General features: G+C 41.8%; 30 protein-coding genes and 2 long non-coding RNA genes across 71 annotated transcripts; 19 read left to right on the forward strand and 13 right to left on the reverse strand.

The window, feature by feature from the left end:
- Positions 1-124,936: 124,936 nt before the first annotated feature.
- Positions 124,937-129,172, forward strand: LOC127587800 (collagenase 3-like). The gene is made up of 10 exons (XM_052046265.1): positions 124,937-125,056; positions 125,201-125,448; positions 125,636-125,784; positions 126,863-126,991; positions 127,093-127,254; positions 127,554-127,689; positions 127,847-127,980; positions 128,279-128,438; positions 128,532-128,635; positions 128,725-129,172. The coding sequence occupies exons 1-10, from the start codon at positions 124,958-124,960 to the stop codon at positions 128,832-128,834; spliced, it is 1,431 nt and encodes a 476-aa protein (XP_051902225.1). The 5' UTR covers positions 124,937-124,957; the 3' UTR covers positions 128,835-129,172.
- A 3,090-nt stretch (positions 129,173-132,262) lies between these two features.
- On the forward strand, positions 132,263-135,725 carry LOC127587802 (collagenase 3-like). Its single transcript, XM_052046266.1, has 10 exons — positions 132,263-132,393; positions 132,528-132,772; positions 132,907-133,055; positions 133,907-134,035; positions 134,123-134,284; positions 134,375-134,495; positions 134,578-134,711; positions 134,806-134,965; positions 135,050-135,150; positions 135,275-135,725. The coding sequence occupies exons 1-10, from the start codon at positions 132,295-132,297 to the stop codon at positions 135,382-135,384; spliced, it is 1,410 nt and encodes a 469-aa protein (XP_051902226.1). The 5' UTR covers positions 132,263-132,294; the 3' UTR covers positions 135,385-135,725.
- Positions 135,726-136,937: 1,212 nt separating this feature from the next.
- Positions 136,938-140,719, forward strand: LOC127587798 (macrophage metalloelastase-like). Of its 2 annotated transcripts, none has more exons than XM_052046261.1 (10): positions 136,938-137,312; positions 137,559-137,812; positions 137,905-138,053; positions 138,121-138,246; positions 138,340-138,501; positions 139,248-139,446; positions 139,557-139,681; positions 139,778-139,937; positions 140,232-140,335; positions 140,406-140,719. In XM_052046261.1, the coding sequence occupies exons 1-10, from the start codon at positions 137,124-137,126 to the stop codon at positions 140,507-140,509; spliced, it is 1,572 nt and encodes a 523-aa protein (XP_051902221.1). In that variant the 5' UTR covers positions 136,938-137,123; the 3' UTR covers positions 140,510-140,719. The 2 variants fall into 2 exon arrangements, with proteins under 2 accessions (XP_051902221.1, XP_051902222.1); XM_052046262.1 differs by having other exon boundaries at positions 136,938-137,234.
- Positions 140,720-141,744: 1,025 nt separating this feature from the next.
- acat1 (acetyl-CoA acetyltransferase 1) lies at positions 141,745-148,852 on the forward strand. The gene is made up of 12 exons (XM_052046351.1): positions 141,745-141,889; positions 142,324-142,371; positions 142,454-142,571; positions 142,816-142,911; positions 145,941-146,041; positions 146,361-146,504; positions 146,713-146,863; positions 146,938-147,033; positions 147,136-147,249; positions 147,947-148,011; positions 148,129-148,286; positions 148,430-148,852. Exons 1-12 carry the CDS (start codon positions 141,839-141,841, stop codon positions 148,548-148,550), a joined length of 1,263 nt encoding a protein of 420 aa, XP_051902311.1. The 5' UTR covers positions 141,745-141,838; the 3' UTR covers positions 148,551-148,852.
- A 29-nt stretch (positions 148,853-148,881) lies between these two features.
- On the reverse strand, positions 148,882-149,219 carry LOC127587881 (uncharacterized). The gene is made up of 2 exons (XR_007958895.1): positions 149,029-149,219; positions 148,882-148,988 (listed from the first exon to the last, which is right to left on the reverse strand). It is a non-coding gene; the product is annotated as an uncharacterized LOC127587881 (long non-coding RNA).
- A 171-nt stretch (positions 149,220-149,390) lies between these two features.
- Positions 149,391-159,904, forward strand: tmprss2 (transmembrane serine protease 2). 2 transcript variants are annotated; one of them, XM_052046350.1, is made up of 14 exons: positions 149,391-151,090; positions 151,327-151,388; positions 151,550-151,742; positions 153,213-153,305; positions 153,833-153,949; positions 154,039-154,168; positions 154,455-154,571; positions 154,691-154,731; positions 156,809-156,980; positions 157,135-157,307; positions 157,387-157,482; positions 158,042-158,184; positions 158,263-158,415; positions 159,728-159,904. In XM_052046350.1, exons 2-14 carry the CDS (start codon positions 151,374-151,376, stop codon positions 159,734-159,736), a joined length of 1,452 nt encoding a protein of 483 aa, XP_051902310.1. In that variant the 5' UTR covers positions 149,391-151,090; positions 151,327-151,373; the 3' UTR covers positions 159,737-159,904. The 2 variants fall into 2 exon arrangements, with proteins under 2 accessions (XP_051902310.1, XP_051902309.1); XM_052046349.1 differs by lacking the exon at positions 159,728-159,904 and adding an exon at positions 158,661-158,834 and having other exon boundaries at positions 158,263-158,493.
- Positions 159,905-177,080: 17,176 nt separating this feature from the next.
- Positions 177,081-282,435, forward strand: dscama (Down syndrome cell adhesion molecule a). 4 transcript variants are annotated; one of them, XM_052047721.1, is made up of 33 exons: positions 177,086-178,156; positions 195,766-196,083; positions 197,692-197,841; positions 241,054-241,200; positions 242,157-242,435; positions 244,430-244,705; positions 245,469-245,765; positions 246,726-247,001; positions 248,349-248,627; positions 248,943-249,062; positions 250,614-250,793; positions 258,818-259,014; positions 259,398-259,494; positions 260,124-260,252; positions 260,385-260,552; positions 262,094-262,164; positions 262,937-263,180; positions 263,863-264,009; positions 265,396-265,551; positions 266,038-266,171; positions 266,401-266,554; positions 267,980-268,097; positions 268,204-268,367; positions 268,898-268,996; positions 269,093-269,281; positions 270,679-270,969; positions 275,503-275,679; positions 275,772-275,802; positions 275,864-275,979; positions 276,098-276,247; positions 278,500-278,697; positions 279,601-279,903; positions 280,455-282,435. In XM_052047721.1, the coding sequence occupies exons 1-33, from the start codon at positions 178,114-178,116 to the stop codon at positions 280,832-280,834; spliced, it is 6,078 nt and encodes a 2,025-aa protein (XP_051903681.1). In that variant the 5' UTR covers positions 177,086-178,113; the 3' UTR covers positions 280,835-282,435. The 4 variants fall into 4 exon arrangements, with proteins under 4 accessions (XP_051903683.1, XP_051903681.1, XP_051903682.1 ...); XM_052047720.1 differs by having other exon boundaries at positions 177,087-178,156; positions 276,098-276,256; XM_052047722.1 differs by lacking the exon at positions 279,601-279,903 and having other exon boundaries at positions 276,098-276,256.
- Positions 275,438-354,134, forward strand: ei24 (EI24 autophagy associated transmembrane protein). 2 transcript variants are annotated; one of them, XM_052047954.1, is made up of 12 exons: positions 275,438-275,453; positions 343,116-343,187; positions 344,231-344,367; positions 346,790-346,935; positions 347,332-347,392; positions 347,518-347,584; positions 347,672-347,796; positions 350,108-350,227; positions 352,031-352,142; positions 352,223-352,334; positions 352,827-352,901; positions 352,980-354,134. In XM_052047954.1, exons 3-12 carry the CDS (start codon positions 344,326-344,328, stop codon positions 353,140-353,142), a joined length of 1,023 nt encoding a protein of 340 aa, XP_051903914.1. In that variant the 5' UTR covers positions 275,438-275,453; positions 343,116-343,187; positions 344,231-344,325; the 3' UTR covers positions 353,143-354,134. The 2 variants fall into 2 exon arrangements, with proteins under 2 accessions (XP_051903914.1, XP_051903915.1); XM_052047955.1 differs by lacking the exons at positions 275,438-275,453; positions 343,116-343,187 and adding an exon at positions 343,195-343,338.
- LOC127588956 (calmodulin regulator protein PCP4-like) lies at positions 283,142-296,440 on the reverse strand. The gene is made up of 3 exons (XM_052047985.1): positions 296,281-296,440; positions 287,663-287,711; positions 283,142-284,324 (listed from the first exon to the last, which is right to left on the reverse strand). The coding sequence occupies exons 1-3, from the start codon at positions 296,287-296,289 to the stop codon at positions 284,194-284,196; spliced, it is 189 nt and encodes a 62-aa protein (XP_051903945.1). The 5' UTR covers positions 296,290-296,440; the 3' UTR covers positions 283,142-284,193.
- On the reverse strand, positions 297,057-305,534 carry igsf5a (immunoglobulin superfamily, member 5a). The gene is made up of 9 exons (XM_052047953.1): positions 305,349-305,534; positions 304,709-304,766; positions 302,274-302,585; positions 300,655-300,945; positions 299,431-299,550; positions 299,235-299,259; positions 298,761-298,858; positions 298,535-298,590; positions 297,057-297,310 (listed from the first exon to the last, which is right to left on the reverse strand). Exons 2-9 carry the CDS (start codon positions 304,752-304,754, stop codon positions 297,215-297,217), a joined length of 1,044 nt encoding a protein of 347 aa, XP_051903913.1. The 5' UTR covers positions 304,755-304,766; positions 305,349-305,534; the 3' UTR covers positions 297,057-297,214.
- Positions 312,645-318,758, forward strand: si:ch73-1a9.3 (non-histone chromosomal protein HMG-like). The gene is made up of 6 exons (XM_052047984.1): positions 312,645-312,851; positions 314,351-314,377; positions 314,522-314,548; positions 314,644-314,685; positions 317,577-317,684; positions 317,787-318,758. Exons 1-6 carry the CDS (start codon positions 312,834-312,836, stop codon positions 317,832-317,834), a joined length of 270 nt encoding a protein of 89 aa, XP_051903944.1. The 5' UTR covers positions 312,645-312,833; the 3' UTR covers positions 317,835-318,758.
- Positions 320,759-329,151, reverse strand: LOC127588909 (glucose-6-phosphate exchanger SLC37A4-like). 6 transcript variants are annotated; one of them, XM_052047913.1, is made up of 11 exons: positions 329,037-329,079; positions 327,720-327,830; positions 326,396-326,771; positions 325,374-325,606; positions 324,359-324,605; positions 322,862-323,014; positions 322,684-322,769; positions 322,499-322,612; positions 322,280-322,375; positions 322,065-322,203; positions 320,759-321,982 (listed from the first exon to the last, which is right to left on the reverse strand). In XM_052047913.1, the coding sequence occupies exons 3-11, from the start codon at positions 326,541-326,543 to the stop codon at positions 321,819-321,821; spliced, it is 1,380 nt and encodes a 459-aa protein (XP_051903873.1). In that variant the 5' UTR covers positions 326,544-326,771; positions 327,720-327,830; positions 329,037-329,079; the 3' UTR covers positions 320,759-321,818. The 6 variants fall into 6 exon arrangements, with proteins under 6 accessions (XP_051903873.1, XP_051903872.1, XP_051903871.1 ...); XM_052047912.1 differs by lacking the exon at positions 327,720-327,830 and having other exon boundaries at positions 329,037-329,151; XM_052047911.1 differs by lacking the exons at positions 327,720-327,830; positions 329,037-329,079 and adding an exon at positions 328,273-328,588.
- On the reverse strand, positions 332,999-342,669 carry LOC127588881 (beta-galactosidase-1-like protein 2). 3 transcript variants are annotated; one of them, XM_052047837.1, is made up of 19 exons: positions 342,535-342,669; positions 342,016-342,201; positions 341,873-341,941; positions 341,345-341,440; positions 340,957-341,065; positions 340,785-340,877; positions 339,855-339,936; positions 339,716-339,780; positions 339,548-339,632; positions 338,671-338,808; positions 338,388-338,468; positions 338,209-338,318; positions 337,973-338,119; positions 336,027-336,098; positions 334,158-334,236; positions 333,993-334,080; positions 333,809-333,920; positions 333,590-333,706; positions 332,999-333,216 (listed from the first exon to the last, which is right to left on the reverse strand). In XM_052047837.1, the coding sequence occupies exons 1-19, from the start codon at positions 342,624-342,626 to the stop codon at positions 333,130-333,132; spliced, it is 1,908 nt and encodes a 635-aa protein (XP_051903797.1). In that variant the 5' UTR covers positions 342,627-342,669; the 3' UTR covers positions 332,999-333,129. The 3 variants fall into 3 exon arrangements, with proteins under 3 accessions (XP_051903797.1, XP_051903796.1, XP_051903798.1); XM_052047836.1 differs by having other exon boundaries at positions 338,209-338,468; XM_052047838.1 differs by lacking the exons at positions 333,993-334,080; positions 334,158-334,236.
- Positions 354,135-355,058: 924 nt separating the features above from the next.
- On the forward strand, positions 355,059-363,981 carry stt3a (STT3 oligosaccharyltransferase complex catalytic subunit A). 3 transcript variants are annotated; one of them, XM_052047831.1, is made up of 19 exons: positions 355,110-355,194; positions 355,669-355,719; positions 355,828-355,948; positions 356,023-356,083; positions 356,181-356,302; positions 356,408-356,553; positions 357,373-357,463; positions 357,551-357,657; positions 358,223-358,387; positions 358,569-358,749; positions 358,844-358,999; positions 360,052-360,143; positions 360,229-360,384; positions 361,076-361,264; positions 361,365-361,481; positions 361,552-361,654; positions 362,298-362,486; positions 362,670-362,785; positions 363,262-363,981. In XM_052047831.1, exons 3-19 carry the CDS (start codon positions 355,861-355,863, stop codon positions 363,298-363,300), a joined length of 2,118 nt encoding a protein of 705 aa, XP_051903791.1. In that variant the 5' UTR covers positions 355,110-355,194; positions 355,669-355,719; positions 355,828-355,860; the 3' UTR covers positions 363,301-363,981. The 3 variants fall into 3 exon arrangements, with proteins under 3 accessions (XP_051903790.1, XP_051903791.1, XP_051903789.1); XM_052047829.1 differs by having other exon boundaries at positions 355,113-355,194; positions 355,669-355,754; XM_052047830.1 differs by lacking the exon at positions 355,669-355,719 and having other exon boundaries at positions 355,059-355,194.
- A 707-nt stretch (positions 363,982-364,688) lies between these two features.
- Positions 364,689-371,005, reverse strand: si:ch211-266i6.3 (cytoskeleton-associated protein 2). Of its 2 annotated transcripts, none has more exons than XM_052047849.1 (7): positions 370,851-371,005; positions 370,120-370,223; positions 368,825-369,620; positions 368,425-368,740; positions 368,286-368,346; positions 365,328-365,571; positions 364,689-365,220 (listed from the first exon to the last, which is right to left on the reverse strand). In XM_052047849.1, the coding sequence occupies exons 2-7, from the start codon at positions 370,166-370,168 to the stop codon at positions 364,956-364,958; spliced, it is 1,731 nt and encodes a 576-aa protein (XP_051903809.1). In that variant the 5' UTR covers positions 370,169-370,223; positions 370,851-371,005; the 3' UTR covers positions 364,689-364,955. The 2 variants fall into 2 exon arrangements, with proteins under 2 accessions (XP_051903809.1, XP_051903808.1); XM_052047848.1 differs by having other exon boundaries at positions 370,120-370,205; positions 370,851-370,965.
- A 449-nt stretch (positions 371,006-371,454) lies between these two features.
- On the forward strand, positions 371,455-624,412 carry thap12a (THAP domain containing 12a). Of its 2 annotated transcripts, XR_007959216.1 has the most exons (6): positions 371,455-372,241; positions 373,440-373,554; positions 373,711-373,809; positions 373,942-373,972; positions 374,050-375,993; positions 624,400-624,412. XR_007959216.1 is itself a non-coding variant. In XM_052047828.1 (5 exons), the coding sequence occupies exons 1-5, from the start codon at positions 372,156-372,158 to the stop codon at positions 375,861-375,863; spliced, it is 2,145 nt and encodes a 714-aa protein (XP_051903788.1). In that variant the 5' UTR covers positions 371,455-372,155; the 3' UTR covers positions 375,864-376,279. The 2 variants fall into 2 exon arrangements, 1 of the variants encoding a protein (XP_051903788.1); XM_052047828.1 differs by lacking the exon at positions 624,400-624,412 and having other exon boundaries at positions 374,050-376,279.
- Positions 377,026-395,519, forward strand: si:dkey-250d21.1 (uncharacterized). Its single transcript, XM_052047701.1, has 11 exons — positions 377,026-377,398; positions 379,921-380,041; positions 380,687-380,785; positions 380,873-380,906; positions 382,105-383,906; positions 383,998-384,028; positions 386,989-388,757; positions 389,422-389,467; positions 389,558-391,362; positions 392,280-392,316; positions 393,370-395,519. The coding sequence occupies exons 1-11, from the start codon at positions 377,304-377,306 to the stop codon at positions 394,914-394,916; spliced, it is 7,386 nt and encodes a 2,461-aa protein (XP_051903661.1). The 5' UTR covers positions 377,026-377,303; the 3' UTR covers positions 394,917-395,519.
- On the forward strand, positions 401,571-422,266 carry wnt11 (wingless-type MMTV integration site family, member 11). Of its 3 annotated transcripts, none has more exons than XM_052047937.1 (6): positions 401,571-402,019; positions 408,125-408,306; positions 411,923-412,167; positions 413,580-413,857; positions 413,940-414,232; positions 421,371-422,266. In XM_052047937.1, the coding sequence occupies exons 1-6, from the start codon at positions 401,891-401,893 to the stop codon at positions 421,543-421,545; spliced, it is 1,302 nt and encodes a 433-aa protein (XP_051903897.1). In that variant the 5' UTR covers positions 401,571-401,890; the 3' UTR covers positions 421,546-422,266. The 3 variants fall into 3 exon arrangements, with proteins under 3 accessions (XP_051903897.1, XP_051903898.1, XP_051903899.1); XM_052047938.1 differs by having other exon boundaries at positions 401,579-402,038; positions 408,137-408,306; XM_052047939.1 differs by lacking the exon at positions 401,571-402,019 and adding an exon at positions 405,598-405,904.
- On the reverse strand, positions 493,141-546,277 carry uvrag (UV radiation resistance associated gene). The gene is made up of 15 exons (XM_052047827.1): positions 545,934-546,277; positions 542,037-542,154; positions 541,810-541,844; positions 539,493-539,654; positions 539,195-539,269; positions 539,020-539,105; positions 535,993-536,098; positions 530,978-531,104; positions 524,573-524,657; positions 522,916-523,003; positions 522,639-522,699; positions 518,082-518,247; positions 508,208-508,283; positions 498,471-498,562; positions 493,141-495,399 (listed from the first exon to the last, which is right to left on the reverse strand). Exons 1-15 carry the CDS (start codon positions 546,036-546,038, stop codon positions 494,586-494,588), a joined length of 2,196 nt encoding a protein of 731 aa, XP_051903787.1. The 5' UTR covers positions 546,039-546,277; the 3' UTR covers positions 493,141-494,585.
- Positions 548,756-559,688, reverse strand: dgat2 (diacylglycerol O-acyltransferase 2). The gene is made up of 8 exons (XM_052047949.1): positions 559,519-559,688; positions 558,434-558,562; positions 558,094-558,201; positions 556,903-556,973; positions 553,805-554,009; positions 551,947-552,121; positions 550,326-550,528; positions 548,756-550,218 (listed from the first exon to the last, which is right to left on the reverse strand). The coding sequence occupies exons 1-8, from the start codon at positions 559,556-559,558 to the stop codon at positions 550,064-550,066; spliced, it is 1,086 nt and encodes a 361-aa protein (XP_051903909.1). The 5' UTR covers positions 559,559-559,688; the 3' UTR covers positions 548,756-550,063.
- On the reverse strand, positions 566,075-578,597 carry mogat2 (monoacylglycerol O-acyltransferase 2). Its single transcript, XM_052047951.1, has 7 exons — positions 578,447-578,597; positions 578,195-578,327; positions 577,187-577,365; positions 570,064-570,268; positions 568,430-568,604; positions 567,989-568,188; positions 566,075-566,722 (listed from the first exon to the last, which is right to left on the reverse strand). The coding sequence occupies exons 1-7, from the start codon at positions 578,459-578,461 to the stop codon at positions 566,568-566,570; spliced, it is 1,062 nt and encodes a 353-aa protein (XP_051903911.1). The 5' UTR covers positions 578,462-578,597; the 3' UTR covers positions 566,075-566,567.
- map6a (microtubule-associated protein 6a) lies at positions 580,439-597,481 on the forward strand. 5 transcript variants are annotated; one of them, XM_052047905.1, is made up of 5 exons: positions 580,439-581,371; positions 587,705-587,918; positions 589,098-589,312; positions 595,050-595,160; positions 597,103-597,481. In XM_052047905.1, the coding sequence occupies exons 1-5, from the start codon at positions 580,671-580,673 to the stop codon at positions 597,248-597,250; spliced, it is 1,389 nt and encodes a 462-aa protein (XP_051903865.1). In that variant the 5' UTR covers positions 580,439-580,670; the 3' UTR covers positions 597,251-597,481. The 5 variants fall into 5 exon arrangements, with proteins under 5 accessions (XP_051903865.1, XP_051903867.1, XP_051903866.1 ...); XM_052047907.1 differs by lacking the exon at positions 597,103-597,481 and adding an exon at positions 595,280-595,833; XM_052047906.1 differs by lacking the exon at positions 595,050-595,160 and having other exon boundaries at positions 580,440-581,371.
- Positions 600,814-618,481, reverse strand: umodl1 (uromodulin-like 1). Of its 3 annotated transcripts, XM_052047754.1 has the most exons (17): positions 617,652-618,481; positions 615,978-616,220; positions 615,673-615,831; positions 614,256-614,380; positions 613,994-614,180; positions 611,537-611,677; positions 610,956-611,186; positions 610,610-610,867; positions 609,587-609,699; positions 609,286-609,505; positions 608,190-608,327; positions 606,379-607,133; positions 606,118-606,278; positions 604,680-604,916; positions 602,464-602,620; positions 602,293-602,377; positions 600,814-601,831 (listed from the first exon to the last, which is right to left on the reverse strand). In XM_052047754.1, the coding sequence occupies exons 3-17, from the start codon at positions 615,806-615,808 to the stop codon at positions 601,644-601,646; spliced, it is 3,132 nt and encodes a 1,043-aa protein (XP_051903714.1). In that variant the 5' UTR covers positions 615,809-615,831; positions 615,978-616,220; positions 617,652-618,481; the 3' UTR covers positions 600,814-601,643. The 3 variants fall into 3 exon arrangements, with proteins under 3 accessions (XP_051903714.1, XP_051903713.1, XP_051903712.1); XM_052047753.1 differs by lacking the exon at positions 617,652-618,481 and having other exon boundaries at positions 600,814-601,122; positions 615,978-617,546; XM_052047752.1 differs by lacking the exon at positions 617,652-618,481 and having other exon boundaries at positions 615,978-617,546.
- Positions 618,987-627,804, forward strand: zbtb21 (zinc finger and BTB domain containing 21). 2 transcript variants are annotated; one of them, XM_052047818.1, is made up of 2 exons: positions 618,987-619,128; positions 620,976-627,804. In XM_052047818.1, exon 2 carries the CDS (start codon positions 620,978-620,980, stop codon positions 624,020-624,022), a length of 3,045 nt encoding a protein of 1,014 aa, XP_051903778.1. In that variant the 5' UTR covers positions 618,987-619,128; positions 620,976-620,977; the 3' UTR covers positions 624,023-627,804. The 2 variants fall into 2 exon arrangements, with proteins under 2 accessions (XP_051903778.1, XP_051903779.1); XM_052047819.1 differs by lacking the exon at positions 618,987-619,128 and adding an exon at positions 619,211-619,689.
- Positions 627,805-628,353: 549 nt separating this feature from the next.
- Positions 628,354-629,896, reverse strand: atg101 (autophagy related 101). Its single transcript, XM_052047968.1, has 2 exons — positions 629,365-629,896; positions 628,354-629,287 (listed from the first exon to the last, which is right to left on the reverse strand). Exons 1-2 carry the CDS (start codon positions 629,614-629,616, stop codon positions 628,883-628,885), a joined length of 657 nt encoding a protein of 218 aa, XP_051903928.1. The 5' UTR covers positions 629,617-629,896; the 3' UTR covers positions 628,354-628,882.
- A 213-nt stretch (positions 629,897-630,109) lies between these two features.
- On the forward strand, positions 630,110-646,302 carry LOC127588880 (C2 domain-containing protein 2). 2 transcript variants are annotated; one of them, XM_052047835.1, is made up of 13 exons: positions 630,110-630,964; positions 631,321-631,416; positions 633,525-633,638; positions 637,048-637,149; positions 637,289-637,405; positions 638,051-638,159; positions 640,070-640,178; positions 640,278-640,342; positions 640,475-640,590; positions 640,680-640,848; positions 641,963-642,204; positions 642,289-642,556; positions 643,460-643,850. In XM_052047835.1, the coding sequence occupies exons 1-13, from the start codon at positions 630,680-630,682 to the stop codon at positions 643,498-643,500; spliced, it is 1,833 nt and encodes a 610-aa protein (XP_051903795.1). In that variant the 5' UTR covers positions 630,110-630,679; the 3' UTR covers positions 643,501-643,850. The 2 variants fall into 2 exon arrangements, with proteins under 2 accessions (XP_051903795.1, XP_051903794.1); XM_052047834.1 differs by lacking the exon at positions 643,460-643,850 and adding an exon at positions 644,361-646,302 and having other exon boundaries at positions 630,111-630,964.
- Positions 646,303-647,191: 889 nt separating this feature from the next.
- On the forward strand, positions 647,192-663,169 carry prdm15 (PR domain containing 15). Its single transcript, XM_052047986.1, has 24 exons — positions 647,192-647,269; positions 647,784-647,823; positions 647,936-648,029; positions 648,842-648,995; positions 649,072-649,224; positions 649,314-649,419; positions 649,507-649,557; positions 650,555-650,749; positions 653,058-653,264; positions 653,363-653,457; positions 653,552-653,639; positions 654,267-654,434; positions 656,317-656,411; positions 656,490-656,621; positions 657,485-657,625; positions 657,715-657,878; positions 658,034-658,113; positions 658,269-658,388; positions 658,470-658,601; positions 658,683-658,766; positions 660,831-661,006; positions 661,090-661,170; positions 661,943-662,164; positions 662,450-663,169. Exons 2-24 carry the CDS (start codon positions 647,793-647,795, stop codon positions 662,984-662,986), a joined length of 3,306 nt encoding a protein of 1,101 aa, XP_051903946.1. The 5' UTR covers positions 647,192-647,269; positions 647,784-647,792; the 3' UTR covers positions 662,987-663,169.
- Positions 663,170-664,207: 1,038 nt separating this feature from the next.
- Positions 664,208-678,104, forward strand: ripk4 (receptor-interacting serine-threonine kinase 4). Its single transcript, XM_052047822.1, has 9 exons — positions 664,208-664,331; positions 664,960-665,420; positions 669,435-669,726; positions 671,318-671,466; positions 671,554-671,603; positions 673,818-673,976; positions 674,580-674,692; positions 676,148-676,391; positions 676,489-678,104. Exons 2-9 carry the CDS (start codon positions 665,239-665,241, stop codon positions 677,697-677,699), a joined length of 2,400 nt encoding a protein of 799 aa, XP_051903782.1. The 5' UTR covers positions 664,208-664,331; positions 664,960-665,238; the 3' UTR covers positions 677,700-678,104.
- Positions 678,105-679,861: 1,757 nt separating this feature from the next.
- On the reverse strand, positions 679,862-712,150 carry LOC127588960 (uncharacterized). Its single transcript, XR_007959239.1, has 2 exons — positions 712,113-712,150; positions 679,862-680,030 (listed from the first exon to the last, which is right to left on the reverse strand). It is a non-coding gene; the product is annotated as an uncharacterized LOC127588960 (long non-coding RNA).
- c16h21orf91 (chromosome 16 C21orf91 homolog) lies at positions 684,625-696,293 on the forward strand. The gene is made up of 5 exons (XM_052047956.1): positions 684,625-685,101; positions 686,674-686,819; positions 691,096-691,605; positions 691,979-692,041; positions 694,462-696,293. Exons 1-5 carry the CDS (start codon positions 684,980-684,982, stop codon positions 694,641-694,643), a joined length of 1,023 nt encoding a protein of 340 aa, XP_051903916.1. The 5' UTR covers positions 684,625-684,979; the 3' UTR covers positions 694,644-696,293.
- On the forward strand, positions 699,257-736,550 carry cxadr (CXADR Ig-like cell adhesion molecule). The gene is made up of 7 exons (XM_052047946.1): positions 699,257-699,440; positions 718,562-718,731; positions 724,843-725,047; positions 728,871-729,026; positions 729,132-729,254; positions 731,540-731,678; positions 733,946-736,550. The coding sequence occupies exons 1-7, from the start codon at positions 699,389-699,391 to the stop codon at positions 734,223-734,225; spliced, it is 1,125 nt and encodes a 374-aa protein (XP_051903906.1). The 5' UTR covers positions 699,257-699,388; the 3' UTR covers positions 734,226-736,550.
- Positions 736,551-757,939: 21,389 nt separating this feature from the next.
- Positions 757,940-1,057,501, reverse strand: auts2a (activator of transcription and developmental regulator AUTS2 a). Of its 13 annotated transcripts, none has more exons than XM_052047726.1 (19): positions 1,057,260-1,057,501; positions 1,053,407-1,054,142; positions 1,007,538-1,007,747; positions 953,365-953,469; positions 881,545-881,574; positions 796,291-796,339; positions 774,981-775,551; positions 771,918-772,210; positions 769,352-769,590; positions 768,378-768,422; positions 767,364-767,459; positions 767,209-767,280; positions 766,808-766,837; positions 765,783-765,854; positions 764,211-764,352; positions 762,499-762,579; positions 762,332-762,415; positions 761,962-762,214; positions 757,940-760,477 (listed from the first exon to the last, which is right to left on the reverse strand). In XM_052047726.1, exons 2-19 carry the CDS (start codon positions 1,053,683-1,053,685, stop codon positions 759,247-759,249), a joined length of 3,882 nt encoding a protein of 1,293 aa, XP_051903686.1. In that variant the 5' UTR covers positions 1,053,686-1,054,142; positions 1,057,260-1,057,501; the 3' UTR covers positions 757,940-759,246. The 13 variants fall into 13 exon arrangements, with proteins under 13 accessions (XP_051903686.1, XP_051903687.1, XP_051903693.1 ...); XM_052047727.1 differs by having other exon boundaries at positions 1,057,038-1,057,501; XM_052047733.1 differs by lacking the exon at positions 1,057,260-1,057,501 and having other exon boundaries at positions 757,940-759,364; positions 759,460-760,477; positions 1,053,407-1,055,820.
- Between the last annotated feature and the right edge of the window lie 95,932 nt (positions 1,057,502-1,153,433).

Consider the following 1,153,433-nt stretch of genomic DNA (forward strand, 5'->3'; position numbering starts at 1 on the left):
CACACACCACACTGGGTACACAAACATTGCACAAACATAAACACTAGACAATACAACATAACATGGAAATGCAGACTACATCCCAAAACACCACCACGAACAACAACACCTCGTAGGACACCAACAGGCAGCAGAGCACAAACAGACCAAAACAACACACTCGCCTCACCAACACTACCCTCAAAGGCAACACGGACAGACAACTCCAACAGAGATACAACAAACACAAGACCACCCCCCCAAACCTGGACCTGCAATAGCTGCAATAGAATCATCACACGCAGACAAACCTCACTCAGATGCAACTCAACACACCCACACTGGATACACAGACATTGCTCCGGCATCACCACCCGCCAATACACAAACACGTGGACATGCAGAACACACACGCAAACAACAAACACCCCAACACCACAACCCCCGAACAACCCACAAAGAACAACACCCACCAACAAAAACAACAAACACACACTGACCATACTACAAATAAACATCAACGGCATCCAAAACAAGAAAACAGAACTAGAAGAACTCGCCTCACAACAGCACGCAGACATCATCACCATACAAGAAACCAAACTAGAAAAACAACACAACACACCTCGTCTCACCAACTACACCAGCATTAGGAAAGACAGAGAACACAAGGGAGGAGGAGGACTGCTCACATACATTCACAAATCAGTCACATTCACTCCCATGAACATCCCCAACAACAATAACACCAACACTACAGAAATTCAAACCGTAAAGATTCACATAACCAACCACAAAAGACTACACATATGCAACATGTATATACCCCCAAGAGATACCACCCGACCAGACCACGCCACAGAAGACACAGACATCACCAACACCTTCCAATACATAAACTCGCTGAACAACACCATTCTAACCGCAGACATCAACGCTCACTCAACACAATGGCACTCTCCCTACGACAACCACAGAGGCACCCTCATTGCAGACATACTACAAAACTCCCAACAAATCACTCTAAACGCAAACACACCCACCAGAAAACCTACAAACATCAACCAACAACCAACATCACCGGACATCACAACAGCCAGCAACAGCATCACAAACAGAACAACATGGACCACAATACACGCACTCAGTTCAGACCACCTTCCTATCAAAATCACACACAACACGCGTGCTCCTTTCCGCCTACAACAACACCTTCAAACTTACACAAATTACAGGAAAGCAGACTGGGAAGGATACACCTCTGAAATAGAATCAGCACTGGAGAACATAACCATACCTGACAACATCCACACAGCCAACACCATGCTCACAAACCTCATACTTACAGCAGACAAACACCACATACCCCACGGAAAAATAAAAAGCAAATCACTTCTCCTACCACAACACATCAGAACACTCATCAGCCAAAGAAACGACATCAGACAACAAAACCACCAAGACCCACGCATCACAGACCTAAACAAAGAAATAGACACACAAATCCAAAAACACAAACAAGAGCTATGGAAAGAACACTTAACGGATGCATGGAACCACAGACACAAACAACACATACTCTGGAACACAGTAACAAGACTATCAAACAAAGAACAAAAAGCACCAGAAAACACCACAATACAGTTCGGACAACACACGGCAATATCCAACAAACAGAAAGCACGAGCATTCAACAAACAATTCACCAACATAATACAACACAAAACCAACAGAACATACAGACAACTACAACGCAAAATACGAAAACTCAACACCACGCCCATAACCATCACAGAACAACAAGTCAAACAAGCACTACAACGCTCCAAAAGCAACAACTCCACAGGCCCAGACAACATAAACATCAGACATCTGAAACACCTAGGCCCCAAAGCAATAACACTACTCACACACTTACAACACATCACTCAACACCAACACCATCCCCGCAATATGGAAGACTGCAAAAATAATCCCAATACCAAAACCCAACAAAAACCACGCACGCGGCCCATCCTACAGACCAATAGCACTACTCAGCCCAATAGCCAAAACAATGGAAAAGGTAATACTACCCTTCATTACCAACAACACTCAACTACCCTCTCACCAACACGGCTTCCGAAAACAACACTCCACAACCACAGCACTACACCACATACACAACATCATAGCCACAGGTTTCAATCAACAAAAACCACCACAACGAACAGTTGCCATAGCCCTAGACATGTCCAAAGCCTTTGACACGGTAAACCTACACACACTCACAAACAAACTCAACAACACTAACACCCCAAACATCATCATCAAATACATCTTCAACTACATAAGGGGACGCAGACAATACACTCAATACCGGGGGGAAACATCAGAACACAGAAACACGAAAACGGGGGTACCACAGGGGGGAGTACTTTCACCAACACTATTCAACATATACATGGCAGACTTACCACAACCACCTCCAAATGTACACACAGTTACATATGCAGACGACATCACCATTCTATCCACACATGTCAAACCACAACAGGCACAACAACAAGTACAAAAATATCTCCACGACATATACAACTGGACAAAACAGAACCAACTCACACTCAACGCAGACAAAACCACCACCACTCTGTTCACACCGGATCCGGCAGAATACAGCAACAGGCTCACTTTACAAATAGATAACACCACCCTACCCACAGTCCGCGAACCCAAAATACTGGGATTAACATGGGACCCCAAACTCACCTTCTCAAAACACACACAACACACTCTAACCCGCGCCAAGCAATCAAACAAAATACTTAAAGCCTTAACAACCACTCACTGGGGAAAATCCAAAGAAACTATACTCACCACATACAAAGCAACCACACTCACACGCCTCGAATATGCAAACACTATATGGTCACCAACACTATCGGACACAAACAAGACAAAACTCCAGACCACACAGAACACAGTACTCAGAATAGCAACAGGATGCACACAAGACACAAACATACAACACTTGCATGAGGAAACAAAAACTCTCCCACTGAACACCCATCTAAAACTACACGCATCGCAAATCAGACAAAAAGCCCAACACCCAACCCACCCACTACACCCACTCACTCAACAACCACCACCATCAAATACATCTTCAACCACCACCACCCAGACAAAAGAAACAAACAATCTTCCACAACAACAACTACACACACAACAAAGACACAGCACCACAGGACACTACGAATCCTACGTCTTTTTTCCCTTACTTTAACAAAAAACAAAGCACTAATTTTACCAAAATAATACTAAACATGAAAACAAAAATATCCTTTTCATGTGTACAATTCCCCTTTTCAAATCCCCTCTGAAATCACGTAAAAATATATCTGAAGAGGAGTTAAGAACCATTTTAAATACTGACACAAGGAGCACAGGACTGTGCAGTGCTGTTCTTACACTGTAAGTGAATGCAATGTCTGAGGCATGCAAATATTATTTGAGGACGCCATTGTGACGCTCATTTACCTTGCGGTGTCCTGCTGTTAAATAGCTGCAAAGGACCCCGGGAAGACAGTGGAAAAATCCTGCGCACTATGCGGGTGTTCGGCCGTCTCGTTTTTGCCCCCCGCGACTCTCGGGTTCGACGGCGGGTATCGTCCGAGGCGCACCCTTCGGGCCGCCGCGAGGATTTTAGTGGAAAGTGAATGCAATGTCTGAGGCATGCAAATATTATTTGAGGACGCCATTGTGACGTTCATTTAGCTTGCGGTGTTATGCTGTTAAACAGCTGCAAAGAACCCCGGGTAGACGGGAGCAGAACTGCACACATCGAAACCTCTCGCGATTCGTTTTGTCCAATTGTCTGTGAGCGGCTCTCCTGGGCTGAAGCTGTGAGCACACTGTGGCGTTGCGCATGCGTCTGTTTCCTGACACAATCCTCCATTTTGAATCGCCGTGTTAGCGTTAGCTTGTGGCGCAATGTAAACACCGACTAGTAAAAAGGAGGTGAACTCACGTGGCGAGTAGAATGGCTTGCAGTTTATTGGGAAAATAAACTGTCGCATGCGCGACGCCAGAACTGCACACAGCGTCAGCATATACGATACGCTGATTGGCTCATTTGAATTTAAGGTGTTCCCATACATAACCGTCAGCTGTCAGCACGCGTCTATCCCAATGCACACGCATTCAAAATGCCTCGGACGAGTAGTTTTAAGAGAGAGGGGGCGGCGGGCGGGCAAATTATTTTATTTTTCATTTCGGACGACAACACAAGGTGCGTACATTTCGAAACCCGCGCGCGGCTTTCGCGCACATGGCTAATTTGCATGCGCACTGGGGCGTTCCGAGCCCTCGTCTGACAGTGTGTTGCAAGATGGCGCGGTCGGAGCCGGCCAGCGGCGGCCGTCGACCCGCCGCGCGCGGCGACCCGAAGGGCGCGCCTCGGACGATACCCGCCGTCGCACCCGAGCGTCGCGTTATGTTACCTGCTGTAAAATCCTGCGCACTATGCGGGTGTTCGGCCGTCTCGTTTTTGCCCCCCGCGACGCTCGGGTTCGACTGCGGGTATCGTCCGATGCGCGCCCTTCGCCGCTGACCGGTTCCGACCGCCGTCCGAGGCATTTTGAATGCGTGTGTATTGGGAGAGACGCGTGCTGACGGTTAAGTATGGGCACACCTTAAATTCAAATGAGCCAATCAGCGTATCGTATATGCTGACGCTTAGGTATGGGCACCCCTTAAATTCAAATGGGCCAATCAGCGCATCGTATATGCTGACGCTAAGGTATGGCACACCTTAAATTCAAATGAGCCAATCAGCGCATCGTTATCGCCACATGCCCTCCTCAGACAGGGTCTCCGGTTAGTCAGACATTAAGATAAGATAAGATATCCTTTATTCGTCCCACACTACGGAAATTTACAGCCTCCAGCAGCAAGAATGTATGTAGAAAGAAGAAAGAGAAAAAAAACAACAAACATCTTTCAATTAAATGCAATATGAACACAAAATGGATAAATCGCAGTACTATTTACAATTTTCCTTCACATCATTTAATTATTATTATTATTATGATTGTTATTTTTTATTCATCAGCCTGACAGCAGTCGGTAGGAACCAGCGTCGGTATCTCTCCTTCTTGCAGCGCGGGTGTAACAGTCTCTGGCTGATGGAGCTACCAAGTGCTGTCAGGGCGGGCTGGAGGGGGTGGGAGGGACTGGCCATCATAGCTTTTAGCTTAGTTAGCATCCTTCTGTTGCCCACCTCCTCCAGAGTGTCAAGGGAGCAACCCAGGACAGAACTGGCCTTCCTGACCAGTCGCTCCAGTCTCTTTCTGTCCCGGGCTGAGATGCTGCCTGACCAGCAGACAATGCCATAATGGATGGCCGAGGCCACCACCGAGTGGATAGAACATCTTAAGGAGTGACCCCTGAACCCAAAAGACCTCAGTTTCCTGAGTAGGAAGAGTCGGCTCTGTCCTTTCCTAATCAGGGTGTCCGTGTTTATACACACAAAGTCGCGCTGCTGCGGTCCTTTGCATTACATCTGTTAGTGAACGCAAAGAATACAACGGATAATAAACGCCATCAGGCGCCGACAGGTATGGCAGCCTCGGTCACACGCTCCCTAGTATTATCCCTGTTTTTGTCATTTTCGTTTATTTTTGCCGACCCTGAGCGGCTTACTTACACGAGGGAAAAGTTGCTGCGCATTGGGGAGGCTACGCTCGGCCTTTTTTCACCATCCCATCGATCCATCTTGCTAATCTACGATCTCTGCCAACTAAGATGGATGAACTTCTTCTCACAAAGACCAACAAAACCTTTGCACGTTCTGCTGCGCTCTGCTTCACTGAAACCTGGCTCAGTGACCGCCACCCGGATTCCGCGCTACATCTACCGGCTTCCGCCTTCTCCGAGCCGACCGCGACACGGAGCTATCAGGGAAATCGAAAGGTGGTGGGATTTGCTTCTATATCAACGAAGAATGGTGCACTGATGTCACGAAGCTCGACTCACACTGCAGCCCGGACCTGGAGTCGCTGTCTTTAAACTGCAAGCCATTCTACTCGCCACGTGAGTTCACCTCATTTTTACTAGTCGGTGTTTTCATTGCGCCACAAGCTAACGCTAACACGGCGATACAAACGCTAGCCAAACAAGTAAACAAACTCGAACTAAAATACCCAGAGTCACCCCTGATCATTTTGGGCGATTTTAATAGAGCACATCTTAACCGTGAACTTCCCAGATATAAGCAGCACATCAACTGTTTCTCCAGAGAAGGCAACATTCTAGACCACTGCTATACAACAATCAAAAATGCATACCGATCGGTCGCCCGTGCAGCATTGGGTCTTTCTGACCACAATGTAATCCACATACATACAGACAGAAACTCAAATGTGTTAAACCGGTTGTTAAGACTGTGAAAAAAATGGACGGATGAAGCAAAGCTAGCTCTACAAGAATGCTTAGACTGCACTGATTGGGGCGTCTTTGAAACTTCAACGGGCACACTGGATGAATACACAGACACTGTAACATCATACATCAGTTTCTGTGAGGACATGTGTGTACCAACGAAGTTCTTCCGCCATGGTTTACTCCCAAACTCGGGCAACTCAGGAAAGAGAAAGAGGCTGCATTTAGAAGTGGAGATCGGGCACTGTACAAACACGCCCGAAACCAATTGACAAAGGAAATTAACATCGCTAAGAGAAGCTATGCAGAGAGTCTGAAAAACCAGTTCTCTGCTAAAGACTCTGCATCTGTATGGAATGGCCTGAAAGCAATCACTAACTATAGAATGCCACCCACCACCCAAACAGTGAACAATAAGGGTCTTGCTAATGAACTAAACATGTTTTTCTGCCGATTTGAAAAGGACACCCCCATTTCCCACACACACCCACCTCTACCAGAAACCACTCTACCTACTCTAAACCTATCTTTTGGTTTAATAACAATGGCATTCCAATTACTTAGGGCATTGTTTTAGTTTGACTAGTTGTCGTTTTATGAAAAGAAAATTAGGAAAGTCACAATGCTGCCTGTGGTTTGTGGTATTTTTTTTCCACAGCAAGAAAGTTCAGTTTATGATGCAAGTTTGAATGACTAAATTATTGGAGTAGGCCTTAATCCCTTTGATGACATGAAAAATAGTGACTCCCCATAGACAAAGGGAAATGTGTATTACAAAGCCGTAACAGTCTCAGTTGTAAAAAAAAAAAGATTGTCTCTGCTTTGCAATTGGGAAAAAATATATTTATTTCATAAACCATACACTGTTTTAGGACTCAGAGACAGACAACCATTTACAAAGACTCACCGTCAACACTATAGCCCATTTATAGTGTAGTGATAAATGGACCTTTTTTTGTTTTCCGCTATCCATTTAGTGGCAGTATGTACTAGTATGGTGACCTGGTAAAACTCAGGTGAGCATGTATGTTTGCTGGTTGGTTTTAGTTTGTGCTGGTTATCTTGTAAAAGTCAGAGTTGTGAAAGAGGTTGAATACATTTGTGAGACCATTTTTGGAAAAAAATGTAATCTTCAAAACATTCACAAAGTGCAAAGTAATTAACAAGATTTAATAAGAAAGAGCAAATCCCAGGATGAGTGTATGTGCATGCTTGTCACAGATAAGAGACAAAAAAGACTGGTGTGTTTGATGAGGATATTATATCGAAACATTTTCAATTGAGTTTTAGACTGAAAAACGTAGGGTAATTAACGAAATTACGAAATTAAATGAAACCACTTTTTACAATGCTCAAGGTAAGTTTAACATGTGACGTAAAAATAAAACATCTAATGTTGAACTTGAAAATAAAGAAAAATACTGCCAAGTAGAATATGCATTACAAAATGGAGTAGTAATGCTAAAAAAAATACAAATAAATACTAGTTCACTAGTAAGATCATTTTGACGCTTACTAGTGAACATGTAAGGCCATAAATGTGCCCACGAGTTCACTAATAAGATCGTTTTGAGGCTTACTAGTTGACATGTAAGCCACAAAACGCCCACTAGTTCACTCGTAAGATCATTTTGAGGCTTACTAGTGAAGATGTAAGCCACAAAACGCCCACTGGTTCACTAGTAAGATCATTTTCACGCTTACTAGTGAACATGTAAGGCCATAAATGTGCCCACTAGTTCACTAATAAGATCGTTTTGAGGCTTACTAGTTGACATGTAAGCCACAAAACGCCCACTAGTTCACTAGTAAGATCATTTTGACGCTTACTAGTGAACATGCAAGGCCATAAATGTGCCCACTAGTTCACTTGTAAGAATTTTGAGGCTTACTAGTGAACATGTAAGGCTATAAATTTGCCCACGAGTTCACTAGTAAGATAATTTTGATGCTTACTAGTGAACATGTAAGCCACAAAACGCCCGCTAGTTCACTAGTAAGATAATTTTGACGCTTACTAGTTGACATGTAAGCCACAAAACGCCCACTAGTTCACTAGTAAGATCATTTTGACGCTTACTAGTGAACATGTAAGCCACAAAACACTCACTAGTTCACTAGTAAGGTCATTTTGACGTTTACTAGTGAACATGTAAGCCACAAAACGCTCACTAGTAAGATCATTTTGACGCCTACTAGTGAACATGTAAGCCACAAAACACTAGTTCACTAGTAAGGTCATTTTGACGTTTACTCGTGAACATGTAAGGCCATAAATGTGCCCACTAGTTCACTAGTAAGATCATTGTGAGGCTTACTAGTTGACATGTAAGCCGCAAAACGCCCACTAGTTCACTGGTAAGATCATTTTGAGGCTTACTAGTTGATATGTCAGCCACAAAACGCCCACTAGTTCACTAGTAAGATCATTTTGACGTTTACTCGTGAACATGTAAGGCCATAAATGTGCCCACTAGTTCACTAGTAAGATCATTGTGAGGCTTACTAGTTGACATGTAAGCCGCAAAACGCCCACTAGTTCACTGGTAAGATCATTTTGAGGCTTACTAGTGAACATGTAAGCCACAAAACGCTCACTAGTTCACGAGTAAGATAATTTTGAGGCTTATTAGTTGACATGTAAGCCGCAAAACGGCCACTAGCTAACTCGTATCATTTTGAGGCTTACTAGTTGATATGTAAGCCACAAAACGCCCACTAGTTCACTAGTAAGATCATTTTGACGTTTACTCGTGAACATGTAAGGCCATAAATGTGCCCACTAGTTCACTAGTAAGATCATTTTGATGCTTACTAGTGAACATGTAAGCCACAAAACACTCACTAGTTCAATAGTAAGGTCATTTTGACGCTTACTAGTGAACATGTAAGCCCCAAAACGCTCACTAGTAAGATCATTTTGACGCCTACTAGTGAACATGTAAGCCACCAAACACTCACCAGTTCACGAGTAAGATCAATTTGAGGCTTACTAGTTGACATGTAAGCCGCAAAACGCCCACTAGCTCACTCGTAAGATAATTTTGAGGCTTACTAGTTGACATGTAAGCCACAAAATGCCAACTAGTTCACTAGTAAGATCATTTTGAGGCTTACTAGTTGACATGTAAGCCACAAAATGCCCACTAGTTCACTAGTAAGATCATTTTGAGGCTTACTAGTGAAGATGTAAGGCTATAAATGTGCCCACTAGTTCACTAGTGAGATCATTTTGACGCTTACTAGTGAACATGTAAGGCTATAAATGTGCCCACTAGTTCACTAGTAAGATAATTTTGAGGCTTACTAGTTGACATGTAAGCCACAAAACGCCTACTAGTTCACTAGTAAGATCATTTTGACGCTTACTAGTGAAAATGTAAGGCCATAAATGTGCCCACTAGTTCAATAGTAAGATCATTTTGAGACTTACTAATTGACATGTAAGCCGCAAAACGACCACTAGTTCACTCGTAAGATCATTTTGAGGCTTACTAGTTGACATGTAAGCCGCAAAACGCCTACTAGTTCACTAGTAAGATCATTTTGACGCTTACTAGTGAACATGTAAGGCCATAAATGTGCCCACTAGTTCACTAGTAAGATCATTTTGACGCTTACTAGTGAACATGTAAGGCCATAAATGTGCCCACTAGTTCACTAGTAAGATCATTTTGAGGCTTACTAGTTGACATGTAAGCCGCAAAACGCCACTAGTTCACTAGTAAGATCATTTTGAGGCTTACTAGTGAACATGTAAGCCACAAAACGCTCACTAGTTCACTAGTAAGGTCATTTTGACGCTTACTAGTGAACATGTAAGCCACAAAACGCTCACTAGTTCACTAGTAAGATAATTTTGACGCTTACTAGTGAACATGTAAGGCCATAAATGTGCCCACTAGTTCACTAGTAAGATCATTTTGACGCTTACTAGTGAACATGTAAGGCCATAAATGTGCCTACTAGTTCACTAGTAAGATCAATTTGAGGCTTACTAGTTGACATGTAAGCCGCAAAACGCCCACTAGCTCACTCGTAAGATAATTTTGAGGCTTACTAGTTGACATGTAAGCCACAAAATGCCAACTAGTTCACTAGTAAGATCATTTTGAGGCTTACTAGTTGACATGTAAGCCACAAAATGCCCACTAGTTCACTAGTAAGATCATTTTGAGGCTTACTAGTGAAGATGTAAGGCTATAAATGTGCCCACTAGTTCACTAGTGAGATCATTTTGACGCTTACTAGTGAACATGTAAGGCTATAAATGTGCCCACTAGTTCACTAGTAAGATAATTTTGAGGCTTACTAGTTGACATGTAAGCCACAAAACGCCTACTAGTTCACTAGTAAGATCATTTTGACGCTTACTAGTGAAAATGTAAGGCCATAAATGTGCCCACTAGTTCAATAGTAAGATCATTTTGAGACTTACTAATTGACATGTAAGCCGCAAAACGACCACTAGTTCACTCGTAAGATCATTTTGAGGCTTACTAGTTGACATGTAAGCCGCAAAACGCCTACTAGTTCACTAGTAAGATCATTTTGACGCTTACTAGTGAACATGTAAGGCCATAAATGTGCCCACTAGTTCACTAGTAAGATCATTTTGACGCTTACTAGTGAACATGTAAGGCCATAAATGTGCCCACTAGTTCACTAGTAAGATCATTTTGAGGCTTACTAGTTGACATGTAAGCCGCAAAACGCCACTAGTTCACTAGTAAGATCATTTTGAGGCTTACTAGTGAACATGTAAGCCACAAAACGCTCACTAGTTCACTAGTAAGGTCATTTTGACGCTTACTAGTGAACATGTAAGCCACAAAACGCTCACTAGTTCACTAGTAAGATAATTTTGACGCTTACTAGTGAACATGTAAGGCCATAAATGTGCCCACTAGTTCACTAGTAAGATCATTTTGACGCTTACTAGTGAACATGTAAGGCCATAAATGTGCCTACTAGTTCACTAGTAAGATCATTTTGAGGCTTACTAGTTGACATGTAAGCCACAAAACGCCCACTAGTTCACTAGTAAGATCATTTTGACGCTTACTAGTGAACATGTAAGCCACAAAACGCTCACTAGTTCACTAGTAAGGTCATTTTGACGCTTACTAGTGAACATGTAAGGCCATAAATGTGCCCACTAGTTCACGAGTAAGATCATTTTGACGCTTACTAGTGAACATGTAAGCCACAAAAACGCTCACTAGTTCACTAGCAAGGTCATTTTGATGCTTACTAGTTGACATGTAAGCCACAAAACGCCCACTAGTTCACTAGTAAGATCATTTTGACGCTTACTAGTGAACATGTAAGCCACAAAACGCTCACTAGTTCACTAGTAAGGTCATTTTGAGGCTTACTAGTGAACATGTAAGCCACAAAACGCCCAATAGTTCACTAGTAAGATCATTTTGACGCTTACTAGTGAACATGTAAGCCACAAAAACGCTCACTAGTTCACTAGCAAGGTCATTTTGATGCTTACTAGTAAACATGTAAGCCACAAAACGCTCACTAGTTCACTAGTAAGGTCATTTTGACGCTTACTAGTGAACATTTAAGCCACAAAACGCCCACTAGTTCACTAGTAAGATCATTTTCAGGCTTACTAGTTGACATGTAAGCCGCAAAACGCCTACTAGTTCACTCGTAAGATCATTTTGATGCTTCCTCGTGAACATGTAAGGCCATAAATGTGCCCACTAGTTCACTAGTAAGATCATTTTGAGGCTTACTAATTGACATGTAAGCCGCAAAACGCCCACTAGTTCACTAGTAAGATCATTTTGAGGCTTACTAGTTGACATGTAAGCCACAAAACGCCCACTAGTTCACTAGTAAGATCATTTTGAGGCTTACTAGTGAACATGTAAGCCACAAAACGCCCAATAGTTCACTAGTAAGATCATTTTGACGCTTACTAGTGAACATGTAAGCCACAAAAACGCTCACTAGTTCACTAGTAAGATCATTTTGACGCTTACTAGTGAAAATGTAAGGCCATAAATGTGCCCACTAGTTCAATAGTAAGATCATTTTGAGACTTACTAATTGACATGTAAGCCGCAAAACGACCACTAGTTCACTCGTAAGATCATTTTAAGGCTTACTAGTTGACATGTAAGCCGCAAAACGCCCACTAGTTCACTAGTAAGATCATTATGACGCTTACTAGTGAACATGTAAGGCCATAAATGTGCCCACTAGTTCACTAGTAAGATCATTTTGACGCTTACTAGTGAACATGTAAGGCCATAAATGTGCCCACTAGTTCACTAGTAAGATCATTTTGAGGCTTACTAGTTGACATGTAAGCCGCAAAACGCCACTAGTTCACTAGTAAGATCATTTTGAGGCTTACTAGTGAACATGTAAGCCACAAAACGCTCACTAGTTCACTAGTAAGGTCATTTTGACGCTTACTAGTGAACATGTAAGCCACAAAACGCTCACTAGTTCACTAGTAAGATAATTTTGACGCTTACTAGTGAACATGTAAGGCCATAAATGTGCCCACTAGTTCACTAGTAAGATCATTTTGACGCTTACTAGTGAACATGTAAGGCCATAAATGTGCCTACTAGTTCACTAGTAAGATCATTTTGAGGCTTACTAGTTGACATGTAAGCCACAAAACGCCCACTAGTTCACTAGTAAGATCATTTTGACGCTTACTAGTGAACATGTAAGCCACAAAACGCTCACTAGTTCACTAGTAAGGTCATTTTGACGCTTACTAGTGAACATGTAAGGCCATAAATGTGCCCACTAGTTCACTAGTAAGATCATTTTGACGCTTACTAGTGAACATGTAAGCCACAAAAACGCTCACTAGTTCACTAGCAAGGTCATTTTGATGCTTACTAGTTGACATGTAAGCCACAAAACGCCCACTAGTTCACTAGTAAGATCATTTTGACGCTTACTAGTGAACATGTAAGCCACAAAACGCTCACTAGTTCACTAGTAAGGTCATTTTGAGGCTTACTAGTGAACATGTAAGCCACAAAACGCCCAATAGTTCACTAGCAAGGTCATTTTGATGCTTACTAGTAAACATGTAAGCCACAAAACGCTCACTAGTTCACTAGTAAGGTCATTTTGACGCTTACTAGTGAACATTTAAGCCACAAAACGCCCACTAGTTCACTAGTAAGATCATTTTCAGGCTTACTAGTTGACATGTAAGCCGCAAAACGCCTACTAGTTCACTCGTAAGATCATTTTGATGCTTCCTCGTGAACATGTAAGGCCATAAATGTGCCCACTAGTTCACTAGTAAGATCATTTTGAGGCTTACTAATTGACATGTAAGCCGCAAAACGCCCACTAGTTCACTAGTAAGATCATTTTGAGGCTTACTAGTTGACATGTAAGCCACAAAACGCCCACTAGTTCACTAGTAAGATCATTTTGAGGCTTACTAGTGAACATGTAAGCCACAAAACGCCCAATAGTTCACTAGTAAGATCATTTTGACGCTTACTAGTGAACATGTAAGCCACAAAAACGCTCACTAGTTCACTAGCAAGGTCATTTTGACGCTTACTAGTGAACATGTAAGCCACAAAATGCTCACGAGTTCACTAGTAAGGTCATTTTGACGCTTTGTTGGATTTATTATTTTTTAGTAATCATACATTCACGTATTATTCGGTTGATTCTCGTGTCGTCATTTTATGCTCGCAATGAAGAATGCTTCTGCCTGTCAGTATAGTTTGATTTTGCTTGCAAAGAAGAACGCTTATGCTTGCAATCATTAGTTGGTTTTGCCTGCAATGAAGAACGCTTATGCTTTCAATAAAGATTTATCCTTTATTATTTACTCACATCTATAATCATTATATGTTCTTCATTATGTGCTCACTTTTGCTTGCTGTACTGTGTGAAAGGTTTAGGGTCGCAACCACCTTTCCGAGGACGTTGTTGGGAAGAGATAACTGTTAAGACTAAACAGCGAGCAAGGCTGAACCGGGAATGGAGACATCAACACCAGCTGCAACGGGATGTTTATGTGACATTTGCACACATGTACGTAAATTGCACTCACATACACACACACAGTCAAACAAGTTCAGTGTGTGTTCAACAGCCCCCACCCTTTAGGTTGGACACACCTATGTAGTAGCTTTCCCAATAAATGAGGAGGTGAAGGGGGAGATCGTTAGGGTTACGTGTGGAGAACTGAAACCGAACGCTTCTCCTCGTTCCCTCCTGGTACCAGAATCGAGTCTCCTGTCTCCTCCTTTTGGTTATTCCTGCGTGTCAATTTGGACCGACCTGACATTTTTGGGGGCTCGTCCGGGATCGCAACATACCTGACGCCTCCAGACGCTGAGTCGACGGCCAGGAAGACCGTGGCCACGGTGTCCTGTACGTACTTAAACTCCGCATCGACACTCTAGGTGAGTGTTTGCGCGCCGGGTTTGTAAAGACGGAGGTCGGGGTGGTCTTTAAACCTGTTTTTAATTGAAACACTCTCAGGACAGGTGTTGTAGTTTGGTTCGAACGCCTGGTTCGAGACCCTATGTGAGCCTGAGAGGGGTTTGTTGAGAAGGAACTCTTTCAACGGTGATTGAGTGTTTGCGCGCCGGCAAAAAGACGTGGTCTTTTTAAGCCGCAAAGCCCTGAGCCATACGAGTCCCTATCAGGCATACAGACCGGTAAGTCTCATAAACTGGTGAGGGCGACGGTGTCCTGCACGTGCTTAAACTCCGTGTGTAAATAATGTGTATTAAACCCCGGTTATAAATAATGTGTGTATAGTGCGTTACCTCTGGTCAAGGTAATAGGATAAAAGCAAATTAAATGCGCATAAATGAATGACTGTGTAACTGTGTGAGTGGAGGTTCGCTACCTCATCTGAACAGGACATTTGTTGTGGCAACTGTCTGAGGAAGCAGATGCAAGAATTTCCCGCCACCTTGGTGGTAGAAGGTTGGAAATTACCTCAGTCGGAGAAATTGCCACCCTGTTCAAGGGAATAGTCAGCCTAGTTACCCTAGGTAAATCGCTGACTCTAAACAAAAAATTCTCAAATTCTCAAAGTTCCACCCCCTAATTCGCAATGGGGGTTCATAATAGTAAGACCGTGGAGAGAGGTGATCCCAAAAAGAAGTTAACATGTAAGGACTGGAGATTCGTAGAGAGTCAATCTCCTTCGAAGATAAAACATTTAGATACGTGGATGGAAAAATACAAATTCGCTGGACAGCTGAATATACAAACGTTGATGCGCCTGCAGGATAATATTAGATCAATGTGCAAGAATGACAAAACGAAAATGGATAAGGATGGGTTTGGAGACATTGATTTCTGGGTGTCCTTGGCTGAAAAGAGGCGGAAAGTGAAAGTAAAGAGGGGTTTAGAAAAAGTGGAAAGAGGGGATTGTGTAAGTGAAAAGATTGAGGGAGACGTTATGTTTCACAGGAAAGAAGATGATGAATCGGGTCCGGTAGGTATACTGACAGGGGGAAGAACAGAAAGTAGAAAGAGAGAATGCATTGGAGCAGAAAGAAGAAAGAGAAAATGCGTTGGAGATGGCATCCACAAATACTGTTGTTACACCACCGTTGTATCCGACTCTTCCGACATCTCCTCCTTTTCCACCATCCCCTCCACCCTCTTACAGAGGGGGCCATCCGATGGCCACCAGGGGAAAAGGATATTTGGGAGTGGAATTTTCCAAAAATTGGAGTAGTGTTTTTTCCCCTGCTGCGACAAAGGTTGACGAAGGGAGTGAGGTACGAGACGCTTTTCCCATGATTGAAGTTGCAAATCCAGACATAAAAGATGAGTCGCCTGTCATTCTTGTTTGTAGAACATGGACACAAGAAGATGTAAAAAAAAAAGCCATAGACGGCATTACATCACATAAAATTGACGTGGTACAATTTGTCCAGGAAATGGAGGATCTGCGAAAATCATATCATCTAAATGGAGCTGAGGAGCAACAAGTTTGGATGGCGGCTTGTTTGACAGTAAATTGATGGTATATACTGTATCGATATTTGGATGGAGTGAAGTCTTCTCGCGGATGACAAAATTAAAAGTTTGGATGTGCTTAACTTGGTTGTGAGCGGTAGCAAGGTGAATATTTTGGTTTGTCTGTAGGGTTGTGTCTGCGAATATGTGTTGGATTAGTCTTTGCGTGTGGGTGTGTAGATAAGCGTGACTCTTGGCGCGACTCATGGAGTCTTGTTTGTTTTGTTTTCTGGCTTTTGCAGTGTGGAAGGTTTGTATGGCATCTATTATAATTACCGGTACTTGTAATTGTAACTGTTTTTATTATAATTCCTAACACCACTTCAGCTTCATTATTTCAACCGGCGCTACATGAAGTATTTGTAAATCAGGTAAAGAAGTAAAATGGTTGAGTATGGGTGTGGTGACACAGAGAGTTTTGGATACTTATAGTGGGTGAAAGGCAAGTGAAAATATTGATGGTGAGACGTAAGGTGATGATGGAAGTTGGGTATGTTGAGAATAAAGAAAGGCCCAGGCAGGTGAGGTTTGACACAGTGATGCTACGAATGAGGAGGTCACCGTGTGTTTAGGTTGAAAAGGGCCGGAAGGTCACGAGATGCTTAGATGGTTGTTTGTAAGTCGTAAACAGTGGACGTTGTTAACTTTCTGGGAGGAGTTAGAATGTGTAAGTATACAGTGAAGGCCTTGATCTGGATGATTTGTGAATGTTAATGTCTGTGGGTTTCAATTATCTTATTTGTTTTATAAATGCTTCTGTTATGCTGCTAATTGCCAGAATGTTCCGATTATGTTCCAATGTTTTTTTAGATTACGTTCATCAGATGCACATTTCTCTTGAAACATGAGAAGAGCCATCACGGCTCCTGTTGTGGGAGGAATGATGGTCTTGTCTCATGAAATTGGAAAATTCAGTTACAACTTTGCTATCCGTGGATTGTGTTGTGCCTTCCGTCATTATGAAATTTAATGACTAGAGTTGAAGCTATCGTCGAACATACAAATTCTTGTTGGTTTGAGTCATAAAAAAAAAACCTGTCAGATTTTAAGACACATCTCATTTGTGCATACACAGGCTGGATTTCTAATTTCGTTCGTCACAAGAGCAAAATCTTCCAGCTTTAATCGGGACGTTTCAGGGTCACGTGTGAATAATTTACAATTGGCTTCGTTAACTTAGTATGACTGCACGTTTTAAGGTCAACAATGGCATTTTTGAGAATCACGCACCCGAGGTGGTGTTTACCAAAGACAGTTGTGGCATAGATAAGCCTTTTGGCAGCCTTGAGCAGTGTATGGTGTGAACTCTGCATGCTGGAAGAGTGCTAGGAAAAAAAAAAGAAAAGGGGATGAGCTGTTGCACACTAGCATGACGTTTTTTTGTCGCCTGGTTGGCATTTATTTTGTGTGTCCATGTTGTTATGTCGATCCCCTTTAACGCTGGAAAAATGCACAGTGCTTAACCGTGCTACTTTGTTATTGCTTCCTGATGGGTGTTTGTTTGTTGGAATGTGAACAGCTAATAGTGATTTGAGAGGTTGTAGGAGGAAGTACAACAAACTCATCTCATCTTATCTCCCGTTTTGTGTGTGTGTTGATTTGTTTCATATTAATATTGCGATAACATGCATGACGGCCTGATTGGAAACTCTAAATTGTCCCTAGGTGTGAGCATGGGCTTGGGTGGTTGTGCTTGTGTCTGTGTGCCCTGTAATTGGTTGGCGACCGGTTCAGGGTGTCCCCCTCCTACTGCCCGGAGATGGCTGGAATAAGCTCCACCCACCCCCGCGTACCTCGTGAGGATATATATTGCTTCATATAGTGATGGGTCGTTTTTTTGGGTACATCTCGGTTTAACGGGCGAAGGGTGGAATCTAGATATAAACAAGCGCGTTTTGCGGGCTATATTTAGGTAGGTTTGTGCGACTTTCGGTTTGTGCACGAACTGTTTGAGCATATACGGGAGCATATTTATGCGTCACGTTTCAAAATTGGTGCCCCGTTACATTACGACATCTCATCAGTTTATTGGCTTAAAACTGATTTGTATAGTTATTTTGCGGTTTGCTTTTGAACCTCTTTTTGGACAGAGCGGGTGGGTCGCACATTTTCTGGTCAGCATGGTGGCCAACGGCCATCTTGATGTCCAAGTCGTCAGGGTCCATACTGTCGAGCGACTCGAGATTTGACGTGCGATGCCTGCAGCAGGAGCTCATTTGGCTTTTCTTTCTAATGCTTGAAGGTCTGTTTGACGTGGACATGGAAAATTTCTTTTTACTTTCTTTGTTAAGGTCGCGGTTGTTGTGAATGCGCCTTGTGAATTGGAGTATGTTGTATAACACGTGAAGTATTGTTAATTCAGTGTGACGAATGTTGTTCGTATTTGTTTCAAGTTGTGATATTTACGCGGCTCACACGGCAGCGATTTATTATTTTTTTAGGGGGGACTTGCTGACTAACAGCAACATGATAACGTTTTGGGTTCAGTTCACTTCTGTTTCATATGCGGCAACAAATTGGGCAGTGACCCCAAACTTTTTTTTTAGTGAAGATGTAAGCCACAAAACGCCCACTAGTTCACTATTAAGATCATTTTGAGGATTACTAGTTGACATGTAAGCCAGAAAACGCCCCTTAGCTCACTCGTAAGATCATTTTGAGGCTTACTTGTTGACATGTAAGCCACAAAACGCCCACTAGTTCACTAGTAAGATCATTTTGACGCTTACCCGTGAACATGTAAGCCACAAAACGCCCACTAGTTCACTCGTACGATCATTTTGAGGCTTACTAGTTGACATGCAAGCCGCAAAACGCCCACTAGTTCACTAGTAAGATCATTTTGAGGCTTACTAGTGAACATGTAAGGCCATAAATGTGCCCACTAGTTTACTAGTAAGATCATTTTGACGCTTACTAGTGAACACGTAAGGCCATAAATGTGCCCATTAGTTCACTAGTAAGATCATTTTGAGGCTTGCTATTTGACATGTAAGCCACAAAACGCCCACTAGTTCACTAGTAAGATCATTTTGAGGCTTACTAGTGAACATGTAAGCCACAAAACGCCCACTAGTTCACTAGTAAGATCATTTTTACGCTTACTAGTGAACATGTAAGCCACAAAACGCTCACTAGTTCACAAGTAAGGTCATTGTGACGCTTACTAGTGAACATGTAAGCCGCAAAACGCCCACTAGCTCACTCGTAAGATCATTTTGAGGCTTACTAGTGAAGATGTAAGCCACAAAACGCCCACTAGTTCACTAGTAAGATCATTTTGACGCTTACTAGTTGACATGCAAGCCGCAAAACGCCCACTAGTTCACTACTAAGATCATTTTGACGCTTACTCGTGAACATGTAAGCCACAAAATGCCCACTAGTTCTCTAGTAAGATCATTTTGAGGCTTACTAGTGAAGATGTAAGCCACAAAACGCCCACTAGTTCACTAGTAAGATCATTTTGACGCTTACTAGTTGACATGCAAGCCGCAAAACGTCCACTAGTTCACTAGTAAGATAATTTTGACGCTTACTCATGAACATGTAAGCCACAAAACGCCCACTAGTTCACTAGTAAGATCATTTTGAGGCTTACTAGTGAACATGTAAGGCCATAAATGTGCCCACTAGTTCACTAGTAAGATCATTTTGACGCTTACTAGTGAACATGTAAGGCCATAAATGTGCCCACTAATTCACTAGTAAGATCATTTTGAGGCTTACTAGTTGACATGTAAGCCACAAAATGCCCACTAGTTCTCTAGTAAGATCATTTTGAGGCTTACTAGTGAACATGTAAGGCCATAAATGTGCCCACTTGTTCACTAGTAAGATCATTTTGACGCTTACTAGTGAACATGTAAGGCCATAAATGTGCCCACTAATTCACTAGTAAGATCATTTTGACGCTTACTAGTTGACATGCAAGCCGCAAAACGCCCACTAGTTCACTAGTAAGATCATTTTGACGCTTACTCGTGAACATGTAAGGCCATAAATGTGCCCACTAGTTCACTAGTAAGATCATTTTGAGGCTTACTAGTTGACATGTAAGCCAGAAAACGCCCCTTAGCTCACTCGTAAGATCATTTTGAGGCTACTTGTTGACATGTAAGCCACAAAACGCCCACTAGTTCACTAGTAAGATCATTTTGACGCTTACCCGTGAACATGTAAGCCACAAAACGCCCACTAGTTCACTCGTAAGATCATTTTGAGGCTTACTAGTTGACATGCAAGCCGCAAAACGCCCACTAGTTCACTAGTAAGATCATTTTGAGGCTTACTAGTGAACATGTAAGGCCATAAATGTGCCCACTAGTTTACTAGTAAGATCATTTTGACGCTTACTAGTGAACACGTAAGGCCATAAATGTGCCCATTAGTTCACTAGTAAGATCATTTTGAGGCTTGCTATTTGACATGTAAGCCACAAAACGCCCACTAGTTCACTAGTAAGATCATTTTGAGGCTTACTAGTGAACATGTAAGCCACAAAACGCCCACTAGTTCACTAGTAAGATCATTTTGACGCTTACTAGTGAACATGTAAGCCACAAAACGCTCACTAGTTCACAAGTAAGGTCATTGTGACGCTTACTAGTGAACATGTAAGCCACAAAAGAAGCCACTAGTTCACTAGTAAGATCGTTTTGAGGCTTACTAGTTGACATGTAAGCCGCAAAATGCCCACTAGTTCACTGGTAAGATCATTTTTAGGCTTACTAGTGAACATGTAAGGCCATAAATGTGCCCACTAGTTCACTAGTAAGATCATTTTGAGGCTTACGAGTGAAGATGTAAGCCACAAAACGCCCACTAGTTTACTAGTAAGATCATTTTGAGGCTTACTAGTGAACACGTAAGGCCATAAATGTGCCCATTAGTTCACTAGTAAGATCATTTTGAGGCTTGCTATTTGACATGTAAGCCACAAAACGCCCACTAGTTCACTAGTAAGATCATTTTGAGGCTTACTACTGAACATGTAAGGCCATAAATGTGCCCACTAGTTCACTAGTAAGATCATTTTGAGGCTTACGAGTGAAGATGTAATACACAAAACTCCCACTAGTTTACTAGTAAGATCATTTTGAGGCTTACTAGTGAACACGTAAGGCCATAAATGTGCCCATTAGTTCACTAGTAAGATCATTTTGAGGCTTGCTATTTGACATGTAAGCCACAAAACGCCCACTAGTTCACTAGTAAGATCATTTTGAGGCTTACTAGTGAACATGTAAGCCACAAAACGCCCAGTAGTTCACTAGTAAGATCATTTTGATGCTAAGTAGTGAACATGTAAGCCAAAAAACGCTCACTAGTTCACAAGTAAGGTCATTGTGACGCTTACTAGTGAACATGTAAGCCGCAAAACGCCCACTAGCTCACTCGTAAGATCATTTTGAGGCTTACTAGTGAAGATGTAAGCCACAAAACGCCCACTAGTTCACTAGTAAGATCATTTTGACGCTTACTAGTTGACATGCAAGCCGCAAAACGCCCACTAGTTCACTAGTAAGATCATTTTGACGCTTACTCGTGAACATGTAAGCCACAAAACGCCCACTAGTTTACTAGTAAGATCATTTTGAGGCTTACTAGTGAACACGTAAGGCCATAAATGTGCCCATTAGTTCACTAGTAAGATCATTTTGAGGCTTGCTATTTGACATGTAAGCCACAAAACGCCCACTAGTTCACTAGTAAGATCATTTTGAGGCTTACTAGTGAACATGTAAGCCACAAAACGCCCAGTAGTTCACTAGTAAGATCATTTTGATGCTTAGTAGTGAACATGTAAGCCACAAAACGCTCACTAGTTCACAAGTAAGGTCATTGTGACGCTTACTAGTGAACATGTAAGCCGCAAAACGCCCACTAGCTCACTCGTAAGATCATTTTGAGGCTTACTAGTGAAGATGTAAGCCACAAAACGCCCACTAGTTCACTAGTAAGATCATTTTGACGCTTACTAGTTGACATGCAAGCCGCAAAACGCCCACTAGTTCACTAGTAAGATCATTTTGACGCTTACTCGTGAACATGTAAGCCACAAAATGCCCACTAGTTCTCTAGTAAGATCATTTTGAGGCTTACTAGTGAAGATGTAAGCCACAAAACGCCCACTAGTTCACTAGTAAGATCATTTTGACGCTTACTAGTTGACATGCAAGCCGCAAAACGCCCACTAGTTCACTAGTAAGATCATTTTGACGCTTACTCATGAACATGTAAGCCACAAAACGCCCACTAGTTCACTAGTAAGATCATTTTGATGCTTACTAGTGAACATGTAAGCCACAAAACGCTCACTAGTTCACAAGTAAGGTCATTGTGACGCTTACTAGTGAACATGTAAGCCGCAAAACGCCCACTAGCTCACTCGTAAGATCATTTTGAGGCTTACTAGTGAAGATGTAAGCCACAAAACGCCCACTAGTTCACTAGTAAGATCATTTTGACGCTTACTAGTTGACATGCAAGCCGCAAAACGCCCACTAGTTCACTAGTAAGATCATTTTGACGCTTACTCGTGAACATGTAAGCCACAAAATGCCCACTAGTTCTCTAGTAAGATCATTTTGAGGCTTACTCGTGAACATGTAAGCCACAAAACGCCCACTAGTTCACTAGTAAGATCATTTTGACGCTTACTGTTGACATGCAAGCCGCAAAACGCCCACTAGTTCACTAGTAAGATCATTTTGACGCTTACTCATGAACATGTAAGCCACAAAACGCCCACTAGTTCACTAGTAAGATCATTTTGAGGCTTACTAGTGAACATGTAAGGCCATAAATGTGCCCACTAGTTCACTAGTAAGATCATTTTGACGCTTACTAGTGAACATGTAAGGCCATAAATGTGCCCACTAATTCACTAGTAAGATCATTTTGAGGCTTACTAGTTGACATGTAAGCCACAAAATGCCCACTAGTTCTCTAGTAAGATCATTTTGAGGCTTACTAGTGAAGATGTAAGCCACAAAACGCCCACTAGTTCACTAGTAAGATCATTTTGACGCCTACTAGTTAACATGTAAGCCACAAAACACTCACTAGTTCACAAGTAAGGTCATTGTGACGCTTACTAGTGAACATGTAAGCCACAAAAGAAGCCACTAGTTCACTAGTAAGATCGTTTTGAGGCTTACTAGTTGACATGTAAGCCGCAAAATGCCCACTAGTTCACTGGTAAGATCATTTTGAGGCTTACCTGTTGACATGTAAGCCACAAAACGCCCACGAGTTCACTAGTAAGATCATTTTGACGCTTACCCGTGAACATGTAAGCCACAAAACGCCCACTAGTTCACTAGTAAGATCATTTTGAGGCTTACTAGTTGACATGCAAGCCGCAAAACGCCCACTAGTTCACTAGTAAGATCATTTTGAGGCTTACTAGTGAACATGTAAGGCCATAAATGTGCCCACTAGTTTACTAGTAAGATCATTTTGATGCTTACTAGTGAACATGTAAGCCACAAAACGCTCACTAGTTCACAAGTAAGGTCATTGTGACGCTTACTAGTGAACATGTAAGCCGCAAAACGCCCACTAGCTCACTCGTAAGATCATTTTGAGGCTTACTAGTGAAGATGTAAGCCACAAAACGCCCACTAGTTCACTAGTAAGATCATTTTGACGCTTACTAGTTGACATGCAAGCCGCAAAACGCCCACTAGTTCACTAGTAAGATCATTTTGACGCTTACTCGTGAACATGTAAGCCACAAAATGCCCACTAGTTCTCTAGTAAGATCATTTTGAGGCTTACTCGTGAACATGTAAGCCACAAAACGCCCACTAGTTCACTAGTAAGATCATTTTGACGCTTACTAGTTGACATGCAAGCCGCAAAACGCCCACTAGTTCACTAGTAAGATCATTTTGACGCTTACTCGTGAACATGTAAGCCACAAAATGCCCACTAGTTCTCTAGTAAGATAATTTTGAGGCTTACTAGTGAAGATGTAAGCCACAAAACGCCCACTAGTTCACTAGTAAGATCATTTTGACGCTTACTAGTTGACATGCAAGCCGCAAAACGCCCACTAGTTCACCAGTAAGATCATTTTGACGCTTACTCATGAACATGTAAGCCACAAAACGCCCACTAGTTTACTAGTAAGATCATTTTGAGGCTTACTAGTGAACACGTAAGGCCATAAATGTGCCCATTAGTTCACTAGTAAGATCATTTTGAGGCTTGCTATTTGACATGTAAGCCACAAAACGCCCACTAGTTCACTAGTAAGATCATTTTGAGGCTTACTAGTGAACATGTAAGCCACAAAACGCCCAGTAGTTCACTAGTAAGATCATTTTGATGCTTAGTAGTGAACATGTAAGCCACAAAACGCTCACTAGTTCACAAGTAAGGTCATTGTGACGCTTACTAGTGAACATGTAAGCCGCAAAACGCCCACTAGCTCACTCGTAAGATCATTTTGAGGCTTACTAGTGAAGATGTAAGCCACAAAACGCCCACTAGTTCACTAGTAAGATCATTTTGACGCTTACTAGTTGACATGCAAGCCGCAAAACGCCCACTAGTTCACTAGTAAGATCATTTTGACGCTTACTCGTGAACATGTAAGCCACAAAATGCCCACTAGTTCTCTAGTAAGATCAATTTGAGGCTTACTAGTGAAGATGTAAGCCACAAAACGCCCACTAGTTCACTAGTAAGATCATTTTGACGCTTACTAGTTGACATGCAAGCCGCAAAACGCCCACTAGTTCACTAGTAAGATCATTTTGACGCTTACTCATGAACATGTAAGCCACAAAACGCCCACTAGTTCACTAGTAAGATCATTTTGATGCTTACTAGTGAACATGTAAGCCACAAAACGCTCACTAGTTCACAAGTAAGGTCATTGTGACGCTTACTAGTGAACATGTAAGCCGCAAAACGCCCACTAGCTCACTCGTAAGATCATTTTGAGGCTTACTAGTGAAGATGTAAGCCACAAAACGCCCACAAGTTCACTAGTAAGATCATTTTGACGCTTACTAGTTGACATGCAAGCCGCAAAACGCCCACTAGTTCACTAGTAAGATCATTTTGACGCTTACTCGTGAACATGTAAGCCACAAAATGCCCACTAGTTCTCTAGTAAGATCATTTTGAGGCTTACTCGTGAACATGTAAGCCACAAAACGCCCACTAGTTCACTAGTAAGATCATTTTGACGCTTACTGTTGACATGCAAGCCGCAAAACGCCCACTAGTTCACTAGTAAGATCATTTTGACGCTTACTCATGAACATGTAAGCCACAAAACGCCCACTAGTTCACTAGTAAGATCATTTTGAGGCTTACTAGTGAACATGTAAGGCCATAAATGTGCCCACTAGTTCACTAGTAAGATCATTTTGACGCTTACTAGTGAACATGTAAGGCCATAAATGTGCCCACTAATTCACTAGTAAGATCATTTTGAGGCTTACTAGTTGACATGTAAGCCACAAAATGCCCACTAGTTCTCTAGTAAGATCATTTTGAGGCTTACTAGTGAAGATGTAAGCCACAAAACGCCCACTAGTTCACTAGTAAGATCATTTTGACGCCTACTAGTTAACATGTAAGCCACAAAACACTCACTAGTTCACAAGTAAGGTCATTGTGACGCTTACTAGTGAACATGTAAGCCACAAAAGAAGCCACTAGTTCACTAGTAAGATCGTTTTGAGGCTTACTAGTTGACATGTAAGCCGCAAAATGCCCACTAGTTCACTGATAAGATCATTTTGAGGCTTACATGTTGACATGTAAGCCACAAAACGCCCACTAGTTCACTAGTAAGATCATTTTGACGCTTACCCGTGAACATGTAAGCCACAAAACGCCCACTAGTTCACTAGTAAGATCATTTTGAGGCTTACTAGTGAACATGTAAGGCCATAAATGTGCCCACTAGTTTACTAGTAAGATCATTTTGATGCTTACTAGTGAACATGTAAGCCACAAAACGCTCACTAGTTCACAAGTAAGGTCATTGTGATGCTTACTAGTGAACATGTAAGCCGCAAAACGCCCACTAGCTCACTCGTAAGATCATTTTGAGGCTTACTAGTGAAGATGTAAGCCACAAAACGCCCACTAGTTCACTAGTAAGATCATTTTGACGCTTACTAGTTGACATGCAAGCCGCAAAACGCCCACTAGTTCACTAGTAAGATCATTTTGACGCTTACTCGTGAACATGTAAGCCACAAAATGCCCACTAGTTCTCTAGTAAGATCATTTTGAGGCTTACTCGTGAACATGTAAGCCACAAAACGCCCACTAGTTCACTAGTAAGATCATTTTGACGCTTACTAGTTGACATGCAAGCCGCAAAACGCCCACTAGTTCACTAGTAAGATCATTTTGACGCTTACTCGTGAACATGTAAGCCACAAAATGCCCACTAGTTCTCTAGTAAGATCATTTTGAGGCTTACTAGTGAAGATGTAAGCCACAAAACGCCCACTAGTTCACTAGTAAGATCATTTTGACGCTTACTAGTTGACATGCAAGCCGCAAAACGCCCACTAGTTCACTAGTAAGATAATTTTGACGCTTACTCATGAACATGTAAGCCACAAAACGCCCACTAGTTCACTAGTAAGATCATTTTGAGGCTTACTAGTGAACATGTAAGGCCATAAATGTGCCCACTAGTTCACTAGTAAGATCATTTTGACGCTTACTAGTGAACATGTAAGGCCATAAATGTGCCCACTAATTCACTAGTAAGATCATTTTGAGGCTTACTAGTTGACATGTAAGCCACAAAATGCCCACTAGTTCTCTAGTAAGATCATTTTGAGGCTTACTAGTGAACATGTAAGGCCATAAATGTGCCCACTTGTTCACTAGTAAGATCATTTTGACGCTTACTAGTGAACATGTAAGGCCATAAATGTGCCCACTAATTCACTAGTTAGATCATTTTGACGCTTACTAGTTGACATGCAAGCCGCAAAACGCCCACTAGTTCACTAGTAAGATCATTTTGACGCTTACTCGTGAACATGTAAGGCCATAAATGTGCCCACTAGTTCACTAGTAAGATCATTTTGAGGCTTACTAGTTGACATGTAAGCCAGAAAACGCCCCTTAGCTCACTCGTAAGATCATTTTGAGGCTTACTTGTTGACATGTAAGCCACAAAACGCCCACTAGTTCACTAGTAAGATCATTTTGACGCTTACCCGTGAACATGTAAGCCACAAAACGCCCACTAGTTCACTCGTAAGATCATTTTGAGGCTTACTAGTTGACATGCAAGCCGCAAAACGCCCACTAGTTCACTAGTAAGATCATTTTGAGGCTTACTAGTGAACATGTAAGGCCATAAATGTGCCCACTAGTTTACTAGTAAGATCATTTTGACGCTTACTAGTGAACACGTAAGGCCATAAATGTGCCCATTAGTTCACTAGTAAGATCATTTTGAGGCTTGCTATTTGACATGTAAGCCACAAAACGCCCACTAGTTCACTAGTAAGATCATTTTGAGGCTTACTAGTGAACATGTAAGCCACAAAACGCCCACTAGTTCACTAGTAAGATCATTTTGACGCTTACTAGTGAACATGTAAGCCACAAAACGCTCACTAGTTCACAAGTAAGGTCATTGTGACGCTTACTAGTGAACATGTAAGCCACAAAAGAAGCCACTAGTTCACTAGTAAGATCGTTTTGAGGCTTACTAGTTGACATGTAAGCCGCAAAATGCCCACTAGTTCACTGGTAAGATCATTTTGAGGCTTACTAGTGAACATGTAAGGCCATAAATGTGCCCACTAGTTCACTAGTAAGATCATTTTGAGGCTTACGAGTGAAGATGTAAGCTACAAAACGCCCACTAGTTTACTAGTAAGATCATTTTGAGGCTTACTAGTGAACACGTAAGGCCATAAATGTGCCCATTAGTTCACTAGTAAGATCATTTTGAGGCTTGCTATTTGACATGTAAGCCACAAAACGCCCACTAGTTCACTAGTAAGATCATTTTGAGGCTTACTACTGAACATGTAAGGCCATAAATGTGCCCACTAGTTCACTAGTAAGATCATTTTGAGGCTTACGATTGAAGATGTAAGCCACAAAACGCCCACTAGTTCACTAGTAAGATCATTTTGAGGCTTACTACTGAACATGTAAGGCCATAAATGTGCCCACTAGTTCACTAGTAAGATCATTTTGACGCTTACTAGTTGACATGCAAGCCGCAAAACGCCCACTAGTTCACTAGTAAGATCATTTTGACGCTTACTCGTGAACATGTAAGCCACAAAATGCCCACTAGTTCACTAGTAAGATCATTTTGAGGCTTACTAGTGAACATGTAAGCCACAAAACGCCCAGTAGTTCACTAGTAAGATCATTTTGATGCTTAGTAGTGAACATGTAAGCCACAAAACGCTCACTAGTTCACAAGTAAGGTCATTGTGACGCTTACTAGTGAACATGTAAGCCGCAAAACGCCCACTAGCTCACTCGTAAGATCATTTTGAGGCTTACTAGTGAAGATGTAAGCCACAAAACGCCCACTAGTTCACTAGTAAGATCATTTTGACGCTTACTAGTTGACATGCAAGCCGCAAAACGCCCACTAGTTCACTAGTAAGATCATTTTGACGCTTACTCGTGAACATGTAAGCCACAAAACGCCCACTAGTTTACTAGTAAGATCATTTTGAGGCTTACTAGTGAACACGTAAGGCCATAAATGTGCCCATTAGTTCACTAGTAAGATCATTTTGAGGCTTGCTATTTGACATGTAAGCCACAAAACGCCCACTAGTTCACTAGTAAGATCATTTTGAGGCTTACTAGTGAACATGTAAGCCACAAAACGCCCAGTAGTTCACTAGTAAGATCATTTTGATGCTTAGTAGTGAACATGTAAGCCACAAAACGCTCACTAGTTCACAAGTAAGGTCATTGTGACGCTTACTAGTGAACATGTAAGCCGCAAAACGCCCACTAGCTCACTCGTAAGATCATTTTGAGGCTTACTAGTGAAGATGTAAGCCACAAAACGCCCACTAGTTCACTAGTAAGATCATTTTGACGCTTACTAGTTGACATGCAAGCCGCAAAACGCCCACTAGTTCACTAGTAAGATCATTTTGACGCTTACTCGTGAACATGTAAGCCACAAAATGCCCACTAGTTCTCTAGTAAGATCAATTTGAGGCTTACTAGTGAAGATGTAAGCCACAAAACGCCCACTAGTTCACTAGTAAGATCATTTTGACGCTTACTAGTTGACATGCAAGCCGCAAAACGCCCACTAGTTCACTAGTAAGATCATTTTGACGCTTACTCATGAACATGTAAGCCACAAAACGCCCACTAGTTCACTAGTAAGATCATTTTGATGCTTACTAGTGAACATGTAAGCCACAAAACGCTCACTAGTTCACAAGTAAGGTCATTGTGACGCTTACTAGTGAACATGTAAGCCGCAAAACGCCCACTAGCTCACTCGTAAGATCATTTTGAGGCTTACTAGTGAAGATGTAAGCCACAAAACGCCCACAAGTTCACTAGTAAGATCATTTTGACGCTTACTAGTTGACATGCAAGCCGCAAAACGCCCACTAGTTCACTAGTAAGATCATTTTGACGCTTACTCGTGAACATGTAAGCCACAAAATGCCCACTAGTTCTCTAGTAAGATCATTTTGAGGCTTACTCGTGAACATGTAAGCCACAAAACGCCCACTAGTTCACTAGTAAGATCATTTTGACGCTTACTGTTGACATGCAAGCCGCAAAACGCCCACTAGTTCACTAGTAAGATCATTTTGACGCTTACTCATGAACATGTAAGCCACAAAACGCCCACTAGTTCACTAGTAAGATCATTTTGAGGCTTACTAGTGAACATGTAAGGCCATAAATGTGCCCACTAGTTCACTAGTAAGATCATTTTGACGCTTACTAGTGAACATGTAAGGCCATAAATGTGCCCACTAATTCACTAGTAAGATCATTTTGAGGCTTACTAGTTGACATGTAAGCCACAAAATGCCCACTAGTTCTCTAGTAAGATCATTTTGAGGCTTACTAGTGAAGATGTAAGCCACAAAACGCCCACTAGTTCACTAGTAAGATCATTTTGACGCCTACTAGTTAACATGTAAGCCACAAAACACTCACTAGTTCACAAGTAAGGTCATTGTGACGCTTACTAGTGAACATGTAAGCCACAAAAGAAGCCACTAGTTCACTAGTAAGATCGTTTTGAGGCTTACTAGTTGACATGTAAGCCGCAAAATACCCACTAGTTCACTGGTAAGATCATTTTGAGGCTTACCTGTTGACATGTAAGCCACAAAACGCCCACTAGTTCACTAGTAAGATCATTTTGACGCTTACCCGTGAACATGTAAGCCACAAAACGCCCACTAGTTCAGTAGTAAGATCATTTTGAGGCTTACTAGTTGACATGCAAGCCGCAAAACGCCCACTAGTTCACTAGTAAGATCATTTTGAGGCTTACTAGTGAACATGTAAGGCCATAAATGTGCCCACTAGTTTACTAGTAAGATCATTTTGATGCTTACTAGTGAACATGTAAGCCACAAAACGCTCACTAGTTCACAAGTAAGGTCATTGTGATGCTTACTAGTGAACATGTAAGCCGCAAAACGCCCACTAGCTCACTCGTAAGATCATTTTGAGGCTTACTAGTGAAGATGTAAGCCACAAAACGCCCACTAGTTCACTAGTAAGATCATTTTGACGCTTACTAGTTGACATGCAAGCCGCAAAACGCCCACTAGTTCACTAGTAAGATCATTTTGACGCTTACTCGTGAACATGTAAGCCACAAAATGCCCACTAGTTCTCTAGTAAGATCATTTTGAGGCTTACTCGTGAACATGTAAGCCACAAAACGCCCACTAGTTCTCTAGTAAGATCATTTTGAGGCTTACTAGTGAAGATGTAAGCCGCAAAACGCCCACTAGTTCTCTAGTAAGATCATTTTGACGCTTACTCGTGAACATGTAAGCCACAAAATGCCCACTAGTTCTCTAGTAAGATCATTTTGAGGCTTACTAGTGAAGATGTAAGCCACAAAACGCCCACTAGTTCACTAGTAAGATCATTTTGACGCTTACTAGTTGACATGCAAGCCGCAAAACGCCCACTAGTTCACTAGTAAGATAATTTTGACGCTTACTCATGAACATGTAAGCCACAAAACGCCCACTAGTTCACTAGTAAGATCATTTTGAGGCTTACTAGTGAACATGTAAGGCCATAAATGTGCCCACTAGTTCACTAGTAAGATCATTTTGACGCTTACTAGTGAACATGTAAGGCCATAAATGTGCCCACTAATTCACTAGTAAGATCATTTTGAGGCTTACTAGTTGACATGTAAGCCACAAAATGCCCACTAGTTCTCTAGTAAGATCATTTTGAGGCTTACTAGTGAACATGTAAGGCCATAAATGTGCCCACTTGTTCACTAGTAAGATCATTTTGACGCTTACTAGTGAACATGTAAGGCCATAAATGTGCCCACTAATTCACTAGTTAGATCATTTTGACGCTTACTAGTTGACATGCAAGCCGCAAAACGCCCACTAGTTCACTAGTAAGATCATTTTGACGCTTACTCGTGAACATGTAAGGCCATAAATGTGCCCACTAGTTCACTAGTAAGATCATTTTGAGGCTTACTAGTTGACATGTAAGCCAGAAAACGCCCCTTAGCTCACTCGTAAGATCATTTTGAGGCTTACTTGTTGACATGTAAGCCACAAAACGCCCACTAGTTCACTAGTAAGATCATTTTGACGCTTACCCGTGAACATGTAAGCCACAAAACGCCCACTAGTTCACTCGTAAGATCATTTTGAGGCTTACTAGTTGACATGCAAGCCGCAAAACGCCCACTAGTTCACTAGTAAGATCATTTTGAGGCTTACTAGTGAACATGTAAGGCCATAAATGTGCCCACTAGTTTACTAGTAAGATCATTTTGACGCTTACTAGTGAACACGTAAGGCCATAAATGTGCCCATTAGTTCACTAGTAAGATCATTTTGAGGCTTGCTATTTGACATGTAAGCCACAAAACGCCCACTAGTTCACTAGTAAGATCATTTTGAGGCTTACTAGTGAACATGTAAGCCACAAAACGCCCACTAGTTCACTAGTAAGATCATTTTGACGCTTACTAGTGAACATGTAAGCCACAAAACGCTCACTAGTTCACAAGTAAGGTCATTGTGACGCTTACTAGTGAACATGTAAGCCACAAAAGAAGCCACTAGTTCACTAGTAAGATCGTTTTGAGGCTTAATAGTTGACATGTAAGCCGCAAAATGCCCACTAGTTCACTGGTAAGATCATTTTGAGGCTTACTAGTGAACATGTAAGGCCATAAATGTGCCCACTAGTTCACTAGTAAGATCATTTTGAGGCTTACGAGTGAAGATGTAAGCCACAAAACGCCCACTAGTTTACTAGTAAGATCATTTTGAGGCTTACTAGTGAACACGTAAGGCCATAAATGTGCCCATTAGTTCACTAGTAAGATCATTTTGAGGCTTGCTATTTGACATGTAAGCCACAAAACGCCCACTAGTTCACTAGTAAGATCATTTTGAGGCTTACTACTGAACATGTAAGGCCATAAATGTGCCCACTAGTTCACTAGTAAGATCATTTTGAGGCTTACGATTGAAGATGTAAGCCACAAAACGCCCACTAGTTCACTAGTAAGATCATTTTGAGGCTTACTACTGAACATGTAAGGCCATAAATGTGCCCACTAGTTCACTAGTAAGATCATTTTGAGGCTTACGAGTGAAGATGTAAGCCACAAAACGCCCACTAGTTCACTAGTAAGATCATTTTGAGGCTTGCTATTTGACATGTAAGCCACAAAACGCCCACTAGTTCACTAGTAAGATCATTTTGAGGCTTACTAGTGAACATGTAAGCCACAAAACGCCCAGTAGTTCACGAGTAAGATCATTTTGATGCTTAGTAGTGAACATGTAAGCCACAAAACGCTCACTAGTTCACAAGTAAGGTCATTGTGACGCTTACTAGTGAACATGTAAGCCGCAAAACGCCCACTAGCTCACTCGTAAGATCATTTTGAGGCTTACTAGTGAAGATGTAAGCCACAAAACGCCCACTAGTTCACTAGTAAGATCATTTTGACGCTTACTAGTTGACATGCAAGCCGCAAAACGCCCACTAGTTCACTAGTAAGATCATTTTGACGCTTACTCGTGAACATGTAAGCCACAAAACGCCCACTAGTTTACTAGTAAGATCATTTTGAGGCTTACTAGTGAACACGTAAGGCCATAAATGTGCCCATTAGTTCACTAGTAAGATCATTTTGAGGCTTGCTATTTGACATGTAAGCCACAAAACGCCCACTAGTTCACTAGTAAGATCATTTTGAGGCTTACTAGTGAACATGTAAGCCACAAAACGCCCAGTAGTTCACTAGTAAGATCATTTTGATGCTTAGTAGTGAACATGTAAGCCACAAAACGCTCACTAGTTCACAAGTAAGGTCATTGTGACGCTTACTAGTGAACATGTAAGCCGCAAAACGCCCACTAGCTCACTCGTAAGATCATTTTGAGGCTTACTAGTGAAGATGTAAGCCACAAAACGCCCACTAGTTCACTAGTAAGATCATTTTGACGCTTACTAGTTGACATGCAAGCCGCAAAACGCCCACTAGTTCACTAGTAAGATCATTTTGACGCTTACTCGTGAACATGTAAGCCACAAAATGCCCACTAGTTCTCTAGTAAGATCATTTTGAGGCTTACTAGTGAAGATGTAAGCCACAAAACGCCCACTAGTTCACTAGTAAGATCATTTTGACGCTTACTAGTTGACATGCAAGCCGCAAAACGCCCACTAGTTCACTAGTAAGATCATTTTGACGCTTACTCATGAACATGTAAGCCACAAAACGCCCACTAGTTCACTAGTAAGATCATTTTGATGCTTACTAGTGAACATGTAAGCCACAAAACGCTCACTAGTTCACAAGTAAGGTCATTGTGACGCTTACTAGTGAACATGTAAGCCGCAAAACGCCCACTAGCTCACTCGTAAGATCATTTTGAGGCTTACTAGTGAAGATGTAAGCCACAAAACGCCCACAAGTTCACTAGTAAGATCATTTTGACGCTTACTAGTTGACATGCAAGCCGCAAAACGCCCACTAGTTCACTAGTAAGATCATTTTGACGCTTACTCGTGAACATGTAAGCCACAAAATGCCCACTAGTTCTCTAGTAAGATCATTTTGAGGCTTACTCGTGAACATGTAAGCCACAAAACGCCCACTAGTTCACTAGTAAGATCATTTTGACGCTTACTGTTGACATGCAAGCCGCAAAACGCCCACTAGTTCACTAGTAAGATCATTTTGACGCTTACTCATGAACATGTAAGCCACAAAACGCCCACTAGTTCACTAGTAAGATCATTTTGAGGCTTACTAGTGAACATGTAAGGCCATAAATGTGCCCACTAGTTCACTAGTAAGATCATTTTGACGCTTACTAGTGAACATGTAAGGCCATAAATGTGCCCACAAATTCACTAGTAAGATCATTTTGAGGCTTACTAGTTGACATGTAAGCCACAAAATGCCCACTAGTTCTCTAGTAAGATCATTTTGAGGCTTACTAGTGAAGATGTAAGCCACAAAACGCCCACTAGTTCACTAGTAAGATCATTTTGACGCCTACTAGTTAACATGTAAGCCACAAAACACTCACTAGTTCACAAGTAAGGTCATTGTGACGCTTACTAGTGAACATGTAAGCCACAAAAGAAGCCACTAGTTCACTAGTAAGATCGTTTTGAGGCTTACTAGTTGACATGTAAGCCGCAAAATGCCCACTAGTTCACTGGTAAGATCATTTTGAGGCTTACCTGTTGACATGTAAGCCACAAAACGCCCACTAGTTCACTAGTAAGATCATTTTGACGCTTACCCGTGAACATGTAAGCCACAAAACGCCCACTAGTTCACTAGTAAGATCATTTTGAGGCTTACTAGTGAACATGTAAGGCCATAAATGTGCCCACTAGTTTACTAGTAAGATCATTTTGATGCTTACTAGTGAACATGTAAGCCACAAAACGCTCACTAGTTCACAAGTAAGGTCATTGTGACGCTTACTAGTGAACATGTAAGCCGCAAAACGCCCACTAGCTCACTCGTAAGATCATTTTGAGGCTTACTAGTGAAGATGTAAGCCACAAAACGCCCACTAGTTCACTAGTAAGATCATTTTGACGCTTACTAGTTGACATGCAAGCCGCAAAACGCCCACTAGTTCACTAGTAAGATCATTTTGACGCTTACTAGTGAACATGTAAGCCACAAAAGAAGCCACTAGTTCACTAGTAAGATCGTTTTGAGGCTTACTAGTTGACATGTAAGCCGCAAAATGCCCACTAGTTCACTGGTAAGATCATTTTGAGGCTTACCTGTTGACATGTAAGCCACAAAACGCCCACTAGTTCACTAGTAAGATCATTTTGACGCTTACCCGTGAATATGTAAGCCACAAAACGCCCACTAGTTCACTAGTAAGATCATTTTGAGGCTTACTAGTTGACATGCAAGCCGCAAAACGCCCACTAGTTCACTAGTAAGATCATTTTGAGGCTTACTAGTGAACATGTAAGGCCATAAATGTGCCCACTAGTTTACTAGTAAGATCATTTTGATGCTTACTAGTGAACATGTAAGCCACAAAACGCTCACTAGTTCACAAGTAAGGTCATTGTGACGCTTACTAGTGAACATGTAAGCCGCAAAACGCCCACTAGCTCACTCGTAAGATCATTTTGAGGCTTACTAGTGAAGATGTAAGCCACAAAACGCCCACAAGTTCACTAGTAAGATCATTTTGACGCTTACTAGTTGACATGCAAGCCGCAAAACGCCCACTAGTTCACTAGTAAGATCATTTTGACGCTTACTCGTGAACATGTAAGCCACAAAATGCCCACTAGTTCTCTAGTAAGATCATTTTGAGGCTTACTCGTGAACATGTAAGCCACAAAACGCCCACTAGTTCACTAGTAAGATCATTTTGACGCTTACTGTTGACATGCAAGCCGCAAAACGCCCACTAGTTCACTAGTAAGATCATTTTGACGCTTACTCATGAACATGTAAGCCACAAAACGCCCACTAGTTCACTAGTAAGATCATTTTGAGGCTTACTAGTGAACATGTAAGGCCATAAATGTGCCCACTAGTTCACTAGTAAGATCATTTTGACGCTTACTAGTGAACATGTAAGGCCATAAATGTGCCCACTAATTCACTAGTAAGATCATTTTGAGGCTTACTAGTTGACATGTAAGCCACAAAATGCCCACTAGTTCTCTAGTAAGATCATTTTGAGGCTTACTAGTGAAGATGTAAGCCACAAAACGCCCACTAGTTCACTAGTAAGATCATTTTGACGCCTACTAGTTAACATGTAAGCCACAAAACACTCACTAGTTCACAAGTAAGGTCATTGTGACGCTTACTAGTGAACATCTAAGCCACAAAAGAAGCCACTAGTTCACTAGTAAGATCGTTTTGAGGCTTACTAGTTGACATGTAAGCCGCAAAATGCCCACTAGTTCACTGGTAAGATCATTTTGAGGCTTACCTGTTGACATGTAAGCCACAAAACGCCCACTAGTTCACTAGTAAGATCATTTTGACGCTTACCCGTGAACATGTAAGCCACAAAACGCCCACTAGTTCACTAGTAAGATCATTTTGAGGCTTACTAGTTGACATGCAAGCCGCAAAACGCCCACTAGTTCACTAGTAAGATCATTTTGAGGCTTACTAGTGAACATGTAAGGCCATAAATGTGCCCACTAGTTTACTAGTAAGATCATTTTGATGCTTACTAGTGAACATGTAAGCCACAAAACGCTCACTAGTTCACAAGTAAGGTCATTGTGATGCTTACTAGTGAACATGTAAGCCGCAAAACGCCCACTAGCTCACTCGTAAGATCATTTTGAGGCTTACTAGTGAAGATGTAAGCCACAAAACGCCCACTAGTTCACTAGTAAGATCATTTTGACGCTTACTAGTTGACATGCAAGCCGCAAAACGCCCACTAGTTCACTAGTAAGATCATTTTGACGCTTACTCATGAACATGTAAGCCACAAAACGCCCACTAGTTCACTAGTAAGATCATTTTGATGCTTACTAGTGAACATGTAAGCCACAAAACGCTCACTAGTTCACAAGTAAGGTCATTGTGACGCTTACTAGTGAACATGTAAGCCGCAAAACGCCCACGAGCTCACTCGTAAGATCATTTTGAGGCTTACTAGTGAAGATGTAAGCCACAAAACGCCCACTAGTTCATTAGTAAGATCATTTTGACGCTTACTAGTTGACATGCAAGCCGCAAAACGCCCACTAGTTCACTAGTAAGATCATTTTGACGCTTACTCGTGAACATGTAAGCCACAAAATGCCCACTAGTTCTCTAGTAAGATCATTTTGAGGCTTACTCGTGAACATGTAAGCCACAAAACGCCCACTAGTTCACTAGTAAGATCATTTTGAGGCTTACTGTTGACATGCAAGCCGCAAAACGCCCACTAGTTCACTAGTAAGATCATTTTGACGCTTACTCATGAACATGTAAGCCACAAAACGCCCACTAGTTCACTAGTAAGATCATTTTGAGGCTTACTAGTGAACATGTAAGGCCATAAATGTGCCCACTAATTCACTAGTAAGATCATTTTGAGGCTTACTAGTTGACATGTAAGCCACAAAATGCCCACTAGTTCTCTAGTAAGATCATTTTGAGGCTTACTAGTGAAGATGTAAGCCACAAAACGCCCACTAGTTCACTAGTAAGATCATTTTGACGCCTACTAGTTAACATGTAAGCCACAAAACACTCACTAGTTCACAAGTAAGGTCATTGTGACGCTTACTAGTGAACATGTAAGCCACAAAAGAAGCCACTAGTTCACTAGTAAGATCGTTTTGAGGCTTACTAGTTGACATGTAAGCCGCAAAATGCCCACTAGTTCACTGGTAAGATCATTTTGAGGCTTACCTGTTGACATGTAAGCCACAAAACGCCCACTAGTTCACTAGTAAGATCATTTTGACGCTTACCCGTGAATATGTAAGCCACAAAACGCCCACTAGTTCACTCGTAAGATCATTTTGAGGCTTACTAGTTGACATGCAAGCCGCAAAACGCCCACTAGTTCACTAGTAAGATCATTTTGAGGCTTACTAGTGAACATGTAAGGCCATAAATGTGCCCACTAGTTTACTAGTAAGATCATTTTGACGCTTACTAGTGAACACTTAAGGCCATAAATGTGCCCATTAGTTCACTAGTAAGATCATTTTGAGGCTTGCTATTTGACATGTAAGCCACAAAACGCCCACTAGTTCACTAGTAAGATCATTTTGAGGCTTACTAGTGAACATGTAAGCCACAAAACGCCCACTAGTTCACTAGTAAGATCATTTTGACGCTTACTAGTGAACATGTAAGCCACAAAACGCTCACTAGTTCACAAGTAAGGTCATTGTGACGCTTACTAGTGAACATGTAAGCCACAAAAGAAGCCACTAGTTCACTAGTAAGATCGTTTTGAGGCTTACTAGTTGACATGTAAGCCGCAAAATGCCCACTAGTTCACTGGTAAGATCATTTTGAGGCTTACTAGTGAACATGTAAGGCCATAAATGTGCCCACTAGTTCACTAGTAAGATCATTTTGAGGCTTACGAGTGAAGATGTAAGCCACAAAACGCCCACTAGTTTACTAGTAAGATCATTTTGAGGCTTACTAGTGAACATGTAAGGCCATAAATGTGCCCACTAGTTTACTAGTAAGATCATTTTGACGCTTACTAGTGAACACTTAAGGCCATAAATGTGCCCATTAGTTCACTAGTAAGATCATTTTGAGGCTTGCTATTTGACATGTAAGCCACAAAACGCCCACTAGTTCACTAGTAAGATCATTTTGAGGCTTACTAGTGAACATGTAAGCCACAAAACGCCCACTAGTTCACTAGTAAGATCATTTTGACGCTTACTAGTGAACATGTAAGCCACAAAACGCTCACTAGTTCACAAGTAAGGTCATTGTGACGCTTACTAGTGAACATGTAAGCCGCAAAACGCCCACTAGCTCACTCGTAAGATCATTTTGAGGCTTACTAGTGAAGATGTAAGCCACAAAACGCCCACTAGTTCACTAGTAAGATCATTTTGACGCTTACTAGTTGACATGCAAGCCGCAAAACGCCCACTAGTTCACTATTAAGATCATTTTGACGCTTACTCGTGAACATGTAAGCCACAAAATGCCCACTAGTTCTCTAGTAAGATCATTTTGAGGCTTACTCGTGAACATGTAAGCCACAAAACGCCCACTAGTTCACTAGTAAGATCATTTTGACGCTTACTAGTTGACATGCAAGCCGCAAAACGCCCACTAGTTCACTAGTAAGATCATTTTGACGCTTACTCATGAACATGTAAGCCACAAAACGCCCACTAGTTCACTTTAAGATCATTTTGAGGCTTACTAGTGAACATGTAAGGCCATAAATGTGCCCACTAGTTCACTAGTAAGATCATTTTGACGCTTACTAGTGAACATGTAAGGCCATAAATGTGCCCACTAATTCACTAGTAAGATCATTTTGAGGCTTACTAGTTGACATGTAAGCCACAAAATGCCCACTAGTTCTCTAGTAAGATCATTTTGAGGCTTACTAGTGAATATGTAAGCCACAAAACGCCCACTAGTTCACTAGTAAGATCGTTTTGAGGCTTACTAGTTGACATGTAAGCCGCAAAATGCCCACTAGTTCACTGGTAAGATCATTTTGAGGCTTACTTGTTGACATGTAAGCCACAAAACGCCCACTAGTTCACTAGTAAGATCATTTTGACGCTTACCCGTGAACATGTAAGCCACAAAACGCCCACTAGTTCACTCGTAAGATCATTTTGAGGCTTACTAGTTGACATGCAAGCCGCAAAACGCCCACTAGTTCACTAGTAAGATCATTTTGAGGCTTACTAGTGAACATGTAAGGCCATAAATGTGCCCACTAGTTTACTAGTAAGATCATTTTGACGCTTACTAATGAACACGTAAGGCCATAAATGTGCCCATTAGTTCACTAGTAAGATCATTTTGAGGCTTGCTATTTGACATGTAAGCCACAAAACGCCCACTAGTTCACTAGTAAGATCATTTTGAGGCTTACTAGTGAACATGTAAGCCACAAAACGCCCACTAGTTCACTAGTAAGATCATTTTGACGCTTACTAGTGAACATGTAAGCCACAAAACGCTCACTAGTTCACAAGTAAGGTCATTGTGACGCTTACTAGTGAACATGTAAGCCACAAAAGAAGCCACTAGTTCACTAGTAAGATCGTTTTGAGGCTTACTAGTGAACATGTAAGCCACAAAACGCTCACTAGTTCACAAGTAAGGTCATTGTGACGCTTACTAGTGAACATGGAAGGCGCAACACGCCCACTAGCTCACTCGTAAGATCATTTTGAGGCTTACTAGTGAAGATGTAAGCCACAAAACGCCCACTAGTTCACTAGTAAGATCATTTTGACGCTTACTAGTTGACATGCAAGCCGCAAAACGCCCACTAGTTCACTAGTAAGATCATTTTGACGCTTACTCGTGAACATGTAAGCCACAACATGCCCACTAGTTCTCTAGTAAGATCATTTTGAGGCTTACTAGTGAAGATGTAGGCCACAAAACGCCCACTAGTTCACTAGTAAGATCATTTTGACGCTTACTAGTTGACATGCAAGCCGCAAAACGCCCACTAGTTCACTAGTAAGATCATTTTGACGCTTACTCATGAACATGTAAGCCACAAAACGCCCACTAGTTCACTAGTAAGATCATTTTGAGGCTTACTAGTGAACATGTAAGCCACAAAACGCCCACTAGTTCACTAGTAAGATCATTTTGACGCTTACTAGTGAACATGTAAGCCACAAAACGCTCACTAGTTCACAAGTAAGGTCATTGTGACGCTTACTAGTGAACATGTAAGCCACAAAAGAAGCCACTAGTTCACTAGTAAGATCGTTTTGAGGCTTACTAGTTGACATCTAAGCCGCAAAATGCCCACTAGTTCACTGGTAAGATCATTTTGAGGCTTACTAGTGAACACGTAAGGCCATAAATGTGCCCATTAGTTCACTAGTAAGATCATTTTGAGGCTTGCTATTTGACATGTAAGCCACAAAACGCCCACTAGTTCACTAGTAAGATCATTTTGAGTCTTACTAGTGAACATGTAAGCCACAAAACGCCCAGTAGTTCACTAGTAAGATCATTTTGATGCTTACTAGTGAACATGTAAGCCACAAAACGCTCACTAGTTCACTAGTAAGGTCATTGTGACGCTTACTAGTGAACATGTAAGCCGCAAAACGCCCACTAGCTCACTCGTAAGATCATTTTGAGGCTTACTAGTGAAGATGTAAGCCACAAAACGCCCACTAGTTCACTAGTAAGATCATTTTGACGCTTACTAGTTGACATGCAAGCCGCAAAACGCCCACTAGTTCACTAGTAAGATCATTTTGACGCTTACTCGTGAACATGTAAGCCACAAAATGCCCACTAGTTCTCTAGTAAGATCATTTTGAGGCTTACTAGTGAAGATGTAAGCCACAAAACGCCCACTAGTTCACTAGTAAGATCATTTTGACGCTTACTAGTTGACATGCAAGCCGCAAAACGCCCACTAGTTCACTAGTAAGATCATTTTGACGCTTACTCATGAACATGTAAGCCACAAAACGCCCACTAGTTCACTAGTAAGATCATTTTGAGGCTTACTAGTGAACATGTAAGGCCATAAATGTGCCCACTAGTTCACTAGTAAGACCATTTTGACGCTTACTAGTGAACATGTAAGGCCATAAATGTGCCCACTAATTCACTAGTAAGATCATTTTGAGGCTTACTAGTTGACATGTAAGCCACAAAATGCCCACTAGTTCTCTAGTAAGATCATTTTGAGGCTTACTAGTGAAGATGTAAGCCACAAAACGCCCACTAGTTCACTAGTAAGATCATTTTGACGCCTACTAGTGAACATGTAAGCCACAAAACACTCACTAGTTCACAAGTAAGGTCATTGTGACGCTTACAAGTGAACATGTAAGCCACAAAAGAAGCCACTAGTTCACTAGTAAGATCGTTTTGAGGCTTACTAGTTGACATGTAAGCCGCAAAATGCCCACTAGTTCACTGGTAAGATCATTTTGAGGCTTACTATTGAACATGTAACGCCATAAATGTGCCCACTAGTTCACTAGTAAGATCATTTTGAGGCTTACTAGTTGACATGGAAGCCGCAAAATGCCCACTAGTTCACTGGTAAGATCATTTTGAGGCTTACTAGTGAACATGTAAGGCCATAAATGTGCCCACTAGTTCACTAGTAAGATCATTTTGAGGCTTACTAGTTGACATGTAAGCCACAAAACGCCCACTAGCTCACTCGTAAGATCATTTTGAGGCTTACTAGTGAAGATGTAAGCCACAAAACGCCCACTAGTTCACTAGTAAGATCATTTTGACGCCTACTAGTGAACATGTAAGCCACAAAACACTCACTAGTTCACAAGTAAGGTCATTGTGACGCTTACTAGTGAACATGTAAGCCACAAAAGAAGCCACTAGTTCACTAGTAAGATCGTTTTGAGGCTTACTAGTTGACATGTAAGCCGCAAAATGCCCACTAGTTCACTGGTAAGATCATTTTGAGGCTTACTATTGAACATGTAAGGCCATAAATGTGCCCACTAGTTCACTAGTAAGATCATTTTGAGGCTTACTAGTGAACATGTAAGCCACAAAACGCCCACTAGTTCACTAGTAAGATCATTTTGATGCTTACTAGTGAACATGTAAGCCACAAAACGCTCACTAGTTCACAAGTAAGGTCATTGTGACGCTTACTAGTGAACATGTAAGCTGCAAAACGCCCACTAGCTCACTCGTAAGATCATTTTGAGGCTTACTAGTTGACATGTAAGCCGCAAAACGCCCACTAGTTCACTAGTAAGATCATTTTGACGCCTACTAGTGAACATGTAAGCCACAAAACACTCACTAGTTAACTAGTAAGGTCATTTTGACGCTTACTAGTGAACATGTAAGCCACAAAACGCTCACTAGTTCACATGTAAGGTCATTGTGACGCTTACTAGTGAACATGTAAGCCACAAAAGAAGCCACTAGTTCACTAGTAAGATCGTTTTGAGGCTTACTAGTTGACATGTAAGCCGCAAAATGCCCACTAGTTCACTGGTAAGATCATTTTGAGGCTTACTAGTGAACATGTAAGGCCATAAATGTGCCCACTAGTTCACTAGTAAGATCATTTTGAGGCTCACGAGTGAAGATGTAAGCCACAAAACGCCCACATAGTTTACTAGTAAGATCATTTTGAGGCTTACTAGTGAACACGTAAGGCCATAAATGTGCCCATTAGTTCACTAGTAAGATCATTTTGAGGCTTGCTATTTGACATGTAAGCCACAAAACGCCCACTAGTTCACTAGTAAGATCATTTTGAGGCTTACTAGTGAACATGTAAGCCACAAAACGCCCAGTAGTTCACTAGTAAGATCATTTTGATGCTTACTAGTGAACATGTAAGCCACAAAACGCTCACTAGTTCACAAGTAAGATCATTGTGACGCTTACTAGTGAACATGTAAGCCGCAAAACGCCCACTAGCTCACTCGTAAGATCATTTTGAGGCTTACTAGTGAAGATGTAAGCCACAAAACGCCCACTAGTTCACTAGTAAGATCATTTTGACGCTTACTAGTTGACATGCAAGCCGCAAAACGCCCACTAGTTCACTAGTAAGATCATTTTGACGCTTACTCGTGAACATGTAAGCCACAAAATGCCCACTAGTTCTCTAGTAAGATCATTTTGAGGCTTACTAGTGAAGATGTAAGCCACAAAACGCCCACTAGTTCACTAGTAAGATCATTTTGACGCTTACTAGTTGACATGCAAGCCGCAAAACGCCCACTAGTTCACTAGTAAGATCATTTTGACGCTTACTCATGAACATGTAAGCCACAAAACGCCCACTAGTTCACTAATAAGATCATTTTGAGGCTTACTAGTGAACATGTAAGGCCATAAATGTGCCCACTAGTTCACTAGTAAGACCATTTTGACGCTTACTAGTGAACATGTAAGGCCATAAATGTGCCCACTAATTCACTAGTAAGATCATTTTGAGGCTTACTAGTTGACATGTAAGCCACAAAATGCCCACTAGTTCTCTAGTAAGATCATTTTGAGGCTTACTAGTGAAGATGTAAGCCACAAAACGCCCACTAGTTCACTAGTAAGATCATTTTGACGCCTACTAGTGAACATGTAAGCCACAAAACACTCACTAGTTCACAAGTAAGGTCATTGTGACGCTTACTAGTGAACATGTAAGCCACAAAAGAAGCCACTAGTTCACTAGTAAGATCGTTTTGAGGCTTACTAGTTGACATGTAAGCCGCAAAATGCCCACTAGTTCACTGGTAAGATCATTTTGAGGCTTACTATTGAACATGTAAGGCCATCAATGTGCCCACTAGTTCACTAGTAAGATTATTTTGAGGCTTACTAGTTGACATGTAAGCCGAAAAAATGCCCAATAGTTCACTGGTAAGATCATTTTGAGGCTTACTAGTGAACATGTAAGGCCATAAATGTGCCCACTAGTTCACTAGTAAGATCATTTTGAGGCTTACAAGTTGACATGTAAGCCACAAAACGCCCACTAGCTCACTCGTAAGATCATTTTGAGGCTTACTAGTGAAGATGTAAGCCACAAAACGCCCACTAGTTCACTAGTAAGATCATTTTGACGCTTACTAGTTGACATGCAAGCCGCAAAACGCCCACTAGTTCACTAGTAAGATCATTTTGACGCTTACTCGTGAACATGTAAGCCACAAAATGCCCACTAGTTCTCTAGTAAGATCATTTTGAGGCTTACTAGTGAAGATGTAAGCCACAAAACGCCCACTAGTTCACTAGTAAGATCATTTTGACGCTTACTAGTTGACATGCAAGCCGCAAAACGCCCACTAGTTCACTAGTAAGATCATTTTGACGCTTACTCATGAACATGTAAGCCACAAAACGCCCACTAGTTCACTAGTAAGATCATTTTGAGGCTTACTAGTGAACATGTAAGGCCATAAATGTGCCCACTAGTTCACTAGTAAGATCATTTTGACGCTTACTAGTGAACATGTAAGGCCATAAATGTGCCCACTAATTCACTAGTAAGATCATTTTGAGGCTTACTAGTTGACATGTAAGCCACAAAATGCCCACTAGTTCTCTAGTAAGATCATTTTGAGGCTTACTAGTGAAGATGTAAGCCACAAAACGCCCACTAGTTCACTAGTAAGATCATTTTGACGCCTACTAGTGAACATGTAAGCCACAAAACACTCACTAGTTCACAAGTAAGGTCATTGTGACGCTTACTAGTGAACATGTAAGCCACAAAAGAAGCCACTAGTTCACTAGTAAGATCGTTTTGAGGCTTACTAGTTGACATGTAAGCCGCAAAATGCCCACTAGTTCACTGGTAAGATCATTTTGAGGCTTACTATTGAACATGTAAGGCCATAAATGTGCCCACTAGTTCACTAGTAAGATCATTTTGAGGCTTACTAGTTGACATGTAAGCCGCAAAATGCCTACTAGTTCACTGGTAAGATCATTTTGAGGCTTACTAGTGAACATGTAAGGCCATAAATGTGCCCACTAGTTCACTAGTAAGATCATTTTGAGGCTTACTAGTTGACATGTAAGCCACAAAACGCCCACTAGTTCACTAGTAAGATCATTTTGAGGCTTGCTATTTGACATGTAAGCCACAAAACGCCCACTAGTTCACTAGTAAGATCATTTTGAGGCTTACTAGTGAACATGTAAGCCACAAAACGCCCACTAGTTCACTAGTAAGATCATTTTGATGCTTACTAGTGAACATGTAAGCCACAAAACGCTCACTAGTTCACAAGTAAGGTCATTGTGACGCTTACTAGTGAACATGTAAGCCGCAAAACGCCCACTAGCTCACTCGTAAGATCATTTTGAGGCTTACTAGTTGACATGTAAGCCGCAAAACGCCCACTAGTTCACTAGTAAGATCATTTTGACGCCTACTAGTGAACATGTAAGCCACAAAACACTCACTAGATAACTAGTAAGGTCATTTTGACACTTACTAGTGAACATGTAAGCCACAAAACGCGCACTGGTTCACTACTAAGATCATTTTGAGGCTTACTTGTTGACATGTAAGCCGCAAAACGCCCACTAGTTCACTCGTAAGATCATTTTGAGGCTTACTAGTTGACATGCAAGCCGCAAAACGCCCACTCGTTCACAAGTAAGATCATTTTGACGCGTACTAGTGAACACGTAAGGCCATAAATGTGCCCACTAGTTCACTAGTAAGATCATTTTTAGTCTTACTAGTGAACATGTAAGCCACAAAACGCCCACTAGTTCACTAGTAAGATCATTTTGAGGCTTAGTAGTTGACATGTAAGCCACAAAACGCTCACTAATTCACTAGTAAGGTCATTTTGACGCTTACTAGTGAACATGTAAGCCACAAAACTCCCACTAGTTCATTAGTAAGATCATTTTGAGGCTTACTTGTTGACATGTAAGCCACAAAACGCCCACTAGTTCACTAGTAAGATCATTTTTAGTCTTACTAGTGAACATGTAAGCGACAAAACGCCCACTAGTTCACTAGTAAGATCATTTTGAGGCTTAGTAGTTGACATGTAAGCCACAAAACGCTCACTAATTCACTAGTAAGGTCATTTTGACGCTTACTAGTGAACATGTAAGCCACAAAACGCCCACTAGTTCACTAGTAGATCGTTTTGAGGCTTACTAGTGAACATGTAAGGCCATAAATGTGCCCACTAGTTCACTAGTAAGATCATTTTGAGGCTTACTAGTTGACATGTAAGCCACAAAATGCCCACTAGTTCACTAGTAAGATCATTTTGAGGCTTACTAGTTGACATGTAAGCCGCAAAATGCCCACTAGTTCACTGGTAAGATAATTTTGAGGCTTACTAGTGAACATGTAAGGCCATAAATGTGCCCACTAGTTCACTAGTAAGATCATTTTGAGGCTTACTAGTTGACATGTAAGCCACAAAACGCCCACTAGTTCACTAGTAAGATCATTTTGAGGCTTACGAGTGAAGATGTAAGCCAAAAAAAGCCCACTAGTTTACTTTTAAGATCATTTTGACGCTTACTAGTTAACACGTAAGGCCATAAATGTGCCCATTAGTTCACTAGTAAGATCATTTTGAGGCTTGCTATTTGACATGTAAGCCACAAAACGCCCACTAGTTCACTAGTAAGATTATTTTGACGCTTACTAGTGAACATGTAAGCCACAAAACGCTCAGTAGTTCACAAGTAAGGTCATTGTGACGCTTACTAGTGAACATGTAAGCCGCAAAACGCCCACTAGCTCACTCGTAAGACCATTTTGAGGCTTACTAGTTGACATGTAAGCCGCAAAACGCCCACTAGTTCACTAGTAAGATCATTTTCACGCTTACTAGTGAACATCTAAGGCCATAAACGTGCCCACTAGTTCACTAGTAAGATCATTTTGACGCTTACTAGTGAACATGTAAGGCCATAAATGTGCCCACTAGTTCACTAGTAAGATCATTTTGAGGCTTACTAGTTGACATGTAAGCCACAAAATGCCCACTAGTTCTCTAGTAAGATCATTCTGAGGCTTACTAGTGAAGATGTAAGCCACAAAACGCCCACTAGTTCACTAGTAAGATCATTTTGACGCTTACTAGTGAACATGTAAGCCACAGAACGCCCACTAGTTCACTAGTAAGATCATTTTGACGCTTACTCGTGAACATGTAATGCCATAAATGTGCCCACTAGTTCACTAGTAAGATCATTTTGAGGCTTACTAGTTGACATGTAAGCCAGAAAACGCCCCTTAGCTCACTCGTAAGATCATTTTGAGGCTTACTTGTTGACATGTAAGCCACAAAACGCCCACTAGTTCACTAGTAAGATCATTTTGACGCTTACCCGTGAACATGTAAGCCACAAAACGCCCACTAGTTCACTCGTAAGATCATTTTGAGGCTTACTAGTTGACATGCAAGCCGCAAAACGCCCAGTAGTTCACTAGTAAGATCATTTTGAGGCTTACTAGTGAACATGTAAGGCCATAAATGTGCCCACTAGTTTACTAGTAAGATCATTTTGACGCTTACTAGTGAACACGTAAGGCCATAAATGTGCCCATTAGTTCACTAGTAAGATCATTTTGAGGCTTGCTATTTGACATGTAAGCCACAAAACGCCCACTAGTTCACTAGTAAGATCATTTTGAGTCTTACTAGTGAACATGTAAGCCACAAAACGCCCACTAGTTCACTAGTAAGATCATTTTGACGCTTACTAGTGAACATGTAAGCCACAAAACGCTCACTAGTTCACAAGTAAGGTCATTGTGACGCTTACTAGTGAACATGTAAGCCGCAAAACGCCCACTAGCTCACTCGTAAGATCATTTTGAGGCTTACTAGTTGACATGTAAGCCGCAAAACGCCCACTAGTTCACTAGTAAGATCATTTTCATGCTTACTAGTGAACATCTAAGGCCATAAACGTGCCCACTAGTTCACTAGTAAGATCATTTTGTCGCTGACTAGTGAACATGTAAGGCCATAAATGTGCCCACTAGTTCACTAGTAAGATCATTTTGAGGCTTACTAGTTTACATGTAAGCCACAAAATGCCCACTAGTTCTCTAGTAAGATCATTTTGAGGCTTACTAGTGAAGATGTAAGCCACAAAACGCCCACTAGTTCACTAGTAAGATCATTTTGACGCTTACTAGTTGACATGCAAGCCGCAAAACGCCCACTAGTTCACTAGTAAGATCATTTTGACGCTTACTCGTGAACATGTAAGCCACAAAACGCCCACTAGTTCACTAGTAAGATCATTTTGAGGCTTACTAGTGAACATGTAAGGCCATAAATGTGCCCTCTAATTCACTAGTAAGATCATTTTGAGGCTTACTAGTTGAAATGTAAGCCACAAAATGCCCACTAGTTCTCTAGTAAGATCATTTTGAGGCTTACTAGTGAAGATGTAAGCCACAAAACGCCCACTAGTTCACTAGTAAGGTCATTGTGACGCCTACTAGTGAACATGTAAGCCACAAAACGCCCACTAGTTCATTAGTAAGATCATTTTGAGGCTTACTTGTTGACATGTAAGCCGCAAAACGCCCACTAGTTCACTCGTAAGATAATTTTGAGGCTTACTAGTTGACATACAAGCCGCAAAACGCCCACGAGTTCACTAGTTAGATCATTTTGAACCTTACTCGTGAACATGTAAGCCACAAAACGCCCACTAGTTCACTAGTAAGATCATTTTGAGGCTTGCTATTTGACATGCAAGCCGCAAAACGCCCACGAGTTCACTAGTTAGATCATTTTGACGCCTACTAGTGAACATGTAAGCCACAAAACGCCCACTAGTTCACTAGTAAGATCATTTTGAGGCTTACTAGTGAAGATGTAAGCCACAAAACGCCCACTAGTTCACTAGTAAGATCATTTTGACGCCTACTAGTGAACATGTAAGCCGCAAAACGCCCACTAGTTAACTAGTAAGGTCATTTTGACGCTTACTAGTGAACATGTAAGCCACAAAACGCCCACTAGTTCACTAGTAAGATCATTTTGAGGCTTCCTAGTTGACATGTAAGCCACAAAACGCCCACTAGTTCACTAGTAAGGTCATTTTGACGCTTACTAGTGAACATGTAAGCCACAAAACGCCCACTAGTTCATTAGTAAGATCATTTTGAGGCTTACTTGTTGACATGTAAGCCGCAAAACGCCCACTAGTTCACTCGTAAGATAATTTTGAGGCTTACTAGTTGACATGCAAGCCGCAAAACGCCCACGAGTTCACTAGTTAGATCATTTTGACCCTTACTCATGAACATGTAAGCCACAAAACGCCCACTAGTTCACTAGTAAGATCATTTTGAGGCTTACAAGTGAACATGTAAGGCCATATATGTGCCCACTAGTTCACTAGTAAGATCATTTTGAGGCTTACTAGTTGACATGTAAGCCACAATATGCCCACTAGTTCTCTAGTAAGATCATTTTGAGGCTTACTAGTGAACACGTAAGGCCATAAATGTGCCCATTAGTTCACTAGTAAGATCATTTTGAGGGTTGCTATTTGACATGTAAGCCACAAAACGCCCACTAGTTCACTAGTAAGATCATTTTGAGGCTTACTTGTGAACATGTAAGCCACAAAACGCCCACTAGTTCACTAGTAAGATCATTTTGATGCTTACTAGTGAACATGTAAGCCACAAAACGCTCACTAGTTCACAAGTAAGGTCATTTTGAGGCTTACTAGTGAACATGTAAGGCCATAAATGTGCCCACTAGTTTACTAGTAAGATCATTTTGACGCTTACTAGTGAACACGTAAGGCCATAAATGTGCCCATCAGTTCACTAGTAAGATCATTTTGAGGCTTACTAGTTGACATGTAAGCCACAATATGCCCACTAGTTCTCTAGTAAGATCATTTTGAGGCTTACTAGTGAACACGTAAGGCCATAAATGTGCCCATTAGTTCACTAGTAAGATCATTTTGAGGCTTGCTATTTGACATGTAAGCCACAAAACGCCCACTAGTTCACTAGTAAGATCATTTTGAGGCTTACTAGTGAACATGTAAGCCACAAAACGCCCACTAGTTCACTAGTAAGATCATTTTGAGGCTTACTAGTGAACATGTTAGCCACAAAACGCCCACTAGTTCACTAGTAAGATCATTTTGATGCTTACTAGTGAACATGTAAGCCACAAAACGCTCACTAGTTCACAAGTAAGGTCATTGTGACGCTTACTAGTGAACATGTAAGCCGCAAAACGCCCACTAGCTCACTCGTAAGATCATTTTGAGGCTTACTAGTTGACATGTAAGCCGCAAAACGCCCACTAGTTCACTAGTAAGATCATTTTGACGCCTACTAGTGAACATGTAAGCCACAAAACACTCACTAGTTAACTAGTAAGGTCATTTTGAGGCTTACTAGTTGACATGTAAGCCGCAAAACGCCCCTTAGCTCACTCGTAAGATCATTTTGAGGCCTGCTAGTTGACATGTAAGCCGCAAAACGCCCCTTAGCTCACTCGTAAGATCATTTTGAGGCCTGCTAGTTGACATGTAAGCCGCAAAACACCCACTTGTTCACTAGTAAGATCATTTTGACTCTTAATAGTGAACATGTAAGGCCATAAATGTGCCCACTAGTTCACTAGTAAGATCATTTTGAGGCTTACTCGTTGACATGTAAGCCGCAAAACGCCCCTTCGCTCACTCGTAAGATCATTTTGAGTCCTGCTTGTTGACATGTAAGCCGCAAAACGCCCACTCGTTCACTAGTAAGTTCATTTTGAGGCTTACTAGTGAAGATGTAAGCCACAAAACGCCCACTAGTTCACTTGTAAGATCATTTTGACGCTTACTAGTGAACATGTAAGGCCATAAATGTGCCCACTAGTTCACTAGTAAGATCATTTTGACTCTTAATAGTGAACATGTAAGGCCATAAATGTGCCCACTAGTTCATTAGTAAGATCATTTTGAGGCTTACTAGTTGACATGTAAGCCGCAAAACGCCCCTTAGCTCACTCGTAAGATCATTTTGAGGCCTGCTAGTTGACATGTAAGCCGCAAAACGCCCACTAGTTCACTAGTAAGTTCATTTTGAGGCTTACTAGTGAAGATGTAAGCCACAAAACGCCCACTAGTTCACTAGTAAGATCATTTTGAGGCTTACTCGTTGACATGTAAGCCGCAAAACGCCCACTAGTTCACTAGTAAGATCATTTTGACACTTACTAGTGAACATGTAAGCCACAAAACGCCCACTAGTTCATTAGTAAGATCATTTTGAGGCTTACTTGTTGACATGTAAGCCGCAAAACGCCCACTAGTTCACTCGTAAGATCATTTTGAGGCTTACTAGTTGACATACAAGCCGCAAAACGCCCACGAGTTCACTAGTTAGATCATTTTGACCCTTACTCGTGAACATGTAAGCCACAAAACGCCCACTAGTTCACTAGTAAGATCATTTTGAGGCTTACTAGTGAAGATGTAAGCCACAAAACGCCCACTAGTTCACTAGTAAGATCATTTTGACGCCTACTAGTGAACATGTAAGCCGCAAAACGCCCACTAGTTAACTAGTAAGGTCATTTTGACACTTACTAGTGAACATGTAAGCCACAAAACGCCCACTAGTTCACTAGTAAGATCATTTTGAGGCTTCCTAGTTGACATGTAAGCCACAAAACGCCCACTAGTTCACTAGTAAGGTCATTTTGACGCTTACTAGTGAACATGTAAGCCACAAAACGCCCACTAGTTCATTAGTAAGATCATTTTGAGGCTTACTTGTTGACATGTAAGCCGCAAAACGCCCACTAGTTCACTCGTAAGATAATTTTGAGGCTTACTAGTTGACATGCAAGCCACAAAACGCTCACTAGTTCACAAGTAAGGTCATTGTGACGCTTACTAGTGAACATGTAAGCCGCAAAACGCCCACTAGCTCACTCGTAAGATCATTTTGAGGCTTACTAGTTGACATGTAAGCCGCAAAACGCCCACTAGTTCACTAGTAAGATCATTTTGACGCCTACTAGTGAACATGTAAGCCACAAAACACTCACTAGTTAACTAGTAAGGTCATTTTGAGGCTTACTAGTTGACATGTAAGCCGCAAAACGCCCCTTAGCTCACTCGTAAGATCATTTTGAGGCCTGCTAGTTGACATGTAAGCCGCAAAACGCCCCTTAGCTCACTCGTAAGATCATTTTGAGGCCTGCTAGTTGACATGTAAGCCGCAAAACACCCACTTGTTCACTAGTAAGATCATTTTGACTCTTAATAGTGAACATGTAAGGCCATAAATGTGCCCACTAGTTCACTAGTAAGATCATTTTGAGGCCTGCTAGTTGACATGTAAGCCGCAAAACACCCACTTGTTCACTAGTAAGATCATTTTGACTCTTAATAGTGAACATGTAAGGCCATAAATGTGCCCACTAGTTCACTAGTAAGATCATTTTGAGGCTTACTAGTTGACATGTAAGCCACAAAACGCCCACTAGTTCACTAGTAAGATCATTTTGAGGATTACGAGTGAAGATGTAAGCCACAAAACGCCCACTAGTTTACTAGTAAGATCATTTTGACGCTTACTAGTGAACACGTAAGGCCATGAATGTGCCCATTAGTTCACTAGTAAGATCATTTTGAGGCTTGCTATTTGACATGTAAGCCACAAAACGCCCACTAGTTCACTAGTAAGATTATTTTGACGCTTACTAGTGAACATGTAAGCCACAAAACGCTCAGTAGTTCACAAGTAAGGTCATTGTGACGCTTACTAGTGAACATGTAAGCCGCAAAACGCCCACTAGCTCACTCGTAAGATCATTTTGAGGCTTACTAGTTGACATGTAAGCCGCAAAACGCCCACTAGTTCACTAGTAAGATCATTTTCACGCTTACTAGTGAACATCTAAGGCCATAAACGTGCCCACTAGTTCACTAGTAAGATCATTTTGACGCTTACTAGTGAACATTTAAGGCCATAAATGTGCCCACTAGTTCACTAGTAAGATCATTTTGAGGCTTACTAGTTGACATGTAAGCCACATAATGCCCACTAGTTCTCTAGTAAGATCATTCTGAGGCTTACTAGTGAACATGTAAGCCACAAAACGCCCACTAGTTCACTAGTAAGATCATTTTGAGGCTTACTAGTGAACATGTTAGCCACAAAACGCCCACTAGTTCACTAGTAAGATCATTTTGATGCTTACTAGTGAACATGTAAGCCACAAAACGCTCACTAGTTCACAAGTAAGGTCATTGTGACGCTTACTAGTGAACATGTAAGCCGCAAAATGCCCACTAGCTCACTCGTAAGATCATTTTGAGGCTTACTAGTTGACATGTAAGCCGCAAAACGCCCACTAGTTCACTCGTAAGATCATTTTGAGGCTTACTAGTTGATATGCAAGCCGCAAAACGCCCACTCGTTCACTAGTAAGTTCATTTTGAGGCTTACTAGTGAAGATGTAAGCCACAAAACGCCCACTAGTTCACTTGTAAGATCATTTTGACGCTTACTAGTGAACATGTAAGGCCATAAATGTGCCCACTAGTTCACTAGTAAGATCATTTTGACTCTTAATAGTGAACATGTAAGGCCATAAATGTGCCCGCTAGTTCATTAGTAAGATCATTTTGAGGCTTACTAGTTGACATGTAAGCCGCAAAACGCCCCTTAGCTCACTCGTAAGATCATTTTGAGGCCTGCTAGTTGACATGTAAGCCGCAAAACGCCCACTAGTTCACTAGTAAGTTCATTTTGAGGCTTACTAGTGAAGATGTAAGCCACAAAACGCCCACTAGTTCACTAGTAAGATCATTTTGAGGCTTACTCGTTGACATGTAAGCCGCAAAACGCCCACTAGTTCACTAGTAAGATCATTTTGACACTTACTAGTGAACATGTAAGCCACAAAACGCCCACTAGTTCATTAGTAAGATCATTTTGAGGCTTACTTGTTGACATGTAAGCCGCAAAACGCCCACTAGTTCACTCGTAAGATCATTTTGAGGCTTACTAGTTGACATGCAAGCCGCAAAACGCCCACGAGTTCACTAGTTAGATCATTTTGACCCTTACTCGTGAACATGTAAGCCACAAAACGCCCACTAGTTCACTAGTAAGATCATTTTGAGGCTTACTAGTGAAGATGTAAGCCACAAAACGCCCACTAGTTCACTAGTAAGATCATTTTGACGCCTACTAGTGAACATGTAAGCCGCAAAACGCCCACTAGTTAACTAGTAAGGTCATTTTGACACTTACTAGTGAACATGTAAGCCACAAAACGCCCACTAGTTCACTAGTAAGATCATTTTGAGGCTTCCTAGTTGACATGTAAGCCACAAAACGCCCACTAGTTCACTAGTAAGGTCATTTTGACGCTTACTAGTGAACATGTAAGCCACAAAACGCCCACTAGTTCATTAGTAAGATCATTTTGAGGCTTACTTGTTGACATGTAAGCCGCAAAACGCCAACTAGTTCACTCGTAAGATAATTTTGAGGCTTACTAGTTGACATGCAAGCCGCAAAACGCCCACGAGTTCACTAGTTAGATCATTTTGACCCTTACTCATGAACATGTAAGCCACAAAACGCCCACTAGTTCACTAGTAAGATCATTTTGAGGCTTACAAGTGAACATGTAAGGCCATATATGTGCCCACTAGTTCACTAGTAAGATCATTTTGAGGCTTACTAGTTGACATGTAAGCCACAAAATGCCCACTAGTTCACTAGTAAGATCATTTTGAGGCTTACTAGTTGACATGTAAGCCGCAAAATGCCCACTAGTTCACTGGTAACATCATTTTGAGGCTTACTAGTGAACATGTAAGGCCATAAATGTGCCCACTAGTTTACTAGTAAGATCATTTTGACGCTTACTAGTGAACACGTAAGGCCATAAATGTGCCCATTAGTTCACTAGTAAGATAATTTTGAGGCTTGCTATTTGACATGTAAGCCACAAAACGCCCACTAGTTCTCTAGTAAGATCATTTTGAGGCTTACTAGTGAACATGTAAGCCACAAAACACTCACTAGTTAACTAGTAAGGTCATTTTGACACTTACTAGTGAACATGTAAGCCACAAAACGCCCACTAGTTCACTACTAAGATCATTTTGAGGCTTACTTGTTGACATGTAAGCCGCAAAACGCCCACTAGTTCACTCGTAAGATCATTTTGAGGCTTACTAGTTGACATGCAAGCCGCAAAACGCCCACTAGTTCACAAGTAAGATCATTTTGACGCGTACTAGTGAACACGTAAGGCCATAAATGTGCCCACTAGTTCACTAGTAAGATCATTTTTAGGCTTACTAGTGAACATGTAAGCCACAAAACGCCCACTAGTTCACTAGTAAGATCATTTTGAGGCTTAGTAGTTGACATGTAAGCCACAAAACGCTCACTTATTCACTAGTAAGGTCATTTTGACGCTTACTAGTGAACATGTAAGCCACAAAACACTCACTAGTTAACTAGTAAAGTCATTTTGACACTTACTAGTGAACATGTAAGCCACAAAACGCCCACTAGTTCACTACTAAGATCATTTTGAGGCTTACTTGTTGACATGTAAGCCGCAAAACGCCCACTAGTTCACTCGTAAGATCATTTTGAGGCTTACTAGTTGACATGCAAGCCGCAAAACGCCCACTAGTTCACAAGTAAGATCATTTTGACGCGTACTAGTGAACACGTAAGGCCATAAATGTGCCCACTAGTTCACTAGTAAGATAATTTTTAGGCTTACTAGTGAACATGTAAGCCACAAAACGCCCACTAGTTCATTAGTAAGTTCATTTTGAGGCTTACTTGTTGACATGTAAGCTGCAAAACGCCCACTAGTTCACTCGTTAGATCATTTTGAGGCTTACTAGTTGACCTGCAAGCCGCAAAACGCCCACTAGTTCACTAGTAAGATCATCTTGACGCTTACTCGTGAACATGTAAGCCAAAAAACGCCCACTAGTTCACTAGTAAGATCGTTTTGAGGCTTACTAGTGAACATGTAAGGCCATAAATGTGCCCACTAGTTAACTAGTAAGATCATTTTGAGGCTTACTAGTTGACATGTAAGCCACAAAATGCCCACTAGTTCACTAGTAAGATCATTTTGAGGCTTACTAGTTGACATGTAAGCCACAAAATGCCCACTAGTTCTCTAGTAAGATCATTCTGAGGCTTACTAGTGAAGATGTAAGCCACAAAACGCCCACTAGTTCACTAGTAAGATCATTTTGACGCTTACTAGTTGACATGCAAGCCGCAAAACGCCCACTAGTTCACTAGTAAGATCATTTTGACGCTTACTCGTGAACATGTAAGGCCATAAATGTGCCCACTAGTTCACTAGTAAGATCATTTTGAGGCTTACTACTTGACATGTAAGCCAGAAAACGCCCCTTAGCTCACTCGTAAGATCATTTTGAGGCTTACTTGTTGACATGTAAGCCACAAAACGCCCACTAGTTCACTAGTAAGATCATTTTGACGCTTACCCGTGAACATGTAAGCCACAAAACGCCCACTAGTTCACTCGTAAGATCATTTTGAGGCTTACTAGTTGACATGCAAGCCGCAAAACGCCCACTAGTTCACTAGTAAGATCATTTTAAAGCTTACTAGTGAACATGTAAGGCCATAAATGTGCCCACTAGTTTACTAGTAAGATCATTTTGACGCTTACTAGTGAACACGTAAGGCCATAAATGTGCCCATCAGTTCACTAGTAAGATCATTTTGAGGCTTACTAGTTGACATGTAAGCCACAATATGCCCGCTAGTTCTCTCGTAAGATCATTTTGAGGCTTACTAGTGAACACGTAAGGCCATAAATGTGCCCATTAGTTCACTAGTAAGATCATTTTGAGGCTTGCTATTTGACATGTAAGCCACAAAACGCCCACTAGTTCACTAGTAAGATCATTTTGAGGCTTACTAGTGAACATGTAAGCCACAAAACGCCCACTAGTTCACTAGTAAGATCATTTTGATGCTTACTAGTGAACATGTAAGCCACAAAACGCTCACTAGTTCACAAGTAAGGTCATTGTGACGCTTACTAGTGAACATGTAAGCCGCAAAACGCCCACTAGCTCACTCGTAAGATCATTTTGAGGCTTACTAGTTGACATGTAAGCCGCAAAACGCCCACTAGTTCACTAGTAAGATCATTTTGACGCCTACTAGTGAACATGTAAGCCACAAAACACTCACTAGTTAACTAGTAAGGTCATTTTGAGGCTTACTAGTTGACATGTAAGCCGCAAAACGCCCCTTAGCTCACTCGTAAGATCATTTTGAGGCCTGCTAGTTGACATGTAAGCCGCAAAACGCCCCTTAGCTCACTCGTAAGATCATTTTGAGGCCTGCTAGTTGACATGTAAGCCGCAAAACACCCACTTGTTCACTAGTAAGATCATTTTGACTCTTAATAGTGAACATGTAAGGCCATAAATGTGCCCACTAGTTCACTAGTAAGATCATTTTGAGGCTTACTCGTTGACATGTAAGCCGCAAAACGCCCCTTCGCTCACTCGTAAGATCATTTTGAGTCCTGCTTGTTGACATGTAAGCCGCAAAACGCCCACTCGTTCACTAGTAAGTTCATTTTGAGGCTTACTAGTGAAGATGTAAGCCACAAAACGCCCACTAGTTCACTTGTAAGATAATTTTGACGCTTACTAGTGAACATGTAAGGCCATAAATGTGCCCACTAGTTCACTAGTAAGATCATTTTGACTCTTAATAGTGAACATGTAAGGCCATAAATGTGCCCACTAGTTCATTAGTAAGATCATTTTGAGGCTTACTAGTTGACATGTAAGCCGCAAAACGCCCCTTAGCTCACTCGTAAGATCATTTTGAGGCCTGCTAGTTGACATGTAAGCCGCAAAACGCCCACTAGTTCACTAGTAAGTTCATTTTGAGGCTTACTAGTGAAGATGTAAGCCACAAAACGCCCACTAGTTCTCTAGTAAGATCATTTTGAGGCTTACTCGTTGACATGTAAGCCGCAAAACGCCCACTAGTTCACTAGTAAGATCATTTTGACACTTACTAGTGAACATGTAAGCCGCAAAACGCCCACTAGTTCATTAGTAAGATCATTTTGAGGCTTACTAGTGAAGATGTAAGCCACAAAACGCCCACTAGTTCATTAGTAAGATCATTTTGACGCTTACTAGTTGACATGCAAGCCGCAAAACGCCCACTAGTTCACTAGTAAGATCATTTTGACGCTTACTCGTGAACATGTAAGCCACAAAATGCCCACTAGTTCTCTAGTAAGATCATTTTGAGGCTTACTCGTGAACATGTAAGCCACAAAACGCCCACTAGTTCACTAGTAAGATCATTTTGAGGCTTACTGTTGACATGCAAGCCGCAAAACGCCCACTAGTTCACTAGTAAGATCATTTTGACGCTTACTCATGAACATGTAAGCCACAAAACGCCCACTAGTTCACTAGTAAGATCATTTTGAGGCTTACTAGTGAACATGTAAGGCCATAAATGTGCCCACTAATTCACTAGTAAGATCATTTTGAGGCTTACTAGTTGACATGTAAGCCACAAAATGCCCACTAGTTCTCTAGTAAGATCATTTTGAGGCTTACTAGTGAAGATGTAAGCCACAAAACGCCCACTAGTTCACTAGTAAGATCATTTTGACGCCTACTAGTTAACATGTAAGCCACAAAACACTCACTAGTTCACAAGTAAGGTCATTGTGACGCTTACTAGTGAACATGTAAGCCACAAAAGAAGCCACTAGTTCACTAGTAAGATCGTTTTGAGGCTTACTAGTTGACATGTAAGCCGCAAAATGCCCACTAGTTCACTGGTAAGATCATTTTGAGGCTTACCTGTTGACATGTAAGCCACAAAACGCCCACTAGTTCACTAGTAAGATCATTTTGACGCTTACCCGTGAATATGTAAGCCACAAAACGCCCACTAGTTCACTCGTAAGATCATTTTGAGGCTTACTAGTTGACATGCAAGCCGCAAAACGCCCACTAGTTCACTAGTAAGATCATTTTGAGGCTTACTAGTGAACATGTAAGGCCATAAATGTGCCCACTAGTTTACTAGTAAGATCATTTTGACGCTTACTAGTGAACACTTAAGGCCATAAATGTGCCCATTAGTTCACTAGTAAGATCATTTTGAGGCTTGCTATTTGACATGTAAGCCACAAAACGCCCACTAGTTCACTAGTAAGATCATTTTGAGGCTTACTAGTGAACATGTAAGCCACAAAACGCCCACTAGTTCACTAGTAAGATCATTTTGACGCTTACTAGTGAACATGTAAGCCACAAAACGCTCACTAGTTCACAAGTAAGGTCATTGTGACGCTTACTAGTGAACATGTAAGCCACAAAAGAAGCCACTAGTTCACTAGTAAGATCGTTTTGAGGCTTACTAGTTGACATGTAAGCCGCAAAATGCCCACTAGTTCACTGGTAAGATCATTTTGAGGCTTACTAGTGAACATGTAAGGCCATAAATGTGCCCACTAGTTCACTAGTAAGATCATTTTGAGGCTTACGAGTGAAGATGTAAGCCACAAAACGCCCACTAGTTTACTAGTAAGATCATTTTGAGGCTTACTAGTGAACATGTAAGGCCATAAATGTGCCCACTAGTTTACTAGTAAGATCATTTTGACGCTTACTAGTGAACACTTAAGGCCATAAATGTGCCCATTAGTTCACTAGTAAGATCATTTTGAGGCTTGCTATTTGACATGTAAGCCACAAAACGCCCACTAGTTCACTAGTAAGATCATTTTGAGGCTTACTAGTGAACATGTAAGCCACAAAACGCCCACTAGTTCACTAGTAAGATCATTTTGACGCTTACTAGTGAACATGTAAGCCACAAAACGCTCACTAGTTCACAAGTAAGGTCATTGTGACGCTTACTAGTGAACATGTAAGCCGCAAAACGCCCACTAGCTCACTCGTAAGATCATTTTGAGGCTTACTAGTGAAGATGTAAGCCACAAAACGCCCACTAGTTCACTAGTAAGATCATTTTGACGCTTACTAGTTGACATGCAAGCCGCAAAACGCCCACTAGTTCACTATTAAGATCATTTTGACGCTTACTCGTGAACATGTAAGCCACAAAATGCCCACTAGTTCTCTAGTAAGATCATTTTGAGGCTTACTCGTGAACATGTAAGCCACAAAACGCCCACTAGTTCACTAGTAAGATCATTTTGACGCTTACTAGTTGACATGCAAGCCGCAAAACGCCCACTAGTTCACTAGTAAGATCATTTTGACGCTTACTCATGAACATGTAAGCCACAAAACGCCCACTAGTTCACTTTAAGATCATTTTGAGGCTTACTAGTGAACATGTAAGGCCATAAATGTGCCCACTAGTTCACTAGTAAGATCATTTTGACGCTTACTAGTGAACATGTAAGGCCATAAATGTGCCCACTAATTCACTAGTAAGATCATTTTGAGGCTTACTAGTTGACATGTAAGCCACAAAATGCCCACTAGTTCTCTAGTAAGATCATTTTGAGGCTTACTAGTGAATATGTAAGCCACAAAACGCCCACTAGTTCACTAGTAAGATCGTTTTGAGGCTTACTAGTTGACATGTAAGCCGCAAAATGCCCACTAGTTCACTGGTAAGATCATTTTGAGGCTTACTTGTTGACATGTAAGCCACAAAACGCCCACTAGTTCACTAGTAAGATCATTTTGACGCTTACCCGTGAACATGTAAGCCACAAAACGCCCACTAGTTCACTCGTAAGATCATTTTGAGGCTTACTAGTTGACATGCAAGCCGCAAAACGCCCACTAGTTCACTAGTAAGATCATTTTGAGGCTTACTAGTGAACATGTAAGGCCATAAATGTGCCCACTAGTTTACTAGTAAGATCATTTTGACGCTTACTAATGAACACGTAAGGCCATAAATGTGCCCATTAGTTCACTAGTAAGATCATTTTGAGGCTTGCTATTTGACATGTAAGCCACAAAACGCCCACTAGTTCACTAGTAAGATCATTTTGAGGCTTACTAGTGAACATGTAAGCCACAAAACGCCCACTAGTTCACTAGTAAGATCATTTTGACGCTTACTAGTGAACATGTAAGCCACAAAACGCTCACTAGTTCACAAGTAAGGTCATTGTGACGCTTACTAGTGAACATGTAAGCCACAAAAGAAGCCACTAGTTCACTAGTAAGATCGTTTTGAGGCTTACTAGTGAACATGTAAGCCACAAAACGCTCACTAGTTCACAAGTAAGGTCATTGTGACGCTTACTAGTGAACATGGAAGGCGCAACACGCCCACTAGCTCACTCGTAAGATCATTTTGAGGCTTACTAGTGAAGATGTAAGCCACAAAACGCCCACTAGTTCACTAGTAAGATCATTTTGACGCTTACTAGTTGACATGCAAGCCGCAAAACGCCCACTAGTTCACTAGTAAGATCATTTTGACGCTTACTCGTGAACATGTAAGCCACAACATGCCCACTAGTTCTCTAGTAAGATCATTTTGAGGCTTACTAGTGAAGATGTAGGCCACAAAACGCCCACTAGTTCACTAGTAAGATCATTTTGACGCTTACTAGTTGACATGCAAGCCGCAAAACGCCCACTAGTTCACTAGTAAGATCATTTTGACGCTTACTCATGAACATGTAAGCCACAAAACGCCCACTAGTTCACTAGTAAGATCATTTTGAGGCTTACTAGTGAACATGTAAGCCACAAAACGCCCACTAGTTCACTAGTAAGATCATTTTGACGCTTACTAGTGAACATGTAAGCCACAAAACGCTCACTAGTTCACAAGTAAGGTCATTGTGACGCTTACTAGTGAACATGTAAGCCACAAAAGAAGCCACTAGTTCACTAGTAAGATCGTTTTGAGGCTTACTAGTTGACATCTAAGCCGCAAAATGCCCACTAGTTCACTGGTAAGATCATTTTGAGGCTTACTAGTGAACACGTAAGGCCATAAATGTGCCCATTAGTTCACTAGTAAGATCATTTTGAGGCTTGCTATTTGACATGTAAGCCACAAAACGCCCACTAGTTCACTAGTAAGATCATTTTGAGTCTTACTAGTGAACATGTAAGCCACAAAACGCCCAGTAGTTCACTAGTAAGATCATTTTGATGCTTACTAGTGAACATGTAAGCCACAAAACGCTCACTAGTTCACTAGTAAGGTCATTGTGACGCTTACTAGTGAACATGTAAGCCGCAAAACGCCCACTAGCTCACTCGTAAGATCATTTTGAGGCTTACTAGTGAAGATGTAAGCCACAAAACGCCCACTAGTTCACTAGTAAGATCATTTTGACGCTTACTAGTTGACATGCAAGCCGCAAAACGCCCACTAGTTCACTAGTAAGATCATTTTGACGCTTACTCGTGAACATGTAAGCCACAAAATGCCCACTAGTTCTCTAGTAAGATCATTTTGAGGCTTACTAGTGAAGATGTAAGCCACAAAACGCCCACTAGTTCACTAGTAAGATCATTTTGACGCTTACTAGTTGACATGCAAGCCGCAAAACGCCCACTAGTTCACTAGTAAGATCATTTTGACGCTTACTCATGAACATGTAAGCCACAAAACGCCCACTAGTTCACTAGTAAGATCATTTTGAGGCTTACTAGTGAACATGTAAGGCCATAAATGTGCCCACTAGTTCACTAGTAAGACCATTTTGACGCTTACTAGTGAACATGTAAGGCCATAAATGTGCCCACTAATTCACTAGTAAGATCATTTTGAGGCTTACTAGTTGACATGTAAGCCACAAAATGCCCACTAGTTCTCTAGTAAGATCATTTTGAGGCTTACTAGTGAAGATGTAAGCCACAAAACGCCCACTAGTTCACTAGTAAGATCATTTTGACGCCTACTAGTGAACATGTAAGCCACAAAACACTCACTAGTTCACAAGTAAGGTCATTGTGACGCTTACAAGTGAACATGTAAGCCACAAAAGAAGCCACTAGTTCACTAGTAAGATCGTTTTGAGGCTTACTAGTTGACATGTAAGCCGCAAAATGCCCACTAGTTCACTGGTAAGATCATTTTGAGGCTTACTATTGAACATGTAACGCCATAAATGTGCCCACTAGTTCACTAGTAAGATCATTTTGAGGCTTACTAGTTGACATGGAAGCCGCAAAATGCCCACTAGTTCACTGGTAAGATCATTTTGAGGCTTACTAGTGAACATGTAAGGCCATAAATGTGCCCACTAGTTCACTAGTAAGATCATTTTGAGGCTTACTAGTTGACATGTAAGCCACAAAACGCCCACTAGCTCACTCGTAAGATCATTTTGAGGCTTACTAGTGAAGATGTAAGCCACAAAACGCCCACTAGTTCACTAGTAAGATCATTTTGACGCCTACTAGTGAACATGTAAGCCACAAAACACTCACTAGTTCACAAGTAAGGTCATTGTGACGCTTACTAGTGAACATGTAAGCCACAAAAGAAGCCACTAGTTCACTAGTAAGATCGTTTTGAGGCTTACTAGTTGACATGTAAGCCGCAAAATGCCCACTAGTTCACTGGTAAGATCATTTTGAGGCTTACTATTGAACATGTAAGGCCATAAATGTGCCCACTAGTTCACTAGTAAGATCATTTTGAGGCTTACTAGTGAACATGTAAGCCACAAAACGCCCACTAGTTCACTAGTAAGATCATTTTGATGCTTACTAGTGAACATGTAAGCCACAAAACGCTCACTAGTTCACAAGTAAGGTCATTGTGACGCTTACTAGTGAACATGTAAGCTGCAAAACGCCCACTAGCTCACTCGTAAGATCATTTTGAGGCTTACTAGTTGACATGTAAGCCGCAAAACGCCCACTAGTTCACTAGTAAGATCATTTTGACGCCTACTAGTGAACATGTAAGCCACAAAACACTCACTAGTTAACTAGTAAGGTCATTTTGACGCTTACTAGTGAACATGTAAGCCACAAAACGCTCACTAGTTCACATGTAAGGTCATTGTGACGCTTACTAGTGAACATGTAAGCCACAAAAGAAGCCACTAGTTCACTAGTAAGATCGTTTTGAGGCTTACTAGTTGACATGTAAGCCGCAAAATGCCCACTAGTTCACTGGTAAGATCATTTTGAGGCTTACTAGTGAACATGTAAGGCCATAAATGTGCCCACTAGTTCACTAGTAAGATCATTTTGAGGCTCACGAGTGAAGATGTAAGCCACAAAACGCCCACATAGTTTACTAGTAAGATCATTTTGAGGCTTACTAGTGAACACGTAAGGCCATAAATGTGCCCATTAGTTCACTAGTAAGATCATTTTGAGGCTTGCTATTTGACATGTAAGCCACAAAACGCCCACTAGTTCACTAGTAAGATCATTTTGAGGCTTACTAGTGAACATGTAAGCCACAAAACGCCCAGTAGTTCACTAGTAAGATCATTTTGATGCTTACTAGTGAACATGTAAGCCACAAAACGCTCACTAGTTCACAAGTAAGATCATTGTGACGCTTACTAGTGAACATGTAAGCCGCAAAACGCCCACTAGCTCACTCGTAAGATCATTTTGAGGCTTACTAGTGAAGATGTAAGCCACAAAACGCCCACTAGTTCACTAGTAAGATCATTTTGACGCTTACTAGTTGACATGCAAGCCGCAAAACGCCCACTAGTTCACTAGTAAGATCATTTTGACGCTTACTCGTGAACATGTAAGCCACAAAATGCCCACTAGTTCTCTAGTAAGATCATTTTGAGGCTTACTAGTGAAGATGTAAGCCACAAAACGCCCACTAGTTCACTAGTAAGATCATTTTGACGCTTACTAGTTGACATGCAAGCCGCAAAACGCCCACTAGTTCACTAGTAAGATCATTTTGACGCTTACTCATGAACATGTAAGCCACAAAACGCCCACTAGTTCACTAATAAGATCATTTTGAGGCTTACTAGTGAACATGTAAGGCCATAAATGTGCCCACTAGTTCACTAGTAAGACCATTTTGACGCTTACTAGTGAACATGTAAGGCCATAAATGTGCCCACTAATTCACTAGTAAGATCATTTTGAGGCTTACTAGTTGACATGTAAGCCACAAAATGCCCACTAGTTCTCTAGTAAGATCATTTTGAGGCTTACTAGTGAAGATGTAAGCCACAAAACGCCCACTAGTTCACTAGTAAGATCATTTTGACGCCTACTAGTGAACATGTAAGCCACAAAACACTCACTAGTTCACAAGTAAGGTCATTGTGACGCTTACTAGTGAACATGTAAGCCACAAAAGAAGCCACTAGTTCACTAGTAAGATCGTTTTGAGGCTTACTAGTTGACATGTAAGCCGCAAAATGCCCACTAGTTCACTGGTAAGATCATTTTGAGGCTTACTATTGAACATGTAAGGCCATCAATGTGCCCACTAGTTCACTAGTAAGATTATTTTGAGGCTTACTAGTTGACATGTAAGCCGAAAAAATGCCCAATAGTTCACTGGTAAGATCATTTTGAGGCTTACTAGTGAACATGTAAGGCCATAAATGTGCCCACTAGTTCACTAGTAAGATCATTTTGAGGCTTACAAGTTGACATGTAAGCCACAAAACGCCCACTAGCTCACTCGTAAGATCATTTTGAGGCTTACTAGTGAAGATGTAAGCCACAAAACGCCCACTAGTTCACTAGTAAGATCATTTTGACGCTTACTAGTTGACATGCAAGCCGCAAAACGCCCACTAGTTCACTAGTAAGATCATTTTGACGCTTACTCGTGAACATGTAAGCCACAAAATGCCCACTAGTTCTCTAGTAAGATCATTTTGAGGCTTACTAGTGAAGATGTAAGCCACAAAACGCCCACTAGTTCACTAGTAAGATCATTTTGACGCTTACTAGTTGACATGCAAGCCGCAAAACGCCCACTAGTTCACTAGTAAGATCATTTTGACGCTTACTCATGAACATGTAAGCCACAAAACGCCCACTAGTTCACTAGTAAGATCATTTTGAGGCTTACTAGTGAACATGTAAGGCCATAAATGTGCCCACTAGTTCACTAGTAAGATCATTTTGACGCTTACTAGTGAACATGTAAGGCCATAAATGTGCCCACTAATTCACTAGTAAGATCATTTTGAGGCTTACTAGTTGACATGTAAGCCACAAAATGCCCACTAGTTCTCTAGTAAGATCATTTTGAGGCTTACTAGTGAAGATGTAAGCCACAAAACGCCCACTAGTTCACTAGTAAGATCATTTTGACGCCTACTAGTGAACATGTAAGCCACAAAACACTCACTAGTTCACAAGTAAGGTCATTGTGACGCTTACTAGTGAACATGTAAGCCACAAAAGAAGCCACTAGTTCACTAGTAAGATCGTTTTGAGGCTTACTAGTTGACATGTAAGCCGCAAAATGCCCACTAGTTCACTGGTAAGATCATTTTGAGGCTTACTATTGAACATGTAAGGCCATAAATGTGCCCACTAGTTCACTAGTAAGATCATTTTGAGGCTTACTAGTTGACATGTAAGCCGCAAAATGCCTACTAGTTCACTGGTAAGATCATTTTGAGGCTTACTAGTGAACATGTAAGGCCATAAATGTGCCCACTAGTTCACTAGTAAGATCATTTTGAGGCTTACTAGTTGACATGTAAGCCACAAAACGCCCACTAGTTCACTAGTAAGATCATTTTGAGGCTTGCTATTTGACATGTAAGCCACAAAACGCCCACTAGTTCACTAGTAAGATCATTTTGAGGCTTACTAGTGAACATGTAAGCCACAAAACGCCCACTAGTTCACTAGTAAGATCATTTTGATGCTTACTAGTGAACATGTAAGCCACAAAACGCTCACTAGTTCACAAGTAAGGTCATTGTGACGCTTACTAGTGAACATGTAAGCCGCAAAACGCCCACTAGCTCACTCGTAAGATCATTTTGAGGCTTACTAGTTGACATGTAAGCCGCAAAACGCCCACTAGTTCACTAGTAAGATCATTTTGACGCCTACTAGTGAACATGTAAGCCACAAAACACTCACTAGATAACTAGTAAGGTCATTTTGACACTTACTAGTGAACATGTAAGCCACAAAACGCGCACTGGTTCACTACTAAGATCATTTTGAGGCTTACTTGTTGACATGTAAGCCGCAAAACGCCCACTAGTTCACTCGTAAGATCATTTTGAGGCTTACTAGTTGACATGCAAGCCGCAAAACGCCCACTCGTTCACAAGTAAGATCATTTTGACGCGTACTAGTGAACACGTAAGGCCATAAATGTGCCCACTAGTTCACTAGTAAGATCATTTTTAGTCTTACTAGTGAACATGTAAGCCACAAAACGCCCACTAGTTCACTAGTAAGATCATTTTGAGGCTTAGTAGTTGACATGTAAGCCACAAAACGCTCACTAATTCACTAGTAAGGTCATTTTGACGCTTACTAGTGAACATGTAAGCCACAAAACTCCCACTAGTTCATTAGTAAGATCATTTTGAGGCTTACTTGTTGACATGTAAGCCACAAAACGCCCACTAGTTCACTAGTAAGATCATTTTTAGTCTTACTAGTGAACATGTAAGCGACAAAACGCCCACTAGTTCACTAGTAAGATCATTTTGAGGCTTAGTAGTTGACATGTAAGCCACAAAACGCTCACTAATTCACTAGTAAGGTCATTTTGACGCTTACTAGTGAACATGTAAGCCACAAAACGCCCACTAGTTCACTAGTAGATCGTTTTGAGGCTTACTAGTGAACATGTAAGGCCATAAATGTGCCCACTAGTTCACTAGTAAGATCATTTTGAGGCTTACTAGTTGACATGTAAGCCACAAAATGCCCACTAGTTCACTAGTAAGATCATTTTGAGGCTTACTAGTTGACATGTAAGCCGCAAAATGCCCACTAGTTCACTGGTAAGATAATTTTGAGGCTTACTAGTGAACATGTAAGGCCATAAATGTGCCCACTAGTTCACTAGTAAGATCATTTTGAGGCTTACTAGTTGACATGTAAGCCACAAAACGCCCACTAGTTCACTAGTAAGATCATTTTGAGGCTTACGAGTGAAGATGTAAGCCAAAAAAAGCCCACTAGTTTACTTTTAAGATCATTTTGACGCTTACTAGTTAACACGTAAGGCCATAAATGTGCCCATTAGTTCACTAGTAAGATCATTTTGAGGCTTGCTATTTGACATGTAAGCCACAAAACGCCCACTAGTTCACTAGTAAGATTATTTTGACGCTTACTAGTGAACATGTAAGCCACAAAACGCTCAGTAGTTCACAAGTAAGGTCATTGTGACGCTTACTAGTGAACATGTAAGCCGCAAAACGCCCACTAGCTCACTCGTAAGACCATTTTGAGGCTTACTAGTTGACATGTAAGCCGCAAAACGCCCACTAGTTCACTAGTAAGATCATTTTCACGCTTACTAGTGAACATCTAAGGCCATAAACGTGCCCACTAGTTCACTAGTAAGATCATTTTGACGCTTACTAGTGAACATGTAAGGCCATAAATGTGCCCACTAGTTCACTAGTAAGATCATTTTGAGGCTTACTAGTTGACATGTAAGCCACAAAATGCCCACTAGTTCTCTAGTAAGATCATTCTGAGGCTTACTAGTGAAGATGTAAGCCACAAAACGCCCACTAGTTCACTAGTAAGATCATTTTGACGCTTACTAGTGAACATGTAAGCCACAGAACGCCCACTAGTTCACTAGTAAGATCATTTTGACGCTTACTCGTGAACATGTAATGCCATAAATGTGCCCACTAGTTCACTAGTAAGATCATTTTGAGGCTTACTAGTTGACATGTAAGCCAGAAAACGCCCCTTAGCTCACTCGTAAGATCATTTTGAGGCTTACTTGTTGACATGTAAGCCACAAAACGCCCACTAGTTCACTAGTAAGATCATTTTGACGCTTACCCGTGAACATGTAAGCCACAAAACGCCCACTAGTTCACTCGTAAGATCATTTTGAGGCTTACTAGTTGACATGCAAGCCGCAAAACGCCCAGTAGTTCACTAGTAAGATCATTTTGAGGCTTACTAGTGAACATGTAAGGCCATAAATGTGCCCACTAGTTTACTAGTAAGATCATTTTGACGCTTACTAGTGAACACGTAAGGCCATAAATGTGCCCATTAGTTCACTAGTAAGATCATTTTGAGGCTTGCTATTTGACATGTAAGCCACAAAACGCCCACTAGTTCACTAGTAAGATCATTTTGAGTCTTACTAGTGAACATGTAAGCCACAAAACGCCCACTAGTTCACTAGTAAGATCATTTTGACGCTTACTAGTGAACATGTAAGCCACAAAACGCTCACTAGTTCACAAGTAAGGTCATTGTGACGCTTACTAGTGAACATGTAAGCCGCAAAACGCCCACTAGCTCACTCGTAAGATCATTTTGAGGCTTACTAGTTGACATGTAAGCCGCAAAACGCCCACTAGTTCACTAGTAAGATCATTTTCATGCTTACTAGTGAACATCTAAGGCCATAAACGTGCCCACTAGTTCACTAGTAAGATCATTTTGACGCTGACTAGTGAACATGTAAGGCCATAAATGTGCCCACTAGTTCACTAGTAAGATCATTTTGAGGCTTACTAGTTTACATGTAAGCCACAAAATGCCCACTAGTTCTCTAGTAAGATCATTTTGAGGCTTACTAGTGAAGATGTAAGCCACAAAACGCCCACTAGTTCACTAGTAAGATCATTTTGACGCTTACTAGTTGACATGCAAGCCGCAAAACGCCCACTAGTTCACTAGTAAGATCATTTTGACGCTTACTCGTGAACATGTAAGCCACAAAACGCCCACTAGTTCACTAGTAAGATCATTTTGAGGCTTACTAGTGAACATGTAAGGCCATAAATGTGCCCTCTAATTCACTAGTAAGATCATTTTGAGGCTTACTAGTTGAAATGTAAGCCACAAAATGCCCACTAGTTCTCTAGTAAGATCATTTTGAGGCTTACTAGTGAAGATGTAAGCCACAAAACGCCCACTAGTTCACTAGTAAGGTCATTGTGACGCCTACTAGTGAACATGTAAGCCACAAAACGCCCACTAGTTCATTAGTAAGATCATTTTGAGGCTTACTTGTTGACATGTAAGCCGCAAAACGCCCACTAGTTCACTCGTAAGATAATTTTGAGGCTTACTAGTTGACATACAAGCCGCAAAACGCCCACGAGTTCACTAGTTAGATCATTTTGAACCTTACTCGTGAACATGTAAGCCACAAAACGCCCACTAGTTCACTAGTAAGATCATTTTGAGGCTTGCTATTTGACATGCAAGCCGCAAAACGCCCACGAGTTCACTAGTTAGATCATTTTGACGCCTACTAGTGAACATGTAAGCCACAAAACGCCCACTAGTTCACTAGTAAGATCATTTTGAGGCTTACTAGTGAAGATGTAAGCCACAAAACGCCCACTAGTTCACTAGTAAGATCATTTTGACGCCTACTAGTGAACATGTAAGCCGCAAAACGCCCACTAGTTAACTAGTAAGGTCATTTTGACGCTTACTAGTGAACATGTAAGCCACAAAACGCCCACTAGTTCACTAGTAAGATCATTTTGAGGCTTCCTAGTTGACATGTAAGCCACAAAACGCCCACTAGTTCACTAGTAAGGTCATTTTGACGCTTACTAGTGAACATGTAAGCCACAAAACGCCCACTAGTTCATTAGTAAGATCATTTTGAGGCTTACTTGTTGACATGTAAGCCGCAAAACGCCCACTAGTTCACTCGTAAGATAATTTTGAGGCTTACTAGTTGACATGCAAGCCGCAAAACGCCCACGAGTTCACTAGTTAGATCATTTTGACCCTTACTCATGAACATGTAAGCCACAAAACGCCCACTAGTTCACTAGTAAGATCATTTTGAGGCTTACAAGTGAACATGTAAGGCCATATATGTGCCCACTAGTTCACTAGTAAGATCATTTTGAGGCTTACTAGTTGACATGTAAGCCACAATATGCCCACTAGTTCTCTAGTAAGATCATTTTGAGGCTTACTAGTGAACACGTAAGGCCATAAATGTGCCCATTAGTTCACTAGTAAGATCATTTTGAGGGTTGCTATTTGACATGTAAGCCACAAAACGCCCACTAGTTCACTAGTAAGATCATTTTGAGGCTTACTTGTGAACATGTAAGCCACAAAACGCCCACTAGTTCACTAGTAAGATCATTTTGATGCTTACTAGTGAACATGTAAGCCACAAAACGCTCACTAGTTCACAAGTAAGGTCATTTTGAGGCTTACTAGTGAACATGTAAGGCCATAAATGTGCCCACTAGTTTACTAGTAAGATCATTTTGACGCTTACTAGTGAACACGTAAGGCCATAAATGTGCCCATCAGTTCACTAGTAAGATCATTTTGAGGCTTACTAGTTGACATGTAAGCCACAATATGCCCACTAGTTCTCTAGTAAGATCATTTTGAGGCTTACTAGTGAACACGTAAGGCCATAAATGTGCCCATTAGTTCACTAGTAAGATCATTTTGAGGCTTGCTATTTGACATGTAAGCCACAAAACGCCCACTAGTTCACTAGTAAGATCATTTTGAGGCTTACTAGTGAACATGTAAGCCACAAAACGCCCACTAGTTCACTAGTAAGATCATTTTGAGGCTTACTAGTGAACATGTTAGCCACAAAACGCCCACTAGTTCACTAGTAAGATCATTTTGATGCTTACTAGTGAACATGTAAGCCACAAAACGCTCACTAGTTCACAAGTAAGGTCATTGTGACGCTTACTAGTGAACATGTAAGCCGCAAAACGCCCACTAGCTCACTCGTAAGATCATTTTGAGGCTTACTAGTTGACATGTAAGCCGCAAAACGCCCACTAGTTCACTAGTAAGATCATTTTGACGCCTACTAGTGAACATGTAAGCCACAAAACACTCACTAGTTAACTAGTAAGGTCATTTTGAGGCTTATTAGTTGACATGTAAGCCGCAAAACGCCCCTTAGCTCACTCGTAAGATCATTTTGAGGCCTGCTAGTTGACATGTAAGCCGCAAAACGCCCCTTAGCTCACTCGTAAGATCATTTTGAGGCCTGCTAGTTGACATGTAAGCCGCAAAACACCCACTTGTTCACTAGTAAGATCATTTTGACTCTTAATAGTGAACATGTAAGGCCATAAATGTGCCCACTAGTTCACTAGTAAGATCATTTTGAGGCTTACTCGTTGACATGTAAGCCGCAAAACGCCCCTTCGCTCACTCGTAAGATCATTTTGAGTCCTGCTTGTTGACATGTAAGCCGCAAAACGCCCACTCGTTCACTAGTAAGTTCATTTTGAGGCTTACTAGTGAAGATGTAAGCCACAAAACGCCCACTAGTTCACTTGTAAGATCATTTTGACGCTTACTAGTGAACATGTAAGGCCATAAATGTGCCCACTAGTTCACTAGTAAGATCATTTTGACTCTTAATAGTGAACATGTAAGGCCATAAATGTGCCCACTAGTTCATTAGTAAGATCATTTTGAGGCTTACTAGTTGACATGTAAGCCGCAAAACGCCCCTTAGCTCACTCGTAAGATCATTTTGAGGCCTGCTAGTTGACATGTAAGCCGCAAAACGCCCACTAGTTCACTAGTAAGTTCATTTTGAGGCTTACTAGTGAAGATGTAAGCCACAAAACGCCCACTAGTTCACTAGTAAGATCATTTTGAGGCTTACTCGTTGACATGTAAGCCGCAAAACGCCCACTAGTTCACTAGTAAGATCATTTTGACACTTACTAGTGAACATGTAAGCCACAAAACGCCCACTAGTTCATTAGTAAGATCATTTTGAGGCTTACTTGTTGACATGTAAGCCGCAAAACGCCCACTAGTTCACTCGTAAGATCATTTTGAGGCTTACTAGTTGACATACAAGCCGCAAAACGCCCACGAGTTCACTAGTTAGATCATTTTGACCCTTACTCGTGAACATGTAAGCCACAAAACGCCCACTAGTTCACTAGTAAGATCATTTTGAGGCTTACTAGTGAAGATGTAAGCCACAAAACGCCCACTAGTTCACTAGTAAGATCATTTTGACGCCTACTAGTGAACATGTAAGCCGCAAAACGCCCACTAGTTAACTAGTAAGGTCATTTTGACACTTACTAGTGAACATGTAAGCCACAAAACGCCCACTAGTTCACTAGTAAGATCATTTTGAGGCTTCCTAGTTGACATGTAAGCCACAAAACGCCCACTAGTTCACTAGTAAGGTCATTTTGACGCTTACTAGTGAACATGTAAGCCACAAAACGCCCACTAGTTCATTAGTAAGATCATTTTGAGGCTTACTTGTTGACATGTAAGCCGCAAAACGCCCACTAGTTCACTCGTAAGATAATTTTGAGGCTTACTAGTTGACATGCAAGCCACAAAACGCTCACTAGTTCACAAGTAAGGTCATTGTGACGCTTACTAGTGAACATGTAAGCCGCAAAACGCCCACTAGCTCACTCGTAAGATCATTTTGAGGCTTACTAGTTGACATGTAAGCCGCAAAACGCCCACTAGTTCACTAGTAAGATCATTTTGACGCCTACTAGTGAACATGTAAGCCACAAAACACTCACTAGTTAACTAGTAAGGTCATTTTGAGGCTTACTAGTTGACATGTAAGCCGCAAAACGCCCCTTAGCTCACTCGTAAGATCATTTTGAGGCCTGCTAGTTGACATGTAAGCCGCAAAACGCCCCTTAGCTCACTCGTAAGATCATTTTGAGGCCTGCTAGTTGACATGTAAGCCGCAAAACACCCACTTGTTCACTAGTAAGATCATTTTGACTCTTAATAGTGAACATGTAAGGCCATAAATGTGCCCACTAGTTCACTAGTAAGATCATTTTGAGGCCTGCTAGTTGACATGTAAGCCGCAAAACACCCACTTGTTCACTAGTAAGATCATTTTGACTCTTAATAGTGAACATGTAAGGCCATAAATGTGCCCACTAGTTCACTAGTAAGATCATTTTGAGGCTTACTAGTTGACATGTAAGCCACAAAACGCCCACTAGTTCACTAGTAAGATCATTTTGAGGATTACGAGTGAAGATGTAAGCCACAAAACGCCCACTAGTTTACTAGTAAGATCATTTTGACGCTTACTAGTGAACACGTAAGGCCATGAATGTGCCCATTAGTTCACTAGTAAGATCATTTTGAGGCTTGCTATTTGACATGTAAGCCACAAAACGCCCACTAGTTCACTAGTAAGATTATTTTGACGCTTACTAGTGAACATGTAAGCCACAAAACGCTCAGTAGTTCACAAGTAAGGTCATTGTGACGCTTACTAGTGAACATGTAAGCCGCAAAACGCCCACTAGCTCACTCGTAAGATCATTTTGAGGCTTACTAGTTGACATGTAAGCCGCAAAACGCCCACTAGTTCACTAGTAAGATCATTTTCACGCTTACTAGTGAACATCTAAGGCCATAAACGTGCCCACTAGTTCACTAGTAAGATCATTTTGACGCTTACTAGTGAACATTTAAGGCCATAAATGTGCCCACTAGTTCACTAGTAAGATCATTTTGAGGCTTACTAGTTGACATGTAAGCCACATAATGCCCACTAGTTCTCTAGTAAGATCATTCTGAGGCTTACTAGTGAACATGTAAGCCACAAAACGCCCACTAGTTCACTAGTAAGATCATTTTGAGGCTTACTAGTGAACATGTTAGCCACAAAACGCCCACTAGTTCACTAGTAAGATCATTTTGATGCTTACTAGTGAACATGTAAGCCACAAAACGCTCACTAGTTCACAAGTAAGGTCATTGTGACGCTTACTAGTGAACATGTAAGCCGCAAAATGCCCACTAGCTCACTCGTAAGATCATTTTGAGGCTTACTAGTTGACATGTAAGCCGCAAAACGCCCACTAGTTCACTCGTAAGATCATTTTGAGGCTTACTAGTTGATATGCAAGCCGCAAAACGCCCACTCGTTCACTAGTAAGTTCATTTTGAGGCTTACTAGTGAAGATGTAAGCCACAAAACGCCCACTAGTTCACTTGTAAGATCATTTTGACGCTTACTAGTGAACATGTAAGGCCATAAATGTGCCCACTAGTTCACTAGTAAGATCATTTTGACTCTTAATAGTGAACATGTAAGGCCATAAATGTGCCCGCTAGTTCATTAGTAAGATCATTTTGAGGCTTACTAGTTGACATGTAAGCCGCAAAACGCCCCTTAGCTCACTCGTAAGATCATTTTGAGGCCTGCTAGTTGACATGTAAGCCGCAAAACGCCCACTAGTTCACTAGTAAGTTCATTTTGAGGCTTACTAGTGAAGATGTAAGCCACAAAACGCCCACTAGTTCACTAGTAAGATCATTTTGAGGCTTACTCGTTGACATGTAAGCCGCAAAACGCCCACTAGTTCACTAGTAAGATCATTTTGACACTTACTAGTGAACATGTAAGCCACAAAACGCCCACTAGTTCATTAGTAAGATCATTTTGAGGCTTACTTGTTGACATGTAAGCCGCAAAACGCCCACTAGTTCACTCGTAAGATCATTTTGAGGCTTACTAGTTGACATGCAAGCCGCAAAACGCCCACGAGTTCACTAGTTAGATCATTTTGACCCTTACTCGTGAACATGTAAGCCACAAAACGCCCACTAGTTCACTAGTAAGATCATTTTGAGGCTTACTAGTGAAGATGTAAGCCACAAAACGCCCACTAGTTCACTAGTAAGATCATTTTGACGCCTACTAGTGAACATGTAAGCCGCAAAACGCCCACTAGTTAACTAGTAAGGTCATTTTGACACTTACTAGTGAACATGTAAGCCACAAAACGCCCACTAGTTCACTAGTAAGATCATTTTGAGGCTTCCTAGTTGACATGTAAGCCACAAAACGCCCACTAGTTCACTAGTAAGGTCATTTTGACGCTTACTAGTGAACATGTAAGCCACAAAACGCCCACTAGTTCATTAGTAAGATCATTTTGAGGCTTACTTGTTGACATGTAAGCCGCAAAACGCCAACTAGTTCACTCGTAAGATAATTTTGAGGCTTACTAGTTGACATGCAAGCCGCAAAACGCCCACGAGTTCACTAGTTAGATCATTTTGACCCTTACTCATGAACATGTAAGCCACAAAACGCCCACTAGTTCACTAGTAAGATCATTTTGAGGCTTACAAGTGAACATGTAAGGCCATATATGTGCCCACTAGTTCACTAGTAAGATCATTTTGAGGCTTACTAGTTGACATGTAAGCCACAAAATGCCCACTAGTTCACTAGTAAGATCATTTTGAGGCTTACTAGTTGACATGTAAGCCGCAAAATGCCCACTAGTTCACTGGTAACATCATTTTGAGGCTTACTAGTGAACATGTAAGGCCATAAATGTGCCCACTAGTTTACTAGTAAGATCATTTTGACGCTTACTAGTGAACACGTAAGGCCATAAATGTGCCCATTAGTTCACTAGTAAGATAATTTTGAGGCTTGCTATTTGACATGTAAGCCACAAAACGCCCACTAGTTCTCTAGTAAGATCATTTTGAGGCTTACTAGTGAACATGTAAGCCACAAAACACTCACTAGTTAACTAGTAAGGTCATTTTGACACTTACTAGTGAACATGTAAGCCACAAAACGCCCACTAGTTCACTACTAAGATCATTTTGAGGCTTACTTGTTGACATGTAAGCCGCAAAACGCCCACTAGTTCACTCGTAAGATCATTTTGAGGCTTACTAGTTGACATGCAAGCCGCAAAACGCCCACTAGTTCACAAGTAAGATCATTTTGACGCGTACTAGTGAACACGTAAGGCCATAAATGTGCCCACTAGTTCACTAGTAAGATCATTTTTAGGCTTACTAGTGAACATGTAAGCCACAAAACGCCCACTAGTTCACTAGTAAGATCATTTTGAGGCTTAGTAGTTGACATGTAAGCCACAAAACGCTCACTTATTCACTAGTAAGGTCATTTTGACGCTTACTAGTGAACATGTAAGCCACAAAACACTCACTAGTTAACTAGTAAAGTCATTTTGACACTTACTAGTGAACATGTAAGCCACAAAACGCCCACTAGTTCACTACTAAGATCATTTTGAGGCTTACTTGTTGACATGTAAGCCGCAAAACGCCCACTAGTTCACTCGTAAGATCATTTTGAGGCTTACTAGTTGACATGCAAGCCGCAAAACGCCCACTAGTTCACAAGTAAGATCATTTTGACGCGTACTAGTGAACACGTAAGGCCATAAATGTGCCCACTAGTTCACTAGTAAGATAATTTTTAGGCTTACTAGTGAACATGTAAGCCACAAAACGCCCACTAGTTCATTAGTAAGTTCATTTTGAGGCTTACTTGTTGACATGTAAGCTGCAAAACGCCCACTAGTTCACTCGTTAGATCATTTTGAGGCTTACTAGTTGACCTGCAAGCCGCAAAACGCCCACTAGTTCACTAGTAAGATCATCTTGACGCTTACTCGTGAACATGTAAGCCAAAAAACGCCCACTAGTTCACTAGTAAGATCGTTTTGAGGCTTACTAGTGAACATGTAAGGCCATAAATGTGCCCACTAGTTAACTAGTAAGATCATTTTGAGGCTTACTAGTTGACATGTAAGCCACAAAATGCCCACTAGTTCACTAGTAAGATCATTTTGAGGCTTACTAGTTGACATGTAAGCCACAAAATGCCCACTAGTTCTCTAGTAAGATCATTCTGAGGCTTACTAGTGAAGATGTAAGCCACAAAACGCCCACTAGTTCACTAGTAAGATCATTTTGACGCTTACTAGTTGACATGCAAGCCGCAAAACGCCCACTAGTTCACTAGTAAGATCATTTTGACGCTTACTCGTGAACATGTAAGGCCATAAATGTGCCCACTAGTTCACTAGTAAGATCATTTTGAGGCTTACTACTTGACATGTAAGCCAGAAAACGCCCCTTAGCTCACTCGTAAGATCATTTTGAGGCTTACTTGTTGACATGTAAGCCACAAAACGCCCACTAGTTCACTAGTAAGATCATTTTGACGCTTACCCGTGAACATGTAAGCCACAAAACGCCCACTAGTTCACTCGTAAGATCATTTTGAGGCTTACTAGTTGACATGCAAGCCGCAAAACGCCCACTAGTTCACTAGTAAGATCATTTTAAAGCTTACTAGTGAACATGTAAGGCCATAAATGTGCCCACTAGTTTACTAGTAAGATCATTTTGACGCTTACTAGTGAACACGTAAGGCCATAAATGTGCCCATCAGTTCACTAGTAAGATCATTTTGAGGCTTACTAGTTGACATGTAAGCCACAATATGCCCGCTAGTTCTCTCGTAAGATCATTTTGAGGCTTACTAGTGAACACGTAAGGCCATAAATGTGCCCATTAGTTCACTAGTAAGATCATTTTGAGGCTTGCTATTTGACATGTAAGCCACAAAACGCCCACTAGTTCACTAGTAAGATCATTTTGAGGCTTACTAGTGAACATGTAAGCCACAAAACGCCCACTAGTTCACTAGTAAGATCATTTTGATGCTTACTAGTGAACATGTAAGCCACAAAACGCTCACTAGTTCACAAGTAAGGTCATTGTGACGCTTACTAGTGAACATGTAAGCCGCAAAACGCCCACTAGCTCACTCGTAAGATCATTTTGAGGCTTACTAGTTGACATGTAAGCCGCAAAACGCCCACTAGTTCACTAGTAAGATCATTTTGACGCCTACTAGTGAACATGTAAGCCACAAAACACTCACTAGTTAACTAGTAAGGTCATTTTGAGGCTTACTAGTTGACATGTAAGCCGCAAAACGCCCCTTAGCTCACTCGTAAGATCATTTTGAGGCCTGCTAGTTGACATGTAAGCCGCAAAACGCCCCTTAGCTCACTCGTAAGATCATTTTGAGGCCTGCTAGTTGACATGTAAGCCGCAAAACACCCACTTGTTCACTAGTAAGATCATTTTGACTCTTAATAGTGAACATGTAAGGCCATAAATGTGCCCACTAGTTCACTAGTAAGATCATTTTGAGGCTTACTCGTTGACATGTAAGCCGCAAAACGCCCCTTCGCTCACTCGTAAGATCATTTTGAGTCCTGCTTGTTGACATGTAAGCCGCAAAACGCCCACTCGTTCACTAGTAAGTTCATTTTGAGGCTTACTAGTGAAGATGTAAGCCACAAAACGCCCACTAGTTCACTTGTAAGATAATTTTGACGCTTACTAGTGAACATGTAAGGCCATAAATGTGCCCACTAGTTCACTAGTAAGATCATTTTGACTCTTAATAGTGAACATGTAAGGCCATAAATGTGCCCACTAGTTCATTAGTAAGATCATTTTGAGGCTTACTAGTTGACATGTAAGCCGCAAAACGCCCCTTAGCTCACTCGTAAGATCATTTTGAGGCCTGCTAGTTGACATGTAAGCCGCAAAACGCCCACTAGTTCACTAGTAAGTTCATTTTGAGGCTTACTAGTGAAGATGTAAGCCACAAAACGCCCACTAGTTCTCTAGTAAGATCATTTTGAGGCTTACTCGTTGACATGTAAGCCGCAAAACGCCCACTAGTTCACTAGTAAGATCATTTTGACACTTACTAGTGAACATGTAAGCCGCAAAACGCCCACTAGTTCATTAGTAAGATCATTTTGACCCTTACTTGTTGACATGTAAGCCGCAAAACGCCCACTAGTTCACTCGTAAGATCATTTTGAGGCTTACTAGTTGACATGCAAGCCGCAAAACGCCCACGAGTTCACTAGTTAGATCATTTTGACGCCTACTAGTGAACATGTAAGCCACAAAACGCCCACTAGTTCACTAGTAAGATCATTTTGAGGCTTACTAGTGAAGATGTAAGCCACAAAACGCCCACTAGTTCACTAGTAAGATCATTTTGACGCCTACTAGTGAACATGTAAGCCGCAAAACGCCCACTAGTTAACTAGTAAGGTCATTTTGACGCTTACTAGTGAACATGTAAGCCACAAAACGCCCACTAGTTCACTAGTAAGATCATTTTGAGGCTTCCTAGTTGACATGTAAGCCACAAAACGCCCACTAGTTCACTAGTAAGGTCATTTTGACGCTTACTAGTGAACATGTAAGCCACAAAACGCCCACTAGTTCATTAGTAAGATCATTTTGAGGCTTACTTGTTGACATGTAAGCCGCAAAACGCCCACTAGTTCACTCGTAAGATAATTTTGAGGCTTACAAGTTGACATGCAAGCCGCAAAACGCCCACGAGTTCACTAGTTAGATCATTTTGACCCTTACTCATGAACATGTAAGCCACAAAACGCCCACTAGTTCACTAGTAAGATCATTTTGAGGCTTACAAGTGAACATGTAAGGCCATATATGTGCCCACTAGTTCACTAGTAAGATCATTTTGAGGCTTACTAGTTGACATGTAAGCCACAATATGCCCACTAGTTCTCTAGTAAGATCATTTTGAGGCTTACTAGTGAACACGTAAGGCCATAAATGTGCCCATTAGTTCACTAGTAAGATCATTTTGAGGGTTGCTATTTGACATGTAAGCCACAAAACGCCCACTAGTTCACTAGTAAGATCATTTTGATGCTTACTAGTGAACATGTAAGCCACAAAACGCCCACTAGTTCACTAGTAAGATCATTTTGATGCTTACTAGTGAACATGTAAGCCACAAAACGCTCACCAGTTCACAAGTAAGGTCATTTTGAGGCTTACTAGTAAACATGTAAGGCCATAAATGTGCCCACTAGTTTACTAGTAAGATCATTTTGACGCTTACTAGTGAACACGTAAGGCCATAAATGTGCCCATCAGTTCACTAGTAAGATCATTTTGAGGCTTACTAGTTGACATGTAAGCCACAATATGCCCACTAGTTCTCTAGTAAGATCATTTTGAGGCTTACTAGTGAACACGTAAGGCCATAAATGTGCCCATTAGTTCACTAGTAAGATCATTTTGAGGCTTGCTATTTGACATGTAAGCCAAAAAACGCCCACTAGTTCACTAGTAAGATCATTTTGAGGCTTACTAGTGAACATGTAAGCCACAAAACGCCCACTAGTTCACTAGTAAGATCATTTTGAGGCTTACTAGTGAACATGTAAGCCACAAAACGCTCACTAGTTCACAAGTAAGGTCATTGTGACGCTTACTAGTGAACATGTAAGCCGCAAAACGCCCACTAGCTCACTCGTAAGATCATTTTGAGGCTTACTAGTTGACATGTAAGCCGCAAAACGCCCACTAGTTCACTAGTAAGATCATTTTGACGCCTACTAGTGAACATGTAAGCCACAAAACACTCACTAGTTAACTAGTAAGGTCATTTTTAGGCTTACTAGTTGACATGTAAGCCGCAAAACGCCCCTTAGCTCACTCGTAAGATCATTTTGAGGCCTGCTAGTTGACATGTAAGCCGCAAAACGCCCCTTAGCTCACTCGTAAGATCATTTTGAGGCCTGCTAGTTGACATGTAAGCCGCAAAACACCCACTTGTTCACTAGTAAGATCATTTTGACTCTTAATAGTGAACATGTAAGGCCATAAATGTGCCCACTAGTTCACTAGTAAGATCATTTTGAGGCTTACTCGTTGACATGTAAGCCGCAAAACGCCCCTTCGCTCACTCGTAAGATCATTTTGAGTCCTGCTTGTTGACATGTAAGCCGCAAAACGCCCACTCGTTCACTAGTAAGTTCATTTTGAGGCTTACTAGTGAAGATGTAAGCCACAAAACGCCCACTAGTTCACTTGTAAGATCATTTTGACGCTTACTAGTGAACATGTAAGGCCATAAATGTGCCCACTAGTTCACTAGTAAGATCATTTTGACTCTTAATAGTGAACATGTAAGGCCATAAATGTGCCCACTAGTTCATTAGTAAGATCATTTTGAGGCTTACTAGTTGACATGTAAGCCGCAAAACGCCCCTTAGCTCACTCGTAAGATCATTTTGAGGCCTGCTAGTTGACGTGTAAGCCGCAAAACGCCCACTAGTTCACTAGTAAGTTCATTTTGAGGCTTACTAGTGAAGATGTAAGCCACAAAACGCCCACTAGTTCACTAGTAAGATCATTTTGAGGCTTACTCGTTGACATGTAAGCCGCAAAACGCCCACTAGTTCACTAGTAAGATCATTTTGACACTTACTAGTGAACATGTAAGCCGCAAAACGCCCACTAGTTCACTCGTAAGATCATTTTGAGGCTTACTAGTTGACATGCAAGCCGCAAAACGCCCACGAGTTCACTAGTTAGATCATTTTGACCCTTACTCGTGAACATGTAAGCCACAAAACGCCCACTAGTTCACTAGTAAGATCATTTTGAGGCTTACTAGTGAAGATGTAAGCCGCAAAACGCCCACTAGTTAACTAGTAAGATCATTTTGAGGCCTGCTAGTTGACATGTAAGCCGCAAAACACCCACTTGTTCACTAGTAAGATCATTTTGACTCTTAATAGTGAACATGTAAGGCCATAAATGTGCCCACTAGTTCACTAGTAAGATCATTTTGAGGCCTGCTAGTTGACATGTAAGCCGCAAAACACCCACTTGTTCACTAGTAAGATCATTTTGACTCTTAATAGTGAACATGTAAGGCCATAAATGTGCCCACTAGTTCACTAGTAAGATCATTTTGAGGCTTACTAGTTGACAAGTAAGCCACAAAACGCCCACTAGTTCACTAGTAAGATCATTTTGAGGATTACGAGTGAAGATGTAAGCCACAAAACGCCCACTAGTTTACTAGTAAGATCATTTTGACGCTTACTAGTGAACACGTAAGGCCATGAATGTGCCCATTAATTCACTAGTAAGATCATTTTGAGGCTTGCTATTTGACATGTAAGCCACAAAACGCCCACTAGTTCACTAGTAAGATTATTTTGACGCTTACTAGTGAACATGTAAGCCACAAAACGCTCAGTAGTTCACAAGTAAGGTCATTGTGACGCTTACTAGTGAACATGTAAGCCGCAAAACGCCCACTAGCTCACTCGTAAGATCATTTTCACGCTTACTAGTGAACATCTAAGGCCATAAACGTGCCCACTAGTTCACTAGTAAGATCATTTTGACGCTTACTAGTGAACATTTAAGGCCATAAATGTGCCCACTAGTTCACTAGTAAGATCATTTTGAGGCTTACTAGTTGACATGTAAGCCACAAAATGCCCACTAGTTCTCTAGTAAGATCATTCTGAGGCTTACTAGTGAACATGTAAGCCACAAAACGCCCACTATTTCACTAGTAAGATCATTTTGAGGCTTACTAGTGAACATGTTAGCCACAAAACGCCCACTAGTTCACTAGTAAGATCATTTTGATGCTTACTAGTGAACATGTAAGCCACAAAACGCTCACTAGTTCACAAGTAAGGTCATTGTGACGCTTACTAGTGAACATGTAAGCCGCAAAACGCCCACTAGCTCACTCGTAAGATCATTTTGAGGCTTACTAGTTGACATGTAAGCCGCAAAACGCCCACTAGTTCACTCGTAAGATCATTTTGAGGCTTACTAGTTGACATGCAAGCCGCAAAACGCCCACTCGTTCACTAGTAAGTTCATTTTGAGGCTTACTAGTGAAGATGTAAGCCACAAAACGCCCACTAGTTCACTTGTAAGATCATTTTGACGCTTACTAGTGAACATGTAAGGCCATAAATGTGCCCACTAGTTCACTAGTAAGATCATTTTGACTCTTAATAGTGAACATGTAAGGCCATAAATGTGCCCACTAGTTCATTAGTAAGATCATTTTGAGGCTTACTAGTTGACATGTAAGCCGCAAAACGCCCCTTAGCTCACTCGTAAGATCATTTTGAGGCCTGCTAGTTGACATGTAAGCCGCAAAACGCCCACTAGTTCACTAGTAAGTTCATTTTGAGGCTTACTAGTGAAGATGTAAGCCACAAAACGCCCACTAGTTCACTAGTAAGATCATTTTGAGGCTTACTCGTTGACATGTAAGCCGCAAAACGCCCACTAGTTCACTAGTAAGATCATTTTGACACTTACTAGTGAACATGTAAGCCACAAAACGCCCACTAGTTCATTAGTAAGATCATTTTGAGGCTTACTTGTTGACATGTAAGCCGCAAAACGCCCACTAGTTCACTCGTAAGATCATTTTGAGGCTTACTAGTTGACATGCAAGCCGCAAAACGCCCACGAGTTCACTAGTTAGATCATTTTGACCCTTACTCGTGAACATGTAAGCCACAAAACGCCCACTAGTTCACTAGTAAGATCATTTTGAGGCTTACTAGTGAAGATGTAAGCCACAAAACGCCCACTAGTTCACTAGTAAGATCATTTTGACGCCTACTAGTGAACATGTAAGCCGCAAAACGCCCACTAGTTAACTAGTAAGGTCATTTTGACACTTACTAGTGAACATGTAAGCCACAAAACGCCCACTAGTTCACTAGTAAGATCATTTTGAGGCTTCCTAGTTGACATGTAAGCCACAAAACGCCCACTAGTTCACTAGTAAGGTCATTTTGACACTTACTAGTGAACATGTAAGCCACAAAACGCCCACTAGTTCATTAGTAAGATCATTTTGAGGCTTACTTGTTGACATGTAAGCCGCAAAACGCCCACTAGTTCACTCGTAAGATAATTTTGAGGCTTACTAGTTGACATGCAAGCCGCAAAACGCCCACGAGTTCACTAGTTAGATCATTTTGACCCTTACTCATGAACATGTAAGCCACAAAACGCCCACTAGTTCACTAGTAAGATCATTTTGAGGCTTACAAGTGAACATGTAAGGCCATATATGTGCCCACTAGTTCACTAGTAAGATCATTTTGAGGCTTACTAGTTGACATGTAAGCCACAAAATGCCCACTAGTTCACTAGTAAGATCATTTTGAGGCTTACTAGTTGACATGTAAGCCGCAAAATGCCCACTAGTTCACTGGTAACATCATTTTGAGGCTTACTAGTGAACATGTAAGGCCATAAATGTGCCCACTAGTTTACTAGTAAGATCATTTTGACTCTTACTAGTGAACACGTAAGGCCATAAATGTGCCCATTAGTTCACTAGTAAGATAATTTTGAGGCTTGCTATTTGACATGTAAGCCACAAAACGCCCACTAGTTCTCTAGTAAGATCATTTTGAGGCTTACTAGTGAACATGTAAGCCACAAAACACTCACTAGTTAACTAGTAAGGTCATTTTGACACTTACTAGTGAACATGTAAGCCACAAAACGCCCACTAGTTCACTACTAAGATCATTTTGAGGCTTACTTGTTGACATGTAAGCCGCAAAACGCCCACTAGTTCACTCGTAAGATCATTTTGAGGGTTACTAGTTGACATGCAAGCCGCAAAACGCCCACTAGTTCACAAGTAAGATCATTTTGACGCGTACTAGTGAACACGTAAGGCCATAAATGTGCCCACTAGTTCACTAGTAAGATCATTTTTAGGCTTACTAGTGAACATGTAAGCCACAAAACGCCCACTAGTACACTAGTAAGATCATTTTGAGGCTTAGTAGTTGACATGTAAGCCACAAAACGCTCACTAATTCACTAGTAAGGTCATTTTGACGCTTACTAGTGAACATGTAAGCCACAAAACACTCACTAGTTAACTAGTAAGGTCATTTTGACACTTACTAGTGAACATGTAAGCCACAAAACGCCCACTAGTTCACTACTAAGATCATTTTGAGGCTTACTTGTTGACATGTAAGCCGCAAAACGCCCACTAGTTCACTCGTAAGATCATTTTGAGGCTTACTAGTTGACATGCAAGCCGCAAAACGCCCACTAGTTCACAAGTAAGATCATTTTGACGCGTACTAGTGAACACGTAAGGCCATAAATGTGCCCACTAGTTCACTAGTAAGATCATTTTTAGGCTTACTAGTGAACATGTAAGCCACAAAACGCCCACTAGTTCATTAGTAAGTTCATTTTGAGGCTTACTTGTTGACATGTAAGCTGCAAAACGCCCACTAGTTCACTCGTTAGATCATTTTGAGGCTTACTAGTTGACCTGCAAGCCGCAAAACGCCCACTAGTTCACTAGTAAGATCATCTTGACGCTTACTCGTGAACATGTAAGCCAAAAAACGCCCACTAGTTCACTAGTAAGATCGTTTTGAGGCTTACTAGTGAACATGTAAGGCCATAAATGTGCCCACTAGTTAACTAGTAAGATCATTTTGAGGCTTACTAGTTGACATGTAAGCCACAAAATGCCCACTAGTTCACTAGTAAGATCATTTTGAGGCTTACTAGTTGACATGTAAGCCGCAAAATGCCTACTAGTTCACTGGTAAGATCATTTTGAGGCTTACTAGTGAACATGTAAGGCCATAAATGTGCCCACTAGTTCACTGGTAAGATCATGTTGAGGCTTACTAGTTGACATGTAAGCCACAAAACGCCCACTAGTTCACTAGTAAGATCATTTTGAGGATTACGAGTGAAGATGTAAGCCACAAAACGCCCACTAGTTTACTAGTAAGATCATTTTGACGCTTACTAGTGAACACGTAAGGCCATGAATGTGCCCATTAGTTCACTAGTAAGATCATTTTGAGGCTTGCTATTTGACATGTAAGCCACAAAACGCCCACTAGTTCACTAGTAAGATTATTTTGACGCTTACTAGTGAACATGTAAGCCACAAAACGCTCAGTAGTTCACAAGTAAGGTCATTGTGACGCTTACTAGTGAACATGTAAGCCGCAAAACGCCCACTAGCTCACTCGTAAGATCATTTTGAGGCTTACTAGTTGACATGTAAGCCGCAAAACGCCCACTAGTTCACTAGTAAGATCATTTTCACGCTTACTAGTGAACATCTAAGGCCATAAACGTGCCCACTAGTTCACTAGTAAGATCATTTTGACGCTTACTAGTGAACATTTAAGGCCATAAATGTGCCCACTAGTTCACTAGTAAGATCATTTTGAGGCTTACTAGTTGACATGTAAGCCACAAAATGCCCACTAGTTCTCTAGTAAGATCATTCTGAGGCTTACTAGTGAAGATGTAAGCCACAAAACGCCCACTAGTTCACTAGTAAGATCATTTTGACGCTTACTCGTGAACATGTAAGCCACAAAACGCCCACTAGTTCACTAGTAAGATCATTTTGATGCTTACTAGTGAACATGTAAGGCCATAAATGTGCCCACTAGTTCACTAGTAAGATCATTTTGAGGCTTACTAGTTGACATGTAAGCCACAAAATGCCCGCTAGTTCTCTAGTAAGATCATTTTGAGGCTTACTAGTGAAGATGTAAGCCACAAAACGCCCACTAGTTCACTAGTAAGATCATTTTGACGCCTACTAGTGAACATGTAAGCCACAAAACGCTCACTAGTTCACTAGTAAGATCGTTCTGAGGCTTACTAGTTGACATGTAAGCCGCAAAATGCCCACTAGTTCTCTAGTAAGATCATTTTGAGGCTTACTAGTGAAGATGTAAGCCACAAAACGCCCACTAGTTCACAAGTAAGGTCATTGTGACGCTTACTAGTGAACATGTAAGCCACAAAAGAAGCCACTAGTTCACTAGTAAGATAGTTTTGAGGCTTACTAGTTGACATGTAAGCCGCAAAATGCCCACTAGTTCACTGGTAAGATCATTTTGAGGTTACTAGTGAACATGTAAGGCCATAAATGTGCCCACTAGTTCACTAGTAAGATCATTTTGAGGCTTACTAGTTGACATGTAAGCCGCAAAATGCCCACTAGTTCACTGGTAAGATCATTTTGAGGCTTACTAGTGAACATGTAAGGCCATAAATGTGCCCACTAGTTCACTAGTAAGATCATTTTGAGGCTTACTAGTTGACATGTAAGCCACAAAACGCCCACTAGTTCACTAGTAAGATCATTTTGAGGCTTACGAGGGAAGATGTAAGCCACAAAACGCCCACTAGTTTACTAGTAAGATCATTTTGACACTTACTAGTGAACACGTAAGGCCATAAATGTGCCCATTAGTTCACTAGTAAGATCATTTTGAGGCTTGCTATTTGAAATGTAAGCCACAAAACGCCCACTAGTTTACTAGTAAGATCATTTTGACGCTTACTAGTGAACACGTAAGGCCATAAATGTGCCCGTTAGTTCACTAGTAAGATCATTTTGATGCTTACTAGTGAACATGTAAGCCACAAAACGCTGACTAGTTCACAAGTAAGGTCATTGTGACGCTTACTAATGAACATGTAAGCCGCAAAACGCCCACTAGCTCACTCGTAAGATCATTTTGAGGCTTACTAGTTGACATGTAAGCCGCAAAACGCCGACTAGTTCACTAGTAAGATCATTTTCACGCTTACAAGTGAACATCTAAGGCCATAAACGTGCCCACTAGTTCACTAGTAAGATCATTTTGACGCTTACTAGTGAACATGTAAGCCACAAAACGCCCAATAGTTCATTAGTAAGATCATTTTGAGGCTTACTTGTTGACATGTAAACCGCAAAACGCCCACTAGTTCACTCGTAAGATAATTTTGAGGCTTACTAGTTGACATGCAAGCCGCAAAACGCCCACTAGTTCACTGGTAAGATCATTTTGAGGCTTACTAGTGAACATGTAAGGCCATAAATGTGCCCACTAGTTCAATAGTAAGATCATTTTGAGGCTTACTAGTTGACATGTAAGCCACAAAACGCCCACTAGTTCACTAGTAAGATCATTTTGAGGCTTACGAGTGAAGATGTAAGCCACAAAACGCCCACTAGTTTACTAGTAACATCATTTTGAGGCTTACTAGTGAACATGTAAGGCCATAAATGTGCCCACTAGTTTACTAGTAAGATCATTTTGAGGCTTACTAGTTGACATGTAAGCCACAAAACGCCCACTAGTTCACTAGTAAGATCATTTTGAGGCTTACGAGTGAAGATGTAAGCCACAAAACGCCCACTAGTTTACTAGTAAGATCATTTTGAAGCTTACTAGTGAACACGTAAGGCCATAAATGTGCCCATTAGTTCACTAGTAAGATCATTTTGAGGCTTGCTATTTGACATGTAAGCCACAAAACGCCCACTAGTTCACTAGTAAGATTATTTTGACGCTTACTAGTGAACATGTAAGCCACAAAACGCTCAGTAGTTCACAAGTAAGGTCATTGTGACGCTTACTAGTGAACATGTAAGCCGCAAAACGCCCACTAGCTCACTCGTAAGATCATTTTGAGGCTTACTAGTTGACATGTAAGCCGCAAAACGCCCACTAGTTCACTAGTAAGATCATTTTCACGCTTACTAGTGAACATCTAAGGCCATAAACGTGCCCACTAGTTCACTAGTAAGATCATTTTGACGCTTACTAGTGAACATGTAAGGCCATAAATGTGCCCACTAGTTCACTAGTAAGATCATTTTGAGGCTTACTAGTTGACATGTAAGCCACAAAATGCCCACTAGTTCTCTAGTAAGATCATTCTGAGGCTTACTAGTGAAGATGTAAGCCACAAAACGCCCACTAGTTCACTAGTAAGATCATTTTGACGCTTACTAGTTGACATGCAAGCCGCAAAACGCCCACTAGTTCACTAGTAAGATCATTTTGAGGCTTACTCGTGAACATGTAAGCCACAAAACGCCCACTAGTTCACTAGTAAGATCATTTTGAGGCTTACTAGTGAACATGTAAGGCCATAAATGTGCCCACTAGTTCACTAGTAAGATCATTTTGACGCTTACTAGTGAACATGTAAGGCCATAAATGTGCCCACTAATTCACTAGTAAGATCATTTTGAGGCTTACTAGTTGACATGTAAGCCACAAAATGCCCACTAGTTCTCTAGTAAGATCATTTTGAGGCTTACTAGTGAAGATGTAAGCCACAAAACGCCCACTAGTTCACTAGTAAGGTCATTGTGACGCCTACTAGTGAACATGTAAGCCACAAAACACTCACTAGTTAACTAGTAAGGTCATTTTGACACTTACTAGTGAACATGTAAGCCACAAAACGCCCACTAGTTCACTAGTAAGATCATTTTGAGGCTTACGAGGGAAGATGTAAGCCACAAAACGCCCACTAGTTTACTAGTAAGATCATTTTGACACTTACTAGTGAACACGTAAGGCCATAAATGTGCCCATTAGTTCACTAGTAAGATCATTTTGAGGCTTGCTATTTGAAATGTAAGCCACAAAACGCCCACTAGTTTACTAGTAAGATCATTTTGACGCTTACTAGTGAACACGTAAGGCCATAAATGTGCCCGTTAGTTCACTAGTAAGATCATTTTGATGCTTACTAGTGAACATGTAAGCCACAAAACGCTGACTAGTTCACAAGTAAGGTCATTGTGACGCTTACTAGTGAACATGTAAGCCGCAAAACGCCCACTAGCTCACTCGTAAGATCATTTTGAGGCTTACTAGTTGACATGTAAGCCGCAAAACGCCGACTAGTTCACTAGTAAGATCATTTTCACGCTTACAAGTGAACATCTAAGGCCATAAACGTGCCCACTAGTTCACTAGTAAGATCATTTTGACGCTTACTAGTGAACATGTAAGCCACAAAACGCCCACCAGTTCATTAGTAAGATCATTTTGAGGCTTACTTGTTGACATGTAAACCGCAAAACGCCCACTAGTTCACTCGTAAGATAATTTTGAGGCTTACTAGTTGACATGCAAGCCACAAAACGCCCACTAGTTCACTAGTAAGATCATTTTGAGGCTTACTAGTTGACATGTAAGCCACAAAATGCCCTCTAGTTCACTAGTAAGATCATTTTGAGGCTTACTAGTTGACATGTAAGCCGCAAAATGCCCACTAGTTCACTGGTAAGATCATTTTGAGGCTTACTAGTGAACATGTAAGGCCATAAATGTGCCCACTAGTTCACTAGTAAGATCATTTTGAGGCTTACTAGTTGACATGTAAGCCACAAAACGCCCACTAGTTCACTAGTAAGATCATTTTGAGGCTTACGAGTGAAGATGTAAGCCACAAAACGCCCACTAGTTTACTAGTAAGATCATTTTGAAGCTTACTAGTGAACACGTAAGGCCATAAATGTGCCCATTAGTTCAGTAGTAAGATCATTTTGAGGCTTGCTATTTGACATGTAAGCCACAAAACGCCCACTAGTTCACTAGTAAGATTATTTTGACGCTTACTAGTGAACATGTAAGCCACAAAACGCTCAGTAGTTCACAAGTAAGGTCATTGTGACGCTTACTAGTGAACATGTAAGCCGCAAAACGCCCACTAGCTCACTCGTAAGATCATTTTGTGGCTTACTAGTTGACATGTAAGCCGCAAAACGCCCACTAGTTCACTAGTAAGATCATTTTCACGCTTACTAGTGAACATCTAAGGCCATAAACGTGCCCACTAGTTCACTAGTAAGATCATTTTGACGCTTACTAGTGAACATGTAAGGCCATAAATGTGCCCACTAGTTCACTAGTAAGATCATTTTGAGGCTTACTAGTTGACATGTAAGCCACAAAATGCCCACTAGTTCTCTAGTAAGATCATTCTGAGGCTTACTAGTGAAGATGTAAGCCACAAAACGCCCACTAGTTCACTAGTAAGATCATTTTGACGCTTACTAGTTGACATGCAAGCCGCAAAACGCCCACTAGTTCACTAGTAAGATCATTTTGACGCTTACTCGTGAACATGTAAGGCCATAAATGTGCCCACTAGTTCACTAGTAAGATCATTTTGAGGCTTACTAGTTGACATGTAAGCCAGAAAACGCCCCTTAGCTCACTCGTAAGATCATTTTGAGGCTTACTTGTTGACATGTAAGCCACAAAACGCCCACTAGTTCACTAGTAAGATCATTTTGACGCTTACCCGTGAACATGTAAGCCACAAAACGCCCACTAGTTCACTCGTAAGATCATTTTGAGGCTTACTAGTTGACATGCAAGCCGCAAAACGCCCACTAGTTCACTAGTAAGATCATTTTGAGGCTTACTAGTGAACATATAAGGCCATAAATGTGCCCACTAGTTTACTAGTAAGATCATTTTGACGCTTACTAGTGAACACGTAAGGCCATAAATGTGCCCATTAGTTCACTAGTAAGATCATTTTGAGGCTTGCTATTTGACATGTAAGCCACAAAACGCCTACTATTTCACTAGTAAGATCATTTTGAGGCTTACTAGTGAACATGTAAGCCACAAAACGCCCACTAGTTCACTAGTAAGATCATTTTGACGCTTACTAGTGAACATGTGAGCCACAAAACGCTCACTAGTTCACAAGTAAGGTCATTGTGACGCTTACTAGTGAACATGTAAGCCACAAAAGAAGCCACTAGTTCACTAGTAAGATCGTTTTGAGGCTTACTAGTTGACATGTAAGCCACAAAACGCCCACAAGTTCACTAGTAAGATCATTTTGACGCTTACTAGTTGACATGCAAGCCGCAAAACGCCCACTAGTTCACTAGTAAGATCATTTTGACGCTTACTCGTGAACATGTAAGCCACAAAATGCCCACTAGTTCTCTAGTAAGATCATTTTGAGGCTTACTCGTGAACATGTAAGCCACAAAACGCCCACTAGTTCACTAGTAAGATCATTTTGACGCTTACTGTTGACATGCAAGCCGCAAAACGCCCACGAGTTCACTAGTTAGATCATTTTGACCCTTACTCGTGAACATGTAAGCCACAAAACGCCCACTAGTTCACTAGTAAGATCATTTTGAGGCTTACAAGTGAACATGTAAGGCCATAAATGTGCCCACTAGTTCACTAGTAAGATCATTTTGAGGCTTACTAGTTGACATGTAAGCCACAAAATGCCCACTAGTTCACTAGTAAGATCATTTTGAGGCTTACTAGTTGACATGTAAGCCGCAAAATGCCCACTAGTTCACTGGTAACATCATTTTGAGGCTTACTAGTTGACATGTAAGCCACAAAACGCCCACTAGTTCACTAGTAAGATCATTTTGAGGCTTACGAGTGAAGATGTAAGCCACAAAACGCCCACTAGTTTACTAGTAAGATCATTTTGACGCTTACTAGTGAACACGTAAGGCCATAAATGTGCCCATTAGTTCACTCGTAAGATCATTTTGAGGCTTGCTATTTGACATGTAAGCCACAAAACGCCCACTAGTTCACTAGTAAGATTATTTTGACGCTTACTAGTGAACATGTAAGCCACAAAACGCTCAGTAGTTCACAAGTAAGGTCATTGTGACGCTTACTAGTGAACATGTAAGCCGCAAAACGCCCACTAGCTCACTCGTAAGATCATTTTGAGGCTTACTAGTTGACATGTAAGCCGCAAAACGCCCACTAGTTCACTAGTAAGATCATTTTCACGCTTACTAGTGAACATCTAAGGCCATAAACGTGCCCACTAGTTCACTAGTAAGATCATTTTGATGCTTACTAGTGAACATGTAAGGCCATAAATGTGCCCACTAGTTCACTAGTAAGATCATTTTGAGGCTTACTAGTTGACATGTAAGCCACAAAATGCCCACTAGTTCTCTAGTAAGATCATTCTGAGGCTTACTAGTGAAGATGTAAGCCACAAAACGCCCACTAGTTCACTAGTAAGATCATTTTGACGCTTACTAATTGACATGCAAGCCGCAAAACGCCCACTAGTTCACTAGTAAGATCATTTTGACGCTTACTCGTGAACATGTAAGGCCATAAATGTGCCCACTAGTTCACTAGTAAGATCATTTTGAGGCTTACTAGTTGACATGTAAGCCAGAAAACGCCCCTTAGCTCACTCGTAAGATCATTTTGAGGCTTACTTGTTGACATGTAAGCCACAAAACGCCCACTAGTTCACTAGTAAGATCATTTTGACGCTTACCCGTGAACATGTAAGCCACAAAACGCCCACTAGTTCACTCGTAAGATCATTTTGAGGCTTACTAGTTGACATGCAAGCCGCAAAACGCCCACTAGTTCACTAGTAAGATCATTTTGAGGCTTACTAGTGAACATATAAGGCCATAAATTGATTGGTTTAGGTCCTATCTAGCTGACAGGACCTTTTGTGTCAGCCTTGGCTGCTCTGAATCACGCACTGCTCCCCTGTCATGTGATGTTCCACAGGGCTCAATTCTGGGGCCTCTGCTGTTCTCGCTGTATCTGCTCCCATTGGGTTCCATCTTAAGGAAACATGGTATTCCTTTCCACTGCTATGCAGATGACTGCCAGATCTATGTCCCACTGAGCAAGAAAGACACCTTCTCATTAAGGCCACTCCTATCCTGTCTGGAAGAAATCAAAACCTGGATGGCACAAAATTTCTTGAAGTTCAACGAAAAGAAGACAGAGGTGATATTGTTTGGCCCCAGTGGACCTTGTACATTCCATCCTGTAGACTTGGGCCCCCTATCTCCTTATCTGAAATCAACGGTCTCAAACTTGGGACTTAAACTGGACAGTGATTTCAAACTCGATCGGCAAATTGGTGCCGTTGTTAAATCCAGCTTTTTTCACCTTAGACAGCTGGCCAAAATAAAACCTTTCCTCTCACATGAACACTTTGAGACAGTAATTCATGCCTTCGTCACATCCCGGCTCGATTACTGCAACGCCCTGTACTTTGGAGTCAGCCAGTCCTCCATCAAGCGCCTTCAGCTGGTACAGAATGCCGCTGCTCGCCTCTTGACTGGTACTCGTAAGAGGGAGCATATAACTCCTACTTTGGCATCCCTTCACTGGCTCCCCATTCATTTTAGAATTATTTTTAAGATCCTCCTCTTTGTTTTCAAATCTCTGAATAATCTCGCGCCACCTTACCTCTCTGAGCTCATCCGCCCCTACACCCCTGCCCGGCGCCTCAGGTCTGTGGACCAGTCTTTGCTAGACGTGCCAAGAACTAAACTGAGGCTCAGAGGGGATCGAGCCTTTTCTGTTGCTGGTCCATCTCTCTGGAATGACCTCCCACTGAACATTCGGCAAGCCTCCTCGCTGCCCATCTTTAAATCCCTCCTCAAAACTCACTTGTATTCTTTGGCGTTTGACTCGGCATGACTTAGATTGCTATTGGTTTTACTGCTTGGTGCTTTCTACCGCCTTATTACTTATTACTTATTACTGATTCGTCTTACTGTTTATTGTATATGTTAAATCGCTCCATGTACAGCACTTTGTATGCAGTGATGGCTGTTTGAAAGTGCTCTATAAATACTGTTGACTTGACTTGACTTGACATAAATGTGCCCACTAGTTTACTAGTAAGATCATTTTGACGCTTACTAGTGAACACGTAAAGCCATAAATGTGCCCATTAGTTCACTAGTAAGATCATTTTGAGGCTTGCTATTTGACATGTAAGCCACAAAACGCCCACTAGTTCACTAGTAAGATAATTTGGAGGCTTACTAGTGAACATGTAAGCCACAAAACGCCCACTAGTTCACTAGTAAGATCATTTTGACGCTTACTAGTGAACATGTAAGCCACAAAACGCTCATTTTGAGGCTTACGAGTGAAGATGTAAGCCACAAAACGCCCACTAGTTTACTAGTAAGATCATTTTGACGCTTACTAGTGAACACGTAAGGCCATAAATGTGCCCATTAGTTCACTAGTAAGATCATTTTGAGGCTTGCTATTTGACATGTAAGCCACAAAACGCCCACTAGTTCACTAGTAAGATCATTTTGAGTCTTACTAGTGAACATGTAAGCGACAAAACGCCCACTAGTTCACTAGTAAGATCATTTTGAGGCTTAGTAGTTGACATGCAAGCCGCAAAACGCCCACTAGTTCACTAGTAAGATCATCTTGACGCTTACTCGTGAACATGTAAGCCACAAAACGCCCACTAGTTCACTAGTAAGATCGTTTTGAGGCTTACTAGTGAACATGTAAGGCCATAAATGTGCCCACTAGTTAACTAGTAAGATCATTTTGAGGCTTACTAGTTGACATGTAAGCCACAAAATGCCCACTAGTTCACTAGTAAGATCATTTTGAGGCTTACTAGTTGTCATGTAAGCCGCAAAATGCCTACTAGTTCACTGGTAAGATCATTTTGAGGCTTACTAGTGAACATGTAAGGCCATAAATGTGCCCACTAGTTCACTAGTAAGATCATTTTGAGGCTTACTAGTTGACATGTAAGCCACAAAACGCCCACTAGTTCACTAGTAAGATCATTTTGAGGATTACGAGTGAAGATGTAAGCCACAAAACGCCCACTAGTTTACTAGTAAGATCATTTTGACGCTTACTAGTGAACACGTAAGGCCATAAATGTGCCCATTAGTTCACTAGTAAGATCATTTTGAGGCTTGCTATTTGACATGTAAGCCACAAAACGCCCACTAGTTCACTAGTAAGATTATTTTGACGCTTACTAGTGAACATGTAAGCCACAAAACGCTCAGTAGTTCACAAGTAAGGTCATTGTGACGCTTACTAATGAACATGTAAGCCGCAAAACGCCCACTAGCTCACTCGTAAGATCATTTTGAGGCTTACTAGTTGACATGTAAGCCGCAAAACGCCCACTAGTTCACTAGTAAGATCATTTTCACGCTTACTAGTGAACATCTAAGGCCATAAACGTGCCAACTAGTTCACTAGTAAGATCATTTTGACGCTTACTAGTGAACATGTAAGGCCATAAATGTGCCCACTAGTTCACTAGTAAGATCATTTTGAGGCTTACTAGTTGACATGTAAGCCACAAAATGCCCACTAGTTCTCTAGTAAGATCATTCTGAGGCTTACTAGTGAAGATGTAAGCCACAAAACGCCCACTAGTTCACTAGTAAGATCATTTTGAGGCTTACGAGTGAAGATGTAAGCCGCAAAACGCCCACTAGTTCACTAGTAAGATCATTTTGACGCTTACTCGTGAATATGTAAGCCACAAAACGCCCACTAGTTCTCTAGTAAGATCATTTTGAGGCTTACTAGTGAAGATGTAAGCCACAAAACGCCCACTAGTTCACTAGTAAGATCATTTTGACGCCTACTAGTGAACATGTAAGCCACAAAACGCTCACTAGTTCACTAGTAAGATCGTTCTGAGGCTTACTAGTTGACATGTAAGCCGCAAAATGCCCACTAGTTCTCTAGTAAGATCATTTTGAGGCTTACTAGTGAAGATGTAAGCCACAAAACGCCCACTAGTTCCCTAGTAAGATCATTTTGAGGCTTACTAGTTGACATGCAAGCCGCAAAACGCCCACTAGTTCACTAGTAAGATCATTTTGAGGCTTACTAGTGAACATGTAAGGCCATAAATGTGCCCACTAGTTTACTAGTAAGATCATTTTGACGCTTACTCGTGAACATGTAAGGCCATAAATGTGCCCATTAGTTCACTAGTAAGATCATTTTGAGGCTTGCTATTTGACATGTAAGCCACAAAACGCCCACTAGTTCACTAGTAAGATCATTTTGAGGCTTACTAGTGAACATGTAAGCCACAAAACGCCCACTAGTTCACTAGTAAGATCATTTTGACGCTTACTAGTGAACATGTAAGCCACAAAACGCTCACTAGTTCACAAGTAAGGTCATTGTGACGCTTACTAGTGAACATGTAAGCCACAAAAGAAGCCACTAGTTCACTAGTAAGATCGTTTTGAGGCTTACTAGTTGACATGTAAGCCGCAAAATGCCCACCAGTTCACTGGTAAGATCATTTTGAGGCTTACTAGTGAACATGTAAGGCCATAAATGTGCCCACTAGTTCACTAGTAAGATCATTTTGAGGCTTCCTAGTTGACATGTAAGCCACAAAACGCCCACTAGTTCACTAGTAAGGTCATTTTGACGCTTACTAGTGAACATGTAAGCCACAAAACGCCCACTAGTTCATTAGTAAGATCATTTTGAGGCTTACTTGTTGACATGTAAGCCGCAAAACGCCCACTAGTTCACTCGTAAGATAATTTTGAGGCTTACTAGTTGACATGCAAGCCGCAAAACGCCCACGAGTTCACTAGTTAGATCATTTTGACCCTTACTCATGAACATGTAAGCCACAAAACGCCCACTAGTTCACTAGTAAGATCATTTTGAGGCTTACAAGTGAACATGTAAGGCCATATATGTGCCCACTAGTTCACTAGTAAGATCATTTTGAGGCTTACTAGTTGACATGTAAGCCACAAAATGCCCACTAGTTCACTAGTAAGATCATTTTGAGGCTTACTAGTGAACATTTAAGCCACAAAACGCCCACTAGTTCACTAGTAAGATCATTTTGAGGCTTACTAGTGAACATGTAAGGCCATAAATGTGCCCACTAGTTTACTAGTAAGATCATTTTGACGCTTACTAGTGAACACGTAAGGCCATAAATGTGCCCATTAGTTCACTAGTAAGATCATTTTGAGGCTTGCTATTTGACATGTAACCCACAAAACGCCCACTAGTTCTCTAGTAAGATCATTTTGAGGCTTACTAGTGAACATGTAAGCCACAAAACGCTCACTAGTTCACTAGTAAGATCATTTTGACGCCTACTAGTGAACATGTAAGCCACAAAACACTCACTAGTTAACTAGTAAGGTCATTTTGACACTTACTAGTGAACATGTAAGCCACAAAACGCCCACTAGTTCACTACTAAGATCATTTTGAGGCTTACTTGTTGACATGTAAGCCGCAAAACGCCCACTAGTTCACTCGTAAGATCATTTTGAGGCTTACTAGTTGACATGCAAGCCGCAAAACGCCCACTAGTTCACAAGTGAGATCATTTTGACGCGTACTAGTGAACACGTAAGGCCATAAATGTGCCCACTAGTTCACTAGTAAGATCATTTTTAGGCTTACTAGTGAACATGTAAGCCACAAAACGCCCACTAGTTCATTAGTAAGTTCATTTTGAGGCTTACTTGTTGACATGTAAGCTGCAAAACGCCCACTAGTTCACTCGTTAGATCATTTTGAGGCTTACTAGTTGACATGCAAGCCGCAAAACGCCCACTAGTTCACTAGTAAGATCATCTTGACGCTTACTCGTGAACATGTAAGCCACAAAACGCCCACTAGTTCACTAGTAAGATCGTTTTGAGGCTTACTAGTGAACATGTAAGGCCATAAATGTGCCCACTAGTTAACTAGTAAGATCATTTTGAGGCTTACTAGTTGACATGTAAGCCACAAAATGCCCACTAGTTCACTAGTAAGATCATTTTGAGGCTTACTAGTTGTCATGTAAGCCGCAAAATGCCTACTAGTTCACTGGTAAGATCATTTTGAGGCTTACTAGTGAACACGTAAGGCCATAAATGTGCCCACTAGTTCACTAGTAAGATCATTTTGAGGCTTACTAGTTGACATGTAAGCCACAAAACGCCCACTAGTTCACTAGTAAGATCATTTTGAGGATTACGAGTGAAGATGTAAGCCACAAAACGCCCACTAGTTTACTAGTAAGATCATTTTGACGCTTACTAGTGAACACGTAAGGCCATAAATGTGCCCATTAGTTCACTAGTAAGATCATTTTGAGGCTTGCTATTTGACATGTAAGCCACAAAACGCCCACTAGTTCACTAGTAAGATTATTTTGACGCTTACTAGTGAACATGTAAGCCACAAAACGCTCAGTAGTTCACAAGTAAGGTCATTGTGACGCTTACTAGTGAACATGTAAGCCGCAAAACGCCCACTAGCTCACTCGTAAGATCATTTTGAGGCTTACTAGTGAACATCTAAGGCCATAAACGTGCCCACTAGTTCACTAGTAAGATCATTTTGACGCTTACTAGTGAACATTTAAGGCCATAAATGTGCCCACTAGTTCACTAGTAAGATCATTTTGAGGCTTACTAGTTGACATGTAAGCCGCAAAATGCCCACTAGTTCACTGGTAACATCATTTTGAGGCTTACTAGTTGACATGTAAGCCACAAAACGCCCACTAGTTCACTAGTAAGATCATTTTGAGGCTTACTAGTTGACATGTAAGCCGCAAAATGCCCACTAGTTCACTGGTAACATCATTCTGAGGCTTACTAGTGAAGATGTAAGCCACAAAACGCCCACTAGTTCACTAGTCAGATCATTTTGAGGCTTACGAGTGAAGATGTAAGCCGCAAAACGCCCACTAGTTCACTAGTAAGATCATTTTGACGCTTACTCGTGAACATGTAAGCCACAAAACGCCCACTAGTTCACTAGTAAGATCATTTTGAGGCTTACTAGTGAACATGTAAGGCCATAAATGTGCCCACTAGTTCACTAGTAAGATCATTTTGACGCTTACTAGTGAACATGTAAGGCCATAAATGTGCCCACTAATTCACTAGTAAGATCATTTTGAGGCTTACGAGTTGACATGTAAGCCACAAAATGCCCACTAGTTCTCTAGTAAGATCATTTTGAGGCTTACTAGTGAAGATGTAAGCCACAAAACGCCCACTAGTTCACTAGTAAGATCATTTTGACGCCTACTAGTGAACATGTAAGCCACAAAGCGCTCACTAGTTCACTAGTAAGATCGTTCTGAGGCTTACTAGTTGACATGTAAGCCGCAAAATGCCCACTAGTTCACTAGTAAGATCATTTTGAGGCTTACTAGTGAAGATCTAAGCCACAAAACGCCCACTAGTTCCCTAGTAAGATCATTTTGAGGCTTACTAGTTGACATGCAAGCCGCAAAACGCCCACTAGTTCACTAGTAAGATCATTTTGAGGCTTACTAGTGAACATGTAAGGCCATAAATGTGCCCACTAGTTTACTAGTAAGATCATTTTGACGCTTACTAGTGAACACGTAAGGCCATAAATGTGCCCATTAGTTCACTAGTAAGATCATTTTGAGGCTTGCTATTTGACATGTAAGCCACAAAACGCCAACTAGTTCACTAGTAAGATCATTTTGAGGCTTACTAGTGAACATGTAAGCCACAAAACGCCCACTAGTTCACTAGTAAGATCATTTTGACGCTTACTAGTGAACATGTAAGCCACAAAACGCTCACTAGTTCACAAGTAAGGTCATTGTGCCGCTTACTAGTGAACATGTAAGCCACAAAAGAAGCCACTAGTTCACTAGTAAGATCGTTTTGAGGCTTACTAGTTGACATGTAAGCCACAAAATGCCCACTAGTTCACTGGTAAGATCATTTTGAGGCTTACTAGTTGTCAGGTTGGTCCAAATTGACACTCAAGAATAACCAAAAGGAGGAGACAGGAGACTCGATTCTGGTACCAGGAGGGAAAGAGGAGAAGCGTTCGGTTTCAGTTCTCCACACGTAACCCTAACGATCTCCCCCTTCACCTCCTCATTTATTGGGAAAAGCTACTACATAGGTGTGTCCAACCTAAAGGGTGGGGGCTGTTGAACACACACTGAACTTGTTTGACTATGTGTGTGTATGTGAGTGCAATTTACGTACATGTGTGCAAATAGACATAAACATCCCGTTGCAGCTGGTGTTGATGTCTCCATTCACGGTTCAGCCTTGCTCGCTGTTTAGTCTTAACAGTTATCTCTTCCCAGCCACGTCCTCGGAAAGGTGGTTGCGACCCTAACTTCTCACACAGTACAGCAAGCAAAAGTGAGCACATAATGAAGAACATATAATGATTATAGATGTGAGTAAATAATAAAGGATAAATCTTTATTGAAAGCATAAGCGTTCTTCATTGCAGGCAAAGCCAACTAATGATTGCAAGCATAAGCGTTCTTCTTTGCAAGCAAAATCAAACTATACTGACAGGCAGAAGCATTCTTCATTGCGAGCATAAAATGACGACACGAGAATCAACCGAATAATACGTGAATGTATGATTACTAAACAATAATAAATCCAACATTCCCCCCTGTTCATCCTACATTTGCACGTATCATCACACAGAACCTTCCCGACGGTCTTTATTCAGTGGAGTCAATGCCGCACACGCAAACATAGTTACACCCAGGGGCAGGGAGCAAAACGACTAAAAACCATCTATGACCCCCTGATGCCGAAGCGAAATCACGTCATCATCCGAAGAGGCATAATCAACACCAGAATCACTGCCATCAAACAACAACAGAGGATACATCCCATTCACTTTAGACGTCGTGGGCGAGACAGCCGTAGTAATAAGCCGGATAAGCAGCAATCTGATACAGGGAATGCAACAGCATCCACACAACGTCAAGACAGCTGCAAAAAGAGCAAAAGAGATTAGTACATAAAACACCAAATCCTTGTACTCTCCGAAGGCCTTATGCCACCACTCCGCCCAGAAGGACGTATTCATGCCGGAATGGGCCCTTATTTGGCGAGTCAGGGTGCGGAGGCCTCCAAAGGCCTTGGCGAGGGCGCCATCAGGCGCGGTGTTGTTAGGTATGAACGTACAACACTGGTCACCAAACATCGCACATACTCCATTGGTCTCTGCCAAGAGCATATCAACCGCGATGCGGTTCTGAAACGCCATCAGGGAGGTGGCCGCCAATTGCTCTTTTATAGCCAAGACGGCTTCTTCAGTAAAATTTCCGAGCCTCTGGACGTTGTAGTGGAGGTAGTTGATCCTGTCAACATTCTTATTAGGGGTAACCCAAATGAAAATGGATTCCCAACCGGCAGCAATCTGGTTAACCAACTTATACTCATCTGGCACGCCACGAGGAACCCCAATTGCGTCTATATAGGTGGGATCGCCATCCCTCCAGGAGGCGTCACGCCGGAACCGGAGAAGGCTACTCTCCGTCATCGACGATAACGCAGCCCCCTGTATATCCTCCGCTGTTGATGGAAACACAGTTACTGGCAAAAGCAGTGATACCAATGCGCAGACACCAGAAAATGAAAAACACTCGCCTGTGATAACCATAATTTGCCTTCAAAATCATTAGAAGTACACTACTTCATCACACCGTATCCGCAGTAACATAAAATAAAAATAAAATAACAAAAGAATGAAAAATAGCTCAACTTTCTGCAGAGAATAACTACATCACCGTTGGGTCGTTTTCCTTTTTCCTTTTACCACCAAAGAAAAGATCGTAAACGCATAAAATCACCTAAGAAATGTATTTAAAATCCATATCTGAACCATTACGACCAAATCAATGCACCATTTGAACTAGAAATAAATCAAAAAACGGTTATAAATTCAATTTCAGCCGAGCAACATCACCAGAGGAGCACAGTACACAAATCACTTCAATCTCCAAAACAAACCCAAATAAAAAAGTTGTGCTCTTTTCTACCACTCATGGTGTGTTCACTTCTCAATTTTTATTTTTTATTTTCATAATGAGATCGACTAGACCGATTATAAATAAAATACTTTTGCCACCAAAACAAAAAAGTATACAACAATTTGTGCCGCAATGTGTTTCTTCATTTCCCTTCCCCAGATCATCTAGATCACAGGTGTCAAAGTCGAAACCCCATGTACTTATGTGGCCCGTGAAAGCAATTGATGCGCATCAACTGCCATAAACCCTGCTAAAATCTGTACCGAAATGCCCAAATTCTATATGAATAATGTCGAGATTTTGTGATAATTTTGTTACCTGTTAAAACGCTCAACCAAACAATAATCGAACAAAATCTGAACGGCTTCAGAATTGGCACAATTCATCCATATACAATTAATAAAATATAACTATTTAATCAAATTTCACCGTCGTACCGGCCCACCGAAGGAAGGTGTAACCCCAAAGCGGCCTCAAAGATGAGTTTGACACCCCTGGTCTAGATCTATTCGCAAAATGTAGTTTATTAAAAAAAATACACCCCCATTCACATGTGCTAAAGGAGAGCACAAATACCATACAAAAAAGGAGAACAGTCAATCATGTGTTAGTGTGATCATATAACAGGAAATGACATGCCACCACTGATATTCTAGCATGTCGACAGAAACACACCCTAAATGAGTGCAAAGGTGTCTTGAAACTTCTTCCGCCGGTCGTTTGATGTTCCCAGTAACTAAAATACTGTGCCCATCGCGTCACCGGACTTCGCTCACCTTCCTCAGTGGATGTTTCTGTCGAGATGACCTTTTACAATGTCCATCAAACGGTGTGGTCATCAACACTTCAAAGAAACACAATGTTTGTTTTTCATGTTTCGAATCAGAGCCATGTCCGCTGGAACCTGCTGTGGAAAAGCACAATCGTCCTACAGCAATCTCAATTCATTTTTTTCTAAACATTCTCACATATTTTCAACCGAATCAGCTTAATTTCCTAGTTCACAATTTTGTAGAAATTATCAATAATATATTTAGTCTCCCAAACAATATTTCGAACAAAGAAGAAAACACCATTCTCGTAATATTAACATATAAGTCAATTCAATTTCAATTCAATTTCTTTAATCGAATTTTAACCATATACTTTCAGACTTGCTACCAATCCTGCAGATTGTGGATGGCAGGAGCAATAGTGTCTCAAATAAAATGTGAAACATGCATTCCATTTTATCAATTTTCGACCCATTTTGGAAAAGCCTCAACCAAACCCCCTCATTAATTCAACGAAAACCATCTACATTATCTGAAATGGAGATGTAGTTCAAAATGTACCGTATTCCAACATTGGTTAAAACCATAGGTTGTATCATGTTTCCGAACCAGAGACACCATTCCCCCTGCCAATGCGTGAAATAATCCATGACACAAAAAAGAAGTTTGGGTTCACTGCCTCGTCAAAAAGACCGTCAAGCATTAGAAAGAAAAGCCAAATGAGCTCCTGCTGCAGGCATCGCACGTCAAATCTCGAGTCGTTCAACAGTATGGACCCTGACGACTTGGACATCAAGATGGCCGTTGGCCACCATGCTGACCAGAAAATGTGCGACCCACCCGCTGTGCCCAAAAAGAGGTCCAAAAGCAAACCGTAAAATAACTATACAAATCAGTTTTAAGCCAATAAACTGATGAGATGCCGTAATGTAACGGGGCACCAATTTTGAAAAGCGACGCATAAATATGCTCCCGTATATGCTCAGTTTGTGCACAAACTGAAAGTCACACAAACCTACCTAAATATAGCCCGCAAAACGCGCTTGTTTATATCTAGATTCCTCCCTTCGCCCGTTAAACCGAGATGTACCTAAAAAAACGACCCATCACTATATGAAGCAATACATTCAGTCATTCAATGTCCGATCCGCTTTTATCCTCACGAGGTTCGCGGGGGTGAGTGGAGCTCATCCAACTCCGGGCAGCAGGATGGGGACAACCCGAACCGGTCGCCAACCAATTACAGGGCACACAGACACAAGCACAACCACCCAAGCCCATGCTCACACCTAGGGACAATTTAGAGTTTCCAATCAGGCAGTCATGCAGGTCATCGCAATATTAATATGAAACAAATCAACACACACACAAAACGGGAGATAAGATGAGATGAGTTTGTTGTACTTCCTCCTACAACCTCTCAAATCACTATTACCTGTTCACATTCCAACAAACAAACAAACAAACACCAGGAAGCCACAACAAAGTAGCACGGTTAAGCACTGTGCATTTTTCCAGCGTTAAAGGGGATCGACATAACAACATAGACACACAAAATAAATGCCAACCATGCGACAAAAAAACGTCATGTTAGTGTGCAACAGCTCATCCCTTTATCTTTTTTTTTTTTCTAGCACTCTTCCAGCATGCAGAGTTCACACCATACACTGCTGCCAAAAGGCTTATCTATGCCACAACTGTCTTTGGTAAACACCACCTAGGGTGCGTGATACTCAAAAATGCCACTGACCTTAAAACGTGCAGTCATACTAAGTTAACGAAGCCAATTGTAAATTATTCACACGTGACCCTGAAACGTGCTGATTAAAGCTGGAAGATTTTGCTCTTGTGACAAACGAAATTAGAAATCCAGCCTGTGTATGCACAAATGAGATGTGTCGTAAAATCTGACGGGTTTTTTTATGACTCAAACCAACAAGAATTTGTATGTTCGACGATAGCTTCAACTCTAGTCATTAAATTTCATAATGACGGAAGGCACAACACAATCCACGGATAGCAAAGTTGTAACAGAATTTTCCAAATTCATGAGACAAGACCATCATTCCTCCCACATCAGGAGCCGTGATGGCTCTTCTCAGGTTTCAAGAGAAATGTGCATCTTATGAACGTAATCTAAAAAAACATTGGAACATAATCGGAACATCCTGGCAATTAGCAGCATAACAGAAGCATTTATAAAACAAATAAGATAACTGAAACCCACAGACATTAACATTCACAAATCATCCAGATCAAGGCCTTCACTGTATACTTACACATTCTAACTCCTCCCAGAAAGTTAACAACGTCCCACACACGTCCACTGTTTACGACTTACAAACAACCATCTAAGCATCTCGTGACCTTCCGGCCCTTTTCAACCTAAACACACGGTGACCTCCTCATTCGTAGCATCACTGTGTCAAACCTCACCTGCCCGTGCCTTTCTTTATTCTCAACATACTCAACTTCCATCATCACCTTACGTCTCACCATCAATATTTTCACTTGCCTGTCACCCACTATAAGTATCCAAAACTCTCTGTGTCACCACACCCATACTCAACCATTTTATTTCTTTACCTGATTTACACATACTTCATGTAGCGCCGGTTGAAATTATGAAGCTGAAGTGGTGTTAGGAATTATAATAAAAACAGTTTCAATTACAAGTACCGGTAATTATAATAGATGCCATACAAACCTTCTACACTGCAAAAGCCAGAAAACAAAACAAACAAGACTCCATGAGTCGCGCCAAGAGTCACGCATATATACACACCCACACGCAAAGACTAATCCAACACATATTCGCAGACACAACCCTACAGACAAACCAAAATATTCACCTTACTACCGCTCACAACCAAGTTAAGCACATCCAAACTTTTAATTTTGTCATCCGCGAGAAGACTTCACTCCATCCAAATATCGATACAGTATACACCATCAATTTACTGTCAAACAAGCCGCCATCCAAACTTGTTGCTCCTCAGCTCCATTTAGATGATATGATTTTCGCAGATCCTCCATTTCCTGGACAAATTGTACCACGTCAATTTTATGTGATGTAATGCCGTCTACGGCTTTTTTTACATCTTCTTGTGTCCATGTTCTATAAACAAGAATGCCAGGCGACTCATCTTTTATGTCTGGATTTGCAACTTCAATCATGGGAAAAGCGTCTCGTACCTCACTCCCGGATGAGTCAACCTTCGTCGCAGCAGGGGAAAAAACACTACTTCAATTTTTTGAAAATTCCACTCCCAAATCTCCTTTTCCCCTGGTGGCCATCGGATGGCCCCCTCTGTAAGAGGGTGGAGAGGATGGTGGAAAAGGAGGAGATGTCGGAAGAGTCGGATCTAACGGTGGTGTATTTTTCTATCCACGTATCTAAATGTTTTATCTTCGAAGGACATTGGCTCTCTACGAATCTCCAGTCCTTACATGTTAACTTCTTTTTGGGATCACCTCTCTCCACGGTCTTACTATTATGAACCCCCATTTGCGAATTAGGGGGTGGAACTTGAGAATTTGAGAATTTTTTGTTTAGAGTCAGCGATTTACCTAGGGTAACTAGGCTGACTATTCCCTTGAACAGGGTGGCAATTTCTCCGACTGAGGTAATTTCCAACCTTCTACCACCAAGGTGGCGGGAAATTCTTGCCTCTGCTTCCTCAGACAGTTGCCACAACAAATGTCCTGTTCAGATGAGGTAGCGAACCTCCACTCACACAGTTACACAGTCATACATTTATGCGCATTTAATTTGGTTTTATCCTATTACCTTGACCAGAGGTAACGCACTATATAGACATTATTATTATAAATGTCCCCACTGTGGGACGAATAAAGGATATCTTATCTTATTTATACCCGGGGTTTAACACACACGGAGTTTAAGCACGTGCAGGACACCGTCGCCCTCATCAGTTTAGAGCAGGTGTCACCAACATTTTTGAGGGTGAGAGCAACTTCATGTGTACCGATTGTGTGAAGGGCTACCAAATTGATACACGTCTGAAATAACATATTTGTCCAAAATACCTTCAATAATATGAGGATGTGTTATTTTTAATACTTGATGATTTAAATTGTCAGACTTTGATCGTGTTTCGAAATGTCTCACAGTACTGCCAATGTTTGCATTTTTAAATCATAATTTCTACTAGCCAATCACAATGTCCAGGCACTGGCGGGCTACTCAAGTGGTCTTCACGGGCTACCTGGTGCCCGCGGGCACCATGTTGGTGACCACTGGTTTAGAGACTTGCACGGTCTGTATGCCTGATAGGGACTAGTATGGCTCAGGGCTTTGCGGCTTAAAAAGACCTCGTCTTTTTGCCGGCGCGCAAACACTCAATCACCGTTGAAAGAGTTCCTTCTCAACAAACCCCTCTCAGGCTCACACAGGGTCTCGAACCAGGCGTTCGAACCAAACTACAACACCTGCCCTGAGAGTGTTTCAATTGAAAACAGGTTTAAAGACCCCGACCTCCGTCTTTACAAACCCGGCGCGCAAACACTCCTCGAGTGTCGATGCGGAGTTTAAGTACGTACAGGACACCGCCGCCCTACTTACCAAGAGTAGTCCTCTCTCCTCTGGGATTCGCTTCAACCCTCAGCCCCCAGACGAGGAGCCGAAAACCAGTCCCAGAAAGGGTGTCTTTGCCGTGGCCACGGTCTTCCTGGCCGTCGACTCAGCGTCTGGAGGCGTCAGGTATGTTGCGATCCCGGACGAGCCCCCAAAAATGTCAGGTTGGTCCAAATTGACACTCAAGAATAACCAAAAGGAGGAGACAGGAGACTCGATTCTGGTACCAGGAGGGAAAGAGGAGAAGCGTTCGGTTTCAGTTCTCCACACGTAACCCTAACGATCTCCCCCTTCACCTCCTCATTTATTGGGAAAAGCTACTACATAGGTGTGTCCAACCTAAAGGGTGGGGGCTGTTGAACACACACTGAACTTGTTTGACTATGTGTGTGTATGTGAGTGCAATTTACGTACATGTGTGCAAATAGACATAAACATCCCGTTGCAGCTGGTGTTGATGTCTCCATTCACGGTTCAGCCTTGCTCGCTGTTTAGTCTTAACAGTTATCTCTTCCCAGCCACGTCCTCGGAAAGGTGGTTGCGACCCTAACTTCTCACACAGTACAGCAAGCAAAAGTGAGCACATAATGAAGAACATATAATGATTATAGATGTGAGTAAATAATAAAGGATAAATCTTTATTGAAAGCATAAGCGTTCTTCATTGCAGGCAAAGCCAACTAATGATTGCAAGCATAAGCGTTCTTCTTTGCAAGCAAAATCAAACTATACTGACAGGCAGAAGCATTCTTCATTGCGAGCATAAAATGACGACACGAGAATCAACCGAATAATACGTGAATGTATGATTACTAAACAATAATAAATCCAACACTAGTGAACATGTAAGGCCATAAATGTGCCCACTAGTTCACTAGTAAGATCATTTTGAGGCTTACGAGTGAAGATGTAAGCCACAAAACGCCCACATAGTTTACTAGTAAGATCATTTTGAGGCTTACTAGTGAACACGTAAGGCCATAAATGTGCCCATTAGTTCACTAGTAAGATCATTTTGAGGCTTGCTATTTGACATGTAAGCCACAAAACGCCCACTAGTTCACTAGTAAGATCATTTTGAGGCTTACTAGTGAACATGTAAGCCACAAAACGCCCAGTAGTTCACTAGTAAGATCATTTTGATGCTTACTAGTGAACATGTAAGCCACAAAACGCTCACTAGTTCACAAGTAGGGTCATTGTGACGCTTACTAGTGAACATGTAAGCCGCAAAAAGGCCACTAGCTCACTCGTAAGATCATTTTGAGGCTTACTAGTGAAGATGTAAGCCACAAAACGTCCACTAGTTCACTAGTAAGATCATTTTGACGCTTACTAGTTGACATGCAAGCCGCAAAACGCCCACTAGTTCACTAGTAAGATCATTTTGACGCTTACTCGTGAACATGTAAGCCACAAAATGCCCACTTGTTCTCTAGTAAGATCATTTTGAGGCTTACTAGTGAAGATGTAAGCCACAAAACGCCCACTAGTTCACTAGTAAGATCATTTTGACGCTTACTAGTTGACATGCAAGCCGCAAAACGCCCACTAGTTCACTAGTAAGATCATTTTGACGCTTACTCATGAACATGTAAGCCACAAAACGCCCACTAGTTCACTAGTAAGATCATTTTGAGGCTTACTAGTGAACATGTAAGGCCATAAATGTGCCCACTAGTTCACTAGTAAGATCATTTTGACGCTTACTAGTGAACATGTAAGGCCATAAATGTGCCCACTAATTCACTAGTAAGATCATTTTGAGGCTTACTAGTTGACATGTAAGCCACAAAATGCCCACTAGTTCTCTAGTAAGATCATTTTGACGCCTACTAGTGAACATGTAAGCCACAAAACACTCACTAGTTCACAAGTAAGGTCATTGTGACGCTTAGTAGTGAACATGTAAGCCACAAAAGAAGCCACTAGTTCACTAGTAAGATCGTTTTGAGGCTTACTAGTTGACATGTAAGCCGCAAAATGCCCACTAGTTCACTGGTAAGATCATTTTGAGGCTTACTAGTTGACATGTAAGCCGCAAAATGCCCACTAGTTCACTGGTAAGATCATTTTGAGGCTTACTAGTGAACATGTAAGGCCATAAATGTGCCCACTAGTTCACTAGTAAGATCATTTTGAGGCTTACTAGTGAACATGTAAGGCCATAAATGTGCCCACTAGTTCACTAGTAAGATCATTTTGACGCTTACTAGTGAACATGTAAGGCCATAAATGTGCCCACTAATTCACTAGTAAGATCATTTTGAGGCTTACTAGTTGACATGTAAGCCACAAAATGCCCACTAGTTCTCTAGTAAGATCATTTTGACGCCTACTAGTGAACATGTAAGCCACAAAACACTCACTAGTTCACAAGTAAGGTCATTGTGACGCTTAGTAGTGAACATGTAAGCCACAAAAGAAGCCACTAGTTCACTAGTAAGATCGTTTTGAGGCTTACTAGTTGACATGTAAGCCGCAAAATGCCCACTAGTTCACTGGTAAGATCATTTTGAGGCTTACTAGTTGACATGTAAGCCGCAAAATGCCCACTAGTTCACTGGTAAGTTTATTTTGAGGCTTACTAGTGAACATGTAAGGCCATAAATGTACCCACTAGTTCACTAGTAAGATCATTTTGAGGCTTACTAGTTGACATGTAAGGCCATAAATGTGCCCACTAGTTCACTAGTAAGATCATTTTGAGGCTTACTAGTTGACATGTAAGCCGCAAAACGCCCACTAGTTCACTAGTAAGATCATTTTGACGCCTACTAGTGAACATGTAAGCCACAAAACACTCACTAGTTAACTAGTAAGGTCATTTTGACACTTACTAGTGAACATGTAAGCCACAAAACGCGCACTAGTTCACTACTAAGATCATTTTGAGGCTTACTTGTTGACATGTAAGCCGCAAAACGCCCACTAGTTCACTCGTAAGATCATTTTGAGGCTTACTAGTTGACATGCAAGCCGCAAAACGCCCACTCGTTCACAAGTAAGATCATTTTGACGCGTACTAGTGAACACGTAAGGCCATAAATGTGCCCACTAGTTCACTAGTAAGATCATTTTTAGGCTTACTAGTTGACATGTAAGCCACAAAACGCCCACTAGTTCACTAGTAAGATCATTTTGAGGCTTACGAGTGAAGATGTAAGCCAAAAAAAGCCCACTAGTTCATTAGTAAGATCATTTTGAGGCTTACTTGTTGACATGTAAGCCGCAAAACGCCCACTAGTTCACTCGTTAGATCATTTTGAGGCTTACTAGTTGACATGCAAGCCGCAAAACGCCCACTAGTTCACTAGTAAGATCATTTTGACGCTTCCTCGTGAACATGTAAGCCACAAAACGCCCACTAGTTCACTAGTAAGATCGTTTTGAGGCTTACTAGTGAACATGTAAGGCCATAAATGTGCCCACTAGTTCACTAGTAAGATCATTTTGAGGCTTACTAGTTGACATGTAAGCCACAAAATGCCCACTAGTTCACTAGTAAGATCATTTTGAGGCTTACTAGTTGACATGTAAGCCGCAAAATGCCCACTAGTTCACTGGTAAGATAATTTTGAGGCTTACTAGTGAACATGTAAGGCCATAAATGTGCCCACTAGTTCACTAGTAAGATCATTTTGAGGCTTACTATTTGACATGTAAGCCACAAAACGCCCACTAGTTCACTAGTAAGATCATTTTGAGGCTTACGAGTGAAGATGTAAGCCAAAAAAAGCCCACTAGTTTACTTTTAAGATCATTTTGACGCTTACTAGTGAACATGTAAGGCCATAAATGTGCCCACTAGTTCACTAGTAAGATCATTTTGAGGCTTGCTATTTGACATGTAAGCCACACAACGCCCAGTAGTTCACTAGTAAGATCATTTTGAGGCTTACTAGTTGACATGTAAGCCGCAAAATGCCCACTAGTTCACTGGTAAGATAATTTTGAGGCTTACTAGTGAACATGTAAGGCCATAAATGTGCCCACTAGTTCACTAGTAAGATCATTTTGAGGCTTACTAGTTGACATGTAAGCCACAAAACGCCCACTAGTTCACTAGTAAGATCATTTTGAGGCTTACGAGTGAAGATGTAAGCCAAAAAAAGCCCACTAGTTTACTTTTAAGATCATTTTGACGCTTACTAGTGAACATGTAAGGCCATAAATGTGCCCACTAGTTCACTCGTAAGATCATTTTGAGGCTTACTAGTTGACATGTAAGCCGCAAAACGCCCACTAGTTCACTAGTAAGATCATTTTCACGCTTACTAGTGAACATCTAAGGCCATAAACGTGCCCACTAGTTCACTAGTAAGATCATTCTGACGCTTACTAGTGAACATGTAAGGCCATAAATGTGCCCACTAGTTCACTAGTAAGATCATTTTGAGGCTTACTAGTTGACATGTAAGCCACAAAATGCCCACTAGTTCTCTAGTAAGATCATTCTGAGGCTTACTAGTGAAGATGTAAGCCACAAAACGCCCACTAGTTCACTAGTAAGATCATTTTGAGGCTTACGAGTGAAGATGTAAGCCCCAAAACGCCCACTAGTTCACTAGTAAGATCATTTTGACGCTTACTCGTGAACATGTAAGCCACAAAACGCCCACTAGTTCACTAGTAAGATCATTTTGAGGCTTACTAGTGAACATGTAAGGCCATAAATGTGCCCACTAGTTCACTAGTAAGATCATTTTGACGCTTACTAGTGAACATGTAAGGCCATAAATGTGCCCACTAGTTCACTAGTAAGATCATTTTGACGCTTACTAGTGAACATGTAAGGCCATAAATGTGCCCACTAATTCACTAGTAAGATCATTTTGAGGCTTACGAGTTGACATGTAAGCCACAAAATGCCCACTAGTTCTCTAGTAAGATCATTTTGAGGCTTACTAGTGAAGATGTAAGCCACAAAACGCCCACTAGTTCACTAGTAAGATCATTTTGACGCCTACTAGTGAACATGTAAGCCACAAAACGCTCATTAGTTCACTAGTAAGATCGTTCTGAGGCTTACTAGTTGACATGTAAGCCGCAAAATGCCCACTAGTTCTCTAGTAAGATCATTTTGAGGCTTACTAGTGAAGATGTAAGCCACAAAACGCCCACTAGTTCCCTAGTAAGATCATTTTGAGGCTTACTAGTGAACATGTAAGGCCATAAATGTGCCCACTAGTTTACTAGTAAGATCATTTTGACGCTTACTAGTGAACACGTAAGGCCATAAATGTGCCCATTAGTTCACTAGTAAGATCATTTTGAGGCTTGCTATTTGACATGTAAGCCACAAAACGCCCACTAGTTCACTAGTAAGATCATTTTGAGGCTTACTAGTGAACATGTAAGCCACAAAACGCCCACTAGTTCACTAGTAAGATCATTTTGAGGCTTACTAGTGAACATGTAAGGCCATAAATGTGCCCACTAGTTTACTAGTAAGATCATTTTGACGCTTACTAGTGAACACGTAAGGCCATAAATGTGCCCATTAGTTCACTAGTAAGATCATTTTGAGGCTTGCTATTTGACATGTAAGCCACAAAACGCCCACTAGTTCACTAGTAAGATCATTTTGAGGCTTACTAGTGAACATGTAAGCCACAAAACGCCCACTAGTTCATTAGTAAGATCATTTTGACGCTTACTAGTGAACATGTAAGCCACAAAACGCTCACTAGTTCACAAGTAAGGTCATTGTGCCGCTTACTAGTGAACATGTAAGCCACAAAAGAAGCCACTAGTTCACTAGTAAGATCGTTTTGAGGCTTACTAGTTGACATGTAAGCCGCAAAATGCCCACTAGTTCACTGGTAAGATCATTTTGAGGCTTACTAGTGAACATGTAAGGCCATAAATGTGCCCACTAGTTCACTAGTAAGATCATTTTGAGGCTTACGAGTGAAGATGTAAGCCACAAAACGCCCACATAGTTTACTAGTAAGATCATTTTGAGGCTTACTAGTGAACACGTAAGGCCATAAATGTGCCCATTAGTTCACTAGTAAGATCATTTTGAGGCTTGCGTTTTGACATGTAAGCCACAAAACGCCCACTAGTTCACTAGTAAGATCATTTTGAGGCTTACTAGTGAACATGTAAGCCACAAAACGCCCAGTAGTTCACTAGTAAGATCATTTTGATGCTTACTAGTGAACATGTAAGCCACAAAACGCTCACTAGTTCACAAGTAAGGTCATTGTGACGCTTACTAGTGAACATGTAAGCCGCAAAACGCCCTCTAGCTCACTCGTAAGATCATTTTGAGGCTTACTAGTGAAGATGTAAGCCACAAAACGCCCACTAGTTCACTAGTAAGATCATTTTGACGCTTACTAGTTGACATGCAAGCCGCAAAACGCCCACTAGTTCACTAGTAAGATCATTTTGACGCTTACTCGTGAACATGTAAGCCACAAAATGCCCACTAGTTCTCTAGTAAGATCATTTTGAGGCTTACTAGTGAAGATGTAAGCCACAAAACGCCCACTAGTTCATTAGTAAGATCATTTTGACGCTTACTAGTTGACATGCAAGCCGCAAAACGCCCACTAGTTCACTAGTAAGATCATTTTGACGCTTACTCATGAACATGTAAGCCACAAAACGCCCACTAGTTCACTAGTAAGATCATTTTGAGGCTTACTAGTGAACATGTAAGACCATAAATGTGCCCACTAGTTCACTAGTAAGATCATTTTGACGCTTACTAGTGAACATGTAAGGCCATAAATGTGCCCACTAATTCACTAGTAAGATCATTTTGAGGCTTACTAGTTGACATGTAAGCCACAAAATGCCCACTAGTTCTCTAGTAAGATCATTTTGACGCCTACTAGTGAACATGTAAGCCACAAAACACTCACTAGTTCACAAGTAAGGTCATTGTGACGCTTACTAGTGAACATGTAAGCCACAAAAGAAGCCACTAGTTCACTAGTAAGATCGTTTTGAGGCTTACTAGTATACATGTAAGCCGCAAAATGCCCACTAGTTCACTGGTAAGATCATTTTGAGGCTTACTAGTTGACATGTAAGCCGCAAAATGCCCACTAGTTCACTGGTAAGATCATTTTGAGGCTTACTAGTGAACATGTAAGGCCATAAATGTGCCCACTAGTTCACTAGTAAGATCATTTTGAGGCTTACTAGTTGACATGTAAGCCGCAAAATGCCCACTAGTTCACTGGTAAGATCATTTTGAGGCTTACTAGTGAACATGTAAGGCCATAAATGTGCCCACTAGTTCACTAGTAAGATCATTTTGAGGCTTACTAGTTGACATGTAAGCCACAAAACGCCCACTAGTTCACTAGTAAGATCATTTTGAGGCTTACTAGTGAACATGTAAGCCACAAAACGCCCACTAGTTCACTAGTAAGATCATTTTGATGCTTACTAGTGAACATGTAAGCCACAAATCGCTCACTAGTTCACAAGTAAGGTCATTGTGACGCTTACTAGTGAACATGTAAGCCGCAAAACGCCCACTAGCTCACTCGTAAGATCATTTTGAGGCTTACTAGTTGACATGTAAGCCGCAAAACGCCCACTAGTTCACTAGTAAGATCATTTTGACGCCTACTAGTGAACATGTAAGCCACAAAACACTCACTAGTTAACTAGTAAGGTCATTTTGACACTTACTAGTGAACATGTAAGCCACAAAACGCGCACTAGTTCACTACTAAGATCATTTTGAGGCTTACTTGTTGACATGTAAGCCGCAAAACGCCCACTAGTTCACTCGTAAGATCATTTTGAGGCTTACTAGTTGACATGCAAGCCGCAAAACGCCCACTCGTTCACAAGTAAGATCATTTTGACGCGTACTAGTGAACACGTAAGGCCATAAATGTGCCCACTAGTTCACTAGTAAGATCATTTTTAGGCTTACTAGTGAACATGTAAGCCACAAAACGCCCACTAGTTCACTAGTAAGATCATTTTGAGGCTTAGTAGTTGACATGTAAGCCACAAAACGCTCACTAATTCACTAGTAAGGTCATTTTGACGCTTACTAGTGAACATGTAAGCCACAAAACGCCCACTAGTTCATTAGTAAGATCATTTTGAGGCTTACTTGTTGACATGTAAGCCGCAAAACGCCCACTAGTTCACTCGTTAGATCATTTTGAGGCTTACTAGTTCACATGCAAGCCGCAAAACGCCCACTAGTTCACTAGTAAGATCATTTTGACGCTTCCTCGTGAACATGTAAGCCACAAAACGCCCACTAGTTCACTAGTAAGATCGTTTTGAGGCTTACTAGTGAACATGTAAGGCCATAAATGTGCCCACTAGTTCACTAGTAAGATCATTTTGAGGCTTACTAGTTGACATGTAAGCCACAAAATGCCCACTAGTTCACTAGTAAGATCATTTTGAGGCTTAATAGTTGACATGTAAGCCGCAAAATGCCCACTAGTTCACTGGTAAGATCATTTTGAGGCTTACTAGTGAACATGTAAGGCCATAAATGTGCCCACTAGTTCACTAGTAAGATCATTTTGAGGCTTACTAGTTGACATGTAAGCCACAAAACGCCCACTAGTTCACTAGTAAGATCATTTTGAGGCTTACGAGTGAAGATGTAAGCAAAAAAAAGCCCACTAGTTTACTTTTAAGATCATTTTGACGCTTACTAGTGAACATGTAAGGCCATAAATGTGCCCACTAGTTCACTAGTAAGATCATTTTGAGGCTTGCTATTTGACATGTAAGCCACACAACGCCCACTAGTTCACTAGTAAGATTATTTTGACGCTTACTAGTGAACATGTAAGCCACAAAACTCTCAGTAGTTCACAAGTAAGGTCATTGTGACGCTTACTAGTGAACATATAAGCCGCAAAACGCCCACTAGCTCACTCGTAAGATCATTTTGAGGCTTACTAGTTGACATGTAAGCCGCAAAACGCCCACTAGTTCAATAGTAAGATCATTTTCACGCTTACTAGTGAACATCTAAGGCCATAAACGTGCCCACTATTTCACTAGTAAGATCATTTTGACGCTTACTAGTGAACATGTAAGGCCATAAATGTGCCCACTAGTTCACTAGTAAGATCATTTTGAGGCTTACTAGTTGACATGTAAGCCACAAAATGCCCACTAGTTCACTAGTAAGATCATTTTGAGGCTTAATAGTTGACATGTAAGCCGCAAAATGCCCACTAGTTCACTGGTAAGATCATTTTGAGGCTTACTAGTGAACATGTAAGGCCATAAATGTGCCCACTAGTTCACTAGTAAGATCATTTTGAGGCTTACTAGTTGACATGTAAGCCACAAAACGCCCACTAGTTCACTAGTAAGATCATTTTGAGGCTTACGAGTGAAGATGTAAGCAAAAAAAAGCCCACTAGTTTACTTTTAAGATCATTTTGACGCTTACTAGTGAACATGTAAGGCCATAAATGTGCCCACTAGTTCACTAGTAAGATCATTTTGAGGCTTGCTATTTGACATGTAAGCCACACAACGCCCACTAGTTCACTAGTAAGATTATTTTGACGCTTACTAGTGAACATGTAAGCCACAAAACTCTCAGTAGTTCACAAGTAAGGTCATTGTGACGCTTACTAGTGAACATATAAGCCGCAAAACGCCCACTAGCTCACTCGTAAGATCATTTTGAGGCTTACTAGTTGACATGTAAGCCGCAAAACGCCCACTAGTTCACTAGTAAGATCATTTTCACGCTTACTAGTGAACATCTAAGGCCATAAACGTGCCCACTATTTCACTAGTAAGATCATTTTGACGCTTACTAGTGAACATGTAAGGCCATAAATGTGCCCACTAGTTCACTAGTAAGATCATTTTGAGGCTTACTAGTTGACATGTAAGCCACAAAATGCCCACTAGTTCTCTAGTAAGATCATTCTGAGGCTTACTAGTGAAGATGTAAGCCACAAAACGCCCACTAGTTCACTAGTAAGATCATTTTGACGCTTACTCGTGAACATGTAAGGCCATAAATGTGCCCACTAGTTCACTAGTAAGATCATTTTGAGGCTTACTAGTTGACATGTAAGCCAGAAAACGCCCCTTAGCTCACTCGTAAGATCATTTTGAGGCTTACTTGTTGACATGTAAGCCACAAAACGCCCACTAGTTCACTAGTAAGATCATTTTGACGCTTACCCGTGAACATGTAAGCCACAAAACGCCCACTAGTTCACTCGTAAGATCATTTTGAGGCTTACTAGTTGACATGCAAGCCGCAAAACGCTCACTAGTTCACTAGTAAGATCATTTTGAGGCTTACTAGTGAACATGTAAGGCCATAAATGTGCCCACTAGTTTACTAGTAAGATCATTTTGACGCTTACTAGTGAACACGTAAGGCCATAAATGTGCCCATTAGTTCACTAGTAAGATCATTTTGAGGCTTGCTATTTGACATGTAAGCCACAAAACGCCCACTAGTTCACTAGTAAGATCATTTTGAGGCTTCCTAGTTGACATGTAAGCCACAAAACGCCCACTAGTTCACTAGTAAGGTCATTTTGACGCTTACTAGTGAACATGTAAGCCACAAAACGCCCACTAGTTCATTAGTAAGATCATTTTGAGGCTTACTTGTTGACATGTAAGCCGCAAAACGCCCACTAGTTCACTCGTAAGATAATTTTGAGGCTTACTAGTTGACATGTTAACATCACACAAAGGAGTGTATGTGTAATAGGTGTAAATCTGTGGAATGATTCTGAAACGGACCAGTAAAATGAGGAACTCTCTTGCTGAGATTAAAAATGAATTCGAGAGTAGTACAAGACAACTACACAAATCAGAATTAAGCTGATAAATTCGATACACTCATGAAATATAGCAATACATCAGAAATACATTGATGAGATTATTAATATATTAATGAAATGTAGCATCCATTATGAATATGAGAAAATCGACATATACATGTGCTCTAAAGAGTATGTACTGTATATACAAACCTAATGTTGTAAAAATGTATTAGTACAGCATACATAATGGTAAAAGCATTTGTTGATATTTAGACTTTCTTTCCTATTTAGAACAATGATCAATTCATATATAAGAAGGGGTAGGACTCGGGGTAGGTTTTTTGCTTCTTTCTACTCCTTTGAACACATATTTGCGATTACTATTTTCTTTTCCTTTTTTTATATCTTACCTTCACCTTTTGCCAATTTATTACCGAATTGTATATTTATATGTTCAATATACAAAACAATTAGTCTGTTCAGTCTGTTAAGTGGGTTGGCTGCAGGGATCTTGTAGGTCCAGCAGGTGGCAGTGGTCAGTGACACAGTATCAGCACAGTATCAACACAGTGTGTCAGTGTGTCGACACGCCTCATGAGGCCTCATGGACCCATCACTAATGAGCAGTATTGTGTGTGTGCTGAAGAAACCTTTTGTAATTTTGGCTGAAAAGTGGATCACCTGCCAAAAGTTCCAATCACTCCTAAAACAGTTTACCCACGTCAAAACTAAATTCACTTCTCGCATAAGGGGTTGACACGTGACTGAATTTCCTTGGTTCGAATCTTGGTTCTCCTCACTCACCTCACCTCAAAACTCACTTGTATTCTTTGGCGTTTGACTCAGCATGACTCAGATATGTTCTTGATTTTAGTGCTTGGTGCTTTCTACCGCCTCTATTACCGATTCGTCTTACTGTTTATTGTGTATGTTAAATCGCTCCATGGACTTTGTATGCAGCGATGACTGTTTGAAAGTGCTCTATAAATACTGTTGACTTGATTTGACTTGACTTTTGTTTTGCCTTTGCTGCTGCAAGTGCTGTTTTGCTCTCGTTGGTCACACAAGCAAGATCAGCATGAAAACACAACAAAATTATTCTGGTCTAAACTGGTTTCTTTCTTTCTTTCTTTTTTTATTTTCGTAGGGAATTTTTTTTTTCATTGCTCACATCTGAGCATTTTGACTGGCTGTGCTGACGCAATATATATACAGCATATATACAGTATGTGTGTACTGAATTCTGAGCCCCACAAATTAATTTGAGTCTACTGGCGTCAGAGCAGTTTATATACGGCATTTCTTTAATGGGCCGACCAGGGGGAAGCGAGCAATACGCTCGGACACGCGCTTGCGGTTTCCCTGGTGTGGAAGAATGACCATCGGGCTGGGGCAGTTATCAGCCCTCACACCTGTGCAAGGCAAACTCCCACATATACGTGAGACCCTGTTAGTGTCGTGTGGAAAGTGGAAAGGCCGTTATATATTTTTGAAAAAATATGACATTTACAAAATGATGATTTGGAGGTTCTGGCACTAGCTAGCAATGTATAATCCATTCAGTCCCAGCCATTTCCAGACCATCCTTGACCTTACTCTATAAAAATATATATAAATAAATTAAAATGTATCGATATACAGTATATGGTTTTGTATTTCCATTCCAAATTGCACGCATTGCAAAAAACTGTACAATGAAACCTTTTAGCATTCTGTGACTAAAGAAATCAAATTGTCATCAATTTCAAATGCGAAACTTGATATTAGCCAGGCTAACGTTCAGTGCGCCCAAAGAACATTTTACGGTACTTATGGCCAAACTGTAGCATTTGAACTTGTTGGAACTACCGGTATATATCTTAAAGCTTTCTTGTTTGGTCAAAGAGCACACAACACAATAGATGATAAAATTATGACACAGACAAAGTAACACAGCCAAATCCTCTTTTCTCATTGCAGTGATGTAAACAATGTATGTTGTAACAAGAACTGACGGAATAATTATCTGGTAACATGTACTCCCAAAAAGAAGCTCAGATAGAAATCAAGCTAGATTTTCTCTATTCCTCATTCATGTAGTTTTGAGGACATTAAATTAACACTGTTGCTGACGGATATTTTTCTTGTGTTCCATGCACCACGCAGAGTAGCAGAGCACACTCATTTGTGATACTGTACTTTACCCTGTCGGGTCAAGTAAATAAGGTCGATAAAACATTCCCACGGTTGCATGTGTGGCCATTGGCCAATGACTCCTTCTTTATTCATTACATATTCAGTCAAGTTGACTAAATCGGTTTAGTTCCCTTTTGGCGGTGATGAAACTCGAATTTATACATTTCCTGTATGGCAGAGGAAGAATGCCTTGTTTTGGTTTGTGGTAATCTTACGTACGTTTCTGAGCTGATTCATCTTCATGACATTAAACTGGTCTTATGAGAAAGAGTATCTTTCTGTCACATTTCCCGTTCAAGCGCATATTTGATGTCAATCAACCATTTTTTGGTATACAGAGCCAAAACTAATTTTCTGTTTTCACCGTGCACAGTATTTGTGTGCAATAGACCTCTTAAGACAATGATGCGATCACCATTACTACAACATACACTAGTTGCTGCTGTCATCCGTCAGAGGAGTTACATCACCTTCCTTGTTTTGCCTTCCATATTGTGTACTGTATTACGTAGAAATGCATTTTAGTCAATATTCATTTCACATATTGCATCAGCACGATTTTTTGTTTGTTTGTTTGTTCTGTTTTTAGTTTTCATTTTAGTTTTGTAAGCACATTTTGTGGCCCGGAGACTTCTGCCATGTTGCCTACCATAAAGTTTGGGACGATTACAAATACAGTCTATGCTTGCATAAGCTTGTACATAAGAACATACTACACAAAAAAAGTGAGCATTAGCGATTTTTAACAAATCTGTTTTTGTGCGAAATTGAGCATCTTGATGCATTTGATTTAATAAAAGCTAGTGAACAGTACACAACTTCCAGGTTACGATTTGGAGATCTAACAAGATTCAACTGCATTTGATTGTATTGTCATGCTATAACGATGTTGCTGCCTCTAAATTAGCGGTATATGGTATTTTATTCATCGTTGACTCCAACTAAAATGAACATTATTTCCGGTGAAGCTGCAAATGCTTGACTGGAATTTATATCGCTGTAAAGCATAAACGAAGGTTCTAAAGCCAAAATGACGAGTCCATATTTGGCAATAACTGCAATGTACTGTTACAAACTATAATGTGGAAATGGATGGCACACCAAGGGAGTGGTTACATGTTCTGTTAGTATGGTGTTGTAATAATGGTATTTTCTCATGCCAGTTTTCATCTGTTGGTATTGTGGTTTTAACCCTTTCAGGGACAGCGGTTACTACAGTGGACATCTTATCATGTTATGAGGTTACAGGGTGCATGAAAGGGTTAAAGTCATCCAGCTGCTTAATACTTCAATGTAAAATTACAGGTCAAGTGTGAGTATCTTTGTATTATTTGACTGAAAATATTTTTCCATCCATTTTCTAATCCGCTTATCCTCACAAGGCAGTGCTGGAGGCTATCCCATCTTTCATCGGGCAGTGGGCAGGGTCACACCCTCTACTGGTTGCCAGGCAATCGCAGGGCACAGAAGATATTTTTGTGCTCAAAAAATTTGAAGATACCTTTATATCCATATACACTATCGTAGAAAATGTATACTATTTTTTAATTTTGCCTTATTTTCACAATGTCAACAAATAGACACTTTTGAAAGACTAATTATTGATCAAATATTAAGATGCATATGTTAAGTCGCACGAAATATTGCACAAGAGGACATTCCAGTTTCAAAAAGATCCTCCAAACTGCTTTCAATTGTGTGTTCTTGCTTTTTTTTACTCCAGATTACGGGAAATAAATCCTAGTAATTAAGTACGCTTCCAAAGTAAGATATGAGGGCTCCTGTGGTGTACTGTATTTATTTTGATGTAATTAAAAATAGTGTTAAATTGAGTTCAAATAAAAATCATCATCAGAATCCCCTGACATTTTATTCTTAATCTGCCTCAGCATAATTTGTCATATCACAATTACAGGGCTTGTTGTGGAAAACTTTGAAGTCTGGTGAGTAATCAAACCCAACTTCCTCTTTATCCATATTAGGACAATTGTGGTTTCTCAACAGCGAAACATTTAGGCTATATAAGAAGTGCGATGAGCACGGAGAAACAAGTTGAATAGATTGAGGAAACATGAGCTCTCTTCACCTGACCGTTTTACTCTGCCTGGCAGCTGCGGTTTACTGTGGGCCCGCGTCGCATTTGACAGCGCAAGATGAGACTTTTGCAGAGGTGTGTATTTTTATTGCTCTTTTATTATTTTAACATCTGAGCAGGCTTGATATCATCCATTTAGGTGGACAATCTGCCAAATGTTGAGCGCACATGTTCTACTCCATAAATTCTTTTTGATGATAAAGTTGCCTTCTTTTACAGAGCTACCTGAGAAAATTCTATGACCTCGCGGATGAAAGTGGCCCATCCGTTCGAAGTGGGTTCAGTCAACTCAACAAAAAGCTGAGTGACATGCAGAGATTCTTCGGATTAAAAATCACAGGAACACTGGATGATGACACCTTGGAGATGATGAGGAAGCCCCGCTGTGGCGTTACGGACGACAAGGTTGCCCGTTTCTCGACTTTTGTAAACAACCCCAAGTGGCAGAAAAATAGTCTGACATACAGGTAAAATAAATGATTTCCAATAGTCCAACAGTGACAAACTGATTGTTGTGTTTTTGACATCTGGGATAAACTACAGCTCACGTGTGACTTAGAACAAGATTTGCTGTAAAAAATGAATAAATGTGTCAGTGACAAACTGCGTAATTATTGCATATGGTTCTTACACTGTGTTTTTTTTAATCTGCAGGATAGAGAACTATACACCAGACATGTTGGAGTCAGAGGTCGATTACTCCATCGAAAAAGCACTGGACGTTTGGGCCAAAGTTACTCCTCTTAGATTCACGAGAATCTACAGTGGCACGGCGGACATCATGATCTCATTTGGTCGCCTGTGTAAGTACAGAATCAGAATGAGCCGCTTCAGGATTAGCGGTGTTGAAAATGAATGGATGGATGGATGAATTGACTGATCAATCTCAGTTTTGGCCTTTCTGTGTTGAGTTTGCATGTTATCACTCAATTTCCCCACAGGGTGAAAAAAAACAAATAATAAGAATAAAAAAATAAAACTAAATAAATATAAATATATATTTATAAGTGGACGGCCCGGTAGTCCAGTGGTTAGCACGTCGGCTTCACAGTGCAGAGGTACCGGGTTCGATTCCAGCTCGGGCCTCCCTGTGTGGAGTTTGCATGTTCTCCCCGGGCCTGCGTGGGTTTTCTCCGGGTGCTCCGGTTTCCTCCCACATTCCAAAAATATGCATGGCAGGCTGATTGAACACTCTAAAATTGTCCCTAGGTGTGAGTGTGAGCGTGGATGGTTGTTCGTCTCTGTGTGCCCTGCGATTGGCTGGCAACCGATACAGGGCGTCCCCCGCTTACTGCCCGAAAACGGCTGGTAAAGGCTCCAGCACCCCCCGCGACCCTAGTGAGGATGAAACGGTTCGTAAAATGAATGAATATATATCTGTAAATTGACGAATTAATATTAATCTTTTGTCCTAATAACTAACTGACTTGTAGTAAAGCTGTATTCAAGACGGCTGAGATATTTTACTAGCAATAAGACAACTGAAATTGTTTGCCAGCAGTCCTGACAACAAATCGTCTTTGGCAGCGTCGATCAATGTTATTATAAGTCACGAAAACGAATTTAATAACTCAAAGTAAAACTGAAAAATAAAGAAAATTGGACTTGTGATCGCTTTCCCAGAAAATGAAAACAAACTCAATATGCCGATACATTTTCTGTTGATAAAACGAACTAAAACTCTTCTATCGCGAACAAGTTCTCCGTTGTCCTTTTCCATTTATTTCAAAATGAACTGATTCATTTTAAATGTAATTATTTCAGAACCGGTAATATTGTTTAGCTGTACAACAAAAGCAAATTTGGATGTTAACACAAATGAAAAAACAGTCAAGAGCGTAGGCGTGTCACCGCTGATGTCAATCTTTTCCGAATTATCAGCACATGGTGATGATTACCCCTTTGATGGCCCCGATGGAACTCTGGCCCACGCCTTCGCCCCATCTTCTGGCATCGGAGGAGATGCTCACTTTGACGAGGATGAGACCTTCACCTTTCGTTCCAATTCTGGTGAGTTTCTCAAGCTGCGTAGGCATTCACATACGTTCCTTTTAAATATGCCTCGGGATATGCCTAATGACTGATGATTTTTTTTGTCGGCTCTCGTGCAGGATATGTTCTCTTCCTGGTGGCAGCTCACGAGTTTGGTCATTCACTGGGATTAGGTCATTCTAACGATGCCGGTGCCCTCATGTACCCCATATACTCATACTCAAACCCTTCCAACTTTCGTCTGCCGCAAGATGATATCAAAGGCATCCAGTCTCTTTATGGTATGTCATCGAAAGTCATGTGCAGTCTCCTATTTTTTTTCTGAAAATCATCAACTCAACTCAACAGTATTTATAGAGCACTTTCAAACGGCCATTGCTGCATACAAAGTGCTGTACATGGTGCAATTCAACATATACAATAAACAGTCAAACAAATCGGTAATAAAGACGGTAGAAAGCACCAAACAGTAAAACCAAGAACAAATCTAAGTCATGCTGAGTGGAATGCCAAAGAATACAAGTGAGTTTTGAGGAGGGTTTTGAAGATCAAGTAACAAAAGTCCATATTTCATCTTCAGGTCCCAATCCTGATACGGAACCTGATACCAATCCCGATAAGCCGCAGCCCCCCACCACTCCTGATGCTTGTGACTCGAACATGGTGCTTGACGCTGTGGCCACTCTGCGAGGAGAGATGCTCTTCTTTAAAGACAGGTATCACCAGATTTGAAAAACTCAAACAAATAATCAAACATATGAACCCTTTCATGCACACTGTAACCTGATAACATGATAAGTTGTCCAACGTAGTGACCGCTGTCCCGGAAAGGGTTCATATGCCGTAGTTAATGCATGTATGGTGTGGTTTCAGGTTCTTTTGGCGAATCTACCCTCAGAGCAGGACACCTCAGCAAAGTTTCATCACCAACCTGTGGCCCGATGCCCCCAATAAAATTGATGCTGCTTATGAAAGTCAATATTCGGGCAATGTTTTTCTCTTTAAAGGTACAGTTTATTTCTTTCGTCTCTATTATAGGTCTCACACACACGCAGTGGGCTGGTTTTGGCCTTGCATGCCTCGCTCAGTGCGATTCTTGTCTTCCCCCCATTCGACGCTGCATCCATGCATGCATGCATGTTTGCATGCAGAATCTCACAAGTGTTATTTCGAGCCAAGTGTGCCAAAAAGCCCCAAATGAGTTGCCTAGTGTGAATGTAACTTTCAACTCCAGATATCACATTGTTTTCATCCAAAATATCATCTCTGCCATGCATCCTCTAAAAGGCTTTTTTCTTGATGCAGGTCGTCGAGTTTGGGCTTTTCGTGGCTACGATCTTGTTCAAGGATATCCCAAAGCAATAACAACTTTTGGTCTTCCCAAAAATGTGAAAAAAATCGATGCAGCTCTATATGATGCGGAATCAAAAAAGACACTGTTCTTCGTTGGCAGATCTTACTACAGGTATGTTCCATTGAAGTAATCGGACCGGACCATTGATTTGTCGGAATGACACAACTGTTTGCAAATCGATCAAAATATTCTTTTTGTCAAAAGCTTTGATGAAGCCAGTAAGAAAAGGGACGACGGATTCCCAAAACGTGTCGATGAAACCTTTAGTGGCCTAACTGGGAAGGTGACTGCAGCTTTGCAGTACAAAGGTGAGTGAACAATCAATCAGTGGAGGCTGTTGTGTATAACTCCTTTTTTTTTTAATAAAGAAAAATAAAACTGAGCCTCTCTTTTCCAGGTTTTACTTACATCTACAGTGGACCCCAAATGTTTGAGTACAGCCTGAGCACAGGGACATTTTTCCGTGTGTTGGGAAACAACTACTTCTTGCCCTGCACCAACGTCTAGATTGCTCGGGTGAAGGAACTCAGAATCAAAACGAGCGGACACAAATCTATCTGGATTCACCCCTACTGTAATTGTTTGATATATTTTTTAAACTACGGTACCTATATTTAAAGATATTTTTGACAATAATATTATTCATTATTTTTTAATGTTTTATCGCATTTTTTAAATCAAGTTAAATGAAGATAAAAGATTGCTCACAAAAGAGGTATTATTATGATTGTTTTTAATGTACATGTATTGTATGTCACACTACAATGACCACAGGTTGAAATGTATCAATGCAAATACTGTGAGAGAAGAAGCGGAAGTGGAAGAAATAAAATTCTAGTCATTCATTTGGTGTCAGCTCATTTTTAGCACATAATGGATTGTTTGGAGTCATTGCAGTGCTCATAAAATAATACGGTCTTGAGCGCCATCTCTCACTTTATCATAATCAATTTGGGGCCCCTATTTTCGGATGCAGATCAAGGTTTTTTTCAGCCAATCGCAATTAAATTAAGCATCCAAGCAAACTTGCCACTCATGTTTTGTCTATGTCTGACAAGAAGACGGCAACAAATTGACTCAGGTGCTGGGCATTGCACAAAAGGGCGATGTGACAACAGGGCACACAAAACGGGTGTGAACGGCGTACATAAATTGGCAAACAGCGACAAAATGCAAACCAACAGTTCGTCAAAGGGAAGGCAAAACTGGAGCAGCTTTCGTATTCTAATAACAAATAGAAGATTTTTTGTTGTTGTTGTTGCCTAATTTATAGCTTCCTTCTTTCGCTATCATTGTGTTTCATGCCAATTCCACAGAAACTGTGATTCAGAAGAACTTTGACCACACAAATAAGGATTTGCAATTAGAAATATTGTACATGTACTAAGTGTTATTGTCAATGATGATAACAATAATCGGTCAGGATAATTTTTTTATAGATGTCCGTCAATCTGGCCTTTTCTGATTTAACTGGAAGAAAATGCTCACTGAGGCCAAATTATTTGCAAGTGTATAACTCAATTTATAGTGTCACTGCTTGTCATTCAATTGTGGAAACGCTGACTCATTAGTCTCACCCGTATCTGTCAACTCCATTCTCAGCCATCAGGTCCTTCCCTTCCCACCTGTGCAGTCTGGACTTTTTGTCAAGATCTTATCACGTCATTGTAAATTTATGACACACATGAATCTCTCCCGGGCGGCCCGGTAGTCCAGTGGTTAGCACGTCGGCTTCACAGTGCAGAGGTACCGGGTTCGATTCCAGCTCCGGCCTCCCTGTGTGGAGTTTGCATGTTCTCCCCGGGCCTGCGTGGGTTTTCTCCGGGTACTCCGGTTTCCTCCCACATTCCAAAAATATGCATGGCAGGCTGATTGAACACTCTAAATTGTCCCTAGGTGTGAGTGTGACTGCGAATGGTTGTTCGTCTCTGTGTGCCCTGCGATTGGCTGGCAACCGATTCAGGGTGTCCCCCGCCTACTGCCCGGAGACAGCTGGAATAGGCTCCAGCACCACCCACGACCCTAGTGAGGATCAAGCGGTTAGGAATATGAATGAATGAATGAATGAATGAATGAATGAATGAATGAATGAATGAATGAATGAATGAATGAATGAATGAATGAATGAATGGATCTCTCCCTTAGAGATAAGGTGAGAAGCTCGGTCATCCGGGAGGGGCTCAGAGTCGAGCCGCTTCTCCTCCACATCGAGAGGAGCCAGATGAGGTGGCTTGGGCATCTGATTCGGATGCCTCCTGAGCGCCTCCCTGGTGAGGTGTTCCGGGCATGTCCCACCGGGAGGAGACCCCGAGGAAGACCCAGGACACGCTGGAGAGACTATGTCACCCAGCTGGCCTGGGAACGTCTCGGGATCCCCCGGGGAGAGCTGGAAGAATTAGCTAGGGAGAGGGAAGTCTGGGCTTCCCTGCTAAAGCTGTTGCCCCCGTGACCCGGCCCCGGATAAGCAGTAGATGATGGATGGATGGATGGATGGATGGATGGATGGATGGATGGATGGATGAATCACTTTAGATTCCCTTCCGAATTAGTAGTAGAGGCTGTTGATGATCTTCATATTTTTTAGAAAATGTTTCTTCTTGTTGTTTTGGTTCAATGTTCCTGTTTTCACTCTTGCCTACTTATTTTATCCTACCTGCCACAGCCATCTTGAAGACAATTATCGCCTTAAGCACATGTGACAGTGTTCTTGACTACTGTAGCTTTATATCAGGGGTGACAAATTTTTGTCAGGGGGCCAAATTGTAGTTACGGTTGCCATTGGAGGCCTGTTAATGAATTTTGGGAAACCATATAAATGTTTAATCACCTCCACATATTACATATTTAGTGCACAAAAAAATGGTGGATAAATAGTTTTAAAATCAGAAGTGAAGAATAATGACTGTTACTGTGGATTACATGTGACAATTTGAAATTTTGGTTCAGACTTTAGCAAGTATCATGGAACTTGACATGCTTGATTTGCTTTTGCGGGCCTCATAAAATGATCAGGCGGGCCAGAGCTGCCCCCCGGGCCTTGACTTTGACACCTAAGCTTTATATTATCCGAAAATAAATCTGAATTACCCTCAATTTTAGGAGTGACTGTAAAGACTCCAAGTAAAAGATACCAACCAGTGTGTTACTGACTGATTACATGACTCATTGGCCTACTTATGATTCATGCTAGTAGTGGCCAAAGGTGTTTATTCTGCAAGTCCATTCATCCATCCATTTTCTGATTCGCTTATCCTCACAAGGGTGGCGGGCGTGCTGGAGCGTATATCAGCCGTCATTGGGCAGTAGGCGGGGGACACCCTGAACTGCTAGCCAACCAATGGCGGGTCGTACACAGAAAAACAAGCATTAGCGCTCACAATCACACCCAGAGACAATCTGGACATCCAATCAACCTGCCATGCATGTTTTTGGAATGTGCAAGGAAACCAGAGTACCCGGAGAAAACCCACGCAGGCACGAGGAGAACATGCAAACTACACACAGGAAGGCCGGAGGCAGAATCGAACCCTGAATCTCTTATCATTCCGCTTTATTCTCATTTGCACTCTGTAAGGAAACATTTTAGACCTCCTGCTAACCTTCTGTCCTAGATCCAGCACCAGCATGGAAATAACAACAGAAAAATGTTGCTCTGCTCATAAAATGGACATGACAAGACCCAGCATGCCGATGGCACGTCTTACTTTTAAATGTATGTTGAAGAGAGCATTTGAGGGAAAATTATTACCATAATAAAAAAAATGTAGATACGGTAAATAGAATTTTCCGGTTGCTGATGTCATTATAGTCTTCATAGTTTTTATTTGGTGACTAATCAAATCCAGTCTTGTCGTTTACTCATCACTGACTCACGAATGCTGTTGCTCAACGCGCCCACCCCCCAACTCCAATCCTATATAACAGCACATCCAGTGCAGGGGCAACACAACACAATCACTGAGGAAACATGAGCTCCTTCAGCCTTTGCATTGTACTGACCCTGGCTTTGGCAGTTTACTGTCTTCCAGTTGCAGAAATTAATCGTCAAGATGAAAGTTTGGCAGAGGTAAATTTGTTATTTTTTTAAATGTTGTCACGTCGGCTATTTTTTGCACTTGAATTGTAGTTTTTAGGCACCTTCACCTTGTTGAATTGCCACAATTATATTTTTCTCTATTTTGCCTTTTTGTTTTTTTGCAGGGTTACCTGAAGTTATTCTTCAACCTAACGGAAGAAAGCGGACCTTCCAGACGTGGGATCAGTCAGCTCAGCAAGCGGCTGAGTGAAATGCAGAGGTTCTTTGGTTTACAAATCACGGGAACGCTGGATGCTGACACCTTGGCGATGATGAAGAAGCCCCGCTGTGGCGTGCCAGATAATAACTTGGCCCGTTTCTCCACTTTTGGAAACAACCTCAAGTGGCAGAAAAAAAGTCTGACATACAGGTAAATACTTTTTCACTAGGATGACACACACACACACACACACAACACACGACACACAACACACACACATTTGTATTTGTTTGTTTGTTTATCTACGAACGAGGCTAATATTCAGTATTTTTCCCTATCTGCAGAATAGAGAACTACACCCCCGACATGTCACGCTCAGAAGTCGACAATTCAATCGAAAAAGCCCTGAACGTTTGGGCCAAAGTTACTCCTCTTAAATTCACGAGATTGTACAGCGGCACAGCGGACATCATGATTTCATTTGGTCGCCAGTGTAAGTAAAAATCTATCTGTGTATTGCATTTTTTTTAAATGGCTTTTGGTTGTGACTTGTTTGTGGTATGTTTGTTATCAACACAAAAAAAAACAGAATTACCGGTAATTATTATAATCTGATAGAAAAAAAATATATACTGTATAGAAATCATTTTTATTTATATAATTACTAGCTGGTTCGCCGCCCTCCGGGCGGCTCATCAGCTAGTTCATGCGGAAGGCTGGTAAGGTGGGCCTTCGGCCCACAAAAGTGTTGTTGCTTGGTCCAGCTTTTTGTTCATCTTCATTGCTTATCGCGAAAATAAAGAGATGTTTAGCTCTACTAAATAACTAACAATTTCATTGCAATGCTTGTGGGTAGACAACATTTTTTCGCTAAGATGCCCGTGCGATCGTAGTGAGCCACTGCCTGAGCGGCGCAGTGGCGGCGCGCAGCGGCGCGGTGAAGTAGGTACGTTTTGAAAAGGGACAGACGGAAGGACAGACCGCGTGCGGGACGACGCGCAATATATATATAGACGAATAAATAATTAGCTCAACAACATACTCACGCAGGCCATTGGCTTAGCTGGAGTACATTTTTGACTGATGTTGTTTCAGCCAATTATGCAGTTGTTACATAACAAATCACTCACGATAACATGATTGCATGACAACACCAGCGGCATGTGAGTGCATGTCGCATCTTGAAGTTGTCAAGATTTTCGGAGCTTAAGGGCAAACATCCTGCCAGCTCATTGGAACTTGGAAGATGAATAATTTCCAGATATTAGCTGATCCATTGAGATACCTGATCAATATATTAATTTGAGTTTGCCAAATCTGATTTGACTATATTGTTATTCTCAGCACATGGTGATTATTACCCCTTCGATGGCCCCGATGGAACTCTGGCCCATGCCTTCGCCCCATCTTCTGGCATTGGAGGAGATGCTCACTTTGATGAGGATGAGACCTTTACCTTCCGATCAAATTCTGGTGTGTTATTCGGGCGTATTTGCATACCATACACTAAGCATTATAGGGATTTGGAATGATGTAATTGTTTGGTTTTTTTTGCTGCAGGATATGTCCTTTTCATGGTTGCAGCCCATGAGTTTGGTCACTCTTTGGGCTTATCTCATTCTGATGACCCAGGCGCCCTCATGTACCCCACGTACTCGTATAGAAATCCTGACACATTCGTCCTGCCCCAGGATGATGTCAAAGGCATCCAGACTTTATATGGTGTGTATCAACAGGCTGTTTAAATGCCCCCCCCACCCCACCACCACCACCAAAGCATAGACGGTAATTCCAAAACAATTTTACCTCCAGGCCCGAACACAGATGCTCAGCCAGGACCTCCACCCCCCACAACTCCTGATGCTTGTGACTCGACCATGGTGCTTGATGCTGTGGCTACCCTGCGAGGAGAAATGCTTTTCTTTAAAGACGGGTATGACTGGATAATGATAATAACACAGACTGGAAAAACTATGAATATTGCTTGTAAATGTCTTATAAATGTGTGCTTTCAGTTTCTTGTGGCGAAGCTTCCCTCAGGCCAGGTCACCTCAGCAGAGTCGAATCACCAACTTTTGGCCCAGTGCTCCAGTCAACATCGATGGCGCTTACGAGAACCAACATGCCGACCGAGTCTACATCTTCAAAGGTAAATTAGATTTTTTTTTTTTATGAAACCTGTTTAAAGTCCCAACCCTGTGTCAATATTCAAATCCAGCCATTATTATCTTTTCCACCTGTAGATAAGCAAGTGTGGGCTTTCGCTGGCTACAATCTAGTCCGTGGCTATCCCCAAACACTCACTACATTCGGCCTGCCCAGAAGTGTGAGGAAAATTGACGCAGCGTTCTATGATGTGGAATCAAGAAAGACTCTCTTTTTTGTGGGCAGTTATTACTACAGGTAATTAACAAGCATGCATTTTCTTTTGAACAAATATTATACCCTGAGCTTCGATTTAAAATTTCCCTTTATGATATTGTCAAGTTTTGATGAGGCCAAAAAGAGTGTGGACTCTGGATTCCCCAAACGTATTGATGAGACATTTTCTGGTCTGAGAAAAGTGACGGCGGCTTTCCAATACAGAGGTGAGTCAAACAAAGTGTTCGCACCACCACCAACAACAAAAAATTGATTGCTTGGATGGATGGAAGAGTTTAATCAAAAATGAGAAGAATATTTTATCAACTCACATTAAAATCTGTTTTCCAGGTTTTACCTACATTTACAGTGGACCTTACATGCTTGAGTACAACTTGGCCACAGGAAGATTGTTCCGTGTACTGAGAAACAGCTACTTCTTACGTTGCACTAACTTCTAGACCAAAGTTTATTTGGAAGCTACTCGTGTAAGAAATATTTCAGTATTGTTGTCACTAAATATATATTTATAATCCAAACTATGAATTTCCCCCTCCCAAGTAATCCCCCAGAGTCTAACGTACTTTCCAAGCCTTCTCTGCCACACACTGTCAGTTCCATCAGGCCATCCAAAACTTTCAGACAAACTTTAAAAGACAAGAGAGACTATGAGTCAAGCAGAGTTGTCTTTTCTCACGAGCAGAGCGCACGAATGTAATCCATTATGATCTCAGACCAGCTCTGGAGCTGAGATGTTTAAACAGTTACAGTCTCGGTACAGCTCTGAAAAGCTACGCTCTCTCCTTGTTTTTTACTAAGGAGGACCCTGTTACATGAACTTCGAAACGGGTGGGGGAAACATACACATAATGCATTGTTGAGTGGTTAAAGGGGTCATGCTGGTAAGCTATACCGTATAAAATTACTGGCACACACTCCTTGAAGACTTCTTCCGGTATCCTCCGCAACTCGATCGTCTTAGCCTGTCATCGACATATTCGAAATGCATCCCACTGATGACTCCTTTGAGCTTGGGAAAGAGGAAAAAAATAATACAGTGAACCATGAGTGCGGCGGTTGGTCCACCATAGCCATGTTCTTCTCAGCTTGCAACTGACAGTTTCCCAGGACATTGCGAGCAGTTGTATTTTCATGGAGAAGTGCCTGTAGCTGTCCAGCCACAACTCTTGCTTCTTCTCCCATAGTAAGTGAGAACGAGCTTGTCGATTGCCTGGCCCACACCGAAAGGGTAAAACTCACAGTTTGGATTTGAAATCGCTTTTGTGACACCAGTCTTGGAATTTTTGTGATGCACCTCATTTGTATATAGAATGACTGATATAAGTGGTTTCATAAAACCTGTTTTCAAATGTATTACATTAATATACTCTATGAATAAAATTTTGTATGATTTGTATTCCTGTCTTCATTTTTGGGTCACATTTTGGAAATAATTTTGAGTGACTGAGACCCGAAAGGATAACAGGGGAGCGGCGGGTGGGGGCGTCCTTATTTACAACAGTGCTGCAAATTCAAACGTAACCTAATTTTTGACAAAACCCCTAATCCCCCTACCGCCGCTGCTGTTAAAGCAATGTATCGCATTGCTTCAGAGAAATTGGAGCACAGCTCAACTAATCAAAGAAAAGTTTGCACTTAAACAAAATAAGTAATTGTGACAACACCACCAGGATACGGTATGCAAGTAGACAACAGACTGGCGATGATGCGCAGCCAATCAGCTCACAGGAAAAATTCGCTCGTGCTGATGAATCCAAATGTCATTTGTTTGGTTTCGCATAAATAAATACACAAAATTAGAATCATGACATGGGTATCTCAGAAAGCAAATTTTCGAAAACGTAGAGTTAAGCTAGTTACAAAGCAAACCCCGTTGTGTCAAAACACACTTCCCTCATTTAGGTTCATATCATAAGCACAAGCTCATCAAGCAGTTAGCCACATCTTCAGAATGTTGTCTCTCTAATCTAATTCAGCGTTACCGTCCATACTTTTGCAAAGGGGCCTGTTCAGACAGTCACTGGAATGTTTCACTGCCCAGTCTTGCATCTTTCTCTGCTCTTAACCTCATATCCCAAACACTATCTCGGGAATTAACCGAGGGCTTTACGAGTGTGCAGAGTACGGGAAGAAGAATTTTTGCAGGCACTTGGTCTTCACGTGCACGAGGATAATAATCATGGAACGTTCATCACTTGTCAAGGTTGCGTTAATGATGATGATGACAGTAGTTCTCAGCGGAGCTGTGCCGAGCATCCTAACCGACGAAAAAGATCACGCTAAAGCTCAGGTAAACACAGCTGTAACTGTTGATCAGTTCAACCTGAGAGTATGGAGAGAATCAAACGTGATGGGATCCTCCGATTCTGTACGTCACTTTTTGTTTAGAAATGCAGACTTTGTTTCCCGATGACACAACCAATAATAAGGGTTCCAAGCAGTTTGCAAACTTTTCAGAACCACTCATCTATTTAACTTGAAAGAATTTCTTACACCTCTAAAAAGCTAAAAATTCAGTCCATCCTTTCAAGATTGAAAAGGCTAACACACTACATTTGAGCAAACAAAAAGTAATTCGCAAGTTTTTAACCATCATGTGTTTTCTTTTGTCTAGGATTACCTTTCTCATTATTTCTCTGAAGTGGGCGTCACCACTGATAGCGAACAATGGCGCAGCGGTCTTGATTCCTTCACGGACACTCTCAAAATAATGCAGGAGTTTTTTGGCTTGGAGGTGACAGGTCAATTGGACAGCGACACAATGGAAGTGATGTCACAACCTCGCTGCGGTTTCACAGACTTACAGACATTCAAGTATGCCCACTTTGATGGGCAACCCAAGTGGGAAAAGAATGTGGTCACATACAGGTTTGACAATTTTATATTGGAACACATTGCAATAATTCGCCACTGAATCTGCTGGTTAAGCTTACAATTAAATGTGTGTTAAATGTTACTAGGATAACTGAATATACACCGGACTTGAGTAAAGGTTTCGTGGATGCCACACTTTCCAAAGCCCTGCAGATCTACAGTGACGTTGTTCCTTTGGATTTCAAGCAGATTCAAACAGGCACTGCGGACATAATGATCAAGTTCAAGGCTCGCGGTAAGCGCCCCCTCGTCCTGGGACAAACTTGAATAGGATATTAATTTGATGTCTCTTGCAAAACCAGATCATGGAGATTTTGCACCCTTTGATGGGGCGGGTGGAATCTTGGCTCATGCCTTTTCCCCTGGTGGAGGCAGAGGAGGTGACACTCATTTTGATGAAGATGAAACCTGGACTCTTAGTTCATCAGGTGCGCCGTCAATTAATCGTTATAATGGAAATCATACTGCGCCAAAGCTAAGCATGTCGCCAATGTTTCCATGTTAACTGCTTTTGTTCACAGGAGTCAACCTGTTCTTAGTGGCAGCCCATGAGTTTGGACATGCACTCGGGTTATCCCACTCTAAGGTTCAAACCGCCTTGATGTTCCCCACCTACCGGTACGTTAACACAGAAGGCTATGTGCTACCAGAAGATGACCGCCAAGGAGTGCAGGCACTATATGGTGAGAGTTTGGCCTATTGGCAGCGATTAAAATAATGCCACAATGTGAGAAACTGTACATCTGGATAATATAATGGGCTCTAATTTTGTGAACCGCCCAAATCCTGCACGGCATTGGGTTAGAACCACTATTGGCAATTTTGGAGATGAGTGCAGGATGGTGAATCTAAGAGAAAGAGGGGAGGGGGAGGTCTGCTCTGTGGTGGGGGTGATCACGTGATCACAGCCTAACTCACTGCTGACCAATTAAAGCAACTCCTCTCATTCTCTTGAAATGTGGCATGCTAGTCATACGCTGACACATTATTTGGAATCCCACTAAGGTTCTAAGCAGGGAGCCCTCCATTGCAATATAATTAGTTGTAGGACACACAGTGCTAAAATATGATTGGTTGCCGCATCCGGCTAGCATGTTGGTTGTCATCCTAGCACAAGCAAGAACAAGTTAGCATTACAGAAAAACTCGTGAATATCTGCCATTCGTGTTTGAGGGTATTTGTGGCGAACAAAGTGACTGCTGCTGTTGAACTGATGACTGCTGTTTTAAGTGGGACTACCTGAGGGCCTAAACTAACTATTATTACCGAGTAGCCAAATTGTCACTCCACTGAGCGCATCTCCACCGATACACCCTGTGATGTTGCTTTATTTATTCTTTTTTTTTTTTGCATGTGTGTCAAATGCATATAGATACACGTCCTTGTGTTGGTTAGCTTGTAAGGTGCAATATAAATCGAATTTCTCTAGGAGTCAGATCATCAACTAAACCAACAATGAAGCCTGCACCAAAACCACAACCAGAGCCTGAACCACAGCCTGAACCAGAGCCTGAACCCACGCAAGAACCAGATCCCGGACCTGCACAAGAACCAGACTGGTGTAGCCGCAATCTCATGTTTGATGCTGCAACGTCCATACAGCGCCGTCTTTATTTCTTCAAAGGCAGGTTAGACAAGTATATTTACATTCCACCCCCTGCATAAAACAAATGTTTACTTTTACCTAGATGCGTCATCAATATCTACTCATATTTCAAATGTTCTATTTCTTTTCAAGCCATTTTTGGAAGAGAATCAGCAACTGGGATGGTGTCACCACAAGGAAAATTAATTCGGTCTGGTCTGGCATCAACAAAGTCGATGCCGCTTATGAATATGGGCGAGGTGTTTTTTTAATTGAAGGTACAAATGAGTTGGACCAAATGAAACGGCAGATCCTGTATATTCAAAAACATTTCTACAGTGACAATGTATTAACTTGACAATTTCTTGACAAAGGGGACCACTACTGGCAAGTCGAAAGGAACACAGTCTTACCGGGCTTTCCCAAACCTCTCAGCGACTTTGGCTTGCCTTCATCTGTCACCAAAGTAGATGCCGCCGTCCACATTCCATTTGTGGGAAGAACTCTCTTTTTTGTAAACAACAAATACTGGAGGTGAGTAAAATGTGCGCGCGCGCGCGCGCGCGCGTGTGTGTGTGTGTGTGTGCGTGTGTGCGTGTGTGTGTGTGTGTGTGTGTGTGTGTATGCATACGTATAAATACATTACATTTATACTGTGATGTGTTTTTATTGACAAAATCAGAGACATACTCCTTCAACAATTAGTTGAATTCGTATTTTGCAGTTGTATTTTGCAGCGGTGTACTTAAAGAGGCACATTTTATAGTGCAATGAAGTGTCTGCAACTATTTTAGTCAGATCGTAATGTTTGTTGTTATGAATCGAAAGCTATAACGAACGGAGAGGCAGAATGGATCGCCGGAACCCCAGATTGATTCGCACAGAGCTCCCCGGGATTGGCTACAGAGTTGATGCTGCTTTTGAGTATAGGGGTAGGTCATTTTTCAAAGATTCTTCTTCCTGCAACATGACGTTGTCTAAATGAGACTCAACATTTTGCAGGATACCTGTTCTTCTCGTATGGATCCAGGCAGACACAATACAGTTATTTGAGAAGAAGAGTGGTTCGCACGCTGATGAGCAGTGACTGGATGAATTGTGACTGAACAGTCACCGAAGTCTCCCATCTATGAGCATTGTATTACAGTATTTTTCGATGGTTCATGCCGCTTCTAGTATCGCTTGTAGGGGATTTAGCTTCTTAGAAAAGCATAATCTCATGAGTTGATTGGTTATTAGCGTGGGCAAATATAATGCCATATAATGGCAGAACCGGTGTTATGTCATGTTTAATAAAGCTTTGGGAGTACAGTAACTGACAACATAAATGTGATCAAATTATTTTTCTTTCACAATGCAAAATACATCTGCAAATATATATTTCACTGTCATGGATTCTTTACCTCAACATTGCCACGTGAGGAAAAGCAAAAGTAAATACTCTTTGGTTTTTGTAGGATAAAAAGAAAAAAGAAAAGAACTAAAAATGTAGTTTGTTAGTTTAGCAGCTTACGTTTTGTTTTTTTGGTTTTTCGTAAAGTTTACTTCTTTACAACGTAAGTTGGGCCCCAGTCTTTATATATCAGTTGATGTTTGAGCCTTTGTTCAAACTTTTTTGACTTTATTAAATTGATATTTTGTCCACATTTGAAATACCATAGTCCACGCCTATGTGGGGTCCACTCCGATCTGTAAGGATGAACTGCACTTCCATTCATTTCAGTGGGGAACATTACCTACCTTTATGAACATTTCAGCTTACATATGGGCTCGCCTAAGCATTTAAGTCTATATCTTGCAGTTCCCATTCCACTGTTGTTACCTACCAATTTAGTGAGAGGAAAACCTCTGTGGAGGGTGGTTTTGCCACAGCAACAGAGTATTAGCCGCAAAGTCAGCTAATTTTACAGTTCAATTTAATTTTTTTCCCCCAAATACCCATTGTGATTTTTCTAAGCCATGTGCCTCAATTGTCCTTTGATTCTGGGACGGGGGATAGTAAAACCAAACATTTGGACAGCACTGTGGTTTATGGTTCGAATTTAGGCTTTAGCCATACTGTGTGGATTTTCATGTTCTACTGTTGGTTGTGTGAGTTTATTTGTATACTTCCTCACACAATCCTAAAACTCGCATGAAGACTAAATTGCAGGTGAGAGCGTGCTTCCGAATTGCCGCTTATTTGAATGTGACCTGCGACAGAGAATAAAATATATCGACTCTTGCACTACATCGGTTGACTGTCTTCTGAAACCAAAACTCAAAACAACAGCAACAACGGTTTCAGCCTCAAGGTGGCGAAATTGCGTTTTAACAACGCGACGAAATAATTTTAGGTTACGTCAGAGGAACACGCCTCTCCACGTGATTGGCTGCGTGAGTCTCTCCGGTGTAAGTGCACAGCCGAAGGTGAAGTGGACTCATCGGGTTAAAAAATGTCATCCAGTGGACTTTTAACCATACGCGCCGGAACATGCAAGCGCCTGGTAAGCATAGGCGTGTTCAGCAATACACTAATTTAAGGTTGCCCCTTGTCATATGTTCCATTACCTTGTGTCCGTGCCTCCTGCAGTTGTAAATATTTAGCGGCTAAGCTAACTAGCTAACTTCATTGTGATTGCGTTCGTCCTTGATTGTGAACATAAATTAGTGACACGGGTCGCCCACCACATTGATTTATTGATTTTCAAGTGAATTGTTTCTTGCTATCTGCCGATCATTGTTTTTTTTTTACTCCGAGGCATTCACATTATGACACATAACGTTAAGCCAAGGCAAGTTTAAATTGTGCCCACTTAAGCGGGCGCTAACATGAATTGTCCTGTATTTCCTTGCTAAGCTGTTTTCACAAATTCAACAACTGTCTTTTGAACTTTCATTCATGTTTGGAGTCTTATGCGTCACGGGTCTCCTTTTTTAGATTCACAAATACCTGTCAAGAACCTACACGTCTCGTCCATCTCTCAATGTAAGTTTGGAGCGTGCATATTTATGTCCCTCGTCCTTGTTTGGAGTGTACACTTCACGCAGATTTTGTTGTGATGTTTCAGGAAGTTGTCATTGTCAGCTCAGTCCGCACTCCAATGGGCTCCTTCAAGGGCAGCCTGGCAGCGGTCCCAGCTACAAAACTGGGCTCTGTTGCCATAAAGGGCGCTATAGATAAAGCAGGTACAGTTTATTCCCAACACGTTGCAGAGTTTCACATTTCTCCGATTCCTTAATGTATTTTTAACCAGATCCACTGATAAACCTGGCATCAAATACATTTCCCGTAATTGTGAAAAGCAGTTGCAGCTGTTGTTTTCAAGTTTGTATACCCGTTTATAAAGGACTTTTAATTGTTTTAAAGCTGTGCTTTGGTCATTCATAGACATTGATTTTGATGACACTAAATGCAATTGTATTAATTTAGGAATAAAGCCTGAAGATGTGAATGAGGTCTACATGGGCAATGTGCTCCAAGCAGGAGAAGGACAGGCTCCCACCAGACAAGCGTTGCTTGGAGCAGGTGAGATGTTTCACTATTTATCTACCACGAAGATAAAAGTAGAAAGCCCCCTATGAACGATTAAAATAATTTTACACTGCACGGGCCCTATCCATTGTGCCTCACTGAAGTGATTGTTCTATAATGGTCACATTTCCATCCATGTGCTTGTTGTTAGGGAAGATGCCACCATTTCTCTGTACCAACATGCAGTGAATATTCAAGAGTTGATATGAAAGAGCTCAGTTGCGCATAACCCCACGTATTCTTTCAAAATAGCAGTTGTCACAGAATACCGGACAATAAAATAAAGCCAACCAATTTATGGTATGGTGATTGCTGTACATACTTAAAAATGTTTGAAAGTATCATCTTCTCCACGTGTCTCATTGAGTTGAGGTTCCTTGTAAGACAGGGGTGTCAAACAATTTTTTGTCGCGGGGCACTTTGGAGTTGCGTCTTCCCTCGGAGGCCAAATTAATGTTTAATCATCACTTATTATTATTAATTGTACGCAACAAAATGGTGTATTGTTTTGAAATCAGTCAACTATTTGTTTGTTGTTTGTTCACTTGTTGTTCAAGTCAGTGTGAACAGGAGCAGAAACTTATTGCAAAATCTCAATGTTATTTATTACACATGACAATTTGACATTTCGGTCTGGATTTTAGAAAGGATCATGGAAGTTGACACACATGATCTGCTTTCGCACGCCACATAAAATGATGGCGCGGGCCAGATCGGCCCCTCGGGCCTTGCGTTTGACACCTGTGTTGTAAGAAGTGCAACTGATCCTTGTTGTTGCATCGTCATTAACCTTCAGCTACTGTGATCTAAAATAAACAGAAGCCGTTGATGGGTATGTGCTATCCCATGTATTCGGTTTCCTAAAATAGCATCAAGTGGCACTGCTCCAAGCTATTGTCAACTGATTTCAAATGCAACACATGAGTAGTAAAAAACAAACAAATAAAGCTGCATGTTTGAAATGAACAAGGTTCAATTGCATCACAGAGGAAAAAAACATTTCTATTGCTCTAGATCAGGGGTGCCCATTACGTCGAGCCTGATCTATCGGTAGATCTAAGACAGGTCCCAAGTAGATCCGAGGAGTGTCGAGGAGAAAAAACTATTTGTGTGTCTTTGTACATGTTAGTAATATATTAGAGCTGTCAGTTTAGCACGTTTTTATTGGCATTAATTTAAATGAATTTTAACGGGATTAAATTTTTTCTCGCGAGATTAACACAGCACACGTCACAAGCGGATGTTACGTTGCTCTATAAATACACCAGAAACAAAACAACAAGCGCGCTGCAGAAGTTCACGCCCATGTCTGTTTTGCCAGCCACGCAGCGCGAGACACCGAAAACGGATACTTAAAGAGTTTATGAATGGAAAGTTTACTTTTAAAAAGTTGCCAGATTGCTCCACTGACAAGATCAAAGTTACCTGTTCTTCTCTCTCTGTGTATCATACAGGTATACGATGTATGCCACTGACGCGATTGTTACTTGTTTGGAACTATTTTGTGTGGAAGGTTACAGCGTTCCGTGTCCATATAAATAGAGCGGGTGGAGCTTCTCTGTGTTCGTTTGACAGTGACGGTGCGCAGAGGCTCAAAGAAACATGACATGACATGACAAAGAAAGTTCAGCGGTGCAGTGGTAGCGACCTAGCGAAAATAAAACGTCTCCAGTGTTGTCATCGAACCAAGTGTAGTCATCCGAAATGAGGTAGACACAAAAACCGTAGAGAGACTTCCGTGCAAGAAGTACCAACATAATCAATATAGCCTGACTTTGTTAGGGGGAGTGAAACCCCCCTCCTTCAGAATGGTTTACCCCAGCAGCACGGGGGAATTCTTGCGCTTGTTTGTACAGCCGGCAGTTTTGAATACAGCGGCACATTAAGGAACACTGGTGTCCGGGGTCTCGTTATTCTCCAACAAACATACAGAAACGGACTGCTGTGTTCAAAGCAAACTTGAGAAAAACGAAGTATGCAACCATGGTTTAAATCCACTATAGGCTGAGTACTAGTTTACCTTAGATGTGCACTTTATAATGTTATATTGCTCCGTTTTGATTTCATTAAAAAAGCTGTTAAAGCAGCTTGTGTGACAAAATATTTTTTTCACTGTTGTTGATGGACAGTAATATTGTGTGAGAGATTATGTGTGAACAACTGCTCCAGGTGAAAAATTTTCATGTAAAATTGAAATTATTTCAGTAAATATTTGCATTTGGCACATAGAAAACTGATTCATGATTCCAAGTTGATGATAGCATTAAAATGGGGAAAAATAGGACAAAAAATGTAAAAGGAAATTCAGAAACGATAAAAAATGTGAGTAATCACGATTAATTTTTTTGTTCATTTGAGTTAATTATGACAATTGCATTTTTAATTAGATTAAATATTTTAATCGTTTGACAGCTCTATAATATATATTTTTTGTGTTAATGTACGCTGTGTAAATAAATGTAAATAAATAAAAAAGCAAGTAAATCTTGAATTTACGGTGGCGCGTGATTACGTCACCGGAAGTTGTTAGCTCTCAGCAGTCTGCAATTGCAGCTTGTAATCAGAGCTGTTGCGCTCTATCTTTTATCGTCAATATTCTCATTCAGAGATTGTTTCGTGTACAATTCACCGAGGGCACGGGCAAAGAATAGGAATCAAGGAGGGCCCAGGGAAGCACTTTAAAACGGTACGTGTGAGCTACGATTGTTAACAGGCTGCAAAAGTGCATCACATGCCTCAGTTCCAGGCTGTTTCTCATCATGGCGTGTGTGTGCGTGTGCTGGTAAGGGTAGATCCCGGGAGGTTAGTTGATCGAAAATTAGATCTTCGGTCCAAAAGGTTTGGGCACCCCTGCTCTAGATAATAAAATAATACAGGTCAGAGATGATTACATCTGTGTTAATTCTGAACATTCGACTGGTTAATGCTTTACAAATACATGCGACAGCACTCAACGTAACTGTGAAATGTTATCAGTGGTTGATTCTGAGAGTGGATGAACGTTTTGAATGTATTACTTTTAGGTTTGACACTTGGCACTCCAGCAACAACCATCAACAAAGTTTGTGCCTCTGGGATGAAGTCAATCATGATGGCAGCTCAGAGTCTAATGTGTGGACACCAGGTTGATAAAGCCTTTTTTTTTTCTCTACGTGCATGAGTGAACCCCATTTGAAAAGTAAGCTTTGTATCCATCTCTCATTGTACAAAATTAGACGGAGGTTGTTTTGGTTTTTTAAAATGTTTTATTCAATATTAGCTTTGCTAGAGATGCGTGTTGCGTGGTGATTTTTACATAATTAAAGGAATTAGCCAGGAAAAAAAACATTGTCCATTGGCAAATTTGAATTTCATTAGCGGTTCATATTTGTGGGATTGTTGTGTGTACTCCACCAGAGAAAATGAACGTTGAATTATTTGTGTGTTTTTAAATTATTGTTCAGGAAGTGATGGTGGCAGGAGGGATGGAGAGCATGTCCAATGTGCCTTACGTGATGCCTCGAGAAACACCATCCTACGGTGGCGTTAGAATGGAAGACCTCATTGTGAAGGACGGACTGACTGATGTATACAATAAATTCCACATGGTAACTGTCCACTTAAACTCTTAAACATTAGCACCATGGAAAACGTCACGTATTTGTTAGCACAATGCATACAAAGTATTTAGTATTTAAGTACAGTATAAGATGGTATTATCCACATGGCAGAGTTGAGTCAATGGAAGTTTTTAGTCTGATAAGGTCAGCTTCTAATTCCACGTGAGCGCTAATCTTTGATGTCATCACCAAACAGGGCAACTGTGCAGAGAACACCGCAAAGAAAAGCAGCATCACCAGGGAGGAGCAAGACAGCTATGCCATCAGCTCATACACGCGCAGTAAAGTTGCATACGAGTCGGGGGTATTGGCCAAAGAGATTGTTCCAGTTAGCATCCCACAGAAAGGTTGGTAAGAGCGCAATTGTTTTTCTTCATACTTCTCTGTGACATTTTCATGTTGTATGTTTCATGACTTTAAGGCAAACCTGATGTGGTCGTGTCCGAGGATGAGGAGTGGAGGCGGGTGGACTTTAGTAAAGTTCCCAAACTTAAGGCAGTGTTTCAGAAAGAGAATGGTAATGATCAATTTGTCTTCCCTGCATTTTTTTTGTTCATTGGGGGCGGGGGGGGGGGGGGGGGGGGGAATAGTGTCTTATTTATTTTGTTTGCTGTTTTAGGCACAGTGACTGCCGCCAATGCCAGCACTCTGAACGATGGAGCTGCTGCCCTTGTATTAATGACAGCAGACGCTGCAAAAAGACATAATGTCACTCCACTGGCCAGGATTGTATGTAAGGACAATTTATGATGAAATCTAATTGTGAAAACGAAAAGCTTCTGATTTTTATTCCCTACGGGGTATGAGACAGCCCAAGCATCCACAATCCAATCACAAATTATGGTGTAACTCATCCAGCGCTGTTGTGTTTCAAAATGCTAAGTATGCTTATCCCTCATCACTTGCCGTACCACAAGTGTGTTATGTAGGAAAGTGGGGAATGGTTGAGAGAACAGTCGGTAATAGAAGCCAAGTGAGGCCGCCAGTGCGGCAGAATAAGGGATTAAAATCTCCAGGAAAGAATCTTTATTTAATGTAATGCCAAACATTACACTTTTTATTACAGTAGGAGCGGAAGATGGCCAGTTTTTTCTTTTAATCCGCTGGATGTTGCTGCCCCACTGTCGTCCTTGCCCGGATGGATAGATGGCGCCGTTTCATAAAACTAAAGCACCAAACACCACGGATTAGTTGATCTTTAATTCTTGAAATAAACTGCTTCATAAACGTATCTCTCCGTAGGTGCCATTTTCAGGAAGTTGTTTTGCTTAAATTTAACTCAATGTTTATTTCTGAACTGACGAAGTTGTCAAGTATTTGATTCATGTTGGTCGCCAATGAGAGCTTAGCTGTGTTTGGAGTGGCCTGAAGCCTCACATTTCTGTTATAAACCAAATCTGTAATTTTGGTCTTTTCTTTCTGCTCCGTAGCATTTGCTGATGCAGCTGTTGCACCCATTGATTTCCCCATTGCCCCTGCATACGCTGTACCAAAAGTTTGTACACATAATCTAAATTTTGAGTTTCCTGTAATTGCTAAATGCCTAATTAAAGAAGTACTTCCAGGTCAGAGATGTTATTAAATCAAAAGGGCATCTGTGTGTGGCTGTCAGGTCTTGGACGCAGCCGGGCTGACCAAAAACGATATCGCCATGTGGGAGATCAACGAGGCCTTCAGTGTGGTCGTTCTGGCCAACATCAAAATGCTGGACATTGATCCTGCGAAAGTGAACGTCAACGGGGGAGCCGTGTCACTCGGTCACCCCATTGGGTAAGCACTAAAAAGTTATCCAAATAAAAGTTAAAATATGTCTAAGTTCAGTCATACTGATGCATTATTATTGTAGTTGTTGTTACTGTGTGGCACGTAACTTTTTGTAGTTCCTAATCATGTCCCCTTTTCTCACCTGTCAGGATGTCTGGAGCAAGAATTGTGGGTCATATGGTGCACAACCTCAAGTCTGGCCAGTACGGTCTGGCAGGTATCTGCAATGGAGGGGGTGGAGCCTCTTCTATTATTATCCAGAAGTTCTAGAAATGGAAAGGGGACGCTTACAGCCCCTTTAATATTCTCTTTGAAATATGTGGGTGAGGGATTGTAGCGTCCAAATCGTTTGCAAAGCTCTCCGCTTTATTATGAAGAATGCAGTTTTTTTTCTTTTTTTGTCAGGCTCCAGGAGGCCTATTCACACAACACATAAGGACTTAACTCCGCTGACATCATAACTCCAATGTTAACTCCAATGTTACATCCTTTGTTAAACAATTAGGTGGGAAAATAAGTTAATATTTAACTCTACACTGAAATGGTTGAATAAATAGTTTTTATAAAAGCAATGCTGTATTGATGTCTTTTGTAAAAAAAAAAAACACCAAAAAAATCTTCCCTTCATTGTAGCAAGTGGACAGACCAGTGAGTGCACTCACTGTGTAAATTAAAAGAAAATCAATTCTCAGTGGACACCCCCCCCAGCTACCCCCCTCCCCCACCCCCACCCCCACCCCCCACACACACACCCTAGAATGCTGACAATGACTAGACTCGCTTGTGGATGATTTCTTCATTTACATCTCAAATGTGAGATTTACAAAATGTTAATTTGTTTTCTTTATTTTTCCACCATTTGATACATTTGATATATTTTGTCTCTGCACATTAAGTTTCATCTGAAATCAATAACCAACATGTTCAAGAGTATTTTATATGCCATAGAAAAGAGATGTTCAAGTTTTTTTTTTTTTTTTTTAAGAAATCAGTTGTGGTGTACCGTACCTAGTCATGTTGGCCACTGTAGATTCTGTATTGGCCACTAAGCTGCGCCATTTCATTGCTGTGATTTTGCTACCTTTGGTTTTTCCTTGGTACGAGCTCAAATTTCACGTCATATTGCAGATTTTAGGAATGTTTTAAAAATAGATATTGCTATTCGTTGAAGCAGATTTATCTATGGTTACAATTTAAAAATATATATATGACATTGTCTGGATACAATCATGTTGATATTCCTCGGTTGTTTCGAGTGCACGAAAGTGTCGAACTGTACTGGGTGTAGTAGTAGATCTGGGTGGCCGCCAGAGGTGGCAAAAGTACACGCACAGTACAGGAATAAAAAGTCGAATATACTTTAATGTAAAAGTACCGGTAATGAGGATTTTTTTTTACTATTAAAACCGTTTTAACTAAGTTAATACAACAATTACAAAAGTGTCTATATACACAAAATAGGTTCCTTTTTTTAATGACTAACAAAAGGTTCTAACTGAGAATTGGAAAAAAAGATGGTTCATTAAAATAAGATCATGTATGAGGAATATTTAGCTTTTCTGAATCAGTTGCCATTATTGTTCAGGGTCCCCAGTACATATTCCTCCAACTTGCTGTTTTTCTTTTTTTCTGCTTTCCAAGTCCCTCAGATATGAGAATAGGTCACGATCTCAGCTGTGATTGTCTTTCAGTTTTACATTCATATTTTTGTGTCGTGTCATCACCTTGAATGTAAAAAATTGCAACCAGAATGTCCTTTATGTATTTTGAACAAATGAGTGTGGTCGTATAAACGTAAGATGTTCGACATTTTACCCCATCCCAGTGTGTGGCTGGGAAAACCGATGACTCAGTCAGTATACATTAAAAAAAAACTATTAAAAGCAGAAATCCCAAGGAAAAAATGTTTCTTATTGTCTAACAACTAGTTACTACCTAGGTTTTCATTTTGTTTGTGATCAATGTTTAAAAAAATAGAACTTACTATCACTGTATGTGTTGTTTGTTTAAAATGCTGGTTGGAGGTGTTGAGTTGTTATTCGCAACAAGAACATAATGTCCCTTAGTCTCTCAGTGGAAAAATGTCATCTCTCATTCTTTTCCAACGCAGTCAAACATTAAGCTAAATATTAACAGAGTTTAAGTCCTTTGGCCACAAGTATTTTCAGAGTTGACATTTCCTCATTTGTTTGGAGGTTACCAATAGTTATCGTTATAGTTACCTTCTTGATCGTTAATTAAAAAAAAAAAGTGGTGGAGCGCTAACTTCATGATGATGGGCCAAAACATGTCATATCAATGTTTCATCCACAGGAATACTGTATGTACTTATTATCCCAATTCCGGCAGTTATGAGTCAGTTCAAGAAATGAGTTTGAAATGATGCATTTCTATGTACGCTTTTTGGTTTGGTTTTGTTTGAGTGAATGTAGAAGATATCTTTTTGTGGACCTAAAATGTGGATTTAACAGGATTAATAAAACCGGAACTGGTTGGATATCAAATGCCGTTATGAATGGATTTTAGCTGATAAACTGGAGGAATTGAGATGACTAATCTCATTGGTATTCTGGATTTTAATCGGAGAATTAGGTGTATCAATAGCCGGCCTCAATACCTGTTTGCTCATTCCGTTTTTGAAGAGACATTTGAATGAAGAGACAAACAACAGGCTGTCTTGTGCACACAGTGGGGAAAAAAAAGGAAGGCGTGGTCATGGCTGTTGATTACTTTCCTCTGGGTGACTATGAGACAGAACAAGCGGGAAAGGACAGCGAAAAACGGAGTGCTGGAGACATTAAGATTGCGAGGTACGTCTGATAAATATGCTTCAGTGTATGCCGGTGTACTTTGCTATAATGCAACCCTTGAACATTTCGTTTTAAAAAGTGAAGCTGATCTCAACTAATCTAGTCAAATATTGTTTTTTTTCTCCCCTTCTGCATGACATCACGTGCGAAATTGAAAACATAAAACCATTTTTTTTTCTGATTACACTGAGTCTACATTTAAACTATGATTGACTAAATACTACAAATTATTTTAGTAATTTCCAGACGTCCTTCATGAACAAGCGGTGTGACCAGTTTCAACATGAATAATAACCAGGTAGGTCATTTAAAAAAAACACTTTTAGTACTGGCCTTTACGGAGTTTCATCTACTTCTGTTTTCAAATAATATTTATAACACTGTTCCAAAGCAATTACGGATTGATTCATTTTAGCCATTCGAAATTACTGTTGAACTATTTTCTTTTCTCTTCTTCAGACAAATGGTCCCACGTACGACAACATCGGCTTCCAGCATGAGGAAAGTCGACCCCCGCCATTTGCCCCACAGCAAGGGATCTATCCTACTCTCCCTGAGCCGACTCCAAGCTACGTCGCCTTTGCTCCCAAACCGATCAACACCCACCAAACGACGACACCTGCTGCGCCACAAAATACCACAGAAAATAAAGGTAGTCACTAAATGCTGGTTTATACTCCGTTTTGTGTCAGAACCCTTCGCTGACCCACTCCCCTGAGTTGCGAGACAAACGTTTGATTGTATCACTCAAGAAAGAGTCTTTGTCATCCCGTTTAAATTCTTATGATTGTATTATTGTTAGCGTTGTACCTCACCCTATATGGATCAACATAAAAAAAACAAAACAAAACATATATACAGTGTATATACATATATATATATATATATATATATATATACAAACAAAAAAGTGTGACGATCACAGAGGTGTCTAATCATAAACATTTATTGTTTTCCAAAAAGCCACACTTAACCAAATATCAACCATTTCTGGGATCTTGACAGCAAATAAATAAAGAAATAAATACATCTGAAAATAAATCACAACACTAAATATGATATACTGTAAGTATTAACCAGATAACCCTTTTCAGGTTTTTCACAGGGAAAAAAAAGACCATGAAACATTAACTTGTCGACACCACTCCAAATCGTTTTGTCAATATTCAATTTTATTTGACAGGGATATGTCCAGGATTTTTTTTTCTGGAGGGTGGGGTTTCAAATGTTACGTTCTATGCATGTACAAGTCTTGATCATGTGGCCAGACTGAAAAAAAGCTCACCTGCAAATTAGCTTCATGTAACAAGAGTCTGAGAAAAGTTCTGGCATGCTTTGTAACTATAGCTTTGTTCAGCATTGTTTGAGGGGGGAAAAAGCATCCACCAGTGATTATAAGATAGACAGTACCTCATTTAAGAAGGTGGAGGCACACAGCTATCAGTCCAAAGTGGCTAATGTATATGCAAACTAGTTTTTATGGCGAAATTTAGCTCTTGCGGCTAAACGCGGGTGCATTTTTGTTAGTCTGGAAATTACGATACAACCATGGTAATATCAATATTGAACACATTTTGATAGAACAAATTGTGTCCTAGTAAAAAGTAAAGATATTTTTAAAATCAGCGTCCAAAATACTGTATATTTAGACACATTAAGGCATCTCTGATTAAAATTTGCCGTTGACCAATGTCATTGATGCATATAAGTAATAAATAATAACCAAAAAACCCAAATGTTTTCGCATTTGTCCTGCATTGTACCAATATGTTCATAGATTAAGTAAGTTAACATTTTTTTTGTAAATGTGATGATTTGTTATATATGCATGATTTCCACTCCACATTTTTTCGAGTGACATCCCCATGCGGATGTAATAAAACTGCGTTAATTTAGCATTTGGCCTACATTATAATAATATGTTCATCGTCAATTTCCTTATTTGGCTGCCCTGTTGTAACGTCTCTGCATGTCACACTGTCTAAAGTAGAGGTGAAACTACAGTGCGTATAGCTTTCAGGGCTTACAATTTACATTTTTATGTACTGTAACTGCGTTTACCTTGTCTCGACAAAGTACCTGATGTTTACATTGTGACTCAAAGTCTGTTTTGTCCTAACAGGAAAAACGAGGTGTGCATGGAAACGTATCCTGTGTGCATCCATATGTGTATTTCTTGTTCTGGTGATCCTCACCCTCTTATTGTGGTACTTCCGTAAGTCACAGTTTATTACCATTAGACCGTTACAACTGTAAGTCACAACCCCACCATCCACCCCCAGTTTTAACCTCAAAGGCTTAAGCAAAGATACAACTTCTGGGTCAGGTTTTTCCAGAACACAGGAGTGTCTCATTTTTTGTCTAGTCTGAGCTTCTTTCAAGTTATTTTTAAGATGCCATTTCATTCAATTGCTTGATTTCTACAATGCTTCAGAGGGTGGTGTTATTTTTATAAATGAATTCCCATGACATCCACCACACAGACCGGCGCTGAATTTGTCTTGCAAGTCAAGTTTTTTGCAAGTCTAAAATGGACACCATTTGTTGTAACCAAATTTGCAGATGCGCTGGGAGTGCGGCAGGAATGCCCAGTGAGGCATAGCGCATTTACCAAATTCACAAACACGATGAAGTGGATGTGGCTTACATCTGCATCAGCACAATTGAATGCATTTTACAGTAGTTTACCTCTCAGCACCATTTATTGTGTAATCATATCTTTATTTGTGTGTTTCATCGCAGTGTACTACCAGTGTGCACTGGGCAAGTCATGCAGGTATAGTCTGAAGTGTCTACGCACCTCCCAGTGGTGTGATGGTGTCACAGATTGTTCGCATGGCGAGGATGAGTCCAACTGCTGTAAAAACCTTTACATTTTTTTTCAGTCTTGGACACACAAACCGTGCATAGGATTTGTTTGGCTCAGCGATATTCCTGTTATTTAACAGTTCGCCTTTCTGGAAGCAACTTTATGCTGGAGAGTTTCTCATCTGAGAGCCAATCGTGGATTCCTGTATGTGGTGACAGATGGGATGACAATTTTGGGAAAGCTGTGTGTGGGCAGATGGGTTACAAGAGGTGAGCTTCTCGACTATATAAACATTTGCTCCCTGTTCTTGAGTTGAGTTTTACATGGGATTCAAAACCACAGTAATACGTCCCCCGAATACATTGAGATATATATAACCGCTGGTTGAATGGATTCCGCTCAATAGACATTAAGCCAAGAAGACATTTTTAAATGTGCTTGATATGACACCTGATCTCCTGAAAATAATGTGAGTGGAAAGTTAGCATTTGTGTTATTTGTGTTAAAGCATGTTTGTACAACCACACTGATTGCTTTCTTTTGTTTGGCCCATAGGCAGGATTATGTAACCTCCAGGCAAACAAATGTGGGCACTTTAGCCTTGAGAGGATTCATGAAGCTGATGCCTGGCAGCAACCATAAATCGCTAATACAGTCCCAACTCTCTTTCAGGTGTGTGAATTAGCTAATGCACAATCATAGTTAAAAGAAAATTTTGTATCTTGTTTTCAGACATGTAATATATATGATGTGATATGTTTACTGAAATACTTTTTTTTAATTGTCATCAGTCAAAGTTGCAAAGGAAAATCTGTTGGTCTTCGTTGTATGGGTAAGATACTGCTTAAATTCTTTCCATATTCCAAAGGCTTAGCTATAGCTAATATGAGTTGCCAAAAAGTAGATATTAATTTATCCATTTTAAAAGTGGCAAAAATAAAACATCAGGGTATATCTTTAAAATCTACAGTCTGTGTCATCTTCCTGACATCATTTGTAAAACAACCAGTGTTAGTTAGCCATGCCATGTTCGGGGTACGTTGTCAGGGCCGTTCAGTTTTCAGACTTTGTGCTGCAATTTCAAATGAATATACTCAGCCTCGTCATAGTTAGTAGTGCCACCTAATGTAACTCAAACTACCGGTAGATGTATTCCCTACTTCATCTCGCTACTTTTCATTTTGGATGACAAAGGGAAGTGTGGCCCAACCCACATTGGAAAGGAATGCAACTTACTGTCGGACGTGTGGACTGAAGTCTGACACTGGATGTGCAAGAAACAAACAGCCCGTATTATGGGGTCAGGTACACCATGCTCATGGAGCGCATCCCCACAATACCCCTGAGAAACAGTTGAATACCTTATCCAAGTCCATTAAGCCAATCTAGATTTATTGGGCAAACTCCCATGCACTCCCCAGTCCCTTGCTCAGAATATAAAACTGGTTCGCTGTTCAAAGGCCAGACAAGTCACACTGCTCTTCTTGAATCTGAAATTTGACTTTGACTTCCTTATGGACCTGCCTCTGCAGAACCCCTGAATAGAACTTCCCAATAAGACCAAGGAAGAAGTCTGATCCCATGTAATGTAACACTCTCTGGTCCCCTCTTTCTAAAAGGGCACCACCACCTCCGATAGGCCAATACCGAGGCACTGTCCATGATGGCATTTCAGCCAGGGCAACCTCACAATAGCCAGAGTCTTGAAGAACCCTGGGCCAATCTCTGCCAAGTAGTATTTGACCACCTGGGCGACCTCAACCCCAAAAAATGAAAGCCAACTTCAGATGCACTGGACTTTCCTTATAAGAAGGAATGCCGGTGGACTTGAGGCTTTTTAAGCATTCTGCTCTGACTCACAATATCCCAAGTCGAGGTCTGCAGAGGACCACGCCCACTATACACAATGCTCGTGTGGTATATTGCTTCCTGCTCCTGAGATGCGGGATGGTGGACGAGAATTTCCTAAAAGTAATTTGGAACTCATCGGTATGGCCTCACTGAACTCCTCCCACGCCTGAGATTTTGCCTCAGCGGCCACCATGGCAACATTCCTCTTAGCTTGCATCCATTGCTCCAGAGTCCTGCAGATCAAAAAGCACCTGAAAGACTCTCTTATCTTAACAACATTCCTCACCGTTGGTGTCCACCAATGGCCGCAGGGATTGCCGCCAGAACTGAGGCCAACCACTTTATGGTCGCACCGTCAATAGGGCAAACTTACCATGGATAACTACAGAGTGGGACAGAGTCCAACCCCTCTTAAGATGACTGGTTACCGAGCACAAGTTGTGCATCGAGATAAGACTGGACTATAGCTTGTCGGAACTTCTGAATTTTGTACAACAGCTCAGGCTCTTTCAGTGCAAGAAAGGTGCCGTTCCTAACTTCTATAGCCATGTGTCAGACCGCCAAGGTGCCAGCTTTTTGGTACCTGACCCCCATTGGTCACTCCGGCAGCTGGTGATCCCGTAGAGCGGGGGGACCCATGTTTCCATTTTGGCCCGGGCACGGCCAAGGTGCATGCGAGGTGCTTACCATTGAGCCCTAACTCTAGTAAGGTGACCTGCTTTGTTTTTGGAGGATGTGTTCTTTGTGTGGGCCCACCCCTAAGATTTTCCCTGGCTAAACTTCCCATGGAGCTAAAGTTCCCAACAATTTAGCTTCTCAGGTTGGTGGGACACACAAACTCCTGCACCACGGTAAGATGACAACTGAGGGAGGAGTGAAGGGCACTTTCAGTAATTGATAGTTTTGCCCATTTTTACGCCACGGATGCCAACCTACCAAAATGGGTCCTTTGTTTCTACTAACAGGATTCCCATCCTTGGGGCAGAAGTACTGTTTGAAATTGCTGATGTCTGAGACAAGCAACCGACCTGTTTAATAATTTTTTTTTCTGTCTTCAGATTGCGGAGAAAGTTCTGCATTCCTCAGCAGTCGCATTGTAGGGGGTACGGAGGCTTCAAATGGAGTCTGGCCATGGCAGGTCAGTCTCCAGATTTCTCGTCGAGGACACGTTTGTGGAGGCTCCATTATCAGCTCATACTGGATTGTATCTGCTGCGCACTGCTTCCAAAGGTGAGTTATTACGCCCATCTTTAATCTCTCTAATTGACATTTTGGTTCTCTTCTGTATGAAAGTTTAGTTTGTGTATTGACCATATTTGGCCTGTGCAAGTCCATTGCATTCTGAATCAATAGGAATAAATTGAAAAAACAATTAAAATGGCAGGTTCTCCAGTCCATCAGTGTGGACCGTGTACTCCGGCGACATAAGCCTGCTTAAAATGAGCCATTATTACGGCAAAAAAGTTGAAAAAATCATCAGTCATGAGAAGTATGACTCTGAAACATACGACAATGACATCGCACTTCTGAAGCTTGACACACCTTTGACGTTTTCAGGTAAATCCAACAACAAGATTCTTGCTTGATTTCCCTAATTCATTTCCCAACATGACAGAATGAATTGTTGATCCAACAGAGAGAGTAAAGCCGGTGTGCTTGCCAAACTTCGGCATGGAATTCTTAGCTGGAGATGCAGCATGGATTACAGGTTGGGGATCTTTGCGATCATCTGGTAAGACGAATTTCTTCACTGAGAAAATTAGAATTTTCTTTTTCATTTAAATGTTTGATTTTGTTTTATTTTTTAATTGAAATTCATCTTGGGACAAAGCATTATGCTATGCATTATGCTATGCAAGAATTGCACAGAAAGAAGATTGGTTGTTCTCGACACTGTTCCACTATTTTAAACATGATCACCTGGCAATGCCTGGTGGCGGCTACGGTGCTAAATATAATCGCAGAATTATTAGACAAATAATGATCTACTTTTGTTTGAAAAAACATTTTAAAAGGATTTCTGTGAATTACTATTTTTTTTCTTTTTTTTTTTAATCGAGCTAGATAAAAAATTTTGGGGGGTGGTTGTTTTCTTTCTTTAAAACCTTTCTTTTTCTTTTATTCTTTTTTTAAATGAGATTTTCTGGAATTAAAACAAAGTAATACAGTTGAGAGAGACTGAGGCTTCAACCCTGTATGCCCTTAACCCTTTCAGTTACGACGGTGGACAGCTTTTTATCAGGTTGCAGTGCGCATGAAAGCGTTAAAGTGGATGCTTTCACTTTCCTCAGGTCCATCCCCAGACAAACTCAATCAGGCTTTGGTGACAATTTACAGCAGAGAGGCGTGTAACAATCGTGAAATATTAAACGGGGCAGTTACAGAATCGATGATTTGTGCTGGCAAACTTAGCGGAGGCGTCGATTCATGTCAGGTGAGTTTGGCTCTGCTGCCTTTGTCACTGACACACTCCCACACAGACATGTCACGGCATCACTCATTTATGCTGCAGGGTGACAGTGGAGGGCCATTGGTGGTCAAAGAGGCGGATGTGTGGTGGCTGGCTGGAGACACAAGCTGGGGGATTGAATGTGCTCTGAAGAACAAGCCAGGGGTCTACGGCAATGTACCCTACTTTCTTGACTGGATATATTGGAAGATGCAGGTACAGTGACTGAATGCAGCAGTAATGACATGAGCCTTGAAGAACAGTGCATAATTAGCAAGCAGGTATTTTTCGTAAGTTAAATTAGAATGAATTTTTGTTTTCGATTAAAAGGGAAGTCAAATCAAAAATATTCCTTACGATATGTTCTATACGACCCTGGAAGCGCAATACATGGCATTCTGATTAATATCGTGTTTATGGAAGATGAATCAAGAAGCAAAAATCAAATGGAATGTAAACAGGGTCAACATCACAGTGCAGAGGTACCCGGTTCAGTTCCAGCTCCGGTCTCCCTGTGTGAAGTTTGCATGTTCTTCCCGTGCTTGCGTGGGTTTTCTCCGGGTCCCTCCTACATTCCAAAAACATGCATGACAGACAGATTGAAGACTCTAAATTGTCCATAGGTGTGAGTATGAGCGATGGTTGTTCATCTCTCTGTGCCCTGCGATTGGCTGGCAACAGGTGCAGGGTGTCCCCTGCCTACTGCCCGAAGACAGCTGGGATAGGCTCCAGCACCCCCCGCGAACCTTGTGAGAATAAGCGGACCAGAAAATGAATGGATGGATGGAATGTCAATAGCAACATGTGACATCCCTAGGTACATATATTGGCACTAATGAAATCCAATCTACAATTTGAGATGGATTAATAACCGTCCATCATCCATCCATTTATTTGAACCGCTTTTCCTCAAGAGGGTCACGGGCATGCTGGAACCAATCTCAGCTGTCTTCGGGCAACAGACGGTATGTTTATAATTGTATAACTGTATCAAGAGAATTTAATTGATTACCTCATATGAAAAGCAATTATTAGAATTATTCAATATGATGTGGAGTTCAACAGCACTGCAAAATACTGTATAAGAGCAATAAAATACTTATTGTTATTAGCTTGTCAATTAAATATGCTTGTTTGTACAGGTAGATATTTGGGGCACTGTTTTCATTCTGGCCACAAGTCGAGACCAAAGTGTAGTTTAACTGTGCGCATGCATGAGTGGAGTTTTCTTTCTTTTGGTATTTTGCAAGACTTTGGGGCTGGCAGAATTGGGCGGGAAGGGTGTTTGCACCTTTGCGCACTATTGTGGGACAGAAGTAGTTTTTTCCCCAGCTAATACCGGTAATTGCGGCACCCCCCATTTGGATCATTGATTGGGGATCTGTATCTGTAAGTAAACATGAAAATGAAACAAACAAGCAAAACCAACTTTTGAGTAAAATGGAAATGGGGCATTCCTGTTTCGAAGGGGATAAATGTCGTTCTTGAACTTGTAATTGGTACATTTCTTTTCTTCTCTCTTCAACAGACTGAGTGATGGAAATACTGGTCAGCAGCAGCAAGACACATCATTCTTTGCTTGGGGTTCCTAATTAAAACAAAAACTTTGCACTTTTGAATGGAAATGTCGGTATGCACTGTTTGTTACTATTTGAACAAATGTACATAAATAAAGACTTCTTTTTTTTTTTTTTGCACAAAGGAACACAGGATTTGAAGTGTGCTTAAACATTGGCAGGGGCTCGGTCGCTCTGGTGATTGCTGAACCAGGTGGACCATGTTCATAATTTTGCAATTTCTTGGATCCCTTTCAAACTAATGTACCAATTTCTATATTTTTGATTTGAGTACGTCAGACGGTATGTCACCATAAAAAAAAAATACCATTGACTAGAAAAAAACCTCAATGTTGAATGCAGCCTCAGTTCTGATATCTGGGTCTTGCTTTTTCAGTAAATATTCTTGTCAAGAGAAAGTCATTCAACTTTACTACAGTTTCTGAATTACTCTCAGAGCTTTTTTACTGCCTGTTCATTTGTGCCATATAAACACGCACATGCATGCAAAGAAAACAGAATAGTCACCCACATTTCCACCTACGGAAAATGGCCGAAAAGTGAATTTTGGGATATCGATCGAAAGATTTTATATCACAAAAACAACCCGGCTAAAACAAGAAAAACACAATTGGCACACATTCCAATGGCTGGAAGTGGCACAAATCGGTTTAGCCTCTTGTAGTTAGCTTCACCTAGTACTAGCCTGATCTCGGCTATGGACAGCAGCGGAACCAAAGAAATGCAGGCGCCGTGGACGGAAGTGAGCCCCCTTCGCCAGATTATTTTAAAAAAGCAATAATGCGCTGACAAAAACTACGTGTTGACAGAACTTTATTCATCATAGACAGTCTCTGTCATATCATGTCATTTCAGAATCTGCTGAAGTCATTTCAGGAAGTATTTGTCATTGTCAAACACAGTATGAGTGACAGAGTATGAGTGAGGTTTCTGAGGTCAAAGGTGAAGTGCCCAGTTAATCAGTAAATGTCTCGTCATTTCTCCACCAGGAAGTAACCAGTTCACTGAGACTGACTGTCTTGTTTAGAACACTTTTCCATTTTTCACACATGGTTTTGTCATGGTGACATTGCACTTTGTGTCATTGTTTAAATATAAAACGACCAAAGTGCATATCGAGGGAATTATGTACAGTATATATTTTTAGTTAATGAAAAAAAGGTACTTATTTGACTGGGTGATAGTATCTCTTCTGCTATCTTCTGTTATTCCTTGTCCGTTTTCCCTCATTCCACCTGAGTGTCTCATCACTGTACCAAGTAACGGATCCGTGGTAGTGCGCTAACTCCGTTTACATGACGGAACAAAAGCCCGAATTTGCCACTCGTGGCAACTGCTGCATGCTAACCGTAAGGGCCCTTGTTGCATCATCCCCACTTGTGTGAAACTGTCTTTCATCTATATCGGTCTTTTCTTGTTGTCCCTCAAAAGATGTGTGGGAAGAACCGGATGCTCTGATGTGTTGGCTAGTGTACGCAAGATCACACTGATCCTAAATGAGCTGTTACTGTGTCGTCTCCCCTTTCGGGAATCGAAGCGGCCTCATGTAGAAGCTTTGAGTAGATATGGCAATGATGCTCAAGTTGAGTCAATTGCGTGTGTATCTCTCTTGCTCTTGCTCTCTCTCCCTCTCTGTATATATATAAAGATATAAGCTGCTGGCATACACGGAGCGCCATAACCAGGTAGCAGGAATAGCGTACCAGAATATCGTTACCAAATATGGACTAGAGTTCCCAGAATCAAGATGGCAGACACCTTCGAAGGTTGTTGAAGAATAGCCAGGCCAAGATTCTGTGGAACCTGGTGGTGGATGAACACTAGAACACATGACAGTCACGACAGATGTAGCAATCCCAAATTATAGTAACGTGCGACAAAATGAGCACGAAAAGTTGGAGAAATACAAAGGACTGAAGAAAGAACTCGAGAAAATGTGGAGGATGAAGTCAACAGTCGTGATCGAGGCACTGGGGGAAGTAAGCCCCCAAGATTGGTGGATGGCTCTGGCACACAGGTGTCAAACTCAAGGCTCGGGGGCCAGATCTGGCTCGCCACATCATTTTATGTGGCTGGTGAAAGCAAATCAAAGATGTCAACTTTCATGATGCTTGCGAACATTTCTACCAAAATTTCAAATTCTTATTTGTAATAAGAGCGATACTGTAAGCATTCTCTTGTTACCAAACCCCTCATGGCAGTAACTCAAACAATAGATGAATAAACCGCTATCCCTGACTTCTTTATATGGTTATAAGGTTATAAGGTCATAACGGCCTACCAAGGGAAACTGTAACCAAAATCTGGCCTGCGACAAAAATGACTTTGGCACCCCTGTTCTAGCAGATATCAGGAACAGCATCCGACACCTCCATGTGGAAGAGTACAATACTGGGAGCAGCTAAAATCCTCATGCTCGGAGGCCTGTGATAGAAGAGAGAGGCTGTCAGAAAAAAACAGGCTTTCCAGTGTCATTGTAGAAAAAATTCTCACCAGCGCTTTGCTCGTGTGTGATTGTGCGCAGGGATGATGGAGAACAGACACGGCATGCTTTTGTGCATGTCAAACCAAATGTGGAACTGCGGCAAGTGTGTAAATCCTTCCCGTGTGCGCTGTATGCATCCACAACAAACCCTTTTGTGTGTCATTTTGCCCCAAAGAAGATCATCATTGCAATGTTGTTGAGTAGCCAATGAGCTGCGAGTCCTTGTTACTGGGCAGCTGTGTGTTTATCCCCCCCCCCCCCCCCCGTTCTTTCGTGAGGTCGATGTCACGCGTCAAGCCTCATAGAATCTCAAATCAGCATGAGTCTTTACGACACTCCAGGCTACTGCAGTTGTGATGAACATCAGCACCCACACTGGTTTTGTAGGTCAACCGGTATTAAGCTATGGGTGGGGGCCCAACCCATAAATAGATGTACCTGTGACTGCGCAGTGCTCTGATCAAATAATGTGGATATTTGTATTGGTTAAAAAGACTCAAAGCCGCCTTAAAAAATAATTTTACTGTTGCTTATGTAGTGTATGCTGGCTACAATTAGATCAACTAAATCTCTCAACTCAAAGATCAAGTGCCAAAACCCAATTTTTTGCGGCATGTTACATGTCTCCTTCATGTTTTGTGTTTTTGTTTTTTTAATTTTAATATATTTTTTTTTGCTAATTCGATTGTTCTTTTCCTTTGGCAGGGAATCTGTTCCGAAATTAATATTCCTTAAACGTTTTAAAAATACTGCAAGTATTTTGTCCCCACTACTTCCCCTAGTAAATTGAACAATCATTCATTTATTTAACCCTTTCGGGGACAGCGGTTATGACAGTGGACAGCTAACTGTGTTATCAGGTTACAGGGTGCATGAAAGGGTTAATATTTAGTTTCCCCTATCTTCCATGTCTTCTGATTTCAAATTAAATACCGATATGTTGTTAAATAGGAAAGCCAACATTGAATTGCATGGGCAATTGTAAAAAAGCAAAAACAAAATCCAAGATGATTACAGTACATATTATTTTCACAATTAATACGGCCCTCTCAGGCAAACTACAATGTGGGCCACACATAGAATCAAAATGAATTTAACACCCTTGAGCAACCTTCAGTAGAAAATGAGAGAGATCCAATCGAAATGCATTATCAAAACTTTAAAAGCTTGGTTATTTTATTTAAACTGTCTGATCGATCTATTACTTTGCTTGTACATTGCAGTGGCGTAGAACTGTGCAAACTGTTCTTCCTCACTGCTACAAATATATCTCGCTGCTGTGTTTTATTTCTTGCTCTCTCGTTCTCTCACGCTCCCTCTATCACTCTTTCTACAGCTGCTCCTCTACACTCAACAATAACATATTTGACCACACGGTGGCAACGCTCTTCTCTGCTTGAGCGCTGAGTGGAGAGGAAAATCTCCTTCAGGGGATGGGAGGTCAACTCGTATCAATCAGTTTGACCCTCTCGATGCAGAAACACAACGTATAAATAAATATTTCAAGTAAATGTTTCAAAGAATACATCTCGTTATTACGAACCACATAGTCCGTAAACCAAATAACACGTGTTGCATACAAGAAGTGTCATCCTAATTTGATAGTGCCGCGTTGCCCCACGTTGGTCCGACAAAACGCTTTCCTGCTTGGATTGCTCTCACAACTGCTCTCTTAAATGTTTGTTTCCCTGGTGGTGTTGTCTTTTGTTTGGTGAGTGTAAAAATCGCTGTTGACAATTTTGTATTTAGGTCAGCGTGGATCCCTCGGGGTCTGACAAACCACTTTCTCCCAGAGTCCCCATGATTGACACATTTTCTTACAACAAATGAAGTCCCGCTTTTCAATTCTTGACGAGTGACATGTTCGAAAATACAACACTTAAATACTGCTGTTGATGTATTTACGGTACACTTAGCTTCCCGTGTAGTTATTATTATCCATCACGTTTGATTACTGACACAAACAAGTATGCAGAGTTTGAATTAGCATTGTGGCTGCTGTGTGTGTGTGTTTAACTCATTCAGTGTTACTGTAAACCAACACATTTGTCCCCTGTGGGTCTTCGGGCGCTTGTTTTGCATCACGTGACACTTTCAGCAGAATGACTACCTGTTTGCTTGATATGCTTCCTCTATGCTAACCCCTTTAACTATTTGAGAGAGAGAGAGAGAGAAGAATTATCAGCACATCCTCTAAGAACATAATGCCTGTCTTAGACACTGGGCATCTGTTGGCAGTTCCTCATGGTATATGGAATACGGAGTTGGGGGTGGGGGGTGGAAGGAGAGGGAGTGGAAGGAGCTTCAGGGGAGGATTATGAGAGAGCAAGGAAGGCGGGTTGTGGGGGAGACGGGGGGGGGGGGGCGGTATGACCTGAATGCTCTATCCGTGAAGCGCTTTTTCTTCTGCACTGGCCCTCTGCCGTGGACAGCTAGACCAGGTCACACCAACCGGGTGACCCTCCCTTCTGTCATTGTGCTCCACAGGATTCTATTTATTTTTCTTTCTTTTGAGGAGGAAAATAAATGCTGGTTATAAATAAATCAACAATCAATAGCTGGACATAAAACTGATTTAAGAAGTATTGATTTAAAAACTCATGGGAACTCGCAATAAAGAAAGGGAAGCTACATGAACATCAAGGAAATGGAAAGAGCTTAAGTAGCGGACCCTTTCAACCATTACTTTATTGATTCTGTTGCTCACCTTGCACTATGTTTCTCACATGTGAGCACAAATCTACAGTATGTCCTCAAAAATAAAAAGAAACTGGTTGAATGAGGACTGAATAGGGGGTTATGAAAGTGATTACATGACATGAAAGCACTGGATATACTGTATCTGGATAGGGACTGCAATATTCCACTTCGAAAAAGTGGCTTAAAAACCATCTGTGTTCTCTGTTCAAGCTGCTCTAAAATGGAATGCCGTACCAGTAAGCATTAATGAACCGGACACAAAGATCATTGAAATCTCATGCAAAGAAATGGTTCATTAGTACTGTACTCAATTCTGTCGCCACTAAATTTCCACTAGACATTTTGTGTGCTGATTTTCTTTACCGTCTGCTTTCACCTGTCGCTATCTTATCGCTGCTCTGCCTTTATCTGCATGGATGTCTTTTGTTGTTTGCTTGATTTATGGTGTGAATCTGCCGTATATGCCTTTTTGAATGTGTGTGCTTTGGCTTCTGCTTTTTATGCTTTTGTAGGAGACTGGACTGTCTCAGAATTGTTTATGGTATTTATTCCAAGTCCCCCATATAATTTATTTTGTGATCTCCTTGCTTGATTTTTCTGTTTTGGTGCATTGTTTTCGATTTTTTTAAGTTTCATTGAAGTAATCGTTAATTTACGATTTTCAGAGACGGTCTTTGAACGCCTCTCGAGCCAAACGTCAAGAGAAGGCACGGAGGCAGACAGAGACGTGTCTATATTTGCTTGAGTGTAAAACGAATTAACTCATTGTGTAAAAGCCAATTCTGGACCAAGTCAGAAGAGACGTATAAAAACGTCTTTGGGAATGAATGAGTTTTAAGAAAGTTTATGTTTAAAAAAAAAACATGACAGCTCTCTTTGTTTCGGCGCTGCAACACTTTAATGATTGTCTAACAATACAGTATGATGTTGTTTTAGTCCAGAACAGCGACATGCACCATTCAGACTGGCATACAGGAGGCCCAAAGTTTTTGTTTCCTCTCAACGCACAATCAATATTCTATACCAAGTTGTCCGTAAATGAAAAAGATCATGACTGAAGTTTCCACCGACTGATATGAGGGCGCTAGGAAGCTGAGAATGTCATCTCGTGATCACGGTGTGCCTAATGTCACTCGTGTTGGCTGTAAACCAACTACTGCATTTTTTTCAACAGTCGCAAGTTTGTCTGTTTTGTTGGTGAAATACCACACATTTCACATTCAATATTCTATCCAATGCGGTCCTCTCTCTTACTTTCCTTCACTTTACCGCTAGCTTTTAAGTACCGGTAAATAAAACATGATAAAGAATCAAAAAGTAAGTTTGAGCGACCAGTCTGGCTCTCCACACCTCAATACATTGTTCAACATTCATGAATTTCTTCAACAGCAGCGTTTAGGATATGAATAGTCTTACAGTAAATCATTTGTGTCAACATTTTCTTTTCTTACCTTCCATTTAAATACAAAATACCATTCTCATAGCTTGTATAGCTCAGCAACACTTTAAATGCCAAAGTTCATAATTGCTTCGGGTTCGAATTTCTTCAAGGAATAATAGACTGCCGTTCCTATTATTTCCCTCCCACTTGACTGTTGCCATTATCTAATACAATGTTGCTGTCCACTTTCTCACCGCCACCCCCCACCTTAATTGTAGTGCAATGTTTTGCACAAGGTGACTCCTATCTCCTGACAGGCTTTCCCTTAAGTACGCGCTTAAGATTCTGCGGGGCAAAGTGCCAGCGCTGAGGCCAGATGGGAGCCCTGGTCTATACCTGCCACCCCGGTGCCAGTCCCCCTGACACTGCACTCTTGCCATCTGTGCCGACCTGCCACTAGCTGTCAACAGTTCAAGAGCAGGCTGTGGCATCCCCGCCCGTTTTGTGACAACTGACAGCCCAGCTGCGCAGATGTTGTCGGAACGCTAAGATGGTGACAGCGGCAACAGCAAGGCTAAACATCTGTGCTTCCCCGTAGGAACAACACACTTTGTATGGACGCCGCGGCCGCTGTGATGTGTCAAGCTGAGCGACAGACGGTGCTTAATGTTCTGTGTGGAATCATCTGTACAGGACGCGTAAAAGGCTTTAGAAGACATCGCAAACAGATCCAGCGTAACATAATGCTTTCTCAATTCCATAAATATGTTTTGAAGATTAAGACCAGATTGCAACACTGTAAACAAGACAGATTTACACATTTAAGTAGATCAGAGGGTTGTGATATTCAAAGCATGGTTCATAGGTTACGCTCAACATAATCCACATAACCATTCAATGGAATCCGAATCTTTTGTTTATTTTGATGAAATTTTACATACATGTTGTTAAGAGCAAGGCTGTTGTCACATTTGCTGTCTCCCTGTGCGACTTGTGACTGCCGATTTTCCTGTTGCATGGTGCTCCCCCCACCTCTGTCACACCATGCTTTGATGCAGCGTGTGTCAAGTGGAGCCCTTGATTACCGCTCTGCTGGTCATCCTTCGTTCTTCCCAATCCGAATCATCATAATTTTGTGTGTGCAGTTTGGACAAAGGTGGGAAAAACAAAGGTAGTGGCCCATGCAGCGAAAAAGGGAAAAGAAATGAAAGGACTTCATGCATTTTTATGACTGCACCGATAAGGTCACTCATGTGCTGTGGTTACTAAGCAACACTGTGGACCCCATGTTGGACAGTTACAGACCAGAGTCAGACTCATAGATGATCTGCTCTGTGATTGACAGTCAGCTAGCCTTGTGCTTCCCACTTAGACATAGAGACCATAATATTAGGTAACGGTTACACCAAGAGTCTTTACATCGAAATAGCCATGAGCTGAATCACAATGCTGTCCGCAAAGAAAATACAATAATCACTAATATTTCACACTGTGACAATGATTTACATTGGCTCTGTATATTGTAGTGTACCGTATTTTATAAGGCGTACCTAAAAGCATTTAATTTTCTCAAAAGCCGACAGTACGCCTTATAATGCCATGTGCCAAATAAAAAGAGAGTGTAAGTCTCTTTATATTCCCTACTGAGTTGTTTGCACTCTATCTTCCACGGATCTAGCTACAGTATCTACACACATAAACAGTAAGGTCCCATTTGACCAATCGGAGGCCAGGAGGATGCTCGGTAAGCCAACGGCAGAGCAGCTATGAGTATGTTGAACCAGGAAACTCAGAGCTGTGTAGACCAGTATGCTGGTTGCTGTTGCCGTTTCCGAACGAAGCAATAGAGGTCACTTTTGGTTTAGACTCCGTTGTAGTGAATCTGTTCGCGAGGCTAGAGCAGAGAAAATGATTTTGTATAACGCAACAGGGAGTTTTTCGTCTTATGGGGGGCAGGAAAATGAGAATGGTGTTAATGCATGAAGATTTTTTCACATTAGGGGGTATTTTCGCCCATGTAGGTTTCGTTCTTGAGGAGTTTCACTGTACCACCATCTAGTGGATGCATAGCACAACCGCAGCCACTATTGTAGCTTCTGTTTTATGTGCCTTATAAAGCGGCCTGCCCTATCTATGAAAACAATTTTAAAATAGGTGCCCCCTATAATCCGAAGCACCTTAAAGTGCAGAAAATACGGTACTTCATTGCAATGCAGTTCAATACCACTGGAAGCTACAGTCACAATTATAATTTTAAATATATTGTTAAATTCTCACATTTGGCCAGCATGAATCAATACTGAACCGTGTCTTCCGTGGATGTTATTAGATTGTGTGACGTATCATGTTGTGGCCAGTGCCCTAAACAATCCGAAACGGTACAAAAAATGACCAGATGCACTGCAATGCTTTTCCACTCCTGTTCTGTAGGTGGCAGTAAATTGAATTGTGCAGAGTCCCAGAAAGAGCAAGTATTTCTTCCCCCCACCAATACACCATCAATTGGACTCTGTGGGGTCACTGCACCACATGGGCCCCGTATAAGTGCTCTCCAATGGTGAGTGAATTGTATTTTTTTTTATTTAGACCAGGGGTGCCCAAACTTTTTGGATCGAAGATCTACTTTTCGATCAACTAACCTCCCGGGATCTACCCTTACCGCCGAGCGCACGCGCACACCCGCACACGCACACACACACACGCGCACGCCATGATGAGAAACAGCCTGAAATGGAGGCATGCGACGCACTTTTGCAGCCTGTTAACTATCGTAGCTCACACATACCATTTTAAAGTGCTTCCCTGGGCCCTCCTAGATTCCTATTCTTTGCTCATGCCCTCGGTGAATTCAACACGCAAACTCTGAATGAGAATCATGACGATAAAAGATGTAGCGCAACAGCTCTGATCACAAGCTGCAATTGCAAACTGTTGAGCGCTAACAACTTCCGGTGATGTAATCACGCGCCACTGTAAATTTAAGGTTTATCTGCTTTATTTAATTTTTTAATATTTTTTTTGTGAAAATGAGAGTGATAAGATTATTTGTGTGCAGTGTATATTAACACAAAAAATATATTACTGAGATGTACAAAGACACAAAAATTGTTGTTTTTTTTCTTCTCGACACTCCTCGGATCTACTTGGGACCTGTCTTAGATCTACCGGTAGATCAGGATCTACCTAATGGGCACCCCTGATTTAGACATTATAAGGATCCTTTGCTTAAGCACTACCACCTCCAGCACCACTGAGATTACTGTAAGAACTGGTGTGTCATCATAAATTACATTAAGATGTCATAAACGTTCTTTCACTTGGATAGTGCTTTTCCACCCACAGGTCCCTCGAAAGTGCAATGAGTAAAAGGAAGAGCTTTACCTACCTTGTGTTCCACGATTCTGTTTGGCCTCAGCTACAGTCCCCTCCAAAATCACTGCAACGGTAAAACATTACTGGAAACATCAAACAACTGAATATCCTGTATGAAAATGTGCAAGTCATCTCGTCAATGAAAAGGGTTGAATAAATACAAGCTCCTCTTCTTGCTTGGCTCTCGACGAAGGCGAACGCTTTTGCTATTATTATTAAGCCCCCTCACCTTCGAAAGGCAAATGATTGCTCTCAAAAGGAACCAGGTTTTGTCTCTTTCTTCACATTGTGGGGACCTATTAAATGTGAATGGAAATGTAGTCCCACATTCCCTTCAGAATTTATGGTCAGGGAGAAGCAATCATCGGCAGACTAATAAAATGAGGATGTACAGTAGGTTATCCATCTCTACCTCATAATGTTGCTTGAATTATTAAGACGCCCGACTGGCATAGTGGAATTCCCTTTCTTCTGCTTTTGCCATAATTGGTCAGCTTAAAACCATGTGAGACGTGTGTTTATTAGGTTCTTTGAATATAAGCAAATGACTTACAAGCCATTTGTTCCCGAAAGCCATAGAGTTAGCCTTGGGGAATGATGTTGTGTACTGGTAGTTAAGCTTTGATAATATCCTAATGGTTTCTTAGTAAGCTCATATATATTGTAGTATAGTGCATTACACACTAAATTATAAATTATACAATTTAGAGAAGTCATTGTAATTTTCTTCTTGGTGACACTCTTCCTACATGCAAATCACGCATGGTGCATGTGCTCTCAGGGACGCATTGTGTCATCGTCAAGTGAGCTCTTTGATCTAGCTATTCCAGCTGCATATAGTGACAGGCACAAGAAAATAATGCCCTTCCATTAAATGGAGGAATGCTATATGTGTATTCACCAGTGGCTGGTAAATCACAAATCAGACAATATTTTAATATTGATTACAATAGCAAAAAAAAAGTCTCTTTGCCCAAACCACAACCTTCGAGCATAGAAAAATTGTGTGATTACAAAGGTATGGAGAAAAAAAGCAAAGTTTTTAGTACTGGAGTAATATGTTCTGAATTCTTTGCTCCGGTTAGAACCCGAGCCGTAGAATTTCTTAATGAGCTGCAGCTGTTTTATACTCTCCAGTCCGGTATAAAGACCGTAATCAAGTCTACTGGAAATAAAAGGATTGAGAAATTTCCCCTGGTTTGGCCATAACGAGGTTGAAACCAAATAAATGTTTAATCATCTCATCATATTACATACTGTATGCACAACAAATTGATGGTTTACTAATTTTGAAATCAAAAGTCAAACATTGAAAATCTCAACATTACAATGTGACAGTTGCTGATGGTTTAGTGCTTCACTCGCCAGACTTGTGTGCGGGCCACGTGGCATCGGTTCCCGCTCAGTGACGGTGTGGGTGTGAATGGTTGTTTGTCTCTACATGTGCCCTGCAACTGACTGCCGATCAGTTCACGGAGTAGTCTGCCTTCTCCGAGGTCATTTGGGATAGGCTCCTGCAACTCCCCGCGACCCTGTTCATGATAAGCGGCGTTGAAAATGGATAGATGGATAATTTGACAATTTTGGGATAGATTTTTAGCAAGGACAAAGGAAGTAGACACATGATTTCCTTTCGCGTGCCACATAAAATGATGCGGTGGCCCCGATCTGACTCTTGAGCCTTGTGTTTTACATATGTGGTTTTATGTCAGTGGGGAGAATACTTCAAAGACTTCCTCAATTCCATCCACATACTTTCCAACGAAGAAGCAAGGTCAGGAGACTCTGGGTTCTCGTTCAGGCTATGGCCTAGTTCTACACCCTAGGTAGGGTTCTGGGGTCTTTTGTGGAAAATGTATTCGACCATGCCCGTCAGAGGGTGCTTTGGTGGGTGCTCTGTGAGTATGACGAACTCTGATACGATCTTATTGGTCCTGGTAAGACAGGTGTCAGAGCATGGGGTGGACAATATCAAGGCTGCTGTCTATCACAGATTTGCGTCATAATTTTTATGGTCGGAATTGGTAGGCAAAGCCAAAGTGTATCTGGTTTGGTGGTTTTAGTATGTTGTCACTGGATTTTGCAGATGATGTGGTTCCCCACTTGTGCAGTCTAATGGCAGAACCTCGCATACTGTGAGGGTGCAGTGGAGGGAGCCTGCACAGTTAATTTGATCCCGCCCAATTGGACTGGTGCCTGTTTATAATGGACAAGCAACAGAGGCCAGGCGAAGAGAGGTCAGTGCGGTGCGGGCCCAAGCTGCTCTGGAACCTGAAATGGAAAAGCGGCTTAACATGCCGCAATTAGTAGAAAGTATAACATATGCTGTAATACAAACAATATTATGCCCTAACCTCCTGACACGAACCAATTGGAAGTCAAGGCCTAATACAGGAAAGATTTTGCAGCAAAATATGGTTTTCAGTGTAATTGAATGCACTGTAGGTTTTTGGATGATAAAGTTTTTATTTTGTAATTGCTTTAAAGCAATATATACTGTATTTTACTCATCTGCTATATCTGTGATATGTTAAATCATCTTGATAAATGTGACTGTTTAAATACCAAAGGGATTGGGGAGGATAATAGTTGTGATTTGGTCATAACCTTACAACATTTCATAGTGTTAAAGAAGGATTAGAACAATAGAGTCTTCGCCATGTAGGACTATGCAGGCAATGATTTTAATCCAATCCTTGAAGCCAAACTGTGTGGTGGGACAAACCCATGGAAGACGGATTTACCATATGTTCAGATGACCAGATAACAAGACAACAAAGGAATTAAGATTGAAAAGGACAGACAAGGAAATGGATCAGTTTCCATGCAACTACTTAACTGTTTTTGTCTTAATGTTTGTTTTGGAACAAAATGCAGCTTTTAAAGAATGTCAAGAATGGAATGATTTTTTTTTTCATTACCGATAATTCATTCTCTATCGCTTAATCTGAGGTCGGGTCGCAGGGGCAGCAGTTTAGGCAGCGAAGCCGAGATTTTCCTCTCCACAGCCACATCGTCCAGGTCCTCATGGGGAACCATGAGGCATTCCCAAGTCAGATGGGAGACATAATCTCTCAAGTGTATTCTTGGTTGTCCTCTGGGCCTCCTCCCATCGGGAGATGTCCAGGTGGCATTCTGGCAAAATACCTGGGCCACTTCATCTGGTTTCTATCAATGTGGATGAGCAGCAGCTCGACTCCGAGTCCCTCCTAAATGGCCAAGCTTTTCATCGTATCTTTAAGGGAGAGCCCAGACACCCCAGGGTAGAAGCTTATTTTGGCCATTTGTATCCCGGATCTGATTCTTTCGATCATGACCCATAGACTGTAGCCATAGATGAAGGTGGAAATATAAATAGAGTGCTTTGCCTTTCAGGCACTGCAGACGCTGCACTGATTGCCTGTTGATCTATCACTCGACCCCCTCACTCGTGAACAAGAACCCAAGATAGTTGAACTCTTCTACTTGGGGCAGAATCTCATCCCAAACCTTGGGAGGGTACTCCTCCCTTTATAAGACCATCGTCTCAGATTGGAGCTGTTGATCTTCATTCCACCCGCTACACACTCGGCTGCGAACCGCTCCGGTAACAGTTGAAGATTGCAGTTTGAAGAACAGTACCACATTACCTGCAAAAAGCAGCAATGTAATATTGAGACCACCAAACTATGGCAAGAATTCTGTCCCTAAAAGTTATGAACAGCATCGGTGACAAAGGGCAGCCTTCGCAGAGTCCAACCATTGTTGGAAAATAATTTGACTAACTGCAATGCTGGCCCAACTCTGACACCAATCATACAGCGATCAAATTCCCCATACTCGATACACGCATATTCAGGGAACATCCAACATCAAAATCCCCAGGGTACATGTTCGAATGCCATCTCCAAGTCCACAAAATCATGATGACTGGTTGTCTGAATTCCCATGCACCCTCTGTCACGTTGCAAGGTGGTGGTGGACCCCAAAAAGCAGGCAAGAGGTAGGAGTAGGGTGTATTTGAAGAAGTGTATTGATAAAACATAGGAAACTAGATCCAAAACAAAGTCATGAGAACAAAACAAATCCAAAGTAACAAACAAAAACCATGGCAGAAACTAAAAACTCTCAATAACAAAAACATGTCCCAAAGTTGTCCAAAGGCTTGCCCCGCCGGGGAACAGGAACTAAAAGCGACGGCAACCCTTGCCTTGCTGGAGAACAGGAACAAAAGCGACGGCGACCTTCGCCTCGCCGAAGACCAGGAACAAGAAGCGATTGGCAACCCTTGCCTCGCCGGAGAACAGGAACAAAAGCGACGGCGACCATCGCCTCGCCAGGGAACAGGAACAAGAAGCAACTGCAACCCTTTGGCTGGGCTTGACCTGACGTGGAAGGAGTTCGACGTTGCAGGGGACATGGGACAGCCGGACGTGAACGGGCTCGGCCTGACGTGGGCGTGGACGTGAAGCCGCTCGAACAGACACGTGACGAGCCTCGGCTCAACGTGGACGCGCGTGGACGGGGCTCGGTCCACCGCAGACGTGGCTTGACGAGACGAAAACAGGACAGCCGCATCACCAGCGCTGCCTGCGGGGTCCAGGTGGTCGGGTCATTCTGTCACATTGCGAGGTGGTGGTGGACCCCAAAAAGCAGGCAGGAGGGAGGAGCAGGGTGTATCTGAAGAATTGTATTTAAAACAAAGAAAACTAAATCCAAAACACAGAAAGTCCAAAGTATCAAACAAAAAATGCCTGAAACAAACATGACAGTAGCATACCAACAGCCACATACAAACATGACAGCAGCAAAAAGCAACAATGACCCGACACTGAGTGTTTGGGCGGGAGTCCTTTTATACAACTCATAATTACATAATGGGACCAACAGGTGTGCAACTGCACGGGGAGCCCTACAGTGCCACCTGTTGGTCCCAAACCAAATCATGACACCCTCAAGTATCCTAATGAGAGTGGAAAATTGGTCCACTGTTCCACGGCCAGGACGAAAACCATACTGCTCCTCCTGAATCTGAGATTCAAGCACCTCTTAGACACACACACTCTGGTCGCCTCATTTTTAAAAAAAGGAAACCACCACCTCGGTCTGCCGATTCAGAGGCACTGTCCCCAATGTTCATGCAATGTTGCAGGGTTGTGTAAACGAGGACACCCGCACAACATCCAGAGGCTTTAGGAATTCTGGGCAGATCTCCTCCACCCCATGGGCCATGCCGCCGAGGAGCTTTTTAACTACCTTTGGTGACCTCAACCGTAGAAATAGCAATTGTGATTGGAACAAAACAACATGCTCTTTGTCAATACATTAAAACTAAAATAGACAAAGTTGACTTTGACCATCTGTCAAACTAATTGCCAACCCCTGTTCTAGAACGTAGGTCAAGGAGGGCTGTGACATCACTGTTATCTAATTGGCCGACAGATGTTGACATTTCTTTAAGTGATGTGACAAGGAACTCCATTTCCTAGTTTGAAGCAAACGAGAGACAGCCGGCCACCACCAAGTCAGAAAACTACAGTATATAGAGTACACATCAACTTTGTTTTACACCAATACTTAACACATATTTACAGTTTAATATGTCCTGTACCAATGGATAAAATTGTAAGGCTTGTGGTAAAAATTTGATCAAGAGGTGTGTACCTTGTCGTGTCCATTCAAATGAATGAGAGGGCACTCTCATTCACTTGTGTGTGTGTGTGTGTGTGTATATGTGTAAGTTTATGTGCATTTAATGGGATATAAATTACCATGTGGCCACATTGTGGAACTGCGATTCATAATTCAACTGCAGTAACACCAGTGGCTCACATTCACATCTGAAGGCAATTTAGAGTGTTGAATTACCAGAACTCCCTAAACATGACGAGATCATGCAAATTCCACACAGAGAAGTTCCAACAGAAATTGGAGTTCAGATCTTCTGAAAAGAAGGAAGATGTGCAAACAATTTCCCCTAACTGAAGCAATTAATAAACATTTGCTTTTACTTTGCCAACACAAGCTTTGCAAATGAGTGAGGTTAGCGAGAGTCAGATCCTGTATTTCTAGTGCAGATCATGTTCATGTGCGGGTTTGATGCGGATGTTAAGTCTGAGAGACAGACTCTGCATTCGGGTGCAAGCTTAAAGACCGCTTAGCCCGTGAGAGTATTTGAAGATAAATGGGCCATGCGAAATTCAGCCTCATGGCAGCAGGAGGCATTGCATTTGTAGGCCCTACAAAATCATATCAAATAAAATGTATAATCCATACATTATACATACATTGATTGTTAAATTCTTGTATATTATATCATTTGACAGTGAATGTTCAAACACAATACTTCTATTTTCAATTCCAATATGAGTTATTCTTAATGGAATCTTGCATTTTGGAAAAGATCACTTCATTCTGCTAAATGTCCTCAAAGTTTGTTGAAAAGCATCACTGTTGTCTGCCAATGCAAACAATTACGTAAATCAGCCGATGTACACTGAAAAAAATGGCGTGTTGAATTTACTCAATTTCCCCCCCCCCCCCCCCTGAAGTATTTGGAAGAAATAAAATAATCACAATTCAGATACATTTTCTAACAAGATTGTCCTTCTCCTTAAAAATGTGTTGAAATGCAGGTGATTCTATTGTGTACCACCACAAGACAAAAAATAAAATGGAATAATTTTTTTTCAGTTTAAATACAGTACAAAACTGCAGTATTGTGACAATTTCTACTGTTAATAAAAATGTAAAATAATCTAACCTTACAAATTTGTGCAAGTCACTTTATTCGCATGATCCTAAAATGAGTCAAAATTGTGATGAAATAACAGTGTCACATTTTTTAAAGTAAAGACCTGGTGTGATGATTAAAAAAAATAAAATAAATTAAGTACTATTCCCGTTGTTAAAACACAACATTTCTGAGCATTTCCCAAGTTTTAAGAACGTGTATACCCTGATGAGAGTTTTCCGAAAACTTGTAGTGTATGGAAAACAGAAAAAAAATCAACTTGATCTTGACAACATGAACTGAAGCTTTCAAACCCTGCAGGGGGTAATGTTGATGCCACCTGGTGCTTAAGTGCATGTGCTGTTTTTCTGCTTATATTTGTCAAAGTCAATTAATGAATGGCGTTGTGCCCGTAGGCGTGGTGGATGGTGGGGTACATCAATCCTGCATGGTGAACTCGTTATTTCTGCAGAAATCACATTTAAAGACAGATTTTGATCTCTGCCAATTAAGGCAAATTATCATGTCGCCTCCACCTAACGTCTAAACTAGTCAGGTGAAGCCTGGCCTCTCCCTCTCTCCACCTCTCACTACCCCCCGCCCTGCCTCCACAGAATCATCCTCCTCTCTAGCCTGCTACCCAACCGCAAAACCAACAAAGAGTGTCCTGCAAAGAGCTAAATCTCCCACGCTAATGCCCTTTTATTCTATATTCACGGGCCACCTTCATCAGCGTTAAAGCAAAAGACAAAGATGGAGTTTCAAGGCTCCCTCTGAGGCTCAGCTTGTGCTCCCTCCACCCACCCACTCACAGCGTGCACCTTTAAGGCAATGGGAGAGGGAGGACGCCTCTGCGGAAAGGAAAGGAGAGGGTTTATCCCACACTTGTGCAAGGCAGGGCAGGTTGGAGTAGGCGCAGGGACCAGTGTGCGCAGTTTGTGTGTGCGGGTTTCTGTGGAGGAAAGATGCGTGTGCTTGTTGCTCGCCGGATGGAGAGAGGTGGCGAAGAGAGAATGACTTCCCGACGCAGCTAACGATTATCGGCGTGCGCACTTTTACGCAAATTGGCCCCAATCCTCTCGCGGAGACGCATTTTCCTCTTTCATTCAGATTTGTACGTTTGTGCTTATTTGTTGTTTTTTTCCCCCTTTTGTGTTGTTTTCTTTCTTTCTTTCTTTCTTTCGTTCTTTTTTTTTTTAATTTTGGGGGGGTCCTTGGATTGTGGAGCCCGGGTTTGCGCGCAGCCACTTTCTTCTATGCGCCTTCAGCGTCAGAGTCAGCAGCCGCGGCGGAACCTCTCACCTGGGCCGGAGCGCACGGAGGCGGGCTCCCTCACATGTTCTACACGCAGAGGTCCGAGACGGAGGTACGGCTGCGCTGCTGAGGCCCCGCGCGGTTCCACCTCCGCTCGCACTCCAAACGCAATACTTGTGGATCAGATACTAGGCTGCCTCCCTTTGCACCACAAGACAATCAACTGCAAGGAAGAGGCTCCAAACCTCCTCCTCTTCATCCCTGGATTGTGTGCGAGAGTCAGCACAAGATTCGGAGTCGAGAAGAAATGCACGCGTGCCCCCTTCATTCATTACAAATGACTTGTTGAAGAAATAAAGTACATTTCAGGAGAAGGAGTGCGAGGAAAGCAGCAGAAAAAAAGCCTAAGCTTGGATATTGAACGGAGCGGGGCATGTGGATATTGGCACTTATCTTTTCCCAGTGCATCTTGAATGGTAAGTGTTGAGATGTATATATTTTTTGCACACTTCGGAATTTAGTTTAGGCTAACACATGTACAGGTACTAGAGTAATCAGTCCACTTGCTTTCAAGGCATTTCCAGATAGTCTTTTATCTTCATTTTGGGGGGGAGGCTGTTGCTATGTTCAGTCTCAGGCACTGGGCCGTTTAAAGAGGGTTCATCTACATTAACCTTCAAGTGTAAAAACGTTGACTTTTTATGTATTTGCACCCTTTTCACATCCTTTTATCAAATTGATTGAGAAATGTATAAGGCAAGAAAGTAGGGGCTTTTATATGTGCAACAATGGGTGCAGCATACATTGTAACATAGGATCGACATATTAATGTGTTAATATTGATTGACCACCCCTCCCCATGACACTTGAGTACATTTTTGCCGTTAGAAAAATATCTCTTTATTATTGACCTTCTCTGTCTCAGTATGAAAACTGATCATTTGTCTTTTTGTAATTAAACGGCGCTAGGCCTCAGTCGGTTTATTTCAAACAGAAACCAAAACAAGCATTAACTTACACAGCATTGCACGTGAAAATACATAATCGATTTTTACGAGCAATCGTTGTATCTGTAGAACCATTTTGTCTGATGACTTTTAAAGCTAACGTGTAAAAGAAATGAAAAATTACTCATTCATTTAAATTGGAAACCATTGCAAATTAGCTGTGCGTTGGGTTGACCAGTTAGCAATTTTAAAATTAAGGAATTTGAAAATGCATGCACCTGTTATGAATGATGTTAATCATTTTGTCAATGAAATTCATCATCATGCACACGTTGTGGCCTTTTTGTTCGGATGTCTTCGAGAAAAAGGATTATAGGATAGCTAGGGCTTTTTTTTCTCCTCTTCCATTGCACCCGCCATATTAGAGCACAGACATGGAGGCATTTGGGATTGGGAAAAAAAAAAAAAAAAAGGACAAGCACTTATCACCGGTGTCTAAGTCCACATTGTATAAAAATGAAATTGGATCTCTCAAAAGTGAATCCTTTCATTCATATGGAATTGAGAACTAGTAGCTCTGTTTTTCACTGGCGGAGGACGAAGGATTTTATTTAATGGCGAATCCACGAAGGGTGTGTGAAGAAGGGGGGGTGACGAGGAGGACAAGGGGCTTTAGGGTAGGGAATACAACGAGAGCATGTTGGAGTTGGGCAGAAATTGTCTTTGAAAGAAAATTGGGGCACCGGAAGGTGTTTTAGGAAAAGTGCGGATTAGAAATTAAGGGCGCCGCGTGAAGCACGTTCTTGGAAAACCATTTTGTGTCGACGCTGAAAGCAAAATTGTCTGCAGTTGTTATTCTTCGTGTAGAAGGGAGGATATGCATCGGCTGTGGTGTAACATAGATTCAATTTCGATTGCAAGCGAGGAGATATGGTCAAGAGACCGTTGGTCATTTTCAATCTGACACGTGGACTATGCTAAAATCTGTTTGATATGAGCGTGATGGACACTGCTTGCGATTGGCTTTTTTTTTCCCCCCCTCCCAGTCTTTAGTTTAGGCATGAGCGTTGCAAAATGGCTGCTGCTAGAGACATCTACATGGAAACTTTGAATGGCAGCAGCAGCACTTGGTGATGGGCGCCGCATGCACAGGATGCTGCGACATTCGTATCGACAAACACAATTCATTTGGCAGCAACCTCTCGCTGTTATTTAGTGATTAAAATATCATTTGTAAGTGTATAATGTGGAATTGGTTGCTCCCCCCCCACACCCTTCCACCCCCAGTTTACCTTATTATCTGAGTGCAGCCTGAATAAAAGGGCAGTAGTTGTTCTTACAAGACATTAGCACCTTTTCCTCTCCGTTGCATATATAAAAGGAATGAAAAGACAAACATCGGTCTGAATAGTTTCCATTGGGACTAATCTCAATCATGCTGATTTGGAAACGTCCTCTGTCTTTCATTTTGGACGAGGAGGAAATAAAGGCTTTTAAGGGAGTGCTCTCGTGCAGGATGCTGAGGTTGTCTCTATGGAGACCTGCTTTAATGAGTCCACTGCAGTGGAGCTTTTGGGCTCCCCTAACACTACACTGTATTCAGTTGGCCCTCAGAATGCTTCCTTTATATGTTTCATTTTCCTAATATGGAGGAGGTATTTATTTTTTTTTATTTTTTTTACAATTTTAAGATAAATACCAGATGCATTGCTTCAATATTTGGTTACTTGTGACTAATGAGGAATAAAGATTCTAAATGTCAGTGACTGAAATTTACATTGCCTGTTAGTGGGACACATATTTGAAATATTGGAGTTTCAACCCACCGATTTGCATCTCAGCTCTGAAGTGGTCATTTATGAATATCGCCTACTGTGCGAACTCCATTTTGCTCTGAACTGTCTATTTGAGGCCACATTTGCGAGTGATGAAACATTCACCATCGCTGAGAGTAAAAAAGAAAAAAAAATGCCAGGGAGTTCTATTTAATGGTGCTTGAGCTTTTAAACTGCTCTTGAAACCGTGCCTATTAAGAGTTAAATCAAAGATCAGCTCTGTTTTCCATTTATGAAGGAATGAAATTGGGTATTTGGCATAATGTTTTTCGCCAACTGAGCCTTGGGGTACAATATATGCTCAATGGTGGGCTAATAAGCTGTGTAAATACACGAGGACACTCTTTTTCGGTTCAGTCCAGGCTAGTCAGGGCTGCTGCAGAAAATCTACTTGTTTGATCAACAAAGTTTTCGCCAAGCAATCTGACATAAAAGCCTCATTGAGCAACAATTACGGACGGCAAACATGCAACTGCAGTTTGCATATTGGAGAATGTTAAATGTGATGGATGAATGACATGGACATTGTGTTAGAGTCGAAGATGATAAAGTTCGTAAATACAAAATACGCTTCTTTTATCGGGCCTCTTTAGATTTATTCCTATTTTTATTTCCACAAGCATTTTCAGCGATTGGTCACTTTAACCTTTTCATGCACCCTTTAACCTGATAACATGATAAGTTGTCAATTGTCGTGACTGTTGCCCCTGAAAGGGTTAACTCTTCAACAAGCGTTTGTGACAACCGGATCAATCATTCCTCCATATTTCAGGCGACATAAATGCATTTCTTTGAGTTATCTTTGAACACGTTGGGTGTGTTTCGTCCCGGTCAATCATAGCCGACTGATTCTGGTGATGTTAAATTAAAATTTGAAAGAGTGTCTAACACAGTAACAAACAAACAAACAAACAAAAAAAAAAGAATTTCTCCCATTTGAACAAGACATCCGTTAAAATAATTAGACCCCTTCATATTGTGGTTCACTTTATGGACTCTTGTCATTTTAATTCCCACAGTAACACTGGGAGGCAGCTAAGAACAGGCGGTGATTGAAGACTAACTTGCTAACAAGCTAAACGACTCGTGCTTGGCCTGTCTACCAATAAGTCCAAAGTCCACGCTATGACAACATTGCTAGAAAAATTGGGTTGACTTCTATAGCAGTATGACAGAAACCAACGGGGTATCCTTGTGTTGTGGTTCATATTAGTTGCAGATGGTATGAACCAACAGAACCAACAAAATGCCTGCTAGCAAATGTAACGTCACCAAGAAATTTAATCCAGGCTTCGAATCACACTAACCATTATATTCAAACATAAAATGGATTACGTGAGGGTGACTGCCCGATCTTGACAATTTGACAAGTACAAAGGTGGCATCGTGGCACTGTTTTAACTAACCCAATTACAATCAGACAAAACAACGTAACGTAGTCGAGGTCGTATTAGGGCCAGTGGGAAACGAGGTCTGTGTGGCGTGGTGTCTTTTGGTGCGCTCTGTCACTTCACATAGAGTCAGGGTGGGCTGACACAGTCACAGCAACAAGCCATCTCCTCAGTTGCCCATTAACATCAACAGACCAGTCAACACAATGTAGGCCATTGGGAAACGAATGTGTTTTCAAACTGTCCTGACGGACCAGAGAGACAGAGAATTTTTTTTAATGCTAGAATTAACTATTCAATACATTTTAATGAGCTGAAACGTGATTGGCGGGGTCCACTCGTGACATAATATAGTTATACTGTAAATTTTATTCCATTTGAAGGTAGGGAATGCTCTTGATCTTCCCCATTCACTCACTTTAATGTTACATTATGTCAGTTCTCAGGGAGGAATCAGAAGTGAAAATTTTTACATTGCTCACCAGCAGTCAATATTTAACATGTCGGGGGGGTGGGGGGGGGGGGGAGAGCATTTCCGCACAACCAAAGTCTGCCCGTGCTCACTAAAGTTTCATGGAATGAATATCCCCAATGGTTAGGCTCTGAGAAGCACTTCTTCTTGACAAGTCTCTCACTGAATAATAGAAAATGCCAAGTCCTTCTATGCAGCCAATTAATAGTCAGCCACTTGTCATATGACAGCCCCCTCATCAAGGATAGTCTAAATGGCGTGTGGTCACACAACCAATCCGTACATAACATTATTACCCGGCCCAGTTAGTCTTTTAAATTTACGACCACACCAATAGGCGTGATGTCCACCAGTGGTCATCAACCACAGCCATGCTTTGCCCAGGTCTGTAAGAGAAAAATAGCAGTGTTGTCTTTTCATTCATTCTTTAAAAAACTGTGTTTTCTGAGTCAACTTTCTGAACTTTTGAACAAGCCATGCCACACATTCAATCTCACTGATCCAGTTAACAAATGTTTGATTGGTTTATTATGGTCTCGTGATCACAAGTGCTACCGTAATACAGTCGAACCTCGTTGCAATGTACCTCGAGGGACATAACGAATCTGTTTATTATGACAGTAAATCGTTGTAATCTGTTTCAGATAAAATGGACCCCAACTACAATGTATAATACAGTGTGTACAATTATACATGTAAAAACGTGAACATGTCATACAGTACAAACATGACAATTTCCGTATTGGCCCGAATATAAGACGGCCCTGATTATAAGACGACCCCTTCTTTTTCAAGACTCAAGTTTGAAAAAAGACTTTTTGAACATCAAATTAATTTTTATACAGAAAATAATTACAGTACATCTGAAACAAATGATTATAACAATATATTTGAGAGAAAAAGCATGTTATTTTGCCTCATTCAAATTTTAATATCTGAACATTTAAATATGTAAACTAAAGTGCAATCACATTCGTAAATGAATGGCTTCTGGTTTTTCAAATGTCAATTACATCGTAACTTCTCCTCAGCTGCCGGTTAACCTGGTCGATCTTCGACCCACTTTTCTCCAGATTGTCGTCGCTCCATTTTCTGTTATCTCTTCTATTATTTTCTTCTCTTTTATTTCTTACCAATATTTTTGTTTTTATTCTTCATGACAGGGGTTCACTTTGGCCTGCGGAGTCAAGTTCAGCGTTCACTTCAATGATATCTGGCACCATCTAGTGTTGTGAATGTGTATAATGTATAGACCCCGAATATAAGACAACCCCCACTTTTTCAGTCTTATTTTAATGCAAAAAACACCATCTTATATTCGGGCCAATACGGTATGTGTGTGTAGTATGAAGGAAAAAAAGGATTTTATCAGACATGAAACAAACAACTGCAGCATTCCTAGTTCATCTCTGAAAACATTCAATCAGCAAATGAAAAGTGCCTTCTCCGGTTCAGGATGTGCCGTGTCACCAAGCCGTTTACGATCATCTTTCAATCAGTTGACGCCTTAGTTCCATCTGGGAGACTCCCTTTTGAAAGTGAGAGACAATTTCAGCCTTCACTTGCATCCGAGGACCAGACATTTTTTTCAGGTCATGTCCTCAGGACCGCGCCGCGCCACGCCTCCGGAAGTACAACAATGTATAAGTCGATCAGTAGCATTGCGAAGCAACGGAGGGGAATCCCGTGTTGTACATTTTGCTCATAAGCAAGGAGGCGGCGGCAGTTAGCTTCTCACGATTCGTTGTCACGAAGGCCTTTTCACTATTTTGTGAGATAAATCTGGTCGTTATAATTATTTATGTTACAAGGTGATAATTCTAAGCAAAATATGCAAATGAAAAATGAATTACGTTCAATTTGGGACTTTGAAACGTTAACGTTATCGGGGTGAAAATGTAAACGGGGTACGTTGAAAAGAGTTTGGTCTGTACTGTTCATAGCTATGTGCGCGGTATGTGACAGCGGCGTATTTGAGAAACAAATGGTCGCATAACCTCGCGCATACTTCTTTTATATAACCAAATTGACCATGGGTCCGTGTGGGACCTTGACGTGATCTGGACCCAGAATGAATGAAAGGCTTAAGGCACAAGGTTTTTTGGTGACCAAAGTCATTTTACTACTACATCCGATTCGCAACAAATACTTCAGAAATGCAAGATTCCATATTTGCGACAGGTATAAGGTCTATTTTGTATTCCCTTTATTATTATTCCCTTTCATTACTGATTAGGTGGGTTCCCACGTTCTGACTGCATGATGGTGTGGCATTTAGCATTCATTTTTCACACCACATTTTGGCCTCCTTGACTGGACATAGATTGGAATCACTTAAAAGATTTACATATATGACAGTTTATCTTCCTGGACTTGAAAATCACACCTTGGTTTGTCATTAGATGTCAGCATTTTTGTGTTTCTCCGCTGCACATGCTTACGCTTTGACTTGGCTGTCGAGATGAGAGTAGACTCAAGCATATGCTAATGGCTGCACATTGAACTGTTAAAGGTTTCATTTAACCCCAACTGCATTGCTTAAAGGAGATGATGATGTGTAGTGAGGCAGAAAGAGGAGGAAGAGTGGGGGAAGAAGGCTCATATGGAGTCGGCTTGTGTTATGCTTACAGATTCATATCAATTCATTCTGGTTCACCATGCAGAAACAACATTTTTTTTGGAGGCACTTAAGGCTCTGGTGAAGCGCTGGCCAAGATAGCGTTTGTTGGGTTATATTACAAGATTTTCAAATGCTTGCGGTGTTGATTGTGTTATCTAGAAAATGTGTGAAATGTACAGAAAGCGGAACATGAAAGTAATAGGATAAAGTGGCAATGCAACAACACAAAATATATGTTCTGGAAACGAATTGGAATGATCATCACTGTTGCACTTCTTAAATTAGAAAGCAGATTTTTGTTTCATGGTTGGTCATCTCTTCAATTCTGATTGCAAAATTGATCCGGATGTTAGATTTGTTCAGGTTTTGCTAATATTGACAATCTTATTAGAACTGTTTGTATCGGCCCCAAAAAGTGAAGTTTTATGATTGCAAGTTAAATTTTTATTACGATATATAGGATAACACTAAATTCCTAAGTTTAACCCATCATACAATTGGTGTCTTCTATTTAACCCTTTCGGGGACAGCGGTTACTACAGTGGATAGCTTATCACAGGGGTCGGCAACCCAAAATGTTGAAAGAGCCATATAGAAAAAAAAAAAAGAAAAAACAACAACAAATATGTCTGAAGCCGCAAAAAAATAAAAGCCTTCTATAAAACTTACAATGAAGGAAACACATGTATGTATGTATGTAGGAGACTTGACTGTCTCAGAATTGTTTATGTTATCCATTCCTTTGTTGTGTGTTCACAAACGCCCCAAATTTATTTTTGTAATTTACTCACTTGATTTTTTTTAATTCACTTTTCTTAGTGTCAGTGAAGTGATCATTAATTTCTGTTTTTCGGAGGCTGTCTTTGAACGCCTCTCGAGTCGACCGAGAAGAGAGAAGGCACGGAGTCGGACGCAGATGTGTCTGTTTGTCGAGACTGTTAAAAGCATAAATAAAGTGTACGTTTAAAAAAAACTACACCACAGCTCTCCTTTTTCGGAGCTGCAACATGTATTATATCTATTTGAGCCATATGAGCCTACTATTAAAACCTTTTTGCATTTTCAAACATTTTTTATGAAGCTCCAGGGAGCCACTAGATGTTGTTAAACAGCTGCATGCGACTCTGGAGCCGCGTGTTGCCGACCCCCGGCTTATCATGTTAGCAGGTTACAGGGTGCATGAATGGGTTAAACACTAAAACACATACAGTCCGTTTTTTTAATTGTATTTTTTAACATTAACATACATCTATATTCTTAATTTTGTACCAATTAGAAAGACTAGACGAAAATAGCAATTTCTTTCCCCGTGGCTGATGCTGAAATATTCACCATATCATACTGATTAGCATTCACAATCTGGCTCGGTTTTGTGGCCGGAAAACGTGCTACATTTTCAAACATTCTGGCAAATGTTTCATTTTAGTGTTGCCAGCCCCCCAGCGCCATTTCGCTTCAGTCTCCGCTCTATCAGGCCGAGCCCAGAAGTGATTATGCTAATTACTGTTTGATCAGATGATTAAATTATAATTTGATTAATCCGGGGCACTAAGCGCTCTGAATATGTTGATGTGTATTTTGCCTGCCTGTGTTTGCTGAGCCTCGAACAGGATGTCTTAAACACAGCAGCCAGAGGAAGAAGAGGGGAAGGTGGAATCGCAAGCAACCTGAATGGAAAAAAAAAAAGGTTTTGCACTGCTCTGTGTGCATCTTTAGTGTAGCGCTAATGCAGACCACTGCAATATTGTAAGCCTTTGCTTGTTACTCTCATTCTCAGTTGACTGCTTTTCTTTCAGGGTAATTTATAATAGTGCCGCAGAGACAGCTGGTTGTAAAAGCCCCCCCGAATTGATTTGGTTTTAAAATGCTTTGGCCACCATCGATCTGCAACACTGCAAATCACAAATTTTAAGACGTGTGTAATTTTAAAAGTGCGGTGATGTTTCATATTATTCATCTTGTTATATGTATGTTGTTAGTCGTATATCATGAAGCGCTTTTGACGTTTTAATTTTGACCGGTCAGAATCGATTCTTTTCAAATGTGTCGGGATTCAAATTTCCTAACGTTGCAGTGGTCTCACCGTTGAGGAAAATGGTGGACTGTCGTGCAGGGGAGAGGGAGGAGGGAGACCCACCGAGTGCATGTGTGTGTGGCGTATTTTTTTATGAAGCACAAGAGGATTGCTGCACGTGCGGGGTAGGAGTGTCTAGTCATCTGACCCACAATCCCATTTAACCTCAGGACTTTGATTTGCCCTCCACTGTCAGCTGCCATCTTATTCCACCTCTTTGTGTCGCTTGCGTGAATCGCAATTTCCGAACCAGCATTAAAAAATGCATGCCGAATTGAACGGCATTTCAAATGCAAGAGCAATATTGGCAAAAACCTAGGCTGATAACCTCAAGTATTGTGAGCAATATACCAAATTTGTCCCAACGAAAACCGTCCCATGTTTTCCGCAGTGGATGTGACGAATGAACAACTCAAGGTAGCCATTGGGGATACAATCCAATGAATATCATAGCTTGAAGAAATGTGTCAACACAGATTAACCAAATTTCGATATTTTATGTGATAAAATGTTTTGTTTTTTATTACAAGTGTTCATTTATAGCGGCCCTGTGTTCCAGTGGTTAGCGCGTCAACCTCACAGTGCACTCCCTGTGTGGAGTTTGCATGTTGCCTGGGTGGTTTTTTCCCGGGTACTCCGGTTTCCTCCCACATTCCAAAAACATGCATGGCAGGCTGATTGAACACTCAAAATTGTCCCTCGGTGTGAGTGTGAGCGCGGATTGTTGTTCGTTTCTGTGTGCCCTGCGTTTGGCTGGCAACCGTTTCAGGGTGTGTCCCCGCCTACCCGCCTGAAGACAACTGGGATAGGCGCCAGCACTCCCCGCGACCCTTGTGAGGTTAAAGCGGTTCAGATAGATGGATGGATGGATGTGTATTACTTCATAACCTCGGACAAGGAGAATGAACATTATAGTGTGTGTGTGTGTTGTTTTAGAGGCTTGGTGTTAACCCTTTCAGGTCACTACAGTGGACAGCTTACCATGTTATCAGGTTACAGGATGCATTAAAGGGTTAACGCACACATTTTAATGAAGATTTAGACAGGCCTCCCGATAAAGGCTGCAATTTGTCTGACGGTGTTTGCTTTATGCTTGAAATGCTATCGAAAACGTGATGTGAGGGATTGATGAAAACGTGATTTAGTTAGCACTTTCGGTGGGAAAAAGTGCTGCCAAGTCGCGAACTGCAATCTGCTGTTCAATGTATTTCATAGGGTCGATGCAGTGCTCCAACATGAACCCTTTCATGTAACATGACAACATGATAAGCTGTCCGCTGGAGTGACCGCTATCTCTGAAAGGTTTAAGATGTTCTTTACGCTGTTCCTCATTCAATTCATCTGATTCATCCCTTTGTGCTGGGTTTAATGTCCCCATCTCAGCCACTTTTAGATCCACTTCCATCCCTCAATCATTTTCTCTCTAACCAGAAGAATTTCAATGTAAGAGACCTACAGCCATTCGGTTGAACTAAAACAAAGTCGCTTGTGTGGCAGTGATTGACCTCCGATTTAGAAGAAGGTTGGCCAAGAAAATTAAAGAGCTGGTCCTTTGATACTCATGGAATTGAGCTTCTCCATCACGTGATTGCCATCATGATTTTTGTTGTGATTTGGAATGAGATTAAATGTATGTCCCACAAGGCTGTATAATGCTGATTCTCCTCAGATGAATTAATGGCATGTTACCGATATCTCATGGGATTCTTTTCCCCCCGTGTGTCCTCTCTGGTTGCACCTTTCTACATATGGCATCACTATGATCTTATTTACTCACTCACAGTTTATCCTCTTCAATCTTGAGTCATCATTTCATTTCTCTGCCCTCCTCTGCCCGAGATGATTTGTAGTATTTGCCCCCTTCCACCTTGGTGATAAAACTCATTAAAGTCCCCAGTACGTAGGAACTCTCTCGTCTCCCATTACCGCTAGTAGAGATGAGCATTCACGTGCATCAACTAGTCCACTTGATGATGACTCTCGTCTCGCCCTCTGGAGAGTTGACATTAGAGGAGACTATCAGTGGTTTTACATCGCATCTGCATGGCACCGAGCGCGCTACTCAACAATTATTCATGAGGGCAAATTGGGAGCCGATGATTTGGGAGTGAGGAGTCCCTGTTCTGTGATGTGTACATCTCAGCTCACCACATTTCACTTTACTTGATATTCTGTAAGGCCTTAGGGCAGAAACGGAGGGGGTGGCAGTTGTGAGTCTGGGGCCGTCTGAAAGGGGGCTGCCGGGGTCGATGCGGATGCTTGCTCACTGTCATCATGAGCCTGCCCTGTCCTCCACCCGATCAACCACCCCTCCTCTTTTTCAGACCCCAACCCCCATTCTGCCCTGCCTAGGCGGTATCTGCCGTAATTACCTGCATTGCCTGCCACGAGCTGTCAGTATGGCTCAGTGCTTGTTTCCTGCAGTGAGGTAGCCCTTAATGTCTTGATGCCCTCAGCACCACAGATAAGTCCGACCCGCTCAGGTCCGCGCTAGCTAGCCGAGCTGTAACGTTTAAAAATATTGAGGCTGGGTGGAGATGTGATCGAACCATGAGAGGAACACTGTCAAACATTCAGGGCAGTATGAAATAAAATGAACCACCATTTACTGTTGATGAATTTGCTGAGGTAAACACAGGCCGAGCAAAAAGCCCCCAACACGTCAGTCCGTCTCATGCAAGGGCCTATTTATGTTGTGTGTTAGTGGGAGCTGTATTGATTGGACATTTACCTAAATAAATTGCCTGTGAGATTTGGAAGGAGCCACTGATGGGCATAGTCAGAGTGAAGGTTTTCAGCACACACAATTCAGGGAAGATTTAAAAAAAAGCACAGTGCTTATTTATACTTTGACAAAAAATTGAACAAATTGTGCTTTTATACCAGGGAGGTCCTGTGTCTATAAAAGGAATCATTATAATGTCTACAAAAATGTTGTCGCACATTTGAAACACTCTCATCAAATATTCTGTAAGCTAACGTTGTCACGCGAAACTAGCACCATCACAGGGTGCATTGACTCGTGCGCCTGTCAACCAAGGACACATCAGCCTGTGTGTTCGTGGGCTCCACGACATGGACGCCCCCCCCCCCCCCATCCCCACCCCCACATCCTTATGACACGCCCGTGTGCACTCTCCTTGACCAAAGTGTGTCTGGCGCCCTTGAGCTCCAAATGAAATTGTACCGGCACCACAATGGGTGGACTGCTTTGGAAATCAACAACAACAGTGCACATGCAGATCTTCAGAGTGACCCCCCCCATCTAATAAGTGCTGACATGTGGCATTTCCACAAACACTCATACATTAAGTAAGAATTGATCATTAAAAGTTTACCTCACTTTGGGCCCTCTGGACCCTATAAACCAAAAACACACAGACATTTGGGTCTGCATGAAATCTTTATTGTTTTGTACGACACTGTGCGATGCTTCACTGGAGTGTCGGTCAGACACACTTCAATTGTTTCAGAAGCTGAACTGAAACAGAGCTGATGCCCTTTGCTCCGCCAACAAGTAGACATTTTTTGAGCTGTGAGTTCATTGAATATTTAAATAATGCTCAACATTTAACATTTACTGAATGAACGAAACTCTCAGAGCATTCGAGAATACACAAGGACCGTTGAGTCATGGACAGCTGGCCTGACTTCCTGTTTAAACATGTTTTGTTTTGCTCCTGTATCCTTGCGTAAAGGTGGGGCAAGTCTAAAAGTGAGAAACAGGGTCAGAGGACCATGAAGGAGAGTTGGGGGTGCAACAGTCAAAGTTTTGGATGAACAAAACCAATTAGGGAGAACAAGGGACGAATGCATTAACCCTTTCAGGGACAGCAGTTACTACAGTGGATGGCCTATCATGGTGTCAGGTTACAGGTTATCATTTTTGGTGCATGAAAGGGTTAAAATGAGGTTGTGTGAGACACCTATGAGCATACTTTGACCTCTTGCCAAGGCTTTTCTTTCTCTTTTAATAGTGGCCTGTGTGCGACTGTCTGAGTGCTTTTCAGCTTTTCCGCCTCCCCACTCAACCCGTTCCCGCACTATTTTCTTGGCATTGCACTGAAAAATAAATGTAGTCGTACTGTATCTCTCTGAAGCATTGCGATCTTAAAGGGCTGTGTGTCCATCACGCTTTCTCATCTGAAGAAATCAACCACCCAGAAATGAGTGGTGGTCTCAATATTTTATGACTTGGCGCACAGAGGACGGAGACAAAAGCAGTTATGCAGCAGCCGTTCTTCCTCATTCATCTACCTTCTCAAAAAACATGCCAAACTTAAACTGGATGACAACCGTCCGGGAAGATCAAGTCTTTGCTTATCGTGATGGTCCATTTAAATCCTGCTTGTGTAATACTGACTAAATATCATAAAGAATATTTAACTTCCGGTATTGAAACAACTGTAAATGTCTTTTTTTCCCTTTTTTTTGGTAAAGGGTTTCCCGAGCTTTGTTGAGCCACAGTACCCAACCCATTTTACATGAGATAAATCTCACAACCAAAAGAAGAAAAAAAAACACAAAATGTGATATGATGTCAGTCTGCTCACAAATGTACTTAGTTTAATTGGGCTGTTTAATTTAACACAAATCTGATAGCAGATAGATACATTTTTGTTGTACAGTGACAGCGCTGCATCGGGGCTAGAAGGTGAATATCCCCATTAGAAATTTGTGTAGCCCCAGTTAAATTCACTTCCAGCCCCGTTAAACTGGATCTGTGACTTCTATAGCCGTCAATGTGGATAAGCCCTTTCCGATGTATTGGTCCAGCACTCCTGTAGCCCAGAGAGACAAAAAAAACCATTCTGGAGCTGTGCGTGGTGTACCCACAGCCATCTAATAGGAGGGCGTTTAATTATTCTGACTTTCACTGTATGTCTCTGACATAGATGAATGACCAAAATTATGTCTTTGCAATTAATAAAACAAATATTTTTTGGACAACTTAAGTGAAATTAGTTAAGCTACAACTTAATTTTTTTATTTATACATGTCGCAAAGCATTGCGGGATGCCTAGCATCCACTTTATTGAGTAACATTTTGTAAAACAGTGTTCGGGATGACGTGTTTATTATTAAAGTCCCTGTCAAGTGAAAATAAAACTCTCTTTTAAATTTGAAACACCACTGCGAAGAGTGAAAGCCTGACAAATACAAATGACAATATAAAAATCACCAACTATGTTAAATGAGGCTTTAAAATTATGACAAATCGAGCCCTTCTACATGCTCTCCATTGCTGCGGGTGTTTTCCGCTGAATGTACTGAAAACACGCCTCGCTCGACTCTTACTTGTCACCTCATGTTGCGAGTTTGTTCAATTGTCTGTAGTGTGAACCACAGGCTAAATAACGCGTTCCCTAAAACGTCTCCGTTATAAGGACCCAAACATGAACGAGTGAGGCGGTGACTTCTTGGACGACCCCAATGCCAGTTTGCTGGGTAGAGAGCTAGCAAGCTACAAGGGGGCACAAATTCCCCATGTAATCAGCAACATTTATCAGGTCATGCCTTGGCGGAATAGAAATTCATTGCCGTTCTGTATGGCTGCACGTATCTCCCATACCAGAAGTGACTGGAACAGGACGCTGAACACAGTATCGCTGAAAATTAAAAAGAGCATGATTAAACCAATGGTATGTAAATTACATGGCAATTACAATTACAAGTACAAGTGTCTGCTATCACCCTAAATCACAGGTGTCAAATTCAAGGCCCAGCGGCCAGAGCCGACATATTTTTTATGTGACCGTGCGGAGCTCTTCCACTGTTCCATGGCCAGGGTGAAAGCCACAGCACTCCTCCTGAATCTGATATGTAACTTTCCTGACCAGTGGACCTTACCAGGAAGACTTGGATGTGGAATCGCCCTGAAGATGGAACACACCCTCTAAAAAAGTGGGACCACCACCTATGCTTGCCAATCAAGAAACATTGTCCCCAGTGTCCATGTGAACTTGCAGAGGCATGTCAACCAAGACAGCCCCAGAAATATCAATTTCCAGCGTTTAGGACCAACATGCCTTCACCCACAGTGCCCTACCACTGTGGAGCTTTCCAGCTCTCTCTGCGACTTCAACCCCAGGGAAAGGAATGCTCCCCTCTGAGTCCATATAGACTCTGCTTCCTTTTGAAACTTGGTTTCAATAGATTTGAGAAAGTCTTAAAGTCTCCCCCCAGTGACAACGACAAGGTCAGCAGTGCCGCATTCCACTGTTGATAATGTACTGCCTACACTTCCGGATACAACAGATTGTGGACCATAATCCATCAGGAAGTCATTCCGTCAAACTCCTCCCATGTTCAAGTTTTTGCCTCTGCTCCCCACCTCCAAGGACTTCACAAATGGTGGGACCTACAGTTTGATGCAGAGGCACAAACAACACTCAGGACCTGTCCTCAGAAGTTGAGGGCACCAAGCCGGTGAGCAATAAGTCGATCCCTACTCGCTCGGTACCTCTCATCAGGGTAACTCCAGTGGATGAGAGTCTTTCACCTCTCAAGAGGACGTGCACCACAGCTCAAACTGTGTGTCAAGGAAAGCCCATCTATATCTCGAACTTCTCAACTTTGCACACCAGCTCAGGCTCCTTCCCTGCCAGAGAGGTGACATTCCATGTAATGAGAGTCTGCTTCTGTAGCTGGGGATCAAGTGTAAGGTCCCAAAATTTGGCCACCACCAAGTTCACGTTGCAACAGACCACCTTGGACCCTTGCAAAGGTGGCACAGCAATAGGAAGGGTTGTCCCATGTCACCTCTTTGGGTTAGGTCTTACGGTTGTAGGCTCTGCCACCAGGTGTTTGCCATTAAACCCCACCTCCAGGCCTGGCTTCAGAGGCTTCTATCCTGCATCTGGGCAAAGAGAAACAAGGTCCATTAATTTTAATCCATTAAACGTAGTCATCATAGGAGGTTTCTGAGCCGTGCTTTGTCTGATCCCTCACCTCTGACCTGTTTGTCCTGGGTGACCCTACCAGGGGCATAAAGCCCCAGACAACTTATCTCCTAGGATCATTGGAACACACAAACCCCTCAACCCGGATTAGGTGATGGCACTTTATTTAAATGACTAATTTTTGACGGGACAAAACTATTGTCAATTTTCTCAAATACTTGTAATGTAAGACCACAAGTCTGTCTCTTCACTCAAACCCCCAATCAGTGCACATTGTATAGGTACCGTAATTAATATTAACTTAATGCTTTTACTCAGCAAGTAAGACTAATTCCCCCAAGATGATTGGGAACATGGCTCTGCAGCCCTTTTTTGCCATCTCTTACTTAAGATCTGACAGTGTTGTAGCCGTGAACAAATACAACAATTTACTATTTAACACCTGAAGGACAGGCCCTCTGAGTACCGCATGTGTGAAGTGAGTGCAGCTCCAAATGTGCTGAGACATGTGTTCGCCCCGGTGTTTGTTTGTCATAACAGGTTGAGCGACTAGTGGGTGGAAGTGGCATGTGATTTGAGTATGCTCATTAGGAATTTATGAAGCGCTAAAATGTTTGGTCTCCAGGGAGGGGGGATTGGCAGCTGTCGCACAGGCAAGCAGACGGGAAGGCGGGTGGCCCGATGACAGGAGAAAAGAAGCTACACAAACGTAGAAACTGGAGAAAAAAATATCGTACAAATGTTCGGGTTTATGCTACAGTAATAATTATTTGACAATAAAGGTGTATCCAATCCAATCCAATCTAAAATAGTACTCTTTAGAGCAGACTTCCCCGAGGACTAACTGTTAATAGGGGAAAAAGTTGTGACTGATTTGTTTAAGAACGCTTAACAGCTGTGTTGGTTCAAGGAAGTTGTCATTATGAATCAGTGATTGGGTGTTCCATTTCGATCTATTGATTTACAAAGCAATAATGAATTCCTGGACATACCTCTTAACTTACTTACCAACCAAGAAACCAATCAAATAACACTATGAAATAAATAATATTCAATCAAATTTTCTTGAACCTAAGCCTTTCGCCAGTACTCCATTTTAGTTGATAGGGGTGTGTCCGGGACTTTTTTTTTCTGAGGGAAGGTTTCCAGATAGGGCACAGACTGCAGAAGGGTGGAATAGAATTTTATGTTCTGTGCATGTACAAGTCTTGATCATACGGCCAGACCGAAAACAAAACAAAACATAATGCATCCTTGGTATTGTTCAGGGGGCCGGGCAAAACGTGGAGGCAGGCCAAATCCAGCCCGTAGGCCTTAGTGTGGGGACCATTGGTAAATACAGTGGATATAAAAAGTCTACATATCTGTCTTAAAGCCAAGCGTTGTGAAATAAGAAATATATTATCATATGAACATGAATGCCAGTCAGTGTTATTAAACCTTCTGGAAAATTGTCAGGAAAGCGCATTAAAACTACTGGACTTTAGTTGGGGTTAATTAGAGGCACTTAACACAGTAGCAGATGTGTGGTGACTTTCATGTAATGAGTTTGAAAATGTAATTGGGTAAGGACGGCACGGTGGTTGACTGGTTAGGACCGAAGTTTGATACCTGTGTCATGTACACACTCCTGCAAGCGTTGTCCATTGCAGTAAGCAAGGGTAAAATAAAGAAATATAAATGCACTGTCAGGATAGCAATATTCACATGCTATTAATAAACGTTCTTCAGTTCTGTGTCTTTTGAAGTTGTAGCTGTTGCAGCGCTTCAAAATGTTACTGTGCAAAGTAAAGCCTTTGAAGGGATTTTCTAACATTTTCTTTTTCCAATGTCATTTTCTGCAGTTTTCTCTGAAGATCTACGTTCCAGCTTATATTTTGTCAATGCATCTGTGCAAGAGGTAGTGTTTGCCAGCACCACAGGGACGTCGGTGCCCTGTCCCGCAGCAGGTGTGCCACCTGTCTCACTGCGCTGGTATCTGGCCACCGGTGAGGAGATCTATGATGTGCCAGGGATCCGCCATGTGCACTCCAATGGCACCCTACAGATCTTCCACATTCCCCCTTCCAGTTTCAGCAAACTCATCCACGACAACACCTACTATTGCACAGCGGAGAACCCCTCAGGGAGAATCAGGAGCCAAGATGTCCACATTAAGGCTGGTTAGTATCTCTTTTCTTTTTATTTCTTTTTTTTTTTTAAATGCCAACTCTGATCTCTAAGATTTGTTAGCAAAAAAACTAAACTCTAAATATCGCATATTCCAATTGGACCTTATAGGGTCCAACCTTCGAATGTCCAGCCAAATGTAAATACAAAACACAGCTGTTGACCTTGACAAATGTTCTAGAATATGAAGTACAGTGTATTATCTATATATATATATTGCGCGTCGTCCCGCACGCGGTCTGTCCTTCCGTCTGTCCCTTTTCAAAACGTACCTACTTCACCGCGCTGCTGCGCGCCGCCACTGCGCCGCCACTGCGCCGCTCAGGCAGTGGCTCACTACGATCGCGCGGGCATCTTAGCGAAAAAATGTTGTCTACCCACAAGCATTGCATTGAAATTGTTAGTTATTTAGTAGAGCTAAACATCTCTTTATTTTCGCGATAAGCAATGAAGATGAACAAAAAGTTGAACCAAGCAACAACACTTTTGTGGGCCGAAGGCCCACCTTACCAGCCTTCCGCAGGAACTAGCTGATGAGCCGCCCGCAGGGCGGCGAACCACCACCTTACCAGCCTTCCGCAGGAACTAGCTGATGAGCCGCCCGGAGGGCGGCGAACCAGCTAGTAGTTGATAAGATGAGAGCTATCGAGTGTACAGAAATTTATTTAATTTTTTTTTAGGTAGCCTACAAAGTAAGTTAAAACTGAGACGATATAAGGGCATATTGTAACATCATGAAGAACAGGTGTGATAATACAATACAATACAATACATCCTGATTTATATAGCGCTTCCACAACAGCTGCAGCTGTAACGAAGCGCTTAACAAAACAGTTAACACTAAGTAAAATAATAAACACAACACATAACATAAAACATGGACAGTCGTGCAAACCTAACCGCTCTTACTTCATCCACTTTGTTGTGAGGACAGCCAAAAAAAAATGCCACAGCAAAACTATAAGTTAGATCACAGGTGTCAAAGTCAAGGCCCGGGGGGCCAGATCCGGCCCGCCACATCATTTTATGTGGCCCACAGGAGCAAATCATGTGTGTCAACTTTCATGATCCATGCTGAAATCATTACCGAAATGTCAAATTGTCATGGGTAGTAAATTACACTGACATTTTACATTGGCACTCCAAGGGAAGCCATAACTCCGAAGTGGCCAGCGACAAAAAATGAGTTTGACACCGTTGATTTAGATCATCTTTGAGAACTGTATTTTTTGGGCTATAAATCGCAGTTTCTTTTCATATTTTGGCTGGTCCTGTGACTTATACATAGGTGCTACTGGTATATTTTAAAATTAGAGCTCGGACCCGTAACCAAAATCCTTGATCGTGTTGACGACATTGGACAACTTTCCAGTTGGTTTTGTGATTCCACATCTAACTACAGTTTTGTTGATTTATTTTTTTGTTTAAAATGGCGTACACTTACAAGAACACAACTACCAGTTCTTGTTCTTTTTCTTTTCTTGATCACGTCCACATACTGTGCATCGATTCAAAGCATGTCAAAGTCTGAAATGGCTGACTCTGTTGTTTTCAGGAATTCGATATTATATTGGAATTTTCTCTTTGTACCCCCTTACTAGTCCTACGGGAGCCCTACACTGTTCGGGTGGAGGACCAGAAAGCCATGAGAGGCAATGTGGCCGTCTTCAAGTGCATTATCCCTGCCTCAGTGGAGGCCTACATCACTGTTGTGTCCTGGGAGAAAGACACAATGTCAATTAATGCTGAAAGTAAGTCACATTCCTTTTGTAACAGCTGTTCGGGATGTCTGAGAGTGACCTTTATACTCCAGTTTGATCCTGTGGCCCGCTTGAAGATTTTTGGCTGTCGGTTATGACAGCAGCGATGTGTGCTGTTTCGGTTTACTGTGTAAATTTCATTCTCAAAATGAGGAGTAGCTTCGGTTGAAGTCATTAGCCAGGCGGCGTCTTTGTCTGTGTTTGCAATTCCGTCTGACCCAAGGACAGCGAAGTCTTGACTATAATTCCTCTGCCATCCTTCCACAAGCACACGGGCTGCCAGCCATGTCACTTAGTCTCAGTGTATTGACCCAATTCTCTGGCTGATAGAAAGCACCGCGGCACTCCGATCATTCGAATCACTTAAATGGAGCGCTCGCCTATGTGATTGTTTCCCAACCCTGGGGGGCAAATTCATTTTATGTGGGGCATTTAGCAAGCTCAATAGACGCAAGTTAATGCCATTTTGCTTTTAGATGGAGGGCAAATGCTTTTGAGAGACTTTTTGTTGTTGTTGTGTTGTTTTGGTTGTTGTTGGTGGTGTTGGTGATATTGCCAGTCGTCAAACTCCATTACAGTGAAATCTATAGCACTTTCATAATTGCCCATGAGTGGATTTTCAATAGCATGTTTCTGATACAGGACAAGGGAAGGGTCTTATTGCTGCTGCCGCATTGACGAAATCGACAGTTTTTTTTTTTTTTTAATTGCTCCTCATTTATTATTTATCAGTTTTGCAATATGTTACATGTATTTGTAATTTAGACTTCTGAATCTTTGGGGTTGTGTTTTTGCCCCATCAAGACCAAGTTTTGAGCAGACAAAAAAAAATCATCACATTTGTAGCCATCAGACATGTAATTGTTGTCAGAAAAATAATCCAACTACCAATCCATTGCGCTTCTCCACGCTAAATAATAGAAGACGGAAGCCAATGAATCCATGAGCAAATGGTCTTTATTCACGTCTCACTGCGCGCATCCCACCATTCTCATCGTACTGTGGTACACACACATTTTAAGTGCACTTTGTGTGTGTTTTTTTTTATGTGTCCGTGTCTGCTGCTCTGTCTGCACACCGTAACAAACAGCCCAGCACAAACATCTTGTCAACTCTTCACTTTAATTTACCATGTTAATAAATAAAATAATATTAATACTTCAACTGAAAACAAAAACGCTTTTTAAAAATATTACTTTTCTCTCTTGGACATGAATAATTGACTTTGGCTTTTGAGTTTGGAAAATGTAGCATGATGCGCATGTATGTTTTCCAACTCTCACTGGACTTAGACCATTTGGAGTTGTTGCAGGATTGACTAACTAGCCACTAAGAACACTCGGGACCGTTACAAGAACGAAAGAAGTGGAAGTGCATTGTACAGTCGGGGGGCCGTAATAGGCTGTTTTATATACTTCTCTTTTGAGTAAACCAAAGGAGCAGAGAAACATAAAGACAACCCGTTTTTTCTTTATTTGGTGATAGGTGCTTATTTTTGTTTTTATATTGGCCCCCTACTGTGTATATGCTGGACCCTCAACAATCAAAACATAACCTGTTCCAGTTCTGTTAATGTTCTGCTTGACAGTCACATTTTTCAGTTTTGTCATCATGAAAGGTAGAGATAATGTTTCAAAAATATATTAGCATGTCAAATTGTCCTGCCTCCCCGGTGGTCGACTGCTTAGCCTGAGCATGTCGTGGACTAAGCGCAGAGGTCGTGGGTTCGATCCCAGCTCCGGCCTTCCTGTGTGGAGTTTGCGTGTTCTCGCTGTTCCTGCGTGGGGTTTCTCCGGGTTTCCTCCCACATTCGAAAAACAAGCAGGCTTACTCTAAATTGTCCCTTGGTGTGAGTGCGGATGGTTGTTTGTCTCTGTGTACTCTGCGATTGGCTGGCAACCAGTTCAGGGTGTCCCCCGCCTACTGCCCGAAGACAGCTGGGATAGGCTCCTGCACGCCCGGCATTCCTTGTTAGGATAAGCAGATTAGAAAAATGGATGGATGGATGGATGGATAATTGTCCTGCTTTTCTTGAATATAAATTTAGCAATATTATCCCAGCCTCTGTGTGCACCTCATTCGTTCTCTGCTTGTTCCTGTTTAGTGGCACATTCACGTTTTGTTCATATGTTTTATAGGCAATACTGTTTTTACATGGGAAAAGCATTCCATTCAAAAACAAGATTGTCCAAATTATAGTATGAAGTCGACCTCCGGCTAAACCGCCAGTAGTCATTGTTATGTTACTGGTATACAGAGAAGAGTTACAGATACGGCTTTGACATTGTTACTTCATTACAACAAAAGAAATATATAAATAAAACTTTCATATCACTGGAGGCTATATCCATGCATGTTCAAATCGACATTGAATTTATATGACAGATAGTGTGTGGTATCGGCATGGTAAATCATGAGATTAGCATTTGTATCGCAATGGTTGGCAATGGTTCATGGGGGCAGTGTCAAGAAGGATTAACTGTCCGTTTTCAGTGTCTCGCGGTGCCATGGCTGGCAAGATAGACACGGGCGTGGAATTCTGCAGCGCTCGTTGTTTTGTTTCTGGTTTATTTCTAGAGCAACGTAAAATCCGCTGTGACGTATGCCGCGTTAATCTCGCGAGAAAAAATGTAATCACGTTAAAATTCATTTCAATTAATGCCGATAAAAACACGCTAAACTAACTCTTTTTTATATATATATATATATATATATATATATATATATATATATATATATATATATATATATATATATATATATATATATATATAACCATCATATATAACTTACCACTGAGCTATATATATATATATATATATAGCTCAGTGGTAAGTCATCGGTTTGGCATACGGGAGACGGTGGTTCGAATCCCGCTTGGGGCAAAAAAATTAGCACTAGCACGTAACACCATCCAGTGTGGGTCCTTGGGCAAGATCCTTCACGCTAATGCCTACCTCATACAATGATGAAAGACAATAAAACGAATGACATGCCGGCTCAGACGTCGCCCGGCCAAACAAGGTCTGTGTCAAGTGTTGGGGAACCAGAGCACCGTGATGAAAAATGGGCTACTGGAACAAAGCGGAAATGGGCGAGATGCAATAACATGGCTCTGTTGGATGCTACTACTCAAGCAACCCTAGTCAGAGGGGTTACATGCAGAGAATGTGGGCTAAATGGTTACTTCGAAACCCACAGTCACATCTAGTAGCTCAGTGTTCCAACATCCACAAACGGCAACTGGTGTCTCAACTTGAGATTGATGAGGTACAACGCAGGTTCCATGGTGAAGGGCCCCAGCCTGCCAGATCAGAGGAGGAGGTCATACCAGAGATTGGGAGGCAAGCCCCAATGAATGCAGATGATGAGATGGGGAGGCCAGCCCCAATGAATGAAATGCTGAGCGAGGCAGCAACTGACCTGATAGCTAAGATCATGGCGAGAATGAAAGCTGGGCAACCTAGAAACCGATTACAACGGCTATGTGAAGTACCACCTTGTGCTGTCACAACTTGAGATTGATGAGGTACAACGCAGGTTACATGGTGCAGCGCCCCAGCCTGTCAGATCAGAGGAGGAGGTCATACCAGAGATTGGGAGGTAAGCCCCAATGAATGAAATGCTGAGCGAGGCAGCAACTGACCTGAAAGCTAAGATCATGGTCATGATCGCTTCAGCATCAGTGAACCTTGAGATGCTTGGCTATAAGAGCAACCATGAGATACGTTACCCACCATGGAAAAGACGGTTGGAGGGTAGGATCGAAAAGATGTGATTAAATTGACGGAGGCCCAGAGAGGTGTGATGAAAAGGCCGACACCCGAGACGTACATCCAGATGACCAAACTTGAAGCACTCGAAACTGCCAAACAAAGGCTCCAAGCCTTGTCCAGCCGCCTAAAGCGGTACACGAAAGAGAATGAGGCCAGACGAATAAACAGGTGTTACATACAGGAAAGAGTCTCAGATATGAAGAACTGGACAGCGACACTGTCCAGAGAACTGGACACTACTGGCTAAAGAAACTCACAGCACTCCAGGAGCGCCTAGCAGCACAAATGAACCAGATTGAGGGATGGGACTCACCAAATGGCTCGTCCTGCGTCTACTTAACATGCCCCGTAGCCTAAGATAAGTGGACACATGGATCAATACATGAGCGAAGCGCAGAAGGGCATTGGTAGAGATACCAGAGGAGCCAAACATCAGCTCCTGGTTGACAGAACAGTCGCACAAGACTGCAGGTCGTACCAACGTACCAACCTGTGCACAGCCTGGATTGATTACAAGAAAGCCTATGACTCGATGCCACATACAAAGATCACTGAATGCCTGGAGTTGTATAAGGTGAACAGGACCTTAAGAGCCTTCGTTGCGAACTCGATGAGGATGTGGAAAACCACACTTGAAGCCAATGGCATACCACTTACCCAAGTGTCCATCAAATGTAGTATATACCAAGGTGATGCACTCTCCCCACTGCTGTTCTGCATAGGACTGAACCCCCTAAGCCAAGTAATCACCAAGACAGGCTATGGATACCGCCTCAGAAAGGGAGCTACAATCAGTCACCTCCTCTACATGGATGACATAAAGCTGTATGCTCAGAGCAAATGGGACATAGACTCCCTGATCCACACAACCAGGATCTACAGCAGTGACATCGGGATGTCATTCAGGCTTGAGAAATGTAGTCGGATGGTGACTATGAGAGGAAAGGTAGTCCGCACTGAAGGGGTCTCACTCCCTGAAGAAACAATAGCAGACATTGAACTACAAGTACCTCAGTATACGATACATACTATGGCCAAATACCTCCAGCGAGTGAGGCAAGTCCTAAGAAGCCAGCTCAATGGCAAGAATAAGACCCGGGCAATAAACCTGCCAGGGATCAGATACCCTGCAGGAATAATAAGGTGGCCAAAGGCTAGAGATTCAGACCACGGACGTTAAGACCCGAAAGCTCCAAACCATGCATGGAGGGTTCCATCCCAAATCCAGCACCCTGCGACTGTACGCAGGCCGAAAGGAAGGAGGCCGGGGACTAGTAAGTGCGAGAGCCACTGTCCAGGATGAAACATCCAAGCTCCATGATTACATCAAGGAGAAGGCTCCAACGGATGACGTACTCAGAGAATGTCTCAGACAATGGGGAACAGAAGATGAGGCGCTGCAAGAGGGACCATCATGGGAGGACAAGCCCCTGCACGGGATGTACCACCGGACCATAACTGAAGTGGACGATCTCAAGAAGTCCTATCAGTGGCAAGAGAGGGATGGCCTGAAGGACAGCACAGAGGCACTCATCCTGGCTGCTCAGGAGCAGGCCCTGAGCACCAGAGGCATTGAGGCCCAGATATACCACACCAAACAAGACCCAAGGTGTAGGTTGTGTAAAGAGGCACCTGAGACGATCCAACACATAACTGCAGGGTGTAAGATGCTGGCAGGGAAAGCCTACATGGAACGCCATAACCAGGTGGCTGGCATAGTCTACCGAAACATCTGTGCGGAGTATGGACTGGAAACCCCAAGGTCAAAATGGGAAACACCTCCGAAGGTACTGGAGAATAACTGAGCGAAGATCCTATGGGACTTCCAGATCCAGACTGACAAGATGGTAATGGCGAACCAACCAGATATCGTGATCATAGATAAAGGGCAGAGGAAAGCCGTTGTAGTGGATGTAGCAGTCCCAAGCGATGGAAACATCAGAAAGAAGGAACACGAGAAACTCGAGAAATATCAAGGGCTCAGAGAGGAGCTGGAGAGAGCCTGGAAGGTAAAGGTGACAGTCGTGCCTGTGGTGGTCGGAGCACTCGGGGCAGTGACCGCCAAACTAGATGAGTGGTTGCAACAGATCGGGAACAACATCGGACATCTCAGTCCAGAAATGTGCAGTGCTGGGAACAGCAAGGATACTGCGCAGAACCCTCAAGCTTCCTGGCTTCTGGTAGAGGACCCGTTATATATAAAATTGCTTGCTTCAAAATTGCTCCTCGAGCCAACTGCAGCCCTGAACAGGACATGAGCAGTGAAAAATCGCTGGATAAATTAAACAAGCGAGAATATTTTGTCTTATCTGTGAGCCAGATTCAATCATCAAAAGAGCCACATCTGGCTCGCGAGCCATACGTTCCCGACCCCAGGATTACAGCATAAGAGAATGCGGATGAATATCTCCTTTCACAATCAAATGATTCCGAGAAAAAAAAAAAAGTCACCTGTCACAAAAAACAATCACACCGTTCAGAAGACAAATTACAAACTGTTTGATTTGCAGTTTGTTTTCATTGGTTAGTTGTTTTGTTTGGGGTTTTTTTGTGGCGACAAGCCTTCCATGACTGAGCTGGGCCATTCCCCAGGTGGAGCCTGTGCTGCAGTCACTGAGGAGGCCTTGTAGTCATTTGCCACGACCCGATGCTGTCTGCTCTGCATTCAGCAGCAGTAGGGCCAAGAGGGGTCCAACCCCCCAATGGCCTCCGCCCTCCCAGCTCCACTGCAGACACACACACACATGCATACATCAGCACATAAAAAAAGTAGGCGTCCTTTTCATGCGGCACACGCGCTAAGCATCAGAGCCGTCGGCCATCACATTCTCTTTTCTCAGCTCTCCTTCATCTTCCCACTGCTGCCTTTTATATACACGCTTATAAACCAACCACGTTTCGACCAAGAAGAATGGTTTGTTTCAGTTAGGTAAACTATTTTTTTTTTCTGTTTACCGTAAAGGCTCTCAAAATCCTGTCACAGTGGACTGTCACATTTTTTGAGCAACCTCCCATTCGGGCCGCAAGCTAAGTAGTGTAGTGATTTTGTTTAGGGTGAATAAAAACCACTGATTGGATGACAGAGAATTGGCACATCTGTTGAATGGGAGGGGGAAAAAATGAAAGGAGCATTTGGACACTACTCTGGATTGCTATTAAAAAAAGAATCCATCATGTTTGTGTCATTTGCTCATGGATTATTATCACCACTCAAGACACCGTGTTGTTGTAATCGTTGGCAATTACTCTCCTGTTTCACTTTTTATGTCGTTACCGGAGCCATCCTGCTGACTCCTCTGCAGTGATATCACAAGCCTGATTAGGGTTTGCCAATTAAAAACGCTCCGCGGTTGAAGGTTCACATGAATGCCCGTATGGTGCCCCTGGGTATAACTAAATGGTGATGATCCTTATTCGAGTTTATTATTCGAACATGACTGAACTTGCACAATTTCCTTTTACCACTCTAATTAAATACATCCAGAGTCAACATAAGAAAACTATTCGATCTGCTGACAAATTTTTATCATTTAAAATGATGGCATCAACTGATAATGGAAAAAAATTACATTAGGGTAACAATTTCCCCAGCCCAAATCGTTTTTATTTTATTTTATTTTTTAAATAGTGTATATTAACATTAGTTGCAGCGGGCAGATGAATTATACGTCACTGAACAGATTGTATAAAGACATTCAGCCTGCCCTGCTACTCAGCCATCTTATGTATGTCACAGTTTGATTCACATGAGTGTGTTCACATGCCGGGATGTGTCGTTAGAGGTGTTTTTTCAGCCATCGCCGCGAGATAAACAAGCCAATTTCATTGGCAACATATAACGGGGGTGCCATACAATTTAAGGACAAATTATTTTAAGCTGCTTTCATTTGGCTCAATTGAGTGTGATTCCAATTTGACACGGAATAAACAAAAATAGACACAAAAATTGAAAAATAAATATATAGATTCAGATTTTTTAAATTGAATCAGATTTTTCCTGATTCAAACCAAATAATACAAATATTGTTCAGTTAACACCTGGCAGCACCAACAACATTGTGCATTTATTGTCTTCGGCAAGGTACAGACATTGTACAAATCTTTTTGTTTGATTCAAATTTTGCGGGTACTGATTAAGTTGTGGCCAGTTAATTTAAATGTAAAATGAAAGCCAACTGAATTACTGCTGTGTCGTGAAATACATTTTTATCTTTGTGAAACACAAACGCTATTCTATCAATTATTCTTTTCTCTATTCTCTTATCCTGCGATTGGCTGGCAACCGATTCAGGGTGTCCCCTGCCTACTGCCCGGAGACAGCTGGGATAGGCTCCAGCACCCCCCGTGACCCTAAGTGAGGATCAAGCGGTTGGGAAGATGAATGAATGAATATTCTTATCAAATGAAAATATACATTGTCTGAAGGTGGTCAACTGGTAAGCACGCCCGCCTCATAGTGCGGAGGTGCAGCGTAGGTTAATTGTTTACTATGAAATTGTCCCTAGCGGCAGGTGTGAATGTGGATGGTTATTCGTCCATGTGTGCCCTGCGATTGGCTGGCAACCGGTTCAGGGTGTCCCATGCCAATTGCCCGAAGCCGGCTGGGATAGGCTCCAGCAAATTCAACTCAAGAATTTTCTGGGTTTAAATATCATGATGGACAGACTATCAATCATGATTATATTTGTTTTACATTTTATGTTAAATGTTCAACAAAGTTCTTTGTTACAGCTTCAGCTGTTGTGAAAACACTATGTAAATAAAGATGTATTGTATTTTATGTATACTTTTGTAAATACTGTATGCTAAGCGTTACTAGGATTTTGAATGGTCCGAAAGATTCCTCACAATTAATAACATCCTGCGTATAACATGTCCAAATATAAATAGAACATATGTACAACCTCTCCTGTGCGTGTTAAAAATCTTTCTTGTTGACATAGACATATGCAGATTGGACTGCAGTTTGCGTGCTGATGAAATGTGACTCTATAAATCTATCAGGTATTCATGTTTCATTGTGTCCGGCCTTACACCTCTCTCGCTATTGGTTTGATCTTTTCTTAGAATCTTGCTCAATAATTGCTGCTATTGGTGCAAGCAACCTTGAGCTAGGTGGGTGTGTGTGTCATGGGTTTCCTGGTTCCCTGTGAGATGGGTGTAGCCGGAGGAGCGGAAGATACAGCCTCCGCCTTATTTTTCTCCCCAACTCTGCTTGTCGACCGGCAAGGGTTGGAGCTAAGATAGGCGGGATTTAGTCTTTTACCAGCATTCGTCATTCTGTCTGCCGGTGATTGAATGCAGTATTGTTATTCACATCGAAAATTGGGTCATGTTGCCTATGGAGAATGTGTTATTGACACAGACAGACACCAACGAACATGCACACTTATGCTGGAAGTGCATCTTTCGCCATTCACAATTATCGACCACAGTAGGACATAATTGTAATATATGACCCCAAAAAATTATTGTATCAATGTTCTAAATGTGGATGCGCTGTAAATGTGTATATATATATATATATATATATATATATATATATATATATATATATATATATATATTATACCGTATAAGTGAGGAAGTGTTGAATTCACTGCGTCTCGTGAGCTGTTTCCTCTCAGCCGGTGGTACCAGGCTATGCTTGCCGAGTACAAGGGTGCGGAGAAGGAAGAAAAAGAATGGGGAGGAAAATCAATACCTTTGTGCATTAATTCAGCTGCAGTTGGTACAAAGCATGGCGGGAAAAATTATGGGTGGATACGTTTGGGCGGGGCAGCGTGACGGCGCCATGTTTAGTCAGGAAAGAATCATGGACGCCTGGACTGCTGTTGTGTTTGTTCCCTAAAACGATTACATATAACACACACACACACACACACACACACACACACACACACACACACCTATCTAGCTAGCTAGCTAGCTACCTAGCTATAATATGCAATAATGCCCTTTTCTGTCTTACTTGAGTGCTCTGGTGCTGCACAGATTAGCCTCCCACGTTTTTACGGTATTGTTTGCTCGCCAATAGCCGCAATTTGTTCTTTATTAAACTCTGGGGGTGTGGGGGGGGCAATTAGGGTGTGAGCGGGAGGGGGGGGATATGTGTGCGCGCACACGTACGGTTAAATGCGAGTGGCAGCAAGCAGAGGAGGAAGAGGGGAGGTCAGAAAAGAGGTACTCAAGACTGCCTAATCTTGGATAAACAGTGAGGTCTCCTTTGTGCCACTGCAGTTTAGTATATCTTCTCGACAGTGCTGGGGGGTGGGGGGGGGGGGGTGTTAGCGATGGCTGCCCCTCTGAACCTGGATGCGTGCCATGTTATGTGTGGCACTTTGCCAAGGCAGGCATTAACTCTTAGTGCAACAAAACCTAATCTTGGAAGGCGTCACCAATTAACGAGAACGTTGATATTTTGTAGACTGAATTGATTTGGGACTGGATATTATCAATAGGTCCAAGTGATTGTCATAGATGTCACTGCAGTCAGACTTGACCATCTTTTCCTCACTGTATTGACACGTTGACCTCATAGGACAAATAATCACCCAAGCCCAAACAGATGTTTCTTTTTACCGAACAGAATGTTGTCGCTAACTCCGTTACGAACCAAAACAAAAATGCTTCAGATGATTGTAATCTTACCGCCTGCTCCTTCAGTGTTGTAAATGGGCAGTATTCAAGGTCCAGTATGAAATCTTAAAGCTGATTGGAAGATTTGCTTCGAAGCTCACTTCACTTCCCGTCCTCCTCTTGTGTCCCTGACCAAAGCGATGCCAATGAACGTGCACGCGTCTGATGCTCAACTTGTACAAGACAACATTAGCCAAGACAACTACATTGGTAGCACGGCTTTTTCCATGTTGCAAAGTTTCCAAAAAAGAAATGCTACTGTTTTTACGTTGTATTATTCTGGATGTACAATCAATGAAAAACAGAATAGAGGTGATCAACTTAACTTTGGTCGTGGTTTTTCAGTGATACAACCATACACAGAAAATCACAGCTGGATATGTTTACATTCGGTTTAACACTTGGGCAATCCAGTTCCAGTTTTTTTGTGAACTGGAGTTCAGAAGAGATCATTTCAACAATATTCTACTGTCAGGTCATACCAATTTTACATAAAAAAAACAACAACACCTTTTGTCATGTAAGACTACAAACCCTGCCTTTAAAAGCTAAGAAAACAGAGATTGGCGAGGAAAAAATATTTTTGGTGCACTTTAAAAACTAAGTAATGATAAGATATGCTCTTTTAAATGAATAAACATAACTAATGCAACTTGCTGTTTCGCTGCCGCTGTTGTCAGACATATTTGAAGGAACAGATGAAACAAGAAAGACCTGTATCAAATTAATTTACAGTCATGATGCGGCACACAAGCGGGCTCCTTAAAAATGTCCACAAGAAGAGCATTAATCAGCGTTGAAGGGCATTCTATAACATAACCACCATTTCTGATAAATGCATGAAGGCCATTGTCTATTTTTTGTTTTTTATCACCAAGTTGAGTGAAGAGAGAGAGAGTTCATATGGCTAACTAACAATACAATATAGATAGATCAACATAGATCAACCATTGATGAATTTTAGTTTGTTTCATGCTAAATGTATTTTGCTATATTTTTTGAAGCTCTTCCGTTGAATGAATAGGAAGTGCTTTTTAAAAAAAAATTGCATCAGGGAAGCCTTATAATCTTACATATATTGAATGCAACTCAACATGTAATTACAGTGCAGATATACATATAGTTAAGAAATCCATTTTATGTAACATCAATAAGGAAAAGGAAGACTTTAAAATGGTTATTCTCTGTAAACAATAAAAAAAAGAGACGGATCATCCTTTTTGTCGCTTCCCCATGTCATCCATGTTTTACCTCACCTCACCATGACACCAGAAGCCCTTTTGAAAATTTGTAGAATATCGATGTACATATAAACGTGTGTGTGTGTGTGTGTGTGTGCGTGCGCGCACGCACGCGTGTTGTGTAGGAGGAGGAAAAAAGAGGGCGAGAGGGAGGGTGTGGGGTACTGGCTGTGAATGGTTGCTCTTATCGCGTGCATGCAGCTGCTGCAGTGTCTTTGACAGACAGAGGGGCTGTCCATGTATGCCACTCACTCTGCCTATTCACGGCCTTCTTCCCTCTCTATATCCTCCTTCTCTTTTTCTCTCCCTGTCTCTGTCGCATTCTCTGTCAAGGAAGCGAGCAAGGAAGGCGGGGGGTTGGGGGGGGGGGGGCGTGACGTGACCTGAGCGTTAATGCAGACTCATGACGCCGACGGTTTCACGCCCTCACGATTCTGAAAGCAAAGGACAAGCAAGAAATGAAATGTCACTGGACATTGTCACGTCGCACTGGCTGAAAATGTGGTTTATTTGCACGCTAATTGTTGACACTGATATTAAAGGGTTCTTTAAATCATGGCTCCAACACTCAGCGGACCTCAAACCGGCTGCATGCAATTCCTACGTTTCTATGCTGCTGTCCTATACTGAATTTAGTTGATCACTGCGAGGTAAGAACATCAACAAAATCAACTGTATCTGTCGCATAAGTTCTACAGTTCATTAATACCTGATCCTGATCACAAGATGGGACAATAGTGGATTGAAGTAGCATAGGCTGTGAGGTGAGGAGAGAGATGACTTGTGGAAAGGTAATTTCAAGACACGCTGCCATGGGAAATCACCTTGATCGATGGACGTCTCGAGCAGAAAGGGACATGATATCCCGCAAGCAGTGCACGCTGCATGCAAAGGGTATTCTGGGATGAGTAACTCCCTCCCTCCTTCCCTCCGCCTCCAACCTCGGCACTCGTCTTTGCCCAGGTGCCCTGTCATGTGGGAGCACACACAGTCACTGTGTGTAACCTTGGGCAGTCCACGAGCAGATGGTGGGAATTGAGGTTTAATGAACACAGCGGACAGCAAATGCTGGAAATGATTAATCACCCCCCCCCCCCCAAAAATGCAGAAAATACATTTTTTTAAATTTACAATTATATCACCCTTGAAATACAATTCAATATTGGCGATAGTTCTCCTTAATAATTTACAGACAGTATTCCAGGCCTATGCAAAAAAAAAAAAATCATATTTTGATGTTTGTATCCTTTTTATTTAGAGAATGACCAAACAAAATAAAATGTGAATGATTTCCCCTTTGAAAGAAAATAGTATGTGTGTGTGTGTGTGTGTATATATATATATATATATATATATATATATATATATATATATATATATATATATATATATATATATATATATATATATATATATTACAGTATATAAATGAGTAGTACCGGTATTTATTTTTGTAGTCTTTTAATGGCAATTCCTAAAATGTCTCTGTCTTTGAATATTTTTTTTTCAATGGTATTTATTTTCATTTATGCACAAAGAGTCTTTACATAATCCACGCATGGTAGAGGATACAGAATCTAAAAATCCATCTAAATATGTCAAATTAGCTAAAGATGAATGTGTTTTGTGTTCAAAAAAATATATCGATTTCAAACAAAAAACAGATTTTACAGTGTAATCTTAAGGCACAAAGCATACAAACGAATGAACCAAATGTTTTGGCGCCTCATCAAGAAGCCCACCTTGATTTGGCTCTTGCATATACACTAAATAGTCATGTTGTTGCTGAGGGCCTCAGTTGACGCTGCCTGCTCCGTTTGATTGGCTGCAGCTTGCTGTGACTCGTCATCGACTAGGCCAATACGTTGCGCTCGTGCTCTTGTCCCTTTTCTTCGGCTCTCTCTCTTTTATCCCCCACCCCCACCCGCCCCCCCAAAATAAATTGCCTGGAGAAATTGAACAAAAAAATTGAGAAAGGGAGAAAGCCTTTCATCTGTTTGAGAAGCTCATATTAGCTGTGGTGGCAAGATAAGCTCTTCTCACGGCAGCAGTTAAGCTCACTGAATGTTATCCACTTGCTTCTCTTTTTCCACTTTAATTTGCTTTTCTGGACCGCGTGTTTACGCTTTGTAGACCAAACTGATGTGTTATATCTGTGTTTGATGTCAAATCGTCCATGACCAGATTCACCTCATGTTGTGGCCGACGTAACAGCCAAACATTTGTGAACGTTTGATGTGATTCATAAGGGCAGAATACGACAACCACAAATGGTGTAACCATATTGATGAATGTCAATCAAAACGGCATTACTGTACTTTTTCTTTTGTAAAAAAAAAAAAAAAAAAAAAAAAGAATACAGTTGTCGATATGTTTCAAATATCAGGTGTCTGAACTCAATCATACTGTCAGTGACATGGTAGCCTGCGTCAATAACATAAGTCTATGATCACATCTTAAAAAAGAAATAAAATATGATTCTCTTTTTTAAAACTTTTTTTAACAACAGTAAATATGAAAATTAATGGGTAATTTTTATTTACTTGGGGCAGTGCACATTAATCAACACAAGCATAGTTTAAATGGCCGGTTTTAGCATAAATGCTACTTTTCAGCCATAGTCCGATGGCAGGTTTCTTAACATAAACTTAACATAAAACAATAAACTAATACAACGACAACACATAACATAAAACACGGACAGCCATGAAATCTTAATGACAATTATAATTGAAAATTCGTACAGAGAATTTCCGCTGGTGTGTTAACCATTCAGGGAACGTTTTTCTGGTATTTAGCAAAGGTCCTCATTTAGCTTTGGTACCTTGGTGATCTAATCATTTTGATAAGCACGGAATGTATAAGGCCCGAAGAAACGTCAACTACCTGCAACAAATTCCCTTTGCAAAGAAAGATTATTCTGATTATGATCCATGTATTGTGTATTTTAATCACATTTGATATTTTGATCAGTGGTCTATGCTGAGTAGTCTCTGAATGTATTGAAAGGGGGGGGAGCGCGTTCTTGCTAGACATCTGCGTGGTCTTAGATTGGTCTTTGATGGTTCTTGGGGTTGATTACAGAGCGTCCTCCACTTTGAGGTCCGTGATCCCTTCAGCTTCCAAATCAAGGATTACATACAATGTAATCTGCTGCTGCCCGAGGGGGTAGGGCCTGATGAGGACCTTTGGGGCCACCGCAGCCCTCAAAAAGTCTTTCATTGGGGATGCAATCAAGTACAGTTAATCAAGTGGTTTGTTCATCTTCATTGGGGAAGAAAAAAGAAAAGAGGGGAGCAGTTTAAGGTTTGCCACATTGACACCGCTACTGCTATGTTTTACAAAAGTATATCAATCCAAGGCGGCCATTTTGTGCCAGCGATGCATTATTAATGTGACAAAGTGTCTTTAAAAGTGAGGATGAAATGAAGCTGAAATCGTGTCCATTAAAAGGAGTAACAGGAGACAATTGATAAATATAATTTCATACAGACAAATTGACTAGTTTTGAGGTCAAATAGCAAGGAAAATGGGTGTCGTACAATTTATTTGAATAGGGTTGTGTAAACGGCGCTCCTCTTCTACGTTGTATTGTATGCAAATCCTGTGTATTTTACACACCCAGGGCGGAAAAAATGCATATTATGTACAGAAAATCGGCTGTGTTCACTCCCACAACAGTGCAAATGTCCATTTTACCTCCATGCTTGTATGAAAATACTGAAAGAAAGAAAACTCCACTCAGTCCCAGGTCAGACCGCGCTTTGTGCGAGACTTACGCTACGCCCGAAAATAGGGCCCTTAGATTGAATTAACAATGGCAAAAATTGTTTCATGTGTGTTGAAAAGAAAGGTTTCTAGATTTGTACTTTGTTTTTTGAATTTTAAGAGGCAAGGTCGATTCGTGTTGAAACGATCAAAAGGCATGGACAAATAACAGTATTCTGTTGAGACATTGTAGGTGGGTTGGGGAATTTTGGGACACAGATGTGGTCCATGAGTCCTGATATCCAAAGATCCTGTCACGTCCCGTGTTTGCCAGCAGGGGGCAGGCTTTTCCTGCCTACCGCCGACACACCTGTCACCCATCAAGGTCTGATTACACAGGCTTTATCTTTGTGCTCGGGCAGTTGACTTACTGCCGGAGTATTCAACGCCGTGCCAAATCTCTCGATTATTGCCCAAATCTATTCGTTGCCGTGTAGCCTTGTGACTGTGATTGCGTGTCGTTTAATCCACTATTGTCAATTCCTATTGTTACCAACTATATTCCTTGCCATTTTCTCGCAAGCGTTTTCTGTTACTTCCTTTTATTCCTGGTCCTGATTTTGACCAGCGTTTTCTGTTTGTTGCTCCCGGACGGGTATTTTGTGTTTGTATTAAAACTCATTTGTTCTCGGACCATCTTTTCTCTGTCTGCTATTTCGGGGATCCACCTCATTATCTTGTTGTGCACGAAGCAATCATTTTATCGCTTCGGGCACAACGTGACAGAATACTCCGGCCACCATGGATCCCGCAGACTTAGAAAAGATTTTTTCCGCTCTGCCCTGCCGAGAGCAACAGTTGAGTCAGCAGGGCCAAGCCATTGCGGAAATCAGCCGCGCGGTTGCCATGCTGGCTCACAGGTTCGATGATTTCGAACCCCGTCTTGTACGGGTGGAGGAACGGAGAGCACCTCCCTCCGTGATTCGTCCTGCCACCCCTGAGGCACCCGCATCATTTCCCACAATGATGAGGGAGCCTTCGCTTCCACACCCCCCACGTTACGGGGGTGAGCACGGGCAGTGTGGGTACTTCCTCCACCAGTGCTCGCTCGTTTTCGACCAGCAACCCTCCCTCTATGCTACTGACGCCGCGAAGGTGGCATTTATTATGAGCCTGTTGACAGGTCCGGCGGCGTCATGGGCGATGGCGACAAGCGACGCGAAGCCGAGCCTCCGGTCTTCATTCCACGGCTTTGTGGCGGCGTTTCGCCGGGTGTTCCACCATCCCGTGCGGGGCAGAGAGGCTGAGGGCCGGCTACTTGAACTCCACCAGGGGAGGCGATCGGTTGCGGACTACTCCATCGAGTTCCAGATCCTGGCCGCCCAGAGTGGCTACGGCGACCGGGCGCTGTGCGGACTGTTTCGTCGTGGATTAAACACCGAGCTCAAGGATGAGCTGGCGACTCGCGACCACAGCTCCAACCTGGAGGAGTTAATCGAGCTCTCCCTGCGACTGGACAACCGCCTGAGAGAGAGAAACCGGGAGCGGGGAGGTGATCGTTCTCCGTCCCGGTGTGCCACGTACTGCGGGGAGGAGCCGATGCAGCTGGGTGGCGAAAACGTTGGACCGGAGCAGAGACGGCGCCGATTCAACGATCGGGCTCGGTCTGACAGCTGTCAACGGGGACCTCATGCTGCTCCCAGCCGACCGGAACATTCCCCATCCTCGCCCTCCAAAAACTGTGAGTCCCGACCCCGCGCAGAGTCCCCCACGCCTCGGCGAACTGACTCCCGGCCGGGACACACCGGGAGACTGGAACTCGAGGGCGAGATATGTGAGGGGTCCCGGTCGCGGCGGGTTAGGGCTCTGATAGACTCGGGGGCTGATGGTTGTTTTATGGATACCGACTTCGCCGCTGACCTGGGCTGTTATGTCGAGAAGTTGGCCGATAAGAGGCGGGTTTGTGATCTCGATGGACGCCTCCTGGGGGTCGTGACGCAAAGAACGGAACCACTAAAACTAAAATTATCCGGTAACCATGTTGAGCATTTACGGTTCTATTTAATGCAGTGTCGTAACGCTCCGGTTATTCTCGGCTTGCCCTGGCTCAGGACTCACAACCCCGTAATTTCCTGGGAGCGTCCGGCAATAGAGAGTTGGAGCCGGAACTGTTATGAGCGTTGTCTAGGATCAGCCGTAGGGCAGCACGAACGTGCCGGTGACGACATCCCCGAAACTATCTGCCTTGACGGAGTGCCAGACTGCTATCATGACTTGCGACAGGTGTTCAGCGAGGATCGCGCACGCTCGTTGCCCCCGCACCGACCCTACGATTGCGCCATAGACCTGCAGGCGGGCGCTCCGTTGCCAACCTCACGGCTGTATCAGGTGTCTAAACCCGAGCGCGAGGCACTCACGGAATACATCAACAGCTCGCTCGCTGCAGGTCTAATTAGACCATCGCGATCGCCGTTAGGTGCGGGGTTTTTCTTTGTTGAAAAGAAGGACAAATCCCTGCGACCGTGTGTGGACTATCGAGGTCTGAACGACATCACGGTAAAAAATAAGTATCCGCTACCGTTGCTAGACTCCGCCTTCGCCCCTTTACAGTCAGCCACAATCTTTTCAAAATTAGATTTACGCAGTGCCTACCACCTGGTTCGCATCCGGAAAGGTGACGAGTGGAAGACTGCTTTTAAGACCCCGCTCGGCCATTTTGAATATCTGGTTATGCCCTTCGGGCTGACAAATGCTCCCGCCGTCTTTCAGAATCTCATCAACGACGTGTTGAGAGACATGTTGAACATTTTCTGTTTCGTCTATCTCGACGATATTTTAATTTTTTCCCAATCAATTCATGAACACAAGCGACACGTCAGACTGGTATTGCAGCGTTTATTAGAGAACAGGCTCTTCGTCAAGGCAGAGAAGTGTGAATTCCATGTACCTGTCATCTCCTTTCTGGGGTTTATTATTGAGCAGGGCAAGCTGAGAGCAGACCCCACCAAGACGGAGGCGGTGACGAACTGGCCAACACCGACTAACCGGAAGGAGTTGCAACGCTTCTTGGGGTTCGCTAACTTCTACCGTCGTTTTATTCGCGGCTACAGCCAAAAGGTACTCCCGTTGACCCGTCTGACGTCCACAAAAATCCCATTCAAATGGGATTCGGCTGCTGAGTCGGCATTTTCTAGCTTAAAGGCCGCATTCACAAGTCCCCCGGTGTTGCACCATCCTAACCCGGACTTCCCGTTCGTTGTAGAGGTGGACGCCTCGGATTCAGGGGTCGGGGCTGTTCTGTCCCAGCGTTCCCCGGTCGACCAGAAATTGCACCCCTGCGCCTTTTTCTCTCGTCGACTCAGTACAGCAGAGTCCAACTACGACGTGGGCAATCGTGAACTGCTAGCCGTAATCGTCGCCCTTCAGGAATGGCGCCACTGGCTCGAGGGGACTAAGGAACCGTTCACGGTCTACACCGACCACAAGAACTTGGAATATCTCCGCTCTGCTAAAAGACTCAACCCCCGTCAGGCCCGTTGGGCACTATTCTTAACCCGGTTTAATTTCATCCTCACATACTCTCCTGGCTCTAAGAACACCAAGCCCGATGCCCTTTCCCGTCTCCACGACCCCGTGGAGAGGGACCGGTCACCAGAGACCATCCTCCCGACCCGGTGCATCGTGGGGGCGTTGAGATGGGAGATCGAACAGAAGGTCCAGGAAGCCCTGGATGGTGTCCAGGTCCCGGCTGGATGCCCCGCAGGGAAGTTGTTTGTACCCCCACCTCTGCGCTCGGAGGTGTTGCAGTGGGGGCACGGGTCCAAGGTGGCCTGCCATCCTGGGGTGAACCGGACTGTGCATCTCGTCACCCAGCGGTTCTGGTGGCCGGAGCTTCGGAAGGATGTGGTGGACTATATCAATGCCTGCTCCGCCTGCGCCTGCGGCAAGGTCTCACATAGGCCTGCGGCAGGACTGCTCCAGCCATTGCCCATCCCTCCTCGACCTTGGTCACACATCGCCCTGGATTTCGTCACGGGCCTTCCTCCATCCCGTGGGCGGTCGGTCGTCCTCACCATCGTGGACCGGTTCTCTAAGGCGGCTCATTTTGTTCCGCTGTCTAAGTTGCCGTCTGCACTGGAGACCGCCGACCTCCTAGTCCAACACGTCTTCCGTCTCCATGGGATCCCGATGGACATCGTCTCGGACCGGGGGCCCCAGTTCGTGTCCCGCGTATGGAAGCGGTTCTGCCGATCCCTCGGGGCCACGGTCAGTCTGACCTCGGGATATCACCCCCAGTCCAACGGACAAGCCGAGCGTGCCAACCAGGATCTGGGGGCGGCCCTCCGCTGTGTATGCCTGCGCAGTCCCTCCTCCTGGGTCGACCATCTACCGTGGGTGGAGTACGCACACAACACCCTCGTCTCTTCAGCCACTGGTAGGTCCCCCTTCATGTCGGCCTACGGGTATCAACCGCCGCTGTTCCCGTCCCAGGAAGGACAGGTGGAGGTCCCGTCTGTGCAGCATCACCTCAAGCGAGCCCACCGCGTATGGAAAGAGGCCCGAGCTGCATTGGCCCGCACGGCGACCCGGAACCAGCAGATCGCAGACCGTCGTCGGCGCCCGGCACCTACTTACGTGGTGGGGCAGGAGGTGTGGCTGGCTACGAGGGATCTCCGCCTGGCCGGCACGTCCGCGAAACTGGGGCCCCGATTCACTGGACCGTTCGTGGTCGAGTCCATCGTCAACCCCGTCACGGTCAGGCTCCGGCTGCCGCCCGCCATGAAGGTTCACCCCGTGTTCCACGTTTCCCTGCTCAAACCAGTGGTTTCCAGTCCCTTGGCTCCACCTTCCACTCCGCCCCCCCCTCCGCGGGTCGTCGACGGTGACCCGGTGTACACGGTTCGTACCATCCTGGACTCTCGGCGCAGGGGTAAGGGGTTCCAGTATCTGGTCGACTGGGAGGGCTACGGGCCTGAGGATCGGCAATGGGTGCCCCGCTCCTGGATCCTTGATCCGTCCCTTCTGCGCGACTTCCACGCAGCTCATCCGACCAAGCCGGGTAGGCCGCCGGGAGGCGTCCGTTGAGGGGGGGGTACTGTCACGTCCCGTGTTTGCCAGCAGGGGGCAGGCTTTTCCTGCCTACCGCCGACACACCTGTCACCCATCAAGGTCTGATTACACAGGCTTTATCTTTGTGCTCGGGCAGTTGACTTACTGCCGGAGTATTCAACGCCGTGCCAAATCTCTCGATTATTGCCCAAATCTATTCGTTGCCGTGTAGCCTTGTGACTGTGATTGCGTGTCGTTTAATCCACTATTGTCAATTCCTATTGTTACCAACTATATTCCTTGCCATTTTCTCGCAAGCGTTTTCTGTTACTTCCTTTTATTCCTGGTCCTGATTTTGACCAGCGTTTTCTGTTTGTTGCTCCCGGACGGGTATTTTGTGTTTGTATTAAAACTCATTTGTTCTCGGACCATCTTTTCTCTGTCTGCTATTTCGGGGATCCACCTCATTATCTTGTTGTGCACGAAGCAATCATTTTATCGCTTCGGGCACAACGTGACAGATCCACAGTGGACAGACAACACTACCAGTGTGATTATAAAAGGCATATGTCCAGACAGGATGGCTTAATCCCTGACACCCCCTACGTGGCACATGTATTCACACACGCTCCACCCCCTCCTTGTTCACCCCTTAACATATGTTGATGAGAGGAATTAGTGCAGTAGAAAGAAGAAAAAAAAAGTTCAAGCGACCGACAATCTAGATCACACGCTATTTGTTCCTGGGAGGTCTGTCTGTCATTTTCTTTGATTCCTCAAAGGCGGAGTTCCTGAATTTTCTTTCTTTTTTTTCTGTTCCTTCTTTTACAAATAGGATCATGCAACAATTTTGGATTTTCGATTGATTGACCTGTTCTCTAATTATTCACACTTACAAACCTAACAGGAAATAGACACAACCGGAGACGCGTTGTTCGACCGTGGAGCCACATTTTGACCATTCCAGACTCCTCGCGTGACCCCACTAACATGTCCCACCCCGCATTCAGCCTAGATCTTGTTAAATAGGATTACGTTGGCTACCTCCCATTCAGTGGTTTGGACAGGACCTCTTATCTCCTGTCTTTAGATGGCTGCCGACAAACAACATAATGCGCAACGGCCTACATTAAACAATGACCACATGCTGACTTGTTGGAATCCTCTAACTACTGCAGTATCCAGTTGAGATATTTTCCCTAACACTGAGATTTTCCTGGATAAATCCAGGTTAATTCTGTGCCGACGCTATAAATCGTATCGCTTCGTTCGAGAAGAACATTTACATGTACATTTGTGTTTGGACTGGGTCAACCATGAGCATTAAAACTTTGCTCCCTGACTTTACTTTTCACCCTTTTGGGCTCAGCGGTTACTACGGTGGACATTTTATCATGTTATCAGGTTATAGGGTGCATGAAAAGGTTAAATGTCATCTTTTATGTGTAATTAGCAGAACATCAGCCTATGAGACTTGGGGTGGTGCGTACAAGAGCCATAGAGTTCATGTCCTGCAAAGCACATGTGACGTGTTTGAACTGCCTCCCATACTCTCCCTCGAAGCAGGGACACCAATTCTATGGCATAAGAGGCTTTGTGTCCTAATCCCTAGTTGATCTCCATAAAGTTTGTGTCTTACAATTAAGTGCAGATGGTTTGCAGCTGGTTGTAAGGCTAGTAAATAACTCGGGGGGGCCTCTATTTTCGCCCAGGATTTGCTAGGGTAATCCTTCTCTCTGACAGTTTACCAGATTCAAATCATTCTCGGCTTTGCTTGCCTTCCTCTGCATCTTCCAGTGTTTTCTCTGCTCCTATCCCCGCCCATCGCTATCAAAAAGCTCCTTATCTTCATTTAAACGTGGTCTTTTAGTGTAAGCACACACACACATACACACACAATAACACATTTTCGCATGTGTTTGAAGAGCAAGATCGTGGGTGGTGTAAAAGTCTCTCGTAATTACCCCTGAAAACGTGCTTTCTGAAAGGTCCAAAGTGTAGGTTGGAAGGAGGCAGGATTTTACACTGCACAGGCGAAATCACACAATTCCACTTACGCACTCCTAAATAGCCCAATTTGGAGATGCGTCATGTATTGACTTTTTCAATCTGCAGAACCCGGTCCGAAATTCACCTGGCTGCAAAATCGCGGTTGGTCCAGTGGCAAGTCAAGCATTAGTTTGGAAATAAAAATCGAATGTTGAATAATAATAATGAAATTCAGTTGACAGTTTCAACCCAATGCGATTAAAAGACGGCAAACGGGGAGATAGACCTCGGTCACCAAATGACACGCCAGTGTCTGAAATAAGAAATGGAAAAAAAAAAAATCACAGGACAGTGATAATTTTACAGTTGAAGCCCTGCAAGTCCCAGGGACTTGCTGATCAGTCCCATTATGGATTTTGAGAGTCCCAAATGTTGAATTCTGAAATGGTCTACTTATTCAATTGCATATGATAATAACACAAACAACAACAATACATTGATAATAGGTTTATTTCTTATAAACAAATGCTGCAACAATTTAAATAATTCAGGCATACAAGATTATTATCGCAAAAAAACTATCCAACTTTAGCTGCTTCCTCTGTGATATCTCCGCAATAAACTTTCGCAACACTTGTTTTAAAGTTACACGACTTGGCAATCGTCTGCTTTCCACGCGGTGAAGGCCGATCCCGCCAATTTCGTCTCGCGAGAATGGAAATCTCGCCACGTGAGATTACTTAACGCGAGATCAAAACAACAGTGGCGGCGATTATCAAACTGCGTTCGTTGCTGGAAAAAAAGATTTACCGTAGTTTTTTTTTTGACTGAGAAATTTCCTTGCGTCCCAAAAACGCACATTATTTGGAACTGTGCGTCTGGCGGGAAAATCATGCGTCTAGAACGCAGGACGCAGAGGTAACGAGATGGCTACAGGATAAGTAAGTAATACAATACAATACAATACATGCTGATTTATATAACGCTTTCACAACAGCGGCAGCTGTAGCAAAGCACTTAACAAAACAGTTAACATAAAGTAAAATAATAAACACAACACATAACATAAAACACGGACAGTCATGCAGTTCTAACCACTTTTCCATCACACGCTTTGTTGTTTGAAGCAGTTTGAGATGAAAGAGGAGAGAATCAAGGTGTCCTTTAACCAGTGGATCAGAGACGTCATGCTCAAAATGTGCACACGTCGGCTACAGGCTAAGTTTCAAAGTCAACAAGAAGCTGTAGCATCCATTGACGAAAAAAGAGATTGGTTCACTTCTCCTGTTCCAATGAAATCCATTTCAATTCCAAGCGGCGACTCACGGTTCCAAATACGCATCGGCGCTCTTCGCCAACGCTCCTCTCTCCTCATCCTCAACTTCAGCAGCCATCCATCCAGCCGCACCAACGCCGACTGTCCAACAGCGCTGACATAGCCACTGAACAAATCGGGGTTGTGAAAAATGCTGCCCATTACTGCCGCAAAAAACACAAGCACCCCAGGTCTGTCCAGCACCGACAGTCAATGGCGGTGACATTCCTCCCAATCAAAATCTGTTCTGGTACAGGCGTGCTGCCGAGAAGGCGCAACCACCAAGCACAGATACTGCTCCTTTGACGAATGTCGTGGCCAAAAAGCGCTGAAAACAGTCCATATCAGGTCCACACAATGAAACAACAAACAACATGTGACAAAACAAAAGACAAAAACAAAAAAAGTAAGTAAAACAACTCCCAAATTGTGCTCGAATTGGGGGGGGCACAGGGTAGGATCTGGAGAACACACCTCAGCTCATCGCGACATAAAAACAAAACAAAAGATCTCAAAGACTTGCACACTTGGGAAGGATGTGGGATGCCGAGGAAGAAACTTGACAAAAAATGTCTTAAATTTAGTAAATTTGTTTTGGGGTTTTTTTTTCCACGTGGGTCTTTTTTTTTTTTTTGCCAACATTATTACAAACAGGCTCCGGTTTCCCCCCACATTCCAAAAACATGCATGGCAGGCTGATTGGACGCTCTAAATTGTCCCTAAGTGTGAGTGTGGGCGTGGATGGTTGTTCGTCTCTGTGTGCCCTGCGATTGACTGGCAACTGATTCAGGGTGTCCCCCGCCTACTGCCCGAAGACGGCTGGGATAGGCTCCAGCACCCCCCGCGACCTTAGTGAGGATTAAGCGGTTCGGAAAATGGATCGATGGATGGATATTACAAACAGAAACGTAAACATGTTTTGCGGTGCCCGAAAGAAAAGAAAAAAAAGAGCCTCTCTTTGCCAGACTCAGTCAAGATGAGCAGTTTCTCAGGATTTGCATGTGACTTCAAGCAATCACCAATCCCTTAAAGAGGCTAAGTTATGACTGAAGCAGTTCATTAAAGAAGTGATATACGATGCCACATTATCTTTTAGGGCTATATGAATAAGAGACGACAGAGATGGCTGTTTGAGATGCAATTATCGCTTGTAGTAAATCTTCTTCAATAGTGATAAACTGAATCTAATGGTTTCAGTGGGTAAGCAGCAGCATGTCTACTCTACAACACAGACCATAATCCACGCTAAAGGCTACTGGAATCTTCAATTATTCCTACGGAGTATTTAAATGAGCTGTTTCTCTTATGACCAAACGGAGGTTTTACATACAACCAGATAATAACGCTCCCAGTCTGTCAGCCATAATGAGTTTGAGAATAAAATCAAATACTGTTCTTTAGAATTGCAGTATAAAAGCATTACAAAGCCAATATTATTTATGCTTTGTTATATTGGAATAAAAATCAGTACCCAGATTTTCCATCGCGTTGCACAATATCTTAATCGCCATTGGAAGCAATTTTAATGCCAGCATTTATAGAGGACCCCCAGTTTAGCAGAAGCCTCTCAAGGAACCGTGCAAAGATCCAGAGGAAAGCGAACCATAATTACGGCATCGTTACGGCATCAGAGTTGTGATCATGGGCAGGTGAATAGGAAATGCTCCATTGGAAATGGCTGCTCCAGCCCCCCCACCCCCTTCCCCAGTCCTGTCATTCCTTTATTTAAATTTATTTAAATGCTATTTATCTTGGAAGAAACCAACACCGCTAAACCTCATACAGTATGCATAAGACAGTAGCAAACTGCCTGAGTAGCGCCTTGGGATATGAACAGATGGGAGTGTTTAGCAACCTTATGCACCTACCCCTCCTGCCCGATACGCACAATCATGCATAAGTTCTTGAATTTACCCCCCCCCCCCACACACACACACACACACACCGCCTCTCCTTCATCCTCCTTGCGCTGCTTGTGCACCCCTACCGCTCAGCACCTCCTACCAAATTTTCAGTTAACCTGTCAGGTCTCATCGCCCATAATTCAAGACACCATATGTCTTGTTCTGACTTCTCACCCCCCCCCACCCCCACCCCTCTTCCCTCTCCCGTCTCCTTCATAGTGACTTGAAAGTCTCCCTTGAAAACTTGAGGATGCGCGTTTGATTCAAATCTGTGTGGCTGAGATCATAGGAAAGCTTGTCTCGTATAATAAGGCAGTCATTTAGAATTACGTGATACCGCGGTGGCGGTGTGTCTTGAGGGGTATGTTAACAACGCACGCATCAATGAAATACATGGAAAATAAAAGAGCAAATGACTTGGAAGTAAAAAAAATGCTACACTTTGATTTGGTGTACAATATGCATGCAGTGCCATCATGGGAAATATCTCGCCTCGCACATTGAGCTCATTTGGAGCACTAGTTCACTTTAAGTACTTGGCTGTCGAGGTTTAGCCTGTATTCACACTGTATTCCCACAAAAAACGGGCCTCTGAAAAGCAATGTTCGTTTTAGTTAAGGGTGAACATTATCATTTGAACCATTTTAGGCGGTGCTCAAGCACCTACAGTACTTGTTGAAACCAAACAGCCGCACTGTCCTCTGAAATGGAATGAGAGAGTCTCGCTGATATGCGACGTGCATGTGTAAATGTTACAATCAAGGTGCTACTGATAAGCTAACTGACTGGATGCCGAATGACGTGACTCTTAAGTACAGAGAGATGGACGAGCCAAGAGAGGATAATATAAATGAGTTGACAAAGTACTCAACTAGTCAATTTCTGTTCATGCCGTGCATTGCATTTCATATAAAAGTCCCAAAATATAACTCAAAGGTCCATTTGGGGTATTTGTAGTATTCACAATAAGGGGCTGGTGTACTCCAGAAAAAAAATGCATTCTACTAATGTCTATCTAGAGGTGCTGCTGTATCAAAATGAATTGTCTTCCTCATAAAATCAATCGGGTTCGAACATTTCTGTGTTATAAATCCAATCCATTCCTCTTTTGCTGTGGCTCAACATTTGAACAGTTACCTTATCTGATGGTGTAGTCACAGACTTTCTATGCCTTACTTTCATAAATGTGGGCAATGAAATTGTGTTAGAATACAATAATAACAGTAATATAATACAAAACTGTGAAATGGATCCTGCCTGATCATGCCTGACCATCTTCTAAACCTCTGATCGGAGAATCACCCCTGACTAAGACCGTGACGCTGGCCACCAAACACTCTGTTGCAATTCAGTTCACTTTAACCCTTTTAGGAATAGCCGGCACGACAATGGACAGCTTATCATGTTATCATGTTACAGGGTCCATGGTAGGGACCAGACGCTGTTATACATTCTCAAAAAAAAAAATCCAGACGATATGAAAACTATTTTAATCCACTGTGTCTTTGACATATTTTAGCTGATTTCAAATGCATTTTAGAAGCTTTTCAATCCATACGTACCCATTGCAATAAATCTCATCATGTGACATAAGCACCGTATGTCTCCCAGCAAAAAAGTATTTTGGTTTTACATTTCATTATGCATTGCCTACCAGCTTTTAATTGGGCTTTAGCGGGATCACCAATTGAGTGTGCTGCGGTTCAGACCTGGGTAGTGAACAACAACTGTGAATACAGCTACAGCCAGAGGGTCATTGTCCCTCATGGGGAAAAAGTCACAATGTTAAAAAAACAAAAAACAAAATTAGAATTGGAAACAAGCAAGAATCTTGTGTCCCTGTGCTTAGATGTACTATAGCTGACTTCTTTGCATGCTAAATGCCTCTCGTCCAGTAAATTCCAGGCCTTTGACCTTGCACAGAGGGCATCTCCCAGTAGACACTGCAGTTGTGACAGTCTGTTGTTGTTTATAAGGTCATCCCCACCATAGGGGGCAGCATCGTCATTACACACACCCCATGGCTTTGTTTGTCTCTGGCAGTCTGTTTCTCTGAGAGGTCCTGTCAGAAGGTCAGAGGGTACTTACCCTCCTCTTGCACTTGTCGTCACAACAGGCCTCAAATATCATAGCTCCTCTGGAAAAAAAAGTAAACTATAAACTGAGCGACATGTTGCATATTCATACGATCAAATCAGCAGAACAAATATAATTTAGGGGGGGCTGAAGTGCGAAAATGTGGCTGCTGATCCACAGTAGACTAAAGCGCGCCATATTCTAAAAGAGAAGCGCAGACAGACGAAGGGTAAGGAGATGTTTGGGTGTGAGTGCAGCAAGCTAAGTGAGGTTTTTAGTCGCAAGCACCGACTGTCCAATCCAGAGCAGCCACCATTCAGAAGACAGCATCTTTTGTTCTTCTGCTACGGTGAAAAAAAAGAACCAAAAGAAGAAAGAAAAGCCAGCAGAAAAAAAGAGGGAGAATGTCTGTGTGCGCAGTAACCCACTGACACCACCCTCTGATCTGCCTCCTCCATCCTCACCACCATCACCATCCCTCCCTCTGCTACATCCCCTCGCCAGCACTCTCCTCTCTCCCTCTACATCCCTTTACCCCCCCCCCCACACCCCCCTGTAAGCATAAGGCCAGGAGTCACTCTCCTAGTTGCCACAGTAACCAGCTCACCTTTCTCTTGCTCTCTCTCACTCTCATAAAGCACCCAAACAGAACAGATATATAGAAAAAAATGAAGAGGGGGGGTTTGATTCAATAAGATTTTTGCATGTCACTTTATTACTCATGCGCAATAGTCTACAGTATGCATCTTTACATGTACACCACACAGCAGAAAAATAAATGTAATGCTCAAGTTTAAAATGGAAGGAAACCAAAGCACACCAAAGGATACAGTAATACAAGGCATGTTGGGGAGGGGGTGGGCTGGGTGTTTTTTTTCTTTTATGTTCACATTACAAGTCAGAACATTCTCCACCTGCTCCCCCATCCTCCTCTTCTGTATACCTCCCCTCCCCCCCTGTCCCCAACCCCCAGGCCTTATTGTCTGAAAGTGGCAGTCAGGTGGTGTTGCTGAAAGAGGGGAGGGTCCATTCGATACCGCTGCCGCATCTCTCCTTCAGAAATGTCCCGCTATTCCGCACCTGAACACTCCGTGTCCGTCTGTCTGCTCTCATTGCGCTCTTGGCTGTGAATGTGCCCAATGCCCAATTATTCTCTCATTACCTCCTAATTACCATAGGCGCTAGAGCAACTGGTAGCACAATCAGAGAGGGACCATGAGAGAGAAAAGATACCTGTAAATCAATTACATCCAGGCTGACATTTTTTGAGGAACTTTTTTTTTACTTTATCCCGAGATGACGGCATGTTAAAAGCTCCCCCGGTGATCATGATAATTTAGTGCAATATGCTAATCAAGGTCCTGCTGGCTATTTCTCCCCTCGCCAGCCAGTGTTGTTGTCCTCTCACAATGTTGTCAGCTAAATTACATTGAAGGTTTAATTGGTATTTTAGATCACGGCCACGACTTGACAAATGGAGGAAATCAGCTCAGTGATCATTGATTAACCCTTTTGAGACATCGTGCCAAGTCATCATGTTCTAATGCTTTTATTCTTATCCCGGTACTGTTAGCTAAATGAGAAGAGCATAAGTGGTACACTGCAAGAATTAAATAATTTTTCAATCAGTCGCATTTCTTGTTTACAACTGAACAATCATTTCATCACACCAATATTGAAGACCACTGTTACATTTACTATGTATCTCCTAATTCCAGATTTTTAGTGCCGGTAATCGTACATACACACAGCAGAGGATTACTTAGTGCCAATGGCTCAGGTCACATAGTCACTGTTAGCCAGTCAGTCACTCTGTCACTCCTCACCACCACTCGTCTGTAACCCATTTATTCAACCAGCCAACCAGCTACTGAATTCACTTGCATTGATCGACACACACTATCTCAGACTCTCATTCATTCATCATCCATCCATCCATCCATCCATGTATCCAAACCTGTATTCATCTCTCAATGGAGACATTTCCAATTTACGGCAGCAAAATTCTGAAAGCAAGAAAGTAGAAGAACAAAAAATATAGGAGCTTCATTCATCCAGCCATCCATCATCAAATTGTCATCCATCCATCCATCTATACCTCCATCCATCTGCCATTCATCCATACAGCTACCTATCATCACTCTACTTACGACCATCATCTATTCATCCATAGAACCGCCACCCAACCATCCATGCATCTATCTGTCCATCAAACCGTCATACACCCATTGATCCATCCCTCCCTTTATCTGCAGTCAATCCATCCATGCAGCTATATACAATTCATCTCTCATCTACAAACATCCATCCACCCATCCATCCATCACCCATCCATACAGCTACTTATCAACCTCATCTCATCATCACCTCAACTCATCAACCATTATCCATCCATCAATCACCACCAATCATCCATCCATCCATACCCCCATCCATCTGCCATTCAAGCATACATCACTCTACTACATTCATCTATCCATCCCTAGAACTGTCATGCGTCCATCCTTGAATCCCTCCCTTTATCTGCCATCCATCCATCCATACAGCTACTTATCATCACTCATCAACCAACATCCACCCATCCATCCACCGATCCATCCATTCATCCATCCATCCATCCATCATCAAACCATCATACATCCATACCTCCATCCATCTACCATTCATCCATACAGCTACCTACCATCACTCTACTACCATCATATATCCATCCATAGAACTGTCATCCATCCATCAGATGGATCTCCATCTGCCATGCATCCATTCATGCAGCTCCTAATCAGCACTCCTTTGCCAACATCCATCTATCCCTCCATCCATCCATCCACCCATGCATCCAGCCAGCATAATATTGGGTTGACTTACATCCATCCACTCACACTAACACACACTCCTATCCATCCATCCATCCATCCATCCAGCCAGCATAATATTGGGTTGACTTACATCCATCCGCTAACACTAACACACACTCCTATCCATCCATCCATCCATCTCCACAGAATATTCGTCAGCTAGTGGGGCTATTTAACGAGAGCAGCGGGACAGCGTGGCACTAATTGCTGCATGTGATTTATATCAGACTGGGACCAGGCAGGAACACAGGCAGATGACGGTACTCTGAGAGCAGCTGCTTCACCCAATATTTACTTAACCCTCTGCTGGCTGGCATGGCACTAATGCCAATAACGATGAGCCTATGGGGAGTCGTCTCACTGGTTAGCATCATGTTTAGCAGCAGTACTCGAGGACTGGCTGCTGAAAGAGGAAATTGTGTGTGTGCCGTATGGAAAGCTAAATTGGAGCAATTATAATAAAAGAAAAGAATGGTCTCCTGACAGTTAATCCAAGAGGAAATGTTGCTGTGGTATCCGAAAAAGAACATGTTTTAAAATGACTATGATTTGTTGTTGTTTTTTTAAAACTATTTTCTTTTTTTTTTTTTTTAATTATTGAAGTATTTAGTAAAACCTGGTACACCAGATTTTTTCATCATGCACCAACAGAGGAGTTTAAAACAGTCATTAGCAGCACCTGTGGATGTGGCCTGTGATAGGCAGCCCAAATTTTCTCAGGGAAATGTTTCTGTTACCAGTGATAGACACTTCCATGCTACGCCTGTCTGCCTGGATCTTTTGGAATTCATCAGAGACAGTCAGAGGCATCTTGGGCTTTGCATCTTCTACTCAATTAGTAACACCTCAGTAACAGTGGCAATAAATTGTCTCAAGAATCATTTTCATTCATTTATACCTGGTGTAAGCTTAATGATCCATGTCCACGTCGTAGCAGCAAAGCACTACAAATCGTGATCAGTCAAACAGATGTCGGAATGGGCGCAGTCAAAATAAATAAATAAATAAAGGAGGTGTGCCTGATTCTGTCTCCATAGCAACCTTGATTGATATTCATCAGGTGGTGCATCTGTCAAGAGGCTTGACCACTGCAAGCTATGAAGTCAGAGATGAGGGGGATGGCGGAGAAAGGGAGGAAAACACGGAGGAGAATTGCAAGAGAGGGGAATGCACAGTAGCAACAAATAAGACAGGGAAGGAAATAAAACAGAAACATGATATGAGAAGATTTTGAGTCATCGTAAGAATGGGCAGCAGCTTTTCTGACAATTTGATCATATGGTTGTCGAGACTCAAGTCATCCAAAACATCAAAAGAGTCTTGACTCTTGGTCCCCTGGAAATGTAAAGCAGATAAATGGTGTGTGAAATCAAGCTGTTAAACAGTCCTCTTAGTCAACTCATACACGTCTCATTAGGAATACAGTATTCTGTCCGTGACATCTTGCTTTAATTAGATTTTATATGTTACAGGCTGTGTCACCCTGAAGCCCTTTAGTCTAAATTAGGGTGTGTAAAGTGTGTTAACCCATCCATCCCATAAACAACAACTATTAGCGTTGAACTTTCTAACACGAATATTGTCTAACAGCCTGTAACTTTCTAGAAAAATCAAATATTATATGCGTGACTCAGTTTCACTGATAACAATGTTAAAATATTGTGCAATATCGCTCGTTGAAACATAATCACATTATTATATATTATATGAAAGAAAACCTAAATTACATAACGTAATCACAAAAAGTTGACTGCAATCTGTATTATTTTGCTTAAACGCATTACGTTATTTTTAATTGTCCATACTTTTCCCATTTTTAACAGTGAGTTTATCAAAATGGTTTCATCTGGATTCACTGTTATTTTCCATCTCTGAGATCTTATCATTCAAATTTTTATTTACCGTATTTTCCGTTTCTATAAGGTGCATCGTAGAATAAGGCGCACCTTCAATGAAGGGCCCATTTTAAAACAGTTTTCATGATTAGGGCGCGCTGCGTTCTAAGGCGCATAGCATAGAAGCTACAATTGTGACTGCGGTTTCATTATGCATCCACTAGATGGAGCTAGGCTAAAGGGAATACAATACAAAACAATACAACTTGATTTCACATCAGCTGCAGCTGTAAGGAAGTGTTTTCCAGAACATTTAAAATACTACGTCCAAGAAATCAGAATATCCATCCATCCATCCATCCATCTTCTATCGCGGGGCCGGGTCGCGGGGGCAACAGCTTTAGCAGGGAAGCCCAGACTTCCCTCTCCTGAGCTACTTCTTCCAGCTCTCCCCGGGGGATCCCGATGCGTTTCCAGGCCAGCTGGGTGACATAGTCTCTCCAGCGTGCCCTGGGTCGTCCTCGGGGTCTCCTTCCTGTGGGACATGCCCGGAACACCTCACCAGGGAGGCGTTCAGGAGGCATCCGAATCAGATGCCCAAGCCACCTCATCTGGCTCCTCTCGATGTGGAGGAGAAGCGGCTCGACTCTGAGCCCCTCCCGGATGACCGAGCTTCTCACCTTATCTCAAGACCCCAAGATACTTAAACTCCTCCACTTGGGGCAAGATCTCCCCCCCGACCCGGAGGGGGCACTCCACCCTTTTCCTACTGAGGACCACGGTTTCAGATTTGGAGGTGCTGATTTTCATCCCAACCGCTTCACACTCGGCTGCGAAACGCTCCAGTGAGAGTTGGAGAGCCCTGTTTGAAGGAGCCAACAGCACCACATCATCTGCAAAAAGCAGGGATGCAATACTGAGGCCACCAAAACGGATCCCCTCAACGCTTCGGCTGCGCCAAGAAATCTGAATATTGATCCATATATAAGGGGCATCGGATAATAAGGCGCACTGTCGGCTTTTGAGAAAATTGAATGTTTTAGGTGCGTCTTATAGTGCATAAAATACGGTAAGTTTAACCCTTTCGTGGACAGCGGTTACTACAGTGGACAGCTTATTTTGTTATCAGGTAACAGGTAATCATTATTGGTGCAAAAATGGTTCATCCTCTTTCTTACATTAAATGTTGCATTGTCTATACTTCTAATACATAGTAGTAATAATTATTATCATTGTATTGTCTATAGCTCATTATGACCTGTGTTTATGCAAGCCCAAAAATTCTCAAAGAAATATAAATAGAGAGAGATCGGCTATGCACGTTTCGTAGTGGAAGTTGACAGCTCCTTTTCAACTCTGAGCGTCTTTCTCTCTTGCTGTTGGGTATCACAGTTGCCTGTATTGCCGCACGACAAAATGACGGTAAATTAAGAGCAATTCTGCTGGACATTGCGGGTCGTAATCCAAAAGTGTTCTTCTTCCCTGTTAATAGCGAGTGACATCGAATGACACATTTGCCACTCACTAATTTTATTTATTTATTTTAACTTTCATAGTTCTCCGTTTGCTGCCTCCTTCTCTGTCATCCTCCTCAGCGTGGCTCCTGAATATTTAATAAGACCGAATTACAGAGGCCCTCAACTATAATGATGGGAAAATTCAGACAATTAAAGCGGAAGGGCTGCAGCTTTAAGTCTCACCTCCCCCAGAGGATTCAGAGATTATTTAAAGTGGCACACTGTTTGATTATCTAATCCTCTTCTTGCCCCCTCTGCTTTACTCACAGAGCACCACTGACTGCTCCGCTTGCCACTGCAAATTACCATGAAACACAAATGAGCACTGTATCTAAATTCGCTTTCCATAATCGGGAATGTGATGCCGGGTTTTCAAGCGAAACTCTCTTTGACTCATTGACAGTCAAGCTATTGCACTTTGATTTTAAAGAGCTGTGCACCTTTTAATTTCACAGGGGGACATGTATGTGTCCGGTATGGTAAATTTGAATACATTTTAAAAATAAAATAGAGTTTAGCTTTCTAATAATTTTTTGGGGATGACAGTTATTTCAGCAATTATACTCAAGCTTTGCAGCAAGTAGCTCAGCGTTGTACTTAGCCGATCTTTCTCACACTCCAAATGCATACATGTTTGTGGGCAAGTAGAACACAAAAAAAGTATTGTTGGATGTATTGTAATAAAAGAAATTAACTGGTGCTTTTCTTCAAGCTGCAGGCAGTGCTTCATTCTGTTTTGATGCCACATAAAAAAAAGAAAAATGTAAACAATTCCACACGGTCATTTTCTTACAATTTGATCTGATGCAGCCTCCCGATAAGTCTTTTTTACTTTTGTTTTTGCAACATGTAGGATTTGTGTCACGATCAAATCCTTTAAGATACAGTATACTAAGCAAATTTCAAGTGGTTGGATGTTTGTAATATCCAAAATTATACTTACGACTTACGAAAGTAGGACTTAGTAGTAGAGTATAGTAGTCGAAGCAACTAAATGGAGAACGATGATCTAACTGTTGAAGAAGAGGAAGAAGAACAGAGAAAATGAAGAAGACCGACCGGCTCTCGGTGTTTACAAAATATGACAGAAGGTAATCGGAAGTGGCAGGTAAACCGAACTCGCTGTGATATTTTTTCATCTCCAAAGAGGGCCAAAGCAGAAATGTGGGAGTATTTCATCTTTATATGACTGCACGGGGGGTAAAATTAGTTATTAATCTTTCTTTTTGGCAGGAGTGGAGGGAGTGCTTTTCGGGACTATTGCAGTTATTGCATGTCGGACGATGGCTAATTTAATATTTTGGAATGCAGAATAAAATTTATTTCGTTAACCATGCTCATTTAGCTCTCCATAATCATAATATGAAACGGTCTGTCGTCAGCATGTCTTGTTACACAGACAAACTCAGAAATCAAGATGGGAGAGATATAGCATCCTTAATGGCCTGCCAGCATAGCACACACATGCACACACACACACACACGCAGCGACCCACTAACATGCATACACAGAGGTTTAACACAGACACCAATAATGAATATTCATGATTACAGCTGAGGCTCAACACTGCTTCATTTGTTGTTGGTCAAAAAGAGGCCAATGATAGCATTGTAAACTCACAACCATTAATATCATGATTCCCTTCTTGGCTAATTCTGCTGCCTACACAGCCCCACTGACAGTGGAGATAAACACACATCCGCTGATTTACATAAGCTCAAAAAGATGCTTGTCTTCAGTTTTAACTTCAACTGAATAATCTTTGTTTGACTGAAGAAAAAAAAATGTGCCTGCGCAGCTGTCACATGACCATCTCTCGATTGAGCTCTGGCCGTCGTGTGATAATGTTTTCCAAAGACCCCCCACCCCAACACACACACACACACACACACACACAAATAAATCTTTGTCTAACACCATCCATTGTTAGATTGTGTTTGCAGAAATTGATGTTTTGTCTGCCTGTCTTCACACAAAAAAATCCCCTGCAGTAGATTCACTACTGAAGCAAATTCATTATGGAAAAAAATGATGCTGACAATGGTTTCATAAAACAGAAGACCATTCACCACTCATAAGAAATGTCGGTCATTGAATTGCTGAGCCTTACTAAATGTTTCATTTACGGCAACGCTGTCGAAACAAACTCAGAAATCGCAAAAAAAAAAAAATTGCCCAAAAACGTTATCTTGGAACATCAGCTAATCTCGCGAGATACCGCTCCAGCCCAGTTCATAGAATTGAAATTCTATGCATGCAGTGGGCTTTTTTCAACACTTTTAAAAAAAACAACCAGGCTCAACAAGAGTGTTGAGAGAAGAACATGCGAGGACAAAAACATACACTGGAATTTACCATGATATACTTAGAGCACAGGGTATCCATGGTGTATTCCTAGGAGGATGACGTCACCCAAATTTGTACATCATTAAATAATAACGGTAAATGTTTGCGCGGAGAAACTCTTCTCGGCCTTTAATGTAAAACAATCAAAAGAAAAACTCGTTCGGCGCATGCCATTTGTAACCTAAAAACTGGTATGTCTGAACCAAGTTATGTAGTAGACAACGTTAGCTGATGGTGCTATCCTCTCACTAGCTAGCATTACAGTGGCCAGCCGCTACGTCTCATCGCGTTTTGATCAAGGACAGAATTACTCTTTCATGTATCATGTTACATAGATAAGATAAGAAGATAAGAAAACCTTTATTCGTCCCACACTGGGGAAATTAGCACTGCGATTGACTGGTGTCTAGTTCAGGGTGTGTCACGCCGCTTGTCCAATGTCAGCTAGGATAGACTGAAGCTCCGCTTCAACTCTCGTGAGGATTAGCGATCTGCCTAAAAAAAAATGGGTGGATGGATATTACATAAATGGCTTTTTTATTTTTCTACACATACCTCCCCTGTTCAAATGTAATTATTAAGTCCTTAAGGAGTACTTTGATTATTTTTGACATATTGCTATTTGAATGGTAAACTTATTTGTGCTGTATCGCCTAGCATTTAAAATGATATTTATACTTGCCTGTACAAGTTCTAATGGTTTTTATAACAATTACCACAGTATGGAATAAATCAAGTTGTGTATTTTCTTTATTTTTTTTGTTTTGTTTTGGGGTTTTTTTAAAACATAAAACAAACCAGAGGTTGACCACAATTCCAGGGAATATTCTGTGGCGTTCCATTGTATTTAACTCTTTCATACACCCTGTAACCTGATAAAATAAACTGCCCACCGCAGTAAAAGCTGTCCTCGAAAGGGTTGAAATAGATTTTGATGATCTTGTAACAAAACTTGATTTTTTTTTTACCCATCATAAAATATATTTGTGATGAAGGACAAACAAGACTTCTTTTCACTTTGGCGAGTATCTCCTTTCATAATTTCCATTGAAAAAAAAAATCAGATTAGAATTGATGTTATGTAGCTCTGGCAACCAGTCCAGAGTGGAACCCACCTCTCGCCCTAGTGTGAGGATAAAGGGTAGAGAAAATGGATGGGTGGATGGATCGACATTTAAACTCATCTCAAATCACATCTGATTTGTATGAATGTGATAATATTCTAGGAATATTGAAAAATGATGATGCCAATAATAGTTTATTGCAGGTGCCACAACCATAACCTAGAATCTGCCTCATACTCTGCTTGTAAATAGCTGGCATCCCACCTTTCATAACATTTAGTTACTTTCTAGACTGCATTTGAAATATTTTAACACCCTGAAGATAAGCAGTATCTAAAATCTCGATTCCGTTTAACGAGACAGAAAAATGTGGGCCAGCGTTGAGGGCGGGCGCCTCGGGGGCTCGGGCTTCCCTGTTGTCTTCTGATTTAAATATCATTGCGAGTCCATTTACATCCACTTTTAATAGTGGTTTATTCAGTCAAGCAGAAGATGACATCTTTATCTGTGGTTGACATATGAGGCAGTTACCCTCGGGCCAACGCGTGTCTTGTTAATGAGCAGAGGGATGCTTCTGCTGCTGCTGATTAGGAACGGCAATAAAAAATATATATATTAAAAAAAAAAGAGCAGCCTTCCACTCTGACTCAAATCTGCATGCAGCAGATAGGATGTTGGCCCAGATAGGCTGCTTGAAGTCTGGAGTCCAGGTGTGGTCAGAAATTAGGGCACGTTTGTTCGTCTGTTTTACTACTTTTCTACACCTATCGCGAGCGCTTAATGCCTAGGGGACCGGTTTATCCAAAATAATATCCATTCGCATTATAATCTTCTGATCCTTCATCTTTGCCCAAAGTTAGATACCTTTAAAATGACTCTCACCAGACATATACTTTATTGGCCCGAATATAAGACAGACCTGATTATAAGACGACCCCCTCTTTTTCAAGACAAGTTAGAAAAAAGACATTTTGAACACCAAATTCATTTTTATACAGAAAATAATTATAGTACATCTGAAACAAATGATTATAACAATGTATTTGAGAGAAAAAGCATGTTATTTTGCCTCATTCAAATGTAAAGTGCTATCACGTTCGTAAATGAATGGCTTTTGGTTTTTGAAATGTAAATTACATCATAACTTCTCCTCAGCTGCCGGTTAACCTGGCCGATTTTCGACCCACTTTTCTTCAGATTGTCGCTACATTTCTCCATTTTCTGTTAGCTCTTCTATTATTTTCTTCTCTTTTCCTTCTTTTTTTCTTTGTGTTACCGCTATTTTTATTTTTAATCTTTGTGGCAGGGGTTCACTTTGGCCTGGGGAGTCAAATTCAGCATTCGCTTCAATGATATCTGGTGCCATCTAGCGTCGTGAATGGGTATAATGTCTAGACCCCGAATATAAGATGACCCCCACTTTTCTTATTTCAATGCAAAAAAGCACCGTCTTATATTCGCGCCAATACGGTAATTAGATACACAACTTTGAAATGATCTAATATTAGAACTTTGTAAAATTTGGCCTTTACAAAGATAATGATATTCGATACTGATTGAGCTCTGAATTCAACACACTGAAGTACTGTCTAAAGAAAAAGCAGAAATTTAATGACAAACCCATCAGAGATGCAGATTGAACTATTATATAATGATGTAAATAGCTGCTAAATGTTATCGGAAAACAAGAACGTGTGAATAGCAGGGGAGAATGTAAACATCATAAATTGTGATATAAAGATTTCAAAATCACTGCAGCACGGTTTGAACATGACGGCATTCAACCTCTACCCTTAGTATTGTTTGCTAAAACTGCTGGCCAGTGTGTTGCCATGGAAACTTGAGCAGCTGTCAGTTCGTCTCCCACTGGAAGAATAACAAGTGATTTTTATTACAGTGGTTCAAAATTGATGGGATGCCCTCTCCATGGTTCTGCTCATCCCATGCTGATCAAAGTGGAGTCAGTCTGCTGATAACTCTGGTCGAACCTAATTGCAACACAGGCACTCTTGGGCTCATCATGTGATTATTACCCTCTGATGGCACATTTGAATCTGACTCTGGTCAGTGCTTCAGGGATGGCGGTTACTACAGTAGACAGTTTATCATGTTATCGAAATGAACGTATCATCACGACCACAACACTTTCTTAGGTACACTTGCCTAACAGTTAAGAAGTGTATGTCCGAACATTGACTTTTGAGGGACATCGCGTAGTCTTTTGATTCGGCGCTGCCCTTGTACGTTCCACTTCTTCCCCAGTTTTGCATTATTCAATGAATGAAATGTATTGTATGAAGTGTTTCTCGGTGTGTCACAATGCATTTAAGAATTATATATCCAGGCCCTGCATATTTCTAAAATAAACATGTTCTATTGTGCTGTATGCAGATCCGCAAAGATGCAGTATATTATTGTATGCATTTATGATTTGATTGGAACTGACACAAGAACACTGCTAGGAACGAAGATCGCTTGCCAATTGAGATATGTCCAAAAGACAGGAATGTTGTTGTTGGGTTTTTTTTTTGTTTTGTTTTTTGCAGTTTTTTGGTCTGCTTTAGCATTATATGCTATGAAAGTTGTGTCTCCAATCCACGAGCGCCTTCCCTGAAAGCACGTACCGGTAGCTGTAATCTCATTTGTAAGTCATTTTTAGATGACAGTGTGGCTGAATCCCGGTTGTGTGTCCCCCCCCCCCCTTCTTGATCTTTTATTTTCCTGCTCACTCTCGTCTTTGCTCTCTACATCATTCCATTTCATCTCCCCTGACTCCGTGCTCATCTTCCCTCCACTTATGTCTCAATTATAGAACACTGAAGCAACACAGGGAGCCAAGGTAACTCTTAAATGAAGAGCATGTTTTGGAGGGGCATGTAGCAGGGGGTGCTGCTGGTGCACAGTAGCACCAGTACACAGTAAGCGTAAATAAATTAATTAATTAATAAAAATGCCGAGCCGGTGCCATCCTGTGCGATTGCGCTCAAAGCTGATCTAAAATCTTACGACATAACCGGTAATTGGTGCTCAATAGGGATATTCTAGTTGTAACAAAACACTTGATTCAGCATTTTTCATCCGTTCCTACATGTCATACAATCATTTTTTGTTTCAGTGAGAAACAACAAAGCCTCCCAATTTTAGGAGAACAAAAAGTCTACTTGTGGCTTCAATGTGTCTTGTATGAGGATTAATTAAAGCTATTGACTGTGAATCCACAAATGGGACTGAGCAAAGATGAAAACCCGACTGATTGCCTGCCCGGAGTGAAGCCATAGTCTCACAAGTATATGCTGCAATCCAGACATAAACAGAGGCACTCTCTGTCTCTCTCTCTCACACACACACACACACACACACACACACACACACACGCACGCACGCACGCACGCACGCACGCACGCACGCACGCACGCACGCACGCACACACACACACACACACACACACACACACACACACACACACACACACACACACACACACACACACACACACACACACACACACACACACACACACACACACACACACACGCACACACACACACACACACACACACACACAGACTGCAGAGAGTGTTAGTATGCAGCAGGTGGAGCAGAGAGAAGCAGGGAAAAAAAGGTAGTGAAGCGCCTCCGGGTCGTTATTATTGACCAATCCTCCATGCAGCTCTATGCTGCATAAATGCATTTCCACTCACTTGCATGCACAAAATACACAAAAAGACAAATAAATGGACACACGTGCCAGTCAGATTGGATGGAACTGCAGCAGTACACAGAGCATAAAGAAAAATGTCCTTAGCTCTGCAAGGGCACATACTGCAGCATTGGCTGTATGCAGGTTCGGAGAAGAATGATGACAAATTGTATTCCTAGAACTATGCATTGACAGTATTTGCACTTATTGAAGGTAATAATCCACCAGATATTAGATTCTAATGTTGTAATATTTGCCACCATATATATGGCTAACTACACATGAGATCATGTCAACTGCAATCTGGGGTGGGGGTGGGGAGAGGGAAAAAAAGGCCCTTTAGGATATCACAAATGTGGTTAGAATTGTCTAATTAGGTCAACACGTGATGGCAGTGGTGTCTTCACCGCTTATTTATTACTCCATGGCCTTCAATGGTTTTTCTCTCCTAAAAAAAAACAAAAAAACAATCCATCCAATGACTGATGTGCTATATCTGAAAGCAAAATGATTATTTTCTTACAGGTTATTTTCACTTGTGATATGCTAACATCAAAAATGTGAGACTGAACCCTCAATGACTTGTATGATCTACTCTTGAAGCATCAATAACGTACATGCAAAAACACAGTAGCATTAAAACCTGCCATCCTCCATTGATCACCTTCCCCAATAAAATATAACGGACTGTCAATAATACGATAAAAGGAGCACTGTAGGTGGGTTAATGAGCATCTTTGCGCGTAGACATGAAATGGATGCATCGTACTTCGATAAGAAAATAGAATCCACTGCTAGTTAAAAAAAAAGTAATGATCATTTTGAAAATGTTCTCATGAAGTATCATTGTTTTGGAAGTAGAAATACGAGTACAGTTCCTATATTCGTTGCAGCCCCGATTAAATAATCGAATGCCTCTTGCGTGTGTAAGCGGTTTCATTATTACTACAGCGCCATCTAATGAATTACCTTCCATTAGACCTGAACGAGCACTCTTAAATCTGAATTATGATATCCTTCCCAATATTGCCAGACAACCCCACAGTGCAGTGGCCCAAAACGATCTCCATCCATACGCACGGCTCCATCTTCGGTGACACATAAAATGCACACTGGCAACCACCAGCTACTTATTACCCCTCATAAACATTTAGTACCTCTGCGCTTCATGTAAATTAGCATAGCATCAGAACGATATTAACATGGCCGCGGCCTTGCCTTATCAAAGCGCTCTGTGATCCCGGGGCCCCCGTGCTTCAGTCGGGAGACGTCAATGTGAGAACTGAGAGTTTCCCTCGAGAGAGAGAGCGAGACAGAGAGAGAGAGAGAGAGAGAGAGAGAGAGAGAGAGAGAGAGAGAGAGAGAGAGAGAGAGAGAGAGAGAGAGAGAGAGAGAGAGAGAGAGAGAGAGAGAGAGAGCGATTTGCTACATGATAACGATTTGTGTTACACGGCCTCATCATGGCGCCTCGGAGCTGTACTGCTCTAAATGGACCGCAGCAGATGTTTGGTAACTGCAATCACATGGGGCCTCATCCCACGCTTGGTTTGCAAATATTTGCTAAGTGACTTTAATATTGGATTTCCTCCAGTTTTTCTTCTTTTTTTTTCCACAAATATGGAAGGAAGCAATTCTGCTTCCTAACAACGAACGGACGGTATTTGCTCTGTTTCCTATGAATAAAATGTACAGTTTTGGGACTTCAATTACTCATGACCCTCCAATTGTAGCATCTGCTTCCCCCCGGGGAATTAATTTATAGAAATTTTGTGTTTGTTGGTTGTTGCCTTGGTGGCCCGGTGGTCGACTGGTTCGCGCGTTGCCCTCACAGTACAGAGTTGCAGGGTTCGATTCCGGCTCCGTCCTTCCTGTGTGGAGTTTGCATGTTCTCCCCACGCCTGCGTGGGTTTTCTCCAGGTACTCCCACATTCCAAAAACATGCGTGGCAGGTAAATGGAACACTCAAAATTGTCCCCAGGTGTGAGTCTGAGCGCAGATGGTTGTTCGTATGCGATTGGCTGGTGACCAGTTTGGGGTGTCCCCCGCCTACTGCCCGAAGAGAGCCGGGATAGACTCCAGCATGCCACGCAACCCTTATCACTACAGATATATACATATTCACTTTCTGGATCAAGATTTTGGAGGGTTAATATCAGATCTTTCTTCTTTTTTTTTTTTTTTTTTACAGTGTCACGGTTTCTCATCACATCAACGGGAGCCCTGTATATCCTGGATGTCCAAATGGAAGATGGACTTTACAACTACAGGTGTATGACACGCCATCGGTACACAGGGGAAACCCGACAGAGCAATAGTGCCCGACTCATTGTTTCAGGTAATTAAAAACACACACCCACACACACAAAAGAAGCTTCAGGCAATTTCAAGTGGTGATGTGCTGACTAACACAACTCAAACTGATCTATGACATTAGCCGGCTTGAAATAGTTTTCCTGTGATCTAGATTGTGTGAAACCACTTTTTTCTGCTATGGTATATACAGTAGGTGTCACCTAAACATATGTATGCCTGTAAAAAAAAAAAAACATCTTAAATGAATATGAATAGAGCAAGAGAATAAAAACACTTGCTTCAAAGAGGGTTTGGCATCTGATAAAGGTCATTAGATTAACACTGACGTATTATGAGGGTAGAAAGGGTGAGAGCAGAATATGCCCTTTCTAGAGACATGGAAAAAAATACTTGTCATTTTTGCACACTTGAAGTGACACTCTGCAACATCTCAGGCGCTCGGGATGTTAATGACACTAATTAATGAGATGCATCATGGTAAGAGTGTGAGCGTTTTTCATTCTCTCCATGTATTAGGAAAAACGGCATTGTCATGTTCGTGTTTACACTCACCCCATCCAGTTTCTGGCTACTTGCTGTGTCAAATCTATTTTAAACTATTTGTATGGTTCGTATCATGCCGAGCAGCAAAAAAAAAAAATGCGTTGACAGACCTCAATTTCAATTTTTTTCTTTTGCCTTCTGTTTTAGTTTTTGTAAACTATAATATCCTTGTCGTACATGCGCACTCGGATACATGTATATATTTAAAAGCCTGCAAAAAGCCAAAGAAAAAGCAAAACATTTACATTTCCTCCATGAGATGTTTGGTTGAACCCCAAATTCACTGAAACCATCCTTTTGTTGTCTCGCACCATAATAAGGAAGAAAGCCGGCCATAGCCACTGACAGATAATATAACTCTTAATAAAGTTGAGTTTTACACATCGCATGTGAGCGGTAACAGCACTTACAAGCTCGTACTTCTGCTTTTTGTAGATCCCACCAACTCAGTGCCGCACATTCTGGACAGCTTGGAACGTCGTGAGGTGATGGCTTCTCATCGAGTGGAATTACCGTGCAAGGCCTCAGGTCATCCTGCACCCAAGTACCGCTGGCTGAAGGACAACCGGCCCCTTGAGCCCGACACCAGATACCGACAAAGTGTGACAGGGTTGCTCATCGAGAGAGCCCAACCCAGCGACACGGGCACATATGTCTGTGAGGTGTGGAACGGCTATGGCAACGCTGAGGTGGTTGGCAGGCTCCTGGTGAAAGGTCAGTGCCGAAACAATTGGGTTTCATATTCTTAACCCAACCTTGGATCTTTTCGAAAAAAAAAAAAAAATAACAACAACAACAATTTGGTGGCCTCAGGAAAAATCGATAGCTGTTCTAGAATGGGGAAGTTTAAATGAAATATGCCGACCCTTCCACAATACAAAACATGCTGGTTTATATAGCGCTTTCACAACAGCACAATTTGCAAACCATACAATTTTCAAACAGTATCACAACAACTCACCAGTATAAGCTAAAAATAAAAGTACCGTATTTTCCGCACTAAAAGGTGCGCCTTCAATGAATGGCCTATTTAGATTTTTTTTTTCATATATTGGACGCATTGGATTATAAGGCGCAATCTACAATGCGTCCACTAGATGGCGCTGTGCTCCTTCCGTTCGACTCGAGAGGCGTTCATGACCGCCTCCAAAAAACGTAAATTAACGATTACTTCAATGAAACTACGAAAATTGAAAATAATGAAAATTAATTTTGTGATTTCTCCGCTTGATTTTCTGTTTTGATGCATTAATTTCAATTTGCATAGTTTCATTGATGGAATCGTGAATTTACGTTTTTCAGAGGCGGCCATGAATGCCTCTCGAGTCGAACGGAAGAAGAGAAGGCAGGGAGACGGACAAAGACGTACTGTACCTGAATTTGTTGAGACTGTGAAAACTGTGTGGTGTCATAAAGTCTGACACCACAGCTCTCCTTTTTTAGGAGCTGCAATAGAAACTTCCTTACTAAAGCAGCGACACAGTTCACTGAACCAACAGCAAGTTATAACATTGCAAGCATATCTCTAGCAAGGAGCCATCTTGGGGTCGACATATTCCCATAATGACCATACACAAGGCACACCGGATTTTAAGGCGCGCTGTGAGCTTTGAAGAAAGACTTTTCGTGTACCTTATAGTGCGGAAAATACGGTAAACATGGAGTTGCAGCCGCCACCCGTCTGGGAACATTTTTCAATGTTTGAAGGTGGATAAACACTCTCACTTCTGGCACAAAAACAGAGTGAATACTTGCAAGATGACTTCTGAATCCACCTCGTCCATCTGTAACTGTCAGAACTCACAAATGCTCCTCTGGATTGATTTGAGCAAATAGGCGGCAAAAACATGAAGCCAACGGCCAAACCAGAGCCTACTTTAACCCTTTCACGCACCCTGTAACCCGATAACATGATAAGCTGTCCACTTTAGTAACCGCTGTCCCTGAAAGGTTTAAGATGAGATACAGAAGGACCAAACACCTAATAATAAATATTAAAAGCCGTGTTGCATTCTAGACTTAACCTGAAAGACTCAAACTAAGCCAAAAAGTTAGGAATGAGGACGTACAGGACATGCGTGCAATGCGGGCACATCTTATAATCAATTGAGTGTTTCTCCCAGAACTGATTAATGATCGCCACAATCTTGCTTAATCGACGTAAACAGAATGACTGAGAATAAGCAAAACCTACTCCAAAATAAAACACGTTTAAGTCCGAGTCAGCGGCGGTCAGAAAAGGGAGCGGTAACCATACCAAAGCAGGACACAATAGATCTGGCTCACTCTAAGTGCACCCTGAGGCCGCTTCCACACTACCACCCTTTAATTTAGTTCATTACGCTCGAGTTGTGACCGCAGAAATCCAAACTCTGGATGGTGGAATTGGTTGCAAATCTTTCAGATTTAAACATTTTACTTGACAAATGGTATGATGATCCTCAGTGGAATAATTGTGACGCAACTGTTTTGTACCAATATCGTAGATATACATCGGACACTGTTGACCTGCCAAACATGTTTATTTTTGCATTCATGCAATTAGTATGCTGTCATCTATGCTCATTCTGCTGCATTGTTCGCTTGAGATGTCTGATAGGCAGACCTGCAAGGTGAATGCGCCTCTTTGCAAATGTGACTTTTTAAATGATTATTTTTCTCTACACTGTGCAGATTTCTTTTCACAATTGACCATCTCCGATTTACAGAATCCTTAAAAGTTGTGGTGAGCCCGCGGAAGGTGAAGGGCAGCGTTGGCAGCCAGGTTTCACTCACCTGCGCTGTCACCGGTTCAGAGGAGTACCAGTTGTCTTGGTACCGAAACGGCGAGCTCATCTACCCCAGTAACAGCGTCCGCATGACAGGCCAAAACAGAGAAAACCTTGTCATGGCCGGGATGGCCAAAAGCGATGGAGGTGCCTATCAGTGTTTTGCCAGACATGGCAAGATGTCTGCACAGGACTTTGTCCAGGTCATATTAGAAGGTCAGAATCATCCCCATCATGCCCAATACTGTATTGTTATTTTTTCCTTTATTGTTTAAAATGAATGATCTACCCCATACTGTCTGGTGTTTGTAAATATGAATGTATAGCCTCCTGTAAACATCCGCTTGAACCCAAATAATATTTTTTCGATTCTTTACTCAGAGCAGAAAGAGAGGAATTGGGTTGCTGGTGATGTGTGTCGCACCAATATAAGAATCAGAATTGTCTTAATCATCCAATGATACAACAAAGGAATTTGTTTCCGACATCCGAATTGGCTGTAGTTTTCAAGATATTCCATATGTTTGGTAAAAGTGTTATTAATGCGCAAGTTATGACACTACAACTTTTCCAGCATGTCCAAAGAGTATTCATTCATTTGATCACATTTGTGAAAGATGCAATCGGTATCGGCGAGAGCCTTCTACATGCAAATTATGTTTCATGTAAAAAATCAAGCCAAAATTCAGAAAATTAGGTACTATTAACAGTGAAAACAGGTGACGTCAAAAGACTACTTTTACTCATGATCAAATTGAATTTGGCAAACTGTCATAGCGTATTAAGTATCAGTCAATTTATTGTCAAACATATTTATATTACCAAAATGACAGCCAATTGAAAGTAAGTGATGCCATTTTTTGGGGGGGGGGGACCCACCAGCCAAAAAATATTTTGGCACTCAAAAAAAAAAAATTTGCCAGTGGTATAATTTGCTATAATGTTGACATTGCCTTTTCTCTCTGATTCTTCTACCCAGACGGTACACCAAAGATTTTGGCTTCTTTTAACGAGAAGGTCTACAACATCAATGAGTTTGTGTCGCTATCGTGCACGGTGAAGGGCACGCCGGAACCCAGGGTGAGCTGGACGCTAGATGACGAGCCGGTAATACGGGACAGCCGCCATCGCATCTCCTACTACACCAACACTGAAGGCCACGTGGTTAGCCACCTCAACATCAGCCAGACCCAGGTCCCCGATGGAGGGGTGTATCGCTGCATCTGCAATAACTCCGCAGGGGCCGTCTCCTACCAGGCGCGAATAAACGTAAGAGGTGCTTGTCAGATCAACTCTTCCAACCCACCATCACATATACACATCAACATGTCTTGATTTATTCTGCGAAAATATTCTTCCTTTAATTGGACAAATATTTGAATTCTGTTTTCGGTTGAGGTGATTTTTTTTTTCCCATCAGCACAGCTTTGAGTAGATGCACTTTCGATCATCAGTCACTACTGACAGCATTATCTTTTTGAATAGCCCGCAGCCTCCCCAGCTCCCGCTGATAGGTTTATATTGGGACACCGTTAGGGTGATTTACTTTACGCTGGTGTATGACGGCAGAGCTATCTGCTCTCCGCAGGGACACGGTTCGCTGGATTGCGGTAGTCGTGTCGCAGTAATATTGGCACATTCGAGCTCTCCGTGCCTGATGCATGGACATGAGTGGTTCTCGAATGCAGAAGCTTGCTGTCGACTCACCGATGGCTTTAACTTGATTGTGTTCATCGGTGCATGATTTAAGGCTAAACGGGGCAATCTGAAAGTGACGTCGAATGGGTTGCCAAATGCAGTCAAGCAGTGAAGATTTTTCTCCAAAGGTGCCATTGAAGGGGGAAGCGTAATGACTACGTTTCACATTGTTACCTCCTGAATCGTTCGAAAGAGACTAGCAAAGAATTTGCCCAAGCTCAAAACACGTTACTGGTTGAAGTTAAAGGGTTTTTCTAACTGTTGATTACAAAAGCTCAAAATTGCTGCCATACTTTGATTGTTTTTGAACATTTTTATATAACATGATGAAAAAAGATTTTTAATGCCAGAGATTTTCCCCGATTGTGTTGTGATGTTATTCTCCGTAATGGATCTCAGAATTTTCCACACTCAGAATGAATCAAGGCATGTAAAATTCGTGGTATGTTCCAAACACGGAATACAGCTAACGTTTGCACAGCAACCCCCCGCCTCAAAATCAATTTAAGAGGGTCGTCTCTCCAATGTGTCCTTCAAGGGCCTGCCAGCATCAGACCAATGAAAAACCTCACTGCTATCGCTGGGCGGGATATGTATATTCATTGCCGTGTCATCGGCTACCCTTACTACTCCATCAAATGGTACAAGGACTCCAATTTGCTACCGTACAACCACCGTCAGCGGGCTTTCGAGAACAACGGCACCCTGAAGCTGTTTGATGTGCAGAAGGACGTGGATGAAGGCGAATACACGTGCAATGTGCTCGTGCAGCCTCAGCTCTCCACACACCAGAGCGTCTATGTCACTGTGAAAGGTATGGATTGCATCTGATCGAGTCATCGCACGCACAACATTGGACGCCAGTCAAACAAAGGTCGCACCAACATGAAGTGAATCCAAAGCAATTGTTAGCAATCTGATATGTCCAATGACTTTTTGAACACTAAATTCATTTTTATACAGAAAATAATTATAGTACATCTGAAATAAATGATTTGACAATATATTTGAGAGAAAAAGCATCTTGAAGTTTACATCATAACTTCTGCTCAGCTGCCGGTTAACCTCGCCGATCTTCGACCCACTTTTCTCCAGATTGTCGCTACGTTTCTCCATTTTCTGTTATCACTTCTATTATTTTCTTCTCTTTTCTTTCTTACCGCTATTTTTTGGGGGGGTTTTCTTCATGCTACCGCTATTTTTAGTTTTATTCTTCGTGACAGGGGTTCTCTTTGGCCTGGGGAGTCAAGTTCAGCATTCGCTTCAATGATATCTGGCGCCATCTCGCATCGTGAATGGGTATAATGTCTAGACCCCGAATGTAAGACGACCCCCACTTTTTCAGTCTTATTTCAATGCAAAAAACCGTCTTATATTCGGGCCAATACGGGAATATGAGCCGGTTTTATACTGTGATGTCATGCTTTCATATTCGTACTCAGATGTGTACGGGGGGTGCGGCGGGGGTATGCTAATGTAGGACAAACTGTAAAAAAAAAAAATCCTGTCACTGATAGCAAAGCACCATATCCATCATCCCAAGCCAGTTTATCAAGGTTCATCTGAATATTCAGGAGTGCCGAGCAGAGCCAGATGATGATAACCTCACGCGGCCTTTTTTTTTTCTTCAATGACACTGCATAAATTCAAATGTTGGATAGGCAACCCCCCACTGCCCCCCCCCCCCCACACACACACACTTTTCCCTCTCTCATGCTCTCAGGCGGGTCTTGACGTGCTAACGAGCTTGCAAGAGTGGAATCACACAGCATCGACGACACGACATTCCCCCAGCTAATTTGCCTCGAGGCTGATTTGCATTCCGCCGCTGCAGAGAGGGAGTCCCCAGGAGTCCATTATGTCCATTTTGTTGTGAATTAAATAAGCGTTGAAATGGTGCTAATTTCAATGTTATTCAAAATCATTAATTTTCATCTTGTTCTAATGATGGCTGCGCAGTCCCCGGGGAGCCACGGAGCATTAGAATGAGCATCGTACGTATGCAAGAAAAGAGAGAATCAGATGCTTCAGAGGCTATTTGCCAATTCGCAGTTAAATGTTTTGTTGAAGAGATAATTATGAGTTGCTTAGTTCAAATGCGTGCAGGCCTTGTATTCCTCCTTCAGTTCAAAGCCTCAAAAATTGGATTTCTTTTCCACAGTCCCGCCTACTATCCACCCATTTGAGTTCCCTCGGTTTTCCATCGGACAACGAGTCTTCATCCCATGTGTGGTCATGTCGGGCGACCAGCCGGTCTTCATCACCTGGCAAAAGGACGGTCGGCCAATCCCGGCAAGCCTTGGAGTAACCATTGACAACATTGATTTCACCAGCTCTCTCCGCATCTCCAATCTCACTTTGTTGCACAATGGCAACTACACGTGCATAGCACGCAACCAGGCTGCGGCCGTGGAGCATCAGAGTCAGCTCATTGTCCGAGGTGAGCGGAGCAAAACATGATTTCACAGGACTTAATGACAGATATTGATGTGTGCATTCTTTTCGTGTTTACCAATGTGTGACGTTTAGTGTGTAGCGCCAAAGCAGCTCAATACAGAAACATCGTTAGCCAATTCTGCTCATCAGCAATATACTCTCTGTATTTACACTAAAATCTGTCTTTGTGAAATGAATCACGTCACGCCACTGGAGTTCCCACAGTGTAATTTAAAAACAGTGAATGATCCCTATCATTGCAAGACCAATAGATTGAGTTGAGTCTGTTTTTTATTTTATTATTTATCCTGATTTGCAGTTCCTCCGAAATTTGTTGTGCAACCAAAAGACCAAGATGGCATCTATGGTAAAGCTGTAATTCTGAACTGCTCAGCTGAAGGCTATCCTGTTCCTACCATCCAATGGGAATACTCCAAAGGTAAACACATACACACACGTACACACACACACACACACACACACACACACACACACACACACACAAACACATACACACATGGTGTCTTCCTGCTCATATAGCTTACAGCACACACGTCTAAACAAGTTATTGTGTGTGCATATTTTTCATCCTTGAGCAAGACTGCTATAATTACAGGCTTAACAGAAATACAGCAGGGGTGTCAAACTCATTTTCGTCGTCGGCCACATCGTCGTTATGTTTTCCCTCACAAGGTCGTTGTAACTGTGAAAGCATATAAATGTGTGTTCACCTTATGTTATTTCAAAAACTTAACAAATTGATGGATAACTACATTCAAACTCAGAAGCTAATGAAAAGTGTTCAGAAATTATTCATTGGTTGATAATTGATTATTCAAGGTTGACATTCACGATTTGCTTTTGCGGGCCACATTCAATCATGTGGCGGGCCAGATCTGGCCCCTGGGCCACCAGTTTGCACATGTTACAGACAGTAACATCCACCGCCATGAGGTTGAATGTACAACCCAGCCACTCAAATCCAAATGAGGGCTGAGAGATGAGAACCACATGCATAAAAGTAAGACCTTTCTTTGGACAAAAGAAAATGTACAGAGCCACTCAAATCCAAATGAGGGCTGAGAGATGAGAACCACATGCATAAAAGTAAGACCTTTCTTTGGACGAAAGAAAATGTACAGAGGCCATGTCCCCTCTCAGCTGCGCGTGTGCGCAAAAGACAATACATCTGTATTTATATTGCGCTTTCACAACACCTGCAGCTGCAACAAAGCGCTTTGACAGAACAGGTGATGTAAAACAACAAAATAATCGAAAAATAATATAACCGGATATGTAACATAAAACAAGGGTAGTCATACTATTGAAACCATGATTCCTGCATACACTTTGTTGTTTGAAGCAACGAAAGATGAAAGAGGAAAGAATCAAAGTCTCCTTTCACGATTAGATCAGAGACGCCATGCTCAAAATGGGCATGGCATTCGTAAGTAAACAAGAAGCTGCAGCGTCCATTGATGGAAAAAAAATACGTTGGTTCACTTCTCCTCTCCCATTTAGATCCACTTCAATTTCAAGTGGCGGCTCTCAGTTCCCAACATGCACCCGCGCTGCGCGCCGACGCTCCTCTCTCGTCATGCTCAGAACTCCCCCCCCCCCCACACAGCCATCCATCCAGCCGCACCAATGCGGACTGTCCAATAGCGCCGACATGTCCGCTGATTAAAACGGGGCTGTGAAAAATGCTGCCCACCACAGGCTCAAAAAACACAACTGCCCCGGGGCTGTCAAGTGGCGACAGTCAAATAGCGCCGAACTCATGATGTGTCTCGCCTGACTTCCTATTTCCTTTGCCTCACTGACACAACACTGCAACCAAATGTTTTTATTGACCGTTCTGCCTCGCCACAAGAGGCCAGACAAATGCGATCTGAGGGGTTCGCTGCTTTGAAGCCTACCAGATTGGTTGGTTGTTTTTCATATCTCTATAGAAAGAACAAGGTTATGAAAATTATTTCTTTTCCCGTAGGTGCTGGAGTCCCTCAATTCAAACCCATCGCCCTCAACTCAGGCTTTCGCATCGAAGTGCTGGTCAATGGCTCTTTACTCATCAAACATGTGCTGGAAGAAGACAGTGGCTTCTACCTTTGTCGAGTCAGCAATGATGTTGGGGCTGATGTCAGCAAGTCCATGTATCTCAATGTCAAAAGTAAGTCTTGTAGGATAAACTACATATTTTAGACATTGTTCTCTTTGACGGGTAATTTTCCCCAAACAAATGTAAGCTTTTCAAATGACTCCTCGTCATACTATACCACTTAATTAATTAGAATTAGATCAACATTTAACTCTCAAGCGCAAAGCTGAAGTGAGTTGAAGTCAATTTTGTTTTGTGACTCGTGCTTGCTATGTTTTTTAAAAACATTTTTTTTCATCAACAAATCCCACGAAAGACACAGATTTCATTACTATGAGAAAATATAGCATTTATCTTTTCTGCGGGTAAGGACTTAGCTTCCCTCCATTAATCCCTGAATTTTGCATGCTGCCAAGATTTGCTTTGTGGAAAACATGAATGACGGATAAAGAAAAAAACAAGTTGAAGAAGTAAGGGTTACACATCTGCCCTGACATTGTATATTACATGCAGTATGGGTTCTAATTTGCACACAAGATCGGGGATGCAAGACAGTCTCAAATTACCCATGTCACATGCGCAGCCGACTACCTCATCTACAAGGGGAGATCTTGCAGTTTACCAGCTGCCAATGTCATTCACGGACCCCAGCAAGTCTATTTCTGTTCCCGCAATGTCAAGCATGGCATACTCACTCAGACTGCCATCATTGTTATGTAAATGACCTATGCTGCTAGGATTCGTTAAGGCTCCGTCTATCCCATCAAGGTGCATACGCCCTGTTACGTCCAATTTGACCTGCGCAAAGTCTGCCAAAATATCGAAAGAGAGAAAACTCCACCCATGCACACAGTTGGACTATATTCACCCATCCATCCATTTTCCAATCCGCTTTATCCGCACAAGGGGTGCTGGAGCCTACCCCAGCCATCTCCGGGCAGTAGCGAGGGAGTGGGGGGGGGGACCCTGAACCAGTTACCAGCCAATCGCATGGCACACAGAGGCGAACAACCATCCGCGCTCACACTCACACTTAGGGACAATAGAGTGTTCAATTAGCCTGCGATGCATATTTTTGGAATGTGGGAGGAAACCCGAGTACCCGGGGAAAACCCACGCAGGAGAACATGCAAACTCCACGCAGGGAGGTCGGAGCTGGAATCGAACCCACAAATCTGCACTGTGAGGTCGACACATTAACCCCTGGACAACCAGGCCGTCCTGGACTGTATTCTATATTGTATATTTCATGAATAAAAGACAAACCATTCACTAACATTAATGAATTCAACAATTTACTCCAAAAGCCTCCTGTGTCAATTAGAGGTAAAACAAAACAATAATTGCAGCAAAAAAAATGTTTGCTGTGCCATACCTTTAGTAATGCAGTACTTTTTGGTCATAAGAATACTATCCCTATGGTGAAATTGAATTATAACGTAAATACAGTTCATTTCGCAGTATTCAAGATGTACAGTAGAGCATGCCTGATCGATTGAGCTGAAATGACAAGGCTGTTGATTTATTTCTGTGTGTGTGTACGTGTGTGAACGTGCAATTCTCAACCAGTCCATTGAGGCTTGGCACTCATTTCGATCAACCACAAGTAGATGAAACTTGTGCCCCTGTGGATCTTATCAAGCCACAGCAGAGTACTCCCTGCTGAGCTCCTCGTTCTGTCTGCCAGCCTGAAATAAACAACAACAAGCAAGCACTCCTCATGTCCCTCCTTGTCATGGCCCGTCACAGAAACATGCACACAAGTGAAACCTCTTCATTCACAAGTCATGCCGGCGTTATTTCACGTACAAATTGTTCTTTTACCACACTTATAGCATGATAAAAGCTAGCCAATCAGGACGCTATCAGAGAATCTTCTGAATCAATCGTAGTCCAGTACAGTACTTTGTAATGTCATTTATTTTTTTCATGTGCATTGACACTAAACAAACCTATACTAGGTGACAGCTCGAGACAACTAGTATCACTGTATTCAAATTCATTTAAAAATATTATTCATGTCTCTTACATACAGTTATGGACAAGAATAGGTTTGCAGAACACTCATACTTCCTGCATAATTGGCTTACTTTGGGAGATGCAGCACTGTGGCAAACAAAAAATAATAATAATATTGTCAAAATATGTAGAAGTGGTTCATAAGCTATGGATGAACCTTTTTGCCATCCTTGATGAACGAGGAAGCAGCCTGCTAACGAGCAAATACATGGACAAACATGAACATATACTGTATCCACAAAAGCATTTTCATGTGTTTGTGGTTTTGCTGTGTTGCATTATAGCTAAATAAATAAATAAAGTGTGGCAGTCCAAAAACAACATACAGTAAACCAGTACTATGTTAAAAAATCCGCTGTTGTACTGTGTGTGTGTGTCCATGTACGTGTGTGTGTGTCAGCAATCCCTCAGGTGCAATCTGTGCTGCACTCAAAGATGCAGGCTGTTGTTGTGATACGTGTGTTGCCCTGATCTGTTGTCCATTGCTCTCCATAGTAATCTTAACCTCCTCTCCCCAATTGGGGGTTTGACTGTGCAGACGGCTCATTAACCCCTTAAAGATTGATTTGTTTTTTTTTTTTTATAGATGTTTAGCCAATGGGGTTCGTTGTTTGTAGCTCTTAACAATCTGCAATATTGGCGCTGTTATCGTCTGCACACACTGTTTTTATGTTGTTTATCCAGGACAGTCGACCCCATTTGAACAGCTACTTAAGAGGCTTAGGAGGCCAATTAGGGAAGCACACAAGCTGACGCATGCTAAAGTCCTCACGTGACGGATAGTATGATCTTCGCTTTGTATTATTGGCCGCCCAAGCGTACCTTTTGAGTCAACAAACCAGGAAGAATCCATTGTATATTTTAAATGATATTCACTGAGATGTATGAATTTGGCAAAGGTCATGTGACACAGGTGAGCAAGCAAAGCTGACGGGCAGACACAGCGAAGGCACACGTTCGAGCACAAAGGACTGCGCTTATGACAACAAAACGATAATGGAATGGTATACAGATCCAGTGACGCTATTATAAAAGAATAATGGGCCAGCGGCCTGATCCATTGGTTTAAATAGATTCCACTTTTCTACTCCTGGTAAATGAATTGCATCTATTGTAATACCCGAGCTTGGCACTTTCATTGTTATGAGTGCTTGTTCCTAGCCTAATGTCTCATCATAATACGCCATGCATCACCCTGGATGGACATCACCGCTGGACTAACGGCAGCAGAGGCTGACTGCACTTACTGCACTGGCATTAAGCTCGCCTACTTGTGTTTATTTATTTTTTTCTCCCAAGTATCAGACAGCTTCTTACGTAACTCATAATCCATCACTGGATGCAGGTGGAAGCCGGTGATTTATACGTGCTTACCCGTCAAGCATCCTTACCTCCAAAACAGATGCAATTCAGGCAATTCATTACCAATCCACAGTGGATGCTATCAGAGTCAGTCAACAGCCACTCGGTTTTTATCATTGCCAATTAAGACCAATCAAGCCAATTTGGCATCATAATGTCACTAGACACAGCGGACGAGGGAAGAGAGCATAATGAGGTGTGTATGAGGAGAAGTGGTAAATGGCCTTTCGGTCACCAAACGGCACCCTTCAAACAAGCAGAAGGAAGTCCCCTCTCTCCCTGATCCGTATCTCTTTCATCTTCTGAACTCATCTGCATCCACCACAAGCCCCCTCTTGGCTCCAGCGCAGAGACCCACCCAGTCTGCGGGCATACATTTGCTCTTTTGCTCCATGTCCAAGGCAATTGTGCAGCTAAGGGAATTATTTCAGTACATTGCCGGCGCCTAGTGAACTAGTCATCTCTGTGCAATTGCCAGAGCGCTCTCCTTTCCTCCAACCCACCCCCAACCCCCAACCCAGGCTGGCTCTACCCCAGCACCCACTTACAAAGTGGCTGCAGGGCATGGAGCTCTACTCGTCATCTCTCGCCTGGCTCTCATGACCCTGTCGAGCCAGAGTGCCCCGTGGCCAACATTGGCCTGTGAGGCGGCCAGTAACACAGTCCTGTACTGTTTATACGCTAATGTAGACAACATTATAACCGAAGGATTTTCAAGCTTATAATGTTGTTCTTAATAGAATTGCAAATAAGAATTTGAGGCCAGTAGGAGCGATTGTGTATTTGTGACAAAACTAACCAAACAAAAAAAAAAATTTGAAAGGTAAACACAGCAAGATCATCTGGGAAATACGACACAAACAGCAGTGGCCCGGTGGTCCAGTGGTTAGCGCATCGACCTCACAGTGCAGAGGTCGCGGGTTTGATCCCAGGCCCCAGCCTCCCTGTGTGATTTTGCATGTTCTCCCTGGCCTGCGTGGGATTTCTCCGGGCCCTCCGGTTTCCTCAGATATTTGTAAAACATGCATGGCAGGCTGATTGAACATTCTAAATTGTTCCGAGTGAGAGCGCGGATGGTTGTTTGTCTCTTTGTGCCCTGTGATTGGCTGGCAACCGGTTCAGGGTGTCCCTCGCCTACTGCCCGAAGACGGCTGGGATAGGCTCCAGCACCCCCGCATCCCTTGTGAGGATAAAGCGGATCCGAAAATGAATGGATGGATGGATGTACTTGGGATAAACTTGGAGCCTTTTTGTCCTCCTCCTAGGAACCGTAGACCCCCCCAAAAAAACCCAACTCATTTTGGTGTGGATGATTACGAGTATGACAATAGTAATGCATTTCATTCACTGATTACTGCAGTGATTGATAGGGTTCAATGCATGCTATTGTCATAGTCATGAATGAAAACCGATCACTTCCACCACACATATCACCGGAGTGCAGAATCTGTCTCCTTGCGCCTCAATCAAATTCACCAAAATTAAGTTGAGCCACGACTTAGACCTGCTTTTAGCTGCTCTAAGGTCTGGTCTACTTTCTGTCACTGAATTGCCAGGTGTGGTAGGGTCGTGCAAAAGAAAACACCCTCGGTGCATCAGAATACCGAACAAAGCGCAGCAAATTCCCAGACATGGTCAAATAGATATGTCCTGGCACAAAAATGAAGATGCAGCAGTTTTTACGCCGAGTGCACAAGCGCCTAGATATTAAGCTAGGTCCCTAAAAGTTTACACGTGAACAAAAGATGTTTGTGTTAGAACAACACTGTTTACTATTGAGGGCACCAATTTAAATAACTCACCACACACTCCTAATGGAATTGCTAACAAGTCTCTATAAAGATGATGTATTTGCCAGTCTTTATCAATTCTTCCTGTGTCGTTTTGTCATGGCAACTCCGGACCAATTTCAATAGCAGGCAACCGAAACTATTCTGTGAAAAGAAAATCAGCTTCTTTTGGTCAAATGTGCTACTTGGTAATTTTGTTGGACCTGTTCGCGGGACATCCACTAACTCACTGAGTAAAAAAATGCTTGACGCCTTCAACCCAACAATAATAGATCTGTATTTTTAAAATGAAGTACGGTCGTTATTTAATCCTGCACTTCTTTGTAGTGCAATACTATATTACTGACACATTAACTATGAGGCAGTATGATCAATTAAAATTGAGCAACTACACCGAAAGGTATTCAGGTTTAGAAATGAAATGTATGATACTGTACATATATAGCATACACAGGAAGCTACTCACATGTTGATGTTACATTTTACATATAGAATATTCATTCATTCATTCATATTCCGAACCGCTTAATCCTCACTAGGGACGCGGGGGGTGCTAGAGCCTATACCAGCCGTCTTCGGGCAGTCGGCGGGGGACACCCTGAACCAGTTGCCAGCCAATCGCAGGGCAAACAGAGACGAACAACCATTCAGGCTCACACTCACACCGAGGGACAATTTAGCATGTTCGATCAGCCTGCCCTGGATGTTTTTGGAATGTGGGAGGAAACCGGAGTACCCGGAGAAAACCCACGCAGGCCCAGGGAGAGCATGCAAACTCCACACAGGGAGTGCACCGTGAAGTCGATGTGCTAACCACTGGACTACCGAGCCCCCCAGTACATATAATTGTGAATACTTGTATATTACACTTAACATTTCAACACAATTCACCACAACGTACATTTTGGTCGAGTCCTGCATTGCACCATTCAGGGCATGATAGTGTAATCACCATCATGCTGCGAAAAATCAATATCCATGTTCTATTGGCCACTCAAAATGGTCCTTTTTCTAAGAGCAGAGGCAGGAGCATGAGCGGGAGGAGGAGAGGAAAGCAAACGTCCGATGCTGGTTGGCATGGTAACCTGGCCAGGTGAAAGGAAGCCTGGGAGGAGGGTGGAAAGGGAAGAGAAAGGGAGGGGGGGGGGCGCTTTTGTCTCACGGGAGCAGCCACTGGCCTATGTGCTACAATCCCCTGGATGTTTCATCACTACCTTCTGGGTGGCTTTGAAGAAACACAATTGTATGTACAGTATACATACACCAAACACCTGTGCATTGTGTTTATTAGTTTTTTTTTACTTGTCCTAGTGGTGTACAATATCAAAATGTCTCTACTTACATTCATTTATATTGTAGCTGTTGCATTTTTTTCCCAAGACACATGCAACAACACTGAAGTAATGATCACTGGTCGCGGGGGGTCCTGGAGCCTATCCCAACTGTCTTCGGGCAGTAGGCGGGGTACACTCCTGACCCAGTGGCCAGCCAATCGCAGGGCACAGATAGACATCCAACCATCTGCTCTCACAGTCACACCTCAGAGTGTTTCATTAACCTGCCACGTATGTTTTTGGAATGAGGGAGGAAATCAGAGTACCCGGAAAATACCCACGCAGGCAAGGGGAGACCATGCAAACCCCACACAGGAATCGAACCCCTGGACCTCTGTACTGTGAAGGCGACGCGCTATATATATTTGCAATTCAAAATCACAATTTGTGACATCACACACTGTTATTTTTGGGAGTGTTGTACTTAAAATGCAAATTGACAATCATGTCATTATCGTATCAACTCATAATATAATGTATATACGGTGCAGTAGGGGTCACCAAGAAGTGTCAGCCTGTTCTAAAAATTGGTCACCGGAGATGGGGCATTAAGATTTGCTCGAAATGTTGTAGAAGTGATCCCGAAATGCAAACCTTTATAAACATGTATGGACCTCAAATCGTATCATAATGATATTTATTTGTGTCACACTTTGTTAAATCATTGTTGATAATCACTGTGAGAGATCATTAACATGAACCTATGTAGAAGCTGTAAGAGCCTCTACATGGTGACAACAGGTGGATCGAGTGCAGTATCTGCATGCCTACGATTTAAAAACAATATCAAATGTCATGCAGATGTAATAGATTTATCGGCCACATTCTGGATGCTGAAGCCATTTGCTGTTCACCGTTCAGGCTTCTTATTTCCGCTAGAAAAAGATGTTGAGCTTCTTCCCTCATTGGTGTTTGTCACCTCCGTGGATTGTTCCAGACTGCCAGGAGTGTCAACAACATCGCCATGTTCTTAGCCACTTCTGTGAGAGTAGTTGTGCTCTAAAATAAACGTTTACATAGAATCTTAGCCGTTATCTTTTTCCCTCTTTTTGAATGTGCCTCACAAAAAATTTATATTTGTCATGCAAAATAAATCGGCGTTCTTTTCCGTAGACAAGCCCCAAATGGCTGCAGAGTAAATAAGAGATGAGGCTTAAATGTTTGCAACCTCTTGCCTGACACTTCTCATCACATCACATGGAGTCACGCTTTACATCCGGATGTGTTTGTGTGTGCGTGTATGCGCTTGAGTATCTGGGGGAGGGACCAGAGAGCTGCTATGTTTTTCCCGAGAGATATCGCCAGCGTGTATTTGGTGAGATGTCTTCGGAGGGTTCATTGTACCTTTTAGTCGCCTCACATACAAGATACATGCCAACACCTCTTGTTGCATTTAATTCCTAGTAGGAAAAGTACTTACTCTCCTTCATTACACTGAAAATTCATTGTGAGGTGGTTACCATTTTCTCCTATTGTTTTAATCATGACATTACAGAACTGGTTTGATCATGTGAGATCTTCCCAAAGTAAACACTTGCAAAACATTCTAAGTGGTTTTTTTCCCCCCTCCTCTTAATTTATTATGAACCAGTTCCTGCCATGATCACATCGTACCCCAACACCACATTGGCCACGCAAGGTGAAGAGAAGAAAATGAGCTGCACGGCTCATGGCGAGAAGCCCATCATGGTACGCTGGGACAAGGAGGAACGTATCATCAACCCTGAGACCAGTCGCTACGTGGTGACGGTCAAGGAGGTCGGAGATGAAGTCATCTCCACCCTGCAGGTAAGAGTGTACTTTTCAAGTTAAATATTCATCTAACTTCCCAATCATAGGAAAGGCCCTTTTTATGGCTGTCATGATGAACAATTGGTGACAGAATGAATGCGCATCGTTACCGACCGCCAATGTACAAAACCCAAATGTCCTGTGAAAGAGAGATTAAAAATTGACCTGTTTAAAAGTATCATCTGTATTGATGACTGATGGGTCACGTTTGACAAAATAATTTGGAACCACAGTGCAGCAAAGTGGGGGAAAAGGGTATTACAACATCTCAAATATGTACATTTGACAAAATACGTCCCAGTTATAAAAGCATGAGGACTCAAGACATGATGGACTGTAACTATATTCTTTTGACAAATTCACTATGGTGCATTTATCAGATCATGCCCACAGTGAGGGAGGACTCGGGCTTTTTTTCCTGCCACGCCATCAATTCTTTTGGTGAAGACCGAGGGATCATACAGCTCACAGTGCAAGGTAAAAACCACTTCTGCTTTACAGTAGAAACATCTAGAGTGAAACCTCTCAAATTAAACACATTTACCTCCAATTGGTTCAGATTTCAAAACAATTCTTTGCAAAGGAAGTCATGAATATTGAAATAATCTGTTCCAGAGTTTGCCACCCTGATAAATGCTGGAAACGCAATGTCTAAAGTAACATGTATTGTATTCATACAGCATCAGGCATGTAAAGGAGAGAATTTTAAATTTGTAAGGCTTGAAGAAAACTCTTTACCTTATTGGATATGATACTGAAGTCTTTTTGCTTTGAATTTGTCATAACTTTTCTTCTTCTCATAACATACCCTGAGGGGGTTGGTCCATTTTTCTGAATTTGTGTCAAAAAAACAGCCCCCACCAGTAAAAAAAAAAAAAAACATATCTACAGACATATTTTAGTGTTTGCTGATATGAGCTCTTGTGATGTACAATATAATGACATGATGTCATTTAAGATGTTCCCTGGATTTTGCTCATATTGCCACATTGGACCTTTGATTTTAGAGCTTCCCATGTATAATGGTTAATTGGATCCAGCAAATCATCATTTACTGTGACCGCAGTAAAAGTGAAAGCATGACTTGTCAACTTTGCTCTTTGCAGAGCCTCCCGATCCCCCAGAAGTGGAAATCAGAGAAGTGAAAGACAGAACGATTGCCCTACGTTGGACTATGGGATTTGATGGCAATAGCCCAATTACAGGCTTTGATATTGAGAGCAAAAACAAATCAGGTAGGGCACAATGTCTCATATGAAATGTGATCCACAAATAGTCATTTCCTCTAAGCCTTGGCTTGCCTTCAACATTCACCCCCCCCCCCCCCCCGCCACCCCCCATAAACTGTACCTTCTCCCCTTTTACAGCCTCCTGGGACACAGCTCAGAAGACCAAAGATGTCTCACCTCAGCTCAACCAGGCCACAATCATTGACCTACATCCTTCCTCCACGTACAACATCCGCATGTTTGCCAAGAACCTGATCGGAAAGAGCGAGGCCAGTAACGAGCTCACCATCACCACCGACGAAGCTGGTAAACAGTTGCTGCTCAGTTGTCTGTGGTCTAAATGTATACCGTATTTTCTGCACTATAAGGTACTTTGGATTATAAGGCGCAGCTTCAATAAATAGCCTATTTTAAAACTGTTTTCATCTATCGGGCGCACTACATTATAAAGCGCGTAGAAGCTCCAGCAGTGGCTGTGGTTGCATTATGCATCCAGTAGATGGTGCTACGCAGCAGGAACACAATACAATACAATACTGTACAGCTTTATTTATACCGAGCTTTCACAACTGCTACAGCTGTAACAAAGCTATTAGAATTAGATACAAACACTGACATGAAACATAAATACAAATGGCATTCCAAAACAATAAATACAAGACAAAAGTTATGAAGACAATTGATTCAATAATTTTTTTTTTTTTTTTTTTACTGTTTGGTGCTTTCTACCACCTTTATTACCGATTTGTCTTACTGTTTATTGTGCATGTTAAATTGCTCAATGTACAGCACTTTGTATGCAGCGATGGCGGTTTGAAAGTGCTCTATAAATACTTGACTTGACTTGACTTGACTTGACTTGAATAAAAAGGCACACAAACCTCCTAGACTCACATCCAGAAGGGGCTAAATATCCTTAGAGGTGTTGCTTGTGTCCTTCTTCCTTCGTTTTGTCAGTAGTTAACTATGCTTTTAGTGTTAGCTTCATTTGATCATGGCTGCGCATAGCTACAAGGTAGTAGTCGGTTTGCATGTTTGTTGGTGAAAACACATCAATTAGTGTCGGCAGAATCCTTTCAGGTTACAATTGGTTCCTGCTAGTAATCACCACTAGGTGGCATCGGAACACTAACAGGGAAACAACTCTATGGGGACTCTAAAGTGAGTTACAGTCACTTTGGATTGGGTGCATCGGATTATAGAGCGCACCGTCGTCTTTTGAGAAAATTGAATGCTTTTAGGTGCGCCTTATAGTACGGAAAATACGGTACTTTATAAACTTGCATTTCTATGTGTCCACCTGTACCAACTCAGCTCCTTTATCCATTCAGAAGCCTCAATGTCTTGTCTATGTTTATTTTTATATCACCCAAGCAGCGTACAAGTATGTTTTTGATTATTACAGGTTATTCCGATTTAATGAAACAATAATACCGATTACAGGCAATACCAAACGCAGGCCGAAAGTTACAGACAAGAAGCAAAAGTTGGGTCACCACTGACGAGGTCAATTCATTAACATCCCGGTGACACCAGTACCGTTGGCTCTGTTGCATTATTGAACACACGCTGACCCTGCACTAAAAGCAGAACTTTTCAATTAGCCGTCTGAGTAATAAATGTCACACAATGGTCAATAGAGTCTGTTTTAGACCCCTTTCTGCAAATGAGCCCCCCTTGTATACCACCCCTTTGCTCGAAGTGCTCTTCCATTGATACGCAAGAAAACGCTTTTAAACTCCACCCATCACATTTGTGCAAGCCGCCAGGTCCAGACACACTTAGATATATTTGTCTTTGCGGACATTTTGCTGATGAATTAACACATGTTGTAAATCTGTCTCCAGCCCCTGATGGACCACCTCAGGATGTGCAGCTGGAAGCCCTCTCTTCTCAGAGCATCAAAGTTTCCTGGAGGGTAAGTTGTTGAAGACATTGTTTTTGATGATGGATTTTTTGAAATTACATTTCTTGCATTGGGTCTTACAAAGTACAACAAAGGATATTCATGGTTTGTCTGTGTTCGTTCACAGTCATCCAGGAGATGGTTGAATCGAGGCAACTGGACTCGTTTGATAAAGACGTTTCAACTTTTTTGTTTGGCAAAAATAAAATTGTAATTGTTTGCGGGCATTTAGGTACGTTTTCTAGTGCGGCATAGTCACGTGATCCCAAAGACATTAATGCAGCTCACTCATGAAATTGTGAAAGTGACTAAACACAAAAAAATGTTTTGCACATTTTTTAGGCCCGATGAGTTGATGTTTATTTGCATGTTGAATGCAGCACCGGTAAATACAAACTGGATTGTAGGAGTAGTGGGCGATAAGCTGTCCACTGTAGTAACCGCTGTCGTTGAAAGGGTTGATAATTTTCAAGGGGAGCCAAGCTCCAATTTTCAAGAAAGGCACTTGTGACGTTTTTATTTGGTATCACGGTGAACAGTATGCTTCATTTCATCCTTTTCACGACTGTTTCTGCTTGGTTTGATATTCAACAACCAATCTGTTTTGGCTTCATTTAATTTGAATACATCAAAATCTTTCTGTCTTTTTTTTTTTTTAATTATGTGTGAAGAAGCCAAAATGGACAAAATACTAGTAGGTTACAAAAATAACTTTGGTCAGGGAGGCTTCATGCAGTTGGTAGATCCTGTTGTTGACATTCATCAATAACCCTTTGTCTGTTAGGCACCAAAGAAACACCTCCAGAATGGTGCAATCAAAGGCTACCAGGTGGGCTACAGAGAGTACAGCTCAGGTGGAAACTACCAGTTCAGCGTAATTAGCGTCGAGACAACCGGTGACAACGCAGAAAGCTTGGTACTGGACAATCTCAAGAAGTTCACCCAATATGGCGTTGTGGTGCAAGCCAGTAACAGTGCAGGCACTGGGCCATCTTCCACCGAGGTGGCTGCCACTACACTGGAGGATGGTAAGAAAGCAGGCAAATAGCTCCACAATTGAATTCCTTTGAATAGGACACATTTTGACACTGAATGGCAGGAGAACATGTCCATTGCGGTTCAAGTCTAATCAATGACCTCAAGATATGGACTCCAAAAACTTCTCTTTATTCATATTGTACATACATATTTTACAACTCTTCCGAAGAATAAAACAGGTTGGATGGCAGCAGATGACCCTCAAGCCACTCGTCGAAATGATAATATACTATAGTATTTTGAGAATTACAGATACAGATTAAGTTAAGCCAATAAAAAAACATAAAAAATACATACAAGTATGACTATTGGCACATTCTAATTACAAACCCAGTACTTTGTAAGAAGATTCCCCAAAAAAAGTCAATGATTAGAATTTAAGTCATTTTCATTGTGCCTGTTAGGTCCCCATTTCTGTCAATATATCATTGATCAAGATCGCAGACTTCCTGATGCCTTTGTAACAAAATAAACACGCCAAATACCTTTCATGCTTGTTCTATTGTGGTCAGAGTCAAAAACGAGCAGCTTGCGTGCCCTTTCGTGAGTCATTTGTGAGGTTACGTTACACCCTAGTGGAGAGTGGGGGGTACTGCTACGTCTCTTCACACGTTCAAGAGCGGCTGCTGTTTGCGTAGGTGCATCATCTCTCCTGTTCTTCTTCCTCGCCAGTTCCAAGTCGTCCTCCAGAGCACGTCCAAGCCACGGCTACGTTTCCAGAGGTCATCTCTCTATCCTGGCTGACCCCTCCTAAAGATGCTCTGAATGGTAACCTTCTGGGCTTCAGGGTGATCTACTGGGCCAACCTGCCCGATGGAGGTACTGCATAGACAGTACACACTCATTTGCACTTTGCATTTGATATTGCTAAGGTCACTGTGGTTTTTGCATCGGTTTATTTCCAGATCTATATCTTTCTAGACTAGAAGTGGGTCACATGCTCTGATTCCTGAATATCCTCTCGCTTGCAGCAGTTTGCGTACATCCTTGACTTGGCTTGGTTTCAGTATGACTCAGTTGCTACTTATCAACTAATTTCTGCTTCTTCTGAAATTTGTTCTGAGCTAAGAAGAACAGGGTTATGCTGAGTAATAAGGTTTGTTACTGATGCCAGTGAGTAAGTTGTAGCTTGGAGTCACCCACGTGCATTGTGGGTAGCCTACAAGGAGTAATTTTCTTTGGGCCAAAATTGTCCCTGGCAATGGGACGTCAGATAACACGCTATAGCTACAACCATTGTCGCAAGCTGGATTCGCGTGAGTGGGAGTCCGTTGTGACAGCGCAATTACCTTTGACCCTTGCCCTGTCACATCATGTTGGCCCACACATTAACCGTGAATGCCTAAGGACTTGACAACCACGATGAGTTTGCGTGGGAACAGTAGGCAGTCTCAGTGTGTGGATTAAAACAACAAAGAATTTTATCTAAGCGGAGAGTATAGCATCCCCCGTAATGTTTTATAAGTTTGTTTTCCTCTTGAATATCCAGAATATACCATTTATTTAATAGTCTGTAGGTAGAATGTACAATCGTGGAAAAATATGTATTTTTGAATGACCAGCAGGGGGCGGTGTAACAGTCTGACAAACACTGGCCAAATTTTTTGCTTTTTTAAAAATTTACTGGATAGATAAAATGAAATTAGCCATGTATCGTTTTCGTCCTTTTTTTGTTTTTGAAAATCCTCAGCGATTTAAATAAAGAAAAAAAGGTGTGTGTTTGGGGGGGATACCTTTCCTTAAGCTTTAGAATTACGTATAATCTTCTGTGTCTCACTTCCATCAGACCTAAATAAAAAGCCAAAAAATGTTGCAAGGGTATACATTATTATGAGCTTTAGCATACTTATTTATTTATATACAAAAAGTTGTTGTTTGTTTTATAGCCAGTTTTCTGTTTTTGTGATTCATGCAAATTGAATCAACCTATAACCTGCTGTGAGTGAACAACAGATGATAGCAAATAACATAAGAAAAATGGTTCATCCTTTTTGGGTTTAATCTGTGTGTGATCACATTAGCTTTCAAGTTCCCATTCTTGTCGTCTTTTAATTGCTCATGAGAAGCAAGAGAATGCACAAATGATATTATCGTATATATCCTGCGGAGACGAATTAAAAGCAGGATGGAAACGAAGCTCTGGACAGGAAAGCATATAAATGCTTTCAAAATTGGGAGTAAATTGTCTTCATACTTTCTCCGCAGAGCTTGGAGAGATCAGGAATGTTACCACTTCCAAGCCATCACTGGAGTTGGACGGGCTAGAGAAATACACTAACTACAGCATCCAGGTGTTAGCCTTCACCCGAGCAGGCGACGGGGTTCGCAGTGAACAGATTTACATCCGCACCAAGGAGGACGGTAGGCAGTCATTTCCGTAATTACAAAGACGGCGATCAGATTGTAAAAAAAAAATTAAAACGTAAGTACTATTGGAGTAGTGGCCCGGTAGTCCAGTGGTTAGCACGTCGGCTTCACAGTGCAGAGGTGCAGGGTTCGATTCCAGCTCCGGCCTCCCTGTGTGGAGTTTGCATGTTCTCCCCGGGCCTGCGTGGGTTTTCTCCGGGTGCTCCGGTTTCCTCCCACATTCCAAAAACATGCGTGGCAGGCTGATTGAACACTCTAAATTGTCCCTAGGTGTGAGTGTGAGTGCGAATGGTTGTTCGTTTCTGTGTGCCCTGCGATTGGCTGGCAACTGATTCAGGGTGTCCCCCGCCTACTACCCGAAGACAGCTGTGATAGGCTCTAGCCCCCCCCTCCCGCGACCCTAGTGAGGATCAAGCGGCTCGGAAGATGAATGAATGAATGAATGAATACTATTGGAGTATAACTTTCTTTGTATTTCAGTTCCCGGTCCTCCTGGAGGTGTGAAGGCAGCAGCTGCTTCCAACTCAGTTGTGTTTGTGTCATGGCTTCCTCCACTCAAAGTGAATGGCATCATTAGGAAATACACTGTTTTCTGCTCCAACCCACACCCCACGGTAATACAAGACTGCATCGTAGCATAAATATAATAACAGATGGGGGGAAAAAAATCTGATTATTGTATTGTAACTGTACATAGACTATGTACTGTTAACACCCACGTGCTAGCTAAATTCACATTACTTCAAAATATTACTTTTTTCGACATTTTTCAGTTCAGTGCACAGGTTTATTACTTTTTAGTTGTTGCAGAAAGTTCAGAATAAAATATCTTCCCACACACAGGTCAGCAGTGAGTTTGAGGCAGCCCCAGATGTGTTCTTCTACCGGATCCCCAACCTGAGCAGAAACCGTCAATACAGCATCTGGGTGGTGGCTGTCACTGCTGCCGGCCGTGGAAATGCCAGCGAAATCATCACTGTTAAACCCATGGCTGAAGGCAAGTGAAATTATGGAATGTTGTATTATTTTGTCATTTTATGTTAATTGTTCTTTTGATGGCGCAGCGGGCACCCGCAGCGGCTCCTCTCTCTCCTGTGGTTGAGAGGAATGAAATTTCATCTGGGCTGTATGTTGCACATGTTGCACATTTGACTATAAAATTGACTTTAACTTGAACTTAAAAACATGAACGAATGGCAACTGCCTGGTTGCGCAGTTTTGAAAGTCTCAGGTGTGCCTCTCCTCTTGGGCCAGAGGACATCAGTTTGAGAGAACAGTATTAGAAACAGTGCTTTGTTTTCCCCAAATTGAATCAAATCAACAAATACAAAATAAATGAACCCTTTCATGGACCCTGTAACGTGATAACATGATAAGCTGTCCACTGTTGTAACTGCTGTCCCTGAAAGGGTTAAATACAACACCGAAATAACAAAAGCCACAACACTACATGGCATCAGTAAAATGCTCATGACCTCTCATGTGACCCTGTCTGAACATCACTGTCTTAGTGTGAGCATGGATGATCACATATGCAGATAAAGCAGCCAGGTAGCAAGATCCATGGCTCTTATCAGGGCTTTAACCTTGTATTTTATGGATTATCTCTGCATTCGAGGGCGAAGATATGCAATAATTTGTGACTCAGAGAATATAAGGGTCGGAAAGAAGAGGAATGGAAAGAAAATCAGACCATCCCTAATTTTAATGTTCCTGACCAGTCCCAAGTTTGTATATTCTGGTGAAAATGTTTGTCTTTTAGGGATTCTAAACATGACCCCACCCCAAAAAAACCCTCACTTAACCCTTTCAGGGATAGCGGTTGTTACAGTGGACAGCTTACCATGTTATCAGGTTACAGGGTGCATGAAAGGGTTCATTGCATCACCTGGAACATCAGGAGAAGCCAGTTTCACTGAAATTCAGCAGATGTACCGAACTAAACAAAGACACACAAAAAATGTCAAGGACCCATGCCTGAAATGAAACAGTTAGTCAGCCACTTTGATTTGAAGCTTCTATTTTGGAATACTTTGACAAACTCCAACAAGGGATTTAGTTTCAGTGGAATCGGCCCCCATTGCGAAGAATCACAGACCAGTCAGTGATTCCCAACCAGTGTCCCACAGCACATTAAGCGTACCATGAGAGCTCATCAGAAAATTATTCAACTTCAGTTAATCAGCCCACAGATTATTTGTTTCTATCACAAATAATTTATCTTTGTTCAGCTATCTATGACAGCGATGTATCGTGGCAGGCAAAACAAATGAACTGTGTATATACTTTTTGTGACATTTTTATGCCAGGAATTTAACGTGGGGAGGAACATGACGTCAAAGTTTGAGGGTCAAATTGGGGATTTGCTCTTAAAATCGCTGCTTGCAGTTTAAAATAGATTCTATTATCTTTTTTTTTAAAGCTCCAGCACGCATCTTGACCTTCAACAGGACAGTCACGACACCTTGGATGAAAGACATTGTGTTGCCTTGTAAGGCAGTAGGTGATCCTTCGCCAACAATCAAGTGGTTGAAGGAAATGTGAGTATCCATACGGCGGTATGACTGTCAACTCATGTATCTGTTGTCATTGCTCATTTAACCCACAAAACATAAAACCAAATCACATGATCCATTCTTGTTGCAGCAATGCAACCCCGTCACCTGTTGTGATTGACAGCCGGCGCAGTGTCCATGGTAACGGCAGCCTTGTTATTCGGACGGTGAAAGCAGAGGACTCTGGGAACTATACTTGTGTTGCAAGTAATAGCTTTGGCTCTGAAAAAATCATCCTCAACCTGCAGGTTCAAGGTAGGAAATGGAGTACAGTCAATCGCCGCATATTTGTGCCTCCAGATTTACGAATTCGCCTTGTCACTATTTTATTTGTTTCTTCACCAATCCAATCCTGCTCCACCTATTCACTGTTATGAAAAGTAGTACTTTGGCACCATCTTCTGGTATTGTGGTGCCAAATAACTATAACAAAGTGAATTGAGTAGCTTCATCAAACCAAAATTAGGACTTCGGAATGATTGTGAATCTCATTGCTTCAATAAAGGTTACATTTGACATTTTTAAAATGCATTGCTGACATATGTTGACAAATGTTCGTGGAAAGGAACTATGTTGTAGTAGGTGGAGGTGTTTCATTTAGACGAAAGTAGTGCTTTGCTGCCATCCTATGGATCTATAGGGGATTACAAACACGAGTGGGTGCCCATCAGTTACTCACGGAATTTCGGTATTTGCAGCAGACCTCCATCCGGATCCCTGCAAATTAGCGGGTGAATGCTGGAATACAGTAGAAAAAAAATGTCTCTCGTGTCTCTCTTCTTTAGTTCCACCTGACCAGCCTCGCCTCACAGTGACTAAGACAACCACAACTTCCATCACCCTGTCCTGGATACCTGGAGACAATGGCGGCAGCTCCATAAGAGGTTGAATATACAAGGAATTTTACGACATCATCATCATCGGCCGAATTACAATTCCTAAACAGATCAGGCATTCACAATCCATATTTTTTTCCCAAGGCTACATTTTGCAATATTCAGAAGACAACAGTGAACAGTGGGGAAACTTCGCCATCAGTCCAAGTGAGCGCTCATATCGGTTGGAGAACCTCAAGTGTGGCACCTGGTACAAGTTCACTCTAACGGCCCAGAATGCCGTCGGGCCAGGACGCATAAGTGAGATCATTGAAGCCAAGACTCATGGGAAAGGTAAGGAACATGTTCATTTGTTGGAGGTTAGTTGTGTATAGTGTTTGCAAAAATATTAGTCACATATCACACAATTTGTGAAGAAAACGGAGGGTCTCACATTCTACTCGACTTTTCGACTGCCTTGGCTCAGCCGGTTGTAATTGGAGTTGATGTCTTTTTTATCTTTTGTATAGCTAGACTTGGGTTCAGGTCTAGCTACAGTATATAAAGGTTAGCATGTCTGCTTCACAGTGCAGATGTGTAGGGTTTGATCCCAGCTACGGCCTTCCTATGTGGAGTTTGCATGTTCTCCCCATACCAATGTGGATTTTCTCCGGGTATTGCGGTTTCCTCCCACATTCCTAAAACATGCATGGCAGGTTAACCCTTTCAGGGACAGCAGTTACAGTGCACTCCGCTTAATAGAACACCGGTTAATAGAGTAATCCGCTTAATAGAGCAAAAGGCTCTGGAACGGATTTGCCTAATGCAATTTCCTATAAAGATACTCCGCTTAGTAGAACAGATCTCCGCTTAATAGAACAGGCCGTAAGCAATGAACATTGTAAACTAGTGGTTTTCGAAGTGTAGCTATCGCGATACTGTACCACTATCGCGAGAAAACGCGGTAGTTCTAGCCGTATACAGTAACAGGTAGCACGCGTCACTCCACACATAGACACACGCACGTCACAATGGCTTCAACTTCATTCAAGAGCCGAGGGCTATCACCTGCGGATAAGAAGGACATACTCAGACGATACGATGCATTGCCGGATTCTCAGAAGGTACGCCCGCGGTTTCCAGGACTTCCCTCTTATCCAGCGCATTGAGAGGGAAGTCAACCGCAAAATTACGGACTCCTGTTTCCAGACAAAAGTAACGAAATTTTTCTCGTGATTTGAGATGTTTGACTGAAGTTGATTAAAGTTGTTGTTTTGTTGTTTGATTAAAGATATGGACATCCACAGTCGAAATATCTCTTCTAACTCGTCAGCAGGGGTTTTTCTGCGTGCATAACTTGGTCGTCGACGTGTCTGAAGGTGTACCTAATAAAGTGTCTCCGGTTAATAGAAACTCCGCTTAGTAAAACAGAAGCGCTTCGGCCCAATGGTGTTCTATTAAGCGGAGTGCACTGTACTACAGTGGACAGCTTACCATGTTAGTGGAACACTGTAAATTGTCCTTAGGTGTGAGTTTGAACGCGGATGGTTGTTTGTCTAAGTGTGCCCTGCGATTAGCTGGCAAGCAGTTCAGGGTGTCCCCCGCCTACTGCCCAAAGACAGCTAGGATAGCCTCCAGCATGCCCGTGACCCTTGTGAGGATAAGCGGATTAGAAAATGGATGGATGAATGGACTTGGGTTCATTTTTATCATCTTCATCATCATTTTTCATCATCTTCTCATCCCTTCAGAACCTCAGTACTCCAAAGAACAGGAGCTCTTTACCAGTATCAATGCCACTCGAGTGAAGCTCAACCTGAACGGCTGGAACAACGGTGGATGCCCGATCACATCCTTCATGCTGGAGTATCGCCCCATGGACTCTCCTTCATGGACCACAGCACAACGCACCTCCCTCACCAAGAGTCACATCCTCTACGACCTGCAAGAAGCAACCTGGTATGAGTTGCAGATGAAAATCTACAACAGCGCTGGCTACGCAGAGAAGAGGGTCAAGTTCGCAACGCTCAGCTATGACGGCAGTAAGTAAATTCCTGCAGAAATTTTGAATGGGATTACTGACGCTTGAAAGTCTTTCAAAGGTCTCATTACAAATGAGCACAGAGGGAAAATGTATTTCAAACAAACTTAAAATATGACTTTTATTTTTAAAATGTAAAAGTTTTTGGAATGGAAACAAGCTGAATAGTTTGAAGTTGGACGGTTTTGAATCAGTCAAGAAATGAAAAATTCAATTTGTGGTACATACAGTAAATGCACTGAAATTTTGAAAATTTGAAAACTAAAATAAGACTAAAAAAAATTAAAATAGGAATGAGCTGAACAATTTAAAGTTACAATGATTTTAACCGGCCAAGAAATGTTGAAATTAGACTTTAAAATAATATTTGAAATCAAATTTCAGGAGAATAAACTGTTTGGATAATGGATGGTTGGATGGATGGATAATTTTTGGCTTCTATTGTGAACCCCCCCACCCCAAAAAAAAAGAGCTGCGCAGTTAACAGTCGGAATGGTTTGAACACGTGAAAAAGGAAATTGGAGGTAAATGCCCCAAAATTTAAATTTTGGGGGCATTTATTTTTTCCTTAAAATTTTAGACGATAAATGTGACAGATTAGTAACGTATGGCTTTCATGACACCCACACTATGTGCCACATGATTCACCTGCTACTCCACAAAAGGATTATTGGCTTCTCAAATTATATATATATATATATATATATATATATATATATATATATATATATATATATAAGCGGCTGGATAGCTCAATTGGTAAGGCATCGGTTTGGCATACGGGAGAAAAAATGAGCATATAACACCATCCAGTGTGGGTCCTTGGGCAAGATCCTTCACGCTAATGCCTACCTCATACAATGATGAGAGACAATAAAACGAATGACATGCCGGCTCAGACGTCGCCCGGCCAAACAAGGTCTGCGTCAGGTGCTGGGGAACCAGAGCACCTTGATGAAAAATGGGCTACTGGAACAAAGCAGAGATGGGCGAGATGCAAAAACATGGCTCTGTTGGAATGCTACTACTCAAGCAACCCTAGTCAGAGGGGTTACGTGCAGAGAATGTGGGCTAAATGGTTACTTCGAAACCCACAGTCACGGTTGACCACGAAACAACTAGTAGCTCAGTGTTCCAACATCCACAAACGGCAACTGCTGTCACAACTTGAGATTGATGAGGTACAACGCAAGTTCCATGGTGAAGGGCCCCAGGGTGCCAGATCAGAGGAGGAGGTCATACAAGAGATTGGGAGGCAAGCCCCAATGAATGAAATGCTGAGCGAGGCAGCAACTGACCTGAAAGCTAAGATCATGGCGAGAATGAAAGCTGGGCAACCTAGAAACCGATTACAACGGCTATGTGAAGTACCATCTGAAAGTCTCATAGAAAGTGTGAATGCAGCACTGAGTGTGATCCCTACCATAACGATCACAGAAACCAATGAGCTGATATACGCTTCAGCATCAGTGATCCTGGAGACTCTGGGCTATAAGAGCAACCATGGAAGCCATGAGATACGTTACCCACCACGGAAAAGACGGTTGGAGGCTAAGATCAAGGTGGCCCGGAAAGATGTGAGTCAATTGACGGAGGCCCAGAGAGGTGTGATGAAAAGGCCAATACCCGAGAGGTACATCCAGATGACCATACCTGAAGCACTCGAAACTGCCAAACAAAGGCTCCAAGCCTTGTCCAGTCGCCTAAAGCGGTACACGAAAGAGAATGAGGCCAGACGAATAAACAGGCTGTTCGCAACACAACCTGCGAAAGTGTACGCTCAGTGGCAGGGTCCTAACAACAGAGCTGACCCACCAAGACTGGAAACTGAAAGGTACTGGAAAGACATATGGGAGAAGGAGGTTGCACATAACAGCAGTGCACAATGGCTGGTGACCCTGAGAGAGGAGCACAGCAACTTCCCTGAACAGAACCCAGTTACCATAACAGTGGCAGACATACAGGAAAGAGTCTCAGATATGAAGAACTGGACAGCACCAGGCCCGGACATGGTCCACACCTACTGGCTAAAGAAACTCACAGCACTCCATGAGCGCCTAGCAGTACAAATGAACCAGCTGCTGAGGGATGGGACTCACCCAGAATGGCTAACCGAAGGGCAAACGATCCTGATCATGAAGGATCCCTCGAAGGGTGCAGCCCCATCCAACTATCGGCCAATAACCTGTCTCTCCACAACATGGAAGCTCATGTCAGGCATCATTGCGTCTAAGATAAGTGGACACATGGATCAATACATGAACGAAGCGCAGAAGGGCATTGGTAGAGATACCAGAGGAGCCAAACATCAGCTCCTGGTTGACAGAACAGTCGCACAAGATTGCAGGTCCCGACGTACCAACCTGTGCACAGCTTGGATTGATTACAAGAAAGCCTATGACTCGATGCCACATACATGGATCACTGAATGCTTGGAGTTGTATAAGGTGAACAGGACCCTAAGAGCTTTCGTTGCGAACTCGATGAGGATGTGGAAAACCACACTTGAAGCCAATGGCAAGCCACTTACCCAAGTGTCCATCAAATGTGGCATATACCAAGGTGATGCACTCTCCCCACTGCTGTTTTGCATAGGACTGAACCCCCTAAGCCAAGTAATCACCAAGACAGGCTATGGATACCGCCTCAGAAATGGAGCTACAATCAGTCACCTCCTCGACATGGATGACATAAAGCTGTATGCTAAGAGCAAAAGGGACATAGATTCCCTGATCCACACAACCAGGATCTACAGCAGCGACATCGAGATGTCATTCGGGCTTGAGAAATGTAGTCGGATGGTGACTAAGAGAGGAAAGGTAGTCCGCACTGAAGGGGTCTCACTCCCTGAAGGAACAATAGCAGACATTGAAGACGGCTACAAGTACCTTGGTATACCACAAGCCAATGGCAACCTCGAACTGGCAACAAGGAAAGCGGCTATGGCCAAATACCTCCAGCAAGTGAGGCAAGTCCTAAGAAGCCAGCTCAATGGCAAGAATAAGACCCGGGCAATAAACAGCTATGCCCTGCCAGTGATCAGATACCCTGCAGGAATAATAAGGTGGCCAAAGAGATTCAGACCGTGGACGTTAAGACCCGAAAGCTCCTAACCATGCATGGAGGGTTCCATCCCAAATCCAGCACCCTGAGACTGTACGCAAGCCGAAAGGAAGGAGGCCGGGGACTAGTGAGTGTGAGAGCCACTGTCCAGGATGAAACATCCAAGCTCCATGAATACATCAAGGAGAAGGCTCCAACGGATGACGTACTCAGAGAATGTCTCAGATAATGGGGAACAGAAGATGAGGCGCTGGAAGAGGGACCATCATGGGTGGACAAGCCCCTACACGGGATGTACCACCGGACCATAACTGAAGTGGCTTATCTCAAGAAGTCCTATCAGTGGCTAGAGAGGGCTGGCCTGAAGGACAGCACAGAGGCACTCATCCTGGCTGCTCAGGAGCAGGCCTTGAGCACCAGAGCCATCGAGGCCCAGATATACCACACCAGACAAGACCCAAGGTGTAGATTGTGCAAAGAGGCACCTGAGACGATCCAAAACATAACTGCAGGGTGTAAGATGCTGGCAGGGAAAGCCTACATGGAACGCCATAAGCAGGTGGCTGGCATAGTCTACCGAAACATCTGTGTGGAGTATGGACTGGAAACCCCAAGGTCAAAATGGGAAACACCTCCGAAGGAAGTGGAGAATGACAGAGCGAAGATCCTGTGGGACTTCCAGATGCAGACTGACAAGATGGTAATGGCGAACCAACCAGATATCGTGATCATAGATAAAGGGCAGAGGAAAGCCGTTGTAGTGGATGTAGCGGTCCCAAGTGATGGAAACATCAGGAAGAAGGAACATGAGAAATTCGAGAAATGCCAAGGGCTCAGAGAGGAGCTGGAGAGAGCCTGGAAGGTAAAGGTGACAGTCGTGCCTGTGGTGGTCGGAGCACTCGGGGCAGTGACCCCCAAACTAGATGAGTGGTTGCAACAGATCCCGGGAACAGCATCGGACATCTCAGTCCAGAAATGTGCAGTGCTGGGAACAGCAAGGATACTGCGCAGAACCCTCAAGCTTCCTGGCCTCTGGTAGAGGACCCGAGCTGAATGAGGTACGGACACCACCCGAGGGGTGAGATGAGGATTTTTTTTTATGTGTGTGTGTGTGTGTGTGTGTGTGTGTATATATATATATATATATATATATATATATATTTATATATATATATATATATAAAATCAATATTACTTGATTTGATTTAGATTTTCTACTGCCAGTGGTGAGCTGTCAGCAATACCTTTTCAGCTGGCCATAGCACTATCTAAAGCACTGGCCTACATTTGCAGCCTCTCAGTTCTTTTATTTTTTTCATGAAATTTTGTGAATTTCATTTCCAACAGTCTCAATTTAGCATTTCTCGTGCCTGAACTCATTCCAGTGTACGTGGATGGGGGTTTTTTTCTTGTTGTTGTTGGGTGAGATTTCAATTGAGCAATGTCATAACTGCTCATTACCCCTCCACAGGTACCATTGCCCCACTGGTGAAGGCACCCAATGTGAGTGAGGACACCTCCGGAGGTGGCGAAGGTTTGAAGATGATGGTGACTATTTCCTGTGTGCTGGTGGGAATTGTTGCTATCTTCATCGGCCTGCTGATACTGAGGAGGAGAAGGCGAGAGCAGAGGCTAAAGAGACTGCGAGGTGAGACAAGCGAGGGCACCTCCCGGCTTATGTGACCCTTTCCTAATCTTCACACCACATATTCAATTATATCCTCATTCTGTGTTTCCTAGATGCAAAAAGTTTGGCGGAGATGCTAATGAGGTAAGAGTCTTGACTTAGTAATGAAAGAGCTTGTCGTAAAAGAATTGTTTCTGCTTCCCAGTAAAAATACACGACCAGCAGAACCAGTCAACAAACAGCAGCAAACCCTCCGGATGCACATCGACATCCCCAGAGCTCAGCTTCTAATTGAGGAGAGGGACACCATGGAGACTGTTGGTAAGCACACCGTGAACATACCATATCGCTGCTGAAAGGCATTTCTTTTTTTACAACAAGCAATCAACCTATGAATATTTAGTGAGTTGCTGAACTTGCCCTTGTTACCGCTCTGCAGACGACAGGTCCACTGTGTTACTGACTGATAACGACTTTGGGGAAACACAGAAACAGAAGTCATCCACGGTCACCCACACTGTCCACTACCAGTCTCTCTCCCAGGCCACCGGTCCTCTGGTTGACGTGTCTGATGCCAGACCAGGAACCAGTAAGTCCAGTACGGACCCCTTTTTTTTACTTCATAAAATATGCAGTTTTCCTATGTATGCACGTGAAGCGATTTTTTTTTTTCATTTTGTACATTACGCTAAATGAATGAGATGCCAATTTTCAAACTGTAAAATTAGCAATATTTTGGGCAATTGTGATTAATATTCTACTGTGAGCTACTTTGTGATAGAGATGTCACAATAACTGTGATATTGCGATCTTAAAATTGTCGCAATGCCGTCCCTGTCACGTAATTATATTGAAAGCAGTGCATCGCTGTCCCCCCAAAAAATAAAATAAAATATTCACAAACACTTCAGCAGAACATAGGATTGTTAACAATATTAGACCATAACACTTGGGCCGCTTAGCCAACAGGAGCACCACGTTATGTTTCTGTTTATATTACCGTACATTTGGTTTTGTTCCCTCATGCCCTTTTTGTCTTCACCTATTCTCGTCATCCGGGTGCCTTTTGTTGACCAATCAGGTCCCTCAGCCCTTTGTGTCTCGTCCAGGTGTTTTCTCGTCGTCTCGTCACTTGGCTTGTATTCAGTTTCATGGGTTCTCAGTCTTTGTTGGATCGTTGTGTGTGTCTCTGTGCACTTGTCATGTTTTGTTTCTGTCATAGGTTTTTGTTACTTTTGTTCAGTGTAGTTGTCAGGACTTTGTATACTTCAGCTCGTGTTTCCATCCGTGTTTCCGTGTTTACTCCTGTTTGTATTTTTTGTGAATATATTTTGCTCAGTCCACCCCGCTCCTCCTGCCTCACTGCTTTTTTGGGGGTCCACTACCTACCATCATGCAAAACCTGACACAAATGACAATAAAATGACTGGCCAACCTTATTTCTCAGTCACTGCTATTTTGTACAAAGACAATATTTTGCTTTACATTTTGATATGCATGTAGTATTAGGAGCTTTTTTTGTTTTGTTTTGTGTCAATAATGTGGTATTTATCATTTCGTGCGATTAGTATTGTGATAATATTGCAGCTTGATGTTTGGATACTGTTACATGCGTTGTGATTCCCATCACTAATATGGACAATGTAGTGAAGACAACATTACTTCAGTATTACTTCTTGAACTTAAATGGAATCACCTTCTAAATACATACCCATAGTTCAATTTAATCAAAGGTGTATGGCGGCGTTGTGGTCAAGGCCCTTCGCCTCATCCACACCTAAAATGTTCAACCATTGATCATTATTTTGTGCGCTGGGGCAGAGTCAGACTGAGTGCAATTGTTGTTTCTGTCAAACTTCATCATGTTAAGTGGCAGCCAACACAACATACTAAGTGTTGTTATATCTAGAATGTCATTTTCTGATGAAGCATTTGTGAATGTCTCAATGTTTCGTCAATTAATGTGTCCCTTGGTAGTCAATGTGAAAATCAAAATGCTTAACACACACAAAAAAATGCTGCAAACTGTTTTTAGAGTCTAAAGTGACATTTAAAAACAACATCCAATTGTAGATTTTTAATCCACTGTCTTCGTTCAGTGTTGAGTATTTTAACCTTTTGGGAATGGTTGTGTCATTCTTTAATAGTCTGTATTAGTCTTAAATCTATCATATTTACTACCAAGGAGAACCATGCTTTTACCTCCAATTGATTTGATTGTTGTAACTGTCTTTTTACTGGAAAGATCATGCAACAGCTGCAGTTCAGGTTCTGACCAGAACAAACTGGTCTATAATTCACTGAATGGTTTAGGTCCTGAATACGTTAAAGAAATGCTGATGGACTATATATGGACCCATATGGCTCTGAAATATGCAAACTTGAGTCAGTTCGTGGAGCGCAGAGTTCAAAGTAAACATGGTGGAGCTGCATTTAGCCTGCATTTTGCTGCACACAAATGGAATAACCTGCCAGCAGAAGTAAAGTCAGCCCTGAGTTTAAATTCATTTAAATCCAGGTTAAAAACGTTTCTTTTAAAAATTGCAGAAACCCACTCTTATTTCTTTACTTTTGTTTTTAAAGTTTTCTGTTAATGTTTGAATTTACATTCTCCGAATTTTTGTAAGCGATTTTTGTTGTTTTTACTTTTTTCAACTGAATGTTGTTAACTGTTGTGTTTGTGCATGTTTTTAGGTGTTGTGTGTCTTTGCTTGTGTGAAGCACATTGAATTGCCTTGTATATAAAATGTACTATAAAAATAATCTGCCCTGCCTTGCCAAAAAATGTATCCCACCCTCCATGATTTGCATAAACAGATGGACTTTTACTCTTCCTCACAGACCCAACTGCCCGCCGCACAGCCAAAGCTGGCCCGGCTGCTCGCAACCGGTACGCCAGCCAATGGACACTGAACCGCCCACACCCTCCAGTCTCCTCCCACACGCTAAGCACTGACTGGAGGCTGCCCACGCCAAGAGTTGCAGGCTCTGTCGACAAGGAGAGTGACAGCTACAGTGTCAGTCCATCTCAGGATACTGGTCAGCATCTATTTTTATGCATGCAGTGTCATTAACATCAGTAACATCATTGTATTTTCTTTAACAATGTTACCATACATCACAAACACTTTACAACTGAAAAAAAATGGTGGTTGAATTTTATCAATTTGATCAAAAGGGGTTGCACAAAATAAGAAACTGTTTTCAGGTACCTTTTTAAAGTAGATGAATACCATATATTACTCCAGAGTATAAATGACACCAGCCATAGAATGCATAATAAAGAAGGAAAAAAAAACATGTCACATTTTTGGGGGAAGTTTATTTGATCAAATCCAACACCAACAGACTTGTCATCTTGAAAGGCAATTTAAATTAAAAACAAAATAGAGAACAACAGACTGTATAAGTGTACGATACGCTAACATTAAATGACGCATAAACAAACTGAGAACGTGCCTGGTTTGTTCACATAACATATTAAGAGTTATTCAGATAACTATAGCAGAAAGAACATGCTAACAATTTTACCAAACCATCAGTGTCACTCAACTCAGGAGGTTTAAGATGCAGCGCTCCCTCTTCTACGTCGCTTACATCAGACTCATTGTCAATTTATCAACACTGGCCTTCTTGCGGTTCAATGTGAACATAACATGTGAAACGATCTAATAATGTGTTAATAATTTCACAGATAAGTCACGCCAGAGTATAAATCGCACCCCCAGCCAAACTATGAAAAAAACTGCAATTTATAGTCCGGAAAATACGGTAGTCTACTTATAAAAATATATCTGGATTTAGATTATTTTTATTTTATATTTTTGCAACCACTTGACAAAATAAAATGGAGTAAATGCTACACAACATTTTTTTTCAGTACACAAAGTACTACTGACCCTGTACACTAATATCCTCCGCTAACCTCGGGCCCATACCCAGACCGTGCTCGCAGCAGTATGGTGTCAACGGAGAGCGCTTCCTCCACATACGAGGAGCTAGCCAGAGCCTACGAGCACGCCAAGATGGAAGAACAGCTGCGCCACGCCAAGTTCACCATCACCGAGTGCTTCATCTCCGACACCTCCTCGGAGCAAATGACCGCCGGCACCAACGACTACACTGACAGCCTGACCTCCAGTACGCCGTCTGAATCGGGCATCTGCCGCTTCACTGCTTCCCCGCCCAAGCCTCAGGACGTCAGCCGGGTCATGAACATGGCCGTGCCCAAGGCCCACAGACCGGGTGAGGCAATTGTTGCCAAAGCCCACGGAGCACATCCTGACTCATCATTGACACATACTATCATTTTTAACTTCCTGACAACTCTAAAACCTCAATGTCCTTAATACTAAGCATCATCTTCTAATGTAGTGTAATGATGAATTTTCATTGATATGTTTCATTGCTCATTGGTCAGCTGGATAAATGACCAGATTGTACACCTAAACCCTTTCATGCACCCTGTAACCTGACGACATGATAAGCTGTCCACTGTAGTATTCGCTGTCCCTGAAAGGGAAAACTTGGCCCATCCACCTCAATTTTATGATTACATTTAGGCTTTAAAAAAAGAAATCCTAGAACACATCCTGGATTTATATTTTCATCAATTAGGAAACACTTGCGGTTCGAATAAAAAGGCCTTAAAAATGTTGTGGGTGAACTCAAAATTTCAATACAACTAACATGATTGCCATAAATGTCAGTAAGGGAGAGAATTTTAAAGATTTTCCATCTTAAATGACTGATTAAGTTGTGTATTTTACACTGTATCCATGTGTTTTGTCCCACAGGTGGCGAGTTGGTTCACCTCCCTCCTTACCTGCGCATGGACTTCCTGTTAAACCGAGGCATGTCCTGCTCAGGGTCATCCAGGGGGTCGGCGAGCGGGGAGAGGGCAGCCATGGGCCAGGCCTGTCTGGAGCCCCAAAAGAGTCGCTCGCTGAAACGGCCATCTCGCATGGCGCCCCCGACACCCACAGAAGCCCCCCAGGCCAGTAGGGACCCAGCGGCCCAGCGGCAGCCCGGCTCAGCTGCCACACTCCCCCACAGAGAGGGTTCCGAGCTGGCCCAGGCCGCCAAGCTCAGCACCTCCCAGGAGTCCCTGCTGGACTCCAGAGGACATCTGAAACAGAGCAGCAATCCCTACGCAAAATCCTACACGCTCGTATAACAGCAGGGGGGTTCTTCGATGGGATTCCAATTCACTCTAACACTGGACTTAACACTCAAGTGCAGTAAACTGTCTCACCACGCAGTTCTGTATATAAGTCCGAGCCCTCCAAGGGTGCGGTCACTTTTACTAATCTACTTTTATTTATTTTAGAACATCCTTTCATCTCCTCTTTGTATTACTTTGCCTCTTTTTTTTCACTTGGAAATGAAAAAACAAAAACAAAAAGATCACTCATCAGAAATGACTGCAGCCAGAGTGTTGCCAAAGAGTAACGGGGGACGTTATTTACTCTTTATTATTGTTCGTTCTTTATAATTGATGAGTGATTATTAATTGTTAGTTGACATCTATTAATAATCATTAAAATTGATTACCATAGCAACAATGTTTTCATGAATAACTTGGACATTTTGGGGGGTTTATTTTTCTGGAGTGGAAGATGAGGATAAGAAGTCTCTTTTTTTTTCCTATGGAATATCGGTGAATGAAACTTGGAACAAAAGAAATTGACACGCATTCACTTTTCAGCTGCTCTCAAATTGTTACTTTTTTTGAAGGAAAAAAAAATCTATTTCCTATGGATGCATGGGGACTGACCAATTCAAAGACAATGACGATTACCATCATAGCTGGACAGCCCAGCCAAGCAATTTGTCACACTTATGAAATGATCCAATGTGAAGATTTATTATTCTTATTACTATAAATATATATATGAAAAGAGAAATCACTTTTATTTGTGGATATTACAGGGAAGAATTGATTTGGTTAATAAAGTCTTTAGTCATGTTTGCACATCTTTATGTTTGAATTAGGAAATGGCGTCTCTGTCGATCTTTCTGTGTCCCATTCTCCAATGGTGCAATATGGAAAAGAAAAAAAAAGTCTATGAAAACTATTGCTCTATACTGTACTGTAATGATGAAAAATAACTATGTTGTGAGTGTACTGGACACATTCCAGCGATGTCTTCAGGTAGTTTGCCACTGCTTGTGTGCCAGGGTGGTTGAGTGGTGTTAGGCTAGAGAACATGGCGGGTTTCCACAACTAATGGTTCACACTTCACAGCGCCCCCAACTCGAGTGTGTCCCAATAGATTCCCCTTCTCTAATGTGCACTAGGAAGAGTCCTCGGGGCTCTCATCCTCCTCAGTAGGTAGACTGTTGCTGCATTGCAGTGATGCTCTTCTACAGGGAATTAAGGGAGAAAAAAAAGTGAGACAATCCAGCGGATCCCCCATTGAAAATTAATATATCGAAACAGAATTTCGGAAAACCCAGAAAAGTAATTTGATGAGAAATATTTTGTTTGTTTGGTTGTTGTTGTTTTTTTAATGTGGGCTACCCTGGTGCGTTTTTGACTTTCTGTTTCTTTCCATTTCTTGCTGAAAGAAGAATATTAGCCATTCTTCTGTGAGGTTATTCTGTCGGTTTCCATGATTCGCTTCATTCCTAACTGTCTTTGTTCTGATGTTTAGTTTTTAATAACAACCAATGTCACATTTTATTTTTGAACATCGGTGTTCACCGTGGTGGCACTGGAATAAAGATAAACTAACACCAAATTTAAATTTGCTGAATAAAATGGCTGTTCCCCAATGTGTGCTGCACAAGTTTGACATGACTGAAGTGAGAATCACGTTGTTGATGATGGTGATTTATTGGAGATGAACGGAGACAAGAATCAACTGGAGAGGTCTCGGCACTGATGTACGTACATTAAAAATGTCATGGTCCATCTTCCTCTGTGGATCACGAATTCGCCTGCAGGTGGCATTGGTGTCCTTTCATTCAACCACCAAATTGAAAGGCTGATTTGCAAACTTCCAATCGAAGACGTCCAGAAAACTGGCCATGATTGTTTTTAATTCTTAAAAATCATTTTTTTTAAATTCCTTGCTATTAGGCCCACTCACATTTTAAAAGACTACAAAATAAAAAGCTATTCTTAAACTGTAAAAGTGGGGAAAAAAAGCGGTTCAAAAAATGGATGGAATGGATGGACTTTTATCTGAGGAAGGGTCTAACACAAGTGTGGGAGTTGCGGAGGAGCACAATTCCAGAGTATCCAAAGCTTTTTTTTAAGATTGTTTCCCTTTCTGGAAAAATCTAATCTGGCTTTTCTGTTGTTGAATACTTCCACTGGTTTTATTTTTATGTTTGCACCTCATTTGCAAAGACTGAACTCTCAAAATCTTGATGGTCATTATTTTCAAAGCAAGCACAATGGATCGTATAACAAATGATGAACAATGTTAGGATGCCATAAAACAAACAAAAAAACATTATAACCATAATAGAAAAATCAACTTACACTTTTTCGACATTTATTTATTTCTCCATCTGTTTTTTGGGTGTATACGAACATACTTAACATGCATCTGTGATGGATAATTTTACATATGAGTCAACTTCTAATCAATGTTGAATCAATTGCAAACTGCAGGAAACACATCACACAAAACATCAAATCACAGACACATCAGAAAAGAGACCTATGTACAACCAGATCTCTGACTTTTACAAATGAGGGACATTGATTAGAACACAGTTGTCAAAGTCAAGGCCCCGGGGGCAAGATCTGGCCCGTGACATCATTTTACGTGGCCCGCAAAAGCCAATCATGTGCGTCAACTTGCAGGATCCTTGCTCAAATCTGTACCGAAATGTCAAACTGTCGTGTAATAAATGGTTGTGTTACCCTTTTTACACTCACTTGAACAATAATAGATCCAAATGTTTGAGTTGACTAATTTCAAAACTCATAATCCATCAGTTTGTCGTGAACAAGTAATAATGCGATAAGACGATGAAACATTTATTTGGTTTCACTGTCATCACGGCCATCCGGGGAAAGATGTAACTCCAAAGTGGCCCGCGACAATAATTAGTTTGACATCCCTGGATTAGAATGAAGAACATTGCCCCATTGGCGTGAAAGCACACGGCCAGAGTCACGTGCTACTAAACATCCGACAAATATTTTTTTGTGGTGAATTATTGCTAACCAAATAGTAAGCCCAGTAAAAGTTTGAAAAACATTTGCGGATTGATGCCGCTGGATTCCCCCCAAAAATCTAAAACAACATCTAAACTTGTGCCTTACATTAACAGCAACGTGGGTATTTTTAATGCAATGATCCACAAACACAATATTGCCAGGATTGCAGAATTATAGGAATGTTTAAAATACGACATCTGAAATATGATGTTAATCAATTCAATAATTACGGTATACAATGACTTGAAAACCGTATCGATGAGCCCGTCTACAACCTCTGTACCCCTCTTTTAGAGTTCTGGATGATGCAATTTGCCAAACATGCAGATGTGAGCAACCAGCTCGCCACGCCACCCTTATGACTTCACATCCTGCTTCTTCTTCTGGAATTTCCTGAACTGCGACTGGATCGCCACAGCGGCCTTCTCCGTCTGTGGGTTGTCCATATCGATATCGAAATCCTCTGGGATGTTAGTCTTCTTTTCATCTGCAGAGAAATAGTTGATGATCACCAGCCAGCAGACTTATCACAAATGATTGAATGAAGCTCAGGATGGACGATCTGTAAATGTTTCATGATTCATTATTGAACCCTTTCAGGGACAGTGGTTACGACAGTGGACATCTTATCATGTTATCAGGTTACAAGGTGCATGAAAGGGTTAACTATTACACTTATTTTGTATGGGAGATTCTCCTTCAGAGCATTCCCATACAAATATTAATATTTTCGTGATAACCGTGTTGTTTGCTGGTTCGTTATAATCTCGACGTGAACTTTTAAGACTATTTCATCCCTCATGTGGTGTAAAGTGTTTGTAACAGAGGAGAACTGGGCAAATGAAAGGGACAGGAGGGAAGCACTGGTGAGTTAGGGCACACAAAGTGCGTGAGTCATGTGTTCACAAGGCACCATTCAAATGAATGCGGTTGCAATTCCCTGCACAGCATACAGGTGGACCGTGCAGTGAATTGTGATCGTGCTGACCTCCCTCATGTATTCTGACGTTGGGCAGGCCTTATGCACATTTAGTCGTGACTTTTTGTTAGCCTTGGCGCCCTTGGGATAGAACGTGACAGTAGAATCAATTCAAATGTCATGACACACACATGCACACGCATTAATCTACTGCACGGGATCAATACCCAATGCACCACAAACTAGATTCGATTTTATAAGCACATCGCTCTTCTTTTTAGTGTATTGTGCTGCTAGCTGAATGAATCAAATTGCCAAAGTGCAAGATGGAAATACAGTATTCCCATAAGAGGATCGTGAAAGGTCAAATTCAAATTTGCTCCCAGGAGAACTTGAGTAAGAAGCACATCCAGTGACTTGATGCAAGCCTCACGTTGAGAATACTGAGTAAACAAACCAAATAGTGACACATTATTTTCAGGGAAAGAAAATTTAGCTTTCTCAGCATCCTTGCAGTTCTCTCCATTCATCTTGGATGGAATTGCAATATCCTGATTGAACGTGACATTTTGCACATTGGAGCAAGTTCAACACTACAAAATAACTGATGAAAAATAAAGACGATGACGAGCAAATAATTACTGCATTTTCCCTACTATAAGGCACACCTAAAGACATTCAATTTTCTCAAAGCCGACAACGCGCCTTATAATCCGATGCACCTTATATATGGTGTTACAGTCTCTTTATATTCCCCATTGAGTAGTTTCCCTCTTCGTGTCCCTATGCCATCTAGAGGTGATTATTAGCAGGAACCATAGCTTCTATTCTATGCGCCTTATAATGCAGTGTGACCTATATTAAAAAAAAACAGTTTTAAAATAGGCCATTCATTGAAGGTGTGCCTTATAATCCGAAGGGCCTTATAATGCAGAAAATATGGTAACCTTCCTGACCCTGGTTGTATGTACCCTCAAAACTATAAGCGTTTAAATGTTGCTACATTGATACATTGGGTAAGAGAGTGTCAGAGTTTTTCTTGGACAAAGTGAAAGAAATGACTCGGCACACAGGGAAAATTGTCTTCATTAACGGCGGTTGTTGCCCCGGTAATCACGCTCAGAGTTCCCTGTCCGCCAGTTTGAACTTTTATTGTTTTACATATGCAAAATACAAGAAAAACACTGCCCCCAATATTTTCACACCGCACCCCCGGTCCGGCCCCTCGGTAGTGATTGGTTACATTGGTTTAAGCTTTGAACCACGGGTACGTTGACGCTTTTCTGTCTGGTCTACAATGAATTAACAAGTTGTAGACTTTGCAGATGACAAATGTTGCCTGGGCGCGACAGGCGTTCTCAAACCGTCTTTTGATGTTCAACAACGCTTTGTTCCCAAATTGTTTATTCCCACTTTGTGACCGAGTCTACCCTTCTTCCCTCTGTCCACCCTCTAGCTTTGACGTGATGATTGTGGACTTCAAAATCCCTCCGCCCAGACGGCCTGACGCCTTTGCGCACAGGCATTTGGGGGCGCTGGATACGCACCCAAACGTCTAGACGTGCCCAAATTAAATGAAACTTTAAACATGATACAATTTTGCTCATAGATTTCTCCATCAGAGAGCAAATGAAGAGGACAGGCCAAATAAATGCAGGTCACGCCTGTTTCAGTTTCCATTAAACTGTCTTGAATCCCTTCTGACCACTGCCGGGCACGTTTCATCACCTCAAACTTTTGCAAATTAATCTACTCGAACATGAAGCCTGTTATCAGCCAGCCCAGGAGAAGAGGGTTGGTGACCAATGTTCTCCACATTTTCTTTGACTGCATGCACTGTGTGTTAAGGGAGGCCGTGTAGCGGTTAATACATTGCTATTAACCTACTGCAGCTTTCGTGTGATGAGAAGACGGGCTCCAAGGGGTTGTGGAGTAGAACACTCTAACATCTAATAAATTTTCAGTTTCTTTTGCATTCAACAGTCTTTTTCCAGTGCTCACTCCAATTACAATATTTGACAATTCTTAATTTCAATTGTATTTTGATTCCAAAGTATACACAATGAATATGACTGGAAATGGTACGGTTCGCTGTGGTGCCCCTATTTTTGAGCATGACAAATTCTGATTTCAAATAACTGAGAGCAGCAAAGAACAAAATTAAATGACCACTTTATTTTTTCTCGAAAAGGCTCAGCCTAATTCAATGATTGAATTGGCAATTGTACTCCAAAATGTTTAAATGCAACTCAATTAGAGGGGGGAAAAAATGTGACTGTGTAAGAATTATTCAACCAATTTTACTGTGTACTTCCACCGCCTGAAGCTAGGCAATGGGGAGAAAAAAAGGCATTCACTACTTTGAGTTTCCTCTTTCATCACATCTTCTAATTTTGCAGGGTGGCAGCTTTTTTTGAAATTTGTGCCATTTATGAGTTTCAAAGGCTCCTGCCAAAAAGGGGAAGCGAAAATGTATTGTTTATACACTGGAGGGATTTGAATTGCATTAAAAAACACCAACAATACTACGCGACCCAGTTTGGAAAGTAGGTCTTTGCAGTGGATTACAACCATTTCCACTGCGGTTTGTTTTTTTTTCGTGTAATTGTCGGACACTTATACATAATTCTCCCTCTGAGACAGAATGATGTGTATGTGTTACTGTAATAAAGGGAGACATCATAGTGAGTTTTTACAGCGATGACTAACATCAATTTTAGATTTCATACAGAGCATTGAATTATTGATTTATTGGGAAATCAATGTACAAATAAACGTCAGAATCCTACTGTGTGTGTGTCTGTATGTGTGTGTGTGTGAGACAGGGGAAGTGTATCTGTCTAGGTTCTTGCATCCTCTGTGTTTAGGGACAGACATCAACATGAAATATGATGATCAATACTTACCTTGGCCCGCAGATGGTTTGCTTCCAGTTATGGCTGTTGACATTTGTTTCTGTGAATACACATTTAGCAAGATGTCATTCAAATAAATACATCATAGAGATTAAATAATTGGGAAAAATATTCATTTCAACATCCTATCCATGAGAATGTCACAAAACACACTTGACAGAAATGTATCAACAATAGAGTGTGTAGGATTGTAGTCCAACTGATTGATTTAATGAATTACGTCTCTAGATTAAGCGCCTGTATAATGATGATAACATTTTCATTTTTCAATAGTGCTTATTGTTATTAGAGTCGCATAGCCGCATTTGAGCTGGACCCAATCCCAAGTGACTTGGGCCAGGTCACCAGCCCAACACAGGATACATACAGTACTTGTACAGTCAAACAACCATTCACACTCACATTTACACCTTTGGACAATTTTAGTGTCTTTAATGAATCTAACATGCATGATTTTGGAATGTGGACGGAATCTGAATTATCCAGGGAAAGCCCCGTGAAACAGACTTGTTAATCACTCATCTACCATGCAGCTATCCTATTAAATATATTACCTTCATCATCATCATTATCATCATCATCATCATCATCATCATCATAATAGTAATAGGGTCCAAATTTCCCGGTCAGCTGAGATAGGCTCCAGCTCACTCTCCACCCAAATGTTGGCAAGTGCTCAAGAAATAAAATGGGTGTACAGTATAAAAATTAACGTTTTTATATCGCACTGTTCAAAAGTCACGTATTACGTCGCTATATTTTCGTATTTTAACCAGTGCAGCTTGAGACAAAGCCCTGTCAAAAAATGCTGCATCTTCAAAATAGATGTTATCTTCTAAACAGGTACAGCAGGAGCATGTTCGCTCTGCCTGTTCTCAGAGCTCCCAGCTATTCTCCCCCTGACAGGCCGACGTTGCACCACAACCAAAATCACCAAATGTACTCAGCTTGAAAAAAATAAGAACGCTTTGAATAAGCAAAGATGTTCCAGCATCTGGGTTGCTACAGCTGCTTCATTCAGATTCAATTTGTTCACTCTCAAAGCACATGGAGAACTATTCCCGGTATCCTCGTATCTTTCTTCCCCAAGATGAATGATATCAATACACGAGACTTGTGATTTGATTTTGCTCCTGAGCTATTTGATTTGTTTCCCCAGCAGAAAGCATCCCTCTCTCACCCAGCTCGACCTGAATTATTAATCCGGTGCCGCCGCCACTGAATTTGAAAGAGCAGAGCAGATTTGATGAATGAGGGTAAACAAGGGACAATTAGATTTCCACAGCCACAAAAAAGGGAAACTGTTTGACAGTGTGACCATCTGTTTTAATATGTACACATCCTGTGTCCGTCCTTCAAGGATTCTAGGCATACTGATTGATCTCATCAATTTGTGGTCTGGAGCAGTATTGCCACACAGTGAAAGTGCCATGTACCCAGAAGTCTCTGCTAACAGTTTGAGTGCAATCTTATATGAACCCTTTTGGGGACAGAGGTTACTATAGTGGACAGTTTATCAGGTTATCGGGTGACAGGGTGCATGAACGGGTTAATGATGCAACGATGTCAAGATGTAAGATTGTGGACAAATGCAATAAAATCAAATTAAAAAGCACACATCCCTTGTGAAAGATCGTATGTCAAATGAAACAATTCCTGATCCACATTTTTTTGTTACAACAGATCGTTAAGTCCACGGGTAGTGAGGTAATGACAGATGTTATTAGTGTTCGACACCAGAGCAATGAATTGGACTGTGTTAAGTGTTTGTTTTTTTTGTTTCAGAGTGGCATTTGACATTTAATAATGTATTGGTACCTTTAAGGCCTAAAGGTACCAATAAATTGTTGTCAAACTCATTTTAATTTGTGTTTCACTTATGACTGAAACCATATCAAGAAGTCAAGAATAACTGTAGATTCAACTATTGTTTAAGTTAATATCATGAGGGATTTGGTCATAAGATAATGCTGAAAATATATCTCTTATTTATTACATTGGCGAAATAAACATTTTGGTAGCCATTTTAGAAAGGATCATGGAAGTTGACATGTTTGAGCTGCTCTCGCGGGCCACATAAAATTATGTGGCGGGCCAGATTTGGCCCCCATGCCTTGAATTTGACACCTCTGCTTTAGAGGCTCAAAGTACTTGGAAAAGTGATATAATTGTAATGATAACATCACCAGATATTTTTTTTCTAAATACTGGGATGAATCCATAAGGACTTGAGTGTGGATGGTTGATGGGGTTGTAGTTTCGTATTTTGCAGGCAAAATAAATTGTAACTATATGTGTTGGAGAGCTGCCAGTCTTTATTTTCATGTCTGTCTAGATCGCCTTTAACAATGCATCCAACCTCAGCTCAAGGGTGCAATACTATTATGGCAACTTCTCAAAAGAATTTCAACTGCAACGGCCAACTTCAGTTGCATTAAAAATCTCCTTTGACTTACGGTATATCGTTAACCATATATTTCTCACCCTACTGCAAATTATATTTTTGTTACCTCTTGTTTGACCAAAAATCAAGAAATGGCATCTAGTTCTGATAAAATGGTTGCAATTTCTCCATACACAGAAAGAAATCTGACTGAGGTTTCTACTCCTCAGATTTTTTTTTTTACTATGTATGTGTGTGTTGGGCTGCTCTGTTCTGATAAAATAGAGATTATTTTTGTCTTCAAGTAAATGAAGTATCAAAGGTGAGCCAAAGATAGAACACAGTGAAAACAGCAATTCTTTGATTCAACGTAAAACAGCCGTTCTTCATTTGGGCATCATCTATTGTTTGGCTTTTGTTCTGCAATAATATTTAAAATATACAGTACAACTACCGCAGTGATGATTATAAAAAGGGGGGGGTGTTCATCCATTCAAAATGTTATTCGCATTACTGTGCTACTAACATGGATTGTGAGAAGAAGGGGACATGTGCATTTAAATTCAAACGACAATTTCAGACCCAGTGGAGCAAATATCAATTTAGATGATTTTCGTGGCCACTCTTGCTTGCCAGCTTACAGGTTTAGCGCTTGCTCAAATGTGTCAGTCAGATTTATTAGCCAAACATGTAAAGCACACAAAATTATGTGTGCCAGATAAATACCATTCCTGTAATACCGATATTTATAAATAAATATGGCGAATCATAATTTTAAAATAAATCAAAAAGAGATTATCAAACAACTGACATGGGTCTGAAAGAGAGTGAGTTGAAAAAGGAGATTTGGTCAGGCTAAGCCTCTCAGGCAGGTCACTCTGAACTCTTTTTAATCTTCATTTTGGAGCAGCCAATTGAGGCCCAAAGATTTTTAATCTCGGTTTTAGATCAGGACACATTTTGGTTGGGACAAGGTGAAAAGATGTGTGATGTAATCAGAAAAGACTCCGGTGCACGACGTGTGACAATATAACATTTCCATCATGTCCAGTTCATTTGGCCCTTAGTGTTCACTGGCCCTTGCCCCCACATACCAAAAACATGAATGACCCGTAATGAATTATAGACTAATCTAAAATTACGTGTACTGTCCAATGTTATGTGCATTTTGGCCGAAGCATTTGTTTTCCTTGAGTCTGCTCAAAGTTGCGTCGCTAGAGGCAGCGAGCCCAACAGATGAATGACATTACTTTCACGAATAATTATGTCTCACTGTCGATTTTGTTCTCACTGCCACAGGCGACTTACAATTTGAAAATTTTTGATTAACAGCACCGTTCGTTTCCTCTTGAGAATTCAAACAGTATTTATTCAGAATTATGTCTCAGTCTGGGTTGCAATTATTTATTTATAGTCATATGTCACACGGTGAGGGATACAACGCTAAGGGTCTTGGCGTCCAGGACATGAAGACATGTTGCATGCAATACTGCCTTCCTTGAACAGCTTTTTAGAACTTTCATTTCAATGCAACCTTTTGATTATTTTAAATGACATAAAATACTGTGGGCAGCCCGGTGGTCCAGTGGTTAGCGCGTCAACCTCGCAGTGCAGAAGTCCCTTGTTCAATTCCAGCTATGACCTCCCTGTGTGGAGTTTGCATGTTCTCCCCGAGCCTGCGTGGGTTTTCTCCGGGTACTCCTGTTTCCTCCCACATTCCAAAAACATGCATGGCAGACTGATTGAACACTCTAAATTTTCCCTAGGTGTGAGTCTGAGCGCGGATGGTTGTTTGTCTCTTTTTGCCCTGCGATTGGCAGGCAACCGGTTCAGGATGTCCCCCGCCTACTGCCCAAAGTTGGCTGAGATAGGCTCCAGAACCCCCCGCAACCCTTATGTGGATAAGTGGATCGGAAAAAGAATGGATGGATAAAATACTCTCACGCTGTTTTGCTGCTATATGCTTAACTTTAACCCTTTCCTGCAACCCTGTAACCAGATCACATGATAAGCTGTCCACTGTGGTAACCGCTGTCCCTGAAAAGGTTAAAAGGTTGTCGACTCTTTTCTGCATGTGTTGATTTTGCAACCCACTGCATGCAAATTAGTCATCTTCCTTACTATTATATTGTCATCAATCCCCCGATGTCAGCCTGCGATAGAAGTAACCCCCTCATGCAAGATGGTAGGGATGATAGTTGTACCATGTGAGGATATACCGTATCGCAACTAGACAGTGTTCACACCATAAAAACTGTCAACATTTGTATCGCAGAAGACTGCGTCAACAGAGCAAACGAGAGAGCGAGTGAAGTTGTTGGTTTGTGGACTATTTTTGGTTCCCCTGGTAGTTCATGCTCCCCAGAGAGATACCATGCTGCACTCAGGATCTATTAACATTTAACTAGGAGACAGCAAAAGTGGGTCACAGACAGCTAATCCGAGCACCGTTACAGTACAACCCTTCAGCGGCCTCTCCACCACCAGAGTGAGTGGCAGTCTCAGATCCCTGCTGTTGGACTGACTGAACATATCCACGTGAGAGAGTACAAGAAACAGTCTATTGTGGATTTATTTACAGTGTACAGTTTTGATCTTTTTAATACTGTCCCAAAATAGCTTTTGCAAATAAAAAGGAAAACTGAATCTTTGATGATGTAACAAATTGGCGGAACAAGAAGCAGTCATCGGACCTATACTTGGGCTTTAAAAAAGAATGTCTTAAGATATGAATTTTGAATCTGCATTTCATTTTCACTGCTAAACCTTATTGTCTGATGTATTATGGGGGCTTTTATATCAGCATCTGCTGCTGGCACAGCTCGTCCCTGAAGTGAAAGTGGCTTTAAAAAAACGGGCTACAAGACATTTTACAGATTTAGGAGAAAGTTAAAGCATCACGTCCAGGGCAAAAAAATTGAGAAAATAATCCGACAATTAGATTGCTATTTTTCCAAATATATTGCAATCACAGTCGACCGTGAGGAAAAAATATAAACCACGCTTCTTCTCAATTGTAAAAGGCCCAAATGCGTTGCAGAAGCCTTGCAGGCATCAGTATTGCAACGAATGAATTCCTCCACAGACCCTTTTTTAATCCTTTCATGCACACTGTAACTGTTAACACGATAAAATGGCCACTGTCGTGACCGCTGTCCCTGAAAGCGTTAAGCATTTCTTCTCCATTGTGTTTTGCATGAGCTGAGCCTATCCAAGGGGCAGAGAGCACTCTGGACTGGTCGCCATCCAATTGCAGAGCACGGATTGACAAACAACCATTCACATACACACCTTTGAAGAATTTAGACTACTAACTTTACCTAAGATGCATGTTTTGGGGGAAAAAAAAGTTGAGAATAAATAAAAATAAACCTATTTTCAATTTGTGAGCGCAGTCTTCAAAACATACACAAATCCTACGCATTTGTGTCAAAATTTTGTCACTTTAAAATTCTATTTATAGTATTGGAATTGGCTCTTTTTTTCCCTATGGACAATTTTCCCAGGTTTATCTGTCCTTTGTTTTATTTTAAGAAGTTGACTGACAGCACAAGAGCCTAATGGCAGTTTAGGTGGATTACAGATTATTTCTTTGTTCTCTCTGTTCATTGTTTGAAGAAGGATTAAGATCAGTCTCCAGAAAGAATCACAGATTAAAATGTTTAATACATATACAGTAATTATATACTGTATATACAGTATATGTGTGTGTGTGTGTGTGTGTGTGTGTGTGTGTGTGTGTGTGTGTGTGTGTGTGTGTGTGTGTGTGTGTGTCGGATTATATTCTGATCACCATGTACCATGCTGAATTTTTTATTTATCAATGCGAAATCAGCAAAAGCCAAAAAAAAAAATCCATCCACTGACACTTTTCCCAATCTCATTGTATTGTCCTTTTTTCACTGATCAGCAGCTTCTAAGACTCTGATCTAGTTAATTTAATATATCGGGCTCAAGTCTACTTTGGCTGATGAAACAAACCCTACGCAACGCTCTCAGCATAATTAAACTAGGTGGCAGATAAATATAGCTAAGGTCACTCAAATGTTAATGCGTTGATTGTAGGGTGTCAGTAAAAGAGGGCTAAAAATCTATACATGTATTTTAAGTGGTTTTATTAAGGTGAGAAACAGTTCACGTAACAAGTTCACATTATACCTTCCTATGAGCATTAATTCAATTAATTCAACAAATGTACATGTAATATAGCAAGGATATCCTGTTGTTCTGTCAACTTGGATGTTTTCTTTTAAATGCACTGACTAAAGATGCAATTAAATCAATAAGAGGTGTTCAACAAACTGCTGTTCAAATCGTGACAGGATGTACAGTTGTAAAGACAGAGGCATCTGATGTTTTGATTCTTGTTTTTTTTTTTTTTGGCCTACAACTCTTCCGTAGAAATGGACATCTGACAAACAGAGGCAAAATCAGAGAAAAAAAATCGAATGAAAGCACTTGTAGCACAGTTAATATGCAGGCAAATGGGATCTTCGACATAGAATTCTATTTTGTGTCAGGCGCGAGACAGTCTAAATCTGGAAGGGGTGTGTTAGACTAACTTTTCACTAAAATTGAGGTACTTATGCAGACCCGTGCAAGCTGGGTTCAGAGTGGTGCTTTTTAAAAAGGGAGTTTTGCGCCGTAATAGGTGTGCACACAGCCGACTTGTTCCTCCTCTCTTCAAGACTATAATGTCAAACATACAGTATCAAATATACACTACAAGACTAAAAGTTCAATGTATTGCATCACCCGCACAGGTGCATGCTTTACGCAGGTAATCCTCTCAAGGGCAGTAATCATTCACCAGATAGCTTGTTTTACTGACCTTGAAAAAGAAGGTAAGAAAAAATTGAAAAATCTTACTGCGACAAAAACATAAATAGTTAATTGGTAGATACGATCACTCAATATGGTTTAAGTGGGGTTTTTTTTAGTAAAAACATTAAAAGTCCTGCGATTGGCTGCCAACCTGTACAGGGTGTACCCCGCCAACTAACCCGAAGATAGCTGGTGCAGGCTACGGCATGCCCGTGATCCTCGTGAGGATAAGTGACTCAGATAATGGATGGAACAATGGAAGTCCCACGGACCACAGGCTATGTGTCGAGCTCCACCTTATTGTACTCTTATTGTACCTCTTGTTTACAGGCAAACAAACGATGAGTATTTCAATGTGTACAACAAATAATTGCAGACACCATTAAAATACTACACTGTAGTCTCAGACTCATTGAAATGACTCATCCTAGTGACGGGATGCTGAAATGAACCAAGTGAGGCAGTGCTGCCTGTACCCCATCCAGCATGTTTTTACGCTGCATTTAGCGGCAGTGCAGAATGTCAAAGTGGAGCCGCGTTGAGCCATTTTATGCTTTCAAGTATGGTCCTGCACTTGCCATCACGTTTCCATTTGTCAGTCATTACTGCTGGTCATTCCCTCAAAAGTTTGTATTCATGTCACAATTGTCTTGTCACAACAGCACCATGTCAGCTGGACAGTGAAAGACAGTACAAGAGAATTGTCATTTAATTAGGAGTGAAATTAGACCGAGCAGCCACAACAGTTAGAAACAGCTGCCACATTTGATGACCAAAATGGAAAACTGCATCAAACATTGTTTTACATAATAGCTGATAATGTGCAGTTTATATACAGTTACAACTTGCAGTGGTGTTAAAGTGTACACAATTTAAGAGAAAGATGTTCGTAATATTTCGGTTACCTCATTTGACTACACAATAGGGCTAAAGATGTTCGTAATATTTCGGTTACCTCATTTGACTACACAATAGGGCTTAATTAAAAAACACCTATTAGAGTGCATTGCAAGTTACACCCACAGCATCAAACTTTAAATTAGCAGCTCTTTGAGAGTATCCACGAGAATTATCTTTGTAATGGCAGAAATTACATTAGTCTATTAAAATTTATTTTATTAAGGCAAGTATTTTTTGTTTGTTTGTTTTTTTGTATCTCACTCTAGGTCAGGTTTAAAAGTCACAACAGAACACAATCACGTCAATTTCTGTTCTAACAAAAAATAGCGCGTCACCAAAACCATCATTAAAATGAACCGGATTCCTTAATGTGTCTTTCTGCACATTATTCCATCGTTAACTAAACAGAAGGTTCTGAAATGAATATCATACAGTTTTGCGTGGAAAATGCCTCCAAAAAGTGTTGGGGTTTTTTTTCTTCTTCTGCTTCTGGGAAACCTACCTCACTCATGGCTGCGCTGTGTGCGTGGGTCGAGTTATTAGCGTCCCCCGATGCCTCCAACTAAGAATCCTGTTTTAAGGGCTCCTCTCACAGAGATGTTGGCTTTTATACGGGATGCGTAGCTTTTTTTTCTCTCCTCCTCGCGTCAATCCACAGGTCCGATAAGCGAGTCTCTAGCGCCACGCTGTGGACCAACCATCAATTACATGCCTCGTGCTTTGCCGTCAGGCAAATTTGGTGTTTTCGAATGGCAAAAATAAACTTACCCCATGCCTATGCAAACTGATTGTTTTCATAAGAGTTTGGGTAAGCTACTTACTTAGAAAAAGATACAATTAATTCTACAATAAATAAGGATTCGTTACATTGACGATAAATTCAGCAAGCTATAATAAATCAAGAAAAGCAGTTGTCCTCGTCGTCCACCGGGGATGAAAAGGCGTCTTAAGTGGACCTCGTTAGTTAACCATATTTAGAACGTACACAGCCATAATAACTCATCTTACCCTAAATACCTATCCAGACCCCCGAACAAAAGAACCTAAAAATGGTTGGCTGATAATAACGGGGCACATACAGTATAGAGACAGACAGGGTGGCCCTAGAAATTAGAAGTAAACAAAATTACGCGTTAGGGCTCTCAATGTTAATTGTCACGAATAGAAAATAGTTTTAAGGGTCCTTTCGCTCATGGGCCTTCAAGAAACCTGACCAATTCAGTCACCCGTGTCTCCATTAGTGGCTAATAATGTACAGTGAAATAAAAACATGCATATTGTCATTTTATGGAGTTTATTTCAAGGGTAAATACAAAAATAATGTCATTATTATTTTCCAAATACACACGGTAAAACAGTGAAATTCCTGTAAAAGCCAACAGAAGAGCCGGACGTTTGTTTGTTTCGGTCTTTGGGGTTCAGAGTGCTCGGTCTTTTTACACAGTCGTCGCATGTCTGTGTTTTCTAAAGCCTTCATCCGCAATGCTGTAGCCATTTCCATTTTCTGTGCCGTTGTAAACAGCATCAGGCATCTAAAAAAACAAGAGGCACAGATCACATACAGTAAGTGAAACGTCGCCTTGCTGAAAGATCTTAGCATCATGTGTAAAATCATTAAGAAAAACAATTTGACAGCCAGTACCACTCTGCTCTCCAAACAAACCCCCAAAATATGTTACATATAACGTATAATATGTTTGTTTAATGAAATAAGTACTTCCATTTTTAATGTCATACTACACAAACCAAGTTGAATTCCATTCTGATTTGCCTTGTGAGGACTATTTTAATTCAAATTGCAAATTTGATTTCATCCTAACCTGCTTACGAGTCTCCGCGTAAGCATGAATTGTGATTATCTTTGTGTTTAATTCATATCGGACATTTGCCAACAGCTGTTTTTATTTGATGTCATGATTCACATATACCCCTATTTTCTGAGATGTTAAGGATCAAAATGATAACTGAATCATAAATAGTATGTGCATTTTTTTGTGCTGTCAATTTGAAGCATTGTCAACTGTTTTGCAATTATATTGCGATAAAAATGTAACAATCGACAGATTAATCAATTACGATTTTAACATTGGGCGGCCCGGTAGTCCAGTGGTTAGCACGTCGGCTTCACAGTGCAGAGGTACCGGGTTCGATTCCAGCTCCGGACTCCCTGTGTGGAGTTTGCATGTTCTCCCCGGGCCTGCGTGGGTTTTCTCCGGGTGCTCCGGTTTCCTCCCACATTCCAAAAAACATGCATGGCAGGCTGATTGAACACTCTAAATTGTCCCTAGGTGTGAGTGTGAGTGCGAATGGTTGTTCGTTTCTGTGTGCCCTGCGATTGGCTGGCAACCGATTCAGGGTGTCCCCCGCCTACTGCCCGAAGACAGCTGGGATAGGCTCCAGCACCCCCCGCGACCCTTGTGAGGATCAAGCGGCTCGGAAGATGAATGAATGAATGAAAGGATTTTAACATTCTACATTAAATCCATGTGCTTGTTATCAGAATTAGTAGCTTAAAGTCCTAATTGAATTTAAATACTGTTTGCTGTTACGTTCACAACGTTGTGAAGCCATTCACCCGAAATTCAAATATTAACTCATTGCTGTGGCTGAGATTTATGAAAAGTTGTATCCAAACACAGTTTCGGGAGATTTGCTCGCTGCAATGCTGCAGCAAGTGTGCGGAAATTATCTACCCACTGCTTTACACAAGCATTTTTTTTTGTCCATCAGGTCTATTGAAAAACAAACATACCTACCTCAAAAACATTGGAGCGAGTTGAAGCACTTTCTGTCAAGTCACTTGGAGTGACACCTGCAAACCAGAGGAGGGAGAGAAGTTAGTTGTCGGTGTGTTTGAATTGTGTCACGCAATGACAAATATTAGATTTGAAGTTACTGTTTCTGTTGATGATGATGATGATGTAAATAACAATCATGTGTGTAGAAAGTTTGGGTGGGTTGTTGTGTAATCCCCAGCCTTACTTTTTTGACCATCTGTCACATAACCTGCATTGACTTGACCTTGTTTCTGTCCAGGTGGTCTTAGTCCGCTCAACTGGCTCTGTGTCCTAAATCGTTTACTGGAAACAGAAATGGGAGAAGATATGTCACTACGGTAATTGTGCAACTACATAATACACATTGAAATCATCACAGCAAGGATCGGAATTCTTGTCACATATTTGAAGATTATTTTTTTAAATAATAGAAGAAATAGAGTTTTCAGAATGGGGTAGATTTGGGGTATACACAAGGACCTATTCTAAAATGGAGAAATCGGAATGCACGACAGCAGTAATGGAAACAATGAAGCAATCAATAAGAGTAAATGATTGTAAAAAAATGTTTTGTTTTGGTTTGTTTTTAATCTTTGTGGCCCTTTAAGATTTATATTTAAGTATCTATGGTATAGAAGTAATTCATCTACTGTAAAGTCGTGGTAGATTGGCTCCTTACATCATTTCTTCTTGGTAGTTGGGTTCTGCAATGAAATAGCAATATTATTTGTATCATGCTCTTATACTTAATATTTCATTATGATCAAGTGCAGGTTTTATCGTTACTTAATTTGTGGGAAAACTATGCAGTTACATTCTTATGATCGGCAACTAAGCAAAGTGGATTTTAAAACATCTTTGGCTTTTTGGAATACCTTTTTCTCTCCTGCGTTTGTAGCAAAAGACCATCCCATAGATGAGTAAAAATAGCAGAGCAAAACCTCCAAAAGAGCAAACCACAGCTATCAGGACTGTCCAGTCTGGAGGCTTTGGCACTGTCAAAGCAAATGAATTAACACTAAAACAGACTTACAGCTATGAGGTTATTATTTTAAAAAGAAAGGAAACTGTGTTGATGTGGCATACACCAGTCACAATAGATACAGTAGCTCAACAATTTCCGTTATCATTTTATTTTACATTCCTTAGGGTAGCTGGAGCCACTCCATCCCCTTGCTCAGCAAACAGTGTGTTAGCTTGGAGATATGTTGAGTGTTATCATTATGTCATGTAGACCAGCTCCTAAAGGGATTTGACCCAGCTCAATGAATCTGCCCAGTGTCGGTAGCCTGAGATTGTGACGCAACCATCACCGTGCTTGACTGTAGGCAAGACACAATTATTTCGGTGCTCCTCACCAAGGTGAAGCCACGAATGCTGGACAGATCTAGGCCAAACAAGTACTGTATACCTGTTCCACAGGCATGAAAGTTCATGCTTGTGCTGAATGTCATGGAAACATATCACTAAGGGTGGCCTCAAATGTGTTGCTAGTTATTTAGATGATACCGTATTATCCGCACTACAAGGCACACCTAAAAAGCATTCTATTTTCTCAAAAGCCGACAGTGCGCCTTATAATCTGATCCGCCTTAGATATGGGTCAATATTCAGATTTCTTGGACGTAGTATTTTAAATGCTTAAGCGCTTTGTTACAGCTGCAGCGGTTGTGAAGGATCCATATAAATAAAACTGTGTTGAATTGTATTGTATTGTATTGTATTGTATTGTATTGTATTGTATTGTATTGTATTGTATTGTATTGTATTGTATTGTATTGTATTCCTTTAGCGTAGCTCCATCTAGGGGATGCTTAACGCAGCCACAGCCGGAGGGAGTTCTATATAAATAAAGCTGTATTGTATTGTATTGTATTGTATTGTATTGTATTGTATTGTATTCCCTATAGCGTAGCTCTATCTAGTGGATGCATAACACAACCGCAATGGGCGTTCTCACATTGTTAAAGTCCGCAACTGTCGTAGGAAGTGGACTCGAACTGTTTCCATGTACTGACGCTGTTCAGGGTCACAAGTTCATGTAAGCACATCCCAACTGATGAAATAAAACATTTAAGCCTTGTGGAAGAATTTCTTACCAACCACTAGGTGGACCGAGCTGGATAGTGGCTTTGTTAGTGTCGGCAGAATTGCCAAACACTCCACGGTCGAATTTTTGACAGCTTTAAACTTCAGGACACTGGAGGAGTTGAAGGAATCTTCGTGAGCTACGTGAGTACTGTTGTAAAGGCTGCTATCCACTGCGCCACCGTTCAGGTTCCAGCTGACAACAGGGCTAGGGAACCAAGCTGAAGTCAGACAGTTGAAGTCCACCTCATCATCCTGGGTCACCTTCTTATCACCTTCCTTGATCTGGACTGTACCACTCTCTAATTGACAGGAACAGAAGAGAATAAAAAACATTTTGGCCCCATTCACCCTACAAACGTACAGTATGTCCTCTGGTTTATAGCGACCTATGTCTCCTTATAAATATTCAAGAACAGTCCTTACGATATTTGAATGAATTGAAATATATATTCTGATTTCTGTTCAAGAGTTGTAGAACATGATACGATTTTATGTTTTATTTATTTATTTTTAATGTATTTTAATGGCTGAGCCACTAACACATTCAACGAAGAGGATATCGAGTTAGCCGGAGGTGGGGGTACCTAGAGCCAAGTATTGACTCGAGTCAGACATAAGGCGGCAATTTTGCAACTTGCGACTTGCTTGGCTAAAACTTGGACTTTGGCTTGGACTTTGAAACACTTGACCTGACAAGTCTTTGCTATTTCCAGATGACAATCAACAACTTCAAAATAGTTTGCCATTTGCTTTATTTTTGACAAATATTTTGATCATATATTGTTCAATTTAAACCAATCTGTCTACGACCAGTGTTACCGATGCATATGCCAAAGGTTGTCCAGTTCTCTTAGAATCGGTCTCAAATTGTGCATGTTATGAATGCTAACATTCAGGTCTTAATAATGGGAGGAAAACCAAGTGAAGAGAAACTGTGATGCAATTAAGTCTAGAGGTATCTGGACAGTTTTATATACCACCAGAATAGACTTTAAAGAGTGAACTAAAATTTTAGATGTTTGGCCCCCCCCCAAAAATGTTATAATAATAATAATAATAATAAATATACATGACTTTTACCATTTGACCCTTGCAGCAATCATATGCAAGGTATTTTGATTGCTGAAGGTCTTCAGACAAAAGTATACACAGCCAAATAATTTTCACCCAACCAATAAACAATTTATCCTTTTTAGTCAATGAATATCAAAACGATTGGCTGAAAGTATGGTTGATTTGGTTGCGATGACGTAATGACTTGGTCATGGAGAAAAGGCTTGAGCTGCTTTTGCAGTATGCAGTATTTCTACAAACACTCTCATGCGTCAATTGTCCAAATACATTTTGAGCCCATGTATTTTGCACAGTAGCATAGCATGTTTTTGTGTCTAAACTTAAGTTACTTTATATTAACCCTTTCATGCACCCTGTAACCTGATAACGTGATAAGCTGTCCACTGTGGTAACCGCTGTCCCTGAAAGGGTTAAATCCACTAGGGTGGTAAAGCTGACAAACAAAAAAATCTCTGTCTTTCTCAAAATATGTCATGCCTATGGACAGTTAATTTGTCTCCAAAGTGAATTTGAAGTGATATACAGATAGTAGATGTTCGAGAATCTACAGTACCTTGCACATGGAGCCGTGCTAACTTGGAGCCGTAGTCTCCCTGCACTGTGCAGATGACTGGCCCAGCCTCCCTACGGGAGGCGTTGTGGATGGTGAACACCACGCAGGTGGTGTCCTCGGCGGAGCAGAAGGAGGCAGAAAACTGTCCAGAGGACGAAGATATGTTACCAATTTTCGGAACGGTGAGGACCAGAAAACCTCGGACATTCCATGTCATGACTTCCCACATTCCCTGCACCGTGGCACTGAATCGAGCATCTGAGCCCTTGAGAACAGTAGACTCGAGAGGCTCCACTTGGAACTGTCCCATCACTGAAGAAACAATGACAACCGGGAAAGCGGGAGCAATAAATTAGATGAAGAGTTCAGGAAACAAAACACGATATTGCAACGGGATACTAAGCAACTCTTGGATGTATCTAACCTATAACCATAATATATAATACAACAAATTGTGCGGTGATTAGGTTTCATCATGTTCAAAAAATGACCGACTCGATTACTGATTGTTGTTTTTGTCATCTAGGTAACATGTTTTACATATTAAATTTACTGAAAGTTAATTCAAAGTTTAAAAAAAATACAGGAAGAAAGGAGAGAGTGAGAAAGTGATAGATCAACTTTGGCTGAACTTTGCATTGTTCAAAACAATCACAGCTATGTTGAAGTTATTGCTTGGGACATGTTTGCCCAAGGTACCGGTATGTTAATACGGCGCATTGTGCGCGAGTGTGTGTGCGTGCGTGTGTTTGCGTGTGTGTGTGTGTGTGTGTGTGCGTGTGTGTGTGTGTGTGTGCGCATGCATTTTTTTTTCCCGAACAGAAACTTAAACCATCTATTAAATATCAGGACCATTAGAATTGATGGAATGTTTTGTTTTTGTGTGTGTGTGTGTGTTTTGACTTGTTGGGGCATGATAATCGACTGGTTAGTGTGCTGACCTAACAATGCAGAGGTGCCTTCCTGTGTAAAGTTTGCATGTTCTCCTTGTGCCTGCGTGGGTTTTCTCCGGGTTCTCCAGTTTCCTCCCACATTCCAAAAATGTGCCCGGCAGGCTGATTGAACACTCTAAATTGTCCAGAAGTGTGATTGTGAATACAAATGGTTGTTTGTCTCTGTGTGCCCTGCGATTGGCTGGCAACCAATTCAGGGTGTCCCCCACCTATGACCCGAAGATAGCTAGGATAGGCTCTAGCACCCCCCGTGACCCTTGTGAGGATAAGCGGATCGGAAAATTGATTGATTTGGGTTGTTTATTCTACTCTTATGCTATAAGAATGTGCAAAAGAAATATGTACCGGTACTCAAAGTGACCCCTGATTTTCAAACAATCCTCATGGCAACACAGTTGTCATGTTATCGTTCTTGAACACTGTCCAAAGGTAACAATTAACAGTTCTGGATAAAAGAGCTGCAGAAACCTGTTTGACCAGGTGTCTTTTTAATAAAGTGTAATCACACTGCCTATGGACTGTAATCTAGGTTTGAGGACTGCAGGCTTTATATGATGAATTAAATAATACATGTAGTAAGCATTAGTTGTAGAGCACTAGTGTCAAACTCAAGGTTGCCCAGGCACTTTATTTGGTCCACGGAGCAAATAAAATGTCTCTGTAATTTTTTTTTTCTTTATTTTAACAGATTTACAAGGAGTATTGATTTGTACAGTGTTCGTAGTTGTAGGATCAGGGACCAAGCCCAGCTGTGAGATGTGTCAAACTCATTTTTGTCGTGGGCCACACTGTAGTTACGGTTTGCCTTGGAGGACCGTTATGAATATTGGGCAACCATATAAATGTTTAAACACCTCTACATATTATATACACAGCACACAACAAATTGATGAAAAAGTAGTTTTAACATCAGAAGTCAAGAATAATGACTGTTATTGTGGAAATTTGACATTTTAGTTCAGACTTAAGCAAGCAGCTTAGAACTTGACATGCTTGATTTGCTTTTGCGGGCCACATAAAATGATGTGGCGGGCCAGATCTGTCTCCCGGGCCTTGAATTTGACACCTGTGCTGTAACGTGATAACGTGATAAGCTGTCCACTGTAGTAACCGCTGTCCCTGAAAGGGTTAAATATGACCTTGATGATTCTGCGGGTACCGCAGCTTCATCCCACATCAAAAAACGTGCACCTTCATAAATGTGAAAATGATTGGGAATCGTTCTTTGTTATTATGTTCCCTGCGGTGAGCTGGCGACCAATGCAACTTGCTCCCTGCCACAACCGCAAACTTAAAGACGGGTATCCTATCCTGTACAGGAAATGAATGCGTACTGTAAACAGATGGAATATTTGTGAGGTAGTACTTTATGTAATTTGTAAATTTTCATTAATATCATTCCCGGATCAAAAACAGTTACTCCGTTGCCCAATTGTTTTAAAATTTCACAAAATTGCATCAAATAATTGCCCTCAAACATACCTCCAGTTGCACACAGTATTAGCCAGATGCACAAATCGACGTCCATTTTTTATTCAACCTGAAAGATGCCAATAGAAATAATGTGAATGACTGTAGGGAAATACACTGTCATTTGAAGTATAAAATAGCACAGTAAGTTTTAGAATAAAAATCGTTTTTAGTCTTGAAGTATTTCGACCCAAACTGTAAAATGGAAAATGGAAAAATTTTGTTTTTTTCAGGTGATAAACCTAAACTGGAATGCATTGCGTACACATAACATCTACTGTTGGTTACATAATTGATCTCTGTAGACTGGAGCTACAAAAATGAAGCACCAAATTATTCTGAATGTGCTTTAGTTAAATGGGTGGGTATCTTTTATCTGGAAATAACAATTTTGCGCGTAAATTCTCAAATAAAATGTTCCAAATATTCATTATGCCCAATACTATGCGAGTTAAAAAGTTACCAGTTTCATTTGGGATGGCTGTACTTCAATGGAGAGTAAGAATTTGTCCTAATGTCTGAAAACATTCATGAGTTTTGTCTCTGACAATATTTCCATCAAGAAGATACCCACTCCACTAAGAGATTTTAAATTCAAAATATATATTTTTGGTCTTTTAACTGCACTTCTGTATCTCCAATGAACACTTACCTTGTGACCCGTCCTTCTGGAGTGTGTCATGGAGCTAAGCTTCATTTCCGGAAACACCAGCAGGTGAGCTTGCAGCTACAGATCTTTCTGCTGGGTCCAAGGGTCAGTGGCCATTGAAACCAAGCCCTTATTTCTCCATAGTGAGTGCAAACTACTAAAGTGCTCTGCTGCCGTCACACTGTGGGTGTGAGGATGGCATTTCAGAAAAGGCAGTCGAGGTCACATGAGTCTGATTCGATACTCGAGTCAACTGAGGTACATAAATCGACGCACTGACCGTCGATGAACTAAATTCAACTAACCATGCTTCAAAACGTGATGACGTGTTGTAAAACTGACCAACACTGCTGTGTACAACAAACATCAGTGAGCGTATCACCGGAGCACATGGTGACAGCGGAATATAATGCCATATGCTGTTGGGATTGTGTCATATTTTAACAATTTCATGCACCCTGTAACCTGATAACATGATAAGCTGTCCACAAGAGCAACCGCTCTCCCTGAAAGGGTTAGTTAGATGCTTTTTATTTTTTGTTCCTTTTTATCACTCGTGTAGAATGGCACTGCATCAAAGAGGATTGTTTCGAACACATCTGTAGCAGCCTGCAGCCATTAACACATTTGATGACGAGTATCTGGTATGGCGTTCTTTTTTTTTGTTTTGGTATCAAAATGGATGCCTGGTTTTCACTTCTACCAGACAGTTCTGAAATTCGGGGTTAGAAAAAAGTGTAGTATTCATGTCTAGTGGTTGCATGTTCTGTGTGTGCTTGTTTCCCTAGGTTCTACAAGCTTTTGTTTTTTCAGCAAATGCCTTCTTAAAATAAACTGAATCGTGTTCATATTTGGTTTGGATGTCACTTTTTTCCACGACTGCTCATTTCAATTTCAAATAAAATCTGTTGTGGTTTATTCATATATATACCGGTATATATTCGAATACTGTATCATGAAAAAAAGTTGATTTATTTCAGTTATACTCTTCAAAAAGTGAAACTTGTGGAATGCATACAGTCATTCCACACAGACTAATACATTTCAAGTGTTAATTCATTTTAATTTAGATGATCATGTTTGAAAACAAAATTTTAAAAAAATCACTGTCTCAGAAAATGTAATATGGATGTGTGTCAAAACAACACAAAACCGAATTGTCAGTGGCGTCGACTTGGTGATGAGTTGACTGTGGGAGTGTGTCGAGGTGCATTTTGGGAATTTTATAAGTCCTCTTTGCAGGCAGGTGGTTCATAAAAGACATCTAAAATTAACTTGTGGACGTGACACAATTGGATGTCGGCTTCGTATTTGGCGCCCAGGCCTTGTGTTTCACACACCAGTTTAAATTGTCCTCATTATGAGGCGTCTGAAATCTTTTGGCCGAGACACAAATGCTGCTATACTCAATACTTATCCCTAGAGGTCGCTGTCGGTCAATATTGTACGTATATAACAGTCTTTATAACAGGCATGTCCAAAGTCCGGCCCGCGGGCCAAATCCGGCCCGCGGTCGAATTTCATCCGGCCCTCGGCCCCCGTCATAAAATCAGTGCCGTCTGGCCCGCAGGTTGGGCGCAATGGAACACGTGTTGCATTGACTGAGGTCTCGTAGACTGGTGAGTGATGTTTCATAGAGTACTGCTTCCCTCTAGTGGCTAAATGAGTAATAGCATTTAGACACTAGAGGGCATCACTCATGAGTTAACAAGACATCACTCCGTGTTTATATTGACTGATATGTCATATTTCAAATGATCCTTGCAGTTGTGGATATGTGTATTGCTTGTTCATTTATTTTTAAAATAAAAATGGAAATGTGAAACAGACTGGCTTACTAAAATTTGTTGAACAATATTGTTGTTCAATGTAAAGAATGTCAGCCAAGGTCGGCCCCCCGACATTTTACCACATAAAATCTGGCCCACTTGGCAAAAAGTTTGGACACCCCTGCTTTATAACGTTTCCACTGTCCAGTCTTCTGTAAACGCGTGTGGAAATGTATTACACGTTTATTTGATTTCAACACAGCGGAAGCTAAATAATTCAATATTTTTCATATTATATCGGGAATTTATTCTGTTTTATTTTTTCAATGTAAAACTGTTTAATAAAGTGAACCTAAGAACCATTTTCCTCGCCTTTTGAGAAGCACCTCACATACGTTATTGAGATCATATATGTGCCAAATGGATTTTTACTGTACATATTATTGGGTCCCCTGGCCCTCATTCGTGATTTCATGAAAGTGTATTCTGAGCTGGAATGTTTCCAGACACAGTGAATATCATAATGGCAGAGGCAGGTAGACAACCATGAAAATAGTGGGGAAGGTTCAGTCAGCTACTGTATCCAGCAGCCCCTTATCCCCTTACATGTGGCCTGAGAATTGATGCAAATCTTGGCACCAGAGCCACCATGTCAGAGATCATCAGTCATAGTTTCATCATTTGTCCTCATCCATACATTGCATTGCATGACTTCATCTCCTATTAGTTCCAGCTCATCAGCCCCCTTTCTGAGAGAAGATAGATCATAATCAAATAGTTTATTTTCAAAAAATGCACACCTTAAGAGCTCGCTTTAATGTAGGATTATTTTTTGTCATGTCAGCTGGTGGTTAATCAATGGTTAAAGCCGACTAAGGTTTATTGTTACTGAGCTTATTAGACTGTGTTGCCACGATGGCAAGACTCCACCGTCTATCACACGTAAATTACTGCATGCGCTACACCAAGGCACATTCCTGTGACTGCTGAATAGGCATATAGAAAGCTTTTTTTTTTGCATGTTTTAAAATTTTATTTATGACAATATACAAAGAGGTGTGAGGAGCACAATCTAAGTTCGAGAATTAAAAAGGTAATTGTACTACAGAATAACTAAACTCTTTTTAGTTCCACATGCAATTTATTCACACTAACAGGAGATGGAAATATTTTCCAATTAATTTTATGTGTTGATTATACATTTGCACTGAAGATCCATACTGCCATCTGTTTTCATGAACACTGAATCTTTTGCGATGCTGTGCAAGGATGTACTCTTGGTGTGTATGGCCGAATGTTTTTTTTTTTTAACTTTGAATTGGAAGCTCAAATTTTAGATAGCTGCGATTGGCTGGCAACCGATTCAGGGTGTCCCCCGCCTACTGCCCGGAGATAGCTGGGATAGGCTCCAGCACCCCCCGCGACCCTAGTGAGGATCAAGCGGTTAGGAAGATGAATGAATGAATTTTAGATAGTGCTGTACGATAGTCGGGAATTCAATGACTATCAGCAAGAAAGCTCATATTTGGACATCTTGTTTGTGGGAAACAATGTTTTCACTTTACTTTGTAAGTTTCATTTGTTGATCTAGCCCTTTCATGCACCCTGTAACCTGACAACATGAAAAGTTGTCAACTGTAGTAACCGCTGTACCTGAAAGGGTCAATTCAGATGCCTAAATGCAGTATGGCACACTCTCGTGTCTATTTCTGAAATTGTCATTCTAATCTGAATGTTTACTAAAGTTCTCTCTATTGCCCTCTTGTGGTTAAGTACAGGTAACTACAGTATTCTAATGCCCTTGCTAACTCCACTTATTTTGTATAAGTGTAAATCAAACAGGGCTCTCCCTTGTGATTAAACCTAATTAAGAAGGGTCTAAATCAAGGATCCTGAACTCTTTTAGAATTGCAAATATTCATGCCAATCATTAAACCATTTGTCAAGTCAATAGTCATGGAACTCAATTCATTTAAACGTATGCCTTCGATTGCATCATGACACATGGCGTCTCTACATCATAAGTGCTCATTTCCACCACACAGTTCTCTTTCTCTTGCAACATGTCGCCGCTCCACATGACAGTTACAAGCGTCGTCACGTCGTGAATTAGACTTGTATCTCATTGCACCACTGTACAGTGCAGTACAAAACCTAACTTAGAGCTTCAACTGAAGCCTGTCGCCTCATGTCCGCTGACAGCATAAGGAAATGGGGGCAAATGGCACCAGCTGTGATGGAAGGGCTAATAGTCATGCACCTCAACAACAACGTTGTTATTTGAGACCGACATGTCTCCCCTCCGTCTCCAATTCCCCATTCATACCCACCAACCATCACCACCTCAGCTCTGTCTTTTCACATTTCCTCAACAACATTGTTTTATTTTTTTAAATATCTCAGCTTCAATCAACATGGGGGTGTGTAGGTGTCATGATCTTTGATTACATTCCAATCTGCAATAAAGTAGGCTACATGCTGTGTATAAAAAGCACTTTGTAAATGATCAGATAGTGTAATGCTAAAATTTAACAGGCTATATTTGTAAAGTTCAACATACTTTTGGGTCACTTTTAGAGTCAATTAACACATGTTATTGTTTCTAAAAGTAAAGTCTAAGACAGGGGTGCCCATTGCATCGATCGCGAGCTGTACCAAGAGCTCGTGAAGGGAGTTTTGGTCAATTACATGGCATTAACTTAGGCACTGCCAGCCCTCCCAGTTTTATTCTATTGATATATGTGCCTGACAACAGCAGTGAATTAGTTTTTTTAAAAAAAGGAGAGTTCCTCCTATCATCGGTTATGAAATTTGTCACTTGATTGACATACAGGGCAGCCAGTCATACACCTGTTGCATATCTCACGACACATGGGTGTATACAAGGGTGTTAAATGGCAAAACTAGCAGTTTTCATTTTGTTTTGTCTACTCGAAACTTAATTGGATGTTTCACGTATGTATGTATAGCCATGTGTAGCATTAAAGACATCATATTAATCTATAATTAATTTCATTATTTTTTTCATGTACATTCAATAATTTTAAAGACGATTTCAAAATAATAAAGCTAGGTTCATTAAATGCTTCACGAGTTAATCGTCACATGTGTGAATTTTGGGCTAGACTGCACAATGACATACAGTACATACACAGCTACACTGCATCTATGTCATTTTTCCTGAAAGAATGAAGCCACATTTTTTTCCAGCCAATACTATGAAATAAAGCTACCAGGTTAGATTCCACTTTTGATGTGAAAGATTCAGCAACATATGGTCTTTGTATGGCATGAAATACACTTTGGAGAATGAGTAGACAGCATGACAGACAGTAAAATTTCCTTGCGAAAAAACAACAACACTAAAACTGTAAGCAAACGCTAGGTGAAAGTTTTGTGAGCATGTTGCCGTGCATTATGTCTCATTAACATTAACGTGTAAATTTACACACGTCATTGAACCCATCATGGACATGCCCATGTGTTAAAAATTTCAGAAAAGTGAAATATATCAAAACAGAAGAATAGTTTTCTAAGCTTAGCTAATGAATGACTACCAATCAAACCACACAATTATGTCTTAACTAAATACACAATTATGCCGTAATTAAATAAATCTCCAAAGAGGAGCAGAATAAGAGGATGGGGGTGGGGGGGGGGGGGGGTCCGTGGAGGGGCGGTCAACACTCACACCCCGGGACAATTAACCTGCCACGCATGTTTATGGAATATGGGAGAAAGTCAGAGTACCTGGAGAAAATCCACGCAGGCACAGGGAGACTCTGCAATCAAACCCTGCACTGATGTCAATCTGAATTTTAAATACTGTGATGTCAACATTTGCTTAGAGTCAAATGTGACTTCCCGGTGTGACTCGGACTGGTACAGTACAATACAAAAACACAAGCTGAAACTGTGTCTATGAGCACTCAAATTCAACACTGCAGGAAATGTTCCTGTATTATTTCCCTTAATCCCCAATCACTCCATTGGATTGGATAAACTTTATTGTCAAATGGCCTGTATGTGTAACATACAGCACAGATGAAATTTCTTCCCTCTCAACATAAAACAAGAGGAGCCGCTGCGGGTGTCCGCGCCGCTATCAAAGGAAAAGTTAACAAAAAAATGACAAAATAATACAAAACAACACATGAGATACAGACAATTCTGCACTTTTAACCACTTTCCTGCATACACTTTGTTGTCTGAAGCAGTTATAGATGAAAGAGGAGCGAATCAAAGTGTCCTTTTCACCAGTGGTTCAAAGACGTCATGCTGCAATGTGCACACATCTGCTACGAGCTAAGCTTGAAGCAACAAGAAGCTGGAGCATCCATTAACGAAAAAGAGAGATTGCCTCTCTTCTCCTGTCCCATGTAAGTCTGCTTTAATTCCAAGCCGCGACTCCCAGTTCCACATATGCATCGGCATCGCATACATGATCGAACAGGTGATTCCGGAGGAATGTTGGGGGGAGGAAGCGGCCTTCATTCTTCCGCGTGTTCATTGAATTTCGGACGAGGAGAATGTTGGTAATCGAAATATAGCCTGAAGACGATGAACAGTTTCTTCGAAGCTTTTAATAACAGAATAATTTATCAGAAGGGCGGTACCGAGACACAAGGTGTGACATAACTTTTGTTTCTCCTAAAACGATTCTCAATTTAGCGCATTCCAATGTTTGTGCGTCTCCGGCAGGGAATACTGTATCCCAATTCTAGGTGATGATTGTTACAAGGACGCCAAGCTACGCTGTGGGCATGGGAAAGTTATACAGTATGACTGAATATGACCAGCATACAGACTTCAAGATCTAATTTACACAAATATATTCCTACTCGATTACAATTATTTTAAAACATCATATCATTTTTTTCCCCCTGTCAAATAAAATTTGCAACATTTTAGGCAGACATGACAGATATTTTTAGATGGCGTGGAAAAGAAAAGGCTTCTTCAAGTTGTGGATATAAATGCGTGATTAATTAAATGCTGAGTCTGCAGGGCCACCAAAGTCATGTTTGGCGTGCACACGACACAATGGCGGAAGCGGTAACTGTGCACACCGCGAGATGGGATTGCACAAGAGGACAATTATTCTGTCGCCATTTTCCCAAGCTTAATACAAAAGACTTGACTGCGAAAGTACACACCCCTCTCTCAAACCACAACCAATACACTCGCCGATATGGCCACAATCGCTCGGTGAGGCACCAGTAATCCAAAAACCTTACACGTGAAGCCCCTAACATTACGCCTCGCAGACTGTTCTCATTACACTTTGTCTATTAGGGAGGCTGTGGAGAGAATTCTCGACATTTTGGGGCTTTTTTTTCGAAAGCAGATGGCTGTACAGAAACACAACCACCCCGTCGAAGTGGTTGATTGACGTGTGAACTGCCCAACCACGGAAGTGGCGCAGATTTGAAATCGGGTCGCTGACCGCTACATTGCCCAATCAGAAAGCGCTATGGGCGAGGTGATGATCGTCAACACACAAGAACTATAAGATTTAAATAAGGAGGGAGGGGGGAATCCAATCCGGTTTGAGCTAGTTTTCTTCCAATGGAACATTATCATCTCGCTGCCGTGTATTAGATTGACTGTACGAGTTCAGCTTTATCTGGAGTATACGACAACAGTATATTTTTGTCCCGTATTCAGTTACATTTCGCAGTTTTTCCCCTTTTCCGCAAACACCCCTCACAAATCTACCATGCCTAAAAGGAGCAAAGTGAGTAAACCGAGATATTTCTTGCGTTCAGTAATACAGCATTTATAACGCACTGCTGCCTCTATAAATTGCTTGTTGGAGCGCGAGTTTCTACTTACTCGCATTGTACTTTTGGGCAAATGTCAAAAATATCGCGCTCGCAGCCATCATTTGAGTTTGTATACGTCGTCCTGATTTTGTTTCTGGAAGATGGTGATTGTTGCTCTTATCGCTCGATGCATTGTCTAAATTTAACATTATTTATTTTCATTACTATTTTTGTGTATTCATGTGGCTTCGCTGCAGGACAGTGTAGTGCACGGTTGCATGTTTACATAAACGCATTTGCAGTGTCTGGGATTTTAAGGGAAGTCGTTTTGTCCGTCTACAACGTTTTTTCTGCAGAGAAAGTTGGCGGCATATTGATTGTCTCAAACGTGCAGTCAGTCACGCAGGATAGTTAAGTTGCACTTTGGCTAGCAGTAAAAGGCGTAAAATAATATAAATTGCGCCCATGCTGAGGCCGTTGGATCTCGGGTATTTTATTTAATGGCCACGCCACCTTGGTCGACATGTTTTATTTATCACTTTTGCTGAACATGAACGCTATTGTTGGCGAGCGGCCGCCATTAGCCGCGGTGAAAACGCAGCTGTTTGGACGGCGTTCGTCGTGGTAGCTCGTCGGCTCAGGGAAGGTTATATAATGGCGATCCTCCGTCAGCACAGCGCCGCTCTTGTTGCTGGGGGTTCTTGTCGATACTGCGAGTCGAGTGACACGCTTTGGCTAAGGACCTTTTCAAATTAATGGCGGGAACGCTTCACTTCCCTGCTTGCTTTTCTGCCCCCACCAACCTTGTCGGTCTTCGTGTTTATTACCAATGAAAATATGTGGCGAGGAGGCGGAGCTCGCCCCTCTTTCTAACTTGCAGAGGGGAAGTTTGAGCAAGCAGCGGCCGTTAGCGTGCTTCCATTTTGTCTGCAATGTTGGTTTTACACTTTACGCTCAAACGGCCGTTGTCGACCCCCACGGTCCTTCTAATGTGGCCATACCACTCGCTGCCATATTTTGCGAACTGCAAAATAGAGTATCTATTTTTATGTGTGAATCTGATGTCCATGCGTGAATTTTTGCCGTCCTCGGAGCAGGAAGTGCCGCTCCGTCAAGACCGCCTCGACACGCCCACTTAGTGTACAGTATTTAACACCCGAGACAGATTGCCACACTTTGTTGATGAGGGAAATTAAATTATAACAGGACCAATATTAACTCATATACACTCATATTAATAATATTGAAGGCCCTAAAGGACAGTTTTATAAGCAAACATTAAGACGTTGCACGTGGTCGGCAAAAACTGAAATTACAAGATAAGAAAGATCTTTATTTTCTCACAATGGAGAAATGTGCAATATTTCTATAATATTAGGAAGTACTATATAATATCGACTGATTTAAGTTGTTTCACGAGAATACATAGAATGGTCTTTGTCGATTATAAACGGTATGTTTTATGTTGCAGGATGAGTCAGAGGCAGCTGAAATACTGGTAAGGTATATTGCACAATCTGGTTTTAATTAATCATGCAAATGGTAATAGCCCTGTCACCCACTAGGGGTCAGTAAAAGCACATAACTGTAAATAGCACCCAAGGCGAAAAGTAATCAACCCGTTTTTTCCCTCACCATACAGCCCAGGAGGAGATCGAAAAGACTGACTGTAAGTAGATGCACCTCGTTGCATATAGATATATAGTTGACTGTTTTCATTCGGGCCATCATACAATAATAAGTGAAACACATTCATTTTTGCAGAAGTCCACACCTGCAAAGCCAGAGCCCCAAACCAAGCCAAAGGTAAGTTATATTATAAAGTCCCATGTGTTACATATAGAGGTGCAACGATTAATTGATTGAGGCACAACTAATCCGTTCTCAAATTAATGTATCATTGTTTTTGATAATCAGTTGTTTAGGCGGCCCGGTAGTCCAGTGGTTAGCACGTCGGCTTCACAGTGCAGAGGTACCGGATTCGATTCCAGCTCCGGCCTCCCTGTGTGGAGTTTGCATGTTCTCCCCGGGCCTGCGTGGGTTTTCTCTGGGTGCTCCGGTTTCCTCCCACATTCCAAAAACATGCGTGGCAGGCTGATTGAACACTCTAAATTGTCCCTAGGTGTGAGTGTGAGTGCAAATGGTTGTTCGTTTCTGTGTGCCCTGCGATTGGCTGGCAACCGATTCAGGGTGTCCCCCGCCTACTGCCCGAAGACAACTGGGATAGGCTCCAGCACCCCCGCGACCCTAGTGAGGATCAAGCGGCTCGGAAGATGAATGAATGAATGAATGAGTTAGTTGTTTAGATACCTTTCCTGGTTCAAAATGGTCAAAATCGTTAGATATCAGCTTCTCAACACTAAATAGTCTCTGATTTCTGTCGTCTTAAATCCAATTAATTAATTTAATTGACAAAATAATCAACAAATTAATCAAGAATTAAAATAATTGCGGCCCCAGTTCCTCGGTTCTGTGAAAACCCCGCTTAATAGTTTATGAAAAAATGTTCAAGAATTATGATAACAATAATTTTGTTCACCAACCGCCAAATCATAATAGCCATTCCTAGTCAGGAATCCCAAATATACAATACAATACATGCTGATTTATATAGCGCTTTCACAACAGCGGCAGTTGTAACAAAGCGCTCAACAAAACAGTTAACAAAGTAAAATAATAAACACAACACATAACATAAAACACGTACAGTCATGCAGTCCTAACCACTTTTCCGTCACACGCTTTGTTGTTTGAGCCAGTTTGAAATGAAAGAGGAGAGAATCAAGGTGTCCTTTAACCAGTGGATCAGAGACGTCATACTCAAAATGTGCACACGTTGGCTACAAGCTAAGTTTCAAAGTCAACAAGAAACTGTAGCATCCATTGACGAAAAAAAGGGATGGGTTCACTTCTCCTGTCCCATGGAAATCCATTTCAATTCCAAGCGGCGACTCTCGGTTCCAAATACACATCGACGCTCTGCGCCAACGCTCCTCTCTCCTCATCCGCAACTTCAGCAGCCATCCATCCAGCCGCACCAACGCCGACTGTCCAACAGCGCCGACATCTCCACTGAACAAAACAGGGTTGTGAAAAATGCTGCCCATTACAGGAGCAAAAACACAAGCGCCCCAGGTCTGTCCTGCACCGACAGTCAATGGCGCCGACATTCCTCCCAATCACAATCTGCTGGTACAGGCGTGCTGCCGAGAAGGCGCATAAGAAACATATAAGAAACTTTATATGTTGACAGTCCATACCAAACATCAACAGAACAAAGGCATTAAAGTATTATCATACTTTTTAAAATGAGAACACTGAAACAACAATGGTATATGTCCTGTATGAACGTCCAAGTATGTTAACAACATGTGTGACAACACAAGCAACTAAGTGCAACAATATATTGCCCAAACACTGCAACATACAGTCCAGTTGTATGACAAAATACAACAAAGTTAGGACTATTTGCTACAAAATGACGCGAGTAAAAGACCTGGTGGCTTTCTTTCCATTCAGTCAGTCTCAAACTTGACCTCCCCACGATCACCACACAAGACAGCGTTGCTCAGCTGATGTCGTGCAACGAAACTTTGAAGCCAGTCACGGGACACTTCGAAGCTCATTGCGCTATGGAACTCGCTTCCTCTCTTATTAGCGGTGCAGTTTGCGTAAAGTTTTTAGCACAATGACAGTCAAACCATTCCAGGAAACGTTCATTTACTCGACTGTCTGTTGAGCTGCAAGCAATTCACTCTGAGCATGGAAATAGCAAGAATCGGACTGAGCAGGAATCGCTTCCTCGTTTTTCAAAGTCATATATTTGAGTCTTTCAGACTCCAAGCGCCTCCTGAATATTTCGTACTTTGTAACCCGCTCCGTTTAATCAGATACAATTCACTTTCTCTTCTGCGGCCATTACTGTTCCTCTTCGTTTGGATGCCATGATCTACAGGATGTTAAAAAAATCGCAATTCCAGTGACACTGCAATAAAGAGTCACTTGCATGTCGCTGTTTTGGATCCAATGATTATTCAGATTGTATTGAGTTGGCGCTACTTCGGGCTTCTGTATCGTCTCCCCCTTCCCTCCCTGTGCTCTGCAACTTCAAGTAACTACGCCATCTGGCGTTGAAATGTCTGTCATTACAAGTCCAAATGAAATGACTTCACATCGAACCTTAATTGTGTACCAACCTTCGGTGGGCCGGATTAAAAAGACCCATTAATAAATGTAATGAGTAAATTTAGCAAAATCACTGCTAAGTTGGTAACACTTGAAGCACAATTAATTGGTCTTGCTCGCTACCTCCCTTGAACTAGCGGCCACACGTGTGCACATAAGAGGGAGAACTTTCAAAATAAAAGCACCACATATTTTACAGTTTACTAGGACTTCATGGGCACTGTGAGGGCCGGTCAGAGACTTTGCCCAGGTCTGTCGTAGTTGAGATTATTAAATGTGTTTTCTTGGCGAAAGTAGTTCTGATTTACGCCCAACTATGGATCAGAACATTAAAATTGAGCAATTCAATTTTAAATGTACACAGAGAAAAATTACTAATCCAAGAGTAATAACTAATCTTTGAGTTCTGTTAATATGTGAAAGATGTTGAATGTCTTAAATTACGCCAGAACAAGGACAGGTTTCATGAATTGAAGTCTTCATTCTTCTCTGGGCGATGCGTGTCATTGCAGAAGGCAGCTGCTAAGCCTAAGAAAGGTAAGGAGGTGGAGAAGGCAAAGCCCGAGGAGAAGGCGGAGGATGCCCCTGCTGAGAATGGCGAGGCCAAAGCTGAGGAAGAGGTCAGTGTTGTCATCGTGCGTAATCTTGTCATCGTGAAAGCTAATCTTCATTCTAATGTTGTACTTGACACGGAACTGTGTTTGCGTTTATGTGCGTTGCAGGCACCAGCCACGGATGCAGCGGAGGAAAAAGATGAGGAAGCGGAATAACATCTCTCAAACCGCATCTTTACCAGTGCTCCCTGTACCTCTTTTCTTGTACAATTCAGGGGAATATTTTTATCGACTATTTTCTAAATACAGGTTTTTTAGTAGTCTGATTGTAGAGAACACTTTTTTTTAACGAAAGACAAAAAAAAGTCAATTTGGAGACGGGGAAATTTTATCACATCCCACATTGTAACGTTCAGTGGTTTTCATTTCAGAAGTTTTAAATGTGAAAGAGGGGGAGGATGCGGGGATGGGTTATAGTGTCAACAAGCAAACATCATGTTCACAGGATCTTGGTCGACAACTGAAAGAGTTTGCCTGTGTGGATTACATTCCATATGCTTTAAAGGGACAGTGTATGTATCTGTGCCGGGGCAGAGATGGACACAGTCACACATTGTTTTATTGTTTATACTGAAGAACAGTGTTTTAGAATGTTTGCGAGATTTGTCCTCATGTTAACTCTTGTACTCATGCAGTTTTCTGATGAAATTGGATTAATAAATTTAAAATCCCTTGTAGTGGAGCTCTCCCTATCCAAACGATGTATCTTCTGTGTTGGTCGTGTCCCTGTTCTGTGATAGCATTGCAATAAATTTGTATAGCTACTGTGAAAAAGGATTTGGAATCTCTGTATGCAGTGCTTAATGGTACATTGTACGGATGCAAAAAAAATGGAATTTGCTTTCTAAGCCAACCGGCCGGCTGAGGTGTGTAAGTGTCGAGGGGAGAAAAAAAAATCTGGTCTCATAATGCCAGCAGACAACCTGTAAATTTATTTGAGATGTTCAACGCATACCAGCAGTAGCAATACTCACGCGAAGTTTAGGTAACAGTGCAAGTGTGCCGTTTCTTTTTGTTTATAGATGTACCTGTGTAATTATTGTTATCAACAAACCAATAAAGCTCAGTTGGTAGTTGTTATCTTTTATTTGTTTTATCTTGAAAAGGAACCAATTATCAAATTATTAAAAAGTTCTTAGGTGACAAGGATACATATGTTGCAGAAAAATTATGAGCTCAACTGATGCAGCTCCTTGGTGACTGTTACAGGGGAGGTGAAAAGACAAATCTTTAATATTTAAAACGCGAAAAACCATGCCGCTTGGTCCGCAAGCAACATCTATTGTTGGGTTGAGCCGAGGCTTCAGAGCTCATTAGTGAGGTGCGGATGATAAAAGATGTTTAAACGATGTAACGGGAGCGTAATGTCAGATGAGGTGATGTGATGGATTTATTGCGAAATATATTAATAGGTTGCATGGGTATAAATTGTCATCTCCAAATTGAACTCTAGAGTGTGCCAACCCCAATTTACGTTTAGGACAGACTAAAACAATGCATCTGATATATATTGACATGCCATAAAGGCATATAATGACTTGATGGTAAACCGTATCAAATGATTTGTTATGATATGGATAATACAAAACCAGCCATGTCACCATTTGGTAAATTTCAATTAAATTTTTTTCTCACAAATCTATACTTCTGGTCAGTCTACATGTGTGGGGGTTGCTGTGTTGAAAATGGCTTTCTCTCTTCGACAATGTAATGTTAACGGTTTAACAAAAATGCTGTTTTTAGGGTCTACTGAAAAGTAAAGATTTTGGAGGTACGAGAATTTCACAAGACAGCGTTATGCTGAACTCTCATTGTGTTGAACTCAACCACAGGTGTCAAATTGTTGTGCAAATGCATCTGAAATTGTAAACTAAGATGGAACACGCCAAAGTCGATCACGAACCAAGACATACTTATGGTTAATATTAACAATAAAATATGAATGAAGATGTATTGTAAAAACATTAAGTATAAAACAATCAATTGGAAATCAATACGTATGGCAGTAACTCTACATGTTTTCTTCAGCTACATGATGACATATTATTACATGTCTGTTCAAACTACAATTTAGTGGGCACTGATCATAATCTCATAGCGTTGAACCTCCATGTATAATTTTTTTCTCTCACTTTAGAATGTTGTGCCACTTTGGGTTCGGTTTGTCATTCATTCAATCTCAAAATCAATTTGTCTTTGTAGATGTAACATGACAAAATATGGAAACGTTCAAGGAGTATGAATTCTTTTTCAAGGCCCCCTTATAAATGTAACAGCACATTTTGGTCTAGCAATATTCCCAATTGTAAATTTACGATTCAGCACCATGGACAGCTTCCCACGTCCAATTTATGGTTTGTGTTTAATTATTCAACTATTGCATCATAATTTAGTGTAGTTAAAACATGCCTTAAGTTTAATAATAAAAAATGTAAATATTAATATTAAATAGATGTCATAAAAATCTTCAAGTCATATATGGCAAAAAAAAAAAGATTTCGGAAGACATCTAACCTTAGATAACCTTAATGTGCATTTATTTATAGATCAGTTCAGTTGGTACAAGTTGCTTGTCAGCACTCCATCCATTTTCTAAACCAATTCATCTATTTAGTGCTGCAGGGGCATAGCAAAAGGCAAACTACATCCTGGACTGGTTGGCAGTCAAATAAACACTATTATATCAACACACACTATTTGGAATTTGGGTCGACCATATAGACATGGCAACCGTTGCCATCTGCACTGAAAATAATGGTGTGGTGAATTTACTTCTTCAAGTGGCTGCACACAAGAGATTCATCTGGATTTAGATGTACAGTGTACTTTAAAAATAACATTGTTTATATTTGTTGTTTTCAGTGATGCTTTTAGGTCACCATCCATCAAATCCATATACTGATTGTTTTCATTTGGGTCACGGGTGAAGTGGAGCACCTGCTAGCTGGCGTTGGGCGAGCAGCACGGTACTCCCGGGATTTCCGAAGAATATCGTTTTTTTACTCCTTGCACTGGCAATAAATATCCAGGCAAATAGTCTCCATTGTACAAAAAACAGCTGAATAAATTCTTTAGATGTGTTTCAAATTATTAATATGTCACATTTATTCATCCTCAACTTTAAAAGTCCATCAGATTAAAGCTATTCCATATTGGCACTGAGTGTTTTCCCATTATGAATACAAAAACCACACGAGTGGTGCTGAAAACAGGATAAATGAGATGATTTTTAAAGCTTGTGGAAAAAAAATCAGGATTCTTACCTGCAATTTGAGCAACAAAAAGCACAAAGAGAATTGATTGACAATCAACTGTTTTAAACAGACACTAAACAGTTCATACATACGGTGATTTTAGCTGACCGAATCAAAATATGACTCTGTATTTTGTCATCTATGAATGAGAGTGTAGAAAACTACGAAACCTCATTTCTAATAATTGATGACAAGGGTTGATTCTACCAAATATGTGCAAACATGTAGTCAGTCTAGATTCTAGATTATGCAGAAAAAAAACATTTGAAAGTATTCATGATTGTAAATTTACGACTACTAACGTCAACGTCCGCACCAATTACTGGCTATATTGTTTTCAGCATACAGCTATCATTTGGCATTGTAACGGACTGTTGTTTTTTTTTTTTTAAATAAATAGTGTAATAAGCATCCACTTTTCTGGGAAGACTTTCCACATGTCTTAGAAGTGCATATTTTGCATTTCCATACATCCAAATGAATATTTGTGAGGTAAAAACAAGAGAGCATGTGAAAAGTTTTGTTGTAGTTTAACCCAAAGGTGACTGGGACTGCAGTGATGACTCTTCCACGAGACATCAATGCAAGACACGCCTTGATGTCATTCGCTTTGTGCACTGTGACGTGCTCGAGTGGAAAATAGGCTGCTCCAAACTTGACTCCACAGAATAGAATAGTCCAAAAAGGTCACAAGAAGGAACTCAGCAGCCATGTTTGACCTCTAATTGATGAAGCCTCACTTAAAATTTGGTGGTTCGTACTTGCCCTGAGTATCCATGATGAAATTAGCTTTTGGACAGTTTACTTGTCTGGGTAATAATTTGCATTTGAATTATGCAGCACCTTTGATATCGGAGTGACGTTGACTTTGTTGAGAGAGCATGACTCAGTCCATTTTTTCTCTTCTTCCCATCTTGGTGCGCATGATGCGAATGAGGAAAAACGAAACGGTGGTGACGGCCATGAAGACCTCGGCTACCCAGAACGCCGTGTCCCAACTGTGTTGTTTGGCAATAGTGCTGAAGGGAAGTCCAGCCATGAAAGCCCCGACTGTAATAAAAAAATGAAGTTGTGTCATTCATTTGACTTTTCACGGTGTATCGAGCACATCATTTTGTACCAACAGATTTACCGTTAGCCATCAGAGCAACAATCGCATGTGAGGTTCCACAGAAATTGGAAGGAGCACTTTCACTTGCGATAACCCCAAACAAGGCAATCGGCCCGTATGAGGAAAATCCAAACATAGCACCAAGAGTGAGAATCCAGATCTGCAAATGGCAAGATAAGAGATTTTTTTTTCGTTTTCTCTTTTTCAGCTAAGAAATCATTATATAAAATGGTTACCTCTTTTTCTGAGACACCGATGAGTACAGAAACAGGATGGATGACTTGGACCCAAAGAGGAGGCTCCTGAGGTGAATGAGTGAACTTCAGTACTGACTACATATAGAATATAATTCATTGAGAATGAAACAATACACTTTTTTGAATAGATGGGAAAGATGGATGACGTATATCACATATGAAGTGTCCCATTAGTCTTTGAATTCTATCTGTTTTTACCTTTGGCATTTCAGGCGTGATGGTGACCCTGAAGAGGTACATGGACACACACATACCGGCCATCATGACAATGAGCAGGCCGTGTCGAGGGTTCCCGTGTGTGCCCAGGCCCGACTATGGAAAGTCACAGAGCATGTTTATGACAAGCGGATCAAATCAAACAAGTCCTTCTGACTGCTACTTACTCGAGCAACAGCTCTGTCAGACATTAAACCAGATGCAAGGCTTCCCACAAAGCCGCCCACTTCCAAGGCACTCATGTAGGTACTGCCTGTGAGTAACCCAGCTCAAATTAGAACCATGAAAAAAACCCACAAAAAAAAACCACACTCTTCAGAATCAAGTAAGCATAACAATGCATACCCATAAGAGCTGTCTGGCCTTTCTCCTGCATGAGGAAAAGCTGGCCCCAGTCAGTTGCTGCTGTTTTCACGCCGAACACCACCAAGTAGCCCAAAGACAGCACCCAAAGAAATGGGGAGAGGAGGAACTCACTCAGGGTGCTCTCACCGTTGCCTGGTGAGGAGGAAAAGAGCAAACAGTGTTCACTTCGCTCACATCTCCAACTGACTAGCACTAGAAATTCACACCTTAAAAAGGAAAATTGGAGGACATCATTTAGAACATAACCTGTAACTGTTATCAACGAACGTTGGCAATCTGAAAATATTCCCAGCAGAGTCCCAACAGTATTTTTGTGATTATAGTGTAGAGAATGGCTAAGAGCCTTGAAATGTATATGTATGTATGTATATATATATATATATATTTTTGTCTATGTATATAGTTTGTACACTGTCACACTCAGATCACGTGGTTCCGGTGTGATCTGTATCCATGGAGCTACTTAACCTTCTCTCCATCTACTATGAGTTTTTAGGAATAGTGGTTTAAAACACACACGCACACGCACATGCACACACACGCACACGCACATTCCCACACACACACACACACACAATAGCTGGAAAGAATTTACAAAACTATCAAGATGTGTTAGATGTTCAGATTTACTTGAAGAGGTTTCCAAAAATACACGTAGGGATTACATAGTAATTCCATTTACAGAAGCGTTAAAGTATTTGGACAAACTGACATACAAACAGTAACTGAAAGTCTACACTTATATTCAGAGTGTAATGCTGTGTAAAATGTCAATTAAAATCGAATACAATGATATGCAAATTCTTTTCAGCCTATATTCAATCAAATGCACTACAAAGACACGATATATAATTTTCCAATTTATAAATACTTTTGGGAAATATGATCTTCATCTGAATTTTATGCCTGCAACCTGTTCCAAGAAATCTGGGATAGTGGCATGTTTATAACTGTTACATACCGTAATCTTTCCTTTTAAGTATTTGGAAACTGAGGATACAATTCTTTCGGTTGATCAAAAGTTCGGGGGGGTCTCCGTTGTCACATTTTGCCCTGAATAATGCGCCACACGATTTCTATGGGAGGCATGTCAGGACTGCTGGCAGGCCAACTTAGTTCTTGCACTCTTTGACTACAGCGCCACGCTGTTGTTACATGTGCAGAATGTGACTTGGTATTGTCTTGCTGAAATAAGCAGGAATGCCACTGAAAATAAAAACCCATTGCTTGGATGGCATTATATGCCCCTGTCCCAGCTTTTTGGGGGACATGTTGCAGGTATCCAATTCTAAATGTCCATCATTGTATTCAGTTTTTATTTACACTTCACATAACGTGCCAATTTTACTGAAATTGGGGTTTGTGCATTGTGATTACTGTTGTTGTGTGTAAAGGGAAAATCATAATGTCGTAATAATTTTATATATATCTACACAACGCGGTGTCCATCAATCCATCCTCCTACTTTTTACTCACATTTCATTGCACCCTTCTTGGGTGCTAGCTCAATAGCAGGTAGGCCCACATCCTTTGGCTCATTCTTCACCCACATGAGAGTCACAAGTGAGAAGGCAGCACAGATGACACCTGACATCGTGAGGATGGTCCTCCAGTCATAGTAGTGGAGGAGCACCGTAACCAAGATTGGGCCCAGACTCCCTGCCAGGTTCATGCTGCAGGACATCACGGACCACCATGTTCCAAACTGGGAGGGCTCAAACCACTGAAGAAATAGATTGTGGACATTACATTAGATTTTAATGGGTCAACAAAAAACAAAAAGAGGCATTTCAGTCCGAGATAAACGGTAAAAATGGTTCACTCCGTAAAAGTTGCGGATTGTCGAATCGTAAATTCCAATTGGGAGTCTTATTCAATTGTTTCAGACAGGGAAATGAAACTAACGTTCCACTTCACTGGCCACCGTATTTATTCACAGAAAGAGGAGCAACAGAAACAGACGACTTAAAGTTCCCCTGTGAGAAAACTCATTCCACAGAACAGCAGTGGCAGTCCGCAAAAGGTTGTATCAAACCTATTTAAAGATCGGTCCTCTCAGTAAAAAAAAAGTGTTGACTGCTGTTGTTTCTTAAAGCAAGCTGTACTGAGGATGTACTACTTCTACTTATAGAATCTCGAGTAATCTGATCCCCTTTCAACATGCTGAAGACGTGCCAAAGCCTATTTATTCCCCACCTTTTGAAAAGGCATCTTGCTTTCAAATAGCTAACATTGATTTACTAAGTCTTGCCTTTATTCTTTTAGACAATTATATTTATTCATCAAGTTATTTGCGGCTGAGACATTGGATATTGTGGGTCATTCCTGACTTTTCTAATACCACTCTCCCTACTGACCTTTATAACTGGCTCCGCTTACATAGGTCAATAGTGTCTGGCGGCAAGTAGCAGAATTCCAATCAGTGAACTTTCACACGACAAAGCATACGGTAACACTGACAGACTCGACATGCGAAAGCATTTGAGATTACCTTGCGGAGGACCTTCCCGCACGGAGGCCATCCACAACCTTGTCCCAGTCCGTTAATGAACCACAGGAGTGAGAACATGGTGACCGTGGAGGACCAGGAGAAAACCACGTTGATGCCTCCGACCACAAAGAGGCCGATGGAGAAAAGCCAGCGGGCACTGATCTGGTCTGACAACACACCGCTGATGAATTTACTGATGGCGTAGGCCATGGTCTGGCTGCTGGTGATCAGGCCTGGTGACACAAGGAGGGTTATTGGTTGTTCACAGAGCGCTGAGAATGTGAAGCATCTAAAATGAGAGCCGAGTGTATATTCAGGATATTCTTAAATGATGCCAATTAACTTTGGTCAACCTCTTTTGAGCGTTCAATCAGCCTGCCGTGCATGTTTTTGGAATGTGGGAGGAAACCGGAGTACCCGGAGAAAACCCACACAGGCACGGGGAGAGCATGCAAACTTCACACAGGAAGGCCGGAGCTGCACTGCGAGGTCGCGCTAACCACTGGGCCACCATATTTGATAAATACTAAAAAATATCAAATAATAAAATCTGTACGTTAAATGAGAGATAGACTGAAATGTAAATTAGAGATAGACCAATATGTTTTTATTTTTGGGCCGATACAGATGTTGATTATGAGTCGAGACAGACCAATACCGATTATTAATATTCAAAGAGGCCGATATTTGGAATCAATATCCATTTTCAGTATTGGCATCCATTGTATAGTGTTTTTTCAGGGCCGATACAAATACAGATAATTAGTCTTAAAGGAGGTGATAAACAATATTTGGAGCTAAAATTCATTTTCAGTAAAAGGGAAGCTTTACTGAGATGTCTTTAAGGTTATGATTAATGAAGTTAGTTGAATATTTAAAAACATAGTTCCCTGAACTTAACGCAGTTTTTGAATTGATCTCTTATTGGCCGTCAGATTGTTCGAATGTTTTAAAAGTGCTGAATATCAGTACCAATAATCGGTCCGGACGATAGTCAGTCGATCCCTCCACTAAATTCTTACCCAAGTCGTCTTTGTCCAGTTTAATCTCCCCCATCACTGAGGGCATGACAAAAGCGAATGTCTTTCTGTTGAAGAAGTACAGCATGTAGCCAAAGAACATGGAGGAGAAGATGGTCAAGCGATAGTAGCTGTAACTTATCGCCCCCATGGTTCCACTGGATCAAAAAAATGTTGTTTAAAAAAAGAGAAATGCTTTATTTGCTATGGTTCCTCTAGCATTTAGCCAGTCAGTCAGCGGAAGCAATTGGAAGTGGACATCATTAGTTGGTGGTTTGTGGTGGGTGCTGGCCTACAAATCCTCATCAGACGGTTCAGGCAGGTTTGAGGCGGCTTCTTTTGGAGAATGGACGAAGCAGTCGCGGAACCTTACACCAGCCTTGAAAATGAAAACAGATAAACAAAATGTTTCACACTAAGCGAATTACACCCTTTTTAAGGAGAAATGAGTCTGGGTTCCAAACAAATATTGTTGGCTTCGTGTTCAAAGAGGGCTTGTATTGGTCAAAAGCGCACGCATAGAAATAACACTTTCTACTGCAAGATCAAACTGCAGCCATTGTGCATTTATTTGTCCTCCAACATGGAAAGTGCCGAAGGCCAAATCGTTCGGCTCAATGCAACACATGCACTCAGGTTCCGATTTATTAAGTAAGCTACTAAAACTGCTCTGTATCGCGATAAAGGAGCTTTGTCATCAATACATCACAACTATGAAAAAATATATGGCTTAAAAGAACCGTAATAGGCAATATTTTTCCATGTCCAGGTTTCTCGATTAGAGGTCTCTGACATTCTTCTGTGAAAATAGATGTGCTGTAATTCTTTATTCACGGTAAAAAAAAATCCAGCACACTTAAAAAGGGGCCTTCTATGGATATTTGACATTTAAATTGCATGTATACAAGTAGTTGAATCTCTGAAGTCGACCCATCAAGTGTTAAATTAATCAACAACTTCAACCTTTTGCTCGCAGCCAATTTCCAAAAATGTTCCTGTGAGGGAACAACTCTGAATTTGGATAATTTTACACAACACCCGACACCACACGAGATTTACTATTGTCAAGCGACGATTGACTCAATTTGTCTGACCTGTGGCACGATGATCAAAAACAAAAGATAAGCAAAGCTGCAGTGTTAGGACAGAATATTATTAGCTAACAATTTTACCACTAATAGCTTCTGATAACCAGCACACAGCTTACTAGAATTTGGGGCAAGCAGAAAAGTTAGCAACAATGAAATTGCCACACCTGGTCGTCATGGTAACAAAAGTCAAATCTACATGTAAGAGACAGAACCGACCCCACAACCCAAGCCAATACCTCAAGTCTTCTGCTCGGTACGGTATTTCAGTAGTTGGGTCGGGTTGCTTGCAGCGTGCGTGTCACAGTTCAACACATTAGCGACAAAAATGTCACGGCTGACTGGGCCATCTGCTTCGGCGAAACCACATTTAGAAGAAAGACTAAACATCAGATTTCACGCACACTTTTCCAATGCAGTAAAATTTGGATTCAGAGCATGTTGTGGTCATTTTTATTGGTGCACGTAGAACGTGTAAGTTTTAAGTCTCTTCGGTCTGCACTACAACAACACGCTTCTGTGTTATGCACGCGAAGTTCGCGAACGCATCTTCTGCAATACACATTCTTGTAAAAGTGTGCACCGAATTTACGATACGCACATTCGGCATATACGGACCTAAATAAATCGAATGAGCGAAACGGTGCCGAAAGATCTTGAGGGGAGGCTTGTTTCGGGGGGGGAAAAACGTAATCGAAGCCACGTTTCATCAAACGCCGCCATGAAGTACATCGAGGATGCTGCCTGCCATCAATCAGCCCACCTGAATGTGCCGATGAATGAGGAACTCACAGAGGCTGGTTGACCTCGTCGCGTCCCTGTCGTCGGGGCTCAAAACACACGAGTGTCCGCCGCGAAAAGCATCCCGGCTGGAGCTCGCGCGAATCGTTAAAGCGGTAGCGCCCAGTTTTTACAAAACGGGAACTACAGTATATCTCAGCGCGCATTCGCATTTATCTAAATATAAACACACCCACGCGATTAAACGGTATATGTGTATTGGATGAGAGGAGAAGACACCCCAAATTATTTTAAAATGTCAGCAAATGACGCCATCATCGAAATAGTTTGGCCACATTTATGCAAGAAAACCACTCTGGTCATTGGGGACATTTTTGAGGAATTTCTTCAGCACAGAAGTTATTCGTTATGCTTTCTTTTTTTCTTCTTTTTTAGAGGAGGCGGGAGGTTGCGATGCAGTTAGTGACTGCATTTAACAACAGCAAAGAGTAATTTTGCAACAGTATATGAACTGGAGGATATTTTCTGGAATGTAAAATAGTCCATGCACAAAATATACAGAAATATGCACTTGTGTTAAATTGAAGTTGTTTGTCACTAGTGATTCCTACATATTTAGAGTAGCGCTTAAGAACCTCACAAGTATTTTTCTCATCTCTCCCTCTTTATGACTCAATTACATCTCAAATTTAAAAAAGGAAATTAATTAATTATCATTTTTTTAAATATGAGTTTCTTAAATTACATCTTTTTGTATTTTTATTTATTTTTTGTTTTATCACTGACATATTTCAAACAGTACTAAGCTTACTTACCAACTGAAGTCGTGTCTCGAGTCTAAACAAACAGTCAACTCCTTTTGGATATGTAGAAGAAAATAAACAATTTGATCGAGATGCTGCAGAAATACCAGTTTCAAGCAAATAGAGCGAAAGACAAGACTATTTTTTCAGTTTTTTTTTAAAACTCTAATCTATTACCTATTCAGTTGATAACAGCTGTTATAAATGTTCTAATCTCATTAGATGTGCTATGATGAGGAATAAAAAGTGGATGAAGTATCAAGACATTTTGGACACGTCTCATAAACAACTCCACTTGCTGTGCAATTCAAATATCCTTCACTGCTTAGCTGTATTTGAAGACAAGCAGAAAGAAATCCAAGACTGCTTCACCTGCTACGTGGTGAAGACTAGACTCCTCTTAGCAAGAAGAGCCAGATGAGGTGGCTCAGGCATTTGGCGAGGATGTTTCCTCGACATTTCTTTGGTGAGGTGTTTAAGAACCCAGGGAAGACTCGGAGCACACTAGTAAAACTTTTGCACTCAGCTTTTCTGGGAATGCCTCGGGATCCCCCCGGAAACGCTTGATGAAGTGGCTGGGGAGAGGAAAGTCTGAGATTCCTTGCTTAAGATGCTCCTCACTGCATGGATGGTGAGAGAGAATATATCATCGTCCGGTATGTTTGTAATTAAGTAATAAACAGCTTTGGTCACAAGCTGCAATTGCAGACTGCTGAGCGCAAACAACTTCCGGTTACGTCATCACGCGCCACCATAAATTCAAGATTTGCCTGCTTTATTTAATTTTTTAAATATTTATTTTGTGAAAAAGAGACTGATAGTATGATTATGGTGCAGCGTACATTAACACAAAAGAATATATTACGAACATGTACAAAGACACACAAATTGTTGTTGTTTTTTTTTTCTCCTCGACACTTCGGATCTACTTGGGACCTGTTTTAGAGCTACCGGTAGATCAGGATCGACGTAATGGACACCCCTGGTCTAAAGAATATCTAGCTTGTGAGAAATTGCACACAAAACTGAATGGAACAAAATATCATCGTTGGAGTCTTGTGATTTTAAATGTAATGATGTAAAACTTATTTTTACAAGAATGTTACTCTTTGTGTGCGCCTCACCACAATGATACAGCTCATGTTTACAACACAACCACAGAGACTTTTTTTCTGAAGCACATGAATGCGCTTTTCTTCCAAAACAAATTATACTGGAGTAACAGAATTTGTCATTTCAAAAAAAATCACTGGTTAGCACGTCCGCCTCACATTACAGAGGTCATAGGTTCAATTCCGGGTCTTGGCCTTTCTGTGTGGAGTTTGCATGTTCTCCCCGCGCGTGTGGGTTTTCTCCGGGTACTGCAGTTTCCTCCCACATTCCAGAAACATGCGTCGTAGGTAAAGTGAAAACTATCATGCCCCTAAGTGTGATTGTGAGTGTGAATGCCGCAAGTGAAACAAGAAGTGGCGCTGTCAACTGATCACCACATGGTGGTGTGTTGGCTCCAATGGTGGAGGAAGATGTCGGTCCAACCTGACAGACCCAAACATCTGGTGAGGGTCTGCTGGGAATGTCTAGCGGAGTCCCCTGCTGTCAGAAAAGGGTTTGCAGTCCCTCCATCAGTGGAGACTGAGGACATTGATTCAGAGTAGAACCTGCTCATTGTCAGGGAGGCCGACCAGAATTGTGGCCATTAGGTGGCTCCTTCAGACATGTTTCTATCCTGGTCTCAATCTTTAATGCTATTGTATTATACTACAGTATCTTTTACGAAACTTGATCCAAATGAATAGAAACTTTCTTATAGTCCGCCTTGTGTAATGACGGTTTAATATTTTGTGCCTCCATGATAAATGGCATTTCTCCCGCCATGGTTGTCCTTCCCCCCGGTTCTCATCTCATTAGCTTTGACAATCCCTACTTTTGTTTTTGCAATGAGAAGTGTCATTCTTCCAGAGGAATGACTTCCTCTGTGTCTGGAGGGGCTGATTCTGAGAACTCAATGGGACACGATGATTGGTTGGCACCCACTGGATTTTGCGACAGAAATCAGCTCTTTTTCACTCCCAATGGTGAAACAGACACAAAGTACTTTTAAGATCTGTTGGATTCTTCTTTGGCCATTTGAGACTTGGAACTTTAACCATATCCATGAGCTGACTAGTTAAGATGTTATTTAAGTCAGGGGTTGCTGTGCCAGTTTAATTTGTAGTGTAAATGTGCTGAGACATGGGCAATGCTGGCTCATCTATAGGTTGGTCTATGAAGAAAGGAAGCCGCCTTCTTTTCCGAAGGACTTTGTAGCTCAGACGATAACACATTTGAATAGTTCAAACTTTAAGTGTGTGTGTGTTTTTTTTCTCTGAAAGAGATAATGAGAATCTCATCTTACTATGTGCATGTTGTCAGGGAAGTTTAAAAGACATGATGATGAGCAGCATAATTTGTTTTGGAGACATTTTATCCAGTTGTATTTGTAATTCTTTTAAATAATAAAGCTATGAAGGACAAGCTCTTTCTGACTGCTGAATCATTTGCAAGGGAGATGTTGCAGTTTATACTGTACAAACGCACTTTGCGTGCACCGCACTGATCTCTCGGACCCCAGCGTATCAATTTTTGCTTCTGTGATGCACTGTGCTTTTAAAACCCAAATTTTAATGGGAATGGGATTGAGCAACTGAATTCTATGAATGTGTGTACATGAGCACAGGCAAGTGAATTGACATTATCTTACTCACATGCATAATAAATCTCATACTTAACCTGGAATTGCTGTGTCAGCATGATGCTGATGTTGGAGGTCATGAGGGATGTCAGGCCCAGCTGAAAGCTGCCCAACCGATAGGACACTACACATGTGCAAGGACCGAGGGTGGTCACAAATCCCACTAAAGTGCCCCAAAGTGAGTTACCAGGAGGATAGCACTTGATATGTCTTGAGAGCTGTCCAATTTCTTCTTTTTAAACGTTGTCGCTAACCAAGTCAAGTCAAGTCAAGTCAAGTCAACAGTATTTATAGAGCACTTTCAAACAGCCAGACCTGGCCAATCAATTTGACGACGCTGTGTGAGTGAGAGTGTGTGTGTGTGCACAGGAAAATGATTGACACACTATTCAGTCACACTTTTCTGTCACAACAGTCTCTGTTCTGTCACACTGTGGCAAGTTTCAATATGTCACGTTTCGGTTTCGAGGTCTGGCCAGCAGGTGGCATGAGCGGGCTTTCTAGCGCACCTGCTGGCAATCTGTAATCACTAGATTCAGTATTTAAGGACTCCGCCGTCATACACCTGTTGTGGGAGTACAGTATTGTCTATGGCATCGCCGTTTCGCCGTTTCGCCGTTTCGCCGTTTCGCCGTTTCGCCGTTTCGCCGTTTCGCCGTTTCGCCGTTCCTTGACTAGTTGGCTTTTGACCTCGTCGTGATTTCGCGTTGTATTTCTCGGTACCCATTATAGAGTAAGTACTGGTTTGTTTTGGTGATTTGGCTTTCGTGCGTGTATTGGTGATACATCGTTTTTCGTTTGTATTTACGGTCTTTATTTTTCCTTCCTTGCTCTTTTGTGCAAGCGCTTTTTGTTACTCGTTTGGATTTTGCCTTCTGGTCCTTATTGTGGACCAGCGCTTTATGTTCTCTCCTTATTCGGTGCGATTGTTACATTAAACTTTATTTTTTTCCTATGGAGACCTTGTTTTCGTCTAAGCTTTTTGGATCCCCCCTAACTCGGTTTATCGGAGATATAACACAATATACAAATTAAAATCAATCAATCCAGTGATGGACAATTATGCAAAAATATAATTTTAATGATATTTTACAGTCATGTCCTACAGACCATTGAAAAAAAGTGTTTTGTTTTGTTTTTTAAACTGTAAACTCCACCCTACTATGTGCTTAATTCTACAAATAGGTTTAAAAATAACGTATTATTCCCACCCTTTTGTTTGTTTGTTTTTTGTGACAGTAAATTTACAAATAACAATAACATTTATTGGCTGCAACAAATATCTTTAAACATCATTAAAACAAACTGTACATCAGTAAATAAATAATAATGATAATTGATTCAGCATACAAGACATACACGAGATGATGAGAGTCACTGAATGTCAGCTGCCATGCCGAGGTCTGCCGTGTCCTCAAAGTTGACCTTGTAGTCACCTTCTTGCTCCTCAAACACAATAATCTAATGATCATAATAATAAGAACTTAACAGGTCAGAGAGTCGAATCAAGTCAACAGTATTTATAGAGCACTTTCAAACACCCATCGCTGCATACAAAGTGCTGTACATAGAGCAATTTAACATGCACAATAAACAGTAAGAGAAATCGGTAATAAAGGCGGTAGAAAGCACCAAACAGTAAAACCAAGAAAAAATCTAAGTCATGCTGAGTGAAATGCCAAAGAATACAAGTGAGTTTTGAAGATGGGCAGCGAGGAGGCTTGCCGAATGTTCAGAGAGAGTCAAATCCGATCACAGACATCAGTTGAAATGCATTTAAAGTAAAATGATGATGCTCTTTGTGCTTTTTCATGAACAAATGACTCATACAAACCTGATTGATTCCCCTGTTGAGAAATGGACCGGGGAGGTAAAGAGTCTGCTGGGGTCCAATTGACCAGTAGCGTCCCAAGTTTATCCCGTTGATAAACACAACACCCTTCTGCCAGCCCTGTCAACAAAACGATAATTGCTCATTGCTAATCACTGCACGTACAACATTTTCATGCTAAGGCCTAGAAATGCAAAAATGGTGTCAAAACATTCCACTCACCGGCAGTTTCACAAAGGTATCGCTGGGATACTGATACAAAAAGAGCTTGCCCATGAAAAAAGAAGGGAAGCTGGGATTTTCCGGAAGAGTTTTCCAAGGAGCCTGATAGAGACTAAAGCAAGACATCTAATTCAAGCAAACAGTGGCACAAAATAAATAAATTGTGATATGAAGGTGTACAAACTTATAAATAAAGCTGGGTTTCATTTCCAGGCTGTATATTGTGAACTCCCGGAGTGGAATATTGTTTAGCAAAATGTCCCCGACAAGACCTGCAAGAATGCACATTCAAATTGGCTTCTACATTGCAACCGGCATAACAACATCTTGTATTTTGTCGAGCAAACACCTTTACGTTGGTTGTCAAGGTCCCTTCCCCGGTGAACTCGTCCACAGTTTTCCACCAATAAACTTAACGTCCGCGGTCCCTGTTATGGATTTTGATCATTTGGTGATACTTGTCTCAACAAAAGGAGAAAACCCCACAATGTTTACTGAATTTAACGTATAGGCTTTACTGTATTGACCCGAATATAAGACGGCCCTGATTATAAGACGACTCTCTCTTTTTCAAGATTCAAGTTAGAAAAAAGACTTTTTGAACACCAAGTTAATTTTTATACTGAAAATAATTCCAGTATATCTGAAACAAATGAATATAACGATATATTTGAGAGAAAAAGTTATTTGTTATGTTATTTTGATAATGTTATTTTGCCTCATTCAAAAACTTAATATCTGAAGATTTAAATATGTAAACTAAAGTGCAATCAAATTCGTAAAAGAATAGCTTCTGGTTTTTGAAATGTAATCATAACTTCAGCTGCCGGTTAACCTGGCCGATCTCCGACCCACTTTTCTCCAGATTGTCACTATGTTTCTCCATTTTCTGTTATCTCTTCTATTATTTACTTCTCTTTTCTTTCTTACCGCTATTTTTCATTTTTCTTCTTCTTGCTACCAGTATTTTTATTTTTATTCTTCGTGACAGGGTTCACTTTGGCCTGGGGTGTCAAGTTCAGCATTTGTTTCAATGATATCTGCCGCCATCTAGCGTCATGAATGGGTATAATGTACAGACCCCGAATATAAGACGACGCCCGCTTCTTATTTCAATACAAAAAACACCGTCTTATATTCGGTCCAATACGGTACTTCAAACTAAAAGATGAAATTTAAGTTTAATGAGTTTTTCCATTACATTTTTCTTAACAATTGCGATCCTGACCCACCTCGATTTTGTAGCTGACATGGCTTTACTCTTCGAGGAAATACAACAGGCTTCGGAGTTATTGCTTACGGTTACGTTGTCAATCGGAAGAGTGGGATTCAAATGCCGGCAAGACAGTACATTTCTTTCAACAATGAGAGAGTGGTGATAAAAAAAACGGTTGGCACATTGCTTAAACGGATTGATCATTTGAAATATCTGGGATCTTGGATGAGTGGCTCTGAAAAAGATATCAAGATCAAAAAGTCTGCAGCATGGGGAAGTGACAAAAAATTTAGAAATCATCCCTCCCACGAGCCTTCAAGCTGCACTTATCCACTACGACTGAGGAATGAGTGCTCATTTCTGGCTGTGAGGGATGGAACTTATCCCCAAATCACTGGATAGGGCATACACCATCATGCTGGGAACTGCTCTTAACCCTTTTAGGCACCCTGTAACCAGATAACATGATATGCTTCCCACTATAGTAACTGCCGTCCCTGAAAGGGTTAATGTACATTGAAACCTATGTGGTAAACCTCCAAAATTCATAAATACGTACATTTGGACAGAGACGTTTTGCTGGCCAGTGTACAATAAGCAAAGAGGAACGGCTAATCCGAAATGCTTCAATGTGTACTAATTTGATGTTAAAAAGTGAACGTTAACGCGTCAACACGGAGCTCACCAAAACATTTGTGAATAGTAAACGTGATTTTGGTTAGCTAAATAGATGCTAAAAGTAGGATGCGTCTGGAATCTTTCTTTTAGGAAAACAGTTTTTTTTAAAGCCAGGATTTCGGAGTCCAAAATTTACAGTAATTTTTTTGGGATCATTTTGGTCAGTTACAAGTTAATTCAGTGGACTTTCTGCAACAACTTTGTCCAGGTGTATATCCAGTATCATTTACGGTCATTTGCAGTTTAACAAGGACAAATGAGGATCCATCCCACTGCACAATGCAAAGAAAATGTATTGATCACTGGTCTATTCTAATTCCATACCTTGCCATCTGGAACAGCCAATTCCAAATTCTGGCGCTTGAAAAGCCCAATGTAACTTTTGTTTACAAAAACCTGTGAAAGAAACCAAACACTTCAAATTAGATAATTCGAAAAATTTGGGTCCGGGGTTATAAAACATCACAGCAATTTTTTTAAATACCATGTACAGTATAATGTGCATAAAACACTTAGGTAGAAATTTTAACTACGTTGGAAGGTTACCTCTTAATACGGTACAGAATGTTCCATTAACCTGCCATGCATGTTTTTGGAATGTGTACCCAGAGAAAACCCACGCAGGTGCCATGCAAACTCCAACGGTAAAGCCGGAGCCGGAATCAAACCCTGCCCCTTTGCACCGTGAGCCCAACATGCTAACCACTCGCTCATCGTGCCGACCCATCTGTTAAATTCGATTTGAAGCAGAATTGCTCTTTGCGATTGGTGGTGGAAAAACAGTTCACTGGCGCTGATATTTGTTTTCCAAATAGCTGGCACACTGTGCTTCTTTGATCAGATCAATATAATATTGATCAGCCTCTCTACAGACATTGGATTTATTTCTAGAAGTCACTTAGACCTCGTGGCAGAAACTGAATCCAAACTTCAAACGCAATGTAGTGTTTCACCTTCACGGGGAACTGGATTTATGGCACCCACTGGAGCGTTTTAGACAGGGGTCGGCAACCCAAAATGTTGAAAGAGCCATATCGGACCCCCTACCCCCCCAAAAAAATCTGTCTGGAACCGCAAAATAAATAAAGGCCTTGTAATGAAGGAAACACATGCTGTATGTATCCATGTGAGCTACTGTATATTAGCCGACTATCAAAATGACTACAGGTAAGTTGGCTACAAATACACAATGAGTTTATGAGAATTAAATGTTTTTTCCCCCTTGCACTGGATCCTGTAGGGCAGGGGTGCCCAACTTTTTTTGACCCAAGATCTACTTTTTGATCAACCAACCTACCTCGATCGACCGTTACCACACGCACTTGCCAAAGAATGCCTACCTACCTTCATTGGGACATGGGACGCACTTTTGCAGCGTGTTCACTATCGCAGCTCACGTGTACCATTTTAAAATACTTCTCTTGCCCCTGCACATTCTCATCCTTTGCGAGTACCCTCAGTGAATTGTACATGAAACCGTTTTTTTTTTTTTTTTGCAACAACCACCTGCATGGCATCCCACTCTGCTAATAGAAACGTGTCGCAGGCTATGATGCGAATCTTCATTGACAGAAACGTTGAAATTTAATATTTATTCTACACATGTTTACAGCATTGGAAAACGTCAAGAATGTTCGTGTCATATTTTTCCTCCTACAGAAACCATATTAAAACAAAAAAATAGATTTCCCTCCCCCATCTTTTTCCATTTTCGAAACTTTTTGAAAGAGCTCCAGGGGGCCACTAGGGTGGCGCTAAAGAGTCGCATGCGGCTCTGGAGCCGTGGGTTGCTCACCCCAGGAAAAGAGGAATGGTGCTTACTTAGGTCGACCAGAAAATGCGATGAAAAAGAGATTTCACAGGGAATGCCCACATTTTAGTGTTGCTCCATCCAGAGTCAGTATGTGGAATGAAAGTGCGTAAATGACAGGCCATAATTGGCCATGCCAAAAAATATAAATTTTTTTTAAACACCAGCAACTGCGTGCCTTTTCCCTCTTGCACACATGGGAAAATATGGCTAAAATTTGCCACTGGTTCACATTAATAGTGTGAGCAAATCCATGTTGGCTGCACAATAAACGACACTATCCTTAACTTCCACTTAACTACAACCACAAAAATAAACACTTTTAACCCTTTCAGGCACAACAGTCACTACAGTGGACAACTTATCACATTTATCAGGTTACAGGTTATCATTATTGAAGCAGGAAATAGTTAATTAAATACACCAAGAGCTTAAGCTGTTATGGAACGTTACAACTCACAAGGGCACGATCTTTAACGTTGTTTCCTGACTTCAATAAGCCTCCACTGGTGATTGTTGTCTCATACAGTGTGTATCCGTGGGACTGTCCATTCTTGTTGTTCATTGGTAGATTTTCCATGTTAACCGGCGTGTCTGACGTAAATGGCTGTGGAGGGAGAAACAATCAAGGCTTGACAGAACAGCAACTCTCTGCTTCACAAATGTTGACAGGCAATCGTACGTTGAAAGACATACTCCCTGAGTAAAGCTCAAAGCATCCCATAAGGACAGGTGCTGGTACATAATAGCTGGTTCATATGCTTCCTTCGGTTGGAGCACTGGCAGGTCGGGGAACTCTTCACCTCCTAGAATGGGAATCGAGTCACTATATGGTACTCCAGCCACATCTGCAGAATATTTATTGTTTGTCTTACTGTTGAATTGAGAGAATAGATCTCTGAGGAGATGAAACTTCTGAGTATACTCTCCAGCTTCGGACAAAGGCGCGTCATAATCTGCAAAATATTGGAAATTACGTGCTGTCTATTGTTGCTTGTTGAAAGTATTATTCATTTAAAAGTGCAGGATCCAAAATCATTCAAACACTACTGACCTCAGGGAGTTACATCATTATCACATTCACACAGCGCATGTTCATGAAAGAGAATGTGAGTTTATTTTAGACTTAAAGTACGTGTATGACATTGAGGCACCTACCATAGCTAGGGACCAATGCTTTGTAGGAAGGTTCAGCCAACCCTCCGCTAATGAAACCAAAACTGGTGCCTCCGTGGAACATGTATAGGTTTACGGACATTCCGCGCTTGAGAATTTCTCGAACAGTGGACACCATATCTGAGAAAGAATTCGAAATATCAACAGCAATCACTGTCATCTTATAAAATATTTAAGTAGATTCGATTCAATAGCAATGACAATATCACATCGAGCCGCTTTATCTGGAGCTCATTCAGAATAGCTTGACCTATATTTGAACATTTGCATTTCAATTTACATAGCAGAAAAGTCTCACTGCATTGTCAGATGAGAAAAGAAGCAATACTGTACCACTGTACATTGAACGACTGTAGTTAGCCCTAATGCTTGGTTGGTGCTTTCTACCGCCTTTATTACCATTTCATCTTACTGTTTATTGTGTGTGTTAAATCGCTCCATGTACAGCACTTTGTATGCAGCGATGGCTGTTTGAAAGTGCTCTATAAATACTGTTGACTTGACTTGACTTGACTAATGCGTGTATTTAACCCTTTCATGCACCAATTATAACCTGTAACCTGGGAACATGATAAGCTGTCCACTATACTGACTGTTGTCCCTGAAAGGGTTAAAATAACAGATATGGCAATGGTAATAATATGAGCTGTGGTTAATGACGTATGACGCTGAGCGACAGACTTTAGAAAACAGTGTTAGAATAAGTACCGGCAGATGTGAAAAGTTGTAGACATTTCTAAAAGATAAATCTATAAACTTTGAATGAAGGAGGGGGGGGGTTAGCTTGGAGATTTGTCAAAAATACAGTGTATAAACATGCAAGACTCAAGGAAAAGAATGTCAAAGTGACAAAACATACCCTCTGGGGGGAGCACGTGGTGAAGGTCACCCCATACATCATACCAGCCTGTCCAGTAATCCATAACCATGGTTGGTCTGTTTGGCTAACAATCAGAAAAGAAGCCATAGTGTGTCATTCGATACTCTTCGAAGACAGTATGGGTAATGATGAAGAAATGACACCTACCTGGATCATGTTCAGATCCTGAATGGCTCTCTGATTTAGTTTCTTCAACTTCACTGATCTCATAACTACAAGACAACAGAATTTAAGCATATGTTGAGTCTATGGAAGAGAGTGTGCATATTGGTGATAAATACTTTACCTCCATCTACACCCCCTGACCTAAACATGTTGTGGTTGTCTGAAGTGAGCAGGAGCTCACTGATCCCTCTGGACTGCAAAGCCTTTCAAAAAGTCACCACAATCAAAATACCGGTACTGTAAAACTTTCTAAACAGAATGGAGTCATCTAGCATTTTGAAGGGTATGCATAAAGGACAGATGCAGTTATTAAAAAAAAAAAACAAACTCTGTGTTAAGAAAATTGTTTTTGTAAAAATGTTTACGGGTAGTACTAATATTTCAAAATTGAATTAACTGTACTCAAATCTGCGTAGTAATACTGTGATATAAAACTGTGATAATTTTGATCATGGTAATCGTGATATGACTCATACGGTAAGACTTACAGTTGCTTACCATTTGAAATGACTCCCAGTGTGCTAAAGCACAGTGATTAAAAATATTTATTCATAATAACAGTAAGTAGTTAGGAGATATTTTTAACACATCTTGAAACTCTGCCCCGATTATACTGTCTTATATTGTTCATAAAATGTTATATTTAATTGTGTTATCTATGACCTGTATGAATGTACAACACTTTTCTTATGCCACAATTGTTTTTCATGTGTTTTATAAAAATAAAAATATTTATTCATAATAATAGTAAGTAGTTAGTAGATATTTTTAACATATCTTGAAACTGTGCCTCGGTTATAATGTCTTAAATTGTTTTGTAAAATATTATATTTAATTGTCTTATCTATGACTTGTATAAATGTACAACACTTTTCTTACGCCGGAATTGTTTTTAATGTGTTTTATATATTTTAAAAAATATATTTTATTACTTTAAAGCTGAGCATCAAATTTCAACATTGCTCTTGGATTGCATGTCATTAGTTTGCGCAGGTGCATCTCATGCTGTGGCCAGAGAGTGTTTGCATTCGTATTTAGCGTGTCATCTTACCTCTTTAATGAAAGGTATGTAAGTATCATCCTTCGCAAAAGACCCATATTCATTCTCAACCTGGACGGCAATGATGGGACCACCTTTTTTAAACTGAAAGACAAAGGAAGATGTATAACAAGAGGCGACATGAACCTGATCTTTAATCAGACTCGATAGAATGCAAGGCCACCTGCAAGGGAACAACCTTTGGAATAAGTTTGTCAAAAAAAATGTTGACAGCCTTAGTGAATCCAGGGTATGTTGTTCTCACTCTCATGTTGCCATCTTGGAGAAGCCAGCTACCAAGAAACAGAAAAGATGCTTGGCCAAATAAATCCACAAATCGACAGGAACAACCAGGCCACAGTGCGCCACCCCATTCTGGACAAAGCTTCACTCACTGAGCCTGAGTCTTCCCCTGACAATGAGACACGACTTTTTCACCCAGCTTGAATTGAACACAGAATGGGTTGTGTTTCGTATCAAGTGGCTTTTGTGCGGCAGTAGCGTAACAATCATTTTTATGGATTAATGTCTACATTTCACCCCACAAGGAGCTTATGTCTTCAGCGTCTGACCTTGGCAGCCCCCCGAGGTCCATCTCAGAGGAGATGTAGGGCCCTGGACGTAAAATCACCCACAAACCAAGCTCAGCTGCAAGATTGATATATGCTCTGAAATCCAAGAGAAGAGATGAAATTCAGTAAGGAGCAGGAGGGCAAAAACAAAGTATTCACACTGAGTGAAGGTTTCATATCAAAAAGTTAACGCAGCACCAAGTGTGCCTGGCAACAAGAGGAGCAGGCTATGATGTGGCATCGTGTTTCATATGTGCCACTGCTGTGTTTTCAATCGCTTTGGAAATTGCTGTTGTTGTGGAGATGCTGTCGTTGTCAGGTCGGGTGCCCGGACTCTTACTTCTACCCAATGCACTGGGGCTTAGATGGTGAGAGAGTGGAACCTGAGTATTCCCACTGTGCAGCCAAAGAGTTGCCGTGAATTATACAGTATGTATTTGCGCTTGGTGGATGTGACCCGACAATTGGCAAATTTATCAGTGAGGTGGTTAACCCCAAGCAATATGTTGTCAAGTAAGGTAGTCTCACTCTAAATCCAGTTGTGTACGGAAGTTGAAGACTTCTCTCTGTGGCTGGTGAAGACTCCACGGCACAAATCTGCATTCGCACATAAAGCCCTTGGTTAACATTGGTCTGGGATAGTGAGTGATATGGTACAAAAACATTCCTACGTGGTGAGGGTATTGATGCCACAGGCTTTCATTTTCATCAGGCGATCTCTCCAGTAGGCCCTGGGCACGCGAAAATAGTGGATGGATCCGCCGAGGATACAGAAGGGCTCACCCTCCAAGGTGAACTGGGATGAGTTGGCACTCAGTCCGAATTTCCTGCTCATTCTCTGCCCCACTGTCGGCATGCTGAAGAATGCAATTCATACTCTATATGTCATCACATGACAGTGATTTGTGCTTGAATTAACATGACATGCTTGAAAGTGCAAGCTTCCCGCACAATAAGCATTAACATATTTGAATTGAGAAAAATGATTGTTTCAAATTATGCAAACCTTTCCCTTTTATTTGACCAAAAGGGAAAGTATCTAACAACATGAGTGAACATATTCTAAAATGCACGAACATGATTGCAGTTTTTACAAATGGGCTTGTAAATGAACATTTTCATATAGTTTGTACAAAACAAACTCCCAGTAACTCTCATTAAATACACAAATAGGTCAGCACACAACTTACCCGAGGTATCTGTATGTGATGACAACAGCAACAGAGAGGCAAATGAGCGCACATTTTCTTTTGTGCACATTTCTTATCCTGAGGACAACCATAGATGACGATGCGTGGAACACTGCCGCAATTGAGCTTGAACTGTATCTCTGGGAAAATGAAAATGAACACATGATGCTCAAAGCGGTGAGAGAGCACCGCCTTCGGGGAGTGACTCTATACAAGGATTTGACTTATTTTATTTAACTCTATAAAATGGTCGTTGCAAAGAATACTCATCGTCTTTTTTTGTAAAATTGGCTCGCACTATCGATCGTTTTCCATTAACATTTTTTATCTGTGGTTTTATTGTTCTTGTTTTAATTGTAAAGTGTCCTTGAGTGTTTTGAAAGGCGCTTATAAATGAAAATTATTATTATTATTATTATTATTATTATTATTTAAAATGGGACGATCATAAAAGCCTGTACAGTTTTGGGTTGAAGCAATAATAAAAACTACATTTCCCAGCATCCTTCAGAGTTGGAGCTTGCGCAATGTGTATTTTCCCCCCGGCCCTTGATCGTCTATTCAGTCAGCGTTCTTGTTAGTGCTGCTACAAACCACATACAAGGGGAAGACGAACAAGAAACGTACGTTTGTCTCGTTGCTTGACGCATGAGGTAAGGACGACACTGCCAATGACTGGGCGCTTTCCTTGCGTGGTTAAGTGTTGTCTCTTTTTGTCAGTTATCACAAGAGTTGCACATGGTGGTGAACATTTCTTGTGAGGTAGCAGCGTAAACAAACATGCTAGTTCTGTGGCGACAAATTGTGAGACCAGACATAAAAATTAAACCAACGTTTAAAAAAAAATGTTGACGTGTCATACTATCGATTTTCTTTTCGGCAGGCAAAAAGAAAATGTATACGCTAAACGTCGGGTAACCTGAGATGGCATGCTAAATGCTTTCCTAAAACAGTATATAGTAGGAACCAATATACAATTTCTCGATGTCACAAATTCTCCGTAACTGATCCGGTTTCATGTTTAATTCGACCCCTGTGTATTTATCCCACCGAAATGTAACAACGCAAATTAGATTATTTCGTTTCTTAGTGTGTAAGTGAGCTAGGGCTCTTTGATTTGTGGTGTTTACACATTTGAAAGTGGCTTTCTTCTTGATCTTTCAATTATGTTCTTTAATGTAGAAAAAGCCAGGTAAACACGAAGAACATCTACTGTATATCTATCTATCTATCATGTTCTTTAATGTAGAAAAAGCCAGGTAAACATGAAGAATATCTATCTATCTATCTATCTATCTATCTATCTATCTATCTATCTATCTATCTATCTATCTATCTATCTATCTATCCAATCAAAATTCTAAGTTATTACAATTAAGCCTGCTTATAATTTACGGCATGAATAATTTTTTAAAATTAGGTAATAACATTTACATTTCTTTCAGTAATTTAAATATTGCAATAATATAAATCTTGCAATATTCAACACCCATATCGCATGTTTTTTCCCAATATCATGCAGCCCTACAAGTTCCCTCTTATTTCATTATGAATTGTATCCATGTAATAATGGAGTATAAGCTAACACTGCTGTGCAGAGCTGTTTGGCTATCTAATCTTCACATTAATTTGTCTTTGTCTAAGTCTGCCTCCGATCACTTTCCTGATCCGTTGTACTTTGTCTAATTTATGGCAGGTTACAGGGTGAATATTTTTCTGCCATGAGAGCTGACCAACAGATCAACAGTCCCCATTCCTTCTGCAGTTGATGGATCTGCAGCTGGTACAGAGATGACAGACAGTGTCAGGGCCTTCCTCCGCAATGTTGCGACGGTCAGTAGCACACGCATGAATCCACAGCACATGGCACACCCGTGTAGATTACACTGGCACTGAAACCGAAAGTACCGATGCAATTGGCAAATTTCTTGTGAAAAATGTTTTGTACAGCCTTGCCACTTCCAAAGTTGAAAGTCCCAAAATGACTTTATTACATCAACAACATAACCATCATCATACAAATTCACAAAAAAGTAAACGTGTGATAATAACCATCGAACAGGAAATGGAAATTGTGTGTGTATGAAACTTGATGTCCTAAAATGCTACAAGTCCTTGCAAAGCACATGCACAAGAAACCAACTTCCGTTTTTGCTGTCAAGTGTATATGGACAGTACACATTGATTGTGTTAGAACGTTATGTGGCCATATTTATCATTTCAAAATTACCAGTGGATAAAATAGCAGACCTTGTAAAACTGTACCTGTGAGTTGTTCTCCTTCGTTTTGTGGATTAATAAAAAGTCATCCAATGTAACATATTGTATGGCAGAGGTGGGCAAACTACGGCCCGCCGGCCGAATCTGGCCCGTTGGTCTTTTTAATCCGGCGTGCCAAAGGTTGGTCCACAATTAAGGATCAATGTGAATGATTGCATTCATTTCAATTGGACTTGTAATGACAGACATTTCACCGCCAGGTGTCGCATTGACTTGAAGTTGCAGAGCAGGGGGGGGGGGTCTTTTCGACCACCTAGTACCTCTGTATCGCTCTACTTCTACTGGTCTGATCACAACCCATGTGCAGCAATGCACAGGCTAAAATAGGTCATCAACAACACTCTTGTCATTTTAAAAATGTATATTAATACAGTATTTTGTTATGTTGATGTTTGATATGGACTGTCAACAAATGCCGTTTTTTTTTTAATGTACCATAGCTCGTGCTGACTTGGCCCTTCTGTCAAATTTTAAAAGTCAATGCGGCCCCCGAGCCAAAAAGTTTGCCCACCCCTGTTGTATGGTGAAGTTATCACTTATATATGTTACAAGTATTGCCTCCAACAATGGGGACCCTAAAAAAAACGCAATTTGGCATAGTTCACATTGCCGTTTAATGCATCAATGCATACACAATCCTCATCATGAGGTCATCTTTTTTTTTCTCCAAGCCGCACAACACACCCAGCCACTAACTCTTACTATGGTCGTGTATGGACAAATTAGCACAGCACAACACACACACTAGTGCACTGAAAACACACGCGCATGCAAACACAGGAAACACATTTGTTGTAGCATAAAATTGTTTATCTATAAAGCAGAGTTGCACTACATCGTAAATTTCATTATTTTGATTACTTGCTGTTATCAAGATATCTGACAGACCAAAAAAAATCAATTTTAGCCATATGGCACAATCATAGGATATTATAAGTATCATGTTGGTAGCAGCACACTAATAATGCACTCCGAGCAAAAACATAAACCTTATAAAACATACATAGAGTCACAGAAATTGCATCTGGCGGGCATATTAGCGGATAGACATGAATGGAATTTCAGAGAAGCACACCTCGCCATGCAGAGTTTGAGTTAACAAATTAAAGTATACATTTTACTCGCAACACTAATGATGCACTTGAAGCATTAAATCAACCCATACATATATTGACAGAAATTGCATCATAATGGGCACTTGAGAGGATTGACCTGGATGCAGTTTCACGTCAAGTGACTGGTATCCCCAGGCCAGCCTTCATAGCCTCGATGCTTGCAGCATTCCGATACAGATGCCTGGTGTCGGTGCTCGTCCACTAATGTCATGAATGATTAGATCTGTCCTCATACTGCATTTTGATACCCACTACACATTTTTTAAGTTCCCCTGGTGTCGGTGCTCGTCCACTAATGTCATGAATGATTAAATCTGTCCTCATACTGCATTTTGATACCCACTACACATTTTTTAAGTTCCAGATATGTTTGCTCTCCAAAAGACTTTGGTGGAGGCTATCGCATGATGGCACTCATGTTGATGTATGAGAGAATGAGATGTGATGAAAAAAATTCATAAGATGATCATACGTCAGTAATACATTTGGCTAAACGGATGTTTGCTTTTGGTCATGTATTAACACAATTGTGTCTTCCAGAGCATACATACACGACTATAAACCTTATGTGTTATGGGCATGAAACAAAGATATCAGCTTTACACATTCATCTCTTAAAGAGTGATCTGACAGCACATTCAGATATGTTACATGCTGTAATAATACATAAGCCTGATGTCATACCTCTGGTTTTTAGACTCTGGCATTGAGTTTATGAAGGGACTATTGCCGACATTTGTTCCGCACAGATGTTTGAGTCTTGTCATCAATGACAAATTCATGATTTCTGCACATTTTTTCCCCAATAACGTATATGGTTCAGAACTTATGTTCTCTTTTTCACCTGGGACCTTTTGCAGGGGATCAAGGATTCCATACTCGGGATTGGAACCATCTCCAAGCTGGATGCCCGCATCCAGCAGAAAAGGGAGGAACAGCGGCGAAGAAGGGCCAGCGGGGCTTTGGCACAGAGACGGGCTCAAAGTGAGGAGCGTAAACCTGACAAGTATGTCAAAAAGTTGCATTGATTCGAAGGATTGCAATCCAAACTAATACAATTACATTTTAGTAATTATATATTATGACTATAATTAGTCATATATCATTGATATAAACCCAGAGGTGCCCATAAAAAATTTGGCATGGTACTCAAATGAGTACCGAAGGTGGTTGTTTGGTGCTCATCTATAATGCATTATATTTTTAACCACACACTGGTTAAAAAAAAGAAGTTTGGTGTAACTTAATTTGGGCAAATATTACCTCAATGTATCAACATTTCAAGTAACAAATCGGCTCAGGGAGTCAATTACATTTGTAATGAGGGTAAATCGTATGCAATAGTGATTTGGATTATATATATTTTTGTTCATTTTTACTTTATTTACTTACTTATTTTTAGTGACCCCAAAGTAGCCAGCAGGATCTTTCAGTGCTGTGCCTGGAATGGAGGAGTCTTCTGGGTAAGAGGCTCAATGTACATGTCTGTGAGGATCGTGTTGAATCATGACACTCTTGAAAATTGAAAAGAAATTCTTCTCTCAGCATCTTCTGATAATATTTAATCTTATTATTTTGTTTTCTGTAGCTCAGTCTTTTTCTCTTCTACCGGGTGTTTATCCCACTACTCCAGACTCTATCTGCAAAAATTATTGGTATGTAATCGAGATGAAGATTTAACCTTGGCGATGGACAGTTCAGTTGTGAAATACTCCTCAGAGAACAATTTTTTGTTGCTACAGGTGACCCCTCGCTCCATGGCAATGTCTGGTCATGGTTGGAGTTCATCCTGACATCTGTCTTCAGTGCTCTGTGGGTTCTCCCACTGTTTGTCCTCAGCAAGATTGTCAACGCTATCTGGTTTCAGGTTGGTCCCCCAATGTTGCAGCATTTTTCTGAATAACCACGTGTTGTGTTTAGGGTCTTCTTCCCCTCAGAGGCAGACAAAGTAGGATGTACTTTCATGTCCATTTCCCACAAAAACATGTTATTTTATCTGCATAAGAAAGAAATACCAACAACACAAGTCTGCCACACATTCCCATTCACTTTTTGTATATTTGTCCACACATCAACAAAAGTGTTGACTCCCTTCGGTTCATGAAAGAAACTTGCGCGGTCTCAGAAGTAATATGACAAAATAAATAGTATACAAAAAATGGAATGAAAATTAGTCACTGAAAATCAGACACTGCTTTTGAATTGTGCTTCAAAAATGATGGCACACACTTGAAATAGACCAGGTGCTTCTGATGATACGTTATACAAAAAAAAAATCCTCGTCTCATCCCCCCTCGGGTGGTGTCCGTCCCTCATTCAGCTCGGGTCCTCTACCAGAGGCCAGGAAGCGTGAGGGTTCTGCGCAGTATCCTTGCTGTTCCCAGCAACTCCTGTGCGGAGTATGGACTGGAAACCCCAAGGTCAAAATGGGAAACACCTCCAAAGGTGGTGGAGAATGACATCAAGGATATTGCGCAGAACCCACAAGCTTCCTGGCCTCTGTTAGAGGACCCGAGCTGAAAGAGGGACGGACACCACCCGAGGGGGGGTGAGACGAGGAATTTTATATATACATGTACACACACATACATTTATATATATGAATACATCAAGGGGAAGGCTCCAACGGATGACGTACTCAGAGAATGTCTCAGACAATGGGGAACAGAAGATGAGGCGCTGGAAGAGGGACCATCATGGGAGGACAAGCCCCTACACGGGATGTACCACCGGACCATAACTGATCTCAGGAAGTCCTGTCAGTGGCTAGAGAGGGCTGGCCTGAAGGACAGCACCGAGGCACTCATCCTGGCTGCTCAGGAGCAGGCCTTGAGCACCAGAGCCATCGAGGCCCAGATATACCACACCAGACAAGACCCAAGGTGTAGGTTGTGCAAAGAGGCACCTGAGACGATCCAACACATAACTGCAGGGTGTAAGATGCTGGCAGGGAAAGCCTACATGGAACGCCATAACCAGGTGGCTGGCATAGTCTACCGAAACATCTGTGTGGAGTATGGACTGGAAACCCCAAGGTCAAAATGGGAAACACCTCCGAAGGTGGTGGAGAATGACAGAGCGAAGATCCTGTGTACTTCCAGATCCAGACTGACAAGGTGGTAATGGCGAACCAACCAGATATCGTGATCATAGATAAAGGGCAGAGGAAAGCCGTTGTAGTGGATGTAGTGGTCCCAAGTGATGGAAACATCAGGAAGAAGGAACATGAGAAACTCGAGAAATACCAAGGGCTCAGAGAGGAGCTGGAGAAAGCCTGGAAGGTGTCACCTTCCAGCCTGAAAGGTGACAGTCGTGCCTGTGGTGGTCGGAGCACTCGGGGCAGTGACACCCAAACTAGAAGAGTGGTTGCAACAGATCCCGGGAACAACATCGGACATCTCAGTCCAGAAATGTGCAGTGCTGGGAACAGCAAGGATACTGCGCAGAACCCTCAAGCTTCCTGGCCTCTGGTAGAGGACCCGAGCTGAATGAGGGACGGACACCACCCGAGGGGTGAGATGAGGATTAAAAAAAAAAACAAATATATATATATATAATACACACACACACACATATATATATATATATATATATGTATATATGTGTTGTATTATTTTGTCATTTTTTTGTTAACTTTTCTTTTGATAGCGGCGCGGACACCCGCAACAGCTCCTTTTGTTTCATGTTGAGAGGGAAGAAATGTCATCTGTGCTGTATGTTACATGTTACACATACAGTACATTTGACAATAAAGTTTTATCCAATCCAATATATTAATTTTATTATTTGGGTGATTTTCACAATTTTGTTGAACCAAAATTCTAAGTCGGTGTCGGATTTTCATTTTTATTCTGTGTATTTATTACATAGCTATGCCTGATTCAAGTTATGCCTGTGACCAATGTGGATTTTCCTTTCATTAACAGTGGGATACGAACAATTTTGTGCAAATGTGTAAATGATATGTCGGTTCAACAAATTGGCCATTGAGCAGGCTGAGTTTGACCTCGGCTTTCCAAACGATGCTTAATCAATGTTGACTCATGATTTAACAAGGGTGTGTGTGTGCGGGGTGGGTTCTCGTTATTATATAGGGCCATTGAGGCTCTGATTTTGGTTGGGTTTAACATGCAGGTCCATACCATATTTGTGTCTTGATAGTTGTGTACTTGTTGCAGGATATAGCTGACTTAGCATTCGAAGTGTCTGGCTGTAAAGTGCAACCATTCCCGAGTGTGAGCAAAATCATCGCAGATATGCTCTTCAACCTCCTCCTCCAGGCACTCTTCCTCATTCAGGTTTGCATCTTGAATGTGTGGTTAGTAGGGGCTGAAACATATCTTACAATATGAGTCATTCGTATTGGTCAATTTTGCTAATTATTAAATTTTGCATTTTTAAATGTTTGTTTATTTATTTGGTTCAAAATATGGACCGGAGAGGAAAAAACGCTGAATATAGATCATTTGATTTTAAGATATGATATTTAAGATTTAATAAGGCGTCAATGCAACTCTGAAGAAGTCAAATAAACAGGTCAATCTTAAGATAAAATGAAGTGCCTTTTTAAATATAATTTACTTAGTGGGGCTAGGTGATATGGCTGAAAAATATTTCATTTCAGTCATTATTGATATTTTTTTACCGATTGAAAATAGGGGAAACAATTACATTGATTAAAGATAAACATACAAACAATTCAACCGATTAAAAATGCAATTCAATAAAACACAACTATCAAGAGGAAAAATATTCTTCCAAACATATGGCAGTAAAACTTCATTTTCAAGGACTGTCCATCAATGTGTATTGTAATGTGCAACGCTGTTGACATCCATGCTCCTCCAGCAGAGCTACGTAAATATTTATTTGTGGAAAACACTGCTACTCCTTAGCGCTCTCATTGAGTTTCAGAACATTAACATTAATTTCTTGTTCATAAATATAGTGAACTCACACTCTGAGTTGAGCATCCATCTTATGGCTACTTTGTCTTTTTAGCTGGCTCATTTTGTAATATGACATTTTTTTTACTTGTCTGTGTAGTGCAGGGGTGGGCAAACTTTTTGGCTCGGGGGCCGCATTGACTTTTAAAATTTAACAGAAGGGCCAGGTCAGCACGAGCTATGGTACATAAAAAAAATGCATTTGTTGACAGTCCATATCAAACATCAACAGAACACAAATATGAAAGTACGGTCTTCATATACTTTTTTAAAATGACAAAAGTGTTGTTGATGACCTATTTTAGCCTGTGCATCGCTGCAGATGGGTTATGATCAGACCAGTAGAAGTAGAGCGATACAGAGGTACTCGGTGGTCGAAAAGATTGCCCCGCCCCCCCATGTTCTGCAACTTCAAGTCAATGTGCCACCTGGCGGTGAAATGCCTTACAAGTCCAATTGAAATGAATGCAATCATTCACATCGGACCTTAATTGTGCACCAGCCTTCGGCGGGCCGGATTTAAAAGACCAAAGTGCCGGATTCAGCCCGCGGGCCGTAGTTTGCCCACCACTGGTGTAGTGTGACTCTGAGAGGGTCGGAGCTGGTTAACACCGGGGTATAGCGAGTCCTTAACTTCTACCCATTCAAAGTTTTTTGATCATGTTCGTATGTAGTATACAATGTTATTGCAAGAGTTGTAACTGGTCATTTCCTTGTCATTTATTTCCAATAAGTTAAGGTTATAAATGACCAATGTTAAGGTTAAACCACAACTTCATTCAGCGCACGTACGTATGTCACACATGGTTGCATGTGCGTTCGTGCGCTTTGTCGTTGTTTATCTTCTGCAGTGGTTCGGACGGACCAGTTCACAAAAACTGTGTGGTATGCTCAAAACACATTTTTGTGCTCCAAATTTCCTCTTAGGTGCTTGTAATTGTGGTTAATCTCATTCTGTACCCTCTGCCTACAGCATGCAGAATGTCGGGGTTGGGATTTGGTTTGTGAACTCTTTTTTTATTTTTATTTAACTGGTATTTTTTGGAGCACAATTTCTGTTTATATTTCTGAAAGGGGATGAATATCTTCGTGCTAAACACACATGCAGTAAAGGTGAGTTCTGTCAGACTGACACTGTCCATTTGTGTCCTCTAGGGTATGATTGTGAGCCTGTTTCCTATCGATGCCATCGGACAGATGGTCAGTCTATTGCACATGTCTCTGCTCTATTCCCTGTACTGTTTTGAGTATCGCTGGTTCAACCACGGTAAGATAGCCCGGTACATTTGACACAAATGGAATGCATATGTCATGTTTGTCAAACTGAAAGTGATTGACGTTTTAAAGGCATCGAGATGCACCAACGGCTGTCCAATATTGAGAGGAACTGGCCCTATTACTTTGGCTTTGGTTTGCCCATGGCTTTGTTGACAGCCTTGCCTTCATCATATATCATCAGGTAAAGCCTCAATTGCACGGATGTACATTATTTTCCGTATTTGGCTTGATCATGCATTTGTCTACTCCATACATATAGATAATGAGGTGCAAAGTGTGTGTTAACATGATCAGTTATTTTCTTACCTGGGTGTTACATTCAAGCGCACTAGTGAAGATTGAAGAAACTGGTATTTGGAGATGAGGTGTGTGGAAATAAGAACTGACGTGACTTTGATGCGCTGTGTTTGAAAGAGGCTGGAGAACATTTTTAAGTTGTCTATGCTCAGCATTTAAGATAAGATCACCTTTATTTGTCCCACACGAGGGAAATTTGAAGTCTACAGCAGAAAAAGGGGGAGGGGACATTTGCTGATTTATGTTATTTACCAAACATGCTAGTAAAAATTGTAATTCAGAAACATAGCACAAATAATTGCCTGTTGGGTACTAATATAGTTACAACGAATCATAAAGGACTGCATTACATTTTAGTCTTTTTCTTCTCTTTTAGTGGCTGCTTGTTCTCCATCCTCTTCCCTCTCTTCATCATCAGCGCCAATGAGGCCAAGACACCAACAAAGCAGTAGTAAGTGACAAAATCAAGCCAAAGTTTTGAGTCATTCATTTCCCCTCGCCGAGTTATCTTGTACTTCCCGATTTTTAGTCATTTTCAGCTGCGTCTCTTCTCGCTGGTGGTGTTCATCAGTAACAAGCTTTTCCACAAGACGGTCCACCTGCAGTCCTCGATGACATCATCAACATCCTCAGAGAGGCTCACATCCCCTCACACCTCCCCAGTCCGACAAAGACTACTGCCTACTCAGTGATGTTGATGCTGCATGAAGGACCCTCGCTTAATGTGACAAAGGTTTTTCCGAAGGAGTTCCTTAATGTGTTTTGCAGCACTGGGTTTACATGTTTTTAATCTATTCTCTGCCCCTTTTTTTAATATTCATTTTTTTCCACAATGTCAGTGTGACATATAATTGCTCTGTGCCTCACACTCGAAACGCATAATTCACTCACAATTGTTTTCTTTTGTCATTTTTTTTCCCACTCTCATTTTATATAATGTGCCATTTGAGTGACTCTCCTTTAAGAAAATATAACACAATAAATCATCTAGAATTTGAAGGATTTTATTTGCTTTGAAGCAACTAGATTGTTTTACCAGTTGCAGTATGTGTTTGTTTGATGGCGGATTGTTTTACCAGTTGCAGTACGTGTTTGTTTGATGGCGCAAGTCTCATATGGTCCTGTGACTGTAAAGTTATGGTGTCCTAGCAGTTCCAGGAAAATGGTTGAAGACATTTTTTTTTAACACAAAACAAAAACTGTGTGACTTGTGGTGTGTGGATTTCTGATTTTCCCCAAGTTAAAATGGTCCTCAACCTCTGGAAAGATGAGCTCATTGCATACAAGATGACCCCAAAACTGTTTGTAGTTATTATAAATGTATTCAATTTGGGGAATGATGCCAAGCTGCAAGCACGTGTGTTATTTCATGTTGTACCGCTAAAACATAACAATATTCATAAAACTTCAAACATTGACCTGCGTACTGTAAACTGTCTACTGATGTGACGCAAGTATGTTTCTCCTTTTATTTGGTCTGTGTATATTAAATTCTGAACGTCCAACCAACATGCAGTATAATGAACCCCTCAGCACCTTCAATGAGTTGTTACGGGGCCTGAATTTTGACCATACATACATAACTCCTAAGGGCATAGTAGTGTTTGTGTAGACTGATTGCGAGTGAGTTTTGTAATGGAAATACATCTCATTTTATTTAAAGTGAAATGGGATTTCCCAATGATAGTGGATTAAAATTGTAAATGTCTGCTTGCAGAATTATGCAAACACATTTTTTTAAATTTTCATTTGATTATTAATCCCAAAAAATATTTCAAATGGCTGTCAATGTTTTTCCTTTTCCTTGTTATTTCACAAAGTGCTGTCAGCACAAACCTGCACAAGGCTATTTGTTCATGTATTGTTTTATTTTTGATTTTGGATTTGTTTTTGGAGATGGGGTAATAATTATTTTTAAAACTAATTTGTAATTCCTATTACCACCACCTTTTTTCATTAACTTGTCAACCATTCATTATCTGAACTGCTTATCCTCACTTCGGTCGCGGGTTTGGTGGAGCCTATCCCATTTGTCTTTGGGCAGTAGGCGAAGGACACCCTGAAATGGTTGCCAGCAAATCATTTTACACACAATAGGTGACAACCATGATTGTCATCTATTGTGTGTAATACATTCAACAATCACACCGTAGGACAATATAGAGTGTCCACTCAACCTGCCATGCATATTTTTGGACTGTGGGTGGAAACCGGAGTACCCGAAGAAAACCCACAAAGGCATGGGGGGAGCATCCAATCTCCACACACGTAGGTCCAAACCAGCAATTGAAGCCTTAACCTCTGTACTGGGAGACAGAACAGGCTCACCCAGGACAACGACACAACAAAAACCTACTACACAGTATAGTTTAATGGTTTAACTTGGTTAGTTTATTTTAAAATAATTTATTATGAGCGTGCAGTTTAGTTTAATATATTTTAGCATACGGTATGTTCAAATATTGTCCTGTATATTTTGGGGGGGCTTTGGGACGTATTTTTTTCAGAAGCACTTTGTGCTTTAATCAGTAGGAGGAGACAAAAACGTTCCTTCAGTAAGGACACGTCACTACACTAAAGTGGCGAGGCAGGTCACCAAATTTGAGCAACAGCTAAGCAACCAATCAGAACCATACATGATCACGGTTGACTGACGCTCAACCAATCAGTATGTACTATCGGGTGAATGAGGCGGGAATAGCTTATGGTTGTCTTCAACTCATGAGTTCACAGGAGCGAAGCTGGTAAGTGCAGCTCAATGAACATAAGTAATGGAATATATTTTCTTCGAGAAATAGCACGTAGTTAGTTAGGCCATTGTGCCGTTTTGCTAGTCATCCTCGGTTAACATTACTTGGAAGAGTTGTTGGGCTGGACTGTACATAAAATATACGAGTAGCTTAGCCATGTTAGCAATTCAGACTATTGGAAGGTAAAATTACCAGATCATCAAGCACGCCTAATTATTGTAGGGACTTTTTTTCGTGTTTTGATTTGTTGCATTTTCAGTCACTTTATTTAGCTGACTTACTTTCTACGCGATTGTGGACGAATTTCTTAAAACTGACAGCCATAACGGCTCTTTTGGGGATGTGTAGGCTGTAAAATAGACATTCACAGAATAGTCGACCTACGTCAGAAGTTGCGGTTTATTTATTCTCTTTGTCTTTTTAAATGTAAGTGTGCATATTTAATGGAACAACCTCAAATCTCTGCAGAACTTCCCAAGAAGAGGAGGCGCTTCCTAGTTTCTGACGCCACCTAATATAGTGCGTGGCCTTATCTGGTTGGACTCCCAACAACTGTAAGAATGGGAATTATTTTCCACATTTGAAATTAATTCGAATCTATACATTTTTTTGTCTTCTGCTCATCAGTTAGTTAGGTGAGCTGTCTTCAACCTCGCCACAATGACAAAATTGGGCTTCCTGCGTTTGTCCTACGAGAAGCAGGACACGTTACTGAAGCTGCTCATCCTTTCTATGGCTGCTATTCTCTGTGAGTGTCTTCGCTACGTGCAATTAACATGTAAACAAATGCATTATTCCTTAATAATTATTCTTTCTCTTCAGCGTTCTCCACCAGACTTTTTTCCGTCTTGAGGTTTGAAAGTGTCATCCATGAGTTTGATCCGTAAGTGCTTGCTTACTCAACGTTGTGCTGTGTTTGATTTACCAAAAAAAATCCTTCCACCCGTACTTGTTAAATTACACTTGTGAATCACCTTCAGGTATTTCAACTACCGCACCACCCGCTTCCTGGCAGAAGAAGGATTTTACAACTTTCATAATTGGTTTGATGACAGAGCATGGTATCCACTTGGGAGGATCATCGGTGGCACCATTTATCCTGGTAGGAATGAGCAATAATCCTCAATTTCAAGATGACTGACAATATTTATTTGAACAGCTTAAAAAAAAGCGAGCATGCTAACGCAAGTATTTTCTCCTCCACCAGGCCTGATGATCACCTCGGCTGCCTTGTACCACGTCTTACATTTTTTCCACATCACCATTGATATCCGCAATGTTTGCGTTTTTTTGGCTCCCTTGTTCTCCTCCTTCACTGCTATTGTCACCTATCACTTCACAAAGGAATTGAAGGTAATTTCTAATGAATCATAAGGTGTTTTTTAAATTATTATTTTCAGAATCAGAATCATCTTTATTGGCCAAGTATGTAGAACACACAAGGAATTTGTCTCTTGTATAACACGCTGCATTAGTATCAAAATAAACAAGGACATGACAAATAAGTATGGAAGGACATTTCATAATGTAAGTGAACCGTAGTACGGTGGTACCACCCAGTGACAACTGTGAGACAATGTGCAAAGTATCAAGCAGAGCTGAAGTGATCAGTGGTAGAATACAATACTATAACAGTTGTACAGTTGGTGAACACAGGATTGATTCGTTGACTGCCGTGTAGAACTGTTGTAGCACCTCCCGTGGCAGGCCATGCTTCCTCAGCAGCCTCAGGAAGTACATCCTCTGCTGGGCCCTTTTCAGGATGGAGTTGGTGTTGGCCTCCCACCTCATGTCCTGGGAGACTCTGATTCCCAGGAACTTAAAGGTCTCGACAGTTGACACAGGGCAGTTGGATAGTGTGAGGGGCAGCTGTGGTAAAGGATGTTTCCTGAAGTCCACGATCATCTCTACAGTTTTGAGCGTGTTCAGCCCTAGGCTGTGTTGGCTGCACCAGGCACAATTATTATTATTATTTTTTTATATTATATTATTATATATTTTTTATTATTTTTGTCACCTGGGGCAGGCTCCAACTCCCTCATTGTCCTAAATAGAGCTACTGAAAAAAACCCATGGATGAATGGGGTTACATCATGTTTTTGAACTGTGGAGTATATCATGTTTGATTTTACTTTATAGTGCTTATAATTTGTCACTCACTTTTCTGTTTAGGATGCTGGTGCTGGGCTGTTGGCTGCAGCCATGATTGCTGTGGTACCTGGTTACATCTCCCGTTCTGTTGCTGGCTCCTATGACAATGAAGGTATAGCATAACACGCATGCCTCTATTTGACATGTGAGAAGACCCCGCCAAACAAAATATTTTTCATCCTGTCTGCCCTATACATAGGTATTGCCATATTCTGTATGTTGTTGACCTACTACATGTGGATCAAGGCTGTAAAAACAGGATCTGTATACTGGTCCTCGATATGTGCTCTGGCCTACTTCTATATGGTGAGCAAATACATTTTCACAACGGTTTAATTGTAAAGTCTTTTTGTAAAATATCACCTGGTTTTGTATACCATATGACACACACTTTCTTTTAATATCAGCATTTCTTAAAAATGCTGGACTGGAGCCTGCTTTCTGCTCGTCTTCTTGCCCATCATCGAAACTAAAGATATCAATTTAGCCTTTAATAAAGCTAAAAATGACTTGGCATCCCCCGCCCCTTAAGTTACGTCACCTAACTTGAAGTCTTCTGGCACCCCCTTGATATAATAGCTGTATATAGACAGGCTAAGTAATCATTACATTTTGGGTCTATTTTTTAAAGGGTGGAAGAAAACCATAACTGTCATCTATCACAATTTTGTTGTTTACATTTCCAAAGTTGTCCTGATGTCCAGCTCCCAAAGAATTTGTGGAAATTTGTAGCATTTGCACATCTGTAACATATTTACAGTGCATATAGAGGAAAACCAGATTGATTCATCTCTGATATTTGTTGTCCCGATACAATGTTTACCTGCATACTTGCAATTCCTTTAGCTTTCTTGTCTCATCATGTGTGTAGGTGTCCTCCTGGGGTGGCTACGTGTTCCTGATCAATCTTATCCCACTCCACGTCCTGGTTCTGATGCTCACTGGACGTTTCTCTCACCGCATCTATGTAGCATACTGCACAGTCTATTGCCTGGGCACAATCCTGTCCATGCAGATCTCCTTTGTTGGTTTCCAGGTAGGGTTGTTTTTACTTTCACTGCACAGCCCAATGAGATCCAATCTAAGAACCATATCAGAACGTTTTTGAGCTGTTTATCTTCTCAGCGAATGTAATCCAAGCTACGTTGCTAGTTGTGCTCGTACCGTTTTGAGGGGCCTCATCAAATATGATCTTTCTGTCCTCTCCCTGATGCTAGCCGGTGCAGTCCTCAGAGCACATGGCTGCCTTTGGTGTGTTTGGCTTATGCCAGATTCACGCATTTGTGGACTATCTACGCAGCAAACTCAACACTCAGCAGTTTGAGGTGCTCTTTAAGAGCGTCATCTCCCTGGTGGGATTCCTCCTGCTGTCCGTGGGTGCTGTTCTCATGCTCACAGGTAGGTCCAAAAACAGTTGTGGGTTGAGATGAAGCAGTTGTGGAGACTTGAATCGATGCAGTAAATGTCCTGTACCGTCTTGTCCTGACCCCAGGAAAGATATCGCCATGGACTGGTCGTTTCTACTCTCTGCTGGACCCATCCTATGCCAAAAACAACATCCCCATTATTGCCTCGGTCTCTGAGCACCAGCCTACAACATGGTCCTCCTACTATTTTGATCTCCAGCTGCTGGTGTTTATGTTCCCAGGTAAGTGTCCACTCACTACTCTCTCATTTACACGGGGTAAACCGAGGGATTTACTGAGGAGTTCTTCTCATATGGCACGCAAACTTACACCTGAATTGAAATCTGCTGTCGTATATAACCTACGCTAACGCAGTAAGAAAGTCCTAATTACTGTTTCTGTATGAAAATAATTGAAACAAGCAAATGGCAAGATTGTGCCCTCTGACGACATATTGTTAAACTGCTCTGTGAACATGCTGTGCACTTTTTTTTTTTTTGGTAACCTTGAAAGATGTTGGGACTGTCGTAACCTGAGGACTCCCCTGTAAATGAAAGACTTTCCCTGAATATGAAAAAACTCTCAGGCTGGTGCAGTTGTTCCCCTCCACAAACCACACCCACACTGCTGAACATATTTTGTAAATTAATACCTCACTGGCAATTGCAATCAAAGCGAAGCATTCATATATCGCTTGCATCGGGTGGAATCTCGGTACAGTGGTATCTCAAGTTACGAACTTAATTCATTCCGTGACCCTGTTTGTAACTCGAAACATTCATAAATCGAGGTAACATTTCCTATATGAATCCAATGAATCCGTTCCAGATGGTGTATGGTTGAAAGTGAAAAGAGTACAATATAAAAATGATTCAAATTTTGTTGTTGTTGTTTCACAGTGTAGAAAAACTTTTTTTCCCATGTTTAGAAATTTAGGCAGCTGATTGGAAGGTGTTGTGACCGTGCGCGTACTCCAGTGTACTGAATACTCTACATACTGTTTACATTCTGTCAAACGTTTTTGTCACGTTAATTATAAGTCGAGGCGGCCGCTGTGAGAATTGTGATTGGCATAACTCTGTGTTAGTGGAATGTCCAGCTGTATGCTGAACAGCCTTTTCTTTGTTGCTACAGAGGAGACAGCGAGTTTATATGTGGGCTTTTTGGCGGTGTTTACAGCCAACAGCAACATCGAAGTTATTCTGATGTCACAGAGATGTAAAAAAAATCTGTTTCTATTGAATGCACAGATCAGATGTTTATTTTCCTGATATATCCCCTCCTTTCGCCACAGTTGGTCTTTATTACTGTTTCAACAACTTGTCGGATGCCCGGATTTTCATCATCATGTATGGTGTGACCAGCATGTACTTCTCAGCTGTCATGGTAAATCCCGGATTAGCTCATCTCAGTGACTTTACCTGCTCGTGCTTCCTGTGTGAAAGTCATCCATGTCTCCTTCTGTTGCCAGGTTCGTCTGATGTTGGTGTTGGCCCCTGTCATGTGCATCCTGTCCGGCATCGGCGTGTCCCAGGTGCTCACAACCTACATGAAGAATCTGGATGTCAGCAGGCCGGATAAGAAGAGCAAGAAACAGCAGGACTCCACTTACCCCATCAAAAACGAAGTAGGTGATTTGACTTTGTAGTGCGGTTAAAGCATTGCCGCAATAAAATTCAACGGAGAGTGTAGTATAGCATGATTTTGTCCCGAAGCTCATATTTTTTTAATGGATTCTTTTTTTACCGATTTATTAACTTGAATCTTTTTTGGAGGGTTTTTTTCCCTATTTAAGGCTTAACAAGTCATTAACATTGATTGATTGCGGTACTTGGTAATGTTATGGTGGATTCCAACAACAGCAAAATTAGAACACAGAACATCTACTCACTTAAAAAAAGACATGAACTAAATATAGAGACAACTACTCGCATTAATGCTGTCACAGAGTTAGAACTGAACCCACGCGGCCAAGTTGCCATTGGTGACCACAATTCTGTAAGATTAGTTGGCCAAATTGAGAAATTGACAGCATGGTGCTCCATTGGTTTACCTGCAGCAAGTTTAGGTCCAGGCCTGGAACGATTTCTCTGTCGAATCTCCTCCACAGTACCTGGATATATTGTTCGGTCAATCGACTCGAGAAAGACGATGATTGTTATCCCAGTGACTTTTTTTGGCTGCTTACCAGTCCAGGGTGACTCTAAAAATGTCATCTGATCCATTGAATGGATGAATTGACACAATTGATTATGATCAAGATGTCGCTGTGAGCGCACACGTATAATGCTAAATATCGGTGATGTTGTCTTTTGTAGGTTGCGTCTGGGATGATTCTGGTCATGGCCTTCTTCCTAATCACGTACACCTTCCACTCAACCTGGGTGACAAGCGAAGCCTACTCCTCTCCCTCAATTGTCTTGTCTGCTCGTGGAGGGGATGGCAGCCGCATCATTTTCGATGACTTCAGAGAGGCCTACTACTGGCTTCGCCACAACACCCCGGAGGTTCGTAATATCCCAAAATGTTGGGTAGGGCTCCAGAGACAATAGATGGATGCATGCTAAACTCACTTGCGTTATGTTAAATTGCATGATTTTATTTCAGGATGCCAAAGTCATGTCATGGTGGGATTATGGCTACCAGATCACTGCCATGGCAAATCGAACCATTCTAGTGGACAATAACACGTGGAACAACACGCACATCTCGAGAGTTGGCCAAGTAAGTAGAGCAACCAGAAAGAGGCGCCATGCTCATGTCAAATCTCTCTGACGGGCTTCGTCTACTTTAGGCCATGGCGTCCACGGAGGAGAGAGCCTATGAGATTATGAGGGAGCTGGATGTCAGTTATGTCCTGGTCATCTTTGGGGGGCTGACTGGTTATTCCTCGGATGGTATGTTACAACTACGGCGAAGTCAAACATGCAAAATTGATGCTTACCTGAATACAGGATGCATTTTCACTCATGTTTCTCAATGGAAAGTGATTTTTCCACTGACCTGTTGTGATGACTTCCACTAGTTTTGATGCCATTTTTAGTCCTAGTTGAGTGACACTGTCGTGTGCCACAGCAGACACGGGCGCCGCCATCTTATTTATTCTCTGCTGCTAACTGTCAATCACAAGTCTGAACATGGCTGCTGTTAGATTTGTGGAAATTCGGTTGATCTCTTTTGATTGTGTGGCTATGACAAACGGCAACGGTTCGTTGTCTGAATGAAATAGAAGCTCTAGCAAAATACCTTTCAAACTGTTGACATTATTTTGCCACAGAACAAAGCAAAGAGTGTTTAGATTTTTTTTCTCCCCTCGCCATACATAAAATCATTAACAGGTGAGTTTTTCTGTGCGTAATGCAAGACGGACTGAAAAAAGAATAAGAAAAATAGAAAATAGGTGAATTTGCGAATCCTACACAGTTGATTTAAGAGGTCCCCTGTGTAAGAAAATTTTTGGATTTGTCATTAATTGCTCGTCCTAGAAACACAAAGTACCAATAAATATTTCATCTGTGATCTGCAATTGTGTTCACACAGATATCAACAAGTTTCTGTGGATGGTCCGTATTGGCGGCAGCACTGAAACGGGGAAGCACATCAAGGAGCACGATTACTACACGCCCACGGGGGAGTTCCGCGTGGACCGCGAAGGCTCGCCCGTGCTGCTCAACTGCCTCATGTATAAGATGTGTTATTACCGCTTCGGCCAGGTCTACACTGAGGCCAGTGAGTAACTTTGATGAGTCAAGTGCTCTGTTTATCAGTGTCTGAAACCACATTCACGGGACATGACCCCAAATTCGATTCGAAGTATGTATAAGTATGAGCTGCATGTCTCTTTTCAGTTTTTTTTTTTTCATGCAAAAGTGCTCAATTGTGTGCATTGAAGTGTAATGATGATCTTTGCAGAGCGCCCACCAGGTTATGACAGAGTGAGGAACGCTGAAATTGGCAACAAAGACTTTGAACTGGATGTGTTGGAAGAGGCCTACACGACAGAACACTGGCTTGTGAGGATATACAAGGTAGGGCTCCCCTCACTGGGGTTTTTTGTTGTTGTTTTTTTTTTTTTTTGCAAAGGCATCCATCTGTCAACGGCACTTAGTTGACACATTGAGATTAAACTATATTTAAACGTCACCTTTTCATTGAGCACCCAATAAGGCCGTAACAAAAAACATGTTAGAACTGTGTAAACATTTAGAGGCGGTGAAAATCCTGGTTTTAAAAGGTTGTGTCAAAGAATCCTATTTAATAAAATTAAAAATATGATATTTGTAAATTTTAGCAGAATGATATGGTGGTGAGCACATATGGGTGTTGGGGTGACCATCAACGTTAGCATATCTGTACCATCCATGTTTTCATTTGAAATATGAACACCATTAAAAAAAAAATCCATTAAAAATGTTTTGTTTGTATGGTTTGCCTATTGTTTTAGTCTCCAACAAGGGTCTTTTCCATGATTTCTTTTCACTTTATTATTCATTCTAACTTGTAGGTTAAAGATCTGGACAACCGGGGTCTTTCAAGAACATAATCCCCCCTTGAAGAAAATGAAACACCCTGTTTGCGCACAGCACTGAACACCTTCCCCTGCGGTCAACAGATGAGCTGTTCAACAATACCTTTTTTATACGGTTTGTTTTGGGGAAGAAAATTGCAAAGAGATTTGTGTGGGTGTGTATGTGAGAATCTTTTTTTTTTTTATTTGTTATAATAAAATGTCTGGGAAGGAATCCAAAGGGGGAGGTTTTCCTATTACCCATTCTGATTGTTGAAAGTCTAATTTGACGAACTGGCCAAAAGACAGAAGAGACCTTTTTCATTTTTTATGTGGTCGAATAAAGCAGGTTTCAACGTGGGGAAAATTGGTGTGCTTTAATTTTTTTTCTGTGTCAGCGGGACGAGCTGTTTTTCTGACTCTTATCACAGCAATATCTCTTCAGTTGTCAAAGGTAATTTGTGATCCCAAATGGAAAATGGTGATACTGATGGCAATTTAAAAAGAGAGGTGACTGGATGAATCGCAACAGTAAGAATGATTAACTGGTACTTTGCACCAGCATAAAAAGTAGCCATATTATTTTTGCCAATCGCCATAGTGACTACAGTACTACTTTTCTGGCCACTTCTGAAATCTTCCATTCTGTCTTTCTTACTTTCGTGACAGAGACATTAAATGTGCCAAACTATAAATTGTTCTCTCTGTTGACAAAGATGACTGCCTCCATATGTTTCTTTATAGAGCAATTTGTGGAATCGTACAACATAATAGATGTTCCATCATGCTTTACTAGAGGTAGTGTTTTTTTCTGCATAGGCCTCATTATGTTACTATAAGCAAATCATTAGTGTTAAAAAGTTTGTGTGTGTGTGTGTATATATATATATATATATATATACATATCAGTTTCATAAGGATCAGCTTTTTTTTTTTTAATCTGACATTTGAGTGTGTACTTTTCATACCTACTCTAATTTAGGAAAAATGGTTGAGAGAAAAAAATTCTACTTGACAATCTTATTAAAAGCTACAATTTTCTGAATTAATGTAGCAAGTGACCCTGAGCATGATCTGCGGCTGAGCCCAAGCTATTGGGCACTAGGCAGCATATTTCAATGCAAAATGCCAGTCTTGAGATTCCATTCCATCGTGCACATATTCAAGACAACCGTAATTTAGCAAAAAAAAAAAATCCATAGGTGTGACATGATTTGAGCAATGAAATATTACATTCATTCATGGTAGCATTTTAAATATAAATGGTTTGTTAATTGAATGTTTTTGTTTTGATTCTGTCAGTTTCACATTTAAATTATTGACCATTTTAGTTTTTGTGTTCGTTCTCTCGAGTAGGCTCCTTTTCCCCCATATTTTCAAATGGACAAGTGGTATTAACATAAAAATAAATAAAATAATGAAACTTTTGTTAAAAGGTAAGACAAAATTGCCTTTATTGGAGTGGGCTACTATAGTTGTGAAAATATAAGTAAAAGTCAGTACGTTAAGAACTTAAAAGTGGAAAGGCAAATGGCAAATTTCATCAAAACCAAAAAATAACAAGATCACTGGATATATTAAAATTAGTAGACGGAAAAATATGGTTACATTGTTTAGTTTCAGTCCGAAAATATATACACTTTTTTTTTTTTAAACCAACAATGTAATATAGTGTACAGACATGTGCATCGTTACAGTTTGACCTGGTCTGGCAGGTCATCCGTAAGAGCAGAATTTTTTCTGTAGACATAAGCATTGAGACTGTCATCCAGTTTAACCAGCTCGGCCAGCGATGACACACATGGGTCATGATCGAGCACGGAGGACGGCAGATATGAAGATTTGCGCTCGATGCGACGGGAGCGGCGCACGGGCGTCAGAAACTTCAGATCTTTGATGTTGCTTTTCCGCCTCGAGGTGCTTGTCTGGACCTCGCCTTCGATTGTTTTCTTCACGCTGCAACATATGAAGGTCATAAAAGTTTTGACATCTCGGGTAGAGTTCCCCTTTCACATTACAATAGGATGTTAATTCTATGATTGAGATTACAGCCGACAGTTTACCTTTGCAAATACGGTGTTGTTTTGATACTGTATTTTACAACGTAGGCATGACCCGTCTGTGGCATGCTGTCCATGTCAGAATCATCACATTGAATTTCTTCATCCATCAGCACTTTCTTTTTACTCTCATCTGTCAACATCTCCTTGGCCTCTTCATTCTTAGACACGTCCTTGACACATTCATCCTCCGGAACTCCTTCCTCCTCTTCAGCAATGTTGCACATGTCTGTGCTCTGTGGTAGTTCTGGGAAGACATCGGCATCAGGTTATGCAAATCATCACAAAATTAGACTTTGTACCCAAGATCTCTTCAGATCCAGAAATTTTACTTGTGAGAATTGGAAAGCGGCGCACACAAGGGATGGACGGATTACATCGTTCAGCAAATTTAAATCAAATGTGGCTCAGTGGACCCGAAATGTATTTTTTGACGACGACTTCTAAAATGTTTTTACTTTTGCTGTAGCACATTAGGTTTTTTAAATATTTTTGTATTTAAGTTTGACCTATAAAAGCTTTGTCAATATGGATTTTACAACTACGACGTTTTTATTTTTTTTGCTACAACGTGCCCTGAATCCATAAATGTATCAATTATTAAAGCCTAATGAAATGAAGAAAACCATTAGGGCAGATTCAGAATCAGCGCGAATAATTCATCTAGAAAAGTTTACTTGCATCGCTGATTAAAAAACTAAGTAGTATAACTTGGTTAACCAATGTTACCAACTGACCCCATTATTACCGCCCATCTTCAGCAAAATTGGCATTGGAATAAGCTGGAAGTCACTCCTAAAACCAGCTTTACGTTCCTATTATCACAGTGTTCGTTCATACAGATAGAACTTTTTTTTCTACTTTGTAATCTGTTGCAACCATATCTCAAGTACAGCTCGATTTGGTTGGAAAAAGCTTTCAGTTTTCAATCTCATGTTCCACCGCTGCGACTAGGTGGCAGACTGAGCAAAACTCCGGGGAAGCGAATCACACTACGCCGTCACCTTACATAACAAACCTACGGTGTCTAAGAGTCAAAGAAAATACATAAATAACGGGGTGGATGATTGCAAATAAATACTGTTGTGTTCGGCAAGAATGTTCGAACAAGAACAAACCCATAATTATTTACTTTGTACAATTTTTTTAATCGCTCAAGGCATGCTGGGTTCACCTACAAACTGTGCAGGCATAGCAATTATTAATTCGAGCCACAACGAAAAGCAAAACTGACAATCACAGCTTTTTGAGGGATGTTTTTCCAGATAATTGAACAGAGAGGCCCCAGAAAGTTTCAATGTGCTGCCTACGTCACCTGCAGCCAGGTAGTCGGCAGATCGAGACGAGACGCAGCTGAATCTCGCGATACTAAGCTCAGCAACTAGCTTCGGTTGGCTATTACTGCCTGCTAAACACGTTGCCATTTCGCTCTTAACTCAACAGTTACAGCCTCCATGGCAGCGAATAAACTACACTTCTTACAAGTATCGTTCTCACGAAGGGATTACGAGGAGTAATTAACAGAGTGAAAGCCGGAGAAGCCATGCTAATTTGCTAGGCTAACGTAATGTCAACGTGAAAGACCGGAATTAAAGTGCTTGGGTGACGGAGTACACTTCACAGAGGTCTTGGTGGAACTGCGTCAAAGCGGCGCGTATCCAACGTTGATCAGCAAAAGAGCAGCCAATTTTATAAGGGTCTGCAGATATATTTTATTCAAACTAATCACACAGCTAAACTAAACAGAAAATGTTAGGGTGTCTCGTACGTCAACCAGGAGGAGTTGACGCCAAGATTCAACGTGTTATAATGAAGATAAGCGACTGAGAAAGTGAATGCACATTCTATGTTGAATGAATATTTAACAAATCTTATTTGTTTTCACCATACAGTACTGGGATTTGACTTGGATTTTTTAGATCTGCAAAACAAATGTTTTCACAATTACATTACAGTAAATCTCATATTTTTTTGTCATCACCTTCTGCCAGAAACTTTTTTTGTGCCTCATTTAGATTGCTATCCACATTTGTGCAAAAATATGCAGGCTAATTTGCTTTTGTTTACATTTGATCATTTTATCGGGTCCTTTAATGTCACGTCAACATAAAATGAGAAAAGGTAAGCAGTCGTAGTGTTGTACATATATATGTATATTTTTTATTAAATACCTATAAAGATATCATCGTATATCATTATATAAAATGGCCAATATCGTGATATTTTTCCCCCCATATCGTCCAATACTAGTACCAAAACTACTTTAACCTGAGCCAGGAAAAGCCATGTTGGCATTTCAAGAGACTCTTCAAATGAAAAGTTATTTTCTGACACATTTGACTCTACCCATTAAAGTAATTGCGTTTAATATTTCCTTAGTTTCATTATGATCAGTTTCAATAAAAGCTTACAATGATTCAGTGTGTTGACCAGAGTTGGCGTTAAGAAATAAAACCTTGTCCATTATAATCAGGCCCAACATTCTGTTGAACCATTTGTTATTATGCGGGGGTCCTCAGTTTATGACTGAATTTTGTTCCTATAACAACTACATAACTTGAATCTCTGCCCATACCCTTACATACAGGGTTTCCACTTTTGAAATTATTTTCCAGTGCATTTGTTTCATCTGATAAAGTGCAAATCAAATGATCACAACAGACACAAATAAATTCCATGCCAAAGCTGTTTGAATGTACAAAATATAAGGCGCAATTACACTTATAAATAAAAATAATTACACCTTCTACTTTACACAGGTTGCTTTGGTGTTACAAAATACCATACCAAGTTGACAAAAAATACCGGTGCCACCCTCTTGTTAAGGAGTTTGACTAGACCAAACAGAGGACACCTTGTATTATAAAAGTATTTTTTCCTGCTTGTATACATTGTTCTGGTATAAACCATCTTGGTCTTTTATGCTACACTGCATTTTACACTCTATAAAACTGCACTCACCATCCTGGTATTTTGAAGGCGTCTGCGTGGCTTCCAGAACATCACACAGGTTCAGAACGACCTAAAAATACAATAAAGAGCAATGTAAGTGTTAAATGCAACAAAGCATAGTGCAATTGTATTATTTTAATCCCCTTACATCATCAAATCCATCCTGTGCAGTAGGCAAATCTGAATCAACATTTTCTAGGTCAAAACTTAAGTTCATTTTCACCGGAGGCTGCATTTGCACAGTTTCAGGAGCTTCCTGGGCAGTGTGCTCCGGTTTTGGTTGGCCCAGACTGGGCTGTGGTTCTGTCTTTACATCATCCCGCTGTCCCCTAGCATGAGCCTGGGATTTCACACTGGCTTTAGGATTTACAGATGCAGATATTTTTGTTTCTGTGCGTGTGCTTGTCATAGCCGGTCTCTTGAGATTCTTGCCCTTGGAAGCCAGCCACACAGCTAATTTTGCCCTGCAATGATAAGAAAGTACTGAGCATGCCTCACTGGCAAAATGTCAAGCACAAACAATCAGGATTTTAGATGAAGACTTTCACCTTCTTTCCTCTGTCGTTTCTGTACATCTGTACTGACTAAGGGTGCTTGTGACAGGAGGCTTCTTGACCTTCTTATCAGTTACGGCAATCTTTGGCATCCTAGGTGCAGCTGTTGTGTGTCTGGAGCTGGTGGGCCTTAATGTTGCCGGGACAGTAGAGGAGGTCGGAGGGCGGGCAGAGCGAGGTCCTGGAAGACGGCCACTGGGTCCGGGTTTGGATGCTTGCACGCGTCCATCCGACAGCGATTTAGACGTCGTTGGGCCAGATTTTTGGAGGTTGCGTCCAGGGACATCAGTAACAGACTTTGACCTGTTTTTTGTCAAATTCACAACCTTTTGGCTCTCTGTTTTGGGTGGTGCTGGTTTTGACTCCGCCCCTCGAGCTGTCGCACTTGACTTCCAAAGTGATCCAATTTTTGACTCCACAATTTTACCTTTGTAGAGGCCGGGGGCAAATTTAAATGAACCCACCGCAACCGGTGCCCTTGTGGTATCTGTAACTACTTTTTCATTGTTCACTATCTGTTCAGCAAGAATGGCCTGGTTCCGTGCAGGTTGTTCGACCACACAGACAGCACCACGATTCCCATCTTTCTGTCTGGACTTGCCGTTCAGAACCTTACCAGATGTCGACTTTGTGTCTTGTATTTTGGAGGTGATTTTACTGACACCATTTCTAACCAGGATCTCCTGTTTCTTATTGCTTTTACATTGGACAGAGAGAGCTGATGTTGATTTTGAAAAATCTCTTCTGATGAAAGAATTGGCTCCATCACCAGGCTGAGCATTCTCCTTATCTCCCTGAAACAATTCAAAACAAACTTTTAGAGCAATATTTTATTTATTTTTTAATTACAACCGTTCACCAGATGCTTTAGACTGGTTTGGCACTGCAGATCCAAGTTCCCGATTCTAATTTAATGCCTTTATCCATCTACATGGATATTTCAAGTGACAAATAACCAAAATGGCTAAGTTTACACTGAGAGAAAGAATAAAACAACCCGCATTCTTCAAGTATAGTGAAGCACGCATATTCATAGGAACATGTCCTCTGTTATTCACATAAAAACTCACATACAGGCATTTCAGTTCACATGAATGCATCTGATGTGGCTCTCAACAGGCTCTCGCTGTGAATGTGAACAGCTTGCTTTCATCAACATTTTCAGAAATTGATAAATCATGTATAGGATACATATTTGTATATATGTAACTAAGCAATTGCAAGTAATATCAGTTTTCCATCATCGGCCCTCTTTAAATGTTACTCGCAATAAGGTGACCAAAAAAAACTTACTTTTCTTTTGCCTGGGTTTTTTCTTGAAACAGCTATGTTGCTCATGGTGGAGCGCAACCTCGTGATATTTCACTCGTTTGTCCTAAAACACAAGATTAAACTAAAAACAACAACAACATAGTTTTCTTTTTACTGACAGCGTAGTGTACACTTTCAGCATGACTGCAACATTTACTGTGTGACAAGAAGATTAAATGGAAAATGCTGTAAATTTATCTGGAGTAACTGGCCAATGGGAGCCGTCCACGGCAAAATAACAAGAATTAACGGTCATGGTACAGTAGAATAACCACCGACATTGTCTTATTCACTCAATTTTGTGGCGTTCAAGAGAGAGACCGGCGTAATTCTATTCACTAAGACAATGACTTCGTGGAAATTATTAGTATTGGAAAGCCCTTTTTATCGGGATTTAGCAGTTACTCGTAGTTGTCTGGAGCAATTTCTGCAGGAAATGAAGATGTTGCTCAACTCAACTAAAATGTATTTATAGCGTACTTGAAAACCACCGCTGTACAAGGAGCAAAAATGATGCATACAACTACAAACAAAATACCATAAATGAATAGCAAAGGCTGCAGAAAGCACAAAAACAGGACAAAAAAGCAAATCAAAGCTCATGGCGAGCCAAACTGTCCATTATTAGTTTGTTTGAACAGCGTCAAACATTGCGATTTATCGCCTCGTATGAACAATGACATCAGTCAATATATCTAAAACAACTTACTCTCCGATTGAACGTGTGTTGTAAAGTGGAAGAGCTCAATACTGTGGCAAAAGTGTGACACAAAAAACAAAACCGGCCACTTGGCTTGAAATGTTTATTTGAGTTGCCGCTACTACACTCTTATTGGTTAGGGTGATCTCGCGAGGGTGTCAAATCAACCAATAGGATATGTCAAAACAAGGCACGAGATCGAGGCACCGCACTGGTTTGAATTATTTTGAAACGAAATAGCATTCCAGTATTACTGGTCACGAATACTGTTCCGCCTTCAATTCCAGGATACACAACCAAGGGTTTAATAAACAAAAATGACATTTACTGAGGAAACGTATTTTTATTTTTATCTAAATGTATTAATGTATCTAAATTTATGTTAATCAAAATTAGATAAAAAGTAAATAGTAGATGTTGGAATTTTGTTTTGTTTTGTTGAGGATTCAGTTTTAGTCAGGCCAAACAATGCAAGCATTATTCCCAAAGCAAAGCAAATTCCCCAAATCAGCACAGTGAGTCCATGTCAATTGTATATTTTCGCGGGGTAGTGTAACACTTGTGAAATATTTTGAAATTGACCTCTTTTATTTTGGTTCTAATCAAATATGGTCTATGCAAGAACCAATTAGTTTCCCCTTCTTTATCTTCATCTAACCGTAAAAAACTACTGCAGATTTGGAAACACATTTTTGAACGCTAACTACAGTAGGAGGTGCCTACACGATTTCCGGTGCACATGCTTTATTTGCTTGTATTTGAGATTTGTCCAAACATGGAAAATAAAAAATAGATTTGATTGAAAATAAATAGATCCATCAATCAAACCAAATTCTACAAAACGGACCAACTGCGATCTTCAACGTCATCCCGTTGTCTTCCGGACGCACTTTTTGTGTGACGTCACTAAACACAGGCACCCAGGCCGATTTTTATTTTATTTTTTTTTTAGGATCGCTGTTGCGTTTGCCGAAGTTAATTCTCAAAATACTTGAACTGTTTGCGCATGAGCGCGTCATATCGCAGGATTCCCAGACCTACGGCGGCCACGCGAAAAAGAGCTTTACTTCTGTGTTTTCACCTCGAATAATAGTAAAGATACACTATGAGTGAATTCAAGACTTTGGTTTAACGAGGAAGTCTGGATGCACAGTACAGTACTGTATGTATGTCAGAGCAACTCGTTCTATTTTGAAATCCACTAACGGAAGTCCACCCATCTGTCCAAAACGTTTGAGCGCTACAGCTAGCAGTATTTGCTACCTTTAGAACTTCTTTCACATCACTACCCAGTATTGAGACAAACTACACAAAATGCAGAATCAGTGTGCTGCTCCAAACTGTACGAGTTTGAAATCGGATTTGTATTCACTCTTCAGATTTCCGCTTGATGCAGAAAGGTAAGACGAATCTGATTACTGGCTCCTCAATGGAAATGTCTCCAAAAAATTATTAATCGTACCATTTGTGTTTTTGCTTTTGTTTTGACGTTTTAATGTCAAGAAACCGAATCACACTGAGTATTTTATTATATTGTGCTTAACAACCATGCTATATCAGCTGTTGTGTTCATCAGTAAACATAAAACCAACAAACAAAACTACAGATCAATATTTACAGTCGTGTACTAAAAGCTTAAAGAAATGAACAAGTCAACCGTCAGGCCTATTTCGATATTTACTTCCTTTTCTGCTTTTAAATGGCCACGCACAGATGTTCCGTCATTTCTACGTTCAGTTTACACAAAGCGCAGGTTGGGAAAAGAACCAAAAGAATTCGATATTTATATTCAGTACCACTTATTCTTACATCGTGAATCATGTAGTTCTTCTAAAGCCACCCGAAGGACCTTCCAGTCCCGACATTAAAACAGGTTGTCTCCCTTGTCAGCAGGTTGGCGCTCCAATTCGAAATTAAAAAAGGGTGTCATTCTTCCCTCACAAGAAATACGAAGAGCCTTCAAATTTAACTAGGAAATGAAATCCATTTAATATCTGTGAGTGGAGATAACTGATTAAAAAAATTGAAATATTATTACGGTAATTCTAGATTGGTACAGAAAGACGTGCAAAGATGGACAAAGTTTTCTTTAAGACTTCACCTCCAGGATCGAAATTATAAAAATAAATATTCCAAGGACCACAATTGAATGAGAAGGGGAGAAAATGGACAATGCATGGACAAACTTGATAGACCAATTACTGTTGCTCAGATTCTACTGTGTTTTATTATTGTCATCTTCTTTTGTATGCTTTTGTGATTTTGGTTCGTTGTTTATGGTTCATATGTGAGTGCAATGATTTGAAAAGTAATAAAATGACCAAAAAAAGCGCCATTACTTTTCTGACTGTTTTAAGTCATTTAATGTTACCTTGGTAACCATATATATTAAGGTCCTTTGTCCAAAAAATTGATGCATGATGTAATGTAATACAAAACCTAAAAGAATTAAAAATTTGCTCTTGATACCCAAATTGTATGATTCATCCCAGTAAATTCCAAATACTTCTAATTATAATTGGCAAAATGTACAATTTATTGTAGACAATATATGATTGATATATTTAAAGAGTATGAAAGTGTGACTTCCCATTTCAGGTGTAAAATGTGGGTGGAAAAATGCCAGCGGGAAGACCTAGTAGACAAATCACCAGAACATCTCTTCAGATACTACCGACTTTGTGCAAAGCATTTTGAAACGTCTGATGATAGTGTAAGTCATGTGATGATATCAAATATTATATATTAATTTTCCATCGTTAAGTCCTGTGTGTATAATGTTTAAACATTTACCCTCTAAGCTCCATCCATGTATCAAATCATGATGGACTGTTAGCGCATCCTGTTTTAACGTGGCTTTGTTTTACAGAGTGAGCCGGTTACAGCGATAAAGGATGACGCCATACCAACTATATTTGATGATCCCAACAAACTTCAAAATGCGCAAGTAAAACGCAGTAAAGAGATGGTATGTATTTTTTTGTAACTCTTTGACACTCTATAAGCAAACTAATAATAATGGTGTAATTCTGGTGTGAACTATTGCTAACATACAGAATATATACCCCCCCCCTTTTATTTTAAATTAAATATTTTCAAGGATGAAGATACAAAAACCAGGGGAAGAAAAAGTGAGTAGAAATGTGCACTTTTTTTTAAAACAAGCTGAATGCATCATTTGGGTCTCCACTTTTTTTCACCCCTTCAGAAATCAAAAGCTCTCAAGCGGAAGTGGACAAGGAAGAGCCAAAAACAACTCCAGAGGAAGACACATACAAAAACTATCTCAGGTCTTTATTTGAAGCGCTTGTGTTGTTAGGAGAGCAAAACATTCCCGTAACCAGTTCCAATACTACTGAACAAGACTCTGTTGGATTACACAACTTTGATGCATTGCTCGAGTATCGCATGAGTTGCGGAGATGAGGGCATGAAGAAGTACAACGCGAATAAAGACGGTTCTTCATCACTACAGCTCAAACAGCTGATTGAAGTGTGCGAGAAATGCATCCGGAGTAAAGTGATGGAGGATGTGAAAGAAAATGGCTTCTTCTCACTTATTACTGATGATCTGGTAAAGATTTCGGATGAGTGGTACCTCCCTGTGTTCCTGCGCTATGTGGACGACTCCAACTACCAGCGCGAGAGGTTTGTGGGTTTTTTGTCTTTCGATGGCGACGCAGATGTTTTGGCAGAGAAACTGCTTTCTGAAATGATCAATGAATGGGGTTTGAACATGGAGAAGTGTCGAGGTCAAGCACACTCGTGCTCTGGAACACACTTTGCTAAAATTAAAGCATTTGCCGCCAAAGTCACTGAAAAGTATCCATTGGCCATGCTCACAGTTCGACCCACTCAAGCCTTGAACATAACGCTCGCCAATGGGATGGCTTTGTCAGGGGTTCAGCTTGTCATGTGTACTCTGAAGAAAATCGAGTCTTTCTTCAACCAATCCCCTTTACTGCGTCTGGAGTTGGAGCATGCCATTTCTGTTATTTACCCAGAAAAAGAAGAGAAGGTCAAAGAGCTGAAAGAGACTTGTTGCACCGGTTGGACCAAGAGACACGATGCTTTTGAGGTGACGCTGGACCTTCTTGAGGCTTTGTTGCTTTGTGTGGACAGCGTGCATGACAATGAGGACTTGCGATGGAGTGACCAGATCACATATAATGCTTTGGAGATCTCAAAAGCTCTGGCTGACTTTGAGTTCATCATGGCCTTGGTTGTCCTGAAAAACACCATGATACTTTTAAGGGCATTTGGGAAAAACATCGAAGGGGAAGCATCAGATATCTATTTTGCTGCTGGCAGCGTCAAAGCCGTGTTGCACTCTCTGAATGAAGTATCCGACAATATTGACGTATACCATGAGTTTTGGACTGAAGAGGCGGTTAACCTCTCCGCCACGATGGAGATTCCAGTCGAACTTCCTCGGTCGCTCTTGAGGAAGCATCCGTCAGAGTTGGGAAGCCTTCAGCCAGAGAATTACTACAAGGAGCACCTTTCTATTCCCTTGGTGAACCATACGCTCAAAGAAGTCACTGAACTCTTCAGTGATGACCACCTAAAAGCACTCAGATGTTTGTCACTGGTCCCTTTTGTAGTAGAACTGAACAAGGCCGGGCAGCCTGAAGAAGAAAACATGTTGGTGTTTAAAAACGACATTCCTAACCCAGGTTCCCTTGCCGCTGAGCTGCATTGTTGGTGGGTTAAATGGAATAAAAAAGGTAAAGGAGAAGTGTTGCTAAGCAGTCTGCAGGAAACGCTGCAGCAGGCTGACGTGAAGTTCTTCCCAAACATGCTAGCTGTCCTGAGACTACTGGGCGTCTTGCCTACTTTGGCTCTTGATATCAGTTGTGACGTGGCATTCAAGCGCTTCAAGATGTACATGCAAAACACCCCTGATGCAGCTAAATCAAAGAGCCTGGCTCTTCTGAACATAAACAATGATGTGGGATATGATTTGGATTCAATGGTAGAAGTCTATATGAAGACATACCCCGGCGGCGATGATGCTTTGTAGTTTTGTTTTGGGTTTTTTAAAAACATTTTTTGACAAACGGACTAGTTTTGAGGGAATGGTGCTTAATGAAATTATTTCCCTATGTCCTAGTCCTCCAAGCGTTAAGACTGATGTATTTTAACATGTTACGGTTTTTTTCCCCTCTCTTGTCTCTCTAGCTCTCTCTTTGAGATGGAATGTCAATGACTCATTAACATTGAATACAAAAGTCTAAAAATTATACATTTGCCAAGTGCTTTGAATTATCCAGTTTGGAAGACAATTGTGACAGAAGCATCTTGTAAATGCCATTCAAGTTTACTATTATTCAAAATTACTACTGTGACAATCTCATTCGTTATCCATATTCCATAATTGTTTACATTTTTTTGTGTTGTGACAACTATACATTCTAAAATAAAATGTTTTGAAACGTTTGCATTATTTTCTGTTTAATATCTTTTTTTAGACTGTTGATCAGTCTAAGCAATACAGTACGTTCTATTGTGGCCTTTCAGTAGATTGAGGACGATCATTAATTATCAGCACTTGTGACAATAAAGTTGCATCCAATCCAATCCACTCATAACTGGTGGTTAACTTCACTGTGCTGCGTGTGCGCATACTCAGTGCAAAAAAACAACAACAACCTTTTTGAAACGGTAGCTACTTCTTGCATACTGATTAAGACAAAGGGTTAGTATATTGATACACATCTCTGAAATTGGTTTCAACAAATTACTTTTAATAATGTAATTATGAAGCTATGTTTCATTAAAAAAATCCACCTTTTATCAACTGAAGCCTTGATTCATAAATATTACTAGATATATTCCCTTACATATTATGCTATTATTAGTATATGAAAACCTGATGTGCGACACTAGTGCAGATTTGTAACGAGCCCCCCAAAAATATACAAATCCTTATTTGCCTCTATGGGGAAAAAAAACATGCATTGACAAGTGTAATTTGTAAAAAAAATAATAATAATAACATCAACGCGTGTGGACTGACCAATAGTATAGATTTGTGAAACAATATTCAAATAACCAAACTGAGACAGAGGAGGTTCGGGCCAAATGCCAGCGATATACTAACAAAATGGAAGACCAACCAGTGGTTTAGCGTCGCTAAATTTCACAGACCGTAGAATCCAGCCAATGAAGGCTATTGTGCTCTCTGCTGGACAACATGTTTCATTACAGTGTCGAGTTCCTGGTTCATATCACGGTCTCGGCGACTCGTGGAACACCACGCAGCATCAACTTTTTAAGAATGTAACTTGTCGAGTCTTAACTCGTTAAAATACTTTAAACTAGAACAGTGTTTACATTTACTGTTGCTGGTAGACGTTTTGCCACGGCATGAGTCCTTAGACTCAGTGCTGGTTTCGCTCTCATTGGACTACCCAGCTAAGCTAGCTAACTGGCTAGTTAGCAAGCTATATTGCTTTCCAAAATGACTAACTGCTGTGCTGCAGCCAATTGCGACTACCAGCAAGAAGGACCTGATAGCAGCATCCCACTTTTCAGCTTTCCCTTGGACCCGGAGCGGTAAGGCTTTTCCATGGTTGAGCGGGACGTACCCGAGGTACCGAGCATGTAATAGAAATGTTAGCCATCTGCCTTTAGCATTGTCGTTAGCGCAATATCATGTTGGCTAACAGTGACACAACTCAGTTGAAAATGGCGCAGACTCACCACGCTCTTAAAATAAGTCACGGTAAAATAAAGTAAATGCATTCGTTTTGAAAGAGGAATTGACTGCACCGGTTGGTGTGGTGTTATTACGAAGCGTTCGACGTTTTGATAAAACGGAAAAAAGAGAGTAGTTGTAAACTTTTTATTCTGCAAATTGCAAACCTCAATTTGTAAACGACGCCTACTGGCTCAGCGCGGTAACGTAGTGAAGGTAGTTGATATCATTACCCGCTTCAAAAAATCGTCATGCCACTCAGCTTTTTGTAGGAAAGGCATCGGAAAACTCTGTAAACAATTAAGTCGTATTGCATTTCAGACCACTATGAGCAGTGCGATTTTTTTTCTTTTTCTTCATTCCGGGCAATCAAGAATGACTCGGCGTGTATCTAATCCGATAACTCGTAGTACAGAGTCGAAGCTTAAAATGCTCCATTAATATAGTGCATCATCAAACTTAAATTTGAATTCACTGTCTCTCAACTGCAAGCCATCCACACCCAAAGTACTGCAGGCCGTTTGCGTACCCCTGCAAGGTTTATCTTCTTAAAACAACCTTGCCGCTGATTTGTAATAAAAATGTTGCATAACAATAAACATATTCAAACGGCGTTTAAATATAGGAAAGAAGCCAAGAAAGCCGAAGTAAATTAAGAAATAAGTGAATCGCCCAATGAGCTGTTAATTGATATGTTAGGCAAATGAGGAGAGGGTTAAAAAGGAGGAATTTAACGAAAGGATAGGACAATTTCGGGGCTTTATTTATTTATTACTTTTTTTTACAAGTTCAACACGGGAAAAACCCCTATCAAGACACCAGCATGTTTATTTTAATTTACAAAATGAACCAGCCACTGATGGCCAAGCGGCCGTCATAACTAATTAGCATGTTGAGTCGTTGAATTGATGTCTGCATGGCAGAGGCTCCGTCAAACCCATGAGCCCGATTCACCGAACCCAGAGGGTTGTGCGCATGAAGTCAAGACAAAATGTACAAACTGCAGAGGGGATTATGATGCCAATTAGAGAGTTTGAGGACAAATGTTATATTAATAGTTCAAATCAAGAGTCCAAATAAAGTGGCAGTGGCAAAATCAATTCACCTGGCTCAGTCATACTGAGGAAGGCATGCCGTTATTGATGCCAAAAGCACTGCCCTGCAATTGCTTCTACCATTGTTGGACAGCCATCAACCAACTATAGGCTGGACACACACAAAAAGACATAAGGTGACGGCCGTTCACAAAGCAGCAGAAGAGGAGAAGTTTATTAAAGATGGTAGTTTCTAAAAGCACTCAACCAATAAAGTTACAAAACCCGAAATAATATAGTTTAGATACATAGTTGTATATTTTGTTTTGTTTAGTTTTTTACGGAGGACACTGCAGCATGCTCTTGCAGCACAGGTGGACACAGACCGCAGTGTACTTGAAAGCTGCTCCAAAATAATCAATGAGTGTCTCAAACTCATGTGGCCCCACCACGCAAGCTATGAGCCCATCATTCTTCCATGCGAGTTTTAATAAATGAATGCAGGGCGGCGCAGTGTGGGGTGGTTGTTTCCCAAGCCAGAGGTTGGAGGTTCGATCCCCAGCCAGCGCGACCATGTCAAAGTGTCCTTGCTCCTGAACCTGCATCATCTGTAGGTGAAGGAGGTAACGGTGTCAAGCGCTTTCAGTACCCGAAGTAGAAAATCACTATAAGTGACAGCCATGTTCCTATTGGAAATCTTAACTTTGGAAAGGAAACTATGCTTCCTGTAAAAGAAAGCGAGTCAGTTCCAGAATACCTGCATGTCATGGCACATGGCAAGGATGATGCCACCTTTGCCCCACTTTGAGCCAGGAAAAACCCTGAATTAGAACATATCAATTCGTAATACAATTAAAATATACCAAATAATTATGTAGCCATTATCCAACGTATATTAAATAATAGACTAGCAAATATTGTAATAGCTATTGTGGTGAAAGACATAGGTGAAAAGTACTAAGATGATGTTAAAGTATTAACGAGGATATACTTACAGATAGATATTTTGATCAGTAAATTGATAAATTATGTTTGAAATCCAATCTGATGAGTAACAGTTTAGAGGGGAAATTGGAACTGCTTTCTAAATTGCCATCATTCATGAGGTAATTCTGAAGTGCAAAATACGGTATGTGACCCAGGCTAATTAATGGGAAGTGAAAAAGAGCATTTGTTTATCCAAAAGAAGAGATTGTAAGTTAGTCGTAACTTTATATTTACTAAACTCAAGGATAATGTAAGAAACAAACAGGCAAGTTGAAATCTACTATCTACTTGTAAAGACATTCAGCTCTCCGAAGTGAAAAGGACACCGATTTCTGATTGTGTTTTCCTTCGATTTTCAGCTGCCAACAATGGTTGACGAACTGTTGTCGGCAAGATTTGGCGTCAGAACCTCCAGAGGAACTGCACAAACTCTACAAACTTTGCGCAAAACATTTTGAGCCCTCTTTGATAACTGTTCAGGTAAAAATTATGATGTGTTTGTTCGTCTCATGCTCAGTTTTTGTGCATATGACACTTTTTCTACACACACATTTTCATAGTTGTCTAGCGGTGTATTATTTTCAGTGTTGCTGTGTCAAACTTGACATTTCCATTGGAGTTAGTGTTGTATTATTTTGGGACAGAGGTTCGGGGGTGTTGGAGTTGCTTGGGGATAAAAACAGTTTGACTCCAGTTTGAACAACTACAAATTATGAACTAAATGAAATGAAGACCAAACAATTGCATTTGTTAAATGCACACTAAAATCACATTCACCTTCCCTTGCAAAGTTTGTTTCTTGTGTCATCACCGATTGTTCAAAAGTGTTTTGGTCCAAATCCGAAAATGCACTTATGGACCATTTTTGGCTGTCAAAATTTTTTTGTGACTTATTGTCTCGATCAGGCGTCTTGACGGTAGTTGATGGCCTGACACAGCAGTGCAGTTTTGACATGTGTTGAACCCTTGAAGATTGATTGTCTTTGTCCAATGAAAAACATGTTTGACAAAAATTGGTGAATTGTTTTGATTCATTGAATGCAAAATGTTGTTCATGTTTTAGACGAGAAGAACTTTTACTTTTAAGTCCAAGCCAAAGTTCAAGTTGTTTTTCTTCATTTCCAGAAATGTCTCTCGAATGACGATGCTGTTCCAACAATATTTGATTTTGGTGTACCCACCAATAATGAATCAACGTGTAACAGGAAACGTGCTGGAGGCCCTGTAAGTGTGTCACTGTCGGACAGATGTCTCTTAAAATTTTCTTTAAAATATTTAAATAATAAACTTTATTATTCTTTTAAAATACAGGCGGAAGAGGAACCCACTGTGAAGAAGACAAAAGGTAAAATTCAAAATATTGAAATCCAGACGAGAGCCTAGTTAATCTGGATGTTTTTAAGTTGATGCCGATTGTGATATCTGACGGAATAAAATTCTGACCATCAGTTAATTGGCTAATTGGTTCTAAATATATGTACATTTATTAGGGGTGGGACTTACTTTAAGAATCAGTTACATACCTTATAATTAATCTCTATTCATTTAATTATTACTCTTAATTGCATTTTAATCATCTCAACTCAGCTGTATTTAGAGAGCACTTTCAAACAACAACCCTGTACACAAAACAACCACCGCTGTACACACAGTGCATGGAGGAAAAATAATTCACGCAATAAACAAAACAATACGTTAATGACAGATAGTTTTTTTGTTTGTTTGTTTTTTTGCTTTTTACTAAGACTAAAATTAGGTCTTATTCTGAGCCAAAAAACAAAGAATAAAAATTTGTTTTAAGTTTAACCAAAGCAATTTAGAGATTTCAAAACAAATAATTGAATCTTGAAAATGTATCTTGTTTTTTTGCTTTTTACTAAGACTAAAATTAGGTCTTATTCCGAGTCAAAAAACAAAGAATAAAAATTATTTTTAAGTTTAACCAAAGCAATTTAGAGATTTCAAAACAAATAATTGAATCTTGAAAATGTATCGGGAGCCAGAATAGGAGTCATGTGCTCCCGCTTACAAGTAGCAGTCAAGAGGCGAGTAGCAGTGCTATTATTTGTTTTAAAAAGGAAACATTTTTATTTGATTGTATTTTGATTTTAAATGGATTTTAGTGGAAGACGGAATCACATAATAAACACGCCTGACTATTTTTCACTCGGAAAAAAATCATTTAATTGCATCTTATTGCCGAAGAGTATTAACTTCACACATCAGATTTAATATGAACAATCTTTATTTTATCTGTTCCAATTTCCAATACAGTTTACTTAAGTAAAATACATATATTTATATTGTTTGTCACAAATGATGTTCAGATGTAGAACAGTTGATTAATTGTCTCATTCATCATTTGATGTCAAACCTGAATTTGTTGAATCAGCAAACGTAAAAAAATTCCCTCTAATACTTTAGGAGGACAGTGTATATCAAGAAACGATTTCCGCAATACTGTTAGTTCTACCAATATGCTATATATGAAGAATATATCAGCAATTAAAAAAAAAACTCATTCATGTGCTCTTTTTCATTAGAAAACATAGAAACACCGAAAGTGACTGAGGAGGCGACAAAAGAAGTTTCTAGCGATGACATCCCAACACCTGAACAGAGAGATAACCAAGCTCAAGAGAATATAGGCGGCCACAGAGCCAAAGAGACTCTTAAGGCCTATTTTAAGGAAATTCTGGCACTGACTGGATTCAGCATCAACGGTGGCAACATCAACACAGACGAGTCGACCGGCGGCGCAAGGGATCAGCATTCTCTGAAGAAAATCTGTGAGGAGAAAATTGATAAGAAGGAAATCCTGCAGTTTAGTGAGAGCCTCATGCAAGAGGAGATCCAGAACAGCCTGAGACATGCCCGATTCTTCTCCATTCTGCTCCAGAATGTGACCACTATTGAGGGAAAGGAGCATATCCCGATTTTCATTCGATCCGTCACAGAGGCTGGGTTCCCCCAAAAACACCTTGTTGGTTTCCTGCCTTGTGATTTGGATGCGGACAATCTTTTTAACCACCTTATCTCAGAGTTAAGAAACAAGTGGGGCTTACGGATGGAGCATTGCAGAGGGCTCTCGTATCTCGTTAGTGGACATATGTGTCAGTCAATGCGAGACCTCACGTGCAAAATTTTGCTGGAATTTCCGCAAGTTGTTTTATCACCCAGTGACCCGTATGCTTTTAACATATGGATTATTCGCTGCATGCCGGTGCCAACGATTCAAACCATCGTAGACACCGTTGAAGAAGTGGCCTTGTTACTTAGGAACACACCTGAGCTGTACAAAAGATTGGAAGGGAAAATCCAGATGACATATGGCCATATAAAGGGAGAAGTGGATCGAATTAAAGCCATCATCAGCGTGAATTGGGAGTGTGGCACTGATGCCTTCCAAACTATGTTGGATATCTTGGAGCCTTTCCTGAACTGCATCAATGAAATGATTTCAAAGGTGGATGAAGATGCAGCTGAACAGATGGCCAAACTCAAGCCAGTTCTGAAGAATTTTAATTTCATCATGACATTAGTTGTTCTCAAGAACACCCTCTGCTGTGTGAGCATACTCAACTCCAGTCTCAGGGGAATAATTAGCATGAGCAGTACCTTGCAGTACACCATTTCAAATGCCTTAAAGCTGGTCAACAAATACCAGCAGGACATTGCCATATTCAACAGAAAATGGTTTTCAGACGCCGTCAGTCGAGCCAAGAAGCTTGGTGTTGAAGTCGTTAAACCCGAGATTGACCACGGAGATTCCGATGACACCCAGCTCGAAGACTTTTACAGAGAAACTTTAGCCCGGCCCATCTTGCAGTATCTTGTTGCGGAGGTCAAGCGGATTTTCAGTACGGAGATGGTGAGGATTCTGAGATGGCTCTCTTTAGTGCCGTCTTACATGGCCGACCACAATTTCAGCATTCGCCGCGATAAAGTCGCAGACGCCAATTTGAACAACCTTGCAAGGCCTGACACATTCTATGAAGAGCTTGGTTGTTGGGAAGTCAAATGGAGGCACGCAAGCAAGCGCAGGATTCTGCCAACCACAGTGTTTGCTACACTGAAAATACCAGACATCGGCTTTTACCCAAACGTGCAGAGCTTGTTGCGAGTCTTGGGCACTGTCCCATGCGTAAATGCAGAGGCAGATGTTTATGGGCAATACCACATGGTACTGGAACGATGCCACGCCTACCTGAAAGACACTCCCGAGGACCAAAGACAGTTTAGCTCGGCATATGTCTACGTCAACCAAGATGTGCATTTCAATGTTGACCAAATGGTGGATTCATATGTCCAGAAGCATCCAGACATACTGCAGATGTTACAAACTGTGAGTAGATCTTTTTTGTTTTTTTCATCACAGTTGTCGTGACCAATAATAAATTTTTGAAAATAACTGATAAATTTTGTGTATTTTTCAGGATGAAGACATTACAGAAAAGTCTTCTAAAGGTCAGATGATTTATGCAATTGTTTTCATTGTTTCTGTTCAGTACTAATGGCTCTCTATACAGTGGAACCTCAACTTACAGGTCAATGTAATAACACAGATAAGTCTAAAATCAAACGTGTGACCCAAAATCTCTGCATTGAACCTCCACCAGCGAGATATTCTCGGCTTCTTTCCTGTTTTCATTTCACAGAGACATTTCCAGTCTACTTAGACTTCCATTGTCGTCTAACTCCTCATGACCATTTCACAATCTGTTAGCACTCCGTATTGGTGAAAAGTTGTTACTGCAGTCAAGCTGTGAAACATCGTCTTTCTCTGTCAGCGATAATGATCCATTTTATTGGCTGGAATGATTGATAGGGTAATTGATTCAAAAATAGTGACAGCCTAATGTAGTACATAGAAATACGGAGAAACTGACTTTAAGGAGCAATAACATGGTGTGTTCTCTCTAGCAAGTCACTGCAATGTCTTTGAGCCGCCACAACGCTGAGCGATGCGGTAGAACTCCACTGCCCATTTGCACAGTGTGCAGGGTTTGTCTTTTATATGTGGATATGTATCTGATACATCTGCAGTATTACGCTCATCCCTACACATCTGATCTGTATTTCAACTGAAAAAAACATCCAAATACAGTATTTTCGCAACAATACGGTGCACCATATTAAAAGGTAGTAGTGTCAGAAACAGGTGTGATGTCTTTCAGACATATACATTGTATTATTGGACGCGGGCATGAGAAAACGTATGCGAGCTTAAAAAATATGGTCGTGCGCATGCATGCGAGTTTTTTTTTTTTTTTTGTAAGTCAGGAGGAGCAAAACTGCGTCCGATTGTACTTATTGGGCAAGTTCACAATCAAATAAACCAGGTTCCTTTGTGTCACAGTCAGTCAGTCTCGTTGCCGTGCAGCTCCTTAGAATTGATGCTTGCTTTTGCCAATCCATTCACAAATTGTGGCGTAACTCGCTCGGCCGGCGCTGCCGCCCATCATGACTAAAGCTGCGTTCGCCATTGCTCCCACGCAACTTCACCGTGGCCGTGTCTGTCCATTACCATGGCAACCAAGCACAACAGTAAAAGCCGACTTCACACGTGCTGGTCCCCTTGCTCACTACGGTGTGTTTCACCGGAATGTCGAAAGTGAACGGCACCTCACTCATGTTGGTGAAGTGGTTGGGGTGGATATATTAGTCAGCAAACTTTTTGTTTGGTTTGGTTTTGTTAATTGAACATAAAACATATACAGTAATAATTTGACAGAAAATAAAGTAAATAAAATGGTAAAAAGGAAAGAAAAATCAGTCATCATTCAACACAGTTATGTTCAAGGGAGTAGGAAGAAGTAAAAAACGTATCTAGTCCTACCCCATGTTCTGTGTTTATATCTAATAAATCATTTTTATATCAATCGGAAAAGAAAAGCGGCAGAATAAAGAACTAAAATCTCGAAGAAGGCATCTTTATTTTATGTAATGCAGAACATGCGTGTCAGATCAGAGATGTGTTACGGTCACATTACATTTTGTAAGGTGAACGAGAACATTAAAAAAATTCAGATTTAACAAAAATTGGAATTGGGCATCACGCCCTGCTGCTTAAATATAGCCAAATTGAGGTGGCGTGCGGTCATTTTTCTATATGCGACAGTGGACAGTCCATTCGCTTGTGCACTTTTGGGGTCACATTCCTCAAATGCTGAACATGAATAATCACATCTAGGTCTTGAACAGCTCTTCCTGTAATTTGAGGACCTTGTTCAAAAAAGTATTCGATTATGTACGTGTACATTCTGATGACAAAGAAATCAAGGTAATGTTCAATCAGGAGTTGTTCTATTACTGTGTCTGTTACTTTGTCAAAGTGACGTCGCTTAATGCAGGGGTGCCCATTAGGTCGATCCTGATCTACCCGTAGATCTAAGACATGTCCCAAGTAGATCCGAAGATTGACGAGAAAAATAACCAAAAAAACATTTGTATGTCTTGGTACGTGTTAGTAATATATATTTTTGTGTTAATGTACACTGCACCCTAATCATCTTATCAGTCTCATTTTCACCAAAAAAATATTTGAAAAATAAAATAAAGCAGGTAAATCTTGAATTTACGGTGGCGCGTGATTACGTCACCGGAAGTTGTTAGCTATCAGCAGCCTGCAATTGCAGCTTGTGATCAGAACTGTTGCGCTCTATCTTTTATCGTCATTATTCTCATTCAGAGTTTGCTTCATGTACAATTCACAGAGGGCACAGGCAAAGAATAGGAATCTAGGAGGGCCCAGGGAAGCACTTTAAAACGGTACGTGTGAGCTACGATAGTTTACAGGCTGCAAAAGTGCGTCGCATGCCTCAGTTTCAGGCTGTTTCTCATCATGGCGTGTGTGTGTGTGAGACGTGTGTGTGACGTCTGTCTGTGTGCGTGTGTGCGTATGCGCCGGTAAGGGTAGATCCCGGGAGGTTAGTTGATTGAAAAGTAGATCTTCAATCAAACCTCCTCGAGGCCGGTTCCGGCCCCCGGGCCGTATGTTTGACTCCCCTGTTTTAACTGGTATACAATTTGGCACAACAAGGCTGCACTCTTGGGGGCAGTGGCAGGTGAGGCAGGCACAGTAGCTCACAGTTAGGGTTGCCGTGCCCTCCTCATGACACAAAACGAGTCTTCATGATGGGAGCATGGCTGGATAAATTGGAGCAGAGCCACGCAGTTCTAGAAAGCTCAATTCATCATCCACTTTGATGAGTATATATTTGCAGTCGGTTAACAAATTCATCCGCTTTTATCTTAAAGTATTGCTACGTGGCTCCTACACCCTCTACTTGGGAGTTATGTCTGGCTGGTAAATTGATGTTGGGGTGTTGGAGCATTCCCCGCCTCCTTGTACAATTATAGTCCAACAGATTTTGCATCATTTATGTTTGTGTTCATGTTTAATATTTAATCATCTCTTCTTACAGCGGCAAGCCAAGGAAACCATGCCGAAAAAAACACAGAAGATGAATTGCAAGTAATAAACATGGAGATGGATGCTGAGAGTCTTGTAGAGATGAAGTGTGCCGAGACAGATAGAGAAGCCTTGAAGTCGGCTCTGCAAGCCGCAGTGACTGCTGCGTACACCAGCCAAAGCTGGGAACAAAGTGAGGTTTCTCCCGCTCAGGATGGAGAAGTTGACTATGTCACCAAGTCTGAAATGAAAGAAGTACTGACTGTGTGTGAAGACGCGGTCAGAGCAGGAATTCTCACAGAAGCCGGGAGTTCATTCTTTTCATTGTTCATCGATCGTGTTGTAAAGATCGGGGCAAAGGACTATCTTCCTCTCTTTCTTCGCTTCGTGGACAGTTTTGATGTCATGCGACTGGAGTTGATGGGATTCCTGGAAGCAGATCTGGATTGTGACGCTATGGTGCGTCGCCTCTTGGAAATTGTCACGGAAGAGTGGCGTCTTGATTTGAATAACTGCAGAGGTCAGGCTTACCTCGGATCTGGTGATGTGTCTTACAAACTCAAAGCTTTTGCTTGCAAAGTGCAGGAGAAGTATCCCCTTGCCATTAGCACACATTGCTCTTGCTATTCATTCAACACATGGTGGTCAAAATCTATTCCAGTGCCACTGGTTAAAAGAGCCCTTGATACATTTGAAGAGGTGGTGATGTTTTTTGGCAGCAGGACTGCTCTAGAAAAACAGCTGGATCATGTCATTGCCTATGGTCTTCGGGAGAGCTACGAAAAGGTCCAGGAATTGCAGGGGACCTACTGTTCCCTTTGGCAAGAAATGCATGACTCGTATGAGGTGTTTGTGCAGATGATGGAGCCCCTCGTTGAGTGTCTTGAAAAAGTTAAAGACAATCCACAGAGGTGGAAAAACGATGTTTCTGAACAAGCTGGGGTCCTCTTAAACAAAATAATGCAATTTGATTTCATTATCGCTTTGGTTATCCTCAAGAATACCTCTTCGTTTACCAGAGAGCTGAGCGCTGGTCTTCAGCGAGATCATTTCAATACGGCATTCCAGCTTTGTCAAATCACCGGCATCGTGGCGACCTTGAACAGGATCAAAACAAATTTGAAAGTATTCCACCAGAATTGGTTTGACGAAGCCAGTGCGATCGCTCAAAGTCTAAGAGTGCCTATAGAAATTCCCGACAACACTTTGCCAAGGGACACTTTAATTAAGCCAGTCGGTTTTTATAAAGACAGCTTAAGTGTGCCCTTAGTGGATAACCTCATCAATGCCGTCAAGGATCATTTTTCAGAGGATCACAAAGAAGCTCTTAATTTCCTCTCCCTGGTCCCTTGCTTGGTGACAGTGAGTTACATGTTTGAGAGCTTAAAATCCAAGCCACCTCTCTACAGTAGCGATCTTCCAGACGCCGACAACTTCTTCACCGAACTCTGCTGTTGGAGAGTCACCTGGAAGACAAAAGTTGCCTCCGTGACCATCCCAAATTCAATATTTCAAACGCTGCGCCTGCCGCTCATGCCGTACTTTGGCAACATCAACGCACTCCTTCGTATTATGTCCGTGCTCCCCAGCACAGCCCTTGAGGACTGTGGAGTTGTCATGCGTCACAAGAAGTTCCAAGAATACCTGCGGAAGACAAATCCCAAAGACCGCTCCCCCTGCTTAGCTGTGCTCCAGGTCGGCACAGATTTCAACAGAGACCTTGACCGCATGGTGAGCCAGTGTTTGAAGGTGACTCCGCAAGCCCTGGAGGGGATCTGTTTGGTGAGTGCTTTCGTTCAATTGAGCTACACTTTGTGATATTGTTTGTCCTGTCTTGTATTCCTCAAGCAGGTTCTCCAATAGAAGGGGTGTAGGGGTGCTGCGCAGACCCTCAGGGGCTCTACAAACACTTTGTGATCTATATTACTAAAAGAAATATAAACAAAAAATTACAGGTTTGCCCTGTGAACAAATAGCTGGGTTCCCATGGAGTGCTTCCTCCCTATTCTCTGATGTCCCCTAATACAAGATATGACCTCTTTTTCTTTTTTCCCCTTATTTGAAACTGAAGAGCAAACTTGGAGTTTAAAGCATCACTGTAAATCCATCGACGACCCTACTGCAGTGGTGCTCACAACTTTTCAGCATGCGAGCTTCTTACAAAACGACCAAGTCGAAATTATCTGCCCATTCCAAAAAATGCAAAAGATATATAATTATTTTTAAATGTATTGACGATTCTTTGTATGTGCAATGTATGATGTGCCTTGCATAACCGAATGAGCCAACATTGCAAAACACCCCACAATAATGAACTCTTAACAGTTTTTGTAATTACCTGAGTTTATTATTTTCTCAGAAATCTCAGAACAATGAGTCAGCTGCTTCAACGACTGCCTCTTTTACCATCTGTCAATACATTTGATGCATACTTATGTTTCCACAGGATAAGGAAGCCAAAAGTTTAATCCGCAGCTCTGACAATATGGAAGGTATAGTATTTATTTTTTGTTTGTCAACTGAAATTTGCTATGAATCTGACTCTTTTTTTTGTTCTTTTCAATTTTTTGTTGGACATCTAGTGGCTACATCTGTCAAGGTGGAAAGTTATGAGATGGAAATTCAGCAGGGTCCTGACGTGACGGATGAGCAACAACACATGAAGCCAGTAGATGAAAATGGACAAATTGGAGATAACCGTCAAAGTCTGGTGACGCTATTTAGACAAGCGGCCATCCTTGGGAAAAAAAATATCAGCATCGCGGACCTCTCCGAAGAGGAAAAAGAGCGTTTCACCCAGGAGCTCAACCTGTGCCACTGGTTCAAGAAGGAGAACAAATGTGCACTGTCCATGAGTGAAACTGAAATTGTGACATTACTCATAGACGGAATCCGAGATGTCATACTGACAGAGATACAGGAGTCCCCATTCTTCTCACTTATCACAGACAAACCCATAAAGATCGCCGATGAGACTCACCTACCTGTTTTTGTCAGGTATGTCCGAGAATCTGCTCCCAAAGTAGAGCTGATCGGTTACTTGCCATATGATGAAAACTGTGATGTTGAAACTCAAGCAAGAAAGCTTACAAAAATACTAACAGAATCCTGGGGCTTACCGATGGCACAGTGCCGAGGACAAGCATTCATGCACTTGGGCTCAGGTTACCAAAGCCTGAAGAAAATGTCTTTGGACATCCTCGAGACTTATCCACTGTGTGTAGTAACACCAAGTGAGTCCTGTGGCTTGGCCTATTGGCTGGTAGGCAGTGTGCCTTGTCCTGCGGTGGCAAAAATGCTGGATATCACAGAAGATTTGCTGCAATTCTTTGGTGACTCTCCTCGTCTCGAAGAACAGTTGGCACAGGCCGTTGATGGGCTGTTGAACATGCCAAGGGAGGCCTTGGAGGAAATTCCGGAGACATGCTGTTCCAGGTGGAAGAAGAGAGAGGACTTCTTTGACATACTTGCTGACACACTGGAGGGCATTCTCAGTTGCCTCGACAACGTTTGTTCGAATGCCAAAGGTGCCATGTCAATGCATGCTCAAGTTCTCTCCGCTGCCCTGAAGAGCGTGGATTTCATAGTCACCCTTGTGGTCCTGAAGAATGCTTGTGCTCCTCTTCGTAACTGTAGCACAGTCTTCCGCTGTGGGAACCCTGCTGATATTCTTTGTGAAGTGGAAAAGATCCCTCTAATCGTAGAGACTCTCAACAAAATGTTGGAAAATGTCAGCACGGTACACTCCACTTGGTTTGAACAGGCATATCGGTTAGCGAGCAAGGTAGCCCCTCATCAAATCTGTTTCCCTGAGGAGGCCGGCAACTACGATTCTCCAGAGATATACTACAGGGAAACTCTGAGCATCCCCCTCCTCAAAAGTCTCATTGATGAAATGAAGTACAGCTTTTCAGACAACCACTTGAAGGCTCTATCGATCTTGTCTCTACTGCCATCCTGCAATCCACAGCCCATTGTTCCACAATCCACAGACAAACATTTCAACTTTTACCTGTCAGATCTTCCAGAGCCGGATACACTTGAGCAGGACATCAATGCATGGGCCGCAGTATGGAGAGACAAAGACCAGGATATTGCTCCTCCAACGTCCATCGCCGAAACATTAGTTCATCCCGAGTGTAAGAACCACCCAACAATTATTTTACTGCTCCGGCTGGTCGCGGTGCTGCCCAGTGTCAGCATTGAATGTGACCTCATGAAGTCCACTTTGAATTCAATGAGGGATATTTTAAGGAACACCGTATGCAAAGGTAACAGGAGAGCTCGTGTGATGCTCCTCTCTCACAAAGCGACGCTGCGGAGGCTGCCCGAAGTCATTGGCAAGTGTATTGAGGTTGATCCAGAGAGCAGTCCATGTCTTTCACAGGTAAGTTCGTGGCTCTGAAGTGTTGAAGTAATCTGTCAGACCACCTGTTCCGAGTTTTCTCACAGATAAACGAGTGTCATAAATGTCTTCATGCGTTCTTTCATTTTCAGTGCAGTCTCAGCATTTTACCATTTTTTAACTGGAATGAGAAACTTACATTTTAACTCAAATTTAAGACGACTCTCTGACTTACTCTGAGAAGTCAGAATTGAATGACACATAAATACACCTGCGTAATTAAAATGTGTTTTACTGTTTTGTTTTTTCTGTTTTTTTTTTAATTTGTTAAAGCATTGCATTTGAAAATGTATGGGGAGCTACATTTAAAAAAAATAAAAGTGAATTTAAATGTACTAGTCAAGCATGGGCTGATATTAGATTCTGACGCTATGATAATTGTGAACTAAAACATCACCGTACCACGATATATAAATTATAGCTCTAAAATATCTTTTAAAATATTTTGTAAATAAAAAGTTTTCCCCATTGAACAGTCTTTTTTATTCATTTTTAAACAAAATTTAGAATATTTGCGACATGAATAAATGTACCATATTAAGTGTATGTAAATGTTTCTGTTTTAATTACTTTTAGTAAGTTACTGTGCCCTGTTACTGATCAGCTATATTTAGACCAGCGTCGCGGGCTGCTCATGTTGTCCTAGGGGATAAACGAGTACCTACTGGTAGTGAAAATGAAGCTTCAAATTTTCTTCATGAGCTCCGAGACTTTATCTCCTACTTCCCCCACCTAAATTGAGACCCCTGATTTAGGTAAACTGTGGCATTAATCTTACATCACCACCATGCTGGTGGTCAAAATTTTTTCCAGAACTGACATTTCATGTTTAAAAATAGTCAAACCACTTTTGAATCGGCACCATCGGCCTGGCATGACCAACGTTTTGCTTTTTGTAGGTGATGGAAACTTTACGAGGCCTAAATCTCGACAGGGGTAAGTGCATTCATCTGATCTCATTTATATAAATTATTTCTCTGCTTCCAATTTTGTGTCTAGTCACGTATATTCTATTTAATTCAATTCAATTGTATTTATTTTGCGCCGATTCATAACAGAAGTTAGCTGAAGGTTCTTTACATATTCAGCACGTCTAGAACTCAGCATAGCCCCTTTCACACTGCACTTAACGGGGGGGCATTCATTGTGTATGTGGCAGGGGCAAGGTGGCCATCGGGAATTTCATGAAAATATGGTAATTTTTCCGAACAGCCGATGTATTCACGGGCCGATATTGGGCATGCAGTGTTGTGTGAAACGGGCTTGGGGGCCATCATGACCAAGCACCCTCCCAGAAAGAAACATCAGTCAGACCCGAGAGACAATATAGGGCAGTAGTCTTCTGCCTTGTCTTGGTTGGTTGAGAGAGAGACTGTAGGGGAATGAGAGAGTGGTGTGGGGTTCTATTAACTGTACATGGGAGGTAGTTCTTCATACCTCTTACCAGTCAGTGTTTTGGCAAAACCTTCAGGGTTGTGCTCAAAACTTCATCTTTCAGCCTGACAATGATCCCAAAGGATTTCCTTCGAAGATAAATAAGGGTTTGAACTAGCCCAGCCTGAGTCCAAATCGAAATACAATCGGGATACCTCTACAATCTAACAGATTTCCATTCCCTTTTCAAAGATTAGTGCATAGATCACATTAATGGTGGAAATAGTTTTTAACCTTCCTCTTGTGTTGGCTTTCTGAATTTCGCTAAAATATATGCAGCTCTAAGAAGCAGCTTCAGTAAACACATGACACCACAACACGTTTGGGACCTGCAAATCATTCACCACAATAAAAAGGATGAGATGAGTTGGCCACTGCATTGGAGTAATCTTAATTTTGAAAATAGATTATCCTCCCAAGCCACCCGTTTTCCCACTGCCCAATCTGGTCCACACTGCTCCAAGTCTTTGGAAGATATAAGTAGTATGTGCTTTTTGTGAGTCTTAGTAGTGTTCTGCGTAGTACATCGCTCATTATTTTCCTATATTTCACTAGGGGCTGACACAGAAGAGTTGTCAAACCGGGCGTCGTCCTCAGCATCCGACGCTGCCACCGAAGCATCTGAGAAGCTTCCAGGCGCAGAGGAGAAATCTACTGAAACCGAAGTGGTTCTGAAAACGATTCAAGGACCAAGACAACCAGTTTCATTTTATGAGCCGCAGTTGCGCGAAGAAATAATCAAGGAACTATGGGATTCTCAGTTCTTCACAATTATCACCGAACAGACTGTTGAGATTGACGGTGAGATTTATGTCCCGCTGTGCATCAGGTACTTAAACAAAGAGGACTTCCAGTGTGAGGAAACGCTGGCTTTCATCCCATTCGTCGAAGACTCTGCTGTCCTTCTAGATGCGGTTGAGACCGCGCTCTCTGAAAAATGGGGGCTTAACATGGCGTATTGTCGAGGACAGGCCTTGCTCAGTGTCGGTAAAGCTGGAACTCAGATAAGAGCTGTAAGCTTGGCAATAGCCAACAAATACCCTCAGGCAGTCAGAACAGTGAGCTATGGTTTGTCCCTCAATGTGTGGTTGGCCAAGTCTTCTCCAACAGAAGAAGCAGCCGAACGAACAGGGCAGATTGATAAAATATTACAGTGGCTGACGCAGGACGCGGAACGGCAGAACAAACTGGAGGAAATGATCCTCCACGTGTTTCAGAGCAATGAAGGAAAAGGGAATGAGCTGAGGGATATGCTGATGAAGAATTGGGAGAAGAGTCACGACATGCATGAGGTGATGGTAGAGATTATCGAAGCTGTCTTGCTTTGCCTAAATGAGCTCAAACATCAGGGAAGTGTATCGGACCAGCAGCAAGCATCGCGGTTCTTTGATTCAATCAGAAACTTTGAATTCATCTTTTCATTGGTGGTGCTGCGACACGTCTTGCACGAAAGCAAAAAGCTAAGCCAGTCTCTTCAGGGCAAGCCCTTAGACATGCTACTTGCCCTGAACACTTTGCCAGATCTCAACGCTTCTCTCAGGAATTTGATGAACGATATCGACGCGCACCACAAGGCATGGTTTGAGGAAGCCGTCACGCTTGCATCCAAACTCCACATCCCCTTGCTGCATTCAGTTCTCCTCGAACCGCTGAGCGAGTTTTACAAAAATGCACTAAGTCTGAAATTTGTCGAGCACTCGATAGCGGAAATTGACAACCTCTTCACCGAAAAAGTGATGGATACCTTTCGGTGTCTGGAGATTGTGCCTTACGCAATGTCCAAAGTCGAAACCAGCACTCTCGGCGGTCTTGTGCTGCGCCTGTACAAAGAAGACTTGCCGGATGAGGCCTCGCTTCAAGATGAGATCAAGTTGTGGAAGGAGAAGTGGTTGGACCCTCTGGCGGGCTATCTTCCGACGACTGTCCTCGACACCCTCAAGACGTCGCACATAAGAAGTTTCAGTAATATTGAGACTCTTCTGCGACTGCAGGTGATTTTGCCATTTTCCAGAAGGGAGAGTAACTTCAAGCAGGGAAAGAGAAGCTTACAAGAGTTTATCCAGCAGGAAAACAGATCCCTCACTGAGCTACATCCTCTGTAATAGCCACAGAGTTGCAGGTCTTCCCATCCTAGAGAGACTAAAGAACAGTTCAACTCTTGAGGTGTGAAATCAACATTTCTCTGTATATTCTTGATTTCATGGGTTCTCCTTTTGTCGATAATCTGTTCCCGAATGGTTTTTGATATATTTGATTTCTTTTCCTGTAGTTTGTACAGTAGTCCTGTCAAATGGGACCAACATATGGGTTGGCAAAAGGGTGGGGTGGGGATTAAAAAAAAAAAAAAGCAATGATCAATGCTTGTGTGCCTTGATGCAAAACAAATATTTCCTCTCATGTTACAATGAAAGAGTCCCATTGGCATTTGAAACAACCATAACAACAACAGCAGTTTTCTCATGACCAGAAATGGCCAGGCTGTCATCGGTATCACTTTTTACAAGTTATTTTATAATTAAACGTCACGCTTTTCCTTTACTTTGCGCACGCATTGAAATGCTTACATCATGTTTTGTTGATTTCCCATATTTTATGTCCTATTGCAAAACTGTTTTTGCTGTAAACCTAGCTTTTAAAGAATGTCTCCTTGATAGGAAAAGCATATATATTTGTCAAAAAAGTAATAAAAGTGTCCCAAAAAGTAATTGTTGTTATTTGTCTTGAGGACCATATAGTGCTCGAGACACAAGGTGGCACTGCGAGACCGGAATTGCATGATTTCTCTCCGGTAAAGGTCAAAGTAAGTTTATCAAAAACTCAGTTACTGGCCCAAGTTGAAATATATTCATGTCTTTATTTAACTGCTCCCAAATGGTCCACTTTTTTGTTTTAGCGGCCCCTGCAGTGGTTGGAGCGTGAAGTTGATCGGATCACACCACTTATGCAAATCACTTCTCTTTGGCTACAACTTCACCATTGTGGTTTAGTTAATATGTGATTTCTCAGTGCAAGTGTTTTGCAAAGTTTTTTTCTGTTGGGGAAGGTCAATCATTTGCTTAGGATTCCAATGTGGTTTAAGCCTTGGCAGAATTTTAACTAAATCTCGTGACGCACCCTCACCCGATGGATGATTCATGTGCACGGTCACAACAGCCGTATCAAAGATAATAACATTAGTTTTGATGACACACCATTTTTCTGCAGTGACTTGACCAAATATTCACACCTCTAGAACGTTTTCCCATTTTGCCACCTTCCAAACACAAGCTTAACCTTTTAAGGCACCCTGTAACCTGATAACATGGTAAGCTGCCCACTGTAGTAACTGCTGTCCCTCAAACGGTTCAACACAAGTTGAGATTTCTTGTCCTCCACCAACATGAAGTAGCACCTAAATAATAATTGGAGCGCCAATGATGCATCGTTTTCAAAATTTTAAAGCAAATCAAAATCTGAAAATTGTGGTGACTTGTTAGTTGACACCTCCTGTGTCAAAACTTGCTAGATCCACCTTTCATTGCAGTTCCAGCTGTTCTTGTGGAGATTGTCTATGAGCTTCACACATCTCGACGCTGATATTTTTGCCCGTTCTTCCGCGCAATGGGGTGGAGAGGGCCTTTCAATTTATAAGACTACCCACAGAGGCTTGAATGCTATTTAGGTCTCGATTTTGACTGGGCCAGTCTTAAGTTTTATTTTTGATTTTAATCTTATCGATTCCATTTTAGCTCTGATTTGATGTTTAGTCTTGCTGGAAGATGAATCTCCTTCCTAGTCTCAAGTCTTTTGGAACCTACAACAGGTTGTCTTCCGGGATTGTACAGCAGGGGGGTCCCCAACCCCCGGGCCGCGAACCGGTACCTGTCCGTGGGGCATTTGGTACCAGGTCGCACAGAAAGAATGAAGGACTTGCATTACTTCCGTTTTATTTATGTCGAAATCTGAAATATACTTTATTATGAAAAGTTAGTGGATTCTCTATAACATCCATCTACGGTGTGTTACTCTTGATGCAGGTCAAGGAGCACTTTTCGGTCACGTGATCAGTTACTGCTAAAATGAAACCTAGGAGCTAGCAAAATCAGTAAAAAAACAAAGGTCTTTGGAAACTTTCTTTCTTAGCCAGAAGACAGAAGAGGAGCCTACGCCGTTCAAGAAAATACGATCTATTGAATGTAGCCTTATCAGAAGTCCTACTTAAAATACGGATTTATCTCAACGGGAAATTCCCACGCACCAAACCCACTCTGCATAATATGCGACGACGGTGAGTCATATTTTTTATTTGTGGTTTATCTTATTTTGAAGGCACGTTTAAACGTGACCATAGCGACCAGAGTTTTGCAGCCAGATCTGACAATCCTCGTGTCATGATTCACGTTGATTATGTTTCGAAAATACCACAGTTTTCATGCGGGTCATATTATTTTGTTGTATTTTATTCCATCACACCTTAAGGGCCGGTCCCTGAAAATATTGTCTGACATTGAACCGGTCCGTGGGGCAAAAAAGGTTGGGGACCGCTGTTGCACAGTATTTAGCGACCAGCTAAATACTGTTGACCAGCTTCCCTGTCCCAGCTGAATACAAACAACCCCGCAGCAAGATGTTGCCACCGCAGTGATTCACATTAGGGGTGGTGCATACGAGTCGTGCTGCCGCCAGACACAGCGCTTTCCATTTCAGCCCCAAAATTCACTATCGATCTCATCAAACCACCTTCTTCCACGTATTTATATTGTCCCCTACATGGCTTGTGGCAAATTATCAACCATTTGTACCACGGGAGCTGTGAATTTCTGCAGCTCCTCTAGCTTGAACATGGGCCTCTTGGCGACAGTTTAAGTGGATGGCCATGTCTTGGTAGATTTGCACTGCAGTAGTGCCATAATCTTTCCATTTTTGGATGATGGACTTGACAGCGCTCCTTGAGATGTGGATATATATCAGGCTCCTGCAGAGCTTGCTGCTGACCTGATCATTGGAATCAGGTGGTTTGGAGGCGCGAGACATCTAAAACATGCAGAATAGTGGTCTTCCAGGACCGGAATTTGACATCTGTGATTTAGGGTTCTCAGAGTACAAGGAGCTGAATACAAATGCAAAGCGAACCTTTCATGTTGATATCCTTTCAAGATTTTGAAAACCTTATACCATTTTGGTGCCACTTCACAATTTGTTGCTATTTTATGGTGGTCTATCACGTGAAATATCAACAAAATGCATTCAAGTTTGCAATTCCACTGGCACAAAATGGAATTCTGTTTCGGGCTGCAATTAATGATTAATGATGAATCCAATGTTTTTATTGAAAACTGGGACATTTCAAATTGACACTTTATACATTGCGGAAATATAAGTTAATTATAATTCAAATACTGGTTTGTCAGAAAATGGGGAAAATATGTTGATCAAAGTAAAAGCAAATGTCTTATTTTGGCGACATAAAAAAAAGCCACGCCTGTTTTTATGGAAGACTACAGCAGTCTCAGAAGACCACTGTTGAAAATCTGCAATTTCAAGGATTTGTACAAGAATAAATTAAACAGTCTCTTCACTAATCGATTATCAAAATAATTATCGATTAACTTGAGAGGTTTTCAAATAATCTTTGCACTTCTACAAATGTTGAATACTTTTTCGAAGCAATGGATCTATTTCCTTTTCTATTTGTATTGAACACGTTTTGTCATGGTTGTATGCAGTTGCGTCCAACTGCCGTGCACAATAATGAAATGCATTTTTGCGTCCATTTGCTCACCAAAACATTTGAAATGCGTCTGAAATGGTTCCCTGTCATCTTGACCCAGCTGTGTATCAGATCTTATCAGACATTAAATCAAATTTCAAATGTATGTTTAGTCTCATTCGTTTGCTTTCTTATTCTACAAATGATAACGCAGCGCAGATATTATACTTAGCGATACCTGAATTAAAAGTTTTGCAAAAGATCTCGAGGCATTCATCACAATGCCAAATGAAATAAACCAAAAATAACACAGTTGACTACAGTCAAAATAAGATAACACTCATTTGTGTTGGAAGTGAAACGGTCTCTCGCTGAGAAAAAAATAAATGTTATGATTCTATTAATATTGAGCGAGCCTGAACACTGATAACCCATCGAATGAGTTTACAGATATATTCACCCTCGTGAGCTGCAACAGCGGATGCCTCCCAAACAAAGCCCCGATTGTCGGTGCTCATCTCAGTGTGAAAGGAGCATCTCTGTGTTGTCGCTCAGTTGCTGAGCAAACGGATCTGCCTCCGCTGCGGGCCGCCTGCTAACACAGTTCTCTGGAGCCATGTCCAGCCCTGCTGACCCCTGGACACGTTCGTTAATGAGGGCTAAACCTCCTGAAAATGTGGTGTTCATTTGATGGCTCTTTGGATCTATAAATGGGTTTTGTAAAGAGTTTGAATGTCGGGGATAGTGATGGCGCATGGAGGATGCACATTGTAATACTGTATATGTCCAAGCGCTGACGTGATTGAGCCATGCACCAGGTTTCCCATTTGAAGTCAAGGTTGTGATGCAAAACCCGTGGTACTCTTTCTTTGTGTCAGGATTTAACTACTCTTGGGTGTGGGGTGAATAAGGACAAAGATGGCTTCAGTGGATTTTATTTCAAGGTTTCATTTCCAAGGGAAAATACTGTAAGAGGAGGCCTACAGGCTAGTATTCTCAGTATCACAAGCAAAACCTTTGGCTTGAATTATTCAGTGGCATCAAGTTAGAATTGTGGAAACGGGGAGCTTTTATTTTGTAAGTGAATACAATTCAGATTATTTTCAATGTTTAAAATGTTCAGGCGGTCCGGTGTGTGACTGGTTAGCGTGTCGGCCTCATAGTGCGGAGGTGCAGGGTTCGATTCCGGCTGCGGCCTTCCTGTGTGGAGTTTGCTTGTTCTGCCCGTGCCTGCGTGGGTTTTCTCCAGGTACTCTGTTTTCCACCCACATTCCAAAAACATGCATGGCAGGCTAATGGGACCCTCTAAATTGTCCCTCGGTGTGAGTGTGAGCGTGGATGGTTGTTCGTCTGTGTCTGCCCTGCGATTGGCTGCCAACCGGTTCAGGTTGTCCCTCGCCTACTGCCAGAGGACAGCTGGGAGAGGCTCCAGTGCCCCCCCGCGACCCTTGTGAGGATAAAGCGGATCGGAAAATGGATGGATGGATAAAACATTAAGTCTTCACTGAGTAAGTACAATAAATACTATAGCCTATGTCATTCTTACAAGGCACATGGCCTGGTCATTTGTGCAAAAACCATGCTGCAAAGATGATCTGTTGTTGTTAAGATTCACAAACACTAATGGGCATGTAGTTAGGTGTTTGAAATGCTTTTGTACTCAAGAAAGGATGCTCTCATGCTCACCTTCCAACCAGAATGGGAAAAAAATGGGTATATTTATCAGAAGCACATGCATGGACGCAATGTATCAATTGCATAGTGTAACCCTTTCAGGGACAGCGGTTACTATAGTGGACAGCCAAGGCGCTTATAAATAAAATGTATTGTTATTATTATTATGTTATCAGGTCACAGGGTGCATGAAAGGGTGAACGTAAACTCATGCTTTTCGAGATCATGGTGACTGTCCTCGTGATTTCTCTGCAGCTCTGGTGCATTTGCAAAGACCTCTGCAATTAAATCAAGCATTCCAGACTTGGATGAAAATTCCCCCCCGCCCCCACCAAGATCAAGAGAAGCATCCGCAGCTAAGTTTGATTTAAAACATTATGGGATTGGTTTTCTTCAGCCTAATCATATGCATGTTTGTTAGTTTTAAGACGTTTAAGCAGACTTGTGCAATCGTGAATTTTAGACTGGCTCCAACCAAGTACCGGTATATCGTGCAGAGCGGGTGATCTAACATTATTGTATTTGAACGAGGCGCAAGTAGACAAATTTGGCTCTCCGTGTAGTGGATTTCACCGGATTTCATTCATAAAAATGACATCAGCTTGGGACAATGTTCCTGAGACATTGTCAGTGTCAATTAATTGAATAAATTGTGACTATTGTAGGGAGAGTACAAGATTAGGGGTACAAGACTGTCCCTACCCACGTCATATGCATGGCCAACCACATCATCCGCAAGGACAGAGCTTGCAGTTTACCTGCCAATTTCATGCACGGACTCCTGCAAGTATATTTCTGTTTGCGCCAAACGCACCGTTACGCCCAATTCTATCTGTGCAAAGTTTAGCAAAATACCAAAAGAAGGAAAACTCCATTTGTGCGCAGTTAGACTCCGCTTTGCGCTGGACTTGCGCTTGGCACGTAAACAGGGCCCTAAGTGTTCACCAACAGTAATACTCATTTATTATTTGCCCCAAACAATTACCGCAGTTTTGTTTTGCTTCAGTTGAAGGAAATGTTGGTTTATCTAGTACCGGTAGTTAATTTGTTTTAGACAGTGACACAGCATCTTACTTGAACTGCTGTCTCTTGGGGATATTGAAACATACTGTACACCTGTGTATCATCTGCATAGTCATGATAAGGCAGCATGAGCAATTCTGAAGAATTTGACCCTTGGTTTAACGTATGCATGATGAAAGAAAAAGGGGTCCTAGGACTGACCCTCGAGGGACTCCACATGAACCATTTTAAGACTGTTCCATTTAGTCCGACCCAAGTTTACAGCCTGTCTAACAGTATAAAATAATTTACTGTATCAAACGCTGCACTGAGATCCGAACCGACACTCTTCTTGCGTCAATGGTCAGTCTTTAATCATTTACTACTTTAATTAGAACTGTTTCTGTGATGAGGTCGGAAACCGGATTGATATTTATCAAAAAGTTCATTTGATTTCAAGAAATTGTTTGGTTGATAAAAGAAATTCCACAATGCATATTATTACAAAAGCATCTTGTATTATTTTTTTTCTCCAAATGATCCCCTCCAAAGTCTGGTCTTGTCTGTTCTGCAGGCTCATGGCACTCCTGAGGACCACATGACGTGTTCAAAAGTGCCACCCATCTGTTACTTGAAAGGGCTTTGTCTTCAAAGCACAATAGAGAGGAGGGGTTCAAACCAAATGGCGTGCAAAAGATTTGGAAACCAATCATGTCCTATGGTGCACGGATTGGGCAGACTTTTTTTTTTTACTCTCTCTGGCAATTTTCACCGTGGACCACAGCAGACCCTGGAATGAAATGGGATTTTCACGTCAGATCTGATCATGTCCTTAAGCAGGTAACATTTGACAGTCACCCTATGTTACTACTTTATGGGGAGGGGGGGGGGATTCTACTGCATAATGGCAATCATCAGGTGGAGCCTTGTGATCCTTGATGTATTTCACACTTTCAGGGACAGCGGTCACTACAGTGGACAGCTTATCATGTTATTGGGTTACGGGGTGCATGAAAGGGTTTAAAGTGATGCAAATTCATGCTGTATAATCCATGGGTTGCTCATTCATTGTGACTCCACGAACCTCTTGGATTTCTCATATCTTGACTGGCCTCTCACGGCCCTGTGATGATAAGCAGTACAGAAAACAGAGTGATGGGTGAAACAGTTTAATTGGCCGAACGAATTAGAAATATAGAAAGAGGAAAAACAATTACATTATGACTTCATCATGCTCACATTTGATATTTAAAGGCATTGTAGCACCTCCTGTGCACTAAAGTTTGTGCGTTCTGTCTTTGAATCCAAGCCACAAAGGGTTGTTTTTTTTTTCCTTCAAATATATTTTTTAAACCCTGTACATAAATATGCTGACAAAGTAAAACGTGGAAGAAGCTATAGTTGTCCATCTCCCAGTTGGGTAGTTCCGATACAGCACTAATTGGGGAAATACTACACTTGCTTTATTTAAGCTGGGTGAAATCTAAATCGTGGCCATTACCTATAACTGTTTCATCAATTGGGATACCGCCGATTTGCTGTATTCCAAACATCAATGGGTATTTTATGGTCGCTCTGCGTCTTGTTGAAAAGAATCGTGTTCCGTTTATTGAAATATAGTAGAGCACATTTGCTTGACAACCTCTGGAAAGCTTTTGTGACAAACACTACTTCTTCTCCAATTCAGCTCTGAAATGAGTGGTTTCACAATCATGAACTATTAACGTGGCACGTACCTTACGTCTCCCCAAAGGTCCCATCCCCTCTCTCCTCTTTTATTCAGAAGGTGAGAGTTGTGGGAGAAAATCAAAGGCTTTGGGTGTTGACCTCAGTTCAGGAATGAAGAGGCTGAGTGTAAAAAGTCTTTTTGAAAGCGGGCCCGGTCCGGCTGGAAGCTCCACAACACCCACATATGTAACAATCTGTGCCCATTCACAGTTGACTGCAATGTAAAACACATCTGAGCAGAACCACAATCCGAAACATACACTCACTGGCCACTACATTAGGTACACCTACCCAATGAACTTTGAAATGTGTCTCCAGTAGGTTTTGATTTGTCATTTAATGCACTGCGTCATGGTTCTTATTCCGATCAGGGCAGTGTATTAGGTAAATGAAGTGTAGTAGGTTCAAACAGTCCTCATTGTGGTGCTTTTGATGGAAGCAGGCTTGTTGCTGGATTCTAGAGATCTGTAAGTGCATCGGGTACAAAAGAAAAGCCTGGCAACACCCAAGGTGCAGCACAACTTGAGGCCAAGCATGTTAGCTTGAGCACCTGGAAGGTCAAGGTCTGGGCAACAGCTCACTCACTTCTTGTCTCTGCCGAAGCACTTGAGGCGCAGAATAGTCTCAGGAAACGCGAATTTTGGTTTTCCACAGCTGGCTGCGCAACATATCACTAACTGGAGTGTGGTTCACATTGATGAAGGAAAAAAAAAATGATGCGACGCAAGACAGATTTTATTGGCCGTCCTTCAAAGCACATTGTGACCAGTAAATTGCGTCCGTGCAAATACATTTTTTTTTGCATGATGGGAAATTTTGACTTTGTTATTCAACAGACTTAATGCATATTTAATTTTCAACTCAATTTAGGAATAACAAAAAACAGCCGAAGTCTCAAAAATTATGTTGCAAAACGATTTCTGACAATTAAATGTTTTGCATTCAATATGCATTCAGTAATCAAAATTTGTTTCGAATGTATAATTAATTTGGGCTTATTTGTTGTTTTTGTCATATACTGTATGTGGTATTTGTGTATTACGGAAATGGGAAAATATCCGAAAAACAAAATATGATACTTGCGCAGTATTTTTAAAAAGGCACAACCTGTCTTTTTAAATAAAGTTAACCACACACACTATATGGTATAATTGCACAATGTACAAACATCCGAGTAACAAGAGCAGAGTCAAAGATTATGCAAAATTAACAATAACGCATTGACACTGTAACAGAGGTATGGATATAATATTTGGTCCTTTTGTTTATCTACACAAGAGCTGCTGATGTCACAATGGCGTGTGTGTTTGTGACTTTCATCTTAATAACACTTTCTAAAACCTGTTTATATCCTGACATAAGATAAGATAAGATATCCTTTATTCGTCCCACACTGGGGAAATTTACAGCCTCCAGCAGCAAGAATGTATGTAGAAAGAAGAAAGAGAAAAAAACAACAAACATCTTTCAATTAAATGCAATATGAACACAAAATGGATAAATCCCAGTACTATTTACAATTTTCCTTCACATCATTTAATTATTATTATTATTATGATTGTTATTTTTTATTCATCAGCCTGACAGCAGTCGGTAGGAACGAGCGTCGGTATCTCTCCTTCTTGCAGCGCGGGTGTAACAGTCTCTGGCTGAAGGAGCTACCAAGTGCTGTCAGGGCGGGCTGGAGGGGGTGGGAGGGACTGTCCATCATAGCTTTTAGCTTAGTTAGCATCCTTCTGTTGCCCACCTCCTCCAGAGTGTCAAGGGAGCAACCCAGGACAGAACTGGCCTTCCTGACCAGTCGCTCCAGTCTCTTTCTGTCCCGGGCTGAGATGCTGCCTGACCAGCAGACAATGCCATAATGGATGGCCGAGACCACCACCGAGTTATAGAACGTCTTAAGGAGTGACCCCTGAACCCCAAAAGACCTCAGTTTCCTGAGGAGGAAGAGTCGGCTCTGTCCTTTCCTAATCAGGGTGTCCGTGTTTGTAGACCAGTCCAGTTTATCGTTCAGAAGAACACCAAGGTACTTGTAGGAGGTCACCCTCTCTATGTCCATACCCTGGATGTTCATCTGTGCTGGTAAGGACTTTTTCCTGCAGAAATCCACAACCAACTCCTTAGTTTTCCTAGGGTTGATCTGGAGGAGATTCTGCTGGCACCAGTCCACAAAGTCCTTTGTCAGTCCCCTGTACTCCCGATCGTCCCCTTCTGTAATGAGGCCAACAATCGCAGAGTCATCGGAGAACTTCTGAAGGTGGCAGTTTGGAGTGACGTGTCTGAAGTCCGACATGATCGGTTGTTCAGTTTTATTATTATTATTTTTAACATTTTGCAATACAGAGATATTTTTTCTTGATGGTAATCAAGTCTGGAACAGATTAATTGAAATTTTTTTTTGGGTGAGTTATCGAAAACAGGTGCACTCCAGGATTGTATATAATTGACAGTAAAAATGTGTTTACTTTTTATTTCTACTTTTGACCGGAGTCTTTATTTATATTTTCAACTCAAGTATTTGTACTTCTGCTTAAGCACAAATTGTGAATACTTGAGCCTCTGTAGTCATGTAAAATTTAATTGTTTACTGGGGCAAGCACATGAACGCGCCCCCGTCAGGTCGCGGCGGCGCGCTTTGTTATGCTAATGCAGGTGTGACATCAGCAAGCCACATCAAAAGTGGGTTGGGGTATTTTAGAGCCGAGTCTGCCCTCTCAGGCTCACTTGCTCTGATCCAGCCCAACTTTAGTTCCGCTCTCTGTACGTCTTTCTCACACAGTCTCGTACGCACACGCGCTCAACGCTCTGGAAAACACAACATGCGTACCTGTCCGGAATTATTCTTACTTCCCATTTTGGATTTTTCGGACGCATCTGGCTAAAAAAAAAAAAAAGACTTTATCTACTAGGACATTCGGACCTGCAGCCGTGTGATTTCTTTACAATTGTTTGATTTAACTTGGAAAGCGGATTGCCGCGGCAAAAAAAGAAAAAAAGGTGAGTTGCAACTTGCTTGTTAAATGTGAGCATATTGTCGGATCTCGATGTGTGACCCCCCAAAAATAGATGTTCGCGACGAAATGTGTATAAAAATATAAACTGCGAGCAAAATATTATTTTTAAGACAGTATTTTTTTAAATACACACATGTACCGCAACGCTTAACTGAATGTGTTCAACAGAGGCCAATTGGTTTGAATATATACTTGAAAAACGGACGATAAAAAGTTGATTGAAAGATCAAAACGTTTAGTTATGAACGTCTCGCTAAATGTAAAATACTCAACAATGAAGACTTTATATTCAAAAATATTGCTCGTGAACACGATTTGAAGACTTTACGATTGAGCGCTTCGTTTGGAATATGACGCAAAGTTGTTGATTGCGGTCATCGAGAACATCCTGTCGGCGAAACTGGAGATGCAATCGGAATGAATTTGAATGACCGTTTGTTAATCTCCTTTACATATACCCCCCCCCCACACCCCGCCCCACACCATGCGTTTGCACCCTACAGCGGCAATAATACAACAATATACAAACGAATGTATTTATGTATGCATTTCCTTTTTTTTTTTGTGGCTGTAACATTTAATAGCCGCACTCGTCCACATTATCGCATGAACGGATTTTGCCGTAGTTTCCTTTGGGTTTCTGTCCATCAGCATTAAAAGGCTTATTATCTCCTACCTGTGCGTTTTTTAATGCGCTCACTTAAGCGCACTTCAAAAAGATCACTTATCGGTAGCGCCCCCCCTCCGCCCGCGCTATCAGATACTGCCGCTGGCGCTGCTGCTGTCCGCAGGCTGCGGATTACTGAGCTCACGTGGGCGGTTTCAATGTTTTTACACGTTTAGCGAAGTGGCAGTAACGTCAAGATGAAACGCAGACTTGTGAGCAAACGAAGGAGGTGACTGGCACGCTGCTGACTCCCTTTGGATTAGAACGCATTCATTCACGGTATCCGAACAAAGAAAAACATTCAACAAACACTTTTTTTTAAAGTAATGTTACCATTATACAAATACTAGCTTGGCTTCTTTACAATGTGTATTTGTATTGCAGTAACTCAGTGTATGAAGCTGGCTCAATGACTGTAAAGTGGTAGGTTGACAACCACTATATGGATAAACAGCCAGGAGCAGAATATCCACTTTGAACCAAGTATAAAATTGGGAACTGGTTGCTGTGGGGCGGTGTCAGCTTCAGAGGCCTGCCAAGATGCCCTTGTGAAGGTCACTTCAACACCTCTCCCCTTTGAGCAGACATGCGTTTGTACATGTTGTCTCGAATGAAACAATGCAAAAGTTGAATATCGCTTTCAGGGACGACACAAGAAACGAAAGCCAAAACATGCCTAGTTACATACTGGGATCTCCCAAAAATAACATCGGAATTGGAATGTGCTTAGTCAATTTGAAATTCAACGCAGTTAATGTTTGCCTTTAGCTTTTTTTCCCTATGTTATTTCATTTTTAGTGCACTACATACGGTATAAATTGTTGTTCATAAAATTCTATCCAATTTGTAACTCTCAACTAAAAAAAAAAATTAAATCAAAACCTGCAGGTAAACTAATAAAGTTAAACGCGCGTGATACATTTTAGTTCCTCAAAGAGAGGAGGGCAAAAAAAAACATGACAAAATCCATAAAATAAGCTTGTTTCACCGCGGCATGCATTAAAAGTCCAGTCCTGGGTGCAAGCCGCTCATTCGGTGTCCGTGTGTGTATGTGCATACTATATACGTATATAAATGTATAGCTATATAGATAGTGGGTGAATGACATTGAAATAAAATGTTGGTGCATCGTATCCGGTAATGTTAGTTTGGTCACTGCGCTAAATTCAAAAGTGAATTATCTGTCAATTTTCTTGCAATGAATGTTTTTTTTTAACGCAGATCACTTCATGTATATACAGTATATTACAAAGTGCATACTGTGTTTCTTAAAGTTACACTCATTAAGGTTTCTTTGTGATGAAAGGTATTCTTTTATTGGGGATTTCAGTCAGGCTATGTTTTGAATTGCGTCTTAGCGTTTGAGGATAAATATGGTCAGGAGAGAAATTGTTGTCGGGGAGGAAATTGCATTTTTTTCAACATTGTCTCACGCCAAAAAAAAAATTGGCGCTCTAAAAAAAAATTGGTTTCAGGATATTCGGCTGGCATGAAAATGTCGCTAAAGGTCACTGATGAATTGTGTTCTTACAACAGGGTTTACCAGACAACCATGACGGTGAAGCTGTGAGGTCACAAAGCGTAAATCGACCCCTTTATATTTTTGCGGCTGGCGAATCAAAGTCACTGTCAACCATGAGGAGGTGCTGTCACGTCCTGCCTCTCGCTGTGCTTGCCGCTCTGCTGCTCTCTCAGGTCTGCTCCGGCATCAAATGGCTGTAAGTATTCAAATTGCAATCTCAATTGCAATCCACCAGTTCACACGACGTCATGAAACGATGCAAAGTTGTGTGACGCTTTTATGCATGCGGTGGCCTTTTATGGGGTGAAGCCCCCGTGGCAGCTTTGAAGTGGGCCCCGACATTCTTGAAGTTGATCCTGATGAGGGGAAAAGCTTGAATGTTCAGTCCACGTGTATGTCATGAGAGGGAAAATAGATTGAACGGGCAGTTCCTGTAGCCATGACTGGAAACCTCTTTTAATAACTTAGATGCGGCTTCAGTAAACAGAAGCGGGCGAAGTTGACTTCCAAGCTATCCGACAAAATTTACCACGGTGTATAATAATCACAGTAATAACTTTCGAAAGGCAAAGATGGAGATGGCAAGGGAGAGCAGTCTGAAGATTTGTGGTCCTCGTTTGGCATATCCTTGTGAGGCCACTCGTGTGTGTGTGTGTGTGTGTGTGTGTGTGTGATGAGAACAGAGAACCGTGACTGCAAATCTATGTGTGTCGCTGCTTTTATGTATTCATTCATTCATTTTCCGAACCACTTTATCCCTCTTGGGTCGCAGGGGATGGGGACGGGGGTGGGAGGGGGGTGCTGGAGCCTATCCCAGCTGACTTCGGGGAGTAGGCACACACCTAGGGACAATTTAGCATGTTCAATCAGCCTGCCATGCATGTTTTTGGAATGTGGGAGGAAACCGGACTACCCGGAGAAACCACGCAAGCCCGGGGAGAACATCCAAACTCCACACAGGGAGGCCAGAGCTGGAATTGAACAGTACCTCTGCACTGTGAAGTCGACCGTGCTAACCATTTGACTACCGTGCCACGGTTAATTTTTATCGCAGTAAAAAGTCAACAATATTACCAAGAATGAAAGCCAAAAGCAGCGACGGCTGGGCCCACGCATTGCGCCACCCTTTTCATGGTCAATCCTCAAAAGTTATCATCAAACCTCTGTCCACGTAGATGGCATAGATGAAAAAGCTTGAGATTTGTTCTGGAAAAAAATAAGTATCAAGTACAACTTTATTGTCAACAGCACGGATGAAATTTCTTCCCTCTCACAACATGCAACAAGAGGAGCCGCTGCGGGTGCCCACGAAAATAAGACAAGAAATAAGGGGTGCGTTACACCATGGGCTTTATTTTTGTAGACGGTGCATGCAAAATGTCGTGGTGTCCTGATTTTCATGGAAGCGCAAGACTCGCCGTGCCTGTTTGGGAATCTGACAGACTGCTCTGTGCTTTGCTCGCGAAGGTGTGTCATTGGTCACTAAAAGTCTATGTATATTTAGCCTTATCGGATGACATCTTAACTTTTGGCGCGAGTTTGGTGGATTTATTTGAGATGCAGACAGACAGATGCGTGAACACAGACATCTGTGGTGGGTGTCATCGTATCTCATTCGTAAATATGACCACAGCGGGCATCAAACTCGCTAAATTATTGAATAAGTTATTCTAATTATCATCAGCACGATATATTTTACCAACCAAATATTAACAGCAAAGAATATATAATCTTGGGGTCAATGTATTTACCTCAAATTCACGCGCACTGGCTTTACTGGCATAGGCTTTACTTCGTGTCTTTGGCATGGTGTGTGCGTGTATGTGTGTGTGTGCGTGTGTGTGTGTGTGTGTGTTTCCACGGCGCAGAATGAATATCAATCCCAATGCTTCAATGTTTTGGTAATTTTATTTCAAAATGTGAACACTATTGACATGGAGTTCATGAAAAAACAGTTAACACCATTTTTGATTACTCAAAAATGAGCTAAAAATTGACGATTGATAATGTGATAAATCATCTTTTAAGCTGCAACGGTTAAAGCTGTGCAAAAAAAGTTGCAGCAAATGTTTTATCAAGGAAACTTTTCATATGAAGCATCTGACTGACCACATGAACACTTTCGCTGACGGAATAAAAACGTAAGGGATCTCGGTGGTCGACTGGTTAGCGCAAGGCGTGTCAAACCCATTTTTGTCTTGGCCAACTTTTAGTTACCGTTTCCTTGGAGGGCCGTTTGAACTGAAACCATATAAAAAAGGCAATAATAATGCTTTATTTAACTATTGTTTAAGTTGATGTAATGAGGGGCTTGGTAGCAACAAAATGCTGACAATATGTCTCTTATTTATTAACTATGAGAATTTTACATTTTGGTCGAGATTTTAGCAAGCAGGAAGTTGACATGTTGGATTTGCTTTCGCGAGCCACATAAAATAATGTGGCGGGCCAGAACTGACCCCCGGGCCTTGACTTTGACACCGGTGGGTTAGCTCATCGGCCTCAGAGTGCAGAGGTACAGGGTTTGATTCTGGCTTTGGGCTTCCTATGTGGAGCTTGCATGATCTCCCTGGGCCTGTGTGGGTTTTCTCTGGGTACTCCAGTCACCCCCCGCCCCCCCCCCCCCCCTACCGACGCACACAGTGTCCCGCTTACTGCCCGAAGACAGCTGGGATAGGCTCCAGCGTGCCCCGCGACCCTTGTGAGGATAAAGCGGATCAGAAAATGGATGGATGGATGGATGAAATAAAAACTTGGGCAGGATTTATGTCTCATTGGGTGTGGGGGGTAGCCTTGACCGGTTGGGTTGCAGTCACGCTCGAGACAGAAATAGCCATCTCTGCATACTGTATTAAACCAGGATTTAGGCATGTGCGTCATGCTAAAGGTTACGACAGTGGACGGCTTGTCACGTTAGCAGGATACAGGGTGCGTGAAAGGATTCATACAACTGCATATATTCAAATTTCACGACATAAAACACTTCCCACACATAGCATTTAGTCCTCCATTTAAGTAGCTAAACTACATTAAAAAATTGTTCCCAACAGCTAATTGTTGCTCATGACACGACTCTGAAAGTATGACACGTTTCCCACAGGTCCTTAAAGTTAATAAAAATCCATAAAAAATGAATTTGTAAAATTATGTTCTTAATTGTCCTTAATTTTCAGCGAATTATTTTAGAATCAATAAAAATCCTTTAAAAAAGTATTTCTATTTGAAACTAAATTGAAGTTTTATATTTTCTAAATTAAAATTTTTCTGAGTGTACTTTATTTGAGAATTAATTCAACTTTTTTTTACATTTTCCTACCTGTAATATGGGTAGGAAAATGAAAATTTGACATACTGTATGTCAAATAAAGGGTTAGCTGATTGCTCCTAAAAATTAAGATGTACCCTTCCGTTGGCAGCAATGATTTGAACACCAGCTCAGTGATATGTGTCTTTCTGTTCAGCCCATGGATTGCTGAGCGGGCATTAAATCCACCGTCAATCCCCAGCCGAATTGAGAAAAGTCCTTAAAAATTTCTAAATTAGCCCTCAAAAGTCCTTCAAAGGTACATAAATAAAAAGCAAGTGGAAGCGTGGGAACCTTGTGTGAATCATTCTAATTTGACTATTAGTAATGCAATTAGTGTTACGATGCTTGTCTTAGAACGAAATAACTATCACTACTACTACTATCACTAATAACTATAACTATCTAAAACACACGCACACACACATTAAGACAACCATCCCGATTCCAATTAGAAGTGACTTCTGTGCATGACCTTTTTTTTCCCCCTTCTCTCTTTACGCCACAGAGCAATATCGCACACACCCAAGACCTTACACGTCAACCAGACCCAACACTGTAAACTGTTGCCTGGCCTGGTGTCGTCCCAAGCTCAGCTGTGCCGCAGCAACATGGAACTCATGCAAACCATCATCCAAGCAGCCCGCGAAGTCAAGAAAACGTGCCAAAAGACCTTTGCTGACATGCGCTGGAACTGCTCCTCCATAGAAATTCCCGGCGATTCTTCCAAGTATCCTCCAGACCTTGACCGAGGTAAGACCATGAAATTTACAGTATTTTCATTTACTAATTGTTACGAAAATGGAAATGCATCAAAAGCCACTCTCTGTTTACGACTGGAGAGCCTTTAGCCAAGAGTAGAACTTGGGATCTCTTGACTGTGAGCCAAACGGAACCACTCCAACAGTGTGCTGCCAGTGCTTTCTTTTACTGTCTTGTCTCTATCCAAGGATGGTCATTCTTCAGTCACATATGATTTCTCTGGGTTATGACAACCGTCCCGAGCGATGAATGCTTTCCACACACCGTTGCCAATTGATTCCGTGCTCGCTCTGTATGACAGTTGGGACAAACATTATGCGCTTGTCTTTGGAAGTCCATTATCATAGAATGCAAATCAATTCAAAGTAAATTTTGGAGCATACTTTTGCCCACACTAAGATCAAGTACACTTGCACAATCTAGGATACTTAATTTATAAACATAAGTTAAAGAAATGGCGGCCCAGTGGGTGACTGGTTTGTGCATCTGTGTCACAGTGCAGAATTCGTGGGTTCTATTCTGGCTCAGGCCTTCCTGTGTGGAGTTTGCATGTTCTCCCCGTGTCAACATGGGTTTTCTGCGGTTTCCTCCCCACATTCCAAAAACATGCATGGCAGGTTATTGGGAACACTCTCAATTGTCCCTTGGTGTGACTGTGCTTGCGGCTGGTTGTTCGTTTATATCTGCCCTGCCATTGGCTGGCAATCAGTTTAGGGTGTCCCCCACCTACTGCCCGAAAAGATTAGATTAGACGGCATAGGCTCCGGCACGCCCCACGGCCCTTGTGAGGATAAGCGGATCAGAAAATGGATGTAAGTGAAAGAAATGCTGCAAATGGATTCGCTCAAAATTGAACATCCATTATCTGAGCCACTTATCCTCATGAGGGACATGGGCATGCTAGAGTGCGTATCCCAGCTGTCTTCAGGCAGCTACACCCTGAATTGGTCGCCAGCCAATCGCAGGCCATGTGGACGAATAACATTTGCACATACAATCGCAAATTTAGGGTTTAATTAACCGACCATGTATGTGTTGCTTTTTAGAATGTGGGAGGAAACCGGAGTACCCGCAGAAAACCCACACAGGCACGGGGAGAACATGCAAACTCCATACGGGATGATATTTGTGTCGTGATAATTCAGCCACAGAGACAAATGATTTGTAGCGTGTTATGGCACATCTTCATGAAATGACAAGACCACGGAGCAAACGTCTTATTTCCCCCTAACATTTTTCCCCTCCTCACTCTTATATTGTTCACCTCCACGTTTTGATGGCAGCACTGGTGGGAGGAGCTTTAGAGGGTTATGGATTTTTCTACAGTCCAAGTGCAAAGGCCGGTGCCGGTCGTTTTATTTTCAGCCTGTTGAGTGTTGGTTGTTTGTGGTGTCATTGGCCAGGAACCAGAGAGTCTGCGTTTGTCTACGCCCTTTCTGCCGCCACCATTAGCCACACCATCGCAAGAGCATGCACCACTGGAGATTTGCGTCTGTGCTCGTGTGGGCCCATTCCGGCTGAGATCCCGGAGCCAGGCTATCGCTGGGGGGGCTGCGCGGACAACCTGCACTATGGGTTGATCATGGGTTCCAAGTTTGCAGATGCCCCCATGAAAATGAAACGTGCAGGCTCCCATGCCAACAAACTGATGCACCTGCACAACAGTGAAGTCGGTAGACAGGTGAGCAAGATGTCGTCCTATTGAAGAAAATTATTTCCTTTTTGCTCTCTTGGTGAACTGATCACATGTTCTCTGTTGACAGGTATTGAGGGAAGCAGTGGTGATGAAGTGCAAGTGTCACGGCGTATCTGGCTCCTGCTCTATAAGGACCTGCTGGAGAGGCCTTCAGGACCTGAGAGAGATCGCCATGGAGCTGAAGACGAAGTACTTGTCGGCTACGAAGGTGGTTCACAGACCCATGGGAACACGCAAGCAACTGGTGCCTAAAGACATTGACATCAGGCCTGTAAGGGAGAACGAGCTGGTCTACCTGCAGAGTTCCCCGGACTTCTGTACCAAGAATGATAAACAAGGTTCAGTTGGCACACAGGACAGGTAAGAATGCCTTTCGCAATATTGCACTTAGTTTGCTGCTAGAGAAGGAAAAGTTAAGATCTATAGACTAAGTATGTGTGTGTGTGTTTATATTTAGTACTGCTCCGTCTGAATCAAGCTGTCCTTCCTCCCAACTATTTTAAGATTATAAAAAGCATCTTATGCTGAAATACAGTAGCAAGAGCCGTTGCACCACAGGTAGATAACTCCTGTAGTCACATTAAGTACACGTCACTTTTCTATCATTATTGATGCCCTGCTGTATTTGCGGCCTAAGTTTTAATTCGCTTTCGGGCTGACATGAAAGCAGCGGCCAAGTCGTCTGATTGGTTGTGACAGGCTAGCTCACTTCAGAGTTTTATGACTGTTTTTAATAATGTCTATTGTTTCTTGAAAAGTCCCTCTTGAAAATGACCTTGACAGTTAATCTGCCGCCAAATCTTATGCCATTGTGGGGTGACTATTTAGCAAATGGCTGGTTGGTACACTGTCTGACTAGCCAATCGATGGATTTGAATACGGTGATGTTGCCATATATGCCAGGCCATTTGGAATTATTTCATTTAATTATTGAAGTATTCATGGAAAAAATATATAACATCAGTCTGTGATTCAGATATATTTTTAGGCCAGCAGAGAAGGCCCTCAAGGCCCCGATGGCCCACCACTGATGTATACAGATGGATCGAAAGAGAATTCATACTTCCAAGGGGCGACTTTCAACCAAAAACAATAACAACAAAACCCCACAAAAAAATAAGTATAATCCAATGTTTGAAATTTTGAAAAATTAAACCATCGTTATGTCATTGTGTTTCATGTTTGTGAGTTGAATGAATGAGTCGTTAATCGCCAGAATGCAAAATGGCTTCGGCCATCAAAGACAATTGATCCCTCTGATTGGCAGTTAGTTAGCAAACTGGCAGTTAGCAAGCAAATGAAACAGAAATAGACCATGAGATACAGTGAATTTGTGGTTCACATATTTGCGGGTTAAAAAAAAAAATCCAGTATGTTTTTAATATTCTTACCAGTAATTCTTACCCAATTCTCCACATCCCAGGCCCCAATCATCAGTTTTTCTTGGAAAACATATATTGAATGTTTATCAACATTTATAATAAAAATAACAATTCCCTGGGTTTCGAAAGAAAAAAGACAACATTCCTATTGCATTTCAATGACTGTCAATTATTTTCAATAATTATTGTTGATCCTCCACCAATGGTGGTGGCTGACTGTATGCATGCTTACATGTGCGTCTCATTTTACAGCCCCCTTAGGAAGTCATTTTGTCACTTTGGCCACCCATTATCATTTCTTGGTGTTTCAACTGCAAACAGCCACAAAGTTCCAAAACCCACCTTTCCAAAAATGTGTGTTGGCGTACCGGTTGTTGTAGCAATTTTCCAGGAATTTACGCCATTTAGGTTTCTGGATAATGACTGCATCCAGCACTGCTTAGCTTCTTGAATAATTCTCATGACATTTGCAAGTTTGATGTTGTCTGCTAGCTATAATGTACTGTTTACGCTGCTGACGCATTTATTGCTATCCTGCTAATGGTCAGCCAGTCATTGTGCAGCATTTCCAACTGACCTGTAACAGTGGTCAAAAAGTGACTTCACCTTGTCATTCACCCTGTAACCTGATAACCTGACAAGCTGTCCACTGTGGTAACCTCCGTTCCTGAAAGGGTTAAATTGTGGATGTGAACTGAACTCTGCTGCTGTGTGAAAACGTGGCTTAACAAGGCTCTTTAATTCAGCGGAATCGAACAATGCCAAAGCCAAAGTGCACAGCATCAGATAGTAAATGACCAATTCTGACGGTCAACTCATCCAGGATGTTGACTTTAGGAAAGTGATGTCCTACCCAATGGCACGGTTTAGTTAGCGGGCCGGGTGATAACAACCTGAGAGTACTCTCTGTCTGCGGCTTGTCTGAGCACGTGTCATTGAAGAAGGCCACTGTGACTGGGGTCCTTGTGCTTTTTTTAATCTGAAACAGTGACTAATGCTCTTATTCCTGGGCCCGCGAGAACTCAAAACGGTTATCAACTGAAGGGGCGCGCACGGATTTGGAAGCATTTAAAGGTTTCCTCGAGATAAAAGTTAGCTGACACCATTTTGCTCACTCCAACTCCGGACTGTGTGTGGTAGGGAGCAAAGGAGTCATTCTGTCTGAGGGTCTTACTCACTCATCCTGAAATCTGGCCAAGCAGTATCACAGGAAAAATATGCTACATTATCTTTGAAACGTATTGAAGTTTTTTTAAACGTATTTTGGAGAAGGACATGCTTTAGCACAGACTATCTGTTGTGTTTGCATGACACCGAAAGCACAGTTTGAGAATAACAACTCGCAGTTGCAGGAGTTTCTACACAAAAAAAAAGTTTGCCACAGATTACATTTCATTTTAATCAACCAGATGTTGGATTACACCAAATTGCGTGTGAAAGCTGAGATATGTTGTCCATGAGCCAAAATACACAGGGAAGAAATGACTAACACCACTGCCAACCTGTCCAACTAAATGCAGTCATCACAGTCTTGTTTACTTTATTTTACATATTTAAAGGCTGAAAATGTATTGTTATAACGTTGGCTCGCAGTATTCACCCAATACGTTGGAATGCTTGACTCATAACTCGCAGAACTAATTTGTTGCGGACCACATTGTAGTTCAGTTTCCTTTGAAGGGCTCTTATGACCATGAACCCAGATAAATACAGTTATACCTCGGATTACAACCATAATCCATTCCAGAAGGCTGTTTGAAAAGCGATTTGTTCGAACTCCGAAACTATTTTATTAGCCCAGAATTAGGGGCTAATGCACTATGCGGAAATAACAAAAAAACTGTCAGATTTGCGTAAACAGAAATAACAAAAACACTGTCAGATTTGTGTAAATCACAACAAACACCTCTGCTCACAATGAACGCTACACGAGGAAGGGTCACTGCCTCGTTTAAGGAAGCCGAGAGGAGTCAAGTGGTGTATTCAGGTTTGCTCAGTTTGGTCGAAAAAACGGTTTTCGGTCGTAATCCGAGGCGTAAAAATCTCAAATTTTCAGGTCGAAATCCGATTTGGTCGATAACAAAGACGTTTGAAAACCAAGGGTTGACTGTATGTGGTTACCTTATATTACATAAACACAGCAAATTGATGAGTAGCTAGTTTTGAAATCAGAAGGCCGGTAAAAATCATTTGCTTAACATTTGTTTATTTTAAATAGGGGATTAATAACAAAAAAATGCTTGCAATATTGTAATGTTTTTAAAAGTAAAGACAACTTGAAATTTTGATATTTTGGACAGAAACATGTTGTCGAAGCACATAATTTGGTTGCTGGGGCCACAGAAAATAACGGGGCGGCCCAGATCTGGACCCCCCCGCCTTGATTTCAACACCTGTGCATGAGAAGGAACAGAAGTACAGTGGTACCTCTACTTGCGAACGTCTTTTTATAAGAAACTTTCAAGTTACAAAACGCTCCAACAGGAAAATATTGCCTGTTGTTACAAAAGAAATTTCAAGATACAAAAGGTAAAAATACAGTATGGGCTGCTACTCGCAGCTCCTGAGTTTCGTGAACGCAACATACTGATAGCTGCTCTGCCATTAGCTATTACCATCCTGACATCCTATTGGCAAAGAGGGACCTCTACCGGATGTGTCTATGGAGTGTCCTCGACAGTCGCCCCTAGGCCATGAGGCATTCCGATAGTTTTACCGGTACTTAAATGTGAATTATGCAGAAAAAGTGTACACCAGTCCGGCGATCGCTCACCATGCTGATGTTTGCCTTGGACATTTTCAGAGGATTGTTAAAAGCCGACAAAAGCAAAAGTCCATGGTTCAGTTCTTTACAAAACGCCAGGCAAAAACCACTTCCGAGAGAGAACATGAATTAAAGAGGGCAAAAAATGAGGATGAGGACGCAGTTAAAAGTTAAATGACCGTCATTTTTATTTTTTACTCTTTGTTTTTTACATTGTGCACAACTGTAATAATCTGTAATAATTATTGTGTAATAATCTAATTGTGGGGCCCGGTAGTCCAGTGGTTAGCACGTCGGCTTCACAGTGCAGAGGTACCGGGTTCAATTCCAGCTCCGGCCTCCCTGTGTGGAGTTTGCATGTTCTCCCCGGGCCTGCGTGGGTTTTCTCCGGGTGCTCCGGTTTCCTCCCACATTCCAAAAATATGCATGGCAGGCTGATTGAACACTCTAAATCAGGCATGTCCAAAGTCCGGCCCGCGGGCCAAATCCGGCCCGCGGTCGAATTTCATCCGGCCCTCGGCCCCCGTCATAAAATCAGTGCCGTCTGGCCCGCAGGTTGGGTGCAATGGAACACGTGTTGCATTGACTGAGGTCTCGTAGACTGGCGAGTGATGTTTCATAGAGTACTGCTTCCCTCTAGTGGCTAAATGAGTAATAGCATTCACTAAATGAGTAATAGCATTTAGACACTAGAGGGCATCACTCACGAGTTAACAAGACATCACTCCATGTTTATATTGACTGATATGTCATATTTCAAATTCCTGTTTCAAATGAACCAAAAGAAATTCTTAAGATTGTTGAAATTAAAATAAAAATGGAAATGTGAAACAGACTGGCTTACTAAAATTTGTTGAACAATATTGTTGTTCAATGTAAAGAATGTCAGCCAAGGTCGGCCCCCCGACATTTTACCACATAAAATCTGGCCCCCTTGGCAAAAAGTTTGGACACCCCTGCTCTAAATTGTCCATAGGCGTGAGTGTGAGCGTGGATGGTTGTTCGTCTCTGTGTGCCCTGCGATTGGCTGGCAACCGATTCAGGGTGTCCCCCGCCTACTGCCCGGAGACGGCTGGGATGGGCTCCAGCACCCCCCCGCGACCCTAGTGAGGATCAAGCGGTACGGAAGATGAATGAATGAATAATCTAATTGTAATTATCTGTATTTTTTTGCATATTTTGATGCATTTTTGTGCTTTAGAAAACATTTATGGGGTCTTGGAACAAATTAGGGCATTTACATAGAAAACGCATCTCTACTGACAAAACTTTTCTAGTTCAGAAATTTCTTCCAGAACCAATTAATTTTGTAAGTAGAGGTACCACTGTAGTACTAAAATATTCCACGGGGTCAAACCTTTCCATCAAAACCATTCTCTTCACTTGTTACGTAAAAGTCCAGTACATTAAAATAGCATTCTGTTGGAGGCAGTAGATCTCACGGCCCCCTCCCAGAAAAACACACACACCATATTGGGAAATCCACAAAGCACATCATCTATTCATCCATTTTCTATACTGCTTGTCCTCATCAGGGTGATGGCTGAGTTGCAGTGTGTCCCAGATGGCTTTGCGTAAGAGATGGGCTACACTTCCGGACCGGTCGCCAGCCACTCAGCACAATGAATGATGATAAATAAATAATAAGAATCCTAATATATCACATGAACGTCATCAGACATCTTTCGGCCATTTTACAGATAAAACCGCAGCCATGCTTCATGTCAAGGACACTCACCGGATGCAATTTCTGCTGCCTGATATCCAAGCAGCCGCATGAGCATGCAACATGAATGCTTTGGCGAAAAATCACGAGGCACTCGGATTTGTGGGCCGTGAGAGGAAACACTCACGTATCGGTGAAGGGAAAATTTGATGATTTTGCCTTTGCCTTACACTGCAACACCACTGATTTGTCACTCACCGGTGGCCACTTAAAGCAGAGGCTTTATCAGTCTTGACACTTGAATTGACCTCCTGTCTACATTGTTAGCCCTGACATTCACAGGACCTCGAAGCAAGAGAGACTCTTGAAATAGTTTGTGTTTTAATGGAGGGGAATAGGAGGGCAAATTTAGTGCGGTATGTGTCAGTGACAGGCTGATAATAGTTTCATGACAGTGAGTTTAGTTTAGTTTTTTAATGCATTTGTGTCTTAAAAGTTTTCAGAATGGGTTTGTTCATTTAGGTTTTGATTGTCCTTTTCAAAATTGCGTTAATTTAGTTGAGTTTTTATTTATTCATAAGGCGCACTGTTGGCTTTTGAGAAAATGGACTGTTTTTAGGTGTGTCTCACAGCGCGAAAAATACGTTATTTATTTATTTTAAAATCTTCCCCCGCCCCCAAAGAAAAAGAGCACTTGTCACCTAGCGTCATGCTTCTGGCTGAATTAAATGACAAATGAAATGGAAGACATAAACCCGCAAGCTTGGAGTAACATCATTTTTGTGGCACTGTTTTAATCGGCTGCCGCTAGATTACATCACTTGGAGTTGACACACAGTAAAAGGGCCACAATTCCCAGATGACCGTTCGACTTTCCTTCTTATGGTGCTAATACCGAAATATATACGTTTAAAAATCAACCCTTAAAGGCCGTTTATTAAATTCATTGACAAAGACAAAAACAACGGACATTTTTCGCCATAGTTATTTGTTTTTGTTAGTTTTGGTTATGAAAACGGTAGTTTTTAAAGAGTTAAAATGAAAACTGATGTTGAGAAATGATCTCACCCTGTAAATCTACCGGTCCTGCTGTGTTGCCGCACCTTCAGTTTCAAATGAGTCTTAATGAGATTTTGCTTCAAAACTATACAAAGAATGTGTGGGTGTTCCTATCTCCCAGCTCCCCAACGACATAATAAAACGCGCCTTTCACTCTTCTTCTACACTCCCGCTGCCGCCATTTACTTAAACGCCCCTCCCGTCACGCCGGTCATTAACACTCTGCCGTCATAAAAAAACGGAGCCGTAATGTGGAAAAGGGCAAACTGAAGAGAAATGGGGGCGGGCCTGTGTATTCAGTGTGATTTATGGCGGAGCTGTTCACCGCCTATTCAAGAGTCCATTGGCTCCCGAAAGCATCCGAGGCATCCAGCACCCAAAGACGATGTGACAAAAGGAAAAATGAGAGCGAAAAAAATGAGGGCGCATCGCTCGGTCAATAATATTTAAAGGGCCAGTGTGATCTCTTCACAGGCTCTGAGTTTGTACAGGCCCGGCGGATGAAATGTTTAGAACAAAGCCATTAGCTTAATTGTCTCCTTGCGGGGAAACCAAACTAGAAACAGGTTGTCTTTCAAACAAAAGGTGCTCACTCAATCTTCTGACTTTATTTATGCTAATTTGCAGGCAGTGTAACAAAACCTCAGCTGGCAGCGACAGCTGTGACTTGATGTGCTGCGGCCGCGGCTACAACCCGTACACGGAGAAGCTGGTGGAACGCTGCAATTGCAAGTATCACTGGTGCTGCTACGTCACCTGCAAGAAGTGCGAGCGGATTGTGGAGAGATACGTCTGCAAATGAGACCCATCGGTCGGGCCGAGCCGCCAGAGTGAACCAAAGCACTACAATACCCAGAAGGCAAATTTTTGTCTTCAGCTTCCGCATGTGTATTTCACCAACAAGTGTCACTATCACTTTAGTATCGATTTTTTTCAAACCGTCGGTTGAGTTTCTACTGGACATGGAAAGCGACGACAGTTTATGTGAAGACCGCCGTCCTCCTGGGTAGTTTTTTTTTTCTTTTTAAAATTGTTAATGACCATGAATTCCCCCAATGCGGATAAGGAAAGTCTATTTTATTATAGCTCTCATAAAAAGTAATAACGTTGGATTTTAAAGCTGGAGGGAGATGTATGAGATCAGATCTGTGGACTTGTGGGGATTTTTTTTTTTCCGGTACAGTTGATACTTTTTCCTTCTGCATCAATGGACATGAGAGGAAAAGCAAAAAAAAAAAAAGGGAACTTAAAGTACTGTTATAAACACCGAACGTTTTGGACTCCGGACTCGTGCATTTGTCCTGTGTGCCTTTTCAGCATGAAAACCCTGTGGACCGGAAAGAAAAAAAAGGATAAAGGACTTGCAGATTAATCATCCTTCACATCTCTTGACATGCAGTCAGTTCCAAATATATTTTATTTTTAAGAGCATTATGAACTCATGGATATTGTAAACCACTTTTGTGTGGATGTACATACTCTTATTTTGTATACTGAAATAAAGATAAGTATTTATAAAATTATGAATAGATTGTCGCCATGAATTTCACCTTCATATTTAATGATTGTGCCTGTCTGATATTTAAAGCAACTGTGTTTTTTGTTGTTGTTGTTGCTCCGTTCAGTGGCGATTGAAGTGGTCTTCTGCAACCTTTCATAATTGAACAATCAATAATCGTAGCAGTTAAGGCAATCGAATATGTTGATATGAAGCTAACAAAATGGTGTCATTCTGAACATATACACATGACAAATAGAAAATCGAGCGCTTGGTCACGTATGACCAAATTTAATAGCTCATACAAATACCTTCCAAAAAGTAAATAAACAAAATGACAAACAACTGGTCAGTGTTTTCAAGTCATGACTTTAAAAGGGGTACAGCCGATGCAAATAGGTGTAGAGGAAAAAAATGTGCAGTAAATTCAATATTTAGTGAGATGACATTTTCACTTAAGAATGTAATACGTATAAAGATGTACATTTACAAATGAACGTATTTTCCGCACTATACGGGCACACCTATAAGCGTTCAATTTTCTCAAAAGTCGACAGTGCGTCTTCTAATCCGGTGCGCCTTATATATAATCGATATTTTGATTTCTTGGACGCAGTATTTTAAATGTTCTATGAAGCGCCTCGTTTCAGCTGCAGCAGTTGTGAATGCCCTTTATATATAAAGCTGTACTGTACTGTATTGTATTCCCTTCAGTGTAGCGCCATCTAGTGGATGCATAAGGCAACTGCAGACACTATTGTAGCTTCTATCTCTGCCCCTTATAATGAGGTGCGCCCAATATATGAAAACAGTTTTGAAATAGCCCATTCATTGAAGGTCCGCCATATACTCTGAAGCGCACTATAGTGCGGAAAATACGGTAGTTTTGAATTAAACTACAGGATTTTCACAACAGTTTGCTGCAAAACAAACCTTACTTGGGATAAATACGATGAATCTCTCAAATAAAAAAGTGCTGGAACAAAGCGTTTTAAAACCTTCAGGGGGTTGCAGCCACAAGGGAAACATTTACTTGGAAATTCCACCATGAAAAAAAACCCAAAAACCCACCAGCAGGCAACATGTAATGTTTTTCATCACAAACATACAGTTTCGTTTTGAGAAGCAGGCCTACAATGCCCACATGTCAAATCCAAAAGAAATCTGATTAATGTAAGAAACAAAGGCAGTGGGTCGGCTTGTCAGAATTGGTGTGGTTTTGTGTGCAGCACATGTTAGCCTCTGACCAGCCTTGTGTTACTTGAAGTGGTTCTCATGATTTTGCACGGACATAAATAGCGATGAAATATGGCGCTCCATACTGTGAGGCCACATGACGCGGACTCAACATACACCCACTGGAGTTTACTTTCTGACCGCAGCCTGTTTAAAACATCAAACCTCAAAAACAACTTCAAAAACTAAGACATCCTCCCAAGATTGAACTGAGTGCAGACATTTTGTTTTATGAACTGTTTGTTATTGGCAGATGAACGCCAACGGCTACTTTGGGTACCAACATCAGCGCAACAAGGGCATGCTGAGGGTAAACTTTGCTGCCGTTGCTATTTTTCGCTTGTTTCATATTTAAGGTCTAGAAGTGTTTTCGTACAAACATTTACCATAATTATGACTTTACTACTGTGCTTGTGATGGACCGTGATGCATTCCGACTTGTGTAAAAAAAGAAACCGAACTCGATCACAAACCGAACCTCCTCTATTTTACCGACTGGCTTTCTGGAAGTGCGGCAAAAACATGAAGCGGGCAAAAAAATATAAAATAAAATTAAAAAAAAAATGGTATGGACGCGTTCCTTACCATGAGCGCTAACGTCCATTGCTAACTGCGCCTGTCTTTGAAAATACCAAAGCTCCCACCCACTTTGCGCCAGACTTGTGCTGGGCATGAAAATAAGGCCCAGTGTCGAAGGATTGAAGAAATAGTGTTGAACAAATCTGCCTCACAGTTCGGAGGCTCACGGTTCAAATCTTCATTTTGGCTTTATGGAGTGGAATTTGCATGTTCTTCCTTTGCTTGCGTTGGTTTTCTTCCAGTACTCCCGACTTTGTCCAGCTGTCTCTAAATGTTAACGGATGACTCTAAATCGTCCTTACAGTAGGTGTGAAAAGGAGTGCGAATGGTTGTTTGTCTATATGTTCCAGGATACACCCTGGAAATCATTCCAGGATGTATCCTGCCTGAGCTGAGATATGCTCCAGCTTAACCGAGATCCTAGAGGAGACAAGTGGTACACAAAATGGATGGATGAATCGCAGGGTTCCAAAAGCAGAAACAGGCAGTGGGGGTCATATGCAGTGTACTGTGGTATTCTGGTTTTGGGGGGCGCCGGGGTGCATCTGATTGTGTGCAGGTGAGCGAGGGTCTGAAACGAGCGTGCACACGAGCCTGCCTGTCAACAGCACCAAGGTCTCTTAAGTCACTGGCATTCCTCTGCGAAGCAGATGGAGAGGAGAGGTTTATGTACGCCTGTGCAAATGCTTTTAGATAGAGTACCGTAGCAAAGACATTGATTCGGAATATAAATACCGTACAAGTTTGAAATTCAAGCACTGCTACGTTCACACGTAGCGATTTAACTAAACGTTCCTCAGTGAGTATAGAAAGCAATAACGGCGAAAGCATTCTTTTGCGATGCCGCAGTTGAGTACTGGCGAAGGCAAAAGGAGAAAAATGTGACGAGGCCGACCGAGCTCTGCCCGTGTCAGCGTTCAAATAAATCCTGACGCAATTTATCGCTATCGTGGCCCAAAAGGTAAATTTGACACTCAGTGTATTTCATCACATCATCGAGATTAAGACGGGCCTGTTTTTACAGTCGATCTGGTCAAGTGACCCTCCGAGCAACCGTTGTTATCATTAATCCGTGCAACTATTCATCTCACCCCAGACTAACCCTCGCTCACTCCAACGCCGTCCGCAGAATATTTCACGTCGAGGACTGCTTGTGCAAACATAACAATCCTAGTTGTTAACCTTAATTTGGTCCACATTCCTTCATTTTTTTGTGTCTGTCAACACAAAGCAGGAGCTGAGCAGCTGTCTGAGTCGCGAGATCGACCGACCGACCCTCATCTGGGTTATAAAGCTTATTTTTGTCCAGAATAAAGACAAAACAAAGTCAAAATGTAAAAAAAATAAAAGAATGGGATTAATCACCGCTGTACTTTCTTTCGACACGTCTTTGTTTGTCAGTCGCTGAGTATCTCTTCATGGTTCGGAGTGTGACCTCTTGTTCTGTGGGAATTGCCTTGTAGTAAAGAAGGTAAAAAGGTTGTTAATGGACAGCAGTGAAAATATCAGGGGTTAATGTCTGCCCGAACAATATAATACCAATTGCCTTTGTGCTGGGAGCGCTCGAGATAACTTGCTGTGAATGAGGGAGACAAAGAATTTGGCTGGAGTAGTAAAGGCATTCAAATGTACTGACCCGCACTGTAAATGGACTTTTGTAGACCCCCCCCCCCCCCACCGCCCCCGAAACCCCCATCCTCACCCTCAAGCCTTTAAATAGGACCCTGGCGGTATGCGCTGTTGAAGGACTTTTTTTTTTGTTTGTTTTTGTTTTAGTTGTGAGTATGTGCGTTGTTCTTAAGAGCGTTGCCGGGAGATAGCAAATGATGCAAAGCATGCACCTTTCTAAAAAAAAAAAAAAAAAAACTGACATTAAACCAACCGACGGGAACAGAATGTGTCACTACCACGCGTTTGCACCTCACACGGAAACTAATCGGGCCACTTATTGCTGAGAGAATGTCAAGTGTTATTCTGCTGTTTGTAGAGAGTAAAACCTCTTTAAATAATAGCGATAACATTATCTAATGTAGCTTTTCCCCAAACGCAGTCAGTTTGTCAGTTGGTTTATAAAATATATATATATATATACCTGTATATATATTCATTCATTCATTCATTCACTTTCTGATCCGCTTTTCCTCACAAGGGTCACGGGGGGTGCTGGAGCCTGTCTTCGGGCAGTAGGCGGGGGACAACCTGAACTGGTGGCCAGCCAATCGCAGAGCACACAGCAACACAAACCAACATTTGCGCTCACACTCACACCTAGTGACAATTTAGAGTATTCAATCAACCTGCCATGCATGTTTTTGGAATGTGGGAAGAAACCACAGTACCCAGAGAAAACCCACGTAGGCCCAAGGAAAACATGCAAACCCCACACAGGGAGGCTGGAGCTGGAATTGAACCTCTGCACTGTCCGGTCGTCGCGCTATCCACTGGACCCACTGGCCCTCCTATACACGCACACGCACGCACACACACACACACACACACACACACGCACACACACACACACACACACGCTCATATGTAAAGTATATTGTTTATTTTAATAAAATTAGTCGCGATCGCATTCACACTTCTTCCCTGGTGGTCTTTTTTTAGGTCTTTTTTCAGATCATCAGACGAGGTTGTCATGATCCTGTCTTGCTTGTCTTGATTGTGTTTCAGCTCCAGCTGGAGTAAGGGGCGGTTCCCTCCAGCAGGCGCACCTGCGGCGCGTTTCCTGATCACGCCTTGCCATGCATTTAAGGACTGACAAGATGCCCAGTGATTGTCAGATTTCTGTATTTAGCTCACGACTCCCAAGTGCTTACTTTTCTAGGTGTTCTTGACATTTTTTTTGCCACATAGTCTTGCATATTTATTTTGATTCACAGTATATTGCAGTTGAGAATGTTAAAAGTGAGACATGACGCCTTGGGTCTGTGTGTTTGCTCCGCCGAAGTACCGCATCATCAAAGGGTGAGTAATATGTGTTCATTTGGTCTGACCATGTGTTTAACATCTTTTTATACCATTTGATAAGTACTCATGTTAAATTGTTGTTTAAAACATTGCATATCTTAATTTAAGAACGGTTTATAATGAGAGCAGTTTTGCCGTTATGAACGGTTTTGCTGTAATGCACATTTTGAAATACTGTGCTGGCTCGCACAATTTGTGCTGTCAGTTGTTTTGGGTGACATTTTTTTTGTGTATTTTGTACAACATTGAAAAATATTTGTAACCAAATGTCAGTGCAGCCTTACGTAGCCAAATGAGCCCATTCATCCAATCCAAGTTTCCATGCTGTGTCCCTACCCTGTTATGTGAAACTGACTTTAAGTCATTGTTATTTGATGTTCACGATCTACTGAAGGAGAAACACTTTATCTTCAAGAAACCAAACATCACATGACATGTTTTGAATAAGAAATCTTTTTTTTTTTCCAGACAAAACTTTACCTCTCCCAGATTCGGTGATCTATTTGCACCGTCGCAAGGAGTTTCATCAAAATGGATGAAAATGGCCTAGGGAGAAGAATGCGTGTGGTGGAATTAATTTGAATAAAAGAAATACAGAGTTAAGTACGCTGGGAAAAGTAAACACTGGTCTGTGTAATCACAGTAAATCTGTTCTGGAGTAGAGGGATGGTGGTGGGGGGGGCAGCCAACGGTTTGTTCCTTGGAGGAGCTAACAAAGCCGGCGAGAACAGCTTTACTGAGAGAGGATAAAGTCAGAGAGTGACGGCAATGTCTGGCTGAGTTCAACTATGTCAACAAAAGCGTGCAATTCAAAGAGAGAAGAAGGCGACCAAAGTACTCAAGGAACATATTTGGAAGGCGCTGGACTCTAAAGTACACTTTATGTTCACGAACTTGTATGCTAGCTAAAGCTAGCTAGATCTGAACATAATATAACCCAAAGGATTTTCACCACTCTCATGGAGCCCCGACAGTGAGATAATGAAAAAATGCTCAGAGATGCATTGCAATCGAGCATGATGATTTGATAAATGGAGCAACTTGTCCCCCCCCCACCCCCCAAAACGAGGACCGCACATCACTTAAGCCATCAGCGTGAAAGTGTTTTCCTTGAGTGTAACTGTAACTGTTAGTTACTTCATTGAAGCCCAAAAATCATTCATAACCCGGCCACACTTTGACGTCAAGCGATTTTTGGACCTATTGAATGGTTATCATCACACAATATTATGAAAAACGGCTTCTGAACTTTGTGTAACTAGATATTTAGTTTTCTCAAAATGGGTTAAGAATAATTTCCAAAATGTTTCAATATGAAAAATGAAACGTGGAAAAGAAGTAATTTTTCTCTTAACTGTCGATACTTCGATCTTTGTCAAGTCTAGTCAAGTCAACAGTATTTATAGAGCACTTTCAAACAGCCATCGCTGCATACAAAGTGCTGTACATGGAGCGATTTAACATGCACAAAACGGTAAGACAAATCGGTAATAAAGGCGGTAGAAAGCACCAAACGGTAAAATCAAGAACAAATCTAAGTCATGCTGAGTCGAACGCCAAAGAATACAAGTGAGTTTTGAGGAGGGCTTTAAAGATGGGCAGCGAGGAGGCTTGCCGAATGTTCAGTGGGAGGTCATTCCAGAGAGAGGGACCAGCAACAGAAAAGGCTCGATCCCCTCTGAGCCTCAGTTTAGTTCTTGGTACTTCTAATAATGTCTGGTCCACAGATCTGAGGCGCCGGGCAGGTGTGTAGGGGCGGATGAGCTCAGAGAGGTAAGGTGGCGCGAGATTATTCAGAGATTTGAAAACAAAGAGGAGGATCTTGAAAATAACTCTAAAATGAATGGGGAGCCAGTGAAGGGATGCCAGAGTAGGAGTTATATGCTCTCTCTTACCAGTCAAGAGGCAAGCAGCGGCATTCTGGACCAGCTGAAGGCGCTTAATGGAGGACTGGCTGACTCCAAAGTAAAGGGCATTGGAGTAATGGAGCCGGGATGTGACAAAGGCATGAATTACTGTCTCAAAGTGTTCATGTGAGAGGAGAGGTTTTATTTTGGCCATCTGTCTAAGGTGAAAGAAGCTGGATTTAACAACGGCACCAATTTGCCGATCGAGTTTAAAATCACTGTCCAGTTTAAGAACATATACAGTTCTCTGTCACATATAGAAGAACGGATTGAAAATATGGTGGCGTAAAGAGGAAATCCATTTAGAAAAGTCACGTTACAGAAGATTCAAACAATTCATATCCCATTCAAAAACCAGTAAATAACAATTTTACATGCTTCTACATGTCTTTTTCAGATTTACAATCGGATGATGACTTACAGATCTTTGTTACAATTTACATTTATTGACATTTTTATGTATCTGAGAACCAATGAATATTTTTTATGAGCTTCATGAGGCCAAAATTGAGAAACATCGACTTTGTTGTCCCACTGTGTCTTAATTAGACTTCTGTGCTTAATTTGTGTACAACCAAGCCTTTTGCATTCCCTGTTTTGGACATCAAATGTGTTCTTGTTGGAAAGCTGTTTTTCCCATCGCTATACTACATCAGTCCATTAAGAACAGATGTCTGGAGCTTGTTTATTGCGAATAAATAATTTGCTCCCATTGTCACTTTGCTCAGAAGGTTGAGCGTGAACTTCATTTTATTTCCCCTTGTTTCTTTTAGTGCGCATGTGATCGCTATTCAGCCTTGTTTCAGTATTTGGTTAACCCCGACAACTCAGGTTGAGCACTGGAACATGCTGACAGGCTCAAGCTCAAGTGCTAAAATAGTTTCTCCACTTCCTTCCACAGCCGCAGCTGCAGACATAGAGAGGGTTGACTTTAACAGCCCAAATCCCCACAATCTGATTAAAAGGTTCTCTGAAGATGTCCAAATGAAGTTTTAAAATCTTTTTTTTCTCGCCGCAACTCAAGCACATCAGAGTTAGAAATAAAAATTGGCTAGTGCAGACTTAAACAAATGTGTCTGTGAATATATAGCCACTTCCTCCTAATTTTTAAATTTTTTTTGTAGTGTAGGCTCTACATTATAAGAGTGAATTTTGAAAGGCAGCCAGAGGCACCGATACCCCCCACCCCCTCCCCACTCACCATCCCGTTTAATGGTTTCCATATTTCTCAGCCCGAGTGAGGTAATACAATTGATTTGGCAGCGGTCTAAATGGGAAGGGCAGACAGCAAAGTCATTACGCGTGATTAGCGCCATTTGCAGTGGTTCAACTGATTTGAGAATGATCCGCGTGGTGACATGAGCAATGGCAAATACTGTCTTTTTTTTTTTTGAACAGCAAACTAAAAATTAAACGGGCAGTGATATTCATGTGATTTTAAAGGGGAACCTAATGAGGATAAGCGTTGTGTTGAAAATGGATGGATAAATCAGTAATGCCATAAAACACGTAGTTGTTCTGTTCTCTGATGATCGTGGGCACGGACTAAATAATTAGTTGAAGTATTTCGTATTCAACTTGCTTTGATTTGCTTTTCTGATTGTTATACTGGGCCTCAAACAAGTGGTACAATGAACAAAATGATGAGCTCACCAAAAATGGTCATCATCATTCTGATCCAGCCAAATATTGGCTCCTTCTTCTGGGTTTTATCCTGCTCATCTATTCTGTCACAGATCTCAGCATTCTTAGACCCCTCGCGCGGGCCGCCTGAAACATGATGAACTCCACACTTTTAAGAGAATTCATCACATAAACCACATGTAGTCAGGGAACTCGGTTTCAGTGTGGTCAAACTATATCTACATCTCTGGCAGCACACAAAAGAAATGTCATCTTTAGACGGAGAAAAGACGGAATGCGTAAATTTACCAAACTACAAAGGCCCAACAAGGGATGCTGCATCTGGAAAAAAGGAGTCTGAGCTCCATTTTAGTCAAATGTCAGAGGAAGTCTAACACCCTGCAATAGGTAGAAAAGGCAAAAAGCTTGATCTTTGGCTTCACCTCGACCTCCCAAATCCTGCTTTGAAACGATTGCAAAATTTGTAATTGAAGTTGAAGTTGTCCATTGCAATTTGAATACGCTGTAAAACGCATCAATTGAAATTAAAGCGAAATACTACGGAAGAGGCTTCGGGCCAGTGAAGAAAGAAAAAATACGGTTGGCAAGATTCTCACTTTAATCTCAGAATTCTGACTTTAAATTAGAATTCTGAGATTAAAGAATTCTGACATTAAAGTGAGAATCTTGCCAACTTTATTTTTTTCTTTCTTCATTGGCCCTAATTCTCTTCCGTAAAAAATACAGTTCTACCTCTATGAACAAAATTAATTGGTTCTGGAAGAAATTTCTTAACTAGAGCATTTGAAAGTTGAGACGCATTTTCTATGTAAATGCCCTAATCCGTTCCAAGACCCTCCAAAATCCAGCCATAAATGTATTGTAAAGCATAAAAATATGTAACAAATACACATTACAATTTGATTATTGCACAATAAATGAGAGTTGTGCACAATGTAAACAACAAAGAATAAAATTGGTAATTTAATTTTTAACTGCGTCCTCATCGGGGATTTATTTTTTATTTTTTTGCCCTTTTAGTTCATGTTCTCGCTCAGAAGTAGTTTTTGCCTAGCGTTTTGTAAAGAACTGATCCAAGGACGTTTGTTTTTGTCGGCTTTTAACAATCCTTCGATAATGTCCAAAGCAAACATCAGCATAGTGAGCGATCGGTGGTGAACAGGTGAACACTTTTTCTGTTTGAAATCATTCATTCATTCATTCATCTTCAGAGCCGCTTGATCCTCACTAGGGTCGCGGGGGGTGCTGGAGCCTATCCCAGCTGTCTTCGGGCAGTAGGCGGGGGACACCCTGAATCGGTTGCCAGCCAATCGCAGGGCACACAGAAACGAACAACCATTCGCACTCACACTCAACTAGGGACAATTTAGAGTGTTCAATCAGCCTGCCACGCATGTTTTTTGGAATGTGGGAGGAAACCGGTGCACCCGGAGAAAACCCACGCAGGCCCGGGGAGAACATGCAAACTCCACACAGGGAGGCTGGAGCTGGAATCGAACCCGGTACCTTTGCACTGTGAAGCCGACGTGCTAACCACTGGACTACCGGGCCACCCTGTTTGAAATCACATTTATGTAAAATTATCGAAACACCTCATGGCCCGAGGGGAGAATGATGAGGACGCTGAATAGATACCATTTGGTGGATGTCCCTCTTAGCCAATGGTATGCCAGGAAAATCAAACGTTATAACCAATGGCAGAGCAGCAAAAGGTACTGTATGTTGCAATCAGGAAACTCGGAGCTGTGAGCTACAGCCTGTACTGTATTGTAACCTTTTGTGTCTTAATATTTCTTTCGTAAAAAGAGGCAATATTTTCCGATTGAGGCGTTTTGTAACTTTAGTATGAAGAGACGATCATAAGTCAAGGCACCACTACACAAAAGTTCCAAAAGCGATGCCAAATGAGTGTTGAGCATCAACGCTCATTTGGCAACCTTGACTTGAGGGTATAGAACCTTGACTTAAGGGTATAGAACAGGAGGATCACGACAAGCACACAAATTGCAATGGTTCCGCCCCGTGGACTCTTTCTCTCCTCATTACCCCCGCTGCCCCTTTCATTGCCCCAGTGTGGGCTGCAAATTTCCAGCGCTTTTATAAATAGTTCTACTGCTAATATTTACTCCTCACTTTCAAGCTCAGACAGAGAAGGAGAGCGGGCTTGCATTCTGTTGCTCGGGCAGGAGGCGGCAACTAACTGATGCCCTCATTAATTCCGCAGAAGGGGAAACAAACATTTGTCCTTTCAGAGCCTTGTGTGAGTTTGCGGAGGGGGCCCGGCTGAGTGACAGCAGCAGTCTTGTTAGGCAGGTTTGTATTACAGAGCCGTGTGTGCGTTTGCATTCATCAGGATGTGTTAGTGAGCCAAGTATTAACCCACAAAAGAAACCTGCAACCAGCAAGAGAATTTGCATTGGCTCGAAGCAAAAATACTGCATGCGGTGTAACATTCTGTCTGGGGCAATAAAAAATGTTAACTGTTGAGGATCTTGTCACACTTTAGTCCAAGTTTCACAGACAGTGAAATGGTTTTGGCAAATCAACACTATCGACAGGATGAACCATTTAAATGTGTTTGTGCATCCTCTTTAAATGTGTTTTGTATTTGGATTAGTGCTTTCTGAGAAAGAATCTCACACTGGAGCCACCTTGTTCATCAAGTATTAACAAGAAGCATGATGACAAGTATTTTATATCACATTATTGTAATAAAAAAAATCAGTTGAAATTTCAGTTGAAATTCTTAACATGTTTCCTTTACTACAGTGACACTGTAACCTGTTGGTAATTTTTTTTTTAAATACTATAATCATTTTTTTTGTTGGGAATGGGAGACAACTGCCATTTTCATGGAAAACACACACACACACACACACACACATACACAGTTCCTTGTATCAGCAATCATAATGATGAATGAAATAGAACTACAGTTAAGTATGATGCGGCGGGCCGGTGGGCGACTCCTTAGCATTATCGCCTCACAGTGCTTAGGTGCAGGGTTCGATTCCGGCTCCGGCCATCCTGTGTGGCGTTTGCATGTTCTCCCCGTGCCTGCGTGGGTTTTCTCCGGGTGCTGCAGTTTCCTCCCACATTCCAAAAATATGCATGGCAGTTTAATGGAACCCTAAATTTGTGATTGTGAGTGTGAATGGTTATTCGTCCACGTGACCTGCGATTGGTTGGCAACCAGTTCAGGGTGTGCCCCGCCGACTGCCCGGAGACGGCTGGGATATGCTCCTACACACCCGCGCCCCTTGTGAGGATTAGCGGATTAGAAAATGGCTGGCTGTATGTATGAAGTATGATTCACATGTTTTGTATGAACATACTGCATTAGCCAGAATATAAGACGGTGTTTTTTTGCATTGAAATAAGACTAAAAAAGTGGGGGTCGTCTTATATTCGGGGTCTAGACATTATACAAATTCACAACGCTAGTCCGCGCCTGATAACATTGAAGCGAATGCTGAACTTGACTCCCGAGGCCAAAGCGAACCCCTGTCACAAAGAATAAAAATAAAAATAGTGGTAGCAGGAAGAAGAAAAATAAAAATAATGGTAAGAACGAAAAGAGAAAAGAATAATCGGAGAGATATACCGGAGACAAATTCCTTGTGTGTTCTACATACTTGGCCAATAAAGATGATTCTGATTCTGATAACAGAAATTACTGTAATTAATTTCTGTATAAAAAATTATTTGGTTTTCAAAAAGTATTTTTTCAAACTTGAGTTTTGAAAAAGAGGGGGTTGTCTTATAATCAGGGCTGTTTTATATTTGGGCCAATACGGTACTTTGTATTAAGTTCAGTCACACAGGGATCTTGTAATGTACTCTATAATCATATTCTAGATGTAAATTAAAGTACCTGTAACCACTGAACTGTCTTGGAACAAAACAGGAATTACATTTAATGTTCTTTTATTTATTATTACTTTTTGGGGCAAAAATGATTAATTTCTAATTTGCTCTTTCAAACCTTTGAGCACTGTACTACAGCATTCACATGTGAACACACGCTCAAGTCTTCGACAAATTAAACCAGTGTAGTGGAATTTTAGTTTTTTTTTTCTTTGCTATGAGTTACGTTTTGAATTACAGTCTACTTCCTTGCCTCCGACCAAGAGTGTCAAACGTTGGTAAATGAAGATGAAGTTGTGTGAACCACTATTTCTTCTTGCGGGTCCTTTTTACCTTCCATTTCTCCTTCCTCTGCGGTGAAACCAAAGTCTGCGTCTTGAAAGTTTGAAGGCTGGCTTTACATTCCAACACAAATGGATTCCCTCAAGATTTTGCGTCACGATTCTCGTTCCATAATACGCGCAAGCACAATTCGAAGCTGTCAGCACCCGTTACCCTACATAGATTGCAGTGGCAGATACCTGGCTTTTGGCATCACCTCTGTGATGACAGCTTTTCATGACAAACACATTACAGAATTTATTAGGCCAATCTGAGGAATTTATGTGGTGTTCCTTGCTTTGTCTTTAAACTGTAAAAAAAAAAAGACGTACAGTATCTCACCCAAAACTATGTATTTTATACAAAAACGCTGCACGACTGTTCAACTTGGAAAGAAACATAACTGATGCATTATGAGCCTCTTATCACATACTTGAGCATAGCAGCGCAAATGTGGAACACCCCTCACTTCCTAAGTACATTTGACAGCAAGGACGCGGAGCACTTTACAGTGATGGACAGCCTCCTGAGCGTGGCAGCCCTCGCGTTTCTCTTCGACCCGCCAACTGGGGATTAACACTACCTCATTGACTGCTAACCTCCTCAACCCCTCCCCCAACCGCTCTCTAACCTTGCCGGCCCATTGCCACGTCATAACATCACGGACTTGCCACGCTTTCTCTTCCCCTTTCACTTCATGTCAACGTCCAGCGTTTCTCGGTGCATCGCATGGCACCCAAGCTTGCCTTGTGATTGAGTACCGGTGAAATGCCAACATTCCAGTGTGGCGGGTGTTTTGTTGGGGGGGATTTCCTGATGTCTTTTGTGCCGGCGTGGCACAATTACTGTTGCTGAGCAATCACTGGCTATGAGTTGGACACTGGCTCAGAGGCATTTGACCATAGGCAGTCAGAGCTTTCCCAGGCCTTGTTTCAGTGCAACATCTCATTTGGAAAGCACCAAACTTGTGCTAGAAAGGACAATGAACGCCGAGTCAGGATTGCTTGACAATAGTCTTACATTATTGGGAATGAACTCCTCACTGTTTTAGTTTTAAAAAATTGTACACTGGAAAATTCCAAATACCTTGATCACTTTATTGCTCATTCAAAATCCGAGTACAGAAGGTCCTCAATTTATAACAGTTGTGCTCCTTCTGTGGTGGCATCACCCGAATTTGTATGTCCCGGGGGCCCTTGCTCTTAAAAATTACCGTATTTTCACGACTATCCGACGCAGCGTACTGTTGGGCGCAGTCTCATTAATGGGTGACATTTCTGTATTTTACACATACACAGGACGCACTGTACTAATGGGCGCAGTTTTACAGTGGTAAAACATACGCTTAAACATACGGCATGCATGCATGCTAACACGTTAGCTTGAAGCATACACTGAAGCTCAAAGCTAAAACACGTTTTTAAAAAGGCAACGAAAGCAGTCCTGAGTTCGGGTGTATTTTATTTACAAGGTACTCACGTTTTTTGCTCAATCATCACTCAGAAAGCCATCAAAGTCGTCATCTTCTGTGTCTGAATTGAACAATTGTGCAAGTATCGGTAATCCATCCAAACCGCCGGGTTCCCTCTCGTTGTCAGAGTCACTCTCGTCGTCATGTGGCTCCACAGAAATGATGCCGGCTTTGCCAAAAGCTCGAACAACTGTACTAGCAGATACGTTCGTCCAAGCAGCCACAATCCATTCACAGATTGTTGCGTAACTAGCCCGGCGCTGCCTCCCACTCTTCGTGAAGCTGTGTTCGCCATCGATCATGCATTTTTCCCATGCCGCTCGCAACTTCACTTTGAACGCCCGGTTGATGCCGATGTCCAGCGGTTGGAATTCATTTTCGGGGGTTCTAGGAAACCAAAACCGAAGTTGTTTTGCAATAATGCACATACTCACATTTTATACAGGTGCTGGTACCTGCTAGAGGCGTGCCTTTAACGTCCACTTACACGCCCACCCTTCACTCATTGCCGGACCCACCCCGTGCGTGCCTGTCCTCACTCACGTCCACCTCTCTTCATATATTTACATATATGTGCGCGGACGCGCTTCACTGATTGGCCGACCTCTTCTCCGCATGCGTGCGTGTCGTCACTCACGTACACATTTTCTCTCTCTCCATAATTTACATATAAGTGCACGGACGCGCTTCACTGATTGGCCGACCTCTTCTCTGCACTTCACTGATTGGCCGACCTCTTCTCGCATGCGTGCGTGTCGTCACTCACGTACACATTTTCTCTCTCTCCATATATTTACATATAAGTGCACTGACGGGCTTCACTGATTGGTCGACCTCACTTCCGCCTTTTCTCTATATAAACAGCGTGTGTCGGGTCTCAGCCAGATTTTGGAACTCAGCTCATATAAAAGACGCTCCGCATTATAAGGCGTCCTGTCCATTTTTGGAGAAAATTTTAGACTTTTAATAGCGCCTTATAGTCGTGAAAATACGGTACCTTAAAGTGCAAGAAATCATTTTGTGCATTTTTCCACCCACAAAAATTAACCCACTCAAAATTTGTATGTTATTCATTAGAAATCCGCAAAAAAACTTATTTGGCCTACCTACGTGTGGAGGAGCAGTGTAAGTGCAGCAAAGACGTGACTGACACCTGCTTGCGGATGTTGATATTACAACTTAGAACAATGTAGCGGAACCCTGCCTTAACACAGCATTGAAGTCATAATTATAAAACATAGTTGTATAAACTTAGAATGCAATCAAGCGAAAAACGATAACGATGGCAATAACGGAACGTACCTTCTTGTGAGACTTGTACCTGAATTCTGATAAATTGGAAAAAACGATCACCTCATTATTTCCTTAATTATTATCAGAGTATGATAATAATCCTTTAATATATCTTCTATACACTACAATCGTTTTTTTAAAACAAACATCCAATGAATGGGTTTAGAGGAGAGGGGAATTTTGATCTAAGGCTTCTTGAACGTTCCCTATCTTTATCAATTTCATTGTCTCAGGTTGTGCTGCACGTCAACCACACAAGGGCCGGATCTGCTTTAAATGATATCATGTTGAACTCCGATTAAATCAACTCCGTTTCTCAACTAGGTGCAGCTGTGTGTCCATCTACATTTCGCTTTTGCTTTCTGGGGTCTCTTTGATGAGAACCGTGGCGTGAATCCCAAATCTGTCATCCTTGCTATATTTCACAGATATGACTTTCCATCTATCTAGGAAGCTTTGCCAGATTTGGAATCTGTGCCTTTTGGGTGGTGTGTTTGCACGTGGGGTGTTTCAAAGAATGGAAATTCAGAAATATTTGAATTGAGTGTGTGTTTGCTTCTCGCAGCCACTCTTGTGCACACTCTTTCAAATTGGCCTTCTAGTGGTCAAGGTTAGCGCGGGCATGCCACTTGAGCGGCTTCAACAGATACTTAATTTTAGAATGCATTTATTCCAGCTCGCAAATTAGACTTCCCAAGATTTTATTTGCTAAATCAAACATTTTAAGTTTGGACCACACAACACATACATGCTAGAGATACAAAAACTGCATAACACATTGGTTCATTGCAGTCGTTTGGGATTGTATAACGGATGTCAGCGTTCGCCCGTGACCCTGACTCAGTTGGGAGAAGCTTTGACCCTACAAATGAAAGGAGCACACGAGATGGTTCCCACATGAGCGACCCTGCTTGCTATTTTGCTTTAATCATCGTTGGCCCCCGGGACAAGAGGAACTATTTAATGTCTGTGTTACAACCGCTTTCTGTTTCCATCCATGTTGAACGTCTGGTTGAAACTGCCCCAAAAGAGGGTGAAAGGTATGCAATTACGGCAGACTGCATGGAGGAGAATATGCAGTGACATTTTTGGTGAGTGACTGAATTCTTATCAAGATGCACGTTTGTCACGTCAAAAAAAAAAAAAAAAAAAAAAGAGAATGGTACAACAAAAATGAACCCAGTATTTAAAATAAATTTCAATTTAGAATTGGAAGTAATAGAAGTACAAATGGTCAACAGCACAGGTATCAAAGTCAAGGCCCGGGGGCCACATCTAGGCCCGCCACATCATTATATGTGGGCCGCGAAAGCAAATCAAGCAGGTCAACTTCCATGATACTTGCTAAAGTCTGACCAAAATTTCAAATTGTCACATGTAATGCACAATAACGTGGAGATATTGCAAGAATTTTCTCATTTCCAAACCCATTTTTTTACATTAACGTTAACAATGTTGAAACAAGTCATTATTCTTTACTTCTGATTTCAAAACTAGGTATCCATCAATTTGTTGTGTGCTGTGTATGTAATATGTGGAGGTGATTAACCATTTACATGGTTTCCCAAAATTCATAACGTCCCTCCACGGCAAACCGTAATTACAATGTGGCCCGCGACAAAAATTAGTTTGACACCCCTGGTCTACAAATACACCTCTCCATGCTTGAAGCAAATTAGAATCAAAAAGGAAAAAAAAACTTTTTTTTTTTTACACTGGTTGCAAATGTATTTGAATAAAAAAACCCTGCTTGGAAGCATAAAATGCATAGAAAAAGCTCACGGTGCATTCCATGCTGTCGTGTCAATATGCACGCATGCCTTTTATCGGTGAATCTGCTCACACAGTTCTTCAAATAAGTGGCAAAGAGTGCTTCTTGAAGTTTTTCAGTGGTCATTCTCAGGTGTAGCTGAATGCAAAACACCCCAAAGAAAAGAGAATTAAAGATTGTATATTTACCCCTTTCAGGTACAGTGGTTACTACAGTGGACAGGCTGTCATGTTATCGGGTTTGAGGGTTATAATTATTGGTGCATGAATGAGTTAAAGAAAAAAAATATTCCACCAAACCATATATGACCAAAAGTGCCCTATGCACCGTGCAAACATATAATAATCAATTTCCAAAGACAGATTAATGCCAGATGTGAAAGTCAAGGCCCGGGGGCCAGATCTGGCCCTCCAAACCATTTTATGTGGCCGCGAAAGCAAATCAAACATGGCAACTCCCATGATGCTTGCTATGGACCAACATGTCAAATTCTCATATGTAATAAATAAGAGAGATATTGTAAACATTTTCTTGTTGCCAAACACCCCATTACAATAACTTAAACAATAGTTGTCTAAACCGTTATTCTTGACTTCTTTATATGATTTCAGTCATAATGGCCCTCCAAGGGAAATGGTAACTAAAATGTGGCACACGACAAAAATGGGTTTGACACCCCAGGATTAATGGATATGAGCATCAATGGAGCAGCAACACAGAGTGTAAATGAGAAATTTAGCTTTGTACTCTAAATATTTAAACAGCAAAATGGTCAACCAAGCCAACATTATTCTCTCTACGGTGTGGGGACACTGGCCTGGAGCTTTAAAGGGGAACATTTTTTTTTTCTCCAAAATATGCTGCCTCTCCATCCATCCGTGTTGCAGCATAATGTGATTGTGCTCGGAAAGCGTGCAAGTCTAAATTCAAAATATCGGTACTGTATACAAAACCCATGAAAAAAAAATCATTTCAAAATCTGCGATATGGCAGGAATCCAAAAAAGTGAATGTCGCGAGAGTTCCTTATTGTAATATTATAAAATTTAATCCCAGTATAACTTATTCATGCAAATTTCACCAATGGGAAACAAAGGTTCCTTGACAGTATTTTTTTTTCTCCAATCGATAATAGTCAACCCTCTTGTGTCTTCTGTCAGGCCTGCTTGTTTTTCGATGAGAAATGAAATCATCTGAAAGACGCAGCCAAAAAGCAAACCTGGAGAGCGTCTCTCCATTCTCTGCTATTGAAATGGCACTGATCCTTTTAATGGCCGCAGCAAGCATGAAGCCGGACTCTGTTTCCATGTTACTCAAACTGTATGCAAAATCTCGCCTGCCAAAATCAATTACCACCTCCAGAGCCTGCCGCTGCCGCTTCAAGAAGCCCAATGAGGCAGAAAGCGGCTCAGTCCTACGAGGAGTAAAATACCACGGAATCAAACTAGTGGACTTCCTCCTTCTCCACATGCCTGAGCAATGTGTCAGAGCAGCCACGGCCAGGCCAGATGATTTATGAGCACCTTTGCTCCAGCCTCCTCTTGACTCCCTCCAGCCAAGAGGACAACGTTACTTCACAAATCAAAGCCCTGATATGTTCAATCATAAAAATAACTGGGAGTGATATGGTGAGATATGAGTCTTTACGATGGGGTTTTCTTGTTTTTCTTACTTATCTCCACGCGTTGGTTCTTCTTTGTGCTTGACCTCGGCTATTCTCTGCTCTGCTCTACTGACCTTGCGTTTTACTTGTTTCTGACAATTGCCGGCTTGTGCGGCACAGGCCTCCGGCTTGTGCGTGTGAGGCAGCAACCGTTTCCTGCGCACCGTTTCTTTTACTGACGGAGCATGCTGCCTTTTAGCAATACGAAACATTATTCTTGAACCCTTTCAGGGACAGCGGTCACGACATTGGGCAGCTTATCATGTCATCAGGTAACAGGGTGCATGAAGGGGTTAATTGCCAATATCAGCTGACAATCTCATCACGATTCCATTGGAGTGATGTGACTTATTGTATAAAACAAACCATATAGGGCAGGGGTGCTCAAACTTTTTGGACCAAAGATCTACTTTTCGATTAACTAACCTCCCGGGATCTACCCTTACCAGCACGATCACACACACACACACACACACACACACACACACATGCACGCCATGATGAGAAACAGCCTGAAACTGAGGCATGCGATGCACTTTTGCAGCCTGTTAATTATCGTAGCTCACACGTACCGTTTTAAAGTGTTTCCCTGGGCCCTCCTAGATTCCTGTTCTTTGCCCGTGCCCTCGGTGAGTTGTACATGAAACAATCTCTGAATGAGAACTATGATAAAAGATGGAGCGCAACAGCTCTGATTACAAGATGTAATTGCAGACTGCTGAGCGCTAACAACTTCCGGTGACGTAATCACGCGCCACCATAAATTTACCTGCCTTATTTTATTTTTTTAATATATATATATATTTTTTTGTGAAAATGAGACTGATAGGATGATTAGGGTGCAGCGTACATTACCACAAAAAATATATTACTAACATGTAAAAAACCACACAAATACTGTATATATATATATATATATTTTTTTTTTTTTCTCCTCGACACTCCTCGGATCTACTTGGGACCTGTCTTGGATCTACCAGTAGATCAGGATCGACATAATGGGCACCCCTGATAAAGGGGATGGAAAAAAAAGAGACTTCCGGCTCCAGATTAGGAATGGGTTGTCCTTTTGAGCACTCTGAAACCTGTCAGAGGTAACCCAAAATGAGGGTGAAATAGCTAACCCAGGGGCGGCCCGGTGGGTGACTGGTTAGCACGTCGGTCTTGCAGTACAGAGGGTTCGATTCTGGCTCTGGTCTTCCTGTGTGGACTTTGCACGTGGTTTTTCTCCGGGTACTCCGGTTTCCTCAAAAACATGCATGGCAGGCTGATTGAACACTCAAAATTGTCTCTAGGTGTAAACGTGAATGCGTATGGTTGTTCGTCTCTGTGTGCCCTGTGATTGGCTGGCAACCAGTTTAGGTTGTCACCTGTCCGAAGATAGGCTCCAGCATGCCCGCGACACTCATGAGGATGAAGCGGGTCGGAAAATGAGCATTTTCTCGAGTTTCTTTTCATGGTTCATTTACCCAAATGACCACAGACATTTTATTAGAGTGGCACATAAAACTTTGAATAAATGTTTGTATAATTCATGCTAGCTAAATTATTTTCGGATTTTTCCAGTGTTTCCAAAAGTGCGGCTTCGAAACGTTTTCAAAAGTAAAACCCGGGCCGGTTATATTCTTGCATAAGCACTAGAATGTTTATCTCTCAGGAATGGGGAAAAAATGCATCTACAAACTCACACTGCACATAAAAGAAGACAATTTTAATTGCACTCTACCTTAGTGTTTGAATGTTTCTACCCGACAAAGAACGTCAGATTTTCAGCAGGCAGACCAAATCGCAATCGGGCGAAACCGAAGCAGCCGTCTTTTACGAGAATTTACAGAGTCTGAATTCACAGTACGGGTTTGTTTTACAGCAGCATTTTAGCTGACAAGTATAATTTCCTCTGTGAGCAAGTTACAATATTTAATAATTTAATCTGAACACTTCACAAGGCTTTTCGTATGACTCATTCATTTTCAACAAAGCTTGCTTTTAAGTACTTGTGGTAATATATCGAGTCGACCCATCAATGATCAATGAACACCTTTGCCACTCTAATATTAAATATATTTCAGTGTTTGACTTGGCAGCGTTTACCTCCGCCTCTCGCACCAACGTCAGCCAGGCTCGGCTCGAGCTCACCTGCCACCTGAATGAGGAAAAAATAGTTTTGAAAATATACAGTTTGTATCCATGTTTAATTTGCCACATTGGCAATACATTTTTTTTAGAATGAAAATTTTACTTGAACTCGAAGGCACACGTAGCAGCAAGGTTTCAAAACCCATCAATGCTGGTATGGTCAGAAATTTTACTTGAAAGCTCAATAAACAATATGACTGGTTATGAAGGTAAGGTGGATGTTAAAATGATTTTCATATCAGTGAAATTCTAATCTTGATTTCATATAAGTGGGTGGCACGGTGGTCAGCTGGATAGCACGTCGGCGTCACAGCGCGAAGGTGCAGCGTTTGATTCAGTGGCCTGGCCTACCTGTGTGGAGTTACATGTTGGATTGGATTGGATAAACCTTACTGTCAAATGTACTGTATGTGTAACATACAGCCCAGATGAAATTTCTTCCCTCTCAACATAAAACAAGTTCTCCTCATGCCTGCATGGGTTTTCTCCAGGTACTCGGGTTTCCTCCCACATTCCAAAAATATACATGGTAGGTTAATGACCCACTCTAAATTGTCCCTAGATGTGATTGTGAGTGGTTGTTTGTCTTTATGTGCCCTGCGTTTTACTGGTGACCAGTTCAGCTCTCGATCGAAGTCTCACCCACCAAAGAGAGAGACCCCAAAAAAAAGCGTTACAGAAACTGGATGGATAGATAATACACGCTTGTGTTATCATCCAAATGCTGAAAAAATATGGAAGAAAGAAGTCCTTATTAGTTTGAATTCTCTTGTGGTATAAAAAGGGCATCAATGGATTTGGAACTGCTGGTCAAAGAAAACTTTTCATTGGCACCCTTCTCTTTGAACGTGTGATGAATTCCTGACGATCAATCCAAAATAAATGTGAATTACCGTACTCTAAAATAACTGGCACTGACATTTCAATACAGATGTGATGAACCTTGATCCAGGTTTTTCTGTTGTTGTTGATCATCTTAATCAAAATTAATAAAAGATTATTTCAAGTGGGCATTCTTTCGTCGAATACGTCTTAATTGAGAATGCATTCTGCACCCGGTCTATAGACTTCTCACAAAGAGCTCATGGAGCAAAGCATCCAAGGGATACTTGGTTTCTCTTGAAAAACCTAAGCCAGTCATTGATGGGGGATCTGAAATGTAGCTCACATGGGGGGAACAAAGAGATTTTATTGGAATCCCTGAAGGGAGTTTCTGGCTTTCACAGAGGCTCCCTGATCTGTCCTTGTTGCTCCCTCCCGACAACGGCGGGATTATAAGGTGAAGGTCCATCTGCTATCATGTTGAAAACTGTGACGCTCAGGATAACTGAATAGAATAGAAAGTTCCCATAAAATGAGTGTGGGTCATTTTAGACCCACTTATGGATGTGCTAACAACTGGTTAGCACGTCCACCTCCTAGTGCAGAGGTGCAGGGTTCGATTCCAGCTCCAGCCTTCCTGTGTGGAGTTTGCATGTTCTCCCCATGCCTGGTTGGTTTTTTTTCCGGGTACTCCGGTTTCCTCCCGCATTCCATAAACATGCATTGTAGGTTAACTGCACACTCTAAATTGATCCTCGGTGTGAGTGTGAGCGCGAATGGTTATTTGTCTATGTGTCCCTTGTGATTGGCAACCAGTTCTGGGTTTGCCTCGCCTTTTGCCGGAAGACGGCTGGGGTAGTCACCAGCACACCCTCCTGAGGATAAGTGGCTCGGATAATGGATGGGTAGATGGATAGATTAGATTAGAAATTTACAAAATATCAACATGTCAACATGTTTTGAAGAATACCTGAAATATAAAATAAAAGGGGTTTTCTTTTGTTTGTTTGTTACTTTTGGTTTCATGTGGTCTTCAGGACTTTATTTGGGTATTTCAGTAAATTTTTCCAGTGTACTCCTGCTAGGAATTTTTTGGGGAATATATTTTGTTCAGTCCTCCCTGCTCCCCCTGCCTCTCTGTTTTTTTGGTTCCACGGCTTTCACGCAAACCACAACAGATGCTAGCAAACAGCTACCTGATGAGCAAAGCCTATTTACATATTGAATATTAAAAAATGGCCCCTTCAAAGTAAAAGGTATAGTGAAAGATTCCATCTTTTGCCATTTCCAACCCAAATTATCCTGCAAACACGATCATTTCCACAATCTGTTGTTGAAGTCTGCAGCCAAAAGGGTAAAACAAAACAAAAACAACACCCTGTGTGGCGGTTGTTAGCCACTTGGTAATACATGTAAGGTGTCTGCGCAGTTCTGGCGTTATATGGATGTGGATGTCATAGCCTACAAATGGGTAATCAACCTATAGATTGGTGTGTGTACTTTGGAGTGAATACTCTGAATGTCTGGAAGTCATTTGTTCCTTTCGTCATGTCAAGCGCTGATCTACGGGTTCGGAGGCACCCTGATGACAGTGACTTACTGTATGGGCCTTCTGTATATCCCGTGTAGAAAATCTTTTGTTCTGTTGAAGACGCCTCAGAGAAATCCTTTGGTTCCAGAGTTGGAAATCTGTTTTAGTTTTCTAGGAACAGCTGCAACAATGATATCTTTATAATAAATTACAAAAAGAAAAAAGCTTTTAAGTTTGCTCGAGTGTTTAAAGTTACAGTATTACTAAAAAGTAAGCGAGACACCGGTATTTTAAAAGGATTCATTTCGGTCATTTTGAGTGATGGCAGTGCAAATATGAACTAGGATGACTATTTAGAGTAATTTGTTTAATTAGTCTGAGACAGATAGGAGACTTTCCTGTGCTTTCACCTATTGTCTGACATATTATTGAGACCATTGTTAGCTTTTGCGAGCCAGCACACCCACAACTGCCAATCAGCAGTGATTTGTATAACTTCTTCTAATCAGAGTCTGCGCAATGTTCCAGCAAGCCGTCATTCACCAAACAAAGATGCACGAAGAATGTAAGCATCTGTCACCGGATTAAATCCAGCGGGTATTTTGGCTTGCGTGCAATGACATTGCCTTTGGCCATGACGAATATGAAAGGATTCTTAAGCATTAGTTTGCACAAAAAGAACACACGGCTATCAGTCAACTGACAACACTTTTCACCTGACGTCATTTCTTACGTGTCACATCTGTGACAAAATTAGCAACGTTAACAGCACAAGTGACCCAAGTTAGATTTGAGCTGCCGTTCCATTTTTTTTACAAGTCTTGAGATACGAGCACTGTTTAGTGCCAGTGACTCAACTAACTTCACGACAAGCAGCAGTTTGGCAGATATAATTCTCTGTTTATTGTCAGTCCAATTTTAAGTTTACTGTCAGACTAAATCATATACAAAGAATTACATTTTGCTTATTTAAAACAACCACATATCCTAGCTTAATGTTAATGCAAAAACACATCTACGTTGCAGTGCTTTAACCCTTTAGACACAAATGTAGAACGATACTATAACAGTATTCAGTCATATATTCATTATCCTCTGCATAGAAAAACTAATATTTGGGACAAACTGATGAGCTGAGAGAGGAGTTGAGACTTCTTGATGAATATTATATCCATCTGGCTGTCTTAAACTACCCAAATGTGACCAAGGCAAGCACTGTACAATAATATGTGCAATGCAGTTGCACTAGCTTAAACATGGGATTCGGGTTAATGTGTGTGTGTGTGTTCGTGTGTATGTGTGTGTGGTGGAACTGATTAATGGTATTTCTTTTCATTTCAATGGAGAATGATAATTTGAGATATGAGTGTTTGAATTACAAGCATGGTCACGGAACAAATTCAGTTCGTATTTCAAGGTACCAATGTAGTACAGTATACATTTCTATACGGGTCAATTTATTTTAAAAATGGGCCGCTACAAATCACGACGTAACTTGTTCCATGGGTTTCTCATAGCTGGCTACTTAAAAAGTCTCAACATGGCCCTGCAGCAGACAGCAAGCTCAAACATTTCAATAATCTCTACCCTTGTACGTCAGTCTGTTTTCCCTCTGCCTGAATGTCATCCAAAGCCGTGCGCTGTCCAAACTGACAAATCAAAATACACCATGTCCAAACATGGACCGAGCCTTTGTTTCCATAATACACCGCAGCTCCGCTATTTGTTGCTGACTTCGATTGCCTTCGATTTTTTTTTTTAAATTGTCTCACTTTCACTGTTTAGCTCTCATTTTCACATTCCATAACGTATGCTGGGAATCTGGAAGGATGTGACCTTCCTGAAAGCAAATACTGTATGCACTCATGAAACTGCTGGGTTAAGAGTAACCCAAACTGGTGCTGGTCCAGAAACAACCTTCCCATTTTTTCCATTGGCTAACTTCTGCTCTTCAAGCCAACCAAATCCAATATGCTGGATCAAAATCGTTAACCTAATCCACAGCTACCCAATGAGTGGGTTCGGAAAATAATCCAGCATTTTTAGTGCGATTATAATCCAACAGTTCTGAGTCAATAATGTCTTACCATTGTTTTAAACTGATGCTTCTGATACTGCCCTCCTAAAGTGGACATTCCTTGAATCTCACAGTGTCACTTCCCTGGAGCTAATGTGACATGATCCTCTTGATAGTGACCCTAGAGGTCCTGGGACTGATTTGGCTACTGTGTTTTGTGAGTCAGGTGGGGGGAGAATTTGCACTTTTGGACTATTTAGATACTCTGCCCTCAGGCAGGTACAAATCCAGAGGGTTTGAGAAGCAAATTAGCAGCTCCTAATTGCATGGTCCGAATGACGTGACATAAATCATGTGAGTCCGTACGCGATGCAGCAACCTGTACGAGCATTCAAGGCTTCCAAAACACTTCAGACTCCCTAAACGACTTTCAAATCTGTCAAGTGATGGTGAAGTCTATTTTCAGTATTATTATTTGCATTACTAGATTTCAAGTGGTGAACAGCATTCCATGTAAATAAGATGTGGGATACAGTTTTTGCAATGTTTATTTTTTTAAATAGATTTTTGGTTTTGTTTTAACAGTAGCAAGTCAACCAGGAAACAGATTGTGTGGTTGAACATTGAGAACTGTAGCCTGCCCACGGTGACTGACGGGTGTGATGCTGCCAAGAAGCATTTCGGATCATTAAAAAATTATGTAATTTTACCAGTCAACACATCATGTGCTATTACAAACACTACAGAAATAATGCAATTACATAAATGCACCTTGTAAATCCCCGAAGGGGGGAAAAAGGCACATGTGACTAATTGCTACAGCAACCAGCCTTACCCTGAAGGCACAATGTCACTTCTGGTATTTCCTCTTGGATTCATCAAAGTCAAAGGCCTGATGAAGTTTTTGCTTTCTTTTCAGTTGCCTTTGCTTTTTTTTTCCTGGACCAATGACTAAGTGTTTATTTTGTTCCAATTGAGCAAAGTGAGAGCGCTAAGCCACGCCCTGTGTGGAGAGGGGATGTGAGGAACCGCAACATAATAGGAGGCTCCCTGCGCTCGGGTTCATTGTGAAGACGTCGATGATGAAAAACCAGGACTTTGCTTTCGGGTCAGTCTGTGGACACATGCCGCCAAGAGCTGAATGGCACCCCACCCTCCTCTTGAAACAAGAGGTCAGGGGCCGGCTACATCAATACACCCTCCTGACCTCAAATCCTCGACCCCCGGAGCACCTAATGTCTCCTTAGTATCTTGACCATCAGGACACGAGACCCAACAGCGCTGCATATGTTACAGGTGCCATTTACAGAGAGACAGATGATGCTAACCAGACAGTCGGGCAGTCAAGAATCTCCAAGTCCTTGTATCGTTTGGTGTTTCGTGGTGGCTGCGACGCTTAGCAGGAGGGTTGTCCTGCTTTCACTTTGAAGCCTCGGGGGGGAGCTGACTGTAAATTGGGCTTTATTACAGGGAAATGGATGGGTCAGGTACCTGCTGTGGCCACGTCGTTAGTCCTAAAAGAGGTTTATCACCTAGCTCTCAACTACTGTGGATTACATATGCAGCCACTGCTGTCGACGTCCGTACCCCCGCTGTCCAAATGAGGCATCGTCACAATGGAATCCAAATGAGACAAAGTGTGAACACCGCATGGGATGATTCTTTTCCATTCACAAGTTGTTAGTAAACTCGTGAAAGACACGCCTCCCTCAAGTGTTATTCATCCGTGTGCTTTAGCAACACTTCACAGGTAACACCGGGTTTCTATTGCTTGCTTTTGTAGTATAACTTGCAGAGATGCGCACTGAATTTTGTGACACCAATTAGAAAAAATAAAAAGATTACCAGACCGTGATCTTGAAACTTCCATTGCCAAATCTGCTAAGCAACCTCTTCCTCCCATCTGAATTATTGCTTCTTAACGGGCTGCTTATCTTGTTTTTTTTTCTTTCAAGCATTGATTTATCCGTTCGACCATCCATCGTCGCTTATCCTAATTAGGGTCGCGAGTGAGCCAGTGATTATCCCAGATGACTTTTTTAAAGGAGGCAGGGCTGGACTGGTCAATCACAGGGAACATGGAGGGAAAAAAAAACCAAGATTCAAAGCAAGGCAAGTTTATTCTTAGCACCACACACAAGGTAAAACTGCGTTTGTGCTGTACAGACGGAAAGAAATAATGTTTAAAAACATGATGAAGAAAGATGAAAATCAAGATTCCAGCATCAAGCAGGATGAATAAAAAAGCAAGACAGAAAAATGATAAAAGACAATTATGGAAATGCTGAAATAGCAACATGAAAAAACATTTAGCAATCGTGCCACATTCCAAACCTGACTCTCGTTTGACTTTTGTTTGAATCCGGGCCAATTTCAGGTCTTGTCTGGCGTCGCTTGTCATGTACCGCGTAGGGAATATGAGGAGTAAATGTCCCAGCCGGCTCTATGCTGATTTCTAAATCTTAAAAAAAAAGCAACGGCTTTGGCAGAAACTTCAAAAGTTCCATATTTAATAAATGGCGAAGGTTTGGGGACCACTAAGTATAGCCTGACCTCAGAGTAATCAGTGCAAGTCAAATTTAACCTCCCAATGATGTCAACAAACATGGTTGAAGTACAGTGATGCCCCAGTTATCGCAGAGGATGTGTGCGAGACCCACCTTAAATATTTGGAGTCCATGACGCAGACAGACAATATACTGAACAATCCTTGAAAGATATAGTTTTACCTACTTTATGCCTTTTAATGCACCATGTAACCTGATAACACGATAAGCTGTCCACTATACAGTAGTAACCGCTGTCCTCGAAACACATTTAAACTTATTGAAATACAGTTTTTAAAGTATGCCTAAGCTCCCGTTTTCACTCTCTAACTGTCAGGAAATAGAAAAGGATCATATAAATCCACTTGGAGGAAACAAAATGGCACTCGCGGGCAGCCTTCTCCAAATAAGAGGCGCAGCGTGAGCGCTTTAACAAACTTTCTCACTTTTTTTTTAGGCTTACTTTAAAACCGACGCAGGCTTTAAACAAAACAGAATAAAGACATTAAACACTTCAAACAACCCACATTATTTTGATGAAAATTAGCTTGCATAATGCTAACATATAACATGAAACGGCATAGACAAGCTAACAGATGACACAATAATCCTAAACTTTCTAACTGCTACTGTTTGGGGACTGCCGCTTTGTGTTCTTGCATGCAATTACAGTGCAAGTCTCCCCCGGGAACTCGGTGCTGCTTGGCATACTCACATTCACACCTCTTATCATCATGGACAGTTTAGAGCAGGGGTAGGCAATTATTTTGCAAAGGATTATTTTGCAAGAGAAACCGGAGTGCGTGCCAAGGACCAAGCCATCATGCTCAGCTCTGTTCTACAAAGTATTTTTAATGTAGTGGGAGAAGCATATTGTCTTGTGTCGATCTTGTCTATAATGTCATAATTAAGAAATACCAAATTTTAAACAAACGTAAACCTCCAGAAGGAGGCGTTGAAGATCCTTTTTTTTTAATGTACTTGTGTGACTAGGCTTTATACTGATCTGATCGGCTGGATTGAATCAGTAGATTTTTTAAAAATGCAAAATCTGTGATCGGTTGTAATGTTACGATTTGCCAATTGATCAGTGACATAATTGATCGGATCCACAAAATCAGTCATTCATGTTTACTCCAGGGATGTTCTGTCCTGCCATTTTTAATAATCCAAGGCTTGTCACCAAATAGTCCGATTAAAATAATAATAATAATAAAATAACCCAATATTTTAAAATATTTTTGTTTTTTTGGGGGGCGGCGGGTGTCAGGTGTCATTCTCAGAGTTTTGGGAGAATGTCTAGGGTTTGATTGTTTTTTTCCCCCCCCAATGCATTTTAAACCATTAGTTATACAGGAAATTTGGCTATTCGTGGGCTGGGCCAGTCACAATCTTCTGCGAATAGCGGGGGTCGACTGCATAGTAAAAAAACAAGCTGTTTATTTGATCGGTCCATCTTCTGATCAGATTGTTGTTCAGTTATGAATATGGGACCATAAATTCAATCAGGCCCGAATATCACCATGATTAAAGGCAGAGTAACTTGAACACATTTCCTATTCCAATAGTGCGCATGAAACTGGTTGCCTTTCGCATGAATCTGTTCCCAAGAAGCTGCTCTCAGCTTCAAAAAGGTTGGTGACTCCTGGTGTCCAAATCCTGTTGGCCCTCTTCCCTTCAAAATAAAAGCACAACTTTCAAAGCGGGAGCACCTCATATTTATGTTTGATTTCGACTTCATGGTCTCTGTGAGGGACAGACAGAGATTGTGGTTGGGCCGGATGTGGCCCGCGGGCCAAACTTTTCCTATCTTTGGTTTAGAGTCTTTAATTGACCTACAGTCACGTCAAGACCGCGAGTACCCACGCAAACATAAAGAGAACAAGCAAACTCCACACAGAAGGACCTAAGCCGAGGTTCGACCAAGAATGACATGCTAACCGCGACCCAACCTGGCTGGTCAGACAGTGACATGTAAGAATGTTTGTTTCGCAACCACTCTGAATGGAAATCAGACGGAAATCCTGTACTCATTAGCTAGCACTAAAGGCTCTCACATCTGTTCCATATGAATGCAGTGGATTGCCAACTCCCTCAAGGATGGATGTTTCAACGATATGATATGATGATACGCTCCATATCCAAACCACAACAAGGCTGCAAAATACAGTGATTTCATTTGGTTGCAGTTTGCGTGGGCTAAACAGCTGTCAATTTGATGCGCAACTCCATCATTTGCAAGGAAACGTGAAGAACTTGAATTCAGAATTGATTGCCAGTTGATCTGAATTAGCGCGGGTATTTCCTCCATGTGGTATTCAACAATGATTACTTCTCTAGACTTAAAACAAATCCTACAACAACATTTTACTCTCATCCATCTATTATCTGAACCGCTTTCTACTCACGAGGGCTGCAGGCGTGCTGGAGCCTATCCCAGGCGACTTTGGGCAGGAGGCTGGGAACACCCAGCCAATTGGTTGCTAGCCAATCGCAGGGCACACAAATAACCATTCACACTCACAAACACATCTCAGGACAATTTAAAGTGTTCCATTACCCTACTATGCATGTTTTTTAGAATATGGGATGAAACTGAAATACCCGGAGAAAACCCACTCAGGCACGTAGAGAGCATATAAATTCCACACTGTATTTGAACCAATGATCTCTGCACTGTGTGGTGGACGTGCTAAAAAGTCTTCCAGCGTACCAGCCATTTCACATTCACTTATATCGTAATCATGAAGTACCCATACAGTAGGTCACAAATTGTTCAGCTTTGGCAATGGTCTTGTTCCCATTTATTGGTCTAGAAACAGTACTAAAAATCGGCGAATGTGTTCGTGTAGCCTTGGCTTTAATACCAATGATGAAAGAAATAATCTTCCTGTTTGCTCAAGTTTCAGATTTTTGCTGCAAAGAATATGAGTGTTGACGTTCCGCTGTTAATTTGAATCTGGCAGCCAATTTGAAATGAATTGTGTTTACTAACACAGACATGAACAATTTGATGGTGAAATAACTTTGGTGAATATGACAGACATGTTTTTATTACAATAAGCATGATTGGGAAAACATGCCACATTCAAATGTGTCTGGAATTGTTTGGGGGGGGCAACACTCGGATAAGCTCTAGCTCAACAAGGTCAAGCGCTATAAGGATGGAAGGATGGATATTATTCGTGATGCAAATAGTAGTTAGTACTTAGAATCTTTAACAACCCAAATGAAGAAACGGTTAGACACTTGATGCGTTCTACGCTGAAGAAAAAGATGATCCTTTTGAAGGAAACATCTTGTGTACAATGTCAAACATTTCCTTGACGTATCTTAACATGTCTGTGTGAGATGCCTCTAGGGTCAAAAATGATGAGCACATTTATTTCAAATCAATTTTTGTTCATATAGCATTTATTGGTAAATGACAGACGGCATTGCATGCTGGGAACATATTTTCAAACGCTATCCCGAACTGTCATCATCAAGTGATAACATCAAACAGCCTTTGAAAAAATGTTCCTCTTTTTCACATTTACTCATTTAATTTTTCCTCATGTCTTTGACATTTTTTTCTGTGTTGCTCTGTATGTAGTTGGTGATGCTTTCAACATAGACGGTATGTGCTAAATTGGATACTGTACTGTAGGTCAAATTATTTGTGTATTTCCTCTACGTAAAGTGTTTCGTGGTCGATGTTGCCTCAATGTAAGCTCTGCGTTCCCATTTATTTCTGAACACTCAAGCATTAAAATGGATTACTTTTGGTCAAATCTGTATTTTTTTTACTCCCTGCTGGACATGTTTGCGAAAGACCCCGCTTGCCATTTCTGTCTGGTTATTCATTTCCTTTTTGCGCCAGTTGGTCAGATGTTAGTTCAACATTTTGATTTTATTTAATTCAAGTTGACTACTTTGGGAGAACGACGCTTTTGAGCCAGAGAATCCAACCGCATTTGAAGAATCGAATGAGATCTTACACAAGAGGTGTACTATATATATTAAGAAAATATTTACGGCTGTGTTTGCAATGCGCAGACTGGTTCCAAAATGCAATATAGAATATTAGTAGTTCCTGTCAGTCATCTATCCATCCATTTTTTATGTCATATATTTTACACTTTCAGGTAAATTGCATCCATCAATCCATCCATTTTTCGATCCACATATCCTCACAAGGGTCGCGGGGGGTGCTGGAGCCTATCCGGGCAGTAGGCGGGGGACGCTCGCCCGAAGACGGCTGGGATAGGCTCCAGCATCCTCACGACCTTTGTGAGGATAAGCGGATCGGAAAATAGATGGGTGGATGAATTTATAGTACTCTGGAAATGGAGCGTCTGATTGAATCCATATCTCAGATATTTGTTCATTTGGCTATTCTTGTCAGTCAACGATCAATAACTGATTGACAGGCATGCCGCTCTCCACGTAAACAGTTTGATATACCTCCTTGCACCTCACATGATGACACGAAGCTAAAATACAAATGTTTTGCTTCAGCGTTTCCTTAGCTGCGAAACACTTAAGATAGCAAACACGAAACTGCATGCTTAGATGAAAGCCAGCGTAACGCTACAAGGATGACATTATGGTTGCTTTTTCGCTTTCCCCAGAAAGTGTCGTCCAACCACACATGTGCCAGCAGACGTCCAGTTGGACTGGGCCCATGCAAAAGTCCTCCCATGAAATGCTCCCACTGTCCCGCTGTGGTGAGACTGAAGCCGGGTGGCTAAAGACTAAAATAAAAGTAAACTCTTCCCCCCCGACTGTGAGTAAAACCGCATGCCTGTATAAATGTTTTGACACTGGAGTGACCAAAAGGCATCCTCGTTCCTTATTAAAATTGTAATAATCCATCACTAAATATGTATAACACGGGGCGGGGAGGCCTGAAAGCAAATGGCTAGAATTCTGTGTTTATTTGAACCATATTGCCAAATGCGCCATGGAGGTCTAGGTGACAGCTGTGCCGCGATTGAAACCGTGGCTCAGAGATTGAAAATATACGCAGCTCCTATTTTTGGTTTGCACTGACTAGAAGCAGGCGTACAAATCAAGACCCGAGCTGAGCCAACACGTGGATTTTGAGGATTATTTGCGCTTCGAGCCGACACGTTTGTCACTTTAAGGATATACGACATCGTCATTTTTAAGCCTTATGCCAACAACGTTAATGTCTAATCAGTGATGGTGGCTTGTTTGATATATTTTGGGCCCCACGAAGCTGCTCTTTGATGGGGCAAGCTTCTTCTGTTTGCCTTGTCCGTGGTGGGGGGGAAAAAAAGGTGCGGGAACAAAACCAGATCACTCCTGTGGTGGGTTTGAAGCAACACCACAGTGTTGTCTATGTTCTGATGTCATGCATGAAAAGATTTTTCAGGAAATACGGAGCATTCAAACATTCAATGTGGATGACGGAGGCCCCAAACTGCTTCACACCAAAACAATAGAACCCGCAACCTATCGCCTTTTTTGTGACGCTGGTCAAACCAAACGGTTGACTGAAGATTTTGGTCAACTTCCAAATTGTGCGGCTTTCGTGTATTTTTGTTTTCAGAGAAAAAAAAAAAAGATTTTAAAGAATTAGAAACACTGATGACAAATGACGAAAGCGTGTCTGTGGGGAGTCACTGGAAGGTGAACCACACAAAGTTAAAATGCAGTTCACGACACTTTCACACTCATTTTCCTTTTATTATTTTATCATTTTGACTCAGAGACTTTTTCTATACTGATAATTTGTGCAACACTACATACTGTATATCAGAACTGAAGGGGAGCTGCAGACAAAACCCCAATCCATCTTCTAAACCAGGGGTGTCAAACTCATTTTTGTCACGGGCCATATTGTAGTTACGGTTTGCCTTGGAGAGCCGTTATGAATTTTGGGAAACCATACTACATAGACGGCGCACAACAAATTGATGAATAACTAGTTTTTAAATCATAAATCAAGAATTGTGATTCACGAAAAAGACTTTGTGGATTACATATGACAATTTGGAAATTTGCCTCAGACTTTAGCAAGCATTAGGGAATTTGACATGCTTGATTTGCTTTTGCCGGCCACATAAAATGATGTGGTGTGCCAGAACTGGCCCCCAGGCCTTAAATTTGACACCTGTGCTCTAAACGGTTGACTTTCCCACTAAGCACATTATTTTTGACACAGACATTTTTACAAGACTGATCTAAACGAAATGGTGTTACTGTACACAACTGTTAGTGTTGTCTAAGTGCATAAACGAATTACGCTAGTCAACAGCAAATTTTAATCAGGGATGGCTTCATCAATTCCCAAACGTATTTTTGATTTTAAAAATGTTTTTACCTTTTTTTTCTGAGCACATCGGGTCTTCCAGACATTTCCAGTTTTTGTTTATAAGTTTAACTTCTAAAAGCTTCTGCAATACTGATTTTGTTCAAACTCCGTATTCCTAAAAAATACATCTATTATCATTAAAAACGGATTGTGAAATTAGCGCAAAAAAACCTCTGGAAAAGTTTACTAATATCTCCGATTAGAAAAAAAATCCTAAAAATTGTGCACCTGTGTTATTGTTCTCTTGAGTTTTATGTAATAGCAGAAAATTGTCCGTGACCTCCATCCTTGAAACATTTTGATGGCAAAAGAGGGATTTCGATCGCTATCGTGTTCTTCTTCCTCAACAGAGTATATTTAAAAACATGTTGGAAAGCACATAGACGAGTGTTGTCATATTCCTTTAATCCTTTTTTATCACGTTGGCCACAGGATCCGCCGGCTTCCAAACTTTGTTTTTCTGGTTACAGTCTGTCAGTCGACGGTTGTTTATGGCGCCACTGACCTGCACGCCGGATAATTAATAATAGTCTGATTCATCCCCTTCCAAATGCGCACGTCTACTCCGAAGGAGGACACAGCCCCCCCCCCCCCCTCCCTCCTCACCCCAAACTGAAAAATCCCTCTTGATTTAAACCTCCAAGACTCTGTGTGTCTCCTGTTCACCGAGGCAACAGCAGCGGGAGCCCCCGTCAGAGGTCTCACATGACTTATGTGGCATGTTTCATTAATGGCTAAATATTTGAAACGCGTGCGGACGGTAGGGATGTAAAGGTCTTGCCATGTGTAAGGCATTTACAGCATGTAAAGTCGGAAAATGGACGTTTTTTGGGGGGGGGGGCGGAGGGTATTTGGCACTGCTGTTCTGAAGGTTTGTCAAGATGAAACAATGTTATGTCATCAAGCATTTGAATGTAGCCACCAAGTGTTATTTTTGAGGCTGTTATGTTGCACCTTAATGGCAGCTCTTCGGTGTTTACATTATGCCTTGTGTGCAGATTACGTTCTGAGACTGGATTATTTTAAGAGAATGTTGTACTTGTAAAAAGGTGTTTTCTTTTTTTGAATGATTTTCTGATAACGTGAAGCTGTCCACTGCAGTAACCACTATCCCTCAAAGGGTTAATTTTGATAATTAATTTGCATAATAGTTAAGTGGTGCTTTTTTTTTTGAGGAAGGGGAACTAATGTATTTGTAGTGAAATAATTTTCCTATTAATAAATACACAGCGGCATTGGAGAAAATAAAGGTAGGGCTCTCAAAAAAAATAAAAATAAAAAATCACATGCGTGATAGTCATTGAACTGGACTAGAGTTTTGGAATTAATTAAAATGACCTTAGATGTACTAATTGTTATTATTTTTCGATTATTATTTTGGATGTTATTATTTTGGTTTGTATTTTAGCGTCTTCATTTGTCCTGCAGGCATATGATACTGATAACTAGAATAAATTACAGTTGAATAATTATGGTTTATAAATTACACAAGTCAAAGGCAAATTCAGTGAAGGCTTTTTGTGTCCCAAAAGCTATTTTGACACTGATTCATAAAAATATATACCGGTAGTTAACTTTTTTTTTCTTCTAACACATCAGATATTTTAGGTCATTTCATTTTTTATTTTAATGTTTGACCTATAAAAGCAAAAGGAAAAAAATCATCAAACAAAGTAAACATTTTGTTGATGTGTTATTTGCAAAATTAAATAGTAATGTTAATAATATAATTAATTATATAATTAATGAATTATTATAAAATAAATCATGTTCTCCTGTTACAAGGCAATAGAAGCATTTACGTAGACCGAAAAAAATGGTGTGTTGAATTTACTCCGTTTTATTTTGTCAAGTCATTGCACACAATAGAATCATCTGGATTTTAGATCCTTTTTTTTTTTAAGTAGATGGATAGTCTACTTCAAAACGGATCCAGATGATTTTATTTCAGGCAATCGCTTGACGAAATAAAACTGAATAAATTCATGACACAATTTTTTTCCTGTGTTTTCAACAGAGATGAATCATTTATTCATTCGTTTATTCATTTTCCGAACCGCTTGATCCTCACTTGGCTCGCGGGGTGTGAATCATTGAAATTTTGGGGAAAAAAATGCATCTTGCATAAAATAAAATAGATTACCGGTAAATTAAATTAAGTAAATAGTCAGGAACAGGGAACCAGTATGCAGTCTTTTTTTTTTTAAATAACTTGTGGCATTCTCAAAAGACAGAGTTGTATTTCCTTCTGCTCACTTTGTTTTGTAATTAATACACAGAGCTAAATGTCTTGACGTGGACTTCACCGTGAAATGTGAGGCACGTCTTTCAGAAAAACATGCAGTTGGAGGTTTAAGTGTCAGAAATGACACGTTATTATAAATAGGAGATTTGAGAGAAACGTGTCCCATGTTCAAGAAAAGTTTTTGTGTGTGAGTGAGTGTGTGTGTATACGTGTGTTTTTCCAAATCAGAATTACAAGATGGAATGGCACCATCAAGTATCGGTTCTTGATATCGGTCCATACTCAATGTACTTATACTCGGCCAGAAAAAAAAAAATTGGTGTCAGTGCATTCCTTGTAGGAGTGATTCCTTTTCAAAAGAGCAGCTGTTTTGGCTCAACTTCTGACTTTAACATCTTCATGGGCAGATACCGTTAAGCGTCCTCTCCTCCTGTGCTGTCGGCTAATGGTTGTATCACCCAACGGGTCTTTACAAAATGTTCTTGTCTTTGTGTAATGAAGCTTGTAATAGCTGAGCACTGACAAGACACGTCACTGAAATCATCTGCGGCTAAGCTGCGCAGTTCCCATCTTCTGTTACGGTTGAGCCTGCGCGGCCTCATCCGCTTAACACGCGTGTCATCCGTGGCTAGACAAAAAGGGATAATATTGGGCTGAGTGCTAAACCTTTGTGAATCATGTTTCTGTTTACATGGAATTTAAGGGGGAATTCTTCCAAAAGGTCATGGACTATGTCACGTACAGAAAAGGCCTCACCAACATAGCTTTTTATTTTTATTTTTGTTTTATAAGGCTGATGACAATTTTCATTATTTGGCAGAATACAAATTCAAATATCCAATTGTTTAATTAAAAGTATTTAATAAGAAAACCTTTATTTGTCTCACAAAGGAGAAATTCCCAATTTACAGCAGCAAAGTTATGAAAGGAAGAAAGTCGAAGAACAAAAAGTACGGGAGCTACTGGAAAGGCAGCCACTCATGCGGCGCCATCTTGAAGTCATAATTACATAATAACATAAATTTCATAAATTAAATACATTTTTATTGGCCCCTTAATCTTTACAACGATCAAGATATGAATTGCAAGCAATGAATAGCAACCCCTGATGCTATTGTTGAAGACTAGGGGGCAAAAGATGTTATTTTTGGGGGGATTTCAAAACATTTACTTAATTGCTGCATTTAATGAGCAAAAAGAAAAAATGGTTTATACTTGAAGACATTGATATATTGATATATATTATATTATATATTGATATACTGTATTGACAGCTCAAGTGTTACCATGTGGCAACTAAGATTAGCATTTTTCAGTATGCAAGCCAAGTAAGTTGTTGTTTTTTTTTTCTTTTGTACCCAATAATTTAGGCTGTATTCTGAAGCTCAAAGGAAGAATACAATACAATACGAGACATCTTTATTCATGTAGCGCTTTCCCAACAGCTGCATAAATCAAACACAACCTCGATCCTTAATTTATGATTCAGGAACTTTTACTGAATGTGGAAAGTTTATAGTCATGGCAAAAGATCCCCAACCCCATCAAAATTCACATTTCTATGAATACTACATAGAAACAGCAATCTTAATGACTCTTGTTGACGTTATTATTCAAAACGTGTTTTTTAAAAAGTGATTCAGCTACACAGTCTACAATTGTTGTGTTACTCGTGTGGTTTTATTTTGTTTTTAATGTCCAAAATAATTAATTTGGATCATATAAATTATGACAAAAAAATGGGATTACACTTTAATAATTACCAATTATTGAATGTAAGATATGTATGAAATAATTCAACTAAAAATACATATATACAAAATGGGATGTAATTGAATGTGTTGGAAATATTTAACATTTGGAGTTTGAGAGAATCAAGATCATCACCCACACATATTTCAAAAATTTGCGTGTGGATTCTGCTTCCATATAAAATGATATTAACCCTTTCATGCACCCTGTAACCGGATAACGTGATAAACTGTCCACTGTAGTGACCGCTGTCTCTGAAAGGGTTAAAAAGAAAAAGGCCACAGAAACACAAAACCGGACTGAGGACTGAGGATTTGAGAATCCGAACGGTTCATCCGAGCTGTGAGGATACGTACAGATGTTTGGATACAGAACGAAAGCATTTAAAAGCACAAACAATGCCTCTGTGTCCAAGAGAAGACCGTTAGATACCGGAGATACTTTAGAAACCGATCCCACATGGAACCTGGTTGTTAAAATGCTTCGTTTTAACCTTCAAGGCTACTAACGTTTAGGGTTAATGGGTTTCAGGTTTCATTTTCAGGACTCGGTTCACGTCACATCAGGCAAACGGTTGTACAAATCTTGGTTTTCAATGAGGTGATGAAAAGTGACTATCACCGGGAGTTTTGTGGATTTAAGGTGCAAAGAGGACACATTTTATTTTCTTCATGACCACGACCAAAAAAGTGATCCCCCGCTACCTGCTGAGCTTCAGGTAATGACAGAGCGCCACGTTATCCTTTCGATCTGGTCTGGCTCGGTATCTGCAGCAGATCAAACTGAGACATGACCTTTTCTATTTCCTGCAGCAGGTCCCCAAAAGCCCATCAGGCGTTAGATGATACCTCCATTTTTTTCTTTTTTTTTTTGCTCACAAGAAAAATACACATGATGGCGAACAGCTTCGGAGGGACCATAAGAAAAGATGTTCAAATGGGAAAAATCTCGGTCTGTCTGGGCAGATGAATTATTTTCACAGACTGTCTTGACAGGGATACAGTAGGGCAGATATCAACGATACTAGGAAATAATCGTATGAACCGTAAAAGGGCTTTTCAGACAGGTGAATGACTGTGCGATTACGCAACGTTTGGCGAGCACCCACCTGAGAGCATGCCAGCATGTCACACGGGAGTTTAAGTTAAATGCCTTGCTTGAGGGCACTCTCTCAACACGGCTCTCACTGATGCGCGAAAGACCCCCGCGCAGATACTTGAGTGCTTTGAGGTTTTCTTGGCGAAACAACAACAAAAAAATGGCTGAGCAACTATTAAACTTATACCGCCGCAACTATGTTTAACATAATTCACCACCGTGTTGTTGGTGCGTCTCCAATCCGTATCAAATCCTGTAAAGTAAATGTAATGCAGAAGATTAATACCTTTTCATGACTTCAAACTGATTGTACGAAACGACATATGGTACCAATAGCGAGCGATTTTTTTTTTCCAAATGCAGCTCCAATCACAGTTGGCTGCAATGCAAGTTGAAGAAGAAAAAGTTGGACCTCGAATATTGTTTTCCAGATCTTCACTGTTCCCTTCAATGACCTCTTTCAAGTTGAGCGCAAACAACATACTGTAGTGATCCAGTCCGAGATTCTCTGAAAAACACACAACTCTGTAACTTGAGGAAAATATAGTGTATGTGGTCACACGGTGGGATAAAACCTGGCTTAGTTAAGCCAACACCACATTGTGATCTGTACTGCTGAGAAACGGCAAATGACATGAATCCGCCAATCCGCAGTATCACAGAAATTGAAGAGACAAAATAAAAAAATAGCCCTTCTCACTATATCTATGAAAACAAAATAATAGCCCATATTTTTACATCTCAAAGGGACAGCAAAATCCCCCACTATGTAATAAATATGTAATAAATAAACTGGCATTTTGGAAAGTCCGATATGGGTATACGTACTTGAAAGCAATTTGTTCAACATTATGTGGTTGGAACAGCTAATTACGCCCATTTTGGAACAACAACAAAGTTTCAAAAACCATGAAGAACTATTGAAAAACAGTTCACTATTTCAGTATTCTTTCCCCATGTTGGCACACACAACAACGTCAGCTTGACAAAGTTAACAAATAGAGGAGGGGCTCTTTTCCAAACCAAGATAGGAGCCAAATTATATATATAATACTTCATTGTATGCAGACTCAATTAGCTTTTATTGAACATGCTCATGTTCAAGTTAACTGCACTCCAAGGGCTCTCTATTCGTACACAGTGTATCTGCGCTTTGGCACCAAGGCTGCCGGCTGATTTTCATATCGGCGCAAGGCGAGCTGCATGTGACGATTGGGGGGAGCGTTCTCGGCCAAGATGGGTGGGCCTGCGCAGCAGAAGGTTTGTCTTTGAGATTCGCCTCACGGAGTAACAAATTGGTGGTAGAAAGTTGATCTAAAGGACTGCATACCACAGGTAACACCGGTGAAGGTTACACAGCTGGTCTAACTCGATTAATGTATTTTATTTATAAATATGTGAGGAGCACCCAAGTATTTGATTTATTGTATTTTATTATCATTTGGGCAGCACAAGAATGCCTTTTTGCCACTGCCCACTTCACGGCGCGGCGTGCTTCCTCAATGTCAAGTCTCGAGTGCACGCTACATGTAAAGCGAAGAAATCAGCCACTTTGATTGGCCATGAATGAAATTAGACGTGACCATTCCCACAGCAACACAGCCATCCGTCTCACAGCTACGCCAGCTTGCGATTGTCTGTGAAATTACAGCGCAGCCGTAAAGTATTCACGGCACTCCACAATTTCCACATTTCATGTTAAAGCCCCATTCTTAAATTCCTCCCCCACCCCCTCAAAATTCTACACCAACATTCAACATCCAATCCATCCATCCATCCATTTTCTAATCCGGGTATCCTCACAATTATGACCACTAGTCCAGGGTGTACCAAAGTCTATTAGGATAGGGTACAGTACACCCGTGACCCTTCTGAGGACAGCCATCCATCCATCCATTTTCTGATCCGCTTTATCATCATATAGGTCGCGGGGCGTACTGGCTTCAGACACCCTGAACCGATTGCCAGCCAATCTCAGGGCACACAAACAACCATTCGCGCACACACTCACACCTCGGGACAATTTAGAGTGTTCAATCAGCCTACCATGCATGTTTTTGGAATGTGGGAGGAAACCCACGCGGGCCCGGTGAGAACGTACAAACTCCACAAAGGAAGCTGGAGCCGGAATCGAACCATGAACCTCTGCAGCGTGAAGTCGACGCGCTAACCACTCGACCACGGGGCCGCCCTCTGATGAGGACATGCGGGAAAATAAAAACGCAGTGAGTTCATCTAACAGGTTGTAATTAATATTTGTAAAATTTGAGAAGCTGAGTCAAAAAGGTCATTTTTCTCAGAATAATCAAATAGGACTGACAGCATTTTGGAAAAAGACAATCTCAGATCACCGAGAAGCACCCCCCTCCCAATTAAACTATAATAGCGCAAAAAAAAAAAAGACAATGGAACTTCTCAAGCTGAACAGCTTTGAAGTCAGACCATTTTTACCAAAAAAATAATACAAGTCACTGAAGCATTACAATCAAACCTTCATAACTGATATTACGCAAAAAATAAAGACAAAATCAATAATTTGATACCATAAATCAATCTGCTCAATTGTAAAGTATTTTAGAACTCTTCTCACAGTCTTAAAACTAAAAGACCAAAAGTGTTTTGCCTTATTGTTGTATGCAACACAATCATGTCTATTTTTTTAATTTTTTTTTTTGCAGGAAAGATAAATTAACGAGAGTCAAATGAAAGTGTAACGTAAAAGGAAGAATTTGCTTGTGAAAAAGAGGAACAGGAAGAACGCTGTAAAACGTTGCACCAATGGATGACCTTTTAAAAAGGCATTTGTGTTTTATAGGCTTTGAAACTCTACTTGGAAGGCCCTTGTTTGTCTCGGAGAGAATCTGTACTCCGCAGAATGGGTTATACGCCAGATGGGATTCATGTTCATTCATTTCATGAACTGGGACCACATTTAAATAACCAAAAGGCAATGTGTATAATACGTAATCTATTCTGCAACATGTCCGAGTGGTGACCTTGATCATCCAGCAGCGCAAGGTCGGAGCACTTCCCGAGGTTTCTAACATAACAAACTATGACGTTGTCATCATAGTCTTCCGCATCTCTCCGGCTTACCAAAATAGCCAAAGTGCATTAGCAAGACCGTCTTTTTACGAGATACCGCACGTGTAATGGAAGACTGTCGAAGCACAGGCATCATTATGGAACGTGCCATTTCTCAGCATTCTCCGCATTTGCGGATTAATTTGAGCCTTATGTGAGATCCTCCTGTGGCTGCGGCGTTGCGGTGCACTGAGGCCAGCTGCCACTGAACTGACCTCTAATTATCACAGCTTTCGTGTCCTTGAGAGTGGGTGTGTGTTTATATGCGTTCCAACAGTCTCCATAACCATGTAAATCCCCTTTGATACATCGTAACAATTCCAATGTGTGTGTGTGTGTGTGTGTGTGTGTGAGTGTGTTGTGAAATCATACATAGAGACTTCCTCTTCATACATGTGCTCCGGTTGCCTATGTTTCCATATGTGTGTGGCATATAAAATCTGATTTAGTGGCGTTTACAACAATGTCAGGAAGGGGGGAAAAAAAGTTAAAAGCTCTTTTTCACATGGTAACCACATCCATGCTGGTGTTGTATTTTTCTTCATGCCGACATGTTTTGAAAGAATAACCGGCAGTTTTGATTTTATGTAGTTGTTACTTGTGAGATTTTGGATGAAGAAAAATAGTGATGATGTGAAAAATGGGCAAAACTAAATCGCATTTCTTTCAAATCGTATCTCATTAAGTGGAATTATCACTTTGTTGACATGAAAAAAGAAACACATTTGTGTCACATACGAGTTTTTTTGCGCTTCTTATTTCACTTGAAGTGCAACGTTTGCTAATTTCTCTGCCAGAATGGAAAAGTTCACACTTTTTTTAACCCAAGCAAATAAATTCATTTTTAACTGAATTTTAAACTTTATTGATCTGCCTCAATGTTTTCTCTATTCAAGATGTAATCTTGCTCTGTGTTAGCATTCCAACAGCTAGCAGGTTAGCATTGTATCAATTCTCACTGGACATAGTACACAACCAGAAAAAAAATCTATCTTTGTCTCCCTGCCTGAGTGCTTTCTCCACTCAAGTTTTATATTGCTGAATGTTGCCATGTTCGCATTTGAGCTATTTTCTTTCACTATAGTGCCTGACCACCAGGCGTAAAATTAAACCATTAGCAATCCGCTTGACTTCCTTTTTGCTGCTGTTAATACAGAGTTTCTGCTTCAGAAGAAACAGTCTTTTCGCTCATAAGGTTCTGTTGATGATGTGACAAATGTTTTAGGGCGGAGGTGTGTTGCTTCGCTGGGTCTCCGCCATCTTGTGAACTTGTCTCCAGCATTCTGAAATGGCCGCGAGAGGATGAAAAACAGGAAACATGGTGAGCCATCCAGTGAATGAAATCTCTCATAATGTCTGGAAGACCGAGGTGGTCTTTATTAATCCACTTTTTTTGTTTTTCTATCTGTATAAAGGCTAGTATTTTAAAAGCAGATCAAGATCGGTTCATTCAACAGCTGTGCCCCACCTGGTGATGAGTGTGTGTATGTTAAGTTTGCATGAGGGTGGATGCTGTTATTAGTTCATGGTCACCTTCCCTTCTTAGCAGCGAGTAACGCCTGCGCGGAGTGCGAAGGCGGGCCAAGCCACACACATTTTCATATGTGGCGTTGCTGTTTACGTCCCAAGGTTTCATTCTCATGCTATATGGATTACAGCGCGAGCCAGTGGTGCTGTCTGCTTGGGATATAGTGTTGGAAGTCAGATATATTGCCTTGCGCGGTTCTACCTGGGAGAGCCGCGGAGCTCAAGAAAGCTGATCCTCTTCCCTGGCGTATGATCTGATACTGTATGTTTTTACTCTCGCAATAATTAGACACTGCGGCGCATGAAGGCTAAAGCATTTTCAAGAAAGTGTGTGTGCGCGCAACCCTTGCCATCCTCATCGGGAGATCTTGGATGGGAAGGCTCAAAACTTTCATAATAACATGGGTCCAGCTCCCTCTGGGTTGAAATCGCAGCTAGCGCCAATCACAGGGGCAACGCTGAATTCCTGTCTGGAGATGCCAGAAGCTGTTAGAGTGAGCAGCGGTGCTCACTCACTGAAATATAACAAGAGATGGAAGATGAGGAAAATTCTATTGAAGGAAGTGCTCGACTAAAACTAACACAAAGAGTGAAGGGTATTCTTTGGCTGTCAGTTGTTGTTTTTTTTCCATCCTTGTTTCTTGAAATCATTCTGCGCCTCTCGAACGTTCCCTCATCTTTTACCTCAACTTTGCCCATCATGGAGTGATTGAATTTGCCTTATCTCGGCATAACAATCTGATCGAGTGACAGGTTGACCTCTCTAGAGCATCGTACTTTCTCTAGTGACAGGTAAAGTCCTGTTCATGTTACAGAAGTGAGTGGCAAATTAGCACAGAGAGAGGCCTTCAGAGATGATTTTTCATGAGCCGCATGCTTTTCTTTGGATATTGACGAATTGTTAGTGTGTTTATGACCGAAAGAACACGATCCAAGGTACAAGTGGCCGAAATTATTTTCCTTTAGAGATTCAGAGTCGAGCCGCTGTTGGTCCACGTCGAGAGGAACCAGATGATGCGGCTTGGGCATCTGGTTATGATGCCTGCTGGATGCCTCCCTGGTAAGGTATTCTGGGCACGTCCCACCAGGAGGAGGCCCGGCTGGATGACCCAGGACATGTTGGAGATATTTTCTCCCCGCTGTCTTGGGATTGCCTTGGGATTCTTCCAAAAGAGCCGGACGAAGTGGCTGGGGAGAGGGAAGCCTGATCTACCCTGCTAAAGCTGCAGCCTTCGCGCCCTGGTCATAAAGCAGAAGAAAATGGATGGATGTGTTTTTTGATGTCTTATCATCTCTGCCCTAGGATTTGGTGACGATGGCGGTGCTGTCATACAGTCTCCTTTTAACTAATTGTTTGTGTATTGTTGGGTGCTCTCTCTGAGTATCATTTTCATTTCCAGGAATGTTTTGGAGTTTTATCATAATAATTTGCTCCATGTTGTTTTGGTGGTCTTTTCAGCAGTCCATAGATTCTCCTTAAAAATTGATGTTAGAATAGTTAGGTGCTGTTTTTAAACCCACTCCTGCGATGCAAGAAGGACCCTTGAAGGTTGTGCGTATGCGCAGAAAACGGGTCCAGATAGCATTGGGTTACACCACAGCCTGTTGCGCTTTGTTGATTGTCTTCCTTGCACTGACGTCATTTGACATTCATACCTACTTCATAACCTACAAATTGGCTGATCCCATTACTTTTCGGCCTGTGGGACGCAGAAGATCAAATTCCCAGCTGTGTAAGAGTTTAATGGATGTTATTTATCCCTGAAGCCAAAAGGGAGCTTCGATGTGAGTACAAGCCATTCGGGGTTAATGTGAAATCCTCCCTATTCCTCCCCATACAGGATGATTTATCCCTTTCACATAAGCATCAGCATGTGTTTAGCATGGATGGAGGCACATCAGCTATGATTGTTGCCCATTGAGGTTCTGGGAATTATTTGTTAACCGTCAAAGGGGGGGGGGGGGGGGGGAGACAAAGCATGATTGACCTTACACTCGAACCAGACTGGCAACTATGTTGTGTGTATTACGCATTGTACTCACTGAACTTCAAAGTAAGTGCCAACAAATGGCAAATTGTCATTCTTGCTAGCATTGCGGCATAAAGACTCAAACCAAAGCAGCGTTTGTGCAGTCATCAGATCTCGGGCATTTAATCAGGGGGAGAGTCTGGATGTGACCTGAGGTGACAAGTGTCCAAGAGCCGGTAAACAGCATTCTGCATGTCCAAAGCCTTGTGGAGAGCTTATGATACACTATTGTTTCTACTCCAGGTGTGTTATCGCCCTCCTTCGCTATTGTTCCTCTCCATCCCCTCTCCCCGCGTGGCTTCTCTTCTTAGCTCCATTGTAGCTAAGCTTACAATGACATGCTGGCTTTTATGGCACAGTGTCAGACGCCACGGGGTAGCCACAAAATGTATATGTTGAGATACCTTTATACTCGGTTCGTTCTCAGAGCTTGAGAGGATTCAAATGAAGTCATTGGTAATCAAATTCTAGGGGTAAAATGATGACATACATTTTTTTTCTGTTGGCTTTGAATTGGATCTTGCAGCCAAAAATGTCTCAAAAGAAGTGACTAGCATTGACTAGTCCAGTAATGTAATGTTTGATCCTAGCAATTTATGCATGCGTCCGCACCTGTTGAATTCTGTTATGTGTATACATATATAGCTAATAAATGATGATGATGATGATGATGAAGATGTACAATTAGAAGTGAATATTGTCTGGAAAATATGCTTTAATCGGCAAACAAAACCACAGAGGTTGAAGCATCATCATGCGTGACATTTGGCAAATTGCGCGAGAACTCAGAGAACATCTAAAGAGGTGCCAAACTCATTTTTATCAGAGGCCACATCGTAGTCGTGGTTTCCATCAGATGCCGGGAGTGGCTGTGAAAATCATCCATCCATCCATCCATCTATCCTCTACAGCGCTTACTCTCACCATGGTCACAGTTGTGCTGGAGTCTATCCCAGATGATTTGGAGAGAGAAGGCAAGTACTGCCTGGATTGGTTGCCAGCAAACCACAGGGCACATTCAACCCTTGACAAAATTTACGGAATGACCAAACTCGCAGGATGTTGATTCAGTTGTTCACTTATGTATGAGAAAAAAAGCAATTAACAGACATGACACATAACTAAAGTGATTTCCAATGACAACTCTCTGGCTATAAAAAACACGATGCGAAATCAAGAAAAACATGGTAGCCAGTAACAGTTTTAGGGAATAAAAACTGTCGAATCACTCAATTCTGATGAAAATATGGAAGGATGCAAAAAAATAACATAGCAACACTTCAACGCACTACTAGTACTTTGTTGCACCACCTCTACATTTTATGATAATTTACAGTCTCAGAGGCATGGGCCTAATACGTGCTAAACAGTACCGTATTTTCCGGATCATAAATTTTGGGGGGAAATTTATTTGAGAAAATCCAACACCAAGAACAGACATGTCATCTTGAAAGGTAATTTAAAGTAAAAATAAAATAGAGAAAATGGGCTGAATAAGCCGAAGCGTTGAGGGAGTCCGTTTTGGGGGCCTCAGTATTACATCCCTGCTTTTTGCAGATGATGTGGTGCTGTTGGCTCCTTCAAACGGGGCTCTACAACTCTCACTGGAGCGTTTCGCAGCCGAGTGTGAAGCGGTTGGGATGAAAATCAGCACCTCCAAATCTGAAACCATGGTCCTCAGTCGGAAAAGGGTGGAGTGCCCCCTCCGGGTCGGGGGGGAGATCTTGCCCCAAGTGGAGGAGTTTAAGTATCTTGGGGTCTTGTTCACGAGTGAGGGCAGGAGGGAGCGAGAGATCGACAGGCGGATCGGTGCAGCGTCTGCTGTGATGCGGACGTTGTATCGGTCTGTCGTGGTGAAGAAGGAGCTGAGCCAAAGGGCGAAGCTCTCAATTTACCGGTCGATCTACGTCCCAACCCTCATCTATGGCCACGAGCTATGGGTCGTGACCGAAAGAACGAGATCCCGGATACAAGCGGCCGAAATGAGTTTTCTCCGCAGGGTGTCTGGGCTCTCCCTTAGAGATAAGGTGAGGAGCTCGGTCATCCGGGAGGGGCTCAGAGTCGAGCCGCTTCTCCTCCACATCGAGAGGAGCCAGATGAGGTGGCTTGGGCATCTGATTCGGATGCCTCCTGAGCGCCTCCCTGGTGAGGTGTTCCGGGCATGTCCCACCGGGAGGAGACCCCGAGGAAGACCCAGGACACGCTGGAGAGACTACGTCACCCAGCTGGCCTGGGAACGCCTCGGGATCCCCCGGGGAGAGCTGGAAGAAGTAGCTAGGGAGAGGGAAGTCTGGGCTTCCCTGCTAAAGCTGTTGCCCCCGCGACCCGGCCCCGGATAAGCGGTAGATAATGGATGGATGGATGGATGGGCTGAATAAGTGTACGGTATGCTAACGTTATGTGATGCATAAACAACGAACTGAGAACGTGCCTGCTATGTTCACGTAAAAGTTATTCGGATAACTATAGCATAAAGAACATGTTAATACGTTTACCAAACCATCAGTGTCACTCCAAATCACTAATCCAATGAAATCTACATCCTTTGTGTCAGTTTTAAACAACTCCGCCAACTCTGGAGGTCGAAGATGCAGCGCTTCCTCTTCTATGTCGCTTATGTCAGATTCATTGTGGGCCTATCAATACAGGCCTAGAGCGCCCTTTTGCAGTTTAATGTGAAAATAAAATGTGAAGCGATATAATAATGTGTTAATAATTTCATACATAAGTCGCTCCAGAGTATACATCACACCCCCGGACAAACTGAAAAAAAATTGCGGTTTATAGTCCGCAAAATACGATATTCTTCATTAATCTGGCTCCACCTTTCTCTGATTGATTTTGCCAGATCGGCTTTGCAGGTTGGAGCCTTGTCGTGGATCTTTTTCTCCAACATTTAAAACCAAAGATTTTTCAATTTGTTTGAGAGCCGGACAATTTGCAGGCGACGTCGTTGACCGCGTGTCTCTTTCTTCAAGTAATGTTTTCACAGTTTCTGCTCGATCATCTTAAAAAATGATTTCTTCAACCCCGAGACGAGAGAGAGACGAAGTGTAGCTATCGCGATACCGTACCACTATCGCGAGAAAACGCGGTAGTTCTAGCCGTATACAGTAACAGGTAGCACGCGTCACTCCACACATAGACACACGCACATCACAATGGCTTCAACTTCATTCAAGAGACGAGGGCTATCACCTGCGGATAAGAAGGACATACTCAGACGATACGATGCATTGCCGGATTCTCAGAAGGTACGCCCGCGGTTTCCAGGACTTCCCTCTTATCCAGCGCATTGAGAGGGAAGTCAACCGCAAAATTACGGACTCCTGTTTCCAGACAAAAGTAACGAAATTTTTCTCGTGATTTGAGATGTTTGACTGAAGTTGATTAAAGTTGTTGTTTGATTAAAGATATGGACGTCCACAGTCGAAATATCTCTTCTAACTCGTCAGCAGGGGGTTTTCTGCGTGCATAACTTGGTCGTCGACGTGTCTGAAGGTGTACCTAATAAAGTGTCTCCGGTTAATAGAAACCCCGCTTAGTAGAACAGAAGCGCTTCGGCCCAATGGTGTTCTATTAAGCAGAGTGCACTGGACCTGAAAAATATGAACATTTTGAGTGAATTGATTTATGTTGAAAAAAAAATGCACATACCAGGAAAGTTATACCAGGAGTTCTTGGACTTGTACTTTTGCTGTTCCGCAGTTTTGTGCCATCCTTGAATGGTAATGTTTATCCACAAGAGTAATTTGCACTGGAAAAAAAAATCACAGATGTGGTCAGTTATTTTTGATTATTGAAACCTTTGTAAAAAACATAATTACGTTCAGCAAGACATATGAATGGGACATTATATTTGCTTGAGTGGGCCACCAAAAATGATGGGCCCGATTAGATTTTAAATTTGACCTCTGGGATTAACTCCACAAGTGTGTTTGTTTTCTTTTTCTCTGGCTTTTGTGTTCGTGTTGTGCTAGTAATGGCAAGGAGGACAAACGTGATTATGATTTCCAACCCTCCCATAGGAACTAAAACACAAATGGAAACAGCAAAAAGTCACACAGAATCGAAACTACTGCTAGCGCTACGACTAAATCAACAAAAATATACAATAGTAGGGAACTATAGTAGCAAACTCTTTTTTCTGACCGGGTGCATTAAGTACCACACTTAATGGAATGAAATTTATGGTACATGATCTTTTGTTGTTGTTTGTTTAGGTTCTCAATTTTAAAAAAAAGTGTATGTCCTATCAGAGTGGAGAAGCCACTTTCAAAATGTAGTGACATTTAAATAATTAAACATATTTCTGGTTCAGTGCATGTAAACCAAATCAACATTTTGCATTGTGTGAATGGGTCAGGAAGCAATATGTTCCGGAGTTATTTCTTGAGTCTACGTGACCAGTGTTAACATCCTCGGAGATCATAGCGGAGTAGAAAAAAACCACACAGCTTTACAAGCAGCTCAGTCAGCCCCTCACCCTTCACCGCGCTTTGGAAGAACGAGCAACATGAAACCATCAAGTGTGAAACTATCAAACATGTTCTTGATTCGACAAACACGAATGTACACACACACGCACACACACACACACACGCACGCACACACACATAAACAAAGGGGTTCTTGTTTTTACCAGCAATTGCTTGGTCTATTTTTTTTCTTTGCTTTGTTACAAGCTTCTGAAACACAGCCACTTGAGTAAAGTGGAAAAAAAAAACATTTCAGCTGTTTGTTGTATAGGCCAAAGAGTCAAACACACAAATACAAAATTAGGACACTTGAGTAAAGTGGGAAAAAAAAACATTTCAGCTGTTTGTTGTATAGGCCAAAGAGTCAAACACACAAATACAAAATTAGGACACTTGAGAGGAGCTACGGTAGGCCAAACATTCATAAGCAGACTCATCGGCCAACTCGACTGCAACTCCCGATGTCACTCATTAGGCCACACCCCCTTGTCGGTCTCCATACAACACTCCAGTTGTTGTGACTTGGCTTGTCCAGCATTCAGTAATTTTACACACACACACACACACACACACACACACACACACACACACACACACATTGCTGTAAATATGCTAGCAAATTGGTTTGGCCTTTTGTCCTCGGCAGAACACCACCCGGATGGTCTGCATTTGTTCACCTGTAATTTAATACGACTGCAACAAACAAGCCAGGCATTTTATTCTTCCTCTTTGAACAAAGGTTCTCTTTTTGTGCCGTGACGCAGTCCTGAACTTCGCCAATCTTTAAACGGATGAGATTTTCGAAAAAAAATTCTTGCACTCTTGCGCAAGTCAAAAACAACCAGATTAAGACCTCCCTGAGAAGGTGGTTTTCAAATGGGGATTTTAGTTGGCGTAGTGATTCACGTTCGTTGTAGGTAGGGTCAATAAGAGCCGGATGAGATAATAAAGTGCAGCCCGTCTCCCATTAGCAATCAAGCCTATGGTGGAAGACTGGAAAAATGCCAGATGAGTCAATCACACCGGTGGTGCACCCACACGTATACATGAACACGCAATCCTTGTTGTGTTGCCTGTGCATTTTGCTTCATTTTTGTATTTCTGCAGAATTAAGTTCTGTATCTTTGCGTCTTTATTTAATTTTTTCTTGTGGAGTTTACCCCCATTATCACAGGGTTTTCATTACAGCTCCCCATGCGAAAATCTGTGTAATAGAAAGCCCATTTAAATAAACTGATTTTTAAATACAGTGGTCGGGGGTGGGGGGGTTATTACCCTGAATACTCTCTTTAAATACATTTCAGTTTAATAAAACAAACTGTATGACGTATTCCTGTTGTCACTCTCTCGCTCTCCAGAAATGGGACACCATCGTAAAATATCAGTTCAGGAAATGAAAAGAAGACTCTCGCTTACTTTGTTCTCCAAATCGCCTAATGTGTCACTCTCATTTCACGTTTGGTGTAAAACTGATCCTTGAAACCAAAGAAAATGAAACATGGCATATTTCCACAGCAAAACGTTCACCCAAATCAGATCATCTCATTGAACAAAAGTACACTTGCTTATTAATGATAAGATAAAATAATATGCATAGTAGATGGGCAAATGGAAATGATGGTCATGAATTTTTCAAACTGCTATTTTAACACATATTGACAGAGGCACATGCACATTTTAATTTTGTATGTCCTGTTAAAAAAAAAAATCCCAAACCACAATTAAAAAAATATTGGCGGAAAATAAATCTGCCCATATGCTACATTTGCTCCTTTCCTTCGTCGGGCACTTTGGAGACGTATAATTTTGCTTTCCTGACAGGGTTAAGGAAAATCCACAGCTGGTTTCGCCGCTTCCTCACGATGGCACCCTGCTTGTACACTCTTCCACACCCCTCTGATCAGCTGATCCCAAGTATGTGAATGAAGCCCTTGATTCACACATATGGACTTAGATATGGATATGGATGACTGACTTTCTTTCGTCATCTCCCCCTGGTGCAGACTTCTTTAGATTCTCTCACTGCAGATCAACAATGTCATCTGCACATTTCATTATCCACAGACACTCCTGTCTGATCTCATCGGTCAATTACCCAAGCAAACAAGAAGGGGCTTCGAGATGCCACAATCCACTTTGAAGTTTTCCGTCCCTCTGGCGGCATGCCTCACCACTGTCTTCCTGGAGGAATTCATACACTGAGATTCAAACTCATAACTTATTTACCTGATCCATCGGGCTAGTTTGAAAAGAAACTATGAAAGTTTGACTCTGCCTCTGTTCAAAGCACAAAACCGCCATGCTGCCCAGCCAATGAAATTTGCCATACAAAAAGATTTTTGTATGGCAAAAATCTTTTGTAATTTTTTTTCACTAATGATTGGAAAGTGGCCTGTTTCCAGAAAAAAAATGTTCCTAAGTTAGAAACATTTCAAATTGCTTTATTACCATACATACTTACATTTCGACCTTCGTCATACTAATTTACATGGCCTCGATCCCTGCAAAGAGCACAAGACAACCGAAGGTGGCCCTTGTGAGAAATCTCAGCCAGTTCTGATAAAGTGTCCACATGTGCCTCCAATAAGAAGTGGTAGTAAATAGGGGGGTCAAAGTTGACTCTGCTAAGGCTGCCATAACATCAGAAGATAGAGATATGAATCTGGAAAAGTCAATATTAGTCAGATTGGAGATATGAAGACAGACACATCTTTAGATCAGCGCCCTCAGGACTTTTCAAGCTGGGCCCCCGCCTTCATCCCTCATCTATTTTACCGAGCTTGTACTCTGGGCTATCTAATCCATCTCATCTGCACTGATGTGATGTTGGGCTGCTCCTGCTCGTACAGCTGCCTGCCTCAGGAATCCACGTGGCACCTTTTTCTCTCAGCTCCATACATGGCCTCGCGGTTGAAGGCGTCATCGCTTTGTGTGTGTGTGTGTGTGTGTGTGTGTGTCGGCAACACTATCTAGAGACATATTCACACTGAGGGACAGTTGGAAGTCTGCAGTAAAAATAAGGCAGAAGCCATATAGGGATGGGATGAACATGCAAACTCCACCCAGGAAGAGAATCAAACCTACAACCTCAGAACTGTGAGGCAGAATGAGCAACAATATTGTGATTTAGAAATTATTGGTCCAATTGGAAAAAAGACAGGATATATGAAGGCAGATCTCCAACGACATCAAGCTGTTGGATCATAACACTTTTTCCTTCATCTTAAAAAAAAAAAAAAAAACTTTCCTGAAATATAATACCATCTTTTAAGGTTTTCCAACTAAGTCAATTGAATTTGATGTCCTTTCTTACATGCATCCAAAATGTTCCATTTTTATCCAGGGGCAGGATTTATAGTACAAGGGTGTAGCAAACGCCAAACATTATCGCCATTGAAAATCATGTAATTCATGTGCTTTACGAGGTCAACTGAAAGCATATGTAACCCGGACCACAGATTATTAGTTATTTCTCAACAGTTCCACCAAAAGAGATAAAACTTTGGACATAAGATTTTGATTCACATTTCCTCTTGATAACAAACTTGAGGAAAGACAGGGAAGCATCAAGTCAAAATTGGCATTCTGGTTACTTATTAAATGGAACATATGTGAAGGAAACAACACTGGAGTGAGAGTTTTATTTTCAGACAAATATTCCCAGACTACTTGTGTTCAGGTTAACTTAAAAACCTGTACAGCAATGCACTTGAATCATCATGGTGCTATTGCCAAAACCCTTTACATGGTCTACAATGTTTTGGTCCAAGAAGAGACGGTGAACAGGCTATATTGTTTTTCCACAAACGTGACTGACAAAAATTATGAAACAAAAAGTACTGCGTAAATGCCTTACATTCTTTTGTTTGTAAATGTTGTAATCGTGCCAGGAAAACTGAGTTACCTCGTGTATGAAATACAATAAATACATCAAGTTGCCTCGCCTTGACTTACAGGTTACAGATCTGCCCCGGTTGGCTTAATTTACGACTTGAAAATGTAGGTTGGTTGGAAGGTGAGAGCGAATGGTTGTAGTGATTCCTAACCAGTGTGCCGGGGCACATTAGTGTGGCGCGGGAAATTATTGATTAATAACAAATAAGGTATTTTACGCTCTAAAAGGCGCACCTAAAAGCCTTCCATTTTCTTAAAAGCTCACAGCGCGCGTTAAAATCCGATGCGCCTTGTGTATGGTCATTACGGGAATATTTCGACCCCAAAATGGCTCCTTGCTCGAAACATGCTGACAACGCAGAACTCAAACTTAAGGCGATCGGTTATAAACATGGAAATAGAGCAGCAAGAGAGTTCAACGTTAACAAGTCAGTGTTATAACTTGCTGTTAGTGAAGTGAACTACGTATGTCGCTGCTTTATTAAATACGTTTTACTGTCATCTGATCGTTCTGCTGGTGTTTCCTTGAACATCGCACCACCCAGTGGATGCATTGTAGATTGCATCTTATATCAATGTATGAAAAAAATAGGCCATTCATTGCGCCTCATAATCCAGTGCACCTTTTAGTGTGGAAAATACGGTAACGTATCTTTGTCCATCTATCTATGCGAGCAATCTATAGTGAGAGACGGATCAAATTCTTCTATTAGATGGCAACAAGTATGAAATTGACATATGTATAATCTTTTTCACAATTTTGTCTGGTGGTGTGCCGTGTAATTTTTCGAACTTGAAAATGTGCCTTGGGTTGGGAATCACTATTCGACAGTACACAGGCAACCATTCCAAGGTGTATTGCACCACTCACCTAAATCCTTCCAAGACCTTCATGAGGAAGGATTTATAAAAAAAATAAAATAGATAGATATACCGATCAATAGGATTCATTTTGATTCAATGCTAAATTCTTAACTAATTTTTGAAGTATGGTCAGTGTTATTAAACCTTTCCTACACCCTGTAATGGTTACAGAGTGTCCCTGAAAGAACTCAGTAACAGGAGAGAGCGCTTTAAAACTTTTCCCCGGTAGTGAATAGATATTATTCTTGTGAGCCGCTGCAACGTTATGCACAGTTTGAACATTACCACTGCGCTTCAGTATATGTAAAAAAAAAAAAAACGGTCCTTAATTACTCAATTGAAATGTATTGCCCATAAAAATTAAATGAACCTGTAAATAAAAAAACAGTTGGTAAAGATTAAATACAAATGTCCTGTATTACAAAGTTAAATACAACTGAATTGTACTTTAGCAGTGATTCTTTTACAAAAACGCAAAAGGGATCATGTACAACATTAGTGGTACCCCGACCACACTTTGAGAATCGCTGTGCTCAACCAACAAACACCGTCAATGCCTTTCTAATACAGCAGCTTGGAGGGGCCAAAAGAAAAAAACAATTCTTGTTAAAGTTCCTAGCTTGTTAGCCATGCTTGCAAGGTACAAAAAAAATAATAAAAAATCATAAAATCAACTCATAAAAAAAAACTAACTTTTTGCCAACTTCCTTTTAAACACCCCAAGAGCGCCAAGTATACACAAATGCAGTTATGTTATGCTTGGACACGTGTTTGCGGGCAACAATCATACCTATTATGAACGCAGCAGAGAATTGGGTGGGCCGGTGGTTGTGACAGATTAAAAAAAGAATAAAATGAATGGAAGAAGGCATGACTGGATGCACGGAAAAAAAAGGGATGATGACGTGATTCTGATGCTTTACCGGATAGACGAATGACAGATTCATTTGCGCATAGATAGACGCTGGTGTGACTTGAATGAACACACGCATGACTGAACAAGCGGCCAAATAAATGCTGAAATACATCGACGCAGATTTCATTCTCCATCGCTGGCTTCCGATCGTTTTTCCGAACTCTTCCTTCTCACCTTGAATATCTTAGTTCCTCAAGAGCCACTTGTGATCCATTAGTGTCAGAGCTATCTCTCGCTGCACCCAGCATCTGGGACCCCCCGTCTCTGTTCTGCTCCTTTCCAGAATTTTGTTTTTATGCCTTACAATGTGTATCAATACTGCAGTGGTGCTTTTTGGACTCATTTCCACTGCGTATATCTTGGTTCTTCTTACTGCTCGACTTTCGGCCATTGTCCATGCTTCTCTTGTATGATTGGATAAGGGATAAATCTGAGTTGTCGTCGTTTGTTGGCGGCTCGGTCGCCGACTAGTTAATGCATTGGCCTCACAGTGCAGAGGTGCAGTGTCCGATTCGGGCTCTGGCCTTCCTGTGTGGAGTTAGTATGTTCTCCAGGTGCCGGTGTGGGTTTTCTGCGGGTATTACGGTTTCCTCCCACATTCCATAAAATATGCATGGCAGGTTACACTCAACCCACTCAAAATTGTCCCGATGTGTGAGCGTGAATAGTTGTATCGTCTATGAGGGCCCTGCGATTGGCTGGCATCCAGTGCAGGGTGTACCCCACCTACTGCCCGAAGACAGGTGGGACGGGCCCCCGCGACCCTTGTGAGGATAAAGCGGATCAGAAAAAGAATGGATGGATGGATGGATGGATGAATTTATTCAATGTAACCGTTAATTCAAAACACTTTTTTTTCAAAAATGTTCTAATCGGTTTGCCGACATAGACGTGACCATCATCGCCTTGCGAAATTTCTGAATCATTCAAACCTTATTAGCTAATATGTATATAAAAGGAGAAAAGTCATCACCTGACCTCAACTTTATAGAGAACACATTCTTGAAAGGTAGATCTAATAGTGTGTGATAATGATTATTTTTTTTTTGTATCTCATATTGTGGTTGGTGTCTGCTGTTTTTTTTTCATCCTTCACCAAACCGTCAACAGTAACTCCACATTCACATTTTCGACCCTGTACCGACATCCGAATAACATCATGCAGTGGAAAATCAAGTGGCCGCAGCTGGTAATGATGAAGCAGAAAATGGAGGCAACGTGACACCTCAGCATAATAACCCTGACATGTGGAAATATAGCAGAAATTAGAAAAGTCTTTCCTTACTATCTTCCGCAACTTCAGATGGGAAAATTGCGAATTATTATTATTATTTTTTTCAGCTAATGCACACAGGGATTTTTTCTTGTTTCATAACTGTATGTCAGCCTCATTATTTGCTTGTAATCATATTCTAATGAGCCACAAAATTGGTTCACAGCCCAAGTATGACTTTACATGCTGCTTGTCAGATCATTAGCGTATACTCACTTTGCCCCTAGCTGTTTCATCATTTGCCGTTACTGTATGAACTGGGATGAAGGTTTTGCAATGGCAAAGGCCTAAAGGAACATTTGATTAAACGCATCGGTCTCTTTCCAGAGGCCTTACATAAAATCATGTTAAATATGACGAATGCTGTTGCTCCTGCCGCTGCTGCTGCTGCTGCAAATTAAAGTGACATTTATTTAACTTACCATTGCAGCAGACTTTTTTTTCACTGTCATGAAACGAGATGCCTACAATATACGGTAAATGAGAAATATGACGTATTTTCAACTTTCCACTTCCCAAACGGTTTATTATGCCTGATGTGAATTTGAGTTTATCATGCCTGAAAAGGAGCTTTGTAACAGCTGCATGGCACACTGTGGTCTATTTCTGATTTAGGCCATTTATAACCCCAAAGTATACTTTTGGGTTAGCCGCAGGCAATGCATGTTTTTCCCTGTGCACTCTCTGTTTTACAGTATGTGTCACGTGTTGAGATACGCTTCCTCCCCATGTGCTTTTTCATCCCTGTGCGGGTTAAAACTGGCTCTTTTCTCCGGTTGGTTAGTCCTAATATTGTGGAGGAAGTTCTTACTCAAATATTTAACCCTGAATGTTTTTACACAAAGAGACCAACACTGTTCGCGGGCATTTAACCGGCACATTTTATCTCATCCTTCCCTTCCTTGCTGTCGATGATAAGCAACTGACCAGCCAACCTTGGGAGCAGTCCAATTAGTCAACAGAAAATAAGGAAGCGGTCTTTCTTTTGCCACGGCATCATCATGGAAATGTCAAAGTAACACGCCGTCACATCTGTGTATGGTATCATCACGTGCCATGACAGCACCTCCACCAAACCGTTTATGTTGTGCTATCAGACATTCTGCTCCAACACTTTAGACTGACAAACTCAAAACGTAAACGGTCAGGTTATCGCCTATTCAGGCCCCCGGGTACAACCTCTACAAAGCAGGGCATGACTCGAGGTCAATGCATGCTTACAGTGATCCCTCACTTATCACAATTAATGGGGATCGAGACCTCCCACGAAAGACAAAAATCCGCGAAGTAGGCACCCCCCCCTGTACAGGTATATGTACATGTGTATTAGTATATATAATAATTATAAGGCCAAATTTAATGGTATACATGCACGTAGAAGTAAATGTTTGTAGTAATTAACATTACTTAATGTTATATACTAATATATTTAATCATATATAAGTTAGGTTAGTGTATAAATAACAAAATAGAGTAAACATATACATGTAGTACTGTATATGGTGCTTTATGTGACTCGCTCTTGCTGACTTTCGCTGCCTACCTTTTGCGGAATTTTCGGGGTTTTTTGTTTTTCTCGGATGAATGCTTTTGAAAAATCCCCGATGCACTGAAACCACGAAGAGTGAACCGCGAAGTAGCGAGGGATCACTGTACTTGTTTTTTGTGTGTTGTTTTTTTTTACATTTTTACCATCTGAATTTACAATCCCAACATTTGATACTTGATGTTAGTCACGGTTGAGAATGATGGGAATGTTGTAAGTCGTACTACTTCAAGGGGTAACAATAATTAGAGATGGGGGACTCGAGTCACTGGTTTTATGCCTTGCACTTGCTTGGCAAAAACATATGAGGGAATCGACTTGACTTGAACTCCATGGCTTGTTTTTGAAAGATTACGTTTTTTGGGGTGGGGTGATAATATCTCTCATGAAACTGGGAAAATGATAATAGCAAAGTTTGCAACTCGAAGGTAAGAAACACAGTATCTACTGTGTTTAATTACATCCTTCAGATGCAGATAATACACACGTGTGAAGTGTGACGCTAAGATAGATAGGTTACTTGACAGTTTCGCTCACTAATAGCAGGTCAAATATTAATGAAACTCTAGATCAATTTTGCATGTAATTGAACAGACAATAAAGTGAACAAATCCAGAAAGCAATCCGATTCAAGCATAAATTGGATGGCTTTTATGGTCTACCTGGTGTCATATATGATACAGCAGGGTCACTTTAAACTAATGGCTGTCAACACGACTGAACTTCATGAAGCGACAAACTACATCGAGCACAAAATTAATGTCTCTCATTCACTCATTTGCACTCACAATGGAATACATCTTGGAAGCAGATTGGCACCAACAACAACTTACCGTATTTTCCAGACTATAGTGCACTTCTGAGAATAATGCGCACTTTCAAATTGGCCTATTTTAAAACTGTTTTCATATACAGTATATAGGGCGCACCGCGTTATAAGGCGCATAGAATAGAAGCTACAATAGTTGCTGCTGTTGCGTTATGCATTCACTAGATGGAGCTACACTAAAGGAATACAATACAATAAAGCACAGCTTTATTTATATAGAGCCTTCACAACTGCTGCAGCTGTAACAAAGCGCTTTACAGAACATTTAAAATACTATGTCCAGAAAAAATCTGAATATTGATCCACATATAAGGAGCATCGGATGAGAAGACGCACTGTTGAGAAAATTGAATTGTTTTCGGTGCGCCTTATAGTGCAAAAACTATGCTAATAAAAGGATATAAATTGATGTCATACTCTTATGTTGTTTAACTTTTAGAGCTATAAATGTACCTTTTCTGTGCTATGATCAGTGAAAAAGTATTTTACTATCACTACAACATATGCCGTGACTGAGCAAGACTGTATGACTGAACTCGACTTGTTTGAAATTTGCCGGCGACTCCATTTGATTGCTGGAGATTTTCCCACAGTAACTTGAGACTTGTTTGTATCGACTTACACCTCTGCAATAGCCTCATATGAGCAAAAAAAAAAAAAAAAACCCAAAACCCTATAAGAATACACGTTGCTATTTGGTAATTCGTTGTGCATGGAAAAGATTAGAAAGGTTGCAAAGAATACATAACACAAACTTGGAAGCTCACAAAATGAAAAGCAAATGGTAACTCCCATTCCATCATTTAAGTCGCAAAACGTACATTAATCTGCCCCGTTGGAATGATGGCATGCAATATAGCCAGACATTATTTCCAGAAACAACAACATCATTACATGTGAAAACTTTGTCAGCTATTTCTTTAAGTCTATAATTCACCAATTTGAAAAGGCCTTTTGATTCTGTGTCTTGTATCAATTTTAGACCAATAATAACACACTCACGCACACACACACATGTAAAGTATATTGTTTAGTCATAACGCCACCATTTTGACACTGGTGGTGGGCTTGGTATCCATTTCAAGGAATAGAAATTGGACTGCGAGTATGAAAGACAAATCTGTGGATTGTCGCAAATCTCTTGAGAGAGACAAAAGACAGAATCGCTTGCCGACGAAATAATATATGTCCTGACATCGATATGTTCTGAAAAGAAGATTCCTCAATTGCTTTTAATAAACGCAACGCACATGTAAAATTGCACTGGTCAGGATCGATAATAATCAGAAAGCTGTCTGTGGCTGTGTGTATGCAGCAATAAACTTGCAACTTCATACCTACTAAATTATCGCCATTTGACCGAAACGTAGTTGTGCAATGTTGGCAAGGAGGCCTCATGAAATAAATGGAGCGGCCAGAAATGTGGGAGACATTTTATTCATTTTGGATTAAAAGATTCAAGCCCAAAATGTAACTGCTTCTAATGGCTTAATATTGCTACCACGCTGGAGCTAAATTCATCATTTATTGGCTAAATGCTACTTTTAAGGCCAAGAATTTGAGCCAGGATTGCCAGTGGCCAGTGTTGCAATGTCTGGAAATTAAAGACATCATAATGAAAGAGTAACTTTTATTAGACTAGGCTGTTGTTTTTTAATAATGCATGGGGTATTTTGTGGGTGGGTGTGTGCAGGAGGGGTATGTGGTACTGCACTGAGAACATTTCCCAAGAGTAAAAAAAGGTATTTGTTTTTGAGAGGCGGTCAACGAAGGTTAAAATGTTCATGCTGCTCACGAGGGAGACCTGATCTAAGGTCTCTTCACCATAAACGCTCAGCCACTCACATACAGGGCAGGGGAACGATATCCGAAATGTCACCCCGGATTTTGGTATTGAATCCGGGACATGCAGCCCAAGATACTTGTAGTCCTGTGACGTGCAACAACAAGGGTTCAAAAAAAAAATTATGACAGCACATCATATATACATATCTGTAGAGGCTAAGCCAAAGCTTAAAAGACGTACCGGATTGCTGTAATTGTAAATGTTCAGTACTTCAACAAATACACACACACACACACACATAGCAGCGACAAATTACTTGTGCTGCAGTGTTGTGTCCAAGGACCGGCAACCCGAGGCCAAGGCCAAGGCCAAGGACTTGACTCCGAGGCCAAGGCCAAGGCCAAGGACTTGAGAAATTTTCCGAGGCCAAGGCCAAGGACCAAGGACTTGCCTCCAAGGCCAGGGACCAAGGACTGATTTTGAAGCTGAGGCCTAGCCGAGGACATGTATAAAATAATGCTATCATACCACTTGGCAGGTCTTCACGATTTGCAACACCCCTCCATCATAACTCCTTGCACTCCCTAATGCTTGAATGAAGTGTTTTTATTCAAAGAGTAGAACAGTCAGGGTACGTGTTATTTATACTGAGAAAAACAAAAAAGCATATGATATACATTTATGAATGAATGTTTTCGTGCAGTAGTTTCTTATTCATTCATTCATTCATCTTCAGAGCCGCTGGATCCTCACTAGGGTCGCGGGGGTGCTGGAGCCTATCCCAGCTGTCTCCGGGCAGTAGGCGGGGGACACCCTGAATCGGTTGCCAGCCAATCACAGGGCACACATAGCCGAACAACCATCCACGCTCACACTCACACCTAGGGACAATTTAGAGTGTTCTATCAGCCTGCCACGCATATTTTTGGAATGTGGGAGGAAACCGGAGCACCCGGAGAAAACCCACGCAGGCCCGGGGAGAACATGCAAACTCCACACAGGGAGGCCGGAGCTGGAATCGAACCCGGTACCTCTGCACTGTGAAGCCGACGTGCTAACCACTGGACTACCGGGCCCAGTAGTTTCTTAATGTGAAGTAAATCAACACTCAACAGGCATGACATGGCACGGAAGACAAGTTGACTTTGCATAGAAGTCAATCACTGAGTGAAAAAAGTGGTAATCTCTGCAGTGATAATTTTACAGTTTACCGGCAGTGAGTCCCATGGACTCGCTGATCAGAAAAGTATGAGTCCCATTATGCATTGAGAGAGTCCCAATTTCGAATTCTGAAATGGTGTACTTATGCAATTGCGTATGATAATAACACAAACAACAACATATACATACAATTATAAACAAATGTTGCAAAAATCTAAATAATTCAGAAGCAGGCCTGAGGATTTCGGCTCTTTGAAGTGAATGATGAATGGTTGTCTTTTTTCGCCTAAAAACGCCTTACTATACATGGTCATTTTTCTTCGGCGAAAAATGCCTTACTATACATGGTCGTTTTTTGGGGGCTAAAAATGCCTTACTATACATGGTCGTTTTTTTCGGCTAAAAACGCCTTTCCATACATGGTTGAGTTTTTTTCGGCCAAAAATGCCTTACTATACATGGTCGTTTTTTTTTTGGGCCAGAAACGCCTTACTATATACATGGTCGGTTTCCTGGGCGAAAAAGGCCTCACTATCCATGGTCATTTTTTTCGGCAAAATGCCTTACTGTACATGATCGTTTTTTTGGGGCCAAAAACGCCTTACTATATCCATGGTCGTTTTTTTCGGCTAAAAACAGCTTACTATACATGGTCATTTTTTTCGTCTAAAAGCGCCTTACGATACGTGGTCCTTTTTTTCGGCCAAAAATGCCTTACTGTACATGGTCGTTTTTTGGGGGCTAAAAATGCCTCACGACATACATGGTTGTTTTTGTTTTTTTCCGGCTAAGAATGCCGCGCCATACATGGTAGTTTTTTTCGGCTAAAAATGCCTTACTATACATGGTCATTTTTTTGTGGGCCAAAAACGCCTTACAATACATGGTCGTTTTTTGGGGGCTAAATACGTCACATACGTCACTGGTGAGTTTAGTGATACACCCTTTGGACGATTCATACAACTGTGATGCCGCTTTTTATATGTTGCGCTAACTGTCACCTGTCAGTGGCAGTGGCTCTTAAAGCGCCAGAGTTAAACCATCAATATGGGATTCCTTGGATGGAATTTCTTAGATTCGTTTGTGATTTTTGCAGTCCTTATACAAGAGTTTCGAGGCTCTAATCCCTCATTGTGTCCGAGGACCGGCAATCCGAGGCCAAGGCCAAGGACTCGACTCCCGAGGCCAAGGCCAAGGACCAAGGACTTGACTCCGAGGCCAAGGCCGAGGACCAAGGACCGCCCCTCGGTCCTCAAGCCGGTCCTCGAGGCCAAGGACCGGCTCGAGGAACACATCTCTGTTGCGCTGACAGCAGTGGAAAAATGTTCCCTCTTACGGTCGCAATAGCCACTGAGGAAAAGGAAGATTCCTACTTAAATAAAAATGACTATCAATTACCACCCCCACCCATACCGCCCCCCCAATAAATAAATAAATAACTGTGCATAACTATACACACATCGTCTGTTTCTTGTTTGCAATGTGCTGTAACGTGTCTCCTGTTCAGGCGGAGGGCAGGCTGGACCCGAGACTGGAAACTTGTCAATCTCAGGGCACATAGACAGTCAACCAATCTGATTTTTATTCATAGAGTTCCTGGGTGGAAAGTCAACCCATACCGCCTAAACTGAAGTCAAAGGAGTGAATGAAAAAAAACCCCAATGACACCGTTACCGACTTGGACAGAACAGCATCACTGTGAGATCCAAAATCTTCAGTGAGATCCCACAAACATTTATTGACATCCCTACAGATCTACGTAGGCCGCACCCCCCCCCCCGCCCACCCCCTTTGAGATGGTATCGATTGACATCTTGGGAGTGATGGCAAACTGCTCCCCGATGTCTAGCGGTGGGTCCGAATACTGTGAAGGTCTTCAAAACAGAGGCCCTCCACGTGTCTTGGTCGTGTCGAGGAAGTGGAACTCGAAGGCCCTTCTGGAATAACAAAGAAAGCCTGCAGCAAAAATAATCCTCCCCACACACAATAGGGGAGTATGTGGACTTTGTCTCCGACACAGCTCTGAAAAATGTGCAGCGTGATAAGAACGCTGCCCCCCTTTATCATAAAAAACAAGGATACTGGTCTTAGTGAGCAGGCTTTACCAGATTATCCATCTGACTTCCTGGCAGCCGAGGGGCTCTGGCGGCATTCATCACACAACTCGAGTGAGTAACAGAAACCATGCTGAAGGTTTCTGAGCGGCCATTGCGATTAGAAGCAACAGGCACAACAAACATTGTTGCCCCGGTGACCGTGCGCATATCTTGGTGAAACAATACGGTACTGTGGTCGAATTGATTTGATTTGAACATACGTGCGTGTCACTTGTCAGAAAATAGATTGCGAGCAGATGGTACGGATCGTCATTGACTGAGCGGTTTTGTTATTTATATGGTTTGGCTAACTAACCGTATCCTTCCTTCAATAAGAACGAGCAAATGTAATGTGACATTTTATCCCCAAAACTTGGACTGTAACTCAAGCAAAGACACACTGTGAGGTGTTTTATTCGTATAGCCATTGTATACCGGCTCAAGCTAATAAAATGATTCTTCGTTAACCCTTTCATGCACCAATAATGATAACATGATAAGCCGTCCACTGTAAGTGACCGCTGTCCCCAAAAGGGTCAAAACGCTGACTTCATCTTCACATGACATTTTAATTAAAAGAAATTAGGTGGAAGTGGCAAAGATTGGATTTTTTCCCCCCTCGCGGTGTCATCGTTTGGGAAGCTCCCCAAATTTATTCCGTTTCTGTGATGGAAATCTTCTCCTGAAGGAAAAAAAAAAACAGCGGTGAACAAATTCCCAAATGTTCCTGTGAGGTCATGATGTTCTATGAATGTGATAGCGGTGGCAATGTACATTGATGGGCTTGAAAATCCCAAGAACGTCAACTGTTGATCATCTGGTGCTCTCTGAGAGCAAAATACATCAAAACAAATCTCAAAAGCTACAGTGGAACCTCCAAGGTCAAATGCAATTTGTTCTGGGATGGATGCCGGGTGACCTCTAATTTGTTCCAATTTGCAATTGTTGATTTTTCCAGAGCAACTATCGGAAAATGAATAATCCTTTTCAAGGTCAAAATGTCACTTTCTTTTTTTTTAAAGCCGTACAAGCGAAGTTTTACGTGATGTTGACTTATTGTCACTTAAGCCATCATTCAGTGTACTGAACAGCCATGAAAGAGACATATGTACCGCTTTCCCATTGTGTAATAAATTCCATTTCATGATCTATGGTCGACATAATTCCCCTCCCCCCCCACTTCACTTTATCACCTTGGTACCCTATTAACTGAAAACACACACACACACACACACGGACACGCATCTTAAGTCAAATTCTTTTGCAACGTCAAGCTTCCATAGAAGTAAAACAGAAAACATTCCATAAAAATAAAACAGAAGTGCAACACTCCTTGCCCAAAACAGACATAAAAGTGACGCAAACTTTGTGTCGATTATTCCATTGTGTGTTGTATGAACACAATTAAGGAGTCCAGCGCGCCATTTGAAGGATCCCCTCCAAGCAAGGAGTTTGATTATCTCTTTTGTCTTGTTGTCCACGATGAAGACAACACGAACTGAGATCATTGCTGTAATATTGAAACACGGTCGCTACGGTTAAAAAAAATAAGTAATATAAGGCAAAGAAGTACCGGAAATGTGCTTGATAGCGATTCCAGATCCAGCAGCATGATGTGATGTAGTTGAGCTGATAGAATGCCTGGCTCGGTTCTCAGCTAAAAATGTGCCAAAATTTGCATTGTTGGTCTCAGGAGGGCAGAAAATGGGTGGATTGTGTTAAAAGTCGTTTGCAAGCCCAGTTTAGGTGAGCTCAGAGAGACATAGATAAAACAATGCAAAAAAATTAAATAAAATAAAGCATTTCCCCACGGCTCGTTAGACATGTGCTAGGTGAGCATGTAGCCCTAATAGACAACAGAAAAGACTCAGATAATGACGACATGGCTGAATTCCATTTGGCTGTGAGGGCTTGAAAATTCCATGTCGCGACTCCAAAGGCACTGTAATCTGAAGTAAATTACAGTCCAGTGAAACTCACTGCAAGTCTAGGGGAAAAAAAAAAAAAGATTTCCGCCATATTAATGAAGACTTTAAAATTCAATGTGAGCTCAACGCTGACCACAGAACAAGAAAATCCATCAGTCCTGTTTCCTCATGTCTAATACAGCAGCGCAGAACAATTACAACATTTATTTTTGGATGCGGCAGCCTGGTAGTCCAGTGGTTAGCACGTCGGCTTCACAGTGCAGAGGTACCGGGTTCGATTCCAGCTCCGGGCTCCCTGTGTGGAGTTTGCATGTTCTCCCCGGGCCTGCGTGGGTTTTTTCCGGGTGCTCCCACATTCCCAAAACATGCATGGCAGGCTGATTGCATGCTCTAAATTGTCCCTAGGTGTGAGTGTGGGCGTGGATGGTTGTTCGTCTCTGTGTGCCCTGTGATTGGCTGGCAACTGATTCAGGGTGTCCCCTGCCTACTGCCCGAAGACGGCTGGGATAGGCTCCAGCACGCCCCGCGACCCTATTGAGGAGCAAGCGGTTCGGAAAATGGATGGATGGATTTTTGGATGCAGACATTAATACGACGTACGTACATGAAAGTAGCTCGATGGCCAAGGATCGTTGTGACAATTTGGCTTTGCAATGAAAGAACTCAAGCGGCAATATTCATGAATCAATGTGCCTCTCAAACCTGAGCTAATTTTAATCATGTTTGACAAAACTTCATCTATAGTTCTCCGCCCGCTGCTTGCATTTTAACACATTTGAAGCATACAAACTCGCTCTTTGTCAACTCCATCATCCATCTTCTATCGCTTATCCGGGGTCGGGTCGCGGGGGAAGCAACTTTTGCAGGGAAGCCCAGACGTCCCTCTACCCAGCCACTTCTTTGAGCTCTTCCTGGGGGATCCAAAGGCGTTCCCAGGCGAGCTGGGTGATATAGTCTCTCTAGCGTGGCCTGGGTCGTCCCCGGGGCCTACCGGTGGGACATGCCCGGAACACCTCACTAGGGAGGCGTTCAGGAGGCATCGTAATCAGATACCCGAGCCACCTCATCTGGCTCCTCTTGATGTGGAGGAGAAGAGGCTCAACTCTGAACCCCTCCCAGATGACCGAGCTTCTCACCTTCTCTCTGAGGGAGAGGCCGGAAACCCTGCGAAGAAAATTCATGTCGGCCCCTTGCCAACTCTTGTGCGATAGTCCCCCTGAAGTGACTATTGACCTAGAACGTCATGCACCGGAGAAGGCCCAAGGCAAAATAGTCACACATTAACTTCATAACAAATGATTACAGTACTAAAAAGTTAGCCTATGAAATGATTTGAGAAAATCGACATTCTGTAAGCGTGAAATCTTACTGCAGGAGTCTTAGTTCTGTTCGAACCAGCCACTTTATATTACAAAAGCTGCCGGTGGAGCAGACGAGACAATCCTCCCATTGATAAGACGGAAAACCTTTCTATCGTTCCAGGTGTAATGTTCTATTAATGCGCTGGGCTGATTTTGACAAAACGTGCTTTGCCCCAAGCAACGATCTGGAAAGCTTTCCTCTGCTAAGATTGATTCACACACACACAAGCAAACAAGCGCAACGCTGGGAGCCAAAAGCATGGATTCACCTGTGACGCACGAGATGAGACAATTGCACACATGAGGTCATTAATGAGGAGAGTTGTTTAACAACCTTGAAGAATTCCCTCCTAATCGCTGCTATTTGCGGCGAAAGTGCCCATGTGCGTCCCATTATCAGACAGCGGTACATAACTGCATTCTTGATGGGCCAAAAATCAACGAGTTTAAAATAAGTAAGTAAATAAATAAACAGCATTAGTCATTGTTTCATGCATCCATACATCCATTTTGTATCACCCTCGTCCTCTTGAGGGTTGGGAGTAACTGCGATGTCTTTCCAAGGTGAAGTTAAGGCGGGGTAAACTCTCGTTTTGGCATTTTGTCCTCACAGTGCAGAGGTTGTGGGTTTGATCCCACAACCTAGCCTTCCTGTGTGGAATTTGCATGTTCTCCCCGGGCCTGCGTGGGCTTTCTCCGGGTACTCCGGTTTCCTCCCACAGTCCAAAAACATGCGTGGCAGGTTAATGGAACACTCTAAATTGTCCCTAGGTGTGAGTGATGTTGCCAATGTAATTATACTATTTGGAAAAAAGTTTTTTAAAAACTCTGGATAGATTTTCACTTGACATAAATGTTAAAAGTTACATATATGAGACTATATATATATATATATATATATATATAATTAGTTCCCATATATCAATATATCAGTATTATATATTGTTCCTAATGGTGTAGTGGTACACACGCCGGGCTTGTGTACGGGCAGCTTCAGTGACGATGTGAATGTGGGTGTGAATGGTCGTGTGTATTTATATGTGCCATGCGACTGACTGGCGACCAGTCTGGGGTGTAGTCAGATGGAATGGGCTCCAGCAACGTCCCGCGACCCTGTTCAGGATAAGCGGTGTTGAAAATGGATGGGTGGATATGTGTGTGTAATGGGATGTGCTTCTCTCCGCAAAAGACGATTCGATACGGATTTCAATGTGTGGGATGGAAAACGATTCAAGGACAGGTCAAGAAGAAGGTGGAAAGTTCAAAATAAATGTTACAAAACTGAAAAACACCCACACATCCATTGTCTGAACAGACAATTATCAGAATGAGGTTTGCGCTGGACCATATCATATATCCAAAAAAAAAAATCTACTGCAAAATGACGGGAGGTTCAAAATAAATATTACAAAACTGTGCTTGACAGTCATGTCACATTTTTAAAAGGAAAAGTCCAAATATGGATGAAGAGTATCGAAAATGGACAGATGGATGGATGTTTTACTGCCTTATTGGGTGCACTGCAGTATAATTGAAGAGTCACTTCATGTGTTGACATCATGACCATGAATTGGGGGCACCGTTTTTCCTCTACAGCACATTGAAAATGGCCTTTACTTATTGTTTATGATCATTCGCTGTGGGCGGAATCCATTTTGTGCTATATGTCGAGCACTATAGTATTTCGGGTGTCAGATGCATCATCCATCCTCCTGATAGATGATTACAGGACATGAAAAAGTTCTCAAGGATGAATTCCCAACACAATTGTCACACGAGTGTGATGACATCATCACTCTTCAATTGAGCTCATTTGTTTGGTTGATTTATTGCTGGAAAGAAATTTAGTTCATGAGGCTGCTGCAACATGTGGAAAATGGGTCAGGGAAAGGTTTGGCTAAAACGTAAAGGGTTTTCTTTATTGCTGCAATTGTATTGAGGGCACTGGGATCATATCCAAATAGTCCAGTTTAAGAGATGGTTTCCGCAGCTGAGCCGAAAATCGTGCTCACTATTGACCGTCCAAGTGCATCGTCAGGGTAGGGCCAGGATGAGTGGAAACATCCAAGTCTGGACTTTGACTGGACATTGGAGTTTCCTTCCCTCCCCACTTGTAACATTGTCTCGAGACACCTGTTCATTCCTGCTATGAAGCTAGTTTAAGTCCCCGAATGAGGTCTCAGCTTGCTAATGAAGGACTAAGTACTTTTGAGCTCTGCGTTGACATAAAATTGCAGAGTTTGGGTGCTCGCCAACGCCGACGCTCGACTCTGTTGCATTTTTGTCAACGTATGCGATAAGACTTAAAGATGAGGTGGTCATTGGAGGACAATAAATTGGTGAGTGCTTTATCAATGTCAAATTGCGGGGTGATGATTAAATTGATTGTGTCAATTAATCAGTCAATCAAGCTTACTGTAAATATGCCTTCCTATATAGTAATGGTCATTTTCAAGTAAAGTGGACGTAGATTTAAGCAGAGGTGGCCAGCAGCGGGAGATGTTTCAAGGTCAAATGTGAGTAATATGACTGAGGGCCAAAATTATTTCAACCATACTTTGATTAGTTTTAAAAAATATATATATATATATAAATAGATATAATGCTATGCGCATTATGGCCAACAACACAACAGAACTACCTTAGCAATGACAATGTAGGACACCAACCCACTACAACGTGTGTTCTCAGTTCTAGCAGGAATACATGGACCAAGTGGGAAATCTTATCATGCACAATTTTAAGACCCGTTGCAGTCACCCACACACTCAAAAAAAAGTTTCCAGAGCACTGCTGAAGTACCCTTCAGCAATGCATCAACCCCAAAAATTGTGGCCGCACAATTCACCTGACACAAAGGGGATAATTTTCACTCAATGAGGTCAATAAATAAACAAAAAGATAACGTTTTAAAGAGAGAAACATACACCAAATGGACTGCAAGTCTTTAATAACAAAAAGAAACCCATACAAAAGTATATGTACATGGTTACTTACTTAACCACCTTGCAGTCTATGGAAATTATCTTAACATGGTTCATTTTGTCATTTTACACACAATATCTCCTAAACGTCCATTGGGACAAAACTGGAGCTGAAATGAAACGTGGGCAGCCAGTGGACCATCTTTACACTGCCAATGTCCACATTGAGGACCAACACATTGGTTGTGATATCATTTATAATATACCGGTACATTATTTTTAATTTAGGGGTTAGAACACAAACCTTCGAGTTGATCTGAAAAATTAAATACAAAACATTAGAAGGACATAGATAAACATGTTTTTTCTGCATACTGGTGCAAGAAAGTTTTCCAATCACTGAGATGAAAATCCTCGATGAATGGAGATACTTAATATCACACTTGCAATTGAGCCCGAGTGAGATACTCCAACTGATTACAGACATGTCGAACCACAACCTTTGATGTCTACTAAATACGAATCAGTGTATTTCACCATCAATGTCAACACTGGGGAACACATGACAAAAAAAAAAAAGACAATCATGATGGTGCAGGTGAGGTTATCAGCGGGCAGGTTGCCATGTGGATGGGGATGAAAAGCTCATTCCAGTCACCACCTCCCTTTTGTTTGAAGGTTATTGGCGGGACAGTGATTTGATCAACTACAAATAATGGTGATTTGTTTTTCATATTTCATTGGTTGGGTGAACCGCTTTCAGAATGTTCTTAACTCCTATTTCCATACAAGTGTTGTAATAGGTGCAATAATGCTTTGCTGGTTGCCCCAATGTGATGCATTTCTTTTTTTTTTTGTTGCCACAATTGGTCAACGATGCAATTAACAATCAATTCCACGAGTGAGATCAAAAACAGGGTATGTGCCGATGGTCTGACCGTTCAAGAGTAATAACAGTGAAGCGTGCAAAAACCTGTTTGGTGGAAGTTAAACCTGAGGTATGTTAGTATGAAAAGTAGATTGTTGTGAGTTTCTGCAGTGACCGATTGTTCGGAATCGCAACTGCTGTCGCTCACTGGATGAGTGCATGTCTCTCGTGAATGGTGCTTTTTATACAAAACACTCGTTCATAGAAGATATGGTTCATACTGAGGTCCAATATTTTATGAATAAAATGGATTGAATGATCAATATTATTGGTTCCTTTGTTAAAATATATTAATGCCAGCTCTTAAAAAAAAAAAAGCCAGCTGTCCCGATACTTGCACGTGTAACTGCATTTCATTTTAAAATATGCATTGGAATTTTTTTTTATAGTAAGTGCAAATCGGTCGTTATTCCAGAATAGCTCCATCATTCTCCTCTCACTTCACATCCCTGCCTTATTTGTGACCAAAATCCTTGTGCAAATTTTTCTTCTTCCTATGCCTGCCTTCCTCCTCCAGTCAACTGCCTCACTTGTCCGAGTTTTTGCGAGGTCGTCGGAAGCTGGACATGTTCTCATTCAGGGCGTAGATGCGTCTGGAGAACTCCTCAAAGCCAGCGACATCCAACTCCCCCAGAACCTGCTCATCACATTCCACAGCTATCGCTTGGTCCACTGGGATACAGCGGTAGTCTTCCATCCTGGTCTCCTCCGCGAGCTCTAAACCCACCCGTAGACCAATTCCCAGGCCCAAGTTGGTAGCCTCGATCCCCATGATCTCCTCGGCTTGCTCCACTGAGCAGCACGGACTGGGACTTGGAATCAAGCATGTTACCGGTCCTGGCACCAGAGAGCCGTTACTGACACCTGCATGCTGACTTGCCGCCACTGGCTCCTCACCGATGTCCCCTAGTGGAGAAGAGTTGCGAGGTTTTTGCTCCTCAGTCTGATCATTGTGGACTTTCATTTCTCTGTCAGTACTGATGTGTTTCTCCACCTCGGCGGCTGCACCGCGACCCTCCTCGATCGTTTTTTCCTCCTCTTTGGCCTCAGTGGGCTCGGTGAGGTCAAGTGAGGCCATGTTGGCATCCAGGGAGGAAGACAAGAGTTTAGGCGGAGATGATTGCATTGTTTGGGCTATCGTGGCTGGCTGCTCCCCCACGGCGGTGCCATAACTGGGCGGAGGTTTCGTCTTGTACTTGTCAGCCTCTGAGCTTGCTCTCTTCCTCAGGCCCCGGTCTGGGGAGCTGGTGTGCGGTGGGTAGGTGACCTCCGAGGCGGTAGGCACGCCGAGGTGAGACTTGGCTGGTACTGGGATGGAGCTGGAGACATGGTGTCGGTCACTGTGGAGGAGTGGAAACGCACCAAATCAGCAATCGTACGCAATTCTTTTTCTCAGCAATTTACAAGATGCCCATATACACAGCCACACACACAAAAAAAATCACATTAAAAATCTATTCTGTTCCTGAGCCAGGGTAACTATAGCTACAGCTCTCTGGAAAGCACTCCACTTTCCAACATTTGTGAGCCTGCACTTTCATTGTCATCCACAAGTGCACAGCAGGCGCTCACCAAAGTATGCCAGACATTTTCCGCTGTAACAGATAACAGACCCCCAATCTGAAACAGCCCACCTCGCCCGAGTAGCGAAGCCATAAATTAACTTAAATGGGCCCTCCCTTTTCTGATAGACATAGCCATTTATAATACACACAGACTCCTTATTCGTACCATTCTGCTAGCTCTTAAGTGGGTTCAGAGGTGAAAAAGATTCTCTTCGTGCTCTCAGAAGATTCATGTTTGCTACTGAATTGCCTCACTGTTTTCATTTGGAAATGTCCGACAGAAATTGTCAAGTAATGCGTTGAATGTGTACTTGTCTGGCGGATGGTTCCACCATCAAACACATGGCAGACTATTTCAAAAGGGCCCCTGATATTGACCTTGAAACCCATCTGAAAAGGCTGTGACACGCAGAACAATTGTGAAGAAGCATTAGAAATGCCCGTCCGCTTCTCTGACGGACTTGTCAAACATCAAAGTGGCTAAGATACAGTAACATGGAAACCAAGGCAGTCAGAAAGCTAACTGCAACAACAACAAAACGAACTTTAACTACATCTTACGTTTATAACACCAATTGTAAAAAGCTTGTTTCACTTCTGTTTATACAAGTACTTGCATGAGCATTTAAGAAAGAAGACAAAAAAATATATACGATTTTACGCAGAGTGGAGGTTCGTTACAAGAATGGAGTGTTGTATGTCATTTCTGAAAATCAACTTTGGAGGTCCCATTGTATGAGAAATGAACACTAAACATTCAAATCTCATCTCAAAACGCACCTATTCAAAATTGTCTACTCAATTTAAATTGATCTCTTCTTTTATTATCTGTGGTTTTATTGTTCTTTGTTTTGTCCTTGATTGTAAAGTGGCCTTGAGTGTTGTGAAAGGCGCTTATAAATAAAATGAATTATTATTATTATAATGCTCCAAGTTCAATGACCACATAAGAACATTTTAATGAGCTGAGATGTCATTAAATGTACTTTAACGAACGTGAATATCTATCTATATATATATATATATATATATATATATAAACTATTTAAAAAATCCTTCAGCCTCAGACTATTTCCTTTCCTCTCCAAGTCACCATCAGACGACATTTCTCAAGCCCGAATGACATCCCGATGTCGCTGCTGTTCAACTGGGTAGAATTGTGATTTTTCATTGGGAGGAGTTCTGTACAAGTTTTTGTGCGATATGTCCATCCATCCATCCATCCAGTTTCTAATCTGCCTATCCCAGCTGTTTTCGGGCAGAAGGCCGAAGGCACCCTGAACCGGTTGCCAGCAATCGTAGGGCACACACCGACAAACATCCACGCTCACACTGACACCTTGGGACAATTTAGAGTGTTCCAATAACCTGCCATGCATGTTTTTTGGAATGTCGGAGGAAACCAGAGTACCGGAGAAAACCCACGCGGGCAAGGAGAGAACCGGCAAACTCCACACAGGAAGGCCGGAGCCCCAAATCTACCCTGTACTTCTGTACTGTGAGGCAGATGTGCTAACCAGTCAACAACCGTGATTTGAACTTAAGCAGGCAATGGTGACAACATTCTTGGCAACCAAATTAGATGATTAAGGCTTGGTGGTGAGTAAAGATTGTGGCTGGAAAACGGTGTCCAAATTAGGTATCGTATAGCTCATTTGGGAGGCCTAAAGTTCTTGGCAAGCATTTTTAACCGGAATGAAACAAACTATAAATTCCTTCATATGGCATTTTTATCAGACAGGCCAAAGAATTCTCATCTATAAGGACTTGGTTTTAGGTTCGAATTTTGAGATTTCAGTCCGCAAGGCACTGGATATAACCCCTTGTTTGTAGCTTCCTCTACTATTGCACTTTTCAATACCTGTGGTCAGAGTTCCAGCAGGGCAGTGTGAAGGCTTTTTAATGGCCAACATGTGTTTATTGCGGCAGGAGCAGAAAGTTTTGATTGAGCAGATGACATGGGAATTAGTATTGAGTTTTGTGCCTGTTCTGGTAGTCTCACCCACGCGTGTACGCAACAGCACACATGCACACCAAGCAGGATGCATGCTTTGATCTCATTTATCTTTGGGCTCTTCCACTTCCCATTAGGAGGTAATCAGAGGAAGGGCCATTTGAGAGCGCCGACTTTTGATGGCTTCTCTTCTTTCAAAACAAAAGATTATTCAATGAACGTGTGTAAAACAAATTTGAGGTCCCGTGGAGAGAAGCGGAGATGAAAGACAGCTTTGTGCTTTGTCGGACCGTGGATTTGGGAAAAAAAAAAGAAAAAAATAATAATTTAAGCGTTAACACCAAGCCAAAAATTCAAGATGGCGGTTGGGGCATATCATGACATGACTCATTTCACCTTTGGATTGAAGATTTTAGCAACATGTATGCAGTCAAGCACCACTTGGTCTTGAAAATTTATGGATGTGATGTGCTGCTTCCTTTATATGGAAAATATATTTTTGCACCACAAATCACGAATTTGTCAGATGTAAAAAAATTAAACAATACCCTAAAAACAAAAAAAATATACAGTATATATATTTTTTCTGGATTGGTGCAACGCGTCATGGGATTTCATTTAAAAATAACCCTTGTTGTTCACTACTTTTCTAAAAGCATTGTGGCCACTATATAGGGGAAAACAAACACATTCAAACAGCACTCCAGAATGGTGAGTTCACTAGCAGGCACTATAGAGTGGATTGATTTTGAACACAATCCCTGAAGTTTTCATCAATGGCCTCAGTGAACTCCTTCCACTCACTTGAGGGTTAAGGGTAACAGTCGAGGTAGTGAAATAACATTAAAAAAAATTGTCCCTTATATTTGTTTGTCAGCTTTCTTTGTCTTACCATCGGACAAGCAAGCCGTGCTCCAGAAAGTTCTTGAGGTTGGGTAGAGTTTGCTGCAGGTCTGGGGTCGTCAAGCTATGTTGATATCTTAGCTGGAAAAAACAAAAAACAAAAAAAACAACAACAACATATTAACCACAGGCAATACAAATCTGTGTTCTGACATGAACTCCCACCCACAGAGGGGGAACCGAGCACATTCCTTCACCTTGACACAGTTTTTCTCTTGACATCAGACTATTACTTTTCTGGATACACAATGGACATCCTGAGCTGATAACAGCCATATGGGGCACTGAAGGGAAGGTGTAGGGAGACACGGGTGAGATGTGGGTGGTTTAAAAAAAAAACAAAAAAAGTCATCAGTGAACGGTGGTTCTGGTGCCACAATCTCCCAACAGTTGAACATTGTCACATCAAACCATCACTTGCCCTGCCAAGTTTATTTGCTCTATATTACTGAGCAGGATAAGAGCATCATGTCACACATTCGGAATAAATCTCAGAGGCCCTTGTGTCTCACACGCACACATCCACAGGCCCACACACAAACACACACAGAAATGGACACACCCACTGTCTATTCCAGCTGACATCTGTTCTTTCCACTCCGGTGCCATTGAAATGCCTCTTCTCTTTACGTCCACACTAAAACAGATTGATCCTATCTAATGGGCTGCTTATTTGTGAGCGGCTAGCTTAGGGGCAAGATTCAAACAAGTCATCAGAGAGGTATAAATAGATTCATAAATGCTTTTTTGGGGGGTGGGGTTAAGTGAACACATGGGAACTGCAAGGTCAAAAATCCATTCAGGGATGCAGGTTAAAATGATAATACTAATAATGATAATAATAAAAATAATAAGAAAAATATGAAGGTGCCCCCCACCCCCGAGTCAAATGCATTTGCTTGACACAAGTGAAATGAAGGTAACCAAAACATTAGCCAAAAAATAAATTGCAATATTTGATGCTTAAAAAAAAATCTAAACAATCCTCCTCTCTAAATTATTTTTTCCCCAATTGAGTTGCACAGGTTCAAATTCATGATTTGAAATGATTTATCTTGGTCTGATATTTTATTTATATTTATATATATTATATTTATATTTGAATAAAAACATGCTGTTTAAACAGGGTTGTGGCCTTTTTAGATCCACTTTCAGAGTTCATGTGTCTGTATAAATGTGGCGGTACGTAGATTGTCCAAATCTGTTATATGAGATATGAAGGCTGTAGCCATGACAGCCTCAGACTATTTCAAAAGAGGCTCAGATCGTGAGAGCTGCACGAAAGAGTTGTTTCAAAGCCCAGCTGTTGAAGGAATGATCCAAAAGCTACCTGATGAACACAGCAATCATTCATATCTCAGTCTAACCCTTGGGGCCTGACTAGATGACAGCAGAGTTTTGTCCACAGGGCCAACCTTAACACAATTAGGTTTTATTAAAAAAAAAAAAAAAAAAACTATGAGCTAATCAATTTTTCGAATGGTGTAAACTTAATTCAACATTTTTAATTGTGAACTATTAACTGAAGTCTGAACTAGTTCGTGTTGAACAACACTTGATGTTGCTAAGGTGGAAATAGGCTGACTGGGTTATGTTATTTGATATGCTTATGGTATGATAGTGTGCTAGGACGACACCTAAACTCTTGACTTGAGGCGAAGGGGAAACTCGGGAGTGGTCAACAGAGATGGAGAAACTGCCAACATTGGATAACATAATTTTTGTACAGGCCAGAAGAACTTCTGCTTTGTCACCGTTAAGCTTCATGAACTTAGAGATGAACCCGAAGTTGATTTCCGATAAACAGGAGGTGAGGGCGGAGGAACTGTGTGAGATGCTGGAGAAACAGAGTGGAGTGTCATCTGCCAAGCAATGAAAGAAGATTTTCCTACAAAGATGCCAAATAGGGAGGAGGTCGATAATGAAAAGTGCAGGGCCTGGGACAGAGCCTTGGGACACACCTAAAGTAACTGGATGAGACTTGGATGAAAAAGACTACAGCTGGATGAAGTGAGTGCAGTCTTTGAGGCATGAATGGAACCAGTCGAGGGCGGTGTGGGCGATGCTGACGGAGGAGTCTATTGAGGAGGATGGTGTGTGAGATGGTGTAAAGGCCGCACTCAGGTCTCGGAAGATGAGGGTGGAAAGTAAACGGGAGTCAGCTCAAATTAGGATATCAGAGGTAATTTTCAATAGAGCTGTTTCCGTGCTACGGACGGGACAAAAACCTGATGGAAAAGGCTTGTAAAGACTGCCGTGTGTTAAATGGGGGAGGAGTTGAATGGCGACTGATTTTTCTAGAACTTTTGAAATGACTCGCCACTGGGACACTGATTCACTTTCCTCCAAACTTCCAAGGTTTAAACACTGAATAGAATTAATAGTTTGTAACCGTCATAACCGAAATCAGAAAAATCTGCATGGAGGGGAACATGTCCCACAAAATGCTCAGGATAATTGCACTTGAGACCACCGGTCATTTCTAGTTTCCCTTTCATATATTTTGGTGATGAATGCGAGTGGAGTTCCTTTCATACATATCCATATGTGCACCTGAGTGTGCTTTCAAATTGCCCACAGGATTCTTTGTAATGGGGCTAACCAGATCGTGGTGAGAAATTCCATGTCCCATTGAGCAAAGCTGTAAGGTGAGAGGTTCAAGTTGGAGAGAGGGTGGAGTTTGGGGCTCCCACTGGCTCTTTCACACGATGACATATTGAAACAGATCTGTCCGGGTCTCCTCATGTTTGATCACATCTTTGCGTGTCTCAACACCTTCCCTGTTTGATTATTCAACGAATCTCACTCAGGGCTTTGGAGACTCTGCAACATGTGTGGTAGGCAATCATATGGTCTGACCGTGAGGGTTTCAATGAATAACGGGTCACATTTGATTCATCCGGATTACAAAAACATGTAAACACAAAGACTTTGCAGTGTGTATTGTGGATTCCTACCAATCTGCTCACCACATATAAACACAATCTCAGTAGAAAAGAGTCAATCTTTACAATACATGCCACCCAATCTGCCCGTTTGGCATCAGCTCTGTATTTTAAACAATGACAGCCTGGCTTCTGCCACGTATGACTGTTTCCCTGAGTGCGTCACTATCTATCAACCCGAGATCCAAATGTGACTGTGGGCGGGCCGAAAGGAACATTGAGATTAATTGTAAATGATGTGGCGAAGCCGATGGGGCCCGCTTACAAAGCGTATTCTCACATCTTCACTTATGACGGACAAAAGGTCAATTTTTGGGTGAGATTTTCATGTTGCAATTCACGTGTCAGCGACTATCCTTCTGGTCAAGGACCATAGCTTTACCCATACACGACTCTTCATCTATATTCGTGATGTAAGCTCCCAGACACTATGGCCTGCAATATTTCATTGCTGTAAAAAGCTTACATACCATTGCGTACAACCAAAGGTGTGTGAAACCAAAAATAAAGAGTAGAAAGCTACAAATTCAAAGAAAAGGATGCCGTTACCATCAAGAATTCAACATATCAACTTCTTTCCCACATGAGACTATTGGTGCCAACCTTTCATAGTGCATCCCTTTTGCTTTTCTATGCATACATTGAAAGTTTCATTTGATATGGAAAATAACTTGGTAGCATTTCTTTACATCAACCCCTGCATGGGTTCTGATGGCTCATATCACACAATGTTCCCATTTAGATCTATTTCAGACTGCAAAGACAGTCACAGTTTCACCTGCACTTGACCTACCATGTGTGCAGTCTGACTGACGTCGAAACAGCGCTGTGATGACAGCCTCCCCGGCTTTCCTCACTGTCAATAAATACTGCGAATATTTCAAAAAGGTGTATGCCCTGCAGCGATTTCCCCTCGTGAAAACCGGGACCATTCAAATTGGGGTACATCATCTCAATATGTGAACTTAAAAAAGTGGTGTATTGCTACTGACTTGATGTCGACTGAAAATGACATCATGTGCTCAGGGGTCAGGTACCAACCAATACATTTTCAAAATGCATTTTTAAAGGTGCCAATTGGACAGAAAAAATAATGAAGTTATCATATTCGGTGTCCCCCGCCTACTGCCCGGAGACAGCTCGGATAGGCTCCGGAAGATGAATGAATGAATGAATGAATTATAGACAAAATATTAATGTTTCCAAAACCTTTCAAACTTGTCCAACCACGGTGACCTGTTGAATTTATCGTCCGTATTATGTTTTAAACCTCCCTCAAAAGTTGAAATGCAATAGTCCGTGTGCACCGTGAAATTTTTGACATTTTCACCAAGCATGTAATAAAGCAATTTTTAAATATCCCTTACTCAAAACTCTTCTTCATTGCACTCGGTCCTTTAACACCCGTTGTTCTGCCCTTTTTTTCTTCCTGTGGTAATGTAACACAGGTGTGGTGTATTCACTGAGCCTGTCTAAGTCAAATTCAAACCAGACTGTTCACTTGCATATCTTGTTGCTACACTTTTTAAAAGTATCTTATTGCTGTCAGTCAGTCAGTCGGCAAATTTACATAATTTCGGGAAAGATTACGGGAGATCAATAGGAAATTCAGTAGGAGAGTACCGATGACATTAGTTACGACAATCAGGGCTGCTGTCCTCATGAGTTCTGTTCATATCGCAATTGTTTTTTTCACAGCAAATAAACGGAGTCAACCGATTTTAAAAGTGACAATCATTCAAGGTTATTGTGACCTCGGGGTTATTACTCTCACCAAAGTGAGACATCGGCGCTGAGGCAGTCAAGTAACCCGAAACCAACGTGGCCGATGTGAAGTCACAACACTGAGGGCAACTTCCTGTTTGCAAAATTGGCATACCACACTATCATCAATCCTCCATGGCAGCCCTGTGAACCCTAATGTCTCAATGAGGCACACCTTTGAAAACATGCTAAACACGTGCTGTGTAGTCTTAAGATTAAGATATCCTTTATTTGTCCCACACTGGGGAAATTTACTGTCTACAGCAGCAAGATTGTGGGTAGAAAGAAGAAAAACAAAGTGTTTGCATTCACAAAATAAATGTTACTGTATACAATGTACAGTTTCAATGTACGCCGTTCAAATAAGTGCAATATATAGATATAAATAATGCTATTTACAATTGTTTTTCACAATCATCTTTTCACATCTTAATTTCAAAGTGTGATGCTCTTTACTTGATGGAAGACTTTTTTTTTAAAAACAAAAAAATCTAAATGGTAAATGATTGTTCAAAAATTGCACAGCACTGAAAGATCAATAAAAACTATCATTAAAAAAAAACTGGAGCCTGTTACAACACTGTCAGTATGCAGCGAAAAATAATGAATTGGCCTTCACGTTCCAATACTTTTTGGAGAGAAGTATAAAAATTAAATTCCCATGTGGAATGTGAACCGCGTTATTTGCTTGTAGTCAGATAAGGAGAGGTCCTTATCTGTGATTTAGACTCGGGGATTCAAGATCAGAAAGTCCTCTGCCCCAGTTTGTTAAAGGCTTCTTAATATGTTTGCATTGGAAACCACGATGAGATTTTCTTCTTTCTTCCCAGCAAGCAGCATTCAGACACATAATAAAGCTGAACCACATTTACAAAGCATGTCCTGCATATGTAATATAAGAAATGACATTTTTCCCAAACTACTGCAGACACGCTAGTTAGCAAACAATGCAACTCATTTTTTTAAGCAGCCCAAAAGCCACAGAAAGATCAAAATGGAAAAAAAAAAAACTGTTGTTCAAAAAAAAAAAAAAAGTGGTTGAAAGCTCTTGCTAAGAACAACCAACAACCATGAAAATTGATGGCAATAGAGAGTAAAAATCGTCTTGGTAAAAATATAGTTTTAACTGGAAATTTAAAAAAAAAAAAACACTGGATGACTAAATCCTTTTTTTCACCTTTTCAGATGATTTACCCAGCGCAAATTCAGTCTGTGATTCGTCAGATTTAACGCATTGCAGGACAGTGGTCACTACAGTGGACATTTATTCAAACTTTTGCTTTCTTTATATAAAAATAAATAAATAAAAAATACGTCTGAAAACTTTCATTTTTTCCGTAGAAGAATAAAGAGCTGGTTAAGTTTCTCTTCACACATAAGCTTCATAGCCTGAATCAACGTTTGTGATCCCAATTCCATGGTGGTTGGGTTGGGGTATGAAGAGGCAAAAAAAATCAGGATCATTTACTGCTGTAATTACAGCATCGTACAACATCACGCATGTAAAACTAAGTCAAATGTTTTTGCTTTTTTATGTGAGCTCCACTGGAAGATGTCTTCTTATTTTTCGAAAAATAAATTTGGAAATTGCTTCTGTATCTGAAACATGCATATAAACACTTCAAAGATTTGTTCACTCCAAACTTTTGTCTGATATACAGTACGGTGTCTGGGGAGCCTTAGTTTGGGGGCTAGGGGGTGGTAAAAACAAAACGTGTATTGTGGGATGTGTTATGACAAGGTGGAATTATATTAAAGGAAACTGCGGACAGAATTGTGCACAGTTTTTCCCCTCTTTCCTTTTCCACGCAATCTTTCTTTGGAATGTACGCGAGTCATGAAACACAAGACTCCGAGAGGGAAACCTGGAATAGTTCAATTGTCCAGAAAAATCCCGCTAAGGCTGTCAAGCCCCCACCTTTTCCTCTCAGAAGTAGTGAAAATGGTGATAAATGCTTCAGACATTCCAAGGTAGATCTGTCTTCCAGGAGCAATGCTTTAGGGATCAAATAGCACATTGTTGTGTTGTTTTCCACATACGTACACTATTCGAGTTCCTGGGAACAAATTCAAAGCCGTTTTCTTCAGTTTCTCGTCCAATTTATTGGCTATAACCGATCGCTTGTTTAAATATAACTAAAAACCACTTCATCCGTCAGAGTCTAGTGATCAGGCCAATATTTCTGTGGTGCAGAAACATCTACCTATTGTTCCTTCTTACAAAATCAACTTCTATTAAATGGAAAAAAATTAAAAGAACGCTCAACATCATCAAAAACATTTGGTCTTCCTATTCAATCCATGATAAAATCTATTTCAGCTTGTTTCCACATTCGACTAACCTCTTACCAGTCTTCCATATGAGTAATCGGCATTTTTATAGAGCCACAAATGCCACTCTTAATTGCAGATGGCGCTGACATAGGCACCAGACCACCAACACGGCCTTCCGACTGCATATCACCGTACAAAATTGCCCAAAGAACGCGGAAGACTTTCCTCAGTAGTCGGAAACAAAGACAAATCCCGAGCTGACCCACTTAGCCGGCAATAGATTGGCTCTGTTTTTGTTCCCAGTACTTGGTTTCCTGCGCCTTAGGCCCACAAAATATAACCTAGCATGTTTAGTGACTGAGAACTGATTGAGCTCAGGTCATACTCCCGAAAAGCAGGAAATGTTGAAATCTCATCATTATCGCCTAAGCAGCTCTGCATGGCTATTTCACAACAATGTAGTTCACAATTAAGCGGAACAAGGAAGACCGAAAGTAACCATATGCTTCCAAGTAGAAGGCCGATGTTGCTGTTCACCTCTGAAGCCACGATGACTTGACAAATTTGTATTCAGATTCAGAAAACTTTATTTATCCCTGTGGGGCAATTGGAGTATGAGTAGAAGGAGCGGGTTTAAACGCTCGAAATTGAGAAGAGGAACAACATTCTCTGTAAAAAATACATAAATAAAAAATACATTAAAAAATATGGTTGAAGTGGTAAGATTTCAACCAAAATAATCCTTACAGGTTTTCTCATCTTTATACACAAATGACCCAACGTGACATGTTAATAATACTTAAGTATCGCTGAATTTCAAAAAGAGTGAGAAATAGAGCAAAGTAGTGCTGGATTCAAAAGTGAAACCGATCATTGATGGTGAACGGTGCAGGGAAATTGCGAGCGGTCATTAAAAAAAAAAAAAAAAAAGATCAATCAGAAATCATAGTTACACGCCCATACAGTGTAAACTCACTTTTTGAACTAAAACAGCATGTTGAAAAGACAGCAAAATGAACAAAGGCCGTTTTCTCATCCTCAAATGGCAAATTACAGATTCGGATACATTCAAATGTAAAACTTCAACTCAGGCACTTACTTGGCGAAGAACTCAACAAGGAACAACCACACACCACAACTTCCAACACTAACTCATTCACTTCTTACCGTTGGGTCATGTACCACTCCTCCATGATTTATTTCAAGTTTCAAGTGTCAAATGAACCTCTCGTAAAAGTCTTATGGTCCTTGAACAATTAAGCAAAAACGTCTAGCGAGAAGAAATAAAGTTCTGTGCCAGCTGGAATTTTCCCATCAAGGCTCCAACACCAGAGCCACAAACAATCAAGACTCTGACACGCCACAGAAAAATGACTTGAACTTGGTAAAAACGCTTGCTAAAAGTTTCATTTGACCACTGATAGAAGGTACATGGGACAGTCTTGAAGACTTTGTGCACTGATATGAAATCTTAAACAACACAATTTGTTCAGCTATATCATGAGTCAAACTTTTTCATTTGATAAAACAACAACATTAATAAATAAGGTTCAAAGGAATCTTGTAGAAAGTAAGATCCAGACAGACTGTTCTTACAGACTCAGCAGATCATTTTCACCTCTGTCCATAAAACCAATACAGATTCAAACTTGGGTCATTTTAAAACAGATGTCGACCATCATCTGTTCCACAGGTGGGTCCACATGTGGAGCAGATCACGTATTACCGTGATATTACATGTGAGCAACAATAACATATTTTGTTAATGCATTGTTGTGTACAAAGTACAAACTCAAGGAGTATTTTTTTTAAAGATGATTTACAACCCGCGACAGCTAAAATATGCAGAGTGCTCTCCTCCTGGGTACTCCCTCGTTCTGCTGGGGGGACTTTAGCGCTCATGCGGGCAATGACAGTTAGATCTGAAATGGTGTCAAGTGTCCTGGTACCACATCAACATATAACTGTAACGGGGTATATGTGTACTTGGAAACAGGACACCCTAAGTCGCAGTTCGATGATCGACTTTGTGGCCATGTCATCGGATTTGGGGCTGCATTTTTTTGGGACACTCGGGTGAAATGAGAGGCGGAGTTGTCAACTGAAAACGAACGCAGAGTGTTGGCTCTGATGTTGTGACTAAAAGAACAAGATCCCTGGTCCAATAATGATTTTCTTCTGCAAAGTCTCCGGGCTCTGCCTTAGAAATAGGGTAAAAGTAGCCCAATCATCTGGGAGAGATTCAGAAATTGAATATCTGCTCCTACATGTTGAGGAGAGCCAGATGAGGCGGCTCGGGCATCCGGTTAGGATCCCTCCCAGATGCCTCCATAGTGAGGTGTTTCAGGCATGTCCTGCCTACAGGACACCATGGAGAGATTGCCTCCCATCTGGCCTGGGATTGACTTGGGATCCCTCCGGAAGAGTTGGAGGAAGTGGCTGGGGAGAGGCAAGTCTGGGCTTCCCTGTTAAAGCTGCTGCCCCTGTGACTGACGCCCGGATAAGTGGTGGAAAATGGATGGATGGATGGATGGATGAATGAATGACTTTTGACGACATTACTTTGTTCTTGCTAATTGATCTCTCCTAATATTTTTGAAAGATACTGTGAAGACCCACCTTGGTCAGTCAATTGATCAAAGTATCACATATGCTGTACATGTAGATTTTGTTTATTCTAAACGACATGAAAGTTTCTCATGTGATTTGCACTCACTGCACTGGACGTGTGTTGGTATTTCACCTGAGCAATGTTCTTGTTGAGCAAGTAGACACCATATTCAAAATGAAACCGCTCTCCTCGGGGATACAAAGGGAATCTGTGAATGACAGGAGAAAAGAAAAATACACGTTTGAAGACTTCAGCAACTTTTCAGCTGATTTATAGTATGCAAGAAAAGCTGACACACCTTCAAACAAATACTTGCAAGCCAAACAAGCATTGCCAATTTCACATTTATTATAACCCAATACTGTATAACCATTTGACATTCAAAAAAGGAGGCTAATTTTCCATTACAGGATTATAGCTTGTTTGTATTGCTTGCTCATTTTTACTTTGCAGGATTCAAAAGTATGTGGCTCTTTGGTGGTGCATTCTGCAAATAATTCATGTTGAAAGTTTCAGTTCATGTAGCCAGCAGCGTTTATGATGCAGAATCTTTGCAGATGTTTGAAGAAGCTGGCTCTGCAACTAGGAGCCTTCCACATTAATGCTACCCGATATCTTGTTAAACTGAAAAATCAAACTGAAGGTGAAAGAGTCCAAACAACCTGATTATTCAGACCATTTCCAACAAATAGAAGCTTTCCTATCAATATAGTAGGAAAATCCCATTGCTGCCAGCCAGATGTTTCAGCCAGTCTGTACGAAGGGGTGCCTCTGAAGAATATGCTGACATTCATAGTTGGAAAACTGGCTTTGCTACCGGGAATTTCATGCTAGGGGCATCCTTTTCTGTTATTACATGCATATATCTCCAGATCTCACTAAGTGGGGATACGCTATAATGGGACACAGTGAAAGAAGCTCACAAATGCACATGAATGTTTGCATTTGAAGACTTGTCTACAGACAAATTTTTGTCCCATAGTCAAGTCAAGTCAAGTCAACAGTATTTATAGAGCACTTTCAAACAGCCATCGCTGCATACAAAGTGCTGTACATGGAGCGATTTAACATATACAATAAACAGTAATTTAGTAATAATAGTAAGACGAATCAGTAATAAGTAATAAGTAATAAGGCGGTAGAAAGCACCAAGCAGTAAAACCAATAGCAAATCTAAGTCATGCTGAGTCAAACGCCAAAGAATACAAGTGAGTGAGTTTTGAGGAGGGCTTTAAAGATGGGCAGCGAGGAGGCTTGCCGAATGTTCAGTGGGAGGTCATTCCAGAGAGAGAGATGGACCAGCAACAGAAAAGGCTCGATCCCCTCTGAGCCTCAGTTTAGTTCTTGGTACGTCTAGCAAAGACTGGTCCACAGACCTGAGGCGCCGGGCAGGGGTGTAGGGGCGTATGAGCTCAGAGAGGTAAGGTGGCGCGAGATTATTCAGAGATTTGAAAACAAAGAGGAGGATCTTAAAAATAATTCTAAAATGAATGGGGAGCCAGTAGTAATAGGGAGCGGTGTGATGGTGATGTGGTTCAAACGATAGATCACCTTCCTGCGATTGGTGCTGTACCATTTTCAAAAACGTGTATTTTTGTGAAAGATCATAAAGAAGCTTTGCACGATGCAACAGTTTGAAGAAAGTGTAGTATTTTCAAAGGCGTCATTCGCACATGTTCATGTATTCGAGTGAACATGTGCCTCTACGACTCCATATAAGCGGGCACTGTTGTAAGCCTCCTTTCTGTGTGTCTGTGTCTTCCCCCGGGGTTCAGGTCTTTTGTTAATCCTCTGTGAGAGCAAGTGGAGGCGCTTTCTCCCCTTTTGAGATGACCTACAGCTGCCTGAGGCAGGAGGAGAGTCGGGAAGAAAATAAGTGGGACTTTACTGGACTCTTCTGTCTGTCAGGAGAGCACGTTAATAGCAGTTTGAAGTTGCATTCCGAGCAAAGATGTTCTGTTGTGTTATTTTGTTGTTTTATGTCCTGTTAAGCGCTTGGTTACAGCTGCTGAAGCGCTAAATAAAGAGGTATAAAAATTCTGACGTTCCTGAAGATCGTGAATTGGTTGATTTATTCCACGCCATTTTAGAACTCATATTTTTGATGACAAACATCTTTCAGCATTTTAACTTTCAAAGCAGGGCAATACTTAACTCTTGACATAAAATTTGTCACATTCAAAAGGGAATATGCTGTAGAAAAAATTACTTTTTAAAAGTCATTCACTCCCAAAGACGTTTTTAAATATCTTTTCAGACTTGGTCCAAAATTGGCTAGTACTGAATGAGTTAATTAATTGCTTGTATAAAAGTAGTCTGGAGTACCTGCTGCTGGCCCGTGAACTATGAAATTAAACAACCAAGTAAACTTTTTTTTTACTTGCTTGTAACCGAAAATGGTCGTGAGTAATCCGTTTTGTGACATCACAATTCACATTTTACAGATTATGCAATGTCTTTATAGTGCACTGTTTATATTTTCTGGTGATATGGTGAGTTACTTAATTGCTGAGATACATGACGTTTCTTCTAAGTTGCTGGCTTTGCGTTACAAATTTCAACACTGCTAGCGAAACACAAATAGGCTGTTGGTGTTGTTTTGCTCGCATGACGCGAGTGAAATGATCTGCGGTGGCGTAACGCGCAGCGAATCATTGCTAATGTGACATGCCGTGATAATATTTAATGATAACAAAGTTTCTCAATTGAAATACTGACTATGTGTGTGTGTATGTATGTATATATCAGTTTAGTGTGTTTTTATGGGCATTAATTTAAATACATTTTAATGGGATTAAAGTTTTTCTCGCGAGATTAACGCGGCACACGCTATGTTGCTCTATAAATAAACCAGAAACAAAACAACAAGCACGCTGCACAGGTCCACACATGCTTGTTTTGTCAGCCACGACAGCGCGAGACACCGAAAACGGATACTTAAAGAGTTTATGAATGGAAAGTTTACTTTTAAAAAGTTGCCAGATTGTTCCACTGACAAGACCAAAGTTACCTGTATCATACAGGTATACGATGCATGCCACTGACGCGATTGTTACTTGTTTGGAACTATTTTATGTGGAAGGTTACAGTGTTCCGTGTCCATATAAATAGATCGGGTGGAGCTTCTCTGTGTTCGTCTGACAGTGACAGTGCGCTGCGGAGGTGACATGACAACGAAAGTTGAGCGGTGCAGTGGTAGCGACCTAGCGAAAATCAATCGTCTCCAGTGTTGTCATCGAACCAAGTGTAGTCATCCGAAATGATTTCCACGCAAAACCGTAGAGAGACTTCTGCGCAAGAAAGACCAACAGAATCAACATAGCCTGACCTGTTGTGTTCAAAGCAAACTTGAGAAAAACGAACTATGTAACCATGGTTTAAATCCTCTATAGGCTGAGTCCTAGTTTACCTTAGATATGCACTTTATAATGTTAACTCTGTTGTTAGCTCTGTTGTTGATGGACAGTAATATTGTGTGAGAGATTATCTGTGAATAACTGCTCCAAGTGAAAAATGTTCATGTAAAATTGAAAATTGAAATTGTTATTTCAGTAAATATTTGCATTTTGCATAAAGAAAACTGATTCATGATTCCATGTTGATGAGAGCATTAAAATGGGGAAAAATAGGACCAAAAAAATATAAAAGGAAATTCAGAAACGATAAAAAAAATGCGTGAGTAATCACGATTAATTTTTTAGTTCATTTGAGTTAATTATGACAGTTGCATTTTTAATTAGATTAAATATTTTAATCGTTTGACAGCTCTAATATATATATATATATATATATATATATATATATACACTGTATATTATTTTTTTCCCCCTGTTGAGCTGATCACATGTCGTGTCACTCATTAGTTTCACTGTCTGGTAGCATACTTAACGTACTTAGTCTCTGTCTGTTCCTGGTTTTCCTGATCGGTTTCAAGATATTGACAAATTAAATATGTGTTACAATTCTAGTCCATCCTTTTTGTCCGTCTGGATCTTTTTCAGTTGGGAAATTGTGGAGAATGAAAAGGAGGGATACAATGCTTTCATTAGAGCGATTAGATATTTTATCACTTGAGATTTAAACCTTTTAAGTAATGCCTACGAGCTTTAAGGTGTACAGTTAAGCATACATTTATGAACTATGATACAAAACCGCTTGTTGTTTGGTATCCTCTTATTTTTATTTCCCTTTTTTTGTCACACATGCACAGATGAGATCTGCAAGTGGCCACTCATGACTTGGAACCTCGGCTGTGTGAAAATCCACCATTTTCAATTTGTTTAACAGAAGTGCTAGATTTGGTGACATGGTGATGTCACCATGAGTTTAAAACCCAATATTCTTTTGAATGGGCGCTCACTTTTTTATACGGCTTACCATGTACCACTCCCTCAGCCCAAGCCCAGTCGTCGAGATAACACAAGAGTAACATTTTTCCTGGAGTAAAAGGTGAATGTGAGCAACGGCTCATTTGCATGATGTAATTTGAACCAGGGTGATATAAATGGATGTTCACTGTGCTGCAATTCTTATTCCTTTCTTTATTTTGGCTAAAAGAGAAGAATGTAGAAGCAGTTTTAGTGACGACGCTTGGGAACTGTTAAAAATGAAAAATGCATCATAAAGTCTCCTCGAAATGACATAATTACTCAGTGAAAGCTGAGTAAAAGTAAAACGATGAGTATGTTTTAGCTCAGCCATACATTTAGCTAGTGCCCAGTGCAGAAGGAAAAAATGCCACAAGTCATATCTCAACACTAGGGATATAACGAACAGAAAGTGACCAACGCATTCATAATACCGCTACCCCACAAAAAGTAAGAGCTCTGTCACAGCCAGGTGATTAATGACTGCTGTCCACTGGGTCTAAAAATCACACTAGAAAGACTCCGGTTCACCAAACACCAGGAATTCCACCCGGGGACATCCAGTAAAGTCAACTATATTATTACATAGCAGTGGGGAGTGAGGAAGGAAGTGTGAGAATGGAAGCACTAACGCTGACGTGTGCAACTCGGATGGCAACGCAATTTGATCAGGTCCGACAGATATTATTACGCTATCGAAAAACTTAAAGAGTGCAGAGCAGCATTAAAACAAGGCGAAATAACAATTACAATCACGAAATGTGGCCTTAGAGTTGTTAGTACAGTTGGAACATGCATGGGAGAAATGAAAGGGGAATGCACAGAGCGGAAACGGAAAACATTTAATCACTCGGCCAGTGGCAGTTGCATACAGTGAGGCTGTCCTCTACCTTAAACAGTGTTAAATTAATTACAGCTCAGGAGGAATACTCATGGCGGGGGGACTGGTGTGTTGTTAGTCCGAAGGATGGAGTGTAAAATACACAGAAAAAAACACAAGCTCGGCATGTCAAACTGAATATGACATTCATATGGCATTATAATCAGCACACCTCTCATTCAAGCATCCTTTTAAAAGACTGATGCCATTTTATATGCATACATTTTAAACGTATTTATAGTAATGCTCCTTGTAGATACTGTTCACCTATTGGATGTTGATGCGTATTTGAATTTGCAGTTGATTATTAAGTTACTAGCACACATTTTCAAATGAAATTCATGGCATGGGCCATGATGGCGATGATGATATTTTTTCGATCTGTTGTGCAGCGCTGCTGTCCAGCCCACTCGTCGGGCCTTCAAAGTTGTCAGACAGTTGTCGCTGTGCACAGTACAGAATCATTTTATGTACACCGAAATATGTAAAATCATGTGGGGTGGCAAAATATTGTCACAACTCTTAACTCATTCAGTGCCAGACAATTCTGGACCAAATCTGAAAAGACGTTAAAAAATGTCTTTGATGTGTCTTAATGCATTCTTCGATTAAAAATTAATTTCACCCACGTGACATGCTTGTCTTCACTCACTGTTGTATGGGGCCAATGAGCTTTCATTCATTCATTCCCGAATTCATATGTTGTAGAATCACATTTCGCTGTGATTACGGCTACATGGGGGTATGTCTCATTTTTGCACAAATCAAGATGGAAATTTTTGCCCATTTGTAAAACAGCTGCAGCTCGGGTAGATTTGATAGAGTGTGAACAGCGGTTATCAGATCTTCCCACAGATTGTCAATTGGATTCAGGTTTAGGTTTGGCTATTCTAACACCTGGATATGTTTAGTTTTGAATCATTCCATTGTAGATTTGGAGGATCATCGTCTTGTTGGAAAGGAAGCCTCTGGGCCAGTCTGAGGTCTTTTCCAAGTTGCCCCTTATTTGGCTCCATCCGTTTTCAACTCAACTATCTTCCTTGTCCCTGCTGACGAGAAGCATCCCCAGACCATGAAGCTTCCATAGCCATGTTTGACAATCGGGATGGTGTTTTCAAGCAGTGTTACTTTCCCACCAGACATCAAGTTTTGCATTTAGCCCAAAATGTTGTTCTGATCTGACAGCGTAACTTTCTTCCACGTTTGTTGTGTCTCCCAGGTGGCGTGGCACAATTCAAATGGGACTTTTTATGGCTGTCTTTGAACAAATGGCTTTCTTCTCGTCACGCTTCGATAAAGTCAGATTTGCGCAGTGTGCGACTAATAGTTGTCCTATGGACAGAATCCCCACTTTGGCTGTGGATCTCCAGCGTGACCATGGGCATCTTGGCTCCATCTCTGATCAGTGCTCTACTTGTTTGGGCTGAAATTTTAGAGGGGCAGCCGCGGTAAGCGGTGTAGTGGTATGAAGCTCCCTCCATTTCAATATGATTGATCGAACAATGCTCTGCCAGAGGTTTAAGCTTGTGAAATCTTTTCCTACCCTTATCCTGCTTTAAATTTCTCCACAACCTTATTCTGGACCTGCCTGGTGTGTTCATTGGTCTTCATGACGCTGTTTGTCCCCCAGTATGCTTGGATCTGTGAGACCATCACACTACAGGTGTAACAATTTTAAATACCGGATCAATTTCGCTCCCATTCGTGATTGCGTCCCATATATATATATATATATATATATATATATATATATACAAAATTAAAACAAATAAAATTTTATATTCCTCGCCTGAAATGTGACAAAAGGTCAAAAAGTTGAAGGAGGGCCAAATATTTTCGCAAGCGACTGTACTTTCGACACCATTTGTATTCGGCAGATTTAACCTGGCCTGCGGCCTGGCAGTTTTTTCCCTGTAGAGAGCAACTTTAGGTCGAATGTTGTAGTTTGAATGTGACTCCCTCTTCACCTTCGGTGCATATGTTGCCTCTTAAGAGACATGAAACTGTTGAATCCCCGGAACAATAACGGCTTTTCATTGACCTCACAGGTTCTGCTTGTTGGCCTCCTACGCCTATTATTCATTCATACAATGTGCCTAACTACCCCAACAGTTTGGCTTTTGGTTTCAGCAAAGATTAATTTGTACATCCATACTTGACATTAAATTTTATATATATATATATATATATATATATATATATATATATATATATATATATATATTTTTTTTTTTTTTTTTACAATGATTACTTTTCTATTCGAGGCAGGATCTAAGCCCTATCTGTGCTTGCTGTTTCAATGGCTGGGCACTGTTCTCAATCAAACACTGAACATCTGGATCACATCTCTCCAGTCACCCCCGAGCTGTAGCCGGGCTCGACACTCCAACGAAAAATCTGGGCAAAACATGACGTTAGGGGCCACTAACTTCACACGATCAGTCCAAGCGCCAAACGGCCAAATTTCACATCCTATTTGCATACAACTGAAGAGTGCTTTTAAACAGTGGCCTGTTCCCAAATACTGGAGAACAATAGAATTTGGTTCGAGCCTTGTCTTGACTGACACAGTTAACATAAGTCACGAATGTACCGGTATTTGAAGCCAGCATGGATTTACACCTCATTCAGGATTAAAAAAAAATCTCTTATTTTACAATAGCTGAAAAATGTATTTAACCATTTGGAAGGGTGAAAAGACGCCCATGTTTTAATCAGGGCTGTACACTCAACTTTCACTTTGCAGAGCTCCTCCACCTGCCTGGTGCCTTCGGTCTACGGAACAGAAGCTCCTGGAGGTGCCGTGGCCTAAGCGGGGCCTCAGAGGGGATCGAATCTTTTCTGTTGCCGGTCCTTCCCTCTGGAATGACCTTCCGTTAAATGTGAGGCAAGGCCCCAATCTATTTTTAAAACTCATATGAAGACACATCCTTATTCTTTTGACCCAATAAAAGACTGACTTGGGTCCATTTTTTTACGGTATCTACTCTATATGAGTTAGGATCATCCATTGATTTTTTGTAATTGAACGTTTTCACTTTTTTCTTGTTGTCTAAAGTGCTTTGTTATAGCTGCATCTGTTCTGACATCTGCTACGGCAATAAAAACGTACTTTGATACTTGATACTTCTACAATCGTATCAAACTATAATATTCTCACAATGGGTTAGAAAGAATAATTCATGAACCCTCACTGCGGCAGGAATCTTATTGAGTAGTCGACTGCAATAGACTGACTGCTCGCTAATCCCACCACACTTTGAGAACCCAATCTCATGCCACCTCACTTATCTCAATTGGCTGCCTCTTTCCGACACTTTAATCACCTGCTTTTTTTTTCAACATTGTTAAAGCTGGCTTGGTGCTTTCCGTCTGCCCACACATCATTTTGCATTGTGAGGACGCCCCGCTAAGGCCGCTGGGGTCATAAACGTGTACCAGGGGCGCGGAATTTTCCTGTAGCAATGACCTGAGTCTTGCACACCAAAGGGCACTTGGAGAATTGTTGTGTCTGTCAAGCACACAGCCTAAAAGTTTATTTTTTATGCTGGATACTGGTGTGAATATCCTGCATGGAGGAACTAGAAATGCATACAGTGAAGCGAGCCCCCCACCCCCATCACATGGGAGTTTAAAACAACTGATTCTCCCCAGCTGTTGTCATGACCTAATCACACACACCGTGATGGTCATTCAATCACCGGGTATGATAATGTCTCTTTTTTTTTTTCCTCGCACACTTACTCCCAACTGTTTGTCTTATTATGGATGACAAATGTGGATGGAGTCAATGTTTATCTACAAGCCAATCCCTTACTGTAGAATAGGTTGTGTCATGTGGTTTTGAATGAATTCACAGTACTGAAGTGTTCCAGGTTCATCTGATGGGGGCGGGTTCTCACTAATACTTGGGGAAAAAAGTGACAATTGTCTGTGCTTAAAATGTACATCTTATAAAGAAAGTACATACATAGTTTGGGTGGCTGGTGTAATAATTGAATTTTTGCTGGCAAACATGTAGCAAAGTAATATTTGGAAAAGTGTTTGAAAAGTTTGCAAAACAACATCGTTGAGGGATTGAAATGAGACGAATGACTGGTAGATTTTTTTTTTCTAGACAGCCATGAGGTCAAAATAAGATATAATCGAAAAAATTGTGAAGTAAAAAAGGGACATTTCTTAAACACTATTAAGATTAACCTACAGCCTGGCATTCAACTCAATGAAATGTCACAAAAGGTGTGATGAAACTGGGCAACACAAAACCGACTGGAGAGAACAGCATTGTGTTTTTCTTTTGTGTAAAAATTAACAGCCTGAAAAAACAATGAAAAATAAGTTTGCATGTTTCATCTGAATTCTTGGATGATTTGATTGCGCTGTCTAGCGTTTATCTGTCTGCAATTACTAGAGGAGTCACTCATTATGATCGGTGTAGCGTATACATATAGATTATCGCACAGTACAGATAAACACATATGACGCAGATTTTTTTCTTTTTTGCGTGATTAATGACAAAACGGAGCAAAACAATTTTTTCCAAACCCAAAGTGACATTAATTTACAGACAATAGATTAGTGGTTAGGAAAATTACTTGAAAATTGCAAACCATCAAGCATTGACAAAAAACAGATACCAATATACATGGACTCCGACTGAAATCTTTGGTCAAATATACGGTTGTTTAAAATCTTAAGTGTTTGTGATTTGAGGTCAAAGAAATTGTGACTGAAAACGTATACTTTGTGGTTTACTTACTCTCTCTCCTTCTCAGTAAGTCGATCAGTGATGGTGTCTTTGATGGAGGAGCGTGAACCCTTGTGGATGACTGGATACCTAAGTGGGATCTGCAGGAAGCACGAGATCATCAGAACCAAGTGTGCCGTGTACCCCAGGGCAACTGCCACACTTCCGTCATCCTTTGCTGCAGGGGGGGAGAAAAAAAAAGATAATCCAATACAGTGTTAAACTGAGATGCTATGATTGAAAAGTGCCCAATATGCAATGTATTTATATATTTTTTATATTTCACGATACACTTGGGGGCTGAGGCTCCTGCAAAATCTCGTTGTAACAAGTGTGCAATGACAATAAAGTATTTTTGACGCCGATAGTCAAAAATATTAGAATGTCCATCGAGTGAATAACATCAACCAAGAAGGACATTACTTTTGCCCCCCCCCAACATTAATATTGAAAACATTGCCTGAGCAGAACATGCAGTTACTTGCAGATATGTGCTTAAGATGGGAAAATGTTTGCATGAGTACAATTACTAAGTGAATATGATATTTTAATATATCTAATACTGCAAATTTCTAATATTTAGAAAGAGTATTTCATCAAATAAGGGTGTCAGTGGAGTGGCAGCATTTATATAGATTATTAGATCAATACTAGACCAGATAAAAGTGAACCATTCCACCACATTAGAAAAAATATATACGGTAATCATAAAATGTGCTCAGAAACATCTGTAACTCGAATTGCATTAGAAAAAGTGCAAACGTCAACAAATGACAAATAAGCTTTATTTGGCTCAGAAAACAATTTGCATACCTTGTTTCGTAATCTCAAAATAAATTGCTTTGCTTTCAATAAGCCGCGCACACACAAAAAAAAAGAGGCTCATTTGAGTGCTCTTTGGCGATGGGAAACAAGTAGATCAATATCGGGTCAGCTCAGAGGCAATTAGCCACGGGCAAACCTTAAGGGTGCAACAAGAGACCGATTGACCTTGTCAAGCTAAGTTGACAAAGAAAGCTTGGTTGAACGTTAGGAAGTGATGTGCCTTCATGCAGAATCACTTTGCTGGCGAGCAGGATTAAGGGCTCCGAATGACCCCGACCCTGGGTTCTAACGTGGAACATCCACCCCCGTAGGCCAGTAGAAACTAGCTAACAATTCTGGACTTAATGTGGCTCCCTGGGGGTAGACCTCACACATTTTAGAAGAGGGGTCATGAGGTAAAAATGGAATTGAATGCATCTTAATAAATGTCTGCATGTGGCAACAAAGGAATATGTCTCAAGTGAGGAAGGACATATTACATTTGTGTAAGATAAAATTCCATGGGAGCCACAAACTCTTTGGAAATCTAAAATGGATATCAATGTTTATTTTTTTTTTACTTTTTCTTGTCAGTTCTGAAGTAGACAATTGGTGAACCAGGTCGAAGCGATATGTCAGCCCACCCACCATATTGTACGTGGCTTTATATTAGCCATAAATTCGGCGAATAATATTGTAAAACTGAGCTCGGATAACACCACACAATCAAAAGCAATAATTCCTGTGAGTTTTTGATTGAGGATACATCTCCATGGAAGAAGCATCTTCACAATTTGTTTCACTTTGCCACAACCAGTACGGCTGCGGCGTCGACGTACTCAAGATGGTGTCTCTGTATGTGCAATGTAAATGTTGTCCATGATAATACTGGCTTGCGGTTGACGCAAAAGGCGGCAATTCAAGATGGCATCGGCAGTGCTATGCAAACATACAGTATAGAGCAAAGTGAGTGTTTTCTGTGGGGTATTAATTGCCAGCCCCATGTATTACATGTGCCGTCCCTAAAGCTGGGCTCTGGTGACGGGTCTGCCTGTGCAGTTAGCCTCTCTTCCACAGTGTCATGCATGGAGGCATTTTTTTGTCGGGCAGTATATGAATAAGGACGGAGGGACAATGAAGGAAAGGTGCCCAGGTCGCTGACAGAGGACAGATCGGCAAAATAAGGTAAGTAATAAGTGTCCATCTCCGCTAATGGCTGTGTGAATTTGAGAAAAGTGTCTCTGCCATTGCTTGCTCTATATTTCCAAACAGGTTACGAGTAACTATTCCATGTGTACAGGTATTTGCCGTCTCAACCAATTCAGTCACCCAGTTGATGATAAGTGACATTGACGGACAAGAGTAGTGTTTGTATTTTGCTTCTTTTTTTTTTTTTTTTTTTAACGCATACTGGCTTGTGAGCCTGTACACGGATGCCAAAGAGTCATTTTTATTGGTACATGGTCACACATTCAGTCGACCCCCTTCACCGTATTTGGTTCAGATGGTGTCAAAGACGTGTGGCCTACAGTTAGGTTAGCACGGTGCTGGGAGTGCCGCGGTCTGAGGTTTCACGAGTGCTGCTGGCACTGGGGAGCTACGCTCCATTGAGGTGAAGCAGAGCGTGAGCCCTTCACTTCGGAAACTGTGCAGCAGGGCAATATTCCAATATGATCATGACTGCAAACACACCTCCAAGATGACCACTCTTTTGCAAAAGAAACTGAGGTTAAAAGGTGACTGGCCAACTATGTGATGTCATCATAGGGGAAGAAAAGGGGATTCCGGTAGTGAACCCGATGCCCAAGAGTGTTAAGGGCATTGTTGGAGAATAATGGTAGCCAAACAACATATTGACACTTTGCCCCCAAATTTCATATCATCGCTAAGGAGTGTACTCCACACCCCCTCCCATACATTTGCCGTATTGAGCTATTTTTATAGGACTGTAGAATTACATTTATAGTAGCTGTTTGCTAGCTACTGAACCATTGGAAGCAATGTGTCAACAATTTTGTCCCATCAAGTGATACAAAAAACATATTTTGAAACATTGGAGGTGCAATCTCACTTTTGTGAGATATTGTACTGTAAAGCCAAAGGTATTTGACTACGCCTACAAGAAGGGAAAATGGAAGAAAAATTGTTGTTTTCCCCTTTGCGGACATGACCGCTTCCACTCTTCTGCTAAGACAAGATGTTGGAGTGCGACTTTGTGGGAATTTTATCCATTCATCCAGAAGAACATTTGTGAGATGCTGGACCAGAGCTGTGGGCCAGATGGCTCATAATCTCTGTTGTAGTTGATCCAAAAAGATTTGAAGGCTTGGTTGAGATCAGGGCTCTCAGTTCTTCCACACCAAACTCATCCGAGCATGCCTTGACGGATCTTGCTTTGTGCACTGGTGCACAGCTTTTCACAAGCAGCACTCAATACGCAGATAAATATCCAATTAATTTCCACTTACGAAAGAGGCTTGGGTTGGATTTGAAAGGGGAAAAAAAAACGAAAAAGAACCCCCCCGCCCAGAATTTTACTGTACACTGTTGTATTGTTAAAAATATATATATCGTATTTTCCGTACTATAAGTCACACCCAAAAGCATAACATTTTCTCAAAAGTCGACAGTGCGCCTTATAATCTGATGTGTCTTATATATGGATCAATATTCCGATTTTTTGGGACCTAGTATTTTAAATGTCCTGTAAAGCGCTTTGTTACAGCTGCAGCGGTTGGGAAAGCTCTGCAGAAATAAAACTGTATTATATTGTATTCCTTTAGTGTAGCTCTATCTAGTGGATACATACCGCAACCACAGCCATTATTGTAACTTCTATTCTATGCGCTATAATGCAGTACACTCTATGTATGAAAACAGTTTTAATTCACTGACGGTGCACCTTATAATCCGAACCACCGTATTGTGCAGAAAATATGGTATCTCATATACCAGACACTTTGGGCAACAAAAATTTAAATTGGGTTTAAATATGAATATAGCCTTACACTAATTTGGAAAAGTGTAAAAATTATGCAATTAAGAATTAGATTTCTTCTTTTAGGTACAGTATTATAATTTCTATCAGCGTTTGGGTTTTTAGCATTGCTTTCCTCATTTAGTTTTTTGGGGTTTTTTTGTGTTCGGCCAACAATTTTCATTTCGCTAAATCCCTACTGACTAAACCAGCAGACGAACGCTTGTGTGAACAGTCTGCAGTGTGAACAATCTTGACGTAAATTCCGATTTCTGCTCTTCGACAATTATTGCCGTGCCCCACATCAAATTTATATTATTACAAATAGTCATATTTGTAGGGTTGCAGATGTTTCTTGTGATAGAACTTTAATAGTTTATATGTTTGTCAACCCTAAACTTGCAACACTGCAGTGAAGACGCGGTGTTTGTAACCTTGTCCCTAGCTTGGTCTGTAACGCACACTCCTGCCAGCTGTAGCTCAGTGAGTAGACCGACGACTAAGAATGCATAGCATACGCCCCTTCGAGTTTCCCCTGGTAAAATACAATTAAACATATTAAAACTCCAGATCAACAGCTCGACTTTTTTTCCCCCCGACGTAATTTAAACATGAATGCTTATTGGGAAAGTCATTCGAACTCGCTACATATTGAATAATGTGGCTTCTCCACAATATAGCTACATTAAAGGCAGCGTGGTCGCCAAGATAAAATATTTGTTCAGCATGCCGTGCTGCAGCTCATCCAAGTAAAACCATGAAACACATGCTGGTAGACAATAAATTACCTTGAAAGTCTTCAGAATTTGGCAGCTTTACACCGCAGATAACATAATCTGACGGATTTGCCTGTGGAATTAAAATAAAAATGAGAAACAGGCATGTGGTATTTCAAGTATTAAAATAATGACCAAAAGAGAATTTCCCTAACACTGTGGGTATGGGGACAATAAAAAATGTCACAGTAGTTGAAAACAAAATGTCAGGGGTAACATGTAACAATGCGAGCAGTTTCTTTCTATTCTTTACTGTGACAATTTGTGACAACAATGGCTTTGCACTCACCACATCAATGGGATAAATGTAGGAAAGCTCAGAAAGAAGCTGGCGGCAGCGGAAGGTGAGCTGGGCATTGAACTTCAGGAACTGCTCTCTGGGGAGATAACATCCAACACAGGGAACACAATGAGGAAGAGGTGAGGATGCATTTGCTTGATTTGGCCGGTAATTTAAAAAAAAAAAATGGATCGAGCTACGCTAAAGGAAATACGATACAATACAACACAGCTTTATTTATAGAGCTTTCACAACCGCTGCAGCTGGAACAAAATTGCAAACATATTGATAACGTAACACGCTGACAAAGCAAAGGCCAACTTCACAATTAAAGCAAACCAAAGAATAAATTGACACCAACGCAAGAACCTTTAGCTTTTATTTTGAAGGTGGCGTGATGGTGATCTGGACATTACATTTCATCTTGCCTTGTTATAGTTTAAATTGTCATTACAGAGTTGCTACCAACATCAACAGCCCATTTTATGCGGTACCGGTATATTTTTCTGACTAACATCACATTTTGAATTGGTTTTATTTGCTGTATGGATATTTTCTGGTTTGAAATAACACAAAGTATATCCAATTTATACACCTTTTTATTGCCCCCCCCTCCCCTGCACCACCCCCTACATTCTGACACTAAATCATATCTGTTATTGTCTGAAATCTAAAAAGATCGTGACATCTTATCATTCACCTTCTTTCGAACGTGCGCCTGCTTTGCTGAGTCAAAAGAGGAGACAGATTAGAGTGTAATGGTTTGATCTGAAATCGCTCAAACTGCCTTATCTAATCATTTAAACCGAGATGCGTGCCCTTCACAAATCTCTGTCCACGAACGCGCAAGTGTGTTTTCCATGTACATGCTTGTAAAGTCTGCTCTTTTAAGCCACCAGCAGAGAGTTTGTTCAAAACCTGGTGACACACTTTGGGGGAAACAAAAAAAAAAAAAAAAGATAACTTTTGTTTCTCAACAGCAACCATTCAAAATAGTTTGTCTAATCCGTCACCTCCTTCAAAAAAAAGTTAAACATTTATTTATTTGTGTTAATTATGGTTAAAAAAAATAAGAAAATGTGAGTTCCATGTAAAACTGACATATTTTGGACACGCATATTTTCTGCAGTGTAGAACAATACACCCAATGAATCCCACTGTGATATTGTGAGAATAATCCATAATGGCATATTTATTTGGAAATAAAACACACTGGCAAGAAGAGACTGGGGGCTCCATGCCTCGTGTGTAATTTCCTTTGCAAATATTTTACAGCCATTTAAATTTGACAATAAATTATATTTGAATAACATTATGTAGTGTAGATCCAAGAAATTGATATTAGGCAGATGTACTTGTGTTGATGTTAATTTCATGTTTTCTGGCCTTGAGAAGTCTCTGGTTCACAATCCGTGACTGCCTGGTACTTCTCAGATGAACAAAACTGGATCCAGAGTAGACAGCCGCTGCACATTCAGTAAACCCTGAGGCCAATTCAAACAACCTAATACTTAATACTCCAAATTGAGAACAAATATGAAGTACAAAATGCATAGTGCAGGCTGTAGTCACAGGCGCTAAGCAACACATTGTGCCACATCTTTTAGTAGTATGCATTACAAAGTGTCTTCGGTGCTGTGGGGGGTGATTAAAGATCCACACATACCTCTTGGCCGTACATTCCTTATGCAGCATAGTTAAGGATTCTCTCTCCTCCTTCAGACTTTCATGTTGAGCAGAATACAATTCCCCTAAAAGACAACAAGGAGAGGGGGGTGGGGGGGCTTCTGTTAATGGGTACCGGTACATGTTGCGTTCCGTCTTGCTGCATCCGAACAACCAGGCTAGTGCATAATTGGTTGCAACGTTAAGTTGTACTTGTGACCAAATCATTTTGTTGAGTGGAACAAAAATCATTTCCATCTGATGACACGGAAACCAGACGATACCCAATTTGCAAATAGAAAAATCTGACCCGCAGCAAGCACATACACTGGAGAGAAAGTAGAATCCAACAGAAAGCCTTTATTGCCATTGTATACAACAAAAATGTAGTTTTTTTTGTAAATATAATCCAAACAATGAAGTCTTTATAAAAAAATGAATATTATGTAATATAACATGCAAATCAGTGTACAAATTGGGCCTGTGATACAGGCCGCCTCTAAATACCAGTATAACTATGATGTTTAATTGCGTAAATCAATCAAAATACCACAAACTATGACCCCAAAACACTGATATGATTTCAAACATTACTGTAGCGTTGCATCTTTTCGTTCAGGCGCTTTGGGAGAAGCTGTAAATTATGCGAGGACTTTAAGGCTAGAGGAACGTGGTGACGCGCTGCTGCTCTTGCTGCTCCTTCACAATGATGAGGAGCGTTTTAGAAGTCTCTATGGTAGCGTCAATGGCTTGGCAAAGTTTTCGGCATCATACCTTATAAAGATTGTGTGCTACAGCCTTTTTTTTCTTTTTGCTTTGCTTCATTATCTGAAACCAATTCACTCTCACGAGCCCACACTTCCCTCTCCTCAGTCATATCTTCCAACTCTTCCGGAGGATATCCAAGGCGTTCCCAGGCCAGACGGGAGACACAGTCTCACTAGTATGTCCTGGTTCATGCCCGGGGCCAGTGGGACATGCCCGAAAAACCTCACCTGGGAGGCGTACAGCAGGCTTCCTAGGCAGATGCCCTCATCTGGCTTCCCTCAATGTGGAGAAGTAGCGGCTCGACTCTGAGTCCCTCGCGGATGACCGAGCCTGTCACCCTCCCAGAGGTGGTGAGCCCATGCGAAGGGGAACCCATGTTGCTTTTTGAGCAGACTCTGGCCGGGCCTCATGGGTGCAGGCCAGGCCACCAGGCGCTCGCCAGCGAGCCCCACCTCCAGGCTTGGCTCCATAGGGGGGCTCCGGTGACCCGTGTCCGGGCAAGAGAGAACCTGTTCCAAATTTGTCACTCATCATCCGCGGTCTCTGAGCCGTGCTTTGTCTGGTCCCTTGCCTAGGACCTGTTTGCCATGGGTGAGCCTGCCAGGGGCCTAAAGCCACAAACAACTTAGCTCCTAGAATTATTGGGACAGGCAAATCCCTCCACCAGAGTAAGGTGATGAAATATAATATCCTGTTGGGTAAAAAAAAAAAAAAGTTTTATATGCCCAAAGACAGCTGGAACAGGCTCCAGCATGCCCGCGACCCACAAGAGGATAAGAGTGTCAGATAATGAATAGATGGATGTTTATCTTTTTAATTATTCTTACTTATTTCCTTATTTCATATGTTAATAAAATCTTGACCTAGTCTCTAGCGTCTTTATTTTTCACTTGCTTTTAAACTGGCAGTTTGGAAAAAAAAATTCACTTCAAATACACAGCGGTACTGCAACTTTTCTCATTGGGTGCCTTATGTCGATATGTTTGTTTTATTTTAACTGTGTAAAGGTCGAGTTTATCATACAAACTGTGGGGAGGAACAATAATTACACAATATATCCGAAATGCATATGCATGAAGGAGTGTACCGATGGCTTTGATTTTGTTCCTTCTTCTGATTTTCTCTGGTAATTTATATTTTACAAAGTGGCTTGAGCAAGGCACACTCACATAAGACAAAAGGATTGAATTGCCTTGTGTGAGGATGCTCTGTTCTGGAAGCAGTTCAGGTGAGATCTAAGGACAGTTAACTGCAAAGCAATAAACTTGTGCAGAAGACTTATCCATGACACTGCAATAGTTGCACGGTTCAAACTTCAAGTAGCAAAATGCAATGCAAAAATTAAATCCTGCATATTACAAATGCAATGATGATCGTTTGAATAAGCGGGTCATCTCATTGCTCATGCAAGTGAGCTAAGAGTACTTCACATGGCTCTAACCTTGAGCAATACTATTCTAAAGCAGAAACAGACTTTGACCAGAAAACTCGCACCCAGAGCCATTCTGCTCAGCATTGAGCTCAAACTCCCGCAGGAACAGAGGTGGGGGCGAGAAAAAAAAATAAAAGCAGTTCTTCTTCAAAGAGACACAGATCAGACAGGTCATATCTCTTATTGCATTGTTGCTTTCATGTAATTCCCAGCACTGCCAATCTCTTCTTCCATCTCGTCACCAACTTTACTGGCACAGAAAGATAAAATACAGCAATATGCGTGCAGTACACGAATTGGATATGTTTCATTTTGTATTTTAAAAAATTACCCACAATTGAAGATCCATAGTTTACCGTGGATATATAATGAAAAAAGGCTGCGCCAGCTGCTGTTGAAATGATCATCATGGCAATAAATCAATCAGGATGCGCACTAAAATCTCTTGACTAAAACAACCTCAGGTCCCACGGTTCTTGGCTGGATTTCACAGTATGACAAACTCCAGTGCAGTGTTGTGCAATGTGGCCTGAACTCTGCGACCTTTACAATAGGCAAGGTGTAGTGAGGTACATGCTGCCGACTTTCACATGGACGCACAAGCTATGTGCCCATCGTTCTTCTATGCAAGTTTTAATAAATGGATGCTTTAACATGATAATAGTCATTCTTATTGGAACACCGCGTCGACCTCACAGTGCAGAGGTTCCATTCCAGCACCGGCCTCCCTGTGTGGAGTTTGCATGTTCTCCCCGGGCCTGTGTGGGTTTCCTCCGGGTAGTCCAGTTTCCTCCCACATTCCAAAAACAAGCATGGCAGGCTGATTGAACACTCTAAATTGTCCCTAGGTGTGAGTGTGGGCACGGATAGTTGTTTGTCTCTGTGTGCCCTGCGATTGCCTGGCAACCAGTTCAGGGTGTCCCCCGCCTACTGCCTGACCACAGTTGGGATAGGCTCCAGCACGCCCGTGACCTTTGTGAGGATAAAGCAGATCAAAAAATGGATGGATGGATGGATTGTTGGAACACATAATTTAAAGTATGTTTCCTGTAAAAGAAAGCAAGTCCGTTGAATTTACAGAATACATGCACATCATGGCGTCATGGTCAACACGGTACCGCCTCTGCCTCAATTTGAGCCAGGAAAAAGGCCTGTAACTGCAGAAAGTGGCCATAAATAATGCTTGAATGTCTTTAGAACAAACAAGTTCAAAAGTTAATTTGGAGCATTTTGATACCATGAGACGACACTGAGTGGGGGGTGGACTATACCAAATTCCACCAATAGCTCCGCCACATCATGTTTTAAGAATAAAAAGGACACTAAATCAGCAATCCGAGTTTCAGTCAAGACCACTGGAAAAAGCAAATGTGTCCCGCTGAGCCGTCGGTAGAAGAACCCTAATGGTTTTTAGCTTGAATAAAAGACTCTTTTCTGAAGTTAATTTGTTTTGTTAAATACCACTGCATACCATTGCGGCACAAAACTATAACGAACACACACAACTGTCATTTAGCGTCCAAGAGCTCTGACTGCTATACAAAGCATAAGAAAAACTAGTTTGACCAATCATAATAAACGCCGTTCACGGCCTGATTTATGTTGTCTTCTAAAGCTTAAAGAAAGGAAATTAGAGTGTAACCCCCCGACCCCTACCCGCAACAAATCCAACATTGAGGAGCTAGGGGTGAACAGCTTGTATTTTAAATTCACATCTGTGAAAAGGAAAGAACGATTTTCGCCTCAGCTTTCTGTTATGAAATGTGCGCAAAATATGCAGGAGTCCGAAAGTCAAGTAAATTAGCAGGAGTCTGTCCCACCAAGTGGATTAGCAGGCACCAAGTGGCCCGTTATAGCTGTCATCAGGATAATACAAACAGCTCAGGTTTTGTGTTTACTATGCTAACAATATCCAAGATGAAAAAGAGGCAAGTCCGTAGCAATATTCTCATTGTTTTCTCACTAAAACATAGGCAGCTGATGCTCAACTCAGCGTTATCTGCTACTGTAGTTCTCATGCAGGCATGCAACACACACACACGCACGCGGAAAAAGTCTTTCCAAGATGTTTGGGTTTTTGAAGCCATTTGTTTTGAAAGAGGCCAGTTTCCGGGGAGGTTGAATTATTTGCTAATGGCCCTTTAGCTACGTGAGAAATGTGGAGACCACACGGCCAGGTACAGATGAGATTGCGCTGAGGAATGGAGGCTAACAATCCATTCCGGATGCCCTCGAGGGATGTATCACGTCGCGCTTACACCAACGTGCAAAACCGTCACTTAAATGTACAAAGAAGCCTGAATCTAATTAGCACTGTAATGTGTCAAGATTTACAAATGGAAAACAAATGGTTTTAATGGAATCATCACTTACACTAAATCAACTGCGCATGCTTCTTTAAGATTGTGGGTGTAAAGAAGTCGTGCGGAGGGTAAATTCAACCGAAAGTTGGAAAAGCTCTCCACTGCCATGTTAAGCGTCATCATAAGCACTTTATAATGTCCATAAAATAATCGATTCAGGCCAAAAATGCACTGCTGAAATAAAAACGGTAAAACCTGTCTTCCACGAGTGCAGATCAATTCTTGTCCAAAACAATTTGTTTTGGGATGATTTGACAAGAAAACACACAGCATCGTTCATAAGTATAGTTTGGGATTCCTTTGTTACAAATGCACTTTTTTTTTGCCTCTTTAAGAACCGTCCAGTCAAACTTTGGTGATCCCCCTCCACAAACGGGGGCGCACAAACGAGCAAAATATTTTGGCGCTAGCATACCTGAGGACACCTGCGCAAGAATTTGGGTTAATTCATTCGTGAGCTCGCCAAACCAAGCTTCATGAGCCATGGCCTCGCATTCACCTTCCACTTCCCAATGAACATGAGGGAGACTGCGGTAAATTACATTTCAGCTCAAATAACACCAACGCAAGAAACTGCAGACATGACGGGATTGAGTCGACCCCTGGCACAGAACGCCTGAATCACAAGTATAGCACGATATTTTAGATTAAGTGTGTATGTGGTTGTGTTTTCACATTCCATTCATTGTGTCATTTTTGTTACCGTACTCTTTTGGTTTGATTTCCTGCGATTCGTCTCCTCACACCCGTGTTGGGCTGTAATTAGTTCCACACTTTCATAGACAGCTGCATTACCATTAAAGCGGTAACGGCGGTTGTTGAGCAACATTCACTCAGTTTAAAGCATTCGACAAAAACTTCTCCCACGAATGGTTTCGTGTTCAGGGCTTGGCTCAAGGGCACTTTACACAATACTCAGAACGACAAATGAAATGAAGTTATGACATGGGGCATACTATAAAATGCAACATAACCTGCTACAAACACATCAAACTAATTCAGGCCACTTTTGTCCTATTTGGAGGAAATCAAGAACTGGATAGCACTGAATTTCTTGACTTTCAATGACAAGAAAACGGAAGTGATGATTTTTGGCCTGTGTACACCTAATCCTGCGGACTTGGTCAGACTGGCTTCTTACCGAAAGCCAACAGTCTTCAACATGGATTGTAATCTGGACAGGCAAATTGGAGCTGTTGTTAAATTCAGCTTCTTTCATCTTGGGAAGCTGGCTAAAGTAAAGCCTCTCCTTTCTCAACAGCACTTTGAAACAGTAATTTGTCACATCTTAGATGGATTACTGTAATGCACTTTATTTTGGAGTCAGCCAATACTCCATCAAGCATCTCCAGTTGCTCCAAAATGCTGCCGCTCACCCTTTGAATGGTACCCGTAAGAGTTAGCACATAACTCCTACTCTGGCATCCCTTCACTGGCTCTCTGTACATTTTAGAGTTCTTTTTAAGACTGTATTATTTGTTTTCAAATCTTTAAATGGTCTCACCCAACCTTATCTCTCTGCGCTTCTCCACCCCTAAAAAGGCATGTTTATTCTTTGGCTTTTGACTCGGCAGAGATTTTAGTTTTATTATTTTGGGGCTTTTTACGGTCTCTGTTATTAATTTATGGTTTCATCCTTTGTTGTTGTATGACTTTTTTGCTACATGTAAAGCACTTGGTGTACAGCGGCGGTTGTTTTAAAGTGCTCTAGAAATACAATTGTTGACTTGAGTGCATGTATGCATTGAAGATGTTTGGGTGAATTTGAAAGCTTGTTGGCATCAATGAATTCATTTACATGTGGCGTAAGTAAATCTGTTTGCCTATAGCCTGTACATCTTACCTTTCTTCTGAAGCTGTGCCATGTCCTTCTGCCGCAAATCTATTTCTCTGCCAAGAGCCTTCCTCTGCCGCTGCAGTTCACTATGAAGCACAGCTAAACGCAGCTGCATGCACTCCCGCTCTTTTTTCTGCTCAGAGCAAACGAAAAAGAGCACACAGCGAGGGATATTAAGGAAAACATTCACGAAGCGGTCACAGCAGTGTGTGTGTTTAAAACCTTGTCGCCCCTTCAGAATGATATTTAAAACACTTCAGCAAAGGTCTATCCATGCATATATTTTGCATATTATTGATCCTGTTCAGAGTTGCGAAAACGGTCTGGGAGCCTAGGGCTGCTGATATTGGCCTTTTAATTTTATATCGTATTATTTCTACAAGTATTATTATGTATATTGAATGTTTTGGGGGGTTTGGATTTGTGGGTGTTAGTAAAAAATATATACAATAAACTAAAATAAGAATTGGCTCAATCCATCCGGTTTTGAGTTGACATGGTCACAACATGCTTGGGGTTGATTTTTCTCCAGCTACTCTGGCTTCCTTCCTTTCATACATGGTTGGCTAATTGAACCGACTCGAAATTGTCCACACTGAAGCGGTGAGTGTGAGTGGTTTGCTGTCATTGGCTAGCTACAGGTCCAGGGTGTACCGTGTCTCTTGCCCAAAGTCAGCTGGGATCGGCTCCAGTTACCTGTGACTCTAATGATGACAAGTGGTACAGAAAACCAACGCCGGATGATTGCTAAAGCAATAACCTAACTTAACGGAGAACGTTCTGTGTCTTCCACAAGACAGTGTCACACATCGGTTTTCACTTATATTTACTGATTAGACTTTTATTCCCGGGACTATTTGGGCAGTTTCCAACTGTTTTTGATTGGCAGGTTGTATGACCTGTATGTATCATGGTTAACCTGCCTGTCACATCCATAGTAAACACTGACTAAGCAGGCTGCACAGGACCTCATCTCCCTCTTGTGTAACTAAATGTCTATTGCAGAGACATGGGAAAAAAAAAACAGGTATAACATGATATAACTCGTTCTCAAATCTAAACACGGAAATGGTTATTCGATATGCTTCTATTGATGACGCAAGATTATTTTTCTTTAAAAAAGTACTTTCTTTGAAATAAGCACCTGATTCAAAGACAAAATTAGGAAGCTATAATTAAATATAATTCCAGGATGACACATTAAAGGACAACAAGGGCCGTTTATTTTTATTTTTTTGAAGAGCTTTCGACAGACTCCATGTTGGGGTGAACAATTCAACCTTGATGTTGATCCAGTATCAGGCCAACCCTCTCTGCAACCCTCACACATCTACTTAGATAAGGATCGTAGCAAAGCATCAGACAAAGATTATGCTTCTTCGTAAAAACTTCAGAAATGAGGAAAACATGACAGTCATTGAAGGGCAAAGCTGAATTTGAGCGTCGGTCCCGAAATATGCTTTGGACACAAATGCTTTGAATGTAAACCACCAATGGCTTGGACACAAATGAATCAAATTTGAGCAGCCCAGTTGATGAGTCGTGCATGCGCATGTGCGCGGGCGACAGTAAACCAGCACTGGTGCCTGTGATTCCTACTGAACATCAAACAGTAATGGGTCAGCTGTGTAAATACACAGCAGGCGTGGGGGAAGCACGTTGGAACCCAGGAGATTAATGGCTGAGGGTGGGTGATGGGGTGAAAGGGCCATGCGATGAGGTTGGTGGCCGCCACTCTGCGCTACTTTGATCTAGGCTCGCTCTATGATGCTCACAGTGTCATATGAAGCTCAACAAAGGCAAAGAGGGGGAAAAAAACCCTTAGAAGAGCTCCAACAATACTGCACTCATTCCAAGTTGGTGGGCTGGTACCAAACGGTAGAAAACAAGGATTATGTGATTTATTAGCTGATGTGAGCTCTGAATGGGGGTTTTAAGAAATGTTTTCAATAAGCAGAAAATATCAGAGACAAGACTTCAGACAGAGACAATCTTTGTGACCAAAGAACGGAGCCTCCATTTTATGGTGCAACTAAGTCAAGCCAATTGTGTGGCATGCCTTTAATAAGTACGAAGGTCTGGCGGTAAGGAAGGGGAGGGGTTTAATGGGTATTATTAATAGCGATGGAGTGTGATGGAAAACAACTAAAAGTTTATACACTGAAATTCTAAGCCTTCTAAGTTAGTTTCTAAAAGGGGGGGAAAAACAGGATCGTACAAGTAGTGTGAAGGTCGGACTATAAATCGGGACTTTATTCACTAGCTTCCTGCAACTCTCATTTGAGTGTTTTCCCTGATCGCAAGAACGTGTTGTTTTTGTGTTGTTTACACTTCCCGGTAAGGTTGGCACTTGTTGTTTCTCTCCCATTTCTATGTGTAATATGTGTGTGCAAGTTATAAACTAGCACAGTTTATAAATGAGTGTGGCTTGTGAGTGGTTCAACGATCTTACCGCTGATATTTAGGATTTCTGATAGACCCTGAAATTTCCATCTAGTAGCAAGATAAGTGTTGCAAATTATTCGATCCTTGCATGGAATCCGTAATTCAACCGGCCTACTCAAACAAACAAATGTGTACTGTTGATCGTAGGTTGGTTGCTATAAAAAATAAATTGACATCATGATCACAACTTTACGTTCTTTTTAGGGTTAGAGTACTTGGACATTTTATTTATATATGAGGTAATTTTCTTAAAACTAAATGGATAATGAAAGTTGAAGAGAGAGGATAAGAGGCTTGACTCTTGAGGATGGCCAAGCTTCTCATCCTATCTCTAAAGGCTGCGGAGGAAACGAACTTCAGCCGATTGCGTCTGGACTCTTGTTCTTTCGATCATGACACACAGCTCATTACTATTAGGTGAGGGTAGGAGCGCAGACAGAGTGGTTAATCGAAACCTTCTTCACCACGACAGGCTTGTACAGTACGCATCTCTGCAGACGCTACACCAGGGGTGTCAAACTCGTTTCACATTAAAATTATACCATACTATGCTATAAATAAACAAAATAATGTCTTTCTTTTGTTTTGGTCTAAAGAAGCACAAGAACATTAGGAAAATGTTTAAATTTAATGAACATATCTTTTCCAAAACATTACATGAAAGGCCTTAATTTCCTTAGAAAAATGTGCAATTTACTTTTATCATTCACATTTCTGCATTGCAACTGATCCCACTGATTGTACAAAGGCACAAAACTTGAAGTAATTGGCATTGAAAAATATAGTAGTGCACTTGAAGATTAAACGAGATTTATAAAGAACTAGCTGGTGCGCCGCCCTCCGGGCGGCTCATCAGCTAGTTCCTGCGGAAGGCTGGTAAGGTGGTGGTTCGGCCCACAAAAGTGTTGTTGCTTGGTTCAACTTTTTGTTCATCTTCATTGCTTATCGCGAAAATAAAGAGATGTTTAGCTCTACTAAATAACTAATAATTTTATTGTAATGCTTGTGGGTAGACAACATTTTTTCGCTAAGATGCCCGCGCGATCGTAGTGAGCCACTGCCTGAGCGGCGCAGTGGCGGCGCAGTGGCGGCGCGCAGCGGCGCGGTGAAGTAGGTACATTTTGAAAAGGGACAGACGGAAGGACAGACCGCGTGCGGGACGACGCGCAATAAATATATAATAAGAAGGAAATTTTAAACCATTTACACATGTGCATATAAAGTCTAAATTTAATCCCTGCCTACACCTTGCAAATGTAAGAGAGTGCTACTAAATGTGTAAAAAAATAAAGTATTCATATAACCTTGATAGCATCTGCTGTGTTGGGCGAGTCTGTCACAGTGACAGACTGAGACTGCTGTTGTCTTCTACTCTGATCAAAACAGTGTGTCCCCTAGTGGATACTACATGAATTACACCTGAATAAAAATATTTATTGCGTCGCTTTTATGCATTTTTTCACTTTTAAATTATCCTGCGAGCCTGATCAAACCTCCTCGGGGGCCGGTTCCGGCCTGCGGCCCGTATGTTTGACACCCATGTGCTGATCCGATCCACCTGTCAATCTCCCGCCCCTTTCCGCCCTCACTCATGAGCAAGACCCCAAGGTACTTGAACTCCTCTCCTGGGGTAGAATCTCATCCCTGACCTGGAGAGGGCACGCCACTCCTTTCCCACTTGATGAAAAAGCCATAAACGTAAACACAGCATGTTTACGAACATGACTAGACTAGCACACACTGGCTACCATCACTGAGGTGTCAACAGCGGGGAAACAAAATCTCCATGTGTTATTTAGCAGGCTACTTATTTATTCATAGTGAATCTAACGCCACTAACCAACTGACTAATAACTGATTGTGACAAGTCAGGTTAAAAATAAATTCCTCTTAAAGGAAAGTCTACCTACAGGATAAAAACAGAAAAGATATCACTGCCTCGAGTCACTTGACTAGCAGCACAGGACAGCGGAGGCAAATAAAGCCAGTACTGTATTTACAATAAATATATCTAACCTGGGATCAGAGCGTCGCTTTCACAGCTGTGTGGCTACCAATTCCAAAAATGTCAGATATGCTTTTGTGCGTTTGCTTTGTATCCCACTCGAGGATATGACATTTGGAGGGGAACATAAACAATGGATCTTGGATCCATTTTGACAGATGGACTATTTCTCCTTCTGCACCGCTCCGTTAAGCAACCAAAACGAATAGAAACAATAACTGGTCAGGGAGTGTGTGAAATTACATCTCGTATTAGTTTGGGTGATACAAGCTCTTAAATCCGGTTGAGCTTTTCATGCAACAAGCTCAGCAGATGTTTATTAGTACAAAGGCAGATGGGCAGCATATCGCCGATCGCAGCAATTACCGCCCGGTGGTAAGGTCGCGTCTCAACTCATCACATCTTTATATATTTTCTCAAAAGAAATGCGAAATTCAAGTTATCATGCGTATAAATCAACCAATTTACTAATTGAAGACATTGAGGGGGACTTCACAGAAGTAATTAAGTTGCCTGAGGCTAACAGTTATCAGCGCAATCAAATTCATTGTTGGCGTGTGACTGAACTCACCCGCACTGTGCATGTTGCTGTTGTTCTCAGTTTCTCCTCAATCTCCTTCCCGATCTTTTGCACTGTCACTTGGGTCTGTTTGATGGCTCTTTGGGCTGTGTGGAGCCTACAGTAAAGCAAAAAAAAATATTGGGGGGGAAAAAAAGTTTCAGCTCATTTTTTCAACTCCTTCCCGGCATGACGCAGTTTAAAGAGCAATAATGAAAACAGCACCTACAATTTCTTAGACAAGGGATGGGGAACTTAAATGTGACTCAGGTGTCATATAGTACCATGTATTTCCTAACCCAATGTATGACAAACATGCAATTTTAAATCTGCTTGGGTCAGAGTGGTGTGAATTGAGATTTCCTGTGGCGTGTACTCTGGATTTGGTGCGAGAGTCTCATATTACACAGACTTGAATTATGCTGCGATAATTTTAAAAATCCTCAGCCCCCCCCCCCCCCTCCAAGATGAAAAGCTTTCCTGTGGCCATGCTAAAAAAAAAAAGCAAAGATAATTGAGGCCACCTGCAGGAAAATTATTTCATATTTGATGCCCACACTTTTTAATCTGTTTGAGGTGACAGTGATGTCAGTTGAAGATAGAGGTTTGGAATATCAGGGCAAATCTGTTTTGACAGCTTCACGTGTTTAGGTGATTGCAATTGGAGAATCTGATACGGTCTCCCCCCCACCAGGTGAGAACAGTTATCTGCACTCTTCTTTTCACGCATGTCAGCCCCCATCGTTCCTTCTTTTTTTTTTTTTTGCCTTTGGCCTGGCGCTCAGGCACAATCGTACAACCTATGAACCAGAGTGAAGCCGGCGGATAGTGCCATCTGCACCCGTAGGGGTTCAATTGCAGGGCAACTGTCCAGAGAACCTCAAGTATTCTCACTAACCACTGCAACTTTCTTATTCCAACACAAGACAGACACCAAACAACTAAACAGGATTTACAGGAAGTTATGACTATGGCTGTGCACTCGACCCTTGAAGATGATAATCATCTGTCAAACAAAAACATTCGATCTTTTGACGGTGACATTCGATACAACAGGGTGTCGGATAAAACCCAGGGCTTGTGAAACTTTTAAGTTATATGCACGCGGGAACAAAATTGTGAGGTTTCCAAGCTTCCCGTAATTATTCCGAATCTAAGGTTTAAAGGTGCAAAAGATGGCCCCAAAACATTAAATTTTCTGACACTTTATCGCATTTTGAAAATGTCGGTATCATCAGAAAGCTTGCTAAACACAGAAAGTGACAAACATACAGTAGAATAATGACGTTGATTCTTTTTTTTTTAAATCAATTACCAAATTAACGCTTTCGGGGACAGCGATTACTACAGTGGACAGGTTATCATGGTTTTATTGGTGTATGAAAGGGTTCAATTTGAGAATCCTGCCCACAATGCGTGTCCATGACTAGGGCCTAAAGAGAATCTCTGGTGGTTTCCAAATATATTCGATGAATCCTTCTACACTTTTTAGCAAATGAACACGCCAAGCCAGGGAAGAATCTTAATAGGTGTAAGGAGCTGCAGGCCAGAGCAGCAGGAGGGCCAAAGATAGATCACCGTAACCGTGCTAAACCATGTGGAGTCCCACTGGGTGCGGACGAAAAGAAAGAAAGCGGAAAAGAAAGCTGTAATAACAGAATCAAAAGGGCAGAGGTAAACTAGACTAAACTAGTGAAACTAGTAAACTTGTGAGGTCCACTCTCCTCTCATATAAACCAATGGTACGTCTAGATAAAATGAGTAGCGTTTAAAAGACTATTGCATAATTCCTTTCATTTCATTGCACTCTGAATCCATGGGACTCATTTTTAAACCCTTGTTTAAATGTTTAAATAGTCTGAAAATGTTCGTGGAAACTGCCCTAATGACCCAAATGACAGGATGTTTCTCTTATTATTGGTAAAGTCTAACTTGAACCATCCAAATTTAAAGGACCTTCAGCTAAATGTGTGTAATTAGAGCCGAGTACGTAATCTGGCTATATTTACCACAGGGCTCCCCCAAAGGAATGCCCCTGTGGCTTCTGTAAGTACTTCTTACATTTTATAGATGCTAAAAAGCAAACTAATGTTTACCAACAAATGTCTGCGTCTTGTTTAGAGAGTCTTAAAATGGTGAGACAGGATTTCCCCCATGACACTCACTCAACAAATCACCACCTCCCTCTGGTGGTCTTACTTTGGGCTGCATCTATTTTGCCAGTGAAATACAGTATTTCATCACCGTGAAAAATACGACAGCAAGCAGATTCAAAAACTCAACAAATGAACCCCAATTTTTTATTCCTGTCACCCACTCTGGTGTTCGAGGCGCTGTCCACCACCATTTGAATCAGGTGTGTTGGAGGAGGAAGATCCCTAAAACATTGAATATGGGGCTCTCAGGAACCGTCGTTGGTGACCCTGATTTTACATATGAGGGCTTGCATTGAAACCCAAGACTGCTCCATTGTGACCCAGACATGCCCAGTAATACATTCATTCATTCATTATCCGATAAAGCCAATCATTATCCGATCGGCTTTATCCTCACAAGAGTTGCGGGGGTGCTGGAGCCTATCCCAGCCATCGTCGGGCAGTAGGCGGGGGGACACCCTGAACCAGTTGCCACCCAATCACAGGGCACACAGAGACGAACAACCATCTACACTCACACTCACACTCACACCTAGGGACAATTTAGAGTGTTCAATCAGCCTGACATGCATGTTTTTGGAATGTGGGAGGAAACCGGAGTACCCAGAGAAAACCCCTACAGGCCCGGAGACTATGCAAATTACACACATGGAGGCCGGAGCGGGGATTGCACCCAAGACCTCTGCACTGTGAGGTTGACGCCCAAACCACTGGACCACCAGGCCACCCCAGTAATATAATTCCAACAGCAGCCCAATATTACATACATCAGCATTTGCTTCAATTTTAGCATGGACAAAAAACTAATAATAAAAATTAACCCTTAACTTGGATTTGCCCAATACTATACCCTCTTGTTTCATCCTGTGGTAATTAATCTTACCTGAGCAAGGAGAAAACACTGTAGGAATTTCTGACTGAGCTCTGGTCGACTTGAAGTAGACTATTTTTCTTACGTTCCAAATTATCCTGTGACAGAAGTAAGTTAGCAACGAAATCAGCCACATTGTCACAAATCATGATCCAAGAGGTCTATGGAAATTGGACAAATAACATACCTTATGGTCAAAGTCAGCCACGTAGTAGCCATCATTCAACCCAAATATGATTTCATTTGTATTCCTGGATCGAATCTGTGGAGATAACAACAATACAGGCTCAATGGACAAAGAGTAATGCTTGTTTCAGATGTTGGGTGAACAAATAACAGTTTGGGTAAATGTTATTAAGTTATTGGAGAGTGTTCCATGCACAGTCGTTTATTTATTTTTTTAATGAATGCCCATAAATTTGTCTTACATGCATCCCACGTATTAAGTTTACAATGACATCATAGTTTCATGTGTGGTGGCTGACCTGCTGCCCTGTGTACCGGAGGCCATCGAGATTAACTTTCCATTCTATGAGGAGCTGGTACTGTGCATCCTGTCCTCCCCAGATCCTCACCACAAAGCAAGACACCGAGGTGTCCAGAAGGTCCGGCAACATGCCAAAGTCCAGACTCCTCCAAGTAGGATTCTTAAAATTAAGAACATGCACACATATAGGTCATCAGTAAAATATCACTGTACGGTAATTTGAATGAACAAAAAGAACTGATTCTCTTGCACCGAATGTTAAGTATTATTACAAAAACCAGCACTACGCACGGGAAGCAGATCTGACTTCTGTTGAGACTCACGTGATTTCACAAATTACGTTTTGATGTACGCTTTAAGATTGGTGTTAAAATTTGATTCTTCTCTCGTGATATGTTGAACTCAATCTCTGAATAGGAGATGGAAATCTGTTTGAATCCCGCTCGCTGCCAGACAGAAGAGGATGAGGCCTGAAATTTTGAAAAGGAATCGAAATGTGATTGTTTTTTTTTAAATTTAGCAATTTTATATATGATTATTTTAAATCGATCAATCTACATTCAAAGTCACACTATCAGAATTAATAAATATACATGTTCTGGTCTTGTAGGATAAAACTTATGCGAAGGTAAAGGCAAATGAACCGTGAATGTATACAGACTTTTCATTCTTACAACTTCAAAACATTCTCCCAGATAAGTGTGATGTTAACATGAGTCATAACTAACTAAATAAGTAAATAACTAAACCCTTATATTGAAAATATAGCCTACCAGCCGACCGACCGAAATGAAGCAGAGGTGTGGTTCACTTGATGCCGCCCCCCACCCCCTTGCCCCTAAATTGCAGCCTTTGCTATTTGAAATATGCCATCCGTTAAACTTTAATGTCACATTTAATTTGATTCATTGTTTAGCCCTAGAGAGGACACTGAGCTACAAAAAACAAAAAAAAGATCATGTGACAGTGCACAGAACTAGTGAGAGTCCCCTAATAGGAAGTAGAAAGCCAATGCTGAATGAAAACAGGAAGATTCGACAGGAAACATTTCTCATGAAGACAGATGACAGGATTGAGACAGAATACGAGAAAACTTTTAGCTGCAACAACAGTAAATTGTTTGAGGGGAAACTGAGCACAGAGTTGAAAGGAGTCATGACTTCTGGTCATGCTTTACGAGGTCTTGTATCCCGGTGGGGGGGGGGGGGGGGGGGGGGGGGGGGATACCGAGCAGCTTGCCTGAAACCATCTTAGGTCAGCTCATGACTCAAAAGCAAGGCTGACAACAGCATGTGGAGCCGACTTGGAGTAGTATTGAAAGATTTCGTTTAAATACAGAGACCCAGAGTAGAATTGAGGCCCCACTTAAAAAGATTACCATTTTAAACTGTGAAATTGAGATATAAATGAATAAGATCAAAATGTTGGCGAACTCAAATCAAATGTATTCAGTCCACCAATGAACTCATTGACCAAAAGTCACTTGGACCCCTTGCGACCACAGTTACTATCACAATTGTGTCACGACACGCACACGCTTTCTTCCCCAGTCCTTGCTTTCTGAAAGGTCTGTGCTGATTTCCTCCAAATTCATGCGATAGAGAAAAAGAAAAAAGAATTCAAGGCGTGCCCCATACCAAAAACGATAGTGTTGCCCTGAGATACGAGTGATCCAACTTTTGAGTTTTTCAATATACGATCCATCATTTGGTCTATTTTTTAGGGAGGGGGTGGGCTCTAATTGACAGCAAAAATTTGATCATCGCTGCAAACTCTATTTAACTGATTTCACAACAAGTGGCAGTTTGGAAGATAGTAAAAATGATTCTTCCGAAAATGTGGATCTTCCTTGAAGATGTTTAATGCCACTCCCAGTGAAAGATTACTGTCACATTAAACATAAAACGAAGAAAATGATACCTTCAGTTTTTAAAACAGCCCCATAGGTTTGCCTAGGGAAAGTCTGTTTAGCTTAATGCTAACAAACAATGCAAAATTCCGTCAATGGGCTAACAAATCCTTGAAGCAATGGATATTTGAACACAAATGGTGGTGCAATACACAGACTACAGAATACACTATTCACAGACATATTTTTCTGTATCCTTGGCAAAAAAATAATCATTTCATTGCATTGTATGAATGTCTGTGATATACTGACTTGGTGGTCAAGATGCACAGACCGGAAAAAAACATACAGTCACAATGAATTATTATGCACACGCTGCTTAATTCTTCAATTTTTTTGTGTATTTTCGATACTTTGAGAGTGCTATTCCAATTAATTAATTTTTACAAATAAAAATCATACTCACCAGTGAGTCACGTATGACTTCACTCTTGTAAAAATCTAAAAAGACATGAGGAGACAGTGATTAAAAGGACGCATTCAAATTAAGGAAAATCAGTCACAGAAATCAATTTAAAGTTGTTGGGAGGGTTTTTGTTTCATTTTGTGATTGTTTTGATAAAGTTCCTGGGCAACGTGAGCCAGATAATGATATTCTCTCCAATAAGGCCTACTAGATCAATTCACACTGACCACTAGAAATGCGATTTCCTATACAGAGATGGAGGGTGAAGTATGTGTCCAGTAGAGGAGAGCCATTCTTATTGACAATATTTCTTGCAGCGATACTCCGGAGATGACGCAATCGTCTCTGTTGGACAGACAGAATAAAACAGAACGGCATTAAGAGATGGTCGAAAAACAGACAACAAACAAAGCCTAAATTCCCAAATTCAATTTGAGTAAGGGATGAAATAATTGCTCATTTGAAAACACAGAACCAGCATTCCGTTCTGGCACTGGTGCAGATACAGAAGACACTAAAACAGGCATTGACATCAATGATTCATACAATGGAGGCATGACATCTTTATGGTGGAACTCACCAGGTTTTACAGACTTGCGCTCATAACAGAGATGTTCTGTATTTTTTTTGGACTATAAATCCGAGTTTTTTCATAGTTTGGCCCGGGGTGTAACTACTCTGGAGCGATTTATGTGTGAAATTAATTAACACGGGTGGCCCGGTAGGCCAGTGGTTAGCACGTCGGCTTCACAGTGCAGATGTACCGGGTTCGATTCCAGCTCCGGCCTCCCTGTGTGGAGTTTGCATGTTCTCCCCGGGCCTGCGTGGATTTTCTCCGGGTGCTCCGGTTTCCTCCCACATTCCAAAAACATGCATGGCAGGCTGATTGGACGCTCTAAATTGTCCCTAGGAGTGAGTGTGGGCGCGGATGGTTGTTCATCTCTGTGTGCCCTGCGATTGGCTGGCAACTGATTTAGGGTGTCCCCCGCCTACTGCCCGAAGACGGCTGGGATAGGCTCCGGCACCCCCCGCGACCCTAGTGAGAATCAAGCGGTTCGGAAAATGGATGGATGGATTAATTAACACATTATTATATCATTTCACATGTTATTTTCACATTGCACCGCAAGAGGGCGCTCTAGGTCTGTGTTGATAAATCGACGATAAATCTGACGTAAGCGACGTCGAAAAAGAAGCGCCGCATATTGTACCTCCGGAGTTGTCAGAGTTGTTTCAAAGTGATACGAATGGTGACGTTTTCATTGAATTTAGTGATTTGGAGTGACACTCATGGTTGGTATAGTTGTTAGCATGTTCTTCATGCTATAGTTATCTGAATAACACTTAATATGTTACGTGAACAAAGCAGGCACGTTCTCAGGTTTTTGTTTATGCGTCATGCATATCGCACACTTATTCAGCCTGTTGTTCTCCATTTTATTTTAAATTGACTTTCAAGATGACATGTCTGTTCTTGGTATTGGATGTTATCAAATAAACGCCCCCCCCCCCAATAAAACGTGATTTTTACTCCAGTGCGATTTATACTTTTTTTTCTTTATTATGCATTTTATGGCTAGTGGGATTTATACTCCGAAGGGATTTATAATCCAGAAAATACGGTACTCACATTTAAACACAGAAAAAGCCCTTGACTTTTATAACCAGATGAGCACTTAACTTCATTTTTAAGGAATGATGCATTAGAACAGGGGAATTGGTCTACACATGTTATAAATCAACCTTTTATAGTCTGAGAAACATTGTGTCTATGTTGATTCTCAGTCATCCAGGTCATGGTAATCTGCAAAGGTCAAATTGAGGCAACGGGACTTTCTTCGTCCTGTTGCCTGGATTCAACCATTGCAGGTCTTAAAAATAGTGTTGCAGGTCTTAAAATAATGTTAATCCATTGTATAAAAACTTCCATGCCATACAGGTGGCAGTGCCAACTCGTATTACATTGGAAATGACATTCGCGATACAAAAGTTGATCATGTCCCAGGCTTTGGGCAAACGTGTTTACAATGGTGCACCATGTCCCTGATGACGACAGGTTCAGTTGCACGCCTGCAGTCATACTGAGATTATATGGAAGTCATGGGATTCCCTATACGATTAAAAGCCTCAGAAACAAGAACACTGATTGTTCCATGTGGGACTTTCAAATGTCAGTACGCCTGGATGAATGTGAACTCCAGGCAGAGAGAAAAGGTTGTGACTGCAACGTGAAACTGCTGTGAAAGGGAAAAATGCTCCCAAAAATCGAGCTATAAAAGACCTTGTGATTAACAGCAAACTCCTGAAGGGCAAGAAAATAGACTTAAAATGGTCAGATACATAGGTGATTTCCATATAGCACATTTTTACTTTTTTACTATTCTCAACAAACGGTTTAAAAATATTTTGCTTCCCTTCGTTTGCTTTATCACCACATTAAAGAATGTGCATCTACGTTATGCATGAATACAAAGGGTGGGTCCATTTCTTGGTTTCATTTTATGCAGACAATTCATCGTTTTTTATAAATCAATAGATTTTTGATGAGTGCATTTCAAATAAATTGGGGGTGGTGGCAACCAGTAAAGGTGCTGTTGATTCAGTCTCAACTCATTTTGTGGCCCTGAACAAGAAAATGATAACAGCTATATGCTCAGACACTCACATTGGCACAACTCCTCAATAATCCACTCATTACAACACTTGTATTGAAGAAAAATTCCAACAGATATTCTTGATTGCAACCCAACACAATAATCAAAAATTAATTAGAGTTAGTTGAAGGTGAATAGGGGATTTTGCAAATGTGGGAATCCACTCTTTGTGCAAGAGCAACAGGAGAACATTTTCTTCGTGCCCTCATAGTATTCATGTGACATCAAAAGAAATGACAAGGAAAATATGCAGACAATCTTATGAGCTGGTCACTGGACTCAAATTACTTTACACTGTAAAATACGACAGACTGGGCTTCTGTGTAGGGCTGTCGTCATGCAAATACTGCTAAGATTATTATTATCCCTTTTGTTTTTCATCCACCCATACCTCAATTAGCACAATCATCCCAAAATTGGAAAACTATTTCACTTAGGAAAATAATGCCAAACAATGAAATAGTGACGATATGTTACAGAAGCACAAACATTGTATTCCCCAACAGCGCATCATTATGGAACTGAATCTATTTCACATGGGCCAGTATGACTGAAAACTGCGAAACTCTGTTAATGCTGCCCATGTGACTACAGTACACGTGAGTGACAGGCTTAGAATATATAGTACAGTATTATAAAGTACACGTGAAAACGAAAACAAAAAACGTGTACTTTATGTAAACAAATTTTAAACATATTTGGTGAAACAAGTACATAGTGGTAAAATTTAATTTAGCCATTAGTGTCGCATTGTAAATTAGTCGGACGTTGTTGACGTTACACTTTTCTTGTAAGGTTAACCCAATAAACTTTGATTACAGCCGTGGTGAGCCAAGCAATGAAATTAACAAGTGTACAACATTGCCATAATATGATTAGTTCTAAATCATTTGAGAGCTTGCACGTACACGACTCTTGTTAAAGACTCGTGATTGAAATAGCATGCCTTTGGAACTTTTACACTGACAGATGCCAACGAATGACAAATGAATCGTAAACTTATTTCAGGCACATTTTAGTGAACGTCAGGTGAAAACTATTCAAGTTTCCGATGTTCATTCAGTGCAAGCAAATCCCCCGGTAATGACATATGCCTTGGCTCTTCTTCCTGTCACTTGGGAGCACGAACACAAAGTTTACTTGCTGGAATACCGTAAGTGTTTCTTGTAGGGGGATAAAAAAGTGAATGCGTGCATAAAACAACCCGGAAAAACAGGAGACCGAGTTGAGTATGTCGGAGTAAATGGTTTTAGAGGACTCGGCGTTTCACCCAAGCTAGCGACCTGCAAGCTAGCAGCTGTTAGCTTCCGAGCTAGCCTGACAGGCCCGCTTTACTCCTCCAGGCAGCAGTTGCAATTGACATTCTCAACTCTTACAAGACACCGAGACCAAGGCAGAACTGCCCGAGTCGCCTGCCGGTCAGCTGAATGTTTATCCGTGTCAGGGTTTGTTTAAAGCCTTTGTGCATACCTGCTGGGATGTGAGCTCGACGTGCAAGGATCGAGATGATGAAGCTCCAGAGTTGGTAACAGAGACGGCGGCGATGGCGAGAACCCGACCGGTGATGGAGCTCATCCTCCTGTCGGCATCGAAGCGGGGCGCCCTCACTCAACAAAACATTCCATGATCAGCATCCACAGATATCGTGGCTTTCCGTCTTAAAGTCAAGGCATCCGCACGAGAAACGCACTAATGGGTTTTTTCCCTTTCTTCCTTTATTTTTCTTTTTGCAACTAACAAGCCACACCAGCTGTCAGCTAACCAACCGGACGTAAACAAAGTACTGGAAAGGCTATTTTGCTACACTGTTCGGAAATCCGTCTCCGGTTAAGTGCTGTGACGCACACGCTTCTGATTGGCTAAAATGTAACGTCCATTGTAAGGAAACGACGATCGAAACTGAAGATTCGTAAGACTATTGGTTAGTTTTTCTGTTGCTCTTCGACCATGGGCGGGCCTACGTTGAAATCTGTCAAAGCAGCGGAATATAAGGAAGTAGTCCTCTAACAGCGTGACTGTTTGAGCCAGTTTTATTCAGTTGCATTACTTCGTGCAGCTGGTTTATACCTGCCGTTTTATAAAAATCCGATTGGTTCATAAAAGTGAAACCACAAAAGTCAATTGAACTGTTTGAGAACAAACTCATTGGTTGAACCACTACATCCGTAGTTTTGTGAATACTAGCCAGATAGGACTAGACCAGTGCACGGTGGCAAAGTTACTCACACCCTGTACTCAAGTTGTGTTTTGACTCTTACTCAAATAAAAGTATAAAAGTGAATTAATGTTAGATTTTTTTTTTTGCTCTCAATTATGAACAAAAAATATTTTTCCAAGGTACTGTATATAGTTAGCGTTGGCGCTGACGTTCTTTCCATCAAAACGATGGTAAATTAGCTAATGATATAAGTGAAAATATATACTGGACCGGTAGTCCAGTGGTTAGCACGTCGGCTTCACAGTGCAGATGTACCGGGTTCGATTCCAGCTCCGGCCTCCCTGTGTGGAGTTTGCATTGTCTCACCGAGCCTGCGTGGGTTTTCTCCGGGTGCTCCGGTTTTCTCCCACATTCAAAAAACATGCGTGGCAGGCTGATTGAACACTCTAAATTGTCCCTAGGCGTGAGTGTGAGCGTGGTTGGTTGTTTGTCTCTGTGTGCCCTGTGATTGACTGGCAACCGATTCAGGGTGTCCCCTGCCAACTGCCCGGAGACAGCTGGGATAGGCTCCAGCACCCCCCCCCCCCCCCCCCCCCGCAACCCTTGTGAGGATCAAGCGTTTCGGAAGATGAATCAATGAATGAATATACTGTACAGTCTCCAAGTGCAGTCTTGTGTAAAGTAATTCAAAGCGATACTTGGTTAAAAGTGCATGTATCTTTAATGGATTGAGAAATACATAACTTATGTTTGAAGATAATTGCCGAATATGTTTTTAAAAAACTGGGGACTGTGTAGTACACAGTTGTTGAGTTAAACTGTTTTTCACCCTTTCATCTTTACTGTTTTTCATCCTTTCATGTTTCCTGACCCCCCCCCCATCCTCCGTGGGGGGGGGGCGTTGCTACGCTAAAATAGTACCTATCGACTTTAAACCACTGTAGTCCATTCAGCTGTCCTGCTATGTCAGCAGCGCTAAAAAATGCATCTTCCCTGATCCAACAATTTACAGAAAAGTTGTGTCATTATTTATATCCCTAAGTGTTGCATTTTGTTTTAGTCACACTTCTGTAATGAGATGTAAAGCATTGTGAGTGCAACATAACTATTAACCATCAAGAAGTGTGGTCAAATGTCTGCCATGTAGAGTGAGCCACGGACTGAATGACACGACCAGCATACTTACCGGGTTTTTTTTCCTTTTCAAAGTTTGTAGGCTTGTGACTTCTCTATGGTGTGTCAAATTTATGGGACATTTTTTTAGGTTCACTTTACAGGAACATCCATAACTTTGGTCGCACTATTTATTGATCTGGTGGCCCCTTTATTATGTATCTACGGTGTATCTACATTTACACCGTGCAAAAGGTTGGGCACGGTCATTTGGCTTTCAGGTAAAATATCCGGATGAATCTGATTCGCACAATACTTAATTTCGCTTTTTTAATTTACTTAATTGACCATGACTTTATTTGACAGACTATCCCAAGTTTTTATGATATGGGAGAATGTGAGAAGATAATATTTGATGGCGTCATGGACATGAGGACAACGGAGTGGAATTACAGTACACTAAAATGAACGTCAAGTGCACTTGACAAATTTCCAATCTCATTTTTAGGGAGTGTAATATTCAATATGTCCTCAAGAGAGAGCCATTTTCCCATTTCAACTCGTGCTCCGCCTTTGAAAATATTGCTTTGTAATCAGTTGCAACAACGTAATTTTTTTTCCTCACCATCAATCTAACCGCGCCAATTAAGAATCAAATACCAGCACCAGTACCAAAATTTCTGAGTTGTGTGAATTTAAAACTGCCGTTTAAATCAGTAGTTGTCAATTTTTTTTTAACGATTACCAGTTATAGACATCACATTGCCATTAATTAAAGAGTGCTCAGAGCAAAATGAGAAATAATTGCAGAGCTCAGGTAAGACTTAATATACAACAACAGATAAAATGGCAAATGGAATTGTTTGCATAAAGTACTATATTTAGTTTGTAGGAGGTGAAGAAAGTATCTTGTATTCTGGTGCACATATAAAAGCGGAAATAGTACATATTAAGCCATATGGTATGACCAGAGAATGAGACTTTGTTGCTGTTGTCCAATGAAAAAAAAAGTCCACATACATTCCTTCTGAAAATATACAAAAGTTTAATTTAAGATAGTTCGGCACACATCATACATCATACAGACAAATCTTTGCCGTGCAATTCTTGCAGTTGTATCGCACATGAATTACCGGTACACTGATCTTTATATTAAATTCACAATAGCAAAACCAGTGGACATTCATCTCCAAATGACAGTCGGAAATTAAGAACTGCTTTTAATATATGGCAATCCCAAACCCAAATTGTGTGATGATTTTTGACATACAGTCCATCACACTTTTTATTATGAGTGACATCCTCCAATATCCGGTAATACACATAAGGCATTATGGAAGACATTTCCTTCCTTTTTGCCCAATTAACACTGACTGCATATTTGCAAAGTAATCCAGGATGCCTTCAATTTAAAAACGGGTATGTTTATTGATATCATCCACTCTGGAAGGCAGTCGTAAACCCTCCAAAAGCACTTGAAGATAAAGGCCACTACTTCACTTTTCACGGCACACATCCATCCACACTTGAATACCACTTGGACAATAAATGAGAATCATCTATGTCAAAACCTTAGTTTTTTTTCTTCTTCTTCTTGTGACAAAACCCCTGTAATAGAATCGGTGACACAAAGTGCATTGGAACTATTCATTCAAGAGACAAGCACCGACACAGGCTTCTTTTTCCTCGATATTGAAGACAATTAATACTTTATGGCAGTCTAAAAATCACACGCAGACATATATTGCATTTGCAACACAGGAATCCCATGGAGAAGTAGAGGCTTTCCTTAAGAAAACATTTGGAGCTGTATGTGTGTTTGTGCGGACACAGTAGCTCTTTGGCAACCCCATTCATCTGTGGGTTTGTGCATCCGATTATCATAGTGGCACACTTAATATGCATTGGTTGTGCTTTTATAAAATAATATTTTACAGAGCTTAGTGGGGAATTATGTGAACGCATACATTTTGAAGTTCTTACCTTCACCTCTGCATTTACATGACACGCATAATATAGTTGGATGTCTTCAGTCAGAAAATGTAAATCTACACACAAAAGGCACTTGTGTTCAGGGATCCCACAGTGTGTCATGTTCAAATGTTGGTCCACGCCACAGTGCCATTTTCTCAAAACCTTCCAATCCCTGAGGACAATCTACGCTTTTTTTTTTTTTTTGCTTGGGAGACGGGAAGCAAAATGTGCTCATGTAGATTAGAGTCCAAAGATTATCCCAATCCGGGGCTGGACTGAGATGGGGAGCGGTCTGAAGGTGGGGTGGGTCAGAAGTTACACAGTTCTCAATGTTTAGAGTTTCCCCTTCATTCTTTCACTCAATGTACAGAATGTCACTCTCATTTAAGCCAAAACAGGTCTTGTACTTGTCAAACAGGCACTGGAGGGACTTAACATACATCGCGTGATAAAGATCCACCATCTCATCAGACGGATCCTCCGTTTTTGGCACTGTGATCGGCTCCCCGACTGCAATAAAAATAAGAAAAAACAATCAAACACATTGAGCATTGCGGCGAGCCGTTTAGCCAATTGGCGTATTACATGTCAACGGAAAGAGGATGAAGTGCACTTGCCTATGGTTGTGATCGGTTTGCCGTATGGCACGATACCCCAGGAGTTGCCAAAGAAGAGGCCACATCCGTGGAAAAGGCAAGGAGCGAAGCCTAACAACTTCTGTAATTTCTTCTGGAGAGTTCTCCAGTAAGTGCCCTCTTCCAGGATTATTTGCTTGTACGCATCGTTTTCCCCAAAGGAATATACTGGAACCAAGTCAGACCTAAGGACATAGACAGAAATGCATGTTTTTTAAAAAATGGCTGGCGTGTCATTTCATCCATCCATTCATCCTTCCATTTTCGGATTCGCTTTATCCTCACAATGGTCGCGGGGGGTGATGGAGCCTATCCCAGCTGTCTTCTGGCAGTAGGCGGGGGACACCCTGAACCCGTTGCCAGCCAATCACAGAGCACACAGAGATGAACAACCATCTGCGCTCATACTCACACCTAGGGACAATTTTGAGTGTTCAGTCAGCCTGCCATGCATGTTTTTGGAATGTGGGAGGAAAACGTAGTACCCAGAGAAAACCCACGCAGGCACAGGAAGAACATGCAAACTCCACACAGGAAGGCCAGAGCCGATCGAAACCACAACCGCTCACTGTGAGGTTGACGCGCTACCCACTCTACCATCGGGCCGCTTATTTCATACATAAAGTATAAATTGTATTTTATTACATTTCACAACATTAGCCACACATTAAAGAAGCAATTTTAGTTTCTCTTTGCGAGATGAACAGCTGTTCAGCCTACTGGATGGACAACAATTAGAAAAAAAACAGATGGAAGTTGTTGTTATGGCTGCCAACAAGAAACACATGAAATCAGTATGCTTCAGATGTGATCCTGCATCAAAAGCGGTGAAAGCCCAGGGCTGGTTTGTGTTTGTTGCCAAAATATTAAGCTTCTACTCAATTATTGAACCATATCTATGTTTTGGCAGCTATAAATGATTTATGTCATTTTCTGCAACGTCATAAGCTTTTTCGCTTGATTTTCCCATCCTGAACTACTACGTGTAATTGAGTTTTCCATTCCAACTCCATTTAATAATAATCACAGTGGAGTAGGCAACAGTTGTTGGCTAAATTCAGAGGGAGGTAGAGTACCCCAAGCAGCACATTCGTCTGAACATTTACAAAGCCGTTATGTTGTAATGTCTGCATAACTGCATTTGTTTTCTACCTAGCTCTAATCTGCTTTAAAAGGTGAAACCCGTTCATAATCCTCAGTGATATTTGACATAATCAGGGTTGTTTGGCTTCTCTGCGGGCCACTACCAATAAAATGTGTACTACCGACTTTTGCATGCCCTCCTTAAAAGGGCGCAACGTGATTTAGGCAACGTACATGGGAACGAGATAAGCTTTGATTTGATGAATTCCTCCAACTGATATTCATTCATTTTCCGGTCCGCATTAGCCTCACAAGGGTCGCGGGGGTGTGCTGGAGCCTATCCCAGCTATTAGCGGGCAGTAGGCGGGAGACACCCTGAACCGGTTGCCAGCCAATCGCAGGGCACACAGAGACGAACAACCATGCACGCTCACACTCACATGTAGGGACAATTTAGAGTGTTCAATCAGCCTGCCATGCATGTTTTTGGAATGGATTGTGCCAAGTCATGCCCGCTCACCCTTTTTGGAGTGCTATTCTCACAAAGCCTTTCCGGTTCTTCAGGATGACAGAGTGCATGCCTGGCGCGCTGTGTAAGGACTCCGCTGCGCCTCCGACAACAATGATCACTGCATTTCCTGTGCCGTTGCATGTCAGCAGGTAATCAATGGAATCCTTGTTGACAGGACAAATACCTGAAACATTTGAGGGGAGGTTAACGGCAACCAAAACCAAATGTGCAGTCTTTTGTTGTGGTTTTGTGAAATCAAGTCAGAATCCCAAATTATTTTAGGCTCATGGAAGTGTGCGGTGAAAAGGTGTGTTCATGCTATTATGCATCTAAACTAGGCAGATAATTGTGAGCAGATATGAGTTATTGCGCACGTGCACACACCCAACTTTTATTGTCGTTGGAATTATAAGAATACAGCAAAGACAAAATTCAACTAAGGAAACAGTGTGAATGAAAAAACTAAAACAAATCTTGCATTTCACAACTCAGGGGGTAGGGGTCGGGGGAGAACCTGAATAAAACCTTATTGCAATAAATTTCTGTTGCTTTTGCTTCCAGTGCCTTCGCGTTTTTTCTCCGGGTACTCCGGTTTCCTCCCACATTCCCAAAAATATGTACAGTAGTTTAAGTGATTACGCTAAATTGTTCGAAGGATTGATTGTGAGTGTGAATGGTTGTTTGTTTCTGTGTGCCCTGCAATTGGCTGGCAACCGGTTCAGGGTGTCCCCCGCCTACTGCCCAACGACAGCTGGGATAGGCTCCAGCATGCTCTGCGACCCTTGTGAGGACGAGTGGTTCAGTTAATGGATGAATTAAGACTGTTTTTGGTCCCAGTCAAAACAGAGTACAATTCAAGAGAACACTGACAAAAATTTGGAGCAACACTGACTTTGGAATTTTTTTTTTTCCACTCAGAAATTCTAAGTAAAATTTTCAAGGGGAGTTTTGGAGTACATTTTACTTATGTAGTGTCAGGTTATTTATATATACATTTTAAAATGTCACCGCGTTGAAAAACGGACCCACAACCTTCAGATTGAGAGTTTCCACAATCTGAAGATTGTGGGTTCATTAATATTTTATTTTTACATTTGACTCTTTTTAGACTGGGACCCAATATAGTCTCTTTAGAGTTAAGTGTACTGCAAGAAATGTACTGTGAAGTTTCGGAACTCTTAAATAAAATTAGGCTTGGCATGTTAATGATTAGATTGTTAAGTTATTTCAAAAATGTCTATAATCTCCTCCAACATGGATGCTGCGCTTTGCTAATAAGTTAATAGTAAAATTGTGCTATATTATTGTATTTCTATTTTATCATATGTATACATTAAGTTTATTTTGGATTTTGTTTTCTCATGCATCCCGCCATTCGCTATTCATACCTTTTAATCTCATTAAAGTGCGGGTGAGCTGGAGCATGCAGAATATTTTATTTCTGGTTGTCTTTATAGGTAGAAATTGCGTTTTTTTTTCTTTCATAAATTTATTTTAATATCCTAAAATCTTTTGCTGTTTACCCAAATGACAAGCAGTTTTATTTTTGACTTTGTCTACTTGCTGTAACTTAATGGAAACTAAACCTTGACCTTAAAACTAAAATACATAATGAACCATATATTTTTTTTATCATTTACCATAATTAACAATTTAAATGGTCCTTATTTCATCCCTAGTATGTAATATGCACTTATGTATGGATCCTGACTGTAAGATTGGGAAATACTGTTCTAAAGTAACCCAAAGTAAAGCGAAGTCAACAGAAGCAATTTCAGCTGAGCAAAAGGGCAAAGATTTGTTGTCTGACAGATACAATTATCAGCATTATCTTCCCTTTAGAATAGTTCATAAGAAGAGTGCTCACCTCCAGACATCAGGTAGTCTCGGAGGACAGGCATTCGGAAGTTCCCTGCCAAAGTTGCTAGAGAGGGCTTGATGCCTGGAAATTTCTTGGAGAAGCCTGTAGCCTCTGTTCCGAAGTTGCAGAAAGCTCCAAAACAGAAGATGCCATGGGGATGGTAGCCGAAGATATAATTTCGATTGGGCAGCAGGTTGTGGGTTTTAATTAGCTGGGGAACAACACAACAAGGACTAGTGAAGAAGGCTTAAATGAAGAAAAACAATCACAATGTAAATGCAACTCTTAGTTTGTTTTGTCCATGAAAATGTGTTTCGTCTACATAAATATAAAAAGTCATTTAGGGTGTTCCCAAAAATGCATATAATTTTGTAAGTTGATATGAAACAATTATCTCTCCAACGATCTGAAAATTCAACTAAATGTGCGAATAAATAAATAAATGCATAAATACTTAATGGCTAAACCAGGGGTGTCAAACTCATTTTTGTCGTGGGCCACTTTGGAGATACATCTTCCCTCGGAGGGCCGTTTCGACAGTGAAACTGAATAAATGCTTAATCATCACATCGTATTATTACTTGTACACAAAAAATAAATAAATAAAAGATGGCTCACTAGTTTTGAAGTCAGTCAAGCATTGTTAAATGATTGCTCAAGTGAGTGTAAACAGGGTAACAAACATATTGCAAAATGTTACCCTTATTTATTACGCATGACTATTTGAGATTTCGGTCCAGATTCAAGAAGGATTATGGAAGTTGACACAGATGATTTGCTTTCGCGGGCCATATAAAATGATGTGGCTGGCCGGATCCAGCCCCCGGGCCTTGACTTTCACACTCGTGGGCTAAACTGAATGGACAGAAAAACGCAGTACACCATTTACCACTATTCTTCTGGTACACAGCTAAAAGTCAGGTGGAATTAAATCAGTATCTTTAAGAAATAAGTCCAAAAAAAAAATCAATGTCCATTTGAAATAGTGGTTGAATCGACGAGTGGACTCGTCGACTTTACGACTCCCCATCTGTCTTCCAATTTACGGAGGACTTTCGGTTCACTCGTTCTGCTGCCACGGCATGATTGGAAGCGAACGGCCGGCCAACACAAGAGGGAACGCAAAATGACACCGGCCAGATTGTTGAAGAGAAACCTGCGTGGGGCTTCTGCTAATTTGAACAATGACATTCCATGTAATGGCATAACAGTGAGTTGCATTGTATTTTGCCAATCCACATATGCAAAAAAGGTTGATTGTTACACACAAAAAAATATATATGGTATCTATATATACAGTATATGTACACACACATACATATATATATATATATATATATATATACATACATACATATATGCGTGTGTATCTTAATGACCTCATAGATTAATCAACTTTGCCTTTATTTATTTATATTATCGACAACAATATGCGAAAAAGGTTGATTGTTACACAAAAAAATATATATGTATGCATCTCAATGACCTCATAGATTAATCAACTTTGCCTTTATTTATTTATATTATCGACAACAATATGCGAAAAAGGTTGATTGTTACACAAAAAAATATATATGTATGCATCTCAATGACCTCATAGATTAATCAACTTTGCCTTTATTTATTTATATTATCGAAAACACCAAAAACCTTCCATCTATTTTGACCAAAAAAAAAGCTTTTCTTTTTCAAGTATTTACCTACGCTTGCGTAAGATACGCTAATACAAATAGCTAAACATCAATGAATAATTTGTGACCCCCTGTCTTTTTCATTTGTGCCCCAAATTGAAATGTTTGTTCATTAGCAACGAAGAAACCAGGACATCCTTATCAATGGATCATGCTTCGTCTGCCCTTATAAAATAATGACCTAGTAAGCAGTTCACGTGCACCTGCTCAGGCTGCCATGAACAAGACATAAAACTTAACTTTGTAGTTCAATTTTTTTTTTTTTTTTTTGCACGTAGTACATTTTTAACTTTGCATGTTATGGTTGTCAATTAATCTGAACAAGACGACGTTAACCGTGTCCTGATCTGTTCGGCAGATTTAAGAGTCGACTCACCGTTTAAACAAACTGAGGAGCTGCTCAAACAACAGTTGCATAACCACATTAGCAAATGAGATCACATTCAAGATCTCCTTAGTATCACAAAACTCCACCTGGTTGTCATGGGGAGTAACATCAATGCCAAGGAACACCATTCTTTGGGTTCTCCAAATACAGCAACGAGAACTGAGCCTTTCGAGATTTGCCCAGAATGCCCCATCACTGCTTTCGTAACGGTCAAACTCCTGATTTCCTTTCAACTTTGCTCAGTCAGCCTCCAGCTCGTGTAAATAACAGTCAGTTGTTCACAATTGATAGGAAGCAATTTACAAATTGATTAGCCTGCAGAAAAATTCTGGTACTTCTAAAATACAGTGTGTGTGTGTGTGTGTGTGTGTGTGGGTGTGGGCGCGCACATGTGTGTTAGTGAATACCGTTTCAAGAGATTAACTTTTAAAAGCAGACCTCAGCAAAGATTTCTTCACGTCTGGGATTTGTTCCTTTTGAACAATTTTTTTTTCAAGATGACAACAACAACAGCAACACAGAAAATGGTCCTAAGGTCCACAGGGCACAACGCAAGTACAGATCAATGTGATGGACAAAGTTCAACCTCGAACTGCATCACTTCAAGTCCATTCCCTTGGTTTCGTCAACACACTATAGATAGTACTATCCATACAATATATTGTGGATCTCACTGAAGAGTAATTGGACATGAAATGAATTCCCTAGTAACATCCAAAGTCCTAAGATAAAAACACTCCGGCTTTGTTCTGTAATGTAGGAGGATAATGTGTTCCAAAAACGCTTTTCACCTTTCAGTCTATCAGACAGGACAAAGTTACATCAAGGCCTTAAAAGACATCTGATAGGTGAACCTACGTCTGATAACTTTTATCTATTAAGTCATACCTAAACATAATCAGAAATGAACAGCAACCTGCTCAGCAGTTAGTGTTGTTTTCTTTTTGACCATTCCATGAACTTCGATGCTTTATCAAAAGTCAGGTTGTCTCAGTGATAAACAACAAACGGTTGAGATTTCTTACCCTTATTGGAAAGTAGTCTCGAAAGTATGTCCACACTGTCCAACTTCTGACCCATGAAGATCTCCTCCCACCTGGTCAGGAAAAATATTACAATTATTATTTATTTTTTTAAACGCTAGTCTGTGTATTATTCAATTGAATATAGTATAGTATAGTATAGTATAGTATAGTATAGTATAGTATAGTATAGTATAGTATAGTATAGTATAGTATAGTATAGTATAGTATAGCTGGTGCTGGGTTTGGTGCCTTGCTCACGGGCACCTGAACAGTAGTCAGGAAGCAGACTAGCTTCCCTCTACAACGCAATATGGCTTAAAATGTATATTACGGTACAAATTGAAATCCTTCATGGGCTAACTGTGTATTGTCATTAAAATGAAGTATAAAAAAGTATTTTTGAATCTATCACAGTCCTTTCAGAGAGCTGAATCGATACAAAAAAGGATAATGTCATTTTTAGAACATGATGTCGGATGTCAAAATTTTGAATGTGCAAATCCAGCGGTTTGCTAATCGTGGCATGTTTCTGTCATTAGCATTTGTAAACTGTTGTAAGACGTGTCGCAATATGTAATAAAGTCTTTTGTGTTACATTTTCACATAATTCATTTATACATTATCGAAATCTATCTTTGATGGTGAAAGTCGCTAGATATCGCTAATGATAGAGGCAACACCCCCCCCCCCTCGACTTTGGCCAACATTCGGCAGAAAAATTGAACAATCCAACAAACTTTGCATTAGTTGACTGACTTTTCCCATCAGTCAATGAACACATTTTACAGAATTTTTTTTGTATCCTTCGGGATGTTTTGTTTTGTTTGTTTTTTTTAATCATTTATCAAGACAAACTATATTACAACATTGGTAGGCTCTTGCGTAAATATTCTCAACAAATATTTCCCTTCATTCACACAGCTGCAAAAAAAGGACACTCGAAGCATTGATTAACAAACAGAGCAGAGAATCTTTGTACGTGCATCGCCCAATCAATTTCACGCCTCAAAAAACACAACCACTCACTGGTGATATAATGACGCAATTGAGGTCCCTTTTTTGGGTTGAAATTATGACCATTTTTTGGGGGAGGGGGTAATGGCCCGTAAATCCGCTATCATCATGAGATTAGTAGAGTCACATCACATGTTTGTTCTCCATAAAAAACAATGAGAGCAGCTGTGAAAATACCTTGTTTCGGGGTGTTCCAGTCAACAATGAGCCAGGAGGTGTAAAGGGCGGCGATAAACCAACAATCGGTACAGAACATGTAGATTAGCAGAACAGTGCAGACTGCCCCTGAAAAAAGAGGAGTGGGCTACTGTGAATAATGGGAACTCAAAAATATCCAATTAAATCAGTTTAAAGAGGACAGAATCTCCACAAGGCCCAAGCATGAGTATGCAACGTAGTGATCTGACCTACTTGGCACTAATAAGACTGCATGCTATTTCTTTAGGTTTTTGTTGACTTTCTTCCAACTTAACTCAAATGTACCCTTCCCGACACACATACACACACTCGCACATACCCAAGGCTAAGAAGCTGATGACCCACTGCAGCACGGCGATGACCTGGAGATGTTTCTCTATCTTGGATCCACATGGCCAGAAAGCCAAAGGCAGGTCCTGCAGGGAGGATAGGATGCTGGAGCCGGTGCCTGAACAGAAATCACAAAAGAAAGAAAAGAACATTTCTGTGGAAGCTCGACGAAAGTCGCAGAAAAAAATGTGTTCAGAGTCTTGGTGGTCACATCCTGTCAAGTGTTGGAAGGAATTAAAGGTACTGGTAAACGTTATTTCCATCCATCCTTTGCAGTCAAATTACACTGAAGCCATAAAGTAACATGTGAGAGGACTGCTTGCGGTGGGCTAAAAACAAATTATTCATGGGAAAATCAACAGTAAGAGTCAAGTCTGACGGAGATCCAAACAAGAACACATCCCTCCAAAGATTTGACTAATCCCATTATTCCACACTGAAAATAACCTATGGCACCGTACCTGCAATCTAAGACCCCATGACTACTTAGGGCCACCGTCACCACTTAGGCAAAACATTTTGCTGGCTGTTGATCTCCAATGATCTCGCTGATCCAGATCGAACTGGTCAGCAGCCAGAAAAGTACACAAACATGGCATGCCCTCGTAGGCAAAGTGACAGGCGGCACGTGTGGACTGAACAAAAGTATGCGGAGGACAATATGTGCTGCGAAAGATAAACTTTTGCATGACTGCTCTCTTCTTATTTATTTTTTTCCTCCTCATGGTAATCAACTTCTATATTTACTAAGAAGAGGAGCCGTCATGTTTGGACAAAGTTTCTTTCGTCTCTAAATCACTGGTGCTGCTGTTATTTTGGATTAAGGGTGGCACACGTGAAGGATCTGTCAACCCCAAATACACATTTCTCATATTCTTATTTTTCACAATCAAAATAAAATCACAAAATGGAAAAACACATTGCGTTATCATTCTAATCAGAAAATCGAGCATGTACGAGCTGTATATATTTATAGAAGTATTTAAGTATGCTGTGTCCAGGAATGGCAACTAATATGTTTGATCCGTGCAATTCAAGAACTCCTGCTGCAGCCTTTCCCGCACCGGTGCTTACCTTTAAGCACGCCCGAGTATGCGGCAAGGATGGTCTTCATGTTTCTTGGTTGTCAACACCGTCCGGGAAAGAAAATCGGATGTACTATGTCTACTCGCTACGATGCGAAAAGGTCTCAGCTCACAGCTCCCCCGTCATGACTGATTTCAACTGCAAGGACCTGAGACGGCCGGGCGGCATTTAATCATTGCCGGGGAGGAGTCAAGCGCGCGCGCGTGTGCACGCGAGTGAATTTAACGGCGTGCTCTCGGCAAACACGTACACACGTGGGGCTGCGACTTGTCTCCGTTGCACCTCTTGGACATGGAATCGAAGTCAAGTCATGTGGAGCCACCGCAGCCAGTCACAAAATGTGATTTGGAGCGGGGACTCTATTTCTGCCTTTGATTATTAATTAGCAATCATGATATCGCCTTCAAGGATGACAATGACTACAATAAATAAATGAAATAAAATAAAGCGTTACTCTGCAAGAGCAAACTTGGTTCATCCATCAATTTTCTGATCTGTGTATCCTCACAAGGGTCACAGGGCGTGCCTATCGCAGCTGTCCTTGGGCAATAGGCGGGGGACACCCTAAACTGGTTGCCAGCTAATCACAGGGCACACATAGACAAACAACCATCCACGTTCACGCCTATGGACAATTTAGAGCAACGGTCCCCAATCTACGGCCCGCGGGCCGTATCCGGCTCGCGGGCACATTTGACCCGGCCCTCTAACCCTCCTGTTGTCCATGGGTCAAAATGACCCGTCACTGTGTTAAAAACGCCACAAAAACCACCTAAATGATCATTTTTTAAATTGAAATTTTGACTTTTCCTAGATTGTCCCCAACTGCAGAAAAATTGAAATGTTTTTATTCACATTTCCATGGAAGCTGTACAAAAAAAAGTACAGAGGTGGTCTTCGGGGCAAAATGACCCATGACGCAAATAGGGTTGAAATCAAAGTCACAAAGTTATTTACACACCATAGGATGTTTCAGTGTTTTAGTTGTGTCTCAGATCAATTAGTAGAACACGTGAACAAGACGGTAGCAGACATAAACAAGACAAGATAGGTAGCGTTCCCGTAGATGGCAGAACTCTTTTTTTGTGGATTTCAAGGGGCTATAAAGAGCGAGAGTCATTTCGTTATTATTTATTTCCTGTTTTTTTTTCTGTGAAGAAGAGAGAGATTAGAGATCAGAGAGGGTTATTTAGTTTTTTTTTATTTATTTCATTAATACTGGGCGGCCCGGTAGTCCAGTGGTTAGCGCGTCGGCTTCACAGTGCAGAGGTACCGGGTTCGATTCCAGCTCCGGCCTCCCTGTGTGGAGTTTGCATGTTCTCCCCGGGCCTGCGTGGGTTTTCTCCGGGTGCTCCGGTTTCCTCCCACATTCCAAAAACATGCATGGCAGGCTGATTGGACGCTCTAAATTGTCCCTAGGTGTGACTGTGAGTGCGTATGGTTGTTCGTCTCTGTGTGCCCTGTGATTGGCTGGCAACCGATTCAGGGTGTCCCCCGCCTACTGCCCGAAGACGGCTGGGATAGGCTCCAGCACCCCCCGCGACCCTAGTGAGGATTAAGCGGTTCGGAAAATGGATGGATGGATGGATCATTAATACTGTTATTATTTGGGCGGCCCGGTACTCCAGTGGTTAGCACGTCGGCTTCACAGTGCAGAGGTACCGGGTTCGATTCCAGCTCCGGCCTCCCTGTGTGGAGTTTGCATGTTCTCCCCGGGCCTGCGTGGGTTTTCTCCGGGTGCTCCGGTTTCCTCCCACATTCCAAAAACATGCGTGGCAGGCTGATTGAACACTCTAAATTGTCCCTAGGTGTGAGTGTGAGTGCGAATGGTTGTTCGTTTCTGTGTGCCCTGCGATTGGCTGGCAACCGGTTCAGGGTGTCCCCCGCCTCCTGCCTGAAGAAAGCTGGGATAAGCTCCAGCACCCCCCGCGACCCTAGTGAGGATCAAGCGGTACGGAAGATGAATGAATGAATGAATGTTATTATTTGTTTCCTGACTTTTTTTCTCTAAAGAACCTGGAAAGGGTTATTTGGTTATGTGTGACTTTCTGAGAAACAATAAATTTTTTAAACTCTCCTACGATCGTTGATGTTACAAACTGACACCGGCCCCCCATCAGATAAGGGAAAAGTTCTGTGGCCCTCACAGGAAAAAGTTTGGGGACCCCTGATTTAGAGTGTTCAAAAAGCCTGACATGCATGTTTTTGGAATGTGGAAGGAAACCGGAGTACCTGGAGAAAACCCACACAGGCACGGGAAGAATATGCAAACTCCACACAGAAAGGGCGGAGCCGGAATCGAACCCTGCACCGCTGCAATGTGAGCGGACGTGCTAATTATTCGATCACCGTGCCACCCTAAAATCACTTAGATGTATAGAAATAAATGACAATGAACAAAACAGCATAAAGTGTCAAGCAAAGAGACTTGAGAGTTACCCGAGAGAAGCTGACAAAATGGTTTTAAAAATGAGGAAACATTTAGAAATTCTAAACATTGAATAAACATGAAGCATTTAAAAAAATCAAAAATGTATTTAAATAAACTGGCATAATCCAAACATTTATCTTTTCGGAATCAGAATCGCCTTTATTGTCGTTGTATTGCATACAACGAAATTTGGGTGCCACTCCTCAGTGCATTTCGTTAAAAAAATAAAATAATGGTTTCAGAAATACAAAAGTCAACAACACAACAACAGCAGCAGTAGCGGTAGTATGGAACTATATTGCACACATTTCATGGCACTGAAATGTGCCACGAAACTGACACTATCCAACTGCCCTGTGTCAACTGTCGAGACCTTCAAGTTCCTAGGAATCACAGTCTCCCAGGACATGAAGTGGGAAGTCAACACCATCTTCATCCTGAAAAGGGCCCAGCAGAGGATGTACTTCCTGAGGCCGCTGAGGAAGCATGGCCTGCCACAGGAGGTGCTACGACAGTTCTACACGGCAGTCATCGAATCAATCCTGTGTTCTTCCATCACGGTTTGGTTTGGGGCCGCCACAAAAAAAGGACAAAATCCGATTTCAACGGACAGTTAGGACGGCGGGAAAAAATCATTGGCCACTCTTGAGGACTTGCACACTGCAAGAATCAAGACAAGGGCACGGAAAATCCTCCTGGATCCCCCGCACCCTGCCCACCACCTTTTCCAGCTACTCCCCTCAGGCAGGCGCTACAGATCCATGCGCACCAAAGCCAGCAGGCACTTAAACAGCTTCTTCCCTCTAGCCATTAACTCCCTAAACAGTCACTGACGTAGTCACTCTTCTTGTACTACAAATACTGCTACTGGTCACTCTAAAATGGTTCAATGATTTTCTGCACCAACTGTACAAACTGTATCGTATTGTATTCTACCACTAATCACTTTAGCTCTGCTTGATACTTTTGCACATTTTCTCACTTACATTACGAAATGTCCTTGAATACCTATTTGTCATGTCCTTGTTTACGATGATACTAATGCAGCGTGTTATACCGGAGACAAATTCCTTATGTGTTCTACATACTTGGCCAATAAAGATGATTCTGATTCTGATTCTGAATTCTGCTATTTCTAGATATGACTTTAAAAAATAAATACACACACACGCAAACGCACACACCCACACACACACACACACACACACACAAACTTTTCCCATTCTTCAGGCCGATCATTACTCTTGCTCTTCTAAAAACACCGTCTCATGTCTCATTTCAGAAAAGAAAGGTGGTCTTTTATGCCCACCAATCGGACATATAGCATATCGTTAATACAACCCAAAGCACTTCCCTAATGGAATCATTGGATTAAAATCTATCTTGGTGCAGGATCTACATCGAAAAAAAAATCCAGCCGTATTGATACAGGTGGGCACCCTACAACAACTAAACGCAGTATAGTTTCCATTGATGTGATGAATGATTGTTTCTCATTTGTGCACTGTGATGTCCTGGCTTTTTTTCATGATCGATGACACTTCTCTCGTAAAATCAGATGGGAGATGCTCCATCACACTTGCGACCCGAAATAGGACAAGCATTATCGTAAAGAGAGTTTGGCCTTTATACATGTCATATCAAAAATTTGTGGAATTGCTTCCTGGTGCTATGATAGTTATAATATTCCCAAATATATAGAGGTTACCTTTGGCTTTTCCTGTCAGGGGTCACCACAGAAAATAACTCACAAATGATTTTTATATTGGATAACCTTCCTGAAACAATCCACTTTTTTTTTAATCCAGGCTTTGGACCAGCAGCTTCTGGGAAACTACACATAGTAAAAAGTGTCTTGCCTGTTGCCCACCTGACCTGGATGAGACATTTTCCAAAGTTTTTTTTTGATAATGAACAAAATCACTTCAGAATTTCTGACATAAATAGCGATGACATTGTACTGCCAAAAAAGGGAATGGATTTGAAGTCAACGGGACGTGTGTCAACATTCGTGTGTTTTGCTGGTCACTTTTGTCTTTAGTGTGTGATGCACATGCGCCATATTATTTGTCGATTTGTTTGTTGAAAGAATGCAACGCATTCAAATCCTATGTCTGCCTTCTCGACTCTTACAGCAAAAGATTGCACAACAGCAGCATGGCCTCCTCCACGAGATTTCATCACACTGTATATTAGGTGTGTGGTGAAATCCAATTTTCATTGGCTGAATAAACTCTTTTGCCCTTTGTATCTTGTGCAGTTCATCCTAAAATTTGGACTCCAGCATGCCCAATAACCCAGACAGCTTATAGATATTGTCACACAGTCCTTGACTTGAAACTGGCAGTTAGGCAATGACTCCCATCCATCAAGCAAAACGTTCTTGCAATTATACTGTAAATGTCATTTGCATTTCAAAAATTCGTTTGTCAATTTGACCTACTGAAAACTTTTGAAATACTCATTTTTCTTACAATTTGGTCAATCGTGTGTTGCTTGTGCCATCGTAGGAACCCAGACATATCCCCTGAGGAAAATGAACCCTTTCATGAACCCTGAACATGATAAGCTGTCCACTGTAGTAACCGCTGTCCCTGAAAGGGTTAAGGACTTTATAAATTTATACAGATGACATGGTTATTTTTCATGAACACATCCCCAGTCATTTGCGAACATTGTAAATGCTTGAAAGCATTTAAACCTCATCTCAATGGGTACAACTGCACAATGTAATAAGATCCAATTCTTGGACTGTAAAAAAAAAAAAATCTTAATTGACAAAAATAATATTCCTATTTTCATTGATAATCTCTGGCAGTGTTACTTTATTTAGCTATATAACTCAAATACATTTATATACATAACATTTGTGTGGTGTTGATAAAAGCAACATTATGGTTTGAGTATTTGTGGTTGATCACACCGAACGGTGCCAGTCAGGGGTGTAGTGGGCGTAGTACCACGCCGTCCACCCACTTCTCCCGACACCACATTCAATTTCAATCAGGCTGTCTGTGGGTTATTGAAATGTTTGTTTATCATTGTTCTAATGCGAGTTATGCTTAATAACGTTGGCCTGTGATTATTTTGGAGTAGTAAAACATTTAATTTAACGTTAGTTCAACTGGTGTTGTAGTCTATGATTGATGTTCTGTATGTACATATAGAACATCCCAGAATCGCATACACCCACTTAAAAAATACCCACTACACCACTGGTGCCAGTGTACCTAATAACATATCCGGAGAATCGTTCTACTGTCTCACCATCTATTTATGTCTATGCATGGAGTTTTGCCCATATGTTTTCTTTTGTTTCCAGGAGAAATCAAAGATAAGCACGGCGGTGCTGTTTTGCCCTTTGATCTCTTTCTTCAAAAATAAGTCTATAATGCTGTTACTCTGACCTCAAACCGACTCCCTCAAGTGGAGGCCAAACACTTATCAGGTTTGTGCAGTGTCATAGCAAACCGTGGCTCTGTTCAGATCAAATGCTAACACACCCGTTATATGTTATTCCATGGTAAGGAGTGCCTTCGAAAAAAAAACCCTGATGATTTACAACAAATTTCAGCATATTATTTCATCACCTGCAAATAACAACTATATTTAATACATGTAATACATAATTTAATACATGTGACAATTTAACATTCTGGTGATCATGATTTTCACGGGCCACATCAAGTAATGTGGCGGGCCGCATCTGGCCCCCGCACCTTGACTTTGACACCACTGCTCCAAAGTGTCACATACTTTTTAAAATTTTTGCAACAATGTGCTTGGCCAAACACACGCACACACATACTGTCCGGATTGTGTTGAAAGAATCAGGGCATCGTCCAGTCAGACAGACATTCAGTTTGGAAATATCCAGCCAAAGCCAACATCTCATAAAAGAGCATTTGCCAAAGTTCACAGGCAGTCTTATCGTTTGGGGACGTGGTCCAACACCAGAATCATTGCTTTGTAGGCACAACAGTAATTAAATAATAACCAGGACACGTTCATTTGTTTGAATGATGCCTCACTAACCTCATTGTCAGTGTGTTTTGATGAGATTGCAGAGCAGGTCTAAAAAGTGGAATGGAAATTATGAATAAAATAATGCAGTTTTGATTTGGAGATGTTTTATCATTTAACAATTTACAAAAAAAATAGTTTGTCCAATTATTATGATACATTTAAGTATCACAGATAAATCAGCTATCAGCAGTTAACAAAACGGCAGTGATGGTTTCAGAAAAATGCAATCTGTTTCTGTTTAAGAAACCTCTTTGATGACACTTAATGATGGCTAGGATCAAATACAAAATACCCAGACAGTTGCTTTAACTGAGAGAGAGGAAACCTAAACTTGTATCACAATGCAGATATTTGTGTCATTTTACAAAAAGAACCTCATACAAAAAAAAAGTCTTGATATACTTTCATTGTTGGATCTTATATCTTCTACACATAAAGCAGGGCACTGATAGTTGCATAGACAAAATCATTTTATTTACCCTCCAGTACCATGCCGGAATAAATTTGAGGTTATAGAGCCAATTAAAAAATATATTTTCTCAACTTTGCAAAATAAATAGCAACATAAAATTTGTCCCGTTCAGACAAAGTTCAGGTGTGTGTCTTTGTCCACGCCGTAGTTGGTCTTGTGCTGCTCAAAGAGTTGGCTGAGCTCGTCCATGTACAACTGGTGAAGGGCATCGAGCTCCTCCATCGTTGGCTTCTCGTTTCTCTTCACTCTGATGGGCCGCCCGACTGCACACAAGTTACAAGTTGCAAATGGGTAAATGAGAGTGATATGTGCCTCACACCAAACACTCACTTGCTTCGATGTAAACCCAAGCGCAGTGGCCTGTTCTAAAAACAGCTGACCAGTGATACCACACTATATCATCGCAGATTTGACATGACAATTTGAAAATGTAAACACTCGCACAGATGCAGCCCTTTCATGCAACAATAATGATAACTTGTAACCTGATAACATAATCAGCTATCCGCTGTGGTAACCGCTGCCCCTGAAAGCGTTAAACACTTGTTGTGATGTATAGAAATAAAATGTTAACATACGGTCGAACCTCGTTTCAATGTACCTAGTTTATAATGTTTTCACCGCTACAATATTTACATTTCAAAGTCCAGAGTTCAATAAACACCTTATAATGTAAACTTGATAAAACGACCGCATTTTCACAGTAGAATAGTGAAAAGGTCTGTGTTACAATGAACCGTGGGAAGCTAACTACAACCTAGCTTATGAAAGAAACCGCACAACGCGAAATTCCCTTCCGTTGCTTAGCAACGCGGCTCATCGCCTCGTACATTGTTGTACTTCCGGAGGCATTGCGCACAGTCTGAAAACATGTCTAGTGAACGGAAGCAAATCTCTCTGTCTGTGAAGGCTGAAATTGTCTCTCGCTTTCAAAAGGGAGTCTCCGCGACGAAGCTCAGCCGAGGCTTCAAATTGGCAGTCGACCATTTCGACAGTCGTCTGAAACGTCAACAAAATCATGGAAGAGTGCGAGGCCAACAGTTTGAAAGACGATCGTAAACGGCTTTGGGGTGTGGCACATCCTAAATTGTCGGCGGCTGGCAGTTGCCCATTTGCTGATGAAATGTTTTCAGAGATGAAGTAGAAACGCTGCAGTTGTTTGTTTCATGTCTTATAAAAATCATATTTTCATATACACATATTTATAATTGACATATTTCGACTGTGTGACGTGTTCATGTTTTCACATCTATAAATGTTAGACATTGTAGTTGGCGGCCATTTTATTGGAAACGGTTATGACGAACTCCCGTTATAACGTACAAATTCATTATGTCCCTCTGCCAACATCAGGTTGGGAAATACATGAGACTGTAGGTCAGGATATCGCCAGCCAAGTTGGCTGGGCCAATGTTCAAAGCTCATCCAGTGACCTATTGTTGGCCCGCGTCAGGCACTGCGGGCGCTGTTGGCATTGGTGCCCACAGTTCATAGGTCAAATCAGTCAAAGTCTAGCTTTGTCCACTCACCAATGGTATGGATGGGTTTTCTGTATGGCATGAGTCCAAAGGAGTATTGGAAAATCCCACGAGCATGGAAGAGTGGCAAGGAGATACCCATGAGGCTTTGCAGCTGTTCCTGTACACTTCGTAGCCAGGTTCCTTTTGAGTTCCCCACTTGATCAAACACCTCATTCTCACCAAAAGAGAAGACTGGAACCAGGTGAGCTCTGAAAAAAAAGTACATCAATAAAAACTTTTCACAACGAGTTAATATTATTAATCACTTGAGATCTTTACTGCTTATTCACAATCGATCTCAAATCATATGACAAGCTGTCCCAGGGGATGTTGCGACTTGAATAAGCCTCTCTTTCACAAGTTTACACTCACGCCTCAAAAGGCATGAACTGAATAGACTGATACAGTCATGTCAGTCAGCCACAAAAGCTCGGAAAATCAGGCACTTACCCGTGTTCCATTGCCATTTTAATAAAACCTTTCTTCTTAGCCAAGAGTACATTGTAGGTTCCGGGGTGGGCATCGAGGGCCTCTGGAGCTCCACCAACAGCGATTACAACAGCATTTCCACCACCCCTCTGTCGCAGTGGATAACTGGCACTCTCTTTATCAGATGGAATCAGACCTGCAGCATGGATATAAGGGTAACTACGCAATCTGTGGCAATGAAGGAAAATATTATTTACAAGTGGCGGAACATCTAATAGCCCAGAGGTTATACACGCGAGCATCGACTGATTCTTATCAGTCACGTTTTGCAACTTTACACGCATCAAGTATGACGTCAAAATGAAAGCTTATGAAACATTGGCATACCGGGAAAAAAAAAAAAAACCTTAGCAGGGCTCATGACAATTTAGTTCAGTGAAAATGAAGTGATTAGTTCAGTGTATTTGATGGTCTCTTTTTGGGGCTTTCTTGTGACACTCATTCCAAAGAAGGAGCAGCACTACAAGGCCGACATCAGAAAAACTAACATTCAAACAAGCAAAATCAATCCCTTGTATCCATCTCAGCAGGCAGCCATTTTGCCACTTCCTGTAGTCCTGTAAATGAGCCCCCAGTTGCTCAGGGCTCACGTAACGACCAATCACGGCTCAGTTTGTGAACATTGCATGACCAACCTCCTGAAACAGGTGTGCCATGATTAGTCGTTACCTTGTGCACCGAGCAACTGTGATTTCATTTTTTGTCACCGGGAAGTGGCAAAATGGCCGCTCCCTGAGAAGGATTAGGAATGGCTAGATTTTTGCTGCTGGCGGGGGGCGCATAGAACATTCATTCATTCATTCATCTTCCTAACCGCTTGATCCTCACTAGGGTCGCGGGGGGTGCTGGAGCCTATCCCAGCTGTCTCCGGGCAGTAGGCGGGGGACACCCTGAATCGGTTGCCAGCCAATCGCAGGGCACACAGAGACGAACAACCATTCGCACTCACACTCACACCTAGGGACCATTTAGAGTGTTCAATCAGCCTGCCACGCATGTTTTTGGAATGTGGGAGGAAACCGGAGCACCCGGAGAAAACCCACACAGGCCCGGGGAGAACATGCAAACCCCACACAGGGAGGCCGGAGCTGGAATCGAACCCGGTACCTCTGCACTGTGAAGCCGACGTGCTAACCACTGGACTACCGGGCCGCCCGCGCATAGAACATATGACTGTAAATCATTTTATTTACTTGACTTCCCTTTTAACATTCAGCTGCATGGTATTTCAATTTTTTTTTTTTGCCAAACATTTTCCCAAAAAGGGGCCAGTCACACAAGGCATTTATCTCACTCTGAACAATACATGAACTATGTCAAAGGCGTACATAGCGACCAAATGAAGAAGCCTGTAGCGCAACTGGACTATTCTGGTTGTCATCAAAGACGTGGCCGAGTAGGATTCAGCCGTTCATGCAAAAGGCTGACATGGCCTCGATGTCGCCTGCTGCGGAAGCTAAATCGCAGGTTGGTAAATGGTAACAGTGTTGTGGTATTCAAGTTTGTTTGGGGGGGCTTTTTGGAGTCTAAGGATGAGCAAGACACACAATATTGGTATGGATGCATCCCCACAGAATTGAAACAGTGGAGCAAACCTGCACACATTATGTAGTCTCTGAAGAATGGGGCTCGAAACCAAAGGGGGAGCATGAGCAGGTAGCTGGTGAGGCCTGGAAATAATTGCTTGAAGCCCGTGGAATGGGTGCAGAAATTGGTAAAAGCTCCTGCCACCAGGACTCCATGGGGGTGGAAGCCCAGTATGTAGTTGTGTCTAGGGTCCAGCTCAGCTGTCTTCACCAACTGGGGGAAAATGAAAACAGAGTCACATTTTTGAACGGTTAGACTTTTTTCTTTAATGTGGCATTTTGTACAACAGTGCTTATGGAGTTATTCCTGAAATTGGCTGTGTTGAGCTCATACAGTATGTGCCTTCTTCTCCTTGTTTCACAAGCCCTTTTTGCTCTTTGGACTGTTCCATGCTGCAATCAACAACTTTCCATTATACAGTATGTACATACAGTGATTGTTGTAGATATTGCGATGTATTTAACAGAATCATATTCATTTTGAATTTTGTAAAACTCCACGCACTTTTGCCCTAATCATACAAGCCTTATTTTGTGAATGCTATTTCATGTTTTAAAAAAAAAGTCAGTAGTAACTATTATAAATTTTTTGTCACTCCACTTACAATTGGTTTAGTAACAATACCTGACAGTGTCAGTCAAACTGGTTATATTTTGATCACAGTTCGTTAGTTATCATTTATATGAAAAAGAATCAATAACAAATCCTAATAAAAAAAGTAAATAGCGGCTACCTGATTGACAGATCGACGTAAAAGGACTCTCTTGGCCAGTGGGGGAGGGGGGGTTAAGCAATTCATCAAGAACTGTTGTCATATTATTAAAAGACAATACAGACTATACTTTTTTTAAACTTAAGATAAGAAAACCTTTATTTGTCTCACAATGGAGAAATTCCCTTGTTGGAAGTCTTCCCGGTGCCGAGCATCATTTAAATTATCTGCGTAAAGCAGTTTTGTGACCGATTTTATTCTTATGCAAGATCTTAAAGTTGTGAGTGTGACACACGAAATGTATTTTATGCATTGAAGCAGGAAATCTTTATCTTACAAACGCGTACTTTGGACAGGACATTGAGTGAATACCGCAAAACAGGTAGTATTTTCTCTCATGATCAACACATTAAGACGTGAGATATCTAATCTAAGGAGTGTTTACATGTTTCACTGAGCCCAGAAGAAGAGATAGAGATGGCACTGCAGGTCACTATCAGCGCTCAACATCTGTCCTTGTGCAGTTTGTTTTGCCGCACCTTTAGTGGAAAAACAATCAGCTCCACTCACTGACTTGCTGAGATTCGTACAGTAATTCAAGGTTAAAGTGCTCATCGGGTCGGATTTGAATGGGAGCCAAGATGTCATATTTCAAATGCGAAGGGGATTTTCATTTGATACCTTTTTTTATTAACCATTCATTCTAATGCTAAATGACACTTCCACTTTTTTTTTCCAATGATTTTCTTGTCGAGACATTTCAGAGATGATGTGTTGGTTTAGTTCCACATTGTTTGTGTTGTGCGGCATTAGCAGCTGGCCTCAAACAGGGTTAATCATTGGTTTGAGTTCCAGTTACAGATCCTGATGTTGTTCGTAATCAAAAGATCTCTATAACATTTGTCATTTAAACTTTTTCAACTTTTCGTCCCAATAAAATCGTTGATGAATCAGTTGAAGGTCCTGAAAATTATTGACATTTAATAATTTGATGATGAATCAATTCATAGTATTAAAAAAAGGATCTGTATCGGCGATATTGGCCCTGTATTTAAGTGGTATGCGATGTGAAAATATGCAGTATCATGCGATACTGCATATTTACTCATTTTAAGATTTTTTTTATTTGTCTTTACGCTCATAGTAGTCTCACCCCAGCGTACTTCTCTGAGTTTCTCCACCTCTCTGTATCTGCCCCGTGCCTCAGGTGAGCAGGCCAGACGGTACCGGAGGTACCGAGAATTAAATGAAGGTTCAGAGGGGATTCAGCCTTTTTCGTCGCCGGTTCCTCTCTTTGGATTGGTTTCGCTTAGAACGTTTAGTCAAGCCCCTTACAGGGTTAGAACTCAACTCATATTTTTAATCTTTGTCCAACAACTCGGCATTATATTCATGTTTTACTGTGTTGACTGTTTTGAAGCTATTCTGAAAAGGATGATTTGTACTTTCTGTACATCACTTTATATTCAGCTGCAGTTGTTTTTAAAGTGCTCTGTAAGTAAAGTTGTGTTCAATTGGCCTGAGTTATGTATCCTGACTAAGATGACCAAAGCGTTCACGGCCTTTACTTTCAACTGTTTGACTTTATGCCATTTCGCACATGGCACTGGACGAGCAGATGCCATACCGTGTCTACAGATGTAGGAAGTACATCCACTACAAAACACAAGTAACGAAGGTGCAGTTAATGAGAGGGAATTTTCGAACAGCTCTCGAAGACAATCTCTTCTTTTCTTCTCTCAAAAGAAGGATTCAGTGATTAAGCATCAGCTGCTTTCGTCAAAACCTCCTCACTGCATCATTCGAAACAGCGGTTAAAAGACACCAATGAAATGAATTGAAAAGAACACTCCTTTTCTTTTCCACATGGAGTCAGATGATACTGGAAATAACACATGGATAATGCAACGTGGGAGAACTGAGGTTTCAAGGTTTTCAAGGTTTCAAAGTTTCAAATCCAAACTAAAAAACGACATGTGACATTTCCAAAGAGAACTTTCAGCATTTGCTTGATTCAGTGCGCAAGAGGACGCAAGAATTGTGGCAGGGCAATGTAAAATATTTAAATGTATATGACAATTTAAAATGTAAAACCAGGTGGGAGTATGATACAGCCATGCAGTCATCCAAATCAAACAAAGAGGAATACTACTTGTTTTACCACTACTGCTACTATAAATAACTCGGTAGGAATCTACATTTGTCATTTTTCATTGAGGATAAAGAATATATCTGAGTATTGGGATATTTGATATCTGTCTTCGAGTTTTGCTCCACTATTTGTGTTCAAATATTCATTACTTCTAAAACTGCAAGAATTGATGCCACCAGCGAAAAAAAAGAAAAGAAGGAATACTTCTCATTTCTCGAACCACGTATTTTGTCCACTCATATCTCAAGGCATCACTGTATTTTGAATTGAGGGGGACTTGGATTTGCAACAAAACTTTTGTGAAACCAGTTCTGGAACTTTTCTAACACGCCTACTACTTTCATATGAATATACTCATAAGACATGATGCTATGAAAAGTCAGGAACCCCAAAAGATTTCAAATGACGTTTCGAAAAAGTCAAAAACATTTTTCCATCATCTAATCTAAAATGGATCCACTGAATAAACTAACTAGATGATAAGAAAATGATTTTCTGATTCATGTTTACAGGTGTTACATATTTGTAATTGGCAATTAATTGTTAAAGAAGGAAGGGGTCCCAAAGATTTGAAATTCGATTAGACAGTTTAAAATGAAATGTAAGTTTAAATCCATTGTTTGATGATGGGACAAATGCAAAAAAAAAACCCATATCAAAAAATCACTTCAAATGTGTCGCTTTTAAAACTTGTACGAAAGTATAAATTTTATGCATTTATTATTTATGTAAAAAAACAACTTTTTTTAATTGTACTTTTACAAGCTTTTCCCTCATAAAATTAAAACTGTCATTGTTGTAACAAAAGAAAGGATTTTTTTTTCTTTTAGAGTGCCTTTTTCATATGCGGGAGATCATACAACAACATGCTCTAAGACCAATAAAAACTATTTGATTTGGTTTGCAGAATGACCTGTATGCTCTCTGCAATCCTGTCACACACTGTGCTTTCAGTGTCGAAAACCCAATTTCAAACATAACATCAAGTGTAGCATCAAAAGGCTCAAAAGCTGTGAACCACAAAAAAATATATATACAGCATGCGCTACAAGTTCTCGACCACAAGAGGGACACAACAGGCTAAATGAGGAAGCAAACCTTACAGAATTGCAAGGCCTTGTGCTTGTTTTCGGTTCCGGGCCAGACGATTAGCTTTCCTTGCAATTGGTTCAGGGCTAATCATACAAAGACAAATAAAATGAGAACTGTTGAACTATGTCATTCCGTCAGACCCAATTGCCTCATTCAGAAAGATGAAAGTGTTTGAGCAATGTTTCTGAACACTAAATGTTCACAAAGATCATGGGAGAAATATTGAAACACACCAATTGAAAACTGTCTTTTTCACTTCATGCATGCATAGGTAAAGGACGAAAGGCACAGATCGATGGCATACTTCCTCTAGCGAGTGAAATTCGAGCTCAGGGACAGTTGTGTATAAAGTGAGTGGAGAGCATCCAGGACAGCATTTTGCAAGACAGACAGCGGTGTAGTAACGCCAAGCAGCATTTCCACTTCACTTTAAACTGCTCATTGGATGGTCTCCTTTTTTTTTCAATTACAATTCAAAACTAGTGTCTCATAGTACCTTTGTATTATTGATCATTAATATTTTGTTGGGGGGGTTCTTGGAGCATTTGGAGAGAACTCAGTCACGTATAATTGTCCACAATTGGTCATTACTGTAATAGTATTTGATTGGTCTTATTTGGCATTCGGAATAAACGCAGCTTCTCTCTCGAAGTTTTAAGATGTGTCCGCTATGCATAATTGTTTGCCATGTGACCGCCTGGGCCTTTTTCACGCGGTAAAGAAATGGACATAAAACCTTCTGTGCAAATTCAACAATTGTGTCCCTCATTTACAAAGTTAGCTTTCATCAAGCAGGAGCCTCTAAAGTAATATTTTTATGCTTGCTGTAATATGTTTTTTAATCAAAAAGGATATGGGCCAAGACGCTGTAAAACATTCAAAAGTTTATTCTGCCTCCAAATGTCAGTCCAAAAGATGCCTTAAAAACAGAAGTTAGCTCAAATCAAGGATAATCTTTGTTTCAATGCAAAAGCTGAAGTTCACCAACTCAATATTATGACGACGTTCTGGTTATCTCAATATTGTTTTACAAATCAGGAAAGTTGATTTCACTTTTAAAAAGTTATAACCAAGAATTATTCATTCGTTTTCCGAGCCACTTGATCCTCACTAGGGTCACGGGGTGTGCTAGAGCCTATCCCAGCTGTCTACGGGCAGTAGGCGGGGGACACCCTGAATCGGTTGCCAGCCAATCGCAGGGCACAGAGAAACGAACAACCATCCGCACTCACACTCACACCTAAGGACAATTTAGAGTGTTCAATCAGCCTGCCACGCATGTTTTTGGAATGTGAGAGGAGACCGGAGCACCCGTATAAAATCCACGCAGGCCCGGGGAGAACATGCAAACTCCACAAAGGGAGGCCGGAGCTGGAACTGTACCTCTGCACTGTGAAGTCAACGTGCTAACCACTGGATTACCGGGCCGCACTACCAAGAATTATAATACCTTATAAGAGCATGAAAACTTGATTTACCTTATTAAACTAACAGCCATATCTGCATTCCTGCTACTCATAGTTAAAAGTCCAACAAACTTATTGACTTTTGTACAACTTGCCATTTAAATTGAATTTTTAGAAGGGCCTTTTACTTGTCGCACGTTTCTACCTCAGGTAGTCACAACTCTTAAATACTGTTTACTCATTTACCTACTGACAACGCAGCATCAGGAACAACTCAGGGTTCAGTATCTTGGTCAAGACACTGCAATATGGTCACAACAGCCCGAGATCTAACCCACGTCCTTCAGGTTGAGAAAAAGCCATTTTGCCACTTAAGCACGTGTTTCACCTTTGTAGGCTGGTTTGATAAATTCCATTCGCACACCCTCTCTTCGGAAATAGCATTTATTCCAAACACATCAGGAATAAATGCACAGGGCGGCCTGGTCGTTGACTGGTTAGCATGTCAGCCTCACAGTGCAGATGTATAGGGTTGTATTCCAGTTTCGCCTTTCCTGTGTGGAGTTTGCATGTTCTCACCATGCCTGTGTGGGTTTTCTCCAGGTACTCCACGTTCCTCCCACATTCCATAAACATGCATGGCAGGTTATTGGAACACTCTAGATCAGGGGTGCCCATTAGGTAGATCCTGGTCTACCGGTAGATCTAAGACAGGTCCGAAGTAAATCCGAGGAGTGTCGAGGAGAAAAAAAACAAACTACCATTTGTGTGTCTTTGACCATGTTAGTAATATATTTTGTGTGTTAATATACACTGCAGACTAATCATCAGTATCATTTTCACCAAAAAAAACATTTAAAAAATAAAATAAAAGCAGATAAATCTTAAATTTACGCTGGCGAGTGATTACATCACCGGAAGTTGTTAGCGCTCAGCAGTTTGCAATTGCAGCTTGTGATCAGAGCTGTTGAGATGTATGTTTTATCGTCATGATTCTCATTCAGAGTTTGCTTCGTGTACAATTCACCAAGGGCACGAGCAAAGAATAGGAATCTTGGAGGGCCCAGGAAAGCACTTTAAACCGGTATGTGTGAGCTACGATAGTTAACAGGCTGCAAAAGTGCGTGTCATGCCTCCTTTTCAGGCTGTTTCTCATCATGGCGTGCGCGCGTGTGTGCGAGTGCCGATAAGGGTAGATCCCGGGATGTTAGTTGATCGAAAAGTAGATCTTCGGTCCAAAAAGTTTGGGCAACCCTGCTCTAGATTGTCCATAGGTATGACTGTGAGCGCAAATGCGTTTTCGTCTGTGTGTGCCTTGCATTTGTCTGCCAATCAGTTCAGGGTGTACCCCGCCCACTACACGAAGACAGCTGGGCTCCACCACTCGACCCTTGTGAGGATAAGTGTCTTTCCATCCTCTAATTGTTTTTGTCAGAGCAAGCCAAGTTCAGCGAGCCAAAGTGATCCACAAGTCATTAATATGCTTAAAAATCTAAATCTCCGACGAGTATTATATATTTGATATATACAGTATTGATAAATATTGATTCTCTGATGTATTTGAAACACATACACAGTCGACAGGAATAAAGGGGATGCCACTTGCTAGCAAGCACATAGATAAGGACACTTCTTGATGGGACATCAGATTAGATAAATCCAAAGTATTTTGCTCGGGAAATGCTGAGGCTAAATCTTAACCACAATATCGATTGGGAAGATTGTTTAAATAAGTGTCTTATCACTAACAGCAGCATTCTACATCTCACCTTGATGGGGAAGTAATCCCGCATGTAGTCCCAGACTTTCATTCCGCACAAATAGGAGATCCTACGCCCTCCGCGTGCCGGAGTGTCATAGTCAAAGAACCACCAGATGGCGTAGAGCACGCTGATCAACCAGTAACGCGTAAACAGCAGGTAGATGAACAGGAAGATGCACGTGGGTGCTGGGGAGACAAAGATATGTATATTACATGTTTAAAGCCAGTTGGAGGTCCACACTCTCAACAAATTATACTGAATTGATCCTCCTTTTCCTCCGAATGGGAAATGGGCAAATGGCTAGCGCAGCATAAGTAGGCCATCAGAAGTGGCCTGAGGAGAAAGAGGCATGGTTGCACAATGTGACGCTGCAGTTACAACCATTTGCCATATCTCATTGCGTCACGTTGATCTCACACCCTTGATAAGGGAAAATCACCACAAGTTCCTCAACGCTTCCTCAATTCCATGGCACCAAGATGCCACAAGATGGTGGCAAAGTAATTCTTTCATTACTTTGGCCAGACCACCAAAACAGAAAATAGTTGAGTTTTTCGGGGTACTTATATATATATATATATATATTTTTTTTTTTTTTAACAGTGAAAAACGGGGGACAATTTCCCCCCAAATAATCTGCAGATACTGTAGTTGAATTCACAAATGCTGAACCATGAATATGCAGGATGCCGTTTGGCTCCCTCTTTTGGACACAAAGTTGCAAAATTACCTTGATACATTGAAGAGACTTAGCACAAGTGAGAAACTTCCACTCATGGTATATAGCTGCAAAACACATTTGATGAAGCGTTTGAACCAAAACAGGTCATCTATAAAAATGAACCTTTTCGGGCATGGTGGTTACGACAGTGGACAGCTTATCATGTTATCAGGTTACAGGTTGTCATGAAAGTGTTAGCAGTAGAAGACTAGTACTAGTATATTAAATTTAGCTCATGCCAGTCCCTGGACTCACCAATGTGCACAGCCAGAAATTTGATAAATTATACTTACCCAAGGCAAGGAAAGAGAAAACCCATTGCAGCACGGCGACGGTCTGTAGTCTCCTGTGGAGGGGCACGCCGACTGGGGCAAAATCAATCTTCATATTGCTCGAAGGAAAGACAGACAACTTGCAGAACTGCAGCTGGTGGGAAGGAAAAGAAGGCAATGATGAAGGTCCAAAGTCTGTCCTTGCTTTCATCACCTCCTGATTGACTGTCTTATCTCAGACACTCAATGTAGGATTTGATAAATCACACTTACCATACCACACCACATCTGGTCTTTGACCCAGAAAGTCACGAAACAATACAGAACATTCAAAAATGAGCGTATATTAGCACTGAGCAAAAATATTCTCCTGCTTTGGCTCTTTTTGTATACTCTCACTGTGGCAAAGGGCAGGCTTCACCCGATTGAAAATGTCCGTCTCTGTCAAGGCAGCACCATCTGGCTGAAAAAAGAGAAAACTGCATCTCAAGATGAGCAAACATGATAATTCAGGGGTGGGCAAACTTTTTGGCTCGCGGGCCGCATTGACTTTTAAAATTTGACAGAAGGGCCAGGTCAGCACGAGCTATGGTACATAAAAAAACTGCATTTGTTGACAGTCCATATCAAACATCAAAAGAACAAAAGCATGAAAGTACTGTATTAATATACTTTTTTAAAATGACAACAGTGTTGTTGATTACCTATTTTAGCCTGTGCATTGCTGCAGATGGGTTGTGATCAGACCAGTAGAAGTAGAGCGATACAGAGGTCCTAGGTGGTCGAAAATATCCTCCCCACACCTCCCCCACCCCGCCCGTGTTCTGCAACTTCAAGTCAATGCGCCACCTGACGGTGAAATGCCTGTCATTACAAGTCCAATTGAAATGAATGCAATCATTCACATCGAACCTCAATTGTGGACCAACCTTCGCGGGCCGGATTAAAAAGACCAACGGGCCGGACTCGGCCCGCGGGCTTGGAAAGTAAAATTGAAATACTACTCTGATTTTGTATATGTGGCATTATTTGCTGGCATTTTGCATACGATCGCTTTTTGACATTTCATGTTCAAAATAGCTAACAAACCTTCTCTGTTTGTTTACATATTTACATTTACATATTTAGTGCACACACACGCATATCAGTTACCATTGATAAGCAAGGCCGGTGTTTAGCAAACTTCCTCTTTTTTTAATGTATTGATTCAATTGACAATAAGAAAAATAAAAATTTGTCTTTTTCTGTAGGACCTCTCATTCAAGCAGATAAACAAATACATAAATAAAAAAAGACAACATGAAGACAAGCAGCATTGACAGTGTGTAAATAAAACAAATAAGAAAATTAAGGTTAGTTACATGAATAAATATGGTCCTTTTGAGTTGAAGTCAAAGCTATTGATGTATGAATGCAGGGAACCACTACCTTTGCCATTTTGTGGAAGAGTTTTTAAATAGCGTACTTCTGCCTTCAACAATACATCGCTGGCAAATAGGTAGATGAATGAATATATTTTTGTAAATGGGTAAGATATTTCCAACCAGTTACAATTCCATGTGCCATGGCACAATGATTGAAAATGATACTGGTTAATTAATGTGGACATGAAGACAGTAAACCTCTGCTTATACTTGCATTTTTACTTTCAGTTGTAAATGTGCATATATACCTTCTAAGACATAAAAACGAGTCATTGCCAACCTGCCTGTGTTTTTCCTAAAAAATGTTCTGGTCTCAAGATATGCTATGAATTTATTTAAACATACAATTGCATTTAATCACACTTTATATACGGAATAAACGTAATATCCAGAGATGTAAGTAATTATTTTGTCATTGCAAGTTTCATAAATATTGATTATCCCCCTGCTCATCAGTTTGAAGGGTACGTAAAGGCACCTTGCGTTAATCAAGATTCTAGAATTGTCGGTTTTTAACCGGAAATAGTTTTATGATTCAAAACAAAGTTCATTTGCCCGACGTGAATTGGGAGTGGTGCTGTACAGTTATTTCAATTTAAATACGGAAAACCACGACCATATTTTTAACAATAAAATAAATCTCATGAGATTCGTGTTTCTCCCCATTTCGGTCTTAAAATATTAACAATTACAGATGGTACAACCGGAAATTAGCTATAAATATATAACTTGATCTCATCATTCCGGTTTGTGTCTCCCGAGTCTGAGCGGGTGAGGGCGGGGCCGTTTTTCCCTTGCAGTGTAGCGTGGAGTGATGTAGCACAGAGGATACGGACACAGACGAAATCCGATCAGAAATCTCTCATTACGATAGATTTTTAAAGGTAAAAGGATTGGCAATGCATGCGTACGCTTTAGAAGTACGATGGATTTGCGTTTATTTTAATCTAACCTGAACAACATTGGACTCAACTCGGATACGGACTCGCCTCCATCGTAAACAGCATCCTGTAAAAAAATATTTGGACCATTTTGATTTTTTATCGTCCACTGTTTTCTCAAGGAACCTCAGCATGGCGTGGCCTTGCATCAGCAGGGCGTGCTGCATGGCTCGCTTCTGGAACCAGATGGACAAGGCTGACATCGCGGTGCCTTTGGTGTTCACCAAATACACGGACGCCTCGGAGATGCAGCACGTCCAACTGCAACCTCCATTACGGGCCGGGCTCCCCATAGACACCCAGCCGCATCGCACCCATCGCCGCACCGCCACCGCAGGTCCACGCGCGCCGCCGCGCAGGTGCGTGTCGGAGGAACGGGTGTGCAGCTCGGTTATGAGGGAGGACTTTAAACACTGGCGAGTGCGACCCGAACCCAGCTGCAAACCCAAGAACGAGTACCACGGCCCAGAAATACCGTTCAACAGCGAGACTCAGTACCAGAAAGACTACAAGCCTTGGCCCATTCCGAAAAGGTACGACCACCCGTGGATACCTAAACCGCCCGCCACCATCTCCGCGGGCGACGACCGGCCACTGGACCGCTCCAAACACGGGAAACAGCATCTGGCGGACGCCGAAAGCGGCGTGGAGAAGAGCGCCATTGCTGACAAAGTGCAAGAGAAAGACCTCATCCAGGGCCACGAAAGGAAAAAACGGTCGAGCAAAAAGGCAGAAGGGGAGAAGAAAGTCAAGGTGGAAAGGGAAGGACGGGCGGCAGTGGATGCCGTCAACAGGCAAATTAAACAGGAGATTGCAGCCGGCAGCTCTTACAAGTGAGTAGAAACACGCATGTGGTTTACCTGTGCAGTGAACCCCCGTCACCTGCTGAGACCTGAATTCAGTTCATTTTATTTTTTTTCTTATTTCTCGCCTCCTTGGAGCTGAATCAACAACTCGCAATTTCATAACAATATTTTTACTTAAGGATTTACAGCATGTCTACTTTAATGATTAGCAGTGTTAAAAAAGTAGTATCATTAAAAATGTATCTCTTTTCATAACATTTGTGTTTTGCTGCAGTCTTTTTTCCGCCAGAAAGAAAGAAAAGTTCTTTTGATCCCATCTAAACAGTAGATATCATTGGAAAGGCCAAGATGTCCTGTGCTTAGCACATTGGGGCTTCGTAGGGTAGCTCAAATGAGTCAAGAGCTACCTACCAAAATTAATACAACTTTATTTGTAGAGCACATTAAAAACCATTAAAGCGGCATACAAAATGCGAACATCAAATAAAAATAATATTTATTCTTTTCACTAGGAAGAGAGATTATATTTGTATTGTATACCCGTTTTGTATGTGTTGCTGAGCATGTGTTAAAGTTGCAGGTGTTTTAATGTTTGTGATTGCTTAATAACCTGGCTTGTTTACATTTATTCTCATTTCTATTCTATTTCATTTGACACAATCACTCTTATTATGATTATAGTTATAGTAATTGTGAATATTGCACCTTGGTGTTTTACGATAGACTTGAACTGGAAGTGACAAATAGACAGCTTGAAGCAAGCACACTCGGATTCTTATTTTTAGATCAGTCAAGAGAGAGAGTAAAACAGTCCCAGGGATTACCTTAAAAGTGTGTTTTAATCATTTTATTGTGTCTTTAGGGCGTGAGATGGGTGCATAACATACACAACTAGGGTAATCTGTATTATGTAATCGTCACAGCCATGATAAAGGATGATGAAGCATCAAGTCACGCATGTCGGTCACTGTGCATTGTTGTACAAAGTTCTTGCAATTCACTTTTTAAAATCAAATGCTAAGTCTTTTTGTTTTTGTTGTCTGGTGTGGAAGAGGGAAAATATTGTTTTTTCCCCCCAGATCTTAGTGAAATTGAAACGACACATATGGCTATTTTATATGAAGTCAAAGTTATGACTCAGTTGCCATAGGAAGAATCACCGCTGATGATGTGGTCTGATGCCATGTGAGATTAGTGTGTCTTGGGATTCAGCTGGTTGGTGCCCCGCTGCCGCGCGTGTGTGTGTGTGTGTGTGTGTGTGTGTGTGTTGTGGAGCAGTTTGCAGCCCAGGGCAGTGTCCCCCTCTACATGGCACGGCACAAGCCCACCCGAACTTCTGTCTTTCGCTGCCAGTGGAGTCTTTAAACAGGTCAACTGTGGGTTAACATAATGGATGGTGGGCACAAATCACACAGCACATGCTTAAATGGCATCAGTGCTCATTTGGAATACGTTTGAAAAACAGTTCCATCAGTCACTAAATTCTGTCAACTTGAAACATTAACACTCCAGCTGCACTGTGCTATATGGCGTATAGTTTGTATCTACAAGTAAAATAAACTGGGGGAAAAAACGGCAATTAGGATAAAGCTACAAACATTGTAATTTGTGATCTACATCTCATTTAACCAAAACGCTATTCAGCCATGGCAACTCTGATCCTGTTCATTCTCCCACACCAAATATAGTGCTCATAAACGGATGCAATTTGTTTCAGTAACAGTTCCTCATTTATCACTTGTACATTGCCTATCCGGGCTAAGTTATTATTAGCTGACATACGACCTCAGCGATCATCTGCTGTAACATTCTGTGGAAAATGGACCATCTATCCATTTCCTATTTCCCTAGTCCTCATTAGGGTCACACGTCAGCTGGAGCCTACTCGAATTGTTTTCAGGCAAGAGGCAGGTTACAAACTGGGCTGGTCGGCAGTTAACCGCAGAACACATATAGACTACCGTTCACACTCTTGTTTGCTCCGAGTATGCAATGAACCTAAGTCGCGTGTCAGGAAGTGTCGTGATGGCCTGAAAACAGATCATTGTTGGCACTTTATTGCCTATACTGCATCTGTATACTCGCGCGCGTGCACAAATTTAAGAGGTAAACAGTCCATAAGTCAAGAACATTACAAAAGAACAGATTGAGGGGAAATCATGGAGCTGAAAAAAATGGAAAGAAACAGCACCTTGGTACAAGCAAAAACAAAAAGCACATGGTAAAAAAGCTAAACAATGCTGAGTCAAGTGAAGTCAAATTGATCAACAGCAAAATCAACACTCCAATACAAATGCATTCTATTACTTGGATATTTTCTGCTGCTTTGGTAGAGTCATATTTAACCCTTTCAGGGACAACGGTTACTACAGTGGAAAGCTTATCATGTTATTACAGGTTACAGGGTGCATGAAAGGGTTAAGATATGTTTAAATGCCTTATTATGCCTGATATAAGCCATGAGTGAAGAGACGTCAGCTGCCTGAGCCTTTGTTCATGATCTTTTTTTTTTTTCAAACAGACAAAGCCTACTTTGTCATTGTGTTCTCTGCAGTGACCAAAAGGGATCTTTTTTTCTACTTTCACAAAACGAATGTTAGAAAATAGCATATGAAAGTATTTTTTTTTTTTCTCGGTGACAACGAAGCAGAAGCTGCAGGTTCATTGAGTTCAGAGTGACTTGATTTTCCCATTTTGTCGTGAAACATTTTTTATTGCAGGGAACTCTAATCAACTCCTTTCAAAAGAGACTTTCCGAAACGTCTCCAAATCCTCCTCTGCCTGCTGAATGAGTTTGTTAGCAGAATGGAACCCACAGCAGTGAAGTGATTGAATATTGGGGATTTTGAAAATGATCCTCTTAGAGAGCCTGCAAAGCATTGTGTTGTCAGTGAGTCCAGAAATGCAAAAAATATAATCCACTTTAGCAAAAGAAAAATGCACTGGAAACCGTGGGATATCGCTCTTCCCCAGAAACTGCAACTGATTGTCTAAACTGTTCTGACTTTCATGCTCTGTTGTCGTTAAGCTGGATTCACATATAGTTGCCAAATGTAATCCTAAAATTTCCACTGATACTCATTTGTTCCATCAGTACCTTGTCAGATCATACTGAATCTGCTTTATGTAACCAATTTAATCTCATATTACCGCGTGTGACTACAGTTAACTCGTATACATACAATATATACCCCAGAATAGTCGCGTGAACTACGGAGCGAGCCTTCTTTTAAATATGTGAAAGGCAACCGCGAAAAGTGCTCAAAGAGTCACCTGTGTCATATGGTACGTTGCCCAAAGAGGAGCTGCTATCCAACAGGCCGGATGAGAGAGTATTGATTGAAAGCCAGTCTTTATGGCCGCTGATCCAACAATAAAAAGAAGCCACAGAGGTCCTCGGGGTTCATTAATTTCCTGGAATACTCTGGGAGAAGCTTCCAGTGCTTTATCAGCGCAGAGCACACTCACAATATTTAACTTAAGTCTGAAATAAATTTGGTGGGATTTTAACGCTGTCAAAGGTTCAGATCTCGGCTTCGGCTCGGTCGTGTGGAATCTACATGGTCTCCCTGTGCTTGCAAGGGTCCAGGTACTCTGGCTTCATCTCACATTCCAAAAAAACATTTATACTCTAATTGTCTATAGATACCACAAGATGGTCTTAAAGCACAACACGAAGCTCAATAACTCACTTTAACATCGTTCCTAGGCACCAAGATGCCACAAGATGGCAGCAGAGCACAACATGAAGCTTCTCAGCTCACTCCAAGGTAGTTGGTTGGCGCAAGGTGCCACAAAATGGCGCCAAAGCAATATTGTTATATGAGACAGGGCATTGGCATGACCACAAAACCAGCAAATAGGTGAGTTTTGGGGGGTCACTGATTGTGCTTTGTGATTGACTGACAACCAGCCTAGGCTGTAACCCACCTCTTGCCAAAAGGGGAGTGTGTGACAACAGACTGGTAGTATGTGAATAGATTAAATCAAATCTTGGACTGATTTGTCACGCTCATATTCCGAAACAACAAATATATGATTTGCTTACTTTGCTTGCACATGTATTGTGAAGATGTATATTCACCAATAACATGGCATAGCTATATGAGTCTTCCAAGTGTAGCAGCCCATATTGTGACACATTCTGTGTGCTGTGTCCTGGCGCATTTCCACTTCTGTCAGCGCCAGTGATTGGTTGCAGCGTAGAACTCTTTCTTACGCACATAAACCACCACAGCGGGTTAGCGGAAATATCGCTATGACAAGAATAGCTTGTGTTGCAATGATACATGCATACCAAAAAACTGTTACAGTGCTTTTGCCAAAAACCGTTAGACCATTTATGTTTGCTGTATTAGTATATAAAGTATCTTCAACATTTCTCAAGCACATATGGACCTCGGGGACACAGGAATTATTGTTCTACTGTCCATGAATAGCATCTACAGTACGTTACCGTCATGTACAGGCTGGAGTACCACACTGTGAACTCTTGACACTTGGACAATCGACACCCTGTGGTGTCATGTAAGTGTTTTATACCATCGTCCTTGGATGTCATTGTATAATCGGTCTTTGCGCTGTAGCCTCTTGGTCCATCCTGGCCCTGAAAGCGAGCCTAAGTCCTGTTATGTAATCACTCTCTGTGTGTGATTTCCATCTCTCCAGTGCACTGATGGTGTGTACCGGCAGTTCTCTTTTCTATGGGTAATGCCCCAGTCATCAGCCTTTGTGCTATGAACAATTTACTTTTCACATTGTGACATTTCACCCTGTGGGTTATTTTATAAATGCGAAAACACATTTCTGCCAGAGTAGTCATTAAAATGTAAATGTGTGCAAACTAACCAACTGGAAGAGGAATTCAAAACGATCACCTTATATTTTAACGTAATTATGTAAATGCCGCTGTCATGCTACATGAAAAGCTTTTGTCAACAACTGGCCTATTTTTGATGACCCAAAAGCAAGACTTGCATTTGTAACCTCATAAATAACGGCGGGCATCCAAAATGTCTTGATGCCATTTTTTTCATCTTGAATTTTAACATAGCATTGATTGTTCATAAATGTGTTGTAAAATATGCAGTAGCTATTTAGATTAGATGTTCAGGCATTGATAATTTTCGACGTGGCCATTAAGGATCCAAAAATGTTCATATCTGCAATTGTCTCTTGGTGGGCGATTGTTCCCAATGCAACCTTATTATAGCATTCAGCTTTTAACCTGTGAGAAATTTATTCTTATCTATAAATAGAATGCATCTCACAGTCTCCTTAGTTTATATTGACTTTGTTCTCTTCGTAAATAGAGTAGTTTTTTTTTTTAATGGAGGCAGAAGGACGGTGGCCAAGTATTGACTCCATCTCTCTATGCTTGAAGCTGCTGCGTAATGTAACACTTTACTTTATTTATACTGTGAGCAAGGACATTTAAATGTGCCTCATGATTGTTTACAGTGCGCGTTCATGACTCTGCCAGAGCCAAAGGGGAAGACTGATATTTGTCATCGGATTAGACTGAAGCAGAGTTGTGTTGTAATTGCCGACCGAACCACTCTACTCTAATGTCCCGCAGAATAATTTTTGTTGTTTTCAGTGAAGACACAAAGAGGAAACGCTGTCTCAATATTGGGCTTTCATCAAATAGTAGACTTAAAGTAAATTTATAGCGGTGTGCACATGTCATCGACATTGTTGGACTCAAAGCACTCAATGAACATATAGCAAAATCAAAGTAATGAATACAAAAAGGTTCAATATTTATTTCATCAGGCATGGACGGATGGCAAATGACACCCCCTCGCTAGATTGGAACACCCAGCTTGGTGCAGAACTGTCAGCCAAATTCCCAAACAGGCGCACTGAGGCATATTACTGCAAATAAATAAAAATACAACTCTGGATATGCCAGCATTTCTGCATCAAATGGACATGTCTGAATACATAGCCCTCAAAGTCTATCCGTGTTTTGGAAGCTCCGATGACATCTGAAGTTCACCATAAGCTTGGCCAGAAACCAGGGTTCAATGCATTTGTTGTTTTCCAAACTTTGGATTTCAAATGAAGAAAATCTTTTTTAGTATTATTATCTAGTACAAATTATATTTATTTACCAAAACTTGAAAATTGTATGACCAAAAATCTTGTCATGTTGAACCCTTTCATGCATCCTGTAAGCTGATAACATGATAAACTGTCCACTGTAGTAACTGCTGACCCTGAAATGGTTAAAGAAATTCATTGAATCCGTGTGAACATGTTTAAAAATAATTTACAAGAATATGGTTGGTTAGAAAATCACTGTCATTTAAAAAAAATAAAATATGAATGATGACCACTTGGTTTCTCTCCTTGCAGAACCGAATTTAAGGCTTATAGAGATGTGAAGCCTGCACAGATGATCCGGGCCAAGTCCCAGTACTTACCTCCGGATGAGAAGACCAGGCTGGAAACCAGCTATAGTGCAACATTCAAGGGACAAGCCCCGCTACAACCTACTGACAACAAGGCCCAGGAGAGGAGGAGGATACGCAGCTTGTACAGCGAGCCATACTTCGACCCCATTAAACAGGTGCGCACTGATCTGCTGGGTTTTACAGTGTAACTTTAAGGATTGCTTTAAGACATACATGTTTACATTTGCAATTACCCTCAGAAATTGCCTGTGAATGCTGAGCGATTCCATTTAGATGAAAGTACTTCTTTGCGACCATCTTGGACCATCTTTCAGCAATTATAAAGCTTTTTAGCAGGGGTTCACTGTAGTACCACAGCAGAGTCCTCACTGTCTGGCTAACATATGGATTAACATATTTTTCTCCACCAAACTAACTTGGAGAATCATCAGTGTTTGTTGACACACAAGGCCCTATTTTCATGCCCAGCACACGTCTAGTGAAAGTAAGTAACTGTGAATGGGAGCCGTTTTCTTTCTTTGGGCATTTTCACAGATGGTCGCAGTTAGAAATGGGCATTTGCGCCGTTGTGGGAATGAACACACCCGCCTTGATACTCGGCCAATCAAACCGGCTTCCCTCATCCCCTTGGAATTAAGTGGAGGAGAGGCGCGACCCCCATGTCAAAAGTATAATGGACTCACTGGAGTGGGTACAGGAGAACAGTGTGCGCAAAGTATGTTGTTCATAAGGTACTGCAAGATCACCACTTGCGGATGATGAAAAATGGATCAACATTGAGCAGTTAAAGATAGCTTTCAACACCCCCCCATCGTGTGTCTGCTTTAGAAGTGCATCCCCCCCCCCCCCACACACACACACAGGCCAGTTATTCCGCAGTACGGCTGTGCTTTTAAACTATATAATAAACACTATAATAATAATAATAATAATAATAATAATAATAATAATAATGATAATTACAATAATGCATTCACTGAATTGATTTCTACAATGATTCTGATGTCACATATTTAGGAATGAAATACTATCCAAATACGTATCAACGGAGTGCAGAATATATCTGATTGTGCTTCAATAAAATCCATCAAAATCACACTACACCACCTGCGCCACAACTTAGACCTGGTTTCACTTTTTCCAATGTCCGTTCTTCTTTCTGTCATGAAGTAGTCAAGTGAAACGCCCTTGGTCTGCCAAACTGGAAAATTGTCTCAGCATTCACACAATGAGTGTTAAGATTGCTTGCTCTTTCTGTTCCACAGTTACAGATCTGAAAAAAAAATACATGAACTCGGGCATTTCCACTCATGTCCGCTATCCGACATCCTCAGGTGGACAGGTCTACTGTCCCTCGCACTAAAGCCAAAAAGCCCGGGGCTGTCGCATCGAGCCAGGGCAAGCCAGTGAAGAAAGCCAAAGATAAGCAGAGCGCGGCACTGAGGGGTTCCAGGAAGATGACCTCGGAGAACCAACCCGTGAGCCGGCCAGCGTTGGGCGACAAGGAGAAAAGTAAAGAGCTGAACAACAAACTGGCTGAAGCGAAAGAGTAAAAACCATTTAGCACCTTTCATATCCTATGTTTTCGGGGGAAAGTAAACACAGAGGCTGCAAAACTGTTTTTTAATTTTCTGTTGCCATCCTTTGTTTTGCTTCTGCTTTGCTCCCATCCACTTCCCCTCCTTCTCTTTTTGTACTCTTGTACAATAATAGAATAAGGTGACATGTCATCAGTCCATTGTCTAATTTCGATCGTTGCAGTCACAAGCGGGCATGAGTGAGTTTTTTTTTCTTCCTCTTCTACTCGACGCCACCCCCACTCTGCTCGCCTCCATCTCTTGGTTGCTATGGCGACAGGCTGCCTGGCTACCCGATGCAACGGATAAAGCTTGCATGAGGCCGACCGCAAGCGCTTCTGGTGTCTGGCTTGATTGACTGAGCGTATCGTTCTCCTGACTTTATCAAAGATAATCAACGGTTGGAAGTATTGAATAGAAATAATGAGAAAAGCTGAAGATCTTTGATAAATGTCATTCCTGGTTAATCAAGTGTCTCTGATCCGCATCTCATTTTTTCTTTTTTGTACCTGCTGTTTCATCTTTGCTGCTGTTTATGCGCTCATGCATTAGGTTTGACTCGATGCATAATAATAATTCTTTGTGACGTTGGAGCCCAGTTATCTCTAAATTCAATGAGAAACTTAGTCGTTTGTATCCTTAGGAGCATTTACCTCATTCTTACTCACATGCCTATTTTAGATGAGCTTATTTCAATACTATTTTTTTAGCTACGTTGCTGCTAGCAGACAATCTGGATCACTCTATCTGATTATGCATTAAAAATTATGAATATGCATATTACATTAATATTGTCTCCAAAGGTCCCCAGGGCATTTAAAATTTAAATAGCATCCTCATTGGTTCTGTGCGGGGAGAGTTTAGTGGGGCTAAAATAATTGTGTTGACTGTTTGGGGGTCACATAAAACATCGAGCTTTTAGTGCCAGCCGTCCAAAGTCAGCGTAGCAATGCGGTCATTAAAAGCAAGACTGATCCCTGTAAAATTACACAATCATTATACACAATCAGGCCATCATGAGCGGAACCAATGAGTTTAGAAAGCCACGCTTGTGATCGTAAAATTATAATGTTAATTACTGTATATTAATTTGATGCGGCACGGTTGGTCGACTGGCTACCATGTCTGCCTCACAGTACAGAGGTGCAAGATTCAATTCTGGCCTTCCTGTGTAGGGTTTGCATGTTCTCCGCTGCCGCGTGGGTTTTCTCCGGGTACTCGGGTTTCCTCCCACATTACAAAAACATGCATGGCAGGTTAATGGAACATTCTAAATTGTCCCTTAATATAATTGTGAGTACAAATGTGTTTTTGTCTATGTGTGCCCTGCGCTTGGCTGGCAACGGGTTTGGGGTGTACCCCACCTACTTCCCAAGGACAGCTGGGATAGGCTCCAGCACCCTTGTGAGGATATGCTGATTCGAAAAATGGGTGAATGAATGGATGGATACATTTTATTTTGTCTGGTTAGCTTTTATAATATTGGCATCATTATTTTCAATTCATCGTTGCTCACGTTTGTCTTGTTAGAATTCCATTTTTATGCAAGTATGTTGATTTCAAAGCTCATTTATTAATGTCCGGGAAGTTAAATATGGTGGTATCCGAGTATATTGTGTGTAAAAGAGATATGTAGTGAAATATAACAGATCCCAAAATGTAAAGCCTTGACTTTTTCTTTATTTGTATTTATTTGTTTATTTATATATTTTAATTGTGGTTTAAAGAATTTTCTTTACGTCATGTGTTGGATGTAGAAGGCGACCTAAGTAAGCTGGTTTGTAATAATGTAATTGTAATCACTATTGTATGCACTTAACCAATGTTAGCGATTGTAGAGTCATCTTTCACAATACACGTGCATAACGTATACAGTGGAACCGCTAATTCGCTAATCCATGCAAGTCTACAAATAATCTGCATAAAATTTTCCAACTCAAATCATGGAAATGAAGAACATTGTTAACGTCATACGACATAAACTACTTTTAATGTTGGGCTGAGGGAACATGTTTGCGTGGACCTGAGAAGCAAGTCTCTTCACATTCCGATGAATGTGACGGACTGCATTATCATTATTATCGTCAACCTGTACTAAGCAGGCAAGGCAGAGGTGTGCGTAATGTTGTCTCTACTTTTGGGAACTGAACATTTAGTTATCAGTTCTATGTTTGTCATCACATTGTTTCCTCGCTTTACCACCTCTGGTACCCTTCTGTGATAATCATCAGTGCTTTCACTGTATAAGTAGACGTATGTACTGTACTTTTTTTTTCGTTTTAAAGTACAAATGCACTGGCATGGGTCGAATCCCTTCGCGTCCCCTTTAAACGCTTTACACACACACACACGCACACACACGCACACTTAACATTCTTTCCTTTATTCGCTGTGCAATCATTACCACCATCTGTCAAAGTTGAACGCATGACCAATAGGGGCTGAAGGCCAACCTCATTTGCATTTTGCAGCCTTTGGGTAGGTGCTGTCACTTTGTCTCATAACACGGAGGAGGAGGGGCCACGTCATGTAAACAGTGCTTGACACGCCACACACCCGGTGCTTTATTTGTGGTTGTTAGCTAAAAAAAAAAAAAAAACGGAAAGAGAGTTTGGGAAAGAAAGTTATGTTTAAACAAAAAAACTAAAAACATTGACTGTGACGTACTTGTGTTTCTGCTTGCTCATATTTAAAGGAATATTACAAATAAACAACCCCCCAAAAAGGCAAAACAAAAGGTGTCTTCTGGATTCTTTTTGTTTCTAGTCAAGCATTAGTGGTTGCAGGCTTCTGTCAGTATTACTCATTTCCCAGTATTTGTCAAACAAAATACGAAAATCCACGTGGAAGAGGATTTTCTTATCCAAGATTGCACCGCATTCTGGCATGACCTCTGGCATTCTTTCTATGATGCATGTTGCCCTCGTGAGAAGAATATATTGTTTTTGCATCATATCTCTCATACTGATGCATCACAATAAATTTGTGGACAACTTAATTTATTTCACTAGTACAATCCAAAAAGTGCCGTATCTATATACAAAGTGATATATGTTGTTATATGTTGTTGTATATTTGTATGTGTTATCATTTTGAAGATTATTGCTTGGACCTTGAAAAAAATGTGCCGATCTCAATAAATGAATATTCCATTAAAAATAAATAAATAATAAGGGTTTTTAATATTGGATAGGAATTGGCCTCCTGAAAAAAAATTCCTGCGTGTACATTATGTGTTTGACATAATGAGTTGCACTTTTTGAATTGAACTATTAAAACAAATCAACTTTTCCACTGTATTCTAATGTATTGAAATGCACCTGTTTATTCCAAGAGATCATGTGGCTTTACAACATGCATGTAAAAGGGTTTTTGGAAATGTATTCCTGAATATGTCATGTCCTTGTTTAGACCTCTGCTTTCTTTAAATTCCAGAAATACAAACCCATTTCCAATTAAGTTGGGACGCTAAACAACAACAAAACAAAAAGAAACAAAAACAAAAAAAAACAACGATTTGCTAATCCTTTTCCACTTATATTCACTTGAAAAACACAACTCTGTATTTATTTTGTAAATGTTCACTTATTCAGAATATGACCATGCAACATGTTCCAAAAAAAGACATTGCCTTTTGACAACACTCAATAAGCGTTTGAGAAATGAAGACTGTTGAAGCTTTGTAGGTGGATTTTGCACTTTATAATGCGTCGCATATTTTTAATGGGAAGCCGGTCTGGACTGCTGGCAGGTCGGTTTAGTCCTCACTCTGTTTTACTACGAAGCCACGCTGTTGCAACAGCTGGGCATAATCTTTCTGAAAATCTGCTTATTTTCATGTCCCTAAAAACGTTGCTGAGATAGCAACATATGTTGCTCCAAAACCTCAATGTACATTTCAGCACAAATCAGAATCAGAATCATCTTTATTGGCCAAGTATGTAGAACACACAAGGAATTTGTCTCCGGTATAACACGCTGCACTAGTATCATCGTAAACAACAAAATCATTGAACCGTTTTAGAGTATACCAGTAGTTTTGTAGTACTGTAGTAAATGGTACCTTCACAGATTCTGGCTTTTGAACGTTTGACTGATAACAATTTGGATGCTCCTTTTCCAGTTCAGCCTGGGGAACACAATAGCCGTGATTTCCCCAAAACAATTTAAAATGTGGACTTGTCAGACCATACTACACCTTTCCACTTTGCGTCAATCCTTCTCAGGTGAGTTCGGGCCCTGAGAAGCTGCCGGTGTTTCCGGGTGTTGCATGGTAGAGTTTTAAATAGCATTTGAAGTATTCCTGAGCCTATCCTTCTTACAATGATACTCGTTTTAAATGCAATGAGCCATGTGGGCTCAAAGGCCACAAGCATTCAGTGTTGGTTTTAGGCAGAGATTTATCTTGAGTCTTTGAAATTTTGATGGGAAATGGTAGATCACGAAATCTATGTATTCCGTGTAATTGTACATTGACAAACACAAATTGCTCACGCAGTTGTTCACATCCTTGCTTGTGAAGAAGTGAGCTTTGTATCCCCAATCATGACACTCGCCTGTTTCCAATTAACCTGTTGACCCATGGAAGGTTCCAAACAGGTGGGTTTTTATGGGTTTTTTTTTTTTTGCACCTGTCCCTGCTTTTTTGAAATGTATTGCAGGCATCAAGGGCGGCCCGGTAGTCCAGTGGTTAGCACGTCGGCTTCACAGTGCAGAGGTACCGGGTTCGATTCCAGCTCCGGCCTCCCTGTGTGGAGTTTGCATGTTCTCCCCGGGCCTGCGTGGGTTTTCTCCGGGTGCTCCGGTTTCCTCCCACATTCCAAAAATATGCATGGCAGGCTGATTGAACACTCTAAATCAGTGGTCACCAACATGGTGCCCGCGGGCACCAGGTAGCCCGTGAAGACCACTTGAGTAGCCCGCCAGTGCCTGGACATTGTGATTTGCTAGTAGAAATTATGATTTAAAAATGCAAACATTGGCAGTACTGTGAGACATTTCGAAAAACGATCAAAGTCTGACAATTTAAATCATCAAGTATTAAAAATAACACATCCTCATATTATTGAAGGTATTTTGGACAAATATGTTATTTCAGACGTGTATCAATTTGGTAGCCCTTCACACAATCGGTACACATGAAGTTGCTCTCACCCTCAAAAATGTTGGTGACACCTGCTCTAAATTGTCCCTAGGTGTGAGTGTGAGTGCGAATGGTTGTTCGTTTCTGTGTGCCCTGCGATTGGCTGGCAACCAATTCAGGGTGTCCCCCGCCTACTGCCCGAAGACAGCTGGGATAGGCTCCAGCACCCCCCGCGACCCTAGTGAGGATCAAGCGGCTCGGAAGATGAATGAATGAATGAATGCAGGCATCAAATTCAAAATGAGAGAATTGTTGCAAAAAATAAAAATAAAAATTAATAATAATAAGTAAAAGAATAAAGAAATACATTTAATCAATTTTAATATTACATATCTTGTTTTGTATTCAATTCAATATAGGTTGAAAAGGATTTTCAAATCACTTTTATCTGCTTTTATTGACATTTTACTTCGGATCCCAACATCATTGGAATTGTGGGTTGTCCAAACCAAATATATATTCGTTTTCACACTGTCGTCATAAGTATTTGGGGGATGTCACGTTAGGATGATGCTATGTCTCTGAGTTCTTATTCGCTAATGAGTGACATTTGTATTCATTTGAAGGGTTGTGCTAAAACAACACCACTACATACAGCTCTGCCAGCCAATCCGAGATATTGGCTGGGTACAGACGCTAAAGCAACACCTGTGGGGCTGTGCGCTACCCAATCCCAGGTAACCCTCAAAAAGTATCACTTAGAAGATGTTGGCCACAGACAAATACCACGCATCCTCATTCATGGCCATTTAGATGTGATTATTTTTTTTCTTATCTTTTTTTTCCGATTTCACAGTAGCACGGTTTTACTTAAATGATGAATCACCTACACAACACCTTAGAATAGAGTTACTGGATAAGTATTTGTCTTCCATATGAACACCCAAGTAGTGGTGTTGGGATCGGGGTGGGGTGCGTGGGGGACTTGCCTGCTGTCACCTCCTGCATGTAAGCTACCTTACATGGAGCCCTTCGAGTTGCAGCCATGCTTAAACCTGCTGGAATGCACCAATTGTTTCATGCAGTCAATTGTAAGTGCATGTGAAATGTTTCATAACCCCCCCCCCCCACCCCGCCCCCCCCCTCACAGACACACACCTTGGGGAGGGGAAGGGCAATACTGTATTGAAGTCACCAGATTTGTGGATTCCAATATTCATGTAATCACATCGCTATGGTTGATATAGAAAGTGAAGACATTCCCGTTCAGGTATGACATCCTGACCATACTTGCAAGGCTAAACATACGCATCTCAAATCATTTACTCTCTCTTGAATAGCGCTCTACATAATTGAAATTTATAAAAACAAAGAATAATGACATAATTAAGTAGAATGTAAAATAAAAAGCTATGTTGTTTTAAGTACCCAACGTGGCAATTTCTTTGTTTTATGTTTAGTTTGACAGTCAACTTCAAATGGGAGTAGCATCAAACTTTTCAAGCCTCCTTTTTATGAATTGTTCACAATTTACCAAACTGTTGCTTCTTGTGAACTGAGATGAATTAAGTTCATTGCCACCATGCAGCTTTTTTATCTCAAGTTAGCGCCCACATGCCAGCTTGTACCTTAAAAAATGAATTCAGGTCATTTGTATCTCAAGGCGCCACCATTTTTTCACGCTTAAGTTTCAAGTCAAAGGCCAGCTCTGAACCCAAGTATGTGGGGTGACCTTAAGTGTTTGAGTGGGTAAATGTTTGCCCAAAGATACTTCATACTTGTCATGAAAACAAAGTTAGCTTCATTCGTTAACTCAAAATTGCAGTGTCTTTGACATGACATGAATACGTACTTGTTTGGTTTTTTGGGGGACATCACTGGAATCTGCATGTCACTAATGTAGGCTAATGCACAAGTCAAGTCCAATCACCCGTCACATTTGTATGAAAAGCGCTTTGTATGTTTTAAGGACGGTAGCCGAGCATGTCTTCTTGTTCGTTAATTGTGTGCACCATTTGTTGTCTCTAAATGTTTCATATCGTGCAAGTCCCAAAGGATGAGAGGACTCGATTTGTTTGTACAATTTCGATTTGTATTACATAGTTTGAGTTGATGCCTTAATTATACTTTCTATATCCACCGAATAGATTGCATAGGCACAGGAGTTGATCGTTGCCATGAGCTTGTCACATGGTTGGAATGTGTTCTCAAAGCATGCCTTAACTGTTTTTTTTTGTTGGACCTGCAATTGAAAATTTTATCCAGAATATTTGCAGAGTGCTATCTTGCACCCTCAACAAGGGTAAGTACAAATAGGCTTGGAGAGAGGTCATTTGGGGAAGGTTATGTTAGTGGTTGGCCCATTAATTCCTTCCAGTCTGATGTGAATTTTTTTTTTTTATAGCCTAATTTCCATCATGTTAAAACACCCTGAGACCCTCATTTCACTGGCCCACTTATTAACCTTTGACATCAAAATGCAATACTACCTAATGTTTACTTATCAAAGCTTTTTTACTTCTGCATTCTCCATAAAACTCCACAAAAATCTCCTCAAATGAGCGGTCGCAGGGTGCTCGACTCAGCCAGGCAACTGTTGTTGTTCACCTGAAACAAGTTTTTCAACGTGTCTTTGTTTTCTTTCTCCTTCTTGACACCTTAACCATGTTCTGGCCCTAGAGATGCTCAGGACGAGTTTGTCCGACCCGGTCATCATCATACCCAGGGTGCTGCTGGAGGAGAACCTGAATCACTACTGGAAAGAGATGAACACCGACGCAGCAGCGGTGTTGTGCGATTTGCCCTCGATTTGAACCAGACTGAGTAGTATTTTGAAAATCTCACACACACACACGCATGTCTGAAATATTTTTTGAGCTGTTTGGCCCGTGGCATTATTGAAAAGGTGCTGTATAATTTTTTCTTGTTTTATGCATTGTATTTCAAAGCTGTATCGACAATAATACTAGAAAAACACGCCATAAAGTGCTCATATCCCACCTAAAGAAACATGTATACAGTTATAGTGTAAATAAAAGTTCAACACTTGCAGATTGAAGTATTGTTTTGTAATGTATGTTTTGTGGCAAGTCATTTTTAGCCGGAAAAAAAGGGAAATTTTATCATAGTGTTGTTGAAACATGAATGCTTGGAAGCCAGTGGGATCTTCTGTGTTCTCAGACATTTGACAAACTAGGGCATTGTTTTCATAGTGGATGGCTAATAAGTAGATTTGCATAGCGCGACAGAATGAGATGAATCCTTTTGGATTTTTTTATTAAATTCCATGGAGTTGATGAGAATTCACTGAAATATTTGGGAAAGCTAATAACAGTAATATAGACTACATTACACTTTGAGAATAAATATGTAAAAACATTGTTTTGGCATCAATTCGTGTGAAAATCATAATTCATGTACTGTACATACATACTGTACCTGCTGAACGAACGAGACCTATTTTTCAATTGTGTCTGTTTCACTTAATTACATATATATTAAGTGAAACAGACACAATGACATACCTCTTGTTGGCATGGAGAACTTGATGTCACAATCCATGTTGCTCCTCATTACTATGATCTGAGTTCATCACCACAGTTCATACAATGTGCTCTCCGCTTCCTCACAAAGTTGATACAGCGTGTTTGTAAGTTTTCAGAAATTGTTACGATTGTGCAGCAAGTCGCTCTTGATCTGGAGGGACAATGGAGAATGGATATCGGTCTCAGGCACTCTCTTTGGCTCACAAATGATTTAAAATGCAAGGAACTGGGCCAAAAGTGTGTGTGTGTGGGGGGATCGCACAATACACTCCACTCGCTATGTACTCTGTACTGTATCTGTGCGAAAGAGTCGTTATGATTCTCACATAAAAATGATTAATTTTACTTCTTGAAATTAACTACTAAAATAAATAAACCTCTCATGGAATTTTGATTTATTAACCCTTTCATACACATATAATGATCATATTTTTTCTCAAGTGTTTTTATTAGTCTTTATGGCATGAAAAAAAATAATGGTAGTGAATGGCAACACAAATAAGGTTCCATTTTAGTGGTTGACACACAACTCATTATTTTTGTTTGGTCATTATTTTAATGACCAAACTCATTAAAACAAGAGAAAATAACCGTCTACTCGAGTAGTGGGCGACGATTGCCAAATGTCCGTGTGTGCGTGAGTGGGTTTGAGTTAGTGACATATGCACTAGTAATGCTTTTACAATTTGAAACTAAAGCTGTAGCTTCCCCCGGTGGCCAATTTAAGACACGACAATCTGAAATCGAAACATTTCTCCAGGGAATTCCAGTACAGTATATGACGAAATTCAGCTTTTTCGGGCACCGACATAAAGTGATTTCTGTACAGTATATTGTTTAATTATTATAATTTAATTTATCATAATCAGCAATGTCACTGGTGTCTGGAGGGGCCTGAAAAGCATCTCAGGCCGTGACAGCCCAAAGACATTGACTGAGAAGGACAAGGACTGGGCAGATGGAATGAACCGTTTTTCAACCGTTTCGACCAGTCGTCTGTCCCTTCCCCCAACCACCAACTGCAACCACTCTCACTGAGGACTTCTTCTCCTCCCACTCCTCTTTCGACCAGCTCTCATCAACCCAGTCTGTCACCTGGTTCCTGCCTGTCCGTCACAACAGAGCAGGTGAGGAACCAACTGAGGAAGATGAATGTGAGGAAGGCAGCAGGTCCAGACAAGATCAGTTCCCGGCTCCTCAGGACCTGCTCTGACCAGCTGTGTGACATTGTCCAGCACATGTTCAACCTGAGCCTGAAGCTGGGCAGAGCTCCACAGCTGTGGAAAACTTCGTGCCTGGTCCCAGTGCCCAAGACCCCCCACCCTAAGGAGCTGAACAGCTACAGACCGGTGGCGCTGATGAAGACGCTGGAGAGACTCGTCCTCGCCCACCTTCGACCGCTGGTGAGCCCGGCACTGGACCCGCTGCAGTTTGCCTATTAGCCTGGCATCGGCTTGGAAGACGCCATTATCTACCTCCTCCACTCAGTGCTGTCACACTTGGAGAAGGCTGGGAGCACTGTGAGAATAATGTTCTTCGATTTCTCCAGTGCCTTCAACACCATCCAGCCCAACTTACTGGGAGGCAAACTGCAAAACGCCGGAGTGGACCACCATCTCACAGCATGGATCATAGACTACCTCACAAATCGGCCGCAGTACGTAGAGGGTGACCTCCTACAAGTACCTAGGTGTTCTTCTGAACAACAAACTGGACTGGTCTACAAACACGGGCACCCTGATTAGGAAAGGACAGAGCCGACTCTTCCTACTTAGTAAACTGAGGTCTTTTGGGGTTCAGGGGTCGCTCCTTAAGACTTTCTATAACTCGGTGGTGGCCTCGGCCATCCATTATGGCATTGTCTGCTGGTCAGGCAGCATCTCAGCCCGGGACAGAAAGAGACTGGAGCGACTGGTCAGGAAGGCCAGTTCTGTCCTGGGCTGCTCCCTTGACACTCTGGAGGAGGTGGGCAACAGAAGGATGCTAACTAAGCTAAAAGCTATGATGGACAGTCCCTCCCACCCTCTCCAGCCCGCCCTGACAGCACTAGGTAGCTCCTTCAGCCAGAGACTGTTGCACCCGCGCTGGAGAGATACAGACGCTTGTTCCTACCGACTGCTGTCAGGCTGCTGAATAAAAATAACAACAATAATAATAAAGTGGTTAGCACGTCGGCTTCACAGTGCAGAGGTACCGGGTTCAAATCCAGCTCCGGCCTCCCTGTGTGGAGTTTGCATGTTCTCCCCGGGCCTGCGTGGGTTTTCTCCGGGTGCTCCGGTTTCCTCCCACATTCCAAAAACATGCGTGGCAGGCTGATTGAACACTCTAAATTGTCCCTAGGTGTGAGTGTGAGCGTGGATGGTTGTTCGTCTCTGTGTGCCCTGCGATTGGCTGGCAACCGATTCAGGGTGTCCCCCGCCTACTGCCCGAAGACAGCTGGGATAGGCTCCAGCACCCCCTGCGACCCTAGTGAGGATCAAGCGGCTCGGAAGATGAATGAATGAATGAATAATAATAACAATTAAATGATGTGAAAAACAATTGTAAATAGCACTTCGATTTATCCATTTTGTATTTATATCGCACTTAATTGTACGGTGTTTGTTTGTGTTTTCTTCTTTCTTCTTTCTACCCACATTCTTGCTGCTGGAGGCTGTAAATTTCCCCAGTGCGGGACAAATAAAGGATATCTTATTAATCTAACCTTTAGATTGTTATTTTTTGTTTTGTTTCATTTTTACACATTGATCAACATTAAAAAGAGTTGGACAGAGATGTTTTTTTTAATCCAAGCAGTCTAAAAATAAATCGATCAACACTGTGAACAGAGAAACAATAACTGTCATGAAATTGGAAACAGGCTGTTTTTATTTTAAGCTATAATAGGTAAACATGAAAACATTTACAGCACTATGCATACAAAATCTCTGCTATGACAGATGTAAAATGTTTCATCTGTTATAAAAACTGTGTATAAGAATAAATTTATGTGTATAATAAGAATCAGGATTTTGATTCTTAAAAATCAGATGCATCCATTTGTTTAGGAGCGTGGGAAGCTGGAGCTGATCTCAGCTGACTCCAGCCACTTGAACTGGTTGAGAAAGATGACTCATCACATTCACAGTCATAGTGCAAACTGAAGCCACACTGCCTGGATGGATGTCAAAAAATGTGAAGCAATAACTGTAAAAATAGACTGCTCCAAAAAATAAAGGGAACACTCAAACAGCACTATGTAACTCCCAAGTGTTCCCTTTATTTTATTTTATTTTATTTTTGAGGCGGGGGCACTTTATCACTTATGTCTTTGTGGAAGGATACTACATTGTTGTTTTTGCTTTTAAATGAAACATGAATTAAAAATGTATTTATTTCTCTATTTTTGACCACCCTTAATTGAAGTATTCTACCCTAAGTGCTTCATATCGCAGGTGGAATCCTCGATCCTTGAGACCCCCAAAACTCTGTATAGACATGTATAGACTGACCACTAGTATAGAAAACAATTACATTTTTCAAATTGTAACATGGGAGGGTTCAACAAATGTATGTTGGCAACTCTAAAGTCTAATTGGGAAATATGACATAGTGCAAAGGCTTTGCAAATTCAATCAAGAATGGACATTATCAGAGAAACAACCTACTAACGTGCAAATCTTGTTAAACGCAGACTTAAGCATTGAACTCAATATCACTGATGTTCAGTGGCTTGGATTTGGGATTGAAGTTGTAATGTCCAATGCGATTCCTTTGATAGAAGAAGAGACAAACAGAGCCAATGACGAAGAAGAGCACCACAGCAATTCCAAGGAAGGACAGTCCGATCATTTGGAGTCTGTCATTTTCACTCTCTGGGGGCACTTATTAGGCAATTCAAAATGAAATGAAACAGAAAACAAGACATCACATCAGCAGACAGTCGTTATTTCAAAGGATTGCTAAAGTATGAGAGGACTGCATAATCCTCCCTGAGTGCCTCCAAGTCACACTTTCAAGTTCAAACTTCAATTCACTTAAAGAGGCACAATGGAATTAATTTTAACACCATTTCCATCGCCATTCCCCTCAACGGGTCAGTTTTTAATACTTCTTTCCAGTGAACTTCACATAAAAACATATCACATCTGTTTGAGTGAGAGAGTGTAGACATGCCTACATAGTCTCTGGCCTTATTTTTCTATTAAGTATATATATGTTTAAATATCTTCCGTGTTTAACCCTCTGAGGGACAGCGGTTACTACAGTGGACAGGGTTAAAAGCTATCCTTTTGTCCGTTAATCTTGATTCAAACCTGTTGTACAGCAGTTGTCCAGAACTCACCTTCTTCAGATTTAAGCAGAGGCCCAGTCGAACCGAATGCTCTTCCAATGGTGTTGGAAGACCAAGCTGTTCTTTGCACACAGTCCTAAACGAAAAAGAGCAAGCAAATGTGTTTTAAAGGGGAAAAAAAGGGGGCCGGGGGGGTTGCACTATGAATGCAGTCGCACTCACGGGCACGCAGATATCAGATCCGATCTGCAAACAGATCTGAACGTGGCAGTGCAGATAGATCAAATTGACATCGACAAAGGAGAATATCTGCACAGACACACGAGATGTGCTGGAATTTCCATTCATCAACACATCAGTGTACATGTTGAGGGCACATCTGTTGGGCACAGACATGAGCATGTTGAAAATATGTCCCTAAACTCTAATTTAGGGGTAAACCTCACATCACCCAAAGGAGGGTTTTAGTCATTGTACTATTGACTGAAACATTCATAAAAATACAAAAGTGGAATATTTTAGGAATGTAAACAAGTCAGTCTACCAAGACTTGCCTTCCTGGTAAACACCGAAGTGACACATGCGCAACATCTTAGCTATCCTATAGAAACACGTTTTAGTAGTTTTCATTGCATTCCAAATGATGATGCAAACAATATTTTTCTGCGATTGTCCTTAATAGTCAATGCAAATGACACTCAGCATAATTATTTTCAAGTCATCAACCTTTCAAGTGCCCGAAAACTGCTGGGGTAGGATCCAGCATGCCCACGACCCTCGTGAGGATGAAGCGGTTTGGATAATGGAATGGATGGCAAATCTATGATTTCCAGAATGCATTGCATGATGCAATGCAATTAATTAATGAAGTTATAAAGAGGTTAATCTTTGTCAACTGTGTTTGCGTTACCAGAAATTGAAGGTGTCATATTTACTACATTTGTGTTTGATTTATGTTCTACTATGCCTATGGTTTTGTTTTATATAAACCCCCCACCCCCTCCCTCAGATTTATGAGAGACCAGTGTTACTTGGGGCAGTCCAGTGGTTAATGTGTCGACCTCAGTTTGCATGTTCTCCCCAGGCCTGCGTGGGTTTTCTCCGGATACTCCGGTTTCCTTCCACATTCCAAAAACATGCAGGGCAGGCTGATTGAACACTCAAAATTGCCCCTAAGTGTGAGTGTGAGCGCGGATGGTTGTTCGTCTCTGTGTGCCCTGTGTGCCCTGCGATTAGCACCAGTTCAGCGTGTCCCCCGCCAACTGCCCAAAGACAGCTAGATTTTAGAATAGGCTCAGGCACACCCCGTGACCCTTGGAAGGAGAAAGCGGATTCGAAAATGGATGGATGGATGGACAGTGTTACTTCAGGATGTCTTAACATCGGCTATTTGTCTGAGCAGCCAGCCCCATTAATTGGTCAATCATTTTTAGAATTTACAAAACCTTTCACGTGCTCTATTCAATCCAAATGTGAGAACCTGCTCCGTCCCACTAGCTGTACGTTTGATACCACTGTTTTAAATTCTGGAAAACCTTGGCTTTAAAGTTAATCATCCATTCATCCATCCATCTTCTGATCTGCTCATCCTCGCAAGGGTGTTGAGTCTATCCCAGCAATTTTCGGGCACTAGGTGGCTTACACCCTGAATCGGTTACCAGCCAATCGCAGGGCAGACATAGACAAACAACCATTGGCGCTCACACTCACACCTAGGGACAATTAGAGTGTTCCAAGCTGCCGTGCATGTTTTGTTTTGGAATGTGTTATGAAACCGGAGTACCCGGAGAAAACCCACGAAGGCCCGGGGAGAACATGAAAACTCCACACAGTGAGGCCACAGCTGGAATTGAACCCGGTACCTCTGCACTGTGAGGCCGACACGCCAACCACTGGATCAACGGGGCCACCGTTAAGTTAATCAACAATGGAAAAAAATAAGTTCTGGTAATTTATTCTTCTTTATAGTGAAGGTGTTCCCGTGAACTGAGTGCAGTTTCTGATAGCCTACACCTTGTTTGACCAAGTTCTCCATTTGGGAACAGGAGCTAAGGCTACCGTTATTTATTTTCTTCTGTGCCGTTTTCCTGCTCACCTTTCTCATAAGCCTCTGCACTCTTTGTGAACAAGTAGATGCTTGCTTGGTCGCAGCGTCGCAGCTCTGCCACGAGTTGCCGTGGTAATGAAAGCCCATTTTAGAACACGGGGCGAGTGAGCGGTGCCTCACTAGCGTAAGACAGAACCTCCCTTCAAAACCCATACGTGGATTGTTACGAGTGGATATCTCGATGCTATGCTTATTCATCGTTAGTATGTATATTAAGAATGTATATTAAGACACATGGAAACTGCTTAAAATTGTGGGTGGAAATGCATAATAAAGGTCTCCTTTAATGACACACCCCAAAAAAAAAAAACATGAGTGTTGTTGCGATTACCTGTTGTCCAGGAAGACAAAACGTTTGTTGTCCAGCGGATTTTGGGTGGGGGTAGCCCAGCATGAGTAGATCACGACTTTGATCTCTTCTGCTGAGGTATTCATGCTCACTTCTACCACTACAGCCTCCTCAGGGGATAAGCTATAGTTATAAGGTAGAGGAAAGGTACCGTTCAGCAGTTGTACTGTCACCTGGAACATCCCCGCACTTGTGATCACATCTTGGATCAATTCATATCTGGAACAATGACAGAACGCAGAAAAAAAAACATTTACTGCATTACGCAAAAAGAATGTTCATCCTACATGCATTGTTTGAAACAATGAATTATTTCATTATCTGTTAGGGTGGGAAGCTGAAACTGATCCCAGCTGTCTTTGGGCAAGAGACTAGGCACACCATAATCTGGAGGTCACACGACCTTTAATTTCAAAATTAAATCACTATTCTGTTAAATCTCATTTTCCAAGAGGTCACAATATTGTGTAAAACCAGTCACAGCTTTACGATAAGAAAGTTGTAAGATTATGAGCAGATACGTATGCCTCCACACATTAAAAAAAAATCATATTATGAGAATAAACCTTAAATATTTCAATAAAAACTTCTATGATATTCATAATTTTAACAATAGATTTTTCCAGGAAATAGTATTGATAGTCTTGTCATGAATAATGTATTTATTATGGAATGTTTTTTTTTATAATAATGTATTATGAATCATTTATTTAAAAAAAAACATTCTACAAACACATTGCTAATGCTATATTTTATATTGCACTTGTATTGAAATGTGTACAGTTCTTTTCTGAAAAATTTATTTGCTGCTGTAGATTGCAAATTTCCCCAGTGCGGGACAAATAAAGGTTACCTTATCTTATTAGGGGTGTCACAAAAAACAATGCATTGGTACACCAGAAAATTAATTGGTGTCAGCATAGCTTGAATGAAAAAATTAAAAATGGAAAAAAAGGCAGTCAAAGACCTATGCATCGGTCAAAAATCAGCCTGATGACGCTTGTGATTTGTTGTTTGTCACAATTTAATTCACTTGAATAGTTTGGGCTTTGGAGGACTTTACCCGTTAAGAATTAAGACAAAAGCTACAACTGTACTTCTTTATCTTTGGAAGAAATGACATATTTACAGTACTGACAAGTCACACTGTCAAAAGATTCAAAAAGAAACTCATTGCATTTTACGCGCTTGAACTCAGTGAATCAAATTGAATCAAATCATTCCACTTTAAAATATACCACCCTTGAATAGAATGTATTGAGAAACGTATCCAGTCTTCTTTTATTAGAGATTTGGTTAAGATCACAAGAGCAAAATTCTTGACATGAATTAAACCATCACAAAACTTTTTGATCACTTTGCAGTACTGTACTTCCAAAGCACAGGCCTTTATTGGGCTACGAGGGAACTAAGGACGTACCCCATGGAGCCAAAATCAGCAGACATGAGCATACTCCTCATGTAGGTACAGATTATGGGAACTTCCAGACGCAATTTGGGTGCCTCCAGTGTTCCGTTGGGTGACGTGTATGTGTCCATGGTGTTGAACAGCATCGCGGAGGCCATGTAGTAGGACTCATTCTAAAATAACAAAACAATGGTAAGGGTTGTTAACATATTTAAAGCACTGTATAAGAGAGCACTAAAAACAAAGGGATTCAAATCATATGTGATAACTCACTTGAGTAGAAATTGTGACACAGTCGTTCCACTCCACGATCAGCTGAGCATGGCTAGCATTGAACCCGCTGACCCCGCACTCCTGATATCCGAGGTGCAGAGTGTCCTCCCTGATGTTGTTCTTAACAAGAAACTCTCTCGCTATTGTCACTGTGATGCCTGTAACTTTGCAATCCACTGAAATATCACCAAGAATTGGAGACATCCTATGGGACGTATCGTTGGAGGTCGAGTTTAAAATAGGGGCAGTGCGTTGAGTCCTGGAAGTTGTGGGTGGTGTTGTAGTTTCTGATGCATGAGGGGTTTTTGCAATGGTGCTGGTTGTTGGTTGCAAAGTGCTTGTTGGCATTCTGGTGGAGATTGTTGCCGCAGTCATGGGAGTTATTACTTCAGCAGAAGTGGATGTAGTCGATGCAATGAATTTGGATGTAATTGCTGTTGTTGATATATTGGAAGTGGTTATTGGTACCACGGTGGCAGTTGTTGGTACCACAGCGGTGGTTGTTGGTGAGCTTGCGGTGGTTGTAGGTGGAGTGGTGGTAGTTGGTGCTACCAACGTGGTTGTTGGTACCATGGTGGCAGAGAGGGATGTTGGTGGGCTCATGGTAGTTATTTCAGTAGAGGTGATTGTCTCGACGGTGGTCCCAATAATATACAGAGCTGGAGACGTTGATGTTATTCTTTGAGCTAAATGAGAAGTGCTGACTGAAGATAATGTGATAGGCGTTGATTGCAATGTTGTGGTTTCCATTGTAGCTGCACAAGAGAAAACATTGTAGTTAAAAAAATAAATAAGCGAATAGAAACTTAAGCACCAATTATTGTACCGGTATGTGTGGTTACTGGAAGCATGGAACGAACACACAATGGTTTCCCTTGCTTCCATTGTATTTGAACAGGAAATACGTACATTCAGATATTTGAATGATGAAATCTTTGATGATTATTGGATTGAAAAAGAAAATCAATGTTAAGTATGGACCATCCATCCATCCATTTTCTGAACCAGTTATCCTCACGACAGTCGCGGGCATGCTGTCTTTGGGCAAGAAGAAGGCAGGGGTACACCCTGAGCTGGTTGCAATCCAATCCAGGGCACACATAGACAAACAACCATTCACACTCACAATCACACTGAGAGACAATTTATCTATTCATGAACCTACAGCAATGCATGTTTTTTGGAATGTGGGAAGAAACCAGAGAAAACCCATGAAGACACGGGGATAACATGAAAACTCCACACAGCCCATGACCTCTGTGGTAGAGGGGCAAATCGGTCTTCAGCCATGCCTAAAGTCCGGACCATAGAACTAAAATGAAACGGAATTTAATAAGTAATTTAGGTAATTGAAGTCATCATAATTTGTTTAGTTTTTTTACTCTTCTTGTGAAGGGGGCGGTACAGCCTGGGCAGCACTGCCTTACTTGCCTACTTTGACCTTCCCTGGTTTCACTTAAAGTGTCAGTAATTTTATGTTTAAAAAAAATTATCAAGACATGAAATGTCAAATTCTCCCCCCCAAAAATTATATGTACAAAATGAAATATGGCAGTAAAAATTGAGTATTTCAATGAAAGCAAAAGGTAAATACCGGTATTCACATTATTTTATTATTATCAGTGATAAAACATTCCAGGATAATTATTTGAATGGCTTGTAGCAATACTATCAAAACCAAAAGTTCAGGTGTCATACTAGTCTCGTTTTTATGTTGACAGCCTTCAATTTTACAAGTGGATGCGTACTTTATTTTGCCTACTGGTCCATAATTATCTTGAATGCAGCAATACCACACTGTGAGACACTACCTTGACAGGTTCTCCCAGGCCTTTGTGGTTCTGTGTCCATAAATCCATCTAGACAGGAACATGTGTAGGAGCCCCAAGTGTTTGTACACGTCGCCCACTGGGAACAATCATTTTCCGCGGGAACACATTCATCAAAATCTACAAGAACAAACAAACACGACACAATTTTCACTCATGGCTGAGAGTATCTTTCACATTTTATGCTCTATTACCTCTCTGAGCTCCTCCGCCCCGACGCACCCACCCGGTGCGTCAGGTCTGCGGACCAGACACTATTAGAGGTCCTGAGAACTAAGCGGAGGCTCAGAGGTGATCGAGCCCTTTCCGTTGCTGGTCTGTCTTGGGAATTAGAACCCATTTTATTCTTTAGCTTTTGACTCAGCATGAGAGTTTATTTTTAGTTTTACTATTTTTGTGCTTTCTACTGTCTTTGTTATTAATTTATTGTTTTGTTAGTTGTTGAAGGAATTCTTTTTTTCCATGTACAGCACTTTGTATACAGTGGTGGTAGTTTTAAAATGCTCTATAAATACAGTTGAGTTGAGAAACAGTGGCTGCAGCACACTCAAGACATGGAAATTGTAAATTAGGCATCCAAAATGCTTAACTTTTGCAGTACAATTCCTACAAAGTATAATCTAATCGCTTAATCTACTCTCTATTATGGAAATCTTAAAAGTAAGTTCAGACAGTTTGTAGCTATCAGTGACATAATGGTGTTAATCAACCTATCTCGACCAAATCATCATTTCCTATTGAAATGAAAGGAAATGCTATTGATCCGTTCCAGCATCCACCCCTATAAATAATTTTAAAAACCATTGTGATGTGTTTATAATAAGGGAAGTACCACTTTATTAATGTTGCACCGTTTAAAAAAAAAGAGCCATGACATGAACAAATAGTGTGTAAAAGAATCAAACAGTTTCTGTATCGTGATTAATTCATACTGGCTCCCTCAGTGATTCATGGGCCTCTTCATTTTATTTTAAAGTGCACTATAGGCCAAAACAATGTTGTGTTTTGTTACAGGTCAGAATTTGGACATGCCTGCTTTAGATATACTAGAAAGCTGTCAGAATGTAAAGACACGTACCAGTGATGCTTGTGTTGTTTTCATCCATTGTGTATATGGAGCTGTTCCTCAGTGAATCGAGTAGTGCTGTGGTTGTGTTTCTGATGTCCTGTTCTTGACCGGGGCTGAAGATCACGGTGAAGTCGACCACCACGCTACCCGGGGATAGGTTTCGGATCTCAACTCTTACCTGACCTGAATTAACCATCGTCTTTAAATCTTGGTCTAGAGATCGGTAGATCTGCAAGGAAACATTCCCACTATCACAATGTTTGCTGTGACATCCACGTTCAGTTGGTCAATTGTACACCTGATGCACTACCTCGTCCAAAATGCCAGCAGTGAGATTTTTGTAGGCCTGGCTGCTAGTGATGTGCAAGTCATTGGTGAACGGGATGTTGGTTAGTCGAGTGCTGGCATCGAGAGTTTGAGCGTCTACAAAGAAATGGTTGTCAGTTCATTTCATGATCAATTAATTGTGTTCCAATTTTAACCCAGGTTCAAACCATGTTCAGGGATAAACAATAGGGGCACACATTTCAAAATCTTTAGAACCCATTCCACTGCTCCCCACCCCTCGATTTTGATAACAGACAGAAAGACACAAAATACAAATAAAAAATAAAAATAGAACTCCTTGTGTCTCCATGTTGTCAGCTTATTACTTTTTAGAAGGCCAACATTTCTGTGTTTAAATCCTTTTTGGTTGGTCAAATGAAATATTCAAATTTTGTGAAATGCTGGATTTTTTTGTATGTGTGTGTGCCTCTCTGCCATAATCCTCAAAACTGAAACAAATAAATTAAGATATCCTTTATTATCGATAAATAAAGGATATCTGGTCCCGCAATGGGGAAATTAAAGTAATTAAAGGGGAAGTAAATGGTTGAAATATTTAACTTTGTGTGTGGTCAACTAATATATGCACACAAATTTCACTTTTTTAAAACAAACTATCAAAATAAATGGACTTTCTTTGATATTCTATTTTTTTGAGTGGGGGGGGGCACCTACCTGTACTTAGTAGTGAATATATTTACATAATTGATGGGTAGGCTGGCATTTAAAAGACCCTTGTATCCAATCAATTCAATTCAATTTACCATAAAGTGCCAGTCAGCCCAGATTTGACGACTTTTGTTTAGTATTATTGTGTTGAAAAGTATTGAAATAAAGTAAGCTACTTAAAAAAAAACTAGAGATAGCCCCCCCACACTCTCGCAAAAAAAAAAAAGAGAGAAACACACAGACAATGATATTAGAGACCTTTGTAATCGTCAGACATTGGTCAACACCAAAACAAATCATATAATACACAATTCAGGTTTGTATGAACGGTCCTTACCAGTTTTGACTGCAATATAAAGAATACCTCCATGGCTTTCATTTGTGTGGAGTTTAACAGTGACATTGTAGAGCACCCCCGGCTGCAGTTCCCTCAGTTCCGTCATGGTCTGTTCAGTTGTCCACATACCAATAACCTCTGAGCCCTCACTAAGAACCACCAAGTAACTCTGGTTGGCTGAGATTAAGCTGGACCAGTACACACAAAAAGAAGTGCCAGTGATGTTGGCAGCCTGTAATCTGCTGATGCTGGGGGAAGCTGGAAAAGGGCAGAGAGTGAAAGAGAGCACAAATAAAAACTCCTAAACCAGAGAATTGACAAAATGAGATAATAAAATCTTTCATACACATTGAAGTTGTTGTCAGAGTCAGAGGCAGCCCATCGGTTGAGAAAGTAGGTCCGTACGTTGTACTTTGAAAGACGGTGCTTGTGTTCAAAGGAGACATAGTCATGTTTTCAGCGACGTTGAAGCTAACCGCGGTGCTGTTGCATTCAGTCTGAGGCGAGGTTATGTTGATTGGGAATGGGAAGCATTGTGGGGCCTCTGTAGTGGCAGGCGTGGGGATGGCATTTGGCACTAAAAAACAAGAATATAGTGCCTGGTGAAGGATTACAACTATTAATGTAGACTAGAGTACAGTATCTAGTTACATACAGGAGCAGACCATACTAAAGTGATGCCATCTGACGTTTTCAAAATAATTTTGATTTGGGGTTTTTTTTGGTTTCTTTAGGAGTAGCAACAGCTCACTAGTAAGGACTTATAATGCCACACATTCTAAATTTATTTCCACAAACCAGTGTTGGTGCATAAGCAACAACAACTTTAAGTCCTTTTACCAGTTTCCACAGATTTGTGAAACATTGCTTTAACTAAAAAGTCGTTACACTAACAGTGTAGACCGTAATAACCACGGTCATGCTAACCTGCACAATGAGATCCAGGATTGCTGGGGTCAACATCAATGTATCCTGCATGGCAGACGCACTGGTAGGAGCCTACTGTGTTGTTACATTGTGCCAGTGGAGAGCACTGATGGAGAGTAGGATGTGCACACTCATTTACATCTACAAAGATGAAGAGACAGACATGAAAGGGTAATACTGACAATTACAATAACATTGAAAGACACGGCGACCCACAATATAGCTAAGACCAGAATTAATCACACCCTAGTTAAATGTTATTTATTTATTTATTATACCACCTTATCACAGGACATTTGAGACAACCATTTACGGGCACAGTTTAGAACGGAAGTCGGCAAGCTGCGGCTCTTTGGCACCACCCTAGTGGCTCTATGAAGCTTTTTCAAAAATGTTTGAAAATTGAAAAAGATCGGGAAGGGAAATATATTTTTGGTTTCAATGTGGTTTCTGCAAGAGGACAGGCATGACACAAACATTCGTAATGTTTTCCTGGAAAAATGTTTCGAACAAATATTAAATTTCAACATTTCTGTCAACAAGTATTTGCGTCATACCCTGCGACACATGTTTCTATTGGCAGGATGTCAGTCAGGAGGCTGTTGTAAAAAAAAATAATAAACAGCGTTTCAGGTACAATTCACCGAGGGTACTGGCAAAAATTGGAATCTGGAGGGCCGATAGAAGCATTTTTAAATAGTACACGTGAGCTACGAACGTTAACACGCTGCAAAAGTGTGTCCCATGCCCCGTTCATTTTTCAGGCCGTTATCACTGTTGTTCATTATGGCATGCTGTGTAAGTGTGTTTGTATGCGCTTGTGCGGTAACGGGTCGCTCGCAGGAGATTGGTTTCCGAAAAGTAGATCTTCGGTCAAAAAAGGTTGGGCACCCCTGCTGTCCAGATGCACTGCAGGGGAAAACAAAATATTTTAATCTTGAAGGCTCATTGTGTATTTGTAGCCAATTTAGTCATTTTGATAGTACGCTAATATAGCCAATATAGATACATACAGCATGTGTTCATTATAATATTATATAATTATATATACTAAAATATATTTAGAAAAATATATTTGCGGCTATACATGTTTGTTTTTGGGTTTTTTTTCCAATATGGCTCTTTCAACATTTTGGGTTGCCGACCCCTGTTTTAGAATTTTCACTTCACCCCACAACACCTGCACACATTTTGGAACATGTTCGGAGGAAACGCAACAGAGGCGATTGCTCTAAGACTGCAAGCTCTGCTTCCCATAAAATGTCAAAAAAATAAGTGATCAAATTAATGTGTGTACATACAGTTGTGTGTACATGCCATTGACTAAATATGCGCTACAACGCGCTCAACTTTTGTTCCGAATCAGCTTTTTATTACTAGTTACGACGCGACTCTCTTCTCATTCATTCCCGCGGCTTCACTGTGCTTTAAACTGTGCAGAAGCTGAGCCTCTACAGTGCGGACGCTGGACTTCTCGAGGGTTCAGTATAGGTTGGCCCAATGCAGTGAAACGAGACGAGTCATTGGATAAATGCTGTTTTTGTCCCGCCCATCGGATGCTCAGCGTCTCTGTGAGTCTATGGACAGTGGTCATTTGTGGGATGGCCTCGGACGCTGAGCTTTTCTGCATGATGATTGGATGATCCGTCTGAAGCTGAATCTTTTTTGATTGACAGTAACATAAGCCAATCACCGATCTTTTGGTATAGTCATACGTGGGAGCATTTTTTAATTCTCATTCTGTTCTGAGTTGAACTGGAGACTAATAATTATAGACTTCTAATAATTATAGCGACACTCTCTTTGTTGAAAACGACTAGCGACAGATTAATATTTTATTTCTGGTGTGTTTTATTGTAGTTGCTTGTGTTCGCAGACCAACTTATATCACCACAGTTAAGACCCTGGAAAGGACACCTTGTTGGTACGACAGGGTCACAGATCATTTTCTTGAAAAGGAATGGAGAGTAGAATTCACGTATAAATAAACGGACACATTGTATGTTTTAGGCCGAAATTGAGCTTCCCCTCCTTGACAGACTAGCATCCGCCACTGAAACACAATCATCATTTTATAGGCAAAAATGTCCAAATAACAATGTCAAAATCCTTCTATAGTCTTTGAAAAAAAAAGCAAATGAATGGTCACCAAAATAACTTCATTTCCATTCTGGTATGTGTTTGTTGAGGTGGTTACTACTGTGAGCAATCTGTGTATGTGGGGGAGGGGGAATATGTGTGACTAACTCGGGTGTTATTTTCTGCCATCGCAGGAAACATCCCACAGAAGACGGTCGCTCGAATAGAAGCGGTGGGAGAAGGAAGCTGTGGTGCGACTGAGTCATTCTTTCCTGACCGCTATGTTCTGTACAAGTATCACACGCTACAAGAATGTCGCTTCCATGAAGGAACACAAGTCAAGTCATGAGTGGCTTTGCCTCTGCTTGTTCTCCTCACCTTCCACTGTCACATCTGATACCTCCTGTATGTGTTTGAGAAGGAAATGCAGCTTTGATGTGACGTCGTGCAGTGAAAGAACAAAGCTGCATTCGAGCAGCAGCGACGTGCCAGTTCTGTACGGATGCACAGGCCTTGAGGCGAGGTAATAGAATGAAAAATTAACAGACTCCAACGCTCCCGTTACCTGTAGGAAAATAAAGGAGTGAATGGAATATTAATCTTCATACAATACAGGTTTGGAATGTCAGCTTTGTGGTACCATTGCTTGAAGTAATCTTGTATGGTTGAGAAGAGCTCCGTTGTTCATCAATTGTTGGTAATCTGTCTTGACCGTCACTGTCACATTGAAACGGTAGCCCCCATACTCAGTATAATTAGATGATCCTGATAATTAAAGAACATTGTTGCCATCTTGAATAATTCAAATAATACAAATAATAAAAAGCACAAAAGAAGTTCACCATTTTATAGATTTGGCATCATTAAAAACAATCATGATCATGAATTATGATCGTGTAAAGTGACATTCCTTTTTTTTTTTCATTTGAAGAAATAGACGCATACATTCATTCTATAAACAGACTCGCATTCATGAGCTCTTAGCCCCGTCAAGCTTGTAACGTTAACAAAAGTGGAGGAAATGACATTTGCGGCGTGCGGTATTGCACACGTTTCTTTGATCACGTTGCTGCGAGGTGCAGGTTCGGGCAGTGTTTCCTAAGCTTTAGTGAACCAACGCACTCAACAAACTCGACACATCACCCAAAAAATATAATTAAAACAATATTGTCCTGAAATAATGACAATCTTGTCTCAATTTACTCACAAATGGACTTGTGCAGTGTGAATTGTTGAACACAAAGCTGATTGGTAGACTGCAAATTTCCCCAGTGTGAGACAAATAAAGGTTATCTTATTTTATATGCTCGCAGAATGGCATGATTGATTCTGTTGTATGAATGGCAACAGGTGAATACTATAAATAGGTTGAATTAACCTTCCGTCATCTAATCCAAGATCATCTATGGAAGAGAATGTCACTATTCGGCTTTGAGTCACTGGCGTCAAAAGATTTCCAATGATAGATTTCGGACAAACAAGGTGAAATTGGATGATTTCCCACGGCAGCCTTTTGATCTCTTGTGGCACACTAGGGTTGCCATGGGATCCTGGTTTAGAATCACACGCACACACGCTACATCCTCATTTTAGCCTCATATGTGATGTGTTTTTCCTTTCTGCCTATGGCACAACTTAACCTTTTAATTATCCAAGTTAACACTTTGTCCGTTTGGTAAACATTTACTCCTCTTTCCCAGTTTAGGATGAGAGGAGATATTGATCAACAGTCGCTCACAAGACCAACACGTTCCATTATTGTCATAAACACAATTATGGGAAGTCTTCCTTAAATGTTCTTGCTGTGGAAACCAATGCGATGACAAGGACAACTCCAGGGATGACAAAAGTACATTCTGTTCTAAAGTATTGTCGTAGTATATTTGCAGTAACTGTGTAAAAAGTAATGAAAAGTAGAATTAGGCTACTGATTCAACTCTTAAAAAAAAAAAAAGTTGACAGAAATGTAAGTGAAACGTCAAAAAATGTTTACTCTACAATACTTTTGATAACGTGCACATTTTTGAAGAAAAAAAAGGATACTAAAGGATACTAACTTGTAATGTTACTGCAGAGAAAATGACCTGATCTCTCACAGCACTTTTGCCAGTTTGGACAATCTATGTCCCAGTCGCAGTCATCAACACTGGAATTAGATCTGTCTGTTGTTGTGCACGATCCAGGTTTGTTCATAAATTCCTCACTCCGGTTTAAAGCTCCATGAAAAGAAAAATCACAAATCACATACATGTAAGTATTAGCATCAGGATATTTGTAGCAGCGAAGTGCTGTTGTTGTATGCAAGTAGTAGACACCAAAAAAAACAAACAAAAAAAACAATTTGACCAATTTGCACACTTACACAGGGCACAGTAGCTTCCCACTTGTATATAACCATGGCAACATCTGGTCACCTGCTCCGTCACTATCCTGTACTCATTCTGATGAACTATTCTGAATAGTGTCACTGGACATGCCGTCCAAAAGAGCCAGCCGCCACAACTCTTGGTCACAGTATACGGAACCCTTCGTAACACCGGGGAACTCACAATGCGGGTCTCGTTGTAAATACACAGATGGTATCCAGATGCAGATAGGGTTTTTCCTATCAAATAAAATACATGTTCCTTAATCATGACATTTGCTGGCTGATTAAGAAGCTATTATTATACAAACTTATCTCTAGATACCCTTTCATCTTGGTAGTATATTCAATATTTTTAAGTCATACCTTCATATGCTGTTATTTTCCATGTGTAGAGAACTGGGAGGGTAAATATCATCCCAATAGACAACATCCAGCCCATTTCTAAAAAATATATATTATTACAAAAATATAAGTAACAGCGGCATTGGAAATGCCCGGTCCCCTATAGGATTACACCAATTGACTGTTTGGATGTACAGTACTGTACTCAAAGCCTAAATCCTATGTGGTTCTAGCTCCACACCCTCCACCCATCCCCCAGCCCTGGTTGTATCACCTATCCCTAATGGCTCACAGAAAAATAGCAGCTGGCAAGTGGTGGATTTATTTTTGTAGTTCTATTATTCACTATACTGAATTAATTAATGCAAACGTTCACCACATTTCCTTTGTGAAATGCAAAATATATTACACTCATAACACATGTGGAGCAATATGCTTTTTTAAAAATTCTAATCGGAACAGGCCCAGTAAAAGAATTGTGAAGTATTTTTTTTAGTACTTTTTTTCAAGACAATTGTAATGTTGGAAATGTGAGCTAAGTAAACATGTTTCTATCGCCATGGGAGATATGGATGAGAAGGGAGATGCGGAGTCCCCAAAGATGTGGTTTCCACGCAGGTAACCATGGCAGTACTTGTAAAGTACTTGCAATTACACCGGTGTCAGCAATTAATGTCTTGCGAGAAGGAATGAAATAACACTTTCTCATATATTACATTGATTCTAATTTGATAAAAGATTATGTCATAACAATAAACATTTTGATTTCATCACACAAATTACTCTTTAATGTTTCAGTGGATAGTTTTCATTCTGAATGTAATGATGAACATCATTATTTGCATTTATAGTAACATGGTGAAAAAAAATGTGTCCGATTAGGTTTGCCGCTATCATCGGGTTGGTTATGACATGCTACATTTAGAAGCAGGGGAGTGTGTGGGAGGCGTAACGATTCAAGAAGGGGTAAAATTAGGCTGCTTTATGAGGTATCTTTGAAATCACAAGTGCCCTGAATAGTTTTCTTTTATCCATCTGATGTGAAGAACATAAAGCCAGACTTTGCAGTGGTACAATCTGTGCCACGCCTAATTGCGTCACACAATGGTTGCCAAGTCATGTTGCTTACCGTTTATAACAGGAAAAGGTCTGTGGGGAAGATAAACAGGGCACCCGGTCCCCATTGAATGCTACGACACAAGCCAAATGAAACTGCTGACGTGACTTTCATTAACTCAAGGTACTAAATTAAATAGCTTAAGTTGAATTGAGATTGAGTGAAGGCAAATGTAATACTCTACGCCCCTCCATGAGCCGTCACCTTACCGTGGTGGAGGGGTTTGCGTGTCCCAATAATACTAGGAGCTATATTGTCTCAGGCTTTAGGCATCCTGGCAGGGGCACCAACCCCAAACAGGTCCTAAGTGAGGGACCAAACAAAGCACGGCTTAGAGACCCCTAATGATGATTGAGAAATTTGGAACACGTTTTCCTTTGCTGAGATGCAGGTCACCAGGGCCCCTGTTTGGAACCAGGCCCAGAGGCGGGGCTCACTGGCTAGCACCTGGTGGGCGGGCTTGCACCTGTGGTGCCCGGAAAGGCAACGTGGGTCCCCCGTCCCATGGGCTCACCACCTGTAGGAGGGGCGGGTGCCCTGTGAGTTGGATGGCGGCAAAAGTTGGCTTACCTTGGCGATCCGATTCCGGGATACAGAAACCAACTCCAGGGACATGGAATATCACCTCTGTGAAAAGGAAAGAACTTGAGCTGGTGTCCGAGGCCGAGAAGTTCCAAATAGATATGGTTGGGCTCGCCTGCGGATACGGGCTGTTACCACCAATGTCAGAGTTTGGTCCGCATTGCTGGCAGTAAGTTGCGTTTGTTTCCAGTGAAAGTCAGACTCCGCCGAGGCTGGCTGCCCTTTGTCACAGATTCTGTTCATAACCTTTATAGAGAGTAAGTATATCTAGGTGTAGCCGAGGCATTTTGGGAGTCCGCTTTGGTGGCCTCAGTATTGCATCTCTGCTTTTTGCAGATGATGTGGTAATAATGGCTTCTTCAAGCCGTGATCTCCAACTCTCACTTGAGCAGTTCACAGCTTAGTGTGAAGCGGTTAGGATGAAAATCAGCACTTCCAAATCAGAGACGATAGTCCTCAGTCGGGAATGAGATCCTGCCCCAAGTGGAGGAGTTTAAGTACCTTGTGGTCTTGTTCACGAGTAGTTGTGGGATGGAACGTGAGATTGAGAGGCGGATAGGTGCAGTGTCACCTGGGATGCGAACTTCACATCTGTCTGTCGTGGTGAAGGAGTTGAGCCGAAAGGAGATAAAGCGAATCGCGAAGACAGTTTCAAAAAGTGGAGAAAAAAAATCTATATGATATTTAATATACAGTATCTCCTTCATATGAAGGCACAATATGCTTGCATGGTCTGAATAATCACATGAGATCAAAACTGATATAATTAACATTTTTGCAAACAAATATGGTACACAAACAAATACATCTCTCTTCGCTACAGTGCTTATAAAAATAGCGCGTGTGCTCCGTTTAACTGAAAAATAGTGTGATACCCCTTTAAATTTGTTCTAACGTCAGTCCTCTTTTGGTCCCGCCTTATAAATTTTCGAACCAATCCAAGCGCGATGCACGTGACGGGCTTTCATTGCAATGACCTCATCCCTGGTGTGGGATGACGTCAAATTCAAGATGGATGGAATCACGACCAGTACGCAGAAATCGACACAACACTGAATAAAGTCCAGGTTGTTTGGATGAAAAAAACTTAATCACGAGGGCTGGGTAAGCAGAAAATTCCATTTTAAGTTGGCTTAATACGGAATTGAACATGACCGCTGGAGTAGCATTTACTGGGAGTTTTTTTTTCCTTCCCCCTGACGTAACTCAAAGGGGCAGTTATGCTGTTGTTAAACCCGAGCAGCTACAACCTGTTTAGCTTGGAGCTGCGTCTCGTCTTAGCGTGCTTTTTTAAAATAGAGTCAGTATTAAACGGCACTGCTCTCATTGGAGGCGTAGCGGATTTATTAATATTGTGCTGCTACCGAGAGTGCATTAAACTGAGTCCATAACGCGCCCAACTTTTCCTCTCCGACTCGACACCACATTTTCGCTAAACGACCGAGCAGGAATGGCTGAGCGCGGCGCCATTCACATTCCGTCTCACAAATCACTAACATGCTGCCACTCTTTTTCGTGCCAAAGTGCTATTTTTTTCGTGGAAGAAGTAAAGTGTCATGCGGGAGTGCGCCACGTCTCACGGGTGATCTAATACCATCAGCGGGACTGGACTTCCTCGTCGAAAAAGGGGGGAAAAAACCCGACACGAGTGATTCGTTATTTGGGGTGAGGTTAGCTGTTTAGTTAGTAATTTTACACGGATGAATGAAGGCAGACTAGATATTAAAATTACGTGTCCAAGTTGGGAACAGCAATAATTAACCTAATTAACTGTCATACTTACGGTATTTGTATACATACCTCTGTGTGAGATAAGGAGGAGGTTATTAGAGCGGAGTGCTTGATTTTTTTCTTTGACTTCTGTGGTAAGATACTGCATGTATAAAACGATGTCTGGTAATTGTTTGAACCTAATATGAAATTAAAAAATACTGTACACAAATATGAATATGAAAACATTTTGCAAAGAGGTGCCACTTTACTGAGAATAAGAGGCTGTCTGTCTGTGTTATCGTCATCAACTTGCATTAAAAAATCGAATAATACATTAATATACTCTGTGCAACTCCGTTTAATGTTGTTGATCACCTTTGCTTCACAGTTCTGTGGTTCTGGGTTTGAATTTTGGTTCAGATCTTCTTTTGAGGCATTGCGTGTTCTCCCCATGCTTGCGTGGGTTTTCAACTGGGATTTCTCCTCCCACGTTCAAAAATGTGTCTGATAGTTTCATTTAAGACAAAGCTGTTGATAGGGGTGAGTGTTAATGGTCTTTTATCTCTATGTGCCCTGCGATTGATTGGTGACAGTCCAGGGTGGTACCCATAATCAGCTGGGATAGGCTCTGTCACACCGTGATCCTCGTGAGGACAAGCACGTTAATATTCTATTTACAGGATACAATTATTAAAACATGTAAATGTACAGAACATTAACAGAAATCATTGCATTATGAATCAAACATCTGAGAATCATTACCATGGAAATGTTATTTTTTTCGGTTCATATTTTATTTGCTAATGTTTGTGTGTTTGTGTTATTTTAATAGTCTAAAGACTGTTATTTGTTTTTTTATAACTGATCAGTCAGGCGCATCTTCCGACATCTTAGTAAAATTGACTTGGGTCATGAAAATTAATTCATGCTGAAATTTATTGTTTCACACGGTGCCAATAGTTCATTTTATGCGGCCTGTTCATGTTGGAATTCAGCTGCTTGTTCCCCGATCACTGTTAAACCTCACGGACACCGAATGTTTGTTATTGCTCTGGTGTGGCTATTTTGCCTTAACAGGCGTCGCCTAACACTATTAAAAGTGCTAATATAGCGAGTACTATACGTGAAGGCGAAAAAAAACCTTGGACCATCAAGTATAATAATTATATAGCAATCACATTTGAATGTTCAGTCCCTCACCTCACCTTTTCTTGTCCTCTTCTTGTTTCACCTTTTAGCAATGGAGAGCCTAGTGCACTACAGTTATCCTGCCCATGCCCTCTCGGTGCTGGGGCTCCTCAATGATCAGCGGCTCCAAGGCCACATGTGTGATGTGGTGCTAGTTGTGGCGGATCAACGATACCAAGCCCATAAAAGTGTTTTGGCTGCCAGTAGTGAATATTTCCAGTCCCTCTTTACCAGGATCGACACGTCATCGAAGGTTGTAAACCTGGACTTCTGTGAGCCTGATGCTTTTGAAATTGTGCTGAATTACATTTACTCCTCTTCACTCTTTGTGGACAAAGACAGTCTTTCAGCCATCCAAGAGCTGGGCTACACCTTGGGAATCCCTTTTCTCACCAATATAGTTTCCACAAGGCCACATGCTTCATATTGTGTGTCTAGAAAAAGACTGTCCTATACAGAAGGGGACGACAAAGATGCCCAAACAAGGAGCGTCATTGTGTGCCGTGTCCGGAATGACAGATCCGAACCCTCTTCTCCAAACTGTCCAACAAAACCAGCAGAAAGACCGTCATCTCTTGTCACAACTGAATTGGCTCGACCTCCATCAGAACTTAACTCCTGTGGCTCAGTCAGAAACTCTGAAGCAGACACGAGTAAATTACCTGAACAGACTGAATCTTCTGGAAGGAGGTCCAGCCATCATCCGTATGCATCCATTTTAAAAGGGAATCCACCATACAGTTCTTCTATTAGGCCCCAGCTGAAAACATCTGCATCATTCAACGATGCAGAAGTACACCATAGCAGGATGCCATCTTGCTCAGACCAAGACATGAAGCAGAATTCAGGGGAGCAGGAGCCTCGCTACAGCACCAAAGTGTCCTTTCAGGGTCAGGCCTCCGAGCTGAGCCAGACTATTGACCGGAGTGGGCCGCTCATAAAAAGCTTACTTCGAAGATCGTTATCCATGGACAGCCCTATTCCGGTCTTCTCGCCCACGCTGGAGCTTAAGGAGCTGCAAAATCACGAACAGTCTGTCGTGAAATTGGCATCAAAGGCATCAGATCCCGAAATATCAACTCACAATGGTAATTTAAGAGCCTCCCCCATTATTCTCAAGTCAAAACACCACACCAGACGTGATGAACAAACTCAGGTAGAAAGAGAGCACAGTGTGAAAGTGGAGCCCAGCAGTCCACTCGCAGACCCTTTGGACATTATTCGAATCACAGTTGGGGAAGCTTTGCCAGTCAATCTTAAAGATTTGCAAACAAATTATGAACAGTGTTCCAAGGCTAGCTTAATTCCTTTCGGGAAACGGAGGGAAAGGCCAGACAACAGACGGTACCCTTTCAAGAAGAACAAAATATTGAAGGAACACAGCGTCTCCTCAGAAGAGAACAGGTCAGAAATGGTGTCTCGCAGCACCAGCGACGATAATGAGAACAATGACGAGTTGCCTCCGAACAAGATTTTTACATGCTGGAACTGCTTCAAGGTTTTCAGGTCCAGCGCCGGACTACACCGACACATAAATATGTACCATAACCCGGAAAAGCCGTACGCCTGTGACATCTGCCACAAGCGTTTTCACACTAACTTCAAAGTGTGGACACACTGTCAAACTCAGCACGGTGTCCTGCAGAACCCAGCCTCATCTTCCAGCTCGCCGGTGATGGACGATAGGTTCCAAAAGAAGCTGATCGACATGGTGCGAGAGCGAGAAATCAAGAAAGCTTTGCTCTGGAAGCTGAAGAGGAATAAACAAACTTTGCAGTCCTCCACCCTCTGCAAAAAGCGAGCAAGGTCCAACTTTGTGTGTCCCTATTGCGGGAAAGTGTTTGTGTTTCAGTCTCAGTACAGGCAGCATTTAAGGACACATCCTGCAGAAAAAGCTAACAAGGACGATGCAGGGGAGAACACCCTCTTCCAGGAACAGGATGCGGTGATTCACCAGAAGGATTCTGATGCTGGTGTTTACGCCTGTAGACTCTGCAATATGAAGTTGCCTTCACTCATCGAGCAAGGTGATCACGAGAGGGGCTGTCGGCATTCCACTGTTTGCCCGTACTGCGGCCTCCGATTCTCCAGTCCAACAGTCAAGAAAGACCACGAGGTGCACTGCAAGTACAAGAAACTGACGTGCCTGGAATGCATGCGAACCTTCAAGTCCTCCTTCAGCATCTGGCGCCACCAGGTGGAGGTGCACAACAACAACGTGATTAATATTAAGGAACAGATGAATTTGAGGCTGGAAGAGCACAATGAAGGAATGTCTGAAATGTTCATAGAGGAGCGGTACACCGGTGAATCTCTTGCACGGGAGAGAAATATTTACAATGACTCCTCGGGCACGCCTATGTATGATTCCGAAGACTCTTCATCCTTTGTGCCCGAGGATCTAAGCATGGGCCATCATGGGAGACTCGTGGTCAAAGAAGAGCCACTGGAAGAGTCCGTGAGCGAGCGGGAGGAAACGGAGAGCAGCCAAACCGGACTGGAAGAACCCGGCGTGTGGCCTTGTGAGAAATGTGGAAGTCTTTTCTACTCTCGCAAAGACCTGGAGCGTCACCAGGAGCTCCTGTGCCACATCAAGCCCTTCATCTGTCACATCTGCAACAAAGCCTTCAGGACCAACTTCCGCCTTTGGAGCCACTTTCAGTCACACATGTCGAGCACAAGTGAACACGGAGCCAAAGAGACAGACGGGCACCCCCCGCCCCTTTCCCCCTCCCCACCCATGACCTCTCAAAACTCTGAACGGCCCTCTCCGCAGGCCTCCTCGCTCAACCAAGCAACGCTAGTGGAGACTGCCGCGGCCGACGAGTCCAGCAGCCCCGAGGCTTCCGTGTCATCGGTAAACAACACCAAAATCCAAGCCCAGCCTGATCAACAGCCGAGCACCCACAGTCCCATGTCGAGGTCCAACAGCGTGGAGAATTCAGGAGGGGCTCAGGATGCAGAAACCCTCTTCTACCACGCACCATCTCTCTCTGCCCTGACCTTCAAGAGGCAGTACATGTGCAAACTCTGTCATAGGACCTTCAAGACGGCTTTCAGTCTATGGAGCCATGAGCAAAGTCATGGCCACGTGTAAGCATCCGGCAGGTTCTCGCAGCGCATTTCATACTTAATAATCAAAACCGCAACCAAGGCCGCAAAAGGCTGACTTTGAATGTTACAGCTTACCCCGCTTGCCTCCAGTGTACAATTTTAAGGACACCACGTTGAATCGGGTGTAAACAGACAAGAGTACTCGGGCCACACTAAAAAGCCAAACAAAAATACTCCAATAAATATTTTTTTTTCTTTTGTAAATAAATGAAGTGAATTTCAAAATTCACAAACACGCAAAAGTCTGAGAGAAGCAATTGCTGTGCCTTTCTCTCGAAGGACCTTCAATATACTCCTCTCGTTATATGCTGAAAACATTCCTTGTAAGATGATCAAACAAAATAGCCGATTTCAGGCTAGTTTTTTTCCCCCCTTCGGAAAGGGGATAAATGATTAAACTGCTCAGACTGCTGAGGTGTTGACACGCTCAAACATTGACTATTTAACCCTTTCATGCACCAATAATGATAACTTGTAACCTGATAACATGATAACATGATAAGCTGTCCATGTCATAACCGCGTCCCTGAAAGGAGAGTTCATCTTCCCAAGATCCTCATTAGTTCTCATTCTGTGTGCAATTCTTGTATTATGATCTCATTCTCATACAATTCTGATTTTGTTTCTTTTACCATCACATTCATTTTAAATTCTTACTTTTTTTGTTCATATTTTTTTCTTTTCAGTGTGACCCTAATACTCTGTACAAACATGAATGTGAAAACAAGTGCTTAGATATCTTTTGGTTTCAGAAATGAGTTATTTTAATTCCAAAGTGATCTGCTTCAATTTATCGTAGTTGCCTAATTATATTTACATGTACGTGTGGGTGTTTTAAGAGAGGAAGAAATCGAGGTGTGACTTGAGCTGTACCACACGTGACTTCAACGAACAAGGAGAAGGGTATGATTACATGCGCTGTTTTCCGAGTAAATGCTTTTGTTTATCTGCTGCAGTTGGATTATGAATTAGTGCTTTTGCTGTTGCATCGGAATTGTTTCTTGGTGTGATGAACCTTAAATATTTTTCAAGTCTCATGCACTTTTTTTATTTTTTATTTTGCCTTATCATAGTGACCATTGTACAGTTGTCTTTAGGACTGATGCATGCGCATAATTGCGATTCACTTTCTTCACACACGAATTGGTTGCGTTAATTTTCTCACGTTTAAACCGCAGTACTTTGACGTAAAAGCATATATCACAACATAGTACAGTATACTGTACATACGATCAAAACATCTCAGGTTGTTCAGACATTTCAGAACACTGATAAAGGATGAAGCCAGGTTACAGTCACTGCTAATTTATCTTCTGAAGTATTAATGGGGTGATTAAGATACATTTTGTACCTTTACAGTGGGTGTGATTTTGTATGTTGTACAAATAAGGTTTCATTTTCCTCATGGCGAGTGGCATAGACTGAAAGAAAAAGTGAAGTGATGTGTTTGTGTTCCTGTACTTTGCAGAGTATTTGAATCGGAAGCTATTGCATTTGTACATTGCAATTAAACGTTTTAGTTTTTTTTGCCGCTGAACGGGTCATCATGGTCAGTAATTCACAAGGCCCTAGAGTTATAGGTTCACTCGGTCCAAGTAGCCTTGACGAATGTAGTGAACATCCCTTTCACTGTGTCATCAGTGGTGAATAAGCGTTGTTTTTCGTCATCATTGGATAAATGAGGCAAAACTAACTTTAAAGTGCTATAAGAACAACACTTGATAAACTCAACCCATAAACTGTTTCAAATAATTCCCTACTTAATACGATCCTAAAAATGAGTACTGAATGAATCAACTTCAAACGCGCAGGCTCCTTTTCTTTATACAATCGAAATGACTGAAGTTCATTTTTCAGCAAAGTGTCATATCTCATCAGTGGATGTGAACTAAAGTTGCATACCTTAGCGATATTAGAGCATCTCACACTGTTCTGGACCTTGGCTTTGCTCATCATCTACTACACTTGAATTAATAGCAAGAAATATCCATCCGTTTTCAACACTGCTTATCCTCAACAGGGTCGTTGCTGGAGCCTTACCCCAGCTGACTTCGCGCAGAAGGTAGTCTACCCCCTTGAACTGGTCACCAGTCAGTCGTGGGGCACATATAGAGACAGACAACCATCCACACACGCAATCACAACGTCACTGAGTGGAAACAGATACCACGCTGCCTGCACACAAGTCAAGTGAGTGTACCGCTACACTATCAGCTACTAGCAAGAAATGCTATTTGAAACGAAGTGAACATTCCCGTTTGACACCAGTATTAGAGAATTGTACAATCCAACATGTAGACAGTGGCCTTTATATTCGAATATGATTGGTTATGCAACCAACAACATATTCAATAACATTTGGTGGCGTGATGACTTCACTCAGGTGGTTAAGTTGCGGTACGTGGAGGCCGAATTGTTTATTCTCATGGGGTATGTGTTCCTGCTTCGTGAAGAGTCAACGTTTGAGTGTGGCCTAGGTGTTTCAGTGTGTATTCTTGTACCCGTACATACTTGTTTGTACCTTTGCTTTGGCTTTCTCGTAAAAATTGAGAAATATGTAGAAATTAGTCGTGATACATTTGGGGAGCTGCTGAATCCAAAAAGCGTCTCCGTGGCAACACAGGCTTTGTTGTGGTAGATTCTTTTGACATTGCATTGATAATAGGTCAATATCACTATTGAGTGCTTTTGGTGTCCTCATCAGAATGACTATCATGATGAAGCAGTAGCAGAATAAATGAAACTGTGAGGTCTTAGTATAAGTGGTCAAACTTTTGCTCACGTACCAATACAAGGATGCCACTTAAAATACATTTTGTTCATTTTATTGGATTTTTTTTTCCCATGGAATATACAGTACATTTTTTGGCATGTCCCAAATACTGCTCTGCTGACTACAATGTGTGTGATAAGTGGTTCAATGATTCCAAAATGTTTTACATGGTTTTATTGTTGTCGAGTTACTTTATGAAAAGACATGCAACTATCCTATTTTCATGATCATATTGAATATGAAATTGTGATTAATGTGGGGTAACTGCCCCTTTAAAAGGCTTTACAGCAATTACTACCTGTATTTTTTTATTATTATCATTGAAGGCTGAAACTGTATGTATGACGCCTAATTTATGTCATATGTGTAGTTGGATCTCAATCCGCTGTGTCAGTGAAATCTCAACTTCCTTCAGAAATTCGAACCACATTTGTGAAACAGTCCAGTCAGCTTGTTAACTAAATGATGTTGCTGAGTGTGAAGGTTCACCACGTGCTCATAAAATACCAACATTAGCCAAAAATGAAATATCCACCCTGTCAGCAAGTTCATGTCTTGCTGTTTGCCATCACGTTGTCTGCTTGCAGTTAATTAAAAAAACAAAACAAAATGTGATAGTTTGACAAGTATTCATTTCTAACAGTGTAACATTTTCATGTAGCGAATGTGAAGTTCAATGGAAAATCTCACATTTTGGAGGGTGAAATGTGAAGTCTCAAAAGCACCGTATGGTGATATTGACACAATAGTGCTCTTAAATTCTTTGTGAGAAACACTTTCTGTACTGTTCTCCAGGAATTAGGATTGTATACATGGATGTGTTTCTGAAGTTTTGTACCAGTTTTGTCAGTTAAACTTTTTAGTACACCTGTGCTCTACTTGCAATAATATTTGTATCAGCATTGGTTGTTGTTGTTGCTTTTTATGCAGCTGTTTGTGTTGTTGTTTTTTCTACAGTGCGCTTTATCTCTGTAATAAAGAGTTACATTATATGACAGTGTAAACACTTATTTTTTAAAAGTCTTTCAAAATGTATTTTAATGCCTTGCGGATCGTTTAAATAGTCCTAGAACTTCAACTGACATTAACTTTTCATTTTTCAGTTCCAGTGGAGTGTAAATGTTAGATTAGACAGTAATGGACAGTTATTTCAATAGACCAAAACCAATAGCTATCAGCTGCCCATTTTTAAATGTAACTTAAACCTGTAATTTCAATATACTTCCACCACATTGTGTAGATTTTTCACTATTCAAGCAGTGGGGAAAAAAAAGTCCTGCTGGTAACTTTCAGCTTGTGGATAACCTTTTGGCTTGGAAACTAACAGGTGGCGCTAATTAATTTGCATATAAAACACTACACTGGACATGTTACATATTTCTATGTTCTATGAATGCCTATGGAGTAGGATGGCTTGCATGAAATGGTGCACCTCTTTGCTCGTCATGCAAGCCTTCAAAAAACAAGCGGCTATTGAACTAACAAACTACTAAAACAAAGGAGAAAAAAAGTAAATATGTCATCGGGTACCGAACAAAGACAATGCTTAACAATTATTTTTATTTACAATATATCACATACAACAATTTTGTATTTAACAATTTAGAGACAACAATATCAGCAACAGAACATTGACATATCCGCTCCTGTTCATGTTTCATTTCTGAAAGTTGGCAAGTGAGGATAAGGAATTAATTGAATAACTGTATCTTTGCTTTACGTTCAAAAACAAAACGGATTAAGAGCAGACAAAAAGACTAGTCTATGCTTTGCACCATCATGTGTGAATCTTACACCACAGCGCTGCACTCTCAATGACAACAAAAATGACCAGAACAAGAAAGGAAATAAATATCCAATGACAAGATTGTAAAGAGCAGTTTTGAATGGGGCAACATTTGTTTAAAATATAGTGAGAGATTCACTCCCGACTGGCTTCAGCGAGCCTACTTGTTATGATAGACCCACAATGAATGCTCACTCTCTTTTTGGTCATTGCCTTGCCGTTTCCCAAGAGTTCCAATCAGAGCTACTCCTGAAGGATTTGTGTGTAGTAAGAGACACGTTAACTTAAAGTGCCAGGGTGTCTTTTATCAGCCTTCTCATGGTTGTGCTCACAGAAGTGCCCAGAGAGTCCGTGATCTGATATGTGATCTTATGAAGATAAGGCTGGACTTCTCTCAAACTGGTGTCAAAGACATTGTCTACTTCGGACTGGGTGGGCATCTTTGGCACATACTCGTGGCGATTGATGACCTCGACAACGTTGATCACTTTCTCGCAGAGTTTTTCTCCCACTTTCTCTCTGCAGATCTGCCTCTCCTGCTCGTTCGCCAGGTTGACGACGTTGACTCTGATGCTCCACACCTCCCAGGGAATACACTCGTCAGAGAAAGGCCAGCGGGACTTCTTCTTCTGGTAGAATTCCAGGGAAATTTGACCGATGCCATCACTTCCAGACATGTTCAAAGCGTCCTGCAAACAAACATGTCCACGTGGGTTAGGTGACAGGCCCCGAGTTGCGTCATTTAAAACCCAGAGAGGAATAGTACCTTGAATTCGGACACAGCTTTTTTGATCACCCTGTCAAGCTCATCCGAGGAAATTCTGACAAAAGTGAAGTCGATGAAGTCGCAGTCGATGTCCACCGTCCCAACTGTTCCGATAGAGTAAGTGCCTTCCTTTTTATAGTGAAATTTTCCAGTGCTGCGGTGCAGTAAAATTGTGTGCAGCAAAGACAGGATTGACTCTTCAACCTGCCTCGCCTCCACCGTGACTTCAAGAAGCTCTGATCGACAATTCATTGCCAAACCGATTTTATAAGCTACTCACAAGCGATCACTGATGGTAGTGGTGGCGTCTGTTTACGATCGACATTTAGCGCTAGCTCAATGCAAGACTTGAATTACCGTTACGGATAAGCGGAACAAGAAAAAAATGAAATATTTTAAAATAATACGTCCTGGGATTATCTCCAGACAATCCAAATTTTGAGATTTCTGCCCGAAATTCTTGTGGCAACAAGCCACCGACCCTAGCTAAACGTTTGTTATAAAAGGGACCGGAAGTTTTTACGTCAGTGGTATGATCTACGGCAAGCAACTTAGTTCAAAACATGAAAATAAAATACAGTTATTGTACTGCAAACAAGTCGACGGTCACTAATAAATGACATAGATCTACAAACTATACAAAAAATGAAAAATAAAACAACGGCACACACGTACTGATATATAATGAAATACTTTTGAAACATTTATATTTTAGCATACATCACGCAGTGCATTGTGGGAGTTACAGTTTGTGCCACATATCCTTTTCTGAACGGTAACTTCTCGTACAATCACATTGCACGTACAAACCCCCTCAAGCGACGAGAGGCTCTCACTGTCTCGCTTAATCTTTTTTTAATATGTTTCATTGGAACCTTATTTATAAAATGGACAGCGTCTTCCGGCGCCTCACCGATTACTTTGGATATAATTCCTTTTAGGGGAAAGTTTGTCAGTCCTCCTCGCTAATAAGCAGGTTAGGCGAGCCGTAGCCGGGATTAGCCAACTGAGCTAACAAACGAATTCGGAAGTGTATTAGTATGAAGACTCGCCTGACACTACAAATTACCTTTAGCTATGAGAAGGGGAGGTTGTAAGAGCGATGACCTTTTTCAATAGGAACTTGGATTGACTTATCCTCAAGGAGCAACATGGACAAGAAGAATTTGTTGTTGGGATTGAGTGCAACACAGTTATTCTCAGTGAAGAGTAATTGCTTTAAGTGATTTTCGATTTTTATAAACATAACGAATGATGCAAGGGACACTTCCTCTAGAGGTGTTTTAAGCTTAACCTTCGTTTTCATCGGCAAAGAATGTCCAACCTGGAAAGTTCCAGTTCATATTTTGGTCTGGATGATCCGCAGTGGCTCTGTATGGTCACACTTTTCATTGCGTCCTTAGTTACCCTGGTACTGTATTTTGTACAGTATTTCCAACAAAGGGCAACAGGGTTGGAGAACACCCTAGCAGAGGACAATGCGGCTAAGGAGGAAGCCGCCTCTCTGCTAGGATGGGCGCTGTCACTGAATAGTTGGAAACGTCAATGGAGAGGCGCATGGTGCGAGGCTTTGAATGCCAAATCAGGGGAGATTCGAGGGGTAAGTATTTACTGCCTTGTCACCTCACTTCCACATTAAGTAAAATAACCTTTGTTCAATTTTAATCAAGGTCTGTCACTGGTAATTTATGGCAGAAACTGGTGTCAGTGTTACCCCCCCCCCCCAAAAAAACAAAACAAAAAACACATGGTTATTAATCAAACGGAACAGTGTGACCTTGATCTCAGCAGTAGATGGTATTAGATGTGCAGATGGCTAAAATGTTGTGGCAGGTCTGTGCATCCACTGACCGTGCATTTGTAATCAAATACAGCTCAGGTACTTGGTCAGTTATTGGTGTTGTTTCACTCTCTGTATGTTGCTAAATTGAGTGTTTTGTACTTTTTCTTGATCAGAGTCCACTTATTCTGACCTTCAATGAAGATGATGTCGAAGCATCCGAGCTCATGATCAGCCAAGTGTCCCGCTTTCAGAAATCCGCCAAAAACAAGGTAGTACTTGACATACCGGTAATTATGCTGTCGATCACAGCATATTTGCAGTTTGACATTTGCAAATTCTCACACATTTTTCTGAAACATACCTACTGTTATTCACTGAAAAACTCACCTCTTTAATCATTTTCTGCAGCATAGAAAAAAATAGTCTATAATTATAGGCAAATACTGTCATAAATCTCTATTGATCTACTTTATGTACGTACTTTAGAAGAACAGTAGTTCCTGGAGGTCTCTCCGAAAGCACATGTGTTGTACTTCATCTTGGAGTGTGTGATGCAATACTGATGCGCTTTTTAAAAAATAAACAATATAATAGGCACTTATAATCGCTATTAAGAGAGCGTCAAGGAGGTGAGCTATTCTCGGTTGTGCTCAATCCCAATTTACCTCAAATAATGAGTCTCCATTTTATTGGCTTCCAGATTTCTAGCTGCAGCACATTCTAATGGTTATGTTGTTTCTACTATATATCCATGAGAATCTCTGTTCTTTTTTGTCCCTTATATTTTCTTGGTCTCATCTACTCTCTGTACGTACCGGTACTCAATTTTACGTCGTGCCCGCTAGTGTTCAGACTTTGACACCACATAACTGAAATGCCCTGTGTCACAGGCTAGAGTCCATTTCAGTGTGATGCGCGGTGAGACTGTTAGAAAAACACACAGTTGCAAGTAAAAATGACAGTAATAAGGTTATACTCTAAAAAGTATCAATGCTTGAGTGAAACATATGCCATGTTCAAGAAAAGTGTGTGATTTGTTTTTGAACCATCTTTTAATAAAATAAGCCCCCAATTTTTTTCTCGTTGTGAACGAATACGCCACCATGTGACCGCAGTCTGTTCTAGATGGCTGTTCAACACATTTAGAAATGTGTGTCACAGGAAATTGAAGCAGTCTATTCCCAGGCTAAACTGTCTTCGTCTTGCAAATAGGCCATTTGAACGGTGTTTTTGTGACACTTTAGAACAGGTATGTGCAGCTCCGAGCCTTGAAGGCTGCCTGTTTTTTCCAGCTGTGGTCCATTCATCCGTTAACCAAGAGTGGCACAAACGGTGGCGATTTTTGTTTTAATGTGAATTGATTCAACCCACATTTTGTGGGACATACTTCAAAAGAGGCGACCATACTAAATAATATTACCCAAGTAGATTGGGTCCTCGTTTGCTGCAGCAAGTGAATTTAACAAGCGGCTACTCCAAAGACGATTTGACTTCTTTTTCTTTTTTTTCTTTTTGTAGTTTGCCATTGTAGGCACAAACACACCCACTGCTCTGTTGTTATTTGGGGGAATGTAATGAACAGAGGCATAGTTACACTTATCCACAGTGTCTTTATTTAAGAAGCTTACGCTGGCCAAACGCCACAGGCAACGATAAATGTGCATGTGTGTGTGAGCGCGTGTTTGAATATTTTTTTACACATTGTCCCTCTCATTTATAAATAAATCCATTCATCCATTTTCAACACCCCTTATCCTGAACAGGCGAGGTGTTGCTGGCGCGTACACCCTGAACTGGTCGCCAGTCAATTGCAGGGCACATATCGAGACAAACAACCATTCACACTCACATCCACACCGTCACCGAGTGGGAACTGAGCCCATGCTTCCCTCAAACAAGTCAGGCGAGTGTTACCACAACACCATCAGCGACTAAATAAATTACATACGTTGTGAAAATAATCGTAACCTCTTTGTTGGAAGAAAATCTCAAAGCCACATAGAGTTGGGTAGAATAAATGAATTCCTGAATAGAGAAAAGTGAAAATACATCATCTTGGAGTGCAGTATTTACATATTCATCATGGTAAATGACTTTATAGCTTACACCAAAATCACATGTTTATTGATATACATGATCCCTCACACAAGGCTCTACATTGTGGTGTATTTCACAGAAATTACTTACAAAGCATGACGTGTCAAGTTCCTCCTTGTCATGGCTCCTCATTTTACGACCAAATAAGAGTTTCACTTCCAGTGTTTGACGTTGCTTTTCAATGAAATGAAATAACTCATTGTAGTTGCACAGAACACGAACATTTCATAGATGTTGGAAATGTACTGCATATTATTGCCTTGCTGTCTTCCTCCAACAGGCTGCTTGCTGTTACGTGGTCGGTGAAAAGCTTCAGTTCTCTATTGGTGTGTCCACATCGTTGTCAGCAGATCCTTGTAAATATACTGTGTGTATATCCCCACTAGAGCTGCAGGTAAATGTACTCAAGTTCATCTCTCTAGCCAAAAGAATAATCTGTCCCTTCTTACACAGTGTGAAGAGTGTTGTTTAATGGGAGATCTTATTAAAAGTGACATGCGGCCCTAAAGTGGATCACTGCTTCTCCGTAACATTAGATTACATGCTTGATGTATTTGTCTGGGCCTGGCAAACGTCCCAAATTCTTTACTGCAATCACTGTCGAGTTCATTGCCCTTAAAAGTGTCCCACTTCATCAAAATGGTTCATCTGATCTTCTGAATTACGCACAATGGAGGAGTAAGGTTTAGTTTTTAGGTGTTTATGAAAGCATCGGACCCACGAATATTTAGACAGTGAATACATTTTTAGGATTGTAGCTAATTTAAGATTGCCCATAGAAATTTACCGTTTAAGAATTACAGCCATTTATTCGGACCACATCAAAGGTCAAGGGCTCAAGTTATTTTTCATACATGTCTACTCAAAAATGTTCTTTACAATATTATGTTTGATGTAGTCCCAGTAGTCTAAAACACAACATTCTCATTCTAATTAATGTTATTGTTTGTGGAAAATGAGTTAAGCAGTAAAATCCCCCCGTTTTTAAGCCATCTCAGGGGGCGCCCATTTTGCCACTTTCCGTCGACTGAAAATGACATCACATTTGCTCGGGGCTCAGGTAACGATCAGTCAGGGCCCATCTTCAGAAAACAGGTGAGCCTTGATGGACAACTGTGCAACTGTGATGTCATTTTCAGTCGACAGCAAGTGGCAAAATGGCTGCCCTTTGAGAAGGAGAAAAAAACAGTACATTTTGCTGCTTCACCCAAACACACACGCAATATTAATGTGTCAAGAACTTTTTGAGGTTGACTTCCCCTTTGATGTTTGGATTTTCTTGGAACCAAAGAAATTCAATACTGGTATTCTTCAGTGGCAAAGTGAGATGCATGATCCCAAACCACTAGGCTCAAAGGCAAAGCGTTTCCAAGAAGGAAACTAGTAATTGTGTAATATCCATGTGCTCTGGACTTACGGTACTCGTTGACTGCAAAGAATTTTTCTAGCAAATATAAATCATACTTTGTCGTATGTGCATTTATGTCAGTCGTCCAAATACTTTTGTGATTCTACAAGAGGTAATGCATAAAATGGATGTCGTTCCTGAAAAGCAAATGACTGGATTTTTGTGTAACCTCTTAAATCGGTGCTGAAAGTGAATATTTAAAAGATCAGACCTTAATTTGCGTTCTGTCAAATTCATTGTAGTGGTTTGTGATCATTATCATTCTTTCCGTGCCCAAAATACCTCTGGACCTTACTTGCAACATCCAGATTTAGTCCTTTGACTATTCCAATGATGGTTCGACAGTATCAGATGATTTTCACCTTGCTGATTCGCAATGGCAAATACAATGTTGATAACTCAGCTACTCAAATTAGCATATCAGTCATCAATTGAAATCTATCGGCCATCATCTAACTCAACAAGGCTGTAGTCTGGTTTTAGCTGCACTAAGCTTTTATCACGTATTTAGGTTCAGTGTAAGAGCTTCGATGGAGGCTAACCCAGTTGTATAAAGATTATTTTTAAACCAATAAGGTGCTTGTCACACCTCGGCGCTCCCTGAGCTCTTTGTACCATAAATACAACTTGTGTGAGTGGCTAGAGAGCTCAAGTCAGGATTAAAAAAAGATGTAGGTCAGCATAAAGGAGGTTTCAGTGTTTTCTCTCGCTATTTTAGCTTAGTCTGGAAAAGGTCAGAAAGTCTCTTCAGAAGACCCCATAGATCCAGCGGAACGTTGGTTAGCATTTGACTGAGATACGAGCTAGAATGGTCCTGGCATGTCATGTTGTACGTGCATAGAAAAGTGTAACAACAAGCACTCGATGTTGATGGCGTGCACAACAATAACACATTTTACACGATTGAAAGCAGTTGAGGGCCTTCCAACCCACTCTTGTAGCACATGGCTTTTTGCATGTGAGTGCACCCATGTGACACTTTTGTGTAAACTTTGTTATGCAAATACATTGTTGCACTGTTATATCAGCCAGTCAGGTGGTATGAACTGCAAAACATTTTAATGCTATTCAGTGGAGATAAAAGGCTTTTCTGGCCAATTATTTAGGCTCTTTTTTGGGTACCGTGTTTAAAAAAATTTATCGTATTTGTTTTGGGAACCTTATTGTTTATGCGGACCGATTTGGCAGTCAGTGCACTGCACACTGTGATGTTGTGCTTTGGATCCATCTCGATGTCCTCATTGCTATCTGATGTGGCTTTTGTTTGGCATGTTTGTCATTATGCTGGCAGCCCTGGAGTCCAACACTTAAAATCCAGGCATGCTCGGACACGATTGGCGGCTGTAGTTTGTCATGTTCTCTCCTATTCTTCTGCGTCATCTCTTTGCAACTGGCTTTGATATTGGAATGCACCTTTTGTTGAACCCCTTTCCTCTTTGTCAGGCTGACTCATTAGAATTTTACATATGTATTATTTAAACCTGTCTTTGAAAATGGGATATTATAAATATTGTAACTAATTAAGGAGATAGGAGTGAACTTCAGGCTGTGGGCAATCAGACAAAATGTGCAGTTATTGTTGTCAGTAATAGTAAGTGCAAATGTAGATACAGTATATCCATCCATCCATTTTCTGACCCACTTAATCCTCACGGAATCCTCACATATACATGTATATGTGGCGTGCAGGTGATTAAGTAAGGTCAAATGCATATAAACACATTAAGAGTGCACAATTGTCTGTGTCCAATGTGTTGTTTTGTACTATTTTGTTATTTTTTTGTTAACATTTCTTTTTCTCCTTTTGCTGCTCCCCTTGTTTTGTGTTGAGTGGGAAGAAATTTCATCTGTGCTGTATGTTTTACATACAGTACATTTGACAATAAAGTTTATCCAATCCAATACACTGAAGACCAAAAGTGCCTATTATAGTGGTTCTCAATTACAGACAGTTACGGTAATGCCAGCGGATGAATCATCCGACATAGATAAATGATGCACAAAGGATGACTGCAGACTTGCAGATTATCAATATGAATTATCTAATCACATTGCAATGTTTTAGACAAGAACAAACACGTAAATGCAACGTCTTGTTATCATGGAAGTTATAATTCCAAGACAGTCATCTTAAATGGGATTACTTCTGTTAATTTTTTGCCCATAAAAACACATTTATTTTCCAGGAGATTTAGTTTATATATCATATTATTGTTTGAAAACTGTTAAATAATATTAGAGACCTCAAGGTCAAGATTTTTTTTAAGAATATACTATCATTGAAAAAGCATTGGAATTTGCTAGTAGTGGAAGTACTGTACTGTAATTAGCATGCTATGACCTACTGCACTCCCCCTTCAGGCACCATTAATATTCTGCTCTCTCTATTACTCAGCTTGAGCTCCAATTGCAAGAAGCTGAAGATCAGGTTGGAGTGAGCTGGGGGATTTCTCACTTGGAGACAGAAATGATCCAGGTGACACCGATTTTGAGCCAGGTACTTTCCTCGCATGGAGAATGTCAACTTTGAATGCCATTTGAAATGACTGATTTTACTTGTATGTATGCTCGTTGAGGTGGACTCAGTTGCATGTTTGAAGTGTGATTTCACTGCTCTTATTGTCATGTCTTATCAGGACAACGTCAGCGCTTCCTGTGTGGCAGCAGTAAAGGAGCAATTGAGGCAAGTGCTCTGTGCGACGCGAGCCTCTGTGTTATTGAGCTGCAAGCCTTGTCGGGCCCTTGAGGTCAAGGTGGGTGGTTGAGTCATGCCTCATTTTTATCGTGCCGAAGAGGCAAAGCTTAGGGCTTAGTGTAAGCTTTCTGATGTTGTTTGATTTATTAACACATTTTATATTGAAGCTCTATGAGAAAACATTTGAAAGCTTCAGTTTGATGGAGTAGGAATTCTGTTCTTGTGTTGGAGCAAATAGTTTTTTTTAAATACTTTTTTTGTGGCTACAGCCGATAGAGCTTTAATGGAAGATTAACGCATTGGTTCTTTCGTTAAATTCATTCACTGTTTAATATAATTTACAGCACCATTCATCGTTGTTTAAAAGAACCAAGGCAAAGATCAGAGTATTGATGGAATTGATGTCTTGTCATTTCACCCTAATTAGTGTCTCCGTAATCATTTTTTCCCGGATCAAGAAATATCATGACCTTAACTGTAGTTTAGCGCATGGCTCCAAACTTGCCACGCGCTAAAATAATCTTACATGGTTCATTCTAATATGCAGTTCTGTAATATTGATGTTTTGTTGGTTTTAAACGCATATCAATACCTTGTCATGTTTTTTAATGGCCATTTTAGCGTTTTTTCCCCTCCAAGTTGTAGATATGTAAAATTACATGGTCAACAATTAAAAAACTATACAATTCACTTTCTTCAACAGGAACCTTGCAACAAAGTGTTTTCACCACCCAAACCTCCTCGTGCGCACGACTGGAAGCTGCTTGTGAAAAACATTCGTGTGACACTCCGTCAGCAGGAAGATGCTGCAGGTAAGATTATTGTGTCCAACTGCTGCTTTGTAATCAGTTTCACAGAAATTCAAACCAAACTTGGTTAAGCAATGTTGTGGCTGCAAATGTTAGTGTCGCTTGCGTATCACAATACCTTGGTGGTTTTCAGTTCAGCAAAAGCTTATCATTGGTCTTATCTCACTCTGTAAAATGACTTTTTGCACCAGGGCGTGAGCTTGTTTACACAATAGACATTTCCTGATAAGTTTGTGTAACATATCATCGGATCAAAACTTTTCAAAATGCAAACTTAAAATTAAACCGCAGAACTCAAAATGATACAGAAATCTATGCGCAAAATGGTATCATGTTTAAAGTTTCAGTTAATTTGGGCATGTCTGGATGTTTGAGTGCGTACTCAGCGCAGAGGTGTCGGCCATTTGGGCTTTTTGAGTAATCACGTCAAAGCAAGGGGGAAGAACAGATGGAAGGAGGCTAGACTCAATCACAAAGTGGGAATAAACAAATTGGGAACGAAGTGTTGTTGAATATTGAAAGACGGTTGGGGAACAGCTGTCGCGCCAAGGCGGACAAATTTTGCCATCAGCAAAGTCTGTGACTTGTGTATTCGGGTAGACCAGACTGGTGTTAGCGTATCAGATTACTACCGAGGGGCCGAACCGGGGGTGTGGTATGCAAATCTCGGGGGCAATGTTTTTCTTGTATTTTGCATATGAACAATAAAAGTCCGACAGGAGGATAAGGGACATTAAGTGCGATCACAGATCAACTCCCCGTCTTTCGCTCTCAGAGAGCCACTTCCGCCGAAGAAAGACAATCTTCCCTGTGGGCCTAGTCATTTGTGTAAATTAGTCCGAGAAAAACTGTGACACATTATTGAAAAAAGCCTTCTTAGTGTGTTTGAAGTGCTGCTAAGTGAAGTACACAAACACAATCATGACGCGGTTAAGATGGTCAAGACGTAAGGAGACAAAATCGTGAAGAATCATTTGTAGTTCAAAATACGTTGAGAAATAATTTTCAGGTTGAAAAAGCAGCAAAGCCGTTGCGGCCTCACATTCAACATTTTGAAACGTACTAATTTCTTGAACCCCAAATCCAGCCTTCACTGTTTCCCATTAGAAATCCTCATAAACAAAGAAAGATGAGCAAAGACAAAGTATTCTGGTGAAATGATATATCAAATGACTTTGTTCACAATTCAAGCATTCAGTATTGCTTAAAACATTATACTCCAGCACACTTATCCTAATGATGATGTAATATCAACACATTTGGTATGTTATGAGATAATTGACAGCTGCCAGACAGTGTTGGGGGGTGTGGGGGGGTACTGAAAACTTACCGCTAACGACATACCAAAGCCCAACTGATCCTTACTTTGACGTTATCATTCCTTCAAGGAAAGAACCACTTTGGTGACAGTTTCACTCGTGAGAATTTTCGTGGCTTTGAAGACAGGCATAGGCAGCTCCTTTATCTTGTGCTTTCGCACTACATTCTTCTTGTTACTATATTTCCATTTGTTGTGCTCCATTGCATTTGACTCTGGTCTACGACTTCATAGGCTGTCCCCAAAAATCATAATTATCTTTAGTAGAACATGTGCAATACGTTCTGTGGATCATGTTAGATGCCTATCTTTTTCCCGTCAGTATGAGGAACAGGAAGTTAACAAAGCAATATTCAATCTTGCAACACTACTGTTTATTTAATTAGCTGGCACGTCGGTTGAATAATGTGTCCGACTCAAGGAAGAAAATAAAGCCCATCTTTTAGACACCATTATAATCTTAATATTTACTAATATGTAGATGTATAATCTTTCCCAATTGGCGGACAAATGACCTTGATAAAGGGCTGCGCACTCCATTGTCCTGGTTGTGATGTGAACTACATTCAAGATGATTTTTTTTCCCTGATTGCAGACAGCATAAATCCTCTGTGTGTACTGCAGTTAGATGACCCTCCACAAAAGTTTCATACCCCCGTTTTGAAGAACACAGCCAGTCCTGCCTGGGATCAGCCTTTTGTCTTGTAAATTTCACAACACACAAGCATCACAGAAACTACTACTGCCTTCCCCTCTCTCAAAATTTGTATTTTTCTTACTCACTGTAATATTTGTCCCCTCAGTGAACTGAATGGCCGATCAAAAGAACTTATTATTCTGTTGCTGAATGATGGACAACCTCAAGAGGGTGAGGAAAAAAATGGTTTGTGTGTGCGGGTGTTTTTTTTATTTTTTTTTATTTAAGGTGTTTTTCACCCATCCTTTGAACATCACATTGTTGGTTCTGTTTGACTAAACTTGTATGTTCTCTGTATTTTAGAAAGCCTTCTGGGCCAGGTGTCAGTGCCTTTTGACCTTGTTAGGAAGCAGCCCAAAGGAAAACAAACATTTTCACTCATGACCAAAGATGTAGTGACGGGATCACTTACTACTGATGTAAGACTCACTTATCCTTTTTTCTTCTATCAGAGATTTTCCAGCAGCAGTGTTGTAGCATATTAACTTTGGGGAACCCCATTCTTCAGTTTACCTACCTGGATCCCAGTGAGGTGAGGTCCTGGCAGCCTCCAACCCCAGCTTCCACCAAAAGAGTGGAGATGGACCGTACTGTCATGCCCTGTGGCACGGTGGTCACCACCATCACCGCAGTCAAGAGCAAACCGGGCCGGGTGCTCCCTCCAGGACTCAGCATTGGTACAACATTAAAAATATGATCATTAGTCCTTGTAAATATTAACTCATTCAGTACTAGCCAATTCTGGACCAAGTCTGAAAAGACATTTAAAACCGTCTTTGGGAGTGAATAGGATAATAGAACAATTACAATGTGCGTGTGCCTTTTCAAATGGTAAAATGCTGTAGGAAAGCCAAATGAATTGCGTCAAGGCTTTGTTAGGACTCTCACTAAATTGATGCAGAAAACATAACAATTTTTGCTTCAAGTTGGAGGCCCACCTGAGCCACGAATGGTGTGATTCTTTTGGAAAGCAAATCAACAGTCATTAAGATGCCTGACCTCGAGACCCACTTTTTGCATTTGGTGCACCCAAATTTTGTTGTTTGTTGATCAGTGCTATAGTTGGTTGCCTCCAAATTTATGACTGCATCACATTCACAGTGCTGCTGACCTGCAGAAATTCACATCCTGAATAATATTTTGAATTTTTCGTAGTTTCGAGTTTCAGTCAGGAACGTTACAGCGGGAGTGTGTGTGGAAAAGTGTTTTGTATATTTAATAGTAATACTTCAAAGAATAAATGACTCGCGGCTCTCACTCCAGTGAATGGGACCCAGCAAACGGTGCGCGTGTTTGCGAAAATTTTTAGACCAAGGTTCAGTGTTTATAATAAATATTGTTTTTAGAGCCGAGGAGACTTTTACTGGCTATACATGCACAACCTATAATTTTTTTCAGTCAACATATCATGAAATTGGGGCACACCCTAGAGCCCTGCCTTGCACAGAGGCCTCAGAAAGCAAATCATTGGGTGGAAGTGACCTCATTTATATTCCAGTCAACTGAAAAAATATTGAAGTTGCCTACATTGGGGATTGTCTTTTTGTTGCTTATTGGAGACAATAAATAGTTGTGTTTTCACACCAATTTAGGCTGGCTTTGTTGCATGAACTGATGAAGCCGACTGGATGAAAGGCAAAATGTTTTCCAATACAAACTGAACAGTCCAGTTATGATTGATTAAGTATCTTGAGAGTTAGAAGCAGTGACTTTGTAATCTTCCATTTTGCTGGTGCCAGTGATGCGCTTAACGTTTCATATTAACCTAAAGTCTGTTGTCTTTACCTTCAGATTCTTCCCAAAAAGCGATGATTCAGAAGCCCAAGCTTCCTGAGCGGCGTGTTTCCGAGCAGATGTCAATGTCGGGAGCAACAGTTAGCAAAGCCCTGTCTTCTTCAGACACAGAGTTGCTGATGCTAAACGGCACTGACCCTGTGGCTGAGGCCGCCATCAAACAACTCCATGAATCTGCCAAGCAGAAGCTCAGGTCCCCTGTGAAGAAGAGTACAATCATAATCTCTGGGATTGCCAAAGTAAGGATGAGTTGGCTCAGCAACTGAGTTGGCTCAGCAACAGAGTTGACGTGCATTTCCGCTTGACTGTGATTATTTTCCCAGACCCCGTTGTCCCAGGATGATGAGCTGGCTCTGATGGCAGGCTACGCTGCAGCGATGGATGCTTCAATGTCAGACGAAAGCTCCTCTCAGGATATGACCACGGCGCTTGTGTCGGGGACCAGTAGCCCACCGGAGGGTTCAGAACACGAGGATGGTCCCAGTGGAGTGGGCCGTCCTCCCGAGAATTGGGAGACCAACACCGGAGAGGATCTAAATCATACCTCACTCTCCATGTGTGTGCCGGAGGTCAGCTGCAAAAAGAGAAGAGGTGAGACACAGTGTAGTTTTCCGTTTTATACGACAGTGCTAACCTCCAAAGTCAAACACAACAAAAGTCGGACAGGTTGGAGTTCGACCTGAATTTTTCTGGGAAAGATATGCCTCAAGAGTCTAACAAAACTTGAATTTCAAACCATCATTGAATGATGTAAGGCAAGAACCAGCTTCTCTTGAAGTTCACTGAACATGTAAAGCACGGGTGTCAAAGTCAAGGCAAAATATCCGGCCCCCACGTCATTTTATGTGGCCCGCGGCAGCAAATCAGGTGCGTCAACATTCATGATTCTTGCTGAAATCTGTACTGAAATATCAAATTGTCATGGGTAATAAATAGCATTGAGGTTTTACACCCACCCTGCGGGTAAGCCGGAACGCCAAAGTGGCCCGCGACAAAGAATGAGTTTCACACCCATGATCTAAAGGATTACCGGTACTTCTACAGCTGTTCAGTGGGTTTTTTTGTCTTTTGTGGTGCCACCACAGAATGTGATTCTATCAGTTATTAGCAAAATGGGTGTCCATCATTGACGGGCTGAGACGTCCGTAGGTAATTGACCTAGATAGTGACAATCACACTGACGGAAGAAAACCCACTTCCGTCATTGAAAACCCACTTAGTCCATCATTTTTTGTAACAGACCTTCTATCAGTACTGACGGAATGCCCACCTCCGGACATTGGAACAACTTGGTTAACCAGTATTCTGGAACAGATTGTGTTCAACTATGGAGGTTTATTGTTATTTACATCTCAAGCTCAGTAATTAAAAACTTACAAAGCAGATTTTGACCACTTTTTGTTTGGGAGTTTTTCTTGGTTCTACTGTCTCTTTTCTTTTCTCCCTTTCCCCTTCACTGTCTCACCGTTTGTGCTATGATTACCCCTATCTTAGAGGAAAGCAGTCCTAAGCGCACGTTATGTCCAGATAAGTAAGTTACCACTTGTGGAAAGTAGTACTACTCTAGTTTTTATTGTGTGTAGTTTGAATAGGTAGAACGCATTGTTCACTTCAAAGCATTTCTAGTTTCATATTTTCATGTATTTATGAACTTCTTAGTGAACTAGTGTGCTTACTATTCTATCATAGTGCACAATGACAACCATTTTCACTCACACCTTAAACTAGTATTCATGTGGGCATGTGTGAGAAAACCCTGGTGTTGTTTGGCAAACACACAACACTGCTCATCATAGAGAACACCATAACTAGTGAAGCCTGGTGTTAGTGGCAGCGTCATGTTTTGGGGCTGTTGTACTTCAACTGGAACCGGAGCCATAGTCAAGATGAAGGGAGTTACACACGGTTCCAAAATCTGAGCTTTGTCAGGCTTCTGCTCAAAAGCAAAAAAAAAAAAAAAAAGTTAGGAAAAGCATTCTAGAACACCTGAACTTTATATTGGACTAATCAGTGGCACTTTAAATTATGGCAGGTTTGTGCTGACTCCCATTTCACATCAGTTTGAGTCGGCACAGATCCTTCTGAACAAAGCCACATCCCCACTTAGACACACTTGTAAAAACTTTAATTTCCAGTGTTTAGTGTAGCTGTACTGGCTAGATAACATTTATAGTGGAAAAAAAGTTTTGAAATTGTGTAGACTTTTCAAATCCACTGTTTATACTGTGTATGCCTTTATAGTCGTGTGTGTGTCAAAAGCTGTTTAAACCGGTAATACCATATTTGAACAAAATGCATTCACTATGAAGTATCCATATATTTAATTTGTATGTTCTTTTACTGAAATTGAAACTGAAATGATGACACTTCGTCTCTCCCCTGCTTTGCACTATAGGCAGCTTCCTTCAGAAGAGCGCCAAGCTCTTCTTCCGGCGGCGGCATCAGCGCAAGGACCCCGGAATGAGCCAGTCGCACAATGACCTGGTCTACTTGGAGTCTCCTGCCACTGTTGAGCGGGCCAGCAAAACCGCCACGCTCAGCCGCATGCTCAGCCGCAAAAGCAAAAGTAAAGCCAATGGCGCCGCCTCAATTGGGCAACCACCTGCGTGACACCTCCCCCTTCGACAACTACCACCTCATACTTGCACAGTGTACGTCGTTGGGATTTTCGTCTTCCAATGGTTGGCCAAGCATAGTGCGGCACCTGCATTATTTGTCACAAAAACTGCAGAGGATGCTCTTTTTCTGCTGCATGCTGTTTCAGTGCAAGTGTGTGCAAGTGGGCATACTTTCATTTTATTTCAGAGGATATTGTGCATGTTTCCTCGATTTGGTTTTAGGCAGGCTTCTCCAGAGTGCTTGTGTGGCCTTATTATCGACAGATGGGACTGATGGTGGGCCTTTGTCTCTACCTCCCTGATGTTGAGTTTGAGATTTCAACCATCCCTGCTGTGAACCGAAGCTTCAACAGAATGACGAAGATGAGAGTGGGATCGGATGATTTGCACAGATTTCAGTGTACTGCTATTTTCTATTTTCAGTGCAATGACTGCGCGAAATTATTCACAAAGGGAGATGATGTATTGCATCGGATTTTCGGTGTAAGTTGTATGACTACATCTGAGCACAAATACTATACTACCAAATATGGTAGTTAAACACATTTGTATGCATCAAGGTATTTCTTTTTGTTGTACTCAGAGGTCAGTGTGTGTGTGATTTGCAAATACAGAAACACCTGTAACATATCAAAAGAAGTATCAGTCATGCATTATCACCATGTTAAATGCAGAGTGGAATTTAAAAAAAGAATTACAATGAAATATGAAAATCAATGTCCGAGAAATCATCGATACAAACTCACACCACTGTTGATAGGATAACGTGTGTCTTTTTGTGTGTATTGAAAAATGCAAATGTGTGGTATCTTCCCAACAATTTTTATGATGTACGCTAAAATTACCCTCTCTGACCTTCACCCTGCATCTGTGACATTACTCACATTCAAACTACGCTAATTGTGTTTCACACAATCAAACAAAAAGTTTTCTATTCAACCCTCTGGTTCTTTGGTTTGATAGCCACTGTCCCGCGCATAATTCATTGTTTTTAGCATCCTGTATCTTTGAACACAATTGAACATCTTCATAAAGAAATCCGGCTGATGATTGTATCTTTTTTTTTTTTGTATCATTCATGTAAAAGGCGTGTCTGCAGGCTGTGGTGACTACTGTACCTTCATTCTTTCATTAATAAGATGCAAAAGAATGTACAGTGCTAAGATTGCCTTACAGTAGTTCTATACATTTTGCCACAAATGCGCTCTAGAAAAGAACGTGACTCAGCTTTTGGCTCGATCATTGGGAGCACTAAAGGAAGAACTGAGACGGACATTCAGCTGTGTCCCTACATCATCCCCAATTGCATCAAAAAGCCTATGCACCTAAGAAAACTAGGACTGCCGTGTTGATGCAGTTGGATATTTGTTGAAACACATTTGCTTTTCATGATGTTTCCCCTGCAGGAACAGCACAGGGGTGCTTCTTTGTCCTAAATTATGTACGGTGGGCCCTTATCCCATTATAGGCGATGCTCTATCAGCAGTGACTCCTGCTTCTTCGGGAGAAAAAAAAAGGTGTTAACTTTTGCCAAGTGTCAGTAACCTGTTTGCACTACGTTACTCAACAAAGGGGCTGTTTATTTTTATTTTTTTTGTTGTGGTTTGGAACTTTTGTGTGGCATGTGCACAGGAATAGATCAGCTGTACTCCTGCTACAGAATAAACCTAACCATGTCAAATCATTACATTTTCAGCAATAAATACTAATTGGGTGGTTGTATTGATTGTACTTCTCATGATATTTATGAGCATATATAGATACGGTATCGATCAGGTATGGGCAGATGGCAGCCCAAGGGCAGACTACATACTAAGTGCCCCTTTGATATAAACCAAAAAAAAGGGTTGGGGGATTTTAAAATTTGTTTTTTTAGAAACCCCCAAAATTCTGATAATGCCAATGGGTAAGACAAACATAGTACCGAAATACTACGTTTTTGAGTGAGTTGAGTTTGTGAAAAATTAAAAAATAAGTTCTTGGACTTGATTTTGGTTTCTTGTTCAGCAGTTTTGTGTTGTCTTCGGGAAGGTAGATTTTATACAAGAGCAGTTTGCATGGGGGGGGGGGGGGGGGTCATTACAGTGTGTTTATTTTGTTGTTTGCTTCAAATCCTTTGTTGGGGTGCGTTAGGATTGTGCATCTTTTAGACGTGCATTGAAAATACAGTACTAGATGAAATGTGTTAACAGCACATTTTGCACGCATGCATGTATTCTGTCCATTTTTAAAATGCATTTTTTTCATACATCTGGTTAGAAAGTGTGTCGTCCTTTGGACGATGTCAAACGTACGGTTTATATTATAAACCGTATGTTTTACATCGTTATAAACTATAAAAAAATATACGGTAACTTCACGGTGCTGTGTTTTTCTCGAAACTGTTAAACCAAGAACACCCTGTACCATAATTTAATATAAACATTTTTTACTATAGTGTAAGTTTATTATACGGTTATACATACATTGTAAATTGTATTACATTTAAATAATTTTAATTTAAAAGCTCAATTAGAATTCCACTGCGTTGACAATACCAAAATTAACGTTAAACGGTGGATAAATTCAAATTTGCCTACAACTCCCACAATGCAACAGGCGCCTCATTTCCGGTCCTGCGCCGTTTCTGGAGCGGATTGGAACCCGGAGTCAGGATTTGATAAATGAAGTGTCTTTTGCAGAAAAGGTAAGATATATAACCCTCAATTTACGTCGAGCTCCGGCAAATTCTTGCCACAGTTGAATAGAAAACGTGTAGGCGGTTTGTTTGATTCGTTGCGAGTTTCCCTTGTCGTCTCCATTGCTGTTTGCTAGACGCGAGGCACTGCGACTCCGGTTTGGCTCTTTGCGTCTCCCGTCCATCCGCCATGCCGCCTGTTCTTTGTTACATTTTTGTTCGAGACCAGACGCTCAGATCGGAGTTAAAACCCGGCTACACTTTGGGAGCAGTTGAAATCCTGGATCTACTCGGACTGTTCACGTTAACATGTTGGTTGCAACTATGTCACTTGGTTCATGTTGTCAAAATACTGTTTTGTTTGTGCATTCAGTACAGCTGCATAGCCCGCATTAAATGTATCTACAGACGCATCATTTCATTTATATCAGTATAGGCCGTCTGGGTTTTTTTCCCTCTCATATGACAACTGCCAACTCTTTGGCTCCCTACTTGTTTCAACGTTCCCTTTATTTGTTGATAGGTTTACAGAATGGCTGCTCAGACTCCAGAGGAGTGCATCTGTGAGTATAGATCCCCTTCAAAATGGTATAAGTGTCACAATGAGAGTGTGTTTCCGTGTGTGTGTGTGCATATTTATACATTGACAGGTGTGCGTGTGCGTGTGTGATTTAGGGTGTGAGGATTGTGGGCAGTACCATGACTCTGAGTGCCCTGAATTAGGACCCCTGGTGACCGTCCAGGACTCTTTTGTCCTCAGTCGGGCCCGGTGAGCATGCACCTAATTAAATATGACTGGAATTCATCACTCTCTTTGAGTTTTGCATAGTAAAACAAGCAGAAGTGTGAAACTGACATCTAACCTCACTTTACAGAACTTCCAAACCTTTAAATGGGCCATATTATAAATCAAGCACAAGTATAAAACTAATTATGTTGGATTTACAAGTCTCATAATGCACACACACGTATAAACTCACTGGACATTTCATTTGGTACATGCGTTTTTTTCACAATCTTGTAAAAAAGACGTACTGTACTTTAACAATAATAGGGATGCACAGTGAAGCGGTTTTATTTTTCTGCAACCTCTGCATATCACACCAGTCAGTTTTAAGATTCATTTGTCAAATTGATTTTAAAGAAACTCTTCCACACCCAATTTGTCCCTTTAAAATCATTATACATACATCACCAATAATGTAAAAAAAAAAAACTCCGCTTGGCATACAAACCTTGGCTAAAAGGATGCATTTTAATATGAAAAAAATGTGACAATTTAACAAGCATTAACATAAAACAATTACAACACTAATTAAGGTACGTAAGATCCTGTTTTACAGAAGAAATAGCTGTCTGTATGAGGAAGTACACTTCATCATTACTGCAAACGACACACACAGTAACATCTATCACTACATTACTGCAGCTCCGATAATGTCTATCAAAACTCGGTTTCTAGCAATATTTTTGATCGCTCTTTTGTATTAGCTCTCATCATAATGTCCTGATGTACCCAATTTTGAAGAAGTGCAGGTCCAATTTAAGAAAAAAAAATACTTGACTTCCATCCTGTTTCAGTTCCTCAATTCCAAATAGCCTGGAGATCAGGCCAGTGGCAGAAGGCGGTGAGGGAGTTTTCGTCCAGCGACTGCTCGTCAAAAGGACTCGTTTTGGGCCCTTTGAGGCGAAGCGGGTCCCTGTTTTAGATACAGAAGGATTGTTTCCCTTGAAAGTATGTTCATGTGATTTCTGAGATATTTGCAGATTGCGACTTTGGTCTCACCATATCTCTCCCCTCGGATGAGCAGATATTCCAGAAGGATGGGCTAGTGGTGTGTTTTGACTGTAGTAGTGAAGATGACTGTAATTGGATGATGCTGGTACGACCTGCCACAGATCACCAACACCAGAATCTAACAGCTTACCAGCAGGACGATGAGGTGTTTTTCAACACATCCCAGGTTTGTATACACACTCAATCCCAATAGCCTTGTGTGCGTGTGTGTACACAAAAAGCTCATCCTTTCTACTTCTGCTGTTTGTTGAGCAGGATGTGCTGCCAGGAGCAGAGCTGAGGGTCTGGTATGGAGCCTTCTATGCCAAAAAGATGGAGAAGCCTTTGCTCAAGCTTCCAGTTCAGCCACTGCCACCTCAAGGTTCGTAACATTGTATTTATGATGTTTGAATGGTATTTTCGATAATAACCAGGTAGTCGTTTCTGACTCTCTTCTGGATCTGTACAGAGACTTACGTCAAAACCAGCTCCTCTCCACCCCCTGTGATGAACTTCAATGGTAATGCAGTTCTAACAATTGTGAGCTACGATGTAAGTGACAGTGTGGATAGTACTAATTCGGTCTCTATGGAATTGTGTGTAGTGGGAGGCTATCATAACTTCCTGGGTTGTAAAGACAGTGCAAGGAGTCATAAAGCCAATCCTTAAAAAATATAGATGCAGTTAGATAATAGTAACACTTTTCACTGTGTTCCAAAGGGTGCTTGAAATCATTGATTTGTTATAATCTGAGTCAGTAGTTTGCTTGTTGACCATCAAATAGGCATAAACCTGCATTTATTGTAAGGCATATTTCAGTTTTTGTTTAAATGTGGGAACTATATAGGCATGACAGTGCCGTGGTTCATACGCCTGACTTCTGCATGGAAAGTGAGGGCAAGTTCAGTTTGCGCTCAGCGGTGGTGTGAATGTGAATGGATGGTTGACTCTTTGTGTATGGTTTCGTTTTCGTTTCGTTTCGTTTGTTTATTGAACATAAAACATATACAGTAATAATTTGACAGAAAGTAAGGTAAGTAAATAGTAAAAAGGAAATAGAAATCAGTCATCATTCAACAAGATTGACATGTGACTAGTCCAGAGTGTAGACTGTTTTTCCATCTATAGTAAGCTAGCTCCAGCTGCAGCTCGCCCTGTCCCCGAACGGGATAACCAGTCGAGAAGGTGGATGAATGTGTACAATTTCATGCCATTGCTTGGTAAATGATCAACGTTACCGGTATGAGCCATGAATTAGAAACAACGGGTATTAGGTGCTGGAAAAGCTTTAAATTTGATCTCAAACAGGCTCATTTTTTACCTTGGAGAAGGCGTTATGGACCTTTCTTTGTGTGCATTCTAAATAAGAAAGCAGGTCACATTGACTCTCTATTTAAAACGATGTACTCACAAATGGTCCAGACCACTGGCTCTTTGTTTATGTATAATAACGATGCGGTTTTTAGTCACTTTGTTCTTTGGCGTTTGTTTTTCTCGGCTCTCATCTGACATGACAGAAGCTGTCAGGCAGGTGACGGCCTCCACTGAGCTTCCAGAAGACTCCTTACGACCACAGGAGGAGAGCACAGCAGGGCCCAGCGAGGAGCTTCAATCCGCCGCTGCTCAGCCTCCTGTGAAGAGAGGGCTAACTCGTGGAAGGAAAGCCAAAGGGTGCAGGACTAGACCTGTTGCCTCTGCAACCAGGAGTAAAGGTGAGGAAAAGAGAAGCCATCTGCCGCTTTATCTATCTTATCTGCCATGCTGCAGCGTCATTGACAATTGTTGTTCTCGACCATTTCTATAATATGACTCGAATGTGTTAAAAATGTTTGCGCTGTTGTTGTTTCTGAACCTCGGGGTACACCATGGGGGAATTGGGGCAGTCTGGGATGGGGAGTTGTTGACTGAGATAAATGTGGGGTTATCGTTGGATCGGATCCAGAGAGATGGTCTGGATTGAATCCTGGAGCAGATGAAGTCCAGAGCATGGGTGGTTAAGTTGACATGTTGAGTAACGGTGAAGCTGCTGAGTATTTCTGTGAATGGTGGTAGAAGTTCACGTCGAAATTACCAAGGAAGAATGCCAAGGGAAGAAAGAATTTTGTGTGTGCCCATGTGTGTAAATGACATTGTGTAACTCGAGGCAAAATTGTCTTTGCAATAATGTTCATGCCCTCCCTAGTTGGACTTAAATTTCAGTCAACAGCTGAGGCAGTAGAAGGCTGAAATGGCAGCCCGCCAAAATGCAAAAAATCCCGAAAAAATTTAACTGCATGGATTAATTTTCTTAATTCTTATTCCAGAAATGGAATATCGATCAGAATATAGTGGGCACAAAGAAAATATTACAGTATTGCAAAATGTTTGCCTTTGGTTGTCTTTTCAGTAAGCAAAATAGATGTTACTCGTGTTCACCAGTTATCATTGTTGTTACAGTTACAGGCCCATTTCCAAACTGCCCTTCATTTACAAAGTTCTGGAAAAAGTGGTGCACATGCAGTTGAAACTTTTCTTGGATGAACATAACATCTTGGAGGTCTTCCAGTCAGGTTTCAAGACGATGCATAGCACGGAGTCAGCCCTGTTACGCGTTTCTAATGACATCCTCCTGGCAAATCACTCTGGAGACCACGTGTGTCTGGTTTTATTGGACTTAACTGCAGCATTTGATACAGTGGATCATAGTATTGTGCTGACTCGTTTGCAACACTTGGTGGGCATTGGTGGCAGTGCTCTTGAGTGGTTTAGGTCCCATCTAGCTGACAGGACCTTTTGTGTCAGCCTTGGCTGCTCTGAGTCATGCACTGCTCCCCTGTCATGTGGTGTTCCACAGGGCTCAATTCTGGGGCCTCTGCTGTTCTCGCTGTATCTGCTCCCATTGGGTTCCATCTTAAGGAAACATGGTATTCCCTTCCACTGCTATGCAGATGACTGCCAGATCTATGTCCCACTGAGCAAGAAAGACGCCTTCTCATTAAGGCCACTCCTATCCTGTCTGGAAGAAATCAAAACCTGGATGGCACAAAATTTCTTGAAATTCAACGAAAAGAAGACATAGGTGATATTGTTTGGTCCCAGTGGCCCTTGTACATTCCATCCTGTAGACTTGGGCCCCCTGTCTCCTTATCTGAAATCAACGGTCTCAAACTTGGGCCTTAAACTGGACAGTGATTTCAAACTCGATCGGCAAATTGGTGCCGTTGTTAAATCAAGCTTCTTTCACCATAGATAGCTGGCCAAAATAAAACCTCTCCTCTCACATGAACACTTTGAGACAGTAATTCATGCCTTTGTCACATCCCGGCTGGATTACTGCAATGCCCTGTACTTTGGAGTCAGCCAGTCCTCCATAAAGCGCCTTCAGCTGGTCCAGAATGCCGCTGCTTGCCTCTTGACTGGTACTCGTAAGAGAGAGCATATAACTCCTGCTCTGGCATCCCTTCACTGGCTCCCCATTCATTTTAGAGTTATTTTCAAGATCCTCCTCTTTGTTTTCAAATCTCTGAATAATCTCGCGCCACCTTACCTCTCTGAGCTCATCCGCCCCTACACACCTGCCCGGCGCCTCAGGTCCGTGGACCAGTCTTTGTTAGAAGTACCAAGAACTAAACTGAGGCTCAGAGGGGATCGAGCCTTTTCTGTTGCTGGTCCCTCTCTCTGGAATGACCTCCCACTGAACATTCGGCAAGCCTCCTCGCTGCCCATCTTTAAAGCCCTCCTCAAAACTCACTTGTATTCTTTGGCATTCGACTCAGCATGACTTAGATTTGTTCTTGATTTTACTGCTTGGTGCTTTCTACCGCCTTTATTACCGATTCGTCTTACTGTTTATTGTGTATGTCAAATCGCTCCATGTACAGCACTTTGTATGCAGCGATGGCTGTTTGAAAGTGCTCTATAAATACTGTTGACTTGACTTGACTTGTTGTAATTACCGTACATGAAACATTTCCAGAATTTTGCGTCAATCTTGACAATATACAACATGGATTTCTTCATTGCTTTTCTTCACGTGTGCAGATGTGAAGCCACCCGTGGCGAGCCCAGAGTCGCTTGTTTCTGAGTTAGCAGTTGCTCCAGAGAAAAGCCGACATCTTGGGGCTTCAGATGCCGGGATTACGCACAAGAGACACAAAGGTCGCGAGCACAAGAGGGTGTACCGCTGTTCCCTGTGCAACAAGGTCTTTCAGAACAGCAGTAACCTGAACCGACATATCCGATCACACGGTACTGGGACAGTTTTGCTTTGGCTTTGGTAACGATGATTAGTTACTTGCCTCTATTTGGGAAATACAATTAAAAATATTCATATTTCATGTCTCCAGGTGATAAACTGTTTAAGTGTGACGAGTGTGACAAGTTGTTCAGTCGAAAGGAGAGTCTGAAGCAGCACATCTCTTACAAGCACAGTAAAAATGCGGTGGGAAATGATGCAGAAATATTTCAATGGACAATTATCATACACCTGGTTAAAAAACATGTTTTGCTTTGTTTTGTTTTTGTGCATCGAACAGCCTGACCTAGAATATAAATATAAATGCAACACTTGTGAAAAATCCTTCCGCCTGGAAAATGCCTTGAAATTCCACAACTGCAGGACAGGTAAGGGTGTTCTGTTCACTTTTTTTTTTTTTAATGGTAAACCTTCAGAGACTTGCTAATGGGCCTCTATTCAGCGCATGCTCAGTGCATTGATCGAATTGTTAAATAGACGGTCCAAAATAAAAAGGAAGACTCAATACCCTTTTCAGTAATTGTAATATACCGTACTTGTGACAAATTCAGGGTGTACACATTCTGCTCTTCACGCTTCATACTGTGGAATAAACTTTAAAAAAAATGTGTTAGTGTCATTCAGTACAGTACAGAATCAGATTTATTTTGAACGAACTGGATATTATTTGTATAATGTTTGATCATTCAAAATGTCAAGTGCATTCATTTGCATATTTTCTCGGGTTATGGCCCAAGTCAGTCTCTCTGGTAGGATTAAATCCATCCATCCATTTTCTAGACAATATGTCTTAGTTAGGGCCCAATAGGCTGATGCCTATGCCTGCTTGGGTGCCAAGATAAGAGAACACACACCCTGGAGTGTTTGCCAGCCAACCCGCAGTGCATGAATATGAAATGATAATATTAATAATAATACATTTTATGAATTGTATTATCATCATCGTTTCTCCAGACAACAAAATGAATTGCTTTAACCATCCCGCTTTTCTCCAGACGACAAGACATTCCAGTGCGATATCTGCTCCCGCTTCTTCTCCACTAACAGCAACCTGTCCAAGCACAAGAAGAAGCACGGAGAGAAGCTCTACTCCTGTGAAATCTGCAACAAGATGTTCTACCGCAAAGACGTCATGCAAGAGCACCACAGGCGGCACGGCATTGGTGAGAGGGGCAATGCATTCCTTATTCATGCCTTTTAAGGGTGTATCGTTCTTGAAACATTTGACACGGTGGGGTGTTTAGTCATGCAAGTTCAGGGAGTTCTTTGAGACGTGTGGGCTGTGTGACATGGCGCACCTGCTGTTCTAATACCTGTCTGCAAAAATAGCCTGGGTCATAGCTGAAGAAGTACAACATTGCCGTAAGAGTCTGTTTACTCAGGAAATTCCTATCATTGTCTCGCAGTGCGGTGTAGGCTTCAGGGTGTTTTTCTTGGCTCAAATTAAGATAAAGGTGGTACCATTTTGGCCGTTGGACCCCACTGGCTTAAACAACCACCGGTAAATGATTTACAGAAACATGTGTTTTATTATTTAACATTTTATTTTTGTCGAATGGCAATTTACTGAAGTGGAACATTTAAAAATACTGAAAGGGTATTCATATCAAACTAAATGACAAAAGGGCATTGTGTGTTAAATATGTCCTTGTTAAATTATATTTGAACGCAATTCAATTAATCATTTTGTAGGCAGAGGCAACACATTTTAGCCTTGTGGTTTTGACGATATAAAATGTTTCATGCGCTCTTTGTAGTCAAGTGTATCCTGGGCTGGTCGCCATGCAGCAAATGTCCAAGTACCTCACTTCACCTTCCAGAAAAATTAAACACCTCCGATATTGAGACATTTTAATCATCCTGATGCCACCTAGATAGTGTATTTTTGATCTGATAATACACATTTGAGCAAAGAAAACAAGTTCTCCACATCTTAATAGTGGGGTCTGAAGCTCATTTCAAGTTGGCACAATGCAGATGGTATATTTTACACCTTCATTAGTATGTCTAAGCCAGGGGAATTTGTCCAGCTACTGTAGATCAATATAGCTGGCTATGAATGGAGTTAAAATCCTTGAATTTAGAAAAACATTCTGTCAGCCATGCATGCCATTTACTTCCTAATAGTAGAACGGCCACAAGAGGGCAGCAGCGACTGGTATCGTTGACTGGTATCAGCAGCCTCTGCGAGTTTGGATACCTTAAAATAAGGCTTGTATTGGCCTGATACCGAAACCTGGTATCAGTACTCCGCCATCCCTAGCCAAAATAGACAAGTAATTACAGCTTACGTCATATCCACTTGTCAGACTATGATGCAAATGACTCAGTTTAAAGGTACAGTTCTGTCTCATGTAAATGTTGTACAGCGTTCGTGACCATGATGCATAGCCTGTGTGGTTTTTCTCTGGGTTTTCCGTATTCCTCCCACATTCCAAACACATGCATGGCAGGCTGATTGAACACTCAAAATTGTACCGAGGTGCAAGTGTGAGCGTGGATGGTTGTTCGTCTCTGTGTGCCCCGCGATTGGTTGGCAACCGGTTGAGGGTCTCCCCTGCCTTCTGCCTGAAGACAGCTGGGATAGGCTCCAGCAACCCTTGTGACCCTTGTGATGATAATACTGGATGATAATTCCCTTTAGGGCGGCCCAGTAGTCCAGTGGTTAGCACGTCGGCTTTGCAGTGCAGAGGTACCGGGTTCGATTCCAGCTCCGGCCTCCCTGTGTGGAGTTTGCATGTTTTCCCCTGGGCCTGCGTGGGTTTTCTCCGGGTGCTCCGGTTTCCTCCCACATTCCAAAAACATGCGTGGCCGGCTGATTGAACACTCCAAATTGTCCCTAGGTGTGAGTGTGAGTGCGAATGGTTGTTCGTTTCTGTGTGCCCTGCGATTGGCTGGCAACCGATTCAGGGTGTTCCCCGCCTACTGCCCGAAGACAGCTGGGATAGGCTCCAGCACCCCCCGCGACCCTAGTGAGGATCGAGCGGCTCGGAAGATGAATGAATAATTCCCTTTAAGACCTTATATAATACTACATTCAAACAGGGCCAAAGCACATGAAGAGAGAAGAGTTGGAGACCAATGGGGAAGAAGCCACCAAGTACAGAAAGGAACCATCGCCGTGTCCCATCTGTGGCAAGGCGAGCTCTCTACCTGCTCGTGCAGCAACTCGTACATGATCCAAGGAGTTGACCATTTATTCTCAAATGTATGAACAGGTGTTCTCCTGCCGAAGTAACATGAACAAACATCTGCTCACTCACGGCGATAAGAAGTACACTTGCGAGATCTGCGGCCGCAAGTTCTTCCGAGTGGACGTGCTGCGCGATCATATTCATGTTCACTTCAAGGTCAGTCATCGATCGCTTTCCCATTTGCAGCCTCTTCTTGAATTCATTTGAATTAAAGTGACAGTGGTTGTTTATTTAGATTATGAAGATTAGGATTATTTCCAAAAAATATCCAATCACCATCCTATTAAAAAAATTGGTGGGGCTTTTCTCTTTCTTAAAATAGCTATTGGAACTAAAAATGACTCAGTAGGAGTCCAAGCCAAAAACTGTTCAACATGTCCTTCGGACTTATTTAGTTAAAAAAAAAAAAAGCACAGCGCAAGGTCATACATCTTCACGCTTCACGCAAGCCCAATTGGAGACTCCATCTGCTCAACTTTTTTCACCGCACTGCCGCTCACAAAGCCCAAATATAAATGCACTGTAAAAATGACACTTTACATTCAATTCTTGAATTTACACCTGTCTTGGGGTTCTCAACAATTGAATGTGTTCTTTATATTATGTCAATTGGTTATGTAGATTTTGCTGAATCCTGTTTAAAAAAAAAATAGAGAAAGGCTCAAACTAGCCAACAAAACCTGACTCTTGTGCTTGTACTAAACTACAAAAACGAACTTTCGTACATCAAAACTTAATAAGAACTGTAAAACATGCATAGACAATATAAAGAAAAGTAATTGATTAATCAGCCATAACAGCGTATAGAATTTTAGCTCTTAGCATAACTCGAAAAATCTCTCCCCAAATTAAATTGTTGTTGAAACAGTAAATTAACAGTAATTAAAATGACAATATTAGTAAAGTAATTAAATTACCACTACTGCATGTTGAGATGTTTTTTTCTCTCCAAATGCTTGATTGTCAGTTTCTATTTACCCAAAATAAACAAAAAAATGAAATTAATGTATTTGTTGCAGGATATAGCCTTAATGGATGAGCAGGAGAGGGAAGACTTCATTAAAAAGATCGGCATTTCAGCAGGCGACAGCGACGATAAGGACGATGAAGAAGATGAAGATGACCCCGAGCACCACAAGTACAACTGCAAGAAATGTCAGGTTAGCCCAACCCCTGGTTGGCCAAACGTTATAACGCTATCAATGTGGTCCCACATGAATTCAGATGGGCCCTTTGCTCGTGTCCACAGATGTCGTTTGCCAAGGGCCGAGAATACCTGAAACACATCACGGAGCAGCACAAAGAGCGCGGCTACGGCTGCGCGATCTGCAACCGTCGCTTTGCACTCAAGGCCACGTACAACGCCCACCTGGTCATTCACAGAGAGCAGCTGCCTGACCCTGCCGTGCAGAAGTAAGGAGCGTGCTTATTGGCAAATACTTTCTGTTAGTTTGCATGTTATTGTGTGGGTTTTCCTCTAGTTTCCTCAAAGAGGTTAGGTTCATGGGTAGTGTGATATGCCACCGAAACATCTATTTTCTTGTACTTTATCTCTCCCTCTTCCATAGGTATATCCATCCCTGTGAAATTTGTGGCCGAATCTTCAACAGTATCGGTAACCTGGAGAGGCACAAAATCATCCACACTGGTGAGATCATGCAAATGTATTGCAGTACAGTGTTTGATTTTTTTAAAGTATGCAGTGCACTCGTCTTTTTACAAGTATTAAGTGCACGGTGTGGCGAAGAAACATCTGGTATAATCTAAATATGAAAGGCTGTAAAAGGTATGCACATCCCGCAGGGGTGAAGAGCCACAGCTGTGACAAGTGTGGCAAATCCTTTGCGAGGAAGGACATGCTGAAGGAGCACCTGAGGGTCCACGATGACATTCGAGACTTCCTTTGTGCCGAGTGTGGGAAAGGTCAGCTCCTATTGTGTGCATGAGCATCTGTGTGACTTGGATTATTTCGACGTGATGGAACCTACCGCGTGCCCTGACCAGGTATGAAGACCAAGCATGCCCTCCGGCACCACATGAAGTTACACAAGGGCATTAAAGAGTACGAATGTAAGGAATGTAACCGCAAGTTTGCCCAGAAAGTCAACATGCTCAAACATTATAAGCGACATACGGGTGAGTTATCGTTTGAATTTGCGATGTGAAAATGATCTATGTATTGCATCATGTTTTGCTTGTGCATGTCTGTGTCTTTAGGTATAAAGGACTTCATGTGTGAGCTTTGCGGCAAAACATTCAGTGAAAGAACAACTCTGGAGACGCACAAACTCATTCATACAGGCAAGTATCCTATTTACCGGTAATATCTATTTCGGTTGGTGCTCATATGCCTCACTCAGTTGCACATGACAAATAAAATCAATGTGGATTGGCTTTTCCAATCATAGGCCTAGTTGTCACAAAGTACTTGCCCGAAATTGCTTCCTGCTTCTTCAATGTTGCTGTCGGGCTCTTTGGCAATCTCCCTGACCTGTTTTCTTCTTGTCTTTTCATAAATTTTTGAGGGGCGGCCATTTCTTGGTAACATCACCGTCATGCCGTATTTTCTCCACTTGATGATAATTGTCCTTCCTGGTGTATTCCGTACTGGCATCTATAGACATGATATTTTCCAAGGCACTTTAAACAGTGGCAGGTGTGTGCTTACTCCCATGTCACACGAGGTTGAATGTGATTGGTTTCTCAAGGTATTGAGTCACAGGCAAGGTGATTATTAATCCTGAACACAATCATCTGCATGTATTGACAAATATTTATTTTGTGCAATACTGTACTGTTTGTGTCAACTTCCAGTGTGCAAAATTGTTTGTCACATCACTTTGCGCTATCATCTTTTTTAAGCTAGTATGCAAGCGAATACTATTGATGAGCCTCACATGAAAGTGATTTGTCTGTTTTGAGTAGTCAAGCGACTAAACACAAATGTTTATTTACCATGGGTTCAGAATTATACATTATACAACATACTTGGCCAGCATGGTGTTTATAGTGTCATTGTCCTCTCTGTTTTGCGAGCTTTGCTGCCATCTTGTGTCATTGGGATGCCATTACAACTTCTTTTGGGACTGAGAAGACCATCAGTCATTCGCAGATTATTTTAGTGTTTTTCAACACACGTTTGGGTTTTGTAATGAGCTAATTTTTTTTGAAGAACAACGAAGAAAAAAAAGAAAATTGTCCACTCTCAAGAAATCACTGTATATTGAGTAGCTATAGTATTCTTGTTTAAAAATGCCTGGAGGCGGGGCTCAGTAGCGGTCACCCGGTTGCCTGATTTGCTCCCATGGGGTCTGTCAGGGCACATCCCGAAGAGGCAACAAGGATGAGGTCTCTTAACCTCGGGAATCTGGTTGTGATGAGTGAAGTTGACATGCCCTGGTGTGAGGCCTTTTGGGCACAACCTACTGGGAAGAAGGAGGCCCCAGGCAAAAACCAGGACACGATGGAGAATGATGTAACCCGAATGGCCGAGGAATGCCTTGGCATCCCCCTAGAACAGGGGTGTGAAACTCATTTTTGTCATGGGCCACATTTTAGTTACCGTTTCCCATGGAGGGCTGTTATGACCGAAACCAAAAAAGTAAATTATAGTGGTTTATTTGACTTGTTTAAGTTACTGTAATGAAGGGTTTGGTTACAAGAAAAGGCTTACAATATGTCTCTTATTTATTTCATATGAGAATATTAAATTTTGGTCGTGATTTTAGCGCGCATCAAGCAAGTTGGCAGGTCAGGTTTTGGCCCCCAGGCCTTGAGTTTGACATGTGTGCCCGAGAAGTACTGGATGAAATCGCTGCTTAGGTTCCTGTCCTCTGAGACCCGACCCAACCAGACCTGTATCAGTGAAAGATTGATGAATGTATACTTGATTATTATTTTTATTTTTATTATTATTATTATTATTTCATTTTACTGTTGGGCGGCACTGTGAGGTCACCTGGGTAGCACATCAGCCTCACACTGCAGAGGTGCAGGGTTCAATTCCAGCTCTGGCCTCATTGTGTGGAGTTTGCATGTTCTCCTCGTGCCTGTGTGGGTTTTCTCCGGGTACTCCAATTACTTCCCACATTCCAAAAAACATGCATGGCAGGTTAATGGAACACTCTAAACTGTCCCTGGGTGTGAGTGTGAGCGTGGATGGTTGTGTCTCGATTGGCTGGCAACCAGTTCAGCGTGTACCCGGCCTACTGCTCAAAGACAGCCTGCAGCACACCCGCGACCCTTGTGAGGATACGCGGATCAGAAAATGAACGGATGGATGGTTTTACTCTCCATTAGAGGACAAATAAACGCTGATTGCTTTCTCGCCTTGCCAAGCCTCTCTCATGTTGTCTCTCTCAACAGTGGGAAAGACCTGGACTTGCGCCACCTGCGATAAAAAGTATCTGACGGAGTACATGCTGCAGAAGCATGTGCACCTGACCCATGAAAAGGTGGAGGCCCAGTCATGTAACCTCTGTGGCACCAAGGTTTCCACACGGGCCTCCATGAACCGACACCTGCGCCGCAAACACCCTGAGGTAAGCAGCATCGCTTGTTTGGTTGGACTTGATGACGCAATTACACATTAACCTTTCTTTTTGTTTGCTTTTTGTGTTTCAAGGTTGTCCCTGTGAGAATTGATGACTTTGATGAGTTTCAGGAACCCCCGACAATCAATGACCCGTCTGTCAGCATTGCGCAGGTTAGATTGAAGCCTGAAAACACTTTTTCTTATGGTTTATGCACTAAATACACAAGCATGGCTAACCTTTTTTTGCATCATGTTACTGTATATTACTGTATTGGCCCGAATATAAGACTGAAAAAGTGGGGGTCGTTTTATATTCGGGGTCTAGACATTATACCCATTTACGACGCTAGATGGCGCCAGATACCATTGAAGCGAATGCTGAACTTAACTCTCGGGCCAAAGCGAACCCCTGTCACGAAGAAGAAAAAATAAAAATTGCGGTAGCGCGAAGAAGAAAAATATAAAATAGCGGTAGGAAAGAAAAGAAAAGAAAGGAAGAGATACCAGAAAATGGAGAAACGTAGCGACAATCTGGAGAAAAGTGGGTCAAAGATCGGCCAGGTTAACGGGCAGCTGAGGAGAAGTTATGATGTCATTTACATTTCAAAAACCAGAAGCCATTCAACTACGAATGTGATTGCATTTTAGTTTACATATTTAAATGTTCAGATATTAAGATTTGAATGAAGCAAAATAACATGCTTTTTCTCTCAAATATATTGTTAGAATCATTTGTTTCAGATGTACTGTAATTATTTTCTGTATAAAAATTAATTTGGTGTTCAAAAAGTCTTTTTTTTCAAACTTGAGTCTTGAAAAAGAGGGCGTCATCTTATAATCAGGGCCGTCTTACTGTATATTCAGGCCAATACAGTATATGGCTGTGGGTGTTTTTTTTTTTTAAATTTGGTGAAATGTAATGAATGACCTCACAATCCCTTAGCCAAGCCTGACGTTAGAAAAAGACAGCCTGTCCCAGGAAAGACCCAGCCGACCTACCCGCCAGGCCAAGAAGAAGCTAAGAGTCACGCCCGAGCCAGAACTCTCCGGATCAGATGATTACGTTGATTTCACAGAGCCCAGACATGAACATCAGCCCGAATTCAAAACTGTAATCATTGGCGAGGAGACAGAAACGAGCTCTGCCGTGCAGAGTATCCAGCAGGTACGGTTGCATATTCACCTGAATTGACGAGTCAAATGTATTTAGATCTCCACTAATCACAGAAAGTTCTCACAGCTGACAAATATTAACGACATCCCCTGATCTGAACCATGACACAGATAATGTTCATTTCTGACTGATCAACAGCCGAGAGATTTGTACACGATTGGAGCATATCAGTACATGTAGTTGCCAAATAAAGTCTTTCTATTCAAAGAAATGCTTTTTGTTTGCTGCTGCAGAAGAAATCTTGCTTCTGTAATTCCCGTCTTGAAATCATTTCAGGTCGTGGTTCTCACCGACCCCAACGCCGCATCCGCCCCCTCTCCCAACAACTCAGTGGGGCTAAGCAACATCACGGTTACGCCCATCAACAGCCCAACCCCAGCTCAGTTCACAAGCTTGCAGCCCGTTGCCGTCGGGCACCTGACAGCCGGCGACCGGCCCCTGTCGCTGGACAACTCGATCCTCACTGTCACTTTCGACACGGTCAGCGGCTCGGCCATGCTCCACAACAGGCCCGCCGATCTAGGTCCAGAATCTGTCGTTCCACCTGGAGGACAGTCCGCCCAGTCGGTTTCACATTTCATCAACCTTGCCACTCTAGTCAACCCCATGAGTCACCAGCTTGAAGCCCAGACTCTAGCCTGGAGGCCATCACCGACGGCCGAGGGTGGCCAAGTCACCCCTGTGGTTGAAGGCGCCCAGGGGGAGGTTCACGGGGTCCAGCGTCAGGGGCCCGAAGGAGTGCAGCCAGGCCAGAGTCAGCCGCCCACACCACAGCAGCAAAGCGGCACCACACAGCAGATGTTTAGCTACTAATGAGGCGCTGGTCACCCCAAGCGGTTGCATGTACAAACATTTGTCATTGTAAAGTTTATAAAATGTATATAGTTTTGAATCATTGTCACCCAGATGCCTCTCTAGTGCCATTCTAGTGATTTTTTTTCCAGAAAAATCAAAATGTTAAAATTGTAAATTAAATCTTGTTTGGGGGAAAAAAAACTCAGTGTTTTTAATGTTTCATTTAAATCCTTCACCAGTCATTGAAATGTGCATGCTATCAAGATGGAAGCGCTAGAACAGATTTATTTTTTATATTTTTATTCATGTGATTACGATCATGAGTCATTTTGTTCTGTTGCATTATACAGTACTGTGTGACTATTTCTTCGCTTGTCTGTGAAAGAATAAGAGGATCAAGCATACTGTTTCAGTTGAAATTACTTCGGATCTTTTATTAAGAACGTCTTTCGTCCTCACGCACTTGTTATAGTATCTGACCAAATTGATAGACTGAAACGTGACAGATTTTGGAAAATGGATTGATGCGTTGACTGCTTCAACAACCAATTGGATTCCTTAATGAGTAGTATGCAACTGTGGCGGGCGTGGTTCCGTTCGCCAATTTATCCCAGAATGCATTGCCTCCTGCCGAAATGAACTCAGTGTGACAAAAATAGCAATATTTAGCGAGTAAAATAAGTTTCTCCTGATGACAGATGTAAATTATAGTCAACGAGATCCTGTAACTTATAGCAGGGTCACTGATGACACTAATGAAGATTCCATGAAAAGATCAAAATGATTACGTAAGATGTGGTTTATTCTTTGTTTCATTCATATTGTTTTTATTATGAATCCCACTGACGATCGCTTTATTTAGACAACTGAAGGATGGAGTGAGTTTTTTCACCCGCCTGGTGGCAGTAGCGAGCCGAGAAGACAACCTCACACGCCCCGATGCAAGTTTAGAATGTCAGCTCGGAAAATAAAATTGAGATATAATTTCGAATCAAACTTCTTGCGTAGTTGCGTTTACATAAGACGAACGCTATTTTTAAACAGATAGCTGAATACTTTATGTCATACACGTGAGAAGTGGTTGAGCCTGCTGCCTGAAATATACTAGCTAGTATTTCATTTTCCCCGTTTGGAACATCAAAGGAGATAGGGAAAATCGAACGTCTTTTGCTCAAGAGGTGTGCCATTGTCCCACAGGGAGGGTGAGCTGTGAACACATTTACATAAACAACAGGTCCAGCCATTTTCTAATCCGTTCATCCACACAAGGGTCACGGGCATGCCGGAGCCTATCCCAGATGTCTTCGAGCAGTAGGTGGGGTACACCCTTAACTGGTTGCCAGTCAGTCGCAGGACAGAAAAGGTCAGACGCCATTACACATACCTTATGTGCGTTGAAGTGAAATATGGAACAATTTGAGCAACGTGTGTGTGTGCGTGCATATTATTTCCAGTTGTTTATTTTGTATGTTCATTTAACTGGTGTGTGAATATTGCTGTTGTGACGTCGTTAAATCAAGGATTGGGAGTCATTGAAATACTGTAAAATCTATGTGGCTATTTGAAGTGTTTTTCTTGGCATGTACGCATGATCTACGGCAGAATAAAATAACATAAAATGATGCCATAAATTCATTAATTTCAATGTAATCAACTTAAAAGGATAAAGTAAATGTCACAACAATCATAAAATGTCATTAGAGGGAGACATGAGAACAGACAACAAAGCAAAAATCAGAAGGATTGTCAACAGAATGTTATTTTTAACAGGCAGCGTTATCATAGTTTAGTCATGCTCATCGCCTGTTTTGTTTTTGTTTTTTATTGCCACACATGGCTGGCATATTTGACCGGAATCAACATTGACAAAGTAACTTGATTCTCACTGCTACTGTGCTTGAGTACATTCTGCAATACAATGAAACTAAATCATGATTGTGAGATGACACAATCCTGGCTTTGTTAACTATTGTCTCAATTTTCCCCACCAGAAATAAGACAATATCTGGATCGGCTGACAAAGTGGCAGCACAGGGGCCTCGTGGTCTCTCATGGTGGATCGTCAAAGCAGGAAATGATGTCACAGCAGCAAGGGTCAACCCCCTGTACACCTGGAGAGAAGGAGGGGCGAGGCTTGGCTAGACAAGAAGAACAAACAAGGAAGTGCTCACAAGTAATTCAGTTGGTGTGCGTGCGTGATCACTCCTACGCTTTGTGCGGGGGGGCGGAAAAGAGGATCTGATCCCTCCAGTTGGTTTGCCAGCACGGGTATGGACGTTCCCGATTCACCGCATGGGAATATGGGACTGCTTCGGACCTTTGATTCGTCTGAGTTCTCCAGCTGGGAGAAAATTGGCTCAGGTGGATTTGGACAAGTATACAAAGTACGGCATGTTCAGTGGAAAACATGGCTCGCTATCAAGTGTCCTCCTTGCCTTCATGTGGATGACAAGTAAGTCCCTTAAACATTGGAATGATGTAAAGCAAGCTCATTTCTGCAGTTGGTTCGGATTACGATTTTCAAAAATAATCTAATTGTGATTTTGTTGTTCAGCAACATTGTGATTGAGATTTAATGTGATTTTTTTCAAGGTCCTCATAGCTTGTATTTTTTAAAGCAAACATAAGCAGTTAATGTTTCTGTATTGCAATAAACAACATCAAATTTGTTGCACATAAATATTTAGTTTTCTAGGTTATGCTAAAAAGGAAATTGGACCATGAATTGATATGAAAGAGTTTAATTCTGTAAAAGTTGTTGCCACTTTGATGTGCAGTCTTTTCGGTTTTCATTACAACAACTTTGTACAATTCTACCAATCAAGCGCGGCATAAGCTGAAGTCAGGAAGTCATAAGTCTGATCATGCAATCAAATCTTCAGCTTTATTTCTTTGACTTTTCTTGTTCCGTGAAACGATGTAAAGATGTGGACTGTTTTTTTAAAGCTCTGAACCAATCTAAATAAATCCACAAATATTCAGGTAAAAAAAAAACAATGCTACCAACTGACCGAAATGAAGCCATTTTCCCCTCCCGAAATTGCACTATTTTGTGATTTGAAAATTGCATTCTGCAACATTGCGATGTTGATTCGAATTGGATTTAAAAAAATCCATCCTTTCATCAAGTCTATCATTTGGTGACAATGTCAGGGCTATATTTTTAGTAATGCATGTTTTAACTTTGGCTCCCCACCGTGGGTCTTCCCTGATCGCAGTTGCGAAACCAATACATCATTGAAATGCTAATTTGCCTCCAATTAACACTGATCTAATCAGCCACTCACCCAAAAGGAGGAGCTGTTTAGAAATGAATAAGCATTTGCAAAGATGCACTCACTTATACAACCCCTGCCCAAATTTACCACAACAATGTGGAGTATGTCAATAAGAATTATAGGCATATTCATTGCTTGCAAAATTTTCCTTCAATGCTGTTGAATTTATATCTTAAAGCAACCAGGGGGAACTGGTTATTCTATTTTTAACCCAGTTTGCGCTCCAATGAAAGATGGCATGATGCAAACTGCGGCAACGGAAACGCAACTCGCAATTATTCTCCTTCTACTGCACTGGCGTGGAAATGGGAGTTCAGAACATTTTGAGCCAATCTCCCCCGCCATTGAAATAGGTCATCAATAAATAAATTGATGTTGAAAAGACAACAACACCCATCCAAGATGTATTATATGCAAGGCCATGAAGTCTACAGGTAGAAATAATGGAACTTCACACACATCAACACTTTCGGTTTGTTGGGTTTCAGGAATATGATGTACCGTATAATTAATTTTACTTCTTAAAATATACACCTGTCCACTTTCCAAATCATGCAATGCATTGTGGTCCAAGTGATAACATCAAATTTCAATCCGTCAACTGCTTATCCAAACACTGCTAAAAGTGAAGCGACAATTTCAAGGCACAGAAGGAATGACACTCTTCTCCCATACTTGTGGCGCAACTCCAAAGTGATGCGGTGAACCCGAAGCCAAGATGTTATCATCCCTTAAACATCTCCAAAGTACATCTTCACGTCATTTCACCCTGCGACTTCGGTGACCCACACAAGAACTCAAAAAGGCACCTTTTGTTATTCCTGAGTTGCCGGCTGATGCTATGCGGCGTAGACAATAATAGAAGCTGTAAAACCAGTCCTACCGGGCTTGGCTCTTATAGTGCAGGGGCATTGTTTGGTGCTGCTGAGCTGCAATTTGGCTACATGGAGGATTGAGCAACGAGTCGATGTACACCTTCTGATATCATGTCCGCACATTTAAAAACAAATATATATATATGTAATGTGGTAGGGCACAAAACAACACACTTTTTTTTGTTCCCCTTTCACCCTTTCATGCACCGTGATAACATGATAACCTGTCCACCGTAGTAACCACTGTCCCTGAATGGGTTCATTTCAGTTTGTTATGCAACATTATAAAATTGTATTTATTTCCTTCACGGAAATTTCCTGTAACTTTTTCCTGTCTGCATTACTTTTTTTTCTTTCATTATTTTGCATTCAATACAGAGCAGCAATTATTAGCAAAATGTGTGTTACTAAAATTCCTGGTTTAGTTTGGTGTAAATCATTGTCTGTCTGTCTGACTTCTTTTGGTTTTGGTTCTCTTGGTGTGTTGCAAAAAAATGGAAATGCAAGGATTACCAATCTCTGAATTGGAAGACCGCTCAAATTTCCTCGGAATATGGATGTGCTCTGATTCACCAAAAGGCTAATGTCCAAAGTTTACATAACAAGCTGTTGGTATGGAACTTTTTGTGAAGGCATATCACTCTCTAATTGTGTGAAGTTATTATTATTCCATCAAGAAATTACCTTTCCTGTTTTCATTTTTTTCTTAAGGGAAAGAAAATATTTTATAATATTTAGGTATAATTATGCAATAATTTTTTATCTTAAGGGAACAATCCTGGGACTTAAACAACTGTGGTCTGTCCGATTCAAATTTGGATTATAACAGTCAAGTTTTAGAAGTAAGAATGCCTGCCGGTAAACACTTTTCATTTGCAAGTAGTTGTGAACAGAATAAATTGGAGACAATTACGACTGTCTCGATGACTAATGCCATTGTTTTTTTTTTCTTAAAGGACACATTGGCAGATTAAAAAAAAAACCCATGAGACAATAATGAAGTGCTGTAATTTGCTTTTATATATATATAAAATATATATATATATATATATATATATATATATACACACACACACATTGCACCGAACATGAGCTTCCTTCATTTTACCAAAGGCAAAAATCCTACTCGGTTACTTTGGTCTTTCCCACGCATTCCAAAAACGCAAGAATTTCTTTTATCTCAGCCCCATTAAGAAGGTTGTATTTTGAAAACCGCTTTGGCTTGAGATATGTAGTCTTGAGTGTGTGAATGACCCACACAGTTGTGTAGCAGTGATGTCGGGGGGGGGGGGGGGGTGCTGATAGCGGCAGCTGAGCAAAGGTTGAGCAATGCAGAACAAGCGTTCACTCACCTGCTGCATTCCAGGCTCATCTGATCTGGAATGTCCTCAAGGCCCTAAGTGGAGCCACTGGACAGTGAAAAGCACAAGCCACATTAAGGCCGAATGATTTGCGAGGAGGGGGAGAACTAAATCCTCCACTCCACTCCGTAATTTCATATGCTTTCATTTTTCAAGATCCCCTTCTCACATATTAAAACAAACATAAGCAACAAATTAACTCTTTCAGGGACAGTGGACATCTTATCATATTATCAGGTTACAGGGTGCATCAAAGGGATAATCTGTTTTACATTAAGCCTGAATTATAATGAAAGACGTAGTCAGTAAATCAGATTACAACAGTCATGCAAACAAATCTTTGGCTTTATCCCTTCAACTTTTCATGTTTCATGAATCGATTATGTAAACATGTGGAGTGCGCTTCTTCAGCATTGGACTTTTTAAAACACTGTATACATAAAAAAAATAAAACATACATATACCGTAATTAAAAAAAGCATAATGACCGACCGAAATTGAGCTGTTTTTCGTTGTTGTTGTTTTTTTTTAACGGGGTTGGTGGGGTTGTGATTTAAAAATTGTATTCTACTGTACTTGTGCTGTCAATTTAAATTCAATTCATTTTTTTTCATCCCTTAACCACCTGCACCCACTGATTAATTTCAGAAACATTCTTAAAGCCTACAAGGCCGTGACTCCAAGGTTAATGGCAGTAAACATTTACCATAACTCAGTGCAGTCAGCATGACGTGCAGGCTTCTGAAGTATGATGTTGGGCCTGAAGTGATGTCAAATATTACAGGTCAGCGAGCAAAGTATGAGTCTCCAAAAGATTAGCTTAATGTTTTCTAAGATCGAGATGATCATTGCTGTTTGTTTTTTTTGTTTTTGTTTTTTGAAGCGATCCCTCAGGCCAGTGAAACTTTTCAAAAGTTTTTATTTATTTATTTTTTAACTTCTATTTCCTCAGAGAGCGATCAGAGCTGCTGGAAGAGGCTAAGAAAATGGAAGCAGCCAAGTTCCGCTACATCTTGCCTGTGTATGGGATCTGTGAGGATGCACAGGGCCTGGTCATGGAGTTCATGGAGAGAGGCTCCTTGGAAACCCTTCTGGCTACAGAGCCGCTGCCCTGGGAGCTACGCTTCCGGATCATCCACGAGACGGCTGTTGGAATGAACTTCTTACACTGCATGGAGCCACCGCTGCTCCACTTGGACCTGAAGCCTGCCAACATCCTGCTGGACGCACACTGCCACGTCAAGGTGCGTTTTTGTGCGTTTTCCCATCAGTGTCTGATGGGAAAATTATATTTAACAAACAACAAGAAAAGCTCTCATGAGAAAACAGACCACCACCAAGACTGAACCTTTTTGATGGGTTAAGTTGCGTGGCCCTGTCAGAGCCGTACTGGCTCTACATAAGCATAAAATAATAGGATATGTTGCCATGGTTAGTTTAGATTAAGCATTTTTATTTTGGGCAACTGCATTCATAACAGTGTACTAACCCCACTAAAACCAAGGCATTATCCATCCATCCATTTTCTGAACCGCTTTATCCTCACAAGGGTCACGGGGCATGCTGGACCCTATCCCAGCCGTCTTTGGGTAGGAGGTTGGGGACACCCTGAACCGGTTGCCAGCCAATCGCAGGGCACACAGAGACGAACAGCCATCTGCGCCCACACTCACACTTGGGGACAATTTAGATCAATGGTGTCAAACTCATTTTTGTGTCGCTGGCCACTTCAGAGTTATGACTTCCTTCGGCGGGCCGGTGCAAAACCCAATCGTTATTTATTACTCATGTCAATTTGACATTTCGATACAGATTTCAACAAGAATCATGATAGTTGGCACACATGATTTGCTCCCGCGGACCACATTCAATGATGTGGGGGACCGGAACTGGCCCCCCGGGCCTTGACTTTGACACCTGGGATTTAGAGTGCCTACCATGCATGTTTTTGGAATGTGGGAGGAAACCGGAGTACCCGGAGAAAACCCACGCAGGCCGGGATCGAACCCATGACCTCTGGTTGACACGCTAACCACTGGGCCGCCTCAAAGCATTGTAATTTCACAAATGAATATTGATGCTTCAAAGAAGGAATCATTGACAAAATTATTAACATATTTACTGTACATACCCCTTATTTTCCATCATTATATTATTATTATTTTCCATTCCATCAGAATATATTTTTTGTTTTGAGCACTGATCAAACTTTTTAGCTGCCATTCACCTGGACATATTTTTAAGATATTTGAAATGAAAGTGGAATCTAAGGTTTGAATACTGTCCATCACTGAGCTGCCTTCGGTGGTATTACGAAATTGACTATTTAGACAAGTTATTTTTGTCAACAAAAGTACCCAGTAATCTCACCCTTCCTTAAAGCTCACTCAACAAGCCACAGTTGTATTTTCTATCAAATAGCATTCCAGCAGTGCACCGGTTTGTCTTTCCTGTTCATCTGTTTGAAAATGACGGCCTTCAGTCCTAACAGACTTGTTGTTTTACTCGGAGCGGCTCAACTGAAATGAATGTAGTAGGTGGGAACCATCAATTTAACCGTAATAGCTACGTGTAAACACCTCTTCCAGGCTTGTCTCTACAGGATTCCTTTCGTTTCCTGTATAAAGCACTCTGTGACTCTATCTGGGTACGTGTGTTTGTGTGACTGCGCGTGGGTGTGCTCACTCCACGACGAAGGGCCTCTCCTGCCTATGTGGCATGCCGTGACTTGGCCCTGGAGTTTTGCTGCCGCTCTGCGCAAGGAAACGTAGTCAACTTGCGAGATGACTAGTCACGGTCTTCCGTTTTAGGCTCTGTGTTGTCTCTCTGTCTTAGATATCAGATTTTGGCCTAGCTCACTGGAACGGTTTGTCACGGGCCGATGACATAAGTCGGGACGGCTTCTGCGGCACCATCGCCTACCTGCCACCTGAAAGCATCATTGAGAAAGACCGAATGCCTGACACCAAACATGACATATACAGGTTGGATTTTTTTCAAGCCTCTAATTGTACAGAATTCTGTGAGAAACAATATAATGTAAAACCCATGCTTCTGTTTTTTTCCTCCAGTTTTTCCATTGTCATCTGGGGCATCCTTACTCAGAAGAAACCCTATCAAGGTAAGACCAAAGTATGATTCAAATAATACAGCAAAAAGTATCCCGACAGCGAACATCCCATTAAAAAAAACAAAAGTCGTAAAGAATACAGCCATGAATCTAATGATAGCCAAATTCCAATCGTATTTGAATGAAATTTCATTTTAACCTATGTTGAACTTTATGCCCATAACATAAACCAACAGTCGGAGACGATAAAACCGCTTTCCCAATTATTAGCAAAAATTAGCAGGTAGTAGTGATCCGTGGCGACACGCAACCAACTGGCATATTGTCCCTTTCCCATTGACCAACAGAAGGCGATTCTGCCCCCCCCCCCCCCCCCGCCCCCAACACTCTGCGTCTGGTTACGTCGCCACGCTGTGATCGCGTAGATGATAGTGCAACAAATTTCTTGGTGGTAAACAAAACAACATGGAAGCGAGTGTTCTTTTTTTTATCATGCTTTTTTTTCCTTAAAATCAGGGGTCCCCAAACTTTTTCCTGTGAGGGCCACATAACTTCTCTGATGGGGGGCCAGTGTCAGTTTGTAACAGAAAAAGTGTGATGATCGTAGGGGAGCTTAAAAAATTTATTTTTTCCCAGAAAACCACACATAACCAAATAACCCTTTCCAGGTTCTTAACAGAAAAAAAAGTCAGGAAACAAATAACACTATTAATGAAATAAATAATAACTAAATAAGCCTCTCTGAGTTCTTCACAGGAAATAAATAATAACTAAATAACTCTCTCTGGGTTCTTCATAGAAAAAAGCAATGGAACATGAACTTTCTGAACAGATAAAAGTTCAGCTCAGTTGTCAGAGCAGAATCTCTCTGACACATATGAGCAGTCTCTTAAAGTTCTTGTGTTCCTTCCTTATAATCCCGTAGCCTAGGTTCCCGTAGGCTTGTAGACACAGCTGTTTGCAGCTAGGGGGGTTTTGGGGCGTTTTTAACACAGTGACGGGTCATTTTGACCCGAGTACAACAGGAGGGTTAGAGGGCCGGGCCAAATGTGCTGATGGGCCGTATCCGACCCGCGGATCGTAGTTTGGGGACCCCTGCTCAAAATGGTCGAAAAGCAGCGGAGGATCAACTCCTTGCTCCTACTGAGACAACAGCTTAAGGGGCGATCTCCTAGCTTCGTGTTGGGAGCGTGCTATATACGAGGCCGATGAGGCGCGATGTTAGAAGTGTTTGGCTTTTACACTGCAAGCGGAGGCGATCACAACCCGCCTCCGATGGCGTGCTGGTGGACACGGATCCACACTCTTTTCCCGCTGCCCCAAAAAGCGTGTTTACCCGTGATTTTGCGCAATGGGAAACAGGTCTAAGTGAAGCCCTATATAAACCACAATCACATTCACTTATTGCATTTGTAGATTGATATGTTATCCCCATTTTTGTCAACTATGTTCGATGTTTGCCTTAATCCTTTCATGCAACCCGATAACATGGTAAGCTGTCCACTGCCGTAACCGCTGTCCCTCAAAGGGTTAATAGTGTCTACATCTAGTAAATACCAGCAAACATCCGTGGACGGGGTTAATCTGATAAATAAGGTGTATTTTGTCCTCTCGGGTAGCAATGCAGTTCAAGCGACTCTATAAGAACAAAGTTGTTTACATGTGGCCAGGTTGGTGCCCCGCTGGGCTACTTTTGGCTTTACCACAATCGATTAGCGAAGTCAGAAACTTTGATCGTGTCGCTCTGTTTCCTTCTGGGAAACAGTACACACTGTAGCTACTCATCTACAGATTTAATGACCCTCTCTTCTTTATTTGCACCAACTCTTCCTGTAAATAGCTTTGAATCCAGTGAAATGAAATGACTTTTATTGTTGGATAAAGCAGCACGCTGGCCTCATGGTCTGAGGTTTTTGGGGACAAATCTCTGATCATGCCCTGCTGTGCGTGTGTGGAGTTTTGATATTCTTCCTGTCCTGTCCACGTGTGGGTTTTCGAAATGAAAGTTGAGTGGAAATGGTTGGTTGTTTATATGTGCCCTGTGATTGGTTGGCGACTCGTCCAGGGTGAAACTCCACTTCTTGGCCACAGTCAGCTGCTCACACCCCCAACTAAAGTGAGGATAAGCGCTCAAGAAAATAAATTATTAGGTTTTTATTATATACATCTGTGATTCCAACCTGCGGTCTTTGTTTGAAACGATACATTGTTACTCGGAAACAGAGAAAATTCTGAAATTGTTTCTTTGGTCGCTTTTCCCCATAGGAGAGAACAACATCTTGCAGATCATGGTGAAGGTGGTGAAAGGGGTGCGTCCGGATCTTGGGGCAGTGCCGCGTAGTCGCCCTACTGCCTGCACTGGCTTCCTGAGTCTAATGCAACGCTCCTGGGCGACTAGTCCCGAGGCCAGACCCAGCTTTCAGGGTAAGCTTTCTTTTTCATATGCTCCTCACTTTTCAGCTTCTACTTTTTTTTTCTTATTGACTAACGCTGCACTGGTGCTAACAATGCGCCTCATTATATTTTATGATTACTATTTTTATTTAACCCTTTTACGCACCCTGAACTTGACAACTTGGTAAGCTGTCCACTGTACTAACCACTGTCCCTGAGAGGGTTGATATATTGCTGGTGTCAGGCAGAAGCCCCGGTACCGCTAAAATCATCACTTCCAGGAGACTCAAAAAATGTTCAAACATGAATATGCCATCATCAAAGAGAGCAGGCCATTTTCAGCACTTGAGATTGTTCAGTAATTGGTATAAATAACACTCGCACACACTAATCATGTGAGTGAATAGCTGTGGGGAAAAGCCAATAATTGGTACTTTGCTTTACGTTGTCCGGCCCATCTTTTAGAAGGACTATTAACTGACAGCAGACAGAATACAATTTAAAAAGTTGAAGTACAACACACACGTTTCACATACGGTAACTGTAGCATAAAGCTGATTTTCTTTCCTCGTCATCCCCAATGTCATCTCTGTTGTTCCTCAATGTTGACTAATCTATTGATGATTCTTCCAGACATCACATCCGAAGCTGAAGCTCTGTGCTGCAAACCTCAAGACGAACCCAAGACTCCGACCTTGCCAGAGTCGGAGCCTACTTCCTGTGACGGTCTTTCCCCTCACCGCCAGGTAGATATTCACTCCCTTGTTTAACCCTTTGAGGGACCGCGGTTACTACTGTGGACAGCTTATCATGTTATCAAGTTAGAAGGTGCATCAAAGGGTTATTATGGGGACATTAACAGTGCTTTGAAGGAAGCAGTCACTCTAAATAATTGGAAAGTTTCACACATGGAAGTGAAGGATGCGGGATTGTATATATGATCAGGGCTGGAGTTGGCCTTCTGGTATATCGAGCAGATACCAGTTCACCTGGCAACTTTCGGGACCGATCCAGTGCTACTTAATTATTTTCCTCCTAATTTCCTTTTGTGGTGTATGAATATTAGTACGCATTTGGCCATTCCAGTGATGAGGAAAATAGTATTTCTTTGTGCCTAGGCATGTACATCTATTTGTCAGTCTGTGCGTGTATGTATGGAAGTGCAAGTGTAAATAAGAAAACGATAACATAAAATGGTGAGGTATATGTATCACAATTAGTCATGAAGATATTATGGAGAAGGGGCGGGGTGAAATAAGACAGACATGTAATCGAAATGACTGTGCTCTTGTTCTTTCCATGATTGTCCATTTTGTCCAATATAAATATATACTTTTTTTTTACTTGTCCATTTATAAGTTGCATGTCATTTATATTTTCTGAATGGAAAAAGACAAAAGTAGAGTAAGACTCTACTTCTCCTTTCCTATATTCTGACCTGTTGGTACCCTTAAGAATATCTATATTTTTTCATTTTTATTTTCATGGCTGTTTATCTGCATGTGTTCCAGACACTGTTATTACTTGGTGAGTTATTTTCAGAGTAAATATTTAATTAGAATGACTGTGACATGGCCAAAGAAGAATGTTGCCTGATGGGATTGTCTAAAGCCTGTCTGTTGTGTGTCACATCCGCACTGTTGATTTTGTGACAAGATAAACACTGTGACCCGGCACCAGACTTCGTGAATATTTATCTGTCTGTTGAAATGATAGGGATTTGGATTTGAATGTTAGTCATTTTGGCATGGTTAGTCTTTAACTGAGCAAGGGATATTAAGAGAAACAAGCATTTTTTTTCTCATAACTTAAAACACGTTCCATACTTCAAGGATCAGGAATTATAGAGGAGAGAGAGAATGATTTCAAGATTCATAATAATAATAATGAAAGTATTTTCACTCATGGAGGCGGCGGTTCTGCATGATATTCTTTCAGACAGTGTTGTCCGGCTGCTACTTGAAAGTGTCTCTTGATCTTCACCCACCCTAGCTGATATCAGGATGAGAAATCTCAATTAGACTGTCCAGTTTCCATTTTAAGGCCCTTTTGAAAGTTGCCTCAACATTCCGATTGTGCTAGAAGCGGCATTGGACTAAAACACTTGCCACCCACTTTACCCAGCACGGAATGGAATGGAACGTATGTGTGTCAGAGAACAGTTTGTCCGCAAATCCCTAACTGGTCTATTCTTTCCACAGGTTAAAAACCGTAAGCAACCAGTGCGTCCGATCTCGGCCATGTTGCCTGAAAAGGACTGCAGTCTGTCCGAGCTGTTGACCCAGGTGGATTCAGGGATCTCGAGGAGCTTTGATCGACTGAAGGAAGACAGCTGCCAGAGCAAAGAGAACACAAGCAAGAGGCTGTCTGGCATGTCCTCCGCGGATTCAGCCTTCTCTTCGCAAGATTCTATAACGCTCTCTTTTGAGAAGGAAAGCACCATTGGTAAGAGTTAACCGAAAAGTCTAAGCTTGAACACAGAAGAATAGAAGTTAATGTCTCGTGTTGTAGTGGGTATTAAATGGCTTCTTCTTCCGACTAGATTCCGGTGAGGTCCACAAAAGGAAGTTATGCGACGCCATCAGAACAAAGGACATTGCAAAACTGATGAAGCTCCTGCAGCCGCAGGATGTTGACCTTCTCCTCGACGGAGGAGGCAGCCTCCTCCATCACGCTGTCATCTTGGACAACGAGGAAGCCGTCAAATTCCTTCTGCTGAACAACGCCAATCCCAACCTCGCCAATGCGCGTGGCTCCACCCCCCTCCACATGGCCACAGAGAAACACTTGAAGCCCCTAGCAGAACTTCTGCTCGGCCGGCGGAGCACCAACGTCAATGCCAAGGATGAGGACCAGTACACGGCTTTGCACTGGGCGGCGCAGAATGGCGACGAGCCCATGACGCGCCTGCTGCTCGAACGGGGGGCGGCCATCAACGAGACCGACGGTCAGGGACGCACGCCCGCTCACATCGCCTGCCAGCACGGCCAGGAGAGCGTCGTCCGTGTGCTGCTGAGATATGGCGCCAATATCAGGATCAAAGGCAAGGACAATTGGACGGCGCTGCATTTGGCCGCCTGGCAGGGTCACCTGGGTATCCTGAAACTGCTGGTCAAGCAGGCGGGTGCCGACGTCAACGGCCAAACGACGGACGGACGCGCGGCACTGCATTTAGCTTGCCAGAGGGGGCAGTACCGAGTGGCCCGGATCCTAATCGAACTCAAGGCAGACATTCACATGAAAACCTTGGAGTTAAACACGCCCTTGCATGTTGCGGCGGAAACCGGTCACACCAGCACATCCCGCTTCCTGATCAAACACCACGCGGATATCCACGCCGAGAACAGCCAAGGATTTACTCCTCTTCACTTGGCCTGCCAGCGAGGCCACCTGGCCACAGTCAAGATGTTAATAGAAGAAGGAGCCGATCCTCAAAAACTTACGCGGGCCCAACGGAGCCCATTCCACCTGGCAGCCGAGAGCGGACACAGTGCAGTTCTGAAAAAACTGCTCCTTCACTGTCCAGAATGGGGCACTCTGTCAGATAAGCACAACCCGTTGCACCTGGCAGACGAGAGGCGATACTTGCTAGAGGATCCCCAGGACTTAATTAGCGAAAGCTTGGCACCTCCTGAGCCCGAGCAGCCACCAGAGGCTAAGTCACTCCAGAGGAGAGTCGTCATTCTCAAACTGACGGAGCGCAAAGACAATCCGCAGGCGACCACCTCACAGTGTGCACCAGCTATGTGCTAACAGAAGAAAAAGTGCCGCTGATACTGTTAAAACTGATGTCCATCTGATGCTTCGCAGTTTTCAACGGAACAGAATATGCTGTTAGCATTTTATCATTCTTCAAAAAGCTTCCATGTAAATGTTTATTTATGACAATATTTAGAATGTACTTTTTTTTTACCCATTTTTTTAAACTGCATAAACACATTTGATAAGATGAAAACTGGTTTGGAAACACGGGTTTGTGGACCTTTTTGAGAATGTTGAAGTGTACATACCTGTAAATCATGTATAGGGGTAAACAAACCTTTTGTTATTGTTTCAGAGTCGTTATGGATTTTAAAAAGCTTTGACAATGTTATGTGCCTGTTGCGTATGAGTGCTACATCACAGAATCCATTAAAATACCTTTCGCTGCACTGTAAATTAGCGTCTCGACTTTTTCCTATTTCAACTGGGAAATAGCTTAATCTGGGCCTAAATGTACGGTATGAGTGACATTTTGAGGTTACGCAAGAGTGCCATACAAGAAGCCATGCTCAATTGTTATCGTAAGTTGGTGTCTCTCATTTGATTGGTTTATATTTATGGCCTACGAATATTTTTTATGCAAATATCCACTAGTCTGTAAAATTAATAGTGTAAGCATAGATTAATGCAAATTCTCTGAATATATAAATTGGAGAAACTTGGCCAGAAAAGGGAAACGTGGAATGTGCCGACTAACGTCTTTGCCCCTACTAGCTTAGTCTCGCCATAGGCACACGGCTCAAAAGAGGTGTGTCCGATCTCCCGATCTTTTTTTCAGATCTATGGTAGTCACCAAACAAGCTAATCGTTGGCATGTCTTATTTTATTTCGTCTGCTACTGCTACTCTGTCTTCTTTGTAATTTCCAGCAGTCAGGATACCCTGTTGCACCATGTTGCGCCTCGCAGGCCAGGCTTGGTACTACAGCTGATTTCAAGCAGAGGAGACCCTTCATTTTCAGAGATACTTGTCAGGTGAGTGACGTGACGTTTGTCATTGTGAATACATCACTGTCAGAGCAATAAGAACATGATTTCTTATTGCCATGTTTGTGATTAGGGTTCTTTTTTTTATTTACATTTCATGTCATCTTCCATCAACCAGGAAGGTGTCAGATTGAAAAACAAACACAGACGTAGTCCCTTTTTTATGATTCACGAGTATAGCCAAGAAAGTATCTCGTTTCATGTGTCTCAGATTTTGTTCTCACAACTACGTTCACCACCCGCATGTGAGAAACAATCATCGCCTTGACAAGAGGCTGAGCTGGCGTGTCTACATCTGTACCCTCGGTTTAAGTGAAATCACAGCCTTGTCTCCTCCCCAGACTCCACAGACCACGCTCAGGTTGGCAAGCATCATGGGAACTGCCCCGGAGGTGGATCACATGATGCGTGCGTGATTAAGAAATGAGTGAGGGTGCTGATGTTCCACCAGCAATTATAGAGTGTTGATAAGAACGTGTCATCACAAAGCCCCTGTCTCATCCCAGGCGCCCTGAAGACTTGACTCTTAGAACCCGAGGCATGATGTCGAGTGGCAAATGCTTAATTGTCCTGTCTTTAGTCATCTTTTCAGAGAGGCTAAAAATGAATAACGAGTGTAATTTGAAGAATCTACTCCCAGGCGAAAATTTGACAATTTTTCCAATCTATTGGAGCTCCGGTGATGTGATTTTGTTGACATTGCCCAATCATAGCTTCTGTTTTTAGATATGTTGTTTTTATAAATGTCAAAAATGACCTTTTCTGATCATCAGTAGCATTAGTATCACGTCTTAGATAATTTATTATTGTAAATCGGGCCCGGCTGATATTTAGTGTAGTTTCAAAAATAATAATCATCAGCCAGAGTTTTTTGCCAATTAAATGCCACGATAATTATATTCTCTCATTAAGCAGTAATTCTGTACAATATGGGCAGGAAATAAAGGACATATATGGCCGAGAGAATGTTATTTTGTGTGAATTGCAAGATTTAATGACTGTAACTCGAGCTCAACGTTTTAGTATTTTTGCGCTGATTCCAAATATGTCCGCGTTTTTTTTCTCTAGCACGTTAGGTTTTCATAATAAGTATTCATTCAGGGCGGCCCGGTAGTCCAGTGGTTCGCACGTCGGCTTCACGGTGCAGAGGTAGAAGAAGAAGTATTCATTCATTCATTCATTCATCTTCCGAACCGCTTGATCCTCACTAGGGTCGCGGGGGGTGCTGGAGCCTATCCCAGCTGTCTCCGGGCAGTAGGCGGGGGACACCCTGAATCGGTTGCCAGCCAATCACAGGGCACACAGAGACGAACAACCATCCACGCTCACACTCACACCTAGGAACAATTTAGAGTGTTCAATCACCCTGCCACGCATGTCTTTGGAATGTGGGAGGAAACCGGAGCACCCGGGGAAAACCCACGCAGGCTCGGGGAGAACATGCAAACTCCACACAGGGAGGCCGGAGCTGGAATTGCACTGTGAAGCCGACGTGTTAACCACTGGACTACCGGGCCGCCCCATAAGTATAATAATCACAATATAATATGAAAAATAGTAAGTGAGTAATGTTCATAATGAAGGTTTAGGTTCAGCAACAATTTTTTCTGAAGCGTCAAATATACAAACTGAAACGCATGGTAAAATCCAGATTGCGCAACCTTTTATAGGTCAGGGTTAAAAAAAAATAAAATGGCTCAAAAACCTGCTGTGTAAGAAAAAAAGTCAAGACATTTTTTTAAATATGCCACAAAAATACATTTAAGGGCATAGAAAGCCATCTCACGTCAAAATTTGTTCTTAGTGTTGTCTCCATAAATTTGAAATGCAACTCTGTCAAGATGGCATGTTCTGACATGTGAGAACGTCGTCTGTTTTTTTTTTTAAGTCATCACTTCATGTCAAAAAATATTTAGAATGGGGGAGAGAAAATGACAAAGGCAACATGTGTAAATCATATTTTGACTGAAGTTCAAAAATATATCTACTAAAGGTCAATGTATTGTAAAACAGTCAAAACATCTGTCTGTTATTCATATCTTTGCATCACGGACCAAAAAAGTTCCTTTATTCATTTTCAATGTTTTAAAATAATTGGCCAATTCATCGGTCATCTGAATTTTCTTTTTTTTCTCACAATTGTCAGAATTGGTATTGGCCTCAGAAAAGTCCACATTGATCGGGCCCTAATTGTTAGGCGTTCAAAATGTACCCTCCAGAGTACATTTTGAACACATTGTTGAACACAACAATAGTAAAACGGTTCCGCGTACTCCAGCTGCCACACAAGAAAAAACATTGATGTGTGAATGTGAATAACTTACATCCCCTGCGACTGGCTGAAAACAAGATTAGGGTGTGCCCCATTTGTCAAAATAAGCCAGCTGGGATAGGCTGCAGCCCAGCCGCAACCCGAATCAGGATGGATGTGAAACTTTCTCGATTTTTCATCGTAACAGAAGGTTTGTTGCATGTGGGAATATTGCCTTGATTTTTTTTTTTTTTTTTTTAAACAAGTTGTGAATGTGTTTTTGGAGCTTATATTGTACGTATTCATGGGTCACCTTCATTTTCTGCTTGTCTGTCTTCCCACTCAGCATTTTGGCTGCTTCCCCACTGTCACCGTTGAAAGATGAGTGTCACTCCCTCTAGGTTGGGACTCTGTCTGCTTGTGAAAGATGCATCCAAAGTGTAAAAGCCCGTGGAGCCGCATTCACTGGGCTAATGGGAGACTTCCGGTGTCATCAACCCAATTGTGTTAATTACACAGCATGGAATATATGACACATCTTAATATAGTGGGTGTAAGTTCACCTTCCATTGTAAACAAGCGATGAAATGGGATGTCAGATGGTTTATGTGTAGTCATTATGATGAGTTTTTTTTTTAATTTTAATTATCTTATTTTATTTTTTACTGTACTTCCCCTGAGGGGGAGATTGGATTTACATTCACTAATATAGTAGCAAAAAGACTCAAGAATCCAAAAGCTTTTCAAAACAAATATATATACATTCCACAATGTGTATATAGTATTGGTGTCTAACTCGATGCTCGGGGGCCAGATCCGGCCCGCCACATCATTTTATGTGGCCCGCGAAAGCAAATTATCTGTGTCGATTTGCATGATCCTTGTTAAAATCTTGACATCTAGTGATAATTGTGTTACCTTGTTTACACTACCTTGAGCAGTAATTGAACAAACAAATTATTGCCATGACCGATTTCAAAACTAGTAATCCAGCAACTTGTGTAGAAGTAATAATACGATGGGAAACATTTGTTCAGTTTCACCGACATAATGGCCCTCCAACGGAAGACATAACTCCAAAGTGGCCCACGACAAAAATGAGGGTTTGAATATATGTCGATATTTGCCCTGTGATTGACAAGCGACGAGTCCAGGTTGGACCCTGTCTCTCACTAAATGTCAGCTGGGATAGGCTACAGCTCATCCAATGATGAGCATCATCTTTGCAGAAAATTGATAGATGAAAAACCTTGGATGAGTATGGGCGCTCATTATAATAGGTACTGTCATACTGTTTTCTTCAAGGCAACTTAAACGAACAATCATGGGTGGGGTGTGGTCTCCAAGTGCCCACTTGACGACGTGCATTTTCTTCTGCCATGTCGAGACTCGCGTGTACATCTACCTGCTTTTAAATGAAACTGAAGAAGCCACTTTGGTAAGATATCCTTTATTTGTCCCACACTGGGGAAATTTACAGTCTACAGCAGCAATTTTGGGGGTAGAAAGAAGAAAGAAGATTGGCCATAACTGAAGTCACCTGTGACCACTCCCACAATGGCGCACCCCTTCCTCTTGTTATCTGCAAAATTACCAATACCCGGTCTGCTTTGCCACAGTGCAGAGTTGTGCCACTGGCCACTCACAATTTCCGATGATTGTGCAAACAGTGCCCTTGGGGTTATGATAACATCTGTTTTGAGGGCTGGTCCTGTCAAATGCAAATATACCACAGCTCACTGCACACCCCTTTGCTTTTGGGTCAATGGTTCAATTACCACAAAAGCCAAAGGAGGGCCGAGGATGTTGTGACCAGGTGAATGGCCACTTGTTCACAAGCAGGCTAGAGTCTGCTTGTGAGAAATGCAAAGCCCCATAAAGACAATGTTAAAGTGTATTTTCACTCATGGAGGGAGTGCTTCATCACAAGCAAGTGCAACGCCAAGTACTACCAAGATCAAATTTCAGAGGTGATGACGATGACCCTGTTGGTGAACGCTAATCTGTGCTAAAACTGCAGCTCTCTTCACCCTCTGGATTTGACAGTCAGAAAGTGTAGTTTGGTCATTGCTTGAAAGTCAGATAATGGATCAATGGCTCTGGGTAAAGTCATGGGAAATGAAAATCGGTACATGTGGTAATCTTACCTAAATTAGCTGAACTGTGATGTCACAATTCAGAATGGCTTGCTTACAGACACATTTTCAAGACTGCAACACGGTTTGGTTGGCTTTGTAATTTCACACTCCACGGGTGGGCAGATAGTCGAGAGACCGAACTACTACGAGAAGCAATTCAAAAGTACATTTGTCATACCATGTCCTTTTTTAAATGCTTTCTCTTCAAATTAAATACAATTGCTTATATTTAGCCATGAAGCAAAATTTATCGGCATATGACTGGCTCCAGAGGGAATTGACAATCTTTCCAAATGCTGTGAGCTGTTTTCCTCCGCAATCTTTTTCCATCCTCTTCATTTATTTTAACCTCACGGAACAAGCTAAGCAAGATCTGAGACCTCGCCTCTTAAGACACAAGGCGTGCGACAACATGTGCACCTTTCCTCCAGGCGAACACATGGACGTGGGCGCACTCACACAGCATTAATGGAATACAGTACACGATTTATGGCCTGTTTCCTTGTGCTTGCACAATGACACTGAAGTTGCATTTTGGCAAACTGGGCAAAAGGTGAAGATACGATTTGAAATTATGTTACATGGGACAGACAAATTCATGTGTTTGTACTGTGTAGACAACATTTTATGGTCTAATGTTGAGAAACAATGGAGGGGAATGGTTCCTGGAGATGTTTTGAGATTAAAATTGAGAGGATTAAGTCCACACAGGGGCAGGAGGAGGTGCTATGATGTCACTACAAAGCAAACAGTGTGCTCGGACTGAGTCAACACATGTACCTCCTGCCAGCTAATAGAAAACTTTGCCAACAGAGCAGGAGTGCATTCATCACTTCGACACCCTGGGAATTAAATATAATAAATAACCCGGGGTTGTGGGGAGGAAGGGGATCTGTGTTGTGTACAGCAGCACATTTATAAGAGAGCTTTTTATTAAATGTTTGATATTGTTGAACATAAGAGAAACTCAATACATTTTTCAGGTTGCTAATAATTTCATATGCTGCTGTTTTTGTTTTGGTGTTCAGTTAGGCTTTTGCATAGCTAGTCCAAAGAGTCCCTCAGCAAGCATCAAAAACTTAAATAATGATGTAACTGAACACATGGGCGTGAAAAATGTAAAAAAAAAAAAAACTTGAAAAGAAAATGCGTTGAATAATTAGGTGCAAAAAGTTTTTCTTTAAAAAAAAGGACCTTAATACAAACATGTTTTATGATACTCTGTTCTACCTACATACTATTAAAAATCTAAGTAAAAAAAAAAAACCTACAGGTTCTGCTGACAGTTGAGTGAGTTTAGGGGGCCCCCTTGTGGTCACGGGGCCCCGCTTGAGCATGTGCTTGGTTCGCTCATGCTTGGGCCAGGTGTAGGCTTTACTACTACAGTCAATAATTCTCAGAGAACCCTTTAAGATAGAAAAGGGGCATATTAGGCAGACAAGTAGACTTTTTAAACTCTTGTAAATAATGTTTACCAAGTCATTGAATTATTTGTCAACTAATCACAGAAAATGTCAGATTATTGTTATTATTATTATCATCATCATGATCATCTGACTTTTATTTGTGACCAGAAGCCTGTTACTGTAAACCGAAACGGATATAATGAAAACGTGTACCGACGACATCCGGAGGGCATACCATGTGGAGTTTGTGGGGGAGTATTACAAGTAATTATTATGAGGGACAAGTGAATACGAAAACAAATAATAATGCAGCTCTGTGTGCATATGGCCCTTAACGTATTTTCTTAGTTGTTATTTTTTAGTTACCGGTATGTTCACGATACTTGTGAAGAAACAGTGTATCTTCTCCTCTCTGAATCAAACTAGTGGTACATTCCGGTGGTCGACAGGAGGTTTCTGCTAAATGTTTTGGGATTTGCCGTGACGCGTGGATGTTATCAGATGTTTGTGTGTTTTACCAAGCGAAGAACAACTGCTGTGCGACGCGACGGAAACGGCGACCAGACCGAGGACAGTCTCTTGAAGATAAGGGAGAGTTGGCTGCACTCGCTGGGTAAGACTATTTTGTGCTCGTCAATGCCGAATAACGGTCACGAAGCATACAGATGTAACCACTCGAGGGGATGCTAGTTTAGCTACTGTTACTAGCTTTACTTATTATTAGCTCGACTTTTTTTGAACGATATACGATATGGACACATACAGCGAATTGATCGTCTTGTTTGTACACCAATCAACATCTATCAGTCAACGAGGAACCTGAATAGATTTTTGTGAAGATAATCAACGTAATCGTTTGGTTGCTAATGCGAATACAAGGTAATTGGTATTAAAGCGTCAATGTGTGTCGTTCCTCTAAACGGCCAATATGCACACAACAATCTATTACGAAACTTTTTTTAGAATTTTGCATGCGAAAGTTTCAAGTTAAATCGACCCACCGATTATGTATTTATATTATGTAAGCTATTTTACCTAAAATTAGTTAATTAAAATACCGTTATATATAAATACAGTTATATACATATACTGTATATTTTCCTTCATCTAAGCAATTGTTTGAATTCACTATTTTTTATTGTATTTGAATCCATTTTATGTAATAATTATTATAACATGGATTATAAATAATACAGTAAAAATAAGATGAGAATGAATGTTAAAATAAACATTGTTTATTTATTTATGCAAAAATACACATGCAAATTTCATTGAAGACTAAATTGGGAGTCACCAACACGATGCTCAGGGCACCAGGCAGCCCCCCCCCCCCCCATTCCCCAAGGACAACATTACTAGCCAGCAGGTCATCGTGGTTTTCTCATAATATGGTAGAAGTGATCTTTGAAAATGTAAACACCGGCAGATATTTGGGGAAATAAAGGGTTGCTTATTGATATTTATCTGTTTCCAAAGTATTGTGAGTAACCATGAACAATATATTGTCTTCACCAACTGTACATTTTCACTCTTGTAATTCCTCTTAATACAGTAATTAACATTTTTGGTCCATGGGATTTTCATTGTGAATTATAATGTACTGTTAGTGTGAATAGTTTGTTTATGTGCCCTGTGAATGGCTGATGACCACTCCAAAGTGTACAACGCCCCTTGCCTGAAGCACCATATGGATGGTTTAAAGTGATACACTTCCAACTGTTCTTGCTTTCAAGTGCCATGGATATTTGTCATACCAGTGTAAATGGGGGTGCGGGGGACGACGTGGAATTTGATATGCTCAGGTCAGAATCAAACATATCGAATATCTGTAATTGTGAGTGCAGCATAAATGTTTAGACCAGATAAGCCATGACATGTGTGCTTGATGTAATCGGAATACAGTACTACAATTGCAATTAAGTGTGGTTGAAATATGCTATGTTAGAAGTTTCTTAATCATTAAACAAATAAGAATGTCAAAATCCAATTTTGGTCCCACTTTCTTTGCAATGTATTTCTAATTATATGTAATCATCTTTGTAGAAACTGCTCTTTGACTGTATTGCACCCACAAAACTACAAAACGTTTCTCTAAAGTGACACAGGAAAAAAATGCAATTCACAGCAAAGAAAAAAATTACGTTCTGCAAGCTTCTTACATTGAGCCATTTGATTCATTTCCCAGCTGTTTCGCTGGACGTGCCATGGATGAAGAGGAGCAGTTTGTGAACATTGATCTGAATGACGACAACATCTGCAGCGTCTGCAAGCTGGAAACGGATACAGGAACCTTATCTTTCTGCCACGTTTGCTTTGATCTCAGCATAGAAGGTAGAACCACTATTATTTTTTATTTATTTATTTTTAATCAGATGCTCACAAGATGGACTGATATTCCTTAAACTGGTAGCACGTCACACTGGTCACTAGCCTAAAAAAATCAGGTGAGCTGTGACCGGTTGTCACCTAGCCCGTTCGGCGCTGTGATGGTTTTTAGTCAACAGCAAGTGGCAAAACGGCCATCTTAAAAAAAACACACACACACCAAAAAAAAAATCACCCTAATCCTCCCTAAATATTTTGAGGGGAAAAATGAGACTATGCATATCGGTGAGTGCTGAACCACAAGTATGCGGGGGTCTACTGCACTAGATGTACATGATGGCGGAAAGTCATGTCATTAGTTAAACTTTCTTTTCCTTGTGTCAATGCCCTTAATGGAACAAAGGCTTTTGCAGGCAATGCAAAAGGGGCTTGAAGCTACAATATCTCAGTCTATCAAAATTACAAGGCTCTTCATGCATCACTTGACCTAGTGACAGTTGTTTCGAATTGGCCAATAAGCTGCTTTGGCCGAGGACCCGTCCATTTTTGTTTTACCAGAGCGTGGAATCAAAAGTATAATTTCCGCCTCCAGCCTCTCCTCCCTACATGATCCTCTGACATTCGCATGAAACGTTGAGCCTTGTTGACATGTACATGCTCTACCTTAACTTGCACTGACACATCACAGCAGCAAGATCCAACAAGTTATGTAGCCATCTTTTAAGAGTTGAGACAGATTGCAACACACAGGATTTCTCCTTTGTTCCCTTTGAGCGTCAATATTTGTATTTAGTTGTACGGACTCTTCGTGGAAGAGAAAAAAACTGTTTCATGTCAGTTCTTTTTATGTACAACATTCAGAAAGTGCAGCCATTGTTGGAGTTCCGAGTAGGTGTTTCCTAAGGAAACTGCTTTGGCCTCTCTATCCCATTTCTTGTGAAATAACAGCATACGGTAATTGTGATGATCTACAATCCACTTGAATGCCTTTTCTTCAATAGGAATTTCTATCTGAGACACATTGTTTTGTTCCACTGCACCATGTGAGCTGTGGTCAGTACATGATTACATAGCCTGAACCACAACAGCCCAGCTGAGAACAAGGAAGCTGCTGTGGTCTCAGAAAAGAATAACAAACAAAAAACATCAGGGCGAGTGGAACCCAGATTCCGTGTAGTGGCAACTGTATTCATGCAAGATAAAAATAAAATGTGCAATATTGTTATTACCTTGAAATATAATTGGGACTAGTTTTCTGTCAGTTCTATGACAAAACATGCAATGAGTCACATGATTCAGAGAAAAAACAATGTTCAAATAGCAACAAGCCAACTTCGAGTAAAGGGGTGAGGCTCAACCAGACTTGAGCCTCCAGGTTGAGCTAAACACGGCTGCTTTCCTTTATCTGATTACATAAACGCATTTCTGCGGAGGCCTGCTAATATTACCAGCGGGTAACATTATGCATTATACATTATGGTAATGATGCATCTGATTCTCATTTGCCGCACTACCGTGGCTATTGCGACATGCTCCTTCCAACAGCCAATTCTTTGGCAGTGAACTCTTCACCCTGCAGTTCCTTCTGCTGCTAGATGCTTTTAAATGCTCCAAGATATGCGCTTAGGTTTTCTCACGCCTTCCAAAATAACAAATGGACTACAACAAATGTCAGATGATACTTAACAAACTTTGGAGACCGCAGTAATCGAATAACTCCCTTTTGTTGGCTTTCTCTTTATTAAGTGAGCCAATTACTCCTGGTAAATGTGTCACATTGCACATGCAGAGGGCGGCCTGGTGGTCGACCGGTTGGCGCGTCGGCCTCACAATGCAGAAGTGCACTCCGGCCTTCCTGTGTTGAGTTTGTATGTTCTACTCGATCATGTGTGGGTTTTCTTCGGGTCCTCCGGTTTCCTCCCACATTCCAAAAACATGCAGGGCAGGTTGATGAAACACTGTAAATTGTCCCTAAGGTGTGATTGGAAATGCAAATTGTTGTTGGTCTATGTGTGACGTGTGATTGGCCGGCAACCAGTTCAGGGTGTCCCCAGCCTACTGCCCAATGACAGCTGGGATAGGCTCCAGTGCGCCCCACGACCCTTGTGTGGATAAGCGGATCAGAAAATGAAGGGATAGTTTTCACTGAACCCATAGTATTATCGTTATCGTATCGTTGTCGAGATACCTAGCAAAAATATTGAGATATTAATTTTTAGCCATATCACACGGCCCTAATCAATATGTATATGCTTGTCAGCGCCTTACTGCTGCCTGCGTGAGATCAATGTTGTCTATTTAGGCCACACAGCTGCTGACTCAACATTCTTCCACGTGTTGCCAGACAGCTCTGTTCAACACCTTAGCACCAATGACCTTTATTCCACATGCCTCCAAAAGTAAAGTTCTAATGTAGACTCGGCAACCGCAGAAGGGAAGAAAAAAAGTCAGTAACCTCTTTATATGTGTACAAGTAAACACAGTCGGTGACATTTGTGCCCAATGTCTCTTTTTCGCAGCTGAACAATATGCATTTATTCCTCTGGTGAATAGTGTGTGTGTGTGTACACAACCGTAAAAGACAAGAAGTGCTAAGCTGCTTAGTAGAACTGAGCTATTCGGATGGTGCGATGTTGCCTTGGTTTTTGGGCTGACCTTTTTTTTTTTTATTCCCCACAACCCCCTCCACTTGGAAAGTAATGGTTAGTGCATGTTCGAGACTAAAATTGTTTTAAGAGTGACGACATTTAATAAATCGTATTTGCAGCCGCTGACATTTGAAAGGCAGAATACCCATTTACGCACTCATGGCTTGGTAATCTTCTATGCGAGTTTTTCATGAGACTAATCCGTTCATTGTGAAGTTCTGACTTGGAGGTACGTGAGTCAGACGGTCAAAATATAAAGCTAAAAAAAGATAGATGTCGACTTGTGTCATGGTCCGAAACTTCTACTCGGCCGTATATATTTAAAGTCGCCCTTGTTTACATTTTGCTAAATTTTCTGGTGGCCAATGATTGAAATAGAATTTGTTCATAATTGTTAATATGAGGGCGAAAAAAACCCCACGACACACTCAAGTCTTAAGCGATGAGGGCAGAATGCGTAAAATCACCTTGCATATTTGCTGCAGGGATCTCATTTTTAACTTGCTTTCTTTTCTATATTAAGAACTTAACCACTATAAAAGATTTTGTTTGCATTGAGATGGCACTCTCCTCTTACGGCTGCACTTGGTAATCCCCTACACCATAAGCAGCTTTACAGAGAGATTGTGATGGGTCAACCCGACAGTTTTAGCGTCCATTCATGTTGAAGAATATTTAATCACACTGGCAGTTCAGTGTTCGAGTATTGTCTCACTTTGGTGGAAGTCGGTTTTGTCTTGACACCTGGTATAATGCAGGAAACCCAAATACAGATTTTTAACATCATATATGATTTTTCATGTTAGAGACCCTCTTTCAGTGTTTGTTGTATTTACTGTAGAGAGATGACCGGCACAGCAATCTTTCCACCGACACTGTTGAAGGTCCTCTCACAAAGCATACCCGTGAAAAGCAGCATGCTGCCAAAGGGCATCCGACTGCTGGATAATAGAAAAGACAAGAAAGAGAAGTGGAGGACAAAATAGAAGAAGTTTGGCTAATTGTTAGCTTAACTGATAACTATATGGCGGTTGCAAACACTTCTCCTTGCTATTTTTTATTGGCCTGAATGGCTGAATTGTCAAGGCAGTATACACACACTCAACCAGTTTCGCCCCCAAAGAAACTGTTTCCTCTGGAAGAAGCTTTAAGGTCGCTTCTTAATTGGCTGTCGGTCCATTTCGTGTCACAGTCGCGGAGTTCATGGCTCGACCTCGCGCATAAGGATTTACCATCATAAATATTCAGCATGTTTTATTAATATTGTTAGCCGCCACTTTTTTTTGGGCGGGGGCAATCGGATGCCTAAGCACTCAAGTCACAGACTGGTTAACAACATCTAGCTACTAACCTGAGCTCACAACAGCCAACTCTACATTCTTCTCATTCGCTAACTTCCAAGTCACTCATCAGGTCAGGGCCCGCCTTTTAAAGCCACACACAATCAAAGTTGCAGACACTGCAGTGTAAAATGTGGAAAAAAAATACCTATACCACACATGCATATTTTGTAACGGTAATTGGTTTTTACCAATGCAAAATCAATTTTTATGCGACCAACTCAACTATGACTTAGTTGTGACCAATCGATATGCTTGTGCTTTTATTTAGTTATCCCGTTTGTGTGTTTACAGGCGTTTCTGCTTCCACTCTATTACATTCGAAGTCTCTGCGCGGCCACAGAGATTGCTTTGAGAAATGTCACCTCATCGCCAACCAGAAGCTGTCACACTCCAAGATCTCCCGAAGTGCCTACGAGGGCATGAAACTGGCCCTCAGCCAAAAACTGAATCGTATCATTCAGTACGCGCAGAACAAAGACAATGTCCCATCCAACAATGGCCTCGGCAGACGTGGGTCCAGGCTTCTCTGTTACAGCCAGCTGGGCGACCGCAAGCTGCTGCCTCAGTCAGAAGCCCAGGTGCCCCGTTACTCCCCCCGCTGGGAACCGGTGGATGCACCGCGGCTGCCTGACTACAGCATGGGGACGTTGGAGTGTCACACAGCCCAGGAACTGAGGATGCTGCAGGACTCACAGGGGGACGTATGGTCCAGCGACGGCAGGAAAGCTCTTCACATCCGGAATTCACCGTCAGCGGGAGGGCAGACGGAGCGCAAACATCAGGGCCACAGCAGAGATGAATGTGAGCCAGTGTGGAATTTACCTACTCTATGAACCCCACACAAAGTTTCACTTTCTTTTCTTGAGCTGAATGTGTCAAGAAACACCAGCTCACTTAAACTGCATTTCAGGTGTCACAAATTAACGTTCTATGATTCCAAAGGAGTCACATTTTTCATGGTTACAGTTTTGAGCGACCGTATTTGCATGATTCGGTGCGTACACATTACTTTGTAGGTTGCAGTTCACATTCATAACTGATAAAAGATTTACTAAGGCAAGATGATAGTTTCTTTTTTACATGTAGAACCTGATGAACATTGTCATTGGATTTATTTCAAATGTGACACCTGGATTTCTCACTATCTAACCCCAGCTGTTTTTTTTTCTTTTAGTGACTCAAATGTGTGTGGATGAGCTCCATCACTTGAACACACAGCTTCTCATTAAGATCCAAAGTAAGTGGCATGAACGAGCCAATAGTTTTTTTTTTTTTATGGTTTGAAGAAATGCATTTAGTCAGGGTTGTATTCAGCCAGAGGTGCTGCGGGGCTTTGAGAGCATTTCCAAATGGAGGCATCAATCTAGGATTATGGCATGAATAAATAAACACTATAAATGTGGCTTTCTTTGTGTTGAACAGCCCTCATCTTTTCCACAAAAGAAACCGTATCATCTAGTGATTGTCATTTATTGGAAATGGGCTTCTTTTTTGTTCACGTGTGACCCACTGTTACTGCTTCTGTTCACGTATTTCAGATGCAAATTACCTGGTAGCTATTTCTAGTCTGTGCAACACATTTGTTGTGCAACGTCCCTGTTAAATAAAGACGAAGACAAATGTCTATATTTTAGGGATACCCTGTCAAAAGCAGCCCCTTGTAAAGGCTGAGGAAATGAACTTTGCACGGTGCTCTGACTCCATGAAGTCAGAGCACCGTGCAAAGAACAACTGTCTACTTTTGTGGCGCCGACATAAATGTCGGTCCTATCACTCTTTAATTACCATTACTTTTTCAAGCATAACACGCATTGGGATAAAACCACCCACCACCGCCACCCTCCTCCAAAAGATGTTTTTTCCTTTGTAAAATGTATTACGCACCCACCAATCTGCTGTCATCCATGCTTAGAAATTCAACTATTAACTGCATTGGTAATTTGTGATTTTAGAAGAGGTAAAAAAAAATGCATTTCATGCTCCAGAATTTAAGATAAGATAAGAAAACCTTTATTGGTCTCACAATGGAGAAATTCCCAATTCACAGCAGCAAAGTTGTGAAAGGAAGAAGTAGAACAACAAAATATAGGAGCTGCTGGAAAGGCAGCCACTCTCGCGGTGCCATTTTGAAGTCAAAATAACAGAAATAACACAACACAACACATAGGACCACAGACAGTCGTGCAATCTTCACCACTTTTCTGCATACACTTTGTTGTCTAAAGCAGTTATAGATGAAAGAGGAGAGGATCCTTTCACCAGTGGATCAGAGACATCATGCTGAAAATGTGCACACGTCTGCTACAAGCTAAGTTTTGTAAGCATACACAAAGCTGTAGCGTCTATTGACGATAAGAGATTAGTTCACCTCACCTGTCCCACGTAATCCGCTTCAAACTCCAAGGCGCGACTCCCAGTTCCAAATCCGCATCGGTGCTCCGCGCTAACGCTCCTTTCATATCATCGTCGGCTCCTCAAGCCTTACATCCATCCAGCCGCCGACCGTTCAACAGCACCGATCCCTCCGCTGAACAAAGCACGGCTGTGAAAAATGCTGCCCATTACAGGCGCAAGACACAAGCGCCCCAGGGCTGTCCAGCAACGACAGTCAAATGGCGCCGGCACCCCTCCCAGTCAAAAACACTGCTGGTATACCCATGCTGCCGAGAAGGCGCAACCACCAAGCAGAGAGTCTCCTCCTTGATGAATGTCATGGCCCAAAAAATGCTGAAAAAAGTCCACATCAGGTCCACACGACGTAACAACAAACACAAAGTGACAAAACAAACACAAAAACAACAACAAAAAGCAAGGCTCATGAGAGCACTTGCCGACGGCTGCCTACTCGGGCGCCATCTTGACTTCAAAGATTTACGCTACATTTACATTTTGAAAATCTATGATCAATATGGTTTATAAAGAGCCTCCTTGAGTTACAACTGTCCTGATAAGAGGTTATGAACGTCACACAATGAATGAGCTTTCGCAGTGGCATTCAAATGTCGTCGTATAGCACGAAAAGTCCCGCTCGCTTACTGCTGCATTTATTGTTTTATATTTATGGTCTACAAGTTTTGTTTTCCATATTTGTTTTGCTTGCTTTACTAGTGTGTCAGTGCAGGTTTCAGCTTTGGCATATGCTCAAAAAATGTCCAGATTTAGACAGGATGTGTCCACCAAACTATGATGATATGCAATTGGGAAACCATATTTTCCGCACTATAATGCACTTCGTAGTATAAGGTGCACCTTCAATAAATGGCCTATTTTAAAACTGTTTTCACATGCAGGATGCACCGCATTATAAGACGCATGCAATAGAAGCTACAATAATGGCTGTGGTTGCGTTATGCACCCACTAGATGGTGCTACGCTAAAGGCTATACAATACAATACAGCTTTATTTATTTAGAGCGTTCATAACTGCTGCAGCTGCAAATTTTTATTTGCATTTAAAGTTCTACTTCCAAGAAATCTGAATAATGATCCATATATAAGGCGCATCGGATTATAGGCACTGTCGGCTTTTGAGAAAATTGAATGCTTTTTGGTGCTCTTATAGTGCGTAAAATAGTGTAATTTAGCATACGACGTGTCTGGTCTCTGCTTGAAGTGGCTGGTGTAAAGTTTAGCATTACCCTGCCTCTTGTTCCACAGAGGTCTTCGACGAGCTTACTGCGGCCGTGCAGGAGAAAGATTCGTTGGCGTCCGAGCTGCACGTGCGTCATGTAGCCATCGAGCAGCTCTTCAAGAACTGCGCCAAGCTGCCCTGGCTGCACATTAGTAGGGCTGGCGTCAAGACCGCCAGTGGCAATGGTGTCGGAGGCCCCGTTGAGTGATGTGCATGCGCGTGTCTTTGGGACAATTATGTATGTGTTTGCAGCAATAAGACTGAGAACGAAACGCCCTATGCGTGATGCTGTGGAGATAGCACTGAGCTCAGTATTAAGGGCTTGCTTGGTGACAAACGGCAACATTTTCCTCAAACTGGTCAAAGTCCAAAATCTCGTCAGGCACTGTTTCATTTACTTTTGGTTCATTTTGTGCAGGTATATTTTACCCATTTTCTGTTAAATATTATAGATTTTTTATATTTCTGCTCGTCATTCTCAGCATTTTAAAACCTGGCTTGCTTGAATTTATGTTATATTGTGGAACAATGGCGTCCATTTTTGTTGCACTTAAAAACAAGTAATTTAAAAAAAAAATCTGCATTTCAACTGCTTTTTGTTCTCTGGTCTACAGTGTAACTTTTACATACAGCCGAGTAAAGCACCGAACATGTGAAGGTTACACAATTATGTCAACAAAGGATTTTAGATCAGTGCAATAAGATGAGATAAGTTGAACTCTGAAAAGATCACAGGTCAAAACCAAATGGGGGAACTCATGGACCAAGGCTTTAAAATAATTTATCTGTATAGCTTATATGCCCTGTTGGGTATACCTTCCCCCAAAAAATGCGCCTTCATTACTTTGTTCAAGCTCCCTCTGAAAAAGTATTGCTGCAGTACAGAGATGCGTGAAGAAATTTTAAGGACATATTTAATTGTCAAACCAAAGTCAGTTTAGATTCTGTGCTTATCTTATGAACTGTAAACACCATGAACAGATGTTGCAACACCAAACTGGGTTTCACTTGCGCTTTTTTGTTTCTACTCAGTCACTGAGAACGAAGTCTAAGTTGGTTAAAAAGTAATACTCTGAAGAATTATGTAATTCTTTGTTTTTTTTGTGTGTTTTATGAGTATGTGGTAGACGTACAGTATGTCATTGTGATACTTGAGACCCTGTTTTGGTTAGTTCATGAAATAATACATCTATGCAAAAGAGAAACAGATCATTTAGAAGCTGAATGCAAACAACTACTTGTCTTGAGAAAGCTCATTTGGCTGCAGAATCAGATTCGTGATTAGAAAGAGTTAAAACTTTCATTCTCTTTGTAAGAGAGTCCATTTATTTGACCCTTTTTGGGGGGTTCGCTCCATTTGAGACGAATATATTTTTTGAGTAGGTTTTAGCAAAGAAATCTTTGTTTTTGTGGAGTTTTAATGTTATGAATATGGATGCTGTGTATTTTTGTACCATGTAGAAAAAAGACTGCTCATCTCTGCCTTTGTTCAGCAGAATTCCTCAACTGGAGACTCGAGTATACATTTTGACCTTTATTTTAAACAGAGCCACATTTGTGTTGTGTGAGCTTTTACTTTCTATTTATTTTGTGTGTGTGTGTGTCGTAGTGGAGCTTCAACAGCTTGTATGATTTATGCTTTTTTTTTTCAGTTTCAATAAAAAATTTTTTTGCTACCGTTGTTGTCTTAAATATTACATTCTTGCCTTGGCAAGGTGGGTTTCAATTGATGCACATGTGGTAACGTCAGGGTCTGTTTTTATGATGTTATGTATTGCTGATCAAATTGTATACTCATATTACAAACTTTCATCACATCAAATCAACAATGTCTGAATAAACATTGCCCAAATATTAATCCGAAACGGATGATTGTTCAGTTGAACTTGTTCAATTTTGAGTTGGTGAGTGAAGTGAAAGCCACATGATTTTTTTTCAAACTTAATTCTAGGTTTTGTAATATCTCCCTCATGATTTCCCAAATTTACTCCCCTGTTAGGTAACAGTGGGGTGGAACAGCTAGCTGCACATATTGAGAAATGGGCAGATAAGAGTCACCCGGTTGGTAAATTTTACTTTTCATGGGTGTACAGTCGCACCAGAAAACATATTTGTACCCAAGTGTTAAAACACACATATTCCGTAAGGATTGACAACATGCTTTGATCAACAAAATTTATTTATTTTTTCTCTCCCAAATAGTATAATTCTGAAATGCATCATGGTAGTTTAAAAAGAAAACAAATCATGGAATCAAGATTTTTGCAGTTAGATTTACACTATCTGCTATGCAACTACAACAGATGGAATGTGATCCATCCTCATGTTTTCAAAAGAACACCGTTTAGTGAACAAACAACACAAACACGTTTAAAAAAACACATGAAGAACATCTGAAGCAAATTGGCTGGGTTCCTTTTTTCACTAAATCGCTCCTGAAAATGAATTGATCATAGTCGTGTACATAAATATTTGCTCCCATCACATAGTAGTAGTTTCCATAGTTTCCATCACTTCTGATTTCAGATTTGCTTTTTTGGGAGGGGGGGGGGGGGGCTACAAAATGAATTGAATTGGCAATAGTGCACAGAGAAGCAAAATAAGGTCATGATACAAAGATACGATTTTTCACAATCATAATATCCCTCTGAAGGAAGCCATAACCACGATGTGCTACATTAGTTGTCCATCATTAAACGGGAAAAATAATTGCAGAAGGCAATGAAGTAGACCTAATGTGAAGGTCGCCCTCATTTAAATCACTCCGGTCAAGTTTAGTCCAAGCCAACGAAACGGTATATAATGTTTATGACTTTATATTAACATTTTGTGTAGTATTGTTTACTTTACAGGGAGAGAGAGCAAGTGTGCATGCTGCCATCTATTGGACGAATGACGCACTTACATTTACAGCTCGTATCAGGTTTTGTCTGCAGAAAATTAATACAGGGTACGCTCACTGTTTTGTTTGAGAAGTCCTTGGTTCGAATCTCTGCTGGACTTGACTGGCCCTCTTCTGTGGAATTATCCATATATTGGCTGGTGACCATTCAAGTTCAGTCCACATCCTCCATGAGGCAGGAAGTAGCCTGCTTCTTTGTACAGTAATTTTTAACGCATGTATTTTATGCGTTGTCAATTTCTGATGAAAATGTTATTTTCATTGTACGCTATTCTATTAATTAGAGAGATGGCTTATGATTTATGATGTTCATTGTAAAAAAAATGTTGGAATTGGAGTCAAATAAAAACATTTAATTTTGAAAGTAATCAATTTATTTAATTACGAATAGACTTTTGACCAACGTCAAAATTAAAATAGAAGTTTTCATGTGAATTTTCTTGTGGGTCCACTCATTATTGAACAGCCCACCGAGATTCATGGTCCAAGGTGAAGTTGGCTTCAGCGGCTGAAATTTCAAAAGAATCTGGGGCTGTGTGCTTTTGTTGCTGTCGGTGCTGTCCCAATTTTCAGGTCACCATTCTGTTGCTGGCTGCCGAGGGCGTATAGAGTAAGTCCAAATTCACGCGCAACACGCTGGCGCCCGGGTGCAAGAAGCTGTGTTACCTGGGTTGTGTTGTCAAAAATAGGGCAAGCTAACTGTTGCAATGTACAGTAGATGTTTGCATTTAAATCTGTCTTTTTGGGGTTTTTAAAATTTTTTGCTCACATCGGCGTCACTAATTGTAGAGTTGCGGTGAATGATGAGACGAAGGGACGAAGGCATGTCATGTCTCTTTTAGAACTCTCCATAGAAACCTGAACTCTTAATATAGAAGCTTTGTGCCCTTCATCGCTTACATCTCTATTATCACTTGGATCTCTATCGTCACTATGAGCCAAGAAGTTTCAAGTTCCCACCACTCCTTAAAGAAAGAGGCCCACATCATTGAAGGGGGGTAAGCATTGCAATATTGTTTCCTGGCTTGGCTTATCGTTTTCTGTTGTGAACTAGTATCTGAAAACAGTGACCAATCAGCACTCAAAAGTTCAATATACATTCCTGCTCTTGTCTACTTCAGCCTGTGATAATATAAATGTATACGAATGCTGCACCCTGCAGTCATATACCGATATATAAAAACTTCCAACTGCATATCCGGTAGAATCATAGATGTGTAAGTTGAGGGGTTCGTTGTTTTTCAGTGGATGGCTCTTTACGAATGGCAGATGGAGAGATGGACTCCTTTAATGCAGTTTATTAAAAGGAGAAAGAAAAAAAACGTCTGCACCTACGAACGGATGAACGAGCACACCACCTGCGTAATTCAAATCACTTTCTGCTTCTCTTCAACAGCCAATCAGAATTTATCAACATAAAAAATGTCTACGCAATTATTAAACAACAGAATATAATTTAGGTATGCTAACATGAAATAATGTGATGCTCAAACATAAAATGATAATATAACATAAGCTTACAAATGTAATAGGAGCACTGTATTATCAAAGCTTCTTGGCTATCATTGCTGGTGAGAGTCTCCTAACGGCCACATACTGTGCCAGCAGGCTAATGTTGCCAGATAGGGTGACAAATATTCCCGGTCTGTGAAACTGTTTTCTGTAAAATCGTGACATTAGCGAGAAAAATGACTGCTCGGGAAACATGCGGTAGCACGGATACTCCTGCGTGAATCTGGAAACTTGGGAAGTGTAAAAAAACGTTTTTACCTCTTAGGGGTTTTAAGTGTTCGGGGACAATTCTTTTCGTTCCAATTGCACAACGCAATAACGCCGTCTACCGCCAGGTGGCGGCACTGTATCAAGTTGAGACTGTCCGTAGGTCACGTGACACCCTGCGGTTCCCTGTGCACCTGCAGAGAGGAGGAGGAGCGGACTGGTCTGGATGCTTGGCGAGAGCTCTGCTACCGCCTTTCCCTCAAACACACCACAAGTTTTCCTGAGCAAAGTTTCGCGGAAAGGACTTCGACTGAAACTAAACTGCAACGGGGATGGATCTACCGAACGCCTGCTTGTGCTGTTTGTTCCTCAGCATTTTGGGGGGTAAGTTTTCCCCCATTAAACGCTACTTTGATTCCGACGATATTTTTTCCGGCAACAAGCGTTTTTCCCCTGCGAGTGGTCAGTCTCGTCGTGTTTTTGGAACGCCTAACCGGTGGCGAGAAACTGGACACTTGCTTTGCTTTGGTGAAATCAATTCAAGTGCTGATAACTTTGTTGTATTCTTACGACCTTCAAAAGTAAGTAAGGCGTACACAGGACTTATTGGATAGATATAAAATAATAATAGTAAAAATATTTTAGAAGAAAAGGGACAACTGGGGCCAATTCTGATCCAAGGTCAGTTTTACAAAGCTAACGTAGCAGAATAAAAGCGTCCAACGACACGTGAGTCGAATTGTCTCAACAACTTTCAATGAATTAGGTATTATACTTAGATCATGAATTTAATATGGCAAAATGTAAACGATCCACTTATGTGTCCTCGGCTGGTTAACAGTGGCTGGAGGGGCGTTTTAATCTTTTGGTTTCAGAACTTCAAAGTACTCGCTCTGGCAAATAGTGGAACAAAACATTGGACGCAGGTGTTATTGGCTACTTGGTATACATTAGAATACTTATTTTTATTTATATAGCTCTTTCACAACGGCTGCAGCTGTAAGCGCTTTACAGAACATCAAACATAAAATAAAAAAGAAATAGAACGGAACAGAACACAACATAAAACATGGAATTTCTCCATTGTCAGACAAAGGTATTCTTATATTTCTTAGCTTACCTTATATGCCTTGATGTTTGAAGCAGTTATAAATGAAAGAGGAGAGACACTGAGCTTTACTCAAGACTGTTGATGAAAGCCAGTAAATCAAAGTCACAGTATTTATTTCGGACAGTTTATTTTTGATAAATGCACGTCTTTTAAGTTTGAATATTTTACTGGTGATTGTTAACTTACATACCCTGTTTGTTTTTGTCTGTCTGTCTATATATTGCTTTAGCACCACATAATGTGTTGCAGATAAGTACATGGGTGTGTTTAATGTCCTGGAATTTACATTGAAACTCACAATACAAACTCCTCCCACCCTAAACAGTAACTGAAGCGGGATTGTGTTTTTGTTTCACTATGTTCTCTTGTGAACATAGAGTATATTGAAATTATTAGGGTTAGAGCCATCATGGATTTTGGGGCATGGAGTGTAAAACAATGAATGTTTATTTATTTTTTTACACTTCTATTGTCTGATGGCTCACATTGTATGTGTGCGTGCTAGTTTGGGCTCATTATCACCCTAATGGCGGCGTGGCCTCATCATTTGGGCAACGTTCCACTTCAGCAGTCAAGAACAGTATCTGTCGGACTGGTAGCATTCTTTTGACAGTTTTGTCTTTAGGAGTAAATCATATCTGTGAACTGCTCTTTAATGATGAAATAACAAGGAAGTGCATTTCTGCTCTATTTTCTTCACTTTCATGGATGCATTGCACAGGACTAGAAAAAGAAACAATCCTCCTCCCCCCCATTAAAGTTGCAGAAATATCATGGCTATTAGGGATGGACTTTTCACGAAATTTTCTTCATCAGCTTTAGGCCTTGCCGTGTGGACTTCGTGTATTTGTGTCTCTTTTTATGTGTAGATTTTCTTCAGTTGGACCTGCTGCCTTCCAAAAATGTTTACAAACACTTGCACATTAGATTGACAGATGATTGAATCCTCCACATTGTCCATAGCTGCGATTGTGTGTGTGAAAGATTAATACTGGTCTAATTTTATCCTTAATGTGCCCAGTGATCTGCTAACCAGTCGAGCATGTATACTGCTTTTAGCTAGCACGTATACTGCTTTTAGCTTGCATGTATAACGCTTTTAGCAAAAACAACAAAAAGAAAAACTCAGCTCACTTGTGACCTAAATGAGGCCAAGTGTTCTAAAATAAGAATGTATTGTAAAGCTATCCGCTGTAGTAACCGCTGTCCCTGAAATGGTTAATTGGTGTTTTTTGTATTTTTGTCTTTTGCCGGTGTAACCTCGCCCAGAATCTACTGTGCTATCAGTAGCAGTGCCTACGCTTAATGCAAAGAGACATTTCTTCCCACCGTTTTGAAACACACCTGGCCTTCATTTCCCCTATGACAGTATTTGCTGTCCCCACCATGTTGACCACTAGCTCTTTAGGTCAATACTAGAACAATGTCACTGACATTGGGGGGAAACAGAAACCTGAGGAAACGAAGCTAGCGTGGAGAGTGCAGTTACCTGATAAGAGTGTAACAGAAGGTTGTGGCCAAGAGCCGGTTGCTTAGTTACCTTTTGAAAACACGCACACACACACACACACACACACACGGGCGCGCATCAATTCTGTGAATGCACTTTGTGTATGCGCATACATGTTGTTTGTCACAAAGTCACTCTCCTTGACATACACATTTCTGTTTAACTAGAAATAAACAACCCTGTTATTTTGAAACGCTGAACGATGTGGATTCTACAAATAGCTTAACGTAGCAATGCGTGTGATCAGGATTTATTTTAGAAGCAGAATAACTGGCCATTTTTTTTTTCAAATGACAGGGTGAATTTGTAATGTAATAGAGCCTATCGAGGTTCATTGGTGGGACAAGAAAGATTGGTCGAAGCCTGAAGATGACAGCCTTCGTCATTGTCATTGGCCCCGCGACAGCTCGTAATGACTTCAGGTCACATTCAGCGGTCGCGACCCAGCCGTCCACAGCTATTACTTCCCTCCTGAAACCGGTTGCACAGAAGCAGCTGCTCGCTCTCACCCTGTCCTTGAGAATGAAGCAGGAACATGTGGAATTAGATTACACTCGGGAGCACTGGCCTCCACAATCTGAGGATGGGGGCGATCCCGCATGAATATTCACTGTCCCTGGCCCTTAATATTTTAGCGTGCTTGTGCCTTATGAGCCCAGTGCCAACTCCTGTTAAACGATATGGGAATGTGGAATCCTGCTGTTCATGCCCCCACACTACCTTTTCACTTTCTCTCTTTCCCCTCCATTTCATTTCAGTTTTATTCAGTGAGCAAAATTGCTTCCTACTACAAAATTAATTGAATTGATTAATAGTAGTACTTGTTTCCTGGTTCAGTTAATGGCTGAGCAGCCATTCTGTATTCATAGCCCATTCCGTTCTGACAGTTTGGGAGTAAAACCTCCTTCTGGGATGCTGCCAAAGCATTCTTGTGGGAAGATATTGGAAAGATTTGCCTTTAATTCCTTGTTCGCTGTCAGTGTGACATTGACAGATACAACGCACATCCAAGTCCTGTGTTTTCTGCCATCTAGGCTATAGCACCCTGCCGGAAATATTGTTTATCCATGTAGTGTTATAATTTTTTTAAAATCTGGTAATTAGTTTTGTGGTCATGTGATCTTCATGGCACACATTAGTTGATGCTCAAAAAACAAATGCGCCGTATGTAGTAGCGGTGAGTATTTGACAAAATATTTTACATCACACGTCTCAGTCCTCTAATATTTGGACAACTGGGTCAAAATGGATGACTTTTCCTTCTCCCTTATCCTTGTAACATATCCGTTTACACAAGGTCATTGCATTGCTGAATGTGCCAGCCCACCCCCTCCCTTCATCCCACCCCTGAGTCCATCGGTTATCTTGCCACGCTTCTCCAAGGGTGATGTATACCCGCATCGCACATTCATCACTTAGCCACTTGATGGTCAGCATCTCCAACCCCCACAGATAGCGCTTTCTGGACTCTTCTAAATTTTGTATTTTACGAATATGCCAGTTAAATTCATAGTGAAAAACAACCCATTGAAATCTTGCTTTAGCTGATCGGCATCCCTAATTTCTACCTTGACTGCAACTTCTCACGATGCACTACGCGTGAAGCGGGTTTCTGTTAAACTGCGATAAAATGGTTAGCACGTGTCATTGTTTTTCGGCGCCTCCCTCTGAGTGCACGCTGCAACAAAAAGCAAACAGAGAAGACGCAAACCACTGAAGAAGAGGCTGCAAGAAAAAGAAAGAGATGAGGTACACAATGTCAGCCATATTCCGTACATTATCTTACAATGCTACAAAACATGGCGGACAGCAGCCAAGTTAACAGCAAAAAAGAAAAAAAAAAGTGTATTATACATATACTAGCTGGTTCGCCGCCCTCCGGGCGGCTCATCAGCTAGTTCCTGCGGAAGGCTGGAAGGTGGTGGTTCGCCGCCCTCCGGGCGGCTCATCAACTAGTTCCTGCGGAAAGCTGGTAAGGTGGGCCTTCGGCCCACAAAAGTGTTGTTGCTTGGTTCAACTTTTTGTTCATCTTCATTGCTTATCGCGAAAATAAAGAGATGTTTAGCTCTACTAAATAACTAACAATTTCATTGCAATGCTTGTGGGTAGACAACATTTTTTCGCTAAGATGCCCGCGTGATCGTAGTGAGCCACTGCCTGAGCGGCGCATTGGTGGCGCGCAGCGGCGCGGTGAAGTAGGTATGTTTTGAAAAGGGACAGACGGAAGGACAGACCTCGTGCGGGACGACGCGCAATATATATATATAGAAGATATTTACAGCCAGGAAGCGCAGAAAGACCTTTAGGTATGTTTTTTTTTGGTGTTTTTTTTAAGATGGAAATTTAATCCCATATAATTACATGCTGCAATACAACAAAATTCTATTTTATTCTAAAAAAAAACCACACAAATGTATGTTGCCCCTCCCGCTAGCTCAGTCCCTTCTCCATGAAATATTTTATTTTATTGTTCTTAAAAACTACAAATACACGGTTGTTTGATATTACTTGATAAATAAAACCAAACGTGAGCTGTGTGTACGAACTCTCATTTTTACAGTAATTACTGTCCATTAGCAGAGTGGCGGTGTGTCCAGAATTTATGGTTCGGAATTGTAATTTCACAGATCTCACTGATTGTTGAGATTCTCATTATAGTTTATAACACACTCGGTTGATTGTGTTGAATGGCAATTTTTTTGTGATGTGGTCTTGCGATTTCATGGCGCTAAGTGTTTTAACTCTTATAAGGTGAATCTGAACCTATGAGGGACGTGTTGGCACAGTTATGTACAATCTCAAAGTCAAACCTGTCTGTCAGTTTAGCTGTCATGCTCGCGTTTAAAAAGTGGGGCTAGGCTTTAGAGAGAGAGAGAGAAAACATCATATGCTACAGACTTGACAATGTGTTCTGACAGCCTATCTATCTATTGCTGCGAGTTCCAACTCTCTTTGTACAAATTATTTTGCGGACAAGCCTCACGTGTTGTCGTTCATGTCACATTATTGGTGAATGTCCAGGCAGAACCTTCTCAGAATGGAGTTGCGGCAAGATAATTGCATCGTCTCCGCCAGCAATAAACCTAAGCTCTCCTTTCTAAGAACATGAGAGTTAAATTATTTGTCTAATCTTGAAAAATATTGTGCCTCTGAGTGGGTGGCTAGAACAAGGTCAGGGTGGGGTGGGGCGTTTGAGAGGAGGAGGAGTGGAGGAGCGGGTAAAGCAGCTGTTGAGGGAGACGTTTTTAGCGCACCTAGCTCATTAAAAAGCATGACACATTGTTCACTGTGAACGCGGAGAAAGGCAAATAATGTCTGTTGAGTCTCCCTTAATTTGTCTTGGTGGGATTTTGTTTTAATCACATAGTCACATGACAAGCACCGTGGACAAAAGTGTTGAGACACACAAGATCTGGATGCGTCGGCTTTCCTTTTCGTTTGTTTGACCGTCAGTTGGTTTGTTTGTGTTCATTATCCTTCCGACGGATATCTCTGTGACCCCTTTTGCCGACTATCTGTCTGAAATCTCTTTTCGTTAAAAACAAAAACAAATGTTCATCTCAGCGACTCCTGACGCTGTGTCCGTTTTCTTTTCAGATGCTCGGCTGTAATTGTACATTATTCAACACAATAGACGATTTAAAAAACGGCCCGGGCGCAATCGCAGTTATTGACCCTTTTAGCAAACTAACACTTATTTGGTCTGCGCATGTGTCAGCTTTTCAGCATCGAGGTGTGCAGGCCTGAATTCTGCGACCCCATTGGCCACGTTAAAAATGCCAGTTCATGTTTGGCAGCCGCGGGAGGGATCAATCACGAGAAGCTGTTCCAAATCAAAAAAAGAAAGTCTTTAAAAAGGCTGGCCATCCTTTTTCCCTGCCGCATGCCTTTTATAATATATGCAGTATTGGGGTCAGTAATTAGGTGACTCAGCAGCCTCTTTCCCATCGTTAACCCAAGTGTGATACAGATTCTACCCTGTTAAAAACGCGCAGGAGTCTCGGCGCCCCCCCACCCCCCAACATTAGCAAGGTAGACTGTTTTGATAGTCAGTCAGAAAATCCCGTATGTATTAAAAATAAATAAATAAACCTTATGCAATTTTTGCACTTAATTAATCGTAAGTAGTACCAAGACAAAACATTTTTCGTGCATGGCAGCGCTGCACAGTTTTATTTATTAATTATTAAAACAACAGCGATTTTGCATGTATGGCTACGGAAGAGGATTAGGGCCAATGAAGAAAGAAAAAATAAGGTTGGCAAGATTCTGACTTTATTCTCAGAATTCTGACTTTAAAGTCACTTTATTTTTTCATGCTATAAAGTCATGCTATTTTTTCTTTCTTCATTGGCCCTAATCCTCTTCCGTATATGGCAATCATTTTGTAACGGCATAAATAAATAAATACCAGCCAACGTATGCCCAAGTCCAAATTGTGGGTGAGAAAAAATATTGCTGTCACCTCGACTGCCTTATCCTACATTTCATAGTATCGTAACATATGTGCGATTGGCATATACTTTTTTTTTTTGGTCCGCTTCTCCGTCACATCCTGTTCTTCGTCTTCTTCCACAGTTTGCAACTTCTTCTTTCTCCCTTTGTTTGCTGCCAATTCAGAGATGACTTAACAGTAGTAACAATAGAAGTAGAAGTAACCGTAATTAAAATAGGGGAAGACTCATGCCTGCTGCCTGGAATGGTTTCATGTTTAACAGTAGAACATAAACGGCTTCTGCCCTTCAGAAATAGTGAAATAAAAATGTATTGAGATTCTCCGTCATGTGTTAGTGCGTTAGTTTTTTTTGGGCTTTTTTTGCCCATTTGGAGCCACTCCAGATTTGAAAGCCAAGCTGTTGTCTGACTTAAATTTGCAGGGATTATTTTGCAACCAGGTCTCCACAGCATATTTAGCGGCGTTCCTCTTCCTCTATCATCATTAACATGCATTAATATGTTCCCTTGCACTTGTGCCAGTGAAGCTGTAGATTTGAAGCCTGAGATGGGAATTGCAATGAAACTGTGTGCAAACCACAGCAATTTAAATGCACACTTCATCTTGTGTGCATTGGTGAAATTGGCATAATGTTGAGAGAATCACTTTTTTTAAAACCAGGAAACATTTTTATGATATTCTTGTTTTGGATACTGTCACATTGCACAATATCGAAAAAGTGCTGCTGTTCTAATGAGAGGGCACAATGTTTGCAATTCTGCTGCAGTGGTTCTTGAGGCACCAGCAGTTGTGAAGAAGTCGCTATCTGACAACAACGCCTAAGGATGCCACTTTGTTAGTTCACACCTATTGTTCATTCTCTGGTCCAAGTCATTTGATAGATAGATCAACAAGGAAGGACCACCGCCAACCTTTTTGAAATGGACAGCTTCTTCTGGTGTCCATTTTCATGCACACTTCTTAACATCTGAAGCACATTGAGGTGCCTTGCATATGAAATGTGCTGCATAAATAAAGTTGCCGTGCCTTCTGAAATAACACATTTGCTCAAGTTGCCCTTAATTGCAAATGATTGTTGATCATAAATGATGATGTCATTACTCACAATAACTATCAACCACACTGGCCTTTCGAAGCAGCGGCATTTTCCACCAGCAAGGGTTGACCCAGAAACATCGTCACCACTGACGCAACTCATGCGCTTTGCTGTGCAGTCAGATTTTCACCTACCGGTTGATGCTTAGCTGTTCGTGTTTGCCATACAGTATTTCTCAAGGAACATCAATGTTACTTTAGAAATGTCCTGTCTTCTCCACCGCCTCAAAAAAAAAACGTTTGAAATGCTTATTCTGATGTGCAGAAATTCCGCTATTGGCCATCGGACTCGGTCCGTCTTCCCAACGTTCAGTGTGCAACAGGACACACGAAAGTGAATTCATGTTTGATAATTGAGAGGCTAAATGGAAAACAATGATGTTTCTTATTGCCGTTAAGAAGAACAAATGGATAATAATTGGAAGTCGTTTAGACTTTCTGCATGCTTCGGATTCAGAAAAGCCTTTCAGCAGCCTCAGGCTACGCTACTCCAGAACAGTTGCAACATTCTAGATGTCATTATCAATGACTCTCCACCGAAATGGAAGTGTGTATTTATGTTTTAAATTTATATTTTGTGATCGTGGTTGTTTGCTGTAATGCTGCAGTGCCTCATGCTATCGTGAACAAATTCCTTGTGTGTGTGTGGGGTGGGGGTGGGGGGGGGGGGTACATACTTGGCCAGTAAAAACTGATTTTGATTCTGGTTAGTCACCTGGAAAGAAACTTGTGTGGCAGGTAGTAATCAAGTATCAAGTACAACTTTATTGTCAAATGTGCTGGATCTGTAAATTTCTACAGATAACAGTGCAGATGAAATTTCCTCCCTCTTAAACAGACAACAAGAGGAGCTGATGCGGGTGCCCGCGCCGCCATCAAAATAAAACTTAATATAAAATGATGACAAAATAATACAACACATAAAACAGACAGTCGTAATGTTGGCATTACCGTTGTTTATCTGTCAGACATTGAAAATGAAGGATTGCCCTCCATGATCTCCATCTCTTCATCTGTTTTGTTCCGCTTATCTGGTGGGGTCAGGTTACGAGACAGCAGCCTACGCTAGGGAAGCCAAGAGTTCCCTTTCCCCAGCCACTTCATCCATTCAGAATATAAATAAAAGTTTGAATTGGGTGGAATCTCTGATTTACTGTTGATGAGCAATATTCTGAATTTCTATATTTAGAAAAAGTCTGCTCTCGGGTAGTTTGTTGTGAAGCTAAAATGACAGACTTCGAGGATCAGGGTTCTCCATCAAAATGGGCTTACTTAGTGCTTTTATCTCCATTTTCCAGACTCTTCCTCATCCTTATTTCTCTGAAACAAATCACCTTGTGCGCATCTGAGAAGTGCATAGAATACATGTTATCCTTGTGTGCCATGGTTTACTGGATTGCCACTTTGTTTGGGGATATCTTAAGTAGTTCAGCAGGGTTATTTTTAACGTTCCCAATTGCATCTTGTCACTTAACGTTGTATGTGGCGTTCTCGTTTTGCACCTCCTTCTTGTGTCTGCGCCGAGTGTGCGAGCTGGAGGCATGAATAAAACCCGGGGGGGCCCTCAGTTAAGCTGTAACAACAACTGACAGTCTTCGCCTGTGGCGTCCTACAGGGTTCATTACCCAGGTGTGTTTACTACTTTCGCCTTCAAGAACCTCTGAATGAAGCAAACTCCAGTTCTGGAAGATCTGGTTTGGCTGTCCGTCTGGGCCAAGATAAAATGTCAAGAAGACAAAAAGGGATTATCCATCTTATCTGTCAGCGGCATTCTTATCTTGATGTCCTGCTTGAGTGTCTCCCTCTTCACACAGAGGACAGGAAGAGACAGACGGTATCGAAACATTCTCAGCATCTCTTCATTCTGGCTTGTGGGAATGCTTTTGGCAGAATTAGAGCGTTTTAAAAAGAAGGGATACCACAAACATGTTTGAAAAGGAATGGACGCTTTAGCCGATATTACAAAGTACTCACTGTCTCTGCCCATATTTTCCGGGGGCTTTCAGCAGTAAACAGATTGTTTCATTGATACCATGTGAATGTTTTCCTGCCTCTGAATGAAGAATGATTTGGCCATAAAATGCACGAAGCAAAACAAACATTGACACTTCCCGCTTTTTTGGGTTGGGATTTGTGAGGCAACGAAATTTCTGGCGCATCATCTTGAGGATGTGTAAGTGGAACACACAAAAGTAGTCGATGTGGAGCAATATAATGAAATATAATGTAAAGTCTATACATGATATTGAGTGTATTTTGCAGATGCCATATTCAACACCCAGAAAGTCAAATTCCAACTCACACTTGGGAGTTGATTGCCTGAGACGGAAAGTGCTCTCAGCATGTGGACCGACTTAAAGAGCCATGATTGGTAGGCACGCTACGCTTGGGTCAATGCTCCACTTAATTCCCAAGAAGTACATTTAAAACAGTTGCTGGCAATCAAACTAATTGAGACCCCCCAAAAATGCATTTCATGCATTGAAAATTTGTCATTTGAAGGAATATCACTCCTGAAACTCAATTTCTATTAGCCTGTCAATAGATGTTACGTTGACTACTAGCATTAGCACTGGCAATGTTTTGAAAATGAAGTATCTCTTCTGTTTAAATATACAATGTAATTCTTTTTATTTTCTGTACAAGAGATTTCATTGATGAAATGGCCAATAATTGAATCAATTACTTTTTATCAAGCTGAATTTTATCATGCCCCCCAAAAAACCCACAACATGGAAGGAAGCATTGAAGTCATTGAGGCCATTTTGTTAATACAGGTATCACACTTAACTTCAAGTGTCTGCTATGTGGCATTTTACTTCGATCAGTTTAGTCGTACGTCATTAGTCTGCCACTTTCTTCCAGTGGGTTTCAAGTTTACGTTGTATGACTAAATAGACTTTCTCAAACACCTTTTTTAAAGTTCAACGAGAGAGTCGCTGGCTCTCGCAATGAACCTGGCACTGCTGTTAAATGTTGGCAATTCGTTTTGGACGGTATGAGTGAGGTATGAGGAAGTTTCTGACTTCACAGGACGGGAGTTCGCAGAGTCATATGTGACTAAACTCTCCCTGTGCACGCTCGCGGATCTTATTTTTTGACATAGGTGCATCAAGAGTGCTTGGATCTGGAATTTTCAGTCTTTAGTCTCCATTTTGAATGGAATTTTGACTCGCCAAAGCAATTTGGTTTTAGTCTATCATCAGTCTGGATGAAGTCGATTTTGCTGTACTGCATTTAAGTCCGAGTGTTTGATCAGTGTCACTGCATCCTGATCACGCTTGGCAGTGTGTTCTGGGGGCACTGACAAAAGATAGTGTTGGGGCACCAGTAGGGGCCCGCTCTTTATCAGGCCCACTGTATTTGTTTTGGGGGATGGGAGTATTTTAGAGGCAGCAGCATAGTACCCCCCCCCCCTCCCCATCCCCCCTTGATGTAGAGAAAAACCCCTGTGTCAGGAGAGATGAGGATACACCCCCATGACTGCATCCCAATTGAGCTTTGTGGCTTTCATGTTTTCTCTTTTCATAGCTTTACATGCAAGTTGGTAAGTTTTAGGCTGGAATTTCACTGCGGTTCTGATTGCTTAGCACTGGACTATTTCAAGGTCCGGCTCAAATTATCAGATTGATCGGATCTATTTACACTGGAGTGGCATCAAATCATATCCTATTCATATTGGATTTTTTCTTAATCGTCTTGTGAAAGAGGGCATCTGATGTCATGTTTTTTTTCCTCATGTGACACATATCCAGATTGGACACTTGAGTATAATTATGTCACTTGAATCACGTTGTGTAAATGCAGACACAGTTGATAGTGTTTTTTGCCCTTTTACCACCGACTTAATGCCCGACCGAATCCCTTAAAAGCCACACTTGCATAATCCGCTGTGCTATCCTTGTGGCTATTTTAAATTGAAATGATCGTATTTTATAAGCCTCATCTCTCCAGTGGTGTCATCCATGAACTAGGAGCTCTGCCTATTTATTTGTGGTGTACACATCTATTTTGCACCACTCTGAAGTCATACAAACGACTTTCACATGCTCTCTAATTGTGTTTGCGCCTGCAAAATCTGGAGGACATCATTTTATACTTCTCCGCCATCGCTGACGGTGTGGATATTCCCTGTTGTACGGTATATTCTCATCCCGATGTTCGACCATCGACAAATTTACATCCAGCATCTTTATGTTCCATTTGCTCCTGTTCTGGTTTAATTTCCTCCAGGAGTATATTGTCACTTTTCCAGTCCCCCCCCCCCCCCCCCCCCCATCATGAGGATGTTATCTGTGTTGTTCTATGGCTTGGCGCCATGCCTATCAGCTTTACTGCACAGGCAGCCATCATATTGTCACTAAGTGTGTGTGCGCGTATCTGAGACAAAGCCCTATTCATATGGATGTGTACATGTCAGGCTTTTCTGTGAGCCTCCTGCTGCACTGTGGTCACTGTGGTTATCTCTCGAACAATTGTTAGGCTAACAATTATTTACGCGTTATAGAAAACTTCCATTTAAATTGCCTGTGTGTGTGTGTGTGCGCGAGTGTGAGAGAGAGAGAGAGAGAAAAAGTGTGTCACACATACAGTTGAACATTGTTTCGATGTTCCTTGCTTACGTTTTCACCGCTGTAACGTTCACATTTCAAAATCCCGATTTCATGCAATTCATTTTTCATTTGCCGATTTTGGTCACGGCTAACACCTTCCTAATGTATCATTCATTCATCTTCTGTACCGCTTGAACCTCACTAGGGTCGCGGGGGGTGCTGGAGCCCATTCCAGCCGTCTCCGGGCAGTAGGCGGGGGACACCCTAAATTGGTTGCCAGCCAATCGCAGGGCACACATAGACGAACAACCATCCACGCTCACACTCACACCTAGGGACAATTTAGAGTGTTCAATCAGCCTGCCATGCATATTTTTGGAATGTGGGAGGAAACCGGAGCACCCGGAGAAAACCCACGCAGGCCCGGGGAGAACATGCAAACTCCACACAGGGAGGCCGGAGCTGGAATCGAACCCGGTACCTCTGCACTCTGAAGCCGACGTGCTAACCACTGGACTACCGGGCCGCCCCCTTCCTAATGTAAACTTCATTATAATGACCAGATTTTTCTCATAAAATGGTGAAAAGGTCTGCATTACGATGAACTGTGGGAAGCTAACTGCCACCGCGACCTTGCTTATGAACAAAATGTACAACACAGGATTCCCCTCCGTTGTTCGGCAACACTATCGATCGCCTCTGTAAATTGTTGTACTTCTCGCCATGACTCACGGAGGCACAGGCATGGTCTGAAAACATGTCTGGTCAACGGCAGCAAATCTCACTGTGAAGGCTCAAACTGTCTCAGCTGAGCCTACGGGAATCGACAATTGGCTTCGTCGGCTGCGCTGGCAGTGGCCTATTGCGGTTAACATTTGCTGACTGAATGTGTTCAGAGATGACGTCGTAACAATACGTTGTTTTTTTAAATGTCCTATAAAATATTTATTTAAAGATATCCTTTATTTGTCCCACACTGGGGAAATTTACAGTCTACCGCAGCAATATTGTGGGAAGAAATAAGAAAAAAAAATTGTATTTCTAATTGACAATTTTTATACTCTTATTACACGGTCATGTTTTTAACATCTAAAAATGTTCATGCTGGATTATACATCGTAGTTGGCAGCCATTTTTTTGGAAATGGTGACGAACTATCGTTATAACGTACAGATTCGTTATGTCCCTTGAGGTACCGTATTTTCATGACCATTCGGCGCACCGTATGGTTGGGCGCAGTCTCATTAATGGGTGTTATTTCTGTATTTTACACATAGACAAAACGCACTGTATTATTGGCCGCAGTTTTAAAGTGTTAAAACATACGCCAGCTTAAACATACGGCATGCATGCGCGCACGCTAAAAACACGTCAGCTTAAAGCATACGGTAGCATGCTAAGACATACAGACAGTTTTTCATTTACTGAACATTAAATAAACACCAATGGGAATTGCAATCCCTCCTCTTTGCGATTACCTCCTTCCCTCTTGACAATAGTTCCTCTGTTGTATTGTTCAGCACCAGTTATTTCTCACTGGATGGTAGGAGTTTCACTCATTTAAAATCATGAATAATAATTAAGTGTCTGCTTTTTTAAGCATCCATCCATCCATTTTCCGAACCACTGATCCTCACTATGGTCGCCGGTGTACCGGGGCCGATCCCAGCTGATGATAGTTTATCAGAGCGGCAGTTGCAGGGTAGTCATGAATTGTTCCAGAAAGTAAGTCTAGACCTTGCATAGTTCATCTAGCGCTTGTCAATGCGTGTATACAAGTCAACAATCTCTTCTGTGGACGTCCACTGCAGTAACATCAACACATCGCCAACGGGCCCCGTTTTAAAAGCTGTCAAATGCCCCGTGCCACAAAGTGCGTACCATTTGTCACCCCTTTATCATTTAATGTCCAGTTATGTCAAAACAGTCTTTAGGTCATACTCACTGGGGAATTGATGGCTTCACGGTGTGCTAAGTAGAGCTTTCAGCCTGCATTACAGCACAATCATAATGGTTCCACACTCCCAGCCCTGTGCAACACTAAATAAACGTCATGCCAAAACACACAGAGCGCACACATTGCTTTAAATTCCTCTGGGTACACTTGGGCGAGTATTCAGAGGCTTCCTTCTGAGCAGCAAGCACGTTAAGAAGTTATCTTGTGCTTGTGAGCAAGATAATTGATGTGCTCTCCGGCACAGTCACAGGGGACCGGCTTAACTGTTTGTGATGGCGAGAGTGTCGAAGCTATTTAATTCACTCGTTCCACTGGCCCCGAGACTGCAAGTTTACAATCATGAATCACAAATGTCGTATTTATTCCATCATTATTTGCTATTCAGGAAAATATTTACTCTCATTTAAAGGCTATGTTTGGATTGTTTTTTGTTTGTTTTTTACACAATCATACATTATGTATAGCTCACATTATTTCAAACAAACCCTTGCCAGTAGCAGCACAACACCTTCAATTCCGAAAGGTTCAGGCAGCTCAATCACTTTACATTGTCAGTCACCTCTTTCACTGTTGGTAAGGCCGTTCCCATTGTTGTTGACCTGCACCCCGACTCCTGTGAGCCTGAAATATTTAGCCCCGGCCCCCGAATGCTCGGATGGAAGTTTCACACTCATGCCCTTTCATGTCAAAGGATGGAGAAGGGAGCTTTATGATCCTTGGTGGCCTCTGCCAGAACATTTTGGCCTGGCCAGAAGATGAGCCACACAAAAAGTTTGCTTGTTAGACTGTCCTGGTTTCGGGCTTTCATCGGTGTCTGCTGAAGCTGCAATGTGCAACACACACACACACACACGATTGTAGTTTCATCCACTTGTATTTGTTGTAGGAAAGTAGTTTCCTACTGCCAATTACATCACCAATTCAAAACCTTTTAGTTAGTTATACTTTAAAGCAGCATTTATACAGTTTCGTGTTGGAAACAAAATGGACAATCAATGACAGTTTTTTTTTTAATGGCACAACCCCTGGCAGCATTATGCTGCTCATCACACAAAAGACCTTTGAGGCGAAATGAAAAAAAGCTATTTACCTGCAAAATTAGGAATGTAACCATTATTAAATTGATGATAAATTTTCTTCCGAGTCACAATTGCAATTCCTGATCGCATGCCCAATGCTTATGTAAATCTCGTATATTTTCAATTATATTTTGAAGGTGGGCCAGATACATTTGAACTCCTTTCCATTTAACCTGCCACAGCGTTGCCGACTAAACCTACGTTTTGCGCTGCCCATTGTCACTCAAGCTCTCCCCGGCTCCTCCCTTCTCCGAACGCCGGTTCCCACTCGACACAGCAACCCACCCTTCTCCGAGGACTTGGTTGCCAGGATACAGGATTCACTCCCCATTGTATGCCGACAAAGGTGGAAAGAGGCGCGGGAGTGGGAGGTGGCAGGGGGGGTCGAACAGCGATGCAATCAGTAACACCGGAGAGAATTGGAGGTCTCCTTAGTCACTCCACAAGTTGGAGGGCAGGGAGGGATAACGAGACGGAGAGTTGGCACAATTGCTGGATGAAAGTAGGTGAGAGGAAGCGGGAGTATTGAATGAGGCATGCTGACACCCCAAATTCCTTCTGCTCATTTCCGGTCTCTCAGTAACCATGCTGGGATTTACAGGGCAGTCGAATCAGGGGTGAGTTTGACACAGACACATGCTGCCATGCACAGTTTGGGTCGACTTGTTATTAGCCACCATTGATGCCCCAAATCATGTGTTGCCCCTCCCTACCGCGTTGAGACGTAAACATTATCTTCGTATGGTATCAAACCTGAACTGAAATTAACTGCTGTGTAAGTTTGTTTAACAGCTGGATTTACCACTAGTCTAGTGACGTAATCTGTTTTATTACGTTATAAAGCAAAGGTCAGTTTACTTCTTTTGAGGCATGACATATGAAATGAAGGCTGAGTCCTGATATATTCTGTCACAGATGTTTTTTCTCTGAGTATTTGTGTGTAGGGTATTTTTCAGACATCAGTGATGCTCCCTCGATGGATTTAAAGGGACGTACTTGCTGTATAAGTGACAAATCCAGTATCTGAGATTTTGCAAATATTGTTCAAGCTTTGAATACCGGATGCAAATTATTCATTGCAAGTGCACAAGTACTTGAGGCGTCATGTTTGACAATTGAATTTGAAAGTTGAAAAATTGTGTTGCGGAGTAGCAGGCAAGGGGTATATCGAACGTATGTTTTTGTTGTACGTAAAGGAACAATTTAGGGCTGTGACGGAATACTTAAAAAAACAAATAATGTTTCAAGGCAGATATCAGCGGATATGGTCACTTTTAAGTGAGACACTGTCTCCAAATGATTTCTCCATTAAAATAGTTGTCAGTTCATTTGATAATTGAATGGGTTGTTGTGTTTGGTGATTTTTGGAATTACGATCACTCATTTTTATGCTTCCCGTATTCAACATTCAAAGGTTGAATTTTCCGAGTCTGTGTCACACTGTACTTGCAGTTTACAGTAGTTATTCATACTCAATCTAAGTCATATGCATTTCGCACCGTCGCTGTAGTAGCGGCTGTTCTTGCACTACCTGGATTTGACAGCTTTATAACTTCCCATGTGTGGACTGAATTTGGAATCAACCGATACTCTCGGTCTGTGTTCCTCTGCCCTGGCACTGCTGTCACCTGCGGGCCACCCGCCAAAGCTGACATGATATCATGCGTTGACATGCTTTTACATTTGTGTGGACGAAAATGGACTGAATTTTAGACAAATCCTGCATGGGCTATGATTCATTTACCGGTAGATTAGACTGATGGTAGTTTTGTTCACTGAATGCATTTTTCTCCGCTTTACACGCACCTTTGAAAAAAAAATGACCAAGATTCCGTCTCGTAAAGTTTTGTTTTTTTTTAAATCAATTGCGAGAGTGACAGTTTTCTCCATATTGCTTTCCTTGTCTTTGGCCAAAGGCAGCGGCTCGGGTCCATGATAGTCTGTCAAAATGTTCAAACGGCCAGCTGGAGCACCGATGGCTATGTTGTAAAAAGCATGTTTGTGGAAAATGCTCAACGGCTCTAAGCCTCAGCAACAGTGCTTGTGACTGTACACGTATTTTAATTCAGTTGTGCAAATATGGCCCAGTTCCAGCATGAAATTGAGCTGCTGATTGTGAAATCAGGCAGAGAGCTCTACCTTTAGCTGCCGCTGTTCATACCAGCAGAGCAAAGACCTTGGACCTTATTTTATGCAATAGGCCCTTTTTTTAAGGCTTCTTCAGAGGAATAATTGCGATCAGAATTACATTTGCATTTTTGATACGTTGGCAGTCACCTTGACCATGCACATGCTACGCTATGTAAATGGGATTGAAACAACCAAGGGGGCTGCCCACACCCCCTTATGTCTGTCACATTAATAAACCAGGCGGTGTGTTTCAATGGCTTGGGAGAAGGTATTGCAAGTATTGTCTTTGAAAGGATGTTGTACAAAGCTGGATTTGCTCGTGTTTGTGAAAATCTCTGAAATAATCTCCTCATTATTGAAAACCTTCCAAAGGAATATGCAGATTTTGCTGTTAATGAAGAGTTCACCGTTCCATGGTTTGGCTCTTGTTGCAACCACTTTAATTGCCTCCGCAATTAGCCATCTCCATGTCTTTGTGTAGGAACTCGATAAGCGGGAAATGTGACTTGAAATGATGACTTTATTTTTATCCAGCAAGGATAATGAAGCACACTTCCATTTACCGTATTTTCCACGCTATTGGACGCTTTAGAATATGAGGTGCGCCTTCATTGAATGACTTATTTTAAAACGGTTTTCATATGTAGGGCACACCGCATTGTAAGGCGCGTAGAATAGAAGCTATCCTAGTGGCTGTGGTGGCGTTATGCTTCCACTCTATGGAGCTACGCCAAAGGTAATATAATACAATACAGCTTTGTTTATATAGAGCTTGCACAACTGCTACAGTTGTAACAAAGCAATTTACAGAATATTATAAATACTATGTCCAGGAATTAAGAATATTGATCCATATATAAAGCTCACTGTTGGCGTTTGAGAAGTTTTAATGCTTTTACGTACACCCTATAGTTCAGAAAATACTATAACTCTTTTTTTTTTTTTTTTTTTTTTTAAGTCTGCAGTAAATTTGTCTTTGACATTATGAGTGTTACTCATTGACGGTGCAATTCGGCACTGGCATATAGCGGTGGTGGGTTCGCTTTTTAAAAAAAAATTTTTTTAAAGCCACCACCCACTGACTCATGGGTGGATGACTGTCTGCTGATTTTGAATGTGTTAAGACAACATGTGACAATTTTTATTCTCGATGCACTCTTTGCTGGTATTTAAATCTCTTATTGAATAGAGAATATTAGCCCAGGTGATGTCCGCAGGAAATGATGTCAATTTGTGTTTCAGAAGAGTCTGCCGAGTTTAAGAAGGGCTCCAGCATGCATTGGTTCTTCCCCTTCCCTTGGTTAAGCTATGCTCCGTTACTGTGTGTTTCGCTGTGTTTTACATAATGCATATTTTAAGAGGTACTTCACTGCTACAACGAGATGTAGTCATAGTTATTTTATGAGTGCAGCATTCTTGGAACCAAAACATTTGACAGCTCAGCCCCCCCCGCCCCTCTTTTTTGTCTGTTGTGCAAATCATTGCAGATTCTCTCCGTGAAAAAAACTAATTATTGCAAACTAATTCTGCTCAGGTTAACTGTTTATAACCCTGTGCTGTTGTTGCACCGTATGCAATTATTGGCCCTCATTCTCTGTTTGTGTCTCCCGACAGGTTTGACCATTGGACTGGAGATAATATCCTCAGGGCCGACATCCATTGAGAAAGCCAGCGGTGAAAGTGTAAAACTAGAATTCATGTTCAGTTTAGGCCCAGAGGATTCTGGGCCACTGGATATTGAATGGAGCCTTCTGTCCTCAGACAACCAGAAGGAAGATAAAGTGGTACGTGCAAACTTTGCCCTCAAACCTGGACTTCCTTTTAGAAAAATGGAACAAGAAACATTGGGTGTTAATTTTTCATTTTATTTATTTATTATTTATGTGAAATCATTAGAATCATTGCAGATTCTGCAGATATTTTCATCGACCACACACTTAGACAAAATTGTTGCACCCTTTTTGGAGGAGTTGAAACATTCCATTTGAAGTCACACTTCCAATCTGAGACACTTTGTAATTGACCAAAATAATGAAAGGTACCATCATCTGTGTTAAAGCCAGCTCCATGATTGTTTTTAAATAATTTTGTCAGACCACCCAAGAATCAAGCAATTCTTGACTTTGAATAAATTTTCTGTATGTCTATTTTGTCATATTTTGTCAGTTTCAAAGTGCTTCGATGACCATTTTAGGCTTTTAATTTTTGGAATAGAAAGAGTGCCAACAGTTTAGTCATTGTATGTACGCCCCACAAAGTGAAATAAGTCATCCTGTCGGTGTGATAGTTTGGCCAGCGTGTGGGACTTGGCATCTATATTCCGTGCCTGCATGGATTATTAAACACAAGGTGAAATGGAATACAGCGCCAAACACGACGTGTGTATTTTTATAAGGGCTTTCAATATATGCAGTATGTATGAGCACATGTAATTTGAGCCACATTCATTTCCAGTGAGTTTATTCTCTCGCCTTTTACTTTGCCACACGCACAAACATACACACACTGGGAGTGATGGAAGGTCTTTTTATTCCAGCCAGTGTCTTTCCTTTGCAGCTTGGCGCTCAGCCATGTAAAGGGAGAAGTACTACATAACTACAGGCCTCCAATGGATCCCCACAAGCCCTCAAGGCTGTTATCAGCATAGAAAATTTGGGGATTCTCAATTCAATTGTGTGAGATCTGAATCCCAATACATTTATATGATGAACACTTTTTCAATATTTTTAATGGCTTTGAAATATGAGTTCATTCATCTTGTAACGGTAAAAAAAAAAAAAAATAATAGAATGGACCGTTACATTGAATGTAGTTGTTTTACAGTGATTAGTAGCGTATTGTTGTAGGACAGGGTGTCATATCATTATCGTATATCGAAATCGAGATTAACATTCAAGATATCATCGCAATTAGGACGATATCAGTCACGTCAACTTGTCACGCTTGTGTTGCATGTGAAGCGCAATCCAGCCAATCACATACTTCCTTTCAAGTTTGGTGTTGATAGACAGCCAATGAAAATCATCTTGCGGTGCAAAGGAAGGGGGCGAGGGTCACGCGCAGCCGCACAACAGTATCATTTTGTGGATTATAAAAGAAAGCGTCTCTATACAATGCAATATTCTATGGAAAGCCTCAAGCACGCGCTCCAGACTGGCACATTCACATTGCTGGGAATCCACAGTTTTCATCAAATCAGGGTGTCCCCCGCCTACTGCCCGGAGACAGCTGGGATAGGCTCCAGCACCCCCCGCGACCTAGTGAGGATCAAGCGGTACGGAAGATGAATGAATGTATGAATATTATTGTTGTCGTATTGTCATACCAGGCAAAAATATCTATGAAATTTCACCCGTATCACACAGCCCTATCAGCGTGTTTTAAGTAAGAGGAGACATTGAAACTCGGCTCACAAATTCAGAGTTCAGTTCACGATGTTCTAAACGAACTTGTTATTTTGTTTTTGTTTTTTGCTAACAAGGACTTTGTGCTATGGGAACTCTGCTCCAATATATCAAAAAATATGGTTAAGCGTCTACCCCTTTTCTAATGTTCGTCTTATACCCCTCAGTTCTCTGGATATCAGATTGATTGTGCAAAATTTAGTTGCAGCCATGTGCAGTTCAGCTTTTTTTGCCAGCCTACATTATAAATGGAAGATCGTTGGCTATGACTGGTAACCACCTGTGAGAAGTACCAGGAGAACAATTATAGGGAAAAAAACATGACTCTGGCGATAAGGACGGCAATTATCTCAGAAAAACCTTACACTGCATTACAGTACTACATTGAATGTCATTCATAGTCTTTTGAGCAGAGAACCAGAAAAGCTTTTTTATGCAAGATTTTTACATTCAAGCAAAGTATAGAAAGCCCTTTTATAGCTTCATTTAAAATTTTATGAAAGGTTTTACAGTCTCTATTGCCGCTTTCAACTGAACAGTACCAGCTCTGTTTGAAAACCGGGCCACATTAACCACGTCAGTTGAGAAAACAAACCACACTAACAAACAACAATGGAGGGGAAACAAGGTCTCCGGCAGTTAAGACAAAAACCACTGCAGCAAAATGGTAGCTTTGCAGTATTTTACCACAGCTTTCTTAATTCATAACCAATTTCACATTAACACCCTGAAGTTCATTTTAATCAAGCTCTAGTCTTTCCCCTTGGTGTGGTTCAGTTGGGCAGGTGTCAAAACAGCAAACAACGCAGCCGAGCCAACTTCCATTCAAAACACGGCTCGCATTTTTGATGCGAAAGCCATCTGACATTAGCCCGATACAACCCTGCATATTAACTCATTTTGACCCTGAGAGGCTGTGTAGCTGTTCTATCAAGATTTTTTCCGTGACTCGGCATTCATTAGCGCAGCAGCATTAGCATCAGTAGCTAACAGGTTACACTGATATGTTAACAAGAGTGACATAATAAACATGCTGCCAACATGCTAAAAAATAATGACGTGACATGACTTAAGATGGCATTCCATTGATTTAATGGATGTGCTATCATAGCATGGCTTCTTTTTCCTTAGCCAATGCCAGTTTCGCTCCATTTGATTCCAAGTTGTTACTTCATTTGCCTTTGACTTGCCAGTCCTTTCAGCAATTATCTTCCTGTTTACGCTCGGAGTTTTGACTGTGAACATAGACATTGTTCACAAAGTCATCAACTAATTCAGACCAGAGAAAGTGAGCAATTGGTATGAGATTATCCTAAGGCACAGAGAGCACCATGTCGGGCCCAGTAGTTACTGTCGCCGAAAAGAGGCATCAAGAGATGCATAGTTGAACATTTTACGAAAACCAGCAAAAACACAACTTTTAGATCGATAGCTTAAAGCCTGCCAATCGGATCGATTAAACTATGTTCAGGCTTGGGTCTGCTGCCCCTCACCTGTAAAATCCATTTTGTATTCAAGCATTACTGTCCTTTAATTTGCCTCCCAAATGATTTACACCTCTTCCTTGTTCCTCACTATGAGACGGCATTACATGGCAGTGACCTCATATGTGCCATATACCAAATAAAAGCCAATGTTTTTAATCTCTGCAGACTGAGATGTCTACAGAGAACACCCTGGCCAGGTGGTGATTTCATCCTGTTTGTTATGACCTTAAGTGCTGTGGTGCTCCTCTGTCCATTGTCTTGTCATGTGCTTTTCATTTTAATTCTCCAATGCTCTTTGGAAGACGTAATGATTTTCGGGGTCATAGTGTTTTCCAGATTTAAAAAAAAAAAGTGGCTAGAGGTGTGTAAAATGACTCCCGTCTGTGCACCTCTAAGTATTTGAGCAAGAATTATTGTCTGGCTGAGCTCGGGGCTATTTAATTTCCTCTTCTTTGTGGTCTCATCTCACATACTGCTGTTATTACTGCCCACGTTCGGTTCCCCGGTGAAAGTTGAAGCATCCAATTCCCTCCCTGCTGACAACCTTGTGGAATTTTAACCGAATTACCTGTTAAGGTTAATATGTACAAGATGAGCACTGACCCCCGTTACCCTTTCCCGATACCACTCGGTTCCATGCTAGCAGAACCACAAGCTATTCTTCAGTTAGGGAGACAAACTGGAGCCTCATTGACTGATTTTCCTCTTCACTTCCTCTGGTGGTTTTGACTCCTCCAATAACTTGATTATTCTCTCTCTCGTACAATGTTTAGTTTTTCTTCAGTCCACCCTGGGGTATTGCTATGATTATGTCTGGTGCTCATCATGGCAGCAAAAACCCTGTTGCTGTCTCACACCCAGTCTTCTATTTGGCTCCACCTGGCCTTCATTTTTCTGCATTTTTATGCTGCTCTTAAGACCCGCAGTGAGGGTGTGTTTGTGTAGGTGGATGGGGGAGTGGACATAATTGTGGTCTCCTGTCCTTTGTTGACACAGCAGGTGTTGATTTGACTCCACACTGGCCGCTTTGTTTGTTCCACCTCGGGGCTCAGTAGGGAAGACTGAAGGACATTGTGATAGAAAAGAGCTTTACTTTTACTCCTCTGGAGAGCTTTCTCGATCCCCTGACCAAATACCTCACGACACACGTACATGCATGTATAGTCAATATGACATATGTTAACATGTGTACTAGCCACTGTTTAGTGTGTATTGCTGTCCATTTTTATGTCTCAATGATTAATTGTATCATTATACACCTTTTACAGATATTATGGTAGCATAATTCGACCATACTGTATGTATTATTTACTATCACATACCAACATGCAAGATCTTATGGGTTTTTTTCTTACATGAGATTTATCGTAATTTCCGGAGTACAAAGCGCACCAGATTAAAAGATGCAACAGCTACATTTAGGAAATACCGTATTTTCATGACCAAAAGGCAACGTTTTCGCGGAAAAGTCAGTTACGCGCACCACCGTGGAAATTGAGCAATCGCGAGAGAATTCACGATTAACTAATCCATGGTACTTGGTACTTTGTATCCATCCATGAAACGGGGCGATGTATCCATCCAAGGATGACCGTGCTGCAGCAACATCTGGCGCATTACAAAGAAAACCTATCAAACTTCCGCCCCTACTGCAGCAAGACGTGTAACGTTCGGAATTAACTAATCATAACGGTCACTTGTTCTAGTAGGCTTTTTAGCACTTTTTAAAATATAATTTTCCAAGCGGGCGGCGCGGTGGACGACCGGTTAGCACGTCAGCCTGACAGTGCAGAGGTGCTGGGTTCGAGTCCAGCGTCGGCCTTCCAGTGTGGAGTTTGCATGGTATTTCCATGCCTGGTTGGGTTTTCGCCGGGTACTCCAGTGTCCTCTCATATTCCAAAAACATGCATGGCAGGTTAATGGAACACACCAAATTGTCCCTAGGTGTGAGTGTGAGCGCAGATGGTTGTTCTTCATCTTTGTGTGCTCTGCGATTGGCTGGCAACCAGTTCAGGCTGTTCCCCACTGACTGCCCGAAGACAGCGTGGATAGGTTCCAGCACGCCCGCGACCCTTGCGAAGATAAGCAGCTAAGAAAATAGATGGATGGATGTTTTTTTCAAGAAACTGACTGTCATTTGGAACTGTTCTTAATTCCCTCCAATTTGTCGAAGGCCCCAGCTCCTGCTGAAGAAAAACTGCCACAAAGCTTGATGCTGTCACAATGTTTCACTATACGTATGGTGTGCTTTTGGTGACAAGCAGTGTATTCGTGCCAAACCTTCCTTCTGGGAGGATGGCCAAAAAGTACCCACGTGCATTTGGGAGATTTCAGTTTATTGAAGTTTGTTTTTGTAAAATGTAGCTTGACACGGATGTTTTTTTTTTTTTCTAAGCTACGGCTTCTTCCATCTTACCATCCTACCCTATATACAGTACATGATATATAGTATGAGGAAGATGAGTCTTTGTTGTCCCAACTACTGAAAAGCATAACAGTACTTGCCAGAACTTCATGCAGCTCCTCCAGTGTTGCTGTCGGTCTCTTGGCAGTCTCACTGACTCGCTTTGAGCCACGTTTTCTCCAATTGATGATGTCGCTCTTCACTGTGTTCGATGATATGTTTAATAATGCATCGGAAATTCTTTTGCACCCGTCCTCTGACTGATAACTTTGTACAATGCGAATCCCTCTGATGCGGCGGAAGCTTATTGCAGACCATGGCTATTGCTGTTAGATGTGGAAAAAAAGTCAGAAAAAGATGCGCACACTTGTGTACCCATGTTGAACCCAGTTGCTCATTATTACGTTCACTGTTGAAAATGGCTTTTGGGGCGGGGGAGGGGGGAGGGGTTGAACAGGGGTGCGTAGACTTGAATACATCCACTGTCCATTTTGTATTAAAAAGAATATTTTGACTATTTAATGTATTATTTTCGAGATTTCATTTGAATACACGGCAATTCCAAGTTAACCAAGATCTACTGTATGTCTCTATGACTAGGTGATCCTGTACTCGGGCGACAGGGCCTATGAGGACTACTATGCCCCATTGAAGGGTCGAGTACACTTCAATTCACCCGACCCCAAGAATGGCGATGCCTCCATCAACCTCTCAGGCCTGAAGTCGTCGGACTCTGGCACTTACCAGTGTAAAGTGAAGAAGGCTCCTGGCATCCGCAGCAGAAAAATGCTACTGATTGTCATGGGTGAGTGGGGCAAAAACAAAAAAAAAGCAAAAAAGGTATCCACAAAAATATATTTTGTTTGACCAGGCATAGTCCCTCCTCTATTGCAGTAGAAATCACATGCTCTTTTCCTCGCTTGGCTGTTTTGATATAATCCCCCACTAAAATTGAGAACATACCCTTCCCAGAGGCGGTAGACCATTGACCTCCTCGCGTTACCATTCTGTGTTCACCCACCCTGATTGTCAAAAGTGATAATCTTTTACCTCAATAGCGAGGTCATTATTTATTGTTTATCTCGCACATCTGTCTTGAGTAACATTTTTTAGATGAATTTAGAAAATAGCTATTTCATACATTGTTGAACTTAATCTGTAATTGACAATATTCATGTTGGCTGAATTTTCCTTGTGTATTTATGCCTTGAAAATGTCTTTCATCATTGCAAAGAAAACGTAATTGAAAAAGTCTGTTGAAACAACACACGTATTTTTTTTTATTAGTCCGCTGACCAAACGTTGAACGTGAAATACCTCCTGAATTTGTGTACGAGGGGAAAACCGACATGCACCACTCTTGTGAGATAAGCTCTGCATTGTGCCTTTATCGTAGTTACGTTATCTGCGCTTTTTCAATAGGCAGTGTCCAAAAATGGCTGCTCCTCCACACAAATGTGACTGCACTACTCCCACCAGTTCGACCAGAAATACTCTCGCGCTATGTGAAAAAGCTCCAATTAACGAAGGATGTTACAGGACACATAGACAGTTTGTTTGCATTCATTTGTGAAGCTCTTAAAATAATTTATCGGAAGTTCATTTTGAAAACTGGATGATTGAAAAAAAAAACATTGAATGATTTATTTAAACTTTACGCAGATAAAATTTGGCAATTGAAATAATGCCCTAAAATGTTTCTCAGAAAGGTTCCTGAAGCCATGGGCAAAAATATTCGGTCAGGCGGAGAAGTTGTTTCAGTGTCAGGCTGTTGACCCTGCCCTGCTCCACTGACGGGCGAGGAAATCTTTCCTCCCGCATGCCAAGAGGTTTTTTAATTGGACCCTGGAAGGGAAACACCAAGATCACATTCCCTCAACTGTACAGTCAATGTCAATGTCACTCTTTATATTGAGAAGGCTCCTGCAACAAACTTGTTTGATTCATATTTTAACCTTTGTACAGCCAGTCTGAGAAATATGGTGATCTCGTGACATTATGTACAACTGTGGATGAGCCAAATTTTTGGGAAACCTTTACGGTGTGTGTTCCTTGAATATTTTAGGGGCCATTTATTTTTGAGATACTACTGCATCGACTTCCTTCATGAAGCAATGTGACAGAATGTTCAAGGTCATTATGGTCATTGTGAAAACATTTCCACTGTTACCATACATTTATTTGCGGTGTTACTTCTGGTCTCTATCAACTGTATCTTGTGCCCTGAGATTGAGTTAGACAGTTTGACAGGAATTCCCTTCAGCTAACAGACTTTCTATGACCCAGCTCTGATCATGGCTAATACGCTGACATCTCAAGCTATAGTGCGTGTGGCAGAAAGCGAGAGGAAAAGAGCTGGAGGCTACACCTCTGACAGGTTGCTAGCTAGCTATTGACCTCGGGGCCTGGAATATTCTTCGCAAAGACGCACTGACAAGGAGAAGCGAGGACAACTCGCTGCCTGCTCTGCGTTTTAGCTTAAGTTGATCTTGCCTTGGATGGTACAAAGGAACGCGAAACACACGTCTATACTAATACGACCAGGTGTTGCTGTGCCTTGTCACATACGCGGCTATTTTTAGGAATACCCGCTTGCTGGCAACAAGCGAGCAAACTGCGTAATGCATTCAAGCGACTTTACAGGAGGCGGCATCCGTTGTGTTCTTCTTTAGCTAGAAGCTCGACATTGAAGTTGAGAGGAGAAGAGTATCCACCCGCAGCTTACAAATGCACGTCAGCAACATCGTTGTTTGTTTTCTCTGACGACTCATTCTCAACGGTGCATGCGGAAATCATTCACAGTGCTTCATCCACCAACCCCGACCTTCCACATTTTGTTTCAAAATATCAATTCCCTTAAAATGATTGGCACACCCATCACATATGACATCATATTATGGAGCAAAGAATGACTCCTCAACCTCTTTGTTGTGAAAGCCAGAAATCTTGTTTGGTAAAAGCAGCCACGGCTCTCATCTCCCGGCCAGGACCATCCCTACAGTGAAGCAAAACACTCCCACAGCATGATGCTGCTTGGAATGTTTTTCAACAGCTGGAACTTGGAGACTAGTGAGATTTCAAGTCAAGAAAAATGTTGAAATGTACAGAGACATCCTGGATGAAAACCTGTTCCGCAGCGCTCTTCACGCTCGGGAGACGGTTCATCTTTTCAGGAGGACAGCGAAGAGCCAAAATATCAAAGGACAACTAATCAAGACAACTCTTGAATGTCCTTGAGTGGCCCAGCGAAAACTCGATCCTATTGAACATCTGTGGAGGGATCCGAAAATGGCTGTGCACTGACGCTCCCCAACACCTGATTGCGCGGGAGGGGTGCTGTTAAGATAATACGCAAAAATGTTCAGAGGTACATCTGCCAAGCTTGTGCATCATATTGGGGAAAAAAAAACATAAGGCTGAACTATCTGCCAAAGGCGCTTCTACAAACTATTGAGATAAGGGGCAAATACGTCTGTACACGTGATTGCTTATTTTCAATCACTTGCAGGTTTTTGGGGGCGGGCATTTTTGAAGCTGTCTTTAAGCGGGGTTGGATGTCAAATTTTGTGGGAGGGGGTGGGGAATTTATTTAATAAATGTTGGACTATGGCTGAAACACAACTAAATGTAGAAAAGTGAAGTGCTGTAAATTCTTTCCAGATGCCTGGAAAGAATTTTTCCAGGCATCTCTCCGCAAGCCCTCGACCGTCTCTCCCCTTCTCCTTTAACCTCATCTTTCAACCAAATAAATTGACTCGGTGTACCGCGTTCCTAATGCGAGACGTCGTGTGTTCCAGCCCTTTGACGCATCCACTTTCACCTTTTAAAAGACGTGCTCTGAATGTCATCACTCTCGTGGCATTTACCGCGTGTACTCTACATGTGTGTTAGTACGACATAACAGCAGAAAGAGCAGCCAGCTTGGAATAGCTCAGCTCTGGGCCCCCGGTCACACTACCATCTGTCCCATCAGCTCTCGCTTATTTATTTCTCTGTCCTCATCCAATGTGTGTTTTAAAATAATACTACTCAGGCACCGTGGGTCAACTGTTAATCCTGGCAGCGAGGCTCCGCCCTTCCGCTTGACACCTGGTTCTCATCTGGAGAGACCCATTTCATGCTCTTGTTGTTGAAACCATTACCCACACCATGATGTCAGTGCTGTCAGAAAGTACGACACAGGCTTGGATCGTGGCCCTCGCGAGCCGTTTCTCTCATTCACTCCCTACCCCCAACGCCCGGCTGACAAGTTTTTCACTGAGTTGGTCTGCTTTGAATTTGAAGGGCTGTTTGTTTTACAATCTCCCCCCATCTCATCTCCTGCCAACATTGTGACTAATTGAGGAGCGTTTGCACACATTTGGCTTTAAAATGGCGGGGGGTTGACTCCCTCTCTCCTAAACTGAAGTGTGGGCACACCCGTGTTTGTGGCTCCAATGACACACGGCTCCTTTCTCCAGTCGCCGTTAATATGGCATCTCCTGTAATGACAGTGACTGAATCAATTACTCTGATTATGTTGATGACCGTTGCTTTGACTGAGGGAACCAATTTTACAAGTAGTATTTCTTCATTTATGTTGGTTTATTTTTGTTGTTTTTTTTAACATCCCTTCCTTTTCCTCACAGTGAAGCCCTCCAAACCGAGATGCTACGCTGAAGGAGTCACCCAGGAGGGCAAAGACATTGTATTAAGGTGTACATCCAATGAGGGCACCAAACCCATCCAGTACAGCTGGGAAAAGACCAGTAACGGAAAAGTGCTGCCTGCCTCCGGTGTGATCGGTAATGCCCTTGTGAAAGAACACCATCCATCCAATAGAAACTGAATTTGCATCACTTGGCGGCCCCTTACAAGTGTATTTTTGCCATGGTTTGCCCTTGCTGCAGACCCAGTGGGAGGTACCATCAATGTGAGGAACGCATCTGCCAGCGCATCTGGCACCTACCGCTGTACTGCCACCAACCGGGTCGGGACCGAGGACTGTATACTCTATCTCAATGTCACACCTCGTAAGTATACAGATGATTGACATTGTTTTATCTGTCATCTATTTTTTTTACAAAGGTGGTTACAAAAGGGCACAATTGCAGCGTTGGCTTGCAAAAATGCTTGTTACTCTCCCTGCATGACAATTTTTTCATTTTTTTTTTGTACAAAGATACAACAATGTGCCCCCTGACATCTAAATGATCGATTACACTCTTGGGACTAAGATAGCAACTCTTTCATCATCCCTCCATCCCTCCCCATTCTCCAGGCATAACCGCTCAAACCAAGAATAACCAGACTTGTGGCGTTAGTGTAAAGGTTGCATCGGCTCGGCTGCAGCGTTGGTAGCAAAAGCGCTAAACCATTGTAAATGACGCAACTTTGTGCTGCGTTGGTGTACTCCTGGAAACCTTGAGAACCAATATTTTCTTAAAGGCAGAAGGAGTTTTTAAAAATTTAGCACGGGGCTCACGACCCAATCCTATGCACAGGTATGTGCAACTTTCTTGTATGAGTACAACTAACTTTTGTGGAGTTTACTGTGAGTTTCTACGTCGGGTTGATTCGGTCTTCAAAGTATTGTAGGATTGACTTTTTGTGATGCTCGTGCAGAGCAAATAACATAAAATAACACTTCATCTTTTGGGATTATTTTAGAGCATGGTGTCAAAGTCAAGGCCCGGGGGCCAGATCTGGCCCGCCACATCATTTTATGTGGCCGGCAAAAGCAAATCAAGCATGCCAACTTCCATGATGCTTGCTAAAGTCTGAACCAACATTTCAAATTGTCATATATAATGTAATATTTACAATGTTTGAACGATCCATGATTCTTGACCTCTGATGTCAAAACTAGTTATCCATCTATTTGTTGTTCGCTTTGTATGTAAGATGTGGAGGTGGTCAAACATTCATATGGCGTCACAAAATTCACAATCATAACGGCCCTCCATGGGAAAGCGTAACTACAATGCGGCCCGTCACAAAAAAGAGTTTGACACCCCTGTCTTAGCCCTCCTATTGTCCTTGGGTCAAAATGACCCGTCATTGTGTTAAAAACGCCCCTAAATGATATTTTAACTTTAAAATGTATGACTTTTCCTAGATTGGCCCCAACTGCAACTTGGAAGCTGTGCAAAAAAAAGTACAAAGGTCGTCTTCGGGTCAAAATGACCCATGAGGCAAATAGAGTTGAAATCAAGGTCACAAAGTTATTTACACACCATAAAATGTTTCAATGTTTTAGTTGTGTCTCAGATCAATGAGTAGAACACGTGAAGAAGACAGTAGCAGACATAAACAAGACAAGATAGGTGGTGTTTTCGCAGATGGCAGAACTTTTTTTTGTGGATTTAAAGGGGTTATAAAGGTGCTACAGATGACAGGACTCCGAATTCTCTGTGCTGACGCCATGAGTGTGCGTTGTGTCAGTGAAGAGGCTCTAGAGCTGATTTTTTCTGCTGTCTCGCAAGACAACTGATTCAGAAGAGGAAGTGGAGGATATATCAGAAGAAGGAAGATGGGGAGGAATATAACCCAGAGCATGATGAATCATCTTCAGAGCAAGAAGAAAACCCTGAAGCTGGAAGAGAGACTTTCCTTTCAAAAAATGGCAAAATAGCATGGTCCTCAGCAGCATACAACGTACAGGAGCTCTGAGAAACCTGATGATCCACCTTCCACAGCCACTTCCCCAGTGAGGGCAAGTAAGAGGAAGAAATGCCACTTCTGCCCTCAAAAGGAGGACTGTAAAACACATACTGTGTGCTATAGGTGGAAGAACTATATCTGCTAAGGCTGTGCACTTGCATACTGCGCTACATGTGCTAATTAGTTGAATGGGTTATCTTATTTTTCAAATTTTTGTCTTGTCCCAAATAGTACACTGGAGGAAAAAAAAGAAAGAAACTTTAGTCATTGGAATGAATACAAATGCATCATAACTCATTTTCGCACATTTTTTTCCTTAAGCTATAGAAACACAAGTGAAGAGGGAGAACTATATCACACATAATGTGGTGAAGGACAAGTTGTTTCTTACAGCAATGTGAAATTTGGTGTTTAAAAGATAAGAAGATAAGAAAGGATATCTCATCTTAAAATTCAATTAAGCTACTTATTTGGGGGGTTTAGTGTAGATGGGTCATTTTGACCCGGAGGACACTGGGTGTGTACAGAAAATGAGGACAACAGGAGGGCTAGAGTAAGAAAAACAATGTCGGCGTAAATAGCTAAAAAGACGCACCACGTGATTTTTTTGTTGACTTCATCGGAACCTTGAATTCTTTCTCTCCTTTGTGCTCAGCTCCCAATACCGCTGGCATCGTCGCAGGAGCCATAATAGCTGTACTGCTGATCCTCATCATTATTGCCGTCATACTCTTCTGCTGCTGCCGTGCCCGACACAGGAAGAAGTATGAGAAAGAAATCTGCAATGAGATAAGGTACACTTTTACCATTTGGGTCACTGATAAGTACAGATACTATATAACAGTGGTCACCAACATGGTGCCCGCGGGCACCAGGTAGCCCGTGAAGACCACTTGAGTAGCCCGCCAGTGCCTGGACATTGTGATTTGCTAGTAGAAATTATGATTTAAAAATGCAAACATTGGCAGTACTGTGAGACATTTCGAAACACGATCAAAGTCTGACAATTTAAATCATCAAGTATTAAAAATAACACATCCTCATATTATTGAAGGTATTTTGGACAAATATGTTATTTCAGACGTGTATCAATTTGGTAGCCCTTCACACAATCGGTACACATGAAGTTGCTCTCACCCTCAAAAATGTTGGTGACACCTGCTATATAATCTCACATTGCACTGGAGACTATGAAACTGCAGATGTGTGGGGGGCAGGAGGGCGGGAATCCACCCTAAAATTGAAATACGTAATATGTGTCCCGAAATCTAAATCACAGCTATTGAAAGAAATGTAACCTCATCAATCCAGTACAACGTTAAAGATGCAAAACGCTTCCGCTGCCAAATGTGCTGTGAAAACGACAAGGCAGCGTGAATGAATGACCAGTAAATATGGGAATGAAGTCCAATGGACGGAAGATGAATGAATGAATGAAGTCCAATGGAAGAGAAAAATGTGAAATGCATACCAGCTTGAAAAGCATCATTTGTCGTTTCTGTTTGTGACTTGTCGTTTCTCACTTATACAAGACCGAGGGCAGGCACGCATTTCCCTGATTGGATTGCAATCTTTATACAGCAGCTCCTAAAGAGGCTTCCGGTGAACAGCTATACTGTACATCAACACAAACATGCTTCCACCCACCATCAGCGGTTTCCATTTTTTCCTTTTTTTTTTTTCTCAAACCACTCCTCAAATAAACAGCTGTGGTAATCAGTTTGAAAGCTTTGTTTGCTCTGTGGATCCCATGTCATGTCTGCTGCTGCGGCGGCCCCCTCCCTCTCAAACTCTCCCCCCGCCACCCTTCCCCTCAGCACCATCTACCTCTCCATCCGGCCCTCAGGCTCTGTGCAACCAGCGGGCTTACTATCACTCCGCTGCGGACCGAATCTGTCTAAGACCACAATGTGACACTGCTCGCACTATAGGACAAAGAGGATTAGACCAGTGGTCCTGTCTAGAGAACACACAGGCACACATTTGCTGAAACACCACCCCATGACGCGACGGACAAAACACAAGCGCCGGGCCCCTCCGGCTCAGTTTGCTCGAGCATTTAACTGGATTAATGCTGCTTATTAGCTGTTAATGTGGCTGCAGAGGGAGGAGAGGGCATTTGCTGTATTTGGTTACTCGCCTCATACCCCCCCCCCCCCCCCACATGCTATTGCAGTCCGCATGGCCAAGCGGCGCTGATGTTGTCCCCCATCCAAACTTGCACTCATCAACTAATTATTGAATCAATGATTTGTTCTTGTGGTGCTCTTGAAAAGTCCCCTGGAATCATCAGTGTTGTCCTTATTGCGAAAGTACGTACGTACAAGTACGTCCCGAATTGCCGCGGTGTCAAACTCATTTTCATCGTGGACGCGTAAGCGTTATGTCAATACCCCGTTTTCATCCGTGCTCTACGGCCTATCCTTTTCATGGTCACATCTTTGAAGATATTTTCCTAGTTCAGAAAACTCACTTGTCATTTTGTCACAGCGCCAGAAGGTACATTCAATACTGCTCTACTGGTTTTCATTCGTTGGTTGTTAATTCATGGCCAAGACGTGTCTTCACATACAAGTATTTATTTGAGTGATGAACACTTTCAAGCCTGTCAATGTCACAAAAAAGCGATAAAGCACTATTCTATTCTATTAGACAGCAAAAGAATTACATGAAGCGCGCCCTCGCTCATTTCAATATCTGTCTTTGGCCCCAAGAGGCCGCAAAGATGGCACCCAAGCAGTATTTTTTATATTAAACATGGCTTTGGCTAAAGCAGAAAAACAGCAAATAGTTGAGTTTTTTTCTGTAAATAATGGCGGTTTCCCCCAAAACATCGGCAAATTGGTGAATTTGATACAGCAAATGTATCGGCATGGCTACACTCTAATTACAATTTCTATCCATTTCCATTTTTGTGTACTCTATCTATTAAATGGCTCACCTTTAACAACAAATGCGTTGTAAGAAAAGAAGAGCAAGAAATTGGGAGATGATTTATGTGTCGTTTTGTTTCATTGTTTTGAATGTGCCGCGACTTTGTTTTTTTTTTCCCCCCGCCTAGAGAGGACGTGCCGCCTCCCAAGAGTCGCGTTTCGACGGCGCGCAGCTTCACGGTGGGCAGCCAGCGCTCCTCTCTGGGCTCCATGTCACCTTCAAACCTGCACGAGTACGCCCTGAAGCCCCAGTACGACAAGATCCCCTCGTCTGAAGAAGACAGACCTCCGAGCCGCCCTCCTTTGCCCCCACCGACCGCTCCCAAAAGAGCGGGGCCCAGCCTCAATCGCATGGGCGCCATTCCCGTCATGATCCCTGCCCAAAACCGGGACGGCTCAATTGTTTAATGCGGACTCCTCTCGGCAATGGGACCAAGGGGAGGTAAGAGATGAAGGGAGCGGGGCAAAAGCCACTGAAGACGAAGTTTTCAGTTTGCCTGACTTGCTCTTGCATACAAATGAGAACTTAACTCCTCCAATGAAGAACCGACTGCTGTGGTGCTGAGAAAACAATTGAATCTTACTGAAGTCACGCCGGAGCACATAGACTTTTTTTTTTTAATCAATCATAATTTAGAAACATTGAATTTTACTTCCTGGACTTTCTCGCTGAAACACGAACTTGTAGCAGATAGAAATTTATTGTATATAATTGACTTTTTTAAGTGTATTTGGCCCATAGTGTATGTTAAGAACTTATCCAGACCATCTGTACAGCAAGTTTGAATGCATGTGTGTAAATGTCTCCGTGTGTGGTTAGTTAAATCAGTTCAGTCATACCTTGGCCAAATTGATTTGGGGAATGGTATCTGTGGGTAAATGACACAAAGAATTCTTTCATTTGTGCCCACAGATGCAATTGTATGCCCCGCCCCAACCGCCCCCAACCACCACGCCATTCCCTATTGCAGTCTTTTGGTTCATTCGTGTGTCATTTCCAGCCAGCAAATACAATTGCAACATGCAAAAACAAACAAAAAAATCCTCAAATGTGCTTAGGTATGAATAATTTAGCCTTTCATGTATGTTTGTCAAATGTATAGCTCATTTGTTTTCTCTTACTACCTACACAATTGTATTTTATTTCTCGTCAGCAAAAACTTTCTAGCATCAGGCTAACTAAGTACCTTTGCCCATAGTCCCCTAACCAGCAGTTTAAAATGTCCCATCTGGGATGAGAAGGATAGCAATTGGCTCTCTGCAAGCTAGGGTGGTTTGGGGGGGGGGGGGTTGTCTCTTTGTGATTGGCTGGATTACCGCGTCTTGAACAGGCTTAAAAAACAATAAATGCTGTCTTCACCCCCGCCCCCCCCCCCCCCACCTCCCCTGCACCTCCCAGCGCCCACACACACGCACACACACACGACCTCCAAAGAAGGGGGCAGGTGGACAACAAGGTTCACTGAACAATGAGCTCTGAATGTGTTTGACGGCCAAAGCGCCATAACTCTTAAGGCCAGCATACACGCTCGGTATATTAACAGACCAGCGTTCATTATCATCTGTTGCGGTAGCAGACCCCACCCCCAGCCCCACCCCCTCATGTGTGCTAGAGCACACATAATCCTCTTTATGTGCAGTTGCATTCCAAAGAGCCAGCGTCTTGATTAACCTTCTCTCCTCGCTCAGTATGAGTCTGTAGCGTTATGTGATTTTTTTTTTTTTTAATTTTTTTAAATGAAGGATGCACCCCACTAAGGGGAATATTTGTGATAAGATTACAGCAGTCCTTGTATCCATTTTGGTTTCATTGTTGAGTTGTAACTTGTTGTAACTTAGCCCGTATGCAACAATGTACTGTATATAAATGCCAGATTGAAACAAAAAAAAGGGAGGGAGGGGGGGGGCATTATTCTGTTCGGAAAGTTGGAATACTTAAGTGGGCAAATTGTGTACTTTCTGCTCCAGAGCCTTACTCTGTTCCTTCTTTTTGAACCTTCCCCTTTGCACAGCCCTGACTGCTGGCCTCATCTGTGCCTTGTCGTCCCAGTTGTCGCACATCCACAACACTGTGCTCGCGTACGTGTACCGGCATCATCCTTAATGGTCGCTGCGGTCCACAAAATGATATTCTCTCCACCGCTAATGCTATCAATCCATTCGGGTCAAGTGTCGCATTTCTCGCGTCCACACTCAGTGCGTACAAGTTCAACAACTGATTCACTGTCTTAAACAGGTTTCTCGTTTTTTGCATTTACTTTACAAACATGTCATTTTTGTTGTTGTTGTTTTTTAATTTGGTTAAACACTTGTGATTTTTTTTTCTTCGAAGAAAAATTTGACTATTTTGTCCAAGTATTTGTGTCTCATTCCAACTGTATGAGTGATCCGCAGTTGCGCTTGATGAATCAGTAGAGCACAAATATGTGCGAGCGTGTTGTGAGGGCATTATGCAGTCTGAATGTGGCCCCACGTAAAATTTTAGTTTCTTCCGCTGACAAGCTACGGAGGTCTTAGTGGGTAGTCATATCTCTCTCTTCGCTCAAAACTTTCATAACAACGAATATTAACATTATTAACTTTAGTTTTTTTTTTAAATCTGCGTACTAATATTGTATGAAGATCTCCTTTTGAGTTTTGCACCTGTATGAAATCTAATTATCCATTTTCGTGTGTATTTTCGTGTTGTATTTTTGGAATAAATAAAGTCCTCCAGACACAAAAACAAAACAATTAAGAGCTTTGTTTAATGTTTGCACACAGAAGCAGTCGTATCTGTGTGCTTAGTTTCTCAAGACGCGTGCCCCCCAGTGTGTTGGCCTCCCACCGCGTCTTCCACGATGATTTAATTCTAATCGCTCAGTGAATTCCACTCCCAAGACGCTAGGTAGGGTGCCCAATACGTCGCTATCGACCGGTAGCTCGCTGACTTAATATGATATATTTTTGTGTTCGTGCACACTGCATCCTTAGCATCCTATTGGTCTCATTTTCACAATATTTGAAGTATTTTCAAAATAAAATAAATCAAGTATATCACCTTATCCTACGGTGGCGTGTGACCTGCATTACCGGAAGTTGTTCGCGGTAAGCAGTCTGCAATTGCAGCTTGCGGTCAGATCTGTTGACGTTATATCTTTTATTGTTGTTATTTTCATTCGGAGTTTGTTTCATGTACAGTTCAGAGGGCACTGGTTAAAGAATGGGAATCAGGAGTGCTGGGAGAAGCATTTTCAAATGGTACACGTGAACTCCGATCGTTAATCCGTTTGCCTCCGAGTCAGGTCTCTACTAGGTTCAGCAGTCTTTTGTTTTTCACCAACTCACAAACTTTTGTATCTACTTAATTTTTTAGTTTCTTTCATACTGGGGGTCGTTATGGCTATTGCTCGTAGTGTAAGTGCGCGCGCGTGTGGTAATGGGTCGATCGCGGGAGCTTAGTTGATCTTGGGTCAAAAAAGGTTGGGCACCCCTGGGCTAATCAATGAAGGGGCGGGCTTCTTTTAATGCTCACCACTCAGCACCCGCATAATCACACAACGGTTTCTGTTTGCCATCCAGCACAGTTAAGCCGACCGATCAGCAAGTCTACTATTGATTCTTTGTCTGTCACCTGCTGCAGTGGAAGTGTGGCTGCTTGTTTCTGCATGGGCTTTACTTTTTTTTTTCTTTCTTTCAATTACAGCGGCAGCCTATTTGCACTGTTACTTAATGCCCTGAATAATTATCATCATTGCCAGGCGGAACTAATCAAAGTTGCACTGCATTAGCTCTCTCATTAAGATGCTGAATTATACGAGACGCATCATTAATGTGTGGAATCATTTATGCAAGTGTTACGTCTCACTTTTTGTGACCGAAGATGCTCTCGTAGCACTCTTGATAGCACGCCTGGTCATCTGGATCGATAACTTATTATTAGCCAATAGCTCCGCTACGTTCAGGCCGTTGACAGCTTGTCAATAAAGATACGAAAGTACTTTAGTAGCAGTGCAAAGCGGACATCCATTGGTCTAATTGGATGTCAGTAATAGATAGGACCCCGGAGCATTTATCTGTGGCTAGTCGAAGTCACTCATGGAGTTTAATGGCTCCCTGGCAGGATGTACGTGCGTGTGTGCGTGTGTGTGTCAGGATGGCTCAGCTAAACAGCGCCATCCCACAAATGGATATGTTGGGATGTAATGGTATTTTTATGGCCGTGCATTCCAAACATCCATTAAAAAGACATTAGCAGCGCATGTGTACAAATTCAGATTTACAAACAAAATGCTATTCTGTCATTCGACTAATGTGCCCCCCACATCCCCCTCCCCGCAGCCTCGTATCCCATTTGTGTCCAAGACGCCTCATGTTCCTCTTCGCTTAATGTGTTTTGCAATGCACCTGGAGATTTCTGTTTACCCCCCCCCTCGCCCCCCCACCCCCCACCCAGTTTACTCACTCAATTTTGCCTATGTAAGGTATTAATTGTTTGCACAGATCAAGGAGAACGCCGTGGCAGAAGCGGGAACGAGGGTAGAGGGATGGGGGGGGGGGGGGGGGGGAGAAAACTCATTGGTTCTCCAGGAGGGTTTCCTTGGCAACCTTATCCGGCAGTACACAGTTTAAGCCGCCTGCTAGTGGGATGATTTATCTTGTAAAGTGTGATTCGCTCTCCTGCTAACAAAGGAGGCCTCTAAAAGCACGGGTCTCATCAAAGTCGCTCTCTTCCAACGTGACGTCGGCTGTCACGGGCGTTAAGCCTTCTGCCATTTTTAGAAACCTCAGTCAGGTTTGGAGTGGGGTTATGGGGGAGGGGGGGGGGGGTTCTGGGTAGGGATAGTGGAATATGCATATGCATGAAGATTGAGCTCCATCGGCTCCAGTGGCGCAGCGCTGCATTAACATTTTGCTTCCGCTCTCTTAGCACTTGACAGATTATTATGGGAATCGAGTTTTTATAGAACTGTTAGAGCACACTGGGTCAATGTCACGTCAGCTATTTTCGGACCTCTAATCGTTGTGTCTTAATATTAAAATGGGGTGAATTCAGCCATGCACATTATTTGTGGCTTTTAATCAATGAGTTAATCAATTTGGCTTTGGCATATTAAGTCGCCATTGTTATTCATGAATCGTTTCGCTTCACCCGACCGAAATATTTTTCACCAGTTTGGCAAAGGCCAGGATCTGTTCCAGAAAATCGAGGAGGAGTTTGGTGTTTTTCATCAGTCGTGGTACTAGCGGGCCTTCTGCTGCATGGTTTGTCAACAACATATCCTCTTATAAGAAATTTGCCGTGGATAGTGTAAATTGCACTTAATGTTGGAGCAGTATCATGGATATGTAAATCTTCTCAAAATGCCATTGAACTGTTTTTTTTGTTGCTTACACACAGGAGAATCTGTATCCGTACTTGTGCAACCAAGAACAGCATGTGAGTACTTTTGGCGCCTCTGTTAAGAAGAAGAAAAACATTTTTTTATGGTAAAATATTTTCTTGTAAGCTATTGCATTACCAGGTCCGGCCTGGAACTTGCATGTTCTCTGGTTTCCTCCCACGTTCCAAAAACGTACATGGCAGGCTGACTGAACACTCCAAATTGTCCCTAGGTGTGAGTGATGGTATCGTTGATGGTTTTTTTTTGGGGGGGGGGTTGCCACTGATATAAAATATAGCAAAATAATTCAAGCAGGCTGGTTCATTTCTGATAGTAATTAACTTTTATTTCTCAAAAATATTGAACATCGGCTTTAAAATGTAGACCACTGAATATTTTGTCAATTGTTGTTTGTCAAATACCTGTAAACGGGAGCAAAATCTCACACGACAAACACAATCACACACGACAATTTGACGTTTTGAAATTTTTTTTTAGCAAGGATCATGCAATTTGACACGTTACTTATTTTCAGGGTGCTCCCACATAGAGACGAACAAGCACTCGCGCTCACACACACACGTAGGGACAATTTTGAGTGTTCAATCAGCCTGCCATGCATGTTTTTGGAATGTGGGAGGAAACCACAGTACCCAGAGAAAACCCACGCAGGCCCAGAGAGACTCCACACAGGGAGACACGGGGATTGAACCCGGTACCTCTGCACTGTGAGGTCGCGCGTGCTAACCACCAGACCACCAGGCCACCCAAAGTCTTTTATTGAGTGTTTAATTCTCGTCGGAGTAGCCCTGATGATAATGAAGTGTGAGAGAATTGGGGGAAGGGTGGGGGGGCGGGCGTGAGTAGCTGCCTGTAGCAAAGTGGGGGGAAAAAAAACCCCATCAAATCAAAGCTGACAGTCTGAACTTTAAATGCGCAGTCACTGTGCCGCGTCAACTGAAAAGAAAATGGCAATCACGTTGTGTCACCGCACAAAACCCTCGTGGCACTCAACCGTATGTTACCTCTAACAACCTGCATGGAATAATTCTGGAGCCAGCAAGTCCTTAAAGTGAGCCACTCATGCTTGTCTGTCTGCGAGCCTGCGGACGGCGCAGCACCCCCCCCCCCCCCGCCCCCCTCCATGAGGCTTACCACCGCTCGCTTGGAGAGACTGAAAAGCTGTTCACAGGCTTCCACCTCTCTCATCTCAACCCATTTGGTCGATATGAAGTTAAGGTGTTAAAGGCCGACCTCTTCGCCTGACGTGACAAACTCGGCCACTTGTATCGACCCGACCCCCCCCCCCCCCCCCCGCCCACCACCACCACGCTATGCGATGACTAACGTGACTTTTGATGAATGACCTTCCCCTCGGTACTCCGGGGAGATGCGGAGAGCAGCGTGCTGAGATTATACTCAGCCCAAGTGCATCCCTTTATTTCAAGATCTCACTCTGACTCCAGGGGGGTGAGGGGGGTGGCGGTTGGGGACGACTTAGTCTGGTGAATTTCATGGATCAGTGAGGTGATGCTCATCAGTGGATGTGACATTTCATTCACTGGCGGGAACATCGTGTGTGTGAAAGAGACCCGGGAGACGCTTGTGTCATGCGAGGGCAAATCGACGGAGGTGGAAGAGAAAATAGTGTGGCAGCCATGCAATGGCTTGGAAGCTGTCAAGTGCTCAGTCAGAGAGCACCTCGTTGGAGAGTAGGTGGGGGGAGAAGTGGAGCTGGGGTTTACCTCCCTTTCTGGAATTGTATTGTATGTTTCAGTCAAAGCAGTGATTTGCACACTTTGGAGTTAGTGTCAGAGTTTTTCTCGGAGGAAACTTTAAACGTGATACTATTTTGCTCATAGATTTCTCTATCAGTTAGTCCCAAGTTTCAGATAAAACAGTCCTCTGAACAACCGCATGTGCGAGTCACACGTGCTGTAAGTTTTCAATGTTAAGTTTTAAGCAATCCCTGTTACAGTAGCAAGTAGCATTCAATTTAGCTTAATCGCTCGCAACAACATATCCCGGTGTTTGAGTGACATTTCTTTTTCTCTGATCAGTCGTTAGGTTTGACTCTTTACGTTGGGTTGGGTTGCGCCCTGTCAGTTGAATTTTCTGCTCAGCTCTTTTTTTTTTGATGATGACGATGCTAGCCAAAATGGCGGCGGGCACGATATCCGGTTAGTCTCTCCGATGCTCTTTTTGTATGACTTTCATTAACTCCCAAAGACATATTTATATGTCTTTTCAGACTTCACACATCCAATCCCATGTACTTAGGTTTTCCTTTTTCCTCGCTTTTTTTTCCTCAAGACTGAAAGTCAAATTTTATTTTTAAACGGGTCTGAAAATGGCTGGTACTGAATGAGTTAATCATACAGGCTCGAACGGCTGACCTCTCCCTCAATATGTCCGTGATGTTGGAGTGCCCGTTAAGTTCTGATGGTGTGTGAGGTTAACGTATATCGGCTGGGATGTGATCTGAGACGGGATGAAGCGATAATATCTAACAATACACATCACATCCTCTGGTCGGAGTTCTTCGGTTTTGATATCTGTATTTTTCCGCTTAATTCATTCATTCATTCATTCATCTTCCTAACCGCTTGATCCTCACTAGGGTCGCGGGGGGTGCTGGAGCCTATCCCAGCTGTCTCCGGGCAGTAGGCGGGGGACACCCTGAATCGGTTGCCAGCCAATCGCAGGGCTCACAGAAACGAACAACCATTCGCGGTCACACTCACACCTAGGGACAATTTAGAGTGTTCAATCAGCCTGCCATGCATATTTTTGGAATGTGGAAGGAAACCGGAGCACCCGGAGAAAACCCACGCAGGCCCGGGGAGAACATGCAAACTCCACACAGGGAGGCCGGAGCTGGAATCGAACCCGGCACCTCTGCACTGTGAAGCCGACGTGCTAACCACTGGACTACCGGGCCGCCCCGCTTAATTCATATTCCTCAAAAGCAATATTAATCGGAATGACGTTTTTAGACTAATGAGGACGCTTAGAACCTATTGTTGTCAAAACATTTATTTTTTTTTTGGACTTGACTTACCCGTTAAGCGGCACTGGTCGACTGGTTAGCACACCCACCTCTCAATACAGAGGTTTGAATCCACCTCTGGCTTTCATGTGTGGACTTTGTATGTTCTCCCCGAACCTGTGTGGGTTTTCTCCGGGTATTCCAGTTTCCTCCTGTACTCAAAAAAACATGCATGGTAGGTTAATTTAACACTCTAAATTGTCAGTATGTGTGATTGTGATTGTAAATGGTTGTTTGTGTGTTCTGCAATGAGCTGGCAACCAGTTCAGGGTGTACCCCCGCCTACTGCTTTTTTTTGGTGACAAACACAAGATTTTCTGTTGAGGTCTGTAGTAATCTATGACTTTTTTTGCCAATTAGAAGTATCCTGATGCTTATTATTTACAAACATCGTCTCTACAAGCAAACAAATATAATCAGCGGAGCTTGTATGACTTTAAGCCAAGTCTACGCATGCACAGATATTTTTCATCCCCACCACAGGGTAAAAAAAAAAAAAAAAGATTCTCATCCACCCTCGTGAAATTGCCCCCGAGCTTTGGCCAATTCACGCTGTCAAAGTTGTTTTGGCAATCATGCCCAACCATGAGCAGAGTACGTCACACGACATGCAGTGTTGCACCTTTGCGTGATGTACTAATTAGAACACGATAACAAGGCACCTTCTTTTTCTGTCACAATTTTGCTTATCTTTGCCGATTCGAGCAGACACATCGGAACCTGCGTGGCGCGGCAAGGTGGAGGTTTACACAGCGCAGTTCAGCCGTGTTGTTTTGTACAATATGATTTGTACTTGTAAAGCTCTACTGGGACACGACTCTATTACAGGTGATCAGCCTCCAATGCCATGTCATCAGAAGTGTACAATGGAGGCCAGCGATAAAACGGATAGCCTTGGTGAAGCAATCGGGTCCAGTTTCGCTTTTTTTGCTCTCTCTGATGATTGGGGTCATCTCGTCTTATTACCACAGAGATGTCAGTGATACATGCAGTGTGTGTGTGTGCGCGCGCGCGCCTGCCTTCATACAGTATGTATTAGCACTAGCCGTGTGCACCCATGTGCAATAGAATCACTCTGAGTGGCCACAGCGAGGGCATAGGTCAGGGTGGTGATTTAACAGGATCAGGCAATCCTCCTCCACCACAGACACACACGTACACACACGACCTTAGGCTATTTCTAGCTACGCAATTAGTGTCTCTTTTCCATTCTGGACACGTACCCTGGCCTAGGCCACCTTCACAGACTTAAAAAAAAAAAAAACATCCCCCACTTGCAGCTTTCTTAACGTTACAGGTTCTAAATGACATAGAGTGTCTCAAAATGGGCAATCAGAAATGCGCGATACTGGCTCCAGAAATCACCAATTTAGGTACTAAATTATCCTTGGGAATCAGTTTGTACTCACCAGTGTAATAGAACTCACACAGGTCACAATATAGATTCCAATTACCTTTCCCAGACTATGCCGGCGAGCAGGTCCTGGAAATAATATTCACAAAGGTTACGACGAGCAGATTAGATAACAGGAAGGTGTTATCCATTATTAGGCACCACAAATAATAGCTGTGAAAATGACACTGCTGTCATTATATAAAAATACTGCATATTATAGACGGTATTGCTACCATAACAATTCTTCAAGAACACTAATGTTCAAACAATAGCCGTTAAAGCAGCAGCCTGCCATGACCTGTTATCATCTTCAGCACAAAATGTGATTTATGCAACACTGTGCAAAAGCTTTAGACTACCATTAGATTTCCTTTCGTTTATTTTATCACGAACATAATAACCGCGTATCATTTTTCTGCCCTTTCTGTCATTGAAATAAAAAATGAATAAGTGACATTTTTTTGATGACATTCTCTCACATTAAACAGCCATCCATTTTCTGTAACACTTGTCCTCATTAGGGTCGCAGGAAAGCTTGAGGCCAATCCAGCTGATTTTGGGTGAGAGCTGGGATACACTGGCACTGGTTGCCAGGCAATCACATTGCACAAAAAACACTCGTACTGCCAATTTAGAATCCTCATTTAGCATGTTTGGGATTAAGCGCAGTTCTAAAATGAGATTCGAACCCAGAAACTTTTAACTGTGAGGTAAAGTACATTTTAACCTACGCTTTTGAAGAAAGGGGGAAAGACTGAGACATAGTAAATGATAGAATTATGGCAATGATATCAATGTTCTTCACATACTTAAAACCACATTTAAAGGGAAATGAATTCAAGACGTTTAAAAAAACTGAAGAATTTAACACATATAAAAGCAAAGTAGAGGAATGAAACACTTTTCATACCAGGTAGCTACACTTAGCTAGCTGAGGGAGCTCGCTAGCTAGCTCTCATCAGCTTCCATCCTGATGGTTGCAAATGGAGACTTTAGGACTTTTGAATTATTTTTTTTATTTATTTTTTATTTTTTGTCAATCATTTTCAAGCCTCGGCGGCCCGGTTCTACAGTGGCGAGGTACCGGGTTCAGTTCCAGCTCCGGCCTCACTGTGTGGAGTTTGCATGTTCTCCGCGAGCCAATGTGGGTTTTCTCCGGGTCATTCCGGTTACCTCCCACATTCTAAAAACATGCACGGCAGGTTGCTTGAACACTCAAAATTGTCCCTAGGTGTGAGTGTGAGCGCAGATGGTTGTTCGTCTCTGTGTGCCCCTGCGATTGGCTGGCAACCGGATCAGGGTGTCCCCCGCCTACGACCCGAAGACGGCTGGGATAGGCTCCAGTACCCCCCGTGGCCCTCGTGAGGATAAAACAGTTCAGAAAATGGATGGTTGGATGGATAGTTTTGTATTACCATTTTAAATATCTTTACTATGATACAGTATTTAGCTTCTTCTCCTATCTGTTGCATGCTGTGACAAAAATTAGAGTGAAGAAGATGTGAACTGTCAAAGACACATGTTGCAGTCCTACAAAAGAGGCCAATATTTTGTGTGGGAGTGTTTCATGTTTTGTATTGAAGATAAAATGCTGCAATGCTCTCAGTGCATGTAACTGTAATATTTATGCTTATATTTCTTTTGGAGGTAAGACTTATTGGCACCTCCTTGGAAACAATAACAGATGATCTGACTGATCCACATACAATTATTACTTGAGAGGATGCACAAAAACAGTCTCAAGAACATATGCCTGCAAACTTTGGCAAACTCCTACGAGGGAATACTAAGCAGATGGGCGAAGCGAAATTGTGAATGCCGACACCATCTGATGTGCGGCAACAAAGTTTGATGATCATTATAGAGGATTCGCCATGGAAAAGGTGGCCTGTTAATCATTGCTTGCAGCCTCAAGTTTGTGTTTATAAATCATGAGCTAAACATTTTCTTAGCGTTTTCGCCTGTTGTGGCTGCCGTGCGTGACATGTAAACAATACCTTGTATTTTTCGTATGTTTGGAATAGTGTACTGAGATAAAGGGTGTATCACTCATTTTGGATCCACATCGGAGTTATGGTTTGCCTCAGAGGGCGTTTATGACTTTGAAGACATAAATGTATGATCGACACACTTGATTTGTCTGAATTGTAAATTGGTGTATAAATAATTTGCAGGGCAATTGAGTGAAATTGGATAACGCACCGATGATATCCATTACAAGGCAAGCAGCATCATTTCCGAAAGGAAAATTATGGTCGGTTTTGATTGACATTCTAACATGTTGCAAAAAAAATTATGTATTAATTATATTTGTTTACTGTCGCTGTGTTTCACTTCACTAGATCGCGAACCCTTTCATGCACAAATAATGATAACCTGTAAACTGATAAAATGTCCACTGTGGTTACCGCCGTCCCCGAAAGGGTGAATGAGAACGATTTCTGATACTTTGCCCCCTCTGCTGGGCCTAAATAAAAGTACAGTCAAACCTCGGTTTTCGAACGTCTCTGTTCTCGACCAAATCAGTTTTCGACCCAAAATCTTTTTTTATGGAGGTTTTTATGACTTGGATTACGACCGAAAATTGGTTCTCGACAAACTGAGCGCACTTGAATGCGCCACTTGACTCCTCTCGCCTTCCTTACACGAGGAAGTGACGCTTCCTTGGGTAGATGAGGAAGTGACGCTTCCTCGTGTAGCGTTCCATTGTGAGCAGTCGTGTTCAATATATACAGCATATATTTTATTAAGAGCGTGGTTTTGGTTTTCGAACAAATCGGTTCTCGAACAGCCTTGTGGAACGGATTATGGTCGAAAACCGAGGTAGGACTGTACACTATTCGCAATTATAAAGCATCTCGCGGTATGATCCAATGACACCCTTGTATTCCGTCTCAATCTATTGCGCTGCCGTTATGTTGTAGCTAAGAGAAATATAAGGATTATTACGCAGCACGTTTTTCTGTCCTGAGCTGTGCACTCACATCAAACACAAGATACATATATAAGAGCGCTATCCGGTTTCATTCTCGCTATTTGCTGCAGGATGAATTTCCTCCTATCTCACTCCCGCAGTCGCTTCTGTCTCGGGAGCTGTTTTGAGAAGGTCAGAACTCACATACACACACACACACCAAATGGCCACTTTCTACATACAAGTTCCTTTTCGTAACAGCAGGATCTATGTGAGTGGGTTGTGAAGGGAGAAAGGAGGAGACAAAAAAAAAAGCGCTGCAGCAGTAATTAAAGCTCATTTGTCTGCTCCGTTTGAGCTGAAACTCGCAACTAATGAGGGGCCGCTTACGTCGGGTCGGTGAAGGTCACTCCGGTAAAAACCGCGCGGATGGCTCGAATGCAATGAGAGGGAAAAAAAAACTATAGGATTAATTGCGTATCGTTGTCTGATAATATTTGGGGCAGTGTGATGCACATTTAATGCCCTTTTTACGAGGAAGAGGAAGAGGCATCCTAAAACAGCATTTCTGAAGGGACGGGATGAGTGGAAAGGTTACTTATATCAAGTGTGATAAACAGTGAATCCAATTATTATCCGCTCGCTCCTATCACATTGGGTGTCTCTGAAGGTCAGAGCTGTGTGAGAGCATACCGCTTTTTAAAAAATGTATTCTTGCCTCCACACAGGGACCTCCCTGTGCTTTTCCTCCACAACCGAACACATCCTGATAATTCATTTTAGCGTTCACGTACTGCACCTGCACCGTGCAGCAGGTTCTTCGCCGTCCTGATATGTATGACCTTGAAAGGTTTACAATGGCCATGTCGTATGGCGCACTCTGTTACCACCATATTTAATGCCCCCCCACCTCAATATTCGATGGTTTTATATTTATGATTCGGAAGATTTTGACTTTACTATATTATGAGCGTAGATCCGATATACACATTTGGATTATTCATCGCCGCTGTAAACCGAGGAGCCCCTTTATCTTCTTCTCTGATAAAAAAAATGTTAGTCCATGACTGGAAGCATTTCAAGTAGGGAGACCATCTGCATTTTGTCCCGGAGTTTCACTTGCAGCGAATGTAATGTCATGTTTCATCACCAGCGAAACCTTGAAAGTAGCAAGACGTGAGCCAGACCACCCGGGCTAAACGTTGAGCAAAATAGCTACATCACCAACAAACAGCAACGTGGGAGGATCTCCCCCCCCCCCCTCCCAAAAAAAAGAATCTGGAAATTCTCTCTCTCTGGAAGAAAGTGTTCAGTTCCCCAGTTGGCCGTCACAGTATGTTCCCACTGCGCTGACGGCCAACAGATAAAAGCTTATCAGACGCTTAACTTTTCCTCGGCGCTGATTTGTGATTACGCGCATCTTTTTCTCGTCCACTTGGAGCCATCGTTGTAACAGATTGTTTCATATGTGGTGTACAGTGACTTGGGTTGGGCAGGGGGATTTGTCATGTGATTTTTTTCCCCATCTCATTCTTTCCCAGAATTGAGCCCCCCCCTCTCGCATCCACCCCCCACCCCCCAATTCTGCACCCTACCCTCCGCTTCTTAGATGTTCTACCCTTTCGTAACAATTCAACTAACGATGAACTCTGCTTGAGAGGCCAGAGCGTAATCCGGCTACAGGGGAAACAGGAACGCTCGGCTTTTATTTTTGTGTGAGCGCGTGTGTATTTTTTTTCTTGGGGCGGGGGGGGGGGGACATCAGAGGAAATTTACTCCATTTATGCACTTGAAAGTGTTTTTAGGAGGGTATTTGTTTGGATGTGATTAGCCTTTTTGTCAGCAGGAGGAGGGTGGTGGTGGGGTGGGGTGGGGGGGGGGGTGTTTGACTACTCCAGGCGTTCTCTCATAATTGCCTTTTTCCCAGCACGAACAGGCGGCGCTGCTATTGCATGCTAACTCTTAAAAGTGGTAAGCTAGGCATATTTATCCAAAAGATTATTTGCCCAGATGCATGATGCAGCTATTGTTTGCAATGCCACCCAACCATCAGATGTTCTTGTTTGTTCATCTAATGTGATGCGGCGCAGGGGTGTGTCAGCGTAGACAGATGACGTCCCGTGTTTAAAGGTAAATACATGTAAGACTACGGGGGGTTGAGGCAGCGAGGATCCAAGGCTTTGTTTCCTTTCCTTTGAGCTTAAAACCCATGAACAAGGAGTGTCTGCCGCACGCCGCGCTGTTCTTCCAGTCAGACCACATGCGCGGTGTTCTGTCAGTCCGGGTGAATTGTGAGCATTACACTGATGGGTCACGGGAAGTCAACCAGTCAGACTGGTTCTCATCAGGTCAGGTGACATGGCAGTCCTACCTGCTGGAATATCCGCTGACGTATTCTCCCACTGTCTGCTTACATCGTGAACGTATGCCACCTGGCGTTCAAAATGATAAGTACAACGAGAGAGCATCATTGCAGCATTAAAAACGCCAGGCGCCTGTAAAGAGACAAGATGGATATAATAGTGAAAATACAGATGACATATTTACATACTTTATTGCCTTTTATCTACGGATTTATAGATAGAGTATATTCATAGTCAATAGAGGAGAAACTTTCAATGGAGTAGGACAACATCAAAAGCGGTCATCATAATGACAACAACAATCCCAACATAGTTCAAACCACTCTTGCCAACTATCTGAAAAGTCCAATGGAAATAAAATTGATTTTTTAAATTTAATGATATGTATTAATTGACACATTGCCTTACTTTAGGCAAAACAGCTGTGACGTTGTCTAACATTAGTATGAAGGCTAGAATCGTTGTTTGGACGAAATGAGCTCTGCTGTTTCGTGAAAGTTCATCTGGTATCGCATTCATATTGGTCAAGTTCTTGTATTGATTAGGTGTACCACTGTCTATAGCCTTATCAGGCCATTCCCCCCCCCCAAAAAAAAAGATCACTGGCGGTCTGAACTGGACTATGGTTGAACCACAATCAAACCACCTGAGCCGTTTCCATTGCTCTGGAGTATGTTGATTTTTCCTCCCTATTCGTATGAAAATATTTTCTTAAGTTTAACTTTTTCCAATCCATTTAGATCTCTTTTTATTGTTCAAGTGCAAATGCCCTTACTGTCTGAAATCAAACATTTTAACAGTTATGACAGCAATTGACCAATGTGATTTTAAAAAAAACATAGTTGTTTGTGAAACAATAGGCAGAACTAGTTGCCAGCTATATGCAGTTGGTTGTATTTTTTTTTGGCCGGTATCTTCAACAATAATGGATTCACCGCCACCCTAACTTAGTGAAAATGTTGTGCTGTAAAACAGAACTCTTATGATGTTTACAGCACAACACCAAACCGGAATAACAGCAATTCCTCATTTCAGTCACAAAATATATATTTTCATTTGGCTACCATTCTGATAATTGTTGTGAGTATTTTTAAGCTTGAAGCATGATATTTTAACAACTTTTTAAATTTAATTGGATCTAGAGGAACATGCCCACATCACCTAATATTCTCTCTCTCTCTCTCTCCCTCTCTCTCTCTCTCGCTTTCTCTGAAAGAACAGAGCAAAACAAACAAGAGAGCAACAGGACTGCATATGACAAGTTCAGAACAACGAGCAGCAAAACAACAGTACTATATATATATATATATAGTACAAGAACATTACGTGAGATCGGGGTTATATTTGAATCCCTATATGAGCACAGGGATTAGGAGCAAATAGGACAAGACGGCACTGATCAGTGCAGGGATACACAGTGTCCAACACTCCTGTAAAGAATATTTGTTTGTTTGTTTATTGGACATAAAACATATACAGTAATAATTTGACAGAAAATAAGGTAGATAAAAAAGTAAAAAGAAAGAAATCAGTCTTCATTCAACACAGTTATTATGTTCAAGGGAGTAGGATGAAGTAAAAAACTTATCTAGTCCTACCCCGTTATGTGTTTATATCTACTAAATCATTTTTATATCAATCAGAAAAGAAAAAGTAAGAAGAAGTCTCCATTAAGGCTCATATTTTACCCTTAACCGTGATATTTTTACAACTTTTGGTTTGTATCGGGATTATATACATCCTCACCCTGGCACTCTGGTGTCAATTTTCTCTTGTATTCATAATGGATATTTCAATACCTTTCTCTATTTATCAACTTAGTTCTGATTTATAATTATATTTAATGTTTAGAATTTATCATTTTAACTGTGATTGATGTAGGTTGTTTGTACTATTTTTTTGAATTTGTTTTTGAACTCAGCAAGCGATTTACTCATTTTTAGGTCCGTTTCGAGATTATTCCACAGATTAACACCTTTGATAGATACACTTCTTTGCTTGATGTTTGTTCTTGTTTTGAGTTTTTTTAATAAGTTGATACCTCTTAATTCATAGTTGCCTTCTCGAATTTGGAAAAACTTCTGAATGTTTTGGCAGAGCAGGTTATTGTGTGCTTTGTACATTAATTGGGCGATTTTAAAGTCAACCAGGTCATAAAATTTCATCGTATTTAATTTGATAAATAGTGTATTTGTGGGTTCCGTATATTTTGATCTATTAATAATTCAAATTGCTTTTTTTTGTAGTTTGAGAATAGGGAGTGTGTTTGTTTTGCAGGCATTTCCCCATATTTCCACACAGTAGGTCATCTATATATATATTGCGCGTCGTCCCGCACGCGGTCTGTCCTTCCGTCTGTCCCTTTTCAAAACGTACCTACTTCACCGCGCCGCTGTGCGCCGCCACTGCGCCGCCACTGCGCCGCCACTGCGCCGCCACTGCGCCGCTCAGACAGTGGCTCACTACGATCGCGCGGGCATCTTAGCGAAAAAATGTTGTCTACCCACAAGCATTGCAATGAAATTGTTAGTTATTTAGTAGAGCTAAACATCTCTTTATTTTCGCGATAAGCAATGAAGATGAACAAAAAGTTGAACCAAGCAACAACACTTTTGTGGGCCGAAGGCCCACCTTACCAGCCTTCCGCAGGAACTAGCTGATGAGCCGCCCGGAGGGCGGCGAACCAGCTAGTATATGGTAATAATAATGAAGTGTATAATGTGTACAAAAATCTCTTATTTAGCACTTCCTTGGTTTTGTAGAGGATCCCTATGGTCTTGGCTATTTTTCTTTTTACGTTATCGATATGTGTTTTCCAACATAGTTTTGAGTCTATTACTCCTCCGAGAAACTTGGTTTCATACGCTCTTTCTATTTCAATTGAGTTTACCATAATTTTAGCTTGGTGTTTCATTGGTCTTGTGCCAAAAACAATTAACTTCGATTTTTTCAGGTTAAGTGACAATTTATTTCTGTCGAACCAGTTTTTTAATTTGTTTAATTCGTTTTCTACGGTTGTCAGGAGCTGTTTCAGATTTATTCCAGAACAGTAGAAAGTTGTATCATCAGCAAATAGGACACATTTAAATAGTTTTGAGACCTTGCAGATATCATTTATATATAAGATGCATAGTTTTGGACCAAGCACTGACCCCTGAGGAACTCCGGGGGTGCAAAATATAGTATATGAGTGCAAAATCGAGGACAGTCTCTGAACATTGCGTAACATTTGATCTCATGGCCATTCTGTGATATATTTATTTCTTTTTTTTTTTCAATAAAAAGCTTCCAACAAAAGCTTTCTGTATTGTCCCATGCAACAGTATATTCTAAAGCACATTTGTAGGGATAAACAGCCTAAACACCAGCAGGGATATTAGTTTAAATGACACATCAATTTTAACCATTTCCAAGTTTGATAAATAAAGTCATAAAATGTTCATTTGATCATTCATGTGTAGTTTGTGTGGAGGAGATTCTCCATTGGCAGGCCTAAAGGGCATTCAAGGAGCAAAACTCCTCTGTTGTCTTTCTCTTCTTCCACATCCCACTGAAAATATTAGGAACTGCATTACTTTGTGGAAAGGCAATTGTTTGACTTAATGTCATTTAAAGTTTTTTTGTCCCTTTGCTCAGTGAGTGGTAAGCTTTATTGAGTTGAACGTTATTTAAAGTATTTTTCTCCATTGCATTTGTACTTGTGAACTAGAGAAGAGGCGAGCTCTGATGGACCATCAGAAAAGGCATATCTGTGCATGAAGCTTCACAACATAAAACCTGCAACGACTGCTTCGTTACTGTGGAGACAAAAACAATTGTCACTCCACACACAAGCAGTTAAAGCAATTGAGGATTTTGATGGACAAAGGTGAAATAAGGTTTGTGTGAATTAGCTTCAGAAATACTGTGCAGTTCTACAGCCATAATATTAAATTGTGAACATAAATTCAAGACTGTGAATTGACATGAATTGTACTGTACACATTTTAGGTGGTACAAATAAACGGTTTCTAATTTGCCAGCAGGTTCCTGCAAAATCAATCCATCCAGATAAGCCCCGGTGAAAACATTTAGTGTATACTCAGGCGTTCATTTTTTTTAACGACCAAGTATAAAGTAAGTTTTTCTTAGGAAGGCATTTTATTTATTTATTTACTAATTAATTAATGTATTTATTTGCTAATTTATGTATGTATTTATTTACTTATTTAGGGCCAGGCATAGTAGGTTTTATTCATATTTTGTGTTTTTAGGCCCAAAAAATGACGACAAATAGGCGTTGAGGTCCATGTTTTGGTGGCCTCAGTATTGCATCCCTGCTTTTTGCAGATGATGTGGTGCTATTGGCTCCTTCAAACAGGGCTCTCCAACTCTCACTGGAGCGTTTCGCAGCCGAGTGTGAAGCGGTTGGGATGAAAATCAGCACCTCCAAATCTGAAACCATGGTCCTCAGTCGGAAAAGGGTGGAGTGCCCCCTCCGGGACTGGGGGGAGATCTTGCCCCAAGTGGAGGAGTTTAAGTATCTTGGGGTCTTGTTCACGAGTGAGGGCAGGAGGGAGCGAGAGATCGACAGGCGGATCGGTGCAGCGTCTGCTGTGATGCGGACGTTGTATCGGTCTGTCGTGGTGAAGAAGGAGCTGAGCCAAAGGGCGAAGCTCTCAATTTACCGGTCGATCTACGTTCCAACCCTCATCTATGGTCACGAGCTATGGGTCGTGAAGAACGAGATCCCGGATACAAGCGGCTGAAATGAGTTTTCTCCGCAAGGTGTCCGGGCTCTCCCTTAGAGATAAGGTGAGAAGCTCGGTCATCCGGGAGGGGCTCCGAGTCGAGCCGCTTCTCCTCCACATCGAGAGGAGCCAGATGAGGTGGCTTGGGCATCTGATTCGGATGCCTCCTGAACGCCTCCCTGGTGAGGTGTTCTGGGCATGTCCCACCGGGAGGAGACCCAGAGGAAGACCCAGGACACGCTGGAGAGACTATGTCACCCAGCTGGCCTGGGAACGCCTCGGGATCCCCCGGGGAGAGCTGGAAGAAGTAGCTAGGGAGAGGGAAGTCTGGGCTTCCCTGCTAAAGCTGTTGCCCCCGCGACCCGGCCCCGGATAAGCGGTAGGAGATGGATGGATGGATGGATGGTATATAAAGGCGTTTTTAGACCGCCAAAAAATTACCATGTATAGTTAGGCATTTTTTACCGAAAAAAACGACCATGTATCATGAGGTGTTTTTACCGAAAAAAAAACCTACCTTGTATGGTAAGGCGTTTTCTTTACCCCCCCTCCCCGCAACCCCCCCCCCCCCCCCCGATCATGTACAGTAAGGCTTTTTTAGCCCCCAAATAAGGACCTTGTATAGCAAGGTGTTTTTTAACCGACAAAAACGACCATGTATGGCAAGGCGCTTTTCGCCGACAAGAACGAACATGTATAGTAAGGTGTTTTTTACCGAGAAAAAACCCCAACCATGTATAGTATGTTTTTTACCCCCGCCCCAAAAAAAGATCACGTATAGTTAAGGGTTTTTAGACCCCCAAAAATGACCATGGAAGGCATTTTTACAGAAAAAAACCCCGACCATGGATAGTATGTTTTTTACCCCCGCCCCAAAAAAAGATCATGTATAGTTAAGGGTTTTTAGACCCCCAAAAATGACCATGGAAGGCATTTTTACAGAAAAAAACCCCGACCATGTATAGTAAGGTGTTTTTTACAGAGAAAAAAAAGACCATGTATATTAAGGTGTTTTTAGGCCCAAAAAATGACCATGTATATAACGGCGTTTTTAGACCCCAAAAAATGACCATGTATAGTTAGGCATTTTTTACCGAAAAAAACGACCATGTATCATCAGGTGTTTTTTACCGAAAAAAACCCCGACCATTTTTAGTAAGGTGTTTTTTACCCCGCCCCCCAAAAAAAGATCATGTATAGTAAGGTGTTTTTAGACCGCAAAATATGACCATGTAAGGCGTTTTTACCGACCCCCCCGACCATGGATAGTAAAGTGTTTTTTACGGGGAAAAAAATGACCATGTATAGTAAGGTGTTTTTAGCCCCAAAAAACGACCATGTGTAGAAAGGCGTTTTCAGACCCCCAAAAATTACCATGTATAGTCAGACATTTTTTACCGAAAAAAACGACCATGTATCGTCAGGCGTTTTTTTTAATTCCCACCCCCCCCCAAAAAAAAAAAAACGACCATGCATATGTATAGTCAGATGTTTTAGCCCAATCCTTCCTCTGCGAAGTTTGCATGCAAATCTTTTTTGAGCGACCATGTACATTAAGACCTTTTTGGGTTGTTACTGAGTAGGTCAACAAATCAATGCTATGGTGGTGGACTGGTTAGTGTGTCACCTTTGCAGCGCATAGGGGAAGGGTTCAAATCCAGGTCCCAGTTGCTATCTACAGAGTTTACATCTCAAGCTTTTTTGAGCGACCAGGTATTTAAAAACCTTTTTGGGATGTTACTTATGCGCTTGTTCATGCGGCGCCATCGTGGTCCACTGGTTATGGTGTCAGTTTAACACTTGGGACATGCGGGATGCCAATCCAGGTCTCGTCTGCAGAAGTTGCACATATAGTAAGCCTTCTTCTCATAACCATGTATCGAAAGGTGTTTTTTATCGCCCCAAAATGACCATATATAGTAAGGCATTTTTTACAGAAAAAAAACAACATATACTGTATATCGTAAGCCGTTATTTTACCGGAAAAAAACGACGATGTATTGTAAGGCTTTTTTAGCCCCCCAAAAACCACCATTTACAGCAAGGCATTTTTAGCCCCCAAAAACAACCATGTATAGTAAGTTTTTTTGTGTGTTGCAGACGAGAGCTGGGAAACAGGCAGGACAGTGGACCTCCAGGCCCGGAGCTGGAATGCCTGCTGTATAGTAAGGCGTTTTAGCCAACAAAAACGACCATGTATGTAGTAAGGCGTTTTTTTTAGCCAACAAAAACGACCATGTATAGTCAGGCGTTTTTAGCCGATAAAAACGACCATATATAGTGAGACGTTTTTAGCCCCCAAAAAACGACCATGTATCGTGAGGCGTTTTTAGCCGACAAAAATGACCATATATAGTAAGGTGTTTTTAGCCACGCAAAAAATGACCATGTATAGTCAGGCGTTTTTTACCGAACCCCCCCCCCCACCCCCCCAGTATGTATAGGAAGGCGCTTTCCGCCCCAAAAAACAACCATGTATAGTAAGCCGTTTTTAGCGGAAAAAACAACCATGTATCGTAAGGCGTTTTTTAGCCCAAAAAAACCAACCATGTACAGGGGAAGGCGTTTTTATCCGAAAAAACAACAAACATGTATAGTAAGCCGTTTTTTACCGAAATAAAAGACCATGTATATATAGTAAGGCGTTTTTTTGAATGGCCAGGAATATAGTTAGGCTTTTGTTTTGTTTTTACGACAACGTATAGTCAGGTTTTTTTTTGATGAGCTGATGTATAGGAAGTTTAAAAAAAAATCAATGACCAACGTATATACGATAAAGTAAGGCTTTTTAAAACAAAATTTATGACCATGTAGCATCAGGCATTTTTTCAAAGACCGGGTATATAATAAGATTTTTTTTTTAACTACAATGTTTAATCAGACTTTTTTTCACACGCTTATTTTAATGAGCAGGTGTTCAGGAAGTTTTTTTTTTTAATTTAAACAACAATGTATGCTCAGGTTTTTTTTCAACTTCGTATAATAAGGCTTTTAAATTATTTTATGTATTTATTGTTATTTTTACGACCATGTATAGTAAGCCGTTTTCTGAACCAAATATATCAGCATTTTTTTTTTATGACCAGATAGGAGCCATGCTGAAGTACCTGTATGTATTCATAGCACGCTGTCACCCCCTAGTGGTCAAAAGTCACCAATACTGACTACAATTTTAGACGCTGTTGTGTGAGTGCTGTTTTGAACATTAATCAGTGAAGCGCATGGAAGTTTGTTAAGATAATACGGGGGAATAAAAATAAATAAATATATACACTGAAATACAAGAACAGTATAAGTATACAGTATAGTGCATCTGAAGCTGCTTTGTGTGACGTCGTTTTTGAACATACATGAAACATACTTCCTTGTGTTAACCATTACATCACTTCTGCTATTGTGGACCAACTTTTAAAACAATGAAACATTGAGATAATCCTTCCACGCATTTATTTTGCTCCGATTATCCAGGTCCAGGTTTACAGGGTCAGCAGTTTGAGCATCGTGGCAACGATGCCTTGAGCCCACCTCCCACTCAGTCCTGCCCTGAACATCTCATCAGGAAGGGATCTGGAATAAAGGCATGAGCCACCTCCTCAAGTGGCGCCTCATCCTCACCCTCTCCAGATGACCGAGTTTTTCATCCTACCATGCAGGGTGAACCCAAGCACCCTGTAATGAGATCTCATTTCCTGCTTGCTTTCCATGACATTATCCTGTCTGCCAACAGAAATGTGAACACAAGTTTCAAAACAAAAATAAAATGTATAGATCGATCAAATTTGCAACATCATGCAATTTAAAAAAACAAAACAATAATCATCATAATGTGTATAGTGCTAGGTCTGCCTCACAGTTGATCAGTTATGAGTTTGAATCTTGACTCAGGCCTTTCCGTGTGGACAACTGTTGTTGTTTGTATACCGCAATCCTACCAAAGTCAGCTCACCCACCCAACATTCTAACGAGGTCAGGTACTCTAAAAATATTTGCTATTGCGGTCGCAGTACAACCACTATGCCAAGAGATGTTAAAAATTGACCAGGATGAAATGAACTTGCACATTGGATCTGAAGTTTGACTAAAAAGTGGACGTTCCTCTCCACTCGCCTAAAATACACTTTTTCAGGAACAACTTTCAACAGTTGCTAATACATCGGCATCGTCCTCTATTTCCAGCAGTAAATATTTTTCTTTAAAAAAAAGTTTTTTAGTTAATCAGAAGCACTTCAGTACAGTATCAAATATGGGAAATGCATTTTTTTCTGAAGAAATAGAATCAGCAATGTGACGAAAATTCCCCAGACAAATTCAGTACACATTTTTTAATAACATGGCACAATTTACATAACACATGTTTAAATGAGGGGCATGCTGAAGATTCAGTCACTTAATTTTTTCAACAATTTTATACATGATCTACAAAGACTTTCAGTTTTTTTTTCACCTGTACAAGTTAACAGAAAAAAAAATCTCATTTAACAATCTTTTTGCAATACGCATCAACTAACCACTATGGCTCCGGTGTAACATTTTTAAGTTGAAGTAAAATAACACTGCACGAAATGTTCACCGAATTCGAAGCGCACAACTAAACCTTCGGTGGACTACTAAAATAGATCTCTTCTTGGTAGAAACAAAATGTCCATAGTTTGCTTTTTTAGGGTTTTTTCTTTTGATTTTGTAGGTACCACAATGAAAGAAAGCACTTTGAATACACCAACAGAATCTAATTCCAAAAACAGGTACTTTACATGCCTTCTGTGGAGCGAACTGCTGCCTTTTGTTCCAACGATGTATTCTCCCCACAACCAAAGGCAGTCGAGTGAATTCGAGATGGTCTTCACATTTGTGCTGCCGGTTCTATCATACAGAAAGTTCTTTAAAATGCAATATTGTCTTTTTGGATTGTCCTTACAAAGTACCAAATGATTGGCAAAACAATATCAGTTCGCAATGCCTCATTTAAAGCTTGGATCTGTCTACATTGAGCAAGCAATTTGAAAAGCATAGTAAAATTGTGGGGAGAATACAGCTTTTTTTTTTTGGTCCTTCATTGGTAAAGAGCCGTGGTGATGGATGGTGGGCGGCCAGACTTGTTGCATAGTAGAACATGGGGTCTCTGGTACAATGCTAATCTGTTGTGTCAATCCCAGAAAAAAAAAGAGCTAAAGCACATTCTGAATCACTGCCTAAATACTTCTCTATGTACATTTGTCCAAAGTAAAGCTTTCAAATGACCCTTTTGCATATTTGTACCATGATCCATACAAAGCAAGCACAGTGACTGTACATATTATCTACACACTTTTGCGGCCGGTCAGTGCTAAAGTAGCTGTACATTCCAAAATCTCACTTCACTTTGCTGTACAATAGAAAGACTGGACACACACACGCACACGCACACAAAGCTGGAGCAACATTGGAGAGGGAGAGGGAGGGGGGGGGGGGTATCTGAAAAATCAAAAGTTTGTTTCTGTAATTATTGTCTTGACAAAATCAATTCCTTGTGTGGGCATGTGTCCGCCCACATAAGTTATTCACAGCTATGTTACAGTCTTGCTTTGCCCGAAGCTAAGTGCTGGGTGGGAGTTTTTACCGTGAGCGAGGTCCAAGCTCACCGCGCCTCAATGTCCTTGTGAGGAGGTCTGTCTCGAATATCGGTGGCCAGGGGAGCAGTCCGTCTCGGCGAGCCTGGCCTGGCACCGAGCGTGGGGATGAGCGGGGGCGGGGCGCTGAGAGAGGCGGTGGGCGGAGTTTTATTCAGAATACTGTTCTGGTGGGCAGCGGCGGCAGCCGCGGCTGCGGCAGCGGCGGCTGAAGGGCTGACCCTGGAATAGTGCATGCCTGGAAGTCCCGGGGCCATGAGGCCTTGGGCGTGGTGGGGTAGATGTCCGTCAAGGACCGGGTGGTGCATGGCGGGGTGAATGCGGCCGTGCTCGTAGTCCTCTCTAAGGAGCCGCTCGCGTTCCTCCAACTGAGCGCGCTCGTGCTCCCTCCTCTGCTCCAAGGCGAGAGAATGCAAGTGCTCACGATTAAAGTCGTGAGGCTCGCGCTCCCTGTAGGAACGCTCGGCCTCGTAAAGGCGCGGGGCTGTCAGCCGGTGGAGGGGATCGTTCCTGAGCAACAGATCCCTCGCCAGAGGGTCCCGCCGGTGAATGTCCAATCCCCTATAAGGGTCCCTGATCGGATCCCAATGGAAGGCGGGGTAGGGGAAGCGTTCGGCCCCAGGGATGGGGCTGATACCCATGAAGGGCGCCACCACTCGAGTTCTCTCAAGACCGCTCATGTTGTTGATTGGATGAACACCTGCCATGCCCATGGGCATCGGCATCGAGGACGGGGGGTGCAGGTTCGGCGTGGAGGACGCCAACGAGTGCTCGCTCGTTTTCTCTGCCGCTCCATCTTGGTCCTCCTTACGTTCCTCTTTCACTTTGACCTCACTGTTCTTCTTGTGCTCAAACGGCAGCTCTCCCTTCTTCTCCACCAGCTCCCTGCTCAGGCCGCCGTTGGGACGTTCGAGACTCGTCTGTCTGATGTAGGGCGAGGCTGTGCCTCTGTTGGGCACTTTGTCCTCTGATACTCTCCCATCATGGATGGCGGGCGCGTCTTTATCGCTGTGCTGGTTGTCTTTGAGTTTGTGGTCATCTGTGCTGCCGTCTTTCCAAGAGTCTGGGAGTTCCCTTTCTCTGTCCTTGGCCTTGTTCTCCTTGTCTCTCTGCGGGTCTCCAGAGGACGGAGGCAGGTGGTTCCTATGGTGCTCAGGAGGACGACTGTGACCAAGAAGACCGATGGGGTTCACTGGGACTGGGGAAGGGTGGCTCGGGTGACGTTTCTCCACAGATTCCCTGGGAACACACAAAGACGGATCATTATTTTTCAACCATGTATTGGAAAATGTTTTTTTGAATGACCAGGTATATAGTAAGGTTTGCTTATTTATTTATTTGTTTCCCCCCCCAACGGCCATGTATAGCAAGGCTTTTTTTTATTACCATGTATAGTAAGGCAGTTTTTAATGACCAGGTGTGCAGTAAGGCTTTTTTTTTTTTTAAACAACAATGTATAGTAAGGCTTTGTTCATTTTTATTTTTATTTTTTTATGACCATGATAGTAAGGCATTTTTTTACAAAACCAGGTATATAGTCAGTTTTTTTTTTATGACCAAAGCATATCATAAGACTTATTTATTCATTTATTTTTAATGACCATGTATAGAAAGGTGTTTGCTTTTAATGTATATATCTATCTATCTATCTATCTATCTATCTATCTATCTATCTATCTATCTATCTATCTATCTATCTATCTATCTATCTATCTATCTATCTATCTATCTATCTATCTATCTATCTATCCATCTATCTATCTATCTATATATATATATATATATTCATTATATATATATATATTCATTATATATATATAAAAATGACTATATATCTAGTAAGGCATTTTTTTAATGTTATTTAATGGCCATGTATAGTAAGGCACTTTGTGAATGGCCAGGTATATAGTAAGTTGTTTTTTTAATTGCCTATTATAGTCAGGCTTTTTTTTTTTAACGGCCATTTACAGTTAGGCATTTTGGAAGGATCAGGTACATACTCAGGTTTTTTTAAATGACCATGTACTGTATATGTCATTGTATACTGTATATGTCTTTTTAAACATTTTATGACAATATATAGTAAGGCCTTTTTTAATGACCAGGTATATAGTAAGTTTTTTTTAATGACCATGTGTGGTAAGGCTTATTGATTTGTTGTTTTTCCATGTATAGTAAGATATTTTGTTAACAACCAGGTATACAGTACTTTTTTTTTTACCTCCCCAATCATCCCCAAGCTATTACGAACATGCGGACTTACAAATGTGAGCGCTGTATTTTGATTGCCGTTTGTGTGCTAAAAACATACAGATTATGCGGCTACAATCAAAGTATTTACTTATCAGGTGCAAGAAAAAAAATTAAAATAATAATGTAATAAAGTAACATAAACCACAATTCCCAAACAATGACTTGACTGTCCCCCTTCAGTATGGCCGCATAGCAATACTGAAATAAATTCATTAAAAATAGATCTCGAAAGCTCATGTTTAAAATTAAATCGGGAAATAAAACCTTTTCATTTTAGCTTTAATTATAGCTGGTTATAGTTTGTTTTCTAAATATACAGTTATCTTTTTTTTAAAGCACTCTTTGATTTGATTTTTTTTTTGATTCAAAAATATGTTTTTTTTCAATTTTAGTTGTAGTTATTTTGTTGTTTTTTGTTAACTATATTAACCTTGGTGTGTACGCACTGCTTTACTTTACAGGAAACCCACCTGTCTTTGTCATCTTTACTGCTAATTGAGTCCCGTTTTTCAGAATCCCTGTCTCTCTCGTGTGAGCTGACCGAGGCGCTCCTCTCCGAGTCTCCGGGTTTCAGCCAAGGCGGGGGTGTTGGGAAGGAGGGTGGTGTGCGGTGAAGGCGGTTCCAGGGCTCCTGGTGGTTGCTGTTGGCACCGCCACCAAAGTGCTGCTGCGAGTTGGGGCCATCTTTATGGCCGAACATCGAGTTGGCCGCTGTCAGGGATTCAACACACGGAAAAGCACAGCAGGACGCAAGTTAAATGCGTATCTCAAACGTTGCGCAGCCACGTTTCTTTTAAAATACACTTTGAGGCAAGTTGTGTTCATGAGGCTAAAACTCACTTAGTGCTGGATTTCCCAGTCCTCCGAACGCTGATGAACTGAGAGCTCCCAGCCCGCCGAAGGAAGGCGGCCGACTGAAAGGTTCTGAAAAGAGATGGAACATTCGCTTGACTGTGATGCAATGAGCAAATTCTGTTATTTCATGTTCAGAGAGAAGGGGCTCCTACCTAAGTGAGCTGCTGGGGTGAGGAAGTTTCCGGGGTGGTGGGGTGGATGGCTGAAGGGACCTGCTGATGGGTGTGTTGGACCTGAGAAGGAAATTAAAAAAGTTGAGCTTTTTCCCCCCGCCCAAGATTTACCTTGATTTAAATAATGCATGAACCTCGGATTGTTTGTAAACAAACTCTTGTACAGTTCGGATCAGTTCGGCTGACTTATCAAGAATGCATGCACCAAAGTTGAAGTGGTAGCGGAACACATATGATCTGTTTCAGTGGATGAACTCCTGGTGCCATATGCATGCACCGAATACCACAAATTGCAACTTCCCATGTTTTGACAGGGCATCTTTTTGTCCAGTGTTGAGGATGCCATTGTTAAGTTCCTCTGAACACAAATGTATCCATCCATGCACCCATTTTCTAATCCGCTTCTATTCACGAGGGTCGCGGGTGTCCTGGAGCCTATCCCAGCTTTCTTAGAGCAGTTGGCGGGGTTCACCTGAACTTGTTGCCAGCCAATCGCAGGGCACAAACAGACAAACAACCATTCGCACGTCACAATCACACCAAGGGACAATTTGGAGTGTTCCATTAGCCTGCCATGCATGTTTTTGGAATGTGGGAGGAAACCGCAGTACTCGGAGAAAACCCACACAGGCATGGGTAGAACATGCAAACTATAGGAAGGCCGCAGCCAGAATCGAACCCTGCACCTTTGCGCGGTGAGGTGGACATGCTAACCAGTCGCACATCGTGCCGCCTGGTTCAGTGTCTTAATAAGTGGCAACTTGTCTCTGCTTAAGGGGAGGTGAGCAGCTGGAGAATCTTTTTAAAACTACACGAACTTTAACTTCACTGAAGATAAATCGATTAAATTTTTAGTGTTTCACTTGTAAAGGTGAAAGAAGAGGGAGTCTATTAAGAACAGAAAAACAGGGAATAAAAAACTCAATATTAGAGTATGTGACTGTAGAAAATGAAAGGCGGCAGCATGCACAGTGCACACTAATAACTTTTGTTCACTGTAGCATACTTTGAAAAGCACCAAGACAATCTTAAACTGCATTTAATGAATGCTAAATGATGCTGTTTGGAGACAGCATGCCCACCGCATCCTTTGTCGACTGGAGACACAGACAGTGGAAATGTTTGAAATTCTTGGGCATCTTTTGAAAATTAAGTTTCAAATCACTCATGCTGTGTGTTTATGTAAAGCAGATGTCTTCAGCTTTACCTCACTCCGCAGTGCTGCTTTTATATCAACTCATTATCATGCGTATAAACACCACGCAGCATTAGCTGTCATTACTCAAGCTAACAAATAATTTATTTTAGATATTGATTAATGGTATGTAGGGTCAAAAATGTGCACTGAGCGTAAAATGAATGGAGCAGAATCCATTTTTAACATACCAGTCCAGCCAGGCAATGCTGTGTAACAACATTTAATCTTTGATTTGAATTCTAATTAGGGAGCGGCTCCACAACACATCAAGTGTTAGTTCTGAACCAAATGTTTTTTTTTTCTTCTTAAAACTCATTCACTCCCAAAGACGTTTTTAAATGTCTTTTCAGAGTGAATGAGTTAAAGGGCCATCGCCATAATCTTGAAGCACGTTATTCTAAGTGCACATCATATTTTTAACATGATTATTTTTCGTTTTTATAAAGTCTGTGACGCTATCTAATATGTCACCAGTGCTGTGCCACATTCTCACCTGCAGCTGAGAAGAGCGTGGCAGGCCGTGCCAGGTCACTGGGGTGATGAATGGCACCAAAGAGGCTAGGGCCCGGTGGTCGACTCAGGAACTCGGGCTTGAGGCCAAAGTCTAACTTGTGAGGATCGACCTGCATCTGCTGCTGGAAGACACCAAAAACAAGACAGAGAAACACATGTAAAATGCTTAATGTCACTGGAATCACTGTACTTTATACTGTATATATACTCGATAGACACCTGAACTGCATTCAAAGAGCTGTATCCCCTAAAAATCTGAAGGCTGGCTTTATGCCGCGTTATTCATTGGACACAATTTTAATTTTTGGCACAATCCAGACGTGTCATAGCAGTGGAAAAGGAGTTGGATATCTTTGGATTGCACTCACGCCTCTCCCAAATGTACCGTATTTTCCGCACTATAAGGCGCTTCGGAATACAAGGCGCACCGTCAATTAATGGCCAATTTCAAAACGGTTTTCATATACCTACCGCATAAGGCGCGTAGATAGAAGCTACAATAGTGGTTGCGGTTCCGCTATGGATCCACTAGATGGGGCTACGCTAAAGGGAATTGGATTGGCTTGGATTGGATGCAACTTTATTGTCAAATGTGCTGTATGTGTAACATTCAGCACAGATGAAATTTCTTCCCTCTCAACATACTGTAGCTTTATTGATATAGAGCTTTTCACAATCGCTGTGACAAAGCGCTTTATAGAACATTTAAAATATTACGTCCCAAAATAAATCTGAATATTGATCCATATATAAGGCACATCGGATTATAAGGCACGGTGTCAGCTTTTGAGAAAATTGAATGTCACTGAAGTGGTGACACTTGCTTCGTCAATCAAAATTACCCGCCCCCCACGGCCAAAAATTGGAAATGTATTGTCAATTAAAATGTACACAAAATATGGATATAGATATTAGAGTAGAATTGGACCCTTCGCCTGGAATGCCAATGACACTTTACTGATTTCAGAAATGTGTTTTTATCAGTAACCATTTCTCATAACAATCGCCATAAACTCAGGTAAAGAAGGTTTGTACAGTATATTTTGTTTCCAATAAAAAGTAATCAGCCACTATACTGTAATGCAGAAAAAAAAATGCGTGTTTTGCGTTCATGTTTTCATTTAACCCTTTCATGCACCCTGTAAACTGATAACATGATAAAGCGGTCCACTGTAGTAACTGCTTTCCCAGAAAGGACTACGCATCAGATCAGGATAGCCTGAATTGGTCTATATGTCAGTGTAATTAGGTTACTAAAATATTTAACTCAATTATACACCGTTCAAACAGATGGCATTCAGTTGAGGCAAGAGTACCGGTACATAATTTCCTTCTTTTTCCTCTCATTTAAAATGGATGACAAAAACATTTGAACCGGTAGTGGGATCCATCTTCCCATCCATTAAATATGGATGTGTAGGGTTGGACCGATAGTGGTTTTTAGATGCAATTAGTCTCTTTATAAAGATAAGCATATACAAGACTGGACCAATACAGTATGTTTAGACTGGACTCAGCCTCTTTCCGAAAGATAAGTCCATAGAATCCTCACCTTGACTTTTTGTTGATGGTGGTATATCTGCCAGGCAGTATGGACATGCATGGCACACCACTTTCCGGGCTTCTAGAGGCATAAGACAGAAATATACGACGATCATCCAAAAATTCACGTGTTACAATAACACACAATAAAGTAACAATAAAGTATTACAGTTGCAGAATGTGTGTTATGTCATGAATAGTTTGGAAAGCTAGACTCCAGTAAACCACTGTAACCTTAAGGCAGCATAAGTCACGTATAATGTCTCTATAAAGGACAGTCTTTTTTTTTTTTTTACCAAGTAAGGCTTTAATTTTATAGCACATACTGTATACACATACAAGGCAACTCAATGCGTTACAAACAAGCAAAGACAACACATACAACAGATGACAACATAAATTTACAAGGACGGCGTATATTGACAAACACATTAAGAGAAAACTTTCAACACCTTTAAAAGTGAAGTAAAGATAGATGAGTAGGTTTCGAAAATATCAAAAAGGAAAAACGGATTTAAAATGTTTAGAAGACCATTATCAAAGGTATGGGAGATAAAAGCACAGCATTTAAACTTGGGTCTGACTTCACTTCTTTTTGCAGCGTTGCAGCTAATTGCAGCTTCACGATGTTTACTTTGAACTCTCAGCTCCACTAAGTGACCCACGTCTGCAGATCTTAGAGTACTGGGTGTTGTATTTTCTCAGTGTTTCTTCAATGTATTCATAACCCATACCTTTCAGTGATTTAAAGATTTATCGTAGAAGATTTATAGTAGAAGACTTTCAAAATCGATTCTACAGATAATTGGGAGCCAATATGTTTGTTATGCGTTATGTTCAGAACCCGAGCTTCGATTTGTGGGGTGGTAGTTCTTCCTAATTCAGAAGTTAGCGTTAGTGGATCTCCTGACTGGATGACGCAATCCACTCTCTTACAAAACCCTTGAAGGCATCAGAGCTTTTTCTGAGGGGCGGAGGACTAGAGGTGTAGGTGTACAGAATGTGCAAAACCAGGATAAAGCACTGATTACTCACCCTGAGTATGGGCCGAAATGGATCTGCTAGCTACACAGACGAGGAAGGGTGGAGAGGGGGAGGAGGAAAACAGGTGAAGATATTTTACTTTGGATCAATGACTTAACACAGAATGGCAGCTGGAAGTCAGTGTCGTCAGTGATTTTTAACAAATACACACGTACTACATACATTCGTAAAGTAAGCAACCTTATGCAAGAGGCGATTACTGGTCACATTAGGTACCCCCTGCATAACCTGAGATTGAATACAAGGAAGGCTGGAGCCATGATTTGGATCATTCTGCCCAAAACTACTGTACATTCACTTCTTAAATCACAGGTATTATCTTTCATTCATTGGGCATGTCTGACTAATTCAATTAAACAAGTAAAATAAAATCAATCCTGAAATTTCCTCACCCTTGGGTCCTTTTGTAAGAAGGTATGTGGGACAGCGCCAGGTCTCGAGGACACATCGAGAGGATTGGAGGTCTAGAAAAGAGAAGATTAAAAAAAAATGTAAAAGAAAAATCAGGAAAAAGATTCTTATATTGTGAGAAGGAGGAGGGTGTTACCTTGGGCTGAAAGGCACCCTGCAGTGAGCTGAAGGGCCCAGTTGGAGGAATGACGGGTGGGAGGCCCGACATTGCCGGTGGGTACGAGTGAAAGAGCTGCAGATGAAAAGACGACGTGGAGGCGTCATTTAAGCAAGATGCAAGAGAATGTGCAAACATCTGCCTCAAAAATCAAACAGTCCTTTTTTTTTTTAATTATTATGATTATTTTTCGACGAAAACACCAAGTAGAACCCTGCACCCTCATTAGATTTCGCTAACTCCGGCCGCTTTGATATGAAAAACAAACCCGGTTTTCCGAATGATGCAACGTCTGCAAGGCTAATGTAAACCAAGTAAACAAGTGCTTGAGCCTTTCACAAACTGTCTTCCAGAGAAGCATGTGATCATCTGCTCATGATAAAAAGTTCTTGTCAATCACATAAAAAGTGAAGCTGTTTTGAATTTAGAAGCTAAGCCCGTTTTAATTGAGCAAGGTGCAATATTTATTTTTTCAAAATCAAGCTTGATTCATTCGAAGTGGTACTTCCGTGGTACAATAAATAAAAAATGAGTTGTTGTGGCTTTCTTATTTTTAACATTTGTTGTGTACAAGCCATATAAAGCACAGTAATAATCAATACATAGTCAAACTACAAGTGCACAACCGAATGAGAATTCTATCAAAACACCAGAGGTGGATATTCCGTCAGTTCATCACTGATGTGTCGGTTCTAAAATAATGGTGACAAACTGTCATTATAACGGTGACGTACTGTATTTTGTCTTTATTCCCTGCAAGTTTACCGAATGATTGATCCTGGATGTCCTTTTTATCTCTCAACAGTTCAAAACATATTTTGCACTCACGGATGCAACGGTTTTTCACAGTCACATTTGCTGATGGGTGAAATGATTACATTATCCATTAGCAAGCAGAGGAGGATGATGATTGCATGAAATATAACACAAATGCACCAAGTAACCTCATGGCCCTGAACTGCGTAACAGGCAAGCAAGAAAGGGAAAACTCACACTGTGTCTGTAGAAGGGGTCAACTTTCGTTGGGTACTTGTCAAACTGTAAGAGAAAGGAAACAAAGCTAAGTATGACATTTAAAGACTCTGACAAGCACAGATTGGCCAATTTGGGGTATGTCAGTACTAAACAGATTAAACTGTTGTAAAACTGTGAACACGCTAATGAATTGACTACTTCCCGACAAGACTTTTTTTTTCTCCCCCCAATCTCTCCCTTTGGTGATTATGTGTAGATCTTGTAAAACAGTATCGCCTTTGGTCTCTTTTTAGTGGTGGAGGGCACGCTCGGGGTGAATATTTCCCCAGTCAAGACTAAACACCGCAGCTATTAAGAGGCTTTTTATGGCCTCATTAGCTGTCAGAGGCCAAACTTTGGTGCTCATCAGAGCCAAGCGAACCTCTTTAGGCCAGGCAGTAATGAGTGTCCATGCATGTCTGTTTTAAAGCTTTAAGTCTAGCCACTCATTGCCTGTGGTCTCACCAACAGTGAGGATCTTAATGTAAGGCTTATGTCAGTAATGAAAACACCCTAACGGCGCCATGTGCTGTCATTACATTCAGGATGAATTAAGTGTATTATGTTCTTAAACTTGGCCGTGGAAGTGCCTTGAGCAATTGATGGCAAATTTGAAAATAACAGCATTCAAAGATGGAAAGAATGGGCCAGAAACAACACAGGAATAGCTTTCCGGGTGAATTAAAGCACCGTTGCGGCATCGAGAGAGATACACATGGTCATCAGTGAGAGATGCCACAAAGCCACAAGTATGTCCAACGTACCGCTTAAACACATGCCAGTTTAGACAAAATCTTCCCAATCGTGGCCCCAGCGGGAAAACACTTTCAGCGCCATGCCCGCCCGCCCACCCACTCTTTGACATGTGTGAACCGCATTCCGAGAAGACAGAAAAACTCATTTCCCCATTCAGCCCTCCAAACCCAACACGGTTGTGTTCTACTTATCCTCACATTTCTGGCAGGGGTACGCACCATGGACGGTGCTGGGGTGGGCATAATGGCGTGGGGGAATGGCGTGAAGGTGTGCTGGTGCGTGTGCTGGTGGGTGTGTTGGTGCTGATGCTGGTGCTGATGCTGGTGCTGGTGGAACTCGGTGCGCAGGTAGGGCGGGGGGCCCAGTGAGGCGCCGCGGTCGGCGCTCTGCGAGGCCAAGAAACGTGTGTTGAGCTCCTGACGCAGAAGGTCTTGCTCTGCAGGAGACAACCGGGAAGGAACAGTGAACCTAACATTGCATGACAAAAGCATTGTGACAAAGCTAGTTTCCTCTATGCATGTTTTTATGAACTGTAACAATTGTGAAAAGGATTAAACAACATTTCACATCACTCACACAAACTACCGTATTTTCACGACTATAAGGCGCCATTAAAAGTCTTAAATTTTATCCCAAATGGACAGGACGCCTTATGATGCGGAGCGTCTTGTGTATGCGCTGAGTTCCAAAACCGGACTGACAGCCGGTCGACACGCTGTCTATATAGAGAAAAGGCGGAAGTGACTGTGGACAGGCATGCGGCAAAGAAGTCGGCCAATCAGTGAAGGGTGGGCGTGTATATACATATACATATACGGAGAGAGAGAGAGAGAGAGAGAGAGAGAGAGAGAGAGAGAGAGAGAGAGAGAAGGCAGACGTGAGAGAGGACAGGCTTGCGGGGGAGAAGTCCGCCAATGAGTGAAATGTGGGCGTGTAAGTGGACGCTAAAGGGACGCCCCAAGCGGCTACCAACACCTGTATAGAGTGTGGCTATGTGCATTGTTGCAAAACAACTTTGGTTTTGGTTTCTAAGAACCCCCGAAAATAAATTCTACAAAGAGACACGCCAACGAAGCTCAGTTCAAACTTCAAGCCATCGGTTATGCTTTTGCCAGTGTGTTTTGTCTATGTGTAAAATACAGAAATAGCACCCATTAATGAGACTGTGCCCAACCATACGGTGGGCCGAATGGTCGTGAAAATACGGTATGTCTTAACCGGTTTAGAAAGCTTATCATGTGGGGTAGTACCCACTTGTCCTGTTGACCCTTGTTTTTAATGGCTTGAGTTAGCGGCTTAAAATTAAACTGAATGGAACAGAAGTCCACACAATCATGTATGCCTCGATTTTGTATAGAACATGTAGGACAACCATTTTAGCTCAAGAAAAGCTACAAAGGTGGTGATGGGAAATTGAAGGTTTAGATTTGCTTCATGAACCTGCTGCAGTATTTTTTGACTCCTCTAGATGGCACTGTTGGTTGAAATAAAGGGGGTTAAGAAATGGCAAGTCGGTGTGCTTGCAGCCCAGTGTTGCCATCTAGAGGAGACGAAAAAAATAGTTAATGTATCAAATTTGAAGCTTCATTTTCCCAGCACCAAACAAAAGTAAAAAAAATAGGTCCGTGGGCTGTAGCTTTACCCTGAGGGAAAGTACCTGACTCCTAATGTATCGATTTCAATCAACCAACCAACTGTATGCTATGGATAAACTTTTGGCACATATTAACTCAAATATGATAAAGCATGGGGGAAGGAAGGAATCTTTCAAAAGATATTCAAAACGCTGCATTTTTCTGGTGTAGGGTGGTAGAATATATAGAGTAGTCCCTCCCAGCCTCACACAGAAACTCTGGATGAAAATTCTGTAACTCGGTTTTGCGTGGCAAAGGAGAAACTCTCAGAAGGAGAAGAGGATCAAGAACTATCTGATCAAAATAGCGAGTTTTTATTTTAATTGGACAGCACGACCGTGAAAAAATGTCTTTCTTGAAGACGAAGAAAGCAATCTATATTTAGCATATTAAAAAAAAGTTAACCAAATCACAATCCAATAGTAAGAATGTCTGCCAGCTGCAACTGTGAAAATACTGAGCTGAGATCTGATACCCCTGAAGTCCCTCAAAGAGATCTGTTGTTGTAATTACTTTTTTACCCCAGTGGCAAAAAAGTAAAAAATAATCATATGCTTTCAGATTTATTGGACTGGGAGAGGAGGTGGAAATTTCTCATCTTCAACATTCGTTCCTTTTGAACAAAATACAGCTTGTGCCATTTACGAGCAAACACATTTTTTCCGCCCCCACACAAAGTGAAAAACCGAAAGGTCTTAATCTTAAGGAGTTCACACACACACACACACACACACACATACACACACAGATTTTCTATTCCGCTCATCCTCACACCCTGAATTGGTTGCCAGCCAATCGCAGTACGTATGCAGTAATCCCTCGTTTATCGGGGTAAATGGGGACCAAAACCACCCGCGATAAACGAAAATCCGCGAAGTAGCGACCAATAAACATACTTTTAAAAATTTGGTTTAAATTTTTTTTAAAGTCCGCAAACGGCCCGCGAGAAGCTGCAAAAGTCAGCAAAACAACAGCAAGTCACATAGAGCAACATATACAGTAAAAAAAAATACATATATGAATATAATAATGCTTGAAAAAATAATAAACTAATAATAAATAAACGAACCGTGAAATAGCGAAGGATCACTGTAAGTCTAAACTGAAAAAAATATAATAACTTTGATACCCGAGTAGGCACTCCCAGCAGCAGGATGTCCCGGTACTGGCAGGGTGCTAGAGGTCAGCGGTGGTGGTGGAGGCAAAGCCGCTGGAGGAGCGAACATATTGGGGTGATGAGGGTGCGGTGAGGACTGCAATGCAGGGGGGAAGCTGTGGGGGGTGCTGTGGTTAGCCACCAGAGGCAAGGGGAAAGTTGACGCGGTGGCGGCTGGCACAGGAGGAGGTGGGTGGTGGTGAAGGTGGGACGAAGGAGCAGGGGGCCCTTGGGGCTTGCTCCCCGGGGTGCTACTCCTGCTGTTGCTGTAATAATAAAACGAGAGAGGTGGTGTAAGGAGGAGGGTTAAGTCGTAAAAGCGTAAACCCTGACACTTGTTCATCTCTCTCTTCACACCTGTAATGTCCTTGATTTACAAATGCATTCCCTCACACCCTCCATTCACGACATGAATGCATGCAAATACATTTTTCCAACGGCAAGTCTAAACAAATGAGCATCTGTTCCAATAGAGAACATGTACACTGGAAATAGGACGTGAGGTAGTTTTCTATTCGGTAAGCAAACAATGTGTAATGTGTGTGTGTGGGTGTTCCCCAGAGGCAGTCACACAGCCTCCGTCTCCAAGGCCCCATGCACTAAGCCTAAAAGCTCATTTGCAATACTGGCGCTGGCTTGCAGGTGCTGGCCGCCATGATTGCCAGCAGGTACCCAAGAGGCCCTGTTAATGCATTGGCAGACCCGCAGGGCTGGCACAAGGTGAGGTGTTGCAGAGCCAAGCATTGAAATCCTGGGTGGGACTAAATTGGTTCTTAAGGAGCATTTCTTGAGTCTTTTAATGGAGTGGCCCTCATTGGTAGATACAAATAAGAGCGTCAGAAGATCACAACGACGTCTATGACACGGAGAGTGAAAACATCTTTATGATACAATAATAGTACGTGACGATACTGCCTTCATGTTCTCAATTCTACAATGAATATATATATAGTACTTATAACAAAAACACAAAAGGAAAATAAATATTAATAATAAACATGAATAATATTCCTTTATCAACCTTCAGTAATATACAAAATATACCAGACCATGTGAGGCAGGTGTGTTTTTTCATTCCACAAGACATACTTGTACGTCTTTTTAAAATTAGGCCCTGCCTACCAAGGACGTACTTGTACGTCTAAATCTTTTTTTTTTGCGTCATAGAGAGGAGGGTCTGATGCAATCTGTGAATGAGAATAAGCCGTTTTCATTGTAAATCGTGTAAAAAAAGCAACCGGTAGGTGGCAGTGGTGCCTCACGTGCTTGAAATGCATGCTTTTACAAAAAGCTCTTTTTTCCGTTTTTTTTGCCCAGGAATCACCAATTTCATGAAATTTAGCCATTTTGTAATGCTGTTTGCTGAAGAATGGAAAAATATAGAAACTATTTTTTTTCTGCTGAAAGAAGAGAGTCCAAACTATTTTGGTAGGCGCCATGTTTATATAGCATTAGAACCAAATATTCTGTGGGCCTTGCAAGATCAGTCATAATCCAGTAAAACGCTGGGATTGAGAGGGTTTGCTCCAGTGAAAATGGCTGGGATTGAATGAGTTAATCACACGTCACATTTAAAAAAAAAAATCAGATTACAGTATGCTGTTGAATTCAATAACATTTTGGAATGCTTGACGGGAAATATTGTGGAAAGTACCGGTACTCCCGTCTTCAGTCACATACAATAGATATCTGGCCATTTCAAAGAGGGCTTCTTTCTTAGAAGAATAAAGGATTACAATTTCCAAGAAAATGTCTATATTTCATTCAATGCATAACATGACACTTTTTACTGCAGGAGGACCGGAAGATGGCCTGCTTTTCCTTGTAATCCGCTGGATGTTGTTGCGCCACGGTTGTCCTGACCTGGATGGATAGATGGCGCGGTTTCATAAAACGAAATCACCAGGACTATGGATTAGTTGATCTTGAATTCTCTAGTGGCTGCTCGATTCCCATGATCATCTGCGTAACCGATAGCTTGCAGTTTAAACTGCGCTACATAAGCGTCTCTTCGTCGGTGCCATTTTCGGGATATTGTTTTGCACAATGCACATACTATACACTATATAGATCTACAGGGGGCATGCCTACCCTTCCCACTTTAACGTCCACATGCCATGCTGTCGTCCGCCTTTCCTTTACATAACAAGCGTGTCGGGCAAAACATCAGTCAGTCAAGTGGACCCCACATCAAAGTCCCACAACAGCATTCACAGATTTTGGAACTCTGTGAGTACACAAGGCGACCCGCGTTATTTGGTGCCTTGTCCATTTTGGAAAACATTTAATAGTTTTAAATGCGCCCTATGGACGTGAAAGTATGATATTGTTGCAATCTAACCCTAGGATTCAAACATATGCCGAAACAGTAGTTTAGCTTCCCACAATACGATTTCAAACAATCAATTGTCAATTGGCTTGTGTTGTATTTTCTGGATGGTGATAGCAATGTCAGTAAATGGATTCAGCACGGAAAAAGAACGCAAGACAAACTAAATGGAGAACTATGGAGGACATCCAACATTTCATGGTCTGTCTTCACGACATATGGCCCCCTTAACAACTGTTGTTCCGTGACTTTTTCCAATTTCATTGCTTGTTCTGTTACAAGTGATGGATCATCATGTCTGCCACCCACTATGTTAAGTACATTGTAAGTGGCCAAAAAGTGGTATGTTATTTTATAACCACAACTTTTTGCAGTGGAAGCTGGAAATGTTTAAAAAAAAAGCTTCTGAACCGAATCAAACTACAGTATTATGCTTGGTGGAAACTGATAAAATCACAGGCACTTCAGCTTCAATGTGGTCCTTTTATTCGGCAGGATGATAAGCTTCTTGTCTTAAAGTTCTCTCTAATGGTGACATAATAATCGAGCATCATGTGCAATTTACGCTGAAGTGATTTTCAAGGATTTTCAAGTGAATGAATGTGCATTTTTTTTGGTTCAATTGCAAATCAGAGAATCTGAGAGATGTGAATACTCTTACAACAAACCTATCCTGTATGTTGATGAGTCGAGATGGTTAGTCTTACCTGTGGCCGTTGAGGTTGAGGACGTTATAAGCAGAAAGTGGTCGGGGATGGCAGCGTGACGGGGGCCGGTGAGGCCCTGCCTGGCTGGGGTGCTGCTGCTGAGTGTGGTTGGTCAGAGGTGCAACCGACGGTGGGTGCGGGTGACCCCCGGGTGTATGTAGAGACCGGGGTTGGGATAGCAGTTCTAAGTGATGCTGGCGCCGTGCAGGGTGTGTCGGCGAGTGCTTTCGGCCCTGGGCGAGAGGCACAGCTGCGGGAGTCTGAGGCCTGGGCGGAGCCTCTGGAAGGGGGATTGGATGACTGGAGGCTGAAGCCGGAGTAGAGCTGATTGCCTGGGACTTCCGAGACGATGGCGACTTTGCGAGGAAAGGTTGGGATGGCGGCTGAGGCGATGACAGGGATTGGGGAGGCGGAGGCAGACTCGAGGTGCTTGATGAAGGAGGTTGGGAGTCCCTGCAGCTCTCCTGACTCCTCTCTTGACTGCGCTCTAGGCCTGACACCTTGAGGAGGCCTGGGCCGTGAGGCGCCTGGCTGCCATTGGTGGAGAGCGCATTGATGCCAAAATCTGGAACTGCGCAAAAAAGAAGAAAATACAGCAATTCAATAGCAGTCCTTTAAGAAAGAACATAATTGATATTCCAAAATATAGCCTACTAAAATGATGCTGTTTTTTCCTTTCTCTGTCAACAATTGGTTCATGAAGCCCTGACCTTCACTTTTAACTTGGCCACACGTTGCCCTTGTTCTCTTGCAAGTTTATTTGTTCCCGATCCCCCTTTGAAATACATTGAAAAATAGCTGAACAATTATTTACTGCTTTCTGAATTCAAAACTAGTGAATCAGCTGTCTGTATGTTATAACATAAGGTGATCATTCAAAGCCATAACACCACTGTGAGAGAAACCATAACTTAGATGTGGCACGTAACAAAAATGAGTTTGACACATCTGGTCCAACACGTTGTTAGCTTGATTACATGAGTGCACAAAACTGTGCCAAAGGCTAAGCGTACGCTTAGATTTGTTGTGTTGTAGCTATGAAGCCCACTTAGGACAAACTACAAACATAAGTGGGGAGAAAAAAATATATCAGAGCATGGTACTTGTCTTGGTTTGGTTTTATTTGTTTAAAAGGCGAAGTCAACCTCAAATTTTTCTTTACAATGTGTTCTATGCAGCCTCACTAATGCAAACACGGCATTCCAATTAATATTGATTGAGGAATATGAGTTAATCAGTCAAACCCAGCCATTTTTTGTCTATCTCAGGGGGAGGCCATTTTGTCACCTGCTGTCAACTGATGGCTCAGGTACAGAAAACAGGTGCCCTGTCATTGGTTGTTACCTGAGTCACTGTGATCCCATTTTCAGTTGGCAGAAAGTGTTAAAATGGACACCCCCTGAGATGGATAAAACATGCACTCATATTCCACAAACACAATATTAATCAGAATGAATTTAGACAAGCGGAGGTGCATAGAATATATTATTGCAAAGCTAATTTTGTGTTGACTTTAGCTAGCTAAATCCTGATCTGGAGTACAATTGGGACTGAATCATTATTCTTAAACACATTAAGGGACATTGACAGGTGTCAGGTAGTGTCACTCACGACATTATGCTAGAGGAGAACAATAGCTAATACAGGGGGTTTTTCTGGAGGGATTTCCACTAAGGCATGGCATTGCCAGATATCAGCACCTGGATTTGTTGCTCCAGAGGCTCACGGGAGATGACAGTGCATACACAAGCAGTAATTAGCTCGCTCTGGGCCTCAGGGAGTGCTAGTGGCAGGACTAGTGGGGGCTCCTCCCACTTGGCCCAACCTGTTAAAAGTCTTTAGATGACAAAGAGGTGCAATAACCCAGTTCTGAGCTGAGGGTGCCGCCTGTCACAACAGGCCTCCTCCCTGACACAATACTCCCTCCGTGCTGTCACGTTCTTCACTTGGAACAGGATGTACGAAAACAACGGCTATAACTGCTTCCCATTCGCATCAAAATACACGGTATTAACTGCCCCAGGCACATGCCTCATTGTAATTTTGCGCAGCTAAGATTCCGATTCGCCTCAAAAGAGACACTATATATTCACAAGTTGAAACAGTTCCCAGGGGTCCTCATAGAATGTCTGACATTCTCAAGGAACAAGAATTCCAGCACACTTATTCTGTTCTAACACACAAAAGACACATTGTGACAGGTTGAAGTGGTTTTGACATTGTCTCTCCCACTTCAAAATGCAAGAATGCATCTACAGTTGTTCTTTGGCCATCCGTACACAAAGCACAACCCCACGTGCTTTTCATCGGCATCGACAATTAAGTCTCTTTTGCAACTACTGTATGTCAAGTCTCCAAGTATGGTACTCGACTTAAAAATGCATTATCTGGTTAAACGACTCGCTGGCCAACAACTTTAAACATGGGGAAATCCCAAATTTTCCGAGCCTCCTGATTGCACCTTCAACCCCCGTGAGGACCACAGCTTGTTCTGAGAATGTACCAACACACTAAATCAAAGATCGTGTCTATTCTGTCCATAATGAAGACTCCAGGGCCAGACGAAGCAGGAAAGTACAAGAACATCGTGCTGCGGTTTCTCTCCCACAAGGGTTCATTTGTTGGCGTTCTTTATCCCTGGAAACAAATAGGATCAATTCCCAGATGGCTCTGTGGTGTTTCTCAATATTTCAGCAGCATTGCATTTTTAACTGGCACAGTTTGGTGGAGCATCACAAAGGAGAATGAAACCTATTTGGGACTTTGGGGAGGCAAAAGCTGAAGTTGACTGAAGAGGCTTTCTGTCATGATCTGTATTTTTGTTGACTGTTTGGATTTTAGCTTTATTTCATGTTAAGTCTTGTTTTTCTGTGTCCCTTCTTCATGCCCTGTCTAAATATTATGTTGTCTGCACCTGTTGTTGTTAGACATTTCTTGTGCCTCCCAGTCAGTTCCCTCGAGCCAACTGTGTCTTGGCTAGGTGTGCCTTGTTATCTCGTCAATTCATTTGACTTTAGTTCCCTGCTTTCTTCCAGTGTTGGTACTTTAAAAGTCACGTATCCTTAGTCCTGTCATATTATGTTTCTTGTCTAGTGAGTCCCAAGCCTTTTTGGCAAGTTTTGTGTTTGGTTGAACATAAGCCATTTCACAAATTGTGTTCTTGGTGGTTTTTATGTTCTCCCGGTCTTGTGAAACATCATCAGTCACGGCACACGTCCTATTCCAATTGAAAGTATGCATGAACCAGGAACACACTGACATTGCTCTTGTCTGCTAGCTTAAAGCAAGGATACGTTGATTGGTGACTTCTGAGGACTTGGCTGAGAAATTATCCCCAAATGTATTTTGTGCTGATATCAAAATGGTTGAGCCATGTTTTTAGTTTTTTTCCCTTTCAAAATTTTTCAAAAATGTGTCAATGCCAAAAAGAAAGTTCACAAGCAGTAAACAGAGGTTTAAATTACAAAGAGATGGGCATTGTCTGGAAGTAAACCTTCGAGTCTGTTCTTAGGCATCATACATACCCAATTCACAAGACGGTACTGCGCGTTTTTGATATTGAGAAATTGTTATTTTTCCTTGTTTGTTTTTACCTTTGTAAAAGTGAGTTTGCATTCATTGTAGGAGTTGGCTTATTGCTGGTAAGTCATTTTCTGTGGCACTTGTAATAATCATTTTGAACGGTGGCGCCTCTGTGTTGTGAGTCTTTCATTTGAGTTCAGACTTAATTTGTGAGGGACACTGTGAGGGTTTGTAGTACAGTATAGGCATGTTAGACTGCCAGGACCAATTCAGCGATGAAGACGGTAACTCACTAGCCAATTGTGAGTAACTGCATTAAGCCGTTTCCACCTAACAGTTCAGTTTGCTCAAGTACTTGTTTCTTACAATTCATTCACCGCTGAGACGAGTCAAGAAAGTGTAAAACTGTAACACACACATAAAATGTGTACACGACGAAGTGTGATTACGCTAGTATTGCTAATGTTAGCGAGTTAATGCGTTAATCGCTATCGTAAACGCTGATCGTTTACAATTGCGAAATCTTTCAAATGTAACTTCACGGTGAACAAACCCCACTCATTAATAATGTTGTATACATTGACGTAATACAAACGTCCAGGCTGTGCTTGGCTTAGAACCCGTAACTGCAGTCCATCTTTGCGAGATTTTTCGTACAACATAAAACAGGAAGTGTCTCACGCAACAACATCCAGTGCACCTTTCGCAATTACTTAAAACTGCTTTACATAATAAAGCAGTTTCTGTAACAGAAAACAAATTATATATGGTTCTTCAGGAGCCAGAATAATGGAACTGTGTCAGGCATATAAAGGTATTCTGCAGCATCTGATAGTTTGAATTGTTCAATTTAAATGTGCCATGGAAATGGGCATGATGTGTCTTATGCCACATGGGATCAGAGTGTACAGTATGATAGACATTTGACCAAAACAACCCTAATCAGAAAAGCATGGACCAAAGTGCAATGATTTGAAATGATCTTTTTCGGTTTACTGTGACCCAAAGACAAAGGATGAGGCAAGTGGACACATACGATGGAATCTTAGATTACGGATGCAGACATTGAGGGGGATAAACCAAGCTTATCCTATTACAGCGTCCTCACTTGATATAGTTCAGCCAGTATAAATGATTGACAAATAAGCGATCATGTTTTAAAGGCGTGACTAGAAGGAGAGCAGCTGTCCTTTTGAAAAATAGATTAGCAACTTGAGCCAAAACCACTTTGCTAATGTCTGTCTTTTATGTGACGGCGGCTGGACATGACAACTGACACTCTGCCCTGCAGACATCTTAACAAATTGATGCCTCTAAAGACCCATGCGACATTATAAGCCTCAGTCATTTGCTATCGGAGCTTCTTGCTCATTTCTACCTCAAAATACTGCCCCAAAGGCTCTTCCATTCTTCCCCTCTCATCATACAAGATCCTCAAAGGAACTTGCTGTGCTACTTATGCACCTACCAAATTATAAACAAAAATCCATGTATAATTCGTTTGAACAAAATAGAGGAACCTCAAATTTCCAATCATTGTGCAAATCTTATTTTTTGTGCCCAAATTTATTGAAAAACGCTAACAGTCATAAAGTTCAAGTTGTAATGTAACAAGCAAATAATCTAACATATAAATTGTATCCAATTCAATAATGTTGCACACTATTTTATTTTTATTACTTTATTCGCGTAGTACTATGTCAAAATTGTCAGGAAATTCAGCCACGTAAAACAAACAAATAGAATGACATTTGTATATTAAAAGGGCGAAGAGGAAGACAAAGGTGTTTTTTTTTCGTGCGTGTGTGTGTGTGAGTGTGTATAATTTTATATTTTGTGTGTGTACGCTAGAGTTTGCGCACCCTATCAGTCGCATGTCCACGAAAAAGTTTAGTGGGATTCCACTAAACCCACTGACAGGAGTTAAGCCTTTCAAAGGTGAACGGTCAACTGGCAGTTGTATTTACAGATGGAGAATCTGGCCGGTTTCATGTTTCAGTGTGGTTTGCAGAAGAAAAAAAAGATAAATCAAAAATACAGGCAAATGGTACGGATTATATTGGGTCAACCCAAAAAAAGCCACCAATCCTGAAATGTAAACATGTCACATGTCACCAGGTGGCCAACAGAGCTGAGTGATGCCCTTGCAAGTCTTTCTCTTCCACCTCGGACGTTTCGCCACGCTACTTCTCATGGATCAACACGTTTTAGAAATAAAACCATTTGAAGAAACGCCATTCTGAGAATAAGATAAGATATCCTTTATTTGTCCCACACTGGGGAAATTTAGAGCCTCCAGCAGCAAGAATGGTGGCTTTGTTAAACAAATGCTATTTTTCAGCTTTCCACTGTCTTTGATTGGACAACCTCAGCATGAATAGTGAAACAATGAATAAAGAGACTAAGATTATTTGGTCAAGTTGAATTGATTACACCTGGCACTGTGGAAAATGATCCGTGGACATTTACTGAAGATTTCATCCTGCATGTCTCAGTAAATTTGAACTACAATCTCTCGTTGTACTCTGCAGGGTTTATGGATTTTGGCAGGGAAATAATGACTACGGTCCAAATCCCCTGTTATGCAGAATGTTTTTATAAACATTTTGGGGCTTTGTCTGGAAACCATTTACATGGCAAACTAGTTCCATATTGTGTTTGACACCATAATACGGTTCAATTGCAAGTCCTGACAGAGGTTTAGACGGCAGCATATGGCCTCCAGGGTCTCCTTGGTGAGGGATTGGCCTTTGTTTATTAGTTCTTAGTGAAGTCTGAAGTTGCATTAATGTCAGAACCAAAACTCTTTCCCACACAGTTGAGGACAATAACAAGCAGGTGCTAATTTCTGTCAGGTGCTGATCTCACTCGTATCCTTGCATGTGCAAATCAGCCAAACTAATTTGCATAACTCTGCACGCTGTATGTATTCACAGAAGTTTGACCATTTTGGTTCACTTCGTAGGATTATTCAAAGTGCTCGTAAGTGGAAGTTTTTGTAACTGACAATACAGAAGTCTTTGTAATTTCCCACATTTCCATGGTTAAAGGAAAATGCTGATTAAAATAAATTACAGATACTTTCTTAAATTTTGCTCAACTATCTAATGAAGAGATCTAAGTTGGACTGACTTACAGGAAAAATATGGAACGATTGTCCTAGCAACGAGGAGCACAGAGAAGGAGCTGTGTGTACATCTGGGTGTGTGCCGAGACAAAAGTGAATGATTAACGTGATCATATCATAGTGGGTATTCAGATTGTGAATAAAAGTATGTGTTGGGCCCTCATACGGCTTGTTATGTTGGCACAGAACTCGATTGTGCGCCACAATGTCCGGTGGCTGCTGCTGCAATTCCAAGTTCTGCTTTTTTTCATTACCCCTTGCCTTTAAAAACATATTACTTCATTCCGGGCATGTGTAAACGCAGTACATAAATATAAACAATAACAGATTGTTCGGAAAAGTCCAGCAGTGTGGCATTACTCACATTTGACAAATGATATACAAAAGACAGTTTTCCTAGTAGATAAACACACGGGTTCTTTCTCCAAAAAGCGTTGGAAACTATAGTTGCATATCGCAGCATTTATGCAGGTCTGTGGAAACAAGTGTCAATTGAGAGCATCTCAGAAAGACCAAGAAACATAATTGTGAATTACCATTTGGTTGCGTAAACATACCATTAAAAACCCTTTGCATGAATACTGAATGCCAGCTGAGTGGAATCCCCAGGAGTTCATATTAGTGGATGACAGCCGAGCTCAGCTCCCATGTTGCTGTGATTTGAAGCTGTTTTGAGACCCCTGATGTTATAATACTCCTCTCTGGTGCCCAAAGTGGGGAGCGTCCGTGTCACCCAAATCCGCATATCAACTGAGGCATTCATTTCCTTAAATTTAGACCCACTTTGCGGCTTTTACGAGCATGTCAAGTTTGAAAGTGATTCATTACTATGTTGCCTTGTCATGCTAAAAGCTACGACAGTTTATATTTGCAACGGAGTGGCTAAACGATGCACTCATGCTCGGTGATATCAGCTCCCAGAGAAGCTGAAATCCTGTGTCAGTAACATTATCGGCAGAAGCTTTCTCCCTGATCTCATAGCCAAAACCTCCGGGGAATATCCAGACTATTAGCCCCTTATCCCCTTCTTCCTTATCTCAGAAGCCTTTAACAGCATTAGCTGTTTTGAGGGCAACGCACTTCTCCAATGTGTCGCTGCATTACATTCTCAGCGCACAGGCATAGTAGAAATGCCCCAGAAATGGGGTCCATGTCACTGAGGTGTGGCAATGATGGATGCTCCCCTGCTGGCCCTCACAGACTTGCTATCATGTCAGCAACTCTCTAATGCTCGAGCTGGCAGGCGTATTGGATTACACAGCTTGGACATCCCGCTATGTGTAGGGTCTTGGAGTCGAGATGTTTTATTAGTATTCGACTCCCAGAGGTGGCTAAGATCGGGTAGGAGGGGGAAGTTCAACCGAAAAAAATATTTGGGGGGACAGGGGTGATGGAGAGGGAGTAAGCCAAATATTCCGCTTGGGAGCGTCTGGCATGCACAGTCTTTCAGTGAGGATATCACAGATTGCTGATATTGGCTCATAGTAACACAAACCACTGTTATAATGAGTGATGATTGAGCAAAAGGTGTCCATACTTACAGCTGTGAAAGGCAATTCCATAAGGTGAGAGGTTATGTTTTGATTAGTATTCATTTGTTGGCAGGCAAAGTAAAAAAACTGAAAATCAATTATCGTATTTTCTGCACTATAAGGCACACCAAGAAGCATTCCATTTTTTCAAATGCCGACAGTGTGCCTTATAATCCGATGCACCTTATATATGGATCAGCATTCTGATTTCTTGGACGTAGTGTTTGAAATGTTCTGTAAAGTGCTTTGTTACAGATTCAGTGGTTGTGAAAGCTCTATATAAATAAAGCTGTTGTACTATGTTGCCTCTAGCGTAGCACCATCTGGTGGATGCATAACGCAACCGCAGCCACTGTTGTAACTTCTATTATGTGCCTTATAATACGGTGTGCCCGATATATGAAAACAGATTTTATATGGGCCATTCATTGAAGGTGCGCCTTATACTCCAAAGCGCCTTAGAGTGAGGAAAATACGGTACTTGGTCTTGCAAAGAGTTGGGGTCATTTATGATAAATTCTGGAATTCTTTCTGAATAATTTATCGTTAAATTAAGGATTTAATGTAATTTTTGAATTTTAGATGCACTTTAAATGTTTTCTGTTCCAGTTATTCTTTGTTGTAAGTTGGTCCGTATTTCTTTCTTTTTTATTCTCTTATACGTTAATAAGGATACAGTGTGATGCAAAGGTGTACTTTTACAAGTTTATAGACAAATGATACTACTTATAGTTGTGCGGGGGGATGGGGGCGCAAGATGTTTTGCTCTTCCTAGGGGTGGCATGACAAATAATTGAGAACCACTACCATACGGTGACATGAACCACTTCAAAGATAGACTAGACTCAATAAAATGTTCTGAGCTCCTCTTACAGTATACCTGTATGTCCAAGACTGCAGGGCAGTCGTTTTCTTACCACAGACAACAATCAATATACATACTTCTGCTATGAAAAAAACATATTGAAGACATTCAAATGTCACAGTCCAGATTTTCATCCGGAGTATCCTTCCTTTAGTCATTTATTCATAGAGGTTTCGTAGAGGCAAGTGTGCTCTGTCTTCTCTCTAAATCAAAATGAAGTCGTTCACGGCAACAGCGATACTCTTCCACCCACAGTAGCCCTGACTACAGCTGCTGTGTTCGGCGATGGCTTCTGTCCGCAGCAGTTGGAAAATCTGCCGCTTGTTGACCGTGGCTTTCATGGTTGCCCCAGCAGTATCTTTATGTGCACATGAGGTTGGAGTGAGTGTCCCATTTCCAAATCCTCTCGTTGAAACCCTTTCAAGAGAATATGATATGGAGATACCCGAAACAACGAACAACTGGCCATTCCTCAACACAATAACTGAACTCGTAAGAGCAATAAATTTTGAGATAATTTAGGAGTGTGCCAGACATTGAAGAGAGAGCTTCCTCTTTCACTTCAAATTCTTCCTCTCTCTCACTCTCCAAGTTCATCACAGAGATCTTTGATGGCGCTAAGTTGGGGTCTCCAGGCCAAGCTCTTCAATATCAAATGCGAGTTCACAACCTTCCAGCCGAATTTGGTGACTGTTGGCAAATGTTTGAGAACATTTAGCTGCTATTAACACAAACACAGTTTAAGTACGTAAGAAATGGTGCGCAACCGTATAGTATTTGCTGAAAACTACTAGACTGGCAAGAAAAAAAAATAACTGCGACAGAATTCTGTTACGGACAAGAAAGCCTTTCTTGTTCTTTAAAATAAGGCACAAATCCACCTTTTCAATATGTGAAGAGTGAAAAGCAAATGTAGGACCCTTGCTTGACCATTACGCAGTCCCTTTATGGAGCGAGGAAGCCTAGCAAATGGTCTTCCGTTTAGCCAGTGGTGCCGAAACCTTTCTTTCAAATGTATGGATAATAGAGCAAGGAACTGAATTCAAATCTCAATCTCGAATGCATGTCTTTATTCTGGGCTGCATTTTACAGCGAATTTACTATATGTGACAAATGCAAGTGTTGTGTTATGGCAGGTGACACCAAATTTTTGTGCACTTTTCCTATGGCACTACAATGACGAGGCTTTTATATTGAGTCCCATACAGTCATGGAAGGAATTGCCGGTTCTCGATGACAGGCAAGTTGCCACAGGTTATCACCCCAATGAGTGGATGCACTGGAGGACATGAAAATAAACGTACGCCCGCAGTGTGAGGCGTCCAGGGACCACTCGTCAACCACAACTAAGGGATCTAACGCAGTTATCCTCCGGTGTTGAAATAACACTGGCATGTAACAAGGACCCAACGCTGACCATTTGCAAATAGCTTGCAAACATTGCTGCTGTAAATGTATACTCAGAGACGTTACAGCTGTCTCGCACGATTTGACTCTGGGCATGTCGTATGTACATACGCCATGTGATGACATTTCTGACAACAATGATGAGAAGTGACAAGTATGTGTGACGGGGTCTAATTTGGAACTTCGCCAGACTTGACACAAGCTTTCAACGTGTCACTGACTAGTGCTTCAACCATGTCTGTGTGGTACTTTTCCAAGTATTGAAACTCCCAGCCGCATGCCAGTTACAACTCAATCATTTCCCACCGACGCACACTAATGTGATTCCTATTGGTCACTACAGTCGCTGTGTGTCATGACGTAGGCCTGACGCCTGTTGAGCCAACGAAGGTTAAACACAAGACATGCCCATGTCGCATTTACATTCACGTCTTTTTCTCTCATCCTTTAACAAACAAGCATGAATAGAAAACAATACCAGCCAACAGGTCCGGTGCCACCTTTGGCTGTGGTGCAAGGACAGCAGGACTATTTCATCTATCTGGTTCTGCTTAACTCATTCAGTACTAGCCAATTCTGGACCAAGTCTGAAAGACGTTTAAAAACGTCTTTGGGAGTGAATGAGTTATTGACCATACCAGCCCATTGGTCAGGAAAGGACGGCTAATTGTGCAGCTGTTTCTTCTCAGGCAATAAGCGGCCTTGGTTCCAATTTTTTTTGTTCTTTTGAGTCTCCAATGTCAGTACAGGGTGTCGAGACACTGTTAATCTCGAGTGTTGAATGTAGAAAATGCCTCCTTTCTCCCTCCACCCTGCTCTCTCGCTCCTCCTTCTAGCCTCTCGTGAGCCATCAGGCAGAGTGAGTGTGAGGCTTGCAGCAATACGTTGAGTGACAGCTTGAGCCGACACGCTGACACCGCTGTGATATCGCCGGGGAGAAAAGCATTTGGAAGGTTGGAAAAAGAGAAATGTGTCCCCAGAGAGTCATCAATCTCAGGCTTCTTTCATTGGCTTTCAAATGGAGCCAACTGGTTTTACACATCCACACCACACATTGAAGCGGCTCGCGAGGATTAGATTTACTGCCCGTGTCGATTCGAAGAGCAATTCATACCAGAGTGCTAATAGCATGAAAGCCAGGGATCAAATATCCAAAAATCTTGCATAGTATCAGTTTGCATGTAGCCTTTTCGCTTCTTAAGTCTTCAGTAGCAGCAGCAGCAGAAGCTGATGCGTTTTTGTGCATGTGTTTGTGAGCATGTCAAGTGCTGTCCCATTACCCCCCTTGGTCAAGTTTCACGGCCTTTGGATTAGCAAGACACACTGCGTAAAAACTTTGAACACCCGTCTATCGTTCCTTTTCATACTTTTGAGGCCTTCCTCGCTCCTCTCAGATTGTTTTCTCTGAGCGGAACCCTCAGGAAGGCTACACCAACGTTCTTTACAGAATAACACCTCAAATTAGCTAAGGGCTGTTGGCAGACCCGAGTGTGACGAGTCGTGGCTTTGGAGCTGCATTAGTTTTTCAGGCTTGGGGTGGGCTGGTGGGGGATAAGATTCAGGGAAGCTGTTTAGGATTTGAGCTGTTTATTTGAACTGCCCTGCCATCTCAACAGTCAGCTGCCTCCCTGCTTTTTTGTCAAGCCTCGGAGATTAAGTGAGGATTGTGGAATTGTGGGGCGAACACAACTTGATATCCCCCTTTGGGCAGCGGCTGGTCGAGGTTTAGGTTACTGGAACAATGCAGCCTCTGTCCACGGCCTCCTATCCAGAGAGAACACGGGGCTCAGACAAGCTGGCTGGTGTCAGGCACGGCTCGAGGATTCCTCCATCACAAAAACCACACGGCACACTGACTGAGCAGAGTTTAGGGAAAACGCTTCCAAACGTGGCTTTCCGGATTAAATGCTCCAGCACAACCCCCCGGTCTCAATATGCTGACGGCTCCACAAAACATACAGCGTGTAAAGACACAACTGACTGTTTGCTTTTGGCTTGAAACGCCCGCAAATGCAATCCCTTCTGGGATTTTCTTCTTTTTTTTCCTACAAGTGTTTACAGTCAAGCCCGACAGTTGATGCTGAAACCCTGAAATCAAATAGCTCCCACCAGGAGCAGCTTAATCTCTAGCAGATGGTGACAGCCGGACGGACATTGATGAGTTTGGGCAGGCTTACGGAAGAAATGTGGCTTCACGCCAGGAAAGAAGTCAATGAAGAAAAAACTATTTGCTTTAAAAAAATGAACATCTTTCGACATTTACCTTGATGATCACTCAACACATGACAACTTATCTCCACCCGTATCTCACTCCAGCTTGAGAACACATCAAACACAGGAGGCAATGTTGCCCCCGTCGCCCTGGTAGCCCCTATCACAACTTCTAGCACTCCGGGTGTGTATGTAATAGTAGCCAGTGGAAATATAATGAAAAATGTGAGTTGAGGCAAATGTACAGAGCAGAAACACATGCAAAGGATCTGTGAAGTCCTGCTAACAAACCACCATCCTTGCTCTGCAGTTCTCTCTAATCCGCCCTGCGGCTCATCAGAGCTTTATTTCTGTCCTGCATATTTATGAGAACCACAGAGAGCACAAGGAGAGGAGGGTGGGATGGCGAAGGGAAGAAAAGATAGCCCCTTTTCTTGTGGGAGCAATTAAATCCTTGCTTTCATCAATCCTGATCAGAGCCCTTGTGCTCTTTTCTCTCTCGGCTTCTTTGTCTCTTGAAAAGGCGGATGTTTACACTTTCACTTTCACAGCACTGTGACCCTCTTCCGTGTCCGCGGAGGCTGACGGGAAAACAGAAAAGGCTCTTTATTTCGACCTCTTCTTTAAAAGCTTTTCAAACGGAGAGATCACTCAAGTGCATTTTGGTGCACTTTTCTCAGTGCCTGTTGGGGATTACGGTCAACGCGTTCATCATTTAATTATGTTTCTTGAGGCAGAAATCTCAACTGTGGAATACGGAAGCGGCAATTAAGTTCAACACTAAAGAGCATGGTTTTTACTTGTTCGAGAGAGTATCGAGTATTTAGTATCGGAAAAAAGAACAATCTGAAACAAGTGCTATTGGACCACTCTGGCACAGATATTGATATTTATAAGGCACCGTGATCGTTCTGATGTGATCAATTACTGACCACTGGATATGAGTTTACGAGTTGTTTTATTGATTTTTTTGACTGTTCAGAACTCAAACTCAAAAATCCGGAACAGTTTTTTTTTTTGTGATGAAGCCCAGACATCTTTCAGCAAGACCCAAATACTCCTGACAGAAGTGGCATCATGAGGCAACAGCGCTCACGTTTTACCAACGTAAGACGAAAAATCAGGAGTGCGGTAATTGGTAAATGGCTGGGGGCTGAAGACCTTGACAAGGGGAAAAAGACAAACACGGACACGCATGACAGATTAGGACTGAATGTAGGATCACTGGAGACCAGAAGTCCGACTGTTATGCACGCACACACTCATGTGCATACACGTGTGAGCCACCATGAGGTCTCATTAAGGAGGTCTTGCTCTCTTTCCCTCTTTGGCAATGTCACCTCTGCCGCCGGGACTTAAGACTGACACAGGCATAATTGGCCTGAACACACCAACAACGAGCACTGGGAATGCCTGCCTCTCGAAGAGTGGCGTGTGCATGAGCGTGTGTGTATGTGCGTCGTGTTCTGACCCTGTTAATGCGGCACAGTTGGCAGGAGAGTGGCTGACGTCGCTTTGGATCAATGGTCACTGGTGATGCTGATGGGGAGGATTTCTCTTGGGGCCAGGGGAGACGTACTTTCCATTTGTACAGTTCCACAGGCCTTTCTTCCATCACACACCGTGCATCTCCATCACCCCCACTGTGACAATCCATCACCTAAAATTGTCACCCTTCCATATATTGACATTTTCCATGAGAGTCGAAGGAAAATCGTTCTGCATCTCTCAAAAGAATAATGCACGGTTTGGATTGGCAATTTAACAATGTGGTAATTAATGTCTTTTGGAGTTAGAACTTTACAACGGTGTCCAACTGCCTCATTATGAAAGGCGCATCTCATGTTTGTAGCTGAATAACCAGACGTTTAAGGGGTGTTCACACGGCACACATTTGCTCCGGCGCTGCACCGATTTATTTTGTTGCGATATATTTTGCACCGCAGCAAATTGTGTAGCATTCACACGTACAAAGCCGCTGAGCGTGTCTGCACCGGCACAGCGTCGGTGCAGCCCCACTTGCGTTCACACGGCAGTTTCTGCAGCGGAGTGTTTTATTAACTTGCCATGCATGTTTTTGGAACGTAGGAGGAAACCGGAGTACCCGGAGAAAAACCAGGCAGGCACGGGGAAAACATGCAAACTCCACACAGGAAGGCCGAAGCCGAAATCGAACCCTGCACCTCTGCACTGTGAGGCCAACACGCTCAGCAATCGACCACTGAGTCGCACTAATAATAATAATAATAATAATAAACAAAGTGCTCAATCTGTCATTAAAAACTCAACATCAAGATAAATTTAGATAATCTATAATAGTCCTTCAATGACGAGAGATGCATTCTTTCAGCAGCAATAATGGATATAAGACCAAAAAAATAGCATGCAAGAAAAGACAAGAAATACATTGCACAAAAGAAACCTAAATTTTTGTCCATGGAAAACTATCCAATCTCTTCAGCTATATTATGATGCAACTTTAGCATCAATCATGCTCATGTACGTGAAAAAGTGTCCATTGGATATATGCTGCACAACGTAATGTAGCATGTTCTTCAGTTTTATGTATTTATTTTTTTTGTGATGGCGACCGAGGAGGCCGCGGTCGGCAAGTGCTCTTCAAGAGCCTTGCTTTTTGTTGTTTTCTTTGTTGTTTTTGTGTTTTGTTTTGTCACATGGTGTTTGTTGTTACGACCTAATGTGGACTGTTTTCAGCATTTTTTTGGGCCGCGACATTCGTCAAAGGAGAAGAATCTGTGCTTGGTGATTGCGCCTTCTCTGCAGCACGCGTGTACCAGCACTGATTTTGATTGGGAGAATATCGGTGCCATTTGACTGTCGGTGCCTCGACAGCCCTGGCCGTTTTTTTGCACCTGTAATGGGCAGCATTTTTCACAGCCCCGTTTTGTTCAGTGGAAATGTCGGTGCTGTTGGACAGTGCGCACCGGGTGGATCGTTTGTGGTGCCGACGATGAGAAGAAAGGAGCATCATCGCAGATGCGTATGTGGAACTGGCAGTCGCCGCTTGGAATTGAAGCGGATTTACATGGGGGACAGGAGATATGAGCCAATCTCTTTTTTCGTCAATGGATGCTACAGCTTCTTGTTTGCTTTTAAACTTTGCTTGTCGCAGACATCTGCACATTTTCAGCATTATGTCTCTGATCCACTAGTGAAAAGACACTTTGATCCTCTCCTCTTTTATCTATAACTGCTTCAAACAACAAAGTGTTTGCAGAAAAAGTGGTTAAGATTGCATGACTGTCTGTGTCTTAAGTGTTGTGTTGTATTATTTAGTCATTTTATGTTAACTGTTCTGTTGATGGCGGCGCGGGTACCCGCAGCGGCTCCTCTCTCTTCCGTGGTTGCACTGTGATTGAGAGGAAACAAATTTCATCTGTGCTGTATGTTGCACTTAGAGCATATTTGACAGTAAAGTTGAGATATGACACTATTTTTTTGCTCATTAAAAAGTAAAAAAAAGCAGTCTTGCCACTTAGTTGTGCGTCAACAACTTCACTAGCTTCTTAAATAGTCATACAGTGGTACAGCACAAAAAATGTGACCAAATGTAGCTCCTAAATTGGAAAAACTCACTAGTTGGGGCAATTGTAATGTAAGGCATCACTTTACTTGCATACACTTGCAAACACTTTTAACAACTTTTACTTGACCTAGAACAACCCAAAAAGTATGCGAGAGATTTGTCCTCGTATATACCATACAGTTGCTGCCCATTCAAGCCTAACTAGCAAGCAAATAAGACGAGAGACACGGCGGGAGCGGGGGGGGGGGGGGGGGGGGGGGGGTAATAAGGCCTTTGACTTTGATCTCTGGAGTGCAGCCCATTTAAATGTTTGTGTTTGAGATGTAGACCTTTAATTTCAACCTGATGGATTCCAGGCTCTTTGGGTTTACCGTGGCATGTCGGAAATAGAGAATGTTTACACAGACTCCCTTGCAGCTCTGCTGGTGCTGAAATAAATGCATTAAGATGGATGGATTTAGTTAGTCTCTAACCTCTGGGCTTGGGGGAACACACTCTGAATGACCTCTTTGTACTGCTGAAGGCCACAGGCAAAGCGCAACAGACTGGCTCTGCATGCCGCCCTAAACGGAATCTTCTGTCAACAAATTTCAGTCAAGTGGACAACAACGAGACCGCCGGCTTCAAATTTAGCAGATGACTGAACAGAGTGGCCGTGTAACAACAGGGAGAGCGACGGTTTGCTTTCCACTTTCCGAAGAATCGTGCACCTTGAGGAACATACAACAAGATACATCAACGAGCAACATATTTCAACTCAATATTTTAGCTGTCTTTCGACATCTCTGCTGAGCTTTTTCTTCGCTGATTCTTTCACGTCAGGGTTCTAATTTCCTGTCTGATCCAGAAGCAAACAGTTGGGTTTTATTGCGTTATGGTTAGCAGGTCTGCCTCACAGTTCTGAGGTTGAGGGTACAAAGTCAGTTTTTAAACTGGATGTTCTTCTTGAGGATGCGACATCCTCAACTTTTATCTAGACCTGGGACTGGCAATGGCTGGGTATTGGGGAATCTGCCCTGCAGCATCTGCACAAAAGGCAGAAGCATGTACTGCTGCAACAACAGTGCAACTGCATGTGGAAAGAAATCTCTATAGATACGGTGTGAAATGACTAAAAGACAAACAGAAATAAAATGCACCGCAAATATCCGGTGTGTAAATAAATAGCATTCAAAATATCAGGCAGTATTATACAAGCCGTTTTTACCAAATCCAATCATGCGATAACATCCATCCATCCACCATCCATTTTCTGATCCGCTTTATCCTCACAAGGGTCACAGGGCGTGCTGGAGCCTATCCCAGCTGTCTTCGGGCAGTCGGCGGGGTGGACACCCTGAACCGGTTGCCAGCCAATCGCAGGGCTCATGAACAACAAACTAAAATAAATACGACCTACATGGAATTCATATGAAAGAACCCCGATCCCATCAGAGATTACTGAGCGCTATCCCATCTATCGCTTCCTTCTTCTTGTACACGACCAGCTTCATTCGAAACGTTCTCAATAGAAAAATTACCATGGATGGGATAACTTTTGTTCTGGATTGCTGCAGTCGAAACACAACTGAAGTTCTGGTCCAGTCGCGGCAAGAGGAATGCTTTGTTGCGATTGTTAGATATGTAAGATGGAGGAGGCGGTGACCTCCTGGTGACCTCCAAGCCCCAGGCAGGGGGGGTAAAAAGAGATTGTCCTTGACTGCAGCCATCCCTCAGAAGGCCCAAAAGGCAAATGGTAGCCAGGTCATCTTTCCACTGCACATCAGGTCAAGTTCCACGAACAGCGCTGACTTCTTGACACCCATACCGCACAGACGCCGAAGGTCAGCGTGAGGTCGGCGTGAGGGCAGTGAATGGGGGAGGGAGGAGTGGGGGGGGGGGGGGGCGATAAAGCGACACTAGAGCTGTGAAAGGCCAACCTTCTCTTTCCAGTCAAGCGAATGCCTTCCAGAGGCGGCGAAGTGATTTTCAGTGTGATTGCTGCTCTCTATATCACTTGAGATTACAGCAGGTGGCTGCCCAGGCATGAAGTACATACAGATCAATCACCCACCTCATTCTCATGAAACAGAGAGAATGACGAGGCGCTTGCGCGTGAAAGAGAGAGAGAGAGAGAGAAAGAGACACACACAAGAGCCTTCAACACCCAAGCAATATACTCGCAGGCCATTTTGCAGCCTGCAGAGCTCTCCATGACAATCCAGGGAGCTCTTCAGCTCTGATATCTGCCACATAAGTTCACCCCTGCTTTTCTCTTTTGGCTATTTTTTTTTAAACAATGCCATCAGCGCTGCAAATTACACCTTCCACATCGCACATCACTCTCTCCCCTAGTGACAGTAACACTCAAGCCCGACACACTTCACCGATGGCACTCTTCACGCTGGCGTCGCCGCTGCGACACTCGCTTCATTTTCGCATTAACTCCAGTAAAGCGCTGTGAAATCAGTTTTGCGCTGCGGGTGGAGGTGGAGATGTGGGTGGGGAGGAATCACTACACCGTGTGTACGCTGCGCCAAACTCGTGCCATAGACACAGCTGAGAGACCTTGCAAAAAGACGTCTTTGTAACCTAAAATTGCATGATGAAATAATCGCGTGGCATGCGGTCTTGTGCGGCAAATGGTTCTTGTAGCTATATTGTATACACGTGTTGGAAGATTGTAACATTGCAGGAAACCTGCATGAGAATTAAATGTTAATTTATGGAAATTCATGGAAATATATGGACATTTGGCAGGGAACTAAATGATAGCAAAATTGCAGGTTAATCTGCACCAATAACAGGGAACTTTTTATTTCTCATGTCTAACTTTATATTACCGTCGGGAGAGGCGAAAATGAGGGAAAGAATTCCGAGTATAATCCGGTGCAATTGTAAACCACAGCAATCTACAACAACAAAAAAATATTTCTAAAGTCTACGAAGCACATTGTGTAATGCCAAGAAGAAGGTATTATCCTAATCTTACTACTCAGGCTGAACTCAAAACAAACGCTGCCGAGTGAGCCTTGTGACGCCTCCTGATGGATGGGAAAATGACCAGGTGATCACATTCAGTCTTGCAGTTTCTCGGAAACCGCTTAAATTGTTTCATGGATCTGTCAGCAGGCTTGTGTGGTCACAAGCTGTGCTTTTGTGTCACCACCGGCATCCGTATACAGGACGTCAATCCCTGGATAGTGTTCTCGGCAGGAGACAAACATCTTTGAAAATTATGGAGTTGTTTTTTTTTTTCTTCCCCCCCCTGACCAGAGGCAAACGTCTTGTAGAGCAAAAGTATCAGATGAACATGCAAGAGTACACCTGCAGAGATATTGACAGCCATGCTAATTAGAGCTTACATTTAATGACTCTTAGTTAATGAAATCCGTTGAAATCCATTTCCGTGTACGATGAAGCAAGAGTGATTAGGGTGAGGGAGAGAGTGAGGTGCCGTGGGGGTTTTATTGCCATTTGAAGAATGCAGTTTAGGACGACGGCAAAAGAGAATAGTACTTCTTTAGATGGATGAAAAACATTCTCATAGTCGGAGGCTATGAAAATAACAGATGAGGGATACGATTTGAAACAGGTGAGGATGGCGTTTGATGGAATTATTTTTATAATGCCATTAAAATTACACTTGTGCGAGGGTTGTTTGGGGTCTGTACTTTGTTCAAAGAGGGCAGATGAGAGATGAGCTCAAATGAAAAGGCTGTAACAAAGATAGTACTCTGTTTTGGTTGACTTCACCTGCTATTGTTTTTGTTTTGTGGGCATTTGTATTTTTTTTTGTTTTTGAAAAGGCACATTTTTGTATTGAACATAACCATCAGCATCAAACAAATGAAGACGACCAGTACTTGTATTGGCCTGCAGCCAAACACTGATATTCATTGTCTACCAAATGAGCCGCAAACTTGTATTTTTCATCGGAATGTGTTATTTGTGCTGTGATTTACATCCTTTGAATTGGTGGTAATCCCCTCCAACAAAAACTCTCCCAACCTTTTTAATTCCAACACCATAAAAATACCGACGGTACCCCCCCCCCCCCATGTCTTTGCACCTGGATTCTTTTACTCGCTTGATGCAAAATGGCGTTAACATATGGAGAGGGAGGAGGACGGGGTGGCGATGATTAAAAGGGGACGTTTAAATGGAAATAGGGGCCAAGAGAGTGGGGAAACGAGCACACAGCAGAAAATACTTGGATTTTGTGTACTGTTTCCCCTGGTCTGGTCCTTTCATAGAAAGGGAAAGAGGGTGGCCCTCTGTTGATTTAAGCTGCACAAAGGAGGCCCTAATCCTTTCAAGGCAACCAAATCAGTCTATGGAGAAGCACGTTCAAAAGGAAGCCTCCCTGTCAAAGCCAGTGAGACACCCACCCCAATGAAAGCCACAAATCAATCCCCCGAGGGAATCAAAGGCCAAAATGTGGGAAATGAGTCGGTGCTGAGGAAAAATGCAGGAGAATAAGGTCCGTTAGAGGGGGTGGTACGAGGACACATTAGCGGCGACCGGCCCACTTTCTGCCACGGCCGTAAAGGGGTCATGACCCTCGTATTGAAGTGTCCCCTTCGGCCCTACCCCCCATCCACCACCACATTAAACAGGAATGTCCATTCACGAGGGGACACCTCCATTAGCCCTGAGCCAGAGAAAATGAGTCTGCCTTTAACAGCAAATTAGTGACTTGATAATGAGGTCACATGTGGTGTTAGCACACCCAGGTCATAAATAGAAGTCATTCCCGCCCTTGTTTTATACCTTGAGAATAACTTTCATGACTCACATAGTACACATCTTTGAACATTTGCCATACCTTGGAGGCGGCTCAAAAAAAAAAAATTTAAAAAATTGCATTGCAACACTGGTATATATCATACTGGATGTACAACAAGACAAAATCCTCAGATACAAATTGTGCCAACAGTTGTCTGTGTATGTGCTATTAAATTACATTTATAAATAACCATGAAGGTGTCACGATGCTGCGACAATGCAATGCCAATGTAAAAAAAAAAAACAAACAAACAAGAAAGACACCTGGGCTCCGCTTATACATCCAGACATTGCTTCAGAACAATATACAAATCAAATAAAAACATGCATACCTTTAAGTGCAGCTGTGCTGAAAAATTTCTCGGAGCTGGCATCAGAGACCTACAAAACAAAAAAACAGAAAATATATATCATATTTCAGAGCATCTAGTGAATTAATAAAACAAAGCCTGATATGTTTACATATTGTTAATCTTTCAACAACAACCAACAAAGGCACACGGTACATTTGATGTTTTTGTATTCTGTGACATACATGACCAACCAGGCTGTACTGTAATTTTTTTCAGTGGCAGGACGAACGTCAGCACATAATTACGGTTCTGAGTAATACAATTCAATTAGAAAAGGTTAGACATTGTCAAAAATTGCATTCAGGATAACAAAGGAAGTGTCCAAACCTTGCCGTGCCACAATTTTGTCAAAAATACAGATACAAATATCGTCAACAAAATCCAGTGGTCTACTGTATGCCGTTTTCAAACTGCACTTCGTTTTTACCCACGTGGTGGCGCTGTTGGTCCGCCACTCGACAGCCCAAAAGCCTTCGAGGCGCAGCACCGACCAACATTTTTACCGTCCCAATACAATCTGCGGGTATGGGATTTGAAGATAGATAATAAAAGGAATACAAGGTTTCAACATCAAGTCGAAGATTCTAATGTGCTTCTACTGCGACTTTCTGCTGTCAAAGATGATTGCGGTTTTAAAGCGTCTGCTGGATTTGGTTAAACAGTCTTAAAAAGCAGGACGACACCCGATTAAAAGCTGCACACGAGGACAATATCGCCACGTATATTCGAATTCATCAAAAAATATAAACTCACTCGTTAACAAACATGCAAAGACACGGTCGTTGTTTTGAACAGGGGAGCGTTTCGAGTAATTGTTTTTAGGAATGCGCAGGTTAGTCTGCGCGTCTTCGGTGAGTTCTACAAAAGAAAACGTACATGGAATAACTAAAAATGAATGCCACATATTGCATCGACACGAAATATATCTGTCTATTTATAAAAGAAATAAACACGCAGACAATAGTGCACCGAGCATGGAAGAAGAAGCAACCATCGTACCTTTAATGTGGCAATGAAAACAAGTACTTTTGCCAAATGCGACCTCGTTTCACATTCTGTGTTCGTGGTTTTCTTAAATTGTATAATCCACACAACCGGCGACGAAGTCTATTCCGTTTGCATCGAGGACAGCCATGCGGTGGAAGCAAAAGGTGATGAAGAAGGATTCCCAAAAAAAGCCGTTCAGCGACTGCGCCTTTTGGACAAAGGGAACCATGTGTCGCGGTGCCGTGAGCTTCTTTCTCTAGCGCACGACGAGTGAGAGAAACAAGATCCTTTTGGTCGATCAATGTGTTGTTTCCCACCTCCACTTATATTCTCCAGAATACCCAAAAGAGGTAAAGAACGTGATCCGGGAAGGGGTGTGGGGGTGGTGCGAGAGAACCAATTCCAACAAGGCGCGTAAGGAAAAGAGGCGCTCCAACAGTGAGCTGTGGTTCACAAACGAAGACTGCTTATTTTCTCGCTGTTTTCAGCTTCGCGGTGGGTGTCTGTCGTGGATTTCCGTGGTCGTTGCACACGCCTCTCCTAACCCGATCCAAAGCAACCACACAAACTCTCATTCATCCGGCGACTGGCTTGCTCGAAAGCTGCCTCGCTGCTGTTTGGTGTTGCCTTCACTGTCTGTCGGGTCCACCCACTTCCTGATCTAAAGAAGCCTCATTGCAGGGTAACAGATCACGTCTTTTTACCTTTTACGTCAAACTGCGCGCAAAAATAAACAACGACGATGAGAAAAAAAAATACCCCGACGAGAGACACAAGAGCACGGCTTCACTGCGAGCAAGAGCGGTGAGCAAGTGGAGAGAGTGGAAGAAAAAATAAGAAGGGGAGGGGAGAGCCCGGGCAGAAAGATATGCTTTCTTCCACTGTAGCCTGGGTGAGATGATGTCAGACACTAATGAATTCCCCAGAAGGGTGCCGCTTGCTACCACGAGGGGAAGAAAGACAAAATGCTCCTTCACGAGCGGCGTGCACCTCTTTGCAGCCCACAGGCCATGTCTTCCAATTGGATCAAATCCCACGACGCAGGCCTGAAGGGAGGTCAACTGTTAATATAAAAAGCACTTAAGGTCATCCAGCCTTCAATGTGCGCTTTGAGTGCTCTCTGCGCCCACCCTGACAAGGCTTACACTATAACCTCACAAACTGCTACTTAACTACAGCGTTTATAATTATGTGATAACTTTACAAAAGCCGAGAGGGATTGAAAGAAAATTCTCTGTTTATTTGCTCTGAGTCAACTTTGGAACAGAGCCATGCCAGAGGTGGCAGAGCTCAGCAGTTGGCCACAGGGGCCCACTTTAGCAATGTTTCCACAAAGCAGCGCAGTTTGATTCAGTATGCTGGTTCGAGTCTCCCCTCCCCAACCAGTTTTTTTTTTGGTCTCCAATATAAGCTTGAGCAAGATGTTTGGAGTAATGTACCATATAATACACAAGTATAATGTGGCCAGGTGTTTTAACTTGCTTCCAGACTCCCACATATGCAGAATAATTTACAGTAACCCCTCATGGAATAAAAAAAAGTGCAATGCTTGGATAGGTGGACTGAGGGAACGCTGCCGAGGGTTGCACGTTATATTAAAAAAATCATGATTGTGATAATGGCCCACACAATGTGCATATCGCCAAGACGTGCATTAAGTTTCATATGGAATTGTGTACTTTTATCTGACTTTGCGCAATCAGATTGCACCTTTAAATGTGCATTGCCATCCATTTGGTGAGCAGTATCTCAAACGTTATATTTAATTAGCCATGAATACATTGAGCTTGTTTATTTTTCTGCATGGAAAAAAATGAATTTCTTTAATTAACCCTTTCATGCAACAATAATGATAACCTGTAACCTGATAACATGATAAACTGTCCACTGTAGTAACTGCGGTCCCTGAAAGGGTTAACTACATCATAAAAAAATCATTTCTTTAGGTCCATATTGTTGTAATATCGAATCATTATATTCAACACTCATATCGCACGTTGCATGTTTTTCCAAAACTGTGCAGCCGAGCATTGACAGTGCAAGGATGACTTGCTTCGCCCTGCGAGCTGACAACTCATGCTACGCCCCTGCTGGTAAGTTAAGCCAATCATGACAGATGTGCATCAATCAGATCCATCCATCTATTTTCCAGCCCTTGTTCTCATTAGAGTTATGGGAGAGCTGGAGCCTATACCAACTAAATTTGCAGCAGAGGTGGGCTATGCCATTGACTGCTTGCTAGCCAACCATTAACATTCAATTTGCACCTATGAACAATTTACGCTCTAAAATTTGCTGGGTTAAAAATAACCCAAATTGGACATTGTTGGCTAGTTTATACCCAGCACAAATGGGTTGAGGATTTGACCCAGCAAGTTTTTGATCCAACACAGTGTAAAAATTACCTATATGAGTTGAAGCTACAAAAAAAATGAGTTAGCGGGTGATTCGTATAGCTGTTGTTAAAAACAAGACTGATTTTACGACCAACATTTTTTAAAATAAGAAGAAACAACCTTTCCCAGTCAGGGATCAGCACAGCAAGTCACTCACTTGATCTGTATGGCACCGTTTTCCATTGAATGCCCTTCCTGAGGCAATCTACCCATTGAAACAATTCCGGTGTCCAACGGCAGCTGTGTTACCCATCCAGACGCCACATTTCAATTCAAATTTCAACTCACAACGAAAAACTCTGTCCAAAATGGCGATGCTTTCTAGTCAAAATCTACATCTGGTGAGTTAGACTGGGGATGTCAAACTCATTTGACATTGTGGGCCACATGCGGACTCGGTAGATGTCAAGTGGACCGAACCATTAACATTATACCATACTGTGCTATGAATCACCAAAATATCATTTCTTTCCTTTGTTTTGGTCTCAAAAAACATTGATTGCCACTTTCATATCATTTGTTGCGTTGGGTCTATCTCGGTGACAGACTGAGACTACTGTTTTCTTCCCCGATCAATACAATGTTGTCTTCTACTGTGATCAAAACAGTGTGCCCCCTAGCCGATAATCCACGAATTGCATTTTATTTAAAATATACATTCTGTGTCTTTAATGCATTTTTTTTTCACTTTTAAATGATCCCGCGGGCCGGATCGAACCTATTTGCGGGCCGGTTCCGACCCGCGGACCGTGTGTTTGCCACCACCACTGAGTTAGACAAACAACCAATAGTTTTTACTCTTTCAGAGTCTACAATTGGAAGGAAGCCAAAGTGCTAGGAGAAAATCAGCATAACCTGGGAAGATCACCAAAATGCCACACAGGAAGGCATGTTTGAACCCAAAACCTCAGAACTGTGAAGCAGAAATGCCAACCAATAGCACATCTTCACTCCAATAACACTTAGCAAAGCATGGCCACTTTTGAGTTTCTTTTTGGTGACTGGATTGATGTGTTACACAGCGCTGGGCAAACTTCTACAGGGGTTGCCTTTGAAGAGATCACATGACCATTTCTGTTGAAATATTCTTAATGTAATCTTTACGTGAGCATGAACGCCACTTTTCCTTAATGAAATCCCAAACAAAGCTGGACATTCTGACGTAAGCCTCTTAATGGTGCAAACCCCTTGAACCAATAGCTTGTCTAATGAGTCTTAACCCGCTGGCAGGGAGGTCAATGAATGGACAATGGAGTCACACTGCAAAGTCTTTTCCCTGCCAACTCAGCTCCGGCGACAAGAGTGCGGAAAAGAGATTTTCGCTCATAGTGAGATGCTATTCCAAGCCTTGCTAAGATGAAACAAGAGAGAGCACATGGGCTGGAACTGACTTGATGAACATGAAGTCATGGGAAATGGGCTGAACGCGGCCCAACCAAACAAATCCTGAAACAGTGGAGGCGACACATTTCTCTAAAATTGCAGTCAGCTGCTCAGGCTTAAGCGTATGGATATGAACTCTCATGTGGGTCTTTGTGGATGACACAGAACAAAGAATGTTAAGTACCAACCACAGGCAGGAAGGTCTGGCCTCGGGTGGCTAGTTAAAGTCCAGCCATTTGGTTTAGCTTTAGGGAGAGAAAGAGACGCGGACCACGGAGAACCTTTAAACTGCATGACCTCGTGTTTGTTACATTATGACATCACCAGATGGTGGTATACTGTACATGTGCTTGTGTACTTTACATTTTTGTTTCAGAGATGCAAAGAATGAAGTCATCTTGCCCTTGTACTATCGGTCCTGGTAAAAAGATAAATGCCATCTTTTGGTGGAACAGCAAGTTAGCTCATGCACAAATCATTGAAATGTAATTTAATTGACACCGTTTCTGTGCTTAGAATGTGAAAAACAAAAAACAGAACCAAAAATAATGATTTGGCCCCAAGCACGTGACATGGATGGTTTCTAAAACGTATTTCCATAACTTCATCAGCCAGAAAAAGTTGTCCAGTCCAGCAGCAGCAACAATGAATGAGCTGCTGTTCTTTATTTGAAATGCTTATAAGATTTGAGTGCAACCACCAGTCCGTGATTACAGCCACACTGCCAAACAATCAGCGTTCAGATTCCCAACTGCACATTATTTTTAATTCCAATGTAATTCCGACAGTGATCAGCGCAATACGCATCCTCAACGTCCTTACTTTCAAAAAATAATAATCTGCAAATGAAACATAATGTCTTGATAGATTCAATGTGTCTCACTACTTATTGTCAGGTCACATGCCATCTGACGTCGACTCCTGACATTTTGTCATATTTTGCTCCTTTTTTTGGGAGGGATGCTGAAATAAGCAGCGTGTTCATCCTCCCCTTCACAAACAACCGAGGTTCAGTTTCACAGGTCCTGAATTACAATCTCATGGGGACACTTTATGAGCTTTTCTGCCATTACCTCAAATGTGCCCTCATTTGAAATATTACTGATAAGTGTAACATGAGTGCGCAGCACTGCACGTGATCTTATATGTTAAAAGCTCTTATTGCATTTGTCTGGTGACTCTGGGCTTGCTACAGTGCCCCTTTTACACAGTCGGCAACACTCTATTTAACAATTTATTGAGCAGGCAACCATAATTTCTGTCCGGTCATCCACCCATCCATTTTCTGATCCGTGTATCGTCACAAGGGTCGCAGGGTGTGTTGACGCCTATCCCAGCTGTCTTTGGGCAATAGGCGGGGTACACCCTGAACTGGTTGCCAGCCAATCACAGGGCACACATAGACGAAAAACCATTTGCGCTGACAACCAAACCATAGAGATAATTCAGAGTGTTCCATCCACCTGCCATGCATGTTTTTGGAATGTGGGAGGAAACCGGAGTACCCGGAAAAAACCCACACTGGCACGGGGAGAACATGCAAACGCCACACGGGGAGCGCGTACAAATTCCACACAAGAAGGCCGAAGCCAGAATCAAACCCTGCACCTCTGCACTGTGAGGCGGACGTGCTAACAGGTGCTGCCCCATCATTTCTAATCCAAGTGAATCTCCTCATTCGAATTACCCGATGCTAATGAACAAGAATCTGTTTCAAAAAATCGAAATAAATAGCATTCCCAAAGTTTGTATACTCATTCGATGCAACTGTGAATGGAAACATTAGCACAGATGTTAGTGCAACAACACCACTAATTTGTGGCACAAGTGGAAGACAAAAAAAAAAAAAACAACTTAATTGAGACATATTGTGCATTTTTTCTCCCCGCAGCTCAAATTATGTCTTCATGTGTCTGTGATCTGCTTTCAACAAAATAGCTAAAGCATTTTTTATAATAACATAGTACTCATCCTGAGGAAATTGGCTTGTTTTGGGAGCGGTTCGATCTCATGCAGCGAAAAAGACCTCATCCTGCTCCACACACTGCTGGGCCAATCGCGAGTTCAGCTTTCATTTCAATAGCAACATGTGGGCTGGATCTTGCAGGCACGATCTTGCTGATGTTGAACCATTCTTGTACAACACAGAACACAAAACTCAGCAGTGAGAGTTCGCAGTGGCTAGCTGCTTGCGTCTGCTCGCCGAAACAGAGTCCAGAGTGTGGAAGAATAGAATTCAAATAGAGTGTAAGTGGTGCATGGACAAATTGGCAACAACAAATCATCTCTGTCCCCCGCCACAGCGTTGACATCACAGACAAATCAATGAAATGTGTGAAGCAAGCTAACTCTATGAGCTAACAGTCATCTCCACGTTCGTCATAACTCTTTATGCGAACGCACACTCACATATTGATGGTTAATCAACACTGAATTATAGCGGGTTAAGATTAGTGGGTATTCCAGACTTGGCTGGTGACCAGTTCTGGTTGTGGTCCACCTCTTGCCTAAAGTCAGCTGCAGCTCTCTGGCAGCCCAATGAGGACATAGAAAATTAGTTGCGAATGTTTTTTAAAATATTTTTTTTGAGCTAATTCAGCCGATGCAAAAATTCTAAATAGCAATCAGCCCAAATCACATATCTGATCAAATTCAAGTATTGTACAATGTAACTACAATTACAGGATATTCCTTTCGGTACAATATGTTATGATTGGCATTAGCAAATTACTGCTGTCTCTCTAAACAGTCCAAAGTAAATAAACGCTGTCTTAAAAGGCAATCTTGATATCACACACAGAGAACCATTATTTGGGGTGACTTCTTTGTATTCACTTGGAAACCCCACAAAGTCTTCCTCGCAATAGTTTTCACCCAATGATGAATGTGTGATGACTCTTTTCCCAAAATTACTTTTTACCGTCATTTCATCCAACCGTATCTTGCAAAGCCTGCATTGGGTTGTCAACGACAACAAGCTCTAATCTCTAACCCCCTCCCGACAAGCAGCACTGACAAGCCCTTTCTTCCCAATTCCTCAGACACACAGCCAGACATAAATTAATCTGTCACTCACTCCCATTACTAATGTGAGGAGGACTCACGGCTGTGCAAGCAAACGCACACTCGTACACAAAGAGACAAGTGCATTCAGCCTTCAGAATCCAAACCCGGACACCAAGGCGTGCCAAAATTAGAAATGAAAAGCTGATGTTTTGTTGATTCAACTGTCTCAATCAAATATTCTGACAAAGAGATGTGAGGTTCTTTTTTTGGGGGGGTTCTGTTTTGAACTCCCAAACTGAGTTGTGCTTTCATGTTAGAACTAAATTTATTGTCTATTGACAGGTTCCTTAATTTAACCCTTTCACCCTGTAACCTGCCAGCTGTCTGTAGTGACCGCCGTCCACGAAAGGGTTCATGAATCAGCATTTATTACCCAGAATGCATCGGACATTCTGTAACCATTTTGCTCATAGGTGAAATGGTGTCAAATTCAGCAGCGATTCCTCTAAAATCCTTCCCTTTTGTGTATGTATGGAGAGAAAAAAAAACCTCCCATCACAAAGTGGGGTTTCTTCCGCCTGTTAAAAGCCTTTCGAGACAGTGTTATCTGCTTATCTGTCCGTGGTCTCTGAGAGCAAGCCAGCGCTGCGGTGGTTCAAGATAAATAGACGGATCAATGGCCGACATTATCTGGATCTGGTAGGCAATAATCAGATCCAGTTGACATTGTGGGCGCAAAAAGAGCTTGGCTGTCAGCAGAAACAAACCGACTTCACTGACCATCAGTGTAATGTTGCCGCCATGGGACTGCTTTCAAAAAGCAACAGACAAGAAAATTGGTTTAACCTTCCCTTTCTCAAAGGCTTTTCGCCTCCATCCGACGCAAACCGCCGCACTACCCCCACGCACTCTGCCTCGTCGCAAGAGAAACGGGAGACCCTTTTGCCTAAATTACAGACATTGCTGTGGAATGTAGGCAATGGGCCGCAATTTCGTCGATAATTTCAGACCAGTCAGTCATTTAGTCCCCTATCAACTGGCCTCAAAACACACAGCATCATGCATCATAGGCAGGATTTTTGTTTCATACTCATTTAATGACAGACTCAAATCGAAGGCAATATTATTTTAAAGGGCACATCGCCATCTTTATAACCATAAGTCAGCGTTGCACACGTGTTTCCAGGGATATAATTCAGTTTGTCACAGTACGGTTTACTAAGTAAATCATACTGTGTATAGTAAATCCAGATCGGGCCAGCGATTATAATGCAGGCAGTGACATAACAGTACGACATGCACAACAATATGCAATCTGTAAACAAATTATTAAAAATTATTTCAACAATGCTGCAGAACACAAATGCATGTAATGGTACAATCATGACATTATCTGTCAACAACAATCCAAACAGCTTTGATTCGTAGCCTCATCTTTTGCTTTTTACTTCTGTTCCAACAAGGAAGTGTCGTGTCCTACACCTACAGTGTTTTTCAACCCATGTGCCGCGGCACACCGGTGTGTGCCGCGAGACATTGTCAAGTGTGTCGCGGGAAAATATCCAATTTGTATGCCTGTGCGGTCTTTCGCCCAGAAAGTAATCATGTAGTACCCTCCCATACCGCTAGGGAGCAGCAACAGCTAGCCAATTGCCTTGATTTTCGTCGAGAGACAAGCGAATTTGTGACGCATGAATGCAGGACGACGGTGAAACAATAAATATGAAAGATGATAAAATGATAAAAATGTTAAAATTCATTTGATTCCAATTCAAGCTGTTTAATGTCATTCCTCAATGTTAAAAATGGTTATAATAACAATATAACACGTTAATTGTTAAAATAAGCTGGGGGGGGTCCACATTTTCAGCGAGTGGTGTGCCGCAAGTGTTGTTACACGTGTGCTGCTGAGAGTCCGCCATTATAGATGGATTGATGGATGGATGGATGAAATGCACACAAATCGGCCAATAATACAATTCACCTCCTGTGCCCATACTTTGAGACAACAAGTTTAATATATTGGTCAAAATATAAACAGTGGCATAACGACATTTGTGTGTCCTTTCTTCCATTTTTGCATCACCGACTGACTTGATAGAATGTGAATTTGGTAATTGGGCGAATTCGACTTCTTCAGCGTGACCTTGTCTACCTATAGCGCCGTTTTATTTCTGTCACAACAAATGAGACTGACAAACCTCTTTACGCCTGACCTCAGGTTTCGCCTTGAAGAATTTCATTATAATCGTACTCGGAAAGAAACATTGCACGGTGCGTGAAAAAAATTCCAAAGCATTTTAATTTTCCTTCTCTTAACTGCACGTCTGCGGGGACCTAGCAGGCATCTAAGCACTGCTCAAAAAACGTTGTGCTGAAACCCGTACACCCCCCCCCCCTTCCCCCCAACGCGCCCTGTAGGGCTTTGTTTTAAGACCAACGAAGAGCAACTGTGCTGGCAGAGATATTATTTTCCCTTTTTGATTCCTTTCTCTCAGAAGCGCAAAGGGAGCAAGGAGGACAAGGGGAGGCAGCAGGATAAAGGAGCGGGAACCAGAGGGGAAGGGAGTGAAGAAGAAAACAACACAGGGGGAGACGGAGGAGAGAGAGGCAGGACTGACTAGAACCCAAAAAGGGAGGTAGCAGGGAAGAGAAAACCCGCTGTGTCTTTTAAATAGGCATGACTACAGGAAAGTACTAAGGAAATCACCACTGAGACCTTCTATTAAAACCCCAGTGACCCCCTACAGACCCCCTGAGCAATGCCCGGCTGGAGCAGTGCAGGCGAAGGGATTAGGCCTCTGAATCGCTCTGTCAAGACCATTCTGTCAGGCATCATAAGAGACAGCCCCTGTCATCCCACGGCACCCCCGCCCTAACACTCCACTCACACTTGCCTCTCGCTACAACTCCAGAGTGGGGCCTCATGATAGTCCCTCGGGGTGGGCACAAGATGGGCCGCGGACATCGAAAGCCAGCAGGGAGGTCTCTGCCGGCGCTCCCCCAACCTTCCCTCTTTTCTCTCGATGTACTCCCTCCTTATATCACATCGGACCCCCGCTGGTCATTGTGGGGATGTCTAATTGTATTTTGCAGGGCTCGTGCAAAAATAATGGCGTTCTTCTGCCGACAGTAAAAACCCTACGAAGACTGACTAAAGGGGGTGACACATTCTTAACATGATGCCAATTTTTAAATTTGAAAAGAAACTCGGTTTGTCATAAAACAGGTACCTGTGGGCTCATTTTCATTTGCTGGTGGAACTTTTGTGAAACAAATCAACCGGGGTGATGTTAAGAGATAACTGTTCATGCCGACAAACGTCAATAAACTGAAAACCTGGAGCTTGATTTCCCTTTTTATGTGATGCATGTGTGTGATGATTGTGTCTGCAGAAGCATATATGTGTGTGAGGATGTATGCGATGGGGTGGATAATGTGACAGGAGCTTTTTTTGTTGTTTTTTTAACGTGTCAAAGTGTTCTTACCCGAATAACTTTTCCGAGCCTTAACCCTTACCCTACACTTCAGCCGCTCATCTTTCCCTGTCCGTAACGGGAGAACACAGGATACCGGTGAAAATTGCTTTCCTGTGTACATATGGAGGCAGGAAAAATTTCATCGGTGAATTCCCCTCTTTTCCCCCGGTGACAGTAAAGTGAGCCGATGATTTGTGACCTACATGTGAAGCTGGTTGTGGGCCAGGGACTTGGTCCATATCTGGACTGCAGGGGGTCTGTGTGTTGACAAGCGCGAGAGGCCTCATCTGCTTTGAAGCCCCGAATATTTAAATATTTCATGACCGCCTCGACTCCAGACCCCTTTTATCTGATTTGCACTCTGGCTTGTGGCTGTCTTTCATTACCAGCATGGCACGGGGAGTTAGCGTCTATCTAATGTCCCCATCAACCAGGCACGTCTGTAGGAGCACATCCCCTTACCCGGGCCCTGTTGGCACTCAGCATATCTGTAAGACGATCTCATTAAACGCTCGTAACAATTACAACAATTACAGATAAGCCTAAGCGTGTCAAAGCTCAACATGATGTTTACAATGATTAGCATGTGGCGTTATCAGCAGGGATGGTAATCACCACTTGCGTGTGATGCTTCACAAGATCACTGATCTCTTTATCTGTCACAATCAATGAAAGGCCATCTAAAAACAAACCTGCGCAAAGTTGTCATGTTTTGGCAGCAGCTCAAACAGCCTTGCTTCAGTCGAGCTTTGATTGGAGTGCAATCTCACTAAATAGAACATCAAAACTTGCTATCCTCTCGTTAGTATGATCAAACTAGAAAAGCTATCATAAAGGAAGATTTTTAGATTTAGGATCACGTGACACTGGAGAAAATTATATGGTCCATGCTTTTTTGCTTCCTTTCTTTCTTTCCCAGTCCTGCCACGCAACATTGTGTGGCACTCAACCATGCGTCTTCATGTTTGCATGCTTTAAAGAATGGATGAGTGCAGCATTGCTACTTCACGATACAAAATTGCGTTTCCTGACATGTTTTTTTTTTTAAATTGTTCAATTTATTGCGATCAGTTGGCAGTTAGCATTAATAACTGATGGGGCAGGAATGAGTTGACTATCGAGTACGCCAACAGGACATCACTGATTTCACGCAAATAACTGTGGGTGCATCAGATATAAAATGTGATGAAGCCAACGTTACATAGTAGGAGTTAAACGATTAAAGATATTATGTAGTTGACGCCACTGTGATGAAAGGGAAGTCTGAGGCAATCTGTGGATGATGTCATTGATTTTTTTCTTTCCGAGGCTCCAACCTCCACTAATCAGGTTCGTATAAGACAAAATAATTAATATTAGAGACAGCCCTGCTTAGTTAAGTTGTCTGAGTCGACTTTACTACTCTGCCTCAACGCTTAATGCTTGAAATGTACTAAAAGCAAATCATATATTTTTTGGAATCTCATCTTCCAAGCTGCCCTTTCACAAGACGTTTGCAATAAAAATGGCGTTTCACATTTCACCGCTGCCTCTGTTCCTCACCTCCGGGCCCGAGTTACCACTGGTATGAATATGTTCGGGCTAGCAGCCATCAGAACAGTCAAAGCTAGTGAGGCCAATCTCTCTTCTCCACCACCACCAGCATATTAATTTGCTCTTAGACCTGACTCATGTAGAGAAACTGGATCGGCTTGTCGGACAGATTTTTTGCTGATCCACCAAGTGTTAGAGTCTGCAAACAGCAGCAGACAAGCCAGGTGAAAGTCATCTGTAAATTGGTTTAGGATGATGAGAATCACCATAAACTGGTGACAATCCATGACTCAGCCTCTAACTTTTAATTGACAATGCATAGTAGTAAGAACAGTTTAACTCCTACTACATGGTTAAGTAACAAGGAGTTATACATTATAAACCGCAAGAATCTTTGTCACAACCATCAATCTCATGCAAACTGATCAAATAATAAGCTTGTAGCGTTTTCCACCGTGAAATACAAAAGAGCAGCTCACTTCAACACTAGTGTGTGTGGTTGCGCAAAACAAGTCCGCCTCTTCCAGCCATGCTCGTGCCAGGGAAGTCCTCTTCAGCATGGATTAGAGCAGTTCCACTTGTCCAACGACCCAGACTTTAGCAAGCACAGTTGTGAGAGCACCTGAGCTACTCTTGTCATACAAACGGCTGGTCTGTCAGCCGGAAGTGGTTGTCGGGCTGAAGAGCAACTTGGAGTGGACCAGTAGATTTCCACATGGGTGCATGCTGGCATGGAGTCGGGAACTGGTATAAAAACGTGGATGTGAGCCTGGCGACTGAGACATAAGGCCCTGCTTGTCTGCATGCAATAGAGATGCCTTTGAGAGCAGACGACATCTGCCTGCGGGACACATTCCACCACAAACTCTGAACCACCATCACACTCTGGGTCTAAATGTGCACATTGTTGGCTGACTGACAGCGGCACATTCACCCAGAGCCTCGTCGAGTGGACATCGAGTCCAAGGTTACAGATTGTGTGTTCGCTCTCTCAGCCGATCCATAATATGTGCACGTAATGTATACCAGAGATTTTTTTTATTTTTTATTTTTAATATTTTTATATTTTATATATACTAGACACGTCATTTTACTAGATTATGGCTGCACAAGTGGTGACATGAAATTAACCAAGTTAAAACTGCACATGACTGAAGACACCAGCAAGGCCAATCCACGCCCTTCAATGGCAGCACACATAAACTGGATGTTTTCCAGGGGACTTATCCAAAGTATTTTGAGTACTGGTACTCTTTGTTGCTTTGTGTGTGGGTTTCGTAAACAATTACAACAGTGTGGTGACGAGACGTGTTGTTTTTATTTTGGCCACTTGATGCCCATAGCCACTTGATGTGCCCTCAAGCCTATAGTGAACACCATGTTTTGAATTTTCGTACATAACTTTTTTTCTGCATCGAGATACATTCTATCAATCTTAACCAAAAAAAAAAAAGAATCATATAAATGGCAGCGGTTCAACTGTTTGCAATGGCGCATATGTGGTGCACCACGCATGTCATGATTCGGTTTAGGGACCAACAGGTGGCACTGTAGGGTTCCCCCGGCGGCTGCACACCTGCTGGTCATTTGGTAATTAGTTGTATAAAAGGACTCCTGCCCGAACACTCAGGGTCGGGTAATTGTTGCTTCTTGCTACTGTCATGTGTGTTGCTGTCTGCTATTGCTACTGTCATGTTTGTTTGTTTGCTGCTCCATTGCTGCCGTCATGTTTTTTCTGGTAGCGTTTTGGTTATTGATAGTTTTAGCTTTAGTCATGGTTATTGATAGTTTTAGCTTTAGTCATGGTTTTTGTTTGTTACTTTGGACTTTGTTTTGGATTTAGTTTTCTTTGTTTTAAATACAATTCTTCAAATACACCCTGCACCTCCCTCCTGCCTGCTTTTTGGGGTCCACCACGCAACGTGACAACGCGAGGCCACCAAGGTTAAGGGCCACCTAGTGAACTACTATTGATAAGCTGGGCTCACCCTGTCCTGTGTTTACCAACACATAGCTTCAACAAGATGATCTGGGACACCCACACACATAAAGCCTGTAAGAGGATTTGCGCTGCTAACAGGGACAGGCTGTGTTGCTCATCCAGAGAGAACGCTGGAGCCGCACAAACAGTTTGACCCTCACTTATGAAAAGCAAACGCACACATAACCCCTGAAGGAGTCTTGCAAAAGAGTCTTACTATATATACCCTCCCCAAACTGCCACCTTACGGCAGGGAGGTGTGAGTTAAGAGCATGTGAAGATGCCTGCGCCATTGACCTTAGGAGCGGCCTCGAGTACACTCAACCTGGACAAACAGATTCAAGGCAAAGAACTCGGCAGTGTGGTTCAAAATATCCACTATGATGACAAAGGTGGCACAGTTTTGAGTCAGTCAAAGGGTGAGGTTTAATGACCAGAACCTTTGGGGTAAGGTCTAAACACACGAGGCTGGGCACAGCATGAATATGCAACATTAATTATCTTTCCCATAAACTCACCAGGAGTGGAACGGACAAAGGAGATCACCTGCAGTGTGAATCAGGTGGAGGTCAAAGTTGAGGATTTGGGTGGGCCGATCTACTGCAGAAGCTGCTGGCTCTCGGGAAGTGTAATTTGAGAACCCTCTGACAGAGGAGAACCTACAGTTTATACGGCATACTGTTAGATATAACTAGGCTTGCCACGACACAAAGTTTGTGCTCAGTCGTCTTGAGAGGGGTTGGATTCTCTTTGTCCCTAGGCAGGGCCAAGGCACCAAGTACACTGGGGTGCTTGCCTGGCGAGCAATGGGGAAGACTCCCTCAAACTGGAGAAAGAAGAGTTCTAAAAAAAATTGTGCCTGTGTTGCAAATTGCAGTACTGACAAACAAATCAAGCTCGGGGCTGTGGTGAGTCGTCATTTTCATGCACTTTGAATTTGCGTTGTATTGTATTTTGAAGGCATTAAACATTACCATAGCAATCAGTGTTGCGGCAAGATTAGACGCTCCTTGTGTTTATTATTATATTTCGAAAACACCACAGTTTTCATGCAGCTCATACCATATTATTTTGTTGTATTAATCCGCCACACCTTAAATGCCGGTCCCTGAAAATATTGTCTGACATAAACCGGTCCATCGGGCTAAAAAAGGTTGGGGACCCCTGAAATTCATGTATTGACTGAAAGAACAAGATCTCTGACCAAGTGCAGGGAATAAGTTTCTTTGGGCCTCTCCGCCTAGAATGCTGCCCCTGCAGACCCAACCTCAGATAAGCAGAAGAAGACGGATGGATGGATTTAGTCTTGCTCGGTCAAATAACACCGTGGACAACAGTTTGATGTTCAATTATGGTTGTTTTAAGACTAGAGGAACAACAATGTCATTCGCTTGGATCGCAGACTGTAACAAGGCGTGCTTTAGGCTTTGGGTCAATAGGTTTAACATATACTCAACTATAAAACAAACCATGGGCCTATGTTTCATCTGCAAATGATCTGTTAAGTATGTTTCCAAAATAATGCAACATAATACACTTTATGGAATTTCATAATAAATTTGCTGTCTGACTCGATTTTTATGTTTGGAGCCGACTAAATTGAAAATTATACAGTCGAGATCTGGAACGTCTCTGTAGTAAAACTTTTATAATATCATTTTTGTTGCCGCTTTCCTTTGTTCAAGAAATAAACACTCGATTTTGAATGGAGCTGTGAGTGAAAGGACCACAGGCTGTGTTTTCGTCTGCTGTCAGCTGATTAGTCTGCTCTGATGACCGCATTGTTACATGACAAGAGTGGTTGGATCGTTGGCTGGCCCCGAGGAGGTCATTCAGAAAGAGTTCACTGACACTCTGACCAAGGATATTAGAGAAGTGCCTTTTAGTTATGCCCGATGGAGTCCGTGCTCTGACTCGATCAAAGGTTGCGGTCTGCAAGGGGGATCTAACAAAGCCAGAGAGGCCTATAAACACCTGACATCTACTTGCGCTCCGGGCCAAATAACACCTGACACTGTTCATGAATTCACACTCGAAAGCACTGGCATCAGACATACCAGTCGGCATGTTTTCCGATGTTGAACCATATACTAGACTATGCTGTGCCATACATGCTGCACTAAAAATATCCGCCGACGTGTGCAACCAGAAAGACAATTAATCAAACCATTACGCTTCTGTAAAGTCAGGAACACATATACATCTTCACACACAATGTCAACGCCTGCAGGAGCTGAGACCCCCCGAGGTGACAGAAGTGTCAAAACAACATATTGGCTTGGGTTCTTTTGCTGTGGTGTGTTTTTGTTCCTTTCTGCAAAAAAGAGAAAAAAAACCCCACATACGCACACACATACTTACATGCACACACACTCAATCTGATTTGCCCCGCGTCTCGCTAATGCATTTTTCAAGAGTTCCTCCAAAAACACCTTGTTCCTCGACATTAAAAAGCAATTTTGTACTCCCAGGATTAAAAGTGCATGTTAAATTGAAGGCTACACTTTGCAAGAACATGAAAAATTGAGCAGGCTCCTTATATTAACCAGGTTCAGCACCGTGCGCAGCATTTAGCTCGACCAAATGGAATCTTTAAGCATTACTAATTCATCCTCAGGAAAGCCATATGATCGTATTGCTACGCTACCGAAAACACATTAGCTAGACGGCAGATGAAGTCATGTGAGAATACTCTGTGAACATTAATAGGCCAAGAATATAACTTAATTGTGCCCTTTTATTTCATTTAAGCTATGCTTCTCATAATAGTACGGTAGTTTTTATGATTTGTACTTTAGGCGACAAAATTCCTATTGCACTATAACCCTGTGTGGAATGAGGGCCAGAAAAACTGCAGTAGGCCAACATTACAGCAACACTTGCTGGCCTCAACATGAGGCGCACCCTGCACAATTTAACGGGATTAAGTGTAAGGACTCTCTATTCATAGTCGGTGCGGCGGGGCTCGAGTGTAAAAAACTGCCTCATCTTGATTTTCGTGTCGATGCAAGCCTCGTTTTGACGGTTTGGAGACCACTTGATGCTACGGTCGTCAATCTGGCGTACCAAAGGTGTTTGCTTTGACAAGCCATATGATTTCATGAGTGGCGAGTTTGGCTGGTGGTTGCCCATCAATTGCAGAGATGTTTTTCACACAAACCAAAAATCATTTTCCAGGTTTAAGACAGCGAGAGAAAGACAGAAACACAGTATATTCAGTAGGCCACAGTACACATGTTTTGTGTTTTACAACAACATCTGCCCATATTTACAATTTTATATGGCCAATGGTGAGAGAATGGAAGAAATAAATGGGAAAACTTTTCCTGAGCCATAAACAAGTAGCCGGGTCCATTAATTTCAATGTTTAAGTCTTTTTTTTTCTATCCTCAAAATTAGTAAAGGTTACCAAAGATAACAACACCAAACTACTTCAAAGGCTGTTGTGGTGCCAAACAGAGCTGCCCGTAGCCTATAAATCTCCACAACTCAACCTGTTGTGTCAAAACCAACTGTGGCACAACTGATGATTTTGACATTGTTACTGGTGTAAGACAGGGTTGCATTCTGTCATCCCTACTCTTCATTATCATAATCGACTTTGTGATGAGGAACTCCATGACAGGAGCAAAAGTTGGTATCAAGTGGGGAGGGAGCAGATGAGCTGACCTGGAATTTGCAGATGATTTGGCCCTGTTAAGTCACACCCAGCCCACACTCCAGGAGTTGACCAATAAACTGTATGAGCACGGAGTTAAGATCGGTTTGCGAATTAGCCAGGAAAAGACCAAGGCCATGGCCGTCGGACAGCACCAACACCTTCAACCACTCACTCTACACCAACATGACATAGAGTACATTGACAGCTTCACATATCTTGAGAGTAACATCTCAAATACAGGTGGTGTGGAGAAAGACGTCAACAGTAGACTTGGTAAAGCTACGGGAGTGTTCCAACGCCTCCGCAACATCTGGTCATCGAAAGCCATCACTACGACCACCAAGCTACGCCTCTATATGTCAGTGGTTATCCCAACAGCGATTTACGCCTGTGAGACATGGATGAAGACAGCCAACATAACCAACAAGCTAGATGTCTGCCATCGGCGTTGCCCGAGATCCATCCTGAGGATCTCATGGAGAGACCACGTCACCAACGAGGAGGTGATGAAGAAGGCAGGAGTGGCTGAACTGTCAGACATTGTCTCTGAAAGGAGAAGGAAAATGATCGGCCACGTACTCCGACTGCCAAGAGAGAGACCGGCAAGTGTGGCCATGGACTGGATGCCAGAGGGTGGAAAGAGGAAGAGAGGTAGGCCAAAGAAGACGTGGAGACAGACTGCCAAAGAAGACCTCAGTGAGATGGGTGTCACCTGGCATGGAGCAAGAAGGGTCGCCAGTGACCGGACCAAATGGAGGAAACTCGTCGCCCAATGTTCCAAATAGGAACGGGCGGAACTAACTAACTAACTAATAATGTTAGCAATACTATGGATAATGTTGAAGAGAGGCCATGCGTGTTTCTTATTTTCTAGACAATGCTCACATGTAGTAATGTTGTGAGTGAGGTGTGTGTGTGTGCACTGTCAAGAACGTCACTCTCTCTTCTTAAATCCACTGATAGATGACACCATATCATGGTGAGATGATGCCACACTATTAACATAACTGATAGCAGTATAATTATCCTGCCAACATGCAAGACATTTCAGACACGTGCCAGAGGATTTATTGTTCCAAATTGTACTGCAGTTAGCTCAACTGAACTTTAGCTGGATGTGCCGTCTGACTGCTACTCTGGGAGATTTGCGAGTGACACTGTTGAGGAAACCTAAGAGGAGGTTTCAAAAACATTTGGGCGTTGGAAATGTTGAATCTCCATCTTGGAAAATTGGAAATGCTGTGTACGCATGGCTGCATCACGAATTTACAGTGATAAACAAAGATTATGAGGGTGTTCGGGATACCATACTTGCCCCCTCGACCCCTTTCGCCAGTGACAACCTGTTCTGCATGATATAGAGTGATCTAATATGCTCATCGTGTTATTACATAACACAGAAAATCAGTTATGGCTCTCAATGAAGACATTTTCAGAGTTTTCATCATACTGACTTTAATGTGCCTCTTACACTGAACAACTCACTAATACGGTCATTACTTTGCTTTTAACTAATTTACAGACCACTTTGGGGTTGGAACTCAGACACACCAAATGACATCTTTCCTCCTTCCCAGCAGGCTGGAATAGAGCGTACCCTGAGTGTAACTAAACCATCAGCACACCAACCAATGCTAACAAACGCCCATGTCAGCACGTCAGGGCCGGATGCATCCTGGAGAAATTTGCAAAGGACGCGCAATCACCATCTTGAAATCCAAAGACGAGATTGAAAAACGGCACTTTGTCGTCATGAAAATGTATGAAGGGCTTGAGCCACAGTCTCTCCTTGCTTCTCATCCATTTCTTCTTTGTAATCTCCACAGAGGAATGACTAGAGCTAAAACGGCCATGACAATATCTTCTTCCTTCACAACTGTGCCATGTCGTTTCGAGTTCAATAAAATAAGGGTGGCACATCAACATGGTTTCCGATAAGAACCTCAGGAGTCACAAATTTTTGTTGGAGCTTGGCAGCAGTTGTGGAAGGGTCAGTTTGCGATTGTAATTTGTTCACGATTGATTGCACATCTTATTTTGGTTTCAGCCGCGTCCCTTTTGTGTGTGGTTGTCATAATTAGAAAAAAAATATGCATGAAATCTGGAAAAAAATATTTGCATACACTGGATTACTTGTATGTCCCAGCTGATTGGAAATACTACGTGGCAGCATCACAAGCCGAAAGAAGTTTGTCATCATTCCATTTTCATTCAGTCTCATTTCAAAGGACATTTTTTGGAAAGAGAAAATGTGGAGTGAATCTGTTCCATGTAATTAAAGGCTGCTTTGCTTCTCAGCACCCACACTCGCACAAAGGCGAAACAGATAGGGGTACTTTTACTGGAGAGTTCAAAGGACTATGTTTCTTGTTGTTGTTGTTGTTTTTGTGTGTTTGTTTTACAATGTTTGCATAATGGGGAAAAGTTAATACCCTCAACTGCAAAGTGAGCAACCTGATAATTTCATTAGCTGACCAAATGCAATACTATTAAATCATGAAAGTGTTTTCCAACCATCTTACAAACATAGCATCATCAGTCAATTACATTACAATCAGTGCAGAAAGTTAATAAACTCCAGAATTTATTTCCAAGCACCGCGGCTCCTCCTCCATCCTGCAAGCCAAGGACACAGAGCTGGTCTGGCTCCCCCGTCACATGGCTTAGATTATAAGTGCGCTACAGCAAATTCCTGATAATGCAATCAAGCAGCTTTGAAGCTTGATGATTCTCCAGTGCCTGCTGTAATGAGGGGAAAATGAAACCGTTCCCTCAGCGTCTGCCGATCTGTCTGATGAGAACTTCATCAGAGAGAGAGAAAGACAGAGACAGAGCGAGCGAGACAGAGTGAGCAAGAGAGAGAGAGAGAGAGAAAGAGAGAGAGAGAGATGCTCGCACTGACACAGTATGAGTTGCTTGGACGAAAACACAACTCAGTAGAGCAGGATTGTAATATCTTCAGGAAAACATTCGCAGTGTATAGTCAGTGATCAGTTTGGATGTGTGAAAATAGAAAACCTCTGGTTCGAATGTAAAACAGATTGAACCGGTTTCCAGCCAATCGCATGGCCAGAGCATTTGAGGCATGTGGGGCACACATGCTGCCACCGAGTGAGGCCATCAATTAAAACGAGAACATTGCAAACTATTAATATACACTAGGATAGAAGTTAATAGTCCATCCATCCATTTTCTAATCCTTTTATCCTCACAAGAGCCTATCCCAGCTGTCTTGGGGCAGTAGGCGGTGTACACCCTGAACTTGTTCAATCACACAACAACCATTCGTGCTCACAGTCACACCCTCAGGACAATTTAGAGTGTTCCATTAACCTGCATGTTTTTGGAATGTGGGAGGGAACTGGAGTACCCGGAGAAAACCCACGCAGACACGGGGAGAACATGCAAACTCCACACAGGAAGACCGGAGCCAGAATTGAACCCTGCACCTCTGCCCTGTGAGGCCGACGCACTAACCAGGATTAAAAGTCAAGTCAAAATTCATGTGCAGCTCTGTCCAAAACACTAATGTAGTATCTTTATTTTTTTTTTTAATGGAAAATTGTGATACAGACTCAGAGACAGTGCTAATTAGTAAGTACACCCCAACAGCTTCATGTAAAAAAGAGTTTCTTTTCAGAATGAATGTCTTCTTCAGTTCACAACCCAGAATACGACAACTGAATGTGGAACACTGATTGCAAATTAATTTTATCAGCACACACAAAAGCATTATTTTGTAACGTTAGAAAAATTGGTGCAGGCCAATGAAAGTCTAGTGAAGCTAAATTATCAATTGAAAACATTGCCATTTAAAACTATTCAGAGGAAAGACCAATCAACATCCAAACAGATGACAATTGTTCTTGCGATGTACTCATTGATGATTTTGGCTTGTGTGTAGCTGTATACTGCAGGTTGTGTATGTATCCACTTGTCTGACCCCGGAGTCCATCACCCAGAGATAATATCTCCCCACTCAGAAATGATAACAATCACTGCGACTTTTTGGACCACAGTTACTCCTCATGCACACACAACCTGAGCAAGGTCTTCAATCTTATGTTCTAGCCTGACGAAGACGGATCCAGTCCAGTTACGGCTACGAGCCACTAGCACTTAGCACTGACCCTCCGCTTTTCTGTCTGATCGATAGCCTGTGTCAATTTAATGGTTAACCTGAGATTATTTTGCTGACACCTAAGAGGGGGCGGCCCCCAGGGAGAAGGGATGTTGAGGATGGCTATCTTAGGAACTTGCACCTGCTCTGGTTCTGTGGTGTTAGCTCAACGGAAAAAGGCTAAAAAAACAACAAAACCAACGTGTTTTTGAGTGAACATGAAGCAAAAATGTTGACACCTACGTAATTACCACTTTACAATAAGGGTGTCCATAAAGTTACAAAAAAGAGAATTCCCCTGCATGCTAAACAGTGAGCCCATATTTAGCACCATTGCACAATGATTCTCAAAGTGTAATAGGTAGGCTCTCTGTTTAGTGATAGGTGGAAGAAAAACTGGATAAAATGTTTAACTGGACATTTCCATTGGCTTAAACATGTTTTTTTTAAATCCATCCATCCATTTTCCGATCCACTTTATCCTCAAAAGGGTTGCGGGGGTGCTGGAGCCTATCCCAGCCGAGTTCGGGCAATAGGTGGGGGACACCCTGAACCGGTTGCCAACCAATCGCAGGGCACAAAGAGACAAACAACCATTCACAATCACAATCACACCCAGGGACAATTTAGAGTGTTCCATTAACCTGCCGTGCAAGTTTTTTGGAATGTCGGAGGAAACCGGAGTACCCGGAGAAACCCCACACAGGCACAAGGAGAACATGCAAAGTCAACAAAGGAAGGCTGGAGCCGGAATCAAACCCTGCACCTGTGAACTGTGAGGCCGAAGTGCTAACCAGTCAACCACAGTGCCGCCGATAGTGAACTACGTCTTCATTAACTCTTTCAGGGACAGCGACCACTACAGTGGACAGCTTATCATGTTATCAGGTGCATGAAAGGGTTCATTTAAGCTTACAGTTTTTCTGTCTGTAAACTGGATGTTTTCTACCTTGTGTTGCTTTCAACAAAACCGAGTGTGACTTCTCCACGCCGCAATATGCCTGCATGCTGCTTGTCCTCATAAAAAGTCAGCGACACTGTCTTTTAAAACAATTTGCAGTTAAATGTATTTCCGTCTATCTCAAGGGCTGAATTAAGTGCAACTGACTGTTTCAAATGGTTTTAATTAAAAGTGAAAACACTGCTTTCATAGGAGCGACACACTATGATACAGTAACAGTGGCTGCAGTCTTCACAGCAAATCGTGAAGAGCCGAATGTTAATTCTCTTACATCTACATTACTAAGCGACTGCTGCCCATCGAAAAGGGTTCCCCTCTGTCATCAGTGAGTACCACTTCACAGCACTACACTTGTGGGCCAAGAGCACTAAGAGGCCAGATCTTACATTGGCTGCAAAGGAAAAAGAGAACAAAGAGAAAGACAAGGAATGGACTGGGTGTTGGAAACAACAAAACCCAGCTCAAGGTCTCTTTAGTCCTATTTCGAGGGATGACGAATTGATAGCAGCTGAGAAGTCCCTGCCAGCATTTCAAATCAGCGACGAAACAGTACTAATTTGATCCGCCATCCATTTTCACACATCCTTCTTCTCACATCTATACACAACCAGAGTTTCAAGGCAAGACTGTGTCTGTGTGTGTAAAAACATCCTTCCGGGCAGAAAAAAAAGAACATCCCCCGTGTAGCATAAACAAAATTCCGAGTTAAATATCACATTGTTTTCGCAGGAAAAGGTGGAGACTAGGGGAAAAAGGTGGCAAAATGGGGGTTGGGGGCAGGTATTGTGCTGATTCCCAAATTGTTTTAGGGTTGAAATAATGATGACACAATCTCGGAGCAGAAATAATTTGATTTGCGCTTTCAGGTTTAAACAGGAAGCTGGGATGCGTACCAAATGACTGGAGAGAGGGAAGGTGAGAGCGAGCACTTAATTGCTGGAACAGCACCTTGAGACAAGATGATTTGTGACATCTTATCCGGTGCTCTACGTGAACACTAATAACTGTTAATTAACTGCTGAACAGAAACCCACAGACACCCGCACGCATTTGTGGTTCGGTGTGATACCTTCAAGAAAGGAACACACATCTCCAGAGATTTATATGATGATGTGGAGGTCGGGGTGGAGGGGGGGGGGAGTACCATTCTGATATGTTAATGGTAACAATGGTGGTGGTGAGAAGGGGGGGGGGGGGATAACATCAATAGTGTTATTGTTGTCACACTGATAAGGCTGTTTAAATGGCTTCACCCTAATTGGCCCACAAAGGGTGAACAGAAAGTCAATGTACTGTTCCAAGGACTTCAATTGCCAAAGCAGATGTTCACAGATGGTTTTTTGTTTCTTCATCTTGTCATTAGAAGCATCGGCATCTGTAATCAACACTGTTCCGTAGAATGTCACAGGGGATGCATGTGTCCAATGCTGCTCCCAATCAAAATGTCTGCGGTGCAACTATCCCATGCGCAGATATGCAAAGCCCTTGCAAAAACCACATGGAAGCCAGAACTCTATTTCTGGTGATGATAAATCCTAAGGGACCCCGATGAATCGAAATGCAAGATGGATGGTGGATCAAATGGGTAATAACGTTTGCAACAGATGGACATTTTTTTTTGGCAGTCACACATCCAGTTTCATCCTTAATCGCCGGACATAAATATGTTGCATTGAAATCCACCCACAGAGCCGACAAAAGGTGTAAATGCAGAATCAAGTGAGATCAAATAAAACAAGTTATGAAAAAAATAAAATCTGCCTTCAGAGTAATAATAATGCTCAGGGTAAGTTATTATTGTGACTATAGATTGCAATGCTGATAAACTATTATCATACAGTACTATGAAGTTCGTTATTTATTTATTTATTTATTTATTTATTTATTTATTTATTTATTTAGGGGCCCATACATTGGTGATTGATACCTATCTAGCTGTGCTGCAGCTTTGGCAACATTTATGTCCCCCCAGTTAGAGTTACCAAGAGAAACCTGGTGAATATTAGCAGTAAAAGAATAATAACAATAATACCAATAAAATTAAAAATACTTTCAGTTAAGATGGGTGTGGCCAGAACTTTTTGACTGAAGATAGACTTTTGAAGCGACCAACCTTCCGCGATCGAACCGATCGCGCATGTGCAAGCATACACACACACACACACACACACCTAGTGCGCCCAACCATGCACACACACGCATATGCACACACGCCACAATGAGCAACAGCCGGAACGGCCCCTAACATGAATGAAACCTAATATACAGACGCACAAATCTCTTTTTTTTTCCTCCCCATTTCCTTCTCACACCCCTCATGGTCGACTTGGGACCGGTCTGCTGGCTCCTGGTCGATCACAATCAATCTATTGGGAACCCCGGAGTTAAGACACAACCCCTCAACTTCAAACAAAAATCAATCAATTCAATTTTGAAATATATCAAAATGTGTATCAAACCATCGTTTATTGGATAGAAATGGCACATTTACAGCCCTGACAAATTCATTCAAATGTTCATAAAATGACAACGAGAGCTGCATCATAACCTCTCAAACTGAGCTGAACCATATTGAACTGAATCCTAATCCCACTGAGTTGAACCAAATGAATCTTTCCACTTTCAAATCAAACTGCCCTTGAAACGTTTCGCACTCCACGTGTTGTTAATGGTATTGAATCGTCTTTTGTGTAGAGCAAAACACTCCCAGTGAATAATAATATGGACTACTATTATTCAGAAAAATAGAATTTACAAAACATCATGAGGATTCAATAAAAGTCTGTTCAAAATCTGCCCTACCTAAACTGCCGAGAGCCTGACTTGTCCAAAGCAAAAATGTCTACACTTTTCCACTGTTTTACCCCTCTGTTCTCCAGTGGTTATTGCTCAAGAGACTATCACGCAAAGAGACATGAAGAACATGGCCTGAGAGGAAATACACAAAGAATGCCATCACATGTCAGTCCTGCTTTGACCGATTTACTGCTTGGAATCTGAGGGAGTTAGCTTGGAGCCATAAAACATTGACATACGCACAAAAACACAATCATGCAGACACAAAACGCAGACAAAAGCATGTCCCCGGCTCTCGGCTAGTACAAATTTCTTCCCGACATATCTCTGACATTAAATAAATAAATTGACCTGAAATAAATAAAGGTCCCTTTTCCCACGTGTCAATTTGACAAGCTTGCTTGCGGCCTTCAGAAGGTGAAGATGCTGTCAAAGTTTTTGTAATGCATGCAAACAACACAAGAGTCGTTTGGCGATCCAAGGAGCGCTGTTAATGACAGATGTGTTTACCTAAGCTCAAATTTCTACGGAACAAGTCTATGACAGGCTTTTCAGTTGGATTGCGATCTGGAGTGTTTGTACACAGTGCTGAGCGACCTGCTGGCATGAGTCGAGTTCCTTTCTGACGTTTGGCTGACGTTTTGACAGATGGTAAGTGGAGGCATGCAGTCGGACTGCCAAACAAGGAGCCCAAAAATGGGCAGCTCATCCCTCACAAAGGCAATTAAAGAATGCTTCATGAAACGAGGCTGCATCTTTCCGCCTCCCTGAGCTTTTGACAAGTTCTAATTTGAAAGAGGAGGGGTTGTCAATTTGGCTGAGTCGCGTCTATCAAAGAACCGGTGTCTAAAAATAAAAGACTTTAGAGTGTAAATACAGTACAGGTGTTTGACACATTCTTAGCACCTTGTTGCGTTGCGGTCGTGGTGGCATGATTCTTACCAAACACGCTGTCAAAAGTTGCTTTGAATCCTGTTTATAACACACAGCGTTGCCTCGAGCTGCCCTCCAGGAAATATCCACATTCCAAAGACAGCCAAAATAAGCGAAGAGAAACACTAGCTGTCATCCTTTTGTGTGGCTCCTCGGCAATGCCTTTCAAGATAAAATGACAACTGTGACAAAACCCTCACGGACAGATGTGCTCTCATTGTTCACAAAAAAAAAAAAAAAACAATAAAATCGGAGCCACGAAATCTGAAGCTCATCTGTGACTGATGGGAGGTCCTCAAGTCAATTTTGCTCTTTCACATATTTTGCCCCTCACTTTCTTTCACAGCAGCATGACCTCTGAGTGAGAGTAGTGACCTGGTCTTACTTATAGTCCTGACACCCACTGACAGATGACTAACCATTGAAAGGTCAAAGCAGGATGGATGGGAACACCTGCTACAGAACAGAACTAACACTGCCCTAAGTGCTCAGAGGAACTGTGGTGGCATGCGTCATTTCACCTGAGCACCAGTGAGCAAAACAGAACTTTTTAGTGAAACACAAATGTGGAACGTGGCATTTTGAAAAACAAAAAACTCAAATGAACCAGGGGGGTTCTTTTAGTGAAATGTCAGGACATCAACTGACCGGGGTCAGTGGGATCAACGAACAATGCTAAGGTACCCGTTGCTAAAATCTAATCTTACCGCATCAATATTGAGAATGGAAAGTTTGAAGGAGGAAAGTGAACCTCTTTCAAAGATCCTATCTACATTTCAGCATTATTGGAGCGACATACACGCTAAAGCTTGCTGACCTACTGTGGTTTGAAACCCAAAGCCTGTTCTCTGTGGCAAGGCTCATAAGCTGCAGGCCCAAGCATGTCCAAAGGTTAGGTACACACAAACGAAGCCAGAAACAGCTAAAACTACAACCAGAATGACCAGATGATGTCGTACCCCAGTACTAATCTGTGTTCTTGTTAGTGTAAATCTGAACACGAGAAAAAAAATACTGTGATCTTAAAAGGAAAAACCACACATTCCATGCTTACATGCCAGCTTAAATCTGGCTCAATGCAGGCACAAGTTTTTAATCTTCAAAAGCCAGTTTTATAAGTGCGTAATGAGCAAGACCACAATAGAAAAACAAACCATTTATTTTCCTCCCCCAGAGACTAAATGGAACCATATGAGGCTTTGCTGAGCCAGATCGTAACATCTGGACGGCATGAGAGAATCAAAGCCAAGTGGTGCGCTGTGGTCCTCAGTGAACCAGAGCAACCTTTGTCTGCCCTAACAGAACCGTAGTCAGTAAAAAAAAAACAAAAAAACAGTTTGGAACTATGTTCACTGAGGAGTCTGTGTTTTCCCTCTCCCTTTTTCAGGATAATTGCTAATCAAAAAGAGGCTGCCGGCAATTGTCTGAGCGTTGTCCAAAGCAGTAATCACTGACAGCTGGGACCTTGACGTACATAAAAACAGCTGGAAGCGGCCAATGACAAACTCCTGTGAAAACAGTTTCAGGAGATGGAATGGAGGTCACAGACAGTTTCATCTCAAGGGGAATGTGACGTATGCATCGGTAGCATCTACCGTAAAAAAAAAAAATCTCAGGTCGAACATAATCAACTGCAGCACACTTGTCGACAAAGGATATGCTTGGGTTTCAAAATCCTTTCCCCCAAAATTCACCCATTCTAGAGTCAAAGAGTCACTATTGTGATACGTGTACAGTCTCTCTACTTATTAAATTAATTGGTTCTGGAAGAAATTTCTTAACTGGAAAATGTTGTAAGTCGAGACACATTTTCCATGTAAATGGCCTATTCCGTTCCAAGCCCACACAATATTCAGACATAAATGTTTTCTCAAGCAAAAAAAACAAAACAAAGAATAAAGAATAAAAATTATTGTCATTTAACTTTTAACTGCATCCTCACCATTTTTTGCCCTCTTTCGTTCATGTCTTCTCTCAGAAGTGGTTTTTGCCTGGTGTTTTGTTTGCTTTTGTCGACTTTGAACAATCCTTCGAAAATGCGTAGTGAGCGATCACCAGACTGGTCAACACTTTTTCCGGGTTATTCTCATTTACGTAAAAAATTGGAATACCTCATAGACCGAGGGCCAAATGACGAGGACATTACATAAACAAACACATATCTATCTCCTGATCTATCTACACACATAGACACATAGGGTGGCGGTCCTTCTTAGCCAATGCGATGCCAGGATGATGCTCAGTAGTAGCCAATGGCAGATCAGCTCTAAGTACGTTGCGTCAGGAAACTCGGAGCTGCGACTAGCAGCCCATACTGTATTTTTATCTTTCATAACTTGAAATTTATTTCGGAACTAGCGGCAATATTTTCCTGTTGAGGCGTTTCGTAACTTGAAAATGAAGTATGAAGAGACGTTCGTAAGTAGTGGGACCACTGTATTACCTTGACAAACAACGTCCGGGTAACATTTTAACCTTATCAGATATTAATATTAATACATAAAAAAAACCAACACAAAAATCCCTGAACTTTATGAACAACAGAAGGATAAGTGACTTGGGTGATGCTTACTACCTACATTCTTGCTGCTGGAGGCTGTAAATTTCCCCAGTGTGGGACAAAGTTATCTTACTTTTTGGCAACTCATAATTTCCTCTTACCAAGCCTTGCTGAAACTTTTTTTGCCAAAGGAAAATGCTCCAGCATGGTTAATACCCTGATATTAGCTGGACCGAGGTCTTGATCCATTCTGTCCTACCTTTGGGAGTAAGTCAGAGAAGAAAGCCAAACAAAAAGCAATACAGGGCACATAACCAGAGATGGATGCTCTTTAAACCCACGTTGGTGGATTCAGGTTGACAAGATGTTGACATGACACATGAAACTATGAAAGGAGTTGATTATAACCAACTTTTCTGTTTTCGCAAAAAAATCGGACGTCGGATTTCTTCAGAGACTTTCAACTTCAGATGTCCTGCTGTATTATAATATATGTATAAAGACAAAGTGTCACCGGTCTCAATAGGCTATGGGGTGTTTAAATCACATGATTAACAATGGTAAAGCTGAGCTTGCTTTAATAGCCTTTAGCGGGTCTGCATTACTCCCTAGCCAACAACAAAGAAACATTCTTATCAGACTGAGCAGGCTGAGGTTAAGAAGCACCACCACCTGAGGCCCTTGTATTTTAGCTGGGGAATTAACGTCTTACACTAAGCCACTCTCCCTCTTGCTCTCTTTCAGAATCCCTCTCTTTTTTTGGGAGGTGGGGGGGAGGGGTTGGATCACATTCGACGGGCAAGTAAAAATACGTGGAAAAAAATGGCCCCTGGAAGCCGTATCACAAACTCACACCAAATAAACTTGGAGGTCTGCAAACAATGTGCTGCTTTGTCAAGCTTGAGCTGTAAAGTTGATGAACTACGATTATTGGGTGGATGATGAGTTCTATGAACACAAAGGACAGATTATTGAGCATGCCCCAAAGGTTCAATCCTGTATTTTAATGCGCAACAAAGATACGGTTCAGCAGTGAGTATTTCTGTCCTTTGGGAGGCATGAGGGGGTGGGTCTGCCTCCCTCATGTCCAATCACATTATGCCAGAGGGGTTGCAGCCATGATAATTTATTCCCGAGTGGTCTCTTGGGATGATGTCTGTTGGAACCCAACTCTGCAGGCGAGGCATCCCAAGAGACGTGGGCCTCGCAGGCATAATCTAGACAGGGATAATGCCACTGGGTACACGGAGAGTCTAAGACCGCTGCTGATATGACTAGTACAGGAGTGTGACATAATCCATGTTAATCAGCAGGGTTGAGGTTATTCATTGATCTTTCATTTTATTTTTTTATACCAATGTTGACTGCGTAAAGATCCACGACGCAGAGAATAATGAAGTTGCCAGTTCCATTCACTCTTGAATAACGTCAAATTATACTTTTGAGAGCCTGTACGACTCTCGAGAAAACCAATTGATCCCCCTCATTATAAACCAGTTAAGAGAGCAAGCGGGCAGCAAAAATCATAATCATGATAAATGAAAATAAAAATCACATTTTCCTTGAAGTCTAATCTCCTGAACAGAGAGAACAAAATGAATTGCTCCATTAACTTTAGAATTTACAAAACTTGGGAGTGGAGTTTCCATTTGCGCTGTATCCGCACCTTGACACCAATTACAGTTAGTTCAATCAATACACACAATACACCGTGCTCGTCGTCAAAGGGATGAGGTAACACATTTTACCTACAAATGAGCTCGAGATACACCGCAATCATATGTTACATTATAAGTCCTGTGCAGTCCAATGCTTCGCAACAACGATTAAGATGTCAGAGAGAATGCAGCCAACATCCATACGCATAACTAAGCATCAAGAAACCTTATGTTTAAGAAATCTTAAACATTGATTATTATTTTTCTTAGTGGCCCCAGAGAAGCAATTACACGTCTTTTATCACAAAACTACCCGCTAATACCGTATCTCACAAAAGGTCTACATGTGAGTGGTAGTGAGATTAATATGGAAGATCTCCTGGATCGTAACAGCAATCTCATCGTAGAAAGAGGAGTCTATTAGCTCAACTAATGCACAACAGCTGGCCAAGTCATTTTGTCAGTGGAATACCATGCCCCAAGTAAATAATTTAAGGCTAGCTTGTTCACAAGCATAGATGCTAGACGCCTGAATTTATTATTATTATTTTTAAATTACACAGCCAATGAGAAAATAGACACATCTGGCGCAGCTGCTTTTTGCAAGGTGTTGAGGATGAACGCTGGAATGAAGGATTATGGAGAAGTTCCTTGATGTGAGGAGTCTGACCAAAAACAACAGCAGGGAAGTAACTTTTGGGACTCACAGCGAGATTTTGTATTTTCCAGCCCTACATCTAGCAACCATACACAATTATTTACTGCCCCGTTGGAAATAGAGTTCAGTCATCAAAAAAATGTGACTATACTATATATAACTATGACTATAACTCCGGTTTATGAAATGTATCAAGGCTACTCTTTCAGTAAGCCTCCCCTTTAATGATTTCCAGCAGTACTGGTTTGTTTTGGTTCTGAATGTGTAAAATTGGATATTCCACACAGTTATTCCAGTGCACTCAAGAGCCATCCCAAAATCCTGAGTAATAAAATAACACAAACATAATGATAAAACACGTGATGATTGGTGGATGATTGAAGTGTAAGAAGACACTGAAACATGCCAATCACTCATAGCTTGTTTAATGAACTGAAGTTCCATCCATCCATTTTCTGATCTGCTCAAGGGTCAATGGGCATGCTGGCGGGGTTCAACCCGAATTGGTTGCCAGCCAATTGCAGCACACACATAAAGGAACAAACCATCTGTGCTCATACTCACACCGAGGGACAATTTAGAGTCTGTCGCTAACCTGCCATGCATGTTTTTGGAATGTGGGAGGAAATCAGAGTACCCGGAGAAAACCCACTCAGGCGTGAGGAGAACATGCAAACTCCACAGAGGAAGGCCGGATTTGGAATCGAACCCTGCACCTCTGCTCTGTGCGGTCGACGTGCTAACCAGTCGACCACTGGGCCTCCTTGAACTGAATTTCAAAAATAAATATCCCAGCAGCCTCGGCATCTTTTGATTTTTCTGTATGTGGCCCTTGGTGGAAAAAAAGTTTGGAAAGCCCCAGTTTCGGACATTATTGGATGAACTAAGCATATGTATGGGAAGCAGAGGGAGAGCTGAATGATGACTCTCGGATGTCAGCCAGGAGCTCAACTTTCAGTAAAGTTCCCTTTCAAGTCCTATTTCCATCACAATTGTCCAAAGCGTACCAAAATACATGACTGAGAAACACAAGCCAAATTTGGGTTTTCTATTTCGAAATATACTGTGATGAATTGCATAGTGCTGCTCACTGGAAACTTTAGTTGATATGGTGAACTCTGAAGGAAATTTACCACTAAATTCAAGCTTATATTTCCATGGTTGTTTTCTGTCTGTCATTGTCATCAGACTCCATATGCTACAAGCCACCAGCATGCTTTAAATCAGACCGAAGGATTAACGGGTAATGAGATGTAGTGGGTAGCGGGAGCTCGGATGTATGTGACTGTGATTTTATGCGACGGTAGAGCTTAGTATTGTTTATGTGTGTTTTTGAAGTGTGTGTGTGGAAGGCCTGCTGGGCACAAACACAGTAAGGGACTCCCCAGGCCATTAGCGCGGGACCCCAGGCCTCAGTACTATTGTTGGCACCCACAGAGCAGAACGCAGCTGGAGGTTCGCATCTCAGTGCCTCACAGCCAAGAAAAGCCCCATTAAAGTAGATAAGGTTCCTGACAGCAAGTAGTATCCAAATGCACACTTTCATGTTCAAGTGGATGTGCGAGTTGCAGCAGTAATGTCTTGGCCTGGAGTCATGGGAGTGATTGCAGACATACTCCAGTGTCTGGAATTGTTGTGGTTGTTTTGTCAACAGTTTTACTTTCTTTGAAAACCTTTTTTTTGTGGTATTGCCAGCAGCAAAAACTTAAATGAAAAGCTATATTGAGTGTTAAAAAAAAAAAAAAAAACTATTATGTGTGTCATAACTTTTTCATCGAGACAGAATTTGAAAACTGCTACAAAAAATGACATGGATTTGAACTCTTGCTATTGCTCATATTTTTCATAAGCAACCCAATTGGCAGCCTAAAAAGCATTTGGGGAATCATAAAAAAGACACTATTTAAATGGATTTTGACCACAGATTTTCTTAGCCAGACCTAGACAGGCTTAGGGGGATACAATAATTACAAAAATGTTTTTTTAAGACTGGTAGCTCCTCTTAACAGCACTGCTTTAAGATGAAAATGGCCCATTCTTCCTTCCCTTTATATTCTCCCACTCGAGCCCTCTATGAATTCCTCCCATGGCCCGCCGCTCTCCTTTAATGAGAAACTGAAAACGACAGCTTTAATCACCGCCCGTGGCCATAGCAAAGGGCCCGTTAATGATAGAAAAGAACAGAGGGCCATTTGCATCAATCAGTCCTAAATTACTTTTTATGATAATGCGGCAAAGAGAGAGAGAGAGAGAGAGAGAGAGAGAGAGAGAGAGACAGAGAGAGGGAGAGAGAGAGAGACAACCCAGATGACTTCTGCATGATGATGATGATGATGATGACGCGGCTCCTCCCGCCCTACCCATAACATGGATATTTCTTTTTAAGAAATATCCATGTTATGGGTAAAAAAAAAAGGGGAAAAAAAGCTGGCATTGCAAGCTAGCATATCATATAACAACCATCCATCCATCCATTTTCTGATCCGCTTTATCCTCACAAGGGTGGTGGCGGGTGCTGGAGCCTATGACAGCTGGCTTGGGCAGTAGGCGGGGGACACCCTGAACCGGGTGCCAGCCAATCGCCGGGCACACAAAGATCAACAACCATCCGCGCTCACACTAACACTCACACCTCGGGACAATTTAGAGTGTTCAATCAGCCTGCCATGCATGTTTTTGGTATGTGGGAAGAAACCACAGTACCCGGGGAGAGCATGCAAGCTACAGACAGGGAGGCCAGTACCAGTGAAGCGCGGGCCTCTGCTATCATATAACCTTTTTTTTCATTGAACACTATCAGGCCATGGTACCCCAAAAAGTTATTAGAAACATCTGACACACTACATTTGTCAGAATATTCAGATTTAACAACACACAGACTTTTAGAATCTCTGATATCCTTTCATCACGTTTGGGGGAGAATGGTAAACAGGCAAGATGGCCTTTTTCCAACCTACTTTCATGGGTCAGAAAGAACTGATTAGTTCCCGTGATATTGTCATCTTGTGGCCACTGTTTTTTCATTGTGTTGGAGCGTACTGGGATTCAGTGGGCCAGAATTGTGCTCCGTTTGGAACGTTACATGTAATTTTCACACACGCAACTCATACATTTCCGAGTTTTAAGTGACAAAGGCACACATAGAATGTGTGGGCACGTAACATCAAGGTGTACCGGTATTTCAAAAAAATACATACACAGTGAGAACCAGCTCGGGAACTTGGCTTCATTTCCACTGCTCAGTTCCCTTCAGAGTGCTTGCTGGGTGACCGCAAGGTCACCGGGTATCACCATGCAGGTGGAAACATTTTCCTCCATGGGGGCTGAGGCAGACAGCGGAATTGTGGCCAGCCATCGTGCACTTTAGAGTGGCGACAGCTGGACAAGGGTCAATGCGTGTATTACTCAAATAATTGTTTGTTTTTTTTAACAGCTGACTGGGGTAAGATCTCTGCACCCAATGCAGTTCTGAGGGGGGCCATGTGACAAACAGTCCTCCTTTCAAATCTGTATTTTTATGTTAAATGTAACAAACTTTGAATTATGCACATATTTATGGCATTGCACATATTGTGGGTCATATGACAGCAATTCCCGCGACCCTCTTCAGGAAAATGGATGGAGGTCATCCTATCTTAAGAACTTTGTATGGTGATACAGAGTAGAAAGACTCAATGGATGAAATAAACATACAGTACTGTACCTGAGCGTAAGCATCACGGTACCTGAAAACAACACGGTCATACATAGGCTCAAGTACAGCGCTATTTCCTATCATAACATCATGAGTAATTCAAAATCTTTAACATTCGGTAAACAAGCCATCAACTGCTTAATTACAACTGATGTGACATTTCCTGTGACTAGAATTAATTCAGAAGTGCTGTGATTAAATGCAATCAATGTAATTCCAAAAACAGTGGGGGTGGGTTGGGGTGGGGTGGGTGCGGGGGGGTCTCCGAACAAAGAGATCATCGGCGGATGAACAACAGGTGCAATCAGATGACATAACATCTCATTTGCATTCTGTATGAAAACCAGCAAGTAAACATGACATAACGCTCAGGTACTTCAATGTTTACAGTTGCATAAAATACATTCTGGACCATGTTTGCTGTAGGATATCAATGAAATAAAGCTTACCTCAGCCACCACTATTGCTTTTCTGCAAGTAATAATCCTATCTTCCGAGTCCAAGGGAAAGTCATATGAATATCACAACAATATCCAGTAGGGGGAGAAGAGAGAAAAAAAAAAAAACAAAAAGGCTCTTTTGAAAAAAAAAATTAAAACAATTCAAATGTCCATGAACGCTTGAATAGTGGGCTGAAAGGTTTGCCAGTGCCTGGCAGTTGAAAACGGCAGAACAAAACATACCAGTTTATCACAAAAGCGGACTCTGACAAACGCACAATCCTCGCCAACACACAGACAAGCATGACAATGGCCCTTCAGGCTATTGCCTACTTCTGTTCACTCTTGCACGCTGTGTCTGTCTCACATGCACTCTCTCTCTACCACAGATGGCTCCTTGTGAGTCCAGGGGAGAGCAAGGCTGCTCCACAGTGATCCCCAGCCACACAGACGGAAAAGCTTGTTAGAGCACTTGCTGATCACCACAAAAAGTCAAACCTGAGCCAGGGAAAGGTCACCAGGAATTAGGCAATGCTCAAACTCCAAAGGCCTGCCTAATTCCCCTGATAAGCCCCTTTGAAATTCAACCTGTTCTGGTTGTGGCTTGGGCTCAGCATTGCCTCGGAGTAAAACCCTGCACTAAATCTAGCTGGAACGCATTTGTAGAGCACACGCACACTCATTCCCAGCTGCACACAGCGCTGACGGCACAAGCAGGGCTTTTCCTGATGACTAGACTAGAACAATCGACAAAAGACTCAAATCAATGAGCGCCAATGTTTGAAAGGCACCGAGGCTGCCCAGACGCAGCATGGGGGCTTTACATTTGAGCTCCTTTGGACGAATGGGAGCTTTGTGGTTGCTTTGGACTTTACACCGCGGTAGTTGTCAATTATTCAGTTTCAAGAGGACACTGGGAAAAAAAACCCCCAAAAGGATCACAAAACAAAAAGCGTTGCGTGAAAGATGACTGATGAATACCTCGAGGAGTTATGTGACGTGTCTGTAGTTTAAAATAATAACACCTGTGTAACAACTTCCAACCAGACAGATCAAAGTTTATGTTGTCAGTCTTCTTTTTAGTTGGAGAATAGATATTTTAAGATGATTTTTCAAAAAAAGAAAATCTGCTTATATTTAAAATTAAGTGAATGAGTTATTTTTGAGAATGCTGTTCCATAAGGATACTTTATGTTCATCTATTTTTATTTATTTACAATGAAGTTTTTGTCTTTACATTCCATCCTGTAGACTTGGGCCTCCTGTCTCCTTATCTTAAGTCAACAGTCTCAAACTTGGGCCTTAAACTGTGCAGTGATTTCAAACTCGATAGGCAAATTGGTGTTGTTGTTAAATCCAGCTTCTTTCACCTTAGACAGCTGGCCAAAATAAAACCTCTCCTCTCACATGAACAAGCCTCCTCGCTGCCCATCTTCAAAGCCCTCCTCAAAACTCACTTGTATTCTTTGGCATACGACTCAGCATGACTTAGATTTGTTCTTGGTTTTACTGTTCGGTGCTTTCTACCGCCTTTATTACCGATTTGTCTTTACTGTTTATTGTGCATGTTAAATTGCTCCATGTACAGAACTTTGTACCAATGATGGCACCACCCAATAGGTCCATGAAAAGCTAACTTTAAAATCTGAAAAACGTATATTACAGAACAATTGATGGATTCCTTTTTACGTCTTGCAACAGTAATATGCTTGGTCGCCATCAATGAACTGCTTCCGCATTTTCCATTCTTAATACATCAGAAACTAATAACATTTTCTCACAGCTTTGCCTCAGCTGGAATCAGATTGCGTGATTCTTTTTAACTTCAGTTTGTGCTAAAATGTTGGGCCCGTTCTTATCTACCCTGCAAAATAATAGATTTTAGGGCATTTAAACAGCACTTGCTGCTGCCCCACTTTTTCACAATCTAACAGAAGTGATAAGAGAGAAAATTGGTATGAAGTGATTATATCCGTTTTCCTCAGTGGAGCCTGTTCAATATTGGTGGAGAAGACAAATGATTGTCAGATGATTGTGTCCCATAAACCATTTGAGAACTCCTTTTATGCAGTTTTATCAGGCCAGGAAAGTTACACACTGGGGAATCCAGCTGCTCAGTGAACACTGAATAGAGACATAATATGAAAGAGCAGGTTCGGCTGATTAGCTATTGACAGACACCATCGACATCTGTATCACTACGACACTCATTGAGCCACAGAAACTGGACTGAAGAGAGAGGATGCGGGCAAATCTTTGGTGGCCACTTCTCTGTGTGGATTGTGTATTGTGCTTTATTAAACTTTTCTATCTCTCGTTCTGGCCTCCTTTCTTGCGCAGCAGTAACATTTATTCCCATTGCAGCAAACCTATGATCATTTTTACGGTTATGGGTGGCTTGTGTGGCTGCTTTACATACCCAACTTCTGACACCAGTTTACAGAAAGTTATCCTCTGTCGGCAATATACAGACTCTTGGTATTGCGCAGCGGCCTCGGTGCCTTAAACATGTTTTTTGTTTTTATTGGGTCTTCTATTTAGGACTGCTGTTACATTGTTAGCGACATAGCTGGCCGACAGTTAGCTTGCAAGGGGCGCCGAACAGCCGGTGCTAATGGCCGCATCCATATCACTGGTTGAATGTCTTTGGTCACCTGTGCCTTGCCGGTGTCTTCTGCTGTCCATGCCACATCAGAGTACTGCCACCGCTGGAGTAAATAACACCGAAAACATCACAAGATTTTTGGACCATGAAACGAATAAAAGACACGGACGGAGTGGATTACTGCATAGACCCTTACAGAGACATACCTAACCATCAAAAATCCAAATAATCCCGTTCAACACAGAGTCACACATAAATAAATCATGCCTAGTAGAGTACATGACCATGACCTGGACGAGGGGATTGACCTCATGTGCCTGACACTAACCTGGCACCAGCCAGAGGGTTTAGTCCAAGATTGATAAAGAATGGTTATAACTACCTGGAAGCAGCTCACAGGATAAGTCGCAGGGGTGGCCTAGCTGTCATTCACCAACAAGACCTGGAACTGTCCCCCATCCTACTGCCCGCATCTTCCTGCAAGTGTCTTGCATTCAAATTTAAGCCACTCCATCCTATGACTGTTCTGATCTACTGGCCAAATAAACCCATTTTCGATTAGCATCCCGAAATTCTTTCATAACCTCTGTACTACATCTGCTGACACTATAAAATATAACTGGAAGACTGAAATACAGTGAAACCCCTCTACAATGAAATAATGTTTGCAGCAATACATTTTTCGCAACGGGGTTCTTCACTGTAGCAAATTTGATCTCAGATGTAAACACACACACACGCACGCACACAAACAAACGTATGTGTACACGCACACACAAACGTATGTGTACTCTTTATTTTTATTCCAATAGTGCATACGTATGAACATACACTTCATATTGTCAGTGTAGAAAGAAAAAAAGGGAAAGAAATCACAAAATTTATGATCAGCATTCACTTTCACTTACATCAATTTCTTGGATAATGTATTTTATTTTGCTTCCTCCAGCTTTCATTTTGATCATTTTTACCCTCTCGTCCAGCGTCAGAGCTCTTCTTGTCTTAACTGTTTGACATCCAAAGGTCCGTTTTGTACCCATTTTAGCAATGCAACGTTCTTGCTGCGTCTGAAACTAACAATAACAAATACTTCCTGGACGACTGCACATGTGTAATGAAGCAGTAGAGGTCGCTGTTGGATTAGACTTCGTTGTAGTGAATCTCGTCGCGAGGCAAGAGCAGAGAAAAATATTTTGTATAATGCAACAGGGTTTTTTCGTTGTATGGGGGGCATGAGAGTGGGAATGGTGTTAATGTATGAAGATTTTTTTCACACTATGGGGTATTTTCGCCATGTAGGTTTCGTTGTAGAGGAGTTTCACTGTATTCATGTTGACCGCACTCTTATCATCCCTGCCGTTGAACAGCTTCTGCATTCACTAAACTCAAAACAACATGTTGATGTCCAAAAACATTTCAAGGGATTACACACTCGAGCAGGTCATCTGCACCTCCAGTCCCGTTCAGCAATTTATAGGTTTATGATCTTTGTGTCTCAGATCACAAAGTGGTGTCAATGGAGCCACCTTTGTTCTCCCCTTACATCAAATTCAAACAACAGATTCATTTCAGAGAGAGCCATCAATATGGCTGTCCTGGATCTTATCTTTCAACTTCTTTCCTCTGGCTCTATTGACTTCCTTCCTGTTTTTGACATAGTGGACCGCTCCTTGAGTAGTCACTTGGACTACCATGCCTCATCAAAATCTTGTGCTCAGCAACATGGTCCACTTGCTGACTGTGAAATAGGGAAGCAGCTGGGCGTGTCCTTGCCCTCAAGACTAACTGTTACAAAATTAAATTCAGAAAACACAAGGGTATATGCAGAAGCTCTGAGTGATGTGCGGTACAAGCAATACACCACCATCATCAACAATAGCTCTGGTAATTCCAAACAACCCTTCACAGCCATAAATTACCAATCCACCGTCTGTTATTGTCCGACCTCTTCTGCTCCTTCTTCAGTGTCACACAGAAGGTCGAGTACATCATGAAGATAATGAAGCCATACACTTAAGCCCTGGACCCGTTCCCTTAAGCCCTGCTTAAGGTCATCATTTCTGCCCTCTGTCCACTTATAGCCAAGATCCTAGACCACTCGCTCTTCGCCAGACACATACCATCTGTGTTAAAAACTGCTGTAATCAGACTATCCATTGTCCATTTTCTGAACTGCTTGTCCTCATGAGGGTCGATGTTTTAGCTCAGCTGTTTGAACAATTGATTGTTAACTATGCTTCAATCCAAATGTTGTGCTTTGTAATTTGCATGGCCACACTTAGTATGGCTGTAATGTTGTGCTTTTGCTGCTGTCTTGGGTTGGCTTTTCTGCGGAGAGGAAAAGAAAGGTTCTAAATCTCACTGGACCAACCAGGTTAAATGAAGGTTAAACACAAACAAACTGGTGATTGTTGTTTTGCACGTAAAAGAGGCTTTGGTTTTCATTATGCAGTCTGCTGCACAACTCGTGTGCTTCTAAAAAATATTGTGCCAAAAGCTTAGAATTTGCACACATATATAAACTATATGGGGGAAAAATATATCACTGGATAAAATGCCATTTACCACTCACACTGTGTTGATACACTAACAACCTACAAATTGTGCAGGGTCCTTTCCTTAATTGGATAAACCGACTATATTCTAAAGGCTTCACATTACAGTGACCCACCAGAGCCAACTCATGTTTTCAGGCATCTCTGCCAAACTTGGAAAAGAGAATGTGCTCACGGCATTCGAGTTACCAGCCCTTTGTGTTACACGACACACCGGTTCAGCGGATGTCTCAGTGCTGGCAAAGCGCAGACGAGGCAGCAACGGTGAGCCAAAAAATTGGCCAGACAAATGATCTCCATGCAGAGGCCATTGTGATGCCAGCTTGGTACAGGCGACTAAGCAAAAACACTGTACCATATTTTCCGCACTGTTAGGCGCACCGAAAAGTCTTCTATTTTCTTAAAAGCTCACAGTGCGCCTTAAAATCCGGTGCGCCTTTTGTATGGTCATTACGGTAATATGTCAACCCCAAAATGGCTCCTTGCTGGAGACATGCTTACAATTTTATAACTTGCTGTTGGTTCAACAGTGTCGCTGCTTTATTGAATACGCTTTTGTTACAGCTGCGAAAAAAGGAGAGCTACAGTGTTGTTTTTTTAAAAACACACACTTTTTAAATGCTTTTCACAGTCTCAACAAATACGGGTATGTTTTTGTCCGTCTCCGTGCCTTCTCTTCTTCCGTTTGACTCGAGAAGCGTTCATGACCGCCTCCGAAAAACATAAATTAACGATTCCTTCAATGAAACTACGAAAATCTAGTGGATGCATTGTAGATTTTGTCTTATAATCCAGTGCATCCAATATATGAAAAAAAAAATTAAATAGCCCATTCATTGAAGGTGCGCCTCATAATCCAGTGCGCCTTTTAGTGCGGAAAATATGGTATATTGATACCATATTCAATACAAGATTGATATCTTGCAGTCCAATACTGTACATTGGTCGTAGCATAAGAATGTAGCTTTGAAAATACTGAGCCTGAACTGAGTTGATGTTAATTTGTCACGTGAGTAAATCACGTGTAAATCAGTACATACGCGCGTGTCTGTCTGCAGAAGATAAAAACCGCAGTGACTGATGGCAACTGGCCTACGCCGGGGCCTTTCTGGAATGCTCATCATTAACAGCTCATAATGCCTGGCAACTGCCTCTCACCACCCTGGCTCACTCTCGTTAGCAGCTGGCAGCAAGGTGGGAGATGGAGTGGACATTGGCATCATCCCACTTGCACTCAAGAACAGCATGCGAGAGTGGAAAGAAGAAGAAAAAGAGTTTGACATGGGTGGCACGAGCAAAAAAATAAATTGCCATCTCCGTAGATTTAATTAAAGCGGAGGTGAACAGATGGTGAAGATGGAGTGACTTCCAACAGTGGAAGGCTCATCTGTCTGGGTTCCCTCTTTCGCTCGCCGTGCTTCCGTCACTTCACCATCATTTTCTCATATCAGCTCTTGGCTCAAGTTAAAGCTTCATAACTGGCATTATAACAGATGACAAACAAAAAAAAACAAGCAGCTGAAATGGGCTTTGGGCGGAACATAGACCTTTGGTTTGCAGTAGATGATTATGGGCTGAAGGCGAGTGCTGGCTAACTCAGCACCGGTCCTGGGACATTGTACTCGAAAACAGCTAAGATCTTATTCAAAAGGTAATCCGGGCAATCCCTGGATAAAATAAAAGAGCTATTTATTTAAGATAGAGAACCGCCAGGCACAGTTGTAGCCAGACAGATGGGAAGGTCACTCAGTGTAGGATTTTAGATCAGAAAAAAAGATCAAGTCTGCCTGTGGCTCTCTCGCTCTCCCAGAAGAAGTCTCTTTTCATTAAAATGTAATCATCACCGCACAGTAATATGACCTTCATGGCTGCATGTTAAAAGGAGCAAAACCAAAGCATTCAGCTCTTTCAGTCCCTGTGGCCATTCCACAATGTACAAAGAGATCATAGAGAAGCAAAACGAAAACCATTAAATGAATTCAAAGCATGATTGAATAAAGACCTCTGCACTTTGCACAAGGATATAAACATTAATGCACTGCTTCTGAATTCAAGCAGCGCTGTGATTTGCAACAATCTATTTTGACACTACATTTGACCGAGGCTTTGATTGACATCCACTGTCAAAGAACCGTCAACGGTCACCTTTTGCAACAATGCTACTCGTTCAGCATTTTTCGTCCGCGCCACCTCAATTCCCCGCTACATTAATCTCATTATTCTCTGAACCTTTTAACTGTTAATGCCAAATGCAATTTGTATTCCATGGCCAGGCAAAGAGCTTTAAACTGATTATCCCAATTTGAACCATGGCAGTCCAAGATATTGTTGAGTCTGAAAGGGCCATCAAGCTGGTGAATGGGCTTCTCATATGCCTTCTGAGTTTCATGACACAATGTTGCGTCTGCTTTGCAAGGGATAAATTAAGCGTGTGAAAGTCTAAGCAAAGCCCTCATTTTCCAGTTAATCAAATCTTCCCCTAATCAAATTAGTGCGCATAATTCCTCTGGATATGTGGTACAAAAACAGCATTATCCCCCTCTCCGGAGCTGAAAGACAGGGAATCAGTGTGGTGCCTCTCTCTGCTCTGCATGAGCGGCCCTCAATGCAGCAGGAGGGCAAAGCGAAGATGGGGGGTGGAAGGGACCAGGGGCAAAGGGGGAGGGAATGGCTCTTCCCAGTGGCGTAAAAAAAGAGAAAGGCAAGGCCGGGGTAAACTTTGGCACCGTCTAAGTTCCCAGCTCATTAAAAAGCCTGGCTCATTGGCCCCCTCCAGGGAGCACTGGAGCGTTGGCTAATGAGGTACTTGTTTAATTTTCTTTCAAAGGCCTGGACATCTGTGACACCCCCCTCGCACCCCGCAGTCCCTCCCATTTTCCCCTCAGCCTTCAACCCCCATACTTGGTCTTTTTTCTTCAACCACACACAAAGCCCATCTATCAATAGGCCACAGGGCTCCCTCTGGTTTGATGAAGTGCCTCTCATTGAATAAGGCAGATAAAGGAGTGCAGAACAATCGCCATTAACTCTGATCTCTCGGTCTGAACAGTCAAAGCCCATCATGAAAATCCAATAGTGGTCAAGCTAAATGGATAAATGTTCACAGTCTACCGTAACGCTCTAATTGATTTCCCTTCATGAGATAATCCACTCCCCTCAATGGGGTCAGCGCCACCTCTTTTCTTCTCTGCCATTCCTCTGTGGACATGCTGTAGATATCTTAAGGTTGGGGGAAGGAAATAGAAAGACGAATAGCTGCTGTGTATTCTGAGGAGTGGCATTTTCATCATGGCCCGATGATGTAATGGAGAGGCTGAAGTCTATTTTCTGTGACGCGCCAACTCCTCTGCCACAGTGACCTTTATGTGAGTCTCGGCCTCAATATCGAAGTCCCGTTAAAAGGCACCTTGGTCGCTTCCCTCTCAGTAATTGGAATTCAAAGCAGCTAACGCTGTGTCTCCCTTCATTGGTCACTTCCACTTATTTCATAATGCGTCTTGATTCTTTCATTATGAGAGCTGTCAGACTCATATTTGCTCTCTGATACCCCGCTAATCTCTGGAACCATGGGAAGAATACAAATGTGCCTATACTTCCTCTTTGTCTACACTGTCGGCCTGTGTGATCTTCTTGTCTTTCCTGAGGATGAGCTATTTACAGAGGAGGAAGTCAGTGGCATGTCCTGAATCGTATCTGAAGCCAGTTAAAGGGCCTCCTAAAAACATGAGTCAATTTGCACAATGTAAACAGCCCATAACAATGTGTCTTGGGGTCAGTGGGTCAAATCCATGGATCATGCATCAGCTGGCGCGTGGTTATTGTTCCGCTCAGCCTGTCAAAGCCGGGGCATCAGGGCTGAGCGTGAGTGTGTGTGACGCCGGGAAGATGTGGAGAAGAGACGCGGAGGCCTTCGGGGCGATCATAGCTAAAACACCATGCTGTTGTTGGACTGACTGTCGTATGCACCATCTGGATGGTTTCATAAATCTTTACCACCCTGTTAAAAAGAGCCTCGGGTTAATTTCCTGAAACAATATGCTTATAAAACATGCAAGCTTTTCACCAAAAGCATTTAGTTTCGATAAGGCAAGGTGTAACATTCACATTAGCAATCCTAACTATCCATTAGCCAACAGTTTGGCATGACATTTTAATCATTTTTATTAACTCATTCACTCAAAGACATTTTTAAACGTCTTTTCAGACTTGGTCTAGAATTGGCTGGTACTGAATGAGTTAAGTACGACAATCGCTCAATTAATGTGAGTGAAATTATTTATGAATTTCACCACTTTTGACTCACCATTGGATACATTCAGGATTTTTGAGAGTAATCTTTTACAACTCAGCTCAATGTGCTGGTCGGATTCATTTGAACAAACTGCAAATCAAAGAACCCCCATAGCTTATCATTATTAGAGCAAGAAGTTTGTAACATCCACAACATAGTTCGCAACAAGAACATTGCTAACGATCCACGAGCAAACAACTTCACCCTCCATTCATCCATCCATTATCCGAGCCACTTGTCCTCACGAAGGTCGTGGGCGTTCTGGCGCCAATCCCAGCTGTCTACGAGCAGTAGGCATAGTACACCCTGAACTGGTTGCCAGCCAATCGCAGGGCACACTTTGACAAACATCTATTTGTGCTCACAATCACACCGAGGGACAATTTTGAGTGTTCCATTAACCGCCATGCATCTTTTTGGAATGGGGAAGGGAATATGAGAACCCTGAGAAAACCCACACAGGCACAAGGCAAATATTCCAACCCTAGACAGGAAAGCTGTGTGTGTGTGTGTGTGTGTGTGTGTTTGTGTCCCCAACATGCTTAGCCACCATTGGTGTGCAGGACATGCTCGTGTCTGAGCCGAAGTCAGAATCGATACGGGACATCTCAGATCATTCATTCATTTAATTCACTGATTTTTTTTTTCTTGTCTTAATAAACGTGTCATGCACACAGGATATAATTTTACAGTGGTGCACAAGACTTTGGTTGCTTTGAAAATTCTGAGTGCGCATGTGCACCTGTCCACCACTTACTGTCTGTATGTGCACCCATGCTTATTACACATGCTGTTTTAGTTGTGGCGTGATTTACTCGATTTACGAATGTGGTACAAGTTAAATGTTATAATCTTATCAGTGATCTTTATTAGACAAGTTTTACTAGACAAGCGACAACTAAAGCATTTGGCTTTAGTTTTCACCATAGAAGATGAATCAACAAGATGATTCCCCTTCCCTCCCCGTGGCAATATGGTAAGGCAGCAGACAAGCACATTGTTAAAGCTGGACATGGAGTCAAAGGTCAACACAGAGGTGAGGATGCTGGGGTGAAGGGGAATGTGATATTATCTATCTCCCGCAAACAGCCGACAGGCTTTTTGTGACTCTTCATGTCAAGTTAATGTCAATAACTATTGGTCAGACAAAAAGAAATAATGTGAAGCTTCACAGTATAGACTATGCATAATATTATTTCACAATTAAGCTTTTGCATTCGTTTTTTTAGTTACTCATTAAATATATGTTTCCCTTTCCTTTCAATATTCTAACATTTCGTTGACAGGTTGATGAAATAGGTTTAGAAAATCCCTTCGAGGCCAACAACATGATTGATCAGACAAGACAGATTAATAGACACTTAATTTAACCCGCTGACAATGTAATCTTGAGTGACTGATCACTGTCATGTTGCCGCACTTGTCAAACGCAGGATATATTCCGCGACTTTGAGCGAGGAAAAGCTTCACTGCCATGTTTCGGAGTATATCCGAGGGAGTTGTCAACAAGCATCTTGTACTGAGAAAGTAGAAGCACATCAGTCAAGTTAACAAAAGGTTAGTAGCTCCCAGACTGCATTGCACAGCCCACATAGAGTAGATATCCCTGTCTGAGTGGGGGGGTACGACAGCTCACTTTTCTATGCTTGATCCAGGCATTGCCTTCAGCTACACTTGTGCCCAGAGCAAACCACGGTGGTGGGAGTAGAACCGTTTGTTGTTTTTCTGGAGGCGTGATGAGAAGTAAAATTTCATCTTGGAAACCTGCCAATCCTTCAACTGACTGGAGGAGGAGCCCTTGAGACAGACACTGTTCTTCTTATGCCACAGGTCTACTTGCAGGTGTGGGATTGCATCATGTTGGGTTGGCATACCGCATTTTGCTTGTTCTTTCCAAATCTGTCGAAATAATGCATGATACGGTGTCTGGCTTCGCCACTGTTCTAGGAAAGGCATGTCAACGGTTTACCTTATTGGAAAAGATGCATGAGAACAAACTTGAGTCAGTATCAACAAAGTTAGCCCACACCGTGTGCAAAAAACTGACAAGGTATACTGCCTAAGTTATCGAAAGTGTGACCTCAATTTCTTTATTTTCGCAGCAGAATGAACATATTTGATGACGACATCACAAGATGACTCGGAGAAAAGAGATCGGTTTTCGGTTTCCGGTTTCACATCTGGATTTAATATGTACCGTATTTTCACGACTACAAGGCGCCATTAAAAGTCTTAAATTTTCTCCAAAATGGACTGGACGCCTTATGGTGCGGAGCGTCCTTCATATGCGCTGAGTTCCAAAATCTGACTGACAGCCGACACGCTGTTTATATAGAGAAAAGGCGGAAGTGACTGTGGCCAGGCATGCGGGAAAGAAGTCGACCAATCAGGGAAGGGTGGGCGTGTATATATACATATATGGAGAGGCAGAGAGAGAGAGAGAGAGGGAGAGAGAGGACAGGCAAGCTAGTCCGCCAATGGTGAAGGGTGGGCGTGTAAGTGGACGCTAAAGGGACGCCTCAAGCCAGTACCAACACTTGTATAGAGTGTGGCAATGTGCATTGTTGCAAAACAACTCCGGTTTTGGTTTCTAAGAACCCCTGAAAATAAATTCGACAAAAAGACACGCCTACGAAGCTCAGTTCAAACTTAAAGCCACCGGTTATGCTTTTGGCATGCGTGCCCATCTCACAGCAGCGGTGAAAAAACAAGTCAAGCAAATGAACTCTGAGCTTGCCGTTATTCCCGGAGGCTTGACTAAAGAACTCCAACCGCTGGACATTGGCATCAACCGGGCGTTCAAAGTAAAGTTGCGAACGGCATGGGAACAATGGATGATCGGTGGCAAACACAACTTTACAAAGAGTGAGAGGCAGCGCTTGGCGAGTTACGCCACAATGCGCAACAACGAGAGGGAACGCGGCGTTTTTGATGGATTTCGGTACTTGCACAATTGTTCAATTCTTTCTACACACACACGCGCTGCCACCATGTTTTGCTCTGTTCTTTACTTTCAAATGTGGGAAAGCTTCACACGAGAGAAATGTTGACTTTGCTGTTGCTACTCCTTCTTTCCGCTCGGCAATGCGTAGCAACTCACACTAACATGTGATGCATTCAATGACAACTGAGATGTGCAGTCCTCTGCTTCTGATACAGAGGATGAGGACTTTGATGGATTTCTGGGTGATGATTGATCGAAAAACGTGAGAACATTGTAAGATGGCTAAATAAAATACACCCAAACTCAGTTCTGCTTTCGTCGTTTTTAAAAACGTGTTTTTAGCTTATCTGTATGTCTTGGCATGCTAACGTATGCTTCAAGCTAACGTGTTAGAGTGCGCGCATGCATTCCGTATGTTTAAGCTGGCGTATGTTTTACCACTGTAAAACTGCGGCCATTAGTACGGTGCATCCTGTGTATGTGTAAAATACAGAAATGTCACCCATTAATGAGACTGCGGCCATTAGTACGGTGCGTCGAATAGTCGTGAAAATACGGTAATTAAAAGAGAGTGTATGTTTTGACATGAACCAACATAACTCTGATATGTTCTATTGGCCAGATGAGGGAAGGATTAAATAGCTTTATGAGTTTGATGTTTAGCCCTCGACCCCGATCAATTACCTTTCAGGACGTGACGGGTGCACACCCTCGCTGGCTACGTTTTGGCATATGACTGCCCCTCGGCGACAACTTTTCAAGGCACGTCGGTCGCCATCAGGATGCCAAGTATGAGAAGTGATCACATTAAAACACATTGAATCTAAAAATATTCTCAGACTAGAAATATTTTGTTACATCAAGCAACAAGGAAAAGATGATACACTACTTTGTTTGCAAAATTTGCATCACAAGTGGCCCATTCCAATCACCAAAGTTTCTGCAAAAAAATGGTGATTCTGCGCATTGTTTTTTTTTTTTTTTTGTCAGTCTCCTCTTTAGCAAGGAAAATGCATGGTTGATGGGGTTTAAGACTGGAGATTACATTTGACAGTCTGCCTGAATATCATATACTGTAAATTTTACCAACAGTAAACGAATAACAAATAGCTGGGCGACAGGGACCGAGGCTAAGCCCCTAATAGTTGAGAAAAAAAATGCATGGTGTAAAACTTCAACTGAAATGTCACGAGTGTCAATGGTGACACACAAATTGACGTGGGAGCACTGTAATTCGGAAAATATACCTATCAGAGAGCCCAATTTGACAACACAACAAATGTACATCATGAACCACCCCTGTCTCTGCCCACGACTTGACAGCTCGTCTGAACAAAAGCCACGCTTAAGTCATGGCTGCACTACATTGTCTGAGGCAATTCGCATTGAGTTTTTGAAATGCATCAGCTTCTGATAAACGGCACCCACAGTACTTGATTGCTCCGGAAATTTGGACAGGGGTGGAGAGGTATATGTTGGTGATGCGCCCGGTGCATGTACCACACTAATGTACAAGTGTAGTGTATGAAGTGCTGCCTCTGTGAGACGCAGTGCTTTTATTGTCTTTAAAGGTGTTTTGCTCTTTCTCTCTCGCTTACTTTTTTCTCTGAGGAGTATTTTGGTGATCAATCGCTATCGTTTTCCCTGGCCTACCATTTGACGTCTGATATTGAGTACACCGGAGGTTCTTTTCATTGTCCTGGCTATGGCCAATGATGTTGCTGGATATCAATGGATTCTTCATATATTCTCGGCTTCACAATTGCTAGCTTTTTCACCTATAGTGAGCTCTCCAGTTTTCATGTTCGATTTATCCTAAGTTAATGTAGGTTATCAACATAGCACATGGTAGCACACTGTTGAGACATTTCATATTCTGAATGAAGTGTGGCTTACATGACCGATGCCATTTAAATGGGCCTTAAAAAATAAGGTCAATAAAGCTAACATTCTTTATGAATTCAAACTGCCCAGAGCACACTTCTATATAAAATATCAAAGAACGCTTCTGCAGTGTATTGTGATTTAGACCACACGGTTCAAGTGACAAAATTATAGTTTGCACGCAAGTGGCACGAAGTGCGCGACGCTGGTGGGAGGCAATCAGCACAGCAAAGGAAAGAAAAGCACACATGAAATTGGATCGTCTCAGTTGAGAATTGGGTCGCATCCAAATCTGGTTAAAATCCGAAATTAATTTGCATTTGGCTGAGCAACAAAAAAGAAACATGCAAAAAATAAGTTACTGTAAATCTAAACTTCAGCAAAATAACAGGCCGTAGTTCTTTCCCATCAGACTTGCACAGCATGAATTTGTATGCATGTTATCAGAGAGAGGACATCAACCAGGAACAACGTGAAGTGTTATGTTTCCATTGCAGCCAATCAGAGGCGACGCTGACTAATGACCTGCTAAGTCATTTGCCCGGGAATGAAAGCATACTGAGCTCTTTCCCATTGAAGACAACAGCCAGATAGTACGTTCATCTCGATGAACAATCTAATTGCCATTTATGACTCTTTCACCTCGTGAAAGGTAGCCGTGGCGACGGGCGAGGCTTACGACTTGATGAATCGTTGAGCAGGTGTGTCATTTGAAAATTCCCCTGGCAGATGTGGTTGTGTGCGCGCCTTTGATTAACTTCATCAATATACATGCCGCGCTCTGATACACAGGCAGTGGCATATGGTAAAAAGCAGGAATAGGAAAGGAGTGATTTGCTGTTTGCTCGGGAAAACAAACAAGCCAACAGGTCCTAGCAGATGGCGCCGCGCGACGCTGGTGGGAGGCAATGTGCCGCATTGGCGTTGCCGCCAAGCAAGGCGCTTTCCCTGTGGATCAAAAGAAATCGCCCTCAGCCTACCGCACGGCAAACGTGGCATCCGTCTGCTTTCTTGTCTGTTGATCTTTTTGTCCCGAGCTGATCTTACTTTGTGATTTCAAAGCACAAAAAGAGTGTGTTTTTGGGAAGTTTAAGCGCCCGAGGCCAGATGCTTTTCAGAAAGCAGTTTAAAGAAGAAACGCGTGATGGCTTGCCTGCGTGCGGCTCTCATTTTCTGCCGCTTCCTAAGTCTTCCCTCAGCATGCCTGCGAGCGAACTTTCGTCTTTGCTCCCATTTAAATAAGAAAGTTGCCGGCTCATTTACATTGGTAATAGTTGTTAGTTATGCGTCAGCAAGTCGGTTTGTCTTGTAGCTTTTACTTTTAAACAAACATGCATTACCGAGGGAGTGAGCACAACTACCTGAACTATAAAATACACGACATTGTTCGGGCTAGGGAGCAGATGACGGAAACAATAGCAATTACAGTGGTACCTCTACTTACGAAATTAATTGGTTCTGGAAGAAATTTCTTAACAAGAACATTTTGTCAGGAGAGACATGTTTTCCATGAAAATGCCCTAATTTGTTCCAACCACGCCCATTCAGACATAAATGTTTCCTAAAGCGCAAAACTGCATCAAAATATGGAACTAATACATGTTACAAGGAGATTATTGCACAGTAAATGAGAATTGTGCGTCATGTAAAAAACAAGGAATAAAGAATAAAAATTGTGGTCATTTAACTTTTAACTGCGTCCTCATCATTTGTTTGCCCTCTTTAGTCCATGTTCTCGCTCAGACGTGGGTTGTGTCTGGCATTTAGTCAATAATTGATCCAAGGAAGTTCACTTTTGTCGGCTTTTAACAATCTTTCGAAAATGTCAAAGGCATACATCAGCAATGTGAGCGATCACCCGACTGGTGAACACTTTTTCTGGGTGATTCACATTTACGTAAAACCATCGGAACATCTCCTGGGCGAATGACGTGGACGCTGCATCGACACCCAATTATCTTTCTACCCACATAGACACATAGACGGTAGATGTCCCTCTTAGCCAATGGGATGCCAGGAAGATGCTCGGGAATAGCCAATGGCAGAGCAGCTATTCTGTATTAGTATGTTGCATTCAGGAAACTCGGAGCTGCGAGTAGAAGCCCAAACTGTGTTTTTACCTTTTGTACCTTGAAATTTCTTTCGTAACAAGAGGCGATATTTTCCTGTTGAGATGTTTCGTAACTTGAAAATGTTCGTATGAAGAGATGTTCGTAAGTAGAGGTACTACTGTATTCAATATCAATGCATACATTGTGTACACACACACACACACAACCACACGCACACACACACAAATCAGCCACTATTGGACCACTTGAGACATAATACAAAGTCATAATGACAATAATCACTCGATACTAGAGCTCAATCAAATATTACGACATTATAGAAGTCAAAATGTTCAGTCTTGATCAACAGCGTTGGATAATAATTTAATCACAACGATGCGCATTACTGTTGTTTTAGTTTTGCACTCGTGTTGAATTGTACTGACCACTTTGTCTACCTTGGCTCGAAAGTAATTTGAGTCTCCATTCAGAGATCGACGGGCGCATTGCCAAAGCTGCTGCCACTAGTTGAGCAAGAGATGGTGGAATAATAGTCAGTTGACCCCGAACACTAAGCTCAAAGAATACCATGCATGAGTGTTTAGCTCTCTGCTGTATGGCGGTGCGTCATGAAGTTCAGACATGAGATCTCGCCTGGAAAGTTTCCATCTATTCTACTGGCTCTATGTAGGGTGTCAACAGGCGCGAGAAGAGGATGCTTCTCCAGCTGGAGGGAAAGGAGAATATGGAGGGAGTGCGTAGGAACATTCCTTTCATGTAGCTGTCATATAACTGTTATGTAACTAATTGGGGTCAAGAAAATATTCAACATGGCTGTCATTATTGGCATCATTTGAATTTGGACGATTCTGGTTACAATTCCGGTTCTTTGATTCAACCCTGGTTCCTAAAAATGCAAAAGCCGAGGTTTGCTGTAAATGCGTGAGACAAATAATGGTAGAGTCTCACCAAGAGCGTTTGTAATATATATCTAGTACTGTATGAAATATGTACCATATTTTCACGACTATAAGGCGCCATTAAAAGTCTTAAAATTTTCTCCAAAATGGACAGGACGCCTTATAATGCGGAGCGTCTAGTGTATGAGCCGAGTTCCAAAGCATGACTGAGAGCGCTTCTGGCCGACACGCTGTTTATAGAGAAGAGGCGGAGTGAGTGACGACAGGCATGCGGAAGTCCCCCAATGGGTGAAGGGTGGGCGTTTAAGAGGACGCTAAAGGCACGCCCCTAGCAGGTACCAGTCGCCAATGAGTGAAGGGTGAGCGTGTAAGAGGTGAAGAGAAAAACGTGAGTATATTGTAAAATGGCTAAATTAAGTACCACCGAACTCGGTTTTGCTTCCAATACCTTTTTCAAAATGTGTTTTTAGCCTGCATGCATGCATGCCATATGTTTAAGCTGGCGTATGTTTTACCATGCCTGGCTGCGGCCAATAATACAGTGCGTTTTGTGTATGTGTCAAACACAGAAATAGCACCCGTTACTGAGACTGCGCCCACAATACGGTGCGCCGAATGGTCGTGAAAAAACGGTAAATGTAATCACAATAGTGTGTGGCAGGTTTTTGTCTTGTATAGGTCAGGACTGCCACTTGATTCATGACCACATAATTACAGCTGTGTTTTTAACTTCTAAACAATACAATACAATACAATACAGTCTGATTTCTATAGCGCTTTCACAACAGCGGCAGCTGTAACAAAGCGCTTTACAAAACAGTTAACATAAAGTAAAATAATAAACACAACACATAACATAAAACACGGACAGTCGTGCAGTCCTAACCACTTTTCCGTGACACGCTTTGTTGTTTGAAGCGGTTTGAGATGAAAGAGGAGAGAATCAAAGTGTCCTTTAACCAGTGGATCAGAGACGTCATGCTCAAAATGTGCACACGTCGGCTACAAGCTAAGTTTCAAAGTCAACAAGAAGCTGTAGCATCCATCGATGAAAAAAGAGATTGGTTCACTTCTCCTGTCCCATGGAAATCCACTTCAATTCCAAGCGGCGACTCACGGTTCCAAATACGCATCGGCGCTCTTCGCCAACGCTCCTCTCTCCTCATCCTCAACGTCAGCGGCCATCCATGCAGCCGCACCAACGCCAACTGTCCAACAGCGCCGACATAGCCACTGAACAAATCGGGGTTGTGAAAAATGCTGCCCATGACTGGCGCAAAAAACACAAGCGCCCCAGGTCTGTCCAGCACCGACAGTCAATGGCGCCGACATTCCTCCCAATCAAAATCTGTGCTGGTACAGATTAAACAATACAAGGCTGTGCCATATTCCCGAAAGAGCTCTTTTAATGGCTGAACAAGACTAAGACGCAGCATGTGATTTTAATGGGAGCACACTAAAACCAGTCAGGTCAGTAAATATTTTACACCACACTAATAAGCGCACTCAGAACTAAATGTACATTAACACGGTGCATCACATTCAATGCCGACAGTGTTTAGCATGAGTACATTTTGTCTCCATACATTTAAATTTCAAAACCTGTGCTTAGGGTTGACCAGATGATGCAAGAGGTGTGTTTTTATACCCTGAACTGATTGCCAGTCTATCACAGAACACTTACAGTATATACCAACAACCATTCACACACAAATTCACACTTATGGGAAGTTTTCCAGTCTTCCATAAACCTGACATGTAGGGTTTTGAAATGGGAGCAAAAACTTGGAGAAAGTCCACCACAAGCACAGAAAGACCAAGCCAGCTCCACACAATGGAAGCTGCGTGGCTCATATTGTACTGTACAATGATAAAGGAGTTCAAATTTTTGACATTGGGTAGTTTTGAGTTGCAGTCCAGCCCTGGTTGGGGATCGATTAATATTGGTAAGCTTTCTCACATGCTGAAGTCTCAGGGAGAACAGTTCAGAAGCTCATGTGGTTCTCATCATATACAGCACATGAATAATAATTTATCCGATTCAAGATTGTTTAGGCCCCTCCGTGAGCCGTCACCTTACCGTGGTGGAGGGGTTTGCGTGTCCCAATGATCCTAGGAGCTAAGTTGTCTGGGGCTTTATGCCCCTGGCAGGGTCACCCATGGCAAACAGGTTCTAGGTGAGGGGCCAGACAAAGCATGGCTCATAGACCCTTATGATGACTACAATATATGGACCAAGGTTTCCCTTGCCCGGACGCGGGTCACCGGGGCCCCACTCTGGAGCCAGGCCTGGAGGTGGGGCTCGTTGGCAAGCGCCTGGTGGCCGGGCCTACACCCATGGGGCCCGGACGGGCACAGCCCGAAGAGGCAACGTGGGTCCCCCTTCCCATGGGCTCACCACCCATGAGAGGGGCCAAAGGGGTCGGGTGCCATGTGAGCTGGGCGGCAGCCAAAGACGGGGACCCTGGCGGTCCGATCCTCGGCTGCAGAAGCTAGCTCTTGGGACATGGAATGTCACCTCTCTGGCAGGGAAGGAGCCCGAGCTGGTGTGTGAGGCAGAGAATTTCCGACTGGATATAGTCGGACTTGCCTCCACACACAGCTTGGGTTCTGGTACCAGTTCTCTCGAGAGGGGTTGGACTCTCTTCCACTCTGGAGTTGCTCACGGTGAGAGGCGCAGAGCAGGTGTGGGCCTACTCATTGCCCCCCGGCTCAGTGCCTGTACATTGGGGTTCACACCGGTAGACGAGAGGGTTGCCTCCCTCCGCCTTCGGGTGGGTGGACGGTTACTGACTGTTGTTTGTGCATATGCACCAAACAGCAGCTCAGCATACCCACCCTTTTTGGAGTCCTTGGAGGGTGTGCTGGAGAGTACTCCTGCTGGGGACTCCCTTGTTCTGCTGGGGGACTTCAATGCTCACGTGGGCAATGACAGTGAGACTTGGAGGGGCGTGATTGGGAGGAACGGCCCCCCCGATCAGAACTCGAGTGGTGTTTTGTTATTGGACTTCTGTGCTCGCCACGGATTGTCCATAACGAACACCTTGTTCAAACATAAGGGTGTCCATATGTGCACTTGGCACCAGGACACCCTAGGCCGCAGTTCGATGATCGACTTTGTAGTTGTATCATCGGATTTGCGGCCGCATGTTCTGGACACTCGGGTGAAGAGAGGGGCGGAGCTGTCAACTGATCACCACCTGGTGGTGAGTAGGCTCCGATGGTGGGGGAAGATGCCGGTCCGTCCTGGCAGACCCAAACGTATAGTGAGGGTTTGTTGGGAGCGTCTGGCGGAATCCCCTGTCAGAAGGAGTTTCAACTCCCACCTTCGACAGAGCTTTTCCCATGTTCCGGGGGAGGCGGGGGACATTGAGCCCGAGTGGACCATGTTCCGTGCCTCTATTGTTGAGGCGGCCAATCTGAGTTGTGGCCGTAAGGTGGTTGGTGCCTGTCGTGGCGGCAATCCCCGTACTCGCTGGTGGACACCAGCAGTAAGGGATGCCGTCAAGCTGAAGAAGGAGTCCTATCGAGCCTTTATGGCCTGTGGGACCCCAGAGGCAGCTGACGGGTATCGACTGGCCAAGCGGACCGCGGCTTCGGTGGTCGCCGAGGCAAAAACCCGAGCGTGGGAAGAGTTCGGTGAGGCCATGGAAGCCGACTTCCGGACGGCTTCGAGGAAATTCTGGTCCACCATCCGACGTCTCAGGAGGGGGAAGCAGTGCACCACTAACACTGTGTACAGTGGGGATGGGGCGCTGCTGACTTCGACTCGGGACGTTGTGAACCGGTGGGCAGAGTACTTCGAAGACCTCCTCAACTCCACCAACACGCCTTCCTTGGAGGAAGCAGAGCCAGAGGACTCTGAGGTGGGCTCTCCTATCTCTGTGGTTGAAGTCACCGATGTGGTTAAAAAGCTCCTCGGTGGCAAGGCCCCAGGGGTGGATGAGATCCGCCCGGAGTTCCTCAAGGCTCTGGATGTTGTGGGGCTGTCCTGGTTGACACGCCTCTGCAACATCGCGTGGTCAACAGGGAGAGTGCCCCTGGATTGGCAGACCGGGGTGGTAGTCCCTCTTTTTAAAAAGGGGGACCGGAGGGTGTGTTCTAACTACAGAGGGATCACACTCCTCAGCCTCCCTGGTAAGGTCTATTCAGGGGTGCTGGAGAGGAGGGTCCGTCGGGAAGTCGAGCCTCAGATTGAGGAGGAGCAGTGTGGTTTTCGTCCCGGCCGTGGAACAGTGGACCAGCTCTACACCCTTAGCAGGGTCCTTGAGGGTATGTGGGAATTCGCCCAACCAGTCTACATGTGTTTTGTGGACTTGGAGAAGGCGTTTGACCGTGTCCCTCGGGGAGTTCTGTGGGGGGTGCTTCGTGGGTATGGGGTACCGAACCCCCTGATACGGGCTGTTCGGTCACTATACCACCGATGTCAGAGTTTGGTTCGCATTGCCGGCAGTAAGTCGGAATCGTTCCCAGTGAGGGTAGGACTCCGCCAAGGCTGCCCTTTGTCACCGATTCTGTTCATAACCTTTATGGACAGAATTTCTAGGCGCAGCCGAAGCGTTGAGGGAGTCCGTTTTGGGGGCCTCAGTATTACATCCCTGCTTTTTGCAGATGATGTGGTGCTGTTGGCTCCTTCAAACGGGGCTCTACAACTCTCACTGGAGCGTTTCGCAGCCGAGTGTGAAGCGGTTGGGATGAAAATCAGCACCTCCAAATCTGAAACCATGGTCCTCAGTCGGAAAAGGGTGGAGTGCCCCCTCCGGGTCGGGGGGGAGATCTTGCCCCAAGTGGAGGAGTTTAAGTATCTTGGGGTCTTGTTCACGAGTGAGGGCAGGAGGGAGCGAGAGATCGACAGGCGGATCGGTGCAGCGTCTGCTGTGATGCGGACGTTGTATCGGTCTGTCGTGGTGAAGAAGGAGCTGAGCCAAAGGGCGAAGCTCTCAATTTACCGGTCGATCTACGTCCCAACCCTCATCTATGGCCACGAGCTATGGGTCGTGACCGAAAGAACGAGATCCCGGATACAAGCGGCCGAAATGAGTTTTCTCCGCAGGGTGTCTGGGCTCTCCCTTAGAGATAAGGTGAGGAGCTCGGTCATCCGGGAGGGGCTCAGAGTCGAGCCGCTTCTCCTCCACATCGAGAGGAGCCAGATGAGGTGGCTTGGGCATCTGATTCGGATGCCTCCTGAGCGCCTCCCTGGTGAGGTGTTCCGGGCATGTCCCACCGGGAGGAGACCCCGAGGAAGACCCAGGACACGCTGGAGAGACTACGTCACCCAGCTGGCCTGGGAACGCCTCGGGATCCCCCGGGGAGAGCTGGAAGAAGTAGCTAGGGAGAGGGAAGTCTGGGCTTCCCTGCTAAAGCTGTTGCCCCCGCGACCCGGCCCCGGATAAGCGGTAGATAATGGATGGATGGATGGAAGATTGTTTAGGGTGACAAATATAATTTGCCGGGCGGCCCGGTGATCGACTAGTTAGTAGGTCGGGCTCACAGTGCAGAGGTGCAGGGTTTGATTCCGGCTCCGGGCTTCCTGTGTGGAGTTTGTATGTTCTCCTCGATCATGTGTGGGTTTTCTCCGGGTACTCCGGTTTCTTCCCACATTCCAAAAACATGCAGGGCAGGTTAATGGAACACTAAATGGTCCGGAGGTATGAGTGTGAGCGCGGATGGTTGTTCGTCTATGTGTGTCCTGGGATTGGCTGGCAACCGGTTCAGGGTGCTCCCTGCCTACTGCCCAAAGACAGCTGGGATAGGCTCCTGCTCTGAGTGACTTCATCACTGGCACTTCTTCATTTTGTGCTGATTCACATCCTGTATATCAACATGCGGGAACTATTTATGAATATTAAACACTGCTTTAAACTATTTGCAGGTGTTTCGTCATGGGAGTTATAACTTCATGCAGGCCAAAGCTGTTGAACGTGTTGCAATGTGTCGCTAACTAAAGAGGAACAAGAGTAAAAATAATGAAAGAAATAAAAATTGCGTGTGTGAGCCACGTCACTGTAATGGTTTGGAGTGCATAATTAGGCAGCAGTTTTTCTTGTCAAACTGATTTCCCCAAAGAAAAGAAGACTGACTACTTAATTGGAGGAATCAAATTTAGTCCGGCGCCCCGTCGGCTCAAACGTAGATCATTAAAGTTGCCAGTGAACAAACATCAAACACGAGGCGGCATTAATGAAGTAGATGTATTAATTTCCCATCTATGAGAAGCTAAGCAACTCACTGCGGCGCCATCCTACCCCACCCCTGCCCCTCTCTTCTGTTCTCCCTCTCTTTTCCTGACAGCACTATTAATGATCTTTAATACCCCACAGGCAGTAATAGGCCCCACTGGGAGAACAGAAACACCGCAATTTGTATTGAGGATTTAGACATAACCGGGGGGAAAGGGAAACCAGAGAGATCTTGGGGGACATCTCTAAGGTGCTTGATCAGGACCGGGCCTCGCAGGAGCGCCTGCCGCTCCAACATATTAAATGACAGCTGCGCGATTAAATCAAACTTTCTGCTCAAAAGCGGCCAGAGCAAATGATTGTCACTAACAATCGAGCTGCTTTTTTTTTTTTTTTTTTAAACGCCACCGGGGAAAAAAAAGAAATCAAAAGCAGACAGCGCAGGGAGGAAACAGTGAATGGTGCCTGGATGACACACACAGGCAGAGAGAGACCAGAGCCAAGTCCAGAGAAGACTTGTCACTGGCAAATCTCACACTCGTCTCATTATGCCATTACCCACAGTGCATCAGCCAGGAACAATGGCAATACTTCAACTCGATGCATCATTACTGCAAGACATATCCATACGATAAACAAACTAAGTGAGTGTTTGTTTTGGGATTCGCTGCATACTGTCACAAGTCGGTTATTTGTTTTCTGTTTTCACTTGGGCAAAAATATGCAAGCAAAATCCAACACAATGGCAAACTAGCGATAGCAAGGCTACGGTGTGTACGTGTGACATAGACACAACAGGCACACATTGTTTAAGCACATGACAACCCAGAAGAGTGCGCCTTCGCCGATATTAACCTACAAAGTAGATCTTGTACGCTTTACAGATTTGCTGCTTTCTGAAGCGCTCACCCTTCAAGCCGTTTGTTTGTTTCTTCATTAAGCTCATTTACAGCTCTCTGGAGACGGGGCTGGATGTTGTTTGGCTGCAAGTATTTGCTTTGTGCAAAAGACAAAATCCAAAATGGAATTAAGGCCATATGTAACATTCAGTGGCACAGCATTAAGCATACCCGCACAATCTAATACGATTTAGTTTGCCTTTACAAGATAACTTGGAAAAACATGGCATGATGTAAATTAGATCCCACCTGGCAGCGTGACAAGAAACAGATTGCTGCAAATAATATCACTAATTCTGCCAAAGCTCTGTACTTGCAGCTCAAATTAAGTTTGAATGGCTTTTGAATATTTAATTAAAAAATAATGTTGAAACTATGTATAATGAGGGTGAACGATTGATACTAACATTCTATCTCATTCCGATTGCTATCAGCAGTACTTCTACATCCATTTTTAACATTCAAATATCGTGCAGTTATATGTTGTACTTCATATATCTGACGGTAAAATGCAAAGCTTTGTATCCGAGGCGCTTTCTGTTTTTTCTTGCTTTCTGTCATTCTTGTCGCTGACAGCAGCGGCATTGTCGCTCCTGCCGTGATTTACTACAGTAGGCGGCGGTGGGGTTAAGTTGCCAGTAATGTGACAGTATTGAAAAGGGAGGCTCCAGCTGAGGCTTGTAGATAGTGCATTCTGTCACTACGGTCTGGCTGCTTGCATAATTAAATGAATGGTAGGGCGCACAAAAAAAAAAAAAAGTGGGAGGCTTCATTTGTTATTACTGAAACCAATAGGGTTCCACCATAGCCTGGGAGGCAGTAGGCCCCTCAGTTTGTACTGTAGGCAGATGGACAAGAAACATATTGCGTCACTTTTTGATTTTTGTCCTTTTCTCTGTCATCGCTGCATATGGGCCATTGTTGTCAGTCAACTGTGCAATGAAGCAGCTACTTAAACTATATATTAGATTCATGGAAACTTTGTTGAAAATCATTGCAACAATGTTTATATGGCTACAGCATTTGGGAGACTACGAAACCTTTGACAATGTTATCGTGTTCAGTCAAAACACAGAAAAATGCTTGTTGCTATTCATGTCATGTTCCAAACAGATAGGAAGTGTTGACTGCGAGGCTGCTTTTGCGTGTGGTGCTGAAGCAAATGTGCACGGGGACACATTCATTCCATCAATCACACTGTCAACCCCAAAATACTGCGATTTTACCTTTTAAGACTGACAAAAATAGAATATTTAGTGACCTGGTCACCGATCAACAAATCAACACACACTGTGCATACCGAAAATTACCCCGCCCCCACATTGACCCATTATTTTGGGATAGTCAGCTAAAACAGGAGAGTGTATGATTGATATTGAAGTGAAATTCAATGTTACAAAAGCTGAGTTATACAGAGTCCTTCTTGGTTAAGTTTACCATGATGAAATGCTAGTTACTAGCACTCCGTCATATTAACTATGGCTATGCTAATGCTTTATTTTATATTGCACTTATATTGAACTGTATACAGTTCTTTTCTGAAATATTTATTTTGTGCAATGAAACACTATTCTTTCAACCCCCCAATTTTACTGCTGTAACTGCAAATTTCCCCAGTGTGAGACCAATAAAGGTTATCTTATCTTATCTTAGGTACCGGTAGTTTCTCTCAAGAGGCGACGAATTTGTCATCGTTGCTGGGCTTGACTTGATCAATGGCTTTAGCACAATGCGTTACATACATCGATCCACCACAAGCACAAGCTACACAGTACACACACATCCCCACACCCCAACAACTTGATTAGAGTTATATCAGGATTGATGACGCTCTTTTGAGGGACATACATAAATTTCGGAACACTGTCCTAAACCTCAACTCATCAAGCAATGAGGTGGCTGTGCAACAAGAGGCTGGCACATTTTAGCCCATCGCCGATTTGTTTTCGCTGAGGGGGCAGCGGCTCGTGAAGCATTACCTTCAAGGTTTGTGATATCGAAATACTTTTTTTAATGCGTCATCTTTTAACGGCGTCATAATTGTCAACTTTCATCTCTAGTACCTTCCAACCGTCGTCCTCTGCCGCTGGGATTGAAAAGCAGTCCTCATACGCTTTCTGGGAATTGATTTCTGGGGGAACTGTGCCTCATACTCATCTTTCGTGTTGGGGCAATAACGATCAGGTTGTGGATCATTAGTCTTGACTGTTTTCCCACTACAAACTTCACTCTACTTTCTTCCATTCCTTTGAGTCAATAGCCTCATAGCACGCAAGAAAGTTTGGTCCACTACCGTTTGAAATGTTTGGCATATCTCGGAATTTTCACTGTGATGGGTCCCTCAAGAAACAATCCAAACCATTCATGTTTAATTGTTGCTGTACTGGTAGAGTGGTATAGTTCCAGTGGGAGCTGACCAACTGCAGTAAGTTACAGTTCGACAGTCACTATCCTACTTATGTCATGAAATGACAAGTAAGGATTTTGAAGGTTATCACAACAGACGCGAGCTTGTTAGTGTGAATATGAAGTCAACGGGGGGCATTGGTAGAGCAGTCGCACTCATGGTTATTATTCCCTCTGAGGAACAATGTGTTCTGATTTGTTGCATTTGCCTTTTGACAATGTGCCAAATTGAAGGACTGATTGATCGCCGAGATGTGTTTTGAAATAAAAAGCTCACACTTGTCTCACATTTTTCCTTGAGTGCTCAGCAAGTGGCCCATTTTTCTTTCTTGCTCGCACTCTGCAATCTTGGAATTGACAGAACAATAGAATAACAGTGAGGTTTAATGCTGCTGACGATGCTTATCGAGTCTGAGGGCCCCAATCATGCAGGCAAAGCTCTGCCACACTCACAATCAACACTTGAGTTGTTTCTGAAGGATAGAACCGCATTAACAAAATAAGGACTTTGGTATGTTCAGAAATGCTTCCAGGACTCAAAGGTAGGATGACTGATTCTTGTATCTGGAGAAATTACAGTCCTGTGACAGAGATAGTTACCGTCTGATATTCGACGACATCTCACAGATGCTCGATTAATGGCGCTTTCAGCCAGGAAATGAATCCAACCTGGTCAAACAACCATTTCACGGTATTAGGAGGCTGAGCTAAAACAAACAGCAGCAGAAGTCTCACTCGCCAGCCGGGTCTGGCTTTGGCAGCAGAAGCTTCTCGTGTTCAAAAGCGGGCCTGGCAACATGCGCTGGCTCCAATGGTTTACAACAGCATTTAAGTGAATCTAATAAGCAGAGTGAATGCTGCCCGACGCTTTGGCACGGGCTCGTGCTTGGGCCCTAATCATTCAAATATTTTGGCAAAAGCCAATGCCCTGTTCCTCTCTAAAAGAGAATAATGAGACACGGAGCTCTTAATCACAGCAGATCAGTTCAAATAAATGAAAAGGGAATCAAAAGCATTCTTTGCTGAGGCAGCCGCTATCTCCTTCCAAATGAGCTGACAGGGAGCCAGATCTCCGAGATGGAGATTTACCCAGGAGATGCGGCAGATTTTCCACGACTCCAGAATAAGTGCCTCAATTCTGGCAGCCTATAAGAAGTCTTGGAAGAAATTGGGCACAGCTTTTGTGCAAATTTCCTGAACTTGGATCTTCACAGATCCTATAGAGATATAAAGACCCAAATTTTCCGGCCGAGCCAAGAAAACTGTGCTCTACGATTTTCGCAGGTTTTATTTTTTTTAAATTGAACACTCCTCCACGCATCTCCTATCACACGTCAGATGCTTTTTGGAAACCCACGCTATAGCAATGCGCTAGCTCTGACACCTCATCCATACTCAATAATTCACCACACTATTTTCCTGCCAATTCTTTCCCGTGCCAGTGTGAAACCCTCGCGCACACGCACTTCGCTTTGCTCCGAACAGCCTTTTGAACAAACGATGCTGTCAGTTAACAAGATGGAAAAACATTCTGTTAATTTTGTCTCCCTCCCCTCCTCAGCGAGGAGTCTGCATCCGTGGATACGAAGACTGGATCACAGCTTTCCTGGGGGATGCCTGACACAAGACAGGCTGCCGCTGACATGATGAGCCTCGAGACTGCTTGCAAATTCTTGTGATGTCACTTCCCACTCTCGACAGCTCTGACACCCTGGCGCGGGGTTCTGGGTGGATGAGGAATAGAGGGAGCTGCCGGAGTGTCGGTGGAGGTGCTGAGATATGGAGGGCAGATGGAGCCTTGATGAGAAGAAACACTGGTGCGTTGTCTGCACGGCTCTTCTGTTTTCTTTAATGTTCTCGCTTTTATCAGCAGTCTGAGCTGTCAGTGGTAATCACGCTTTGCAGCAAAGAGCTGAAGAGATGATAAGCCCGGCCTGTCAGCGCCACGTCCACAGAGGCAGACATATGCTGCTGTCTTTCTCCTTGTCTTTCTTTATGCATGATGGCAGTCTCCCCAGAGAGAAGCGAGGAAAATGCACAGAATGAGGTGGATCATCCTCACAGGGAAGATGGAGAGAAAGCTATTGCATCTCATCCCTCCTTAATCTGGCCTCTGTTGTGTCAAACTACGGTGATCCAAAGATTCATTGTAGGTTAATTAACACAGCATGGGCTCCCATATGCTACGGTTCTTAAAGTTGCTAATACTGTATTGTGCTAAATCATGAACATGCATCGTGAGGACTCAAGGCCCGCGACATTAGCGACATCGACACAAATCATAACACTCTCATGAGGATATTTTCAGACAATAGAAGGTGTTCCAAAACAATTTTTATCATTTCCTACGCAAACATTATCCCTTAATCTTGCGCAAATGATCATGGTGATAATATTCTACATTTTTTTCAGGGTGAAGAAAGACTGACTAAAAAAAAAAGCAAATTTCTATTTTACAGTTTGCTCGAACACACTCAAACAAGAATAATGCATGCGTGAGGCAATTCAGTAAAAACAAAACTGGAAAGCAGATTTTGACATGACAAGAATTCAAAGAGGAAGGGAGAACGGAAAAGGTGTGTCATGTTACAGGCGGTGCGCACATTTTTGAAGGTTTATAAAATCCGTTTGACTACATTGCTGGAATTGTCAAATATATAACACATTTTTCACGTTTTTATAGCTCAACATGAATCCCTGATATTCATATTTCAAATGTTTTTTTTTTAACACCAATTTGTACTTAAATTAGTAGGATCACGCAAATAGCACACATCACTTGTTGGAGAAAGGTGAAGTATGTTTATTTGTTCAGTAGCGATTGCCTGAGAGGCGTAGCTGGAAAAGGTGGTGGGCAGGGTGTGGAGGGTCCAGGAGGACCTGTCTTATCTCGGGCAACAACAGGGGCTGGAGTCAATCCGAGCTGACAAAGGGCAAAAGGCCGACTATTGAGAAATGTAAATGACTACCTTCAATGGTGAATCCCGCAGCTTTTCAGATTTTTACGTGCGGGTTAGATTCACAATCAGTGCCTCAATACAGTGACTGTTGGTCCCAGGCCCGGATAAAAATAAAATAAAATAAAAAATGGTTGAGTTAAACCAGTGAGGGCATTGGGTGTAAAAACTGTTCCATACAAATCATGTAAGTAAATTGTAAATTGAAATCAGAGGTCAATGAGTGTGTTGTTGCAGGTTGCACTGTATTTCAATCACCATATTTCCTTTGAAAAACAAAACAAAAAACACAGACTGCGCATGATATCTTGACTTGCTTTCCTTGAAGGAGAGTCACATAGGATATAAGAAAAAAATCAAATAAGTGTCGCATCACTCACATGAAAAATGAGGCTTCATGCCAAAGCTTCTCCAACCTGTTATATAGAAGCATTACGCACAGATGTAAAACATGGCATGTGTCGCGTCACGTGTATGCCAGGTGGTGTGTGACAGATGAATAATAGAAATAAGGCGGCAGAATGTCACCGGGTATTTCGTTACCAATTATCTTTCTGTTGTGAGCATGGAAGGCTGTGCATTGTTTACCGTTAACAGAGGTAATTGAATAATAATGCTCTGGCCCCACCTGTTCTGGGTGCCGAGGTGATGGCTGTTGTTTGGAAGAGATTAGCTGTGCTTGCCTTTTTTTCCCCTCTGTTTAATTCTCTCTCCGGAATTCAAACTATGAGGCAGAGAGAGGTTTGCCCTTTGCAATAAACATTAAAATAATGTGACCTAACCTGTGCAGGGGTTAAACGGCTAATGTCCTCAGTGCTGCCCCGTGTGTATATGAATAATGCAGATCGGGTCCCGAAACAAGCACACAAACGAATCAATAAATCTCCCAGGTCGTAGCAATCTAATTAGAAACAAACAGGCACCCAGACACACACAGGGCAAACCAAGTTACAAAGTAAAACGTATCTGTTCCCTTACTTAAGTCGACATTTGGGGTGTCAATACTTTAGAGGAGTAGCTATTTTTCAGCCTACTTTGTATTTCAACTTCTTACATTTTGACACAAATATCTGTACTTTCAATTCCAGACACACAAAAAGAAAGCATCGGGACTATTTCATTTTGGATTGTGGTCATTCCAGTTTATAATTGTTCAAAACACAGATCCAGATAAATCGCGCTTGGACAGATGGATTGATTTTGATTGTGGTTGTTTGAGAAGTATAAACATAACATTCCGACACACTATGTTTTTATGCTATGCAATGTACCCACGTGTGATGCAAAATAGCATAGTACCCACGCGTGATGCAAATCGACAAACAAATTTAAATTTGCCACTTTCAAATTAGTATCTGACTGTTCCTGTCCCATTATCCTGAGAGAGTACCAGTAGTGAGGAGGCTCATAGCCAGAAAAGCCAACCCAACCACCATTCACGCTTCCCTGCTTGTACTCGGAGGAGTTATTTAAAACCTTTCATGCACCCTGTAACCTGATAACACGATAAGCTGTCCACTGTAGCAACCACTGTCCCCGAAAGGGTTAAAATATGTCATTTTACAAATGAAAGTGCCATCATCTAATGGCTTTCAAAGATTTGCAGAATAACTTGAAAAAGCATATTGAGTTACGCTGCAATGTTATTATCAAGTGGTATCCAGAGTGTGATTAGACCTTCGGCAAATGTTATGCGTTCAATTTAGTACGATCTGCAAAAGCCAGTAATGTAGTAGCGCTAGTGGGTAGAACATGATTGTACTATGTTTGCGATGGCTGGGTACTTAGAGAGACATGCCATGGTTGGCTGGAAAGCAACAGGCTATGATTCAACATTGCAAGCTTGTTAGGTGGGCTCTGTGTGCCATATTTGAAATTTGACTTGAGCCAAATCGGGAATTTATAGATATTGACTCTCATTGAAATGATATTATTGCTCGAGCCTATATGCAATATTTCTAAGTGACGCTGATTACTTTTGGGCAGTTTTGTCATCTTAAAAACTGTGACCTTCACACATCCCAGGCCATAAGAGCTTCGATTTCGGTGAGTAAACAGTCACCCTGACAGTCATGGTTTACAACCCCCCCCCCCCCCCCAAAAAAAAAAGGTCATGAAACGACTCGTGCTTTTTCACAGCCTGCAATTGCCAGTGGCTTCACGGTGCTTTCCTCTTTTGTGGTGGTGCTGATGATAGTGGCTTGCCAGCTGTCCCGGCTGCATTGAGTAGCTCGTTTATTGTCGCCCCAGCCTCGGTTTCAGCATTCAATGCCCCCATGACAGCAGTAGCTCTAAAACCATCAGAGGTTGATTCCATCCAAGTGACTGTCATTGGCAGGTGGAGACCTCTCTCCACTCGAGCTTAGCGTCTTTCATTTTACGTTTCAAAAAGATTTCAAATGTCTAAGTTGAGGCTTGTCCTGACTTTAAAGGATAAATATGCGGATGCTTTACCGCCTCCTCAGACTAGTGCGTGAAATGATGACGCTTGCGTCAATCAGACGTGACTCATCTTCTAAGAGAACCTGAATAGTCCATTTGAGATCGCTTCAAAATGTCAAGATAACCTTCCATAAATGCTGCCATGACAAATAGCAAACAAATAATATGAGGGCTGATGGAGACGGTGCATATACACGAACTCCAAAACATAGCTAAATAAAAATAACGCGAGGTGGGAGAAAACCCGAAGTTTGATTTAGCTGAAATACATGATAGGAGCAAAGTTAAGTAATGCATGACTGCAGCAAGGTTCTCCAGTGCTGTGACATACAAAGAGACGAGATTGGTAATGATTTCGAGTGAGCTCCATTACGGAGTGTGTGTGAAACAGGCACCGACTCACATAACCACATACCCCAAAATTTCTAAGGCTTCTAATGTATGCACCATTACTCACAAGGTTCAGATGAAACATTCCCTTCACCAAACCCAATTTCATCACTATTATGTGCTCAGAAATTTTGGTTTGTTCATAAAAAATGGGCCCAAAGGCGCCCTGCCGCCATAAAGGACAAATTGAGCCATGGACAAACCCAAGTTATGCTGGACAGCATTTGTATATAATCGAGTCAACCAACTCCGGTTTTATTTGTCATAGTGCCTCCACCACGAGCTCACAGAGTCATTTCCCTTTCGCCCAATTACAAATGAGTCCATTAGTGTGTCTGCAGTGAGCCCTGTGCTCTCTCCCAGTAATGGCTTGTGAGATTTCCATCATAATCATAATGACTCCCAGAGTAGCCATGAGTGCAGATGGAAGGTTGCTCATAGGTAATGAGCTATCTCGCTACCCAAAGGGCACTTCCTTTGCCTTGTTATTTTGAACTGTATGCCTACAGGTTTGGTAGCCTACGCACATCATACTTGTGCAGTCACCTACAACCATCAAAACGTATCTGTGTGGATTTACTGTACATGCTTAAACAGATTTGGATGGCTATTTTTTCTGACAGAAGTTGAGTCTGACACTTGACAACGGTCAGCAAATGCCATTTGCAGATTCGTTTGCATGCTGACATTCTGCTGCCGTCTTGCCCTCTGTCGCTTTGCCAAGCAGAAAACATCATGGCCACTAGCGCCAGAGTGACTCACCTCCACTTGCCATTCGAAACGCGTTGCATTCCTCTATCTATCTTCGCAGGGTGGCAGCCAGCACATCTGCATCTACCGCCAATTATTCTCTCCTCACTGCCAGAGTCACGCTACTAGCGAGCTGCCTGCCTGTAAGCCATAGGGCAAAAAGGTACTTGATGGGATCGGCTGCTATCACGATTTGATCTGCCAATTTAATTGACACAAAGGTTTTGTGACATCTTTTCCGATTTGTGTCCAAATTTTGGATCTGCTTGTGCGATTTTAAGTGTGAGTATGTCACAAAACTTGATTAATTCCACCATTTAGTACACTGAACCATGACAATGTTGTTTTCCAGTGGACAAAGGCCTATAAACGCGGTAATAATTATGATTCATTGATCAAAACAACAATATCGAGATTGCTAAAATGTATCATGCATATTCCACTTTTCTAATACAACAATATATACCAAGGGGTTAAAGATGGCTTTATACGTAATCTGACCATCTCCTGGGAGGTCTGCCATCGACCTTGGCTTTTATTTGAATTTATTCAGGGGAAGAAAGGAGGATGTTTGATTTATCCCTTATTACACTGGTTCTTAAGAATGTGCCAGGCAGCCTTATGAATTCATTCATCTCCATAAGCTTTCACACTTCCACTTCGGCCTCATGTAATCTGGGTGAGTCCTCTTATCACTTCATTTGTACAAGCATACTATCAATTCCTGTCCAGCATCTGGGCCTGGGGAATTAGAGCGGAGGGGCTTGGATGTGTCCATATGAAACTATAGTAAAAGCGGATTGATTAGACCTTAAAAAGCCATTCAGTAGATCACTTGGGCACCCTATACTTCCACTATTATATTTAACCCTTTCATGCACCGTGTAACCTGATAACACAACAAGCTGTCCACTGTAGTTAGTGGCCACTGCCCTTGAAAGGGTTAAACATAAAAATGATGTTTATTAGATTGTTTTGTATAGCTCACGGTCAACTTAAAATATCCCCATCATGAGTCATTGATGTATTGCCGCTATGAAAAGGGACACTTAAAAGCCTTTTTGCTTGCGCCTGACTCGACACAGCAACCTCATAAAGGCAGACAATGGTCGGTCTTAATAAGAAACAGAATGGTTCCCTTGAGTGTAAGGGACCCATCAAGCTGGGGAATTTCATTTAATTTCCCCGGGGCCGTCTATGTCTTGTACACATAATAAGAGCCCAACACGCAATGCTCCCTGTGTTTTGTCAATAATTCCCCAAGGAGCAATCAGGACAGGGGTTGGACATGCCTCTGTGACCTGGTCTACTTGCAACAAGCTCAGCCACCTAATTACACTGCCTCTAACAAGCAGTGTGCTGGTGGCACTTGCAAGGGGAATAATGTTTGATAGGGTGGGGGGGGGGGGCATTGTTCTGTAGACCCTCCTCGAAGCCCCTGATGTCATTAGAATTGTTTGTGGTTACCGCCATGCATGCTGGGATATCATTGTACTTGTGACAGGCCCGCTCTTCATTTTCCTCATTTAGGGCCAGTTAACATGGTGAAGAATGGGTTGCCATATTCTTCTACACCATTTATTTGCCTTTGAGACACATTCAGTGGATTATTTTGGTGAAAGTGGAATTTCACCAAGAAATATCGATTGCCACTTAATTGTTTTGTTTTTTTCTTGTTTGGATGAATAGCCATTAAAATGTTGGGATGAGACATTTGGCTGACTTGCTTGACTTTAACAAGGTGATCATGATTGTAGTTTTGGCTTTTCTGCACACACTGTCATGTGGGTGCAAAAAGATGAGTTCTCACGAAGGGGGTCTGTGTCTGAGTGCTCATAAAGACAGTAAATGAATCCATGTTGGGAGGTCATTTAAGTTCAGTCAACATTCATGCTTTCATCTAAAATATGGCATTTTGACTCTGAAAAGATTGTCAAAAACCTTTTTAAATCTTGGATGACAACACCGGCTGCACTTCATCATCAAGCGGCCAATAACAGTGACTGCACTTCCTCAAATGGTTCCCCCCGTCAAGGAGGATAGAATTCTTCCAAATATGAACTGTGCAGGGTAGAGTTGTACCTAAACGTATTTTTGACACTGATTTCAATAATATGTTCACAGTCTTGTCTTGTGTGTATCCTTTGATTACTGCTGACCAATCCAGGAAGTAGTCTGCATTTTGCCCAAAGTCAACAGGGATCGGCCCCAGCTGCCCGTGATCCTGAACAGGGGTAAGCATTACAAAAAATGGATGGAGGAATGGTTTTGGAAAGATAATAATAATAATAATAATACATCACATTTGTAAGCGCCTTTCACAACACTCAAGGACACTGTACAGCCAAGACCAATAATAAAACACAGATAAAATAATAAATAAAGAAAGAAAGATTTAAGGCGGGTAGGCAAGTCTGAATAGGTGGGTTTTGAGCTGGGTTTTGAATAAGGAAAGAGAGTCAATATTACGAATGTTGGGAGGAAGTGAGTTCCAGAGTTTGGGGGCAGAGCGACTGAAGGCTCTGCACCCCATTGTACTGAGACGGGCAGAGGGTAGAAAAAGGTGGAGGGAGGATGAGGACCTGAGTGAGCGAGAGGGAATGGAGATTTGAAGAAGATCTGACAGATAGGGGGGCGCAAGGTTATGGATGGCTTTGAATGTATAGAGAAGTATTTTGAAGTTGATTCTAAGTTTGACAGGAAGCCAGTGGAGCTGTCGGAGGATGGGGGTGATATGATGGAAGGAGGGGGTTCTCGTGATGATCCGGGCTGCTGAATTCTGAACAAGTTGAAGTTTATGGAGGAATTTTTGATGGACACCGAAGAGGAGTGAGTTGCAGTAGTCAATACGGGAAGTGACGAGACTGTGAACAAGGATAGCGGTGGTGTGCGGAGTGAGTGAGGGACGGAGGCGGTTTATATTGCGAAGGTGGAAATGAGCGGACCGGGTAATGTTATTGATGTGGGAGTGAAAGGATGTAGATATACAATTCGGGAAAACTTTAGGGTCTATCTTAGGCTCTGTTTAATTTTTTAATTGTAGGGTGTGCCTCGATACGCTTGTCACAGTGTGTGTAAAGAAAAAGAAAAGTGATTGAATGTATAGGGTGTCTATCTGCCACGCAACACAGCTGATGGAGAAATGCTTTGCTGTTGAGGTAAAGTCGTTTTGTGTAGCCCATATTGCTTGGGAGAGTTGGATGACAGAGCGCAGGGAGCCAGTCAATTCACCAGCATGTTGCCTGCAGAAATCATTGTCTTGACAAAGGAGCAATAAAGGGGCAGAGGTCTGTGAGAGTCAATGGCTCAGTTGCCGGAAGGAGCTGATGTGCAGGTGAGCCGGGCCTTGACTGACGTTCGCCGGACTCAGTGAGAAGCTTTAACCTTGGCGTGTCTGAGAACTCACCCTCAGCGGGGAAAGGGGCCAGACAGAGACACGGTGAGGGAGGAAGACTGAGTGCATGAGTGAAAACATGTAGGTGCTGCAAAAGGCATGCTGAATAACAACAACTACCCCCCCTCACCCCCACCCGATAGGCGACCTGTTCCCAGAGACACAGATTTGAACCTGATGTCTAACGCCATAAATTATTGAACACCAGTAACTGGCAACGATGCCTTATAAATAGAGATGAGCACAGCCACCCGAGGAGCTGAGGTTCTGCTCGTCAACACAAACCGGGGGATGGCTTCATCATCTCACTCACCCAAAAAGTTGTCGTCAGGTTCATTAGTGTCTGTGGCAAATGGCGCTTAATGGGCTAAGTTCATGAATGCACAGGTTCATGCCACATGATGTTTGGAAAATAAAAATGCTCACAAGTTTGTGCCCTATTAAAGGACATGTACGGTACACCATTACAGTTGTTGGGACTTCTGCATGCCGCAATGTCTAATAGCTTTAATCAGTGGAGGCTTTGTGTCACTAAACATATTTTTGATGCGGATTTAAAAAAAAAGGCTTAAATTTTTTCCAGCAGATCAGGTTGTTGAGACCTTTACATGTTTTAAAGTTTGCCCTATAAAAGCTTATGCAAAACGGATTGTACCACTTTTTGTAATTTATTAGCTATGACGTTAAAGAAAAAAAAATCCACCTGTTGCTTAACTTAACCCATACTTCACAAATACTACAAAATGACATTCATATGATACATTTTATAATCATGAAAACCTTTTGTGCTTGTGAAAAAACGAGTGCAGATTCTGAATCAGTTAAAAAAAAATCAAGAAAAGTCCACTTGCATCTCTGATTAAAAAAACCACAATATTTTTCAAATACTTATACTATTTATTATTTCTCATATGTTCTCTTGTTTTATGTTTTTAAAGGATACAGTGCTATTTTCCTTTATCAAAACACAACAAAATATATTGGAACAAATTAATAACATCTCAATTAATTTCAATAGGGAATACTGATTTGGCATAAAAGTACACTGCACAATTTGCTTAGCGACAATAAATTAAACTCATATATCAAGGTATCACTCTAATGTTTTTGTCACACTATTGATAGACTACGGCATGATTGTTCATGTGCATAACTTTCATTTCTTGCTTTTATAAATACAATAACTTAACTTCATGCTAATGTATCACGGCATTTGGGCAGTCAGTTCAAATGCGTTTGATGGATGGTTATACTTTGCCTAAGACATTTTTTCTTTTCCAGGTCAGGAAAGATGGAGATTGCATTTCTTTTCACCAGGGTGAGCATCTCAGTCAAACAGCATATTTATGGTTTTTGTTGCTGATTGAATTATTTTCCATTCCCGGCGCTCTCAGTTTGCAGTGAGAATTAGATTATTGCTTTTGAAACACGTGTCAATGCAATTCCACTTTACCCATTCAATTTCAAGGACTTAGTCACCTTGCTTTTGTTCAATGGGTAATCATTCACTTTTAATGTTGGTTGAATAGAGGTGTAACAATATCAATTTTGTATACTCATGTCACATGGTGACAAGCAGCGATCCTTTGTCAATGCCAGTGTGGCCATGCAAAAAGGTGATGAAATTTTGCCGTCAATCATAACTCTTGGGTGTCTTTTCAGAAGAAAACACATAAGAGTGGAAAAATAAAAATTAACAACAAACTCTTAAGAGACAAAATCGTTAACAGGGATGATAAGGTTGAGAGAGATGGAAAACAAATTCACATTTGTTGGAAGTTGATCTTTCTTTCTTTTGTTGGTTTTCTGTAATGTTGATGAGGACACAAAGCTACGCAGAAGTCTACTTTTAAAGATATTTTCGAAAAAATATACTTTATAGTCATGGAGGACAGTTGGGTGGGGGGCGCGCGAAATGTTTTCTTCTGTCCTGGAGGGAAGGATGCATAACAGAAAATAAATGAAGAATTGCAATAATTACATCATCCCGATAAAAGTTGGTGGAGGCGGGTGACATCAGCCTAGCTATGGTTCCCAATACAGTGCACTCGGCTTAATAGAACACCGGTTAATAGAGTAATCCGCTTAATAGAGCAAAAGGCTCTGGAACAGATTTGCCTAATGCAATTTTCTATAAAGATACTCCGCTTAGTAGAACAGATCTCCGCTTAATAGAACAGGCCGTAAGCAATGAACATTGTAAACTAGTGGTTTTCGAAGTGTAGCTATCGCGATACTGTACCACTATCGCGAGAAAACGCGGTAGTTCTAGCCGTATACAGTAACAGGTAGCACGCGTCACTCCACACATAGACACACGCACGTCACAATGGCTTCAACTTCATTCAAGAGACGAGGGCTATCACCTGCGGATAAGAAGGACATACTCAGACGATACGATGCATTGCCGGATTCTCAGAAGGTACGCCCGCGGTTTCCAGGACTTCCCTCTTATCCAGCGCATTGAGAGGGAAGTCAACCGCAAAATTACGGACTCCTGTTTCCAGACAAAAGTAACGAAATGTTTCTCGTGATTTGAGATGTTTGACTGAAGTTGATTAAAGTTGTTGTTTGATTAAAGATATGGACGTTCACAGTCGAAATATCTCTTCTAACTCGTCAGCAGGGGGTTTTCTGCGTGCATAACTTGGTCGTCGACGTGTCTGAAGGTGTACCTAATAAAGTGTCTCCGGTTAATAGAAACCCCGCTTAGTAGAACAGAAGCGCTTTGGCCCAATGGTGTTCTATTAAGCGGAGTGCACTGTACTAGATTATTACATGATTTACAAACATATTGAAACAATACCGTGATGACTTGCTTGCAAACCCAAACTGGTACCACATGTACAATGTGTGGCATTTCAAAAGTTAATATTGAACAGCCATGACCCCTGTAGTTGTATCCTTAAAAAAAAAATCACAATAGAATTAATTTTGTCTGACTCATGTTGTTTTGATCAAAAGGCAATATGACAGCAGTAGCTAATTCAATGACACAGACGAAATTTAGGCATGTTGATGTGATGTTTTTTACTGACAGTTTAAAGAAAATGTTACATCACTGGAGTCAGTTTTAATTTCACGCTGGCAGACCATGGCAAGTGTAATTGCTACAAGCACTAAACTATTAGTCGTTTCAGGCATGTTTCTGGCTGGATCCACCATGGCACATTAGTCTTTTGAATAACAGCTCAAAATTACAGAATTGGAGGAATCCAAATATAGTAATCCCTCATTTATCGCAGTTAATGGGGACCAAAATCACCCGTGATAAACGAAAATCCACGAAGTAGCAACCAATTAACATATACAGGTGTAAAAAAATACAAATAAAATAAAAAAATAAAATGTAAGTGCGCAAAAAGTCCGCAAACAGTCCGGGAGAAGCTGCAAAACAACAGCGAGTCACATAGAGCAACATATACAGTACTGTACTCCATGTATATGGATATATATTTTTTTATTTTTTATTTTTTTAATGAATATGTTTGAAAAAATCCACGATGCACCGAATCCGCGATAAACGAACCGCGAAATAGCGAGGGATCACTGTACTTACATTTAAAAGTCGTACAAATTGTGGTGAAGGTAAACTTCAGTTTAGTGAGAAGCTGAAGAATTATCACTGCAGATATGCACAGTACATAATATAAGTCACGGACGGTGTCGTTTGACTGTTGCAGCATGATTTCAGTTCACCTATCAGTTCTTTATAAGTGCCCTGCAACTAACACTGCTTTTCATGAGTCTCAAACAGCCCCCACCACACCACACCACAACACACCACACCACACCACACCACATGACCTCTGTTGCTTTTCCATTACAACTGGTGGAGGGCAGGATTGAGGCGGGATCAAGGACTCCAATGCACAGAGGCTTTCACTCAGATGAAAAATTCATTTCCGGGTTCAAGCCGGCAAAACACAGCTGCCTGCCAGCAGCCTGCTGTCAACAGCAAAATACAGTATACACAGTATATTTGGTGTTTTACATCAACAATGAACCATATTTACAATTTCATATGTACCATGGATGAAATGGTGTGATAGTGCTCCTTCATTCGTAATGGAGACTTCAGTCTCATTCATTTCGCCACCTCTCAGAGTGCCCACTCTGCCAGATCCACCAAAGGCGGCCATCCCCGCGGCGGGAGACCCAACCATTGGGCAGCGGGTACGGCGAGGCTCCTCTCTGTGGTTGGAGACGGCGTGATTCACATGAATGGGACGCGGTGAGCAGTGAAAATCTTCGCCCCAAGCATCAATATTTCATCTCTCAGTACATATGATATGCTGTAAATATGATTCAGTATTTTAAAACACTATTTTATTGTATATACAGTATCTTTATTATTTAACGACGACCTGTAGGTGGATGTCTCGTTGTGTAAAACCAGGAAATGGGTGTGTTCAATGGAGTTCATTGCTGCATCACTGTCGGCCAATCAGACTACAGTGAGAAGACGGAATTGTAACTGCTTAGCCCTGAAAAAATTTAATGGAAAAGCAACCACTTGAGGCCAAGCAAAGTCGTGTCGATGTCGAACCGGGCTAATGCAAACACCACCAAAAGTGGCAACCAGTTGAAATCAGTTTTTCACCACAAGCCAGCTGGGATAGGCAACCCTGAACTGGATACGCTATAGAGATAGTGGTGTAGTGGAATTAACACACCTGAGCTCATGTCCTGACACAAGTAACAATAAGTGGACAGCATTAATAGAACTGTCGTGAAAAATCAAATGAACACCAAAGGTCTGTTTTGGTGTCTTGGTGGGTAATATCTCTCAAGAGAATCAAATTTAATGTGAGTAGGCTACATGAGAGAATGGGAAGTCTTAAATGTTATTGTATGGTGAGATTGCCTACCCAAGCAATGCAATTTTGGAACTTCTGATGATGATCTAAAAACTGATTTGGAGCCAGCCGCCTATGATAAAACTTTCGTCAACTCAGCATTTTCGTGCAACTGAGTCATTTCAGGGCGGTGTGACAAATTATCTAGTGCTGGCCTCTCCCAGAGCAGTTTTTCAGGTGTGCTGTCCCACATTTTTTATGGAAGGCACTTGGGATTAGTTAAATCAAACAGAAGCTTTTATGTGTTTGCTGATTCCACCAAAATTACTGGTTTGGTAGAATGTTTTTTAAAATAAGTGAGTAGTATTCTTGTCTGTGTTCCAAGAACACTTCCAATTCAAACACTGCAAACTTAATTTGCTTTCCCAAATTTTCTAGGTTTAAATACACCGTCTATATCACTTTTTCGTTTCAACAGTGTGTGCAGTCAGAGTGAATAAATGCTCTATTTATCACTCTCTATTTGTGATATGAATAAATCAGTTAAATATGTGACATAAGAATTTAATTCCTGCGACATTTTTGTTTACTTTTTGTCTTGTATTGGTTAACTTTGTGTAATACTTCAATGACGGTCAGAACATTAAAATGCTTTAAATGATAGTATAGCTAGGTTTCATGATTGCGACAGATTATGCAGAACCTGAAGCTAACTTCAATAACAACGGGTTCATATGCAAGACGGGATGTATTTTTTCTGACTGGTATTACAACTCAGGGCATGTTACAAAAAGAAAATGCTGTAAAAATAACCTGCATGACATTTTTGCTGTCATTGATATACTGTATATTTTTTTGTTTTTGTTAAATGGTTGCTCCCAGTTAATTACTGACACTGAGGGCAGAATCATCACGTCCTTGACCTTCTCTCTTTTGGTCTCCTGCTTTGCTGTGCCATTACTGTGCTTCTGGGGGGAGAAGCCACACTATGGTGCGTTTTTGGGGGAAGAAGCAGCAACAGGGAGAGGACAGGTGTGTGCATACATTAGCACATGTGGCGCACTGTCTGGAGAGTGTTGCTGCCTGCTGGTCTGGTCATCCATCAGACAGGCTCTATCCATCCACCCCCCCGCCCCACTCCCCACCCCGCTTCCCTCAACTCTGGGGCCCATCAGTGTGGCTCTCTGCCAGCCCAACAATCTCCACATTAATTTCTCATCTCAGGTGCCCTAAAGAGCTCCGCCTGCTCGTCCACCTCAGAGACTCTACTGATTAGCAGACGAGGTGGGGGCACCATTTGTCAGTGGCCAGAGATGGCCTTTACGCTGCTGATCTTGCTGCCTAGGAAAGGAAAATCAAATGGCAGATGTAAGAGAGAGTATAAATGCTATCAGTACCTCAGGAACATTATTCTATATGAGGGATGTCCATCTATTTGTCTTACCTCTAATACCACATTAACAACAGTTTCCCTATAGTTATTTCTGCTTAATTTTACTTCAGCTCTTGAAAAGATTTGGAAAGAAAACAATCAATTGCATTGTACTGGTTGTACAGGTGCTGGCTAAAGTTTCACAACAGTGCTAAACAAACAATAATCCATGTATTTTTTTTAATCTCAACTGGATTACTGTAAAATAGTTAATTTTGGAGTCAGCCACTTTGGCATCTCCAGTTGGACCACAACTCTGCTGCTTGCCTCCTAACTGGAACTCGTAGGAGGGAGCACATAACTGCAATCCTGGCCTCCCTTCACTTAGAGTTCACTATTAGTTCATTTTAATCATTCTTTTATTTGTCTTTAAATCTTTAAATGGTCTCGCCCCACTTTACCTCTGAGAGCTCATCTACCCCTGCGCATGTGCTCGTTGCCTCAGGTCAGCGGACCAGATGCCACTGGAGGTACTGAGGATTAAAGCAGAACTTTTCGTGTTTTTGTTCCCTCCCTTTGGAATAACACATTTTTATTATTTGTCTTCCGACTCAGCATGAGACTTGGCATTCTGTTAGTGTTTTATTGTGTTGACTGTTTTTGTGTTTTTCATTGTTTTAACTGTTTTCATCATTCATCTTTTTTAAATGTTTCTTTATCTACAGCACAATGAATGCAGCTACGGTTGTTTTCAAGTGCTCTATAAATAAAGTTGAGTTGAGGTTATAGGCTGCATTAATGGTGAAATAAAACAAAAAGTAATCTTGGTCTCACACAAAACCTGGCATTTGAACAAGGGCGTGTGTGGAGTTTTTATATCCACTGTAGCTGGTGTACGCTGGTTTAGTCATCATGGTAAAAGCCCAAAATATTTCAGTAAAAGTGTCACGTTGCGAGGTGGTGCTGGATCCCAAAAAGCAGAGGGAGGAGGAGCTGGGTGTACTTGACAAATTGTATTAAAATATAGATAAAACTAAATCCAAAACAAAGTCCAAAGTATCAAACAAAAATCATGACTGAAGCTAAAACATAACCATGACCGAAACATGACTGAAACAAAACTGACAGCAACAAACAAACAATGACCCGAACCTGAGTGGTCGTGCTGGGAGTCCTTTTCAAGCGCTAATTAGATAACAACCAACAGGTGTGCAGCTGCAGTGGGAGCTCTACAGTGACACCTGTTGGTCACAAACAGAATCACGACAAAAGAAGTTCTTCTGTGAAGCCTTCGCGTGTGCAAACAAGACACTACGACAGCATAAGATTGACTTCCGCTTCGCCTTCAAAGCGTCGGCGACCAAGGAACTTGGCAAATGGGTGTGATAAGATGCAGCTCTTTTGCTTCTCCCACATGCAACATGATGACTCATTTCCTGTGCCTGTGTTTATAGGTGATGGTGGTGAGCCATGCTCCTGTGTGAATGTGGCCCACGGGGAGCGGGGGATTTGCCACTTATTGGATGGAGGGAAGCCGTGTAGGTCTGTGACACCCGCTAACCTTGGACAGGGCTACTGGGACTCGGGGTGGGGTGGGGGTGGGCGGGGGTATCCATCACTGTGGCAGCCCTGAGACCCAGACCGGGGGTAAAGCCACAGAAGTTGAAGGGGTAAGGGGAGGGAAAAAAGCTAGTAAAAATTTAATGCACTCCACAGAGCGGTCATGTCATACTTGGTTATGGAAAATAATCCCAGATGCCTGCAGTGCTAAAATGGAGCTATAATGTGCTCGCCTCCTAACCCGCCCTGACAGCCATGATGTACGACTACCATTACCGGAAAATATCACTTCAACTAACCCGTGATCCGGCTCCGCTAAGGGTCATATTATCCATGAGGAACAAATTACACTCCCCCAAAGTAAATACAAATTTCCTGCACTGACTGAGTACAAAGCAGAGGGGGAAGAAGAGGAGGGGGAGGAAGAAGAGAGGGCAGGGGGGGGGGGGGGGGGGTCAGGCGGGAACGTTACCTATGACAACGCTCCGCAGAGTGACAAGGATGATAAAGTACATGACAAATCACTAGCTGACAGGGTACTCTAGTGCAATCAGCCTCAGCCTCAACCTAGTGAGCACCCACTCAAGCCTGTAAACACTACTCTCCTCCTTTAGAGGGGGGCAAAACACATAATCTTTTAACGCTGACAAGTTGCTCTTTCCTTTTTATTACTCTCCTTTCCCACTGCGGTGCGGCGAGGGCGGGTTTGGGTGTTAGGCGGAGGGGGGGGGGGGATTGTAAACTGGTTTTATGTACAGTGCTGCCAAGTCATTGAGAAACACAACTCTTCTGTGAGAATTGCCAGAGGGCAAACACAGCAAAACAATAAAGGAAGATAAATAGCAAATTGTATTTTATGTCAAGGACAAACAGGTTCTTCCGGCTGCTCTAAAGCAGCCACTTAGATCCCTTGCTCCAAATGACTCCACACATTGCGGTCTGGCTTGGCCTATAATTAATAAAGCAAAAATATTGACAATAATAGCCTGTAGAGTTTGCGGATGGTGACAGATCAAGTATGCAACCCTTTTCAGAATATATTTTTGAAAAGCTCTAATGTGATTAAGACCTGTGAAGACCTGAATGCTGCAAATGGATGGTTAATTTGAAAAGCATTTGAGCACCAGTGGATATTCATCCTAAAGTATTGAAGCAGTAGTTTCAGGATGGCCACTTAGAAGCAAAATCACTTAAGCATCAATGAGTCTTGAAGCGACTGCCTACTCTTGACAACATCATGAAATCAAAGTCCAGACTTGGTGGATGAATGATGACGATTGAGTGTTTGATATACAGTAAAAGAGGCATTTTTGCAAATGTCGCAAGGTGAGAGGAAGCAATGTTAATTGTACTTTTGTGGATGCATATGAAGCAAACACAAAGCATCCTAACTAAAGACCAAGGTGACAAGACATGTCTAATCTCAATTGAAATGAACATCTGAATCAGCCCTGAGACTGCACTGACATCACTTTGATGGGAAGGATCGGATTTTGATTGTCATATTGACGTTGAATTCATATCAGATGCCCACTGTGTCCCTATTGTTCAACATGTTGCACAGTCACCCATTTTCTAAACCTTTTGCTCTCATTCTGGAGCCTGTCATTGCTCACTTTAGGCAAGTGGCAAGGTATACTGTTACGACTTTTATTACATTTTTTTTTCAGTTTGTGTTTTCCATTATAGGTGGAAAATAAAAACAGATGGTCAGACAGGAGAACTTTCTGCTTCAGATCCACGAAGAAGCATGAAAAACATCACCCTGTAAATGTAGGCTTGTGTGACATTCCGGGTATTTTTTCCCCCCCATCTTACCCTTTATAGATTTTAATCTCATCAGTGAACCTATAAAATCCAGAAATCCAAGCGTAGAGTTTATTTTAAGTTCCTAGATCTCTTTCATTCACGAGTCTATCACTCCTTTTTTATGTTTTTCATTGTTTTCTTTTCCATGCACCGTAGTGGCTAGGAAAGCAGATTCTGGGACAAAGCAATACCAAGCACATATGCACAGCACTGGGAAATACGTGGTAGCTAAAGTCCTGTTGATATTGGATGACCATGTGCACCATATGCACATTGCAACACGGCACAGTATTGTTTGTGTGAAAAAAAATCCTTGCTTTTACTGTTTTAATGCTCAGAAGTTTACTCAAGACTAAGATCGCATTGCTGTGATTAATATTTTTATCTCCAACAAATATGATGTTGTGGTGTTAATTTCAAAAAAGCCATTTTCAATTCTTGGGATGGGTTTGCGTGAGATACCTTATACAAACCGGGAAAGTGCTTAAATTTCTTCTCTTTCTCTTTTTTTAGAAAATGCAAGTCAAGTGAATAAAACGATTGTGATGATCGATTGCAGTGAGCACGCTTAGTGTTTAGCATCTAAAACGGGTGCATGCACATTGATTTTTTTCGTTCAAGAAAATGCCCATACTTTTCTAACGTGCAAAGACTCTTCTTTTCCCAAGAAAGTGCACGCACAGACACACATGCGTGTGCACACACAAACACTCACGCATGCGCGTACAGGCACACACACACACACACACACACACACACACACACACACACACACACACAGGCAGACACACACTCACAAACAGGACTGCGCACACATGCATCTTCTGAGATCCAAATAGTATCTTATCAGAGTCTGGCAGTTCCAGTCGACATGGCAAAGACCTGCTACACAGGCAGAACATGATTTCTCCAGGGGACACTTTTCCCATTTCCCGCTTTTGAAGGGAAACTAAATAAGCCACGTTTGTCGGCATTGGAATACATTTGACCCATTAAAACGATTCCACTTTTTTTTTTAAACTCTACTTTACTACTCCCGGGTTGTAAAGTAGACCGAATCACCACTAAATGTAAATCACAACAGGGGCAGTGGGCCAAGAGTGGAAAGGGCCTGGCAGGAGCAGATAATGACAGAGGTGATGTGGACTCCGCAGGGGTAAAAGTGTCATGTGGGAACTGAAATTACTCCCTGACGACAAGGCAGGAGACGTGAAGCAGCCCCTTTCACAGGGGTCCCCCTATTTACTAATTCATCCTCTGTTACCTTAACACGCAATTAATCATTGACAAGCAAGGTGTAGTCAACGGCGTTTGTCAGAGGCGAAACGTGCGCCCGGAGTGAATTAATACAGTCAGTTGAGGGATTACAGGGCAACGCGCTCTCTTCTGCTTTGAGAAATGAAAAGGAAACGACAAAGACAGGACCAATTTAAATCGACAACACTGAGTAATGACTCAATTTGCTCTACTGTCTAAGCAAGATCGGCAAAAAGCATTACTAAATCATGAATGTGAATCTGTTTCTGCTCGTTACAAACTCATGGGATCACAATTGCTTTCATTTTAATGAGATACACTCTAATACGGAATAATGTACCTGGACGAACGACTGAGACTGCCTCAAACTATACAATACAATACAACAATTTTAAGTTTTCATAAAGAATTTAATCTGACCATTATTTGAAAGGTTAAGGGTTTATACCTATCAAAGTAAAATCTAATATAAGATCTAAATATATCATAATACTCCTCAAACCGTTGTAGTTAAATGCACACTGATAAAAAGCAAGCAACTTCCTTTGATCTATTGCACAACATTAGAGTCAGTGTCTCAAAATATCGCATTAACGTCTTTTCCGCACTATAGGGCGCTTCGGACTATTTCAATGAATGGCCTATTTTAAAATGGGTTTCATATATAGGGTGCACCGCATTATAAGGCGCATAGAATAGAAGCTACAATAATGGCTGCGTTTGCATTATGCATCCACTAGATGGAGCTACGCTAAAGGAAATACAATACAATACCGCTTTATTTATATAGAACCTTCACAACCGCTGCAGTTGAAACAAAGCGCTTTACAGAACATTTAAAATAATACATTCAAGAAATCACAATAGTGATCCGCATGTAAGGCGCATCGGATTATAAGAAAATTGCGAAAAAGTCAAAAATTATCGTCACTGTCATATTTGACCACTGACAATATTTCAGCTTCTTAATGGCAGACATATCGTAATAAAGAAAAATGGTGATCCGTATTACGAATACTCTTTCCCACCTCTTCACATACTTGGAGAGTAAATCATTTTACCAAAGGACTTTCTCATTTGCAGATTTTTTTTGAAGCTAATATAATAAATGGAGTAATACCTGAAACGTTTGACAACACAGCCTTTGAATGCTTCAATACATGGGTATCACTCGAATTGTTGTTCACATTATTTTTACACAGCATATGGAATGCAAATGCATTTGCTTTGTACATTTAATTTTAAACAAAAGAGGCAAAAAAGTGATGCACAGAAAATAATTATATGACGACACAATCTACCTCATATCAAACATTATATTTGGCAGAGTGGCTTGAAGCAAATAGAAAACCCGAAATTTGACGTCATTATAAACACTTCAAACCCAGAATAGTCCAGCTTAGATTTTGTATGTTATGAAGAACATTTAGAATAAATCCATATCTTATCAAAGTTTGGCAGTAATTATTCAGAGGGTGTTTAATTCTAATTGACATGACTGTCAGGCCGAAACGATGAACAGTCAATCTGGTTCAAAAGTCATTCAGACGCACCCGCAACGCTTTGAAAAGTGTCAGGCTTACCTTGTCGTCCTGGTCAGTCTCCGTGTCACACTGAAAGAGAAAGAAAAACAAATCAGATTTGGGGGAGGTTTCCATGCATTTGAAACTGCCACACGCTTCAAATTTAATGCATGTCTAATCTTTTCAACGACGGTGCGAATGTCACAAGCCCACAGAAGCGTGTAATGCATCATATTATGACGAGCCTTTTGGTTACATGTCGTAACTCAATTGGAGCTGGAAACTCAAGAACAAGAATTTCGACGACAATTATTTTTCCCTGTCGTGTGCTTTTTGCTTGAGGCTGGGCAGGGAGAGCGGGAGGAGAAAGTCAACCTTGTCATTGGAGACAGGAAAAAGATGGTTAGATTTCATTTTTTTTCCCCACACCCCACCTCTTCCAATTTCAATTTCAAGGTCCGCTTCATTCTTTATCAACTAATTAGTGTCATGCTGGGTGACTGGCAGCCTCAAAGTTCTGCATATGGCTGAGGTGCAGAGAAGCACTGAAGTCGGTAATGAAGAAGGCACTGAGCGGGGGAATATAGGCAGGGGTTGGCATCATATATTTGTGTGTGATGTTGAGGAGGAGAGCGAGGGGGGGGAGGGTGAGAGAGAAAAACGGATGAAAAGATTGACAACCCAGGGAGGAAGTGACAGAAGGCATTTCTGACTTGGCTCTCTTTCTCCTCCTCCCCCTCTCCCAATCTATTATATTTATTATTTATTTTTTGCTGATCTGGACTCTAAAAAGCTCAAAGGGAAGAAGGCTGGCCATGTGGCTGGTATGTTTCTCAGACAGGATGCTAAGAAGGGGGCAATGCGAGCTCAGCAGGAGCATAGCATCCAATTTACAGGCCTGTTCCACATGGCCCCTTGGGCAGCCGGCGGCATGCTGCCATGATGGTCAGCTCCAGCAACTCATAAATTATGCAGAGGCAATAAACGCGCTGGGCAAACACTCCTCAGACGTTCCCTTTCTCTTTATTTCTCTCTCACTCCCTCTCTCCTCACTTCTTACAACATTCCTTCCAACAGCCGTCCCCAATACGGTGTGAGGGCCAACACCCTTTTCCCGCGGGATGAATAAATGAGGGAGACGAGGTTGTAATTAGAAAAAGAAGTATTTGGGGAAGATTGGCTAGCAGGAACTGAACTAGGAAGAACATATGAAAATATACACACAGTGCTTCCACTCTATTAGGCAGATTTGCATCTGTGGGAATTTGTGTCCGTTCATCCAAAAGAATATTTGTGATGTCGAATGCAGTCCAGTGGAAAACGGAATCCATGTAGTTCATGCCATAAGTGTATTTGTGGTTGAGGTCAGTGCCCTGAGCGAGTTTTTTTCAACAGCAAGTTCTATTAATCTATTTCTGTCTTCGTCAACATTAACAAGTAAAGTAAAAGAAATAATACTGTACAGTACAGGCCTGGCTCTAGTTTGGTTTTCCACCAAGGAAACGATCATATAGCACTGAACACATCAGTCAGAAGGTGCCAACCCCCCCCCCCCCCCAAAAAAAACCCCACCAACAACAGGAAGAACAATGGATGTGAATGTGAGGGTCTGCTATAAATTTACCTCTCAGGATGTGGCTGTTGGCAAGGAGATGCATTTTATTTGAGCGGAAAACTTAGCGCTTGAAATATCAATTTCACGATCCGCTTATCCTCCCTAGGGTCCCGGGCGTGCTGGAGCCTATCCCAGCCGTCTTCGGGCAATAGGCGGGGACACCCTGAACCGGTTGCCAGCCAATCGCAGAGCACACATAGACGAACAACCAGCCGCGTTCACACTCACACCTAGGGACAATTTAGAGTGCTCCATTAACCTGCCCTGCATGTTTTTGGAATGTGGGAGGAAACCGGAATACCCGCAGAAAACCCACGCAGGCACGGGGAGAACATGCAAACTCCACACAGGAAGGCTGGTGCTGGAATTGAACCTCTGCACTCATATGTTCTTCTAAGTGTATCCTCAAATATTACAATGATAACACGTGAAAAATTTGCAGGACCATCAGATCTTTCCCCATTGAATATGAACTCTGTACCCTTGGAAGCCCGGATGACCAGGTGCTAGAAATAGTACCATTTGGTGCCTGCTTTTGTGAATCGAAAAACATCCATAGCGAGTAGAGCGAGGTCGGCTGAGAAGGTATCTGCACTGATTATTCGTCACGCCTCAATACTCTACCCTTTCATGCAGCCTGTAACCTGATAACATGAGAAGCTGTCCACTGTAGTAACCGCTGTCCCTCAAAGGGTTAATAGAAATAAGTGCAAATTGATAAAATCCAAGAACAATAAAAAAAATCGGTTTGTGTTCCTAGACATCCAATTTGCTTTTGGAATAAGAGCCACATCTGCTATAGATGTCTCTCGCGGCCACCCACACACAACCGACCAAGGAAAAGCTGCAGCAGACAAAATCTCAGTATTAGCTGCCCCAACAACTTCAATCTATTGAGGCCTGTCAGAATGTGACACCACACCGAGTACTCATTAGTGACTCCTCCGACGCGATGCGCAGCACAATCGAGAACACGGGCGTTTGACAGGTTCAAATAACACAACATTATTTGAGCTTTAGCTATCATGTTGGGAGCAACTTTTCTTTTTTTTTTCAGTTCCCCCTTTATCTTTTCCCTCGTTTTCCCCTCGCTCGCTCGCGCAACCGATTGCTTTGATTGCCGAGAGAGAAGCCGGCTGGAATGACTTGCCCTTGCTTGTGAAGCAAATGGAACATCCTAATGGAACTCATCGTATTATCCGATGCAAAAGTGCCATAGCTCATTACTTTAAGATAAAAGGATATCATTCTAGACGGCGAGCAGAATTGACTTTCGGTGCTGCGACTTGATGATGATTTAATCAACTGCTCTCTTTCACTTCTCATCCCGCCGCCTGTCGCATTCGCAGGTACCGCTAAACGAAGCACTCATACTGCTCGTTCGGGGGTACGGGGGGAAGAGAAAAGAAAATAAATTGCTATCATTACCTTCTTTTCCCCGGGAACAGAGGTATGTAAATTTCCCTGAGCAACAAAAGGGCGGGGGGGGGGGATAAAATGGAAAACTTAATAAAATCGAAATACCTTTTAGAATAACAATAAAAAAAAGATGAAAATCAGGCTAGGCATACAAGCACAATGTAATCATCCTTTTGGAGAGGAGATGCCACACAAAAGGAAAAAACGGTAGCAAGTAATGAAGACTGGATAAAGATGAAAATAGAAAAAAAACCATCCCATTGACACAAACAAGCGCGAGCTGTCACTCAATAAGTGATCATAGCAAAAGGAGAGACAAATTCCTTTTCATGTATGTGATGTTTTAATTTCTACACGAAAATCAGAAATAGAAATTTAGTCTTCAGGCTTCTGCGGTGTTCTTGGAAATATCAAGAATGATTGGAGGACCACACGAGTCGTCGCCACGGGCGGGCCATAGGGGGCCGTGCCAAGATCTTGATACACAAGTCATTTGAAGGACGGAGCTGAAAGAATGAGCTTTTTTCTTTTTTCATTTTATCATCGAAAGTATTTTGGTGTTAATTAATGTTGAGTTATCCCGAAGAAATTATGTGATTTTGTTTGATCAATGGCCAGTTTATAGCAGCCGGACTATAAAATAACAAATAAATCAATGTTGGAGTGCAAGAGTCCCGCATATTTTTTCACAGTGAATCAGTGTTTTCTTTTTGTAGGTACTGTCGTCTAATGTGACATGACGTGTCGGTAAAATATGTACGTATTTTGTAAATCACGAGAGCAGAGGACACTGCGGTAGACTCAACACAAGCGTATTAAAAAAAAAGAAAAGCTTATTATGTCAGAAAACTGTCATCGGTCATCACCAAAACGTATGTGGACATCTCTACTCATGCCCACCAGAACCTGCAAAAATAAAACAACGATTGCCCTGATATTTTCCATTTCAGGTAAGCAGCATTTCCCTCATTAAGCGGCATGTAGTGAGCGCCACTCTGGAGAGGAAAACACTGTTTCCTATAATAATATTTATAATATATTTATAATAATATTTTCATTCTGACATGATTTTACCCCCCCCCCCCCTCAAAAAAAAGAAAAAAACTCAACATAGGTCACTATGATGTAAACATTCATTCATTCATTCATTCATCTTCCGAGCCGCTTGATCCTCACTAGGGTCGCGGGGGGTGCTGGAGCCTATCCCAGCTGTCTTCGGGCAGTAGGCGGGGGACACCCTGAATCGGTTGCCAGCCAATCGCAGGGCACACAGAGACGAACAACCATTCGCACTCACACTCACACCTAGGGACAATTTAGAGTGTACAATCAGCCTGCCACGCATGTTTTTGGAATGTGGGAGGAAACCGGAGCACCCGGAGAAAACCCACGCAGGCCCGGGGAGAACATGCAAACTCCACACAGGGAGGCCGGAGCTGGAATCGAACCCGGTACCTCTGCACTGTGAAGCCGACGTGCTAACCACTGGACTACCGGGCCGCACTGATATAAACATATCCTTTAAAAGTCTTGTGGCTTGGCAACGGTGGTCAAAATGTCAACAGGGAAAAGAAAACCTCATTTAACCACCATAAGTATGTTTTTCAGTAAGCGAGTGCCAAAACTCAGTTCGTGCTATAAGTATGGTTAATGAGAACTCATGAATAAATCTGTGGCACTTTAGTTCAATGCAAACTAACATTGAAAAGAAAAACGCAGGGAGACCATTTCTGCTAACTGGAGATTGCACAACGGTTTTACATGACTCCGAAAATGATCATTTGTCTCCAGCAATGTTCACAACAGTGGCGCCATTGAGATCACTGACAGACGGAGGCAGGTAACTGGTTCTGAGTTAAAGCAACCGTCACCTATAAAAAGGAAATAAGGAATAAGGAGGGGGGGGGGCGGCAGCTGACAAAAGAAAGTGATCTCTAACTGGGATCGCCATTTTACAGAGGGCAGTATACTGTTTAACGAGAACCTCGTGTTTAGTTTAAGCAACTCCAGAATGTCAAACATTAACTTCAGCTCTAAGAGCTGTTGATGTTGGCCAGTATCCGGACCACTTCTGATTGCCCCGCCGCTCTCATTGGGGTCTTGCTCTTGGCTGCGTGCTCCTGTAAATTTCTCTGGGCCTCTGTTTGAGCATAAGGCCTTTGTTGACATTGGTCTGAGTCAGAGTGAATTATTTTTGTCCCCCCCCATGTGAGTAATACTTCTTGAAAAGCAGGGGAACATTAGAAACCATTGATCGAATGCTCAATGTAGCTCAACTATCACCCGCAGCAGCAAGTACGCTAATCGAGTTAACCACTAAAAGAAATACCTGAACGTAGGACTTATTAACCACATCACACATATGAGAGCGGTATACAAGGCCAGTATACTGACATGACCATTTCCATCATAACCTCAAAGAAATCTACTGGTCCGAAATTGCTACCACATGACTTCCATTCAGCCTGCAGAATTACTGGGTACAGATTCTTAAAAGGCAACCTCATCAGAAAGCGTGTTCCATGGTTGCACGTTGTTGTCCCAATGAGCGGCATTGGAGCTTCAGGTACAACTGCTTTCTATCCATGACCATATCAATAATTATGGTTGCTGGTGGTTTCATTAAAGCATCCCTTTGGATCACAGGATGGGGACGGTTTATCAGGCTGAGCCAGGTTGCCTCGCAGGATGGCCGAAAGGGTTAAAAAAAAAAAGTGAGCGGATTTGGTTGCACGCCTGGAAGGTGGAGTAACAGCATGAGGGATGGCAGCCATTGCCACGGTCAGCTCTGACGGTGCCAATTTGACGATGGTGTTGTCGAGGGATCCTCGCTCCCTCCTTCTCACAGCTCCTTCCAGATCGAGCTGCGCATCCTGATGGTTTTCGGATACAAACAGTCACATGGCAAAATGGTGTTCTCACCCCCCCCCCCCCCCCCCACTTCCCTCCTGCTGCATTCTGCTCCATCTGCTGCTGGGGCCTGGTTGCCGTCGACCGCCTGCCTGTCACAGCGTGTGTGGAAATTAGCTGGGGAGGAGGTGCTCGCTTGTGCTAATTACATTTTAATCATTGGAAATGTGTTGGCAAATCAAGCCTTGATTGCCATCTTGGAGCTCAGAGTGTCTCTCTGCCATAACGGCGTGATATGGCAGCATGCCTCGTCCGACTGCTGGGCAGGGGCACCGGTACATTATTCATGGGGACCAGTGAAAGATCGAAATTGACAAATGAGCATTTTTGACATGCCTTCTCTCAAATTCTGGACAGATATACATTTCAGTTGTTGCCTTCTGGATCCACCTGTGCTCATCATCAAGGCACATTCAGCCAGTGTTGGTCACATCATTTCAGGGAGAAAGACAATGCATGTATATTTTAGAATACCTTTCTTCACTGATGCCAGAATTATTATTATTTTTTTTTAATCAAAGCCAGCAGATGCAAATGTTATTTTCCTATTACATGAAAGACTTTTTAAAAATTTAAAAACATGTAAAAGTTCAGCTCGTTGAGCGAAATACAACATGACATGCCCCGGCTGGGTCCAAGCTTTAAAATGAGTTTGGCTCCGCAGTGATGACATTGAACATGCAATTTCCACAGCATCTGCTTAATGTCAAGCTGTCTTATATTAAAAAAAAAAGTATTGGACACGAAAGAGTTGGAGACAAATCAAAAGGAAAAGAAAACATCTTGTGCTTCTATGCAGTCACATAAGGCAAAAAAAAAAAACTCCTTTCAGCAGCCAAAAATGTCTCGTCAGGCAGGACCAGACTTTTGTCTGGACTAATATAATCAAGTCTGATCCAGATGTGCAGCACTAGCCAAAAGCAGCAAGCTAACATCTGAATGCAATTTCCTTGCAGATGTAAAGCTTTATCCACAAGATTTTCTATTGGACTGCAAACTCCAAATCACAGTCACGGGGTGAATTTGAGCTAAGGGAGGGATGACGTGGGAGAAGGGCAGAAAAAATGAAGCCTTCCATAAAATAATTGGAACTTTATAGCCTGTGACCTCTGGTTTCAATACCCCGGAGTACATTCTTACTATATTCTGCTTTCAAGTCACTCAGAGACCATGTTTTAAATCTGGATTTCATTGGTTTTATACAGCTATATCAACTGTGGATACAAAAAGTCAACACCCCAAAATGCCAGATTTTTGTGCTTAAAAAAATGCGACTAAGATAAATCATTTTAAAACTTTTTCCACCGTGACCTAAAACTCTGTACAATTCAAACAATTTCGAATGCGGTCACACAGGTGGCCAATGCATTTCTCGCTGGTGGGTGTGGCTGTGTTCGGATTTAATCGCATTCGGTTCCTTCATCAAATAGTCGGTGCTCCCAAAATGCATTGTGCCTTTGGCAATGATTAAGCACCGCAAGTCAAAATGGCGCCATGTTTTGTAACTATGGCAGACGTCAAGCTAACAGAATATAATGATGTATGAAACCGGAAGACGGAAAAAAAAAGATTTCTCTGCTACAAAAAATAGACTAGCATGGTTTTATTGTATTTTCATCCTGTTCTTGCTGGTGTGACCTGCAACAGCAAAACAGTTGTAGCAAATGCAAAACAAAATAGCCATGATTTGATTTGATTTGAACCTTCCGCCACTGGGAAACTCGCTCTATGCATTGACACTCAGCCACCCAGCAAGACCAGCATCTGAGACTTAACCAGGAGCTGGTCATAGCTGGTGACCAGCCAGAGTCTTTCTGGTGTCACCAGCGATCAGCAGGGCAACAACACCATGTTGACTGTTCAGATCTTGGCTGCTTTTTATTTCTTTTGCTGCTGCTACTGTTTTTCTCTTCCTGGTGACCCCACCAAGACTAGCATGAGAAAAAAAACAACAAAACCATGCTGGGCTCTGCTTGCCTTTTTTTTCTTTTTTTCTTTGAGCAGGGGTCACAGTAAAATCAGCCTCCAAAGTTTGACTTCCCACACACTGCACTTATCCTGCCAAGGAAATTGTAACCATTTTTAGTCACACACAATGTAACCATACATTTGTGTGAAGTACATAAAAAGAAAATTCATACAGTATTATGTATATTATTCATTCATTCATTCATTTTCCGAACCGCTTTATCATCAGTCGAGCCACCGGGGTGTTGGAGCCTATCCCAGTTGTCTTGGCCAGTAGGTGGGGGACACCCTGAACCGGTTGCCAGCCAGTCGCAGGGCACACAGAAACACACGACCATTCGCGCACACACTCAAACCCAGGGACTATTTGGAGTGTCCAATCAGCCTGCCATGTATGTTTTTGGAATGAGGGAGGAAACAGGACGACCCAGAGAAAACCCACGCAAGCATAGGGAGAACATGTGAACTACACACAGGAAGGCCGGAGCTGGAATTGAACCTGGTACCTCTGTTGACAATTGAACAGAACATTGTGAAGGAGAAACATAACGTGTTTGAGTGTGGAGGAATGCTGTGATGGCAAACTACAAAAGTGATGCCTGCCAACAAGAAATGTTGCCACAGGGTAACTCTTTTGGTGGATCAATTCCTATGCAGCCACCCAACCGGCGGACATTTAGGCCTGACAAGAATCAGGATGAAAAGGTGGGAGCACAGTGGCGAGGCGCTCTACGAAATAATAATAACCAAATTATTGTACAAGCGTTGTTACAGTCTATCTTAGGATAACATTTTCAGATACAGGCAAGGGTATGGCATGCTTTATGGTTTCGTTGATGTGGGTCAATTTCGTTTAAAAAAAACCCTGTAAAGACGCAAAAAAACCCGCAATTTGTTCATTTGTTTGCTGCTTTTGGTTTTATATGTCTATTATGCTGAAAGAGCTATGCTTAAATTTGTCTTTTCAAATGGTTGATGTTTGAATTTTTTACGTATTCAGAGTCAAGGGAGTCCTTCAAATCGGGGGTGCCCAGTCAAATGCACTTGCATAAAGTATCCTAGCAACTCATTAAAGCCATTACACTCTTGTCTTTATACACTCCAAGTAACGGTAAAGACATGCAATAGTTCCGACGTGGTCACAAATTTGTATATATCTCAGAAATAACACCAATTATATTGGCGTCTGCTATTGTGTGAATGCAAAATGGCTGACCCATCATGAGCACTTGAGCTCACAGATCCCTCTGGTTTGTTGCAACAATATAATGAGTCTCTCTACAGTGGCATTAATGTCAAAGACAGCTTGACTGACAAAGTAAAAAAAAAACCTCTCAAGATACGATGATGCATTTGCGTTAGTTTTCATGGGAAAGACATAAAATTATACTAGAAAATCTTATATGTCGTATAATTACATCACATGCTATGATACAAAACTGAATATAACATTTAGCACTGGAACCACAGCCATAAGCACCAAATACTGCATGGGTGTAATTCTCTAAAAGAGGCCATTCTAACCAGTTTTAATCTATTCACCCATCAACTCGATCATTTTATTTGATATGAACTTCACAGTGGGTGTGGTGTCATTGTTTTGCGATGTGCTCCGTTCAAATCCAAATTCTTTTGAGCGAAAACCAAATTTTTCATATGTTTTAAAATGTTTGTTTCAGAGCCAAATGGAAAAAAAAGAATGAATATAAAAATCAACACCGAATAGGACAGCCACGTCCACTTGGTTATGAAAAACGTCAAACGAGGGGTTTTCCCTCAACGGACGGCTGTCAGGAACTGGTGACAGCGAGACACACAATAAGGAAATGATATACGGGTACGTATTATAAGATACGTTGACCCATGCATGCAATTTTGGAATATGCAAGTGTGTATTAGTGATATTCTGTAATAATACCAGTATCTGTCCATCCATCCGTCCACCTTTAACTGATAGTAATATTTTATAGCTGAGTTAACGATAAGCTGCAATCCTGCGTTCAACGAATGCCAGCCTCTTCTACCATGCCCCGCGCACCCCTTATACGGATTCTTGGCCGAGGGAAGTGAAGGGAAATGGGGGCGCATCAGGATTAGGTTCTGCGCCTCTAATCACTTAACTCCTCACACCTGATGGCACACTATTAACTTTGAATATCTCCAGTGACCCCGCGGGTCGTTGCCCATCACATCAAGTTTTTATTAGGGAATTTTCCTCATCATTAGCCATGGCCTGGAAACGAGCCATTAATATTCATACGGGCAAAGCAAAATGAGGTCCCACTGATTTTCCATCATCCAGGCTATCTGTGCAGCTGCCGGCGTTAACAATCACCCCTGTGCTGCACATTTGCCACATATCATTATGAGGCACTATAAAGCTCCCCCCACCCCCCACACACATACACCATGATGGGAAAGGGTGCAAGGTGGCGGAGGAGGAAAATGCTGGAAGGCTGGCAGCCAGCTGACACCCATCAGAGAGTAACAACCCAGCTTTGCCAACAATCTGCCTGCAAGTCTCATGCAGAAAGACTGGCGCTGTCAATGCTAACAACCCCTGCGGGCTCTGCCAGACACACAGCTGAGGTATGGAGAGGGCCTCGGTGCCCTCGCATTAGAACACATGCTGTTTGTCAGTCCTTGCTGGCAGCTAGACGTTGCTAATGCATTGGCAAACGCTAACTCTATAATCTGAAACAAGATGAGGACATATCTGAAATCAGGATGCATGTGACAACTCATTAGGTGTACTTGCACAATCTGATGAAATACAATTCAATTTCAGGATTTCCACTTCCTGTTCGTGACCTGCCAACAAATGGAAGTTCAAATGGGTTCTGATGCTACCATTTTTAAGAACTCAATTTTTTCGGTTTATTTGGTTTTTTTTTTTAACTCTACGATAACCAAGTAAGCTAAGTATCAAACACGGGGTCCAATTTTATTAGGAACGCACATTCAATAAAATCGATCCATGAATTTTTGACAGTCATTGCTCGCACTATTTCTTGAGCCTATACTTGAGCCTATATGAGTCAGCAGGATTTGAAAGGCGCCAAGTTCAGCTGCAGCCATTATGTATTTTGCTTCGACAACGCTGATCATTTTGTTGGTGCCAACCGTGCCTCCAAAGTAACGCTATGGAAATGACGCCCATTGCTCAGTTACTTTTCCACAGTCATATGTACCATTTCTTTAACTGAATATCTTTGGATGAAGGTCGTGAAGCTGTTCAAGTGCAAAAATATTGATATTGAATTTTAATCATTATCATTTTTTACTTAAGTGCTCAGTGTCCAGGTGCCAAAATGCTCCAACATGACACAACTGAGCAGACACCAACATTCAACAATTTTGTGCAAAGGGGTGACCAATCTTGATTTTATTCCGAGCACACTTGCAGGAAGGCTATCATTTCGACCTGTTTATTTTTGGGCTCTCATCTAACACTTTTTAACCATATTTTCTGAGAATTACTCAATTGTACTCGATCTTTTAGGATTTTAAAAGTAGAAGGGCTTCTAAATAAAACAATCCGACACATAAATTGGAGACTTATGTCTTACGGCGTCAGTCCTCTGTGTGTGTACTGAAGCGCAAGTCACATAGTATTGCATTTAGGTGCACAAACACTGTTGAGTAGTGAGGTAAAAAGCAACTTACATACTAGCAAAGTGTATTGATGTATTTTTCACAAGACAAAAACCATCTGCCAAAAGGTTTTTGCATCAGCACCGTAATTGCGAATTTTTTGACAATCCGGATGTGCATCCACGGCAATCACAACCTGTCACGCTTGCCCGTCGTGTCTGCCTGCATTGTCTCCTGCCCACCATGTGCAGCATTATGTTAATGCTGACTCTAAATCTGATTAGCCACAGGTATGAATGTCAGTGTGAAGAGTTGTTCATTTGTATAAGCTCTGCAATTGGATGGCAAGCAGTCCAGGTGATGCTTCAAGTCATATGGAACAGGCACTAACTCTATTATGAACAAGCACAATGGAACACGGCTTGATGAACAAAGTTCCTCTTTGATTCCCCGATTCAGAAAAACGTGTTGATGCTCACAAACTCAAGACTCCAACTCAGGGGCAAAATATTCCCCCGTCTTGGCTTGTCTGTTAGCAGAGGGCATTCCACATTGCACACATCCACTTACTGTGAACCCTCCACTCCACGTTAATTTTCCATTCATCTGAACTAAAAGTGGATGACCCAACTGTATATACTGCCACCTCTCTGACAAGTATAGTAGAGGTGATGATTGAATGTGAAAAACTGCTGTAAGGGTCCATAGTTGGATACAAACCATTGAAAACAACATATGACAACACCTTACATTCCATTAGGAATGACCAAAATACGTTTTCCAGGCAGGTTGTTGACATGACATATTACCGATTAAAATCCATCCATCCATCCATCCATTTTCCGAACCGCTTGATCCTCACTAGGGTCGCGGGGGGTGCTGGAGCCTATCCCAGCTGTCTTCGGGCAGTAGGTGGGGGACACCCTGAATCGGTTGCCAGCCAATCGCAGGGCACACAGAGACGAACAACCAACCACGCTCACATTCACACCTAGGGACAATTTAGAGCATTCAATCAGCCTACCATGCATGTTTTTGGAATGTGGGAGGAAACCGGAGTACCCGGAGAAAACCCACGCAGGCCCGGGGAGAACATGCAAACTCCACACAGGGAGGCTGGAGCTGGAATTGAACCCGGTACCTCTGCACTGTGAGGTCGACGTGCTAACCACTGGACTACCGGGCCGCCCCGATTAAAATGAACTTTTAATATTACGGCTTATTTACTTGAACTTGAAAATGGTGACTTGATTTTAGAAACAGCTGCTGCGTCGAAAACTTTCTCCAAATTGAGGACATAAGGTGAGATAAAAAAAACAAAAAAACAACAACAACAACAAAAAAACAGATGCAGTATCTTCAACACCGTCTTCCGGATAATTAGAGCGGCTGTGTTGAGGGTGGGAGGGGGCTGTGTTGAGGGTGGGAGGGGGGGGGGGGGTACTTCGTTATTCTCCCTCCCTTTGCGAGCTGTCACAGGGTACATCTGAGTCGCCTCATTATACAGAAACTATTCAAAACGAAACATATACTACACGCGCCTGTCACTGTCGACAGCAGATGCAAACAAGCAAATATGAATAAACATTCGTTGTTGTCGAGCGCTGGTCTTTGAGCTGCGAGGGTTTACAAAGAACCGCTTTGTACCAAGGAAAAATATTTATTTTGAAAGACGGATGCAAGGCAAAACAAAATTAAATCGAATCCATGCTAAGTGCTAAAACAAATTACTCGCAGCGCACCAAATTATATTTGCTCCTCCATCAGTAAGATCAAACGAATGTAGTTTGACTCCAGTGCTAATGATTTCCTGCACTCACCTCCTGTCTTTATCCCAGGGGTGTTAATAAACACTCAGCTTTTTGTTTGTATGTTTGTTTGGGCTATTTATATATTTCCTAGCTCGAGGTTCATCCAGCTTCCTCCCTCACTCCTTCCCTTCACCCACATTGTTGGAGCTGTAGAAATGAGCAGGCTACCATGTATTGAAAGTAGATACTGTCGGCTCATGAAAAAACACGCTGAATTAAAGATGTAAGTAGTGTGGAATGACTGACATAATAACTCTTGAATTGGGAATAATTAGCATCCTAATTGAGAGAGTGACCTGACCCAACAAGCTACCACAACGCATATAGCAGCAGAATCAAACATGAATTGTCCAGTGCTTGTTCAACTACCAGGGGGAAGAAAAATACAAACAGAAAACGGGAAACTCACTGAAAGCAAAATATTACAAATTAAAAATCTCCCAAACACAGTCCCACTGACATTTGATACAGATGTTAATATCTTAGGGTCACTGATAGGGTAAGAAACTCAGATTCCTCGAGAGCCATATCCTGCCTGTTTTAGATCCTCCCCTACTCCAACACCCTTGATCGTTTTGAATGGGTCTGGGTGCACTGCGCATCCCAGAACCTCAATGACCTGCCCTTCAAGAAGAGTGGGAGATGCCATGCCTCAGCAGACAATAAGTTGACTTGGGAACAGCATGAGATGTCGTCATCAAGCTGTAATTGATGCTCAAGGGCACAGGACAATTATCAAGATGACATTTTTTGCTGTGGTGTACCCACCATTGTTGTAAAATTTAGTTTCATTTAATTGTTTTGAGATGAGGAAACTTCGAATTAAATGCCCTACTTTCATGACTTGTCTGTGCTCTCACAAACAACCACGGAGGAAGTAGTAGTAATAGTATTATTTATACACACATCCCATTTTGGAATCTGCTCATCCCCACAAGGATTGGGGGCATGCTGGAGCTTATCCCAGCTGTCTTCGGGCAGTAAACCGGGTACAGTCTGAACTGGTATCCAGCCAGTCGCAGGGCACACATAGATGAACAACCATTTGCGCTCACAATCACACGGACGGACAATTTTGTGTTTGGAACGTGGGAGGAAACCCGAAGTACCGGGAGAAAACCCACACAGGCACAGGGAGAACAAACTCCACACAGGAAGGCCGGAGCCAGAATCAAACCTTTTACCTCTGCACTGTGAGGCAAACGTGCTAACCAGCCGTCCACCGTGTGTGTGTGTGTGTGTGTGTGATATATATATATATATATATATATATATATATATATATATATATATATATATATATATATATATATAAATAAAAATAAACCATTTTGTGAGGCACTAGGAGGACAACAAAATAAAGACTATACTTTGGACTGTTATCAGAGTGAGTAAATCAAATCCAGGCTGGTGGACACCGATTTTAGTGAGAGTGGTGTCTTGTCAGAGTATGAGAGTCAGCTGTCATAAGAGGCACCAGCGTTTTTCTGGGCCACTGGTTCCTGCTACCCCTGAGTGTTGTTATAAAGTCTCTGAATAAGCAATTGTGCGCCAATAAAAACTGACCTACCCTTAGCTCCACTCGAGAGCTTTCAAGCCAACTCAGCACACAATATCCCACATGGTTTATTGCAAGGCTTCTTTGGGCTTTCTTAGAGAACAAAGACACTGGGGGAGGAGGAAAAGAAACACAGGTTAAAAAATAATATCTGTGGAGTGTTTTGTCAGACATAATTATTCTCGAATTATATGGTCAAAATGTGGCATTATGGACACTTTGTTGTCCAGGCAGTCTGGCTTTGATCAACTGTTGGTGGAATGTGGTTCACATTAGTGGGCCTACGGTTATGCATGTTTCCTGTCATGAAAAGGATAACAATGAGGTCAGCAGAGCAAGGACTCCCCCACCCCCCTTCTCTGGGAGCAATCGTGGTTGAGCACCACTTCTTGAGCGGACTTCCCTTTTTCCTGGCCACAGGAAATGACAGGATAAGACCAGAGGTAAGAGAACAGAGGAAAGTGGACACAAGAATGAGACCCCTCTCCCAAACAGGATCTTGAGTCAACAAAGTGACAAATGATTTTAAAAGTCCACTTTAAAGAAACTCCAAGACTATTATTGTTCTGCCATGTGCCATTTCTTCTATTTCCTCTTTGCATTTTATGGTTCTATTGTGTTCCACAGCTGGAAGATAAAATCTACCAGACATAATCAAGTGGTGTGCACTTAATAAAGGACTGTACAAAAGTAACTTAATTTGGGTTAATTGAAGACACTAAAGTGTTCATATGTTTGAATGTGATTGTGAATGGTTGTTTGTGACCTGCAACTGGTTCAGGGTCTTGCCCAAAGTCATCTGGGATAAGATCCTGCGCACATGCAACCCTCAGGAGTATAAGCAGAACAGAGAATGGATGGCTGGATATTGATTTGATTTGTTTCCAAGTCATTTCAGTAAGAGGGGTTTTTTTTTTTTGGTGCGTTGTTATTTCGAACACCTTTCTTCGACCTTTTGCACCCACCGCCAGCAGCATCGTACAACAGCAGTGTGGGCCACGAGCTTAGACTCTCAATGACTGATTTTATATGCTTCTCTAGGTTTTAGCTGCAGCTCAAAAACAAAACAAAAAGAAACAGGCTACCATTTTATCCTAACATTTCATTCTTGTTATTCTTATCCTGTCAACGCATTGCCTTGTCCCGTTGACGCACTATGAACTGTGAACTTGCACTCTAAGGATCATTACCTTACAAAGGGCACCAGCAATTTTGACAATGTGGGTATATTTCTGGACATTGACAAATTTGAAATTATTTCTGCACTGCATCTTGAATACTTTTGTCCCATCGTTCAAAGGTTCAAAGCTCTTTTGAGGTTGGGAGAAATGAAATCACAATTAGCTTCTAAGAAATGGCTTTGGCAGACTGTGCAGAGTTAGAATAGATTCTTAGTAGGAATGGTTGTTTAATATTCATGCTTCATACTGATTATAAAGTATAAAGAAAGTGCTGTGAATGGAGGAAGTGCAACTTCACCACGTGCCAGGGAATGACAAAAGAATATTTTGAGGTCAGGCCAAGTTGCTTTATACGCTGAGCATTCCCCCATACAACAGTAAATGTATAAGTCGAATGTTCAAGGAAAATTACATTCTCGTCCTTCAAAATAAACTCCTCGGCATCGTAATTACTCTGAAATGGCCCGCTTATGGAAGACGCCTTTTTGGCCAAAAGCAAACATTTTACTACAACACCTCTGAACTGAACTTTGCATCGCTTACCATAATTTGGCTTGTGATCTGCTGAAGACCAACGAGAGCCCCTCCTGAGGGATATCGCTGGCATTCCAGGCCGGGCATGGCATGTGCTCCCTTACCACCCCCCCGCCCCCTTCCCCCGCAATCCAACTTCTCTGAGGCCCAGCCTCATGCTGGCCTGTGCTGTGGACACCACCATCTGTGCATCCCATTGGTAAATTGGCAAACAAAACTACTGGAACAGTCCTGCCCTGATTTGGGCTCTTGGCATAACAGTTGGAGAAGCAGGAGGGTGGCCGTGGTGCGGTGAGGGATGCTCCCTGGTGTTTCAGAGAGCCACTCCATAACACTTTCCTCATGAGCGCTTCTCCGGAGGGCTTCTGGAACGTCTCAGAGCCATCTGGGGAGAAGTGGAGTGTGGCAGAGAGCAGCTGGACGCTTACAGCTGCTATTTAAGCCTTGGCAGCGTAGGTCCATATCAGTCAGTCAGCAGGAAATGCGAAGCAGCACAGTGGGGCAGAACCTAGCGGCCAGTTCACAATTGATATAGCGGCGCATTCATGACGTAAGATTGCTTTCATCTTGTGCGTGATACTTCATAAATGCACTCAACGTAACTTAAAATGTCATGAGGATGGATATATTGATCACTAGAAAAAAAAAGGAAAATTGACCAAATTAGAAAAATATGCGTCCACCATTCAAGTAAAAATAAAATCTCCTTCTCACATTCTCACAAAATGTCGATTGGCCACCGGAGACTACATGGGAGGTTTTCTCACAAAGCAGAACAAGTCTTGATTGTTCTGCGGCTCCCAGGAGCACAACCACCCCCCATGTGAAGCTACGCGCAAAGGCTGCTTGTCAGGAGAACATTAATTAAAGTGTTAAAGGTAGAAGAAATATTGACTTCCTCTCTTGCGCAACCTACCAACCACTAGAAGCCAGCAAACCCAACTGCCCCCTGAGGTTAAGTCTTCCTCTGGCTAAGGCCCGGAAGCTAAATGGAAAAAAAAGCCCCACTAAGACCAATTAAGGCCTTCACAAGAAAACTGAAAGGAAGACAAATGGAGGGAGAAGGCCCGATTACAAGATACCTTTGTACAGATGTAAAGCAATTAGAGCAGTCTCGGGGGCCAGACAGTGCGGTACCTGTGAGTCACAGAGCCTCCGACCAGTCAAAAGTCAAAACAATTCCTCTATTCTGTTTGGGGCTCAAGTCGGCCAGTGTATTAGTGTCATATATCAGTTGATAGGGCTGGTATTGGTTTTCTCCAGAGCATGGAAGTGATGGTAGTCTGCCAAAGGAACCACTCCACCCTCCATTATCTCTCTTTGGAGAAAATGACTCCATTATCCATTCAAGCGGGCCTTTTCGATAAAACAAGGGCCGACAGGAAGTATGAAGGAGCTCAGATGTCTCCTTCCACTAGTCAAGTTTGCCAAAGGGGTCATTCTGATCAAATCTCTGTAATTAAATTGCACCGTACACTTATTACCAGCCAGTAGATTTATTACCTCCCTACCTTTCAAAGGCACAGAAACAAATAAACTGTTGTGGCTTTGGTCCAAACACTGTGCCATTGAAGGTCACATGACAAGAGTACCTTGAGCCACAGTCCACCGCGACACAATCATAAAATTTGAATTCAACCGTCGAGTCTTGGCAGCCGGATGTATTTCAAACAGCCTGCCGTTCAGCACCAACATTTGAGCAATATTGCCTTTGCCAAATTCACATCAAACTTTGCATGGAATAGTCATTCTCAGTGAATGTAAATATTGCATAGCAAACCCTACTTGTGTTATTTCATTTTTAAATTACTGAAAAAAAATCAATGAGGTCGTCGACAACTACCGTATTTTCACGACTATAAGGCGCCATTAAAAGTCTTAAATTTTCTCCAAAATGGACAGGACGCCTTATGGTGCGGAGCGTCCTTTATATGCGCTGAGTTCCAAAATCTGACTGACAGCCGACACGCTGTTTATATAGAGAAAAGGCGGAAGTGACTGTGGCCAGGCATGCGGGAAGAAGTCGGCCAATCAGGGAAGGGTGGGCGTGTATATATACATATATGGAGAGGGAGAGAGAGAGAGAGAGAGGGAGAGAGAGGACAGGCAAGCTAGTCCGCCAATGGTGAAGGGTGGGCGTGTAAGTGCTAAAGGGACGCCGCCTCAAGCCAGTACCAACACTTGTATAGTGTGTGGCAATGTGTATTGTTGCAAAACAACTCCGGTTTTGGTTTCTAAGAACCCCTGAAAATAAATTCGACAAAAAGACACACCTACGAAGCTCAGTTCAAACTTAAAGCCACCGGTTATGCTTTTGGCATGCGTGCCCATCTCACAGCAGCGGTGAAAAAAACAAGTCAAGCAAATGAACTCTGAGCTTGCCGTTATTCCCGGAGGGTTGACTAAAGAACTCCAACCGCTGGACATTGGCATCAACCGGGCGTTCAAAGTAAAGTTGCAAACGGCATGGGAACAATGGATGATCGGTGGCAAACACAACTTTACAAAGAGTGAGATGCAGCGCTTGGCGAGTTACGCCACAATACGCAACAACGAGAGGGAACGCGGCGTTTTTGATGGATTACGGTACTTGCACAATTGTTCAATTCTTTCTACACACACACGCGCTGCCACCATGTTTCGCTCTGTTCTTTACTTTCAATTGTGGGAAAGCTTCACACGAGAGAAATGTTGACTTTGCTGTTACTACTCCTTCTTTCCGCTCGGCAATGCGTAGCAACTCACACTAGCATGTGATGCGTTCAATGACAACTGAGATGTGCAGTCCTCTGCTTCTGATACAGAGGATGAGGACTTTGATGGATTTCTGGGTGATGATTGATCGAAAAACGTGAGAACATTGTACAATGGCTAAATAAAATACACCCGAACTCAGTTCTGGTTTCGTTGCCTTTTTAAAAACGTGTTTTTATCTTATCTGTATGTCTTGGCATGCTACCGTATGCTTCAAGCTAACGTGTTAGAGTGCGCGCATGCATGCCGTATGTTTAAGCTGGCGTATGTTTTACCACTGTAAAACTGCGGCCATTAGTACGATGCGTCCTGTGTATGTGTAAAATACAGAAATGTCACCCATTAATGAGACTGCGGCCATTAGTACGATGCGTCGAATAGTCGTGAAAATACGGTAGTTCACATACACTAAAATTTCATCACACTGGTGAAGATTTTAAACTTAATCTGAAGTTACGTAACGCCTGATTTGTACAAACTTTACCTTGACAGAGCTGTCTACATGTGTTCCTTCACCATTTTTAAAAAGTAGCCATTGCTTAAAATGATATAAAACCATAATGCCATTGTTGATTTGTTTGCGCACACCTGGCATTTTGCAATGTTTGTGAGCATTAGGCTAAACTGACAATGTATTTAATAGGGTTATTTTACACAGATACACAACATTTTATTATTTTTGTTTTATGTTTTGTTTAACTGCTATTATTATTATCATTATTTTTGGATTGGCATTGGCTCGTGATAATACCAGTATATAACAACAATAATAAAATATACATTGGTACGGTAATCGACTGGTTAGCACGTCGGCCTCACGTGTGAAGGTGGCATGTGGAGTTTTCCCCATGCCTGTGTGGGTTTTCTCTGGGTACTCCGTTTTCCTCCCACATTCCAAAAACATCAGAATCAGAATCAGAATCATCTTTATTGGCCAAGTATGTAGAACACACAAGGAATTTGTCTCCGGTATAACACGCTGCACTAGTATCATCGTAAACAACAAAATCATTCAACCATTTTAGAGTAACCAGTAGTTTTGTAGTACCATTTTGGTCCTACATGCATTGCAGACTAACGTAGCACTCTAAATTGTCGCTAGGTGTCAGTGTGAGCGTGACTGGTTGTTGGTCGAGACCAGGGGTGTCAAACTCAGGTACTGGAGGGCCGCTGTCCTTCATGTTTTCCAAGTCTCCCTGTTGCAACACACCTGATTCAAATGATCAGATCATCAGCAAGCTCTGCGGAAGCCTGACATTGAACCTGTTCATTTCAATCAGGTTTGTTGCAACAGGGAGATTTGGAATACATGCAGGACAGCGGCCCTCCAGGACCTGAGTTTGACACCCCGGGTCGAGGTGAGTGGCTGGGAACCAGTTGAGGGTGCACCCCGCCTAATGCCCAAAGACAGATGGGATAGGCTTCAACACGCACCGCAACCCTTGTGGGGATAACCGGATCAGAAAATGGATTGATGGATTATAAGAAGGAAGTAAAATTGAAAACGAATTTATCGACTCCAGTGTCGTAAGTAAGTCATACAATGCAGGCAAATGACACTGCGGCTGTGCTAATTTTAGTATATGCCACAGACCACACCCCCCAAAAAAGAAAAGAAAAAACGCAGAGCACCAAATGGCCCCTGAAGCCATCATTTGCACCCCCCCCCCCCCACCACCATAATTGCGATTCTGGCCCGACCAATGTGTTGCCCACCTCTTGTCCAAAGCCAACAGGGATACGCTCCAAATCAACCACGACCCCAATAAGAACAATCGGTATAGAAATTTGATGGATGGTTAACTTAGTCGACAATTAAGCAAAGCAAAAGCCTTCCTTGTGACCAGTGATTATGAAATGATTTTGACAAATAGAAGCCTGGTCTATCATGACCTTCTCCTGAGGCAAGGCCCACTGCAGTCCTTATTATTAATGGGTGGCTTTAAAAAGCAGGTATTGGAGAATAATGTGCGGCTGTCACTGTGTGTAATGGGGCTAATAATGGTGTCCCATGTGCTGTATAATGAACTTCACCCCCCATCGAAACGCTATCTCTTCGGCTATGGTTGATGAACACACATTTTTCATGTTCTCCTTTAAAATCGTCAAATGGTATTACAACAAGCAACTGTCCGCATCCTCATTTCAACATATTTAGCCAATACGAAGCATATACAGTGGTACTTATACGAAAATCATTAATATCAACGATCTTAACAGACATTGTTAATGCATGACTTATTTGCCCCGTTCTACAGTATCCTGGGAATGTCAACAGAATTAAAAAAATAAAATAAAATACTTAATTCAAAATTTGGCCATGGTATGGAGGTTATGAATAATTTGAGGCTGGTTTGGAACTGCCAGTGCAACTGCGTTGCTTGAATTGGGGGCCAGAAAAAACGATTTGACTTCATAGTTCAAGTTTGACAAAGCCCCAGAGCACAGCCAAGTTAAAGACTTAAGCAGATGGCCAAATACTTGGCGCAAGAAAATAGCGGCTCCGAAATGTGTATATATATATATAATTTTTTTTGGGGGGGGGGCATCTTGACAGGCATATGGCAAGAGTTCATACCAAATACTTCAGGGAAAAACAAAAAAAAAGAACTTGCCTGAGGGAGAGCAAAATCATATAAAACAAGAAATAATAAGAAACAGAAGAAACGAGCCACTGACAGAAAAATGTTGAAATGCCAGAAATATGATCGTTTTAGCTCTATACACATCTAATTTACTCTGGTCCCATTCCGATTGCTTGCAGTCTTAAATAATCACGGTCATAATAACAGTGAGTGGAGGGGATAAACAGAGTTCTGTTTTAAATCAGACACAAATCAAGCGCACTGAGGGGGCGAATGAGGGAACGCGTGCCTCCCGGCGCTCTGGGAAAATCAAACTTTAAAGCATCGGCCAAAGCTCACGTCCTTCCGTCTCCAGCCAAAAGATTAGAGATGAGGATATTTCACGGTCAGCGAATATGCTTGAAAAGACAGAGTGGATCATTTTTTGCGGGATTTTATATCAATAAACATAGAGAAGTCAAATCCGCAAGGCAGAAAATCAAATAAAAGACTCATATCCTGCATAACCTCACACCACGAAGGAATTGGACATCTTCGGTATTATCCGTACGATGATCGGGATCGAGTTTGCATCAACAACGTTGCGTGAGCTGCTCGAACAAAGCCACGTTGAGAAATTGAGCGCTCGCAGGGCTCTCACCACTAGATGTCAGACGAAAAATGACAAACTAGAGAGGAAAGGAGCTCACTCATTTGCCAGCAGTGTTAAATCAAAAGAGTCAATGTTTGAATCTCACTGACACCAGGTCAAGGCCAGTCAAAAAAAAAAAACACTTGACATTTAAGGGCAGTCAATGCTTGTTCGACATACCCAAGGTTATCACATGAGTTTTGAACTGCATTCTCGTCTTCTGGTTGCTATTAATGGGAAAGAATAGGCCGGTGCGCGTAATGCGTATGTACACTGAAAGATAAAGTGCAAAATGGTGTAAGACGTCCCATTAAAAAGATGATTAACGTTGCCTGCGTTCTAAAAGGATAAAAGCACCTGAAGGAAAAAAAATGTCTGTGAACATGACATGAACGTGAGGCCAAGGACGTCTTATCCCAAGCGTTAGATTGCTTTCGCATCAAATGATTAGTCTCATCCATGCTAATTACATTGAATGGAAACTAATTAAGAGGAAGTACGCGTCAGCTAATGAGGAATTGGTGCTGTGTCCATCTTATAACATAATTTGCAGTCGCTGCAAGCTACTTCGACTCTTCTTTAAACATCTTAGCTAACTGGGGGCCATGAAGGATTTGCATGATCAAAACAGAGCAGATGCAACCGCACGTCTTTCAAAATAAATAAATACAATAAATATATGTATGTATGTATAGCACTTACTGGGAGGGCAATTGATTAACCCTTTTCAGGACCTTTTTCGCTTCAGACTGATGTTAGCGTAATGAGAACATATTAGATCATGTCTTCGAGTAGATGCAAAGATGCGACAGACTTTTTTAAAAATCATTTGTTTGGTCATGGGCAGATGCATATGTTGATGTAATTGGACAGACAGAGTGTTGGGTAATACGCTACGTGTACCGGGTACACTAAATGGACAATTTCTATACGAATGGACAGAAAATGCATGCATGGTAGGCTGATTGGACGCTCTAAATTGTCCCTAGGTGTGAATGTGAGCGTGGAGGGTTGTTCGTCTCTGTGTGCCCTGCGATTGGCTGGCAACTGATCCAGGGTGTCCCCCGCCTACTGCCCGAAGACGGCTGGGATAGGCTCCAGCACCCCCGCGACCCTAGTGAGGATCAAGCGGTTCGGAAAATGGATGGATGGACAGAAAATATGAATACATTATAACAATACTCTCTATGAATGGAGAGACATTTGCATTGCATGTGTCAACAAAAGATTTGACGTTATGGATTAAATTTTTAACTAAAGGTTCACGTGCGTTCGGTGTGAAAACGGGTGTATCTTGACTTTTGTGCCAATGCAAGTCTAGTTGACAGTACTTGGGAATTTGACAAACTGCACTGCATCTCCTTCGGCGTTATGGCAGACTGAGATCGTTTACACACCTCTGGTTCACCTGACGATTTGGTGACAGAAAGGATACTGCGATGGGCAACTGGTGACTCACTGGCTGCATACAGGCGCCAACCAGTTTTTTTTGTTTGTTTGAGGAACTACTTTGAGGGCGGTTTTCATACCCACAACTGCGCAACCTACCCTAATTTAAATAATCACATCTACAAAATTACCGGTACTAAGGCCCTGTCTATTAATGAACAGACAATACGTGCATTTTTTTATGTTAATGGGAAGATTTTTACATTATGGGGTCTATTTTTATGTCCAGAGCAAGTCTGGCATGAGGTGCGATATATACCTTCACGGGGGTGTGCGAGACTGAGTTCTGGTATTTTCACAAGGCTGTGAAAAACCGGTGCTGCATGGTACATTTTCAAAAGGGCGTGAAAACATTTGTTTCACCGCCAGTTAAACTGCCACCTCTCATTCTCTTTCAAAGCCGCACGTAAAGGGCATGCCGATAGTCCTGGAAGAAGACACTGATTTGCTCGAGTGCTGCAGCAGGTCTAAGTGCAGACCAGGTTCATAAACATCAGCAAATGTCCTCCAATCACAATTCAGTGAATTATTTTAGCCAGTACATATGTGTTATATTGACACAGTCTTAGGTTCTTTTGCAAGATTTCCCTTTTTCTTTCCTATGTGTGATGTCTTAAAAACATACTGACTGTAAACGCATCCCTCACGGGACAAGGGAAAGCATACCACTTAACTCAGAGTGGTTCCATCTGACAGTGCCTGACAGCAGTGGAGGGCCTTTTTGACCACAAATCTGTCACAGAACTTTCATCTGGCCTCGGCCAAAAGGACATTTAATTCGACCACTTTCAGAAAGAACTGACAAGACAATAAACACTGATGCTCGGTTTCTGTTTTTAGTGGGAATGATTCAATGACGCACAAGCAAAGAGAAAATGTACTACGGTGTGGCGTCAAGTAAGTAGGGCTTGCCTGTTACTATGCTAATATAAAGGTCCAACTTGACAAATTCCCTCCTCTGCTCAAATCCCCAACTAATTCCATTAATCTAAAAGCAAGCATGCAGAAAGAGACGTGTGATGTTCATATTGCACGAGCAACTGTTCAGACACCTGCAGGTTTAATTCCCGTTCCCCAGTTGACTCGGTTTTCTTTTTCTGTGGCAAATATATTTTTTAATTAAGACAAACGAAAGCCCTTGTTTGATGTCACTCGTGTCAGTATAATAAGACTAGAAAGTTTAGTGCTCTTAAAAAAAAATGTGCATTTTTTCTAGCTTTACATCTTCCACAGATTATTTTCCTACCCTTCGCAGGACCTCGGGCAGAAGTCCACTTAGACCGTCAAAACCGGCTTACCGCTGAAATCCAAACACTGATCACTCCATTCCACCGCAGTACCGCTGATTAAATGTTAAGTGTGTACAGTGCAATTTGCTAAATGACAAGTATTTTGTACACGTAAATATAGTTTAATTATGGCAATTAAAGAAGATTATGGAAGATTGGCAGATGGGGAATGTAATGTTGTTTTAATTACAGTTTGAATGCGCTGTAACGCAAACAGAATGTTAACCCCTCGGAACAGAATGGGCTGTTAGGCCCTGACAAATTGTATCCTGATGTAGTTTTGGAGAAAAAAAAAGCTCTGAATCACATGCGGCTACAACGCATGTGACAGAATGAAAGCGAGAGCTGGGAAAAACAAAGACAAGCAATTGCGCCTGAGGGACGGAAAATTGAGAGGAGGAGCAATGCATGCAGAGACAATGCAAAACAGATGACCTTGCTATTCTTGGAGGAGTTGGCCGAATTAGGATGACAAGTCAAATATTTGGACAAGAGTTAATGCGGCATTAGCTGCAATTAAATCCGATTTAGACCTTGGGATCAATCACAGAAGATCAGAGCTCGCTCTTCGGTCTGGATTGGCAAATTAAGGTCTTGACGTACACATCAAAGATTAACAAATGGGGGGCGGTGGGGGGTAGGGGTGAACTAAGCTGACATGGAGTTAAATCGGCCACAAATAAAAGGATACATGAATCCAAAGGCTTTTTTGAAATGACCACGGGTTACGGAGGGGGGCCTATTTAAGCAATGGAAATAAGAACCACGTGAGGATGTGGAGAGGAAACACATGTTCCACTAAGTCCTGACACACATCAGATGAACGTGTTTGTAGGAGGGCTTATGGTTCAAGTCCCCTGAGTCAAGACGCATCTTCTCCTCAGCTGTGTCGTAACATTTAATATATTCCAGTCAATAGGTCGTTAGAAATTTTGGTTGCGGGTTTAATGCCCCTAATGTTAGGATTGCAATTAAGTTTGCCTTTAGAAAGCCGTTTCAACACTTAATGGCGGCATTGTGAAGTATTTGGGACCCCCGACCGACTTTGCTCTTGTTCGGTAGGTGCATCGATTGCAATCATTTGTTGAATGCTGCAAATGTGTCAGACTTCATTTTTAATCAGAAGCGAAGAGGCAATCCATAAAAAAATAACTGCCAAAAGGATATGCGACTTACATATTACAATTACCACATGAGATGTGATATCCTCTGAGCTGGCTCGTTTGACTGCGTCACGTTGCGGTCTGTCACGTTTGCAAGGTGGTGGTGGACCCCAAAAAGCAGGCAAGAGGGAGGAGCAGGGTGTACTTGACAGCTTGTATTAAAACAGAGAAAACTAAGTCCTGAAAACAAAATGAATCCAAAGTAGCAAACAAAACCATAACTAAAGCAAAAACTAAGCATGACTGATACATGACTGAGAACAAACATGACAGTAGCAAACACAAACAAACAAACAATGACCTGACAATGAGTAGTCGGGCGTGAATCCTTTTATTCAACTAATTACATAATGACCAACAGGAGTGCATCTGCAGAGGGAGCCCTACAGTGCCACCTGTTGGTCAAACAGAAACATGACAGACAGAAAGGTCAGATTTAAACTCTTTAAACTCAGGTCACAGTGTCCCATCCGGCATGTATTTTTTCTCTTTCCACATCCATTTCCACCAACGCATATGCGATATCTTTGTATTTAAAGTCAATTGATTTGATTTGAAATCAGCAAATATAACCAGTTGACATCACTTAAAATCAACCCCTTAATAGTACACATTTATTTTGAACGGTTTCCTTACATTATATATCGCACTGTCTGCCTTGTTACTGAGGTCCAATGATTGAATAACTGACTGGAAACAACAGCGCTGCAATTATATCACACCGGGTGTGTACAAAATGACACATGAAAGAAACGTGAGGAGAATAACAAGAGTTACTTGAAACAGTAGCAAGGCATGACGGGAAAGCCTCCTTCAATTCCGCTTGCCGTCGTATAGTTAGCGTCAGGCTACTATGTAGTGCATTGGACGTGATGCAAAGAGGTTTCAAAATAAGAGCACTAACAGGAAGTGCAGTATAAAAGGCCTTAATCCTGCTGCTGAGCAGCATTTGTTTGTCTCTTGGTCACATTTTGCCCTTTTGCCCGATTAAACTATTTATTTTCTCAGACTTGTTCAAATAAAAACTGATGGAGATCTTGTAAGAATATTAAATTGTAAATGAGATTTTTCATCAAATTTATTTTGAATGTCAGTGAAGCGGGTGGGATTATTTTTGGTTGACACACTTATAAGGGACAGTCACTATATCATTCAAGGCCAGAGAGAGCAGAGTTGATCCCCATGTCATGTGCGGCGTCCATGTCAACATATTTTAACATTCTTCAATAAAAGGTATTGCCAGCGCGTCATTCCTCGGCTTCAAAAACAAAGTCATGAAATCATTCATTTCACAACATTTCCCACAAAAGCCATTTGTTTTCATTTTATCGACTGAGCCGTCGTGACATATAAATGTGAAAATCACTCAAATGCGCACGTGACTGTGATCAAATAAGTTTCTGCATTGATGTTAAATTTTCATTACTCAGCTCACAACTGTGTTGATGTCACACGTCTCACATCAACCCACTCACAAACTACACATCTGCGCTGAGGAATGTGTACGTTTTGTTGGGGAATGGAAAGGAGAAAAGGGAGATTTCTCACAGTTTCCCATGACTCTTAGTCATACAAGCATCTTCATTGTGCCCTGAATTCGGTGCGGAGATCCCAGCAGGGGTACCCTCTCTGCACCGTCCAACTGCTTTTCTTTGTACACATTGTGTTAAACTGACGGGTGGATCAGAGGGAAGGCCCCCCCAAAAAGCCACTCTGCATTGGAGTTGAAGCCACTTCTATAAAGATTTTAAACTGTCACATAAGTCAGTGGCTTTTAGACAAATTGAAGCAAAACGGAGCCTTTCAGGAAGCCAAATGAAGTCGCATTTCAGTTCTAGGTACAAAAGTGCCCTCGCCAGAGCAGAACTTGAATAGCTGCATTATCCTTGGTTGGATTGTCCAATGGCCCATTTCACACATAGTGGCACCTGTTATTAACTTTCTTACATTTCTCTTTGAATGTTTCTGATGAATTCCCCTACTTCAGCAGGAAGTGACTCACTCCAGATTACTCGACTGCACACGTAAAAAGAGAGCAATTGTTTCTCTTCTCTCTGTTTGTTAGTCAGCAGGAAAAAAAATTAAAAAACATTCCCATGGTATTTTGTAGGAGTGCCCAAAGGGAAACCCATTTCCCATTTGTTGAGGATCTGGATCAAGAAAGTGACACAGAAATGACATTTTGCCAACAGATGCATGCGAGGGGGGACGAAAGGCATGTGCTCTGGCATCAGGTTCTGAAGTAAGTTCAATTGAAATTTGTAATTACTGGGAAAGGTCAGATGGTACGTCGATGATGTCCAAGATCATTTAGAGCAGGGGTGTCCAAACCTTTTGTTGAGGGCCACATTCAATAAAATGCAAGGATGCAAAGGCCACTTTCGAAGTCTTCAACTTTAATTAATGAAAGACGCTAAAATCAGTCAAGCAAGAAATTATATTTCGTTTTGATTTTGTAGGGGCGGACCGGTTGCCCAGTGAAAATCGACCTCACAGTGCAGAGGAATCTGGTTCGATTTCAGCACCAGCTTTCCTGTGTGGAGTTTCCATGTTCTTCCCGTGCCTGCGTGAGTTTTCTCCGGGTACTCCGATTTTGTTCCACATTCCAAAAACAGGCATGGCAGGCTGATTGAACACTCTAAATTGGCCCTAAGGTGTGATTGTAAATGCAAATGGTTGTTGGTCTATGTGTGACGTGCGATTGTCTGGGAACCAGTTCAGGGTGTCCTCGTCTACTGCCCAAAGATGGCTGGGATAGGCTCTAGCGCCCCCCGCGACTCTTGTGAGGATGAACGGATCGGAAAATTGAGGGATGGATAAAATATATTTTGTAGTTATTTTAAAAAAAAACTGTTACATAACAGCTTTCTGTTAAGGGTGATGAGGCCAATTGTTTCAGATTTTTGGGGGCGGGGGATTGTAAAGATTTTGTGGTGGCCATTGGCACTTGGTATCACACTTGATTACATCCACCCCCTGCACTGAATAGTAGCCGAGTCCCATCTCCACAATTAAAAACAAAAAAATAAAAAATAAAAATACTGTCGAAAAACTGTAGGAAGCTAACCATTTTTAAAACGAAGAATTGAGAATGTAATCAATGTGATATGTTTGTAAATCGGATCATGGCCTGACAGAGTATTGGAAGAAACCGTTTTCACTTCTAAAACTGATTTATCTTGACTCACCAGTATCTTGAAGATAATTTGTGTTTTTATTTTAGTCATAAATTGTTTCTTTGGACAGTATGTGAACCGGTTTATGAATAGGATTGGCACCTATTTGTTTACATCCTCCTTTCTTACTTTGCCCACCTCCACCTCTTTTTTTTTTCCATCACATTTTTAGTGTATGGCCCGGCCATTGAAAAATGGATCGCGGGAAGCAATTGGTCCCCGTGCCATCGTTTGGATTGATGATTTTGTGTCTTGAATTGCCCTAGGATTTTTAAAATGCAGGAAAAAGCTGGTGTACTCCACACAGGAAGGTAGGAGCAGACTTGAACCTTGGACTGAGAATATACAATATACTGTACATTGTATTGATAAACTGATACAATGTTTGATGTAATTCCGAATTATCACCTTGGTTCATCAAATGTGTTTTTAATTGTTGATTATGTCAGGAAAAAAATACATCAGCTAGAACCGAAAGGACTCCTCAATTAAAAAACAAAACAAAACACATTTTCCACCACAAACTAATAAAAGCTATTTATGTTGAGAGCACAGCAGGCTCCAAACATCTGGCTGGAGTTTACCCAGGAGGTCTCCGACATTTCAAATTATTCTTTTCCCAACTCAAGGTGATTTCTTGGTCTTAACAAGGGCCCCTTCATGGCTTCTTAATGTGATTATGCTGCCGCATGTAACAGTGAAGACCTCTCTACCTCCCCCCAGTCTCCCATCAGACACTAGCTAATTGAATCCTCGGCTAAATTAAAGAAAAATTAGTCATGTGAGTAATGGAAATGATTTATTATGTCCACTTAACCAAAACATGCATCAAAGGCACCAAGCACCTTCAAGTGACTCAATATTACTATTATTTTTTTCAAGGTTCTTAGACGTGTCTCCCCAAATCCAAAAGAAGAAAATGGTGAACCTTGAAGTATATAATGATATTGAAGAGATACTCGTCGGCTAATCCCAACAGAATAAAGTACATACAGCGGGGTCACTTATTTATTTTGATAGTTAATGCTAAGTACCACTAGTAAAGCCTTTAACTATACCATGGATTGTGCACGACAATATTTACATGAGAGGATACAACTCCAACCTTGCCGCCGTATTGAAACATTCAATGAAAAATAATCAATATTAAGTAAAGCATATTTAGATTTGTGTGGTGATAAAAATCCACAGATAAAGCATTCGCTAACATCAGCTACCTGCCTCCGGTCAAACAATTTTGGGTGTCATGGTGAATATTCAGTTCAGAGAACACGTGACGAGTTCCGCATTGACAGCAAGTTGCAAATCGGCAAGATGTCAAAATGACTCGCCCAGCACGGTCGTCTCGTGGCATGCTTTGCCTAGAAGGCATCACTGTTTATGTGAATCAGCCTCACCGTGACATAACAGCGCAAAGATAAGCAGGGGGGGGGAAGAAAGGGGGCCCTTATCTGAAAGAAATCACGCTTTGGCCGCCAGGACAACAGGACCTACATTCATCTTCAAACTTTCGACATCAAGGTCCTGCCATGGGCTACAGGCAGAGGAATATTGGGTACAGGGATGAAGAGTGGTGCGTTTTAACCTGGCCGCTCTCTGCTAACATTTTATCAACAGCTCATCTATAGCATTGCTTTTCATTTCACATAAAGTGTCGCCCTGTTCTGTGACCATGAATGTATGTTCAATCATTCTTATGTCAAATCATCTTTCTCCATTGAAATGAGTGGAAATTCTGTTAATCGGTTCCAGCTTCAAATTTTTTTTAATGAGAAAAATATACTTTTAAAATGTACTTTATGAAAAAATACATTCCTGACAATTAAATAGAATGAAAAGTAATTGAATAGGTTTTGTCACACATTGAGTTGACATTAAACGAGTGGCTTCAAACAGCGAAGTCTCTTTTTTGAAGAACTGTAACTTGTGAAGTGAGTTGATTTGACTTCATGTCTCGAGGTTGTGCTGACAAGTCAAAACTCGACCAGCTGAAGATATTTTGTATTATTATGATTATTATTTTGATTAAGTTGAAACAGTTTGACAAAATTCTGAATGGCTTGATCACAGAGACATTTTTTAAAACTCTCAGAAGCGGCTCTCAAAATGTTTATGATTATAATTTCATATTACATGGGTGAGCACACTTTTAGCCATTCTATAGAGTTTCCCATTAAGTTGTATGATTTGATTAAATACACGATTAATTTATTTTTATGTTTAATTTTACCATTGATGCCAACTGAGAGAGCCATTAAACATAACAGCTATTTGTACTTCCACATTTTGTTGTGAAGTTCACTGCCACCATCCTAGCAGCAGAGTACTCGAAATGTCACTCGTATTTGTTTTGCATGCAAGGCAAAGAGGAAATAATGGCCAAGAAATGGGTGAAAACTCTTGTTACGACAATACTTGAATGAACGCAATGAAAAAAGTAAAATTTCCATTCCATGCCTTCTTTAAGTTTGTCTCCACAAAACACAAAACCCCCTAAGATAAATTTACAGTCTGAAATGGTCCAGCCAGGTGATTTATGTTGTTTGGCTGCACCTCTAGGGCCGTTCACACGGCACACATTTGCTCCGGTGCTGCACCGAGATAGTTTGTTGCGGGATATTTTGCACCGCAGCAAATTGTGTGGAGCTTTCACACGTACAAAGCCGGTGAGCGGGGCAGCCCCGAGACTGTACCGGGGCTGCCCCACTTGCGTTCACACGGCAGTTTCTGCAGCGGAGCAAAACAAACGAAAAAAAAGAAAACAAACGAACTGTCGTGTTGGTTCTTTTTAAAACGTACTGTATATACACAACTCAAGCGACGACTGGACCGGCACGTCCTTCTCCTTCTCGGTTTCCGTGCCTTCTGCTCGAGAGTGACCGCCCAAGAAAACGTAAATGAACGATGACTTCAATGACACTCAGACAAGCAAACACTATTGCGCCGAACAGAAAATCAAGAGAGGAAATCACAAAATAAATTCAACAAAGGAACAAACAACTCTGAGACAGTCCAGTCTCCTACAAAAGGAAATATGTTACTAGCCAAGTCTTGTGTCATTATGAATCAACACATTACGGAAGTCCGACAGTGCACGAAAGCAACGCATTCTCGCCATACGTACTCTTCACAAGCATTTGCTCTGGAGCTAATTTAACCCAGTTGCGTTCACACGTGCACATTTACACCGGTGCTGCCTCGCAAACGAGCATTTGACCCGGAGCAAATATTTGACCCACCTCCCTGAGGTGGGTCCGGTATAAGCTCTTTTCCGGGGCTACTCCGGAGCTAATTTGCACGTGTGAACGCTCTACTGGGGCAGCCCCGGTGCAGCACCGGACCAAATCTTGCCGTGTGAACAGCCTGTCTACAAATGTATAGACACACGATGGCTGCATTTTTTTGTTAAAGCTGTGCTGCATTAGAGCAATAATCACAGAGACAGCTGTATTCTCAAGGGAGTCTGCAATCAGGCTGTGCAGAACTGCCTCTGTCCTTCAACAGGCAATTAACACCGAGTCCATTATAGCTCCCACGGGAGCCACTGACCAGGGTGGCTGAGGGGGGAAAAAGGCATCATCTGAAAGGTCAGCGCCTGAAGAGAAAACAGGAGGGACAGGATGTGATGGGAGCTTGAGGACAGAAGTGAGGAAGACAAGGAAGGAGGGTGTGAGCTGCCTTGGACCAAATGGAGTGGAAAGCAAGGACTATTTGTCACCCACGAGCTATTCACCGAGGGAGGCTGCAGTATTTTCCTCTGGACAGGACCATGCGTCAGCAACAAGGGGGATAAAATGAAGAAAATCACTGAAGCTCCTCTAAAAGTAGCCTTTGCAAACACGTTGGGATACGACACGTACACAATTCGAGATCAGTTTCTTTTTTTTCGTATTTTTTCCCCCTGTGGTTCAAAGAGTCACGACTCAGTATTTCAAGGCCCCGGCCTGGTGTGCACTGTGCAAGGCATTCTCCACGCTATGTCATGCAAAACCTCAATGGTTCACTTCAGTAGGTCTCAGCCGCTTTGCATGGTGTAGAGCAGGAAGGGGAAATATGCATTTTTCTTTTGTTTCCCTGAAGTCACATTTTCAATTGAAAATGTTATTCCGAGAATCTTTCAGTAGATGCCACAAAAAATAAAATCTCTGTGCTTCTTTGGAATATGTCTTTCCTTTTTTTATTTCTTGCTTGGTTACCATTTACAACATGATGATTTGCCATTAAAATTTACTTCAACTAAATCCACATTCCAAGTGTGTTACGTGTGTGAAGATGTGTTCAGCCATACTGGTCAAGAGTGGATGACGTGTGTCATTGTGATAACACTGGAGCAATTTTCTCAGCTTTATTACACCAACATTGCATTTGTTGTGTTCGGCGGTAATGTTCAACCTTCAATATTGTGGTAGCTCTTTAACTCTTAGAGCGCCATTGATGTTGAAATGTGTCAACAGGAACACTTTTTTAAAAAAAAATTGGAATGGGAGGGGCTACCCAGTGGTCGAGTGATTAGCGTGTCGACCTCACAGTGCAGAGGTCACAGTGCTCCGGGTTGGAGCTGGAATTGAAAAGATGGAGGAAAGACGATTGAAATTTTGAAGTAGAAGAGATGTTATGGAGAGAATACTAATTACTAAAAGAGAGCATCTACTTTTTCACAGCACTGTATTGTGCAGCTTCCAGATGTTTGCTTGACTACCAGTGCCCCACCCTCCCAGAAAAAAACAAAAAAACAAAAAACAATTCAAAGATACTCGGAGACTACTTATTCACAGGCTGAACACTGGGAGGTGAAGTTGTTAAACCGTAAACCCCGGCGGAGATGGACGATGAATCAGTTCGTTGCTCAAATTGGGATGTATCCAAGCCAAATGACTGCCGAGAGGCACACTGGCGCATGACTGAGTGAGATGGCAAACATGGATGGCCATCCCGGGTTTCATTAACAGCTCTGACATTAAAATGAAGTGCCGTAGTAGCACACAAAAATACAAAACTATGACCTTTCAGAATGAGCGATAACCGGATCGTATCAGATTATTTATTTATTTATTTTGTATAAGGAAAGGCATCTTTCTGGTAAGTATAAAAACACACGGGCTAACAGATGGGTGCATTGATTAAATGTTCCAGAGAGGAGAACGGGAGCACGGGATCAATATAGTCAATGAATGAATGAACAAATGAATGAGTGTGTAGGTGTGTAAATTAGTACATAGCAGTCAACAAAAATTAGAAACAAGCCATGGGATTGAACTGACAAATTGCCTCAGGGTGCAAGGGAACGGGAGGGACATTAACGGAAAAAGTTAATCAATGAACTCCTGAAAATGCATTGAGGGTTGAATAGGGATTAATACTAATATAAGTGCATCATTACCCAAGTGATTAAAAAAAACTGGAGCAGAAGCAGGTAAACAGTGAGGGCATTAGCCCAGAAATTGATTTAATCTGAAGTAAGTGAAGTGTGTCAATGTGGAGGAGACTGTGCATATATTAGAAATAATTGCTTTCAGTCAACCACGTGAACAAATGATCATGAAGTTTACTTTTGTCATGATTTCATTGGAGCTCAACAGCTTTGGCAAATTTAGTTAGCATCAAACGACGGCACATTACGTAGCTGTTATTTTATTGTCTAGTAGTACAACGGTACAGTACAGACAGTAGTGATGGACACAAATTGGACATGGGAGGGGAGAGGGTGCAGCGTGTCCAAATACAAATATTTACTGCAATTACGACTAAAGTACTGGATTAGCGTAGGCTCGTGATAGTTTATAACAACAGTGATACAATATGCATTGGTAGGTCAGTTGCTGCGGCACGGTGGATGACTGGTTAGCACGTTTGCCTCACAATGCAGAGGTAAAAGGTTTGATTCTGGCTCTGGCCTTCCTGTGTGGAGTTTGCATGTTCTCCCTGCGCCTGTGTGGGTTTTCTCCGGGTATTTCGGGTTTCTTCCCACATTCCAAAATCATGCATGGCAGGTTAATAGAACGCTCTAAATTGTCCCTAGGCGTGAATGTAAGCGCGGGTGGTTGTTCGTCTCTGTGTGCCTCGCGATTGGCTGGTAACCAGTTCAGAGAGTCCTCTGCCTAGTGCCCAATGATGGCTGAGATAGGCTCTAGCACACCTGCAACCCTTGTGAAGATAAGGCTGATCAGAAAATGGATGGATGGTTGGAAGGTCAGTTGCATGGAGTCTTCTTACACCTATATTACTATTCAAATAATCTGAGGTCAACCAGCATCCCAAAACAGATTTTCTTTTTAAGGTTTCAAGATTCCACTGGGTTGTGTTGTGGTTATCAGAGTAGAACCATGTGAAGCTGTCACTTAAAAATATAAGACACTTTGGATGCAATAGTATCAATAATATCAAAATCTCCTGGTACCATATGTTGAGGGTATTAAGGCCAACAGTATGATATTAGTGTGGAACTGTAAAAAAAGAATCTATTGTGAAGATAATCAATTGCCTTGAATGCTAACTCCTAAAAAGAAAAGTCTATGTAATATACAGTACATCAATATGAAGTCAAATAAACATAATGGTCAATTTAGAGCTAAATTTAATGATTATTTAAGCACAATGTGCATATGAGGTTTTGGTGATGATGTATATTGATTAATGAAAAAAACAAAACATTAAAAAAAAAAAAAGAACAAGTATCAGACGGGTGGCTGGGGACCACCCGTACACTGGCAGCGTCCAATACCATGACACCACAGTATTTACAATTCTGTTGCATCCCTACAAGCTACCGATGTAATGGATGTCATGGTCGTATAATATTTCAGGATAGAGCACTGAGGAAGCGCACTAACATATCTCCATATGAGATCAACCGAAAAAGCTCTATTTGTTGGTCGCCATGGATGACAATATGGAGTCAAGTAATGGACACTGTGCATGGTAATAGAAAACTATTCTCTCTTTTTTTTTTTTGACAATAACATGACCTGGCTTGCACAAGGGAGCCTTTTCTCAATTTATGAATTATGGAGAGACAGACAACCCTGCTGAGCTGTCCATCCTTTAGCTGTGAAATATGTTCGCTGTCTTTGTCATGGCCGGTAGAGCACTGAAATAATAATAATATAGGATTCATTTCATCTCAACATGCCCTGGCTCTCTCATATACAGTACATCAGCCAAGTCTTACGGCAGGGGTGAGAGGAGCAGCAAATAGTGTGCGGAAAAATACTGGGAAAAGCGTGATGGGACTCTACAAGCAGCAATGCGGTCTTTTACACATCCTTATTTTTGACGTTCCGACCATCCATTCCCTTCCTTCATATCATCATTTTTCTGTCACGTTGCTTCTCCTCCTCTATCCTTGTTTCCTCCATCTTTTTAACTCTCTCTCTCTTTCTCGCTCTCCCTCTCTCGCTCTCCCAGGAGGTGAGCACAATCTCATTAGCCACTGCTGGATGAGGCGTCCTCTCCTCTCAGGTTCAAGGTGATGGAAGATTAGGTCGTTTGGCCTCTACTCATTCTGTATTCACACTGCGGTTCTGGCTGCCTGTGAACACCAAATTACATTGAACCTAGGGAGTCTAACTCCATTAATTTTAAATGGAAGATTAATTTGACAATATGCAGCAGATATTTGTTACAAACCCATCATGTAAAAGTGACGTTTGGCTATAAATTTACGGGAGGCCCAGTCGAGCTGCTGGGTCCGCAGTAGAAATAAATCAGAGACATTTAAAGCTAATCGCCATTTGCTTTGAAGAGTCACACACACATCCAGGACTGTATTATAGGTGCAAGTATATTCCACATGAAATGAAAGGGAAAAAAATGCTAATTTTGTTCAGGAATGGCATCATAAAGTCATAAAGAATCACATTATTTGTAAATTACATTACCTCAGTCATTCATTGTGTTACCCAAATGTGAATTTTTATTACGGGTTTACATTTAGCATTCTTAACATGAACAGTCTTTGCACGAGTACAAGCATTGGGAATGTCTACCTGTTGTCTTCCTTGATGCAAAAAGGATGGGTGTATACTGTGCAAGTGTTAGTTTTATATTCCAAAGTGGATTTTAGATACTGCTGTTGCACTCATCCTGTTGATGTTTGATAGCCAGCTTTCACAGTTGTGGCGTATCAAAACAAATCAAGTCGAAAAAACCCCAAAAACGATTCCGCTGTCCATAGACTGCGAGTGGTAATCCTAATTCTTTTATAACCGGGTCTGCCCTAATCTGTGCCAAAAAATAACAACAACAAAAAAAAGATCCTATATAACTGTAGAGAGGCATCTCACTTTGTTGCCATAGTCTGGAAGTCAACATTGAGTTGGTGGATTCAAAATCAGGCTTGAAACACTGTATGCCGATTTTAGACAATCAAACACAGTCACTGTCAACCCTCACAACTAACACACATCTGTATTCATAATTATGATTGTGAAATTAATCACAAAGTAAAAGTATGTCTCTCCAAACAGCTGCATGAGTATACCTATGTATTTAATTAATGGAGATACAATTGGAAATGCATTGCTGATGTTACAGTTTACCGGGCATATTTGGTGCACTTGCACGACTGGTGATGGGATCGGTATCATTTATACCATCTTGCATTTTACTCAGTTTCCAGGGCCAGAAAGGAAATTGATGATATTGAACATCAATAGCAATTACAACCTGATCTGATCGGATTTGACACACCGTATTTCCTCGGATTGCAGCACTCAAATGCAGAGAGTGCATCCATTAGTGGCAAAGCTTTTCTATTCCATTTATATAAAATACTGATATGAAAGTACAAGAATCTAATTGGATATATTTGGAGAAATTTACAAACAAAACTACAGCAAATTAAAATACACACACACTCTATGTTTGGAGTCTTCCGATCAGAGTTGAATTCTTCTGATTCCGCGACTGATCCTCCAAGCGTGAGATCCGTTGATACTGACTTCGATCACATCGGTTAGGTGCACATTTGATCAGTTTTGGAGCTGCTCACGACCAATTATTTTAACGTTCAATTGATCTGAAAAATATTCTATCCCAATTTTCTTTCTTTGGTATACAAAAACAAGACTTTATATCACATGCACAAACATATATTTGATATGTTATGATTCAGTTACTGGTTTGATCTGTAAAATGTTCAGTTAAGAAGGGGGAAGGGTTGCTATAATGCACACAGGCTAGTACGAGCTGCAGGCTACAAAGTACAAGCTACGTGTGATTTTTATTTTTTTTGTACCAGGCAATGAAAGGCATTGATCCACCTACAGTATGCCGATCACGTATTTTTGTCCCAGAAATCAGTTGATCACAATCAATAGTCGATCGATCGATCGGAATACCACTACTACATGTACATTAAAATGAGGACTAAAACTGCGGTTTGAGAAAATGCAGATGAATGACAAGAACCAAGGCAGGCTCAAAGAAGGCAGACTGGAATGGATTCAACCAACACTGCGACCCAAACACTTTATGGAACATACTGTTAAAATCATTTTTAAAAACAGATGATTTACAACATCCAAGTGCTAGTTTGTGAGACTACACACTTGGCACGTTAAGTCCATAACAGGTGCCGCTGTTTTGGCTAACAATGGAACTCGGCAGTTAACTCGAATGTCTGTGGAGGAACAATGGGCTCTGTGAACTGAGGTAATTAAAGTTACCATCAATTGCTTTTTTCCCTGGAGGAGGTGGAAAAAAGGCAGTATCTATTTGGATAGTTTATTTATTTATTTTAAGTGGTTGAAGCAGCTGTCAATTGAGACATCGGGTCTATTTGAGTGGAGGTCCCTAATTAAGTCGGTACATGTTAAATGTGACGATTCAAATTTTGACCAAATGTTCAACCGGGATCATATCCAAAGAAACTGTCATTCCGTATTTAAACATTCCGCACACACACTAATATTTGCTCGTATTGATTCGACCAACACAAATAAAAGGTTTAAAGTGATATTAAGCCTCCATTATGCGCCTTCAGCTGGTCCAGAATGCCGCTGCTCGCCTCTTGACTGGTACTCGTAAAAGAGAGCACATAACTCCTACTCTGGCATCCCTTCACTGGCTCCCCATTCATTTTAGAGTTATTTTCAAGATCCTCCTCTATGTTTTCAAATCTCTGAATAATCTCGCGCCACCTTACCTCTCTGAGCTCATCCGCCCCTACACACCTGCGCCTCAGGTCTGTGGACCATACATTATGAGAAGTACCAAGGACTAAACTGAGGCTCAGAGGGGATCGAGCCTTTTCCGTTGCTGGTCCCTCTCTCTGGAATGACCTCCCACTGAACATTCGGCAAGCCTCCTCGCTGCCCATTCAAAACCCTCCTCAAAACTCACTTGTATTCTTTGGCATTCGACTCAGCATGACTTAGATTTGTTCTTGGTTTTACTGTTTGGTGCTTTCTACCGCCTTTATTACCGATTTATCTTACTGTTTATTGTGCATGTTAAATTGCTCCATGTACAGCACTTTGTATGCAGCGATGGCTGTTTGAAAGTGCTCGAGAAATACTGTTGACTTCACTTGACTTGACTTGATATCCTTTTTTTTTTTTTTTTTTTTGAGAAAAGGTCTATATTCAGTGCCGGCAACTGACTTAACCGCCCTCTCACGCCATATAAAACGTACCCAGATGGCCTCGGTGCGACCTCAACATGTCAGTCGGCGATGTGTACATTAGTTCTGTGTGACAGTAACTCCTGATCGGATTACACACCTCCCCAGTGCTCATGTACCATTACCGACCGGCCAGTCCTGCTTGCTTGCCTCACACTCATGCGCATCCGTTGACAGCTATGATGTCAAAGTGAAACGGTCCTTTTTCGAGATTGGCGACTGGGGCCTGGCGACGGAGTATGATATTAAAATGGGTGCTGGGGCTGTGATGTAGTGCACATCCTCGACCAGATGGGCAACAATTTATTTTGCCCGGAACAGTTTAACCACCCCCACACCTTGCCGGAAAACATCTTATGCTTCATGCTAGTCTTTTGTCTCCGTAATGGGAAATTCTTTGGGGAACATAAAGCCTAATTAGAGAAATTTGTCACTTATTAACAAGGCCAATACATTTCAAAGTCATTAAAGATAATCATGGCAATAAGTCTGACTCTAAGCATGACTAGGTTTCATAGTCGATGTGAAGGAGACGAGGGGACTGAGGACATTGGTGGTGGAGCGGGGGAGGCATAACTAAGTCAACTGTAAAAGCTCGGTTATTAGAACCTTCAAAACAGCCAGCAAAGAGAAAACGACATGAACCGAAGCTCATTTTCCTTGGAGTTAATGAAGAATTAGGGTTCCCTTTTGTCACATTAGATGGCTCACGGAGGTGGGGGTTCGGCGTTGTGCAAAGTGTGTTTGACAGTGGTGTCAATTTAGCCACAGCACAGCTCATGGGCCCAGAGTTGGGCCTCATTCACAACTGTCATAACCACTTATCTTTCTCATTGTCACCAAAGCAATGAAATTCAGGTCAAGAGCTACTTTTATTTTTTTTCCATTATGATTTTCCATGATTTTATGTGGACCCAAAAGACTGTGGAGACCGCCCGCCTCTTGCTAAAAGAGCATAAATCTGGACACATTTTTCACGACTTCCAGCTGGACTGATCTTAAATGTATGAGTCAAGGTAGAACTTCTCAACTTGCCGTTTGGACGGGGAGTTAAAAGTGCATTGAGAGTCCATTATGTGCCCTTCAATGTTACCTTCCTCTTCTCTATTAAGAGTTGTCATATCAAAGCCAAAAAGGCTCGAGATACCAGAGCTAAGACTATCCATCCATCCATTTTCCGATTCTCTTATCCCCACAAGGGTCGCGGGGCGTGCTGGAGCCTATCCCAGGCGTCTTCGGGCAGTAGGCGGGCGACACCCTGAATTGGTTGCCGGCCAATCGCAGGGCACACACAGAGACAAACAAGCATTTGCGCTCACACTCATACCTTGGGACAATTAAGAGTGTTCTATAAATCTTCCATGCATGTTTTCTGGAATGTGGGAGGAAACCAGAGTACCCGGAGAAAACCCACCCAAGCACGAGGAGAACATGCAAACTCCACAGAGGAAGGCCGGAGGCGGACGGGATCAACACCCGACATGCACCTCTGCACTGTGAGGCCGACGCGCTAACCAATCGACCACTGGGCCACCTCGAGTAAGACATGCGTAGAAAATATAAATGCACAGCTTATTGGAATTAAAACTAAATAATGTCATCATCATCATTATCATCGCAGCTCTTGTCGCATACGGGCATGCATAGAGTCTATAAGAGTCTTCACTGCTGTCATTGGTCACCCTAGATGACACCCCACCATGTGGTTCCAGGCCTGCCACATGATCTTTTTTTCCAATCTGTGGACTTGGAATCAAGTTTGAGGATGGCTTTCATTGTCTGCTTCCCAGGACACAAACAATACATCTTAAATCGTGGATGTGACACTCCATTTGATCTGTGGGGTTTTGATCCCGATTGTTGGGACTTTTGTTGTTCACTTTTATGCCAAGATTCAAATAACTTGTTGACAAAACAAATGATTTGGCCAGCTGTTAAAAGAGGCTAGTCCAGTGCATCGCCAAGAGGCATCTGCTTCGTTTTTGTCCCGCTCACTTGGAGGTCCAGCTTCATATAATATAAGATTTATGCTATTCAAGCGTATAGTACAAAGCATAATACGCTGTATTCCCTATTAAAGTCATTTAACTCAGTGACTCATTGACCTTCTGAAGACCGATCTCATTTTGATGGGACAAAAACCGTGTTTTCAACCTCCTAATCCTCGTAGGTGGAGGTCCAATTATAGCCACAAATCAAAGCGGCAACATTTTCTTTTCAAATAGGAGAATAATATGCATTCTGCCAAAGGTTTGGCCCTAACTAGATCTCTGGGGGGTTGTTTCCCTCCATCCATAACGGAACACAACCTTCTGGGACCGGCACTCTCCAATTTTAACCTCCGAGCTCATTATCGGAAGTCTCTCGGGCACTCTGCTAACCAGAGTAAAGAATTAGGATTCAGTATGACCACTTGCAACCAGAAAACGGATGATGCAGTACCATGCGGAAAGATCAGTAGCACGAGAAACCCCCGAGAATACAGAAATTTGCACAGTAAGGTAGTTTCATGTTGTATGCTAAGCATTATAACTGGTACATTTAATGCTTCTAAAAAGCTGTAAGGTGGAGACAGAAATCTTTTTTTAGGTGTCTTTTCAAATGAACAGGAACGTCTGTGGCGCCTGTCACTGTAAAATTCTCATTTGCATTAAGGAACACATGCAAAATCTATTAAAATGTAACGATGTTATCTTCAATTCATTCAATGGCATAGTATTTGGATTACTAGTAGAAATTACGACAGCTGTGCCACAGACATTTGAGTTGGAACAACTTTAAAATACAAATTATTGAAAATGTTACAGTGTTAGCACTGAGAAAGAAAGCACGTTGTTCGCTCCACAACAATTCGGTGATTTGTTTATACTTTGATCTTTAAGTCTGAGGACAATCCTAAGGGACAGTTTGCTCTGTCAACTGATTTGTTGAACATATGCAAAACTTAAAATATGTGCAAACTTTGTTTTTTGCCTAGACATTTTGAGTTCACTCCAATCTTGTTTTTTCAAACATTCGTGGTGACTTCAAAAAGCGAACATTTAGGATGGCCGCTTAATTGAGGACTGCAAGGAGGCGGTCGATGCGTCCTCGTATTACATTTTCCGTATTTTAGGGTTTCATAATTTGGATGGAGGCAGCCCGGTGGTCGAATGGTTAGCTCGTCTACCTCACAGAGCAGAGGTCGTGGGTTTGATTCAGCTCCGGCTTCCCTGTGTGGAGTTTGCACGTTTTCCACATGCCTGTGTGGGTTTCCTACGGGTACTCCGGTTTCCTCCCACATTCCAAAAACATGCATTGGCAGGCTGGTTGAACACTCAAAATTGTCCTTAGGTGTAAGTGTGAGTGTGAGTGTGTGCCCTGCGATTGGCTGGCAACCGGTTCTTGGTGTCCCCCGCCTACTGCCCGAAGACGGCTGGGATAGGCTCCAGCATGCTCCGTGACCCTAGCGAGGATAAAGCGGATCAGACAATGAATGGATGGAAGTGAGTGGCAAATGAGAATGAAGGTGAGAGCCTCAGTGGACCTGCATCTACTTCGATCCTTATCTTTGAATGTTGCAAATGAAATTCCCTTGTCAAAATGCCAAACCATTCACCACAGATGAGGGCTTTTGCTGTTTTAGGTCATCTGGAATTCGAATGGTTGTTGCCTCCGTTTGAATAGAGAGATGATTGAGTTTTAATAAGTCCTCTATGGGACTGGCTGCAACAAAGGAGTGTTAAGAAATGCTGCAGTTAACTATTCCTGCTTGTGAAGGGAGGAATCAAGTTAGTAAGTGTGGCAAGCTGCTATTCCTCTATGGACTCGCTCCCACCCACCCATCCAGAGATGGCTCCGAGTGTATTTACTACCGAATTAAGAATGTGCCCTGGGAATAATATTTTCATCCGACAGAGTGGAAGAGGAAAGGGAGCTTGGCTGTGGATTTTCATTAAAGTGACACATCTGTTCAGCAATTTCAGCAAAGTAATTCTGCTGAAAGTTTTATCAGCTAATTTTAATTATTCACTCCACTGACTTGAATACATGATTCATCATGTTGAATTAATACATTTGGCACGATTATTTTTCTTTGCCTTTCCTTCCGAAAAAGACAAAGAGAGAAGAGGCTAAGGGGTGGGTGCAATCAACAAATTGAATTGTCATGCTCTGTGGACTAAATTATGTTTTTGTAATTACAAAACTATATGGGCTTCCAGATTTTAAAGAATTAAGAGGCTTAGAGGATTCAGCAGGAGGGATTAAGCGCTCCAGCTACTAGTGAGTGTCGACCGTGTGTCAATCACTTCCTATGCTGCCAAATATGATATTGAAGTAATGAAAAAATTACCGGGAAGTCAACATCTTACCATATCTCATGCTTGTGGTGGGATCGCATATGCAAACGATAGACCCTTGTGTTGAAAATGGCCCACAATCACAAATGTATAAAGAGATTGCAAATGAAGAACAGGCTATCTAACAATCTATGGCAAAGTAACAGGGGTTACTGTAATGTTACCGTGTGGATTGTTGTTGGTGTTTTTTTTACCATTTCTAGCCATTCCAACATTTTTCATCAAATTATAAAAGAAAGCATCAACGACCAATGTACTTATCCAATGTATGCCCAGCAGGGTTTGATGTCACTCATAGGGTAGCAACTCAGCATGTTTTACCCACCACACCACAAAAAAAGACCAGCTACAGTGAGCCGAAGCGAGTATGCGCCACAACAGTGAAGCAAGGCCATTTATTGATATTAACCAAAAGTGGAATTGAAGCATGGATACAATGCACGGCAAATCTAGGAATTCCAGCATCCCCAAAACACACACACACACGACATCCCGCTTGCCCCCACCGGAGTACATCTCCTCAGGTCACTTTCCTTTACAGCTTGACCCTGTAGACTATCACCTTGCCAGGAGCTCTGATGTACATGAGCCAAGAGAACAAATGATATACCAGAGCAGTGTGATATGTGGATCACAAAGTCATACAACTCAAGTGTTGCTTCGTGGCAATAGTTCTCTTCCCGCTCCACCCCAGCACCCTTCAAAGTTGTGTGAAGTGTCTCATAGGAGCCGCGCTAAGTCTGAGAGGGCAAGGGGGCTTTTCCTGGACGAAGACGGGAAACCGGGAACAACACATCTGCTTTATATTAGAGCCTGAGGGAGCAAAGACTTGTCGGGGACCCCCTTTTTCTGCCTGAGACCAAACAGATCCTTTCAGCAAATCAATTAGTTCACTTCCACTTAACCAACAAGGCCAGCTGTGAGGTCGCTCATTTGGCACATAAGTGGAGATAATGTACAGAAGTTGCTTTTTGTCTACTAATGTTTCTAATAAATTAAAACGACTAACACTATTTGAATAACATTCAGATAAACGTATTAAAGCCCCGGGAGGTGTTGGAAAAAATGAGCCAAATTTGAGCATTAAAGTCACCGAAGGCCCACATTAGGTCAAGATAAGCGATTAAACTGCAGTGTGGGGCGTGTCAAGAGCGTTTTTCGATAAAGGTTAACTTCAACAATGTGTGCTAGATTACAAAACAGGTCCTTGTCAAAAATTTTGATAATCATGAAAAAGTTTGTTTATTTTACTAATAATCTAAAAAAAAGTGAAAATTGTGTCTTGCAAAACATTTATTCCACACAGACCGATACATTTCAAGTGTTGACTCATTTTAGATTTGATGATTATGGCTGAAATTTCCATCATCCATTTTCATTCTATATTTTTTTTCATTTTAATTCTAATTATAATCTTATTATTTGCTCATCTTTCCACGGCAGTTAGGCAGACTTCTTATGACGTATGTCTCCCAATTCCCATGGAAATTTCGAGAATTAATGTTGACCTCAGAAAACTTAATTGTGTACTGTGTGTATGTTGAAGTAAAAAAGTTTATCCTTTAAGCTTCAAAAGCGAAAACAAAACTCTTGGATTGTAGCAGCTTTCTTCAGGAATTTTAATTGACAGAGGTTTTTTTTGTCTGGTTAAGTCATTTGGTGCCTCTAGTGGCGATTGAATGTAGTGCCACCAGTAAAATGAAATAATTGCCACCATTATCGCTACAGTGCGTTGTGCTGTCAGGTCATTTTGAGTACATTCACAACATAAGAGCAGGAAGCAAATTCCATTATTGTGTGTGGGGCCTCTCCCATTAACAGCAAAACAAGCAAACAAAAACAAACTAACAACCTTAAGGGGGTAAAAACATCACAGTAAACATACGAGAGGGTCAGCGTTTCGGGCTATTTGAAGACAAACATAGCATTACAAAAACTAAGCTTATAGAACAGATGTCCGCAACTACGCTTGACGAATGACGGGGAGGGCTGACTTTAAGGGATCTTCACCGTATTCGCCTCCTATTTCGAAATGACATGCAGCAGAATGTTTTTGGCTCTCTGGAGACCTGTACCGGTTATCAAATTTAATAAATAAAGTAGGCAGAATCTGTCTACTCTTCATCTTCCCCGCTCTCCCAGGATTTGCCTATGCTGGCAAATTACCATTTCCAGGCACATCTATTCCCAAGGTACCGTGGTGCTTTTTCTCCTTTTTCCTGACGGAATCAGATGAGCGCAGTGTGGGACTCGTTATCCACTTGCAAGTTTTCTGAAGGGAAAAAAATGTGACAGCAGGTACTGACAGACACCCATAAGAGAACCATCTTTCGACAGGAGCTGGGGTGAGGGGGGGGGGGGGGGGGGTCTGAAATTTCGACATGTTTACCTTGACTTGGAATACAGCGCATGACATTCGAAATAGCAGACGAAGCCATTTCACTTTGCATTCGAGCTGCAAGATGTACTTAACGGGCTAAATGAAATGTTCTGCACTAAGCCAGAGGACACTTTAATGCGTCAAGGTTACATGTCCTTTTGACCTGAGTTGTATAAAGCCACTTTTCAAAGCAATTCCGGAGAGAATGACATTCAGCCTTGGTGTTGGATTCGCAAGACTGCATTTAGCGGAATATAATAGACTGGCTACGCTGTAATGTATTCATACAACAATTGAAGGAATTTGTGCACACCATGAGGACACAAAATAAAAGAATAAATAAAAATAAAAATGGGGCACCCACAAGCTTTAAAACCCAACACAATAGTGACGATGCACGCGTGACTTTTTGACAAGGTTTTGTTGATGTCACTTCACTCTACTGTCATTCATTCATTCATTCATGTTCCTAACCGCTTGATCCTCACTAGGGTCGCGGGGGGTGCTGGAGCCTATCCCAGCTGTCTCCGGGCAGTAGGCGGGGGACACCCTGAATCGGTTGCCAACCAATCGCAGGGCACACAGAGACGAACAACCATCCACGCTAACACTCACACCTAGGGACAATTTAGAGTGTTCAATCAGCCTGCCATGCATATTTTTGGAATGTGGGAGGAAACCGGAGCACCCGGAGAAAACCCACGCAGGCCCGGGGAGAACATGCAAACTCCACACAGGGAGGCCGGAGCTGGAATCGAACCCAGTACCTCTGCTCACTCTACTGTAAATTTATTAATTCAAACTGCCACCTTTTTATTCAATCATGCATGCATGCATTTGCTTGCATGTGTTCAGCATGATTCTGTGTCCTTTCACACTACCAGTGTTTTAATCAAACTCATGGTGGCTATTCCCTCTGTGTGTTCCCTCGAGTGGGGACAACACTAAAAGAACTCCGTTGAGGAACCAATGAATCTTTCTGAGGACATCTAGAACAGGTGGTCTTAGTATAGTTTAGGTGCGGTAAAATAACAATGCAACGTAATCCGCATGTTGACGTACTTGCTAAAGTGGCACATTTTGTTTTCACGCAATACCTTGGCAGATTATTAACAATTATACGAGTGAAATAAAGACTATGCAGTCGACTGCCATGTACTTGTGCTTTCTCATTCACAAACGAAATGCTGTCGAGGCCATATATTTTTTTTGTATTGATGCATTTCCTTCCGTACGACTAATATCCGCTCAACCGTACTTTTTGTGTGGGTAGATGGGATTTAAGCACAGGCACTCACTCAACCCATCCCAAATATGGCTTGTCCGCTGGAGCTGCTTGGCTCCCGACTTGGGATAATTTAGGTTGGCCAAACTAGGATAAAATACGACGTAGAAATCAGTCAACCCATTCAACATGGCTAAACTGATCAACAGATACCGTCATTGGGTGAATCCGCATTGAAACACCCAAGTGCTAGCCATTGTAGCTGACTACTCTACGATTCATAATTCCTCTTCTTTTTTGAGCAGTCAAATTTTCTTTTGTCTTTTTACACCGGACTGGAGTGATTCTTTATCATCATCATCCTTGATGATTTACATACGGGTGTTATTCATTGTGCATCTGCATGCTTCTCTCTTCACTGTTGACTGTACTGTATTTTTAAAGCAATTTTCAACCACTATTAACCAATCCTTTGATGCACTCTGTATCTGGATAACATGATAAGATGTCCACTGTAGTAACCGCTGTCCATGAAAGGGTTGAAGTGTGTTGGGATCATAGCTTGAGGAAGAGTATATTTCCGGTTTGACTTATTACGATAGACAATTATGATCACTTTCTGGGTGTGTCGATTATTTGTGGAAATTCGCTACTCATGGTGGGGCCTGGTCCACTATATCAAGGAAGAACAATTGTTTAGATCCACAGATTAATGGGAAAGCAACTAACAGTCTGGAAGGCGGGAGAGCAAGTCGAGCATTGCCAAGGGAGTTCGATTTTTGGACGCACGTGCTGTTTAGTGTTTTTTATTTTTGGGGGGAGGGGGTGGGGGGTAAGTGGATTACCATGTAGTTGGAAGGCATAGGATCAAGATCCTAAAGACTCCACCTGGCACACTGGAAATTGGGATTGGAGGTTACTTGCTGCACTCACAATCCAATCAAACAGGATAATTGGGCACTGCCCCAATCCAATACAGCATTCTAAACTGCATGTAATCCACTCAGTGCAACTGTCACACCAGCAATGAAACCTTCTCCGCACTCTATTCCTTGAGCCCACCAAGGCTATCTCAGGAACACCTTGATAGCTTGTACCTGGTTTGTTGTTGGACCGGTTATCCACTAATCCACACCCAAGTTTAAGCAGTTCTAAAAGGATTTGAAAAAAAAAAAAAAAAAAGCAGAAAATACTTTCGCTGGTGCCCCAAATCAAAGCCAAAGAATGTATTGATGTTGTGATCTTGGTCTCCACAGCAAAACCAAAGTAGAAAAACGGAAATGTTTTCAAGTAATCAAGTAATGCGGAATGTTAGAATACATTATCTCGCGACTACTTGAGATGGTATCACGGTCATACTTGGGATAGTGAACACTGCTGTGGCAAGCAATTCAAGAGATTTAATCGAGGAGAGCAATAAACATGGATTACAGAGCCCAAGTAGTGAATATACTTTTACCTCTTTTCAGTCACACTGACAAATGGTAAATCAATTGAGGAAAAGTCGCAAGATGGATATGTAAAAATAAATAAATAAATAACACACACACACACACACACACACACACACATAGGTGAAATTGCAGGGTCAGCATAGAAGAAGTGAAGTGATTAGAAAAACTCCAACTCTGGTGTCAGGAATTTAGTGAGAGGGTGAAAATAAAGGAAAGGTGGAGGTGATTAGATAGATGGGAGTGAGAGGTTGTTGAGAAGAGGGTAATTGTAAATATGGATTAAAAGGAATGGAGATGGGACAGGTAGAGCGAAAAGACGGGAGAAAAAAACAAATCAACAGTGAAAATCTGGGGAAGGTATGAAGACCGATTATAGAGAGGAGCAGAGAGCTGCAGAAATATTAAGTCATCGGAGTTTACAAAGCAAATTTGTCTGTCGTATGAGAAAATAGTAGTCACGAAAAAACCAACTTGTCTTAATATTGATTTGGAAGCGACAAAGAAAAAGGCAAATTTGTTACAATTCTAACAATATTGAGCATTATTGTAGAGCCGTTCATTGATATTTCGCTAAATAATCCGGTGTGTCTAATGATCCCAAAAATACGGTGTTATTTTAATATCTGGGCAGTATGGTAAACAAGTTGCTGGAATATCTCTACTCAACAGTATCTATAGAGCACTTTCAAACAACCATCGCTGCCCACATAGTGCTGTACATGGAGCAACTAACATATACAAGAGTAAAGTAACAAATCAGTAACAAAGACGGTACAAAGCACCGAACAGCAAAACCAAGAAAACAATCTGAGTCATGCTGCGTCAAATGCCAAAGAAAACAAGTGAGATTTGTGGCGGGGTTTAAAGATGGGCAGCGAGGAGGCTTGCCGAATGTTCAGTGGGAGGTTATTCCAGAGAGAGGAACCGGCAACGGAAAAGGCTCGGTCCCCTCTGAGCCTCAGTTTAGTTCTTGGTACTTCGAATAATGTCTGGTCCCCATGTTTCTGTGGGTACGTCTGCATTCTCCCACATTCCAAACACATGAATGTTAGATTCATCGAAGACTGGCATCAATGTAATTGCGAATGCCCGTCGAGACGTGGCATTTGATTCACAGGTGGCCGGCCCAGGGTGTCTACACTACCTCTCACCTTGAGTCGACAAAATGATAGACTCCAGCTTTCCCGTGACCCTTAGGAAGACAAGTGGTACTTTTTAACCTGAAGTATATGTTAACAGTACATGAAAACACCCTGAAAAGTGTTACTTCTGTTTTTTGTTGTTGAATAACCACTCTTCCACTACTCTGTGACATCTGTACACTTCAAATCTTCTGAGATAATTAAATACATGAATCAAGGATTATAATTCATCATATCTCCATACAATCACATACGATATATCCAATCCAAACCTGACTGAGCTCAAACTCGAAGATGGTGGGTGCGGATAAATCCAGTCTAAGGGACTGGAAGTGGATGATCGATTGAGGATTTCTGAGGGGTTGAGAGTGGCATGAGACACCCTATGAGGCCAATAAGCCCAAAAGGGAATGGTAAATATATTGCTGCAGTGATACTTTAAAAAGAGGGCACATTCACCACAAAACGATTAAATCTCTGTACAGACATTTCAAATGGCTGGGCTCCTTCCCTTTTTATCTTGCATTTGGGCTATTCTTTACAAGCTATTCCCTTATTCTCTCATCAAAGGTTCTGTCAGAGGCTCTTTCTTCGGGGTGGCAGACAGGTCAGGAGTGGAAGGTTGAGGTGGGGGACGGAGGGGGTCTCCTCTTTGAGACTGAGCCTTGGAGCGGCTAGCAGCGATGTACAGAGGCTGAGGGGTATCTTTAAGGTGCTGATAACATTCTCGGCTATGTTCCCAAGAGGTGCACAAATGTCAACACTCTTCAGCTACGGGCATGCAACACGATGAAAAGGCAGAACAAAGAACGAGATAAAATACTTTGTCATTTCTGCGGATGCTATATTAGCTTCTCTTGGAATGAGTTGAGAAAATATTTGCATTTTGACTAAAGCTGATTGTCTTCTCATTTCATTAAATAGTTGGGTTGAAGAGACCAATCATGAATCGTCTCAAATGATAAGCAATTGTTCAATAGTTAATGGCTTACTTAATAAGGAACTTCAATATTTACGGACAGGTGGTGCTGCAAGCAGTTCAGACAAGGTGAGGTAGAGACGTCCCTGATGAAGCACATGACGCTTGAAAAACAAGAAATTACACATCCTATTGTAATGCTCTTGGATGTGCGGAAGGAAGACCGCAACCAACAATAGGTTTTTAACTATAAGTCAGGGAAACAATGTGACATGGTTTTACAGGCCACAGAGTGAGTGGCGCATCTGGCCCATGGGCCGTCAGTTTGACACCTGCTTTGCCGTAATGCCATCAAACATCTTCGGGTTGTTTACCAACATACATTGTCCAATCTCAGCATCACCTGACCTAAAAAAAAAATTATATCTATCTATCTATCTATCTATCTATCTATCTATCTATCTATCTATCTATCTATCTATCTATCTATCTATCTATCTATCTATCTATCTATCTATCTATCTATCTATCTATCTATCTATCTATCTATCTATCTATCTATCTATCTATCTATCTATCTATCTATCTAGCTAGCTAGCTAGCTATCTATCTATCTATCTAGCTATCTATAGATAGATAGATATATATTTTTTTTCTTTCTGCTAGACACACACCAAAATATTGTACGCTGAAGTGGGCTGTTATAACTGCAAACCATGAATGGCACGATCATTTCTCAGATTGTTTGGTCCCACTTATACAATACATAAAGTACATTGTATTTTTAAGGTACACATGCAGTTCTAGATTCAGGTGAATTTATGTTCAAACACATACAAATCTTTGGGAAAAAAAAGAAAAAAAATGAGAATTTAATGTAGAGGAGATGATTTTAACATTAGGTGTCACAATAGGTAAAGCTACGAAAAGAAGGATGGAGTTAGAGGGGATTGACCATAACGTATAAAATCTTATGATAGCTTTCCACTTCTATTTTATTTTCATCTGGTAAGCAAAATGGCAGAGGCAGAAGAAACACAAAAGACCCGTGTTCTCATTTTCTGTCCGAGAGGCCCACTAGGACCATTGAAACTTGCTTGATTTCCCTCGTCCAATTATATCGCCGTGCCCAATCCTTCCAGAATAGAAACATCACACCAAGGGACACTGTCTGTCTAAACGCAGCGTGCCTAATGGAGTCCCAGAAGTTGACTCCATTTCATTGCTCCTAACTAATGGGCTGTGATATTTTCCCAAACTGACTGCAGCTCTTCCCCCGCCCTTGGAAGCTAATCTAGTCAGTGCTGTGCTGTGCCCAACTGTGGCTGCCTTCTTAATAACACCCCGACAATCTTACCCTCCATTGCATTGTCTGAACGCATGCTGCCAACATCCCGTCTCCCCCTCCCTGTGCTCATTAGTGCTTTCTAGCTGGTCACTGATTGTCAAAGGGCCACAGCAATGCCAGCTCTCCCACTGCACCCACCCTGCAGCGATCAATTCAAGAGGACTTTAATCTAACTGGAATTGAGGAGACGAGGATATGCCTGAGACGGTGGGGGGGGACAATACAGGTTTATAGTGGATGTAGAATTATACCCCTAGAGTTGAAGGCAGTCTTTCAGAGGCTACATATTGCTCTCCAATGGATATTTGTGCCCAGAACGAAAACATGGGAAGAAATAGTTCGAGCATTCATTTCTGAGAATGGGTCCCTCTCTGACCATTTTGTGGGCACGGAACAGTTGGCCAGATAGCTAAGGGATGAACCACAGGCCTCAAAACAATCACCGGCATCGTAGAAGTATGAACTCCATACTGTAAATCTGAAAAGCTTTACGAGTTGGGTCAAATAAGTTCCAGGGCTGGTGTCCCAAAATATATATGGTGGAGCCCACTATAAGCAGTGGATAGGGACCAGGTGAATAGTGAAACTCCGTGTATAATTGACAGCCATTAAACCACATTGAGAGGAAAATAATAATAATTACCCCAACATTTTTGAAAAAAAAAGTGCATAAATCTTTACCAAAAATGGGTTGCATCATCCCCCCCCAAAACATGAAAACTAACTAAATAAAAAAAACCATTTAGTTTTACTTTGAAATATACTGGATATGTATTGTCTCTGACATCACGTTTGCAACCTTTCTAAGACACTTCGTACATCATACAAAGGGCAGGAAGGCCAAAAATATTGCTTTAAATATACCCTTACTGACCTCTTCTATGACAGCACCAAAAAATAAAAATAAAAAATCACAAATAACTATTTAACAACCAAACAACCGCAACCAAATCAGAGCTGTCCCTTCACAATAGTTAGTTCATGCAGTCTGGTTCAATATTCCTTTTAATGAGCCACTAAATATACTGGTACTATGCATATATTTCATAATACTTTTCTTTTATGATGTGTTTAATTATAAAAGAACATAAATTACAATCAACTGTTGTATTGTTGCTTGGTCTTCAAGGAAAGTAATATACCACCATCAATTGTGGGGTAGCGACGAGCCACCATTGGCAAGAATAGGATATTTGTCACGGTAATTAGCGTTTATTGCAATAGTGAGAAAAGATTCGACAGTTTGGGGATTGGATGACTTGGATGAATGTAAAAAAAAAGCCACTGATGTTGAAATTGAGCCAAGTGGAGAACCAGAGTCACTTATGGTTGTTCCACAGTTGTATCTGTTAAAGTTAGAGTTCAAATATTTTTTATTCATTTCAGAAATACGTCTTTTTGGTCGAATCGACCTATGTTTCTTCTGCTGCTTACTAAAGAATGGGGAAAAAAAGCGAAACCTATTTTTTTCTTCATTGGTTAGGATTCGCATACATAAATGGCTTGCAATGTGTGGAACTCGGATCTGCAACGAATGAGTTAAGCGCTCATACAGACTAAAATGCCTTTTTTAATGGAACACTGAGGTTAATTATTTTCATAATTATGCTGGCAAACGTCAAACATTTGTTTTCCATCCCCTAATTGACAAAAGAATTACTGACTATATTAGCTGCCCTGGGTTATTTTAACCACTAGGAAATGTGTTTTTCATATGCAATGCATATTAAAGCAATTATGCAGTGCTCCCCCTCAGTAGTACCTTTTAGCCAGTGTAATCAGCAGGGTAAATTCACCAAGGATAGGAGGTAAAAATTGTAATTATGCACATTATTCACCTTCCTAAGTGCAGCACTTCAGAACAAAAAGTTGAGATCCCTCAATGCATGACACCGTGTCCTCCTTATGCAAAGTGCAGGTCAGGATTGAGCCCGACACGAGCAGCTAATTGCGGTGAAGGGAGCTCCTAACACATGCTCTGGCTCTTCCAAGGATACAGCGCAGTTTAAGTGCCATGCTCCTGACTGCTGATTATTGCACCTTGGCCAACCTGCCGCGTCTCCATGCCCAGTTTGCGTTGATCTCATTTGGCCAGGAGATAAGGCAGTAATTGGATAAGGGCTTGGAATCAGATGAATCTGCCTGGTTTAGCTCATGCCACTCTTCCCGGCCATGTCTCAATTGGGGCCAAAGGGGAGGGCGAAGGTTAATCCCATCCAATCCCCTGTACTACGTGGCCCTGTACTGTCCTCTGACCTCTCACTGAAATCCTAACACATCTGATGTGATTCCCTTTCACCAGGCCAGATCCAATTGTCTAATTAGTTGACTGACAATTGTACACCCGGGCGCTAATCCATCCATGCAGGCTGGAGCCTATATTTGCATATTCGAAGAGTGAGGGACAAACCTTCAAAACTGACCAGGAGTTAATCACACCTACATTTTATCCATTTCTATGCTACTATCCTCTTTAGGGTAGAGAGTAAACTAGGCACTATCCTGACTGACATTTTAGCGAGGCACACACTCGCCAGATCATGGACTGATTGGCAGATGTTGGGCCCCATAGGCCACATCGAGACAAATGACCAGGCACACTCACAGTCACAACCAAGGACAATTTAGAGTTTCAGTTAACACAAGATGCCTTTTTTTAGAATGCAGAAAAATATTCATATATGCAATATAATAAGTATAATAAACCATGGAGCATTTTTCATTGTTTCAGCAGCAATAGTGGATAAAAGAAATACAAAAAAAGACTACTGTCCATGTATAAAGTATTAAGTATTAATCCAGTCTATTACTTTGGGCTGAGTGTTAAGTTTGACATTTAAGATCTGAGGAATCAAATTGAATACTCTTGCTTTCTTTAATATGGTTGAAAACAGAACAGGTAAAGGCAGATTAATCCGTGAATACAGACCGAATTCCTGATATGATTCTTTTGCTTGCTCTGTTTTGAACCAGGGAGTGTTAACTTTTAATTCTGACTTGAGAGTTGTATAATACACATTATAGTAATGAATATGTGTTCCATCCTTTTTTTCCAATGTATTTTATCTATTTAATTCTCGACTGATTGAAGTCAGCTGTGAGAGGCCCCAGCACGCCCCCGACCCTCATGAGGATAAATAGGTTCGGATAATGGATGGATGGATAATGTACTCTATGATTAAAACGATACAAAAAAATATTTCTATTAATATTAATTTTACATTGTAAGATATACCGTTACTGTGACGGGATGTTGAAAATATGAGCAAAGATTAGCTAGAGTCCTCAATTGTGGAGATTGCATAATATGGTGAATCACCATTTCACTTTTTCCTGATTTTTGGGGGCCAGCGGATTTTTGAGTCCTGCTCTGTGATACACTTGGGCCCCTGGCAGGAGTTGCCTCTTCCCCATTATATCTGAACAGATTTGTTTTACTGTTTATTGTATATGTTAAATTGCTTCATGTACAGTACTTTTTATGCAGTGATGGCTGTTTTATAGTGCTCTATAAATACAGTTGAGTTGAGAACTTGCCACCTTAATTTGCATCGGCGAGTTCGTTTACTTATAATAATTTGACACATTTCAACGACAACAGTGAGTGGCCCGGTGGGCGGCTGGTTAGCGCGTCGACATCACAGTGCATACGCAATTACTGCAATTACGACTAAAGTAGTGGATTAGCGTAGGCTCGTGATAGTTTATAACAACAGTGATAGAATATGCATTGGTAGGTCAGTTGCTGCGGCACGGTGGACGACTGGTTAGCACGTTTGCCTCATAGTGCAGAGGTAAAAGGTTCAATTCCGGCTCCGGCCTCCCTGTGTGGAGTTTGCATCTTCTCCCCGGGCTTAGGTAGTTTTTCTCTGGGTACTCTGGTTTCCTCCCACATTCCCGAAACATGCATGGCAAGTTAATAGAACACTCTAAATTGTCCCGAGGTGTGAGTGTGAGTACAGATGGTTGTTCGACTATGTGTGCCCTGCGATTGCCTGGCAACCAGTTCAAGGTGTCCTCCACCTACTCCCCAAAGACAGCTGAGATAGGCTCCAGCACGCACCGCAGCCCTTGGGAGGATAAAGTGGATCAGAAAATGGATGGATGATGAACTACTGCAGTTAGCTAGCTAGCTAGCTATGCTCAAACTCAAACAATGCATCTTCCCCGAATGCTACAATTTACAAGCTTGCTGTGATTTTATAAATTCACCAAGTGAAAATGAATACTTTGTGTTATTACATACACATACACCATATGACATGTTGAAATGTGCAAACCAGCGCGAGTATGTATTGTATACTAGAAGTATGTGCTAAAGGGTCTGCCTTTCACTGTGAGCCACAGGCCGAATAACATGACACTGTGTTTAATAATTGTCAGACTTTCCCTGAAGTGTCTTTATTATGTGGAGCCACACACCGACACAACACCAAGCGATGCTGTGACGTGGCGTCCACAGTGTCAGTTCCCAGGAGCTCGCAAGCTAGCTGATGTCTCGCACCTCTGGTCAAGGCATGGAAAGCCTCGCAATGGTATGGAATATTCCGCCCACCAAAGTATATCTTTGCGGCAGACATGTCGGGATGTGTAGGCTGATGAATATATGGGAGACATAGTCATGCTTGATTGACAGTTGACGGATAAGTGGGATGTGGTCGTGACACGTTCAGTGCCCATGCCCACAGAGTTTATACAGGAACAAAGCTTGATTTTTTTTCACAATTTTGAAGCCTCATTTTATATACATGAAACTTTTATTAATGTAAAAATTAGTCAGGGTTGTTAACAAGACTCCTCAGTGCTATGTCAAATATACAAGACATGCCACTGTAATTGCAGGGAATACTGAGATATACATGTTATAATATATTTTAAACGTAGAACATATAATATAGAAACATTTTCACAAGGGAAGCTTTACGTGCAATTTCACCGCTGCTTCAATGTGAAATGCCCACTGTACCATTAAGCTGGGGAGCATTGTAATTTTCACCGTTCCTTTCTATCTACCCATTCGGAGGTCAGAAATGGCATTTGCTGATATGAAACTACTTTCCCAACGGCATCAACACTGCAGGAATAAACGCAGTGGAGTGGGGGCACGCGCCTTTTGGGAAACACTAATATTCTCATTTCATACATTTATTCAATGCTAAAGTAATTAACAACATTCAGAATAGGCCATATGACAAATGCTTAACTGGCTGCCTGATACAGGATGACAGGACATGGACGTAATCACCTGGGAGTACATCACTGCTGACACCTCAGGATCAAAGTGTTGTTGGTGAAAGTTAATCATGGATTGGAAACGACTTCAGTGGCGCATCACGCCATTGATGAGACACGAAGGAGTCGACATTTGCGGTTTACGAGAAGGGATGTAATCTCCTTACAATCCCTGAAAATCTTTTGAAGCCTGATAACGCTCAGCCAAGATGACAGCCCGTGACCATTAATCAAAGTAATAAACTATAAAAGACAAAAATAGTCAGAGCATAGGTAGAAACGACGCATCGGACAGAGACAAATGGGGAGGAGGCTACTGTGAGATATAATATGTATGATATTGTCTCATGATTCATAATTTGAGTGGAAAAAAACTACATTTTAAGGAAAAGATCAGTCCACAACAGAGACCATATTGGATGAGGAAATAAAAAAGAAAAATTTGGACTTAAAAACAAGCATCAACTGGCTGTTCTGAACAAAGGCGTCTTAAAAACGGGACCGCATAGAGGGCAAAATCACCGGTGAAAACGGAACATTCACAGCCAATTGGAGTCAAGATGAGGCAAACACTTGTGTGTTGGAAAGACAACAGTAGAATGGCCATCCACTGCTTTCCTGGGGCCTGACATCTAGATTGCAGATGGATAAGTGCACGTTAAGACAATATCCTGCTGACCAAAAAAAATAAAAATCATTTCTCATAGCCGCCTGTATTTATTGAAAGGTTGCTTGTCTCCCACCGGGGCCCCAGACAAATGAAAATGTTATTTCTCTACTCATGAACTCCTACCTAGTCTGCTTTTTCACTGCTGGCAATTTCATTTCTCTTCCAAATTTGACTTAAGCCCACGACTTCAGGGAAATAATGTCTCTCAAATAATCTTCTGCAGCTGTAATTCCAGGGTGTCGGGTCTTGTCTTGCTTTTTGAATCCAGCTATCCATTTAGTATTTGCACACAGTATGGGTAAAAGTAATCTTTTTGTACGGGTCATGTGAAAGTAATGAATGGCAGTGTGGTGGAATAGTCAAAATTAAAAGCAATTGATAGTCAACAATCGAGTCGAAAAAAATTCAATGCGACCCGAATTTAGGTCATGAACCCTTTCAGGGACAACGGTTACGACAGTGGACAGCTTATCATGTCATCAGGTTACAGGGTGCATGAAAGGGATACACGTTAAACGTCATGGTATTTACATTACTAGAATACCATCTGAAAACATTCAGGGGGCAGAAATCCTAAACCGAACATGAGCGTGTGGATCCACTGTCATATTAGTTTGAGGACGCATTCATCTAGTCAGGTAACGAAGTACATTAAATGAAAAGGGGATGTAAGTTTTGCCATGTTATATTTTCTAAGTCTGGTGTTTGCTGGCTCTAGGCGAAAATGTGCATGCAGAGTTTAGCGGAAGAAGCTTGGCAAGTGTTTTCGGGAATGTACCGCGCAATAACACGATTTGGTATCTTTGAAGCTGAAGCCGCTGTACCAGACAGGAATTTGGGAACTTAAGTTTTTGTTTTTCAAAAATGGGTTGAGGAGAGATTTCGGATCTTTTTTTTTTTTCGATCACACATTTGTCCTTGCTTCCTTTTACACAACAAGGTAAATCCTCTTTTGAGGACAATCAGAAAATTCAGGTGTCAATACTTTTAGTATGTCTGACTACTCTTGCGTCAGTTTATACTCTGTAGATTGTCTGTGCTGTGTGGTTTGCACCCATCAGTCAAGAAACTCTTTTGACAAAAGGTAATCAGCCATTTACTCTGAAAAAGCTACAGTGGGTGCAAAGAAATACAGTACATTATTATTCAGCGGGATTGGAGGGGAAATGTACTCGATGGCGAGACAAATTAATTTAGTGGAACGCCTATTCTGTATTACTTTGCTTGAGACATCGATCTTCATCCATCCAACCATTGTACTGCTACAGGAGCCCAAACCATCTGACTTTCATTGCTCTTCAGTTAATGTAAGAAACATGTTTCTGGAATGCAGGAGGATGCTCGAGGACCGAGATAAAAGCCAGACAAGCACAGGAAAGATTCAAGCCCACAACCTCAGAGTCAGAACTCTGAGGCAGATGTGCCAATCACTTGTCCAAACTAGGCCTCCAGACCTCCATCCATCCTTCCATTTTCCGATCTGCTTCATCCTTACAAGGGTCGCGGGGTGGGGGGGGGGGGGGGGGGGGGGGCTACTGCAGCCTATTCCAGCTGTCTCCAGGCAGTAGGCGAGGGACACCCTGAACCGGTTGCCATCCAATCGCAGGGCACACAGAGAGAAACAACCATCCACGCTCATACACCTCGGGACAATTTAGAGTGTTCAATCAGCCTGCTATGCATGTTTTTGGAATGTGGGAGGAAACTGAAGTACCCGGCGAAAACCTGCGCAGGCCTGGGGAGAACATGCAACCTCCACACAGGGAGACCGCAGCCAGGATCGAACCCACGACCTCTGCACTGTGAGGTCGACACGCTAACCACTTGCTCACCAAGCCGCCATGCCTCCACACCTGCATATTAAAATTGTAATTACTTTAGAATAATCCCAATCAACTTTATTTATGGAGCGCTGAAAGAACAATACAATTGACCAAAGGCCTCAACACAAATTAACAGTAACGATGAAAACAAAAAACACACCAAGGAACAATACATGCAAAACTTGATTCCAAACAGAGGATAACCATATTGAACTACTTTTCCTGTTCAGCCTACATTACAAGTTGTTTATGAAACAGCAGGCCATTTTGTGTTATCCAAACGCAGCTCTCGTGTCTCTCACTCAACCAAACCCAACAAGATTTGACACAAATACACAAACACACAACCCAAGCCTCCCACACAGCTACTTTACCCTGCAGCTAAGCTCCCCAGTACACTCGCACACACAAACACCAGGGATTCACATATACAAAACATATTCTCCAACACAAACACGTGTTCCCTCGGAGATGTTTACATCGATCTTAGGATACTCTTGTTGTCTGAATATTATGGGTAAAAGATTTTGCTTAAGTCGGGCAGGGATTCGAAGCACAACAATACATAAGCCAGTAAGATAGATAAGCGGGTGTGGATGATTCGCGAGAGGAACAGCACTGAATAGCCAGTAATCATGTGAGAGAGAGAGAGATGGTTTTGGACTCCTGGTGTCTCTGATTGTGTTTTCCGTGGCTCCCAGCTTGGGCCTGACAGGCCATTGTGATTTAAGTATGCACTCTAGCTCTGCTTGTCTTCAGGGGTTAAAAAAAAAGTGAGGCTGCACGTTTGTATTTTTTAATGTATGAAGCTTGTTGGACAATGTGCATTCATCGAGTAGAAATGTCGGTCAGTGGAGACCTCCATCACAAAAGAAAGCACCACTTCCCCTTATTCTCCTTCATGCAGCTATAGTTCTCACATTCCTCTCATTGCTATGGCAACTGGCGCTCGCTCCTTGGGCTCTGCATGCATCTAATCAGAGTGAGACCTCTGTGGAGACTCCTCTGGGCTCCACTTATTCAACTTACCCCACTGAACCAGCCTCATGCTAAAAAAAAAAAGGGACAAAGAAAAGAGACTACTCCCTTCGGGAACCCGGTATGAAATCAGAAATTTAGGTTAAATTGGTTGGGTTACGGGAAACGCGGAAGTAATAGTTAGCCAGAAGCTGAAAGATTCGCAGCTGAGTCTGAGTCCCTGAGCTGAGCTGAGGGAGGTAGTGTGTGGCTGTGGCAAATTTCAGTGGAAATTAGTGGATGTGGAAAGGGATTTGTTATTGGAAGCCAAGGAGCCCCGAATGCTTGGCGAGTATCGCATGGCTCTGGCACCGGTTTAAGCTTGATAAGTCAAAATGGATTCTGGCTGAGCCTATTGATGTCATTCCTGAAAACATATGGATAGGATTCAGGCGCTCAATACTTTCAACCTTCAACAATGACATTCAACACCACTTCTTCAGTCCATTAATCTTCCATGAGAATAGATTTACCATCCCCGGCAGAGAGGAACTGCGTTCAGCCAAAGCCGTATTTACCACTTCAACTCACTCTGTATCACTTTCAATGGTTGAAGAAGCCCAGTTTACTGGATAAACGGTAACATAATAACCGCAGTTAAGGTCACAATGTTCAGCCAATTCGTCACATTCTATTTTGTCTTCGTGACCACGGGGTGTGGTAAATAATTAGCGGCGATAAACTAGTAACATCTATTGTCAACCTGAGGGCTCCTCAGAGGTCACTGCACACAATTCTAATTATATTGCTACAGATCCATGCAAGTCTGACTAAAACAATTGCAAATGCATGAAGGCAAGGCGTGCCCGCAGCATTTTTAGACAAGCCATCCAAGGGGACCTCTCACAGTCCCCTGACAGACATTTGGCTGTTGAGATTTTGGCAGGGCAATTGAGACCGAGCATAATTTTGCCCGACTGCCATGACACAATGTGTCACAATCTGTTCATAACAAGCTGACTGCGGGCAATGAAAGTGGGAAAGCTAAATAAAAGAGAGCGAGAGGAGAGAGAAAAGTGAACTTGTTTTTTTTTCTTTTTTTTATGCCAGAGTGGTCATGTTGGACTACTTCCAGAGAGATTTGAGAGCGATTTACGGTGGACCGTTTTTAGCTAAAATTTAAGCCTGATCAGCAACTTGTTTAAACAAAAAAAAATGCGACTAAAAAGATTAAAAACATGTTTCTGAGTCGATTCTTTTTAAGAATCATATTTCAACTTGAAACTGAAATCCCCAAATGCTCCAGCAAGCCTGTAACGATAAACAAGTTCCTTTTCAGATCTCGACATCCAGAACTTTCAGGACAGCATTGCGTTACCACACTGAATATATGAGGGCTAGAATGCCTTACAGTAACTGCCTCAAGCTTTAGCCACAGATCTACTGGCAAACAAAAACAGTCCATTTCGGCATCTGGCTGGTGTGATACAAAATGCAACTTGCAGCAGCAGTTCAAACTTTCCCAAACTCATTTACATTTAGCCACGGGAGTAGCAGCGTTGATGTTTTTATGGCATAATAAAAAAAGTTGTTGATCAAATGAAGGTAAACTATTGATGTTTCACTGAACTAAAAATTGAAGCTGTTAACTCATTCACTCCCAAAGACGTATTTAGATGTCTTTTCAGACGCCACATATTTAATCCGAGCTCCTCATTTTTTATTGACTGTACTTGAAAAGGGTCTAAAAATGGCAATTTTAGTGACATTATTCTTTGTATTTACTCACGTATGTTCTACTAGAGATGGTAATTTTAAAAAATGTTTTTTTTTGTTGGGAAACAGTTCCCAGAGTTTCAATTGCTCGGCATTGTCAATTCCAATCAAGACAAATTACGTCACCGTGCAAACTGCATTATGACCTTAATTACTAGCACGGCTTCCGACAAACAAGGTGCCATTATGTTACGACGTTTGTGTACATTTTACAAGAAAGGATAACAAACGGCAACTTGGAAATTAAGATTCCCCCGTGCCTGCATGGGTTTTCTCCGGGTTTTCTGGTTTCCTCCCACATTACAAAAACATGCATGGCAAGCTGATTGAGCACTCAAAATTGACCCTAGGTGCGAGTTTGAGCGCGGTTGGTCGTCCGTCTCTGTGTGCCCTGCAATTGGCTGGCAATCGGTTCAGGGTGACCCTCGCCTACTGCCCAAAGACAGCCCGGATAGGACCCGGCACGCTCCCCCGAGCGTTGTGAGGATAAAAGGGATCAGAACATGAATGGATGGATCTAAAGGAGGAAATTACCAAGATCCAATGAAAAGGCATTTGCACACACGGCACGTGGTAACTTTTCGATGATGGTCATGCTTTTGGTCTGGTCCGGAGTGCTCCGCCCATTAGAAACATCCACCAAATCGCATTCTCTCGTCAATACCCCAGGTAACTATGTTACTACCATTTCCACCTGATTGTGGAACCTGCTGCATGGGGAGAGGCAGAGTGACTGGCTAGGAGGCTGGTGGTACCCATTCCAGTCTACCATTAGCGTCTCCTTTCACTGAGGCAGGGAAAAGTGAGTTCTCAGACCGCAGTTGGACTTCAGTTGATTGTATTTGTCGCTGGCTCACAGCTATTTTTGTATCATATGAATCTTGAAATCTTACTGGACATGACTGTGTCATTGCCACCGAAGGATCTAGGTTGTATTTTATACATTTTTAAAAGAAATATATCCTTGAAGTTTATGTTACATTTCAAAATGTATGTTGCAATTAAGACATACAGCAAAGTGGATGCTAATCTACTTGCTTAGTTTCCCCTCACCCAAAAAAACAAAGTATCGCCAAGAGAATCAATAATGGAATCGTAATCGTAATCAAAACCCATCCCTACTGACATGTTTCTGTGTTTCATAAAATTTGTTCCAGTGTACAAAAAAAAAAGTTTTTGTTCAACATTTTGTTCTCTGACTGCACCGAACGTAAATGGCCTTACAACCAAGGTGTGTATCGTTACATCCCAAGCAATCACATTTAAAATATAGTAGCTTGGATACACTTTTGATGGTAAATGGGCCTATAAAAAAGGCAAAAAACACACAAAAATCACACACACACACACGCACACACACACACACACTGTCCTCCACAAGATATCCAATGATAATGAGCTCATTATAGGTACAACAATCCTACTTTCATATCTTGCCTTTAATGGGAAACATTTCAAATCAGTTAGGGGCAGACAGAGAAAGTGATAATTGATGCGGCAATTACAAATTCGGTGTCGGAGCAAATTGTCCAGCATATCTGGGCACGCTGGGTGACTGTGACCTCATTTATATCTGAGTGTTAAGCAATAATTGGAGAATGTATCGAGGAGGTGGGATGGGCATAGCGCGATGCAGGAGCAGCTCCACTCATGTTCCATTAACCAGTCCGAACTGGGAATGAGCTCAGACAAGACGCATGTGGAAAGGTTCCTACAGCCAAGTTTCAAAAAAATCAAATAAATAAAAGGATAGATTTTGTGGGTACGGGGAGATCCCATCAAAATGGTGGGCTTTACAACAACAAATATACTTTATGACAGTAATTGGTTTCTAAAAGCTGTAATTTCAGCATTTAGAATGGTTTCACCACATGCCCAGTGAATTCTGCACAGGCTGTCATGTTTTCAACCAAAACGCCAGTAATGAATAGGTCCAGTTTCACAAACCGTGGCAGAGACTTTGGCAGTGTGTCGGGTTGAAACCACTTCAGACGCATGAGAAGATGATGTGCTTGACTTTAAACAACATCACTTCCAGATGTTTCATTACAAACCGGCGTTCCAAGACCTCAGTGAAAGCAAACCCTCTTACTTTTGAGAAGCCAGGGAAGACTGGCAGGGATATTAACAACATGCACTTTATGTTTAGTGGGCGGGAAGGGAAAGCATGTGGTCTGGTGGGAAATTCATTATAAAATCACAGCAATGGACTCAAGTACTGGGACTGATGTGTTTTCGAAGTAATACAATTCCATCAGTGTATTAGGTTTTGTTTGCAGAGATGTCATTTCAGAAATTTTATAAAAACTGGTGGACACACACTTTGCAATGCATTTGAACAATCTTGCAAAAAGATTAAGTTGCAGTTAGCCACAATTACACTATTCAGCTCGAATCATTTTTGAGGGGAGATTGTGGCATTGAAAGTTTCAATGAGAACCTCCGCCGGTGCATGTATGTTTTAATGTTGCCCCATGCTAACTAATAACTAACAGAAGACAGTATATTCTCAGTTGAACGATTCAATGTGATGCAAGAAAGATCCACACATGGCCGTCGAGCCTTTTTTTCTGTTTGATGCAGAAGATGGGCTGATGTCTCCAAAATGGTTTGTACTTTTTTACTGTCTTGGCCACCTCCGCACAGGATGGCAGCTCAGCCTAGCCCATGTGCAAAATGTGTGTCTTGATGGTCTTAACTGGATTCAATTGGATACGTGTGCCACAGATAAGGAAGCCAAGCAGAGAGAGGTCACAGCGAGACAACGGCTCATGTCGCCAATCTAGTTATCTTTGCCAAAGAGGCCTCATCGAAAAGTAATATACTGTGCGTAATTGAGTAGTTTTCCAGCATTTGTCTGTTGCCAGAGAACTGATTTATTTTGGGAGTAGGGCACAGCAATATTCACGGGTCTTAAACAAAAGTAATATTGCGCTGAACATTAGATATCATTTCCCACAAAATGTGTGTAATATGTGGTAGCATTGGTGAGGGGCGGGGTGCGGCGGGGTTACATTTCAGGCTGCTCTGAAATGGCAAATTAAATTTAGAGCAGTGGTTCTTAACCTGGGTTCGATTGAACCCTAGGCATTCGGTGAATCGGTCTCAGGGGTTCGACGGAGCCTCTACCATGGAGGTTAAGACACACCCGACTCAACATGTTAATTAGTTATGACACGCCCGCTTGACCATCACAGGCTGCAGATGATCACATAACATTGCCTGTCCAATCAGTGGTGAGGGAAATTTGGTTCGCTCAGTAGTCAACGCGTGACTGTTGTGATAGTACATCGTTAAAAAAAAGAAAAATATTTTTTAGTTGTTTTTTAATAAATGCGTTTTTTTGTGTATTACATTTCTAAAGAGTCATATTTTTGTTTTTTCACTAATGAAGGTTTCGGTGAATGCGCATATGAACTGGTTGGGTTCGGCACCTCAAAAAAAGGTTAAGAACCACTGTTCTAAGGGTTTATTCATTATTGTCTGTTTCTTGTACTACCAACCGTTGGGCACTGACCAAGTATCCAAAGCTTTCTCTATCGCACCCCCGTCTTATCAAGAGCTTTGGGTCGAAAAAAAAGAAAGAAAAAAAAAAAAGAAAAAAGGAGTAACACGCTGTTTACTTGCGATCGCAGGGCCGTAATTGCCAATTTATTTGATAGGCAGCTGGGTAATGATGGCATTTCACCCCTTGCCACAGAGACTAAACAGGGGTGATTCATCCCAAGCTCCCCTTCCCTCCCTGATCCAGATGACTCCCTCAGCTTGGGACCGCCGCTTGCCTCAATGCCTGCCACCCAGACTGAAAAGGGGTGGGGTGTGGTGGGGGATGGCCGCCATGTCGGCTTCAAACAAACCCAAAAAGGAAGCCGGCACTTCAGAGGAAATGCAGCTAAGCCTGCCAATTTAGCTGGGGTTTGGAGGGTTGAGGCAAACACAGCCGAGCTGATATGCCATTTGTACGCCTTAATGAGCTGGCAGGATCGGGTGCAAAGGGAAGGACAGTGCGAGAGAGGAGGTTGCCAGACCTGACCTCCTCTGGCTTGTATTGTCCTGCTAGCCAGCGCCAGGCCAAATAAAAATCAAAAATCAGTTCATCTGCTTCATTACAGCATCCTTGCACCATGAGGGCAAGAGAGGGCTCAAGCATATAACAATTTGTGATATGGTTGTCTGACACATAGCTAGATCCTGTCTCACACTGCGACATGAAATGGATTTATGGCATTTTGCTTTGTCTGGTTGCAGCGAACCTGTTACAGTATAGTTGATCATGTTTCATGAAGAGCACAGAAAAGCCAGCAGACTTCAACATCAGCAGATAAACCATTCGGTCAAATCTTAGGCCAAACGTAACATAACACAATGTTTGGAATGATAGCACCATGTGTCATGGTGCTGTTTTGTTTTGTCTTCAGCAGGAGGCAGTGAAGGGCTCATCCTCCTGTTTTGCACCTGTCTCTCATCATCATCGTCATTATCTGTCACCTGTGAGACTGTTTTTTCTAGACTTTCCTCACTCTCCATTTTTTTTCCTTCAATCTGTCGTATTTCTGGTTTGTTATTCTTGTTATCTTCAGGTAGCTTTGGTATTTCTAACCTTGGTGCGTTTAGGTTTACTTATTGATTGGCTTCACCTTGTCATTTAAGTGATTGTGCGATTTTATTTCTTTTGCCTTTTGCGAGCTCTTTTTATTCATCGTGTTATTTTACCCCGGGTTGCTCCGAGTGATTTCTGTTGTACCTTGTCGATCTCACGGCCAGTTTTTGTCAGAATAAATTGTTTTTGTATCTGATCCATTTAACTGTTTTTGAAATCCCCTTCAGGTCCGGCTTGCTCTGGAATCACAACACCATGGAGATTATTTTCACTCTCTCGTTATCCGGCAAACCTTCCAGTCAGGGTGCATGCATAGCTCCGCACTAGAAGCTCCAACTTGCACCTATTGTGATGTGTGAAGTGGGTTTTTACAATGATGCTGGAGGGTACTTGTTCAGGAACCTGTGGGGGACCTGAAATGAAAACCCACACAGTCTGACGGTCTAAAGTGACAAGGGACTGATGGGGGTATCTCAGTCAGTCTTCATGCTTTCCAGCTTTCAGCAGCTCAGTGTCCTGTAAGGTGTTTTCAGACAAGGGAAGAAAAAGGCCTGTACCTCCTTCCATCCTCCCGAGAGTCTCAAATGGAAGTCCAGGTGGAAGTGATTATCGAGAGTGCGACAGATGTTTCTTGAGAACAAGCCAGAGAGTGCGGTTTTGGTTTAGATCTTTGAGAAAGCCTACAATTTTCAACAAAAATAATAGATAGTCATGGGACTTTTTTTTTTGACTTAATGCCCCCTTCCAAAAACTAACAAAATAATGTATACTGTGTTGTAATTCCAAATGGGGTCAAGGACGATTGTAAATGATTAAAAAAAAAAAAATGTAATGTGGTCTGATATTGAGCAAATAGAGCCACATTCATTGAACAGGACTTGTGGATGTTAACCCCAAAACTAAATGAGCATTTCATATGCTCCTTAAATCCGCCATAATAAAGACATTAATATAAAACAAATGATTGAAGTGCGTGACTTACTCTACTGCCTACACGTAGCTTCGTAGAAATGACCTGACATTTGTGCTAGTTTAGTCAAGTTTTTAGGGCACGTAACTGCGTTTGAAACAGTTTGATCAGTTGACGTCTCGGGATTTTGGTTTGGATGAGCAAATGGTGGAGATTTTAAACTGAAATTTGTCAGCCAATCGGAGAAGGTGGTTTACTGATTAGACGACAAAAGAAAGGGGTCTGGGAAAATGTTGAGAAGTAACGAAATAACATTATACTCAAGATTTTCGATCTGCGATATGATATTAAGCAAAAACATTCGTTAAAAAGGGATTTTTTTTCCCTTCCCCAATAAAAAAAAATTCAATTTCTCCAGAATTTATCGTCTGATTTTCTAAATTCTTGGTGTCTTGTACTTTGGTTGACATGGTCATTCCAACTAGCATTTTGTCAGACTTATTTTGGGGAACTTTTATCACGTTACTGATATATGCCGCCAATTTTTTTTATTTTCCCCACAAGAGATCAAGTCTTTCGAGTGGAATGTCCAATTTTACGAACAATCATAGGAAAAAAGAAATTGGACATGAACTGAGAACATAACTTCCTTGGTGGAGGTAATAAAGCTTAATTTAGTTTAGCAAGACATTTGAATTTCTGTAACGCGTAGCTGCGGTGTGATGACATTTAGGCTAATACAGTCTTGTTAGAGTCTCAACAGATAACAAATGTCTGGTTTCATGATTGTACATGGCTTTACAGCGATGACAGTCCACGAGTTAGGCGGCGGCGCCACCGCAGCACAAGGCTGACAGAAATCAGCAACTATCATTTCAATTTCAACATCAAATTACTTATTTCATTTCACGCCTTGTCAAGCGCCAAAGCTACATGCAGAATCGGTTGTGCTCGAGTTGTTCGGCCATGTCTTTCGCAAAGACTAGCTCGTCTCGCAGCTGACGGCTTTAATCATGGCCAAATATCACATTGTTACACTGCAGATTCGTCGTACAAATCAAATGATGCGTGTGTGTGTGTGTGTGTGTGTGTGTGTGTGTGTGTGTGTGTGTGTGTGTGCGTGGCCACTTTATCCTTGTTCTGAGCGTCTCCAAATGGAAAATGGACCTTGGTCAGGGCTAGGTGAGGTATACACTTCTCGACAAAAGGTATTGGAAGAGTGACCCCCAATTCTTTTATTTTGGTTGCAAACTGAGAACACATTGGCTTGATGTCAAAACAAGGTATTTGAGAGTATGTGCGAACATAAGAGATCATTTCTCTTTTGATTTTGAGATAATTACATTTAGATTTAGTACACAACTTAAAAGATGACCTTTTTTTGGTGACAAAACATTTTTTAGGACAGGAACATTCTTTACTTCCAGACTTAAAACAGACTTCATACTGAAAATTGAAGGATGACTATTTACGTGTACATAAGTGCTTTGCTTGCCATACCATTGTTATTCTATTTGGACGGTGCAGAAATTGGCATGACCGACCTTTTTGTATTCTGATTTTGTGATACTCCCATGAGTATCCTCTTTATTTAGGATTGTCCTTTTCTTCTTCGCATTGTTTATGCAGCGGGACCATTGTTGATGGTCAATTTCAACACATGACAATGTGATCAATTTTTTACTTAAAGAAGAAGCCAGCTTTACTTTGAAACGAGAATTTGTATTCAATTATCACTTTATCTTCATCATTTTTGGCATCATCTTTGCTGTGAGTACATATTTTTCATTGTACAACATTTTTGTGTTATTCATTGATCTTAGGCTCTTTGCATTTATTACACGTTTAAATGAGTTTGTATTCTTTTAAGAGTGTGTTTAAAGACCTTTAAAAAAAATAAGTGCCATAAGTAAACCCATATTTTTAGGGCTTGCCTCTGGCCTTTTTCAGCAAAGTCCAGCTAGCAATCCACTGGAAAGTTGTTCTTTTTATTTGAAAATGACTTACCTTAACTAGAATCCTGGTCAGTTATACTGCGCCTTTGGTACTGTAAATTCTTGTTGTGGCAGAAAAAAGCCACGGTCTAAACTAGCAATACATCACACATTGGTTGCAATGAGTATTCAACATAGGGTACATTTGGAAATTCCTTCTGACGCCCTTACATCACTCTCAGAGTTTGTGTGTTCGGAGAGGCATAGCTTGATCCCTTCTTATTAATTTCCCAACTTATGTTATTAGTCAGAAGCTTGTGAACTGTTTTGTACTGGTTGCTACACTGGGCTCTGACACTCCTTTCCGTGAGGACTCTGAATATCTGAACAGCACATGAGAACAGTTTTCTCAGGTTCCTAACAGTTGAACTCAAGCAGTGGGTGCTCTGAGAGTTCCCAAACACATCCATGAATAGGGATCGGGGATTTTTATGTCTCAGTCAGAGCTCTACTTGATTTTTTTTTTGTTTTTAAAGAAAAAAAAAAATATATATATATATATATATATATATATATATATATATATATATATATATATATATATATATATATATATATATATATATACACATTTCAAAACAGCGACTTATATTCCAGAAGGACGGATATGTATTTTTTTTTTCTTTTTCATTATACTTTTTTTTGCCTGGGGCAACTTATACTCCGGACTGACTTGTAGCCAGAAAAATATATTCAAAAAAAAAAAGACCCTCGCATCTTTGGGGATGTGAAGGACGGATCACATCAGACCACTTAGTTGTAGCTGGTGCCTTTGTACATCCAAAAATCATGGTGATATTGGACCATGGGGCGTTTTAAGCCATTAAATTAAAAAGCCATAATGGTACTCACATCTGTCAGTCGGTCTCTGGAGCTGCACCTCATGGAAGGCTTGGACTCCCCACTCACGCTTTCACTGTCGCTGTCTTTGCGCTTGTTCTGACCTGGCTTCAACTGCTTGAACAGAAAATGAGACCACAGGTTAGCAACATGAAGATGAACTACTCCAGCTATACAGTACACAAGTTGCTGGCCAGAGATGGCCTCCCGCCGTATTCAAGTCATAAATATGTGGGAATTGGCAGGAGCTGCGGAGATGTCTATGTTAATCCGTTTTGTGTCTCCGTCCTTTCAGCCGCCGTCATAGCACTTGCCAATGAAAGACACCATCTGATATCGCAGTATGAAGCTACTCGCAGCTCGTGAAACATAGAACAGGGACAAAGCCCCCTCCAGAACCTTTAAATGGAGCCACTATCCTTTCCAAGCAGACACCACATGCTGAGACAGCAGGAGCTGGGCAAGTGTTGTTTTCTAGCAACTCAGTTGGAAATGAAGCAAAATGAGTCGAATGAAGAGGACAACGGGCCAACCTGAAAGCATCTGAGACTCTTCAAAATATGGAGAACAATAAAGACTCTTGGGAGAGTGCAGCTGAGAGGAATGAGGTGGTTGTATTCTCCCTGTCCAAGTGTGTGATTGAAGTCCACCGAAAGTGTCTGCTCTGTCCCTTGCAGACCAGACAAACACTGCAGGTTTCATTTCAAAGCCCATAAAAAAAGCTGGCTTTACGGGACAGCGCAGTAAAGTACGGCTCAGCCACTTAATAGGAAAAGTAGAGAGATGCTCTGCATGCATAAAAGAGCTTGGACAAGAAGATGATGGCACATTATTCCTGTCCATTTGAAAGGGGGTGTGAGGCTTCTGAGCCATATAAACTGTCTATTTTCCACCCACTCCTTTCAGGGTATTGGCCACCATTTGGTGTGATTAAAGGCCACAAGGCAGGGGAATAGTGACTGAACTCTTGAGTTGAGCAGATAATTAAAATGATTTTTTCCCCCCATTTCTGTCGACATTAGTAGTGTGAAACGAATTCTATTCCTTGAGAGAATTGCGTGGCGGTTACAACGCGGGTGGATTCGCCAGAGTGCTGAGCGTGATAAGAGAGTTGTTGCATTGGGAATGCCTGATGGGCCTGCGTTCCTGCTCCGTTGTCTACCAATGTGTGTGAGTGTGTCTTTGTGAGCGTATGGTCAGACAGAAAATAACAAACGCTGGAGAGAACCAAAAGCGTTAAGAGCACAGACCCGAGGCCACCAATGCCCTGTGCTGTGATAGCACTAATTACATGGAACACTTTTAATTCCCACCAAAACCAGAGCACATTGTACTCCTTTTTTGTGTAAATGCCACATAGTCCGAAGAGAGTTGATGTGCAGTTACAAGGAAAAAAAAGCAAAATAATGGTGATATCGGAGTATTCACTCCGACCCAGAAACAGATTCCTCATGGAGGGGGTTGAGCTATGCTGACTATGTTCCCCTGTGAAGCTCCTTTGTCAGAATTTATCAAACTTATTACTCAACCTGCCCCTTTGGAAACATGTTGCGAAAGTGGTGGACTGCTAATGCTACATACTCGTGGGTAAAGTGGAATAATCTAAACTAAAAAAACTGTATAATCGTTTATTGTTGTTATCTTAAGCACAATGCCTTTCCTAATTTTACTCATCTTTAAAAAATGCATGAAGCTTAAGAAAAACGAAAGATGTTCCCAAGTATTTTGCCTGTGTATTTACACTTCGGGGTCTCATACAATGCAAAGGGCGACAATGCGTTGGGTATAGTTTTTGGTTTGATTTTAAAATGCACATTTACAGCTAAATATACCACAGCTAGAAGGCTTGCCACACCTTCCATTTAAATTTCACCAAAATGTACTGACACATCAGGACGGCTGGCACAAGCTGCAAAGTTAATCAAAGTTGAATTAACATCTTAGTTGCACGCACCTCAAATAATTTAAGAGGTAAGTGAATAATTGGTTTTTAATGCAAAATGCTGCATTTGCATATCTCTTATGCCACCACACCTCCTCTACAAAGTATTTGTAATGTTGGATGATTTTCGTCAAAACTGAGCTTCACTATCTTTGCAAAGACATCAAAAATTCTGTTGCTTGACATGTAATTGGATCGGAACTTCATGTCATAGCTGTTGAGTGAGCAAACGCCAGCCCTGAATGACAACATTTTTTTCATGAGTTGCAAAAAAGAAAAATGTTGACAGCATCTTTCCTTTTTTTTTTAATCCTGATTTAACATCAAGCCGATGCTGCCGTATTAAATCTGCAGAGGTGTTCCATCTTACGTCATTCAATGACAAACCCTGCCTCCCTTTTTTTTTAAACTGAGAATAATTAAAAAAAGAACTTGTCCAATAAAGACATCCTAATAAAGTGAGGCTCATCTTTCAAGGATATTAAATAGCTCAGGACCTGATTACACAGCTATTTGAACACCTATCCTCAGCTTGTTCTCTTTAATTTGCCCCTGAGCTCCTTTAAATGACTTCAGAGAGTACATTTTACATGTTTTTTTTTTTTCACCTGCTCTTTTTCAAACGTCCTCATGATGAATTAATTTATTTTCTGGTCATGATGAAGGGACAGCTAAACCAAACAGAAGAAATCCTGGCCATCACTGCAATTCAAACCCTTGTAATTTACTGTCCTTCCACGCGACAATAAATCTGAATGAGAAGCCCGTGTCGTCCGTATGCGGGACCTCTCCTATTCACAGCTCTGGTGTGATTACTCTCGCTAGGCAGGTAGATCTTTTAAACAGCCCCAGTTTTATCTCCGAGAACGAACAGCGCTACTCATGCACTTTATTGCAACCAGCCCTTATCTATAAAGCAGAGGAAATGACTTTGTCTGCGCAATGTCTCCTAATGTCTTGGTGGTGAGAACGGAAAATTACAGGACAGGGTCAAACCCGTACACATTGATTAAAAGATCACCCTGGGCCTGTATGTGTAACTATTTTTCAAAGTAATTAATAATATACTTATATTGTAAAAGTGCATGTTCGACAGAAATATGTATCAAAATTAACCCGATGTATTGGAATGCCTTGCTTGTTTCGACACTGCAAAATGAGTTGATTGAGGTTGTGGCTAAGTACAGAGGAACCCACAATTTCAGAAATCAAAAGGATAAAGCCTTGCGCTGTTATTCGGAATAACTGCGCAAGGACAAGCCTTTCCACATTTATACAAGACAATACATTTTTATTTACGTTGCGCTTTCACTGTCACAGACATGCTCTTTTTGATGCTGAAATGAGTTGGCACGGGTTAAAACTATCAGAGATGAAGTCGCCCAGAGCTCTTTCCCGTCGCTACAACACAACGGCTTTGCTTTACTTCTAATAATAACAGGGAGGAGATACAATTGACGCATGTGTGCCAATGCAGCATTCCATTCCAAGCTTGCATCCACTTTGTTAAAAATGCTGAAATCACATTTCTGCCAGAGCTGGAATGATAAATACGATACCTCAAATTAACTCCATATTGGTCAAAATGTAACCGATGTATTAATTTATTTGCTGCACAGAGAATCTGTCAGGCTGCTCTTTCTTTGCCAGTGCTGCACTCTCTGTCTCAATTGACTGCATTTTTTCGAAACCTGACAAAAACTGAAGCAAACACTTCATTTAAATCTTCTGGGTGGATTAATTTGAGTTGAACACAATGACAGAGTGAAAACCGCTGATAGACATTTTACTTTAGCAAAGCATTCCTTGCAATATGGGCCAAACTTGTTTTTATTTTTATTTTTTTAACGTAAACAAACAATGTGACTGAGATTCTCCTGCAGTATGCTCGCATGCTGCTATACAGGTAAGGCTTGCTGGACAGGTGACATTCAAGCAACCGAATAAGGTAGTGTGGCAGCTGCAAGGTGCAATTGACTGTAGGAGTGGTTTTGTGACATCAGCTTAATTGTTGAAGTAAAAATATTTCTGAATTGGATGACAACAGCTCTTGACTTTCTCTTACATTGTATATCTGACATTGTGTGTCGTAACTATTGTGAAATTTCACCAAAGAGTTCTGGCTCGTCAGATTCGAGGCAATGAAGAATGAAAGTAGATCCTGGTAACATTTCGAACCGCAAATGCATTTTAGACCGAGCCCTGCACACCTAACCTAGCAACGCACCATCCTTATGCTCCTCATCAGACAAAAAAAAAAAAGCAGTGAGTGGTGAGGGCTGCCTTCTCTATTCGAGCCTCTGTGGGATTTTGTTGCCTTCAACTCCTGGTTTCCCTTAGATACGCACGGCAGCAGCTGCGGAGCTCGGCGGTAATAAAACCCAGAACAGTTTAACATCTTTTATTGTTCTTATGCGGCTCTCAGAACAGCTAACCTGTACTCGCAGGATCTGGCAGTGAGAATTCCACCAGGGTGGCAATGAAAGAGGATCTCATTTACCTAAAAGCGCTTATGAATTTTTAATTTGCTTTAACAAGTAAATTAACAAGTCCCTCATTTGGGAAGTTTTATGGCTGCTTGCCACTGAGGGAGAACCATGAAAGTTTTATAGATAATCCACTCGCAGGGAAGCATTGCTGATAATAAATTGTCTATTTCCCGGGGCTTTGTCGTACCCGTTGGTTTCCACTGACTACACTTTGAATATCTCCTTTTACGCTGCCTTCGGAGGTCCATATACTATGGTTATTAAATTACTTGTGAGGCTCACTACTCTGCAGTGGAAATGAACAACTTGAGGAATTCTGGTGGACTTCACACAGGTGCTTACATGTAGTTATCGGGAGCTCTACTGTCATACATTGCAACACATTAAACACAACTAATTACAGGCCTTGAAGCCTCATATAAATTGTCTTCACAATCGACTGTTTATCCAGTACATCTCCTGTATACTGGGGGTATTGTGATTCCACTTTTGACAACTAGATGGTGGCACATATAATTAGATTGAGGCAGATTTGCTTGTTGGATATATATATTAGCTCACGGGTCAGAGCTGTGTGCTCTCAAACCGGAGAGACATGCTGATGGCACAGGTTTGGGTGGACGTCGCAAGAGTAAAACGGCACCGTTGCAATACAACCCACCACCACAACTCCCCCTACAACCCATCGCGGGATTGCAGAGTTGGTCTGGAGGTTTAGTGCAGATCGTAAAATCACCTTGACTTGCTTGACAACAGCATTTGGAAAGTGCTGCTCCGGTTTAACACACAGTAAGGTTGATCAGATAAGACTAGCAAGTGAAAAGGGGACCTTAGGGTTCGTCAGGGCTAGTGAGAGAGCTGACAAGAGGACCTACAACATCTTTCTGACAGCGGCTGTGTGGAGAGCCCACCAGCATGGCCGGACGCTGACCCGGTGCTTTGCTCCGAGGCCCTGCTGCTCTAACTGCCACAGACAGCAGTCCCGCCTGCCCCTCGTGTCACCCATAAGTCCTCGTGCCACACTCGGTCGTGGCCTGTCACTAAGCATCAGCCCATTGCTTTCCTTGCCCCAGATTTGTTTATTGTTAGCTCTGTGTGGGGGCAAAAAGGTCACATGCATACGGTGTGATAATCATCCTAAATACCACTGTTAGTTAATCATGGTGACTAAACATATCAGACATTCTAAGCAGGTTGAATGTACACTAAAGCCAGTCGTTAGCTTGTGGTTAACATGTCGTTCACAGCTGGTCTGAAGCCGTTCATAACCATGGGGAAGTACCATTTCCTCTCCTTTTCAATCTTCTGACATCATTGTCCGGAAGCATCTCTGGAGACCTTGTCAGACATCATTTTCCAAGAAATGGATAGATCAGTAGGGCTACAGAGGTGGCTTTTTTAGCTTCTGTGCTGGAATGTGAAGCCAGAGCAAGGATATGAGCCACTGAGGACTAGTCACAGTAGCCGCAGGGTAAAAGCATCTTGAGCAGAGTGGCAAATGGAGGCTTGGGGGGTGAGGGGGGGAACAAGAGGATGGGGGAGTGCATGGCTGAGAGCACTGCCTTGATCTCATCAGTCATACTAAGGACTCCATTTCCTCCACCGCGAGCTGGAGGCTACTGAAGTTTGTGGCTGCATTTATCTATTGCCATAAATCCTTGATTTATGACGACATTACAGACAAATCAATATGCTTTTAACATCCATCCTCTGGCCTGCGTCACAAGCACCCCACTCCTCTCTCACAAATGGTCATATAACGCTGGAGTCTGGTGCACTGAGTTATGGGGACAATTCCCAGATTTAATAATGAAAGGCGCTAGTGGGGAAAAGTTAGTGCTGAGAAGAGAGCGGCAGGAGACATACACTCTCAGATCATATCTGAACATCTTGTTATAGAGGGCCAAGCGTGGCAGTAACAATAACCCCCTCTCAACCCCCCTTGCCTACTTTACACACCTCCAATTCCCTTAAAAGGGAGGTAGAGGATGGGGAGGAGACCAGATGAATGCTCATCACCACATAACTACTCATCAAAAAATGTGTGCGCAATTAATTGCATGGCTCCCCAGCTCTTCAATCTGTGCTACAAAGTTATAACTTCAATATCGGCTCTCAGAGACCCATCCAACTATAGCCACAACTAGCGTGCCAACGAAAATAAATAAATAAAATACAACAGCTCCCAGAGCACGGGCGGCTTCAATAAAAAGAGGTATGGAAAAAAAAAAGACAACAGAGAAAAAGAGCTCTGCTAACGGCTTGCAGGGGCTATCATTTCTCTTTTTTATTGCCATTTATTTTCCTCCAGGAATTCACTGCCGGTATATTGGCAGGCCTTCCAGTAGATGGATGCAATGAAATTTAGCACAGACACTTAACACTGGGTCAAGCCTTGTGAGCAGCTCATGTGGTAGGAAAATGATAGACAAAGCCTCTAGTGTAGAAAAAAAACAACAACAAAAACAAAGAAACAATGACATAAACAGTAGCATGATGCTAAAACATGTCAAGGGTTCTCTGGTGAAAAATGGAGCAAGAAACTATGGGATGGCATCATCATGGCTGAGAATCCACTCAACGAGCACACACCTTAACTGACGTTTAAACAGTGTCACTCTTCAGTTAAGAAAGCAATGAGCCACTTCTGAAACTCAACAATCAATAAATTATAATTGGATTGTAATGACCGTATAAGAGTACAAAAAAAAACATGACACAAAATCGGATGAACTAAGACCATGTTGGCTGTGGTCAACAATTCAGATTTGAATCTCACCAAAAATGTAATGTTTGCATTCACGCGGGGGACTTTCCATTGCTAAGTCGCGAGGATGGGAGGTGAAGGTCATGACATCACTCAATGAGTTCTTGTTAGCAGGTGGATATTGAGGACAGACGGTCAGTGATGTGCTCCGAGTGCTGGTATTAACCAAAATGAACGATATTATCTCACTTTAGCTGCATTTGGCTCCATCTGCACCACGATTCAGGGGATTAGGGGAGGCTGTAAAAATAACGGCAGGATATGCATTTCCTATCCGGCTGACCTGAGTGCATGCCCAAGGCCAACTCCATCATCAGTAATCTCTGCAGCAAATGTCCTCATCGAGCCACCTTCCCAACGTTCCCATCTGCCGTTATCAAGTCATAAAACGAGAATAAAATAAGCAGAGTTTGTCTGTGTTGTTTGGATTATGCTAGCAAACATCTGCTCTGGCAGCTCTTAACAAATCAACAACGGGTGACAACAAAATCGCAGTGAAAACGGCGCGATTGCAGCTAAAATGATCATCGCGTGAGGTTATTCACGCGAAACATGCAGAAACAGCGGACTGCATAGTGATGTAAATGAATAGAGTAAGCCAAGACGTTGACAGACCATCGCCCATTCACCTAATAATCCGACTCAATTGTGTCATGAAAATATCGCATGGTATGGGTGTCGCAAATACGTAGGCAAGACAGTCAGTCTCGCAGATGATGCTATTCCAGTGATGCCTCTCTGACACAAAAACATCAATATGACTGCAACAAATACTTTGAATGACATTAGGTGGTGCCGAGGATGCGAAGAAAAACACAAAGATATGTCTCGTTCAAGATCATAACGTAACGTACAAAAACACAAAGATATGTCTCGTTCAAGAGAGGCAAGAGAGGCATTATTAGAGGGGTGTTTTCTGGAGAAATGTTGAATACTCAACCAACTCAACCTCAGGGGCAGTTGACTTCAGAGGTTTAGACAGGAATTCGACAGTCCGGACATTGCACATTCCGTTGTTAAGCCGTGCAATGAAATAGTTTGTTTAGCCAAGTAAGAATAGACAACACGAGAAGGCACACTGAGTTACTGCCAAACTTTTTTTTTTTCGAATGGCTGAGAAGGTTTTGGTATGCAGATATTTAATGTAGCTGGTGAGGAGAAGAATGAAAGATGATATAAATTACAACAAGGAAGCCCATTACGTCGATCGCGATCGACCGGGAGATAGCGGACTGGTCCTAAATCGATCGTGAGGGGTGTAAAAAACAAACAGCCATTGTGTGTCTTTGTGTTAGTAATATATTTTTTGTGTGTTAACACACTGCACCCTAATCAGCCAATCAGTCTCATTTTCACAAAAAACAAATTTAAAAAATACTATAAAATAAAGCAGGTAAATCTATAACCAACGGTGGCGCGTGACCTGCGTCGCTGGAACTTGTGAGCGCTCAGCAGTCTGCAATTCCAGCTTGTGGTCATAGCTGTTGCGCTATATATTTTATCATTATTCTCATTAGTCGTTATTCTCATTCAGAGTTTGTTTCGTGTACAATTTAGCAAGGGCACGGGCAAATAATAGGAATCTAGAGGGCCGAGGGAAGCACTTTAAAACGGCATGTGTGAGCTACGATAGTTAACAGGCTGCAAAAGTGCGTTGCATGCCTCCGTGTCAGGCTGTCACTCATCTTGGCGTGCGTGTGTTGTTTTTTTTTTTGCATGTCTTACAGTTCATTTATTTACCGATTGCACTTGCAAAGAATACGTTGCACTCCTGATATTTAAAAAAAGATATATTATTAAATGCAACGGGGGTCACATGTTATATGATTCGTAACCCAAAATGTGCAAAGTACACTCTTCATCCGATGTCACCGGTGTTGTATTGACCTTGCCCTGTAATTTAAGATTATACAACTTTCAGGAAAGCTACGGGCTATGCAAGACCTGACAGGATTCACAGCACTAAGTCGCCCGCCCGGACAAAAAGCTGTCTCTTGTGTGTCACAAATTCCAACACACGGGGGACCAGTTCTGGCTGAACGAAGTTGTACATCACACGCGGTACGGTGGTGGCTTATAGCGCTCTTTATTTATAGGATTGTTTTGCCCTTCTGTAGTACTATTAGTGTCTTTCGGCAGCCATTAGAGAACAGGCAGGACAAAACAATTACTTCTCGTTGCCATGTCCTTATTCTATTTATGTTTTGGCCAGGAGAGTAGCGTAGTTTCCTTTAACTCATAAATCCAGTGTACACCATTTTTGATGTTTTTATTTTTCAATTTATTTTCCAACATGTTTTATTTCGCGCACCACCTCCGGTTCTATGCCAAGCTATTTTCTGAGACAAAACCAGGCGAGGCGGTCGAATGCTTTCCAACTTCTTGTAAGGCATCAAGGGCTACGAATGTGGACCAAATGAAAGCCATTTTGTGAGTAATATGACTTCCTTACTGTTATCAATCCACCCCCTGGACCTACAGAATGGTTAAAAGTTACCATAAAATAAAGCATAGTTTCAGTTTTCAGCAGAATCCAAGACAAGGCTGCTAACCTTCCCATTAAAGACTCTGGCAAGGATCGATACTCCGCATTTTCCGAGGTTATCAGCAGTGACAAGGTCCTAAGTCATAGCTTGCGCTGTCTCTCGAACATAAATGCTTCCACCTCCACAATAGTTCTGCTTTTATGTCGAGATTTTTCTATTTGGATGGGAGGAAAAAAAGAAGATATGGAAAGTGGGAGGCATCGGATAGAGAGAGGGTGGACTTGTGGTGGGGTGATGAAGAATGGTTATGTCTTTGCATTGATGCTGGTTTAGAGAAAGAGGCAGAATAAAAAAAAAGAGGTGCCACGGAGAGAGGGGGTGGGGGTTGGGGGTCTGATAAATCGAAAATGACTGGCTGCCGAGCTGTAATCTGCCAGCGCCAAGCCCCCTGTAGCAACAAGCCAAATGAAAAAGCACGCTGACAGGCCAGAGAGATGAAGGGCCTGCGGTAGATTACGGGGAGGAGATGGCGCAAGGTGGAGGAAAAGAGGGTGGAGGGCGGGGGTGAAGACGGAAAAGGAGGGAGGAGGACAGATCTAACATGGGGGTGGGACAGTTTGTTCTTGTTTACAAAGGTGTTTGGAGGAAAAAGACGGAAATTAGTCATGACACACATATAAAACATACACATACACGCATAGTCATTCGAAACAACATTTTCGATCACACTTTCTCATGGAGAGTTAGCAACTATGGGATGGCATCGATTCTAAGTCAAACGATCACCCGCAGCTCGTCCTTTGCGGCCTGCGGCTAATGAGAAATCAGCCTGTGTGCTGTGTTACGGTAAGCGAACGAAGGACGCAAAGAAAGAAATACAAACTGATGAATGCCCTCCTTGAGTGTGTCACCTTATGCTTCTTTGTCAAATTCACATGCATTGCACTGTGATGGGCCGCTAAAATGTCACAGTATTTATCTGGATGCGGCATCGCCATCCTATTGACAAACCCCTCGCTGGAAAACAGCTCAGGGGTTCACCCTTTTAAACGAGCCTGGAAAACGACAAAAGTGCACGAGAGTCTGAATGCTCTCAGCTGAAAACAATGACAATTTGAAGGCAGATAAAGCACATGTGATCTTTGCATTTTGACTAAAAGCCAGCAGCAGGGCACGGGTAGCGTCAATTGTCCTTCACAAGCAGGTGAATCCGAGCTGCGACATCAAAATCCGACACAAGAGCTCCACCTACTGCAAGAGCCTCCGATGTGCCCGTTCCTCTGTTGCTTAGACTGCCAGGCCGACTGCAAGGAAGTAACAGGGCACATAAACAACACAATGCTTATTTCTTCCGGATTTGTATTTACAATTCATAATACAGCGACAGACTAATGGGTGTACACATTGCAAGGAGCTAATCAAGCCCATCCCCCCCTCCCCCACATCTCACCATATGAAATGTTCATGTCTGAAGCATTGTATAGGCGGAGTATCGGGGTACAGGGCGGAGAGAAAGGGTTAGTCTGCCTTTCTAACAGGTCTGCTCGCCTTAATCCTGAACAGAGCTCCCTCGCTAGAAACGCAAGGTCATTTCGACAGCAGCGGTGAGCCCAGGACATAACCACTGGCATCGTAAGTGGGCACTTAATAAAACTCACGTGGAAAATAACTTCAGACGCTACAGACAGAATCCCACCCACTGGCACCGTAGAAGGCAAAGCAAATAGTGTGTCTGCATCATCCAGAGTTTACACAGCGACATCAGATGATGAGCTGCATATATTTAGAAATCACCCGTGGCTCAGCGTGAGGTCTGATGAATTCGCAAACAGCAGGACACAGTGCCAGCATGCTTCCAACGGCATTATCAGCAACTCTTTGTTGTTGATCCATTGATGCTTTGTTTTTTTTTGTTGTTTTTTCTTCTACCCCTCTCTGCCCCACCACTGCAGCAGACATGCCCAGGAAGGAAACTGGGGCTTTAAAGATGGAAAAGCTGGATCCCTCCCCCTCCTTGTCTCATTTGTAGACCCATGGATCACAGTGGGGACTGTCACAGAGAAAAGCCATCTTTCTCACAGCATGGCCGCCGTTTCACTGCAACCCCCGATCAGCTGCAGTCACCCTCAATTCCTGGACTCCCACTGGGCTATTCAGAAAATCATGACTGAAACCGAACCGTTTCTATCTGTATCCTCATTCCTAGTTGTGGCACTGGGAGGAAAAGAAATAACACACTTAGCCGGAAGAGAAATGATTTTGACAGTTAAACTTCATGCAAACTGTTGTGAATTCTGAGAGATGTCGACTGAGCCAATGCAGACGGAATAAATAATTTGGGATGAAATTCACAAATTACCGCATTGGCCCGAATATAAGACGGTGTTTTTTGCATTGAAAAAAATGCAAAAAACACAGTTTTTGCATTTTTGCATGCGTCTTATATTCGGGTCTAGACATTATACCCATTCACGACGCTAGATGGCGCCAGATATCATGAAGCGAATGCCGAACTTGACTCCCCAGGCCAATGGAACCCCTGCCGAAAAAGCGGATGTCGTCTTATGTTCGGGTCTAGATATCATACCCATTCACGACGCTAGATGGCGCCAGATATCATGAAGCGAATGCCGAACTCGACTCCCCAGGCCAATGGAACCCCTGCCACGAAAAATAAAAATAAAAGTAGCGGTAGCACAAAGAAGAAAAATAAAAAATAGCGGTAAGAAAGAAAAAAAGAAGAAAATAACAGAAGAGATAACAGAAAATGGAGAAACAAAGAGACGATCTGGAGAAAAGTGGGTTGAAGATCAGCCAGGTTAACCAGCAGCTGAGGAGAAGTTATGATGTAATTTACATTTCAAAAACCAGAAGCGGCGGCCCGGTAGTCCAGTGGTTAGCACGTCGGCTTCACAGTGCAGAGGTACCGGGTTCGATTCCAGCTCCGGCCTCCCTGTGTGGAGTTTGCATGTTCTCCCCGGGCCCACGTGGGTTTTCTCCGGGTGCTCCGGTTTCCTCCCACATTCCAAAAACATGCATGGCAGGCTGATTGAACACTCTAAATTGTCCCTAGGTGTGAGTGTGAGTGTGAATGGTTGTTCGTCTCTGTGTGCCCTGCGATTGGCTGGCAACCGATTCAGGGTGTCCCCCGCCTACTGCCCGGAGACAGCTGGGATAGGCTCCAGCACCCTCCGCGACCCTAGTGAGGATCAAGCGGTTAGGAAGATGAATGATGAATGAAAAACCAGAAGCCATTCAATCACGAATGTGTTTGCACTTTAGATGTGAATGAGACAAAATAGCATGCTTTTTCTCTCAAATATATTGTTATAATCATTTGTTTCAGATGTACTGTAATTATTTTCTGTATAAAAAGTCATTTGGTATTCAAAAAGTGATTTTTCAAACTTGAGTCTTGAAAAAGAGGGGGTCGTCTTATAATCAGAGCTGTCTTATATTCAGGCCAATACGGTAATATAGTATATCACGGCAATCCCAAAATGCCACGAACCGAATCGGGATGACATCAGAGCAATCACCGGTTAACTCAATGCCTGTTCAATTGATTTTGACTTTGTGGTCTACTCCTAGTTTTGTGGGGCATTGATATAATGCAAAAAAAAAACAAACAAACGAACAAAAAAGTAAATTCATGAAATATGATCTCACTGAATAAGCCTCTATGTAATTGCACTGCTTGCCAGAGTTTTAGGGTTCGGTTAAGATTGTCTGAGTTCCGAGGAGGAAAAATCAGTTCTCAGGCTGGGGTTCAACACTTTAATCTACAAGCAATTTCCAGAACAAAATTTCTGGTATGAGATGAAGCTTTTACAAAAGTAGAGCACGATGGCAGTGACACTTAATCAAAGAACTACTGAGGGGAGAAAAGTGACTTAGTTCCACCGTGACAGCTTTAGCACTGAAATGGCTTTGAACTATGCTCGTCTTCCAGCACCACATTATCAGCCCGCAATTGAGGGATCTTGAATGTAATAGAAAAAAGAAGTTTTGTGACACTAGCACGTAGCCCACATTTTTTATCAGCCACCGCTAATTCATTCATCCATTCATTTTCCAAACCGCTTTATCCTCACTAGGGTGCCACGCTAATTATCCAGCCAAATATGGAAAACACATGAAACAGGTAATATTAAATATGGGGGACAATCGAAGTGAAAAGACCATGTTTATTGTAATGGCTAACATGATGGAGTCTGACTTCACAGAAAAATTACAAGCCGTTTGGAAATAAACGTGAGATGAAGTGTTTTCACATTTCACAGACAGCAGGGTGAGATTTTCAATGTTATGACCGATGCTGCTTGACTGTCAACAAACCTGCTTTTCCAAAAAACAAGACCGATCCAACCTTGAGAGCAAAGCTGCATTTTGTCTCAAAGATAAGACTCCCGTGCATCCCGTGTATTGTGAACTCAAAATCGTCCTCAGACAAGACGAAACATTCAAACCATGCCCCCCGACAAACCTTGCGAAATGTGCATGAGTCAGCACACGGGCGAGTTCCCACATAATGACAACTGTGCTGAGTACAAAATAAAACTAAGCCAAGGTTGTGAAATATTGTGCTACAAAGAATCATGACCTCCAGGCATTTCCATTCCCAATGCAGCTTTTCACGCTCACCAAAGACTCAATAAAGTGCAATATTGTTTGACTCTTCACAAACAGTTGTACATGTAAAATGCAAAAAGAGACTGCAATACATGAACCAGGCAAAGCTGGATATTTCTTTTAAGATGGGAGGCATGCAGTTTGTGCAAGGAGTGCTCTGGTTTCACAGGGAAAAGAAAGACACTGCAACGATCCTAAATCAGTGGTTTTTAATCAGGGTTCAATCATATCCTCGGCGTTCGGTGAATTGGTCTCAGCAGTTCGACGGAACCTCTCCCATGTAGGGTAAGACAAGCCTGACTCAACATGTCAATTAGTTAAGACACGCCCGCTTGGCCATCACTGGCTGGTTCATTTTGTGCACAATTAAAAAATGTATACTTTACTGTTATACTAACTGTGTTTACATTTTCTCTTTTTAATAAATGTGTTTGTTCTGTCTTGAATTTGTAATTAAAAAAAAATTTACTAATGGAGGGCGGCCCGGTAGTCCAGTGGTTAGCACGTCGGCTTCACAGTGCAGAGGTACCGGGTTCGATTCCAGCTCCGGCCTCCCTGTGTGGAGTTTGCATGTTCTCCCCGGGCCCTGTGTGGGTTTTCTCCGGGTGCTCCGGTTTCCTCCCACATTCCAAAAATATGCATGGCAGGCTGATTGAACACTCAAAATTGTCCCTAGGTGTGAGTGTGCGCGTGGATTGTTGTTCGTCTATGTGTGCCCTGCGATTGGCTGGCAACCGATTCAGGGTGTCCCCCGCCTACTGCCCGGAGACGGCTGGGATGGGCTCCAGCACCCCCCGCGACCCTAGTGAGGATCAAGCGGTACGGAAGATGAATGAATGAATTACTAATGGAGGGTTCGGTTAATGTGCATATGAAACGGTTGGATACCTCTATAAAGAACCACTGCCCTAAACAGTTCATTTAACCCTTTCGGGGACAGTGGTCACAATAGTGGACAGCTTACCGTGTAACCAGGTTACAGGTTATCATTATTTGTACATGCATGGGTTAAAAGGATACACTAAACAAGTTTTTCAACTCATCTCATTTTTTTTCCAAGAAAACTTTTAATCTGTACTGTATATGCGTCAATATACTTTGTAAAAGTAAAACATATCTTGATAAGCTCCGAAGAAAAGCACCAAAGAGCGAAGGCCCAATTCCCCCGTGGCACATCTTTTAAACACACGGGTAAATAATTCAGCACCGCCTGAACAAAGACTGAATCTGAACAAGGGCTTGGTTCTCTCATGTAAGCTGCACTTTCTTTCCCTGTCCCACAAGTAGTGCCAATGACACTTTTCTCTGTGTTCACGACTGGGAGTTTTCTCCCCCCCCTTTTGGTTTATTTCAAGTTTTCAGAGATGATTTCCATTCCCACAGCTAGAGATTTGGCTGCTGCCTCTTTAGTTCAGACGCCAACTACTGAATGTCTTCTATCTTCACAGACTGGTAGTTCCAAAGCTCCAGCATGTCACCCTCCCGTTGACCTGTTGGTGGTGCTACATGACAACATATCAGGATGATGAGAACCCGGTGGGAACTATGTTTTACTCCTCAATTATTTATCATGAACTAGGGTCTCCAGCCAATCGTGAGGGCACATATAAACAAATATTCACACTAACATTCACACCAATGACCAATTTAGAGTCTTCAAATCTATATATAACATTTTTGGAAATGTGGGAGGAAGCAGAATAAAAAGAGTAAATTGCAGAAAGGATGGCCGAAGCCGAGATTTGAACCCAGTAGCTCAGAATTTGGAGGCTCACCACGTTCCATCAAGGTTCACACATAGACAAACACACATTCATACAATCACACTGAGGGACAATATTGTGTTTACAATTGACCTACCTACTGTGAATGTTTTTTTGGAATGTGGGAGGAAACCGGAGTACCCGGAGAAAAGCCACACAGGCACAGGGAGAGCGTGCAAACTCCTGCAAAATTAGTGGCCATTCGTGCTCACACTCACACCACGGGACAATCTGAAGTGTCCAATTAACCTGTCGTGCATGTTTTTGGAATGGGTGGGGCGGGGGCTTGAGTACCCAGAGAAAACCCACTCAGGCACAGCTAGAACAACCAAACTCCACACAGGAAGACTGAAGCCGGAACCCTGCACCTCTGCACTGTGAGGTGTGCTAAACAAGTCTTTCACCGTGCCGCCACGTTGACACAAATGTCAACATTATTTTGTATCTTACTCAATTCTGATTTGAAGAGACAGAAGAGAATTGTTAGCACAGCCATGATCAAATAGCGAGAGCCGTTTACTTATTACTATGTGTACATAATCCAGTACTGAGCGGGTAAAAAAAACAAACAAAAAACAAACAAACACAAAAGGTGTTTTAAATGTTTGCAGCTAATAATTAATGAGCACAAAGACATCCCCATCATTTTCTTTTTCGACTACTCCATGTGATAGGGGAGCCGACATTCAAAGGATTCACTGAATCGAAAGCCTGTACCTGTTTCTTCTCGCTCCTTCACTCTATTTCTCTCACTCTCTGTAGCTGCTATTTGCAACTATTTTTACATGGCGTCTAGGCAAGCGGCGGGCTCGTAACACCGCGAGCGACCGTGCATCCTAATGACTGCAATCAGTGGCCGCATGTGTGAAAGACGCCTTTGTTTTCTCTGACGCTGCGTAACGACGCAAAGAGATATGCACGCTCACTCAACACTCTTCAGGATGAATACACTCGAAGAGAACAACCGTCACTGTGATTGCCTTCGCACAGAACCTTTTCATAGCCATAAACAGAGCCAAGCAGCTATCAAAGGAAATGTCTCATTAACATGCACCATTACACTGTGTTTTATTTACATTCAAGGTGTTGTGTCAAGGGACTTTTGCAAAGCATGAAAAGGTGGAGTGCTTGGTACTTTTGAGCCAAGTAGTGGGAGCATTATAATGAGGATCAGTTTCAGTACAACACAATTAGTCAATACATCATGATATAAATGGTGATGCAAATGCATTTCATTTAAATAGCATCTTTCTTCCTAACAAATACCGAACAGTAATAATAAAAGTTGTCATTGACAGGCTGTCACACTCCGAGACGTAGTTGGTGATGGGGTGCAGCTGTCACGTAGTAAAACCTAATCATTGACAGGGTTGGTTGGGTGGCTGGTCGTGACTGAGGGCTGGATGGCTGCTGATGGTCGTGATGGCCAAGACCGCCATGGAAATACACCGGCCGTTCGGGAAAATTTACATACTTTCCCGAAATTCCCCTTGACCACTCCGCCCCTGTATACAATTGATTTTAAGGGACTTGAAATTAAAATATCTATCTATACATCCATTTTCTAACCCACTTTTCCTCATGAGGGTCGCAGACATGCTGGAGCCTATCCCATCCAACGTTGGGCAGTAGGCGGGGGACACCCTGAACCGGTTGCCAGCCAATGGCAGGGCACACATAGACAAACAACCATTCGTTGTCCCACACCGAGGGGCAATTTAGAGCTTCCAATCCCTAGCATGCATGTTTTTGGAATGTCGCAGGAATTTAAAATACCCGTAGAAAATCCACGCAGGAATGGGGAGAACATGCAAACTACACACTGGATGTCCAGAACCTTCACAGGCATGGCGAGAAAATCCAAATATATATTTTTTTTAAATGTGAAAAAATACATTATCAAGTGATGGGATTTGGCTATTTCTCCTTTTTTTTTTTTTTTTTGAAAACCGTACATTTAAAATTCATAGATAACAGTAATTATATTTCAGCAGTAACATCATTCTTGTAAAAGGGCTACTACATATACTGTGTTTTAACCTATGCATAACTTTACACGCACTGTTAATTTCGGGCATGTGAGGCATAAACCTTACATTAGTTTGTGGTGGAATAAAAAACGCAGTGTGAGGGATTTTTGTTGTTGTTGAGAATGTTTATGTGTTGCAACATACATTTTAAACCCAAGGAATGTGGTGACGCTTCACTACAAATTAAATGTAATACAATTTGTATGGATGGCTGATCATTCCTGAAAATGGTATCCATTTTTCTGGCCACTAATGACCTAGCAGACATGCATGGACACGGTGAGGCGCACACAGGCCCACCCATGCACACACACAAACACACTCATGAACACATGCACACAAATTAGCGCTCAGAGCGTTAACAGTGTGAATCATCAGCAAGTATCACGGATTCAACAGTGTGATTAATTAAGTTACAACGAAATCTATTCTAATTATATGGGTGTTGGTTCTGGTGCAAGGGAGCAGGCAGCATAATGACCAACAACACAAACAGTTCATTTAATAATAATATAACACACTGCAACCAGCACACAAATAATCGGAGAACACATTTGCTCATTTACAGTATGAGGTGAGTGGCTGGCCAGTCAATGTTATGAGGATCTGCTGAGTATGGATGTAAATAACAGCAGCATGTATTGTGTATTGTAAAAGGGGGGAAAAAGTAAACATAATAAAGATAGGAACTCTCTGGTGTATTGAGTTGAGCTGACTTCTTGCTGCAGCCACAACTGATTCCCGAGCCCATCGATCAGAGAAGTGAACCAGCCAATGGGGAGTCTAGCTTTGACTTGATCGATGGGCAACACTTCTGACCAAACGATAGCAAAATGTCAACTTAAGCCAGCCAAGGACCAAGATTTACTATCGGCGTTTTCCAGGCCATCATAGCATTGGCGTGGGTTGAAGAAAATGTGTGTTAAGTATATTAGGCCATGCTTGCATTTCAATAATAATGCTAACCGCTGCATCATTTCATTCCCTTGCAATCAATCGCATTGTCACACAAGCCTGACCATTCCCTGCCGATTGATTAATGAGTGGATTGCTGCGTCTTGCACTACCACCCACCATGATATTATTATCACTGGTGACAGACTAATGATAACACTGGTCATTCATTTTAGAACCATGAGCAATATCTGGCAACTGAAAACATAAATAGTAATGTTCTATACACTAGCGCTTGGGGAAACAGTGCATAAGTAACTGCTAAGTGCTAAGATACTGGATGATGGAAAGTAAGGGTTACTTAGTGCTTGGTTTCACATGCAACGCAGTCTCCCTCAGCAATTACAACTGATTAAGAGCCTCATCAAAATGCCTGCCAATCTCAGCCAGACGCTCAAAGTTACTCAGCAGTCTGCGTCAGTCAAATCATTTGTAGTCTGATGTGACTTTGCCTTCCTGTCAGGCTAAGGTGGCGAGTGGCAAGTGCTCTGTGGTTACATTCAAATCATCTCAGACACAGATATTCACACACACAAAAAAAGAAAAAACAGGACCTGTGGGTAGTGGGTCCTCAACAACACCGTAGCCTCCTCCCCGCAGATGCATAATGCATGAGAACATGTAAATACGTTATTCCGCACATGCATTAATAATCACGGAGAACCTCACAGTCTAAGCACCAGGGCAATTAATAAAAGATGGTGCACAGATAAAGCCCCCCCCTCCATCTTCAAAACCTAACCCCACCCACCACCACCACTTGATCCACTGAGACACATTCCTTGCCAATTCTTAACCTTGTTTTATTTCTGTGCCTCTTCGGCGGCGGGGGGGGGGGGGGGGGGGGGGGGGGGGGGTTGTGCCGCAGCCCGAGCACGGCTGAATAATTAATGGAGGTTATCAGTGCACCCGACTACCGTATAGAAAGTCTGCTCCATAGAAGAAGCAAAGGATTCACACAAACATATGACTACGTCTAACACACACACACACACCCATGCACACAAACAACTGCTGCGGTCCTCGGCGGAGTCCCTGGGGAGGAAATGTGAGGTTAACTGGTCTCTGAGGAGCTGTGAAATGAGGCCTTCATAGCCTGGAGACGGTGCATAAAACATCAACGTGGGGAAAAAAAAAAAAAAAAACTCAGACACAAACATTGATCTCCAAGGCACAAACAGTGCAAATAGAGACTTTAAATGCAAATTTCTTAGCTGTTTCCTCAGTGTGGCATGACCATAAAGACAGGCAGATAATAAAAATATGTCAGGGAGGAAAAAAAACAAGTGTCTGTAATTGAAAAACAATCCAATGTCATGACCCACCTTGAAAACTTGTTATACCATTGTGCATCGGTATAAAATATAACTGATAAAGGATGAGTAAACCTTACGTTTGGTTTAAATGAGCTACACTGTTATAAACACAATCTTTATGGATGCCTCTGATTGGACTGGGACTATATTTTGATGCGGACTTGAGGGAGTGGGCATACAGCATCATTCTTCTGTGGATATATAGGAAGGAATTTAACTGAATGTTTACATCTCGGTACCTCAGACCGCAATGATATTGTCCCAAATTGTAGCATTGGAAACGCATAGCCAAAAATAGCTTGCATTAGGCGTAGTAGGACTACAATTGCCACAATTCTTATACACAGTAGCAGGGAGTAGTCCTAGTTCGAGTATTACGAAAACATTCGATACCCGCCATCATTTAAAGGCAGATGAGAATGACAATGAAAATGGAATATGAAGGATTTGAATAAAAGATGACAAACTGAAAAATGTATCCTTACATAAGATGCACCGCATTACAAGACGCACTGGGGATTTTTGAGAACATCTAGGGATTTTAAGTGTGCCCTATGGTCTGCAAAATACAGTAAGTCTTCTTTATTAAAGTGTGGCTCATCCAGTTACTGCAAGGCAAATGGTTTGAATCCCAACTCTCACCATACATGGTCAAAATGTCCTTGGGCTAGACACTGAACCTTAAATTATCTCCAGGTCGCCATTGTAAATAAGAAACTGTTCTCAATTAGCCAGGTTAAACAAATATATTTTTTAATCCCATTGATGTGGTTTTGTGGCATGTCTCATTTTACCTGATGAATTCAATGTGTTAATTGTTTGCAAATTTCCACTGTATTATTTTACTGTGGAGAACTGACCACCCCGAATCCTAATAAAGTAAAGCTTACTCCAGCCGAGTCGCCATGAATTGGTCAGAGGCTTTAAATAATTCTCAGAAGGAAGCCTTGAATTGTCCAAGCATATATAATGAGAATTTAGACAGACTTGAGGGACTTGGTGCCCTCTGTAAGTGAAAATAAATTCAGTTTTTAAAAAAAGAGCCTTCAAATGCAAGTCGACCAAATTCAAAGTCATTTTTGTGGTATGGATGAGAGGAAGAAGGAAGGAAGGCAGAAGCGGAAGCTCTGCCTAGTCGACTCTTTGTTCCGATGAGTACAAGCCAGCTCAGTTGACAGCTTGTCAATCCAAACCAACGTAAAGCAGAAAGATCTGGAGAAGACAGCTCTTTCTCTCCACCTCTCTGTCTTTGATACCCCTCTGCCTGTCATTCCATTGCTTGTGTGCAAGCACCAGCTGACCTTTAACCACCACCGCCGTGCGTCCCTTGTCTGTCAAGTACAAAATACCCAAGAGGAGTGATGAGAGGGGGTGTGGGGACGACGACAGTCTTCCCCCTGCAGCGAACATTCCACCTCCTCAGTGCGTTGACTTCAAATGAGAGTAATCACTGTTTATTACCTCACTTTGCCCTTGTCTTGTCCAGGAGCAGCAGCCACATATTAGGGTGATTAGATAATTAGGGCCATTACGGTATTACACTGGCCAATGTCACACATCATGCAGTGGATAACGAGCGATGACAAAAGCTCTCATGCTTTCTCTCCATTACAGGCGTTTCAACAACTTTAAGCGGGCAGAAAATGGCCCTAATGATTGCAGCGAATGTGCACGACTGCCCTATTTAGAAGCAGATGGAATTTTCTGTTCAAATTAACAACACGAGTCACAAAGGGGAACAGACTGTGTAAAGTAGAGAAAGCAAACCTAATGCAAGGAGGCTTTCACTTCAACACTAATTAACATAAGGCCCCGTGTGCTAATTTCCTAAAAAAAAAGTACTTAACACCACTCACAGTGCTTCATTTATCTGTGCTAATAAGCGGGGAGATGTGTATCTACTTAAGCTGCAGAAGGTCAATTTACGAAAGCTGAATAATTCACTAAATCGAGAATCTAGGTCACACACAGACACACACACACACACAAAAAAAATGTAAAAATACACAGAGGAAATGTAATCATAATTAGTATGATTATCCAATCCGTGTGTAAATGCTTTTCATGCTTGCTTCTAATAACTCTAATAGAAATTACGTTTGCCTGCATGCAGTGCAGTGACATTCTTTTTCCCACTCAATCCACCAGGAGTGCAAATGACAAAACAATTACAGTGTTACCTCTACTTACGAATGTCTCTTCATACGGAATTTTCAAGTTACGAAGCACCTCAACAGGAAAATATTGTGAAATAAATTTCAAGATACGTAAATATAGGTGATACTCGCAGCTCGAATTTGCTGAACGCAGCATACTTCTAGCTGTTCTGCCATTGGCTGTTACCAAGCATCATCCTGGCATCCCATTGGCTGAGAGGGAACTCTACCATATTTAGAATCCTCGTCATTCGCTCCTCGGGCCAGGAAGCTCTCCTATAGTTTTACTTAAATGTAAATCACCCAGAGAAAGTGTTCGTTAATCAGGTGATTGCTCACGATGCTGATGTTTGCCTTGGACAATTTCGAAGGATTGTTAAAAGACGACAAAAGCAAATGTCATTGGATCAGTTCTTTACAAAGCGCCAGGCAAAACCCACTTCTGAGAGAAAAAATGAACTAATGAGGGCAAAAAGGATGAGGGTATCGTGCAATAATCTACTTGTAACATGTATTTGTTACATATTTTGATGCACTTTTATGCCTTAGGAAACATCTATGTCTGGATTTTGGGGGGCTAGGAACGGATTAGGGCATTTCCATGGAAAACGCATCTCTACTTACAAAATGTTCGAGTAAACAGATTTCTTCCAGAAGCAATTAATTTTGTAAGTAGAGATACCACTGCAGTCAAAAAGGACATGACTAGATCAGTGAAGAGAAACATTGTGGCGGGATAGCAAGTCTCAGAGTGAGCTTGCAAAGCCATCATTAATGCTAAGGGTGTGACAACGAAAGCAGGAAAAGACGGTAAAACACACAAAGTAAAAAAAAAAAAAGTAGCTGGAAAGGGAGATGGCAAGATGATGAAGGGACACAAGAGGATCGGCAGCATCTGGAGACTTGGCTATATCACAGCAATCTGATGGTCAGGTTCTCCAGCATGAGGGGTAAAAATCTGTTTCCTGTCATCTTCCATCTTGTCAGTCTTTGTTCAAACTTCTCGCATCTTCTCGGCCAGCTGTTTGCTGGCTGTGCTGACAGATGGCTGGCTCTCTTTGAAATGCATGCGCCTCTGGTCTGCTCTTCCCAATGCAACCGCCACATAACCTTCGCATTGCTGGTAAAGTTTTAGGGAAAAGAAGTCAGGCTGACCAATACACCTGACCAGGTTTTTTTGTTTGTTTGTTTTCAGAAGGCAACAATTAGATGTCTCGTGGCTCACTGACTGACCATGACTATCAAAGAGAAATTTCCTGATGGAAAATCATCTTTAACACTTTCACATACAGCCCGCCACACCCAAAGTTATTTTAAGTAGGAGAACAACAAGGTCAATTCCTTCGTTTTGGTTGTAGATTGAAAACATTGGGGGTGGCACAGTGATCAACTAGTTAGCAGGTCGGCCTCACAGTGCAGAGGTACCAGTTTTGATTCCAGCTCCGGCATTTCTGTGTGGAGTTTGCATGTTCTCCCCGTGCCTGAACGGGTTTTCTGCAGATACTACTTTCTGCATTTTTTCAAAAATATGCATGGACACTTCAAATTGTCCCTAGGTGTGAGTGTGAGCATGAATGGTTGTTTCTCGATGTATGACCTGCGATTGACTGGCAACCAGTGAGACACATGAAGATAAGTGGATGAGAAAATGGATGGATGGGTTTTAGATCAAAACATGAATCTGAGACAGTTCAGACGTCCAGCTTTAATTTCATGCACCCCGTAAGATGCTGTCCATTGTGCTAACCGCTATCCATGAAGGGGTTAATAACAGCATATCATTTTGTTGATTTTGGTCCGACTTAAAACAATACATACCAGATCCCCAAACAGCAATTTATTGAACGAAGACAATGTTTTTGTTTCCTGAATAAATTAAAAATAATATGGAGTTAGCATGTCCACTTAGCCCCGAGCAAACATTTCAGTCTTTCATGTGGCCCCTTTGCAAAATTAATCGCCCACCGATGCAATAAATTACGCAGATTTTGAGCAAAAAAAAATACTAATATACACAAAAACACACATCCCGCGGGGAAGGCCACCAGGCAGTTAACACAAGTTTCCATTGAAACAAAAAGTCACTGTTAAGCTTTGCTCTTCAGCAGTCGCCGAGCATTTGATCCATCCTCTCACAAATCAGCGACATTCTCATAGCTCATGTTGCCCGACAGCAGCTCTGTTTATGTGTAGCCGGTGTGAAGTGATGCCGTCCGGCATGTGAGTATGTGCACAGGACAACAGAGGCTCCATTGAGCCAGAATATTATGGTTTGCCCATGCAAATCGGTCACACTACGGCAAGCATCACTGTGTCCAGTCATCCAGCAGGCTATGACTGGAGCTGCTCAAGTCTGGGCAGCGGACCGCAGGCAGTACGAAGCATTCCAGTGGCATTTTAACCCTTTCATGTACCAATAATGATAACCTGTAACCTGATAACACCATAGGGGCTAGCTACTACAGTGGACAGCCTATCCCTGAAAGGGTTTCATGAACGTAATGATCTCTAGGGGAATTATTCTGAACAGACAGACGTATTGTGTGGACGCTTCAAATAAATTACTGAACATTTCTATTGTTGAGTGGAAATTAAAGCCACCATCAGCGCCACTCTCACATTTGTGTTTCGAAGCTAATAAATCAAAAGTCAGGGGCCCATTTCCTAAACAATGGAGTCATAATTCAAAATGATAGTGACACCAAAATCTCCATTGCTTCTAAATGGTAATCAACACTTTAGGTGATCTTTTTATTTTTACTTTTTATTGCGCTTAAACTCTACAGCAGGGGTGGGCAAACTACGGCCCGCGGGACGGATCCGGCCCGTTGGTCTTTTTAATCCGGCCCACCGAAGATTGGTGCACAAGTAAGGTTTGATTGCATTCATTTCATTTGGACTTGTAATGACAGGTATTTTAACACCAGGTGGCGCAGTTACTTCAAGTTGCAGAGGGAGGTAGGGGAAGACGAAGAAAGAGGGAGAAAGTAATGACCATGGAAGGGAAAGTGATATGTATCTGATTAAACCAAGCGGGTAACAAAAAACGAAACATTCAGGAGACGTCTGGAGTCGGAAAGACTCAAATCTATGAGACTTTGAAAAACATGGAAGCGATTCTTACTCAGTCCGATTCTGGCAATTTCCATGCTCAGAGTGAATTGCTTGTGGCTCGAGTAAATGAACATTTCCTACAACAGTTTGATTGTTATCATATTAAAAACTTTCCGCAAACTGGACCGCTAATAAGAATCGGAGAGCAGTCAAATGTGTAGAGCATGAACAACAGGGGGCTCAGTACACATCCTTGAGGAGAACTGGTGCTGAGTGTGATGGTGGAGGAAAATGTTACATTATTACATTATTACATACAAAGACATTGTGCTATCTTCTTTATTTTCTATTTCTATTTCTAACTTTTGGCCCGGCCCTCCACAATATTTTGTGCTTCTCATTTGGCCCCCCCAGGAAAATAATTGCCCACCCCTGCTCAACAGCTTCTCCCAGCTGACTGAGTGAAAGGCCGACACCGTGGACCAGCTGTCATTCAATCAAGGGCTATGTATGTATTGAGAGGGACTAAATAAATAAATAAACGGTAACTACTTATTCATGCTTTTTAAAATAAATGAATGCCCGTTGGGGTTATTGCTTAATATTCTATATGTACGGGATCAGCAAATGTAGCTAATTTTCTCCAGCAAATTGAAGTTTGGTTTTGAATTGTGAAGATTTGACAGTCACCTTCTTAATATTATTCAGTCTGTTTTGGTGAAAGTAGCCTTTCCAGTCGGCTAGGCATGCAATCATTCGCTGCATCCATCTGTCAGGCCTGTCCCTAGTGGCTACACAGACTCTCTCTCTCAATCTCTCTCTCCCCCACCCCTCCCGCAATTATTCAGTGATCCAGAAATTGGTCAACACCCCCTCTCGCCACAATGAAGACCACGAGGCAATGCTCTCCTCTGCCTAATAATCTACTAATCAAAACCATTTTCAACAAAGCCTTACCATGGCGGGAATGTCCCAGTGTTCCACTTCAGTGTGCTGTGTAAATTGCAGAGAGACAGAGAGGTCAAACAAAATTTGCCGCCAATTAGCCGAGAACAACGGTATAACATATTGATGCCGTGGTAATGGGAGATTTGGACCTTTGGAGGTTAAGGAGGTGTGAAAATTCCCATTGATCGGCGACGTGTAAGCAAGCGAGGCAAATGCTGCGACACTAAAAGTAAACATTTACATTATAAATGTTTAGATTTTTGTCACTCTTGGCAATCTGTCGAAACAGTTTCAACAGTAGCTCAGCAAATGATTTCATCATTGCCCTGCCTTGTCAAACTCTACAATTGTTTATCCACCAACTATTTGAGATACACACCCACACACTCATCCACTCTAAAGCTTAGCCAAAGCAGCAACACAAGATGCTTTGCAAAGCCACTTAGTGCTTCATGAACAGGTCTAACAGACTGAAAAATCTAACTCGTCATGCCACTTTTCTCCTTCTTAGCTTGTGTTGTCTCCACTGTCGTCAAGGTTTTGTCTGACAGATGTTTACAGGGGATGGGGTTATGTTTCCTTGCTGTGTGCTGCCTGGGAAAACATCTGGAGTTTGCAGGGATTTATCTGTAATCCTTTCGGCAAGCTGCGGAGCGCCCCACTGGAATTTGGATGCGTCTGTGAAGTAAGTAAGCGTTTCTGGAGAGGGGGTGAAAAAAAATGATGGATCTCGCTTTGTGACAAGCTTCCCGAGGGTCAAGAGTCCTGTAAGCCTCTTACTGCTCCAGCTTTTAGGCATAAATCATTGAAACTGGCTTGGCTAAAATGCCTCCAATAAACTCTGATTTAAGTCCTTCATGCATGGATGGACTGGCAGAGGGATGAAGCTTTCATGCAGATCAACACATATGCTATTTCTTGAGTCGGCCAAGCTACTAGGATGGCAATGATAGACAAACCGCTGAAGCAGCAAACACATTCACACTTGAGCCATATACCTTGAGGCAAACCTTTTCCAAAGGTCTCCCTACGGAATCACTCAATTAAAGTTTAGTTCCTTCATAACTTTCCTCGTGCAGAATGAGCGATAGCAGTGTACATGTCTGGTGCTTTATCGCATAGCATATGTTTTAAACAAAACCACGGAAGAGTTTTCCACACAACGTCTGACGCTGACATCATCAAACACCGCCATCACGCTCCCTTGATAACTCAACACCCCGTACTCTTGCGGTCATTATAGTCATTACAGTCAACCACTATGTTTCAACAAAGTCAGTCACAGCAAATAGACCCCAATCTGAAGCCCTGCTTGGTATGAGGGAGCACATGTTGTATGCTTTGCTTTACACAAGATGTCAGTGTCAAAGCTGAAACCCGCTATTAAGTGTGATACATGTGGGTTTTATTTGTGTGTATGTGTGTGTGTGTGTGTGTGTGTGTGCGTGTGCGTGTGTGTGTGTGTGTGTGTGTGTCAGACTGTAAAAATCAAGATAAAGTTACCCAAGCGTATTCTATCCACATGTTACTTTGACTCAGGGATCGCTAACCTTTTAGAAACTAAGAACGATTTCATTAATGTGAAGGGTACCCGGTTTGATACACACTTTTGGAATAATAAATGTGCTCAAACTATTTGGGGGGAAAACTTTTGTCGTCACTGAGCCAAAACAGAACTACAGACAACTCGTAGTTCTTAGGGGCTATCTAATGTCCACTGGGACCATGTTGGTAACACCTGTGTTAAATCATTTTCCAAATCAATGATAAAGCTGGGTTGTTGCACATTCATCAAAGCTTGTATTAAAGTTGCCGGAAATGTGTTCAGTTTGTGATAAACGCATCAGTCGTCAAAATCTAAATCGTCCCGAGCACACCAACAAACAGTTCCATTTTAGTTACAGGTACTAAATATCCTCAGATGTCTTGCTTGTCTCCTTCTTCCTTCGTTTGGTCAGTAGTTGACTATGCTTTCAGTATTATCTCCGTTTAATAATGACTGTGCAGAGCTCACAAAGTAGTTGTCTGTTTGAGTGTGTGTTGGCTAATACACTTGTCAATTAGCATCAGACAGAAATCTTTTACGTTACAATGGGTTCCTGCTAATAATCATCACTAGATGGCATAGTAACTCTCACAAGGAAACAAATCAATGGGGAACATAGAGACCGTAACACCGTATACACAGCGCATCGCATTATAAGTTGCACTGTAGAATGCTTTTAGGTGTGCCTAATAGTGCGGAAAATACGGTACAGTATATATGGTATCTTTCAGTATATCAGCATATCCTGTATCACAACTCACATATTGTCTTCTGCATTTTCTTAGGCCATTTTTTGTGATTTCACCCCATCACCCCATCGTACTCATGATGGCATGAAGGAAAATGATGATGATAAATCCGGAAGCTGCAATGGAAGTCACGGTGACAGTGATAAGCAAGAGTCTTGGCAGCTCATTACAATATTTCTTAAGTGACAAATACTACATTTCTCTTGCTTGACAAGTCACATTGCGTTAATGTCAGTGTCGCATTCAACATCTTAAAAATGTCTACATTCATTAGCCTCTGTGATGCTATGAAAAGATGTGAACAACTAACGGGACAAGAACTTTGCAAAGGGTTTTGTCTGTCAAATGGCAAAGATGACTAAATTATAAAAACATCAAAGGGGTTCTCACTCGGCTCCATCCATCCAGTTTACACATTTAATCATTCACAATGGGCAAGCCTGATCTCAGTATGTGTTTGAATAAATTTGCCCAGTGTGAATCAGGTCATTGTGGGTCTGCGACTCCAGAGTTGGCACGCTGGGGGGTCCTGGCACCAACTTAGAGGATAAAGAGCGGTGAGCAGGACGGCAGCGTTGTTGTTCCACTCCAGAGGAATGTAAGCAACCTTCCAGACACCGTCCTCTCTCATGCCCCCTCACTTTAGGACATAAGCCCACACACGGATAGCAATTACTCTTTCCCCAGACAGGATGACCCCGAGTTCTTGACCCAGAAGCCACCCAGCCTTGAGCCCCTTTCTCCCTTTCCCTTCAGCAAGTGAGGGCCAACAGGAAAGACAAGCATTCAGTCAGAAATGGCAGTGCTTGTTTAAGGTCACTTCCTACTGGCGTGTTGCTCAAAGTGTGCCTGTCAATCACACACAATTACACAGACTGGCTGCTCCCGAGGCCAGACAGCTTGGAGCGGGAGAAGCAGATGGCTACATAAATGTTCCTTCTCCTCTGATGTAGTCAGACTCACAGAAACACTCGCATATTTTAGTATTTGAAAAGTTAAGTTTGCAAGCAAAACTGAAATAGCCCCCATGAAGGAAGGATGCATAGATCATTTCTTTTATGATTACATATTCTTTTCCCCAATTTTTGGCTTGGAGGGAAAACATTTTACTTTTATTATTCATTCATCTTCCGAGCCGCATGATCCTCACTAGGATCGCGAAGGTGCTGGAGCCTATCCCAGCTGTCTTCGGGCAGTAGGCGGGGGACACCCTGAATCGGTTGCCAGCCAATCGCAGGGCACACAGAAATGAACAACCATTCGCACTCGCACTCACACTCACACCTAGGGACAATTTAGATTGTTCAATCACAATCAGCCTGCCACGCATGTTTTTTTTGGAATGTGGGAGCACCCGGAGAAAACCCACGCAGGGCCGGGGAGAACATGCAAACTCCACACAGGCAGGCCGCAGCTGGAATCGAACCTCTGCACTGTGAAGCCGACGTGCTAACCACTGGACTACCAGGCCGCCCACTTTTATTATTGTATCTTATAATAATAATAAAGGGGTGGTGGGGTCCATTTTAAACAAGGCAAATTTGTTTTGCTTCTACATCAAAAGGGAGCTACACAACCCGACTTTGTTTCATTGGGGTAACGTAATACTGTAGGTAGGCTCGTTCAAGGCGGAACTAAACATGCAACTGTCTATTGATTGATGAATAGATAATTGCCACCTTCCCGTTAACCGGGCATAAGAATTAAAAGGGCAGAAAGCAAACAACTGCTGCTTTAATAAATGCTTTGGTTCTCAACAAAGGGGAGTTTAATGATATGCTTTTTTTTACGCAATTATTGTCGAGGTACTGCTATAAAATAGTGTCACATTATTTCCATTCATAGTGTCATTTATATTTACAGACCCTGCAGTGCGAACAAAAGGCAGGAGTATACCTGTAACAAACTATAACATGGCAGGCTGAAATTCAACTGTAATCGTTGGGAGAAACATGGCTGATGGTTACTGACAAATATTCACATGATAGTTTCATCCCCATCCTGTTCAAATCTCCTTTGTTTCTCCTCCCATCTGAATCTGATCAAATGTGAAGCGGAAATGTTTTCCACTTAACTTAAGCCAGATGGGAAGGGATACACAGTGATTGGAAGCAATACGAGCACGGCACTGAGCCTCATCCTCTAGTTTTACACCACTTACTGCCAAAATGCAATTGTACTTTGCTTTGGCTTGTCTTCTAACTACTGTTACTTGGCTGAGTTTCTCTTCAATGTTACATATCTGTGTTGGCAGTGGATTTTTGTGAGAAAAAAAATCGGCTGACCATTCTTACAAAAAGATTTGCATTAGCACAGAATCTCAGAGGCTTGCATTCGGTCATTCAAGACATAGTACAACAATGACTCAGGCAAGTCGAATGTTTTCCGCCAACCCGAATTTCTCACTTCAAATGTGTGAAGTCAGGCAAGAATGATAGCGAACAGAGGTCCAGCTTCACCTGTTTTATGGAAGAAGATACTGCAGGACAGATGAATGATGCTAAGAGGCTAATTGGATGAGTCAGAGGGGTCATGAACAAAACCGCTTGTCATATTCCAAAGAGATTTGAGGCACAACTGGCAACTGAGATTAATGACAACTCGCTGACTGACTGCATAGTTGCTCGTGGCGGATGTTGGGCTGATTAACCGCCTCAATGACTACATGACAGTGAAACAGGCTTAAAAGCCATCTTCGTCATTAACACTGCAGCAAACATCAAGAAAGGGCCAGCGGCTCTTCGAACAAAATGCCACCGACACACAAATCGCTACCGAGGACTTGTCTCCCATTAGACGCAATTCAACTGCAAACCTCTTCTCAAATTCAGACGAGTGAATCGGGTACTGCATTTAAGATTAACCAACTGCAACAACACAAGTGTGCGGTTTTAAGATGAGGTATTCTCAAATAAAAAAAAATAAAAAATAACAAATACCCAACTTTTAAGTTGTACTTGAAATTTCATTCAGGGATTTTGGAATTGGTGGTATAAATTAAGGTACTTTCTGCACTATAAGACACTTTGGATTGTAAGGTGCACCTGCAATCAATCGCCTATGTGAAAAGTCTTTTTTCCCCATATACCTGAATAGGGCACATAGAACAGAAGCTGCGGTTACGCTATGCATCTACTAGATGGAGCTACGCTAAAGGGAATACAATTCAATACAGCTTTATTTATAGAGCCTTCACAACCTCTGCAGCTGTAACACTGAGAATTGGTCAAATGGACATGAAACATAAATACAGATGGCATTACAATACAATAAACCAAAGACAAAAGTTATGAAGAGAATTGATTCAACAAGAAGCCACACAAATCATATGGGCTAAATATCCTTAGAAGTCTTGCTGGTCTCCTTCTTCCTTCATTCTGTTAGTAGTGAACAATGCTTTTGGTATTGTCTTCGTTTCATCATGCCTGCGCAGAGCTCAGAAAGTCGTTGGTTTGAGTGTGTGTTGGCGAATGCACATGTCAATTAGTGTCGGGCAGAACCCTCTTAGGTTACAATTAGTTCCTGGCTTTTGGAAAAATTGAATGCTTTTAGGTGTGCCGCATAGTGTGGAAAATACTGTACTACAAGTTCTGGAAAATGTAAAAAATGCATCGCACCAACAGTTTTCATAGTGCTGTTGTCACTAAAATAACGCATTTCTTAAAATCACACATCTTCAAACAAATGTGAAAACGTGTCATGATAAATGATAGATTCTTATGAAAATCATATGAAGATGAAAAGATTCACTGTCGGCGCCCATGAGTTACTGTTCCCCAGGGTGAAATAGCACAAAGATTTCTTTTTTTTCTTTTTTTTTTAACCACAGGCCTACAAATCTCTGCTAAGAATAATCAGGCACTGACAAAGATAAAAGAACATCTTGAAAAACTATCCATGCTTGACTAAATCTTTCTACATTTTTATGAGCCCTTAATAGTAGATGGATCCATAATTTCCGAGACACTGTGAGCTCAAACGATATGAGGCATATTAAAAAAAAAGTGAAAAAAAAAAAACCCATATGGACTTACCTTCTCGTTATATTTGAACTTGACATAGAACCAACTGGACTTGATCATCCTTCTCTGCTGAGAGAAAATCGTTTCCAAACGCAAATGGCGATATCGCTGCTGCTCCTTCTGCTTGCTCTATCTGACTGTGTCCGACTTCGAGCCTCGACGCCTGAAACTGTTTCTCATCTTGCTTAGTCTTGTGCGTGTCTGTGTGTGTGGTGGTGGTGGTGGGGGGGGGGGGGGTGTATTTGTGTGGCAGGCTTGGATAACTGACAGAAGAGCTCCACAGAAAAGATTCAGTCCGGGCGGCAGATGCCAGCAGAGGTGAACGTTTCCCTTCTGACTCTGCGGACTCTGAAGGCTCGAGCTCCGACCTCTTTCATTGTCTTCTCCCTCTGATTAAAGCTTCCTGCTTCCACGTCAGAATGACTGGATTTTTTTTTTTTTTTGCCTTCAACATTCCAAAGCATGCGTTCAATTCCCATCAGTTCGCCCTCGTTTAACTCTATCTCAATGTCGTGTTTTCTGTAGCGTTGTCCTTGTTATTATTTCAACAGACCTTTTTTTTTTTTTGCTAGTCCCCTAAAGGACCCGCACTCCCACGAGACAAACACACTCCACCGCTGAACAAATGTGTTGACAAAAATGCTACAGTTGTATTATTTTGATAATACAACTGTAGCATTTTTGTTGTTTTGATAATACAACTGTATTATCCCTCCCCCCCTTCCCATTCATCCTCCCCCCTTATTACATGTTATGTCTTGTGACTTGTTGTAACTGTCATATGCTTGTGCTAGGGTCTTTTTTTATCCTGGACTTAAATTATCCTCAAAAGAGGATAGTTTGAGCGTGTTTTTTTTTTTTTTTCCCTCTCCCTACCCAGCGTTTTCCTTTCTGAATTCTGATTGTAATTTCCCCATTGCAGGACAAATAGAGGATATCTTAATCTTAAATCAAACCAAATAATTTTGTGGTATGAAGAAACATATGCTTTGAGTATCACTGTATGATTGATAATGGGCTCAAATCCGCTAATTGATGATGATGATGATTTTTCGGAAATGTGTTTCAGCGCTTTATTAAATACACATGGCTTGCAAGGACAACAATTAGCTTCAGGGGCAAAGGAATGAAAGGACAGTAAGTTCATTGTTTCAGCAGGCAGAATAGGGAAGAACTTTTTTTTTTCTAATGCTCCAGATTGGGGAAAAATATGAATTATGTTTTGCTTTTTCATTGTTGTTGAAACGGGTAGGTTCATTGGTTTCCACTTGTTTTCTGTCTTTTCTCCTTCTTACATTTGAAAAGCAATGGAAAAGCTTTGGTGCCCTGGAACCTCATACGCAGACAGCCTAGCGACGTTAATGCCGTCGATTTACGGTGGAAATCTCTCTGTTTGTGTGACACGAGAGCCGCAAATGGTGTATGCCTGTGTACGACCTGGGCGATGGCAAACAACTTAGCTTGTGTGCTGACAAGAAACACACAGAGAATCCTGGCCTGACACTTGCAGCTACAGCAGGGCAAACATTCAGCCGTTCGAGGCGACAGTGCATCAGCCGTGCTTCATATTCGGATCTAATTTGCTGCCACAAAAGCAGAGAGTAAAAGGAGAAATTGCCTCGTGGAAAAATCAGATCACTTTTGATCTTTGAAAAGATGTTAAAGGCCGCTTTAATCTTTTAAGCTTCTGGGGTTGTTACAAGGCCTGCGCAACAAAGGTTTGAATAATGTAATCGAAGGAATAAGAAGGAACAAAGGAGAGGCGAGGGAGGAAACTGAGCCCGTGTAGCAATATTTACCCCCCGTCAGAGAGTTTATGTACTGAAGGCTATGTTTTATTTTCATCATAACCTCTGTTGGGTTCATTTATTTTGTTCCAACTCCTGTGAAGACTTTTGGACATATCAACTTGTTTTTTTTTTGTTTTTTGTGGGTGGGGGGTTCTTTTCCCCCAACGTGTTTTCCTGCAGGGTTCAGTTCATGACAACCACGGGAGGGGGGTGGTGTTTGGGTGCTGTCTCATATTCCTGATTCAGAATCCAAAATAGTGCAAAAGGTTTGAACAACTACAATGCACTTTGCCTTTATACTTCACCACAATTGAGGTGACTGAAAACCCTGAAATGGTCGCCAACCAATAATGGAATGAGATGAAACACTGAGACCGCAAAATCGGATGCCGTCAACACCCTTGCTGTGCCTTGAAATTCTTTCCGTAAATGTTATTTATGAACAGACTCGGGTGTTTGTCACCTGAGTCTTGGTGGAGTCCGACCCTCACTGGAACCAAATCCGAATTAGTATCAGCCAAACGGACCAAACTCTGGTTTTAGTCGTACAGGGATCAAACGTCCTGTACTGAGGCATTTACTACCCCATACTTCCGGAATTGTTTGCATAAAATACCCCAGGGTTGCCCAAGTCCACAAAGCACCAACCCAGTCTACATGGTTGAGTGAACTCCCATTAATGCTTGCTGAGAGCGTAGAGCTGCTATTCCACAGCAAGGACAGACCCTCCTCTCCAGCATCCCTTAACCCTTTCATGCACAAACGATAACCTTAAACCTGATAAGATGTCCACTGGAGTAGCTGCTGTCCTTGAAAGGGTTCGATTTACCTGAACAGGGAGGCTAAGGAGTGTGATCCTCCTATTGTTGGACCACACCATCGGCATGTCAAGGACAACCCCACAACATCCAGAGTTGTTTTCGAACTATGAGCAGATCTCATCCATCCCCTGAGGGGGCCTTGCCACCATGGAGCTTTTTAACCACCTTGGTGACACCAATCCCATTGATAGGGAAGCCTGCCTCTGAGAGCCCATCCCAGCTGTCTTCAGGCAGTAGGTAGACACCCTCAAACGGTTGCCAGCCAATCGTAGGGCACACACAGACGAACAACCATCTGCACTCACATTCACACCGAGGGACAATTTAGAGTGTTCAATTAGCCTGACACGCATGTTTTTGGTATGTGGGAGGAAACTGGAATACCCAGAGAAAACCCGCGCCGGCACGGTGACAACAGTCGGAAACTCCACACAGGAAGTCCGGAGCTGGCATCGAACCCGGTACCTCTGCACTGCGAGGTTGATGCGCGAACCATTCGTCCACCGAGCCACCCCAATTTAAATCAATAACGGAAAATTCTATTCAATGTTCTTTCAAATCTCATTAGATTAAAATTATTAGTTTGAAAAAATCTGCACTTTCTGGTTTGGGGGATGAGCACAATCTTGGTGAATACGAAGCATGTTTGGTAAATGAAGGAAAGCGTATACATGAACCGATCATGTCTGCTTTCTCGACTATGCTCCGCACACGCTGCGCACTAGCATCCTAATATGGCACGACACAGTGCATGTTCCGTCTCTTCCGCTCCGCAGGCTGTATTGGCCGCCAGCACAAAGGTTATTTCCTGCTCACTACACACAAACAGATATAAGTGATGAAGCTGACTCTTGCTGATGGCCAGATAATATAGTTCCCCATCTAGGCCACAGCCAGGAAATAACATTAGCCCCCGCACACTCTCCTCCTGCTAACACTGGAGATCAGGACACTGGACAGTCTTACACGGCCACTAATTGTTGCTGCCGTGCACAGGTAAACGTTTATTGATTGTCATTGTACACACGCACAAAAAAAGGGGGATGAAAGTACAGTTTGAGCTGGCCGTGAATCCAAGTTGTCAATTTACGAAAATACAAACGGAGAAAGGATTGTATTCATTATTTTTTGAAATATATTTTTCATCATTCCTTTAGATTAGTTGGCCATTTTGTTACGCTTGAATGTCTTCCCTTTTCTCCAGTTTGGAACTTACTAAGCAGTTTTTTGCGCCGACAGACTCCTGAGAGGCGAATACTATGGTGTAGTGTGTTTACATGCATCCAACCTTGAAAAGGTCCCCAGGGGGATAAAACAGGCGGATTCAGATACAGACAAACACAAAAACTCAAACCATGACTCCATTTGGAGCCCATTTGGAGTACTTATTCAGCAGGCCGTTTCGGCAGGGGTCTAGTTGAAGAGGTGAAAATGGCTGCATCGATAAAACAGGAGGAGAAATAGTTCCATAATTCACTGACTTTACAGATAAATGAAGAGGGCCCATCTTTGTGATGTTTTCCTTCACCTTCATTCTTGAATGCGTCGGCACGCATTAGCCCTCTTTTTTTTTCTACTGGAGAAATGGCCCAGAACCTCAGCTGTTGCCTCATTGGCTGGCTGAACCAGATGAAAGCAGGAAAGAGATAGAAACACAGACTAATAGCTTGTAGACAGGACAAGCGGTGGAAGGAGATTTTTTTTTCTTTTTTAAAGAAAGAGGATGTATGATTTGAGCCATGACATTGGCATTTACAAGGAATGAATAACATTCATTTTCCCAACCGCTTTATCCTCACTAGGGTCGCGGTGGGTACTGGAACCTATCCCAGATGTAATCGGGCAGTAGGTGGGGGACACCATGAACCGGTTGCCAGCAAGACACAAAGACGAACAACCATCCATGCTCACACTCACACCGAGGGCAAATTTAGAGCACAGGTGTCAAACTCAAGGCCCGGGGCCCGATCTGGCCCGCCACATAATTTTTTGGGGCCTGCGAAAGCAAATCAAGCATGCTTGTTAAAATCTCAACCAACGTTTAAAATTCTCACATGTAATTTAATGAGAGACTTATTGTCAACATTTTCTTGCTACCAAACCCCTCATTACAGTAACTTAAACAATAGTTGAATAAACCGTTACTATTGACTTTTTTAATATGGGTTCAGTCATAACGGCCCTCCAAGAGAAACCTTAACTAAAATGTGGCCCACGACAAAAATGAGTTTGACACCCCCGATTTAGAGTGATCAATCCGCCTGTCATGCATGAGTATGCGCTTTTTCATTTCCTTATTTTTATTTCTTTACTTATAAGCAAACTAAAAAGCCTGTTGGATATTTTCTGGTAGTGTTCAAGAAACAAACATGTACCAGTAATTGAAACCATGGCAACAAGCACTGCCCAAGTGCTTGCATAAGTGAATAATGTGCTCATAGGTTATGTGGCATGGCCATTTTAGACAATATTTTTAAAGCTCTCTAGTCCATGTTTGCCCTTGGCACGCTGAAGTCTTACCCCAGAAAGTATAAACACAGGCAAGAAAAATCAATCGGGAGTGTTTGGCAACTTTCAGAGTAATGTATTTTAAGTGCTACTTCCTTCTTTAAGGCTTTTTAAAAATGAATTGATGATTTATGTATAGCTGTCATCTTGTGACGCTTTAAGGTATGCAGTCTGCAGTTTGTGTATATGGCTGTCTCACATGACTAGAGGTAATTTAAGCTACTGTGTGTCAACTGAGGTAAATCCAATACCCATCAGTTACAAATCAACAAATATTACTTATACTGTATATTAAAATCTCGTTAAGAAATGTGCTCTTTTCAAATATAAGCCCCTGAGGCTGCACAACATTAATCAGGGAACTGTTGAACATACTGGTGAGAAGAAAGAACATACAAATGTAATAAATAATTGAGGGCTTGAGTGGGTGGAAAGAAGAGTGATTTTCATACTGCAAAATCAAGCTGGGCTGTTGGGTTATTTTTGGAGTCAGAACTGGTCTTAAATCTTCCAACGTCTTGTTTTACAATGACAGACAGTGATAGACTAGTTGTGATGGAACAATTTATCTTCACTCTGTCAACCATCAAGACCAATTAGCCTAAATGAATGCATAATGTAAGCAACAGTTAGAAACAAGCAAATTCTAAAAGAAGTTTGTGTCCACCCATTTGTGGCAGAATGGTAATAGCTGAATTTACACAATGGACATGACTAAACAGTAGACATTTGGCTTCAGTAGAATTTGTATTTTGACATTTTGTTGAACCGGCTGGTGGTCCAGTGGTAAGCGCGTCAACCTCACAGTGCAGAGGTCGTGGGTTGAAGGTGGATGGTTGTTCGTCTCTGTGAACCTTGCGATTGGCTGGCAACCAGTTCAGGGTGTGCCCCACCTACTGCCCAAAGACGGCTGGGATAGGCTCCAACACCCACCGCGACACTTGTGAGGATAAAACAGATCAGAAAATGGATGGATGGATGGACATTTTTTTGTGTGTGTAAAGATCATCTGGGTTTGTATTTGCTTGATTTTCATGCCCAAAAAAAACATTAAGTTTTATATAAAGTGTCCACAAAGCAAGCTTTTGTGAACAGCAGTCTGCTCCGCAACACTCGGACAACGGCAATTTCACACGTCCTGTCAAAAGTCAGAACTTCAAAATGAAAAAAATAAAGTCTAGTAACAGTTTAACGACACTTTTTTTGTGCCACATCGTTGCTTGCAGTTGCACTCAGTAAACATGCCCAAAGAAAACGTTTTGGGAGTGTTACTCTTAAATAAGGCTCTGTGGGGCCAACCAAATGGTGGTGAAATTGTTCTTATACTGCCACAGTTTCATTTCGAAGCGCTGACTTTTGACAGGATGTTACAATGACGTTGAGCAAACTTGTCGGAGTGTTGTTGAGCAGAACGGGATGCTTGTTATTGCTTTGACTTGAGAAAAAATGCTTGCATTGTCCACTGAAACCGTTTAACACAATATGACAGAACGTTCGGCATGACAGCCATTTCATAAAATACAAGAAACGTGAAATATGGCTCCCTCCATCTGCCCTCGAATGTCGTTAATAAAATTGTTAAATGTTATGAATTTTAAATGCTTGTTTTAGTTTTTAAAAATGTATTTATTTATTACTATTATTCACAAAATGTACTTTTGGGGGGATAATTTGCTATGGTAAATATTGCATCGAATTTCATTTTGATTCGGATTTCCTGGAACTGATTCAGAAGAAAAACGTATTGTATATTGTCATTCTATCACTCAATAACCTTAAAACGGGACAGAGCCAACATGTCCGCTCCAGACAGCTGTTGCAAATCTTAAACATCTTGGTTGGCTCTATGACAAAGCTGGTCCATCTGGTGACACAATGCTGAAGTGACCGGATGGGCGGCCATTGGTACTCTACCTCTATTAGCCCACCTCCAACAATTTTGTGAGCGATGCTGCAATGCCCCTCCCCCACCAGAAAAATAAAAATAAAAAGAACATCTGACCTTGTTCCCCTTAATGGAACACATAATTAGCGACCAGAAACCGATTTCAGGAAAAGGCATCGATCATCACGAAAAACCCCAAAGTGACCTTGTGTACTGGTATCCTTGACTTCGCAAAGTGTACGTCATGCAGGTGAACTCGGAGGCGGTTCGAAGCGATCCATGAGCAGGGTAGCTTTAAGGATGCTGTGCTTCCAGCTAACGTCAAACCGAGTGAATGGAAGAGTAAACTTTATCCGGTGGAAGATGAATTCATGGAAGGAGGATGACCCTTTCCTTCCCCATGGATACCATTGCGCTTCCAACCTCGCATCCCTTAGATGTCTGCCGTCACCTCACCTCAAGAGCACAATTATCACACTAATCTGTTCTACAACTATGATCTGTACCTAATATAGCCAAGCAACTACTGTATGATGGTGACCATGAAAATCCTTCACCATCTTTGAATATGTCCATAAGGGACATATTGGCTGTGACAAAGTAGGACCTCATCATACTGATTGCCTATGTTGAAATATCTCACGCACCCCCATAGTCCACGCTCCTTAGCATCACTAAGGCACAGGGATGCCAAAACCCTTTGGGAGAGGTGAAGAGTGCACCGTATTGATTGGAACTTGAGAATGCCTTTTGTGGCCGTGACAGAAGAAATGTGTGTGAAAAGGGAGATAAAATGTTACATTGTATGTGACCTCCATCTCACACTGTTGTTCTATCATTTGCATCGAAACAAGTCACAACAAACTTAATGTAGAAACAAGCGTGAACTCGCGATGATCCCCGACATGCACTTGACATTGAGCTGCTGAGTTAGTCCTTACCAGTTTTTTTTAACCGTCTGGAGTTCAAGTGTATTGTACAGCCGGAGGCAAGAGAAAAAATCCTGTATTAATGTATGAGAGCCTCACTTTGAAAGACACTTTGGTTTAAAAAAAATGAAATCTGTTCAACATAACAAGGATTGCTCTCAAAACCAGAAATTGGTTTTACCATACACTAAAGCACAGGTGTGAAAGTCAGGGCCCGGGGGCCAGATCCGGCCCGCCACGTCATTTTTTGTGGCCCACGAATGCAAATCATCCGTGTCAACTTCCATGATCCTTGCTTAAATCTGTACTGAAATCTGAAATTGCCATACGTGATAAATAATGGTGACATTTTGCAATAATTTTGTGACTTGGTTGACACGCTATATAATACTTGAACAAACAACAAATAGTTGACTGATTTTAAAACTAATAATCTGTCATTTTTTTTATTTTTTGTGTACAAGTTATAATATGATGTGATGATCATTTATTCGGTTTCACTGTTGTAATGGCCCTGCGAGGGAAGGCGTAACTCCAAAGTGGCCTGTGACAAAAATGAGTTTGACACCACTGCTTTTCTGCATCATGACTGCAACAATTGTAAAATAAATAAACAACAACAACAGCAGAAATGTCTGAATAAGCCAACCAATTAAATTTAAGTGTGGAAGTAATATAGATGAATCATTAGAACCACGTAAACCTTCAATATCAAACATTTATGTGCCTGTGTTATGGAATTAAAAAAGTGGCTTGTAATAAATGGGCGTTACAGCCCAGTGATGTTTGGTGGAAGCTTTGAATGTGAAAGCTAATGTGGAAATGGAGAAATATTGGTGACTCCGGCTTCTGTGTTAAAGGTACCGTGCGACCGAGTCCATTTTTCCCCCACTTTACTTGCATCGCAGAGGTCAAAATGAATCTGTGACATTGTTTCAGTTTAACATTTATGCGGCAAAAGGTCTGCATGGGCAGATTTGATTTTGGCACTGTTGCCACATTATTGAAGTACTGGCTCATTTTGTGCTTCACCTCAGGAAAAATGACAACAACACGCTTGTGTCTTGTGCAAAGTTAAAACTTCGCTGCCAAACACAGAGGAGTTAATAAAACACATTGGCAATGTTACCTTCCCTATAAACACATTGACGGGATATTTTTGAATGCAACATCCTGCTTAAATTCTGGCTGCAGCTCATCAACATCCACCGGTAATTGAGCTCATCAATTACAGCAGGGGGGTGTCAACTTTTCGACTTTTGTCGCGGGCCACTTTGGAGTTACGTGTTCCCTCGGAGGGCCGTTATGACAGTGAAACAAAAGAAATGTTTAATCATCTAATCGTTTTCTTACTCGTACACAACAAATTGATAGATCACTAGTTTAGCTTGTTCAACTATTGTCCAAGTGAGTGTAAACAAGGAAACAAAATTAATGCAAAATATCAACGTCATTCGTTATAGATGATTCGCTCCTATTTCATCTATAACTGCTTCATACAACAAAGAGGATGCAGAAAAGTGGTTAAGAATGCACGACTGTCTTATGTGTTGTGTTGTATTATTTTGTTATTTTGACTTCAAGCTGGCGCCACGAGAGTGGCTGCCTTTACAGCAGCTCCTTTATTTTGTTCTTGTACTTCTTCCTTTCATAACTTCGCTGCTGTTGGGAATTTCTCCATTGTGAGACTAATAAATGTTTTCTTATCTTATCCTATTCATTACACATGAAATTTGACATTTAGGTACAGATTTTAGCAAAGATCCTGCAAGTTGACATGCTTGATTTGCTTCTGCGGGCCACATAAAATGATGTGGCGGGTCGGATCTGGCCCCCAGGCCTTGAGTTTGACGCTTGTGAATAACAGTATTTCTCAGTTACGATTTTGGTGTGTTAAACCCAATGAACAGGAAGTATATATATTTTTTGCATGATTTAGATGGTGATTGGTTTCTTTCGTAAAATTTTATTTATACTATATCTGCAATTAGGATGACATTAAATATTAAAATTACATATATAATCAAGGGCGGCCCGGTAGTCCAGTGGTTAGCACGTCGGCTTCACAGTGCAGAGGTACCGGGTTCGATTCCAGCTCCGGCCTCCCTGTGTGGAGTTTGCATGTTCTCCCCGGGCCTGCGTGGGTTTTCTCCGGGTGCTCCGGTTTCCTCCCACATTCCAAAAACATGCGTGGCAGGCTGATTGAACACTCTAAATTGTCCCTAGGTGTGAGTGTGGGCGTGGATGGTTGTTCGTCTTTGTGTGCCCTGTGATTGGCTGGCAACCAATTCAGAGTGTCCCCCGCCTACTGCCCGAAGACAGCTGGGATAGGCTCCAGCACCCCCCTAGTGAGGATCAAGTGGCTCGGAAGATGAATGAATGAATGAATGAATATATAATCATTTTACACACATTGATGGATGGGCATCGACTGTTCAGCAACATTTTAAAATGAAATCCCTGGCTAGGGAGGCCCGATTATCCAGTGGTTAGCATGTCGACCTCACTGTGCAGAGGTACCGGGTACAATTCCAGCTGCGGCCTCCCTGTGTGGAGTTTGCATGTTCTCCCCGGGCCTGCATTGGTTTTCTCCGGGTACTCCGGTTTCATAACACATTCCAAAAAAAATATGCACGGTAGGCTGATTGAACACTCCATAGTGTCCCTAGGTGTGAGTGTGAGCGTGGATGGTTGTTTGTCTTTGGTTGCCTTGCCTGGCAACCAGTTCAGGGTGTCCCCCGCCTATTGCCCAAAGACGGCTGAGACTCCAGCACCCGCCCACGACCCTTATGAGGATAACCGGATCGGAAAATGGATAGATGGCTGGATCCCTCGCTAGATATTTTGCTCATTAAAGTCTGGTAAGGTGACTTTAAATTGAATTGGATCTTGGCACACACACACACACACACACACGAATGCACGCACATAAACTCGAGAGGCACTTCAAATACCTCCTCAAACAGGACTTTTTCCCCTGCAGCGTGGCATATTTTTCACAGGAGAAATGACTGGCGTGCGAGGCACTTTGTTTGGAGACATCCCGGCTTGGTTGTAATGTGTCGCTGGATAATGAGCTCGAGTTATTTTAGCTTCATTATCGCCCACTGGGTCCCCTGCATCAGGGAACATCACAGTAAATTGGTTCTGCGATACTGTAATAAGGCACTGAGACAGAATTGTCGAGTGTCTGTCAGGATGTGTCTGCCACTGCGCCGTCATTAAAGCAAGTACAGACATAACTCATGTTGGCTTGGAGGGTAAAACCTTGATATCATTCTCCCTTCATGAATCAATGGCTTTGTAGAGAGCTTCTTTTTTTTAAATTCTGCTTCTTTTTATGAGTATTTCTTAATGTTAACCCCCCTGTTATGCATTCCAGCTAATGATCATCGGATCGGTGGCGCTTGCTTTGTCCTGAAATATAAATGGGAAAAGCTCAACTTAGCCCTTTGACGCCAATTAGAAACAGGACCGTTTTTCAGACATGCCACCGGCACCGGACTACGAGCATCAACAGTGAAAGGAGGGCTGTAATGTCAAAGCACATCTCAGAAGAGGGGGATTTCCACGTGTTCAAGTATTCTCCTTACCTAGCAGCAGAGGGTGCCACCACCTCACAAAAAAACATCACGGCAAACTACATGACTGAATGGCCTGTTTCCTAATCAGAATTGGCAAAAAACAAAAACAAAACTGGAGTAGACGGAGCCAACAGTCGCAGTGTACTGCCTCCATCAATTACATATTATTATTATTTTCCCCAGTGCGTCATCATATTCAAGTGGTTGCTTGAGGTGATGTTTGAGGCCACGAACCTCAGCTTTTCTGTGTATTACTAGCAAGACATGACAAAGAGTGTTGATAAAGCCAAACGCACGTTTGTCAAAGCACCGCATATATCTAGGGAAGCATGACTGTTCTCAGGAGGATTTATTGTTTCTTATCTTTCCCCGGGCCCATTGTGGCAGGCAACTCCCAGTCGGGTAAAACACAGATGGCTATTTCTCTCACTTTGCCTTGGGGCTACGGTAAAAAAACAGGCGGAGAAGGCCACCTCTTCAGCCTGCGGTGGTCAAGAGCTGGCAACGTTATGAAGGCATGAGGGAGAAGAGACGAGGCGGGGAGCCTCGCTTCCCTGTGGGTTGCTCTGAGAAACTATCTCCATCTGCTCATCTGGGCCAAAGCTGTCACTATTTCCTTCATCGACAGCATATGTGGCTGAATGTACAGCATGTCTAATAAATACAAGATGTTGTCCTGAACGTCAGAAACCAACCTGTATTCTTTTTTTTTTTTGTTTGTTTTAATATACAGTGGTACCTGTACTTACAAACGTCCATATAAATATGAAATGTTCAAGATACGAAACATCAACAGTAAAATATTGCCTCTTGTTACGAAATAAATTTAAAGATACGAAAGATACAAATACAGGATGGGCTGCTACTCACAGCGCCGAGTTTCCTGAACGTAACATATTGATAGCTGCTCTACCATTGCCGTTTACCGAGCATCCTCCTGGCATCCCGTTGGCTAAGAGGTACTTCTACCGTATGTGTCGATGCAGCGTCCTCACCATTCGCCCCTCGGGCCATGAGGTGTTCCGATAATTTTACGGAAATGTGAGTCGAGCGATCCCTCACTATGCTGATGGTTGCTTTCAAAGGATTGTTAAGAGCCGACAAAAACAAACATCCTTGGATCAGTTCTTTACAAAACAGCAGGCAAAAACCACTTCTGAGAGAGAACATGAAGTAAAGGGGGGAAAAACGATGAGGGTGCAGTTAAGTTAAATGACCATCATTTTTATTCTTTATTCTTTGTTCTTTTACATTATGCACAACTCTCATTTATTGTGCAATGATTTAATTGTTACTTGTATTTGTGACATATTTTGATGCAGTTGATGTTTTAGAAAACATTTATGGCTGAATTTTTGGGGGTGCTTGGAACGGATTAGGGCATTTACATGGAAAACGCATCTCTACTTAGAAATTTTTCTAGTTAAGAAATTACTTAACTACTTGCAAATTTTTCTAGTTAAGAAATTTCTTCTAGAGCCAATTAATTTCGTAAGTAGAGGTACCACTGTAATATTTGGACAGCGTGGTTAGATGAGTGGCTCCCCCTTGATAGGTTATGTATCTGAATTTCGGCTCAGGTCCGTGGTGCAGTTTTCATGTTCTCCCAGTGTTTGATTGGCAACCTCAGCTCCCTCCCATATTCCAGAAAAATACATGTTCGGTGCATTCAAGACTTAACAAGGTCAATGTTCGTATTTCACACCGAGTTGTGTTTGTCTGCATGCACCATGTTATTTGCTTGCAACCAGCCCACCGTGCGCCAGGCTTCTTTCTTCAAGTCATTCGTGATAGACTCCAGTTTGACTGCTACCCTAATGAGGACAATCAGTAGGGAGAATGGAAGGAATTATGTCAATTGTTTTCCGGTAGGCTGTAAGTCTTACGAGAGTCATGAATAACTTTTATCCGGCGCCAGGTTAAGCGGGACCCATCCATCTGAATAAATCAGACTTCACTCGATTAAAGAGCAGGTAGAGACAGTAGATACTGAGCTTAAGGTAAGGGAACAATAAATACTATCTCCTTCCGAATTGAGATCTGTCTGGATTGAAGTAGAGGAGCAACAATGAGTTCACTGAGTCGGTGGCGAATGTGTAATGAGCAGTGAAAACAGGATAATCGTATCTTGCCGCAGGGCGGATGCATTGTGAGTGCACGTAACGCAACGAAACGGAAAGAATGTGTTCTGATGCTATCTAGCAGATGTCAAGCTCTCATATCTGAATGGGTTCAATGTATTGTTAACAGCTTGTTCATCCTCACTGTGAAACTGGAATGACAGACGGTGTTGAGAACAGACCAAGTTTGGATCTTTTGTCCTTTTTTTATTACACTGGCTTTGCTGTGGTGTCATTGTCATCGGTCAAGGGGGTTTGAGGGGGGGGGCATCCAGGGCACTCAGTCAGTATGTCAGCTTCAGGCTACATTCATCACTAGGCTGATTTTAAGAAACCATAGTCGTCATCATACACTTCTATTCTCAGATGTTTGATAATCGCAGTGTTTTCTGTTTTTTATTATCCTGATCTATACAACACAGACATTCCACCTAATTTCCTCATTTTTATGACCGATTAAATTTAGTCAGGTGCCCATACAATGCCATGACACATATCCATATTATGCCTTTTGTTCATAAGAAAAAAGTATACGTATAAATTCTGTGATTTGAATCACACAATACACGTTTTTATATGCGGGTGGATGGAAAGCTTATGATTAAAGCATGCAATATTTATAAAATCCTAACTGGAGAGAGAATTTCAGGCTTTGGAAAATAATGTATGTAATGCATGAGATGTAGATATTTCAGACTAATGAAACGCAACATTTGCAGATTTCAATTGACATAATATTGTAATCACTGATGTCACTTTAGTTGCACTTTTTGACACAATCTGTTCTCAGGGAATGTTAAAAATATAAATGACAAACGTTTCGAGATGGCATGTCGCAATTTCATGAAAAAAATCAGTAAGGTACCGGTACACTTACTTGACACCCAATTTCTTCCCTAAATTCAATTTCAAGGTGCTGCATTAACTCTCCTAAATGACGAAGAATAAAATTATACACTCTAAGCACTCATACATGAAGAAATCAATAAAATAATAGTCTCTTATCAAAACTACGGAGAGGGGAAGGGAATAAGTACATAACGCTCCTTCCCCATAATGACAAGCAAGAAGGGGGAAACAATTTGGCACATAGCAGTAGTAGCCCCCCCCCCCCCCCGCAAAAAAACAAACAAACAAAAAACTGAAGTTGTGAAAAATGAGCCCTGAGGATTTCCTTTTGGCAGGTCTTCATTAAATTCTCAGTCCCACACGTGAAAATGAATCTGTTCCAAATGATATTAGCTTTGATGAGGCCTCACCATAATTATTTTGGATGGCGGTCATTTTTGTTGTGGTTACTCTTAAGCAGATTCAATGGGTGTCTGTATCGTCTCAGAAGAAGATGAGTAAGTTGTACTTGTTAAGAAGAAAAAAAAAACAGTTTGCATGCATTGAAATCAAAAACATGTTAACTGAATGAAGACATCTGTTTAACAATGCATTCAAGCTAAAAGAGGGGGGGGGGACTAATTCTTGAGGTATTATGAAGGATAAATATAAACATTGGAAAACTGAGTCAAGCCCTGGCAGCTCTCTTTGGAATTCAAAAAGCCTGCAACTTCAACTTGGCTAACTGACTATTTATCGAGATTGTTGGTCTTTAAGGAGACATTTGAAGGGAACAGAGCATTGTTATTGGGGCCATGCTGGTTAATACCAGACCCATGACCTATTTAATAGAGGAGATAATGTAGCGCTCAGGGTGAGCCCAAACGGGTGTGTTTCTCTCCCATCTATGGCAATTCCAGAAATCCTGACCCTACTGTTTTGTGAATTTTGGTGAGTTTGATCAGGGGGACAGCCAGCACGATTTTGAGCTTTGTGGACATGTGTGGTGGATGTCATTGGATTGCATTCATAAAAATGACAAAAGCATGTGTCAAACCCTCTGAATCATTTCAGAAATCAATTATTATTATCTTTGTTCAGTATCTATAAAAGCATCCCACTGGCCGCAGCACTGCATTGACCTCAATCACTAAAATGCTCAAGACAGTCCTAATGACATCATTACAGCCCACATAGATCTAGTTTATAAATCCCCCACCCATCCAATGTACCTTTGAAAGGAAAAGCAGTCATTACAATGTAAGGTGACTAATACGTCAATGATACTTATGATGCACATAATGAATATTGCGAAGGGCCTGTGGCAAATACACCTCACGTCATTTTTTTTTCCTGGCGACTACTATCACAATAAACTCAATTAAAAGGTATTGTGTTGTACTGACACCTGGTGGTTGGTAATTAGCGCAATGACCTCACAGTGCAGAGGTATCTGGATCGATTCCAGCTCCAGCCTTCCTGTGTGGAGTTTGCATGTTCTCCCCGTACCCGCGTGGGTTTTCTCCGGGTACTCTGGTTTCCTCCCACATCCCAAAAACAACCATGGCAGGCTGATTGAACACTCTAAATTGTCCCTAGGTGTGAGTGTGGATGGTTGTTCGTCTCTGTGTGCCCTGCGATTGGCTAGCACCCGGTTCAGGGTGACCTTCGCCTACTGCCCGAAGACCGGTGGGTTCGGCTCCAGCACGCCCCACGACCCTTGTGAGGATGAAGTGAATCAGAAAATGGATGGATGGATGTTGCACTGACATTCCGCCAGTTTATCGGAAACAATTGTTTAAAGGGGTCTTAAAGGGGAAGTCAACCCAAAAATGATCTTTACAATATTATGTTCTATGTAGACCCATTAGTCTAAACAAGACATTTTGATTAATATTACATCTGTGCAAAAAGTGCCTTTTTTTTTGGTGGAATTTGTTTGCATATTCATCATGTGATTTTCATGACATTTATCATGGAATAATTCAGATACTGATTAAATTACTTTTTGAGGAAGGTAATAAGTAACTATAATTAATTTTGCCAGACACTGCTCATTTCATTCATTCATTCATTCATTCATTCATCTTCCGAGCCGCTTGATCCTCACTAGGGTCGCGGGGGGTGCTGGAGCCTATCCCAGCTATCTTCGGGCAGTAGGCGGGGGACACCCTGAACCGGTTGCCAGCCAATCGCAGGGCACACAGAAACGAACAACATTTCGCACTCACACTCACACCTAGGGACAATTTAGAGTGTTCAATCAGCCTGCCACACATGTTTTTGGAATGTGGGAGGAAACCGGACCACCCGGAGAAAACCCACGCAGGCCCGGGGAGAACATGCAAACTCCACACAGGGAGGCCGGAGGTGGAATCGAACCCGGTACCTCTGCACTGTGAAGCCGACGTGCTAACCACTGGACTACCGGGCCGCCACTGCTCATTTCAGTGACTATATATTTTTATACTGAACACACAAAACATTCTCCTTCACTAAGTGTAAGCCTTTCTTCCTCTTCAATCTCTCGAAGCAAAGGCGAGGACTCTCCAAGTTATAAACAAACACATTTTATAGTCCTCTCAGTGAGATGAAAACAAAAAGAACAAGAATGAAAATCCAGAAGGATGTGCACTCTTGAACATTCATCAGTAGCCGGATTTGTAAACACAAGCAGATTAAAGACGGAAGCGGGATTTGAAATAGAGTGCCGTTGATGGTGGCTGGACAGCCAAGAGAAAAAGCTTCCTCCAACACCTCTGGCCTGCTGCCCGGGATTTGATTGACAGCTGAATGGGGCTTTTAAGTGGTCGACACTTCGCCAAAAGTGCAGACACTTAATTTTTTCACAAATTGACTCTGAGGGTTGTTAGGAATGAGAGCAAGCAGCAAGTTGGGCAGTGAATGCTTCAAGTAGATTCCATCTGACTGACTTTGATTTCGGTGTGTGTTCCTTCGCCTAAGAGCCTCGAAATGGCTCAGTTTAACTGCGGTGCGGGCGCAAAGAGCCACCCCACATCCTCCTGAGTTTAGCTCCCTTGCAGAAAAGTGACACTTCAAAAGAAAATGTTTCTCCAAGTAGTTGTGGGGTGAAGAGGAAAAAGAAGGGAAAAAAAGAAACGGTAGCATTCAACAATTTTTTAGACAGGCTGGCTAAGAATAGAGTATCGGCGTTTCAACATATACTAAAACTTTGCCAGTGAAAGTAGCAGGCAGGTTGTGTTGATGCATTCCGTGGCGTTTTTAGGGGTGTGAAAATGCTGTCAGACAGCCTAGTGGAGAAAGCATGTTCGACAAATGAAAAACAAGGGATTTTGAACTGGATTTCTCTCTGTCAAGCCATATTGGAGGCTGTGATGAGGCTGACATGCAATTTGTATGTATATACTGTATATAAGTGGCAATAGTTTATTATCATAGCAAATTCATTGAGTCATTCAAGTGTTACATTTTACCATAAAACGGTGGGTTAATCTGCACAATTACACACCTTATCTGGCTCACAGGTTAACATCAATTATTAACGATTGTTGTCGGTGATGTGTCCTAACCACCACAAAGCCGAGCGTAACATTTCAATTGAATTTGATTTCACCCAGTCTGCAAGGATCCTTCACTGTGACGGCAGCAATTATCCAGACAACCGATGCCCCAAAGGAATGGATGTAGCATCTTATCTGGCAATCGGGATATTGCTTGATGTCAAATTTTACTGGCAGAGCAGATATGCTGATAAAGGGTGAACATTTTCAGTGGAGATTTGGAATCATTATACTCACCGTATCCTCACAAAGTCAAGCTTCACATGACTGTGACTATTTTTTTTTAATCCTATATTTATTTTAGGCTCTCAGTCTCCCTTTTTTTTTAGGATATCATGTAACTGTTGAACATTACAGTCAATGTGTAAGTGTGTAGTGTACAATCTTAATATTTTAACACAGCAAGTTGGTTAGCGGTTTAATGAGCCGTCTCTTTCTTTGGCTTATGTGTGAATGAATACATGGGATTCCTGAAACAGCTACAGCGAGGGGAAAATAAATGCGTTCTCCTTTTGACAAAGCCAAAGACATTTCTACACAAATACACATTCAACGATAACCAACTCAGCCAGTCGGATCTGCCATTTGCGTCTTAGCTTCAACTTATTCCATCTGCAGCCTCAGAAAGAGTTCAGCCAAGCCAAGGTAAGTGACTACGGATGAATGACAATACAGCGTCTACTCGGCTTTCAGGATCCTTTTTCTACTTGACAGTGGGATGTGAGTCAAGGAGCGTAAGGTGCTCGAAAGAGACCAAAATCATCCAGTTTGGCTTAAAACATCTTTAAGCTCATGGCAAGGTACCATTTGGAAGTCTGTCGAATTGTTATCATTTCCCAGGACAAAGACAAATACCAAACACAAATTGATGAGATGCCTAGTCTATAACTTGGGAAGCTTGATTACATAGCCGGATGGGTAACAGCAGGTTCCTTTCATTGTTCTGCAGGGCCCAGGTTGTCTTAAAACTGCGACTGAATATTGCTATATGTGAAAAGGAGAATCCTTTGTTTTTATTTGACCCAAAACGGGCATGGGAGTTGGGATACAGGGTGCCAACATGTGGCAATGTTTAGCCAGACAATAATAACCAGGTACATTTAAATCTGTATCGCTGGCAAACTTTCAATTAGAATTGTTTCTGTCTTTTTGATGAAGAAAGAAAAAGAAAAAGAATAAATGAAATTTGCCTCAAGAGGCGGCAAGTTGGATGAGTGGTTAGCAGCTCTGACTCAATTCCGAAGTTGAGGGCTCGGATCTGAACTCTGAGCTTCCTGTTTGGACTTTGCATGCTGTCATTAAGTACATGAAAGACTAAATTATCTGGAAGTGTGATCTTTTTTTTTTTTTTGTCTATATGTGCCCTCAGATTGGCTGGTGACCAGTTCAGCCTGCGTCCTCGCTAACTCCCAGCCAGCGGAAATAGGACAGCAGTGGTGGTTCTTTCCTTCAGGGTAATTGGACAATAGACTGACACCAGCTGATGTTTTGCGTTGGTGGACAATGAAATGATGCTGACAGTTTGCCCCTCAGACTGACTTTCCATTATTTCCTACAGGCCCAAAAACGGTGTTGAAATCTTAACAGATGCAAAGGTGTCCTGGTACAGATTGTATTGTATAATGTGATGATAGTCCAATCACAGGGAAACAAAACTGTGAGGAACATAATGGTGGACAGATATGAGACGGAGACACGCAGAAGGTTAGAGCAAGAAATGTCGGGGTGGTGGTCTTCCTTGCTTTTCCCCTAACTCTCCCAGTGCCAAAGAGCAGATGGTCCTCACAGCATGCCCCTCTGTACACTTTTGAGCAACTGTACAAAGCACCAAACACACAAATCGCAGGCCCACATTTTTCGGTGGAGCAAGAGAGAACAATAAACCACAAACAAAAACATTATCTCCACCACCGTGGTCAGCTACAAACCAACAATCTGATCTTGAACCGCGCTCGATGTCCACGGCCATGGGATTTTAGAAACAAAAGTATGATTTTTCTTCTTTGGGCTTGAGAAGAACACGTCAATGTGACCCAACTCTTAGCACTTCTTTCTCTTAGAATGAGAGTTAAGCAAAGGTTGAGGTTCACTCTCTTCAATATCGAGCATCGCTTAATGGAGAAGTTCAACTTGAGGCACCCTCCTGACATTTAAAATGTAACCTTGTGGGAGGACGACGTCTTAACGTTTATGTCAAGTGAAGCCAAAGAAAACGGTTCAACAAGATAACGGAACCTTGTTCTACGGCAGAAAGACTAAACGGGTGGTGTAGGCTGTAGCTGAGATTTTGTCATGTCATTAAGTCTTGTCGTCAAGGGTTTTCCTATGCAATCAAGTTGATAGTGTTATCTATAGTACATTTACATATACGGTATACACAGCAGTCGAGAGCTGACAGGGCCACAAATGGCCAGGCGTCACTGCTACATTTTTTTCCCATGAAATTATTTAAATTTAACGCCATGAATTAGTTCTCTTGATTTCACAGATCTGTTCTTATAGATTTTTTCAGATTCAGCTGTGTGATGCCATGCCAATAAGTTGCGTTTTTCCAATTTCTGATTGGTAGGTCAGAGCAAGCCAATTTCGACGAGCATAATGTGTCTGTAGCAATCTGCAAACAATACTCCATTCATTAATCAGCATCTTTAGTGAGTGTTTTTTTTTTTGCTGTTTATGTTAGTCAATAAATATTGATTCTGAGCTGCCTCTTATAACTTACTGTAGGTGACAGTTTTGCAATATGCCAGACACCACATGTAAATGCTAAGTACGTACACACACTTTCTATCAGAATAAGGGCACTCTTGGTGTCCAAGTCAAAACATTTTGCTCTTAACCACCATTAGTAATGTGATTGTGTATGATGCACATGGATGGTTGATAGAACACATGCTGAGTTAGTGTTTGCGGGTGTGAACGCATACATATGTCGACGAGTAGGTGAGGAAGGCGAGAGAGAGAGAGAGAGAGAGAGAGAGAGAGAGAGAGAGAGAGAGAGAGAGAGAGAGAAAGATAAATTGGGTGAGAACGTGGTGAGTTTGTTTGTGTGCATGTGGCCGAATACATTGGCAAGCCTTTGACTGTATATGAGGAGCTAGTGTTGTCCAAATGTATTAATCGCGCCTAAGTGGACCATCTAAACAACTGCAGGTTTAAAACAAAACATATTGAGCACTTGGGGAGGTGTTCCAAAAAGTAGGTTCAATACACTCTTAGGGCTTGACTGGTGGGTGTGCTCTTCGTAATTTACTCAGAGTAGGGAGAGTAAGGCACCAGCCAATACATTTCCATAAATCCCTTAAAGGTGATATTAACACTCACCATTGCGCGTTTATTGCTCATGCGTTTCTTCTTCCTGCTTTGTGTGTGCGCCAGATGGGGATTGTTCTCCTGGTCCGATGGCTGGTGATGGTGAAAGTTGTTCTTAAAGGGCTCCAGGCTCAGGCCGTTGGGAACCTTGGCTGACTTTTTCTTATGAAAGGGCACACCCGGGTTCACTCTGCGCTCTTGGGGCTTCAGCGTCAGGTTTTTCTACAGTAGAAAAAAAAAAGGACAAGGTTATCTTGGAGACAAATAGAATAGAATTTGTAATCACGGCATGTAGCACACATTTTAAAAAAGACATTGATGATAAACATGACATTTCAGGCCAACACAAAGAGACAGAGACAGACTTTTTTTTTCCAAGAAAAACGATGTCACCATAGGAAATGAGAGTCGAACTGGTCTTGTCAGGTTCAAAGGATTTTGTTTTCAATCAACACTTCTATTTTGAACTTCATATCTGTCATTCCAAGTGTGTACTTCTCAGGTGCCTAATTACTGCTTGCCTCATCAAGATGTGTTAAAACAATTTTTTTAACTGCCTTGCACCAGAGGTCTTAAAAATCATCAACAGGTGTCTTCAGTCAGGTTCCAAATCACATATATAGGCTGTCAACAAACCCCTCTTGAAAAAGAATCATTTGGAGCCCAATGTCTGCCAATTACAGGCTCATTTCCAACTATTACCCAACAAAAGACATGTCAAAAGGAGATGCATCTGGGGTTTTTTGCGGTAACCAAAGTACAAAAAAGCATTTATCAAAGTAGAGAAAGACCTGAAGACATATATTAACTCCCTAAAATTATACAATCTCGTATTGCTAAACCTCAATCGTGCTTTTGACGCAGTAAACCATAAAATCCTCCCGGAGCAGCTTGATTGATGGGGCGGCTTCACCGGGCAGTTCTAAACGGGTTCAAAACCAAACTCAAATGACAGCGATTATTTCTTATTCATTCAAAATTTTGCATTCCACCGGAAGGAATCACATGCGGGATGCCCTAGGGTTCAATTGCTGGACCACTGTAATTCAATCTTTACAGGTTTCACTTTTTCATATCAGATGCAAACATATATCACCAAATGCAGATGATTCCCAGCTAATGTCATGATGTCCTGATGATCTCCCAAAGAGGCCTTCAAACAATGCACCTCAATGCAATCTTGTTCCTTTTAGTGTTGCAGTTTGATGAATGCATATCAGAAACACTCCATAAACTGTTTCTCAAAGCTTCAGTTGCATTGAATGAGGTGCAGGCTCAAGTGAATATTATTTCCCTTTTTCACTCGTACCCATCCAGGAAAGTGAATGCATCATTACGTGAATTGTGCACATATTATAAGTGACAAATACATGATTGGGCTGACAGGATTCCTTGAGCCAGCGTTTTGCATGCCTCGAAGTCGCCAAACCATAATGATTGCTGGAAATAAATTATGCACAATATGTTTTGCTGGCTCATTGAACAATAGCGAGATAAATTCCTTATTTCAGCGCTTTGTTGAGATGCTGGAAGGAAAATAATTGCTCAATATGGCTCCCTTTCCAACCTTTATTATTGTGATTGTCTGCCAGTATCCAAAGCAGTTTTCTAGCATTCTGAATTGCATGTTTGCAGGTAAGTACATATCCCACGTACACCTACACAAGCATTTATATTAGTTCACAACTCGTCATCCAGATATCAGGAGAATTTTGAGCTTGCCATTATGCAAAGTCAATTACGATCTAAACACGTAGAGATGTACGGGCAATTGAACAGGGAGTTTTTTTAAATGATTTTGCCTTCATACAGAACCACAATGTATTTTAAACAAAACAAACAATATTTGACTTAAGTATAGATTTTAGTATAGATTTGCGGCCTCAGTTTTAGCGGACTAGGTACCACCCATCCATCCATTTTCGATCTACTGTTTGTTCTGATGGCATGGGAGCTGCAGCCTACCCCGACTGAGTTTTGGGCAAGAGGTACAGCTTGGCCAACAGAATAATCACTCTACATTCAACAAACGACAGGAGATGAACTCCAAACACATCATTAAAATTAACTTCATGAACAAAGTTCCTAATAAGGGGAGAGGGTGAAGAGATGCGGAGGGATAACAGTCCCGTGAGACTTCAGTAGTTGGCACAAGACTGCACAAACACCCAAACATGCACCAATACACACTTATTATCAGAGCTGATTTAATCATCATCATAACACTGAAACGCTCTACACGGCAACCGGCAGTGTAAACAATTACTGGTGATCTAATAGAGGCTAATAAAGAGAATAAAGAGCTATAAGTGGAAGTACTCCTTGCGGGGTACTCCTGGACAACAGCGCATATTAAACTTGAGCTACCCTGTTAACTGGAGCCGTGAATTGTCTCTCGTTCTTAAGAGAGCCCTTGACCTGTTTATCACATTTTCCGTACACGTGGAATAGCATTGAATCAGCTCTGTGTCTGCTGGAACTGATTTGCCATTGCTCCTTGCAGTCATGCAGCCAATTATAGGTGTGATTCGAGAAGCTGAACTGCTTCGTATGGGGTTTCATTTTGAGTATGCCAACTAAAATAATGAATGTAAAACATGGCTGGAATATTCCTCACTTAAGTTTCAGCATTGCTTGAAAAGGTCACTCATGATTAGGATATTTAACACCTGAAGAAAGAAGACCGTGATTGTAATATAGCGCACAATGTTGTTCATATTCAAAATGGGCTCATCTAAGAGTGCCGTAGACAAGTACTCTATTTGTCTGTGATGTCAACATTCCGCCGCAAAACAGCATATTAACCGCCACTCGTTCATACGTTGACAGTGTCATGTCCCAAGGACATAACAGCTGAAGTAAATCTTGTCATATAAAATTCACATACTCGATAGTTTCTCGGAACATACTGGAGAGATATTTTTTAACTGAACTTGGCTCACCGTAACAGCCCGTCCTCCCTGTCCCACACTCTCAAAGCCGAGCCAATCCTCCCAAGCATAATCCAACTGTTAGATCAGTCCAACAGTTGGATTGATCAACCGATTTGTCATGCGTACAAATGCAACTGGTTCTTAACAGAGCACCAAGGGGTAGGACTAGATAAGTTATTTACTTCTTCCTACTCCGTTGAGCATACAACTGTGATGATGTGTGGGTTTTTTTCTTTTAACTATTTCTAATTTTCCTTTTATAATTTTTGTTTGACCTTTGTCAACCTGTTATTGTGTGTACTATATATGCTCAATAAAACAAACAACCAAACAAACAAACAAACCAAGCACATTATTGCTTGGTGCCCCCCCCCAAACAATCCAAGCACATTATTGCTTGGTGCCCCCCCCCCCCCACGACGACGGTAATAGTTGTCTTCTCGAAAATATTTTGCTGTTCCTGAAAGTGAATCAGTGAGTTTTCTTTTCCTGCGTCAACTGCAAGATGCAGAACATTGAGTTTGGCTTGTACAAATGTCGAACGGCAGTAAAAATTGCTTTGTTTAAAACATAATGTGCATGATGTGCACTTTAAATATTTTTAGTGTGCATGTGCCCCTGCAGCCTACTTATCTGTACCACCACTGGCTATATAAACTTCCAGAAAATATTGGTAGCTCAAACATAATGTAAAAAATAATATGCCAAAAAAATAAACGCACGACCCTTATGTGCCAATTGGAAAAAAAGTGTCCATTCAAGTAACCACCATGACTTTGGACCATAGAAAAAAAGAAAATCGGCTGATAACTAAGATAAAGATTTGACTGCGTCCACCAATGAAGTGTGTGACTCCAGATGCAACTGAGGATATAGGATGGAGGGGATGCTTGGATTTAGATTGGATTAAGATTATTGTGACGGAAGCCATTAATAAAGCGTATTGGGACCAAAGGTAATTGAAATGAGTGTTAAATAGAAAAGTCCATACAATGTCACACACCAAAGCGACTCTTTTCTTTTGAAATCCGGCACAAGTAAAATCATTTATCTATGGCTTTCCGATTGCATTTTGATGTGCCAATTTGTGACAGACGAACCTGAACTGTTCAGTTGAATATGTTTCGATTTATTGTTTGGCGATATGCACAGATCAACAGCTATGGTATAAGTCAGAAGTTTATCATTCTCTTCAGCAACTTGTGTGCAATGAGGCGAGTCAAATTTACTGATATAGCCCCTCATCACAGAAAAGTTTCATACCTACGCTTGATGAATGTTAACAACATCACCTGATCTTGACCCTCAGGAAGGAAAAAAAAAACATTAAGATATCCTTTATTTGTCCCGCAATGGGGAAATTACAAATCTGGGGAATAATGAGATGAAACCATGAGAAGGGGCCGTAGATGGGGGAATACCCCTTGCAAGATGACCAGGCTGCAATGGATGGCGAGGGGAGCTGCGTCCCACCCACACAGTGTAACGTACCGTATGCACGTATACGGTAGATTAAAGATGACGAAGGATTTCTTCTCCTATTTTGTTCATACTCTGCTTGTTGAAGTGGTTAAATGTGAAAACCTCACCGCCTGCTGCAATTTTTGAAATACCAAAATCGGTGTTGTTCTTAAATTGCCATATAATTGACTGGTGATGAGTCCATTTGCCCTAAATCAACCGTGATGGGCTGCTCTCCTTTCTGGGACACTGAACAGAATAAGTGGTAAGTAGTATCTCAAATTGGTGGATGTCAAACGCTACAACTTGCCCCTCCACCCCTCACCCCCCATCTAATAGCTTCCAATGAGAGCTCACATTAACCCAAATTCAAAGTGAATCATCCGCCTCAGTTTTGGGGACGGATTTATGCAGTTTATGCCCATTTTAAATCATATTTAAGAAGAAATGTGTTTGCAAAAAGCATCATGATTATTCTGAAACATTTTCTGGAAGCCATGCATCATGCATGAAATTCCATTTTCACAGAAGATAATGAACTTGGTGGTGGTAAAGTGGAGCTTCTTTTCTTTTTTTGCTGAACAAGTGTTTGGGTTAATAGTACTACAAGTTGAATAAAAGAGTCTCCCATCCATGGCCGTCTCTCAGGATGTTCAATTAGCCCAGATGTCTTGCACAATTGGCTTAACTACTCCAAATAAAACAGTTGAACCACCAAGTAGGAAATGATTAACACACCCCGAATGATGCCAGGTGTTTTTGGAACATTTATTTCCATCCCAGCAGGAAGGCTTTAAAAACAAAAACAAATTTGCTCCCGTTTGCTCCCCTGAAGTTTGCATTCCCTAATAGGACTCAAGATTTCACCCCAATGATTTTGCAAACCGTGCTATCATTCCTAAACTTGCCATGTCAATTATGTAATGTTTCTTTTGGGATTTCAGGCTGCAGAAAGAATGGTGCATGTTGCCTAGCAACTGGACACATAGAAGAAGAAGATCATCAAATTGAGCCAGTACTCTCAGAGAGCTTCGTTTTGTGTCTCAGAACTTGTTGCTCAGTGAATAAATTGTTGTTTGGATATATTTGTAAAAAAATGCCATGCATGCAGCTTAGCATTGAGACAGCAGTGGTGGTGTCAGAGAAATTCCAGGACCAGTGTCTCAGAATTTTGCTGATACTCATGGGAGACAAGAAGACAAGGATTACTCCAAGCAACGACTCCCTGACACAAACTGAATCAAAAGAGTGTTAAGAACAAATAGCACCAGTGTCATTTAAAACATCTGTGTGAGGTTCCTTTGTTTTCTTGAGAATGCAATTTAGACTAGTCCTACATGGACTAGTCTAAATTGCTGAATTTATGCATTATGCAGTGCAGCATTCTGGAGGTTATTTTGGGGTGATTACACTTTCGCAGGCTGCATTTAAATTACCCTCAGGCACAACAGTGCAGAGAGTTCTCGCCGAGAGTAAAATTAATTGCATAAACATAGCTTACCACCACTGATCAGTTAACATTAAGGAAAATGAATAGTGTATACTGTGCAAAAGTGTGTGTGTGTGTGTGTGTATACGCGCAGGCAGAACTCAATTTCCTGCCTCGATAAAGAGTGTGTGCAGAGGCTGCTGCCCACCGGCGAGCCAATACTGGCACTATTTATAGGCCACACACATTAAGGCTAAGAGTGTAACAAGAAGCCCCAGACTTGGCCATCCAGTGGTAATTAGAAACCAAGTGAAAGCTGACCACCATCACAATAGGTGAGAGCCAGCAAAAAATGGCGACTCTTGGGAAGTGCCAGAATTCACTGCAAGACCGCATCAAATAGTCAAGTCAACTGTATTTATAGAGCACTTTCAAACAGCCATCACTGCATACAAAGTGCTGTACATGGAGCATAGCTCTACATTTCAGATCTGTTTTGCTTTTGTTGGAGGATTAAGTGAAAAAAAATAATTATGTCAGAACTAAGCCATCTAATGCTGCCGGGCAGTTGCTACAGCTATCGTAAGCAAAACATCTGGAAATAAACAAAAATGATTTTTTTTCATTTGCACATGTTAAAAAAAAATAATCAAAGAGAAAGAAACAACATAAATGCAGTTAAAAGTAGGTTGTGCATGAAGAATATGAGCTATAAATAGAATGTGTCTAGTAACTGCATCTTCAAATGGATGTGAAGTCGTACCTTGAGCTTGTCAAAACTACTTTAAACGATTTAGCAAAACCAGAAAGAGAATCTCGAATCAAAAGGAACAAATTGTCATAAAATATGACAGCGCAAGAAAATAATCCTGACCCGATCCAAACGTGGGTGAAGAGGTTTTCTTTTTCATGTTTCCACTGCTGCCCAAATGCAGGAACTGGATCATCAATCAAGCTTTATTTATACAGCAATCGGACAAAAGAAAAATGCAACTCAAAGTGCTGGGCAGTTGAAAAAAAATGAAAATTGCAACGTAAAAAGAGCTCCCCCCTCTGCCAAAATACACAGATATATATCCCACAAGCGATGCTCGGCACACGTGCACACACACGCACACACACACACACACACACACACACACGCATGCATAGCATTATTGTAAAGCGCTTTGTTACAGCTGCCGCTGTTGTGAAAGCGCTATATAAATCAGCATGTATTGTATTGTATTGTATTGTATTATTGTAGTATTGCTTATTGTAGTAGGAAAATATTGATGTTCTATTAATTTATTAATTCATCATTTGTGTTCTTATAATAATCCACAAGCAAAATGTAAATAGTACGTGCTTCAGATGTCTGAAAGATGTCCTTGACAGGGGAGAGAAAGGAAAAGCTTTGACATTGCTTGTCAGTTCACACATGCAGAATGAAATTCAAGTGAATGCACATGCTTCCAGCTTGTGTGTCTTTCTTAGCTAAATCACTGCTACGACAGCAATTTTATTTTATTTTATTTTTTGATTAAGGTTCAATATATTTGGTGAAGAAGCAACATTCTGGAACAGTCATAGCAGAACACAGGATCAGTCTGGCTAGATGCCTGAAAGACTGATGAAGAGTGAACAAATTCACCTGACAGTATGGAAGTTGAACAAATGAGAACATGGATGGGATACAGGACAAAGATAAGGCAGAGATTTTTGTCTGCTCAGTCATCTTTCGAGCACATATGGAGGATCTCAGTGTGACAACACTCTAAGCCTAAAAGCAAAGATAAGAAGCTTATCCTCTAAATGATACAAGCACGGGGGAGGCTGCGGCAGCCAGTAGTAGGATGCAGTTGTCAGGCATCCTGTCTGTAGTCACCAATGGCCATTTAAACATAAAAGAATCCTCAGTGCCTAAATTCAATATGTTCTGCCTTTGAACATTGCACACCACACCTTGTATGTCCACATAAGCAAACACATTAAGCACTAAATTTCAAAGATGTGAACATTCGTTACAGAGACCCTATATTTAAGCTATCTCAACCAGCCATCGTGTTCCAGGCCCAGGAGGTTGGACCCAGGTTGAGCATTTTATCCTTCATCATGAAAATACAGAGCAGCAGAACACATTTTGTTGTCTACTCTATGTTGACAGATAATGTGACAGGTTGTGAGCAGCATTGAATACATTCCACAACTAATCTCCGAATAAAATCCATTCCACATCCCGAACATACTGTACCGTATTTTCTGCACGATAAGGCGTTCCGGACTATAAGGTGCACCTTCAATGAATGGAATATTTTTAAACTGTTTTCATATGTAGTGTGCACCACATTATAGTGTGCATTGAATAGAAGCTACAATAGTGGATGCGGTTGTATTGTGCATCCACTAGATGGAGCCGCGCTAAAGGGAATACAATACAATACAATAGAATACAAGACAGCTTTATTTAAGTCGAGCTTTCAGTTGGAACAAAGCGCTTTAAAGAAAATTTAAAATACTACATCCAAGAAATCTGAATATCAATCCATGCATAAGGCACAACGGATTATAAGGAGCACTGTCGGCTTTTGAGAAAATTAAATACTTTCAGGGGTGCCTTATGGTGTGGAAAATACGGTACATCAAAGCCGGAAATTTCTCAGCTTTTGCAGCCTTTGTGTGAATAAAAACCCAACCAGGCACTTGTTTTGTCAAAGGATGTATTCCACCCCTTGATTGAATATTTTTTCATGTAATATTGATCATGATACGGCCACTTTAAAAACAAAAGTGCCGTCAGTGGCCAAGTCCAATACAATGGGCCATGCTGCAATGATCTTGTAAGGAGAGCCAAACATCACTTCAGAATTTATCTGTGGACAAATCGACTCTTGTCTCTCATAAAACTGCACACACAGCCACCTTACCGCGGCAGCCCCATTTAGTAATGTCACAATCTCTTTTGTATTTTAATATAGAAACCTAAATTTGTCATTTTGATTTACACTGTACAAAACACCGGCACGTTATTAAATACTCTCAGCAGACACAGTTCAACATGATATTCACTCGTCCCATTCTGGGTGAGATCTTTATCTTCAGTAGACCACAGAGAATTACGGTAAGATGTGTTCACTACCACGACTCAGAGAGCAAAATGCACGAGCAATAACCTTCCCTGTGGCTCTACTATTCCTGGCAGCTTGATTTACCTCAAAGCACTAATGTTCAAGGGAGTCTGCTGGCAATATAAGGCAAACCGAGCAGTGCCACGGAAATTGCAGCTTTTACAGCTTGCAAGAGACTCCTTGGAGATGCACTAAAGCCCTGACAAAGAGTGCATGGGCAGGAAATATGGGCTTTGCCAGGAACCTGTTGGGTATGTGTCTTCAGAGAAATACAGTCACTTCTGTTTCAAGGAGCTGACGTTCAGTTGCATATTCCCGAGCTGCATGATTGATGCGTGGCAAGGCTGTGAGGCCTCAATCGCAGGCTGGTCTGTCTTTTTTACCTGTCTGTCAAAGCTCGCTTGAGCCAGTGTTAAACAGAGATGGCAGCTCACCCCCATTAAATGCTGGAGGCCCGGGCATATACACAAGCCGATGTTACACTTAAGGGCTATTAAATTATCCAGGCAATTACATGTAGCTGATGGTGTCAGTGCATTGTGTAAGACCATAACTAATGGCTTGTCAGGATATTGACTCCCCCCCCCCCCCCATACATCAGTGGGGAGAGACAGCACTTTGCAGTAGGTGATGCCCTGACTCTGTGAAATCCGTGCCACCTGTCACCTGTCACACTGTAAGATAGCTTGACAGGATACAGTCAAACTGGAGAAGCAATACAAGTCATACATTTGGGAGCTCACATTTGTGTGTGTGTGTGTGTGTGTGTGTGTGAGACACACTACTTAAGGCCATGTGCACACCGATTCCTCACATTTCACCGATTTTTAAATGTGCAAGACCCAACATGTGACAATATATATATTTTTTTTAATGAGTAGCCTACTTGAGTTGAACCAATACAGCACACGGCACATTTAATGGCTATCTGCACCGACATTATGGGCTCTATTTTTGTGGTCTGTGCAAGTGTAGCGCATGGTGCGTGCTAAATCAGCGTGGAAACGGGATAGACTCGTTATTGCTTTTGCAGACGCGTGCAGCTTGACAGAGTTAAAAACGAATGCTTTGCGCCATTGTGGGTGCGAACAGAGCCGGCTTGATTCGCTGGCAATCAGAACATCTCCTTTGATTCCATTTAAACGGAGACAGTGAGAGGTGTACCATCCTTGACATGGCAGAGGAAGAAACTGATGAGGATAAGTGAGTTCATCAGGATATGCAAGCAAAAGTCAACTCAACTGTATTTATAGAGCACTTTAAAACAACCACCGCGTGCTGTACATGGAGCAAATATCATATATACAACAATAAAACAAAGTAATAACGAAGCCAATAGAAAGCACAAAGACAGTAAAACTAAGATCAAGTCTGAGACATGCTAAGTCAAAAGCTAAAGAATACTAATGAGTTTTGAGACAGGTTTTAAAGATGGCAAGAGACGGGGGCTTGCCGAATGTTCAGTGGGAGGACATTCCAAAGAGAGGGACCAGCAATGGAAAAGTCTCGGTCCCTTCTGAGGCTCAGCTTGATTCTTGGTACCTCTAATAACGTCTGGTCCGCAGACCTGAGGCACCAGGCAGGTGTGTCGGAGCGGCCGAGCCGGCGAACAGTGAAAATTTGGCCAGGAAGATTGCAGATCTGTGGGTTGGAATTTGGAGAGTGCCTTCCACCCTGATCGTTCCTTCGCTTGACTTTTTGACGGTGAGGTCTCACGTGAAGCCCCACGAATCCATTAGAGCCATGCCTGGAAAACTCCAACGCAGCCAATCCTTCCTGACTCAACACATGAAGGGCAAATTTTTATGTATAATTCTTTGTGACAAAAGGTGGAAAAATTCCATAACTGCCTTGATATCTCCAAAGCAAAAATGAAATCATTACACAATTGAGAAGTCACAAGGCTGACTTTTTAGCCTGTCAGAGTCTAGACACTAAGCACACAATAACCACCACAAAATTGATTTGCAAATAAACACAGCCATCTTAAAATATCCACCGGCTGGCTGCTTTATATGCAGTCAGGCGGTCTCTTGTCACGGTGTTGCAGACAGATGAATGATGGAGCCTTTCAAGCAGCACGCAGACAGACAGCATGCGGCTGTCATCTTGTGACGATCAAAGCCGTCGAAAAATCACCATGAAGTCAGGGAACACTGGAAGGGAGACAAATGTGACGAAAGAGGTTCTTGGAACACAAAACACTTGAAAGCCAAATCGCTTTGTGTTTCATGGAGGAGAAAGGACGTCGAATCATTGTCCCGGTGAATCAGACATAACAGGATACACACTGCTCGGTGAAAACATGTGCACTTCCTGTCGTCTCGGACACAGGCGCAGCTTTGCAATTTTTTTCATTTTTATTTTTTTTAGTGCCTGGCAGTCTGGCACATTAAGTTCCAGCGTTTGCGAGCGTGCACGCATGTGCGTATACTGCAGCAGAGTACACGAGCTGCTTCTGGTGGAACAATGGATATGGTCTGACAAAAACACACACACACACACCTCCTCCTCTGCTCTTACACACAAAAACAGATCTGAGCGAATGTGTCCGAAAGCGCCAAAGAGACCTGCGAGCACGCCAAGAATACTGACAGAAGGGGGAGGGAATGTGTAAGCAGTGTTCAAATCACATTCAGAGGTGTTTCAAGGACGCAAGATAAATAATACTTCTTCACATGTGCGCAAATGTATTCCACGACGACTTCATGTCATCATGGCCAGAAAGCAGTTTATGAAAAGTCAGATACAGAAATTTGGAGCCTGATTTTGTCCTTCTGATCCAAACCATCAGAAGACAGATTTGAATCCGCTCACATTTGAGATGTTTTTTTTTTTTTTTTTTAGACAGTCCTTGAATGCGCCGAACGCGAGGCGACGCAAAACTGGTTTTGTTTAATTTCCTCCTGATCATGTGTGTATTTTCCTTGGCCTTTTACCATTAAGCTGTATTCCTTGAGTTGAATGCTCTCTATAAGTGCCGCAGCGTGAGGCTTAGGACATTACTATTTGTGTTCCTGTGAGTGCCGTTGTTCATATTTGTTCACTCATCTCAGCTCCACTCTGTTTACAGTACATAGCCCTTGAACAAAATGTTACTTTGCTAGATCACAAGTTACTTTTGTAGATGCATTCGGTTGCATACGGTTTTGCCAATATTTTGACTGGAAATGTATTTTCTTCAACAGTCATGTTTAATAATAGCTGAAAGGAAAAATAACAACAGTCTTTCCTGATAATAATCATCACAGTAATGGAAGCCTTTTTAATTGATTGTTTTTATGAAAAATGAAGATGGCCTGGACTTTATTTGAGATATATATTTTTTCTTTTTATAAATTATAATATAAAGACTGTCTTTTTTTTAATCCGACATATTTAATGAATTGCTATTAACAGTTGTTAATACCAACAATTTGGCAAAACTACTCATGTCAAACCCTAAAATATATCCTGTACTTAAAAAAAATAAAAAATAGAACCAGTACAATCTTTTTGGCATATTTTATGAACATTGAACATGTGGTTAATGTTCACAGCAAGGACTCACCACCAAAACAAAATGACTGAAACTTTTGACAGTTCTACTTTGTGCATCCGATATAAGAAATAGATTAACACTTGAAACAGATTTATAAGTCTCTACTAATATGCGCTGTGATGAAGCTAATCTCGCAAGCGGAAGGATACGGTGTTTGCGACCCACATTGATGACGTGACATCATTAGTTGCATGACTGCGACTGGGACGGACCGTCTCATTCCTTGGCTTTGTATAGCCTCGTCCGCTCTCTGGGACTTCTGGTGATAGGCACTAACAAGCAAAACACGAGTGAGGAGTGAGGACATTGAAAGTTCCCATCATTGTTTGCGCCGCTGCCTCTATTTAATTTTTTGGTGGGTGGGGGGTTTGGGGGGTCTGTGCTGCTGGCTGTAACCGTAACTTGGCATTGAGACAGCAACAAAGCAAAAACTGCACCATTTTTTTTGTCACAGGACCAACGATAAAAACTTGTTAAAAAATGATCACTTAAAAAAATAATAATATTAATAATGCCACTCTCAAAGCAGCCATGAAAACTATGAAGTGATTCAATCTAAAATAAAACCCCCAATATCTGGTCTATTGTTACATTGACACAAATAAAACATTCTTTAAACAATTATAGCATCACCAAAGGTCCTCATGAATGTCATTTTAAAACATTAGCTGTCATACAGGAATTTACGGGCACAGCTTCACAAAAATGTTGGCTGTACTACTTCCATAAATGTCTGCTTGCCATGATTTTAATAGGAACTCGTATGCATTAATGTGTTGGTCAAAGCCATTTTATTCAGAATGATTGCAGTGCTGTTCTATAACAATACATTAGGCGCTTGATTAATGTAACTCTTAACTGCCTCATTTGATGAGGAAGTGCTTGTCTCAATTATGAAAAATGCTACTTTAATGGCTTCATAAGAATATGAGAGCTGATGAAGTCTGAACAAGGAATCATTCAATTAGGTCTTCAGAAGTAGATTCATGATGAGGTGAATCGTCTTCTGAAAGGTCCCGTTGGTCATAAGTGGGAACTAATGCAGGTTTATTACACATTGAACAGCTGCAGTTCAAGTGCAAGATCCGCCTATTAGCCCGAGCTCCGATGAGAGCATCCGTCTTCCGATTCAATATGTTTGAAATGTGTGGTCGCATCTGTGCAGATTGATCAAATTATACCGTCCACGCGCAATTCAACGTTCCTCTTGAAAAGTATTGACAGCCTTTCATGGTTAACGTCTTTCTGGTGAGTGCATACTTAATAACTATAATCTATACTTAATAACTCAGATATGCCACTGGATATCCGGAAAATAAGAACGACAATCAACTTGTTGCTAAAGTCTTTGTACTGGTAAACTGATGGTATTTTTAACCCAATTGTTTTCGTCAACCAGGGCTTAACAATGAGCCATGTGCAAAAGCCATCAGGGATGGGTCCAGTCGAAAATGTGCAACTGAGTTTTGCAGCAGCAAAGTGAACCTGAACACACACACACACACACACACACACACACACAGACACACACACACACACAAAATGGAACATGAGTTATAAGATTAATTTCTGTCGCTTTTATGCTTTATGCAAATGGGATAAAAATTGCCAGCAAAACTGAAGCTAGCCCCAAGAACAACCCCATTTTTTTGCACCCATATGGATGATTAAGGTCTTATATAGCATTTATATTCATTCATTCATGTTCCTTTAGGAATTTTAATAAACTACTTTTTATTTCATGATGTCACTTTGTTTTTAATATCTTCAAGTCCTCCGTTTAAATGTTGCCTTGAAATGTTGTTCTGTGAAGCACATTGAGTTACCTTGTGTATGAAATTCGCTCTCTAGAAAAGCTGCCTCGCCTTGCCAATGCAATCATCTCCCCTGACAGACAGCTTGAGGTGAATTAACTGAAGGATTCCTCATCATGTGAACACATCGTTAACTTTGGCGTCCATTGAAAGCCCTCGCAAAAGCAAAGTGCGGGAATGGCGAGAGAGCGATCAGGTCCCTGCTTTGTGCTGGATGGAGCTCATTACCTGTGTTTGTCTTGGAACCGAGAGCAATTTACATCAAGTCGGGCCTGTAAAATCACTTGAACCCGAGCAGCGAGGGTTCACCCGGCAGAGCCGACAAACACAATAGCGGATATTTTAATGGAAAAGTTTCGCATTCAGTGGCTCTCGGAGGGAAGGGGGTGGTAGCCGCTTGAAGCAGCCTTCCTTTTCTGATTAGCCCCCATGAAATGTGCGTGTCGCGACCTTCGCAGAGAAATGATGATACTCGCTGCTGATAGGCTTTCAAGTATGTGTCCACACATGAACAAAACGCGCAGCCTGCAGACATGCTCGGCCTGGACACCGATGGTAAATGTCAATGACAGAATGTTAAAATCCTCACAGTGTTAATGAGGCTACACGGGTTGAATGAGCAGGCTCACGTACTGCTGTAGATGTGAAAGCAACAATCTGAAGTATTTTGGAAGATGGAAATAAGCAAAAAATAAAATATGAATGAAGTGTCATATTATGTGATGGCAATCCACAAATGTGATGAATTCTGAAACAGTGCATTGTATTGCTGGTTCTTACGCAAAAGATAGCGAATAGCATTTCATTATGTGCCATTTTTACACTGGACTACCTCATAAAAAATTTTAAAAAATACAAATTGCAGTAATTATAAACATCCATTTTCTACACCGTTTGTCATCATTCGGGTCATGGGTGAGCTGGAGCTTTTTCCCAGCTGCCTTCGGATGCCTAGACTGGTCCTCATTTTTAGTGTACACTGTGGTCCATCCTTCAGTGGCGCAAGATCCACTGTGGCACACAGAAAACACCAAACCCCAATTCTACCCACCATGTCTTCTCTCATCGTTTCTAAAAAGGGCAACCCCACAGGGAGGTGTATATTTACTAACCAGGCTGGTTAGCACATCTGCCGTACTGTGTGGGTTTTCTATGGGTATTTAAATTTCCTGCCACATTCCAAAAACATGCATGATCTGTTGATTGGAAGCTCTAAATTACCCCTCGGTGTGAAAGTGAGTGTGAATGGTTGTTTGTCTATGTGTGCCCTGCGATTGGCTGGCAACCAGTTCAGGGTGTGCCCCACCTACTGCCCGAAGACGGCTGGGTTAGGCTCCAGCACCACCCCCGACCCTTGTGAGGATAAAACAGATCAGAAAATGGATGGATGGATAGATTTCCCCAAAATTTGCTTTCTCACATTTCACAACAAAGAAATAAGAGTTGACACAACAGCTGCCCCTTGTATCGTCCCTCCAAGTTAGTTTTGGCGCAAACGTCACGCTTGCTTTGTTGTGCTAGCAAACAATGTTGTCATTAATGGCTGGCAACCGGTTCAGGGTGTACCCCGCTTACTTTCTGAAGACGGTTGGGATAGGCCCAAGCAAGCACATGACCCTTGTGAGGACAAGCGGATCTGAAAATGGATGGACGGATGGATGGATGATGTCATTAGAAAACCATTACCTTTAGCATTTTTCTTGGCCCATGCAGCTGCACATATTGCAGATAGCAGAATGCAGAATACCACTGCTTGTAAGGCACATAGAGGAAAAACAACCATTACTTAAATACAACAGAATATTAGATGTGAATAATGGGATTAAAAGAGTAAGATCATGTTTGACAAACATAAAGAACGACTCTTTAGTTTCTAATTCAGATAATTTGTCTTGATGTGTTTCCGAACAAATACAAGGCTTAGCAAAGCCATAAGATTGCAGGATGTTAAGTCCCTAATTAAGCAATACTTCCATTCTCATCATTCGGGCTCAGTCGCTGATGAAGACAAACAGAGGGCCCTCCTACAAATCGAGTCTGTCAGGTCCCATCAGCCCACAGCAATGAGCAGTCTGCCAAAGTAAACACAAACACACCACCATCACAGAACAATGAATGCCAGCCAGCGGGGGCTGCGCTCGCTGGCTACTTTTCAGAAAACCCACATAGCCAAGGCAAAGCTTGAGGAAGGACATCGCTTTTCACAACAAGAGGGTGCTTTATTCTGGTTTAGCTTTACAGTCGACAATTTACGGCAGCACGGTGGACAATTGGTTCGCACATTCGCCTCACATCGCAGAGGTGCAGGGTTCCATTCCGGCTCCAGCTTTCCTGTGTGGAGTTTGCATGTTCTCCCCGTGTCTGTGTGGGTTTTCTCCGGGTACTCAAGTTTCCTCCCATGTTCCAAAAACATGCACGGAAGGTTAACAGAGCACAATTGTCCATAAGTATGACTGTGAGCGCGAATGGTTGTTTGTGTCTGTGTGCCCTGCGATTGGCTGGCAACCAATTCAGGGTGTACCCCGCCTAATGCTCAAAGACAGCTGGGATTGGTTCCCGCTCACCCGTAACCCTCGTGAGGACAAGCGGATTCGAAAATGGATGGATGGACAATTGTTTTGATTGAATTTGATGATTAAATGCCTAACAATGCATAACAGGCATTGTAATGTAAAGAGGCTCCTCAGTTTGCACTAAGCGGTGCTAAACTCATAAATGCAGCAAACAGTTTTATGCAAAACACTTCTAGGCTACGCATATGAAACAATCCAACAACAAGCAGAAAATAGGATGGCAATTGAGCATGCACAACGTATTCTTGAACCAATGGACAAACCTGCCATCAAAAATGAAAACCCACTCCGGGCCATAATTTTCAACAGAAAACAAAAATGGCATGACAACAGGAGTTCAGAACATACCGAGTGATGCCACTAAAATCTAATTTGAAAAATAACAATAACTCCCCCATCGTCGAGCAAGAAAGATGTGGCAAAAAAGTCTGCTGCATTCAGGGTTTGTTGCACAAGCCTCTGCTTCCACCTCCTCACCCACTGCCATGGCAAGGCCATATTTCCTCTGACTTGTTTCTGTCATCGTTATCTAAGCAAATCTGAAACACGGCTCTCTTCCCACAATAAAGCTGTCAGCTGAGCAACTGGCAGCCTGATTGAGTTGAACTCTGCAAGGCATCATGTGGCAATCCCTCCTACACTGCTGAATATGTTTACAGTGCTGTTGACATTGCCATTCTCCAAGGAAGGAGGAGTGGTGGGCGCAATTTAAAAAATACAAATAGAGAAACAATAGTTGAAATCAAATCAGACGATGCTATCAAACTTGTTGACCGTCGGAACATTAAGAGCCAGTTTATACAAAAGGCTAGCTAGCACTGTCCTTTGCAATATTGTGTACGTAAAAAAGGTCAGGCTTAAACAGCACTCATATATTATCAACTAGATGTACAACAGAGCCCATATTTATTGTTAAAGGGGTCCAGTAGTGTGAAGTGCCTTATTTATACATCTCTGCTCTTTGTGGCTCGACGTATCCAAGATGAATGAAGAGGAAGATGAAACGCTGTGTTGTGAATGCAAAAGGTGAAAGGCTCAATGAAAAATCTACCCATGCTGCCTTTTGTGTTCCCTCACTCAAGTATCTGTCGTCGCTATACGCCACATTCCCCCTGCCGGCTCCAAGCCTATTTGAAGGTGACATGTAGGAGGAGATGAATGTGTGGTTTGCAGCCATTTAAAAATATATATATATAAAAACATGAGGCAAAGAAGCTATTTGTGGCTTTGGAAGAGTTACAGAGCCTGGATGGATGCAGAAACAGAAGACTTACGCCGCTGAGCTGTTTTCATCATGACACAATGACCTTTTGCAATAGCTGCACATCAAAACGCTTAGTCCACATGGGACAGAAAAAGACGAAGGTGCTGTATCATGATGAAATCTTCTGCTCACGGTTGACACGCCAAATAGTCAAAGCGCACAAAAGGATCTACTGATGATGATGACTGCAGTGTTGTCCAATGGGAATCATTCAGTTGTTTATGTTCTTGCTTATACTCTGGAAGTTGATATAAAAAAAGGAACAGTCAAGCTCCAATAACAAGAAGTAATGAAATATATTCTTAACTACTGTCCATTTAGTTCTGACTGAGCCCAAATAACAGTATAGCTGCTTTTCCATTACAGGTTGCAGAACGGCCTGGATCCGCTTTGCCTCGCTTGGCCCAGGATGGCCTCTACTGCTTCGCCATTACAACAGGCACCAATCAGGAAGTGTCTTGCAGAATTCATCTTTAATCAATTAAAAAAAAAGCTGTACAGTTTAAAGCTTGCAAGCATTGTTTAAAAGGGTCCAAGTCTGAAGTCACAAAACGACAGGTGCACTTTGTGCCATTTTAACTATGTATGGAATTTATAGGCTTGAAAGTTGACATAAAAAACACCATGGCGGACATCCAACAAAATCACGCAAAGACGGAAAGAAGCCTACAAACCTCCATTCATTCTTCACAATTTCCAAACATAATAACAACGATCCAGATTGTCCGTACCGAGGGAATAGACGGTACGTAAAGTGATCTGGCCGATGGTGAACCTAATGGAGAGACAGAACACGGGATCAACCCGACCAACGCGGTTTTCTAGTCACTGTGATTTTGTAAATCGAAAAACATTTCTCTATTGTTTTGGAGTTCTATATTATTGTGGCATGTCCAATTGCCGCTTGATTCACTTACTGTTGCGCTGCCTCCAGATCATTTCACCCACATTGGTTATGTGCCAGCTTTTATCCATGCCAATTGTCTTTTGCTGGCAGTGTTGGGAGTAACGCATTACAAAAGTAACAGTTTGCACAAACATTATGGTTCGCAGCAAGTACTGTAAGTAATCCAACACATTACATGAAGCTACGATGCGCTATAAAGACATTTTGACATTGTCATTTTGACACAAAGACATCTCTTTTCTTACACTTCGAAACAGTAATTCATGCCTTCGTCACATCCCGGCTGGCTTACTGTGATGTACTTTGGAGTGAGCCAATCCTCCATTAAGTGTCTCCAGTTGGTCCAGAATGCTGCTCACCTTTTGACTGGTACTCATAAACTCCGACGATGGCATCCTTGACATTTTAGAGTTCTTTTTAAGATCTAGTTGTTTTCAAATCTTTAAATGCCCCCCCCATGGTCCTCCCACCCCACCCATATTACCTCTCTGAGCTCCTCTTCCCTTACGCACCTGCCTGATGCCTCAGGTCTGCAGACCAGACACTATTAGAGATACCAAGAACTAAGCTGGGGCTAAGAGGGGATTGGGTCTTTTCCATTGTTGATCCCTCTCTTTAGAATGACCTCCCACTGAACGCTCGGCAAGCCCCGTCCGTCTCTTCCCATCTTTAAAGCTCGTCTTAAAACTCAACTTTGACTTTTGACTCAGCATGTGACTTGATTTTTAGTTTTACTGTTTTTGTAATTTCCGCTGTCTTTGTTCCGAATTTATTGTTTGCTGTTGTATGATTTTTTTTCTCCATGTACAGCACTTTGTATGACAGTGGTGGTTGTTTTGAAGTTCTCTATAAATGCGGTTGAGTTGAGACATGTAGACATTCACTTGCAATCTGAAATGTTAATGTCGCTCATTGTTCATCACGAGAACTCAAGTATTCCCAGCCACAGCACAAGTGCCCTCTTCCTTACAAATTGAGATGCTAAAAGACAGTAACAGAGTCAAGATGGGCTATGAAAGGCATTGTTCCTTGTAGACATAATTAAAGCTAACCACAGAGGATCGCCACCTGATGATCACGCACATAAAAATGCATCTGCATATTCATGCGGGATGCCAAGAAAACACAGCAGCAATGTAACGAGGCAAACCAAATGCTTATCATAAAAAGAAATAGCTACTCGGGGATTATGGGCCTTTAATGATGACAGCACTGCCAATAAATATGCTGTTTAATCTTAGTGGCTTGTTTGTACAATACCTGATGGGAGCATTTGGGAATGAAGAGAATAATGGAGATGGGGAAAGAGCAAGAGAAGCCGACCCAGAACTGATGACAGGGCTAGAACTAGCCTTGAGTGGGTGTGTATGGAATGATAAGCAAGGGCAGTTGAGGAAGCCACTGGCTGCCCCACAAGCTGAGCACAGAGGGGGAGAAACTATTAACGGGAACAGAACAGCAAGTGTGCATGAATGTTTGCATTGCATTTGAACGGGGAGCATTTTTTACGACAAGAGCAAACTGCAGCTATGTTATCTACCTGCAATAATTACGCATCAATGAGGATCACATAAACGTGCTCCCCCCAAAAAAGCAAGGGACAGCACTTCAGGGTGAATGAGTATCAACAAGTGGTTGCTGAGACCGCCCCAAAAATGTTTTTGTTTGTTTATCCCCTCACACCGAAAAGAAGAGACACAGTTAAGGTCTTAATAGCTCCCCCCCCTGCCCTTTTTTTATGGATAATGGTGTTCGCTTGCAGCACTGCATTGTTTGCTGTGCACAGAGCTTTGGAGGATGATAGGAATCACGTCAGACCACGACTGCGGGCCAACTCTCGATAAAATGGGTGACCCTTAGAAGTATTGTGTGGGCCCCATTTACTGTCTGAAAAATGAGTTGCAATTTCCCTTTTGAGAAAAAAAAACAATGGAAATAAATGAAGGGAATTTTAATCACTTGATTGGACCAACTAAAGACTTGTGGGTGTTCTGATAAGCAGAGTGAAAACAACATAAAATATGGAGAGAGAAAAACGTGAAGCTGAAAAACATGAATTTTAATTTTTGATTTTAAATAGATGAATGGTAATTCAAGGAAAAGTGGTGTTATCATCCAATATGTAAGAAGACAATGTGCGGTACAATGTCGTTACTCTTTTTTTAAGCATCTGACCTCATTTTCTGTGAATGGAACTAATTAGTGCAATATTCTCTATGGAGGTCATGGGGAAGATCGGGGGCGGTGGGTAGACTAAAATTGGAGGAACTAACTACTCCCACAAACTGACAATAAGCCTGTTCTAAACATCTGGTCCTGCACGTGACGCGCCATTACAGCCAAACCATATGTGGGCTAATTCCACCATAATCACAACCAAATGTGATGCTTAATAAACATGTTCATCACCAATAGCAACTTCATAACCAGAGTTTTCCCAATACCGGCTCAACCGCCCACCTCCCAAAAGTCATGACTAATGACAAAAATAATTGCAGCTGTAAAGGACCACTCAGCGTGGGTTCCGTGCACACTTTCCAAAATCCATTCATTCATTCATCTTCCGAGCCGCTTGATCCTCACTAGGGTCACGGGGGGTGCTGGAGCCTATCCCAGCTGTCTTCGGGCAGTAGGCGGGGGAAACCCTGAATCGGTTGCCAGCCAATCGCAGGGCACACAGAAACGAACGACCATTCGCACTCACACTCACACCTAGGGACAATTCAGAGTGTTCAATCAGCCTGCCACGCAAGTTTTTGGAATGTGGGAGGAAACCAGAGCACCCGGAGAAAACCCACGCAGGCCCGGGGAAAACATGCAAACTCCACACAGGGAGGCCGGAACTGGAAATCGAATCCGGTACCTCTGCACTATGAAATAAAATAAAAACCTGTGTCTCACTTGAAAGTGATAGTACAATTACCCTGATGGCACAGGAGACTTGATTGCAGAAAACTCACCCACTCAACCGCTCACTTTCATAAAATCCTGTGTGGATCTGTGTGAGCGTGCGTGCGCATACACGTGTGCGTCTGTGTATTTGTAATCATCATGTTTTGGTGTTGACCGAAAATCACAAAGTTTTCTGATCGCTAAAACATGCAAACATGCCGTTGAAGTTCTCTCTGCATTTAAAAACATCACACACGCACGCACACAGTCCTTCCGATGTGGTTGCTGCACGAGAGAGATGGAACATCCGTTCAATTTTCTATGGTCAAGAGATGTATTGTCCCGTTTCAGCTCAACAATACTTTCGCTGAAGATTCTCCCCAATTGAGTGATTCAAACAGTTTGCAGGACATACTGAATTCAAGCAGCATTAAAAAAAATGATAGCGGATTTGTTGGTGTATACCAAAAACGTAATCACAAAGAAAACAGACAAGAGAAATTGCTATAAGCCATTTTGCAAAGATGTCATTACAAATGTAATGTCACCAAAGCAGTCAAAACAACAGGACCACCAAGCTAGATCACATTCGGGACAGGGGAAATGTTCAAAACGCTGCTGCAAATGTGCCCTTTGGGAACCACCTAAAGATGTGCAGGGAAGTTCCTTAATGAACTGTGCCTGCGTTATCAGCGATATAATTAAAAAAGAAAAAAATCCTGACAAATATAGAACAAGGCCTGTTGAACTAAGGTGACACATTGGCAAAAAAAAATGTGTGTGTTAACATGAGAGAAAAGGGGCTGGCTGTTTTCAAATTTCCATTTATTCCCCTGAACAAGACCTCATAAATGCACAAAAGAAACGGAGACGTTTGAACATTACTGTATTGTTTTTGATGTTAAACCTACCTAAATGATATTCTCTTTAATAATTTCTTAAACATGTTTATGTTGAGAGTGTCTGATTGGCTGAAGGAAACAGGAAGTGTTTTAGGAGTCGGAAGAAGGAGGTCTGTTCTCGAACATGCTGCGGTTCAGACATCTTTTTTTTTCCTTTCAATAAAACTGCGTTCAAAGGATTCCATCTCTCTTTTTGCCGTTCGTAAAGTAAAGCCATGCATTCGGAAACAACGAACTGCTCAACTTACATGGGCGTGACAATGAGGCAAAGAAGTTGATTATTCCAACATGGGCAAACAAACATGGGCAAAAAAAGGTGTCTAATAAGCCATCGTTTAAGTTCTGATCCCTTTCTAACTCTCTGGGCATCCTCATATTATGCTGTATATGTACTAAAAATAATCAACCTGTATTATTGTTAAATATGTATTTTGTCCAATCTGCATATCTTGTCGAATAATGCACTAGTGTTCATAATCTGCATGTAAATATTTCCTTTCATGATTTATGTACTTGAGGGAATCTTTCAATTCAAACCCTGTCCTCATTTTTTTTTTTTTTTTGCAAAAAAATGACAACTCTATTCCAAGAAAGCCAGAGCAGTCAAACCAAATTAATGCCAATGAATCCCTGTTCAGCTTTCAAACGATTTCTCAGACAACAGGAAGAAGCAGCTGACAAACTGGTCCCAAGTGTATGTTTAATACTGTGAAAGAAGCCTTCATTTAACCATCCATCCTATCCATTTTCGAATCCGCAAATCCTCACAAGGGTTAAGGGGCATGCCGGAGCCTATCCCAGCGGTCTTCGGGCAACAGGCGAGGGACACCCTAGTTGCTAGCCAATCGCAGGGCACACAGAGATGAACAACCATTAGCGCTCACATTCTCACTGAGGGACAATTTAGAGCAGGCATGTCCAAAGTCCGGCCCGGGGGCCAAATCCGGCCCGCGGTCGAATTTCATCCGGCCCTCGGCCCCCGTCATAAAATCAGTGCCGTCTGGCCCGCAGGTTGGGCGCAATGGAACACGTGTTGCATTGACTGAGGTCTCGTAGACTGGTGAGTGATGTTTCATAGAGTACTGCTTCCCTCTAGTGGCTAAATGAGTAATAGCATTCACTAAATGAGTAATAGCACACTAGAGGGCATCACTCACGAGTTAACAAGACATCACTCCGTGTTTATATTGACTGATATGTCATATTTCAAATTCCTGTTTCAAATGAACCAAAAGAAATTCTTAAGATTGTTGAAATTAAAATAAAAATGGAAATGTGAAACAGACTGGCTTACTAAAATTTGTTGAACAATATTGTTGTTCAATGTAAAGAATGTCAGCCAAGGTCGGCCCCCCGACATTTTACCACATAAAATCTGGCCCCCTTGGCAAAAAGTTTGGACACCCCTGATTTAGAGTGTTCAATCAGCCTACCAGGCACATTTTTCCAATGTGGGAGGAAACTGGAGTACCCGGAGAAACTCCACACAGGAAGGCCGGAGGCGGAATCGAAACCTGCACCTCTGCACCGTGAGGCCGACGTGCAAACCAGTCCACCACTGGACCACCCTTGTTTAAACGTCATGTGTATTTTTGTGTTTGCAGTTTGCAATGAAATACAACTGCTCTCAATGACATTGCAATGTGTTCTTGTGGTTGTCTTAGTGAGTCACAAGACAGGAGCCTAATATCTAAAATATGTTCGCAGTACTGCAAAAGATTCTGAGCATTTTTGTTTTGGAGCTTTTCTGGTGCATTTACTTCACACCACTCACTAAAATGTACGGAAAAGTCTTTGATGGGAGAGGAGGGGGGCATGGGAGGAGGCAAACCAACACGCTTCCCTCCCTTTCTACGATTGCATTATTTTTACAAATCACAGTGTGACGCGTACAAGAAATGAGACGTCAATCTTCATCAACCGTGCAGAGAAGCAGCCCCGGCTCCTCTGTTTAACGGGTGCGTTGGCAGTTTGTCAACCGTTCCTTCTCTCTGTTAGCTTGTCAGTCAGTTTCTGTCTCGCTACCCAACTGTCGTTCGTTCACCCGTCTCACAAACTCGGCCTCTGTATGCCGCGCACTGGGCAGAAACACACTGAGGAAAACAAACAGCCCCCACTCCCCCCAGCCCGCCCTCGATTCCCTCAGGACACCTCGGCGCCTCTTTCCACAAAGCAAATAACGCCGAGTTACACAGTCAGTCACCCCCGTCCCCTTCCCATTTCCCTGCCTTTCAGTTGAAACGCCGCCCTCACAACAATGCATCTGAAGGTATGACATCTCCCAAACTGAGAAAAACAAATGCACTTCCTAAACATGTCCGTCTACTTCATAGGAACTGATGCCTCTCCTAATGGGTGAATATCAGTCGACAAATAGTTGAAATTAGTTTGCTGATCGTAATCACAGGCAGGAAGACTTGCGTAATCCCCCCACCCCACCCTGCCCCCGATTTAACACAAGACGTTCCAATAAGAGCAGACTAGCACCTGAGGGCTAACACAAAGAGGTGATTTAATTAACCTCAGCCTATTAGTGTGAGAACACCTCTTTTGTTCAACAAGCCACAAGAAACTTGTGAGAGGTGCGCATGAATAGTGATGCAAGGACTCAAATACAGATCAGTGGGGCATGACAACCTTGTCTTTCGACACACTCGATCGCCTTAGGGCGTGATATTTGCCAGATTACTTGAACATGACTCAATCTTGTGGAAACGAGAGAATAGTTTTGGGATGCACTCATCTGTTAAGGTGCAAAAGATCATGATAAATCGTATGAATTCAGCAAAAGCTAGCCACCTGTGAAATCCCTCCAGTGATCCTAATTTCTCAGTAGATACAGATTGAAAGCGCCCGAACCCATTCCTCAATCAATCCTGTCGAGATTGACCCGGCAGGAGCGCTCCGCAACATTATATCATTAATGACGACAGGCTCTTATTCACACATAACTGCCGCTACATGCAACCACTAAACCAGAGGATGTCGAGCTTTGATTTACGGCTACTTCCTGCAGCAAGCATCAATATCAATTACTGTTGCTAACGGACGTGAGTCAAGGAAGGAAAATATCAGCCTCGCATTCATTTCGTTTTATTCACAACCTCCGTGTCTGTTACAAAAACAGCTTGTAGAAAGACTTGTTATCAGCCAAAAGAGGGTTTCTGGACTGGTTATGAGAGAATTGGACGAATCCCCCCCCCCCAAAAAAAGAGTGAAAATGACTAAACGATATTATGAATTTGAATCTTGGGGAAAAGCAGCACGATATTTTACATAAAACCCAATGCAGACAGTGTTTTTTCTGGTTCATTAAAAGCGGACAGAGGGATTTTAAACAGCAATATTGATCCCTGTTAAATTTTTCTTGAATGCCAAGTACAGTCTGTGTCCGAATGTAAATTCTGGGGTTTTAAAACTAGTGGTACGGTTTCAAAGTAGGGTTGGGTTTCAAATTAAGGATTTAAACTAAGCTCAATTTTAATTGACAACAGTGTCACGGGGAGTGTTAGGGTTGTGCCAACAGAATGTGTGACCTCAGGTTTCAAACTATGGTTAAGGTTAAAAAAATAAGAGTGGGATTCGAGAAAAGGTTTTCAAATAAGAATAGAGTTTAAAATTAGGGTTTCAAATTCGGGTTAGGGTTTCAAATTATTGTTTCAATCTAGGTTAGCAGTTCAAATGAGGTCTTAAAAATAGAAGTATGGTTTCAAATTAGGGTTTGAAAATTGAAGTATGGTTTCAAATATGGAGTAGGGTTTAAAATTGTTTTTTCAAAAATGTGTAGGGGTTTCAAATTAGGATTAGGGTTTCAAATTGGGGGTGGAGTAGGGCTGGAAATTCGGCTTTCAAAACAGGGTTGGGGTTTTATTTTAGCGTTTCAAACGAGGGTTATGGTTTCAAAGTAGGGTCTCAAAGTAGGATTAAGATTTGACGTAGGGTTTCAAACGAAAAACTACAGTTACGGTTCAGGCATTCAAACTAAGGTGAGGGTTTCAAATTGGGTTTAAAAATAGGAGTGTGGTTGCAAATTAGGGTTTCAAAATAAGGTTAGTGTTTCAGTGTTACTTTTCACAGTAGGGTTCGGGTTTCAAAGTAGAAACAGTTCAAGTTATTCACCCCAATGCCACCAGTTAGTCTGGAAATTGTATTTAAATGTGTTGGTTCAAAGCCATAACACTCCTGAAATCCATTTTAAACTCAATCTTCAGTTTGCTTTGGAGTGGACTATTACAACAGCGATATCCTGAATTTCGACTGCTTTATTGTGAGAGGCATACAAAAACTATTCATGACAGAATACAGAATGTGGACAGGAGTGCTGCAGGAAACACTAACAAGTGCCAACTTCACAGTCTGATTATGTTTTACAGATCAGTCAGCCGAAGACATATTTGCCAAACAGCTTCCCCCGCCCCCAGAGTGGAATTACTGTTCAATTATTGTTCAAGTGAGTGTAAACCGGTTCACAAAGTTATTGCAAAATGTCACAGTTTTTTTATTACATATGACAATTTGAGATTTCGGTACAGATTTAAGCACGGGTCGTGGAAGTTTACACATAGAATTTGTTTTCGTGGGCCACATAAAATGATGTGGCGTGCCGGATCTGGCCCCCGGGCCTTGACTTTGACACCTGTAGACTAGACTATGAAGAAGTGAACAACACCAGTATTGCAGGATTTGTCATTCTGCATGGCAAGTGTGTGCATGTAGACAGGTTTCAACAAGACAATACGTATATAATAGAGGATGAAGCCCTGAAACTACCATCCAAAATGTTCTGGTGACACATGCAACGGTTTCTTTTCTGAATATACAAACATGCACATCTCTCTTCTTGTAAGAGAGACAGACCTCTCCTTGCATATTAAATTGAAGCTACTCCACTTTTTCTACTTTTATGAAACTGTCATGCTTTAACACCTACAACGGGTTTGATTTAGGTCTGGTGAGTAATACACTGGAGAACATTTGAAAAACTTTCCTGTCAGCAAAGCTGTTTTTTTTCTGAGCCGTGTACACACAAAAAAAGGATGAGTTGATGTTCCTCCGCCACACTGGTGATTTGTTGGCTGCCACCCTTTTTTCACATTCAATCGGGAAAAAAAAATGCTGCCGTTAAATTGATAAATCCTTGAGGTGGTTCCAACTCCTGTATTGTTTTAAACTATTAATCTTTCCACTTCAGCTCTATTGGATTTGCCAAACCTGCCAAGCCTCCCCAAGCTCAACATGTTAGTTTTATTTGTGGACTTGTCTTCCTAACATTCTGTCAAAGCCGATTTGTCTACTTCCACTCGGGGGCGATACATAATTCATTTCACCTCGTCAGCGACGATCATGGGAAATCTCACCACACGCTTGCTTTCAAACATTGTCAGTACACGTGGGCGTTTCACGTGCGTAGCCGTGTACAACACGCAGCATGTGTCCAAAAGAGAGACTTTGTGTTGTTGTCGCACTTGACCTTAGCAAAGGCAGCTGGCGCAGCTCCGTAGGCCGTGAAAGTAACTTAGTGCTGACAATGCAATTTGGGAAAGAATTACAGAGTATAATCAGTACAGGTGGCCATCACTTATCTTGTGTTCGCCATTTGCTGCTGTCCTTCCTACTACACAAAGTCATTGTCGACTGTTGAATCTGGGAGATGACATAAATGAGGTTTTATTTTATTTTATTTTTTTACTCTATGCATCTGACTTGACTTGGCACGCACAATAAGACCCAAACGGTTAACTGTCTGATTATCTATAATTATGTGTGGCATCTGACACAGATAAAAACATTAAAAATAAAAATATTTTATGAGGGTATGAAGTGGTACCTCAACTTACGAAAGTAATTTGTTCAGGAAGAAATTTATTTACTCGAATATTTTATCAGTGGAGATGCATTTTGCATGTAAATGCCCTAATCCGTTCCAACCCCGTTCCAAAAATTCTGACAGAAATGTTTTCTAAAGCATATAAAAGCAAAATATGTAACAAATACATGTTACAATTAAATTATTGCACAATAAATGACACTTGTGCATATTGTAAAAAACAAAGAATAAAAATTATGGTCGTTTAACTTTTAAATGTGTCCTTATTGTTTTTTGCCCTCTTTAGTTCATGTTCTCTCTCAGAAATGTTTTTTGCCTGGCATTTTGTAAGGAGCTGATCCAAGGGCTTTTGCTTTTGTCGGCTTTTAACAATCCTTCGAAAATGCATAGTGAGCGACCGCCGGACTGGGGAACACTTTCTAGGTGATTGACTTTTACGTAAAACTATTGGAATGCCTCATGGCCCGAAGGGCAGAATGACGAGGACGCTGCATAGACACATATCTGTCTGTTTATCTATCTACAAATGTAGACACATACGGTAGAGGTCCCTCTTAGCCAATGGGATGCCAGGAAAATGCAGTGAAATAGCCAATGGTAGAGCAGCTATAACTATGTTGAGATCAGGAAACTCTGATCCTCGATTAGCAGACCATACTGTATTTTTACCTTTTGTATCTTGAAATTTGGCGGCCCGGTAGTCCAGTGGTTAGCACGTCGGCTTCACAGTGCAGAGATACCGGGTTCGATTCCAGCTCCGGCCTCCCTGTGTGGAGTTTGCATGTTTTCCCCGGGCCTGCGTGGGTTTTCTCCGGGTGCTCCGGTTTCCTCCCACATTCCAAAAATTTGCGTGGCAGGCTCAACACTCTAAATTGTCCCTAGGTGTGAGTGTGAGCGTGGATGGTTGTTCGTCTCTGTGTGCCCTGCGATTGGCTGGCAATCGATTCAGGGTGTCCCCCGCCTACTGCCCGGAGATGGCTGGGATGGGCTCCGGCACCCCCCACGACCCTAGTGAGGATCAAGCGGTACGGAATATGAATGAATGAATGAATGAATCTTGAAATTTCATTTGTAACTTGAACATTTCATGTGAAGAGATGTTCGAAAGCAGAGGTACCACTTTACCTGGGCTAACGTATCATGCCATCCATGAAATAGAGCGCCAGTGTGACCCAAACAAGATTCGATTAGGGAAGAAGTGTATATGAGCGTGCAATATTGGTAAACTGTGTGCGACGTACTAAAATACACACACAAGGTATGTAAGACATGAAATGAATCACTTGCTCCTTTGTAATCCATAAAAGATTGACATTGTGTTCCATTGTTGACTGGCCAAGGGCATTTGTTTACTGCACAAATTCCCAAAGAGCATCATTCACTCCCCCCTGCAGGCTGCTCACTTCTTTTCAGGGGACATGAGATCATTCTTAAGTTTTTCAAATCTTCATGGTCAATGTGGAAATGTTTAGCAGCCTCTGCGCTATGCTACACACAGCAATGCTTGTCTTTAAACTGTACCAAAAACTTGAGTTTTACAGATGCTCTGCGGCACAAAGTCTGTTTGACTGGAGCCCACCATTTGAGGCAACACTGTATTTTAGATGTTGAAAAATAGGAGGATCATTTTACGTACAAAGTGGAATACTCTTATCTTCCCCAAAAATAAACGATATTTGTCGTGTAAAGTGTCACAAGCCCTTTTGTAATTGCACAAGTATCCAGTGTTAAACTTGAGAGAATGCCTTTCTTTTTGTCAGATTTTGTACCGAATGTTCGATAGTCAGACAATGTGGAAGCCAGTTTCTAGGTCTGTGGATCACCGATCATTGTCAACCTGACTTTCCCCATCGGGCTAAGCCGTCATCACCAGGGACTTGGCGCTTCTCCTCTGAGCTCTTTCTGCCGCAAAAGGACTCCTGTGAAATGAAGCATTGATCGCCCCTGGGCATTACAGAGAATGATATTGCTTGTGTGCATGCTTTTGCTTTTGCAAAGGTTAAACAACCCCGAATAGGCTATTTGGTCGGCGTGAAGTGCTTGAAGTTTTTATGTTAGAATTACCATATTTTCCGTAGCATGAGGCACACCTAAAAGCATTCAATGTTCTGTCAAGCCGACAGTGCGCCTTATAATCCGATGCGCCTTATACATCCATATTATGATTGCCTGGACGTAGCATTGGAAATGCTCTGTAAAGCTCTTTGTTACAGCTGCAGCAGTTGTGAAGACTATATAAATAAAGCTGTATTGTATTATACTCCCTTTTGTGGATGTATAGCGCAACAGCAGCCACTGTTGTCACTTCTATTCTTGTGCACCTTATAATGCGGTGTGCCCTATCTATAAAAACCAGTTTTAAAATAGACCGTTCCATGAAGGTGTGCCTTAAACTCCAAAGCCCCCGTATAGTGCGGTGAATATTTTGATTCTATTACATGTGATATTCAGGTTATTCCTAAACCATATGATCACAAGTAAAGCTTTACTGTTCATATGAGTGAATCCCTTTAATATTGATTTGCAGCCTCACTGCAATGGGATCAACAATTTCCCTTGTTTTGCATGGCATTCGCCAACTGCGAGTTAATCCTTTGATTGTTGGCACGTTTACCGTCGGTGAAACACATGATGGATTGAGTAGTATTTGAGCAGGACTGGTATCTGTTTTAAAGTTAAATCCACTATGGCAAACTGTGTCCAATGTATTTGCTCCAGTACAGATTACAGCGCATTAATTATGTAAAACCTCGCTTTGCTGGTTATTCCTACCTCAGGCAACCTTCTGGGCGCTTGGAAAAGAGGGATGATTATTATTGCTGTTGTTGTTATTACCGTACTAGATATCCGCCGCGATTTGGAGACTACTATAATGAGGTCTTTACAAGATTTTTAATTTTCTTTTGGAAAGTAATCTGCTCTGGTTATGCACCGTTCACTTATTAATGTTTTCATTTCAGTCAAAACTTTCCTTGCTGATTAAGCTGCGCCTCATTAAAATTGATTGAAAATATTGCAGTATTCACTGCAATCACGCTATAAATGCTTTGAAACGGTGACATTTGGTTGGCGGCTCGACAAAAATAAAAAGAAAGTGGCATCAAAACCCTCTCAGTGTGAATGAATTTCCCTTTGATTTCTCTAACGTAGCCTTTTTGTATAGCTAACCAGTTGTAAATAATGTTGCATTGAGCTATTCTAAGTGGTCTGGGTTGCTGGTTCACAGCCAAGTACTACAAGATTGTAACGTTTGCGCATCAATGTCGAGTAGTTTGCATTTTACCATGAGACACTTGTACTGGCATCCGTTTTATTGTAATACTTGCTTTTCAATTCATGATAAGCTACCAGGTGTTTGTTGTGATGAGCTGCTGAACGGCAGCCAACAGATTTGTTAAATAGCTTCCCTTCAGACTGCTCCAGAGGGAGGAATTGTAGCTCCCTATGACATGTCTAAAACGGTGATAATGATATGCAGCAAAGAAGGAAGCACACGTAGACACACGCTGAGCCTGCAAATCATTGTACACATCATTAAATGCCAAGTGCAAGACCTGTAAAAGTACCTCACTTCCTCATTCTTACATTGTAATCATTTCTCAAAGAGTAACCAAAGCACAGTAAGAGAATTGGATTGATGTATTTGTATAGCTGCTGTGAAAAAGTGTAATTTCATTCCAATATAATGTTCAATGCCTAATGTTACAGAGTCACATGCTGTATAACAATGAATACAGAACTAAGGACCACTTTGTATGTTCTATACATGTGTTTTTGAGAGGTCAGACGTCCAGGTTACTTATGGGTTTTTCCCACCTCCTTGCCAGCTGAGATGTTACAGTACAAAAGAGATTTAGCCACAACTCCAGGATACTATTAATAAACCAGACGCTTCTTTGCTGTGTTGACGTAATGTGCATTGTCCTTGACAGAAAGAAAGACATAAATAAAGAAAACATAGGTAGTGTAGCCTAAGTTGCCTCCAAGGTCGAATATGATGATCTGTTCTAAACATTTATTTTAACATGGGACATGTTTCTTAATATGCCAAACTTTCTATGTTTGGTTAAAAATAAAATCCTTTTTTTGTTACCTTGTTTTTCTCTTTTCTTTTAAGGGGGAGTTTAGAGCTGTAATTTTAGTATTGTAAGACCGTGATATTTTTGCTCAAGGTAATCATACTGTCAGAATCTAATACTAGCCTATGCCTAATCACACAACATTCCAATCCATTGATTTTAAGAGGAAGAAACCACGCCGACGGTGTGGATTAAATCCTTTGTTGAGTCAAATCACTTCTCGTGGACAATAATAACAGATTTATTTCAAGATACAGGAAAAAGACCACCGCACGGCTTTGAGAGATCGATATGACTGAGAGAGCTGCTCTACCGCTCCACTGAGAGGACCAAGGAGTTAACAAGGGATGAGCCTCCACAGCAGTTGAACGAGGAAGGAGCAGGATAACGGCACTCAGACTCACTGTGGTAAGATATCTTCAAAATTGTCAGAGTGGGGGCCTGCCTTACCCATCTTTTTTTTTCTGTCAAATCCATCACTTTCATTCCACCACCGGATCACCGTCAGTATTTTAGAGCTGGCGGATGCGGTGAGAGGCTTTAGCAGAGCTAACAAATTTGTTCTGTGTAATTGGCAGCCTTGGGTTATTATGGCACACGCTCCAGGGAAACTGCAAAAAGCTGGAGTAAACACAGCGGGCTATTGTGAAAACATAATACCTTATCATGGGGTCTGCTTATGGAGTGATAAGGCCAAGTGGTTAGTCCACAGGCTGTTTGCATCCAGAGCTCGCACGGCATAGACAAAGCCCTGCTTTTAGCATAACCAAATCAATCTTTTGAGTGTGTGCGCTCACTTCAGTTGTGTAAACGCATTACACAAGGCTCGAGATAGACTGAACTGAATCAACAACGAACGTGCTGCATTTACACGTTTCAAGAACCTTGTATTTATCAACGTTGAAGACGCTGTAAAGCAGGGGTGCCCATTACGTTGATCGCTTTCGACCGGTAGATCGCAGACTGATACCAAGTCGATCGGAAGAGGTGTAGTGGAAGGAAAAAAAAACCCCAGCCTTTCGTGTGTCTTTGTGCATGTTAGTAATATATGTTTTGTGTGTTAATGTACCCTGCACCCTAATCCTCCTATCAGACTCATTTTGACAAAAAAAAAAATAATAAAAATAATAAATAAAGCGAGTAAATTTTTAAACAACGGTGGCGCGTGACCTGCGTCACCGGAAGTTGTTAGCGCTCAGCAGTCTGCAATTGCAGCTTGTGGTCATAGCTGCGCTATATCTTTTATCGTTATTCTCATTAGTCTTTATTCTCATTCAGAGTTTGTTTTTTTGTACAATTCACCGAGGGCGTGGGCAAAGAATAGGAATCTAGGTGGCCAAGGGAAGCACTTAAAAGCGGTACGTGTGAGCTACAATAGTTAACAGGCTGCAAAAGTGCATCGCATGCCTCCGAGTCAGGCTGTCGCTCATGTTGGTTGATCGAAAAGTCGATCTTCGGTCCAAAAAGTTTGGACACCCCTGCCATAAAGTGAGGAGAGATTGGTTTCGGAATACAGTATAATGATTGCTGAAAACGTGCAAAGATTGACAACTATTTTTTTCAGGGGCGTGCTGGCCATCGAGAATTTGGGGAAAATGTGTAAATCTATTTTCTGTGATTTAAGCTGTTGTAATATGTTGGAACACAAAGCATTGTTGTCAATCCTTTAACTATATCAGAAAAGACACGCTCAAATATCTGTCACGCAACGTGAGTTAGAGACTGAATAACACGGACCATCATGTGTCATAAACGGTTGTATTTCTCCGTTATGTGAGCCCATTCACTGATACAACATCAAGCCTTGAGATGATATCGCAGCCGAATCTGCTGCCCGTCTGTCTGCAGGGGCTCATGAGCTTGCTGTCAGCCTGCACCTCTCGATGAGCCATTGAAAGCCCCACCATGAACCCGTGGGCTGTATTTCAACAACCGGAGGCTTTAGGCGGGTATATTTTCATGGCTCAGTCATGTCGCGATGAGAAGACATAGTTGATGAAGAGTTGATAGTTGACAGCTGTAATAATGCAACACATTGTTTATGTCATTTTCTTATGGCTGCCTTCAGAGTGGCGTGGTTTGTGCAGTTTCCAGCTGTACTATTGTTAAGAGAAAAACCAACTGCAGCAAATAGAGAAAAGCAGAACCAAGCTGCTATTGTGTAGTAAAAATGTGGCATTATTATTATTGTTATTATTATTAATAATTTCAATCAAAAGCAATCTTTTTTTAAATCATTAATTTATTTGGACTTATATAAATATTTCTTTTACAAATGTAAGCTAACATGATGCGATTTGACAGTTAATTGAACATGGATTTTAGCCAAATGGAAAATCAGGCTGGCAAAAAAAAATCGCTCTGGAGACAAGAACAAATTTCACACTAATTGAAATGGATTCCAGACCCAAAAAAAGGTGTTTGACATAGCAGAAAAATGTATGGGAAAGGGTCGCACAGAGAGAGCGCAATTAAGTATTCCATCTCACTTAGACAGTGTCAGCCATGACAAGAGGTACCAAACAGCCTGACCTGGACTTTGCCGCATCCAAATTATGCATTACACTGCACCCAAGCGCTGAGTTCAGCAAACAGATGAAATGTTCCCACCTCTATCAAGTACTCTCACATTCTGCAAAACAGCAATGGTTTAACACGCTGCTTTTTCCATGTTTACTAATTAGCCTTGTCTTATTCAGTCAAGTGTGGATGTTTGCAATGTTGCTGGCGGCACATTACGCATTGCCACACAAAACTGTGATGATTCTGCTGCTCTTCTACTTTGATTGAAAATCCCATTTTGGAATGAGGGCACATTCACACTTGGGGGGAGGGGGCATACCTGAAGTCCAAGTTGTTTGGAGAGTGCGAGTATGAAACCATTCCAAAAGGCATGAATTTGTGGACACAAATGTGCCTCTTCACAAACTAATTTAGAACATTTTTTTCAGTCAAACGTTATTCCAGATCACAAACAGGCACAGCATCTATGCAGGACACTTTGGTGTTTTCATCCACACAGCATGAACGTTGATTGCTCTACCAATTACGTATTTCAGAAACACACACACACACACACACACACACACACACACACACACACACACACACACACACACATATATATATACATATATATCTTGAGTTAGCTATATTTTTGAGGAGATTTTAAAAAAAAAGTACAGTATGACAGTCAACCATAGTCACCAAAGCCATTCAAGACGAAAAATACCACCAAGGTAATGTTGGTTGTTTGTAATTTGGGGTTAAAATATTCTCAGGGATTGGCTGGCAACCAGTTCAGCAGCGTGAACCCCACCTCTTGTCTAAGGTCATTTGACATAAGGTCAAGCCCACCGATGACCCAAGTAAGGATAAGCACTATTGAGAATGGACCTGTTTACTGTAGCCTATCAAGTCAAAAACTAAAGCTAGATTTCCACAGCTACTTGTTCTACAGTATGTCATCAGTAAAAGCATTCAAAAGCCAACAGCACAGCTCATAATCCGATCCCTTACATCTGGATCAATATTCTGATTTCTTGGATGTAGTATTCCAAATGTTCTGGAAAGTGTTTTATTGCAGCTGCAGTGGTTGTGAAAGCTCTATAAAAAAGCCGTAATCTATTGTGCATCTAGTGGATGCATAATGCAACTGCAACCACTATTTTAGCTTCTATTCTATGCGACTTATAATGCGGAGCACCTTATATATGAAAATAGTTTTAAAATAGGCTATTCATTGAAGGTGCACCTTCAAGAGCCTTATTTTTCTGAAAATACGGTATGTAAATGTTCTGGGGACCTCAGCTGCTGAGACATTTTCCGGAGGAACTTTTTTTTGTCCCAGAAACATATGTAATGGTGGAAAAGAGCATATTGTGTGAATGCAATTGAAGGATATGTCATGCAATCAACACGATCCATTGTCATCATGAGTGCTGTTTTCATGTATGAATCATTACTGAATAATCGAATCACACTTTGGTCCCAGTTATGCATTTAAGTTTTGTGATTCATTCCATTGCATCAGGCGATAAAATCTTAGACTTAAAGGGTCTCAATTATCATTCCAAGATGAAAGTAGAACCGCAAGACACGTTTTTTTCATCAGTGATCAAGCGAAGTGGATGGCCCCGAAACCACTTTATCAGTCACTAATGACGGAGTACACAGGGAAGAGTGAAAAGCTCTTTCTAATGGAGCAAAATGACACATCTAAAGCAGCCCCAGCCCACATGGAGCCTCCTACTGAGAGTCGAGAGCAGTTTCACAGAAAAGCGGAGGCGGTACTATTAATTAATCTATCAGAGTTAAGTGATTATTATGAATTATATTTTGGTATTGGGCCTTGGTAAACAGCTTTCTAGTGATAATATTGAGCTCAGCTTGTGTGGAGAAGCAGGAGTGGAAGCCGGTGGAGAATCCATGTGAATGGGCTGAGTGTAAAAGAAGGATTAAGTAAAGCAATGGGAAAGAGAGGTTCCATATCGGTTTTAGATCTCAAAAGGACCATTTTCTCCAAGGCACTGGTCTGGCTGCAAACAAAAAAAAAAAAAGTACAGTACAGAAAAATGATTTCATGCATTACTGCAATTAGCACAAAAAAGTCTCCTCTCATTTGGGGACCTGTTACACACAACAAAGACCAAGTGATTATAGCCATGGCTCCACTTCAGGGATGCCATTTGACAATCAGCATCGCCAAACATTTTGCTCCCTCAGTCACCAGGAGCTGCCCGAGTCAAGACAAGGATGAGGAGGCAAAGGAAATGGCCTGGACCGCAATCAGACGGTCGTACATAGGCTCGGGAAATGTATTCTGTTTGCACTTCTAGATGAGGCCGTTCTTTGATTAAAAAAACAAAAACAAATCATGGGTGTATTCATGAGTGCCAATGGAAGGCATTTTCTAAATGTAAAAAAAAAAAAAACTAAATGTGAGTGTGAATGAAAACAAATGTCCAACTTTATGGTTTAGCTGGTTTGAAATTTGCCTCAAATTAAAGGAGTACGTCATGGTTGACGGACATATGGATTCATTTTGCTCGCATGAAGAGGAACTGACACAAGCGAGTGATTTACGTGACATGCCTCGTTTTTTAATTCGCCCAAGTTACTACAAGTAAGATTTATTCTGTAAATCGGCACAGATCACTGCTTCTAAATACAGCTTTTCTGAAGGTTATTGTTATGCTAAAATCAAAACATATGTCCTGGCAGTTCTTAGATATGGCTGCATTTCGAGGGGGAAAAAAAAAGCAAAATAGCCCGCTGCGGAGTCCTTAGTGATATCAGCACGCGCTTTAAAATGCTAAAAAGAAGTACGACTCGATGCAGCCGCTCTGCGTGTGACATTAGCCAAAGGTTATCTTAAAACACAGGTACACACATATTGTGCCACTTGAAGGGAGTGTAAATTGTTGTGAGTTATCAGTCCTAAATTTCAGAGACAGCAGTATTCGGTCTTTGTCAACTATGGTCATAGAGGGAAAAAAAGTGCTTTGTGACCTCGGGGAAATTGTCTGAGTGGAACGTTTTTCTTGGTGTCAGTGAAACAGAGACAATATAAACACGGAACAGGATGTGTACAAAGGTACAACTGACGCATTAAGCCTTCTGTAGCTCAACCATCGGACATAAAGGGTTCATAGTTTTGAGGTTTGAACGCCCCTATCTGCTTCGAACGTCCCAAGGTCCCAAATCTTCTGTTGGATGTCAGCTTGGAACATCGATGCCGCTTGTTGCCAGTCCCTTGCCGCACACCTATTTGTTTTGCCTGAGTTCATGTGAATGCACAACTGTCAGTTTCCCTCCCTCCCCCTCGATGACTGGCAGGACGGGGGCGATGTGACTTGAGTGCTTATTAGATCAACCGTGATCGTCCTCTCATGCAGTACACTGTTTGCAACTACCTTCCCAACATAAAAATACTGGGAAGCCATGCAGAATTTACATTTCCCAGCCCCCTTGAAAGCGAAAACCCGCATTTATGGCCTGCTGCTCTTTGCGGTTCGAATCCAATTACCTAGCACACGTTTGTAACAGCTGAAGAGGTCAACTGAGGTGGCAAAATAACCAACCTGAAGGGAAAGATAACACCCATGTTGTAAAACGTGTATCACAGCACTGCGGTGCCAATGGAGGAAGTTGTACTGTTTAGTCAGCATGTGTGCTCGAATTGGAGAATCAACACGAAATAAAATAGTTCCTGTTTGAGCTGAGCGTACAGTGGTGGCCGATCAATAGGCTGCTGGGAGTAGCAGCTCGCCAACTGAGGCAGTTTCATTCATGGCAGTAAAATAAATTGAATGATTACACAGAAACCAGGAGAAACATTTGACTTTTTACAATACAGCAGTTTACTCTGGTTTCGTATAAATTGCAAATATCAATTGTAAACAACAATAACGTCGTCCCCTCCCCCGCCCCCCAAAAAAGTTCTTACACGCGTATGTATTTGAATTTCACAAAAGCATTGATCACATCTTGCCGCTGTCATTCCGTAACTTCAAAAAGATCCAAAGGAATAAAAGGCCAATTGTTTTCGTGCACCCAAGTTACTTCCTTGAGTGGTTGTTTCCTGGCTCCTCTAATCTCCTTGCTTATGTGAAGATGAGACAGGGATATGATGATGATGATATCATTCAGTTAAGCCAGCTGAGCACTCAAAATGAATCTATTTCCCCAAACTAGGAACAGCTGGAGTTACCCTCTCACTCACTTGTACACTTGGGAATCCAAATTGCCACATTGTGCTTTGCCATAAACCGATCGGAGAGGTCTTGAGACACAAAACAACGTCACTCAGTAACTCGGGGATCGGCAACCTGCGGCTCTGGAGCCACATGCGGCTCTTTAGCGCCGCCCTAGTGGCTCCCTGGAGCTTTTTCAAAAATGTTTGAAAATGGAAAAAGATGGGTGTGGGAAATATATATTTTTGTTTCTGTAGGAGGACAAATATGACACAAACATTATTTTCCGATACTGTAAAAATGTGTAGAACAAAGTTTCTGTCAATGAAGATTTGCGTCATAGCCTGCGACACATGTTTCTATTATCAGGATGGGATGCCAGGCAGGTGGCTGTTGTTTGAAAAAAAATTGTGTTTCATGTACAATTCAATGAGGGTTAGCAAAGAATGGGAACCTGGAGGGCCGAGAGGAGCATTTTGAAACGGTATACATGAGCTACAATAGTTAACACGCTGCAAAAGAGTGTCCCATTCCTCGTTCACCTTTGGGGCCATTATGGCTGTTGCTCATTACAGCATGCGTGTGTAAGTGCGTGCGTGCGGGAACGGGTCGATCTCGGGAAGCTGGTTGATCGAAAAGTAGATCTTTGGTCAAAAAGGTTATGCACCCTGCTCTAAAGGATGCACTGCAAGGGGAAAAAAAACATTTAATCATGAAGTCTCATTGTTTATTTGTAGCCAACTTATTCATTTTGATAGTAGGCTAGTTTAGCTAATATAGATACATAAAACATGTGTTGCCTTCATTGTAAGGCTTAATTTTTCGCAGCTCCAGACATATTTGTTTTTTGTTTTCTTGGTCCAATATGGCTCTTTCAACATGTTGGGTTGCCGACCCCTGCACTAACTGATTAGACTCATGACGTTAACCCTTTCATGCATCAAAAGCAATAACCTGTAACATGATAAGCTGTCCACTGTCGTAACCGCTGTCCCTGAAAAGGGTTAAACTTCCAAAACAAAGGAAAAAACATATTCCAAGAGTTGTCACGCTACCTGACTGCACATCATTCATCACTGTCGTCGTCTGACTGATGTGTGTAAAATGCTCTAATAAATACGAGATATACTGTCCCAAAAAAATACACACACACACTGTATGAAGAGCCGGTTATCTGCAACCTGTGTATATGTGTTTGTGACAAAAGCATGAAGAAAACTTGGCCTGATATTCATGTATGTTTCTCATTTGAAATTTGAAGGGGTTTTTATTTTCATCCTTTTCAAAACAGTTTGTCAATACAGTTATTTCACATTACCCCCCCACCCATCCACACTTCTTATATCGAAGCATCAATCAATGTGTTCTTTTCTGCCCGCGCTTACAAGTTGTCCCTCAGGCTGGTTTCTTGGAGCTGTGCAGCGAAAATCACTTGTTTTTGTTTGGGGGGGTTTTCAATGCTGGGATTGAATTGTTGCCAGCAGTATCATACTTCAGCTTACGTGGGAGAACACATTTGCAGACCCTTCAACTGCAATTTATTATCTTCATTAGGACATTTGAGAGGGGGTGGGGGGGGGCGTTGGGGGGCTTTATTGACATAATTACAGAAGTTGATCCTTACAGCTGAAGGAGAGGATTGCGCTGTACTTTACATGTCAATAGCTATCAATTAAACGCGCCGAAATTTGTTATTTGAATGTCTCACATTTCAATGCACCCATGATCATTTCATTGAGCTCTTCATTGGATAATTCCCACATGCGCTGCGATGACTCCGCTTGAATCGACCACGGGGCAGCAATTTTTTGAGTGTGCCGAATTCCCAGGTCGAGGGTGGTTTGGTATTGTTGTAAAACAGATACCTCACAGAAAATGACTTCTGACTAGATAAGAAAACAGAATGAGAAATATTGACTATTTATTTAGGTTTAGTGGAAATGAGTGTAGTTTTTTTTTTAATTTGTGTGATTTTGGTCAAAATGAGTTCATAAATAATATGAGTGGCTGCGGGTTCAATTGTGCAGAACTTGTTGGCACTTTTATTTGACAGCCTTATTTTAAATGGTTCTTGCTATTCGGGCCAATTGCGTCACATGTACTCGTTTCCCTGCTTACCTGTTATGTCGTGGCTTTTATTTTATTATTTTCCTCCCACATTCTTCTCACAACGTTAGTGGGCGGAGCCTGCAACATCACACATGCTGTCATTTACCATCAGGTGGGAATTAAAATACAGCAAAAGTGGAATGAAGATGACACAACGTAAGGCTGCTCACCTCCATTGTTTAGATGATTTATTTCGAAGTATTTCTTATTCCTCAGATGCTATTTTGCTTCATCTGGCTGTACGAACCTACAGTACCTAATCTGAGTAATTCTATTGTTTTGTTTCTCTTCTCGCTTTAAATTCCATGTGTTTGATAGATGTATACTGTGATGAGATGGAGGATTGATTAGTGGATCACTAGTTTAATGGTAGTATGTTTGGCCACAGTCACCCCTCACGCCTCTCTCTGCCACTGCTACTCTCACATTTGGGCTTCACCTCACAACTGCAACTTTTCCCAAATGGTGGCTTATTTGACTCATTGCACTCACTTCTGTTATGCAAAGTGGCAGTCATCGTCTCGAACATGTAAAACGAACGGTTAAATTGGTTATATCACACCTACAAGCCAACTTTGTGTGCTCGACTTTGAAACGACACATCATGCTCCACCTAAACTCTGCCAGTCTGTGTTTATTAACAAGCAGGCTTTTCGGTGTCAAGCGTGCACGAGCACAGCACGTTTTTTCCTCACGTGACTGTGCCCATAGACATTTCACTTTGGCATTACTTCCAGTAAATAGTATTGAAGCAGTGCAGGGCTGGTAGCCAAGCAATGATGTGATAAGTTCATTAGCTCGGCATTCAATAGTACCGACAGTCATTAAGTGCTGTTATAGACTGTTAAGGGTCAGAGGTCAGGTTCCATGGACCTTTTTTTTGGGGGGGGGGGGGCAATGCCAGTACATTGCACCTGTTCATTTTCGGTACATCACTAATAAGTTGCAAAGCATAGCAAAATAAAGAATCCACGTACGGTTCTAACAGGATGCAGTGAGACAGGCAGTATTTTGTTTGTCAAGACGTGACTTTCCCCCTTTCACGTGACAACATAATATAATGGCAAGAATGCAAATGAAGCCCATGATACATTTCTAGAGATCCCCATGTCACACGCTAAATATACATATACTGTATATATACAGTATATATAAATAATTGGGAGCAATTCATGAAAACAAATGTGCAGTAGATTTAATGTAAATGTTAAAATGAGACACTGTGTTATATATGAATGCAGATAATGGTAAGGTAATCAGGGAACACCAAACGGTAGCAATGTACTTCCTCGTGGGCTAACAGTAGCCAATTTTCAATATGGAACTCAAGATGACATCCATTGCACAAAGACTTAGTCGAAAAAGAATAACTTGCACCACATGTTAATTGAATCTCAAGCGGGTGTCATCTCAGGGCAAGGCGGGTCTCAGTGACATTGCAAAGAAAAGGAGAAAGTGTGAGCTAATATATAAGCATGCATGCGAAAAGCAAGCCTTGGAGCAATGTCACTCCAGCACGGTGGTGACAGATTAAAAGCCCGTGCATGCTCCTCTCTTGGTTTGACCTCATCAGAATATCACTTCATCCAAACAAGAGCCACTGGTGATGTGATGTAATTGTGCATGACTCGAGAACAATTACAACATAAACAAAGCATATTTATATTGGCTTCCAGGAAAACTACACAATGTCCAGTGAAGCTACTACAGAGTACATAAATGTTTTTTACTGGATTTTTCGGACCATAAGTCACACTTAAATTCCTTTAATGTTTGTCAAAAATTGATAGTGTGCCTTGAAATGCGGTGCGCACCCTACGTATGGATGGATGTCGGCTTTTCAGTTTGTCATCTTTAATTTAATTTCCTTCCTATTACATTCGCATTCTCATTCTCAAGCAAGCCTGACACACGGCGCTACCAGATATGTCAGGTTGCAACCAAACATCCATCCATCCATTTTCAACACCACTTATCCTGAAAAGGGTCGCAGGGAGTTGCTAGAGCCTATTCCAGATAACTTCGGGCGGAAGACAGACTACACCCCTGACCTGACCATCGCCTATCAGTTGCACGGCACATACAGAGACAAACGACCTTTCACACGTCACAGAGTGGGAACCGATCTCATTCTGCCCGCACACAAGTCCAGCGTGTGTACCACTACACTATGAGCGACTGGTGGAACCAACACAATAGCACTAAATCTATAAACATATACTTTTTAAAAAGAAATTTCTTTCATTCAAATTGCACTTAATGGTCCACAAAATACGCTTATTGGATTTGAAGATCACGTCAACAATTAAATACATCTGTTAAAAATCAGCTTCTTCAGTCTTAAAGGTCATCAAAAATCACTTGATTGGGAGCCTTCAACATCTTTTCTGTTTTGTTAGAATACTGAGGGTGAAAGTTGGCTTTTTCAATTTCAGCCAGTGGAAATCGACACCAAACTGCAAAGATGGTGGGAAAAGAAAGGTGCATTGAAGCAATGAAGAATAAAAGCAAACCTCCCATGGTGATGATTCATGACCTTTTCAAACTAAAATGCTGCTCAATAAACCCACTTGACTTTCCGTTGTTACTCTCTGAGAAAAACAATTAAGGCTAAAAACCATTGACAGAATGGACTTTTGAAACAAGGTCACACAAATGGAAGTGACAAAGGACAGAGGTCTCTGACTTGAAAAGGGAAATTTTAAAAGGCCTCTTGAGCTGCGAAAATATCTTTATCTGACTCTCTTGACGGTACCAGTGAGGACAAACGCTAATGCACAGATCCCTGAGATTTGGTCACACCAACGAAACACAAGATTGGGATCACACAGCAGCGATAAGGAAATGCAACTCAGACTGTGTTATCCGAAGAAACCTGACCTTGTGAAGCCAGAAACTGTTTGTTTTTTTCCCTTATACAAACAATGTCAAAGAAACGACCTAGCTGTATAATTTATGCACATGTTAATGCTCTGGCTCGAACAAAGTTGTCGTTAAAAAGGCAAAGCCAACAAAATATCAGTTTAAAAGGAGAAGCTGGATGAATGTGTTAAAAATAATAACAAGAGTAAATTGGTTGGTTGGGAGGCTTATGTAAAAACTGCGCAGCCAGTTTTCACCAAATGCTGTGATGAGGTGGCCATGAAACACAACGAACGAACAAATTTAAATTTCAGGACAATCATCGATTCATGGATGGTTCAGAATACGGTCAAACAAACTCATACGCAACATTCCACTATTTGGTCTCCACAAACATTCCCCTAAAATGCTTTTTTTTTTTAATGTATATAAATGATTCGACCTTGGAAATTCGCTCCCTACGGTGAGACAAGCACACAGTACCATAGAATGTTATCTTTGTCCTTTTGGATTTTTAAACACGGCACAAATTTTGATAGCGGCACGGGCACCCGCAGCGGCTCCTCTCTCTCCTGTGGTCGAGAGGAAAGAAATTTCCTCTGTGCTGTACGTTACACATAGAGCACATTTGACAGTAAAGTTGACTTGAACTTGAAGTGACAATGTGAGCAGAGAGACATGACCAAGCTGTGTACAAATAAAGTGACACAATATTTCTAAATAAATACCATGGTATGTTGAAACAATCGCAATGAGGATAGAGATGTCATCCATTTCAGATTTTAAAGATAAGAAGTACCTTCAGGAACACATTTAAAGATAGATACAGTATCCGTGCCAAGGAGGGCTGTTCTGAATACTTGTAGCACAACATCTTAGTCAGAAATGTGTCTCACACACGCACACGCGCGCACACACACACACACACACACACACACACACACACACACACATATTCCATTACATAAAGATATGGTGTCATGCTGTCTAAATACCTTCCTGATCCAAGCCGTAATTCTGAACTATGTCATTGGGAAGGCAGCCTGTGCCAATCAAAGGACAAGTCAGAGGACTATAAATCACTGCCGGTGTGATTAAACTTCTAGCGACGTGGATCAAACGCTTTCCCTCAGTCGTGAGGGACTAAACGCGCAACAGCCACAACAAGCGGAGCTAAACATCCCTCATGTGGAGTACCACTTTGCTGGGAAAACTCTTGTGCAAAGGAATCCAGAACTGAGTGAGCAACAACAGACGCCTCTCAGGGACACCGATAGTCATCTCGAGTGCAAGAGCTAGATTTAAAGCCACGACTGCTCAACTCCACAACCTCACAATAAGCACATAAGGCAAAAAAGAGCCTGCATGCAACAGCCAGACCGGCCAAGAACCGCAGCAGATCGATACCAACCACATCCAAGCTGCAGACATCCACATAGACGCAGCGAGAGGTCATACGGTTATCATATGGTAGCTCAGCACTCACCTCCAGAGCCTCCAAGGTCACAAACCCGGCGATAGAGAAACCATCGATGATGTCTTCCTCAGCAGAACTAGACTCCTTTCGTTTTCTCCGTGGGGGTCTCGGACGAGATGCGCAGGGCTCCTTGTTGCCTTCCAGCTCCGAGTCAGATGAGAAGTGAAAGACGGAGCCCTTAACATGATTGTTGCTGATCCCGTTCGGTCTCCTTTCCCGATTCCTCTCCGACCTCGACTTCTTCTTCTTGCGCAGGTCGCTAGTTTGAGGGCCATCCATGTCCTTCATAGCAAAGATCCAGATCAACCTCGCTCTTAACGACTAGCAAAGTCTTCAAGGATCAAATCGGGGGAAGTGCTCCAAATCCACTTGAATCCCAGGAGGAGGATATCCCGGTGATGATGATCAATACATTGGATCCAAGGTAAAACATGTAATATCCAAAAGATGAAACCCTTGACAGGTAAAGTCCAACTGCATCGGGTCACTCAATCAAAGCTCGATTGCAGTTACAGAACCGGTTCCCAGCAGCAATCCAGCAAATCCTACAAACAGCGCTGGGGAAAAAAAAATCCTCAATTAAATTTCGTGAAGATGTCCGTCGCCCCGGCAGGAGAAGCTTTTCAAGTTAACAGAAAAGTCCGCTGAACGCGAGCACGATCCGCCGGTCCAAGTCCAGTCATGTGACGTCTCATCTTTCTTCCTCTTCTCTTCTCCTTTGCCCAAACGCAGCAAACGGGCCGTCCTGTCGGATAAAGAGAGAGAAAGCCATTTGCAACATGATCACTCCGCAGAGTTGAACTGCACTTTTCAGTTTAATGGTGCCATTTTCCAAAAGGTGTAGCAGACGATACAGAAGCCATTCTCCGTAATGCAAGATGAATGTTTGATGAGGATGGCAACAGTCTCGTCTGGTTCCCTAATCTTCAGGGCCATAAAACCGGATACAACATCCTTATGTCTGTGAAGACTATTTTACTAACATCTCTGAGGTTTTTTTTGTTTTGTTTTGTTTTCTTTTGCAGACGTTCTCAGCTCAACGTGGATTTTACGATGACATGCATTTTATTCATTGTTGCGGGTTTACAACCCACCGCAACACAAATCTGAGCCGCTAATTACTTTACATGAACCTTTCACAACATTATGACCGCTGTAATGTAATGACATCTGATACAAGAGAACGTTTGCCTTAAGAGATGCTGTCAGAGAATTATGATTAGAACCATCCATCCGTGATCCAAAGCGCTTATCCTCACATATTAAGGATTTTTATGATTGTAACTTGCATTAGTGTGGAACTGCGATGCGTCATACGGTATTGTGAGCTGTCACTATATTTTGGTTCGATACGTGAGGGTCACTCAATAAGGGCCGGTGTTACACTCGTCAACATATTGTTAAATTACAACTTATTTCATTAAATAATATTTGTTAAAACAGGTCGGGTATTAGTTCTCATTTAATTATGTGGGTGTACTTCATTTCTCCTGTACCAAGCGGATTTAATCAAATCAATAAAGTGGGGCCGTCCTAAATGAATTTATCTGTAAAGTAAACTTGCGTGACAGAACATTTCAAACAAATGGTCTTGACTGAGATGGGAAAGTTTTTTAGGGTTTTTTTTTTGTTTTTTTTAAAGGATGAAGCGTGGTGCATCATCCCGACTATCAAAGTATAAATCAAACAACCCTGTTCTGCCCACACAGTGCCAATATTCTGTCAACTGTCAGGTTTGTGATCTCAATTCTCCTCTGCGAGAAAGTATCCCGGTTGGCTGTCTAGGGTTGTCATGATTGAATATTTTAAAAGTCCAGTAATCATTCGAGGTAGATGACTGATTGGTGTGGAGGTCATGGGTTCCTTCCTGTGTGGAATTTGCATGTTCTCCTCGTGCCTGTGTGGGTTTTCGTCACGGTTCTCCGGTTTCCTCCCACGTTCCAAAAACATGCACGTTAGGTTAATGGAACACTCTAAATTGACCTGAAGTTTGATTGTGAGTATGAATGGTTGTTTGTCGATGCGTGCCTGTGATTGGCTGGCAACTAGTTCAGGGTGTCCCCCCGCCTACCACCCAAAGACAGCTGGAATAGGCTCCAGCACACCCGCAACCCTCGTGAGGATTAACGGATTAGAAAATGGAAGGATGGATCATCAATCGATTATCCCATTAATTAATCCCCTCAAAAATATGAACATGTGTCTTTTGCAATTTTGTTTTCTAATATCTGTTTTTTTTAACAATTCTTTATTTGGTCTTATTTAATGACAAATTATTCATACTACTGCTGCAAAGAATCATTATTTTTAATAATAGATGAACATGACTTACATAAGCAAAAATAAATTATGGTTATTTTTCTAGTTTGGTCCGTCACATGTCAGAAAATAGGAGGAAATGATCATTGTTTTTCAAAAGAAAAGCAGATGGTCACGAATGTCTTATTTTGACTATACCCAAAGAGCTAATCAGTCTGCTTACACGCATCACAGAATATTTGCTGTTAAGCGGCTGAAGTCAGATAATTTGCAGTATTTTAAATTAGTCTCTAAACCATGAATGGAATATCAGAATAGTTGTACATGAATTTAATAATTGATCATTTGTCGAGTAATCGTTTGTCAGACCACAAGAGTGGTCATCAGCTAATAAGTATGAAATGTTAGTTATTTCTCCGCTCGTCTTTAAAACACCTGTTATATGTGCAGCTACTGTTTCAAGCCAGAAGACATAATGAAAATACATACAGTATATTTTTAAATAACTTTAAAAAAATGGCCAGGGGCAGGAATCATGTTGGGCTTAACTATGTCAAGTGTGTGGTCGACTTTGGCATGACATGCCTTCACTCTCACTAATGTTATGTTATTGTGACCGCTGCATCCACGTTAGGCAACAATTCAAACACATTCAAAGCATCAACTAAAGTGTAGGTCTGGCACTATAGACAGCTATAGTCTCCCCAGATATAAATCTGTGTGTCAATCCCTTACGTCATAGGACATGTAATATGCATGCAATTAAACGTAGCCTTTCATAAAGCATTACTTTGAACAAGCACACCTCCATATACCGGTGGGTGTAACTCGCAGAGGTATTGCACCTTGAATGCATCACCAAACACACCAGAACCAATTTGTCACAGTCAAGCACCCTGTTCAACTTCACATTGTCTCTTTGGACACAAGTTGTCATGTAATGTGGCTCATTACTGCTTTTGCACATGTAGTGGAGCGTAGCAATCCTGCAAAGTGAATCAAACATTTATTTATTTATTCCCCCCGCCCACTAAGACAAATGCCAAACAAAATATATGATTTTGGATAGATGTACATCACATTTCTGTATGCAAGCATTTAACAATGCAGCAACCAACCCCAAAAAACTGATTCAAATATCGCCTATATGTGTTCTCATAAACAGATGCACCTTAACCACAATAAATCCAGCATCACTGCATTTAACCTGATGCCCATTCAGCCACTCATCCGATGACACACATCCTGCACAAATATCTCAACCCCCCCCCCCCCCAAAAAAAAAACGATCTCTGGAATACAACTGGTCTAGCTTTGCCGTTTCTTTTCTTTTCTTTTTTTCCCTTAGTCTTGTCAAAGACTTCCCCTTGTCTTCCCTCACAGTCTCTTTTTGTCTGCCTGGTGTTGTCAATAGAAATCTCCGGTTCTGTAATCCAGTGCAACCCACAGCAGCAGCAGCGGCGGGCTGGCACTGCCTCCTGCCCGGGCTCTCCGAGCTGCATTTTTCACTACAACACATACAAGCACACGCAACAAAAGCATGCCTCTTTTTTTCTCTCTCTCTCTCTCCAAGACACGTCATGCAAAACCAAGAAATGCAAACCCTGGCGAGTGGGGGAGGGACCGTCCGGATAAGTTGCAGTCCGTCGGTTAATTATTAAAACAATAATAAATAAATAAAGCACGAGGAGGTTCGGAGCTGGCAAAATAGATCCCGCAAAGGAAAAAGGTACCCTCCGCTTTTCCCCAGCTCAGACTTCCAGGATCCCGGAGACTCGGGGACCGGGGCGCAGGGATACGGCGGTGCCGCAGTGCCGCTTTACATGCTACACGCTTCCTCCTCGACGCAAATAGTGCTGTCTCACTTGGCTGGTTCCAGGCTGTTTTTTTTTTTTGAAAGCGCGAGACTGGATGTTTTGTTTTTTGGGCGGGGCGTGGGGGGTAAATAGCGTCGGGACATTAAAACATACGAACAAAATGACAATAAGTTGGGGTGGTCTCAGTAAGTTCTTTATGTTCTTGGAAAGTTTTTTTTTAACCATTTAAAAACAAAATAAGGGAGTATTTGTGTTTCAATGTTTCACCCCATGAGGATGAGGAAATTAGATGGCTTATGTTTCCTTTTAGACTGCTGAGCAATTAAAAATGAAAGGTTATTTCAGTGGCTTCCCACACTGTCGAGCACCCCTTCAAAGTCAATGTTCTGATACTTGTATATGGTATATAGTGCAAGAAAAACAAACTCTAATAAAGAAACAGCGGGGGGGGGGGGGGGGGACACTCATCTTAACGTGACTCACATCAACATTAACACAATTTGACAAAGACTGAAAGAAAGCAGTGAATGAAATCAGCAATTTACTTCTATACCTTTATTTGTTTATTTATTTATTCCTACTGGATGCTTACATCAATAACTGAGTCACTCTCACCTACTGGAGCTCCTGTAACGTTTTCTGAATCTGAATCTGAAATAGACCAGAATGACACTCATTTCAAAGAACATCATCAAGGCCTAGCAAAATATATCAATCAATCAGTCAGTCAGTCAGACAGTCAATCAATCTTAAGGCCAAATTAAAAAAAAAAAAAGTTTTCTTGTGGATTACTAAAAAGGTGAGAGACCGAATTTGGAGCTAAATGTTACACTGGGATTTTCTCCACTTCGGGCAACTGAGTCACTGACCGAGCCGCCTGTGTCATTAAAGCCACCAATTCCCACAGCATAACAAAATGAGAAGCGGTCTCCATCCCCGCCGAAACTGCTGTTTCAAGCACTATTTTACACAGCTCTGTATAAACATGCAGATATGGAAAGTGAAAAAGCGAAAGCAATTAGCTGGCTCAGGAGGAATGAAACAGTGTTGTAGTCATTTGTTTGTAAATGCAGTAGCTGGAATGATGCAGCACAGTCGATGTTGACATAATTGTATAGCGACCCTCATCTTGTTTGGGGATGAGCAACAAATATGGGTGTCATTACATTTCATTGCTGGGAGATGTTCGTTTAAGGATGTGTGTCACAACTAAAACTCCAAAACTGTAAAAAAAAAGAAAAAAAAGAGGGGCAACAGTTAAAAAACCAAATGAAAAACAAAATGCATAATTTGATTTATGGTAGCCAAGGAAGAATGTCGGCTGTTCATTAAATTATATGTCGGAGAGAATGTTTCTGCCTGCTGTAGCGAGAGGCTTTCAGTGTCAAATGTGTCATTTGCTCCATGAAAGGCAGACAAAAGTGTCACCTCGGGGACACCCAAAGCCAACTCTCGGGCTTTTCACATGGGAAGCGACACTTACTGGTTGGTATTCAAATATTCTTCAATGATTTCGTTTCACGACTTCACAATGCACTCTCGTAGACAGGGTAGCTCCATAAAAGCCGTTCTCCCTTTTATTAAAGGTTAGTCTCATGGAACATTTTGTATTACAAAACGGTGTCCCCCGTTGAAAATGACAAAGAAGGACGTAAAATGTTTTGACAGGTGTTAAAATTTCAAGTACTGCTCCTACAAAATAAAATGGATGGTCATCTGGATGAAACTGAACCGTGTTCTGCGCAATCAACTTCTGTCGGGATGGAAAGTGGCAATCCCAGTGAGACACAATGATGGGTGACTATTTCAACAAAATCATGACAAAGGAAAATGAGATTTGAGAGACATTGAAAGACTTGAAAGACATTAATTATTCGTGCATTCCCTTTTTTTCCAGTCATCTATCTATTTTTATGACATTTATTCTCATAAGGATCACGGCTGAGCTGGAGCCTCTTCCCATTTGATTTGGGGCGAGGGGCAGATCACACTCACGTTTACAAGTATTACAATTTAGAGACTTTATTGAACATCACATGAATGTTTTTGGAATGTGAAAGGAAGCTGAAGTACCCGGAGAAAACCCACGCAAGCACATGGCAACATGCAAACTCCACACAGGTGGCCAGAAGGACAACAGACATGCTCGCCACCTGCCCATTGTGATGTCCCAGTCCAAGCATGTTTAATAAGAATACGAGAATATGATCTCTTGCACTTATTAACGGATCCTCTATGAGAGTAATAGGCTGCCTGTTTATTTTGAGGTCGGTTTAATGATGGATAAGCCTGCCCAGTGCTTGCTCGCTTCTGTCCCAGTTGTCCTTTTGAAAAGGGGAACCCGCCATGCCTGCAAGAATAATTCAGGGGGGACAGCCATGCACTTGACCTTGTCTCGTCTTTCCAGGAAGGGTGTCCTTGTGACAAATGGCACGGCAGCAAAGAGACAACAGCGAGGCAGCTATTTCCGCTTACCCGCCCTCAACTCATTAGCCCAGGAAGACAAATCTGCTGCTCCCCTTTGCAGTGCCATTATTAGCTTTAATTACACCGTCACCTTAACTTTCCTCTGCCTGCACAGCTTTATCCTCTTCCACTCAACACCCGGGGACTGATGACTTCATCCACTACGAATATATGGCCCTACAAGAAATCTATAACGTCTATTGGTATTTTAGCAATATTGCTGTTTAAGATGAAGGTAAGCAGACACGACAACAGAAAGATGATCCATCCATCCATTTCCGGAACCGCTTCATCCTCACAAAGGTCACGGGACATGTTGGAGCGTATCCGAGCTCTCTCCGACAGCAGGCGGGGGACACCCTGAACTGGTTGCCAGCCAATTGCAGGGCACACATAGACAAACAACCATTCGCGCACACTATTACACTTGGGGATAATTTAGAGTGCTCCGTTAACTTGCCATGCATGTTTTTGGAACATGGGAGGAAACCCGAGTACCCGGAGAAAACCCACGCAGGCACAGGGAGAACATGCAAACTCCACACGGGTAGGCCGGAGCAGAAATCAAACCCTGCACCTCTGCACTGGGAGGCGAACGAGGTAACTCGTGCCCCCCTAGTGCCAAGTCATAATTTACTTTCTGAAGAAGACTGAATTTTGAATAGCATATGGCACTGACAGATTGGCCATATTCTAACAGATGTAAAAGTGATTTTAGAGCCTTTGTTTTACTGTTGTCTTTTTTTTTACTGTTCCTCGTGATTTTGCAAGGATTTAGACCAAAGTGGAAGTGATCAGATCACGACAAACTGACTACAACATAGCCCATGCTCATCTGCAAAATTATTCAATCGGATTTAACCTGCCTCCACGCACTGATTTACAGCGGTCATGAAAATAGAACCATAAGATCAAATATTCTTGACACCGAATGAGCTCAACTTCTGCCTGATAATAACCCTTATTACCTGCACTTTGAATGAATAGTAAAAAAAAAACTCTTACATGAGTACTCCCTTATAGAGAAAATTGTGTAGTTCTCTTCATTGCATAAAATAGCCTGTTTGCACACATGATTTGTTCATGTTATTCATTTAAAAAATACATCAGTTACATTTTCTTTCAAGACAAGTGTGGAAGGATTTATATTAATCATTAATGAATGGTCTTTAAGAACCTAAAAGCGTGTAAGTTAATACAAGGCAAGTACATGTCATTCTCATTACTCACTTCCTCTTTTAATGCTGACCTAAATGATGAATGTCAAGCCCCCCCCTACCAAGTGTCAGAGGAAAGTATCATACAGAGCAGCAGACTAAAACGGAAAAGTGCTCCATTATTGAAAAGTGGCTTATAAGCAAGTGCAGTGCCGTATTGAGAGGGGGGGGGGGGGGGGGAAGAAAGGTGATCAATGGAGTATTTTAATTCGGAAAATGGTTGACTATGAAAAATCTATCCCCCTCGCATCCCCATATTTTCGAGCTGTACTATGGACATGGACTTCATAAGAATTCTGGGGCGTTTAATCATTTAATTTCCCCACGGTGAAATGATTACACAATGCACATCTGTTATGATTAAAAAAAAAAGACATGGGTGTACTTTTGTCATACAATTTCAAATACATGCGCAAAATTTTTAAAAGAGTGGTGCTGGTGTTTCTAGAATGATTCGCTTGACCAGGACAAGCCCCATTTACTTCTCATGATCTATAAAAAAGAATGATCATAAAATGTATTTGTTTGACAGCGCTCACTGGATAGACCGTGACGTTAAGGAAGATCAAAGAGACTATTTGATTCCCACAAGATTGGAGCGTTTCAAAGTCACTTCGAAATAATGGCAGACTGTGGGATCTGTTCAAACAATTGGTCGGAAGTGCTCTTTATCTGGAGTACTGGGGGCTGACACGGATGAAAGAAAATTGGTTCAGGAACAACCCAGCTCAACCCTGCCATGAACTGGAAACTGTCGAAATGCAACTGCAAAGCCAATTTGATAACACTACATAGTGAGAGAATCCCGACCAAGAAAGAACTCTCGTCTTCTAAATCAATACTTTGAAGCTATATATAGGAAGAAGAATAGATGAAAAAAATGTTTAAAGCCTTAAAGTGTGAATCTAGGACAGCATTTTAGGGTCCGATGAGACAAAGATGAACCTTGATCAAGTGATACAGCTCAGAGACAGCAAGGCTAGGCTCAGAATATCTAAACAGTGGAGGTAATGTCATGACTTCAGCTTGCATGGCTTCTTCTGGGATTGGCTCATTCATCTTCATTGATGTAACGCATGACAGCTGCTGCTAAATGAAGTCTAAAGGAACATTATTCTGCCAATTTGGAGGAAGATGCACAATAACTGACTGGGAGATTCTGGACTTTTCTGAAACCAAAACAACAAGCGACTTCAGCAAGAAGGCAATCAACAGATTTCAAAGAATGTTTCCCATTTTTTTTGGGCCACTCAGGACCGGTTCATGGTAGTACAGTACAGATTCAACCAAATGGCAGTGACCTTTTGAAGATGCAAACAATCATGTCGTCGTTTTTATTTATTTATTTTTTGACTCAGATCCTCTGAGTCAACAATCAACTGCATTGTTTTTTTTTTGTCTTGCGGGGTTTTTTTTTGTCTGCTACTCAACACTCATTTCCAAACACTGTCCATGCGGGGATTTTAATGTCAGCTGCACAGCAGGTCGCGCTGTGAACTCCAACTCGTTTGAAACGTGAGAGATAACCTTTCGCTGCACATGTGAGGTCTCAGAGGATGTCATCGACGTGTGTTTTTTTTTATTCTAGGTGTGTTGACGTGTGCCGCTCCTTCATATATTTTGAATCTGTCCACATCGATGAAAATCACTTTCAAATCCACATCGTACAAAAAGAGATGGAAAATTAACATTCCATTGCGTGGTGGTTCTGAAAAGGGAAGCTGGGGGGGGCGCTTAAGTATCTTTGGCTAATATTAGATGTTTTATGTACACACTTTAAACAGCGCAGTGATCTCTTTACAATTAAGAAGAAAAGCTTCCCTGTAAGTAATTTGTGATAGTTCAACAGCGAGTTCAGCCACTTGAGATAAGAAGAACGCTGTCGGAATGCGCCACGCAAGTAACTCTCAAACGATAAAAGCCTGAGCTCCGAATTTCAACAGAAACAAGTCACAGGGGGTCTTCGGAAGCACTTTTACAGCCTTTCTGCCATCACATGTGTCCAAACCGTGAATGATAAAAACATTTTAGTTTTAAGCACAGTCAGTTAGCATGAAACCATCCATGTTCCATATCGCTCATCCTGTTCAAGGTCACAGGGCGCGACAGTCTATCCTCGACTCCTTTCGGATTGGTTGCCAGTCAATCACAGGGCAGATATCGAGACAGAAAAGCATTCTTATTTGCACCGTCATTGAGTGGAGCTGCAAAGTCATGAACCCACGCTGCCAGCATGGAAGTCTGGCGAATGTAGCAATAGAACCATCATGCACCTTGGCGAAATCATTCCTTACATCTATTCCGCTCACACCATAAGCATTGGACTATTCTCTTGTAGTCACAAACAACATCGAATGTGTTCCCCTTTTGAATGACAAACAGTCCCCCTCTCATCGACATCGTTTCCTACTTGAGTTGCATATCACATCAAGTCCCCCAAGTGAGATGCGCTTTCTGCTCTACTTGCAGCATGCGTGGGTTGCCCTCCACTTATAGAAGATGAATGTGTTGGTTTCTCTCAGGGGCAATTCTTGGATGTTCACTTTATATGTGCCCGAGTGGCAGTTCAATCAAGTGGATGTTACGATGTCAACTTTTCAAATAAACCTGATTACTAAACGGCGGCGAAAACTCCCATCCTATTACTGTGGAGTCACGGTTTAATTAGTGGCATTTTTCATAGCGGAGCGCTGGGCCAAAGGGGGTTGAAGACAATGAAAAGCCATCATACTTCTTGGCCTAGGCTCATACATAGTGCTGAAAACCACCCACTGGGCTGCATTATATCGATGGCGCCGTTTCTCAATTCAGGTTCAAAATGAAATGTACGAGTGTTCATTTCCAGAAACAAACAAACTCAGAAGCTCCTCAAGTTTTGCCTTTAAATTTGGGGGGAAATCAAAGATGTCAGTCAAAGAGCTTGGTAGTGAGAAAATGCTATGGAGGTGTACAGAGACGACTGGCGGTGATCATTTGCTTGCCCACACCCCCAACGCTCCCCCCCACCCCCTGCAGCAACTACACAATGCACACAAGATCACCATAATAGCATCTTATAAAGTGTTCAAATGAAGTGAATTGTAAAAGACAATATGACAAGAATTTTCAATTTGGGGGGTTGAGGGTGGGGGTGAGGGGGTTGTTCCTGTATGTGGATGTACCAAGGAGGCAGTTGAATTACACGAGACGGCAAAGGAGGTAAATAAAACCATGAATTCATTTTGATTCTCATGTCTCTTCTCGTACCACGCCTTGCATTATTGCAGATGAGTCATTAATTTGTGGACCACCCACAGAAGTAGTCCTTTACCATACCTCAACGTTTTATCAAGCGAGCATAAACTCGCATTGTAAAATAAGAATGCAAAATTGTTAGCAGTGGTCATTAAAAAAAAAAGCAACAATTGTTTTCCTGTTCTGAATAATGTAGAATAGCAAGCATACCCCCCAGCCCCCAGGGATATCATTTGCTCCGTTGGTGTTTTATGTTTTCGTGAAGGGAGTCATTCTACAAAAGGATTTGTACAGCTTATGTGGATCAGAAGGATGATCTCGACACACTGTACTCCTTTTCTAAAGATGGATGGTGTTTTCTGCCGGATTGAGACAGTGTCAACAGCTGAAGACAAATAAAGAAAACTAATTGTGACAACGAGGAACGATATCCTCGTCTGAATCATCCACTGTTCTCGTTTGTAAGACGGTTTGTATTAATGGAATCTCCAAAGTTGAACACAATCGCTTTCTGCATGTTTTTTTTCCCCATGGGAAAGATTCACAGAAACAACTGTACAAACTGAACTATGTTCAGCATCACTTCATAACTTCAAGTATAAATTAACCCTTTCACGGACAGTGGTTACTACAGCGGACAGTTTATAATATGATCAGGTTACAGGGTGCATGAAGGGGTTAAACAGTTCACAATTGTTAAACAAGATGGCAATTTTAACCGTAATCCACAGTAAACAAACCAAAACTGTATGGCGCTCGACATTACCGTACATTTAAAAGATTTTATGAGTCCATTCAATTAGTGGGTGTTACAGAGCAGAATAATTGCAGACTGCAGAGGAACCTTTAAAGCTTCAAAATGAAGCAAAATACAGAGGTCGGCCAGTATTTTTGTGAAACATACAGTATCATAATTGAACCATATCATAATGTGGGACATCATATGAGAAATCAGCAGTCATCATACAAACAAAGAAATTATGACCACAGAACCTCAAGTGGAACTGCAGCATGTATCTTTTTTTTATCTATCACACCTTCCTTCTTTTATCTTCATATGTACCAGCGCAGAATTTATCCTTGAACAAGCGTTGTCATTTTTTTCTTTTTTTGTCGTTCAGTCTCCTCCTGTATGACACTCGTTCTGACGATTGACAGCGTGTTGTCCCTTGAGACGTCCGTCCGCCTTACAGCCTGCAGCTCTCTTTCTCTTTATGATGGATGATAATCAGATTTTCAATGTTGTCCTCAATACTCCCCTTTCGAAACTGTTAGGTCATCTCAGAAAAACAACAGCCCGGGCTTTTTATTTATTTTCATTTTTTTAGCTCTGTGAACTGCATGCTTACTTTAGGAGCAACATGTTTGCTTTGTTAAAACACTCACAGGCATGCAAATCTGTTGTTTCAAGATTTATCATGACGAACTTTTCACCTCTCTCCACTTTAACCCTTTCACGCACCAAAAATGATAACCTGTAACTTGATAACATGTTAAAACGTCCTCTGTAGTGACTGATGTCCCTACTTACAACAAATGGTATTAAAATACATGTTCTGGTTAAAAGAATGTCACGTATGATATTTTATTGGTGTCAAACAGCAAATGTGGTGTATTGTGTCACAGCATCCATTTGGAGCTTCTCACTGAGCTAAATAAAAAAATTACAATCAGGCTCCACAAGGCAGTGAGTTTCACATTAGACTCTGTGCTAAAATTGTTTAAGGGCACTCTAATGAGATCCATTAACATTTAGTGTCAGGTTCTGGTTTCTTAAATTAGCACAGGGTATATTTGAATAATTTGCTACAGAGGCGGATTCAAGTCCAGATGGCAATACAACTTAAAATGTACCGGTAAGTAAAGGATGTTGCCCTTGAGATGTTCCACAGTATTTAGTGACTAAGCCGACGATGCTTAACATAGTTTACAATTACGAGTCCGGAGGTAATGGGATACTTACACTATGCTATAAATATGATTATTATATCGCTATTACTTTACTTTAATGTAGCTTAACACACACAGTGGAGTGCTGGCCAGTTACTGTATGCGTCAACATACTGTAGGATTCGAAGTTCAATTGTCATCACATTTGCTGTCACAATGTTGAAGAGAAGCCTAATCAACAAGAGTAAAACAGGAGTGAACAATACGTCATACCATATAATTTGATCCGATGATACTGAACGTTCATTTGTATGCGTTTTGGGACATGCAAATGATATCAGCTCAAGCCATGAACAGGTGACAGCAATTGTATCAATTGCTTAGTCTTCGCATATTCATGAGAGCTGCGTTTAACTACTGCGTGGATCCTATTAATCACACACGATCATTCCCATCAGCACATTGGTGGGAGTTAAAAGGAATCGATATCCTGTTGTTCTTTTAATTGACGCAATCTCACCAACTCACTTGTGAGGTCAGGAACACAGCTGGTGGAGCTTCCCAGTAAGTGAATTCATATTTCAGGGGCAATCAATAAATAAGTCAATGAATAAGCATGTAAGTTTGACCCACTGGAGTTCGAAGGAGGCAAAGAAAACATTTTTGTATATGTGCCCATCATTCTAAATGAAACAAAGAAGGGAGAAGACTGAGTTCACTGATCCTCCAATTGCTCTGGCAATATATATATATATATATATATATATATATATATATATATATATATATATATATATATATATATATATATATATATATATATATATATATATATACGGCGGCCCGGTAGTCCAGTGGTTAGCACGTCGGCTTCACAGTGCAGAGGTACCGGGTTCGATTCCAGCTCCGGCATCCCTGTGTGGAGTTTGCATGTTCTCCCCGGGCCTGCGTGGGTTTTCTCCGGGTGCTCCGGTTTCCTCCCACATTCCAAAAACATGCGTGGCAGGCTGATTGAACACTCTAAATTGTCCCTAGGTGTGAGTGTGAATGCGTATGGTTGTTCGTTTCTGTGTGCCCTGCGATTGGCTGGCAACCGATTCAGGGTGTCCCCCGCCTACTGCCCGAAGACAGCTGGGATAGGCTCCAGCACCCCCCGCGACCCTAGTGAGGATCAAGCGGCTCGGAAGATGAATGAATATATATATACTGTATGTATATATATATATGTGTGTGTGTGTGTGTGTGTGTGTGTGTGTGTGTGCAGGAAAATGTTAAAAACTGCAATCTCTTCATTCAGCATGCAACAATATACGGGAAAGTATAAGGTGGTACCATGCAAATGAGTGATGCAGCATGCTATGAGCTCAATTTATGTCCCAGGCTAGTGCGATGTGGGTATACCGTAGTGTTGCTGCTGTCGAGCTGCATACGATGTCAGATTCAGTCTTGAGGCCACTCGGTCAGATCATCAGCGATTCAACAATCCACTTTGCCTGAGACTCTGAGGTTGACAGGTTAAAGTGTGTTAAACACGATAACTTATGGAGATTAGTTTTGAGAAAGCCGGCGGTGTAAGGAGAGATAACGCAGGGAAAGGATCAGTGTTGGTTTAAGATCGGAAGATTACTGTGTGATTGCTGAAACATCATGCATTACTATTAACTGAGTGGCAACAAGACAGGGCACTAGCCAGAGCAATTGGAGGATCAGTGGACTTATTATATGAGCTCAACGAACCAGTGCAAGAAATGTCTGCTCCCTCACCATGCCACCGAGCACTTCTGATGACACCACATAGCTTGAAACACAGATTGAGACAACTTTAGGCGCATGGAGGCAATCTTGTCTCCACCCTAGCAAATAAGGAAAAAGTAAACAAGGAAGAGGTGAGATTGTCCATTTGCCTCCCAGTAATCAGTGCCCCAATGGCAGCCATGTCTTAGTGGTTTCAAGCATGTCTTTAGGACGCTTCCACAGACAAAAAAAAAAAAACACAACCAAAACACAGAGCCACACATTCCATCGGTACTGACAGAAGGTCCGTCAATTCGTCACTGACAGACGACCGTAAACAAGTCAATCGACTGATATTCACTCAACTTTCTAACTCCTCGTTCGCCAAGCCTGCTCTTTTTTTGTCTCAGTTCCGGAAAAAGAAGTTGACCGTGTTGTGTTTGAAGTGTATTTATGACTGTATTTATGAATCTTTGTTAAATGAACGATAAGGATGGCGGACTGACTGACGGTCCTGAAATAGAGATGACAAATTGTAATTTAACAATGACAGGAGCACAGTTAACCCTGGAGAACTCAAGAACCCTTTTCTTCTTTGGAAAATGATGACTTATTCATTAAAGGACTGCTATATGTTCACTGAACACCAAAATATGTTTTTTCAAATGTTTAATGCTTTAATCCTAATTTACGGTTAGGGTCAAATTTGACCAATTGGAAATTAAGCGTAGCATTTGAGTAGCAGAATTTATAGGGGCCAAATTTGACCCAGTGGGTTTGACACGGTTTTAAAATAACGATGACGAAGTGACAGATTGATGATGACAGATTTCATCCACTTGAATTCACAACAACGACAGTGACCTGGCCGCTCTAAATGACGAATGACGGACTGGCAAAATTTACTGACGCAGCTAACTATGACAAATACAAGCACGGTAACTTCATTCTGCACACTTACAAAGCTAATTATTTTCATTCACTTGTATATCACCATCCATCAATTTTTTAATCCGCTTACCCTTGAAAGGTTCACTGGCATGTTGGTGCCTATCCCAGGTGTCTTGTGGAAGTAGGCAAGGTACTTGTGGCCAGCCAATCGCAGGGAACACAGAATACCATTTGCACAATCACACCCGGGGACAAATTACAGTGTTCAATTAACATACGGTGCATGTTTTTGAAATGTGGGAGTAAAGTGGAGTACCCAGGTAAAACCCACGTAGGCATAGGGAGAACGTGCAAACTCCACATAAGAAGGCCGGATCCTGCACCACTGCACTGTGAGGCGGACGTGCTCACGAGTCAACTACCGTGTCGCAACTCCATATATCCACATACCTTATTTGGGTCTCAAGCTGAAAAAGTTTGGATAACCCTTCACTGACTTCAATGCGACAGTGATGAATCAATAACCAGTGAGAAGGGAAAAAAGTGGTTCCTGTACTTATGATCAGTATAAAATCAGCTGTGATTGAAGAACTAAACATGGATAGGACTAAATGGAACAGTCCAAAATTGTTCAGGTCATTACTTGGAGGAAAGTCGTTTTAGAGATATTTTGTGACTATTGGAGGTTTTGAATCTGATCCAATGGCAATGGCCTGTGGGGTTCCGCAAGGGTCCGTCCTTGGATCCCTTTTGTCCAGTCTGTATATGCTACACTTGAGTCAAATATTTCATGATGCCAATGACGGACGGGTATTATGGCAACCAGTGGAAAGATATACACGGGTTTCGCACTGACAATCTGTTTGGTGTCTGAGGAGTGTCAATAAATGAGATGGCTTTGCATCCGGTCAACAAGCGCAGAGCTTCAAAGCCTGAGCTGGCTTTAAAGTGATGACTGATGCAAGCTGCGAGCTGCCATCTCAAAGTCAAACGATCCAATCATTTTTTAACATATGGCAATTAGTTCCACCCCGTGAAGAAATCGCCTGCTGTCTCCTGTCAAACCTTCACCCACCTATCCTCGTGCTTGACAGCGATATGCCAATAGTACAATTAGCTAGATGTGTGTGCATGTTAAAGACCAGATCAGCGAATGAAAAGGATTATGTTATTGAAAGATAGTAGAGAAAAGGGAAGGGGATGACTGATGTTTATTTTCTCCACAATCCCAGCAGGAGGACAATTGCATTTTTAGAGCTATAAAAAACACATTACATTTGCAAGGGGATGGTGGATACAAATGTTTATTTAACTCCCCCTTGAACAAACATTACAGCAGAGCGTTAATTAGGCAGCTCAGTGTTGCTTTGCAACTTGTTCCAGCTGTAAAACACTAATGTTGTGAAACATCCCGACTGCATCGGAGCTGTCGGGGAAATAAACCACCACCGTGTGTTTCCCTGCCAAACAAACCATGAGTAATGCGGCGGCTCAGTGAAATCCTGAGCTCATTTTCTGACTCAGGCCATTGACAAGCATGGAGTGATGTCATTGTTGCTCCTTTTATTCTGTTTGGCATTTAGCAGGGGAAAAAAATACAGATGTTTACGAACAATGCAGGAAATCTGAAGGGATGAATAGTCGACAAATAAAATGTGTATATATCATTGAATAAATGCAAACCAGATTGAACATAGGATTTATGGGAAGCATAGAAAGACACACATTAATATTTATACAACAGTATGTTGTTCATTAGTTGTGACTCAGTACAGGGAAACAATTTTCAGCTAAGGTGTGATCTATTTGTTGACTCAGATGTCACAGTTGGGGCTGGGGAATGGAATTTAAACACAAATTAGCATTATGTGCACACATTATTCCTCTTCCATGGCATTTACTTACTTTAAAAAGGAAACAAAAATCACATTACCTGCCTGGGCCTCTATAAATGTTGATGGGTCACTGCAGCTTTATTTTCATTTGAATAAAATATACAATTGAGGACATCTTGATATGAAAAGATGGTCCACCTTCCTTTATTCATCCATGGCATGACATTGAGATCCAGGGAACATTGACTGTAAAAGCAGGTCATTGGTTACTTTGAGGAGGCGTGCTTTGACCGACTCGATTGATGCAAAGTGGGAGCTCGGAGTTTTCCAACCTCCAATCAGGAAAAGTGCAGTTCAAAGCCACTCAACCCGTGAGGTCTAAGTAATGAAGTCGAATAAATCAATCAATAAATCAATCAACGCCAAGTTATGCGAGCTGCTGCAATCTGATGTCACTCTACAATGGCAACCTGCATAGAAAGAGATGGTAAATAATTTACAAGATTAAAAAAAATGATGTACTGTATCTATTTATTATCATATTAAGTTTGGCATTCAACGTGGCTTCACAAAACACGTGATATGTACATGGAGATCTGCCTCTGTCTACTTGCTTGAACGTATTTGCTGAAATGTATAAAATACTCACAAGATACTTTATTGCTTTATTTATATAAATAAAGCCATTTATGCAAGGTTTGCTTGAGCTCAAAATGCGTTTTGATTGACCACAACAAACTATATATTGAAAACTGCTAGCTTGGCTTTTCACATTCACCAGGAATGCTTTGAGATCGCGACTGATCCAACCTGAGTGGGATAAATCAGCCTTCCTACTTTCTTGAATCTGTCATAAAACTAGACTAGACGCATATTGTGCTGTAGATGCAAGTCGAGCAAATTACAGAAATAACAAAAATAACTCATGCTGACTATATCAGCATCCAAACTAAATGTAAGTGTGCAGTGCAAAAAGGATTATCTGCAAACTCTCTCACTCCCTGATGAAATTCTCCCACACTCAAACTTAAATGCATCTAAATTATTATTTTTTTTCCACTTGAATGCAGTAAAGGTCCCCAGGCATTTTCAAAGCTGCATAAACTCTGAAGTGCGCGTTGATTTATATGTACCGTACTGGATTTGACATTTTCAACATTTGACACGGCCTCTGAAAACGCTTGTGCATCAAGTGCCGACACTTGTCCTCAATAAGTGAACACTACGCTTTATTGGGTTAACGCCAGGCCACTGAATTGGCCATTGAATCCTTCACTTCAATATTCAACTGACCTGTGAAGTGCCCTTCTATCACTTTTGAAGATCTATGGACAGACTTTCAGTGTACCTCTGGATTTTACTGTACAAGAATAGACAGTGAAGCATCCAGTTGAATATTACATTCCTTAAAAAATATTTTAAAAAACTAAACTTCACTTGGTGTTTGAACCATGATATGTGATGTGGCATGAAAAAAAACATTGAGACTTCATTTTACGGAGTTTCTAAAGGATGAACTCTACAGGTGTGTTTTTCTCTTTCTATAATCTTTTTCAACAGATGAACACAGCAAATAAAATGCCACTGCAAACAACTGACTCTCCTGTTCCCACTCCATTATGTCAGGCATCTTCAAAGAGCGTGCAGATTTATTTTAGCTCTGTTTTATTATACAGTACAGTCATCTCAGTAACTTCTATTTATGAGTCAAGTGTATTCAAATGTTAATGACGGTGAGAATCCAGGAACAAATATTTATGGCGTTGACAACAATAACGATAATAATACAATTCTCGTCAAAATGCCATGTCTTTCATCCATCCATCCACTTTCTAATCCGCTTATCCTCACAGGTGTCACGGGCGTGCCGAAGCCTATCCCAGCTGTCTTTGAGGAGTAGATGGGATACACCCTGAACTGGTTGCCAGCCAATAGCGGGGCACACAAAGATGAACAACCATCCGCGCTCACACTCACACTTAAGTACAATTTAAAGTGTTCTTGGAATGTGGGAAGGAACTGGAGTACCCGGAGAAAACCCACCTCAGGCACGGGGAGAACATGCAAACTTCACACATGAAGGCCGGAGTCGTAATCGAACCCTGCACTTTTGCACCATGAGACTGAACTGCCAACTAGTTAACCACCGTGCCGCTGTCTTCCAATCTATTTTATTCCAGTCTCAAGATGTCATGGAAAGAGAAACTCGACATAATTTCCTCAAACTAATCAGAAGCGATGTTTAAAAAAAAAAAGATGAAAACCTCCTCTGAGGCCTCACTGCCGAATAGCCAATTCATGCTTTATTTTTTGAGCAGGCAACGCAGCCAAAGCCAAAACAGGACCAGTTTGGAGCACTATTCAATTCAGGCCGAGGTAATGAAGCTCAAAACTGATCCAGTTCGGTTAATGGCTTCAAGTGACCCTGAGCATCATGTGCTGTTGCTGCTTAATCGCAGATTCAAGCCCGACGTTGGGATTTAAGTTTCAGATCAGGTCCTGAGTGAATCATCAGGGATGATAGGGACACGCCGAGCAGACGTCTGTAAAAGCTAAAAAGGCTGGAGGTAGAGGCTTTTCCATTTTTTTCCCCATTTTTTCCATTCGCTTTTCCATCGCGAGCGCATACTAAACATCTGCAAAGCTTTCCGAAGCATAAGGCACTGACGGGAGCGCCCTCCTTGTGGGCCGCCTATTACCGCTGGCTGTGCTGAACGAGATTAGATCACGGCTGACTTTGAAGAGAGGGCGCTGGAGGTATTGATGATAAAGATAATGGCACCGACATGCAGTTACTGTGAGTGACAGTACACAAGAAGATTAACAAGTCGGTGGATGTTGATCGGAATTCATAAAAGTTCCGCTGGTGCTACTGTGAAATGTGTTCAGTGAAACCGTTGCGGGGCACGACTAGTTGTCCTCTTCGTCGTTCAAGTTAACCGCAATATAGTACCGTTGTAGAAAACATACCTGATTACATCCATGATAAGCTATCCATTGTAGTAACCACTGTCCCTGAAAGGGTTAAACACCTGAAACAGATAAATTATAGGGTTATATAGACATCTACAAATGGGCTTCTTGTGCTAACCAGAAAATCCACGCCACTTTCATAATCTTCATTCGTGCCCAAGTTGTTTTTTTTGTTTTTTAATGCGCCTGGACTTTGCATCTACATGGATTCTGTCGTTCAGACTTCTGACTCAGCCTCCGCGTATAAGCTGAGGATAAAAGTGGAAGCTCTAATGCTGCGTGATTCTCTGACAGCTGAGACAGGCTTCAAATCGGGGAAACATGAATATTGGGATTTTGGCCCCGCCGTAAGGCAAGAGTGGGGTTTCATCTCAACCACTTTTCGCACTGAATTTGAGTGCTGCGGAAAAGTACTACAGTGGGATTTTCTGATACAAATGTCTGGGGAAGTTGTCGACATGGCTGTGGGCGACACTTGTGTTTGGCGATGTGTCAACTGCATGCACCACATGCAAGGATCTGCACTGAAGTCTAATTTGGCGGCTTGATGATGCCTTTCTGCCTCCGTGAGCGAAATGTCCGGCCCAATCCCGAATCCCCTGTACAGGGCGGACAAATTCATTGACTTCTATTCTTACTCCCGCCAGTCCTTTTAGTAAGACACCTGTGAACTGTTGGAAATAACTCTGAAGACATGCAATGCAGAATGATGGTTCCAAACAAACAGGGGAATTACTGGTTGTGCCTGAGAAGCAAAGCTCTTCACATTTGCAACACATTTGACTTTGCAATTTATCTAGTTCTTTATCTTCATTTTGACTTTGTGTTGTTTTAGCCCAGGGGTGTCAACCACATTTTTGTCAGGGGCCAAATTTTAGTTATCATTTCTCTTGGTGGGCCATTATGACTGAAACCATATAAAGAAGTCAAGAATAATTATTCAACTGTTATTTGAGTTATTGTAATGATGGGTTTGACAACAAGAAAATGCTTTCTTATTTATTATGTATGAGAATAGGACTTTTGGTATTGATTTTAGCGAGCATCATCTAAGTTGACATGTTCGATTTGGTTTCGCGGGCTACATAAAATGATGTGGCGGGCCAGATCTGGCCCGCCGGGTCTTGAGTTTGACACCTATGCTTTCGCCGTCTTTAACTGAGCAGCCAGGACGGTGCCATACACCACTTCAGCTCTTTTGCTACCTTGCCCTGCAATAGTTTCCATTTAGAGTTCAATGATGATCATCCTTCAACTATTGCTACGCTTCTGTGGAGGCATCAAAAAACACGACAAAGAAGAAAAACACTCCTGTGTCGCTCTTGTGTGATGTCAAAACCAACTTCCAGGTTACGTGTGATTTTGAGCCCTATTTTGATTTGAGATGTAAATATTGGCTTTGTTCCGAAATTGCCTCCTGAATAATTTCACTGAAATTGAAAATGCCGATTAAATGGAGGCCTTTTGCTGAGAATATACTTGGAATCTTTTTATGGGCAAAGGGGTTGTTTACTGTGGGTTCCATTGTGTGTTCAAAAAGTACTTTTGTTTAAGCACACTGTAGCTTCCTGAGAAGAGAATACAAACAGGGACTACTATTGATTCATTGTGGCCCGTGGGCACAATTCATGAATTATTGATAAGATCTCCTTCCTTGTGTCTATTTGCATCTTACTTTAATGAGATCTTTGCACTCCCAGTCAGGTACTTTCATAATGTGTCACTCTCTTCCTTTTCCATTTTTGGTGATGTAGTTACATTTTATTAGCTTCCAGAACTCATGTAGGACATTTTGGGCCCACATTACTGATCTATAATTTACCTGGAGGAATGGTGGGAGAGGTTAGATGATGAATCACCCACGGCTAAAGAGATGAAAAGAAGCCCCCCGCCGGGCTTACAGCTCAAACCACAAACAATCATGCCTCGCTTAAATGTGCAAAGATTAATAGTTTGCTGCAGCTCACATGGCTCCCACCTTAGGGAACTATTTGCAAAAAGAATCTCTCACCACACTTTCCTAGATTATCTCCTGGAGCATCAACACAGAGCCCAACTTATTCACTTTTGAGGCACCATCCGCACTATCTCCAGGGGAAGATGGTGGGGCCTGTGTACCCACCTGCCTGCCTCCCCAGAGACACATTAAAAGAGCTCAGAGTTTAAATCGTCTTCCTGGAGATCACTCAGAACTCCCTGTCGATGTCTGTGAAGCTTCACACAGATCCTGAGCGCCCCCAGGCTTCTACCCCCCCCTCACCCGTCACTCCCCCAAATACAGCCGGTGAACCGATGGTTGCACTGAGGTCTAAGAATAGCGAGAGAAACCGAGAGACTGAGACGCAGAGGGGAAAAGAAACATGCATCCTTCACAGTGAATAAATCCTCTTAAGCCATTGAAAGGTAAAAGAAAAGAAAGCCACTTAAATAAGCGAATGGAAGTGGAAAGTCAAGTACAGTGCTCAACACACACACAACAGCCTCTTGGAAACGTAAGCTTTTTTTTTCCTCCCCATTTGTCAGCGAGCACAACAATCCATCCATCTGTACTGCTCTCGTGTTCAGGGTCAGTGGTGGGCTGAAGTATATTCCAGCTGACTTCAGGCGAAAGGCCGACTGCAACCTCGACTGGTGTTCAGTCAGTCTCAGGACACATGTAGTGACAGATAATGTTTCACACTCATATTGACACTGCCACTGCGGGGGGAGTGCACCCACGCTGCTTACACTGAAGTCAGGCGAGTGTACCACTATATCATCAATGAGGGCACAAACATTTCAGATTTTTAATTTTTTTTTTAGCCTCGTCTGTTTTGAGCCATTTATCCATGAAATGATCGTAGCTGTACATTCTTCGACGGGGTGGCAAGGGTGACACAACACCGCAGTGAGGGGTGTACATGCATGTGTCATTTTATATCATCCACAGTCAGGTTTTCCATCCATTTTACGATCCGCTTATCCTCACAAAGGGCATGCTGGAGTCCATCCCAAGTTCGGACAGTAAACTGGGGACATCCAGAACTGGTTGCCAGCCAATCGCAGGGCCCACACAGACGAACAAGCATCCATGCTCAAAGAGCACATCAAGGAACAATTTAGAGTGTTCAAGCAGCCTGCCACGCATGTTTTTTGGAAATGTGGGAGGAAACTGGAGCACCCGGAGAAAACCCACGCAGGCACGGTGGGTACATGCAAACTCCACACAGGGAGGCCGGAACCTGAATCGAACCCTGCACCTCTGCACTGGGAGGTCGACGCGCTAATCACTGGAAGTTTCATGAAATAACATTCACACATATGCAGAACAATTCCCATCACACTTATAATCAAGTTGGAATAAGTCTAAGTAAAAAGATTTTTTTCTGTGCTGAAAGAAACCAAAGAAAGCTGTGAAAAAAACGGGGGAGTGACCGGTCCACAAAACAGATGCGAGTAAAGACCTGCAGAAATTAATGAAAAGATTTTTGAACTCAGCCATGTATGGTAGACAGCAGGTTCTTAGTGGCTAGTCTGTAGCACGAGGACAATTCTTGGTGGGTCTGACTTTTTTTTACGGGCTGCCTAGGCCGCTATTCCATGTGCACGTTCCGGATAAACAGTTTTTCACACTTTATCTCAGTAACCGACAACCACTCAGTATGCTTGGTCACGACTTGGATAAATCCGTCACAATCTGCTCGCGAGAATGTAGTGGTTCTCAAGTCTCCATTGGCTGATTGCACAGCCACAGGAGAGGAACAGACACAAGACCCTCATTGTACTTTGTTTTGTTTTTTTTCAGAGGGATGTTGAGTAAAATGTTCCACGTCTCCCTTTTCTTCTGAACCATGAAAGCTAGAAGCTGACGCAGCCGAATAATCCAAACTTTTTTGTCAATTATCACAGAACGCTACGATGCGCCTTACAGAAAGGTAACAAGTAGACAATGCAATATCAAGTCATCTGAGGGACAAAACAAAGCTAAATAAAAACTGCAAACCGCAGCCCAATATCAAATGTTTGCAAATATTTTGGATCAGACGAACATCTAAAAAAAAAAAACACATCATGATATTTAGATGTAGATATGACAAGCCATATGTTATATTTTGAAGCAGCGTACACATTCATTTTCTATCTTCTCATACTTATACAATGATACAACGACCGCAATCTTTTGAGTGCATTCAATTGCAACCTGGAGTCTTGATGGAATTGGAGATGAATATCGACGTTAGAGGGAATGGTAAGCTATTTTTGACTGATACACGAACAAGAGTCAAATCACACATCTTTGTCGAATTGTTTTGAATGATATTCGGGCTGGTCTGAACCGTTAAACTACAGAGCTGAAAATGAGTCCCACTCACACCCTTGATGGACAGATGGCATATTGTAGAGCCCTTTTCTTCCTTCTGCACTGACGACGTGATACATCTGCTCCAACTGCGCATCCCTACGCTCATGCTGCATTCCAGGCCTTGATGAGTAACGTGCAAGTGAAACAGCAGACACTGCTTCTGTTCCGTATCCGTACCAATTGTAATTTAATACAGAGTGGAGAAAAGCGTTTATTGCAAATCATCTGCTAAGCCGTTATGGCTCAGTTATAATGGGAATTTATTAGCCGTAAACATTGTTTTGCTTTGAAACACTAATGACGATCGTTGCACACTGTTGCCTTTGGCCCTGCATGCCAGCGGCGGAAATTAATGATGATTCAGAGTAGGCAGCCCATTCCCCAAAAATTAAATAAATCAGAATGATTGCAATCAGATCAATCGGGAGCATGCACTGCCTTGCTAGTTTAGGTTCAAGCCATTCACATTCCAGCCATTATTGAATTGGATTTGCTAAATATGTCCCTTAAAAGGAGAGCTGTTTTTGCCATGATAAAAGAAAATCAATCAACTGAGCCCAGCCATGCTAGTTGCTTCTCATTTTCACATGGGAAAAAAAACACTTCAAAAGGTTCCATTCCAGAATGAAAAGAAAGCAGTATGGTGTGCCCTTGCATGTACTCATTGAAATTGATTTGTTTAGGACTTTTGCTCATCTCAAGACAGGTTTGTGTCACCAGCTCTGTAGACTACAGAGAGACAAAAAGGGAGAGCAGAATGTTTGTGCGAAAGGGACTGCCAGAATGCCAGATCGGTGTATAAATTTACAAGCTAGAAGGCATTTTATTGGTGTTGACAGGTTGTGTCTAAACAAGCAACATATCATTTTACACAAAGAGGATTACGATTACGAAGCACTTCAACAGCCTTCTGCTGAAAGGCCTGTAAAAAAATATATGATTTTACCCTTATGCTCTGTTGATGTTATGTCAACTGTTGCCGAAATATTCCCAACCTCAAGGTACAACCTCTGGCTCACAGCAGCTTTTGTACCCCCATAGCTGTGCCGGCCAGTGGGATGATTGAAAACAAATATAATGATGGTGATGATGATCTCAACAATAACCAACATAATTATATATGAATAGTAAAGCATTCAATGAATAGATTAATTAGTTCAGGTGTTTTGATGCCCGCTGTTCACATATTTTTGAATGAAATACTGACTGCCACCATACATGATCACAGAATCTGTCTGCCTTTACCCCCGATCAAATTTACCAAAATCCTATTAGACTGGCTGCGCCAATATTGACACGTTCTTGTGTAGTTGTTACCAGATTGTCATTCTGCCAGAAAACGCCGGAAAATCTGGCTTGTTTTAAATCAGTCTGCCTTGTTCGAACAAAAAAAAAATCAAATTAAAAAATCTTTATAAGCCAGCATTTGTGTCCCGCAACAGATGCGCTGGCAACGGTCATAGAGCATTTCAATGACTCATTTGTAGGGCAATGTTTCATATTTCGAACAGCTGATTGATTCCCCTCTGACTATGCAGGTGTGAATGTGCATGACTACCTGTTTCTACGTTGCCCCGTGACTGAGTGACAGGTGGACTGACAGTCCAGAGAATAGTCTGTCTACTTGCCCAAGGTCAACTAGGATGTGTTCCAACTTCCGCAAGGATGGCGGAAGAAAATGGCTTGACCGATAAATGTTCGTCAGATCCAATTGATCACAAATTGAAAAGATCAAATGAAACAATGCATCTCCAATAAAAACTGAAAGGTGGCACAGAGTTGCCATTTACAGTCATTTTGATATTGACAGCTGTTTCACAATGGAAGTAGCCGATTGTCAAGGTCAGAGGATAAAAGGCCACCCACCAACTTCCCCCTGCATGTCTTAAAGGCCTTCTTTGCAACATAAAGGAGAGAAAGGAAAGCACAGTAGGTGAGCTATCAAGTGACAGGTGCCCTTGTTGTGCCTTTCGCTCACACTGTGAACAAGAAACTCAGTTGTCAGCCTTATAAAACATGAAAGAACTTGACATGTGTCCAGAATGTGTACAACAGAGAGTACAATTACTGCCTTAAGCTGACAAGGACATCGGCATGCAAGTACAGCTTCACATATCAACACAAAAATACACTTCCAGCCTGCAGGAAGGACGATAATGGCATATGGACTATATTGTTGGGGATGTATTATACAGTTTAATGGCTAGAAACACGGGTGGCATATTATAATTTCTTTAGTCGACACAGTGTTTTTCAAATCTGACCTAGGCCACGTTTTGTATGCAGTCCTGCATTGTAAATAAATGTGACGTTTTGAAATGTGGCTTTGGTCTGAAAGGCAATGACGCATTCCCACATCACTGACTCACAGTCACCATAAATATGCACTGGAGCAGGCGAAACAGAACTCAAACGTGTTTGCTCAGAGAGATGGGACCAGGAAAGGCGTTGACAAATGGCTCGAGAGCCTGAAATTTGTGCTGTAAAGCCCCTCACACCACAATCCCATCACTCCTGGCTCCAACTCACATTCACACACACAGCTCTGAACAGAGTCAGCAGCTACTCTAAAATCCATTCATCCATCCATCCCTTTCCTGAACCTCTTCATCCTCACAAGAGTCTTGGGCGCGCTGGAGCCTATCCCAGCTGTCTTTGGGCAGTAGGCGGGGGACACCCTGAATTAGTTGCCAGCCAATCGCAGGGCGCACATAGACAAGTGACTATTTGCACTCACAATCACAACAAGGGACCATTTAGAGTGTTCCATTAACCTGCCATGCATGATTTTGGAATGTGGGAGGGAACCGGAGTACCCGGAGAAAACCCACACAGGCAACCGGAGAACATGCAATCGCCACACAGTAAGATTATCATTCTTCTATAAAAAGGTATGTGCCCTATGACTAGCGACTAGTCCTGCATTTCGCCTGAGGTCAGCCGAGATGGGTTCCAGCTCACTGTGTCCCTGCACAGGATAAGCGGAGATGGAAAATGTATGGGTGACGAGCAAAAAAATATATAAGATTTGAGCGTCAGGATCTGCCATGCTAATGTTTAGCCTATATGAGACAGCATACAGGGAGCAGTCAGTCATTTTTGCACAGCCTCTGTGCTGACAAAGAGGATCAATAAGCTGCTTTGGCTTCAATTGCATGACAGACAGTGTCGCTTCTTGAAAGAGACTATGAGACCGGGGTGTAAGCAGAATTGTGCTGCTATCAAAGGATGATTGCTTGTTTGATAACCGGCTCGGTGACAAACTGCTTGTAATCTTTCCATTTACTTTGAGTGATGTCACGGTTTGTTGCTGTGTCGTTCGCGGCGCATCTATTATGCAAACCGTTTACTGCAGAGAGCCGAATAAACTGAGCTCCATTGAACTGAACAAAGTTGACAGAAGGTTAAATTAAACAGAGTTGATCTCCTGGCTGTTAGAAGCCGACGTTGGCACGTGAGCTTGGTAAACTGGATTGATCTGAATCGCCCTTCTGTCACTATATCGTCAGTTCCCCTTTTCAATTATTCATTTTCGTTTTTGCCCTCCATCTGCCACATATCGCAGCGTAAACTCTCCCTGACCTTTTTTTGCTGAACATTTCATTCTGGCAATGCATTATTTATGCCAGTGCCACCGCATCAATGTTATTGTTTACATTTGGCAGTGAAATCATGCCGGTTGCCATTGAGATGGGGCTAACGGTTCATGTGTTCTCCTATAACTCACGTTGTAGCAGCATATGAAGGGGACAAGGCAACAAATGTTGGGCGACTCTCGCTCAGATGCAACAACAGCGCACTTACATGCCGCGGGAGGGGGTAGTCAACCGCCTGCACTGAGACGTGCAACATGACAACATCATTCATTCATTCATCTTCCTAACCGCTTGATCCTCACTAGGGTCGCGGGGGGTGCTGGAGCCTATCCCAGCTGTCTCCGGGCAGTAGGCGGGGGACACCCTGAATCGGTTGCCAGCCAATCGCAGGGCACACAGAGACAAACAACCATCCACGCTCACACTCACACCTAGGGACAATTTGGAGTGTTCAATCAGCCTGCCATGCATATTTTTGGAATGTGGGAGGAAACCGGAGCACCCGGAGAAAACCCACGCAGGCCCGGGGAGAACATGCAAACTCCACACAGGGAGGCCGGAGCTGGAATCGAACCCGGTACCTCTGCACTGTGAAGCCGACGTGCTAACCACTGGACTACCGGGTCGCCCATGACAACATCAACAAGGACTAAATACATATGTTGTATACAACAGCAGATGTTTCTTTCATATGGTCAATAACTGTCTGGTGGTGATGAAGCTGCCTCGTGTGGACCTGTGAACACACTCAATTCTGCAGTTCATCAGAATAGCGTTCCTTAATAGTAGGAGAGGTGTTCTGGTGATTTTTTGTTTGTTTGTTTGTTTAGGGCAGAAATATGTTCCCAAAAGAAAAAGCAAGACGAGGAAAGCTCATCAAACAAATTTGGAGAATCCATTGCAGCCATTTTATTCAATTTAAAGTTATTGACTATTTGCTGAAAACAAAGTCATTTATATTAGTCATTTGAACAGTATCCCGTCTTTGTATTCTATTCAATTACGTGTGGGTAGAACATGATTTGCAAATTATTGTATTTTGTTTTTATCTATGATTAACACATTATCTTCATTGAAATTGTTTTTTTGTTTTTTTTTTTAAAGGATGACACACAATTGGACAACACTGACGGTAATACAAAAGCTGCAACAAAAGAAAACCTGAAAGGCGTGTTTTTCATTCGTGTTATAATTGAGCTTCCTAGAATGATTTTCTATTGTCTCCTACATTGTTCACAGAATCTGTCAATTAAAAAATTAATGACTGTATTACAATCACTAGAATATTTAGTAAAGTAACAATCATACAATATGACACTGTCATTCTATAGTTATAAAAAAAAGCCAAAAACAAATTGAAATTGGCCAATTTTGAATCAAATGACTCAAGAAAGTGACAAAAGATGACAAAACAATGTCATTGTCTTTCAGACCAGGAAAATGATTCACATCTTTCATTTTTAGTTTCAGTTTAGTGTCCGCTTACTGTGTATTTTGGATTTAACTTGAGTGGAAATGACACCGTTTTTTGTAGACCGTTTCAATCATTCTGAAAGGAAAGCCTCGCTCTGATGCTTTTAGTGAAACCAATATATTTGTCACACGAATAAGCTTCAACCTCATACTTGACACTTGCTCTCATAAATATGAATATACTGTGGAAACGGTATATACAGAATATACTGTGAATACTACCAATTTGAATGAAGCGATCACTCCTTTAGTTAATTTAGCATTAAGAAAACAAAACAATATTCCCAGCGGCTATCCTCACATAATGGCTTGCTTGTTATTTACAAGAGCTGCTTTCAATGCAGCATAGCTCAAGGGAACTTGAGAAATCAATGAGCCGCTTGGGAGGGAGGCTCCCCGCATGTGTGTATTCTTACGGGTCTTCCGGGCAGGATCTAAAGGTTCTAACAACGCGCAAAAACATCCCCCTCCCCCCCTCCCCATCTCCTCAGGGACCTTCAGTTTTATTCATAACCGTCTGTTTGTTTGCTTCAGCCTGTGGTGGCTTAGCGGTTATGGGCCTGTCACTTTTAATATTTGGAAAATAAACGATGAGGGTTATATTGTGCGAAAGCGGTTATGGTGTCACATAGCATGCGCAAAAATGAAAGAGCTAAGTAAACAAACAACTTTAGGTTAAAAAATAAATACATAACCAACACAGTGGCACCTCTACTTACGAAATTAATTGGTTATGGAAGAAATTTCGGAAATTTCGTTTCCAAGCCCCCACCCCCATAACCCCAAAATTCAGACATAAATGTTTTATAAAGCATAAAAATGCATCAAAATATGTATCAAATACATGCTCCAATTAGATTATTGCCCAATAAATGAGTGTTGTGCATAATGTAAAAAACAAGAAGAGAATAAAGAATAAAAATGATGGTCATTTAACTTTTAACTGCGTCCTTGTTTTTTTTTTTGTCTTCTTTAGTTTATGATCTCTCTCAGAAGTGAATTTAGCATGCGTTTTGTAAAGAACTGATCCAAAGGCGTTTGCTTTTGTCGGCTTTTAAAAATCCATCAAAAGTGTGCAAGTCAAACATCAGCAAGTGAGTGATCACATGACTGGTGAATGCTTTTTCTGGGTGATTCACATTTACGTAAAACTATCGGAACGCCTCATGGCCCGAGGGGTGAATGACGAGGACGCTGCATAAACAAACACATATCCATCTATGTATCTATCTACACAAAGAGACACATACGTTCAAGGTCCCTCTTAGCCAATGGGATGCCAGGATGATTCTCGAGATTAGCCAATGGTAGAGCAGCTATAAGTATGTTGTGATCAGGAAACTCGGAGCTGCGAGTGGCAGCCCATACTGTATTTTTACCTTTCATATCTTGGAATTTATTTCGTAACAAGAGACAACATTTTCCTGTTGAGGTGTTTCGTAACGTGAAAATTTCGTATGAAGAGACGTTCGTAAGTAGAGGTACCACTGTATTCTGTACTGAGTGTTATTTGTTGGTTAGCGTTTTAAGTACAGGCTACACTTACATTCTTTCATCCCGTTGCAGCAAAATGATTGAGAATAACCCGTGTCAAAGGGTTTTACTTCAGTCAGCAAGAGCAACACTCAATAAATGCAGACTCAAACACAGAGCCAGAAGAGATATTACAGTCAGTGAATCTGTCTGCATGAAAGCCACTGATCTTTTCGTTATGAATATTTGTGTCCCAGTCTGGAAGACGCCCAAATTGGTCAGAATGAATCTGTGCTTATCTTCCTTAGGATAATGATATCACGCCTAGTAAATGAGAAGACTCAATTAGTTTTCATTGTTTCTTCACTCTCTATTTACAGTATATTAGCTTGGTTGTGATCAGAGTGTGTTTTAAGGGTCCATTAAATCTAGCAGTGTGAGGTAATGATATTAAATTTTAAAAAATCCATGCAGGGTTCTCCTTTTCTATTTATATAAAAGTTCTCTTAGAAATATTGACGGTGCATTATATAATACTACTGTATAAATATATATAAATTAATAAATAAATTATTTTTTTTATCTTATATGTATAATGAATAAATGAATCCCCTGAACACTGTAATGTGGCTTTTATCACAAAATGAGATTAGAAAATTGGCTAATTTCCTTCAGGACAGACTGTCTCAAAGCCACTTAGCGTCCTTCTATTTGATTTCCACATCCTACTGTCTCTGGCACCTGATTTGCACATCATGCCACACCGAACAAACAGAGCCCCCCCTACCCCACCCCACCCCTCTCATCCCATTTCCTGCTTGGCAGCAATAATGAATCTTTTATGATTTCATAATACATCCAATTATTCCCCCCCTGTTAAAATCACAGTGCACCACCTGGAACCACTTTGGCTTCCCTTTATTCTCATCTACCTGCCTCGTTTGCCGGGATATTCTCACCATTTATGTCAATCCAAATACCCAGTCAGACAATGTCTACAATGGATTGATGAATATTTTGCATTGTTTTCAAAATGAAGTAAATTTTGCTCAAACACTTGTAGCCATTGTTAAAAGTGTCTATGCTAATTCTGCAAGTACACAGTTCAGTGAGGATTCTGTTGCATGCAGTTGGGGGAGTCTATCGAGCAGCAATGACTTGGAAACAAGGAGAAAATCTTCCACGTTTGTCCCATTTGGTAATTACTTTGTTATCAGTGCTCCCATGGATTAAAACTGCCTCTCAGAGAAGCTGTTTTATAATAATACACACGTGTCAGCAGAAGGGGCCATCTTGCCAATTGAGACTGTAAAACAACATCTCCACTAAGCTTATGCTGAATGGTCAATTCAGATTTATTGTGTGACAAAGAAATTGCATCTTAAAATATCACTTTATGCGTATTTAATACTATTAACCCTTTCATACACCCTGTAACTTGATAACATGGTGAGCTGTCCACTGTAGTAAACGGGTGCTCCTGAAAGGGTTAATAAACACGATACGTGATTACAACCGTTCCGGCAGTGTTAAAATTAACTCTCCATGGTGTTGAATTAACACGAGCAGATTTGCAATGTAGGTGCTCTCATCGATGTGCGAACTTGCCCTACAATGATCAGCTCTGAAAATCCAACGCACTATTGCTTGTCAGTGTTCCAAAACATTGCTTTCAGTTTTTTTTCCAACACAAAATGTGCTTTTTTATCAGAGTCTCATCGAAACACTTGGGGGGATTGTTGTTCCCGAATTTCCCATGAACGCTAATTCCAACAGTGTTTAATGAAATATCGCAGAAGGTTTGTTTGTAGGGCACTTCATTATTGGAGAATGAAACTGTGTCTGCCCTAAAGCTGCTTGCACAATCAAAATGTGGAAACTATCTTGTCTGGACAATTTATTGTACACAGATTACTTTGCTCCAATGCATCCTATTTGAGATTCTCCCAAGGCTTTGCTCACAATAATCACTCATTTCATCTTTGTTTCGCAATAAACCATGAGAGGCAAAAATGACCCTACAGCATTATGATCAACTCCCATTTGACACTTAACCTGCGCAGATTATGTCAAAGTGTTCTGAGAGAATGCCGTCTTTTATTACGAGCTCTGACACGACAGATCAAACACTATCATCATAATACACCTACCTGCTTCCAATAACAAGGCTATTATCAAAGGAGTATTTAGCTCCACCATCAACGGACCCATAGGGGGCTATTCACTGCACATATAGACAACATTTTAATTAAACCGCAAAGTATCTATTTGTTTAGATGTACCGGAGGGCTGGGTTGGCTGTGTATCTTGGCCTGAAACTAGAGGAGATTGAAGAGCAGAGATGGAGCCTGAGCCACTAGGGAGTCATTTTTCACTGTGTCTGGCCAGATTACTTGTCAGATTACAAAACTCACCCATCAGACGCTCTGACAGGTGGTTGGCCTAGATACATCGAGATGGCACTCAGCTCAACGACAGCCCACTGCTCACACAAACAAAAATACGGCCATACGATGGGAGAGTGCTGTGTATAAATAGGGACGATGAAAGTGCCAGTGTAATGTTGGTTAACTTCAGCATGAAAAATAAAACAGACTAACACGCCTACTCCGGAACACAGGATCATGCCGGTGTACAGATTCGACATCAAAGTTTCTGAAACACTATTTGTGCCTCCAAGCTGAACGCAGCCAGGATGTGTCTATTATGTTGAAGTCTCTTATTAGTACAAGTTCATTTTGGGAAGCTTGTAACATATTAATAACATGTTCAGTGAAACTGAAGTTTAAAACTAAATTCAAAAGGACTATCAAGATAGACTGGGCAGAACTAACAAGTTGTTTCGTTCACCATGACATAACCATGAACATGCGCAACAATACAGGAGAAGCACAAAAGAGTCATCTGGGATGCCAAAATAAGAAAAGATGGCATTTTAACACAGTATCTCATCTTTGATAATACACTGTAGTGTTGTGGTAAGAACAACACAGGCGAGAGTGGTTCTTTGGAGCCGGAAGGTTGGGTTTTAACGAGGCAGAAATATCAAACTCTTAGTTTGGGGGTCTGTGGCTGTGTGTGGGTGTTCAGATTTTCATCCAGTGACAGAATGTGCAGGAAAGTGGGGCTAGGAAGTAAGGCTCTCATTGACAGAATCTGAGTTACTGGAGGCCCTTTTATCCGGCTGAGGTGAGGGCAAAAGACACGGTCAAAAAGGCAACAGGACAGAACCTGGATGGCACAAAATTTCTTGAAGTTCAACGAAAAGAAGACAGAGGTGATATTGTTTGGCCCCAGTGGACCTTGTACATTCCATCCTGTAGACCTGGGCCCCCTATCTCCTTATCTGAAATCAACGGTCTCAAACTTGGGACTTAAACTGGACAGTGATTTCAAACTCGATCGGCAAATTGGTGCCGTTGTTAAATCCAGCTTCTTTCACCTTAGACAGCTGGCCAAAATAAAACCTTTCCTCTCACATGAACACTTTGAGACAGTAATTCATGCCTTTGTCACATCCCGGCTCGATTACTGCAACGCCCTGTACTTTGGAGTCAGCCAGTCCTCCATCAAGCGCCTTCAGCTGGTACAGAATGCCGCTGCTCGCCTCTTGACTGGTACTCGTAAGAGGGAGCATATAACTCCTACTTTGGCATCCCTTCACTGGCTCCCCATTCATTTTAGAATTATTTTTAAGATCCTCCTCTTTGTTTTCAAATCTCTGAATAATCTCGCGCCACCTTACCTCTCTGAGCTCATACGCCCCTACACCCCTGCCCGGCGCCTCAGGTCTGTGGACCAGTCTTTGCTAGACGTACCAAGAACTAAACTGAGGCTCAGAGGGGATCGAGCCTTTTCTGTTGCTGGTCCATCTCTCTGGAATGACCTCCCACTGAACATTCGGCAAGCCTCCTCGCTGCCCATCTTTAAAGCCCTCCTCAAAACTCACTTGTATTCTTTGGCGTTTGACTCAGCATGACTTAGATTTGCTCTTGATTTTACTGCTTGGTGCTTTCTACCGCCTTATTACTTATTACTGATTCGTCTTACTGTTTATTGTATATGTTAAATCGCTCCATGTACAGCACTTTGTATGCAGCGATGGCTGTTTGAAAGTGCTCTATAAATACTGTTGACTTGACTTGACTTGACAGAGAGACAGCGTTGACAAAGCAGGAGATTACATCAGAAACAGGCGGGATCGATACCAAGAGATCAATCCGAGAATCATGAAGATGACAAAGAACAATGTGGAATGTGAGGGGTTGAGCTACATGAGCGTGACTGACAGACAGCGTAGCTTTGTAGCAGATGACCAGCTGCTGGCTTCGTTGCAGGTACACAGCAGCTGTGCAAATAGGAAGAAGAGTAGCTGTCAAGTGTTATCTTAGGGAGCCAGTGCAGAAACAGAGAAATAACTGTGGTACGGCACCGGGAACCTGTTAAGTGCACAGTAATCTCCCACTATTCATCGGAGATAGAGACCAATCCGCGTTGCAAATAGTGGGAAAGAAAAAGAACGAATTGACGCCCCCACCAAACGTTTATAATAGGCTATGTTGAAAGTAATAACAACCCTTCCATGCACCCTGTAACCTGATAACATGATAAGCTGTCCACTGCAGTAACCACTGTCCCTGAAATGGTTAAATATACCACATCATTTAGCTCCTCGTCTTAGGAAGAAAAAAAGCTGAATTTTTGAGCATCTTAGTCATTCCGGAAAGAGAGAAAAATGTGGAAAAAAGAGGATCCGATATAGGATCCTGCAAGGACAAATAAATCAACAGGAAGAGGTGAATTACTGTTACACGCTGTGAGTGTCCGCACTTACTCACGGGAGATTGTTTTCTTCTCGTGCAACTGCTTTGGTTAGCTGGAAAGTCCAATCTGAATGAATGACTAATTCCAGTTAGAACACCACAAAAAATAAATAAAAAATAGATCCACTGTTCTATGATAAACTCACCACATTTGGGACATTAATTACAAAAGATTGATTGCGTAATGAGTACTTTAATGGATGATGAAATCCCCATCTGGTGGAACAACTACTTCAGCTCGCCTCGCAAAATTCTAAATGAAACAAATAATGGATTCGGTTTGGAATTATTACTGTCGCCTCCCCACCAAAAAAAAAGACAATTGTGGACTGTAATAACAACAAACAATTTCCACAGCATCAGCTCTCCTGTCACTCTGCCAAAGGAGGAATAGGTTCCTGCTCACCCTAATGAAGACATGCAGTGTCGAAAATAGACACAAAAAATGTAAAGGTCGACATGAATACTTAACATAATACTATTTTCATGTCAAACAGGTTGAATAAGTCCGTTTTTTTTCTTTTTTGGACAATATTGATTTAAACCTTTTAGGGATGGTGGTTACTAGAGTGGACAGCTTTTCATGTTATTTTATTGTTATTTATTGTTATGTTATTTCATGTAATTCCAAGATGGCGCCCGAGTAGGCAGCCTTCGGCAAGTGCTCTTCAAGAGCCTTGCTTTTTTGTTCTTTTTTGGTGTTTTTGTCTTTTGTTTTGTCACATGTTTGTTGTTTCATTGTGTGGACCTGATATGGAATTTTTTCAGTGTTTTTTTTGGCCACGATATTCGTCAAAGGAGAATTATCTTTGCTTGGTGGTTGTGCCTTCTCGGCAGCACGCCTGTACCAGCACATATTTTGATTGGGAGGAATGTCGGCGCCATTGACTGTCGGTGCTGGACAGACCTGGGGCGCTTGTGTTTTTTGCGCCTGTAATGGGCAGCAATTTTCACAACCCCGTTTTGTTCAGGGGATATGTCGGCGCTGTTGGACAGTCGGCGTTGGTGCGGCTGGATGGATGAGGAGAGAGGAGCATCGGCGCAGGGTGCCGATGCGTATTTGGAACCGAAACTCGCTGCTTGGAATTGAAATGGATTTCCATGAGACAGGAGAAGTGAACCAATCTCTTTTTTCGGCAATGGATGCTACAGCTTCTTGTTGACTTTGAAACTTAGCTTGTAGCCGACGTGTGCACATTTTGAGCATGACGTCTCTGATCCACTGGCTAAAGGACACTTTGATTTTCTGCTCTTTCATCTCAAACTGCTTCAAACAATAAGGCGTGTGACGGAAAAGTGGTTAGAACTGCACGACTGTCCGTGTTTTATGTTATGTGTTGTGTTTATTATTTTACTTTGTTAACTGTTTTGTTAAGCGCTTTGTTACAGCTGCCGCTGTTGTGAAAGCGCTATATAAATCAGCATGTATGTATGTATGTATGTATGTATGTATGTATGTATGTATGTATGTATGTATGTTATCAGGTTACAGGGCGCATGAAAAGGGTTAAACAAAGGACAATACAACACAAATGTACTGATGTTTGTGTGACAACATGTCATTGGCTGTGTCAAAAAAGTAAAGTAAATATTGAGCATTTAATATAGAAATGTTTGTACCACGGGAAAGCCTGTTATATGTTATGCTATATATCCATCTTTCCGTTTTCTTCACCCCATATACTGTTCAGAGTTACAGAGTGCTGGAGTCCATTCCAGCTGACTTCAGGCGAAAGGTCGCCTGGACATGGTTAACTGCCATTCACAGGGCCCATAGGCAAACAACCATTCATTCATACAGTCGTGCCACCACTGAACGAAAACAGAATCCAGGCTGCCTGCATGGAAGTCGGGTTTCACTTTGCGTTATGGCTGTGTGTTGCATGTACGTATCTCTCAAGCGGGCTATTTTTTTTGTACAGTACACCATTGTCTTTTGTAAAGTCCCTATGTACACCATTGAATTATAACAGAGGTGAAAAAGGAAGCACTACCATCATGACTGCAACTAGATGTATAGCATGATCCTCCCACCCAGCACAAACAAGGTAGGTTTGGAAAAACGTCTCAAACTGTTTCAAGCTTATATTTATTTACTTACAAAAAAAGTGGACTCTACTCGGCATTTATAAGCGACACAACATTTTTGTACTGTATGCTGTTGTTTTTGGGTCATGAACAATATTGTATGGTAAAGGCAGGAAACATATTGGAAAGAAATTCTTATTCAACCCCCTAAAACGGCTTGGCATAATCCACAAACACAACTGCTGTTCATAATTTTTCCCTCATTAGCGCCAAGAGTCATTTGTCTGTCTGTGTTGGGGCACTCTTTATCAGAATTGAAAATAGGATGCCGAAATGAGAAAGCACGTCACGGCAGCATGAATAAGTGAAAAGGCACAAGAGTTTTATTTGCCTACAGATGCATTTAAAGTTCTCGGGAGACTGCCAGAGCACTTCGGGGTGGAGATGCAGTGTTTGTTGGCACTACTAATTTTCATTATGTCACTCAGAGACACCGAGATGAAGCAACCACTTTGGAACGTGACAAAAACCGGTGATCTTCGAGAAACATAAGAATGGCGTACGAAACATCAGAAGGGGAGAGAACGGCACCGGCGTCTGAAAGCTTCTTAAATCGTTCAGTGGGTGCGTTGCAGGGACGTGAGACGGTCCACTGGCTGTGGCGGATTTCATAGCAGGCTCTGCCATTCATACTTGACAGCGCTTGCTTGGCAGAAGGCGCATTGCTGTGACATCTGTATGAAACGCTAACGATAGGATGTCGGTTGCGACGCGAGGGATTTGTCACCGCAACGAGAAGACATTGTGCGACTGTGTGTCGCACCCGTAGCATGTCAGTGCGGCGGAGGTTGTTTGACGCTTGCTGTCAAAATGGCACATGCCGGCATGTCGGGATGTGTCAGTTTCTCTGTGCAAGGGGCTGTGGACAGGCCATTCCGTGTGCGATTGTGTGTCTGACTGTGGTGGTGTGTGTATGCAAGTAAAATGTGAGCTCTGATCCACCGACCGCAGTGTGTCTTATTAAATTATTCAAATGAGTGTGACACTCCGGCTACCATCGAGAAATGCAAGCAGAGGCTGGATTAATTAGTCGTTGAGGTGGGGGAGCTCAGGCAATGGATTCCTTTTAATATTTCCTCAGTGATTAAAAGGATATCCATCTCGTCAATTTGCACACACAAACACACCCCACTACTTGTTTTATCATTTTAATCATTGTGGTGGTGTAATTTGACTGCATACCACAGTGTCGTGTTACACAGTGACAATGAGACAAATACTAATTTGATCCAAGATTAGGTTTGCCACGGTTTTGCTCTGTCAGTGTATATTTTTTTTTTTTTGTTTTCAGCACAAGCTGGAGTGGAGGGCGTTCCTCTTCATCGGGGCACCTGTTTCTTGTTGCCCATTCAGCCTTGCCTAGTATTTAAGGGCTTTTCAAGTCACTGTCGGATTTTTCACCTTTGTTTGCTGTTCATGCTCAAAAGATATTCATTGTCACTCCTTTTCCGAAAATGTTTCGTTGAAACGTTTTGTGGATTTTCGGGTGTCCATTTGGTCAATGAAAAAAAAAACCAATTGTCATTTTTAAAGAACAACTTGTTAAGAGCTGCTGCCAAAATTTAACCAGTTAACCTGTAAACTGAATGATCTGTGAAAAAAAGAAAGAAAATAGTGAAATTACCATTTTTTGGGCACCAAGGTGCCTCAAGCATAAAACGTCCGAGTCATTTTCACACTTTGCCGTCATGCCTCAAAGCATCAGAAGACACTGTTAGGGGCCACAATCACATTCATTATGTCATATGTAAATATACGACAGGCCATCAACCCACTTTTGTGTTGAGACGCACCAATTGAGGACGATGCCAGGATGACATAATCAACTAAATCCGCAACCTTTTATGAGCGTATAACATTGACACATTTAGCAAATGTAATATTGGAAATCTAAACACGCTGGATTGTGGCGTCCACAATCTCTCGGTGGAAAGGGTGCTAAAGACAGGAAGCCGTGTTTAAACAGAGGCTAATCCGATAATTGAATGCAGATTTATTCAAGCCCTTGTGCTTCAACTGGATTTAACACACTCTGTTGGGAGAAGGGAATTTGGGGGGGGGGGTCCTTTTGGCTGGTGGGGGAGGGTAGGTCGGGTTCAGATCAGGCGGCTGCATATTGAAAATTGATTCACGCCGCTTTTCAGGAAGCCGTGTCATTTATGTGTCACATTAATGCTCGCCTCGCTGTCCCTGTGAGCGGCGCTGGGATTAACCTTGCGCATTTGCACTGTCAAAGTATGAACGCATTCACCTGACTCGAGTGTGAAAATGACCTTGTACATCACATTTGCTGTGTAAATGAATTTCAGATTAAGGCAATCAAATTATCCTCCGTTCAGTCCCATCTCTGTTACGCGAAAGACAACACGGGGACATTCTAGCAGCCTAAGGCCGAGAGCGAAGGACTCTGACGATATTCCCGTTACAAGTGTGAGACTTTATTGTCATCCTACTGCTGCTGCTGCTCGGATACCTTTATGATGATGACGGCCATGCCTGAGGTGATACTACCTCAGCGACGGCTGTAGTTTATGTGTTCAAGCGCGAGAAAAAGACTTACAATATATTCTCGCATTGGGTGTATAACCAATGGGCATTTACTTGGTGGTTCGTAATGTTTTTGCATTTATGAGAAGAGCGGGGATTATTAAAAGATAGAACAAGAAGCTCAAGGGTAAAACGCCACTAAAAGGCTGGAAAAACACAATATTATTTAAAAAATGTCCTATGTTCTGGGGATGTACTATCTCTCAGGAGGCCTAAAGACTTCAAGTGTTGCCAGTTGTGAAAATAGATAGTATGCAGCATTTGCACCAGACTGTAACAGGAAAACTGTTTGCAAGTAGTATGGGCATTATTTCACTATTATTACCCACGTGTGTTTAATTAACAATAAATGGATGAATTACTTAGCTTTTATTGAATATATTTTGATTAAACTTAAATGGAGGAAGGTGTGCTTTTACTTCCAAAGCCTATTTTCTCGAGGACAAGTTGTTTTTTTTAAATTAAACAACTAATGTTGTTTGCAGACAATGCAGGCTACTTTGCGTATATTATATGTGTGAATCTTGAATTGGATATCATTAATTCATTCAGTACCAGCCAATTCTAGTCTGAAAAGATGTTTAAAAACGTCTTTGGGAGTGAATGAATTCATTAGAAAGGGGTGTCCGGTGGTCCAGTGGTTCGGGCGTCTACCTCACAGTGCAGAGGTAGCGGGTTCAATTCCAGCTCTGGCTTCCCTGGAGTTTGCATGAATTTTATTTTATTTTTATTTATTTATTTTTTTGTCATGCTTCCGATGGGACAAGAAACAATAGCATCCTGCAACTTGGTCGTCTATTTGACAAGGGCTTTCTGTCTGTCAGACATGATGACAAAAGCTTGTGATAACAGATCACCATCTGGTTAAGAGCGGTAAAGTACCACGTCTGACAAGCTGCTTTTATGTTACCTCTGCTCTAGTGCCAAACCTTCATCATTCTCCACCGCACAAGCCCTACACGTCACATCTGTCCCTTCAGAGAGAGGCATCGTCCGGGGCAAAAGAACAGACGCTAGACTGCGAGAGACGGGCGGCATCAAGCAGCCACGGCAGCAGAGATGAGACATCCAAGGCAGGAGGGAAAAATGGGCTTTTACGAAAGAGGAATACCAAATTGATGCTCATCTATGAATAAAGATTGGAGCAAAGTCAGTTAAGCATGTCCACATCCTTGTTGCTAAATTGCTAAATTGCCGTTGCCTTTAGCGCAAACACAACTGGTATCACCACCGATACTGCATGAGTAGTATGCAAATGATGACACTGGAACCAATGGCAATTTACATATTTTTCAAGTTATTTGGGGCAGGGAGGGATACATGTAATCCTCCTATGACATAAAACTCGACCCTTTTATGGTTGTGGCACAAACGATTTGTTTTTGAGAGGATGTTCCCTTAAGACTGATGATGTGTGAATATTATGTGAAAGACGGTTGCATAAGATAGCTAGCTCTTCTTGATGCAGAGGAGCAGGTATGTATTGGTAATCAAGGCTCGGTTTACCATGACAGACCAAGACTGAGTTTGCATGACTGCAGGCTCTGCATTGATCCGCCTGCAGATCTCTCATTTGTAAACAAGACCTCAAGATATTTGAAATCATGTTCTCGGGACAGGATTTCATCCCCGATCTGGAGAGGGCAATACATCCTTTTCTGACCATGATCTCAGATTTGGAAGTGATGATTTTCACCTCTACTCAACTGTGAACTGCTCCGACGAGAGTTGAAAAATCGTAGCATGATGACGCCTACAAAATCGCATCAACTGCAAAATTCAGAAATGCAATAATGAGCCTACCAAACCAAACCAACTCAACACCTTGGCTACACCTAGAAATCATATCTTTCAATGCAACGAACAAAATCCTAGACAGAGGACAGCCTTGTCTCTGGAAACAAATCAGACTTGGAGAGTGAAAAATGAAGAACGGATACAACATCACAGCACAGTGTAAAATCATTCCTGTACAGATTTTTTTCCCCCAATCTCAGTGCTTTCTACCTAATCTCCAATCATCAGAGCCACACCTCACACGGTCTCACCACAGGTGACCAAAGCCTTCAATTTCTATAATTTCACCATGGAATGGTAATAATATTTTTCGGCGTGAACCTGAAGTTGGGTTTTTTGTGCTACATTCTCTGGTAGTCGATGTCGTGTTATCAAGTCAGGCACACGTGAGTCCAGCTGTCGTGTTAACGTGGGTAACTTTATTGAGCTTTTTCGAAACGTGTATACTCTCTCTAATCACTCTCTCGTCTCCCGCTCTCGGCGCACACTCATGACGTAGTCGTCCAGCGACTATCGTCATGCTGTACACAATTACACCACATCTCCCTTTTCTAGAATCATTGGGTAGACTGCCAATGATTCAACAGACCTTGAGGATTATTCTGCCTCGTAGTTGAGAGGTCTGCTCCTATCTCAGCCTGTGTCAAAAAATCACATGCACAAAAACAAATGTCATTCTTATTTTCAACAATGGCTCCAACACACATATGATCTGCAACCAGCTAGACATCGTAGAGCGAACAAAACAGCACATTCAAACACATCGCACCATACACCTCCCCCGCTACGCTCCTTTTTTTTTTTTTTAATAATTCAAACAACCTTACAAGCACAGCCTCATTGATTGTACCGAAACCGTAGGAGGAAGGGGGGGGGCTTATAAGTCCAACCTGGTTGGTTTCACCACGACTCTTTCAAACCTGGTCTTGGTATTTGGAGTAGCTGGCGGGTCTGGAAGGTTCTGCTGCGGTGGTTCAGCCGATGGTTTTCCTGGAACGCTTCCCGAGAACTGTTCCGCTGCACCACGGTCACTCTGCTCAGGCGAGGACCTCATTGGGATGAGATGACGACGGTTTCGTCTGATGGTCCCATGCGGCCCCTCCACCAGATATGATCGTGGGGAAGCATGTCTTTCAATGATGGCTCCTTCCGCTCCTTGGTCCTTAATCCACACATCCTGTCCCGGGTCGAGTCTGACGAGGTTCTGTGCCCGATGCCGCATATTGTAACGTTGAGCATCTTTTGTCCTCTTCTCCCGTTCACTCCGTACAACGGCATCACGGTCCGGGACGGCTGGGTCGAGCAGGGCAGGAAGGACAGGCACCGTTGTGCGGAGTCTCCTCCCCATGAGAAGCTGAGCCGGACTGTACCCGTTTTCAAGAGGGGTAGCCCTGTATGCGAGTAAGGCCAGGTAGGGGTCATCTGCCTTTTTCAAGAGGCCTTTGACTGTCTGAACGGCACGTTCTGCCTCGGCATTTCCTTGTGGATATCGTGGGCTACTTGTAATGTGACGGAACCCGTAGGACTCCGCGAAAGCCCTGAAGCCCGTTCCGGAGAACTGGGGCCCTCCATCCGAAACTAGAAGGTCGGGGATACCGTGGCGTGCATAGATCGACTTAAGGTGGCGAATTACCTCATCCGATTTTGAGGAGGCCAACGAAGCTATCTCCACGTACCTTGACATGTAGTCCACAACCAGCAAGTAGGTCTTGCCTCCGAGCACGAACAGATCTGCACCCAACTTCTCCCATGGTCGGCCCGGGTAGGGTGATGGAATCATTGGCTCCCTCCGGTTCCGTCTCTCCTTGCAGCATGTTCGGCAGTTGAGAACCAACTCGTTCAGCTGTTGGCTCAGCCCGGGCCACCATACTGACCGCTGTGCTCGCTGTCTACACTTTACCACGCCTTGGTGACCTTCATGCAGTTTGGCGAGGACATCATTTCTCATGGTTGGGGGTATGACGAGTCTCTGTCCCTTCAGTAAGATTCCGTCGTGAACTGTAAGGAACGCCTGCTCTGCTCTGTACAGCCTGAGTGCCGGTTCATTTGGACCGTGTTCGGGCCAGCCTTCTGTGCACAGCTGCATCACACGTGCACACACACTGTCCCTCCGCAGCTGCTCTCTCAGCTTTCCTAGGTATTCGGTGGTCGCCGGTAGGTTCTCCATCACCATGTCCGCGTAGATGTTCGTATCTTCGAGCAACTCCTTGTCGGCTGGTGTCTCCACCCTCTCCATGGGAGCTCGAGACAGCGTGTCGGCTGTCCACAAGCACTTTCCTGGGACATGAGAGATGGAGTAAGAATAGCGCATGAGTCGCATCCTGAAGCGTTGGATCCGCGGAGGTAAGGCGTCCAAGGCTTGGGACCCCAGGAGACTCAGGAGAGGCTTGTGGTCCGTCTCCATCAGGAAATGCTTCCCGATGAGAAAGTTTCGAAACCTCTCGCAGGCCCAGGTCAGCGCCAGAGCCTCCTTCTCCACTTGTGCATATCTCTGCTCCGTAGGTGTGAGCGACCGCGACATGTAGGCGATTGGCCTCCATTCTTCCTCCCACTTCTGGAGAAGAACGCCTCCCAACCCGTATGACGACGCGTCTGCAGACACTTTGCTCTCCCTGTTGGGATCGAACATGGCTAGCACCGGTGTGGACGTCAGTGCATCTTTTAAATCTTGAAAGGCTCGCGCTTGGTCGACGCCCCACAACCAGCAGTTCTTTTTGGACAGGAGATCACGGAGAGGCTTGTCCCTCTCTGCCAGTTGTGGCACAAATCTCCCGAGTTGGGTCAGCATTCCGAGAAAACTTCTCAACTCTGTTGTATTCGTTGGCTCCGGCATCATCCTTACTGCCTCAGTCTTGCCTGGGTCTGGCCTGATGCCTCTGTCTGAGATCACATGGCCTAGAAATGTCACCTCTGACTTTGACAGCTCACACTTTTTGACATTGAGCGTGATGCCTGCCTCCTGGATCCTCTCCAAAGTAGCATGCAGGCGGGCATCGTGCTCCTCCTGTGTTCGGCCCCATATCAGCACATCGTCCATGTGGCAAACAACACCTTCCAGCCCTTCTGTAACCTCTGTTGCCATTCGGTTCTGAAAGTGTTCGGGGGCTGAGGCTATCCCGAAAGGTAGCCGTTTGAAGTAATAACGCCCAAAGGGTGTGATAAAAGTTGTCAGCTTCTCCGAATGGGGTGTTAGGGGTATTTGCCAAAACCCCATTTTTGCATCCAGCTTGCTAAAAATCCGGGCTCCAGCCAGCAAGCCCAGTGTTTCCTCCACTGACGGCAGGATATACTTTTCTCTGCACACTGACTCGTTGAGTTTGGTGAGATCTACACAGATACGTACAGCACCTGATTTCTTGGGCACCACCACGATGCCAGCACACCAGTCTGTTGGCTCCTCGATTCTGCATATCACCCCGAGTCGTTCCATGCGGGATAGCTCTTGCTTGACTTTGTCCAGTAACGGCAATGGAATCCTCCTTGGTGTTTTTAACGAGAAAGGTTCAGCCCCAGGTTTCAGCTTGATGTTGTACGGCCGCCGCATCACTCCGAGCCCAGTGCATATTTTGGGGTAATTCTCCTTTAGTGTCTCTATAGAGACGCTGCCTAGGCGTGCGACGAGCCCCAACCTGCAGCTCGCAGATCTCCCCAGCAGGGCAGTATGCACTTGACGAGCGATGTACACATCCTCCATCACCTCCCTATCACCTTTCCTCAGCAGCAGCCTGGCGACGCCCACGACCTCAAGCGGGCTCCTCCCTGGTCCCAGGAGTCGTTTTGTTGCCTTTCTGAGTTTAGGGAGATTGTTTTTGTACGTGCCCCTGAAAACTGTGTGTGGCAGAACGGTGACATCAGCGCCCGTGTCAATTTTGAACATCACACCACGCTGATTTATGTCAATTTTGACCATCCACGGGTCACGGTCTGTCGTAACACTGTCAAGGAGGAACCCCTCCTCGTCCTCATCTTCTTCGTCCTCTGTAACTTCGTGCGCAGATTTAGACTTGCACACACGCTTAAAATGTCCTTTCTTTCCGCAAGCATGACATTTTGCCTCGTGAGCGGGACAATCACATTTTGGATGGGATGGAGAGCTGCCGCATTTCTGACACACAGACTGTGCACCCCTTTCCTTATTGTAACGAGAACTTTGGGACTTGTTTGTCTGGCTATTAGCACAGGTAGGTGTGTTTTTAGCATACCTTACATTGCTCTTGAACACTCTGTCAACAGATTCAGCGCCACTTGCCTCTGAGTTGGTGTCCCCTCGCAAATGAGACTGCTGCTTCTTCACCTCCTCGCTTTGCCGTGCAATTCTTATGGCCTTTTCGAGGGTTAAATCCGCGTCCAACTGCATGCGTTCAGACAATCCACTGTCTCGTAGTCCGACGACAATTCTGTCTCTGATCAGTTCATTGCGTAGCGCCCCGTAGCTACAATGCTCCGCCAGCGCATATAGTGCAGTGACGAACGAATCCACACTCTCCCCTTCTTTCTGACGGCGCATGTTGAATACAGCCCGCTCGAAGATGACATTCTTCTTGACAACGAAGAAGTTTTGGAGTGCCCCGCGCACTTCTTGGTATGTGCGCCGTTGAACCTCGGACAGATCCAGCCCGCGTAGGATATCATCAGCCTCGTCACCCATGCAGTAAATCAATGCGTTCACCTGATTTCCTTCGGAACTAGCATTCAGGTTACTTGCCAGTCGAAATCTTTCAAATCTCCGGATCCATTTGTCCCACTCCTGCGGCTTTGAGAAGTCAAAGGGCTCCGGCGGCTGGATGTTGAACGTGGCGCACGGCCCCGCGGTGACGACCGGTCCCGCAGCCCGCTGTGCACCTAACGCCGTGGCTCCATCCGCCCGCGCCGAGGTTCCTTCCCCTCCGTCGCTCATTTCGCCTTTTGCCCTTCACCGCCGTGTACAAAGATCCTCCTCACGCACTCCACGCCAACCACAGGACTTCTGACACCATGTCGTGTTATCAAGTCAGGCACACGTGAGTCCAGCTGTCGTGTTAACGTGGGTAACTTTATTGAGCTTTTTCGAAACGTGTATACTCTCTCTAATCACTCTCTCGTCTCCCGCTCTCGGCGCACACTCATGACGTAGTCGTCCAGCGACTATCGTCATGCTGTACACAATTACACCACAGTCGAAGTATTGCAGCTGCCGCTGTTAAACAGAGTTTCCTAAATTAAACTCATTCAGTACCAGCCAATTCTGGACCAAGTCTGAAAAGACGTTTAAAAACGTCTTTGGGTGTGAATGAGTTAACTGTTCCCCCTGTCACTGAGACTCTGAAAGACGTTTCCATTACTTCAAGGCTGATTTTTTTTTTCTTTTAACACCTAATGTTGCGGCAAACAGTGTAACGTCAATATGTTACGTGACAACATTAGACACTTGAAAGACTAGAAAGAGAATGTTTTGATGAGGGATTTTTTTTCTCCTCCTCCACATCTCATTTCCACTGGAATTCATTAAAATGTTTACAACAGAAGGTGTGTTTTACTTTCGTCTCAATCTTTTTTTAATTAATGTCAGCCTCAAGGTAGTTATCACTCCGCAACAATATTTGGATAAATAAGTAGAATCCAACCCCAAGAAATTGTAACAAGAAAGGCAAAATAGATCAGTTATGTTTTATCAGGAACAACTGAGACAGTGTTGAAGAAAGAGGAATTAGATGTATCGTACTCAGCAACTACTTGAAGTAATTCAAATTTATCTCTGCGTCACTCTAAATTGCTGCTAATCAAATAAACATTGTCTGACGCTTTTGGCTGTTCAGCAAGCTAACATGTCATTGTGAGTACAGAAAGCGGCGCCTCATGTCTCACAACAGATTTTTTTTTTAATGACACTCTTGCCTGTCTGCAAAAAAGGAAGGTGACGGGTTGATGTCATGAGGAACCTGACACTTCATGAAGCATCATGGAGCAGTGGAAAGCTAGCGCAGACCAGCATGCCTTTCGGCGCATGATGGCCCATCGACGATTCATTCACGGTCCAAATTTTGGTCACAGCACAACCCTGGTTATTACAATGTTTAAGATGACATTGTATCGGAATGATGGATCTAGATGCATTACTGTCATTTAAAATGTGCAGAAAGCAAAAGGGTATGTTAAAAATTTTAACGAGGCATTCTTTATTTGTAGTCGTGTACACTCGCTTGCCAAAATTCCTATTTAAAAGTTAAATCCTTGCAACATTGTACAATCTATTATCTCCGCTTGTACCCTCTCTTGCATGAAAAATATTCTTTGTCCATGCGCAAGGGAGCTATGCATATTTGCATATTTCTGAAGCACCTTTATCACGGCTGCCCTCTGGATGGTTAAAAACCTCCTTTACAATTATAAACAGTGTGTTGCATTTTAATGAACATGCAGAGAAGTTGAAATTCAGTGGCCGTCGTATAAATCTTTGCTGGCCAAATTGCTTCCTAGCGTACAAAGTGAGGAACATTTGCAGATAAAATATAATTGCAAAAATCCTCGCTGCCTGAGCAAATGTGTTTGTGTTCAACTCAACAAATCATGCATTCGAACAAGATGAGTACACTCTGCCCTGTTATTTGCTTGTGACGACAATTCAATCCAATGGAAAACAAATACGTTTCAATGAAGTTTTATCATCACATTTCTCGGATTGACTTTTTTATTAAAAAGGAGCTCTGAATAGATTGTGCTCATGAAATGAATGTCGGCAGCCCAGAGATGACAAGATAGGCAACCATAATCTGCGCATCAGTGTGTACATTAAAAAGGGGGAAAAAGGTATGTTCAGGCGTCCTGTAGGCTTCTATGGTCAGGGGTGACCGACGTGATGGATGACTCTGCTCTGCTCATGAGATTCATCACTTGCCTTCCGAGGGCCGAAGCATGCTCACATTTCATTAACATCATCAATTACCTCCGCTGAGGATGTTAGGTGGCCTCAGACAGAGACCTCTTCTGCGCGACTGCAAGAGCACCCACTGTGATATTGTCACTGTTAATGTCGCCGCCCTGTAAACGCAGAGCTTCCCACGGCGTTCCCTTGACAGCAAATCATGTTACATGATGTTCCACGGGGGTCGGAAAGTCTCTCATCAATTACAGTTGATTTTAAAACGCAGCCCACTTCAGTGAAGGAGTGTGGCACTCGAGCACAAGCCAAATAAAACACACATAAAAATACAACTAATTAGTTATTGTTCAAGGAGCTGATTACAGTTGGCAGTGAATTGATGTATTAATTTTGTTGGCAAACTTAGCTCGCCCAGCAATGGTAAAATTATGACTTGACAGCAGCTCAGTGGGCAGCGACAGATGCAAGAATAACATGAAAAAAAAAAATCTGAATCAAAGAAAGTGTTTGCAATAACTGCGCATGAATAATTAATATTAAACATGCAAATGTGATTTGCAAACAAAATTTCAACTGTAACAACGCATGTATGCGGTATATCCAAAAGTCAAGGTGACTGGCAGAAAGGACGTACACTGTTTCAGCAGTAAGGAATGAAATAAACAGGTAACAATACGAAAAGCATTGGAGTGATATCCATACCTACATAAATAATAAATATCCATCCATAAGCTCCTATACTGCTTATGTTGTTCGGAGCTGTAAAGAGCAGGAACCTATCCCATCTGACTATAGCAGATAACACCCTGATCTGGTCGCCAGTGAACATCCAGAGACAGCCAACCATTCATGCGCACACCCCATCACACACTTTTTCTGCGTGATTCACATTTACGTCAAACTATCGGAATGCCTCCTGGCCCGAGGAGCGAATGACGAGGACGTTGCATAGACACATATCTATTTATCTATCTATACACATAGACACATGTTAAAGAGCCCGCCGAGCCAATGGTAGAGCAGCTATGTTGAGATCAGGAAACTCTGATCCTCGATTAGCAGACCATACTGTATTTTTACCTTTCGTATCTTGAAATTTCTCTCATAACAAGAAACAATATTTTCCTGTTGAGGCGTTTCAGAACTTGAAAATTTCGTATGAAGAGATGTTCGTAAGTAGATCTACCACTGTACTCCTAAAAACGATCATGTTCAAGTGTAGTCCTACACCAAATGCAAACTACTGCCTTTATAACAATAATGCCGCTCTTATGTTGTCAGACAAATCGTAGCGCATCGTTGCTTCGGCGCTTGTACTGGATAAAGAAGATTGTGCGGGTGCATGTTATTCTTGAGCTTTTCACAACTGTGCCCTTTGCATAGAAAATGACTGGATATACAAAATATGCCAACAAAATCGCCTTTACAATGCATGGTGCAGGAAGAACATGTTATTAAAACAACAGGACCTGATACCTGACAACCTGAATCTTGCAATGAGACAGTAGAAAAAGTGGAACCATTGGATATAAGCAGCGCGTGGTTACCCAGAGGAACGCGCTCAATATGTAAAGAGGTTTAATGGGTGAGAAAACTGCCTCATAGAACTGATGGTGGCACCTTTCCACGCAAAGCTAATGAAGCCAAATAAATCTTTTGCTGAGCCCAAAATGACTCAGGAGAGCTGGTGAGGGTTTAATGACCCCTGTTTGTGTAAATAAGTAGTCTGCAGTCGATTTGCAGTGTTATGCAACTGTGGCTCAAGAGATGATTTTTCTTGCTGCAAGGAAAGAGCTGTATTTATAATGCTTGGTTTTCCAGGAGGTTTTTCAGTTATTGATTTTACTTAACCCACTCCCCACCACTTATATTAGTTCAGTGGGAAATGAGTTCTAATTCCGTATCACTTGCACTATTTCATATTTTGTAGATTGTGAAAGTGACTGGGGCCCCCGTTGTGCATGTGAGAAAGTTCAGATTGGGGTCAGGCATTACTTCCATCACTGTTAATATCACAAATGGGATATTGGGGCTGGGGCTGGGGGGGAACTCCTGCACAGATCCAAATAGCATCCTGAATTTAGTCCTACTACTCTGACTTTGCTAACGTCAATAAAGGCAGCGGGATTAAAATAATAAATGATTAAATGTACTCCTGTTATTCAATTTTTCCCAGCTTTACATCGCAATATATTAAGCATGCGGGCGGCCCGGTGCTCCAGTGGTTAGCGAGTCGACCTCACAGTGTAGAGGTTGTGGGTTCGATCCCAGCTCTGGCCTTCCTGTGTGGAGTTTGCATGTTCTCCCCGTGCCTGTGTGGGTTTTCTCCGGGTACTCCGGTTTCCTCCCACATTCCAAAAACATGCATGGCAGGCTGATTGAACACTCAAAATTGTCCCTAGGGGTGATTGTAAATGCAAATGGTTGTTGGTCTCTGGGCCCCTGCGATTGGCTGGCAACCAGTTCAGGGTGTCACCCGCCTACTGCCCGAAGACAGCTGGGATAGGTTCTAGCACGCCCGCGACCCTTGCCAGAATAAGCGGATTACAAAATGGATGGATGGATATATTAAGTATACAGATACTAAGAATACAGCATACAATCTGACCTCATCAACAGACGTGGTTCATGCAAGCGAATGCATGTTTTCGCAAAGTTATGGAAATGGATCGCATATATGAGCCATTATTGTTTCCAAATGAAAGAGTGTTCGAAATGTTAATTCGTTTCCAAATGAGGGATCACATAAAGGAGCCTTGATCAAGATGAAAATCTCCGACAGCCTCAGTGGGTTTTTCCAATGCACACCCAGATGAAATCACGCGTACGCACACAGCAATGTTTCTCATTGATGCTTTATCAAGATTAATTTCCTTTTCTTTTGTCTGTCAATTCAATTTCATCAAATCTAAGCGATTTATAATGAGCATCATTAACTTACATTTAAAACACACACACACACACAACTGAGTCTTTTTGAGTATCTTTGTCACTCATGGTGGCAGGGGGGCAACTGCTGTGATTAAAGCTCTTATCTTTGCACGGATGCTACTTCTTCCAAATAGAATTGAAAATCTCACATACCCCCTGAAGTACTTTCACGTAGCCCCGGGGAGTACACGTACTCCCATTTTGAGAAGCACTGGTTGAGAGCATATTGCTGCGAAATGTATTCAAGTATCACCCTTGTTTGCAGCAGGCACTGCGGTATAAAAAGGAGGAAGAAGTCCCCACTCCTACACGTGATAGAAAAAGTGAAGTATTCATTCCAGCCTTGACTATTCTCACGGAAGCACTTTGAGCAAACAACATCAAATGTCAAGCATCTCTTCTGCCGCCGTTTCTAGCAGAGTGTAATGGGATCACTCGCCTTCCCTCGGCAGATATGTAAAGTTTTGTCAGCTATTTCGGCATGGTTCTTCGTGCGCATCAATTCTCAGCGTGTAAGCGCAGCGGCCGCCAGGGGGTTAATGATGAGCACCGGGACAGATGTTTTTCGTTGTTAACCGAAGTGATGGTTCGGAGCCTCACCTCCATCAATGAAGTGAGACACAAACGGGATTGGCAGACCCTCTTCATGCTCGTAGGCGGCTTGATGACCTTTGCAAAATAAGTATTGCATAAGTACGGTTGGTGGAACACATTACAGAGGTTGTTTTTGGTGGATGTGAGATTGCAAGTGTTGGTCTTTAAGTTTTCAGTGCACCGCCTAATTTGCTTTGCAAAAGAAGATCGCCGAAAGAACAAAGTGCAGGGACTTGAGAAAAACTAACTTAGACTTAGTAATTCATTTCCGCAGGATTTCGACACGGAGACACGTAATGGGCTTTCATTGACTTCATCCTTTCTTTTGGCTATCTGTCAGGGATAAGAAAGAAAAACTGTCAAAGAAAAAAAAGGGTCGTTACAAAACTGTAAAGTAGAATAAAAGGACGCTTCTATTACTGTCGTTATGCAGCGCGCAGGTAAATGGTTTGTTATCTCGCGACTTGTTCTGCACTTTGTGCTCTGATAAGTGTTTTCTCAGGGCATTGTCAAAAGAGAGATGAAAATAACATTTGAACCACACGTTCATGATGGGTGTGCCATGTGGGAAAAAAAAAAGATATTTCAATGCGACGGCAACATTTACTGTATCAAGGCGACATTGCAGAGGCGCGCCAAATGGGTCGAGATTGCTCCTGTGCGTCACCACAAAAAATTTGAAATTGGATTTCGTTACGTGACTGGGTTATTCCAAAACCTTTATGTTCATCTATTGTTGGTTTACATGTACGCGGTTGTGAAATTTCAGTTCACCCTCAGCTTTGTAACTGGCCCCCAATAGATTTTTGCTAAAATGTAAATTGTTCACCTTCGGCATTACATTCTTGGAGCTTTTTTTCTTTTTTTTTAATTAAAAAAAAAGATTTAACAAATTAATTTAGATGTCATTGTCAAATCTATAATTGGTTGATTCCTAAACCACATTAAAGGGAGTTTATCTAGTTTCATAGAAACTGTTATGTGGAACACAACATACAGCAGAATGCTTCTGGACAATTGACATTTTTTTCTGGGATTTCGATTTTGGAATTTTTCGATTTTGGATTTTGGAAATGATGGGCGAAAGGTAAGGGATTTCCTAAAAACGATTGACTGCACATGCAAAGTTTAAAGTGACATTTTTAAATTCCTTTGTGTTATCTTATGATCATGGTCATTTTTTTCTTCTCTAATGCATCATCTTTTGCTGCATTACAATTGAAACTGTCTCAAAAAACAAAAGACTTCAGATATTTGACAGGTGATACATTTGAGTTTTGATTTTCCGCTGCCTGTATTACATTGAGCGTCATGCAGGTTCATGATGTCAGATGATTTGTCAGACATTCCTCTCAGTTAAGGCACCTGGCAGCTTTCCTTCCATCTGTCGGACTTGAACTCTGATGGACATCAGCTCATCTTTGTAACCAGGCCTAAAGGTGAGATACATGCTCGCGGGGGGGTAAAAAGCGAGATAACTGTATATGATTGACAGAGGGACATAGGCAACCTCATTTTCTCTTAAAACCACTCGTTGACTTGATAACCTTCAGTGAGTTTTTTTCTCCGTCGCGCTTGAATGCAACACAAAGTGCCAGAGGGGAACTCGGAAAGCCTTGGGAGTGTAGCCACGTATTCTGGACTTTCCACTCAGCAGTGCATCAATATGTGTGGGCACTTAAACCAAATCGATGTCACCCGGAAGGGAACTAATTCCCAAGGCCTTGAGCTTTGTCAAAGGCAACAGCACCTTTTGTTACTTCACATCAATCTGCCATGGAGAAGAAAAGGACCACAATCAACTTAGTAATAGTAACTCACACACACCCCCACACCCCTGCCCCCTACTCCACTTAGACAACATTATTTTCTTCAAGATGTGGCTTACGGTTTGCTCTGGACATGCTCGACATCCTCCACCTCCGCCGTTGAGGTGGCCTCACTCGATTTGCATGGACTTTCTCTTTGAATTTGTGGGAACGCCACAAAAATGGAGCAAATGAAGACTGCAGGAAGAAGAACACTAGACACCCAAAATTACTTGACCAACGTGTAACATTGTTACGAAACGCCTCAAGGAAAACATTGCCTCTTTTTACAAAAGAAATTTCAAGATACAAAAGGTAAAAATACAGTATGAGCTGCTCCTCGCAGCTCCGAGTTTTTTGAACGCAACATACTTATAGCTGCTGTGCCATTGGCTATTACCTAACATCATCCTGGCATCCCATTGGCTAAGAGGAACCTCGACTGTATGTGTCTGTGTGTGGAGATAGATAAATAAATAGATGCAACGTCCTCATCATTCACCCAGGAGGTGTTGTGATAGTGTTGTGTGTATCACCCAGAAGAAAATCGCTAACGATGCCGTTTGCCTTGTACATTTTCGAAGGATTGTGAAAAACCGACATAAGCAAACATCCTTGGATCAGTTCTTTACAAAACGCTGGGCAAAAAACACTTCTGAGAGATAATATGAACTAGCAGGGCGAAAAAAAAACTAAACGATGAGGACGCAGTTAAAACTTAAACGACCATAATTTATATTCTTTGCTTTTTGCATAATGCACAACTCTCATTTATTGTCCAATTGTAACATGTATTTGTTACATATTTCAATGCATATTTATGCTTTAGGAAACATTTATGTCTGAAATTTAAAAAATTCTCGTTAAGAAATAAAAAATTTCTTCCAGAACCAAATCATTTCGTCAGTAGAGATACCACTGTAATTGTGTTTTGTGGAGAAGATTCAATTAAAGGAGTGACCTGTAGATTGTAGCAATTGCTCCCCCAATCCATATTAATAGGCTTTTGCTCATCAAAAGTGCTGGTGGATTTCATGGGCCATTGGGCTGACACCCCATAGATTACAGCCACTATCTCCGCCTTCACCTCCTATCTGTTTCTCTCCCTCATCTCCTCTGCCCCAGCTCGAATTACTCCTCTACAACCAAGCATCAATGAAACCATCACACACACACACACAGACACACACACACACACCATTCGATAGCAGCACTGGCCTTCCTTCCTCCTCCTGTACGGAATACTATTTATCGGCGAAACAAAAATGGTATTACTGTCTGTAAAATTGTGATATTTAATGTGAGATTTTGAAAGTACAAAAAAGGAGGTTGATTTCCTGGCCTAAAAACCTTCAGTCAATTTTTCTTGAGCCGCTTAATTAACCTAAGTGTTAAATAGCCCTCCGAAATGTTTGACTTTTTTTTACCCGAGCACCAAGGACCAGAGGTTCATTGAGTGTTATGGAGGCACTCATGAAAGAACGCAGGGATTGATGGTTTATGTATCCAAGTTTTAAAACTAATCTGTCTCAAAACAAACATCAGAAAAGACAAACGCATCAAACTTTGAAAGTTTTGTAGACACATAGTTTTCAATCTCACTGTAGTTTTTGCATCGTGGCCTAGTTTTTGCCCTTAAGAATTTCTTCTCCTTCAGTGTTTTTACACAGCTGTGGACATGGTGTTGTCGGGAATTGGAACACAATCTCTGTCAGTGATGCCACAGGCAAAACAACAAAGAAGTCAGAGGGCAGCGCAGCACTGCTTCTGAGAGCAGAAAAAAACCCTACATCCATTTCAAAATGTTAGATCGTTTTTGTGATGGGTGAAATTCACTTCAATCAAGTATATTCCGTTTGTTGCAAGTGCTGCTATGGAGGCACACGGTGCTCTGTCCTGCCCATTTGGAGACTTGTGCAGATTTGCACGACCGCCTCACTGTGCAGAGTTGCAGGGGTCGATTCCAGCTCTGGCTTTCCTGTTTGGAGTTTGCATGTTCTCCCCCATGCCTGCGTGGGTTTTCTCTGGGTACTCCAGTTTCCTCCCACATTCCCAAAAACATGCATGGCAGGCTAATAGAACGCTCTTAATAACCGGTGTCAAACTCAAGGCCCGGGGGCCGGATCCAGCCAGCCAGGTCATTTTATTTGGCCGGCGAAAGCAAATCATATGTGTCAACTCGCTAAAATCTGTACTGAAATGTCAAATTGTCATGTGTAACAAATAACATTGATATTTTGCAATAAATTCACTACCCGGTTTTCACTCACTTGATGAATCATCGAACAAACGATTATAATTGACGACTGATTTCGAACTCTTTTAGTTTGTGGTGTACAAGTGTCATAGCGGCCCTCCGAGGGAAGATGTACGGTAACTCCAAATTGGCCCGCGACTAAAATGAGTTTGACACCCCTGCTCTAAATGGACCCTCATGAGGATAAGCGCTTTCGAGGATGGATGGATTTGTATCATCGAACCACTGACTATACAATTTCTTCTAAGCATCTGCATTAAAAATGTGAAGGTAGCGCATGACGTGTTTGAAATGCAAGTAAAGAACAGTTTTTTAAGCATCCAAATCCAAGAATAAACATACAACAAAGTGCAATGCCTGAAGCTGAATGTGTTCTCTTGTTTAGTGATGTTGTTAAGGTACTTAACACAATCTAATACTTCCTTAATCGTATGAATAAATGTGAGCAATATTAATAAATGTTCACTCATACTTGACCAAGCCATCTGCGCTGTCCAGCCTCGCATGGGAAAGACAAAAAACACGCTGATTGCTACAGTAGAACATAATGTGCACAGTACACAGTCACCCCTATAGGAAGTCTCTTTACAAACACATTTAGTACATACTGTACACAGCACGGTCATCTTAAGTTTGAAAATGAAATCTTCAAATTGGTCATTTCGCCTCAAATTGTATTTGCAGCCATATTGTATTACTCGTGAGAGCGGCGTCTGTTCCCTGTTTGAGCTCCATAATCCAAATTAATGAGCTGTGACTTAAGCACTGGAGATGCATGTTGAGGTAGTCTTGCGAGAGGATTCTGCTGTGCCTGCAGATGATTGCTACCAGTCGTGTGCATGCATGTGTGAGATGGAGACGAGGAGGGGTGAAGACCACCCACCCCCCCCAAAAAAAAAATCTGGATATGTCTGGGTTTAGGCGGGGGACACCCTGAACCGGTTGCCAACCAATCGCAGGGCACACAGAGACAAACAACCATCCGTGCTCACACTGACACCTAGGGACAATTTCAAGTGTTCAATCAGCCTGCCATGCTTCCTTTTGGAATGTGGGAGGAAACCGGAGTACCCGGAAAAAAACCCACACAGGCACGGGGAGAACATGCAAACTCCACACAGGAAGGCCAGCGCTGGAATCGAACCCAGTACCTGTGCACTGTGAGGTCGACGTGCTAACCACTCGACCAACAGGCTGCCAAGCAATAAAATAATCATTGTAAAATGTGTTTGTTTCCGCCGGTGAAAAGACCTCTCGTGCATAAAAATGTCCCCATAAGAGATGGCACAAAACTGCTTAACAGCAAACCAATATTAACCCTTTTATTGCACGCTGTCACCTGATAACACTGTCTACTCTCAATTTACCTCGTCTCCTCAGCATTCCGTTCTGAGCACGGTATTCGGATTAAATTGCTTGCGTTAATTTTTTTTTAAGTGAATGAATAGTAGACTGGGTTGCACAGGTCACTGGCGACAACTTCTGGATCCATGACGCAAGATAATGTCACAACCAGAATGTGACATTGTTTCAAAATGGATGTCAATGAAAACGATCTGGAAATTCAAGTTACGCATGGTGGATGTGTCAGAAGCCCAGACGGGAGAATCGCCGCGCCTTGAACATGCATCAGGAAAGCTCCTAAGGAATTGACTTATGTGAACGGAAGAATACATCACGCGCTGATATTTTCGACAATTATGTTGTTTCCAGAGATGTAACTGGAATGCAGATGAACCACGGTAATATAATCTGGTTATTGATATCGACCAGAGAACTCAAGGCCCTCTTTTGTGTCAAACTGAATACGTCAGTCGAGTGCCATATAAAGGAAGACTTTGATGACGGTTTAACATGTGAGAATTGTGACGGTGACAATATTTTAAGAAGTTGCTGTATTTTGTTATTCATTTGGTCATTATTCGGATCGCTATCAAGACCTTAATCAATGGGACTATAGATCTTAAGTGTGTTTGGCACCTTTGTTAAATAAGACCTCAAAAGTCATTCATTAGCTTTCAATGTTTCTCCCAAATTGTTCATCAAATTATTTGGCAGGTGACCTAACAGTGTACCGAAGAGCAAAAAAATGAGGACAAAGCCGCACTGACCCACAGTGTGATTTTGTAATAAATGCGTTCATCTAAAAACTGAAAAATGAAGTGGAATGCCACAAGAATCAATTCGACAGGTTGTGAAAAGCTTGTTACATGCAAGAGAAGCTAATATGACAGAAAAGTCCCGAAGCGCAATACCTATTAAGCCATGACAAAATCTGTCGTTTTGCATATGTCCTCGAACTTGATCTCAATAATGTATCCAGAGTTTAGAATACATTTACATAAACCTAGTGTGAGATTGGGTAACATCACTGGTAGGCACACTCAAGATCTCCATTCGCATTCCTACTTATGAATATTAAACACTGCATGATCTCCGGAACTGTTCTCCGGATTAAAGCTACGTTCTCGTGGGTTGACTGTGCCACTGGATCAAAGTAGAACATGCTCTCGCACATGATGTGTTCTCAACCAAAACTAGGCGAGCTAAACATCCATTTTATTCTTACCATCTTTTTCACAGTCGTTTATTATGACACTATTTTTCCGATATCGTTAATATATTTGCAGCTTTCGTTGACGTGAGCGACCCTTCCCATCGCCTTTGGCTCCCCGTGCAGGCTACTAACTGGTCGTAGCAACTGCAGTGTGAGGGTACTTTCAGAGGTACATGAAATAGTAGTCATCATTTCTAATATATATATATATATATATATATATATATATATATATATATATATATATATATATATATACACTATATATATATATACACTATATATATTTATATATATAAACGATTAAAATATTTAATCTAATTAAAAATGCAACTGTCATAATTATCTCAAATAAACTAAAACATCAATCGTGATTACTCACACATTTTTTATCGTTTCTGAATTTCCTTTTACATTTGTTGTCCTATTTTTCCCCATTTTAATGTTCTCATCAACTTGGAATCATGAATCAGTTTTCTATGTGCCAAATGAAAATATTTACTGAAATAACAATTTCGATTTTCAATTTTACATGAACATTTTTCACTTGGTGCAGTTATTCACACATAATCTCTCACACAATATTACTGTCCATCAATAACGGTGAAAAAAATATTTTGTCACACAACAGCTGCTTTAACAGCTTTTTAATGAAATCAAAACAGAGCAATATAACATTATAAAGTGCACATCTAAGGTACAATAGTACTCAGCCTATTGTGGATTTAAACCATGGTTGCATAATTCGTTTTTCTCAAGTTTGCTTTCAACACAGCAGTCTGTTTATGTATGTTTGATGAAGAATAACGAGACAGCGGACACCAGTGTTCATTATGTGCCGCTGTATTCGAAACTGCCGGCCTTACAAACAAGCACACGCACTTCCCCCGTGTTGCTGGGGCAAACCATTCTGAAATGGGGGGTTTCACTCCCCCTAACACAGTCAGGCTATGTTGATAGTGTTGGTCCTTCTTGCGCGGAAGTCTCTCTACGGTTTTGTGTAGACCTCATTTCAAATGACTACACTTGGCTCGATGACAACACTGGAGACGTTTTACTTTCGCTAGGTCGCTACCACTGTAGCGCACTGTCACTGTCAGACGAACACAGAGAAGCTCCACCCGCTCTATTTATATGGACACGGAACGCTGTAACCTTCCACACAAAATAGTTCCAAACAAGTAACAATCGCGTCAGTGGCATACATCGTATACCTGTATGATACAGAGAGAGAGAAGAACAGATAACTTTGGTCTTGTCAGTGCAGCAATATGGCAACTATTTAAAGGTAAACTTTCCATTCATAAACTGTTTTCGGTGTCTCGCGCTGCCGTGGCTGGCAAAACAGACATGGGCGTGGACTTCTGCAGCGCGCTTGTTGTTTTGTTTCTGGTGTATTTATAGAGCAACGTAACATCCGCTTGTGACGGGTGCCGCGTTAATCTTGCGAGAAAAATTTAATCCCGTTAAAATTCATTTAAATTAATGCCAATAAAAACGTGCTAAACTGACAGCTCTTATATATCTTATATATCTTATATCTTATATATATATATATGACACGGATGTAATGTGTTTGATTGACGGTACAAAGACAGAAGTTGAATTGGTGTCTATTTGCGTCATAATGTTACCAAATTATGGGAAAATTACCCATATACAAAACCTTTCCCTTCAAATTTCAAAACATCTTTGTTGAACTCAAATCCAGCATACATCAAAAATAAAAAATAAAAAATTGAAACGCAGGTTAAATAAATTATGCGGAAAAGCCCATGGCTAAACAAGCTAATGAGGTAGTTGTAGTGACTTCGCGTTGCTACAATTTCCACATAGTCGTCCTAATAGCAAACTGTACAAATAATTGTGATGGGATCATGAATACCACAAGATCAATTACAGCATGCTACTTTTCATTTCAACGCTCCATTTCACTTTGCGCTTTCATTACCTGTGGCAATCTGCTTCACGCTACTGAGATTACACAAAGCTAATTGCTAATTTTGTTGTATTTACAGATTTAGCGGGGGTATCCACTGGAGCAGAACAAGCAGAGAAGAATGTGAGGCGGGAAAAGTACACATCTTTATCATACTGCACTTTAATCTGTGGACTCAGGAGTGCGAACTGTTTTCATAAAGCAAGTTAATCCATCACACTTCAGAGTCCTTGATGGGACTGCGCAAGCACAGCAGAGAGAAGGGAATTGCTAAGTCATGTCATCGCTTCAGTAGAAGCCTCTTATGCGCAGGTTTCAAAACTGAATGCATCATCGTGAAGCTTGGAAAAAAAATGGGGAGGCGGGAAGCTGTGACATAATGGAGCCTTTAACATGCATATAAGTCATTTGTCTTTAGTATACAGTCCATTGTACCATTGTTTATGAGGAAAGGCTACTAGTGGAAAAAACATTCACACTCCAATTGACACTCTCACAGAGTTGGAACTGAAACCCATGCTGCCTGCAAACCAAATCAGGCTTGGTTTGGAGGTATACAGACATCTGCCCTCTTAGCACTTCCTGGTGTCACAGATTTCCCATTCAGGTTGGAATCCAAGATGTTTTCTCGTCTTCGAAAAGAAGCGAAAGGTTCATTAAGGTTTTGTGAGGTGGAACAATGTCGTGCATGAATTCATTGACTGTTGGAAGCCTTGTCTTTTTTTCATACCAAATGGTCAGTTAAACGCGACACATTTTGGAGGGGTCACTTTGGCAAAGTAAGTCCATCGTAAACCAATATCTGCTTCATCTCTCACTTTCCTTCTTTAGGGGTGTTCGCACGGCACACATATGCATCGGTGCTGCACCGATGTATCTTGTTGAGAGATATCTTACATCAATGTAAATTTTGTGAAGCCTTCACACGTATAAATTTGCTTACTAAAGAGAACCGTGTTAACCCCGGTGCAGCCCCACTTGCGTTCACACGGCAGCTTCTGCTGCCGTGCAATCTTTCTTTTCCCCGCCTTGTTTGTGACAAATCGAAAAACCATGGTTTATACTTCTCCAGACAAATCAACGCTGTGGTCCACAGACACCGTAAAAGGATGAGAGAGAGAAATGACAGAAGTGCAAAATACCCAGAATGCAAGGTATGCAATAACCGTATATTTTCCACTCTTCTTACGCGTAGCATTCACACATCCCATTTTATATCGGTGATGCCCCGCAAAATAAGTATTTACTGCGGAGTAAATTTTTAAACCACCTCCTGGGCAGGGTTAAATTTGCTCCGGTTTGAGCTGCTTTCAGGGGGTACACCGGTGTAACTTTGTACGTGTGAATGCTCTTCGAGGGGCAGCCCCAGTGCTACACCGGAGTAAAAATTGCTGTGTGAACACCCCTTTTCTTTCATGAAGTGCATAAAGCACATTTTCATTGCTTTGCATTTTAGAAACTGAGAAAACAGATGATAGACAATCACCGGCTCCCAGGCCACAACGGGCTTTTATTTTGTAGGATCTGGCCTGGACGACTAAACCTTCAGTCCAGAAGGGGTATGACTGATTTAGTCAGGAGATGCTTCACCCAGTGTTGTCTTAATTTATTGTCCTTAGGCAATCTGATTCAACGGTGAGGCAGAGAAACATCAGAAGGGCTATACGGTGATCTCCACAGTCCATAAGAAGACAAATTTATGTTCTTCGAGCCTCCCAGCGACTTCCCTTTGGACTCATTGCAGTGACATCCCGTCGCCCCAGTCAGCGTTTTATTGGCAAACAATCCGAGCTATTTCCTCTCGGGCAATTTGATATGACACAAGCTGAATGCGATATATTATTTTGACTGCCTCAATAGGGGGGTGGGAGGGTCTGTGTGAGATCTCAGTTCAAACAGACAGACGAAGGAAATTGAAAAGAATCGAGCCGAGCGACGACAGTCTGTAAAATGTCATTGGGTGGGTCGCTCTTAGCGCAAAAAGGGAAATTAGGAGGCCGTGACTGTATCAACCCGCCATGCAGACAGTCAGCAGAAAAGTGGATTTTGCAGAGTGTGGCATTCAGTCTACTACTCCTGATCATTGACCGGAACCGAGGCTTTATCAAGACACAAAGTGTTTGCATTTTCTCTTTAAACATTTATGCAGTTATCTCAGGGGTTTGAACATCACAGTATAGTCCACCAGCACATGAAATCGTCAAAAGTTTTACCTACGAGTGGTCGGCCACATAAAATAGTAAACCGTTGAGCCCATTTAAACTGCATTGCCAATTCTTTTGCTAACTCAAACAGCAGCAGCAATGAGAAACAAACTGACTCCGGTGGATTAAAGTGAGGAGTCTTCATGGCCCCGAAGTGGTAAATCGATTTATATGTGCTGCATGAAACACAATATCACATGACGCGGGACCGTCATTTTTTTGTGAGCATGAGCATTCATCGCGGAGAGTTTTGTGCTTTGTTGCGCAGGCATGATTGTGTGTGTTCCATTTTTAATTTCTCAGGGTGGAGCCAATGGAAAAAAAAAGGAATGAAATGTTGCTTTTTTTTTTTTAATGGTTGCTGTTTTTTTGGGGTGGTAGGGGGCGAGGATGTTGCTGTTGTGTTTACTTATTTGTTGTTGTGTTTTGGGGCATCAGGGCCACCTTAAATCCATCTCATCAACACCTCTGCGCAGTTGAGTAAATAGAAACCAAAAATGAATAAACACCCACAGGCGTGGCTTCCTAAGTAATATCAAGTTAAAAAAATAAATAAATAAATAAAAATCTTCATAATATGTCCTTGATTTGCCCTTGGCTATGGTGCCATATGGGCTGTAGTAGCCTTTAACTAGACGCAGCTATGCTACTAAAGTCATTAAGACAGTAATTCCGCTCTCTTTTGCCCTTTCATCTCAGGGAGATTAGCTATTAATCCGCATTATTTTATGAGTGATTTTTATGTATTAATATGGCAGGTGCTATCACTTTATTGCCCTTTTACGACAACCTTTAAAATGATATTTTTTCTGACTTTTGAGTTTGGCAAATTAAATAAAATCACGACTTAATGCAAGGTCATTGGCAGGGTTAACAATACCATTGATGAGTTCTATGGATGCTTGAAAACACCGCGACCTCCACCCCAACCCCCCACCCCACTGCTGCAGCAGATGTTTAAATCTCCCACTTGACTGAAAATAGAGCTGTCAATGCGCATTGCTTTCCACTGCGGAGTAAATTCCCTGGCTTCTGCAGTCATTAAAAAACAGGTCAAGGAATATTTATCCACACGGTTGTTCATTTAGTGGGCTGAATATTTTTCACACTGAGGTGCAACGTTGGCTTTGTCCTGACAGATTGGGGGGAGAGTAGACTCTGAAAGGCCAAAGCTCCAATTACACACGGCCTTTGCTCCTTAAATGTCAAGTTACTTTACATTAGCCATCGAGCAATGGCATTCCAATCGCATTAGCCCCAATCCAGCCGCAATCTATCAGACTACTTTGTGTAGCTCCTCAGTTCAAACCTCGACGCCGCATCGAGTTGTTGTTTTGTTTCAATACGTCAACAAAGAATACAGTTCTTCAACCTCACATCAAATGAGGAGCAGGTACCATTGAAAATATAGTTTCGAGTCAATAAAAAAAATGTCAGGGAAATCAGATGAATGCCACTTGGGATGCTTTGACCATCATTAAAAACGTTTTTTTTTTGTACCCACAGTTTACGCAATAAAAAACATCGAATCTGTGACCTCTTTGTGTGACATCGAGGCACATTGTGCACCCTTGAGCATTTCGTCTTCATAATATCCGGAATATTACTCTAGCAATCCGGTTCACGTCGACAGGGCATGTGAAGAGACGTCACACTCACTGGTTGGATGTCGGATTAAGTTTAATCGTGATACCGAACTGAATCGTGCCTTCTGTGACTCCCATTCCGAGACAGTTCTCCAGCTATTTTGGAAATGTGCTTATAATCGCAAACCGTGACATTTGTACATATTTATTGGACAACATCTCTTGTAACTTTGAACTGATTTTAGTGAATCTATTGTTTTGGTTTCTTTAATTATGACATCATTTTAATACTTAATTCACCTTATAGTTGTTTGAATAAAAGAATCCGGGTGAAATTTTGCACTGGGAAGGGGCGTGGCTAAGCAAGAGTCATAAGTCGGCTCTCTGAGGGACACTTTACATGCGATGTGTCCCGTGGCAAAGACTGACATTCCTCCCTCAGGGTATCACTTTGAATGTAAAATAGCTCCTCCATCATACCAAAATAAAGTGACCAAGAAAAGATTTGTGTTTCATCAGGTTACCCACTGCCAGGCTGCCTCCCATCTGCCACCCGCCCGCCAGCCTGTTTGGCATCCAGCGCTTGGAATGATTATGTCTGATGATTATTTCCACAGAGAGGCCGGGCTCCTGACTAGGAAATTACAAAAAGGTTAGCATTAGCATCAGTTATTCTGTCAATTTATTTGTCGATAAATCCGGCGGAAAAAAACATGTTTAAATGTTAATTTCTTCAGTCAAATATAGGACATTTCTAATTGACAATACACAAATGAAAATGAAATAAGATTAAATAACTGGTTTGGTCTGTACATGTCCGAAAAAGAACACAAATGTTGACAATTGTTGTCCACAATTTTATTTTATTATTATTATTATAAAGATAAAACGGGTCAAATGTTAACAATAATGTTAAAAATGTTAATTTTAAAAAAATGCCTTAAGTTTTTTCTAGCACACTGTCATGTCAGTATGATTTGTTTTCAGCCCCAGCTGGAGCGAAGGGATTCCCTCCGTCAGGCACACCTCTTGCGCCTTTCCCATTCAATCTTGACATTTAAGGACTGTCGAGATTCAAAGTCACTGTCGGATTATTGACCTTGCTCGCTCTAGTTTTCTAGACCTCGCGATACTCTCCATAGTCACGCGAGTTAGTCATAGAGTCCAGTTTGGAAGTGTTTTTATTTTTTCTCATTGCACTTGATCTTTGGCTTTGCGTTATTGTTTTTTTGGACGTTTCGTTTGTGTATTCTTGGCCTTCTCCAGTACCTTGCCTTTTCCAGCGATTTTGTTTCTGTGTTGTTTTTCCAGGCTCCTTGTGACCAGCACTTTATTGTAATTTTTTTTTTTTTTTTGTCACGGCACTTTGAGCCTGCCTTTCTGGAATCTAAATACTCCACGACACTTTTTCATGCTGCAATTGGAGAATGACTGTATATTTTATATGTTCAATAAACAAACAAAATGAACGCAATTCTTGGCCGCTGTTCGAATTCTTGTGCAGCAAGTGAATTAGCCTCCTGAGAGACGACAAAAGAGATCACGCAAAGAGGAAAGTCTCAACATTTTGCCATTTGACGAATGTCACGATGTTATCATCTGCATGCCAGCATGCGTGAAATTAAATGTGACATTTCCCTTCGCCGCAATGAGGATCAATCCAATTAGCCAAATGGTTAGTGAGATGTGTTCTTTGATTAACTACGGTCTGAAATCATCTGATTTAATTAGAAGATGAATGATACCTGCTGTTGTGTCTTTATCGCTGAGATTTTGTGTAGGTGTGCGCACCTGTGCACGATGCGGAGTGTAATCGCAGCGGAAATCCATGTTTTATCATCGGTATCAGTCATCCCGTGCTCTTCAACGCTCACATTTGATCATCTATTCTCAATTGTTGTTATTATGACGAATCTCTGCACCATTTCGCAGCAGTGTGACTACAGAGGTCTGAAACAAGCCTGGAGGCATCGGTTTTATTTGACCATCACTTTTTTTTTTTTGTGCTTCCCGAGTTTGTTTTTGCCTGCGGTTTCTGCTGTGACCTTTTGTTGCTACTCTTGTCCCTTGTTTTTAGAAGCTTTGCTGAGATTCTATGTTGTTACTTTTTTTTTGTCTTGACCATCTTTGCTGAGAATTTTTTTTGCCCCTTTTTCACACATGGGAGAATACGACCCTATGTGAATTTTTACGCGGCATCAGTGAGAATGTCGGCAGTCTCTGGATTGAGAATTTCATAATACTAATTACACATCAGGGCGGCCCGGTAGTCCAGTGGTTAGCACGTAGGCTTCACAGTGCAGAGGTACCGGGTTCGATTCCAGCTCCGGCCTCCCTGTGTGGAGTTTGCCTGCGTGGGTTTTCTCCGGGTGCTGCGGTTTCCTCCCACATTCCAAAAACATGCGTGGCAGGCTGATTGAACACTCCAAATTGTCCCTAGGTGTGAGTGTGAGTGCGAATGGTTGTTCGTTTCTGTGTGCCCTGCGATTGGCTGGCAACCGATTCAGGGTGCCCCCCGCCTACTGCCCGAAGACAGCTGGAATAGGCTCCAGCACCCCCCGCGACCCTAGTGAGGATCAAGCGGCTCGGAAGATGAATAATTACACATCATTCCTGACTTTATTAATGAATGAGCCTGCTTTGTTTTGTTTTGAAAGCATTTTTCATTTTACAAGAGATGAATATGTTCCTGTCGACATGAATTTATGCTTCTTACGCTCTCGTGTTGTCTTCACCAACACAGTTTCACGCCCACCCCCACTCCCTGACACACACACACACCACATTGAAATAACAAGACTGCAGATGAATGCTATATGGAGGTGGCAAGGTTTATTAAGCTGTCATCATCCTCCTTTTAAATGTTTCTATAAGCGTGACTCCGGTGAAAGTGAGCAGCCTTGGGTTTATTTCATTTACGCCGCCTCTCAACCTCTGCTTGAACGGAGTCAAAATTCCAGCAATGATCACATTCAGTAACAAGTTTGTTATTGTGCTCTTGAGTGATGACTTTCCACTTGATGTCAGTGATGTTTGGAATAAAATTACCCTGCCAAATGGAGTACTGTATTTACATTTCTCCGTGGAGAAAAAAAAATTGGAACATCAACAAACGTCTCGGAATGATTCGTTTTTGACCTGCCTCTGTATTATATTTTCCGACAATGGTGTCGATCTAACAAGATGCCGAACAGACTCCATTTGAGTGAATCAAGAAACATTTTGGTCACCGCATTTCAGCATCATCAAATATATGCATCCAGTTTTTGGTACGCAAGCTGATTGTTTAAAACTTCGAGAAATCACTGGTGTCAATACATTCAACTGCTGTTTCGATTGTTATTTGCCAAGAATGTCAGTGCTTACGCTCGCCGCATAACACACGAACCAAAACGCGTCAGCATTTTTACACATCAGCATGTTGAACATTCCTCTGCTTTCGAAAGACATTTAAGAAACAATTACTCCGCCCAATTAAACCACAATGGGGCATTTTAGACTGCATCATGTGACCATACCTCACAGTCAAGTATATCTTCTCCACATCAATGTACAGCTTGCAGACATCTCATTGTGCGCATTCATTTACTCATCATCTCAACTCAGATCAGTGAGGGGATGTTTTCTTGTGACGTGTGATTATTTGTTTCTTAATATCAAGTCTTGTCAATATTTGGTTGATCAAGAGAGCATTATTGTGAAAGCACCGAATGGTAAGATTGTCTAGGACTGTTTGGCACCCTGACCGTCATTACATTGTGTGCATCAAACGGCAATAACGGCGCCATCTGATGCAGACGGAGCCCTGAATCAGCACTTAACCCTCAATTTAGTCGTCTCAGATGGAGCTTGCTCCCCTGACGGTCAAAAAATCTGCTGCAGATGTTGATGCAGAACTGGAAATATTTTTCCTCCTATCGTCATTACTGAGAAGTTCTTTTGTTTTGTTTTGTTTTGTTTTGTTTTGACTAGAATGATGTAATTGCATGCCATTAATCCCCAAAACGTGAAGAATATTATTGAACACATCTTGTGCAAAAAAGTCTTTCATTTCCTGACTCCGGGCCCTTTTAAATCCATAACCTCTGCATGCACCAGACCTTATGTCATGTAAGGGTGGTGGGTGGGCGGCTTCATTTGGAAGTAATCAAAGCAATGAGCCCCTAGAAGAATTCCAACAACCCAGTTGGCGTCACAAACAAGAAAACAAGACTGAAGCCTTTGGTCAGCTGGAATTCGAGTCAGCAAAGTCATACACCACAATTGCCACGCTGACAATGAATGAGTGTTGACTGTGAAGTTAATGTGATGTCCCGTGGAAGTGGTGAAAGTAGGAAAAATAAAAAAGTACTTCTGGCAACATTTGGTTAGTTGAGAAGAGATTGTTGAAATGTAATCATTGATTCAGAATCGTTTAGTGCCGCATCACAATCTTTGATTATTTCTTTCACGCTGCCAGAAGCTAAGGCTTTCGAGATCCATTTAAATTGAACTTTACAAGTTTGTCTCACCCCTTCTGAAAATCACAACCTTGAAATTACTGTAGATTAGTTTTTACTTAAAACGACATTTGAAATAGAGATGGGAACTTTGTATCAGGATGAATAGTTATCAACCTCGAGGCAAAAACTGAACCAAATCAGTAAAATGCCTTTTTGTTTTAATCAGGATAAAGTATGACTCTTCTTTCCAATTTGAATATTACGAGAGTTGTTTAACCACTAAGGAAGACACTCTACTGGAAACCAGATCCTCTCTCTTGCAGTCATTGTTATTGTCGAGTAAATTACAGTTTTCTAAGGTATCCGATATAAGACCTGTCAATATTGACCGCCCAAAGACTTGAGAGCCAAAGGAGCAGAGAGCGCTCAGCAGGCTTCCCGCTCCCTTGTGACAGGCAGCCTATTAACAAAACCAGTTTGCTTTCTTCTCTGTCTGATTCCTGTAGTCCCTGGGCTTGTCACAGTGGGGAGCGGTTGAATGGAGTTGAGTAAGAGCAGGAAGTATAAGAAGCGTTGCAGTCATTGTGGACCAAACCTCCCCTCTCTTCTTGGAGGAATCTCTGCTTGCACTCTATGGTGAGGGCTGTGTGCACATGCGCTCTGAGTATCAGTCAACCTCTGTTGAGGACTTTCGAGCACTGATGTCATTTTAACCCTGTCATGCACCAATAATGATAACCTGCAACCTGATTAACATGATAGGCTGACCGCTGTAGTGGCCGCTGTCCCTGAAAGGGTTAAGTCACATTTGAAATGAATCGCCTTCCACCGATCGAAAAGATATGTTTTACCGTTTACTCTCAATGTCAGCATATCTGCTACATGATACATTTGAAGTGAAATAAAAACAGTTTTCGGTCAAATAAACTGTATTCATTAAGCTAGTCACGGATAAACGTTCAATAATGTTTTTATACGGCTCGCTCTAATCGGCAAACGACTGCTGTGGGAAAAAATATATATTAATCTATCTATGCCAGCTATTTAGTAACAGCCGGAAAAATCAAAAGGTCTCCCACGAGATGACAGAAGGTACATTTTTAACCGACGTATCCGCTTTTTTGTCAATTGTTTTGCTAAATAGCATGCCGTGAATTTTTCTCCAATGTGAAATATGTGCCATGGCCCAATAAAGGTTGGGGGAAATGCTGCGCTAGATAAACACGTAGCAGACATCACTCGGCAAATGTGAGTTCACAGTTAATATTGGATGGATTCAGCGGAGCCAAGAGGAGGATGTTAAAGCTTGGGATCCATTAATATCCGTGGAAGAGAGAATGTTTCTGGTGGCACTGAGTGCTGTTTCAGACATCATTTAACCTCAGTGTTGCTGTAAATCGCAAAATCTGCACAAGCACATTCCTACTTGTTTGCCTTTCGGAGCAATTCGGTGAGTCATAAAACAGAATTCAAAATGTGATCTGACAGGACTTGAAAGATTTCACACCAGCAGCGGCTCGAGATGGTAGCCGGATAACGTTGGAAAAATAATTAGCTTTGAGCAGGAGAGCCAAGAAAGGTTTTCATTTATGTTGAAATGGCTTTCGTTTTTTTTTTTTATGGAGCAGACGGACGCGCCTTTGGAGGATTAAGAGGTCTGTTAGTTTTCATTCCTTTCACTAAAATTTTAATCCGGAACGATCAAAGCCAAGTGACTCTAGCAGGCAAACCTTGGTAGGTATAATATGAATCTGATGAACAATACACAGTATCATGGGTTTTTTTTTCCACGGCGTGAGAGGGTTTATCGACGCATGTGACTAAAGAGCAACTTTTCAATGTATTGTGTCTCGAATGTTCTACAAAATAAGAGCTGGGGCATTTATTTGGAGATAAACTCTGTGGTAAATGGGCAGAATCTTTTATGGGTTTTTGCAAACAGCTGAGACAACTAAGCAATGACAGGAGATGGATGATAGAACAACAGGGTCCCCCCACACTTGTCATCAGAAGAACAGAGATGAAACTTCCTTGTGCAGAATGACTACCCACATAAAAAAGCCAAAGACACTCCTCACATCAAGGTAAAGACTTTAAACGGAACCAAGACTCTGGATGGTATTTTTGTAGACTGGCTTATGTGCATTGGCAAGAAAGAAAAAAAAGCCGGGACAAGTCGTGGTTATTGTTTTGGGGGAATTTGGAACACTGCGATGCACTATGCTGAAGGACTTTTTTTTCCATGACCGCAGTACACCTAACAGTTTGGTGACAGAAAGTAGACTAGACCTTAGACCAGCTAAAAGCAGGTCTAAGTTGTGGCGCAGGTGGTGTAATGCGATTTTTGGTGGATTTCAACTAAGCACGTGCAGATGGAAGTTGGTCATAATTTGAATAATGATTTGTTAGAGGCCAGCATACGTCGCCATTTTTAATCCAGTGAATGACTTTGAAGACGCAATACACAACGACTCAACATAAACAGTTGCTCGTCTTTTTGTGTCCGGCATCCGCAGTGACTGAAGGCCTCTTCATTGTTTCGCTTCAGGTTACGATCACTGGGTATGTGTCTCACCCCAAACTCATGGTTGACAACACATAAGGATTAGCAATCCTCATTTTTTTCGAAAAGGTTTACTGTTGTCAGAGGGAAAAGAAAAATTCTGAGCACATCAAGAAGACAAAACACTCTTAACACACCCACAGGATAATCGATAATGTTATGAGACGTTTTGACTCACTTAAATCGGAAGGGAGGAAAAACTGTGAAAATGTTAACCTTTAGCTTGATATGCATGGAGCTCCTAAAATCTTTTCCTTATTCAAAAATCACTTTGAAACCTTCTTGGAGTCTCACCGTACATTCCATTTCAGGGTCCAAGAAACACTCAAGCTTTTGCCATCTGCAGATTATTCACGCATTTTATAGTCATTTGATGCAGAGAATATTCTTGAGTGGATACAGAAGGCTCAGTGAAATTTCCTGCTGAGGATGTTTGCTCTCTCATTTCTTGTAACTTGTATTTCTTGTCCAGATCAACAGCATTGAAGCTTTCTCCACATTCACCTTGTCGGCATCTTTTCCCCTCCGGCTCTGGCAAGAAAATAAATGAACTGCTATTGCTGTCTGTGTGCCATGCCTCTTCCACAGTGCACCGAGGTTATGTTTAATGAAACAAACATCAACCCTCCCCACAAGCGATGTGCTGCCATCATCTTGCGTTGCGCTTGTCCTCAGATGACTGGTGGGGGGGGTGGGGGGGGGCGGAGCAGACGTGGGAAGGAGACAGGGGAGCCGGTTCAGCTCGTGCAAGACACGGCGTCCTCTCACAAATCACTGAGAATTGTTAAATAGAAAAGCTAATTGGAAAAGTGTGATTAAATGAACCAGACTGTCAGCCAAAGGTGGGCGTTTCGGTGGTCAAGTTTAAGACAGGCTTATGCAAAATAGATGAAGACAATGGTGGAGTGGGTGGTTTGGTTATGAGAAAATGTTGAACTTGCTAGTTTAGAAAATAATAAAACGGCTACCGCATGTGTGAAAACGAAAAGCCTTGCAAATGTGTCTCAAGTGTAAGCAGTCACAATTTGTTGATTTTCTGCAACAAAATGGACATTGACACCTCTGCTTTATCTAGTGGAATGGAATTACTTTGGCTGGATATCACAGCGTGGTTCAAATGACATAGTTACTATCCAGACATCCATTTTTATAGAAGATGGGGATGCACAGGTTAAATGTACCTTCTGACATTGAGTGGAAAGAGCATTGAATGTAATTGGCATTAATCAATAGATCACTACTGCAATTAATTTTCGGATTCTTCCTCTACTTTCCCTAAACCCAACAAGCCACCGGCAACTGCTGAGCGGCGTCAACCTCCTACCCCGCTGTCGACAATAACGTTTAGCCCCGTGACAGCCACGATCCGACGCCCACATCCCCTCTCCTGGCGACGATTACGTGTCGTCGTGTGAAGGGTGCTGTCCGCCCAAACCCACACGGAGACCAACCTCCCCACGCCCTGACTGTTATTTGGCGGGCCATAACAGCCAGTATGATAAACCATGACTTCCCAGTCACGTTGCTATGATGTGAAAATAATGGACATACATAAATTGACGTTGACTGTAAGAATCAAACGTTCTACTCTAAAGACAGATTTCTATAAATTTTGCATTCAGACTCCTGAAAATCGCTGGCTACCACACAGGGAAATAATGCCCAAACAGCACTGCATCGCCCCAAAATGACGCTGGCCCACCGGGCATCTGCCTTCTGCGCCAACAAGCTACCACGTTATACCTCTGAATGTGGCCTTTTGCTCTTTACGCTTGGTGTTGATACATTCAGTGCTCACTTCTGATTGCTTTTACCCATTTCTCTTGATGGCAGCGCGAGCACCCGCGGCGGCTCCTTTTGTTGTCTTGTCTGGTTGAGAGGGAAGAAATGTCATCTGTGCTGTATGTTGCACATCCAGCGTATTTGACAATAAAGTTGTTCTTGTCTTGACTATTGAGATCAAATGTTTTTGAAGAAGCAAAATGATCTAGTGAGAGACCCGCTGCATTAAACGTACGTGAGGAACATGAACAGGAGGAGGCAGACGACAGGAGGCAGGACTAGTGGCGCAACACTGCCCCCATGTGAGGGCAATCGACGGCTAGGCTGAACTGTATATCAAAGCTCCTCCTCTCTTTATCTCTCCTGGCAGGCCCCTATCAGCAAAAATCCATTACATGCATCATCCGTGTTTGACACCTGCTACTGCGACCAGGACTCTTTTATGGCAAAAGGCTTTATGTGGCTTTCTGTTTGTCACGCTTAAATCCCCATGACTCAAACCCCTGACACATTCCCTCCTTGTTTACAGCGAGGAGCCTGCTGCCAGTACATTTCATGTCAGTCAGCAAAAGCACAACAATCGTGCTGCCAAAAGGATGTCAGGGAGCGAGTCGGACAGTCGAGCTCTCCTGCGAAGACCGGACTAGAGGAGCAGCTTGTTTTCTTACATAAAGAGGGGTGGCCTTTATTTGTACTTGGGAAAAGAGGTTTTGATAGCGTTAATGTTATTCAGATTTTACTGACCTTTCTCTTGACATGTGTGCTGGCTGTTTTCAAAGGGCACCCATAGGAAGAAAAAAAAAGTAGGACCTAGAATATATTTTTGTAATGTAAGTAAGGCTAACTGGAACATATCAATTTCAAGATTGTCAATAAAAAAGTGGCAAACGGACAATCGGTGGGGCACAACTTTTAGACTGTTTGTAACTTTAACTAATTCAGTACCAGCCAATTCTGGACCAAGTCTGAAAAGACGTTTAAAAACGTCTTTGGGAGTGAATGAGTTAATGTAGTGATATTGTCAATAAACCGTCATACACTTTACCATCTATCGCTATTATGCCTACCAAACAATTGTGTGGCAACAGTTTCAGAAGGATTACACTACATTTTTGACGTGGCCATTTTGTATTCATTATCCGGCGACGATGGAATATCTTTAAGTTAGAGCAGCTCTGACATGTGCAATTTGATTCTGCGAAAAGAAGTCTTTCATGGTATTAATAACAATAAGTACATTAAAAGCCAAATCACTACATAACGTTCACTACGGGGAATCTAAATATGTTGGCTACGGATGTTCCACGGCTCTCATCCTGACGTGATGGCGGCAGGAATAAAAGTAAGCTCTCCATTTCCTTGTTTAGCACGATAGGAGCTTTGTTCTTAAAAATAGCCTGTCTTGTGTTTCAAAGTCAGTGTGGAATAGTGAGGGCAATGAGAGAAGATCAAAGAGGTCTCTTTTGACTCACTTACAGTATGAAAGGAGGTGGCGAGACGAGGATAGTGCCCCGAAAAATACAGGTTTCACACAGGGAAATTGTTCCCAGCACATTTCCAGCAAATCACATTACATGGAGTCACCGCGGCGACCACTGAATCTAATTTTCAATGTGCTCCCTTTAATGATTCGGAAAAAGTTTGTCTCTTGTGATTGCTGCACTTGTTGTGCAAATATTCAAATTATCTCTCTCAGTGTGTGCTCTTAAAAGGGGGCTGAGGGATAGCACTCAATTAGTATTTTAGACTGACGCACCTCATTGGTCAACACCCCAAAAAATAAATAAATAAATATGCTTTCAAAACGGGGAAAGGATTCACCTAATGTAGTTTTATTTTTTTCAATGAAATCAAATCTGACTCCTGTGAACCGGAGCCTTTCCTCGAAGGTACACCTGCACGGTTAGTTTTAATTACAGGCTGCTTCAACGCGTCTGAGCAGTTTGCATCGTGACAGCCGCCTGCCTGCATAATTTTTTGAACAGGAGTGTGTCAGTGAATTTGGCTTGGTGGGTGAGAAGGTAGCTCCCTTCACCGTAATGCTTCATGATATTCTCCCCTCCACACCAGCAGAGATGATTAATGGCAAGCTGTCAGCACAGCGTGAAATCGATGCCTTATACACTCTTTTTGTCTCTGCCTGTCTTCTTCATTTTCAAATTTACACCCACTTAACACCCAAGTGTGTAACATTAAACTAAAAGGAGATACTTCCTTCTCCACAGGACAAAGACTGCCACAAATGGGTCGACGTGTCAGGAGCTGTCTGCATGAGTGGAATGACTTATTTAGAATGTCTCTACACAAATGGACATTTAGAGATAGTGTGACTCAAAATAATGCTGAAGGCTTGAGCTGGAATATATTGCTGGGCATTTCTATTAATACACAGTCTGTGTAGATGGATGGTGCAACAGTATTAAAGTCTGTATGATTTCGTTGAAGGCAATCGAACAGATCTTTTCATTCTCTAGACAGCTAGAGTTACTTTGAGTTTGAGTGGTTACCGTATTTTCCGCACTATCAGATGTGTCGGATTATAAAGCACACCTTCAGTGAATGGCCTATGTTAAAACTGTTTTCATATAGAGGGCACACCGCCTTATAGGGTGCATAGAATAGAAGCTACAATAGTGGCTGAGGTTGCGTTATGCATCCAAAAGATTGAGCTACGCTATAGGGAATACAATGCAGCTTTATTCATATAGCGATACACAACCGCTGCAGAACATTTAAAATATTGATCCACATATAATGTGCATCAGATTATAAGGCCCACTGTTAGCTTTTGTGAAAATTGCTTTTAGGTGCGCCTTATAGTGCGGAAAATACGGTACCTGCCAATCACAGTGCTGACAGACAACAAGGGATACATACAGGCAACATGAGAGTCTCTCATCATATTAGCATTCGGATCAGAAAGGTTCCGATCCCGGCTCGTGTGTGGCATTTAGATGTTTTCTTTGTGCTCGTCTTAGTTTGCTTGGGTAACCTGGCTTCTTCTCGCATTCCAAAACCATGCATGCATATTGGTGTCATCGATTACTATAATTTATCGCAGGTGTGATTTTTTTCTTTTTTTTGGTCTTTGTGTCGCAACGACCGGTCAAATTAGTAGTAGTCCTAAACATTTGCTGTGATGGGGTATCAATAGCGGTTGATTCTATTTCAGTTTTGTGAAATAAAAACTGTGTTGGACAACAAAATACAGGTGCAAGTATTCATGTCAACTACAAAAAATATTTTCATTGTACTCTTTTTTTTTTCCCCCAAGAGACCATCAAGCGAATACCCTCCTGTCCGCTATTGAGCCAACATGTGATGATTACCAATTCATAGTGTTTGTGTAACCCCCGTAGATGTTTGCGCCTGGAGCATGAAAGTCCCATTCTAGCTTTTGATTGCCTGACCAAGAAGTGTCCAAAAGTGGAGAAAAAAAAAAGAGTTCCTTTCCTCATGGTATGGCTTATTACAGATGAAATTAATCTCATCAGGCTAGCAGCTTTAGCCATCACGGTTGATAATATCCGCCTTTCATAAAGCTGTTCATTTCTTTTATTTGCACTTTGTCGTTCCTGCCGTCTGCAAGTGGAAAGCTGGCCGCCATAATCACCACTAATAAATTAAGCCCCATACAGCTGTCACATCTCATTTGGACTCATTTGCACATTATTGTGTTTGTTTATGTTCAGGATGGTTGAGGGGAGGAAAAAAAAAAAAGCTTTGACTGGCAAATTGCTCGAATTAATGGATTTTGCTGACATCGTTATTTCCTGGGGAATAAAACGTTTTCTCAATTTCCTCTGGCAGAATGGCAACATGGTGGACAAATCCTGAGCTCCGAGAACAGCTGTTAGGCTTCAACACACATCTTTAAAACACACCTTAGCTATTCGTGGGTGTACATGTGCACGTGTGGCTGGTTGTTTTGACGTCTTGGTACGTCCACATTGGGGAATAAAATGTGTTGATTTTTTTTTTGGGGGGGGGGGTGATATTTTTAATTATGTATTATTATGCTACTTATTACAATCATGGGTACAAACAATCCGATAATGGAGCACCGGAGAAAGAAGCTCACAAATGTCGGGTGGAGGTATCCTAAGTATAGATTTTCATCCTTGTCAAGTGGACTCTCTATAATTTGGAAAAATTGGTGTGCATACCCCGTTTCATGAGTCAAAAGCCTCTTGCAAAAAGATCTTCAAAACAATTTTAGACAATTCTATTATGCAACCATATTTAAGCAAAAAATATACACAGGTATTCATATCTTCTCGGGGAAATGCAAGAAGGCGGGTGTTTCTCTCAAACGCTAAAACCAGTCATCCCTTTGCCAGTTAAAGAAATGTCAAGAGAAAGAAAAGAAAAAAAACCTCATGATTTGTATTGTAAAGAGTAAGTCTAAAATCATTGTGTTATTTCCACTGCAATTACTGTATGTGTCATTGCAATCTGCTTTGTCAGGATCTCAAGTTAAATCCATCTGGTTTCGTGGTTTAACCAAAGACTATCAAGTGCCTGCTAGCGTGCACTGACCTGAACAAGAAGCTGGCTGGCTGGCTGGCAAGAACAGCCCCGCCGCTTGCATTCATCAATCACTCTTATACCGTCATCACAGACCTCACAAATCACTGCTCTGCTCTAAAAGTCATTTAGCTCACAGCCAGGCACATTAATCCAGTTCTGACAACAGATTGACAGTAAACACAGTGGATTGTGTTCTGTTTGTGAATGAAACTCACCTTTAGTGGATGTGTAGCCCCGATTTGTATCAGGAGGGCAGGGGCCAGGTTGTCGAGCTTTATTGGTGTGGTTTACCGTATTTTCCGGATTATAAATAGAACCAGGCATAAAATGCATGATAAGAAAAAAAATATCGATAAGTCGCACTGCAGTGTAAGTGACATTTTTGGGGGTAATTTATTTGATAAAATCCAACACTAAGAACAGACATGTCATCTTGAAAGGTAAATACAAATAAAAATAGAGAAGAACTGGCTGAATAAGTGTACGCTATGCTAACGTGTGATGATGCATAAACAACGAACTGAGAACATGCCTGGCATGTTCACGTAACATATTAAGAGTCCCTCAGATAATTTTCCAAACCATCAGTGTCACTCCAATAAATTCAATGAAATATTCATCTTCTGTGTCAGTTTTAAAGAACTCCGGAGGTTGAAGATGCGGCTCCCCCTCTTCTACGTCGCTTATGTCAGACTCATCGTTGATTTATCAAGACAAAGCCTAGAGCGCCCTCTTGCGATTTATTGTGAAAATAACATCTGTAATGATATAATAATGTGTTGATAATTTCACACATAAATCGCGCCAGAGCATAGGCCTATGACAAAAAATATGATTTATAGATCGGAAAAATACTTTTATGCATTTTCCATGTCTTAGCAGTTCGTAAGGTGTGTAGAGCTTTGGGCGGGGAAAAAAATCTATTTGGAACAAAGCTTGCAGCAACCTTGCCCATCTAACGCCTTGTTTCTTGTCTCGTCAACATGACTTCCTTTGATAGTTGACTGTGTCTTGCTTTTCACCAGAGGTCTCATGCTGTTGGAACACCTTCCTAACACAGCACCTTGTTGATGCCGTCGGTGAAGACACGGCACAAAAGATTAAAGAGGCCGGGAGGGAGAGGAAACATTGTTTTCCCGTCAAGGAAGAAGAAGCCGTGTTAATGAGGAGAGACAAGGCAGGGGATGCTAATTAGGAAGCTGAATCCCCTGTAGCTTCTAAAGCGCTGCATGCAAACCTGTCCTCCCCCCAAAGCGTCTCTCTTTACTTTGGCTTGCCTTGCCAGTAGTTGTAAGACCACGCTGCGTAAGATGTCACTACACTATTAAACAATTGATTGTACCAAACCGATTTACACAAGGGCAGTGTAGGAGAATCAACAGGTTCGAAATCTTTTCAAACAGATAAATACAGGATGTGTTCTATGCTTGAGCATTAAAAGAAGTAGCTGAATCCTTAATCCAAATTATTTCAAACGACTCACTTTATGACAGTGCATGGACATCACAAACGATGTAATGGTTCCACATCATGTGCAGGCAACATACGTTCAGTTCTCACTCAGTGTTGCTCGACTTTCGCTCTAAGTCGGTTGGGATAAACTTCAACGCGCTATAGCAAATCATTGCGTTTTAAATAAGCAAAGTTGCAAATGCAAGTCACACAAAACCTTCAGGGTGTCACCAACTATACTGCAACTGAAACTTTCAATTCTACTGTCTTCCTTGCTACAAAGTTGTCCAATATTGTGAACACCTCTCCGCCAGACCATCCGTCACAAGGACAAAGTGATCTTTGATTAAACTGCTCCAAGCAATGCATTGCAATTGATAAATGGCCTTGCTCTTATCCGTTGGCACGGCGCAGAGAGCCTCACTCAGCTCCATCTGCACGCAGAGCTTAATAGGAGGCGCCGTCACACAAAATATTGAATGACACAAACTGTGTGAAAAGGATAGCAGTCTTATCCATTGACAGAAATGTTCACTTTAGTTTTCCATTTTGTAATTCTCATTCGGGTCACAGGTGAGCCAGATGCTATCTCGGCTGACATTTGTGTGAGACACAGCCTCAACTTGTTGCTACTCAATCGTATTCAAGGATATACAATAGACTAGGAAAATGTAAATTCTCCCCCCTCCTCCTCACTTAAAGAAAAACAATGATAAAATGAGTCTATTTGTCCAATATACAAATGAGAACAGATTGGAGTCACCGGGCTGCCAAATGCCATAAAGAACCTGATTGAGTCAAAAGGTTTGGGCTTGCAAAAACTAAATTGTCAATGAAAATAGAAACCAGTTGAAAAAGGGATTGCCATCTCACAAATGTGCACAACTGCTGCAAAGTTCATTTTACATTTCTTGGGAGGAGTATCTGTCCATAGAAGAGACATTTAACATATACAGTCATACCTCGGTTTTCGACCATAATCCGTTCCAGAAGGCTGTTCGAAAACCGAAACCACGCTCTTTTAAACAAAAAAAAAAAAAGGTTTATTAAACACGTCTGCTCACAATGGAAAGCGACACGAGGAAGCGTCACTTCCTCGTCAACCCGAGAACTTGCTGTGCATTAAACACACACAGCTAAGACAAGATAGCAGCTCCACTGTATCAAAAGACATGCTGCGTCTGAAACAGGGGTGTCAAACTCATTTCCCCTTTTGGGCCACATACGGTCTTCGGTAGATGTAAAGTGGGCCGGACCATTAAAATTATACGATACTCTGCTATAAATAACCAAAATAATGTATTTCCTTTGTTTTGGTCTAAAGAAGCACAAAAACATTAAGAAAATGTTGAAATTTAATAAACCGATCTTTTACAAAACATTTCATGAAGCTCCTTAGGTTTCCTTAGAAAAATGTGCAATTTACTTTTATCATTCACATATATGAATTGCAACTGATCCCACTGACTGTACAAAGGCACAAAACTTCAACAAGTAATGGGTATTGAAAAATATAGTAATGCATTTTAAGATTAAATGAGATTTATAAAGAAAGTAATTTTTAAACCATTTACACATGTCCATATACAATCTAAATTTAATCCCTATTAAATGTGTCAAGAATAAAGTATTCACATGTCCTTGATAGTGTCTGCTGTGTTAGTTCTGTCTCAGTGACAGACTGAGGCTGCTGTTGTCTTCTTCTCTGACCAAAACAATGTTGTCTTTTACTCTGATCAACACAGCGTGTCCCCCTAGCAGATACTCCACAAATCGCACCGTATTAAAAATATTCATTCTGTATCTTTTATGCATTTTATCACTTTAAAAATGATCCTGCGGGCCTGATCAAGCCTCCTTGCGGGCAGGTTCCGGCCCACGGGCCGTATGTTTGGTAGCACTGATCTGAAAGCTACAAACGGTAATGCTAAACTGTGCCAGTGTACAGTACAGACAACATGCGAGTGACTCCATTTTTGAAACCAGAAAACAACAAGGGGTTCCCAAAAAGATTTGGGAATCTTTGGTAAACCGGGTCGATCGTGTGTGTTGATCTGTGCATGCAGGGCATGCAGCAAACAATTTACCAAACACGGCTACTGGCCCACCTGCCTTCAAGAATGGTCTTCATTTCTTCTCGTTATGATTAAAGAATGTCAACTTTAAATTCTCACACGGATTTGCATTTCAGGTATACTTGCATTGTTTTCTCTTTAAAGGCAGTCGAAAATCAAAGTTCCACTCTTCAGCTGATCATCAACTCATCAGCTGTCTTCACTTTTCAGAATCATTGTGAGATTGACGTGATCGATGAAACATTGCAAGCCGCTTACATGAAACCGTGCCTTTCATTTGAAATGAGAAGACCAGATAAAAAGAAGAAAGTGGCAAATTATCAGTAGGTGAAATCCTATTTCTGACACGGGCAATGAAAAGAGGGTGACTTCATATCAGTCACAATGTCTAATGTCACTGAGCCTCAGGTGAAGACAGCTGCCATCCTGATTTATAGCCCCCGCGGCTTCTGTAATGTAGGCCAAATTGCCTGGATCGCTCCAAATGATCCAGCCCATTGTAGAGGAAATTGGAAATCAATTCTTGCAGTCACTGAACATAGGTTCCTTTTGAAAAGAGAGTCAAGGCTCAAAAGTCTTTCGACAGACCAGACAGCTGTGACAAAGACACCGCGAATGTTGGACATAAATGAAAGTGAGCAGGATCAGGACAGAAAAATGAAAAGAAATACAGCAGCTCAACGAGAATGACATTTTTGACATAAAAACTCTGAGGAATGTAAAACAAACTGAATAATGGGTATTGTGGATGATGACTAGTTTTTATAGATCGAATCAAAAGACTGCCGCCCGCCCAAACATATCAAACCAATCAAGACATGTCAAGCGTTGACGTTCCTTTCCAGCCTTGAGGTGGTGTCAATACGGAAAATGCATGCGAGACAGCAAGTTGTTTTTGTGACAGCTCCTTTTTGCTGGTGATCTCTTTCATGCATCGCGATCTAATTTTGTGCCAGTTCAATGGCGGTCATTGCATTCGACGTCACACTCACAGAGACTATGGCCTGGATGTAAGCAGTGTTGACCGCGCATATGATCATTTATTTAACTTACCATATTTTCCACACTATAAGGCGCACCTAAAAAGCATTCCATTTTTTCAAATGCCGACAGGGTACCTTATAATCCGATGCACCTTATATATGGATCAGCATTCTGATTTCCTGGACGTAGTATTTGAAATGTTCTGTAAAGTGCTTTGTTACAGATTCAGTGGTTGTGAAAGCTCTATATAAATAAAGCTGTATTGTATTGCATTCCATTCCTTTTAGCGTAGCTCCATCCGGTGGATGCATAACGCAACCACTATTGCAGCTATTCTATTCCATGCACCTTAGAATGTGCTGCGCCCTATATATGAAAACAGTTAAAATTGGGCATTTATTCAAGGTGCGCCTTATACTCCGAAGCGCCTCATAGTGCAGAAAATACGCAAATCTAATGTTCGTTAATATGCTTAAAGTGTAACTTCTGTCATGACTTGGTTGCATCTATGCTGAGCAATTCACAACAACAATTCCAAGGGTACGCTGACTCAATAACAGGCACCTGGCAAGAACAATATGTCTTCCCAGCGCGCCTTCCTCACACAAGCTTTGAGTCAGCCCGCATCCATTATGCATCAAAACCAGCGCTGCAAATCTCCTCAAATAGTAGAGCGCGTGTCAAGCATGATAAAGAACAATCAACCAAGAGGGGAGTTTGGGGGAATCAAAGCACGTCAATTTCCAGGATGAAATCTATTCCACTTTGCTCTGTGATGTTGTTCTTTGTTTGTGTTGTTATTCAAGTTGTATGTTCATGTCTCCCGTGGGGTGCTTTGCAAGTTGCGAGTCATTCGTCATCCTAATTGGTTGTGTTTAGAGAGCGACTGTTGTGTTTGATGGAGAAGCTATTCCACTCCTCCTGGTCAAAACAAAGCCGGGGCGCTTCTGTTATCGAGGATAGATGGCTATGGAGATGGGAGTAGCTATAGATGTGATTAGTCGAGGCTTGTCTGTTCTATCCGCCTCAGTGTGTTCAATTGTTACAACCAAGCATCCTTCAGTTCCTCCATGTCTGGAGCAAAGGCAGAAGAAAACAAAAACAAAACAACAACAAAAAAGTAGTGTGTGTGGTATGACTGGAGAAAATTTCACAGGGCATTAATTTGGGCACTGCTCTTGAACGGTTATAATAATAATGTTTTTTAAAAAGCGACCAGTAGGTGGCAGTGGTGCCTCATGTGATTGAAATGCATGCTTTTACAAAAAGCTCTTTTTCTCAGTTTTTTGCCCAGGAATCGCCATTTCCATGAAACTTAGCCATTTTGGAATACCGATTGCTGAAGAATGGAAAAAGATAGAAACATTTTTTTTCTGCTGAAACTTACCAAAACTTTATTTTGGTACGCTCCATGTTTGTATAGCATGAGAACCAAATACTCTGTGGGCCTTCCAAGGTCAAAATCCAGTAAAACGCTAAGATTGAGGGGGTTGCTCCAGTGAAAATCGCTGGAATTGAATGAGTTAATCACCAAATGTCTTAACCCTGATAAACAAACTTTTTTCAGTAGTTTTGAAATGAGTATTTTCTTGCTGCAATGACACAACAAAGTGAAGAAAAAAAAGATTTTGCATCCAAGATAATTGTTTTTGTCAGCCACTCTTGTTTTGACCAGGTGCACCTTGTTAGCTCCTTATTTTTGTTCTTTTTTTCTGTTTTGGGTTAATCATTTGTGTCGCTGTTACTCTTCAGTGAGTCATGTATTAGTAAGTCAAGTTATGTTGGAGTCTTGTTTTTTTGTCTTGTTTGCCTTGTTTTTGTTTTGTTTTCGGTAAAATACTTTTGGAGATTATTCCCGCCCTGCATTCTTGCCCCTGTGGTTAGGGTTAGTTAGTTACTCTATCCGGCTAACCATGACACTGACACCATCGAAAGACAATCATCGTCCCGTACGCACAATCATCATAACTAGCGAAAAGGTAAAGACCCTTAAAAATGATGTAAATATGGTACATGAGACGTGCGTACCTTTCTATGATAGAAATTAAAAAAAAATCAGACAGCAGTTTCATGTCAGTGGAGGTGTTGTTTTTTTGGCTTTACTGTTTTGTTGCTGCCCTGTGTCGACAGTGTTTGCACATTTCTTGTGGTGTGTGCATGTAAACACAAAAATAGCATCCCCCCCCTCCACCGCAGCTCATTAACCTGCCGGATGAGTCGAAGCACCTGCGGCCAAAGCCAAACTGTGGAAGTCTTTTTACTTTCCCAACTTGGACTCGACACCTCTTAAGAGCATTTACAGAATTCCGCAGTGTAAAGCAGTTTAGTCTTGTAATGCAAAGTACACGGAACTTCTAACTACTGTGACAGTAAAGTGAAACAAAACTTTTTTTTTCTTCTTCCAACAAAGACCAAATCCAAAGTGGAGTCGTGTCCCAGATTAGATTATGTTCAACCTTAAAAGGTTTCATGGTATAAACAAGGCACGGGAGGTCATGCAGCTGTATCAATCCTCTCCATTAATTTTTGATGGAATAAACAACAAATTGGAGTGACAATTCTTGGATCATTTTCTTTGTACTTATACATTCCGGGGTTGAACGTTAAGGATGAAACCAGGCCGGGGTGATATATTGGACAGAGGAGAATTGTGTAGAATCCATCTTTGTCACTTCATTACTCTACACGGTAACAGTATTGCTCTTAACGGGCCATTTCTCACTCCATCTAATCGTCTCGCCTCCCCAAGCGCTCCACCTTCTCTTGTCACAGGGACATTTCATGGCACCGACCAACCATAATTTATATGAATGCATATTATCTAAGCAATAACATCACTTTCCACAAGCTATACTCTGACATTTAATTGGCCATTAAGGTTTAGTATCGACACGGCGGAAAAAGCTTCATATGAAGTTGAGCAATTTCTTTGAAATCAATAACTCCCGAGAGCTGAAAATGCTGAAATCATTATTTTGGTATTTGTATTAAGAGTATTCTCGTCAAGACTTAGTCATTTCGATTATTTTATCCAAATTGAAAAAATATGTCATTCAAGTCGTGGCGCTTCAGAAGAGATTATTATTATTATTATTATTATTATTATAAGTAATCGACAGCAGCATTGATGATGATAATAATAGTGTCTTTTGAAAGACCCTACGGATGTTTAACAATATCACATGTGGGTGTAATTAAAAATGATCTATGAGTGCCTGCATGTGTGGCTGTACAGTATTCATCTTGCTTAACAACTTAATGATCATGTTTAATATGTAGAATCATTATAATGCACGTGTATTTTTTTTTTGGACACCTTGTCAAAGGGGTTCATCAACATCCAATGCTTCATGGGTGCAAGGATTAAATTCATGAGTTTGGCCAGGAATCAACAAACCAAAAACAATAGTTCCAATAAATCTTTGTCAGTCATGCCAAAAATAATTACAATTTAATTGTGTTTTGTTTAAAAAAAATATTTCACTATGACTCATGGCATATGGTTAAACGTGTTTTTCTAGTATTGGCTCTTCTCCCGAACATGTAAAAGTGAACATGTGGGAACCCATGGTAACTCAGCCAAGTTGGTGGAGCAGATGTGTGTAAAAATGCACGTCTAAAACGGCAACAAGGGTCTGAGTCTCTTTACGTCTCTCACACACACTCACACACACACACTATTTGAGGAAGAGTTGGTCTTTCTGCAGCTGTAGCCCAAGACCCACAGCTGTTTCAACTGCACAGCTGAGCCAAGGTCTCCGGGTCTTCCTTTCATCTCCATCTTTGATGGGCTTCGTTGAACCTGCAGATAAGACCTAACCTCTACCTCACATGTGTGATATGAAACTATAATGAAGTGCAGCAGATTGGGGATGACCCGCAAGAGAAACTTGTTCGCCAGGGACCTGCACCATAAAGGGACTTCTACATATTTGCAGGTTCAAAGGGAACTGCTGTAAGACATTTCCAAGGGTAGTAGATGGCTGCCAGCTGTGAAAACGGGTGGCTTTTGTATGCGCATGTGGAGAGTAAGAGACTTGCCTTTACCTCTTCAGCTCATTATGGACCACATTATTTTCGTGAACGTCAGTCAGTCCCCCTATCGTAAGTTTGACGGACCCTCGATCAGTGTTGGATTTTCCATGGGGCTTTAAGATGGGGCTGCCACTGAGAGTTAATGGTCACCTCTCAGTGACCATTAACTTGACGTTAAAAAAAAAAAAGTATCGCAATTCGGGTCAGTCGAAAATCACTCACTTCATCAGCAGCATAACGTCAATGGTAAGCTATGTTTGTTATGTCCGCTTTTCGTTGTCAGATCTAAAGAATAATCTCTTCGTTTCAATCATGCTTGCTTGCTTCGTTTGCCTGCTTTGCTTTGCGACCGACACGCTTTGTTTGCTGCATTGCTTAACGGTACTTCTCGTTCGCAATCGACAGCGCAAACACTCGTCAAAGTAGCATTTAATAACGTGGGGAAAATGTATAAAGTTAAGACTTGCAATTACAGCAGTGTCTATGCTTAGTTCTGTTTTGTTGGAGTGTTGCTCCATCATGCACTGGAAAGTTTTGTTACAATTCCAAAATTACAAGAAATAACGATGCCAATGATAATATATCATGCTTTAAAAAAAATTTTAAAAAAGATCCAAGATGGCTCCCTAGTAGGCAGCAGTCGGCAGGTGTTCTTCCAGAGCTTTGATTTTTTCATTGTTGTTACTTCGTGTGGACCCGATGTGGACTGTTTTCATGGCCATTCGTCAAAAGAGAAGAATATGTGCTTGATGGTTGCGCCTTCTCTGCAGCATGCATGTACTGGCACTGATTTTGATTGGGAGAATGTCGGCGCCGTTTGACTGGCGGGGCTGGGCACTTGTGTTTTTTGCACCTGTAATGGGCAGCATTGTTCACAGCCCCATTTTGTGTCGCATAGATGTCGCCGCTGTTGGACAGTCTGCATTAGTGTCGGCTGGATGGATGGCTGGTGTAGTCGAGGATGAGGAGAGTGGGAACATGGATGCGTATTTGGATTTTAGAGACGCCGCTTGGAATTGAAACGGATTTACATGGGACTGGAGAATTGAACCAATTCCTTTTTTTGTCAATGGACGCTACAGCTTCTTGTTTACTTTCAAACTTAGCTTGTAGCAGACGTGCGCATTTTGAGCATGATGTCTTCGAACCGCTTCCAACAACAAAGCGTCTGTAGGAAAAGTGGCTAAGATTGCATGACCGTGTTTTATGTTGTGTTACGTTATTTTGTTCACCGTTTATGTTAAGAAACCTGCCTTGGGACTATGGCTGAAAACTAGCATTTATGCTAAATCCGGCACATTTACACTGTTTATTCATGTGTTGATTAATGTGCACTGTTCCAATGAAATTAATTAATTAATTAATTAATTGATATGATTGATAATATGGTTGATCAAATTAGATTAACTCATTCATTACCAGCTAATTCTGGACCAAGTATGAAAAGACATTTAAAAACGTCTTTGGGAGTGAATGAGTTAAGATGAAAGTATTAGGGTAATTAATTCATGTTTATTATTTACATTATTAACCTTGTGATGCATGAAGAGAGGCAATTCATTTTTTTTGTTGATGCATTCGTTTTTACTTTTAGGTTATGACCTGTTGTGTGCCTCAATAAATAATCAAGGAGTGTCGTGACTGATCCTTTGATGCTGAGTGGTGATCCCTATTCACAGGGCCTTGAAAAACGGGAATAACTGCCCCCCTCGGATTCACAGCGGAGTCCCATTTTTGCCCAAGGTAAGCTGGGGATGGGCTCCAACTCCTCCAAACCACAAACAGCATAAGCGGGATGGAAAAATAGATGGGCTTTGGAACAAAGTGTCCAATTAGATGCACCATACCAAACACCACTGAATATACCCTAAAAGACCCTTCCCAAGCAAACAAAGCTGAAGCTTTCCCCATATGGATGTAAAATAGCATTTCCCTCACCCCAGAGTGAATTACTAAACATGAAAAGGAAAATTCCACAAGAAACGTAAGCCGCTCATCTTTGCAGCAGGAGTTGTCTGTCACTGCATACCAAGTAGGATCAGTATGCAAATGCGCATCTTCTTGAGGTCACGTTAGTCAGGTTTCTGTGCGCTACTCAGAGAGAAAAGGACGAGCGACGCAAGCGCGGCCAAATGTAACCCGGAGAGCACACCTGCCACAACGCCTGCGTCAAAACAGCAATTACACGCTGGCCTGATTCATAACGATAAACATGGTGCAGTGTTGCGGAAACCTGCAGACACCGGCAAGGTTCCCCCGATTTCATTTTGCCATGCCAACAGACACACACACACACAAAAAGAATGAGAACAGGATATTCAGTCAGGTGCTCTCGTTGATTAAACGGAGGATATTTTGGTTGGTCCTTTCAAACCCAAATGCCACCTTCAGCCCGAGCAAACGGAGTCTAAGTGAGGCATTCACATTTGAAAGGCAGGAAGAATGTTAAGTGCCTTGAACGCCCTCTGCCGAAGATCAAATACCACTGGCTTGTCCTCACACTATCAAGAAATGAGAAACTATGAAACAACCTCATGGAAACCAAAGGCAGACTTTCTTGCTCACACGGCTCTCCAAATAAGTTGAAAATGCTTGCTTCTAGATGTTTATTTGTCATGCCCAGTTCAATTTAATGCAAAGCTGACACCGAAAAGAAAACACTCGAATATTTCTTTTGTACATAAACACAGTGGTATACAACACATGCAGGACTGTTGAAAACAGTATTCCATCAAACAGCATGTGATTTGTTGTTGTTGTTGATGCGTTTATTAGACAGCATTTAATTTCTATTGACAGTTGAGTAAACAATCATTTATTGTGGATAGATTCCAGACCAACCCAGATAGGTGAAAATCTGCAATATAGAGGGAGATCACATAAAAATAAAAAAAATTAAATCAAACCTTAAAACCTCATCTGACAAATATTCTATATTGGCTTAATGGTAACATCCATCCATTTTCCGATCCACTTCATCCTCACAAGGGTTACGGGGCATCTTTGGGCAGTAGGCGGGGGACACCCTGAACCGGTTGCCAGCCAATCGCCGGGCACACACAGATGAACAACCATCCACGCTCTCACTCACACCTCGGGACATTTCAGCCTGCCATGCATGTTTTCGGAATGTGGGAGAAAACCGGAGACCTGGAGAAAATCCACACAAACTCCACACAGGAAGTTTGGAACCCATGCCCTCTGCCCTGTGAGGTGAAGGCGCTAACCATAGGACCACCGGGACGCCCCTTAATGGTAACATACTGTATATCACAAAATATCAAACTGGCTAACGAACATCACCGTAGACATTACAGTATAGTAATTTTAAACATTCATACAATTGCTATTTAAAAACAAGGAGCAGCATAACATACAAACAAATCATAATGCAGTATCTTCTCTCTTCTCTGGGGGGGGGAGAGGAAATATTAAAAAGGTTAAATATGGTACGCTTTTACCTCTTCATTTTGCTGTTAATTATGCTACTTTTCTTCCAGTTGACCCACAGTGCTGCGCGGCGTGTTGCAACGCAACATGGTACTAAGCAGTCAAAAGCGAGTGAAACCAAAGCAAGCTGCCCGTAGGAGCCAAATATAGAAGAAGACAAATCTGAAACGGGCGCTTAAAATGCTGAATATAAAAATCATAATCCTATTAGTGCATTTAACAGCTCAAGGCAGCATGTGATTGAGTGCCTTCCATCCCTGGAGGAGACGCCGATTGTCGATGTGTCTGTCAACCCGCTGCTATGATGAAAGGCGCTGTCCAATTTTCGACTGCAGCTAATTGAGGCTCCACTGCGCTAATTAAATCAAGGAACCACCTGGCATGTAACGTGCACCATGTGTGTATGTGTGTATGTGTGTGTGTGTGTGTGTGTGTGTGTGTGTGTGTGTGTGTGTGTGTGTGTGTGTGTGTGTGTGTGTGTGTGTGTGTGTGTGTGTGTGCGTGTGTGTGTGTGTGTGTGTCCAAACAGATGAAAATCCACCACTCCTGTTTAGATCACCACTCCAGATGATTTTTATTTTCGCCATATGCACGAGTCGGCTCTCCCTTGACTCATCTAAAAGCCACTGATAAAATAAGAGGCCCGGCTGCCGAGGTGACCTGAGCGTTGCGACTACCGCGACCATTTGAAAATGTCAGACTCCCTTGTTTGCAATAGAAGCGGGCAAACAGGCAATTATTACATTTTCACGTTTCCGGAGAGGCCTCGCTCCTGCCGACACATCTCCGACACTGCGCCCTTGTGTTTTAACAAGGAGTGCGAGCACATTACATTCCGGCGCCTCTATGAAAAACTCACCAAGCCATATTCATGCGGGCCCTCCAATTGCACCTCCCGTCCCCTTGCCGCTCTCCTATCTCTCTCAATCACCTTTATCGCTCCCTCTCCAGCCCTCACATCCTCTTTCATTTCCAAGGCAGTCTATCATTTGGGCAACACTGCGGCGTGATTGTGGCTTCCGCTGGAAGGCAAAAGCCGAATGCTATCATCACTCCCAGGGCCATAATCAATAGTGTCAGTAATGGCTACGGTGGGAGCAGCAATGCTCGATTGTTCCAGGGTTCTCACCAGATCATAGTGGCCCACTCTCTGAAGTCCTCTTTATTTTGTGGGTATTTGCCCCATTAGATTTGTTTCCAGTGGGTTCTGGAAGAAGGGATTTTCTTTACACTATTTGTTCAAAAACTCCCAAAGATATGGGGAGCAGAATGTGTTTGGGTTTTTTTGGTTTGTTTTCTAAGTTGGAAATGCATTCTCTGCCATTTCCTGAGATTTGTTGATTTGCTCACTTAAAATTAATCGTTAATGCAGTATGCTAAAGTATATACGGATGTATGCATTTAATTGTTTTAATTGCCAAGCATATGAATGAATGACTTTAGTCAATGTCAAAATATGACCTCCCAATTGAAATGAGTAGAAATACCATTAATCCGTCACAGGATCCCACAAAAAAAACATAAGAAGAATAACATACAGACGTGTCTTAATTTGTTTCACTGCCAAGATTATAAATGACTTTAGTCAAATATCAAACTATGTTCTTCGAATTAAAATGAGTAGAAATGCCATGAATCTGTCACAGGACCCCTTTTTTTGTTGTTTTGTTGTTGCAAAAAAAAATGTTTTTTTTAAATTAAAAAGTTAAACACAAGTAGACTATATAATATACAGAAGCAAACATCATAACACAAAAAAAGATTTAGCCCAAAGTCCCTCACACGGTGTCGTATTTGAGCGTTAATTAGTGTCTTTAAGGGGAGTGGCCAAATGAGTGATGTCAGTTTTGTTCAGTGTTGTGTCTGCTTCATTCTACTTGTGAGGGTTTTTATTTTATTTTTTTGAGAAAATGAAGCCATTTTATGGTCTGAAAATACGTTCAATTAAAATAATACAATTACAATGAAAAATACTAAACATTTAAAACCCAGGTCCGCTGTCTACGCCATATGCACGGATCAGCATCCCAAATACCAAAGTGTAATTCAGCGACTTGTGAGATGACAGAGATTTGAGGACGGAATCCCCTGGATTAGCAGTAAAGACCAGGCGTTAGTAGGCCATGTAATTTAAAACCTCCTGGATGAATTAATGGTAATTAAGAGTCCTGTGGGGGATACATGACACTGTAGTGCATGTCACTGCAGAGGCCAGCGCTGTCGATCCATAAAGTCACAGGCTAACCGCCGCTCTATCCTCGAGCAGTGTGGAGCAGCAAGCGTCTTCCCGCAGGAAAAATAGGGCAGCGCTGTCACAACGCTGGAGATACAACAAAGAACGTGCACAGCAGGCAGACGAGCCCCAAGGTGCCGGCTGCACCAGCTCAACATCACTTCAACATGTGCTCAAACTGCCTCGCCATGTTAACAGATGGCACATTTTTGTTCAAGCTTTACGTCTCAATTTTTAAAAATCCCCAGATGGAGTGTTTCAGCACGACATGGGAATCATTTCCTCTGGGTACCCTTACAAGGCAACATTAACTCAGTCATCCGGTAATGTGGCAAATCATCAGTCAGACATTCGTGGGAGCTGGTATTAAGGTGGCTTTAGGCACTTTATTATAAGCAGCCTGAGCCACAAGAAGCAATGTGATTACTCAGCGGCAAGTGCTCAATTTTCACACGACGGCGATTGTTCGGCGTTCGTTTTCTGAGCGAAGAGAGAGTAGTTGGTGTGCAGTGAGTAGTAAGAAGTGGGAAAGATCCAATTTCCCGGTGTCCACGCTGTGAACAGGGGAAGTCATAACAAAGAGGTGGTAGAAGATGGATCAAATTCCTGTACTGCCATAGCCGTGTTTCACGTCATTAAGGGAAGATGATGTTGCCCTTGACGAGGTCTAGAATGAAAGGGACATGGTGGTGTTCTATTTAACTTGACTGCTCTGTCGTCTGTGAGATTTAAGGATGTTACTTTGAATAGGAGGCTCAAGAAGAGATTCAATTCTCAATGTTGAATGCATGATGAGAGTTCATTTTCCCTTAATGGTGTTTTGTATTATGTGCACACGTCTACAGAAATATTCCCAGATCAACTTTAAGGAAGCAGCTGCACTGCTCAAGTACTGTGTTCTAAGGTAACTACCGTATTTTCTGCACGATAAGGCGCACCTAAAAGCGTTCAATTTTCTCTAAAGCCGACAGTGCGCCTTATAATCCGTTGCGCCTTGTATATTAATCGATATTCTGATTTCTTGGATGTAGTATTTTAAATGCTCTGTAAAGCACTTTGTTAATAATAATGATAATGTGGTGCACCCTAAATATGAAAACAGTTTTAAAATAGACCATTCATTGAAGGTGCGCCTTATACTCCAAAGTGTCTTATCGTGCGGAAAATACGGTACTTGGAATGTTGACCTTTCAGTTTAGAAGTACGGTATTATTTGCACAAATGAGTGTTGTAACGTTAACATGGCACTGGAAATGTATTGATGCTCCTGTGCTAAATGTACTGCCTCGTGACTTGTAAGTCTTCCCATTTAGATACTGCTGCTTCCGTGGTGTAATATGCAATTTAGTCTAAATAAAGATTTTGGGTCACAAGAGAGCAGTATTTTCTGCCAAAAATGTATCCTCCCATATTAAATCTTTTTTACTGACTTAGCAAAACCATCATGAATCGATGAGCTGCACAAATAGATATGAGTGCCTTCTGGTCATCCATCCATTTTCATCTCCGTCACCCTGTTCAGGATCACAATAGAGCACTGGCGTCTACACAAAATAGGGAATTCAATTGTGGAGTCTTAAAATAATAATCCACTAAGAGGTGCAGTATTGATCACCATATTTGAGTTTATTTTGCGTATGTAACCTACAATGAGCAGCTCTGGTTCAAACAGGATTTTCAAGCACTTCTAGAAGTCGCTCGAGCTCATTAGGACTCAGTCAGTCATGATGAGCACACTCAGCAAATGTGAAGGATAATCACAGCCCACAATTTGCTTCTTAAAATACAATAGTAATGACAAGATGTCTTGATTGCAATGCGTTGCTATGACGGCATTTATATGGAGAGGACTGCAGCTTTGGGAGCCATCTGTTTGTCAGACGGAGTGCACAACAGGCGCGCCGCTAATTTCAAGGACTTTTTGGCCAGGGACCGTAGGCCGCAGAAATCATTGAGAATCCTTCAACTAGATTTGACAACGCAGAATCCCAAATTGGTCCATCAAACACCAACTCAAATAGTGATGATTCAGCGTCGCCGTACTCCAAAGTTATTTAAACGTGAAGATGAAAGCGTTTATTTAAAAAAAAAATATATATATATATATATATATATATATACATATATATATATATATATATATATATATATATACACATGGAGACTAACATGGTGCCACAATACAGGTACTTTTCCTCAGTGTTCACATTGGGTGATGGTAGATGATTGACTAAGCTTACAGTACCTCTGGGTGGAATGAATTATACACGTTTTTTAAAAGACTGTCTTTGATCTTCACAGGAAGACATGAAGTTCCCGGCATACCTCCTTATTTCTATTTCATGTTGTCACATCATACTTGCTCTTTATTCACAAACTTTTAATGCAAGAGAGAGAACGTGATGCAGATGTTACTGCCAAACTTCAATTGGCCCGTGGCTCCTTTGCCTTATGAGGAATGTATTTCGGGTACAAAAGCACATGTTGCTTTTGCTTTCTGTTTGTGGTTACCTTTGGGAAGAGGAAAGCAGAAGGAGGCAAAAAAAAAAATCATTTGTCATTTTTGACAGCCTTACATTTGCTTTGTTGCTGCAATAGTACAATTACTAACTCCACCAAGAACAAATACAAATGGTGAAGAATTATGTTTTCCCCCGCCATTTGTTAGTTAGTTAGTTAGTTAGCTCAATGGTTAGGTGGATTAAATAAAAACTACATCTCAGCGTTTCTCGGTTCCTTTCCTACGCGACATCGTTACCCGAATATGTACATGGCACACCACAGTCTATTACTAACCAATGGTAGAGCAAAATATCCAGGCCAAAAATATAAAACCATTCCAATGGGAAAAAAAGGGAGTGTAGTTGCCGAGTGTGCCTTCTTTTGTCACGTGGCAATGCAGCATAAACCAATTCACTGCACATGGTTTATAATCTTAAAAATGTAGATGCGAAGTGTGTAAACTGAGAAGCCGACGTCATTAATTTTGTTCAATGTTGTCGAGAAGTGACCCATGGGAAAGGGAGAACCGATTATGTCATACATTATGTAATACAAATTTAAAATGGCTCCACCAAAACACAAGACACAAAATATAATCTCTTACTGACCACAGAAAAAATAGAATCGGATTACATGATTATAGAGTGCAATCAAAAGATCCAACTGGACCGACAGTATTTCTCTCTTTTACATCTGCCTCGTATTTTCCCTGAATTACAACCTTTGTCAATTTCAAGTCCTGCACATCATCACAAGTAGATGGGCAGAAAAATGTCTAAGACTTTCTTTCTGCCCGTTTCAGTTTTACAATACATATATTATTAAAAGTCCAGAGAACCTTATTTTTAGAAAAGAAGCAACGATTATATATTCATATAATAATACATAAAACATACAGCACAGGGGTAGACAGTATTGATCTTCTTGAAAAACTGATTAGGGCATTTATAAAAAGCCACTCTCTATTGACTGGAATTATTTTTAAGATGATCAATGAGAGCAATAAATGATTGTATCATCATCATAAAAGGAGAATGTAGCATTAGGCAAATTATCACAAAGATTATTCACTTAAACTGTGAACAACAGTGGCCCTAACATGGAACCTTATGGCATGCCCTTTTGAAGCGATAAGAAAGAGGAAAAAAGACCTGGTGACAGTGATACATTGTGATCTTTCTGACAAATAATTACAGAACCCATTTGCATTCTGGTTCGATAATTAAATTTTATAGAATATTGGCCCCAGGATCACATGGTTGATCGTGTCAAATACCTTTGACTAGTCTATGAAAATAGGTGAACATTATTTTATACCGTCAAGTACTTTGTACATCTATGGTGTCGTTTACTGCTTTAAGAGCGACAGTTCTTGTGCTGTGCTGTTTGTTAGAAACCTGTGAAAGGAGAACATGAGCATCTGTAAGGCATTTGAGTTGTTTACTGACCGACTTTTATAGTGCATTTGCACTTTATGACTCACCGCTCTTGGAGGGGAGCAATCCGCCGTACACCTTCATTGGAAATTTCGGTTCTGGGAATTCTAGTCTTATGTAGTTACAAAACGTTTTAAATTTCAAGTTGGAGCTTACAGCGCAAGACTTTGCCAACGACTTGATACCGACACTTTTGTATGCCTTGCTAGGCAATTCAAAACTGAGCCATTTTACCTGCTGAAAATTGGGAGCTTCTGTTTTTTTTTTTAACACTCTGGTTAATTGGCAGCACCTAAACTCCCTCAGAGTAGATGATGGTCTGCGGGGAGGAATCCAAGGCACAAATTTCTTCTCTTCACAGATTTCTTTATCTCGAGTAATTAAGTCACTCTTTACAAGAAAAAAATGTAAATACGGCACTGACAAGTTGCCAATTAAATTTCTATCGTCATCATACTGATGTATTCTGCATACCCTGGGGGAGAATCAAAGGTTTTAGAGGGTGTTGGGAAAGCTTTCATCGTGTCCTTTTGTTCTTGGTAACACATGTTGAAAAATGCAACAACGGCTGTGTGAGAGCTCCCGCTCCCATTAATCAATTCCCTCAGCTTTTTTCCAACACGAGCAATGATGGGAAGATCTGAGGAAAAACAGAATGCCGTACATCTTGTCCCTCTTTGTTCGCTATAGACAATGATTCTCTGTTCACATCCAAAGCAGATGAAGCCGATAACAATGCCAAACTTGCAAGCGACAATATTTCATTCAGGGCAGGGTGTTGTGGTAGTTGTTAGCAGATTTGTCTCTAAGTCAGGGGCGAGCAATATTTTTTTTTACCCGGGGGCCAAATGAGAAGCAGAAAATATTGTGGAGGGCCAGGGCAAAAGTTTGGAATCTACTCCAGGTCTTGATTTTATTTCTACGTTGAAAGAAGTAAATTAAATCGTTTTCAGAAGCTGATAAGAGTATCTGTTATTGTTAGATAATGAGAGTGCAGTTGTTTTAGAAAATAAGTACCAGTATGTATTCCATGAAATTACGCAAAACAATTGTGCAACATTTTCAAATTTTTCAGGGACATGAACACTTTGATTTTAACTTCCCATGAAGACAATGTCTTTGTACGACAGTAATAAAGTAACATAAGCCTTAAAAATTTGTTGTCCCAACTGCCAAACAATGCAGGAAAAAAATCGAAGTAAGCACGTTTCAGTGTTTTGCAAGTGTATCAAAGCATGTTGAATGTTTGACGTGTAGATGTGAAACACACATGACAGATGACAATCAGTAATAGGGTCTATACCTGGATTTGTTGAGCTTCTTTTGTTGCTCCGGGAATATTCGCGGTGCAGAGTCCACCAAGCACTCTTGAACGAATTCCCCGTCTGAAAATTGGCTTGGTGTTCTGAGCGACGTTGCGATGCTGTCACAAAGCTGGTCCTGGTTGCTGCTTCCCGGTTTGCGTGTTGCTCGGTAAAATAGACGTGTTATTTTTCTAGCTTCGGATGCAAATCTTCGGATATCTGCGCTCTCCCAGCCTCAGTGAAATATCTGTATTTTTCCGTATGCTTCATCACGTAATACCGACTCACGTTGTACTCCTTCAGGACGGCCACCGGCTCACAACACTACTACTGTACTCTACTACTACTGTACTACTGTAATCACAAACACCTGTACCTGTACGTAACGCACGCACACAGTAAACCGGTTTCAAAGTAAAAGTTATGCTGTTTTCGTCCACGCACGACGCAAAATTTTAAGAGTAGATTTTACTTTCTTAATCCCAAGGCACCTATCACAGGCCATTAAGAGAATGGCCTGTGTCGGATAATGTGAAAATGCATTATCTAACATTTTGAAAGTATTGTGGCTTTTATTTTCTTAATTCCAAGCTACTCTTCGCCGGGCATTAAGAGCCGGGCCGCGGGCCGTAAAATGCCCGGTTTTACTCGAAGTCAAGAGGCTCTTGGTTCAGACTTTCTTTTGTGCAATTGACAAATGAGAATATTCCTTGAGCCTCTGCCGAACATCCTTAGTCTTGGTCACAAAACAAACTGCAGACCAACGCTGGAAAAAAATCCCTAAATATTTATCTAGTTCTTGGAAAAGACACAATGGACCTTTCTTGAAAGTTTCTAAATAAACCAATAACGTCAAATACCCAGAAAGCTTAGTCTCAGCATGAATGCATTTTAGACTTGACAAACTTTGGGTGAACCACAACCAGAGAACCCTTTGACTCTATCGGGGCCTTAGACTAATTTCCTGCCTCTTTAGGGTTTCTCATCTATTAACAGTGTGTAGACACAAGTTGGAATTAAAAAAAATAAATGACTGAATTTTCCGCACAGTAAGTATAAGGTGCCCCTTCAAAGAACGGACTATTTTAAAACTGTTTTCATATATCAGGCGCACCGCATTATGAGGTGCATAGAATAGAAGCGACAATAGTGGCTGCGCTTGTGTTGTGCATCCACTAGATGGTGCTACTTAAAAAATAATACAAGGCAATACAGCTTTATTTATATAGCGCTTTCACAGCCGCTGCAACTGTAAACAAAGCGCTTTCCAGAACATTTAAAATACTACGTCCAAGAAATCAGAATATTGATCCATATATAAGGCGTATGAAATTATAAGGCGGCTTTTGACAAAATTGAATGCTTTCAGGTGTGCCGTATAGTGAAGAAAATACGGTAATTAATAGGGGGAAGACGGGGTACAGGTGGTCTAGGCCAAGCTAAGTCCATTAAAGATACAATTTAAGTGCTTGCCAACAGCAGTCTTGTGGGAGACATCTTAAGAGCAAGGGTAGTGTTGTGAAATTGTGTTCCACAAGATTGGTGTTTACACATTCTTGGCTACACCGCAAATAACGGGAAAGGGATTAAAAAGACAGTCTGCCCTCCCTTGCAACAAATCACATTTGGAGAAGAATTTGCAACAAGACCAATATCCTGTTGTCGTTGACCTTCAAGCAATAACAAACAGGATTTATTTCAAACTTAAGTTCAATCAGCTTTAATTAGTTTGATTTTTTGGGGGATGATACCTGACGTGCATGTTGGTGTTTGTAGTGTTTATCATCTATTTAATGTACTGAAACAGTTACGTGTTAAATCGGCATAAGAGTCAGGAATAGTCTGAGTTTTTAAAAATGGATGGCGCTCTATCAAAAAAAAAACATGCAACACCGGAGTAAAGTCATAGTGTAATTTAGCAAAAACAAAAAAACAACCAAAAACAGATTGTAACGTCTTGTGAAACATGATGACTTATGCTGCTGCCCAAACTAGCTCAATGCACACCATAAATGACAATCCGTATTGTGCAACCTTTTATAGGTCGAACGAAAAAAA

The sequence above is a fragment of the Hippocampus zosterae genome, chromosome 16 (genome assembly GCF_025434085.1).
Source record: "Hippocampus zosterae strain Florida chromosome 16, ASM2543408v3, whole genome shotgun sequence".
NCBI classification, from domain to species: Eukaryota; Metazoa; Chordata; class Actinopteri; order Syngnathiformes; family Syngnathidae; genus Hippocampus; species Hippocampus zosterae.

Excerpts from the sequence above, each read along its gene's own strand:
- LOC127587802 (XM_052046266.1), top strand. The coding sequence starts at position 132,295 with ATGAGCTCCTTCAGCCTTTGCATTGTACTGACCCTGGCTTTGGCAGTT. Across the intron at positions 133,056-133,906 it reads GATTTCATTTGGTCGCCAGT|CACATGGTGATTATTACCCC; the intron begins GTAAGTAAAAAT and ends TGTTATTCTCAG. Across the intron at positions 135,151-135,274 it reads GGCGGCTTTCCAATACAGAG|GTTTTACCTACATTTACAGT; the intron begins GTGAGTCAAACA and ends TCTGTTTTCCAG.
- LOC127588881 (XM_052047836.1), bottom strand. The coding sequence starts at position 342,626 with ATGGTTGTCCTCAGGATAAGAAATGTGCACAAAAGAAAATGTGCGCTC. Across the intron at positions 336,099-337,972 it reads ACGTTAAAGATCGTGCCCTT|GTTTTTGTAAACAAAAGTTA; the intron begins GTGAGTTGTAAC and ends TTTCTTTCACAG. Across the intron at positions 334,237-336,026 it reads TGGCTGTTCCAGATGGCAAG|GGACCGCGGACGTTAAGTTT; the intron begins GTATGGAATTAG and ends AATCCATAACAG.
- ripk4 (XM_052047822.1), top strand. The coding sequence starts at position 665,239 with ATGGACGTTCCCGATTCACCGCATGGGAATATGGGACTGCTTCGGACC. Across the intron at positions 665,421-669,434 it reads TGCCTTCATGTGGATGACAA|AGAGCGATCAGAGCTGCTGG; the intron begins GTAAGTCCCTTA and ends CTATTTCCTCAG. Across the intron at positions 676,392-676,488 it reads TGAGAAGGAAAGCACCATTG|ATTCCGGTGAGGTCCACAAA; the intron begins GTAAGAGTTAAC and ends TCTTCCGACTAG.
- cxadr (XM_052047946.1), top strand. The coding sequence starts at position 699,389 with ATGGATCTACCGAACGCCTGCTTGTGCTGTTTGTTCCTCAGCATTTTG. Across the intron at positions 699,441-718,561 it reads GTTCCTCAGCATTTTGGGGG|GTTTGACCATTGGACTGGAG; the intron begins GTAAGTTTTCCC and ends GTCTCCCGACAG. Across the intron at positions 731,679-733,945 it reads GAAATCTGCAATGAGATAAG|AGAGGACGTGCCGCCTCCCA; the intron begins GTACACTTTTAC and ends CCCCCCGCCTAG.
- LOC127587800 (XM_052046265.1), top strand. The coding sequence starts at position 124,958 with ATGAGCTCTCTTCACCTGACCGTTTTACTCTGCCTGGCAGCTGCGGTT. Across the intron at positions 125,449-125,635 it reads AAAAATAGTCTGACATACAG|GATAGAGAACTATACACCAG; the intron begins GTAAAATAAATG and ends TTTAATCTGCAG. Across the intron at positions 127,690-127,846 it reads ATGCTCTTCTTTAAAGACAG|GTTCTTTTGGCGAATCTACC; the intron begins GTATCACCAGAT and ends GTGTGGTTTCAG.
- umodl1 (XM_052047752.1), bottom strand. The coding sequence starts at position 616,251 with ATGATTAAGGAACATGTATTTTATTTGATAGGAAAAACCCTATCTGCA. Across the intron at positions 611,678-613,993 it reads ATCAGATGTGACAGTGGAAG|ATGTAAATGAGTGTGCACAT; the intron begins GTGAGGAGAACA and ends TCATCTTTGTAG. Across the intron at positions 610,868-610,955 it reads TCTGACAACAACTTCAATGT|CTTCCCCCAGCATCAGCAGA; the intron begins GTATGAAAGATT and ends GCCCTTTTCCAG.
- acat1 (XM_052046351.1), top strand. The coding sequence starts at position 141,839 with ATGTCATCCAGTGGACTTTTAACCATACGCGCCGGAACATGCAAGCGC. Across the intron at positions 142,912-145,940 it reads ACAAGCGTTGCTTGGAGCAG|GTTTGACACTTGGCACTCCA; the intron begins GTGAGATGTTTC and ends TATTACTTTTAG. Across the intron at positions 148,287-148,429 it reads TCACTCGGTCACCCCATTGG|GATGTCTGGAGCAAGAATTG; the intron begins GTAAGCACTAAA and ends CTCACCTGTCAG.
- tmprss2 (XM_052046350.1), top strand. Across the intron at positions 157,483-158,041 it reads GGGATCTTTGCGATCATCTG|GTCCATCCCCAGACAAACTC; the intron begins GTAAGACGAATT and ends CACTTTCCTCAG. Across the intron at positions 158,185-158,262 it reads GAGGCGTCGATTCATGTCAG|GGTGACAGTGGAGGGCCATT; the intron begins GTGAGTTTGGCT and ends TTTATGCTGCAG.
- map6a (XM_052047905.1), top strand. The coding sequence starts at position 580,671 with ATGGCGTGGCCTTGCATCAGCAGGGCGTGCTGCATGGCTCGCTTCTGG. Across the intron at positions 587,919-589,097 it reads ACTTCGACCCCATTAAACAG|GTGGACAGGTCTACTGTCCC; the intron begins GTGCGCACTGAT and ends CGACATCCTCAG. Across the intron at positions 589,313-595,049 it reads AAACTGGCTGAAGCGAAAGA|GGTTGTGCTAAAACAACACC; the intron begins GTAAAAACCATT and ends ATTCATTTGAAG.
- LOC127588909 (XM_052047912.1), bottom strand. The coding sequence starts at position 326,543 with ATGGGGGCGATAAGTTACAGCTACTATCGCTTGACCATCTTCTCCTCC. Across the intron at positions 322,770-322,861 it reads AGGCCAGACAGCTCTTATGG|GCAGTACCTACATGAGTGCC; the intron begins GTATGCATTGTT and ends GGTTACTCACAG. Across the intron at positions 322,613-322,683 it reads CTGACAGAGCTGTTGCTCGA|TCGGGCCTGGGCACACACGG; the intron begins GTAAGTAGCAGT and ends GACTTTCCATAG.
- c16h21orf91 (XM_052047956.1), top strand. The coding sequence starts at position 684,980 with ATGTTATCAGATGTTTGTGTGTTTTACCAAGCGAAGAACAACTGCTGT. Across the intron at positions 685,102-686,673 it reads GAGTTGGCTGCACTCGCTGG|CTGTTTCGCTGGACGTGCCA; the intron begins GTAAGACTATTT and ends TTCATTTCCCAG. Across the intron at positions 686,820-691,095 it reads CTTTGATCTCAGCATAGAAG|GCGTTTCTGCTTCCACTCTA; the intron begins GTAGAACCACTA and ends GTGTGTTTACAG.
- stt3a (XM_052047830.1), top strand. The coding sequence starts at position 355,861 with ATGACAAAATTGGGCTTCCTGCGTTTGTCCTACGAGAAGCAGGACACG. Across the intron at positions 356,303-356,407 it reads CGGTGGCACCATTTATCCTG|GCCTGATGATCACCTCGGCT; the intron begins GTAGGAATGAGC and ends CTCCTCCACCAG. Across the intron at positions 360,144-360,228 it reads TGTACTTCTCAGCTGTCATG|GTTCGTCTGATGTTGGTGTT; the intron begins GTAAATCCCGGA and ends TTCTGTTGCCAG.
- auts2a (XM_052047726.1), bottom strand. The coding sequence starts at position 1,053,685 with ATGAAGGACATGGATGGCCCTCAAACTAGCGACCTGCGCAAGAAGAAG. Across the intron at positions 796,340-881,544 it reads AGACTGACCAGGACGACAAG|GTCTCTGATGCCAGCTCCGA; the intron begins GTAAGCCTGACA and ends TTTGTTTTGTAG. Across the intron at positions 767,281-767,363 it reads AGGGTGCCTTTCAGCCCAAG|ACCTCCAATCCTCTCGATGT; the intron begins GTAACACCCTCC and ends TCTCTTTTCTAG.
- wnt11 (XM_052047937.1), top strand. The coding sequence starts at position 401,891 with ATGTCCTATGGTGCACGGATTGGGCAGACTTTTTTTTTTTACTCTCTC. Across the intron at positions 408,307-411,922 it reads TGCTCCGGCATCAAATGGCT|AGCAATATCGCACACACCCA; the intron begins GTAAGTATTCAA and ends TTTACGCCACAG. Across the intron at positions 412,168-413,579 it reads TCCTCCAGACCTTGACCGAG|GAACCAGAGAGTCTGCGTTT; the intron begins GTAAGACCATGA and ends GTCATTGGCCAG.
- LOC127587798 (XM_052046261.1), top strand. The coding sequence starts at position 137,124 with ATGGAACGTTCATCACTTGTCAAGGTTGCGTTAATGATGATGATGACA. Across the intron at positions 137,313-137,558 it reads TGATGGGATCCTCCGATTCT|GATTACCTTTCTCATTATTT; the intron begins GTACGTCACTTT and ends TCTTTTGTCTAG. Across the intron at positions 138,054-138,120 it reads GATCAAGTTCAAGGCTCGCG|ATCATGGAGATTTTGCACCC; the intron begins GTAAGCGCCCCC and ends TTGCAAAACCAG.
- uvrag (XM_052047827.1), bottom strand. The coding sequence starts at position 546,038 with ATGAGCTCCATCACCGGTCGGGTTCTCGCCATCGCCGCCGTCTCTGTT. Across the intron at positions 536,099-539,019 it reads AGTGTTTTCTCCTTGCTCAG|GCTCCACACAGCCCAAAGAG; the intron begins GTAAGATTAATT and ends GCTTTACTGTAG. Across the intron at positions 498,563-508,207 it reads TCAACAAGAACATTGCTCAG|CTAAGATATCAACATAGCTT; the intron begins GTGAAATACCAA and ends TGTTTTTTCCAG.
- igsf5a (XM_052047953.1), bottom strand. The coding sequence starts at position 304,754 with ATGGACGTCGATTTGTGCATCTGGCTAATACTGTGTGCAACTGGAG. Across the intron at positions 300,946-302,273 it reads AGCACGGCTCCATGTGCAAG|AGAGTGGTACAGTCCAGATC; the intron begins GTACTGTAGATT and ends CCTGTCAATTAG. Across the intron at positions 298,859-299,234 it reads AACTACCAAGAAGAAATGAT|TAAACGATTTAGGACACAGA; the intron begins GTAAGGAGCCAA and ends TTCTGTTTCCAG.
- si:ch211-266i6.3 (XM_052047849.1), bottom strand. The coding sequence starts at position 370,168 with ATGAGCAACATAGCTGTTTCAAGAAAAAACCCAGGCAAAAGAAAAGTA. Across the intron at positions 365,572-368,285 it reads GCCTTCAAAATACCAGGATG|AACTACCACAGAGCACAGAC; the intron begins GTGAGTGCAGTT and ends ATGTCTTCCCAG. Across the intron at positions 365,221-365,327 it reads ACAACACCGTATTTGCAAAG|CGTGAAGAAAACAATCGAAG; the intron begins GTAAACTGTCGG and ends CATATGTTGCAG.
- thap12a (XM_052047828.1), top strand. The coding sequence starts at position 372,156 with ATGCAGAATCAGTGTGCTGCTCCAAACTGTACGAGTTTGAAATCGGAT. Across the intron at positions 373,555-373,710 it reads TTGAAACGTCTGATGATAGT|AGTGAGCCGGTTACAGCGAT; the intron begins GTAAGTCATGTG and ends TTTGTTTTACAG. Across the intron at positions 373,973-374,049 it reads AAAAACCAGGGGAAGAAAAA|AAATCAAAAGCTCTCAAGCG; the intron begins GTGAGTAGAAAT and ends TCACCCCTTCAG.
- prdm15 (XM_052047986.1), top strand. The coding sequence starts at position 647,793 with ATGGCTGCTCAGACTCCAGAGGAGTGCATCT. Across the intron at positions 657,879-658,033 it reads CCTGACCCTGCCGTGCAGAA|GTATATCCATCCCTGTGAAA; the intron begins GTAAGGAGCGTG and ends CCTCTTCCATAG. Across the intron at positions 658,114-658,268 it reads GCACAAAATCATCCACACTG|GGGTGAAGAGCCACAGCTGT; the intron begins GTGAGATCATGC and ends CACATCCCGCAG.
- dscama (XM_052047720.1), top strand. The coding sequence starts at position 178,114 with ATGTGGATATTGGCACTTATCTTTTCCCAGTGCATCTTGAATG. Across the intron at positions 178,157-195,765 it reads TTCCCAGTGCATCTTGAATG|TTTTCTCTGAAGATCTACGT; the intron begins GTAAGTGTTGAG and ends CATTTTCTGCAG. Across the intron at positions 262,165-262,936 it reads GCATCAAAGTTTCCTGGAGG|GCACCAAAGAAACACCTCCA; the intron begins GTAAGTTGTTGA and ends TTTGTCTGTTAG.
- ei24 (XM_052047954.1), top strand. The coding sequence starts at position 344,326 with ATGACAGACAGTGTCAGGGCCTTCCTCCGCAATGTTGCGACG. Across the intron at positions 346,936-347,331 it reads GAGGAGCGTAAACCTGACAA|TGACCCCAAAGTAGCCAGCA; the intron begins GTATGTCAAAAA and ends ACTTATTTTTAG. Across the intron at positions 352,902-352,979 it reads AAGACACCAACAAAGCAGTA|TCATTTTCAGCTGCGTCTCT; the intron begins GTAAGTGACAAA and ends CCCGATTTTTAG.
- atg101 (XM_052047968.1), bottom strand. The coding sequence starts at position 629,616 with ATGAATTGTCGATCAGAGCTTCTTGAAGTCACGGTGGAGGCGAGGCAG. Across the intron at positions 629,288-629,364 it reads AAGCTGTGTCCGAATTCAAG|GACGCTTTGAACATGTCTGG; the intron begins GTACTATTCCTC and ends GTTTGTTTGCAG.
- zbtb21 (XM_052047818.1), top strand. The coding sequence starts at position 620,978 with ATGGAGAGCCTAGTGCACTACAGTTATCCTGCCCATGCCCTCTCGGTG.
- LOC127588880 (XM_052047834.1), top strand. The coding sequence starts at position 630,680 with ATGTCCAACCTGGAAAGTTCCAGTTCATATTTTGGTCTGGATGATCCG. Across the intron at positions 638,160-640,069 it reads TCAGCAGGAAGATGCTGCAG|ACAGCATAAATCCTCTGTGT; the intron begins GTAAGATTATTG and ends CCCTGATTGCAG. Across the intron at positions 642,557-644,360 it reads CAGCTGCAAAAAGAGAAGAG|GCAGCTTCCTTCAGAAGAGC; the intron begins GTGAGACACAGT and ends TTTGCACTATAG.
- LOC127588956 (XM_052047985.1), bottom strand. Across the intron at positions 284,325-287,662 it reads CAAACCATCTGCGGGCCAAG|ATGAAAAGAAGACTAACATC; the intron begins GTAAGTATTGAT and ends ATTTCTCTGCAG.
- si:dkey-250d21.1 (XM_052047701.1), top strand. The coding sequence starts at position 377,304 with ATGACTAACTGCTGTGCTGCAGCCAATTGCGACTACCAGCAAGAAGGA. Across the intron at positions 384,029-386,988 it reads TACAGAAAAGTCTTCTAAAG|CGGCAAGCCAAGGAAACCAT; the intron begins GTCAGATGATTT and ends CTCTTCTTACAG. Across the intron at positions 392,317-393,369 it reads AGGCCTAAATCTCGACAGGG|GGGCTGACACAGAAGAGTTG; the intron begins GTAAGTGCATTC and ends ATATTTCACTAG.
- mogat2 (XM_052047951.1), bottom strand. Across the intron at positions 577,366-578,194 it reads TTTCTCTTTCCTTGCCTTGG|CACCCACGTGCATCTTCCTG; the intron begins GTAAGTATAATT and ends TTGTCTCCCCAG. Across the intron at positions 568,605-570,063 it reads AGACTACATAATGTGTGCAG|GTCTGATTCCATCTGATAAA; the intron begins GTTTGCTCCACT and ends TCCATGCTGCAG.
- si:ch73-1a9.3 (XM_052047984.1), top strand. Across the intron at positions 314,549-314,643 it reads GGAGATCGAAAAGACTGACT|AAGTCCACACCTGCAAAGCC; the intron begins GTAAGTAGATGC and ends TCATTTTTGCAG. Across the intron at positions 314,686-317,576 it reads AGCCCCAAACCAAGCCAAAG|AAGGCAGCTGCTAAGCCTAA; the intron begins GTAAGTTATATT and ends GTGTCATTGCAG.
- dgat2 (XM_052047949.1), bottom strand. The coding sequence starts at position 559,558 with ATGAAGACCATCCTTGCCGCATACTCGGGCGTGCTTAAAG. Across the intron at positions 554,010-556,902 it reads GAGACTACTTTCCAATAAGG|CTAATTAAAACCCACAACCT; the intron begins GTAAGAAATCTC and ends GTTGTTCCCCAG. Across the intron at positions 552,122-553,804 it reads AGACTACCTGATGTCTGGAG|GTATTTGTCCTGTCAACAAG; the intron begins GTGAGCACTCTT and ends CAAATGTTTCAG.